The 899,379-nt window shown below is 44.3% G+C and overlaps 2 protein-coding genes and 1 pseudogene across 2 annotated transcripts; 2 read left to right on the forward strand and 1 right to left on the reverse strand.

The window, feature by feature from the left end:
• The first annotated feature begins 10,756 nt into the window (after window positions 1–10,756).
• On the forward strand, window positions 10,757–245,551 carry SLC39A8 (solute carrier family 39 member 8). The gene is made up of 9 exons (XM_086961583.1): window positions 10,757–10,927; window positions 12,185–12,622; window positions 73,194–73,359; window positions 131,024–131,193; window positions 132,851–132,973; window positions 136,594–136,758; window positions 211,944–212,151; window positions 214,078–214,262; window positions 244,750–245,551. The coding sequence occupies exons 2-9, from the start codon at window positions 12,389–12,391 to the stop codon at window positions 244,897–244,899; spliced, it is 1,401 nt and encodes a 466-aa protein (XP_086817709.1). The 5' UTR covers window positions 10,757–10,927; window positions 12,185–12,388; the 3' UTR covers window positions 244,900–245,551.
• Window positions 245,552–384,832: 139,281 nt separating this feature from the next.
• On the forward strand, window positions 384,833–895,270 carry LOC147727508 (NACHT, LRR and PYD domains-containing protein 12-like). Its single transcript, XM_086963128.1, has 7 exons — window positions 384,833–385,095; window positions 639,288–639,574; window positions 725,910–727,599; window positions 781,541–781,627; window positions 845,154–845,237; window positions 851,802–851,885; window positions 894,455–895,270. The coding sequence occupies exons 1-7, from the start codon at window positions 385,022–385,024 to the stop codon at window positions 894,831–894,833; spliced, it is 2,685 nt and encodes an 894-aa protein (XP_086819254.1). The 5' UTR covers window positions 384,833–385,021; the 3' UTR covers window positions 894,834–895,270.
• LOC147727509 (uncharacterized) lies at window positions 643,039–648,153 on the reverse strand (annotated as a pseudogene).
• Window positions 895,271–899,379: the final 4,109 nt, after the last annotated feature.

Below are 899,379 nucleotides of genomic sequence, written 5' to 3' on the forward strand. Positions count from 1 at the left end.
CCCGGTTTGAGAAAAGGCACAGGCTCCAATGCACTGTCTGAGCTGCAAACAAGGCTATTCAGACCAATCCTGGTGCTGCTCTCTGATGAGAGCAGCATCTGGATTGGGTGTGGAGTCTGTGCCCTGAGGGCCCATCCCCTTCCGGCCCAACGGCAAAGAGAGGAGCAGTGAGGCGGCCTCAGCAGGAGCGGATCGGCAGGTCATTTTTCTTTTATATTATTTCAACCCCCCCTCTCACCAAATCCCTGTCCTCCCTGTGCAGCCGCCCTACCACCTGATATAGGCGGCGGCTGCCACTGCATTAAACTGTACTCTTCTTGGTGGACACATCTGATCTGTTTACGTTATGCATGATCAGTTACTGATACCTCTTACATAGTTGTTTTTTATTCATATATATATGATATGATTTTTAATGTGTGTCAGTGTCGGCCTTTGCATACCATTGTTTACATCTTGTGTAGACCCTGCATGTGGTCCTGTAATATTGTCTTGTTTTGGACAAAAATATTACAGGGACAGAAATGCACAGGAAGGGAGAATCAGGGAAATATGAGGAAGCGTTCATATGCTAGTTAAGTTTCAGACATTCATTTATGTTTGGATACCAGTGCTCCATGTAGAGGTGTTGGGTCCAAAATATGAATTCAGCGCTGGCTACTCAGTGTCAGACTTCAGTTACCATTGACCTGTCGATCTCAATGTTGCTACAGGAATGATGTGAAAGCACAGTCTCCTTCTCCATCAACAATCTCACACACACCCATGACTGTTCTCTACACTGAGTTTAATGGAGGAACAAGGATAGCAATTTGAGAGAAGGTTCACAGGAGAAATCTTCGATTTGTAGTTACATAGATTGTTTCATCATGTGGAGGTTGTCTCAGATGTACTGCAGTCTCTCATGAGTGACAGTTTTTGTACACTAAACAGAGCACTGTTTCATCAACTTAATATACATAAAGATTTTTCAGTTACATGGATTTCACATGAATGGTAAGATTCAACTGGAAAAGAAACATTCATTCTCTTTAGTGAGTGATGAACAATGGTAAACAATCAACATATCAATGAAACATTACCTTAACCTTCCTAGAAGAATCCTCATGAGAATGGTCTTGTTCCGATATCTTAAATCCGTTATTAATTCTACACAACTTGAGTCGTCGATCACAAACAAAGGTTCACAAATTATCTGCATATGCATACTACACTGTGGAGGCCCAAAACAGTTGTTGTAGTACCAAATTGAAGGCCTGACAGAATACTGGTTCGTTGGTGTACAGAACAGTACAGGGCCCAACCAGATCCCACAATTCAGACATGTAATATCTAACTCTCACTAGCTATTACTAAACTGAAGACTGCGCTGGTCGAAGCCAAATAATTCCAAATATCAAGGGAGGTCTTTGAGGTGACGCTACAGGAGGAATTTCAGGAAGCGTCACAAACAGACAACTTATGGGAAGATGATCTTATAATAACAGAATACACAGCATTGTATCTTACTTCTATAATAATACCATCAACAGGAATAGAATGTGCATGGCGTGCAGATAGTGGAAAGTAGAGAGCTATAGGATAAATTAGTTATTAAGCTGAAGAAATTAAAAAACAGTCAAGTGGATGTGGTAAAGGGTGTGGTTTCGGGGAAATCTGAGAAAACCATTTGCCCTTAAAGGACTGGGAAGAATTTTTGGACCTTAGTTAAGAAGTAGACGGGATTATATGCGTCCATGCTAGTGGTTTGCTATTGATAATACCTTGCCCTAGAGCAAATTTCCGTCCAACATTCCTCCTCATTTGATTTCATGGACATTCAGGGCTTAATTACGATGTCGGTTGGTAAGCCTCTGACCGCCCTTTAGAGGCTTAACGACCGACATGGTAGGTTTACATTCCGACCGTGAATTACAATGTTGCCGGTAGTGTGTAAACCGCCAGGTCAATCTGACTCGCTTCTGACAGGCTCAAGGAGTCACTCAGTCAGAAACAGCTCATAATCACTTGGGACGGCGTTTCCGCCATCAGGATTATGATGTCGGTTTCCGACAGCCTTTCCATGTCGGCCTTTGCGACATGGAAAGGCTGTTGAAAAACGAATTTGGGGTACCTTTGAATGAACTAAACAGCATTTCTAAAGCGCGTAGCTACCGGAAGGCATCCCAGAGCTGAGACAGTTCATAGAGGCAGAAGGAAACACCTAGGGGAAAAACCACGTCTTTAGCTGTTTGTAGAAGGCCGAATGGTTGTGTTCCTTCCGCAAGGGCAGAGGGAGCGGATTCCACAGTCTGGCTGCATTATAAGAAAAAAGCCGCCTGCCACTTCCGTCCTTTTTGATCCTGGGAACAACTGCTAGAGAAAGCTCGTCTGAATGCAATTGCCTATTGGCCTGATAGGGCTGCAGCAAGGCGAGATTAATTGGGAGGACCATTCCCGCCAAGCAACCTGTGAGCAAAGCGGATTCTCTCCTGAATAGGAAGTCAATGGAGGGACTGCAAAGCGGGCCTTGCAGAGTGACGAGACAGGATCCCCATGAGCGTTCTTGCTGCACAGTTCTGAACTATTTGAAGTTTTACAATAGCTGAACTTGGCGTGGCTAAATATATGGCATTTCCATAGTCAATCCGAGACAAAACAAGTGCCTGAATCATCAGCTTTCTAGCCCAAAAGGGAAGTAGAGGGAGCACTTTACGGAGCATCCTAAGGATGCCGTAACAAAAGGCTGCAACCTTTCTGGGCTGAACTTTGAAACTGAGGTCCTGGTCCAGCCAGACTCCTAGACTCTTTATCTCTGTCTTCGGGCCCATACAAACTGACCACATAGTGCTTGCTTTAAAATTGATATGATCTCCAAGAACCATAAGCTCAGTCTTGTCGCCATTCAATTTCAAATGTGACAGGTTCATCCAATTGGCGACTTCCTTGAGGCAAGGGTGAAGGCCCATGGACACCTGGTCGGGATGAATAAGTGCCACAACCAATTGAGTGTCATCAGCATAGGTAAGTATGTGAACCCGTAAAGGAAGCACAATGTCCGCCAGCTGAGCCATGTAAGCATTAAAAAGAGTGGGACTCAAGGACGCTCCCTGAGGAACTCCACAATGAAGAGGCAGAACTTTTGAGATAGCCTCACCCTCAAACACCTGGAAAGATCTTTCCTCCAAGATGAACTGCAGTCACAACAGGGCTGTACAGGTTACCTCCAGACCTCTAAGTCAGTGAACCAAGATTTGGTGGCTAACCGTATCGAAAGCTGTGCCTAAGTGTAAGTGAATCACAGCAGAAGATCCTCCTGCATCAAGGATCTTTCTGGATTCCTCGACTACTGATAGTAATGCAGTTTCATACCTTGGCGAGGTCGAAAGCCATTTTGAGAGGAGTGGAGGAGTTTATGAGATTCCAGGTAAGTAGAGAGTGAGAGGTTTAACATATTTCTTTGCAATCTTGCTGATCCCTGGAAGAAGCGAGATAGGACAGTAGTTGCTCGAGGAGTCCGGGTCCAAATTAGGTTTCTTCAGGAGAGATTTTACTATAGCCCTTTTCCACTGGGAAGGGACTATACCCCTGGAGAGCGAAGCATTAATCATGTCAATAATGATTGGAACAACTATATGAGCTACCTGCTTCAGAATATTTGGAGGAGCCAGATCACATGGCGATCCGCTCTTAACCAATGTTGAAATAGCCTGGAATGATTTCTGGTTAATAGGGGGGGAAGACCTCTAAGGAGTGTCCCCGATCAGTCAGACCGATATCTTCCCGATGGAGATTAAGGTAATTATCAACAGAGGGGAAGGAGGAGTATGTGGATTGGATTTTATGATAAAAATAGTCTGCAGGTTCATTGCATCAACGGCCTTATACATCCGGAATGTGAGGGGGGATTTAAGTAGTTTTTTCGCAATGCGAAAGGTTTCCCGTGGAGGGTTGAAGACCATGGAAATCCGCTCCTCATAATAAGAGGCCTGAGCCCTTTTAATTTATGCCTTATAGGTTATGACTGCCTTCCTATAGTTCAATTTCTTACTGGGGGAGGGAGAAGTCTTTCCTCCATGCTCTTTTGAATTTTTTACAATTCTGTTTTTTTAACTCCTGCAGTTTGGAAGAATACCAGGCCGTCTTATTAGGCCCTCCTTTCATCTGAATCAGCTTTTTCGGAAGGACCTGGTCGAGGGTTCCCTCTATCCAGCTGTTAAAACTGTCATTGGCGACAGCCGGATTGATATTCGGGGATGGCTTTGACCTTTTCAGTTCCCAGACCCACTTGTCTAAAGGGAGTTTAGTCCAAAGACGGGACAAAACTCACGTAGGTCGCGTAAGGGGAGTCGTATTCATAGGGATCCATGAGAATGGGATCAAAGGGTGGTCAGACCAGGGTAGGGGAATATGCTCTTTCCCAGATATATCCTGCCGATTAGAAAATATAGGGTCATGGAGGTGTCCTTTAAAATGCGTTGCGAACAGGACCTTCTGAGAGAGCTGATATGCAGCAAGATCCTTTGACAGTTCGGTTGTGGCTAGGAAGGTAGGGTCGTCGAAAATGCAGATTAAAATCTCATAGCAGAGTAAGATTTGCCGCAGTGCTGGGAAGGTTTGCAGCTGCTTCCAATAGTGATTTGCAAAATTGGCCATTGGGTCCGGGCGGGCGGTAGATAAGAATACCTGAAAGGGAAAGAGTGGAAGTGAACCCGATTAAAAAATGTAGATTCTCGCAGTCTTCTACTAAACTGCCGAACATGTGGCAGGTGAGGTTATGCTTATAAATGATGGCGATAATGCCGCCCTTGCCTGGCGGTCTTTCCAGTCTCTGAATTAGATTTCCCGGGAGAATCTTTTATGAGAAGGGAGATCTCCACAGTGTGCCGGCAGAGACCTGCAATTTAGTAGCAGCGTATTATATACTTTCTGAGCGGGAGGGGGGTGAGAAGAGGGGCAAAAACTTGAAAGAACAATAACAACAGCCTTGGGTAGACTCACCGAGGGAGATGGAATGGGGACAATTTCCTCCTAGAGTTCCATTTAGCTGTCTCAACTGCTCAGCAGTATAACAAAGATTATTTTGGGAAAATGATGCAGGGGGTCTGGCCCCTGGTCCCAGCCAGGCGCAGTTAGGCTTGCCTTTGGCACGTCCGCTCTGCTCGTCCACAGCGCGTTTTCACTGCGCGGTCGCGTCATCTGACGTTTAAGAAGCTGGAAACAAAGCAGGGGTTCAGCCACTAGAGCGCTGACCAGGAACAATGCCTGCTCAAGCGTGTGCATATGATGCAGTAGAAATCACAAATTCTCCCCCAGAGCTTTAAACACAGCTCTCCCGACACAATAAATCACTTTTAGCAGGACCCCATCACTCCGTGTCCTACGGTTGTGGGCATGCCCCTGAAAATCCTTGCACTGTGTTGCAGGCACCATGAGGTGTCTGCCACACGGTGCAGGGATTTACGCAAACTCCCATTTCTCAATGGGGGCTTGTGCTGCAGGTGGTTTCCGCCCATCGCACAAGCTCCCATAGAGAAATAGAAATTTGCAACCGCACCGTGTGGAAACTCCGACCAACATCATAATGAGGCCACAAGTGCCTTATACAGCAGAAAGGATACATGCCTGGCTATGTGGACATTCCTTTATAAAGTGAACAGCAAAACAAGAAAAAAAGTGAACATCTGGAAACAACTGTATTTACCTGTAAAAGAATACATGTGAAGAGCAGGGGAAAGAGGGAGGTGTTCTTTGGAGTAGCTTTTTTATCTATATTATATAAAGGGAGAAGCGACCCAGACCTGTTGGTGATTTTGTCCAAACGATGTAGGTTGTGGTTCGTAACCAAATGAATAGGGCCTTGAAAGAGATAAGAAAGTACTGAGCAGTCACCTTTGTGGTAGGACAGGGTTTATTCATTTTTAGGTCTCGCTTTGGCGAAAGCGCGCTCTCGCAGCGAGGACTATAGCTGCCGGCTCAGCCGACAACGAGGGGAGACAAGAGCTGGCCACGCGCCCAGCATCGTCAATGGGAGAGGGAGAGACGCGCATGGGATTGGGTCGCGCGCCTGAGTCAGTGTCGGAGCTGCTGATGTGCACGCTCACGGCGACGTCTCTGCCGCGCGCCAAAGCCCCATGCGCGCGTGGCCAGCTCTTGTTTAAACTTGTTTCAGAAAGGGATTCCACTCTGGGCAGGCGGGGTAGGCGAGCCGTTCAGCAGCTTGCTTATTCAGTGTAAGAGGCACGCATGCATTCACCGGCATTCCAAGGTCCATGTGTGCTGTCCCGCAGTCCAGCATCTGCGAGAGGGTGGGGTTACACCCGAGTGTGTCTGGGGACTTCAGTGAGCTGTCTGAGATGGGGGCAAGCGCAGCATCCAGTATACAGATTATACACTGGCAAGTACGCTGGTAGTGCGAGGGTTGAGGGGGTGTAAGAGACAGGCGGAGGTCTAACCAGAGAGTGAAGCCGGAGCCCTGCCGAACCTCGCTGCCACCACAGCGCGGCTGTCTTTGTTTCTTCACTCTGCAGCAGGCGCTAGGTTGGAACAGTGCGGCCATTGTTTTGTGTGAACGGTGTGCGCTGGTGTTTGTTATCACAACTGAGTCAACTGTCTGAGGCTGGCATTGTTTTGTTCAGTTTTTGCTGCTTGTTATTTCATGCGACTAATTTTATGTTACCTCTGCAGCGAAGGAGGCATTTCAAGTAACAGATAAATCCAAGACGGATCCGAAATCCTTCCTCTCTCTAGGAATCTTATGTATTTTTTTCAAACCGCTATTTTTTTAAGTGGTTTCCTTCTTCGATGAACTTGAGTTTTTTTGTTTTTTTTGCTTTCCACGTTGATAATTGCACCTGGGAATGCGCGAGACTGTGACGCCTGCGACTCGTGCAGCTGTTTGTCTTCTGTGGATTCCAATGCCCAGACCGTGTCAACAAGTGTAAAACTGACCAAATAATGAAAAAATACTATCAGCTAATGCGTCCCATTATGCTGCACAATATCAGTATCTCTGACTACAATGCTAAAGGTTTACTAGTGCAATGGTTTCAAATAACTTTTTATTTGGGTAACCTTTACTTTTGGTTACCTGGGATAAATCATTTTTCTTTCTTTTGATGGGGTTTCTATATATCATGGACCTCTTGAGGTCACACCATTGAAGGAAATGTAGATGGTACCACTATGCACTTTTAGTTTGCAGGTGCCACATAATACAGGCTGTGAGCACAGAGTTGCATACAAATAATTTGATTGACATAATTTGAAAGATTCAAGCCTCGGCGATGTGTCTTGACTTGGCAAACAACGCACAACTGGAAGGTTTCTCACACGTTTTACTTAATTCTACAACATAGTACAACTGATCAGAGACATGTAGGAATTGCCTTGAATTGTGCAGGCTAACAGACCTCCTGTAGAGCTGTGCTTATAAACTGTGTTTATTGCGCATATTAAATCAAATATACCACATGGAGAATGCAAACAAAAGCCACGTTCACATCTGGTTCCGGCAAAATAAACAGTCCCTGAAGCGCTGGCTTGAAAGCACTATTTTTAGCTGCCACGTCTGTTTGAGTATGTACCTTTTCTTCCTGGAAATGTGCTGGTATTTCCATTAGGTTATTGTTAATTGGGCATCCAGTAGGCATAATATGCCATTAGCATGGCAGCGCATAGGCTTTTAGTAACCTGGGGTGTCACTTTCTGAATGTTTCCATTGCAGAAAGGGTTGACACCGAGGGTGTCAAAACCGGGACCTGTCCTGCGCTGACACGCGCGTCGCGCAATGCTGGGAGGGCACCAGAAACCATGACAGAGGGGCGGGCAATAACATACTGGTAACATAGACATAGGCCCCGCACCAGTGCTATGGAGGAGACTGGTACGATCACAGGCATAGAGGGGGCCAAGCCTGGTACGAAGCTGAGGAGAGGGGTATCTATGTAGCGGTGGAAGAGCGGGCCGGGCGGACCAGGCTTTGAATTGAGTGGGCTGGGGTCATCCCGGACCCTGTGATGACTGTGAACACGCCACGCAGCACCATCAGCCCAGAGCTTGACAACTGGACTGGCCCCCAAGGAGGCTGGTCTGAAACTGCAGGCATTTGGACTCCTTGGGGCACATCAAGAATCCGGAGAAAATTACAAGTGTGCAAATTACCAAAGCAAAAGTATAACAGCTGTGAGCCCGTGCCTGAGGTGCATCATCAGAGCTGAGTGAATAATAACAGATGTGAGCCAGTGCCTGAGGTGCATCATCAGAGCTGTGTGAATAATAACTGCGTCAGCCCCGTGCGTGAGGTGCATCATCAGAGCTGTGTGAATATTAACAGCATTGAGCCCGTGCTTGAGGTGCATCACCAGAGCTGTGTGAATATTAACAGCTGTGAGCCCTGTGCGTGAGGTGCATCATCAGAGCTGTGTGAATAATAACAGCTGTGAGCAACAGCATACTCTTGCACACACTCTCACTGCTCACCAATGCTAAAAATTGTATGCAACGCATTGTCATACACAATGCCAATAACTCAAACTTTAATGCTGCGAGACCTATTGCATTGTAAATGCTTGTTATATTTATTTCTGAGATTTTAACAGAATGGGTCACATTGTTATCAAGAACGGAGAGCTTTGCATTGAATTAAACATATGTAAATAGACATTTCTAACCAATATGCATGCTGGACTATAGTAAGTTAAAGTTCAAATAAATGCTGAACAGATACATAGGTACATTGCATGTGCATCCATCTACATAGCTGTAAGGTAGCAATAATGCATGTGGAGCCGGTTAGGGGCAGAAAATGTTTTTTAGGGTGCTATTTTAAAGTCATGATGATTTGTACAGAGAAAAGAAACATCTCAATATTCTGGGTATGTAAAAGCGAGCTCAAGTTGAGAGGTAGCTTTCCTACTCAAATAAATATGTATCAAAAAATGAACACTACATAACCCAGGCTCTACCTATTCAGCTAATTACATCACTGGTGTCTAGCAAAACCATCTTTAAAACAAGAAACCAGACAAGTGGACTCCATTTTTCTTTGGACATATCTACAGGAAGTACCATCACTGCATTTCCCAGCATCCACCTTTTCAGGAAGTGACATCAGTGGCTTCCTGTCAAACCATCTTTAAAAGAAGAACCCAGACAAGAGAACTCAATTCCCCATCATCCATCTCCATAGTAAATTGTATGGCTGCATTTCCCAGCATCCACAACTTTAGGAAGTGACATCCCTTCCTACCTTTGATCTTCTTCGTGCAACTTCTCAGGGCATCCCACGTCTTGGAATCCCCGCTAAGGATGAACACAGACAAGGGCATAGCCTCTTAGACCCGTGAAGAGCGGACATATAAGGCATTTCCTGTGTGGGTCAGATAGGACCAGGAAAGGCCTCTGGCCAGAACCCGTTTCACTATTGTAAACACCAAGATAAGATATAAGCCTGTGCCTCACTTAGTGTTCTACATGGATGGGCTGGTAACAGCAGTCTCTATTGAAGGAAGTGATCCTGTTCCTACCAGAAAGGAACTTGATAACTGTAGTTCCAGCCCTTTTAATTGCATCTGAATGATGGAACAACCTGAGTCGTGTCCTTCCAGATGCCACAGTGACCATAGTCACTTAAGGGCATCTTACACACCATTGCTCTTCTAACGTAGGGCCTGAAAAATATGATCAGTTCACCACCATCCTGATGTAACTTCAATGCCATCGCTTGCTGGCCTGAAACATCCACAAAACCATCTGAACAGTTTACAAAATCATCACAGTTCACATCCACGCCTATCTGGCTGACAAGCTCGCCATCTCTGGAAGCACTTGTCACTCCTGCAGCCATGACACCAGAATGGAGACAAAAAACACATAAAACATAAATACAAGGCAACAGGCTTTTTGCATCTATGCACCCAGGGTTTGGAATAATATCCCAGTATCCATCAGGGCTGCTTCAGACCTGCTCCAAGACAGGAAAGAGTTGATAACTCAGCTCTTTAAAGAACACTATAGTACAATGCATTATCAGTCCACAGACCACCTATCTCTTCTATCGCTTGTTGACTGCAACCCTGTCTTTCACCATATTGCATACAAAATGTTTTTAAATTGTAACAGGTGTAAACAAAGCTGTGCTCCACAAATAGGCAGCATCCACCGAGAGTTCCCTCTGAAGAGAAATCTCGTGCAGGATTGTAGACTCGGTGTCCTGATGGTTTCAAGATGAAAGAAGGATACTTAATATACTTAGTTATCCAACAGGAGCTAAATAAACCGCCGGGGCATTTCCAAGTTGATTGTTTGGTTTTCCACGTGTGTAGGAGACGCTGTAACTTAGCAGGGCAATGCTATCAGGAACAGACAAGCTGGCGTCTAGGTAACTACGTCCAAGCCACACAAAAACGCCAGTCTCTTCAAAAAGGTTTTAAATGCGCGCATTTAAAACCCCAGCCTCAGTCATGCACCTTTTCAAATGTTAAGAGCCCGCACTGCACTCCATCCCTCAGGTATCCAGGAAGGCATGTTGCAATTGCAAGAGAGTGTTAACTCTTCACATGAATTCCTCTAAATTGTGATCCAGCTGTTCGAAGTTTCTTTACCTTCCCCTCCCATGTAGGACCTGGGAAGATACGTGGTGAACAGTAGCAATGCGCGGGTGCCAGACAGTGCCTGTACACAATTCAGGTCCCAGTTCCCTCCTACTTCTCAGCTAACCGTGTACGTCGTGCAGGAATCCGTGGGATGGGTGTGGGCAGGGCACCGCCGCCCTGGAGAGAGCTGGGCGTTCTTCTGGGCTCTTGGACGCGCCCGGGGTGTCAGGCGCGGGCTACTTACCACCAGAAGACAGTAAAAGCCGTCGGGCGCCGCACGTGACCGCGGCGAGAGTTTATCTGCCGTGGGCTCCGCAGCAGGAGGCAGAGACTGCAGGAGGCGCCAGACAGAGGTGAGCTGAGGTGCCCCGCGCAGGGCACACCTGCTGCTGCTGCTACTGCATCTGGAGGCAGGCACCTGACATCCCAAGTGTGGAGTGGGAGGGAAGGCGAGACTAAAGACTCAGAGGATAGGGAACGAAGAAACCTAAAACTGAAGGATGCAGGGGAAGAGGAAGGGGGAGGAAATAAAGAAGGGAACGAGATAGGATAAATAAGAAAGAGGGAATGATTTAGGAAATAATAAAAAAATGGGGAACCTAAAATTTAAGAAAGCAGGGAAAGGAAGGGGAAATGATGTAACGAATTATAGGAATAGAAGGAAATAATTCAAATCTGTTTTGAGGAAGAGGAGGAAGGATTGAGGGAAGAAAGTAAAAATGAATGAATAGCGTTAAAGAAACAAAAACAAAAATCAAAGAAATACAAGGAAAGAGATAAATAAGAAAGGAAGACACAACACGACAAAGATGACTGAGGGAAATAGGTATCGAATAAAACAAGAGGAAAGTAGAAAAATAATATTGTATGAAAATCGGAAACAAAAAAGAAAAGAGGGAGGAAGTATAAAAATGCTAGGAAGGGAGATTCGCGCGAAAAAGAGTGCGAAAACGGGGGGTTGAAAAGAAAACATCTCCAGGGAGTATACCAAGTGGCAAGAAACCGCAATCTATAATATTAAAGCAAAACAATATACACAGAAAATAGGAGGTGCGGGAAAACAACAGAATCTATCTATATAAGGGAAACAAGCAGTGGCACATAAAGAACAAGAACAATTGAAAACCTTAATTTTATTAAAATAAAAGTAGTCAATGGATGTAGATGAAAGAAAACTAGAAACGTTATAGCTCAAAAAACTAGAAACCACAAAAGGGAGAGAAATAAAGGAGGGTGGACAAAGAAAAGCTCGAACAAGAAAAGATGAACTGAAATCGGGTAACAATGAACAAAAAAAACACAACGTACACTTGCTGAGGTGTACGTCAAAGATGAAACAAGCAAACAGAAACACCAGAAGCAAAAGTAGGAGTTAAAATGGGGACCGAAGCATGCGTTCTTCCAATATAAATAATAAACAATAAAACACAGGGTGGTGCTGTCAAATAGGTATGTGAGCACAGGCAAACAAGTGGCAATTTAGCGATTGCCAGTGAGACGGCACGCCCGAGGCGAGTGGCCTGATTTCCTTTGGAATCCTTTTATCGACTATTGTGCAGACGTCGCAACTTAACTAACGCCCCTTATCTTCTTTTCCTTGTCTTTCGCAGTGTCCCTGAGGCACATCCGGCATCGGGGAAGCACCAAGCTTGTCCCGGACTCCACAGCTGCCCCGACCACAGGCGCCCGAGTGTGGCCTAAGGCCAAAACCTGTTTGTTTTGACTTTTGCAGTGGGGAGTTCGCCAGGACTCCGCGGCTTTTCCGTGTTAGTGTGTTTGTTGTCCTGCGACTGGGAAGGAGCTCGCTGCCCCCCATGGCTGGAAGGCTGCCCTTGCACCGGTGGGTGCTGCTGGCCGCGGGGCTGAGCGTGGCGTGGGGCCAGGGCGCGGGCGGCAGCGCGCAGGCGCCGGAGGAGCTCTTCGTGCAGGACTCGCTGCAGCTCTACGGGCAGCAGGGGGCGCTGTCCGCGGCCAGACTCAGCACACTGTTGGACACCCTGGGCACCCGGCGGGCGGCCAATGCGCAACACCATCTGCACTTCAATGAGGTAAGGTGAACCGGGCAGGGAGGAGGGGCGGGTAAATCAACTGTTTAAATAGCATGCCTTGTTCTTCGGGTAGAGTTCGCGCTATATAAAAACGCATAAATAAATAAATAACAAATAAAGAAACATACAAAGAAACAAGGAGGAATCAACACTGCCACATCTTCAGAATAACCAATAGTGGTGAAATGAGGAGCTTCTTAAAAGTACATGTCGCGTTAAAAAGTAAACGTATGATGAAGTCTATGTAATGTCACACGTAATTGTGGTGAAGCTGTTTAATGCTGTTTCTTTAATAAAAATAAGTTAAAAAAAAGTAAACGTAAATGACAGCGAAATGTGAAAGTAAAGAGAACTTTAAAGAAACGAAGAACTTGTATGGAATTCTGAACACCCAGAGCATTTTAATTTACTTAGTTCCCGTTTGCTCGGCGCTACGGACATATTGCCCCCCTTTGCGCATATTCCAGCAACGCATCGCTTTTAAGGCGGACAAGTGCCACACATATTATTTTAATAGAAAACGCATTTATTTGTCTAGTAGCATAGCAAGTATGCCGTGGGCCCTGGTGGTCCCAGCAAGGACAATGACCCATTTGACAGCTGTTTAAATTGTGAAATACAGAAATTTACATTGTTCAATTGGCCCATCAGGGCTCTAGGGGCCCGGCGCCAATGCACCTGATGCACCAAATAGTAGCTACCCCCCAGTATTTGCCCATTATGTTTTCAGAGCGCGAGGGACGCTGACGTGGCTTTGGCGCACGTGCTTTCTTGTCAGCCACAGGCGTTTAAGGCAGAGCTTTTAAATAGCCACAGGGGGTGTAATCCTGGAAAGTAGCCGTGGAGTTTACCCTCATTCATTTATTAAAACGGCGACAGATCTATCCAGGCATGATTACGGAACAGAGGTAGTGCTATATAGTAGCCAACCACCCCCCACACCTATGTAAATTACACAGTTAACACAAATATGTTTCTGTCGTTTCCATACACACACATTTGACCCAAAATTTTACAGGGCACATTGATAATTCGAGCATATCACACTAAAGGACTTTCAGTTGGAAGTGCCGAGAACTGATGCTTACTTACTTGAGCATAGTTATTGAGGAATTTACATGTTGATGCTGCTATGTTTTCTTTTCCCTGTTGTGAAACTTTGAAGTCAGTGCCCCTCTACCCTAGGGGTTTCTTTAAAGTGCAGTTGAAAGATCAGAAGTCTTCGGTGGTTGACATGGAGACAACGCAGCAGGGGATTTGGAATTTCCCAGGTGTGTGGGGTCTGGCTTGTGCTGCACAGTGTGAACAAATAGCTGGCATCCGGCATTTGAACACAGATTAAGACTCTTGGCCCGCGGCAAGTGATGCCAACAATCCTGTTGCTGCGCTGGTTCTTACTTGACATTTGTACAGTGCACCGTGAACACTTGTATGACCTCGTAGAGCTAAGCCACTTCCAGTTGGTTGCAGAGGGAAGAATGCATTGTGGGTGGATGTTTGTGTGTGCGCGCTTTCAGAGTGATCTCTGAGGAAAATGTTCAGTGTCATGCTTGGGTTTCGGGGGTTCTCCAGGCATGCATATGTTAGAAGCGTGTGATGGAAGAGTAGCACATTTCTATCTCAGCTGAAGTGTTAATACAAGATTTCTGTCACTAAGGCCATGTGTGTGTGTGTGTGTGTGTGTGCGCACACGCGCCTAAAGAGTGATCTCTGAGGAAAGTGTTCAGTGTCATGCTTGGGTTTCGGGTTCTGAAGCGTGTGATGGAGAGTTGCACATTTCTATCTCAGCTGACGTGTTATTACAAGATTTACGTCCCTAAGGCCATGTGTGTGTGTGTGTGTGCGCCTACAGAGTGATCTCTCAGGAAAGTGTTCAGTGTCATGCTTGGGTTTCGGGGTTCTCCATGCATGCATATGTTAGAAGCGTGTGCTGGAAGAGTAGCACATTTCTATCTCAGCTGAAGTATTATTACAAGATTTCAGCCCTTAAGGCCATGTGTTTGTGTGTGTGCGCGCACGCGCGCCTACAGAGTGATCTCTAAGGAAAGTGTTCAGTGTCATGCTTGGGTTTCGGGGTACTGAACCTAGGCATGCATATGTTAGAAGCATGTGATGGAGAGTTACACATTTCTATCTCAGCTGAAGTGTTAATACAAGATTTCTGTCCCTAAGGCCATGTGTGTGTATGTGTGTGTGCACGCGCTCCTACAGAGTGATCTCTGAGGAAAGTGTTCAGTGTCATGCTTGGGTTTCGGGGTTCTGAACCGAGGCATGCAAATTGTTAGAAGCGTGTGATGGAAGAGTAGCACATTTCTATCTCAGCTGACGTGTTATTACAAGATTTACGTCCCTAAGGCCATGTGTGTGTGTGCGTGCGCCTACAGAGTGATCTCTGTGGAAAGTGTTCAGTGTCATGCTTGGGTTTCGGGGTTCTCCAGGCATGCATATGTTAGAGGCGTGTGATGGAAGAGTAGCACATTTCTATCTCAGCTGAAGTATTATTACAAGATTTCGGCCCCTAAGGCCATGTGTTTGTGTGTGTGCGCACGCGCGCCTACAGAGTGATCTCTGAGGAAAGTGTTCAGGGTCATGCTTGGGTTTTGGGGTACTGAACATAGGCATGCAAATGTTAGAAGCATGTGATGGAGAGTTGCCCATTTCTATCTCAGCTGAATTGTTAATACAAGATTTCTGTCCCTAAGGCCATGTGTGTGTGTATGTGTTTGTGCACGCGCTCCTACATAGTGATCTCTGACGAAAGTGTTCAGTGTCATGCTTGGGTTTCGGGGTACTGAACCTAGGCATGCATATGTTAGAAGCATGTGATGGAGAGTTGCACATTTCTGTCTCAGCTGAAGTGTTAATACAAGATTTCTGTCCCTAGGCCATGTGTGTGTGTGTATGTGTGTGTGCACGCGCTCCTACAGAGTGATCTCTGAGGAAAGTGTTCAGTGTCATGCTTGGTTTTTGGGGTTCTGAACGCAGGCATGCATATGTTAGAAGCGTGTGATGGAAGAGTAGCACATTTCTATCTCAACTGAAGTCTTATTACAAGATTTCTGTCACTAAGGCCATGTGTGTGTGTGCGCACCTACAGAGTGATCTCTGAGGAAAGTGTTCAGTGTCATGCTTGGGTTTCGGGGTTCTCCAGGCATGCATATGTTAGAAGCGTGTGATGGAAGAGTAGCACATTTCTATCTCAGCTGATGTGTTTTTACAAGATTTCTATCCCTAAGGCCATGTTGTTTTCTGCTATCCTTGACACGTGGACTCGACTAGGCAGCCCGCTGTGGGTGATGACCTTTATTTCATATATGTCTAATTTCTTGCTTATGTAATAAAGAGGATAAGTCTAGGACACAGGCTAGGTGCAGATGCTCATGGTGAAGATACTCACCACAAAGGTAATTTGTTGAATGCTGCTCAACAGTTTGGCAAATATTGTAGTCTGAGCTGTGATAACCTGAGTTCACGGTGGCAGCGAGACGCCGGTATAGTAGTACTCACATAACTTTAGGCAAAAACATTACATATTTGCTGTGGCGTTTGAGACTTTGTTGAGTTAGATACAAGTGTTAGGTGGTAGGGTTTCAAATATCAAATCATCTGCCAATCTTCAGGGTTGTGTGGTCACATGAGAATTCCACTGATGAACAAGGAAGTGCTACAGGGTGGTTGACAGATGTTGCGGTCAAAGTGGTTTTTGTATTGTGAAGAAAGGATGTCGTGGCGGAGGCATGCACAGTATTAGTAAGGCCATTTGGGAAAAATCTGTTGCTGGTCTATGATGCCATGGGGATTGTTTGAGTCAAAGGCTAATACAAACAATGTTTGGATGTTTTCTGCCGAAACACTGACACAAGTAAAGGCTGGGGTTTGGATCACAATCACAGCCTGATGTAATGGTTTAGCAAAGAATCAGAACTGGGATCTAGTGAGTCAAAGATGGAGATAAGTATCCATACCTAAGAGTGATAATGAGATGTTTAATGAGATATTGCAGGAGTTTGCGAGAAGTACTCCTGACTTAATCATACAATTAAGCAGTAAGCCAGTAGTAAGTCACAGCAGAATCTTAGTGAATTGGTCCCAGTAACGACACCGTTGCACACGTACAATCTTCCAAAGCTGTGCATTATGGCTTCTGATTGATTACATTAGAGTTAAGGAGCAGTGGTTTATTATTGGTTGAGGCCTAAGGCAAACATTTTAATTTCTCATATTTTTAAAGGTTTAGATTATTGTCTCCAAAAACGTATGGAACATTGCCTGTGAGATTCTTTGTGATTGGCCCGTTGAGTTGATTTGTGGGGGTCAGTGTTTAGATAATGGGATTCTGTAGGTAAGATGCACTGTTGCACCTGAGAAAATCGTAGAATGGAGAAAAGGTAAACGAAGTTTTGTGTTAAATGGTGGCTGTTCTTTACTGTGGGCTTGTTGGGTGGCTCTAACATTCAGTGGTGCTGAACTGCACTGATCCAGTGTAGTGTGTGGTGTTAACAAATGTATTATCTGAGCTGTATAAGTGAGGGTTAGGCGGGACATTTTTCCAGAGGAGGACAACCTTTTCCTCACAGGAATATCACATGTAACATAGTTATATTACTTTCCTCCCCTGGGCTGCCAAGCTAGGTACGAGTGCGCTATGTCTGGGGCATAGTGATTAGTCAAAACAAAGGCTTATCAGGGCACCGACAACACACAGAGCAGTGAAATTGGCACAAGGTGGTTGGTTCCATGTTGGGTTAGCTTTCTCTTTGTTCGATGGTCTTCTCAGAGGGTGGAGGGCCTGCTGTAAGGCTGTATGGATCAGCTAGAGGTAACCAATTCTAAAATTAGCAGTTTGGGGCTCCAGTCTGGTGCTTTGCTTCACAGGGCATGGTGGGGACAGTTTAACTCTCCAATCCCCATTGAATCACAACTCCTTTGTTGTCTGTAAAATCCAGCACTCAGCAGCGTGTTGTAGTTAAGTGAATATATTGTTCTAAACTTTCATGACCATTTGTTGTGTATATATCAAGTTAAGTTCAAAAAGACTTTATTAGTCAAAATGCAAGGTATCAATTAACAATATACGTAAAATTGAGGAATAAATGAAAGGAGGGGAGGGGAGAACAAAAGCAATCAGAGAAAAAATAATACAACAAATTCAATAACATGAGTAAATCATGGGCAATAAATATGACATAGAAACTACAGTGGACATATAAGCAGTCAAGGAAAAATGTTAAAATAACAACTGGTAATGAAAGCAAAAGGAAATGCAAAGGGTATTCAGGGTGGCTTAGGAACTTCTTGTTGGGAGGGTCTTGGGCAAAAGGAGCGGAGAGCACAGATATCTAAATACAACGTAATAGGGAGCCATAATTCTGCACGTTTCGTGGCCATGCTAAGGGGGAATTTGTATATATCAAGTTAGAGGATGGGTATTGCATAAAGTCTGCACCATATCGTTTTTCCTAGGATTCATGAACATTTATTGACTTAATTACAAACATAATGAAAGTAAACTTTGCAGTTTAATGGGTGTACATATAATTTAATGTTAAACCAGCTCTATTAAAAATACAAACGTGTATTTTTCCTAAAAGGCAAACAAAAGTAGCTAATTTTCATGACAAAAGGAAGTAGATTTTCTACTTACCAGTTATGTTCTTTATTAGATACGCATCTTAAAATATCTTACGAGCCATCAGTTAAGTAGGTCAGCATAAGAGTATGTGTTCCAAAGTACCAGAATCTAAGCTTCAATATAAATATGCACTTTGATCTTTTGGCAGTCCCTTGAAAATTCCTAGAAAGTATGATATAATAAACAATCTACGTCAAGTTTATAGCTGTTTTTCCGATCTTGAGATTGCCAACTTCAGCTACGCGCCCACCTACATTTGGAGCTAAACCTATTTTTAAAAAGAATGTAGCTTCCTACATGAGAAAGAAGATGTATTTTAATATTTCCTCAATAACCTCTTACAACATATCAGCATCAAATCATTCTTGTGTTTCTCTATGTATACAAGTGAAGGGCTCATTTCTATCCCGAGAACACTTGATGGCTACACTTGCTCTCAACCTAGCTGTCTTAAAGACAGCTGGGTTAAGAGGTTAATAGTGCGCATATCTGGTTGGCCATCGCAAGATGGCGGGCTAAAAAGACCTACGCACTGTGAAAAACGACAGCTTTCTTCCCACTGCTCCTTGCTGCTGTCACTCAGCGGGCCCTGCCCCATTCTGGAGCTCGGTTCCGGACTGGACGATGAAAATTAAAATGGTAATGAATTGCCATTTTATTTGTAATCTCGGGGGCTTTGAGGGGCGCTTAAGTGAGGCAACGCTCCTCTGCTCCAATGGAGGAGCTGCTCCTGCTCCCTAGGTGTGGAGCAAGGACCTCAGAGGAGAGGCATTGTTAAAACTGGTACAGCATTGGCAGGAAGTGTGGACCAGACACGTAGTCGTATCTGTTTTATCAAACACGTGGTTTAGACAATTTTTTTAGCTGCCATACCAAGAAGTACTGATTAAAGTTCCACTGCCTCTTAAACCTTGAACGTAAACATGCATATTTACACAATGAGATGCATTGGGATATCAAAGTAGAGGTTTGTCTATACATTGTGAGGAACAGGTCCCTCAATTCCCCCATTAGTGCGAATCTGGGTGTTTCTCAAAAATGGATTCGGTCCAAACTATGGAAACATGCAGAAACCAAAGAAAAGAAAGTGTCAATAGGTGACTAACATTCTTAACTACATGACACTGAGCTAGTGAAAGCGGCCACACCAACTGGATTACACATCCTCAACTAAACAAATCACCCTGCATAAAAATGCACAGTTACTGACAGTGCATAAATAATAACTGAATAATAGATGGCCAACATTACATATTATCCCCTTTCCTCACATGCCGTGATAACTGTACATTCTTTTAAATACAGGTTGAATATTTTCGTTGTGGATATATATTTCAAATATATGTGAAAGTTTTCACTGTACCAGTGTATTCTAAAACTTGCATTTAATCTGAAACATTTTGATACTTATTCCACGGGATGTTTTCTTTTTATTGTTCTTTGGAATACATTTGACTTTGATATAAATCCACATGAACGTTACATTTTATTCTCTGAGCAACTGTTAATGATTCAGTGAGATATGTGGTACACAGAGGCGTAGAAAGCCCATTCACTGGCCTCTTATATATATAATCTGTGTTGATGAGGCATTTATTGAAGTTGAATTTTATGAAAATAAAAAGTAGGATGTCTTATTGCACACAAAAAATATCTCAGCTCTCCAGCCACATTTTGACATCAGTTCATATCACTGCAGAATGTACACCCTATTACGTGCAATCGTTTTTCTTCTATGTGCCATTGTAAGTAGACGTAAAACAGGTGATGGTGCACAGTTTTTTTTAATAATCTTTATTTTTATATAGCATTAAGAACACAATGGGTGCACATTGTCCGGCATGCGGGCAGCGAGAGACCTATCACAGCAGTTTGCACAATGGAAAAAAAAGACAACAGAGCAGTACATTTCCAATCATACATAGTTTCAAAACTAGAGGCCTTGGGATGGTTCCCTCAGGGGATTCCCTATTGAGCCTGTCCCGACTCACTGCTGGCCAACTCTGAGCCATTCTATTCGCTCTCAGCCCCGTCTGATGGAGATGGCGCACAGTTACCGTTGTCTATTATGATCTCCTTTTCTAAGCCCAAAATCCAGCAATAAGTAATAGTTACAGCACAACAGTTAAAACCATGAGCTATAGCATCAGCCTGAGTCACTATATGTATGCCTGGGATAAAAGACTAATAGGTGAGCTATATTAAGTCTAAATCTAAGCAGATAAAAACGCCGATGGTGACGTGGTAAAGACTAAAGGTAGGGCTCCATACGATGCAGCTGCCAGGGTTTTTTTGGGAATCTCAGATAAGTAGGGCGCTCTACCTAGTATGTACGTTGAGAGTGTCTCAATGGTTAGGTGAAGGTATGGTGCGTAAGAGTGAACGGGAAAAGCCCTTAATCGTTCAATTGGAAAGTCTGCAAGGACACTCACAGTACACAAAGACAGCAATACTCTCGCTGGTAGCCCTGAAGAGTCGTTGTGATTCATTCCCACACGATGAAACACGTGTCGGCTGGTTGTGGACCCAATTAAACAACCCACGTTAAGAATATATCCGAAAAACTGCATCTGTCTACTTTTTGGCCACATATGTTTTATGTTTACCATTACATGACTACCAGTGTTATACCTTGTGTTTGTGTGCGAGAGTATTGCTGTCTTAGGGCTCCATACGATCTCTTGTTACTAGCAATTGATAGTCAGCTATGCTTTTTTTACTAAGACCTTGAAGTTCTCTTCTCTGTCCCTGCACGGAGAGAAATTCGGCTTTTAGACGTTTTTTGAGTAAAAAGGTAATATTGCGTTGTCTATGAAAGTATTCCGGCCTCCCAAGCACGGTAAATTGTTCCTTAATATACCTCAGCCACAGAATGCGATGAACATAATCAAACTGTAAGCAGTTAGTGATTACATCCTGACTCAGGAGAGTTTTTTCCTTGGACAAGATAGAGTGCCACAGCATAAGTGGTGCTAACTTAACACGGTGTTCTATGTACGGTAGGCCGAGTTCTGCATGAGAAGCGTAAGCAGACACATTAGTGGGAACAGATAATAATCTCCCTCAAAAACGGATTCTCACTGGTCTGCAGGTGCGAAGTGTTGGTGTACCCCCATATTCCTGCACTATAAATACAGACAGAACAATGTGCCTTATTGATATTAACCATTACACCCAGGGGCTTGGAGCCTAACTTCCCCGTAAATCTAATGGTTATGTCTGTCGTTTTGTCAAACTGGGCTTTTCTAATCTTCATAAACTGAGTCCAGGTACATTTACAGTCAAAAGGTACCACCAGGTACGCAAAGGATGGAACACATAACAGTTTAGCTCCATTAATAAAATTGGAATTTCAGGTTCTTCTGAGCACTTCCACAGTGTGTGACTTAGTAATGGTATTCAGACGTTGGGTGGACCTACGGTTACTGCGCTTCTTAGTACATTAACAATTTGAGGTGCCCCGAAATCAACGTTATCGCAGAAAAGATTAATTTATAACCCATCCAGACCAGGGGCCATATTTCTTGCACTGCGATTTATTGCAGATCTACCCTCCTCAAAGGTAATCAGTGCGAGCCCCAGGGTGTCTCATTGATGATTGTCCACCATAAGATCAAGATGACTGTCTGGAGCAGTGCTAATTGTCATAGACTTTGGAGAAGTACTCCACCCACTTAAATTGAGGGATATTGACATCCAGAGTTGTAATGTGGCTTTCCCCCCAAAAAAAATTTACATTTATCGTTTTTCAAAAGAGGTCGTTGTCATTCTTTGTGCTAGCCACATGAAGCTGTTCCCATGCATCCTGCCTTATAGCTTACTTCCTTTTACTTAAAGTCTGTTTATAGTTCCATCTACATAAGTTCACTTCCCCTAGCTCCCTGGGCAATCACTTGAGGACAAGAATAAGATTTCTATGCGCTTGTGGAAAGTCCCCATCAAACCACTTCTGAGTGGGAGGGTCCCTACCGGTATTCACAGACATTAGCAGTTCAGATACAGTACTGCAGATCTCATTCCATTCCTTCAGAATACACAACTGAGCTATTTCAGCTTCCTAGCACACCATCAACTGTTTCACTTTTTCGGCTACAACGTCGGCTAGGAGGTGCTTTAGGTCCACCGTTATCCATTTACGACTCATACCCCCATTATGGTTGGCCTCAATTGGTAAAATAGAAAATGCTGGAGAGGATTGTACATTACCCACAGTCAGAGAAAAAGCAATAGGATTATGGTCACTCACAATTATCAATAATCGTGAAGTCAGCAACCTTATATCTATACTACTATGAAAAGACAATAAATCAATTACGCTGCCAAAGCCTTTGCCAGTGACTATAATTTGTTTGCGTATTGGGGCAGCAGTGAAATCAAGTGAAAGTAAAAGAAAATGTTTTCTTATCATTGCATTGAGTGTCACCACAAGTGCTGTGCTGAAAGTGGAAATAATCCCCATTATCACATCCCAGTGCACCCCAGACAGAGGTTCTAGAAATAGGACAAAGTTATGTTATGTTATGTTAATTTCGATTTATATAGCGCCAAATCACCGACAGGTCTCTTAGCGCTTGCTTTGGGAACCCGTCCTAGCTTTCCCTGCGAGATAACCCCTACTGGGCATCCCCAAGGTGAAGACCAGGCATCCCATCGCGGTGGGGCCGTAGTGGAGATTAAGCAAGCTATTGCCCAGAGTTGCAGAGAGTGAACCCATGATTCGAGTAGGCAGAGAGGCGAGAATTATCGAGTCCATGGACCTTTTTGAGCTCAAGACCCTGCCACGTCGAGAATTGAACCCTGGTCCCGGGTCTGACCTCTGCATCAGGGTCTGCCTCCTCTAACCACACCAGCTAAAATCTCCCCCAGATTACCTTTGAATCCCCTTTTACATTATTCAGATCCTTGTTGAGAGCTTGATCTAGGGAGTCTATTATTTCTGTATTGGAATGATTAAAATTATTATGATAAAAATTAGTAATAATAAAGATTTCCTTTGACTCAAGCTACAAACATATGCTCTGAGGATGTGGTGAATCGAGGTTGGTTTTTAAAAATCTGACTGTTCTTATGCACTTGAACTCAAGATGACTCATTCTAGAGTAAGCAGCCGGGGCTGAAACTGAGACAAACCCTCAATGTGTATCTAATTGCATTCCCACTTCTCTTGTAGACAATGTGAACATTACTTATAAGATCGCTCCATTCAGCAGTATTCAACTTGTTGGACAAACCAGCCACATTCCAAAATAGGCCGTCAACATCTGCCACAGATGCGACATTCTGTGAGATGATACGTGTTGCAGATCAGCTTTGTATTGATAAGTCCACAGGCAGGATAGCAGAGTCAATTGCTTATGTAGTGATGAAAGTGTTTGCATCATACTGAGAAAGTGCTGGTAGGACTGCCAACCCGTCTATCTTTTTCAATTTATCATGGATGCTAGAGACTGGGCAAACCCTACTTAAGTACAGTCGTCCCTTCGTTTCTAACGTGGGCTCTTTCCCTTTAGCTTGGTTTGTATTAGATCTTATCCCCATCGGGAGTGTCATGCAATGGACTCAGTCTTCCTGCTCAAGCGATGTTAAACTATTGTAAGACGGGATAGTAAATGAAGTACCCAAGGGGACTGGGTACACAATGGATCTGGGGAACACCATATTGGGTGGTTTATTGACATTAGCTGGGGGGCAGTGTGAGGAGATCCTTCATAAGATAACCTATTTAGTAAGGAGCCTACCATCTGGCTCCAAGTCCTGATTGAAATGGTGGCATATCATTCAAGTGTTTTTACTCAGCATGAATCCTGCTGCAACTTATAATAATTAAAGGAGCTTTGTCTGATAGGCTCTAACTCCACATTGAAATAGAACCTGCCCCAGCTCCCTCTCGAAATATATTATTTACTTATTTATGAATAAATTGACAATTTCCTGTAGCCGCATCTGCACCAAAAGGCATTGGCGCACCTTACGTATAAATAGGAACAGATACAGAAAGAATTTAGCATGATCAAAAGCCATAACTTCTTTCTGAGGTTGAGAAAGCATCAGACTAGAATGCAATAAGCACAAAGAGGATGTAGCCTTACAGCTAGAGCGGTCGACCTCGAAGCTGTGGAACCAGGGCTCGAGTTCGGCAACGATGCTCAACATCCTGTCATTCTGGGCAAATCACTTAATCCCCCCGGGCATCACAAAAATGAATGTGTCCTCATGTAACGAAACTAGTGCTCATTTAAAGCGCTCTGATACCTGATGTCACAGGTCTAGTTCCCGCTATGTAAAACTCGTAAAAAAAAAACCGTAGACACTGGGTGTGTGGGTGTGTGGGTGTGTAATCTTCATCACGGGCATTACAGCACCCGTGACCATACAACAACTCCACTTAAAATTCATTAAGGCTCCAGGGGCCTCCTGTGACCTCCCAATGTAATGCGCTATAATTATATGGAATTGTTTTACCTTGCTAAAAACATTTAATGATCTAACTGGGCTCTTTATCCAGATTTCCCTTGAATGGCATTATGCACACATATGATGAGTTTCAGCTCCCCCATAAGGTTCTTGAGGACCATCACAGAGTATATTCCAACTCCCCATTGACATGCATCAGTGGTAAAGTGATTTTTCCTCTGTTTACTTAAATATTTTAAAGAACATTGGGAAATGCAACAAGTGTGAGGGCGTGAGTAATGCATGCAGAATTAAGTCCAGCTAACGCCCATGGACATTATGTACCTGTTTTGAGTTTCTTCCTACTGAAGGATGCAAATGACCCTGACCCAGTATGTGTCTCTTCCAAACCGGAGCATTTTTTACTCCACAGAGGCAACATTATTCTTTCTGGTGGGTGGTAGTGTCCTCAACCTGGCTGGCATGCTGAGCAGCACTGAAGCCATCTAAGTTCATGATTTAGCCAGTCCCAAATAATTACTCACTGCTACACCAAATGCAGAAATAATGATTGACCCATTAGAGGTTTCTTAGGAACCCCTGGTGGCGCCACCGAATGTAACAAACAGTAGTCCCTCCCTCCCTCCCTCCTGAGGGCTCTTTTTCACCCCTGCTTTCTCTCATTGTAACAGTTTTCCCATCTGCGTCCTCCTTTTTTCAGCCTTGCCCCGTCTCGCTGCTGGCCAAAGATTGAAGAAGAAAAAAGCCTCCCAAAATGAGTGCAGTGTCTCCCACGTGCAAATAAAGCACCTGCAAAATCCATATCTTGACCAGCCGTTTTAGACCGCTGTCGGGATTCGCCAATACGGATGCCGTGCTGCGGTAGGCGTGTGTTAAGTTCACGTCATTTTCCTGGTGCTGTGCCACATTGGCATTGCATCTATGAAAACGTGCTCTAAAAGCCTATCGATAAAATACAAAGATACAAAGTGACTCACTGTTTCTACAAAGGTGGCTTACCGTTAAGTAAGCAAATAACAGGCACGACTGTAAAACTGGTTTTGCTTTTTTCTTTCGAAAGGATTTTTCCGCTAAGTATTCATGTTGCAGAAGAAAGCTACATTACCTGAAAGTTCAAACGTCGTTCAGACATTGTACTCAGGGGTTCAGTCATCCTCCCGGAAGGCGATTTCCTACCAAGGACTTTACTGGGTATGAAATAATGCCCATTATGTATACAATGTGCACACATATCACCAGCTCATTGTTTGTAGTCCTGTTCTACTGAAAGCAGAAACTCCCTGTGTAAACTCACCTCACATTTACATGACCTGTGGGCGGCCCTTATTTTATTTATTGTGTGATTTTTAGATGAAGCATTTTGGGAAATAATCAGTGAGTAAGTTTAGATACCACAAATTACTCTGCATCAATGTATGCAATTTAAGCCGAGTAGCATCTGTGTCTCATAATATGAAACACTCGTACTCTCACTTTGGACTCCAAGTTGTCCACAGAGTGGGTGCTAAACCACTGTTCCATTGTCCTGTAATTCCGGTACCCATGTGTCCGATGTCAGGGCTGTACAAACCAATTGTTTAGGAAAGGCTTGTACTACAAATACACTCCCCAGTGTATGCACATGTAGGCAGGGGGAGCAGTTAAACGTTGAAAGTGCTGGGGCGAACAAAGTGCCCCACTGCTTACCAAAAACCAAAATAAATCAACCCCTCCCTCCAAAAGCCCAAAATAAAACAACATGCATCACGCAACATAAACACAAACGAAATCACTACACTGACCTACTTTACATTAACATTTGAAATAAATAACATTAAATTAATGGTACCTTCCCACGGGGTGCACTACTTTCTCGGTGCTCTTCCGCCATCTGTGGCAGGAGTCGAAGAGCTCCCCTATCCAATCCAGATGTTGCTCTCATGCTGTTAACCTGCATGAAAGAAGCACCATGATTGGATGGAGCGGGTTGGATGGCAGCTCCTTCAGGCCCTGGAGGCCTGTGCTTGCTCTCCACCCAGCTGTTTAAGATATTTTGGGTTGGAGAGCTTCAAAGTGCGCATGTCAGGCTGGGCTTCGCAAGACAGATAGCCAATCTGACATGCGCACTTTTTACTGTCATGCTTACCTCTGCCCCAGTCGGCAATGCTGGCAATCAGTATCAGAGGACACGCCCCTCATTTCTCTCATCTCGGGGGCAAGTTCATTTCATTGGCATTTTATTTTTCAAGTTTGCTATGCATGGCTCGCAGCAGGTGGGGCAGCGAAGTTCTTCTACCCTCAGGAAGAAACCCCTGCTGCATGTAAGGCTGATGTTGGGCTGGGCCGACTAAGTTGATGAATGCAGTGAGAAAAATGCACTGGTGGTAAGGAGTTCTATGCCATCTCTTTCCAGTCACTAGTGGGAAGGTAATGGGCATGCATTTGCTAACATTATCACCCAAGACTAGAGCAAAATTTAGGGGCCTGCTCCCATCAAAAAATAACCTAGGCTCCCTAACCTGTCTTTAGGACATAAGTAACTTTGAGAAGCAGTCTGCACTAACAACTAGACCCACAGAAAGCCATGGAGGTTCCTACCAGTAAGTAGGTAAATACATTTGTTATTGTCAATTAATAGAAATCATTGCAATAAACACAAGCATTAATACAATTTACCATCTAGCGTATGATAAATAATGACAGTAACTTCATTAAAACGTATAAAAGAACACAGCAAAATGAGCGGCTGTGAATTAAGTTTAAATCAATTATTTACATTTAGGGGATACAATAAAATACTACATCAGCACTTTGAGAGCTCCAGCAACAGCCTTGAAAGCACAAATCAAAACAATCTTTGAAGAAAATGGTTCACCATGGCAAGTACAATTGACAGGAGCTATTTAATCGCTAGAAATAGAGGAGCAAAACCTGGTCAATATTAATATTTCAATTGCAGCATGGAAAAAAGCAGTGAGCAGACAGGTGAAAAACATTTCATTCACGAGAGATCTGGAAAGTCTGCATCACCATCCAAATCTTTCCACACTGGATGCCTCTTACAAAGTGGGAAAAGCACAGCCTTATTTTGAGCAAGCACTATCAGTTCAAGCTCGAAAAAAGATCACTTATATGAGGCTCCTGGCATTACCCATTGTGGAGTTTAATCAAAGTTGGGCCGGTGCGGACAAATTAGTAGCATGCAGACTTTGTGACTACCATCAGGAATCTTGGTATCATTTGCTGTGTTGCTGACCAAAGCTAGCCAGTGAGAGGCATCGCTTGGTCATCCCAATCTGCAGAGCTCAGGGCCTCAAGCGATGCAGCGAAATCTCGGACTTGTGTTTTTCGTCTACAGAAAGTCAAATAGCAGCACGGCTGGGGAAATTTACAGACCTAATCCGTGCAGGACTGTCCGCAAATGCTGAGCCACAGAAATAAATCTGTAGGACTGGAAGTAGGGGAGAGATGGACAAACCCTGTCTCAAAAACGAACGCTCTTTGTTCTAAAACTGTATTACTAGAATATGATACTGTAACAAATGTTTTAGGTCAAATAAGACTGTGGCAAGAATCAGGAGTTTTAACCTGTTTGGTTTTTAGATCATTATTTTAGAATGTTAGCATATTGTAATGATTTTAATTAATCGAACAATAAAAGCTTTTTCACTACATTTAAAAGTAGCTTCATTGTATTTGTAATATTTGTAAAGCGACCAAGGTTACTACTAGCTGGGGACAATCATACATTTTAATTGAAAGAGCCAGTGTTTGCTGTGTGAGCAGCCATTTTACTTGGAGCATAAGCCTGGTGGCCTTGCAAGGAAGCTGAATACTGTGACCGTTCAAGAGAGCCATCACTGCAGGGCGGCAGGACTAATCTGAAGGGCCCTCAAAGCTGGGTATTACAAATTCCATCCTTGGCGATGGCCACTTAGAAGATCTGGCCAAGACTTCTTCCAAGTGGGTACCAGGTTTTTGATGGACAAGCTCCCAATATGGGATGCTGAATGTGGTTGTGGGCTCCAAGAAGTATAGGAGTGCAGAACTGTCCATGCATGCCTTTTCTGGGCAAACTCTGTCATCAATGTTCCAACATTGTAGCTTAGCAGTCTTGTTGGTATTCTTTTTGAAGGCAATGAAGTTCAGTTTTGAATTCCTGCATTATCTAGATTTCAGTTGCTTAAAGCCTGCTGAAGAACCACTGACCACAATTTTGTGATTAGGCTGCCTCCTCATTTCTGACCAACACGATGTGGCCAGTGAAGCTTGTGGAGCTACTCTAAACTTCCAACAAAGTTTGATAACAGTACCTGTTTGACTGGGTTTTGATGGAATAGGGCAAATTCCAGTCTCACCTGTGATTGGAATATATATTGTGGAAGCCTGAAGATGCATTTATACAGAGTCAATTGAAGCTGATTTATTGTTGTTGCATCACTCCCCTTTAACAATTCGGAACCCTATGTGAGTGATGGTAGGAACTTTGCCCTAATTACCGCTAGCAGATAGTGCTGTAATGTGCTACCGATCTTTTTTGCAGTAGTTTAAATGCACACCATAGTTTGTTAACAAGGGCTCTTCTTTGGTATAGGTGCTCTCTGAATACTAATTGGGCGTCTATTACGGCACATAAATAGTTGTATATTTTAACCAGGTCTAAGGGTTTTCCGGCAACTCTCCACTTGAAACTAGGATGGTTGCACATAGAGTTGGTTGAAAAGCATATCACTTTTAATTTTGTTATTATTTAATTCCATCCTTAACATTTGGGTGCTTTGTACCAAGTGGGTAATTAAACGCTGAAGGCCAATCAGGGTTTGGCTAAATAGAACAATGTAATCAGCATATTGGAGACATCTGAGTGGTTCATCTGCTAGTTAGGAGAATCGCTTGCCACTTCCGATAGTTGACCCTGCTTTAGGCCAGTGTGAATGGTAATCTTGCGAGTCGTTTAATGGCCATTATTAGCTTTGGTGGTACGTCCCAGCTGTCCATTTTAGCCCACAAACAGTCCCTCTGTACCCTGTCAAATGCTGCTTTCGATCCACAAAGCAGATGTAGGTTTTTGAGTTTTTGGCTTTGGACTTTTCAACCAGGAGACTAAGGGGTTAGTCATTTATTCATGCCTGCCTTGAAGCCTGTCTGCATTTTCAGGATGATATTCGCAGAAGAAACCCAGACTTCCAACTCTACTAATGTAAATGTAAATGTAAATGTATGTATACTTGTAAAGTGCACTATCACCTGACAGGCATCTTGGCGCTGTATACCACTGTGGAACCCGTTCTGGCTTTCCCTGTGAGATGCTCCCTACTGGGCACCCCCAAGGTGAAACCAGGCATCCCAGCGCTTTAGGGCCGTTGTGGAGATTAAGCAAGCTATTGGCCAGAGTTGCAGAGTGGGGATCCATGATTAGAGTAGGAACCGAGGCGATAATTATCGAGTCCGTGGACATTGAGCCCAAGACCCTGCCACATCGGGAATTGAACCCTGGTCCCGGCCAGACCTCTGCATCAGGGTCTGCCTCTCTAACCATTGAGCCACACTTCTCCACAAAAGATTAGAGGCGTAGATCTTTGCTTCAACATCAGTAAGAGCAATCCATCTACAGTTTTCTGGATTGGCCTGCAAGCGTGCCTTGGTGCACAGAAGCTAGACCCTAGGCGCTACGTTATATACATTGCGCTGGTGCGAGAGCAATCGGGCACCGTCAAATGTCAGTGCAAATGTCTTTTTATTTAACACGTTGATGTGCTGCAAATGTCAGCACAAGACTACGTCAGTACGAGTGTAACATAGCATCGCAGAAGTGCTGGTTCCAAACTGCACTAGCATTGGTGCAGTGTATGTAATCCTGCCAGGGCACAAGTCCTAAACAAGCATTTGCATAGGCCGCTGCGACTACTTTGTGGGAGCAGAGTAACTATCCAGGTTCCAAGACAATGTACATGGGTGGAAATGCCAAAAACTTTGTTTGGAAACAGAGTAATGTCATGTTCCATAGTATTTTCAGTTGGGTGGGCCATGCATATATTTTTTCTAATGACTGGAAAAACGTCCGGGTACATCTCACATAGATTGAGCTTAGTAATACCTCATGGGGCGGGGAGTAGCAATGTGTTCCGATAAATTGCAGTATGAGTGAACCGTATCATTTTAAAACCCTCCAAATACACACATCAATTCTAGGAACCGAAGACATCTGTGGCCCCTATAAATCATACTTAGGTGAACCGCATATTTCTTTCCAAGGAAAATAAACAACTCCCCACCAAATCATGCCTGGAACTGAGTAGTTCACTACCTAGATGTACATTAAAATCACTATGTTCCTCAAATCAGATGTTGGTTGGAATCGACAAACACTTTCCAAGAAGTGAGAGGCCTCTCCAGGAAGTTCGTGATGGACTGTTTACATGAGGATTAGGGCCAGTAATGATCTATATATTTTGTGGGCCTCTGTATAGAGAGACAGAGAAGGCAACAATGATGGGTTGGACGACTACCCAGAGAAGTTGGCTGTGGTTTAGACTATTTGTAAGCACCCCAACCATTGCTTTTGGTGTGTTTGGTGCCTCTTGCCTTCCGTAAGGCCACAGGGCTGGATGAATGTCAATAGCCTTGTGTGAGTGGGCAAAGTTTACAGTTTCCAAACTTGACAGAATTTCTTTCGGCGGCGTGCCTTTGGTTTGCACCCTCATGCCAGGTAGGGTCTTTAGTTTGTCTCTGCCTTCCAAATTCAATAGGTGGGCCCTCCACTTTTCCAAGTGCCAGGTTCAGTTCTATTTCAGGGTACCATGCAGAGTAGACATTGGCTTTGTCACTCACTTCCCAGTTCAACAAAGAATCTTTACAAAACCAATGGAAACACAGTTACTACTTATCAACTGGTCTGCTTCTAGGCAAAATTACTTTCTGGTACCCTGTAGTATCCCCGGCAGCCATCAGGAGATCAGCTCAATTTGATCTTATTTTAGAAACACACATTTATTGGCCTAGTCAGCCTCAGCTTTAAGCAACATTTCCACCAACCTTGCATCAGCTTCCAAGTAAAGCATCACATGCATTCCTGGTTTTTCTGTCTTCCCAACATGTTCAGATTTCCAGCCATATTTTATTTATTTGAGAATGCACATACACATCTTGGCTCCTGTGGCAACAGGCCATACACTGACTCCAAATGCTCCCTTCTGGCCAGGACTATATCCTGTTCATGTGCTACTCCCAGGTGTGAAACATTCGCCATAAAGTGTGAAAGTTACTGATGTTCTCTGAAGCTTCCACCTTGGAACCCATCAGATATAGTAATCTAGAAGATCCATATTCTCTTCACCTCCAGATACTTCCAGGTTTACTACAGATCACACATGGCTACAACTCTGCAAAAATGGGTGGTCAGTGCAAAGTATTTCACATTTTCACATCCCTTAATGTGTAAACTGTGATTCCCCCTTAAAAAGCCCATTTGCACGTTTGGTCCCTCCTCCACACATCTTACCCCGAACTGGCCAGCTAGACACTTTCAAATCAGTATGTCAGGCAAAATTCTCTGCAGGAAGACCTGGCTACCTGTAGAAACTAGATTTCATCTTCAGGAGAAGAACGGTACATGGAGACTGTACCAGGGACTTTTAACTTTACAGCTGCTATTTATTCTACGTGGAGTAATTATCTACTTCCCTTGCACTTTGCATAAGCAAGGTATTTTGTAATAGCCATAAGCATTTATCTCAGGATCTAGATTCACCCACAGAAACGTAAACAACACACTTTGCTCTCCTTGTCTATACATACTCTACAGGGAAACGTAATCTACATCACAACTACTGGCCGGGCGCCCAATCCTCTGCTGGTGCCAAACCACGCGCTGTGCACGACCTCTGGCCATGCGCAGCATAGGGTTGATCGCAGTGCCTTGTTTGAGCCTAGACCTTGCACCAAACCTCCCATTTGTGTCTTACTCCCTGCTGCACACTGATTTTGGCTGTACCTGCCATAGGGTTGGGCCAGGCCCTGCACCAATCCCTCCTTTGGCATCCACCCTCCTACCTCACATGACCTTCTCTGCATGGCATGGGGTTGAGTACAGGGCCACCCCCTCGCCACAGGCACGCTTTACCCTGCAGCACACATGTGTGAGGTAGGGTGCCCGCTTGGGGGTTGGGTACTGCCAGTAGCTAGGTCCTGCACCCAGGGGTTCACTGACAGATTATCAAAGTAAAAAATATAGATGTAAAAAATATCGATGAAAAAATATAGAATGCAAAAATATCGACTTTCTATACTTAAACAGGTACATACAAATATGGATGTTAAAAATATAGTTGTACAAAATATCGATTTATATATATGTATATATATATATATATATATACTAGCAGCCCGTCCCGACGCTGTCCGGGTATTAATTGCTGCCCGCCAGTAGTATATTGTGTTGTAGGATTTCGTTTTGATAGCATTTCTTATCTGTGACAGGCCTGTGAAACGCTCCGATTCACAGTGCACTGCTGATGCACTTAAGAGTGCGCGTTCATGAAGGGCCGAATGTACCACACGGCCCCAGCAATTGTCACGCCCCCAGCACACGCCCACAGCACAACGCAGACACGCCCACAAGGGACTACTTTGCTGGCACGGTTCTTTTACCTTTTAAATGTATATGGTGGGCATCTGCATAGCCTATGTCCTTCTGCTGCAACTGCCCTTTCCAACGCTGTATTGGGTGTTGTGATTGGTGCTGTGGTTCCTGAGATTACCCGCCTCAAAGGTTTGGGCTCTCTCTTTATTATATTAGTATAGATGGTCAATCTATATTGCACTTCTCACTACAGATTTTGTCGTTTTGCACTTGTGTAAATGCTAGTCGTTATTACTCAGCTAAGCAGCTCTCGTGTCCATTATTGAGGAAGAAAAGTAACACAACTCCAAATAGCCCCATATCATGTGTGCCGCCTCCAGCTTTTTAGCCAACAGCACTTTGCACGTTTGCATTATTATGCCTTACACAGAATGCTAAAAGCAAACCTAAAACTCCCAGAATGCGACGTGCTGATGGCAAAGACCCAGGAGGCTCTGAAGCTGACACACATGACGTAAGGCTTCTTGCCAGCAATGCTGTCGGTCACAGGGACTCAAACCTGTGGCCTTAGATTATATATGCTTCTTTTTCAGAGGGCTCACATACCCCATGAGATCCTTAAGATCCCAACCCTCTCCGTCCATTAAAAGTGGCAATGCCTCCGTATACGCTATGTACAGTCTGCACACTTCAAAACAAAAACCTCTCAACAATATCCCTGTGCGAATTCTGACACTTCTTGTCCAAAATTTATAATAAAGAGGTTTGCAAGTCAGAAAATGCAAAGACAAATATGGCTGGATGCAGGAGTGGAGAATTTGAGACTTGGGCTGTGTTCTTTTTATTCAATATATTTTCTGCATTTCTCTTTTTTGTAATGTCCTTGCCCCTATAAATCCTTGCTGTGCCGAGTCATAAGTAGCAGTGCTTAATTTGTAAACTAATAAGTGACTGTGCCCAAAGTTTTTTCTCAAGCCCGTCCTGAAGTTGTCCGGGGGTCCCCCTTTGCGCACCCGCCACCTTCAGGGCCCCTAATTAGCTGCATACAGTTCACCGCTCCTCCCCACGCTGGATGGGGTATTTGTTTAGAATCAAGTGTCCACTTTTTAACATACACGCTAGATGCTAACCTTTCACCTCAGCCTAAGTATTCCCATGTTGGCACACATAACATACTGCAACTGAGTTATGAATTAATTTGCCCAGGATTACTTATGTTTGAAGCTAGAACGCTGTGATTTGGACTCTTGTCTTCTCTGCCTCTGAAATCGAAACTGCCTGCGGTACTTGTGTGTAAGCTTGTGTTTTTTTGTTTTTTGTTTTCTCCGGGAGAGCAAGATACTTTAAAAAAAAAAACTCGACGTTTTTGGTATTTCTTATTTTGCTAAAAGCCCTCGCTTGTCTGCAGGATTTTAGGACGGGATCCTCCCCTCGCTTCACCTACCTCAGCCTGAGTTCCTCGCTCCTGTCCACTGCTCCTCGACCTCCTCGTGCTCCTGTCCCCCCCCCCCATGATGTCAGCACGCACGTTCACGTCATTAGCACACACGGCCGGCGCTACTTCCAAGGGACTACTTTTTTATGAATGTATATTTTTTATAGAACGTATATTTTTTGGGTATATATAGCCTATGTCACTCTGCAGACCCTGACAATTCTAATGATGTATCGTGTGTTTGGATTGGCGCTGTGGTTCCCGGGTTTACCCGCCTCAAAGGTTCAAAGTTCTTACTTTATATTAGTAGTATATATATATATATATATATATATATATATATATATATATATATATATATATATATATATTCCAACCACACCCGATTTCTTTATATGTATATATATATAAAATAAAATAATAAAGATAAAGGTTAAAAATATTAAATAATAAAATTAATTTAAAAAAATAAAATAGATTTAATATACATTTTAACAAATATAACATAAACATAATTTAACATTTTTTAAACACATACATGATAATAATGTATGATAAATAAAAATCAAACAGGTACTATGGTACTACACAGGTGAATCCAGGTAGTCCGTTCAGACCTACATCAAGGTTTATCCCCCTAATGCCAATGGATTCTATTGACGTTTTTACAGAAGTAGTAACCAAAGAGTTGGTAAAGCTTCGCAGGAATTAACAACAAAAGGAGGGTTGGTGGTAACATCACAGAGGAACAAAGGAACGCAATTGTGGATATGCAAGAGGATAAGACCGTCGTCTACAAGCCATCGGACAAAGGCGGTAATATTGTGCTAATGACCATGGACTATTACAAAAGGAAAGCCTTATCGCAGCTCAATGATGAGTTGAGCTACTCGAAGGTAACGAGGAAGGTGTTTGAAAACAGCATCACAGCTTACCGAGCACTCCTGAACAAATGATACCACCAAGGCATGCTGACCAAAGAGGAATAAGCCTTTCTGGAATGCAAATATCCACGGCTCCCAACGTTTTACCACCTCCAAAAACTACATAAGAACGCAACGTGTCCCCCTGGTCGTCCTATTGTTTTGTCACTTGGAAGTTTAACGAAACATATGACCTGATTTGTGGATTACTTTCTATTTGTGACACAATTGATTTCGTATATCAAAGACACTAAGGACTTTTTAACACAGGTGGAGATTCTGATTTGGGAGGATGACCTAGTGATGATGACACTTGACATTTCAAGCCTTTATACAAGCATTGATCATTTGCAAGGGATTGAAGCGGTCAAGTATGTCCTGGGAGAGCAACCAATCACCCTAGCAGAGCACAACAACAAGCTGGTTGACTTTGTGAACTTTTGTCTATGTAACAATATTTTTCTATTCCAAGAACAATTGTTCAAACAGATACATTGTACTGCGATGGGCACCTGCTTCACCACCAGCTATGCAAATCTCTTTGTGGACTGGTGGGAGAAGCGGGTGGCCTGGGCAGTAACCAATGAGGAATGGACCCGCAAGGTCGTGAGTTGGAATGATTTGATTTGATTTGATTTGATTTTGGATTTATAGAGCCCGTTGCGTCCCAGCTCTAAAGTATCAACCTGAAGTGCTCCTGGAGGGAAATTTATGGGCAGAAGAGCCAGGTCTTCAGTAGCCTGCGGAATGAGAGCAAGTTGGTTTCTTTGCCGATGCTAAGGGGGAGGCTATTCCAGAGCTTAGGGGCGCTGTATGCAAAGCGGCGCCCACCCGTGCGCGCTCTTCTTATTCTGGGGATGCTGGCAAGGAAAAGAGAGTCTGATCTGAGCTGTCTGGTAGATTTGTGGTGTTTGATGAGTGGTTTTAGTATTGGCAGGCCTTTGCCCTGTAAGATTTTGTGAGAAATGCATAGGGTTTTAAAGGCGATGCGTTCCTGAATGGGGAGCCAGTGAAGGGCTTTGAGGGAGGGTTTAGCTGAGCATCTGGATTTCGTCCCTGTGAGGACTTCTGAGCGTGCTGAAGTTTTTTGATGACAGCTACTGGGGCGCCCAGGTACAGGGCGTTTCCATAAGCCAGTCTGGAGATAATAAGGCCCTGGATGAGAATTTTCCTAGACTGGGGGGGATAAGAGGGAGGATCTTCCGGGCAGTTTGTATGAGCCCAAAGCAAGTGCCGGCTGTCTTTCTCGCTTGGGATCTGAAGCTGAGGTCCTGGTCGAGCCAGAAGCCTAAGCTCTTGATTTCCATTTTTGGTGCAGGGGGGGAGCCCATGCTGGGTGGCCGGGCAAGGGACTTTGGGAGTTTGTGTGGGTCACCTAGGAGCATAATCTCGGATTTCCCACCGTTGAGCTTTAGTCGAGAGTCGCCCATCCATTTGGATATATTATGCAGGCAGGAGGCTAGATTCTCCATGGACTGTCGGCTTAATTGATGGAGACGACTATTTGGGTGTCGTCGGCGTACATGACCACCTTTATGCCGAATGGTGATGCTATGTCGTCTAAAGGGGCCATGTGAACATTAAAAAGTGTGGGGCTCAGGGATGACCCCTGGGGAACCCCACATTGAAGGGGAAGAGCTTTGGAATGGCCGTGACTATCGGCCACTTGGAAAGTCCTATTCTCCAGAAACAATTTTAACCAGGCCAGGGCGGTGCCAGTGATTCCCGTTTTGTGGAGACGGTGGAGAAGGATGGTATGGTCCACCGTGTCAAAGGCAGCGCTTAGGTCCAGGAGGATCACTGCCACTGATCCCCCTGCGTCCAAGATGGATCTAGTCTCCTCTGTCACGGCCAGGAGGGCGGTGTCGATCCCCTGTCCTGGTCTGAACCCAGTCTGGGAGTGGCGAAGGAGGTTGTTAGTCTCTAAAAAGGTTGATAGCTGTTCGTTCACGATTTTTCTGCCACTTTGCTAATGCCTGGGAGGAGGGAGATTGGTCTGAAGTTAGAGGGGTCCGTGGGGTCTAGGTGGGGTTTCTTGAGGAGAGCGCGAACTATTGCACTTTTCCAATTGGCGGGAACTGTCCCTCGGGAGAGGGAGGCATTTATCAGCCTGGCTAGGAGGGGAGATATTGAAGGAGCAACTAATAGATACATAGATGAACTATTCATCATTTTTAGAGGCACAGATCAGTCAGCAAAGGAATATATAAATGTGCTCAATAAGAATGACCTCAACCTCAAGTTTGCAGGGGAAATAAGCAAGACGTACGCAAACTTTTTAGATCTCACAGTCTTTCCTGCGGAGGGTACACTGTGCACTTCATTGCACAGAAAACCCACCGCAGGAAACTCCATGCTGCATGTAAGCAGCTGCCATCCTGGAAAAAAAATAATGAGCATTCCGTATGGCGAACTGCTTAGAATAAAAAGGAATTGCACACATGATTGTGACTATCAGGCAGCAGCGAAGGAGAGTATTCAGAGATTTGAGGTCAGTGGGTACCGTAAAGAGACCTTAAAGAGACCTTAGAGGAAGCAAAGTCCAAAGTCCAAAGTGGATAAGAAGTCTAGACTACAACTGATCAAGGACAGTGCTTTAAGTACCAATAAGGAGAAGAAAGAAAAATTGAATAATTTTAGGATGATCCCGGAGTATTCTAGTGATGCTCAGGACATCAGAAAGGCATTTGTAAAGAATGGCACATCTTGCAATCAGACCCAATAATAGGGAAAGATTTGCCAAAAGCACCCCTTATGACATATAGAAGGGCGAGAACACTGCGGAACAGTCTAGTGCTGAGTCATTGCATTCAGGAAAACAAACCATCAGCTTTTGGAAGGTTATCTGGGTTCTTTCCATGTTTAAAATGCAGGGCATGCAAAAACAGTAAAACGGGTTCAGACTACTCTATGCCAGGTTTAGAGGAACCCAGGAAAATCAAGAAACTCATGAACTGTAACAAAGGCTACACAGTGTTCTGATTAGTGTGTCCGTGTGGCTTGCGTTACATTGGAAGCACTATACATCCAACAAAAGTGCGTATCATTGAACATCTTGAGCCATCAATAACAAAGATGTGACTTATCCGGTGGCCAGGCACTTTGAGGCATTCCATCAGAGTAACAGAGACATGTTGAGATTTTTCTGTATGGATCATGTACCTACCAATGTAAGAGGTGGGGAAAGGCAGTTACAACTGTGTAGATTAGAGTCGACATACATCATCGACAATCAAACAAAGATCCCAGGAGGCCTCAATAGTGGGAAAGAGATGGCTGTTCATCTATAGATGTTCAAAGAGTAGCAATGGTACATCTATTGGAGGTAATCTGCATTTGAATGTAACAGTATTATGCCATGTAAATAGAATGCTTTTTGGTTTAACGAGTTTCGGTGTGTAGCTATAGGATCCAATTAATCCATGGAGGGTGAAATTGGACAACTTGGCAAATCGGGCCCATCCAGGGCTGGATTTACATAACCATATGGGTATCAAACAAGGTTGTATATAACATGAAAAATGCCCATCCAGGGCAAGATTATTTTATTATGAAGCTGGGTTTGTGTTTATTGAACTAAGCTATTGCATATTTACAAATGGCCGACACTGTGGGACTGAAGGAAGTCCGGTGTCCTTTGTTTATGTTCACAATTTATATGTATTTAATGCTTGCTTCATGTCGGCGCCGGCCACTATTGAAAAAGCTATTGCATATTTACAAATGGCCGACACTGTGCGACTGAAGGAAGTCCGGTGTCCCTTGTTTATGTTCACAATTTAAATGTATTTAATGCTTGCTTCATGTCGGCGACGGAAACTATGGAAAAAGGCGGCAGCCAAAACGCGTCTGGTCGTGTTCGAGAAATCCCAATAAAATCTGGGAGGAAATGTTCCCGTGAGTGCTGGTATCATTGTTTACCCCGAGCCTGATTTGTTGCGTGGTGTCACAGTAGAGGATTGTGGATGCTGTAGTTCAAAATTATTCCATAGTGGATGCGCACATGCTCTGCCTCCTGCAATATTCATACCGTCGGATTGCTGGTTCCTCCTGTACTCGATTGCTGCTTTACTTGCGCCCATTTATTTATTTATTTTTTAAACTTATAAAGCGCAAACAAATACCACGAATGGTGTCTCGGCGCTGAGCAGATAGAGAGGCACCTCCTGTGCATTATTGAATGAATAGCCAGGTCTTCACTTGCTTTCTAAAAATCATCAGTGAAGAGCTGTTTTTATATGGAGAGGCAAAGTATTCCAGAGCCTCGAGGCAGCTACCAAGAAGCGTCTGTCTCCCCATGTAACTGTTCTCACCCGCTGGATGCATAGGGATGCGGATGAGGCGGATCTTAAAGCTCGCTTAGGGACATGCACCTGCAGTGATTCCCTAAAAAAGTCAGGTCCTTGGCTATTCAGTGCTTTATAAATGATACATAAAGCCTTGAATTTGGTTCTCTTTTTTACTGGGAGCCAGTGTAGTTGGTAGACGATAGAGGAGATGGATGCGAACTTGGGAGTTTTGGTCAAAATTCGTGCAGCAGCGTTCTGCACCATTTGTAACTTTTTAAAGACCTGCTCCTGGGCATTCAGCAGAAGCCCCTTGCAATAGTCCACCTTGGATAACACCAAGGAGGACATAAGGGTTTTCCCTGCAGACAGGGGAAGGAAAGGTAGCAGCTTTTTCACTTTTCGAAGCGTGAAAAAGGAAGAGGAGACTACTGCATTAGCATGATTGGTGAAACTTAGTTTGTTGTCAAACAACACTCCTAGGTTTCTAACCTTTGAAACTGGGGTGGGTGGATTGCCCATTTCTGGTGGCCACCAGACCGGGGACCAAGATGGTTATAGGTCTCCAAACACCATTACCTCGGTCTTATCTGTATTTAGTTTAAGACAATTACTGTCCATCCAGTGACTAATGGCTCTCATACCCGTCTGAAAGTTGGCTGCCACTTCACTCCCATTTTTATGCACTGCTAACACCAACTGAGTGTCGTTGGCGTACAAAGTCACTCCCATTCCATGGGTTTTAATGACCCTCGCCAAGTCCGACACATAGATGTTAAAAAGTGTCGGACTTAGCGAGGATCCCTGGGGGACTCCGCAGGGCAGCACAAACGTAGGTGAATAAAAATTCCCCATCTTTACCGACTGTTCTCTGTTAGACAGGAAAGAAGCCAGAAGCTCCACAGCTTTGCCCTGTATGCCCATAGCTGTGACACGGTCGATCAGGATGTTATGATCGACCCATCAGGAAAGGTATGTTGCTCCTTGCGTGTGTTCTAAGCATTCCAGACACACGGACAAGCTCTACGAGCGGTGGGGCGTTTTCGTGGCCAACGCAGGCCACACAATATTCCATATGAAGATGCCCACGCCCACATGTGATTTCACCTTTATTTTCCTGCTGGCAGCAACAACATTTCATACAGGATTCATAGCAATATTTTCCGCCATATCGCCTACGAGTTTCTGGGATCAGTTTCTCCTTGTTCATAGGTAGGCATTCTGGAGCAGCAGCATCCGCGCTTAGTCTCTCAGGTGTTGTGTGGCCTGCCTTGGCCACGGAAACGCCCCACAGCTCATAGAGCGGGTCCGTGTGTCTGGAATGCTTCGAACACACGCAAGGAGCAACATACCTTTCCATATTACATAATTCATGACATGGTCAGTGACATCACTGATGACATCTCAAATGACATCACTGATGACATCATCCAGTGAATGTGGTTTGCTTCGTTATTTAAATATGCATTATATATATAGCAATTTGCATTGAAGAATGAGTGGATATATATAAATAAATATTTGGATGGAGGATTTAGTAGCAGTGTAATTGACTGTTTACTTGACCAATTTATAGTGTCTCACTAAATATAGTGGATAGGGACTAAACTGTGTGAATATATGTATCACTTTGTCAGTTGTTGTGTAAACTGGTTCTACAGTTGGTTACTAGCTATGTGAAAGTCTATATTAGTTATTGATTAGATAACTGAGTATTTGTATGGGAGAGTGAAGGTGTGTGTGGTTTGGTGGGGGGGGTGTGACTGTCCAAAGATGTGTGAATAGTTGATTCAGTAGATATATGAAGTTAAAATTGCATGTTCTAACAGTTTGGGTGAGTGAATCTCTTTATGGGTGTGGTGATGAGCAAATATATTTCTCAATGGTACATGTCCAACAAACTAGTAAAATAAAAGGCATTGTATGTGTCATTTGTTGTATATAAATATGTATACATAAGACTCAATGATTGTGTGAGTGACTGTATGGATAACTATGAATGAATGAATGAAAATAGATTTGTAGAGCGCAACTAAACCCGAAGGCATCAAGGCGCTTAAGATGGTAAACTGTTTGTTCAGAAGAGGAGTGGGAGCAGGTTACTGGTAAGCTTCTTGAAAGAGCCAGGTCTTAAGTGCTTTGTGAAAAAGGGCATAGGAAGCAAGCCCCTTGAGGTCATCAGGGAGGGTGTTCCAGAGTCTGGGGCGAGAGCTCGGAAGGCCCTTCCGCCCCATCTGGCCTTGGAGACTCGAGGAACAGCGAACAGATTTTTGTTAGAGGAGCGAAGTGCTCTGCCCGGGACATAAAGGGACACAAGTGACCGAATGTCTTCGGGCCCAGTGCCATTCAAGGCACAGTGCGTAAGGCAGTGGGCCTTAAAGTTTATCCTAGCCTGCATGGGGAGCCAATGCAGGTTCTTCCTGATGGCCGCACCCGAAGAGTGTTTCGGGGCATCCATGACAAACCGGGCCGCTGCATTTTGCACAATCTGAAGGCGTTGGACCAGGCCGATGTTAATGCCTAGATAAAGTGCATTGCAGTAGTCCAGCCTGGAGGCTATAAGAGCCACTGCGACCTGTTTGCGGGCTTCAAAGGAGAGGTAGTGTGTGAGCACCACAGCAGGTGGAGACTGTCCTGCTAACCTGTTTCTCGAGGGAAAGAGTGGTGTCCAGGATAACACCCAAATTACGGGCGGAGGAAGAGGGCGTGGGGCAGATGCCAAGGGCAGGGGGCCACCAGTCCATTGACCAGGTCTCATGTTTGGCTCCAAAGATGAGGACCTCGGTTTTTTCCCCATTCAATTTAAGGAAGTTTTTGACCATCCAGTCAGCGACCGCCTCCACACAATTTTTAAAGTTAAGGGCTGTAATATCCACGAATTGTGTTATGGAGACCATGATCTGTGTGTCGTCGGCATAGGAAAGAACTTCTAGGCCAAAGGACCTTACAAGCCTGGCGAGTGGGGCCACATAAATGTTAAAAAGCATAGAACTCAAAGAGGAGCTCTGCGAGAGCCCACACTTCACAGGCTTGATTGGTGAGATGAAGTCGCCAAGCTTTACCCTTTGCTGCCGTTGGTCAAGGAAGGATGTGAGGAGGCTGAGTGCAGGGCCATCTACACCCATCCTGCTAAGGCGGCTGGCAAGGATAGATGGAGAAAGGGTATCAAAAGCCGCCGTTAAGTAAAGCAGCACCAGTAGAGTCGTTTGGCCAGTATCAACCTTGGCCCGAATGCTGTCGACAACAACAGTGAGTGCTGACTCGGTGCTGTGTGCCCTTCGGAAGCCATACTGAGAGGGGTCTAAAGAACTGGAACTGTTGAGGAAGGCACTCAAGTGGTGGTTAAGATGTGCCTCCAGGAGCTTAGCGGGGGCAGGGAGAAGGGAGATGGGACGAAAGTTTTTTAAAGTCCCCGGGTCCAGTGTGGGCTTTTTCAGAAGGGGTTTGACAATGGCCGTTTTCCACGTCGAGGGATAAACCCCTTCAGAAATAGCTAGATTCATGACCTCCACCAGAGGGGGCATACGTACCTGCCTGCATTCTTTCAAGATTTTTACAGGACAGGGATCAAGCGGGGATCCGGACTTAAGCCTGTCCAAGAGCACACTAAGGTGGTCGGTGGTAAGAGGGGGAAAATGGGTGAGCCGAGTGGAGAGCTCGGTAGCTTGATTTTCCAGAATTACGGCAGATGAGGGAGGGATCACGGGGTTGAGGTTGAGGGTATCCAAGTCAGTGTAAATATCCAAGATTTTTGTCTGGAAAAAGGTGAAAATCCGATCGCATAGATCTTGGGAGGCTATTATGGGGTCGGGAGCCTGAAGGAGGGATAAAGTGTTGACTATATTGAACAGGTCTCTGGGGGAAGTAAGTGAGCCAGTTAGTTTAGTAAAGTGCGCCTTCTTTTCAGGCAGCACTGCCGCTTTATAGCCCTTAAGGAGGGTTTTATGTTTATCCTTCTCTATGGGGTCCAAGTGTGATCTCCATAGCCTTTCTTGCCTCCTACAGCCCTGTGTAAGGGTCCTAAGGGAGTCCGAGAACCAGGGGGCCGAAGGTCGCTTCCTGGCTGAATAGTGTTGGCGAGCCGGGGCGAGAGATTTGATGGCCTCCGCTAAGGTATTAGAGAGCTCGAGAGCCGCAACTTCGGCAGCTTTTATAGGCAGGGTCGTGCGTTTGGATAGGAAGGGAGTAAGGGTCTCATTACTTATCTTCCTAAAATTCCTCCTCAAATCCCTCTTGTTGCGGTCCAGCTTGGGTCCAATGGGAAGGGGAATTACAAATTCAAGGGGAACGGCCAGATGGTTAGACGACGACAGGGGGAGGAGGATCCAGTCTGGAGCCGGGGGTCGTTAGAAAATACCCCATCCAGGGTATGCCCAGCTAAGTGGGTCGGACTGCCCACTAGCTGCAGCAGACCGCAGGAGGCAAGGGAATCTAACAAATGGACGGTGTCAAGGGACTTGCGGTTTTCAAGATGAAAATTAAAATCCCAGAGGATGGTAAAATTAGGGGTATCGATGTAGGGTTCTAGAATTTTTAGAAGTTCGAGACAAAAAGCGTACCTGGGGCCAGGGGGTCTATAGATCAGAATCCCTGAAAAGGAGACTGTGGGGGAAGGATTTAGAATAAAATGCATAGCCTGAAAGGGGTCGTGCGGGGAGGACTATATACTAGTAATAATGATTTTATAATTCACTAAGTATGACTTCCTATCTAAGTGAATAGATGAAGTGGTGTTTGTATAAGTGTGTAGTTAAGTAAATATGTAAGTATGATCCATTGTTTGCATAAGTGAGTAGGATGACTTCTTATGTGAATAGGATGTGTGCTGTTGTTTAATGTCGATATAGGTGTATAAGTATTTTTGATAGTGTTCTATTGTTCATTGACAGCATGTATGAGTGAATCTACAGGTAAGTGATTAGATGTGTGTATACATCTATGAATCACTGAGTAGGTTTTTAGATACTTGTATTACTGTGACAATGGATTCAAAGATGATACTCTGTATTTTACAAAGAGTGATGAAAGATTTTACTAGTGTATGAAAAGTTGTATGTGATTGTCACGTGGATGATGTCATCAGTGATGTCATCAGTGATGTCATTTGAGATGTCATCAGTGATGTCACTGACCATGTCATGAATGATCTAATATGTGACATCATCAGCAGTGCATTGCGGGTGCGCGAAATATAGTTAGTACAACTAACTATATAGGAGCAATTTCAATGGTTTTGTATGAGGGAAATGTCCAGCTAACTATAACACCCCTAAAACTTATAGTTTTTTGAGGGAATTTCAAAGGTTTTTTAAAAGCTAATTCCTAACTATATAAGGCCTGAAACCTTTGTTTTTTTTCAGTGAATTTCAAAGGTTTTTTAAATGCTAATTCCTAACTATATAAGGCCTGAAACCTAAGGTTTTTTCAGCGAATTTTCAAGGTTTTTTTAATGCTAATTCTTAACTATATAAGGCCTGAAACCTATGGTTTTTTAAATGCTAATTCCTAACTATATATGGCCAGAAACCTATTGTTTTTTCAGTGAATTTCAAAGGTTTTTTATATGCTAATTCCTAATTATATAAGGCCTGAAACCTATGGTTTTTTAAGTGAATTTCCAAGAATTTTTAAATGCTAATTCCTAACTATATAAAGCCTGAAACCTATGGTTTTTTCAGTGAATTCGCAAGGTTTTTTAAATGCTAATTCCTAACTATATAAAGCCTGAAACCTATGGTTTTTTCAGTGAATTTGCAAGGTTTTTTAAATGCTAATTCTATTAGCGGATAACGTCTAAATATGTTAATATCCTTGTGGGACCACCTGCACAGCCCTAGTGGGTCAGATTGTTTCTACCTTGCCCCCTTTTTGCATTCTACACGTTTGTTTTTCTGCTTCTTTTGTGCCTCGGTCTACCTAGCACAAGATGAATGCCAACACTTCCTGGTTAGAAGTGTTGACAGCCAATGAGCATGCTGCTTTCCTGCTCGGAAAGTTTTAGAACTCAAAAAGGGGGCAGGTTAGAAGCACCCTGACCCCCTAGGCCTGCTCAGGGGGTCCCACAAGGACCCCCAAGGACCCCAATTTTTTTTTTTGTAAAATAGCGGAGTGCGCGTACCCTGCGATTTTTGAAAAAATAAAAATAAAATTTGCCTTGGGGGTCCCTGTTGGACCCCCCGAGCAGGCCTAGGGGGTCAGGGTGCTTCTACCCTGCCCCCTTTTTGAGTTCTAAACGTTTGTTTTTCTGCTTTCTTGTGCCTCAGTCTACCAAGGCACAAGATGGCTGCCATCAATTTCTGTTTTGGAGTGTTGACAGACAGTGGCCGCCAATCAGCATGCTGCTCCCCTTGCATACTGGGGGTCCCTGGGATTTTTGAAAAAATAAAAATTAAATTTGCCTTGGGGGTCCCTGTGGGATCCCCTGAGCAGGCCTAGGGGGTCAGGGTGCTTCTACCTTGCCCCCTTTTTGAGTTCTACACGTTTGTTTTTCTGCTTTCTTGTGCCTCAGTCTACCGAGGCACAAGATGGCTGCCATCAATTTCTGTTTTGGAGTGTTGACAGACAGTGACAGCCAATCAGCATGCAGCTCCCCTTGCATACTGGGGGTCCCTTGGGGCCAACTAGCCCACCTGAAGCCTCCAGTATGTGCCAGGGGGCTGCGTTGCTTTGCCCCGGGGGCGGCGGTCCCCGGGGCAGTGTGGGGGGGGGGATTGGGGACCCCCCCCACTTCTTTATCACTATGCCCCCGCGATTTAGTCCCCCGGGGGGTAATTTGAAAAAAAACAGACCAGGTTTAAAAAAAAAAATTGGGCCTTGGGGGGTCCTTGTGGGATCACCTGGGCAGGCCTAGGGGGTCAGGGTGTGTCTACCCTGCCCCCTTTTTGTGTTCTACACGTTTGTTTTTCTGCTTTCTTGTGCCTCGGTCTACCGAGCACAAGATGGATGCCAACACTTTCTGGTTTGAAGTGTTGACAGCCAATGAGCATGCAGCTTTCTCGTGAAGGCATGCTGATTGGCTGCCACTGTCTGTCAACACTCCAAAACAGAAATTGTTGGCAGCCATCTTGTGCCTCAGTAGAATGAGGCACAGGAAAGCAGAAAAACTAAACGAAGGGGGGCTACACAGCCCCCTTCTTAAATGAAAAATATTTTTAAAAAAGGGACCGCACCGGAGGCCACGCCTCCTTATTGCACCACTCTGCAAACACGCTCCCTGGCGCCTTTGCAGAGGGGGAACACATTCCCCTTGAATACTGGGGGTCCCTGGGGGCCAACTAGCCCACCGGGTACCTCCAGTATGTGCCAGGGGGCTGCATTGCAGAGAGGTGTTCTAAGGCCACACCCCTTTTTACACCTCTCTGCAACACAGCTCTGTGGCGCTTACTGGAGGTAGCTGGTGGGCTAGTTGCACCCCAGGGACCCTCAAGATTCAAGGGGAGTTAATCCCCCAACTTAAAACGCACCAGGGGGCGCGTTTGCACAGTGGTGAAGGGAGGGGGTGGGGCCTGAGGGGACATGTGTGCAAATACGCCCTGTGGCGCTTTTTAAGCTGCGGGGTTAAGTGCCCATGAATCCTGAGGTCCCTTGGGGGCCAACTAGCCCACCAAGTACCTCTAGTAAGCGTTGCAGAGTGTTGTAAAAGGGGAGTGGCCTCAGAACACCTCTCTGCAACGCAGCCCCTTGGCCCATACTAGAGGTACCTGGTGGGCTAGTTGGCCCCCAGGGGACCTCAGGATTCAAGAGCATGTAATCCTGCAACTTAAAACAATCCACAGGGCGTGTTTGCACACATGTCACCTCATGCCCCGCCCCCTTCCTTCACCATTATAAAAATATTCCTGTAAAATCAGTAGAACTCCGAATTCTGATTTACTCACCTGTTATCAGGAGAAAACCCAGTTCGGCATCTTTTAGCACAGCACTGACCCTGAAAAGTAATTCTAAGCGTACTTACAGTAACTTGTATTTCCTGTCATAGGAATCCATTGTGTGGTTTTCAGCAGAAAAGTTTCTAAGTGTTGATTTTAGAAACGTACAAATATTCCTGTAAAATCAGCCGAACTACGAATTCCGATTTACTCACCTGTTATAATGAGAGAACCCAATGCGGCATCTTTTAGCCCAGCACTGACCCTGAAAAGTAATTCTAACCGTACTTACCAGTAACTTGTATTTCCTTCCTTAGGAATCCATTGTGTGGTTTTCAGCAGAAAAGTTTCTAAGTGTTGATTTTTGAAACGTACAAATATTCCTCTAAAATCAGCTGAACTACAAATTCCGATTTACTCGCCTGTTATCAGGAGAGACGTCAGTGCTGCATCTTTGAGCCCAGTACTGATCATGAAAAGTAATTCTAACTATACTTACCAGTTACTTGAATTTCCTTCCATAGGCAAACATTGACTGGTTTCACTTGGAAATTCTTCGAAGCACAGAGTTTTTGAACTTTAAAAAAATCCTATAAAATCAGCAGAACTATGAATTCTGATTTACTCATGTGTTATCAGGAGTTACCTCAGTGCTGCTTCTTTGAGCCCAGCACTGATCCGGAAAAGTAATTCTAACCGTACTTACCACTAACTTGTATTTCCTTCCATAGGAATCCATTGTGTGGTTTTCACCAGAAAAGTTTCTGTCTATTTTCACAAACTAAAAATATTCCTTAAAAATTGCCTGTATGACTTAAACGCATTCTTTTGGCTGTTTACAGGAGATGCACCTGTGCTGGAACCAGGAGTGAGAGAAAGTAGTGTTAACACTACTTACCTGATAATTGAATTTCCTCCCATAGGGTAACATTGGTGATTCTATGTGAAAAAGTGTCATATTTTAAAATACAATAAAATTCCTTAAAAATCACTACTGTAACCAAAACGCTTTTACTCAACTGTTTAAGGGTGACGTCTCAGGACTGAATTTAGGATCCAGTCCTGTGGTTATAAAAGTAATCCAAAAAGTAATTAATTACATTTAACTAACTAGAAATTCACATTGACCTCAATGTTGTGTTGTGTTTGAAATTGAGTTGCCTATTGCAACAACTGTAACTACTGTACTTAAAACCTATTGCATATTTGCAAAGTATTTAAACTAAAGTAATTCATTCTGAGAAAGTATGTTTTGTAATGTAATGTATAATGTAATTATAATGTAATTTAAAAAATAAAATATCTAAAAATAAACTGTTTAAAAAAATGTAGAAAATCAGTATAAAAAAATAAAAACAACAATAAATACATTTAAAAATTGTCATTTACAAAACCTTTGAAATTCACTGAAAAAAACCATAGGTTTCAGACATGTTATAGTTAGGAATCAGCATTTAAAAAACCATTGAAATTCACTGAAAAAAACATAGGTTTGAGGCCTGTTGTAGTTAGGAATTAACAATAGGGAAAGTATTGGATAGCGGAGGGGTAACATTTACTATTCCCTCTCCAATAAGTACAAAAGTAGGGAAAGTGTTGGATAGTGGAGATGTAAAAACGTCTATTCCCACTCCAATAAGTGTAACAGTAGGGAATGGATTGGATAGCGGAGGAGTAGAAATTACTATTCCCACATCAATAATTGTAACAGTAGGGAAAGTGTTGGACAGTGCTGGGATAAAATTTACTATTCCCACTCCAATCAGTGCAACAGTAGGGAAAGTGTTGGATTGCGGAGAGGTAACAATTAATATTCTAACTCTAGTCAGTTGAAAATTAAAAACAAACAAAATATTAACACAAAAATATTAAAAATAAATAAATTAAAAAAAATAATATATATAAGTTAAACATTTAAATACAAATATATTTAATAATATAAATTTAAAAAATCATATTATAATGTTAAATACTTATGACAAATACTTACAAATATTATAATCTATAAAATAAAAAATATTTTTCAAACTAAGAAATATTTTGAATTAGAAATTATTTAGGAACAAAAACATTAATTATCCCATACATTTTCTTTTTTTATTTTCTACTCTATGACACCACACAATTCACAACCCACATCTACATTTTAAAAAGAAAGTCTATAATTAACATAATGAATTACCAATTAAAGAAATACTATTTATAAAATAACACAGAATAAAACTCATAAAAAATGAGAAACTTCCCACACTTTACCACTATAACCCCTACAACTCACAGCTAAAATAAAATGTACACAATTACCATAATTAATGATCAATTAATATTAATTAACAATAAATTAATAATTAATTACAAATAAATTACTTCCCATAATTAACACTATAAAATCTCAATTAAATAAATAATAAGAAACAAGAAATAATCAATCATGTATTATAATTAAATTACTTCCCACCCTATTCCCCTATAAATAACAAAAACCCTCTACAGAACTAAATTTAATTGCAATAAAATTGATAACTACTAAAAATGTAACACATATATTAAAAAACATCAACAATACTTATACAAAAAAACATACATCAGATACATTTAAAATATAAACTAAAATACATAACACTAATTAAAAAAATCGATATTTTAAACAACTATATCTTTGCAAACAATATTAATGGCTTCTATATTTAAAAAAACAATATTTCTTACCTTAGATTCGATATTCTTGACCACGATATTCTTGCTGTCGATATTTCTGTGTCACAATATTTCCAACTTGATATTTGTGTAAGTTGACATTTCCAACTCGATATTCTGTCTCAATACCCACGCAAATTATTTCCACAGTCACCCTACCTCCTGCAGTGCACATGCCTGGTCTTGGTAGCTAACAATGTGATGTGATAATATTAAGGATTTCATTTTCAGTAAACAACACGTACTGACTTTTTCAGTGGGTCAGAATAGCACAATATAAAAAGTGGGCCTATTGGCTATATCAAGGGATTGGTACATCAACATTTATAAAGCAGACCTATTGTTTATTGTCAAAAAGTCACCACTTATAATCTAAAGTGTGCATTATAAATGTACGCATTCCAATGTTTAGTAAAAGATATTGCCTTAAATATTTTTAATAACGTTGTTTTTCCAAACATGTCTTAGAGTCTTTTATATAAACACTTTTAGGCAAAAGTACAGCAATAGAATGCACAACAAGGTGTTCATTCCCTCCAGTTGAAGAGCATAGAGCTACTGCCCAGAGTGCTTAAAAAATATAATAAGCTCTCCTGGGTTATGACTTCAATGACCCAGGAGACTTACTGTTTTCTGTAATGTTGCTGGTGGGCTGCTGCTCTCCCTGCAGCTCTCACACCATTACAAAAATGGCCAGTAGGCTCCAACAGTATGAGTAAAAAGCCCTTGCAGGGAATTATGGGGTGTGCTTCTGGAGCAGTGAATAATAGATGAATGGCTTCTATGATACATATATTATGTGCTAATCCTACTCTTAAAAACTCTGGTAGAAAAACAGACCTTTGAGGTGAGCAGATTCAGAGTGCCACTTGTGTTGCAGGGTGCTCTATATAGAAACTGCTCTCCACCTAAATTTGGGAACTACCCAGAGACCTCTGTTTCCTTTTTGCATAATGTATTAGGCACTCTACGCCTGAAAGGGTATTGCTTTCACCTGCACTGGGTGCTGACTTGTGTCTGAACAAAGCTATACCTCTCTGAAGAGCTCCAATGAATGCTAAACACGTGTCAAGGTTTGCTTTTATGTATTGCAGGCTAGATTGGATGGTATTTTGCCAATCCAAAGCTCTTAATACTGTGCTTTTTTTTTTATAACCAACTTTATTGAGTTTTATTTGCAGGAAAAATACTGCACTGATCAATTCTTCCCAAATATGATACAATAACTTTGCATCACATTTAAATGTATACAGAATACACTGTGCCCTGCTCCAGTCCAGGTTGTCTCAAACAGTGGTAAAAGGCCCCTCTACCAGACCTGACCCAGCTATTTGCCCCACACTCGACCATATTTTTCAGGACATCCCTTTGCTTCGTACAGTGCCATTTCCTGTGCTGCCCACCAGTCTATGCATTTGCGCCATTTGACTACGTTAGGTGGAGTGGGGTTCTTCCATGCTGCCACAATGTCTTGTTTGGCCACCATAATGTCAGTGAATAAGAAGAGCTTATCTGCCCGTGACCCATCTAGGCTGCCCATACCCCCAGGAGCAAGTACAAGGGACTGCGTTGAACTTCCCAGCACAGAACGTCGGACAGTTCAGATACCAGTGTCTCCCAGTATGGGATTAGATGGGGACAATCCATACCATGTGGTAGAAGTCTGCCGGTTCTAACCCACAACGCGTGAAAGCGGGGGTGGCCAGCAATCCCGCACGGTGAAGGCGACTGGGGATGAGTTATGATAGTACAGTTGGACCATGCAGAGCCTAGCTGCAATGGTAATAGTTTTGCGGGCTATCAAGGCGTCACACCAGTCGTCGTCCTCCAGCGGGTCCACCCATGCTTCCCAACGGTGTCTGGACGAGTCAAGTGTGATTAGGCTATTGTTGATCAATAAGCGGTTGATCCTCGATATCCCACTCTTCTCTAGATTACCCATCATGATTTGGGCCTCCAGAGGACGGAATTCGGGAAATGAAGGGCCTGTGGACATGTGCGAGGTGAACACATGGCGAAGTTGTGCTAATCCGATGCTTACAGATTTTGCTGTATGAATGCCAAAAGGCTTTGGCCCTTTCTAGCTCGGCGTGGACAGTACTGTGTTAATCCTATTCTTAAAAACTTTGCTAGAAAAACAGAAAATTGAGGTGAGCAGAGCCAGCGTGTCACTGCTGTCAAAGTAGGTTCTGTGTGACATGGAAAGTTTGGGGGCGATCCGTGCAGTGTGGACCGAGAAATAAGGGCACCAATAAGTGTGCATATGTAATGTTAATTCCCATAGGAACGTGTTTTCGAACCTACAGTCCAACCCACTGGACGAAATTACGCCAAGTTTGGCAGAAAGGTGTATATTGTTACTCAGACTGTTTTTGATATTTTCATACAAATCTGTTCAGACGTTTTTGAGAAATTAAAGCCGAACAATATAGTGATATCTCTGAATGTGGATATTTCGCTGCGGTTTCGCAATGGTCGTGGATTTTTCCTGATCATTTCGCAGAGCAGGGAATGCGGCTGCCATTTTATCATTTAGGAATGGTTCCTGGGGCGAAAAACCTTTGTGAAAGCTAACATGAAGGGTCATGGGGGAGGTACTTTGACCCCATGTTTGAGAAATGGGGTTGTTAGTGACTCAAGTTATGTCCAAAATAGAATTTTTTAATCACTAATGATATTCACGACGGCACCGCAGTCACCAGCAGTGCCCCCAAAGTACCATCGTGAGGACATCACGACTTCATCATGAATATTTGTGAAGATATAAAGATATGTATATATGTGTACACCCTGCCGGCCACTGTCACAGACTCGTGTACACACTCACAAACTCAGTCAGACACTTATACACCCATTCACATACCATTCACACATTTATACATCCAGTCACATACCCACTCAGATATTCATGCACACACTCACATACCCATACAGGTACACATGCACCCACTTACAGACTTACTTGGAGAGTGACATACCCATTTGCAGACCCACTCAGAGACTCACGCACCTACTTAGAAACCCAGTCATAGACTCATGCACACAGCCTCATACTCACTTAGAGACTCTTACATCCACATACATACCCACCTGGGTACTCATGCACCAACTCACAGACCCACTCAAATACTCATGCACCCACTTACAGAATCACTCAGAGAGTCACGCACCCATGTACAAACCCACTCAGAGACTCATGCACTGACTTACAGACCTACTCACACACTCACTTATGTACTCACAGACCCACTTAGACACTCACACACACACTGACAGACCCACTGAGACACTCATACACCCACTCACACAACCATACAGTCAATCACACACTCAGTCATAGACTCTCTCAGAGACGTATGCACTCAGTCACTCACTCATACACTCATAGACTCACACACTCTCTCAGAAATACCCACACCCACTCACTTACCCACTCAGATTCACGCATCCACTTACATACACATCCAGACACTCGCCTTTCCAGTCACATTCACTCCCCCACTCAGAGACATATGCTTTCACTCATAGACCCATTGAGACACTCATACACCCACTCACAGATCCACTCTAACACTCATACACCCGCTCAGACACCCAGTGCCAGTCCACCTTGATCCATGGGCAGGTACAGCTTTTTCAGTGGGTAAACAACCATTACTTTGCATCTTTTACTTCGCACTTCTTTTACTTAGCATCTTTTACTTAGCATTGTCTTTTACTTTGCATGTTTTTACTTAGCATGCCTTTACTTCGCATATGCCTTTACTTAGCATATGCCGTTACTTCGCAGGAGAAGAGTGGATCACGGGCAGAGAGAGGTAAGTGGGGCACTGTAGTTAGGGTAGTCTAGTAGTGTATGTGTAGTGTAGGGTGTAGTGTTTTAGTGTTTAGGGTAGTGTTGTAGTGTATCTGTAGTGGTGGGGGTAGTGTTTTAGGGTTTAGGGTAGTGTTGTAGTGTAGTGTAGGGTAGTGTTTTAAGGTTTAGGGTTGTGTTGTAGTGTATGTGTAGTCTAGGGGGTAGTGTTTTAGTGTTTAGGGTAGTGTTATAATGTATGTGTAGTGTAGTGGGTAGTGTTTAGGGTTTAGGGTAGTGATGCAGTGTTTGTGTAGTGTAGGGTAGTTTTTTAGGGTTTAGGGTAGTGTTGTAGTGTATGTGTAGTGTAGGGTGTAGTGTTTTAGGGTTTAGGGTAGTGTTGTAGTGTATGTGTAGTGTAGGGGGTAGTGTTTTAGGGTATAGGGTAGTGTTTTAGTGTATGTGTAGTGTAGGGTAGTGTTTTAGGGTTTAGAGCAGTGTTGTAGTGTATGTGTAGTGTAGGGTAGTGTTTTAGGGTTTAGGGTAGTGTTGTAGTGTATGTGTAGTGTAGGGGGTAGTGCTTTAGGGTTTAGGGTAGAGTTGTAGTGTATGTGTAGTGTAGAGTAATGTTTTAGGGTTTAGGGTAGTGTTGTAGTGTATGTGTAGTGTAGGGGTAATGTTTTAGGGTTTAGGGTAGTGTTGTAGTGTATGTGTAGTGTAGGGTAGTGTTTTAGGGTTTAGGGTAGTGTTGTGTGTGTGTAGTGTAGGGGGTAGTTTTTTAGGGTTAAGGGTAGTGTTGTAGTGTATGTGTAGTGTAGGGTAGTGTTTTAGGGGTTAGGGTAGTGTTGTAGTGTATGTGTAGTGAAGGGGGTAGTGTTTTAGGGTTTAAGGGTAGAGTTGTAGTTCATGTGTAGTGTAGGGTAGTGTTTTAGGGTTTAGGGTAGTGTTGTAGTGTATGTGTAGTGTAGGGTGTAGTGTTTTAGGGTTTAGGGTAGTGTTGTAGTGTATGTGTAGTGTAGGGGAGTGTTTTAGGGTTTAGCGTTGTGTTGTAGTGTATGTGTAGTGTAGGGTAGTGTTTTAGGGTTTAGGGTAGTGTTGTGTGTGTGTAGTGTAGGGGGTAGTGTTTTAGGGTTAAGGGTAGTGTTGTAGTGTATGTGTAGTGTAGGGTAGTGTTTTAGGGTTTAGGGTAGTGTTGTAGTGTATGTGTAGTGAAGGGGCTAGTGTTTTAGGGTTTAAGGGTAGAGTTGTAGTGTATGTGCAGTGTAGGGTAGTGTTTTAGGGTTTAGGGTAGTGTTGTATTGTATGTGTAGTGTAGGGTGTAGTGTTTTAGGGTAGTGTTGTAGTGTATGTGTAGAGTAGGAGGTAGTGATTTAGGGTTTAGGGTAGAGTTGTAGTGTATATGTAGTGTAGGGTAGTGTGTTAGGGTTTAGGGTAGTGTTGTAGTGTATGTGTAGTGTAGGGGAGTGTTTTAGGGTTTAGCGTTGTGTTGTAGTGTATGTGTAGTGTAGGGTAGTGTTTTAGGGTTTAGGGTAGTGTTGTGTGTGTAGTGTAGGGGGTAGTGTTTTAGGGTTAAGGGTAGTGTTGTAGTGTATGTGTAGTGTAGGGTAGTGTTTTAGGGTTTAGGGTAGTGTTGTAGTGTATGTGTAGTGAAGGGGCTAGTGTTTTAGGGTTTAAGGGTAGAGTTGTAGTGTATGTGTAGTGTAGGGTAGTGTTTTAGGGTTTAGGGTAGTGTTGTAGTGTATGTGTAGTGTAGGGTGTAGTGTTTTAGGGTTTAGGGTAGTGTTGTAGTGTATGTGTAGTGTAGGGGGTAGTGTTTTAGGGTTTAGTGTAGTGTTGTAGTTTATATGTAGTGTAGGGGTAGTGTTTTAGAGTTTAGGGTAGTGTTTTAGTGTATGTGTAGTGTAGGGTAGTGTTTTAGGGTTGAGGGTAGTGTTGTAGTGTATGTGTAGTGTAGGGTAGTGTTTTAGGGTTTAAGGTAGTGTTGTAGTGTATGTGTAGTGTAGGGGGTAGTGTTTTAGGGTTTACGGTAGAGTTGTAGTGTATGTGTAGTGTAGGGTAGTGTTTTAGGGTTTAGGGTAGTATTGTAGTGTATGTGTAGTGTAGGGGTAGTGTTTTAGGGTTTAGGGTAGTGTTGTAGTGTATGTGTAGAGTAGGGGTAGTGTTTTAGGGTTTAGGGTAGAGTTGTAGTGTATATGTAGTGTAGGGTAGTGTGTTGGGGTTTAGGGTAGTGTTGTAGTGTATGTGTAGTGTAGGGGAGTGTTTTAGGGTTTAGGGTTGTGTTGTAGTGTATGTGTAGTTTAGGGGTAGTGTTTTAGGGTTTAGGGTAGAGTTGTAGTGTATGTGTAGTGTAGGGGAAGTGTTTTAGGGTTTACGGTAGTGATATAGTGTATGTGTAGTGTAGGGTAGTGTTTTAGGGTTTTGGGAAGTGTAGGGGGCGTGGAGGGTAGTGTTGGTGTGTAGGGAAAAAAATATATATATTTATGCGTAGTAAAATCCTGCGAAGTAATGTACTGCTAAGTAATGCCAATTTAATGCTTTTAATTGATTTTGCAAAGTAATAAAATACTGCTAAGTAAAGGCATTTGCGAGGTAAAAACTTTGTAGAAAAGGCATGCTAAGTAATAGCATGCTAAGTAATGTCATACATTCTTTTCAGTGTCATCCTGTGTCTAGCACTACCTCAGATAAAATCCCTGAGTTGTCTCGCAAAGGCAGTGAAGAAGGAGGCAGGGACATACATGGGTACATTCGGAAAGTATTATAGGAGCAGCGGGAGGACCACCATTTTTGCCAGTGCTATCCTGCCTGTCACGGCCAATAGCAGCGTGCTCCAGAAGTGCATCAAGAGCCCCTCTTTGAAGGGCTAAAGGCAAGATTTACCCGAGTTTACTTTCAGTCCAGAAAGTGCAGCATAATCTCCAAGCAGTCGTTAGTTGAGCAGGGACAAAGGTAATATCCCTAAGATAAATGAGTAGGTCGTCTGCATAGAGCAACACCTGGTGGTTAGCCTCTCCCAGGGGTACCCCATCTGTCAGCTGGGTGCGTAATGTTTCCGCCAGCGGCTCTATTGCGAGCGTGAACAGGAGCAGGGTCAGGGGACACCCCTGGCGCGTGCCTCTCTGCACGGGGAGGGAGTCCGAGATATATGAGCCTAGCTTGACTCTCACAGTGGGGTCAGTACAGAGAAGGCACACTAGGCGAAGGAACTCTGGGCCTACGTCAAGTTTTGTGAGTACCGCAAATAAATAAGGCCATTCTAGGGTTCCCAACACTGTATGATGTCACCAACCCTGGATGTTCTCGTAGTATATAGTGTAAGTCAGGTCTGTGGATACTAAACCCTTCAGTGGTACCCCTGAATCTTGACTGACACCTATTTGTGTTGATAGGCCAAACCAACCATCCCTTCCAATTGAGGTCTGTTACATTGTATGAAATACCCTTCATAATGTCATCTAGTGTACCCTCACCATTTTCTGTGTAATTTTGCCAATGCTCGAAGTGTGAATGCGAGGTATGTTCAAGTCCTTAATCTTGGCTAACCCAAGACAGGAAGTCTGTTGCATAGTGTTGTTCAAGAAAATAATTTGTTGTGGTATGAGGCATGCTCTAAATAGTGCCTTGGTTCCCTGAACCTGCCATTCTTTAGACCCCCAGACTGTTTTAATGTCTATAGTGTCTTTCCATAAGCCGAAATCCTGCTCAGACAGTTGGGCAATAAAGGACGCAGAATATATCTGTTTTGTGTTAGTGAGCATACTTTTCTTTGCAGATGATGATGCAAGCATGTGCATGTATCTGATGTATTAAAACCAGAAAAAAAGCAAACTTTTGTGCAAACGTTTGTGAACTACCTGTCGGTGGTGCTGGGCAATGTTCCCATTGGTGGTATGTGAAAACATTACGTGGTGCACTTGTTTTATGCAAAAAATGAGGACCACAGTGTTGATAACAGTACATTTCGTTGAAATCATAAGATCCATCAAACATTTCATTTGTTGAAAATGCTGCTATAGTTCTAAATCAGACAACATGTTATTCACAGTGTCAAAATCCCAATTGTCAGAATATGTACTTGAGGCGATAATATTATTTAAACATTTTTGAAATACATGTGGTATTCTGTGGGAACAAATGCATCATATAGAACCCTGTCCCACTCTATTCCGTCAGGAATTGGAATAGCTGTAATGTTCGCATAGGACAGGTCTCTTTGTTCACAATGAGGTGACGTATGAGGTTTCAGCACCAAGTTCACATTTGAGATTGTTGAGCATTCTGGGAGATTGTGTCCATTCACAATCAAGGAAAAGACAGTCACTAAACCTTTCCAAAATAGTAGAAACAGTATTCCTGTTATTATCCAGAGCTGTGGCCATGGTGAAACAAGGTATGTATTTTTCAGAAAAATTTAAAAATCATGAAGTTGTTTTTTGCAGGAAACTGGAGCTGGGGGTGACTCGGGTTTACTTGGATTCAGAGAAGAAGTGTCAAAATCGATGAAGTAGCCAGATGCAGTTCGATATATCTTTAGTAGCTCAGCAGGTTTTGATGAACTGAGTTGTCTCTTGTAGAGGCATATTGATGTAGATGTCGGTGTTAGGCCAAATTGATATTTGCATTTCACTTGAAGTTTGTTGTTCTGTTTCAATAGGCACGAGTTCCATTTCATTGATGGTAACTCCATTACTTCGTATTGTAGACTCTTCGAATGTTATGTCTTTCTGTCTGAACTTCCTGTATGGTATTGAGAGGAGATCTGCGGCTACCTGGGAGCCCATGTGGCCTGCTACTCAGGATCGGACACATAGTGTAGTTTGATCAGATCAATTGAGACAAATCTCTTCTCTTTTTTGCAGGCAAGAGGCGGAAAAGGTACTGTTCTTGTTCTTTCGACAGTCAGGACAGTTGCAGGCTTTCTGTATGATGGCCCAAATTCTTTCTTGGCCACAGTTTTTTCTCTGACCAGCTCCCTGACTTGTGGGATCCAGGCAGCTCTTGCATTTACTGATTTCACTTCCACAGTGGTGGTGCATTTTACTTGCATGTTGCTTTGTAGTGCCCCGAATTCATTAAGATCCTGTAAAACAGCCAAAAGTTTATTGATATTAAAAGGTTGTTCAACAGTCACTGTGCTTTCATAATCGCAATCAGGTACCCACATTCTCGTCCCAAATAGGACCTCGTAAGGGGTGATAACTGCTAAGGAATTTCTTGGCATATTATTTAGTGCCCTCTGGACCCCATATAGGTGACTGACCCAACTACCACCCAAACCTAATACTCTTGCTGTTAAAGATAGCTTTAAGTCCTGATTTGTCCTCTCCACAACCACATTTTTCCTGGGATGGTATGGAGAGGAATACTGCAAAGCAACTCCCAGACTTTCCATGGCTTCCTTGTATGCCCTAGAACTAAACGCGGGGCCACGGTCAGATTGTAATGTGCCAACTGCGTATGTCCATATGAAGACTCGCAAATCTTTTATAACAGTTTGAGCATCAGCCGAGGGCTGAGGCCAAACCCACAGGAATCTAGAACATGAATCCACTGCCACCAAGATGTACTTGCAAGCCCCGTCTGATTGTAAGGGGCCGCAGTGGTCCGAATAGACACAAACAAGAGGTCTGTCTGATATCAGTAATGGTGTTTGTGGTGGGCGTGCTACGGTAGAACCCTTCATCTGCTGACAGATGTTGCACTTAAGTTCAAACACTTTTGTCTGCTTGGTTAGACCTGGCCACCAATAGCGCTGTTTTAGTAGTAAAACAGTTGCACTAACCCCTGTGTGTGCAGATCCCAGACCCTTGTGTGCAGCTAGAATTAAACCTAACCTGCGATCCATGTTTGGTATTACTCTATCCCCCACACCTGTAATTTGAGCATACAGAATATTTTTTGCATCTAACTTGTAGGAGTACTTGAGTGGGAAGCTTTTCGGTAAGGCTGTGCTGTTTTTGCGTGAAACAATGACAGCTACCATTATCTGTCCATCCATTCTCGTACTAGAATGAGTGATTGCAGCATCAGCCGCAGTTCGTTTCTGCCCCCTTTGCAGCTTCATCAGCCAATGAACTCAATGTGTGTATCACATGAACTCTCTGCAAGTCTTTTTTCAACTTTGCCACTTGTTCCCAAAGCATCTTGTTCTTTAATGTGCAATCTTTTGAGTCTTTAAACCCATTTTGAATCCAATAGTGAAGGTATTCATTGTACGACTGGATACAGTCAAACAAATCGCACACTATAAGTGTGGGGAAGTCTCGATCAGTTTGTATCGATGCCCGTAATAGTGTTTTTAATTCTGCCAGCTGTGCAATCTCCTAGAGACTGCGTCTTTGTGCTGCTAGGATGGAACTTGCCATCCTGCATAGGTCCCTTTTCAATTGTATGAGCTGCACTGTATAGCAGTTTACTAACTAAGGTAGGCTGAGCAGAACCCTCAGTGTGAATAATGTAGTCATACTGATCTAGAGGCATTATTTCATGTGAGAGAGGATATTCTTAGTGTAGATTCAAATTTGTAGTCTACATCTGTTGCAGTGAGAGAATTAGCCCATTAAATCCATCACGGATGTGAAGCGTAGGCATTTGGAACGCTTGCCTTTGTAACAGCCTCTAAGGCCGGTACCGGAGTTACTACTAATATTCATTTCCCCTGAGCCAGTGCTCTTTCTCTCACTACAATAGTCTGTACTGCTATGATAATTTTCAATTTTGATGCAAAACACATTTCAGCGTTTGTGTGCACGTGTGATTTGTATGTTACCGAAACTGTTTCGCCTTCATTGAATGTTAGGTATGTGTACCCTGATTGACTTGTGATTACACGGATCGCCAAATTTGTGGTATTTACATGTGTGTGTAGGTGTTTTGAATCTATCATGTCAGCTTGTAAGGAACAAAGTGTATCTGTGTGTTCCTGTGTCCAATGTCTAATTGAAAATCAGGTCTGATTAAATCGTTGAAAGGTTTTACTTTTTCTTCATAATCCAAAATATATGGAATCCCAATATGGATTGTAATTTTTTTGTGTGGGTTTTTGAAGGTTGGAGCAGCGCACACCTTTCTAAAAAGCTAGCTGCTAGGCTTTTCCCTTCACTTGAAAGCTCGTATCCCAAAAATAGGACATTGAGGTAGTCAATTTTCGATTTTGTTTTAAGTTGAAATTGTAGTCCTCAGAGGCGAACCCCAAAATTATTTTGCTCACCCTAGTCAAATGGTACTTCAATCATCCTTACAATCTGGCTCTTCTTTTAACTAATTTTTCAAATCTTCTATTGATGATAAAAGAGATGCTCTCTAGACCCATTACCCAACCACGTCGTCATGCCAAATAATGGTGTGACAAAGCATGTAGAGCAGCTAATGATTCTTTACGTAGGACCTTAAAGTAAACTCCCAGAGATCAGAGTGCCATTATAGCTAGTAGAAAGATATATCAGCAAGCAACCAAGAGAAGGAAATCGGCCATGAAGGAGGAGAAATGGTAGTCCATTGTTGGTGCCTGCCAGTCTAAAGACCCGCAAGCTTTCTGGAAAGCTGTGCAGGCTGTTTTATGTCCCATATCACCCCAAGAAAAAGTAACAGCTCATATCTCGGCCGAGGCTTGGTTGTTGCATTTCTCTGGGTTGTACTCTATCGACAGCAAGGCTGATGATGCTTCTGTGCCGAGGATTCCACTGTGTTCAATCCTTGTTTTTAAAGAGGATGAGGTTTTAAAAGCAGTTGTACACAGTAGATGTAAGAAGGCACCGGGACCGGATGGTATTCCACTTGATTTATTCAGGGAAGTCCAGTGTTTTGGACTCCAGTCCTCACCTCGGTATTTAACTCTGCCAGGGCATGCCAGGTTGTGGCGTTCATCAAATAATTGTCCCCGTTTTTTAAAAAGACGGCATGCATGTGGGTAAGTGTTATCGCCTATATCCCTCTTTTTTTTTTGAAAACCTTTATTATATCGTTCAACACAAGATACAAAAGTAACCCTGCAGCAGCAGGGGCCGGTACCACATGCATGCAACACAAATCAGTAATGCCAATAGCACAGCTCTTCAGCCGACAGCCCATGGGTCCGGCAGCGGTAAAGGATAGACGATGTATCGGAAACATTTCGAATCAAGGATATGAATAAGGTTTCATTTTATATTTAACCCCCCCCCCCCCCCCCCCCCCCAGAATGAGATAAAGAAGAAGATACAGGATAGCCGGAGCTACACATTCGGAGGTATAAAAATGCGGGTAGGTGTTAAAAGCAGTCGTGGATCAAAATAGGCCAACAGTAAAAACGCAAGTGCCCGTAAGTTCACTAAGGGTAAAGAACTAAGCTACCTATCTAACATCACAGCCACCCACTCCATACCCCGCCCACTCATACACATCAGGATGAAACCGAAAGTTATTGCGACCGGATCCTGCGAGAAAAAGAAAAAGAAAAGGGGCCATAGAACACAACAAAGGCAAAATAACAAACCCCCCTCACACCCCCCACCCTGCTGCCCTGCAATGGCTACGGCCTACCCCACTAGCAGCGCGCCTGTTGCCCAGAGGAATACCCGAAAGAGAGAAGAGAAGAAAAAAGGGGCCATAGAACAAAACAAAGGTAAAATAACAAACCCCCCCACCACCCTGCATCCCTGCAATGGCTACGGCCTAACCCACTAGCAGCGTGCCTGTCGCCCAGAAGCATCCCTAAAAGAAGAAAACAGCGGAGGAGGAGAAACAGAAACACACACTCCCGGACTCCCCTCCCCCCCACCAGATGCGACCCCCCGGAAACAAATTCAAAAGAAAGGGCAGCGAAATACACAATCAATCCGGGGAAGTTCCAAACATACCACCCGACTCCCGCAGTTCACAGGTCACAATCCCAGAAACAGATTACATTATTATCCCGTGTCCTGCAAAGCCCCACAAGTTAACCCTGGCCAGTACGAGTGTTCACTGGAGAAATTGTAACCCAGGCCACAGCAACAGTGAGAGCGATAAAGCTTCCATGGAAATTCAAGTCAATACGAACAGGCCAATTAAAGGATAAAAGTTCACAGTCTACACAAAGCAAGCGAGGGAAAGCGTGGCAGGATGATAAAACTCTCCAATAGTCACAGGTGATCTTGTTGAGGCAGTCAAGGTTGTCCATAGTGATGTTCGGCGAGATAGGGCTCAAGCAGGGAACGCTGACAATGTTCACAGGCGCGCAATCTGGAGTATAGGAATCTGTAGCGCCAAAGGAATCCGGCTCCTTCACAGGGACCTCAAAGTCGGATATACGATGTTCCGTTGGTAGCACCGCTGGCTGCGATGATGGCAAAAAATCACTGTCCGGTCTCCGGCAAAGATCGTCCATCGTTACCGACAGTACCTGGTAGTTGACGATGATTTGGGAGTGGAGCGCTCTAATGGCCGCCATTACGGCGTGCAGCGGTGGCGTGTCCTTTGTCCCCTCCATCTCCTCCCGTAAGCAACAGATCAGGACGCAAGCCCCCGGAGGTCGGTTTCTCCGGGGTAGCAAGCAAATCTGGAGCGGACACCATCAACGGGTGCTCTCACCTCACGATGTTACTCCTTCGCCGCTGATCAGGGCTCCCGTCCGCACCCCCACAGCAAGCTTATTGTGTCTCCAGGCGTCGGATACGGGGCCAGCCAACGATGTGACACACCGTAGCATGTGTGTTGCAGGCAGGATACGAACTCGCCGTCAAAAACCAGGAAGATTCTATCTCCGTTCGGGAGACCGGACAAAGCCCAAGGTTCAAGCCGATGTTGTTCAATTCCAGCCCGGATGGGTTGGAAATCGAGGCCCCGGCTTCAGCTCCGGGGTAGGCCAAGAATGAAACACGGCGTATCTCTGTAACCCGGTATGATAAAAAGTTCGGGATTGCGCCTTCAGAGTCAGCTACTCCTCACACATACGGGAGTCCGGTGTGAAATCAGGATAACTTGCAGGATATACGAGCTGCTGGTGGAGGTCGGCAGAGCCCGGAGCTTAAGCGGCCATCTTGCTTGCTAGCGTAGCTCCTCCCTCGCCTATATCCCTCTTAGACTCCATTGCAAAAATCATTGGGAGAGTAGTTCTGGACCATTTACTTGACTGGATAAATATTAATAGTATTCTAGAGCCTAGTCAGTATGGGGTTAGAAAGGGGCTGGTGACTATTGAACAGTCCTCAATCTCAATCTTATTGTGGCAAAATACAAATACGCCAAGAGAGTTTACACTCAATTGGCATTTATGGACCTGTCAAGCGCCTTTGACTACATCTCCAGATCAAAACTGTGGGCTATCCTAGAGAGCATGGGTGTCGATGTAGGGCTGGTTAAATTTTTAAGGCTTCTTCACCACAACCTCACAGCTTCAGTTAGGTTTGGGAGTGCAGGTGAATGCACTGAGCCCTTCAACATCAAGCACAGGGTCCGCCAAGGTTGCGTCCTTGCCCCAATCCTTTTTCTCCTCTATACGAATGACCTGGAGAAAACATTGGTATCTGTTGGGGCGGACATTACGTATGTGGAGAAAAGGGTCATGCCCACACTCTTATAGGCTGATGATGTAGTACTCCTGGCAAGGACGGCCAATGGCCTCAAAAAACCTTATTATTAGTTACATCAGTTTCATGAAAGACCTGGGCCTGGAGCCAAATTTAAAGAAAATATTCACTATGATATGTGGCCCAAGAAATACCAAAACCTTTCCCATTAATTTTGATGGCAGAACCCTAGATAGGGTTAGTTACTTTGCCTACTTAGGCCTGAAGTTTGATGAAGGATGTACTTGGCTAACATGTATCAAAAATAGAATATCCCAATATACTCAAGCAGTCGGTACTACTTCTTGCTTGCTAAGTCTATTGGTAAAAAGCCTATTGCCCCTATACTAGAGATATACAACTGGAAATGCTTGCAGATTTTAACGTATGGAATGGGTATCTGGGGTTGCAGGGATGTACATGTGATGCAGATAGGGGAGAACAGATTATGTCACCAGCTATTAGTCGTTCCTCTTTCTTCCCCGCACACCTCCCTACACCTGGTGCTAGGCAGCTAGGCATTGAGTATGTTCAAGATACCATCAATGCCCCCCCCCTGGCTCTCTGGTGTTCAATTTGGTCCAACAAAGAAGCTAAATTCAATTGGGCAGTCATTAGAGACTGCTTAACCTATGATCATGGTCTGGACATTCCATTTTAAAAGTTGCTTCTCGGCTCTTGGCTGTGCCACTCTGTTCGAGCATCCTGAGTCCATTCAGAAAAAAGACAAAAATTGGATATGGGACAGTTTGCGTAGGCACAAAGAAGCCACTAGGGAACTAATGGAAGTGGCTAAACCTTCAGTCAGAGATTACTGTATTATTCAAGCGGCTCCAACAATTGCCCCATATTTGTTATACATGACCAACGTTTATGAAAGAACACTGTTGGCAAGATTTAGGCTAGGTTCCTTTAGCTGGTTAATATGTTTTCCCTTAGGCCAGTACTCCTCGGATACTATTGCTTTTTGTCCATGTGATGAGCAATCTAGCCAAACTATTTTACATTTTGTTTTCTTTTGTCAATGTTATATGCAGTTCACTAGGAAGTTTTTGTCACCTTTACTGCGCAGACATAAAATCTCCAAGTGCAGAGCCACCCTTTTCTATTTATTGCAACTTAACGATTGTAATGTTTGCTATGCAGTTGCTAGTTTTTTTAAGTGCACTTTAGCTAAAAGAAGAAGTTTGCTGTTTTGATACAAGCCTCTATATTCTCTTTTAAACATAATCATTGACCTTGCATTTTTAATGTGTATATTGCTGCTCTCACATTTTATTCACTAGGCACCTACTCTAGCTATGATGCCTCTGGAATCAAGACTTCTGCGCTGTCACTTTTTTCAGTGCAAACCAACCTATCGATTTCTCTTGCAAGAATGTGGTTGTTTGTAATTTACACGTTTTTACACCAGATTTGACATACCTGGAACTTTATTTTATGGACTGTTACACTAATTTCCGTAAATTTGCAATATGAAATATATCATTAAAAAAAATATGTGGTCGTTGCTTTTTAACATGTGTGTACACTTTGCAGTTTGTTTATTTTTATTGTCTGTATCTTTTATGATCTGCCTTCGGAAGATCGAATAAAGACAATAAAAAAAAATCATCATCCGTTAGATAACTATCATCCAGATAGGACAATGCCTCCTCATCCAAATTTTGAAGTAACTCAGAACAACCCAGGTCTATTCTTATACCCTTGGGGGAGTCAACAAAAGTGACACTGAGAACCGAGCGCTGAGAATGCTGTCAAATATCTGCTCTCAGGCTCTATCGTTTTGTAAAATAATCCATTTGAGATATCTAGTGTTGTTTTATATTTTTTCTGCAAAATGTTATTCAATAATGCAGCACTGTATGCTTTCTGTACTGCTAGTGAATAAAACTCTACAATTTGAAAAAAAGAAGTGTTGAATGAAGTATTATACCTTTGTGAATTTGCAGATCTTTATTAAGAAACTTTCGGGTTCCAATTAAGTGCGCCAGTCAGCTTGGAAGGACATTCCCTCCCAGCAATCTTGTGACACTTTCCCTTGTATCAGGTGTTTCCACCATGATGTGCTCATTCAACTCCGCTGTCACCAGAAATTCCATCAGGTTCTGGTGAGCTAGTGTTACTTCTGCTGCGCTGTCTAGCATTGTCAGAGCCCATTCCCCGTTCATAAGTTGAGTCCTCAGAATTCTGGGCATGTCTAACTTTAAGACATGCTACCTTCTTCTTTTTAAATTGAGGTTTTGATTTTTATTTATCTTCTTTTTTGATAATATAGTCCGAAGTACGCTGCGTGTCTCTGGACTTTGTCTGTTCTTCTTGTCTGTGTTCTGACCGTTCTTCCCTCTCAGAGTTTTTTGATGAACCCTGAAAGGAACAAGAGGAACGTGTATCAGTATCCTGATACCTGTCAGGTTTTCTAATGTTATCACAAGTCCTATGGCTGTACTTACTTTCAGAGGTCTCCTCTTGAGGAGACCCACCACTTGATTGTGATCTATTCTCTCTATTATTTTGTTTTTTATTTTCCTGTTTCTTCTTGGAAGAATCAGGTGCATGCGTGGCGTTATCCTTTTCAGGACCACCCATGAGTTGAGGTTTTGTTGTGCTAGCTCTCAAACTATCTCTACCTAATTCGGCATAAGTATCTTCGATAATTCTAGGTAATTCACGCTCCTGTTGTAAATAATTGAAATCCCTCAGTCGTTGGCATATTGCCACTGCTGCTGCCTCCCCTTTTATGTTTGCTAATATAATAGTTGATACCTGGGCAAAATTTCCTATCAATTTCATCCTCAAGTTCAGAGCAGGTTCTGCTCCATACTCATTCTGGAATTACTGCTATTGAAGAGATACCATGAGTTCTGGTATATATGGTAGCAAAAACTATACCCCAAGAGGGAGCTATCCCCATTGCCAAGCAGATTGTCAGCATTCTGTGTTTTTCTTGAGGACTTGTGTGTGGAAATACTGCCTCTAGCTGTGTTATTTTCGGAGCTATCCAGAATGGCATTTGCTCACATCTAGTGGGCATTTTGCCAATACCTGCATGTAGCGTTTGTGGAGTTATTTTAGTTGTAGATCCCTGAATCTGTCCTGCTGGTGTAGCACTTGTTGGCTGAAGTGTGAATGTTCTCATCACAAACTATGTCAGGTTTCTGTAAAGTTGTATTATTTCCTAGTGTAGCAGACATAATTCTGCTACCGGCATTGTGTCAATGTCTGGATGCAGTGTGTAAGCCGCTAGGACCAGCCAAGTCCCTGCATCTCTGCCGAGCAGACCAATCCCTATTTTATCTCTTGCATGTGTAAGGGCAACTTTAAACCAGTTTATGTGCTCCCAGTAGGTGAACAGAACTTCAAGTATTCCTCTGGTGTGTCATATTCAGTGTGAGATTGACATTTATTTGTGTTTGTATCTGCAAATTTAACCCATGAATAGAAAACCTCAGTTCTATATGACTCGTGTGCTTCAATCACGAATGTTACTGTCCCACCCCTTTCCTGTGACTCCGTAGTCAATACAACACAAAATAGTCCAAGAAGAGCGCAGACTCAGGCTAGTCTCTGTGCAGTGCAGGTTTATTCAGTCCTGTTACGCGTTTCGACTGTGAACAGTCTTGATCACACAAAGATTTAAAGGTGAAACCTCAATACATATCCAGACATAACATAAAAAATGGACTATTCAAAGTAAGTCCGGAGAACCAACGCATACTTTTGTGGCCATCTTGTAGTATTTTATTAATTAGTAAAGGCAAATGAAAAGCAGCCAAAACAATACACGCTGTGGGGCCTATTCCGATATCGGACGGGCCTGAGTCCGTCCAACATCGGTCAGGAGCTGTAACCGACTGACCTGCTGTGGTCGGTTACGGCCCTGCAAGTACGATGCGCCCGAACCCTGTTCGGTCGCATTCATATGCTTCACAATGGGAGCATGCATTCCGAGCGGAATGCATGGCTCCATTCCGAAATGCAGGGGTGCAGTTCATCCCTGCATCCTGTGGCAGGCACCCCAAGGTGCCTGCCACCGGGTGCAGGGATCAACGGAGGAGGCCGCCATTCAGCGGCCTCACACCCATGGGGGCCCTGCATGGGGCCCCCAGAGACAGTTTCCGACTGCCTTTTCGTGCCAGACACACCGGCACGAAAAGGCAGTGAAAAACTACCCTTGTACTCCCTCTGTCATAAAGAGGTGACCTTGTGCTTCAAATTTGCAGAGGATCGGTGAGTTCATGGCAAACGTTCAGGAAAGAAAAGCACGGTCTCCGGCACTTCTATTTTAAGCTTCCCCAACCCGAGGCGGACCAGCCCCCAGGAGGATTCATTTTTGGGGGGTAGGGGTGCGTGTGGCCCCTGTCCCCAGGCCGATTTCTGCCTAAAGAGCCCATCCCCCAGGGCCTGACGGCTTCCCTCCCCAAGCCATATTCGACCCCAGGGAGCCCATTTCCAAGGTCTCCTGTATGATTTCAAGCCATGTGGTTCCCCTCCCTGAGCATCTAAAGGCCTGGGCCGCTAAACTAATAAAAGGAAGGGGGCCATAGCCCCCCTTCTTGAGCCATTAATGTCCCTGGGGACCCCATCTCCCAGATACGCTCACTAGCTATGTCCCGGGGTGCCCACCCAAGAAACAGCGACTTACCTGCCCACACTGTTGCAGGCAAAAAAACGGTGTTTGATCCCCTTGGTGGGAGCATTTGTAAAGCTCCTGACATGTGGGAGCAAACACAAAGTGTGTTCCCTGCACGCTGAAGCTTTGAAAATGCTCCTGCTAGCTGGGAGTAGATTTTTGATCTGTTTCCCTGCCTACTGGGATGCAGGGAAGCAGATCAAGAGATTGCTCCTGCCTGGAGGGAGCAGCGTAAGTAGCTGCTACCTGCAGGTGGAAGCAGTGCCACGTATGTATCGTGGCTGCCCTTGGTGGGCACCTGAGCACCCACCTTTAATGATGCAGGACTACTCTATTTGCCCTTTCCCCTACGGCATTACTCCTCAGATGATATAGTGCCATAAACTTCTATACCTGCAAATTTAAAAAAAGATTTAATCTCCTCTGACCTGAACTGCACACCGTTGTCAGTCAATATGGACGCCGTAAAACCTTCCCTTAGAAAGACTTCCTTCAGGAACTTGATGACATGGCTACACAAAGTTGAGTCTTGACAAGAAGACAGAAGAGTAAAGGCAAACCTCAACTGCGGCTGCCCCTGCCAGATTGAGAGAGGGTAAATGTGATGGAACCCAGCTGGCTTTTGAATTCTTCCAGTGTACAGGTGATGAACAGAATGTCGGGTGTGCCTTCCGGGGCAGAGGGCTAAACAAGTTGTAGTGATGTGTGAAATGGCGGCTGAGCCTTTCTGTCTTTGAGGAGGCGTAAAAGGGTGGTTGAATTTATGTATGTGTATATATTAAGCCTGGGCGGAGTTAGCGGCGTTCCGCTACTCGGAACTCCGTGAATTGCAAAAAAAACTGTAATTTGCTGTAATTTTCAGCACCGGGTGTTTGTTCACCCAGTGAAATTATCGCGAATAGCACCATGAAAACGCAAGCGGGCGCAAGCAGGCACTGCTTCCTTTTTGCTTCTCGAGTAGATATTCAACTCAAGTGGCAGCTTTCTCAACGCGAATGGACGGTTTCTCAAATGCATACGCGGCCACCCGCATTGAGAAATCCAACTACCCGCGTTGAGAAATCTCACCAGGCGGTTGATTCACCTAGCTCGCGCACCTGACGTTGAGGAATGCGAATGAGGAAAAATCTCGCCGGCAGATGAATTTTCCTTGCTTGAAAACTTGATGTTGACGAGCGTGAGGAACACTGTTTGCAATTCCCAATAGGGTCGCACATTGCATCCCTCATGAATATTAATGAGGCTATCGCAATTTGCGACCCCATTGAGCATGGCTAGCACTCCCAGGGATGGTGGCCTGCTGGAGACAGCAGACCACCATGTCTGGGACTTCTTTGTCAATAAAGCAGTTTTTTTAAAATTCAGAAATGCAGCCTGTTTTCCTTAAAGGAAAACAGGGAGCATTTAAAAAAGAAAAATGAAACTTTTCAGTTTCATTTTTTAAGGGCAGGCAGTGGTCCTGCTCTTGAAAAATATTTGCGCACCCATTCACAAAGGGGAAGGGTCCCCTGGGGACCCCTTCCCGTTTGAGAATAGTTTACCACCTACTTGAAGTAGGTGGTAAAAAGTGAGTTTTTTACAACCGCAAATGCGGTCGCAAAACACTCATACATGGCATTTGCTCTCTCTATTAGGAAGGGACGCCCTTGGCACTCCCCTTCCTAATACCGAGTCGCTCACCCTATTTTACGAGTCGCTAATAGATTAGCGACTCGCAAAATAGGGTTAGTACATTATGCATCTGTTTATTGCAGTCACAAACGGGCCTAAAACCCCTTTGCGACCGCAAAAAATGGTTGTACATCTGGCCCTTCATGTCTCTGCTGATCTGTGTGCACAATTTGATAGCAAAAGAGGGTGTGTGTTCTGTGGGAAGAATAAGCTAGAATCTTATTTTCCCCTGTAGATTTTCAGAAATATCTCAACTCAAAATTTCTGTTGTGTCTAGCCAAACGTGTCAATTGTGAGGACTTTAAGCAAATATAGAGATAAAATCATATTTAAAGCAGGGAGCAGAACATGTTGTACTATGCTTAGTTCGCAGTACAAACTATAATGAAGTTTGTTCAGCACATTACCAAAGAATACAGGTTTTGAAATGGCCAACTGAACTATTAAAGTAACTAATTTGGCTGATGGATATATTCTATTTATTTATAGCCACCAAAGTAAATTTTTATTTGGAATCAGATTTTTCCTAAATACTATTCCTAAATGACTTAGGTCTGCTCTTTCACTGGTGAACTCTTCCAGTTAGGAGACACCAAAAAGACTCACACTCTTTTAAGGCCTGCTGTAGAGTTTGGTGGACTGTTACTCCGTCACAAACATGTCGGTTATCCCATACCCCTTACTGCTAGTCTAGTCTAGTCTGGAAATTTATATTGCGCAGAACATATCACATCCCGTGAGGGAGTCTCATGGCGCATGCGGACAATCCCAGAGTAAAAGGAGAGAGATCCTGCGAAAGGCAAGACCTAGCTGAAAAGCCATGTTTTCAAGAGTTTTCGGAAACTCATGTGCTCGATCGTTGCACGGATATTCAGAGGAAGTTTGTTCCATAGGAGAGGTGCCATATGGGAAAAAGCACGTCCCCCATTCCTGACTGTTTGTACTCTAGATGGCGTGAGTTGGAATTTATGGCTAGATCTCAGTTCTCGTCCGGGCTGGTACCAAGTCAATTTTTGGTTCCAGTATTTAGGTCCAGTGCCATGCAGATGTTTGTGAACCAGACACATAGTTTTAAAAATAACTCTTTTTTTTTATGGGGAGCCAGTGTAGATTTTTTAGGCTAGGAAGGGAAGGGGATCGTTTTGGGAGTCCCAAAATCAGACGAGCAGCAGTATTTTGAACAACTTGCAGTCTCTTTATGTGGCACTCATTTATGGCAAGCAGGATGGAGTTGCAGTAATCTAACCTATTTATAATGAGGCCCTGAACTAGAACTTTGCGTGCTTCTTTTGGTATCCATTTGAAAGCTCTGCGGAGGCTTCGCATGATTCCAAAGCAGGTTCCAACAGTGTGGTTCACATGGTCCTTCATGGATAATTTATTATCCATGTGGATTCCAAGATTGCGGACGGATTCTTTTGGGACCGGACATTCCCCCATTTCCGGGGGCCACCAGTCCTGAGACCAGTGTACACTGGCTTGACCGAAAGTCATTATTTCAGATTTTGCACCATTTAGTTGTAGGTGGTTCAGACTCATCCAGTTTTTAACCTCTACCAAGCACTTTTTAAAACGTTTTTTGGTGTCATTAATATCATGGCCAAGGGTAACAAGTATTTGCGTGTCATCCGCATATGATAACACGTCAAATCCATGTGCCCTAATGAGATTGGCCAGGGGGGCCATATAAACATTAAAAAGCGAAGGGCTGAGGATAGAGCCTTGTGGCACACCCCTTGTAACTGGCCGTGTGCTGGCTAAGGTTTCATCTATTTGCAGTGTGGTGGTTCGGTTTCACAGATAGCTAAAGAGCCACTTTAAAACCTGCATTAGGATATAATGCACTTGTAATTAGGCGGGCCAGATGTCCGCCATGCTGGTGGCGTAGTACACGTACACCGAACTCTAAATCAGGCCCTTAGTTGTACAAGGATGCTAGTTAGGTATTGCTTGACTTACATATGTATTCAGCGTTTCACAGAACAGCTTTCGTTGTTAGTTCCACAGACATCTATTATTATTGATATGATTGTGTTTCTGATCACCTGATAACGGTTGTACATAACCTGTGTAAGTTGTTGTCCATTTGTTTACAAGTTTGTTGAAAAGGTGATGGCTTATTTCTCTCCCCAGTGTTTGTCCGGAGAACAAATCTTTTCCATCTATGACATGCAGAATGGGAGCCAGCTGACTGCATCCAATTTCACAGAGATTTGCCCTGCAATTCTGCAGCAAATTTCTTTTCATCCTTGTGGTCAAGCAGAGCTCAAAAACAAAACCAGGCCAAGTTCTGCAGAAGGTAAGTGATTGATATCTGCTGGCATTCATCTTGGGTTTGTTGATCCGTTTCCATTTTACAAGAGAATAATGAGTACTCTGCAGCAAATAGCAGAGTCAAGTTTTATTGAAAAAATGCAACCGTGATGTGCAATGGAAATATAGAAATGTTGGTAATATTATTATTTTAATGACATTACATTGATCCACCAAATAGATTGGCAGTGGTCCCACTTATACAGTAGTAAGATGTGTTGTTTCGAACTAAGGGGCCGATTATGATTGCGGATAATCTGCATCCTCCGGGCCGGAGGAAGCAACCGCCGGCCTGGAGGATGCAGATTATCCGCTGCAAAGACCCCCCCCAGATTAGGATGGCTGGAGGATCTATTTTCCGTCCGCCGCTTTTCCGCTGTGGTCGCCTTCCTATTGCGGCGGAAAAGCTCTAACATGGCTGGCGGTGTCTATCAGACACCGCCAACCATATTAGGATAGCTGCGGTCATATGCCTTTCCACGGCGGCATTTCCGCCGTGGAAAGGCATACGGTGTTGTCTTCGGGGCCCGTTGCGGGCCCCCAGGGGTGAAGGGAGGGTGGGGGGTGCACTACCTATGGTACCCCCCTGCCTTTGCATGCACGAAGCGGCAGGCACCACGTGGTGCCTGCAGCTTTGTGCATGCAAAGATAAACATGCATTTTTTTTAACATTGCAGCGTGTGCTGCTTCAAGCAGCACACGCCACAATGTTAAAAATACAGGATGTGACCGCCAGGGTGGCGGTCACATCCTAATTAGCATGGAGGGACCGCCGCTGCCCCTGTGGACGGTCCCTCCTCCTCTGGGGTGGCGGACGGACGCAGGTCCGTCCGCCATCCTAATCGGCCCCAAGGTTCGCAGCTAGAGCAAACCGTAACCACAACTTGATATTCAATATTCACCACGATGCGGTTCTTGCCTTATCCAAACTGGAACGTTTTCTCTAATCCCAGCGCTTCCCACCACCTGTGTATTTTTTTTTTTTTTTGTCCTCATATTCGCACTTGGTGACCAAATAGTAGTGCGTGGAGATGGACATACTGTCACAGGTAGACTGGTAGGGGCACTAAATGATGATGCGAAGTGAGTCACCCCTCAGTATAAGTTACCAAACTCCAACAACATGCTTTGGAACAACCTTCAGGGAAGTATGCTGCAATAAGATACCCATTCCTATATCGATGTCGCCCTATTGGGTATACAAACGTGCAAACAGGTGCCAAGCAGCGTAATCATTGGACCTTGGGGGGGGAGAAAAAAAACCCCATGGTCGAGTATTCCGCTGTTACCAGTTTAGTAAAAGCCAGAAGTTTCTCTTGCCTAGGTTGCCCGATCTTAATAGGTCCATCTTGGATGTTTGTAACACTGAAGTGCGCCAGTCCAGCAAGGTAGGAGATAGCGGGTCTTTCCATTTCCTACATATTTCTCTTCTGGACAGCAAGATTCCATAGAAAAGTACATTTTTAGCCGAACCCTGAATCTCTGGTGCAACCCCGAAAATAACAAGAGCGGGACATAACAAAATCTGGGATCCCAAGGCAGTAGTGAGTGATGAACAAACCGCATTCCAGAAGGGCGATAAAAGTGGGCAATCAAAAAACATGTGCAGATCAGAAGCAGCTATCAGACCACATTTAGGACATGCCACAGCGGCGTTGTTCGGAAACTTTGACAGTCTTTGTGGCGAATAGTAGGCCCTATGCAGGGTAAAAAGATGATTTTGGCGTAACCAAGAAGGTTTCACTATATTCCACATGATCTTAAAAGACTCAAACCACAGATTCTCCACACTATGATTGATAATATGCACAGCCCACAGCAAGTCAGGAAGATGGAACTCACTCTCGACCTCATCCAATAAAAGATTATACCAGAATGAGACCTCTTTCTTAGTTGGAGGCTTATCTATTAAGAGGGACACCATGTTATTGTCACCCCCCAACAGAAACCTACCCTTGGCAGAAATCAGTGAGTGCGCCCAGCTTTGCATTTGCAGGTATTTAAACCTAGAAAAACCTACCCCTATTAGGCCCAAGTAGCGCAGGACTGGACTCAGCTGAACCCCTGCCACCGGCTCAGAATCATTCCAGACCATAATATCCGTCTTTGCGGCATTGACTTCATAGCCGGACACGGATCCGAAATCTTGGGCCAAAGCAATTACTGCCGGAAATGCCGAGCGGAGTTCTGAGGAAAAAATGAGAACATCATCCGTGTACAAGGCTACCTTCTTCTCCCATCCTTCATAAATAAAGGGCTTGATGTTACAATCGTCGCGTATCCATTGAGCAAAAGGCTCAATATGTAGGTCGAATAAGAGGGGAGAAAGAGGGCAGACTTGACGGGTACCCCGCGTGATGTTAAAAGGGTTTGACAATTCCCCATTGACAAGGAAAGAGGCAGACGGGTTCTGAAACAGAAGCCTAACTGCACGCCTAAATTTCTCACTGATGTTAAATTTCGCCAAGACCTCCGATAGGTAGATCCAATTAACCCTATCGAAGGCCTTGGTGGCGTCCAAAGTGAGAACTGCCAGGGGGAGTGATGCCACAGAAGCCATATCGATGGCACCTATGAGATCATAGGTCAACTCATACAGCTGACGTCCCCTTACAAAACCCTTTTGATCTACGTGCAGGATATTTGTTGCAACTGCCCCCAGCCGGTTTGCCAACACTGACGCAAAGATTTTATAGTCAGTGTTTAAGATGGAAATTGGTCTGTAAGACCCGCAGCAGGTTGCCGATTTTCCTGGTTTCAGTATCAGTGTTATCTAGGCGCTATTCCAAGAAGCAGGAGGGGGCATTCCGTCTTGGAGGATCCTATTAAACAGCTCAGTTAAGAAAGGGAGGATTGTTGAAATCAGGACCTTGTAGATTTCTGATGGCAACCCGTCTGGGCCTGATGCTTTACCCTTTTTACTGCTAATAATTGCCAGTCTAACTTCTTCCTGAGAGATAGGATCTCCGAGAGCCGTGCTTTGTTCTAGTGACAGTGCAAGAAGAGAAACTCCCGCCAGCCAATCTTCAACTTGTTTGGTCTCAATGTTTTTATCCTCACGATATATTTCTCTAAAAAAATTCACAGAACGCACCCCTAATGTCTACGTCAGAAGAGTAGGTTATGCCACCAGAAATGATTGAATCAATGTTGTTTCTGACCTGCTCGGTCTTTGTCTTCGAGGCGAGCAACTTTCCTGCCCCCTCCCCATACTCAAAATGTGCCAGTTTGCTGGCTTCCCATCTCTCTAAGACCCTGGCATTCAAAACTGAGCCCAATTCCCCTTTTAAGGAGACCACTTTATTTTGCCACTCCTTTACCGTGGTAAAGGGGGGTCCGGGTGCATAGCTAATTCTGTTTGCATTCTAGTCATCTCTGATTCCAGAGAAGCCACTGCTTCCCTCTAGCTCTTGTTCTTATATGTAGCTTTATTAGTTATGTAGCCCCTTAAAAATGCTTTTAAAGAATCCCAAACGCCCCCAGGAGAGGCAGTGCCAATATTTTCTTCAAAAAAGTGCTGCACCTCCACATTCAGAGCATTGATATTGTTCGACGAAGAGAGCAATGAGCGATGAAAAGACCAGTTTCTTAAACGACTCTTAGGAAAACCCCTCAACTCTAAATAATTTGCCGTATGTTCTGACAAGTGAAAAGGTAAGTGGGAAGCCAATTTAACCAAGTTAACTAATGATTGGCTAATCAAAATGAAGCCAATTCATGACTGGTGATGGTATCTGTAATTACGAAATGTAACACCTCTTTGCCACCCATGTAATGTTCTCCAAATGTCATTGTATCCTAACTGCTTCATGCTATCCAGCAGGTAAGACCTGGTTTTAGATGGAATTTTGGCTCTATTGGAAGGGGTTTTATCCACAAGAGGATCCAAAACTATATTAAAATCCCCTGCAAGGATAACCGGCTTGGGAAATAAATACAGATGTGAAAAAAGAGTTTTCAACGCTGATGGGTTATCCTGATTAGGACCATAGTATCCCACTGTAGTAATTGGGGACCCCGATATTATCACTGATGCAATTGCCCACCTGCCTCCAGGGTCAACCAACTTAGAGACCAATCTCGCTTTTATGGATTTTTTAAAAATAATTGCCACTCCTCTAATGTGTGCAGATTGCGATTTCATTATACAACTATCAATCCACCTATTCTTTTTAACCAGTGAAAGCATTTCAGATTCGGCAAGGTGAGTCTCCTGGAGCACTATAATCTGCGCATCTGAGTCGCGAAGATATTGCATTATATTATTTTTTCTAGGACTAGTACGCAATCCATTAGTATTCCAGGAGAGAATCACTAATTTTAATTATAATAAGGATCCTTCACCCTGCATTTTCCCAACCATCTCTCCACCATATCTATGTCAGTACAGCAAATTTTGTAAAAGCAGACCCACCAGAAAATAGAGAAGACAGTCAATCTATCTGGAGAACCAGAAGATAGCACCCCGTCGTGGGTTCCCACCCTATCCGTGACCGGAGAGAAAAAAAAAACCAAACCTAAGAAAGATAAACCTATGTTATAAGCCCTGTGCCTACACTACTGATATTTCTACAAAAACATATTGTCTGTTTTAAAAACTTTTCTCACTATACCCGCATACTTCTTTAATTACTTGACACTCACACTGGGCAAACCTAGCCTAGCCTAGTTCCACCTAGCTTGATGCCCCTTTCTCTTTGCCCATGGTCAATAGTAGCTCGTCTGCTGCCTGCACTGATCTGATGTTATGCATACTGTTTTTGTACATTACTCTCAATGTTGCCGGGAAAACTAATTGGGCTACTGCACCAAAACTTCTGAAAGCCTCAAGCCTCCTTCCAAACTCTCATTGCTTCTCAAGAGTAGCCCTGGACAGATCGGATCGAATCTGAAAATTAAACCCCTTGCCACTCACAGATTTCTGCTTTAGGGCCTGGTTTAAAATGGTCTCCTTAAGGGAGTAAGGGCCCGATGTAGGTCGGTCGGTAACGGCCGAAAATCGGTATTTTCGGCCGTTACCGATCGGTATACATGATTTGACATGTAGGTGCACTATTTTACCGAATCGGTAACTTTACCGAATCGGTAAAGTTACCGATTCTGTAAAATACAGAATCGGTAACTTTACCGATTCGGTAAAGTTACCGATTCGGTAAAATACCGATTCGGTAATTTTACCGATTCGGAGCCACCCATATGTAGGTGGGACTCTTCAGAGTCCCAGGAGCCTTAACGAATCGGTATTTTACCATCAAATCCTATTTGATGGTAAAATAACGATTCCGGTGTGCATGCACATGTGTGCATGCACACCTATGCCATGTGACAGGCAGACCTGCCCTTAGGGCAGGTATGCCTGCCACATGGCACCCGTGCCTGTTTTGGGGGTGCCAGAGGGTGTCAAAGTGACACCCCCTGCACCCTTGAGAAATTCGGTATTTACCGATTCGGTAAATACCGAATCGGTAATGTCCATTCATTCCTATGGGCTTCAAAGCCCATAGGAATGAATGGACATTACCGATTCGGTATTTACCGAATCGGTAAATACCGAATTCATCCGATTCGGTATTCCAGCACATCTGGAATACCTACATATCGGACCCATTGATTTACCGATTTTAAATTACCGAATCGGTAAAATTCGGTAATTTAAAATCGGTAAATCAATTTTACCTACATCGGGGCCTAAGTGTGGAAGTTGACCAAGATTTTTCTAGGCTTAGACCTTTGGGGATTCCTTCTGAAAGGTTCTCCATGAATGTGTTGAATGTCTAAAGCTAGCTCTTCCTCTGACTGATCCAAACGCAATGATTCCCTCAGTAGCGAGATAACAAACTGCTTGATGTCAGAGCCTTCTTTGTCTTCCGGAATATTCAGGATACGGAGATTATTCCGTCGGGCATTGTTCTCTAGCATCTCCATCCTCTCTGCTAACACTTGGACCTCTTTAATACCCACTTTTGCTTCATCCAGATGTAAGGACAGGCCCGTTACTGTGTCCTCTAATGTCTCTGTTCTCAGAGAAAGATCACTTAACTTCTTGTCCAGGGATTCACAAAAAACATCTGGTATCTGCCTGGATAGCTCTAATAAAAGAGAGAGGGACCCCAAACCCAAAGGGATAGGGTTCCGCAATTGACGTTAGTCAGAAAGAAATTCCCTTTGGGCAAATTTACAATAGTACGTAAGTACTCACAGACATACACACAACCACTTAAACAACCCACATCTCACAAGGAAGCAATGTAGACAGGTGAAACTTACAATATATGTGAAAACACTCTAAAAATATTTCAAATTATTAAAGCAATTTATTAAAGCTACATTACATCAAATAAAAACATAAATTGGGAAACACACAAGGACGGTGCAATAATCAATAAAAACAACATTCAAGTAAAGAAGGAGTATACAGGGAGAAAGGATAAAACTCAAACAGAAGACAATAATTTTGAATTTCTCCTTAATTTGTATTCCCAGATTTACTCCTTAGGCGTCGACGCGTTTCGGCGGTGCATTCAATTTAATCCGCCTTCATCAGGACAGTATAAAAATAATGTTTCCCAAATAATTTCTGAAATTTAAATAAGACCAGTCTTAGGCTTAAGTTATGAAGACAGAAGATCTACTTAATTTACAGAAATATAAAGACACAATCTTTAAAAACGTAATGTTTCCAACTCATTATGCTAACACACATATATACATTGCTTCCAAAACAGTAAACATAATACAGTAAACATAATACATAAATCATGCTCATATAGGTATACGACATTCATAGTCTGAAGATAATAGTTCAACACTTTTGGTAATACTCTCATAATTAAGGACATTGAACCCATATGTTCGTGCCTAAGTTAGAATCCAGGAACATTTGATTTTCCATGAATACTAATACACCGAATTTACCAAAGCTTAACATGATAGAGGTGGCAAGAAAAGAGAGCAATGATGCATCACCTACCTCAGACGAGAGATAAGTCTAAAATATATTATAAGGGGTATTCAGCCTCCTTATCGTCAAGTCAAGATATTCGTCCAGCGAATACTTTTTTCTATAAGTACAAACACCTAGTCAGGGGAAATAAATGTATTAAATGGCTTGTTTGTAGGTTGATGTTGTCTCTTTATATATCATAGCACTGGATTCATCAGAACATCAAATTGTATATATCCACTTTCAATCGCTCTACATCACTATCCACAAAAATTGGGGCAGTGGACCGCTCATCCCCCCACTTTCAATTGTAGTGTGCCCGTTAATTAACACGTTGAAAAATAGTTATGCCCCAGTTATATCCGATGTGGTTACTATAGTTGAGCGGAGGTGGGGCTAAATATTTATGAATAGCAGAAAGGCGGCCTCAATGAGAGCTTATTGCCTGTTGTTTAACAATCACGACAACCAGGAAATATCCCGGTGCTATTCCAAATGGCGCATTCATATATTGAGAAAAAAGTATTCCCAGTACTTACTATTTAAAAGTTAGTGGTATAAGGCGTAAATACGTCTCTCAGAATCATGAAGATCTCCAGCTAAATGACTGATAGCTGAAAAAATATATACGAAAACAAGCCATTACTAGCTGAATGCTACGAAGTAAAAGACGCTTACTATTCAGTTATCTTGAGGCATACTTACAAATAGTTAAAAAGCTAGTTCGTAAGCACGCAGTAGTGATACGTTCTATTCCGACTTCGGTCTCTTTTGATCAAGCTTTTGCATAAATTAGCCACAGCATGGGTTCAGGAAGTTGTGGTCCAAAGATACCCACTGTACGAGGGAATTCCTCTTTGTAAGCCCTGCATATTGTGACGAAAAAGGAAGGAAGCAAATACCTTCGTCACAAGCGTGTCCCTTTAACAGTAGCGCATTACTATCTGAGGTGCCCATTCAGTGCAGTTACCTTAGGCGTCTTGACACACAGTAGTGATACGTTCTATTCCGACTTCGGTATCTTTTGATCAAGCCTCTACATAAATTAGCCACAGCTTGGGTTCAGGGAGTTGTGGTCCAAAGATACCCACTGTACGAGGGAATTCCTCTTTGTAAGCCCTGCATATTGTGACAAAAAAGGAAGGAAGCAAATACCTTTGTCACAAGCGTGTCCCTTTAACAGTAGCGCATTACTATCTGAAGCCCCCATTCAGTGCAGTTACCTTAGGCGTCTTGTTCGCGGACGTCCTGCGTGCTTCTCTTCGTCTTCCCGGCTAGCAGCCTCTGAGAGAGACGCGTGAATTTAAATACCCAGCGATTCGCGGGTGTTTGTTCATGACGAAAGCGGAAATGATAGAACGGGTAAAAAGACTACCCGTACTGGTAACCGCGTTGGTCAAAAGATAGCGTTTAATTGTTGTATATAGGCCAGTTGGGAATTATATTTGTCGTGCTTTAAACATTATGTGATGCTACAGGAATTAATACAGCGGTTGATATTGTAATTTGTATTCCGTGACCATAAAAAATCTTTTTAAAAAAAAAAAAAATTTAAATAATTTTTTTATTTTTTAGAGGGTCGCTATTGAAAAAGTTATAAAGATCGCAAATGTGGGTCATTAATTTAGACATGTAACCTGGGTACTATAGGCACATATATATTATTCCCAAATAAGTAATGGTGATATACTCTCATAATAGGGGGCACCCTGTTATGCATGCATCCTATGTGTTTGAGTACTGATAGTATGAACATATTACACAGCTAATAGAAAAAACGGAAACTTGGAGTAAATGAATGTCCTATGTAGCTCCAATAATCCTATCCCATTCTTCTCTTGAATTTAGACCCTTCTTGACAGTGTCGAGATAAGAGATGTACCACTGCTCTCTCTCCTTTCTCCTTAGGACCATATTGCCACCTCTTTTGCCAATGTTGATCTTTTCCAATATAAACCAGCCAAATTCTGAATCCTTATGGCCCTTTTCTAAGAAATGGGCTACAATTGGGGCAGTAATTTTTTCCGTTCTCACGGCTGATCTGTGTTCCTGAAGTCTCGTTCGTACTTCTCTTCCTGTTTCTCCAACATAAAAAAGGCCACAAGGGCACTGCAATAAATAGATGACATTTTTACTTTTACAATTATTGTGGGTCTTGCATGTTATTTTTCTAGAATTGCAGACAATATCTGACCCCACAATACATTGATTACACATGTTACAACTCCCACATTTCGTTGTACCGGTAACCTTCGTGCCATCAATAGTTCTTTGTTTTTCAACTAATTCATCTTTATAAGTATGAACCAACAAATCACGAAGATTTCTGTTCTTTTTAAATGCAAATAAAGGCCTCTCTAATACTACATCTTCTTCGTGATTCAAGATGTGCCAGTGCCTATTCACAATGTTTTTTATTTGATTACTCATGTTTGAAAACTTGCTGACAAATACTACTTTGTTGAGGGGCTCTTTCTCTTTGGGGGTGTTATGAATCAAAGCATCCCGGTCAAAAAAACGTGCTCTTTTCATAGAGTTTGAGAGAAGTTTTTTTGGATATCCCCTGTCTTTCAGTTTGAGTTTGAGGACTTCAGCATGTTTGTAATAATCATTCAGATCAGAGCAGTTTCTCCGAAGGCGGAGAAACTGACTAAAGGGGATACTTTCCCTTTGGGATTTTGGATGAAAACTAGAAAATTCTAACAGTGTGTTCTTTGCCATTGGCTTGGTATATAATTCTACTGCCAAGGTTCCATCACAGTTTTTTATACATATATCAAGGAATTCAACCCTGGTGGTACTGTAAGATGAGGTGAATTTTAGGTTGGGATCTCCCAAGTTAATCCACAGGAGAAACTCTTCCAGTAGTTCGATTGGCCCGTCCCATATGAAGAAGATATCGTCTATGTAGCGGTACCAGCCCGCTACATTTTCGAAGAAAGGGGCCAATTCGTTGTTGATGTGTATGTCTTCAAACCTACCCACATATAGGCAGGCCAGACTGGGGGCACAGGTGGCCCCCATACTGGTCCCTTTAAGCTGTTTATAATAGTCATTTTTAAAGAGAAAGACATTATTAGTGAGAATAAGTCTCACACAGTCAACTATAAAGTCCTTGTTGGCCCCACCCAGGTCTTGTCCTGACAGAATTTCATCAATCACTTCTGTGGTAGCCTCCTGAGGGATATTAGTGTATAAAGACTCAATGTCTAGGGTTACCAGACATTGAGTCTCCTCACAAAAAGGCATTCCCTCAACCATTGATATGATATGTGCTGAATCTCGCACATACGATTTTAATTTGCACAGAATGGGTCTCAAAAAATGGTCAACATACTTGCTGACTGGTTCGAGTAGTGAGTCGATACTGCTCACTATTGGACGCATGGGTGGGTTGAGTCTGTCCTTGTGCACTTTGGGCAGGCCATAAATGGCTGGTGTTCTAGGCTCAAGATTGTTAAGGAAGCAAAACTCTTCTTCACAAATAAACCCGGACTCCTTAGCATTTGTGAGCAAAGCGAGGCATTCATTCGCTACTCTCTTTAGGCTGGCTTCAGTAGTACGGACATAGTGTTCGCTAACCCCAAGGAGCCCCAGCATACGCCGCTCATAGTCCCCGGTGTCAAAGACCACCACCCCGCCACCTTTATCTGCTAGCTTGATGGTCAAGGAGCTAGCGTCTCTCAAATGATTAATGGCCTCTCTTGCACTGGCTGAGATGTTGTGGTTATGACATCGCTTTTCTTTATCAAAAAGTTTGTGAATGCCGCTTTCAACCGCTGTTTCGAAAGCTTCGATGTTTTTATTCACCATGCTAAGAGTAGGGGTGAATTTAGACTTGGGTTTTAAGCCAGAGATGTTTATTTTTTCTCTGTGCTCCCTATCCTCAAAAAATCTTTTTAATCTAATCTTCCTGAAAAAGGAACGTAAGTCCTTTTCAAACTGAAATTTGTCCAGGTTGGTAGATGGGACAAAACTGAAACCTTTACTAAGAATCCCTATCTCTACATTGCTAAGGGTTTTACTGGATAGATTGATCACTGGTAGTTTGGTTGTTTCCAGTACTTCTTGTTCCGGGTACTTAGATATTCCTGCTGAGGAGGTGCTTGGTTGTAGCTCTGCTGGGGAGGACCCTGGTTGTAGTTTTGTTGAGGGGGGCCTTGGTTGTAGTTGTGTTGTCCCTGATTCTGATATTGTTGCCTTCCTCGACTGAAATGACCCTGGCCTCGATTCCCATTGAAGACCTGCCCCCTCCTTGGGCGTGGTTCTAAAAAAAACCCTTGGTCATAGCTATTCCTACCAGCCTCACTAGTTTCTTCCTCCTCAGATCCGGAACATGATGAGTTAGAGAAGGTCACTTGTTTGTTACCACCTCTTGAGTATATTTGTCTATTGGGTGGTCGTTCCCAACTCCCATTATATTTATTCTGAAAATAATTTTCTTTTAAAAAAGGGTAGGTTTTGTCTTCTGCATACATCTCAATATCTTTTTTCAGCTTGTTAGTTTTTTTGTTTATCAGGTAGGTACTGTAACCCTCAACATCTCTATTGATGTCAGCCAGCTTTTTCTTGGCCTCTTCTAGGGCCGGGCAATTTTTAAGTTCGTCTTCAAGTTTGTCAATCTCTTCCTTTTCTAGGATAAGTAGGCCCTGCGCTGTTTCGATGATTAAGAGCATCCAGTCTCTACTGCACCTATTTGAAATTAGTGCCCAGGTTTCAAGGAACTTCCTGTTCTCTGTAAATACTCCCGGTTCATTACGAACCTGTAATCCAATGGGGATAATGCCAGATGTTAGATATTCTACTAGGAAGTCAGCATGGGCTTCCGTTCGGATCAGTTTTTTCTTCAGATTCACAAGCTTACCCCAGTTTTCCCCTTTACCCGAGGCTACTGTGATCCTATTCCCACTTTTGGTACTTATAATGCAGTGGAGTTGGTCTTCACTGAAACCAAATGTTTTAATTTTATCCATCAGGGCTAATCGTCCCTGGGGAAAGTGGATACTAGGCTCAAAGGCGAAGTGCAACTCTCCAGTCCAAAGGACCGTTCACAGAATCTCTAATAAAAGAGAGAGGGACCCCAAACCCAAAGGGATAGGGTTCCGCAATTGACGTTAGTCAGAAAGAAATTCCCTTTGGGCAAATTTACAATAGTACGTAAGTACTCACAGACATACACACAACCACTTAAACAACCCACATCTCACAAGGAAGCAATGTAGACAGGTGAAACTTACAATATATGTGAAAACACTCTAAAAATATTTCAAATTATTAAAGCAATTTATTAAAGCTACATTACATCAAATAAAAACATAAATTGGGAAACACACAAGGACGGTGCAATAATCAATAAAAACAACATTCAAGTAAAGAAGGAGTATACAGGGAGAAAGGATAAAACTCAAACAGAAGACAATAATTTTGAATTTCTCCTTAATTTGTATTCCCAGATTTACTCCTTAGGCGTCGACGCGTTTCGGCGGTGCATTCAATTTAATCCGCCTTCATCAGGACAGTATAAAAATAATGTTTCCCAAATAATTTCTGAAATTTAAATAAGACCAGTCTTAGGCTTAAGTTATGAAGACAGAAGATCTACTTAATTTACAGAAATATAAAGACACAATCTTTAAAAACGTAATGTTTCCAACTCATTATGCTAACACACATATATACATTGCTTCCAAAACAGTAAACATAATACAGTAAACATAATACATAAATCATGCTCATATAGGTATACGACATTCATAGTCTGAAGATAATAGTTCAACACTTTTGGTAATACTCTCATAATTAAGGACATTGAACCCATATGTTCGTGCCTAAGTTAGAATCCAGGAACATTTGATTTTCCATGAATACTAATACACCGAATTTACCAAAGCTTAACATGATAGAGGTGGCAAGAAAAGAGAGCAATGATGCATCACCTACCTCAGACGAGAGATAAGTCTAAAATATATTATAAGGGCTATTCAGCCTCCTTATCGTCAAGTCAAGATATTCGTCCAGCGAATACTTTTTTCTATAAGTACAAACACCTAGTCAGGGGAAATAAATGTATTAAATGGCTTGTTTGTAGGTTGATGTTGTCTCTTTATATATCATAGCACTGGATTCATCAGAACATCAAATTGTATATATCCACTTTCAATCGCTCTACATCACTATCCACAAAAATTGGGGCAGTGGACCGCTCATCCCCCCACTTTCAATTGTAGTGTGCCCGTTAATTAACACGTTGAAAAATAGTTATGCCCCAGTTATATCCGATGTGGTTACTATAGTTGAGCGGAGGTGGGGCTAAATATTTATGAATAGCAGAAAGGCGGCCTCAATGAGAGCTTATTGCCTGTTGTTTAACAATCACGACAACCAGGAAATATCCCGGTGCTATTCCAAATGGCGCATTCATATATTGAGAAAAAAGTATTCCCAGTACTTACTATTTAAAAGTTAGTGGTATAAGGCGTAAATACGTCTCTCAGAATCATGAAGATCTCCAGCTAAATGACTGATAGCTGAAAAAATATATACGAAAACAAGCCATTACTAGCTGAATGCTACGAAGTAAAAGACGCTTACTATTCAGTTATCTTGAGGCATACTTACAAATAGTTAAAAAGCTAGTTCGTAAGCACGCAGTAGTGATACGTTCTATTCCGACTTCGGTCTCTTTTGATCAAGCTTTTGCATAAATTAGCCACAGCATGGGTTCAGGAAGTTGTGGTCCAAAGATACCCACTGTACGAGGGAATTCCTCTTTGTAAGCCCTGCATATTGTGACGAAAAAGGAAGGAAGCAAATACCTTCGTCACAAGCGTGTCCCTTTAACAGTAGCGCATTACTATCTGAGGTGCCCATTCAGTGCAGTTACCTTAGGCGTCTTGACACACAGTAGTGATACGTTCTATTCCGACTTCGGTATCTTTTGATCAAGCCTCTACATAAATTAGCCACAGCTTGGGTTCAGGGAGTTGTGGTCCAAAGATACCCACTGTACGAGGGAATTCCTCTTTGTAAGCCCTGCATATTGTGACAAAAAAGGAAGGAAGCAAATACCTTTGTCACAAGCGTGTCCCTTTAACAGTAGCGCATTACTATCTGAAGCCCCCATTCAGTGCAGTTACCTTAGGCGTCTTGTTCGCGGACGTCCTGCGTGCTTCTCTTCGTCTTCCCGGCTAGCAGCCTCTGAGAGAGACGCGTGAATTTAAATACCCAGCGATTCGCGGGTGTTTGTTCATGACGAAAGCGGAAATGATAGAACGGGTAAAAAGACTACCCGTACTGGTAACCGCGTTGGTCAAAAGATAGCGTTTAATTGTTGTATATAGGCCAGTTGGGAATTATATTTGTCGTGCTTTAAACATTATGTGATGCTACAGGAATTAATACAGCGGTTGATATTGTAATTTGTATTCCGTGACCATAAAAAATCTTTTTAAAAAAAAAAAAATTTTAAATAATTTTTTTATTTTTTAGAGGGTCGCTATTGAAAAAGTTATAAAGATCGCAAATGTGGGTCATTAATTTAGACATGTAACCTGGGTACTATAGGCACATATATATTATTCCCAAATAAGTAATGGTGATATACTCTCATAATAGGGGGCACCCTGTTATGCATGCATCCTATGTGTTTGAGTACTGATAGTATGAACATATTACACAGCTAATAGAAAAAACGGAAACTTGGAGTAAATGAATGTCCTATGTAGCTCCAATAATCCTATCCCATTCTTCTCTTGAATTTAGACCCTTCTTGACAGTGTCGAGATAAGAGATGTACCACTGCTCTCTCTCCTTTCTCCTTAGGACCATATTGCCACCTCTTTTGCCAATGTTGATCTTTTCCAATATAAACCAGCCAAATTCTGAATCCTTATGGCCCTTTTCTAAGAAATGGGCTACAATTGGGGCAGTAATTTTTTCCGTTCTCACGGCTGATCTGTGTTCCTGAAGTCTCGTTCGTACTTCTCTTCCTGTTTCTCCAACATAAAAAAGGCCACAAGGGCACTGCAATAAATAGATGACATTTTTACTTTTACAATTATTGTGGGTCTTGCATGTTATTTTTCTAGAATTGCAGACAATATCTGACCCCACAATACATTGATTACACATGTTACAACTCCCACATTTCGTTGTACCGGTAACCTTCGTGCCATCAATAGTTCTTTGTTTTTCAACTAATTCATCTTTATAAGTATGAACCAACAAATCACGAAGATTTCTGTTCTTTTTAAATGCAAATAAAGGCCTCTCTAATACTACATCTTCTTCGTGATTCAAGATGTGCCAGTGCCTATTCACAATGTTTTTTATTTGATTACTCATGTTTGAAAACTTGCTGACAAATACTACTTTGTTGAGGGGCTCTTTCTCTTTGGGGGTGTTATGAATCAAAGCATCCCGGTCAAAAAAACGTGCTCTTTTCATAGAGTTTGAGAGAAGTTTTTTTGGATATCCCCTGTCTTTCAGTTTGAGTTTGAGGACTTCAGCATGTTTGTAATAATCATTCAGATCAGAGCAGTTTCTCCGAAGGCGGAGAAACTGACTAAAGGGGATACTTTCCCTTTGGGATTTTGGATGAAAACTAGAAAATTCTAACAGTGTGTTCTTTGCCATTGGCTTGGTATATAATTCTACTGCCAAGGTTCCATCACAGTTTTTTATACATATATCAAGGAATTCAACCCTGGTGGTACTGTAAGATGAGGTGAATTTTAGGTTGGGATCTCCCAAGTTAATCCACAGGAGAAACTCTTCCAGTAGTTCGATTGGCCCGTCCCATATGAAGAAGATATCGTCTATGTAGCGGTACCAGCCCGCTACATTTTCGAAGAAAGGGGCCAATTCGTTGTTGATGTGTATGTCTTCAAACCTACCCACATATAGGCAGGCCAGACTGGGGGCACAGGTGGCCCCCATACTGGTCCCTTTAAGCTGTTTATAATAGTCATTTTTAAAGAGAAAGACATTATTAGTGAGAATAAGTCTCACACAGTCAACTATAAAGTCCTTGTTGGCCCCACCCAGGTCTTGTCCTGACAGAATTTCATCAATCACTTCTGTGGTAGCCTCCTGAGGGATATTAGTGTATAAAGACTCAATGTCTAGGGTTACCAGACATTGAGTCTCCTCACAAAAAGGCATTCCCTCAACCATTGATATGATATGTGCTGAATCTCGCACATACGATTTTAATTTGCACAGAATGGGTCTCAAAAAATGGTCAACATACTTGCTGACTGGTTCGAGTAGTGAGTCGATACTGCTCACTATTGGACGCATGGGTGGGTTGAGTCTGTCCTTGTGCACTTTGGGCAGGCCATAAATGGCTGGTGTTCTAGGCTCAAGATTGTTAAGGAAGCAAAACTCTTCTTCACAAATAAACCCGGACTCCTTAGCATTTGTGAGCAAAGCGAGGCATTCATTCGCTACTCTCTTTAGGCTGGTTTCAGTAGTACGGACATAGTGTTCGCTAACCCCAAGGAGCCCCAGCATACGCCGCTCATAGTCCCCGGTGTCAAAGACCACCACCCCGCCACCTTTATCTGCTAGCTTGATGGTCAAGGAGCTAGCGTCTCTCAAATGATTAATGGCCTCTCTTGCACTGGCTGAGATGTTGTGGTTATGACATCGCTTTTCTTTATCAAAAAGTTTGTGAATGCCGCTTTCAACCGCTGTTTCGAAAGCTTCGATGTTTTTATTCACCATGCTAAGAGTAGGGGTGAATTTAGACTTGGGTTTTAAGCCAGAGATGTTTATTTTTTCTCTGTGCTCCCTATCCTCAAAAAATCTTTTTAATCTAATCTTCCTGAAAAAGGAACGTAAGTCCTTTTCAAACTGAAATTTGTCCAGGTTGGTAGATGGGACAAAACTGAAACCTTTACTAAGAATCCCTATCTCTACATTGCTAAGGGTTTTACTGGATAGATTGATCACTGGTAGTTTGGTTGTTTCCAGTACTTCTTGTTCCGGGTACTTAGATATTCCTGCTGAGGAGGTGCTTGGTTGTAGCTCTGCTGGGGAGGACCCTGGTTGTAGTTTTGTTGAGGGGGGCCTTGGTTGTAGTTGTGTTGTCCCTGATTCTGATATTGTTGCCTTCCTCGACTGAAATGACCCTGGCCTCGATTCCCATTGAAGACCTGCCCCCTCCTTGGGCGTGGTTCTAAAAAAAACCCTTGGTCATAGCTATTCCTACCAGCCTCACTAGTTTCTTCCTCCTCAGATCCGGAACATGATGAGTTAGAGAAGGTCACTTGTTTGTTACCACCTCTTGAGTATATTTGTCTATTGGGTGGTCGTTCCCAACTCCCATTATATTTATTCTGAAAATAATTTTCTTTTAAAAAAGGGTAGGTTTTGTCTTCTGCATACATCTCAATATCTTTTTTCAGCTTGTTAGTTTTTTTGTTTATCAGGTAGGTACTGTAACCCTCAACATCTCTATTGATGTCAGCCAGCTTTTTCTTGGCCTCTTCTAGGGCCGGGCAATTTTTAAGTTCGTCTTCAAGTTTGTCAATCTCTTCCTTTTCTAGGATAAGTAGGCCCTGCGCTGTTTCGATGATTAAGAGCATCCAGTCTCTACTGCACCTATTTGAAATTAGTGCCCAGGTTTCAAGGAACTTCCTGTTCTCTGTAAATACTCCCGGTTCATTACGAACCTGTAATCCAATGGGGATAATGCCAGATGTTAGATATTCTACTAGGAAGTCAGCATGGGCTTCCGTTCGGATCAGTTTTTTCTTCAGATTCACAAGCTTACCCCAGTTTTCCCCTTTACCCGAGGCTACTGTGATCCTATTCCCACTTTTGGTACTTATAATGCAGTGGAGTTGGTCTTCACTGAAACCAAATGTTTTAATTTTATCCATCAGGGCTAATCGTCCCTGGGGAAAGTGGATACTAGGCTCAAAGGCGAAGTGCAACTCTCCAGTCCAAAGGACCGTTCACAGAATCTCTAATAAAAGAGAGAGGGACCCCAAACCCAAAGGGATAGGGTCCGCAATTGACGTTAGTCAGAAAGAAATTCCCTTTGGGCAAATTTACAATAGTACGTAAGTACTCACAGACATACACACAACCACTTAAACAACCACATCTCACAAGGAAGCAATGTAGACAGGTGAAACTTACAATATATGTGAAAACACTCTAAAAATATTTCAAATTATTAAAGCAATTTATTAAAGATACATTACATCAAATAAAAACATAAATTGGGAAACACACAAGGACGGTGCAATAATCAATAAAAACAACATTCAAGTAAAGAAGGAGTATACAGGGAGAAAGGATAAAACTCAAACAGAAGACAATAATTTTGAATTTCTCCTTAATTTGTATTCCCAGATTTACTCCTTAGGCGTCGACGCGTTTCGGCGGTGCATTCAATTTAATCCGCCTTCATCAGGACAGTATAAAAATAATGTTTCCCAAATAATTTCTGAAATTTAAATAAGACCAGTCTTAGGCTTAAGTTATGAAGACAGAAGATCTACTTAATTTACAGAAATATAAAGACACAATCTTTAAAAACGTAATGTTTCCAACTCATTATGCTAACACACATATATACATTGCTTCCAAAACAGTAAACATAATACAGTAAACATAATACATAAATCATGCTCATATAGGTATACGACATTCATAGTCTGAAGATAATAGTTCAACACTTTTGGTAATACTCTCATAATTAAGGACATTGAACCCATATGTTCGTGCCTAAGTTAGAATCCAGGAACATTTGATTTTCCATGAATACTAATACACCGAATTTACCAAAGCTTAACATGATAGAGGTGGCAAGAAAAGAGAGCAATGATGCATCACCTACCTCAGACGAGAGATAAGTCTAAAATATATTATAAGGGCTATTCAGCCTCCTTATCGTCAAGTCAAGATATTCGTCCAGCGAATACTTTTTTCTATAAGTACAAACACCTAGTCAGGGGAAATAAATGTATTAAATGGCTTGTTTGTAGGTTGATGTTGTCTCTTTATATATCATAGCACTGGATTCATCAGAACATCAAATTGTATATATCCACTTTCAATCGCTCTACATCACTATCCACAAAAATTGGGGCAGTGGACCGCTCATCCCCCCACTTTCAATTGTAGTGTGCCCGTTAATTAACACGTTGAAAAATAGTTATGCCCCAGTTATATCCGATGTGGTTACTATAGTTGAGCGGAGGTGGGGCTAAATATTTATGAATAGCAGAAAGGCGGCCTCAATGAGAGCTTATTGCCTGTTGTTTAACAATCACGACAACCAGGAAATATCCCGGTGCTATTCCAAATGGCGCATTCATATATTGAGAAAAAAGTATTCCCAGTACTTACTATTTAAAAGTTAGTGGTATAAGGCGTAAATACGTCTCTCAGAATCATGAAGATCTCCAGCTAAATGACTGATAGCTGAAAAAATATATACGAAAACAAGCCATTACTAGCTGAATGCTACGAAGTAAAAGACGCTTACTATTCAGTTATCTTGAGGCATACTTACAAATAGTTAAAAAGCTAGTTCGTAAGCACGCAGTAGTGATACGTTCTATTCCGACTTCGGTCTCTTTTGATCAAGCTTTTGCATAAATTAGCCACAGCATGGGTTCAGGAAGTTGTGGTCCAAAGATACCCACTGTACGAGGGAATTCCTCTTTGTAAGCCCTGCATATTGTGACGAAAAAGGAAGGAAGCAAATACCTTCGTCACAAGCGTGTCCCTTTAACAGTAGCGCATTACTATCTGAGGTGCCCATTCAGTGCAGTTACCTTAGGCGTCTTGACACACAGTAGTGATACGTTCTATTCCGACTTCGGTATCTTTTGATCAAGCCTCTACATAAATTAGCCACAGCTTGGGTTCAGGGAGTTGTGGTCCAAAGATACCCACTGTACGAGGGAATTCCTCTTTGTAAGCCCTGCATATTGTGACAAAAAAGGAAGGAAGCAAATACCTTCGTCACAAGCGTGTCCCTTTAACAGTAGCACATTACTATCTGAAGCCCCCATTCAGTGCAGTTACCTTAGGCGTCTTGTTCGCGGACGTCCTGCGTGCTTCTCTTCGTCTTCCCGGCTAGCAGCCTCTGAGAGAGACGCGTGAATTTAAATACCCAGCGATAAGGTAACTGCACTGAATGGGGGCTTCAGATAGTAATGTGCTACTGTTAAAGGGACACGCTTGTGACGAAGGTATTTGCTTCCTTCCTTTTTTGTCACAATATGCAGGGCTTACAAAGAGGAATTCCCTCTCTTTGGACCACAACTCCCTGAACCCAAGCTGTGGCTAATTTATGTAGAGGCTTGATCAAAAGATACCGAAGTCGGAATAGAACGTATCACTACTGTGTGTCAAGACGCCTAAGGTAACTGCACTGAATGGGCACCTCAGATAGTAATGCGCTACTGTTAAAGGGACACGCTTGTGACGAAGGTATTTGCTTCCTTCCTTTTTCGTCACAATATGCAGGGCTTACAAAGAGGAATTCCCTCGTACAGTGGGTATCTTTGGACCACAACTTCCTGAACCCATGCTGTGGCTAATTTATGCAAAAGCTTGATCAAAAGAGACCGAAGTCGGAATAGAACGTATCACTACTGCGTGCTTACGAACTAGCTTTTTAACTATTTGTAAGTATGCCTCAAGATAACTGAATAGTAAGCGTCTTTTACTTCGTAGCATTCAGCTAGTAATGGCTTGTTTTCGTATATATTTTTTCAGCTATCAGTCATTTAGCTGGAGATCTTCATGATTCTGAGAGATGTATTTACGCCTTATACCACTAACTTTTAAATAGTAAGTACTGGGAATACTTTTTTCTCAATATATGAATGCGCCATTTGGAATAGCACCGGGATATTTCCTGGTTGTCGTGATTGTTAAACAACAGGCAATAAGCTCTCATTGAGGCCGCCTTTCTGCTATTCATAAATATTTAGCCCCACCTCCGCTCAACTATAGTAACCACATCGGATATAACTGGGGCATAACTATTTTTCAACGTGTTAATTAACGGGCACACTACAATTGAAAGTGGGGGGATGAGCGGTCCACTGCCCCAATTTTTGTGGATAGTGATGTAGAGCGATTGAAAGTGGATATATACAATTTGATGTTCTGATGAATCCAGTGCTATGATATATAAAGAGACAACATCAACCTACAAACAAGCCATTTAATACATTTATTTCCCCTGACTAGGTGTTTGTACTTATAGAAAAAAGTATTCGCTGGACGAATATCTTGACTTGACGATAAGGAGGCTGAATACCCCTTATAATATATTTTAGACTTATCTCTCGTCTGAGGTAGGTGATGCATCATTGCTCTCTTTTCTTGCCACCTCTATCATGTCAAGCTTTGGTAAATTCGGTGTATTAGTATTCATGGAAAATCAAATGTTCCTGGATTCTAACTTAGGCACGAACATATGGGTTCAATGTCCTTAATTATGAGAGTATTACCAAAAGTGTTGAACTATTATCTTCAGACTATGAATGTCGTATACCTATATGAGCATGATTTATGTATTATGTTTACTGTATTATGTTTACTGTTTTGGAAGCAATGTATATATGTGTGTTAGCATAATGAGTTGGAAACATTACGTTTTTAAAGATTGTGTCTTTATATTTCTGTAAATTAAGTAGATCTTCTGTCTTCATAACTTAAGCCTAAGACTGGTCTTATTTAAATTTCCGAAATTATTTGGGAAACATTATTTTTATACTGTCCTGATGAAGGCGGATTAAATTGAATGCACCGCCGAAACGCGTCGACGCCTAAGGAGTAAATCTGGGAATACAAATTAAGGAGAAATTCAAAATTATTGTCTTCTGTTTGAGTTTTATCCTTTCTCCCTGTATACTCCTTCATTACTTGAATGTTGTTTTTATTGATTATTGCACCGTCCTTGTGTGTTTCCCAATTTATGTTTTTATTTGATGTAATGTATCTTTAATAAATTGCTTTAATAATTTGAAATATTTTTAGAGTGTTTTCACATATATTGTAAGTTTCACCTGTCTACATTGCTTCCTTGTGAGATGTGGGTTGTTTAAGTGGTTGTGTGTATGTCTGTGAGTACTTACGTACTATTGTAAATTTGCCCAAAGGGAATTTCTTTCTGACTAACGTCAATTGCGGAACCCTATCCCTTTGGGTTTGGGGTCCCTCTCTCTTTTATTAGAGATTCTGTGAACGGTCCTTTGGACTGGAGAGTTGCACTTCGCCTTTGAGCCTAGTATCCACTTTCCCCAGGGACGATTAGCCCTGATGGATAAAATTAAAACATTTGGTTTCAGTGAAGACCAACTCCACCGCATTATAAGTACCAAAAGTGGGAATAGGATCACAGTAGCCTCGGGTAAAGGGGAAAACTGGGGTAAGCTTGTGAATCTGAAGAAAAAACTGATCCGAACGGAAGCCCATGCTGACTTCCTAGTAGAATATCTAACATCTGGCATTATCCCCATTGGATTACAGGTTCGTAATGAACCGGGAGTATTTACAGAGAACAGGAAGTTCCTTGAAACCTGGGCACTAATTTCAAATAGGTGCAGTAGAGACTGGATGCTCTTAATCATCGAAACAGCGCAGGGCCTACTTATCCTAGAAAAGGAAGAGATTGACAAACTTGAAGACGAACTTAAAAATTGCCCGGCCCTAGAAGAGGCCAAGAAAAAGCTGGCTGACATCAATAGAGATGTTGAGGGTTACAGTACCTACCTGATAAACAAAAAAACTAACAAGCTGAAAAAAGATATTGAGATGTATGCAGAAGACAAAACCTACCCTTTTTTAAAAGAAAATTATTTTCAGAATAAATATAATGGGAGTTGGGAACGACCCCCCAATAGACAAATATACTCAAGAGGTGGTAACAAACAAGTGACCTTCTCTAACTCATCATGTTCCGGATCTGAGGAGGAAGAAACTAGTGAGGCTGGTAGGAATAGCTATGACCAAGGGGTTTTTTTAGAACCACGCCCAAGGAGGGGGCAGGTCTTCAATGGGAATCGAGGCCAGGGTCATTTCAGTCGAGGAAGGCAACAATATCAGAATCAGGGACAACACAACTACAACCAAGGCCCCCTCAACAAAACTACAACCAGGGTCCTCCCCAGCAGAGCTACAACCAAGCACCTCCTCAGCAGGAATATCTAAGTACCCGGAACAAGAAGTACTGGAAACAACCAAACTACCAGTGATCAATCTATCCAGTAAAACCCTTAGCAATGTAGAGATAGGGATTCTTAGTAAAGGTTTCAGTTTTGTCCCATCTACCAACCTGGACAAATTTCAGTTTGAAAAGGACTTACGTTCCTTTTTCAGGAAGATTAGATTAAAAAGATTTTTTGAGGATAGGGAGCACAGAGAAAAAATAAACATCTCTGGCTTAAAACCCAAGTCTAAATTCACCCCTACTCTTAGCATGGTGAATAAAAACATCGAAGCTTTCGAAACAGCGGTTGAAAGCGGCATTCACAAACTTTTTGATAAAGAAAAGCGATGTCATAACCACAACATCTCAGCCAGTGAAAGAGAGGCCATTAATCATTTGAGAGACGATAGCTCCTTGACCATCAAGCCAGCAGATAAAGGTGGCGGGGTGGTGGTCTTTGACACCGGGGACTATGAGCGGCGTATGCTGGGGCTCCTTGGGGTTAGCGAACACTATGTCCGTACTACTGAAGCCAGCCTAAAGAGAGTAGCGAATGAATGCCTCGCTTTGCTCACAAATGCTAAGGAGTCCGGGTTTATTTGTGAAGAAGAGTTTTGCTTCCTTAACAATCTTGAGCCTAGAACACCAGCCATTTATGGCCTGCCCAAAGTGCACAAGGACAGACTCAACCCACCCATGCGTCCAATAGTGAGCAGTATCGACTCACTACTCGAACCAGTCAGCAAGTATGTTGACCATTTTTTGAGACCCATTGTGTGCAAATTAAAATCGTATGTGCGAGATTCAGCACATATCATATCAATAGTTGAGGGAATGCCTTTTTGTGAGGAGTCTCAATGTCTGGTAACCCTAGACATTGAGTCTTTATACACTAATATCCCTCAGGAGGCTACCACAGAAGTGATTGATGAAATTCTGTCAGGACAAGACCTGGGTGGGGCCAACAAGGACTTTATAGTTGACTGTGTGAGACTTATTCTCACTAATAATGTCTTTCTCTTTAAAAATGACTATTATAAACAGCTTAAAGGGACCAGTATGGGGGCCACCTGTGCCCCCAGTCTGGCCTGCCTATATGTGGGTAGGTTTGAAGACATACACATCAACAACGAATTGGCCCCTTTCTTCGAAAATGTAGCGGGCTGGTACCGCTACATAGACGATATCTTCTTCATATGGGACGGGCCAATCGAACTACTGGAAGAGTTTCTCCTGTGGATTAACTTGGGAGATCCCAACCTAAAATTCACCTCATCTTACAGTACCACCAGGGTTGAATTCCTTGATATATGTATAAAAAACTGTGATGGAACCTTGGCAGTAGAATTATATACCAAGCCAATGGCAAAGAACACACTGTTAGAATTTTCTAGTTTTCATCCAAAATCCCAAAGGGAAAGTATCCCCTTTAGTCAGTTTCTCCGCCTTCGGAGAAACTGCTCTGATCTGAATGATTATTACAAACATGCTGAAGTCCTCAAACTCAAACTGAAAGACAGGGGATATCCAAAAAAACTTCTCTCAAACTCTATGAAAAGAGCACGTTTTTTTGACCGGGATGCTTTGATTCATAACACCCCCAAAGAGAAAGAGCCCCTCAACAAAGTAGTATTTGTCAGCAAGTTTTCAAACATGAGTAATCAAATAAAAAACATTGTGAATAGGCACTGGCACATCTTGAATCACGAAGAAGATGTAGTATTAGAGAGGCCTTTATTTGCATTTAAAAAGAACAGAAATCTTCGTGATTTGTTGGTTCATACTTATAAAGATGAATTAGTTGAAAAACAAAGAACTATTGATGGCACGAAGGTTACCGGTACAACGAAATGTGGGAGTTGTAACATGTGTAATCAATGTATTGTGGGGTCAGATATTGTCTGCAATTCTAGAAAAATAACATGCAAGACCCACAATAATTGTAAAAGTAAAAATGTCATCTATTTATTGCAGTGCCCTTGTGGCCTTTTTTATGTTAGAGAAACAGGAAGAGAAGTACGAACGAGACTTCAGGAACACAGATCAGCCGTGAGAACGGAAAAAATTACTGCCCCAATTGTAGCCCATTTCTTAGAAAAGGGCCATAAGGATTCAGAATTTGGCTGGTTTATATTGGAAAAGATCAAAATTGGCAAAAGAGGTGGCAATATGGTCCTAAGGAGAAAGGAGAGAGAGCAGTGGTACATCTCTTATCTCGACACTTTCAAGAAGGGTCTAAATTCAAGAGAAGAATGGGATAGGATTATTGGAGCTACATAGGACATTCATTTACTCCTAGTTTCCGTTTTTTCTATTAGCTGTGTAATATGTTCATACTATCAGTACTCAAACACATAGGATGCATGCATAACAGGGTGCCCCCTATTATGAGAGTATATCACCATTACTTATTTGGGAATAATATATATGTGCCTATAGTATCCAGGTTACATGTCTAAATTAATGACCCACATTTGCGATCTTTATAACTTTTTCAATAGCGACCCTCTAAAAAATAAAAAAATTATTAAAATATTTTTTTAAAAAAAAAGATTTTTTATGGTCACGGAATACAAATTACAATATCAACCGCTGTATTAATTCCTGTAGCATCACATAATGTTTAAAGCACGACAAATATAATTCCCAACTGGCCTATATACAACAATTAAACGCTATCTTTTGACCAACGCGGTTACCAGTACGGGTAGTCTTTTTACCCGTTCTATCATTTCCGCTTTCGTCATGAACAAACACCCGCGAATCGCTGGGTATTTAAATTCACGTGTCTCTCTCAGAGGCTGCTAGCCGGGAAGACGAAGAGAAGCACGCAGGACGTCCGCGAACAAGACGCCTAAGGTAACTGCACTGAATGGGGGCTTCAGATAGTAATGCGCTACTGTTAAAGGGACACGCTTGTGACGAAGGTATTTGCTTCCTTCCTTTTTTGTCACAATATGCAGGGCTTACAAAGAGGAATTCCCTCGTACAGTGGGTATCTTTGGACCACAACTCCCTGAACCCAAGCTGTGGCTAATTTATGTAGAGGCTTGATCAAAAGATACCGAAGTCGGAATAGAACGTATCACTACTGTGTGTCAAGACGCCTAAGGTAACTGCACTGAATGGGCACCTCAGATAGTAATGCGCTACTGTTAAAGGGACACGCTTGTGACGAAGGTATTTGCTTCCTTCCTTTTTCGTCACAATATGCAGGGCTTACAAAGAGGAATTCCCTCGTACAGTGGGTATCTTTGGACCACAACTTCCTGAACCCATGCTGTGGCTAATTTATGCAAAAGCTTGATCAAAAGAGACCGAAGTCGGAATAGAACGTATCACTACTGCGTGCTTACGAACTAGCTTTTTAACTATTTGTAAGTATGCCTCAAGATAACTGAATAGTAAGCGTCTTTTACTTCGTAGCATTCAGCTAGTAATGGCTTGTTTTCGTATATATGTTTTCAGCTATCAGTCATTTAGCTGGAGATCTTCATGATTCTGAGAGACGTATTTACGCCTTATACCACTAACTTTTAAATAGTAAGTACTGGGAATACTTTTTTCTCAATATATGAATGCGCCATTTGGAATAGCACCGGGATATTTCCTGGTTGTCGTGATTGTTAAACAACAGGCAATAAGCTCTCATTGAGGCCGCCTTTCTGCTATTCATAAATATTTAGCCCCACCTCCGCTCAACTATAGTAACCACATCGGATATAACTGGGGCATAACTATTTTTCAACGTGTTAATTAACGGGCACACTACAATTGAAAGTGGGGGGATGAGCGGTCCACTGCCCCAATTTTTGTGGATAGTGATGTAGAGCGATTGAAAGTGGATATATACAATTTGATGTTCTGATGAATCCAGTGCTATGATATATAAAGAGACAACATCAACCTACAAACAAGCCATTTAATACATTTATTTCCCCTGACTAGGTGTTTGTACTTATAGAAAAAAGTATTCGCTGGACGAATATCTTGACTTGACGATAAGGAGGCTGAATACCCCTTATAATATATTTTAGACTTATCTCTCGTCTGAGGTAGGTGATGCATCATTGCTCTCTTTTCTTGCCACCTCTATCATGTTAAGCTTTGGTAAATTCGGTGTATTAGTATTCATGGAAAATCAAATGTTCCTGGATTCTAACTTAGGCACGAACATATGGGTTCAATGTCCTTAATTATGAGAGTATTACCAAAAGTGTTGAACTATTATCTTCAGACTATGAATGTCGTATACCTATATGAGCATGATTTATGTATTATGTTTACTGTATTATGTTTACTGTTTTGGAAGCAATGTATATATGTGTGTTAGCATAATGAGTTGGAAACATTACGTTTTTAAAGATTGTGTCTTTATATTTCTGTAAATTAAGTAGATCTTCTGTCTTCATAACTTAAGCCTAAAACTGGTCTTATTTAAATTTCAGAAATTATTTGGGAAACATTATTTTTATACTGTCCTGATGAAGGCGGATTAAATTGAATGCACCGCCAAAACGCGTCGACGCCTAAGGAGTAAATCTGGGAATACAAATTAAGGAGAAATTCAAAATTATTGTCTTCTGTTTGAGTTTTATCCTTTCTCCCTGTATACTCCTTCTTTACTTGAATGTTGTTTTTATTGATTATTGCACCGTCCTTGTGTGTTTCCCAATTTATGTTTTTATTTGATGTAATGTATCTTTAATAAATTGCTTTAATAATTTGAAATATTTTTAGAGTGTTTTCACATATATTGTAAGTTTCACCTGTCTACATTGCTTCCTTGTGAGATGTGGGTTGTTTAAGTGGTTGTGTGTATGTCTGTGAGTACTTATCTGCCTGGATAGCAGCAGAAGTCTCAAATCCCTTTTTTATGACAAAGATGTGAACATCACCTGTAAAGATGCCTGCAGGGAAGTGGTTAAGTTTACATTATCGCAGTTAGCCGGCAAAACACTGGACCAGAGAGCCGATGTACCCCCTTGCATACTATCTTGCATACTATCTTGTACCCCCTTGCGGACCCCCATCACGGGGGCCAGGTATCAAGAATGGAGGAGCCAGCAAAAATGGTGGAGCCAGTTGGGGGGCCAGAACCAAGGCAAGAGGTGGGGGGTGACCCGATGAACCAGAGGAACCCAAGGTTTCCAACACAGAGATGGAACTATCAGGAACTTTAGTAAGGGTAGGGATGCCAGCAATCTAGCCCTCTTTGATTCTATCTCTATCACTGTCTCTGTCTAAATCAGATTCCATATTGGCGCCCAAATTTTCTGGACCCTCTGCACTGCCTGTCGCCATATCAGTTAGAGTATTATTAGGCGGGTCCCCAATATTCATTACCTCCTTGGGACTTGTAACCTCTGATAGTGACTTTTCTAGAGAATCACTGGGAGGGATATTATCTGGTAATAGTAACACTTGAGGAACCACCTTAAAATAAGACCTAAGTGATGGTGTTATCTTGGACCCAGCACTAACAGAACTTGAGGTTTTACACTTGGCATTAGAGCCCTTAGACCCCCTAGTTGATTTGCACGTATAGGCTCGCTTCGCCTTAACCTGCCCTGTCAAATAGGTGGAAAGTTTCTTTTTGGCACTGCCGGCGTTGTCAAAGATGGCGTTAACAGGCTCCACACGCTCCACTGGCTTAACCACATCTAAGCATAAGACAGGAGATGGGGTAGGGCTTGAGCAACATACTGCAGGGAGCCTAGTATTTTGGATCTGTACACTCTTGCTTTTTTTCCCTCTTCGGCACTCTCTTTTGTGCCCCTTACGTTTTCTCATATGGTGTGCGCCCCCTGTCCCGGGCTGCACTAAGCCCCCACCATTACCGCCGTTACCACCTTCACCTTCACCAGAATCATGGCCGTGGTCGACAGAGAGCTCCCCCTCCTCCGGTGTTTCTTCCAACGTCTCTACAGGTACCTCCACCTCAGCAGCAGGGTTCACAGTGGCTCCAGGACAACCCGGAAGAAGACAGCGGGTCCAGCGCCCACGTCGGAGCTCCAGGGCGGCAAGGCTCCAAAACGGTGGACCCAATGACAGCGGCAAAATGACAGGTGAGCCCCGGAGCACCTTCGAAACCCCAGACCGGATTGCAGTGTCAGCAGCACCCACGGCAGCAAGAGCATCGGCAGTGGTATCCACAACAGAACACGCCCCCTCAAAACACATGGAGACTAATGGAGACGGGACGTCAAAGTAAACGCCGCAATCTTGCACCAAGGGGAAACTTACTCGAGCTTGCTCGGAAAGACGAAATTACTGAACCCAATGTCTAGCAGTAACTAGCAACAGCCTCACAACGCATGCATCAAAGTTTTCACCCCGGTATCATTGAAGAAGTTTTCACGGACGGGAACCCAGGAGCAGAGCACTGCAGCAGCTCAACCGGCTGCCGCCATGTTTCCCCCGTCCCACCACCTGTGTATTAGAGGCATCACCTCAGTGACCATATGTGGATCAATAAACATGGAACTTCTTGTATATCCGTCGGGAAGCCGTACAGGAATCCATGGGGTAGATAGCAACATTATTGGCTGCACTGACAGATTTACTGATAGCTAATAAAAAAAAACATAAGTGATGTGCCTTTAGCACAGTCTTTGAAATAGCTGCAGTTAACATATCTGCAATACATTTTTTAAAAAGCTGTAACTATATAAGTTTAGAACTGCGACAACAAGTTAAGAAACATGCAAACGTGTCTAGGGTCAATAGATGTCAATGTTCAAAAGAAAAGGGCCACCTTTGGTGGCCACTAAACAACAATCCAAACCACTTGCCTTGCAATTGAAGATTACTTCCAAATGTGGTGACGGTGGGTGACATCTGAACAAAGTTGTCACATTGGAAAAAGCATACTGCCTAAATTAATTGTGGGCCAACAATTAGGTGTTAGGCCTAACCCTCTGCAAGTGGCTAGTAACCTATGCCCTGATGAGCAGAGGGTCAGGCCTAAAATTAGCTAAGCACCCCATGTGTGGCAAATACAGGGTGAAGGACCACCCACCCCGTTAAGGAAACCTGAAAGGATGAATGGCCCACCCCTGGTTGATAAACCTCCAAAGAATTCACTCATCATAAAATCAGGGCTACACAAGAGCTTGTGATGAGCGAATCTAAGGGAAGTAGTGTCACAGCTGCTAATGAGGACCAGTTTTCTCTTTGCCTGACACCTCTCTAAGTCATTCGAATTTAGGACCCTAGGTTACACAAGGGCGGAGTAAAGAGCAATCCACTGGATGAGAGCTCCAGTATTCTGTATTGAGAACTCTTTCCTAATGATTTTTACCTCCATATTCTCTGCTGATGTTAGATTCAGTTTGCCCAAGGGTTGGGTGCATCCTCCCTGGGGTGCTCGCTATATTTAATCAGCAATCTAGACTGTGGTGCAGGCCCATCATGATAGAAACATTTAAAAGATGCTAGAGTAATTTATAACATTAAAGAACTTTTAAGCGACAGTATGAAAAGGGTGTGATGTATAGAGAACTATGCTCAAACAGTTTTTAAATGCAGAACGAAATAACCAGCTGAGTGAGCCAATACCTCTCCACTCACCGCATAGTATAGCAAAATAATTCCTATGGGGAACAAGTGCCATTGTTAAAGGGAGAAATGTGTGTTAGAAACACCTTTAGACAGCCCAGAAGCAGCTGCCTCGTGGCACAAGGCACCTCAGGAGAGAAGGTGCACTCACCACAGTGCTCATGCAGTTATCAAATTCTCCATGGCTTTGAATAATTTTCATTGCTGAACAACGGCACACTTCCAAAGAGGCCAATTATTACATTCCTTGAAAAAAACAAGCACATTTAAAATAAGATTAAAAGTGAGCAAGATAGGAAGGCTGATTCCAAGATAAAAGATGCCTAACCTAAAGTGAAGTCCATAGCCAACCAATGTCCCATTTGAATTCTTAATGAAGAATGGAGAAATATAAACATTATTGTCATGGTAGTGGGGCCCTTGTGCTCCAAACTCCCCACACCCTGTGCTGGAAAATTCTGAAAAAAAGGTATCTAGTTTTTAATTTATAATGTACTAGCAGCCCGTCCCGACGTTGTCCGGGAGCAATCATGGCTCAGGGCCCCCGCCCGCCCTGAAGTTGTGCAGTATTATGCCTCTATGTTTACTTTGTACGCTTTTGTAACCTGCCCACGTCACTGCCCACGTCACTTTTTCCTCCTGTAATGCCCCGTTTGGTACCTTCTCCCGATTGTCATTTTAGCTTTAAGCTAACCGCTCCACTTTGTACGCTTTTGTAACCTGCACACGTTTCTTTTTCATCCTGTAATGCCCCGTTTGATACCTGCCCACGGCACTTTTTCCTCCTGTAATGCCCCGTTTGCTACCTTCTCCCGATTGTCATTTTAGCTTTCAGCTGACCGCTCCACTTTGTACGCTTTTGTAACCTGCACACATTTCTTTTTCCGTTTGGTACCTGTGGCTCGCTCACCGCTCCTCTCCGCCACCGCTCCGCCCTCACGTTTGCTTTGCTCACTGCTTACTTGGCGCCCTACCTCATCCGCCGCTCCTCACTGCCTGCCCGCCGATCCTCACCGCCTGTCCCCCGCTCATGTCCGCTGCTCCTCCGCTCATCACTGCTCCTCCCCGCGCTGATCTCCGCCGCTCCTCGTCACTGCTCCTCCCCGCGCTGATCTCCGCCGCTCCTCTCCGCGCTGATTTCTGCCGCTTCTCGCGCTCGTGTACGCCGCTCCTGATGTAAGCACGCACGTCGCGGCCGGCGCTACTTTGAAGGGACTACTTTTTTTTTAACTTATATTTTTTAAATAACGTATTTATTTTTAATTTATATAGCCTATGTCCATCTGCATACCCTGCGAATTACAACGATGTATCGGGTGTGTGGATTGGCGCTGTGGTTCCCGAGTTTACCTGCCTCAAAGGTGCAAAGTTCTTCCTTTATTATAGTAGTATAGATGTTGTCGAGACAAATGAAGTATGCTTTAGTATTTAAGGGGACAAAAGCACACATGAATGAATATTTTATCATTATATAGCAATCCAGGAAATCACAACTCACTGTGTTAATCCAGGGAATCGCAGCACACTTGTTTTTTTAATACAAAGTTAAGTGTGAGGCAGAGCACTCTATGGTAGTCGAGTTAACAAACATACTTCAGAAAGAACCCCACCTTAATCTACACAATTAAATAAAAATGATAATCCATAGGGGTGGAGGTCCCATGACTCTTGCTCTCAAGGTCGAAGTGTTAAATGGGACAGGCTTCCCAAAGGCAAGTTCAATCTTTAGGCACGTTTTCGCTTACGAACAACAAAAGGAAGAACACTCTTCTTTCTTTTCAATACTGCATTAGGGATGGGAGATCGTGTCTTGGCTAATGGGTTCGGTTCTGAAATGATGCCCTTCCCATCCTGTTTCCTTAGTTGTCCCATTGGTCTGGGTGGTATTGTTTCGTTGTGTATTCCACCTTTCTATGGTTGGGACTCAATCAAGGACACTGGAGCCAACCCGTTGTTGCCCCCTGCCCTGGAGGAAGACATAGGCAACAATCACCAGGAGTACAAAGAGCACATCCCAGCGAACGGAATACATCAGCTAACTGAATACAATCGTGCTGGGTGCATCAAGGACACGAACATGGTGCATAAGGACCTTCCAGCCCTCCTGGCTGATCAAACACATGAACTTCAAGAGAGTGGCAGTGAGAGCAAAAAAGAAAAAAAATCATGCCAGAATGGAATCCCTTTCACGGCGCGAGACTGTAAGAATTTGCTTCCAGCTGTGTTTTTTTTTTTTTTGTAGGAAGAGCGGAGTTGATTTAAAGTCGGGATCTGCAATGTCGACAAAGTTGTAGCGTGTGCTAAAAGCAGATGTCATCTGTGGAAATCGGCTTTCAGAGGTCATGTTCAAACACGCTTGCAACAGGCTCTGCACATGACATTTAACGCCCGCGCCCATTGAGGGGTGTTTACATACCTGCGCTGCTTGGCTTTGGAGTTTTTATTTGCGAGGCATGCACCGCATCAGAGCAGAAAGCTAAGGTTTTCCATCTGACTCTCAGCTAACAGAGGCACTGTACTTGGACATAGCATGGTTTAAAATGTCATTCTACTTCAAAGAAACTCCTCTCTTTTAAAAGTGAAATGCTCGAAAAACAGATCAAGAGGTTCCTATTATGAGCATTCTAAGGATACAACGCTTGCAGTGTGCGCGGGGTTGTATGACAATCCATCGGTAACAACGCGATCGCGGCAGTTCTCATCGCGGCCATTACATCGTAAAGGTAGCCGCACCGTCCGTTTTCTTATCGCACGTAGTTGCGCCGCAAATGCGGCCATTTAATTGGATCGCGTGTCACATCGGCGATTTTACATCGCGCGACATGACAACGCAAAGTTTGAGGGCACACTTGAATAATTACTCCTTTTTCGTGCCCTTCTGCGCGCTGTTTCCCTCATTTCCCATGCTCTTGTGCCCTTTGTTGCCCCCGTATTTCGTGCCCTTGTGCCCTCTGATTCTCTCGTTTTTCGTGCCCTTCTGCGCTCAGTTTTACTCTTATTTTTGCGGCCTTCTGCGCTGTTTCCATTGTTTTCCGTGCTCTTGTGCCCTCAGTTGCCCTCGTATTTCGTGCCCTTCTGCCCTCTGAGTCTCTCGTTTTTCGTGCCCTTCTGCGCTCTATTTTACTCGTTTTTCGTGCCCTTCTGCGCTCTGTTTCCCCCATTCCCCGTGCTCTTGTGCCCTCTGTTGCCCCCGTATTTCGTGCCCTTCTGCCCTCTGAGCCTCTCGTTTTTCGTGCCCTGACACTGCAGTCACAGAAAAATAACTTTATCCGTGAAAAGCAACATCCATGAATTCCTGACTTCCTGATAATTAAAGGCGGCGAGCTGCACAGCTCCATCTGTGCACAGGCTGTGAGAACGCATTGTGCCTGAGTGACAGACAGGCAGGATGGTTTGCTATGGGTGGCCTGCAACCCGGGAAAAACATTAACAATCACAGGATGATACGAAGAAGTAACACATTTGGCGATTTTATATAGCGTGAACTTTACCCGAAGGTGTCAGAGCGCTTTACATAAGAACCAGTTGCAAAACATAATGACTGTGGATTACATACGTTACATAATATTTATTTTTGAAGTATTTGGTATTAATGCAATGTTAACAAAATCATAAGTATTTGGTGTTAACGCAATGTCAAGACAATAATACGTATTTGGAATTAATGCAATGTAAGGAAAATAAAAAGGTTGAAACGTGTTCTTTTGTATGTGGCTTAATTTTAGCATGGGTCAAGGGTAATTTTCACAATGCATGTTTATCCATCCATCCACCCCCCACCCAGCACTCATCCATGCATCCATCCACCCATCCATTCATCCATCCGGCATCCATTCATCCATCCGCCATCCATTCATCCATCCATCCACCCACCCTATCACCACACACATATCACCCATACACCCATCCATCCATCCACCCAGACATCCATCCATTCATCCTTCCGCCATCCATCCATCCATTCATCCATCTGCCATCCATTCTTCCATCCACCCACCACACACATATCACCCATACACCCATCCATCCATCCATACACCCACCCACCCTTCCATCCCTCCCTCCCTCCCTCCCTCCCTATCCATCCACCCATACATCCATCCATGCATCTGCCATCCATTCATCCATCCATCCAACCACCCACTCACCACACACACACACCCACACCCAGTCAGCCACCCAGCACTCATACATGCATCATTCATGCATCTATATAAAAGAATAACTACATATCCGCTGCATTTTTTAATGGCATGTGACATGTGACAGACTGTGAGGTTTTTTTAATGCTTTTTTAATGGCATGTGACAGTCAGCATTTCGATTTTAGAATCTTGTTACGGTCATTTAGCTGCATTTTCGCTAGCCTCTTTTATTACAATCAGCCGTGTTCAGCGAAGCTTTTGTACAATAAAAGCCTCTTTTATTTCAATCAGCCGTGTTACGATAATTTCGACAAGACTCCTTAAAATGGTGTTACGCTCATTTCCAAAAGCCTCTTTCATTACGCTAATTTCCAAAAGCAAATGTTCAGCGAAGCATTTCCGAGGCCCCTTACATCAGCCCTGTCATTTGTAGAATAAACGCTCATTTTCAAAAGCATCTTTCATTACAATCCCGTCGAAGTTAGCCAATAGGTCATTAACATCGCATGCGTTGAAATTGCATGCGATGTTAATGACATTGCGCCGTCGTACCATGCGATGTGAAGGACAATGTGATGTGAAAGTCACGGTGCGATAGCACCGCGATGTTTTGACCCCGATGCGATGGGTGTTTCCCGTGTGCGGTCTAAGAGCTCTCACTCAGCCACACTTTCTCTTGCCCATTCACGCATCACTTATTGATCGCCTCACTTACTTGCTCATTCACCCACTCACCCAAGCCATTCCCTTATTGACTGACGCCCTGCACACTTACTTACTCGATTACTGAGTTACCGCCGTTCGTCACTGCACGCCGCTCCTCCCCACGCTCCTGATGTCACCACGCAGGTCGCGGCCGGCGCTACTTGCAAGGGACTACTTTATTTTTATTTGTAAATATTTTAAACAACGTTTTATTTTTATTTTTATGTAGCCTATGTCCTTCTGCTTGCCCTGAGGTTTTCTAAGATGTCTTGGGTGTTTAGATTGGTGGTGTAGTTTTCGAGTTTACCTGGCTCAAAGGTGCAAGTTCTCTCTTTATAATAGTAGTATAGATTGCAGCATGCACCCTGCCCTTAAAAATAATATGAAAGTATGATAATTATTAGAACATTGGAATGTTGGGAGCTCCATTGAAAATAATGGAGTGCTCCGGGCTTATAAAGGCTGGTATAAGCCTGGAGCTCCAACATTCCAATGTTTCTTTGTTCACAGCTCTGGCTGTGAACAAAGGCTTCAAGGAACCTGAGGGGATTCCAGTCCCCTCGCGCTCCCTGAAGGCTTTTATTTGTTAGAACATTCTGCCCTCCAGTGGCAGAATGTTCTAGCCGTAGCAGGGCTATACCGGCTTTTAAAGTCCCTCTGCTTTGATAAAGTCCCTCGCCTTCGGCTCGGGCCTTTAACGCTGCAGCGGGCCTTTAACAGCCGGAATAGCCCGCTAACTATCAATAATCACACAGGTTGCAGGAAATAAGTGGAAAAGAGTTACTAACCAATTAGAAAAGTACACCTCAAAATTGACTCAAAAACAGAAGAGTGGCACCACTACTCCAAGAAACAGGGCTTCTTATACAACAATGTATCAAAAGAGAAGGATCTCTTGGAGGAGTCAGCAATCTGATAAATCACACTCCACTGTCTTCACAATCGTATACAACTCACTGACAGTCTTAAAAGGGCCCAAAAGGCAATTCTATAAAGTCTGTTTAATAAAATATATACTAAAAACCTTTGTACAATTATATAAAATTCATGTGTTCTCAAATATTTAATAAAAAATATATTGCACATACAATGTTAAAACATTATATTGAGAGAGCCATAACAAAAAGACATACATATTTGTCATTCAGAAAGCTTGTTACTCTAACAGCCAAAGACCTCAACAACTCTAGAAGCAGCAATATTGTCTACCTGATAATATTTCCTTGTGGCTTTGGCTGTGTGGGCGAGACAGATTGCGGATTGAGAGTGCGCCTATCTGAACACAAGTCAGCCCTTAAGAGCAAAAAAGAAAATGCCCCCAAAGTTGATCATTTCAAAGCAACAGGTCACAGCTTTATTGATTTTAGATGGTTCATTATTGAAAAAATAAAAGGAAGAAAAAGAGGAGGTGACCTGGAATTAAAACGCAAACATAGGGAACCATGGTTCATGTCTATCTTAGACACGATGAGTAAAGGCCTTAACACCAAAGAAGACTGGATGAAACTGATTAAATAAGTCTCTAGAATCAGTGGATTTAATGTCATGGCAGTGCTGTAGGTTTCCATATTCACTTTTTGCTATATAGCCTTTTTTTGGAGAATGGTTATATGAGAATGCGGTATTACAAGGTTTTTCTGTTCCACTCTTGTCACCAGCTTTTCATCACTAACTTGGAACATATAGCCCTTAGTACAGTACTTCATTAACACCAGTCAGTTCTGGGATCATTAGAGATTGATCCATAGATCTATAGCACCTTGTTGAGGTCATGGGGCATTATTTATTATTTGTGACCTCTGGTCTCTCCTCAAGACACCATTCAGTATCATGTGATGTTAATTACTGTTAGTGAACACCTTTGAGGATACCTGATTTTACTGGTGGCTAAGAAGTATCCTAGCAGTAAAACTACAATTGTACTTGTGTTTTCCTTGAATGTTTACCACAAAGGAGGCTTGCATGTGTTTTTATCCTTTGTCAGTCTTGAGTTGCAATCAGATCCCATTCAGATGCCACAGTTGCATAGCATTCATGGTAAAAGTGATTGAATATTAATGGAGGGGCTCACATCACTAAAAATCAGTACAACTGCCACTCTAGTTTTCAGTGTCAACAGGGAGGCAGGAAGTTAGTTCTTTAGACCAAGGACGAACTGCAATGAAGCCTGCACGGCGGCTGTGCCATGCAACATACTTTAATGATTGTTAACTGCAGTGACGCATCGCCCAGTTTGAACCTTGGTCCCCGACAGCCCTTAAAGCACTGATAATATTGTGCTTCGTTTAGTCTCTGTATAGATTAATCAGAGAAATCCCGTCGATCAACAAGATATGCACATTAGTTGTGTATCAGTAAACATTTAAAAATGTATTTGAAAATGTTTTGATGACTAGCTTATCTTTCAACCTGCCTAATCTCTTATCTTTCTCCCTGTGAGTGACAGAAGTCGATGGTGATTGAAAACAGCGGATTTGCTTTAAGGAACTCCAAGCAATCACTCACACACCATGTTGGCCTGTCCTTGACTTGTGTGTCCCCAACTCAATATCATCTTTGCCATCGGGAGGCCATTGATTGGTTGCAATTGACACATGGGACATTGGACAGTTCATACGTAAACAGCACAGATAACACTTCTAATCAGACGCCACTCACATAACATCTACCATTACTCTAAGAACAGAAGTTCACACACTCATCTTACACAGCCCAGATATGCAATATCAGCGGGCATCAATGTGCTCACAACAGCACTCTTCACCAGGACACACCATGCACTGTTATGCAATAAAGCCAATTACAATTTAAATCCTTCCATACCACTAACACAACCCAGATATGGCAATAATTGGCTATTACCTCAACCAATAGCACTCAATACCACCAATCATCTTACACACATACACTTCCGTAGTGCAATGGACCTCTTAGCATCCGAAAAGGTAAATGTAAATGTCAAATGTAAATGTCAAGGTATTTGTAGAGCGCACTGTCACCAAGCGGTTTCCTGGCGCTATTACTCATACTGCTGTGGAACCCTTCCTGGCTTTCCCTGTGAAGTGTCCACTCCTGGGCACCCCCAGGGTGAAGCCAGGCATCCTAGCACTGTTGGGGCCGGTGTGGAGGTTAAGCAAGCTATTGCCCAGAGTTGCAGCGTGGGGCCCATGATTAGAATAGGCACAGAGGCGAGAATTGTCAGGTCCGAGGAAATTGAGCCCAAGACCCGCCGAGGCGGGAATTGAATCCTGGTCCCGGGCCAGAACTCTGCATCAGGGTCTGCCGCTTTAACCATTGAGCCACACTCCTCCTCCAAGTGATTCAGTACAGCCTCTGGTTTGACCCAAAAAATGCAAGAACATTCATCCACAAGTGTAGGGGAAATGTTTATTAACCTTTATAAATTTGTAAAAATATGTTAATGTTATATATTAATGTTAAAAATTGTATATATTTATTTTAAATGTTCAGGAATATAACAATGCTATAGCACTATTACCTCGATTTTGAATTAAAACTATATTAAACTAAATAAAACTCACCTTATAGAATTAATTAAGCCTAATTTAACTATATTTTAATCAAAATTATTGTTATAATTTATTAATGCAAAAAAGTTTATTAAAATATTTTATAAGTAAAAAAATATACGGTTTGTTATTAGACTAACTGTATTATGATTTTATTGTGACGTTACAGCAAGTACATTTATCAGCGCAGATAACAGGGGCTGTGTATGGAATAACACCATTTCCCACACACCCTTTCATGCTTGTGGGGTAACCACAAGCAGCACAAACAAGCTTTTCTTGTTGCCCACACCAATCTACCCTCTGCACCAACACGAGATCAAGGGGGGCGTTGGCTGCTTCCATGCGTGGGCCACATCTCTTTTGGCCGCTAGGCAGGCTCCGCCAAGGTAAGTTCCCTTGGCCCAAGGGCCCCCAACTCCCCACCAGCCCCAACAGAGCATTGCGCAGGGCCAATGCAGGTTTGCGCCCAAGAACCATCAAAAGTTCCTGACCCACCCCGTCCCAGAGGAATGCTGCGGCAAACAGTCCCAGACCATGTGGAAAAAATCTGCGGCAGCGAGCGCACATCCCATGCAAGCAGCCTGGTCACTGGGTGATATTCGTTCCAGGCAGCGAGGAGAGAGGTAAGTAGCATGAAGATAACTTATTTGTATCATGCGCATCCGAGAAGAGATTCTCAGTTCGCAAGGTGTGAGGCAAGCCTCCCTCCAGTCATCCTCATCGAGGTCTCCCACCCAATTCACCCATTTCGGTCTGAGCAACCTGAAGCCGTCAGAGGCATGAATGACCAGAGATCAATAGATTAAAGAGATGTCTCCTTACCCCAGATGCACTAGGAAGATCTGGAAGCGGAGTGTTTGGTGGAATGTTTGATCACATGGCGTGCCGCAGTTGAAGAGAGCGGAAGAACTGTGAGTTGGCTAATGTGTACAGATCATTTAGCTCTTGCCGGACATTTAAGTTGTATCCTTTATACACATCCTGTAAATATGAGATGCCAATTTGGTCCCACTGAACAAAACCCTCTAGGGCATAAATATGCTGGAGCCATGTACCCCACCACAGAGGAGTCATACCAGTCAGACGATGGTCCCACCAACAGAAGAGACGTACGGTCGCCCTGCAGCTGAGAAGAGCCACCCGCATGCAGGACGGTAACGACGAGGGTAACCGTGGACCGCCCAAGGCCACCATCGAAGGGTGACTTGTATCCTTAATGAAAGGACACCCTATGACATCCACCAGCCCATACAAAGTTTGGAAGTTTGAAGGTCAAGGAGTGGAACCCCCTACGGGGGATAGGGTAAGGAAAATGTCCTTCGACATATAAATAATGGGGGACATGCTATTTTGAAAAGTACAATGTGCCCTACGGGATTGAGGGGTACTCTGGCCCAGCGTTGCAGATTTATTTTAACATTAAATTATATGTATTTATATTCTTACTTATTTTAACTAGTTTGCTTTAATGTAACAGTATTGCTTATGGGTTTTTTTAAGCTCTTATATTAATTATTTTCAATGGAAAGGTGATGCAGTTTGATGGCTGGCTGTGTAGTGCTAGGCTTACTACTGTTTCTTTTTTGGCAGTCGTAACTTACACTCATAAATTTGGCTTCTCCTCCTTTTTTAGGGGGCAGAGATCTGTAAGTCAGTTAGCAACTTTACTCTCCATTTTTGGGAATAGCAAAAAGTAGTTAAATTACCCAAAAGTGTAAGAGTAAATTACACATATAAATGACTCACAAGTTCAAATTACCTTTGAGACTAGTCACGTTAGTTTATGATAAAGTGTCACTCGAGGTGTCACACATGAGACGGAAATGTCACACATGAGCACACTGCACACAGGCAAAATACTCTTCTAGATACGCTCAAGAGAAGGGATAGCAGGAAACTTCATGAACTACGTTAAGGTCAGTAATTCGGAAATATGCTCACTTAATCATGCCTTATAATACCCTCTGATTTCAATGGCGGCTCCCTCTTGTCACTGAAGTGAAGTGCACCACAGCAGACCATGGGGAGAAAGCTTCACAACTCAGTGAAGAGGCAAAACCCGATGTAAGGCGGAAAATAAACATGTTCCCTGAGCTGTCAGACGTGCACAGTGGCACTGCCTACTCGGGTTAAGTGCCCCAATAAATTATATTATTCTAAGAACAGCGAGGTCAGGTCGAAATGCTGCTGCTTGTCTTGGCACTGCTGAAATCACCCTGGCTTGTAGAAGCCAAGGAAAGTTATAACTGTCCCGTATTGCTCTACAGTTATTGCTCAGGGCCGCAGACGCATTATCTCTACAGCAGGCATTATGTGTTGTTTTCTTTCACCTGTCTTATAATGTCTTGCAGGCTGGCCACGTGCCTGAATATTTCTGTAGCGTCACACCCGTAAATCTGCAGACGCGGAATATATTTAACCAGGCTTCTGTGTAGAACGCGGAAGCGTCTGATTTTCTTTTCATAGCACAAGGAATATATGGTTGTGTTGTAATGTTAAGGCGGAAGTTTGCACAGAAGGGTATTTAGAAGGTGGGGAAGAGTTTGAACAGCTCCAGTTTCTTTAGAGGGATAGTTGCAAAACCAGAAGGAAAGGTGGGGTCCTAGGGTGAGATGGCAGCCCTGCCCACCTTTGTTTTCAAATGGGATCCCAGTGCTGGGATTACTTGCCCCCAGAAGGATGGTGCTATGTTGATCATGCAGGCGTGGACAATTCAATTCATTTTATTATGATTTGGAATTCCAAGGAATTCCACATAACATTACTATAAAACATGATTCATGAAAAACAGTATTAAAAAGCACGAAGAGTTACACCCCTAAAATCTTATCTATGGGAGATAAATATTAAATGAAAGCAGCGGCAGGATTTTTATAAAGTGCCGTATAAAGTGCACATGCCATCTACAATATACAGACGTAAAGAAACCATAATCCTAATCCAGGCCTAATACCTGAATCAACCCTTTAGCTTAGCCCAAGATTACTAAAATCATATACATTTGTGCAATTATTATCCAATATACAGGCAGTAGTTAACAAAAGCAATTAAAATATTTCTTATGTCGAGGACAGAGAACAGTGTTAACAGCAGATGATTTATGCAAGATGATACTAAAAGTGCAAATATGTCAAGATAAAGTGCTAGTGCATCGACACCCTAATCCAGGACAGAACTCAGGATGATTATCAAGCAACAATTTAGCCGAATTAACTCGGAACAAAGAACAGAAAAATTTAAGTAGCAAACAAAATTGTTAAAACACACTACTAAACAATGATACTTATCCGATGTTGCAAGTATTAAAATTCTTAAAGTGCTTGAAAAGTGCTAAGACAAGGGAAGTTATACAAGGTACTACATGAACCACTGTTCCCCCTACTTCTAGACTTTCTAATATACATTTAAAAATTCTTTAAAAAAACAGAAAATCTTAAAACATATCTGTTCTGACGGGGGATGCAGAAGAAAGTTGCGTGCCTGATCTGCTGTTGAAATATTATAATGTAAAAAATCAGGCCTTAGAAATTTGCGTCGCATTGAACTAAGTGCTGGGCACACAATCAAAACATGATTAAAATCTTGGATACCTCCATTGCATAAATCACAAATTCTTTCATTTTTGGGGATACCCTCCCAAGCTCCTGTTACTATCCTCAGCGGCAACAAATTCATTCTTAGGAGTAAAATCACTCTGCGTACACCATGTTTCAAGTTCCAAAGAACATATGGCTGAGGATTTTTTACAATTGAACTCTCCGCTAAGCAATCCAGTTTTCCATTCCCTCTGCATATTTCCAGATCTCGTTCTCGTGAGATCACATATATGTTTTTTTTAATTAAGTGCTTTAATTCTAATTTGTTTAAACCTGCTGCCCCTGTTATGTCCAAACCAAAGGTACTTAAAGCTTTTAAATAGTTTCTAAAAATTACACTTTTACACAATAAGTTATCAAAAATTTCCTTGTGCAGAGCTAGCCTTAATAGATTTTCTTGACCATTTATCAAAGCATTACACCACCTTAAAGACCCTGCCAATGACAAAACATATGTTGAGAGGAGGCCAAATTCGAGCCTAAGAGCCGCAATTAATGCGGCGTGACTCAGGTTACATATTTGCCGCCAGATTTTGCCTTCCACTTTGTCGAACTTAGCCCACTCACATTCGTCAATTGTTTCACTAGCATAATTCAAGGTCGGCGGAATCTTTATTTTGTACACTGCAATAGTATGTGAGAAGTGTCTTTTCCCGCATTGCTTATACAAGCGGTTAATTGCCGAAGCTTGTGAAATAGCTTTACTTTTGCAGTGATCTAAATGTCTGATAGCAGAGCACCTATTAGTAAAAATTTTTCCTAAATAAGGATAAAATGTCACTATTTCCATATTTTCATCTCCCAAATACCATTTCAGATTTGGTCTAACCTTACAGCCTTTCTGACTAAAAATCATCACCTTACTCTTAGAAGTGTTTATTTTAAAAAAATATTCTTTAGTGTACCTAACCAGCTCCGTCAAACGTCTTTGCAACCCAATTGGAGTTAGGTCCATGATGATTGCATCGTCAGCATACAGTAAACAACTTAATTTTAGATCACCTACTTGTGGAGGGTCCCCTTTACTCTCCCCTACCCGGCTAGGGAGGTCATTTATGTAGATTGAGAAGAGTAAAGGGGCCAAGAGGCACCCCTGCTTCAGCCCATTGTGGGTAATGATTTTCTTTGATAGGCCTTGAGTCCCCCCCAACAGAACTTGAGTCCACGTAGAGGAGTGGAGAGCAATTATTACTCTTAACAAATTCCCTGGGATCCCCATTCTTTATACAGTGGTATCCTCCGCCCCGCAGGATATTTATCAATTAAGGTTTGCAAGACAGAGATGTTGTCTAGGGTGCCACTATCCTTCCGAAAACCAGACTGTTCAAGGGGAATCAAGTTACTACCGAATACCCACTCTTGCAAGTGGACAAGGATGCTTTTTGCAAACAGTTTTCCCGTTGCGTCCAAAAGGGAGATTTGCCTATAGCTTGCAGGTGAGTTTTTAGGGCCTTTTTTATATAGAGGTACTATTATACTGCCCTTCCAAGAATAAGGGATATCCCCGAGCTTATAACAATGGACGAACAGGGGATGTAACACCTTTGCCCAATCGCCGCGGTCTTTTTTTATTATCGCTACAGGGACATCATCCGGCCCCATTGCCCCGGAGTATCTCGCCTCCTTAATGTATCCCTCAAGTTCGCTCATTACAGGTGCTTCTACCTCTTCTACGGATGATGCAATCCCATTAAACCCCTCAACCCCAACATCTGTAGGATTGGGGGCGTACAATAGGGATATATAAGTAGACCATTCAGATTCAGAGATCAACATGGGCTGGGATTTTACTCTACTGTCACAGTATTTGGCAATCAGTGCCCAGTACTTTCTAGTGTCCCCCGAGGCTGCCACTTCCCGAAGGTTAACCCATTTTTCGTCTTCAGAGGCCCTGCGAACTGCAGCTATTTTCCTTTTCCGGGCCTGTTTTAATCTGTATATCTCTTTTTGTCTTGATGGCCATGGGTCTATAAATTGCGATCTAATCAACCCATTTATCTTATTATTAAGAGTTTTAATTTCATTAGGAGGAGTTACTCTAGGGGCGGCACTCTCACCTTTCATCTTTCTTCCCAGCTTTCTAACAGCAGTCATGATTCTTCCATACCTCACAATCGGGTTCTCCCAGATGAAACTGAACGCAATGTTCTTAAATACCCAATGTAGATTCGGAAGGTTCTTGTGTGACCAAAAAGTGCGACCATTACTTCGAGAGTATGTTACTATCTCTTTCCTCTGGTTCCATAGTTCGGGTTTCTCGAAGTTTAAAGAAATATTAACAGCCAATATATTGTGGTCACTCAAATTAGTAGGGAGAACCTTAAACTGGGAGCATACCCCAAACAGTTGAAATGACACTGCCATATAATCGAGAAGTGAATTTCCATGTGACCCGTGAAAGGTGAAGGCTGCAGGAGAGTCCTCTGGGAATCTGCCATTTAATACTATAAGGTCAAGATTTCTTAAATTTTGCAACAGTAAAAGGCCACGTTTATCAGATCTTAAATTGGGAGGGAATACTGCCTCTGGGATAAACCAAACCTCCTCCTGGTCCAGATTGGAAAAGGATGCGATTGAGCTATTATTGATTTTGGCATTAAAATCTCCTACCATCAGGATACGAACTCTTTCATCATTGCTACATAACTTTTGCACAAAAGTGCAAATTGAATCGACCAATGGGGTGGACGCCTTCCCTGGAGGAATATATACATTTACCACATACAGAAACGATGCTGATTCCAAGTTGCCTTGTTCTACTTTTAACTTTGCACAGATACAACAATTTGATGGATGAATGAATATCTCAGGGTCCCATACTAACTCGCAGCTTAACAGAATGGCTAATCCTCCACTTGCATGCCCCTTTGTAGATTTTTTAGCTGCACTACAATACACGTAGTAGTTCTTTAACTGGAACTCTTCAGTTGCCCACGTCTCTTGGAGGCAGATTATCTTGGGGTCTAGGTGTGCTAGGGAAGTAAGCTTAATATTTCCTTTTCCTAGCCCCGCCAAATTCCAGGACACGATTGTTCCTAGTAGGCTACCTCCGCTCTATGGGGATGGTAGTAGAAGACTTAGCCCCATTCAAGGTGCCTGCGATCCAGCTCCATTTTGACACCTCATCTCCACTATCAATGCCAAGGACCTCATGACCCTCGGGTGCTACTACCTTTATTTTTCTAGTACCTATTCCCCTCCCAACTGTAATTTCCAAACCCTCAGATTTAGTGGTCATATTCACACCCTCATGATCATTTACTTCTCCCTCTTGCCTAGCATAAGAAGTTTTGAGATGCTTCAACGAAGCACCCTGGGTAGTGGGGCAAACAATAACATCTATTCCTCTTTTCCTAAAGCCATCCACATTTGCTAACACGATGGAAGACACCACCCCTGAAGTAAAAATTGCTTTGGTGACCTGAGGTTTGTGCCTCCAATCTAAGAGGACCAGTTCTATATCTTTAGAAGAAATTAACTTTAGATCATTTATTTCCGATAGAATTCCAAGAAGCGCCCTTCTATTCAAAGTCATAGGCTCAGCATCAAAAAGAGGGATAAAAAATAAGGCATTATTCCCATGCCCAGTGCCTAACTCTGGAAGCCTTAATACATCCCTGTCATAAGATCTCCTCGAAAAATCGGTGGAGTTACCCCCTTTGATGTTATTAACTGATATAGTCATATTTCGACTAACTCCCCCACCATTACTTACTTCAGGCTTCATGCAAATAAGGGGTGGACCTACTGATTCACATGCGGTCCTACTTAGTTCTATCCTCGGGGCTGGTACGAAGGTTTTAATAATATTCTCCGTCACTCCTATGCTACTCTCCAGCTTGAAATCCCTTATTTTCCAGGCCTCACCCAACCCATTTTCATTCTGGGAAGTACTCGACCTATTAATCAGACTAATCGGCTGGGGGACATCATCTTGCTCCTCAATTGCACTCGAATTCATCCTCTGTTTAGCCACTGTTGATGTGTTATTTTCATCGTTAGGAGCGATATTAGAATGATCTGATTGTACTACACTTTGGAACCGCAGTTTTCTCAGTTTACGTTTTGGAAACCGGCGATTTTTCCCCTTCCTTTTCCTCCTACAATGGGTTTTAACACTTCCCTCTCTTACTAATAATGATCATGCAGGCGTGGACACACAATTTCCAAACTAGAATAATCCAGTTATATGCGGAAGCTATTAGGCTTTCTCATAGTGTTACATAATAACGTATATATTATGATTTTTTGTTCCGCATTTTTAGGGGTGCAATGCTACAACTGTACAGCATGTGAGTCAGATCCTGTCATGCTCCTTTGTATGGCTCTCACTGCCTCTCCTTAAACAAGTGTATTCCTTGGGGTCCCAGGCCCTCTTGCAGTTGCTCCTAGATCTTGATGGTCTGGGGCTAAAGAATGTTTTCCCTATCTCTGGCATTCCTCTGTTTGTTGTCTCTAGGCCTCATTTCCCATTGCAGCGGTATTTACTAGAATGTACCAAGAGTTGTCACACTTAACAAATGAAATAGGGGCTCATGGTGGAACCTTGGTGAAATTCCCCTCGCAGTTGACTGTCACACTGCAAGGAGACCTGATGTCTGCTCATCCAGGCAGCATCTCTTCATAACTCCTGGTCAGGCTTTCCCGCTGCTGGAAGTCCAAGTATTCCAGATAGGCGCTCCTTCCGGGGATTTCATCGGTGCCCTTCCCCCTCTGGTGCATTTCTCGGCCCAGCAGGGGCCCACCACTCTTCCCACAAGGGTGTACCTAGGAGCGGCCACCACGTCCAATATGCAAGGTTCTTCACCCGTGGAGCTACCAAGAAAGGCAAGTATCTCAGTGCTTAGCTGGCTTCTCCAATCCTTGTATCCTCCCGACTTATTGGTTTGGTCAGCAGGGTTCTCCAAAGTCTGCCATGGAGGGGCGGATCCAGGCCAGATTTTTAGCATTTACCCAGATAAATGTAGTTATCTTAAAAATCTGGCATGGATCCGACCCTCAGGACCGACTTTGGAGAACCCTGGTTTAGTGGGTGGCTTGCTGACCATCATATTAATATATGTTTTTCCAATTTAATTCATGTATTGTTCAGTAAGGCAATGTTATCACCTCTCATGATACTGCTAACATATACATTTCAGACGGGGCCTGAATCCGTCAGTACTTTGTATGAAAAATATCTGCGTCTTAGAGTATTTCTTCCTAGGTCTTTTTGCCTGCTGATGACACTGTAGCTGGAGATCAGGCTGGTAACCCTGCTGTTTCGTCATGCTTTAATCCTAGTTCACTCCTTGCTGCTGATAACACGTGTGCAGCATTGGCTGATCAAAGTTGTCTAAATCCAGTGCATGTTATGTATGTATATGTATGTATGTATAAATTATTTTATAGCGCGCTCCGTTACTAGAGAGTATCCTGGCGCGGGTAAAGGAGATGTAGACATTCAGACATACAAGAAAAACTTAACTTACACTCTTGAACAGATGAGTTTTCAAATGCTTTTTAAAAGCAGCCACCGAGGACATAGATCGTAGCTGGAGGGGGAGAGCATTCCAGGCCCGGGCCCCGATCACTGATATCGATTGGCCACCAAGTCTTGCTCGTTTGAAGCGTGGAAGATACAATTTGTGCAGGGAGGAGGATCTGAGGGGCCGTGCAGGAACATAGCTGGTAAATCTCTTCCTCAGATACAGGGGGCCTTGATCATGGGAAGCACGAAACGCAAGCACCAGTGATTTAAATAGAATGCGTTGGGCAACCGGAAGCCAGTGGAGCGTGCGCATCTCAGAGCGAACGCTCTTCCATCTCGGGATGTTAAACAAGAGTCGGACTGCCGCATTCTGGATGATTTGAAGGCGTTTTACCAAATAGGCCGGGATGCCACTGAACAATGCATTCGCATAATCCAGCCTAGCCAGTATAAGTGCTCTAGCAACCGTCTCCTTCGCATCCCTAGGGAGCAGAGGGAAGAATTTGCGGAGCATTTTTAGGGTAGCGAAACAGGTGCCTGTAAGTTTTTTAATGTGGACCTCAAATTTGAGATCCTCTGTGAACCAGATGCCGAGGTTTTTTGCTGGTCTCCCCATCTCTTTTGGGCAAGGAATGTTTGGAGGCCACAGTGAGTTCTTAAACGAGGTGGGGAAGGAGCCATAGAAAAGTACTTCAGATTTTTCTTCGTTGCATTTCAACTGGGCCTGTGTTAACCAGCGAAATACAGCGGACAAGCACAGATGAACAACCGATGTATCCAGGTTATCATCCGGCCAGGTAAACAACAGTTGGGTATCATCTGCATACCCTATTATCTTGGCCCCAAACTGTTCTGCCAGAAAAACCAGGGGGGTTATATAGACATTAAACAGCAGGGGGCTAAGAGTAGACCCCTGCGGCACCCCTGTAAGCAGTGGTTTAGGTTCCGAGGCGTGCGGAGGCATCCAGACCTGCTGAGTCCTATCGGACAGAAAGGAGGATAGCCAATCTAGGACAACCCCCCCAGCACCAATAGCCGACAACCGGCGGAGAAGGAGCTCATAGGGGACGGTATCGAACGCGGCAGAGAGGTCCAATACAATTAGGACCGCTCTGCCACCTCCGTCCAGACATTCCCGAATTGACTCGGTCATCTCCACCAGCGCCGTCTCTGTACTATACGCCGCCCTAAAGCCTGATTGAGCGGGATGGAGAGCATTGGAGACGCAACAAAGTTCTCCAGTTGTTGAAGGACTACCTTCTCACCAATTTTTGTAAGTGCCGGAAGAAGGGAGATAGGGCGATAGTTCCCAGGAACCGACACGTCCAATCCAGGTTTCTTCAGAAGCGGCAGCAGCTTGGCCTGTTTCCAAGCTGCTGGCACCTTTCCAGTGGCCAAGGAGAGGTTAACTATCTGCGTGATCTCAGCGCAGACTGTTTCCGCCACCTCCGACAGCACCCGGGCCGGGCACGGATTGGCTGGGGAGCCAGACTTCAGGGACTGAAGGAGAGGGAGAACGGTACACTCCTCAATTTGCACAAAGTTCGTGAAATGCTGCCCTGGATTTGGACATAGTGAAGGGTCCAAATCAGCAGCTAGGTAGTCGGCTGGGAGGGCCGCTAAAAGGTCCTGCTGAATCCTTGTTATTTTCGTAATGAAAAAAGAGGAAAGTTCCTCACACCATTGCGCAGAGGACGGGAGAGGAACAGCATCAGCCACAGGGGACATAAAACTTTTAACAATAGAGAAAATCTCTCTGCTGTTGTTATCAGCCTTAGCAATGCGCCCTGCATAGAAATTCCCCTTAGCTACCTTGATGGCTGTGTAATAATCTTTCTGGGCGAGTCGCAGAGCGGATTTAGCCTCAGAGCTATATCCACATCTCCAAGCTCGTTCCAATTTTTTACACCCCAGTTTCCGTTCTCTCAGTTCCGGGGAGAACCAAGGTTGGGAAGGAGAGCGCCTCGCTCTGCACACCGTACTTTGCTTAGTAGAGGCGATAGTCGCCTCCCGAGCCCACTCATTAAACTCACATACTGCTACGTCTAAACATGAGTTAAGTTTTGGGCGGGTGCTGGACAAAGCCTGTCTGAACTCGAGTACATTAATCTTTTGGGGGTGACTGATAGGAGGTGGAAGACTGGGTTCGGGCAATTCCCACATGAATCTGACCAAATCATGGTCCGACCATGTAGTCTTTTCCACAATAACCGACTGAATAGGAAAATTAGAGCAGACCAGGTCAAGTAGATGACCACCCGCATGCGTTGCACCAGTAACCCATTGATTCAGCTGAGCAAGCTCGAGGATTTCACCAAGTCTTCGGGCTTCCGTGGCGTCCGGAACATCCATATGTATGTTTAAGTCGCCGACCAGCAGAAACTTGGGAAAGCTTAGGGCACGGGGCACTATGTATTCTTCTAGGGAATCCAGAAAATGGTTAGGCTGACCCGGTGGCCTATAGATCAAAGATCCGCCCAAGGTAAAATGAGGGGAAGTTTTTATAGAGAAATGAAGAACCTCTGCCCTGGCATCCGCAATCGGAGGCTCAGAGGTGAAGCTCCACCACTCCCTGAAAACGACAGCTATCCCCCCCCCTCTACCTAAAGGGCGATCAACCCTAGCTATCTTGAAACCCCTGGGGACAGCAAGTTCCACACTGGGAGCGGAAGTATTAGTCATCCATGTCTCCGTGAGGAACAATACGTCCAACTGGCCTTCCCCTAGTAAATCGAAAATATCAGCGGCATGCCTCACCGCAGATCTGGCATTGATCAAGCCCGCCCTGATGTTGGGGGCAGGGGCATTGATGACCGAGTGTGAAGGAAGGGAGGGTTGGTTATAAGTGCAATCAGAAGATAAGAGGTGGAAGAATGAGTATTGTGGCCACAGATAGATGCTTGGTTTGTTTGTTTTGTGTTTCTTTCTGGCGTGACAGAAAACCAGCTCTATCTGGTACTTCTAGTTTAAATTTTCCATGAAAAAGGTAGGACTACAAGCACAAGAATGCACAGAAAAAATACTAGTGTTCAGTGGCAAAGTATTCCAAACTCTGCAGCACCTTATGAAAGTAATCTGACGATACCTGTAAATACCAGAACGGTGGAAAATTTTTGCAAGAAGAAAGAACATTATCCGGCGTTTATTCAATAAAGAGGACAGGTAGTTAATGTTTAGTGTCAGAAGGAGGTGCTTTAACCAAGTTGCTTTGAAAACGTACTTTTGGTCGTTGACTTTTTTATAGTGATAAGTCCTTAACAGTTAAAGGTCTCTGACCAGGATGTATGTCTGGTGGGCATACATGCCTGTAGCAGTCATTGAGCCATATCTAGCCTTGCCTGAGATGCTCAACGAAGACAACACTTCCATACCTTTTACTGTCAGATGGAGAACACTGTTCTATATATTGGACCCTATGTGCAGTGCCTGATAAATGTAAATTGATACTTGTATAGCGCACTACTCACCCGCAAGGGTCTCAAGGCGCTTGTACGAATACCACTGTGGAACCCGTCCTGGCTTTCCCTGTGAGGCATCCACTCCTGGGCACCCCCAGGGTGAAGGCCAGGCATCCTTAGCGTTGTGGGGGCCATTGTGGAGATTAAGCAAGCTATTGCCCAGAGTTGCAGAGTGGGACCCATGATTGGAATAGGCACTGAGGCGAGAATTATCAGGTCCGTGGAATTTTGAGCCCAAGACCTGCCGAGGCGGGGAATTGAACCCTGGTCCCGGGCTAGACCTCTGCATCAGGGTCTGCCACTCTAACCATTGAGCCACACTTCTCCACATAGGAGGTCGTTTTTTTCTAACTGAATCATGGAACCTTGCCTGTGGTGACTGATGGCGTTGGTGGCAGCATTACTAACTTTAATTCCTTATAACACATGGGTTCCCTTTAATCCCTGAATTAAAACTCGTCTCTAATTTCCTTAAACAGGCGTCTTGTGATGCACCTAGTCACCTGTAATAAAAAAAACATGACATAGCTGCGAAACTGTAATGACATATTAATGGTGAAAAAAATTGCCTTAGGTAATTTTAGAAAATATAGAATCTCTCTGCATCTTTCTACAAATTCTGAGCTACAGTGCTTTTCTTTTCTTTTTTAAATCTGACTTGCATTAAACTGATTCTATTATCTTTAGAAACAAATCTCCAACTGCTTTTTTGATCTGTTTCATTTTGCACTAGAGATTCTACTTTTATTCTTCATGTTTGCAAACACGCAGTCCCTTTCATATGAAAGAGCAATACTCCAAGAATTTAAAAATGGTTTGTTAAAAGATGATGGAGTGACCATGTATTATAAGGAAAACATACCACTGGAAATACATTACAAGAATCCTGCAAGTCCCTTTGGAATTCCATGACCTCATAAGGGAACTCTGTCTTTGTCCTTGTTCCTCTATATGGTCATCCCTGAACTCCTCAGTGACTTGCAGCATCCTTTTAAAATCCTGTAGGGGCTACTTTATCATATATATGAGACTGGACCTTCGCTGCCTGTGGGGGTCATTATTACACGAACTGCCTATTGGGATATATCTTTACCACTTATGCAAATTTGGGTCCCACAGTGGTGAATTTGAGCGTGTTGTGTGCATGGGACCCTTCATGTGTGCTCTGTGTGTGCATTGTTGTTTGTATGTATGTTGCCTCTATGTACATTGGTGCCTTTCCTTATGTGTACCCACACAACGCAAAAGCTCAACTTATTCGCTTTGTCATTGCTTCTTCGGGGAAGTGATGTTCAGAATGATAAATTCCCTGTATCTCCTGCTACATTTGTTGTAAAATTAACACACAAACGTGCGACTGTTACTTTATTGTTGTATTTAGCACAGTTTATGTAATGCAGCTTAATATTTGTTGCTCTTTGATGGTGTATCTCCTTGTTCCATCTCTTTCCGTACAGTGTGTGCTCCTTTGTTCTGCGGGTGCTGGGGTTTAATTTCATAAACTATAATCTCGCCCTCCCCCAAGTGCAGCTCTGTTCTACCTCCCCCGTGATCTGGCTGTCTCTCTAGGACGTCTGGTTGGCCTCCCCTGCCATCTTTTTAATGAAGAGGTTCACTTGATTAGATATCTTAGGAGTCTTAGCCAGGTTAAGGCAAACAATGGTATTTTCATAAGAATGCTACTTCACAAACGCTGATAAATGTATCAGTAAGCAGTCAGACAGCAGTATTTTCTATACTAAATATGCATTTGTAGATTTACGCCAATCTTTTGTACATGCCTGGACAAACCTTTCCCTAAAGTGGCATTTGATGACACCTGACCCAAGACTGGGAAAATGTGGTGTAACTGCATTTACTAGAGAACCAGAGTAGGTATACTCTACTCGGCGTAGTTATCACAGTGCTTAATTCTTAAAAAAACATAAGTGCCAGGGCTCTCGTCAGAGGCCACAGCAGTTTGCACCACTCATTGCCCCTGCTCTGCTGCCAATGATAGTAACAACACAACTAGGGACCCTTACACTCCTACAAGTGTGGCAATTTTGACTATTTCAGGCCCCCAAATCTGTAAAAATGGCTTGAGCGGCAGGTAATAGTAATTTTTAATTGATATATTAAATTAATAATTGCCTTTTGTTATGGTCACATCTAAATTGTCCAGACAGCGCCAACTTGGGGAAAACTGTAACAAGCACTGGTGTTGACAATTAATTACCAGAGCCGAGCACCAGATACAAAAGGCTCAAATTAAGCACGGAGTTATCAATGGCTCAGCAGCTGCAGTGACACCAGAGACCTCAGAGGACCACTCAACACTAATTATTGCTGTATTTTTCTACCTAAATAGCATTCGGTGTGGTTGGGATAGCATTTTCTTACACTAGGGCCCCTGGTGCCGTTGATGCGTCACTGGAAGGAGACCGATTGCCAGTGGGTTCATAAAAGGGTCCTTCGAGACAGGAGAGGCCCAGCGACTCTTGTGGCAAAATAATATCTTCCCTAAGGACCTTTTCTTATAACTTGAGGCACGGTAGGCCTACTGCCTCTCCTCGCCTTATGGGAGTTATTACTGCAGCCTATCTGGTCGCACTGGTAACCTTTGAACGGGTGACCCTGTGAACTCTCATCTTTCAGACTAGACATTTGATGTTTCCCTGTGCATATCAGGAGCAGATTTAGGGATGCTTTGTGCACCACCTCCTTTCTTCTGGAATGAGCAACCTACTGATGAGCAGGTTTACCTTCACCAGGGGCGCACTGGCAATACCTGCTTTAATCATTAATACCTCTTCCCTCATTTATACACCCCCCCCCCCCCCCTCTGTTTCAAGGTCAGGAGCGTGGTGTCAAGTCATACCCGTGTGTCTTCTTCGTGTTTTACAATGAGGTGGTTTAGAAAGATCCTGTGGATACTTCCCTTTGCTTCTCAAAGAACCGTCATCGATGCTCTGATTCTGTCCAGGTTAGATTATGGTAGCCTCTTATATCTAGGAGCAGACAAGTCCGTGATCAGGCGCCTCCAAGTGGTTCAGAACTCTGCTGCCAGGCTCCTGTTCCGGCTTCCTAAACACTCTCCTGCATCCGGCCTTCTTCATGACCTCCACTGTCTCACCGTAGAGAAGCGTATCACTTTCAAGGCACTCTGCTATATGCACGAGAAATACTCCCACTCCAGACCTGAGTACTTGCAAAATTTTGCCTCTCCCTACCACGGCCCCTACTCCACATTCCAGCAATTCATCTCTGTTTAATCCCTTAAATGCGCCCGTCGGCCAAAGGCCATCGCGAGCACTACCTCAGGAGTTCTGTGCATGTCTGTTGGCCGAAGCGGCCCCACCCACGCAATAGAACGCCCGCACCATGGCGGAATTGCCGCCGCGGTAAACGGGTTAAAGTTTCTAGAGTCAGGCGCACCGGGCTGGGCAGTCACTCCTTCCCTCTTTTAGGACCAAAGCTATGGAACCCGCTTCTGGAATCCCTGCGATGCTGAACCTCTCTGCTCACCTCTCAGAAGGAGATGAAGACCTGGTTATTTTGAGCTCTCTTCCTGAGGTGTCCTGGCCACCACTTAGCGCTGGTAAACCCTCTGGGTAGCCATGCGCTGTACAAGAATTAAATAATAATAATAATAAATGGGCACCAAAAAGGCTGTAGCTTATCTTTTCTACCCCTGGTGATTTTGTAAATTCACATCAAATTCAATGGAGTGCACAGCACTCTAACTAAGGGGCCGATTATGATAGCGGATAATCGGAATCCTCCGGGCCGGTGGAAGCCACTGCCGGCCCGGAGGATGCGGATTATCCACTGTGGACTGAAAAAAGACCCCCCGCCAGATTAGGATGGCTGGGGCATCTTTTTTCAGTCCGCCGCTATTCCGCCGCGGTCGCCTTCCGACCGCGGTGGAAAAGCTCTAACATGGCTGGCGGTGTCTATCAGACACCGCCAGCCATATTAGGATGGCAACAAAGAATGAGCGACCCAATATACCCTTGAGGGCTTGGGCGATAGATATGGAAAGGTAATTGTACCGTCAAGGGTTTTTGTTAAACTGTAAAATTTCAAACTTTTATCTTATTTTGTGGTCCTATGCATTTGACACCACTGATGCACAATTTGTGTCAGACAAAGTTGTTTAAACAAATAGAACTAATACCAAAAGGTAATAAAGAAGAGAGAGCAATAGCAGGGTGTATGGAAAAGTTCTGTTTGTTTTTAATTATTCACAAAACAAGAATAAAATATACATGGGTATACCATTTGTTGCAAAAGCTACAATAGGAAAAATATTAATAAAACAGCCTATTTGGAGCAATTTTTGTAGCTTATCCACCTATTTACAAATTATATCATTAAAAGCGGTGGAACAAGCGCAGTCGACGTTTCGGTCTCTAGACTTGCGTTATGGAGACCATCCTCAGGACAAACAAATCAAATCATGAATACCCTAAAAAACAGTAAAAACGATAATCAAAAAACTGTTTTAGTTCCATTCAAGGGATTTACATATGTTATCCAAATAAAACCCAAAGCTCTCTACATGATTTTTATAACAAACTAAATTACATTTTGATTTTTCATCATTCATGATATTTCATTCAATGTCGCCTTTACAATCAACAAAAGGGGGGGATTGTCAACATAGTTCAGGACATATTCTTGTTATAATCAGCTTCTCAATCTTTTAAAACATATTAAAAAATACTGCAACATCATTATCTTTTGTACATATTTCATTCTCATTTTTACATTCAAGGGAGTTTCTGGTGGTGTTATCTATTAACCAACAACATTATTTTATTGTACCATGCGACACTCGATTCATAATATAGTTGATATGGCCTATGTAGAAACACAAATTAATCCAACTGAACTTTAGAAGTGAAATTCAGATGTAGGAAATCCACATATCCTGATCACGATTAGCAGATTCAACGAAAACATTTATACCTTTGTTAAAGATTACTGAAGATCGTGGAGTTTAAATGGGCCTCAAATTCAGTTAGAAGGCAACGCTGAGTGCAATCGTCTATTTTCAAGAAAGCAAAGATAAACCAAACATGACTATCAGTTTTGTACACTTTGTTGTTTATAGGGCATGTATTATATTCAACCTTCGTTCATGGCAAAATAAATATCAGGGCAAGACTGTTAATGCATTTATCTCGATTTTTAATTACATGAAATAAATGCATTATTTAGAAGTTAGAGCCAGATTGTCGCTCATAAATAGTAAATGCTTTTTGAGTCACATGAAGGAATCAGCACATTGTTCCCAAATATACCTTATTCACGCCTCAACCGTGCCAAGATTTGAGAAACGTAACTTTCCGCATATTACATCAGGTGCATGATTCCCACTCGATATTATCGTGTGCATTTTGCAGAGCATATATTACATTTGGGCCTAGCATGAACCCAAAGGATCGTGTGCCTAATTATTTGTCACACCGGTGTGTGGTGGTAGACAAACTGGTTATGTGTCTACCTGCACAAGTTAGGAAATGGTGTTACTGCTATACATGCTTAAAAAATGCAGAGATTCTCAAGAGGCTACTTTGTGCATATTAATTAAAAACGTGGCGGCTTCCTTATTAGTAAGGAAATCAACAGGCACCTCCCTGCGGAGCTTTGAGCTCACAATTTACAAATATCCATTTTTACTTGATAAACGAAACACCACTGCTCTGTGTTTTGCGTGGAAAGATGAGACTTGAAAATCATTGTTGCAGATTTAAAATGTATTTTTTGTAAATGTTATACATGTGTGATAATCGCAAAGCACCACCTTAGTTACACAATAATTGCAGATTTTTGTTTGTGCATCAACAATTGCATGCAGTTTACAGCGTGTTATGTACCATACAAATATATAGGATAAAAATCTTTATAATAAGAACATAAATCTGGATACGTATTTTATTTTTTTACATGTCATCATATGTTTTAATGATTCTTCAGCGACCTATTCTGTCTCTTATTGCTTTTTACAGATTCTAGTAAAAAAAAATATATACTTCTGGCTGACCTGTGGTTTTCTCTTTGTGCACAGTTTGGGGGTTCGGGTTCCTCTCCGTGACTCTCATCAGTCTGCCCTCACTCTTCGGGCTGTTCATCACTCCTGTGCTAAAGAAGCCATATTTCCCCAAAGTGTTGACCTATTTCGTTGGACTGGCCATTGGGACTCTATTGTCAAATGCAATTTTCCAGCTTATACCAGAGGTAGGGAACTTATTTTTTTTCAAATAATTATGATTATTTTGATTATAATCCTTATATTATCGGATAATATGCTGTCTGGAGGTTGAGAATGCTCCCCTCGTATGTACAGAAGCATGTTCTGAAGGTCCACAGCTTTTCCATTTAAATCACTGTTCATTACTGAAATTGTGGTTAAATCTACTCATCATTTGCAAACCAAGTTATGCAAAACACAAAGGGCCAAGTTACAAGTCTGGCGGTCCTCTGACCACCACACCTGTGGTGGTGCGATAGTGGTGGTTCAGCCACCGCCGCACCAGCAGTCTGACCGTCCCAATACGACTTGGGAGGTGGGACCACCCTGGGACCACCGCCAGGGAACCGCCATTCCCTGGAGGTGGCTTGGCAGTCAGATGCCCCAATATGCTTGGCGGGTTTATTATCATTTTTTATTATCAAATTGGTTTTTATTATCATTTTATTTTTCCCTTTTTTTCAGCATGGGGGGGCAACGCTCCTCGTCATAGTGGAGGAGCTGTCACTGGCCTATACGTGATCTGTGCTGTAGCCAGCTTTGTAACCACTCTTTCCATCTTGATATTTCACAATAATAGAAAAGTCGGCCATCAGTAGTTTCTAAGCCTGAATGAAATTAGATGTTTCCTGGTGTTCAGCAAGTTCATGTTTGCCTCCATTAGGTAGAAAAGGACAACAGCAATCTTACCCGACTCCTTTAGTATATATAGTGACCCAGCCCAATAAGACGGTCAATAACAATAGCTATTGACTGTAACATGACTCGTGGGGATGAGCCGCGGCCAAGGACTCATATAGAGGTTAGGGACAATGAAGTTATTTCTCGGCTCCTTTGTAAATGATGCTATTAGAACAACATGTGCTAATCGTATCACCCCTCCCAACTATCCTTTCAGTGATCTGATGCGAGAAAGCTTTAGCTGAGAGCCTATGCCACTCACAGATTGGATTCTGAGAACCTGGTTGGCTAACATGCCCTCAGCATTTTGATGTCTGGTCATTTGAAGCCCAGGAGACATTGTAGATTCAAACATATATGTATTAGACATATAAATAACTGCAGTAGGTGATCCCACATATACTCTCTATACTTAACCATCACCCTGTGGTGTCATGTATATTATCCTAATTAAACAATACTTCATAATGCATGTGCTAATTGTACGTATTTTGCTTGAAATAGTCACGGCAACAAAGGGTTAATATCATTCCTGACTAGTCCTTAACGGAGAGTATTAAGCACCTATACTTATAAATGGCCTGACCGAGCTGGGCACACGGGGAAAACAAATTGTGGCTGCTGTGACTCTCAATACTGGAGCACAACACTTCTGACCTGGAATGACTTCCTGTTACAGGAATGTACCGCCTGGCACCAGGGCACCATTCAAAAACAGTTCTTGGATGGCAGAGAGAGAGAGGCTGTAAACGGCCTACTCCCTTGGCCTTCCAAAATAAAATCCATTAATGTGGCTCGGAATGGGTCCACTTTGCCAAATTTCGAGCGGTACCAGAGCAGAATTCACTAAGGAGACAAGCAAGCTTTGTTGTTTATCTCCTGTGGGCATCAACGCAGAAACCTAGCCAATGCGCTTCTTTCCTCGGATATAACTAACCTGACCCACAATTCCTTCTCTTGCAGGCCCTGGGATTCGATCCCAAAGAAGATAATTACATCGATAAAGCAGTATCTGTGTTTGGGGGATTTTACATTCTTTTCTTCATTGAAAGGATACTGAAAATGATATTGAACGCCTACGGACAGGTACAGTTCTCTTGCACTTTCTCGTAATTTTGATTATGTGTACTTGTTTCTTGTTGGCCGGCGAAAGATGTTTTAATTTCTGTAATTTTTTTATTGGAGAAAAAGCATACTTTCTGAGATATATAGTGCATGCATTAGACTGGTCATCTGGCAGAGGCTTTTTTTTCTTTAGTGTATGGAATCTAATATTCGCATATTCATGTAACAATGTGAGATTATGTTTCTGATGTCTAAAATGTAAATATCAGTCACTAATAGAACTTTTTTCAGCAAAATAAGTGGGAATGACCTGACTTCAGCCAACTTTTGTATAATAATGTCTCACCAACCCATTTTCCAAGCAGTTTTCTGATCAGACATACATTGTCTGAAAATCCAACTGCCTTACCTTTGACAGCCCACTGTTCACACTTTCTACAAGGCCATTGGTTGAAAGAGCCTTTGTAGAGGCATTACCAGGAGCGGTCCATGCAGGTAAGAGCGATTAGGCGGTGGGGCGGGGGAGACTTGACAGACAATGAGGGAAAATAAAATATTCATTTTATTTTCCCCACCCAGCCCCACCGCTCTTACCTGCACGGGCCGCTCTTGGGCTTTAAATTTAGGATGCAGGGACCGGAACCACCTGTGCAGCATAAAATGCAAATGTTTGCAAGCTGTTAATAATGGTGATATCCAAACATGTATTAATAGAGTGCGAGTGGAATTAGGACGCACTCCCAGGCTACAGGGAGTTCCCGGCCTTTTGTCTAACTATTTTTCGTCCAAGATTTCGCAGTTACCATGCACATCACTGGCTACTTTTTTATTGCAGCTGAAGATATCATGAGGCAAGTGAACCACAAGGAGGTTGAGTACTTATGAAGGGGCTACCCCAACTTTGGCCATCAGAATTACTATCCAGCGCAGCGACGGCTCGTGGAGGGAGTTACGGTGGGGCAGGAGGGTGGGGAGGGGGAGGGGCAGGGTGGAGGTTGCTAAAAACCGGCATATGGATAACTGCAGGTAAGTAAACAATTTAATTAATAAAACGAATTTCGTAGTGCGCCTTGCATCGCAAAATACAAAGCAGTGCGAGCTACGAAATTCGTTTTATTAATTAAATTGTTTACTTACCTGCAATTATCCATATGCCGGTTTTTAGCAACCTCCGCCCTGCCCCTCCCCCTCCCCGCCCTCCTGCCCCACCGTAACTCCCTCCACGAGCCGTCGCTGATCCAGCGTACACATTGCAGCCGTGTTTACCTGTTGTGCACAGTGTGCTCGTAGTCACCGCAGGAAGGGGGTTAACGAAGGGGCGGCCTTAGGCATGTGCAAGCTGTGCACCAGCACAGGGCCACCAAACCCCTGGAGCCACCACGCCAATATATATCCTTAATATAATAATCCTCTGAGGATGGATACATATTTGCGTGGCGGCCCCTGACAGGGATTTGGCGGCCTCCGGCTCTGTTCCACTTCCAAACACCCTGACCCCGCACTCTTCACTTGCCTCCGCGCTCCACCCCGCCCGGAACCCCGCTTCCGGGGACCCCTACCTATGCTCCCTGCCCAGGGCCACCATGAGCCTAGAGCCGCCCCTGGTTGATGTTACATTTTTTTTGCTCTGCCGACTTGAAAAAACGTTACAATACTTAGCAGGGAAGGCTCTTGTAAAGTCAGAATCCAAAGTAAATAAGTATAGGTAGGTAATATTTGCATTGTTTGGTTAATTAAAACCTTTACAATTCCCATGTTAAAAAAACGTAATAGCAACAAAATTCGTAAATAGGTATAGTTGATTCGAAGTTGAAACACCAAATATACAGCATACAAGAAAACATCCTGTCTTGGTCCTCTCACTCCAGCGACTGCTCTCAGTGATCCACAAGCAAAAGGACCTTGAGCTCCAAGAGCAGCACACTGAAGGAATGAAAGAGACCATCCAAAAGAAAACAATTTACACAAGAAATACAGTGAAACATTATAATACAAAAGAAACAGCAATAAATAACAACATAAATAACACCATGACAGCTCTCCTCATGCACAGCGATCACTCTTTGTACACCTTTTTAATAATAACAATGATCAAGCCTTTGAATGGGTGGGAACTAGTGTTCTGGCCTTGGGCGCGATTTCAAATAGTGGCATGCCTATAACAGACTGCTCATGAATCTGGCTGCGTTTCCATAATTGTGTTTGAATAGGCCCTAGCTGTAAGATGGAACCTAAGGGCAGACTATGAGTACAGTGAGAAAAGTGGCAAGGAGACCATTGACCAGATACACAAAGGCAACTGACACTCTTTGAGTACGTTTTTGGCTATTCACAAAATCTACGTGTCAATTTCTCTAAAAGTTTACCTTACATGTCTCCACCAAATTAAAGGGCTGACAACTATTCACAAACTGTGGGGTTATTCACAAAGATTACTTACACTTTTGAGTAATTTACAAATGTCATTTACTTTTACACTTTTGAGTAAATTACACTCGGATTCTGTAAATAGCCAAAAGTAGTGAAGTTACTTAAAAGTGGAAGAGTACAGTTGTTTCCCAACGACTGGCAACAATAAAGTGACATGGTGCCCAGGGCCTGAGGTCAGACCCCAGTAAAATATATTTATTCATGACTATCCAGGCCTGAATCCAGCTTGTCTTCCATCGGCAACTAATGCCTCATATTGAATGGTAGCAATCTCCTGTGTTTCAACTGCCCCATGTCTTCAATTGTGTGACTTTTCACTTACTGAAAAGCCACTTCTCAAGTCTGATATAAAAAGCCATTTTGCAATTGCAAATTCTGTGATTCACAAAATCACAGGGTATAGGACCACAAAAGGCCTTTGCTGTATACACAAACTCCTCTTTACAACTCGGAAAACTGACTCACAAAAGGACTATTGCAAACCTTTCTGAAACACAAATAGGAAGAGGCGTGAAACAGGCTTCTCCCTCATATTTCCGATTCAGAAAGGATTGTATCAAGCAATTGAATATGACTGGAACCTCGAACCATTGATGCGTTACTGATGCCTGGGTTGGGGTGGAAACTGATTTGCAAAGAGGAAGGGATGCTGTACAGCCCCTTTCCCCTTGGGAATTGTGTTGGGAGCCTCGGGGGGGGGGGGGGGTTGTGGGGGGGTTGTCAACGTAGGCAGTGGTCCTGCCCCTCTGCCCTTGAAGTTTTTAAAAATGGAAAACTTAAAAAAAACAGCACAAGTCGGTGCTCAAAGAGCAACTATTTTTTGTGACTGGAATAATAGTACATCAGGCCCCAAGTTTGTAATAATATAAGTTAACTGCTGAAATATTTTTGCACAATTCATATTTAAGCGACATTAATTATTTGTCTCTCTTGGATGTTTTAAAACTTTTATGAATACCGCCATAAACCTTGTTGTGATTTATATGAAAAAGTCCTCTTACTTTCCATTGAGGGGGGAATGTACATGGATGTAGTGTGTTTGCAGCTACATTCACGTGATCACATGGGGTCTGCTGAAGCTCTTGTTGTGGTGTGAAGCAACTGGTGAACAGAATTCAATGAACACACGTTTGTTTTTTGTACTGTTGCTTTAGAACAAAAGCCCATTTTGAAAAAAAATATTTATTAATATTTAGCATTTTTTTTTTTAGGATCCCCATAGCCACATGGACATCGACCAGCTTGCCAAACCGAAAACCAAGAGTGAACACGAAGCAGCAAAAGTAAAGAATGGAATCACCTATTATGCAAATCCAGCTGTTACGCGGGCGAGCAGCAGCATGGACGTAGACAATATAAGCATCATCACAACTCAGGTACCCTCCCTGTCCGTGTCTGTTGAAGGAATGTATAATTTACATCGTTTTTCAAGTGCCCCAGTTGTCACTGAGGTAGTTTTTTGGAATCTGCACTGAGATCTCCGCTTTTATGTATATTCTTTAATGGCCTGAGCTTTGTAAATATCTGTGCCTTGCTTTTGTGTTGCCCAAAGTTTGTGATCAAGCAAAGTTTACTTATTTTTACTTTATTTAGGAGTTCGCCGTGGCCCCATGTACCACTGCCTACATTTTTACTTTTTTTTTTACATTTACCATAGAGAAGCGGCATTAAATGTATTACCACCTCCTTTGAGGTGTAGGTAAAATATCAGTGTTCCACAATCATATTTTGGTTGCAAAAATACAGATATATTAGAAACAATTTTCATTTGATGCCTACAACAGGTTCCTTTCAGATACTAAATCAGTAGCCACGTGCAATCCCAATTTAAGAGTCGGAAAACCTTTACTGACTTATAAAAAGTGATCAATAAAATGCCAGAATAGAGCATTTGCAGCCGTTAAAAAAGACCTATTTCATCTGGCCCTAACTTCACATTCTGACTCACTGAATCAACATTTCTGGACTTTCGCCCTTTAAATAAAGATGCACAAATTGATTTCAGAATAGTGAGGAACATCCTGTGCCTCTCTGTGCTGTTATGTGGTCCACGAAAGCACATGCAACTCAAACATGAGCAGTTTCACAATTTCAAACAGGGAATGTAGTCCTGCATTTTTGTTTGCCTGCAGGGCTGATTTTTTTGTTTGTTCCAATCAAAATCTGCTTTGTGGGTGGACCAACAATAGGATTAGATAAAGGTCTCCCCACAATTTGCAAATTCTTCTTTATGAATGGGGTAATTCTAAAAAGCCCACTTTTAGAAAGTTGGCATTTTCTTGTCCTAACCATTTGGTGTCTGCGGCCTGTATCCTGGATCACATGACTAGGTGTAGCTTGTAGATGGTCCTTGTGTGTTACTCCCAGTCAGTGAGACAAAGAGGGTTCAAGCATTGGCATGATGGGTCTCCTCTCACTTGATATGGGAGGCAGAGCTGCCACCTACCCAACTTACACATTGCAAAGGGTTTCACAATAGCCTTTTTTGCTCTCATACAAGATGGTCAAGGCAGGGAGGCAGGAAATTCCAGGCAGTTCTGTAGGGGTAGGGCAGAATAAACTTCTCCTACTCCAAAGAAGGCACCAGGTATTTTATTTTGATTTACTTAGAGTTTAAAAAGCGCGAACCAGACCCGTGATGGTATCAGAGCGCTTTACAAGATTGACATGTGGTAAACAAAGGACTTAGGACGGTTGGATACAGTTGGGATAAAAACAGGAGGATACATTATACAAAACAACAAAGAAAATCAGGCAGCTTCAATCCCAGGATACCTGTAGGATAAAACAGGTAGAGACATAAAAAAAAATGCTGTCTCAGTGTCAGGTAGGTATCATCCGGAAGGACCATTGATAATGTCATTATAGTGGATGGAACACGAGGTGAATGTAATGCCAGCGTTAGGGGAGGAATTTGCCCATTTGGAGTTTTTACCTCTTTTTTTAAGCGTGCCAGAGAGGGAAGTCTTCTGATGGCTGGCAGTAGTGAGCTCCAAATTCTTGGAACAGCCCCAGAGAAGGCCCGATTGTATGTATAAAAATAGGACCCTCAGACCCAACTCTTCAGTACACATATGTGAAAGTCTCAGAAGGACTGCTGTGCTACTCTACTGCAAGATGGACTGATGCCCTGCTTCCTGAGTGAGAAGGACTGGATCTGCCTTATTACAATATACGAAAACGCATGTTTCAACAAAAATGTATCTTGTTTTCTTAGATATATAGACAACATCTTTCTTTTGTGGAAAGGTGAGGAATGGGAAGCTTTACATTTTATCAAGGCTATCAATAATAACACCATGAACCTCTACTTCACATCCCACATTAATAAGTTCAGTATTGAATTTTTAGATGTCAAAGTGTATATCAAAAATGAGAAGTTTGAAGTAACTCTGTTTAGGAATCCAACTGCAGGCAATGTCATGCTCCATGCAACAAGCGCACACCCCAAACATCTCATAGCCAGCATCCCCTATGGTGAGATTTTAAGGCTTAAGAGAATTTGCAGCTTGGAATCAGATTTTAACACATGCTTGAGTGATACCATGATCAGATTAAGGTCACGTGGCTATTCTGAAACTATGCTTAATGAAGCTATGGCCAAGTTCGATGTGCGATCTAGGGTGAGTCTATGCAAAAGCAATGCCACTGAAATTTCAGATCCACTAGTGGAGTTTGCCCTTTGTGATGAGGTAGCTAATAAGGAAACTCCAAGATTGATCACTATCTACAGCAGTGAGGAAAGAAAGATTAGATCTACAGTCAAAAGGAATTGGCCTATAGTACTCACTGACGCAGTGTTACGTACAAGACTGTCTGCTACTCCCATGATCACCTTTAGGAGAGCCAAAAGTATGGGTGCAATCTTGGACAAAAGCAGCCCAGATATCAGACAAACCCAAATGTGGCTGAAACCTACTTCTGGCTTTCAGAAGTGTGCTACTTGCAGAGCCTGCAAGTTTGGCACAAACATGACTCACTATCGCACTCCCTTCAGCATTAGAGAAACGGCTATTGTAGGGAGCTTCAATTGTAGGACAGAATTTGCTGTATACGTACTGACGTGCACATGTGGTCTTAACTTCATTGGTAGTACCAAGCTGCAGGTGCACGTGAGGATTTTACAGCATCTACGAGCTAATTTAAATAGTGACCCCACATATCCAGTGGCACGGCACTTCAAAGTAGCACACAACTATGATGTCAGTTGCCTCAAATACTTTGTGGTAGCATCTATTCCCAAATCTCGATGAGGAGGCAATAGAGAACTCCAATTAAGGCAACTAGAGACCAGAATGACACTCAAATTCGACAGTAAATGGACGAACATGTTAAATAATACAGAAGACATGTATAACTTTCTCTAGTTGGCCTTTCTTTTCTATAAATTGGGGTCAACCACACAGACATGATGAAATACGCCATTGATTTTAGGCACTTATAATGTATTACAATTTTATGCATACAGTCCATTAGTTCTTGCCTCTTTTGCATTTCATTGGATATTTTGATAATAGTATACTTAATAGTGTTGACTTGAATACCTCATAAGCCTTAATTCTGAAAACTTGTTTTTATAACACATAATTGCACTATTTATCCAGTATGATTAATTTTATGGATGCTATTGATATGATTTTAGCAATATTTAACCTATTCTGGTCTTATGTTGTTATTACTATTTATACATTTATTTTAATCATACGGATGCATTTTATTCTCATTAGAGAAATATACTTATACGGTTTTGCACAGTTAATTAATTTTGCTGCTAAGCACTCTTTGCACTTTAGTGGGTCCCTCATGGAATAAATTCGAAGATGTCGTATAAAATAAGAAAAGATTTTTTACAAAACAAGGGAAGATTACACAATATCATTGGTTTTATATTACAGATTTATCTGGTAATAATTGTTTGTGGCTATAGTAGATAAGGTTATGATGCTTAGCTGTAGAGGGCAATCTCATTTTTTAATGTGCGAGTCTGATATATTTATTAAACATGAGTTGTTAATATAAAGCAGCACGTTTAGAATTTGCTCTCGATTTATGTATTTATACAGCAAGAAATATATGTAAAACTGATTGAGGATTGAAATGTAAATGTAAAATATTTTTTATGTTTCCTAAACCACCAAAAGATCTATAATGTGTGGTTTTTTTTAAATTTAAAACTCGCTGTGGTAGTGTCTGACAAGAATATAGTCTGTTTTCTTGTTCCATGGTCATATGATTCGAAACACGTGGAAGTGGGAGTGCACTTTGCAGCATTTAAAAATAGTAAATCTATCTATGACCTGCATGTGACCAAGGGCTTCCAAGCCCAAAACGCGTCATTTGCTGAGAGATATGGAAGATATGGTCTAATAAACATCTTGTCTGAATATCGAAGTGGTCCGTTTCTCAATCTTCGCCAGCCTGGAGGTTGCGGGAGTCTGCATTTGCTGAATATATATATATATATATATATATATATATATATATATAGCGCTCAAAAACCTCGAACAATCTTCAAAGAGACGACACAACGTGGTGGAAAAACCTTCTTTTATTCTTTAGTCGCTGTCAACGCGTTTCCCCTGACCCAGCAGGCTTGGTCACGATAAAGTTTATCAAACACATACAAACATTTAAAGTGCTCTGTAATCACGTTATGCATCACGTGACAAACAAAATCATAGAACTGAAAGAAATATTCACATAGGTTTTCTCCGCGCATGTTATTCAAACAAGAAATTTCTTTATGAGATTATTTGGAACAAAAGTATTAACCAAATATAAATAAAACCCTGAAATTTAGTAGTCAAAACGGTGTCATATAAACAAGAAAGCATTAAATTTTTCCGTGCTCATTTGTTCAGACTTCGATCCGAATTAAAGATCTTCTTACAATTATTGGAAAAACGTTCAGCCCAAGTGGGCAGTTAAACTCCCAAGACTACAAAAAGGGCAGATTCCATTCAATGATTACAATCAAGTCCAATATATCCCAAATGTTAACACTGATGCACGTGGAAAAAGCCAAACAGTTTTTTTCAAAAATAGAGCCCCAGTGGGCAAATCTAATCAGTTCTATTTGTTATCTGTGAAAACAAAAAATTCTAAAACCAATAACACATATTCTTCAAACTTTCACCTAGAGAAAGTGAATCTTGCTTTGCAGGAAGCTAAATGTACCACATAACAATATCATTATTTCAATTAAATCACAACAATTCATAGGTGAGTGTACAGATCTTTTTCAATGTTCAATCCATACAGGCTTTTTGTATTCAATTCAACTATGTACCATGACTCCAGTTTGCGTAGCTCTTTCACCCTATCCCCCCCTCTTTCATTCAAGGGCACGGAATCAATTACAAAATAGGATAGACTGCTCGCATTTTTTTCATGGAATTTTTCGAAATGTCGGGCGACTGGATAAGACCTATCCGCATTCTTGATCGCCCTCAAATGTTGTAGCACCCGTTGATGAACGGGTTTGATTGTGCTACCAACATACTGTAGATTACATCCACAGCATAAAATGTAAATCGAAAACTCCGTCTTACAGTCAAATTGTCCTTTGATCTTTTTCATTCTGTTAGAGAGGCCTGGTTGGTATGTACTTGTGTTTCTCCCATGTTTACAAGCCTTACATTTGCTACATTTCAGGAACCCATCCTTTCTGGACAACCAATTGCTCCTTTTGTTTTTTGCTTTTTTCTTTACTTTAGTCAATGTGGTTTTGACCAACATTTGTTTAAAGGATCTAGCCTTTCGGAAGGTAATCAGAGGTCTGTTAGTTAGCACGGGACCTATAATTGGGTCATTTTTAATGACATGCCAATGCCTGCTTAAAATCTTCCTCACAGATCCATGTAATTTGTTGTAGTTTGTGATCAACCTGCATTCATTACCCTCCTGTTTTCTCATCTTCTTGTCTTTGAAAAGAACTTCCTCTCTGGTCTTCTGCTTTACTTTGTTAAAAGATGATTTAAGGCAGCTATCACTGTACCCCCTTTGTTTAAAACGCAGTTGGAGATCAGCTAAAGCACATTCTCTGTCTTTAGGGTCACTACAGTTTCTAAGGACCCTTAGACCCTCCCCATAAGGGATACTGTTTACTAGACATGTAGGATGGAAACTACTGGCATGTAGCACAGTGTTTCCAGAGGTCTCTTTCCTATATATCTTAGTTTGTACTTTATTATCCTTTATGTAAACAGTAAGGTCTAAGAAGTTAACAGACTCATTGCTGACAGTACTAGTGAACTTCAAATTTAAGCTATTTTTGTATTTTTGCTAGAAAAAGATTTAGATCTGATAGAGGGCCTTTCCAGACAACAAACAGGTCGTCGATAAAACGACTCCAATGTAGGATGTTGTTCTCCCATTCAGTTTGGCACTGCTTCCGGATCACCTGCTCCTCCCACCAGCCCATATGCAAATTCGCATAGCTGGGGGCGAAGCAGGTGCCCATCGCAGTGCCACAGGTTTGATGGAACAATTCATCATTGAAGATGAAAAAATTATTCTTTAAGCAGGTGGAGACCATTGACAACAACATTTGCGTGTGAGCCCACAATTTGATTGGTCTTGTCCCTAGGAAGTGTCTTTTAGCGTTCAATCCATCACTGTGCTTAATGCTCGTGTATAATGTGGTGACATCAATCGTTACCAAAATTAAGTCCTCCTCCCAGGGTATGTCATAAATGGATTTCAAAAAATCCCCTGTATCAAGAATATATGACGGCAATTGTGCAGCTAAAGGATTAAGGAATGAATCAATAAACTTAGAGGTGTTTTCTAACCCACTACCTATGGCTGAAATAATCGGCCTACCAGGGGGGTTACGTGCGTCCTTATGCACCTTCGGGAGCAAATAAAACACTGGAGTAACCGGATTGCTTATCTTAAGATATTTGTACTCATCATGAGTAATCAAGGACGGACCACACCAATTTTCTAGTTCTGAATTGTACTGTGCATGACTATTAAACATAACTTCTGGTTTAATTCTTACATAGCAAGCTCTGTTATTTAACTGTTTATAAGCTTCAGATAGATATCTCTGCCTGTCCCAGAGGACCACATTCCCGCCCTTATCAGCATTACGTACTATATAATTTTCATTCTGCTTGATTTTCTCAATAAGGGCTGTCTGAGCTTTTTCTTGCTTGCTAGATTTTTTATTGCATACACTAGTGCACTTTTCCAGGTTTTTTAAATCATTCACTACCAGATCATTGAAAATGTCAATGTTATCACGTGCAGTGTAAGGGATGTACCGAGATCTTGGACGGAAACCAGTCGGGTCACTGGCATTGATGACCAGTCCTTCAGACCTTGCTACTTCATCCGCATGGCTCATAAGTTCCAAAGATTCAGCTGGTCTCTGTTCCCCTAAATATTCTCCATTAGCATCATTCCCATATATTCTGCCGGAAGGTTGAAAATCCAACATGAGGTCCATATCTTGTACATTCAGTTCACCCAATGAGCCCGCACTATTACCAGGGTTTAGAACTCCACTCCTCGAGCTCGGGTTCATAGAAAAATGTTTTTTGAGTTTCAAAAGTCTTGCAAACTTGAAGATGTCAATGCGAGTTTGGACGTAGTTAAACTCAGCTTCTGGGCAAAATGACAGTCCCAAATTGAGTGTTTGCTCTTCTTCAGTAGAGAGTTTCAAATCTGTCAAATTAATTATTGATGGTGGTTGTTGCGTTATAGTTGGGACAATGATCGGTGACAGCTGTGCATTAGTTATTGCTCTTTGTTTTGCACCTTGGCGCCTTTTGCGCCTTTGCCTTTTCCTCTTGGCGGTTTGGCGTAGTTTACCTTGGTTCTTGGGCGGAGATTGAATCGCCGGTCCTCTTGAAAAAAACCAAATTCATCAATAACTGTAGGGATTCGTTCTTCCATTTCCCCACTAGGACCTTCTTCCGCTGAGGTAACCACATCCGAGCTTGGTACACTGGTCACCCCAGATTGAGCTATCTGTTGTTTTTGGGCTGCGCCGCTCATTTTCAATCTCCTCACATTTTCAAACTTTTTGGCAAACGTGTAAATCTGCCCTCGGTCATAGTCTTTTTTGTCCCTTATAAACTTTTGAGCTTTACGTTCTTTAATGGAAGTACCTAATTTTTTTATACGTTCCCCCATCTCCTTTTTGTAAAGGGTTATCGGCTCTTGGTTATCTTCTTTCGCCAACATGTCATTGATTTGACCTATCTCCTCTAACATCTTCGCACGATCTTTTTCCGCATATTTGATTAGAATTCTTAGCATGCGGTATGATGACTCTTGGTTATTATCCGCCCACTCCTGTAACATTAGCGGATCGGGGTCTTCATAAGTCGGAGCTACAAGTATTCTTAGCCCCCTTGGAATTCTCCCTACTTCTAAATATCGCTGTAGGGATCTTGACTCCCACCATTTTGAGAGTTCACCCCTGGATAATTTCTCAAGACGCTTCAATCGCACCAAAACGTCTGGCATCTTCTCGTTGCGAGCCTTTGAAGACTGTTGTTTAGCCGCTACACCAGTGGTTGGTTCGTCAAATATCAGTAGCGCTTCCCGCTCGCGTTCATTCATTTCCTCTTCTAGCGACATTTCAGTACTTTCTAGTCTGTGCGTTCTTCCACCAACCGCTAGCGTGGTGCTGACTTGATCTCAGAACTTCCCACACTTGGCTTTCCCTCTTCCTCAATACGGCAGAAACTTATGCCTCGAACAGTCCACAACGCCCATTAGCCGTCAAACAAATATCCGGTGCTCGCTGTCTGCGCACTCACCCAGGTTTGATACGGCGTTTTCCACGGCGAGTGGATTCGGGGCACAGCGGAGGTTTCTTCTGGCTTCTCCTGCTCGTTCTGCGTGAGGGGGACGGCAGCAAACAAAACTCCTCCAAGTGCTCACGAACTGCTGCTGTCTCCAGATCAGAGGGCGTGTCGTCTTTCCGGTCTCATGAGCAAGGCAGGAATTACATAAAGCGCTCAAAAACCTCGAACAATCTTCGAAGAGACGACACAACGTGGTGGAAAAACCTTCTTTTATTCTTTAGTCGCTGTCAACGCGTTTCGCCTGACCCAGCAGGCTTGGTCACGATAAAGTTTATCAAACACATACAAACATTTAAAGTGCTCTGTAATCACGTGATGCATCACGTGACAAACAAAATCATAGAACTGAAAGAAATATTCACATAGGTTTTCTCCGTGCATGTTATTCAAACAAGAAATTTCTTTATGAGATTATTTGGAACAAAAGTATTAACCAAATATAAATAAAACCCTGAAATTTAGTAGTCAAAACGGTGTCATATAAACAAGAAAGCATTAAATTTTTCCGTGCTCATTTGTTCAGACTTCGATCCTAATTAAAGATCTTACAATTACGACACGAGCACCGGATATTTGTTTGACGGCTAATGGGCATTGTGGACTGTTCGAGGCCTAAGTTTCTGCCGTATTGAGGAAGAGTGAAAGCCAAGTGTGGGAAGTTCTGAGATCAAGTCAGCACCACGCTAGCGGTTGGTGGAAGAACGCACAGACTAGAAAGTACTGAAATGTCGCTAGAAGAGGAAATGAATGAACGCGAGCGGGAAGCGCTACTGATATTTGACGAACCAACCACTGGTGTAGCGGCTAAACAACAGTCTTCAAAGGCTCGCAACGAGAAGATGCCAGACGTTTTGGTGCGATTGAAGCGTCTTGAGAAATTATCCAGGGGTGAACTCTCAACATGGTGGGAGTCAAGATCCCTACAGCGATATTTAGAAGTAGGGAGAATTCCAAGGGGGCTAAGAATACTTGTAGCTCCGACTTATGAAGACCCCGATCCGCTAATGTTACAGGAGTGGGCGGATAATAACCAAGAGTCATCATACCGCATGCTAAGAATTCTAATCAAATATGCGGAAAAAGATCGTGCGAAGATGTTAGAGGAGATAGGTCAAATCAATGACATGTTGGCGAAAGAAGATAACCAAGAGCCGATAACCCTTTACAAAAAGGAGATGGGGGAACGTATAAAAAAATTAGGTACTTCCATTAAAGAACGTAAAGCTCAAAAGTTTATAAGGGACAAAAAAGACTATGACCGAGGGCAGATTTACACGTTTGCCAAAAAGTTTGAAAATGTGAGGAGATTGAAAATGAGCGGCGCAGCCCAAAAACAACAGATAGCTCAATCTGGGGTGACCAGTGTACCAAGCTCGGATGTGGTTACCTCAGCGGAAGAAGGTCCTAGTGGGGAAATGGAAGAACGAATCCCTACAGTTATTGATGAATTTGGTTTTTTTCAAGAGGACCGGCGATTCAATCTCCGCCCAAGAACCAAGGTAAACTACGCCAAACCGCCAAGAGGAAAAGGCAAAGGCGCAAAAGGCGCCAAGGTGCAAAACAAAGAGCAATAACTAATGCACAGCTGTCACCGATCATTGTCCCAACTATAACGCAACAACCACCATCAATAATTAATTTGACAGATTTGAAACTCTCTACTGAAGAAGAGCAAACACTCAATTTGGGACTTTCATTTTGCCCAGAAGCTGAGTTTAACTACGTCCAAACTCGCATTGACATCTTCAAGTTTGCAAGACTTTTGAAACTCAAAAAACATTTTTCTATGAACCCGAGCTCGAGGAGTGGAGTTCTAAACCCTGGTAATAGCGAGGGCTCATTGGGTGAACTGAATGTACAAGATATGGACCTCATGTTGGAGTTTCAACCTTCCGGCAGAATATATGGGAATGATGCTAATGGAGAAGATTTAGGGGAACAGAGACCAGCTGAATCTTTGGAACTTATGAGCCATGCGGATGAAGTAGCAAGGTCTGAAGGACTGGTCATCAATGCCAGTGACCCGACTGGTTTCCGTCCAAGATCTCGGTACATCCCTTACACTGCACGTGATAACATTGACATTTTCAATGATCTGGTAGTGAATGATTTAAAAAACCTGGAAAAGTGCATTAGTGTATGCAATAAAAAATTTTGCAAGCAAGAAAAAGCTCAGACAGCCCTTATTGAGAAAATCAAGCAGAATGAAAATTGTATAGTACGTAATGCTGATAAGGGCGGGAATGTGGTCCTCTGGGACAGGCAGAGATATCTATCTGAAGCTTATAAACAGTTAAATAACAGAGCTTGCTATGTAAGAATTAAACCAGAGGTTATGTTTAATAGTCATGCACAGTACAATTCAGAACTAGAAAATTGGTTTGGTCAGTCCTTGATTACTCATGATGAGTACAAATATCTTAAGATAACCAATCCGGTTACTCCAGTGTTTTATTTGCTCCCAAAGGTGCATAAGGACGCACGTAACCCCCCTGGTAGGCCGATTATTTCAGCCATAGGTAGTGGGTTAGAAAACACCTCTAAGTTTATTGATTCATTCCTTAATCCTTTAGCTGCACAATTGCCGTCATATATTCTTGATTCAGGGGATTTTTTGAAATCCATTTATGACATACCCTGGGAGGAGGACTTAATTTTGGTAACGATTGATGTCACCACATTATACACGAGCATTAAGCACAGTGATGGATTGAACGCTATAAGACACTTCCTAGGGACAAGACCAATCAAATTGTGGGCTCACACGCAAATGTTGTTGTCAATGGTCTCCACCTGCTTAAAGAATAATTTTTTCATCTTCAATGATGAATTGTTCCATCAAACCTGTGGCACTGCGATGGACACCTGCTTCGCCCCCAGCTATGCGAATTTGCATATGGGCTGGTGGGAGGAGCAGGTGATCAGGAAGCAGTGCCAAACTGAATGGGAGAACAACATCCTACATTGGAGTCGTTTTATCGACGACCTGTTTGTTGTCTGGAAAGGCCCTCTATCAGATCTAAATCTTTTTCTAGCAAAAATACAAAAAAATAGCTTAAATTTGAAGTTCACTAGTACTGTCAGCACTGAATCTGTTAACTTCTTAGACCTTACTGTTTACATAAAGGATAATAAAGTACAAACTAAGATATATAGGAAAGAGACCTCTGGAAACACTGTGCTACATGCCAGTAGTTTCCATCCTACATGTCTAGTAAACAGTATCCCTTATGGGGAGGGTCTAAGGGTCCTTAGAAACTGTAGTGACCCTAAAGACAGAGAATGTGCTTTAGCTGATCTCCAACTGCGTTTTAAACAAAGGGGGTACAGTGATAGCTGCCTTAAATTATCTTTTAACAAAGTAAAGCAGAAAACCAGAGAGGAAGTTCTTTTCAAAGACAAGAAGATGAGAAAACAGGAGAGTAATGAATGCAGGTTGATCACAAACTACAACAAATTACATGGATCTGTGAGGAAGATTTTAAGCAGGCATTGGCATGTCATTAAAAATGACCCAATTATAGGTCCCGTGCTAAATAACAGACCTCTGATTACCTTCCGAAAGGCTAGATCCTTTAAACAAATGTTGATCAAAACCACATTGACTAAAGTAAAGAAAAAAGCAAAAAACAAAAGGAGCAATTGGTTGTCCAGAAAGGATGGGTTCCTGAAATGTAGCAAATGTAAGGCTTGTGAACATGGGAGAAGCACAAGTACATACCAACCAGGCCTCTTTAACAGAATGAAAAAGAGCAAAGGACAATTTGACTGTAAGACGGAGTTTTCGATTTACGTTTTATGCTGTGGATGTAATCTACAGTATGTTGGTAGCACAATCAAACCCGTTCATCAACGGGTGCTACAACATTTGAGGGCGATCAAGAATGCGGATAGGTCTTATCCAGTCGCCCGACATTTCGAAAAATTCCATGAAAAAAATGCGAGCAGTCTATCCTATTTTGTAATTGATTCCGTGCCCTTGAATGAAAGAGGGGGGGATAGGGTGAAAGAGCTACGCAAACTGGAGTCATGGTACATAGTTGAATTGAATACAAAAAGCCCGTATGGATTGAACATTGAAGAAGATCTGTACACTCACCTATGAATTGTTCTGATTTAATTGAAATAATGATATTGTTATGTGGTACATTTAGCTTCCTGCAAAGCAAGATTCACTTTCTCTAGGTGAAAGTTTGAAGAATATGTGTTATTGGTTTTAGAATTTTTTGTTTTCACATATAACAAATAGAACTGATTAGATTTGCCCACTGGGGCTCTATTTTTGAAAAAAACTGTTTGGTTTTTTTCCACGTGCATCAGTGTTAACATTTGGGATATATTGGACTTGATTGTAATCATTGAATGGAATCTGCCCTTTTTGTAGTCTTGGTAGTTTAACTGCCCACTTGGGCTGAACGTTTTTCCAATAATTGTAAGAAGATCTTTAATTAGGATCGAAGTCTGAACAAATGAGCACGGAAAAATGTAATGCTTTCTTGTTTATATGACACCGTTTTGACTACTAAATTTCAGGGTTTTATTTATATTTGGTTAATACTTTTGTTCCAAATAATCTCATAAAGAAATTTCTTGTTTGAATAACATGCACGGAGAAAACCTATGTGAATATTTCTTTCAGTTCTATGATTTTGTTTGTCACGTGATGCATCACGTGATTACAGAGCACTTTAAATGTTTGTATGTGTTTGATAAACTTTATCGTGACCAAGCCTGCTGGGTCAGGCGAAACGCGTTGTCGTCTCTTCGAAGATTGTTCGAGGTTTTTGAGCGCTTTATATGATTCCTGCCTTGCTCATGAGGCCGGAAAGACGACACGCCCTCTGATCTGGAGACAGCAGCAGTTCGTGAGCACTTGGAGGAGATATATATAAGCTCCAAGAGTTTGCACCTTCTTCACACACTCACGAACGGGTGCTTTTCGCGGGTGGTGCTCCCGCTAAAATCAGCGCTCCAAACTTGCCTACTGAATGAAGAAACAATAAAGCACTCTCGGGGACGAGTCCAGATCTTTTATTCACAGACTCACAGTGACCAGACGCGTTTCGGCAGTCGCCTTTTTTGAGAGTGCTTTTTTCTTTGTTCAGAAGGCAAGTTTGGAGCGCTGATATATACATATACACATATATATATATATATGTGATCAAGGGCTCAAGGGCCCGAAACGCATCATGGCGGCGATTGTGTTGTACACGCAATAAATTCAAGCAAAATACCTGGCTGGGTCCGTGTCTGTCTCTAACCGAAGGTAACGGGAGGAGTGGAATGGAATTCTTTGCATATATATATATATATATATATATATATATATATATATATATATATATATATATATATATATATATATATATACACACACATATGCGAACAATCCTTCTCCAATAGAAAAAGAAGCGGCACACCAGGAGCTGCAACAAAACATCATTAAATACTATGAAATGCTATATAATTGGTTCACTGCAGGTCTGATTGATGACGACGAACTAAAATTCTTGAAAAACAACAATCCTCGTATTCCCAGTTTATATTTACTACCCAAGGTACGTACATAAGCATGCGACCCGACCCACAGGGAGGCCTATAGTCTCCTCCAATGGAAGTCTACTGGAGAATACATCAATCTATTTGGATTATTACTTGGCCCCATATGTGAAAGACTTAAGATCATATTGTCGTGACAGTTCAGATTTTCTGAAAAGAATACATGATGTCAAGTGGGAGAAGGGCTCTTTTCTCATCTCCTTGGATGTGTGTTGATTGTACACCTCGATTGACCAGAACAAGGGTGTTGAGGCATGCATGTATTATCTACAACGTAGACCAATTGAAATATATGAGCATACTGTGATGTTGAAATTGATGATACTGTATTGCCTTAATGAGAATATGTTTCTCTTTGATAAGGTTTTGTACAGACAAAAAACAGGGACAGCCATGGGAACCTGCTTCGCCCCCAGCCTGGCAAATCTTTTTCTGGGCTGGTAGGAGGAGCAGGTGGTGTGGACAGATGCCAATGAAAGCTTGACCAACCATATACCATTATGGTTGCGTTATATAGACAACCTTTTCAATATCTGTGACGGAAGTAAAGAGCAAGCTGTAGGAAAATGTAATGCTTGTAAAGCATGTGTAAACAGTCGCAGTTGTAAAACCTTTACCATCTCGAATGGTAAGGAGAGACCCATATCCAAATTCATCACCTGTACTACGGAGTATGTTGTTTACTGCTTACAATGCCCTTGCGGTTTCCGCTATATTAGAAGCACAAAACTTCCAGTTAAGAGGCCTATTTTGGAACATCAAAGAGCGATTAAAAATCACGACTACAGTTATCCGGTTGCACGACACTTTGATAGTGTCCATTCAAGCAACAGTGAGCTTTTAAGTTATATAGGTTTGGATCGGGTGATGACAAATATTAGAGGTGGTGATCGAGAAAAGCAATTACGCATCTTAGAGTCATGATATAAACACCAGGACCCCATTTGGCTTGAATAGTGAGGAAGAACTGGCCACACATATAGGGGTGTAATCTACTACTCTGGCATGTTATGCTCTGCTTTGATCAAACTGTCTCCCTGTCAAGTATTGTAAATAGGTATATAAATATTAGTATTGTATAGTGGTGATTGGTAATAGGGTATTGGGTGCTCTGTACAGTTAGAATCTTAACATTAGCTGCTGCTATGCACTGTACATTTCTACCAATTATGTCAGATCATGGGATCCCAATATTCTGAGGATTAGGTAGCTGATGGCTGTTTCTGATTGGCTGAAGAGGCCGGCTGGTCCACTTCCAAGGAAGACAATTTCCTGGTTCAAGCTCCTAGTACAGTACACTGCATGTGCCCAGGGCCTGTAAATCAAATGCTACTTGTGGGGCTACAGCATGGATTGTGCCACCCACATGAGTAGCCCTTCAAACATGTCTCAGGCCTGCCACTGCAGCACCTGATTGTGCAGTTTTAAACTGCCACGTCGACATGGGAAGTCCACCTACTTGTCAGGCCCAAACCTTCCCTTTTATTACATGTAAGGCACCCCTAAGGTGGGCCCTAGGTAGCCCCGTGGGTAGGGCGCACTGTATTTAAAAGTTGGGACATGGACTTGTGAGTTGTACATGCCCTGGTAGTGAAAAACTGCTACATTTGTTGTCACTACAGCAAGGCCTGTCTCCCATATGTTAGCTTTGGAGATGCCTTGTAACATCTTACAAGTGTATCTTCCAATCTAGAGCAGATAGAAAATTTGAGTTTGGTGTCTCTGGACTCAAATAAAAAAACATTTTTTAGTGAAGTTGGTTTTTAAATTGCAGGTCTGAAAATGCCACTTTTAGAAAGCTGACATTTTCTTACTTAACCATTCGGTGTCTCTGCCTGTCCCTAGAATACACGTCTAGGTTGGATGACAGTTGGGCTTTGAGAATTCACTCTAGACAGTCACACACAAAGGGAGCTGAGGTGTGACCAGGCTGATGAGCCTTCCTGAGCTAGAGTGGTTGGGGGAGCTGACATTTGCACATGAATAGGCCGGTACCTGCCCCCCCCCCCCCCAAAGAAGTCACCACCCCATGTAATGTGTCCGGAGCCAGGGCAAGGCTGGGCAAAGTCTTGTCCACCAAAAAGACATTTCTTTGAAGTCTCTTTACTTCAAAGACCAAAGTGGGCATAAGTACAGGACATCTGACACCATATTCTTGGAAGAATTCTGTACTGAGGACATTCTGTCAGGAGGGACTGCCACTTTGCTGCTTGCTTTACTATGTTGGCTTGCTGCCTGCTGCTTTCGTCCCGGTAGTGAAAGGGCTGGACGTTGCTCTCTACACCCTGATTTATTAAGGTTCTCCAAGGGCTTGAGTTGAGCTTGCTTCCTGCTGGAAGTCTCAGGTCCATCAAATACTTCACCCATGGCACTTGGGCTCCTTTGCTGAGTGTCTTACTTGGCAAGTGGTGCCAAGTCCAATTCATGGGTCCTTGGAAGGGAGTGTCTGCGCTACAAGAAGAAATCGACCTTGAGCGACTTTGGAACCGGTGCCTGCCGGCAACTCCAATGCTGCACCGAAGCTTTGATCCCCACATGCAACAACGACTTACAATGCAGGCTCTGATGATGATGCAGCGTCTCCAAAGAACCACCAGTGCAGGAGTGTCGAGCACTGTTCCAATGACGTCCATGATGCACCGCTCTTACTCCAGTGCCACAGCTGTGGCCCATTGGTTCGACCTTAATGCTGCAAAAAAGAAGCCTTGCAGCTTGGCCATGACTCCGCACAGCAGTAAGGAACCGAGGGTCATCTCGGCAACCGCCGCATAAACTCACCTGCGCCCCGCAACCTCCCCGGGTGTCAATTACTCCATGACTCTGCACTGCCACCAGGAACCAATGCCTCACTTGCTTCAGTGATGCCTCACCTCCTTCATGCAATGAACTGTCCTCGGGTGCCGACGTGCCAACGACCTGCATAGAAGTCAGGAACCGATGCTGCACGTGCCTCCCAGATGCCTCACCTCCCCTGCATCTTGCAACATCTTTGATATCCACTGCCTACAAGGTACGGTACCGGAGTAGGCATGACCCCTGGCGCCGGTTCTCACGACTTGAAGTTCGACTAACTATGTGGAGGTGTCAGAGTCAGGCATGATCAGATAGCTTTGTTGGAGCTATTGCTTTTTTAAAAGTTATACTTGATTTAATCTTCAAAAGTTCGTATTTCGCTTTGTGTATGTTGGATTATTTTTGACGTCTTGGTCTTGCTCTACTCAGATTTTTCTAAACTGGTGTGTAGTACTTTTGTGGTGTTGTCACCGTGTTAGAGTCTGTGCAAATACTTTACACATTGCCTCACATGGATAAGCCTGTCTGCTCTTGCCAAGCTACCAAGCGGGTGAGCACAGGTTATTCTTAACATGTACCTTACTTACCCTGACTAGAGTGAGGGTCCCTACTTGGACAGGGTGGGAACTAATGCTAACTAGAGACCCCATTTCTAATTCAGATACATTTCATTACATGGCAATCGGCATACTGCAACCATGCTTTTGATTTCTGTAGTTCCCCACTGAGTCACAATGAAAGCTAAGGCCCCCACATTAAGCAATTTTTACGATTCAGACATCAAACCAATACATAAAAGTAGAGAAACATATTAACATCAAACAAATATATATATTTTGAAATACCGGAGTAATATTCACAAATCAAAAAATATACAAAAAGCACATTTCTTATTTTAATGGGATTGTTGCCATTTTTCAAAATTCGTTTTAATTTCTAAAAGAATGAGTAATATGGTGAAGTTTAACATTTCACTTGCTTTTTTCCTGCTAATACATGCAGTCTTTTTGTCAGCGCGTACCAGTGCTTCAATTGAGGCTGACATTCATCTATAATAGATTCTGTTTGCTGCATTTGCGCTGCTCCCACTAATAATACCAACATAATTTTTAGCTTTCACTTTCCTATTCCTTTTACAGTGAATTTTAGAATTTTCCATTTTGCTTTTTCAAGTATTCATACTGTGTTATTCGTCTAATATTACTTAAAATTCAAAACAGTTGCTGACCCCCTTTGTAGGCACTGCGAACCCTAGAGGTCCTCTGACCCCAGGTTAAGAAAGACTCTCTTATTATATTCTTATTCTCTGTGATTCTATGGTGGTGGCAAACATCCCTTGATAGTCTCTGGGAATCTATTTCTCACAGACAAACCTCCAGCAAATTAGGGACTACAGCTCTCCAGTGCCAGGGCTGACCAAAGTGTGACAAGGATTTATGACCCTACATGCTGTTAACTGTTTGGCTGAGAATCATGCGAAATGCTAGGGCACCCACAATAGGGGGAATCAGTCCATGTAGAGATTAGTGTTGGTTTACAAGTACAAAATTCTCTGTTCTGTAACTTTAAGTGCATGCCCTATAAGCATTATTTCAAAGTCTTGTGCCAGTACATGGTTTTATGATGGAACAACACAGGGAAATACTCTGCATGCCTACACCACGCATTTTTTGCTCCACATTTTTTATTTAGATTGCAGTGAAGTCAAAGTACACGGAAAGTGGGGAAAAAACAAACACAAACAAGGCAAATTAGAGGCCAATAGTGCAGCAAAATACATTGATGAAACTGTGCAGTCACTTCTGAAAATCACTCAGGGCCCGATTCACAGAATGAACTTACTACTTTTGGCATTCACAGAATGCACTTACTACTTTTGGTATTCACAGAATGAACTTACTCATTTCGGTATTCACAGAAGTTAGGACTACTAACTTTAGGACTCCTAAATGCCTTCTGTGAATACCGAAAGTCTTAAAATTACGATTTTTCTCAATTTAGTAGTAGTAAAGTTAGGACTACTAACTTTAGGACGCCTAAATGCCTTCTGTGAATACCGAAAGTCTTAAAATTACGATTTTTCTCAATTTAGTAGTAGTAAAGTTAGGACTACTAACTTTAGGACGCCTAAATGCCTTCTGTGAATACCGAAAGTCTTAAAATTACGATTTTTCTCAATTTAGTAGTAGTAAAGTTAGGAGTCCTAACTTTACTACTACTAAATTGAGAAAAATCCTAATTTTAAGACTTTCGGTATTCACAGAAGGCATTTAGGCATCCTAAAGTTAGTAGTCCTAACTTTACTACTACTAAATTGAGAAAAATCATAATTTTAAGACTTTCGGTATTCACAGAAGGCATTTAGGCGTCCTAAAGTTAGTAGTCCTAACTTTACTACTACTAAATTGAGAAAAATCCTAATTTTAAGACTTTCGGTATTCACAGAAGGCATTTAGGCATCCTAAAGTTAGTAGTCCTAACTTTACTACTACTAAATTGAGAAAAATCATAATTTTAAGGCTTTCGGTATTCACAGAAGGCATTTAGGCATCCTAAAGTTAGTAGTCCTAACTTTATTACTACTAAATTGAGAAAAATCGTAATTTTAAGACTTTCGGTATTCACAGAAGGCATTTAGGCGTCCTAAAGTTAGTAGTCCTAACTTCTGTGAATACCGAAATGAGTAAGTTCATTCTATGAATACCAAAAGTAGTAAATGCATTCTGTGAATGCCAAAAGTAGTAAGTACATTCTTTGAATCGGGCCCTCAGTTTCCTTAGCAACGCGGTATCACCCATTTCCATAGTTTTCCACTCCTGAAGGCGTGTAGTTTGATGGTATATCTTTACCTCACAGACCTTCACATGAACGTTATCGCCTTGAGTTTTATTGCATATGATATGGCGTACAGCGCGTCCTTCCAGGAGGTGCTGCGTATAGACTATGTTCTCTTATCATTAACGAGACAGTGAACGCTCTAATTGTTTTCTAAATGCCCGCAACTGGGGAATAAATGCACTTGCTGCACATTTTTGCTTACAGTGAGCTCCTTGTGACGGAAGCTAATCTATGCCACAAAGACCGACAGTTGGCTCATATTCTAGGTCTATCATTTACAAAGGGTAACAGCTGTTCTTAGTATTCGTGATTGACTTTTAATTACGGCAATAATTATACTCAAAGTATGAGTTAAATAAGCGATAATCAGCCGTGCTGTCGTCAACGAATACTGAGAAAGGACAAAGAAGGCCTGATTTAAGATTGCCTCGAAAAAGAGGAAAACTGTAGTAGCCTTTCTAGTCTTTCCCTGAAATTAGTTTCATGTTTCTATGATGTCACTGTTATGGTTACGGAATGTGTATCTTTCAATACTGGGGGGGCAGTTACTGTTATCCCTGGAAGATGTGGAGATGAACGGACATTAAACATAGTGTTTCCACACTTACCTGCCTCAGTATGATCACTACAAAATTACTAGTAATTCTGTGCTGTTTTTTGGCGCAAGACACAGTTATGGCTTTGTTAAATCAGGGGAAAGGGTAATAGAAGAGACCCACAGTCCCTAGTCATTCTCTGAGGCCGGACTGCTGGAAGCTATGCGGTACCACCTCATATTTAAATGACTGGGACGAGGAAGACCTATAAGGTTTTAATGAAACAGATTCTATTTCAAAGAGAGGGGCAGCACCCTGAAGTAATGGACAGCACACACATTGTGCTGCGGAAAAACAGGCAGGACCCAAGTTTTATGTACTTGATATTAATCTGCATTTAACACTTCAGAAGCAAATGAATCTAAACCACTATATGGGTATGACCATACAGGCTGCAAACTGCATCCACCTTCTGAAGGTTCGTGACTTCTATTCCACCATAAATTATGCAAAAATCCCGAATATGTGAGACAACCAGGTGCAACAGGCAGCTTAGACACTGGATGCCATTCCTAAGACTGAATCCCATCCACACAAGCAAATAAGATCTGGACGTTTCCAGGTCCCCTCAGATGCATGTTAAAACAGCATTTTGGAGTTATAGCACTCAGACCCTCCAGTTATTGCAGAAAACCTGAGAATAGCACGTGGAGGCTTCGTATTATAGATAAGAGATGCACCTACAAGCCAGGAAGCTAGCCAGGGTCTTCCTCAGGAAAGGACAAACTTGGGATGGTGAGCAGTTCGTAAACATGGGCTGGACTGTGACAGTGGAATAGGCCAGCGCAAGCAAGTGAAAAAAACAGTGAGAAAAGCTATTGGTCACTCAGCTCGAGCAAAAAAAAAAAGTTGCTCCATAATTTTCATACATAGAAAAAACATTTTAACACCTTGCGTGCTGCCCCGATTTCCCCCCGGTGCTGGACATTCCATAACTGGGTGTGGTCGTGACGGAACCATTCCGTCATCAGCACAGCTCAACCGTGACTGATGACGGAATGGTTCCGTCACAAGCATCGAAGGGGTTAAAATACGAGCAAGTAGCTAATCATGACATGCACCCCCAAATATATAAATGAAGCTCTTAGGTGTAAAGAATGAAGTGAATCATGCCACTGCAAAGCCCACTAAAGCAAAAAATACTCCTTTATGTAAACACACTGCAGGCTACCAGGTGATGGCACTTCCTCAAGACATCCTGACCCATTAATCAAAATGACATCAAATTGAAGAAAGGACTCTTTCATTTCCTGTGGGACTGCCAGTGAGGGATTCCACCGACACCACAAGCAAATGAAAGCAAAGAAAGATTTTTAAAAATCCACAAACTTTGTGTTTTTACTGCTCCAGCATGAGCACCATTAACTGACTGTTCATCCCATTGGACTGGCTGTGTGGGGGAGGCTGGGAGTCACAGGAGAGACACACACACACACAAATCACTTCATCACCACCCCTCTTCACAACCTCAAGCACAACAAACAGATCTGAGGTCCTGTCTGCCTCCACCATCTTCAGCTGGATTTCCTTTCCTGTATAGCTATTATAAAAGCCAGGCGTTTTATGTGGTTCTTCAGCTGGCCTTCTCCAAGCACTGTAAAGAACACCTGCTGCAATTAACACATTTGATTATACTTACTTTATCAACCCATGGAAGATGGAATGATGAGATGGTCTTAACAATATTCAAAATGCTGACCTCTGAAATCACACAAATGTGCTAGCAGAGAGGATTGATTCGATAAAGTTGTCTCACCAGCAGCCTTAAAATGTGTGGAAAAATTGAATACTTGGCATTGTGCCTGCTCCCCCACCAATGTCTGCATTTATAAAAGTTTTAAGATACTCTGACTGACATTATATATATATATATATATATATATATATATATATATATATATATATATATATATACACACACACACACACACACACACACACACACACACACACACACACACACACACACACACACACATATATATATATATATATATATATATATATATATATATATATATATATATATATATATATATATATATATATATATATATATATATATATATATATATATATTCACTGAAAAAACCATAGGTTATAGACCATATATAGTTAGGAATTTGCATTTACAAAACCTTGAAAATTCACTGAAAAAACCATTGGTTATAGACCATATATAGTTAAGGATTAGCATTTACAAAACCTTATTTTACTCGCATAAAACCATTGAAATTCGCATATATAGTCAGTTGCGCTAACTATATATCGCGCACCCGCAATCCACTGCTGATGATGTCACATATTACATCATTCATGACATGGTCAGTGACATCACTGATGACATCACTGATGACATCTCAAATGACATCACTGATGACATCACTGATGACATCTCAAATGATATCACTGATGACATCACTGATGACATCTCATTTGACATTACTGATCACATCACTGATGATATCATTTATGTGATAATACAATGAACATCTTCAGACTTTAATATAACCTTAGATACAATCAGTGTAAACAGACACTCACAGACTGTCACTTATCCATGGAGTTACTCACACACCTAGCCAGTCATGCAAAGAATCAATCACACCTCCATTTTCTCAACTATACAGTTATACACACCTTACTTATTCAAACATATACTAACACATATTTACTCTCTTATACAATCCCTGATACATGTTCACAATGATCCATACAGCCACTCACACATTCACTGGCTCTTATGCACAGTTATTTATATATGTCAACTCTCACATGTACTGTGTTTTACATATGTACTTACTTTGACATGTAGCACTGAGATATCCATTCACTCACCAATACACTCATGCACAGTCAACCGCCCATACAGCTGTTTCCACATGCACTTTTGAACCCATACATATAGTGAATCAACTACTCACACATCTATGCACAGAGTCACACACCTCCCAGCCACCCACACACACACTCAGTCTCCCATACAAATACTTGGGCAACCAATCAATAACCCATATAGTTACTCATATAGCTACTGATCAACACATGCAGCAGTTTACAGAACAACAGACATAATGATACACAAATTAAGACAGTTTAGTCACTAACCCATGCACTCAGTGAGACACATTAAATCACTCACTCATACAGTCAGTCATGCACCTACTAAATCCTTCATCCAGACACTTATACATCCACTCATTCTTCAATATGTAAGACATATTTTAACTTTACAGAAACATAAAGTCACTGGGTGATGTCATCAGTGATGTCATCAGTGATGTCATTTGAGATGTCATCAGTGATGTCATCAGTGATGTCACTGACCATGTCATGAATGATGTAATATGTGACATCATCAGCAGTGGATTGCGGGTGCGCGATATATAGTTAGCGCAACTAACTATATATGCGAATTTCAATGGTTTTATGCGAGTAAAATAAGGTTTTGTAAATGCTAATCCCTAACTATATATGGTCTATAACCAATGGTTTTTTCAGTGAATTTTCAAGGTTTTGTAAATGCAAATTCCTAACTATATATGGTCTATAACCTATGGTTTTTTCAGTGAATTTCATTGGTTTTTTAAAAGCTAATATCTATAGCTGTAAAATATATCCTTTATTACGTGACGTATCACGTAGCCACGTGAGACGCCTCATGACGCGTCACATAAACGTGACGTATCGTCTCTGCAGCGCAAACAAAACCCGTAACGTAAGCGCGTCAGAGCACGCTTACAGATATATATATATATTGTTTTTAACCTTAATTAGACAAAATCCACACGTGCACATATCTTGAGGCCTTGCAAAGGCACATCAAACAAACAGTCCCTACAATTTTGCCAAGTTTGGTGGAAATCTATTCCTTTAAATTTTATTTTACTTTTTTACTGTTTCTTTTGGTTTTCCCCTTGTTCTGCTTACCGGAACGCTACCTGGTACGCAAACCGGACGCTCCAAAACACAAGATGTCGGACTCCCGTTACGCTACCGTTTAGCTGCCCGGTTGGCGTACCGGGAAGCGCCTCTACCTCGAAAAATCTCAATTTTTTTTTCTTTTTTCCTTTTGCCCTGCGGGGCACTTTAATATCCCCCTCATCAATCCTAGGGGGTCAGGAGGGGTCTACCTTGCCCCCTTTCCTTCATTTCCCCCTTCATTTTTCACCACCTCTTGTCTCTCGATCCTACCGAGAGACAAGATGGCGGCCGCTCCGGACTGTTTACAAAGTTGACAGCCAATCAGCTCAGACTCCTGTTACGCTGCCGGTTAGCTGCCCACTTAGCTGCCCAGTTCGCGTACCGGGACGCGCCTCTACGGGGAAAAATCACAATTTTTTTTTTTTTTGCCCCGCGGGGCACTTTAATATCCCCCTCATCAATCCTAGGGGGTCAGGAGGGGTCTACCTTGCCCCCTTTCCTTCATTTCCCCCTTAGTTTTTCTCCACCTCTTGTCTCTCGATCCTACCGAGAGACAAGATGGCGGCTGCTCCGGACTGTTTACAATGCCTCTACGACGAAAAATCGCAAATTTTTTTTTTTTTTGACCCCGCGGGACACTTTAATATCCCCCTCATCAATCCTAGGGGGTCAGAAGGGGTCTACCTTGCCCCCTTTCCTTTATTTCCCCCTTCGTTTTGGCCTCCTCTTGTCTCTCGATCCTACCGAGAGACAAAATGGCGGCCGCTACGGACTGTTTAGAATGTTGACAGACACCGGAGAGCCAATCAGCTTCGCTTCGCAAAGCTCCGTTACGCGAAAAGTACGCGAACTGGTGCGCTATCCAGGACGCTGTCACAGATATATAACTTTTTTAAAACGTTAATTTCTCAAAATCCACTGGAGCACATATATTGAGACCCAGCAAAGGCACATCGGGCTAACAGTCCCTACAATTTTGCCAAGTTTCGTGCAAATCCATTCAGCCGTTCGAGCTAAAAGTGAGGCCAAACGCCCTATGGAAATTAACATGGGAAAAACGCGTTGTGGGACCCCCCTTTTTTCTCGGCCCCCCCTTTACGAAACCCCCCCAAATTTTCAAGGGCTGCTCAGAAACAAAATGTGCCATTTTCCTGAAAATTTCAGCCGATTCCGTCCACAAACGCCAAAGTTATTAGACATAGAATTTTCAAAAGTCCCATAGGAAAATAATCCTAACTATATATACCTACTGGCTATCGCAAGTAGGTAATGTATATATATATATATATATATATATATATCGCAGCGTACTTCCAAACAATTGCGTCCAGAAAAATGGCAAGCACTCCGATGTAGTGATCACAAAAATAGATTTATTTCCAAACCCCCTACACCCCCGACAGAGGCGTTTCGCTCACAGGCTTCGTCAGTGTCAGTATTGTGCAAACTTTCTCGCCATTTTAAACTATCCGCCCTCCTTCTTATCATCGAAATAGATGATGGTCCATTACTCTTTTCGTGGCGGCCATCTTGTAGTATGTTAATACAAGGCATTTCAAACTGTTCCAAAATGGCGACAGATAAAGTGCTAAGTGCAAAAATTAAAGTGTTTGACAACAACAAGTATTACCATGACGTGCACACTTTTTACATATTTCATGTTGGATACCCTGTATTTACATTTCAACCAATTTCGGTTACTCTCTCTTTGTGTGGGGGTGTATCCCCAATTTCGTATTTTACATATCTGTGCAGACTTCTGCTGTACATATATTATATTACATTATAGAGCCCTATAAGTTCTATACACATATGTACAATTTTTATCTACACAGTGCCTGATCAATTAGTTCACGGCCCTTCTTTTTGTGAAGCCCTGTATGGGCTGGTAACCAGAAACAGTGTGGTATCACTATTTACAAACATATAAGTGTCTTTTTTTATATATTTACACGGTATTTATAGGGAGTGACAGACATATTTACAAGGCTTCAGTTTGTTATTGTTCTCATCTACCCAGGAATTTTGTTATAGCTTACTGACAGAGTCTTATTATCAGTGCTCAAGAACAGGATACTTTAAAGGTGTACCCACATTTCTGCATCATTATTGAGACCCCACGGTGTCATGGTCTTGAGGTCCATGATGTATCTGGATTCCATAATGCGGAGGGCTTTCTCCCTATTCCCCCCCCCGCTCTGATTTAGGAATCTGATCTATGCAGTAGTACATGAGTAAATCCCTGTTTGCCTTGGTGGTGTTCAGCAAAGTGACGGGCTATCGGATAGGTCTTATCAGTGTTCACGATAGCCCTCATGTGTTCCAGGATTCTCATTTTGGTAGGTTTGATGGTACTCCCTATATATCGTTTTCTGCACGGGCAGACCAAGCAGTATACTGTATATTCTGAATTACAATTAAGATGTTTCGTGATCATTCTGTTTGGTCTATCCTCACCCGTTCTTCCTGGGTATTCCTTGATTTTTTTACTGTACTTACATGCTTTACAGCGTAGGCATGGAAAAAAGCCAACAATCTTGTTGGTAGTCGGGTTCACTATTTCAGGGGAGTAATGGCTGTGGATCAGATGGTCCGAGAGTGAGTGGCATCTCCTGTAGGTTACCATAGGTCCATCAGGTAAGTGTTTTTTCAAAACGTTATCAGTTTTTAATAAATGCCAGTTTCTCTTAAAGGACTGGACCAGTTCCCCGGATTTACTGTTAAATGTAGTTATCATTCTGACCTGATCGTTATCTTTTTTCGACTTCTTAACCACCAGGAGATCCCTCCTATCAATGGTGTCTGCTTTTGCGGTTGCCTGTTGTAAGATGTTACTAGAATAACCCCTCGCCTGAAATCTATTACTGGCTTCTTTCTGGGCATTCTTAAAATCAGTCTCCTCTGAGCAGTTTCTTTTGAGTCGTAGGTATTCACCATAGGGTACGTTCCTAACCAGACTCCTAGGATGATGACTAGCCGCATGTAAAACGGCATTCCCTGCCGTCGGCTTCCTATAGAGTCTGGTTTGGAGATGATCATTTTCCACAAACACCTCTAGGTCTAGGTAACATACACTTTTTTCACTGATTGTACAGGTGAATTGTAGATTCAGGTCATTATTGTTCAGTGATGAGACATACTCCTCAGCCGAGGCCCTGTCTCCCCGCCAGACAATAAACAGATCATCAATGTATCTGGTCCACATCAATATCCTCTCATTCCACTTTTCGTTGTCACCTCCCCATGCCTCGTGCTTCTCCCACCAGCCCACAAATAAATTCGCGTAGCTGGGAGAGAAGCACGAGCCCATTGAAGTGCCCCTGATCTGTTTATACAGTTGGCCTGCAAAAAGGAAATAATTATTGAACAGACAAAATTTTATCATACACAAAAGCATGTCACTGTGTGCCCGGTATTTGGCTTGTTTTTTCTCCAAAAACCACTTAGTGGCCTCTAGTCCTTTCTCGTGATCTATGCATGTGTACAAATTAACAACATCAAGTGTTATTAACAACATATCCTTTTCCCAAGAGACATTGTCCATAATGCGCAGGAAGTCTTGCGTGTCTCTTACATAAGAGGGCAAGTCCTTCACGATTGGTGCTAGATAAGTGTCAATGAAACGTGAAGTGTTTTCTAAGAGGCTGCCAATTGCCGAAACAATCGGCCTCCCTGGTGGTCTCCTGGCATTTTTATGGATTTTTTGCAGATGGTAAAACGTGGGCAGCATGGGGGAATCACAATGTAAGAAAGAGAATTCTTCAGGGCTTAACATACCATAATTTTTCCATTGGTTCAAGAGTTTCTCGTAGGCAATGGTGCTTTTCACATATTCCTCTCTTTTCACTGTGACATAGCATTCCTTGTCTCTTAATTGTCTATGTGCCTCCTGTTCGTAATTTTCCTTACTAAAAATAACAATGTTTCCACCCTTGTCTGAGGGCTTGATCTCAATTGTTTTGTCATCTCGTAAGGATTTAATTGCTGCCCATTCCTTCCTTGTGATATTAGATGATTTAATATCCATTTTTTTATTTGCCATTTTCTCCAGATCTGCCGTTATCGCATCATTGAACACATCGATTGCATCATGTGGTGTGTTTGGCAGTTTTCTTGATTTATTCTTTAAGTTGCTCGGATCTCTGGCTTGTTCAGAGCAAAGTCCGTTCTGTAACATTGCTTCCTGCTCTTGGTTTTGTAGTTCTTGTGTTGAAGTCAACAAAACCTCCAGGAGATTGTCTTCATTTGCATGCTCTTTACTTCCTTCGCTCTTTCAGGGTTCTGTAGGAAGATTTTTTTGAACTTTAATTTCCTTATGTATCTGAACAAGTCTATTTTGGCGTCCACTAGATTGAATTCCCTTGTTGGACAGAAACTTAAACCATTTTTGAGTACATTGGTCTCATCAGCCGTCAAGATCCTTTTCAATAGGTTAATGACGTTGTTATCTTCCTTGGTATTCACTTTCTCCATCGATTGGAGGCACTCCGTGTGACCATCGGGGTGGTGGTACCCTGAGAGCCTCCCCTTGTGCCTCCTCCCCCGCCTCGTCCTCCTCTTTGATTTTGTTGGGGCGGATGGTTCCTTAATTGTGGTCTTTGGCGGGTTTCTTTCATTACCTGGTACTCGTCGAAAAAAGGTTTCACTGCCTCCTTTTCCTTCGCTGCCGGGGCTGCATTTTGTTCCCCGTCTGATGTTTACACTTCCGATTCCTCAGTATCTATGGCTGTTGCTTGTGAGGTGCCTTGGGCTAATCTTTTGCGTGTGGCGTCAAATTTCCGTGCAAACGTCAGAATTCTGCCTGACAAATAGTCTTGCTCATCTCTCTGGAATTTAGTCTGTTTCCTTTTGCGTATTCCCATCTCATACTTCTTGAGTCTCTTTGCCATCGCTGTGCGCAATTCCTCACAGGCTTTCGTGTCCTTGTCCTTCGCAATTTCCACTTCCAGGTCTGCTATATCTTTCAAGCATTTATCACGGTCGCTCCAAGCATATTTGATGAGCAATCTGACCATCCCCTTAGATGACTCTGCCGTGTATTCTGCCCAGTCTTTTAAAAGGGCCGGGTCCGGGTTCTCATAAGAGGGGATTGTATAAATGCGTAGACCTCGGGGGACTCTATTGCAGTCTATGTATCTCTCAAGGGAGGTGGCCTCCCACCACTTCCTTACTTCACGTTCTTGTAGCCTTTCTAGTTTTTGAAAAAGGCTCTTCAGGTTGGTGGTTTCATTTGTCGGCAGGGTAGTATTGTTTATGTTCGCTGGTTTATCTCTTGCCGACATAAACATAACATTGTCAGCGGCCTCCCTCTCACTTGTAAGTTCTCCCATTGTTGCCATAGTGATAGAGTGTGCAGTCTTTTAAATAAACAGTTCGCGGGGCGGTGACATACCACACGCTTTTTAGGGGGTTTGGAAAAAGATGGTATAACACCTTGCGGGAAAAGGATATGAGAAGTGTCTCTTACAAGGGCTTACACGAGTTCGCATCCGCCACTCACCGCAAACCTTGGTGACGTCCGTCGAGCACCCACGCAATGTCGGCGTCCTTCGGTCGTCCTCTCTCGGTTTGCGGGTGACGGAGGTTCTCCAGTTGCCTTCTCTCTTTCAATCACCCGGAGGTCGGCATCCGTTCCTCCGTTGCTGATATCCACTATTATCCTCGGGGCAAGCGGCCAAAATCAGTTACTTCACAGCTCCTTCACCGCCACCGCTCCCCAGTGTCCCGGGTGCTCCAAGCCAGCGCTGGTGAGGCGCTTAAGTATCGCAGCGTACTTCCAAACAATTGCGTCCAGAAAAATGGCAAGCACTCCGATGTAGTGATCACAAAAATAGATTTATTTCCAAACCCCCTACACCCCCAACAGACGCGTTTCGCTCACAGGCTTCGTCAGTGTCAGTATTGTGCAAACTTTCTCGCCATTTTAAACTATCCGCCCTCCTTCATATCATCGAAATAGATGATGGTCCATTACTCTTTTCGTGGCGGCCATCTTGTTGTATGTTAATACAAGGCATTTCAAACTGTTCCAAAATGGCGACAGATAAAGTGCTAAGTGCAAAAATTAAAGTGTTTGACAACAACAAGTATTACCATGACGTGCACACTTTTTACATATTTCATGTTGGATACCATGTATTTACATTTCAACCAATTTCGGTTACTCTCTCTTTGTGTGGGGGTGTATCCCCAATTTCGTATTTTACATATCTGTGCAGACTTCTTCTGTACATATAGTATATTACATTATAGAGCCCTATAAGTTCTATACACATATTTACAATTTTTATCTACACAGTGCCTGATCAATTAGTTCACGGCCCTTATATATATATGCCTGTGACCAAGGTGCGAGTGCACTGAAACGTGTAAGGCAAAAGGAAAATATTCAAAACGGAAAGCTGGAGTGCTTTTAAATTCTGCTGTTGTGTGCGCTTCCGAACAAGAGACCTTTGGATGCAAAACAATACAACGGCTGTCTAGCCGTGGAAGCTGCACCGTCCCCAAGAGAAAGGGAACCTCTGAGCCTGGAATCTACCGAGCGCAGCCTTGGACAGCAGCCTCAAGCCAACAATGGCCAGCAAACCGTGAGTTGAAAACCCACTGGAGGGTAATGAACAATGTCAATAATTGGTTGAAGTGCGGAACCTACGAAGGCGATAAGAATATGAATAGACACTACTAAGTCCAGCATGCAACACAAAAACGAAGAAGTGTTGACGCCCACTAGAGGGAAGTACTATAAAGAAGCATGCTGGTTAACACAGTGATTTCATCATTACTGCACCGAGACTTGACTGCCTGTGACCAAGGTGCGAGTGCACTGAAACGCGTAAGGCAAAAGGAAAATATTCAAAACGGAAAGCTGGAGTGCTTTTAAATTCTGCTGTTGTGTGCGCTTCCGAACAAGAAGCCTTTGGATGCAAAACAATACAACGGCTGTCTAGCCGTGGAAGCTACACCATCCCCAAGAAAAAGGGAACCTCTAAGCCTGGAATCTACCGAGCGCAGCCTTGGAACAGCAGTCTCAAGCCGACAATGGCCAGCGAACCGTGAGTTGAAAACCCCCTGGAGGGTAATGAACAATGTCAATAATTGGTTGAAGTGCGGAGCCTACGAAGGCGATAAGAATATGAATAGACACTACTAAGTCCAGCATGCAACACAAAAACGAACAAGTGTTGACGCCCACTAGAGGGAAGTACTATAAAGAAGCATGCTGGTTAACACAGTGATTTCATCATTACTGCACCGAGACTTGACTGCCTGTGACCAAGGTGCGAGTGCACTGAAACGCGTAAGGCAAAAGGAAAATATTCAAAACGGAAAGCTGGAGTGCTTTTAAATTCTGCTGATGTGTGCGCTTCCGAAAAAGAGACCTTTGGATGCAAAATATCTATATATATATATATATATATATATATATATATATATATATATATATATATATATATATATATATATATATATATATATATATATATATATATATATATATATATATATATATGTATATATATTCAAACAGTTCACACTCACGTCTATTGGTCAAACGACAGTGCAAAGTACGGACACCAATTTGCGTGTTCTTTGGTTGTTTATTCAGCCATGACAAACAGAAACAATGTCTCTCGACGCGTTTCGGGGCTCCTCCCCTTAGTCACGAGTGGTTGGAAAGGTGATTCGTGCAAACAGTTATAGTGTCAATCACGTGGTGTGCAATAAACAAAAATAAACATAAAGAAAATACTGTCGCCTTCACAGACGCGAAAATAAAAATAACAACTTGGAAGCGGCATATTTGGATCATGTAAAATGTACTTGTGGGAGTTATATGTCTAATACACAATTTTTGTAGAAAACGTAAAACACATTAGTTGCATGGTATTTTACAAACTATCACAGGTCTTAAATGGCAGACTGTATGTGATAGCGAATTCAGAATATCAGCTACGAATATATAGTAAAACTCATTTACGGTTACAGTTCCTGCCCCAGTGGGCAAAACACTTCTTGATGCACACAGTCAGTCACTTCGCGAGTAAATGAGTTTACGTTTTCTACAAAAATTGTGTATTAGACATATAACTCCCACAAGTACATTTTACATGATCCAAATATGCCGCTTCCAAGTTGTTATTTTTATTTTCGCGTCTGTGAACGCGACAGTATTTTGTTAATGTTTATTTTTGTTTATTGCACACCACGTGATTGACACTATAACTGTTTGCACGAATCACCTTTCCAACCACTCGTGACTAAGGGGAGGAGCCCCGAAACGCGTCGAGAGACATTGTTTCTGTTTGTCATGGATGAATAAACAACTAAAGAACACGCAAATTGGTGTCCGTACTTTGCACTGTCGTTTGACCAATAGACGTGAGTGTGAACTGTTTGAATTGATTGGGCTCGCTGCCCGGTACGGACCGCTGTTGCAAGAGGAGGGGTCATAGCGGAGTGCAGCGGCTGCTGTACTTACTTGGATATATATATATATATATATATATATATATATATTACCTACTGGCGGTCACCAGTAGGTAGTTATAGTTAGGATCTATTATGCATAGGAAATCTGCAACACTCTATTCCCAATAACTTTGGGGCTGATTGATGAATCTTTGCCTGAGTTTCCAAACTTTTGGTCAGCTCTGGTCCGCTCCTATCTTGAAAGTTTCGGGGTGATTTGTCAAGTGGGGGCCGAGAAAAAAGGGGTCTCAAAACGTGTTTCCCCCATGCAATTTCCCATTGGACATTTAGCCACAGCTACAGCCCGAACGGCTTAACGGAATTACACCAAATTTGGCAAAGAGGTAGTAATCAGTTCAGACTTGTGCCTTTTGCTTGAATGGTGTCATTCTGTTCAGTAGTTCCTGAGAAAATTACGTTAAAGTAATTTATATATCTATGGGCGCAGTGGGTCCGCGGAGTGTGCGAGGATCGTCATCGTACCATAAGCGCACCCTTCACGCGCTGAATGCTAATTGGCTGTCAAGTGGTTGTCAACATTCAAAACCAGGAACTGTTGTCAGCCATTTTGTGGCTTGTCTGAACTGGGGTGGCAGAGTGGGGTATGCTCAGACGTGAGTCCCTTGCTCACTTTGCCACTGGATTTAAGCAAGCCTGGCTGAAGACAGCAGTAATGTCAGAAACCGGTCCTAGGAAGCTTGAATCCGGTCCAGGGAAGGCATGGCTTGGCAGTTTGGGCTGGACTATTCCCATGAGGCACAGGGTCAGACTGATTTTCATATGGCCATGTCTGAACTGGGGTGGCAGAGTTGGCTAAAGAACTGTGATGGATTAAACCCAGATCTGTTGACTGGGTGTGAGTGTTTGATTGGTTCAGATGCTCCGTCCATCACCACCCCCTTTAGTACCGCTTTGTCTGCCATAAGTTGGCAGGGTATGCTCAGACGTGAGTCCCTTGCTCACTTTGCCACTGGATTCAAGCAAGCCTGGCTGAAGACGGCTGTAATGTCAGAAACCAGTCCTAGGAAGCTTGAATCCGGTTATTACATTTTATGGAGGGCCCATAGGAGCCCCCAGCCCCAGAAATCGTCACCCCCTTGGCTAAAATAAAAAATGGTGGGGGGAGGGGTCCAAGGTCCCCAAAGCCGCGGGGACCACGACCCCGGGGCTCTATGTATTGTGGGAGGGGGACTGCGTTGCCCCCTTCCTGGAGCACTCGTTACCCCCCCCCCCCCTCCTCCCCGGACTACAAAAAAAATGGTTGGGGGGCTGCAAGGTCTCCTAAGCCCTGGGGAGAACCACTCCCCGGGGCTTTATTTATTGTGGGAGGGTCGGCTCCTGTAGTGGGGGTGTCAAGCCCGCCCTCCGATAGAAAGGAAATCTGTTCTCTCTTTCAAAATCTAAATCAGATTGCTTTTCCACATGGGGAGCTGTATGTTAGTAGTTCCCCATGTGGAAAAGCAGTGCCGGCTCCCAATAGGGTAGAAGTTGTGCACCAAAGGCACTGGTGTCGTGCACCCTACAAATTAGGAGTCATGGATCCAGCGCGTGCAAATCAGGGGGTTGCACTGAGCGCCACGATGGGTGCGCAAATTCTAATTTTACTGTAAAAAAATAGCTCCTATCAGTAATTTCTAATATCCTGGGGACCCATCCCCTGGGGCTTATATAAAATGTTGGGGACCGTGGGGGGAGCCACAATGCCCCCACGGTCCTGCTGGCTCCCTGCGCCCTTCGGGAGCCAGAAATGCTTTTCCACATGGGGAGCTGCAAACATGCATGTGGAAAAGCAATCTGGTTTGGATTTTTTTTTTCACAACCAATTTTATTGAGCAAAAGAGTATCCAGAATGTGGTATCTTCACACACCAAGATCCCCACAACAGTATCGATGTAATGGTGACATACATAGTATTCCATGAAGCAAGTGTCAGTGAAGCTCAGTTTTTAAAAATGCCCTAACAACCCATCCCAACCCCAACTACACCCCCACCCGTACCCAACACCCCCCCCCGCCACACATGTACAGAAGCAACACAAAGACGATACACATAGAAGAAGCAGGTATAATGCAACCAGGGTTTTGCCATTCGGGCCAGAAAGTCACTGCGATCAAATGTCCTCCTCCTGCTCCGCCGGGGGTTCCAAGGACAGGCCACGGTAGTCGGCCCACCGCTTCCAGATCTTGAAGTGTTTGCGTGGGCAGCCCCGCGCCTCAAAGACCGGTTTTTCAAGACCCATAAAGTAGTCCAGCCCAGCCTTCCACGCCGACAGGGGGGGGGCCCTCACAGATTTCCAGGCCCGAGCCAGGTCACGCTTAGCAACCACCAGGCCCAGGAGCAACAGATGACGCTTATACATGTTGCCCCCAACCCCTTCCATAATGTGCAGTAGGCCTAGCCGGTGGGTTCGAGGAAGATCCCAGCCCAGGACCTCAGCCAGGCAACTCCATACGCCCCTCCAGAATCCAGCCAGGCGACCACACGACCACACCGTATGCAGCAGGGAGCCAGGCACTTCCCCACAGCGCAGGCACTCCGATGACGCAATCAAACCAGCCTTCCACAGACGTTCACGTGTATAATAGGCACGATGCAGGTATTTGAATTGTATCAGGCGGAGCCGAACCGCAATAGCGGTGCCGCGCGGGGACTCCAGCGCCTCCCTCCAATCGTCCTCATCCAGGGCGCCCACGTCTACCTCCCACGCCTCCCGAAGGGAGCTGAGAGTGGATGAGCAGTGAGTAACAAGTGACTGATAGATCTTAGAGACCTTCTTGTCGCCCAAGTCTCCCATAAACACTTTTGCCTCAAGCGGACTGAACTCCGGCAGGGAGTCGAGGCCGGCAACGCTCGGGGCGAGGGCATGCCTCAGCTGTAGGTATCGGAAGAACTGGGACTGAGGCATCTGGAACTCCACACGGAGTTCCTCAAAGGACTTGAGGGTGGCGCCTGATACGACCTGGCCCAGTTGTGTAATTCCAATGGCCTCCCAACCCTCGAACCCGGCCAGGGCCGCCAGTTCCGGGAGCAAACCATTGTGCCACAGCGGCGTTTCAGCCGTTAATTTGCCCCACCAACCCATGCGGCGCAGAGACTGCCGCCACACTGCAAAGACCACTTTAGTTACCGACGGCAACCCACGGCGTATACGGGCCGAATAAAGAATGGTGTGGAGCGTACGATCTCCCATGAGATGTCTTTCCAGGGCATAGGCCGGGTCACTCCTATCCCCGTACCACCAGTCATTGAGGACAAGTAGATGGGACGCCTGGTAGTAGGAGAGGAGGTCGGATGTGGCCAAACCACCACAGTATGTGGACAGAAAGCACGTCCTCAGGGCCACCCTGGCTGCACCGCCATCCCACAGGAAGCGGCTCAGCACAGAGTTCACCTGGCGGAACCACTCCATGCCAATAGGGTGCGGGAAGTGTTGGAGTTGATACAACAGCCTCGGCAGCGCCACCATCTTAAAGATGGCCGACCTCCCAAAGATTGTAAGGGGCATCCTGGACCATGTTTTGACATCAGCCTGGACCCGTTCCCACACCGGCAAGACACTGCGTGTCCAGGCCACGGCTCGCGAAGTCGAGAGGAAGACACCCAAATATTTCAGGCCGTCCGTCGCCACGCGCAGGTCGGCGGCCCAAGGGTCGACAACCACTCCGCCATGTAAAATCCACAGGGTCGATTTAGACAGATTAAGGTGGAGCCCTGAGACTTCGCCAAACCCCCGCATGATCTCCAAAACTCGAGGGCCCGAGCGCCGCAGGTCGGTAAGGAACAGGAGGACGTCGTCTGCGTAAAGTGCAATCCTATCTGTTAGGGTATCGTTCCAAACAAAGCCACGTAGACGGGCATCCATTCGTATCCGCGACGCCAGGGGCTCCATGGCCAGGGCGAACAGATAGGGGGACAGCGGGCAACCCTGCCGAGTACCACGTCCGATTTGGAAGCGCCCCGAGACCGCACCGGCTACACGGACCGACGCCGTAACATTGGTGTATAGGAGGCGGATATAGGACAGGAAGACAGGCCCTAGATTGAGGCGGGCCAACAAGGTGAACAAATACGCCCAACTCACTGAATCAAAGGCCCATGTCCGCAAGGAGGAGTGCGGCCTGTTCATCCCTAGCACCCATGGCGTCGATCGCTGCCTGCGCCCGCCGGATATTATGCCGGGTGGCCCTGCGCGGCATGAACCCGGCCTGGTCAGGGTGGACCAGGTCGGCGATGTGGGGCAGAAGGCGGTTCGCCAGGGCTTTCGCCAAAATCTTGGCCTCAATATTGAGGAGGGAGATCGGCCTGTAAGAGTCGTGCCGGTCCGGCGCCCTGCCTGGCTTCAAAAAGACTACAATCTCGGCATGACGCCAGTCAGGTGGAAGCTCGCCTCTAGTCCGCGCAGCCTCCAGGGCGTTGCGAAAGTGGGGTCCCAGCTGGACATGGAACTTTTTATAAAATTCGGCAGGATAACCGCTCGGGCCGGGCGCCTTCCCAGTATTCAATTGGCCAAGGGCCTCCCCAAGTTCCTCGGACGTAAGCGGGGCCTCCAAGGCCATTCTAGTCTCCTCCGGGACTGCCTGCGGAAGTAGGTCGTCCAAGTATGAGGCAATCTCGTCCTCCACCAAGGGGTCACGAGGAGCGTATTGTGCCTCGTAGTAGCGGGCAAAGCTAGCCGCCAACCGACCCGGGTCGGTCATAACCGAGCCGTCCTCCGCCGTAAGGCCGGGTAGCTCAAGGGGCTGGAAAGTCGCCTGGCAAAGCCTATGTAACATAGTGCAGGACTTATCGCCCCACTGATACACCCTGCTGCGCGTGGCGAGCCACGCCTGTCGGGCCTCCTCGTACAGGACCGAGGAATACATCTGCTGGGCCTGCAGGAGCTGGCGCAAGACGCCCTCGTCACCCCGAGTCGACCACGCTGCTCCAGCTCCTCCACGCGGGCCGCGGCAGTCACAATGGCCTCCCGACGCTCCCGCCGAGCGGCCACACACCAAGCTATATCAATGCCCCGGATCGTAGGCTTCAGCGCCTCCCACACACCAATGGCATCGACACCCCCCACCAAGTTCTCGCGCCAGAAGTGATCGATCTCTTCGCGTAAATGCGCTACGTACTCCGGCCGCTGCAGCTGCCAGGCGGACATACGCCAGCGAAAGGGTTGCCGTTTAGAGGGGAGGGTCACGGTGGCTAGGACAGGGGAATGATCCGAGAGGCCCCTGGGGAGTATCGCGGCGTCCCTGACACGGCTCAGACAGGCACCCGGTACAAACAGATAGTCGAGTCTCGAGAAGGACCCATGCACCGCCGATACATACGTGAAGGCCTGCACTGCGGGATGAAAATGCCGCCACACATCAATCCAGCCCAGACTACGCACAGTCGCACACAATCGGGTGGGGGCAGCCGCGGGAGGGGGGTCAGACACTACATGCGCTCGCCTCAGGCGGTCCAGGCCCACATCCATGACCTCATTCCAATCACCCCCCACCACGGTCAGGACCTCGGGGATGTCGTCCCACAACGCAAACAGCCGCTCAGACAATGCCCATTGCAGGGGGGGAGGGGCGTAAACACTTCCAAAGACCACCGGCTCGGAACCCAGTAGGCCTTTAACAAAGACAAACCTGCCCTGAGGATCAATCCATTGCTTCTCATGGACATAGGCCACCCTACGATGGATCAATATGGCCACCCCCCGTGATCTTCTCGTAAAGCCAGCATGATAGACCTGTTGATAACCGAACCTCTGAAGGCTAAGGGCCTTGGAGCCCAGCATGTGAGTTTCCTGGAGCAGGAGTACATCCACCATCTCCCTCTTCCCCCACCGCAGCACAGCCCCACGCTTGATCTTATCCAGGATACCCCGCACATTCCATGTCACCACCCGCAGGGTCTTTGAAGGAGACAGAAGCGCAGTATCAGCCATTGTCAATATACAGTCCAGAGTCCGGCCCTCCCTCCCACCCTGGTGCAACCCGCAAATCGACAAGAATCAAAGCCTCAGACATGTGTGGACCCACCCCCCCAGCCGGCAAACCCAGCGCCCCTTTCCCAACCCAGAACCCCCCCAACAAGTGCAACACCAGAACCCCCCACGCCCCACACCCACCACCCCAATACCTCAGAAAACATTGAAGTATCTGTCGCGGCATGGAGAGACCCGGGTCCAAAACAGAGGACCCAGGGCCCGCCATACCAATGGATCCCCACAACCCCACAATGACACACACACACCACCCCCCCAACAACACTCACATCCGTGAGGGTCTGAGGCCCACAAATGGTACCCCCCGAGCCCTACTGCGTCCCCATGGCAATAACTGAAGTCTACACATGGGAACCGACTGGCACATCAAGGACAGAATGAAACAGTCTCACCAGCCAAAGCAGAGCAGTTCAGTATGCAGCATACAAAGGGCGTGTAGGCCCAGCAATGTTCAGCTGCCCGCACCGGAGTGTTCCGAGTCCCTGGCACCACCCGATTGCGATGCACAGGCGGAAGCCGATCTTTTCTTGGAGCGAGACCTCCGATGGCGGCCCTTCCTGTTCGGGCGATCCGTCCGCTCCGGCGACGATCCCTGAGACCTGCCCGGGTCCAGCCCCGGCTGGGCATGGGGCCGGAGTCGCACCGCCTCATCGGTCCAGCGGAACACCTCCTCCGGCGAATCGAAGAAATGGGTCCGAGACTGATAAATTACTCGCAGGCGAGCCGGATACAGGAGCGAATATTGGAGCTTGAGGCCCCTAAGCTTAGCCTTAGCGTCCATGAAGGATTGCCTCTGTTGCTGCACCATCTTCGTGTAGTCCGGGAAAATCATGATAGTATGATTCTCGAAGGCGAGTGAGCCCTTGTTCCTCGCCTCCCTCAGGATAACATCCCGGTCATGATAGTTCAGCAGGCGAGCGATAACTGGCCATGGGCGCTCACCCTCCGGCGGCCGCTGGGTCAGAGCCCTGTGGGCCCTCTCAATCACGAAGCACGTAGACAGTGCCCCTTCGGGGAGCCAGCTCTCCAGCCACCCGGTCAGGAACCGCTCCATGTTGTCCTTCTCGCACCGCTCTGGAAAGCCAATGAAGCGGAGGTTGTTGCGCCGCGCGCGCCCTTCTGCATCTTCCACGCGGGCCGCCAGTGTCTTTTGGACGCTCTCCACCTCCGCCAGTCGCTTCTTTAGGCCACTAATGTCCGCCTCAGTCTCCGTGATACGGGTCTCGGCCCCAGCGATCCGCTCCACCGCGTTACGGAGGTCCTGGCGCAGGAGCGTGACATCCGCCCCAACCGCTCCAATCTTGGCATCGAGCATGTCTCGGGATTGGGTGATGGCCGCCAGTATAGCTGCATTGTCCGGCCCGGGGCCGCCGCTGCCACCGGCCGTCCCGGCGCCACCACTCGGCCCGATGAATTTATCGATGGGGCCATGTTTAGGCGGGCCACCTCCTCTGTCCCTGGCCATGGCAAGCGCTGGGCAGGGCGGACACCACCCTCGAACCTTCGGGCACTGTCACTAGTCCTGAGCGGGACGGCCCAGATGAGGCCCCAGAGAGGAATGCGGGTCGGCCGCCGTGATCGGGTGTCGCGAAAATCGAGGTCCCGGCGTCACCCCGGCAGGACAGGCCGCACCCGCACTCGTCCCCACAAGCAGCCGTCCAAGGTACAACAAGAAGAATCTGTGGGTCCGTGGTCTGTGGGCAGCCGTATCCAGCGAGCCGGGCCAGGAAAGGCAGATCGGATGCCACTACCGTCCACTAGTCCGTCACCGGCCGCCTCGGGGCACAAGGAACCCCGTCTCCAGACTGTCGCGGGGCCACGCCTCACCGCCACCGCTCGTTGGCCATTCAGGGGGTGAGCCGATGGGTAGGAGCTGTTGGCACCGTCCCGATCTCCAGGCGATCGCGGCCGAAGAAATGAGCCAAGGGCGGCGTAGCGGATGCCACCCGCACCCGCCAGGTCGCAACTGCCACCAGGCGTCGCGAAACTCGAGGACCCCGGTCTCCGGCCAGCCACCAGGCCGCACTCCGCCGCCGCCTCCCTCCGATCGCAGGAAGGGAAGAATTGCAGGATCAACACACCAAAGTAGACAGGAGACTTCACTGGATCGAAAGCGATCACTGGGCACCAACAGTGGGCTCGGGGGTCAGGATAAATGAACGAATTAAGTCCGGGCCGGCGGGAGCTCTACAAGGCTGCGACCGCCATCTTCGCCCGCCAAGCCACCAATCTGGTTTGGATTTTGAAAGTGAGAACAGATTGCACTGCTCTGTCTTTCAAAATGCAAACCAAGTTTGCTAAGGGAGGGCGGGAGTCGCGAAACTCCCACCCTCTGATAGCACACAGCAGTGTCCCGGGGGTAGGCACCCCGGGACACTGCAGGAGCCGGCCATTGGCATGGCGCTCCGGGAAAATCATGATAGTATGATTCTCGAAGGCGAGTGAGCCCTTGTTCCTCGCCTCCCTCAGGATAACATCCCGGTCATGATAGTTCAGCAGGCGAGCGATAACTGGCCGTGGGCGCTCACCCTCCGGCGGCCGCTGGGTCAGAGCCCTGTGGGCCCTCTCAATCACGAAGCACGTAGACAGTGCCCCTTCGGGGAGCCAGCTCTCCAGCCACCCGGTCAGGAACCGCTCCATGTTGTCCTTCTCGCACCGCTCTGGAAAGCCAATGAAGCGGAGGTTGTTGCGCCGCGCGCGCCCTTCTGCATCTTCCACGCGGGCCGCCAGTGTCTTTTGGACGCTCTCCACCTCCGCCAGTCGCTTCTTTAGGCCACTAATGTCCGCCTCAGTCTCCGTGATACGGGTCTCGGCCCCAGCGATCCGCTCCACCGCGTTACGGAGGTCCTGGCGCAGGAGCGTGACATCCGCCCCAACCGCTCCAATCTTGGCATCGAGCATGTCTCGGGATTGGGTGATGGCCGCCAGTATAGCTGCATTGTCCGGCCCGGGGCCGCCGCTGCCACCGGCCGTCCCGGCGCCACCACTCGGCCCGATGAATTTATCGATGGGGCCATGTTTAGGCGGGCCACCTCCTCTGTCCCTGGCCATGGCAAGCGCTGGGCAGGGCGGACACCACCCTCGAACCTTCGGGCACTGTCACTAGTCCTGAGCGGGACGGCCCAGATGAGGCCCCAGAGAGGAATGCGGGTCGGCCGCCGTGATCGGGTGTCGCGAAAATCGAGGTCCCGGCGTCACCCCGGCAGGACAGGCCGCACCCGCACTCGTCCCCACAAGCAGCCGTCCAAGGTACAACAAGAAGAATCTGTGGGTCCGTGGTCTGTGGGCAGCCGTATCCAGCGAGCCGGGCCAGGAAAGGCAGATCGGATGCCACTACCGTCCACTAGTCCGTCACCGGCCGCCTCGGGCACAAGGAACCCCGTCTCCAGACTGTCGCGGGGCCACGCCTCACCGCCACCGCTCGTTGGCCATTCAGGGGGTGAGCCGATGGGTAGGAGCTGTTGGCACCGTCCCGATCTCCAGGCGATCGCGGCCGAAGAAATGAGCCAAGGGCGGCGTAGCGGATGCCACCCGCACCCGCCAGGTCGCAACTGCCACCAGGCGTCGCGAAACTCGAGGACCCCGGTCTCCGGCCAGCCACCAGGCCGCACTCCGCCGCCGCCTCCCTCCGATCGCAGGAAGGGAAGAATTGCAGGATCAACACACCAAAGTAGACAGGAGACTTCACTGGATCGAAAGCGATCACTGGGCACCAACAGTGGGCTCGGGGGTCAGGATAAATGAACGAATTAAGTCCGGGCCGGCGGGAGCTCTACAAGGCTGCGACCGCCATCTTCGCCCGCCAAGCCACCAATCTGGTTTGGATTTTGAAAGTGAGAACAGATTGCACTGCTCTGTCTTTCAAAATGCAAACCAAGTTTGCTAAGGGAGGGCGGGAGTCGCGAAACTCCCACCCTCTGATAGCAAACAGCAGTGTCCCGGGGGTAGGCACCCCGGGACACTGCAGGAGCCGGCCATTGGCATGGCGCTCCCCAAGGCCCTTGAGGGCTCCAGGCGGAGGGCCACGCAGCCTCCCTCCCACAATACACAAATCCCGGGGGTGGTGGTTCCCGGGGCTTGAGGGGGGTCGTTGAGGCCCTTCCACTTCTAATTTTGCAGGGTGGGCCTTGGAGCCCACTCCAACCATTTATTTTATAGCTCTGGGGGCTGGCTGTCACTGTTGCATAGCAAACAGCAATGTTGAGAAAATCTTTCGGTAAGATAACAAAGGATTTTGAAGTCCATTTTCCGTGTTTTTCTTGTAGGTTGCAGCCGTTAAAGCGGCAACAATTTTAACTCCGTCTTTGTAAATATGCCACTAAGTTTTGTAATGTCGAAAATCTTGTCTCCCATTTAAATAGGCACAAAGTATTTATTGAAGTGCATCGTGAATCGTGAAGCAACACTGTCTAATTGTGATTGATAAAGAATTGAAGAGTTGTGTACTTGTTTGCTCGTAATGTGCATAGGGGCAGATTTACAAGTTGATTGCGTTACTATTGCATCACTTTTAAGATGGGAAAAGTGATGCGAAAGTGGCGCAAGGGGGTTGTAAATCTGGTACACAGTGTTCTGTCTTACTTTGTTTTCCTTTCTGTCATGTAGAGCAGTGGTTCCCAAACTTTTGACCCCTGAGGACCCCCATTGAGTCACCACTGGAAGCTGGGGACCCCCAAGCAATCTTTATGAGTTAAATTTCAAATATTAAAACAGTAATTAAAAAAAACACACATGTGCACACAATACAAATACTCAAAGTACTAAGGATTTTGGGGCCAGATGTATGGCCATTTTATTTAGCGCTTCGCAATTGGCGACCCATTGCGAATGGCAAATTGCGAGTCGCTAAATGAAATGTATAACAGTGTGTTTAACACTGTTTGGGATTCCAAATGGGGTTGCAAATTGCGAGGCTCATTAATATTAATAAGCCTCTCGCAATTTGCGAGCCCATTGGGAATGCCAGCCCTCACAGGGATGGTGGCCTGCTGGGCTCAGCAGACAACCATGTCTGGGACTGCTTTTAACTAAAGCAGCTTTAAAAAAATAAAATGCAGTCTGTTTTCCATGCATTAAAAAAAAGAAAATGAAACGTTTTTGATTAATTTTTTAAGGGCAGGCAGTGGTCCCTGGGACCACTGCCTGCCGTTAAAAAATAATTTTGGATGCATTTGCAAAGGGGAAGGGGTCCCCGGGGACCCCTTCCTATTTGCGAATGCATTACTATCTACTTGAAGTAAGTGATAATTGCGAGTGTTTTGCGACCGCAATTGCAGTCGCAAAACATTTGTACATGGTTTTGAGGCTCGCTATTTGGAAGGGAATGCCCCTTCCAAATAGCAAGTTGCAAAACATCAGTGTATAGAAAATGGTACATAAGGTAAGGGGACTAAAAGGTGTAGTATTAACATGTCATTCATACTGATAGGCATTTTTAAAGAGTGCTTGGTCTGGAAAAGCACAGACTCAGGATTCAGAACATAACACAGTGGCTAGCACCGACTTTTACATTAAAAATGTATTTCTTCCCAAATAAATCTTTTTATAGGTCTCTCTGCTAGATTACAATTGTCACTTATGAAGTGCACCGTAACAAAAGAATCTCTCAAAAGCAGTAACCACGGACCTATGCACATCAAATCTGCTTGTTACACCTTCTTTGCAGTAGGCACATTAACCCTCTGTGCTACATTATGTAATTCAAAGCTGCCACTCAACAAAACTCTCCTCTCTCTCCAGCAGGTACATTAATCACAGACGTTATCTTGACACTTTTATTGTTCTTTGAAAACAGCTAATTATACAAGAAAGGTTGCTGTGCTTTTAAAACTGCTGCCCACGGACCCCCTGGGAATGTGTCACGGACCCCTGGGGGTCCGGGGACCCCAGTTTGGGAAACACTGATGTAGAGGATTCTGGGTAAATATAACGGTTTCTGTACAGCCAGTACCTTTCAACCCTACCCCCAAATGGCTTTTTGCCTGTTACCATAGTAACAGTTCATGGAACACTTAAGGGAGCACAGAGGTTAGAAGTTCACCACACTATGTTGCTAATCTAAACAGTTACTGTGGTGGAGTTTTAAACGTTTTCCATAGGAACCGTTAGTCGTAGAAGAAGTCAGTGGAAAATATAATAAAAATAATAGCGTAGGTTCGCTGGGGCCCCCACAGTCCCAAGGCTTCACTCATGTTGGGAGGGGGTGCAGTAGGCTGTGTAAAAAATATCGGGAAAATAACAATGCGGCTTATTGCGGTTTTTCTTTAATATAATGTGGAATAATATTTATTTATTAGGCAGTGTTCACTTTTGTTACGGATAGAGTCACTTTGTTACAGGAAATGTGATAATATGTAGGACGGCGTGTTCTGTATGTATGCGTGGAATAAATTTAACGTTTAATTGGCTAACGGGTTCGAACAACAAGCTTAATGTTCATTGGGTGCGAACTATTGAAAGTAGAAGTGTTTTCTGCAATTGACTTCTGCTTTGGAGAGTAGCAAGGACATCTAATTAGCTTACATGTTGTAAGGAGGACTTTCCTGAGCTTTATGTTGGTTGGTTGCGAACTATTGAAAGTAGAAGTGTTGCCAGCCATTCACTTCCGCTCTGCGGAGTAGGAGGGACATCTGATTTGCTGATGTGCTCCAAGGAGGATTTTCCCAAGCTTAATGTTGATTGGCAGTAAACTGTTGAAAGTAGAAGTGTTGTCAGCGATTCTTCCTTCGCACTTCAGAATATCTGCTAAGAGAATATTAATTTACTTAAGTGTTGTCCCTTCAAGTACACTTTTAAAACAATGATGGTACTACCTTTCAATAACATAAGTCAATATATACAATGATCTACTGTTAACACAGTACGTGTCAATAAAAGTTTAAATGTTCAACATGTTTAGTGAAACTTTTTTTTTACATTTAACCCAGTTGAAAAACAACCACAGAAGCTTGTAAACAATGGTCTATGCACCAGACAGTCTCTGGATAAAGACTCCAGAGATGACTCACGTTGGACCCCAGTAGACCTAGATGAGGCTTCCCCAATATGACTGAACTCCTTTGCCAAATTGAGGTGTTACCCCTGCACCTGGACAGCCGCCCATCACAAAAGTAATGCTTCTGTGGTGCCCCTGCCCTCATGCGGCACACAAAGTGCAGATTTTCTATGGCCAGTGCATGCAGTTTGGCTTTTCACTGATGACTGCAAGCTCTTTTTCATATCAAGAACACCAGTAGCCACAATTTATCAAGCAGATATCTTGTACATGTGGTACACCAACTCTGTTTAATGCTGGGGTCTGCGAGGGAGCCCTGTAGCCCCTGTTGTCCCAGTCTGCTCACTGCAAATTTGGTGCTTCTTCTGCCGTCCTGGGCATCCGGCAACTGATCTCTTTCTTCTAAATGCTTGGTAACAGTGCCTTTTGGAAACTGACTGTGTGCTTCCTACATCTCCCACATTTGGGCATGGGGAGCAGGGGTAGACAGAGAGTGACACTTACATAGCAGTGACCCTTTTCTCTGGACCTTATGGGTGGAGCACAATGGTGATCAGATTCTCGATTACCCCCTGAGCACTGCCTCCTAGGGGGGTTCGAAGTACATGAAATGATGGATCACTGCCCTCGCTGGATTATTTTCCCCCTGAGAACATGCCTTTCAAGGGCAAAAGGCCAATCAGGAGTCAGAGCGCTGTGCAATTGATTTGCCTTTTCCTCCCAGGTAATTAGCCCCCACTGGGGAATAATGAATTTGCCAATGTAGGCTGTACAGGTTTCCGCAGCCCAGGGTGTTTAAAGGAGGCTGCACATGAGCAATTGAATCGACAGCAGATCTCTCTGCTGAACTAATTTTTACACCGTTTTTTGGCGTTTTCATGCTGGTGGTTTGATCATTAACAGTTAGTTCCACCCCAGATACCTCTGTTGAGCACAGCGACAACTTAGCTTGTTTCTTTCAGAAGAAAATTTTGGACATCTACTCCTCTTTCTCTGATACTTCTAATCCGGCTGATTCCTTCTGTACCTTCTGTCCTTTTGGACTGTCAAGACGGTTCTCTCAAGGTCTTTCCGAATCTCACTATGAACCTTGTAAAAGATCTTTTAAACACAGTAAAATCTGGTTCTCCTTTGGATCACGCCACTTACCACATTCTCCATAAAGTGTCTCATGCATTACTCCTGTGTTGACAGATATGTTAAATCTTTCCCTCACCTGTGAGCAGGCCCCCTCAGTGGAAACATGCAAAGGCCAAGCCACTTTTAAAGAACCCAACCTTGACCCCCTCTCCATGAGTAACTACATGCCAATCTCCTTTCTACCGGGAGCCTCCAAACTCTTAGAAAAACATATCAATACAAATCTTTCCACCTTTCTCAAATCTAAGGAAGTTCTCCACTCAAATGCGGTTCCTACCACATCACAGCACTGAGATAGCTCTGGTAATGGTATGTGAGGATCTTAGACATCTTCTGGATCAAGAAGGTTCTGCAGCTGTCATCCTTTCAGACCTCAGTGCTGTCTTCGATACCCTAGACCACCCTACCTTCATTCAGAGAATCTCAAATGTCGGTATCAAGGGCAGAGCACTAGAATGACTCTCCTCCTTCTTGGAAAATATAACCATCCAGGTCTGGGATCGGCTTTGTTACTCAGGTAAACTTCCCCTCAGTTGTGGGGTTCCTCAGGGCTCCTCCCTGAGCCCCACCCTTTTTAATCTTTATATGCCCCGTATTGCTGATATTGTATGTTTATTTGGATTGTCTTTGGTTTCCTATGCCAACAACACCCAGTTGGTCATGTCCATTTCCCCTGACTTCAGCCCCAGTCATTTATCTTCGATTCCATGCCTTCGGGAAGTAGCCAGTTGGATGGATGGTTGTAGACTAAAACTCAATGAGGATAATACGGAGGTTATGCTGCTGGGCAATAACTTTTACAGCAGTGTTCTGAGCCCTATACCAGACTGCCTGAGTAAATTGCCCTCCCAAAAAGCTCAGTAAATAGCCTTGGGATGTGGTTAGATTCCAATCTCATGATGAGCCTTCAAGCCAAAATGCTTGCGGCTAGCTGCTATGGCATCCTGAGACTGCTGAGGAAAGCTCTCAACCTTCTTAATTTTACAGCTAGAAGAGTGATTGTTCAGGCCCTTGTGTTATCACGTCCTGATTATGGGAATGCCTTGTATCTCAGCTCACCTCGATATGTTGTCAGAAGATGCTGCTTCACGACTTCTTATGAACATCCCCAAACATCAGTTAGCCACCAGGGCTTTTAGAGATCTCCATTGGCTTCCAGTGGAACAACGAGTTCAGTTCAAAACTCTATGCATTATGCGCAGGGCAATCAATTAAAAGGCATCTCACTGTTAAGAAACTTAGCCTCCCCATATTCACAGATCCTGATGGGGTGATCATTCTTCTTTTTTGGACCTAAACTCTGGAACACCCTGACTTTGGAATTACTCCTACTGGAGCATGAACTGCCATTCTGCACAGCCTTGAAGATCTGGCTATTCCGTGACTAATATCCCTTTACAACTACTGATGATTAACGTTGTCTGTTGCAGTGCTGGGAAGCCTCCGGGTATCCATGCGCTATATACAAACTCCAGACTAGAATAGACCAGGAGGGTTAATTTCAGGCCTCTTGGCTTCTAAAATGTAGCAATTTTTTAAAGCTAATTTTCAGCTACTCTAGTCCCTAATATTCTGCTTTAGCTGTGCAAGACTCTTTTTGCAGCTCCGGGAGCAATCAGTCTCCTTCCACCAGTACGGAGCTGGTCAGAACCCTAGAACTGCTCCTCGGTATGGAACCCTGGTAATCTCGTTTGCCAATGGTCTCCCTTAACCAATATCCCATGGCTCTCAATACAGGTTACAATTCCTGCATGTATCCCTCTGGCCCAAAACCTCCTGGCCTATTGGAGGTTGCCTCTCTGTCAGGAGGTTCCCCCTTCAGGGTTAGCCGCCACAGAACAAATCCACAGAAGTTTCAAGGGATCCTCTCCTCCAGGGTCCTCAGCCGGTCCATCCTCTACTATTCTCCAAAGGTAATGTGACGGCCAGTGCTGGTGACCCTAGAGGCAAGAGTCCAACAGAGGCCTTGGAAGGACAGAGCTGGTGGGTTCAACATCAGGCTGGTTCATTCTCTTTTCTCCATAGTTTCCAGAGATTCTTAGAGTTCTCCCCTTGTGCAGTGATTTAAGTGTATAGCTGGAGAGCCCAAGAAGGTCCAAGGATGCTATGTCATTCGTCCACCCTAGATTCACCTCCCGACTGCACGCTGGGATTTTCCAAGATGGCGAACTCAAGCTTTGGTCAGTCACAGCTCTCCCAGAGCCTGTAATTCCTCCTTCTAACTGGCAATGCAGATTGGTTCTTTCTCTTCAAAACTTTTAAAAGGAGCCCCTGGTGTGAATGAGTCTGGCTGCACCCTTTTGTCTCTATGAGCAAGGGATTGCCTCTGCTTGTCAGCAAGATTCCTACCCCAAACCTCTTTCTCTGGGGGAGGCTTTGATCTACTTTCTAGCCAGCAGATTACCTTGGTCCAGTATGGTATTTCACAGCCCGAATCTCATGAAGGGGTGACTTAGAAAAATACGAAGGTACATGAAGGAGTGCAAATATTGACACGTTAACATGTTTGCACTCAAGATCTTTTTGAATACTTGGAAAGTGGCTTTCATATTTTCTTTGTGTTTCACCTACAGTGCGAATTCAGTAAAGCCCCACAGACTTACAATAATGTACTACGGAGTCAATCAATCAATACTTTATTGTTTAAGTTAATAAAAACCATAACAACATTCTAATAAAATTTCTAAAATGTTACTTAAAAAAACATGGCTATCAATATTCGAAGTCATTAATAGTGCATTTGACTTGTCAATTTTTGATTGCTGTAGGCACACATGCCATCAATTACTCTGAGGTGCTACAATGCCATTATTATTAGGGCGCCTGGTTTTATGGTATTTAATTTTTTGACATTTCCGTCTGTATTTATCCATATTTTTTTTTTGTCAACTTTATCTGTATTTACCGTATTTTCCGGCGTATAAGACGACCCCCTACTTTCATTGACAAAATGTAGGTTTCATGCTATATTCGCCGTATAAGACGACCCCCACTTCCTAACGTCCTACAGTCCCCTTTCTATCTCCATGGACTGAGGAGATCATGTGGTACTGACGCTCCTCTCCTTCCGATGAGCGTAAGAATTACGGAAGGAGAGAGAGATCAGCACACGTGGAGGAGCGCCTCGTCTGCCTGGGGGATGTGCAGCTGCAGTCTAGGTAGGGCTCACGGCGCCATTTGCTTTAGTTTAAACCTTGCGCAGTGTTTGAGTTGCCTCTGGCTGGCGAGGGGCTGATATCGTGTTGCACAGTGCCACCATCGCCTATGTAACGTTCGTACTTCTGCTCTGCTCATTAGCAGCCTGTGGTACCGTAACAGTACCGTAATTTATTTTCAAGACCGCCTACGTTCTTCATTCTGTGCTGGAGTTCCCTAAGCGGCACCCATTTCAATTGAGACGCGGTCTGACACCTTCGGGTGAAGTCCGCGCTATGTAAAAAATACCGCCATTTTTAGTAACCGGCGTATAAGACGACCCCCGAGTTTCCAGAACATTTTAAGGGGTTAAAAAGTCGTCTTATACGCCGGAAAATACGGTATCCATATTTATTATGGGTATTGTGAAAAAAATAAGGTTGAAACTGTTATATTTCCACATTTATTTAACCAATAAATATGCAGTCATGCTTGAATGTCTGCCTGGTTTCAGTGATATGAATACCCACAGAAGACAAATCAATGCACTTACAGGAAAATATGCACATTTCAGTATCAGCCTTGGGCATATCTATTGCTGTTCAATCCTATTTACTAAAATTCCTTTTTTTTAACCCCCTTAACTATCAATCCACACAGTTATTGGCCTGGCAGTCATGGCAGAGTGTATCCAGAATCACTCAAAAAGCACCCAATTTCCGTTTTTATCCACATTTAAAAATAAATACAGACAAGAAAATAAATGGTTTTCTGTCAGTATTTATCTGTAAAAATCAGTAAAAACGGAAAACAGGGAGCCTTAATTATAATCTAACCAGACCTTAATCACATCGACCGAATAATATAGTAGATTACACAGATGATGACTCCTGATCTTTAAGTTAAAAACAGTTGCTTCACTGAGTGCTGTTTTTTCCTCAGACCTCATTACTTATTCATAAAACATGAAAGATGTCATCAATTTGCCGTTGAGCTGAGGATCAGTTGGGTCAAGACCGTTAATTATGGATGTTCAACAAGAACAAATACTTCTAAGATTAAAAACTTTTTTCAAAAATAAACGACTAGATTTTAACCCCTTCTATGCTCATGACGGAGCCGCTTCGTCATGAGCCTCGGTTGAGCTGTGCTCATGACGGAGCGGTTCCGTCATGGCCCGCTCGGCGCGCCTGCGCGGCGCGAATTCCGCGCCTGCGGGGGACGTTCCATTGAGCGGGCGGGGCCATGACGGAACCGCTCCGTCATGAGCACAGCTCAACCGCGGCTCGTCACGAGCATGCGAGCGCCGCTCGGCCCCCCCCGCCCCCTTAGCGCTGCGGCGGAATTCCCGCCGCAGCAAAGTGATTAAAAGGGGATATATATAATAAACCAGATGAATAGGGTCCTGCACTGCTGCACCACATAGACTGCACGTCCTGGGATCGTTGTGTTTCCTACAGAGTCACACTCTAGTCAAAATGAAATAGGGTTTTTGTATGTCCAATTAAAATGTAAGATCTGCAAATGCTATACCCAAATTATTGAAGGTCCCTCCTGCAGCAGTCTACCTGTGCACTGATACCGTACTGAGTTAAACACTAGTCCTGCACACCTGGAAGGATAACGCTAAAGACAAGGACCTGGTTCTGACTGCTCCTTTCCACCAAATGAGCACACTACAATATTGTGACTCCATGAACACTGCAGAGTACCTCTCCGTGATGTAAAATCCTGAGGCACCAGACCACAAGCATATTGACAAGTGTTGACGATGTTAGAGAAGCGCTATGCCTCTCATTCATAAACAGAACTGAATATTGAAGATTCCACTGCCAGCAGAGAAACAGGAGCCAATCTTTTATGTCTGCCATGGTGAATTGTCACCTAGTGGACGACAGCAATGTTGGTGAGTCAAAAGATAGAGGGATAAACTTATGAGGGTTTTTTAAGAGGCACAAAAACGAGACAGGTTGTCAGTGATGAACACAAATTTAGACCATGAGAACTTCTCAGCTGAAAATATCACAAACACACATTCAACTGAAAATACTATGAATATTACTGAATACGCAATTAATTACATTTACAAAGAGAAGTAAGAAAAGAGGCGAAGCAGAAGTAAGAATGAAGAAGCAGCAATAGAGACATAATAAGTATTTCCAGTATTTTGGTCAAGAAGATGCCGGGTACCCTTGTAGATAATAGTGAAGAGAGAGGTTATTCATCTGTGAAAGATAACAAAATGACTTAGGAGTTTTAAGAAATGCTGATGTAAGATTGAATGATCAAGCAAGGAACATGAACGCACCTTCACATTAAGTATGATGTCTTAAAGAAGTCCAACAGAGGGAACTACACTTAAACAGAAAAAATAAAACATAACCCTTGTGAGTCAAACGACAGAGGGATGTGAATCAGGAGGGACACAGCAAGCAATGGCAGGCATTGGTATGGAGGCATTTTACTGTGCATGTCACCGGGTGACCATTTACCCACCTACTCACCACTGCAGGTGCAGGCGCTTAAAAAAGAAGCTTGAGAAGTGTGAAAAAAGAAAAGAAAAGTGGCCATTAGGGACTTCCTTACCTGTTGAAAAAAACACCACAAAATTAAGGGTGGTCTTTAGAGACCAGGACAAGAAATCCTTTTGTTTTGCGACCTATCGTTTTTAACCAAATCCAAGGTACCTGAGCAAGAAAACAGGCACAAAAAAGGTGAGTAGCTGCGGAAGCATGTAAGTGGGTAAACCACAGTGGGCCAGACACAGGTGTAAAGCAAGCATTCATGAATGACCCATAGTGAAATGTCCTAGAACCCTAGACATCACGTGCAGTTTCCCCACATAATGTTAGGCAAATGTTAGTGGAACTTTTCCAACTGCTGAAGCAAATGAGAATAGATGTCTCCTGTATGAATTTGTTGACAAGTAAGTATGAGGGATCCAGTGTAGACAAGTATTCCTTATCAAGTCAGATTTTGGCAAACAACTTTTGAATGCTCAGACCATAGAGTTTCAACAGGCAAGGATATGGGATAGATACGCTAATTTCTTCAATTGATCAAGCAGCAGAGAGTGTTTAGATGAATATTAGACATGCGATGTTAAAGCTTCTAGAGTACTGGATTAAGGAGAACAGATGAAGGTAGTCAAACAGAAAAAAGAGGCACTGGAAAATAGACTCAGGCTTTCAAAGTACATATTAATGAAGTACCTGAAGGGAAGGGCTCTACTCTGAAAATGGAGGACTGTCTGCACTTGTTATTAAACGAAACTTTAAAGAAGGACAGGGCCGGACTTGCTACCTGGTGTTTTGGAATGCTGCTGAGCTGGGGGCTGATTTTGTTGATGGGGACCTGCGTGGACTGAACTAAATTCGTATTGCTTTAATTATTTCGAAGTACACGCAGGTTTTCATGAAAGAAATCATCCCCCACTGCAGTGAAATCAGCCCCCAGCTCGTCAGAATTCCAAAACGCACTGTAGTCAATCCGGCCCTGAAGACGGATATTCAAATAACTAAATTATCCATCTACTGGGTTCACAGAGTCTCTTTCCAGGGTCTGAAACCCAGGCGTAAAGTGTATTGACTTATTTTTCCACTCACACTGTTTAGGAACATGTGATGACAATATTTGGGAAAAGGAATAGGTCTGTTGATGCGGAGTTTGCGTGATAAGAGTTCAGATATATGTTTTACACTAGGTCTTGTGTGAAACATGTATTGAACAAATTAAAAGGTGTCTTGATTTCATGTAGTCCACAGTAATGTATGTGTGTACTGTGTAGTCACTTAAGACATTCTCCTTTAAGTGGGAGTGAAGATGACGAAGACCGCCTTCACTACTTTGAGAAATTGACAGCCCTCTGTGTCAGTGTTAACATGGTTTACCTACGCTCACTCTGAAAGAGAGGGGTAGGTATGCCACTTCAATCACAAGGTGCGGGTCAACAACTAGAACAGGTAGAGACCATAGTGGCCACGGAAACTGCCAGAGAAGGTGAATGTCAGGGGAGGGCCATACATTTTGTTTTTAAATTAAAAAGTACAAAAACAAAATATGATGAGTGTAAATTGATGGTAATTGAACAAAAATGCATGAATTTTTTTTTTCCCTAAAGTCAAAAGTGCCTTTAAGTTTGTCTGGGCAATTTTACTACGAGCCACAGTATATGTACCTCAATCCTGGTTGAACACAGGAGGCTGTGAACACATCTACACACAGGTTATATTTATTTAGTTGAAAAGTTTTATATAGCGCTGGCTAGACCCGGAGGTATCAGAGCGCTTTACATGAAGAAGAACATTGTTTCAGAACATATTTACACAGTTACATCAGTTGCTGGAGTGTAGTTACATGAGTTACAAAAGCATAGCATACTCATAAGGATAAACAAAGTAGGCAGGGGGAGAGAAAACGATTTTCCAAGTTCAAAAATAGGTTAAATTCCAAAAGTTTATAAATCTTTTTTCGATAAATCTACATGCTACATTTCATAAGCAGAGAAGAGTCGATACAGTCTCAATGCAATATCATAAAGCATGTCTGAACATCTAAGAATCATGTGCGCATGTGATAGGTTCAACTGGACCATATGCAACAGAGATTCCTCTGCCCGTTACAATGCGATATGTGGAAAACGCTAATAAAGGACTACATTCAAAATTGCACGTTTAGACTTGGCTTGTCAGTCTTAACTGCGAGTCTCTGGACCAGTTTTAGGCCTCGAAGAACTCTACGGCCAATCTGGTACATACGTGACAGTCTGTAGAAACCAAGCGATTCGACCATTTTGTAAACAAAAAGCATGGTGTGCGCTAGACAGGGTTTTTCCTCAAAAGATCCTGAGGCAGTGAGTTTCAGTCATCAGGCCCCGGTGACGACTGCGCTCAAACGACGGCTCTCGGAGTTAAGTCGGGGCAGGTGAAGAATTAAGGCCATGTCCCTCTTGATTAAAGGCTCTCCCGTGACGTGTGCACCACGTCACTCGTGGCCCGGCGATAGCTTTCTCAGCCCTTGTGGTCAATCCATTCCTTGCTGACCGTGCAGCCAGGTGTTCTAAGTACTGATGCGCACTTCGCACCCAGCGCCGCCCTGCAGGCAAACAACCAGGCGAGCTAATCCTGCCTTTGCCAAGGTGCCGACGTGTGAGCCGCGGGTGTCATGGGCTCGTGTCAAAGTGAAAACAAGCAACCCTTTTGTGCCTGCGCCAACGCCTCTGAGCAAAGCTGTAAAGGATTTACATATTTACCTACTGCGAAAATGCCATTTACAGCGGCACTTCTCGCCTTGAAGGGCCTCCAGAATTCCTCAACAAGTGCACATTTAGCAGGCAATAAAATTATATGGTCAGGGCAAGAAAAGCTGACGAGCCTGAACTGCTGCTGTAGGTGGCAAAAAGTGAAGGTAGTTGGGCCATGAATCACTCCAAATTTTTAACGACTCGAATGAACTTGCAAGGCGTGCAGTAAAACAGCGCGCATGATGTCACCGAAGGGCTCTAACGCTGGGAGGAGGCGCTTTACGAATATGTCGGTGTGACATTTTATGCACGTAAACAATGCCTGGCGCGGCAAGGAAAGCGACAGTGAAGAGGATTCACCCGCGGTGTGCACACGTTCCCCGGTGTCTGGCGGCAGCTTTCTGGAGACGTAGGGAAGGAGAACGAGGTAGCACTGCCCCACATTCCTCACTAAGATAATGTGGTGTCTTAACGCCTAAATGTTATCACCACACGGTGATTTTTATAGTGCTTCAATGCACATCAGCTGCATCCACAACACAACAAAACCTTTTCCCATATCCTTTTCATCCAACATCCTAACTCCCTCACCCGCAGTACAGGTCACTACCCAAATGAAATTAGCAAACGCCATCACGTCCACGGCAAGGGACGAGACCACAGCAAAGGATGTGATAGGGAAGGGATCAACTGATCTCCAAAACAAACTCTCAATTTATCGACCCACCAGAAATTTGAGATCTAAGGACCAATTCTTGCTCTCCGACACCATATTCACACAGCAAGGCATGGCGGTGGGTCCTTCTCTTACCTGGGTCCCTTTCATTGGAACAGGCGCCTTACATTCGCATCTGCTCTGATATTGTCTGCTCCAAAAAGCTACTTAAAACCTGGCTCTTTTGATCGTATTTCTTCTTTTCTTTTTCCTCTGAGACTGTGCTTCAACGCCGAGCTACCCCTGTGGGGGTGATTCGCTGGACTATATTAAGTTTCAATACACCTCCACTCCTACTCCACCTCCACCTCCACCCTGATCTGCTCTCTCCTTCCCAATGAGCTAGAATACTACAGTCGCGTCATCATGAACCTCTTACTGTATTCACCCCTCTCTGGACAAAGCTATCAACTTCATGAGGCACGCTTCTGTAGTCTTCTGCAACCACCCCAAACTCATATTGCCACCAGAGGTTGAGGGCACTTTCTGCAGGGCACTCTTCTAGTTCCCGCCTTTAGTCTCCAAGGCTTCTCACACAGCCAATTTCCTACCCTGCCAAGAGCATCCCTTTTCTACAATACTTCTTATGCCGAGTACTTGACATTCGAGCACCCCCTGGCTGCTGTCCAGCCCCTTTGAACAGTGTCCTCCTTCCAAGCTTCCACAGTGCTCGCCCCCTACACCAGAACACCGTCCACCTGTGCCTGAGAGCTGTCATCTCTCCATAATAATTCAGTGAATGTCTCAGGGATTACCTTGTAGCTCAGAAAGTTTTATTCAAGAGAAATCTCAATAGCACAACAAGTCTTTCACACCCGTAGCCCTGTTGTTTAGGTATAATCATGTCTGTTCCACTCGTCATTACAATTCTACATCAACCATATATGCATCCACTAACCGATCAGTAATTATGGGCCACCTCGATTTACATTGTACAGTAGTGTTTCTTGTTAATGTGCTTCTCACTGCCAATATCTTCAAATACATGTACACTTTCCATTAGTTACTTCCTATTTGTGATTAACTGTAGTACCTGAACCTTCCAGGAAGCCCTTTACATTCAATGCTTTTGGATGTATGGCGCAAGAGTCACAATTTATTGCAACTTCTCGCTTTTAAAAGCAATGCGTAACATTATTAAATGAGCATGCCCCTTCAGCATGTACTCCTTTCACAAAGTTAGTGTTGGATCTATTTCCATATGTTTGGCAGATGTTTCCGACTTATATCATATTCATAAAGAATCCCAGCATACTCCTGAAAATCATATAGTAGTAGAGTTCCAGTAGTGTGCAGAATCACAGAATTTGCTCACTCAGATTTTCTACTACTTGCAAAATCACCTGCGCTCGTGCAGTATCATGCACCTGCACAATTAACCTTTTTTTTGTCCACAGGGTAAATCTGTTGCCCATTCCCCTACAATGTCATAACATACAAGGGTGTTCTATTCTTTTTACCAGCCGGGCAAGGCACTTTCTCATGCTATAAACACACGTTCCAGGGTGTAAAAAGACATGCAGGTTACTACCCCAAAACTCACTGATTCTTGGTTGTACACATAGTTATTCTGGTGAGCAAACCTGGAACACCTACTGTACTGTACCTAACCCTGATTTTACAATGGTAGAAACCCTGCCATAATGACATATTTACCTTCATCTAGAATCGTGAAATCCAACAAATCATGATTCTCTCTAACCAGATGTGGAATTTTGCACCCTTCCATAGTGTGGACCCAAGACATCCTTTTAAACAGGTGTTTTACTCATATAAATATAAGCAGAAAGAAGGTCAGTTTGGGTGAAAGACTTCGTCAAGTTCTTTTGTTTACAGGGTTGGCTAAAACTTTGGTTTATTCTTTCCATAAGCTTGAGTGATCAGTGGACAAGACTCAGGAATTAACTGCATCCTATCCAGAGTGTACGCGATTTCTGAGGTTCTTTTGGGTTCCCTTAATCAGGTATTCCAACTTCCACACTTAGGTGCACATTATGATGGCGGTTTTCCCGCATCCTCCGGGCCGGCGGAAGCCACAGTTGGCCCGGAGGATGCGGGAAAACCGTAGCGGACTGAAAAAGACCCCCCGCCAGATTAGAATGGCTGGGGGATCGTTTTTTAATCCGCAGCTTTTCCACCGCGATCGCCTCCCGTCCGCGGCGGAAAAGCACTAACATGGCTGGCGGTGTCTATCAGACACCGCCAGCCATATTAGGATGTCTTGAGGAGCATGCCTTTACACGGCGGTATTTCCGCCGTGCAAAGGCATACACATTTTTGTTTGGGGGCCCGTTGCGGGCCCCCAGGGGTGAAGGGGGGGTGGGGGCTGCACATGGGGGGTACCTACGGTACCCCCCTGCATTTGCCTGCACAAAGCAGCAGGCACCGCGCGGTGCCTGCCGCTTTGTGCATGCAAAGGCACAACTTACATTTTTATCATTGCGGCTTGAAGCAGCACCCGCCGCAATGATAAAAATACAGGATATGACCGCCAGGGTGGCGGTCACATCCTAATTTGCACGAAGGGACCGCCGCTGCCCCTGCGGACGGTCCCTCCTACTCTATGGTGGCGGACAGACTCAGGTCCGTCCGCCATCATAATCGGCCCCTTTGTTTTTAGGTCGAGCCTGGGCAGCGCATGCGTTGCTGCAAGGCATGCAGTAGTGGAGTATGGCTTTGAAGCCCCACCCACTCTCCGCCCATATTTTTAATTGACTTGTGTCATTGTCCTTTGTAAACGCTGGTTTCCAAGTTGTTATTAGGCTTGTTAATCCCTCCCTGCGACCGCCTTGTCTTCATTTGTAACCTCCCATGGAGACTGGCCCTTTTACTTCTGTTGCAACATGGTGTGTCTTATTTTAGTCTGTTTGCACTATTCTCTTTAATGAGTTTCTCCTACCGCAGACATGATGTGCTTTCCTCACCATGCACACTTTCACTTCCAAGCAGCCCCGGACAATGGCGGTCCCTTCTTTGTAGGGAAATATGACAATAGCTTAAACTCTCATTAAAGCAAGACCTGTTGCATTGCAAATGCCTATTATAATAGCACTTTCTAACCACGTTTTGAAATTTCCTAGCACTGTAATGGCGGATTGTACTGCATAGAATGTATAAGGCATGATGTGTCCAGGGAGCGTGTTATAACTATGTGAAACAATATGACTTTTATTTACTTAAAGGCTCAGCATCTCAAGCAGTAAATTTGGCTCCTCTTAGATAGGCAGAGGACACTACATGCACTACCTAATGGAAACGTGCGTAATCGCTCCAACAATGCAGCGTAGTCACTGTTGCAGTGTTCCTGTGGGAAGCTGGGCATGGACGCATGCTGGAAAAGATCTTCCAAATACTGACCCTCTTTGGAACAATCTTCAGCTTCTCTTGACTACCTCTCCCATGATGCCAGGGCCCAGGAACCCACTTTAGAAATGAGAATATCAATTTTGAGGGAAGACACTTAACTGTTGTTCTTTTAGAACATAAGGTGAGTGTTGGACTTGGCCCTTAAGGCAGGTTCACCCCTAATCTTTTTGCTTTAGATCTGTGATCTGTATGGATGATTTTCTGGTCTGTGCGCACTTTTTCCCTGTGTCCCAGAGTAAAGTGCGTGCATTTAGTTAGGCTGGCCTGCTCTCCCATAGGGATGCATGGGGAATGTCTGTGTCCCTAGTAGTTCCTGATGCGTGGGGAGTGCATGCTCGAATTTGCTATGTGCGAGCTCGTGAGAATGAATGCTTCGCAATGGTGTATGTGGCATGTGTGTGTCATGTGTAGAAATGCCACTTCTAGGACTTGGCATATTAATGTAAAATATGCCTGCCGTGTGATTGGCTGGAGCTGGCTGGTGAGCCTGGCTCCAGGAAGGCTGGATGGGTCTGCCCGGTGGTGAGTGTGAGATTAGCATGTTGATGGCTTGGGAGGAGTGCACCTGGTCCCTGATGGGCCTGGACTTTCCCCACACAATGCTGGCTCCACCCCCCTGTAGTGCGACTGATGTCCCTAGCCCTGCCAGTGAATGAAATGGGTGGTTGAGCTATCAAGGGTACTTCAAAACCAGCTGCGACTGTTTTTCCCCCACCCTGCACCTACAGACAAAGGGATTTTACAGTATAAGAAGGGGCTGTGTCCCCATACAATTTGTCCTTGGTTCTGCTTGTGGATCCTTGCCAGAGGGGGCTGCTGCTGCTGCTGGGGCCAAGAGAACCGCCACTTGGATTGTCTCCCTGCCTGGAGACCCAGTGTGCTGGCTCTGGCCCTGCCTGACTCCAGACCTTGCTGGAGCTTTGCTGTGCTTGGAAGCGCTTTTATTTGATTTACAGCGCTAGGAGTGCTTTATTTTCCTTTTAGCGCTGAGCGCGCTTCTCTTGGCGCTTGAGAGCGCTTTCCTTTGTCCCTGAGCGCTGGGGAGCGCTCTTTGTGCAGCCGGTGCCCACCCGGCATCTGCCCGTTTTGTTTTGCCGATTTGCGGCAGAGCGAGTGCCCACCTCGCCTTGTCTTTAATTAGAGGCCGGTGCCCACCCGGCATTGCCCCCGAGGAATTGTGCGTATCGAAATCACCGCCGCAGCCCAGGAGTGTGTGCAGTCACCGCCGGGCCGCCGCGCTGCCTGCGACGACCCGGAAGTGCTGGATCTGCTGGCCAATTACTGTGCGGCCCAGGAGAGGCGAACCGGAAGTCCCGCCCCCGGAGCCGAGCAGCATGGAAGAGAGGCAGCCGGCCGTGCCTGAGGCTCCCCGTGAGAAGAGAGGAGCCCCGCGCTGCCGGAAAAGAGGAGCCGCCGCGGAGCCCAGCTGCCAGCAAGCCAGTGAGTGCCTGGAAAGGGAGAGGGGCGTCGGGACACATTGTCCGTGTCCGCCCCTCCCCCGTAGCGCGACCTCGCGCTCGTGAATATTTGGAGCCCGAGAAGCTCCTGGGGCCATTTCTTACTTCAAGCCTTGCGAGGCTCACGGCGCCCTTGTTCTTGAGTCCGTGAAGGACTCCCACGCACCACCATTATTGTTAGAGCCACGAGGCTCTGGGGGCATTATCTGTCTTTGAGTCCCCCGTGAGGGACTCTAACGTTCCGCCCATATTGATTTAGAGCCCTGAGAGAGGCTCTGGGGGCATTTCATTTGTTTAGAGCGCTGAAGCTCTTAGGTGCCAGTCACTTGTGTTCTTGAGCCCACGAGGCTCCAATGTTGCCCTAACTTTCCCTGCACCAGTTGCCAAGCACTTTGTGGGCAACTGCTACGTTTAGGCTTGTGGTTTGTGCTGCCTGCGCAGACCCCCTGACATTGAGACTCAGGGCATTCAGCCCCTTGCGAGGCCAGTTGGCCTGAGGGACAATCCTAGTGTTGTGCTATATGCACCCTGCGCATTGTAATTTACTGATGTATGTGATTCTTGCGCAAATGTTCTAACCTGCACCTCTTAATGTGTTTAATGCCTCATGTGCAATTGTTGATGTCCCATTACCTTTGCTAAAAGTGACCTGCTTAGGTATTTTATGTTTATCCCCTTTGCTAAATGTGACCTGCTTAGAGGATTGTTGATGTCGCATTACCTTTGCTAAAAGTGACCTGCTTAGGTATTTTATGTTTATCCCCTTTGCTAAATGTTACCTGCTTAGAGGGTTGTTGATGTCCCATTACCTTTGCTAAAAGTGACCTGCTTAGGTATTTTATGTTTATCTCCTTTGCTAAATGTGACCTGCTTAGGTGATTGTTTAGGTTTCCTTCCCTTCGCTAATAGTGACCTGCTTAGGTGATGGTATTCCTTCCTTAGGTCCTGATGATAAGGTCCTAGTTCCCTGCGTGATTTTCCTACAATGTTTAGGGTTGCGTAGGAGGTATTTACTCTTTACCAGTGATTACTGGTTGTGTGCTACATGTACTATTTTGGTGCTAATCATTATATGTTTATGTGCTAAGTGTATACCTACAAGTATTATTTCTAACAAGTGCCTACCCCTGACAGTGGTCCATGTGGCCCTGTCCTGTACATAATCCCTTGTAAATTCTGCCCGTGCCTGTTGGCACATTGTAAAGTTTGTGTGTTATCTAATGTGTTTTTATTATAATACAAAGGCTATTTTTATATAACCTTGTGTGGAGTTTCCTTTGTGGTGGGCCTTGGGTGGTGTTGCTGGGGTGCGTGCGCAAACACTTAACTCATACCGCCTCCAAGTTTAGCCTTGCTGCTCGCGCCACGTTAGCTAGAGGGTGAGCAGGGGTTATCTTGGTGTGTAACTCCCTTGCCCTTACTTAGGAGTGGTGGTCTATGACTGACTTTGGCGTGAGCCCTGGCCAGCCAGGGACCCCGTTTCTAACAGTGAGGCAGGTTATGACTACCGTGTCTTGGACAGAACTCAGGGAGATGACTTACTCCAGCAGTCACTGTGACACTATTTAACCATCTTAATGTATAGAAAATGCAACTTTGTAGAACGCTCTCCTTGATGTCACACACTTGGTCACAGCAGCTCTTGCATCAGTAGAAATTGTTGAGACTTCTAGAGGCTGGTCACTGACTAAGCATGAATCTGGGCTACTGGTCAGATTTGTATTATTATTAAACACAACTACACATGCAGTGAAAAGGCTCCAACCCTCCTCCAAACTGTGCATGCCCTATGTGGAAGTGTTTTAAAATCATATTTTAAAAAAAAATTGTTGGCAAATCCGTGAAGGAGATTGGTCTTTATTTACTCAGTTGGCAATGGTCTTCCTGGTCATGGCTGGTGCAGATAAATGCGGTGGAGTGGGGCGGGGGAAGTGGACAGACGACGGCATAGGTTTTATCTATTTATTCAATTTTACCTATTCCGTCGTCTGTTGGGCCTGGGTAACAAGAAACGCAATTGATTACATGGAGGGCACAGAGAATGAGGGGTGCCCTCTCTGTATCATTTTCTACTTTTATCCTAAGCATTAGTTTTTTTGTTTTTTATGGCTTGACCTCCTTCTTATTCGTTATGGTAATATATAGTTGTATTGGTAATTCCTTTTCAAGGGGCAAATAGTTATCAGGAACAATATGTTGTTTGAAATATTTATTTTTTACTGAAAAGGTAGCACAGGTTTGATCTTCTAGGGATCACCATTCTACTAATCTAAGTCAGACCAACTAACAGCTTTTAAGGTTAGTGCAAATTGTAGAAAAGATTTAACTCTGGTAGAGCAGCCGAGAGGTGCAGTGCTTCTGAAGCATCAGAGTGCCTAAGACGGGACCAGTGCCTAATCTTTGCAATGTATTTAAGGCTCTCACAATGGAAAGGCTCCAATATTAACCATACTAGTTCTATATGCACTGTCAGCACGATAAGTAAAGTTATCTGGGTTATAGAGACAAATCTACCTTTGAGTGATTAGCAGATTGAACATTTTTCTGCGTTGTTGTAGCATACGAGGAATTCCAAATGCCAGATAATTCAAATAAACATTTACAACAGAGACGAAAGGTTATTTTTCATAGTATGTGAGGCATTTATGTACCAAGCAATTAATACTGTTAACTTGCAGGGCTTATCAACGTCCTAATAATACGTTGAGTCAGCACTTTCATGGAGCCATTATGTGTCACAACCGTATTATATGTTTAGTAAATCAATGTCAAGATCTTCACTCCCTCTTAAGTCGCAAGTACAAGATGCTTCTGTTGCTGCACACTCACCACAGGATGACCCTACGTCCTAAAATTAAAAATGTGTGTATGTAAGAAGATTCAGTCACATACTTCAATATCCTAACTCCCCTCTAGGCAGCAAATGTGCAATAGCAAATCTTGCTAAATCCAGGTTATTCCACAACTCAGCAACTTTCCATGGCAAGAGTCATTCTTATGACTCTTGAACACTTCAGCAACCAGGACTACAGGTGCACCTATCAAACCACCCGTTTCTTGTTTCACTAAGTCATAGGGAAGAAGCAACTTCTTCAATATGCGAAATTATCCCACTTCAATAGTAGAGAATGCAGGAAAATCAGCTTTAAAAATGGAAACGATTGGTAGCAAGTTAGTATGAGAATTGTGAATTGAGGGTATTCTTTCTAAAGGCAAAACTTTGCACTATTGATCAGAAAATCGGGTTGGGGTGATACCTATAATACCCAATTTAGTGTACAGTGGAGTAAACCTGAAGTTTATACTCACATTTTGTTTGGAAATTGTATGGCACTCGAGGGCAGGGTGATCATTCACCAGGTAACCCCTAATTAAATTGACCGTAATGATATGTGAGGTGAGCAACTCATCGCTCCATCAATACACTTCCTTATTTTGCTCTAGCCCAGTTGTGTGTTTTGGAACCAATGGGCCACTTTTATAACCAGGATATCATCGGTGTCATGGGATTTAGAATTTAGCATGAGAATATTTACTTACCGACTACAAGGCCCAGGCTACACCATGGAATATCCATAATTTTAGATCCGTGTTGCAACCTATGCTTTATGATAGTAATTCACTTGGGTGGTACCTGGTGCGGAATGTTCATTTACTCTGAATCGCTCTTGGGTAAATCTTATTTCGATTTTTAATCACATTCAAGATATCGTGCAGTGAGGAGAAAGCTGGCAAAGATGCTCCCGGAGGGCTTCCTTCACCTCCTGGGACATTACAGTCAGGTCTTTAAGTGTAGTAACCTCCATAGCACTGAGCCACCATCTTTCACTACAGGATGCAGCAAAACAATTTTAAGAAAAATCACATTTCTCACCATCCTTGTTTGCACCGCAGCTGGCCGAGAGAGAGTAGAATATTCTTTAAACTGTAAAGAAGGCTTGGCCGTGATATAAATTAGGGCTGGGGTAGAAAATTAAGTAATTGTAATTGTAATTGTAAAATAGTTTTTATAGAGCGCATCCTATCGCTCCACGGAGCATCTTGGCGCTGTAAAAACCGTAGCCTAGAATGGTGGGCCGGAAATACTACTCACATCAATTTCAAAGTACCTGAAGGTTTATTTGAGCCTAGACTAACTGTTTACTAGCCGTGTCTGGTAGATTAAAAATCCAGGTTTTCAGGGCTTTCCTGAATTCGATTTCAGTGGGGATTTGTCGTAGGCTTTGTGGGAGTTTATTCCAGGCTTTAGTACCAAGGACGGCAAGAGATCTTCGAAGGACAAGAGTAACGTCCTACAATGGAGAGTTTCTGTAGGCACTGGCATTTGTAGCTTAATATATTACAAGGTGAATCCAGGGTCACTGCTGGAGAGATTAGGGGGAGAGGGAAAATGGAGTCAACCAGCCAGCCAGCAATGTGAAGGAGGGACAATCAAGGGGACGTCAGCTGCATCTCCCGGAAATCCAGTTTGATAATTTTGATTGGTTAGTATTTGAAGCTCCTGGAGCAGATTTAGATGATTTCAGTCATTTAGAGTTACGGGCCCTGGTTGTACAACTGTGGACTGAGCCTAGATGTGAAAGAAACACACTTGCTGGTCCAGTACTGGATGGATTGGAGTTGCAGGAGGGTGAGCTTGCTATTAAAGTATGTGTCCTGAGTGAAGGTGTCAATGTCATCTTGCGAAGCTGGATGGTATGTTTTTCTTGTTCTGTATAACCGGAAACGTCCACCACTTGTTATTTGAAAATAATAAGTCCGATGGAAATATTTTAACAAAACAAGAAAGAAAGAAAAAAGGGAAGGGACAGTTTCCATGCAGATTTAGAGTAGTTCTGCAAAGGGCTAGTGTGAGATATGCAGCAGAGCTTCCTGTGAATGTTTGGTACGTGACGTGGGCGCACCTTTTCACTGGGCCTTGCCCTGGTCTCTTGTGCCTGCTCTCCTTGCTCGCAGGTGGAATTTATATCAGTCTTTGGAGATGTGGCTTCAGCTCCTAAGCAGCCTGGGAAAAGTCTCTTTTCCACACTGTCCGGCTCCCTGCACTGCAGTTTCCTAAGGGCCTTTTCTGAGGAGGGGGACCAGACAGTTGACAGAAAATGGTCAACTAGGTCACCAACAGGTAAGATGTGCAGGGCTTCAGAAGTCCACTCCTCCGCTGCATCCACTGCAGGTAGAGTTGATATCTGTCTCTGAGGGCAGGGCCTCCACCCCAACACTTTGTGGGAACTAAAAACCCTTATACACATGGTTCCCCTGTTCCCTCTATAACACTAACTTGGGGTACTTAAGATAAGAAGGGGGCACAGACAAGAAGCAGAAGTGGGTCTTCAAGTACAGAAATATGCAGGATGCTCAGGGCTTAGGGAGTGTTCTACTATCATGTAGATAAGTCACTCTGGTTATAACACGCTTGTGCTCCATAAAGCAGCGCATACACCACAGTGCTTAGTTTGTATAAATATAAATGGAATGACCCAACGTTTTTCTTAGAAGACTGCCTCTGCCCAGTGCTGGGGTTGCAGAATACTAGAATGTGTCTTCTTGATTCTACCTCATGCCTCTTTCTTTCACTACCCTAAACTACATTTTATTTTCGTACGGGTCCTTTTTCATTCAGGCCTTCTCACTTTGCCATTTTTTTGCCTGTCTTTCTTTTCCTTTTCATTTTCCTTTCTTCCTTTCTCTCTCTTGCTCTTGGTGAGAGCATTTTGGTGGAAAATAAATCTGTTCCAAAAATCAAGTTCCGGTGGCCCCTTTCTTCACAGATTAGGGACTGACCCACCACCTCTATCACCACTGAACCTTTAGATGGCATGTACAACTTGTACACTAATAATGTTTAGCCTGTTGATCCTCTAAAATGCCATCATAATAAAATCGTACTTAGTCAAAGAGGTTGTTCCTGCAAAAGGCTCTCTGGTGAAAAAGTTGCACAAAAGAGGAGCCCAATAATTGCCTTTGCATTAGAATATGTTGTACAGTTTTTTACTGAAATATATCGCGAAGGATTATGGGGTTTCTACCGCTGATGAATTTGAAAATCCTGAGCCCAGCACCTTTGCCTAATCTCCTCACCTCCCTGTCACTTCTCCAGAGTGATTATGGGCTCATTAGGAAACATGATTACTGTTATCAGTCTTACCGCACCTCGTGTTAGTCACTGCCACACTTTCCATGAAAAAATCTCCTTTTTTTTTACCTTGTGGGAGTATCGACCCACCTGGTGCTTTCATGTTATCATCTCACTGTGACCTATATTTTCTCTTGTTTTCCACAAAAACGCTTACTCTTCAAGAATGGAGTTTGCAGCAAGAGTATATTCAATATTGCAGATTTGGCATGTTCTGGCACTCAGCCCAGACATTTGTTTCAGGTTAGTGACTATTCAGCATGTGTGTGCCCTATATAAAGTACTGTAATACTTTGATGTGGTTGCGCACGTGAACATGATTGTGTAAGTATGCGTCAATGTGTGTGTTCCCATGTTCTCCTACACTACCATATATATTATCGAATACATTTGTTTCTGTCAGCTGGAGCATTACCCAGTGTCTATTTTGTTTGAAAAAAAATCACATGTTTGGCGAATATATACTAGTCTGTATAAATAGTTCACACTTCAAAAGCACCAGGGCAAAATATTGCAACATACACACACACCGAGGTAGAGATGCATACACAGGGACACAGACACGCGCAGGCACATACGCCCTGCTGTTGTGCAGCGACAACATTTATGTGAAAACACACATCACCTTACAGTCTTTTGTTCGAAGCATTGCAGTCTTCATCTCTCGTGTGTGAGGCAATTGTTCTGTTGGATGTAAAGTGTCTTTCTTTCTATCTATATATACTATATATATATACACACACATACACACACACACACACATTCACTGACATTGTTTGACGTCAAGGACTACTTGCAACCCCAAAATTTACTGCTTTGTTAATGGTGCACCAAATTTTAAAATGATCAATCACACTTCCATTTAAGGCTTTTGCTATTTCCATCCTATGGTCACATACGTGTACACACAGCATTTCTATGCTTCTATGATTTTGGGCCATTTATCAACAATTTTCTTTTTCAAAATGAGGGCTTATGGAGTAATGTGAATAGTATCATCAAAGATGATGTCATATGAGATATCATCAGTGATGTCATCATTGATCTAATTTGAGATGTCATCTGCTGGGACACAAAAGTCGGACTTGCAGCCCTGCCCTGAGTGCCTCAGCTGGAACAATGTCTGGATCTTTGTTGCTGATTTTTTGTTGGCATGGGCGAACATGGATCATGCGTGTGCGCCATGACGTGCCTGTCTCATGGATTGCAGTCTTGTTGGACTAGGAGGACTGCCAAAAGAGCTGCCCTCTTGAAAGGCTTCTGCCTTTGCCAGGAGTTAAGCAGCAAAAGCGTGGTGGTGGCAGCATACCGTGTCGTGATCAGTAGAAGTAAACAGGCCTTTTCACCTGTGTTATTAGAGTGAGGCCTACAGACCCACTCATGTAAAGTTCTGCTGCTGTGCTTAACTAACCTGGAACAAACATCAAGTTATTATGTAAGGCTGTGCGACAGTGGCAGCGGCATGGATTCGGGGGTGAGGGGCAGATGTGAGCCGTTGGCAGGGGGTCACGCGGGGGACAGGTTGGAGGGTTGTGATTGTGGGAGAGAGAGAGCAAAATAAAAATAAAACAACTTACCTTGCCGCCGGGTCCCGCGTCTCTGCTCAACTACCTCCGACTTCAGGAAAAGGAAGTAGGCAGCCAGGTACCCTCCTCTAAGCCAACCACAACGCTGCAATGCAGTGTTGGGTTAGGTCTGACACGACGCTCTGCCCGGGGCTGGAGGGGTGGGCATGTTTCCCAGGCAGGCTGTAATGGAGCCTGCATGGAGAACAGCGAGAGTGTGCATGACTGGTTTGGGCGGCCAGAGAGGGCTGACCAAACAGTCATTGCACACTTAGGAGTGGGAAAACCACCCTTTCCTGCCCTGCTCCAAGAGCTGAGCACACCCACTCACCTGCAAAGCAGCACAAACATAAAATGATAATAACTGAAAGTTATCATTTCATGTTTTTGCTTCTCGCACTGCTTGAAAGAAGTGGGGTGATGCTGGAGGAGCTGTCACTGCTGTGCAGTGCATGTGTATCGTATGCATGTGCTGGGTGTATGTGTGCCTGTGAATAGTATAATACATGGAAGATTTTGGGTTCCATTTTGGGAAACCCAACGCAGACTGGAGCACCATGAGGAAGTCAGAAGTCAATTTTTTTTTATTTGTGTAGGTAATTAAAACCTTTACAACACAGGTATCAAAAATTCTTAAAACATCCTTATAAAACACTTAAAATAGGTAATAAAATAGAAAATTCATTATGAAAAACCTCAGCAAAGCTGGATAGAGTGCTTTCCTTTTTTCACTATCTGTAGTCCTGGACTCTATGTTAGGAAGCTCTAGTCCTGTTCAGCCGGTTACTGTGATTGCCCCATGGGCTCTGCTTGCACAGCGATGTAGCACTAGTGCTAGACATTCATGTTCAGTAAGATGACATTCAGTGTCCATCTGTTGATTGGCCTACTTCTGTAGTTTTCTCCGCCAGTTTTGGCATTCTCTGTTCGGCCACTCTCAAGAATTTCACAAATCTGCAGTTTAGTTGCGTATTTGATGGATTCAAACAGGCAAGCACCTCTTGCCTTCTAGTACTAATCCCTGGTTGCCTAAATTGGTCTTTGAGAAGCGATTGACGGGCGTGTTGTAAGTCTTCACATAAGCAGATTACGTGAAGGATGTCACCATTGCTGGAGTTACATAGCCTGCAGGTCTCATTGCCATCCTTCCTCAGCCATGGTGGCAAGTGCCGCGGGCATGGCAGAATCTCTAGTCTGTACTTTAAAAAGCTAATTTTTATGGCTCTGGGGTACCCCTGGTTAAAGTTTGTTTGTGGCATTAGTGATTTGTGGGAGTTTAAAGTCATCCATGCATGTGATCTTTTTGAAAATAAGACCTTGTCCTCTAGTAAGGAAAGTGATTTGACATTTTTCCAGACTACTTTTTTGAAGTTTCTATGCCCAAGTTATTTGTCCCAGATCTCGGAGAGTTTGGTGACCTCGAAAGCTGACTGGAGGTACTTTCTTGCCTCTGAAGGGTCTCTGCTTTGTATATCACTCTATAACAGAGAGTTTAGTGTGTTTGTGGTAGAGCTTCTTAATTTGTGGCAGCAAATAATGTAAGCTCCTTGCCTGGCTAGATCTTGTTTCTGCAGGCCGAACTCCAGTCTTATTTGAGCTGGAGCACCATGAGGAGGTAGAGGAATCCCTGTAGACAGATTTGTGGATTGCTGCATTCCTGTGAGCTCGGTGGGACACACTGGAGGAGAGAGCCATGCTCTTCAGTATACTTCAAAGCGAGCACTCTGGTTTAGCAAGAGAACCCTGGGAAGGGGCCTAGGCACATCTCAGGAAGTAGGTGGGACTGATGAGAGAATTATAGGCTTGGGGCCCTTGGTAACCAATTGATACACATATCATTGTGGCTGACATCCATTTGTGAACCTCTAGTCCCTTCCATTGCCTGTGTTGTGGGGCTATCAGATTTGAAGTTGCTCCTGCTGTGGCAGAGTGATTTCTAGAGGATGTGCAGAGCAGAAGAGTGGGCACTTCAAAAAGAAGCAGAAAACCAACAACAATGTCAACGATTCAGACCCTAGATCACATTTAGTCTGAAAATGGACATTAAGACGGGGAGCTCCAGGCCCCCTAAAATTGCTACCTTTCAAACAGCCAGACTGGTTAATTTAGTGACTTTTGTGGTTCACCCTGGCAAGGATTGTGGTTGTTGCTAAAGAAGATTTCACTCTCTTCAACCAATAATCTAATTTCTTACAATGGATTAGTGTGAAATTTACCACAGAGGACCCAAAGGTTCTTGCAGATTGATCCAACAACACCAAAGTTATTAAAGAAACCAAAATGCCTTTCTTGTGGAAACTCTGAACAGAACTAACTATAACTACACAGTGGCAATATATATTAAAAGCCACTCAACTCCAAAAAGGAAGATGCATTGCACTCCCGAGTTGGTGATATTATGTGAATTTTATTGTTAATTCAGCATTGGCAAAACCCTGCACGTTTCGTCATCTGCTTCTATCATGGGTTCAAAATGTATCAGGTTTTGCTGATGCTGAATTACCAATAAAATTCACAGCATATCACTAACACATGAGCGCACTGTATCTTCCTTTGTAGAGTTTAGTCGTGTTTTACAGATACAGGCTCTCATACCTATGCAGTTCCCCCCTCTCTGAGCCTATTTTGGCCATTGACCCCATCCCCAGAGGCATTTCCAAATTAAAGGTGCCCCAGTGCCAACGGGGGCACCCATCATTCAGCCAGCATTGCTCCCATCCGGAGGGAGTACCTGTTTTTTGCTGCCTCCCTCGGGGTAGGAGCAATATGTTTTCTTTTTCTCTGCCCACAAGAGTCTGCTTCCAGCCGGCGGGTGCATGTTTAAAACTCCCACCGGCTGGGAGCAAACACATGTCTTCCTGCCTGCACTAGTGTGGGCAGCGAAACTACTGTGTCCCAGGGTTGGGCTCCCCAGAACATAACCACTGAGACGGCCCGGGGCCTTTTTTAGGCCTGGGTAGGGGGACCATGTGGCCACTCTCTCTTTTAACTACTATCACGGCCCCATGGGATGGGGTCCCTGGGCCTTTTTGAGGCTTGAGAAGGGGGCCATGCGGCCCCTTCCCAGTTTATTTACATTTTGGCCCTTGGGGATAGGGTCGCTGGGGCCTAATTAGGCTCCGGAGTAGAGCTTTGTGCCCCTTCTCCTAATTTAATTTCTTGGCCCAAGGGATGGAGTCCCTTGGGACTAGTTAGGCTCTGGGAAGCCAACCATGTCCCCCCTCCCCTTAATTGACATACCCGGCCCCAGGGAATGGGGTCCCTGGTACCAAAATGGGCTTTGGGTGGGGGGCCCTACTCATGTCCCCTCCCCAAAAATGTTTTTAAAAAATGGAGTTCACTATTTTATTTTATATTTTTGTGACAAAGTCCTGCAGGATCGCTGCAAAAATTGGCAATTTTTAAAACAAATTTAGGCTTGTGGGGTGGGGGGGTCCTTCTGGGTTCCTCCCACAAATCCTAGGGGGTAGGGTATACCTACCCTGCCCCCTTATATAAGTTTGTTTTTAAATTTCAGGACAGAGGGCTAAGTCCCCGAGTCCTGTAATGGCTGCCAGCAACATTTTTCTCATGTTGTTGGCAGCCTGTCAGATCGTTCGCTCCTGCATGGGTCTGACTCCCTCTGGAGTGAACTGGCCCATGGGGAAAGAAGCTCAATGGGCCAATCAGAACGCTCAATATTTTAAAATTGAGTTTGAGGGGCTCTCGCCAGAGTCCCCCAAACTCAACGGTCCAGATATAAAAATTATTTTACACCTTCATTTCTCAAAAACCACTGAGCAGCTTGACACCAAATCACAGAAAGCAAATTCCAGAGTGTCACAAACTTTATATTAGAGGATTTAAACTGAATTAAACAATCTGTCTAAAAGGAAACTATTAAACCACTTCAACTTCAAGCCTTTAAATCCAGTATAAAGCCCATTCATACAAAAGGAAAGTCATTGAATGTATTTATTCATGATGACCACCAGTCCATTTTCAAATCTCAATAGAAGTGGAATGGTTGAATCTCCATATTAGATCCATGAATGTTCAGATATGACACATTCCCATTCAACACAATTGTCCTTCTACATTTTCCTGAAAAAGAACATTCAAACAAGTCATTGACTTAACCTTGACCCTCACAATATCTACAGTTTCTAAATCCACTGTTAAATAAGAAATATCTAATTCCGCCAATTAAAAAACATAAGCATTCCTGAAAACTCAGATGTTGTTTTTCTATAAAGAAAAGATCTCTGACAACTAGAAAGATTATTTATATCAAAGAATACATCCAGATCTCTAGCCATTCTCAAAAATTTGAAAAGGAAATAATATAGACATGAAATTGCAGAAGCCTTAGCTCTATGCATGCATGATAAATTACTCTATAAATTGTGAGAGAATGTTGTCCGAATTAATTACACTTAATGGGGAACAACAAATATGAACCACAAAATGTGCCCAATTTAAGCACAAATGCAATCAATTCCTCTAATTATTCTATACCAAGATCTTAATAAATAGCAGCTCTACTTTAGACATAAGCTCATCACCACCTGCTACATTTCTTCCTTTGCAACAATGTAATGCTTTCGTTGCCATGTTTTTGACTTGAACACTTGTGTGAAACACCTTTAGTATTTTAAAAAGAATAACACTGAGATACTTTCATTTTGATTTGAGTCACTCAATGTCTTCTTAAAGAGTGTGTTTCCAGATACACAAAAAATTTATCAAATGACTCCATTGCACATAAAAAACAAAGGCTAATCCTAACATTATGGCCAACTATTTGCCTGTCACAAATTAACTATGGCTTGGAAAGGTTATTTGGAAATGTGTTGAAATCCAACTAGATAATCTAGTTGAACAAAGCAGGGTTTTTGCCCCCTATCAATCTGGTTTCCAAAGTGGATGCAGCACAGAAACAACCACTTCAACAATCCACTGAGATAGCCAGTGCATTTTGGATGATGGGCCTGCTTGTGTCCTCCTCCTTCTTTATTTATTGCTTATATTAGGTGTGATTGTCCATCATGGTGGTCTTACCCAGGCCCCAAAGACTCACCTATTTTAGTGGAGAGATGCTGAGATGGTTTAAATCTTTCCTGCCTAATTGTAAGCACATGATCACGATCCATGTCAACTTTAGAGCTAGTTCCTTTTGGTGCTCCAGAGGGATCGATCATAGCAGCTATGCTCTTCAGTCAATATATGGCTGGAAGTTGAAAAACAGGCAGGACTCCCAATTCTACATACAAGTCCCTCAGGCAAGCGCTTCAATCATTAGTACTGGAAGAAACCTGGCTTGCACCTATGACTTATACTGCTTTCAAATTGCGAACCTACAAAGCAATCGAACAAGCATCACTACTAATGGACAAAGCTGCAGTGGCTGGCAAAAGCCACGCCTGGATCGTTCTGCCATCATACACCCACTTGAAACCCCATCCATATTTGCAAGACTTCTTCAGGGACTATTACAAAAGGAAATTAAGCCTGTTAAGGTTGGGCTGCTTTGCCAGCAAAGATCTCACCCCTAAATGGCTACGGTCGTGGCCAACTTCCGACTGTCGCCTTTGTGACAATGGTGCAGAGTCATTACTGCATTTTATATGCATATGCCCTGCACTTCAGAATCTAAGGAAAGTGCTTTTGTTACCACTCTTAAGAGATGCCCAGGTGAGAACCTGTAGGGCGGCTGTCATTACATGCCTCAGTGGATCTTGGATAAAATTATCTTGTAACACTATAACATTTCTGGAGTATGCCGCTGAAGAGCTGGGACACAAGGCAGCAATCAAAGAGATCTCAGGATAACAGGTCTGGACACAGCCATGGACTCACTTTTATTCCCTCGATGGACTTTTCAGTCTCCACTCCCTAGCTACTCAATTCATGTCACAAAAGTGTACCCCTCATTTTCCCAATGGACTTTTTCTCAATTCCCTAGTATTCCAATTCATGTCACAAAAGTGTACCCTGATCCAACTTATACCATTTCCCTAAATTCTACTTTCTCCTTCAGATCTCTTTCTCAAAAGCCTGTGTAATTTTACATTCTCTTTTCATGTATTTCTCCTCTTTGTTTTATTTTGACTTGACGTTGATTTTGTGCTGTTTTAAAATGTAAATATTGACCAAATGGTGGTAAGCTCCACCCTTTTATGATTTTTGTATAAATAAAATAAAAGTATTATTATTAAAATCAGTCAATATATGGAATCATCAAACATTTTGCTGGAGGAGGCTGAAGTGGCCAAACATCAATATGCTAATGTCAGTCAAGGCTAAATGATGATTACCTCGATCAAAGACATAATTTGCTAAAGAAAATGTCTACTGCACTTAAAAGATAGATATCATCAAATCTCTTAGAACTGAATACAGCCATGTACGGGGCAATAAACTTAACAAAAATTGTCTTGATAAATTTCAGGTGGAAATCATTTATCACTTGCTGTTCAGTCACATTAAATCACTAGGAAACTAAATAGAATTCCTATGGTTTATCACACTGATCAAATTTTCTGTAAAATTATGATTATCTACAAACAATTGTGCCTTTATTCAAAGGGTAGAATGGTGCCCGCATAATCTTAATTGTCTTTAAAATCACAATTTATTGTGACAAATGTATTCTTTTCCATATATTATTACTGTTTTCCACTCCTCTCAGGGCCCCCTAGAATGCCCTGGGCTTGGATACCTAAACAGATTTACACCAAACCAACGAAACACCATGTGTGCATAAAGTAAAAAAATTAAACTGAAGAAAATCAATTCACTCCGATGTGTACTAAAATTGATAATATGTGTATGCTTTTTTGCAGGATGAAAATGCACCACCAACCTACTGCGGCTGTCTAAGATGGAGGCCATTGTCAGACATTGGGACCATTGCTTGGATGATCACCTTGAGTGATGCCGTGCATAACTTTATTGATGGACTGGCGATTGGCGCCTCATTCACTGTGTCTCTTATGCAGGGTCTGAGTACCTCTATTGCAATCTTATGCGAAGAGCTGCCTCATGAATTCGGTAAGATCAGTTCAAACATTTATTAGCAAACAGTATTAAGTTAATTTTGGATGGATGGAGCATATTACTATGCAAGTCATTGCCTATTGGGCATTTGTGCTGCATTATAAAAGATCGGGCTGGACTGTTCCCATGAGGCACAGGGTCAGACTGATTTGCATATGGCCTTGTCTGAACTGGGGTGGTGTGGAGTGCAAATAAACGATGGATTTGGGCCCAGATCTCTGTACTGGGGTGAATGTATGACATTGTTCTGCATTCTGTCCATCAACTGTGGTTTTTGCATTTGTCACCCCGAGTGGGATGGGTATGCTCAGACGTGAGTCCCATGCTCTCCACACCACTGGATTCAAGCAAGCCGGGCTGAAGACGGCTGAAATGCCAAAAACCGGTCCTCGGAAGCTTGTTTCCGGTCCAGGGAAGGCATGGCTTGGCAGTTCGGGCCGGACTGCTCCCATGAGGCTCAGGGTCAGACTGATTTGCATATGGCCTTGTCTGAACTGGGGTGGTGTGGAGTGCAAAAAAACGATAGATTTGGGCCCACATCTCTGTACTGGGGTGAATGTATGACATTGTTCTGCATTCTGTCCATCAACTGTGGCTTTTGCATTATAAAAGAGATCTGGGGAATCCACACAAGTAGGAGACCAATTATTTTTCATTTCTAATTCTCAATACAATACTGCAGAACATATGCTTAGCCCAACATAGTTTGTGCTAATCTTGCAGTGTAAATACACATACAAGAATAGTTCAATGATTAAATGATTACTATTTTGAGATCAGTCTTGCATTGCTGGACATCTTCATATTTTTTTATATGATTTAGAAGTGCTCAGCCTGACCATACAATCCTTTCAATTCAATGTTTGTGCGGAATAACTTGTGTTTCACTGTGCTAATTCTTGTGGTGAAATACTCCTGGTTAGAGGCTGTCAGTTGTTTGGTGGCCTGATACATTGGGGATCTTAGACCTTCATCAGCTGTGCTTGCCAGAAGAATAATTAAAAAATAATAATAAAGTGAGCAAAAAAAAACAGGGCTCACCATACAACATGTAGGCAGATTTCAGAAGGTGAAGATCCAAACAAAAAATGTGGGGTTCATTTTAAGTTGTGTATGGCGCAGAGTCGTCCTACTGATGAGCCAGATGTAACATCCCTGCCACACCGGCTAAACAATGTCTGTCATATATAGAGGCAGTATTCTAAGGTGCTGGGGCTTCCTCCCCATAGTCGTTTTCTCCACCATGACTATTTCCGTCTCCGCAGGAAGAAAGTGTGTGGTGGCAATTCCACCTTGCCTGTGCTGCATGTTGAGACTTCTACTACCACATGTGGGTACATGAAATGTTCTCCCAACATGTGGATATATTCCCAGTACCTGCAGCACAAGTGTCATTCTGGGTACTTCTCCCAACATGTCAGGCACATTTATTTATATGCGACTTCATGCAGGATAGCTATTGCTTATATTGCGACCTTGCACAGATGAGGGAGGCACCACCATAAATGTTGGTGGACTGGCCAGCCTATATTGGACAACCATTCGGACGCCATTTTTATTTACACCGCCTACTTGACATTCCTGAGGACGGCACTCTTCCACTCCTTCATAAGAGGGCTGGCGAGCAAAGAGGAGGGCGCGTGAAGCTCCTGCACATATCTTTCTGTGTATGTCCCAATACCACCCTGCTCTAAATCAATCCTTTAGATTAGAAAAATAAAAATAAAAAAACAGATTATAATTGCAATAGACTCTACACTGGGCCTAGCATCGGAGTAAACACACAGACACTGCGAAATATTGGTAGTAATACTACTAAAATTAGCAAAATATCTAACATTCACACTGTGAGCCTAACTGTTTTCCTTCTACGAAGACAAAAAATATTGTAAAATAAAATGTGTTTGTCTTTTTTTGCAGGGGATTTTGCAATCTTGATCAACGCAGGGATGAGCATCCCGCAGGCTCTATTCTTCAACTTTCTGTCGTCGTGCTCCTGCTACATCGGACTGATCTTGGGAATAGTAGTGGGCAATAACTTTGAGCCTAACATTATCTTTGGCCTGGCTGGGGGCATGTTCCTTTATATATCCCTGGCTGACATGGTAAGAGAAACTTTTCGAATTCATACATATTTGGGCGGTATCCTATTGCACAGCACTTTCTGGCATAAGGATGTTTTAACCATATTTGACAGAAACGCTTGCGAACATTACATTTTTTATATATTACAAATAATTCAATGTAGGGCAAGTTGTTTCGTGGTCGATTAGATTATTTATATGTATCAATGAACCGTGATAGCTGAGAAATCCATTTTGTTCTTTTCATCATGATTTGGGCAGCGTTGAGTGCCCACTGCAGCATGTGAGTGGAGCCCATCCTCAGTACATTTGTGCACAGAAAGGTAAGCTCAGGAACGTGCAATAAGTCCATTATCTTCATGGAAGCCCACGGCCTCAATGTCAAGGACCTTTTCAGATAAAAGTCACACATACGAACAGTGTTTGATCCACACAGCATTTCCCCCACGACTAATTGTGATTTGTCACTTGCAAAATGCAAAAATTACAAATACTTCATACATCCAGAAGCGTTTAAAAGGTTCAAGAGAAACCCGAAATATGGCTAATTTCTCCTGAGTCATTTAAGTAAGAATTAGTGTCATTTTAAGGATTTTGGGGACACCGGACAAAACAAATTTGGGGGGCCCTGTTTAGAATAAATTTGATTTTTTTTACCCATTTCCTGCTACATTCAAGCCTCCATGATGAAAACAATACTAAATTGTATGTTAAAATTTAGCACAGTCACACAAAAAAGTTGAAATATGTCATTTTTAGTTCCCATAAATCTTTAAAATGATAAAGAGTAAGAAACCGAATTAGAGGCAGGGGTATGCAGAAAGGGACAAACGTTTAGATACATAGAACATGAGCGAAAACTCACTTCCCAGTAGCCCTGTGCAACTGCCCACTTTGCCCATGCCTTAAAATGGCTCTGGTAAGAATTTTGCTATTGATTCGTAAGTAGGCTGTGAGTAATGTCCAAGCAAGTGGAAGAGCTTGGTGTTCCGAGAGAAATATTGTTGTAAAACGAGAAGAAAAGTAGTAGTGTTCAGTAACATTAGAAAACATGTTGAAATGCTCCTCCAACAGTTGTGCTTCTGCTGCATGGTGCTGTCATACTTACTCTAAAAATAGGGGTGAAGCAAAACACTCACTTTGAAATTCAGAAGACCTATGTAGAAAGGAATGGCGAAAACAAGGAATATTTTTATTGGAGCAAGAATATAATAATCACTAAAGTAATTATTTTTAAAGTCTCTAACCTTCCGTCTGAGAGTGCTATGCTAGAAGAGGGTTACAGAATATATGTCAGTATTCTTTAAGAATATGCTCTACTAGGTCATGGATCAATTGAAATGTTTCAGAGTTAGTCAGGTAGTTTGCTTATTTGTTAACTAACAACTTTCTTTAAGTATGAAGTGATCCCACAGTAGATAGGAGAAAAAAATAGAAAACTGTTGCGTGGAATGCTCGACTCAATCTCAGGCGCTGGTGATACATTATTCGGGGCACATTCCAATCCGTTGTTTTTCCAGAGACCAACCATATGCAAATCAGCCGTGACCCTACTTCGATACGATGAATCAGTTTGAACCCCTATGCAGGGTCCCTTCCGAAAAAGAACACAAGTGACTCTGGACAACTTGTGGCCATGTTAGGCCTCATTAGCATATAAGTTTAAAATGATGCAGAGACATGGGAACCCGAGTCATTACCAGAGGTTCAGATTAACGCAAACATTCCATCCTATCCATTTTTGTGCTGCCCAAAGTGCATCACACTCATGGTTGACAATTACATATCCTACCCATATAGTGATGACTCGGGACTGATTCAGATTGTCAGTGCCGGTAAAGTGTACCCAAGCCACAACGTCAGGATAACACTCCAGCAATGAACAAGAAACCTCGAAGTGATCAAAGCCCCATTACGTCTGTTGGCGGCCAACCTATACATTTGCTCTCACCGATGTATGTTAAAGCAGCTCATGGCCTTCGCCTTTGTTGAATGTCTTATTCCCAATTATTTTTTAGCCTCTAATTCGCATTTAGGTGGGAAAATGTAATCTGCAATTGCAGATGCTGTGATTCACAATATCAGGATCAATACACAGCTCCACCAATAGCACAGCAGTCAAACTACGTGTATGGCATATTGACTGCAGCACTCACTTTAGATGTAGTGGGCAGGAAGCAGGCCCATGCCAAATGCATGCAACATCAACAAACACTAATTTCCCAGCCTTGCGTATTGCATTTACCACCTTGAAGAAAAAAGTTTTTACCTTCGTTAACGCTCTTTCTAGTGGATACTCTGTCGGAAGATTCCTCACCTTATGAATATTTTCGAAGGTGTCAGACTAGATCTGGGAACTCAAAAGCAGTACTCTTGAGTGTTGGCAGGTAGTGTTGTGCGGCTCCACACACGTTCCGCTGCTAAAGTAACTAGCAGGGCCGCAATTAAGCTCCACCCAGGCGTATTGACATCAGTTATTTTTGCATAATTGTGGTTCCCTCAGATGCAGAGTCCATCCATAATTTGCCTTGACCATTGTGCAGTCCTGTATTTTGGGACCTTTTTAGCTGAAAAATAGACCATTCCCCAGAACAGGGGAGGCTGATGGGAGGGTTGGGTGGGGCGAGGAATCTGCAGTTAAGTAGAATATCCATCAGAAAGAGCGTTACTAAAGTCCTACCTCCCCTGGTGGTGGGTATGTGGATGGCTCATACCAAAAAATTCTTGCAGGACCAAATGGGCAAAATGCCCATCCCTGAGGACTTAACTGTCAAAACAGTAGTGCTTCATGAATGTGTGGGTTGATGCCCACATAGCAGCCAGACAGATATCCAGGACAGGCTCTCCGCGTGCCAATGCGGTAGTAGGAGACTTAGCTTGAGTGAAATGAGCCTGTAATCCATTGAAGGGCTGCTTTTTAGCTAAAGTATAGCAGATGTGAATGCAGAGTACTATCTATTTAGAGATAATTATTTTCTACACAGCTTCCACTTCTTTGCCCATTAAAACCCACAAAAAGCTGCTCGTCCACTCAGTGATTCCTAATATGATCAATATAAAATATGAGGGCTTACTTGTATCACTCAATCACTTTATTCAATCTAAATAAAACATAGATCATAAAAGTACAGTACAATATTACTCATCATCTATTTCCAAAAAGTGTCAGTGCATAATACAAAGTTAGTAGCATGGTTACGAGACCCTGGACATAGATCATGAAAGTACAATACAATATTAGTCATCTGTTTCAAAAAGTGTCAGTGTATAGTGCAAAATTAATAACACGATTACAAAAACCTCACTCATGGGTCTGCCAAGCGCTCCTATTACCCACATGTAGTTTTACAATGAAACTATTATTCGTTTGGTTAATTCATTCTTTCGATCAGGGAATTTCCTAAATAATTTACCTGAGCTCCATTGATGAGACGAAAAAAAGAATGATCACCATGTAATCTATTTTATAATATGTATGATATATTAAGATGTTAAAAACATACAAACATACAAAAAAGACATACAAAGGAGTTGGTACAAACGTCAAATTGCCATTGTCATAGTAAACATGGATTCCATTAGTCCTTTCTATGGATGTGATCACCTGCTCAGTCAATCAGTAACATCTTTGTTCAGTTTATACAATCACCATAGAGGTATACAAAACAAGAAATTCACTTTACAAATTCATAGCATTAAAAACACGCAGTAAATTACGCAATGAATAAATAGGGGTGATTAATCAGGTCTAGTTCTTCTGGACGTCAAGGCTGCTCGTAAAGAGGAAAAAACTGAAAGAGTAACATGATCAGTTGGGAGCATCTGCAGATACAACAAGGCTTGCCTGACTTGTTTAAAATTCAAAGATCTCAACAACAGAGTTAAAAATTGCTTCCTCTGCCAGCTATAATAGGAACAAAACAGTAAAGTGCAGCAAAATCTGCTGAGACATATTGTCGCAGCCGCATGATATCCTTGCCTCAGGCCCTGCCCACCCAGACAGGGATGTCAAAATGTGAGGTAATTGGTTGAACCTAAATCTGGTCAGAAAAAACCTATTGTGCTGTGAGAAACCTCTGCACAGTTTTAGCAACCTATGACCCTGAACTGATATTTTCCGAAACTCTAGGTGCTCTCTCTCCAGATATAAGTGTTCCAAGAACAACCTTTTAACACCCCCCACATACCGCTCCGAAAGAGTGGTGGGGTCATCAAAAATATCTGGCCTACCTCTATGGGTAAAAGCAGCTTTAACATGAGCTAACTAGAGTATACTATGGGCCCGATAAAGGACCAGGCAGTCCGCTAGGATCAGTCGGTTTAAAGACAATTCCACCCTTCGCCAAATCTTCATCCAACACAGGAGCGGACTCCGAGATAACAAATCCAACACTTGGTCAAGCCTGAGCTCTGCCTGAACAGAATAAGCTGTGGTAGAGTGTAGGACCTGAACCAATCTACGAAGAAAATTATTTTTGGCTGCTTGGATACGATCCAGCTTAGCATATCCCCAGACCTCACTACCATATCATAACTGCGAAAATACACTTAGCCTGGTAAATTTTTAGCAGATCCTTTGGCACCCTAGAGCCAACCCCATGTGCAAAGCTAAACAATGCCACCATCGTTTTTAAAAAGTTAGCTCTCTTCTCCTCCGCCAACAGTTTCCAACAATATTTGACATCAAATAAAACCACCAGATAGGGGAATGCCTTCACTTTGCCCAGGGTAGAATTAGCCACATTGAATGTCTTCCCCTATTTGATTTAGGGCCTACTACCATCACGTACGACTTCGAGAATTTACCACCAGATCAAGATTACCCAGGAATGACACGTAACTGGCCAGAAGTAAATCCAGCCCCTGAGCGATCCGTGCCATAAGAACTGCGTCATCCGTGTATAATAACACTGGAATAAATCTGTCACCAGCCTTGGGGCAATCTGCTGCAGCTGATAACAGTGCTGACTCAAACCCATTTACATACAGAGCCAGAATATATCCATGACGCACACCTGAGCAGGTTTGGATGAGCGACTACAAGTGGCGTCCTGAGAAAAGCGAACCGAGGCATGGGTCTCTGAGTGCAGGTTAGCTAATACGGCCACGATCCTAGGATCAATTACCATCTAGCAAAGCAGGGTCCACAGTTTCACTCGATTCGCCCTGTCAAAGGCGGATGTCAAATCCATGAAGGCTAAGTGTATACATTTAGACCGATCCACCATATCTATATTAATAATTAGATAGAGATTTAGGCATTGGTCTGAGATGGACCTCCCAGCTCTAAAGCCATACTGGACATCACTCAGGATGTTGTTCTCTTCTGCCCAATCACTTAGCCTATTTAAAATAACCCTCCCAGGACCTTAACCATTGAATCCAGCAATGATATGGGTCTATAACATTGTGGATTGTCTTTGTTCCTCTTTCTTAAAGATGAGAACAATGACAACAGTGGACCAAGAGGGCTAACTTGAAATTCAGGCAATGTAATTTCTCCTCCTCTTTTAAGGGATGTGTCAGGGCAAAAATGCCAGACGGGTAATAGCCTACCCAACTTGAAATGGTGCTACTACTTTAGGCAACAGTGCAGCATGTGTCCTCAAAATCTGCTTGCCCTAAAAAAAATGATGAGTAAGGCAGGTGGATTTAGAGTGTCTGAAGCTCCCTCACATGTCAAGCTTATATTATGGCAATTGAAAAGACAGTTTTTAATGTCAAAAGGCACAGCTGTCAACTGTGCATCGGCTCAAAAGGGGTGCACACGATGAAGGTAAGGATCAGATGTAAGTCTCACTGTGGCATCACAAAGGTCTTTGATGGAAAAAAATTCTGCAAACCTTTGATGAACCTCATCACAAGTGAATTAAACAACAAAGTCTGATCCCTCAACCGTAAAACAGCCAATGATGCCAGCAAATAGCCTTTAACAGTGCCTAACGCAAGTCCTTGCTGGACCAACAACAAAACAAACAACACTCAGACAGTTTTACTTGAAGTGAGTCTATCTGGCAGGTGGCATACAAACCCACAAACCTGTCCCAGCACCTGGCAAAATAACATCAATGACCACACAAGTAAGATCAAAGGAAACTGCCTGCCACCACTCAATCTTCACACATGGAGGTGCAGATTGCAAAGGGTGCAGATTGCAAAGGCCCTTGTGCAGCGCCCTGCCATGTTGCTAAGACAGTAGATCCTCCCGAATTGTCAGCTTGATTGGAGGACGGATGTTCATGCCCAGAGTTTCTGGGTACCACACCCTCCTGCTCCAGTCAAGCGCCACAAGGATGATTTAGACCCACTCTGTCTTGATCTTCTTCAGAAGTCAAGCCAGGAGAGTTAGAGGCAGGAAGGCATACAGGAGTTCAGGCCTACACCTCTGGGTGGAATACATCTCCAAGAGAGAGCCGTCTTGGGAACTCAGGTTCGCAAACACGTGAACTTTGCATGTTCTTTCTTTTTTTTTTTATAAATCTTTTTAGTAACAAAAATTGACATAAACGTACAGTACCGCAAAACATGACAAGTGAAATTACAGTGGAGACAATTACCTATACAGATACAGTAGGATAATTCATTGGAATTCACGGAGAAGGGGCATCCTCACAATCAAAATTTCGGGGTTGAACACAAATATTACCAGGAAAAACATTCCAGGGGTCCCAGATCTTGGACCATTTCTGGGGGCAGCCTCGGGCCATGTGCACCGTCTTTTCCCTCAACATACACCAGTCAAGGTCTTTCTTCCAGTCTATAATTTTGGGTGTATGTGAGGCTCCCCAGAGCAGAGCAATGTTCCTTTTGGCAAACATGAGACCAAGTGTGCCCCATTCTGTAGTGTGAGTGGTGAGGTCAGTAGGCTCCCAGATATTTAGGAGGCATCTACGCGCCTCCGGGTGAAGCAGAACTCCCAGAGTTTCACCCATCACCTTGTGTATCTTCCAACAGTATTCTTGGATGGGTTCACAGTGCCATATTATGTGCATGAACTTGCCCAGTTGGTTGCATCTCCGCCTGCAAGACCCATCAGTTAGCCCTCCCATGTGTAACAATTGGGGACCCATAATGTAAATTCTGTGCAGGATCATCAGTTGTACTAAACGGAGACGTGCTGGGATTGCAACAGTTTGGGGGGGAGGAGACTGCCAACTGCCAATCTTCGTCATCCATTTCAATACCATCCTAACCCATTTTTCTCGCAGTGGGCGCGGAGGATCTTCCAAATTGTTTATAAGCTTTCTGTAAGTGAGAGAAATGGCTTTTTCAGGCAAATGACCATCGAGTATTCTGTCCTCTAGTGGAGATGAGTCTGGAAGGAAGGAGTTTCGGGGCAAGACTGATCGCAACACGTGTCGGACTTGCAGGTATCGGAATTGTTCCGAATCTGCCAACTCATATTTGCGCTGGAGAATGTCAAAGGATTTCACGTCACCTGCATCCCAGAGGTCTTTAATATGCGATATACCTATTAGTTCCCATTAGTCAAAGCCTTTTGAGTTCCACAGATCGCCCAAATCCTGAGAATCCCACAAGGCCGTAGCAAGAGTACGTTTCTGGCTCCAACCGAGTGATTTATTAGCTGAATTTCAGATTCCAACTGCATGCCCGGTGGGACCTGTAAGTGAATATCTGCCTGGTTTGGAGTAAAGAGCTCGGCTGTAAGCACCATTTGGGAGAAGCCATCTATCCATATTGAACCCCGGGTCGTCAAAGCGGCCGTAGGTACCGTGAGTTATGGCTGCAAGGTGCGCAGCCCAGTAGTATTTTTTAATATCCGGCAACCCGATCCTTCCATCATACCAATTGAGTGTGAGTTTATGTAGAGCAATACGTGGTTTCCCATTCCATAGGAGTTCCCGCTGGAGACCTTCTATTTTTTTAAAGTACAAGTTTGGGACAGGGTCAGCCGAGTTTTGTAATGCATACAAGAAACGGGGTACCAACATCTTTTTAAAAAGTCCGTCCTTGCCCAGCAGGGAAAAAGGGCCCAGCAGGGAAAAAGGGAGTGACTTCCAGTTCGCGATATCTCGTCTGAGCCTTTGCAGTGCGGGGACGAGGTTACGGGCATATCGGACCAAATGATCAAGGGAGAAAAATATTCCTAGGTATTTGAATACTTCCGTGACTATCTGTATCGAGCAATTTGAAGGTAGCGGAGGAGGGCCCCCCCCGCCCAGAGGACATAAAGGCGAGATTTCTGCCAGTTGATACCAAACCCGGAATATCTGCCAAAAATGGCTAAGATATCGAAAACAGCGATAAGCGATTTCTTGGGAGATGTGAGATATAGCAGGACATCATCAGCAAGTAGAGAAACACGGTCCTCCCAGTCCGGGGACCATCGCATTCCATGAATGACTGGGTCTCTCCGGACCCATGTTGCAAGGGCTCCAAGGCCAGTGCAAATAATAAGGGAGAAAAGGGACATCACTGTCGGGTCCCTCGGCTGAGTGTAAAGGCCTCCGATTTTTTATTATTTACAACTACTTGAGCCATAGGTTCACAGTATAGCAGACACACCCATCAAATAAATCCTGGCCCAAATCCCAACTTTGTGAGTACATCAAATAGGTAAGGCCACTTAATCATATCAAAAGCCATGGTGGCTTCCAGGGAAACTATTATCGCCTGTTCTCGTATGGTAGGTGTCCTACCTAGCACCCGATGGACCTTGCGCAGGTTTAACGCAGTATTCCTACGTGGCATGAATCCTGCTTTATCAGGGTGTACTAGGTCCCCTATGACTTTGATCAACCTATTAGCGAGTAATTTAGCAAGTATTTTGGGTTCTGCATTCAACAGTGAAATAGGGCGATAGGAGGCGCAGTCTGTCTTGGTTTTCCCTTCCTTATGAATTGTGATAATAGTTGCGATTCTCTGGTCTATAGGCAGAAACCCTATTTCGAGGCTGTCTTCGTACATAGCCTTTAGATACGGGGCCAATTTATCTGGTCGGAACTTGTAAAGTTCTGTTGGGATCCCCTTTCGTCCCAGGGCCTTACCCGTATGCAGCGCTCGTATTGCGAGCACTATTACGTCCATCGAGAGGTCACTGTCCATGAATGTTCGGTCCTTGTCAGAGAGTGCGGGGAGGGAAATGTCTCTTAGGAGAGCCGTGGAGTCATCTTCGGTGTACAGTGCCACCAATTTGTATACAGTGCAGAAGTGATCTGAAAACTGGTTAACTATGTCTTGGGGGTCTGTTATGGGGGAAATGTCAGCGTCTTTAAGCTCTGGGACAAGCCTGCTAGCATACTCCTTTTTATGAAGCCAGGCGATCAGTTTTCCAGCCTTGTCCCCCCAGTCATAGATCCGACCCATCCTGTCCTGTCCAGTGTGTTGGCAAGGTCGGTCACTTATGCCATGTACTCGTCCTGACGGAGACGAAGTGTGTGCAGGGCTTCAGGTGTGATATCTGAACCCATGTCTTGTTCAAGACGATACACCTCTTGTTCTGCATCAGAGATGTCTTTGAGTTTGTCTTTTTTTGAATCCCGTTATCAAGGAGAGGGCCTGACCTCAGAGAACCGTTTTAAAGGCCTCCCACAGGGTTTGTGGAGAGTCAGCGGAATCTTCATTCTCCGAAAAGTAGTTGCTGATGGACTTAACTAGGTCTTTGTGTATTTTCGGATTTCTTAGGTACCACGGGTTGATTGGGGCAACTCTTCCCACTTGTGTTTGGTCAAGAACTATGTGAGCCATTGCGGAGAATGGTCAGAAATGCCCCTGACTAGATGTCGGACCTCATGAATATTCGTGACCTGTGGGGCAGGAACAATTATGTAATCCAGGCAGGAGAGGCTGTTATGCACTCCGGAGTGAAAGGTGTGTTGGATTTTGTCCAGGTTGTATGTTCTCAACCCATCCACAAGCCCCATGGCCTCCAGGAAGCCGGAGAAAGAGTGTGAAGTGTGAGGCAGCACGCAAGGGGGGTGCCTGTCCAATGAGCCAGAGAGCACTGAGTTAAAGTCTCCACCAAGCACTAGTTGCCCCTCCGGCAACGCTAGCAGCATAGCGCTTAGATTGGTAAATGTTGTGGATTGTAAGCCTGGTGGTGCGTATACAGACAAGAACGTGATGGTCTGACCCTCCCACGTACCTGTGATCCCAACATATCTGCCCCGGTCATTAGTCCAAGTGGACGTGAGTGACAGGGGAAATTATCTTTTTTGCATGATGCCCACACCCCTAGAGTTAGAAGTGAAACCTGTGTGTGCTACCATCGAGTAACCCCACCTATGCATAGCCCTGCATGTGTTACCAACTAGATGAGTTTCTTGAAGTAGCACAATGTCTTGCGCCAGTCTCTTGATATATTGCAAAACGACACATCGCTTAATTTTGTCCCCAAGCCCGTTAACATTCAAACTTAAGATTTTAATATCCTTGTTCCACTGTGCACACATTGATGGCAATATAGGGTGTAATATCTTCTACAATAATTACGGACTGTACTGTCGAAACCAACCAGATAGCTGTAAACAGATAAAAACATCCCCTCCCAACAACCCCCTCCCTGCTCCCCTGCACTCTGGCTCAGAATTGCCCATAATTATCAAATGCAGAGGTTGAGTCGCCCAACAACGTACTAAAAGAAGAAGATTAGGAAGGCTTAGGCGTCCAATTGGCTTACCGCCCTACAATTTCAAACTACGGGTGCTCCGGGCCCATATGGGCCAAAATCGCAGTATGCAAGTTACTTCAAAGTACGCTAGTGCGCAGCACTATAGACTAATGTCACATGTGCAAACAGCCTGTCAGTAACAATTAAATTATAGGATGCTCAGGCATTTAGGGGCCACTTTGAGTCTTACTGGTGGAGTCTGGCTGTCAGCCTCAACGGCCACTGGAGCCCGCCTCCGCCGATGTCCTCCACCCGTCCAGCCAATCGGATGCAGCCTCTGGTAGATCGAAGAATCGAGTCTTTCCTTCCGCCTCAACTCGAAGACGAGCCGGTAAAAGCATGGCGTACTTGAGGCCATTGTCCCATATTCTTCTTTTGACATCTAGAAATGAGCGTCATTTTCTCTGCACGGTTTGAGTAAAATCAGGAAAGAAAGTGATTTCCGAATTGTCTAGTTTGATTGGAGGGGCGACCCTGGCGGCTGTTAGGATTGTTTTCCTGTCCCTGTTGTTTAGCAATCGGGCCAGAATGGGGTGGGGGGTGCCCAGGTTTCGGGCGACCCCCGGGCACCCTGTCAGCTCTTTCAATCACAAACAGGTTGGACAGGCCCTTCGGTTGCAGATGCATAGTGTTTAAGTTTTCCACAAAAAGGTCTGTGGTGGGTCCTTCCAATTTTTCCGGCATGCCAAGGATGCGTACATTATTGCGCCTCGTGCGCCTCTCATAGTGATCCAGCTTGTCTTCCCTGAACCTACGAAACGCCAGGAGTTCACAAGTTTTGGTCTGCAAGTGCAATGTATCTTCCACAAGGCTGGTCGTGATGAGTTCCAGTTGTTTAACTTTTTTCCTGTACTTGGCAATATCAGCCCTGATCAGCGTCATTTCCTAAGAAAGAGTATCCATTCGCTGCTCCATGGAGGTGCGCACCCCATTAATAGCCTCCATTAAGTCTTTTAATGTGAGGTCTGAAGAGTCATGTTCCGCCCCTCCCTGCTGTCTGTCCCCTGCCACCTTACGCTCAGGCAAGTCCTCTTTTGGGCAGGTGTAACCGTCCAGCCTACTCTGCTGGGTTGATGTTACACCCTTCATGCCAGACATAGTGAGATCCGTACAGACGCCCGGTCCGACTATGCCAATGATAGTGTCACCACTGAGTTCAGGCCTGACCTGCTCGGAGTGCAAGTGTAGTCTTTTCGGTCTGGAGCAGCTTGGGGGGGTCAAGCGGTACCCATATGTGAACCAACAAGTTATTAAATTGTACCAGGTCCTGTGTTTCTTCGCGCACTCTTCGTGTGCACCGGGGGCCACTTCACCATAGGGCGCCCATCAGTCCCTTCAGTGTGGTCAGTGCCAGGTAGAGCTTTCTCAGGGTGTGGGGGCCACAAGATCTGGCGCAGCGGCTATCAATAGGGAGCCAGCAGCAGTGGTGTAAGTGAATCAGCGGGAGGGAGGGGAAAGAAGGAGCCTCCGCATCCCAAAATAATGGAAGCGCATGAATCTGAGATTGATTACTCTTCAACTCACAGTCCTCAGCTCCTCCGTGGTTTCCTGCAGCCTGCAGTGGTATCTCCGCGAAGATCCTTTTTTGTTACACTACGTTAGGGCCGTGCCCCCTCTGAACATATCTGGTGTCCAAGGTCCGCTGTGCAGGGAAAGGTTCAGGGATGCCGGGGCTGTGGAGTCCAAGATGGTCGTCTGACCCTGTGACTCCGGACTCAGAGTATTTCGGCCCCCCGGGGTAGGGGGGAGAGGTCACGTTGGCAAGCACGACCTCCACTGTGGTGTAGGCACCACACGAGTCCCCGGCTTCGATGCCAGGGAAGGCCTCAAACGCCGGTGCCTGCAACTTCGGCTCAGGACGACCGTTCGACACCGGACCAAGAGCACTGAGCACCGCTACACCTTCAGATTGCAATCCTGGCCGTGGAGGATCGGAGTTGTGTGTCGGATTGGTGGTGTAGGGAAGGAGTCATGGAGACACTCTAACAAGCGGCCATGCTGGATCGCTGCAAAGCCACGCCCCCTTTCAACTTTGCATGTTCTTGGTGGTAGCGAAAAGATTGAGACAGAGTTCTCTCCATTGCATGGGTAAACCTCCTGTGCCACCTCTGGATGTAACTGCTATTCAGGGTCCGCTAGGCTTCAGCAGCTGAGTTCATCCACCATGGTGTTTAGATCCAGAAAAGTGGGTCCCAACTAGAGAACTGCCCTGGTGAGCCAGCCACTTCTGGAGGCGCAGAGTCTCCTGACACAAGACTAAAGATCCCAGTCTACCCTTGTTTTTGCAGTGGTTTTGTTTGTGGTGGTGTTGTTTATGAGACCCTATGGCAGCCTTCCTTTGATAGTTGGTAGAAGGGCCTTCAATGGCTAGTGGCTTGCCCATAACTTCATCCAACTGATGTGGAGAAGGATTTCTGCTGGAGACCAGAGTCCTCTGATATCCTCCTCTCATAGATGGCCTTGCTAACCCAGTAGTGATGCATCTATCACCACTGTCAGCTTTGGGTGGGGAAAAGGGGGGAGTTTGCCCAGTCATGGTCTCGCAGCTCCCACTGTTGATCTTTTGCAGGTTTTTCAGAAACTGGGATGAAATCTGATAGATTCCCCTAGTGCCCACTGGGACTTCGGATCCCACTGCTCGGAACAGCATGTGCTTTGTGGCCTGTTTGGCTAGCAGAATTCAGGAAGCCAAGTCCTAGTAGCCTCAGTAGGGAAAGACTGGCATACCCGACCTCAGAAGGTGCGCTGCAACAGGTGCCATGACTTCAGTGAAACCTTTGGGGCACTGGTGAGGCCAAAAGGGAGCACCGCAAAATGAAAATGATCATGGCCCACTATGAACAATCTACAATGCATGCGGGCCTGCAGGATGGGAACATAGAAATAAGGCCCCTGCAGTTCCAACACTACCATCCAGTCTCCAGAATTCAGGGCAGATAAAACCTTGGCCAAAGTGAGCATATTCAATCTGTCCTTCCGCAGGAAGATGTTGAGAGAACAGAAATCTAAAATAGGACAAAGGCCTCAGTCCTTCTTCAGCACAATGAGGTAGCTGGAGTAACATCCACTTCCTATTTTCAAGGCTGAAACCCTCTCTAAAGCTCCTTAGGCCGAAAGAGCCTGCACTTCCTGCCGCAAAATGGACACGTGGTTCTCAATCAAACACAGTGATGGGGTGGAAGGTGTGGTTGGTTAGATAGAAATGGGAGGGTGCAGTCCCATTGGACAGTTTGGAAGGCCCATGTGTCACTTACAAGGTGGGTGTTTGTCATAAAGAACACAGTAAAACTGTGAGAAGGTGGTTCTGACCATCTGAGCCGCCTGGATTTTTTGCTTTTCGAGCACCTGATTTTTTAGCTTTTACTGTGGGAGAGCCTCATAAGCTGGGACACATCCACAGTGAACTCATAATGAAATGAACTGCATGTGGATTTCACTAGTGTCTGCCTTGTGAGAGAAGGCTGCTGCGCTGCAGCCAGGGTAAGGGGCACCGGACTGGTTACATCTGGACATATGTGCACACATGTGTGCACCTATGTAAGGGCTGTGTGGAGGAGATTCCTGTTGTGCGCAGCCCAGGAGCACGTACAGAGAGAATGGTGTGGCAGGAATTATGCAGAGTTGGTTGGTGACATGGAATAGGTTTTATAATGTGGGGATACACAGGTAAGGGAACGTCAGTGTGCTTTACTGTTTCACTGTAGGAACACTCCATTACTCTCCTATGAAGACAGAGACCACAGGGGGTAGTATCACTTCCCAAGGGCCTACAAATTCCAGACACGCACCAAAGTACAGTGTAAGTTGTGTAAACATAAGTATTCTGCTGAGTCCAAAGCCATATCTGTACTGCTTATGGGTCATCCAGAAATGTCATATTCCTCTGACTGAACTTATAACCAGAGCCTGGCTGGGTGTGACCCTGCCACGCTGGAATACTTACCTTCCTCCCCAAGCTGTAGCATCAGAGGCCTAGCCCTTCAATGCAAGCATTCCCAAGGGCGAAGTTCTTCTCTCCAGGAGAAAGAGATGAGGGTGAAGCTGCAGGTTATCCATCAGCAGCTGTCACCTGGTGCCAGGCACCAGGCCTGCTTCAGGCCCAGGCCATGAAGTCAGCAAGGGGGAAGGGGATTTTCATAGACCATGTGGCATGAGACCCCTGGACAACACCATTTCGAAGTATCCTAGGGGCCTGTGCAGGAAGGAGGCAGAGAGGGGATGTGTCGCTGAAGGATAGGGAAGAAGTGCCTTACTGCCAGCCCCTTCCAATTTCTTTTAAAATGTTGTGCATCGGAAGAGGAGCTTTCTCTGGTGTGTAGTCTTGCTGAGGAAGACTGGTGTCGGAACCTGACGTCATTGGCAGCTGGAAGGAGGAACCCCTGAGTGTCCCAGGACTCTGGACTGCGCCTTTGACGGAGTCAAGGGCCGGTGAGGAAAATCCTGGACCTCCGCGCAAGGAGAAAAGAGGCCCAGAGGGAGAGCCAGGTGAAAGGCTGGCGCAGGGAACCAGTGCAGACAGCTCCTTGAAGAGTCACCCTCTTGGAGGCAAGGAGGGTGGTGATAAGTGCTCCAGGTGGCTAGGGCTGGCCACCAGGCGCAAGAAGAGGTTAAGATTGTGAAAATCGGTCCCCTGGGGGCTGAGATACGCCCCCCAGAAGGTAGGCAAACTTTGACCTCTGATCAGAATGATGATAAAGCACATGGGGCTCTGCCGCCGGTCTTGGATGTACCCCCGGGGAGGATCAAGCCCCGGGGGCTGCCCCCAGAAGAAAGTGAAGCCGCGGAGCGCCATTGCACTCCCCGTGAAGCTGCCACAGGGCCCAGGCTCTCCACCCTGGGCACCCCTCAAAGTAAAGTCAGGGAGCACCGTCGTACTCCCAGTGAAATAGCACCCCAGGGGTGCCAGGAATCCACCCTGACCCTCGGCGAAAATGGAAGTAGGGAAGCCGGGGAGCGCCATCGCGCCCCCCATGAAGAAATTCCTGGGATCCTGGAACCCCAACTCAGGGCCCCGCCACAAAAGAAGTCGGGAAGCGCGGTCACGCCCCCCGTGAAGTGGTGCTAGGAAGCCGGGGAGCGCAGTTGGGCTCCCCGTAAAGATAGTCCTCGGTCCCGGGACCTCCAACTCCGGGCCCTGATGAAAGCAGAAGTCGGGGAGTGCCGTCACGCTCCCTGTGAAGTACTCCCTGGGGCTCCGGGAACCCCAACTCCGGGCCCCGGTGTCAGCAGAAAAGAGCAGGGAGTGCCGCCGCACTCCCCCACAGCCTGCAGAAGGATGGGGCATGCCTTCACACTCCCCGAGGCCCCGCCTGACCGGCAGCATCATCCATTTCTGCCCACAGGAGAAGGCAGACCAAAACAAGGAGCCGGCTTCCGCGGCAGCACGCAAGGGTGCTAGCCAGTCGGGGAGCTGGCAAGAGCAGCCCTTGGGTGGGCTTCCCGAGCTGCTCTCCACACTCACTTGGATAAGAGGTGCCTGGGTGGGACAGGGCCGCCCTAGGAAGGGCTGATGTGGCATGAGGCTGCCCACAAGGCAGCGTGGCTCTCCCCGGAGCAGCGGGGGAGCCGCTGCTCAGATATTCACGCACTGGGCGCAAAAGGCCCCTCAATGCCTTGCAGAGCATGACAAGCCTACATAAAAACCTGCTCTGCTTATTTTGATGCATGGTGGCCCCCGGAGGATGGGGACACTGTTATTCGTTTGAAAAGGGGGGAGCTGCAGGAGCAACGCAGACTCCACCAGCCTGAAGGTGGAAAGTCCCCCACCCTAAGTCTCTGGGGACTTATAGGAAACAACCCCTCAAGGGTTCAGCCATGCTGCAAAACTAACCTTTGGCTGTAACTTTTGTTCTGCAGCTGGGTGTGGGAGGTTGTGGCTGCACCAAGGTGTGAAGGGCTGAACTTGGGATGTCTTTGGAAAGACATTCCCTTGAGGTGAAGGGGTGCAATTTCACAAGAGGTGGCATTTACATGATGATGTTAATAATGGGGACTGGAAGGCACATTTAATATGTGAAATTCTAAGTAAATTGGAAAAGTGTTGCTAGGCATTACTGCCAGGGTGCCTGGTTGTAATTGCATAATTCTGTGATTATAAATATGATGCCTTTCAGGGGCTGTGGTTGACTTGCATTATACCTGTTACCAGATATGATAAGTACTGTCATTTAAGTGATGCCTCAGCATATATTCTTGCTACTGCGTTAGTTGAACACCCCAACTGCCCGTAACTGATTTAAGTGGATATACTGTAGGGTTAGTATGAGATGCACAGTCAGGGTTATATATATATATATATTTTTTTTTTTATTTAATGCGATTTTATAGCGCAAACATTACCCAAAGGTGTCAGAGCGCTTTACAAAAGAACCAGTTGCGATACATAAGGACTTTGGATTACATGAGTTGCATAAGAGATACAAACAGAGAAAAAATTGCAAATGTACAAGGTGTAAAGTCACTCAAAGGCGAGATATAAACAGGAAAAAAAATTCACATGTACAAGTTGTAAAGTCACTCAAGGAAAGATATAAACAGATACACTCTAAAATCACATAGGAATGGTAGTAAGTACAAAGGTCTACTACGTATACTAGTGGTTAGAGTTCTATATATACAAATACTAAATTCACACAGGATTACATTTTACCAGGGATTAGGCTTGGACAATTATATAATACATATATACATATATATATATTTAAGGCTGTCCAGCAAAAAGAGAAAAACGATCGAGGCTCATCAGGAGGAGTGGGGAGGGATGAAAGAACGGAACAAAGGTCAAACAAAATGGCGGGTCCGGGTCGTGGGTATAGATGAAGCCCATCTCCAAAAATGGCGGGATGCACAAAAGTCACCAAAGTCAAGAATCCAGAAGAGGAAGCCAGGGCATGCCTCTCAGGCTCAGAATGGTACGGAAAAGCCTGGGAGGTGTTCCCATTATAAATGCTTGTTGAGATAAGGGGGCGACCCGCCACTGGGATGGTGCCAGGGGGTAGGGCCCTCGCTTGAGGTAATGGTCAACCTACTGCATTTGGGGTCAAGATGATGTGCATACATGTGAGTGGTGGTACTAGACACCGCCCCCCCCCACCCCCCTTCGGGAGGGGTAGGGATGTTATGCAATGTCAAGAAGTATTTCCAACTGCTATTTGTAAATTGATACATAGTATTGAGTAGTGTGTGTGCTTTATAAAAAGGAAGAGTACATTTATTACAAAGTACAGACTGGACAATCAATTATTGAGTGTTATTTCTGCGTATCTGTAAGTGGCGGTTACTAGCCTACACCACCTCCGTTGAGTAAGCCTTGGACTGCTCTGCAACGCTACCCTCTGAGAGTCAAGTGCTACAAAGGGGTGTTTGGTTCCTAGTGAAATACACATGTAGACATATTGTTTGTGCAGGCCTCACAAATAATTCCTCCTTTTCCAACACGGTTTGAGGTTGTAGTTGCCAGAGGGGTGGGGGCTGAGCTGAGCTGCACATTGTCTGGGATGCCTGCTGCTTTGTCTGTGAGCAGTGGTCTGAGGCCATCAAAGGGCTGAGAAGTTTGTTGTGCCAGAAGCAGGGTCTGAGGCTGTCTATATAGCAAACCCCTGGTGCATCCCTGAAAGAGGCAAAAGTGAAAGTTCCTGGTAGAGGCAGACAAACCCAAAGAACGCACTATGATGTTCCACTATGGCGTTCCAGGGCTGGGTCTGCTTTGTCAACAAAGAGGTGAAAGCCACTGAATGGCATGTCCATCAAGGATGTCTGAACATCCCATCAGAAGCCCGTAGACCTCATTCAGGCATGACACAGAAGAACCATACTGTTGCCAAATGCCTTACCCAGTCATGTCCTGGCAAGACTTAATAACAATCCTAGATGGTTTGGGCTAAAGACTCTTAAAAGTCATCAGGAACTCTGGTAAGATGAGGCCTACCATGTCCCAAAATGCATGGGTGTAGTGAACCAGGGGGCACCTTGAGTTGACAGAATGTAAGTCAAGGTTGGCAGACAAGAACATGTGCTTGCTAAAGGTCTTCATGCATTTAGATTTGCAATTAGGAGGTGTTTTGATAAAGCCATTTGGGTTTACTTTGGTGGTGGAGGTCTTTGCCACCAAAGTTTCTGGAATTAGATTTCAGGTCGGGATTTCACTGTCACCCAATGCTGGTCTTTGGCAACGAGTGACCTGCCTATTGACTAGGGGCCAGAACATAGTTTTTCCCAAGAAGGTATCTATTAGGACTTTTTTAAATGGCAGGAGAGGGTCAGTAGGTGCCTGGCCAGGCTGGAGAACCTCCGTAGGGACATTGGTCTGTACTTCCATAGTAAAAAGATACAAGTCATTGACCTCCTCAGTCCTTTGCATGGCAACAGTGAAAGAAGCACTCTTCTCTGCAGCAGGACCGGGGTGGTAGACAGGTCCAGTGCCTAGAAATGGCCTCTAGGCCACTGGCATGCTGTATTTCTTCAAACCTCTTGTCCTCATCATACTCTGGGACACATTTGTTCCATTCATCAGTTATTGTCTGAGCAGAAACAAAGAGCTGGTGTCATGTATGAGATGTCTGACCCCTGGCATCCTCCGTTGAGGTCTGTCACAAATATTTGCTTGTGACAGTCCCTTAGGAGAAGACACATTTCCCTTACATTCTGGTAAAATAACACATTGGTTTGTAAAAGATCTTGTCAAAGATTAATAGAGTTCCAGATCTGAGTCTGAAGTTGCGTAAAGAAAGGAACTGATGTCAGTGCGCTTGGGTGGCACTTATATGCTGCCTTGCTCATTATTACCAGAGCAGAACGATTTTGGGGCGAAGCCACATGACTTCACCTACCGGCGTGCAGGAGTACTGCTTCTGAGTTTCCTAATCCAGTCTTAGGAAATATTCACAAGGTGAGAAATCTAAAGATAGAAGCATCCATCAGTAAATACATTTAACTACCAGTTCCCATGGTGCAAGTGAGTGTATTTTCCGGAACGTAAAGGGAAGTATTCTATCCCTTATTGAATGTAAGTGAGGTGGGCAAGCTCTTCCGACATAGAGATATTTTATTCCTGCTGGGGGAATAAAATATAAAATTATGAATGAGCAAATGTAGCTTTCCAGCAGGCACAATCATATGGATCATCCGTCAGGCACATAATATGCAGGACTACACACAGAGAGAATTTTTGTAAATCCACAATCAGTTTGCAATCTATGGACATAGTAGATGTAAATCTACAGAGCATACATTTCTGACTTATAATTAACTGTGTGTGAATCACACTTTATCAGAGCGACCTGAGCAAGTGTTGTGTGAAATGCATCACTTATTTGTTTTGTAAATTTACTGGGCTGAACATTTTGTTTGATTGGTTTTGAGTAAACCTTTAACCCGTTCATGCTTCAACGTGAAAATGTTTATTTATTTAGTCAGTCAACACTCTTTATCTCGCTATGTTTCCATAACTTATAAAGTACAAAGATTCCATATTACATAACACTTTATTTAATCAAAGTTTAAAACTTAGGCAAAAAAGATATCATACAAGAAAACATCATATAATAAGTTATTATTTGTATCATAAACTAAAAAGCCTTTCACATAATAACAACAAAAATTCAAAATACTTAATCCTTCATAATAGAATACATATTAAGACGTTTCATCATATAAGGTCAAAAGAAAAAAAACTTGACTCTAGTTCCTTGCAACACAGTATATTTGGGGTCTCCTACTCTTTGGAGAGGACCAGAGAAATGACGCCAAAGAGTAACATACCAAGGAAACATCAAGCATTTGGGAAAAATATTATGCTGGCCGACATTGTCTAAAATTATATTTACCCAAAAGCTGGAGAATTCATCTTTTTCTCTGAACAATATAAAATCTACAAAAAAATAATATATTTATTTATTTATTTGTGGAGCTGTGAATTTCATTGTGTGATGACAGAGCTCTAACTTACACAGATAAAGGAAACAACATTGCAAATGTGTAATAAGGTATGTGGGTGATTTTAAAGTCCAGCATAATGAAATGTTCACTGTAATCTTGTATTTTTTGATTGGGGCCCTGGAAAGAGAACATCAGACACATCATTTCCTAGCACCATGATAAAGCGAAGTATTCGAGTACTCTACAAATTGACATTTAGCTTAACAAGCATTTCTTGAAAAGTTTAATTTTAAAAAAGTTTCCTGAATTGAAGGTAGATTGGCTCTGCTCTCAGTAGGTTGCCTATGGCATTACATTTGGGGCTCAAGACTCCCTGAGGGTAGCCACCATATATCCACCAATTTAAATTGCATTATGAAATCAGATACCTGGGAGAAAACCCTCTGTTTCCATATGAATGTAATGTGGGACTAACTTTTGCAGAGAGATTTAAAATTGATCCAATAGGAAATAGCAGATTAATTTGCTAACCATTTTAAGCAAATTTATAAATCCCACACAGCATCCACAGAAGAGAATTCAGAGTCCCTATTGTTAGACATGCCCCTCCCCACCCTTTCAGCAAAAGACCTCTCTACACTACACAGTGAACTCAGAAACACTGAAGTTGAGTGAGCCATGAGGGATCTGCAGTCCGGGAAAGCGATGAGTGCAAATGGTTTGTCCATTGATTTGTACAAATTAGCCCCCAGCAAGATAGCCCCACACCTCACCAAGATGTATTTAGAAAGTTGAAAACAAGGGAAACCCTCCAGAAGATCAAAGGCTAGCCACCATAGTGTTCATCCACAAAAGCGGTACACCTAAAAATAAATGCTCCTCATATAGGCTGATATCATTACTCAACGCCAAAGTAAAGATCTTGGCAAAGTTATGGGCCACCCTTCGGCTCCAGGCTATCCCAAACTTGTGCATCCTGGTCAATCAGGTTTCATGCCAGCAAGAAATACCTCACTTAACCTCCGATGTTTGCACTGGGTAATGGGAAGAATAGACACACTACATGGGAGGATGCAGTGGTGGTGTCCCTGGACGCCACCATGGCATTTGATATGATTGAGTGACGATACATGTATGCAGTCCTCAAAAAAATAAGATTTGGCTCCAACTACATGAGCTGGATGAAACTTCTGTATAGGGGTCCACTGGCGCAGGTAGTGGTCAACAATAGGAAATCCCCAATATTTGCCCTTGAAAGGGGAGCCAGGCAGGGCTGTCCGCTATCCCCGTTGCTCTTCGCACTAATGTTGAAACCGTTGGCACTGTAGATATGGAAGGATCCAATCATAAGGGGACTCAAGTGGTCGGAGGGTTGGGAGCACCTAATCTCCCTATACGCCGATGATATACTGTTATATCTGGCGTCACCGGGAGCCTCAATAAACAGAATGCTCCACATCTTTGCCAATTTTGGGAAGTATTCTGGATACACTATAAATTTGTCTAAGTCAATAATCTACGTTTTGAGGGGTATGTTCCCCCCTACCCAAAGGATTTGTGATGACAGAGGCATGTGAGGGATTCAAATACCTGGGCATATATGTCACCAAGGACCCGGTATTGTATTATGAGCGAAGCCTTCTGCCCCCGTTACAGCGGTTTAGGAGCAATGTTAGACATTGGAAGTCTCTCCCACTGACATTATTGGGCCATGCCGCACTATTCAAAATGATGTCCCTGACACATTTTTAATACAATTAACAAAATTCACCAGGCCCAGTCCGTACTGATTATTTTAAAGCCATTGACAGTGAATAGAGGGAGCTCCTATGGGAGGGGAAACCACCCTGTATAGCATCCCAAAAACCAACAAGGCCGTGGTATGATGGTGGCATAGGACTCCCAGATGTTAGAAGGTATTACTGGGCAGCACAACTAGCAGCTAATAATCAATGTACATATAGGCCCCAAGATGACATGGGATACAAAATGGATAGGTGGCTTCTTCCAGATGGGAATTATTCCAGAACACTCTATTCTAAACCTGCAAAACTGCAATTAACAGGCCCAACTGAACACGCAGTCCAGATATGGCACACAGTTAACAAAAGCATGGGATGGGCAGGGAAAATCACGCAAGCTACCCCCCTGTAGGACACAGGGAGATTTGGCACCCTGAGAAACACCATGGGCTTCGATTGATGGGACATGATAGGAATCTCCCGGGTTAGGGACCTATGGAAACAAGCATTGGCATAGCCAATAGGTCTCGCCTTTGGTTATTTATAAGTGCTTAGTTATCCAGCACAATATCCTTGGTGCAACAACATCAACTGTTGCATGGCTAAACACTTATAAGGTCCCAAAGGCGAGACATATTGGCTATGCCAATGCTTGATAAGAGATGACAACAGGAAGGAGTGCTCAGTGGGTTTAATGTTTGTACAGTAATGAGTCGATCTGCAGGTCACAAGTTTGAAAGCCTGCTGGACAGACTGCTGTCTATTCTTCTAATTATGTACCTGTCACAGCGCTATGAAACAGAAGTGATGCACAAAGCGCTATGAACTAAACACATTATTATTATTATTACTATGCTACTCTGGCTGCTCTCAAAGGTGTTTGTTGGTCACATGGTCGGAAGCCCTCCTGGTGGTGGCAGCATGCCTCTGAAACTTTCTTGTGTGGATTCTGTGCCACCAAAAGCAACTTAACCTTTGTTAAAAAATGTAAAACCTTATTTTTCTCAGAGAATGTCGGGCAGACAGTAGACGAACGCTGCATAAGACAGATTGTAGCTGAACTGCCTTGTATTGCAAAGGGTTTGTTAAGTATGGAGAAGATAAAAACCTGAAGGTCCCATAACAGCATTTATCAGTTGTACTAGAGATAAAAACACCGCATTGATACTGGGTGCTTTAAGTGAAAGTCTGTTAAGGAAAATCTTCAGATAGCTGTGACTGTGCAAAGTGGACAAATATGAATGCACCCAGAACACATGCTATAAATACATTTTTATACAAAGTCTGAATACCTTGCTCAACTCACGCATTACCCAAAAAGCTGCTTCCCTGCAAACAGTTCAGTTTGTGTGTATGCAGCTCTCGACGAGATGAACAGTATGTAAAAAAAAAGAAAAAAAGATAATGTAAAAAGAAATAATACATATGAACACAAATCGGCTGTTTCGTGTGTGACATAACGTTTGGTAAGTTGCCAATAGAATCTCTTTTGGCTTGCTTGTTTCTGTGAAGAATTAAATGTTTCTGCAAAAAGCACCAGGTTCCGAAAGCCACGGCTGGGATAATTACAGAAGTTCTTAATGACGTGTCAGCCTCCATCTTCAGGTTTGCCCTTTCACACTCACTTCTTAATCACAAAGGACCCTTGAGGGTTCTCAGAATGGAGGCACTGCCCTTGCGTTTCAAGGCAAGGCCTGTGGAAAGCATAGCAATGAGTTCAGATTCCAAGCTGCATTCCTATCTCCGGTAAGAATATTTATGTAAGACTGTTGTAGCTACGAAATCTGAGAATATCAAACTGCTGAGATAAAATATCCCCCAAGAAAAGAGCTAACAGGTATAGCGTAAAAGTATGCTTTCGTTTTATGCCAGTTATGCGAGAACGTTATAACAAACAGCTTTTAAGAACAAGCGCTGAAACACAAGCGCAGCCCCACGGCCGCGAAAGTGAAACAGTACTTGTGCATGCAGTGGGGGAATGTGGCAGAGAGCACCACAGCGTTTCCTTTGAGGGAGCGAGCAGGGGCACCATCTGTTTGCAAGTTAATTACAAACAGATGTCGCCAAAGCTCACTCCCGCAAGGGAATCGCCAAACGTGAAAGCGTTGCCATTGAAAGCAATGCAATGCGCGCACGTTTTTGGCCTAAAAAGTGAATCAATTTCAAGAGGTCTCCTCCTTTGCAGCGCATGCGCACTGCATAGGCGAGACCTAATAAGGAGATGTGATTACCTTCACACAGTTGCAAAAAGAATATGAACTGGCAGATACAGAGAATTTTAGATATTTGCAGATAAGATGACACGCCCTGCGGGCTGCTATTGCAAGGGGTGAATCGCTCCCTGAGTCCTCCCCACTACAAGACAGAATCCTTGAAGAATACATTCCCAACAAAGCTATTTCCACGACATACCAGAAATTAATCAATAACATGCCCGACTCCCTCCTCCAACTCCGCAAACATTGGGAAAAAGATATTGCATACTTGGAGGACGATGAATGGCAGGAAGCCTTAGCATCACCCAGAGAAAATTTTATATCCTCGAGACTGAGGCTGGTACAACTTAAAGTGCTACATAGAATATATTTACCAGGTCCAGCTCTTGTAAAAATGGGTTACAGAGACAACTCCGAGTGTAAGAGGTGCTGTGGCCAGGAGGGTACATTCATCCATACTATCTGGGAATGTGTTCACATTAGACGATATTGGACAGCCGTGATCCAATGTTTGGGGGAGGTGCTGGGATTGAAAATAGAACCCAAGATAGGATTATGCCTTCTAAATATCTGGGAGCCCACAGACCTAAATAGTAAAGAGAGAACCTGGGTGACGCTGGAAATGATAGATGCTAAGTGTAACATTGCCAGAATGTGGAAAGCACAAGAAACACCAACAATTACTGCATGGAAGAGAGATATGGATTGGTGCATGTTATTGGTGAGGACAATAAATGAATCAAGGGGTTGTCCCAAAAAGTGGTCACAAATATGGGGATAATGGAATGAGTATAAAGGGAACATTTGTGATCCTCTGCATTTGAGACATCACTTCAATTCCATCACAGAATGAGCAAACCAAGATAGGAACAGTATTACCTGATAGAAGATGCTAGAATTAGAAGGAGATAAAGCATGACTCATTGTAAATGTATTGCTCTGTATAATGATTTGCAATAACAATTGTAATGTATCAACGTTGTCATCAATAAAAAGAAAAGTAAAACAAATGTATGCTATTAACAACTGGGAGTCACTGGAGTGGTCTCAGAGCTGATTTAGGATGATCATACCGGGAACTCCGCCGGAGACGCAACGCAGAACCCACTATCGGATCGCTAAACGGACTTATCTATTAAGCATTCACCCGTCCGGACCCGAAACGGAGGCATTTGACCCCGGGTTAGTCCTTGGACTACTCCACATGGAATCCAGCATTGGATCGCTTGGTGCCTCTTTTAACAGAACTAATATAGCGGACCCTCAATAGAAGGCTACAGACACTTTCTCAAACCCGAATGATCAAAATAGAAACATCTACAGTGTCACCCCAGACATACCCTAAACCCCTTTGTGTGTCTGCATCTCCCAACTTAACTCACGTTTCCTCACGTCTCCCTTGGACACCCATATTGGAGCATATCATCCACCTTCTGGACAGAATCAAACACAACATCCAGTCTCAGGAAACACTCCAGGCAGAATTCTGTCTACTTGTAAGGCTAACTGGAAAAAGTCATGGCTTCCTGATGAAGGCTCACAGCCGAAACGCGCGTAGTACTCTGTAACCTATAGCCATGTTTTAATATGTACTATAATGCATCTCATAAATCTACAAATTGTAATTCATAGTATTTATCACATGTAGAAAGTTCTTCACATGTAAATTTTCTCCTTTAAAAACTTTTATGATTTAATAAAGAACAAATATTTTTGTACCCAAACTTTGGTTCAGACATAATACTTACTGTCTAATGTCAGTCGCAGTCCATTATCTTAACCTGTTCCTAATTTTCTCGTATTTTCAAATTGATCATACTTTCATAAACACCACCTGGTGTCATGCTTCATCATTGACCAGTCCTCGGCCTCTAAAAACTGAGGGGCATATTAGCAAGAACCTCGTTAAAATTATCGTCATTTTAGCGGCAGGAAACTGCAGCTAAAACTGTGATAATGGGCTTTCTAATATGCGTTATAGAATTCCAATAGAAGCGCACGTTAGATGTCCTGCACATCTAACCTGGGCATTCATCAGGACCTAAATAATCAGAAAACGAGCTCTTTGATTATTTAGATCCTGATGAATGCCATGGACCCTACTGGGCCAACTGGTAGAGATATGTCAACATGTATTCACTTGCCTAAACAGTAACTGACAGAAGCACATACTCACCCATATAGCCACTCTCACATTTACTCACGCATATAGTCACTCATATACCACATCACTCCCCTATACTGCTTTTCACATACCCAATTACTGGCCCATATATCAGTGACACATACACTCACTCACCAACACAGCCATACACATACTCACTTACCCATAGAGCCCCTCACACCTTCGTTTATATTTTTAACACTCATAAACTTTGTAAAAACACCCACAGTCACTGCATGATGTCATCAGTGATGTCATTTAAGATGTCATCAGTGATGTCATTAGTGATGTCATTTAAGATGTCATCAGTGATGTCATTAGTGATGTCATGAGTGATGTAATATGTGATGTCATAAGCATTGCATTGCGGGTGTGCAAGATATAGTTAGCTCAGCTAACTGTAACTGCTGAATTTCTTGGGTTTTGTGGGACTGAAACCTGAGGCCAACTATAATGTCTTTGTAACCGTTTGTTTTTTTCTGTGAATTTCTAAGGTGTTTTAAATGCTAATTTCTAACTAGAACGTCCCTATAACCTTTGTTTTTTTCAGTAAATTTCTCTGTTTTTTTAACTAGTAGTCGTGTTTACAGAGGGGTGGAGAAAGGGGGCTGGGCTTCCGACCAGCTCTCAGGAATCCCGCTGAGTAGGACTTACAGAAGGTACCAAGAGGGCTTTTTGGCCCTCAAGAGTAATGTGGACTTCATCCCCCTGCCAGTAGTGCACCACAAGCCTTGTTTGCAGAGTGGTGGAGAAAGGGGACGTGGCCTTCAAAGACCACTAGGCAATCCCTGTGTGTGCGACTTATTCGAGAGAACAGGAAGTGTAGATGTCTCCCAAGGACATCCTTGGGGGCCAACTACCTCTCCTATTACCTCCAGTAAGTCCCACATAGCAGTCTTGCTGAGACCTGATAGGAGGCCTGGCCCCCTTTCTCCACCTCTCTGCAAATGCACCTCCAGGCGCACTACTAGTCAGGGAATGAAGTCCCCATGGCTATTGAGGGTCCTTGGGGGCCAACTACCCCTCCTGTACCCTCCAGCAACTCCCAAACAGTAGGTCTGCTAAGAGGATTTTGGTGGCCACGCCCCCTTTCTCCACCACCTTGCTCAGGACTAAAGTAAACTACTTCCCCCATTGAGTAGTGCACCAGGAGGCGCGTTTGCAGAGTGGTGGAGAAAATGGGCGTATACTCTGACTACCTCTCAGCAATCCCGCTGTGTGGGGCGTACTGGAAGTAACAGGGGATCTTTTTGGCCCCTAAGGACACTCAGCAGCGAAGGGAACTTCATCCCCCAACCAGGAGCGCACCCCAAGGCGCATTTCTAGAGTAGTTGAAAAAAGGGGCAGGGCCTCCGGCGAGTTGCTGGCTTTTTGTTTTCTTTTTTAGGAAGAGAGGCTGTATGGTCCCCCTTACCTGATCATTCTGCACCCCGGGTAGCCCATCCCCCAGGGCCTGACCCTTTTTTCACTTTTACAAAAATGAGAGCGGGCCCGCGTGCCCCCCTCCCGGGCTGATTTCGACCCCTAGGAAACTATCCCCCGGGGCCCGGCCTTTATTTATTTTTTCTAATAATTCAAAGGGAAGGGGGCCGAGTGGCCCCCCTCCTGGGCCATTTTTGGCCCTAGGGTCCCCATCCTTTGGGACCAGGCCTCTCCGTTGGGGTCTGCGGGGGAGCCTGAAGGCCCCTGCGGTCCTAGCCGGCTCCCCTCCTCCTGTGGGAGCATGCATTGCTTTTTACATACGGGGAGCTACTGACCTGCAGCTCCCTGTGTGTAACATGCAAAGTGGCTTGCTTTGAGCAAGTGAGAGTAAAATGCTCTCGTTTGCTCAAAGTGGAGCCATAGCAAACTGCATATGCCATATAATGCATGCCATACCAAACTGGGGGGGGGGGGAAACCCCGGGGCATTGCTGGAGCCAGCCCTAGGGGGTGGCGGTTCCCAGGGACATCTAGGGCTCCTGGAGGGGGCAGCGTGGCCCCTCTCCTTTGATCACATTTGCTCTGGGATGGTGGTGGTCTCTGGGGCTGGGTGTCCGCAACGGACCCCCTTAGTGATTGCATTTGTAAGCCTCTTTTTTAAATTAAGTTTGTGCCCCATGGGGGTGCCGGTCTACGGGGCAACAGTGGAGGTCCTACGTCCTACCCTGCCTCCTTTTATTTTTTTAAAACTTCTTTTCAGGGACTCTGCTTTAAGCTGTGCCCCAATATGGCTGCCAACACTTCCTGGTTGATGTGTTGGCAGCCAATCAAATTTTAGTAGGATGCGGGAGTCCAACGGAAAGGACTCGCGTCTCCAGATATATATATTTTTAAATGATAAATATCCCAAAAACTACTGAACGGAATTACACCAAATCACAAAAAGCACGCTTTCTTGACCAACATCTTGCGTTCTGCCAAATTTGGTGTAATTCTGTTCCGCAGTTCGGGTTATAGTCGTGTTCAAATAATGAAAAATCCCCATAGACTTAATATAGGGAAACACATTTTGCCCCCCCTTTTTTTCTCAGCCGCTGCTAGACCGATCAACCCAAAACTTTTAACACAGCAGCTGAACCAAAAAAAGGAAGTTTTGTGAAAATTCCATGGAGATTCGTCAAGCGGCACCAAAGTTATTGAAAAAACAAAAAGAGGTACATGTTTACATCTACCTAAAAATAATTGTGCTCCGGTGTCAGAATGGTTGGCCAGTCCTTTTGTTTTCAAATTTTTCCCTTTACAATATAGCCATATACCCTGCTGCTGAGGTCTATACCGGTTAAGCTTATAATGAGGTAGTGGGGCTTTAACAACCGGTATAGCACAAGGCAGAAGAGCTATTAGGATATTAGAATTGTCTTCAATGGAGCTCTCAACATTCAAATATTATAATTCGTCTTTATCCCTTTGCTTCTTCCCTTTTTATTTTAATGTTTCTTAAGAGGATACTTTAGCTCTCCAGTTAATACTAACGAATCAGTATCTTGCTGCTCATTTAATCTGCATTAGAACATTGGAATGTTGGAAGCTCAGTTGTTGATAATGGAGTGCTCCATGCTAATTCAAGCCGGTAAAGGCCCATGAGCAACATTCTAATGTTTTACAAAGGCCTCTCGGAGCTCGTGGGGATTTAAATCCCACTCGATCTTCGAGAGGCCTTTGTTATTATTTGTTATAACATTCTGCCACCTAGTGGCAGAATGTTCTAATAGCCTTATGTCCCTCCGTAGCAGGGCTATACCGGCTATTAAAGTCCCGGTCCCTTGTTAAAGACCCTCGCCGAACGCAGGAGCGGGCTTTTAATAGCTGTGGGCTATAAGGCTATATTACATCACATCCCACGTGGCCACATTCTTTAAACCAGGAGACCAGAAATCAATGCTGTTGACCATAGTGTATCATTGTTTTGCTTTCGAAAATGGCCAACACTTTGGTTCTAAATGTGGCCTGAACATTTATAACAATAGACTACCCTTGCATGACGGACACCCACTGCTATGTTTACTTTCGTTATTACACACATATGCTTTTTTCTACTTGTATTGATTTCCATTTATCTTACATATGTTTCTGATTGTCTGTGTTTTATTGGATTTGTGTCAGGGGGACTGCAAGAACGAGTCAGTGGATGGATGAGTTGACGCATCAGTGCAAAGATGAGTGACAAAGTGCAATTATGATTACTTATGGAGACCCTAAACAAATCAATGACACAAAAAGCACTTCTGTTCATAAGCCAGACCTATTGGCATTACCATTGCTTGCTTTCATTTTTTTGTTGTGTATGTCACCCAAGCATCTTCTCAGCAGACTTAGAAAGATGTGTACGTTTTGCACTTTTCATCCACATGATGGCAGCAGAAGGCTAATAATGATTCTGTTCTTGTTTAATCTTCCAGTTCCCGGAAATGAACGACATGCTAAAAGAAAAAATAACTGGAAGGAAAACAGATTTCTTGTACTTCGTCATCCAGAATGCTGGACTGTTAACAGGGTTTGCGATCATATTGCTGATCACCCTCTATGCAGGAGATATTGATTTAGAGTGACGGGCTACGCCTCTCTAGGAGTCCTTTCCATCAAGACTGAAGAACTCTCGAACACCACAAATTAACTTCCAGCATAAATCACTTTTGACTTTGAAATATATATTTTTTCAATTTGCTGAATTTAATGAAAATGAACGTTGGTTCTTAGGACTCAAATCAAGTCTATGAAGTAGTCCAAACGCTGCAGTGTTACGAAAAGAAAAAGTGAAATGTATTTTCTTGATGTTATATTTATTGACGGCACCGCGCATTACCTGTACAGTGTTATAGTGAGCAGTTGGTGCTACAATATATTATATTTTAATACAAAGGCAGCTCTGGCACCTTCATTCCATATGATTTTTAGGTTATCATAAGAATGAGCTCACGACAAAATAGACACATGATTTAGGAAAGGTTCAAGCCACAGAATGGCATGTTATTACAATCAAAGACGCACATAGATGTTCAAGACTTTTGTTACATGGTTTTAGGGGGGTTTATATTTGCACATGTCAATATTTCAGAACTGATGTTGAAACTCAGATGATAACCACTAACTGCTAATAAGACCGTATTTTTAAACATTGCTAGATATGGTATTATGCTTTTATTATGAACAAAATTAATTTATATGCAATAAAAACTCGTGTTGAACTTTTGTTTTATTAGACGTGTAAATTGTGGTGTCCTGTATATCCTTCAATACAAACACATCGTCTATGTTTCTGGGCCTTTAAATAAAATGCTTTTTTGTTTGCAAAGTGTAAGAACGACAGCCTTTGCACCCAGGGGCGTATCTTATGTAGGGGGGATGTTTGGGATGTTACACCCCCTCTAATAAATGTGGTTCCTGATAAATAGTCGTGTATGGTGAGTTGTCTGTCGGATTTCACCAGGAAATTTTACATGCACCCATACTCTCTCTCTCTGTTCTGAAATTCCTTAAAAATATTGGTTATTTTGCAAAATGTTGTGTTTTCTCTCACTTAGTGCCCCTACCAAGCCACATTACTCTCCCTTTCCACTACTCCTTAGGCCCCTCTCATGCACCCTGCTGGTCTTATAATCTATTTTAATATTATATGCTAGCATGCTTGTTAGGAAATCTGATGCTCACACCCCTCCTCAATCTTAATGGCCAAGCTACACCCCTGTTTGCGTCATATCCATGTTCTGTGCTGCTCGTTATCATTCTCAGGGACTTTGTATGTGCACAGGTGATCTGTGTCTGAAGTCCCATGGCAAGTGCTGGACGTTGTTTTGTGTGGATCCCCAGCAAAGTGCTAGACTTTGCTGGACTGGAGGGGCGTCACCCAAAGTGACACTCGGGTCAACATGAGTGACTACTGATCCAGCTGAAGCGTACTTAGGAAATTCTTCTAGTTTTTTAATCTACACTCATTTACTTCTCCAACCCTCACTGGGTCCTTTTATGATTAGATGATCAATTCGAATTAATTTACCACAGAGGTAATGATACTCTGATGAATCTTTTCCCACTGATCATAGGGGTGGAAACTAAGATGACTAAACTCACTGTTAGCTGTCCAGTGAGGACCAGCCAACAAACGGTTAGAAATCAAATTTAGACACACCACTCTCAAGGCCATACTGTATATATAAAGAATAGCAACTGGAAGTCCCAATGGTCTGTAGACATTAAGACAAGTAAGAATTATACTATAGCCTTATAGCCCACCATAGAGGGCTATACCGGCTATTAAAGGCCCTCTCCAGCGTTAAAGGCCCGAGCCGAAGGCGAGGGCCTTTAACAAGGGAGAGGGACTTTAATAGCCGGTATAGCCCAGCTACGGAGGGCTACAAGGCTATTAGAACATTCTGCCACTCGAGGGAAGAATGTTCTAACAAAAAAAAACAAAGCCTTATGGGAGCATGAGGGGATTGGAATTCCCACAGGCTCCCTGAAGCCTTTGTTCACAGCCAGAGCTGTGAACAAAGAAACATTGGAATGTTGGAGCTCCAGGCTTATGCAAAAACCACAGTTGATGGACAGAATGCAGAACAATGTCATACATTCAACCCAGTACAGAGATCTGGGTCTAAATCCATCGTTTTTTTGCACTCCACACCACCCCAGTTCAGACATGGCCATATGCAAATCAGTCTGACCCTGTGCCTCATGGGAACAGTCCAGCCCGAACTGCCAAGCCATGCCTTCCCTGGACCGGAAACAAGCTTCCGAGGACCGGTTTCTGGCATTCCAGCCGTCTTCAGCCCGTCTTGCTTGAATCCAGTGGTGTGGAGAGCATGGGACTCACGTCTGAGCATACCCATCCCACTCGGGGTGACAAATGCAAAAACCACAGTTGATGGACGGAATGCAGAACAATGTCATACATTCAACCCAGTACAGAGATCTGGGCCTAAATCCATTGTTTATTTGCACTCCACACCACCCCAGTTCAGACATGGCCATATGCAAATCAGTCTGACCTTGTGCCTCATGGGAACAGTCCAACCTGAAGTGCCAAGCCATGCCTTCCCTGGACTGGAAACAAGCTTCCAAGGACCGGTTTCTGGCATTCCAGCCGTCTTCAGCCCGGCTTGCTTGAATCCAGTGGTGTGGAGAGCATGGGACTCACGTCTGAGCATACCCATCCCACTCGGGGTGACAAATGCAAAAACCACAGTTGATGGACAGAATGAAGAACAATGTCATACATTCAACCCAGTACAGAGAACTGGGCCTACATCCATCGTTTTTTTGCACTCCACACCACCCCAGTTCAGACATGGCCATATGCAAATCAGTCTGACCCTGTGCCTCATGGGAACAGTCCAGCCCGAACTGCCAAGCCATGCCTTCCCTGGACCGGAAACAAGCTTCCGAGGACCGAGCTCCAGGCTTATACCAGCCATTATAAGCCCGGAGCACTCCATTGTTTTTAAAGGAGCTCCCAACATTCCAATGTTCTAATAACCAATTACTCTGCAGTCGCTACACAGAATAGGAGAAGCAACACCTGATGTTCTGTCAGGGCTTGCAGATTCTTTCTACAATGCATTTAAACCATTAATAACAATCAAATGACGAATCAACATGACTCAATAATAGACTCGGGCATATTCAGAATAAATTAACTATTGTATTAGAGATGCAAAAGTCATCATAATCAGGACTTGCTTTTGAAACTCAGTTAGAAATATAACAGCTTTAATAACAGTGGCAAACATTTATGCAGATGTTCAAATCAACAATAGCCAATAGGCAGAAGGATCAGTGCTTAATTTGTGCCGGTGCTTTCCGGTGCTTAGCACCTGCACTTTCTTATCAGGGCCGGGTCTACACTCTACACCCATCTGCTATACGTGGTGCTCACATATTGGATATTGGTTGCAATGATGTATTTAATTCAGTTTACCTAAGTGCAGGTGCAGAATGTTGTTCTCGTGACCATCTCCAGTCTCGAGTGAGTGTACTGGTCAGTAGTGGTGTTGCGGCTGTAAGACTGAGCCGAGGCTGAGGCCAGAGCAGCCACTTAGATTCATGAATCATTAAATGTTTATTGATGGTGGCCCTTAGTTCAGTGTTGCCGGAGCCCGGTGGGTGGTCCGCGGGACACTGATTCACTTGACTGGATTTTGGTTCTGCGGGTGCAGGGGCTGTGCGGCAGCAGGTAGCGTGTGCAGATTTTAAAAAAAATTGCCACTCCCCAGCATGCGCACACCCCACAGCAAGTTATCCGTTCAACAGTTACTAGCAGCAGCAGCAGCAGGCCCGCTTAACGGAACCAGTCAGTGCAGTTTGTGTCCAGGCCGGCCACCACGAGTACAGGGTAAAATAATTAAGTACTGAGTTAAGTAGTAGCCAGTGGTCATGATTGATGCATTGGCAAAATTATGCCATAATCACCATGCCAACTAACACTTTTTTTTGGGAGCGGCATGGACGCGTGACGGTCATCGGAATTCAGAAGTCATGCATTTCAGCTAATAATACTGTTCAGTACCACGTGTGCACTTGAAAGTCTGAACAGGCGTAAAGTTTTGTTTGCAAACCACATTTATTGTATATTTTTTTCCAGTTCACACTTTGGTTTTTAGTTATTGTGCTGTGTCAGTTTTGAGGATAGAAAAGGATATAACCTGGCCAAATGACCACAGTGCGACTGTAGCTCCGGCTCCACAAAAGTTGATGATCATGAAAAATGATCGTGCAGATGCACTCATTGCAGTGCCTGGCCTGGCCTAGTAGCTGGCGCCGGCTGTACACTTAGTTATAACACGATAGGGGCGGGCTCGGCCGGCGTTAAGTCAAAGGTCCTGCCCGCCCGGCCCTTGTGAAGTATGTATCCTCCCCTGCTTCAGAGTACTGATCTAAATAAATCCAGGCTGGCTGGCTGGCAAAAATCTGGCTCGTCTGACTGTGTCTCACTCTCGCAGTCCTGGAATGCCCGTTCTGTGCTCTCGGGGATGGCAACACAACTAAGCCGTAAGTAAAATTAAAAGTAGGTAGCTAAACTGAACTCTGCTCTCGTGGGTTTAGGATTACTTCAGCTTCTAACCCTGCCCCTGGCCTCAGAACGCACAGTCTTGTAGACCATAAGTAGTAAACTACTAGTCCCATAATTCTTGGTGCTGTTGTCAATAAGACCCCGGCTGGAATAGCAAGTTGACGGTTACTCGATATGTTATATGTACCATTATTCCATAGAATACCTTGGCTTGGTCACATGAGATGCATGTCAGGCATAAACGTTGAATGACTTGATTCTGTTGCGCACTGGCGAAGAGAAGGAAGCACCATCTTAAACCTGGCAAAGGATTGTAACTTTTATTGGGATGCTGTATTGACCAGGTTTTTGGTTCTATTTCTGAGTGATGGTGACTTTAGCTTGCTACCATCCTAGATCCCTATTCTTAGCTTGTTTAGGTCCTTTTCAGGCCTCATTTCAGACCTAGAAGCATAAACTAGAGGATAGCCGCTTTATAGAATGATAGATCCCTTATTTCTGACTCTAATCCATCTATTGCCTATTGGCTTTGACATAATTATGTGTCCTTTCATCATTCTCAGGCCTGAAGACCTATAGTAGAGGGTGGATCCTGTAGTTCTGACTTTATATTACCTATTGGTAGGGTTTGTGTATGTACTCTGATAGAGCTATGTGTCTATTTCTTCTTTTTCTGGCCTACAAGGCCCAGAACCAGAGAGACTCCATTTTGCTTTCTGCCTCTGCAGACTGAGATGTTTGCAGGTCAAGTGTGATGTTTTAGTTATGAGGTGTTGTTCGCTCTTTGCAAACTAGAGAGAACCAGCCGGAGCTGAATCTTATCAAGAAATGTCCCTGGGCTCAAGTCTCTAGACGAAACAAGCAGTTGATCACTGTGAGGGCGTCTGGATCAGGGAGCCTGGTACATGGATTTGGTGGGAGGAGGCTACTGGCTGGAACTAGGGGAGAGCATTCCATATTAGCGAAGTGCAGAGAGGCAGAGTTTTCAGATGGTTTTTGGAGCTGAAGAGAGCGGTCAGATGAATTTTGGAATGGTAGAGTTCAGATGGTTTTTGGAGCTGAAGAAAGCAGTCAGAAGCAGTTGCAGTCAGAAGCAGTTACTTGTCAGAAGGAGTTGTGATCAGAGGGAGCTGGTCAGAATGAGATGCAGTCTGGAGAAGATGCAGTCAGAATAAGTTGCTTTGCAGTTGGAGTAAGATGCTTTGAAGACAGAATAAAGTTACATCATGAGAGATCAGTTGGAGCAGTCAGTTAACAGCTGGAGTTTGGAGTGATACCTTTTGGTAGAGACTGAAGTTATATCGTGGATTAGTCTGTGGGAGCAGCTGGAGTGAGTTGGACATTGGAGCTGGAACAATCGGACAGAGTGAAGAAGCTAGTGGAAGAAATGGTTATCAGAGCGGCAGAAACTATCATTAGACTGAAGTTGGAAGTTGAAGACAGTTCGTGGGAGAGAGGAATCCAGTGCAGAGTGATCGGCGCAGATGTGTGTCCAAGAGTGCAGGGGAGAATCTGAGATGAGCCAAGGCACAGACGAGAGAGGGACCCAGATGACAGCTAGAACAAGACTTCATAATAATCAGGTGATATCTGTCCTGTTATATTAGTGCCCATATATATATACATTAATCCTTTCCTTTATTTCCTAGGCTATATTCCCTACTGTATTGTTGCATTGATTAATCCCTTAACTTTCAGCGGTGTGCAGTCCTGTTATAATCCATTATTTCCCTTTTTAGCTATCTACAGTTCCTGTCAGCTATATGTGGATGTGTTAGTAATAAAGCTTTCTTGTTTTCATTCTAATAAAGAGACCCCTCAGATCTATGTATTCCTTAGATGTGTCTATTTCCCTTTACTTTTCAGGCTATGTCTAGATTGCTAGTTATTGTGATGTTATAATTTGCTATTGTGTAATAAAGGGACCCCAGTTCGTAGTGAACAGCTGTGCAGGTGTTATTTCTTCATGACTAACCTTTCTTCTAGCCAGATGCTGTTATGTGGACGGATGTGTTTCCCGTCCAGGTAAGTGGTAACTGATCAAGGGAGCAAGGAGCGCCTAAATCAGGGAATAACCTTTGCATATAGTAATTACATTTGGTTGTTATCTTCTAGGACAGAGCTAACCCTTCTTTTTACCCAAATGCTGACAGGAGAAGGATGTGACATTCCCTTCCCTGCAGATAATTGAGCATGGAAGATTATGTGTAGATCAGGTCAGGAGATAACCTTTAAATGCTACAATTTGGCCATTCTTGTGTGAGAGGATTGAACTGTCTATCTACCACATAAAATATAACAATTGTGTAGGAGACATCCCCAGTAGATATTAGACATATAGAGAAACTTCCCAACAGAGAGAGAGAGAGTTGAAGGTATCAATAGGACAGTAATCGCCGTTGTGTAGCGGCATTATTGAGAGCACCGGGGGGATACGGTGTGCATCGTCATCTGATTGTGACGGCAGCGTGAGCACCGGAAGGATACGGTGTGTATACCTACAGGATTGTGGCTTGTGAGAGAGAGAGAGAGCACCGGGAGGATACGGTGTGTATACCCACAGGATTGTGGCTTGTGTGTGTGAACACTGATTGTGGTCAGTGTGTAATGGAAAGTAATTAGAACTGCCCCCTTCACTATGAGGAGGAGGGTAGCATAGTCTGGGCCAGATTGCCGTGAGACTATAAGGTGATATCATAGGATGTGACATGGAATTCCTTAGTAATCAGTGAGTATTCCTAGTAATCCTATAGATTTTGTGGTGTTTTTGATGATATAAGCTTGTATATTGCTAATTCCCCATCCCCAGGTAGTTACCCAGTTACTGTGGTAAGTAGGCTCTGAGGAGGGAGATGGTTACGTTTCGGCTGGATTCGTGGTGTCTTGGTGAGCTGGTGATATCTGGTCTGAAAATCCGGTTGTTACAGATGCCCAGTTCCCTCCTAGTACCACGCCATGGCACACTGTTGTTATGCACCTAGTTACTTGTTATTTTATCTCAGGATTAGCCTGTCAAACTGAGAAGAACGGAAATTATACTGCATATCATAACATAAAGTATACATAAGAGCTTGTAAAGCGCACGTTCACCCAAGGGTATCTTGGAGCTGAACAACAGATCGTTATAGTTATCCAACTCAATGGTACTCATTTTATCGACATCAGTAAGATGAAAGGCGAGGGGACCTGCCAGGATTTAAACCTTTGACCACACAGACAGGAAATTAGAACCTCTAGCTGTGGGTGATGACAGCCATGGCTAATAATGTAAATGTAAATGTAGACGTATTTGTAAAGCGCACTGATACCCCGGCAAGCAGTGTGTCCTGGCGCTGTACTCATACCGCTAGGGAACCCGTCCTGGCTTTTCCCCATGAAATGTCCACTCCTGGGCATCCCCGGGGTGCAACCAGGCATCCCCAGCGCTGTAGGGGGCCGTTGTGGAGGCTAAGCAAGCTATTGCCCAGAGTTGCAGCGTGGGACCCATGATTAGAATAGGCACTGAGGCGAGAATATCCAGTCAGAGGAATTTATGAGCCAGAGACCCGCCGAGGCGGGAATCGAACCCTGGTCCCTGGCCAGAACTCTGCATCAAGGTCTGCCGCTCTAACCATTGAGCCACACTCCTCCACTAGAGTAAGTGGGTGGAGCCAGTAGAGGGAGTGGGTGGGGCCAGAGAAAAGTAGGCGTGGCCTCCGACAAACATTTGAGCACCTGCACTTCAAATTTTACAAATTAAGCACTGGGATTGTTCGTAACCTAACAGCTCAATTTCTAAGGGGATGGAAAGGATTCAATTAAAGTCCATCAAGGGTGAGTAATTCAATTAGAGTCCTTTAAGGGTGAGTCCATTAGCAGAATTATATGATTTAGGAAAGGTTCAGCATAAAAGCTCAGTCCATATGCCACCGACTGTAGCATAGACCAGGGAGTCCAAAGTTAGCAAGAGTTCAAAAATCGAATCACATCCAAGTCCGTAATGCAATGTAATACGCTTCAAAAAGCATCTGAAAGAGTAAGTGAGCTGAGTGTGTTGCCAGTGATATAAGAGATATGTGGGTTGCCCATCCTTTGGGGTTTCTTCTTTATAAGTTCCTTGTTAAAGTCCTAATAGCATAGCATCAGACCACCATCGGAAGACCATCACATGGCTTATGGCCTCATCATATCACCTAAGATGATTGAAACATAGAGCTAGTTTCCCATGCTTGTCATGAGAAATGAAACTTTGCAAGTCCACACAGGCCTAACGTTGCTAAAAAGAAATACAAAGTTGCAACTTACTGTCATAGCTACAATTCTTTTCCCACAGGGGCATTTCACTGTGATCATTTGGAAAATAAATTAAATATGTTAAATGACTGTAGTGTACAGAACAAACAAGTTACAATACATTTTGCAAAGAACGATCCTTTGTATTAACTAAGGGGAAAGGTGAATACCAAAGAAAAAGCATCTCGATTAGAAGGGCTGTAAGTTAGCAATGCCAAGTTAAATAAAATACGTTTTTCAACTCTACCTTTGTTGTAATGAATTTAAATCAATTCACATAAAAATGTATTCATTTTCACCCATAAACATTTTTGTAATATCGTATTCTATAATATCTCTAATGTCATTCTGTAAAATCTCAAGTTTATACTTCATTGTTTACACATTTTTGCACTGACTTTTCTAACTGGTGCCTATTAGTAAAAAGCACCAATACACTAGGCCACTTCAATTTAGCATAAACTCCATTGATAAGCATAAGTGTTGTTAGTGCAACTTCGTTTATGTGCATTAATATATATATATATTTTTTAAGTACACTTTTACTTTGTTTCTCCTACACTTGTGTCTGTTTCATGTATCGCTATCTATCATGTGCACTATACAATTTTAACTTTTTTGTGTTCTCTACTTATAAATGGGTCATGTATTATGACTTCCAAAATCTCACTGTATCACTACTATCCCCAAGACCAGGCCATGACATGACTAACAGTTGGATGCAGCTGATTGATAGTCATGAATTATAGCCGCTTCTAGGTTGAAGCCTGCAAGACAGCGTTGTGAAGGACTTATTGGGGAAATGTCAATAGCTGATCTAGAAACCAACTCTGCCCATTGCTTTCTATTGCCTTTTTGTTTTGTCACTCTTATTTGCTTGCCTTCCATTAGGTGGCTTTATTTGTTTTAGCCATCCATCTCAGACCTCCTTTGGGACATGGCTTGTTTACCACCTCTCGTTTGGCTGCCTTCTATGCTTACACCGGTGTTCACTTACCTGGAATTAATTTTTTCTTTTTCCAAAAACACTCCATTAGAGTGCATGTGCTTTACAACTGTCTCCCTCCTCCGCCACACCCAGCACTACTTGATGTTTTATCTTGCTGTGTCCTCTACCCCATGCAGCGCTCCACATCAATATCTCTTGTACCTTTCTCTCCCTCCACCCAGCGCCCCACATTGTCATCTTGCTGTGTCCTTTTCTCCCACGCCCAGATTCCATGTTGTCTTCTGCCGCCCAGGCCCTTCTCCCCACTCTCCTTGTTGGATCATCTGCAGCCAATCTCTGCCCGAGCCCAGTCTCACCTTTAAAAAAATAAACTTTATTCCAACATTTTTTAATAATCGCCTTGGGAGCTACTATCTAAGATGGATTTTTAAATTTAAACCAATGCTTGCATCATTTTGTAGGTGTGTACATACGTGCTGGCACGTGCCTATGAAATGATCCGGTAGTTGCATCATTGCGCTTTTTAAAAACCTTTTATTTACCAATTCATCTCGGTATGGTAAATACAATTTTAAAAATGCTGGTCTCATTTTGTAGCTGCGTACAAATGTTGGCGCTCATTTACAAAATGTTGCAACGGCCGCACATTGTGTTTTTTTAAATAAATTAGCCAGGCTGCACTCAGCTGTACAGCATGGCTAAATATCAGTGGCAAAGCCAATAAGCCTTATAAGTGCGACCTATTGGATGTGGCAAGGCTTGCTTTAACTGCACCCGAAGTGGGTGGTTTGATACTGGCATTCCCTTGTAAAATCTTTGCAGAATAACAGGGGCCCCTGCTCCCCCTGATTGTGAATTATGCACAGTGCTTGCATGCAGTGGGCAAGTGAATTATGCCCCCCAACACCCTGATGTATGTATGTCTAGGTTTGTAAGGTTCTCCAAAGGGACAGTGATAGCCAGAAAGTGGATGTCACCTTTTCCGAGAATGTCCACCTGCACTTCTCTCTCTTCTCTTCTCCCACCATCTATCAGCAATAGTAACGTGATGAATCTGGCTTTTAATTCATACCGCCTTCAATCAAGATGAAATATTTTTTCTGGGTACTCCTTCCCTGGATCAGGCAACAACCAGCAGGATAGCCCATGGGCTAGGAGGAGTAACACTCGAAGAAATCACTTCCCAGGAGGATGACCACTACAAAAACTCCCACGAATCGCCGCCTAAATGGAGGGCGGAAATCTAGTATGAAGAGTTAAGTCCAAGTGGACATTAAAGGATGCCTTCCATTTTCAAGGTAAGCAAGATGACTGTGCACCTTTTGGGATACTGTTTTCCTTGAAGCTGAATTACACATAGAGTTGTAAGCAATCAGTACTGATTGAACAACTCCAAATGTTTAACTTAAATTGAAAATTAAATGGCTATCTGGCTTTCCCCTACCTGTCACAGGTTTTGCATATAAGCTGGTCTCTGCGCTAGATGTACAAGTTGTCAGACCTAGTTTGGCTAGTCTCAAGGCAATCAGATATAACTAAGTTCTAACTGTGACAAATGGGAGTCATTTACTGTTCTGGGACCACCATGTTATTGGACCTCAAAATAAATACTGCCAGAGCACTAAGTCAAATATCCTCATTTCGATGCGATAGATCTTTTTAGATGCCTGAGAAATAAAGAGGAGTTAACATCATCCAACATTTCAATTTACAGTGTTGCCCATTTGGCTATACAGTGAGGACCTGGAAGTCAATAAATTAGATTAAATGTAGGTGTATTACAAATTCAAAGCCAAACTGATGTACACAGGTCTCAAGAATATGTTTTAAAAATACAGAATCACTAATGGCAGTCCAAATCATCTGACAGAGTTTAGTCTCAACAGCATAAAGCATACAAGGAATTTAGTAATAGCAATGCAGAAAATAAAGGAACAAATCTGGTGTTCATAATATGATTTCCATTCTCTTGCCTACACATGAGTAAATGTAAATTACCTAAACTAAGTAGTATTAATAGGAGAAAACTTAAATAAATGCAGTAAAGTGGGGTGTATTGGCATAGTAGAGACTTCTGTAGAAGTCCTCCAAATTCAGGAGTATTGCATAGCATAAAAAGAAATATAACAGTGGTTTGTACCCCTCTGAGTCTTCTAAAAAGAATCTGCCTAAAGCTAAAGCATGACCACCAATTAAAACTCCACAGAGCATTAGAGTATCCCACATCATGCGTCTCAGTAGTTTTCCACCTTCTCACAGAATATCTTGGCAACCTTATTCGATACTCCCATCTCATGGTCTGAACATCAGGACATCCTTGGAGTCCTCCCGTCTCTAGATATAACATAAATAGGTGTCCTCCCTTTGTTCGTTAGTGTCTCTTGTCCTGGCCAAAAGTTCTTCTCCCGAGCCTCACTACCTCTCATACATAATGTGTCTTTCACTAACTATGAGATCATATGAACACACCTGCAAATACTAAGAAAACATTGTATTCTGAGCAAACTTTCACGTTGAAGATTAAACATTAGAGTCCACGTGGATACATATAATGTTATAAAATGAATGCAGGATACTATTCAAATGAACATATGAGTATATATAAAGTTCACAAAATGACTCAAACTACCCACATATACAGATATATTTGAATACTGCAGTTTGGTGTCACTATAAGGAAGACATTAGTATGCACACTCATGTACATTTTTTAATTATACAGCAAATGCACCTTGAGTATTCAGGTCAGGTGCACCACTTTACGTCGGTGGTATTAAATCATCAAATAAATAGTACCACATGCATGCATTTATGGCATAGTCAAGATGTGAAAGTGTGGAGCCAACATTACACTGCTCCAGTCCCCCCTCTAATGGCAAATCAAGCAATCACAATTTAAGATCTAGATCTTATCAGATGGACCATCTAAAACCTCATGATCTTTACCATTGTCCTCCTAGATTCTTCCAGACATTTCATGTCACCATAGTATTTACTCTGTCCATCGTCTAGATCTACATCTGCTTTTTTCCTCTTCATTCCCAGTTCGACTTTCATGCATTTAAATCCCTTAAATATCAACAACTAAGAATATTATACAAAGGGCAATTATCATAGGAAGTTTCAAACTAGCATCCAAAATTCCTCTTCTCAGGTTTCCAAACCATCTTCCCACTGAAGCAAATCCATTCCCAATAACTTCCCAAGCACCTGTTGCTTTCAACTTTCTCAACTCTCCCTTCAGGCTTGAAATATTCTGAATATAATTTTGTACGTTTTTACTCTTGTAATGAATGTAGGTGCAGCTTTCTTAGACCTTTAACATCCAACAAACTCCAACCTCCTTTGCGAGAAGGATGTTGAAAGCAAGTCTAATCTCAAAACCATAGATCTAATCACTACCATTTTGGTATCCACAACATATAAAGCTCCTCTGATCCTAGTCACCAACTTAGCCACTAAGTTCATTCAAAATCACACCCACAGATGGGATCATGGAACCAAAAATATCTACCAGTACTTCTACAGCACGTACTCTTTGCTTACACCTGAAATTTGTTTCCCAAACAGGGTGATTGAGATTTTCCACTGATAAATCTTTTGAAAAGCTACACCTAGATAACAAGTATCATACCAGCCTCTGGGTAACATGAAATAAGCATGTCCTTCACAAACATAGTATACTACAGGAATAGCAAGATCATCAACCATCAAAAATAAATTCCAATTTCTCCTAACTACAAAAATATACTTGCACTCACTTTTGTCCACAAAATGGTTGCCAAATGAAGATCTCCCCATAAATATACATAATTTCCCTTATATAGAGTCAATGTTGCTTGATTTCCTGCACTAAACACTCTATTTCTTGCATAGTCTACTTATGTTCATTCTTAATGTTCTTGACTGCGTTTGATCTAGATTCCACACTTCCCCTCCTGTCTTCAACTAAATGTAGACATTTTGTATCAACCTCTGTTAGAGTGCAAGTCAAATTGTGTCTGTGAGCATAGGCAGTGTCTATTGTCATAATGGGTTTAAAGAACATTTGTTAATTCCAGGAAACTTGGCATTGGGTTGAATGAGACGATTTAGGTGCTCAAGTATGGGAACGTCTGAAAAAACTAAATCCTGATTGGAAAAAAAATATTCAAAATGTTCCCTTCCATAGATTAGGCTCATCAAAATACTACAGGTAACACGATAAGTCAAAGGCATACGGTGATAAGTGATACTCTCTGCAGCTGATGCAGGCATTTGCGTCCAAACATAGCAATCACTGGTACCCATAGTGTCAATATACTCATAAATCAGTTTAAAATAAGCATTTGCCGCATAATCGCCTCTAGATGTATTTATGTGTAACTCTGTCTCATCCAATTAATACAAGCAATTAACGCCAGGGTGTGACGGTTTGGAAATAATTGCAGACTCCGGGGCTTATTTACAAGCTCCTTGCACCGCCAGCACATCACTTTATGTGGTAGAAAGTGATGAACCGGCGGCTCAATGGGCTTGCAAATAAGCCTTTTTAGGGGCAGATTTATGAAGGGCTTGCGCCACGTTTACGCCGCCGTTGCGTCACGCAACGGCACGGAAACGTGGCGCATCCCTGCGCCCTATTTACAACGTGACGCATCTAGGAGATGCGTCACGTTGTACAGCACTGCGCCATGAGGAGGCGTTCCTGCGCAGGGGGGGCGTTCCTGCGCAGGAACGCCTCCTGAAAGTGGCTGAGTGAAATCTATGAGATTTCACTCAGTCACTTTCAGGGCAATGCTGCGTCAAAACCCTGCGCCTGCTTGAAGCAGGCGTAAGGCTTGAGGCAGCATTGAAAGAATAGGCCCCCCCAGAGCATTGCTGGAGCTGCGTCGCGCTTGCGACGCAACTCTAGCAATGCGCCACATTTCCGGCACAGATGCGTCACGCATTTGTGCCGTTTTTGCCCCATGGTGCGCCGCATCATAAATGCGGCGCACCATGGGTGGCGTAGCTGTGGCGCACTGTGGCGCATGTTAACTGGCGCATCCCTCGGGATGCGCCAGTTAACATAAATCTGCCCCTGTGTCTCTACTGAATTAGATGTAGACGGATATAATCATACAAGCAAAATGATTAGTACTACAAAAACAACTATTTGTGTCCCTTATATTATGTACCTGCATTACTAACATTAAAATTGACTTCCATTACTTCCCTAAAACCCAGACCATTGGGTAAAACTTAGCAGCACCTGAGTCTGCTCTGTTGATTTCCACCTGCACAAATGGCAAAACCAAAGTCCAAATAATTTGCAATAAGATTATGTAAAAGGTCTTTGTGAGTCTTCCTTAGCCATACTCTGTGTTCTTTTTAAAGGACAACCTTATGCTCATTCAGCTGCCTCTGGCCTCTGTGCTCTTCTTTCTTCTCCTACCAACCTATATAAATGTTTTTAATAAATGCACAGTCTAATGTCACTGATAATAACATCCAGAATAAAATATCTCAGTTGTTTTGCTGATAATGTAAATTCAAGTTGTAGTTCAAGCAAACGTTCATTTCAAGTAGGTTTAACTATTCTGCACAACTTTCCCAGTATTCCCAAAACTCTCTCTGTCATGCATGGCAAAGTAAGTCCATTAAGGGGATGAGTTCCTCCGACAGTGTACTCTAGCTCGTTTTGATCTTCTGAGAGCAATCCCTTCTCTTCCTCCATCACTCAAATCAGAATCCTGATTGTCCTCCAGAATAGCCTTGAGCCCACCTTCTCTTCGCGGATTCATTCTCCCTATCTCAAGCCTTTTCTGACAAGGTTTTCTTGCTGCCACTCATGGTGCTACAGCACTAGGCCCTTCATCAGGGTCTGAGTCGTTACCGCAGGACAAGACTCTCCTGCTTCAGCTCCAGTTATCGACTTCCCAAGACCCCTTCAGACCAAACAAGTGCTCTCTCAATAGACCACCATCACTTCTGGGAGAGGTGCTGTTACCACATCAAGGGGACACAGAACTCAGCAAGTGAGGCCAGCATGCAAACAGTTGGGGAGACCTCCGCTCTTCACAGCGGTTGTGACCAGAATCACCTGGAAAGGGTGACAACAGCGGTTTTCCAGACAACTCTTTCTTACATGTTTCTTCACCAAGACCCAGTTAACTGGACTGAGGTCATGACACTGCTCCTGATGAGATAGGGCTGTGGCAGATTTAACCTGATGAAACACAGAACACACCACGATCGCCAGACCCTTTCAGTAATCAATTTCATGTCTTCGGTAATGTTCAAAAGCGCATTTGCAGGTACAGCTGGCAGTCTCATAGCTCTTCCCATGATGATCTCAACAGGGGACAATCTTGTCCTCATGTCAGGTATGTTTCAAAGACTTATCAACACAAGAGCCAAAGCATCAGGCCACCTCAGAGATGTAGTAGCACACACATTTGAAAGCCTGGATTTCAATGTTCCATTGATCTGCTCCAACAGACCGGAAGCCTAAGATCCATAGCTGTAATGCAGTCTCTGTTCAACTTGTAAAGCTGCACACAACATTCTCAAGATTCCATTCCCTGGTCTGATTCCAGAGAAGTCAGAAAGCCAAACCAGGATATTAACTTCCTCAAAAGCAACTTTGCTACTGTGAGACTGTCATTCCTCCTGGCCTGGTATACCTCAACCAGTGTAAAAAGTTGCACACAACAACATAGACATATCTCTAACCATTGCACACAGGCATTTCAATTAAATCCAACTTCATCCTGTCGAAGGGAGCAACTTATTGTCCTATGTGGCTCAATGTTACTGCAGTTTTTTTCCCTTCACTGTTCTGTTGACACACAGCATATCTGTGATACAATGCTTCAGCTATCAATCTAAACCTAGGATTAAACCAGTTCTGTCTAAACAATCTGACAATGGCATTTCTCCCTACATGAGTAGTGCCATGGTTTTGAGACACCTGGGCAACACTGGAGCTACTAGATCAAGGAGAGCAGAAAAATAGGCAACAGGGCTACGGGCACTTCCATGCATCTGTGTAAGCACTAAGAGCGCAGTCCTCCGTCTCACTGCAGAAAAGTGAAAATGCTTTAGTGTAATCAGGCATTCCAAATGTTGTGGCATGCAGAGACTTTCTCTCCACTCTAGAATTAGAATGGCAACCAAACAATTGTTATCCCAGGGTACCGGATTCAACACATCCTTTTGTTTCAGCCTCTGTAAAGGTTTGGCAACTGTAGAAAAATTGGGTATCCACTAGGGACAGTATCCCGCCATTCCCAAAAGCATCTTGACTTCTTTCTGTTTTGTTGGTGGCTTCATTTTCTTGATCACTTATTTACCTGCAACACCTTCCTGACTCCTTTCTCAATGTGATGTCCAAGATACGGTACTGCTCTCAAACAGTATTGCAACTTATTGGGGGGGACCTTATGCCTATTCTCAGCCAACTGGTTCAACAGAGCAATAGTATCAGTCTTGCAAGCTTCTTGAGTATTTGACAAAATCAAAAGGTTGTCAATATACAGCACCAGGACAGAGTTACATTGCAGAACATAAGACTCCAGGTTCTTTTTAAGGATCTGGTTGAAAATGGGCGGCCTCTCAATTACCCTTGTGGGACAAGGCACCATGCCAAAACATGATTACCGAACCAAAATGCAAAAAGGAACTGACTGTGCTCATGTATCGGAATAGAGAAAAAGGCCTGACAAAGATCAATGACAGAAAACCACTCAGCCACACATAGAATCTGAAAGAAAACTACAGCAGGATTCAGTACCAGGGGACAACAATGAACTAAAATATTGTTTATCTTTCAGAGATTTTGAACTATGCAGTACTCACCTCTAGGCTTCTGTAAGCCCAGAATGAGTGAATTACATGGGGTTCCCATAATCTCCATACACTGAAAAGAATCCCTCGAGGCCTATCTTTCTATTATCCTGAGGACTAAATCACTACTGGGCTCAATGATCAGTTAAATCACTTCAGTGACAATTAACAATTATATATAATTTCTTTATCATTTTTATTTAATTTCTTTATTTAATTTATAACTTTTCATTTTGTTCTTCTTTTTTCATCTTGAAAACTTTTTTTTGAAGTGTATACATCACAATAAAAGACCAATCCCAATATTAGATCAAATACAAGAGAACATATATACTATGCTACTCAACAAAGAAAACCCCTGGAAAAAGCCACATAAGTACATCAATTTCACAAGACTCATTCAAACACATACAGACTCATACAACCAGCATACTCTTTTCATGTATGGCTTTCTTCTTTTCTGTCTTTTTCTGATTGGGAGGTCATGAGTTATACACCTTTACAGGAGTCTTAGAGCTTACCCATATAATAGCTTCTGTTTCACGTACCATAGAGGGACTCAAAACGTTCGGGTTCTCGGATGAGGATTTTCCTTCATTAATAGGACAGGTGATGACCAGTAACAGCTCTGCTACGATACCCCAAGTAGATAACGGTGAGTGGCAAAATTTACTGAATCTTAAGAAGAAGCTTAAGTGCATGGAGTCACATGCTCATTACATGCTTGAGTATTTGAGAGCAGGAGTTATTCCATCCGGCTTGAGGGTACGCAATGTACCAGCATTATTTGTTGAAATCCGTAAATTCCTGGAGCGGTGGCCACTTATAGCGAACCGCTGCTCCAGGGATTGGATGATTTTAATAATTGAAACCGCGAAAGAAGTCATGGCAGTTCTGAGCCAAGAAATACTCGCGTCGGAAGATAAGCTGAATATGTCCACTGCTTTGGAAGATGCCAAGGTTAGATTAGATAAGATTCATACTGATATGAAAGACTTTGAGATTTACTTGACTAACAAAAAATCTGAAAAATTGAGGAAGGACATCAGGTGGTACACCCAAGAGAAGGCATACCTCTACCTGAATTCGTCCTACTATCAAGACCGGAATCAAGGTAACTACTATTCTGGTCATATTAATAACTACAGGAGAAGGATCATCAATTTTTCAGACACTTATTTGTCTGATTCAGTCAATGACAATCCCCAAGAAATGGGTGGAGCCCAATACAACCCCAGACCCTATAGGGGGAGACAGACTCAACATTCTTTTCCTGGCCAGTTGCCTTTTTACCGAGAGGCCAATATAGAGGGAGAAACAAGCGATGGCCACAAGACAGGGGAGAACAACAACAGAGGGGCCCTCAACAACCATATTTGAAGACCAGAAATCAGCAGTATTGGTGGTAGGTAGTAGTAATACCTTCTGCAACTCCAACAAAAAATACGCCTTACCAATTTTTAATCTTTCCTCTGTAGACCTCAGTATTAAAGAAACTTCGGTTCTTAGTCATGGTCTCTCATATTTTCCTAGCAACCGCCTTGACATTTTTAAATTGCATGAGGACCTATATGCTTTGTTCAGAAAAGTCAGGCTGAAAGAATTCTTCCTGGATAGACAAATGGACTCCCAAGAAGTGAATCAATCCCAGTGAAAACCTCCCTCTGTATTCACTCCAACTTTGGATATGGTAGGTGCAGAGGTAAATATTTTTTAGCAAAATGTTTTAAAAGAGATCACGCGCATTGTGAAACATCTCTGTAATTTACGACATAATTAGTCACAAAAAGGCAATTTAGCTCTTGATAAAATAAAATCCAACAATGACCTCATTGTGAAACCTTGTGACAAAGGTCGGGAATTGTCATTATGAATAAACCTGATTATAACAACAAGATTTCGGAAATGTTGGCAGTCCCGGAGCACTATAAAAGGTATCATTTGAGAGAACTTTCAAGATTGAGTGCACACATTCAGGAGGTTACTCATAGAGCATTAGAATGTGGACTCCTCTGTGAGGAAGAATGTAGTTTCCTCAATAAGTCATGCCCCATAACTAGAGCAATATATGGTTTGCCGAAAAACACATAAAAATGTGGATGATCCTCCATTAAGCCCTATTATCTCCACCATTGGCTAAAGTACGGAGCCTCTGTTAAAATATGTGGACTCTTACCTTTGTCCTTTGACACAGAGTTATGCCTCTTTTATCCAGAAAACGGGGGACATCATCAATAAAATAGGGGGCATACCCTATAATCCAAACACTGACATCTTGGTGATGCTTGACATTGAGGCGTTGTATGCAAATATCCCTCAGTGTCAAGCGTTACAGGCGGTGGCATCCTCGCTTCAGCGATCCCCAGGAGATAGACCGGATGGTTTTATCTTGCAGTGTTTAGAAATAGTTCTGTTGAACAATTTCTTTGATTTTAATGAAACACTGTATCAGCAAATTAAGGGAACCAGTATGGGTGCTTCCTGCACGCCGAGTGTAGCGAACACCTATATGGGAGAATAGGAGATAAGAAATGTCTTCAAGAAACAGCACCATTTTTTGAAAATGTCTTTGTTTGGAAGCGTTTTATTGACAACATTTTTTTTTTAATTTGGAAAGGAGATGCCAGACTCTTCATGAATATATCCTCTGGCTCAATGCTAGTGATAAGAATTTTAAATTCACTGCTAAGCCAGTGGAATTTCAGGATATTTAAATTTTTGGGTCGGAGGACACATTGCAAGTCAGCTTGTTCAGGAAGCCTACAGCCAAGAATACCATATTACAGTATAAAAGCTTTCATCCGACCTGCCAAAAGGATTCAATCCCCTTTGGGGAATTCCTTTGCATACGTCGAAATTGTACAAACATTGAGGACTTCCATAGAATTGGAGATGCTCTGAAAAAACACCTTTTAGATCGTGGCTTTCTGCATCGTCTTGTACGACATGCCTATAAAAGAGCTAAATCTTATAACCCAGATGCTCTTTTACAAGGCACTAACCGTACACACGTCATCAGATCATGTGTGTTATCACCCATTCTTCGTTAAATTACAAAATAAAAAATGTGATTAACAAGAATTGGACGATCTTGAATACAGATGAAAATGAGATCCAACTTAAGCAACCATTAGTCACATACAGGAGAAATCATAACTTAAAAGACCTTCTGTTCACACAAGACAAAAAATGCCTAACGCTCAGCGTCACATTACCATCACTTGACTACCTCCTATATTAGGAAATCACAAATGTGGGGCATGCCATGCTTGCGATGCGGGATAAGTCACTAAGGGCAATATTATCAAGAAAGGGCGATACATTATCGCCGCTTTTATCGGCAGGAAACTGCAACTAAAGCGGCGATAATGGGCTTGATAATATGCCCTTGTGAATTCCAATAGAAGCCCAGGTTAACACCAGAACCTGGGTTTCTGTGGGAATTCACAAGGGCATATTATCAAACCCATTATCGCTGCTTTAGCGGCAGTTTCCTGTCGATAAAAGCGGCGATAATTTATCGCCCTTTCTTGATAATATGGCTCTGAGTCCTTTAGACATAAGGATAAGAATATATAACTCAGGCATCTTACCAATTGCAGGAGCTGCAATATTGTATACATATTATTCTGCCCATGTGGCTTGGCCTATATTGGAGAAGCTGGACGTAAATTCCGCCTGAGATTTAGGCAGCATAAATCTGAAATAAGGACAGGAAGGACTACGGCACCATTAGTACAGCATTTTATGGATAAACAGCATTCAGAGATGGATGTGAAATGGTGCATTATAGAAAGTGTCCTGAGTAAGGCAGGTCAATCAGCAGGAATCACACGTAAGATAAGAGAAACATTCTGGATTTTTCATTTGAATAGTGTGGAGGAAGGATTAAATGAAGATATAGTCTGGCATATCACTAAAAGTTGATCATTTTTATTATTCACAGATCTGCTATTTTTTACAGTATTTTCATTGTTATGGTACTCTATTCTTGAATTTTAAGAGTACAGATTATAGAGTAGTCTTTGTGGAATTGATTGATTGTACCACTCACAATGTGTTTCATTAAAAAAAAATCTTTACTTGTTTTTAATACCCGGATCCAGGATTTGATGCCTGTCTATGACATATATAGACTGTCAGGCTAAGCAAGACAATGGGCCTCATTTATGAGGCTGTGCGTCACTTTTACGCCGCTGGTGCGTCACATGACGCACCAGTGGCGTAAAAAATGCACCTTGTTGCGCCATATTTACAAAGTGACGCATCTAGGTAGATGGGTCACTTTGTAAACCCCTGCGCCACATTACACCTGCGCCAGGTATAATGTATGCAAGGGGGCGTATTGACGCAAGGAAGGGTCGTAGAAGTGACGCAGTGAAATCTATGAGATTTCACTCCGTCACTTTTAGGACGCCGTTGCGTCAAAATCCTGCGCCTGCCTCACAGCAGGCGTAAGACTGACGCAGGCCCTTTCACATGGGGCTTGCCCCATGTGAAAGGACGCATTGCTGGAGTTGCGTCACTTTTGTGACACACTCTAGCAATGCGTCGCTTTTGCACTTACAGATTCGTCAGAAATACTGATGTATCTGTAACTCCTTGCGACATGATGCGTCATACATTAAATATGACGCATCAGGAATGTCGCAAGGAGTGCGCACTGAGAAGTGACGCATCGCTGCTTTCACGCAGCGATGCGTCATTTCTCATAAATGAGGCCCAATGTATTTATTGCTTCAAGTAGAAAGCATGAGTTCTGTCCATCATTGATTTAAAGGTTATTTTCCTTCAATTTCATAGATCCATACTGAGTGCCAATTATTACGAGGATGCCGCTCTACACATCAAAATAGTCGTTAATAATGAAAAGCCAGAATTTGGACCACTGTGTATTGAGGAAAGAAGAACAAAGGATTTATCACAGATTGTATTTGTACCTTACTTGGTTCGTATTTTATAACAAGTCGCTTGGGAGTTCTAGCTTATTGATATTGAGCTATATTTTGAGTCTCACCAACATATGCTCTCTCTTGTTTAGAATATTGTGTCCCTGATGGGGTATTACTCTTGCAAAAAACATAACTCCCTATTGATTTGGGCACAACAAGAAGAGTTATTTTATCTAAGGCAGCATTAGTCCTATACCTTATGATATTATACTAGGCAGGGAATATTGTAGCAAAAGATTATGTTTGTGTAATATCTTGGTTATATAGACTGAACACCGATTTTCTAAAATACGCCACTGTCTGATGCTACAAGTGGAATTTTTTTGTGGTTTTTGTTGGCCATTCATCTTTGTCGTGTAGGTACTATTACGCATATAGTCACCATTGCACTAGTACACCTTGTAGGGTATGTTTGGCTAAATTAATAGTAGGGTCTCCCTCACCTTTTTGGGTTTCAGTGAATCCGTGTGCTGTATTCAAAGGAAACTAAGGGACTACTATTCTATGCACTCGTGGATATTTTTCTGTTTTTTCTTTCATAATCATTATTTATGGTTGGAACTTGCTATTTCAATACTCCCATCGGTGAGTAGTAGGAGAAAGAGAACTTGGTGGTGTGGGTTCTATATAATGTCACTTTTCTGTGTTTGTTAAGAAAATAATTTTTCTTGGGTTACTTGAATTTTGGTCCAATCAATGAATTAAAGGATAGGTTATGGGTTCATAACATTTACTTTTTGATGTTTTTTCAGGTCCCCTGGGTATTGTGATATTTATGCTTTTCTGGAAAGGTCCTGATGAAGGTGGTTTGACTACTTTCACATACCGCGGAAATGCGCGTCAACCCTGTGTTCAGACTCTTTTTGAACACATTCACTCAACCTGGTTGTGGAGAGATTTTTGTTACCTACAATCTCCGCCTTGTTCAGATGCAATTTGTATGCTGGTTGTATGACTCTGTATGTGTTTGAATGAGTCTGGTGAAATTGATGTACTTATGTGGCTTTTTTCCAGGGGTTTTCTTTGTTGAATAATACAGTATATATGATCTTTTTTATTTGATGTAATAACGGGATTGGTCTTTTATTGTGATGTATACACTTAAAAAAAAAAGTTTGAAAGAAGAAAAAAATGTAATTTTATAAATATATAAAAAAACGAAATAAAAAATGATAACCAAATTATAATTGCTAAGTGTCACTGAAGTGATTTAACTGATCATTGAGTCCAGTAGTGATTGAGTCTTCAGGATAATAGAAAGATAGGCCTCGAGGGAGTTTTTTCAGTGTATGTTGCCTTCTTCCCCTCTTCTCCCTGGCCTTAAATAAAATTTCTTTAGAGGGGGGTCCCCATTTTTGCAGTAACTTCCGATAATCTTCTTCAAAATACCTTGTTAGATCATTGTCTCGATTACTGTAGTAATTCCAACAATCGTTTCAGGGGTCAGATTATATCGCGGGGTTCTTTGGTACTCAACATTAGGCTTTATCTGTATACGGACAGGCTTAGCTCCTTTGATGAGTTCAATGTCCTTCCCTTACGATCTCACTGTATCTCTAAGATCCAGGGATAGCTCTTCACTTGTCATCATAGGGAAAAGCTTAACTGTTTGATTAGCAAATTTAAAAGCAACATCTTCTTCATGAGTTTGGAACTCCACACCCTCTGGGGTGCCATAAATGGTGCAATTCAACTTGCACAACAGATCCCATCCTAACTAACGCACAGGACTCGAATCACATACCACAAATTAGTAATTCTCCTCAAAATTCCCTATTTTTACATGTACATTCTTGGTTATGGGTTTTGTCATTTGTTTATTTGCAACTCCTACAACTGGAATTCTCTTTCCCCAGAAAGGTAGGCTTGGAACGTTCAGTACAGCTGGTCGCTCCAGTATCAACGAGAAATGATATGTGGTGAACATTTACTTCACCATATATAAATTGACCATTCTGGTCAACCACCAAGACTGCGCCAAGCACACAATCTTCCTCCCAGTCACCACCAGGCAGATTGATATGAGCTAAAATTGTCAATCATATCAAATATGGGATACTGCTGGAAAGGTTAATATTTGGAACTTGGTTTGAAGTGAATCTAGGGCCATTGGCAGCTTGTTGTGGCATTGAGCGTTGTGGAAAGTGCATCACTGGGGTTTGGGGCACATTGAAATGTTGAGACCTTAGTTTCTGCACATTTTGTGACTGCATGGGGTAATTATTCTAAGGCTGTGCAAACCCTGTATTTTGACCCTGATTGGCAGGATTAAGACGTCATTATCATTTCCTATACCAAGCTTTTTGAAGTTGTGACATGGGTTGGATTTCTTCAAAGTAACTGCATCAATCCCAGTACTCTGGTCAATTGGGACACCACAACCTCTACCTTGTGGCTGGAATCCAGCTCTACCTTGAATCACAGGAGCTCCTTGCTGATACACGCTTTGCATAGGAGGAACATTTCCTATGAAAGGCTGACTTTGACCTCCTCTCTGTGCAGCCTTCATTTGCGCCACCATCAATTTCTTCTTTAATTTCTTTTACTTCATTTCAATATCATCATTACAGTACTCAGCATATCTCAAAATCTGATCAAACGATTTTTTCTGCCAACAAATCAAATGCTTCTGAATCACCATGCTAACTTCTGGTCTCAGTCCTGCCACAAACCTGGACACAAAATGTCCCATATCCTCAGGCTCCAGCATCTCCGGCTGACTGTACTGCTTAAATGCCTGCAGAAATCTTTCACAATATGCATGAATAGACGCTTTGGGCTCTTGGGTCATCCTGTCAATCTTGACCTAGCCAAAATCTTGAGGCGATACCTTTGATTTCAATTACGTCATCATCGGGTTATACTTTCTCATTACTGTGGGTAACAGACTGTTTGTCAAAGAATCTCTTACTGGCTCCTACTTGTGCCATTATGTTGCTATCTAACATTCCGTCCACAAATCACTTCGAACTACAAAATCAAATAAGGTATTCGATCAGTCCACAAAACCTTCCAGATTTTCACAAACTGCTTAACTTGTTTGTACTATCCTACAGGCATCTCTCTTACTCTTGGGAAGTCATTTGTGAATGACTCATGCTAACTCCAAGGCACAAGGACATGACCTCTGCTGGGTACTTCCCAAAAGGGGAAACTTGTAGTATCCACTCCCCCTTCAACCAGAGGAGGCGGTTCTCCCATAGATCTTTTTCAACGTTTCTTTTGGTGTAGAGTAGAAATATCGCTGCAAAAATATTGTGGGACAGAAATATTGTTGCAAAAATATTGTGGGGAAGAAATATCGACAACAAAAATATAGTTGACAGGAATATCGACTGACAGGTAAGTAATATCGATTACATAAATATCTTTGTAATAAATAACATTTACAAAAATATAGTTTACAAAAATATCAATTTATTAAAAATTGTATGTATTTTAGTGTTTTTAATGAAAATTGTTTGTCATTTTATTATATGTTTTAGAGTTTTACAAGTTATTAATTTATTTTAAGTTTAATTCTGCATTTTTAGTTCCGTAGCAGGTTTTGGGTTTATTGGGGAATAGGGTGGGTAGTAATTTAATTTTATAAAATGTATAGATTATTTCATGTGTTAATTGATTAATTAATAATAGTTTAATAATGAGTTGTTAATTTCAATTAATAAATAATTAGGTTAATTGTTCAATTAATTGTAGGTGTGTGTTTATATGTGTAACTTGTGTGAAGGGTGGTAAGTAATTATTTTATCGATTAATTATTAAATAATTTTTTTTAATTACCATTAATTAATTAGTAATTATTAATTATAATTGTGTAATTAATTATAGGTGTGTATTTTGGTTTTTATATGCGCAAATGCTGTGAAAGGTGGTAAGTAATTAATTTTTTATTGATTAATCAATAAATAATAATACATTAATTTTCATTAATTAATTAGTAATTAATAAATGTAATTGTGTAATTAATTGTAGGTGTGTGTTGTGGATTTTATAGTGTTACATAATGCGTATTTTTTATGATCTTTGTTAATAATAATATATTTAAATGTATATACTAATTATGTTAATATTGGAAATTACATTTAATATAAATGTGATGGTTTTGTTTTTTATTGTTTTGGGATCCAGCGCTTTCCCTACTGTTGTACTCACTGGAGTGGGAAAAGTAATTTTTACCTCTCCACTATCCAGCTCTTTCCCTTTTATTGCACACACTGGAATGCGAATAGTAAATTTTACGCCTACGCTATCCAAAGCTTTCCCTACTGTTGCACTCACTGGAGTGGGAATAGTAATTTTTACCCCTCCACTATCCAACACTTTCCCTACTGTTGCACTCACTGGAGTGGGAATAGTAATGTTTACCCCTCCGCTATCCAGCTCTTCCCCTACTGTTGCTCTCACTGGAGTAGGAATAGTACTTTTTACCCCTACGCTATCCAACGTTTTCCCTACTGTTGCACTCACTGGAGTGGGACTAGCAATTTTTACCCTTCCGCTATCCAACGCTTTCCCTACTGTTGCACTCACTGGAGTGGGAATAGTAATTTTTACCCCTCTGCTATCCAACGCTTTCCCTACTGTTGCACTCACTGGAGTGGGAATAGTAATTTTTACCCCTACGCTATCCAGCGCTTTCCCTACTGTTGCACTCACAGGAGTTGGAATAGCAGCTTTTTAACCCTCCACTATCCAGCCCTTTCCCTACTGTTGCACTCACTGGAGTGGGAATAGTAATTTTTACCCCTTCGCTATCCAACGTTTTAACTACTAATGTTTTTATTTTGTTAATAATTGTATGTATAATTTTTGTTAATAGTTTGAAGTGTTAATTAATTAAATATAGAATATTTTGTTTGAAATTATTTATATATTGTGTTTATTTTATTTGTATATAATTAAAAAAGTTTATACATTAAATAAAGATAATACTTAATACAATGTATTTAAGTACATATATGTATATTTACACTTTTTTATATTTATTAAATTAAGTTTATTTGTTATAATTAGTTAAAATATATATTACATTTAATTTATTTTGCTAATATTAATATTTAATTAATTTATTTTAAGTTATATTATTTTTTTGTAGTCGATATTTTTTACATCGATATTACTGTACTTACCTGTTTAAGTATAGGGATTCGATGTTTTTGTAATCGATATTTTTACATCGATATTTTTTCATCTATATTTTTATAATGGATATTTAAACATGGAACCGTTTATTTTTGCCAATTTAGCTTTGTACTTATCTAGCACACTGCAATTCTGAATATTTTGATCAATTCCTGAATCTGAAATTTTGTTCCTGATATTCTCATACACTCTGGGACCGATTCCGATTCGGTAAACTAATCCGTACGACCAAATCAAATCTGTAGCCCTTTCCGTATGACTCGTCCAATTACCGCCCGAATCCCGTCGTACGATTCATAGGAAAAATATACGACCGAATCGTTGCGAAACGTACGAATAGCAAGGGAAAATCCGTACGACACGGACCCTCAAAGTGAACCGCACGAATTATAAACTTGCTGTACGACCCGACACGTACAATCCAGACCGGGGAATCAGAATGAGATTCGTATGGAAAACGTCCCGTATGAGCGAGTCGTATCACTATTGTAATGGAGCCATACGCGTGCATGTGTAACGCACCGTAACCCGGCATTCATGGCGTGTGTACGCACAGTACCCCGGCATTCATGGCGTGTGTACGCACCATACCTCGTGTATGCACCGCACCCCAGCATTCATGGCGTGTGTACGCACCGTACCCCGTGTACGCACCGTACCCCGGCATTCATGGCGTGTGTACGCACCGTACCCCGGCATTCATGGTGTGTACGTCGCGTACCGGGGATGCGGTTCGGGTCGGACTCTGCTTTTCCAGACGTTTTGAGCTCCCGTAGAAAAAGAGTCGTACGGAGTGTCGCAGAGATGAATCGTACTTGCTGGACCGGAAACTGCTGCTTAATTACATACGGACATCGCGTACTGCGTGTTCCGGATACAAATAGCACATTTTTTTAGTCGTACGTTTTTCAGTTCGATTCGTACGGAGATCTGCTTTGGATCCGAAACGATTCATATGGGAAATATGCTCCATACGGCTATTTGTAAAGGGATTTTATCAAATCTGAATCGGCCCCATTATGTCCTTCTCAATAAAAACGGAGTTGGTGGCTTTTCTGTAAGGCTTTAGTCGGTTCCAGATCTACCTCATATAACTGAGCTGATTCAAATAGTTTATCAGAGACTTGACTCATCCATCTGGTAAAATCCTTATTCAGAAACAAAAGTTAATTTTCTCAGTGAGTATCTAATTGAGCCAATTCAAGACCTCCATTTATCATTTAGTCTAAATCTAGTTTTAATTTACCTGCATCCACCAAGTTTACCTCAATGAGGACTGAATCTTACCTTGACTCAATTCTGAGCTCCCACTTTCATTCAAAGTGGCATTGAGAACCTTCAACCATTCGTTATTTATTGAGCGGTATGGCTAGGCTGCCCTCCAGAGGCTTTAGCTACTGCCCTTTCTATGGGTATGCTACTATGTGCATTTAGGGGTGACTCCCAGGTTAGCATACCCATCTCTAGCAATCCTGGGAATTACCTTATAGGTCAAAATCCTGTTTGGGTCATCGTTGAGTCTGCACTCACACAACAAGGCAAACACACTTTAACTGGAATTAAAGGAGCAAATCCTCCTGCATTCGAACTTGTAGGAGCATTCTCTGGGGTATTTTAGCTTGGCAGGGATAGCCAAATTGTGTGTGACATTTCCTGCAGAACTAGGGGGCTTAATTATGGGAGGCTTGCGTTGCTGCAGCATCACTTATTTTGAAGCACCGGTGGTGCAAGCTCCCAAATCATATCTGTGAGGCGAAGCAAAATCACCCTGCGTGGCTTTGCATAGCCTCATAGATATGAAGTAAGACAAAGGAGCGCAAGTCACTGCGTTTCCTTACTCTGCATCAAGGAGGCGTTCAATGGGCTTGGCAGTGGGTGTTCACATGCAATACCCATGGATTTTGATGCTGCCCCAGATTTACTTAATCAAGTAAACCTGGGGAAGCGCCAAAGCCTTACAGCTCCCCACAGCAGGTGTAACAAAGGGAAATATGTTTCCCCTTTCCATGTGTGCTGCATTCTGCACACATACAAAGAGTAAAACACGTCTTAGGATTGTTTTGTGCAGGTAGGTGTCCCTTCCTGCACAAAAACAATACTGTTTGCCATAGAGGCACCCCAACACCATGGTGCAAGGGTCCCTACATTGACGCTAGGCTTTGAATTGTGCACCAGCACAGGGGGAAAGGACAGGACAACAATGTATTTGACAGGGGCGTGGCCAGCTGTTGACAGGAATGGCCACACGGTAGCTGAGCTCCATCGTGCCACTCCCCATAAATCTGCTTTTCACCATCTGCCCTGGCCCGATCCGCAACCTGAGGGATTCCCTGACTGCCGGTAGTACGTGTGGTATCTTGTCGTGTTCACCTGGAATCTGGAACACTGTGGTGTTCGAGATTCCAGTGAAGACTGTTATGACCCAGGCTCTTACACAGATGCAATCTTATGTTATTGCCCCGTAAAATAAACATTTATAGGCATAACTTCTGCGTGTGAAGCCTCATCCATGTTATTATACTGGCGACGGAAACAATTTTCACAAAGTTCCAGCTTGTATATCATTCACTCTATAGGACATTGTATGTTCATTATTTTGGTGTGTTTAACAAAGGTGCTATTGAAAGACATTTTATATTTATTTGTTAATTATTATGTATTTTTATTTTTAATTTTATTTTTGTTAAAAATATTCAAATTAAATATGGAGAATTTTAGTACTCCTCCACCTTTCTCATCATCCCTAGGAGAACCTATTTTACAGTGGAAACGTTGGAAAGAAGGAATTCTAGCTTATATTGAGGCCATTGGTGATGATGATTATACCGATGAACGGAAATTGGCTATTTTAAAGCACTGTCTTGGTGCAGAAGGAAGTCATGTCTTGTGTCACCTACCACCTAGCAATAATCAAATATCGTCATCCGAAAATGATACTGATGTATTTGATGAGGCTATCAAGCAAATGGATAAACGTTACATAAAGAAAGTTAATGAAGTTGTATCTCGTCATAAATTTCTCAGCAGAGGTCAACTAGCGAATGAATCTATTGATTCATTTATTAATGATTTAAGAATTTTGGCGTCTAAGTGCAATTACTCTACTTTTCACGACCAAATGCTAAGGGATCAACTGGTACACAAGGTTGCTGATGTCAAGCTTCAAGAAAAATTGTTAGCTGCGGAGGATCTAACTTTGGACAAGGCTTTAGATATCGCTCATCGTTTTGAGGGTATGAAAGTTAGGCTGAACAGAACATTTCTGAGGTTAATGCTGTTAAAATGAGCAATTCTGAAGAATCAAATTATAACAAAGCGAAATATAAAAGCCAAGGAGTTCAAGATAAAAAAGACTATATATGTTTTAAATGTGGAATCCCTGGTCATTTGCCTAATGACAGAAAATGTCCGGCTTTGGGGCAAGTGTGTAGATATTGTAAATTAAAAGATCATTATACAAGAATGTGCAGAAACAAAAACAAATTAAAAAACTGAAATTTTGATCACAAAGGTCAAAGTGATGAGAGTGTAAAGGAGGTTAGAGGAGATATTGATATTGCGGAATATCTTTTGACTGTTTATGAGATTATTGGCAATGCTAAAGATGCACCATACTGTACAGTGGTTATTGGGGGTAAAGATGTAAGAATTATGGCCGACCCATGCTGCAATGTGACATCGGGGCCAATCGGTGAAGGTTTCTGGCAGAAGCTCTGAACACCAGCATCGCTGGAGGTGGTTGGGCCGACAGAAGGTGGGCCGTGCGGTTTTGAGGTGCGGCGCGACGTGACGCCGGGAATGCGGCCTAGTCCGCGACCACTGCAGGGGATCTGCATGAGTCGCCCGGTGCCCGAGACCGTACAGCAGGTATCTGGCCTCTCCTCTGGTGCTCCATAGTTGACTTGCGGACGCTCTGGGGGGGTAGAGAATCTGCCGGCACTGCCTCTCTGCTGCCCTGCCGAAATTGCCGCATTTTAGGCTGGCCGAGAGGCCGTGAATCTCGACGTGTGTTACACCGAACTCCCTTACCAGCAAGCAGAGGCGCCTATGGGGAGAACGGCATCATCAAGCATTGTCTGCCTCCAGTGAAACCGGGCTTCCACGGCAGGGGCCTTGAGGTTTCCGGGTCCGTCTTGAGTCTGGCATGCTTTGGGGCTGATGGGCACTTGAACACGCTGGTTTAATTTCACCCACCAGTACTCTATGGCTGTCTTTGTGGCACAGTTCCCCGCCTGAATATTTCAAGTGTGCCCTGGAGTTAATTCCTAGTGTGTGCAAGGCTAAAACTGCGTGGCGCTCTCAGGGCTGGTGAGCTGCCTTACACCTGGGACACCTGTAGATTCTCTTGGGCCTACCAGACTGAGCATCACCGGCTTGGTGGGGCGAGCGAATTGTCAGCGCCCCTCCCCAGTTTATGTGGTGGCCTGTGGCTGCTTGCCCTGTATCCCTGTGGTGCCTGAGGGGCGTTTTGCTAGTGCCGAATCCTTCAGGGGCGACGGAGGCTTGGGTCAAAGCCAACAGGCCGCGTGGGGGTCCTCACGGCAGGCAGTGGTGAGTAACTCCTGCTTCCGTGCCCTATACAGCTCCCTGCCTGTGGACTTAGCATGACGTCAGGCCACAGTGGGCAGAATGCGACACAAACCAAACTGGATAAATTTGCATGGCAGAAGAGCTATGAGGACAAAGCGGGCACTGCAGTGCCACATGGAGACGATCCAGAGCCCACTAATAAAGATCTCCCAGCAGCTATCACCGGTGTGTGGACATCTCTTGAGAGCCGGATTAACACGGTCACACTGGAAGTGACCCTCATAAGGGAAGACATGCGAAAAATGGCTGATCGAGTGAATACCATCGAGACCACCACAACGGAGCTGGTAACCAATACTGCCCTCCTAAAGGAGCAGGTGACTGAGCTGTGTTCCTCTCACAAGGCGATGACAGTCCAGCTGGATGAGTATGAAGTTAGAATGTGGCGCAACAATATCCGCATTCTTGGCGTTCTGGAACGGGCAGAGGGGCCGACTCCCGATCTCTATGTTGAGGAACTGATCCTGCAGCATCTACAGCCAAAAAGGCCTCTCCAAATGCTTCTCTATCGAGCGAGCTCATTGTGTGCCGGGCGGTACGCCAATGCAAAAACAACAATTGATAGACGGAATGTTGCACAATGGCAAAACATTCGCCCCCAGTCACAGATCTGGGTTTAATCCATCGTTATTTTTCTCACCAAACCCCCCCAGTTCAGACATGGCCATATGCAAATCAGTCTTGACCCTGTGCCTCATGGGAACAGTCCAGCCCGAACTGCCAAGCCATATCTTACCTAGACCGGAATCAAGCATCCTACGACCGGTTTCTGGCTAACAACCTTCATCAGCCAGGATAGCTTGATTCCAGTGGCATGGAGAGCACGGGACCTGAAGTTTCAGGTGAAATACCAATTGGCTCCATCCGAGGCTTTCAGATACTTGCAGATCAGGCATGCTGTATCTTCTGCTCTGCCGAAGGAGGGCCCCCTCCCCAACTCTTCCTCCTTAGAGTGCCGGTTGATGTTGGATCCTTTGGAACGCAAAGCCATCTCACTCACATATAAGAAATTAGTTAACAACCATGTAGACCTGATGCAAACATTATGAGTTGGCTGGGAGGGGGACCTGGGGACGATGGAGGGCTACGTGTGGCGGGACGCACTGGCCTCACCTCGCGAGATCACTATTCCCAGGCGCATGCTGCATTGTTGTCCAAAATAGGTAGACACCCTGACGCACTCTGCCTCCGTCATTGCAATCAAGTGGGTACCTTCTATCACATACTATGGAAATGCCCCCGAATCCAGGGATACTGAGGAAAGATTGCCCACCAGCTTGCGAGGGTGGGTGGCAAGACCATTGAACTATCTCCCCAACTATGCCTGCTTAATTTTTGGTGGGCAACTGACCTATCCCAAGCCGAACAGACCAGTGCAGCAAGAGGACAGGCGGCACTGCCCTACGCCAACTCCACATAAATGAGAATATAGGTTTATATACAGGAACCCAGGACCAATGGTAACTGGGACAGTGAGAGCATATGGAGCATTAAGAGCTGCCCAGGTACCAGGGGTACAAATCCCTCAACTACCTAATTCAGGGTTTGATTCATATTCACATGAGGGGCTACAGTCGCATTAGGGCTCACATTTATTGGTGTGGTAGCCACTCCAGAATTTTCATTGTCATTAGCGGCTCCGCCTCCCATTAATTGGGTTTAATTATACGGAAGTGGGCGTTCTGCCAACAACACATTTAGAAGACTATCGCTAGAGTCCGTGTTTTCGCTTCTCTAATCTGGTTCCTTAGACTTGTCTCTTTTTTCTTTCCTTTTTCTCTCCCTCCTTTTTCTAAATTCTTCACTTGTTAATACAGGGTATAATTTGGCACCCTCTATCATGTCAGTTCTCCACTTCCTCTGTTCTGCATCCCACCTTCCCTCAGCATACTTACGGACTAGCTTTCTAGCTCTTCCCTGATACCTTTACTTCTCTCTGGCATGAGCTGCCATCATGAACTTTAGCAGACAATTTCAATATAGTGTCTTCTACACATTTTAATATAATCCTGGGCTCTTAAGCCACATCAGACCCGATAACAACTTCAACTTCTACACATTAAATGCCACATTCAAATGACTTTCAAAACATCTCCGCCAATCACGTAATCCCCATGAACACCTCAAACTAAGCATAAGCCACTAGAACGTGCAACCATATCAATATTCACACCTCCTCTGTTACAACTCTATCTTGAACTGCTGGAACTATGCTGATCCTCCATACCAAAACGTGGGCGCTAGGGCAGGGATTGGATCGGAATTCCTCTGACATAAAGTATTGTAACTACCCTATTCCAGGATCTTACTATCTTTGTTTTGCTATAATCTGCCAGAGCACTGAGCTGAATATCCACATTTCTCTGCAATTTACCTTTTTAGATGCCTGAGAATTAAAGAGGAGTTCGCATAATCTAAGTGTTCAATTTACAGTGTAGCCCATTTGGTTACACAGTGAGGATCCGGAAGTCAATACATGGGATTAAATGTAGGTTAATTCAAAGCCACACTGATGTACATAAGTCTATGTTGTAAAAATACAGAACCACTACTGCAGTTCAAATCATCTGGCAAAGTTTAGTCTCAACAGCATAAAGCATACAAGGAATTAAGTAATAGCAATGCAGGAAATAAGAAACAAAATCTGGTGATCGGTGTATGATTTCCAGTCCTCTTGCCTATACATGAGTAAATCTAAATGAACTAAAGTAAGCCTGAACTTAGTAGCACTAACTGGGAAAACCCTAATTAGATCCAATAAAGCGGGATGTATCAGCATGGTAGAGACTTCTGTAGATGTCTTCCAAATTCAGGAGTACTGCATAGCAGAAAAAGAAATATAACAGAGGTCTCTACCTCTCTGAGTCTAAAAGGAATCTACCTAAAGCTAAAGCATGACCACCAATTAAAACTCCACAGAACATTTGATAATCCCACATCATCTGTCCCAGTACTTTTCCACCTCCTCACAGAAGAACTTGGCAATCTTATTCGACACTACCATCCCATGGTCTGAACAGCAGGACATCCTTGGATTCCTCCCATCTCTAGATATAACATGTATAGGTGTCCTCCCTTTGTTCGTTAGCACCTCCCATCCTTATCAAAAGTTATTCTCCCAAGCCTCACTATCTCTCATAAACAATGTCCCTTTCACTAACTATGAGATCATATGAACACACCTGCAAAGAGTAAGACATCATTGCAACCCGAGCAAACTTTCACCTTGAAGGTTAAACATTAGAGTCCAAATGCTTAAGGCCTTTGGTCAGGCAAGTACAGCATACACTTCAATACACATTTAAATGCATGATTATGGATACATATACAGCTATAAATATATTCAGGATACTATTCAAATGAATGCGTGAGTATATGTAGAGTTAACAAAATTACTCAAACTACACAAATGCAGATATACATGAAAACTGCAATTTGGTATCATTATAAGGAAAACATTAGTATACACACTCATGTAAATGTCTGATTATTACAGCAAATGCACCTTCAGTATTCCGGTCAAGTGCACTACTTTATGTTAATGATATCAAAGCACACAAATATATGGTATTACATGCACTTATATATGGCATAGTCAAAATGTGAAAGGGTGGAGACAAAATTATACTACTCCAAAACCAAGTGCTCCCATTTAGCACCTGACTGCCAATCAATCAATCAATCATATCATTTATATAGCGCACTACTCACCCGGAGGGTCTCAAGGCGCTTGGGGAGGCGGGGGTCCGCTACTGCTCGAACAGCCAGGTCTTGAGTTGCTTCCTGAAGGCGAGGTGGTCTTGGGTCAGGCGGAGGTGGGTCGGCAGGGAGTTCCAAGTCTTGGCGGCCAGGTGGGAGAAGGATCTTCCTCCTGTTGTGGCTCTTCGGATGCGGGGGACGGCGGCGAGGGCGTGGCTGGTTGATCGAAGGTGGCGTGTGGGAGCGTAGAAGTTGAGGCGGCTGTTGAGGTAACTCGGGCCTTGGTTGTGCAGGGCTTTGTGTGCGTGGGTGAGGAGGCGGAAGGTGATTCTCTTGTTGACCGGGAGCCAGTGCAGGTCTCTCAGGTGTCTGGAGATGTGGCTTCGTCTGGGGATGTCGAGGATGAGTCTTGCCGAGGCGTTCTGGATTCGCTGGAGTCTCTTCTGGAGCTTGGAGGTGGTTCCGGCGTAGAGGGCGTTGCCGTAGTCCAGACGGCTGGTGACGAGGGCCTGGGTGACCGTCTTCCTGGTCTCGGTGGGGATCCACCGGAAGATCTTACGTAGCATGCGCAGGATGTTGAAACAAGACGAGGAGACGGCGTTGACTTGTCTGGTCATGGAGAGGGAGGAGTCCAGGATGAAGCTCAGGTTGCGTGCGTGGTCTGTAGGTTTGGGTGCGGAGCCCAGGGCGGGTGGCCACCAGGAGTCGTCCCAGGCGGAGGGCGAGGAGCCCAGGATGAGCACTTCCGTCTTGTCTGAGTTCAGTTTCAGGCGGCTGGTCATCATCCATTCGGCTACGTGTTTCATCCCTTTGTGTAGGTCGGCTCTGGCGGTGGCGGGGTCGTTGGTCAGGGAGAGGATCAGCTGTGTGTCGTCGGCGTAGGAGATGATGTTGAGGTTGTGTTGGCGTGCGATGGCCGCAAGGGGGCTCATGTAGACATTGAAGAGGGTGGGGCTGAGCAAGGAGCCTTGAGGAACGCCGCAGATGACTTTGGTGGCCTCTGACCTGAACGGGGGTAGGCGGACTCTCTGTGTTCTTCCAGCGAGGAAGGAGATAAACCATTCCAGTGCCTTCTCCTGGATTCCGACGTTCCTGGGGCGTTGCACTAGGGTGCGGTGGCAGACAGTGTCGAATGCCGCGTAGAGGTCTAGGAGGATGAGGGCCGCAGTTTCTCCATTGTCAAGCAGGGCACGGATGTCATCGTTGGCAGCGATGAGGGCGGTCTCAGTGCTGTGGTTGGTCCTGAAGCCCGACTGTGAGGGGTCGAGGGATCCATTTGTCTCGAGGAAGGCGGCCAGCTGCTTTTTGACTGTCTTCTCGATGACTTTGGCTGGAAACGGGAGGAGCGAGATGGGGCGGTAGTTCTTGAGTTCGGTGGGGTCTGCTGTTGGTTTCTTTAGTAGAGCGCTGAGTTTGGCGTGCTTCCAGCTCTCAGGGAAGGTTGCGGTGTCGAAGGAGGCGTTGATGAGGTCCCGTAGTAGAGGTGCGATGGCGGCGTCGGCTTTGTTGAAGACGTGGTGAGGGCAGGGGTCGGTTGGAGATCCGGAGTGGATGGAGTTCATTGTGCGGATCGTGTCTTCGGTGTTGATAGGGGTCCAGGCGCTGAGGGTGGTGGTGGGGGGCGTTGGTGCGGTCGTGGGGAGCGTTGGTTGTGTGCTGAAGCTGTTGTGTATGTCGGCGATCTTGTTGTGGAAGTAGGAGGCGAGGGAGTTGCAGAGGTCTTGTGATGGGGTGATGTCGTTGATTCCGGCGTTGGGGTTGCAGAGCTCTTTCACGATGTTGAAGAGTTCCTTGCTGTTGTGTGCGTTGTTGTCCAGTCTTTCCTTGAATTCTGTTTTCTTGGTGGCGCGAATCAGTTGATAGTGTTTTCGAGTGGCGAGCTTGAGGGTGGTCATGTTGTCCGGTGTTGGGTCTCTTCTCCATGCTTTCTCGAGAGCTCGGCAGTTCTTCTTGGAGCTCCTGAGTTCGTCGGTGAACCAGGATGCTTTCTTGCTGCCGGGTCTGCTGGGCGGGGTCCTCAGTGGGGCGAGGTCATCTGCGCAGTTGCTGATCCACTTCGTGAGGTTGTCGGTGGCCTGGCTGGGGTTCGCGGAGCTGGCGGGAGGGTGCTTGTTCAAGGCTGCCGTGAGCTGGTCGGCCGTGATCTTGTTCCAGCTTCTTCGTGCAACCTGTTGATGGTGGTGGTGGATCGTGGTCCTTCTGAAGCTGAAGTGGACGCAGCTGTGGTCCGTCCAGTGGAGTCCGGTGGCGTGGCTGAAGGCGATGTCTTTGCTGGATGAGAAGACGGCATCGAGAGTGTGTCCGGCGAGGTGGGTGGGGGTGGTCACCAGCTGCTTGAGTCCGAGGTTGGCGAGGTTGTCAAGCAGGGTGGTGGTATTGCAGTCATTGTTGTTCTCCAGGTGGAAGTTGAGGTCCCCGAGGAGGATGTAGTCAGCGGAGGGGAGGGCGTGCGGGCTGATGAAGTCGGCGATGTCTTCGCTGAATTGTGTGCGGGGTCCTGGGGGGCGGTAGATCAGGGTGCCTCTGAGGGTGGTCTTGGGGTCGGTGTGGATCTGGAAGTGCAGGTGTTCGACGGTTGTCAGGGTGTCGTCGGTGTTGGTTGTGATGCGGATGGTGTTCCTGTGGATGATGGCGATGCCTCCTCCCGTCTGGTTGACGCGGTCCCTCCGGGTGATCTTGTATCCGTCCGGGATGGCGATGGCGATGTCGGGCGCTGAGGAGGCGTTCATCCAGGTTTCCGTGAGGAAGGCGACGTCTGGGGATGTGGTGTCGAGGAAGTTCCAGAGTTGAACGGCGTGTCTGTGGACGGAGCGTGTGTTGAGCAGGATGCACTTCAGGTGGTTGCTGCTGGTGTTCGGGTTGGTGGGTGCTGGTGTAGTGCAGGTCCGGTTGCATGTGAACTTGCAGGCGTGGCAGCTGAAGGGTCCGCGGGTGCTTCTCGGAGTGGCTTGGTAGCATCCCGGGGCTCGGTCGGTGTTGAGTGCGTTGAGGGTGGCGGCGGCGTACGTCCGGCGGGAGGGCTGGCCTCTGCGGGGGCCAGGGGTCCTGGCACTGGGCGCGGTCCAGGCGCGAACGGGCGCAGAGGGGCGCACCTTTGGCGCGCTTAGGGCGCGCCCGCTGCTCGTCAACGCTGCGCGTCCGCATGTTCGCCATTTAAGGCGAAGTGCGAGGGAGGGAGGAGCAGCTGGGAGGCGGGAGCGGGGAGGGTACACAAAGGAAAAGGGGGCGTGGCCGCACGCAGGCGGTGGGAATCGGGGAGCGGGGCACAGAGCCAGAAAGGGAAGCGGCACTTGAGCAAAACAAGGGAAACAGGAAAAATAACACTACAATATGGGGAACAGAGCAATGGGGAGTAGAATACGCCATAAAACACACAAGTCAAACACGATCACGAAAGCAGCGGCGGGGGGTGAGGTCGTCGGGGCGGGCTCAGCGAGGCTGAGACAGCAGCGGGGGAGGACTGCACACGCAGCAGCTGGTGGCCGTGCGGCGCGGGGGTGTCCTAAGGATAGGTCACACTCACCTGCGCTGCACGGTCCCCATTTAAGGCCAAGTGCGAGGGAGGGAGGAGCAGCTGGGAGGCGGGAGCGGGGAGGGTACACAAAGGAAAAGGGGGCGTGGCCGCATGCAGGCGGCGGGAATCGGGGAGCGGGGCACAGAGCCAGAAAGGGAAGCGGCATTTGAGCAAAACAAGGGAAACAGGAAAAATAACACTACAATATGGGGAACAGTGCAATGGGGAGTAGAATACGCAATAAAACACACAAGTCAAACACGATCACGAAAGCAGCGGCGGGGGCGGGGTCGGTGGGGCGGGCTCAGCGAGGCTGAGACAGCAGCGGGGGAGGACCGCACACGCAGCAGCTGGTGGCCGTGCGGCGCGGGGGTGTCCTAAGGATAGGTCACACTCACCTGCGCCGCACGGTCCCCATTTCAGCCAGCGATAATGAGGATGGCTGTCCAGGGCATACTCAAGCAGGTGGTGTGTGCTAGACACTCAGAACAAAGCAATATCGATTAATACGTTAACAGCCAGTCAGTGCATTACTTTTACTTATAAAAAGTGAAATACATTATAACACATAAATTTACTAACACACATAACATATGGATTCACAAATAAGACCAGGACATTCTAGTTCCTCTTTAGCCAGACATCAGAGTTCTAACATTATTATAGCACCAACCCAATCAACCCAAAACTTTCCTGTAACATGTATTGCCACTGTGATTCAATGGAGGTTTCTCGATTGTTTCAGATTTGTGACCTTCCCACACAGTCTCTGGCCCTCAACAGACAAAAGTGCAAAACACAATCTCTGGGCCTGATTCCCAAAGGTCAACTTACACTTATGAGTATGTTTACTACTTTTAGGTATTCAAAAACTGCAGGTAGAGTTTTTCAACTCTGCACTCCCTATACGAAGTCTCATCTATTCTTCACACTAGTACCCATTCATATCTTCACCTCATCTTTTCTGATTAATTTCGCACAATTTCCACAATGATATTCTTGTCTGGGCACTTTGCTATTTTGCTGCATGGTGTGTACACAGAACTTAGCAGAGTTTGGAGTAAAAGAAAGATCCATATGCCTTTACATGCTGTACCGCTCTTTTTAGAGTCCCCCTAAATTTGTCTGCCATTCCACTGGTGTAGGAGTGGAGAATTTGTATCCTAAATAGGGACCTGTTAGGAATGCAATGTATTCGTCTGTAGAACACACTCACATAAGATTCAATGTTGCAAGAGAATTAGATGTAGAAGAAAATGTGAATCGACTAACATATTATTGGGAAAGTAAATGTATTCCCCTGTAGGGCTTAGTACTTATCGCGTACAATGTGTACTTACCATTGTAATCAATGTAACTTGTTTTAGGTCCCATTAGTAAATGCGTTTCAATTATGTGTTAAGAACAACAACTGTTTTCTTAGGTTAATGGTTTATATATACATAAATGTGTATTAAGTAGTTGGCTGATGTAGTTGCTAGCCTACATTGTATGGTGAATTTATTAACCGCTTAACCGCGGCAGCAATTTCGCCGCGGTGCAGCGGTTTAGCAGAGTGGGCGGGGCGGCATCGGCCAACGGACGTTCACAGCACTACGGAGGTAGAGCTCGCGACGGCCTTTGGCCAACAAACGCATGCAAAGGGTTAACTCCACTTGATTCATAGGCCTCGATTTGTACCTCACTTGAAGTGTCTTCATTTCTGACAGTAATGTTAAAAATCATATGTGAAATTTTCAGAATATTTCTGTTTCACATTTGCCTTGCAGGTGGACAAAGTACAAGAGGAAAGTAGGGGTATTGTTTCATTAGGTAAGGTTGCAGAATGAAGGAGTTACAGTTAGCTTGGTCGCAGGAGATAAGGTGGAGGGAGGTGTTTTCACATGTGAGACGGAGACACGACCAAGGACGAGCTGTTACAGTAGGGCGTGTGCGTGGAGCAGGCCGTGAAAGGAGTAGACATCATGGATAAGTACATGGGGCATTTGATGAATACAATTTTACGTATATGATGCCTTGTAGAGAGGGACAGTTACCCCATTCCCGCCCGATCTCCTGACCGAGAGCATCTGCACGCAGATGTATTTTCTTTCCTTTGCTTGTGGCTTCATGCCCCAGATCTATCTAATGGCAAAGTGACTTCTTTGCCCACTGACACTGTTCGTCTCTAATGTTCTTCGCTTGTGCCTTAATGTAGGGATGCCACTTTAGAGCTAGAGTTGCACATAGAAGAAGTGCTGATGCAAGGAGACTTGAACTTTTGTGTCCTCATCTCATGCATAATTGTAATTGAGCTTCTTGTTCTTTTCATGCTCCATCGAGTGAACCTTTACAGAAGGTTTGGCGTACTTTTATTTCCCTTGTATTTCTACACTCTCATGTGCCCAACTATTCTTGAATTTGTAATAAAACTGACTAACCTTCGATTGGTTGTCGAATTGAGTTCATATGTAACCCTTTGTATTACATTGTACATCCGGTGATTTATGAGCGTATCTTCCCTCTATGTTTTCATGCTGCTAAAATGAACCATCGAGGATCCGACATTGAATTGAATTGAAAAGGTGGGCCCAGACTCCTTCAAGGTCGAAAGGGTGGTGATCCTCCTGTATTTGAAAGCTGTGTATTTTCCAAACTTGAAGAATTTTGTTTTTGACGGTGGCTGGGATGTCTAGGGTGGAAAAGATGTTTTAAAGTCTTCCAAGGCTGGAATCAATTTCTCTGCACTTGCCGATGTGATTTCTCACTGAGTTGGAAATCTTGAGTAATCATCCATCACCAGAAGAAACTTTCCAGATAGTAGCAGGCCAAAGACTTCCAGGGCAGCTACTTACCATATTCCTCTTGGCAGTTCTGACATTTATAGTGGGGCTTGCTATGACATCATGGAAGCGTTTGTTTCACTGTGTCCAGCTGAGGAAAACACACTCTCTCTTGTAGAGCTTTTTCATGGCCACTGCTCCTCCGCTGCTTTCGTGGTTGACGTCAAACAGTTGCTGCCATAATTGACAACTCAGAACTTCAAGATTCACACTTTTAACTTTGTATTTTCAGAGACAAGGTGAGTGTCCCTCATTATGTCTCCATTCACAGCTATAGTCAAAGCCACTGAATTAGTTAGCAGGAAAGGACCACATTATACAGCAGACGGACCAAATTTTGCAGAAAGAAAAAGCAAATTATGCAGTAACATGCGGAACATTTTGTGAAACTCTTAGGGCCATATGTAAGAAACAAAATGTTACTCTCAAACGCTGCGAATCGCAAAAACAGCATTTGGAAGTAAAATTTCGCAAAACGCGATGTATGAGACATTCTCGCAACACTAAAATAAGGAATCGCAAAAATAGCGATTCCTAATGCTGCGAATTAATAATTCTGCGAATATACATGCGAATTCCAAAACTGCGATTTTCAGTTTGCGAAAGTCGAAAATTGAAAAATCACATTTTAAGAAATCACAATGAAATGTATGAAAAAAATCGCAATTAGCAATTTCACGAAATTCACAATTTTTAGAATCGCAATTACCACCAAGTGTGAGCAGGTGGTAACCAGGTGCAAACTATTTAAGGAGTCCCAAAATGCAACATATTTTTCCACAATGGCTAGGCTGTATGTGATAGCCAGGAGGCTGAGACTCAGAGCTGCTGCACAGAGGAGGAGACGCCAGGAAAGGAACTTCCGTGAGCGCATAATCCTGTTCCAGCGGACTGAGGAGGACATCCATACAAACTACAGGCTGGATGAAGAGAGCATCCTTAATTTAATTGAGGAACTTAAACCTATACTTGAACACCCCACACGCAGGACACACACCATCCCCACCTACATCCAGGTCCTGTGCTCACTGCACCTCTTGGCATCAGGTAGTTTCCAGGGGGTGATAGCCTCAGCAGGAGGGGTATCACAGAGTGCATTGTCGCGCTTTTTCCACACATTCCTTGATGCCATTGTACAGAGGCTGCATCACCACATCCACTTCCCCAGCACCCCACAGGCACTAGACCAGACCAATCAGGAGTTCTATCAAATAGCACAATTTCCCCACGTCATTGGATGCATAGATGGGACACATGTCGCCATATCCCCCCCACCCTGAATGAGTATGTGTTCAGGAATCACAAATCCTACAATTCCCTGAACATACAGGTGGTGTGTAATGCCAAACACATCATCACCGACATTGTTCTAAATACCCAAGCAGCACGCACAACGCTTTCATCTTCCGCCACAGTGGGATACACCGTCGACTCACAAGTGGGGAGTTTGGTGAGGGATACCTACTAGGTAAATGTATTTGTACAGAGGACACACTAGTTAAGGATAGCATGTGCAGGACAGTGTTTAACCATATTGCTTCCACCCCACAGGTGACAGTGCGTATGCAGTCCGTGAGCTCATACTGACTCCCTACCTGAATCCTGCCAACGCTGGGGAGCGGAGGTACAACAGTGCCCACATAGCAACCAGATGCATCATTGAGCGGACCTTCAGGATACTCAAGAGCAGATTCAGATGCCCCCAGACCTGTTGCAAGATAGTGGTAGCATGTGCAATGCTGCACAACAGCGCCACCAGGAAAGGCACACCGGTGGAGCTCAGTGAATAGAATTAATCAGATGAGGAGGGGCCAGCTCCTGGATGCATGCCAGCCGGTGTAATTGGTGCAGCTGCTGGGCACCAGAGGTGAGATGAGGTTACACGCAACTATTTCTAGGTAAGAAAATATGACACAATGCTAAATTTCAGTTGTGAGACTGTGTTTTATTTCCTTAACTTGAGGATGAATGACGGCACACAGCCTGAGTACCACACAATGTTTCTCCCAATGTCCAGCACATGTTAGTCTCACAGTGCGATTGTATAATCAGGAGCAAGTGGGTTGCTGCACCCATCTACTGGTCCAAGTTAATGCTCCTCAAATGTGGCCTGTCGGGTCGGAGCCCCTTTTTGGGGTTGCACAGTGCCCTCCTCACTTGTCCCAGTAGGCCTACTGTTATGCCCACTACGGCGCCTATCCATGGGGGGCGGGGGGTGATGCTGATCCCACCTGATTGTGCGCCCTCATCTGTTGGAGTTAGGACTCCTGGCCCAGTAGTGTGAGCTGCCCGCAACTCATCCACAGCAGATGTGACCTGTACCAGGGCCCTTGCCATGTCCTGTCTATTGTGTGCCACCTCACGCTGCATACAGATGCTGCGCCTTGACAGCACATTTGTTGCTGAGGACAGGCGGTTCACCGCCCGGGTGTAGAGATCTAGGCGCTTCATCTCCCTGTGCCTAGCATCACGATCTGCTTTTAGTTCCGCACAGAGTGCCTCCAGGGCACCCGTCATGCCCATGAAGCCAACCCTGATTTGCCACTGTAGTGATTGTATGTTTTTCGCCTGCAGGCGCTTTACTTGCAACATGTGCCCCTCCAGTCCGCCGAATACTGTGTCGTCTCCTGGGTCTCATGCACTGGTGGATGCACGTGCCCTGCACCTGGATGGAACCGGCAGGATCGGATCAGCACGTGCTTGAGCACGGTGTTGTGGCTCTGGCTGTGCTGGGACTGGTTGGACATCGCCATCAGTGTCCTGGCCTTCGTCCTCCAATGGGGGCAGTGGTAGCACTACATTCCGCCTGCGGCGTTTTGGAGGGATTACTAGGCTGTCCTCCTCCTCTGTGTCCTCCTCTTGCCCTGTTGCCTGTGTGTTAGGGGAATCGTCCTGTCTTCCACTGAATGTTTCCTGTGTTACAGATTGTGCTGTGGACGTAAAAGCATACATTTGAGGTGGCGTGGCTAGCGACCAAAGAAAATGGCCGCAGCCTAGAGGAGCCCCAGAGCCTGACCACACTGCTCCACAAATCCTGCTAGTTATCCTGCAGCCTGCGCTAACTAGCGCGCGGATGTAGCCACGGCGTTGCCTCCGGTGCCTGAGGATCTGCCCGGTGAGAAGCGGCATGCCGCCGAAGACGGGCTGCGCTGGGGGGCGGAGTCGCGGCCTAACACCCAAAAGCAAAGCCGGGAGCCACCGTAGACATCGGGGCTGCATGCAAGATCACGCAGTGTGGCCTTCCATGGCAGATACGGCTGGTCTTCCGATCCCCGGCCGGCTTAATACTGAGGACGCCGCTGCATGGGACGCTTCCCTGCAGTAAGCGACGCACATTTCAGGGGGCAGATCTGATCCTTGATACAGGGGGACGCTGAGAGACAGTGCCAGGCCCCATGGTCCCCGGTGCTCTTAGCAGCATGAGCACCAGTGAGACCACATGATTACCGCAGTAAAGCAGAGGAGGACGCGGGTATACAGACGGAGGGGGCATGAAGAGCAACGCCGGGGCGGATGACCACAGGAGCTGATGTGAGGAGTAGACACCGTGCGCAGAAAGTGTACATGGGCCGGGGGTGCGACTCGGAAGGAGGGCCTTGAACAGGAGCTATAGGCTAGATGAACTGAGTAGCTGTTGCTGGAGATTGAAAGTAAGGTGCATCTGGGTGGCGAGGAGGCACAGCGCAGAGCAGCACAACCGCAGAGCGCAGACCAAGGCTTCAGACACCTGGCGGACATGAGACGAGAAACAACTGCAAAAGTCTTGCCCCGAACTTCCTGGCCAGGACTTGCTCATAACGGCCAATCGTGACGGCTTTGGCACCGGGCGCACCTCTCGGCGACGACATGAGCACCAGGGGCTCCAAACCGGTTCAAAGCAACCACATTGACAAGTATACCTTAACAAAAGACCAACAAGCTGGACTACATGCTGCAGATGTTGCTGCGAATGGACAGAGGCCAGAACTCCCAAAAGAAGTCACGCTCCAGGATGTAATGGCCACCCTGCTGCAGATGCAGACCTCCATAGGTTCCATTTCTAGTGAAGTGACGCTGCTGAGGGCGGACTTCTCAAAGATGGGCTCCAGGGTGATGGAGGTGGAGACCACTACAATAGCACTCTCAGCCGATACCGCAACCCTGCAGCGAAAGGTGAGTCAGCTGGAACTGGCGAACAAACAATTGGCTGCAAAGCTGGATGACCAAGAAGGGCGCTCTCTGCGCAAGAATGTGCGCTTAGTTGGTGTTCCGAAAAGCATCAAAGGGCCAGCATTGGACTTATTTGTGGAAGAGTTGGTACAAACACAGTTGTGCCCTTGTGGACTCTCCAAATTCTTCTCGGTTGAAAGAGCGCACAGGGTCCCGGGCGGGCGACCCAGACCGGGAGCTCTCCCGCGGCCTATCCTGGCAAGAATCTTCAACTTCCGCGATAGGGATGCGATCCTGTAGGCGGCTCGGAGGGGCCCTCCCCTCCGAATAGAGAATAGCACAGTGACCCTTTACCCGGATTACACAGCGGCAGTTACGGCCCAACAACGCAATTTTACAGAGGTCAAGCGTGAGCTCTGCAGTAGAGAACTGAAATACGCAATGCTATATCCAGCCAAGCTGAGAGTGGAGGCAGAAGGGAAAACCTGGTTCTTCGAATCACCTAGCAAGGCGCAAGATTGGCTGGAGGGCTGGAGGCCGGCAAACAAGAACCACAGGCAGGGAAGGCGACGAAGGAGACAATCCTTGCAAACGGACGCAGATGGAAAAGAAGGAACGATTCAAGATCTGAACTGAGAGTCAAGAAATGAAAGTGAAGTGGAAGGACGCCGCCATATTGGACTATGGGAAGATTTTGGATTAAAACTGTAGGAATGCCGACCCATATAGACCTGCCCCTCTGTTGCAGTGGGCCTTGGAGGACCCCCTTGGCTGTGAAACTAGAGAACTGACAGAGCGGTGCGTGAGCCGACTACTCAGGTGATGATAGTGATGGATGGGACATAAGGTAGAGGGCTGCTGCGGCGAGGAGAGACTGGATATGGACCACGCACGACACCTTCGCAGGCTGAGAATGGACACTGTACATGGGGCCAGTGGTGGGGCATGGACAAGCTCTACCCCCCCCCCCCCCCTTTCCCCCACCCTGTTACGCAAGTACACAGTTATGGGGCTAAAGCACTCTGCTGAGTTGGGGTGGCGAGTAGTTTTAAATCCGCTGGGCAGGGGAGCAGGGAGGGGGGTGGGGGGATGGGGTCAGTTTGTGGGGGGTTGGTTTGTTGGGGACGTACCCCCCTTTATTGTATTTTGTTGTAAGTAAATATGAAGCATGACGTGATAGATCATATTGAGATAGTCCTTGAAAGCTCGGCCGCATTTGATTGCCATGCTAGCCACAAGCCAGGAAGATAGAGACGTGATCTCAAGTACACAGGACACTCAGAGACAGTCATCACAGCTGACGGTGTTCTCCTGGAATGTAAACGGACTGGGGGACAAAATTAAGCGTGGGCTGGTGTTGCAGTACCTGAAGAGTAAGAATCCGGCGGTGGCCCTAATTCAGGAGTCACATTTGCAGGGAACGACTGTTAAGGCCCTAAATAGGTGGGGGTTCCACATGGCAGTACACTCTGAATTCACCTCTGGGTCTAGAGGGATTGGGGTCCTTATAAATAAACGCTTCCCTATGATAGTGTCGAAGACATACCACGACGACCAGGGACGCTTTGCGGCAGTCTCTGGCCAATGGGACGGTAGATCGTACAATGTTGTGTCGGTATATATCCCACCGGCGCTGCACCAGACTGCTTTCACAGACCTGGGGAACTTCCTACTTACACTCCCTTGTGGGGAATTGATTATATGGGGGGACTTTAATGCAGTAATGGAACCGGTGCTAGATCGACAGCCCCCGAGAGATGCCGGGGGGACGACCCACAGACTACAGGACTTCGTGGAGGCGATTGGGCTGCTAGATGTATGGCGCACTAGACACTCGACTGATAGACAATATACATTTCACTCCAGGGCTCGTAATAGCCTCTCTAGACTAGACTACATCTTCACGTTGGCCACTGCGATGCTGGGTATGACTGACATCAGACATGTACCTAGAGGCATATCAGATCACTCCCCAGTCATTATTACATATACATCATTTACCCCAAAGAATCGGAGGCTCTTCCCCATCAGACCGGGATAACTCCAGGATCATAGGCTATGGAAGTCCCTGCTTCAGGTCACTAAGTGTTACTTTGAGGAAAATCAACACTCAGTCCCCTCATCAACGGTTTTATGGGAGGCTTATAAGACTGTACTCCGTGGCCACGCGACATCACTGATCACCCGTAAAAAGCGGGAACACCAGAAACACATTGACGATCTGGAGGCAGAGGTGGCGAAGGCAGAGAGGGCGTTTGCGATTAGTAACTCGGAGGAGACGACACACTGATTACACCTGGCACAGCAGGCATACCGGGCGTACACGCGAGAGGAGGTCACCAGCAGGCTAACCAATACTCAACACACAATATATGGCCAGGGGGATAAGGCGGGCAGACTTCTGGCCTGGTTGGGGAAAAAAGAAAGGGCAAGCAATTGGATAACGCAGATACGTACCAAAGATGGTGACAAGGTAACTGCCCCGCAACAGATTTCCGAAGCGCTAGCGCAGCATTACGAATTGGTATTTACACCAGTAGCCACTGCAACAGTAGAGGATAACCATGCCTTTCTGCATGACATACAGACCCCACCCTCAGGGAGGATGCTGTCATTGCTTTAGAAGAAAACATCACAAAGGAAGAGATCTCGCAGGCGATCAAGGCACTGCACACTGGGAAGGCACTAGGGACCAATGGGATTCCAGTGGAGTTCTATAAACTTGGCGCTGCACAATTAGTACCACATCTGTTAGAAATGTACACGGAGAGCTTGGAGATTGGTACTCTGCCTAGAGACCAATGCCTTGCTACCATAGTTGCTATACATAAGCCCGGAAAGCCGGCGCAGGAATGCACTTCATACAGACCGATATATCTTCTCAACACGGAGGCAAAGATACTCGCCAAAACTTTGGCCACTAGGCTACAACCGCATTTGTCAGAAATTATTCACCCGGATCAGTCAGGCTTCATGCCACACCGCAACACTGCGCTTAATCTCAGATGGCTGTTTGGTGTAATAGAGCGCAAATCGACCTTGGCAGAGGACCTTCGCAGAGGACGCGGCCATACTTTCATACATAATGGCTATCTCTCAAAAGAATTGTGCGGCCTGGGTTAGACAGGGCCTTACAATCCGTGGAATACGGTGGGCAGTTGGCTTGGAAGATCGTAGTTCGCTGTATGCGGACGACATTTTGCTATATTTAGCGTCCCCAGCGCAGTCCATTAATTGCCTACTAGACATATGTGCGGCATACGGACGGGCATCCGGGTACACAATAAATTGGGACAAATCGCTGCTGTAAGTCCTACAGGGCCCGCCGCCGCGACTGCCGAGAGGGTGTACCCTGCAAATAGTTACAAACGGGTTTAAATATTTAGGAATATTTGTCACACATGATCGGGCACAATTTATTGAAGTTAATTTGGTCCAACCCCTGGCGTGCTTTAAAAAAGATGTTAAGCATTGGCGCACATTACCATTGACGCTCCTGGGCCATGCTGCGCTGTAAAATACTACGTTTCCGGTCCCATCAACGTACTTCGGTGCAATCGAAGCGGAGGTGACTACACTACTCTGGGACGGGAAAGCGCACCGCATAGCACAAAAAAAACTCTCTAGGAGCTGGTCGAAGGCAGCCCGCAAATCGACAAAAGCCGCATACAGGCTGCCTCCCCCCAGCACCACGGTCTTCCACTGCAGCAATTGGAAGCGAAACACTTGGTCCACCGTACTTGTTGCCCTTCGAAAACCTGCTTGGAAAGGTGATAGGATGTTGCTATCTTCTGCCCATTCGAGGAGCCTATTTACAACCACACGACCGGCTATTTTTTGCACAGTATCAATGAGGCTGATTGGCCTGTAATTACATGGCTGAGCACGGTCTCCCTTTTTGAACACAGTGATGATCACTGCACCTCTCCATGAAGCAGGGACCTCAGCTCCCTTAGCAATAAAATTAATAAGCAAATAGATATATTTGCACCAACGATCTTTATCGTTTAAAAAAATATCAGCCGGTACACCATCTAAGCCAGGAGCACGCCCTCTTTTTACTGCAGTGATAGCAGACATAATCTCTTTATAGGTAAAGAGGTTACCTTGAGGAAAGGTCATAATAAAACTATCCTCAACTGTAGCCTGGGTATTAAGAGTATATTGTGAGCTAAAAAATTCTACCCAGGCCTCTTGTGGTTCATTGTTATTTGGAGATGCTTCAACTCTCTCGCTGCCCCATTTGACTATATTCCAGAACACTCGGGAGTCCCTCCTATCGCTAGCCTTTTTCAATTTGCACCAATGTTGCTCGTCCCATTCTCTCTTGGCTTTTACTATGCATGCTTTGTAAGCCTTCCTGGCAAGGCAGATAGACACGGGCTCCCTCCTCTTAATGGCAAGGCCAAGGGCAAGTCGTGCCTCCCTGCAATTGGTGTTATACCATCTCGCACTTTTACGAACCATTGCCCCATTTCGCTTAACAAGTTTTAAGAAATGCCCCTTGATCTTGGCAAAGAGGGTGTCATGAATATTGACCACGTCCCCTGAGCCAGAAGAAGAGTCGCTAATCAATTCCAAAGCTGAAATAGCTTGGTCAGTTTCGTAATTAATAGTATCAATGGCCTGTTGATTGTTGACTACAGTATCCCATCTGAGCCTACGCATATTGTTCTCTGGGACAATCAGTGGTGGAACAAGAGTATTCGTACAATTAGAATTTGTCTCAGCAGGCCACCATTTGTGTGTCACGCATAAGGGGTTGTGGTCACTCTCTGGTCTCGCGACAACCTCCATATCACAGAGAGTTGACCATAACGACAAACTACAGATTACATAGTCAATTCTACTTTTGTGTCTCCCGTTATCAAAAGTCATAGAGCCATTTTTATCCCGCAATGTTCTTCCATTCATAGCTCTCAGACCTTTTTCGAGACACATTGCATTGAGGGCTATTATGTCCTCTGTCCAGCGAATAACTGGCTTCAGTTGTAACTCAGGAATACCCCAGAGAGAGTCCTCTTCAGCTCCGGTGGAGGCCTCTCCCGAAACCAAAGGCTCAAACATCCGATTAAGATCACCTGCTATAACAATGTTGTTCACGTGGGAATGTACATCCAGAAAGTTATCCAAGGCTGTTAATACATCGGATCGGCCACCCTTAGCACTCCTAGCATATATGTTATAGATATCAAGTGACCCAAGAGTATCAGTAGATATCCTGATCAACTGAATGTCATTATGACTAGTATCTATGCTTTTGGTTGAAAATTTTAGGGACTGTCGAATCCAAATGGTGAGCCCCCCCATTGGTCTACCTTTCGGGCCCTTTACAGCTGGCACAGAGAAGTTCAGGTATCCTAACACAAAGACAGGTTCACAAGCCCAGGTCTCCTGGAAAATGCATACGTCGAATTGGGAAACAAAACCAAGCCAGTCCCCACAGTCTAGTTTAGAGGGCAGCTCAGCCAAATTCCAGGAGATTAGGTTAGCTACCCCAGTCATGCAACCAACTGGTGCTTCAGGTGTAAGGTTCTGCATACTAGACTCGCCTGCTACTATCGCTACTGGGTTACCCATCATCCCATTACTATGGCAGTTGGCATTCTGGGCAGGCAAGCTAAATAAGCTCTGATCAACAATAGCTAGAGGTGCAACACTTTTGCCTTCAAGAAGTCAGTCACAGTCGTTTAGGTTAGAGAGAGCTGAGAACCTATTTTCCAAATTTAGTCCCCAATCTGTGGGCTGCGCTACCCTCTTCCCTTTCGTTGAAACAACATTCCACTTCGTCCTCAACATGCTCTTATTAGAAAACCTCCCACTGCGATGGTAAAAGAAATCTAAGGTGAGTGGGACGATCTCAGTGGATCTTCGCTGTGGGGGTAGGAGATTGGGCAGTATGTTGGATAATACCTCTGGTTCTGAGAAATGTAAAACAACACAATCACCCCGGAATCTTTTTACACTATTTCCTATCCACTCGACCCTCCTGGCCTTGACTAGTTCTTCTGCCAACTGTTGCTTACCCCAGGGAGTTATTACCATATTGTTTGTCAGCCAATGTAGGGCTTTAGACAACAAAGATGAAGTAGTTTCATCCTGGCCTGGGGCCAATTTAGGGACGTTAGCTAGTACCAAGACCAAAGGAGAGGCCTCGACTATCAGCTCAACCGAGCCGTTCACAGGTGGGATCACTCTTCCGGACATTAGAGCATATTATTGGGCCTCTCAGCTCGTCCCGATCAACCAATGGCTGCATGTTCCCCAAGAGGAACCAGCGTTCCGGCTGGACAGACATCTTCTGGCGCCAGCCGGGATCATGAACGCCCTATATAATAAAAAAAGAAAGTGCACTATCACCGGACCAACACTGCACACAATACACATTTGGTTTGTGGCTCAGCGCGCGTTGGGATGGGAAGGAGGGATCACGCAGGCAATGCCACTATGGGACACAAAGATGCTAGGAATGCTGGGTAACACCAAGGGGTTCCGCAACTGGGACACCATAGGAATATCAACAGTGGGGGACTTGTGGCAGAAGGGTGAGGTGGTTACATTCGCGCATTTGCAAGCCACTTATGGTCTTGCTGAGTCTGAAAGGTTCCCCTATATGCAGATTAGACACGCACTGCAGTCAGTTTTACCACCAGACACGACCCCGGAGGAATCCTCGCCATTAGAGGACAGACTCCTAACGGACCATCTTTAAAAAAAGGCGATCACGATGACGTATAAAAAAATAAGTAATAATAGACCTGACCCCACAGCGACTGTTAAGGCCACATGGTAGAGGGAGACATTGACGAGGCAGACTGGAGGGAGGCGCTAACTTCTCCTAGAGAGGCGGCTATTCCGTCAAGGCTATGGCTTGTTCAACTTAAAATTCTCCACCATACATACTATACGGTGAACAACCTTTACAACAAAACTTTTACAACGCACTACCATTACAACGCAACCATTACAACGCAACCCATTACAACGCATTGCGCTGGGGGGCGCTCTAGGATAGGGAATACGTTTAATTTACTATCCAACACCTTCCCTAGTGTCCACGGGGACTGGAGTTGGAATAGTAAATTAAACTTTTCACTATCCAGCACCCCAAAGCGATATGCGTTGTAAAGGTTTGCGATGTAAAAACCGCATTGTAAAGGCATGTGTGGTAAAAGTATGCATTGTAACGTCATACATCCATACTATACGAGTGTGCTCCTCCATAGAATTGAATGGACGGACACGCAGAACTGTCTCAGGGAGTGCGGAGAGCTAGGGACATTCTTCCATACCATCTGGAGCTGCCCCAGGATAGTGGGATACTGGATGGCAGTGATGAGGACGCTCACTCAGGTCACAGGAGTCACTTTATTGCCGGAGCCGCAGTGCTGCCTGCTCAATATATGGGAGCCAACGGACCTAAACACGACGGCTCAGGGATGGGTGACCCTTGGCATAACAGTTGCGAAGAGGAATATTGCCCAACGTTGGGGGTCTAGGATTGACCCTACTCTTGCCCAGTGGTGCAAAGATATGGACCTGGCAATGGTAGCAGAAAGGTCAGTTTTTATTCACTGTGGCTGTCCGAAAAAGTGGGATAAGGTCTGGGGGGGCTGGAACTCCTATCGGGGAGATGTATGTGAACCACCGCCTCCTGAGGACTCTGATTCGGATGTGAGTACTTAAATACACTAAGCGAAGCAGACTGTTAGAGAATGATTGTATATACAAGGAAAGGGTGCGAAAGGGTGACGTCCGAATGTGGGACTATGAGAACTGTTTGGAAAATTGTATATCTAATACTGTGATCTATTTACACGTCATGCCAATTATGTTGTCCTGGAAATGCATTGATTATCTTAATAAAAATTGTTTTTAAAAAAAAAAGCACACATTAATTATCTGTTCTGACTTGCACTTGTCATGTATTAAATTTCACTGTTTGGGAATACATGGGTCCTGTATTTGCCTTTCCTGATGTGCACATGCTTTTAGGGACTGGCTGGGTGTAAATGCACCACTGTAATGTGCATGTGACTACATCTCCCATAATGCATTGATGTGTGTGCTTGTGTACCTGCACTGGACTTTTAGTTTTGTTCTGCCCCTGGGTCGCTCCTGGGTGTGTGGGGGTAGTGGGGGGTATCAGGGGTGTGATGGCATGCTTCTTACTGGTACAGGGGTGGTGGGAGCTGTCCAGGTCGGCCACACCCATTACACTCTCTGGCAGCAGGGTCCCCTCAACCAGTTCCTCTAGTGGTGTGGAGTCAGTGGCAGTGGAGGTCCCTCCACCAGTCGTCTTGGCCTTCTCCAACCTAGCAGCCACCTTCTCCTTGGAGCGCTGGAGCATATCGTACCAGCGCTTCCTTAAATCTTCCACGTTTCTGTGGGTGACGCCGACTGCATTCACTTTGTGCTGGATATCTACCCAAATCCGCCGCTTGTGTGTTTCAGGCACCCGGAGGGACTTTTTACCGAAGAGGTGCTCATGGCTTATCTCCATTTCCTGGATCAGGACCTCCAGCTCAGCTTCTGAAAACTTTTGTTTTCTTTTCCTATGTGTTTCCCCCTGCTGCTGTTTGTCCTGGCAGGCCATGTCTCCAGTGTCTTCCATTGTTTGTAGCACTGCAGAGTTCCCTCACCTCCACTCCTTCTCTCTCACTGTGCTTCAGAAACTCACGTGCAGCATGGGAAGTCACACTTCCTGGTTGTGATGTCATCAAGCTGCATCTGAGTTTCGGATTCTCAGATTTGCGAATTTTGCAAAATTGCAATTTTTGAAATAAGGAATCGCTATTTGGGGTGTCGCAATGAAAATAGCAATTTTTACGGAATCGCTATTTTATTGCGATTTTTTACTTACATACCGTTTTGCGATTCTCAACTTGCGATTCGCAAAAACTTGCAAATTGAGAATCGCAAAAGGGGAGCTTGATACATCTGGCCCCTAGTTCATTATTTTGAAATTCTTAAACATGATAACACTGTCTGGGCAAAAATGTCACCTCATTAGCACCAGTTTAAAACCAAATACAGAAATAAGCAACTGAAAAATGACCAGTCCATTTTTGTGACAGATGATGAATTTTGTGGCGAATGGGGCAAGTTCATAACTTTGCCCAAAACACAGCAGCCACAGAATTGCATAATTCCAGTGGCCAAAGCTATAGCCAGTCAGTCAAAAATTCTTTATTTCGGCATAAGCCATAATAGAAGCAGCAAGAATAAAACATTTAGCAATATTTAAAAACGTTAAAATCCATGGAAATGTCATTTTTACAAAAGTGACAATAATAAATAATTTAAAAATCATACCGATTTTAAAATTTCTGTCCTTGCCCACCACATATGACACAAAAACCTGGAAACTGCAAATACAATGTGCAAGTCCGTATTTGTATTTAAAAGTCTATAGACTTCCTTGCAATGCCCAGAGCCCAAGTTCTTGCACAAGTTTATAAGCTCCTTCCAACTTATTTTGCCGTATCCTCTGCAAAAAAAGAGCACGTGCAGGTCAGTCTCCTCCTTGGCTGGACAATCAGGGCATCCCAGGTCCCGCCCGGGTACCCATTGCTTTGTGTATGCATTGAGCGGAAGACAACCATATCGAAACTGTAAATAGAGTTTCCTACCCAGGGTTGGATAAATAACATCAAGTACAGTCTCCAACATGTATGTACATTTCACATCTAGGAATATAGAAAGCCCTAGGGCTGAGATACAATTTACCCATTTGAACATCCCAATATCTTCTTATCAGGACCTTCCTGGTAATGCTTACACGGGCCAGTCTGGGGTTCTCCCACAAATCACAGAATCCTAGAGCGATCAAACAGTTTTTAACATACATAAGCCATGGAAACTTCCAGTTCCCGAAGTACTAAGAATCTCCTTTAGCTCAGTTCTATACACAGCAAGTTCCGGGGCAGCCCATATCTTTCACCAAAAAAGAAGTGGCCTACATCCTACAACCTGGGTGACTGGTCTTACTCCTAGGTCCATGCGAAGAGGGAATAGAGGGGTGCTCAACGGAAGACCAACTGTTTGTCTTAGAAATGTATTTTCGGTGATCTGCATTGGGTTAATATTTGAGTTTCCCCATATCTTAGCACCATACAGTGACACACTTCTCACCTGAGTTTTGTAAATCTCTAAGACGGGGCTCATAGGTTTGTGATGGGTGTCCCTAAAAACTTTGGCCAAACCCCCTGAGATTTGGGTTAGTCTAAGATTAGCCTTTGTGACCTGGTGCCCCCAAGTCATTTTTTCATTTAGGGTGACCCCCTGGTACTCAAATTCGCTAACCCTCTCTAGGGGTGAGCCATTCAGACATGGGTCAGAATGAAGCGATTTCCCGGGGTTGAAAACCATATATTTGTTTTTTTGTATGTTTATCTCCAACTCCCTATCTTTACAAAAAAGTGAAAATCCATCCATTATTCTTTGTAGCACCATAGCGGACTTAAACAGGAGTAGCATGTCATCATCAAACATCAACGCCGGCACACAACCCCGAGCCAACTTCGGGGCATCGATGTTCTTGCATTGGCTCAGGGCGCGCACCAGCCCGTTGATGTAAATACAAAATAAGGTGGGGGCCAGGATGCACCCCTGTCTAACTCCCCTATTAACCGAAATAGTAGTGGTGAGATCCCCCCCTTTCCCATACCTGATTTTGGCATAGTTCCCTGCGTGGAGCCGAATAATAATCTCTAAAAGATATGGTGGTATCCCCAGTTCCCACAACACTCTCCACAAGGTCTCCCTGGGAACCAAGTCAAAGGCATTCCACAGGTCCACAAAGACCAGATAAAGGCCCCCCCCCTCCGAAACTATTGTTTTCCAATCGAGGAGTTGGAGCCTAAATATCTGGTCCATAGTCGAAGTTTTGGATCTTAACCCAGCCTGTAGATGGGACATTTTTTTGTTTTCCTGCAGCCAGGTCTGGACTCAATCAAGAATGATCCTTGCGAAGGCCTTTTGAGATATATCTATTAGACTGATAGGTCTATAGTTAGAGGGTTGAAAAGGACAGCCCTTCTTAAAAAACGGGATTACCTCAGCCCTCAGCCACGATTCAGGTAGGTTCATCCCTTTAAAGATGGCATTAAAAATCAACCACAGGTAGGGGGCCCAAACTTTAGGCTCTTTTCTATATAGCTCTCCGGTAACATTGTCAAGCCCTGCGGCTTTTCCGATAGGAATTTTTTTAATTAAGGTTTCTACTTCAGCCAGGGAGATTTGAGGGGAATCTATATCTAAGGTAGGCAGTTTGAAGGGAGATGTTACTGCCATGGAACCATTGTCTGGTGATAAAGAGTACAGAGCTTGGTAGTGGGTAACCCAGCTCTCTGACGCTATGTTTGCATTGAAGGGAGTCCGACCCTCACTACTACTGGTCGCAACAATGTTCCAGAATGATCTTGGATCCTTGGATTCCAGGGCTGTTTTTAACCTGTCCCATTTATCTATTCCCCAGGCAACCTTGGCAGAAGCAATACTGTTCTTATACTGGGCCCTAGCTGTTTTGATGGCACTCTGAGATTTATGTTTAATAGCCTCTATAAGAGTATCCTTTGCCTGTTTACAGGTGCTGTTGAACCACGTAACCTGTTATTGACTCCTTCTGCCCCGTGGGCAAGGTCTATAAAATGCTTCTTTTAGTTTACAGTAGATGGAGTGATTGATGACCCCTATTCTACTGTAGTTTTCAGGTGAAGCCCCATTGTCCGCCAGGTCTGATAGGGTCATTAGGTCAGGAATGATACTTTCATAGAGTAGTGCCAGTTTTGCTTGACAGTTTTCCATCTGTGCCCACTTGACCTTTTTGTTGTTGTTAGAGAGGATTAGCCCATCCCTGGGACACTGATCTATGTCTCTTGATTTCGTTTTTAAAGGGAACTCAAAGGTTGCTAATGAGGCATTATGATCACTATCATGCCTGGATAAAATAGTAAATCCAGTCACGAAAGACCACCCTCTGGATTCTATTAGAACAAAATCTAGTATTGATTCGTGGCCCACCCTGTTAAAGGTGTGTTTACCAGACGAGTCGGATCTGAATCGACAATTTCAGGCACATAGTGAATATTTCAATGTAAAAGCCTTGCTTTGTAGCGCCAGAGAAGACCAGGCCCTAATCGGGGTTGAATTTATCTCAGGGATAGCCCACACCTCATCTTCTTCTCTGCCACAAGAGTCATCAAAGTCTTTTAGGGGTTCATATTGGCAATTTAGGTCACCACCCAAAAGAATCAGACCATCTTTTATTCCACCCCACATTACTATATCTAGATGGTCTATTGTTGGTGACTCCTTTCCATTTTTCACGGGCCTGGAATACACGTTAATCAATTTGATTTTGTAATCCTTGTTAAAAGACAGGATAAGGCTCAAGATGTCTGTCGCAGTTTCTTCTATTTGTGATACAGTAAAACCTAGATGGACCCCAATCCATATAATTAACCCTCCCGACGGTCTTCCCTGCCCTTTAGAAACAGCTAATTTGTAATAGGATGCAAATCCTGAACGAGGGTGTTCCTCGACAGCCCAGGTTTCTTGGAACATACAAATGTCACAGGAATCTACCAGTGTTTCCCAGTCCGGGCAATTCAGTTTGTTTTTGATGCCCCCAATGTTCCATGAAAGAAGCTTCAAATTTAGACTGGGCTTTAGTGAGGATAGGGGGGGTATTGTGGATCCCTTCCGTGGCATCCTCATTTAAGACCGGCGGGTAAGCCAAGAGGAGAGAACAAGCAGAATTGACGGAGAGTAGGTCAGCCTTGTTAGAGGACCCATTTTCTCTAATGGGCAAATGCCCACGTTCAGGCTTCAACTTGACCAAAGCCAATTTTTGGATTGGAAGAACAGGAGGTGGAGCTGGTACAGGACAGAGATAAACATCAGTATGACTGGAGTCAGATTTCTCTTTCTCTGGGTGTGAACTATCAGGTTTTTGCTGTTCACTAACTATCCCAGCTATTTCCCTACCCTTTTCGGTCTCCAACAGTCAGTCTACTGCATCTAAATGCCTAAATCTATTTTGTAAAGGGAGAGTAAACTGGATGGGATTTTGGTAAAAGCAATTCTGTCTCCCCTGTGGGCGCATTCGGCGCCAGACATGTGAACCAGTGCCCTGATCCTCACACCTTGCGCTAACATTATTGGGCACATACAAATGGGTAAGAGGAAGAGATCTAATACGTCCCCCTCTTGCTTGATGGTCAGAGGTAGGGTGTAGGAGATGTTGTTTAATGTGAGGATTCCTTAGATTAACTATTATATATTTTGGTCTGTTCCCCACCCAACCTACTCTACTTGTCAGCAGAATATCATTTACACTGACAAATTGGCCCCTACTAGAGAAAAAATATAGGCATTTGTTCTTTAACTCGGAGTGTGATTCCTTTGCCCCTGGACTGAGAGATGGAACTCCAGAAAGAACTACTACATAAGGAATTGAAGCTGGGGGAAGAATTGGGATGGGCTACTCTGGACTAGATGGCTTGTCAGCCAAGACCAAACTGGTGGCAGTATTTATAGCAACTCTTCGTCCATCAACCTCCATATTCCCTCAGTTTGCTCTTTTTTCCATTGGGCGATTAGGTTCCTTCTCTCTACAGGTAATGATTGTTTCCCCATCCTGGCTAGGGATACTCGCCCCTGTCTCTAATGGCCCTGAGCCCACCACCTCTTCTTGGACTGGTGGGCTGTTTCTGACTGCGATAACTGGTGGACTCTCAATTCTCTGCCCTTGGAGGCTAATTATTTTCTCAATGTGCCCATGAATTTGTGCTAATTCTTCCCTTACTATATCTCTAATTTGTACTTTTAGGAAACTCAGCAGGGAAGGAAACCAAGTAGGTTCTAAATCAACCTTTTTATGCTTTGCCTCACTTTGCTTGTTGGGGTCTAGGCCACTCTCTACGAGTTCTATGGAATCACCAGGGGTGGCTTTCCTCTTAGTCCCAGCACTAGTGTTTCTACTATTAGACTTACAAACAATGGGTTTCTTAGCTCCTGTAGCCGGGCCCATTTTCTTTGCTAAAATATTTGGGGTAGTGCCCACTCCCTTCTGGGGTAGGGTTAGGGGAATCAGAGGCAAATGGAGGGTTAGGAGGTGTACACAGTGGTTGAAGGTCAGGGGTCAGAGATAGCCTACGCTCCGTGCTTTCTATTTCTGTTGCGACCACCCCTATTGCTCTTTGGAGCATTTTATCAATAGTTGTTTGGGGACGAGGGGGAGGTACTGGTTGTGGAGGTGCATGGCACTGAGCTTTTATACTATGTTTCCCCATATTAAAATACACAATTGCTTGCTGCGAAACAAAAAAATAAAATAGATCGATTTGGCTGACTAATTATTCAATATGCAATATGCACCAAGTAGGAACACACACGGTTTACCCAGCAAAGGGTTTATGGCTCAGGATCTTAAATAACCTGCAAATGACAAAGTTCTTGGTAACCAGTACTTGGTAATTAGACGGCCCTACCCTTATGTCCAGGTACCTTCGTGAGTTCCAGAAAGGTCTTTCGCTAGGGGGGGGTGACCCAGCCCGGCCTCTTCCGGCCACTGAGGGGCTAGGACAGGCTCGCCCTTGGCCCGGACTTTGCCCCGCGCGCGCCTGCACGCGTCCCGCAGAGCGGGTGGTGCGAGGAGTGATGTAGCTGCTGGTGGTGGGAGGGGCTGATGGAGGACAGCTGGTGTGGCCCCGTGGATTCCTGGGACCTAGAGTCCTTTCATGTAAGGAAATGCCCCCAAGCCAAACTCCTGATGCGAAGCGTCACCCGCGGAGCGGGTGGCGTGAGGAGTGATGTAGCTGCTGGTGGTGGGAGGGGCTGATGGAGGACAACTGGTGTGGCCCCGTGGATTCCTGGGGCCTAGAGTCCACTCACGTAAGGAAATGCCCCCAAGCAAAACTCCTGATGGGAAACGTCACCCGCGGAGCGGGTGGCGCGATGAGTGATGTAGCGGCTGGTGGCGGGAGGGGCTGATGGAGGACAGCTGGCGTGGCCCCGTGGATTCCTGGGACCTAGAGTCCTCTCACTTAAGGAAATGCCCCCAAGCAAAGCTATAGTTAATTGTTCATGAGTCCAGGTTTTTGACATCTGTCATATACCTCCATCCCTGTGTCTTAAACAGATGCTTGACAAACTATATTGTGTCATCAGTTTCAATTTCTACTAGGATGCAGCCCAACAACATAGCTCGGTGTGCACTCATCATATAGGGACTAACATTGGTCCACTATCTCATGTGTGTGGCAAGAGATGTAATCTGCGAGGCTAATGTTTTTTGCTGGTTTATGAATGAGTAAACAATACTTGAAGGCGAATTACCCATCTCTAGATTATCACAGTCATTTTTGCTTTGGAGTTTAAAAAGATCATAAGAGTGCTTGATGATTTCTGACAATTGTAAAGTATTTGTGGTTTAATTAGAAATGATTGCTCACAACCAGGCTTTTGTACTCTGTCTGAAATGTGGCCTCTGAACATCTGATGGACTCCTGTTGGAATATGAAATGATATGTCTGCTAGTATTGCTCCTAGGCCCACTAGGCTGTCATCGAAGGTGAGCTCAGTGTCACAAGTGGGGTCAAAATACAGCATATTCTCTGCACTGGAGACCTCTTGTTTTATTGCTTTGAAAGATATCATGCAGTCTGACAACAACACATGATCATGTCCTTGTTTGGCTAGTACACTTTGGGGTATATTTACAAGGGGATAGCACTACCAGAACGTCACTTTTAGGACGTTCTGGTGGTGCTATTGCCTTCTCCATATTTAAGGGTTAAGTCACTTTTTGTGGCTTAACACCACCTTCTAAATATGGTCCCTTTACACGTATCACTTAGCGTGAAAAGGGTGAGCAATGGGTGTTGCTGTTGGTGCTTTTTGGCGCTGCCTCAAATTTACAATAATGTGTAAACCTGAGGCAGGGCCAAAAATTAACGCCATGCAAGAGCAGGCATTAGAATGGTGAAACGAGGAAAAATACTTTTATTTCTCCTCGTTTTTGCTTTTTCTATGTGTGCTGTATTCTGCACCACACATAAAAAGAGCAAAACACCATTAACGATTGTTTATGTGCAGGGAGGATTCCCTTCCTGCACATAAATACTCATTAAATAATAACAAATTGCTAATTATATACAAATCACCATTATGGATTTTTCATTCCCTGGCACAATGGTGAAAGGGTGCCTTTATTGGTGCTAGGGAGCTAATTCTAGTTTCAGCACTAGGGAAAAAACAGGGGTGCGCCGTATTGTAAATACGGTGCATACTTGCGTTTTAGAAATGTCAGAGCGCAGTGCTGCCAAATTTGGAACAGCTCCGCGCTCCGACATTTTGTTATAAATATGCCACCTGGTGTGCTCACTTTGGCATGCTCTTGGAGCTACCTAGCAAGTAGCTGGCCATGGCAAGTGAAATTGGAGTGAGCTCATGCTCTTTGTGGGCAGCATCTTTACCAGTGCTGCAACTTTAGTTAAGCCAGTCTGCATGCTTTTAGTCTAAGATATGGTGGCTGTAAAACACTGACATTGTCTAGTCAATCTTCAGCAATTAGAATGAGACTTGTTTATTGCAGTGCAGCACATACTCTGTGAAGTGAGAGAGGAGGCTCTCCTTTGGTGGTGTAAAGCATACTCCACCAGTTTGAGTATAAAGGTAAACCTTTATTGGCAACTCTGCATCTAACTTCTCCAGCTCATCTTCATAAAAATACCTCTACAACTGTCCCACTTCGAATTCCCTCCCCACATTCATTCTATTTTCTACCTGGTGATGCAAGATACATTCCAAACATGGAATGTATCAACACCACAGGTGGCCACAAGCACCAGAATGCTATGACTATAGTTAAACGAGTTTACTATTGACCAAATGAACTCGCGGTCAGTCGCTAGGAAATTTCCAGTTTCAGAAGAGATATCAGTGCTGAGTTGTTTAAGATAGAAGGCACCTACATGGGGGGTGAAGGTGGTGATATACCTTGATGCTTCACCCAGCTCTAGCAGATGATAGCCTGGGTACAGATTCTGATTCAATAAGACATTTTCTCTATTTATATAAATTATCATATCATCAGTGTTTGGCCTGGGGTGCCATTTGACCAATATGCACTAACCTCGCAATCCAGATCTAGACCTAGGGATATGAACTTCCACACGTCTCTAGAACCACTGAAAACCTCACTATAACAACATGTAGGCTGGAAGGAGAACCGGGGAGTGAGGATGGAAAAAGCGAGATAAACTGCATATAGTCACAGTGGGGCATATTACCAAGCAATAGCGATAATTATCGCTATTGCTTGGTTAGCGGGAAAAAAATATCGCCGAGCATCGAGGATTGCTACCGCTGAGATACCTTGATATTATCAAGGTTTATCTCAAAAGCGGTGAAAATCCTGCGAAATGCATGAATATCGCTGGAAAATCAGCGATATTCATGCATTATCGTGACGATGCTCTTAGCCATGTTATCCACCTTCCATTGGATAACATGGCTAAGAACTGCTTTTAGCAGGTGTTAGCTTTTGGAGATATTCGCGCTTAGCGCGAATATTTCCAAAAGTTGTTAATAGGAGTTAGAGATGTTAGCGACTGTTTTCAGTCGCTAACATCTTGGCACGCCCACTTTGTATGTCATTAGCGATAATTATCGCTGACATGCAAAGTGGGCCCCTAAATGCCCGCTATCGCCTACAAGCTGTCGCTAACTGGTGTTAGCGACAGCTTGGTAATAGGGCGATAAAATTATCGCCACATTAGCAGGAAAAAGTCCCGCTAATGCGGCGATAATGCCCTTGGTAATATGCCCCCGTGTTTGTTTGAATAGTTGGGCTTGGTCTGCACCGTATCCGCGTTGACTGCTAAAGAAAAGAGAAGACTTAGGGGCATATTATCAAGGGGGTTTATCTCCGCTTTTTTGGCTTTAAAAGCCAAGAAAGCAGAGATAAAATTATCTCTCTATTACCTAGCTGTCGCTAACACCAGTTAGCGACAGCTAGTAGGAGATAGCGACCATCTTGGGCCCCGCTTTTCATGTCAGTGATATTTATCACTAATGACATGCAAAGTGGGCGTGCCAAGATGTTAGCGACTGGAAACAGTCGCTAACATCGCTATCTCCTATTACCAACTTTTGGAGATATTCGCGCTAAGCGCGAATATCTCCAAAAGCTAACACCTGCCCCTGAGCAGTTCTTAGCCATGTTATCCAATGGTAGGTGGATAACATGGCTAAGAGCATTAGCTCGGTAATGCATGAATATCGCGGACTTTTCAGCGATATTCATGCATTTTGGCCGATTTTTATCGCTTAGGAGATAAACCTTGATAATAGCAAGGATCCTAAGCGATAAAAATCGCCGCAGCTCGGCGATAAAAATATCGCCGCTAAACCAACATAGCGATAATTTTCGCTAGTTGTTGGTAATATGCCCCAATGGGTCTCATTTACATGACATGACACATCGCTGCGTTGCATCAGTGATGTGTCAAAATGGGTTACTAATCGCTACGTCATTTTAAAACGCCATGGATGCGCCATGTTTACTGTATGGCACACCATGGCAAAAGATTTAGGCTGCATGTAAAACATTTACGCTGCAGCAGACATTATGGCACATTGAAACCTGGAGTATTGGCTGGAAAAGTGTTGTGAGGTAGATTTGCGTCACATCACATGACCCAAACCACCTTAGTGTCACTAGTCAGTGCTTGAAATGTGAAAAAAGTAAAAATATTGACACAAAATTTTAAACAAATGGCACACTTCACAAAAGGCAGCCGTGGAGCGGGGAGAAGACAGCAGCAGTCAGAACAATAACCCCAGCACCAGCCAGGATGTCCAGACAGACTCCCAGGGGAAGAGAAAGTGCAAGTTCAGTGAGAAGAATGAGATCTTGATCACTGAGGCGACGTACCACAAAATAAAAAAAATTATGGCACAACATAAAGCGCTGGATGAAGGAGAAACTGGCCAACAGCCTGAAGGCACCAAAGCAGACCGGAGGAGGAAGCCTGGGGCAACAGGAGGAGCTGGATGCCTTTTAGGAGATGGTGGCAGCTGTAAACCCAGAGGAATAGGTGGCAGGAGTTCTGGGACAAGACAGTTCAGCCCATGAGGAACAACATGGCCTGCAGGGTAAGCCTCAACAAGGGGCAATGTGGGTAAAAAGGTAATGTTGTGCTGTACAGATAGCTAAGTACCAATGCTCAACTGCGCTTTGTTCAGGTCAAAGGGCAGGTATGTGCATCAAGTGCCGTTAAGCATCACATAAATGTAAGTCCCACTGCACAGTTACATGTTACACACTCACTGTAGCTCCGTCATGTTTCTCTCTTCCACTTGTGAAGTGCAGCACCAGTCCACGGTCACCTCTGTAAAGTGGCACTTGTAGTCGAATGTACAACATGAGTCCCCAGAACTACAAGTCCCACAATGCCAATCACAAAACATGGGGCCTCAGTTACAAGAGGCCTGTGCTGCCGGACCCTCACTGATAATGACACTCCGGTGGTGCAGGCATACCAATCATATCTATGAGGCCGACACAAAGCCACTCTGCATTACTTTGAATGGCCTCATAGGTATGGATTAAGGCAAAGCAATGCAAAACATTGCCTTGTCTTACTCTAAGTCAATGTGGTGGGCATTGCTTTTCAGACATAGGTCTGCACTGCAAGCCTCCCTAACGTCAAGAAAAGTGACGTTCAGGGGCGCGCTGGGCTTTTAAATAAGCACCTGGGTGTGGGGATGAATGCAAGTGATGCACACCAGAGGACCATGTGTGTTGAAACAAAAGATGGAATGTGGCCCTGGTGGGCCTCTGGCAGTGCAACGCATTGGAGGAACTGACTGAGCACATTCAACCGCCACTGTGTGTGGATGAGTATACATTGCATAGGGAAACGATGAGAAGGCATAGGTGTACAGAAAGTTAGCCTGACAAATACACATGGACTGCTGATTCTGACAGTGTCACACTTGAGTTGTAGCTGAGAAGGGATGACATAGAGGAGTCCATTGGGGCACTACATCCTTCATGTGATGTGGCCCTGGATGAAATTGTCTCACCAACCCACTTACGTCAAAGTCAGCGAATGTGAAACAGGGAACAGTAAAGGAATAGGAAGAAATAATTTGCCAGCACAAAGCCCATGAGTCAGGGATGGTAGCAAGCTGAGGTGGATGGGCCCAGTTGTCTAGCTAACCTGGGTAGGTACATGTCACCAATTCCAGCTTTACTATCATGTGGGGTTCAGGTTGACCCAGATCCCTCAAACACAGGCTGACATTTCAGTCTATTGGACATGGTCACAAATATTGTTAGTGTTTTAGGCACATGAGAGTTAGTGTAGGTTCTGCGTTCCATCAGTATGTGGTAGTGAGTAGTTTCCCTGGTAAAACATAAGATTTGCTAGAGGAGACATGTACATATACATGTGAGGGGGCCTGAGTTAAACAATGTGTGATACTCTGAAGATAAACTCTTGCAATGATGAAATGGGGTGAGCATCAGTGCTAGTAATCTACATTGTTTGACTGGGCCCATCCCCTCAGAGTTCCTACACTGTGCCCACTGCCTACTAATATGGAATCAACTGTGTGTGTAATGAACTCATATGGGTATACACCACTTGGAAAACCATAATAGGAACATGCACTCATAAATTCCTGCAGTGTATCAAGGTTGGAAGCTTTGTAGAGGTGTGGAGGATATGTGTGAAATACAGATTCCCTGGCCACATGAATCCACAATATGCATGCAAGACAGCACCACAATGCAGAGTTGTGTGGTGTACTGTGCAAAAGGCAGACTGAAGGTCCATAGCAAATTAGACCCAAGCCACATCACTTTCACAGGAGCGAAGGTCTGAGTACTAATCATAGGGAATGCAGCCTCCCCGGGGATTAGGTGCAATGTGCATAACAGTCCTGTCAATACATCCAAATGCATGGGTGCATATTTACAAGCCCAGTGCACCGCTGGAACTTCACTTTTTATGATGTTGAGGCCACACACTGGTCTTACCCATATCCACAAGGACATGTAAAGCCACCCTGCGTGGCTTTTTATGGCCTTGTAGGTATGTAGTGAGGCAACGCAGTGCAAGTTGCTGCATTGCCTCACACTACGAAGGAGAGGCATGCCATGGCTGTTACTGCTGGTGTTCCCATGTAACACCCATGACATTTGACACATTTCCAGATTTACAACAATCTGGAAACCTGGGAATGCGTCAAAAGCTGACGCCTCCCCCGGGGAGGTGTAAGGGAGGTGCAACAAAGTGAAACAACATTATTTCTCCTTGTTTTTCCTCTTTCTATATGTGTTGCATTCAGCAGCACACACAGAAAGTGTATATTGCCTCCATACATTTTTTTTGTGCAGGAAGCCCCTCCTGCAAAAAGCAATCATGCCTACAATGCCAACACACTTGTACTATGGTGCAAGGGTACCTGCGCTAGTGCATGGCAGACATCTGTGCCCCAGCACTGTGGAAAAGGACAGGTATTCATGCTCTTTTCTTTTGACATAGGCAAGCGCAGAGGAAGGCTTGCAGCACTGCCCTACGCCACCAAATTGCAGATTTGGCCCTGAGTTTTAACATTTCACTTATGTGAACAACTGACATAAATCACCATCAACATAAATATTTTCAGTTCCAGAGAATGTAGCACCAACTCATGACGAGCTGCATGTCCTGGATGTGGATCCTACTGAGGATGACAGACTGCCAACCCTCGACCAAGACACCCTCCATCAAATCCTGGACTCTATTCAAACACCATCACTGGTCGAGGGATGGGCTGGCAGCATTGCGGCGTCTTCAGATGATCTGCATATCACCCAACAAACACCGCCTGCCAGCCTTCCCTCAGCCCTGGACTCCGAGGACCCTCAAATAGTCCAGAGGGAGTTGGTAAATGATGGGTGCGGGTGGGGATGGAGACTGTGTTGGGCACACTAGAGGGAGTCCGCAGGTGCATCAGTCTCAATAAGGACACCTCAGAGGCTGTAAGAGGCACCTACCCTCCGCTTCATGGCTTGGAACAGTCCCTGGCTAACATTTCTGGGGTCATGAGGCAGAGGCATGAGCAAATGCCCTGCCAAAGTGGCACCATCAAATTTGCCAACCAGCCAGAGGCAATACACAACCTCTGGGAGTCTTTGGAGCATAAACAGGAATCCTACATAACAACAATGGGTGCCTACCACCACAATGCTGCTGTTGAGCTGGAAAACCAGCAGGTCCTTCTTAGTGCTTAGTTGTCTTACATGTTGGCGCAGGGAAATGCTGCTGGGAACAAGGGAGCAACATCTTTAGCCTCTAATGTATATGTGCCTCCGTTGGGTCTAGGATCCTCAACCCAACCCCTCATGGGTGGTATCACACACATCAGAGGACAAAGATGTGGACTGCAGCTGTTTGCAACAAAAATCTGCTTTGTACGATATCTCTGTACCACATAGCCAGTTTCTCCAATGACCTGCGCATATGTCTATGCCAGTGTACCTCTCAACAGGTACTGTCCTCCATTTGCTTTCCCATCTATTCATCTTATCCATGTGTGCACTGTCTATGTGGGCTTTCTTTCCAAATTGCAAACTGATCTTCCTCCTCACTGTAACACACTTCTGCTCAACATGTCCCATGACATGTTTCCCTAATGGACTCTGTCTGAACATCCAATGGCTCACAAACTATGTTGTGGTTGTTGCCCCAAGGTCTGCCACTTGCTCCTTGTCTCTTGGTTCTCATGTGAATAAAACTACTTTTCAGATTCAGCATGTTGTCTTTCTGGTCATGACTGGAGTAAGTAGACGATGGTAGATGTGCTAACTCTTAAGACTCCACCTAATATCTAAAGGAAAATGTGTTTCTGCGACTACGGGGTAAATATGCACAGTACATGCTAAATCGTTTCTGTGATCCTTATCTGCTACTAAACTAGCAAGTCGTTACTCAAGGTAACATGCACAAGGTACAACAAGTGTCAGTTAGTCAATGGTAAGACTGAATGTTGTTTCTGCCCAGGTGGGTGATACTTCATGCCTACTAGCCAGCAAACAGCAGTGATGTAACTACAAGATGGTACTAGGGTGAGTGTGTAAGTGACATCCATCAGTGTGGCACAAAACACATCCTAGATCACTCACAATGGTTTGACTCTATCATCAATACAAAATATGTTTCATCACGTACACAGACAGTGCTACGTTAGGGTAATACCAGTTTTGGGCTGTGTGTCCAGTCACAGCAAGAGTGCCACTGGGAGTGACCAAATAAATTAGAAGATTCCTTCAGTGACTTCATTGCTAACTTGAAATGATTGACTCCTTAGGTGCTCCACCTAAGCACACGTATACAAACATTGGAAGGAACTCCTATAGCATATGCTTAACCCAACCTAAGCTGATGTCACAACTGGCAAGCAGTAACTAAGTAAGCAGTAGTGAAAGTGTAAAACAGAATTTATTGAACACACTACAAATCTTAACATCTAAAAATTACAACCTATACTAATTATACCTATACAAACTATGCCTAAATTTACCTAATCTATCTTACCTACATTATCCTAACTTAAAACCAACTTAACCTACCTTACCTTAACTTATACTACTCTACACATATACCACAGCAGACAGGTTAAACATCAACCCCCCAACCGATTTACAACACATTTGCACGAGACGTAAACTACTGCTATACACAAACTACCTAAATATTAAAACCTAAACAAATATATATTTTTTTTGTATTTTTCCAATATTTGTTTTTTCTACTACACACACTGAACATTAACCTCCCACCCACTTAACAACATACCTACCCATATCCTCACCTAAAAATAGATACATAGTAACATATATAGAAACACTAAAACAACCCTAGCCTACCACTATGCTAACAACTATCCTAACCTATGGTAAAAGTTTACACCATAAAAACAATTAATAAGAACTGCAGAGGGCCTAAAAGTTAGAGAACAGGCCAACATTTTATGTTCAATACGGTCCATAGTCTGCTGCAAAGTCTTGACCATTTGCATGAGGGTTGGCACTTGCAATTGAAGTCCTGCCAACTTCAAATTATTGTCCTGCTGGCCCTTCAGCAACTGCTGCTCAATCTCTGTTGGTTGTTGGGAGGTACAGGCGATCAGTTGTATTGTCACTGCTGGTGGGGCTTTTGAGGGTACTGGAACTGGGCCTGTATCCCCTCCATGGGAATACTCCATTGACAGCTGCTGCTTGCCCTGTTGGTAGCTTCCTGTCCCTGAGGTGGCACCTGCTGCCCTTGGTCTGTCAAACCTGTGCCCTATGTTCCATAAAGCCTTGGCAATGTGGCGTATTGTGGCTGTATCTCTCAAGGCAGATCCAAGCTGCCTTTTCCTGCTCTGGGCTCATGCTGTCTAGTTGGAGAGGAAGGACACATGAATCTGACCAAACTTATTTGTCACAAATGTCAATATTTACATGCATTAATTACTATTATCAGCACAAGTGGCATTGCCTGCCAACAACAATTATATCTAGGTAACATATCTTGGCCAACCATCACAAGAAGCATGTACTTCCCCAAAGAAAACAATGGTAACTATCCCAGGTTTTAACTTAGTAGGTACAGAGAATGGAGGCATCTGGGCTCTTTACCACATACCCATGTGCATATGAAGACAGATTTGGATCTATGATGTTGTGTACACATTGAATGGTACACATGGTCCATGTAGGTGCTCCCGGGGAAAAGTCACGCAACATGCAAGAGGGTAAAATCTATGATCACTCACATATGTGAAATGAGTGATGTGTAGCAAGTACATGTATTGTGCCTCAGCAATGCTTCACTGTTATAGCAAATACACAAGGCCACACACATAGCAGCATAGATTGACTCAGTGCCAGGTAGTTGAAACATAGACAGAGTGTTTCGCTACCTCCCATTCAACAGACGTGTTCGATACTTTTCCAAGACTTACAAATGATATATCTGGGACACTATAATATAGAGCACCTAATGAAAATCAGACAAGAGCATGGGCTACTTGACATATCCAAAAGTCTGTCCCAATCTTCCTGTATGGATTGTTACCTAGAAGCTCATCAACAAAAATGTATCCTATGTGACAAATGTGTACTTGCATCTTGTAGAGTGCAGATTTGTTTAGTATATGGAGTCGTATCTTTCAGGTAATTGGTCAGAAATTGTTCAATGGAAGGAAAATCCTAGGGATAAAGTATGGGTAACAACAGCATTTGGTGGAATGTGGAATGGCCTGTAGGCTGACAACACAGTGCCAACACAGTGCATGCATGCCTGTGGTACTTTATACATTGCCTTTATGTCTCACAAAACACTACAAACTTATGAAAATGTGTCTATTACAGTCCATTGGATATATGGGACAGGAGTCAGGCATGTAGCAGCATTGCCTTGTGTGGAATGGTGACATGTCCCATAATTCTCCCATACCTAGTTGCAGTGGTGTAGGATTCATCACAGCATGTGTGGACCTGTCACACAAAAGAGTTCCATAAATTACCATGTGTACGCATACAGTATCAATGTGCAGCAGACAAGCTGATAGTTCATCCCTCGATTCCATGTTCACATCGAGTTTAATCACAACTGCCTTTGTACCACCCAGTCGCGGCTGGTGCTGATAAAAGCAGTGGGATGGGGGCAGGGCGGGGTATGGAGCTGTAGTCAACAGATGAGGACAAGTAGAAATGAAAAAAAAGAAAAACACTTACCTTGAGGTCACCTCATTGCTGAGTTGACGATTCGTCGAGCGCAACGTAAGTGTTTTTCTTTTTTAAAATCTTTTATTTCCCCTCGTCATTGTCTGTCGACTTCACCCCTCTATCCCCAGCACCGCCTCCGCCCGCCCCACCGCTCTTACCTGCACCGGGCGCAACTTGTGCCACCGTGACATTTTGCCAATCTCTCCTCTGGCACCCAATCTCACATGTAACCAATATGCAGTACTCTGAGGGATGCACTGGTAACCATGATGCGGGATGACAGTTGCCACATATGATGGTCGATGTGGGCTAAGGGATGAACCCAAGGAAGTCAATGGCATGGACAATGGACTGATGCACTCACTGCGATAAATGGGGATATGTGACTTTCCAACTGGTTATGTTATCTTGAATAATACTATGCCACCTCACAAATACATATGGTCCATCTATACTAGGATGTAATCATGTTTTAAAATGAGGATCCTGCTCACATGGTCACCCAAGTCCATTGGAGTCCAAACTTTGGCTAGACGCTGTACTATGGGTACATCTATGGAACACCAAACAATATGCTGTTTGAGTGGCATGAATGTCTGACATGCCTTCAGTCATTTAGACTGTACCAAAGTTGGTAGGGTAAAGGATAGTAATCTGTAAGCTGTGTCTTTGTTATGATGTGAACACACAATATGAGGAATCATATATTAGTAAAATGTCCATTGTGCACATGGCAACATTCAATGTGTTGTTGTCTATTGTAAGCTTGGTCTGAAATAGAAGTTACACCCCAACCATACCTGTGTACTGCTGGAATTTGGACTTGGGCAAACATACTGTGGCGGGGAATTCACAGCCTATACCATACAACATTTGTGTCACATATTTTAGGTGAGATGTTGACAATTTTGATCCATAGTATGGGTGAAAGACAGTAGAACTAATTACCAACAGTAAGTTTCGGGGAAGGTGATGGTACATGTGCCACAAGTATCCACACCATAGCTGTTACAACCTTAGCGCAGCATATTAAGAGGCATCAATCACTTGGGCTTGCATACATTGCTAATGATTCCACATGGCAATTTGGCCCTGTCATTTGCACATGCAACTTTGTCCTACTTCTGTAGTAAATCCACATGTTAGGTGCTGCTTGTTTCCACAGAATGATGATACCCCTGGCACATCTCACTGCAACCCATTTCAGCAAACATACACAATTCTTACAGATCACAGAAACAATGAGGTGGCACTCACCGGTAGCAGTGGGATCTCGGAATGTCGCCACCTCACGAATGGTGCATGGGCTTGGTCCACCTACAAGACAAAACACATGGTACAGAGCTCTGCAAATGCTGAACATATACACTGTGTACATATGAAGCACAGTACATTGACTTCACAAATGCCTGGTATTGTCTGTACATTGGACTTGTAGCATAAGGTACAGTTGGAATGCCCTCATGATGGACATATGTATGCCATGTTGCAGTGTGTTCAGATGATAGCAGGCACATTACATATGAAGTACACAGAGTGCAGGCAAGTTATAAGACCAGACTAACTTGCAACATGGTGCAAGGCTTTGATACCTATGTGAACAGTCTGGTTTGAATGACCACACTCTGCTTCATATGACAATGCAGGGGCCTTCTCAAATAAATTCATACATGTACTTTACCATGCTGCACACATCAGACAGTACCCATGTTTGTTTGTCTCCTTCACTTAGCTCCTTACTTTTGACCAGTGCACAGTAAATGAACAATGACCAAACAAAGCCCATACAGGCTCATAAAGGCACCATGATTTAAGTATGCAACAAAGATGAATGTGTGACCATTTGAAGGGTAAACAAACACCCTGTTCAACCTTTTGGCCTGATGACATATGAGTGTGCTCCCCTGCAACATACATGGGGGGTGACCCACACAGTTCTGAGTCAGTATTGACCTAGCAGACCGGGTGACAATACTCCTTGCACAGTGTTGGATGGACCCCACCTATGGGCCTCCCCTGCATTGCATGTTCTATTTTGGCTATTGTAATACCCCTGTGGACAGGTCCCTGTGGCATGATCAATGTATGTCAGGGAGTTAGCCCATATCAAGCCATAGTAACCTATATTCATAACTGGCCCTTCCAGAAACAACTCTGTTAAGAGTATTTTGCTACAGCCACGCAACTAAAAGCTCATTGTATATAAGAACTAACTGATAACTCTACCAACTTCTATCCCAAGGTGATCCAAGAGATCCTGCTCCCGGCTGACGCTATCTGACCACCGGTGCTTGTATTAGTGGACGTGTTGTAAGTTGGCAGCAATGGGTTAGCATTAGCAGAAGCCATCCTGTATTTAGAAGTTATCTTATCCGCTTTGTGAAAGCCATTTTGTATTTCTGGAAGCCATTTTGTTTGCCATGTGCTCGCCATGTTCTCTGTCCTCCCTTTCTGTTAACTGCGTTTGAAATCTGCCTAGAGACAAACTATATTCAGCATCTTCCACCTTCGCACATGCTCAGAAGGGCCTAGCTAGTAGAATGCACCTGCTTCTCTAGTATAACTGTCAGGCTATTCCTGCTGCTGTATGGAGAAGTAACTCTCCTCCCACTTTGTTGAGCAAGTAGATCTTGTATACCCATATTAGTCATTTTGCATGCTTACACAAGCCAGGACTGCCCCTTGGTCATATGATTACTATGTAACCCTAAGCATATATAAGGCCTCTGTTTTCTGCACTGCTCAGACTGCCTCATTCATTTGCTAAGGCTTCTGTGTGACGTAGTCTCACTCATTTGAGGTTAATAAAGATGTAACTTTTATATTTCAGCTTCTGTGCCAATTTCTTCTTTGTTGGTTTAAAAGGACCAAGTATCAGTGGGACCCTTAGGAACCTTTTTTGATTTCTACAAATGGCGCTCCAACGTGGACCTCATCAGAGAAGTGCCTATCTGAGGGAGTGATCTTGTCAGGAGACAGAAATCTACCGAGGAGGACAGGACAGGATTCTACTAAGGAGGCACTGTGTGCACGGAGATTCTGGGGATTCTCTGTCTCTGCAGCCCAGTATATTTCTGATCTTCCTGATTTTGATCCTCCACATGATGTCACCCCTGACTGAGCACCTTTTTGGCGTGAGTATTCTAAAAAAGACCGTTAGGTTATTCAGAACTTGGCAGTTAGAATTTGGACAACCATTTCTTTGGTAAGAGTCGTTCTGCGGCACTTGCTGTTGGTTTTGATGCCTTTGTTTTGTAAGGTAGTTTAGTAACACTTACTGTGGCTTAGATTTGCCTTGGCCAACTTTTGATTGATATGTATGTAATATGTAAATTGCAATTTATGTAGGCAGGTAATGAGGAGATTTTTCTCTGTTTGATTTTGTTTGAACGGCGCAACGTACGAAGAGTACCTTAAGCGCTACTTTGATTATATAATATTTGCATATTTAGCAATATTTTTGGCATGCCTGTTTCAAGCACACATCGAAGACTGTGTTGCTTTTTGGAGGTACCATAGTGTGATGTGAATTAAATAAGTCGGCTCTCTTGAGGGAATAGCTAGATAGGTTTAGGTATAAAAACATATTTCTTCCTTGGTGATTCTGTTTCCCCATGGAATTCAAATATGGACAGAATACAAAAAAGGGTCCTTTTTCTGCGCAATTTTATGAATGGAGATATGCAGAGCGATTTTTTGGTGTTCTGCCAGCCAAAGCTAGTGAATTGAATGTATTTTGGCTTCTTGGAAATAAAATAGTTTGTTGGGCTGTTTTTGCAGTCTTTTGGAACACTATTGAGAAGCACTTCTTGCAAATATGACTTACAACTAGTATTTACAAATGGTTTGGTTTCGGTACAGTCTGTGGGCTGTCCTTTGTTTCTGTCTTAAGTGTTGATCTGTGAATTAAATATGTGTTTAAATGTCTATGTGGTTCGTGGTTTTACATTGCAACTTCTGTAAGTAAATAGCGATTGCGCTCTTTGTGTAAGGATTGCTAGCCTTAAGCACACTGTATGATGTGTCCTGAGTGTATGACCCTTTCTGTATATGTCTGAAATTAGCTCAATGTGTGTTTGTGTTTTTTGTTGTTGTCATCAGTCTGTTATGCAAAATGTCATTTAATTAATATTAAATATAAATTAAATAAACATCCAGAAATGTACCATATGATATGCTAAATATGTTACTATTTAATTTATAGAGTAAGCAAGTATGCACATGTGCAAGCTGCCAATGCTTAAAAGATAAAATTAGAATTCACATTCAATAGGAATAAAATGGGCCTCAAAAACGAAATTGTGTGTTTTGCAATAAATGAACTTACAGCATTTTTCTTAGATACATTGTATTAGATATTAACAGGCAAACACATCATCTGACTAAATTGGATGTTGCTGAACTGCACACACATTTTAGAACTAGAAATGTCTCAGTTTTAAATAGACTCTCACTGTGCTTACATTTCAACACTAAAAAAAAAAAGCTTTACTCAGCTGTGTTTTAACTGCCGGTTAGCAGGAGCTGTTGTTTTGATTGTAGGCCACAGAGAAACAGGAATGTTGCCTCAGCCAGGACTTTGTCAGTTAAACACGGGGTAAAAACCTGCATTTCAGAATGCTGTTTTAAAAAGTTACAAAAAAAGGTTCATTATTTTAGATACCAGGAAGACATTTCAATTAAGGATTTCCTTTTCTTAAAGCTTTTTTATAAGCATATTCGTGGTTCTGATGTTAAAATAATTGTCCTTTTAAAAAGTGGCGCAAAAATTTGTCAAGTTTCAAGTTAGGCTATGAAAGCGTCTAAATATGATAGGCAAGAGATGCAGCTTGCTTTTCCTATGAGGAATTATCAAAATGATTGGTTTTATTTAACATTTATTTTAATTAATTATGAAAAAATTATTTAAAAAAAATAAGTGCTTTCAAGTTTGTTTTTTAATATTTATAAAGCTTACTGTGACCTCCTAGCATTAAAATTAAATTTAAGTTGTATTGTACCGCATAATGAGGATATTTGCATATGGGATTTCACTCTGCACAGGCGTAAAAAACTAATTTTTATAAAGGTATATATGATTATTTTCAATTTCTAACTCCTGGGCTATGTAATGAACATTTTGATAATGAATATTATGCAAAGAAATTATAGGATATTCATTTTTAAGTGCCCCAAATATCAAAGTCGAAATTGGATAAAATGCACTATTTAAACAGCATTTTTTCCATTTACAGTAGCTTTTAAAGTGCCTTAGGCTTTAGTAATTGCATACATTTAGGTATAAAACAAATAGCTGACCTTTATATTGATGCAAAAGTATACTGCACACTGCTTATAATTGAAAATATATTTAAAAGCAGCAGAAGTTATTTTCTTAACCCTAAGCTGACAAACAGGGGGATAAATGCTTTCCAGCTTTCTGTCTCTAGAGTGACTTTGAATAGGGAAAACTGCATGGAAAATTTGCACACAGAATAGGACAGCTGGGAAGAGCTGAATATCAGCTCTATATTTAGAAGCATAGCATGGCTCCCAGAGCAAGGTCTGCGTTGCCATTTTGACCTCTGACATTTTTTGAAAGAGGACAAGAAAAAAAAGAGAAGTTTTACTTTTTTTTTGGCGAAAACCCCCCCAAGTTTTATGCACTCCTATGAATATACCACAATACAATTGAATATGTGAGCTTGGCCATATATACAGCACTAATGCTTTAAGTTTGGTGCTTACTAGGGTTGAGCTAATGGTATTTAGTTTGAATTCATTTCGCCCTCATATTACATTTGTTAAAAGGATTGGGATTTGGTAATTCATGTTTTTTTTAGCCCTCTCAAAAGTGCTATGTACCTCCTATAACTTTGTTTATGCCCAGTTGCTACAAATAGGGGTTGATGGTGTTGACAGAATTGAAACCTGTTTCAGGTTTCCTACTGTCAAAATGAGGGAAAGAGGCTACCTCCTCTACGAATTAAGGCTAGGTAATATGTATGTTGCTCTCTCCTTTTCTCAATTTTTTTTAACCTGTCTAAGTTGTCTGTGAAATAGCAATGAGACATTTAATTGGCTATTTAGTAATACTGTTTTAAACATTGTTAGCATTAATAAAATGAATAAATATATATTTTATTACTGCCAATCCTGTTTGATGAAATTATGACAGGATCAGTAGTCTAGATAGCTGTTCCCTTATTTTGACCTTTAAGGGGAATTAGATGTGGGTAGTTTTGTTCTACAAGTCTTAGGTGATAACACCATTATTGTAGTTTTGCAAGGGCATTGCTAGTTTTTTATTAGCTAGTCTGTGTAAATAACCTGACAGTGCTTATTAGAGCTGATGTTGCATAGTCTGGATCATGAACAGTAGAACGCAGGGAAGATGCCCATGTGATCCTTAGCAAAAAATGTGTTGAAGGAAATATTGTTTTATAGATAAGAACTCCTGTTAAAGTAGCAGTTTTAGATGTTCTTGCTGCTCCTATAACATGACAGCATGGTCCTAAGCGTACAATGTAGGTATGTAAGTGCTTTTATTAAGAAGAATCATTTTAGAAGTGTCTGCAGTCCTGTACAAGTAATGTAAAGTTTATGAGCAAAAGTGTAGAACATTTCCTTTTTTAGGGTTTTCAGATTAGTACACAGGAATACACCAATGTGAGGATTTAGAGTATGTCTGTGTTGTTTTTCTCTTTTCCTCTGAGTTTAGTAAATTAATACACACTTCCTTGGCTGCTTGGGATTGGGTGATGCATTAATCTTGTTAGTTCACCAAAGAGTTCCTTTTATACTTGCCAATAAGTCTAGGCTGTTTTTTTGTACTCTCTCATAGATAGTGGAGAAGTGTGGCTCACGGTGTAGAGCAGGCAGACCCGGAAGCTGAGGTCAGACCCGGGACCAGGGTTCAATTCCTGACGCGGCAGGGTCTTGAGCTCAAATGTCCACGGACTTGATAATTCTCGCTTCGGTGCCTGCTCTAATCATGGGTTCTCACTCTGCAACTCTGGGCATTAAGCTTGCTTAATCTCCACAACGGCCCCCCTGCGGCGGGATGCCTGGCTTTCACCTTGGGGATGCCCTGTAGGGGCTATCTCACAGGGAAAAGCCAGGACGGGTTCCCAAAGCAAGCGCCGGGAAACCTCCGGGTAGCTGTGCGCTCAATAAATGCAATAATAATAATAATAATATTAGATGAAAGTGGTTCTTTGGTGCCTTGCTAATATATGGGGCGTCCCAAGACTAGGAAGTATTTTCTAACTATCCTCTCTGTTGAAAGACTGTTTCTCTGCCTTGTCTAAAGACCTTTTGTTCTGTCCACCAATAGATATTTGCTGCTTTACAACCATTGCCAGAGGGGCCCGGACATCAGATTCAGCCTGGGAGTCAGCGTCAGCACCAGTCCAGCTTGAAGCCAAAGTGAAGGTAACCAGCACAGGCATTCCTGGCAACTAGGACCTCAGTGAAGGCGGAAGCCCTGGAATTAATTGTGTACCCCTGCCACTGTCTTAGGCGAAAGACAGAGTCACAAATCAGAAAGGAGAAATTGTATTGGATGCCCAGCTGAGAGTCACGGACCGACCAGAATGGCGAGGAAGCTTTGCTTGAGGTGACCCCTTTTGAAACAAGGGTTGCTTCTGAGATCCTAGCATCAGGCCTTTGAATTCTGGTCCCAAAGTGAATACAAGTTTACACCTTTGTTTGTTGGTCAAGAGGTGCCTGAGCACACTGGATGCAATGTTTTGCCCCAAAAAATGAGCAGTTTGCCAGCAGAGCAATACAGGAGTTAGGGAAGGACTTGAGATTAGAGTACAGGTGCTGTGTCTCTGGTGCCTGTTAGATTGAAGTGAAGAAAACTGGTGCACTGCCTGAGACACTGGACAGGATCTCTAAGAGCATTTGAATGGTGGGTGACTGCCCTATCCTAAAAGAAGAGACTTTTTCCTTGAAACTGGACTGTGAAACAACAAGAGCCTGCCTGTGAGGCTCAAACTGACACAGGGAGAAGACTCCCCTCTGGCTTGGTTGTACAGCAGCTTCAATTTCCCCAAGAATTTCTCTTTTTCTTATCAATAATGTATCCCTTTAGCCGTCCCATTTTTGAGGAGGAGCAGCCCTTTGCAGCTCTTCGTTCTAATTCCTATGGCCCTGTGTGGTCCTCCTAGTCCCTGGGAGCCAGGATTGTTTTTGTAATAATTTGTTTAGTCGCTTTAATATTTGCATTAGTTATACTTATTATGCACGAAAAACTAGTAGAATGCACCTGCTTCTCTAGTATAACTGTCAGGCTATTCTTGCTGCTGTATGGAGAAGTAACTCTCCTCTCACTTTGTTGAGCAAGTAGATCTTGTATACCCATATTACTCATTTTGCATGCTTACATGAGCCAGGACTGCCCCTTGTCATATGCTTACTATGTTACCCTAAGCATATATAAGGCCTCTGTTTTCTGCACTCCCCAGACTGCCTCATTCAGTTGTTAAGGCTTCTGTGTGACGTAGTCTCACTCATTTGAGGTTATTAAAGATGTAACTTTTAAATTTCAGCTTCTGTGCCAATTTCATCTTTGTTGGTTTAAAAGGACCAAGTATCAGAGGGACCCTTAGGAACCTTTTTTGATTTCTACAGATGGTCCGCTCAACACGAAAGACTCGGCTCATCTGATGCCATACCTTCTCCCACCGGTGTCGCCTTTCACAGACTGGGTAGCCTTGGATAACCCTGCCTCCACTTCCGATCATGTATGGCAAGTACTTGACCAACAGCCACAGCAGGCCCCCAAACTCCTCCTCCGTCAGGTTCTTGGCCCTGCCCCTGCCTAACATCTTCCTACCCCCACTATCCACCCTAAACCCAGCAAGAACAACACTGTTCTTCCCCACTACCCCTATAACTATTAACCATTTGTGAGACAAACACTCCACAATACACTACACAGAACAACACAGAATACAATTACAGGACAAATGTGACAGTTTGGGACATGACAGGGACAGAACATACACCAACAAGACCAAGAAACAGCACCAAACTCTCCTGCAAAGAAGAAACACTTCCCCCAGCCAGCACAGACAAAAAGACAGTAAGTGAAAGTCAAAGAAACTTCACACTTCCTGGTTTGCAGCATGGTTCAGCCATTGCATAATTTCCTGTTTGAATGTGTCACGTTTCCGCTGAATGGCTCATGTTTCCTACTAAAGTGTTGTTTTTTCTGATGCTCTGCTAGAGAAATAGCCAAGTCGCAAGTTACACTATGCCCAATGTATTGTTTTTGACGGTTTGGCATTGATACGTTGCTTCCACCGTATCTTCTTTCCACTGAAGCATCACATTTAGTGGTAAAGGGTCTCTTTTCCTTCAAAAGCATCATGTTTACTACTAAAAAATAACCTTTCCAAGAAAAGTGTCACCTACCCTACTTAAGTCTCACCTTTCCTACTCAAGAGTCATGTTTAGTGGTAAAGCGTCAATTTTCCTACAAAAAATTCACATTTACCAATAAAAAGTCACCTTTCCTACTAGATTCTCACCTTTCCTACTCAAGCATCATGTTTAGTGGTTAAGAATCATTTTTTCTACAAAAGCATCATGCTTACTACTAAAAAGTCACCTTTCCTAGAAAAGTGTCTACTTTTCTACTAGAGTGTCACCTTTCCTGGTCAGGCATGTGTTTTTTACTGACACATTCCTATGGAAATGGACAAGGAGTAAGTGACTCACAACACATTACAATGCACAGTGCATGGTTTCTGACGCTGTGATGAGGATGCCTGGCTTCCGAATTGATTGTAAACTTCTGAGGGCTACTTCTATTTGATGAGATGTTTGTAAGTAGATGTTTTCTGGGACTGTGACAAACGCAAAGACAAGAAATGGTTTCAAACATTTATTGTCATGATGAACCTTTATGACCCATTGGTTACTGTTCCATTCCCGAACATGTGATCAACTAAAGAAATGGTGCACATTGTGTGTGCATCTGTGATTACCAGCAGCAGTGTTCTGTATGTCTCCACCATCGACATCCTCCTGCTCCTCCATCGGGTCCTGCTATTGTCGGTTCATGTCCCAGGGGACATTAGTCCACACAGTAATATTGTGCAATATTGTACACACCTATATTATTTTGCACACAATTGGGGGCGTACAGCAATCTACCCCCTGAAATGTCTAGACAGCGGAACTTGGCCTTGAGCAGGCAGAAGGTTTGCTCAACAATATTTTGTGCCCTGCTGAGTGCTTGGTTGAAAGCTTTCTCCGGCTCAGTAAGAAGGTGTGCATATGGGGTCATGACCCATGACTGAATCCCATATCTCTGGTCTGCTGAAAGTGAAAAGAAATGGCAAATGTCAATACTTTGGCTAACTATTACAGATTCATGGCAGGCCATGTGTGTTATGTGAAGTTACATTGTCATACAGATTTCTAACATTGCTTTAACAATATGTGTTAGTCATACAGTTGTTCATAGGTTGACAAATTTCTCTCCAATTACTCTTATGTTATAGCAAATGTTGCGCATGGGCTGATGCACTGTACACTTCTACATCCTGACTAGCATGTTTATCCTGTAGTTTTATGTGATGTATATTTGAAGATGCTCCTGATCAGCCTATGATATGTGCTCCCACTACATGTGTGAATTGGCCAATTGTGGATCAAATATTTGGGTAGCTGGTCCTCCTTAGGAAGGTAATGACATAGAAGAGATGCCTTACACTTACATATGCATAGGTCCATGATAAACCACAGATGGCGGTGTTGGAATACATGACATGCCATAGAAGTGGCATGTAGGCACCCCCATAACCCTCATGGAACCAATTTCCTTGCACACAGTGATGTTACACAGCATTTGGCCCAGCAATGCATTGCTCTGTACCCTTCAACCTTAAACGGCATTCATATTCATAGCGGCTTTGTGTGTCCTGATATAGGTGACTTGTCGGTTTGCATGACACATGTACCATGATGCATGGTGCATCTATGAACCACACCCATTATACTTATGTTCCTATCTGCTTCAACAGACACAGTGATGGGTACTTTGTCATCCGTTTCTAATTGTTAATGGGTGTGTTAGGAATTTGAGTTGTGCTTCCCTACAGGTAGGCCATTCCCATATTGTTCATTCTGGAAGTTCTCATTTATGATGCAGTGCCTGAATATGTATGCATTATGCACACTCCCAGGGTATTTTGCCAGCACATTAGTGAACAGGCCTAATGGGCCACAATGGCCTGCACATTGATGGAGTGGGCATGTTTCCTGTTCTGGCAGAAATGGGATGTTGCAGCCTGGGGAACTAGTTGCACATGTCGGCAGTCCATGGCACCCAGCATATGTGGGAACCCAGCGATTACATAAAATAATTGTTTTGTCTCCAGCTGCAGTTCGTGGGTGTTGGGGAAGAGGAGGTGGCAGGGTGTCAGACAGATGATGGCATCCAGGACAAATGGAAGGAATGAGAAGTGGATGGCTGGGAGATTCTGGCTACTCTTGTGGCTGTTATCTGGAAGAACCCCAATGCCATAATGTGTAGTACCACCTTAAGCTTCACCAGTGGAGAGATTTTAGTAGACCTACACTTCACCAACATGACAGCAGTGGAGAAGGGCCCCGCTAGGTGCAGTGGCAATATCTGCCTTCTGATGAATGTGAGACTATGAAGGAGATAGCCCCCACACTGCCTTTAGCTTAACATGACTCGGGTTCAAGCCAATCCAAGTGAGGGACTGGTAGGGTTTAATAAATTCCCTTTCTTTTGCATGGTTTGAGTGGATACTGTAAATAGGGAGTCCTTATACTCTGAAGTAGACCTTAGACCTTTTAAGCTTTTTATTATAGGGCAAAAACATGCCAGTAACTTTTAGATTCAAGATGGCCAGCTCAATCATTGTATTTCATCAAATGACCATTTTTTGTGTTATTAAATAATACCAGGGGTACTCACTGAAAAAGGAAATTATGGGGTATACCCCTAGGTATTTTTAACTATATTTGCTTCGACTAAGACCTGAGCATTTGTCCTGAAACAAAATCTATAAAACTTCCCAGGGTTTTTTTCCTCAACTGAGACCGCTGGAGAGGCATTGTTCCTACCCCACTGTTAGAGGTCGCTAATGATGAAGCATGCCTTGATACGTTAAGGGGGAGCCAACTTCTCAAATATCTGTTGATGACCCTATCTTCTTAAGTCCGAACTTCAATTCAACAATAGTGACAAAATTCCCAAGTTTTTCTTGTGTGGATCATGTTGGTAGACCTTCAGAATGTTGGCAGGAGCCTAGGCACAATCAGGTGTAGCAGCTCTACGATGGACTCCATCCTCAGCCAGTAATAGGTGATTACCTCATTCTCCCTGAGTCCCACTAGAGTAGTGCGCTGGTGATAAACCCGCTTCCTTCTTTTGTATTGCCTTTGTGGTGTGAGGAGGGGTATGGGGGGTGGTCATCTCTTTGCGACTCCCAGCTGCAAAATGAGCAATTCCATGGTGTAGTTGTGGTTGCAACACTGTCCTGTCCAGCTTCTCTTTATGTGGCAATTCATCATTACCTACATGTGGTTTTCTCAGGTGCAGGATTTTGGACGTTATCAGACCTCTGCACCACTCAAGCAGGTGCTGTGTCACTTTGGTAAAATGTTGCAAATATCCATGCATCAGTTTTACGATGGAACGTCGCTTACCTTGCATATTTTAAAATGATACGTGACAAATGCGGTTACGACACAAGTTTTTTTTTAGCATGACCCCAAAAAGTGACACATCCTCTAAGATATGTCATATTTGTAAATATGAAGTACTGATAACGACGCCAATGCATCAAACATGTTGACGCATTGGCATCGCAAGCTCCTTGTATATGAGCCCCTTAGTATGGCTATAGTTTCGGATCATTTACAGCAGGCCAGGTTCTAGCGAGTGGGCCGGGTGGGCCAGGCCCACCGAAACATGAGACTGGCCCACTCAAACAGGAGCTCTGGGCCTCACAGTGAGGGCTTGAAGGCAGGCGTGCAACGCACAGGTCGTGTGTGTCAGCCAGGCCGAGACAGCTTCCAGGCTCACACACACACAGACAGTTTTAGAGATTATCGCAGCTGCACCCGAGTACTTCACAGATCTTTAAAGACCATTTAAATGTTAACAAGGCTTTGTTTATTTTTTCAACTCTTCATCTCTGCATGGCGAAAGGCTACAAATCCCTTCTTTGACAATGGTAACCTTTGGTAACCTTTGCCTACTGTCCTGCTGCGTTGATATTTCTTTTTCTATGCAGCACAGGACCTGACCCCTGCAACGGCTTATCACATCAGCCTGTGACACAAAGCTTGACTAATGGAGTAGGTAAGAGAATGTGTTACAAAATTTATTAGTTTTTTTAAATCTGCACAGGTCCAGCAGGACAAATACTTTGTTTATGCTTCACTTAAACAGTTTTTATCATTATCATGGCCGATGCAGGACAACAATAGGACAATACAAAATGCCCAGATAACACTGGTGATTATTGATCCTGCTGGAGAGCAATCATTTGTCTGTTAGTAGTTTTTAAATGCAGATGAACTGTATTTTATGTGGATAGCTCAGTGGGTGACTGCGTTTGTCACAGAGATCCTTGTGTTACTTGCAGTTCACGAGTTACAATCCTAACATAGGACAGGGACCAATGAACAGTCACCAAAGAGCTGCATACAAACATGAATGGTATAGTTAGAACTTCGCTTTTTTTTGTTTTGTGATATAGTTAGAACTTCTCCAGTCTTTCATTATTCTAAAGTTGCTAAAATGAGTATGTTTGGGCAGATATACATTGTTATCAGTAAAGCTGACCCCCATGGAATACTCTTTAAATCCTAAGGTTGTGTTTCACAAGACCAAACCCTCTTCAAATATACTGCCCACCAGTATCAATGACATGTGATTCCTACACGTTGTAATCCTCGTTGGCTTATGTGACATTCCCTGTAGACTGATTTACATACTTGTATGATTCATTGTCTCTGTCTACTGTGTGCGGGGTGTAAAGTACTGACACACACTACACTGATATGAGTAGCGCTATACAACAAATAAAATGCATATGAGAGAGGTGCTACGTAAAGATGAGGGGCGCTGGTGTAGGGTGGCAGTGAGGGAATCCGAGGAGGAGGTAGTGGAAGCGGCTATGGAGTGATGAGGGGCACTGTTGGAGGGTGGCAGTGAGGGAATCCGAGGAAGTGGTCATGGGGTGGAGGGAGGAGCTAGGGAGAGATGAGAGGCACTGATGGAGGGTGGTAGTGAGGGAAATCCAAGGAAGAGGTCATGGGGTGGAGGGAGGTGCAAGGGAGAGATGAGGGGCACTGATGGAGGGTGTTAGTGAGGGAAATTCAAGGAAGAGGTCATGGGGTGGAGGGAGGTGCTAGGGAGAGATGAGGAGCACTGATGGAGGGTGGTAGTGAGGGAAATCCAAGGAAGAGGTCATGGGGTGGAGGGAGGTGCTAGGGAGAGATGATGGACACTGATGTAGGGTGGTAGTGAGAAAAATCCAAGGAAGAGGTCATGGGGTGGAGGGAGGAGCTAGGGAGAGATGAGGGGCACTGATGGAGGGTGGTAGTGAGGGAAATCTAAGGAAGAGGTCATGGGGTGGAGGGAGGTGTTAGGGAGAGATGAGGGACACTAATGGAGGGTGGTAGTGAGGGAAATCCAAGGAAGAGGTCATGGGGTGGAGGGAGGAGCTAGGGAGAGATGAGGGGCATTGTTGGACGGTGGTATTGAGGGAGTCTGAGGAGGAGGTCATGAGGGGTGGGGCTACAGAGAGACGAGGGGCACTGGTGGAGGGTGGCAGTGAGGGAATCCGATGGGAAGGTCAATAGGGGGAGGCTATGGAGAGATGAAGGGCACTGTTGGAAGGTGGTTGTAAAAGTATTTACGGAGAAAGAGGTTATTGGTGCGGCGCCAAAAAAGACTTTTGCATCAGTGCTGAAGCCGGCCCTGTCATGCCCTTTCTGTTTTTGTTTATTTAATTAGCAGTCGGACCATAAGGGCTACTGTGGAACATACTTTAAAGTGCGTGCTAATTATTATTTCTGCTATATGCAATTTTTAAGTATGAAGGTGATTTTACTAATGTTTTTACCGGGAAAAATGAAAGTGGAGCCTGATGGTTCCTGATATGGGGCTGAGGCCCAGGGTCATCTGTGAGATAAGGTGCGCTGGAGAGGAATAGTGGCTAATCCAGCCTGTAAGGGAGTGTGGTCCAGAGTCCGTGGTCAGGTGGAGGTAGTAATGAAGAGGAATTCTCCATGAAGGCTCGCACAGAGGGAGCCCGAGCAGTGTCACTTGCCTGATACTCCCACCTCAGAAACCTCCTCTTCCCATCAAAGTAACATTACATGGAAAAAACACTTTTTGAGAGTGATAACATTAAACAGAGATTTGGAAAAGAATGAGTTTTACTGGGCCTTGTAAGACTAAAAAGTGATAAAGGTGGGCACTGAAGCAGGCCTGCTTAGTCATATATGCGACAAATCAAGCCGCAGTGGCCAACCAAATGCACCCTTGACCCACCCAAATAAAAATTCCTGGAGCCGGGCCTGGTTTACAGCCTCATTTCCCGTGAGCCGCACGCGGTCTGTACTCTCCAATTTGTGATGCGTCACACCTCATTTTCCAATCAGCACCCTCGGCTGATTGTTCCACGAGTGCTGCCTGACCTTCAACCAACGAACCTGCCCCACTCTACCGGAGCATGTTAGGAACACTCTTGAACTCTGTCCTGTAGGATCAAAACACATCAACGATTACATAAAGGAGAACCTAATACCCATATTTACATTAAATGCACCCAATTCAGAATCGCTTGGTTGTTTGAACTTTGAATTTTTTCTGGCCTTGGTTTGACCCTCAACTTAGACTGAGCAAGAATATTTACATGAAGTGCAAGGGCGACCTGAATTCAGAAAATTACTCTTTGTCTGGTCTCGAAACCAATAGTGAAAGAATTAGCTCCATATACATAGATACTTCTCAATCATTTTGTTTTCTGTTTGTCTCTGTTAATCAGCACTGATCTACATGTGTGAAAACATTTATTCTGTGAAGGGCAACCTTAAATGCCTTACAATTTTTTAACCAAGGCATAATGTACTGTACATACTGATTATACTCTAGGCCATGACTAAACTGTGTTTCCTGTGTTCACAAGTAATCTATATATGTATGTATATTTAGTGAAGTGTCTCTCAATAACCTCATAACTAATTAAGGTCCGAATGCCCGATTGCCAGCCACCCAGACAATGCAGTCCGTCCCTTTTTAAATATAATGTACATTCTGACAATCTACGTATTTCCAATTCTGTATTCTGAAATTTCACTCAATATTTTTCCTGAGTTGAAATATAATTAGGACTGATATACACTCTGAGTTATTACATATAGTTTGTTTAAGAGCGCTGCCTTCAATATTATATGATAACATTATGTGGCTTTGATTATATTCAATTTAACTGGTTGATAACTGTAATATGATAAGCATTTTTTAATATCATAGGATTCTCCTACATTACCATCAATCGTATATTCCTTCAAATTAATACCCTGATACCAAATATTTTCAAATAAACACTTAAAGTGTTCAACCGACTCTTTGTGCAGAAAGAGTACAAGTGCAACATTCAAATCCTAATCCTAAAAGATGACTCAATGGGTATACAAAAAAAAGTGCCACAATAAGAGCTTCCAGTTCTAATAGGTGATTACTTGTATAAACTAACAAAGTGCAGAATAATGGACGACTTCTTGAGAAAAAGTGCAAGTCTATATCCTTATACACTAGGGGGCAGATTTACAAGGCCCTTGCGCCACTTTTGCGTCACTTTTCCCCTGTTAACAATGACGCAAAAGTGGCACAAGGGGCTTGTAAATCTGCCCCTAGGTTTTTTGTCTGAGTCCAAAGATATCTTTTATCAACTTCCAATAGAACTAGATTGTGAAGATTACAAGCTTCTAAGTAGCATGTCTTGCTGCAGCAATTACGTGTCATGTCTGCCTAGCTAGGATGCTATGGTTGACATGGAACTTATACTCTTAAGTATTCAAGATGTCACTGCCATTTGCAAAACTAATGAGAGCCCTTTACTCCACGGTACCCATAATCCTTCTTGTCTTCACCAAGGTGTTTAGAGTAGCACGTCCACCTGAAGCACGTGGCGTCTGTGCAGTCAGAGCCTGCACTCTGAGTACCTCACCATTATGTTTTTCTCCTGAAGATGGGCATGTGCAGGAGATTTGGATAGCACATCTCAGTGCAGTACTGGTGGACAGAAGTAAGGGTTGCCATGAGTCTATGCAAATTCTGACTTTTCCTTTCTCTTTTTTGGGTTTTACCACTATGTGTGACATCAATGGCGTGGAGCCATTTAAGACTTTAATAATTTGAGCTATCAGCACTTTGGTTCTTCAAAAGCTTCCTGCAGGTGAAAGGTGATGCCCGAGTGTGCCTGTAGCACAGACTGAATAGCCTTACTTATATGTAGCCCCTTAGTTTGGCTAGACCACTAAACAGTCTTGCAAACTTCTCTGTGATGACCAAGGCTGCACCCCGTGTGCTTTCTAGAATGTAGTTGATAAATATGAGACCCATCTGTATAGCAGTCTCAACGGTTAGTGGACCGGAGGCAGGCATTTTCCCTTGCAATACATATATCACTGCTGATGTTTCATAAGTCATTACGTCCATCATTTGTGTATCTTTTGGTTTTCTGCGGTAAGTGTGCCGGGTATGCCCAGATGTGGGTCCCGGGCTCACTGTGCCTCTGGATTCAAGCTAGCCTGGCTGATGAGGCGTAATACTCTGAAACCGTCCCAGGATGCATGTTTCTGGTCCAGGAAGGATTGGGTTGGCAATTCGGGCTGAACTGTTCCAGTGAGGAGCAGGGTCAAGACTGATTTGCATATGGCTGGGTCTAAACTGGGATGGTGAGAAAAAGAACGATGGATATTTACCCAGATCTCTCTACTGGGGTGAATCTTTGATTTGTTCAGCATTCGGTCCATCTTTTGCTTTCTCGCCTTAAGTGTGCCAGGTATGCCCAGTCGTGGGTCCCGGGCTCACTGTGCCACTGGATTCAAACTAGGCTGGCTGATGAGGGATGATATCCTGAAATAATGCAATGTTTTTACTGTTAGGGTGCATGCTATAAATAATACACTAAGGTGCAAACTCAGCTCGCATTGCTGACAGTATTTCCAAAATAAAAACATTTACATTTGTCAAGTGTACCACCTTTGTGGGTATTGCTAATTTTCCGAGCATGCTATTTAATTACATGCAAATAAAAAAAGTAGTTGTGGAGATAAAAGTAATCTCCTATGTGTTTTCTCCACAAGGAAATTATTTGCTTGTGGAAAGAAAACCTTTCCATAAACCTCTGCAAAGTTTGGAAGTGTTCCATTCCCTTTGCCACCCTGAAAAGGGTTCCACTTGCCTGTAGCAAATCTCTAACAATTTCAAGGAAAGGTCAGGAGAAGTTTCAAAATGGCCACAGATTGGTGTTTTGTAGCGTTCACAAGCTTTCAAGGCTGAACACTTTACTCCTCTGTTATGTGTTTGTATGATGTGTGCTCTGTGAGATACTCAAACATCCCATTGCGCCAAAGTTACTGAGCTCTGACAACGGACCGCAGACTAAACCTTCAGTAGCTCTCTCCATGGGAATATCAAATCTAGCTTTCAGAGCTTAGCTTCCACAATACAATTGTCTTCTACCATTCAGTGCTCACCACCATTCCTTAGGTTTCTCAAGCTGCTCTTTCCCTATGCCATATGCCAAGCCCAATCTACACAGAATGCATGCAGAATGTCTCTACCTGTACATGAGACGTCAGTAGTCAGCAAGGCACAAGTCCCAAGACAAATAGTAGGGGGACTTTTCAGCATAAGCAATGAGCGCCACATGAAGTGACGGCAGCGTAAGTGATGTCATGTAATGTAATGTAAGTAGCATTTCTATAGCGCGGCTGCCACCCAAAGGGTATCCTGGCGCTGAGATTACCTGATAAAGGACACTATGCGTAACTGAAATTCATGAGAGAAAGGCTGAGGAGACTGAGATATTATTCTCTGGGAAAAAGTCTGGTTTTCAATGCCTTCCTAAAACGCAGCAGAGTGTTAATTTGTCTGAGCTCGATTGGCAGTGCATTCGAAAGTTTGGAAGCTACAAGACTGAATGATTTGCTGCCCAATCGAGCTTTGTTAAAATGTGGTTTACATATCAAGTTGGCTGAAGAAGAACGAAGATTTTTAGTAGCTGGGGAATACCAGATGAATTTCCTCTGTAAAAGAATAGGCACCATTTTATGTACTGCTCTATAAACAAAACAGAGTGCCTTGAACTGAACTCTCTGCGCGATAGGCAATCAGTGAAGATCTTTTAGAGCAATCGAGGCAGAGGGTCTGCATTGTCTGTTTAATGCAAGCTTAGCTGGAATTACTTGTATGCTGTGCAACTTTTTTAGCAAAGAGACTGGGGCTCCCAGGAGTGGGGCATTACAGTAATATAATCTGCTCATAATAATACTCCTTACCACTTGGGGTCTATATAGATAGGTAGGTAAAAATTGGAGTATTTGTCAAAGAGCTCGGAGCAGAGATAAGCAAGTGCTCACTGTTTTATTCACTTGGGAGTCCAGTTGTAGGTTACGATCTAGTAGTACTCCTAGATTACTGGCTGTCTTAACAGGCAGCGGTGAATTATTTTCAGGGACAGGTCAGAAATCCGCTGGCAGTGGAAGGGAAGCTTTACTTGATGCACAACATAATACTTCTGTCTTATCGCCATTGAATTGCGAATAATTATCTCTGAGCCAGCCTGCTGTTTCCCGTATACAACTATGACATTTTTCCAAGAAGACTACATTGTTGCCCTCAAATGAGAAGACAAGTTGGGTGTCATCTGCATAATTTATAACTTCAATGCCAAAGAATTTTATAAGGGAGATAAGTAGGCGCAGATCAAAATTAAAAAGGACTGGACTTAGAGCCGAACCCTGCCGAACCCAATGCTTTACAGGGCTATTCTTAGAGAGAAATGGCATCATGGCCACTGCCTGCTGCCGGTTTAGTAGATAGGACTGCAGCCAGTCCAATGCCTTGCCCACAATACCATTCTCCTTGAGTCTCTTGATCAAGATCCTATGGTTGACCATGTTGAATGCGGCTGACAAATCTAGTAACACTAGAATGACTGTTTGGCCACTGTCAGCCCGCATTCTAAGGTCATCAAGGACTGTCACCAAGGCAGTTTTGGTGCCATGTCCCGGGGGGAACCCTAATTGAACTTCATCTAGAAGATAGTTTTCTTCCGCATATTTTGAGGTGGAATTTCTCGCTACTCTTTCTAGGATCTTTATCGGGTAAGGTAGCAGGGAAATAGGTCTATAATTAGAGGGACATTGAGGATCTAGCGTAGCTTTCTTTAATAAAGGAGACACAACTGCCTTTTTCCAGCAGTTTGGGATTGTGCCATTAGTTAGAGACTGGCAGCAGATTTGGTAGAGATACAGGAAGACCTCCATTCCAAACACTTCCCACATCTTATGTGGAAGCGGGTCCAAGGGAGAACCTGAGGAGATGCCAGCTGCAATTATACTGAACTTTTCTTGTGAAGGGACCTGGAAGGACTCCAGAGGCGTCATAATTTCTCTGGCAGATTCTTCATGTAGAGTTCTGCTACTTAGTGATACATACATATCATCTTCACTGTCCATCTCTACTCCTCTGGGAGTATTTAAACCATTTATAATTGTATTGATTTTTTCCTCAAAATACACTGCCAAACCATCGCAAAGCTCTTGTGAGACTGGGATCTTTTCTTTGCACAGTCAGGATTAGACATGTCTCTTACTATGCTGAATAAGGTTTTGGATTTATTGGGCGCTTGCAGGATAGTTTCCTCATAAAATTTAGCTTTTGCCTTACCCATCATCTCGTTATAAGTATGTGGTACATTTTTCAGAGCTGCTTTATCTGTCTCCTCATATTTCCTCCTCCATTTTCTCTCTGCCTGTTTACATTTTGTCTTCAGCAACCTCAGCTCCCCATAATACCATGGAGCTGACAGTTTTTTTCTGCTTTTAACTTGTTTCAGCAGGGCCACCCGATCTAATGTGTTAATAATCTGGTCACACAGATTCATATAGTTCTCATTCACCCATTTGTTATTATCAAAGCTACTACCATTAGTAAGTCGTGGGAGCTCTTTAGGTTTTGATAGTTTAGACCATTCCCTTCCGAGACAAGTGTTGACCAGGATGGGGATTTGTTTATTTGTAATGGCTGACCTTAGTAAAAAAAGGACCAGAAAGTGGTCTGTCCAACACAGTGTAAGTATCTCCCCCAAAGCTACGTCCATTTCGTTGGCAAAGATTAGGTACAGCACATGACTTCCCTGGTGAGTGGGACGCAGCACCAGCTGCTTCAGGTTGGTATTTTCACAAGCTTGGCGTGGTTCTTTAAAAGAAGCCCCATGGTTTCCATTATCCCAGAGATTAAATCTCCGAGGATCATTCATTTGGAGTGAGTGTGTGAAAGATGATATATCATATCAATCAATTCTTGATAATGAGGAGCAACTCCTCCACGTGGTCTATAGCAGAGTATTCAGGAACACAAATGGCCACTGTTACCCTTGAGTGAAAACCCAAGTAACTCAAAACCCTGTACTTCCTCTACATTCATTGGGGCAAGATTCCAAGTTCTTTATGTATAATTCATACCCCTCCACCTCTCCCACCCGCCTTTGATTTGTGGAATATTTTAAAGCCCGGAGAGCAAGCCATGCCTAGCTCAACTTCCCTATCTGGTTGTGTCCAAGTTTCTGTAAGAAACAGAACATCCATATTCTGGTCTTCTAGCAGTAAATAGATTTCCCAATGGTGCTTTACAAGGGATCTCACATTAACCATACCACAGTTAAAAACTTTTGACATAGCGTCCTTAAGTATGTCCTCACCGCAAGTCTGTCCCCTGCTGTCAAGGGCTGTGTGCTTCTGTTCACCTATAGCAGTAAGTTCATCCCTAGAACAGGTGAGGCCAGCTACCCCGGAGAGACAGGAGGTAGAAGATGCAGCATGGCTGGCGCTGAGCGCGATCTGTGCGCGGACGGGCGCAGACGGGCTTGCCTTTGGCGGGCTCGCTGTACACTTGCATAAACTCTGTTCTCACTCTATAGTGAGAACAGAGTTTGAGGACGCACAGCGGGTAATCTTTCATTCACCGCGCGCTTGCAAACCATCTCCTGAAGTAGGGAGGACTGCGGCTGACAACTAGAGCGCTAACCAAGATAACGTAACTTCCGGTGACACGCTCTTACAGGCGGACTACACCAGCACACCTTGGTAGCGCTACGAAAACTAAAGTGCAGGCGTGGGCTAGTAACGCTTAAGTAGCTAAAGTGCAGAAGCGACTTTCACAGGTAATTTTAAAAACACAATTCCTAAATTTGAGAAAATTATGAGCAAATCTAAAACAAGCACATGATAAAATCAGAGATATTTCTATAGTGAGAACAAAGTTTCAGTATGCCCAGCTGGTAATCAGTCATTCACCACGCGCTTGCAAACCATCTCCTTAAGTAGGGAGGAGTACAGCTGACAACTAGAGCACTAACCAAGATGGCGTAACTTCTTGTGACCCGCTCTTACGGGCGGAGTACACCAGCACACCTTGGTAGCGCTAGGAGAACTAAAGTGCAGGTGTGGGCTAGTAATGCTAAAGTAGCTAAAGTGCAGAAGTGACTTTCTCAGGTAATTTTAAAAACACAATTCCTGTATGTTAAAAATTATGAGCACATCTAAAACAAGCACATAACAAAATCAGCGATATTTCTATAGTGGAAACAGAGTGTCAGGACGTACAGCGGGTAATCAGTCATCAGTAATATCATGGTTCTGGAATATCCCTCACTTTATAATAGGTTATTTTACCCTTCCTGATTGCCCAGACATTTGATGTGATGTCTTTACTAGCTTGCAGCCCCTGAGGGGACTCTCAACAGTGTGAAGTAGTGCAAGATCAAGGAAGGGATTCTGTGGTGCATATAAATTCAAAGCCTTTTTGAAGAATATGGCAGATGTGTGCCTGACTTTTGCATAGCTATTTAAAAGGTGACTTGGCTACTCCAATTAACAATAGCTGCTAAGTGACTCTATATTGTGGCCAGTTCTGGCTTTTTAGTCAGCATCTCTTTGTATATTGAACTATTGAGGCTCTATTTGCAAGGTCCCTTCCTGCACAAAAACAAACCTACTCACAATGCAGGCACCCTTGCAACAAAGGGCAAGGGTGTCTGTGTTAGAGCTAGGCAGCACATTGTGCACCAGTCCAAGGAAAGTACAAGAATGCGTTGTATAGTGTTAAATACGGCACATTCCTACCATTTTCCTCTCACGTAGCGCAGCAATGTGGCTTGCTGCATGGCGCTGCTTGAAAGTTTGATAAATGTGCCCTCTGGTTTCTTCTATACAAGGCTGAGCTTGACCGCCCTGTAATTAGCAGTGCACCCTCTGCTCCCCCACCGCAACCAGGACAATGCTTTTATTTGGATACCACAGCGCAAAGCTGAAGGTGACAAATCCAATCCACATGAGCGCGGAATTGAATTAATACACAAAGGACAGTGGTGGTTGTGCGTAGTGACAGTAAGGTGCAGGTATGAAGGGGCATTTGTGACTCGTATCCGGTATCTTAGGCTCTCTGTGCCCCCCGCGCCGGCTTTCCTGGCGATGCATGATGTTTATAAGATAAATAAAGAGGGGGTTTACCCAAATAAGTCACTGAGGACCTGGGTGCTATATGATATATACGAAAGGGGTCCCAGTGAACCGTTTAAACATTCATCACATTTATTTGCAGTGAAAGTAAAAAGACATTAAGCAAGACACATTGTAAATTAATCACAATGGGCAAGGTTTACAATACATAAAATACGGATACATTAGCAGTGCCCCAAGAAAAGAAGGGAAAGAGGGAATTAACGTGATGCTGTGAGAAAAGAAGAGATGAGTGAAATTTTTTTAGTAGTTGTGACAAAAAGATTATTTCAAAATCATTAATTTGAAACTAAGTTGGCTTCAGATCCCTGAGCCATAACATGGAATCACAGATTTCCAAACATTCATCAAGGATCATGTATTTGACACTGGTATTCTATATCCAAAAATAGGGGGGCGTCAACTGAGGTGAAAGGGAGTAGCCGTTGGCGTTTCGACCCCACGCTACAAATGTAGGCGTAGTTAAGACCTTACATCGGGGTCTTCATCAGGACAAGAAACGTGAAACCAAGGGTACACTATGAATTCATGGTGGTTGAATAATTAATTTCACACGGTGAAAAATTTGCGCTTTTGCAGAATTTTTAAAAATGAATATTACCCCCCTGATGTTAGCATTATGGTCTGTGGAACAGACTTTATCGATCCACCTCTGTTTTTTAAGTAGGGTAGTGGCCTCTGTTTTAAGGAGATGTGTTTCCTGGAGAGCCATGATCTGCGCCTGTGAGTCTCTTAAGTATTGTAAAATACGATCTCGTCTACCTCTCACACGCAGACCATTAACGTTCCAGGACATATAATGGATAAATGTCATGCTATAGATACAGTCCCTAACTCCTTCACTATTTTATACCCCGGTTGATGACATCTTAATTTTAGCATGTTGAAAGTTTGATTTTGGAAAAAAAGACAAGCTGAAAAACTAAAAAGGGCAGACAGATGAGGATATTTTGCTATATTAACCTTTCTCCCCCCCCCCGTTCCCCACCCCCTGGGAAACCCACCCTTACTTACTCTGGCTTGGTGTCTAGCCAGATTTACGCCCACCTACAGCCTTACCCTTCGACCCCCCGCTGCTACAATGTCTTGAGGTAATTAGTTACTATTGCCGACCAGTATGGACGCAAAATAAACATTTACTATTATCTGAAAAAGGATGTTTGGGCACTTCTTTCTTTTAAGTTAGTATATATATTTTTTTATTATTGTTTTTATATATATTTTTTTTTAGATAGCATTTTATACATTTTTTTTTTGTTGGTTTAAATTTAGTTGTGTTATTATTTGCTGTCTTACTGAAACGTCTCCACACAGACCACAACTTTGCATTTTGCTGGTTATAACTCATTGATTGAAATAGCATCATCCTTCCCATTAACGTTAAGAGTGTGGTACATATTTGAAGTTTAATTTTTCAAACTAACCTATGGTGATTTGATATTTATATATATTCACTGGAAAAATAAAGGTTACAGGGATGCTATAGTTAGGAAATAGAATTAAATCAACCTTAGAAATTTACTAAAAAAAACAAAGGTTACAGGGACATTATAGTGAAGTTAAGATTTTAGACACACAAGACCATAGAAATTCAGCTGTTATAGTTATGCGTATCTGAAAAAAACCAAAACTCGTGCCCTAAAGTAACTATAACACGCTCCCCGCAATGCACAGTTTTCTCATCGATAATTTTATTGGACATGTTACAGTGATATTATCAATGATGTCACAGAAGATGTCATGACTTATGTGGGATAATTAACAGTGCATGGCAACTAAGTATAACGTCCAAGTAACCAGTGAATTTCTAGGTTTATGCTTTCGTATAGTAATATTTATTCAACATACGTTAATCCAACCGCCGCTGGTCACAGCCTTTGTCCGTGCACATTGGAGGGTTGGGCTTCAGCCAAGCCCTGCAGTCAACCACTGCATGCAGCCTACTCCAAGTGACTCATGACCTTTGGCCTTGCGCGTGGGGGGTTGGTCGCAGGGCCTAACCTGTAGCCAGGCCCTGTGGCTAACTCCCCAAAGGCAGCCAACTCGGGAGAGTGGGACGTAGCCCCCCTCTCTGGACCCAACACATTTTTTGTGGGGATGGGGTATGGGCCCTCCTCCCTGGGCCACTTTTGGCCCCGGGGAGCCCATGGCCCATGGCTGGATTTATGGAGGGGGTCATGCAGCTCTCTTCACCAGAGTCAATCTCAGCCCCGGGGACACCATTTTCGGTGGCCTGGACATAATATAAAGAGGGAGAGGGGCACGCAGCCACCCCACCCGAGCCTATTTCAGCCCCTGGGAGCCCATGCCCTGAGGCTCGGCTAAGGAAGGGTGTGTGCCCTGGAGCCCACCCAAGGCACCCTGTGCATCCTTGTAGGGTGCTGCAGGGGTAACACAAGGCCTCCATGGCCCTAGCTGGCTCTCTGCACACAACGGGAGCTGGCATTGCTCCTGCCTGCAGGGAGCAGTTAGAAATGCTTCTCCCTGCAGGAAGGAGCAATATTTTCATCTTTTTCCTTGCCCTCTTCAGTGCCGGCAGGGAAACAGATGAAAAGTCCGCTGCCAGCGGCCTGGAGCATTTTTCATGCTCCTGCCCTCTAGGAGTTAACTTAATGTTTGATCTCACTTGTCGGGAGTATTGAAATTTCTCTTGTCAAGCGAGAGCAAACACAGGTCTCCATGCCAGTGCCAGCACGGGCAGGGAAACCGCTATGTCCCACAGTGGCCCCCGAGACACAACAGGAGACGTCCTTCGTGGGAAGGGGTCCCCGAGGCCATTAATGGATCCAGAAGGAGGGCCGCATGGCCCCCTCACTATTTAAAGCAAGGCTGTACCCAGGGGTGTGGGATTCCCGGGCCGAACACTGCCCAGGGAGGGGGGCACACAGCCCCGTTCCCTTTTTTTCTAAGGCCAGCTCCTCCAGAGGATGGGTTACCCAAGGCCAAAATCTTCCCGGGAGGGTGCTGCTTGGCCCCCTCATTATTAAGTTACCATGCCCCGGGGATGGGGTCCCTGGGGCCGTAATTGGCCCGTGGAGGACCCCCTCCCCATTTTATACATCAGCCAGGCCCTAAGCGATTTGGTCTCGGGGGCCAAAATCAGCTTGAGAGGGGGGTCGCGTGTGCCTTCCCATTATTTCATAATAAATTCCCCCGTGACCTGTCCCTTCTGAGGGACAAGTAAAAACAAGCACAGGAAACAGCAATTGTTTGTTTTTTAAATGTTCCCACAGATCTGCGGATCCTCTGCGGATTTGTGGGAATTTTTTTTTTTTTTTAAATACTCGTTTGGCCCCCAGCGGGATCCCTGTAGGATCCCACCATCAGGCCTGAGGGGTTAGAGTATTCCTACCCTTCCCCTTGTATTTTCTTTAATGTTTTTCTTGAGACTCTGTGAGTCTGAGCCCCAAATGGCTACCACCACTTCCTGGTTGAAGTGGTGGCAGCCAATCAGATCTTATTTTGAGGCGTGTTGGATCCGCGGAGGCTCTATTAAAATATGCTTAAATATTTTTTCTTTAATAACTCCAAAACTACTGAACAGATTCACATCAAATTACAAAAAAGCACTCTTTCTGGACAAAGATCTAGATTTCTGCCAAATTTGGTGTAATTCTGTTCAGCGGTTCGGGTTGTAGACGGGTTCAAAATCCATATGGTAAAGTGCATGGGGAAAATAAGTTTTGGGACAACACGTTTTCACAGCCCCCACTTGACAAATCACCCCGAAACTTTCCAGACAGCAGCTCAAGTGAGCAGCAAACTGGTTTTGAAACTTTTGTGAAGATTTGTCAAATGGCTCAAAAGTTATTTCCAAAACAGCAAATGCTCTTCCTAAGGAATCGGACACAAGCATCCTGGGACCAGTTTCGGGGTAGAGAGTAAGCCTTCCTTCCCTCTCCAAAAAAGACCAGTTTCTGGGTAACAGCCCTCATCAGCCAGACTAGTTTGAATCCAGTGGTAAAGTGAACAAAGGACACACATCTGGGCATACCCTGCCACCTTAGGGCGAACAAAGCAAAAACAAGGAGATGATGAACGGAGAATTGAAACTTTTCATACACTCACCCCCAGTCACAAATCTGGGTTGAATCCATAAGCGTTCTTTAGCTCACTTCGCCACCCCAGTACAGACCCAGCCATATACCAGCCAGTCTTGACCCTGTTCCTCATGGGAGCAGTACAGCGCGAACTTCCTTGCCTGGTCTTCTTGGACCGGAAATAAGCATCCTGATACCGGTATCAGGGGAGAGAGTAAGCCTTCCCTCGCTCTCCGAAAAAGACCATAAAACTTACCAAACGAGAAGGACAAAAAAAGATTAAAAAATGAGAAAGTCTAATAGAGAACTGGAAATTTAGAAAAAAAAGACAGTAAAGGAGGAACAACTTACTGGAAAACCCATAGGGTTGTTAAAATTGCCCTCACCCACTTGTTAGTGGTATGCTTCATCATAGGGCCGCTAACACACCCTGGTGCAGACCACGCTTAGGGTGGAATGCATATTTTTTATAGAAAATATTTTTTTCATGAGGGGGATTCCTATTGCAGAGAGAAAAATATTTTAAACTGCCTAATAGGGTGCCGTATCCTTATTTATAATGGGCACCCCTTGGCAGAGTTAAGAGTGTAATGAGCAGGTATATGGGAGAAGCTACATCTCCATTACCTGCATGTACCGATATGTTATAGCCTATAGCAAACACCCTTATGGGTCACTGGCCTTCTTCAGGATCAGGATCCCTTATTGAAGTCCTAATCTCTCTTAGTTTACTTAACCAAATGGTAGGGATAAGTGTATGGCAATACTTGCCTTGAGTAGACACACTCAGGAAACAATGCGCACGGAGGACTGGGCGTGGCCCCGGGTAGAGCCGCCGCAGGTGCAGATCTTGGTGATAGTAGTAAATAAAATCAAAAAAGGGGGTAGTTGTAAATAATCAAACGAGAACTTGTGGAGAAGGGTGCCAGGTGAACAGCAGTTGAACATGGTTTAGTCGGTCCTAAGAGATGGGCGATGTCCTCCATTGCCATGGCCGATCAAAAGGGAGTCGGGTTGTATCCTTGAACATGGAGTGGGAGAGATGGTGCCCTTGCAGCGTCCAGTGCGGTAACGCTGGAGCTTCCATGTAACATCTTCCAAGCGTAACTTGCCATTGGGACAAGATAGAGAAATGGAGTTTAGGCTCTCTGAACTCAGAATGTAATAACACACCTTTTAGTAAAGGTGGTTTTAAAAAACTTGGTGCCGCCTCTGGCGCGTCTACGTGCTGACGTTAAGTACTGGGCTACCCTACCGCTCACCCTCCTGGGACGAGCAGCGTTATATGAAATGATGGCGCTCCCTAGATTTCTTTACGTGCTGGAAAATACCCCTTTTGTGGTGGCTCCACGCTACTTCCAACAGGTCGCTGCATTGGTGTCTGCTCTGCTATGGAATAATGGCCCAGCCCGTATAGCACATGACAAATTAGTAAAAAGCTGGTATGAAGGGGGAATTGCGCTACCCAATCTTCAATTGTACTACTGGGCGTCCCAACTTAAAATAATCAATCACTGGATCCACGTCCCGCGGGAGGACCCCGCTTACAAGGCGGACTGGTCACAGTTGGGGACGGACGGCATGCTCTCAGTGTTGTACAATCATTCCCAGGTTCGGAAATTGATTGGACCGACATTACATACAGCGACCCTCTGGCACACGGCACAGTCTCGACTGGGTTGGAAGGGAAAGATCACAATGATGACGCCGTTATGGGACGCGAAATCACTAGGGAACTTGAGGTCCAGTAGAGGTTTCGCACGATGGGACCAAATTGGGATTTCTGTGGTAGGAGACCTTTGGGACAAGGGATCGGTGGTGGCATTCCCACAACTACAACAGCAGTATGGTCTGGGGCCCACTGAGACGTTCAGGTATGTGTAAATCCGGCACGCACTACTACGCGCAATTCCACCTGACACCACACTCCCGGAATCGTCCCCACTAGAAGACAGGTTACTGACGGACTTTATGGAACAAAAGGCAACCTCTCTCACATACAAAAAGCTGGTCAACAACCTGACAGACCCCACACAGAAACTTAGGGAGAGGTGGGTTGGGGAACTGGGTGACATGGACGACACAGAATGGAACGAGGCGCTTGCGTCACCAAGAGAAGTGGGTATCTTGGCTAGGTTCAGGTTGGTGCAGCTCAAGATTCTACACCGCACGTATTACACCAGGACACTCCTACACAAGATACAGCGGGCTCCACACCCCTTCTGTCTGAGAGGATGCGGGGAGGAGGGAACTCTACTCCACACACTATGGGATTGCCCACTAATCCAAAACGTTTGGAGACAAATTATGCGCACAGTCTCCCAGGCCCTTGAGGTATCACTCCTGCCTGAGCCCCGTAAATGTCTGTTGAACATTTGGGACCCTACTGACCTGAACAGATATGAACAAATATGGGTCACATTGGCTGTAACAGTGGCCAAGAGAGACATCGCACAGAAATGAGGTGCTCCAGAATTACCTACGGTGACTGGATGGATTAGGAATATGGATCTTCTAATGGTGAAGGAGAGGGCGGTGTACGTACTGCGGGCCTGCCCCCGAAAATGGAATAAAGTATGGATGCCGTAGAATAAATACAGGGGGGAACCATGTGCACCCTTGCCGGAGGACGACGACTTAGAGTCGGAGGAGGATGATGACTAGAAGGGGCGAACTTGTATATTGAACCCGGGTTAGATGTTGGGGTGGAGCGAGAAATTAATAATGCCTTTGAAAATGTACTGACATTGTGCAATGAAAAATAACTAACTGTGAAAGGGTGCAACACTCTACTGAAGCGATGACATTAGTTGAGTTTTATAAATGTAGAATTTTTCTTCTTTCTATTAATTGAACTTGATAAGAACAGATTGCTGTATCGTAAATGGGCAGATTGCGAATAGAAATAGGATATGATGTATTGATGAGTGAGACTTTGTGCAAATTAGCTGCTCTTATTTCTTACATATCCATAATATGGAGATAAACACAAACGTTAGAATGTGGTATATTTTATCCGTAGCTTTGATACGACCATGTACTGATATGAAACTGCTGATCGCAAATGTTAATGTGAATAACTTTTCTGCCCTCCTGACAATAAAGTATTTAAAAAAAAAAAAAAGGTGGTTTTAAAATTGTGTGTTTTAAAATGCCACTTTTAGAAAGTGAGCATTTTCTTGTCTAACCATCCTGTGTGCCTCTGCCTGTTTATGTATTCACCGTCTGGTTTTGGAGTGACAGAAGCTGGGGATGTGCATTCATTCTAGACAGTCACAAGGGGGTTGAGGTGTGTCCTGCCTTGCCTAGGTGACTCATCGCTAGGATGAATAGAACTGGTATGCATTTAGAATGGTGGGAGGAGTTTCACTCGCATCTGGATAGGCTGTGTCTACTTTTCACAATGCTGTCCCCACCTCCTGCGGTCAAGCTGGACCAAGGAGGCCGGACTGGTTTGTACTGGGCTCAGAGACCCTTACCACAAAGAAAACAATGAGGTCCAGCGCTGGGATACTCACGGGTGACTACGCGCTCTACAAAAACCAAAAATAAAATAAATAAAAAATAAAATGGGGCAGAAGTATTGAAACTAAAACCCCAAGACTTTAGATCACTTGTAGAAAAAAGAGGACCTGCCAGGAAGAAGAGATAAAGAGCTGTGTGAGGAGTGTTACCTTTTCTGTGTGAAGGTGGGTGGGCCTGCAGTTGCTGCTTCTGGCAGAGGAAAAGACATACTTTTTTTGCCCTGCTGTGGTATCCTGCTTGTAAAGAATCTCCAAGGGCTTGTGTCTGCTTGTCTCCTGTTTTTCAAAGACTCAGGGACATCAAAGTCTTCCTGGTGCTCTTCCTATTGGAAATTTCCTGGTGCTTTACTTACTAGAAATTTCCTGATGCTTTACTGATTGGAAATTTCCTGGTACTTTACTTATTTGAAATTGCCTGGTGCTTTACTTACTTGAAATTTGCTGGTGCTTCACTTCATTGAAACTTCCTTGTGCTTTACTTCTTGGAAGCTTCCGTGAGCTTTACTTGCTAAAAACCTTTGCAACAAAATTGCTGGGTAGATCTTCCCCATCCGTTGAGTGCAGAGCTTGAGGCACCACCATCCTGTGCTGTGTCGTAAGGCTGAGGTCTATAAAGGTCTCTCATTTTAGGTGCAGCCGCTCGTCAGCAGAGCCAGCAAGAAGGAGACTCTGGCATTACCAGGCAACCAACGCAGCAGCTCAGAGTTCCCGGCATCGGCTTGAAACTCCCCCGGAAGCCGCAGAAGTCCTTCTGCACCCGGGAAGGAGACAGGGCATCTGCAGCGCCCCCACCCAGCATGTAAACCAGCACTGCCAAGAAGAGACCCGGGTGCGGGGCTCAGCGGGGACTTCCCGTGTGCCAGGAGCCAGAACCTCGCCTTTGCTGTGCCAGCCGCACCAGTTCAACGTGCCTCCACGCATCAACAAAAGAGCAGCGCCTCGCGCCTCTGGAAACAAGAAAAAGCGTGCTGTGAGGCAGTTGTTGGTCCACCCTGACCAGACAAGGTGATACCAAAGGGGATGATGGACGGACCGCGTGAGCAAATCAAACAATCACTCCCAGTCAACTGATCTGGGTTTAATACATCATCATTCTTTAGCTCACTCCACCACCCCAGTTCTGACATGGCCATATGCAAATCAGTCTGACCCTGTGCCTCATGGGAAAAGTCCAGCCCGATGTGCCAAGCCATGTCTTTCCTGGACCGGAAAGAAGCATCCTGGGACCGGTTTCGGGTTCATAACCCTCATAAGCCAGGCTATCTTGAATCCAGTGGCAGAGTGAGCAAGAGAACCACGTCTGGGCATACCCTGCCAACTTAGGACGAACAAAGCGATACCAAAGGGGATGATGGACGGAGCGCTTGAGAAAATAAAACACTCACCCCCAGTCAACTGATCTGGGTTTAATCCATCATCATTCTTTAGCTCACTCCACCACCCCAGTTCTGACATAGCCATATGCATATCAGACTGACCCTGTGCCTCATGGGAACAGTCCAGCCCGAACTGCCAAGCCATGTCTTCCCTGGACCGGAAACAAGCATCCTGGGACCGGTTTCGGGTTCATAACCCTCATAAGCCAGGCTATCTTGAATCCAGTGGCAGAGTGAGCAAGGGACCCACATCTGGGCATACCCTGCCAACTTAGGGCGAACAAAGCAATGCCAAAGGGGATGATTGACGGAGCACTTGAGCAAATCAAACACTCACCCCCAGTCAACTGATCTGGGTTTAATCCATCATCATTCTTTAGCTCACTCCACCACCCAGTTCTGTGCCTCATGGGAAAAGTCCAGCCCGATGTGCCAAGCCATGTCTTTCCTGGACCGGAAAGAAGCATCCTGGGACCGGTTTCGGGTTCATAACCCTCATAAGCCAGGCTATCTTGAATCCAGTGGCAGAGTGAGCAAGAGAACCACGTCTGGGCATACCCTGCCAACTTAGGACGAACAAAGCGATACCAAAGGGGATGATGGACGGAGCGCTTGAGAAAATAAAACACTCACCCCCAGTCAACTGATCTGGGTTTAATCCATCATCATTCTTTAGCTCACTCCACCACCCCAGTTTTGACATGGCCATATGAAACTCAGTCTGACCCTGTGCCTCATGGGAACAATCCAGCCCGAACTGCCAAGCCATGTCTTCCCTGAAACGGAAACAAGCATCCTGGGACCGGTTTCGGGTTCATAACCCTCATCAGCCAGGCTATCATGAATCCAGTGGCAGAGTGAGCAAGGGACCCACGTCTGGGCATACCCTGCCAACTTAGGGCGAACAAAGCGATACCAAAGGGGATGATGGACGGAGCGCTTGAGCAAATCAACCACTCACCCCCAGTCAACTGATCTGGGTTTAATCCATCATCATTCTTTAGTTCACTCCACCACCCCAGTTCTGACATGGCCATATGCAAATCAGTCTGACCCTGTGCCTCATGGGAACAGTTCAGACCAAACTGCCAAGCCATGTCTTCCCTGGACCGGAAACAAGCATCCTGGGACAGGTTTCGGGTTCATAACCCTCATCAGCCAGGCTATCTTGAATCCAGTGGCAGAGTGAGCAAGGGACCCACGTCTTGGCATACCCTGCCAACTTAGGGCGAACAAAGCGATACCAAAGGGGATGATGGACAGAGCGCTTGAGCAAATCAAACACTCACCCCCAGTCAACTGATCTGGGTTTAATCCATCATCATTCTTTAGCTCACTCCACCACCCCAGTTCTGACATGGCCATATGCAAATCAGGCTGACCCTGTGCCTCATGGGAACAGTCCAGCCCGAACTGCCAAGCCATGTCTTCCCTGGACTGGAAACAAGCATCCTGGAACTGGTTTCGGGTTCATAACCCTAATCAGCCAGGCTATCTTGAATCCAGTGGCAGAGTGAGCAAAGGACCCACGTCTGGGCATACCCTGCCAATTTAGGGTGAACAAAGCGATACCAAAGGGGATGATGGACGGAGTGCTTGAGCAAATCAAACAAGGGGCTCATGAGTTCTGTTTTTCCCCCTGCATTACGGTCTCATTGGGGGGTACTTGTTCTGTTAGCTGCATTTAGCCAGTTGGGAGGGAATCCTCGAAGGAGGTCATGCTCGGTCCTTTTCCTCCCTTAACGGCTGCACTCAGTGTCATAGAGGGGCTGGCAGCCCGATAAACTACAGGGCAATCGAAGCACAGAAACGCTGTGCCCAAGGTCCACTGGGGAAGGAGCATATGAATTTGACATCTCTGTATTTTCCTCAAACGCATCATATTTCTTGATGATTGTGATAACGATTGCTTTACTCCCTTTCTGAAAACAGAGAAACAAGAGTAATTTTTCTGAATCTACCTACTAAGTGAAGTGGAGGGGTTTTGTGACATATGCAACCTAAAAATATTTCCTATCATGCTCTAATGGTCATGACCCTTGCCTAGTCGGCAAAGTGATTGTGATTTATGTGATTGTGCTCTATGTGTTTATGTTCAATATAAGCAATATTTTATATAACCTAGTGTGGAGTCTCTTTTATGGTATGTGTAGTGTGTCACTGTTGTGTGTGTGTTGAATAAACGCTTTACACATTGCCTCTGGGATAAGCCTGACTGCTCTGCCAAGCTACCAAGGGTGTAAGCAGTGGTTATCTTGGGTGTGTTTAACTCCCTTACCCTGACTTGAGTGGTAGGTTCTGCTTGGCTTAGGTGCATACCCTAGCCAACCAGAAATTCCATTTCTAACAACAAGTTGTTATCTTCTTTTCTCTTCCTCATCTTAGCTACTTTGAAAAATTACTTGTGGGCATTTAAACCCTGTAATATTTAAAAATGAATCTGAGATTAAGGCTATAACCAAAGAATTTGACCTATTCCTTAAGGAAAATACAGGTTAACTCTCTTCGCCAGTTACCCTATGCGACACCTTAAATGCTATAAAAAGTGTTATATTTTAACTATGTCTCTTTTCCCCGGCTGGGGTTTTCCCTGTAGCTCACATGGTGTCACTGCTAGAATGCTTGGTGACATTGTGGAATGTTAGAGGCTTGGCCTGTGTGTTAACTGCCAGTTGGTGGCAGGCAGGCTGAGCGACAGGGAGGTCACTCCTAGTGGGGTTTTATATTTACACCTTAAGAACTTGACCTGCAACTCAACTTGAATAAAGCTAACCTATTTATACTCCTGGCTCAAGGATCTTTTGTGTATAACATTTTGGTGACGCAGTAATGAACGAAGTGTATTCCTTCGAGTTTGGATGACGCTTGATTTGATGGTACGCGCTTCATTATCGAGCTTTGAAAACACTCTTCCACCCCCCAAGCTCAAAACAATCTCATTAATATTTGGAAGCGGGAAATTATCCATAATTACTGCTTTGTTTAAGCTCCTCATGTCCACACAGAAACGCAAAGATTTATCCTGTTTCTGTGTGATCACAACTGGACTCAACCATTGTGTGGCTTCTACAGGTTCAATTATATCATCATCAAGCAATTGTTTAATGATCTTCTTCACTTCATCCCTAGCAGACAAAGGTATCTTGCATGCAACATGTTTAACTGGTACAATACACTTTCTGGTTTTAATGACATGTTGATATCCAATAGCCTCTCCCAATTTTGTACTGAACACTTTTGCATGCTTGCTCAAAATATTTTCTAAATCGTTTAGTACATCACGCACATTATCACCATTAACAGACATAAGTGGTGGCTCAGCCCTTGGATGTTACATGTGTGCTTATGGAGCAGAATGTACTCCGGTTTTAGTTCACAGGGTGGTGTGTACCCTGTTACATGTGTGGTGACGGAGAAAAAAGTACTCAAACTTAGTTCACGGGGTGGTGTGACCTGTTACATATAACTTGTGGGGTATTCTTTGTCCCAATATTAGTCCTCAAGGTGGTTATGTTGTGTTGTGTTTCCCAAGGGAGGGGGATGGGACTAATTATCTGAAAATGTAATGTCAATATTTTCTTTTGCAATGTAAATGCTTTATTTTCAGAAAGTATGGTGTACATTGATGTTGATGTGTACACTGATGTTGATGTTGCTTACTCTAATTTCACTTTTGTTATTTCCCTAAAGAAAGGAGATGTGTTATATTTGATCTATGTCTCTTTTCCCTGGCTGGGGTTTTCCCTGTAGCTCACATTGTGTCACTGCTAGAATGCTTGGTGTCATCGTGGAATGTTGGGGGCCTGGCCTGTGTGTTAACTGGCAGTTGGTGGCAGGCAGGCTGAGCGACAGGGAGGTCACTCCTGGTGGGGTTTCATATTTACATCTTAAGAACTTGACCTGCAACTCAACTTGAATAAAGCTAACCTATTTATACTCCTGGCTCAAGGATCTTTTGTGTATAACAAAAAGCCTGATCATCAGTATTATGGCCAGGAGAAAAAAAAGATCAAAAGGTCCTAACATACCTTAAATTATTACATTTAATTATTAGGGGAAAAAATAAAAAAAATAAAAAAATCTCTGTACCTAAATAGGCTCAAACAATTGAAATATATTTTAAAAAATTCAGCAAGAGCAGTTAATACAATGAAGCAAAAATCGTGGACAAAATGAAAGCACTTTTAGAATCTTGGTCCCCTAAACACATTTCATGGTAGAGCAGACTTGAAACCTTGTAAATGGTGATCTTACCACTGATCAAGTTTATCTCATCCACGCTTCCCTAGGTCTCTCTAGCCACTTCTTCACCTCATTTAATAAAACATCAACATTTCTATAAAGTGTTAAAACAGCAAGAATTTCTTATAAGGCTTTGAGACTAAATTACTGTGATTGTGATTGTAAGCTCCCTAATTGGCCACATTATCAAACAGCATATGTTTCTACCCAAGGTACACAATGGTTTGCTGAATATTCATCTTCCCATCTGCATTGGTACCAAACAGAATAATATTTGGTCTTTTCATATATTATTTCGATTCTCACGCACAGTGAGAGCTATCTTCCTAGTAGATAAAACATTGTCTGCACATATTTCACATTCTAACCCTCTGTCTTTTTGGTACTGTAAGAAAACAATAATAAAGTTATAAAATCCATGGGACATACTTGGGCTGAAAAAGGAATTTCAATGCTTAAAGATTTACATTCCTTGTTCGGTCTCTTTTCATTGCGCAACTCCAACATACCAAAAACGCACCTAATCTGGACTTGTATTCCTTTTTAAAACTAAAAGCATGTATATCTAAAGAAGTATGCACTTTTCTTTCACAATGGTTAGCTGTTGGTCTTGCTTCCTCCAAGTTCCTAAACTGGTCCCCTAGCAGACTGGCTAAGGTCAATTAAGTTGACTGGTATATGCTGGAAATGTAAGGAAGAACTTGAAGAATTTGAACATATATTTTTTCGCTCCAAAATACTACAATCCTTTTGGATGATAATTCAAAATTTGCAAACATTCGTGACAAGAATTTTCAATTCTATTAAGGACAAGGAGGCGAGGATTATGCTATCTCATTTCTTTAATGAAATGCCCAGCAGCCATAGAAACAAGTAAACTACAATACCCAGAAAAACATGGGTAACAACCATTGAGTCAGGGGTATATAATGGCATATAGAAAGTCACTCTTCCTCTTTCTTCTGTGAAAACAAATCCAGTAAAACAGAACATACCCAATCCGGAAAGTCAAACAAGGAAAGTAGCATCACCAAACTAGGAAGTCCAAGAAACATCCAAAATGGCACAGAATGACGAAGACTGAAGCCAGAATCCTCCGCAGAAGCAGGAAAGCAGAAACTAGGCAGGCTGGAAACATCTTCATTTGGGATCAGATCCTGAAAAGGAACACAAAGCCGTAATATCCAAGCTATGCAAAAAATGAGCATAAAGCAAGGGGGGGGGAAATCACAAAATGCATGTAAACAATCCATCATAAGCAGAACTGCAACATATGTATATGAACAAAATGCAGACAACAATGGGTGGGATAATCCTCGCCTCCTTGTCCTTAATAAAATTGAAAATTCTTGTCACGAATGTTTGCAAATTTTGAATTCTATTTCAGGACAGGAGGCTCCGATTATGCTTGTTTAAAGCTGATCCACCACAACCGAAGCAATATGATCAATAGGCTTAAAGTAAAAGGTCTTGAATACAGAATCAGAGGACCAGTCAGCAGTCTTCATAATATCAAACAAAGTCACTCCCAAGGAGAAGGCTTTAGAAGCCATAGCACCAGGTGCAGAATGAGCCCCAAACACAGATACATCAATGCCAGCCTCTGCCATGAGCCATCGTACCCACCTAGCTAACGTAGCCGGGGTAACGGGGTGAAAGGGCTTCTTCAACGCAATTAACAACTGATCTTGCATATCAGAATGAAAAGAAGAAGTACTTACTTCATAATCCTTGAGACATTGAACGGCACACAGTTTAGGACGAGCAGGGAAAGAAGGATAGGAAATAACCGCAGTATTGGTCTTGGTACGTCTGGAGAGACGAAACGAGACCCCCTCAGGAGTAAAACTGCGTCCGGCTAGATCCAAAGCCCGAACATCAGAAACCGGTTTGCAGGAGACTAGACACAGCAACATAGTAAGTTTAGCTGAGAACTGCTTACGAGACAGTAAAGAATTAATCGGCCAGGCCTCCAGAAAACGTAAAACAATAGAAACGTCCCATAAAGAAACATACATTGGACGAGGGGGATTTGCAAGGCGGATACCCTTGAGTAATTTGACAACCAGAGGATGTTCACCTGCCGGTTTACCGTCCAAATGGGGATGACCCGCAGAAATAGCTGAACGGAAGTTGTTCACCGTACGATACGCCAAGCCCGAGGAAGCCAGCGAGGCCAAAAAATTGACCATCACAGAGACATCAGCCAATGTTGGATCAACTTGCCGTTGAACACACCAGTCATTCCAACGCTTCCAGGAGCCCCTGTATCGTTTGTGGGTACCAGGAGACCAGGCATCACTGATGAATTTGGAAGCGTCCGCAGAAAGGCCTGGGACCGACCAGCGTTCCCCGAAATTCGCCACGCTAGAAGAAGGAGAGAGCCTGACTGAATCAGGGGATGCGGATTCTGAAGCGGATTGAGCAGGAGATTCCACTTCTGGGGAAGAAGGAACGGCACTGCACAAGCCATTTCCAGGAGAACTGGGAACCATGCCTGAGCCCTCCACAGAGGAGCGATCAAAATCAATTCCGACTAATACCGTGTCGTGTAAGCCAGCACCCTGGGAATCATCATGAATGGGGGAAAGGCATAACACAGAGCAGTCGGCCACGGTTAGAGAAAGGCATCCGTGGCTAAGGCCGCCGGATCCGGCCTCCAACTGAAGAAACGCGTGAGTTGGGCGTTGAGACGGGATGCAAAAAGATCGATCTGACAAAGGCCCCATGACCGTAGAAGAAGACGGAACACACGAGGATGCAGCCTCCAATCACTGAAATCCCTCAGATACCTCGAGTTCCAATCCGCCACAAGATTGTTGCACCCCGGAAGGTACTCTGCAATAACCGTGATCCTGTGTTGCAGACAATAATGCCAAAATTCCTTGGCAATTTCCGCCAACAACCGGGACCTGGTTCCCCCCAGTTTGTTGTTGTACCAGACTGCTGACACGTTGTCCATGCGGAGAAGTATGCAGCAGTTGGACTGAAGGGGAGAGAGGCAACGAATCGCGAAGGATCCCGCCAATACCGCCAGACAATTGATGTGGAGCGAAAGCTCTTGGGGAGACCACCGACCCTCAAACATTAACTCGGAGCTCAGAGGGAATAAGGAAAGGGTCGCCCTCCACTCAAAATCTATAATTCAACTAAAGACCCAATCCACTGGCGTGAAGATATATCAGTGACTCAGAAAGGGGGGCGGTCAAAACATCCTGCTCCCAGATACTCTCTTATACACGTTATAAGGAGGTAATGCACTGTATTCCGCCCACGTTAAAAAAACACCTGTTCTCCCGGACAGCACCACAGAACAATACAAGTAGTGACCCAAAACAAAAGTTGGTCGCAAAAGTCCACACCTAATGTTGGACTACGCTCTTAATAGAGGAAAAAATGTGCGAGAAGCAAGTGACGCCTCACGGAAACACCACCAACGGGGTAACTGGTATGCAATTTCCAGACAGGCCCCTGTCTCATCATCGGTAGTCACTTGCTTCTCAAAAGAAATAAGAAGAAAGAAAAGAGGTGTCCAAAACAAACAACATAAAATGTGAAAAACAGTGGAGAGCAGAAAAATCTGCTGGTGACAAACACACACATATAACTGAGTGCCTAAAAACACACAGCACAACAGTCCCTTAACCAACTTTATTCATAGGGAGGTGATAGTGTGCTGTTTAAATTAAAAAGGCTGGTAGCTATTCATGCATACCATTACCTAATGCCAGTGCCGACATGTTTCACTGCTATAATGCGTTAAGCAGTTTCATCAGGGCTGCACTCAAATGCTGCCACTCCACTTTTGGACACTAGTTCTGTAATGCACTGCCAAGAGAGAACAGGTGGGAGAACATAGTTAAAAACATGAGGACCCTTGGTTAGCAAAAAGCATGGGAACGAAATGTGGTGATGTGTGGGGAATATTACCAGGAGTCAGCCAAGTTAGCCATACCCGCCGCTCCAATTTCAACAAGGTAACAGGGTACTCCAATCGTAAGTATTTCCCTTTTCCTTAGTCTTAAGTTTTCTGTTTGAAAAAAGAGAGTATACAACAGCTTGTATCATGTAGCTTCATAGAAACCACACAGACTACGATATTGCCATGTAACACATCGCCTTTACTTCCATAGTCACCTTTCCGGAGTAGGATCAACAAACCCACTACTCAATTCGTTTTTGCATAGAGATTCTACATGCCTAAGAACACTGCATCAACTGTAGGTAAATGCCACCTATATATTTATAGTAAAAGAGCGCTGCATCTAGCTATTGCTCCCGATGTAAAGATCGGCGGACCACACCTCCTTTGTATGCTTTCTCGGAGCCCGCTAGTTGTCCCATGAGACAATTAACCCAGTAAGCCCAGTCGTACTCGAGCCCCACACCCTCACAAGCTAGTTTGGAGGCACGAGTGTTGTACAGTTAGTAACATCAGAAACCACACACACTCTCTCGTCACGCGGTACCGGAGTTACACCCAGGACTCCCCTTGGTACTTCCCTGGAAGCTGCCTCTCGGACCACCAACTCTCCTCACCGTGACAACAAAAGGAAGACGCCTTTCCTCCGCCGTGCCGATGTCGGTGCGGCTTGCCTTGAAATGCGGAAATGCGGCGGGACCCCGCCCATAGGATTACATCACGTGACCCCTGTGCCGGACGTGGCGGCCATCTTAGACTAGTCAAAGGACGTGACTCGGTGCCTATATGGGGAACTGCAGGGAATGTATAGTGAGACATCGGCTATGTCCCCCCTAAGCTTGTCACTTTAATCACAAACCCACTAGTTTTTCTATGCGAACCAGGAGTGTTTCAAGAGTGTGTGGTGAAAAACTCACTGCAGTCTATATAAGCTATACAATGGACAACACAGAGCTGCCAGGTTTACAAAGAGCCCCTTATGGTGTATTATTATAATGTTGAAAATACACACGTATACCCACAGAGATAGTATCACCCACTCCATATGGATAGGATAGGGATGTGCACTCCATAAAGCTTATATGTATGCAACAGCTGCCCAAACTGTCATCTGGATATTGCAGCAAATCAAACAACAGACACAGGACGCTGATTGGGACCCATACCAATGTCGACACCCTGCAGTGAGCTTCACCTCGTTCAGAAACTCGTAAGCACCCACTAGGGACATCAAAGTGTATAGCCCTCCCCACCTCAGACTGGGAGGGGCAGGATGTGCCTGCTACGTTAATCTCGGGCCCAGGAACAATGAGTGGATAAGTGTACCAGTCATAGCTTGACCTTGTTCCATTCTATAATCTCATTAAGCCCAATCCGATCAGTTTTCTCATTGTAAATCCAACGGGCTTCTTTAGCCAGCAGGATCCCATCGATGTTCTGAGGGGAACCCTTAACCTTTTCCAGTACTGTCCACTGGAAGGTGTGTTTCTCAGTGAAACAGTGTTGGACTAGCTTAGTTGTCAGTTTGCCAGCTCTTATGGTGCTCAGATGTTCTTGCACTCGCACTTTGATTTTCCGAGATGTAAGTCCTATGTAGTGTAAACCACACTGGCAAGTTAACCTGTACACAACTTGTGTCGAATTACAGTTACTAAACTGGTTGAGGAACCATTCCTTTCCCGATGCGAGTGTCACACTTGTGCTCTTCTTAGTCAGTGGACACACTGAGCATGTCCCGCATGGGTAATGGCCGTTGGGTACCATGGAAGTGGTATTAGTTTGTGCAGTGGGGGCCCTTGAGTGTACCAGTTTGTCCTTCAAGTTGGTAGCCCTCTTGAAAGAAAATCTCGGGGGTGGCATGTGGAAGTCACTGTTGGACAAAATTGACCAATGCTTTCGAATGGACTGTTGAATTTTGGTGGCTATAGGGTCATACGTCAGGACGACAGGTACACATTCGTCTCTCTGTTTGACTACCTTCTCCAAGAGGGCGCTCCTAGGTGTGTTGAGCGCTCTCTTTTTGGCTTGTTTTACAATTTTGGTGGGGTAGTTCCTGTTGGTCAGCTTAGATGCCAACTCTTCGGATTGTGCTAGGAAGGTGTTGGTCGAGGAGCAGTTGCGTCTATATCTCAAAAATTGCCCCACGGACAGATTATCCCTCAACGCCCTGGGATGGAAGGAATTATAAGAGAGTAAGGAATTCCTATCCGTAGGCTTCTGATGTACACAGGTATTGATTGTGCCGCTGCTGTGTTCAATATCCAAATCAAGATACACTGCTTTGTGCCTGTCATAAGTCCAGGTAAACTTAAGGTTCACATCTTGTACGTTCAACCAGTTAAGAAATTCAAGGAGATGTTCCTCTGTACCTGACCAGATGCACAGCACGTCATCTATATATCTCTTCCAGAGCTGAAGATGACTCTGGAAGGGGTTGTTATTATGATAGATGACGTGCTCCTCGAACTGCCCAACATAGATACAGGCTATACTGGGGGCCATAGTGGCCCCCATAGAAGTCCCACATATCTGAAGATAGAGCTGGTCTTTATAGCCAAAGTAATTCCTTTGAGGGCTAACTCAATGCATTGGAGTACAAATGTCTGAGTGGTGTCATAAAACCATTCCTGGCTACCCAGGGCGCGGGCTGCTGCCACCAGCGCCGCGTCCTAGGGTATGCAGGTGTACAAAGATTCGATGTCGATTGTGACAAAGAATTCGCTCGCTGGGCCATATTGGATGTCCTCAAGGGTATTGAAGATGTCGGTCGTATCCTTGACAAACGATCTTTGGTTGACCACAGATTCTCTTAGAAAGAAGTCTGCATATTGGGATAGCGGTTCTAATACTGATTGGATACCCGCAACAATCGGGCGTCCAGGGGGTGGACGCCTCGGTTTATGGATTTTTGAAAGTATGTAGAAAGACGGAGTTCTGGGGTTGGTATTCACCAGAAACTCCGCCTCTTTAACTGAAATCCATTTCTTCTCCTTTGCTACTCCAACCATGTCGCGGATGATTTTAGATAGTTCTTCCACAGGGTCTTTGTTGAGAGGTAGATAGTTAGTTCTGACACTAAGAAGGCGTAGTACTTCAGCCTCATAGTCGGTCGTGTTGAGTAGGATGATTGCCCCGCCCTTGTCGGCCGACTTTATAGTCAGCATATGGTTGTTTTGAAGGCTTTTGACTGCTTCCCAGTCTTCCTTTGTCATGTTCTTGTGGTTAAACTGTTTCTGGGTCTGTTCTATTGTCTCTATATCCTGCAGGACAAGAGATTCAAAAACCACTACTTCCGGACCAACCGCTGAGGATGGTGGACAAAAGGAGGAAGGTTTTCTCAAGTTGGAATTGTAGGTGGTATTTTCTGACGGTTTGTTGTCCTTAAAAAAAATGTTCAACTTGATTTTCCGCATTGTTTCATGGAACTCAATCCTACATTTAAAGGCATCGTGGGTTGGAGAGGGAATGAACCCCAAACCTTTTATTGAGTACTCTTTTTTCGTTCTCTGTAAGGGCATGATCAGAAAGATTAACTACAATATTTCCCCTCACTTCTGAGTCCTGCCTCTGCTGCAAGTCAGCCTGGGTGAGAACGTTTGCCATTGTTGGCGCTGCTGGTTTGACTGGTTGGATTGATTTCCTCTGCCTCTTCCACCGCCTTGACCTCCCCCGCGGTTGGTGGTTCGTTGGCCTTGGGATAAAAAAGACCTAAGAAGGGCGCCTAGATCCTCGCTGTTCTGATTCTGTTGCTGGAATCTCACCCGGTTGCCTTGTGGTATGTCTTCTTCTTCCTCACTGGAAGTGTTGTCAAAGGTCCATTGGTTTGGGGTCCGTCTTGTTTGTTGTCTGCCCCGCGTCCTCTTTGTCTTCCTCCGAAGGACTGTGGTTCCTGTGGCGTCGAATAATACTCGTCCTTCACATAGGGAAATGCCCATTCATGCGAGAATCTCTCTAAATTGCGAGTGAGGCCCTTCAGTTTCTGGATGACCATATAGTTTCTGTATTCGGACAGATCGTCCTGGATCCTTTGTAATTGCTCCTTAGTGTCAAGCAGGGTGGTGTCCCTCTGTATGGTTTCTTCCAACTCGAGGATCTCCTTCAAATGCTCCTCACTTAGCCGCTTGGCCGTGCTGATAATTAAAATCAACCAATCCCTGGTACACTTATTAGCAATGAAACTCCAGTCACGCCTGAACCTACTGTCATCAAGGAAAATGCGGGGTTCTATTCTCACCAGAAGACTGGCTGGGGCTGCTCCTGCAGTATAATATTCAGTCATAAGCGCCCCATGAAGCGCAATCCTAACCTGTCTCTTTTTAAGAGTACTCAGTTTCTCCCATTCTTCCCTAACTGTGGTGGTACCCAACAGGGGATTATCAGGTAACAGTGAGGGTCCTGCTAAGATAGCAGCTATCTGTTCCTCCGTGAAGGCTAGACAGTTTTTATCCATTGATATGAGGAACACAAAACAGAAAGCCCTTCTGCTTGAGTGGCTAATGATCTAAAACCACCACACAAACACCAAAAACTACCATGAAAATGTAGCAGGTTGCCAACATCCGGGGTTCACATGTAAGATCAAATTAAAACCGATCCACCAGGTCGGGGGATACTAAGCTCTCACGGCTGAGCCACCGTACATAACATTCAAACATTAACTCGGAGCTCAGAGGGAATAAGGAAAGGGTCCCCTCTCCACTCAAAATCTATAATTCAACTAAAGACCCAATCCACTGGCATGAAGATATATCAGTGACTCAGAAAGGGGGGCGGTCAAAACATCCTGCTCCCAGATACTCTCTTATACACGTTATAAGGAGGTAATGCACTGTATTCCGCCCACGTTAAAAAACACCTGTTCTGACAACTAAGCTAGTCCAACACTGTTTCACTGAGAAACACACCTTCCAGTGGACAGTACTGGAAAAGGTTAAGGGTTCCCCTCAGAACATCGATGGGATCCTGCTGGCTAAAGAAGCCCGTTGGATTTACAATGAGAAAACTGATCGGATTGGGCTTAATGAGATTATAGAATGGAACAAGGTCAAACTATGATTGGTACACTTATCCACTCATTGTTCCTGGGCCCGAGATTAACGTAGCAGGCACATCCTGCCCCTCCCAGTCTTGGGTGGGGAGGGCTATACACTTTGATGTCCCTAGTGGGTGCTTGCGAGTTTCTGAACGAGGTGAAGCTCACTGCAGGGTGTCGACATTGGTATGGGTCCCAATCAGCGTCCTGTGTCTGTTGTTTGATATGCTGCAATATCCAGATGACAGGTTGGGTAGCTGTTGCATACATATAAGCTTTATGGAGTGCACATCCCTATCCTATCCATATGGAGTGGGTGATGTCCATTGTATAGCTTATATAGACTGCAGTGAGTTTTTCACCACACACTCTTCAAACACTCCTGGTTCGTATAGAAAAACTAGTGGGCTTGTGATTAAAGTGACAAGCTTAGGGGGGACATAGCCGATGTCTCACTATACATTCCCTGCAGTTCCCCATATAGGCACCGAGTCACGTCCTTTGACTAGGCTAAGATGGCCGCCGCGTCCGGCACAGGGGTCACGTGATGTAATCCTATGGGCGGGGTCCCGCCGCATTTCCGCATTTCAAGGCAAGCCGCACCGACATCAGCATGGCGGAGGAAAGGCGTCTTCCTTTTGTTGTCACGGTGAGGAGAGTTGGTGGTCCGGGAGGCAGCTTCCAGGGAAGTACCAAGGGGAGTCCTGGGTGTAACTCCGATACCGCGTGACGAGAGAGTGTGTGTGGTTTCTGATGTTACTAACTGTACAACACTCGTGCCTCCAAACTAGCTTGTGAGGGTGTGGGGCTCGAGTACGACTGGGCTTACTGGGTTAATTGTCTCATGGGGCAACTAGCGGGCTCCGAGAAAGCATACAAAGGAGGTGTGGTCCGCCGATCTTTACATCGGGAGCAATAGCTATATGCAGCGCTCTTTTACTATAAATATATAGGTGGCATTTACCTACAGTTGATGCAGTGTTCTTAGGCATGTAGAATCTCTATGCAAAAACGAATTGAGTAGTGGGTTTGTTGATCCTACTCCGGAAAGGTGACTATGGGAGTAAAGGCGATGTGTTGCATGGCAATATCGTAGTCTGTGTGGTTTCTATGAAGCTACATGATACAAGCTGTTGTATACTCTCTTTTTTCAAACAGAAAACTTAAGACTAAGGAAAAGGGAAATACTTACGATTGGAGTACCCTGTTACCTTGTTGAAATTGGAGCGGCGGGTATGACTAACTTGGCTGACTCCTGGTAATATTCCCCATACATCACCACATTTCGTTCCCATGCTTTTTGCTAACCAAGGGTCCTCATGTTTTTAACTATGTTCTCCCACCTGTTCTCTCTTGGCAGTGCATTACAGAACTAGTGTCCAAAAGTGGAGTGGCAGCATTTGAGTGCAGCCCTGATGAAACTGCTTAACGCATTATAGCAGTGAAACATGTCGGCACTGGCATTAGGTAATGGTATGCACGAATAGCTACCAGCCTTTTAAATTTAAACAGCACACTATCACCTCCCTATGAATAAAGTTGGTTAAGGGACTGTTGTGCTGTGTGTTTTTAGGCACTCAGTTATATGTGTGTGTTTGTCACCAGCAGATTTTTCTGCTCTCCACTGTTTGTCACATTTTATGTTGTTTGTTTTGGACACCTCTTTTCTTTCTTCTTATTTCCTTTGAGAAGCAAGTGACTACCGATGATGAGACAGGGGCCTGTCTGGAAATTGCATACCAGTTACCCCGTTGGTGGCGTTTCCGTGAGGCGTCACTTGCTTCTCGCACATTTTTTTCCTCTATTAAGAGCGTAGTCCAACATTAGATGTGGACTTTTGCGACCAACTTTTGTTTTGGGTCAGAAAAAAAGGTCAAGGTGCACCACTTAAACGTTTTTGAAAAACTGTTATCTCTAATAAGACAAACAGTAATGATCACATCAAATTTTTCTTTAGTTCTTGAAAGTTCTTTATTCAATTCAGTAGGTAAAAACTATACACAGGATCTACAGCCGACGCGTTTCGTCCTCAAGGGACTTCTTCAGGGCAAGTTGGTCACTAGCGATGATGTCCCTGGATCTTCTCCCGTTGTAAAGGGAATGCGTAAATATAACCATCTAGTTATATTATGGGACACGTGGCATCACGTCTTTCAAACACCTGTAAGTTTAGGGTTCTGTCTCAACAGATCAAATATTGTTGATAGATGTCTATTCAAGATTCAACTACAATCGATTTACACCCATAATATAAGGTGTTTCCACATTGTATGTTCAAGCCACATCCAAGCTGGATAGTATTCCAATAGCAATGGAACCAGAGTAGAAGGGTAAGGGGGACCTCCGTTTATCGTCTACTAATATCTTCTTATTGTTGACGGAATATGTGGTAGTTCTATTAACAAGAAACTCTTAAAGAAATTTTGTCACAGCATCCCCTGGTTCCAGCGTGGCTTCGTGAGACACCTGTGGGTCACTACTTGTATTGTTCTGTGGTGCTGTCCGGGAGAACAGGTGTTTTTCAACGTGGGCGGAATACAGTGCATTGCCTCCTTATAACGTGTATAAGAGAGTATCTGGGAGCAGGATGTTTTGACCGCCCCCCTTTCTGAGTCACTGATATATCTTCACGCCAGTGGATTGGGTCTTTAGTTGAATTATAGATTTTGAGTGGAGGGCGACCCTTTCCTTATTCCCTCTGAGCTCCGAGTTAATGTTTGAATGTTATGTACGGCGGCTCAGCCGGGAGAGCTTAGTATCCCCCGACCTGGTGGATCGGTTTTAATTTGATTTTACATGTGAACCCCGTATGTTGGCAACCTGCTACATTTTCATGGTAGTTTTTGGTGTTTGTGTGGTGGTTTTAGATCATTAGCCACTCAAGCAGAAGGGCTTTCTGTTTTGTGTTCCTCATATCAATGGATAAAAACTGTCTAGCCTTCACGGAGGAACAGATAGCTGCTATCTTAGCAGGACCCTCACTGTTACCTGATAATCCCCTGTTGGGTACCACCACAGTTAGGGAAGAATGGGAGAAACTGAGTACTCTTAAAAAGAGACAGGTTAGGATGCGCTTCATGGGGCGATTATGACTGAATATTATACTGCAGGAGCAGCCCCAGCCAGTCTTCTGGTGAGAATAGAACCCAGCATTTTCCTTGATGACAGTAGGTTCAGGCGTGACTGGAGTTTCATTGCTAATAAGTGTACCAGGGATTGGTTGATTTTAATTATCAGCACGGCCAAGCGGCTAAGTGAGGAGCTTTTGAAGGAGATTCTCGAGTTGGAAGAAACCATACAGAGGGACACCACCCTGCTTGACACTAAGGAGCAATTACAAAGGATCCAGGACGATCTGTCCGAATACAGAAACTATATGGTCACCCAGAAACTGAAGGGCCTCACTCGCAATTTAGAGAGATTCTCGCATGAATGGGCATTTCCCTATGTGAAGGACGAGTATTATTCGACGCCACAGGAACCACAGTCCTTCGGAGGAAGACAAAGAGGACGCGGGGGCAGACAACAAACAAGACGGACCCCAAACCAATGGACCTTTGACAACACTTCCAGTGAGGAAGAAGAAGACATACCACAAGGCAACCAGGTGAGATTCCAGCAACGGAATCAGAACAGCGAGGATCTAGGCGCCCTTCTTAGGTCTTTTTTATCCCAAGGCCAACGAACCACCAACCGCGGGGGAGGTCAAGGCGGTGGAAGAGGCAGAGGAAATCAATCCAACCAGTCAAACCAGCAGCGCCAACAATGGCAAACGTTCTCACCCAGGCTGACTCGCAGCAGAGGCAGGACTCAGAAGTAAGGGGAAATATTGTAGTTAATCTTTCTGATCATGCCCTTACAGAGAACGAAAAAAGAGTACTCAATAAAGGTTTGGGGTTCATTCCCACTCCAACTCACGATGCCTTTAAATGTAGGATTGAGTTCCATGAAACAATGCGGAAAATCAAGTTGAACATTTTTTTTAAGGACAACAAACCGTCAGAAAATACCACCTACAATTCCAACTTGAGAAAACCTTCCTCCTTTTGTCCACCATCCTCAGCGGTTGGTCCGGAAGTAGTGTTTTTTGAATCTCTTGTCCTGCAGGATATAGAGAGAATAGAACAGACCCAGAAACATTTTAACCACAAGAACATGACAAAGGAAGACTGGGAAGCAGTCAAAAGATTTCAAAACAACCATATGCTGACTATAAAGTCGGCAGACAAGGGCGGGGCAATCGTCCTACTCAACACGACCGACTATGAGGCTGAAGTACTACGCCTTCTTAGTGTCAGAACTAACTATCTACCTCTCAACAAAGACCCTGTGGAAGAACTATCTAAAATCATCCGCGACATGGTTGGAGTAGCAAAGGAGAAGAAATGGATTTCAGTTAAAGAGGTGGAGTTTCTGGTGAATACCAACCCCAGAACTCCGTCTTTTTACATACTCCCAAAAATCCATAAACCGACGCGTCCACCCCCTGGACGCCCGATTGTTGCGGGTATCCAATCAGTATTAGAACCGCTATCCCAATATGCGGACTTCTTTCTAAGAGAATCTGTGGTCAACCAAAGATCGTTTGTCAAGGATACGACCGACATCTTGAATACCCTTGAGGACATCCAATATGACCCAGCGAGCGAATTCTTTGTCACAATCGACATCGAATCTTTGTACACCTGCATACCCCAGGACGCGGCGCTGGTGGCAGCAGCCCGCGCCCTGGGTAGCCAGGAATGGTTTTATGACACCACTCAGACATTTGTACTCCAATGCATTGAGTTAGCCCTCACAAGGAATTACTTTGGCTATAAAGACCAGCTCTATCATCAGATATCTGGGACTTCTATGGGGGCCACTATGGCCCCCAGTATAGCCTGTATCTATGTTGGGCAGTTCGAGGAGCACGTCATCTATCATAATAACAACCCCTTCCAGAGTCATCTTCGGCTCTGGAAGAGATATATAGATGACGTGCTGTGCATCTGGTCAGGTACAGAGGAACATCTCCTTGAATTTCTTAACTGGTTGAACGTACAAGATGTGAACCTTAAGTTTACCTGGACTTATGACAGGCACCAAGCAGTGTATCTTGATTTGGATATTGAACACAGCAGCGGCACAATCAATACCTGTGTACATCAGAAGCCTACGGATAGGAATTCCTTACTCTCTTATAATTCCTTCCATCCCAGGGCGTTGAGGGATAATCTGCCCATGGGTCAATTTTTGAGATATAGACGCAACTGCTCCTCGACCAACACCTTCCTAGCACAATCCGAAGAGTTGGCATCTAAGCTGACCAACAGGAACTACCCCACCAAAATTGTAAAACAAGCCAAAAAGAGAGCGCTCAACACACCTAGGAGCGCCCTCTTGGAGAAGGTAGTCAAACAGAGAGACGAATGTGTACCTGTCATCATGACGTATGACCCTATGGCCACAAAAATTCGACAGTCCATTCGAAAGCATTGGTCAATTTTGTCCAACAGTGACTTCCACATGCCACCCCCGAGATTTGCTTTCAAGAGGGCTACCAACTTGAAGGACAAACTGGTACACTCAAGGGCCCCCACTGCACAAACTAATACCACTTCCACGGTACCCAACGGCCATTACCCATGCGGGACATGCTCAGTGTGTCCACTGACTAAGAAGAGCACAAGTGTGGCACTCGCATTGGGAAAGGAATGGTTCCTCAACCAGTTTAGTAACTGTAATTCGACACAAGTTGTGTACAGGTTAACTTGCCAGTGTGGTTTACACTACATAGGTCTTACATCTCGGAAAATCAAAGTGCGAGTGCAAGAACATCTGAGCACCATAAGAGCTGGCAAACTGACAACTAAGCTAGTCCAACACTGTTTCACTGAGAAACACACCTTCCAGTGGACAGTACTGGAAAAGGTTAAGGTTCCCCTCAGAACATCGATGGGATCCTGCTGGCTAAAGAAGCCCGTTGGATTTACAATGAGAAAACTGATCGGATTGGGCTTAATGAGATTATAGAATGGAACAAGGTCAAACTATGACTGGTACACTTATCCACTCATTGTTCCTGGGCCCGAGATTAACGTAGCAGGCACATCCTGCCCCTCCCAGTCTTGGGTGGGGAGGGCTTTACACTTTGATGTCCCTAGTGGGTGCTTACGAGTTTCTGAACGAGGTGAAGCTCACTGCAGGGTGTCGACATTGGTATGGGTCCCAATCAGTGTCCTGTGTCTGTTGTTTGATTTGCTGCAATATCCAGATGACAGGTTGGGTAGCTGTTGCATACATATAAGCTTTATGGAGTGCACATCCCTATCCTATCCGTATGGAGTGGGTGATACTATCTCTGTGGGTATACGTGTGTTTTTTCAACATTATAATAATACACCATAAGGGGCTCTTTGTAAACCTGGCAGCTCTGTGTTGTCCATTGTATAGCTTATATAGACTGCAGTGAGTTTTTCACCACACACTCTTGAAACACTCCGGGTTCGTATAGAAAAACTAGTGGGCTTGTGATTAAAGTGACAAGCTTAGGGGGGACATAGCCGATGTCTCACTATACATTCCCTGCAGTTCCCCATATAGGCACCGAGTCACGTCCTTTGACTAGGCTAAGATAGCCGCCGCGTCCGGCACAGGGGTCACGTGATGTAATCCTATGGGCGGGGTCCCGCCGCATTTCCGCATTTCAAGGCAAGCCACACCGACATCGGCATGGCGGAGGAAAGGCGTCTTCCTTTTGTTGTCACGGTGAGGAGAGTTGGTGGTCCGGGAGGCAGCTTCCAGGGAAGTACCAAGGGGAGTCCTGGGTGTAACTCCGGTACCGCGTGGCGAGAGAGTGTGTGTGGTTTCTGATGTTACTAACTGTACAACACTCGTGCCTCCAAACTAGCTTGTGAGGGTGTGGGGCTCGAGTACGACTGGGCTTACTGGGTTAATTGTCTCATGGGGCAACTAGCGGGCTCCGAGAAAGCATACAAAGGAGGTGTGGTCCGCCGATCTTTACATCGGGAGCAATAGCTATATGCAGCGCTTTTTTACTATAAATATATAGGTGGCATTTACCTACAGTTGATGCAGTGTTCTTAGGCATGTAGAATCTCTATGCAAAAACGAATTGAGTAGTGGGTTTGTTGATCCTACTCCGGAAAGGTGACTATGGGAGTAAAGGCGATGTGTTGCATGGCAATATCGTAGTCTGTGTGGTTTCTATGAAGCTACATGATACAAGCTGTTGTATACTCTCTTTTTTCAAACAGAAAACTTAAGACTAAGGAAAAGGGAAATACTTACGATTGGAGTACCCTGTTACCTTGTTGAAATTGGAGCGGCGGGTATGACTAACTTGGCTGACTCCTGGTAATATTCCCCATACATCACCACATTTCGTTCCCATGCTTTTTGCTAACCAAGGGTCCTCATGTTTTTAACTATGTTCTCCCACCTGTTCTCTCTTGGCAGTGCATTACAGAACTAGTGTCCAAAAGTGGAGTGGCAGCATTTGAGTGCAGCCCTGATGAAACTGCTTAACGCATTATAGCAGTGAAACATGTCGGCACTGGCATTAGGTAATGGTATGCATGAATAGCTACCAGCCTTTTTAATTTAAACAGCACACTATCACCTCCCTATGAATAAAGTTGGTTAAGGGACTGTTGTGCTGTGTGTTTTTAGGCACTCAGTTATATGTGTGTGTTTGTCACCAGCAGATTTTTCTGCTCTCCACTGTTTGTCACATTTTATGTTGTTTGTTTTGGACACCTCTTTTCTTTCTTCTTATTTCCTTTGAGAAGCAAGTGACTACCGATGATGAGACAGGGGCCTGTCTGGAAATTGCATACCAGTTACCCCGTTGGTGGCGTTTCCGTGAGGCGTCACTTGCTTCTCGCACATTTTTTTCCTCTATTAAGAGCGTAGTCCAACATTAGGTGTGGACTTTTGCGACCAACTTTTGTTTTGGGTCAGAAAAAAAGGTCAAGGTGCACCACTTAAACGTTTTTGAAAAACTGTTATCTCTAATAAGACAAACAGTAATGATCACATCAAATTTTTCTTTAGTTCTTGAAAGTTCTTTATTCAATTCAGTAGGTAAAAACTATACACAGGATCTACAGCTGACGCGTTTCGTCCTCAAGGGACTTCTTCAGGGCAAGTTGGTCACTAGCGATGATGTCCCTGGATCTTCTCCCGTTGTAAAGGGAATGCGTAAATATAACCATCTAGTTATATTATGGGACACGTGGCATCACGTCTTTCAAACACCTGTACGTTTAGGGTTCTGTCTCAACAGATCACATATTGTTGATAGATGTCTATTCAAGATTCAACTACAATCGATTTACACCCATAATATAAGGTGTTTCCACATTGTATGTTCAAGCCACATCCAAGATGGATAGTATTCCAATAGCAATGGAACCAGAGTAGAAGGGTAAGGGGGACCTCCGTTTATCGTCTACTAATATCTTCTTATTGTTGACGGAATATGTGGTAGTTCTATTAACAAGAAACTCTTAAAGAAATTTTGTCACAGCATCCCCTGGTTCCAGCGTGGCTTCGTGAGACACCTGTGGGTCACTACTTGTATTGTTCTGTGGTGCTGTCCGGGAGAACAGGTGTTTTTCAACGTGGGCGGAATACAGTGCATTACCTCCTTATAACGTGTATAAGAGAGTATCTGGGAGCAGGATGTTTTGACCGCCCCCCTTTCTGAGCCACTGATATATCTTCACGCCAGTGGATTGGGTCTTTAGTTGAATTATAGATTTTGAGTGGAGGGCGACCCTTTCCTTATTCCCTCTGAGCTCCGAGTTAATGTTTGAATGTTATGTACGGCGGCTCAGCCGTGAGAGCTTAGTATCCCCCGACCTGGTGGATCGGTTTTAATTTGATCTTACATGTGAACCCCGTATGTTGGCAACCTGCTACATTTTCATGGTAGTTTTTGGTGTTTGAGTGGTGGTTTTAGATCATTAGCCACTCAAGCAGAAGGGCTTTCTGTTTTGTGTTCCTCATATCAATGGATAAAAACTGTCTAGCCTTCACGGAGGAACAGATAGCTGCTATCTTAGCAGGACCCTCACTGTTACCTGATAATCCCCTGTTGGGTACCACCACAGTTAGGGAAGAATGGGAGAAACTGAGTACTCTTAAAAAGAGACAGGTTACGATTGCGCTTCATGGGGCGCTTATAACTGAATATTATACTGCAGGAGCATCCCCAGCCAGTCTTCTGGTGAGAATACAACCCAGCATTTTCCTTGATGACAGTAGGTTCAGGCGTGACTGGAGTTTCATTGCTAATAAGTGTACCAGGGATTGGTTGATTTTAATTATCAGCACGGCCAAGCGGCTAAGTGAGGAGCTTTTGAAGGAGATCCTCGAGTTGGAAGAAACCATACAGAGGGACACCACCCTGCTTGACACTAAGGAGCAATTACAAAGGATCCAGGACGATCTGTCCGAATACAGAAACTATATGGTCACCCAGAAACCGAAGGGCCTCACTTGCAATTTAGAGAAATTCTCGCATGAATGGGCATTTCCCTATGTGAAGGACGAGTATTATTCGACGCCACAGGAACCACAGTCCTTCGGAGGAAGACAAAGAGGACGCGGGGGCAGACAACAAACAAGACGGACCCCAAACCAATGGACCTTTGACAACACTTCCAGTGAGGAAGAAGAAGACATACCACAAGGCAACCGGGTGAGATTCCAGCAACAGAATCAGAACAGCGAGGATCTAGGCGCCCTTCTTAGGTCTTTTTTATCCCAAGGCCAACGAACCACCAACCTCGGGGGAGGTCAAGGCGGTGGAAGAGGCAGAGGAAATCAATCCAACCAGTCAAACCAGCAGCGCCAACAATGGCAAACGTTCTCACCCAGGCTGACTCGCAGCAGAGGCAGGACTCAGAAGTGAGGGGAAATATTGTAGTTAATCTTTCTGATCATGCCCTTACAGAGAACGAAAAAAGAGTACTCAATAAAGGTTTGGGGTTCATTCCCACTCCAACCCACGATGCCTTTAAATGTAGGATTGAGTTCCATGAAACAATGCGGAAAATTATGTTGAAATTTTTTTTTAAGGACAACAAACCGTCAGAAAATACCACCTACAATTCCAACTTGAGAAAACCTTCCTCCTTTTGTCCACCATCCTCAGCGGTTGGTCCAGAAGTAGTGGTTTTTTAATCTCTTGTCCTGCAGGATATATAGAGAATAGAACAGACCCAGAAACAGTTTAACCACAAGAACATGACAAAGGAAGACTGGGAAGCAGTCAAAAGATTTCAAAACAACCATATGCTGACTATAAAGTCGGCAGACAAGGGCGGGGCAATCGTCCTACTCAACACGACCGACTATGAGGCTGAAGTACTACGCCTTCTTAGTGTCAGAGCTAACTATCTACCTCTCAACAAAGACCCTGTGGAAGAACTATCTAAAATCATCCGCGACATGGTTGGAGTAGCAAAGGAGAATAAATGGATTTCAGTTAAAGAGGCGGAGTTTCTGGTGAATACCAACCCCAGAACTCCGTCTTTTTACATACTCCCAAAAATCCATAAACCGACGCGTCCACCCCCTGGACGCCCGATTGTTGCGGGTATCCAATCAGTATTAGAACCGCTATCCCAATATGCGGACTTCTTTCTAAGAGAATCTGTGGTCAACCAAAGATCGTTTGTCAAGGATACGACCGACATCTTGAATACCCTTGAGGACATCCAATATGACCCAGCGAGCGAATTCTTTGTCACAATCGACATCGAATCTTTGTACACCTGCATACCCCAGGACGCGGCGCTGGTGGCAGCAGCCCGCGCCCTGGGTAGCCAGGAATGGTTTTATGACACCACTCAGACATTTGTACTGCATTGAGTTAGCCCTCACAAGGAATTACTTTGGCTATAAAGTCCAGCTCTATCTACAGATATCTGGGACTTCTATGGGGGCCACTATGGCCCCCAGTATAGCCTGTATCTATGTTGGGCAGTTCGAGGAGCACGTCATCTATCATAATAACAACCCCTTCCAGAGTCATCTTCGGCTCTGGAAGAGATATATAGATGACGTGCTGTGCATCTGGTCAGGTACAGAGGAACATCTCCTTGAATTTCTTAACTGGTTGAACGTACAAGATGTGAACCTTAAGTTTACCTGGACTTATGACAGGCACAAAGCAGTGTATATTGATTTGGATATTGAACACAGCAGCGGCACAATCAATACCTGTGTACATCAGAAGCCTACGGATAGGAATTCCTTACTCTCTTATAATTCCTTCCATCCCAGGGCGTTGAGGGATAATCTGCCTGTGGGGCAATTTTTGAGATATAGACGCAACTGCTCCTCGACCAACACCTTCCTAGCACAATCCGAAGAGTTGGCATCTAAGCTGACCAACAAGAACTACCCCACCAAAATTGTAAAACAAGCCAAAAAGAGAGCGCTCAACACACCTAGGAGCGCCCTCTTGGAGAAGGTAGTCAAACAGAGAGACAAATGTGTACCTGTCATCATGACGTATGACCCTATGGCCACCAAAATTCGACAGTCCATTCGAAAGCATTGGTCAATTTTGTCCAACAGTGACTTCCACATGCCACCCCGAGATTTGCTTTCAAGAGGGCTACCAACTTGAAGGACAAACTGGTACACTCAAGGGCCTCCACTGCACAAACTAATACCACTTCCACGGTACCCAACGGCCATTACCCATGCGGGACATGCTCAGTGTGTCCACTGACTAAGAAGAGCACAATTGTGACACTCGCATCGGGAAAGGAATGGTTCCTCATTCAGTTTAGTAACTGTAATTCGACACAAGTTGTGTACAGGTTAACTTTCCAGTGTGGTTTACACTACATAGGACTTACATCTCGGAAAATCAAAGTGCGAGTGCAAGAACATCTGAGTACCATAAGAGCTGGCAAACTGACAACTAAGCTACTCCAACACTGTTTCACTGAGAAACACACCTTCCAGTGGACAGTACTGGAAAAGGTTAAGGGTTCCCCTCAGAACATCGATGGGATCCTGCTGGCTAAAGAAGCCCGTTGGATTTACAATGAGAAAACTGATCTGATTGGGCTTAATGAGATTATAGAATGGAACAAGGTCAAACTATGACTGGTACACTTATCCACTCACTGTTCCTGGGCCCGAGATTAACGTAGCAGGCACATCCTGCCCCTCCCAGTCTGGGGTGGGGAGGGCTATACACTTTGATGTCCCTAGTGGGTGCTTAAGAGTTTCTGAACGAGGTGAAGCTCACTGCAGCGTGTCGACATTGGTATGGGTCCCAATCAGCGTCCTGTGTCTGTTGTTTGATTTGCTGCAATATCCAGATGACAGGTTGGGCAGCTGTTGCATACATATAAGCTTTATGGAGTGCACATCCCTATCCTATCCATATGGAGTGGGTGATACTATCTCTGTGGGTATACGTGTGTTTTTTCAACATTATAATAATACACCATAAGGGGCTCTTTGTAAACCTGGCAGCTCTGTGTTGTCCATTGCATAGCTTATATAGACTGCAGTGAGTTTTTCACCACACACTCTTGAAACACTCCTGGTTCGTATAGAAAAACTATTGGGCTTGTGATTAAAGTGACAAGCTTAGGGGGGACATAGCCGATGTCTCACTATACATTCCCTGCAGTTCCCCATATAGGCACCGAGTCACGTCCTTTGACTAGGCTAAGATGGCCGCCGCGTCCGGCACAGGGGTCACGTGATGTAATCCTATGGGCGGGGTCCCGCCGCATTTCCGCATTTCAAGGCAAGCCGCACCGACATCGGCACGGCGGAGGAAAGGCGTCTTCCTTTTGTTGTCACGGTGAGGAGAGTTGGTGGTCCGGGAGGCAGCTTCCAGGGAAGTACCAAGGGGAGTCCTGGGTGTAACTCCGGTACCGCGTGACAAGAGAGTGTGTGTGGTTTCTGATGTTACTAACTGTACAACACTCGTGCCTCCAAACTAGCTTGTGAGGGTGTGGGGCTCGAGTACGACTGGGCTTACTGGGTTAATTGTCTCATGGGGCAACTAGCGGGCTCCGAGAAAGCATACAAAGGAGGTGTGGTCCGCCGATCTTTACATCGGGAGCAATAGCTATATGCAGCGCTCTTTTACTATAAATATATAGGTGGCATTTACCTACAGTTGATGCAGTGTTCTTAGGCATGTAGAATCTCTATGCAAAAACGAATTGAGTAGTGGGTTTGTTGATCCTACTCCGGAAAGGTGACTATGGGAGTAAAGGCGATGTGTTACATGGCAATATCGTAGTCTGTGTGGTTTCTATGAAGCTACATGATACAAGCTGTTGTATACTCTCTTTTTTCAAACAGAAAACTTAAGACTAAGGAAAAGGGAAATACTTACGATTGGAGTACCCTGTTACCTTGTTGAAATTGGAGCGGCGGGTATGACTAACTTGGCTGACTCCTGGTAATATTCCCCACACATCACCACATTTCGTTCCCATGCTTTTTGCTAACCAAGGGTCCTCATGTTTTTAACTATGTTCTCCCACCTGTTCTCTCTTGGCAGTGCATTACAGAACTAGTGTCCAAAAGTGGAGTGGCAGCATTTGAGTGCAGCCCTGATGAAACTGCTTAACGCATTATAGCAGTGAAACATGTCGGCACTGGCATTAGGTAATGGTATGCATGAATAGCTACCTGCCTTTTTAAATTAAACAGCACACTATCACCTCCCTATGAATAAAGTTGGTTAAGGGACGGTTGTGCTGTGTGTTTTTAGGCACTCAGTTATATGTGTGTGTTTGTCACCAGCAGATTTTTCTGCTCTCCACTGTTTTTCACAATATATTTTGTTTGTTTTGGACACCTCTTTTCTTTCTTCTTATTTCTTTTGAGAAGCAAGTGACTACCGATGATGAGACAGGGGCCTGTCTGGAAATTGCATACCAGTTACCCCGTTGGTGGTGTTTCCGTGAGGCGTCACTTGCTTCTCGCACATTTTTTCCTCTATTAAGAGCGTAGTCCAACATTAGGTGTGGACTTTTGCGACCAACTTTTGTTTTGGGTTACTACTTGTATTGTTCTGTGGTGCTGTCCGGGAGAACAGGTGTTTTTTAACGTGGGCGGAGTACAGTGCATTACCTCCTTATAACGTGTATAAGAGAGTATCTGGGAGCAGGATGTTTTGACCGCCCCCCTTTCTGAGTCACTGATATATCTTCACGTCAGTGGATTGGGTCTTTAGTTGAATTAGAGACCACCGACCCCCCGTCGAGACTGGGCCGCACCGGGCTCCCCAGCCCCAGCGGCTGGCATCCGATTCTATCACCACCTCTGGCGTGGAACCGAACAGGGCTCGACCATTCCATGCCTCCATATGATCCAGCCACCATTGCATCTCTGTTTTCGCCTCCTCCGAGAGGGGAATTTGGTCGGAATACCGGAGGCCGTTTTGAAGATGACAAATCTTCAGGCGCTGCAACGCCCTGTAATGCAGTGGGGCCGGGAAGATCGCCTGTAGAGAAGAGGCTAAGAGACCGACAACTCGTGCTAACGATCTCAATGACACAGTCTGTTTCGAGATAACGGAAGTCAATTCCCTCTTGATATAACGAATCTTTTGATTGGGCAAAAGAAGTTGACAGGTGAGAGAATTGACTTTGAAACCCAAGAAGTCGATCACCTGAGTCGGACGCAACACAGACTTCTGAGCATTCACCAGAAAGCCGAGGGACTGCAGAAGCTCGATGGTCCATTCCAGATGAGACATCAATTTGACCGGACAATCCGCCAGAAGGAGGATGTCGTCCAAATAAATGATCAACCGAACACCCCGACTGCGGAGAGACTCCACGAATGGCCGCAACAGCTTCGTGAAGCACCAAGGTGCTGACGATAGACCGAAGGGAAGAACCTGGTATTGATACCAAGTCCCCAACCAGTGGAACTGGAGAAAACGATGATGTGGGCGGAAGATCGGGACCGACAAATAAGCGTCCTTGAGGTCCAGACGAACCATCCAATCCTTGTCCCTCAAGAGAGCCCTCAACAGATGGATTCCCTCCATTTTGAAGTGGCGGTAGACCACTCCCCCGTTGAAGTCTTTCAGGTTGAGGACTAACCTCGATCCCCCTCCTTTCTTCTCCACTAGGAAGATCGTGCTGACGTACCCCCGCGGATGACGCACGGTCCGAATAATTGCCCCTTTCAGGAGAAGCGACCTGAGTTCCTCTGTGATGAACTCTTGATCTCTTTGGGAAAAGGAAAGTGGAGAAGGAAGATGAGTTTGACTTTGGGGTTGATAAAACTCTATCTTGTATCCCTGAACCGTCTCCAGCACCCAAGCATCGCTGGAGATCAATTGCCAATTGTGTAGAAAAAACTGTATCCTGCCCCCCAGAACAACACTGCATGCAGGAATTAAGCTCACCTGAAGTTCCGGAATCTTGGTATCCACCGGCTTGACTGCCGGAGCGTCCTTTCTTATATTGGCCTCGACCCTTTCTGGAGGGGTAGAAGTTTGACCTCTGGTTGTAATTGGAATCTTGATGACCCCCTCTTTTGGATTGGTAGCCTCTCTGAGAGCACTGTTGCTGCTGACCGTGGCCGAACGAGCGCCCCCTACCACGTCCGGCCTTGGCAAAAACCCGACGGAACGCTCGCCGGAGTGTCGCTTGCGCCTTGTCCAAACCGCTGAAGGTATTTACAAATTGAGTCAGTTCCTTCAGAAACGGTTGTCCAAAAAGCAAACCTTGTGCAGCAGGACCTGATTCGGAGGATGAGAGCTCCGCCAACTTCGGGTCGAGTTTCAATAAAATGGAACGACGTCTCTCACTCGAGAGTGCGCAGTTTGCATTGCCTAGTTGGCAAATTGCACGCTGAGCCCACTCAATGAGTTCTTCCGGGTCAACCATCGTCGAAGACTCCTTCGCCATAAACCCAAGATCTAAAATCTTAGTTAGTGGGCCTAGCATATCTAAGACTTTATCTTGACAGGATCTCCAGGAACAATCCAGGCCTTTTTTGGGATTCTTTGCGAATTTACGCAAATAGGTGACCATAGTGGGATCCACCTCTGGCGTGTCTGCCAAATTGTCAGCCAGATCCGGCCTTGGGCACTCCGAACGGAGTCATGCACGGACCTCCTTGTCAAAGGATTGCCTAATATGCTGTTGCACATATTCTGCCACCGCTGGGGACGGAAGCCAAGCCGTAGAATTAGGGTGGATGATGTCAGTGGGGTCAAAGGAGAGAACTTGGGGATGAGTAGGGGCATCCACAAAGTGTTCCTTGCATTTTCTCTACTTAGGAGGAGGGGAAAGATGTTCTGAGGAGAAAGAAGAGAGATGATCATAACTGTCGGCCTCCACGGCCCGCTTTTGCGGTGCAGAAGTGGAAAAAGATTTCGCTAAGCGTTGAAAATCTGAGGCATCTGTGTTCCCAGGGGAAGTTGTATATTTTTGTGACGCAGGGACCCAACCCTGTTGCTGCGCATATTTAGTCAAATGTCTCGTGAGAGGAGTAATGGCCTGAACCAAAGCCTTATTCATAGAGTGTTGGACACCCCTATCCAAAGCTTCAACCAAGCCTTGTTCAAGCGAATCAGAGGCTTCCTCCTCAAAATCATTGTCATCTGCATAATAAGAGTCTGCCATTGTGAAGCAGAAACGATTTATAGCTCACAAGATGACAAAAGAAAGAATTTGCCTAAGGCAAAAATCAGGGGGAGTGCAAAAACCCCACAGCAAGCCAAGAAGCAGCAAAATAATGCTTCACCAGACAATAAAACGTGGAGGGAGGGCTTGCCGTGTAGAAAAACACACACTCTAGGCAGAGCCTATGCTAATTTTCCTTGCCTGAAGCTTAACACAGCAACCGGCGTCACAAGGGTTTAACAGGGAGGCTGTGGGCGAGTCAGTCACGAAGGGCGTCTTTTCATAGACCTCGGTTCTGCCAACAGCACGGAGCGCCGGTAATGCCTCAATGCGCATGCGCGGGGCACCGGCTGCTTCCCTGAAGAAATGCAGAGCTCGCGCAGGCAGCGCGAGTCTCTGCAAACCACAATAACCACTCCATAAAGAGAAACAATGCAGGCGCAGAGCGCCCGACTGTCAGAGGGAGGTGAGCACACGCTCCCGAATGCGCCGCCGGTAAATAAAACGAAGGAAAACCGAAGCGCTAAAGCGCGAGAACCAACGGTCAACAAGCGCAACAAAGCGCGAAAGGCAACGCGGCACAAAGCGCGAGCACAGCGCGAAATACAAACACAATATCAAGCATCAAAAGTGTAAGTAAAAGTATGAAAGCACTTAACTGGCTGCGGAGCAGCAAAGAAAGAGGAAGAGTGACTTTCTATATGCCATTATATACCCCTGACTCTATGGTTGTTACCCATGTGTTTCTGGGTATTGTAGTTTACTTGTTTCCAGGCCCGGTTCTAGCGGGTGGGCCGGGTGGGCCGGGCCCACCCAAACTTTGGCCTGGCCCACCCAAACATAACCCTTGGCCCTGGCAGTGACGTCAGCAAGGCCAGCAGAATATGGCCACTGCAAGTTAAAACGTTCTTCGAACGTTATCTTTCTTTAGGAGTTGCGTGATTGGGCCTGGGCTCGCACCCCCAATCACGCATCTCCTATTAGGCAGGCCCCGCCCACTCGTGCAGGTACATTAGGGGCACTGCGAAGGGGACAAAGCCTTTCGTTGGAACTGGATTTGTGGATAATTAATTCTTTTCTGCTGGTAAAGAGGAGTTTGTTTTGCCGTTTCGTTTTCCTGACCTTCCTGACCCCCTGAGCTGTTTGTTTAACCGATCCGGCTGTGACAGAGTTCGTAAGGTGCGTGGCTATTGTGTTTTTTAAATCTGTGAGAAAGACGCACTTAGAACGCCGTGTTTATTTCATTTACATCGTGTGTTTAAATCGTTGGTATCATTCATGAGTGGTTCTGCAAGGATGCACGACAACTAAATGTCCAGATAACCTTGGGGATTGTTGATCTTGCTGGAGAGCGTTCTTTTTTTGGTTTGTAGTATTTAAATGCAATGGAACTGTAGTTAACGTGGATAGCTCAGTGGGTTACTGCCTTTGTCACAGAGGTCCTTTGATACATAGGACAGTGTGATCAAAGACGTGTATACAAACCAGAATGGTATAATTAGATTTTTTTTTTTTGTATTGCTAGTTAGTTCGAATGTTCCCAGTATTTCATTATTCTAATGTTGCAATACAGAGTTTGGGCAGATATAATTTCTAATCAGAACAGCCAACCACTGGGGTATGCTTTAAATCCTGTGTTTGTGGTTCTCCAGACCCAACCCTCTTAATACATATTGCCCAGCAGCATGGATGAGATGTGATTCCTACACCTGGTAATCTTCATTAGCTTATGTGACATTCCCTATAGGCTGATTTGGATACTTTTATGAATCATTGTGTCTGCATAATGTGTGTGTGATGTACAGTACTGTGATACCCTACACTACGAGTAGCGCTATACAAGAAATAAAATGCATATAAGAGAGGGGCTATGGAGTGATGATGGGCTCTGTTGGAGGGTGGCAATGAGGGAATCCGAGGGGGGCATCATGAGGGGTGGAGATACGGAGAGATGGAAGGCACTGGTGGAGGTTGTTTGTGAGGGAGTCTGAAGAGGAGGTCATGGGGGAGGGGCTTTGGAGTGATGAGAGGCACTGGTGGAGGGTGGTAGGAAGGGATTCTGAGGAGGAGGTCATAAGGGGGAGTTGCTTTGGAGTGATGAGGGGCACTGGTGGAGGGGTAGGAAGGGAGTCTGAGGAGGAGATCATGAGGGGGAGTTGCTTGGAGTGATGATGGGCACTGGTGGAGTGTGGTAGGGAGGGACTCTGAGGAGGCGGTCATGAGGGGGTTGCTTTGGAGTGATGGGCACTGGTGGAGGGTGGTAGGGAGGGAGTCTGAGGAGGAGGGCATGAGGGGCACTGGTGGAGGGTGGTAGGGAGGGAGTCTGAGGAGGAGGGCATGAGGGGCACTGGTGGAGGGTGGTAGGTAGGGAGTCTGAGGAGGCGGCCATGAGGGCGTTGCTTTGGAGTGATGGGCACTGGTGGAGGGTGGTAGGTAGGGAGTCTGAGGAGGAGGTCATGAGGCAGAGGGGCTTTGGAGTGATGAGGGGCACTGGTGAAGGGTGGTAGGGAGGGAGTCTGAGGAGGAGGTAATGGGGAGGGGCTATGGAGCGCTGAGGGGCACTGGTGGAGGGTGGTAGGGAGGGAGTCTGAGGAGGTGGTCATGAGGGGAAGAGGCTACGGAGAGATGAAGGCCAGTGTTGGAGGATGGCAATGAGGAAATCCGAGGAGGGGGAGGTCATGGGGAGGAGCTACGGAGAGATGAGGGGCACTGGCGGAGGGTGGTAGTGGGGGAGTCTGGGAGGATGGTGGCAATGAGGGAATCCGATGAGGTCATGGGGGAGGTGCTTTGGAGCGATGAGGGACACTGGTGGAGGGTGGCAGTGAAGGACTCAGGAGGAGGTCAATGGGGGAGGGGTTATGGAGCGATGAGGGGCACTGGTGGAGGGTATTTGTGTGGGAGTCTGAGGAGGTGGTCATGGGGAGGGGCTTTGGAGTGATGAGGGACACTGGTGGGTGGCAGGTAGGGAGGGAGTCTGATGAGTTCATGACTGAAAGGGGCTAAGGAGAGATGAAGTGCACTGTTGGAGGGTGGTAGTAAAGGTGTCTATCGAGTAAGAGGTCAGTGGTGGGACACCAATAAATACTTTTGCACCTGCGCTATAATAGACCCTGTAATGTTTTTGCTTATTTAATTAGCAGTTGGGTCATTAGGGCCACTGTGTAACATATTTTAAAGTGTGTGCTAATTATATTTACTCTTATATTCAGGGTTTTCAGTTTGAAGGTGATTTTACAAAGCTTTTTAGTGGGATTATGGAGAATGAAACCAGGTGGTGCCTGATATGGGGCTGGGGACCAAGGTTAGCTGTGAGTTAAGGTGCACGGTAGAGAGATTGTAGAAAATTGATGATCAGGCCTGGAAGGGAGTGTACTGCAGAGTCTGGGGTCAGATGGAGGTATTAATGAAGAGAGATTCTCTCTGAAGGCTGGCAACGAGTAGTGTTACTTGCCTGATACTCCCACCTCAGAAACCTCCTCTGCCCATCAAAGGGACCTTGCATGGGGATCAAAACACTTTTTGAGAGTGTTAACGATTAGAAAGAGATTTGGAAAATAATGGAGGGCCCTGAATCTCCTGTTATCCCCTTCTATCACAGGCAGGAGTACAGTTTTTTCTATTTGTAGGCTACCTCCAGAAGCGACACATTGAGCCCGCAGTGGCCCACCCAAATGCAAAAATTCCTGGAGCCGGGCCTGCTTGTTTCTATGACTGCTGGGCATTTCATTAAAGAAATGAGATAGCATAATCGGAGCCTCCTGTCCTGAAATAGAATTGCAGACAGTTCCTCATCTATTTTTAAGCAATCTGTCATTCTGGACTTTCCCTCAGTACTACTTGGACAACTGGCCTCCATTATTCACGGTGAATGTGCACTTCTTGATCTTCTGTTAACCATTACAATTAAGCAGATCCTTATGGATTGGAAATCTGCCAATCATATTACATTACACACATGGTGGTCATGGGTCACTTACATCCGTAGCGCACATTGCTTGCATGGTCCTAAGTTGGTCTCTATTGGTTCAGCTAGAAATATTTGGGGCCCACGAGACAGATTTATTGCACACACTCCTAACCTATAATTTCCCTGCCTCCATAAGGTTCTCTAGCTAGACAGTTTCCTCTTTCATGTCTTCCATTTCTTTCTATTGTTTTCTCTTTCGTTCTTTTGTTTATGTTTTCTTTTTCCCAGCGTGTTCTTTTTTATGAGACTACTTTATATTAGTATACAAAGATGATTCTATTTCAACTGTGCCAACTTGTGGTTGATTGCTGACTGCAATTGCCAAATGTCTATTCTTACATCTGCAAATTGCTACATACCCTACATCGAGTTACTTGGTGTTGCTTTATTGCATGCGGTTACATACGGTTCAATTTCCTCTTACTTTTGTTGGCAGGGAACTAGTGTCCGAACAGGGCTCTTTATTGCTTTTATGATTAGCTGCATATATTTTCTTATATTGTTGTACTATCCTAAGGGTGGCTTCTTAGTTCAAAATCGCAATAAAGGGGAATTGAAATTAAAAAAAAGTGTGCATCCTCTTTCTGTCACTTTAATATCTCTGACAACAGGGCAAGATTCAGAAGGCAAGTGGGAAGGAGAACCAAGGTAACATTTGAAAAGCTGATCTTTATTTTACAGTGTTAAGGAGCTCACACTGACACTCAAATATAAGATTCCGTGATTTATTTATTTATTTGGCTCCATAATTTGCATCCAAACTTTAATTTTTATTTGATGCTACGCTTACGTTGCCCCAATCTGCTTTTATATTTTTGCCTGCAACCCTATACTGCTGTTGTCGACACCAAACCGATGTTGCACGTGCTGCTTAAAACTCCACAATAAAATGAATTAATGGGACGTCATTTTGAGGAAGAGATGAATAGGAACTTCAACAGCATCGGAAAATGGCGTAAAATATGTAAACGTAACGCGACAAACCCAATGAAACGCTAGTAATTGTGCAAGCTGATTGTTGTTTGATGGCACTGAGCAACGCCGACATGCGAGTCTGCTGTCCTGGACACACTCTTCTCACTGAACTGGGCTGCACCGCTAGGTCCCTGGGGCCGAGAGCTAAACTCATCTCCAGCGCCACCCGAGCTACCTTGCAAGCTCCCTCCTGTATCGCCGCTTTCGTTTTCGAAGAGCGACTACGCTATTCCTGCCACAACACCACAACGTCAAAGCACGCCCGCGCCTCAGCCGGCTTCCGTATTTTATCCAGAGCTGGTACTGCAGATAGAGGAGGTAACGACCCGAGGCGCGAGACCCGGGGGAGTGAGGGGCTGTGATTTTGTTTACACAGGGTGCCACTGCGCACCAAGGAGACGCCGGTATGAACGGTGCCCACTTGTGTTCAAGACCACCCTGTCTGCATCGACGTCAGTCGGTATGACATGGAGCCGAGAGGGGGAGCTGTTGACAGCAGCGCGGAGAAGGATGGTGCTTTCCAGTGGGAGCTACCTGACGGGTAAGAGAAAATACTATCACTAAGAGGGTGTGGCTGGCGTGCTTGTTGTGGGCCACATGCGCATTGAATTTCAAGGAAAAACATGCCTACTATATGTGGGATTGAACAATAAATTGGGATGAGACGGCCAGGTGATGTTGGGAGATGGGGTTGCAGCACATAAGTTCCCCAGTGAGATAGGAAGGGTAAGGAATACCTAGCGTGAGGGGAAGAAGAAAGGGGAAAGGGGATTCTCCTTTTCGGAACTAAAACCCTCACACACCCAGCAAGCTAGGTGTCATGCTTCATCATATGGGTTTTGCTCCTCGTCGGACTGGCGCTGCAATGTCTGGCGCTGCAATGTCTGACGGGCACCCACGAAGGGGCTCTTTATCGGAGATCTTTTGTTCCTGCCATTTTTTGCATGTGGGTATGAGGGTAGCAGATATTTTTTAAATGCTAATTCCTAACTATATAAGGCCTGAAACCTATGGTTTTTAAGTGAATTTGCAAGGTTTTTAAAATGCTAATTCCTAACTATATAAGGCCTGAAACCTATGGTTTTTAAGTGAATTTGCAAGGTTTTTTAAATGCTAATTCCTAACTATATAAGTCCTGAAACCTATGTTTTTTTAAGTGAATTTGCAAGGTTTTTTAAATGCTAATTCCTAACTATATAAGGCTTGAAACCTATGGTTTTTTCAGTGAATTTGCAAGGTTTTTTAAATGCTAATTCCTAACTATATCAGGCGTGAAGCCTATTTTTTTTTTCAATAAATTTCAAAGGTGTTGTAAATGCTAATTCTATTAGCGGATAACGTTTATATATGTTATTATCCTTCTGAGACCACCTGAGCAGCCATCTTGTTTCTCAGGAGAAGTGAGGCACAAGAGAGCACAAAACAAGAGTGGAAAACGCGAAAAGGGGGCAGGGTTGAGACCACCAAGTGCAAAAAAAAAAATATTTTCTTTTAAATCGCGGGTTCCGCGCACAGTACGCGTACCCTACGCGTACGGTGCGCGTACCCCGCGATTTAAAAAAAAATTAAACAATTTTTTTGCCCTTGGGGGTCCTTTTGGGACCCCCTTAGAAGGGCTAGAGGGTTGGGGGATCTCTACCCTTTCCCCCTTTTCGTGTTTTCCACTCTTGTTTTGGGCTCTCTTGTGCTTCAGTTCTCCTGAAAAACAAGATGGTGGCCAACACTTCCTGGTTCGGATAGTTTGGAATGTTGACAGTCGACTGCCAGCCAATCAGAAACTCGCTCGCGCACGTAAGGGTACGCGCACGTACGCGTACGGTACCCGTACGGTACGCGTACGGTGCGCGTACAGTGAGCACATATAGATATATAATTTGATCAAATTCAATTTTCTCAACAACTACTGGAGGGATTTTCACCAAATATAGAAAAGGCACTACTACATACCTGTCCCTACCATTTTGCCAAGTTTGGTGTAATTCCGTTCAGCCGTTCGGGCTGTAGCCGTGTCTAAAGGTCCCATAGAAAATGCCATTTGAAAAATTTCAAATTCAATTTTCTCAAGAACTACTGGAGGGATATTCACCAAACATAGCAAAGGCACATCTGCAAACCAGGACCTACCATTTTGACAAGTTTGGTGTAATTCCATTCAGCCGTTCGGGCTGTAGCCGTGTCTAAAGGTCCCTATGGAAATTAACATGGGGAAAACACGTTTTGGGACCCCCCTTTGGGCCCCGGCTTGACGAATCCCCCCCGAAACTATCAGAGAAGGAGCGAAGCTGGCCAAAATTCTGGAAAATTACACACAGATTCCTCAATCGGCGCCAAAATTAATTTCCAATAGAATGTTGAGCGAATATAGATATATAATTTGCTCAAATTCATTTTCTCAACAACTACTGGAGGGATTTTCACCAAATATAGAAAAGGCACTACTGCATACCTGTCCCTACCATTTTGCCAAGTTTGGTGTAATTCCGTTCAGCCGTTTGGGCTGTAGCCGTGTCTAAAGGTCCCATAGAAAATGCCATTTGAAAAATTTCAAATTCAATTTTCTCAAGAACTACTGGAGGGATTTACACCAAACATACAAAAGGCACTGCTGCATACCAGTCCCTACCATTTTGCCAAATCTGGTATAATTCCGTTCAGCCGTTCGAGCTGTAGCCTTGTCAGAATGTCCCTATGGAAATTAACATGGGGGAAACACGTTTTGGGACATCCCCTTATTTCTCGGCCCCCGCTTGACGAATCCCCCCGAAACTTTCAGGGAAGGAGCGGAGCACAGCGAGGCAAATTTAAGCAAAATTTACAGGCAGATCCCTCAATCGGTGCCAAAGTTATTCCCAATAGAATGTTCGGAATTTCCTATGGTAACTAGGTCCTAAATATATATACCTACTGGCGACCGGCAGTAGGTAATATATATATATATATATATATATATATATATATATATATATATACACTGCACAAAATCAAAGGTTAAAGTAATGCATATTTAGGTGACATGTTCAGTAACAGTGTAACGTTTTAAACTCAGAAAACCACAGAAATTCACCAGTTATAGTTATCTAAGTAACTATCTGATAGATTCATCATCGGCATGTTTTGCGAGTCTGTAATAGCGATTATTAAGGAATCGCTATTACAGACTCGCAAAACGGGATTCATGTAGAAATCGCAATATTTATTGCGATTTCTACAGCTTCCTTATTTGCGATTAGCTAATTGCTACCGCAAATAAGGAATAACTCCCCATTCATTCCTATGGACCTAAAGGCCCATAGGAATGAATGGGAAGACATATCAATGTGCGAATCGCTATTAGCGATTCACATGTTGAGTTTGCGATTTCAAGGGTGCAGGGGTGTCCAAAGGACACCCTGTTGCACCCCTGAAATGATATTGGATGCTGGTGTTACGCACACACATGTCCCAAGGACACGTGTGTGTGTAACATACAACTTAGAAAAATGCACTCAAGTGCATTTTTCTAAGTTTCCGCTATTTACCACGAGGTTTGACTTCGCGGTAAATAGCGGCCCAAAATAGTGAATTCGCAATTTTTAAATGTTTCATGAATTGCATTTAAGGAATCTCTAATAGAGATTCCTTAAATGCAATTCCTCGCAAATTTGCGAATTCTATAATAGCGATTTTTGCATTTGGGATGATGAATCCCAAATGCAAAAATTGTGCTCGATTCTCAGAATCTGGCCCTTTGCGAGCCGAATTTCCGTTGATGAATCTGGCTGTATAACTTGTGCCCTAAGGTAAGTATGGGCCACATGTATGAACCTATTTTGCGTTCGCTAAAAGGCCATTTTGCAGAATTGGCCCGTTTGCTAACGCAATATAGGCTTTTCCTATGTATCAAACGTTATTTTGCGAATCAGTAACCTGTTACCGAATCGCAAAATGGTTGTGCGATTCGGTATTTAGAAGGGGTGTGTTTAGGGCGTCCCTTCCAAATACTGAATTGCAGCGATATGTATGAATGTTTTGTAACCTTGAATGGGGTAGCAAAACATTCACATTTTACCACCAACTTCAAGTTGAGGGTAACCCATTCACAAATGGGAAGGGTTCTCTAAGGGAAGGTGGAGAAAACGTTTTTTAAGAGCAGGCAGTGGTCCCATGAAACTTTAACTTTTTTTTCTTTTAATCGCAACCCGTTTTTAATTGCAACCTATTTTCCTTTAAGGAAAACGGGCTGCTTTTAAAAAAAAAGATTGTTTTATAATCACAGACATGGTGGTCTGCTGACCCTAGCAGGCCACCATCCCCGTGATTTTAGCGACTCTTAGGGGGTTGCAAATTTCGGCCTACCTCGTTATTATTAATGAGGTAGGTCAATTTGTGACCCCTTAGGAATCGCTAACTATATTACGAATAGCTATTATTAAATTGCGATTCCCAGAAAATCTCAATTAGGTAATCGCTATTCCTAATGTTGATACATGCTGCCCTATAACACATGCCCCCTCCATGCACAGTGATATTATCAATGATGTCAAAGAAGATGTCATGAGTGAAGCAATATGTTGAGTAATTAGCAGTGCTTGATGAGGGCAAGAGTTATAGTTACCGTAGGGTATGAGTTATAGTTACCTGAGATAACAATAACTTTACGTTATCACTGAACATTTCACCTAACTATAACGTTACTTTAACCTTTTCTTTTTTCATTGAATTTTTAGTTTAAAAAAAATATAAAGTTATATTTAATTACCATACATTAATCCAACACCTGCTGTGCAATTAAATACTTTTTAGCAGAAATCATGAGAAAACTCGGACCTAGAATATAACATTAAGTAAAATGCATTTTAAAGTAATATAGCATAATTAATAAACATGTATAAATTTAACCATAAGTATGTATAATTTTATTTATACATTTGTTAAAGCAGTCAGTGTCATAATTTGTCTCATAAGAATTTTCAGTAGCAAGTATAGTTTATTAGTGCATTGGAAAACATAAATGTGTACCATATGTGCATGCATTGAAATAAATGTGTCATTTTAGGATATTTGATACTCTTCACATATAAAGATCATGTCAGGAAAGTTTCAGCTCTCTTGCTATTAATTTGATAGTTTTGCATCAAGTTTTCATTACTTAGTTATGCATTACACAGAGAGTAAATGAGAATTGGTTTTGAGACCATAACACATTTATATTGCGCAGATGAATAATTGTAGTTTGCAAATAAAGCTTAGTAATGCATCACAGTATTAACTTTCACATATAAAATCTTATTGATTACTTAATTGTACAGGATGCTTTAGAACTAAAAGAAGATGCTATTTTAGACAATTAGAACACAATATAAGATTATTCACTATTTCGACAACCTAAGCTCTCTTTTCGGGTGCATGGAGTATATATTTTCTCATGATCTTAATACGTGTGCAAGGTGAACATTCATTTCATGTGTTATAACTCTAATTATTGGTTAATGTGTCATGTAAAGAGTGAGCACTTTCTAAGTTGTGTCAGTCTGCCCTTTGATTGCAAATCAAACCATCACATCAATTTCTTATCAGATATCACTGATCACAGTTTAGTTGTCTTCATCATTTTACTTCTGGAATTATCCAGAGATTCATTTCATCATAATTTTGACTCTGTCTATCCTCCAATTCTACATTTGCTCTCTTTCTTTGCTCTCCCATTTACCTTTGTGCTCATCTGCACATTGTGATGGTTACAAACACCAGCAATATTCGCAAAGCAATTACCACTAGGACTCTCATGATTTTCTCCATAATTCCACTCCCTAGATTACCATCAGCTTTTAAACCTTTCAGGTCTTTGTCTAGATCAGTAATATTCTTAATGAAATCCTTTAAGTCCTTACTCTTGTGCTGGTATATAGGTGCAACATTGTTGAACCTTTAAGATCCGACAGATTCCGTCCTCTTTCACGAGAAGGACATCTAGAGCAAGTCTATTCTGCAAAACCATGTAACGAATCACAACGATTTCAGTATCCCTGGCTAAAAATCCTCCAGCTGTACTAGTAACTGGTTTGTCAACTACAGTAGGAACTTTCTACGCTTGTGAGAGTTTGGTAGCACTCCTATAGATGGTATTTAAGCACCAAAAATGTCTCCTACATATTCTCGTGCAATGGCACAGCTCTTTTGTTGATTAATCAATTTGTTTTGGGAAAACTATTCTCATGTAACAAGTTCCATACCGTTGTTTCGGTAATCTACAAAAGGCATTTTCCCCACAAATGTAATATACTCCAGGAAAGACAGGATTCACTCCTCCTAAATACCGTTTCCAATGTCTTTGAACTTCGAAAGTATAGCCACATTCACTGGTATCAACAAAATTTGTGTCAATATTAGATCTTCTCACGGATATGCATAGTTTCCTTTTATGTTGCCCGTCTAAAGCTGGGGCAGCCATGTTTCCCACTATTCTATGTTCTTCTGGTTGTTGTGCCTAAGGTGGCACTTTTGAATGATTTGCAGCTTTAGCTATGATATCTCTAGGCCTATCTTATACTGAATCCAAGAATTTATTCTCTGCAAAGTACAGGTTAGACTACGTCAGTGTGCATAAGCCATGTCTAGTGACAGTGTTGGTGTAAAGAAATGTCCCATTACATCAACTGTTTTGACTTCAGGATGACAATTTAAATGCTTCAAAACAGGAATCTCTTAAAAGACCAGATCATATTTTGAATAATAATATTGAAGGTGATCTGTTCCATAAAATGAACTTGTCAATAAACTACAAGAAATTCTGTACGTCAGAGGAATATAATGGTACGTAATTCCTCCTGCAACTGATGCAGGTAATAGCATACACACATAGTAATCCCTAACATCCATAGTGTCAACATACTCATACAACAGCTTAGTATATAGATTCAGCGAATATCTCCCTCTGGAGCATCTAAGTGTATATTTTTAGCATCTAGTGCACTAAGATTTTTACAAGTAGTTGAGAAAGCTTTAGGGTGATGTGTAGGCTTAGGATCTTCTAATGTAGGTACAACTGCCAGGAAGGTGGTTGTGCAGGCTCTGGTAAATTCAATGCTGGATTATTGTAACAGCCTTTATATCAATGTCACTAAGAAGATAATCCAGAAGCTGCACAGAGTACAAATGCAGCTGCTCATCTTCTTATAAAGCCTCCAAGATGAGCAGATGTGCCCCAGCTCGATCATAACTTCACTGTCTCCCTTTGAAAAAGTGTATCTTTTTTAAGGCTATGTGCATGTTTCATAAAATCTTCAACAATAGAGGACTTCGATATCTGCTCCTCCTGGTGAAACCTTAGTCATGGGTTGTCATCTCAGATCATCGGGCACTGCTCTTGCAGTGATCCTGAGGGTTAGGAAAGCCTGGTTAGATGGCTGTTATTTCAGCTCTCGTATCTCAGCTCTGGAACACTCTTCCTTTGCATTTGAGTTCAGAACCAGTGGAGGCCATCTTCAGGAAAAGTTTGAAAACTTGGCCGTTTACATTGCTCTGTGCACCCCCTTATTCCTATCATAACACTCCTACACATACAAGTTCTTAGTGTTAGAAATGGGGGTCTCTAGTTGGCAGAGGTAGGTACCTTTGTCTAAATAGGGACCTTTGCTTCTAGTCAGGGTAAGGGGAATACACACTTTAGATAACCCCTGCTCTTGGCACGAGCAGACAGTCCCAAACCCAAAGGCAATGTGTAAAGTATTTGTACTCAAAGCACACAGTAATTCAGTGATAACACCACAAATGGACACCACACCAGTTTAGAAAAATTAAGTATCTTTATCTAACCTCAACAAGACCAGAATGGCAAAAATCAAACATAAAGGTATTAATAAAATTACTTTGAAAAGGTTTTAGGCAACTGGGTCCATAGAATACTACAGATGCGCGATTTCTCGCAAAGTACATGTAGTTTTGACAAAATTCACAAGGCCTAACAGTCACAGCGATGGGAGGCGTAAAAAAACAAAGGGATGCGTTATTTCCAGAGACCTTGGGAGTGCAAAGCGACAGTTCTACTGCACGCAGGAGAGTGGTGTGTCGGGTCCGTCTGTAAGGGAAAAGCGATCCCTCGATTCTGAGGCGACTCCGATCTGCAGGTGATGCGCCAGGAAAAACTTGCCGGACAGGTACGATGCGTGGAAATCCAGGATGAGTTGGCGATCGATGTGTTGCCGATCAATGTGGCGGCGTCAAGCAGCACTGCATCGGTTTCTTCAGCTGCTACCCCTCGAGACGTCGGTTCTTGCAGCAGCGACAGGCGCTGCTTCGGCTTTGGCAGCGGTGCGGCGATGCCAGGAGATTCTCCTCGCACCGCATTGCTGCATCAGGAAAACTGCCGCAAGAAGAGCGATGCGACGATTTTCTTGTAGTTGCGTTACTTTTGAAGCTCCCGAACGCAGGAACAACCCCACACAGTCACAGGCACCTCTTGACAGGTTAGAACTCCCAGCAAGGAAGTTCAGGGGAGCTGGGGGTGGAGCCTTGTGTCCCTGAGATTTCAAAACAGGAGGCAAGCTCTACTCAAGCCCTTGAAGAGCTTCTTCAAGCAGGGGGACACAGCACACAGAAAAGTCCTCTCCTTTCCTTGGCAGAAACAGCTACTGCAGGCCAAACCCATACAGCATAAAACAAAGGGACAGTACTTCTCATTCAGTTTCTCCAGCTCTTCTCCTTGGCAAAATTTCCTCTTGATTCCAGAAGTAGTACAAAGTTCTGGGGTTTCAGGTATAATACTTATACCCCAAAATGTCTTTGTTTTCTTTGTGCAAGGGTCTCTGAGCCCAGTCCAAACCAGTTCTGTCCTCACTGGTGTAGTATGACCACAGGGGGTGGAGACTGCATTGTGCAAGGGAGACAGGCCCTATTAAGGTGCAAGGAAATCTCCTCCCGCTACTCTAAGTTCAGCCAGGGTCTATTCAACCTGGGTCTGAGTCACCCAGGAAGGGCAAGGCACACCTCAATCCCACCAGTGGCTGTCTACAGTGAATGTAAAAATCTCTTGTGTACACCCCTCATCACTCAAAGACCTTCCACAAATAACAACCACAATTATCAAATTGTTTACCAATATTCAACATAAAATTGAGAGAAAACAGTATTAAAAAAATACACAGTGTATTACAGTTAATACAATTCGATTAAAAATATAATAGCAGCAATGCAGTGCCAAGCATGTAATTAAAAAAATGTGTCAGTCCACATATTACACAATTTAAAACAATTATACAGAGTGCAAAAAGTTGTCGACGCAGCGTTTCGGTTAAAACGATAGCACCTTCATCAGGACAAGGTTCTTAATGTTTATGGGAAACCTCTTGTTATCCCTTGGAGGTTATGTAAAGCGAAACCACCTTCTTTGTAGTGAAACTTTATTGCAGTCGGCTTTATTCATACATGCGCCATGTGTTTATAACTTAAGATGCTCTGTAGTTGGAGCTAGTGCGGAGGGGAGTGGTGGTAATTTGCGATTTTTTTTATAAATTCACTTTTTGCAATTTGTAAAGGTGGCATGTGATGCTCATACATGCCCTTAGGGCATGTATGTACGCCATATGCTCGCACATGTCAATTTCAGGGGTGCAGCAGGGTGTCCTTAAGACACCCTTGCACCTTTGAAATTATTCTCAATTAGCAATTAGCAAATCGCAATTAAGGAATTTTAAGAAATTGCAAAAAAATAGCGAATTTCTAGATACATACCATTTTGCAATTATCAAATAGCGATTCTCAAAAAATCGCCTTTTGAGAATCGCAAATGGGTATCTTGATACATCTGCCCCTAAGATTCTACAGAAGAATAATTTTAGTTTGCAAATAAAACTTAGTAATGCATGACAGCTGTACAATTCACATATACATTCGTATTAATTACTTAGTTGCAAAGGATGGTTTAGAATTATACGAATATGATTCTTCACTAATTCTACAACCTAAGTATTACTTTACGGTGCATTTGGTATATATTTTTTCCTGATCATTGCCATTTTCTTAAGACTTGTGCAGGGTGCACCTTAATTTTATGTCAGTTATTACTCTCATTATTGGTTTATGTGTCGCGTAAAGAGTGAGCAGTTTGTAAGCTACATCACGTGTTTAATTTTTTTTAACGGACTGTAGTGCATGCCCTTTTTCAAACAATCGTGTTACCAGACCAACCCTTAAACAATGCGAGTTGGTGGTGTATTGACTGGAATAATATTATTGCTGGGTGTTAGCGTGTGGATCGCATTATTTATTGTTATTGACTTAGAAACTATCAGAATAGAAAATATTTTCCAGGTGGATTGCAATGGTATTTGTAAAGGTGCAACGAGTCAACAGGTTCACTCTTTCTGCAGTAAAAGTCAGGGTAGAAGGGGGTTCCCACTCCCAGCAATCATGTGAACACCAGGTGCTGAATAGACTTCTCAGTAACTGGGAAGCACGATTTTTTGATTGTCTTCATGTGTTTACTGGGGTGAAGGTGATGATGTCGGTTTTTGTTACTTGAGCTTGTAAGACCCCGCGATAGCAAAACTACTGCATTGTGATTCCTTTATTGAAAGATAGAAAAGACAAACAATCAAATGGAATGGAATGATTTATATGGATTTCCCAGAAAGGCAGGCTAGGGCCAGTGATAGAACGCAATTGTATTCAGGTTGGATTTTCACGGTAGGATCGTGAACTAGTATTTACATTAAGCCGGTTTCACATTACGCGGCGCTCTATGCATTTTCCTCGAGCTTGAGTTACTATGACTTGATGTGCATTCTGTGGGGCGGAGCATATTAATTGCACAATACACAAAGCGCACAACGGTTAATTGATTTCAACCGGGCATTGTAGGAGCAAACAGCATCCTGTTTCTATGTATTGTTTCTGATGGGAAAGGCAGGTCGTCGCCCACGGTGCCCTTTGCTGGGTGCCATCAGTGCCCTGGCACTGGACTTGGGCTCGGCTACAGCAACATCTTTCTCTATTGTTTGCTGCCTTGAAAGTCTATTTGCTCATCAGTATAAATAAGTATACGAAGAACATACCACTGGAGGTATTGTATGTACAGTTTAACTTTCACTCATTTGTCTTCTGACAATAGAACTAATGTGGGAGCTTGGCTCCTTGGGGGTCCTTTATTATGTTCAGCAGATTTGTAGAGCGCATTATCACCCGGAAAGGTATCCTAGCGCTGAGCATGTGTGGTGAGTCTGTGACCACCTAGGGCTTAGTGGGAATACTCAAAAAAGACAGGTCTTCAGATTCTTACGGAGTGAAGTGAGGAGGCTTTTGGCTATGTTGTAGAGCATTGTGGCTGCTGTGCATTACGTTGAAAACTTATAATTAAAAGTGTTAAGCTTTTTTGTTACCTTTATACAAACGAGACCGGCATTATATACAACTGAAAAACCTGATTAAAAAAGATTTTTACATAAAAAATGTCTTCTACTTTTTTTGTGCTTGCACTGCTGGCAACTTCTTCCTGCCTGTTCTCATGCTTGTTTGTTATTATTTTTTTGTTATGGGAGAGCGGGACACAAACAACGGAGTAGTGGATGTTGGAAAACAGTAATTTAAGTAGAATCAACAGATGCCAGATTCCAAGGGCAGACTGACGTGAGGCTTAGGTGGTGCGCTGATGCAAAATGGTGGTGGTGAATGATGTTTGTTGCTCAGGTGGTGACACTATATGGTGTGGATTAGAGGTACATTGTGGATTGTGGAGTTGTGGAGTTGAAATATATTCTTTGGCGTGTAATTATGCGGTGTGTATTGGAAATGGGTGGAGCTGACTTGTGTGGCCTGGAACTGTGGTGTTGAGTGAAATTATGCTTAGTAAAATTGTGTCATGGTGTGGAGTGCATTTTGCATTAAGTGCATTGTAATTATGTAGCATATAAGTAGGTGACACTGAGTGGTATTGTGTGGACTGTATGTTGCATTCAGTAGAGTGTAATTAAGGGGCACTAAGTGGTATTTGGAGTGTATGTTGCCTTGAGTGCAGTGTAATTAGGTAGCATATCATTATGTGGCTCTGAGTGGTATTGTGTGCAGTGTATGTTGCATTCAGTAGAGTGTAATTATGTGGTATGTAATTATGTGGCACTGAGTGGCATTTGGAGTGTATGTTGCATTGAGTGCAGTGTAATTATGTAACATATAATTATGTGGCACTGAGTGGTATTGTGTGGAGTGTATGTTGCATTCAGTAGAGTGTAATTATGTGGCGTGTAATTATATGTGGCACTGAGTGGTACTTGGAGTGTATGTTGCATTGAGTGTAGTGTAATTATGTAGCATTTAAGTATGTGGCACTGTGTGGTATTATGTGGAGTAAATGTAAATGTAAATTGATACTTGTATAGCGCACTACTCACCCGCAAGGGTCTCAAGGCGCTTGTACGAATACCGCTGTGGAACCCACCTGGCGTTCCCTGTGAGGCGTCCACTCCTGGGCACCCCAAGGTGGAGGCCAGGCATCCTTAGCGGTGTGGGGGCCGTTAAGTAGATTAAACAAGCTATTGCCCAGAGGTGCAGAGTGGGACTCCATGATTGGAATAGGCACCGAGGCGAGAATTATCAGTTCCGTGGAATTTTGAGCCCAAGACCCTCCGAGGCAGGGAATTCAACCCTGGTCCCGGGCTAGACCTCTGCATCAGGGTCTGCCAATCTAATCATTGAGCCACACTTGGAGTGTATTTATGTTGCATTGAGTAGAGTGTAAGTATGAGGCATGTAATTATATGGCACTGAGTGGTATTTTGTTGAGTGTGTTTCTGTTGCATTGAGTAGAGTGTAATTATGTGGTGTGTAATTATGTGGCCCTGGGCGGTATTATGGGGAGTGTATGTTGTATTCAGTTGAGTGTAATTGTGTGGCATGTAATTATATGGCACTGAGTGGTATTATTTGGAGTGTATGTTGTATTGAGTGCAGTGTAATTATGTAGCATATACTTATGTGGCACTGAGTGGTATTGTGTGGAGTGTATGTTGATTCAGTAGAGTGTAATTATGTGGTGTGTAATTATGTGGCACTAAGTGGTATTTGGAGTGTATGTTGCATTGAGTGCAGTGTAATTATGTAGCATATACTTATGTGGCACTGTGTGGTATTATGTGGAGTGTATTTATGTTGCATTGGGTAGAGTGTAAGTATGTGGCATGTAATTATGTGGCACTGAGTGGTATTGTGTGAAGTGTATGTTACGTTTAGTAGAGTGTAATTATGTGGTGTGTAATTATGTGACACTGAGTGGTATTTGAAGTGTATGTTGCATTGAGTGCAGTGTAATTTTGTAGCATATCATTATGTGGCACTGAGTGGTATTGTGTGGAGTGTATGATATAGAAAGCCAGAGACAGTGATCATGGGAGGCTGTGAGTGTCAGTCGCTGGTAGGATGAGGGGGGTAGATTGGGACAGGGATAGATACTGATGTGCAGGGAGGAGCAGGGAGAGAGACTATTGGAGGGTGAGGGTACCAGACACTGGTAGGGTGAAAGTGGTAGATTGGGACAGGGATAGATATTGATGGCCAGAGATAGGCGGGAGGTGGGCTTGGGAGGACAGGAGTACCTATGCTGGGTGTGAGAGGTGTGCACACACAGGGCCGCAGTTCACTGAGTCCCTGTACCATTTTCCAAAATAAAAGCAAACAGCAATTAATCCTAAGGTCACCCGTGATCTTGGTGAGATGTTCTTGTGTGGTAGGAAATAGCCCCATCACTTCCTCCCATAAGCACAGACCAGCGTCTGCAAAGCCTGAGATAGCTCAGTGGGTTGAGCACCTGCTATAGATATCCTAGTGTAACTTGCAAGTCACTGGTGTGGGTTTTTTCAGGGCCAATTGAGGCATTCAGCCTTCCAACGTCAATTAAATTCTTTTGGATTGGTAATAATAACAGCAGATGCTCTTTGAAGTGCTAAATTGTGGTTAAGTTTGTGTAAATCGTTTTGTAGGTGGTCAAGGTTTTCATGCACTGTGACTGGAAGCTGAAATTACTGGGAAACAGCCGTTACAACGCAACATTTACAACGCACTGCCATTACAACGCTACTTTTACAACGCAGGATCCATTACAACGCATGCCTTTACAACGCATGACATTACATAGCAGATTCTATTACAACGCATGCCATTACAACGTAAGTATAGGTAAGTATATAATTTTATTTTATTTAACATTATTTAATTAATTTAATTAATATTAAAAATAAATAAATATATTAATTTATGTATTTTTATAAAATAAATTAAATATATTAATTTAAGTAATTTTAAAAAATAAGTGAGTATAGGAGTATATGCTAGGTTTGGGTTATGGGGTTCAGGGGTATTTTTAGGGTTCAGGGATAGGTTTGGGTTATGGGGGACAGGGGTATTTTTAGGGTTCAGGGATAGGTTTGGGTTATGGGGTACAGGGGTATTTTTAGGGTTCAGGGCTAGGTTTGGGTTATGGGGTACAGGGGTATTTTTATGGTTCAGGGCTAGGTTTGGGTTATGGGGTACAGGGGTATTTTTAGGGTTCAGGGCTAGGTTTGGGTTATGGGGTACAGGGGTATTTTTAGAGTTCAGGGCTAGGTTTGGGTTTTGGGGTACAGGGGTATTTTTAGGGTTCAGGGCTAGGTTTGGGTTATGGGGTACAGGGTTTTTTTAGGGTTCAGGGCTAGGTTTGGGTTATGGGGTACAGGGGTATTTTTAGGGTTCAGGGCTAGGTTTGGGTTATGGGGTACAGGGGTATTTTTAGGGTTCAGGGCTAGGTTTGGGTTATGGGGTACAGGGGTATTTTTAGAGTTCAGGGCTAGGTTTGGGTAATGGGGTACAGGGGTATTTTTAGGGTTCAGGGCTAGGTTTGGGTTTTGGGGTACAGGGGTATTTTTAGGGTTCAGGGCTAGGTTTGGGTTATGGGGTACAGGGTTTTTTTGAGGGTTCAGGGCTAGGTTTGGGTTATGGGGTACAGGGGTATTTTTAGGGTTCAGGGCTAGGTTTGGGTTATGGGGTACAGGGGTATTTTAAGGGTTCAGTTTTTAAAAAAACGACTTTAAATAAATTAAATTAATTAATTAAATGAAATTAATTAAATTAAATTAATTACAATTTTTAAAAAAAAGATATACTTACCTATACTTACGTTGTAATGACATGCGTTGTAATAGCATCTGCTATGTAATGACATGCGTTGTAAAGGCATGCGTTGTAAAGGATCCTGCGTTGTAAAAATCGCGTTGTAATGGTATGCGATGTAAAAGTATGCGTTGTAACGTCATACATCCATAATTACTTCCTCTGATTCTACTGGCATTTAATTCATATCTAGCTGTGGTTGGTATTTTGAGTTTTGTGTCCGCCACTGCTTTTGTTTTGACTATTTAATGCATTATTGCTGCACGTTCACTAAAAATCGTCTTTGCGCCCTGTCCGCATATCCGCTCGAGCCCCGCCCCAAACAAACCAATTTAATTTACTTCGTAGAGACTTTAGAAATGTTATGAATTCAAAGAAAACTGGTTCTGTGGGTCAGCCTGGTGTTACTCGTGTCACCCCCCACACACACACACACACCTCCTCCCAAGCCCCCCCCACCCCACCCCTCCCAGCCGCATGAATAAGATACAAATGAGACAGTGTCAGGTTCTGAGGTCTAGAGCTGGGTGGCAGCAGGCTTGGCTGCTAATCCTGACCCCTGATTTCCTCTTGATCAACCGTTTGATCTTCGGCAAATCGTGTAGTCGCCATGGGCTTCTGTTTCTTCAGGTTTCAAAATCGGAAAATGCTGAAAAACAAACAGAAGTTATACTTCAAAACAGGTAGAGGGTAAGGACCCCCCAAATTATCGAAGACACTGTGTTATGTTTTCTGATGGGCGGGGCTTGAATTGACATGGCAGACTGTTACCTGAGAAGACTCGAATGCAAGTGATAACTCCATGTGGCAGGACTTTCTAAAAGAGCGGCAGGCTGCAAGTTTATGTCAATAGAAGGTGGGTTAGTGTTCTCATCACTGCAACCTCGAAAAAGTGAGAACAATTGGGTCAGAAAATAGAAACCTCAGCTTGTGTGCAATAGGAGCCCTCTCAGTGTGAAAGGCCTACAATCACCCCGAAAGGGCTGACACAGCATTTCATGATTTTGAGGTCGACATCTTGTGTTCATCGAGTAGGGTGATACTAGCGCCCACAGATGTAAGTCTGTGGCATGCGCTATGTATAATATGATTGTCATCCTCGTCATCAACTTTAGTGTTTATGAGATGGCCAGCGCAGGTACGCAGGGGGTTACAACCCATGACCCCATGTCATGGTAATGAAAGCTGCTCTGCTCTCCAAGGCTAGCACTCGGGCTCCCATCACCACCCTCAAGCAAAGAATGAAGGACCGGAAGGAGAGCTGCAAAAGCGCTTGACACGGACCGCTCTGACTTTTGGCGCTATACAAGGCGAGCTACTCGCTCATTGGATTGCAATACGACTGAAGATCGCCCAATTTGTTTTATTGCTTTTTTGTCTCACACACTACATTTGTCACCCTGGGGTGTTTGGGTGCTTTCTGTACTACCTGCCTACTGCCCGTCTGTCACGTTGTGCCATGGGCTAGCGTTTGCCCTGCCGGTAAAGGTCGCCCAAGGTGGCAGGGCTGGGCGCTGTCATAAGCCTGGCCATTTGGCATACAGTTTACCTCTCCACAAAAGCAGGGGGAGGAGAGCACGTGGGCCAGTGACTAAAGTCTCGATTCAGAAAAGGGGGTGGTGATGAACAGAGTGTCTGAATTGAGCAGACCACTCTTACCCAGTCCAAAGATCAGGGCTTGATCCATCACCGTTATTTATCTCACTGCCCCATCCCAGCTCAGAACCTGGCTATATGCAAATCAGTCTGTCCCTGGCCCAGTGCATCATGGGAAAAGGGCAGACTAAACTACCAAGCCAATTCTTCACCAGAAAGAAGACAAGCTACCGGGGACCGGTTGCTGGCATTTCAGCCGTCTTCGGCCCGGCTTGCTTGAATCCTGATGGAGCAGTGAGAAAGGGACTCATGTCTGAGTATACCCTGCCACACCTATAGTGGCCAAAAACGATTCAGAAAAGGGGGTGGTGATGAACAGAGTGTCTGAATTGTGCAGACCACTCTTACCCAGTCCAAAGATCAGGGCTTGATCCATCAACGTTATTTATCTCACTGCCCCATCCCAGCTCAGAACCTGGCTATATGCAAATCAGTCTGTCCCTGGCCCAGTGCATCATGGGAACAGGGCAGACTAAACTACCAAGCCAATTCTTCACCAGAAAGGAGACAAGCTACCGGGGACCGGTTTCTGGCATTTCAGCCGTCTTCGGCCCGGCTTGCTTGAATCCTGATGGAGCAGTGAGAAAGGGACTCATGTCTGAGTATACCCTGCCACACCTATAGTGGCCAAAAACGAATCAGAAAAGGGGGTGGTGATGAACAGAGTGTCTGAATTGTGCAGACCACTCTTACCCAGTCCAAAGATCAGGGCTTGATCCATCAACGTTATTTATCTCACTGCCCCATCCCAGCTCAGAACCTGGCTATATGCAAATCAGTCTGTCCCTGGCCCAGTGCATCATGGGAACAGGGCAGACTAAACTACCAAGCCAATTCTTCACCAGAAAGGAGACAAGCTACCGGGGACCGGTTTCTGGCATTTCAGCCGTCTTCGGCCCGGCTTGCTTGAATCCTGATGGAGCAGTGAGAAAGGGACTCATGTCTGAGTATACCCTGCCACACCTATAGTGGCCAAAAACGATTCAGAAAAGGGGGTGGTGATGAACAGAGTGTCTGAATTGAGCAGACCACTCTTACCCAGTCCAAAGATCAGGGCTTGATCCATCACCGTTATTTATCTCACTGCCCCATCCCAGCTCAGAACCTGGCTATATGCAAATCAGTCTGTCCCTGGCCCAGTGCATCATGGGAACAGGGCAGACTAAACTACCAAGCCAATTCTTCACCAGAAAGGAGACAAGCTACCGGGGACCGGTTTCTGGCATTTCAGCCGTCTTCGGCCCGGCTTGCTTGAATCCTGATGGAGCAGTGAGAAAGGGACTCATGTCTGAGTATACCCTGCCCCGGAAGCTTGTTTCCTTCCCAGTGAAAGAATTGGCTTTGTAGTTTGGTTTGCCCTGTTCCCATCATGCACTGGGACAGGAACAGACTAATTTGCATGTAGCCAGGTTCTGAGCTGGGATGGTGCAGTGAGCTAAAAAACGGTGTTGGATCTAGCCCTGATCTCTTGACTGGGTGAGAGTATTCTGCTTAATTCAGAAACTCTGTCCATCACCACCCCTTGTTGTTTAATTATTTTGTCCACCATAAGCGTGGAAGGGTATACTCAGATGTGAGTCCCTTGCTCATTGCACCATCAGGATTCAAGCAAGCCGGGCCGAAGACGGCTGTAATGCCAGAAACCGGTCCCCGGAAGCTTGTTTCCTTCCCAGTGAAAGAATTGGCTTTGTAGTTTGGTTTGCCCTGTTCCCATCATGCACTGGGACAGGAACAGACTAATTTGCATATAGCCAGGTTCTGAGCTGGGATGGTGCAGTGAGCTAAAAAACGGTGTTGGATCTAGCCCTGATCTCTTGACTGGGTGAGAGTATTCTGCTTAATTCAGAAACTCTGTCCATCCCCACCCCTTGTTGTTTAATTATTTTGTCCACCATAAGCGTGGAAGGGTATACCCAGATGTGAGTCCCTTGCTCATTGCACCATCAGGATTCAAGCAAGCAGGGCCGAAGACGGCTGTAATGCCAGAAACCGGTCCCCGGAAGCTTGTTTCCTTCCCAGTGAAAGAATTGGCTTTGTAGTTTGGTTTGCCCTGTTCCCATCATGCACTGGGACAGGAACAGACTAATTTGCATATAGCCAGGTTCTGAGCTGGGATGGTGCAGTGAGCTAAAAAATGGTGTTGGATCTAGCCCTGATCTCTTGACTGGGTGAGAGTATTCTGCTTAATTCAGAAACTCTGTCCATCACCACCCCTTGTTGTTTAATTATTTTGTCCACCATAAGCGTGGAAGGGTATACTCAGATGTGAGTCCCTTGCTCATTGCACCATCAGGATTCAAGCAAGCCGGGCCGAAGACGGCTGGAATGCCAGAAACCAGTCCCCGGAAGCTTGTTTCCTTCCCAGTGAAAGAATTGGCTTTGTAGTTTGGTTTGCCCTGTTCCCATTATGCACTGGGACAGGAACAGACTAATTTGCATATAGCCAGGTTCTGAGCTGGGATGGTGCAGTGAGCTAAAAAACGGTGTTGGATCTAGCCCTGATCTCTTGACTGAGTGAGAGCATTCTGCTTAATTCAGAAACTCTGTCCATCACCACTCCTTGTTGTTTAATTAGTGATTAAAGTCTCGGCCGGAGAACTGGACCCTGAGTCTCACTGCGTGATCTTGGTTAACTCACGTTACCTCCGCATACTTGATTCCTTTATTTCTCAAAGCTGGAGTTTACAAACAGACATTGTTCGAGTAAAGTGGTCTATAAAAACTCCATATACACGTATTTTAGAGAGACACGCCTCTTTACATAGAAAGAACAAGCCGGGGAGTTGTGCGCGAGCACACTAAAAGGAAATTTAAAAAAAGCCAGAAACTTAGTCCGAGGCAGTGTTTATAGCTACCACGACGTTCTTTCTTAAGGAAAACAAAAAAAAAAGCGAGCACCATCTGTTTCCAATTACCACCAATGCGATAATTGGAAACAGATGGGATTAAAGCTTGCTCCCGTGGACCCTAGGCCAGGGAACAAACAAGGCGGGACAATCAGCTACCTTGCACCAATTGCGTGCTCTGTTTTAAAAAAGACACATGGACAGGCCAATTGCGGGCTAATAAAAAAAAAGCACACCCACAAGCGTGTGGTCAGAGCTCAAAAGCCCTTACTTAATGCCTCGCAGATCACCTCATGCGCGCTGGCTCAGGTGAGACCTAAAAATATTCACTTGCCACTTGTGCCATCAGACCACAGTAGTATTAGCCACCCTGCTGGATACCCAAGTATTATTTTTCAGCACCTGACTTTCCCAGATAACAGTAAAGCACAGTTTAGGGCTTACTCAAAGAGAAATACATTTAGATGCTTATATTACAGTAAACACAGACATATCACTTTAGCACACATGGGCAAAAGATACTTTAAAGAAAATTATGGTCGTCAAAGAAAACCAAGGGCCATATATGCAAAAGCATTTTTGCGGTTGCAAACGTCCGGATTCGCAGAATCAAGCTGTTTCCGACCGCAAAAATGCTTTTTCATATGTACAAAACAAAAATTGCAGTTTGGTATTATGTGATTGAATTACAATTTGTATTTAGAAATGGCGTGTTTTTGGGGCGTACCTTCCAATTCCCAAAATGCAGTGTTATGTATGAATGTTAGGCAACAGAATTACGGTCACAAAACATATAATTTTTTACTGACACCTCAAGGGTGGTGGTAACCATTCGCAAATGGGAAGGGGTCCCCACGGGATCCCTTCCATTGTGAATGCTGAAAAAAATCTTTTTCTAAGAGCAGCAGGCAGTGGTCCAAGAAAAAATTCAACTTAACCGTTTCATTGTATGTAGAAATGCATCCCATTTTCCTATAAGGAAAACAGGCTGCATTAAAAAAAATAACATTGCTTTATTAAAAAGCAATCACAGGCATGGTGGTCTGCTGACCCCAGCAGCCCACCATTCCTGTGATGGCTTCAATTGCTAATGGGTCGCAAACTGCAACCTACCTCATTAATATTCATGAGGTAGGTTGATTTGCGACACACGGGGAATCGCTATTGATATCTCGTACGTTTTTGTACATTAGGAATTGCTATTCAGTAACAATTGCAGTTAGGAAATCACAAACCCCCCATATTAATGGCCCCAAGGCTCTTAAGCTCCTTCCAAGGCAGAGATAAGACTACAAATGCTATAATAGCATACAGGTGCCTTCCACTATAAAAAGGTATAGCATGGCCTAACTGCTTCCACTTGCGCCCAGGCCTGTCCCCAGACTGAGAGAAAGATAGCAACAGAATTCTTCTTCTGGAACGCAGTCTTTTCTGCTTTATGCAGGTCTGAGGCTACTTCAAATCCAGCACCACACTCATAGGAACAACTCTACTTGAGGCAGGTGTGGCCAGAAATGTGAACATGGAAACTCCCAGGTCAGAGAAGGACCCTAGGCAATTTAGCAGAAAACCAACCACCAGAGTCCAGAGGAAATCAAATAACAAATTTGAGAGGAATTGTGACAAAACTTCCATGTTTGCAAAGATTTCATTGGGATTTTTATGTTTTTGAAGACCATCGAAAAGGTGTTGAAAAAGTTGCTGCAAGATTTGAGAGAATGCCGCATATGTTGCTGCTGATAGGACATCATTTGAAACTGCATATGCTCTTTTTAGAGAAGTCGCTACTTTCTTATAATTTGCTCCTGATAAGGAACCTTCCTCCGATACCAGGGATGATGCTGACATCATGGTGGCTAAGATTGTGGTAACCTTTAGTATGTGTGGATGTTTTTTCTCAAAGCGCAGAATTTGTTTTATCTATCTCTTTCCACCCTTTAACTTGCATGCCCTCTGTGACGTCATGAACTGGGAGGTCATCTGCTATAGGGGTTTTATATTGGGAGAAAAAATCATTCTAATGCTGCTCCTTAGGGTTGAAAACCTAGCATCTCCCTTATGTGCTTCAACATTTATTGTAGTTGTGCACCCTGCACATCCCTTCCCCTAGAACTGAACTCAGAATCATCTTTCTCATTTGGAAGAGATTTATATCCGCTTGCTAGGGTCCGCGACAGTGCAGCGCTACCCCTGTTGTCATTCCCTGTAAGTCAGCTCTGGAAACTGTGACAAATGCCTCCTCAGCCATATTGTCAACTACAGCATTTATGTTATGAACTGTATGCACCAACCCTCCCAACCACCATCACAGTAAGCCTTACCTCAAGTTGCAATGAAGTCCTCAGTTAGTGCCTGTCTGGAGGACAGAGGTAACAAGCATTGGCATAGCCAATAGGTCTCGCTTTTGGGACCTTAGAAGTATTTAGTTATGCAGCACAATATCCTTGGTGCAACAACATTAACTGTTGCATGGTTAAACACTTATAAGGCCCCAAAGGCGAGACCTATTGGCTCTGGCAATGCTTCCCCCCACCCTTTTTTTTAAAGGACAAGCAGTGCTATCAGGCTTCGGCTGCCACTTAGAGGTAGAGAGGAGAGAGAGAGAGGTGTGTAGAGAGAGAGAGGTGTGTAGAGAGAGAGAGAGAGAGAGAGAGAGAGAGAGAGAGAGAGAGAGAGAGAGGTGTGTAGAAAGAGGTGTGTTGAGAGAGGTGTGTAGAGAGGGGTGGGTAGAGAGAGGTGGGTAGGGAGAGGTGAGGGGGGTAGAGAGATGTGGGTAGAGAGAGGAGTGTAGAGAGAGGTGGATAGAGAGAGGTGGGTAGAGACAGGTGGGTAGAGAGAGAGGGGTAGAGAGAGGTGGGTAGAGAGAGAGGGGTAGAGAGAGATGGGTAGGGAGAGAGGTGTTGAGAGAGAGGTGTAGAGAGGTGGAGAGGTAGAGAGAGAGGTAGAGAGAGGGGTAGAGAGCTAGAGTGGTAGAGAGGTGGAGGGGTAGAGAGAGATGTAGAGAGAGGGGTAGTGGGCTAGAGTGCTAGAGTGGTAGAGAGGTAGAGAGAGAGGTAGAGAGAGGTAGAAAGGGGTAGAGAGAGAGAGGTAGAGAGAGTGAGGGTGGAGGAAGAGAGGTAGAGAGTGAGAGGTAGAGAGAGAGGGTGGAGGAAGAGATAGAGAGAGGTAGAGAGAGAGAGAGTGGAGGAAGAGAGAGAGAGGGTGGAGGAAGCACTTGTGTACGGGTCCAGGAAATGGAGTATCACATAGGGTTGTGCAAAATTTGGCAAACATTACAGGCAATTGTACAATATGCAAAATGGACATTTAGTATTATATTTTTCTGTGAAATGTATCCTTGTGTCCATTTCGGATTGAAGAACACATTTCACACTCAACCAAAATAAAACCACAAAAATAACACATGTTGCAAGCAAGAGCTGCCAGTGTTCTGGTTGTTCACATTGTTTGACTGCTCTTGAGGTAAAATGTGGCGTAATTCCGGGAATTTTACTTGACAAACAGAACGCGAAACCCCAGAAATGACGCAAGATTACGCCAACAACCCACAAGTCTCACCTGGGGCAAGTATTAGCCTCACTGTCAAATCCATCCCTAGCAAGCTGCTGTTTGTATGTTTGTTATAACAATTAAGGGCATGCATTGCAGGCGTTCTATGGTATGGTGCAGTTTCTGCTTCCCAAGGCGCGACGACTCCCAGACTCCAGGCGCTGGACGTACCACTATGGATTGATAGAGCTGCAGAGTCAGAAGCGCGGTTGCGTCCCCTCACCCAATGGTCGGAAAAGGAAAGGTTTGAAGAGTCCACTCAGAGGAGCTGGAGGGACCCTGACACCGGAAGGGCGGACAAGAGTTAAATCATATATTTCTGCTCCGTGTTGCCTTGACACAGGCAGAACTGCATGTTCAGGCTAGGTAGGTTTATTCAGATGTGCGCTAATTTGTTTTAACGAATTCCACAGCACTGAGCAAACATCCTCTCTGCTGAGAAGGGAGGGGGGTAGTGAGAGCAGACAGCAAGGGGTGGGGGAGCATGATTCACGCCCTGCCATGAAGCTGACGAGGAGGGAGGGGGAGAAGGGAGGGGGTAGGGAGAGCAGACAGCAAGGGGGTAGAGGAGCATGATTCACGCGGTGCAAGGCTTAATGAGCTATTACAGAAAGCCAGATGACGGCTGTGCAGGTTCACACGTGCGTAACCGCAAGCTTGAGGCCAGCAAAAGTGTGTGGTAGCACTTTCAAAACCCACTCACTAAATGTCTCACAGAGAAGCGCATGCGCTGGCTCAGGCGAGACCTAAAAAACAAAAGTGTGAAGGGGTGGGGTCTTAGTGCACGTGCGTTACCTTTGTTTTTAAGGACAGAAATAAAATAAAGCTTGGGTACTTTTCTCTACTGGGAGGCTGGACAGCTTCACAAGTAATTGCTATTACACGAGGTCTACATGTAGGGGTAATATATGCTGAAATTCGAACTTTCCTCACATGAGGAAAGTGTCTGATCTTGCATCAGAACTTTAACTCATTGTTCCTTACTTTCCATAACTGACTAAGAATTGGTTGCAATAAAAGTTAAATTGATCGAACGTGAGCTACAAATGCAAGCCTTACTTATCTATGGTTCAGTGGACTATAAAGCTGGCGCCTATCTGACAATAATAATGATTGTGATTACTTTTTTAGTGCACACCAGTGATAGATTTTGTAGTGTACACCACAAACTGAAATGTCTTTTGCCTCACTTAGCTCAACAATAACTGTGGATGTATTCATTAAGATCAGATCTGGTTCCTGACCTGGTGTTTTATACTCGAACTTTCTTCCATGTTGTGCTTTCAACCTGGTTTCGATTGTTCCAAGCATTCTATAATAGTCTCTGGTTATAGTAATGGTTAGCTCTTCCCTATTTGTAGAATGTTCATGATGTCACTGGTTACAATGTTGACTTCGAAATGATACAGTTGGTGGAGAGGCAGAGAAGGAGAGACTTTCCTGCGGTCTCTGTGGCAGCTCTGTACTATATTTCTTCATAAATATGCCTACTTCTAAAAGATTGTATCCTCGTCACATGCCAATGCCTTTGGCAGCCTCCACCCACAGCACCTGCGTGTGCACCATGGCCTCAGCCTACCGTGAGTATGCCCTGCTTTCGTTGCTTTCTATGTCAATGAGTCCATCTACTGGCATAGCTGGTTGATGACTATGTTTTTTTCCCTCTTTTTAAACTAAGACAAGCGTGGGCATTTGGATCGCAAGGCATTCTAGTCATTTTCGGCCTGTCTAGCTCTTGTTGCTCCTGCATCAGGGCAGACACAGATAGCAATTGGAAGTCTCTGCACACCTTTATCCAGTCTCCAACACATAAGGTGGCATCATTGGCCAATATATTTTGTGAGCTTCCACATCTGCCAACACCATTTCCTTCTCCTACCTCAAATCTTCAAGGGAGCAATGTAGAACGGACATGCCCACTTTCGATGCACTCGAGTTCATAATTTTTCCTTGGAATGCTTCACTGTTTGAAGCATATTGACAAGTTGTTTGGGGTGTGATATAACACCAGCTGCTTAAGTATTTTGCACCACGCCCTATGTTGATCACACATTACATACACGGCAAAATATTTCACTTGGAATTCATTTCAAGGGGACTTTGAGCAGATTATGCTTTGTAGAGGAAAGCAGGATAGTAAATATTCTGACTGAGAAACCTAAGTATTACTGTGGCGACAAGCAAATATTATGACAGGGCCCACCCCAAGCACTGGAATCCAAAGCATCTCCTTCTATCTGTTACCTGAAGGACTTCGGGACTTAGAAAGGGTATATGAACACTTTGCCTTGGCTCTCGCACACATGAAATTTAAAGTGGCAAACAAACAGTGTACAGTCGAGCATACCAATGATTTTTATGTCATGCCCCTTAACCGAAGGGTCACATGAAAAAACTGAAGGCCTCTCAAGGGGGCTAGATCTTAAATTGAGAGAGGAGTTGGGCTGTGCTCAGACTCTCAGGGCTGATGTGAGTACTTTCAGAAGTACTCAAAACCTGAGTATAGTCCCAAAGCACACAGCCTCCTTGAGTATATACACAGCTTATTTTTCCAAAGTAAATGCACTGATCAATGTTTTATCCAAAGTTAGTCAGTTTCATTGAAATTAATCAAATGTAGAAAACCTCAACTTTTACAACAGGAAAAAACATCTCTAAGTTTCTTAATATTTCTGAATGTCTTTCACTCAAAACTTTGTCCAACCGTGTCTCTCATCCAAGTACAAAACATGTCACCCATGCAATTCATGCCTTGCTGATCTTTCAGCAGGGCAATATACTGTAAATGAATAAGCAGATAATTAACACAAATCAATCAGAAACATAAACAGGGCCAACAAGGCACAGTTAGTGAAGTACTAAGGAATGTACATCCACCTATAATTCTAAAGTGTGATATCTTAGATGTAACAAACATACTGAGTGAAAACTAATGCTGATATTATCTTTGCTGACCTCTTGTGAAGACTCATGCAGACAAGTAAACTTCCAAACCAATCTGGTGTTAAAGATTGAAAATTAGTGAATTTCCCACCCATGTGACCCAATACGGTTTATTATATGTGCCGAATATAAACAGCATCATTGAGTTGCTATAAAATCGAGTGGGATGATGTATCCAAGAACCACTGGCTATGTGATAGTGTGCAAAAGACCGCTTTAATGAAACAGGTGCACAAGCTTTATACCAAACTTGGCTCTACGCCTTACATACTAAACTCAATCTGGCCTCACTATACATTTTAATACCTATCCAAATCCTCCTCTCCTCTCTCCTAAGCAACCCTTCCAACCAAACCAAATAATATCCAATCAGAGCTCTACTTCCACAAACTCCCAGCATCCAAACCTTGTGCATACAGCACTGTTGCCATATCATTCCAGAGATAAACTCCCCCTTCCCTCCCCCCTAAATTACAACGGGGTCTCAACATGATCAACGTTTATTGCAATAACTTTTAAACGTATGTACCAAACCGCCAAAAGTAGCTGCTCATCTAAGCGACAACCATGAAAAACAAACCCCGACTCCTGCCCACCCGCTTCATTAAAACTATAATCAGGGAGGGTGGGTATGGCAAAGCGTTAAACTGTCCCTACCAGCCGAGGTATACCACATAAGTTAAAATGACACCTAACTCTAAGTCACCTATACTTAAATGACCCTTCTAACCCATCTTGCACCCCTAGACTGACCTGGCTCCCATCACTCCTGGACCCTATCATCCCCCCAAAGATTCTGGGAGGGTAGGGCATTCTGCCAACCCTCCCAAAGCGCCTATCGGCTGGGATGGCGTATGTAAGAATGACTGATTACGCAATAGTGCTCAAAAGGCCTCTTTAATGAAACAGGTGCTCAAGCTTTAAACCAATGTTGGCTCTACGATTTACATACTAAGCTTAGTCTGGCCTCCCTGTGTCTCAACATGACTAACGTTTCTTGCAATAACTTTTAAACTTGTGTACCAAACAATCAACAGAAACCCCCCAAACTATTCTGCGAAACCCCCGCCCCCCACTCCACCCAAAAGAAACATTTTTTACTTCCCCACCAGCCAATGCAACATCACTGCCAAAACTCTCCGTACCTGCATCAAATACAGTTCCATCCCATAGATGGACAGATGGACCTTGTCATCATGAAAAAAGTTCAACAACTCATATTTGATATCAGAATGTTACAGAAGTATAAAACTCTCCACTTTGCAAAACTTCTGCAGCTCTCTGTTCTCTTTTCTACGCGTCCTATTGATTGCCCCAGGTTTTTTTTGCCTCCGCCAAACTCTTCTGTGCATTAAATCCGTCACAACAGTGGTGCTAGACAAGACACATTAATTTGCATCAAATATTCCTTTATGCTCTTCAACAGCACCAGCTCTTTTAACGGCACTAAATCATTTTGTCCCATGTGCAAAAGCAGGACATCTGGGCAGGGGCTGCCTTTAACCAAATAATTTAGCTTGGGTAACAGATCATGCCACATCATGCTCCCTTTTCCAAACCACTTGATATGCACCACCATATCAGGCAGTTGCAATTGACGTCCTCCTCTCCTGGTTTTGGCATGCCTCGCTAGCCTCTTCATGAACCAGTGCCCACATATGCAAACCTCAATGGGCCCTTTCTCTAGGCCCCCAATTCAACCTAGGAGAAAAAGAAACATGTTGATGCAAACCATGAAAAACTCAACCCAGTCGCAAATAGCACTGATAACTATTGGATCTCTAATGTCCCACATGCCTGATCTCCACCGCTGTCCAACCCCTACTCTCTGCCTCCATCACCATTCTGATCCTAACGGATTGAGTCTTAAAATTCTGAGCTCCATACCCCAAGCTAACCAGTGCTGTCCGTAAAACCCCCAAAACTTGCAATGGCAAAAAACGCATCCCATGTGCATGCCGAAACACTGCGCCGATTCCCCCCTTGCCTGCACAATGCCATCCACCATTCCTGAGGACAAACTCTTGTATCCGATACGCTCTCATGGTCACACAGCTGCCCCCGCCCTACTGATCCGTTTTCGATTTCGGGATCCATACATCAACTGCACCAGGAAGCGCCCTGACATCCTACCAACGGATCCCCATCTGTACCTTAGAGCAGACCACCTCTGTAACCCAAAATGCATCGAAAAACAGCCAAACCATGATCACTGGAAACAAAACTACCCCCCCCTCATCCCTACAAATGCGCTGCAACCTAGCAATCACTTGCTTCAATTTGATCTGTGTAATAAGATGCCACACTCTCACCTCAATGCCCCTTTCCCTGGCCAGCCCTCTAGAATACACTTCCCCATTTCCGCCACTGACGGCTTATATCCCTACAGCATCTTTCTATAGCACACCAACTTGCCAGCTAATGTGGAGGCTGATAAACCTTTGTCAATCAGAGACATAATGAAATGTACCACATCAGTCTGCCGTTCTTGACCTCCGTCTGCGCCGCTACATCTTACCCCCCCTGACTGCACAAACTCTTCCCATGCCAGCCCATTGGCCTAGCGCAGAGGTCTTCAAACTTTTGGAGGTTGACCCCCCCAGCTGAATTTTTTCTAGATGTTTGGCCCCCCACCACCTGACAGAAATTTCTGGACTCGACCGCCACACGCACATTCCAGGCATATTCAGCGAATAACATTCAATACAATAAGAGTGTTTAGTAAACTGCAGGTTTGTGGGTGGGTGTGCTGAACTGACAGAGGCTTATTACACAGCTCAAAACACCACTTTCCAAGATGAAATGTGTGCAAATTGTTTTTACTAGGATGCTTTGTTTTACACATGACATGGATTGATTATAACACCACCAACATAAATGTGACAGGTGTGCCTGTTTTTCAGAGACGGTCAATCTGTGGATGGATTTTTGCTACTGCCATCCTCAGGTTGTGCTACACATCCAATCTTGAACGGTACTTACAGCCCGATTCATCATTGTGAAGTTTTGCGAGTCTGAAATAGCGATTAATAAGGAATCGCTATTCCAGACTCGCAAAACGGGATTCATGTAGGAATCGCAATATTTTTTGCGATTCCTACAGGTTCCTTACTTGCGATTAGCTAATTGCTAATCGCAAATAAGGAATAACTTCCCATTCATTCCTATGGGCCTAAAGGCCCATAGGAATGAATGGGGAGTCATTCCTTATTTGCGATTAGCAATTAGCTAATCGCAAATGAGATTGCGATTTCAAGGGTGCAAGGGTGTCCAAAGGACACCCTGTAACACCCCTGAAATGTAAATTTACACAGATGTTACACACACACATGTCCAAAGGACATGTGTGTGTGTAACATGCAACTTAGAAAAATGCATTTAAATGCATTTTTCTAAGTTTTCGCTATTTACCACGAGGTTTGACTTCGTGGTAAATAGCGGTTCTAAATTGCGAGTTCGCAATTTTTAAATGTTTCAAGAATAGCATTTAAGGAGTAGAGATTCCTTAAATGCTATTCCTTGCAAATTTGCGAGTTCTTAAATAGCGAATTTTGTATTTGGGATGATGAATCCCAAATGCAATAATTGCACTCGCAAAGGGCCAGATTCTCAGAATCTGGCCCTTTGCGAGCGCAGTTTCGCTTGATGAATCTGGCCGTTAGTCTTTTTTTTTTTATTTCAAAATATTTTATTTATAAAGAAGTGACAAAGAATAGAAGGAACAAAATACAATAAAAGTGATACAATTGAATCAAGATAAATACACAATCAGGGGCTAAAATTGAGGTGTAAGCAAAGTAAATGCGTATAAAAGTAAAAGTAGCCTGTTATAAAATACAGAAACCGATTAGGTAAAGGCTACCATCAAAGCAATAAACAAAAGTATCACTATCAAATTTTGAGGTGGGGACAGGGGAGGAAATAGAATAAAAGAAAGAGGAAAGAAAGAGAGAGCGATAGGAAAGATGAAAAGGGATAGAGGACAGGAAAGAGAAAAAAGAAGAAGAAAAAAGAAGGAAGAAGAAGGATTCCCACAGGACTAACCCAGCATAAAAAAATCATAAGACACCAGCTAGACAGACAAATCAAAAGGAAACTGAGCAACTAACCCTTTTGATGACAAATCCATATAATCATCCAAAGCTTTCCAAACCCCACTAGAGATAGATGGAGACAGGTGAGCTTGATCAACCGAAGTGTGAGCACTGCGCAAAAAGGAGACCCAAGCCCACCATGTATGATAGGAAACCGAAGAAAAGGATTTCCACTAAGTATGGGCGAATTTTGCGAATCTCGCGTTCGCGAATTTTGCGGATTTGCGAACTCGCAATCCGCAAAATCCGCGAATTCTCGCGAATTTGCGGATTTTTTTTTTTGTGTTCGCAAGGATTTCTGCCAGTTCGCGAGGGTTTCGTACCAGTTCGCAATTGCGAACTTACATTTCGGCTCGCAACGGTCGCGATTATGTTGTTTCTACGTCTCGTTCATCATCACAGGTTGCCAGCACCCTCTATTTCACCACTGCCACCCTCTGTTACATCAATGCCACCCTCTGGTTCATCATCACTGTAGATTATGGGGGGGAAAAGCAAGCACACCAGCCCTGCTTCAACTGACATGAATTAATTTGGGGTTAGTTTATTAATGTGTCACTGTTTTAAAATTCCAGTCTGGCACCTGCTTCCTTATCTGTAATTTGCTTTCTGTTGCAGTGCATTTTTTTTTCCAGGACCTTTGTGGCCTACTTGTAGCTATTCTATGAGCCTGCTGTGAGGGTCAGAGCAGGGTTATACAATTGTTGCAACTAGCAACTGAATTCTGGAGGGGCCCCAGTCAGGAAGCACTACAGGGAATGGTTACTAATGATGAGTTTGAACTCTTGCACCTGCTGAGTGCTTTCAGTTTTGCAAAACTCGTTTTACTGCAATTTCGCGGGATTTGCGGGGCGCGAACACTCGCGAGATCGGATTCGGAAGCCGCAAATTCGTGCGAATATGCAATTTGTTTTTTTGCGGCGTGTTAGTTCGCAAGGTTTTGTGCGTTTTTGCGAGCCGCTCGTAGCGCAAGGCGCAAAGTTACCCTCGCGGTCGTTCAAGGGCGCGGCCATCTTGTTTGCCTGACGTATTTCCGTTTCCGGGCATGAAGTGTAATCTCGCAAAGTGTGCGGCTCGCCAGTACAGTTTCGCGAGTGTTCGCAAGGAAAATCTCGCGCGAACTTACCCGCGCGGTCGTGAACGGGCGCGGCCATCTTGTTTCTCATTCATTGCTATGGTTCTGGGCATGGTCTTTGTATCCTCTCTAAATCTCTGCCATCCTTTGCTTGTTTGAAGTTTTTTTTGATCTTTTTTACTTATTATCTATCCCTCTATTTTTCTAGCCCTATATTTTTGTGTTTACTGCTACTTTTGGTTAATTTTAAACTACTTTTTTAAACTCTTTTCTTTTCTTCTCTTCCCTATTCTATTTTCTTTATTCCTTTCCGCCCAGACCATGGTGAAGGGAGCCGGGAAGCATCCCGAGAAGGGGAAGGGTCCCGCACCCCGTGTCCGGCTCCCGTGCGGGCGTTTGAGGGGGGAGGAGGTCGTACCCAGGGAGATCTTTACCCCGGAGGAGGTGGGCCAACTCATTTTTTATGTTCAGCGCCGCCTCCCCAGGACCATCATGGGAGGCGGCAAGATCAGTGCCGGGTACGGGGTCCGGGAGCGCCGGAAGCGGTGGGAGAAGGTGTGCCAGGCCATTTACCACCACTCTCGGGTCTGGCGCACCTACAACCAGGCCACCCACCGCTGGACGGATGTCCTGACCCGTGAGCGAGATCTGCTCGACCTCCTTGGCCTTGAGATCCCCGGGCTTGGTGAGTAGTAGTAGCTATTTCTTTACTACTATGTTTTCTCCTGCTGTGTTATTATATTGCAAATTTTTGTTTTTTACCAAGAGCAATAATGCTGCTCATTACATTGTAGGTAAATTATATTTCAAAATCTTCTGTGCATTTCAGGTACACTGCTCCCCTTCTTCTCAGTAGTGTTGCTACTATGCTTATTTGTTTTAGATTTTGTGTTCATTTCATTGGCCTGTGAAATTATGTATGAGTGTAGTTTAAAGAACTGCGTAATGCTACACACTAAGGTTCAGATTTTTAATTACCGGCGCATCCCTGCAAAGTAGCAGGGATGCGCCAGTAATTGTGCGTCACGCCACCATCACCCATGGTGCGCCGTATTTACAATGCGGCGCACCATGGGCCCAAAACGTCACCAAAGCGTTACGCATCTGTGCCGTAAAGGTGGCGCATTGCTGGAGTTGCGTCACAACGATGGTGCAGCTCCATCAATGCTTTGGGGTGCCCTATCTCCCCAATGCTGCGTCAAGCCGTACGTCTGCTTCAAGCAGGCGCAGGGTTTGAGTCACGCATCATTGTCCTCAAAGTGACTGATTGAAATCTTGTAGATTTCCCTCAGCCACTTTTAGGATGCGTTCCTGCCCAGGAACGCCCTCCCTTGCACCGGAACGCCCCCTATTGGCGCAGGGCTTTACAACGCGATGCATCTCCCATATGCGTCACGTTGTTAATATACACCGCACCATTGCGCCTCTTTTGTGCTGCCGCTGCGTCACAAAAGTCACGCAACAATGGAGCAAAAGAGCCGCAAGGGGCTTCTAAATCAGCCCCTACAGACTCAAGTCCAGTCCTTCCTTTGTACACATGGCGATAAGAAGAAATAGTGGTGGTGGATTGATAGTTTGAGTATTTTAATGACTGGTTAATGTAGTAGGAAACTTTAGTGTTGTCGCTGATCTTCAATCACGATGGACTTTGGCTGAGACTTCGCGTGCTGCGGACTGCTGCCTGCCAATCCTAGGCAAACCTTTTTAGTACTTTGTTTAGTGAGTTACATAAGGTAATTTCCAATTCGACGGTCCGCAAATCAAGCAATACTAAAGTAATAACGTAGTCGACCACATGAGATTGGTCAATAATATATCCCGTGGAGTAGTTGTCTATTTGCTTTTTCGCAAAAATATTTTGTTACTTCTTTTGAAATGTTTGATTTGGTTGACGAATATCATCCATGTTTTCTGTTTTTCTTTCTTTCATGTTGTACATCAGCTTCCCCCAGGGGCAAGAGGAGGACACAGGAGGAGGAGGAGGGTGCTGTTGACGATGCAGGCCAGGACAGGGCAGGCGAGGGCTCCTTTGCTGGCCCCAGTAAGTTTTAATTTTAATATAGAGTACTTATTTTTTCCTAGCGTTCCTCATTCGATTTTTTCTAAATCGTCTTTGATCTTCTTGTAGACAGGATCTAAATTCTTATCCCGCCTCGACTATGACTCCGTGTGGTATTACTAGATTATTCTTATTAGTCTGTCTGTGTAGCTAACTAAGATTGCACATTTGGCATTTCCATTGGACTCCCATTCTAGTCAGCAATAGCTCTATGCACTGAGTGCAGTCCTCTGGGATTGTCCATAATGTCTTTTCAAGTATTCTAAATGTTTATGCTTTGACAATTGCCAACAATAAAAAGGTGAATGACCACCAAGAAAGAATAAGATACTACTTTACTTTTGGTTTGGATAGGAGGACAATCCATTCTACTACTGTTGCAGGGACAAATCTGCACAAACAGAACTATGGACACTAAATAATGCATTGCTTAGCTTATCAATTATAATAGGTGCTGTTAGACTTTCCACATACCTCAGTGATAACAGACTTTGTAGTTGAACCCCCAATCTCCTTACTGACTAGATAGTGTGGCAGAGTCATTTAGCTCCCAAAGTCACCGATGGCAGAGGCACGGACTTATGCTTGCAAAAATTCCAAAACCTTTAGCTCATCCACTCTAGTCTGGAGGACCAAAAACCACAGAGTCTATTTGAGTTTAAAAGCTTTATTAAAAGTAAACACATTTATTGAAATCAAGTTTGTCATAAAAGTAAACGTTTAACTGGAAATGGAAAAGTGCTTAGTGCTGACGATTAATTGGACACATTTCTTGTGGTCGAGCCGAGCTCTCACCTGGTTTGAACTTGATCCTGCTCGTGTTCTTAGAAGTCAAGCTTCTGTCTGTTAGGAGAAAAAGTGGTGCGTGTTAAAAATAAAAAGCAAGCATTCATCAGTTGTGCCAAAAAGTGCAGCAAGACAACAGCCTTCCCTGGAAAAAGGGACATTTTTACTTTACAGTAGACAGTCACAAATTATTAAATTGTATACTTTTTTTTCACATTTCTTTCTTCCTCCTAGACCAAATATTATATAGTAGTGAGTGGTGTATTCTAACATTATTAAATGTACTTTGTAGGTGGAACATCTGGAGGCGGGGCTAGCGTCGAGGTGGTGGTGGCATTGGACGAGGACAACTCTGGGGAGGAGGCGGTGGAAGTGCCGGACAAATCTGTGGGGGATGACACGGTGGTGGCGGGCAGAGGTAAGCTATACATTCCTTACTCATTTGAGATTGAAGACTGCAGAGTGTGCTTTCTGCACGGGTGTATTATAAATAAACCAGGTAGTAGCCTCCTCTAAATGTACTTCGACTTAGCTGTGAAGTTTTTGGCGAGAAGAATCCCAATCAGATCTGAGGTGAACTTGATGGAAGGGATGAACGAAAAGCGAAAGAAGGGTGTAAGTAAGTGTGGAAGGACGAGAAATGTAATGATGACTGGCAAAGAAGAATGATATGTGTTTGCTTGGTCCCCGAGGTGGCTGGGAAGGAAAGAATATGGTATGGTGCATGGCTGGGTGAATGATGAAGCAAGGATGGGTGTAAGGAGAACAGCCTGGGTGGGTGAAACAGAAACTGTATGTGTGCATATACTTTGAATGGATGGATGCCTGGATCATTCATGGTACTATCTGACTCTTAGATAGCATATGTGTATCTAGAGAGAGTAGACGGTCACTGGATGAACTAAGTGTTACTTTGAAGAGCATGTAACACCGCACCTGCACGTCCGTTCCAGTGTAGGAAAGGCAAGGAAAAGAAGTTGTAATTTTGTCCAAATACTACCATGAATAGTAGCAGTAGTTTGTATTGCAACTGCAAGCACAGCATATATCCGGTTATTACGGTGGACACTCCCTACCTCTCTTAATAACTTTAGTTTAGTAGTAGTACGTCATTCATGTGTGGGGGTATCACTGTTCACTCAATAATAAGCAAAGCACCTAAAGTCATCCCATATGTCATCAAATACATCCCATGTGAAGTGATAGATAATCAGATTATTTAGCTTCTTTATTTTCCTTTTCTAATACTCATTTGCACTGTAGGGTGAAAGCTAAATTAATTAAGCAGTAGCCCTTTTAACAGAGTATTCTCAGTGCCACCCTTAATAGAAAAGTAAGAGCTTCACCACCTGCATGTACTGGACCGGTACAGTAACGCAAGTCTGTCTCACTCACCATGGTGTGTGTCTGTTTTTCTCGGGTGCAAGTTCTCTTCGCTGGCATTATGCCGGCTTGCATAAGATAACGTACCAATTTTCCTAAACAAAGAGAGAAGAAGAAGAATAAGACTGGTGTACTGTCATAGTCGACTGCAATGGAAGTCCATAGTGCTTGTAGAATTTGTTCCTTAAACTCCCACTAATGTTAGAGCAAGGATGAAGAAGTCGGAGGTTACATAGATACTGTCCTCAATAGTTATGTACTGTGCTTTCAATTTGCTACTTGTACTGTGACAACTTTCTGCTCAATCGTTTTGTGTTAATCTTAAGGAGCATTGGTTACAGACTATGTCTTTCTTTCTTCATGTAGTTGCTCCTTCCAAATCCAAGACACCATCAAGGAGGAAGGAGCTGGCTCGAATGGCCCGGCAACGGAGGCTGGATGCCACTGTCGCTGAATATCGGCGGCTGGTGGCCCTGGAGGAGGAGGAGACGCAGTCTGGTACAACAACAACGTGCACGGGGACAGCTGCATCCTCCTCCGTGCGGGCTGCCAGCCAGCGCAGTGCTCCAGCGGTACGGAGCCGGGCTACCAAAGCCAAACGCCAACGCCGAGCAGCAAAGACAGCAGCTGCCCCCCACAGGATTTGCAAGGCACACCGGCGCCGCTTATCCCTCAGACTGTCCTACCTGGAGCAGGAGGTCCTGAACTATAAGAACTTGGTGGAGGGCCTCCGCTTCGAACTTGCCACCCTCCGCAAGGATCATGATGCCCTGGCTGCTAAAGCCAACAGCACCCTGCCATAGTGTCCCTTGCCCCTTTTTTAGAGACTTTTGGGGGGTGGAAATTGGGAGTTGGGTTTTTTGGGTACTTTTGAAGGACAATCGTTGGGGTTAGGGAGGGTCTTGCGGGAGATTATTTTGTTAGGGCTATAAAAATATACTTTTTGAAACTTTATCTGACCAATACCTGTTTTTTACTGCTTTTGAGTCTGGTGGGTGGGGGTTTAACAGTAAGTTTGTTTTCCTGAATAGTCCTAGGACTTTAGTAGTACTACCGTCAATCTCTCGTCTCTCCTAATACTCCATTATACTACCTCCAACCAAACGCCTATCTTACCTGTAATTTCTGTTTGCAAGTAGGGCTAGGCCCAGGGCTGGCTCCACGGGAAACAGCGAATAAGGTTGGCAATCCTGGGCGGATAAAATTTCCTCATAGCGGTGGTACTAGTGGTGTGACACAGTGGCAGTTGCATGCCTATGAAAAAAAAGAAAATGAAATCTGGTTTGTCCTCCTGAGCAATACAACGGTACAATAGAGAATATAGCAGGTGACAGTACACTAGAACAGTGCCACATTGTAGCCTAACAAATGGTAAAGTATAACTACTAATTCGGTTGAAGTTCTTTGACATTAGCCATGGGTCTTTGTCAAGCAGAGTAAGAATATATCCTCGGATTTCTTCACCAGCCTGTTGGTATCACCTTATCCTCCCCAGCAAGTGTGTGGATTTATTGCTGTAATTTAGTCACACATCAATCAAAACCACACAGCCCGGGGGAAGAGGGTTAGGGTTTGAAAAATGGATGGGTACGGGGGTTTTTGGGAAAGGTTTTGTGAGACAAGAAAAAAAGCACAGCATAGACAAACAATTGAACATAAACAATTCTTTGGGTACAAACCTATCCATCAATCTTTGAAAGTGCATGCACTACTGCATGCATGTCAGTGAAAAGTAAGTAGTACTTTCGACAACTGTGGAAGAAAGAATGCGACAGTACAGGGCGTGTGTGTAAATATTGATAACTATATTCAAGATAAGGTCTCTGTTGCCAGATACCTGAGAGCCTTGCTGGTCACTGTAAATCCATTCACAACACTCAATGGGGTTGGTCTGGAAGGTATAGTAGATAGAAAAGGAGAAATTGCTCTTTTTCTAGGTGTCCCCCCACTCACCAGGGTTGCCCCTTGGCGACATGCTTCATCATTGGGGCCATCCCAGTCCTCTACGGGCTGGGGCGTGCTGCGACTTGCGAATTATGTAGGAGCACTTACAAATGACTATGTGTGGTGCAGATGTGATAGTGGAGTGGACTAAGTGATGTGTTAAGGGTTCAATTTAGAAGCAGAGAGAGATCCAAGAAATGCAGTCACAGTCATAGAAAAACACAATGGATACTGTATCTGTATGTTGTTGTAGTTGTCCTGTTGAATTTGGTAAGCAAGTTGCATGCTGAAAAAAATTCCTCTTATTAGCGGCACTCCTCCATTCCATCTGACGCTTCGTCCATCAATGTTGGTGACCAGAAGACACCCTGTCCACTGCCTGCCTGGCGGATGCTGAATTGCGGCTCGCTAATGTGAAGCCTGACTCCATCCTTTTTTCGCCATTGCACAGACTGAAACCCGGCCTGTAATTATTCAACGAAAAACAGGAAGTGATATAATATTACAACACCACTGATAAATAAATATAAGGTATGTAGGCTGTTGAGTGCAAAAAGTCACACTTTGATTTTCCTAGTAGACAGTACAATATTTTTGACAGTGCGTACTCTGTCTGAGTCACCTTTTGAAGGATAATAAAGTATGGGCAAATTAATGTAGCAGATCTTTCCCCTCAAGCTAGGTGTACTGTAAACTGTGTTTTAGAACAAAATTAGATCTTCCCAGCAGTGCTCCCACCCAGACCCTTACTAAAGCCAGTCGCAAAAATGTAGAAGACCCCCAATCAAATCGCAAAAAACGAGGCCTAGCAGAAAACTGGTGACAAAACGTACTTTGAAAGTAAAAGTAGGCCCAAATACTCCCTTACCCACCGTGGATTGCATTCAAACCACTTGCAAGCAACCAAGCAAAAGTATCCATAGCCAGCATCGCTCCAAGACTCGAAAACCCCCCCACCCAAACACATGCAATAGAAATACTGCTAACCCTAACGAACCCTAAGTTAAGAATAGTGGCAAAGGCTTTCTTTAACTATGCCAAATCCCCCCTTTCCCACCATGGATTTTCTTCAAATGACTTGCAACAAAAATTACACATTCTCACGAGTGCTCTAAGACCCCCGAACTCAGTTGCAAAAATCTAGAACACCCCGAAACACATGGAATCCTGCTGCTAGGGCTAACCCTAACGAACCCTAAGTTACAAAAAGTGCCAAAAGGCTTTTCGGCGTGGATTTTGTCCCAACCACTTCTACCCGGTATTAGACCTTCCCAGGAATGGCCCAAGACCCGCCAACCCACCCGCCAAAAAGCATAACACCCCCAAACAGGCCAAAAGCAACATCTCCTACTTACAATATTTCTCGGCCTTCGGTCCAAACGCGCCGCGTAGCTAGGCCATAAGTCCGGTTTGCCACCACGGATATCCTGAAAAGCAAATGCAATCAAGATTAGAGTGTCCCAGCAGTGCTCACAGACCCCGAAACTCACCCACAAACAGACGGAACCCCCCCTAAGAGCACCTCAAAGGCAAGCAAGTCATCAAAAACACACAAAAAATTCCGCCTGGGATTTGGTCCAAACCACTTTTATTCGGTATTAGAGCTTCCCAGCAATGGCCCCAGAGCCATCAACCCAGGAGAAAACGAGTAGAAGACCCCCAAACAGCCAAAGAGCAAAAGTACAAAAATGGGGACTTAGTCATTTTTTTCCAAATTTCCCAAATCACTCCGCGCGCGCTCTGCAGCTAGGCCCTAACTCCCCTCTGCCACCATGGATTTGCTTCAAACCTCTTGCAAAGTAAAGTATCCATAGCCAGCAGTGCTCCCAGACCCCGAAACCCACCCACAAACACCAGGAAGCCCCCCAAACAGGCCCCCGAAAATGCTACATTGAGCAAAATGTCAGAAATAGCACAAAAAAAAATCGGCGTGGATTTTGTCCCAACCACTTCTACCCGGTATTAGACCTTCCCAGGAATGGCCCAAGACCCGCCAACCCACCCGCCAAAAAGCATAACACCCCCAAACAGGCCAAAAGCAACATCTCCTACTTACAATATTTCTTGGCCTTCGGTCCAAACGCGCTGCGTAGCTAGGCCATAAGTCTGGTTTGCCACCACGGATTTCCTGAAAAGCAAATGCAATCAAGATTAGAGTGTCCCAGCAGTGCTCACAGACCCCGAAACTCACCCACAAACAGACGGAACCCCCCCTAAGAGCACCTCAAAGGCTAGCAAGTCATCAAAAACACAAAAAAAATTCCGCCTGGGATTTGGTACAAACCACTTTTATCCGGTATTAGAGCTTCCCAGCAATGGCCCCAGAGCCGTCAACCCAGGAGAAAACGAGTAGAAGACCCCCAAACAGCCAAAGAGCAAAAGTACAAAAATGGGGACTTAGTCATTTTTTTCCAAATTTCCCAAATCACTCCGCGCGCGCTCTGGAGCTAGGCCCTAACTCCCCTCTGCCACCATGGATTTGCTTCAAACCTCTTGCAAAGTAAAGTATCCATAGCCAGCAGTGCTCCCAGACCCGAAACCCACCCACAAACACCAGGAAGCCCCCCAAACAGGCCCCCGAAAACGCTACATTGAGCAAAATGTCAGAAATAGCAACAACAACAAAATCGGCGCGGATTTTGTCCCAACCACTTCTACCCGGTATTAGACCTTCCCAGGAATGGCCCAAGACCCGCCAACCCACCCGCCAAAAGAATAACACCCCCAAACAGGCCAAAAGCAACATCTCCTACTTACAATATTTCTCGGCCTTCGGTCCAAACGCGCTGCGTAGCTAGGCCATAAGTCCGGTTTGCCACCACGGATTTCCTGAAAAGCAAATGCAATCAAGATTAGAGTGTCCCAGCAGTGCTCACAGACCCCGAAACTCACCCACAAACAGACGGAACCCTCCCTAAGAGCACCTCAAAGGCAAGCAAGTCATCAAAAACACAAAAAAAATTCCGCCTGGGATTTGGTCCAAACCACTTTTATCCGGTATTAGAGCTTCCCAGCAATGGCCCCAGAGCCGTCAACTCACCTGCAAAGAGGTAGAACAACACCCCCACAATTGCTGAGTCTTTCTTCATTGGGCGTAAACCAGCCCTCTGCTTTGATGGAAATAGGAGTCTGGAGGAGGAGGATAGAGGAGCATGTTCTTCTGAACTTGTGAACCTGAGGAATGCAGACTGCGGCACCTTCAAATCAATTAGCAAACAAGTGAAGACAGTTCTGCTGATGGGCTTGTTTTTGTGATTATCTGATTAAAGTTTGAATTATATTAACTGTGCACAACTAAGAAAGACAGACACACAGGAATAAAAGTGAATAAGGACGAAAAAGAAAGTTATTGATTTGTTGTCTCATTTTCAGGGCTCGGTATCACGGTCCGTGAATAAGAATAAGGCTTCGTCATCATACTCTGCGAATTCAGGCAGGATGAGGTCAGTGTCACCTGACAGAGTAGAAATTCCCTCATCTATGTTGCTGTCCACCTCGTCTTCATCCGGCGCGCTTTCTCGTACTCTGAAATCTGGTGGTATGAGGTGCTGATTCATCTTGATCATTGTTAACCTCTCCACATTTTTGGGCGAGAGGCGGCTCCGTTTGGAAGTTACAATGCCACCAGCAGCACTGAAAACACGTTCAGAAGACACGCTTGCGAGTGGGCAAGACAAGTAGTTTAAAGCCAGGTTGGTGAGCTGTGGCCACAATTCTTTTTTCCCATGCCAATACGCCAACGGGTCAGCATTAACATAGACCTCTGTTGAGTCATTCAGAAAGTCCTTGACCATCGAATCAAGGTTCTCCTCCAAGGTTCCTCCACTTTGCTTAGCTGTTGCTGTGACCTTTTGAGAACCAAACCCAAGCCGAGCTAGCCAATCCTCTTCAGCCTCCAATGTTACTGTTGTGTCTGGTGGTGCAGATGATCCGGTTGCCGGTCTCTTTAACGGCTGAGAGGTCACTTGTGCCGCAGCCACAGGTGCAGAAGAGGATTGTTGTGACTGGGGATGGCCTGCTGATGCTGATGTACTGCCTTTTCCTTCAATTTGCTGCCGTTCTCTTTCAAACCTCTTAGCTGAGGAGGCTATCCACTGTTTGTACTTTGTAACATCTTCATCAGCAAAAGGAAAGAATGCTTGGCCTGCCAGCGCCTTTTTGTAGCGTGGATCCAGAATAGTAGCACAAATGTAATGCTGGTTTGAGTGGATCATTTTAAGACGTTCATCACCTTGTAGGTGCTCTAATAATTTCTCAGCCAGAACAAAAGGGTCTTGGTTTTTTTCATCTTTTTCAAACACAGAACACACCTCCTTCAGTTGGTGCTCCAGCATGTACAACAATGGGACAGCTTTTCCCAAATTACAGTCCTCCTTGCTGACTGCACGCGTGAAGAACTCAAAAGGACGAAGCATGCGTGTCAGGCTTTTAACTATGTTCCATTGCGCCGCACCCATCCTCAGGTCCTCCTTCTGAGCTGTACCCTGTGTTAAGAAATAGTGATCGAGTACCGTATACTGCTCATACAGACGCTCAAGCATGTAGAAGGTTGAGTTCCAACGTGTTACCACCTCCTGGATGAGTGCTTTCACTGGCATTTGACGTTTATATAGCAGGCTCCTCAGATGCTTCCGGGCCTTAAAAGAATGGCTGAAATGGTTGCACATTTTTCGGCAGGTCTCCACTACTCTGTACGCTGCACTGTCTTTATCACCCAAGAATATTTTGACAACCAGGTTTATACAGTGCGCCAAACACGGCACTCTGAAATAGTCACCCAGCTGCATGGCCTTAACTATATTGGAGCCATTGTCCATGGAAACATAACCAAGCTGGCGTTTTTTGGGGGACAGCTAGTCAAGGACCTTTGTGTTGAAGACATCCAAAATGTTTTCTGCTGTGTGACGTTTCTCCAAACCAAACATGGCTAGTGTTGCATGTTTCCAAGCAGCTTTAAAAACAATGTCCGAGTCAACACCTGCGTTTAGCTTTGCTTTAGCCCCTGAAAAAGAGACCCAGTGTGCAGTGATGCACATGTAATCAGCGCCTGCGCCACTGGTCCACATGTCTGTTGTCGGATGTATAGTGTGAACATCACTCTTCTGCAAAGCTGCCCCAATCACCTTCAGAACATCTTCATGTAGTGCTGGAACCGCAACTCGGGCAAAATAGAACCGGCTAGGAACCTTCCATTTAGGGTAGAGCGCTGCCACTAATTCTAGAAAACCAACCCCTTCTACAAAAGAAATAGGGAGAAGGTCCAGAGCTAGCATTTTAGCCAGCTTAGTGTTATACAGACGCGTCAGTGGGTGGTTGCGTTCATATTGCGCTTCTGTAAACAACATCTTTTTAATGTTGCCCTGGACCAAGGATTTACGGGATGATGATGATGATATCTTCGACCCGGTTACGCTCACTGATGAACTTTTTCGCATTGGTGTCTCACTCTCTCCCACACTCTTAGTGTGGCTCACATGTGGTGTGCTGCTGACAGGGGTACTGGGTGTAAGTGAAGTGTTTGACACGTCTTCTTCCTCCTTGTCATCATCACATGAAACATCAACGTTTTCATTTCGTGCAATTCGGGCTTCCTTGATCGCCTGTAGGTGCGCAAACCATTGGACAGCGTGCTGTCTCTCAAGATGACCTCTCTGGCCTCCGGTACCATAGTTGGTACCAAACTTACCACGACTAACTCGAAGCTTACAAATGCTAAAAATGGCTACGTTTTCCTTTTTTGGGCAAACACTAAAGAAGTCCCAAACTGCAGACTTGAAATGTCTTTGGGGGCCGGAGGAGGCGGCGATACTGGTGGTGGTGGTCCTGCTGCTAATGCCAGATGAAGTGGAGGATTTGGATTGCCGAACTTCAGTACGTTTTGCACTTTCACCACCACTAATTGAGGTCGAGGTGGATGGAGGTCCCTTCTTGCGAGAAAGAAATATGGAAGCGGTAGGTGTTGGTGTACTAGTTAACTCCAAATCTAATGATTGTTGTGTTTCCATTTCCATTGCCTCCTCGTCGACATCATCATCACGCTCAGCAGCTTCTCGGGATAGGGTCAAAATGTCTCTTTGCTGCATGCCCGCTGGGGCTGCAGTGACCTTTATGATGACTGGCTCGTCGTCATCGTGAGAGGCTTCATCAGCAGCAGTATCCCTCACTTCTTGTTGAGCCTCATCACACTCCATAGCTATGAGTTTTTCGACGACCTTCCTTTTACGCTTAGGTACCTTTGTCAGATCATGGTGTGCCTCACTCTCAGACGGCAGTGGTGCTGGTTCCCAATTGGGATCCGTTTCATCAGAAGGAGGTGGGCTTGAAGAAGATGTAGACACCAACCTTGATCTTTTCCTTGCTAGGGATGTGGAAGACAATGAATGATCATCAGGAGGAGTGGCTTCCAATGATACCTCGGCTTGATTGTCGATTTCCTGATGTGCCCCTACTTCGGGAGGAACAACTATTGTGGGCACTTGTGACCCTCCATGCACTTCTGCTTGCGCATCTCCTTGCGCTGCCTCTCCTTCCACATGTACTTGGGCTTGTACTTGCACATGGTGTTGTTGTTGCGGCTGTGGTTGTTCAACACTTGTCAGATGAGTTACAACAACCTGTGTTGATTCAGGGACATTGCTGCTACTTTCTTGCGATGAGCCAACATCACTGGTCGATGGTGATTGGAGAAGTACACTGACTGCCTCTGAAGCACTCAAGGGCTTTGACTTAAGTTGGCGTGGTGGTGGAGGCACTGAACCCAATGGAGCGGGGGTGCTGCTCCCAGCTTGGTCCCCAGCAGATCCTGCTGCTGCTGCAGGCGTACTTTTTTTTTTGCTCCCAAAAAACGCGGCGGCCGGCAGACCAGCCTCCTTGGCAACTTGCTTCTTCTGCTCCTTACTAGCAACTTTCTTGCTAGAGGAGCTACGGAGACCTTTTTTGGGGCCATCTTCTTCAGAGCAGGTCAGACAGCAGGCCGCAGTTGCACGAATTGTAGAGTTGTCTGAGGCCAGACGTGACGTCGCGTGACGTTATGCTGCATACACACACCGCTGCAGGACTTCTTCCTGGCACTGGTGGTTCTCTTGAGTCTTGTGCACCTAAAAGCAATGGAAGACAGAGGAACATCAGTTCAGTTATACACCCCAAAAAATCGGAAAAAAACCAGAAAAATCAGCACAATCCCATTCCATCCATGCCCTCCATGATGTTTAAATTCAAGACACCCCACAGAAAGACTAGGCCCATGCAAGACTCACTACCCCTGGGCATAAAGGTTGAAAAGTAGGCAAAATGGTTGCAGGCCTAACAACAATGCCTGCATTCAAAATGGCCACTTGCCTCCCAGCACATGGCCAGGGCCTGTAGCAGCACTCAAAATGGCCCCCAGCCACATGGCCTGTCCCTCCCCATGAACACCCCCAAAAATCGAAAAACACCGAAAAATCAGCACAATCCCATTCCATCCATGCCCTCCATGATGTTTAAGTTCAAGACACCCCACAGAAAGACTAGGCCCATGCAAGACTCAATACCCCTGGTGAAAAGGCCACAAGTACAGCCCCAAAAAACGAAAATCACTGAAAAATCAGCACAATCCCATTCCATCCATGCCCTCCATGATGTTTAAATTCAAGACACCCCACAGAAAGACTAGGCCCATGCAAGACTCACTACCCCTGGGCATAAAGGTTGAAAAGTAGGCAAAATGGTTGCAGGCCTAACAACAATGCCTGCATTCAAAATGGCCACTTGCCTCCAGGCACATGGCCAGGGCCTGTAGCAGCACTCAAAATGGCCCCCAGCCACATGGCCTGTCCCTCCCCATGAACACCCCCAAAAATCGAAAAACACCGAAAAATCAGCACAATCCCATTCCATCCATGCCCTCCATGATGTTTAAGTTCAAGACACCCCACAGAAAGACTAGGCCCATGCAAGACTCAATACCCCTGGTGAAAAGGCCTCAAGTACAGCCCCAAAAAACGAAAATCACTGAAAAATCAGCACAATCCCATTCCATCCATGCCCTCCATGATGTTTAAATTCAAGACACCCCACAGAAAGACTAGGCCCATGCAAGACTCACTACCCCTGGGCATAAAGGTTGAAAAGTAGGCAAAATGGTTGCAGGCCTAACAACAATGCCTGCATTCAAAATGGCCACTTGCCTCCCAGCACATGGCCAGGGCCTGTAGCAGCACTCAAAATGGCCCCTAGCCACATGGCCTGTCCCTCCCCATGAACACCCCCAAAAATCGAAAAACACCGAAAAATCAGCACAATCCCATTCCATCCATGCCCTCCATGATGTTTAAGTTCAAGACACCCCACAGAAAGACTAGGCCCATGCAAGACTCAATACCCCTGGTGAAAAGGCCACAAGTACAGCCCCAAAAAACGAAAATCACTGAAAAATCAGCACAATCCCATTCCATCCATGCCCTCCATGATGTTTAAATTCAAGACACCCCACAGAAAGACTAGGCCCATGCAAGACTCACTACCCCTGGGCATAAAGGTTGAAAAGTAGGCAAAATGGTTGCAGGCCTAACAACAATGCCTGCATTCAAAATGGCCACTTGCCTCCCAGCACATGGCCAGGGCCTGTAGCAGCACTCAAAATGGCCCTCAGCCACATGGCCTGTCCCTCCCCATGAACACCCCCAAAAATCGAAAAACACCGAAAAATCAGCACAATCCCATTCCATCCATGCCCTCCATGATGTTTAAGTTCAAGACACCCCACAGAAAGACCAGGCCCATGCAAGACTCAATACCCCTGGTGAAAAGGCCACAAGTACAGCCCCAAAAAACGAAAATCACTGAAAAATCAGCACAATCCCATTCCATCCATGCCCTCCATGATGTTTAAATTCAAGACACCCCACAGAAAGACTAGGCCCATGCAAGACTCACTACCCCTGGGCATAAAGGTTGAAAAGTAGGCACAATGGTTGCAGGCCTAACAACAATGCCTGCATTCAAAATGGCCACTTGCCTCCCAGTACATGGCCAGGGCCTGTAGCAGCACTCAAAATGGCCCCCAGCCACATGGCCTGTCCCTCCCCATGAACACCCCCAAAAATCGAAAAACACCGAAAATTCAGCACAATTCCATTCCATCCATGCCCTCCATGATGTTTAAGTTCAAGACACCCCACAGAAAGACTAGGCCCATGCAAGACTCAATACCCCTGGTGAAAAGGCCACAAGTACAGCCCCAAAAAACGAAAATCACTGAAAAATCAGCACAATCCCATTCCATCCATGCCCTCCATGATGTTTAAATTCAAGACACCCCACAGAAAGACTAGGCCCATGCAAGACTCACTACCCCTGGGCATAAAGGTTGAAAAGTAGGCAAAATGGTTGCAGGCCTAACAACACTGCCTGCATTCAAAATGGCCACTTGCCTCCCAGCACATGGCCAGGGCCTGTAGCAGCACTCAAAATGGCCCCCACCCACATGGCCTGTCCCCATGAACACCCACAAAAATCGAAAAACACCGAAAAATCAGCACAATCCCATTCCATCCATGCCCTCCATGATGTTTAAGTTCAAGACACCCCACAGAAAGACTAGGCCCATGCAAGACTCAATACCCCTGGTGAAAAGGCCACAAGTACAGCCCCCAAAAACGAAAATCACTGAAAAATCAGCACAATCCCATTCCATCCATGCCCTCCATGATGTTTAAGTTCAAGACACCCCACAGAAAGACTAGGCCCATGCAAGACTCAATACCCCTGGTGAAAAGGCCACAAGTACAGCCCCAAAAAACGAAAATCACTGAAAAATCAGCACAATCCCATTCCATCCATGCCCTCCATGATGTTTAAGTTCAAGACACCCCACAGAAAGACTAGGCCCATGCAAGACTCAATACCCCTGGTGAAAAGGCCACAAGTACATCCCCAAAAAACGAAAATCACTGAAAAATCAGCACAATCCCATTCCATCCATGCCCTCCATGATGTTTAAATTCAAGACACCCCACAGAAAGACTAGGCCCATGCAAGACTCACTACCCCTGGACATAAAGGTTGAAAAGTAGGCAAAATGGTTGCAGGCCTAACAACACTGCCTGCATTCAAAATGGCCACTTGCCTCCCAGCACATGGCCAGGGCCTGTAGCAGCACTCAAAATGGCCCCCACCCACATGGCCTGTCCCCATGAACACCCCCAAAAATCGAAAAACACAGAAAAATCAGCACAATCCCATTCCATCCATGCCCTCCATGATGTTTAAGTTCAAGACACCCCACAGAAAGACTAGGCCCATGCAAGACTCAATACCCCTGGTGAAAAGGCCACAAGTACAGCCCCAAAAAACGAAAATCACTGAAAAATCAGCACAACCCCATTCCATCCATGCCCTCCTTGATGTTTAAATTCAAGACACCCCACAGAAAGACTCAGTCCACCCACCACTGAGTACCCCTGGGCAAAAGGCCCCAAAACAGCCCAAAAATCGAAAATTCCAAAATTGTAGTTGCAGCAACTGTAATGCCCCAAACAAACTTACTTGTGAAATTTCGAATCCAAAAGTGATCCAAAGAAAGTCAAAAAGGCCTCAAATCCAAATATCCAGCAGCATCCACAAAAAGTAATCCTTCCAGCTCCAGATCCAAATGAAAAGTGACCAGGAGATGGACAAAGCACTGGGAGGAGCCTGCTGGACAGGAACAGGAAGTTGAAGACTGTGGGGCACTTCCTTCCTCCCACCCCCCCCCCCCCCCTCCCCAAAATGGACTCCTCGCAAAAATAGTGCAGGGAAATGTCAACCTGAGGAGTTATTCAGATAAAAATCATCATTTCCAGAAGGTTTATGCTGCTTGCTGGTGGATTTCTTGTGCAGAATTGCAAATTTTATATTTTCGTGGGTGCGAGATTGTTGCTGCTCGCCGCATCTCCAAGCTCGCAATTGCGAAATCCCGCGATACGTGATCACGCCGTACTCGCGTTGACAAACTCTCGCTGTGCAAGTTGGCAAGCCGCGATTACGTAATCGCGCTCGCCAAATTCTCGCGGGATCCCGCAGCAAGATCCAAAATGGCGCAGCACTCGCAAAATATCGAGAAAAACAACTCGGCAAATGCTGAATGACGGTAAGTGAACGCCGCGCGCCGCAAAAATTGTATCACCCAGAAAAAAAATCCGCTGCGTGCGAATTTAGCGGATTTTGCGGGAAATCCGCGAATCTCGCGGATTGCGAATTTCCCGAAAATCCGCAAAATCCGCGAGCGGAGCGGATTTTACGCCCATACTTAATTTCCACTCCATAAGTATGATTTTCACCGCAACAGTCAGAAGAAGATCCATCAACTGTATTTCCATTGGATCTAAGGGGAGAGGAGTAGGGGCAGCCAGTGGACCCAATAAAATTAAAGGGAAAGAGAGTTGGAACTCAATACCAAAGATAAGAGAGAGATGTTTATGGATGAGGTTCCAAAAAGTCTGAAGCAGGGAACAACCAAAAAACATATGATGAAAATCGCCTGCCAACAATCCACAGCTCCAACATAGATTGTCATCTTTAAGATTGAGCGAATGTAGACGCACAGGCGTCCAATGAAGGAGATTGATAGAGAAAAATTTAGACTGCATTAAAGATGGGGCGATTTTATTGCGAAGAGAGAGTTTACCAATTAATTGCCAAGTATCTGAGGAAATATGATCCGTAATGTCATGATCAAAATGGTGTAACCATTTTTGTTGAGCAACCGTCTGTGCGGGTAGTGAGGCAGATGATAAAAAATTTTAAATCTTGGAGGCTACGTGACCAGATTTAATCCAGATATGAAAAAGTGAAATGGTAGAAGAGGTAGGATGAAGACGTACCTTAGCAAGGGCCACTTTAATTTTAAGAAAAGTATAAAAATCAAAGTTTGTTAAAGAGTGTGTTTGCGCCAAGGTGGAAAAAGGTAATGGCTCATCAGAAGCACCATAAAGATGTTTAACAAGAGAGATCCCTTTAGCTGCCCAATAGGACATGAGGCTGGGAGTAATGTTAAGTTTAATTTTAGAATTCCGCCAAATAGACGACCACCTAGTTTTATGTAAAGGGATTGCCACTTTCTTATCTATTTTCCTGACCGCAGCAATTGTATCAAGAATTATAGAACGAGAAAACAAGATATGCAAAGTAGATGTGGTGCAAAAAGAGGCAGTAGGCAAAGGAGATGCTAAGTCCTGTTCTATGAGCAGCCAAGAAGGAACATGAAGAGATGGAGGAGAGAACCACAAAGCACCTTGAGAGGCCAAAAAGGCAGTTTGGTATTTTTCCCAATCAGGAAAATTGCAACCTCCCATATCACAAGGACGGCGCAAAAATTTGTATGCAAGTCTAGCACGTTTGTCATTCCACAAAAATTTAGATGTCAGAACATCAATTTCGCGAAAAAAGGAATCTGATAACTTAACCGGAAGCATGGATGAAACAAAATTAATAATCGGTGTGATCATCATTTTGAGAGTCTGGAGGCGACCCCACCAGGAAATAGGTTTCGGAGACCATGTATCCAAAAGACGACGCACTTTAAGGAGAGTCTGGGATTCATTATAGGCAGTAGTGGCATAAAGGGTAGAACAGAAATAAATCCCTAAGTATTTCAGGTGTGTAGACTGCCACTTGAAGCCCGCAGAGCCCATATGAGAAGGGAAACAATAGGCATTCAAAGGGAACATTTCCGTCTTATCTTTATTTAGGGTATAACCTGAAACCGATGAGAAGAGGGAAATGGTATTTGAAATAGCAGGTATTGCCAAGGCGATATCATCTGAAAAAATAGGAACATCATCTGCGTATGCAGCAGTTTTAATACAGTGAGGCCCGAAAGAAAAACCTTTAATATCTGGATGTAACTCAATTAATCGAAGAAGAGGATCAATAGATAATAAAAATAAAAGTGGGGATAAAGGACACCCTTGTCTAGTGCCCTGACGAAGATTAAAAAATGACGACGTAGCACCATTAACTCTAATGTTAGCTCTAGGTTGAGAATATAAGGACATTACCATGTTAATGAAAGAGTCGCCAAGGTTGTGCGTGCTTAAAACAGCACGAAGAAACGGCCAAGAGGCCTTGTCGAAGGCCTTTTCCGCGTCAAGGGCCAAGGCCGCGGCAGGAAGTTGAGACCGTTTAGCAGCACCGAGAATATGACAAAAAGTGCGTATATTGTCTCGCGCAAGACGTCCTTTCACAAAACCGGTTTGAGAGGGATGAACAAGATGAGGGATAAAGGATTCCAATCTTTTGGCCAAGATTTTTGCAAAAATCTTAGCTTCCATGTTAAGAAGAGAAATAGGACGGAAGTTTTTGGGATCCGAATGGTCTTTCCCTTCTTTTGGGATCACTACTATAGTAGCTTCAGCAGCAGTACCAGAAACAGACCCATCCTTAACAAAAGAATCAAAGACAGATTGCAATTTGGGAACAAGCGCAGGGAGAAAAGTTTTATAAAATAAAATAGGGTAACCATCAGGGCCTGGGGCCTTGCCAGAAGAAGTAGCTTTAATTGCAGTAACAATTTCCTCAGGGGAGATTGGCCTATTTAAAAAAATACGATCATCCTCAGAGACCGACTGAACCGGAACCGATTTTAAAAAATCCTGACATTGGTCAAAAGAGGATTGATTAGAAGGAGTATATAATTTATTATAAAAGTCACGAAAAACTTCAAGTATTTCCCCAGTTTGGAATTTTTTAGAACCCGAGTGGTCAGTAATAGAAGAAATTTGCGAGGACTTAAAGGAGAAATCCTGGCATTTCAATGTAGCAGCCAAAATCTTCCCAGCTCGATTTTTTAACAGTAATTTTTTGGATTTTTGCGCTTGTACTCCAATATGGGCTCTTTTAGTAACAATAGTATTATATTTGTATTTTAGTTGTTTTATTAGCTGTAAACAAGATGAATCCTTAGATTGCCTAAAGGTGGCTTCCAGAGTTTTAATTGCAGATGATAAATCTGTAAGCTCCTTTTTAATATCAGAATTCCGTTTGGACATACATTTAATGACTTGACCACGGAAAGTGCATTTAAACGAATCCCATAGGGCTATTGGGGAAGAGACAGAGCCTTCGTTCTCATGGAAAAAAGTTTCTATAGCATTAGAGAATTCATTAACCTGAGAAGCATCATGCAAAACTTCGGTATTCAATCTCCAGGAACGAGCACGTGATTTAGGGGCAAAGGATGATAGCGTAAAAGTAACCGCAGCGTGATCAGAAATCAAAATAGGATGTATAAGCGGAGAAGAGGAAGATGAAACAAGAGAAGAATGAACAAGGAGATAATCAATACGAGAAAAGGAAGAATGAGGCGAAGAAAAGAAAGAAAAGTCACTACCAGTGGGATTATGAAGACGCCATATATCTTGAAGCTGAGTAAAGGAACACATGTTAAGCATTTGTTTGTGGGATTTAGGAGGGCGAAACTGAAATGCAGAATTCCTATCTAAGAGAGGGTCCATCGGTAAATTAAAATCTCCGCCAACAATAAGATTTCCAGAATGCGGGGTGTCATTTAATTTTTTGGTAACCGATTTCCAAAAGGTCGGATCGTCAACGTTAGGAGCATAGATATTCATCACATACAGATCATGATGTCCATCCGACAATTTAGATAACAACCAACGACCCTCAGAATCATGATCAGAAGAAAGTATAGATAAACCAGAATTCTTTGAAATTAATGTAACAACCCCATTTCGTTTGCCAGAGGCCTCAGAACAGCAAACATCCGAAACCCATTCCTTCTTCAAAAACAATGCCTCTCTGGTAGTGACCTTGGTCTCTTGAAAAAGGACCAGGTCAGAAGACAGAGATTTACAATAATCTAAGATTTTTGACCTCTTCACCGGATGATTCAAACCCTTAACATTAAGGGATAATACATTTAAACCCGGCATGGAAGTACATAAAAAAAGAAAAAAGACGCCATGGATGACAGAGAAACAGCCAACCTCACAGAGACAAGGAACCAACCAGTAAACATAAGAAACGAAGAGGGAGAATCCATGTGGGGAATCCGAAATAGAGAGAAAGAAAGAAAAGAAGAAAAGAGAAAAGAGAGAAGGGAAAGAAGAAGCAGGAGGGGAGGCCTAAAAAAGACCAAATTCATACTAGGGAGAACGTGGAAAGGCGAGCAAGGGACCCGTACAAGGAGGAAAAGTAATTGATATCAATAGCCCCAAAAATATACCCAGCTGATGGCATTAAAATAAGAACTGGGAACAATCAAAAGTAGCAACGAAAATCAGCTTAATATTGTAAATAATCATAATGTAACTAAGAAATTTGTACAATCACATTGAGTTATTACTCCAATATCAAGAGTTATATCTATACTAAGTAATAATACCAGACAATCTGATAAGGAAACAAAACAATGTGGTAAAGCATGAACAATAGAGGAATGCATGAAGATAAATATGTATAACCTAGAAATAAATATGTAGTTAATGAACAATCTATAACTGTATAGAGTTAACAGTATGTAACTGAAATTGAAAAGGCAGGAACATATAGACATATAAGAAAAGAAAGGAAGAAAATAGGAGAATAGAAAGAAAGAAGAAAGATAGAAAATGACACATATCAGAAAAAGCAAGGTAACTATTAGTAATAGATAAGAATCAAGAAAAGAAAAACTGACCTGAAATGAACAATGACATGAAATATAGACTACAAGGGCTGAAGACAAGATAAAGAGAAGAGAAAATGACATGTAGAAATAGAGTAAACGACATGACTCTGAAAGAAAAAAAAAAAAAAGGAATATAGAAAGGAGAAATGGTAAGGAGAGGAGTAAGATAGAAGATCGAGAAAACTATAGAAAAATAAATAGGAACAATAATGGAAAGAGAAACAGAGAGAAATCTAAAAAGTATAAAACCAAGGAAGAGGGATACTCACAGAAGACAGTGCGGACACAAGGAGAACCGAGAAACTCTAGTAACGGAATTGGAGGTTAAGACCGAAATATAAGCTCAACAGGAGAGAGGAGAAAACCAGGCATACAGAAAACCACATCAAGAAGAAAGAAGGAGACATTTCAAGTGCCCGAGGCACCAGGATCTTGCGATGTCGCTCTTTGAATCTCCATCTCTATCTCCAACTGGTTGTCCAGGAATGTAGCTAAGTCGGCCTGCTCATCGAAAATTCTGGAACGTCCTTTGTAAGTAATGTGGAACTTCGACGGACCAGAAAACGAAAAGGGAATGTTCATCTCAGAAAGACGTTTCCGAAGATTAAGGAAGCCCTTTCTCCTTATGACCGTATCTCTGGCAAAGTCCTGAGAAATTGAGATTCGATGACCTTCCCAGACGACCTGTTTAGCTTTCCGCATATGAGAAAGAATCTGTTCAGTATGTTGATGTCGCAGTGGCTTGAAAATTATTGCCCTTGGCTGGGTTGCCGATTTAGACCGAAACGTTGGAACACGATGTGCTCTTTCTATCTCAAATTCTCTGTGGAATGAGATTTGTAAGGTGTCCGGAAGCCAATGAGATAAGAACTCAAGCATAGACGAAGATGATTTCTCTGCATCTTCCGGCAGACCAAAAATGCGTAGGTTAGATCTACGATTACGGTCCTCCTGCTCAGTGAGATCTCTTCGCAATGCCGCCATTGAGCGCTCCAAGTGGCTGAGGGATCTGGAGTGTTTCTGCATACCATCCTCTGCACAACTGATTCGTGACTCCGTAGCAGATACACGAAGAGAGAGGGCTTTAAAGTCATTTCTAATAGCAGACACCTCCACTTGCAGTAAATCTGTATTAGTTTTTGTTGACTGCGCAATATCATGCACTTCATTAAGGCGCGTTAATATTGTGTCCAGAGTGGAGTTAGTGTCTGACTGAGCAGACACAGGCGTAGGGGACAATGACTTAAGTCTCTTAAGCGAAGTGCCAACATCCTTAGAGTCTTTGTTGCTCGAGGAACTACCCATATTTGCAGCCATGAAGGAGCAGCCTTCAAGAAAAAAATACACAACCACTTGAGGAGAAGAGGAGAGCAAAAACTGCGTAGTCTGTACCAAAAAAGAGAGATACAGCACACTGAGCTCAATAGGCGCCAAATAAATAATAACGGCAGACTTATATGCAGGGCAGGCAGGTATCAAAGTAATGATAGAGCCACAAATAGAGCAGGAGGGCACAGCAATGACTTCGTAAGAAAAATATCTACACCAGTAAGAAATAGCTGCACTGAGAAAAACAGCGCATGGGCAACTTAATATCCAGCCAAGCAGCAAAAAAATAGCAGAAAAAAGAAAGAAATGTTACCAACTTTAGGCATCGTAGAAGAAATGTCCTGGACAGCCACCACAACCGGCAATAATGTATCCAAGGCGGCACTTCTGAAGAGAAAATGCCAGCTGCGTCAGAAGCGGGAAAATGGCGGCCGCCCGTGAGGGAATCGAGCGTCACTGGAGCCTGACAGAGAAGGCATTCAGCTGGTGACAGAAATCTCCAAAAACGTTGTCAAACAACTCCCTGCATATTCCGCTGGAGAAGGAAGCCGTTTCCGCACACAGGGGCAGTCAGGAAGCGGAGGAATTAATCCGACGGGACACTCTCGCCTCGGAGCTCAAGCGCAACACGCCATGCTGCAGTGGCGCGCAAGCCACGCCCCCCTCTGGCCGTTAGTCTTTAATACAGCAAGTGCTGAGAACCCAAGCTCACATAAATAGGACGAGCTGAAAGGCAAGAGAGTTTTGATAGCAGTTTCTCCCAAAGCTGAATATTCTGCAGACATTTTCAGCCAAGACAGGGACTGTAAGGGAGACAGTGTTGTCAGATGTTTCGAGCACTCCCTAGCACAGAGCTGGTACACGAGAAACAAATCTTCTCTAGAAATCATGAACAAACATTTTAGGCAGCATTATAATGGGATAATTGCCCACCAACCAGTTATGGATCCGAAGACAGTTGAAAGTCCACAGAGAAGATGCTGAACAAACACCTCATTGAGAATTCCTTAGTGGTACGATAAGTTGCTTTCCTGAAGTAGTGGGGGTTTGGGACATGTCAGGCTTATGTTTAAAAAAAAATAGAACTAATAATAAATTATTGATGTGGTCTAGTTTACTTCAGAGTAATGTTGTCTGACAGACTTTGTGATGGCAGGGACATGTTAGGGATTTTGGGTGCCCTGGCCCAAAACTATTTTGCGGGTCCCTGTTCAGAACAGGTTTGAGTTTAAATGATTTATTTTCAGCTCTGCCATACCCTATTTAGCCTGGCTACTAACCGTGCACAGGCACTGTAGTCGAAATTCTAAAAGCGTTTACAGCTAATATCCAGAGATAGTGATGTGTTTTCACTGTTGCAACAAAGCAGCCACCAACTAATTTTAGAGTGAATAATATCTGTGATATCCTCCAATTTCCTATATGTGAGGACCCTCTTGGATCTAACTTTTTTATGGTTAACTTTTTTATGGTTGTTGCATGAAACAAACACAATTTTCTACAAATGGTAATAGACTCCCTCACATCAATTACATTAAAAAGAAATTAAACAAAACGGTATTTGTAAGAATCTGTTTAGAAATTATTCCAGTCCATCAGGGCAAAAACAGAACTTTCTCTATCAAGGGGCCCCTGGAAAACTGGATTGTAGTGCATTTAGATGTCTCCTTTTGTAATTTAGGACGAAAACCTTAATGGGGCACGACATGCCCATACTTGTGTGCAGGGGTGAGTGAAGCGACCATATGAATTTGGGTGCGCATGTTAGTGCAGAGTGGGACGAATGAATGTATGGTTAGTGGTGGGCTTATTCGAGTGAGATTGCAGATTGAACATTGAGGGGGACAGGTGAGTCAAGTGTCACAAGTGTAGGTTGAGTAGTGTGCTCGGGTGACTGCAGGGTGAGGTACAGGGTGAACAGCGCAAGTGCATTGTGAGTGCAGAGTGATCACTGTGAGTGGAGGGTAAGTGGGTGAATGGTGTGGGAACATGGTGATCAGTGTGAGCGCATTGTGATCTCTGTGAGTGCAGAGTGATCACTGTGAGTGAAGGGTAAGTGGGTGAATGGTGTGAGTGCATCGGGATCAGTGTGAGTGCTGGGTGAGAGTGAAAGTGAAGGGCGAGAATGAGGAGTGAGTGGTCTGAATGCAGGGTGCATTCCCAGACACTTAAAGTAACTCAGCATGGTATTGACGGCAGCGTAGAGTTTCAAATGTGTCAAACTATTGCTATTATGGCAGTAACCAGGGATCAGGGTGGAGCAAATAAATAATGTGCTGATCCCTCAACAGACTTCCAGTCTTATGATTAGGGTTGCCATCTCAATATTTTGATGTCACAGATGGTATAAAAATAAGCAGTCACCTAAAGCTTTATTTTCAGCACTTGTATGTGCATACTTTGAATAGCAAATATAAATAGAAAGAACTTTTGTTTTCTAGAGCTGCATGAATGATCCGTGACTGATAATAAAAGCGAACAAAGATAGAAAAGTCACATTACAAATGAATCAACAATAAGAAGGTGGGACCGGGAGCTCGTTAACATTACAAATGAATAAATACCTCTTATTTATAACCATATTTAGCAAATTGCGAGCTGTTTAAACAACACATGGCTGGATGGCATTTTGCGTGCCTGCCTTTGTAATTTTAAAAGAAACTTTCAGGGACGATTTAAGGATTTTGGGGCCTGTGGGCCAAATGTATTTTTGGGGCCCCTGTTTGGATCAGCTTTGATTTTATGATCCAGTCTCAGCTCTTTCATGCCTTCTTTGGTCAAATACTAAATGTGTGTACATCGGATATTCGGGGATAGTGATGTGTGTTTTCAGTATGTAACACAACAGCATTTCACTAATATTATTACAAATAATCTGTCACACCCTTCTATTTCTCATATGTGAGGTCATGTATTGATCTAAAATAAACTTTTTATATGGATGTCGCATGACGCATAAACACATTTTGTCTGCAAAATATCTGTAATAGACTTTTACAAATTAAAAATGAGTGATTGAAAAACGCTATTTACAACATTGTGTTTCAAAATGATTACAGGTGATGAGGGCAAGACTCTGTAGAATAAAGCTAGCTCTTTCAATCCCCCCCTCCCACCCCCTTTGAAAAGCTGGGGCCCTGGGCCAGAGCCCACTTTGCTCATGCCTTAAACTTCTCTGGAAACTTTTTCTCCATTCTGGGAAGAGCTAACTCTCCCAGGAGGGGGTTAATTCATAGAGCTGAAATGCTTCAGCTGCAGTGGGAGGCAATGAGTCTCCTCTGCTAAAACCGAAAGCGTGTCTGTTTGATTGCTTTCGGTTTTAGCAGAGGAGACTCATTGCCTTCCACTGCAGCTGGAGCTGTCAACTCTGTAAATTAACCCCCTCCTGGGAGAGTTAACAAGACAAAAGAACCGCACGTCGTGCCCCATCGATCTCCCCTCCCTCCCCCTTCCACATACCGGATTCCTCCAAGAAGACTTGCACAGATGCAGAGAACAAAGGTCAGCTCGAAGTGGAGTGCGCGCCCCCCCTGGGAGGGTGTCGCGCCCCCCCCAGGGGGGGTGCCCCACAGATTGAAGAACACTGGCCTAGCGGGTAGACTCCAACGACGACTGAAGATAAGTTGCATCACGCGCTCTCTGCTGCAGACCAAGAATGAGCAGGTATCATGGTCTATATCTTATCAGCCCATGGTGCAATCCCACGGAACCTCGTCCACTGAAGACGAGAATAAACATTTTCAATTTTGTTGTTGACTCCAGCAGTATGTTGCGGCTTGTAAGTAACATTTGCGAACAAGCACTCCAGAACAAAAAAACCCTTTGCAGCTGCTAAACCCTTGAGTCCTATGAAGACTGATGTTTAACAATGCTCACAACTGACATATTGTCCACGTTGAACATGACGGTTCTGTTAGCAAATTGGTGCCCTCACAGACATACTGCAACCACCAGTGGAGACAACACCAGAAAGGCAGTGCTCCACCCCGCTACCATCCTTCTGGCCACTACTCCACACACCAGTGAACCTGCCAAATAATCCCAAAACTGTGGCTGTCTCCAGCATTTGAAAACAGCTCAACTGACCATTCCATCTGCTGTCCCACACCTGCCATGGAAATACCACTGCATTCACCCAGGAAAATTTGCCATAACCACAAATCCTCCTTCACTCATGTCTTGAGCTCACCCTGTGCTATGGGAGTGGCGTGCCTGCCAGAGTCCCACTCAACCTCCTGCAAAACATCCTGCCTGCTCTTACAGCCCTGCACGCAAAATTTAAATGACCGAGCAGAATCTGTATGTCCTTGAGCTGAACTTTGGCCTTGCCCAACATCCGGTTCAACAGTTGCAGACAACGCTGCTTCTTATCATTCGGGCAATCTAATTTCCATCTTAAGAGAATCCAACTCAAGGGCCAAAAAGTTAAGTGCCTTTACTGGCCCCACTGTCTTTTCTGGCGCCAAAGGAACACCAACATCCTGCATCAAATCCTGAAACTATTACAAACTCTCTTGACTAGCTTGAGATTGCAGAGCACCGACCATGAAAAGTCATCCAAGAAGTGTATCATAATCTCCTTTCCAGCCACTCATGTAAAAAGCTTTTCGAAAGGTACTAAATGTCTCAAACCACCAACAGAAAATAGATTACCCCATAGGCAATGTCTTTTCCAGAAAAAACGTACCTCCAAATTGCATGCCCAACAACTCATAGTTCTCGGGGTGAACAAGCAGCAATCGACATGCCGACTTAATATCGCATTTCTCAATAAATGCACCCAGACAGTTGGAATTCACCAGCTGAATAGCCATATCCATAGATGCATAGTGCACCCTGCTACACAACTCAGGAATGAAATTGTTGACCGATAGGCCCTCTGGCCACAAAAGATGATGATACAGACAAAGCTCCCTAGGCTCCTGCTTGGGGACCACCCGAGTCGGGGAAACCCACAAGTTCTCCAGAGGCCAGTCGTGAAACAACCCTTCCATCCTCCTTTCCTTTACCTCCTTCAACACAGTTTCTCCCAAACCAATTCCTCCTGTCCTTTCACCGACTGTAAAGTGTTGGCCCATTGCCACAACCTGGGACCATCATAACACAAATGAAAACCAAACTGAAAACCTGGCAACAACATCTCTTTTTCCCTGTCGTCTGTCCCCAAAATACTGATCCAATGCTGCACTTAACTGGTGTATGTGCTTTTTCCCACGGGTTTCTGAGCTACTCTGCCTCTACCGCCTGGTTCACCGAAGAACTCAAGATTTCCAAATGAACTTGCCGGAAACTGGAGAAGAAATGGCTGCACGACCGCGCACCAGACAGCCACGCAGCCCACAAGGACGACATCCACAATCATCACCACCTTATCAGAACAGCCAAGAGATCGTCCTTTAAAACCCGACTGGATAACAACGCACACGACAGCAAATAACTTTTCAACATAGTGAAGGAACTCTCCAACCCCAGCGCCAACACCAACAACATCACGCCCTCGCAAGATCTGTACGATGCGCTGGTCACCTTCTTCTACCGCAAGATCGCCGACATCCACAACAGCTTCAGCTCCGCATCCTCCACAATAGACACCACCACGAACGCTACCAGCAGCAACCAGCTGACCTCCTGGTCCCACGTAAACGACGAAGAGACACGCAAGATCATGAACTCTATCCACTCCGGATCTCCGTCAGACCCCTGCCCACACCACGTCTTCAACAAAGCTGACGCAGCCATCGCACCCCAACTGCAAAAGATCATCAACATCTCCTTCGACACAGCAACATTCCCGGAAAGCTGGAAGCACGCCAAAATCAAAGCCCTCCTCAAGAAGCCCAAGGGGACCCCAAAGAACTCAAGAACTTCCGCTAATCTCCCTGCTCCCCTTCCCGGTGAAGGTCATCGAGAAAATCGCCAACCTACAGCTGCCCCGTCACCTCGAGGACAACAACATCCTAGACCCATCCCAGTCCGGATTCAGACGAAACCACAGCACCGAGACTGCCCTTCTCGCCCCCACAGACGGCATCAGGCGCCAGCTAGACAATGGAGAAACCTCAGCTCTCATTCTCCTGGACCTGTCAGCGGCCTTCGACATGGTCTGCCACCACCCACTAAGAACACGCCTCCAAGAAGCCGAAATCCAGAAGAAAGCCCTAGACTGGACCACTTCCTTCCTCTCCGGCAGAACCCAGAGAGTCCTCCTCCTGCCCTTCCGATCCAAAGCCACCGACATCATCTGCGGCGTACCCCAGTCTCATCCCTCAGCCCGACCCTGTTCAACGTCTACATGGCCCCCCTCGCACAAGTGGTCCGCCAGCCCGACCTGAACATCATCTCCTACGCCGACGACACCCAGCTCATCCTCTCCCTCACCAAGGACCCGCACACCGCCAAAACCAACCTCCACGAGGGAATGATGGCCGTCGCCGAGTGGATGAGGAGCAGCCGCCTGAAACTTAACTCGGACAAGACGGAGGTTCTCATCCTAGGTCCCACCCCCTCTGCGTGGGACGACTCCTGGTGGCCGTCCACACTTGAGCGGCTCCAACACCCACAGTCCACGCACGCAACCTAGGATTCATCCTCGACTCCTCCCTCTCCATGTCAAAGCAGGTCAACGCCATCTCCTTCTCCTGCTACAACACCCTCTGCATGCTCCGCAGGATCTACAAGTGGTTCCCGACTGAAACAAGAAGAGCAGTGACCCAAGCCCTCGTCAACAGCAGGCTGGAATACAGTTATGCACTCTACGCCGGAATTCCGGCCAAACACCTGTGACGACTACAACGCATCCAAAACACCTCCGCCCGACTGATCGTCAATGTCCCCCGACGCAGCCACATCACCCCCCACCTGCGAGACCTACACTGGCTCCCCTTCGACAAGAGGATCACCTTCAAACTCCTCACCCACGCACACAAAGCACTCCACAACACCGGTCTGGCCTCCCTGAATGACAAACTCAACCTCTACACCCCCGCCCGCCAGCTCTGATCTGCCAGCCTCGCCCTTGCCGCCGTCCCGCACATCCAACAAATAACCTGTGGTGGCAGATCCTTCTCCTACCTCGCCGCCAAGACCTGGAACACCCTTCCCACCCATCTGCGACAGACTCAAAACCTACTCACCTTCAGAAGGCTCCTCAAGACCCAGCTCTTCGACAAGTAGCAGCACATCCCCCCCCCCCGAAACCCCCCCACCCCTCAGCGCCTTGAGAGTCTGAGACCCTCGCGGGTAAGTAGCACGCTTTACAGGTACTCTGAGTGATTGATTGATTGAGTAGAATTTGCTCACTGACCTTCCGTGCCACCTTGCTGACTGAATGCTTCCCCCTCTGGACCACACAGAGTAAGCATGTGTTTTCTGCCGCACTTGGAGCATTCATGACAATATATGCAATACTCCTGCAAACATTGTCACCAGTTGTACGACCAACACGTGCACCCCACCTGTCCCCTCCTTTCGCACCCACCCCTGCCTGAGTGGAATGCCCTCAAAAGGGCTTGTAGATGACTGTCCATCAACTCGCTGTATAAGTCGATGGGGCTGGCAGCTCAGGCATCATAGTTTGAAGAAACAACTCATTGTCTAACTGTCCCCAAACACCATCCTCCTCTTCCGTGAGGGGAGCCCAGAACTCTTCATCTTAACACACCCAGGCCCACCCCCCAAAAGTGACCTGCGCTTTTCACACCATATCGAGGTACTTAAACAATGCAATACGCCTCTCTGGATATTTCTCACAGTACACACGCGCATATGTGAGAAAAGCCTCTGTCCAGTTCTCAATATTAATCAGCACCCTGGGTCTGTGGGACAGCTCATACTCCTCCTCTTTGGAGCCTTCCTTCACCTGCACTTCCATATGTAAAAGCTTAAAAATGTTGACATACTCTTCCTTGCAAATGCGTTCTTTTGTAGCCAACATTAAGCGAGCCCCTAAAGGTTTTGGGATTCCCATGTATGGCAGTTTTTAGCACTTCACTTCTTTGCTCTCCTACTTTTCCCCATGCTGTTGTCCTCACTTATTGGCAATGAAACCTTCAATGACTCATGGACCTTTTTCCTCACTCCTCCCTTTGTTTTACCTCTTCATCCTTCTCTATCTGTACCCGCCCTTTGATCCTGCACATACCTGCCCCTTAGCAGACTAAGGCCTCACTCCCCTGCTCTTGTATACCTGCCAACACAGCCTGCACCCCTACTTCCACTCCCTAAGCAGCAGATCCCACCAGGCAAGAGTCTTTACCTGGCCTCAAGGTGAGGGCCTGCACTAAAGCTGTCTGTCCTGATACTGGTCTTGCCTCCTTCTGCCTGGACCCTGCCCTTGCATATGATCCGGTAGCTGGCTGTAAGACACCAACAATCCCCCTCCCATTAGTTTCACCATGTCCCAGATGCACATCTTGAGGTGCTTCCCACAATGCATGCTCCCCCCGTCATCCTCCTCAGTCTCTCCTTCTTCCAACTCTTCGTCCTTGTAGTCCAGCTCCAACTCAGGTTCCACATACACACCACCACAATCCACACTCGTGCCTGATACTTCCCCATCACCAATACCACCATCATCAAACTGCTCACCTTACAGGTCCTGTGAAGGCTCAAAGTCCTGCAAGGTTGACTCATGTCCCAATCCTTGCCTCTTCACCAATTCGCCCAACATTGTCCCAGAGCCAGCCGCCCAGACACGCGATTGACTTTGGACAGGGGTTGCCAGGCTTCCCCACCTCCCAGAATTGCCAGTGACTCCTATCAGCAACCCATGCAGAGAAACCTCACCTTGCACCTCACCAACATTAAACAGAGCCTCTGCTCCACTCCCCCACCTTCACTGACACCAGACTGCCTCAAGAGCACCTGGCATTCTTCCATACCATGATCCCCTCTCTCTCCCTATTGCTAGAGAGGGCCTGCTTGCGCGGACCCAATAAGTCCAAGGCAGGACCTGGGCTGTACAAACCCCTCCCCCGTCATCCCGTGAGCAGGAGCCATAATGCGGCCGAGAAGCGTTGCCGCACTTCTGGCCACCCTCTACCGAGGTCTCCACAACACATATCAGCGCCAGCAGAGCCACAGCTGTCTGGAACTCCTCAACCGGTTGGGGTGCAAGTTTTGCAGGTATTTTTACGGAGTCAGGGTGTGCACCTCCACATGACGCACACCTGCTGGCTGCTCCTGCCCCTCCACCTCTGGAACTCCCAGCCTAGGCACGAGCGGCACCTCTGAGGCGCCAAAAGAACCAGACATGCTGCTAAAAGGATTCTGACCCCTCTCACCTGTCACAGCACGGCGGGGCATCACAGCCTTTAAAGGCTCGCCCACAGCAATGTTCCTAGTTCTGAGAGCACTTACCCCTCCTCACTTACACTATTGGGACAGCAACAAGCAGGCCATTACAGCTGCCACCACACCTCCTGTGGATCTCTGCTTTGGTCTCACAACACGGCGGGCACCCGCTTGCTGCAGGGCCTCCTCCGATAACAGGTCCAACTTGCCTTTCTCTTTTAACACCTGCAGAGCCTTGCACATGCTTTCAGGTAAATCCATAACAAAACCCCACATTTGTTAAATCAGTGAATCAAATCCACTAACTAGCAAATAGGAAAAGAGATATTCTGTCCCTACCAGCCGGGGTTTTACCACACAAGCTAAAATGGCACCCAAACCTAAGTGACCTATCCCTAAATGACCCTTCTAAGCCTGCCCGTACCCTCAGACCAATCAGGCCCCCCTTGCTCCCGGACCCTACCACTCACCAGAAAATTCGGGGAGAGTAGGGCTTTATGCCCACCTTCCCAAAATCCCCATAAGCAGGTACTGCCCATGTGAGTCCGATAAACGAGATGATTTTCCTGTTGTGGAAAGTGTTGAGGTTTTCAACATTTTATTCTATCAATTAGTTATTTCATTAAAATTGACTAACTTTTGATAAAGCATTGACCAGTGTATTTAAATATACATAAATACGATGCAAGGTTAATGAAGGAGGCTGTGATCGTTGGGACTTCTCTCAGGTTTTGAGTACTGCTTTACCACATTCACTTGAGTGCTCTGACACAGAGAACACACTGAGGTGGCACACCCTTTCTGTAATTATTTTGGAGAAGCCTCGATTTACTTTGAAGTGCACAAGAACACTCATCATTCTACTTTTAAAAGTAGTACATACTGCAGTGACAGGAAATAGCAACAGCTACTGACTGCCAGTGTTTTGATTTTCCCTGCTCTCTAGCTATTGTTATAGTGGAATTCATGTGCCCAAGGATGATTCTGACATTTGTCTTGGTCTCGTGTGTTAGAATGTCAGCATCACGCTTATGAAATAGAAACAGGCACTGTTATATCCTATTTTCCTAGTCCTGGCTACTCAGCCTGCATGAGTGTGATGTCATAGAATGTTGGGTGTGTGTGTATGATTTGAATGAGTGATTGGTTAGATTGAGTGGGGCTGAGCAGCAGGATGCTGCTCCCGTTGGGGCACTGTGAGAAGTTGGCCTGATATATGATGTCTTCAATTCTGGGGGCACCTTGTATCAGTCCAAACAATCCCTTATGGTGTCTGGTTGTAAGTCAACCTTATAGACAAGCTATCCTAAGGGTAGCATGGACAAAGAGCCTTAAAGGCTTAACTCAAGAGGTCATGTTAAGCAAGCTGTTTTACCAATCACAATCCTGTAATATCAAATGAAAGGACACCACACAAGTTATATATTATAAAAATATATGTATTTATTACTAGAATAATCCTCTATACTCTTTATGAGTCTACAGGCACAAGCGTTTAAACAAAAGCACATTTAAACATATAAAAGTTGCACAATTATGGATGAGGCCCAGGGGCCACTCAAACCATATATCAAAAAAGTGGTATAAGTATCACTAATCGAACAGTGGTCAGGCCTAAGACCTGGGGAATCGCTGGGAGCAATCAGGACTAGCAATGCTTAAGTCGGGAAAAGCCCGCGGGATTCGGGTGCAGCGCTTAAAGCACACACATGCACCAATGCAAAGTCAATGGTGCGTAAAAGTTATCGCGTTACTGTTTTAAGAGTCTTCCGACTAACCTAGAAGGACAAAACTTTATACATAGACACTAGAGGTGTATACCAGTGCAGGAGCACCGGCGTTCATGAGTTACCTCACCCACAGGAAGCGGGTGCACAGGGCAAAGTAGTATCAGCTTTCGTCGTGTAGATCTATGAAGCCTGGAGATGAAGATGCTGCAGGCGGCCAGAAGAGAAGTGTCCGGTGCGATCCAAGGGTGGATCGAAGATGAATAGTACCTGAAAGCAGAGGGGACAGAGTCTGGGTCACTCAGCAGTGACCAGGGTGGAACCAGGAAGGAACCAGGCAATGTCGGGCGCAATCAGGTGGTTGTCGAGAAGCTTGTCTCCGCTGCCACGTGGACTCTGGGGCACCGAGGATGTCCAGGAGTGGATCACGAGCTGTCCCACGCAAGCTCTCGCTGTCGGCGGTGTCGGCTTCCGGATTGGAAAAAACAACCCATGCAGGATTCGAAGATCGCTTCTTACTCGGACCAGGAGGGTCAGAGCGGGTGCTCCTTTTCAGGGGAGCGAGGGCGAGTCTGGAGCAACCAGACGCACAAGTTAGATTCAAAGGTTCGTCGGTACTGGGGCCGCTAGCCAACGGGCAAGCGACCGGACCAACGCGTTGAGCCAAAAGATGCAGAAGGGCCCCACGCAGCACTCGGTGAGTGTAGAGGGGTGAGCTTCGATGCAAGAGTGGCTCAGGGCTGGGGCTTCTCAAACCCCAATGCACAGCTTTGAGGAAGCCTCGGAATCTGCACGGTCAGCGCCTCGTGGTCTTTCCAAGATGGCCGGCCCCACACTTCAGGTCACCTCCACGGGTCTCAGCTCTGCAGGGACTGTGGATCGGGCTGTTAGAAGGCAGGCACGCTGGGTCTTGTTGATCTCTGTTGCTCGAGTTCCGGCGGGAACTGCAACAAAGCAAACGTCGAGGTGCTGGATGGTGCCTGTTTGCACAGGGTGGTCACTCCTAGACCACAAGGGAGATTCTTCAGTCTTCTACGTCGAGTAGGATGTCGAAGGGTCCAGAGTTTTGTTTCATAAGTTTCAGTCAGGATAATCTGAGTGCGTTGGCACTGCTCCCATTCTTATACCAATCTAGGGGGCTGGATTACCTGCTAGGTCCCTCCTATGGGTGGGACCCAGAAAGGGGGTGGTTACACCCCTTTCCCTTTGTCCAGGGTCGCGCTGGGACTGGGGCTGGTGTGCCCCAGAGCCGGTTTGACCGGATTATGCAAGGGGAAGCCTTGTGCGCCCCAGTCACTGTCTAGTTTCTTTCAGCCCTCCCTGCCCCAATACACTATCTGCTGTCTGGGGGGTGTAGCACCTCCCAGCGACAGGAAACCCTTTGTCCAGGCCTCCTCTGCCAAGTTTCGGTCAGCAGCAGGAGGTCAGACTTGTGTCGGTGGCAGCAGCATCCATTTTGTGATGCTGAGGCTCTGGTTAAGATTAACCGCGGTTTAGTAAAGTAACATGTCTTCTCCCTCTAGAAGGGTTAGATGCTATCCCCGTCGACAGGACTGTCGATGTGATAGTATTCCAAATCGTATGACACCTTACACAACATGTTTTGATAAAGCCAAACCAAAGTTAGCACATAACCGCGATGGATTATAATGCACTTAAGAGTATATGGTATGGCATTATCCCGGAACAGCTAAGGGAGTTGTTCCCGACAGCTGCAGACAGGCTCAGCTCATGCTAGAGCACCATCTCACGTAAAAACCAAGCACTCTGCCTCCAGGATTGATAAGGCCTGCCATAGGAGTGACTTATAGGTTTATATGTGTCCAGATATAGGTTTAGATATAGGTATTCTATATCTAAGCAAGGGGTGATTACACCACCTTGCCCCAGCTGAGTGATCAGCCAGTTGTGTCAATTTAAGAACCAGCCAGGGGTGGCAAAAGCCATGCTGCAGCCCCTGGTAGGCCTTGGATGCACCTATGCCCTTGGCACCTATGGTGCACTGTATAGGGGCTGACAAGGTGTCCAGTACCAAATTGGTGATGTACCTATAGTACATATCTGTGAATCTATAGAGAGAACAGCAGGCTGTGGGTCTGATTAGCAGGCCCACAGCCACATTAAGTCAAAAACCAGTGAAGCAAAAAGCAAAAATTGGGGTGACCATAGGATATCAGACCCTACTCTCCTACAGGCACCCTGTACCATCTTACATGAACTAATAAATCTACGTATCTACATCTCTGACTCCTGGTCTACCTACCATGACAGCACATCTTCCTTTACTAAAGTGGCGACGACTGGAAATAAGAACCATGTGTAAAAGGCTAGCAACTGAAGAAGCCTAAGTGAAGCCAACTGAGATTAAGAGAAAAAGCTAACAAACGCCTGGGATGCCCCACCGGTGTATTTTCCAACAAATAGTCCACAGGGGTATGTGTTGGGTGTTGGACATTATGTGGCTCGAGTGGCTTGGAACCTGCCTGCTTAATTTGAACGTTTTTGACATTTGATCCTGTCTGGCCATTGCTAATTGAAGATCTACTTGTTCACGCTATGCTGGCCGAGTCCTTGTGAATGGTGAGTTGCTGTGAAGCATGGAAAAATCGAAGTGCAAAGGAGCGGCCCTTGAAGGGAGTTTGCCTACACAGGATCAAAAGCGCAACTAAGAGACTGTCAAGAGCGTTTTTTCATCCCAAAGATGTGTGGTAAGGAAAGGCATATGGGGAGTTGTGAGACTGTGACTTGTAGCGATCGGGGGCAGGCTTCGAGCCTTGGTGTGACGTGATTGAGCACAGAGCGCTGCCAGGATTCACAGCTTGGATGACTTTGTGGAAGCAATGATAGTTATTTGATGCCGTTTGCCTGGGATGTTGAGCACCATGAAATAAGTTAACCTGAAGAAAGAATCGTAACCCAATTTAAAAGTGGTGGTTTCAGTTACACTGTTCTGGCACGACGTATGGAGCGAAAATTGAGTAGAGATCTACAGATGGTGCTGTGTTTAAACGACAAGCCTGTAATGCCCAGAGTCAGTTAGCATTCTAGTGCTAACCTTGTAATTACACCGAACACCTACCCACCACTGATGTCACTGGTCAGGTGACACAGCTTCAATAAAAGAGGCCGAGCCCACGTGCTCTGGGCCAGTTGCACCATGCATCCAGTGTGTCCGTGTCTCCAGTTACTATTAGCCTGAGGGCCTAGGGCCCGACTCCACAATGGCGACGAGGGCAGAGCTGTGCCCAGCGTACCACAGCTAGAAGAAAACTTCAGGAAAAAGGGGAAGAGAGAGCTGCCTGCAGCAAAGGCACACCCCCTAAGAAAGGAGCCGTCCGCCACGAGGCCCACGGGGCGTGTGACGAGCCCCGGGCCTGAAGGGGAATGAGAGAGTGATCGGGAGCCCACCCCGCACCTCTCCGACCTGCGATAAACCGCCCTGCCGTGGCGGTGCTCCGAAGCAAAAGCGGACCGGCCAGAGCCCACCTGTACCGTCCGCAACTGAGCCCATGTGTAAGCGGACTGACCGGAGCCCACCTGCGTCGGCCGTGACTGTGCCCACCTGCACTGGAGCCGTCGCGGAGCCCACCCACGTACGAAGAATGGCCTGTCAGCCGAAGGTGAGCCTGCAGTGACCAGCACCGAAAGCGGAGCCCACCCGCAACGGTCACAAAAGCATAATGGCGGCCGCCTGCTAGCGCCGCCCTAGACTTGTATAAAGCGGAGCCCACCCGCTACAAACATTAATTGCACCCCAACAGTGCGAGCGCGTCATCTACTTCCCCCATTAATACGACAAGACCAGCGGAGCCCACCCGCGGCCTGTCTGCGGCGACCCATATTCCCGCCGCGCAGCGTGTGACTGAAGCTGCTGCGGCGGGGAGCGTGTGAAAACTGCCGGGCTCTGCCCCGAAGTCAGCGGGAGGCCATCCTGTGCCTCGAGGTGCCCGCAGCGTGGGGAAAGCTGCCGGGTGCCGAATGAATAAAGCTGAGGCCGCCCGCGATTGCACTGAGCAGCGCTATTGCCCCCACCCCGCGCGTAGAGCTGCGGCGGCGGGGTGGAAAGGAGTGAGCAAACAGCGCCCGGCCCGCAGCCGGTAAAACCAATTATAAGCCCTGCAGCGTGTGCCAAGCTGTTGGGCATCTATACAACAAGCGGAGCCCAACCGCAGCACCGTTTGCAGGCTCTGATCACATTTAGCGGTATTCACCGCAACCTGAGGTATAACCTGCATAAACCAACTCCGGGGGTCCACACAATACTAAAGAAGAGACGCTCACCACAACGCAGCCCGGGCGCATAGATCGACACAACACGACAGGAGCCACCCTACCTCAGTGGCGTAGTGTGTCCGCCTCGGTCTGCATCCATGGCGCTTTCCCCACATCGTGCCTGTTTTGACTCCCGGGACCCCAGAGAAATAAGTATATCTGCGACGCCACCTACTCACTGGGTTGGACCTCCGCGCCACAGAATCACACGTCCCGGCACCAGCATCTCAAGCAGCAGAGGCCTGCAGCTCCCGGAGTACTGCCGAGGACTTTGGCCTGGGGGTTGCCCTGCCACCTAGGGGCCATCTCTAGTTGATGCATTTGGGAGACAAGACAGTTTCCAATGCGAAAGTCAACAATCTAAGGAAGCTCTCCTGACCAGTGTAACACGACGACTACAGCGCCACCCCATCCCGCAAAGCATAATTTGGCAGGACAGGCAAGACAAGCACAACAAGGGGCAAAGGAAACTGCGATTAAGACGTCAGCCCCAAAGAAAATATCACAGTTAATAAGAGCCCCAGCTGCACGGGAAAAGGAAAGCACGAGATGCAGTGACCCTGTTGGAATAGCCCTCCTGGACGAAAGGAGAGAGATTAATGGTCCCCACAGAAAGAACCACAAGCTGTTTAACCCCTACAGTTACAGCCAGTGTAACGGAACTTCAACCAGCCCAAAGCCGCAAAGCCAAAAGGTAAACTGACCGCTGCAGCATATCCCCAAGCGTGCCAAAGGAAAGCGGACTCCCAGCAGAGGAACACAAGCTGGAAAGCGTTCAAAGGACAAAACAAAGTGCAAGCCAGTGCTACCAGACAGGCCAGTGGCACCGCGCCACCACAGGACTTCAGAGCACAGAGAGTGGCACTGCGCCACGCCAGCACCACAAGATACACACAGTAACGCCAGACTGGCGCAGGAACGCCACACAGCGACAAGGAAGCCCGACCAAAGACGCTGCACAGCGACACGCCAGAACCACCATGACAGCATAGCACTGCGCAAGGCGGTGCAAGGAGTGAAGGAACTCTGCACCAGGTGACGGCGCAACAACGCCAGGAGAAACTGACCAAGCGCAAGAACACTGTTACACCGGAACGCCACCAAGCCACCACTCAGCCCGAGAAGATAAAAGGCGATGGCGCAGGCGCGTGCCAGAAGCGCAAGAACGCAACAGAACCCCAGAAACGCTCCAGAAGTGCGTCAGGAGTGCAGCAACTCCTCAGAAGACACTCAAAAGCACACAGCAAGTGCGCCCAGAGAAGTTCACATGGATCGCAACCAGCAACAAACAGAAGAAGCAAGACCAGAAGGACGTCAACGGAGTGGTGATGCAACCCTCCAAAAGTAACACTCCAGAAGCACCTACGCCACGCCGGAAGAGAACACAGCGAGGCCTAGTGGCCACAGGTCATCGTTGCAGCAGTATGGCAAAAGTAGGAGCACCTCTCACGAACCAACAATGGTTCTAGAACCCCGCAACAGGAAGCGCAAAGCCACATGGCACGAATGTGCAGCAGTGCAGACAGCACTAGCCCAAAGCAGCAAACCACAAGGGAACACCCGAAGAGCGCACCCAGATGCGCACCAAAGCAATCAAACTGCGAAGAAAGAAAATGGTTGCGCAGACAACCCGCAGCATGCAAGACTCAACACAAGAGCAACCTGACCACTCAGCCTGGTCACAAAGCACGAATCTGACCAGCCAGATGGTCGCACCACAAAGCCTACCTGCCGGACATCGGCAGAAGGGACCAGCACGAGGTCCAAGAAGCTCAGCACCACGAATCCTACCTGCCGGGCATCGGCAGAAGGGACCAGCACGAGGTCCAAGAAGCTCAGCACCACGAAGCCTACCTGCCGGGCATCGGCAGAAGGGACCAGCACGAGGTCCAAAAAGCTCAGCACCACGAAGCCTACCTGCCAGTGATCGGCAGAAGGGACCCGCACAAAGGTCCAAGAAGTCCAGCCAAGGCGCGGTCTATGGACATGGATCAACAAACTTCACCTAAAGTTCAGCCAAGGCGCGGTCGACGAACATGGACCAACGTACTTCAACTTCACAAATAATGGGAGCGACTGAAAGAACAGGTGAAGGTCGTGACACTAACCCTGGGAGTTAAGTGACAAGAAGACAGTGTCCTAGGTCTAGGACGAGACAAGGTAGACCTGTGTGGAGTGCGCGCGCTGCATGGGGAAGCCTGGTCAGAGAAGATGAAGAAGAGGGGACCAGGGTACGTTGCGAAAAGAAGGAAGAAGAAATCGGAGTGGCACACTGCCACTTCAAGAAGGAAGAAAGAACAGAGTGGCCACCGCCACTAAGAAAAGAAGAAAGGAGAAGTCAGAGTGGCACGCGGCCACTGCAAGAAGAAGCCGCCCCTGCGGAAAGAAGGAAGGTGACAGGCACTGGAACACCTGAGTGCAATGGAAGACAAGACCTGGCACGAGCACCGGCAGCGCAGACTAAGGACATCTATCTACGAGCCATCCATCCACATGGCGCACGCAGAAGAAAGCAAGCTAGACTGTTGGCGACATCCACCTCTGAGGTTGAGCGGAAGATTGGATGGCGAGAGTGCTCACACATCCCGCTGCGGAACTTACCACTCCACACCGACCCGTGGCAACAAAAGAAGCAGATGCCTTAAGGGACTCTGGTGGCAACAAGTCCTGCACGGGAGACAGGTCTACAGAAGCGCGTCTGCAGGACCCAAGGGGATGAAAGCCTCGTGAGCAATGAAGAGAGTCGACAACTCAACCTTCAGGTGGAACTAGGACACGACGGGGAGGCTCGTGGAGCGCCCTGCTCACGGCCCGAAGGCCATGGTGGAGCAACACGACCAAAAACAACAGTCCAGAGAAAACCTGGCAAAGACGTCCTCCCGGACATCTGGTGAGAGAGGAATACTGGCGAGAGGGGCATCCTAGTGAGAGGGATGTTTGCACCTACCCTATTCACCTGCCAAGAGTCAACACTAAAGCCTGCCCGGAAACATCATGAAGCCAGAAGAGAGAACAAAACCAGAAGACTGTTGATACCCGTGTCATCCATCTATCTCTCGTCACCAACGGAGCGAAGCAAAGGCAGGGCTGAGAACAGCGTACAGACAGCACAGACAAAGAATGAACCCGCCGAACAACTGCGAACCGTGCCACCGAGAACTGTTAGTCCTGAATGCAAGAACTATACTGCCTGCGGTTTGCAAGCAGCCAAAGAGACCCGTTTGAAAACACAAGTCCAATGGTACATTTCTGTGTTTTCTTTCCCCCACAGGTTTTTGGACTTTTTCCGTTTAGTTTAATTTTTAACCAATTTTGGGAGGGATGTAATGCCCAGAATCAGTTAGCATTCTAGTGCTAACCTTGTAATTACACCGAACACCCACCCACCACTGATGTCACTGGTCAGGTGACACAGCTGCAATAAAAGAGGCCGAGCCCACATGCTCTGGGCCAGTTGCACCATGCATCCAGTGTGTCCGTGTCTCCAGTTACTATTCGCATGAGGCCCTAGGGCCCGACTCCACAAAGCCCACAGGAGGTCTCTCAACTTTGTACTTCCGGCGCTGTTTTGCCTATTAATTGTGTGCACTTACAAATGGGGGCTTCTGCTGGCCATTACTGCCTTCTGGCAGTTAAACCGTAGTTTTCCTTTTTTTTAATGGGACAGCGCACTATGTTAATGCACCTGGTCTTACCCTGCCTCGAAGATCCCTGTTGAGTTGTTTTCCAATTCTTCCCTCCGGAGAACCTCCAGCTTCATTTGTCTCCTTGTGACGTCCACCTTCTCGCGTCAGCATCGTAGTGCAGAGACAGTGAATGAATGTTTGTGCCGTGAGCCACCCGCCTCTGCATTTGTAACGTGGCGCCATCTTGTGGCGGCCTACAATCATTGGTTTCCTGTGTGTCCTACGTGTTTTTTTTTGCCAACCACGTTACATTAGTTTCAATGGACTTTATCTGTGTGACATGTACTTCAGCCTGACTGCGTACAAGTCCTGACACCTCGTACTTGTTTCTTCAATGAGCTATGGATTCATAAATTAGCTTGATGTGCGTGAGTCGGATGCGGAATCGTTCCTTATTTGGATGAAGCATTACAGCATAGTGGTCAAGAAAAAGCTACTTCTGAAATCGGAACGATGATTACTTTTGTTGTTGTTTTAGTTTATTGTTTTTGTAAAACTGCTAAACAAGCAAGAAAATAATATTTACATGTTTACCTGCTTACCTGCACTGTTAATCTTTATTGTACTGTGGTAATGTTATGTAAGAGCCATCAGCCAAATTTAATGTGAATATGCTAATATCTTATTTTGGCAGCTTTTGTGATATGCACCCTGTGTATTTTTCTTTGCTATTCTTAGGGCCATGTACCCTGTTTTGCCTAGCCATGCTTTGGGGGTCATGTATCCTGTGCATTATGTTTTTGGTTTTTTTTTGCCTCGCACGTCAAGGTTGCTTTGGCAGTGTCCCTTGCATGTCAAGGTTGCATTGGGAGTGTCCCTCACATGTCAGGGTTGTGTTGGGAATGTGCTTTGCCTCGCACGTCAAGTTTTATTTGGGAGGACTGTCTTTAGCCTCGCACATCATGGTTGCATTGGCAGACTTCTCAAGATTCGTGCACTACATTTTTGCTTTTCGCTCGCATGCCAGGGAGGGCTGTCTTTTGCCTCGCACATCAGGGTTGCGTTGGCAGAGTACTCCGGATTTAGTGCTGTAATGTCAGTGTACATTACATTGTGTTTCTCCCTAGCATGTCAGGCTTGCGTTGGTAGAGCTGGTTTTTTTGCCTCGCATGTCAGGGTTGCGTTGGCAGAGTACTCAGGAGTAGTGCTGTAGTGTGTGCATTATTTTTATCTTTTGCCTCGCACGTCAAGGTTGTGTTGGCAGCGCACTAGCGATTTAATACTGTAATGCCGGTGTGCATTACATTTTTTGTTTCTCCCTGGTACTTCATTTATTGTGCGTTGATTACATCCATACTGGAACTTGTGCACATTTTATTTTTCATGTTCCTTTGCAGAGGCAGATGGGTGTGTTGTGGTGTTCTTCAGAGTGTTCTGGGTAGGTGTGGTGATTGCATTTTCCATGAAACATGTACAATCTGTTAGGATTGTATCCTGCCTGAAACATGTGCAATCTTTTATATGTGACTTTACATGTTTCATTACCATTCTATATGAATAATACAATTATTTATGCTATATGTTCTTAAGTGAACTAGAGAGGAATCATTTATCTCTTATCATCCTATTGGACCTTATTGACTTTAATATCCTAGAATGCTATTGATTATTGTTGTGAACTAAGAATGCATTTACCTATCTAATATGATTTTTGTGATCTGATTTGATTTCATTTCCAAGGAACGGAATGTGATTATTTTCCTCACTTTGCTTCTTGTTGTTTTTTTGTTTCTAAAGAAAGGAGATGTGTTATATCCTATCTTCCTAGTCCTGGCTACTCAGCCTGCATGAGTGTGATGTCATCAGTCAAAGCCACGAGCCAGGCCCGGAAAGAGGAGGGGGTGGGGGCCCTAGGATGGTGCATTCTCCTCAGGGCACTATTCCTTTGAGAAGGGAGGAGACCAGGGCTGTCTGTGAGGGGTGAGGGGTTGTCAGGGTTTGGGGGCCTACATGGGCTGGGGACCTCTTAATGTGATTGTGGCACCCTTAAAAAAACTGCTTCCCTGCCTCCCCTACAAGTTATCTAAAGACACAATTACAGTGTTGAAGCTGGCTCTGTTACCACATCAGCATTTTAAAAGCATGCTTACATTTTCTGGATGATTTTAGCCGGCTCGACTACGCATGTCTAACATTGCGAAAGTGAAAGCGATTTGCAAATCCCTCTTGAGTGGGCCTCGGTAAATGTGGAGAGCTGGCATGCTGGCATGTGGTGAAGACGCAGTGTTCTGCTATGTGATTGTGCACAGGTTGGCCCATGGTGAATTATAATTATTAGAAAGAACGCTCAAGATGCAGAAGCACTTCCTCAGCCACCAAGTTTGGGACAAGGAACGAGACAGTGAGTAAGTGTATTTTTATTGTTGAAAGGTGAAACAGAGGTCTCGGTGGAATGGGATAACGGGCCTGCAAGTAAGGGAAGATTATCTGATCTCTGTTCAGACAGCCTGTAGGTCCTTTCTCCAACATACGTGCCTGTGTAATATAGTTTGTAATCACTGTGACATTTTTAGGAACTTTTATACATAATAGAAACTGTGTTTTCCGACAAGTCATGGTTCTTTTAAACAAAATACAATTTTAATTGCTTGCTTTATCGTAGTCCGTTTCACGCTCACCCTGACATCTGTTTAAGTCCTCCGAGTCATTTGTTATTCTCTCGGTGTACCAAGTCAACCTTCCCTCTGAGTTCGGTAAGCTGAGTTACAGTGACAATCGTTATGTACAGCACATGGAGGTGTCAAAATGGCATTTGTACAAACATTAATTTTATTGTGAGAGAAAAGCATCCTCATTAAAACATGAATGCATGTGAGGGTGATGTGCTCTCTGCCCACCCTTGTTTGGCCGATATATTGTTGGTAGTTCTTAGTATTTAGTGTGTATCCTTGGCTTGGGATGGTGGCACTTTCCTTGTATAGCCAGAGTACATATGGATACTGGATGAAAACTGCAAACTGATAGTAGAGCACCTGCCATGCATTTACTAAAAATAAAAAGCTTGTCTATTGGGTCAAAATTATTTTGTTTGAAGAAAGTGATCAGCTTACGTTTTGGAGTCCAGGCGGAGGGGGAGAAGGGTGCAAGGCAGAGGGGAGAAGGGTGCAAGGCAGAGGGGAGAAGGGCGGAAGGCAGAGAGGAGAAGGGCGCAAGGCAGAGAGGAGAAGGGCGCAAGGCAGAGAGGAGAAGGGTGCACGGCAGAGAGGAGAAGGGTGCAAGGCAGAGGGGAGAAAGGTGGAAGGCAGAGATGAGAAGGGTGCAAGGTAGAGAAGGGTGCAAAGTAGAGAAGGGAGCAAGGCGGAGGGGAGAAGGGTGCAAGGCAGAGGGGAGAAGGGTGCAAAGCAGAGAGTAGAAAGGGTGCACGGTAGAGAAGGGTGCAAGGCAGAGGGGAGAAGGTTGCAAGGCAGAGGGTAGAAGGTTGCAAGGCAGAGAGGAGAAGGGTGCAAGGCAGAGGGGAGTAGGATGCAAGGCAGAGAGGAGAAGGGTGCAAGGCGGAGGGGAGAAGGGTGCAAGGCAGAGGGGAGAAGGGTGCAAGGCAGAGAGTAGAAGGGTGCAAGGCAGAGGGGAGAAGGTGCAAGGCAGAGGGGAGAAGGGTGCAAGGCAGAGAGGAGAAGGGTGCAAGGCAGAGGGGAGAAGGGTGCAAGGAAGAGGGGAGAATGGTGCAACGGGGAGGGGGAGATGGGTGCAAGGCGGAGGGGAGAAGGGTGCAAGGTGGAGGGGAGAAGGGTGCAAGGTGGAGGGGAGAAGGGTGCAAGGCAGAGAGGAGAAGGGTGCAAGGCATAGGGGAGAAGGGTGCAAGGCAGAGAGGAGAAGGGTGCAAGGCAGAGGGGAGAAGGGCGCAAGGCAGAGAGGAGAAGGGCGCAAGGCAGAGAGGAGAAGGGTGCAAGGCGGAGGGGAGAAGGGTGCAAGGCAGAGGGGAGAAGGGTGCAAGGCAGAGAGGAGAAGGGTGCAAGGTGGAGAGGAGAAGGGTGCAAGGAAGAGGGGAGAATGGTGCAACGGGGAGGGGGAGAAGGGTGCAAGGCGGAGGGGAGAAGGGTGCAAGGTGGAGAGGAGAAGGGTGCCACGGGGAGGGGAGAAGGGTGCAAGGCAGAGAGGAGAAGGGTGCAAGGCAGAGAGGAGAAGGGTGCAAGGCAGAGAGGAGAAGGGTGCACGGTAGAGAAGGCTGCAAGGCAGAGAGGAGAAGGGTGCAAGGCAGAGGGGAGAAGGGTGCAAGACAGAGGGGAGAAGGGTGCAAGGCAGAGAGGAGAAGGGTGCAAGGCAGAGGGTAGAAGGTTGCAAGGCAGAGAGGAGAAGGGTGCAAGGCAGAGGGGAGTAGGATGCAAGGCAGAGAGGAGAAGGGTTCAAGTCGGAGGGGAGAAGGGTGCAAGGCAGAGGGGAGAAGGGTGCAAGGCAGAGAGTAGAAGGGTGCAAGGCAGAGGGGAGAAGGTGCAAGGCAGAGGGGAGAAGGGTGCAAGGCAGAGAGGAGAAGGGTGCAAGGCAGAGGGGAGAAGGGTGCAAGGAAGAGGGGAGAATGGTGCAACGGGGAGGGGGAGATGGGTGCAAGGCGGAGGGGAGAAGGGTGCAAGGTGGAGGGGAGAAGGGTGCAAGGTGGAGGGGAGAAGGGTGCAAGGCAGAGAGGAGAAGGGTGCAAGGCATAGGGGAGAAGGGTGCAAGGCAGAGAGGAGAAGGGTGCAAGGCAGAGGGGAGAAGGGCGCAAGGCAGAGAGGAGAAGGGCGCAAGGCAGAGAGGAGAAGGGTGCAAGGCGGAGGGGAGAAGGGTGCAAGGCAGAGGGGAGAAGGGTGCAAGGCAGAGAGGAGAAGGGTGCAAGGTGGAGAGGAGAAGGGTGCAAGGAAGAGGGGAGAATGGTGCAACGGGGAGGGGGAGAAGGGTGCAAGGCGGAGGGGAGAAGGGTGCAAGGTGGAGAGGAGAAGGGTGCCACGGGGAGGGGAGAAGGGTGCAAGGCAGAGAGGAGAAGGGTGCAAGGCAGAGAGGAGAAGGGTGCAAGGCAGAGAGGAGAAGGGTGCACGGTAGAGAAGGCTGCAAGGCAGAGAGGAGAAGGGTGCAAGGCAGTGGGGAGAAGGGTGCAAGGCAGAGGGGAGAAGGGTGCAAGGCAGAGAGGAGAAGGGTGCAAGGCAGAGGGGAGAAGGGTGCAAAACAGAGGGGAGAAGGGTGCAAGGCAGATGGGAGAAGGGTGCAAGGCAGAGGGGAGAAGGGTGCAAGGCAGAGGGGAGAAGGGTGCAAGGAAGAGGGGAGAATGGTGCAACGGAGAGGGGGAGATGGGTGCAAGGCGGAGGGGAGAAGGGTGCAAGGTGGAGGGAAGAAGGGTGCAAGGCGGAGGGGAGAAGGGTGCAAGGCAGAGAGGAGAAGGGTGCAAGGCAGAGGGGAGAAGGGTGCAAGGCAGAGAGGAGAAGGGTGCAAGGCAGAGGGGAGAAGGGCGCAAGGCAGAGAGGAGAAGGGCGTAAGGCAGAGAGGAGAAGGGTGCAAGGCGGAGGGGAGAAGGGTGCAAGGCAGAGGGGAGAAGGGTGCAAGGCAGAGAGGAGAAGGGTGCAAGGTGGAGAGGAGAAGGGTGCAAGGAAGAGGGGAGAATGGTGCAACGGGGAGGGGGAGAAGGGTGCAAGGCGGAGGGGAGAAGGGTGCAAGGTGGAGAGGAGAAGGGTGCCACGGGGAGGGGAGAAGGGTGCAAGGCAGAGAGGAGAAGGGTGCAAGGCAGAGAGGAGAAGGGCGCATGGTAGAGAAGGCTGCAAGGCAGAGAGGAGAAGGGTGCAAGGCAGAGGGGAGAAGGGTGCAAGGCAGAGGGGAGAAGGGTGCAAGGCAGAGAGGAGAAGGGTGCAAGGCAGAGGGGAGAAGGGTGCAAAACAGAGGGGAGAAGGGTGCAAGGCAGATGGGAGAAGGGTGCAAGGCAGAGGGGAGAAGGGAGAAGGGTGCAAGGCAGAGGGGAGAAGGGTGCAAGGCAGAGGGGAGAAGGGTGCAAGGCAGAGGGGAGAATGGTGCAAGGTAGAAAAGGGTGCAAGGTGGAGGTGGAGAAGGGTGCAAGGGGGAGGGGGAGAAGGGCGCAAGGGGGAGGGGGAGAAGGGTGCAAGGGGAAGGGCGAGAAGGGTGCTGCAAGGCAGAGGGGAGAAGGGTGCAAGGGGGATGGAGATGAAGTTAAAAATGTGCCCCCCCCCGGAAACATTTCTGCGGATGCCCATGGAACGCACACTACTTTGTGAGAGAGAGTGGAGAGAGAGAGAGTGGAGAGAGAGTGTGGAGAGAGAGAGTAGAGAGCGAGAGTAGAGAGCGAGAGTAGAGAGAGAGAGTGGAGAGAGAGTGAGGGTGGAGAGAGAGGGTGGAGAGAGAGAGTGGAGAGAGAGTGGAGAAAGAGTGGAGTGAGGCAGTGGAGAGAGAGTATAGAGAGAGTGGGGAGAGAGAGTAGCGAGAGAGTAGAGAGAGAGAGTCAGTGGAGAGAGAGTGGAGAGAAAGACAGTGGAGAGAGAGTAGAGAGAGAGTGGAGAGAGAGAGTGGAGAGAGAGAGTGGAGAGAGAGTAGAGAGAGAGAGTGGAGGGAGAGAGGGTGGAGAGAGAGAGTGGAGAGAGAGCATGGAGAGAGAGTAGAGAGAGAGAGTGGAGAGAGAGTAGAGAGAGAGTGGAGAGAGAGCTAGACAGTGAAGAGAGAGAGAGTGGAGAGAGCATGGAGACAGTGGAGAGAGTGAGCAAGAGAGTGGAGAGAGAGAGTGGAGGGAGACAGTGGAGAGAGAGTGGAGAGAGAGTGGAGGAGACAGTGGAGAGAGAGATAGAAGAGAGAGAGAGTGGAGAGAGAGAGTGGAGAGTGGAGAGAGAGAGAGAGAGAAGAGAGAGAGGAGAGAGAGTGCATAGAGAGTGGAGAGAGAGTGGAGGGAGAGTGGAGGGAGAGTGGAGGGAGAGAGTGGAGGGAGACAGTGGAGGAGACAGTGCAGAGAGAGAGAGTGGAGAGAGAGTGGAGAGGGAGTGGAGAGAGAGTAGAAAGAGGGTGGAGAGAGTATATAGAGGGTGGAAAGAGAGTGAGACAGAGAGTGAGAGAGAGAGTGAGAGAGTGGAGTGAGAGAGTGGAGGGAGAGAGGGAGAGAGAGAGCGGAGAGAAAGAGAGAGCGGAGAGAAAGAGAGAGTGGAGAGAAAGTAGAGAGAGAGTGTGAAGGGAGAGAGGGTGGAGAGAGTGGAGAGAGAGTGGGGGGAGAGTGGAGAGAGAGTAGAGAGAGTGGAGGGAGACAGTGGAGGGAGATAGTGGAGAGAGAGTGGAGAGAGAGTAGAGAGAGAGAAAGTGGAGAGAGAGACAGTGGAGAGAGAGTGGAGAGACAGTGGAGATGGAGTGGACAGAGTTGAGAGAGAGAATGGAGAGAGAGAGAGAGTTGAGAGAGAGACTGACTGACTGACTCAGAGACTGAATACTGACTGACTGAGAGACTGACTGGCTAGGAAACTGACAGAGAGAGAGAGCAAGATTGGCTGACTAAGAGAGTGACTGACTGACTAACAGAGAGAGAGAGACTGATTGAGAGTGAGACTGACTGGCAGAGAGAGAGAGACTGACTGAGGTAGAGAGATACTGACTGACTGAGGTAGAGAGATACTGACTGACAGAGAGAGAGGCAGAGACTGACTGACTGAGAGAGATAGACTGATTGACTGCGAGAGAGACTGACTGACTGAGAGAAACTGACTGACTGAGAGAGACTGACAGAGAGAGAGAGAGACTGACTGAGAGGGGGACTGACAGGGAGAGAGAGAGACTGACTGAGGTAGAGTGAGAATGACTGACTGAGAGAGACTGACTGACTGGGAGAGAGAGAGACTGACTGGGAGAGAGCGAGACTGGCTGACAGAGAGAGAGACTAAGAGAGAGAGAGAGAGACTGGGAGACTTACTGGCTGAGAGAGAGACTGTCAGAGAGAGAAAGGCTGACAGAGAGAGAGACTGACAGAGAGAGAGACTGACTGAGAGAGAGATTGACTGACAGAGACTGACAGAGAGAGAGACTGACTGACAGAGAGAACAGAAACTAAAGAGGGCCCATGGAGCTTTGTTTACTTTTCTGTTGTCTCCATTTCTTGCTCTTTCCATAACACCTCAAGCAGTAAAAAGGAGGCAGTCGAAAGTCCAAGGTTAGACACGCCTGTGATGTCACTGGGTGTGAAAGGGAGTGACATGTCGCTTTTGTCACCCATAACATTTTGGCGAATCGATGTCCATGAGGGTCCGGACCCCCTCTTCCGGGGCCCCCACCTACGCTCCCTGCACAGGGCCACCATGAGCCTAGAGCCGGCCCTGATGCTGCTCCCGGTGGGGCACCCTGTACCATCTTACATGAACTAATAAATCTACTTAACTACATCTCTGGCTCCTGGTCTACCTAACATGACAGCACATCTTCCGTTACAAAAGGCACAACGGCAAGATGATCAATTAACATTGTGACAAAGATGACAACATCATCCCTCAAATCTGTGATGTGAGTCAGCTGCCTTCTGCTTGCTGCTCTGACTCATGTTATAGCGAAGGGGTATATTTTGCCACACACTTCCTTGTTGCAGCTCCACAGTGCTCAGTGAGGCGGTGTTATCCAGTGAAAAGATGAGGGACAGAAAGTCTGCATTTCCTTATTGAAATTTAGTAGTGTCTGTTCTGGTTATATCAACCTAATAATTTTATGATAGTATAGTTTCCAAGCATTTATGAGCAAAGCAACATACCTGAAAAACAGACTTATTTGTACGCCTTGACTGTTGTATACAGAATTCATTTCTTGCCTTTAATGAGTTGACGATGGCCTTCGACATAATATGAGTGCTTTTGACCTATCTTTGCCAAAAATAGCATCAACAATAGTCTTTTACAGGAGTGGTTGTTAACCTTTTCACTTCTGTAGACCCCACTTAATCATTACTGGATCTTGGGGACCCCCACTGAATCATTGCTGGAATCCGAGGACCCCCAAGGAGTCATTACTGGAAGCCAGAGCCCCCGGCTTAACATGATTTGAACTGCAAAACAATACACAAAAAATACATAAACAAGGATTCCTCAAACAAATACACACATGAAGATATATTTTATTTAATTCACAAACAAATATTTTAAAAAACACAATTTTGATAGGAAGGTTGGATTTTTGCTAAATTCTATTGGGGACATTCGTTGTCCATACAATATTCTGTTTGATGCTCTTGCAATGCTCCCATAAATCAATCTAAGGATACTAACTTAATTTGTAGCCTTCAATTTCAAATTCCTTCATGTTTTCAGAATGTTAAAAAATGGCCAATTGTACATTGTGTTTCTTTTTATTTATACACTTTATTAATCTGTTAATATCATTTAATTTTCTAAGCTGTCGCAGACCCCTTGAGGACTTTTCCCATACCCTGTGGGGTCCTCGGACCACCGGTTAACAACCTCTGTTCTACAGTTTGTAATGGCCTTAATAATTGTAACTTTGCTAGTGTTAAATGTGGCAAAACGAGATTTGTGACATGTATATTTTGAAGCCTTCTACTGTTGCTATTATATAAACATGACATCAATAGGATGCTGTCAGTAGGCAAATTGGACATACAGAAGAAAGCAGGGACTTTCTTGATTGCATATGCAGCGCTTTAAAGACAATGCTATTTGTTGGTGAAGACTCATCATTTCCCACTCCGCTCTATGTGCCCCTACTCTCTACACCATTCCTCTCTATGTTCCTCCACTCTAAGACACGCCACTCTGACAGACCACTCCATTCTACTGCACGACATGCCACTCTACTGTATTCCACTCCACTATATTCTAGGACATGCCACTTCACTGTATGACACGCCAATCCACTCTGCGCCACTCTGCGCCACTCCAGTCTACAACACGCCACTCCACAATCCCCCACTCCACTCCACTCTACTACATGCTACTCCAGTCTGCCTGACTCCACTCTACACCCTCTGCTCTAGCACAGTCTTTGCCATGCCACTCTATGACACCCCACTCCACTCGGTGACTCCACGCCATTCTATGCCTCTCCACTCTACAACACTCTACTTCACTCTAGCCCTCTCCACTATACAAAATTTTACAACACTCTTTGACATGCCACTCCACTTTATGACACGCCACTCCACTGTACAGAACGTCACGCCACTCTGCAAAACACCACTCCACTCTCTCTATGAAGCATTACTCCACTCTACAATACGCCACTCTACTCTATGACACACCACTCCATTGTAGGACATGCCACTCTACTATGCGACATGCCACTACACTCTGTGCCACTCCACTCTATGCCCCTCTGCTTTAAGACACTCTACGACACACCACTCTATGACATACCACTCCACTGTACTCTACAACACACCATTCCATACATTAGGACACACCATTCCACTTTATGACACACCACTCCACTCTACAACACTCCACTCTATGACACTAAACACCACTCCACTTTTTGAAACACCACTACACTCTATGAAATGCCACTCCACTCTACACAACTTCACTGTACGCCTCTCCACTGTAAGACACTCTATGACATGCCATTTCACTTTACTCTACGACATGCCACTCTGCTTTATTCTATGACACTCCACTCCTCCTTACGCCATGCCACTCCTCTTTAGAGCACTCCACTATATGACCCACACTCCGCTCCACGACATGCCACTTCACTTAATGCCATGCCACTCTGAGACATGCCACTCCATGACATGCCACATTATGACATGTCACTCCACTCTATTCTACTACACGTCACTCCACTCTACTCTACAGCTCCACCACACTCTATGATACACCACTCCACTGTATGACACGCCACTTCACTCTACGACTTGCCACTCCACTCTACACCACTCTACTTTACAACCCTTCACTCTACAACACTCTACGTCATGCCAATCATTGACACATCAATCCACTGCACGCTACACAACTCCAATCCACTATATGACAAGCCGCTCAACTCTACGCCAAGACACTCCACTCTATACCACACTTCTCCACTCTACGACACTCCACACCACTCCAGTCTACGACATGCCACTCTACTCTACATCACGCCCTTCTACTCTACGGCCACTTTAAGAGACTCTACGAAATCCACTTTATGACACGTCACACCATATACGGCACACCACTCCACTGTGCGCCACAAGATTCTACACCACACCACTCCACTTTAGGCCCCTGCACACTAAGATACTCTACAAAACGTCACTCTATGTCACGCCGCTCCACTTTTTTTTAATGCATGCCATTCCACTCTACTCCACTCCACTCTTCTCTACGGCTCGCCATCCACTCTGTGCCACATCACGCCACTCCACTCCACGGCATACCACTTCATTTTACAACATGCCACTCCACTCAACACCACTCTACTCTGTGCCACACCACACCACTCCACGGCATACCACTCCATTCTACAACATGCCACTCCACTCTACGCCTCACCACTCTGATACACTCTACGAAACACTACTTAATGACTTGTCACTCCGCTCTACTGTACAACACTCCACTCCACTCAGTTCTAGGCCACTCCACTCCCCTCTACACCACACTAAACACTCTATGCCACAACACTCCAAGCTATTCCTCTCCACTTTATGCCACTCGACTCTACCATACTCTCTGACCCTCCACTGAACTTCAATCTTCTCCGCTTTATGCCACTCCATTCTACAACACTCTACTCCAATCTGTGCCACTTTGTGCAACTCCCTCTATGCCACTCCATACCACTTTACTCTGTGACACAGTTCTCCTCCGTACTCCATTGTACTCCACTGTACACCACTCCACTCTATGCGATTCCACTCTACGACACTGAATGTCACTCCACTCTGCCACACTCCACTCTACAATATTGTACTCCAATCTATACCACTCCAGTATACAACACTCCACTCAACAATACTCCAGTATTGTGATGTAATATTTTAGGCCTTAAGCAGGTCATGGCAGGAATGCAAGTGGTAGTTAACTTGTTAAACTATAACTGGCGAATTTCCGTTTTTTTACTGGTTCAAAACATCGTTAAAAAAATTGCATTTTAACCTAACTATTACAACCCATTAACCTTTAGGTTCTTTCAGTAAATTTCTTTGTTTTTGAAACTGCTTTCTTCTTTACCTAACTATTACATTACTTTAACCTGCGGTTTTTCCATTGAAGTTCCATGGTTCTATTTAACATAAAGTATTGTTTTGCTCATTTAAATACATCTACTTCTCTAAATATTAACTTTTTCTATTCCTTTATAATTGTAGTCTAAAGTAATCAGTTATAATGTTAAATTTTTAGGATACTTTTTCTTATATTTCAATGGTTCCGCTGTACTATTGCAGATTTACCGGTGCCAATTGCAAGCTACCATGGTAAATCTAAGTGAGCTTTACTTCCTGTTCCAGGGTCCGCTGTGGTTCTGTGGAAGCACCACAAACAAAAAGCTGTATTTTCTATGAAAGAGATATTTTTGTTTAGATTTGTCCTTAGAGGTTCTCTAAGTAGGTAATTTCATGAGGCTTACTTTTCTCTTTATGTGCCCACCCTTTAAATCTCACCTGGGAAATTCACTTGCAGTGCGTAGCTCTTTTGTTTTTTCACAATTTTAGGGGGTTTCAATTGTACATCATTATGGCACCTGGAGAAGACCGACAAGCACAGATTGAGAAAGAGGAGGAGACTCCACACCCACCAAAGGAGTCAAGGATCTGGGAGTTTTTTTATTTACCCACTAGGCTGGAAAAAATAAATGGCAAGTTTGTTAAATGAAAGTTGTACTGAAAAAAACATACATGGGAAATCCAAAACATTTTCCTTATGCACTTCCAGGATGTGAAAACATCTTAGCGCTATAAATTCCAGGTACATTGCTTGGGTTGAGCTATGAAGGCAACAACCTGTTGCTAGGACCATCAGTTGGACCATGAGACCCAGTTCAACCAGAACAACTCAGTCAACCAACTGACATTGTGCCTGAATACTGGCACATGACAACATTTTGCAGCCGTTGTTCTACCGTTGTGTTTAGCATGAAAGAAGCTCACCATGCAGCATACGTGCAAGCCACACCAGTAGTTTTTTAAAATTATATCCTCAAGTCCAAATGCCTTTTTTGTGATGAGTAGGATCCCCCAAATGTTTTCAAATTCCCCCCAAAAAAACTTCAGACCCCCCCCCCCCCAAAAGGGCTCCACTCTGCCGAATCTGGTTATAATACTACCAATGTTGTGTTGTATATCATATGGGTTGCTCTTATGGTTAGTGATAAAAGATAATGTCATTGTGCTGTACTGCGTATGTATATGAGTATATCAGAGTTTTGTATGTGTGTCTATGTGTGTGTGTATGTGTTACAAAGTGTGTGTGTGTTGGGGATGACCGTGTGTGTGTGTGTGTGTGTGCATATGAGTGTTTGCTTGTGTGTGACAATGTGTGTGTGTCCCTATGTGTGTGTGCGTGTGTAGGTATCCATGTGGAAGGATGTGTGTGACAATGTGCTCATGTGATTATAAGTTTCTGTGTTGGTGTGTCAGGGTGGTTGGGTATCTGTAGTGAAGGGTAAGGGTGAGTGTGGATGTGTGTTTTATGTGTGGGGATCTCTGTATGTATGTGTGTGTCTGTGTGATCATATTAGTTTGTGTATGTGTGCTAAAGTTGGCTGTGTGTCTGTGTGTTTTGGGGTATATTGTGTGATTGTCTGGGAAAGTTTGTAGGTGTGTGTGAGGGTATAAGTGGATGTGTATGAATGTGTGTGAATGGCTGTGTGATGGTTGTATATGTGGGTATGTATGTTGCATCTGTGGGTGTATGGGTGTGTCTGTGTGTGTGTGTGTGAACGAGTGCGGGTGAGGTGTGTGTGAGTGTCTATGTGTGGGTGTGTTTGTGGGTGTAGATATGTATGTGTGTGTGATTGTGCAAAGGGTAGAGTGTGCTAGTAGAAGTCTGTATGTGTGTGTATCTGCATGTCTGTATGTTTATATGTATGTGTGGGTGTTCATGTATATGTGTAACTATTGGATGTGTGCATATCTATGTCTACATGTGTGTGCTTGTATATGTGTGTGTAGTTGTTTGTGAGTGTGTGCATGTGTATTTGTGTGGGTGTATGAAAGGGTGTGTTAGTACAACTGCATGTGTCTGTGCGCATGTGTGCACATATGTATATCTGTGCGTATGTGGTTGGGAGTATTTCCTATTGCGAGCATCCAGGCTTCTTGATTTTGCACTTTGATGCCAATGATTTAGGTTCACTCACAGAGATAAGACTAAATTTAAATGAACGAATACTTGGCATAATTGATATACTTCTAGTCAAACATATGTCAAAAGCAGAAGTGGAAGTGGTCAAGCCATTTTTGCCAAATGACTGAGAAATGCCAGAAACATGGCAACAGAGCAATTTCAGTTTTTCTCCATGACCATGAGGGGAGCTCTGTTTACCACAATAACATTCTCTGGGACATGTTAGAAGTGTACCATACGGACGGAGTTCATTTCACAGCAGAAGGGAACCAAATCTTTCTTAAAAATATTGAGGAATGTATTCAGTTCTATCTATAAAAGTATGGGTGTTGTGTGTGTGTGCATGGGTGTGTGTAACTGTATGTGGGAGTGTGATTGTGAGACAGGGTGTGCAGGTGTGCAAATGTGTGTGGTGTATGTGTGATTGTCAGGATATGTTTGTGTGTGAGGGAGTGTGGGTGTGTATTTGTGGTTTGTAATTGTGTGTATGTCATGGTGTAAGTGTGTGCATGTATATAGGTGCTGGGTAAGTGTGTGTAATTGTGTATGTCAGAGTGTGACTGTGTTTGAGTGTGTAGGGTTTGTGAGTGTGTGTATGAGGGTGTGTGTGTGTATGTGGGAGTACGAGTGTGTGTGTTGCGTGGTGTGTGAGTGTGTGTGTGTGTGCGGAGATTTGGGTGTGTTTATGTTGTGTGGGTGTGTATGTCATGTTGTAGTGTGTATGTAGGTGTTGGGTGTGTGCGTAACTGCATATGGTTGTGTGAGTGTGACTGTGCGAGTGTATGGAGAGTGACTGAAGGGGTGTGAGTGTGTGGGTGCTTCTTTAGGTGTGTGTGTCAGAGTTTGTGTATCTGGGTGTTGTGTATATATGCATGTGGGAGTGGGAGTGTGTGGGATGTGTGTGTATGTGTGGGTGTGTGCATGTGTTGTGTGTGTCAGCTTTTCTGAGTGTGTTTATGTGGGTTGAGTATTTGTGTCTGAGTTTTGTGTGTGTGTGCAGGGGGCTCATGTATAGATGAATGCGTGGTTTTGTGTGTCAGTGTCCGGGACAGGCAGAGCCACATGGGGGCTGCACTGGTCACCATGGTGGTACTGCAGATCCAAGGCACCTCAAAAAAATACATATTTTCAATTAGATTGGGTCAGGGTTCCCTTACTCTGCCCCCTTTTTTTACACTTGTTTTTTTAGGACAAAGGGGCCGTCCAGAGTTCTAAAATGATGGCTGCAACAATCCCATCCATGTTTGTGGCCAGCCAACCACCAACCAAACCTCGTGGTTTGAGGTTACAGCACTGCAGTCATCTGAAAGTAAATTACAAAATGCGTCCTTTGAGTCCAAAGATCTAGCTTCCTGCCATATTTCATGCAATTTCAATTTTTGCTGTAGCGCTGTTCAATTTTCCTACAGATGGGGCAAAACGCATCTTGGAACCCCCTTTATCTTGAGACCTGCTAGACGGGTCACCTCAGAACTTTCCAGGATGGAGATAAGTTGCATTAACTTTTTCTGTGTTGAAAGATTTGTGAAGATTCGTCAGAAAACCCCAACATCTATTTCTATGAAAACACATCGTAACTATAACTATACAGTGGCAACCACCACTGTGCAACATATTTGTGTCTATGTGTGTGTGTGTGTATATGTATATATATACGCCCTCAGCTGGAACCGAAGTGTGGAGGTTCTGTGCTCCGACATCTCTACGAGGGAAACTGCCACCTCGTAAGTGATCGGTGACGACGCAGACCCCTGCCGACCTAAGGTCACCCTTCTCGGGCTGCGAGAGTCCAGACTGCCCCAAAACCAGCCCGCTGCATCCGCAGAGGCGACACGAGCAGAATCGGATCAAAAACGGAGCACGAACGGCTGATGAGCTCCGCTCCGCCTGACCCCAAAATGGCCGCACAAGGTACGGAATCTCTTTAAAGTTAACCAGGCTAATCAAACCTGCTGCAAATAAACCTCCGTTTCCCAGGTGGACCCCAGTGAATCCCGACCTGCAGTCGACCACCGAACGGTCTCTGGGGGGGGGGCCCTCAACCACCCGACTTCGTCTGTGATACCCCCGCAGCGCCTGTCCCCAAAATGGCTGCCAAATTGTAACCCTATTTGACACCCCACAGTGGTTACAAGCGTCACTAAACACCCCACAGTGGCCACAAGTGAGCACCAGCAACCGAGGCCCCTCAGAGAGAAGAAAAGAAGGAAGTAGGAGAAAAAAAAAAAAAAAGATGTTTTATTTTTTTTAAAGGAGAGGGAAGAAGAAAGAAAGGGAAAAAAACCCGAAAAACCTAAGAACGGGGAAAACGGAGCGTGAACAACTGTTGAGCCCCGCAACGCCTGATTGCAAGTGAACTCTTATTGGAGCAATTGCGAGCTCCTACCTGCAAGGGCCACGAAAAGGATATCAAGAGGTCTTCAGCTTGCGCACTTCAAGCTACTGCTGAGCCTCGCAGCGCCAGGACCCAAAAATCCAAGATGTGGATCTGTCATTGATAATCCCCCCAGGATCACTAGGCTGCACACATTCTCAAGGCACAGCACAAAGCTCCACAAGATAGCTGCCTAAGGCAACACAAGTACCCATTGCTTTTGAGTCCTCCACAGAAACCTCCGCCCTGAAGAGCTTCCCTATATTGAAGCTCATGACAAACACCACCAGGAGGAGGACCACGTGACCCCACTCCCCCTTCAAAGTGCTTCCTAACCCTGAGGGGTGGGGTCCCTGGGGCAAATTTGGCCCAGAGAGGGAGGCCCTGTGGTCCCCACCCTCAAAATGTTGCCAGAACCTGGGGAATGAGGACCCTTGAGCCCATTTTGGCCTGCGAAGGGAAGCCACACGTGCCTCCCTCCTCCTCAAAATGTTTCTGGGCCCTGGAGAATGGGGTCCTTGGGGCCGAAATCATTCCAGGGTGGGCGACCGCAATGCCTATGCCCCCTTCTCCTAAAAATATTACTAGGCTCTGTGGGATGGGTTCTCTGGGGATGAAAATTGGCCCGGGAAGGGGGCCATATGTGCTTCCCCTTCTATCAAACTAATGCCAGTCCCTGGAAGATGGGGTCCTCAGGTCCTAAATGGTCCCATGGAGGTGGGCAACGTGTGACCCCTCCCCCACAAAATGTCTTCGGGCACTGGGAGATGAGTTCCTGGGGCCAAAATCGGCCCGGGGAAGGGAGCCATGTGCACCTCCCCCTCCCCTTCATTTAAAAGAGTAACCCTGGCAGATTGGGTCCCCAGGGCCACACAAGGGATGGGGTCCTTCAAGCCGATAACGGCTCAGGGAGCGGTGCCGCGTGGCCCCTCCCCTTAAAATAATACACAGCCCTAAGGGAAGGGGGTCCACAGGACTTAAAGAGTCTTGTGGAGAGGGGCCACACAAACCCCTCCCCTTGAAGCTGCACTAACTATAACTTGTGTACCCGTCGTGCACTGCATATGACCTCACAAATCACATCACTGATGACATGTTCTATGAAAGCCATTTTGACATCATTGAGGACATCTCAAATTATATTATTGATAACATCAATCATGACATTATCCAAGCTTCATTTTCTCGCTTATTGCTCTTTAAAGTACTATAGCATTAGTGGTGTGACAGTAAGTGCAAAACAGCTCTGGAGAATATCATCTATCATTACTGCCATTACAAATGCAACTCCCCTAGGTGTAGAAAGCATAGATTATGTGCAACTTATATTTTATACCATACACTTTACAGCTAGCATAGTTCACATTAACAATCAACCACAGATTATATAGGAAACCCCATTGAGTACAGTGTTCAATCTGTATACAACTGTTCACAAAAAGCAAAGTTCCCAAAAATAGCTATTGTCATTTGCAAAACAAATGACCTACTGTAGACATCTTTTATCTGTATCAAACCCCTGAAACTCACTAAACCTACATTATAGCCTTAGAGCTGGGCTCTACCGGCCTTCTCCATCGTTAAAAAGGGACCAGGCCTTTAATGGCCGGTAGAGCCCTCTACGGAGGGCACTAAGGCTGTAAGATGACAGAATGTTTTATTTTATGAAACAAAAACCTCACGGAGCCCAAGGGGGTTCAAATTCCCTCATCCTCTGTGAAGCCTTTGTTTAAACATTGTAATGTTGATGCTCTGGACTTCTACTGGCCATGAGTAGCCCGGAGCACTTCATTGTTTTCAATGAAGCGCTCAACATTCCAGTGTTCTAATAGAAATGAAGTAGATATCAGTAGAGAACTGGGTACTGTAACCAGTGCTTACTATATGAAGAGAGTTTATTGTATACTACAGTCTTTGCAAACAGTTAAACTTTCATGAGAAATACATCACTGACTTTTAAAAAGTATCTACTAAGAACAGTGTACTCTGTATGCAACAATAGTAAAAAAAAGACACTCTTTGCTAATAAATAACACATATCTGAAGGTGCTAAACATCATACTACCTGCACCCTTCAAACTGTGGTAGAAACGTTACAGATAGCCAATCTTCTCAAGCAAAACAAGCACTTGTACATAGGCTAGTATGTGGTGCGCAGTCTTCTATATCATGTAGATATTGTCATACTGACTCTATTCTGTCTAATACTCAAGCCTGCCTGCAAAAGTTAGTGTCTGCTACATAGAATCTTACTCCTGTTGAAATCTTTTGCTGCAGATCCAAAAACTAGTGTGGAACATAATGAACACAAGTCAACTGTAACCTGCTCACAGATTTACTTTTGATTCCAAAGATTTATAACATGTTCAATGCCTCTACACAGCAATGGTGCATAAGGAGCACATGTGGTTTGTAGTTACTTACATCTTTTAGCTTTATCTTGACCCAGGCTGTACACAATTAGGTGGACAAGTCCTATGGTTATTACCCGCCACTATGTAAACTAGCAATTCCATTGGATGTTGTCATCAGTGACGTCATTTGAGATGTCTTCAGCAGTGTCACAGCAGTGTCATAATTGATATTGTAGAACATGTCATGAGTGATGTAATATGTGAGGTTATAAACAGTACATGGCGGGGGCGCACATGGGGGCACAATTTATTATTATTGCTGCTAACTATAACTGGTGATTTTCTGCATTTGTTTTTAGCTCAAAACATTAATGTTGTCATTGACAAATTCACCTAACTATAACGTTAGTTTTACCTTTGGTTATTCAGTAAATATATTTATGCATTACCCAGTTACAGTTAAGATAGTGTTTCCAGAGGAAATGCCTTTTTTGTGTTGCCAATAACTTTGGATCCGTTTGGTGAATCTATACAAACCTTTACAAAAAAGTGCTACTTCTTGATAAGTTTACGCATGGAAAGTTTGGCGGTGAACCATCAAGCAGGGGCCGAGAAAAAAGTGAGTCCCAAAATGCATTTTCCTCATTCATTTTTCAATAGGAACTCTGATGTAATCAGAAAGAAGATGGATACTTCAAGATAGATTACTTAAGATACTTTATTTAAGATAAGTTGTTATGATAAAAGATAGGAAAACCCCATCAGGAGCAGCTGTCCTGCTGCTCAGCCCACACCCAACTGACATTCACAAACCACTAGCATTCCACCCATCCAACATTCCACAACACATGCATTCTAGCTGAGCAGCAGGAAGACATAAGATACAACATATCTCCCTTCGTTGGGGAATTTAAAAGAATCAAATAAACATTGACAATATGTCTAGTACAATTGGTCAGTAAATTAAAGACAATACGGCCAGTACATATGGTCAATGCATTCAATAAATTTTAAACACGGCACAAATAAGAAATGTGCAATATAATCAATATACGAACTACTTCCTCATACCTCGCATCACAACCAGTGACACGATCATCAAACTGACACAAGAAGATACATCCTGACACTTCCCATACTGATACATACTGAAACGTAATATAGCATCTCGTCTCGCACACTACATCTGAGCAGAGCGTCATGTTGCTTCCTGAAAAAAACAACTATCCTACATCTTACGTCCATATGCCACAAATCATACCAGCTGGCCAGACCAGTACAACAAGCAAGACACACAGGAACAGATCTTAACACCCTATATATCAGGAAACAACGTGCACACCTCAGACACAGAACAAGCACTCACATAACTCATTCAAGCGCCGGGAAACAACGTGCACACCTCAGACACAGAACAAGCACTCACATAACTCACTCATGCGCCAGGAACAACGTGCACACTTCAGACACATAACAAGCACTCACATAACTCATTCATGCGCCAGGAAACAACGTGCACACCTCAGACCAAGAACAAGCACTCACATAACTCATTCAAGCGCATTCCCAACACAACCCTGATGTGTGAGGGACACTGCCAAAGCAACCTAGACGTGCAAGACAACAGACAACCCCATTGCAACCCAGACGTGCGAGGCAACAGACATCCCCATCGCAACCCTGACGTGTGAGGCAACAGACATCCCCATCACAACCCTGACGTGCGAGGCAACAGACATTCCCATCGCAACCCTAACGTGCGAGGCAACAGACAACCCCATCGCAACCCTGACGTGCGAGGCAACGGACATCCCCATCGCAACCCTGACGTGCGAGGCAACAGACATCCCCATCGCAACCCTGACATGCGAGGCAACAGACATTCCCGTCGCAACCCTGACGTGCGAGGGACACTCCCAACGCAAACACACCACTCATACACAACACACAATGTGGGACAGCTCTTGGTGAATTCATCATCTACAACCAAACAACATCAATGATGAGGATTGTTCCCAACGTTGGCTCTTTGACCCTCTTCCATCACTGGTACGTTTGTCCTGTTACAGCTTCTTCTGGGAGCACAGAACCACTTCCATTGCTGGTTCCACCGCCTTTGTAATAGCTTCCTCTGGATTCACAACCAACTTCCATGAGTGGAACTTTTCCCAATTGCAGCATCAACAGTGCTCTCATATGTTGAACTTTTGTCTTATTGCAGCATCTACGGTGCTCTCGTACAGACTTGACAATACCAATACTTATCCTATTTGATCTTCTTCGGAGCTCTTTGACATTCTAATTACACGAACTCAGAACCCACTGCCGATATTCCCTGGCAGTAATCCAAACTAATTGTGGATGACAAACTTAGGTCAGAAAAATATTAAAACAAATTCAGTACCTGGTACGCTTGATAATGCAGTAACATTCACGGCAAACCTGACCGCGTCCACATCCATATAAATAACGCTGCTTGACGATGTATTCCAATTTTACCATTTCGCAAAATGGAGGCACGCACATCGACGTAGGGTTGGCTGGTTCACGGCACAAACATGCACTTAATAAAGCCGCGCCAGCATCAGATGTGGAGTGCTGTTTCGTCACAGAGGCCACTGGTGAGGTAAACCTTTAGAAAAGTAATCAGTCTCGTCTCGTGCTGATTTGAAATGAAAACAGCAACCGTTATCAAAACCAGCGAAAGACAAAAGTACATATTTTCCTTTTATTTTCCATTCCTGTTATCTTGCCAAAAATCACAGCGCCGTCTCGACACTTAATCCCTTCACGTAGGCTCACATATCCTCGCTGTTCTATTCTAACTTTAATTAATCCCAGAAGACAAACAACACATCAGCACCACCCAGCGGCTGGTATTCATGTACTTCCCTCCCCGAGGCTCGATTTCTGCCTCCGGACACAAACAAACCAGGCAGCTGCTGGTTTTCATGTACTTCACACTCCGAGGCTCGATTTTACATCGGCACCACACAGAGGCTGGTAATCATCCTTCAATCTATACGGAGGCTCGATTTTACCTTGCCCCCGGACAACAACACATTTCCATTTGGCTGATCTTAAGCCTTTGATTAATTATGATGATTTGGCACATTTGGGTTTTAAGGTGACCGATGGTAGGGTCACTGATGGGGTTTAAGTGCCAATAAGAGTTCATTCACAAATTCTCTTGTAATTTGTTACAAATCATTTACCTCCATATTTCTTTTCTTCTTTTTTTTGTACTCCTCTCTGGTTCCAGTCTCACCGCTTGGACTTCTCTACTCAGTTTCAGTCCATTTCACTTTGGCTGATCAGCTTCTTTATAGTTGCACGCATGGATTCTTCATCAAAACATCGCCAAATGATGCAATCAGAAAGAAGATGGATACTTCAAGATAGATTACTTAAGATACTTTATTTAAGATGGGTTGTTATGATAAAAGATAGGAAAAACCCATCAGGAGCAGCTGTCCTGCTGCTCAGCCCTCACCCAACTGACATTCACAAACCACTAGCATTCCACCCATCCAACATTCCACAACACATGCATTTTAGCTGAGCAGCAGGAAGACATAAGCTACAACAAACTCCATGCACAGCTACAGCCCAAACCGCTGAATGGATTTACACCAAATTTAGCAAAAAGCTAGATCTTGGTCCATAAAGAGTGTTTTTATAATATGGTGTAAATCCATTCAGTAGTAAAACTTTTTATATTTCACAATGAGGAAGATCTGCGGAGCCGACAGATATCCTTCTGAGATATGATTGCCACTACTTCCTGGTTGATTTGTGGTAGCCAGCCATCTTAGGGCTCAGGTCTATAAAAATGCAAACAAAAAAAGACATGGAGGCAGGTAGAGATATTCCACACACTCAGAAGGGGGAGAGGCAAAATTCCACTACTCCGACCTCCCCTATCAAATGACTATTACACACACAGGGGAGAAGGGAAAAGTAATCTAAGAGTGGCACATGCTTTGTGAAAAAGTAGTGCCCTCACTCACAAAATTGTGACATGCTTCATCATTGGGCTGTTGTATTTCTATCTAGGACGCTAATTCGATATTCCCGATTCATGCCCTAATGTGGTTATAATAAATAGTATCCTTATAAAGGCATAAGAATCATATCCATATTTAGTAATAACCCATGCAGTCCAAAGCCCGGCAAGGCTACTCCCATAGACTCCTAGAAAGCACAACGCGTTCTTTAAACAAACCAAACCTCCAGCAGCCCGGGAATGCCCACTGCTTTTGTTTTGATTTGCACAAGAACTCCTGGAGTCCAGAAAGAACTGTTAGTTCTTAGTGACGTCTTATGTCCAACCTTACGTCAAACCCGGCACCTTTCAGGTATAAATATACCAACGTTGCCTTAAACAAACACACGGTGGTGGGGAGCAGAGCGACGTTCTACTTGTCCGAGAGCCCAGCTGTTGCCAGAGCCGAAGGAAGCCGCCCCTCCCATTTTGACGCGCTGGAGAAGCTGCCTTTTCTCACGCCAAGAAATCCAGCTCTGGTGTTCCCAAGTCACCCTCGCAGTTTGCTGGGAGATCGAGTCCTGAGAAGCGAGGTACAAGACCTCCTTCATTCTATAACCAAGGTACGGAGCTGATTAAAACCTTAGAAAGAATTCTTGATTCCGATACTTGGCAAAATCCTAACTTAACTTAATACTGCAACTTACTTACTACTTCCCACGTATTAGACTTAGGTCAGGTACACCGGGGTAGGCGTATCTTAGAACCACCAGTTGAGTTCGTTAGTCAATGTTTTTATGTATGAATATATTTTATCCATTTTAAAGTATCATATGGCTAAGAAACCATATCAATGCTTTTACAGTATTATTTCATAATACTACTTTTACTGTACGCACTTTACTTTATGATAAGTATTGCAATTGTGTCAATTCATTTCTCTTGCATGAGAAAGACTGCTCAATAAAATAACACCTTTTATTGAAAACGCCGGTCTCTCTATTTCTCTGCACTCTGGTGAAATTAATCATGCACAATTGACTGAGTGAAATAGCTGTTTATTGTTTTCACACGATTCTAGAGATACACTCTATTCTGAGGGAGCAAAGTTGTCATGTTTATGCGGTTGTCAGAAACTAATCCCTTCTTGTCTAAATCAGGACGGTTAACCCTTTCCTGAACACTCGAGAAAGTTTCTAGTGACCTCTGAGCTAGCTGGCAAAAACTAATTAAGTCTAACATAGTCAGTAGAGACCTAGATGACCTCAGTCCTACGTCTACACTGCTGTTTATGTTATTCCAATGCGCAGAGCCTATTGGGAATATAGGAACTACACTACCTGGCGCCCAACGTTTGGTAAGGCGATAATCTAACGCAAGACACTAAAGTAACTCAGTCTCCCTTTTCACACACACCCCTTTTTCCCGTAAAAACTCCAATAGACGTCTGGAGTGGGTGAAAGGTTAATATCCGCCGGAACTTAGTAGGATGAGAATCCTATGTATTAGTTTTTGGTATAGTCAACGTTGAAGGATACAGTGTTCCAAAATATTGTGCACCTAATCTTTGTTTCCTTGAAACTTGCTCTGCAACAAAAACATTCTTTAGTCAATAAAATGACGGAAAGTGAAGAAGAAAGAGAAAAAGAAGCATTAGCAGCTCAACTCTTAGCGGATGACTCAACCATCCAAAAAAATGACCCGGGTGCTATAATCATTCCGGTCAATATAAGAAGAACTATAACTCTTAAACTTATAGAGAATGGACTATCACCAAGAGGTGGTACGGTCATATTCGTGATAGAGGCACATGAGTATCGGCAGACAGAGTTTTTTTTATTTTTTATTGAACAAGGCAGTAGGAAGACATTGGTACAGAATAAAAGAAAAACATTAAATTCTTCGTTATTAGAAAAGAAATTTCAGACAATATACAAGAGACAAACCTAGTATATACAATACCACAGTGAAAGTGCAAAAACTGCAATAGCATAAAACTGAGTGTAACGATAATAAAGTGCTAGTGCAAGATGGTGCAAGGAAAACAGCTGATATGAAACATCGAAATTCCTATTGCTATTCATACAAAAACAGCCGATATAACGCGGCGAGGATATCATTGCCATTCTTAAAGTGCTAGTGTAGTGATGTGCAAAGTTAGCTAATATAAAAACTGCTAATATAAAACATCAAAATTACTATACGATTCATAAAGTGCTAATACAATAAAGTGCAAAAACCGCTGATTAAAAGCAGCGAAAATATTATTGCAATTCTTAAAGTGCTAATGCAGTATCATGCAAAATTGGCTAATTTAAAAAGAAAACTGATATAAAGCATCAAGATTACTATTATGAATCCTATAGCACCAATACAATAAAAGAACTGATATAAAACAGTAAGAATATTGTTACCATTCTTAAAGTGCTAGTGCAATAACGTGCATAGTTGGTTAATATAAAAAACTGCTGGTATAAAACAGCAAGAAACCTATTACAGTTCATAAAGTGCAAATACAATAAAGTGCAAAACAGCCGATATAAAGCAGCAAATATATACTTGCAATTCTTAAAGTGCCAATGCAGTATCGAGCAAAATTGACTAAAATCAAGCAATAGTAAAACATCAGCTTCATTTTATCAATTCCAGCTGCTCAAAATATTTCAAATTCCTTTCAAATCTTGCAATCGCTCCCACCCTACCTGCATAAGCTCTCTCAAAATTACATGTTCTTCTCATTTTATTAACCCATTTTAGTTGACATGGAATCACCACGGATTTCCAATTTTGTAAAATCAAGGACTGTGCTACAACTGTAGAAATAAAAAGAAATACTTCTTCTGATTTATTAAACCTATTCCTTTCTTTACAAATACCAAAAAGGGCCACCTCTGCTTCTGGTAATAGTATTTTCCCAGTTGCCAGCTGCAAATCTGCGAAAGTCCCCTTCCAAAAAGATTCTAACTTTGGACAGGAGAAAAAAATGTGATACCAACCACCCTGACCCCTAGTTTTACATCTAAAACATTTATTCTCATATTCAGGGAACATTCTCTGCAAAGCCTCCGGGGTATAATACGCCAGCCAGTGAGAAAGAAAGGACATTCGCTTATAATTAGCTGCCCGGAGTGCTTTGTTTCCTAAATAACATACTACCTCCCAGTCTTTATCTGAAAAAACGCACTGTGACTTGAGGCTTATTTTTTCTAGATGACTAGCAATTACAGGAGATGATCCAGAAAGGAATAACTTTTTGTACCAAAATCCTATACCCTTATGTTTCTCCCCATATAAAGCTGTTAACAAAACATTGGGTGAAGTATCTAAACCCCCTATCTCTTTTCCTATAAAATAAACCAGTTGTAGATATTCGAAAAACATAAGCCGTCTAGGATACGCTCTATCTATAACAGTTTGCCAGCTAATTACCTTGTTTTGAACAAGTAGGTGTCTTATTTCGCAAAATCTGGCAGATTTCCTTTCTATCAGATGATTCTGGGATATCTTAAGACCCATTTTAACACATTCTAGCAATTTCAAATGAATAGAGCCATCTGAGCCATGTTTTTTATATAAAAGCCGTAATCTTGATGAGTACCCTATCAATGTCCTATATCTTGTTTTCTTAGGAAGCTTTGCAGTTTTTAAAAAGAAAAAAAATTGAGAGCCTGATTCCTCTAGCATTCTATCTAAAAAAATTGTCTCTTGTCTGTCTAATCCTTAGTAATCCTGCCACTATATCGAAAAAAGCTGCTTCATAGTATGTCTTAAAATGGGGAAGAGCCAGCCCACCTTGATTTAAGGAAAGTTGTACCACCGAGAGCTTGACTCTTGAGGCCTTTTTATTCCAAATAAATCTTCTCATCATTGATTCGAGTTCATTAAAAAAAGCCATATTAACTTTAATTGGGATATTACTAAACAAGAATAAAAGCAAAGGCAGTACATTCATCTTTATCAATGCCACTCTACCAATCAATGACAAGGGCAATAAGTCCCATTGTTCAAGCAGGCTCTTTATTTTGTTCTTTATTTTTATATAATTCAACCGAAAAAGTTCTTGATACTCTCTGGTCACGTAAATCCCTAAGTATCTTATTGGATCCCGTTTTTCTGCTTGAGACTGAAGATCTAACGGAAGAAAATCAAAATTAGAATTTAAAATAAGAACTTCCGTTTTTTTTTCATTGATCTTATACCCCCCGATCTTCTCATATTCCTTCAGCTCCCTCATGAGATGTAAAATATTCTCTTTTTCTGGAGCCAGATACAGAACAATGTCGTCGGCAAACAATTTTAACTTTGACATTCCAGCAATGGGGGGTAGTATTGCATCATTGTTCCTTATTTTTATAACCAAAGGCTTGATAAAAAAGGTAAAAAGCAAGGGAGATAAAGGGCAGCCTTGCCTAGTACCGCGATTTATTTTAATCTTCCCTGCTGGCCTAGCATTGACTATTACCTTGGCCGATGCCCCTTCATAAATATTTTGTAGCATACGAATAATTGGGGCAGGGAATCCAAAATAACCCAAGGAAGAAAATAACGCTGACCAGTTAACTAAATCAAATGCTTTTTCTGCATCAATCATTAAGATGCATGCAGAAATTGAATTAATATTAAAATAGTCTAACGCTTGTATCAAATACTCAGTATTAGCTGCCATATATCGGCCGGCTATAAAACCCGTCTGGTCTTGATGGATTACTTCCTGAGCTGCAAACAAAAATCTTTGAGCCCAAATTTTCATAAGAACTTTGTAATCCGAGTTTAGTAGACTAATTGGTCTGTAGGAATTCACATCCTCTGGATTCTTATCTTTCTTGACAAAGCTAATAATTGTGGATTCTTTAAACTCAGGAGAAACCTTTCCGCCTACTCTAATATAATTAAATCCATTTTTCAAGAGATCTTCTAGTTCCTTCAAAAACACCTTATAAAATTCGATCGGGAACCCGTCCATACCTGAAGCTTTTGCACCCGCTGTTGTTTTTATGCTATTTTGAATTTCCAGGGAACTTATTTCGCAACCTATTTGATTGCTCCTAGAAACAGAGATTTTGGGAAAATCCAGATTATCAAAATATTCCTTAATCACTATTCCCTCCACTTGAATATCTGTGGAGTAGATTCTCTGATAATGATCCAGGAATATTTTCGCAATTCCCTCGCTCCGAGTATCTATTCCACCTAGAGGATCTTGAATTTTCAAAATGATGGAAGACTCTTGTTTTTTTCTAATTGAATTAGCCAAAAGTTTCCCCATCAGTTGACTATCTTCGTAAAGCCTTTGCTGAAAGGCCTTCAAATCGTTTATCTCTTCCAGAATGAAGAAATCCCTGAGCAACCCTTTAGCTTGTTCCCATTTATTAGGCAGTTGATTGAGTTTTAAAGCATACTCCTTCTCAGCAGCACACTGGAGGGCAGATATTTTTACCTTACGAACATTAGCCTTATTACTGGAAAATGCGATAATCTGCCCCCAGGCTGCTGCTTTAAATGCACCCCATACAGCAAAAGGCTCTGCTGAATCCTTATTTACTAAAAAAAATTCTTTCATCCATTCTTTGAAGCCCTCGACCCAAACCATATTCTGTAAAAGGGTGCGATCCATCTGCCACCTGGAGCGCTCCCCTTCTATACCTTCTAGCATCAGTTCCACTACAACCCTCCCATGATCTGAAAAGGGGTTACAGCCTATCAGTGCGCTGGAAATTTGAAGTGATCTAGAAGATTAAAAAAAAACTATTCTAGGGGCTGTATGAAACCTGTTAGAATAACATGTGTAGGACTCTGTATTGGGATTCAGGGAGAGCCAGGAGTCCCGCAGTTGGTATTCTGTCATAAAAGCTTCCAGCACACCTTTCATCTTTGGTTTTAGTTGCTTCTTATTCTTGTTAGAAGTATCCCTCCTTAAATCCTGGATATAATTAAAATCACCTCCTACAATGATTTGCCCTGGAGTACCCCTCAAGATTTCATTAATTTCTGTCAGGGCGAGGTGTCATCATAAATTGGGCCATAGTAGTTCACAAAATGAAATACCTTTCCCAACAATTTTACTACAACCCAAAGCCATCTACCTCTAGAATCTCTTCGCACCTGCACCATTTCCCAGGGAAGATTCCTTGAGAAATAAATAGCGACTCCCCTCTGGGCAACCCCAGCAGAGGAAAAAAACCCATGAGAGAAATATCTTGGCAAAAACAACTTTGGAGAATTTGTCTTCAGGTGTGTCTCCTGAAGGAAGACCACCTGGGGATTAAGGGCAATTACCCATTTCAAAAGTGCTCCGTACTTCTGTTTGTTAAGCAATCCATTTGCATTAATGGACAGGATGTTACATGAATCAAATCTCATCTACAAATTTGTAAAATCTTATACATATTCCGTACCAATCAATATTGAAATTCAAAATAACAAACCTACTGTACTTGTATTTTTTTTACTGCATTTACCCCCCTCCACCCTGAACCCCCCCAGAAATGCGGGACCTCCATCCCCGTCCACACAGACCACATCCCTCCCTCTGCTTTCTTCTTCGGGTGTCTTCTTGTTACACCTTAATGTGACCCATTAACCCAGGAGCACCCGCCTCTTAAGTTATTCCTTTTAGCTAGTGAAAGGAGAAGAAAAACCATACCTAACACATCACTTTCAAACTGTAAATCCAGATTCCTTTTCTCTTTTTCTCCTTTAGACCTAAGCCCTTGCGGATATCTCATTGAGAAGAGTTTGAGCCTCTTCAATATCAGTGAACAAAAAAAACTTTCCTTTGACAAGAACCTTTAGTTTTGATTGCTGCGCAATCGAAGCCTGGGCGCCATTAGCTTTAAATAACTGCAGCAGTTTTACAAATTCTTTTCTTCTCTTGGCCGCTGCCGCTGTCATATCTGTAAAGATCCTACATTTTGCAGTTTCAGAAACAGCGAACTGACGTTGTTGATATGCTCTAGAGAGAATCCGTTCCTTAATCCTGAAGTCAGCAAAGTTCAATAGGATAGTTCTTGGGAATGGAGAATTCGCAAAACGCTGCACTGGTACTCTATGGGCCCTTGTTATCGTCAAATCCCCCTCAAAGTCTAGTAGGACGACTTTCTAGATGAAGGAGTTGACCCATTGTACTGTGTCGGAGCCTTCTGTTCCTTCCGGGACCCCCACAATCCTCAGGTTCGATCTATGAGAGTGGTTTTCCAACTCCTCGAGTTTATTTTCCATGGAGAGTCTCTTCTTTGTAGCCTCCTTAGTTGCCCCTGATACCAGATTCATTTGATCTTCCAAGACTGAGATCCTTGACTCAGCCTCCGATACCCTATTAGGGAGTGCAAGTGTTAACTCCTCCAGTTTATCCATTCTGGCGTGGAGGGCCGCTAGCTCCGCTAGCTCCGCTCGCTGATTATTTTTAATTTCGTGGATCTCATCGAGAATTAGATTAAGCATTTCACGAATGTCTAATTGATATCTCGCTTCAGATCTTGCTTCAGATCCCAATAGACCAGAGTCGGCTCCTGCTACTCCTTCACTCCAGAGAATTTCATCTTGCAAGATTTCCCCATCACTTGCTGCCTCATTTGCCTCATTTGCTGCAAGAAGCTGAGTTTGGGGTATAGTTGCTATCATGCCAAGGTCTTTAGATGAAGCACTATCGGCCGATGCGACTAAAGTGATAGGGACTGAAGGAGGCTGTGAAGGATGAGGGGGGAGAGATTTTGGGGTTGTTCTTTTTGCGAAAAGTGGAAAGTCTTTCACTTCCTTCCCTCCGGCGCCACTCTTTCTCTTCTCCTCCTCTACCTGAGGTGCTGTCAAGACCAATCCCAAAGAGGGATTAGGAGTTTGAAGTTGAACTTCCACCTCAGATTGGGGTAAAGAATCTACGATATTGATATCGTCCATGTTGCCCCCCTCTATTACTACCTTTTGCTGTTCCTCGTGCTGCATGGAAGTAGAGGGGGGGAGTGGTTCATCTCCATCTGAAGATTCCGGTGTAGTATCTTCAACTACAGAGTTCTCCTCCCTGTTACCATCTTTGTTTTTATCTTTAGCAGCCTTACGCACAGCTTTTCTAGCTAAGGCAAGACGGGTCTTAGCTTTCTGTCGGGCAGCCGCTTCCACTTTGCTAAGTTTAACTGCATCATCGCCATCCTTCAGTTGTTTGCCCATTTTATTTTTTAGAAGAGCTCTCCTTTATTTTTTGTTTATATATTTTTTTTTTACCAATAGAAATACAAAGCTTCTATCATTTTTAAACTGAAAAAATCCGTTCCGGGTTTTGATATGTCCAAGAAGTCCACACGTAGTGTTAGGAAAGGCAGTCTCTCGGGCTTTACAATGTCCAAGTGCTAGAACCCTGCTCAAGAATAGTTACTTCCTGCTGCGCCTGATTCCCTGATTCCCTGCCGTAAAAGCTCCTTATTACTGGCAGCGAAGACTGTGTAAATGACCTGTCTCCTGGTTGAATTTGCCGCTGTCAGTATTAGTGCTGCTGTCAGCATCCCGGTAACATTTAAAATATTTACTGTCTCACACTTTTAGGCCAGCCAACACCACACAGTCTCTCAGCCGCCCCAGCTGCTATACTCCAGCAAAGACACCGCTGCCAAAAACGAGCTCACCTCGGAGAAAAAGCAGCCTGATTGCATGAGCCGGTTTTCAGGAGGCAGAAATTTCCAGCAGCAAACCCGACGGGGCAGTGCTGCAGCCCCTCATTGCTGCCTTCTCAACTTCACCGCACCGCACCGATACCTTTGTGCCGTTCACCTGCGCTCCTTTCACAAACCTCCCGGCTCACAAGCATCAATCTGCTAGCGTCTTGCAAACGCCATTACGGAGGCGGGGTCATTGGTCCCGAGTCACAGGAGACTGCGCAGAGGCGTGGAACTCTGCAGCCTCCATTCCTACACCGGACCGGTTCTCTATCAGCAGACAGAGGTATTCTATTCATGGATACATTTTCCAGCAGCACACGCTGTGGCAAAAGATTTCCACTATTACAAAATAGAGGAACCTCCGGATGTATACACTCCTTTCGAGGACGTTGAAATCCCATTAACTTACCAAGAGCACCTGCTCTGGTTTAAAGGTGCCCTAAAACATCAAAATCACATCACCAGGCATGGTCCACTAGGTAGACCAGGAGCCACGTGGCTGGTTCTAGCCAGCTACACACCACACCCAGACATTGAACAAATGTTGAACGTGGAACTTTTAGCTCAGCTAAAACTTTTAATTAAAATACATAGACAATTGGTGCAATATGTCATGCGGACTGCAACAGTCCAACCAGCAATTAACATCCCACAACTGACCCCTCATCAGGGGAATACAAACAAAATTACACCACAGAACATACAATCATGTCATGGTAAAACACCAATAAAACGGGAACAAATCCCATTCTGGTTAGCTCAAAAAATAACTCAAATAGAGGCAGTATTTCCTAATACTACACCTCATGAAAAACACAGAATTCTGACTATCTGCCTCCCAATGGGGGTCACACCACATATGGAAGACTGTGACACTTGGGGCACGGTCTTTGCTTCCATCTACACAAAAACACATGGTGTTCCGTCTATGGCGGTCATACCAGATGTACTAAGACAAATTCAGAACGAATACGGTCCAGAACCCGCTTTAACTCTGGGTATGAAATTACTAAAAGACTTTAAGCAGGTCTCGGCTGTATTATTAGCCAACATAAAAGGAGAAGCAGCATGTGTGGCAATCCGCCAGACATTGAAGGAGACAGATATAACAAACCAATCATTTGAACTTGCCAGAATCATAGAAAAATCCTATGAAGAGCTAGGAAGAGATAGTTTGGGTGGGAAACCAATAAAACCCCAACTAACTGAAAATCCTGAAAAAACATTTATTAAAAATAATCTAAAAAAACCAAAAAATAATTGGGATGGTAATAAACAATCCACTCCCAAGGAAAAATGATTCCAGTCCAGAGGAAGGTTTCCTCAACGGAGAGAAAGATCTCCTGGCCGAGGAGGCAAGTCTCCCCAAAGGGAACCCTCTGAAAAAAGATATAATCTCAGAGATAGGGATAAATTGAGAAAACCTGATAGGTATCAAGATAATGATACACGTCCCTCTCGATCTTTCCAGACTTCCTCACAGAAATCGGAATGAAGAGGACGGTCAGAACACAAGGAAGAGCACGTCAAGTCCAAAGACAAAGAACCTGCTCATCAAAGTAAAAAATCACAATTTCCCAGAAAGAAGGTAGCAAGTATTAAAATTAAACATGCCGAGGATTCTGAGGACACAACTGAAAAACGGAGAGTGGGCCCAGACAATGCTAGACAGCGCAGCAGAAGTGACCATAGCTCGCAAGATCCTGATGAATCTGCTAGAGACAGTGGACACGAATGAATACATTCAGGTGGAAACTGCAGACACACGAGTTAGCGTGCCCCATAAACTATATGAAATAACATTACGTATAGAGGGGGATAAAACTAGGAAAATAAAAGGTCTCTTTTGGGAGAATCTTTCTAAAGGCTATGACATCCTGTTAGGTGAAAAGGACTGGCAACCAGAGTTTGTCAGGGAGTGCCCTTATGGCGAAGAAATGATTATGCCTGCCTTCACAAATCATATTTCGATTCATAAAAAATACACATTTGCAAGAAAATGGGCAGTGGCCCAAGCCCCTGCATTATACAAAAATCATGTAGGATGGGATGAGGACTCTCCTTCCCACAAAATCCAGTTAAAAAATCAACCCACTGCACAAAGGCAGTACCCAGTTAAACAAGAAGCTAAAAAGCAAGTCAGGGAGATCTTAGATCAACTTGAATATCAAGGGGTGATTGAAACATGCACCTCACAAATGAACAATCCTTTGTTTCCTGTCTCAAAGCCTGACGATTCATATCGTCTAGTTTTGGACTACAGACATTTAAACTCCTGTTGCAAAACATTTGCAGTACAAAACTCTCACAGTGCAGCACTAATGAACAACATTGTGCGCAAAAAATATAAAACTACATTAGATATCTCTAATGGATTCTTCTGTCAAAACATTGCACCTGAAAGCAGGTATTTGACCGCTTTCTCAATAATGGGGTCGCAAAAAATTTTTTCCGACTCCCACAGGGATTCAAGAATAGCCCAGGATTATTCTCAGCAAGGGTAACAGAGTTACTACAAATATATGATGATGAGGCATTATCCTATGTCGATGACATATATCTTACAGACGATGACCTGGAGACTCACTTAAAAAGAGTTAACCCCATAATTCTTGGGTTCGCATCAGAGGATTACAAATTCAACTTTAAATAGTCAAGAATTGCCCATCTAACAGTCCTATTTTTAGGATATGAATTATCAAGTGAAGGCAAAAGCCTGGCAGACAACTTCTTAGAGAAGTGTGCAGTACTCCAAGCACCAAAAACGCTGAAAAATTTACAATCGATACTAGGCTTCCTGAAATTCTGTAGAACATACATTCCAAGTTATGCAGAGACGGTTAAACCTCTCTATGAATTAATAAAACCTGATTTCAAACCAATACATTGGACTCAAAAACACACAGAAATTTTGAGATCATTACAGACAGACATATTAACTAAAACAAAACTGCAAACTCGCGAAAACATACGCAACCTTGTAATCCGAGTCATCCCAGGAAGATGCGGATTCACGTACCTGACCTCTAATGAGGGAGAAACAGTACCTATAGCTTACAAATCACATTTGTACACTCAGGCTGAAATGAAATTCAGTTCTACAGAAAAAATTCTGACAGCGGTTCAAACTGCTGTAGCAAGAGAAAGAGCCCTAGCCCAAGGCAAGAGAATAACTGGCTACACAGCAGAATCAGCCCTTGAGGCATTAACAAGTCCACACAATCTGAATACAGTGGCATTAGATCCAGAATGGAATGAAAAATTCTCTTGCTGCAGAAGACGTGAAATACTATTTTGACCCGAAACTGAAAAAACTAGATGATCTAGAATACGAACAGGAATATCCTCTGCCAATCGAAATTCTGCCTCTCGAACAATATACCTGTGTGATCTATATGGACAGATTTGCACACCATTACGATGTAGAGAAAAAATCCTACAATGCAGCGTGCGCGATTGTTAAAGGTTGCTGGCGCTCTGGTAAATTCAAACCGATGATTACCAAAACTGAATCACTCAGAAACTGTTCAGCTCAGCGAGCTGAAATAAGATCTTTAAAGATGGCGTTTGAAAATGCCGATCGCGAATTCCCCACACTAATAGTGTGCGATTCACATTACTGCGTCAAGTCATACAACAGTGACATGCAGACATGGAGCAAAAACGGTTACAAAGATGACACAGGTGCCACAATAAAGCATAAAAAACTTTGGGAACAAGTAGTTCTTTTGCAGAAAGAACTACAAAAGACTCAAGTGATACACGCACTGAGTCATCGACGTGATGGTGTTCACGTTGCAGGGAATTCATTGGCTGATAGAGCCATAGCGGCGGCTGGTCAACCGGCTTCCGTAGCCACTAAAAAGCGTTCAGAAAAACAAATAGATGGAGAAACCATGCTGGCGGTAAAAGCATAGTTAAAAGGCGATTATGCAGCATTACCTCTCAACTATCCACTCAGTAGTACATACATAATTGATGCAAACTCTGTTCCTTTTGCTCAAATCCCTGGAGTGGGAGATAGAGTAATTCCTAACACGAACCGGAGGGTTTTCTTGATTGAAGACGCACACATGGGACTGGGTCCGAGGTACCAAGAGATCTTGAAATCTCTAATAGAATTACAATCAGAATACTGGTGGCCGGGGATGAGCTTGCAAATTTACAAATTTGCAATGGATTGTCCAGACTGCAACAGAGATCACAGTTGTGAACCGGACCAGACTATTGCCAGGACACCATTATTAGAAAGCATCAGGCTATCTATACCCAGAAATCCAGCCGGAGAAATGCGTCCCCATAATTATTAAGACTGAATTCACTTAAAAATGTAGACCCCAGTGCTCGGCTGATGCCAGAACTGTTATAAAAGATTTGCGAGTCTTTATCGGCACATATGCAATTAGCATGCTACATTCTGACCAGGGTCCTGCGTTTAGCTCTCGAGCTTACAAAGAGGCCATGACCAGCATGGACATTGCATTGCGGTACTCTTCTCCCTTCCATCCTGAGGGAAATGCGGTAGTGGAAAGAAAAAACCGTGACATAAAGCAATCTATAACGGCGAGGGTATTAGGTTCGGGTGATGGGTGGGTCAAACATCTAATAAGTGTCCAACGTAGTCTTAATAACATGCCAAGAAATTCTCTAGGAGGTATCAGTCGTACAAGCTTTTGTTTGGTACTAGAATGATTATCCAGGATCTGGATCGTCAGACTTCAGTGGTAGAAGAAAAAACTTTTGATATCAAAGACCGTTTGGCTGTTTTACAGGACTTGAACGAAACAAGAAAGAGTCCAAGTAACACAAAGAGTAAGCCAACAACCACTGAAGAACCACCTGTCCCAGCAAGACCTGTCTGGATTCCAAAGATTGGGGATCTGGTCAGAGAAAAGATCGCGGTGAAGAAGGAATTTGGGCCTTCTTACAGAAAAGCAGTACCTGTCTTAGCTGTCAGCGGAACAAGATCTGTAGTACTACCGCCACTTGCTGGTAAAAAGGATAACAGAATTGTTTCCATCGACCTGGTGAAACCACAAACATGTGGCCGATAATAAATAGCAGGCCCAGTGGACTACCAAGAAATAGCAGAAGACCAAACTTTGCTACAATTCAAGAGGTTCAAACTGAAAGACTAATCACATTCGATAAACCTGCAGTAAATAAAAAGGGACTATGCAATAAAGCCATGGAACTTGTGCCTCTTGAAACCCAAATTGCAACAATTCGTGATGATACACCAATCTTCAACGATGTAGCATCAGAATGTACAAATGTAACAAAAGAAAATGCAAAGATCAATGGAAATCCCGAAGCAATCCCACCAATTGACAGAACTGCATCTGGCTATTTTATCAACTTTGATGACTTTTCCGAAGATCCAAGTGAACAGGGAGACAAGCCAGCAGCAAAAACTTTCAAAGAAAAAATGACCGAGCTTTTTCACCAACTAAAAGAGACATATCTTATTCACCATGGTTTGAATTTTGGACTGTGTTAGGTGTACTTTTCCTCCTGCTTTGGCTCATCATGGTTTTATGTTTGGGTAGATTCATTGATGGAAAATATAGTACAATGGACACAGCAAGTCAGAACATCAACTTGGTCCTAAAGTCTCACAGATCCTCTCACATCGAGAAAAGAGAACTATCATCAGTGAACATCACAGCCAACCCAATACCTGCGGGTATTGCATGGGACAGAACTGACTATGATATTTATGGCCCGATTGAGCTCTTAAAGTATCCACACCAGTTTAAGGTGTCCTTAAGTGACTTTGTGATACCAAGTTCTTTTTCTGATGATTGGGACTTTGAAAATATTAATAATATGATGTCAGATTTAGTAATGTCAGCTAAATTTACAGAACATGATTACTTACAGGGTTCATCAAATTATGAAGAATTATACTGTTACAATCACTATGGTCATCACTATTTGGGACCTCGCAAACAGCGTCAAAAATGTTTCATAGCGGCCGGTATATACGCTGCATACAACGAAGCTTGGAAAGTAATGCAAATTGAAACAGCAGAAAAAATACGAGAAATTGATCTTATAAATTTGGAAAAATCACTTTCAGTTGTGGACAATGGGTTAACGACTCTGTCTTCCAGAATATATTCACTGGTCAGTATTGAATCATCTGCCTTTGATATAATAGAGCAAGACTTGCTAATGTTACAACATGGTCAGTCCCAATTGCGTTCTATTGTACAGCTCGGCTGGACGTTGCAAAACCTACGTTCAGGCTACGTGCTAATCAACATAACGTCATTATTTTCTATCTTTAACCTTACTGATAAACAAATCAGTTTGGCACAAAAAGGAGCAGATTATAAGATTCTGAGCATTGAAAAACTTGAGAGATTACCATTGACAATGTCAGAGAGACCTGTCATTGAATGGATAATACACGGAACAATTACAATTACAATAACAACTTTCGAGTTTAAATATTGCCAAGAATATATACCAGCAGACCAGTATGAAAGGTTGGGTAAGGGATACATCAAATCAACCTGGGATTTACCTTACACACACAAATGTTATAGTGAAGGGAAAAAGGAGGTATTCCTTAGTGGTAATAATTGTAAAAAATCACTAAGCGGTACTCTTCTGTGTCAAGGTATTAACTTGCATAGAGCCTGCGAAGGGTCTTCAAATAACCTTTCATGTCACCTGCAAGGCACTCCTGCAACACAGATAGAACCATTCTTCCGACAACTCTCCAACGGTAGCTACGTTGTAATAACTGACCACAGCTGTTATAGAATGGTGCCAGGAGAATGCTATCTCGTAACTGTTACTTCCAGGGTCGTTTGCTGTATGCAAAGTATTGTATCCAAACAGCAATCCAGACATGGAGGCGGCAATATGGCCTTATGTGAATATCTCTTCTATTCGAATTGATACTTTAAGCAGAATGAAGTCTATTCTTTTACAGACAACTGTGCCTTTGACCTCATCCAAAGAAATGTATGATCTGCAAGTTGCAAGGACAGCGGCAGAGATACATACCCTTTTATCGACAAATTGCCCAATGCATTTCGCAGAAATGTTGAGTCAAATTTTAAACATGTCTGATACCAGTGGCATCGCACATGTATTTAAGACACTTTTTTCGGGACTGTTAACACCATTTGAAACAGTTCTGGGCATCTTCTCAAATTTTGTCCATTCTGTCTTCAGCGGCCTACCTTTAATTTTGGGACTCGTAGCAGGAATTTTATTCTTGTTCCTTCTGCTCCGATATGGCAAGCCAATCCACAGACAAGACTCCAGCAACGATGGAAGAAACGATCCTAGCAATACGATACCGAGACCGTATCACTAAGGTCCTCGGATTGGCCCGGCTAAGAGATCTGAGTACAACTTGGTTTCTTTTATTCAGACCAATCTGGCAGGATTGCATCTTGCCTGTCCTTTGATGTCTGCTATGCGTAGAAGAATGCGTGTTGGACGTTTGTCTTACACTACCATCAGCAGTACCAATGGATATCGATACTTTGCTTTGTCCTGTAACGACTCATGCAACGTGTTGTCCCCAGCGACTACCTATCCTGATGACGGCATTTGTTGAGACTTCACCACTACGAGTAGGTGGCGGTGAAGTACGAGAGGAAAGCAGCACCAAAAAGGTACAACCTTCTGTGAGCATTGCTGATCCAAACATCGATGATAGCAATCACGCACAGAACTGCACAGTTTCAGTATTTTCAAACTTGGTCGAACTTTCACCTGATGTTGTAGACCAATTTTTTGCAAGCCTGTCTGATATGATGTTCTCCCCTGAACAACAAAAATAACTTTTTAAAAACAACAAGCACACAGTGTTCCCTGAACTCTGAATTTGGCCTTCAGTTCTGTTAAACAAAGCAACTGAAAACATTTGGAACTATATATTTTTTTCTTCCCCTGAAAGCAAATTTTTTTTTCTTTCAAATCAAAAATATTTACAATTTTTGCCAGCACATGGTACTTTGCTTAAAGTAGAACTATTCTTAGAGTACAGAGCTTCTATTTTTTGAGACGTTAGAGACAATATTTTACCTCAACCTCTAGCACATGTACAGTATCGTATAAATAATATGTGATGAAGTGGTCTCGACTTTCTCTTCTGTATACAGAGCCATTTCATGTGTAATTTTTCGCAATTCGTTCAGCTGATTTATATGCATATAACTGAATGATAACCCTGCTTGAAAAACGTACAGTACCAATACTCATTTTCGTGTATGAACCATACACCATTTCAAATGCAATTATGTATTTTGGGGTGGGTTGGAAAACACACATGCATCGTATGTTTAATATTGCTTATTTTTAGTAATGATGGACATTAGTACGTGGAGTGGGTGTTATATTTCTATCTAGAACCCTAATTCGATATTTCCGATTCATGCCCTTATGTGGTTATAATAAACAGTATCCTTATAAAGGCATAATAATCATATCCATATTTAGTAATAGCCCATGCAGTCCAAAGCACGGCAAGGCTACTCCCATAGACTCCTAGAAAGCACAACACGTTCTTTAAACAAACCAAGCCTCCAGCAGTCCGGGAATGCCCCCTGCTTTTGTTTTGATTTGCACAAGAACTCCTGGAGTCCAGAAAGAACTGTTAGTTCTTAGTGACATCTTATGTCCAACCTTACGTCAAACCCGACACCTTTCAGGTATAAATATACCAACGTTGCCTTAAGCAAACACACGGTGGTGGGGAGCAAAGCGACGTTCTACTTGTCCGAGAGCCCAGCTGTTGCCAGAGCCGAAGGAAGCCGCCCCTCCCATTTTGACGCACTGGAGAAGCTGCCTTTTCTCACGCCGAGAAATCCAGCTCCGGTGTTCGCAAGTCACCCTCGCGGGTTGCTGGGAGATCGAGTCCTGAGAAGCGAGATACAAGACCTCCTTCATTCTATAACCAAGGTACGGAGCTGATTAAAACCTTGGAGAGAATTCTTGATTCCGATACTTGGCAAAATCCTAACTTAACTTAAGACTGCAACTTACTTACTCCTTCCCATGTATTAGACTTAGGTCAGGTACACCGGGGTAGGCGTATCTTAGAAGCACCAGTTGAGTTCGTTAGTCAATGTTTTTATGTATGTATATATTTTATCCATTTTAAAGTATCATATGGCTAAGAAACCATATCAATGCTTTTACAGTATTATTTCATAATACTACTTTTACTGTACGCACTTTACTTTATGATAAGTATTGCAATTGTGGCAATTCATTTCTCTTGCATGAGAAAGAAGACTGCTCAATAAAATAACACCTTTTATTGAAAATGCCCGTCTCTCTATTTCTCTGCACTCTGGTGAAATTAATCATGCACGATTGACTGAGTGAAATAGCTGTCTATTCTTTTCACACAACTCTAGAGATACACTCTTTATTCTGAGGGAGCAAAGTAGTCATGTTTATGCTATTGTCAGAAACTAATCCCTTCTTGTCTAAATCAGGACGGTTAACCCTTTCCTGAACACTCGAGAAAGTTTCTAGTGACCTCTGAGCTAGCTGGCAAAAACTAATTAAGTCTAACATAGTCAGTAGAGACCTAGATGACCTCAGTCCTACGTCTACACTGCTGTTTATGTTATTCCAATGCGCAGAGCCTATTGGGAATATCGGAACTACACTACAGGGCTTGCTTCAATACACCCCTGTGCAGACCAATGCCCTGGGTGGAGCAAAAGAGAGGGGAAAACAGTACAAACATAAAAATTGGGATCGGCGAAAGAAAAGTGCAGTGAAGGTTAAAACTAGCTCTGAAGTGTCCCCTTGACAATTTTTTCCCGGGCTCACTGGCTAGGTCTAAAAACGTGAAGGGTGGTGGTGATAGGAAAAGGTAAAGTGTTCCTTCGACCCTCCTTACTGCCAAAATGTCGACATGTTTCTGCCATCTGATATGTGCCCACAGTGTTGGGTCACACCGGCATTCATCAGGACCCTTCAGATCCCAAAATGTGTAACCCTCTGTGCCTGGATTAGGTATCCTTGGAATGCGTTACTTCCAAGCACAGGGTTCCTCTAAGTAACACACATTTGGACATCTGTAGGGGAAGGCACAAAAGGGGGGAACAAAATTACTCCTAAATAGGCTTATTGGACCCCTACAGAGCTTCCATACTCCGACACTCAAAATGCCCTCTTGCATACTCCCATCTCACAAAGCAAAGACGCACCACCAAGGTGCTCACTGTAACCAAATCGGTGTGGAATATAAACACTCAGTCCATATTCGGACCAGACATCCAAAGTGGAACAATATTTTCTTGGACAAAATTCTTCCTCACATCCATGGCGCTCACTAAGCTGCACAATAAAAACAAACTCACCAAGTTTAATATACTACAATGCTAAAAGTAGTGAGATCTTGGGAGTGACCCCCTGGAGTCAAACTCTAAGAGAGAATAAAACATAAGCATAATGGAGTTAAACAATAACATGATATTTCATATTGAGAGGCAGGGATTGGTAATTCATCTTCTCTATGAGATAATGTATATAATTTACCGGGTTGTCAAAGCCACCAAATGATGCCCGGATTCTACTGAAACCATAATGTGTATAACACTCTGTGGAAACAGCAAGTGAATGCCCAGAATTAGATCAAGAAATACACTGTGAAGCATCTATCGCACTAAATAAAGTGAAAATGACCCAGGGTATTCGTGTGGTCTCTCGTAGCAGGTTAATTCTCGTTACTGACAAAAGCCTCTGGTCGTGGTTCCGTCCCGCGGAATTCCCCCCCTAATAACTCCTTACTTCATCAAGGTGGGTGCACTGCCCGGAAAGTATCCAGCTCTCGCCAGGCAGGTAGTGAGATGCTGCTCCGTTTCACCTCTGGAGGATTTCTGGATATGTGAAAGACTTCTGTGTCTCGTGACCGTGACGTCACCCTACGTCACCAGGCTCGTTAGTAAGTATGGGCGAATTTTGCAGATCTGCGATCCGCAAATTTGCGCGAAAACGGCAAAAAAATCTGCGAGTTCGCACGAAAATCCGCAAACTCGTGGATTTGTGACCAAGTGCGTCTGTAACTTTGCCACCGCGCCCATCGGCGCCAAGGTCCCTCGAGTGAGCTGTCCATCATAGTGAGGAAAGTGCGCGAAGACGTTGCATACCCTAGTGTGTGTGGGGCGGGCCAAAGGGATAGGGCTTCTATGCGAGCTTACATGCCTCTTGTTTATAAAGAGTCAGACCGATCAGAGCAGCAGATGAGAAGAAAGCAGCCTCCTGGTCACAGGAAGTACCCACGGGGATTGCGCTGAGAAACTCGTGGATGCAAAGACCTCCATCAAGGATTACATCTAACTGTAGGCGGTAGATATGGGGAAGAAGCACACCTGCCTAGTCTCGACCATGCTCACTAGTTGTTTGGGCTGATTATAATGCGTTACTGAATTTGAGCTTCAACTCGGGCACAGAAGAATCGTGCCAGAATGAGTCCTGCCTGCATATTTATCCACGAAGATGCCACCCAAAAAAAAAAATCCGCTCGCGGGCGGATTTTTCTGCAATTTCACACGATTCGCAGACCGCAGAACGGATTTTGCGCCCACATTTACTTGTTAGAATGCTCATTGCTAACAAGTTTTTCCTAGCGTGATGTTTTTTTCTTTCAACAGTAGGGGGCAACTTTATTTAAAATTGTAATTGCAGTGTCAAGTTCGATTTTCAGCCTAAGAAAACTTCACTGCTCGTCGCAATTACGATTGTAGCTGTTATTTATGGGCGCCACGTGCTGCATTACAGGGCTTATTGGAATGCTTGTTGGAAAAATGCCATTGCTAGCGTGATGTTTATTCCTTATTAAACAATAGGGGGCAGCTTTATTCACTTCTACATATGCAGTGTACATGCACAGGGTTAGTTAGAATGCTTGTCGGTTACATGCTGTTCCCAGCCTGAATATTTATTCTCTTTATCAACAATAGGGAGCAACTTTATTTACATGCAGTGTCAGGTTGGATTTGAAGTCGATAAAACCTTTGCTGGTCACCGTAACAAAAGTAGGTGTTATTTATGGGCGCCAGGCGTAAGGTCAAATTACCACTATCATGTACATCAGTGAGGGGATGCACTGTGTTGCTAATTGCCTTCAGATAATTGGTGTATATGGGCATTAGATTGTATCTCGGGAGTACCCGGTGATATATTCCTTTGTTTTTGCCGGGGCATAAGGAAAATAAGGGCGATAGGGAGATGCAGACTACATAGGGCATCACTGAACCCTATCTGTTCAAGGTGTTCCAAGGGATGTCATTATTTAATCCCACCTAAGGACTCTAAAGTCTATACACCCACTTTTGTTCCCTCATTAGAAGCAGTCTTCTTTTATTTCCTGTATATAGATGTAGTTTGGTTTGTCCAACACCGTCCACAGTAGGTCATTTATTGTGTGGTGCTCCTCCAGGTAGTGTGTCATGAGTTTTTTGTTTGACTTTTGGCATCTGATGGTGCTCCTATGCTCCATAATACGTATTTTAACCTTTCTCATGATCATACCTACATATTCTTTCCGACATGGTTATGTAGTGAGATAGATGACATTTTCTGAGTTGCAGTTAGTGTGTGTTCTTGTTCCCATGGGTGAGGTAGGCCCACATCTACACTCTATGAATACTTTGTCGGGTGTCAAACATCGCATAAACCGCATCTTGTGTGTCCAGTGATTGTAGGCAGAGTCCTTTGACCTGTGTACCACTGGGTTTACAGACCTTGGGTCGTGAGTGGACAGTGGGACTTTCAGTTGGCGCTTCTCTTAAACGAGAACAAAGGCTTTTCCAAATTAAGCCCATTGGAATTTCATATGCACCGGTTCTCAGTATTAATCGTTTTATATTGTGTGAGGCTGTATTAAAAGTGGTAAAACCATTGGTTTTTCCACCTTCTCCAATAGATTGTCTCTGTTAGAGTTCATTGCTCTCTTCCTGGCTTTGTTGACCGCTCTTTCAGGGAAGCCTCTTCTACAGAGTTTTTTTTGTCAGGAACTCAGCTTCCTCGTTGAAAGTCGTCCTGTCCGTGCTGTTCATCTGGAGGCGGAAGAATTGCCCCACTGGTAGATTCTCCCTTAAAGATTTAGGATGGAAACTCAAAGGAGAGTAGGGAGGTTTTGTCTGTGGGTTTGTGGTAGACGCGGGTGGAGAGCCTCCCTTCTTTTGGTTCAATTACCAAATCCAGGAATGGTAGTTCTCTGTTTGTCATCGTATATGTAAAATGCAGCAAAGGGTTGCTACCATACAACCACTCCAGGAATCTCTGTACAGACAGCTCGTCACTCCTCCATATCACCAGAACACCATCAATGAATCTACTCCATAATCTGATATTATTTTTTCACCAAGCACGTGCCACTCATGGATTACTTTTCCCTACTCCTCTGTGTGTGTTATAGGCAGGTAGAGATACTTTGACCCACCCAAGCCTGGTGGTGGGGTACGAGACGGACCCCGCCTGAGGCCAAATAATTTTCTTTTGACATTTTTTTGACACAAATTCACAGAGAATCTGCAAATCTGTGGCAAAATTAAAAGAAAATCTCAGGCTCCCTCACCTTTACAAAAAGTAACCTCTATGGTGTGCCAGAGTTGGTGGGGGAGGGGTAAGGGGGAGTTGCAGCATGGTGGCATGACCAGAACATAAGGGGAGGGGGTGCATGACCCCATTCCCTGAGCATAATAAGCCCCCTGGCACCCCATCCCTGGGGTCAAAATGATTACAAAAGAGGAGTGGGGCCACGTCATCCCCTCCCCATACTGAAAGATGCCCAGGGACCCCATCCTTCAGTGCTGAGTAATTAATGAAGGGCATGAGGTAGCCCCAGGCCATGTGGTCAACCCCCAGCTGTGCCAAAGGCCGTGCACAGCGTGGGGTTGACTGCCTGCCCTACGGGTTGGCCATAGGGCCTCGTTGCTGGCTTGGTCCTGTGGGCAACCATGCAGCATGGGTGTGGCTTCCTGCTGGGCGTTGAAAGCAGCGTCTGGCCTTCAGCCGTGCGTGGCAGGGGCTTGGCTTTACATATAGTAACAAAATATCACTTTACAGTAAAAAAAAAAAATCACTGAAAAAACAAAGAATAAAGTACATTCATCGCTAATCATCCTTCAAATTACACCACTCACTGTATCTTCTATGACATAGGTACGCACAAACATTTTCCCAGGGGCCAAAATTATCTCTTTTTGGTGTGACTGAGGGCTGCATTGATGCCAGCAGGGTGGCAGTTGGGGTGTTGGGGGTGTAAGGTGGGCATAGGGAAAGTGGCGCATGTACATCTAGTAGTTGATTTGAACCTGGGTTCAATCAAGGCTTTCCCACTTGACCAAAGTGTGTGATGCCCGGGAATTACTTTCATCTGCCTCCTTTTTCTTCATTATCACATATAAGAGGACCTCGAAATGCATGACTTCAGGATGCGTGTTGTACAAAACCTTTCAGTGTTTGATTTAATACATTATAACGTTGTTCTTGTATGATGGCAACCCAGCATAGCCAGAGTGTGTACATAACAATTGACTTGCCTCTTAGTGCACTATTTGCGTTGTTGCGAGGGTGGCAGGAAACATGAAGGTATGAAATTTATATTTGAAAACTGCCACATCAAAAAAATTGGAGTCACTTTATAATCTGATGTACTTAGGCTAATTGCTTCTGTATGTTAATGAAATATACTTTTTTGAGTTTTAATTTGACTTTATTGTATTTTTAGAGTTTGTTGCAAGATTCCTTTAAAAACGAAGGTGTTCCTAAAGTTAAGTAGTGCAGGACACCTCTGTGCTTCTTTTTACTTCAGTTTGACTGTAAATAAAAGCTTGCTGTTTATTTTATATATTTATGAATATTAGTGCTTGGTAAAGTAAACAGCAGCTTAGTGCTGCTGCTCAACCAGGGGCTGCATGTAAAGGGCAGGAGGGCCGCATGCATCAACGGGCCGTACTTGGAGTATCACTATTCTATCACATCATTGATAATATCACTGCAACATTTGAGGTTTTTTTTTTAGTTTATAAAGAGCTTTATTGAAGCAAATATAAACATGGGTACAACTTTACACAAAAATGACACAAACAGAATATAAATGATAAAGGAATGAACATTACAAGAGATCTACCAATAATACACAATAACATTACAAGAGATCTACCAATAATACACAATAACCCAAAATATGAAAGCAATAATGAAAGGTTGTACCTTGAAACACAATAGCATTTTACATTTTTCAGAAGAGGGGGAAAGCTGGAGAAAGAAAGAAAGAAAAAAAGGAGGAAAAGAAGGAAACGTAGAAGGGAGAAAAAGAAACTATGATTATATCCTTATCTAATGCTATATTTAGGATTACCAACATATAATATTATATCATTTTACTAAAACAAACAGGATAGAAACCAAACCTTGACTAATAAAGGCTACAGAAGAAAAAGAAAGAAAGAAAGAAGATACTCATGGTGGTTAATAGACAAAAGAAAGTCCTTATTCCAAGTGCATATGTGGATAAATAGTTAGTGAGTGGAGACCAAAAGGCTATCTTTCGAATCAGTTGCTGATACGTGCTGACAGAAGCTCTATCCAGTCTGTGATAATAACAAAGAAGGTTCCACCAGGCAGAAAAGCAGACCTTAGAGGCATCTTTTCAATTAGAGGTTATTACCTGGAAGGCAATAGCAATTAACAAATCCACAAAGATACTCACTTTGCGAGAACCAAACTATGTTAGAGAGTTACTTCCCATGAATATGGAATATATATATATATATATATATATCAAAAGAAAAATTAGGGGAACCAATGGAGGAGATTGATTCACATACCTTAATCCAAAAACCGGGAGATGTTGGGACAGAGAAAAAATGACTGCATTAACGAGCCAGGATTGTGTTCACATGACCAACAATTCGGGAATAATTCCACACTATACTTGGAAAGGGATAATGGAGGAAAAAACAATCTTTGATAAAAATAAGAAAGGGTCTGAGTGTTGCTAGCTTTGCAGGAGGTATGGTGTATGCGTGCCCAAATAGAGTTCCATGTGTGAACAGAGAGAGTACGCTGCAAATCAGATTCCCATTGAAGTTCAACTTTACTCGGGACGATCAAGAGAGGAAAATTGAAGATATTTATAAATGTGAGAGGTCAGAGTAGAGGGAGAGGTAGAAAAAAGTTCTAACAAGGAGTCCGGAGAAGAGGGAGAAGATCTAGAAAGGAGAATGAACCAATTGGTTAAGAGCAATCTCAAAGACTAATATCTAAGTGATGAGGAAACAGGTAAATCAAACTTAGACTGTACCTCCTGAGGGGAGAGAAAAAGAGAATCTGTTATTAAATGCTTAACAAGGAAAATCCCTTTAGCGGCCCATTGTTTCCAAAAAATAGTACTATGTGACAATTTAATGAATTTGTTATGCCACAGAAGTGAGGATAAAAGTATTTGTAGAGGAGAATGGGATATGCGCTGAACTGTGTGGAAGGCAGAAATAAAGTTTGAAATTGTCGGGTAATTAAAAGAACGAGGAGGATTAATAAAACTGGCCAACAAGGAAAAAGGAAAAGAACAAATCAGAGATTCCTCCAATCTGTGCCAGGCCGAACTAGAAATCCCTTCAGAGGAGGATAGATAGGCTAATACTTGACAAATTAAAAAGAAAGAATGATATTGTCAAAAATTGGGGAAGTGAACACCTCCCTGATCTTTAGGGGCAGACAAGAGGGCTAAGAAATTCAGGCCTTCCAACCATTCCAGAGAAATTTACTCAAAACCCCATTAAGGGTTATAACATTTTTTAAAGAAAGTTTCACTGGTAACATAGACAAATAAAAATTAATGACGGGAAGCAGCATCATTTTGATTGCGTCCAATGTACCCCACCAAGACAGGAAAAGGGGAGATCATTTGTTTGTCATGTTGTTTACTTTTAAATGAACCTCATCTAAATTAAGCTGGATCATTTTTGCAATATAAGGGGAATATTTAATCCCTAAGCAAGTGATACTATTAATGTTCCAGTTCAGGTCAGACCCTTCAAACATGCTCCTTAAACAGTATTTGTTTAATGGAAGCACTTCAGATTTGGAAAAATGTAATTTGTAACCAGATAAGGAGGCACAAGAAGAAAGAAGGTCTGAGAATGCGGGCAAAGAAGTAGATGGATCTGAAATATATAACATAATATTATCTGCATGGGCTGTAAATTTAATTTCAATTGCCTTGCGCTTGAAGCCTCAGAAGGTAGGTGAATTCTGCAAAGAATGAAGCAAAGGCTCAAGGGAAAGAATGAAAAGCAAAGGAGAAAGAGGACACCCTTGACGGGTACCTTGTTGTAAAGGAAAATAAGACGTTTGATTGAGAGCCATTAGCAAAAACCAATGTAGTGGGAGAAGAATATAACAAACAAATCAGAGATAAAATAGAAGGTCCAAAACCATGCCACTTGAGAGCGCGCATCACAAAAAGCCAATGAACGCGATCAAAAGCTTTCTCTGCGTCAAGGGTTATAACTGCGACAGGGGAAGAGCTCTTAGATGCTAGATGAATAATCTTAAGAAAAGTTCTGGAATTATCAGCTATAGTCCTCCCCTTACCAAACCCTGTCTGCTCAGGACCGATCAATTCTGGAAGTACCTGATTAATACGAAGGGATAGTGCCTTGGCAAACATTTTACAATCTAGATTAATCAATGATATGGGGCGATAATTGGCACAAGATGAAGGATCTTTATCTTTTTTAGGAATTAAACAAATCATAGCCTCCAAAAAAATAACTCGAGCCTCATTGCATGAAACAAATTGTTGAAATAAAGATAAAAGATGAGGCAAAAGGATATGAGAAAAACAGGAAATAAATTCAACAGTGGCCTTGGCATTGGGTAACTTAGATAAGGCAGATCTGATCTCAGAAAGGGATATATCAGCATCCAAAATAGAACAATCTGGAAGTGGGGAAGAGCGAGGAGGCAATGAATCAAAATGTGAATCTAAGGCGGTGTCAGAAGGAGAGGATTCAGGGGTATATAAGGTCTTACAAAAATCTGTAAAACACTTTAATATCTCTTCATCCTTGAAGGAATGAATACCGCAGTCATCAGTAATGTTGACAATTATGGATCTTTGAGACTTAATCTTCAAGTAGTTCGCCAGTAATTTACTCGCTTGCATGCTCCAATTTCTTAATAGAAGATAACATAGAAGCAGACTCCTTACAATATTGTTTCTTTTTACTAGCTACGTAATCAATAATAAATGCTCTGTCAGTCGCCTTAAAGGCATCCGAAATGGTATGAAAAGGCATATCTAGACTAGCGTTAAGGAGAAAAAATTCTGAAATAAAGTCTTTAAAACGTCCGATAAACGAGGGTTCTTTAAGAAGATAATTATTAAATTGCCATTGGCGGGATTTAGAGGGCAGGGAAGGAAGATCTAAATTGATAAGGACAGGAGCGAGATCGGAAATCAAAATGGAACCAATCTCAGCATGCGATTGGTTGGGAAGAAGATGTGGGCTCAAACAAATATAGTCATTCTGGATGTAGTTATGAGTCGGGAAATAGAAGGTAAATTCTAAACAATAAGGATTAAATATTCTCCAGGCATCAACCAGCCCTCTAGAGTGCATAGTGTTAGCAAAGTTTTTTCCATTTTATTAGGAACATACCAGGAAGAGGATTTCCTTTCAATAAATGGTTCCATGACCTGATTACAATCACCACCCACTATGAGATTAGAGTCAGAGCACGAATGAAAAGTGTGTGACATGGATTGCCAGAATTGGGAGTCGATACCTGTGGGACCATAAATATTGAGGAAAGAAATACGTGAACCGTTAATGAGAGTGTGAAGAAGAAGCCAACATCTGTCCGCATCCTTCTCCTCTATTTCTACAGTAAAGGAAAGGGACTTATGAAATAGTATCTCCACTCCATTTCTCCTATCTTTAGATGGGGAACTATAAACATCACCAACCCATTGTTTTTTTAAGGGAATTAACATCATTGTCATTAAGGTGCGTTTCCTGTAACATCGCAATTTTACATTGTACTTTGGAAAGATGCGCAAGTACTTGTTGCTTCTTAACAGGATTACGTAAACCTTTTACATTCCATGAGATTATTCGAACATTATCAGTCATTGCAAAAGGGAAAGGACATTAATCAATAACATAAGTACTGCAAAAATTATCAGTAACATGAGCATTACCAAATTCAAAAGGGTTTTACAAACAATATGACAGTGATCAAAGTCGACAAGGTTGTAAGGTTGAACTGAAAACAAATAGTAATAAACAAAGATATGAAAAAGATGATAAGTAAGGGTTACATAGAGAAGGCAAAGAAAAGGAAATAGAGAAAATGCAAATGCAGAAGGAAATACATGAACTAAAGTCAAATGAGAGAAAATAGAAAAAAGAACTGAAAGAAGAAGGAAAAGAAAGAAAGGATAGAAGAGGAAGTAAATAAAGTTGACAAGAAGTCGAGGGACTTCAGTCAAGAAAGATGGGATAAGTATCCAGATTAAAGAAAATAACATGGGGAGCTGGAAACCGCAAAAGGAAGACAGATGGCAGAGCCAGGAAGAACAACCGAGAACAACCAAAACCAATATTAAAAATACATATGAAAACAAGGAGCCTACTATGAAATAACACAACACCACGGGGGAGACCAACTATATATTAAACATAAATCGATAAAGGTAAAACAGCCAATAAACAGCAACAAAGGGTGCATTATGAAACTCTCAAACACTTACCAAACATGAGGGTTAACTGGGAACATTAGGATTGAGGTGAAAAGGAGGGGAGGAGGGACGCGGTAGGAGGAATGGTTTGTACGGGAGGAGAGAACATCTGTGGAAAAAGACAAAAGAAACAGTAATATGAAATGACCTCCAAAGAGGGCAAAAGATCCATAACATTTAGAGAAAACAGCAAAAACAGATCATAACCTACAACCCTAAAAAAAAAAAAAGAGACAGAACTCTTCAGAAAAATGGAGTAAAACAGATGAACTCATAGAGCATAATGCAAAGCAGAAACAACAATGTTACTCATGGCCCTCCAAAGTCCATTACATTTCCTTTATGACGAGAAATACATTGTCTTAGATCTTCAGGACGATCAAAAGAGTATGACCTCTCTTTGTATGTAACTTTAAAAAAGCATGGGATGGACTAGACCTTATCTGGCGTTGATGGAATGAAGAGCCGGGCGAAGAGAAAGAAACTCCTAGCGAAGGGCAGCAGTAGCGCTGGCCACATCTTGAGAGAAGAAAATGTTCTGACAGGACCATAACATATGCTTTTTTAACTTTGCCGCTGAAAGGACCATTAATAACTCGGTATACTCCAAAAATAAAACGATTATTCCTCAAGGGCGAGTGACTGTCGGAGCCCTTGTTTTAGGACCAATGCGGTGAGCACGCTGCAAATTAGAAGTGATGCCGTCCTTGAGGCCAACAATTTTAGGGATGTGCATTTTTAAGAAGGTGAGCATGTCAGATCCTTCCTCTCCCTCAGGAATGCCATAAATTCAAAGGTTGTTGTGTCTATTGCCATTTTCTAGGTCCATCGCTAATCTTCTGTTCCACCACTGACACTCTTGAGTCCAAGTTAGACATTTCTCATCCAACTTCTGAGGGATAGCATTAGTTTTTACCACAAAAGATTTAAGCATCTTAATCTCTTCCATGAGGTCCTCCATTGTTATGGGTAGTGGAGACTTGGTAAGCGAGTTAGGTTCTTGTGACGTTTTGAAGGATCTGCAGGATTTGAGTCCTTACGAAGAGAAGACATACTTGCTGAAGTCGTATTCTGACCAAGTGGGCAGGAAACCTCCATGTAGGTGGATACGTTGGTGTATTGACATTTTTAGAAGATAGAGAGTGTATAGATGATATAGTGAAGGTGGGCTCGCACACCGCTTAGATGAGTAATATGACACCTATAAAAAGCTACTAAAAACAGTAATGAAGAAGCACCTCCAATCTTCAGCGCACCACATCAGGATTAGGAAGCCTGATTCTGTAGGCAACCTCACGAAGAACATATTAAATATCAACCACCAGACTTAGTAGCAGTCGCCTTACACTGACAGAGTCTGCTCACTGTAGAAAAAGCATCAGAAGACAGCAACTGACTCAGTCCGTTTATGAGGAAGGCCATTCAGTTAAAGGAACATAGAAAACGATAACTATAACATTAGCTATAAAGCATTGTGAAACAAATTCAATCATATATCTCCAAGATGAACGAAGGAAAATGGTCATATAAGACGTTATAGAGGGCGAGATAGGCGAGTGTCTCCCAAAATAGATGCAGTTACTCACAGAGAATAAACAGAGTCATAGTATTGCCACCTAACATAAGCTTGAATATTAATGTAGTGGCTTCTCTGCAGAAAAAACAGTGAAAATGCTTCCCAATGCAGCCCAAAATACAAAAAATCATTAATTGAGTGGAATTTACTGGTATCCTGTTGCCATTTCTATTAGGACAAATAGTTCGGGTGTAATTATCCAGCAAGGCTCAAAGCACCAAAATTGAAGCAGCAGCAGTGTCTCAAAAACCGCGCCACAAGCAGCCCCGGAAAGCCTGTGAGGAGGAGCAGTGTCCTGCAGAGTACAAAATGGCATGTGCCACCTCAGACACTTGAAAGTAGATAGCGGGGTGGGGCAAAACAGGTCGAGAGACATTAAAAAAAGAACCGCTACCTGTGCTCCCGCTCCATAAATGCCTTCAATCCGTGATTTCGGCAATGAAACTAGGTCCCGTTCACTAATGGAGCTTCAGCCGGACACATTCATCTTGTGGCGGTTCAAGCCACTCCCCCAACTGCAACATTTGGAATGAAATTATTGATGAGAAAACTGTGCACGAGTTATAGTTACCTCAGGGCACGAGTTATAGTTACTTGAGGTAAATATAACTGGTGAATTCAGTTTTTTTTGTGTTTAAAACATTGCGTTGTTACTGAACATTTCACCTAACTATAACGTTACCATATATTATTCTTGGGTATTTAAAGGAGCCATAATTTACGGGATGAAAAGCAGCACAGACTCTGTAATTTAGCTGTGTTTTAATGTCGGGGGATAATTATCACAGATGATAGATTTTGTGAATGCAGTCCAAGATAAACCAGCCCCAGTTCTCACATAATTGAAGTTAAAACAAGTGGAAATTAGCAATATTATCAAGCATGCCACTGAAAAGAGCCAGATTGTCTCCTCAGACAACCTACCAGGCATAGCCTGGTAGTTCAGGCGGCCACATCCTCTCAAGCTATGGTTTCTTCACTTAAGCCTCCATTAGATAGGGACTCCCGAAGTCAAGAGGCATGTGACAAACACATCTTTGCTTCTGCAAGTTCTACGTTAAGTTCTACCAACACATCTTGTGTTCTGGGACTTTTTTTCCCACAGTCTGTGGGATACTTTGCAGACTATGTTGCCATCGCTTCCTGATAGCCTCTGTTCTGATGTTGATACAGGATTAGAGATGGCCAAAAGGCAGCTAAGCTGATAATAAGATGTGGCATGGAAACTACTGATTCAATAGGCTGAGCCATGGCATCTTTGGTGGCGCACCAGCGTCATGCATGGTTAAGAACTTCAGGTTTTTCAGAGGCTGTGCAGGCAACTTTAGTCGACATGCCCTTTGGCAGTGCCCATCTTTTTGGGGCTCAGGCCGATTCAGCATTGATATGCTTTTGTGATAGGAGAAGTGATACAGAGTCTTTATTAGTCTTTCTATGTTATATGTTGTTTAATTTTGACCCAATACTTGGGTTGAATAAATGATACTGGATGTTTATTTTCTCAAAAGGTCAAACTTGTTAGGGAATTGACATGTCCCTGTTTTGATTACACCTCGTTGATGTTTCTGCGGGGTGCAGATTTTTTTGTTTCGATAATGTCTGTAACAGTTTAAGTGGTATAACGATACCTGAGATATAGGGCCTCATTACAATGTCGGTTGGAAAGCAATCCGACCAACTCTGATTGACTTCAATCGGAGCCTGTGTTCCAACCGATAACACAGGCTCCCATTGAAACAAGCATTTGCAATGCAATAGGTCTCACATTAGGAAAGTTTGAGCTATTGGTATTGTAAATGACACATTTGTTATTTATGTGTTGGTTTTGAAAATAGCGAAACTAATGGCTTTTTTAAATTTACAATGCCAATAGTTATAACTTTCGCATTGCCGCGTCGGGAATTGAACCCTGGTCCCGGGCCCCTGGTCCCGGGCCGTTCTCTGCTTACAGGTCTGCCGCCTCTACCCAGTGAGCCACACCTCCCATATTGCAATGATCAGGGAAAAACAAAAAATTAAAAACTCTGTGATTGACAATTTGGGCATAGAAAACAATTAAACGACTAAATGCAGATAAAAAAAGGTTGATATGGAAAAATTAAACTACATAAGGGGATATTAATAAATAATACATCAACAACAAAAATAATCACTCGAAGTGGCAGCTCAGGTGCGCAGCAATGGGGGTTTCCAGACATTCCTGAGGCTTGCCAGGAACACAACAAACACCACAGCCGCTTCATGACCTCAGGGGTGCGTGCTTCTCCAGCTGACAGCGCGGAATTGAACTGGAGTTTCACTACACATTATCCACTTTTCGCCTGTTTGTCAAAGCTGAAGTGCCTATCATGTGGGCCAGACGCCACCTTTATTAACAGCCTGATTTTAGCTGGCAGTACATAAAGAAAGTGTCTTGTGTGGCAGTAGTTTTGATTTCCAAAACTGCGTGTCTGTTAAATATTTATGTCGACTTTTGTTAAGTCCTGTTTAACTCCACCTACCAAACATTGCATTCGACCTGCCACTTCCTTCGTGCCTGGTCGGACCCTGGAGGCGTTTTGGGAGGCAGCCACAATACCTCCGCCCGAATACAGTCATGTTGCATAAATACGTTTTTCCCGCAGTGCCCAGCAGATATCGAAAATAATCACAAAAAAGGCGAAACTTTTTCCTCCCAAACGCAGATGTTAATGTTTTCTTTGCAAATCGGTGTCTCGTCGATGGAAACTCTGGCGTTATGTTGTTGCACTAAAAGTGACGAACCCCAACTTGCTTTCTTCAGAATATTGAATTAAATCACGCACGCACACCCCTACACAGCACATTCTTATGGTTCCAAGACCAAACACTTCAACGCACTGGGCGAAAGTTAACAGAAGTTAGGCGCTGCTCTGTGGGCGGTAAGAAATAAGAAAAGGGAGGGATTGAAAGCCAATTGAAAGGAAGACTTTTTACACGAGAAATTGTGGTTATATAAGAAAACTACCCTAAATATAGTCACTTTAGAAACAATGCCTGTGCCTAGGAAGCGCATGAGAGTATTGAAAAAATGACATCAATAGAACCCTTCCAAGCTCAGAGTGTAGTGCAATTATAAGAGCGGGACATTTTTAGTGCTAAATCTAAACCCTAGACCTAGACCTAAAAACATCTCCAGTCGTTCAATTAATACAGTAGACCGATGAGCATGAGACTAACTTCGCTCGATTTTTAATCACTGCCACCAGCACGAACACAACCTAAATATGAGCAACAAAGTCTAAGGGAGTGATGAATGGTACAGTGAGGCTCTTTATCCTCAGAAAGCATCACCAAAAAGCTGCGCTCCGTTTGCATCTTCAGTGCCAAACAGCTTAATGCGGTCATCATGTGGCTTAACGGCTAGAACGGCAGACCCTAAAGCTGGGGAACCAGGTTCGAATATGGCGGGAGGCTCAAGCATCCTGTGATTCTGGACACATCACTTAATCTCTCTGTGCCTAAAATCTGTCTGTAATGCAACGGATGCTTTTGTAAAGCGTTCCAATACCGTAGGCTCGAGTTCGCGCTACCTGAAAGACTACAGGTCATTATCGGCAGACTCCGCAGGCTCCCCTCATTAGCAGCAGAGAGCTGACCCAAAACATTGTTTACAGATGGCCTCGCTCGCTAGATGGCGCTGTGTGTCAGGAAGGAGAATAAACACAGCCAGGGCCGTCAAGCACGCGCCCAGGTATACGCTCAAAGGCACCACCAGAGTTTCACACTCTGGATATGAAATGGCCACCGCGCTGGGAAGAGACCAGTCACAGGCTAAGCGATCAGCACATATGGGAGCCCGCCTTCAGCCGGGGGTATCAGAAGGGCTCAGCCCAGCCCTCGACAAACGAGGACAACGCACAAGACGTTAACAATGGCACAGAGTCTATTTCGTTAAAGCGAACCAACGTGATGCACGCACCCAAATCATATTCAGACGTCACTAGTTTCTCACGAAGCTCTGGAAAGAATGCATGGAGATAACACGTAAACGGCAATCTCGGAGTGGGGGTGGGGGGAAACAAATAAAAAAAATAATACACACTGAGGGGGAGACAGATACAATTAAAAAAAAACACGGCTGAGAAGAACAATAAAAAAAAACACGGCTGAGATGAACAAATGTAACATCTGAAACCAAGTACAACAAACTGTGCGAGGAGGTGGCTCAACAAATAACGCTGTTGACTTTGGAGTAGGAAAACAGGGTTCGAACCTCGGCGTGGGCTGCATCATTTAAGCGTGATTTAATTATTAATAAATGAAACGTAAATAAATAAACTAGCTCGGGTAAGTTAAGGAAGCTGCCAGATGTGGAAATGCAAGCAGCAAAGAAAACAAGCATTAGCAAAGCAACCAATCAAGCGGAAAACGAAAGCCGTGGAAAACTAGATGTGATGGCCGGCCAGCAGTGAATAATTAGGGGGGAGAGAGAGGGGAGGTGCTGGGGAACAGATGGCCGTGAAGCAGGGGGCGGGGCAGGGGAACCCTTTGAAGTCACGGCCTGCGGCCGTGAATAAGCCTGCAGCGCTGGTTGGGAAGCAAATGGCTGAGGCTTTGAAGGCTCGTGCATGAGAGCAGGTCACATGATTGGGCTGCACAGGAACTGTTGGAAATCCTCCTTGAGAGCCAATCAGCTGCCTGAAGAGAGCCTTTGGGGAAAGAACTGGATCAGCGACATAAGGACTCACCCCTGGTTTCTATTTCTGCGAAATAGAAAAGGTGCGAGACCTAAAAAAGGGTATTTGCAAAAAACCTTGCACCCATGGTGCCTGCCACACTGTGCATGGTTGTAAAGAGGGGACCCATGAGTACCCACACGCGCCCCAACCCGAGACCTATGGGTGAAGGGGGGCCTGCTACGGGCCCCCAAAGTGAGTTTCTGACAGCCATTCTGTATCGGACAGACCGATCTGTATAGGCTGTCCGAATCCGACATCGTATTATGTGGGTTGGAAGCGCGTTCCGTAGAGCTGTACGATTCGGCTCCGATCAACTCTGATTCTCTCAATGCCGGTGGGAGCCGATTCGGAATGACCAAACTGTTCCCTTTCATCGTAATCGGTCGGTTGGAAATGTTTATGAGTCAGTCGGAAGCATGGGTTCCGACACAGTGTAGGCAAATCTGAATGCCTTTCCGAGCCTTTCCGAACAGCATCGTAATGAGGCTCATATGCCCACATGCATCAAGGGTTTTTGCATTCGCAAACAGTGCGAATCGCAAAAATCGGCCGTTTGCGAATGCAAACCCTTTTTTGGGATGCATTAAGGTTTTGGCCTTTTTCGCAATTTAAGAAATCGCAATTTATTTGCGATTTCTTAAATTGCAATAGCATTTAAGAAATCGCAATTTTGCGATTTCTTAAATGCAATGCATGATTATTTTGAAATTGCGAATTCGCAATTTGGAAGGGGTAAATTAGCATGAAGTTGAACTTCATGCTAATTTACCGAAAACCTTCAAACATGCACTAGTTGCATATTTGAAAGTTTTAATTTACACACACACATGTCCTTGGGTCATGTGTGTGTGTAAATCGCACTTACAATTAAATTTCAGGGGTGCAGGGAGGGGTTCTTTGGACCCCCCCCCTGCACCCGTGAAATAGCATTCACATTTTGCGAATCGCAAATTGAAATTCGCAAAATGTGAATGCCTTTCAATTGATTCCTATGGGCCTCTAGGCCAATAGGAATCAATGTAAAGGGATTCCTTATTTGCGATTCGCAAAATTGGGAATCGCAGAAAAGGAAAAATAAGGAATCGCAAATAAAAATGCGAATTTCTGATGCATAGGTATTTGCGATTTCTAAATTGCGATTCCTTAATTTTCGCAATTTAGGAATCGTAAATACCAACAATGATGCATGTGGGTGATAGTCTTTTCTTTTTTTAACCTCTGATGAGGGGCTTTTTGCTCAAGAGGTAATTTGCAGGTTATGTGTCTTCCGGTTAGGAAGTTTAGCTTTTCACATGCTTCAATTCAAAGCAGTTTGGTATGCAGGTATGCACTACTGTTGACTCGCAGTATTTCTTATAGAGACATATTGCTCACTGAGTAAATCTCTTCTGCCACGAGGATTGTCCCTGATCGGCTGATTCCTGCCTGCATCTTGAGGCTGTTCCAGCTTCCTCTACCTTTCGCGACACCCGCTCCGTGGGTGCCGCTCATTGACCAACTCTGCTGTCACGAGGATTGTGTTTGCTCGGTTGGTTCCTGCCTGCTTCCAGAGGCTGTCCCAGCTGGTGTGAGCGGCTCCGCAGTCGGCGGATACCACACTCGCTCCCAGTGAGTCACAGCCCAGGTTGAGGACTTTGGCGTGAATACAGCGCGTGGAGCCTACCGGGGGACTGCGAGGACCAGCATTCTCCATTCTGCACAGCTGGTGCCTCTTCCCCCGGCGGCCACGCCCTCAGCCTCCAGCCTTCTTTACCTTTCGCGACACCCGCTCCACGGGTGCCGCTCACTGAGTAAATCTCTTCTGCCACGAGGATTGTCCCTGATCGGCTGATTCCTGCCTGCATCTTGAGGCTGTTCCAGCTTCCTCTACCTTTCGCGATACCCGCTCCGCCGGTGCCGCTCATTGACCAACTCTGCTGTCACGAGGATTGTGTTTGCTCGGCTGTTTCCTGCCTGCTCCCTGAGGCTGTCCCAGCTGGTGTGAGCGGCTCCGCAGTCGGCGGATACCACACTCGCTCCCAGTGAGTCACAGCCCAGGTTGAGGACTTTGGCGTGAATACAGCGCGTGGAGCCTACCGGGGGACTGCGAGGACCAGCATTCTCCATTCTGCACAGTTGGTGCCTCTTCCCCCGGCGGCCACGCCCTCAGCCTTCACGTACTTTACAGGCGCATTCTCCACCGGGACGCGCGCGGGACGGAGCTCGGGGCGAAGACCGGGCAAAGAGCGGGCCGTTTGAGGCCGTTCGAGTACGGGAGAGTCCGGTCCGGGCCCTCCCCCCTTTGCCATATTTGTTCCCTCAACCAACGGAGCAATGTGCACTAGAGAAACCAGAAGCAAAACTTCACTAGCTGCGACCGGAGCCGCTAAGGGCACCATCGACAATTATTTTGTCAAAGCCGGATCACTTCTGATTGAGGAAATAGAAGTTCTGGAGAGACGAATTTCCCAGGAAATTGACTGGGTTAGGAGATCCTCAATGGGGCCAATGGCTCAAGCTAGAACCCCGGAGGGGAGGCTCGAACCTACAAACAGTGTAATGAGTGACCCGGGAGTAATCCAACCTCCCAGTGTTTTAATAACTGACCCCGATTTTACAATCGAGGCCCCCAGTGACCTTGAGGATATGAGTTTAATGGCCCTCCCTAATACCCAAACGCCTCAAATTTCACCAGGTATTCTTCCCCCAACACTCAAACCCAATATAGTTGTAGCTAATGACAAAGAGTCTAGCTCTGACAGAGATAGGGGGGTCAGGGAAGGTGCAATACAAAAAAAGAAGAGGGGGGGACAAAACAAAGAAGATAATAGGACAAAGTCTCCAAAATCCAAACCATCGAGGGGAAAAGGTGCGAAAGGAGGCACCACAGTTACTAACCTAGAGAAGCCGGGCACTACAATTTCTCCAATAGTTCTCAGCCAAACGGTCCCACCACCGGTTACAAACATCACTTTAGTGGATAATTCCAGCGATGATATCACACTGGGATATTGGCACTCTTCTTAGGTCCCTACTGAGCCCTCTTGAAGCTCGCTTGATCAAGATCGAAGCTAGGTTAGTCAACATTGAAAAATCTACAGTGCAACTAGCTGACTCGATGAAACTTGAACTTAATGGAGCTAAAGGAGCAAAAGGGGGCCCCGATCCAAAGTTTAAAAAGGGCAGCGAACCCACTCCAGTCTTAAAGAACAAGCTACTCACTACTGACTCCCAAAACCCACAAGCCAATTCAAACAAGGCACTGCAACTCCCGGTCAACCCCAACACCAACAACGCCCCTCCAAAAACCCAGCAGACATCAAGTCAGACCCCAATCACTATTCCCCCATCTAAGGACTCTGCTCCTATCCTGACTGATACTAAGGGTGATTCAACACTTACGGGAGAGAAACCCAACCCTATCCGTAAACCAAAACCTGTCAACCTTCCTCCAGAGGCTGCCCCCTATACCCTGATCCTGACAGGGGTTCCTGAATTAAAATCTATGGCAACTGAATCAACATCTTCACTTAGGAACAAGGTTATCAGCTGTTTATCCACATACAGACCACTCCCGAGAGGTATAACCAGTGACATTTCCATGGTCAGACGGGTCCCTTGGGTGGGATATTCTAGAAAATCAATTAGGGGAGACTGTGTTCTGGTCACTTTCAGAGAGCCGGGCACAGCTGCTTACATTTGCGCCTGGGCTTCTGACGACCAAGGCAGCAACATCCAAGCCCTTCCCCTCTCATTCTTTTATCCCTCAAGTTTATATAATTTGGAGGATCAGAGATGGGGGCATCACCAAGAGTTGCTGGATGACTGGGAAAGCTGTCGTAGGGAGAGAAGTGTTCCATTTCACCGTAGGGGAAGACCTATTGACCACTTTTTACCGTACGGGGAGGAGGCAGGTTGGGAGACTATTACCAGGAGGAGGGGCGGAGGGGGAGGAATTATGAGAGGAATTCCGGGGCCCCATAGAATGCATTACCCAGCCCACTTTCCTACCTACAACAGATATAGTAGTCTGGAAATGGTAGATTGACGCTCTGAAACCGAGGGGAGTGAATTGCTCGCATCCCATTGGATAGGGAATAGCACGCTCCCAGAACCAACACCACACTCAAGGGCACAAAATGAATTAAAACCGAATTTAGCTCAGGAGCCTATTCTAGTGGATCCAACCGTGACTCATACTAACACAAGACTAGCTCTGAGCCACCCACCCCCAAACCAGATGGTTACTTCGGAGATTAGCGGTGTTAACACCACCATTAAAGGCCCATCGACTACCAAACTACATCCCATGACTCTAATTTCATGGAACGTCGCGGGTTTAGCCAGTAAAATTGATTGTCAAGAGTGGGCTTCTTTTATCAGTTCAAAAAATATATTACTCTTCCAGGAGACCTGGGCGCATGAGGAACTCTCATTTCAGGGATACGCAGTTTTTTCCAAACCCGCCAAGTGGGGGGGAAGGGGTAGGCCATCGGGAGGACTCGCGACATGGGTAGCATCGGATCTAGGCTGCCAGGCTACTTGCTTGGAGACAGACTCCGACGATATTTTGGCCGTCCTATTAGAGTGGCCAAATTCTATGAAATTGGTGGCCGTCAACATATATTCAAGACCGGTACCCATGTCAAAAGAATCCAACACCATAGAGGAACTCTCTGCGTTCCTAGATGGCATTCCATGGGAACTCCATTGCCCGGTGGGAGGCGATCTAAATTCACAGTATGAACCACTACCAGGCTTACGTGATGGCCCCTCCCTGGAGGAAGATTCACGTTGGCTTGTTCCTGTGACGGTGGCCCCCCTCCCAGGGCCTGGACTCCCCTGGCCTTGCAGATAACTGCTCTTACTCTAAATCAAGGTTTAAGGGCTTGCAATGGGCGTTGCAAATCAGATACACCAAGTACCTGCACCTATAATAAATCTGGTAGTGAATCGAGATTGGATTACATCCTAGTCAAATTATCAATGTGGTCACAAATAGTTGATTTTAAAGTTAATGAGAGAAGGGATAGTGATCACAATGCCCTGGAACTTTCTTATTCCTTACCGGGGAACGAAGATACAATACTTGGTCCATATAAAGATAAGTCAGGACTCCTACTAGAAAACAACCGGAGAAAAGTCAGGTGGGAGAAACTGGCTACTAGCGGTGATAAATTACCAAAATTATACGCAAGGATTATCCCGCTTTTAGAGAAGGCTTTTCAGATAGGGAGGGATGCGGAAGGAGTGGCAAATAGAGAAAAGCTGGCCCAGACGCACGCAGATTTAGTTAGTACTCTAGAGCTAGATCTGTTCTCAAAAGCAGGGGAAAAAAAAGGACCTATAGCGAAGACGACCTGGTATAATGCCACCTGCAGGGAGTCTAAGGCCAAATTGCTATTTGCAATAAAGGGGCGCAAAAGCAGGGAAGAAATCCAAGCCAGGCGAAGGTCCTATAGAAAGCTCCTGGTGAATGCGAGGGCTGAGTGGAATCAAGAATATTGGGAAAACCTTTCAAGATCACTAGCCATTAATGACTCGCGCAAATTCTGGCGAATAGTCTCCAATGGCACAGAGGACTTATCCTCAGCAATCGAGCCTAACATAGCTCCTTGCCTATGGCAGAGTCATTTTCAGGCACTGTATTCAATGGAGGAAGGGTCTCCGAATATAACAAGCAGTATGACAGTGCCAGGTCCAATTGGAGACCCTTTCACTGAAAAAGAGGTGAGGGTGGCAATAGCTGGGTTGCCCACAAGGAAAGCCCCTGGTCTTGATGGGGTACCCGGGGACCTATTCAAGCAGGAACCAGGGATATGGGCCCCATACCTCACATTGATATTTAACGCTATCCTGGGGGGAATGGAGGTGCCGGATACTTGGCTGGGAGCATAGGTGGTCCCAATTTACAAAAGGGGGTCCCCTCTGCTCCCAGCCAACTATCGTCCAATCAGTCTTATTGATATATGCCAAATGCTCTTTGGAAGACTGATCTTGGACCGGCTACAGGATTGGATAGAGGAGACGGGTATCCTGACTCCCTATCAGGCGGGATTTAGACAGGGGGTCTCCACAATAGATCAAATCTTTAGGCTGAACCTCGTATATTGGAGGACAGCATTAATGGAGGGCGGTACCTTGTATACCGTCTTCGTAGACTTGCGTGCCGCCTTTGATTTGGTACCTAGAGCAAAACTATGGAAAGTTATGGAGGAGTTGAATGTCCCGGGAGACATCTTGGCAATCCTGATGAGATTACATCATAACAACTATGCCCGCGTTAGGTGTGGCAGAGGTGGCAATCTAACCGAAAGGTTCCCCGTTCGCAGAGGGGTAAGACAGGGTTGTGTGCTCGCACCGACCCGTTTTGCCTCTTCGTGAACGGGGTAATTGCCCACCTGACCAGGATTCCCAACACTGATGCCCCAAAACTGACTGGCAGCAGGGTGCCTGCAATTATGTTTGCCGACGACACCCTGCTGCTGTCTAAATCCCCAATGGGCATTCAACGTGTCCTGGACGGGTTTATGCAGTTCTGTTCAGAGCGGGGACTCGAAATTAACCCACAGAGAACTAAATACATGATTCTCAACCCCAAGCCCCTTAACCGTGCGCCACCCAAGCTGGGATCAGTCCAATTGGAACGGGTGCATAAAATTGAATATATAGGGATCACTCTCAACGAAAATTTAACATGGTCGGCCCACCAGTCAAAAGTAAACATCAAACTGGCACAGTTGGTGGGTGGCACTATGAGATTAGTGAACAAATCTGCCTACCGGCCACTTACCCCCATTATTCATATCTACAAAGCACAGGCCCGGGGGGTGTTACATTCGGGGGCGAGCTGTGGGGCCACATCCCATCATCTAAACTATTAACAATTGAGAACAAATTCCTGAGACAGATTGTTGCTCTTCCACAGAGTACCCCATTACTCCCTCTCAGACTGGATATGGGCCTCCGGCCCATGATGGAGGAGCTGGGCCTCAAGCCTTTGGCATTCTGGCGGCATCTATGGAGCAGCCCAGACCTTTCAAATTACAGAGCTGAGTTGCAGGAATTTCTACAGTTACCCAACGCCGCAAGAATACCGTGGCTGACTTACATCAAGGGAACTCTGGAGGCAAGGGAACTCTGGAAGCAATTGGACTCCCTGAACTATGGTTGGATCCATTAAACATCAGTACTAAGATCCCAAAAAAGGTACTCGTGAGAGCTTATTACGAACACATGCTCTCCAGAGCTACCGAAGGCACCCGGGATGGATCACTATCGAACCAGTTCATAAAAACTAAAGATTCCTATCAACTAGAAAGTGTCTTAGATGCCATGACCCCGTCATTAACCAGGAAACTATTCCTCCAATGGAGATATGGAACTCTTCCCTTGGCATCATTTACAGCATCATGGTCTTGTTGCTCCTCCTCAGAAAGTTGCCCGGCATGTGCCCACCCTAAGGAGAATGACGTTCACGTGGTTTTCTTTTGCCGGGGTTATGAGAGGAGCAGGAAATACTGGCTAGTCCCGCTGCTCAGGAACTTGGGATTCAGAACTTTTTTACCCGCTTACAGAGTCCTAAAGTCAGATCTATCTCCTACTTTAGTTTTTGCTTTATCCAAATTTTTAACTTCAATGTGGTATGCTCGAAGCCGTTGTGTAAAGAGACTTGAAGACTCGAGACAGACTTGAATTGTGGCACATCTCTCTTGCTATCTTTTTAAATACTTTGATCACTAATGTTGTTTAATGCGCTTTTAAATTTTTTATATATGATGTAATGTATATCTTTTATGATCATGTGATCGAAATAAAGATTTTTCGAATCGAATCGCTTATGTTAAATGTTAGACCTTGTATACAGAGTGTGTCCTTGTGTTTTGCAAATACTCTGAATTTCCACTTCAGGGGAATTTTGGTCTCGGGTTTGGCCAATGCAGACCTTTTTGCTACTTTAGCAGAGTGCACTTTTTATATATTTCAGGTGATGCACAGTTTGTTTTTGTGTTGGGTAATTTGTAGGTTATGATTCCTGGTGAGGGGATTATGCCAGGTTTGATATGTGTTGAGTTCTTTACCTGCACATGGGACTTTGTTCCTTGGAAGTGTGTTCCCCTTTACTGGAGGACTTACGTCTGGCAAGCTCAAGGTGTCTGATGTGTATTCTGAATGCTTAAAGTCTTTGTTTCCTCCATTTTGGAGGTGATGTTTACTCTTATGTTCACTTTTGGAACAGGGTTGACACATGAGCTTTGCTTCTGAGATTATCCGAGATGCAGTGTCTGTATAGTTACCTTTAGGGTTGTTCATGGCCATGCCTTACATGGTTTGAAAGATTTCTGATTTTTCAGAGGGGAAGGTTTGTTTTTGATCCTTCTTCGCTTTAATGACCCTCTGGATTTTTCTATACCTTTGATAGTCATACATTTCCTGTCTGGAGGTTGGGCGTGCTCTCTCTCCTTGGGGACAATTCCCTTTCTCTACTAGGTAGTTGTTAATTTCTGTACCTTATTGCCTTTTAATGGATCATAGTGTGAGATTATGATCTGGTGCTTCATTGTTCATAGAGAACTAAATATGTATATGTGGGCCCTTGTCTGCCTTGCGGTCAGATTAGATTTTGTCTTATATGTCTTGTGGACAAGTATTCCAATTGGTTCCCTTTTTGGGTAATTTTCAAGGACTTTGCCTATTTTATTAATCTTGACCTTCTAGGCCAAGTTCTGCGAGTGTTTGCTAATGGCAAGGTGTCATTTTCATGTAGATTTTCATTACGTAATACAAGCCTGTTACGATACGTTTGGCAGACAACATCTTCTTGATGCAAAGTCAAACAAGGCGTTTCGTAGAGGGTGCAATATCTCTCATGCTACTACATGTTATGGTATTCTGGAGGACTGATTTTTCAGTTCTGTTTATTTATGTGTGTATACAGAGTATATATAAGGATGTTGCACATGGGTTCACACATGCTGAGTTGTGATTCTGCTACGTGTAATAAAAAGTATATTCATTCTTTAAAAAAAAAACATTGTGAAATGTGATTTGCATCTCTCGTCTCTGTACATTTGGATTAGGGTCGCTATGAATGCTTGGAGCACTATAATGTAGATCTAGAAATAATTGTTAAATTTTTATGACTGATTCATATCTGTAAATTGCCATCTTACCATTTCAACGGGCACTAAACATTATGTGAACCTTCAGGTGGTCATTTTGGCTAAAATTATGTTCCTGTTTCAAAGATGGACTATGAGGTTCAGCTACTTTAATACTGGGATTGGTTGTCCTGAACTTGCAATGAATGAGTTATTGATATTGGTTTTAATGGAAATGGTTCTTGAAGCTCTTCCTTACTGGAGTTTTCAGGTTAGGTTTCCTTCAGATATTTCTTTACTGATGTAGAGAGCGGGATACATGGCATTCGCTTAGCACTGGCCATTCTAGTTCAGGGCTCACTTACCTTTTTGGGGTTCAATGCTATTGTCCTGGAAGCTCCCTTTTCTGGACTTCAAAGGACAGCTTTTTTTGAAGACGTCCTTATTGGTGTAAGGATGTGTAATTTACAGGGTACTCGTTATTGCTTTTGGCCTTCTAGTCCATATGCTCATTTCACCCTTTAGGGGTAATGTACGTATGTCCTACTGTTGACTGTTGTCTTCGGACTCTATATTATTCAGCTGCCCTTGGGGCCTGGTTTTCCGTGCCTCTAGAGTGTTTTTTAATTTACTTTGGCTTTTCTCCTTGTCCCAGTCTTTATAGGGAGCTCATGCTCTTTTTCATCTAAATCCTACGTTTGCCTGGTCTATGGTTAATTACGACCGTCTGGCTATTTCTGAGAAGGATTGTGGAATTAGTTTGCAGACCCTCCTCCGGGTGGGTATAGCTACGGTATTTAAGCTGGGCTTCTTGCACTTTCCATGGGGGGTTGGGAGCACTTACCCTGTCGTTTGGATATTGAATCTGATATCGATGTTATGTATGATCTATATTATTCTCAGCGATCCTCGGGGCTGGCTTTATGGGACCCCCCTCCCCATTGGCTTTATATAGGTCATAGGGTTTATGGGCCCAAGGGGTATTACTATGAGGCTCATTGTTTAGGGTCTGGCCATACACAGCACATATCCCTTTGTTGTGTACCATTTTAGGACCCTATTGTAATTTTCCAGATTCATGCCCTTATATAGGTATATAACAACATATCCTTATATAGGCATAGAAATCATAACCATATTTGGCCTTAGCTCATGCAGTCCAAATACGGCAGGGATACTTCCACTGGTTCCGAAAATCTACAACGATTTCTTGGAAAACTCAGCTTCAGCCGCCAGGGACTTCCCCTTGCTCGAGAACTGACTTGTTCAAGAACTCATGGAGATTTCAGAGAACTGAGACTCTTTTATGATGTTATGTCCACCTTTACGTCAAACTCGTCAACTTCAAGGTATAAATATACCCACACTTGCCTTCGCAAACACACAGTGGTTTGGAGCAGTTCGACTATCTACTTGACCGATGCATCCTACTTCAGCAAGTCCTGAAGGAAGCTGATCCTGCAGCAGATGCACTGAGAGAGACGCTGTCTTTTCTCCTGCCAAGAAATCCTGCTCTAGTGTTTCCAAGCTCCCCTTATGGGGTGTTAGGAAATCGAGTCCTGAGCCTGACCTTCTTAATTCCAAATCAAGGTACGGAGCTGATTAGACCCTAAGAGAAATCCCGGACAGATTCTTGGTAAAAGAATACTATATATATTCTACACCTCACTTACTTCTTCCGTCGTACTAAGCTTAGGTTAGGTACATCGGGGTAGGCGTATATTAGAAGCACCAGTTGAGTACTTTTAGCTCTGTTATTTATTTATGTATGTATATGGTTTAGGAACCATACAATACTCTTACAGTATTATTTTATTCTACTCTTTCTACTGTATGCATTGCATTTTGCAACCAGTATTACGATTGTAGCAGTTCATTTCTTATGCTTGAGAAAGAAGACTGTTCAATAAATCCTTTTATTGAAAACGCCTGTCTATCTATTTTCTTGTCACCTCTGGTGAAACGAAGCATGAACGATTGACTGAGTGAAATATCTATCTATTGCTTCCACGACTCTGAAGATCAGTTTTATCTTGGGTAAACAAAGTTGTCATGTTTATGCGGTTGTCAGAAACTAATTCCTTCTTGTTTATTCGAGAAAGTTTCTAGTGACCTCTGAGCTAGCTGGCACTCACAAATAAATCTAGTATATTCGAAAGAGACCTAGTAGACATAAGTCCTACGTCTAATCTATAGGATATATTATGCCAATGCGCAGAGCCTATTGGGAATATAGGAACTACACTACATGGCGCCCAATGTTTGGTAAGGCACTAATTTAACGCTAGATACTAGAGTAACTCAGTCGTGCTTTACACAGAGACCCCTTTTCCCCGTAAAATACTCCAATAGACGTCTGGAGTTGGTTAAAGGATAAAATATCCGCCACAACTAAGCAGGACAAAAAATCCTATGTATTCGTTTTTGGTTTTGTTCAACGTTGAAGGATACAGTGTTCCAAAATATTGTGCACCTTGTCTTTATTTCCCTAAAACGTGCTCTGAAAGACTTTCAACAAAATGTTGAATAGCGACTCCGAGAATGGTGGAGCAGCAGGAACTGCAACCGACCAAGTTTTGACACCACAGGGTTTAATGAAGATGACCCGGATGCTATAATCATCCCGGAAAATGTAAGGAAAACCTTAGCTATAAAGCGTATAGAAAATGGCCTATCAGCAAGAGGTGATAGAGTCATATTTGTCATAGAGGCACATGAATATCGGCAGACAGAGGTATTCTATTCATGGATTAACTTTCCACAAGCAAATCCAACAACACTTGTGTTTCGCTTCTACAAGATGAAGGAACCTCCAGCAGAATACGCTCCTTTCGAGGACGTTGAAACTCCATTAACATACCAAGAGCATCAGCTCTGGTTTCAAAGGCACCCTACAACATCAAAATCACATTACCAGGCTCGGTCCACTAGGTAGATCAGGAGCAACATGGCCGGTACTAGCCAGCTATACACCACATCCTGCCATTGAACAAATTACAGGGCCAGAACTGTTAGCTCAGCTAAAACAATTAATAAAAATACATAGACAATTGGTACAATATATCATGTGGACTCTAACAGTCCAACCTGCTATATGAATTCCACAGCACACCCCTCATTAGGGGAACACAAACAAAATCACACCACAGACTATACAGTCAGTCATACGCTATTCCATTCTGGTTAGGCCAGAAAATTACTCAAATAGAGGCAGTATTTCCCAATAGTAAACTTCATGAGAAACACAGGATTCTAACAATCCGTTTACCAATGGGGATAGCACCACACGTGGAGGACTGTGACACTTGGGGTACAATCTTTGCTTCAATCTACACAAAAACACATGGTGTCCCATCTATGGCAGTAATACCAGACGTCCTGAGACAGAGTCAAAATGAATACGGACCAGAACCGGCCTTGAATCTTGGTGTGAAATTACTGAAAGTTTTCAAACAGGTCTCAGCTATTTTATTAGCTAACATTAAAGGTGAAGCAGCATCTGTGGCAGTCCGCCAAAAATAAAAAGAACTCAATATTACTGAACAACCATATGAACTTGCCAGAATTATTGAAAAATCCTATGAAGAACTAGGAAGAGATAGTTTGGGAGGGAAACCTGTAAAACCCGAACTAACAGAAAATCGTGAAAAAGTTGTTATCAAAAATAATCTAACTACTCCTAAAAAGAAATGGGAAAATAGTAGACAGTCACTTCCTGAAGAGAAGCACTCTCAGTCCAGAGGTAGATCTCCACAAAAGGAGCACTCTGAAAAGAGGTATAACCTCAGAAATAGGGATAATTTGAGAAAACCTGATAGATATCAAGATACTGATACACGTTCCTCCCATACCTTTCAGACTTCCTTGCAGAAATCAGAAAGAAGAGGATGATCAGAACACAAGGAAGAACACGTGAAGTCCAAAGACGATCAACACGTTCCAAAAAATAAGAAAACTTAATTCTCCAAAAAGAAGGTAGCCAGTATTAAAATCAGACATGCCGAGGATCTTGAGGACACAAGTCAAGAATGGGGACTTAGGCCCATACAATGCTGGACAGTGCAGCAGAGGTCACCATAGCTCGCAGGATCCTGAAGGATCATCTGGAGACAGTGGATCTGAATGAATATATTCAGGTTGAAACTGCCGACACCAGGGTTAGTGTACCCCATAAGTTATACAAAGTAACACTCCTGATAAAGGGGGACATAACTAGGAAAATAAAAGCACTCTTTTGGGAAAAACTATCAAAGGGTTATGACATCCTTCTGGCTGAACAAGACTGGCCACCAGAATTTGTCAGGGAGTCCCCAAATGGCAAAGAAATCATTATGCCAGCCTTCTCCAATCATATTCCTATTAATAAAAAATACACCTATACCAGAATATGGGCTGTAGCCCAGGCTCCAGCATTATATAAAAATCATGTGGTATGGGATGAGGACTCTCCTCACCATAAGATCCAGTTAAAAAATCAACTGACTACTCAGAGGCAGTATCCAGTAAAGCCGGAAGCTAAAAAACAAGTCAGGGAGATCTTAGATCAACTTGAATACCAAGGGGTGATTGAAACATCTACTTCGTCAATTAACAATCCTTTGTTTCCTGTCTCTAAACCAGACGATACATATCTTTTTGTTTTGGATTACAGACATTTTAACTCTTGTTGCAAAACCTTTGCAGTACAAAATACACACAGTGCATCACTGATGAATAACATTGTGCGCAAAAAATATAAAACAACATTAGATATTTCAAACTGTTTCTTCTGTCAGAATATCGCACCTGAAAGCAGGTATTTGACCGCTTTCTCAACAATGGCTAGACAACAACACTTCTGTCGTCTCCCCCAGGGATTCAAGAATAGTTCAGGGTTATTTTCAGCCAGAGTAACAGAGTTACTACAAACGTATGATGATGAGGCATTATCTTATGTCGATGACGTCTATCTTACAGATGATGACTTGGATGTGCACTTGAAAAGAGTGAACACCATAATACTTGGGTTTGCTTCTGAAGGGTACAAGTTCAATTTAAAAAATCAAGAATTGCCCACCTCAATGTCCTTTTCTTGGGATACGAACTTTCAAGTGAAGGCAAAAGCCTGGCAGCCAACTTTTTAGAAAAATGTGCGCTGCTCCAACCTCCAAAAACGCTGAAAAACTTACAGTCAATTCTAGGTTTCCTGAATTTCAGAAGAACTTACATTCTAAATTACACAGAAAGGGTTAAACCTCTGTACGAATTAATAAAACCTGATTTCAAAAAAACTAATTGGACTCAAAAACACACAGAAATTTTGCGTTCAGTGCAAACAGACATGTTGGCAATAAAACATTTACAAACACGCGACAATGTACGCAACCTTGTAATCCGAATCATCCCAGGGAGATGCGGATTCACATACCTAACCTTTAATAAAAGTGAAAAGGTACCAATAGCTTAGAAATCACACTTGTACACAAAAGCTGAAATGAAATTCACTTCAACAGAAAAAATTCTGACAGCGGTTCAAACTGCAGTAGCAAAAGAGAGAGCACTCGCCCAGGGTAAACGCATAATGGTTGTTACGCCTGTACCTGCCTTAGAGACAGTGACAAAAGCGAGCATTCCAAATGCAAAAGCTTTACACCTGAGATGGATACAATGGGTTAACTCTCTTGCTGCAACAGACGTTGAATACATTTTTGACCCCTACTTGAAAAAACAAGAATTTCTACAATATGAACAAGAATGCCCTCTGCCCATTGAGATTCTGCCTCTAGAACATTACGGCTGTATAATATATACAGACGGATCAGCACAGCGTGCAATTGGGGGTAAACAAGCTTACAGTGCTGTGTGCGCGATTGTTAAAGGTAGCTGGCACGATGGTAAATTCCGACCTATGGTTAGAAAAACTCAATCCCTAGGAGACTGTACAGCTCAGCGAGCTGAACTACAGGCTTTCAAGATGGCGCTTGAAAATACTGATCGCGTATTCCCCACACTCATAGTGTGCGATTCGTATTACTGCGTTCAGTCTTACAATGAATATCTGCAGAACTGGGTTCAAAATGAATTTAAAGACGCATAAGGTGGCACAATCAAGCATAAAATGCTTTGGGAACAAGTAGTTCTATTGCAGAAAGAACTACAAAAGACTCATGTGATCCATGCACCGAGTCATCAGCGTGATGGCGTTCGCGTTGCAGGGAATTCATTGGCCTATGAAGCCGCAAAGGCAGCTGTGCAAACGGCTTCCGTAGCTATAATCTCTCGTTCAAAAACAAAAAATGTCAGCAAAATAATGCAAGCTGTCACTGCCTCAGTGAAAGACAGTGGTAAAACAGTTCCAAAAGTCTTTCCTCTCAAGTACTCATATATAACTGATGCAAATAATGTTCCTTTTGCTCGAATCCCTGGAGTGGGGGATGGAGTAATCCCAAACATGGAACATAGATTAAGACTAATCGCAGCAGCACATGAAGGGCTTGCCTCTGCACACGCAGGTGTTTCTGCCACAGTTTCATTATTAAAACAGCTATACTGGTGACTGCGCATTAGGAAACAAACCATAAACTAGGTTTTGGAGTGTGAGATCTGCCAGAAAATGAAAGTTTCAACAGTGAAACACCCGGCGCAGATGCCCCATCTAATTTCAGATAAACCATTACCGTGTGTTTACCTGGACTACTGCGGTCCCTTACAGAGGGTTGGCAACTATAAATATATCATGGTCGCAGTGGATTCCTGCTCAAGATTCATTTGGATGTGGCCTAAGCGTTCGGCTGACGCCCAAACTGTTATAAAAGATTTGCGAGTCTTTATCGGCACATACGGTATCTGCACGCTACATTCTGACCAGGGTCCTGCTTTTAGCTCTAGGGCTTACAAGGAGGCCATGGCCAGCTTGGGCGTTGCATTGTGGTTTTCGAGTCCATTCCATCCTGAGGAAAATTTGGTTGTGGAGAGAAAAAACTGTGACATAAAGCAATCTATAACAGCTAGGGTATTAGGTTCGGGTGATGGGTGGGTCAAACATCTAATAAGTGTCCAACGTAGTCTTAATAACCTGCCAAGAAATTCTCTGGGTGGAATCACTCCATATGAAATCCTTTTTGGTACTAGAATGTTGGTTGAAGACCTCAATCGTCATACTTCAATGGTGGAACAAAAACCCTTTGATATCAAAGATCGTTTGGCTGTTTTACAGGACTTGAATGAAACAAGAAGAAGTCTGGTATGATTGTACCACTTCATTTCTTATGCTTGAGAAAGAAGACTGTTCAATAAATCCTTTTATTGAAAACACCCATCTATCTATTTTCTCGGCACCTCTGGTGAAACGAAGAATGCACGATTGACTGAGTGAAATATCTATCTATTGTTTCCACGACTCTGAAGATCAATTTTATCTTGGGGGAAACAAAGTTGTCATGTTTATGCGGTTGTCAGAAACTAATCCCTTCTTGTTTATTCGAGAAAGTTTCTAGTGACCTCTGAACTAGCTGGCACTCACAATTAAGTCTAGTATATTCGATAGAGACCTAGTAGACATAAGTCCTACGTCTAATCTATAGGATATATTATTCCAATGCGCAGAGCCTATTGGGAATATAGGAACTACACTACACCTTCTTTGGGAGTTTATAATCAGGAATTGCTTGTTGACTGGGCTTTAGGCCTCTTTTTTTAGGCCCTATTTCTTCTTTTTCCTGCCTTATTTGTCTTCTAGCGAAGAGCTGTTGGATGATGGGATGATCCCTTCACTTGAATTTATTATAGGCAAGGTGACACAACACATCTAGAAAGTTGGGACCTTATGGTTATCCTAGGCATTTTGTGTGTGTCTCTTCATCCAGCCTATCACATGCTACTATTGAGAATGCTTTGTTAAAGTGTCTTTATTGACTGTAGGTAATTATTCTCCTTTTAAGTCCAGCAGTCTCCTCCTTTTTACAACTAATCTTTTATCTTTTTTGGCTTCCCTACCGATACGTAGATCTCCATTTGACTTTCTGAAGGTACGTGTCATTCCAATAGGCCTCCTTTTCCCATTTGGGTAGTTTGCCCACGATGCTGATTGGTCACCATTCTTAAGCGTTTCTGGATAGTTCTTATCCTTGATATATCTTGTTGAGGCCTGAATAAGGAATAAAGGGTTTATAATGTTTTCTGCATATTTGAACCTGTACTCCTCCTGAAAATAGATGGTGGCAGTACTGGACTCCGTATTTCTGTGTCCGGTCTTTCAATCTCTTGCCCAGCAGTGGCCTGTATATATACGCCCTTAAAGACTCTTGCATAAATGTAAGTTTAGAGAAACATGGGTTCTCTTGCAGTGTATCTAGCCTTGTGTGCCTTTTACTTTCCTGAGGCTAATTCAACTTGCATGCTGTTATTTATATCATAGAGTTTGCCAGAAGTGAACACAGCTTTGAGCAGTATTTTTCTCTATGTCTTCCCCAGCCCATATAGAGATATCTGATACTTTTCATCTAGTGGTAGGTACATATTTAACTGGCTGTACTCTATTTTCTTACAAGCCGTTTGACATAACCTGGGGGACTTATTGGCTAGATGAAGCTGTGATTTCCCCACTTGCTTAGCGCGAATTTCTACACAAAGTTAGAATTCACGGAACAGAATGTGATAAATGGCTCGAATAGGGTCTCCATTTAGTACGATGTTTCTGCAGGTTTCCCTATTTTTAGGTCTCGGCTAGCGTCGGCTGCACTTGCGCAGTCTCGCTGGCGAGATTTTATGTTTTCTAGTAGTGAGGCTTAAACCCGCCCCCTCTTTTCCTTTGGCTGGCCTCCTAAATGCTGGCCAGCCATTAGAGAAGAGGTTTGTCTGTCAATTTATGCCCCGTCTTTATCGGATTGAGGGCGTGTTTATTCGGTTCTTTCTCTCCGTGATGTCCTCAGTCCAAAACATGCGCCCATCACGCTGCCTGCACGCCCAAGTCGGCTCTCTGATTCGTTGACAACTACCAAAAAACACTACCATTAGTGTTCCTTATTAACCAATCAGAGGGCCGACTGGCGGGTGCAGGCAGCGTGAGCAGACACACTGTAGACTCTCTGTGTTCCACCCACCCCGCTTATTTTTGAATTTTGTTGCGCAGGTGCCCACCCTGCGACTTGACCTTTTGCAGCCTACGATTTCGGCGCGGGAGCCTACCCCGCACTGCCTGCTGCAATTGGCGACTTTTAAATTATTAATACGAAACGGGTGCCGACCCCAGATTGTGCCCCGAGGAGATCACCACCTCGCTGCCCAGCTTAACCCGGAAGTACTTAGAAGAAAACAGGAAGCTCTGTTAACTGGTTGTGCCTGTTTTCTTGCCTCTGTTCCCTGAGTGTGATCGTTTTGCTTGCCTCTGTTCCCTGGTTGTGATAGTTTTTTCTTGCCTTTGTTCCCTGGTTGTGCTAGTTTTTCTTGCCTCTGTTCCCTGGTTGTGCTTGCTTTTTTTAACCTCTGTTCCCTCGTTGTGCTCGCTTTTCTTACCTCTGCCCCCTGGTTGTGCTTGTTTTTTTCTTGCCTCTGCCCCCTGGTTGTGCTCATTTTTCTTGCCTCTGTTCCCTAATTGTGATAGTTTTTCTTGCCTCCGTTCCATGGTTGTGCTCGCTTTTCTTGCCTCTTTTCCCTGGTTGTGCCCGTTTTCTCGCCTCTGTTCCCTGGTTGTGATAGTTTTTCTTGCCTCTGTTCCCTGGTTGTGCTCGGTTTTCTTGCCTCTGTTCCCTGGTTGTGATCGTTTTTTCTTGCCTCAGTTCCCTGGTTGCGCTCATTTTTCTTGCCTCTGTTCCCTGGTTGTGCTCTCTTTTCTTGCCTCTGTTCCCTCGTTGTGCTCGCTTTTCTTGCCTCTGCCCCCTGGTTGTGCTCGTTTTTTTCTTGCCTATGCCCCCTGGTTGTGCTCTTTTTTCTTGCCTCTGTTCCCTGGTTGTGCTCATTTTCTTGCCTCTGTTCCCTGATTGTGATTGTTTTTCTTGCCTCTGTTCCCTGATTGTGCTAGTTTTTTCTTGACTCTGTTCCCTGGTTGTGATCGTTTTTTTTGCCTCTGTTCCCTGGTTGGGCTCGTTTTTTTCTTGCCTCTGTTCCCTGGTTGTGCTCGTTTTTCTTGCCTCTGTTCCGTGGTTGTGATCGTTTTTCTTGCCAATGTTCCCTTGTAGTGCTCGCTTTTCTTGCCTCTGTTCCCTGGTTGTGCTCGCTTTTCTTGCCTCTGCCCCCTGGTTGTGCTCCTTTTTCTTGGCTCTGTTCCCTGGTTGTGATAGTTTTTTCTTGCCTCTGTTCCCTGGTTGTGCTTGTTTTTCTTGCCTCTGTTCCCTGGTTGTTCTCTCTTTTCTTGCCTCTGTTCCCTTGTTGTGCTCGCTTTACTTGCCTCTGCCCCCTGGTTGTGCTCGTTTTTCATGCCTCTGTTCCCTGGTTGTGCTAGTTTTTCTTTCCTCTGTTCCCTGGTTGTACTAGATTTTCTTGCCTCTGTTCCCTGATTGTGATCGTTTTTCTTGTTTAAAACTTCCTGCTTAACCATGGCTCACTCATTGCAAGGTGGCAGCCGCCCTCCTTTTCTGCAAAAAATTCTTGCCATTGGGTGTTCCCAAATGTTGACAAGCATGCTTCAGGTCTGTGCATGCTAGTAACGGTCAAACGCAACAGCTGTGTGTGTGTGGCGCTCTGTGTGTGTGTGTGGTGCTCTGTCTGTGTGTGGCGCTCTGTGTGTGTGTGTGGCACTCTGTGTGTGTGTGTGGCGCTCTGTGTGTGTGTGGCGCTCTGTGTGTGTGGTGCACTGTGTGTGTGTGTGTGGGGCACTCTGTGTGTGTGTGTGGGGCACTCTGTGTGTGTGTGTGGCACTCTGTGTGTGTGTGTGTGGTGCTCTGTGTGTGTGTGGCGCTCTGTGTGTGTGGCACTCTGTGTGTGTGGCACTCTGTGTGTGTGGCACTCTGTGTGTGTGGCACTCTGTGTGTGTGGCACTCTGTGTGTGTGCGTGGCGCTCTGTCTGTGTGTGTGTGTGTGTGGCGCTCTGTGTGTGTGGCGCTCTGTGTGTGTGGCGCTCTGTGTGTGTCTGTGTGGTGATCTGTGTGTGTTTGTGGCATGCTGTGTGTGTGTGGCGCGCTGTGTGTGTGTGTGGTGCGCTGTGTGTGTGTGTGGCGCGCTGTGTGTGTGGCGCGTTGTGTGTGTGTGTGGCTGTGTGTGTGTGTGTGGCGCTCTGTGTGTGTGTGTGGCTCTGTCTGTGTGTGTGTGGGTGTGGGTGTGGGTGTGTGTGTGTGTGAGTGGCTGTGTGTGTGGCTCTGTGTGTGGGTGCAAATGCAATAGGTCTCGCATTTGCAAGAGATTAAGCTATTGGCATTGTAAATAACAATGCCATTTATTTATATATTTTAAAAACTAAAATAATGTCATGAGCAATGCCAATAGCTCTAACTTTAACAAAGACGAGACCATTGCATTGTAAATGCTTGTTGATTAATAGATTTATATGTATAAATTGTCTCTTCTTCTTTCTTCTCTAGTTGTCGTTGTTCCCTATCCGTCCTTCTAATTTCAGTAAATGATTCATATCCTTTTTCCATCTTATTTCCACCTTCTCTATCTAAGGTAGTGAAAAGCAAATAAAATGTTGTTATTAATGATGGGTAATGATAAAAACTAATGATAAATATTATGTTATGTTCCTATTTTCCGGTTGGGACTGATGGCCCTTGTGAGAGTCAAAATATGAAGAAAAATAAAAATAATATTAAATATCAATGTTCTAATCTTTGCTACAACAATGTGAAATAGAAACAAGAAAAATTACAACTGTCCATCTGCCGGTTGGTCTGTCCTTGTTGTGTATAATGCAAAATACGTTTGACTACCAGGATATGTCATTGGGTCAAAACAAATTGTAACCTTGTTGAATGTATGTATATGTTGTTTTATATTTGTTGTACAGTGTTCCTATATATGTTTGGTTTAAATTGTCAAGTTCCTGAGGGAATAAGCATTGTAATGGTGGGTGCTATTCGATGTGCACACGGACCCTTCTAAGCATAACAGGGATAATAATTTTAAGAGCAATAATAGGTTAGGTGCTCGCTGTGAGAAGGTTCCACTGTTACCTTAAATGTTTTTGTATATATAAGGATGTTGCACATGGGTTCAAACAGGCTGAGTTGTGATTCTGCTACGTGTAATAAAAAGTATATTCATTCTTTAAAAAAATATATATATATTGTGAAATGTGATTTGCATCTCTCTTCTCTGTACATTTGGATTAGGGTCTATATGCATGCGTGGAGCACTGTAATGTAGATCTGGACATAATTGTTCAATTTTTATGACTGATTCATATTTGGTAATTGCCATCTTTCCGTTTCTACGATCACTATACATTATGTGAACCTTCAGGTGGTCATTTGGGCTAAAACATGTTCCTGTTTCAAAGATGGACTACGATGTTCATCTACTTTAATACTGGGATTGGTTGTCCTGAACTTGCAATGAATGAGTTATTGATATTGGTTTTAATGGAAATGGTTCTGGATGCCCTTCCTTACAGTAGTTTTCAGGTTAGGTTTCCTTCAGATATTTCTTTACTGGTGTAGAGAGCTGGATACCTGGCATTCGCCTAGCACTAGCCATTCTAGTTCAAGGGCTCACTTACCTTTTCGGGGTTCAATGCTATTGACCTGGAAGCTCCCTTTTCTGGACTTCTTAGGACAGGTTCTTTTGAAGACTTCCTTACTAGTGTAAGTATGTGTAATTTACAGGGTACTCGTTATTGCCTTTGGCCTTCTAGTCCATATGCTCATTTCACCCTTTAGGGGTAATGTACTACTGTCCTACTGTTGACTGTTGTCTTCGGACTCTGTATTATTCAGCTGCCCTTAAGGCATGGTTTTCCGTGCCTTTTTTAATTTACATTGCCTTTTCTCCTTGTCACAGTCTTTATAGGGAGCTCATGCTCTTTTTCATCTAATTCCTACGTATGCCTGGTCTATGGTTAATTACGACCGTCTGGCTATCTCTGAGAACGATTTTGGAATTAGTTTGCAAACCCTCCTCTGGGTGGGTATAGCTGCAATATTTAATTTGCAAGTTAAAGAATCTGTGGCTACATGTCTATATCAGATGAACATGTTACTTACCTTCAGTAAAGTATTATCTGGTAGCGACATAGTCTAGCCACAGATTCCTTAATGCGCTGCCCATCCTCCCCACTCTGCGAACGATCTGTAGTGTAAGGATTATAACGCTTTTCAGTACTGGGTTTATACATCAGTGATAACTGTTTCACTTAATTCTGTGTATCAATGAACCATTGGATCTTTCTCCATTATCTTGACTTAATATTGCCATACCTTTTGTTTATGGTTGCTTCATCATTCCTTTTGGTGTTTCGATATGGGCCTGGTCTGGGTATTGTCATATAATTTATTTCCATTTTCTCTTTCTAAAGATATTTTGATCTTTTTTTGGCACACTGTTTCTGCAGCCAGTTTCTATAGTCGCTCCGGGTTCTGGGGCAGAAGGTTTCACAGAAGAAACTGATGTCCGCGTGCCAGAGGTGACTTATATGACTCGACTGAGTCGTACAGTTGTACAGCACCATTCTCCAGTGCGCAGAGGTACTGGTGAAAAGTTTCCTGATCCAGTTTGACTCCTGGGGAGAAATCAAAAGTTAAGGAATCTACAGCTAGACTGTGTCTCTACCAGATAATACGTTACCAAAGATAAGTAACTTGTTCATTAGGGGATTTAGGGCCAGATGTAGGTACATCTTATTTACCGACTCTAAAATACCGAATTTTACCGATTCGGTATTTTAGATTTGGTAAATAAGATGTAGGTAATTATTCAGTAATTGTTACCGAATCGGAATGATTCGGTAATCGATTCGGTAATTGCCATTGATTCCTATGGGCCTTGAGGCCCATAGGAACCTATGGCAATTACCGAATCGGTAAAAACCGATTCGGTAAAATTAACGAATTGACAAGGGGGACAGGGTGTCACTTTGACACCCTGTTGCACCCCTGATTCAGGTCTGTGTGCCATGTGACACACATACTTGTCTGTGTGCCACATGGCACAGGTGTACATGCACAGATGTGCATATACACAGGAATTCGTTATTTACCATGCAATAGTATTACATGGTAAATAACGAATTCTTAGGGGCCTGTGGCACTGTTTGCAGTGCCACCTACACATAGATTTAACGATTCGGTAAAGTTACCGAATCGGTATTTTACAGAATAGGTAAATTTACCGATTCGGTAAATTTACGGATTCTGTAAAATTTAGGCCCCCTACATCTCAATCACCAAATACCGGTCGGTAACGGCCGAAATCGGCCTTTACCGACCGGTATTTGGTGACCTACATCTGGCCCTAAGTCTTTCTTCATTTTGTTGATAGTAAGGGCTTTCTATTAGTATGTTGTAGAGGTTGACTACCTCTGTGACATAGCTGTAGGTTAGTGCTATCATTATTTTTACTTCAACAGCAAATTGGCTGTTAGTGGAGTAGTCTACACTTAGGGTCTTATTGTGAGTCTGGTGATCTTCCACTGGGATTGCCACCTCGTCAGTCCCAGGAAGACTGCCAAGCTTGAGGTGAACCCGCCCACCAGATTACGACTTAATGGAGGGCAGGCAGACAGTGCATGCTTTGGCTGAGGAATACAGCCAGCAGTCATGCCGCTGCCATGGGTCTGCCTATCACACCGAGTGCACTCTGTAGCATGCGCCATGTTGTGCATGCCACTCAGTGCAAGCAGGAGCATGCATTTGTGGGGGGGAGGGCACATCAAGTGCCCCCTGCAGCCACCCCCCTCCATTTGCCAGATTTGCCCAGAGGCCTTTTAGGGCGCCCCTTTCCCTAACTTTATGCCTATCATTTCCTGTTGGGTTCACAGCCATGAAATGTTTGGTGGAAAAGTGGGTCGTAATTTCCTCGGCGGTGTCGGCATCAACACCTCTGCGAATCTGGCTAGCTTACCGCACTGTGACCGCCACGGGATCGGGGATCCTAGTGGTGTCTGTGGTCTCACCATGGTAATACTGCGGTCCGACCATCGAAGTGGTTTTGGTCGGACCGCCATCGCGAGTATGGTAATAAGCCCCTTAGTGTAGATTTTTGGAGGTGTCACCATATACTTCGATTAAAGTGATAGTAACAGCATTATATGGCTGTGTGGGGGTGTATGTTTAGGATTGTTAAAATCAGGGCTTGTACAAAGTCTATGATTATTTTTTGGGGGTAGTACTTATTTGTTTGTTGTTTTGTATGATTTCAGGAGTTCCAGTTAGGTACTGCCTTGTTTATAAGGGAGTAAAGCGTATATGAAAAGGATTATGGTCTTTTGAAATGAACCATGCATAGTGTATATTTGAGTGAATGGCTAGGGACACATTTTGAAGGTCCTGTCTATCATCCAGGTTTGGCATTGGGTAAGTTTCATTAAGTTGTTTGAAGTGGGGAAGATTAGGATTTGTTTTTTCTTATTTTTATTGTCATGTAAGAAGAAGGGTTACTATTTGTGTGTTATTGTTAAATGCTCTGGTATGTGTATGTCCTGGTATCTTTTGGGAACAGGTGGGGTTTCGCTGGTGGGGTTTTTAGTCAGTGTAATTAGACATTTTAAAGTGGGAATAGATCGTAGTTGGCCTGTTATATGTTCAGGGACGTTAGGTAGTATGTCTTTAAGGATTGTTGTGGTTGTGGGTAATGAGAACTAGTGCTTGCCTCTCTTATGTCTTGTAAATATTCTCTAACTTCTATCTCTGTAACATTTGGGGGGTGGTTATGCTCTTTTTATTAGTTAAATTTTCTTTTGTCATTGCCCTTCCAAGGCATGCATTAGAATAATTTTTATTACGTTTATAGTTTCGATCGATGCACTTGGCTGTAGGTGTCACCCATATGTCTTTATAACTGTTTTCCTTTTTGTGAAGTAATACATTTCGTGCAGACTGTTATATCAGTAAGTAGTTTCATATAAATATGTATTCTAGTTTCATTTTGCATGTTAGTTATATGTATATTTAAAAATGAAATTATACTTTTATTTTATTTACTTACTTGTATGTTTTGTGTAGATGGTTTGCACGGTTTTGCAGCGGTTCCTTTTAGCTTTTTAAACATGGAGCAGATGTTTCTTTTCTGTTGAAAGAGGAAAAAATAGATTAATTTAATTTGGTATTTTTTGTTTGTTGAGGTTAAGTGTGTTAGATTTTTTTTGGTCCCTGTCTGGGTGAGTTTCTAAGTTATTAATTATGTATATGTTCTTTATTTTATATTTTTGGTGCTTGTAGATGAGATTTTCTGACCGTTTGTTGGTCTGGAAGTTGTATTTTTTTATTTCAGATAAGCTGTGTAAAACGATAAAAGTTTTAAAGTGTGTGTTACTATTTACTTGTTAAGTAATAATTTTTTACTTTATGACTGTTCAAATTTTTTAGGCGTCAGGAAGGCATCTGCTTGATTACGGCTGCTGAAACCCTCCCGCTCCGTTTGCCTCGTAGCTGCTCTCTGATTCCCCCGCCCCCACGCTGGCAATGTAGGATGAAGGAGCTGGTGAATACTTACCGGAGAAGGAACGGGTCGTTAAAAAACTCTTTTTACCCTGCTTGCATCCCGCTCTGTACAGGCTTTCTGTACCTGGGGCCGTCTTGCCTAACGGCTGGTCTCTCTCCCAAGTGGTGTGGCTGCTGGGTGTAGGGCGCTCTTGTCGGCAGTTTGCAGATGTCTCCAGAGCTGGCAGCCAAAGCAAAGATGGCGCTGAACTGAGACCGAATTAATTGGAAAAATCCCATAGTACAAGCAGATTTGAGCTCTACATCTAAAGGAGCTGGCACAGCAGAATCAGAGGACATCTGGCCAAATTCCCCCCGCACAACTATCAGGGAATATGGGAAAACTCCCAATGGGAAAACAACTACGATGCCTGTCAACCCTTCCCGGGCAATTCGGCCACACAAAGGGAAGGCTCTGGCTCCCATGTCTCACATCAGGCAGAAGCTACATCTTCTGAGGCACATCTAAAGCTGGCATCTATAGACCCTGAGGTGTTCCAAAATCTGACTACTGAAAAGCTAGTATGCCAAGGGGCGGTGCAGGCTCCCGAGGGACCTGGAGAAGGTGGAGGGGCATGCCCAGCAGAATTAAGTAGATCTATCTACAGTTGAGATGCATGAGTCACATAAGTTGCTCGGCCTCAATCCCAAGGAGGGTACCCTAAGTGGAAAGCTCAATATTAGTTGTGGTCCTGAAACAGAAGGTGGGTATAAGTTTTTTTCCCTGTTGGATATTTCAGATTGGTCTGACTCAGAAAGCCAAGCCTATGTATCAGATTCTAGTAGCTCGAATGGAAAACAAGACAATATCTCGACTGATGCCCCCACAGTGAAGAAGGGTAGAAACCTCTTTTCTCGACATAAAGTCAGTATAAATGAAGTAAAAGATTGAGGGCTTCTCTGGGACTATTCCATTTTCCTAATGCTAGAAGGAACCAAAGCAGTGGCTGGCAACACTTTACCTGGAGGTGCGGGCCGTCTCATTGGAGTCCATATATCAAAGCATCATGGCCCATAGAGAAGAGGCGCATGTGGAGAGTTGGAGAGTCCAGACAGCCTGCAGGAAGAAGCAGGGAAGTATCCGTAAAATCTCTAAAACCTGCTCTGAGTTCATGAAAAGCATGACTGAGGTGGAGAACGGGATGGACACCTTGGAAAATAAAGCTTTGGCACATAGAGAGATGACAGCGACACTAGAAAATCAAATGTCAGACACCCAATGGAAGCTGCAAGATTTCGAAAATAGAATGAGATGGAATAACTTGAGCGTCTGAGGTATTCCAGAGGGGTCCGAGGGGGGCAATGTGTCACAATATGTTGTTGATCTTCTCAAAGATGCTCTCCCGAGCTGGAGAACTGGGATTGGGCTCAAGAAATCCAGCGCTTCCCATTTAAGCAGATGAAACCTTCTCTGACAGAAGGGAGTAAACCATGTGCAATTTTGATCTACATTGGGAATTTTCACCTCTGTCAGGCAATTCACGATCTAGCTCGACCAGATCGGCAGCGCTCCTTTAATGGGCATACTTTATTTGTCAGACGTGACTATTACCATTCTATAGTAGAATGCCGCTGGAGACTTCGCCAGCTGATTCAAAGTTTCCAGATCAAGGGAGCACACGTTTTTTTTATGAATCCTGCTAAATTAAAAGTAATCTGGAGTTAGACTTCACATTCTTTCTCATCAGAGATCAAAACTAAAGAGTTTTTATAATCTCTTGAATAATCTTCTTTATGTGGGTGGATCAAGCAATGTTTTTTTCTTTCCTCTTTTTGCAGTAGGGTGCTACTAATAGAATTGCGGTCAGGGAGGACATGCGAGAGGGGTTCCACTCCATCACCGGATCAAGTTGGTCCAGTTGCCTGTGAGGGTTGGTGGGGGCGTGGGGGTGGGTGGAGGGGGGAGAGAAAGGATCTGGGGGAAAGGTGGAAGGGGCAAGTAAGTGATGATTGTTTCTTTTTTTATATGTGTCATGGCGTTCTTAACTTTGTAAGGAGAAATGGAATGATTGTTGCAGAAAGCTGTAAATTAATGTATGTTATGGAAAGACCTGGTTTTAAGAATCTTAAACATAGGGATGGGGTAAAATACAGATCTGCTCAGTGAATATTTGCGGCCTCAATGACAAAAAAAGGGGCATGATGGCCAAGAGCCTTCGATTTAGTGTGCCTTTAAGAAACCCATATACCCTGGAGTAAACTGTGGTGGCTGAGGGAGCTGGGCTACAACATGTTAGCATGTACTCGTCAGGGAACAACAACTAGAGGGGTGGCAATCCTAGCAAGAAATTACATGGGTATTTATAAACGAGCCAAGGAAGATAAGCTTGGGCGATGGGCTATTGTAGAATATAAATTAGTAGCGGATAATGCCTCTTTTATGATTTGCTCAATCTATGGTTCCAATGTAGATGATCCTGAGATATTGGATTATTTAAGTATTGAGCTTGCTTTATGGCCACACCTCCTGAATCTTTGTGGTGATTTTAATATTCACCTGGATAGCCACTTTAATTTAAATACTGATCTATCATACCAGAGTAGGAAAGTGAAAGTGCAAGATTTGGTGACAGAACATGGTTTGGTGGATAGTTGATACAAACATAGGTCATCTTAATCAGGATTTACCTTTTATTCAGCCCCTCATAATAAACTCGTCCGGCTGGATTCTTTTTTTGTCTCCAACGAACTAGCTGAAATACCCAACACTGAGAGCTTTCAAAGGGTTGTCTCAGATCACAACCCTCTAATAGCTAAATTTCCATAGACGGGTGTTAATAGAGCTCGGAGGCCTTGGACCTTTAAAAAGAAAGCTCTCTTATGATCAAACATATTGCGAACATATGGCCAAATAGATATCAGAAATGTTTTTACATCAATGGAGGCACAGCCCCAGGTACTATAGTCTGGGATACTTTCAAAACAGGGGTCCGAGGTGAAACTCTGAGCTTTTTTCTCTTTCATCAAAAGATGTTACAAGCAGAAATTCGGGATTGGTTTGAGCAATTAAGAGCGGCTGAATATGAACTTATGGGTAAAGTAACTAAGGGCCAAGATATCCAGGGCTGTCAACAGACAATAGCCATTATTAAATCTAAAATTCATCAACACTTTGGGACGGAGATGGCTGCTAAATATATGCAATATAGGGCCCAAGCATATGAGCTGGGGGAAAGTACTGGGAGAGTATTAGCAAAATGCTTGTGGCAGCGTGAAGTAACCAATCGAATCTCTAAGATCAGAGACCATCTATGCCTAGTTCATGAATCACCGGTGGAAGTACTGAACGTGTTTAAGAACTATTATGAACAGCTGTATGCTGAGGAAGTAATGTTGTTAGGGACTGAGTCTTCTGAACACTTCCTGAAAGATCTAGGGACGATGAAGGCCACACATGAACAAAACGATGCACTTGCAGCTCCAATTGCCTCTGAAGAGTTGGAGGAGGCTTTAATCTCTCTATCCCTAGGTAAAGCCATGGGGCCTGATGGCATCCCTTTAGAGTTTTATAGAACATTTTCTCAATCTTAAACGACAGGAAATGCTGCAAATATTTCAGTAGGCTCAAAGGGGATATGTCCCCACTTTGTGGCAGAGGACTACTATAGTTGTTTTTAATAAAAGGGGAAGCCAGATTTGACCCCATCGTCGTACAGACCCGTATCTCTTAAATTGTGGCAGTAAAATATATTCTAAAATACTCGCAACTGGGTTGGGTAAGATTATCACCCCTTTGGTCTCAATTTGACAGCATGGATTTATCCCTGGCAGGGACTCGACGGACCATGTTCGCCGAGTCATAGCTCTTTTCGACTGAGCACCGGCCACAGATTCACTGCTGGGAGTAGTCCTGCTGAACGCTGAGAAAGCTTTTGATTGGGTCTCCTGGTGGTTTCTGTGATCTGTTCTTCAGTGGAAAGGGATATGTGGAGAGTTTGTCCAGGCAGTCAAGACATTATATCTGCTACCGAAAGCTACAATCCGCATCACAGGGCGGGATTCGTCTGTTTGATATTAGCAGGGGCACTAGGCAAGGATGTCTGTGCTCTCCTCTGCTCTTTGCTCTTTATATCGACCCTTTCTGAAAGAAGTTAGAGCTAGATACTAATATCAAAGCGGTGAAGGTTAACGGCGCCAAGTATAGAGCATTGGCTTACGCAGATAACATTGCAGTGCTTACTACGGATGTTGTCTCTGCACTTCCAGAGGTAAAGACTGTTGCTCAGCAGTTTGGTAGCTCTTCTGGATATAAATTAAACATAGATAAAACACAGCTCCTTTGTTCAGGAAATATGCAATGTGCAGATCTATCAATGGTTCAAGAGGCAATTTATCTGGGGATTAAAATGACAGCTGCCAAAGATAAAATCGTCAATTTGAATATTGCCCTGATTTTAGATAAGGTCAGCAGAGAACTGGACAGACTAGACCACCTACATCTTTCACTATTTGGTAGAAGCAATGTTCTTAAGATGTTGGTTCTGCCAAAGCTTCTATATGTCTTTAGGGCTATCCCGTTAGAGTTCTCCTCATCATGTTTGGCGAGTCTAGAAAGAGTATGCTATAGGTTTCTGTGGGGGTATCGCAAACCAAGGAGGACATCCAAATAGATGACTTTTCCAAGACAGCAGGGAGACTGGGCTATCCCCAGCTTCCTCTATTATCATTGGGCTTGCCTTCTGCAACATTTGGGTATTTTATTACTGGGGGATTAAGCAGACGTCCCCTTGGAGGAGAGGCCGACCATTTACGAATTGGGGTTGGGGAGTGGCATCAAGGGCTGTCTGGTCAAGATACTTGAACCCACCTATATAAAAAGATTACATTTAAAATACCAAACGCTGCTTACAAAGTATGGAGGCAGGTATGGCGGAAACTGAATATCCCAAAATTAAATTTATATACACCATTTTTGGCTCCGGGCATTCTCCCGTCAATATTTCAGGATCAAGGCACCTTTAGATGGGGAGGGATGGGATCAAATCTCTGAGTGATTTGTATAGGGAGGTCTGTTTTTTCATTTATGGGGTAGATAAGCGAGATTTATTTCAATATCTGCAAATGCTGAGTTTTCTTGGGGAAAGCAGGAATAGGGCTGCTTTGATACCAAAAAAATACCAGTGGTGGAGGCAGTGAGGATTAAGTCTTGGATTGGGCAAATCTACAAGATACTGATTCAAGCATCCCTAGATGATATAGAGGCTCAGAATGCAAAATGGGAAATTAATCAGGGAAGGAATTTGCATTGAAGACATATTGGAACTGGTGAATCAGGTGTTGATAACGGAGTCTCAGAAGTCAACAATGTATGTCTATCTTTGACCTTTATTATCCACCACAAAAGATAACTAAATGGGGTGGTATGAGGGGAGGGAAGTGTAACAGATGTAGACTACAATCAGCTGACACCCGACATATGTTCTACTCTTGCCCCAAACTGGCTACCTTTCTGCAGGATCTTGAGGCTTTTTTAGCTATGGTTTTAGGTGCACCTGTGTCCAATACTCCTGCTTTATTCATTTGGGGGTCATTAGATAGCACGGAGGCAAATAGGAGGGTAAGGGCAGAGACAGGGTTCTTGTTTATAGCAATGGATATTGCCCGTCTGTGTGTCACTTCTCAATGGCTGAGTGTTGATCCTCCTGCTTGTACCAATTGACGGACTAAGATGTTGGCTATATATAACATAGAATCCTCTGAATATAAGCTAAGAGGACAAAGTAAAAGGGAGTTAGGACAGAGAATGTGGGCACCAATCTCTGGACTGGTAAATTTAATAAGGGATAGTGAGGATAAACCTCAAAAACCTACTCTCTGCTTCTTGTGCTTCTCTCCTTGGAGCAATAGGTTAAGGAAGGAGGCACAGATTATTCTGTTTTATCCTCCATTCTGTCCCACTCGACCATTGACTATGTATATCTATGAATTGTGTATTTGATCTTTCTTTTTATTGCACTTGCACTGTTTCTCTGTGGGTAAAAGCTCTTGAGGTGACCTAACCTCCTTGAGATTCGTATGGATTTATCTTTTATATATTTATTCAAATCTGTGTTTAAAGATTCAAACTTGTTTTCTTATTTTCTCCTTGCTGTAAATATATTCTGTAAAGAAGTGCCATGACATGTATTAATTGTTTCAATATTGTTGCAATTAAAAATCAATACAAATTTTAAAGAATAAAAACGGACTATTTCATTTTTTGTTTAAATATAAGTATTACGTATTTGAATATGTAGTTGTAGAGATGCATATTTTGATGTATAAACTTTTCTAGCGAGAATCTGGAAAGTTTCCTCCTCTTGCAGTTTTTGACGTGTTTGGAGTCATTATTTGCTTTAATTAGTGTAGTGTGCCTTTTATATGGTTTGTTTAATTGTTTGAGCAATTTTATTTGTTAAAGTTGTTTGTAGTGTGATTTTATTGGTGGGTTTAGTATATTTAGATTTTTTTATCATTTAAGTCTTTGGTTGGTGAACCCTAATTTATGGTTTCTTTTAGTAGTATTTATTTAACTATGTATTTATTTGTTTTGATATAATATTTTATATGCTTATTTTGTATTTAAATGTTTATAATATATAATAATGTTTTAGAAGCATTTATTTTATATTTTATAGGTGTCCTATTTTTATGGGGTGTTTTTATGGGGTGAACGTTTAATTTTGGGGTATTGTAATGTATTTTAAATTAATTATTGATGTTTATTATAAGTTTCTGGTTTATTTGACGTGATTCGTTTATGTGAAAATTGGCTTTTTGGCTTTTTTTAATTGAATTTTTTCATTATGTTGATGATCATTTTGTTGTATGATATTGTAGCAATCAATTCTTTTGACATGGTATATGTTTATTTATAGGTACCTATATTTGTGTTTCCTATATTTTTGTTAGCGATATATGTAAAGACTGATATTTTTGTTAACAATATTTGTGTGCTTTATATTAGTGGATTTTATAGTTATGTATATGGAGTCAATATTTTTATTCCCAATATTACATTTCTGATATTTGTCCTTCTCGATATTTGTTGGATCGATAGTTTGTCACTGATCCCTCTGATCGCCTGCAGTATGGTATCTCGGTCTCTATATTTGAGGAGCTTTGCAATGATTGTTCATGGTGGTGCGCCCGGTGGGGGCCTCGGGCCAGCAACCTATGAGCTCTTGTGGTCTAAATTATTGTATTTTTGATCTAACTCTCAAGAAACAGCTTCGGAGTCATCCCTTCCGCCCCTTAGGAGAACCCCACAAAGTAGAGGTTGCAGAGTCACGAGCGCCCCTCAGCATCTTGAACCCTCTCCTCCAGCCATCCAGTGAGTTCCTTGAGCTTTCCCACTGTCACTGTGAGGGATTGGATTTCCCCCTGCATGTCGACCACATCACACTCAGTGGCCAGGGAATGTTTATCCACTGCTGATCCACACTGAGGCATTTGCCAATTCGGCAGATAGTGCCTATTTTAGTATCTAGCCTGTAGCTCAGCATTTCAGTTGCTGCTAGAATTTGAGTGCCTGTGGTTTCACTCACTGTCTCCGCTAAGTCCTTTCCTCTCAGTTTGCCTTAGTGGCAGCAAATTGATCCATTTTTGTCTGCTGTGTTGCTCGACTTGCTCTGTCCTTACCTATTATGGGGTTCTCGTGCGTGAATGGGGAGGAACACCACGGAAAGAGCGGGGGCAGAATCAGGGTTCCATCTCGTAAGGCCCTTAGAGAATCTCCAGTGGTCAGCAGGCTAATCTACCCCTCAGCAAACATGGGGTCCCCGCCACAGGGTCTGCTGCCAGTCCGATCTCTTAGCTCAACGCAGGCCATCCACTGCCACAGGGCCCACCAATCTTACAGCTCCAGGAGGAGGCCACAGCCTCCTGCGTACTCCCAGGTGAGCTTGTCCTACCTAGCTCTTCCCTCAAAGTCTCAATCTGTGTCCCCAGAAGGCCTCCTCATGCTGGGGCTCTCCCAGTTGTCGCCCACTCCTGTGCACTCAGATGATACATGAGTTAGGACTGAAGTGTAAGGCAGAGAAGAAGCACCAGAAATGTGGCCTGTGCTGCAGACTATAAGGGAGGCCCAGTGGCGTGAATGCTGGTCGCTGGTATAACCGCTGCCTCTGTAAGCAATTTTATAGTGGGCCTTTCTAAGTATTAATGTCAAAAGGCAGAAGGATGGTGACGTCTTGAATTGTCTATATTGGACGTAGGGCCATCGCACCCACCAGTGGGTTCTTCCATTATTCAAAGATATCCCTGTAGTCTAGGCTGTCTGCATCACTCTGCCAGGTCAGCTCAGTCAGTCACCCTCCTCAAGCAAGTTGTGATGTACAGGGGGACCTCCCACCCGGTTGCGGTTCTCAAATTGGCTCCTCCGTAGAACCAAGTCTTGAGCTGCCATCACCCATCTCTGTACCTCAGATGCTGACTCCAGGCCAGCCCCAATTGTCCAGGTCTGTCTGAGGCACCTCACAAAGTTGGGTTCACCAGATGCGGCCTGCCGTGGCTTTTACCCCCCAGGCAGTTCAAGCGGAAACCTCCAGCCGAAGCAGGTCTACTTGCCTCTTGAGCAAGAGGCCCATCTCTAGTGCGGCCCACCAGGTCAGGCAACACTCCACCTAAGCTTCCAGCACTCCAGTACGGCCTCTACCTTAGGGTCATCCCACGGCCGTCCAGGTCTCTGACTCTCTCACTGCAAGATCATGCAGGGGCAGCTATTTGGAGCAGATGAGTAGTCCCCCCAGGGTTGGCGATACTGAAGGGGGTATTCAATTGCTGACCAGACCCATTAATGCTCAGGATGTTGCAGGATACTGATCGGGGTCCAGGAGCTTAAAGGTTTAGCAGCCATTGCCCAACTTGTCTCCGCTATGCCACTATGTTGAGGGTACTCTAGTTCTTATCCAGGTAGGAAACTACAGAACTTCATACAAGACAGTTGTGGGGATGAAGTCACTGATTGAAAAGCATCTACCTGATAAATAGAAAAGGGAGAATAGGCTTCTCTTGGAAGTGTATCAAGGTGGATACTTCATTGATTGTTGATGAGGCACATCTTGAAGAGATGGGTTATTAGTTGTATTATAAATTGTGGGATATCTTAGGAGTAAAGTTACTTACGTGCAATATATGATTACTTGATCAGCAGACACCTTCTGGTTTTTAGTAAGCATCCATCATTCCAAGTTCAGCTCTGGGTGTGATTATTTTTTACATCTATTCAGCTTATTGTATATGGACACATGATGATGAATGGCAGCTTTGGAGCATGGGCTTATAGGGGCATGCAAAATGTTGGCACACACAACTATCCCACATTACACATATGTGGAATAGCTCAGTGTGGTATACAATATTTTCTTTTATCTCTAAAGTGCTCAGTGGTGAGGATATATTGGTGCACATAGAAAATGCTTGCATTCCTGATGCTTCAGCGTAGGTTCCTTTCACAGGCTCTGTAGTCACTTGAACCATGATTGAGACAATGATTGCCAAGGATTTGAACAGATAACTTGCAATGATGACCACCATCTGAAGTGTTTCACCCGTCATGTGAAATGTCAAGACTTTTCACCCACTCCTATTTAAAGATTCCAGCCAAGATTTGGGGAGAATCTTCATGACAATACCAAGAGAGTAAACCTTTGCAACTGTCACACTGCCCTATCTACATAGTAAATGGGAGAACAGAGTGGTAGTGTAGTGTAATTCCTATTTTCTCAATAGGCTCTGCGCATTGGAATAATATATTCAGCAGTGTAGATGTAGGACTGAGGTCGACTAGGTCTCTACTGACTATATTAGACTTAAGGTTTGCCAGCTAGCTCAGAGGTCACTAGAAACTTTCTCGAATAAACGAGGAGGAGTTTAACCTCCCTGGATAGACAAGAATGGATTAGCTTCTGACAACCATATAAACATGACAACTTTGCTCCCTCAGAATAAGAGTGTATCTCTAGAGTCGTGTGAAAACAATAGACAGCTATTTCACTCAGTCAATTGTGCGTACTTAGTTTCACCAGAGTGCAGAGAAAAGAGAGATGGGCGTTTTCAATAAAAGGTGTAATTGATTGAGCAGTCTTCTTTCTCATGCAAGAGAAATGAATTGCCATAATTGCAGTACTTAATGTAAAGTAAAGTGTGTACAGTAAAAAGAGTATTATGAAAAAATATTGTAAAAGCATTGATATGGTTTCTTAGCCATAAGATACTTTAAAATGGATAAAATATATACATACATATATACATTGACTAATCGTACTCAACTGGTGCTTCTAACTACGCCTACCCCGGTGTACCTGACCTAAGCCTAATACGTGGTAAGGAGTAAGTAAGTAGCAGTTTAAGTTAAGTTGGTTTTGCCAAGAATCTGACTCACGAATTCTCTTTAAGGATTTAGTCAGCTCCGTACCTGGGTAATAGAATGCAGGAGGTCTGGTATCTCTCTTTCAGGACTCGATATCCCAGCAGCCCGCGAAGGCGGCTGAGAACACCGGAGCTGGATTTCTCGGCAGGAGAAAAGACAGCGTCTCTCTCAGTGCGTCAAAAGGGAGGGGCAGCGTCCGTGGGCTCTTGCATCAGTTGGGCTCTCGGGCAAGTAGATAGCTGCTCGGCTCCAAAACCACCACCGTGTGTTTGCTTAAGGCAACGTTGGTATATTTATACCTGAAAGGTGCCGAGTTTGACGTAAGGTTTGGACATAAGACGTCAATAAAGATGTCACTAAGAACTGACTGTTCCTTTAGCGTTCGCAGGAGTTCAATGACAAATCAAAACAAAAGCAAATGGGGATTTCCCAGGTTGCTGGAGGTTTGGTGTGTCGAAAGAACTTGTTGTGCTCTCTAGGAATCTATGGAAGTAGCGTTGTCGTGCTTTGGACTGCAAGGGCTATTTACTAAATATGGATCTGATTCTTATGCCATTATAGGGATATTATTGATTATAGCCGTACAAGGGCATAAAATAGCAATATTGATTTAGGTTCCTAGATAAAAACACAATACCCACTCCACGATCTAATGTCCATCATTACTAAAACTAAGCAATAGTAAACATTTAAAGGTGCATGTGTATTCCAACCCACCCCAAAATACATTTTTGCATTTGAAATGGTGTATGCGAAATACACGAAAATGATTATTGGTACTGTACGCTTTTCAAGCAGTGTAATCATTCAGTTAAATATGCTTATATATATTAGCTGAACGATTTGCGAAAATTACACACAAAATGGCTCTTAATACAGAAAAGAAGGTCGAGACCATTCCATCACATATAAATACAGTTGCTGTAAATGTGCTAGAGGCTGAGGTAATATATTGTCTCTAGAGTTTCTAAAAATAGAAGCTCTGTTCTTTAAGAATAGTTCTACTTTAAGCAGAGTACATGTGCCAGAAAAAGGTAAATATTTTGGAAGTTTGAAAAAAATAATTTCGCTTTCAGGGGAAAAAATAGTTCCAAATGTTTTCAGTAGCTTTTGTTTATCAAAGCTGAAGGCCGAATTCAGAGTTCAGGGGAACGCTGTGTGCTCGTTGCTTAAAAAGTTATTCTTTCTGTTCAGGGGAGAACATCATTTCAGACAGACTCGCAAAAAATTGGTCTACGACATCAGGTGAAAGTTCGACCAAGTTTGAAAGTGCCGCAACAGTGCAGTCGTGAGAATGATTGCTATCATCGATGTCAGGATCAGCAATGCTCACAGAAGGTCGTACCTGGGTGATGCTGCTCTCATCTCGTACTTCACTGCCACTTAATCGTAGTGGTGAAGTCTCAACGAATGCCGTCATCAGAATGGGTAGCCGCTGGGGACAACACGATGCATGAGCCGTTACAGGACTTAGCAAAGTATCTGTATCCAATGGTACAGCTGATGGTAGTGTAAGACAGACGTCCAACACGCATTTTTCTCCGCATAGCATACATCGAAGCACAGGTAGGATGCAATTTTGCCAGATTGGTCTGAATGAAAGAAACCAGGTCATATTCAGATCTCTTAGCCGGGCTAATCCAAGGACTTTAGTTATGCGGCCCCGATAGGGTATAGCTAGGATCGTTTCCTCCATTGTTGCTTGAGTCTTGTCTGCGACTTGGCTTGCCATATCGGAGCAGAAGGGTCAAAAATAAAATTCCTGCTACGAGTCCCAAAAGTAGTGGCAGGCCGCCAAAGACAGAATGGACAAAATTGGGAAAAATGCCCAGAACGGTTTCGAAGGGTGTTAACAGTCCCGAAAAAATTGTCTTAAATATATGTGGGATAACACTGGCATCAGACATATTTAGGATTTGGCTTAGCATTTCTACGAAATGCACAGGGCAATTTGTTGATAAAAGGGTATGTATCTCTGCCGTTGTCCTTGCAACCAGAAGATCATACGTTTCTTTTGATGACGTTAAAGGCACGGTTGTCTGTAAAAGAATAGACTTCATTCTGCTTAAAGTATCAATTCGAATAGAAGAGATATTCAAAGAAGGCCAAATCGTCGCCTCCGTATCTGGAATGCTGTTTGGATACAATACTTGCATACAGCAAGTGACCATGGAACTAACGCTTACGAGATAGGTTTTACCTGGCACCATGCCACAACAGCTGTGGTCCATTATTAGAATATAGCTCCCGTTAGAAAGCCGTCTAAAGAATGGCTCTATTTGTGTTGCAGGTGTGCTGTTCTGGTGACATGAAAGGTTATTTGAAGTCCCCTCACAGGCCCCATGCAAATTAATACCTTGGCACAGAAGTATACCGCTTAGTGATTGTTTACAATTGTTACCACTAAGAAATACATTCTGTTTCTTTTCACTATAACATGTGTGTGTGTAAGGCAATTTCCATGATGACTTAATGTACCCTTTACCCAACCTTTCATACTGGCCCGTTGGTATATACTCTTGGCAGTATTTAAATTGGAAAGTTGTTATCGGAATTGTAATTATTCCGTGTATTATCCATTCAATGACAGGTCTTTCTGACATTGTCAATGGTAATCTCTCAAGTTTTTCAATGCTCAGAATCGTATAGTCTGCTCCTTTTTGTGCCAAACTGATTTGTTTATCAGTAAGGTTAAAGATAGAAAATAATGACGTTGTGTTTATCAAACGCCATGGCATGTAGCCTGAACGCAGATTTTGCAACGTCCAGCCTAGCTGTACAACAGAACTTAATTGGGACTGACCGTATTGTAACATTAGTAAGTCCTGATCTATTATATCGATAGCAGATGATACAATACTGTCCAGTGAATATATTCTGGAGGACAGAGTCATTAACCCATTGTCCACAACAGAAAGTGATTTTTCCAAATTAATATGATCAATTTCTCGTATTTTCTCTGCTGTCTCAATTTGAGTTACTTTCCAAGCTTCGTTGTATGCAGCGTATATACCGACCGCTATGAAAAACGTTTTTGACGCTGTTTGCGTGGTCCCATTATGAAATCACGCAAGTCAGCACCGTCTTTAAGTAAAGTCAAGTGTTGCTTAATTTCAGCCAGTGTGGATGTCTGTAGCCATTCAAGGCATAGTTTCCCTACACTGTATGTTGTTACTATCCCTGGATGTGGTCTCTGGGAGTATCTAGGGTCTGGTCTGGTCATTTTGAACCTCTGTTTTTTGTTCAGGAATCTATCTTGACAGTTATTTGTGTCTGTTGGCCAGATCAACCACTTTTTCCAATCAGGATGTGTTCTGTTTTGGTGTAAAATATTGGATACGTCTATCTCAACATCTGTAGTGGTATTACTATCAGGTATTGGCTTTGGAATAGACGGTTTGTTTAAGTCTTTAATCTTAGCTAGGCCAAGACAAGTAGTCTGTTGAATGGTGTCATTCAAGAATATTATTTGTTCTGGGGTCATGCAGGCTCTAAATAATGCTTCTAAACCTTGGACCTGCCAATTTTTTTTACCCCAGATGGTTTTCGTTTCAATGTTGTTTTTCCAGAATTCAAAACCAAATGTAATCATTTTTTCATAAAATGTTTCAGAATAAATCAATTTAGTATTTGTCAACATTGTTTTTATCCCTGTCTTATTTAACAGTTTAAAATAAAATGTTTCTGTATCACTTGTGTTAAACCCTGAGAAGTATGGGAATTTCTCATAAAATGTTTTCGAACTGCTTTTAGGTGCAGTTGCACAATGTTCCCTTTAATTATACCTAAAAACATTTCTAGGTTGAGCAGATTTATGTAAATAGTGATGTGCAAAGTGATTGTAACAATACATTTGTTCATAATTCGACGAACCCTGTAAGTAATCATGTTCTGTAAATTTTGCTGGGGGTTAATAGACGTTAAATCCAAACTCGGTGGTTGGGATACGCACTCCGTTATTCTTCAACAAAAGTTCTTAAAGTGGGTGGTGCCCGTGGGGTGAAACCCTCTGTACAAGGGTTGGAGAAAACAAAAAATAATGCACTCTTTCCTCAAAAAAAGTGTCTCCCCAGAGCACTCTATAGCAACTTTTTCAAAATAATGTTCAACAACTTGATATTGGGTTCTTCATGTCTTTTAATTTTCTTTTAAACACATAGTTCATTTTTTCTTAGCATGATTCATCTCATGTTTTAGCATTTCAACTCGTTGGCCCAATGCATTTCGGGCAAACAAAGTAATACACATTGATTCACTATCACCCTGAGATTACTCTCAAGATAACTGAATTTATACATGTCTGCACTTATTCACTTTATCTTTATCGTGAACAACTCCAGCAATAGACGTTCACCGACCACTGGTCTGTTTACACACGTGTTCTAGTACTAACCCATCATACCCGTTCTACGATCGAACGCGTCTAGCGTGAGCTGAACCAATCAGCATTGAACATATATTGCAGAGTCCCCTGACTCTTGTTTACCATTCGACCACCGGTTTGTTTACACACGTGTTCCAGTTCTAACCTATCACACCCGTTCTACGATCGAACACGTTTAGCGTGTGCTGAACCAATCAGCAATGAACATATATTTCAGAGTCTTCGGACTCTTGTTTACCATTCGAAAGCACCTCGCCGGCCGAATCTCCACGACGTGCACAAACCACTCGGTAAGCCGCCGAACCTTAGCTTAAGTTATACATATCTTTTCCGTCTTCCGCGGAGAAACGTATTTTGACCGCATTTTCACTTTTTTTCAGACTCACGTTACCCGCTAAAGAATTTCGGGGCATAACTGTCCCATTACAGGTCAGATTTAAACGTAGACACAGAGCACTTTTTTTGAGCACCGTGTTTGCTTTAATACCCCGTTCACCTCACACCCCTTCTCTTTTTCACTCCTGTGGCATGTAATCTGAATCACCCCTTCAACTTTTTTAACACTCCTTCTGCGTAATCATAGATAAACAGTGACATCAAAAACACTGACTATTCTCTTCCTCTGTATATGAACTAAAGTGAAATTCAAAGGACATGTTGATGAATTTGCTTTGTGATACCGTATTTATATCATTTTGTACACAGGGCCCCCGAAGAAGGGCTATGCCCGAAATGCATTGGGCCAACGAGTTGAAATGCTAAAACATGAGATGAATCATGCTAAGAAAAAATGAACTATGTGTTTAAAAGAAAATTAAAAGACATGAAGAACCCAATATCAAGTTGTTGAACATTATTTTGAAAAAGTTGCTATAGAGTGCTCTGGGGAGACACTTTTTTTGAGGAAAGAGTGCATTATTTTCTGTAAATTTTGCTGACATTACTAAATCTGACATCATATTATTTATGCTTTCAAAGTCCCAATCATCAGAGAATGTACTTGGTTTTACAAAGTCACTTAATGAAACCTTGAACTGATGTGGATATTTCAAGAGTTCAACCGGGCCATAGATTTCGTAATCCGTTTTGTCCCAAGCTACCCCACCGGGTATTGGAAAAGCTGTGACATTCACTGATGATAGTTCTCTTTTCTCGATGTGAGATGACTTGTGTGGCTTTAGGACCAAGTTGGATCTTCAGAAAAGTTATCGAAATTGATGAAGTAGCCAGATGCAGTTCTGTCAATTGTTGGAATTGCTTCCGAATTTTCCTTTGCTTTTTAATTTTTTCTTTCATTAGCATAGTCTGAGGCTACATCGTTGTAGACAGGTGTTTCTTGATGAACTGTTTCAATTTGGGTTTCAAGAGGCACAAGTTCCATGGCATTGTTGCATAGTCCTTTTTTATTCACTGCAGGTTTATTAAATGTGATTAGTCTCTCAGTTTGAACCTCTTGGATTGTAGCAAATTTTGGTATTCTGCTATTTCTTGGGAGTCCATTGGGCCTACTATTTATTATTGGTCACATGATTGTGGTTTTACCAGATCAATGGATACAACTCGGTTCTCCTTTCTACCAGCAAGGGGCGGTAGTACAACTGATCTTGTTCCGCTGACAGCTAAGACAGGTATTGCTTTTCTGTAAGAAGGCCCAAATTCCTTCTTCACCACGAACTTCTCTCTGACCAGATCCCCAATCTTTGGAATCCAGACAGGCCTTGCTGGGACAGGTGGTTTATCTTCAGTGGCTGTTGGCTGCTGTTTTAACTTTATGTTGCTCAGGTCTTTTCTTGTTTCATTTAAGTCCTGTAAAACAGCCAAACGATCTTTGATATCAAAGCATTTTCTTTCTACCACTGAAGTCTGACTATCTAAGTCCTGAATATGCATTCTAGTACCGAACAATAGTTAGTCCGGACTGAAATCTTTTAGAGAATTTCTTGGCAGATTATTAAGACTACGTTGGACACTTGTTAAATGTTGGACCCACCCATCACCCGAACCTAATACCCTAGCAGTTATAGATTGCTTTATGTCCCAGTTTTTTCTTTCCATAATCCCATTTCCCTCAGGATGGAAGGGACAAGAGTACCGCAATGCAATGCCCATGCTGGTCATGGCCTCCTTATAAGCTCGAGAGCAAAAAGCAGGACCCTGGTCAGAATGTAGCATGCCAATTGCGTATGTGCCGATAAAGATATCTTTTATAACATTTCTGGCGTCAGCCGAGCGCTGGTGTCTGTATTTTTAAGTGGATGTAGTCCTAAAAAGAAATTAATGGGACGCTGGATTTTACGTATAGATAGCCTTATGCTAACTACAAGAATGGCCATGGCAATACTCCGGTCGGTTCGCTACTGCGATCTCGGTTGCAGTTTGGACAGCTCTTTGCAAATTTGTAATGTTGCAGGCTCTTCCCCGGCCAGCAGTATTCTGATTGTAATTCTTTCAGAGATTCTTTGATCTCTTGGTGCCTCAGACCCAATCCCATGTGTGCATCCGCTATTAAGAAGATTCTCCTGTTCGTGTTTGGAATTACTCTATCCCCCACTCTAGGGATCCGAGCAAAAGGAACGGAGTTTGCATCACTTATGTATATATAATTGAGTGGATAGTTCACGGGTAGTGCTGCACAGTCGCCTTTTGAAGACGTTTTTACCACCAGCATGGTTTCCCCGTCTATGTATTTTTCTGAACGCTTTTTTGTGGCTACGGAAGCCGGTTGAGTTGCTTCCGCTGTGGCTGTATTAGCCAATTAATTCCCTGCAACGTGAACGCCATCACGTTGATGACTCAGTGTATGTATCACATTAGTCTTTCGTAGTTCTTTCTGCAAAACAACTACCTGTTCCTAAAGCTTCTTATGCTTTATTGTGGCACCTGTGTCATCTTTGTAATCGTTTTGAACCTAGTTCTGCAAGTCATTATTGTAAGATTTGACGCAGAAATGTGAATCGCACACTATCAGTGTCGGGAATTCACGATCGGCATTTTCAAGCGCCATCTTTAAAGATCTGATTTCAGCTCGCTGAGCCGAACAGTTTCTCAGTGATTCAGTTTTTGTTATTTTTGGTCTGAATTTACCACAGCACCAGCGACCTTTAACAATCGCGCATGCTGCATTGTAGGATTTATTATCCACATCGTAATGTTGTGCAAATCTGTCCATATAGATTACACAAGAGTACTGTTGGAGAGGCAGAATTTCAATTGGCAGAGGATATTCTTCTTCATATTTTAGATCTTTCAGTTTTTTCATGTTCGGGTCAAAATAGTATTTCACGTCTTCTGCAGCAAGAGAATTTTCCCACTGTATCCATTTTGGATCTAATGCCACTGTTTTTAGATTAACTGGGCTTAATAACGCCTCCAGGGCTGATTCTGCTGTATAAACAGTTATTCTTTTGCCTTGGGCTTGGACTCTTTCTTTTGCTACAGCAGATTGAACCGCATTTACAATATTTTCTGTAAGACTAAATGTTTTTTCAGCTTGTGTGTACAAATGTGATTTGTAAGCTATTGGTAGCGTTTCTCCCTCATTAGAGGTCAGGTACGTGAATCTGCATCTTACTGGGATGACTCGGATTACAAGGTTGCGTGTGTTGTTGCGAGTTTGTAATTTTGTTTTAGCTAACATGTCTGTTTGCAATGATCTCAAAATTTCTGTGTGTTTCTGAGTCCAATTGATTGGTTTAAAATCAGGTTTTATTAATTCATAGAGGGGTTTAACCCTCTCTGCATAATTTAGAATGTAAGTACTTCCGAAATTCAGGAAACCTAGTATTGATTGTAAGTTCTTCACCGTTTTTGGTGCTTGGAGTACAGCGCACTTCTCTAAGAAGTTGTCTGCTAGGCTTTTGCCTTCACTTGATATTTCATATCCTAATAACAGGACAGTTAGGTGGGCAATTCGTGACTTTTTAAAGTTGAATTTGTAACCCTCTGCTGCGAACCCAAGTATTATGGTGTTCACTCTTTTCAAGTGAGTATCCAGGTCATCATCTGTGAGATAGATGTCAGCGACATAAGATAATGCCTCATCATCATATATTTGTAGTAACTCTGTTACCCTTGCTGAGAATAATCCTGGGCTATTCTTGAATCCCTGTGGGAGTCGACAGAAATTTTTCTGTGAACCCATTATTGAGAAAGCGGTTAAATACCTGCTTTCAGGTGCAATGTTTTGACAAAAGAATCCATTAGAGATGTCTAATGTTGTTTTGTATTTTTTGCGAACGATGTTATTCATTAGTGCTGCACTGTGTGAGTTTTGTACTGAAAATGTCTTGCAACATGATTTAAGGTGTCTGTAGTCCAAGACTAGACGATATGAATCGTCTGGTTTGGAGACAGGAAACAAAGGATTGTTCATTTGAGAGGTGCATGTTTCGATCACCCCTTGGTATTCAAGTTGATCTAAGATCTCCCTGACTTGTTTTTTAGCTTCTTGCTTAATTGGGTACTGCCTTTGTGCAGTAGGTTGATATTTTAACTGGATTTTGTGAGGAGGGGAGTCCTCATCCCATCCTACATGATTTTTATATAATGCAGGAGCTTGAGCTACTGCCCATTTTCTTGCATATATGTATTTTCTATGAATTGGAATATGATTTGAGAAGGCAGGCATAATCATTTCTTCGCCATGATGGCACTCCCTGACAAACTCTGGTGGCCAGTCTTTCTCAGCTAATAGGATGTCATAGCCTTTTGAAAGGTTATCCCAAAACAGACCCCTTACTTTCCTAGTCTTATCTCCCTCTATACGTAATGTTATTTCGTATATTTTATGAGGTTTGCTAACTCTGGTATCTGCAGTTTCCACCTGAATGTATTCATTCGTGTCAACTGTCTCCAGATGATTCATCAGGATCTTGCGAGCTAGTGTCACTTCTGCTGCGCTGTCTAGCATTGTCTGAGCCCACTCTCCGTTTTTCAGCTGTGTCCTCAGTATCCTCGGCATGTTTGATTATTTTAATACTGGCTACCTTCTTTTTTGGAAATTGTAATTTTTTACTTTGAGCAGGTTCCTTGTCTTTGGACTTGACGTGCTCTTCCCTGTGTTCTGACCGTCCTCTTCTTTCCGATTTCTGTGAGGAAGTCTGAAAAGATCGAGATGGACGTGTATCAATATCTTGATATCTATCAGGCTTTTTCAAATTATCCCTATTTCTAAGGTTGTATCTTTTCTCAGAGGGCTCCCTCTGGGGAGACTTATGTCCTTGGTCCGGAGATCTTTCTCTCCGCCGAGGAAACCTTCCTCTGGACTGGAATCTTTTTTCTTTGTGAGTGGATTGTTTAATTCCATCCCAGCTCTTTTTTGGAGTGTTTAGATTATTTTTGATAAATATCTTTTCAGGATTTTCAGTTAGTTGGGGTTTTACCGGTTTCCCACCCAAACTATCTCTACCTAGTTCTTCATAGGATTTTTCTATGATTCTGGCAAGTTCAATTGGTTGGGCTGTTATATCTGTTTCTTTCAATTTCTAGAGGTAAGTTATATCCTCCATTGCCAATTGAACTAACTCTCTATATGCCTTTGTTAATTCTTTTATTTTAACTAAGAGTTCTTCGCTTGACATTTTATCAATGTCTGGATGTGGTGTGTAGCTGGCTAGAACCGGCCACGTTGCTCCTGGTCTACCTAGTGGGCCGAGCCTGGTGAAGTGATCATTATGTTTTAGGGCGCCTTTAAACCAGAGCAGGTGCTCTTGGTAATTTAGTGGGATTTCAACGTCCTCGAAAGGAGTGTATTCATCCGGAGGTTCCTCTATTTTGTAATAGTGGAATTCGTGTGTTACAGCATTTGCTGCTGGAAAGTTTATCCATAAATAGAATACCGCTGTCTGCCGATATTCATGGGCCTCTACCACGAATATGACTGTACCACCTCGTGATGTCAGTCCGTTTTCTATAAGTTTAAGAGTTATAGTTTTTCTTATGTTGACCGGAATGAGTATAGCATTCGGGTCAGTCTGTAGGAGACTTGTGTCATCCTCTAGGAGTCGAGCTGCTATTCTAGCTGCCTCCCTCTCTTCTTCACTTTCCCCCATTTTACTGGCAGAAAGGTTTTTGTTGCAGATCAGGTTTCAAAGAAACAAAGATTAGGTGCACAATATGTTAGAACACTGTATCCTTCAACGTTGACTAAACCAAAAACTATACATAGGAATCTCTTCCTACTAAGTTCCGGCGGATTTTAACCTCTTACCCACTCCAGACGTCTTTTGGAATATTTTACGGGAAAAAGGGTCTGTGTGAAAAAGCACGACTGAGTTACTCTAACGACTTGCGTTAGTTTTATCGCCTTACCAAACGTTGGACGCCATGTAGTGTAGTTCCTATATTACCAATAGGCTCTGCGCATTGGAATAATATATTCAGCAGTGTGGATGTAGGACTGAGGTCGACTAGGTCTCTACTGACTATATTAGACTTAAGGTTTGCCAGCTAGCTCAGTGGTCACTAGAAATTTTCTCGAATAAACGAGGAGGAGTTTAACCTCCCTGGATAGACAAGAAGGGATTAGCTTCTGACAACCATATAACATGACAACTTTGCTCCCTCAGAATAAGAGTCTATCTCTAGAGTCGTGTGAAAACAATAGACAGCTATTTCACACAGTCAATTGTGCGTACTTAGTTTCACCAGAGTGCAGAGAAAAGAGAGACGGGCGTTTTCAATAAAAGGTGTAATTTATTGAGCAGTCTTCTTTCTCATTCAAGAGAAATTAATTGCCATAATTGCAGTACTTAATGTAAAGTAAAGTGCGTACAGTAAAAAGAGTATTATGAAATAATACTGTAAAAGCATTGATATGGTTTCTTAGCCATGAGATACTTTAAAATGGATAAAATATATACATACATATATACATTGACTAATCGTACTCAACTGGTGCTTCTAACTACGCCTACCCCGGTGTACCTGACCTAAGCCTAATACGTGGGAAGGAGTAAGTAAGTAGCAGTTTAAGTTAAGTTGGTTTTGCCAAGAATCTGACTCAAGAATTCTCTTTAAGGATTTAGTCAGCTCCGTACCTGGGTAATAGAATGCAGGAGGTCTGGTATCTCTCTTTCAGGACTCGATATCCCAGCAGCCCGCAAAGGCGGCTGAGAACACCGGAGCTGGATTTCTCGGCAGGAGAAAAGACAGCATCTCTCTCAGTGCGTCAAAAGGGAGGGGCAGCGTCCGTGGGCTCTCGCATTAGCTGGGCTCTCTGGCAAGTAGATAGCTGCTCAGCTCCAAAACCACCACCGTGTGTTTGCTTAAGGCAACGTTGGTATATTTATACCTGAAAGGTGCCGAGTTTGACGTAATGTTTGGACATAAGACGTCAATAAAGATGTCACTAAGAACTGACTGTTCCTTTAGTGTTCGCAGGAGTTCAATGACAAATCAAAACAAAAGCAAATGGGGATTTCCCAGGTTGCTGGAGGTTTGGTGTGTCGAAAGAATTCGTTGTGCTCTCTAGGAATCTATGGAAGTAGCTTTGCCGTGCTTTGGACTGCAAGGGCTATTTACTAAATATGAATCTGATTCTTATGCCATTATAGGGATATTATTGATTATAGCCGTACAAGGGCATACAATAGCAATATTGATTTAGGTTCCTAGATAAAAACACAATAGTAGTGAGAAGAACTTAAGATGTGAGCCATAAGAAAGGAAACAGAATCGGACTGTTAGCAGTGCCTACCCCACAGCCAGATGAAGGTCTGAGTCACCTGGGGCAGAGGTGAAATGATGCCTAGCAGACCACAGGGTGACAGTGGGAGATATAGCACTGGTCACTTGATGGCCATTGATACTTGAATTTGACTGTGATTTTATAGTAGTGGTAGTCCAATACCAGCCACTAATAGGGAGCACCAAAGACACCAGCTGACCATTAGCGAGCCACTTGCAGAGTGAGGCAGCAATGATGGGCATATTAAAGAAAACTGAGAGTAAACTATTTCAATGGAGGGTTCTCAAGAGGCGATGAGTATGTTAGTTAAAAAGCTGAAAAGGATGTTCATTTTGTTGTATACATTTTTATTGGCATTTGTGCAATAAACATAACAATAGTGGCATATTGCATGAACACATTAAAATGTCCATGTAAAAGTACAACAACCACCCTCTCCCTTCCCACCACCCCCACAGGCTCTGTCAATTTCCCCTAATGTAGGATTAAACACTATAAAACAAACTGGGTACAGAGTAGGAGGCCTGGAGATGGTAGATGTTCCTCATTATAGATAGTACTAAGGAACCCTCCTCGTCCCCCTCTCCAGGCAAACATCATGCGCTCTCAACTGTAATCTACGTTCGTGCTCAAGGGGGTAGGGCATCCGAGGGATCCAGTAGCTCGGTGAGCATTGCCTCCCAGTATGCATGTTTATTATCCCTGCATGTTTTACCCATGTAGCACTCCTCAGCATTTGCTCATTAAGCCATATCTCTCTTCCATTCTTCTATCGTCGGAGCTCTTGCATTTGGGCAGTACAAGGCCCAGCAGGAGGAACTTCCTAATCCGTTTTTTTTCTTCTTTATTGAATCCGTTCCAACAGACATTGTGCTACATCTCTGGGAATAGACCAACCATATGATATGTTTACTGATATACATTACCTTTTGACAGTAGTTTTTTTTGTTTAATATCGGTATAAATATTATGTATTTTGTGTAATATGTGTGCCAAAAATTTTTTGTTTTATCTTACAATAAAAATATTTTAAAAAAAGGGAATAGACCAACCAGTGGTTACTTTCTGGGACTTCAATATCGCCTCCCAATATTCATCTAATTTAGGGCACCCCCAGAACGTGTGTATGAAATTCACATCTAACCCAGTACCGCGTGGGCAGGATGAGGGACAAGCAAGGTAAAATGCATGCAAATAATTTGGGGTGAGGTAAACCTGATGTACCACATTATATTGAATTAACTTTAACCTTTTATTAGAAGAGGTGGTCTTCACCCCCCACAGGAATCCCTTCACTCACCTTGGTCGAAAGTGGCGCCTCCAACACATCATGCCATTTGGCAATCATTGATAGTTCTACCAGAGGTGAGCCCTCCCTCAGCACCCTATAGATGTTGAGATCAATCTCCAACTCCCCTGCCATATTCAACAGAGTTACCAATGAATGGGACACCCGGAGGGGGCCTCTGGAAAGGAGGGCCATATTCCATTGGCCGTTGCTGCAATTTTCGCTAACTGTAGAAATTGCCCAGTTCCTAATGGGAACAATTCTATGGCATCTGTCAGAGTGATAGAGTGATAATTCCGGTCCAAGTCCCTCAAAGTTTTGGAGCCACCCTCTCATTACCTGTCTATCGACATCAACCGGCCAATAAGCGAGAATGGGCATAGTGGCAAAAAAGTAATGCCTGGTGCAGCAAATGGGGCCCTACACACTGCTTTTGCCATGTCCTGCAGACCTGTCTGACCACATATGGCATGGAAGCCGGAGCCCTTGCACCCATCATTAGTAGTTCCGTCAATGGAATGTCTTTACAAGTACCCCTCAGCAATCTATGCTCCCAATTCTCAAGGTTGTCCATCCAATGTTGCAGTTGTGCTGCATGATAGTAGAGCTACAGATTTGGTAATTTGAGTTCTCCCTGACTCCAAATGAGCTAAAGTTTGGGCAGATTAACCCTTTTTCTCCGTGAGACCCACAGAAGTTCAACTATCAGCTTATCCAGCTCCACTAAGTATTTTCTAGGAATCTCAAATAGGGTCCCTGAAAAATATAAAGGCATCAAGTCAATATTATACTTTTAACTAATGCCAGATTGCCAGTTTCCCCCGGATATGAATTATATGATAAATGCATTGCAAGTGATATGTTTGCAATATGGGCAAGCAAGAATAGAAGTACTTTAAAGACTGTTTGTGCTGTTTCCTTTATTTCATGACTGGTATCACAATGTTACAAACAGAGGCACATTATGAATGTGTCCTCGGGCAGCACATACCCCAGTCCATGAGTCTCTCAATGTCCTCAGCGTGCACAAGCAAATTGTCAGCTCCCAATTTTTTATAGCTTACAATTTGGAAATAGTTAGAGCAGCAGAATCTAAGCATCCACACATTGTGACAGCAAAACAGTCACAAAGCATTTGTGCATGACATTGCAAAGTACAAGGGAGGAATATCCATTTGCCACACCTCTTGCCTTGTCATTTCAAAAAACGTTTGCAATCTGTGCATTATTGATTTCAAAGCACTTTTGTATATTTCAGAATTGATAGGTTACACTGGCTTAGAGAATACAAAGTCTCTTGTGCATCAGCCTGATTGCCCTGGTTTAGAGGCATTTCCCATCTTGAGTAAGAATGTCAACCATGGACAAGGAACTAATTTCCTCACATCAGAGTCCTCTCAGTTCTGAAAAACAAGGCTGAGGGGACCACCCAACCCCCAACTAGGATTCACACCTCCAGACTATTTAAAAGCCTCCTGACCATTTGGTCCATGCAATGGCCTAGTCCCTTGAAAGGTAAACGGTGTTGGGTTGGAATGTTTATATGCCTAGTGAGATCTTGTAATTGTAGTCTTTTTTGACTACTCTAATCCTGCTCCTTTACCCTATGAATAACCCCAGCATAGAAGATTGAGGTTTCAACTGACACACCCTGGAAAACCTCTTATATATGGTACTGAAGCATGCACACATAACTACTACATGAATGAGTATGAAGGTTGCATTTTCGCATGTATAGGTTTGTACCTGGGTTGGTGCTCTTTACTCTTATTGCTCTATAAGACATGCTGAATGTGTCTGTAAGTAAACAATATCCAGTAATGTGTTCATTTGACAGTCTTTGGATTAACAGAGCCAGCACTTGGTAATATCAAGTCAAGAGAAAGTAATTTTCTCTATGAATCCTCATTCTTGCAGGTTTGATTTGCATGCAAAAAAATATCACCACTGGTAACCTTTCTCAAGTCCCAAGTCATCTAAAATCCCTTCTCCCATATACCCCTCCATTGTTAAGATCATAAAGCTACATACATTTGTAAAGCTCAACACACCAAAATGCATCAAAGCACTGAACACCAAACCTTACAGTACCCTTGCCCATTGCCCTGGCTAGGTTACAAAGAGAAATATCATTTTTTTAAGGACTTCCTAAGAGGAGCATGCGGTTTTACACCAGTTAAATGAAAGGGGGAGGGAATTCCAGATCTTGGCAGCTGCTACTATGAAGGCTCTGCCTCCCCATCTATTTCCCTGAACTTTGGGGATGACAACTAGATTGTGAGCTGCTGAACGGAGAAGTCTGCAAGGGGAGCACCATTGGAATATGGTTTTAATTACCCCTAAACTGGCACTACACAGTGCTTTATGAACATTACACATGGCTTTAAAGGTGACCCGCTGCTGTATAGGAAGCCAGTGAAGTTCACAAAGTCCTTTTGAGACTGGCATATATTTTGGAATATCTACTGTCAGCTTGCCGCTTCATTTTGCACCAGTTGCAGTTTGGCTAGAGATGCCTTGTAAGCGTCCAAATAGAGTGTGTTACAATAGTCAGTCCTGTGTGAGATTAGGGCTAAGGCCACCTGTTTCCGTGCAGGAAACCCCAACTTTTGTATTTACTCTGTTCCTTTGTAGTTTGCTCTTGTTGGATTTGGTCCTCTTTGCAGGGTCACCCCCAAACATTTTGCCTTCTTCCCTCCTCTTTTGGTTAGCTTTAGGACTCTGTGAACTTGACCACTTCTAATCAGTGCTAAAGTGCTTTTGCTCACTCCCTAAAACATGGTAAAATTAGCTTACACCTGACTGCCATATTTAAATTACTCAAAGGTCCCTAGTAAAGTGTTATAGCATATACCCAGGGCCAGTAAGTTAAATGCTACTAGTCGGCCTGCAGCATTTATTGTGCCACTCACGTAAGTAGGCCCATAAAACATGGCTCAGGCCAGCCATTACAGCCTGTTTGCAATTTTAAACTCCCAATTTGACTTGGCAGAATAGCCATTTTGCCAAACCTAAGACTCTTTTTTAATAGATTAAAGTCACCTTTAGGGTAGGTCCTACTCAGCCAATAGGGTAGGGTGCAATGTATTCAAAAAGATTGACATGCACTGTTAAGTTTTTACATGTCTTGGTAGTTAAAAACCTCTCCAATAGGATAACATTGCGTTAATGTATTACATGTAATAAGTGCTAACTTTTCTTTGTGAGGAGATAGAAATGTCATGTTTGGTGTCTAAGGAATTGTAATTTATAGCCCTCTTTATTAGTAAAGTTGCATTTTTAGACACAATTCTGAAAATGCCACTTTTAGAAAGTTGTCATTTTCTTGTCCTAACCATTTGGTTCCTGCAGCCTATTTCCTGGGTCACATGACTAGGTGAAAAGACAAGAACTGTGCACACGTCAAATAAACAGTTGTGTCAACTTTTTACAGGAAAAAAGAAGATGCAGTAGTTGGTTTTGAATGAAGCTTTATAAGGTTCTCTTTATAGAGTATAGACGCCAGCCGACACGTGTTTCATCAAACAGGACAGTGCCTGTGATTCATCAGGGCTGTAAAACATGTATGTAGCAATTGTCAAAAGATAAGTACAAAACTGAAAACATTGAGATAACAAATACAAAAAACTCCAGAGACAACATAAATATAACATGACACTGTTGTTCTGTGCTCATTAAAGTCATGTGCACGGAAAGTGGAACGTGGGTGTTCCTGAAAAGAAGACAGCTATTTTAAGTGATGAGTGAAAGTCATGCGTAACGAAGAAAAGGGGTGATAGTCTCCACGGTCATAATGAACTGGAAGAAAAAATATATATATATAATATAATAAAGGTGTCCAGGATGTGTCAACCAGGGTTGGTTGTTTGTGATGTTCGGGACCGTCCTGAACATAAGAGTAGTGGGTTGTAATGCAGTGGAGTCACTGTTTTTTATAAGCAGACTGGTATAACCGAGTGATGCCCCCAAAACGGTGGAGGGCTTTACAAAAGAATAACGTGTGTCCCGTGTAGCCAAATCATGCATGGCTTTTAGGTATATACAAACTGTATGGTCAGGAGTGACCGTGTGACTCATGCAGGTGTAGATGGTAAGATACACTTTTTTAAAGAAATGATTCCGGCGTTTCAAACACAACATCTTTGTACTGGTAGCACGGGTGGCCTACAGCATAGAAAATGGAATGGGTCCCTATATTCTATTTAAAACTATCGTTAAAAATGTACAATCTCTTGTGGTTTTGAACAAGAAACAGAGTCACTGGTGTAAATATTCGAACACAATGGTCAAACATATCCTGATGCGATAGTAACGTGGTACATCCAAAATAAAGGTTAACACAATTTTTTAGAGGAAAAATCAAAATTACCGGAGCATTTTCTGTTAGTGTCTCATGGTACATCATCTTGGTATTAGAATAAAACATGATCCCCGTGCAAGCTTAACACGTGTTAGTGAAAGCTGAAAAGTCGGCGCTAAGGGGGTTGCTAACGTGCTTGGTGAGAATCTACCATGCATCTTAAGGTGAGGTGCCAATATTTAACCATATTACCCATTACCTGTAATGGCGTTGCGGGGTAATCGACTAGGGGAAAAACAAAGGAGAGGGTAACCATTAGACAAATGATGCAGCGGCGTATCTCGCCGAGAGTGAGGGTAGCCGTCGGGAAGGTAAACTAACCTGTTTTGGTGGCGTAGTGCAGCGGGAATAGTCTTGGTCCCGGTGTCCTTGGTCTCGGCCGGGTAATGCTTTGGCGGGGGCAGTCGGGTACAACTGACCTCCGGAATCTGTGAGTGGAATGAGAAACACCCGTAAGGGGAAAATGCTCCTCAGCCTGGGGGTAGTAAGCTAATACGTCGAGGGGGGATCCTATCCTTACCGCGTGAGCGTGGAAGCGGGTCGCTTCTACGGTCCGTTGCTGCTCGCACTGTTGCATTCACAGGTCTGGGGAAGTGCTCGAGCGTAGTGGTGCGCATGCGCCGTGTAACCGGAAGTGGGTAGAGCCGGTGAAAAGGACTAGAGTGTAAACCGGTTGGGAATAGTGTTTATAGGGATCATGTTTGTACAGGAAGTTGGTCCCACAGGGACCCTATCTGGTAAAGAGCTTCAAAAAGATAATGAGTGGATTGTACAATAAAAGAACATGACTTTAAATTAACATGTATGTTAACTTTAAATTCACATGTATATTAACTGAATGCTGGTAGGGCATATATAACAGGAACATACTGAAAATCTTTCTAGAGAGTAAATTCAGAGGATAAGAAATGAGACCCTCAAGAGTCTAAAGGGGTAGAAAGGAAGCGCTAAAAAGAAAAGAATGCGCATATTGTTCTGCAGAGGTGTAAGGAGCAGGATAGACAGTAGACACTCAGTCGAAGACATAGGGTGTATTAAGGTTAATGCAATCACTGGTCTAAGAAGTATTGAAGTTCTGGGTCGAAATTTTGACCGTATTTCACAGTATGTAAACGCATTATCCAGGTGGCCTCTAATCTGCGTAGGCGGAGTTCTCTGTTACCTCCTCGTATGTTGGGTTTGGCAGTCTCAATCCCATAGAACTCGAATTTTTTGTATTGGGATTTGCTGGCACACGTGGCTATGTGTAAAGCCATGGGGTAGCGAGGATCCTGTTGGTACATGGCTCTTGCATGTTCTCCAATGCGTTCTTTGAGAGGTCGTATAGTGCTACCCACATATTGGGTATGACAGGTGCATTCCAAAATGTACACCACGAACTTGGTGTTGCAATTGATGTTTTCTTTTATTTCATATTTTTGTTTGTGGTAGCCTTGGAATTGTTTAGTATTGTTTCTGGACAGTCTGCAGACACCGCAGCCACCACAGTTATAAAAACCTTTGGTGTGTGGGGTGAGCCACGAGTTGGGGTTGACAGGAGGCAGGACCGTAGGGCTTAATCTGTTTCGTAGTGTTTTCCCTCTGCGATACGTGATCTGTGGTCTTGAGTTGATACATGGTGCTAGAGTTTTGTCAGCCATTAGGATGTTCCAGTGTTTATTAAGACTTTTCTTAATGACAGGACTCATCTCATTGTAGTCAATGATCATTCTTGTTTCAGAGTTATCATCCATTTGTTTGGGTTTGACAATCAGGGTATTGTTGCGGTTCAATTTCTTTGCTTTTCTGACTGCTTTGTTGACTGTTTGCTGGTCATAGCCTCGTTTCTGGAAGCGTGTTCGCATATCCTCAATGCACGTGTGGAATTCTTTATCTTCACTACAGTTTCTCCGTGCCCTGACGCATTCACCATAGGGTATGGTGTCTATCTGGTGTTTAGGGTGTGCACTGTCTGCTCTCAGAATGGCGTTGCATGAGGTCTCTTTCCGGTAGAGTTTGGTGTGTAGCGTATCTTTGGTTATGTATATTTCCAAGTCCAAGAAGGTGATACTGTTGGTACTGTGGTTACATGTAAATTTCATGTCCATGTTATTCGTGTTTAGGTATTTGAAAAAGGCTTGTAGACTTTCATGAGTTCCAGACCAGACAAGCAGACAGTCATCAATGTATCTTCCCCAATACACTATCGAATCTATCCACATTGCACCATTTATACTCCAAATCCAAGTGGTCTCTAGTGTGCCCATGTAAAGATTTGCAAAAGAGGGGGAAAACCTCGAGCCCATGGCTACCCCCTTCGTTTGTCTGTACCACTTTTGGTCGAACATGAAGTAGTTGTTTTTAAGGATGAGATCCATCATGGTTATGATCATTTTCGTGTGTTGCCATAGGTTGGCTGGTCTCTTGTCCAAGTATTTAGAAACGGCTGTTAGACCTTTGTCTGGGTCTATTGAGGTGTATAGTGACACCACATCCAAAGTGGCAAGGGTCATGCCCGTTTGCCATTGTAGATCACTGAGAATACTCAGGACATGTTTAGTATCCTGGATATATGATGGTAGGTTTTTAACAAGGGGGTTGAGGAAAATGTCCACGTATTCCGCCAGTCGCTCAGTTGGCCCCCCAATTCCCGATATTATCGGTCTGCCTGGTGGAAATGCTGCTGGTTTGTGGATTTTGGGTAGTGTGTAGAACCATGGTGCCATGGGCTTGATGATTTTCAAATAAGTCGCTTCATCATCGTTAAGAAGTCCTGCCTCTCGCCATTCTTTAAGATGATTGTTGATTTTGTTTGTTACAAATTCTATCGGGTTATTCCTGATGGGAGTGTAGCAAGTGGTGTCATTTAGTTGAGATGTGATTTCTTGTTCATAGTCTTTTCTGTTCATGATTACGACGTTTCCGCCCTTGTCTGCTTCCTTTATAACTAGGTCCCTGTCCAGGGTAAGTGTCTTTAAAGCTATCCGTTCACTCCTCGTGAGATTGTCTTCAAATTTAGGTCTGTTTCGTTTGTATATCTTTTTCTCGTATTTCTCAAGGTCTTCAAGGACTAGAGTGTGGAAGGTGTCAATCGGATTACCTGCTGGTAAATTGGGTGTCCATTTTGATTTGTTTTTGAGGTTGCTGGATTGAGTGTTATCATCCTCAATGCCCAGATCCTGTAGGAGTTGTTCACAAGTTAGGGGTTGTTCAGGGGTTTCATCAAGGGTCATAAGTAGATGTGTCTCTTTAATTTCTTGTATAGTTTGTGATCCTTCAGCCACGATTGTGTTTGTTATTTCATCAATTCCTGATTTTTTTGGGTTATGTGCAAAATGTTTTTTAAGTTTTAATCGCCTCACAAACTTGAACAGGTCAATCTTGATCCTACATGGATCGCCCATATCCTGGGGGTTAAAATTGAGGCCTTTGCTGAGAACAGTCGTCATGTCTTGTGATAGAGTTTTGCTAGAAAGGTTTACTACTTGTACTTCCTGGGTATTGACACTCATCTGCGGTTGTCTCCTGACCTCAGTTTCCTTCGATATTCTTCTTTGTCCTGATCGTTTCCCCCTTCTGGTTTTTTTGTTGTGAAGTTCTGACGTTGTTGGGTTCTCTTCTCTCGTCTGAATATTAAAATTTCCCCGAAAAATTGGAATGGGTCCCTATATTCTCGAACCGGATAGGAACACCAGTGCCTCAAAATTTTTCGGGGAAATTTTAATAGTCAGACGAGAGAAGAGAACCCAACAACGTCAGAACTTCACAACAAAAAAACCAGAAGGGGGAAACGATCAGGACAAAGAAGAATATCGAAGGAAACTGAGGTCAGGAGACAACCGCAGATGAGTGTCAATACCCAGGAAGTACAAGTAGTAAACCTTTCTAGCAAAACTCTATCACAAGACATGACGACTGTTCTCAGCAAAGGCCTCAATTTTAACCCCCAGGATATGGGCGATCCATGTAGGATCAAGATTGACCTGTTCAAGTTTGTGAGGCGATTAAAACTTAAAAAACATTTTGCACATAACCCAAAAAAATCAGGAATTGATGAAATAACAAACACAATCGTGGCTGAAGGATCACAAACTATACAAGAAATTAAAGAGACACATCTACTTATGACCCTTGATGAAACCCCTGAACAACCCCTAACTTGTGAACAACTCCTACAGGATCTGGGCATTGAGGATGATAACACTCAATCCAGCAACCTCAAAAACAAATCAAAATGGACACCCAATTTACCAGCAGGTAATCCGATTGACACCTTCCACACTCTAGTCCTTGAAGACCTTGAGAAATACGAGAAAAAGATATACAAACGAAACAGACCTAAATTTGAAGACAATCTCACGAGGAGTGAACGGATAGCTTTAAAGACACTTACCCTGGACAGGGACCTAGTTATAAAGGAAGCAGACAAGGGCGGAAACGTCGTAATCATGAACAGAAAAGACTATGAACAAGAAATCACATCTCAACTAAATGACACCACTTGCTACACTCCCATCAGGAATAACCCGATAGAATTTGTAACAAACAAAATCAACAATCATCTTAAAGAATGGCGAGAGGCAGGACTTCTTAACGATGATGAAGCGACTTATTTGAAAATCATCAAGCCCATGGCACCATGGTTCTACACACTACCCAAAATCCACAAACCAGCAGCATTTCCACCAGGCAGACCGATAATATCGGGAATTGGGGGGCCAACTGAGCGACTGGCGGAATACGTGGACATTTTCCTCAACCCCCTTGTTAAAAACCTACCATCATATATCCAGGATACTAAACATGTCCTGAGTATTCTCAGTGATCTACAATGGCAAACGGGCATGACCCTTGCCACTTTGGATGTGGTGTCACTATACACCTCAATAGACCCAGACAAAGGTCTAACAGCCGTTTCTAAATACTTGGACAAGAGACCAGCCAACCTATGGCAACACACGAAAATGATCATAACCATGATGGATCTCATCCTTAAAAACAACTACTTCATGTTCGACCAAAAGTGGTACAGACAAACGAAGGGGGTAGCCATGGGCTCGAGGTTTTCCCCCTCTTTTGCAAATCTTTACATGGGCACACTAGAGACCACTTGGATTTGGAGTATAAATGGTGCAATGTGGATAGATTCGATAGTGTATTGGGGAAGATACATTGATGACTGTCTGCTTGTCTGGTCTGGAACTCATGAAAGTCTACAAGCCTTTTTCAAATACCTAAACACGAATAACATGGACATGAAATTTACATGTAACCACAGTACCAACAGTATCACCTTCTTGGACTTGGAAATATACATAACCAAAGATACGCTACACACCAAACTCTACCGGAAAGAGACCTCATGCAACGCCATTCTGAGAGCAGACAGTGCACACCCTAAACACCAGATAGACACCATACCCTATGGTGAATGCGTCAGGGCACGGAGAAACTGTAGTGAAGATAAAGAATTCCACACGTGCATTGAGGATATGCGAACACGCTTCCAGAAACGAGGCTATGACCAGCAAACAGTCAACAAAGCAGTCAGAAAAGCAAAGAAATTGAACCGCAACAATACCCTGATTGTCAAACCCAAACAAATGGATGATAACTCTGAAACAAGAATGATCATTGACTACAATGAGATGAGTCCTGTCATTAAGAAAAGTCTTAATAAACACTGGAACATCCTAATGGCTGACAAAACTCTGGCACCATGTATCAACTCAAGACCACAGATCACGTATCGCAGAGGGAAAACACTACGAAACAGATTAAGCCCTACGGTCCTGCCTCCTGTCAACCCCAACTCGTGGCTCACCCCACACACCAAAGGTTTTTATAACTGTGGTGGCTGCGGTGTCTGCAGACTGTCCAGAAACAATACTAAACAATTCCAAGGCTACCACAAACAAAAATATGAAATAAAAGAAAACATCAATTGCAACACCAAGTTCGTGGTGTACATTTTGGAATGCACCTGTCATACCCAATATGTGGGTAGCACTATACGACCTCTCAAAGAACGCATTGGAGAACATGCAAGAGCCATGTACCAACAGGATCCTCGCTACCCCATGGCTTTACACATAGCCACGTGTGCCAGCCAATCCCAATACAAAAAATTCGAGTTCTATGGGATTGAGACTGCCAAACCCAACATACGAGGAGGTAACAGAGAACTCCGCCTACGCAGATTAGAGGCCACCTGGATAATGCGTTTACATACTGTGAAATACGGTCAAAATTTCGACCCAGAACTTCAATACTTCTTAGACCAGTGATTGCATTAACCTTAATACACCCTATGTCTTCGACTGAGTGTCTACTGTCTATCCTGCTCCTTACACCTCTGCAGAACAATATGCGCATTCTTTTCTTTTTAGCGCTTCCTTTCTACCCCTTTAGACTCTTGAGGGTCTCATTTCTTATCCTCTGAATTTACTCTCTAGAAAGATTTTCAGTATGTTCCTGTTATATATGCCCTACCAGCATTCAGTTAATATACATGTGAATTTAAAGTTAACATACATGTTAATTTAAAGTCATGTTCTTTTATTGTACAATCCACTCATTATCTTTTTGAAGCTCTTTACCAGATAGGGTCCCTGTGGGACCAACTTCCTGTACAAACATGATCCCTATAAACACTATTCCCAACCGGTTTACACTCTAGTCCTTTTCACCGGCTCTACCCACTTCCGGTTACACGGCGCATGCGCACCACTACGCTCGAGCACTTCCCCAGACCTGTGAATGCAACAGTGCGAGCAGCAACGGACCGTAGAAGCGACCCGCTTCCACGCTCACGCGGTAAGGATAGGATCCCCCCTCGACGTATTAGCTTACTACCCCCAGGCTGAGGAGCATTTTCCCCTTACGGGTGTTTCTCATTCCACTCACAGATTCCGGAGGTCAGTTGTACCCGACTGCCCCCGCCAAAGCATTACCCGGCCGAGACCAAGGACACCGGGACCAAGACTATTCCCGCTGCACTACGCCACCAAAACAGGTTCGTTTACCTTCCCGACGGCTACCCTCACTCTCGGCGAGATACGCCGCTGCATCATTTGTCTAATGGTTACCCTCTCCTTTGTTTTTCCCCTAGTCGATTACCCCGCAACGCCATTACAGGTAATGGGTAATATGGTTAAATATTGGCACCTCACCTTAAGATGCATGGTAGATTCTCACCAAGCACGTTAGCAACCCCCTTAGCGCCGACTTTTCAGCTTTCACTAACACGTGTTAAGCTTGCACGGGGATCATGTTTTATTCTAATACCAAGATGATGTACCATGAGACACTAACAGAAAATGCTCCGGTAATTTTGATTTTTCCTCTAAAAAATTGTGTTAACCTTTATTTTGGATGTACCACGTTACTATCGCATCAGGATATGTTTGACCATTGTGTTCGAATATTTACACCAGTGACTCTGTTTCTTGTTCAAAACCACAAGAGATTGTACATTTTTAACGATAGTTTTAAATAGAATATAGGGACCCATTCCATTTTCTATGCTGTAGGCCACCTGTGCTACCAGTACAAAGATGTTGTGTTTGAAACGCCGGAATCATTTCTTTAAAAAAGTGTATCTTACCATCTACACCTGCATGAGTCACACGGTCACTCCTGACCATACAGTTTGTATATACCTAAAAGCCATGCATGATTTGGCTACACGGGACACACGTTATTCTTTTGTAAAGCCCTCCACCGTTTTGGGGGCATCACTCGGTTATACCAGTCTGCTTATAAAAAACAGTGACTCCACTGCATTACAACCCACTACTCTTATGTTCAGGACGGTCCCGAACATCACAAACAACCAACCCTGGTTGACACATCCTGGACACCTTTATTATATTATATATATATATTTTTTCTTCCAGTTCATTATGACCGTGGAGACTATCACCCCTTTTCTTCGTTACGCATGACTTTCACTCATCACTTAAAATAGCTGTCTTCTTTTCAGGAACACCCACGTTCCACTTTCCGTGCACATGACTTTAATGAGCACAGAACAACAGTGTCATGTTATATTTATGTTGTCTCTGGAGTTTTTTGTATTTGTTATCTCAATGTTTTCAGTTTTGTACTTATCTTTTGACAATTGCTACATACATGTTTTACAGCCCTGATGAATCACAGGCACTGTCCTGTTTGATGAAACACGTGTCGGCTGGCGTCTATACTCTATAAAGAGAACCTTATAAAGCTTCATTCAAAACCAACAACTGCATCTTCTTTTTTCCTGTAAAAAGTTGACACAACTGTTTATTTGACGTGTGCACAGTTCTTGTCTTTACGGTCTATAGTGTCTTAGCATTTTTGCTGTAACACTAGTTAGAGGTTATAGGGTTTTCCTCTATACTGTCTGCACCGTCCTACACTATCTTCATCCATCACCACACTTTGCCCGCACTGTTTTGAGCGCCCTGTTACCTGTACACACCAAACCCACAGTAGCTGAATCCTTGGACATGACTAGGTGAAGTTGGCAGTTGCCCTTTGTGTATTCCTCCAAGAAAGTCTCTGGGACAGACTGGGTGTTGGCAGGAGCGAAGCTGTGCAAAGCCCCACTTATACTTCAAAGAAGCTGCCTTGGCCCATACACAAAGAACTTCACACTAACTTTCCATGTCCCCAGACATCCTGAGACCAGAGCTGGAAATTCCAACACCATCTGTGGGAGGACAACTCTAGAAGTTTCCTCCACTTGAAAGCTGGCACCCTTATAAAAAAAATAGGACCCTCAGATCGACTCTTGAGTTCACTTCTGAATCTGCGGCGGACTCTCAGAGGACTGCCCTGCTGCCTGTGGCCTATTGTATACATTAAAGGACTGCCCTGCTGCACCAAGAGGACTACCCTGCTGCCTGAAACCTGCCCTATGCCCCCTGAGGACTGTCCTGTTGATTGAGGCCTGAATTTCCGCTTGAATCCAGGACTACCAAAGTAGCTCTAAGGAATAGTTGGCTGGTCTCATGATCATAAAGGCTCCAACCATCTTGTAACTGCCCTGGACTTAGCCTGAGTGAGTTCTGTACCTCCAAGCAATACCCTTGAAGTCCTGGAACCTTGGAAGTGGTGCGAAGCATGCCCAGATAGACCATATCCAAAACTTAAGACTTAGAAACTTTTCAGCCATTTGGCCAAAAAGTGTTCTGAGAACTAAGAGGATACCAGGACTCACCTGCTCACACAAGATGCATCGCCGGTCGGCCTACGGTTTCATTAGCACCTGCTACGTTCTTCTCTGCAGTAGCAAATCCTGTTAATCGGCTCCTCGCAGAAGAGGTATCCAGCTTTGTCGAGCCCTTGTCAGCTACAGCCCTTTGGTTTTGTCCCTTTGGAGATTTTTGACTTCGAAAAAGTAGTTTAGGGGTTATTACGAGTCTGGCAGTCCAAGGACCGAGAGACTCGTAGGGGCGTAGCGGTGGCAGCCTTCCAACCGCCCTATTATGACCAGGGCTGCCCTGGGACAACAGCCAGGGATCAGCGATCCCTAGCGGTGTTGCTGTGATCATGAGGCTGCAATATGCTTGGCGGGACATGCTGCTGTCCGCAAAGCATATTATGAGTTATCTCACCCCCCTATTTATCATGGTGCTGTGACCACCATGAAAAGTGTGTCAGCGAGGTAACAACGTTGTTGCGTCTCTGCAACATGTGGATCCATACGGAGGTACAATATGGACCCCCCTATGTGCATGCACACCAGTACCTTCCGCACTGCCAAACTCATAATAAGGCCCTAAGTCCAAACATTTAAATCTTCACTGCAACTTCATCCAGCGGCTCCTCGACAACACCTTCTCCTCTTCAGATACTGCAGGCTGCTTTGCTCTGCTGAACTTTACCTTCTCAGGCATTTTGGTACAAAATGTCTTCAAAGTCTGAAAGTAAGCGGAGGGCGGGCCCAACATACTTTATGTATCCAAAGTGAGCTTCATTGCAGCCGGTCATAATTTTTACTTTTTTGGCCAGGTTTCTCAAAACTAGATGTCTACTGTTGGCGCTTTGATCATTTAGCCACTATGTCTCACTTTAAAAATGCATTACTCAGGTTCTACGGATTGGATTTTTTTCATTTTGCTGTCAAAATAATTTACTCTATTTTCAAATATGGTGTGGGAGTTTTCATGTGTTCTATTTTTACTTTATTACTGTTTGAGTGCTGCATAAATACTTTACACATTGCCTCTAAGTTAAGCCTGATTGCTTTTGTGCAAAGCTACCAGAGCGATAAGCATAGGCTAATTTAGTGCCTTTTGTGGTTCATCCTGTCAATGATAGTGGCTGTTGTTTGAGAAGGCAAAAACCAAAATGTTCACAAGGAACTCATTTATCAAAACAATACCGTATGTGCAAGCTAAATAACTTGTTTAGATTTAATCTAAAGCATAACTGTTTGATTCTGACCATCTGAGTTAGGTCATGATAGAAATACCTGAGAATATCTATACATTTCACACTTTATAATGAGAATTCTTTAAAAAGCCCAACACAAAAATTAATCAAGACAGTGCTTACTTCAGCCAAAGTAAGTAGGATTTATTCTGCAGTCACTGCCTTTACCACAGATGTGTTTCCTTATACACAAAATCATTATCCGGTTTACATTAGTTGTACAAAAAGGTGAATTGTGAGCCCCAGTGAAGTGACCTTAACCTATCTTGGTGAGTACTAAGTGAAGATTGTGAAAAAAAGGACGAGCTATACACAGTGGATGATGTATTTTTCATGTATTTTTCATGCTCTTTTTTTTGTTAATGTCGACGAGGTATCAACCGTCTCTAGATACGGGGTCTCTTCAGGACAACGTTTCTGGGGACTAACGTGTGAAAATTGTAATTAGGGTGGTGGAAATACAGCGTGGTGATAAGAAGGGCTAAACTAATGTATGCACTGTGGCTTACCAGTACAGCACAGGGCGTCTATTACTCGGGAGTATCCTACAGTGGGAAGGAATGCCTGGTGAAGAAATGGGAAAAATCACAAAGGAACATCAATGCGGAACCTGTAAACAACGGGATGCCATGTTTGAGTATTTATTGATTATACTCATGTTGTGCATCAGGTAGGTAGGGATAAAAGCAAACTCACTATGGTTGGTTCCAATATGAAGTTGACTGAGTTGCATCAAGGGTTAACGGTAGAAACCCGAAGCTGTTCTGTTATTTCAGTTCCGGGACGAACTGAAAGAAATTAATCACAGCTTGTGTGAGTTCTAGGACGAACTCAGGAAATCAATTGTCATGGCATACGGGGATTAAGGAAAATATACAATTTGGTCATGTCAAGTTACTTACTTAAGCGTCACCATCTCAGTTCTCTCAGTGGAGCGGTTGTACCGGGTGTGGGTCGCTGGAGGATCGGTAATTTAATACGAAAGTAAGTGTGCTGGAATGAGTCACATATGCGTGTGCGCAGCTCGGTCGGTAATGATAGTAGCTAGGGCGGCCATGTTACAGCGATTAAAGGTACGATTAACCTATTCATTAAGTGTGTTGAAGCCTCAATATATCATTTGAGTAGAGAGGTACATACCTTTCATTTGTGGCCTGTTATTGATCACATTATTGTAGTACATGCATTATAGATCACGTTACAATGAATAGTTATAAATTTGGTGCAAGGATAGAAGCAGTGCAGTTACAGCAGCCATCTTATAGTAGTTTTTCGAGCCTACTATAGCAGAGAGGCACAATTCTCCTCTGTATGGTGTACATTAATACAGTACTTAATTTATAAAACACGTAGCATTAAGTAGTACAGACAGGTGCCAATTATGTACAGTGTTGTATTTCAATATACAATAGTTCCATTGACATAGCTTTTCAGTTATGAGACACGTGTCACTAACTCGTACAGACAGGTGCCCATTATGTACAGTGGTGTATGACTCTATACAGTGACTATGGTAGTTATCTATTTGCGATTCGATTGTGAAACAATCTATACATCTTGGTCCATAGTAGCAGAGAGGTGCATATCATTATCTCCTCCACACTCTAACTATTAATTGCTGCATTTCTATAGTTGATGAACCAATAGCCTAGAATAGAGCTACATGGTGCTAATATATATATACAGTAACAATAATATACAGTCTTAGTGTTGATCTATATACAGTGCATGTGTGTGATTCATGGGAGTTCTAGACAGGGCCCTGTCTAGCTAGTGATGAGGGATCTGCTGTGTATTGTTATCCCTTAGTGCAAGCTGATAAATCTGCTCCATTCCTTAAGGCTGTTCAATCCTAGATTCGCATTTGTCGATCCATTTATACTCAAGGGTTTGTAAAATGAGTGTAATATCTCCTCTGGGAGGTATCTTAGCTTTCTCTATCACTTGCCATTTGAAATCATCAGCTGAATGTGATTTTTCTTTGTAATGTTCCACAAGGGGAGCATTCTCTCTTTGACAGCGGATTCGACTACTGTGCTGACCAATGCGTGCTTTCACAGGTTGAGTAGTCTGGCCAATGTATATCAGATCACATGGGCACCAAATGCAATAGATCACATTAGACGTAGAGCAATTCGTTAGGTCACGGAGTGTTATTTTCGTGTTACCATGCATGAACTGTTTGGTCTCCAGAGTAAAACCAGAAGCGACACAATTACCACATTTATATTGTCCTGTCAGTGGGGAAAGTGACCAACGGTCGTGTATACTGCTTTTGACTTTGATAATACTAGTGTCTGAGTGTACTAGGTGGTCTTTAATATTTTTGCCTTTTTTGAAGGAGAACATCTGTAATTCTTGACAAGAGTTCAGGGTATTCAAAGTGGGCCAATGTCTCTTGATGGTTTTCTGTACCTGAGTACTCAGAGGGCAAAAGTTAGTAACTCACACACTCTGTTCAATACAGCTCTTAATAGTCTTTGTGAGTAATACTTCACAGGGGCTACTATGTCCTTTTCATTGAGGTCTTAACCAGTCTTTTGTCTTTTTGGATATGCTCTTTCACGCAGTCTTTTACTCAGTGTGTTTGCTTCTCTGAAGAAGTCTTCTTTCTCCGTGCAGTTGCGCTGAAGTCTCAAGAATTGGCCACATGGTAAACCATCCTTCAGAGCCCTGGGATGGAAACTGTTGTATTGTAAGAGTGGGTTTCTGTCTGTCGGTTTGTGATACAGTGTTACATACAGTTGAGTGTCACTGCATCTAATTTTTAGGTCTCGGAATGGGACCATCTCTTTATCTTTGTTGTATGTAAAAGTCAGTGCTGACTGGCATCTGTGATGAACATTTCCAACTTTTCTTCAGTGCCAGTCCAGATGAAGAAAATATCGTTTATGTAGCGTTTTCAACACCTAATACTATTAAAGAAGGGGTTGGTTATGTTGTTGATGTATTTCTCTTTAAGGTCGCCTACATAGAGATTGGCCAAGTTCGGTGTAAAAATAGCTCCCATTGAAGTCCTGGGACATTGTTGGAAGTAGCTGGTATTAAATCTGAAATTGTTCTTAGTGAGCAACTATTTCTAGCAGTTCAGTAATGAATTCCGTGGGAACTTCGAATGGGGCTGGCCGGGAGTTTAAGACAGTTTTGATAACATTAATGCTGTTCATTTGTGGTAAATTTGTATACAACGAATCAATGTCCATTGTGATGAACATCTCTCGTGTGGGGTCATATTCCATACCTTCTACCAGATTTATCATATACGTGCTGTCTCTGACGTATGTGGGTAAAGCAGGTACGTACTCCTTAATAAAACTGTTGATGTAGTGTCCCAGGGATTCCAGGACTGAACCACACCCAGACAGAATGGGTCTCCCTGGGGGATTGTTGGTATCTTTGTGCACCTTGGGTAAGGTATATAGGACCAGAGTCCTTGGATTTTCTTTGTTGAGGTAATCAAATTCCTTTTTAGTCAGGAATCGTTTATCTAGACCATTTTTTGTGACTACCTGTATCGATTTCTGGATATCTGTCAAGGGATCTCGTGGCAATTTCTTATAGTGTTGGATGTTGTTCACTTGTCTCATTATCTCTGCCTCGTAACTTGTTCTTTCCTGGATGGCGATCCCGCCTCCTTTGTCGGCAGGTTTTAGGATAATAGTTTCTTTATTTTTCAGCGCGATCAATGCCTCGCGTTGCGGTCTTGTGATGTTGTATGGTGTAAATACTTTCTGTTCCTTTAATTTCAGGATGTCTTCTAGTACGCCCTTTTTGAAGGCTAGAATCTCAGGAGGCATCATACTGTTAGATGGTATAAAGGTCGATTTAGGTCGCATAAAGGATCGTGAGGTGGATGGGAGTTCTTCTTTTTTGCTGAAGAACACTCTTAGTCTGAGTGTCCTGAAGAATTTGTGGAGTCCCGTGTGAAGTTTAAAGAAATCTGTTGTTTCTGTAAGTACGTATGATAAACCTTTGCTCAAAAGAGACATTTCATTACTGTTCATTATGTGTGTCGATAAATTGAAAACAGCGAAGATACCATCTGTATTCAAGTCGTTAGTGTTTCTTGATGGGTCCATATTGTTGTTAGTGTTTCTTGGAGAGTCCACAGTGTTGCTTTCGGTACTGGTTATTTGGGGTCTTACTGTTCCCATTGCTTGATCCTCCATGTCGCACTGCATAATGTTTGTCTTCCTTCTTCTATCCTTGTCACTGGCCATCCGGTCCCCAGGTGTAGTATTGGCGACCCGTTTGCCTTTCTCCTGCAAACTGGTGCCATACTCTCTTTTGGTTCCGGTTGGTCCCTCTGCCCCTCTGTGACTAACCTAAAAAAGGCTGTAGTTGATTTCTTTGTAGTCCACTGGTACCTTCATCTCCGTCGTCCGATGATTCGGAACCTGCCGAGGAATCCAAGAACCCAATGAGGTTATTATTCTTGCATCATCCCCAGGTTACACTCTTCTTGTACTGCTGAGGTTGAGTGTAAAAGTCCTCTTGTAAATATGGGAAGGCCTTCTCTTTGCTGTAAGCAGTAATATCCTTCTGTACTTTATCTGCCTTCTTTTTTAATTCAAAGGAGTTGAATTCCTGTGGTTAGACCACTGTCACCTGGAGCAATGGCATGCCGGAGCCGCAGTGTCTCTGGTCAGTGTGTTGGCCTTGAAGTCTCAGTTCCCTCCGAGATGGTGACTCTTAAGTAAGTAACTTGGCATGACTGAGTTGTATATTTTCCTTAATCCCCGTATGCCATGACAATTGATTTCCTGAGTTCGTCCCAGAACTCACACGAGCTGTGATTAATTTCTTTCAGTTCGTCCGGGAACTGAAATAACAGATTAGCATCGCGTTTCTACCGTTAACCCATGATGCAACCCAGTCAACTTCATATTGGAACCAATGCACATCGTTTGTATAATTAATAAATACTCAAACATGGCATTCCCTTGTTTACAGGTTCCGCATTGCTGTTCCTGTGTGATTGATTCCAATTCTTCACCAGGCATTCCTTCCCACTGTAGGATACTCCTGAGTAATAGACGTCCTGTGCTGTACTGGCAAGCCACAGTGCACACATTAGTTTAGCCCTTCTTATCACCACGCTGTATTTCCACCACCCTAATTCCAATTTTCATACATTAGTCTCCAGAAATGCTGTCCTGAAGAGACCCCGTATCTAGAGAGGGTCAAAACGTTGTCAACATTAACAAAAAAGAGAGCATGAAAAATACATCAAAAATACATCACCCACTTCACTTAGTACAAGATAGGTTATGGTCACTTCACTGGAGCTCATAATTCACCCTTTTGTACAACTAATTTAAACCATAAAGTTATTTTGTGTATAAGGAAATACATCTGTGGTAAACACTGTGACTTCAGAATAAATCATACTTACTTCGGCTGAAGTAAGCACTATCTTGATTAATTTTTGCGTTGGGCTTTTTTAAGAATTCTCATTATAAAGTGTGTAATGTATAGATACTCTCAGGTATTTCTACTGTGACCTAACTCAGATGGTCAGTATCAAAGAGTTATGCATCAGATTAAATCTAAACAAGATACTTAGCTTGCACATATGGTATTGTTTTGATAAATTAGTTCCTAGTGAACATTTTGTTTTTTGCCTGATTGCAAACCCAGTTCGCAAGGACGTATGGGTCGCTCTTGTTTTCTTGAATGTTGTTTCGGAAGGGCTCACCCCGCCTCTCCCCCCCACCAACCACCCACTTTCTAAAAGCTTTTAACAAATCCCATACATATTGTGGAGCAGTAGATGCATTAGCTTCCCATCAAATTTTCTGCTGCATCAATTGCTGGATTTTCTGACGATGAAAAAAATGCTCTGGATTACACCCTTTATGACTTCCTTTCTGTATTTAAGAATATATCTGAGCAATGAGAGACTACAGCCACCAGGATGTCCGAGGTACTTCACTCCTTCATGTCCCTCAGAAATTTTGCTCTAGTGGTAGGCCTTGGCTAGAGATAGCTTAAGCTGTCTGTGGTAGATCTGTTGTTTCCGTTACATGAAATATACTTAGAGTGGGCTTTGAGTCTTCCCCCTTTTGGTTTGTCTATTCTCAGGTCTCTGCTGTTTATTCAACAAGCTTCTATAGTCTTGTATTTGTCCCAATGAAGAGCATTTCAGTATCATAGTGTTCCGACTGGATGAGTTGCATCCATCCACAGCTGACTTTAGCTGATTCTGTTTTTTGTTGTCCCATTACGACATGAGTGTGCATGTCTTTCCTTTGTCCCTCCCCTGCTTTTTTCTCTTCAGATCAAAGCACCATCCACCAACATGCTCCCTATTTACACTCTTGCCACTGCCACTCCCTAGTACTTCCTGTCCTGTTCCCCAGTGTCCATTTTTCTTTTCCATCTCATCTTCCCACAAGCTTTATGTTTAGTCCACTCCTCCGCTTCCTACTCTGCTTTACCCATTTCCATTCCATGTTTTAATTATTTGTTTAATTGTTTATTGCAGCGGGCCCAGCAGTTTAAAGTGCTACTGGGCTGCCTGGTTTCTATTTTTTTGTGCTAGCATGCACTTTTTAGAAAAAACTTTTTACAGTTTGCTGTACTAAAATTGCAATATTAAAAAGATGAATTTAAAATGCAAAAATAGCCACTGGTGCATCATAACAGATGTGCATGCATGTGCAAGTAAGATCTGCCATCTTTGAATGCATTTATTTAAAAGTTTTCTAATGTGCCTGTACTTGAGAACATCATTGTACAATGGAATAAACTGTTGCAAGTAGCATTAGAGAAATCATCAACCTTTGGTGCAATATTACAAAATGGTAGTGAAAACAAGACGTGCAAGGTTTAATGGGCTACATGTTTGGGGAGGGATGTACGTTGTTACAACGCATGCTTTTACCACGCATGCTGTAACAACGCAAGTTTTAAAACGCATTCCATTACAACGCATTACACTGGAGGGTGCTGGATAGTGAATATTTTAATTTACTATTCCAACACCAGTCCCCGTGGACACTAGGGAAGGTGTTGGATAGTAAATTAAAACTATTCCCTATCCTAGAGCGCCCCCCAGTGTAATGCGTTGTAATGGTTTTCGTTTTAAAGTCTGCGTTGTAATAGCACTGCGTGCTAAAAGTTGCGTTATAAAGGTTGTTCCCCTTGGGGAGGTGTAACCTGTGGCTGGAAAAACATCAGGTTCGAGCTGAGTCTCAAGTCCATTGGGAGAGGCTTTCATAATGGAGTGGCAGCCCATGAGAATGGTTGCTACTTCATGTTTTTGTAAACACACACGTATCACGGCACACGCACACTCACTTGCACGTCACAACACCACCGCGGGCATCAGTGTTCATTTTGGAATGGCATTTCCTTAATAAAAACCAATTCCAAGATGGCCCATCGGGCATGCATCATGACACATGCGCACACTGGCAACCATTTTGTTAATGCCAGTGCAAAAAAGATTGAAAAATCCAGTAGCTTACGTTTTAGACCTCAGAGCTATTGGTTTTGCCCATCCCTTTCTCAGTTTATGTGCATAGACTCGTGTAGCCCTTTATCAAAAGTAAAAATTCACTTAGCTTCAAGCATCTTGCATTAATTACGGAAATCAGATTTCTCGTATAGCCTTCTTTTTGATGCCAGTGAGTGGCATTCCATGTTGTACATTCAATCTCCCTTAATGCTGCTTAAGTGCTAGAGGTTCGCTATAGTCGAGGTGCTCTTTAAGGTTGCCACGATGCAGGCTTTCTTGCTACCTTCATTTAATGTGTCATGAAATCACACGGCAAATTATAACAGGGGCGGCATTCCATTAAATGTTGATTATCATTCATTAAAATCTAATTAAAAAGCTTCCCACACGTCAGCTCGCTTATGCACAAGCAATTACGTTGCAAATAAAGTCACAAAAGTGTCAGAATAACTATCAATGCTTCTAAAAATATAAAGGACGCAGGATAGAAGACGGTATTGTGTCAGGATGTTGTTGACATCAAATAGAAAACAATAAAAAAATCCTGAAATATGAATGTTTCAAATGAGCACATGTTTTAAACATATTTAATTGTTATCTTACTCAAAAGGTTTCGAAAGAGCTGATAACATGCCTACTTGCATATAGATGATAACCTGAACATATTCACTGAAAAAACACAAAGGTAAAAGTAAAGGTATGGCTGGCTTTGTTATAACACCTTAACATATATTCAAAAGAAAGAATCCAAAAAAACACAGGTAAAGAACAGTTGTGGTCGTGAATTTAAACAGAGCAATTACTGAAATCTGCACGTTATGGTTAGGACCACAGTAAATAGCTCACGCAACAGCCATGCAACTTTATCTCACTCACCAAATGCAATGCTTATGACCTCACAATATTTATACCAATAAATAATAACACCATATAACAAAATATAAGTAAACAATAAGACATAAATAAGTTATAGTCGTCCCTGTCAAAGTGGTATGGATATGGTGATATGTAATCTCATCTGTAAAAAGACTAACAAGATTTTAAATTGCATCAGTTTCATTAAGTCGGATCAATCAGACCCTGCATCCAACCCTCGTAGAACTCCAGCCTCTGCTGCACACTGCCACAGGTGATACAGAGTTTGGCCTCCTACTGGGCCCTTCACCCCAACCAGTCACACGTGTGTGTGTGTGTGTGTGTGTATGTATGTATGTATGTATATATATATATATATATATATATATATATATATATATATATATATATATATATATATATTACTGACTGGCGATAGCCAGTAGATATATATAGTTAGGACCTAGTTACCATAGGAAATGCTGAACATTCTATTGGGAATAACTTTGGCGCCGATTGAGGGATCTGCCTGTAATTTTCCTTACATTTGCCTCGCTGCGCTCCGCTCCTTCCCTGAAAGTTTCGGGAGGATTTGTCAAACGGGGGCCCAGAAAAAAGGGGAGTAGCAAAACGTGTTTTCCCCATGTTAATTTCCAAAGGGACATTCTGACAAGGCTACAGCTCGAACGGCTGAACGGAATTACACCAGATTTGGCAAAATGGTAGGGACTGGTATGGAGCAGTGCCTTTTGTATGTTTGGTGTAAATCCCTCCAGTAGTTTATGAGAAAATTGAATGTGAAATTGAGTCCAATGCAATTTTCCATAGGACCTTTAGACACAGCTACAGCCCGAACGGCTGAATGGAATTACTGCAAACTTGGCAAAATGGTAGAGCCTGGTATGCAGAAGTGCCTTTTGTATAGTTGGTGAAAATCCCTTCAGTAATTGTTGAGAAAATCGACTTTTTTCAAATTATATATCTATGGGCGGGACACGCTGCGCACCCGTGCGCGCACCGTCCTTGCACTGTCCTTGCACGTGCACGGACCTTAGCGTGCGCGAGCTACATGCTGATTGGCTGCCAATGTCTGTCAACACTCCAAAACAGAAATTGTTGGCAGCCATCTTGTGCCTCGGTAGACTGAGGCACAGGAAAGCAGAAAAACAAACGTGTAGAACTCAAAAAGGGGGCAGGGTAGAAGTACCCTGACCCCCTAGGCCTGCTCAGGCTGAGAAGGCCCATATATGTAAAAAAAAATTTTGCACGGTTAGCGCCCGGTCCGCGCACCGGGTAGCGTTCCGGAAAGCGTAACAAGGGGAAAACCAAGGGAAACAGTAAAATAATATTTTAGAGTGCTTTGTGGTAGGGTAGCTCTGAATAGAGCTGTTGTGTTGTGTGGGTGATGTAAGTACCAACATGTAGGTACCAATTAAGAGTCTAAAATTCAATGTACACCGTCTCCTCTGTAGATATTTTGTATGTTCTAATATGGGTTATTTAAATGTAAATGTGTGGAAAAGCACTTCATGCTTTAAAGCAATTGTATTTTTGAACTGATTGTTCTTTCCTCCTAGTCCTCCTCTTTGTTTTTTTTTCCCCACACTCTTCTTCAGCATGATAGTTGATAAATTTGTTCCCTCAAAAAATTTATATACATAAAAAAATTATATTAAATACATATAAAATATATTTTTCCTTTAAAAGAAGAATACATTTTACAGCTTTTGATATTTGCTATTAAAAAACCATTGAAATTCACTGAAAAAACCATAGGTTATAGACCATATATAGTTAGGAATTAGCATTTACAAAACCTTGAAAATTCACTGAAAAAACCATAGGTTATAGACCATATATAGTTAGGAATTAGCATTTACAAAACCTTATTTTACTCACACAAAACCATTGAAATTTGCATATATAGTTAGTTGCACTAACTATATATCGCGCACCCGCAATCCACTGCTGATCATGTCACATATTACATCATTCATGACATGGTCAGTGACATCACTGATGACATCACTGATGACATCTCAAATGACATCACTGATGACATCACTGATGACAACATCCAGTGACTGTATGTTTCTGTAAAGTTAAAATATGTCTTACATATTGAAGAATGAGTGGATGTATAAGTGTCTGGATGAAGGATTTAGTAGGTGCATGACTGACTGTATGAGTGAGTGATTAAATGTGTCTCACTGAGTGCATGGGTTAGTGACTAAACTGTCTTAATTTGTGCATCATTATGTCTGTTGTTCTGTAAACTGCTGCATGTGTTGATCAGTAGCTATAAGAGTAACTATATGGGTTATTGATTGGTTGCCCAAGTATTTGTATGGGAGACTGAGTGTGTGTGTGTGTGGGGGTGGCTGGGAGGTGTATGACTCTGTGCATAGATGTGTGAGCAGTTGATTCACTAGATGTATGGGTTCAAAAGTGCATGTGGAAACAGATGTATGGGCGGTTGACTGTGTGCATGAGTGTATTGGTGAGTGAATGGATATCTCAGTGCTACATGTCAAAGTAAGTACATATGTAAAACACAGTACATGTGAGAGTTGACATATATAAATAACTGTGCATAAGAGCCAGTGAATGTGTGAGTGGCTGTATGGATCATTGTGAACTTGTATCAGGGATTGTATAAGAGAGTAAATATGTGTTAGTATATGTTTGAATAAGTAAGGTGTGTATAACTGTATAGTTGAGGAAATGGAGGTGTGATTGATTCTTTGCATGACTGACTAGGTGTGTGAGTAACTCCATGGATGAGTGACAGTCTGTGAGTGTCTGTTTACACTGAGTGTATCTAAGGTTATATTAGAGTCTGAAGAGGTTCATCGTATAATCACATGAATGATGTCATCAGTGATGTGATCAGTAATGTCAAATGAGATGTCATCAGTGATGTAATCAGTGATGTAATTTGAGATGTCATCAGTGATGTCATCAGTGATGTCATCAGTGATGTCACTGACCATGTCATGAATGATGTAATATGTGACATGATCAGCAGTGGATTGCGGGTGCGCGATATATAGTTAGTGCAACTAACTATATATGCGAATTTCAATGGTTTTGTGTGAGTAAAATAAGGTTTTGTAAATGCTAATTCCTAACTATATATATATATATATATATATATCCAACAAAGAAGGTAAGCCCCAAAGACGAAGTAAAGCCACAAGAAGTTTAATCGGCCCTAAAAATTTGCATTCATTTCACAGCTTGCCAGCAGAAAAACTCACAACTGCAGTCTTCGAAGGTTAATGTCAGACTGACGCATTTCAGGATTTCCTCAATCCTTTCATCAGAGGCAAAGTTCAAAGGAGATTAGAGGACTGTTTTTCAAAGCGCACATTAGTAGATATTTGAAGCACCTGCCTCAGTGGGCGTGCCATTTCGCAAGGCCTTCTGGTCATTGCAGTGCGCCGAAAATCTTCCCCTCGTGGGGCTGCCTCTAATGCCTTCAAATTAGAACTGAATTAAAGTTCCAAGTGTAGAGAAGTACCACACAAGGTGCCGCCTGCCTTGCTTTGCAGCAGTGAAATTCATGCCTCAAACAGCACCATACTGCATTGGCACTGCCCTCTTCATTCCGTGGCTGCAAGCAGAAATAATAAGCCTGCACGGAGCAGCTTCCAGCCGGTGGACTTTTACTTCACGGCTGGGCAACAGCCGTTAGTACATCCAACAAAGCAGGTAAAGCCACAAGAAGTTTAATCGGCACTGAAAATTTGCATCCATTTCACAGCTTGCCAACAGAAAAACACACAACTGCAGTCGTCAAAGGTTAATGTCAGCCTGACGCGTTTCAGGATTTCCTCAATCCTTTCATCAGAGGCAAAGTTCAAAGGAGATTAGAGGACATATATATTCACTGAAAAAAACACAGGTTTCAGGGACGTTATAGTTATGCTGACATTTCACTCGTACAAAACTAGAGAAATTCAGGCGTTATACTTAACTGAGCTAACTACAACTGGGGCCCCTGCAATGCACTGCTGATGATGTCACATATTACATCACTCATGACATGGTCAGTGATATCACTGATGGCATGTCATAGCCCGTCTACTGCTTGTTGCGCCCTCCGGAGTGGCCTGTCCCGAAGAACCTGAGGACCAACACCAGGACCTGGGGAGTGGTGACTACACTCCCCAGCATCACCCGCGCACCCACTGCTGCCGCCAATTTCATCGCTGTGCCAGGAGGCGCATACTTAATCGCCCCGGTGCTCCCGCAGTGCAGGAAGCCCGTATGCTACTTGTTGCGCCCTCCGGTAGGGGCCTGTCCCGAAGAACCCGAGGACCAACACTGAGACCTGGGGAGTGCTGAACTACACTCCCCAGCATCGTCCGCTGCACCCAGTGCAGCCACCAACGTCATCGCCGCACCAGCAGGCGTAAACTGAATCCCCCCGGGGCTCCCGCAGCACACAGGCAAAGCCCGGGCCAAGGACGTGCCCGTCCTTGCCCGTCAGTGTCCGAAAGGGGCCGTGCCTCTCCCCTTGATTCATCTTTACCTCGAGCGGGTCTCTGCGGTAAGACCTTCTCCTAACTTTTAGTGACTCGGTATGGACCTTCATGTTTACTAATTAATTGACAATTGGCAATAGCCCTTTGATTTTATGCACATCAGCAATCATTTACTGCAGAGCGTTTATCAGAGCTCCTGGCCCCATTGCACAAACCCTGGTAAGTTGGACAAAGGATCATCCCATGCCTTAACGTTAAAGGCCAAAGCTTATGTAGAAATTGTTCTATCAACCCTGTGTTTACTGTACTAATCGTACCCTGGAAGAACTTTACGATCCTAAGAGCCCCGGTCTCTGATGTACATTGTATCTACAGTATTTGTTACAGGCTTCCTACAAGTTGAATATAGTTTCCACTACTCACCATCTGTTTATTCAAGTTTTTAAACTTTTATTTCATTCATGCCTTCCAAACCCCAACAAGAATAGATTTAATAATTAAGTAAATAGGCCTACTAGAAATTGTTTTGGCAATAATGGGGAAAATGAAAGCAGCAGAGGTGATGATGGGAAGGAAAAAGATAGCTAGGACCCATAGATCTACCAAATCAGCAGCCGAAAACTGTACCTTAGCAGATATTGATGATCTGATAGAAGAATTGGAAACTAAGCTGGCTAATGGATAGGAGCTTAGTCCTGAGTGTAAAAGTAAAAATTAATCTTACTATAGTAAAAAGGAAAAAGCGACTACCACAGGATCAAGTAGTCCAACTATCATTGTCCATAGAGCTCACAATATGACATCTCCACAACCATTAATTACACCCTTATCAGAGATAACATCCAGTTGCACTAAGTCAACATCCCCTAAATTAGGTAACATGGATAGGACACAGGGAAGCCCCAATTGCAGGGAGACCCCAAACATAGAGTGCTCTATTAGATATTTACCCTTAGCAGATAATCCGAAGGAAATACAAGAACAGCAAATAAAAGAACCAGAGGGTAATAGACAGTCCGCAGTTGATGGGTGAGTAGCAAAAACACAAACGAAACCGAAAAACGTTTGCACTTGTGCTGGATCTCTGTGCAAAATTAAACGCCGTCCAAGAAGAGGTTTCAGTACTTAAAAGGATAATTGAGGTCTTAACAACACAATTACACAAAAACCCAGTAGCTGAGGTTAGTGCACCGGAGGAGAAAGAAAATACAAAGAGAAAATCTCATAACACCCACATAGAAAATACCCTAGATAGAACGCTACCCGGAGCAGCACCAAAATACTCAACAAACCAGGGTAAGCACAAGACTCCTACACCCTACTCTCCAAGTAGGCCAAGGCATCATGTGACTAATACACATAATCATCCTGGATTGTCCCTTTTGCATCAAAATACACAACATAAAAACTCATACTGAGAAGCTCAATCTGTAAAGAGGCCAGCACAAGCCACCCAAGGAAAATCTAGGTTGAACCCAGGTTTTAGGTGGAGAATAGGGGTCCCCAATGGAAACAGGAACCTTATCCAGTAATTCATTATGTGCACAGGGGTAAGCCGAGCGTCTATAACGTTTTCTTAACCAATGTCCCAAGATTAAAACAGGGTGCCAGGGAAGACAAGGACTCTCTTATAAACAAAGTAACACATTGGATTAGAAACAATCGGCAGTGCCTTTCAGTAATAAGATCCAATACAAATAATGCGGAGCAGATCCAGCAGGAAGAGGGGGACTTGGGTCATATAAAACTAACGCTGAACTCAAAAACTATCGCCGACAACCTAATAGCCATGAACCTACGAACACACTCCTTCTTCAATTCTAAAATTGGCCTTAGACAGAATAACACATGGTTAGATAGATGTAATATTGCCCCACAAGCTATGGAAGGCCCAAATAATCTTGAAGCTGTAGATTGACTGAAACAGCAGGTAAGACCGAATCCTACAGTGGGGGGTATACCAAGCCAGATAGTCGGGAACCAATGCGTAATAGAATTGAATGATCAACTCATCCCGGACACACATCATGAAAGAAAAGATCTTGATGGAAGTAAGGTAATTAATATCTCTGAGTCAGAAGGGTTTGTTTGCATAATTATCCCTGATTGCTTGTCCAATACGCCAATATATCCAACATCAGAATGTGTGAAGATTGTCTCTTGGAATATAACGGGGCTCCTTAAAAAAGCTTTATTAACCTAACAGGCAGGATTATATTGGTAACTTTGATCTCTGTCTTTTTCAGGAGACTTGGACAGAGAGCCATTATATAAAGTAGGCTACAGAACATTCAGTATAGAGGCTCAACAATCAAACAGAGGAAGACCATCAGGTGGCCTTTTAATCTGGGTAAAAAATCATATAAATTCAACTTTGGAAATTGTACCCACTGACTCAAATGATATCTTGGGCTTAAAATTCAAGTTCCCAAGTAGGTCCCAGATGCACATTTTTAATATATATATATATATAAGACCAAAGGAGCGTTCGAAAGAATCGCTGATAATTCAACAACTGGAAGAAATCCTCGATTCTGTCCAACCAAACAGGTCCATTGTAGTTGAGGGAGATTTTAATTGTTGCTACGAACCCTTGTCAGGACTAGATACCATCTTTGAGGAAGAAGACTTAGCAATGGGGATCCCGCTATTCAGTGTAGAAAATACGGTGGGGTGTTCTGTTTCAGCAATGCAAATATTTCACTTCACAATAGAGAAAGGCCTAAGGTTTTGTAATGGTAGATTCCCCTCAGATTTGGATGCTCAAATACTTTCTCAAGTGGTCATTCTCCCTCTTGAATAGATTATATTATGATAAGTGTAGCTTACTGGGCCTATGTACAGGATTTTAAGGTGGATGATAGAAGAGAAGCAACCATTTTCCATTATGTTTAGATCTGGTAGGAAAATGGTTTCAGACACATCCATCTACCTAATCTGAACCGAGTGCAGAGATTATACTGCCCTTTAATAAGCAATAACAGGAGGACAGTAAAATGGGCAACTATAGGGGATCAAGTAAAACCCCTCACTTAAATATATAACATTTTCAGTGAACTATTAACCTCCTTTTGAGATTCTTGCCCTGAAAACAAAACCATAACTCAGACTCACCAGAATCTGGTAGAAAATATAAAACCTTATTTAACCAAATCACAGCCAGGGAAAACTAACCATAAGGGTAATACAAGGCTATCTAATCCTTGGTTTAATAAAGAATGTGCAGTGGCCAAACAATGTCTCATCCGGGCCATACAATATAAAGAGATAGTTATGATCAGACACGAAAGAAAGATATATATAATAAAACCCTGAAAGTAGCCCAAAGAATCCGGGAAGATGCTAGTTGGGAGGATCTGATAATTGCATCAAAGGCTGGTGACCAGCCCATGTTTTGGCGGATTATCACCCATGGTAGTAAATCAAGTAATCAGGTCCAAGACTACAATTTAGATCCTTTTACATGGCAAAGGCATTTTGCTAACTTGTATGCCTCCCAAATACGCTGGATAGAGATCCCGCAGGTAGCATCGAGGGGCTGCTGACTTTAAATGAGATTAAGCCCCTACACTTTAGGACAGAAGATGCTACACTTTCTCCACATCACTGGAGTCAAGCTATCCAGGCTGAAGAAGGCTGATAGCCAGAAACCGGTCCTTGGATGCTTGATTCCGGTCTAGGAAAGACATGGCTTGGTAGTTCGGGCTGGACTGTTCCCATGATGCACAGGGTCAAGGCTGATTTGCACATAGCCAGTGTCTGACCTAGGGTGGTGTGGAGTGCAAAAAAACGATGGATTTAGGCCCAGATCTTTGTACTGGGGTGAATGTAAGACATTGTTCTGCATTCTGTCCATCAACTGTGATTTTTGCAATTTTCACCCCGAGTGGGCTGGGTATGCTCAGACGTGAGTCCTGGGCTCTCCACATCACTGGAGTCAAGCTATCCAGGCTGAAGAAGGCTGATAGCCAGAAACCGATCCTTGGATGCTTGATTCCGGTCTAGGAAAGACACATGGCTTGGTAGTTCGGGCTGGAGTGTTCCCATGAGGCACAGGGTCAAGGCTGATTTGCATATAGCCAGTGTCTGACCTAGGGTGGTGTGGAGTGCAAAAAACGATGGATTTAGGCCCAGATCTTTGCACTGGGGTGAATGTAAGACATTGTTCTGCATTCTGTCCATCAACTGTGTGTTTTTTACAATTTTCACCCCGAGTGGGCTGGGTATGCTCAGACGTGAGTCCCAGGCTCTCCACATCACTGGAGTCAAGCTATCCAGGCTGAAGAAGGCTGATAGCCAGAAACCGGTCCTTGGATGCTTGATTCCGGTCTAGGAAAGACATGGCTTGGTAGTTTGGGCTGGACTGTTCCCATGAGGCACAGGGTCAAGGCTGATTTGCATATAGCCAGTGTCTGACCTAGGGTGGTGTGGAGTGCAAAAAAACAATGGATTTAGGCCCAGATCTTTGTACTGGGTGAATGTAAGACATTGTTCTGCATTCTGTCCATCAACTGTGTTTTTTGCATTTTTCACCCCGAGTGGGCTGGGTATGCTCAGACGTGAGTCCCGGGCTCTCTACATCACTGGAGTCAAGCTATCCAGGCTGAAGAAGGCTGATAGCCAGAAACCGATCCTTGGATGCTTGATTCCGGTCTAGGAAAGACATGGCTTGGAAATCCGGGCTGGACTGTTCCCATGAGGCACAGGGTCAAGGCTGATTTGCATATAGCCAGTGTCTGACCTAGGGTGGTGTGGAGTGCAAAAAAACAATGGATTTAGGCCTAGATCTTTGTACTGGGGTGAATGTAAGACATTGTTCTGCATTCTGTCCATCAACTGTGTTTTTTGCATTTTTCACCCCGAGTGGGCTGGGTATGCTCAGACGTGAGTCCCGGGCTCTCTACATCACTGGAGTCAAGCTATCCAGGCTGAAGAAGGCTGATAGCCAGAAACCGATCCTTGGATGCTTGATTCCGGTCTAGGAAAGACACATGGCTTGGTAGTTCGGGCTGGACTGTTCCCATGAGGCACAGGGTCAAGGCTGATTTGCATATAGCCAGTGTCTGACCTAGGGTGGTGTGGAGTGCAAAAAAACAATGGATTTAGGCCTAGATCTTTGTACTGGGGTGAATGTAAGACATTGTTCTGCATTCTGTCCATCAACTGTGTTTTTTGCATTTTTCACCCCGAGTGGGCTGGGTATGCTCAGACGTGAGTCCCGGGCTCTCTACATCACTGGAGTCAAGCTATCCAGGCTGAAGAAGGCTGATAGCCAGAAACCGGTCCTTTGATGCTTGATTCAGGTCTAGGAAAGACATGGCTTGGTAGTTCGGGCTGGACTGTTCCCATGAGGCACAGGGTAAAGGCTGATTTGCATATAGCCAGTGTCTGACCTAGGGTGGTGTGGAGTGCAAAAAAACGATGGATTTAGGCCCAGATCTTTGTACTGGGGTGAATGTAAGACATTGTTCTGCATTCTGTCCATTAACTGTGTTTTTTACACTTTCTATAGCGGCCATTAAATCATCTAAAGCTCCATGTCCCGATAAGATACCAGGGGACCTTTTTAAACATGCACCTGAGGTGTGGGTGCCATACATAAATCTCCTATGCAACGCAATTTCCAGGGGACAACCTATTCCAGAGTCCTGGAAGGGAGCGGAGATCGTCCCGGTTCATAAGAAGGGTAGCAGAGACGATCCTGCTAATTACAGACCCATAAGTCTGATAGATACAACACAAAAAGTCTATGCCAAGCCAATCTTGGAAAAGTTAAATAACTGGATGAAAGAAAATGATGTGCTTTCACCTTGCCAGGTGGGCTTCAGGAGGAAAACTAGCACGATAGACTAAGTGTTTAGACTCGTAACCATAGCCTGGAAATATACAAAGTTGGGACCTGGCCATTTATATGTGGCCTTTATCGACCTAAAGGTCGCATTTGATTCTTTTCCTAGAGATCTGTTATGGATAAATTTGCTGCAGTAGGGGTACCTAAGGAGATCTTAGCTCAACTGATAAGGCTTCACAAGGGGAATTTCGTAAAAGTCTGTAAGGGCAAAGGGGGGAACGTACGGACACAATACCAGTCAAGAGAGGTGTGCGCCAGGGCTGTGTCCTGGAGTCAAGCTTGTTCCTTTTATATGTTAACGATATGGTCCAGTTCTTCCAAAAATCATAACATGATTCCCCAAAACTTGCAGGGATCCACATTTGTGCACTAACATTTGCAGATGACACAATTCTGCTGTCCCAAACCCAAAAGGGCTTGCACATTTTTCTAAACTCGCTTAATGAGTATTGTAAATTGAAAGGTCTGTAAATAAACCCTGTTAAAATAAAATATATGGCTATAAAACCCCACAAATGCTTCAAAAATAATATAGTGTTGAATGGAGTGACCTTAGAGCGTGTCTCTAATTTCGTTTATCTAGGGGTTACCATTGATTCAAAGTCCAGAGCTCAAACTGCTGCTCTGTATGGCTTAGAGCTGGGGGAGGGGCGGGGGGAGGACCTTTCCCCTTTAATTGTGGGGGAAAACAAGGTCTTAAGAAGGTTTGAGGCACTTCCCCAAAATAATACTGTGATCCCGTTAATGTATGACCTGGGCATAAAATGACTCGAACATAAGCGGTCTGGTGACCTTGTTATACTGGGTTAGAATCTGGACCACTGAGGAATTAGAAACATATAGACAAACACTGAGCAAACTATTGACACTTGATATCCATACTACTTTTCCCTGGCTGGCTCACATTTGTACGTGGTTTTTTGATTTAGGCTTGAACAGATTCTGAGAAAATCTGAGTCTGTTGCTAAGTTCTCATAGCTGGCCATGCACCCTTTGCCCACCACTCTGCAAATGCGCTTCCTGGCGTGCTCATGGATAGGGATTGAAGGCCCCTTCGCTGCTGGGAGTGCTTAGGGGCCAACTAGCCTACCTCTTACCTCCAGTAAGCCACACACAGTGGGATTGCTGACAGGTGGACAGGCCACGCCCCTTTTCTCCACCACTCTGCAAACGTGCCTCCTGGTGCGCTCTTGGTTGGGGGCTGAAGCCCCTTTGCCTCTTGATAGTCCCTTGTGGCCAACTAGCCCTCCTGTTATCTCTAGTAAGCTCCACAGAGTGGTATTGCTGAGAGTGGTCAGAGGCCACCGTCTTTTTTACACCACTCTGTAATCGCGCCTCCTGGTGCACTGCTGCTTGGGGGATGAAGTCCACTTTAGTGCTGAAGTCCTCAGGATGCAAAGGGACCTCATCGCTCAACCAACAGTGAGCCAAGAGGCATGTTTGCGGAGTGTTGTAAAAAGGGGCATGGCCTCGGGCCACCTCTCAGCAATCCCACTGTGTGGGGCTTACTGGAGGTACCTTGTGGGCTAGTTGGCCCCTAATAACCCTCACCAGTGAAGGGGACTTCACCCCCCAACCCAGAGCGTGCCAGGAGGCGCGTTTGCAGAGTCGCCTTTTGGGCCTCTGGTGCCCCGTCCTCATGGCCTGAGCCATTTCATTTTTTTAAATGAAAAGGGACGGGGACGCGTGGCCCCCCTCCTGAGGACGATTACGGCCCGAGGACCCAATTCCCTGGGGCTAGGCCTTTGTTTATTAATTTTTTTAAAGAGGAGTGCCAGGCTGATTTTGGCCCCAGGGACCCCATCCCCCGGGACATGGTCAGTACTACAAAAGAGAAAAAAATGGTTGAGGGGACCTGCACGGTCCCCCTACAAGGGCCATCTTGGGCCCCAGGGGACCCCATTCCCTGTGGCTTCACACAGTTTAGTCACTATCCACTATATTTAGTGAGACACTATAAATTGGTCAAGTAAACAGTCAATTACACTGCTACTAAATCCTCCATCCAAAAATGTATTTATATATATCCACTCATTCTTCAATGCAAATTGCTATATATATAATGCATATTTAAATAATGAAGCAAACCACATTCACTGGATGATGTCATCAGTAATGTCATTTGAGATGTCATCAGTGATGTCACTGACCATGTCATGAATGATCTAATATGTGACATCATCAGCAGCGGATTGCGGGTGCGCGAAATATAGTTAGTACAACTAACAATATAGGAACAATTTCAATGGTTTTGTATGAGTGAAATGTCCAGCTAACTATAACATCCCTAAAACTTATAGTTTTTTGAGTGAATTTCAAAGTTTTTTTTAATGCTAATTCCTAACTATATAAGGCCTGAAACCTATGGTTTTTGCAGTGAATTTGCAAGGTTTTTTAAATGCTAATTCCTAACTATATAAGGCCTGAAACCTATGGTTTTTTAAGTGAATTTGCAAGGTTTTTTAAATGCTAATTCCTAACTATATAAGGCCTGAAACCTATGGTTTTTTCAGTGAATTTGCAAGGTTTTTTAAATGCTAATTCCTAACTATATAAGGCCTGAAACCTATGGTTTTTTCAGTGAATTTGCAAGGTTTTTAAAATGCTAATTCCTAACTGTATAAGGCCTGAAACCTATGGTTTTTTCAGTGAATTTCAAAGGTTTTTTTAATGCTAATTCCTAACTATATAAGGGTTGAAACCTATGATTTTTTAATGAATTTCAATGGTTTTTAAAATGTTAATTCCTAACTATATCAGGCCTGAAACCTATGGTTTTTTCATTTAATTTTGAAGGTTTTTTTAAATGACAATTTTTTATTGTATAAATTGTTATTTTTTTATAGTGATTTACTAAATTTTTGCAGGCAGGTGTTCAGAGGGCACGCCCCCTTTTTACAACACTCTGCAGCGCAGCTCCATGGCGCTTACTGAAGATACCTGTTGGACTAGTTGCCCTCTAGGGGAGCTCTGGATTGAAGAAGAATTAATTCCCCAACTTAAAACACGCCACAGGGAAGTGTAATGAAGCCACGCCCCTTTTTACACCTCTCTGCAACGCAGCCCCCGGGCGTGTTTGCAGAGGGGGAACTAATTCCCCTTGCATAATGGGGGTCCCTGTGGGCCAACTAGCCCACGCGGAACTTCAGTATGCGCCAGGGGACTTCGTTGCAGAGAGGTGTAATGAGGCTACACCCTTTTTTACACCTCTCTGCAACGCAGCCCCCGGGTGTGTTTGCAGAGGGGGAACTAATTCCCCTTGCATACTGGGGGTCCCTGGGGGCCAACTAGCCCACCTGGAACCTGCAGTATGCGCCGAGGGGCCCCATTGCAGAGAGGTGTAATGAGGGCACACCCTTTTTTTCACCTCTCTGCAGCGCAACCTCAGGCGTGTTTGCAGAGGAGGAACTAACTCCCCTCGCATACTGGGGGTCCCTGAGGGCCAACTAGCCCACCAGGAGCCTCCAGAATGCGCCAAGGGGCTGCGTTGCTTTGCCCCGGGCCGGCGGTCCCCGGGGCAGTGTGGGGGGGGGGGATTGTGGACCCCCCACACTTCTTTATCACTATGCCCCCGCGATTTGGTCCCCCCGGGGGGTAATTTTAAAAAAACAGACCAGGTTTAAAAAAAAAATAATTGGGCCTTTTTTGTCCTTGTGGGACCACCTGGGCAGACCTAGGGGGTCAGGATGTGTCTACCCTGCCCCCTTTTTGTGTTCTTCACGTTTGTTTTTCTGCTTTCTTGTGCCTCGGTCTATCGAGCACAAGATGGATGCCAACACTTCCTGGTTAGAAGTGTTGACAGCCAATGAGCATGCAGCTTTCTCGGGAAGGCATGCTGATTTGCTGCCACTGTCTGTCAACACTCCAAACCAGGAAGTTTTGGCAGCCATCTTGTGCCTCGGTAGAACCAAGGCACAAGAAAGCAGTGAAACAAAGGTGGAAAACATGCAAAGGGAGCAGGGTAGAAGCACTCTGACCCCCTAGGCCTGCTCAGGGGGTCCCACAAGGAGCCCCCAGACCCCACCAAAAACATTTTTTTTTTAAATCGCGGGGTACGCGCACTGTACGCGTACGTACGGGGACCCGTGTGCGCACGGTACGCGTACCCCGCGATTTAAAAAAAATAAATAGGTAAATTTTTTGGCCTGGGGGGTCCTTGTGAGACCTTCTACGCAGGCCTAGGGGGTCAGGGTGCTTCTACCCTGCCCCCTTTTTGAGTTCTACACGTTTGTTTTTCTGCTTTCCTGTGCCTCAGTCTACGGAGGCACAAGATGGCTGCCAACAATTTCTGTTTTGGAGTATTGACAGACTTTGGCAGACAATCAGAATGCAGCTCGCGCACGCAAAGGTCCGTGCAAGTACGCGTACCTTGCGCGCACGGGACGCATACGGTATGCGGACGGTGCATGCCTATAGATATATACATTTTTTCAAATTCGATTTTCTCAACAACTACTGGAGGGATTTACACCATTTAAGCAAAAGGGCGATCTGCGAACCAAACTCTACATCTCTGCCAAATTTGATGTAATTCCGTTCAGCCGTTCGGGATGTAGCCGTGTCTAAAGGTCCTATAGAAAATTGCATAGGGAAAACACGTTTTGGGACCCTCCTTTTTTCTCAGCCCCCACTTGGCGAACCCCCCCAAAACTTTCAGGGAAGGAGCGGAGCGGAGCGGGCCATCTTCTTTGAGAAATTCCGAACATTCATCAACCGGCGCCAAAGTTATTCCCAATAGAATGTTGCGGATTTCCTATGGAAACAAGGTCCTAACTATATATACCTACTGGCGACTGCCAGTAGGTAATATATATACATATATATATATATATATATTCACTAAAAAAACAAAGTGACGTTTTAGTTAGGGATTTCTAATGATATCTTACTTTGTGTTAAAAAAAATCCTGGAAACTCACTGATAAAAACAAAGGTTAAAGGGACATTTTAGTTAGTTACAAATTTCAGTTTAAACATAACTTTTCATGTTATAGTTATTTCAAGCAACTGTAACTCAAGCAGTAAAGTAACTATAACTTGCACCCCCGCCATGCGCAATGTTATCAGTGATGTCATATCAGATGTTGCAGTCATGTTATCAATGATGTCCTAGAACATATCATGAGTAATATCATATTTGAGGTCTTAAGCAGTGCATGGTGAGGACGTGAGTTATAGTTACTTGTGCGCATGGCCTGGCACCAAAACTCTTGCCAGCACACATGTCTGAATATAAGGGGTATCATTTTAAGTAAGCAAAGCTACTGATTTTGTCAAAGGTTCAGAACATCAAAATATTAAAAGTGGGCCTATTGAATTTATGGAGGGGTAATAATATCAACATATACACAGCACATTGTCTTTGTTTAAAAAATTAGCAATGATTATAATAAATATAATTTAATTCATTCTCACAGTCTAATGTCTAGTAAGAGTGATTGTCACAATTTAATAAAGCTTTATTTAAAAAAAGTCTTTGAAACTTTTTTTAAACTATTTGCCAGGCTTCAAAGGACAGCCAAATAACTGCCCATATGGGGACTCTACACTTCAGCTGAAGAGCATAGAGCTCCAAACAGAGTGCTTTAAAAATGTAGTAAGCTTTCCTGGGGTCATGGATTTAATAAGCCAGGAGACTTATTGTTTTTTATATTAATGCTATTAAGTGACTACTGCACTCCCAGGAGCCCCCACAAAATTACAAAATGCTTGGCTGTGCTCCTACCCCTTCTAAGAGCACCACCAGACTGAAAAAAATATGTTTTTATTTTTATTTTGGGTGTCTTGGTGGCTACCTGTGACACCTAAATTCTTATTTTGTGTTGGGGCTGCGGGGGAGGGGGGAGCACCAAGGGGCAGGCAGGAACAAAAACAGGTGATCACACCCGGCTGCAGCATTTTCTCATGTCCAGCTGAGTGGGAGCATGCAAGTTTTCCCTGCCCATGTTCTTGCTGACAGGGAAACTGTGTCTTGGGAATGAGCTCAAGAGAGGAACCAGCCACTGGGATGGGATATGCTGGGTCTCTGGGAGGGGGGGGGGGCTGTGCACAACCACCCCTTTTAAACATTATCACCCCAGGGGATAGGATCCCTGGGAAATGTTGAGGTTCAGGGAGGGGCCGGGTTTTGGGTACAGTCATGCTCTTTGTAAAACTGCTTGCTCAGCCCTGGGTAGCTGTGGTTTCAAACAGCAAGACAGCAAAGGAACTAGTGTAAAGCATTAAGATGCACCAACTACCAGAATAAGAAAGTCCCACAACACTAACCAAATCCAACACCAATTTATAAAATAAGATAATATTTTTATGAATTTTTAGACACCAAGATGAGCAAAAGCCACCAGAGGGTTACAGAGATATAGATTTGTAAGTAAATGTGAATCACTGCAGGTGCAAACAAGCATAGGTAACAGTAAAATGTTAAAACTTTAGAAAAGTTTGAAAGAGTTGTGTTTTACTACTGCGACCCGGACTTGGCGACCAAATCCGACAGGGAGAAGGGCAAGGGGGTGCGGTAGGAAATATTTGGACACCACAACAGTCTGGAGTCTAGTTCCATACTTTATGCAAGGAACGCTATAGACTTCAATGAAGTGGGCCTGATGCTGAGGCTACAGCATGCTGAAAGATACTCTGGGTGCTTTGCCGTTGACCTGGGTCTTTCTGGTATTGTTTCTTGGCCCATGTTTGAGGTGGGAGACTTTGGTCACAGGAGTTTGAGTCCCTGAAATTCCCTCAAAGTCCGTAGAAGTCCAGTGGTGACAGAGCCAGCCCAGTGTTTTTAAACAAATGCTAGTGTTCTTCTTGGGTGACCGATCAGCAATCTGATGACTCCCTCGGGTCGGACAGACATGGGTGCAACTTTTGAGCAGCTTCTTGGCTGCACTTCAGCGGTCAGTGGCAATTCTTTGGAAGTGGCTCCTGTCTGGCCAGAACAGGCTGTTTCAGCTTATATGACCCCTATGCTGTAAGAGTGAGTCAGCCGACTGACTCTTGGAGTTCACCTTTTCTGTATGGGGCTCTGGAGCATCTTTTCCAGGAGCGAGGCACCACAGTCTCAGTCCTCTCTTCATTAGCCCAAGTAGCAGCAGGTGAAGTCCAGCGGTTGGTGCAGCCTATCTCTCCAGGTCCAGGGATAAGCAGGGCAGTCCTTCTTCTCCAGTATTAGGGTGTCTTTCATAGATTCACATGCTTGAATATTCCCCGTCGTCAAAGTGGGAGTCCCACGGTAAATAAAATAGCAATAGAATACTAATAACAAATGTATGTAAAAACATAACTCATAAAATATACACTAGAAAAGTTAGTAAATACCAAGACATAATTCCCACATAGGAATACATGGTAGAGAGAAAAAACACTTGTAACATATTCCTGTCATTATGTTAGTCCAAACTACAGCCAATCAGGCGCAAGCACCCCTCCAGAACCTTCTCCTCAGAGCTCATTCCCTCAGATTTTCTACCGCACGTCGTTTGAAGGCAGTCTCCCTGAGCTCTGCTCAGTTTTTTTAGCTTCTTCTGGTTTTCCTGTGTTTTCCAACATGTCTTCAAGTAAGAAGTCTTTATTTAGACCTTGTTCTTCTTGTGGGAAGCTGCAGCTTTACTCTGAAGATCCCCACAAGAAGTGCATTCACTGTCTTTACCCCGACCATGAGGTTGGCAAATGTAAAATTTGCAGAACCTTTTCAACTAAGACTCTTAAAGACAGGAAAGGTTGTCTCCTCCTTTGGCTCCAAAGACTTAAAGACAAGGATTCGGCACTTTCTGACGCAGAAATCCTGGTGTCAGGACCATCTAAAGCAGCCTCTAAACGTAGCAGTGTGCAGGATTCGCCTTCTCCATTCTTGAAAAAGAAAAAACTTTCTCTCTCTGTGGCTCCTGCGTGTCCTCACCTCCTCCTGCTATGTCTACACCCAGGAGATCGGACTCTCTGGCGTCTGCTGCATCTTCCCATCATGTTTCTGCCAAAAAACATGTCACATCGTGGACGGGAGGGTAGACGATCGACCCGACGACGAGATCTGCCGTCTCCGGCTCGTCGACGGCGACTGTGACGACGACATCTGCTTCTGGCTCGTCAACGGCAACATCGTCGTCATCCATGTCAATGAAGGTATCCCTCAGTTTTAAGACTGTTTCGTCGACGATACCTATCACCTCATCGTCGAAGAAGAGGAATCTCTTGCCGTTAGCAAAATCTTCATCGGCGAAAGTTGTTAAACATGCCTCTTCGTCGTCATCCCCATCGACGAGTGCTCCGTCGACGGCAGCTTCATCGACAACGACTTCGTCGACGGCTGCACCGTCGACGATGCTCCCGTTGACGGCAGCTCCGTCGACGGCAGCTCCTTCAGTTACGGCTCCGTCGACGCCTATGCCATCATCATCGTCTGCTCCGACGACGACTTCGTCGATGACGATTGCATCTTCTTTTGCTTCGCTGCCGATGGTGCCGCTTTCTTACTCCGGGTCTGGCTCTTCCACCGTCAACCCTTTGCACCAACATCGCCAGATGCCTGTAGACCAGCTGTCCATTCCAATGTGACCCACAGCCTCCTTCGCCCTTGTTTGCCACAGGTTCAGAACAGGACGCTGGTTCTGAGGACGTTGTGGTTGATACCTTCAGGGCGGCACGCAGCCCTTCTGATTTAGTTGTTAAATGCCAGGACTATGGTGAGGACGATGAGGAACATTATTTTCAGGAGGAGGAACATTCCGTGCAGGTTCCTACTGCAACACTGCCTCTGTCGCTCATCTCCCCAATCCAGCACATGTTGGAGGATTAAAACAGACGTTTGCCGCCACCTCATCAGGGTTCGCCAGTGCCTTCAACACCTGCACCTGCTGCGGCTCCTGCAGCTCCTGCAGCTGCTCAGCTACCACAACCACCAATGCCTTCTCCTCAAGTTCAGACGTCCGTAAGATACACACTACAGTGTATGCCGATGAAGAGGATGATGTTCAACCAGAACGTGAGGATGGTGAAGTTCACGATGATGATGATGACGAGAGTCCTATGGCTGAGTCGGACGACTACCAAATTCAGACGCCGTCCCCTCCTCCTGTGACGCCAGGGGATTCACCTCCGGTGGACATTGCGAGTTTCCATCAACTGATGGATAGAGCGGCTCAACGCTTTAAGCTGCCAAGAGTCCAAAGAGAGGAGGACTGTTTACTCTACGACTTCAAAAATCAACCGTTTAAACAAGTACATACAGTCCCCATCATCGACTTCATCTGGAATGAGGGGGTGAAATTGATGCAAACGCCAAATTCCATTCCGGCGCAACTGCCTCGCCTTGAGAAAAAGTATAAAGCGCCCTTTGGTTCCCCAGCGTGCCTGATTGTGCAGTCTAAACCAGATTCGGTGGTCACCCAGGCTGCTCAGCATCGCTCCAGAAACCCGACTTCTCCCATTACGGCTCCTCCTGATCGGTAAGGTCGTCACCTTGATGCTATTGGGCGCAAATTTTCAACAATGGCCTCTACTACGGTGAGGGTGGCGAATGCTTTAGCCATTTTGAGGCATTACGACCGACAGATGTGGTCAGACATGTCTGCCCTTGTGGCCCTCATTCCGGAGCCCTCCAAAGCGGAAGCCTTGAAAATTCTTCAAGAAGGAGTGAAAACGTCGGAAGAGATTATAGACTGCGCTGTTGACATCGCTTGTACTGGTTTCCGTCAGCTTGCAGGGGCAGCTGTTTTGCGACGGCAAGGTTGGTTATGTTCCACCTCTTTTCGCCAGGAGGTACAGGCAAAGATCTTGGATGTGCCGTATGACGGCGAGTCACTCTTTGGTGCGCATGTCGACGAGACACTGCAGACAATCAAAAAGGACACTGACACTGCTCGTTCTTAAGGAACTTTACAATTCCGTAAGCAGCCTTTTCGTGGTGCACGCGGACGCAGCACCTCTTCTACTTTTCGAAGTGGATCCACTAAATACCGCTCCTACAACCAAGGTAATCAGCGATATTCTTCCCAACAACAGCTGTCCTCCCGTCAGCAGTCTTCAAAATCCTACCGAGGGAAGTCTTCCTATAGAGGATCCACTTCCAAAAGACAATGACTTGCCTTTTCCCCCCAAAAGTTGGAGGTCGAATCTCCCTGTTCCCTTCTCAATGGTCCTCAATCACCTCGGACCGTTGGGTTCTGGACATTGTGGCAAAGGGCCATGCTCTGGAGTTCATCAAAATTCCTCCTCCCACTCCTCCGTCTGGCCCGCCTGTGGCCCACCTCAAAGAGCTTTTCCAGCAAATTCGTATTATGATCCAAAAAGGTGCCATCGAAGTGGTTCCCAAGTCTCAAAGGGGGAGGGGATTCTATTCTCATTTTTTCCTTATACTCAAGAAGACAGGAGACTGGCTTCCGATCCTGGATTTGCGAGCACTCAACAAGTATCTCAAAAGCAAATCCTTCCGCATGCTTACGCTCGTAGAGATCTTGCGTCTTCTCTCCAAGGACGACTTCATGACCACCATCGACCTCCAGGAGACTTACTTTTATGTCCCAAATCTTCCACAGCATCGGAAGTACTTGCGCTTCCGGGTGGGACGGAGAGACTTCCAGTTCAGGGTGCTGCCTTTGGGCCTACGCTCCGCCCCTCGTGTCTTCACGAAAGTGTTAGCTCCAGTGGTGGCTTACCTGCGTCTCCAGGGCGTCCAAATTTTTCCATACCTGGACGACTGCCTCTTCAAATCACAGTCTCGCAACCAGCTCCTTCGGGACAGTCAACTTTGTCAGGACGTGTTTTGCTCCCTCGGCCTTTCCATCAATGTCGAGAAGTCCCAGGTCGACCCAGCTCTTCAGAAACTTTCTAGGAGCCACTTTAGACACGTCACTAGCCAAAGCATTTGACTCTCACGAGCGTCAACGGAAGATTCTCCACTTAGCTTCTCTAATTCGTGCTAAACAGTCCTTTTCAGTCCGGATCTTGAAGTCATTTCTGGGGATGGCATCATCATGCATTTCGCTAATCCCAATTTGCAGGCTAAGGACTCGCCCCATTCAAGAAGAATTGGACGGACAGTGGCGTCAGGTCACTGGTTCCTTCAACGACCTCGTCAGTGTCACGGCTCGCATGAAGGCGGTTCTCAAGTGGTGGGCGCAGCCATCCAACCTTTGAAGCAGGGTCTTCTTTCCTTTCCACCACTCCAGAACTCACTCTGACAACGGACGCCTCCTTAGAAGGATGAGGTGCACACCTTCAAGGGCTCTCTATAAAAGGCAAGTGGACTCTGCTTCAACGCTCTTGGCACATCAACAGGCTGGAGTTGATGGCCATCTTTCTTGCACTCAAGTCGTTCCATCCTCTGATCCAGGGAGAATCGGTGCTTATCCAAACCGACAATACAACCAGTATGTACTATGTCAACAAGCAGGGCGGAACCAAATCTCCTCTCTTGTCTCGGCTGGCTCAGTCGATCTGGGATTGGGCACTCCGTCACCAGGTTACCCTGACCGCTGTTCATCTACCAGGCATCTCCAACATCCTAGCGGATTCCCTCAGCAGATCCATGTTGTCGACCCACAAGTGGGAGTTACATCAACCAACTCTCGACCTAGTCTTTCGACGGTGGGGTCATCCGTCCTTGGATCTCATTGCAACCCCAGAGAACCGGAAATGCCCATCTTAAGCAAGTTGGCATCCCCACGGCGGGTCGTGCTGAGGAAAATAAAATGTTACATGGCCAATGTGTCCCCTGCGTGTACCCCACGTTTAGTGTACTTGCAAGTCATCCATGCATTTTCCCTCTCATGCCTGCAATAATAAGGCCTCTGCATTTCCGTCCCACTTTAGGATGTCAGTTACCAAGCCTTCCATGAAAGAAACGTTAATTCTGCACTGAGGCCTATGTTACCCATGTATTTGCATTGTGCACTTTTAATATATCGAGATTAACCCATTTTGTGGCTCAGCCTGAGCCTGGACCCGAATTAAGGTTTCATGCCTCCAGGCACTCTGAGAGCTGCAGCTCAGCTACGTATCCCTGACCTCGCATACTTTTGGCTCAGCTGAGAGAGGCCCAGCCCGGGGTGCCAAGACAGTATTTTGCAAAACAGTTATCTGCTTGCTCTACAGAATCACATTCCTGCCTGGTGAAGAAGGTAAACAGAACCCGTCTGCAGAGATAGGGCCTAGCTTTTCTGTCTCCGTTTAAGTGATTTGCAGAGCTCACATCCTTAGAAAGCCCACGGCCCCCACACAATGAACGAAGAAATATATGAAATATATGCCCACACCGGCTCTTGGTGATGAGCAACCTTTGCTTGAGCGACCTTTGCTTGAGATAATACATCCTCCAAACTTAAGATATCAGATAATACCAGACGTGCAGGTCGTCCTGACACTGAAGGCCTCTCTACTAGACCGTAAGTCAGCTCCCCCCAGCTTCCCCCAGTTACACGTCAATTGCACGTCATGACCAAGTTGCGCACACAAGTAGGGCAAAGATTTCAGCTGGCCATGCGACCCCCTCCATGCATCCACCCACCCATGACTCACCTATGACTCCTCAAGTGAATGCCCACATGTACGCCCTCATACACGCCCACATGCTCTTATCTCTCTTTTTCTTGCTCTGCCTTGAGCGCTCCTCCCTATGTACAAGATTGAATGTATAAATATTGTACTCTGTGAATAAAGTTCAGAAGACCCTTCCTGAACCTTAGTGGTGATGGAACCCGATTCTCCCTTAACTCGAGTTATTGAAATAAAGACCTTTTGAATCGGACACCACGGACTCTGCCTCTCATTATATGCATGACCCTTTGTTTACGTATCGAAATTATGACAGGGTAATACTTTATTTACCACATAAATCTGGCGCCCGAATAGGGACAAATCCCCTTCCCCACGCGCCGGAGATGTAGGTCCAGCCCTTGCCCCCTTCTACAGCCGTGACGGACTTCAAAGTGTACACGCCAGCGGGATTTCCTGCTTACTCCCTCAGGCCCACGGAGGAGACGGACTGCGACCAGGCATCCACACGAGGCGGTGAGGATCGCGGATCATCCCAACCAGAGCCCAACCCGTGAGAGAGCAAGGTCCGAGGTTTCCGAAGGTCCACCTGTTCCGCGGTGCATGCGCAGTATCAAGTTCACGCAGTATCAAGTTTCCGAGGCCTTCAAGTTCTGCTTCCCGGTGAGTACCACTATGGGGAACGCATAAAGTTCAAGACGGGTTCATTTATTTGAACTGGGTAAAGACGTGTCTCTTTATACGAGCACGGTAAAGACGGGTCCATTTCGGTGGGCACGGTAAAGACGTGTTCGTTCATACAAACACGGTAAAGACGGGTCCACGGTAAACGTGGACACGGTAAAGACGTGTCTCTTTACGAGACCGGTATGGTTGTACTGTATTCCAGTGCATAATGTTAACTGTTTTCAAGTACATGTATCTAGTCAAACTGTATCTGTTTTAATGTTTTAGTGTTGTAGTGTGAATGATTGTTTCAGTCAGAGTATTTTTGTGTGTATTGTGTTTTCATTGAATCTGTAACCTGAGTTGGTTTCAACATGCCACTGTTTTCGAAATTACGTCAGATAGGGACTAGGAAAGGCATACTCGAAGAGTCAGTTAACATCCCGCCTAGAGACACACCTGGTCATTACATGTACAATAAGCACGGGCTAGATGCCGTATTGTTTTTAGACTTATGGGTAGATTACACGAAGGATTTAGAGGAAAAGTACAGATGGCCTGCCTCAGGAACGTGGGATTCTGAATGCATTATGAAAGTAGAGGAAGCGCTATGGAAAAGGAAAGTAAGACCCTCTCAGAAAGATGCCATTGAGTTATGGCGCAAAGAGTCACATAGGAGAACAGAAAAAGAATTCCACCAAGCAGAGAGAAGTAAACAAGCAGCGGAAAAAGCCAAAGAAAAGAACTGCGGGAGGAGGGGGAACGGGTCAAGGCAGAACAAGCTGATAGAGAAAGAAATGCTGTAGTTACTGGTATTTATCCCGTCCTCTCAGAAGAACTAGCTAGAGTGACTCCCTCAGAAACACCCTGTAGGTCGCGAACGCCACCACCCGTACCCTTTAGGGTACGTAGGAAAAAGACGACAGCCTCAGAGGCTTTTATTTCCTCCTATTAGAGGAGCCCGCACCGGACTATGTAAACGCAGATTTCCCTCCGCCCCCATCAGCGGCTCAGCTCCAACAGCTCCATCAGTTCGTGAAAGACGACGTAGGGCCAGGGGCAGTAGGGGGAGGGGGGCCAATGCCAACGCCAACGTTAACGCCAACGCGAACGTCAACGCTATATAAGTTTACTGTAGATGTAGCAATCGCCCGCTGTATATACGATCCAGTACCAGGAAAGGGTTCAATGCTCGTGTTTTCACTAAGACTAAGAAAAGCCGTCGACTATTTGGTCACACTACCAGACATGAAAGAACACCTAGATAAAATATACCGTTTCATTAGAACGGGGGAGGGACCCGAGTGTATAGAAGAGGCCATGGAACACAGAAAGGTAGGGGTTAAGAACTACATCCTACGTTTTATGATTAACTGCCTGATCAGGGAACAAGACGAAGGAGACGGAGATGTAAAGCATGGTTTGTTAGAATGGAGTGATAACATAGATGCCGGTCGGCATGATAAACAGGGACAGATAGCATGACAAAGAAAATACGAAAGGAAATAGTAGCGATACACAGAGTAGAGTCTGACGAGAAGAGTGGGTCATCAACGGAAGAGTTAGAAGAGGAACAGGACAAGATGAATTATGTAGGCAAGGCCCAACAGTTTGACAGGCCCAAGTGCCTCGATTACAGTAAACAGGGACAGGCTATAAAAGAAAGATATTCCCTTGAAAATCTATTCCAAGCTACTAAAAAGGCACTGAAATGACGGATAGAGAGCGAACGTTCCCACACCCCACACGAAAAGGAATTGGCCCGGTCAGCCACCCAGTGGGTGTCCAATTCCAATATATATAGTAATGATATAGTGGCTCAAACTTTCTTGAGCCTTCCGCCGAACGAACAGCGTTTGGCCGGTATTTACATGGTTCAACATTTGATAACGTTGTATGAGAGCCAATATTCTGATCCCGGTCCATTGTATAAATTACTGGACGACATACTTCTAGAAAGATGGACAGGCCTGGGTACTGACTTAATTAATGTGATCCTGGATCAACGACATAAGTACTTAAATTCTCTGACCACATGCATGTTTCCCGCCCCACACCACGACAGAAAGCACCTATACATAGACAGACAGAACCCCCTACGAGAGGTACATCCCGTCAAAAATGCAACTGGTGAGCTTCAACGAGTGTATGTTTACACCCCCTTGACGAAATTAGAAATACTGGAAATGAAAAAGATGCTGCCCTGCCATGATAAGGACCCGGGGGGGTTTCACCGAGAATTAAAAGACATTCTCCGCATCGGAGACTATACGTATGCTGACATTCTGAAACTATTGAAAGTACTGTTGCCTGCAGGTATTTACGAAAAGCTTAAGGAAAAAGACTGGGAGGTGGGAGAGAAAAAGTTAAGTTGGGCAGAATTGGAAACAGAGGATAAAGCCAGGCTTCCGGGGGTTGGTCTTGGGGACAAAGCTAGAGAACTACCTGAACTCCTAATACAGGTTTTGCCGAGACTATTGACTACTAAAAAGGAAGATTGGGATGCTATTTCAGCCTGTAAACAGAAACCAGACGAGGACACAAGTGATTTCTATTCTAGATTTGAGAAATGCTTTGCCATTAATAGTGGCCTTAAGCCCAGTAGTGAGTCATATCCACATCTTTTCGTAAGCAAATTAGTAGAGAATTCCTTACCCCAGATCAAGAATAGAGTACTGAAGGTTGAGAGTACTTGGCAAGCAAACAGCCCTTCCCAAATGTTGCAAATGCTACAATATCACCAGAACAGGATTAGAGAAGAACAGGATCAGGAAAAGAGACGCATGAAAGAGACAAAAATGAAGGTGCTGGTTGCCCAATCGGTACCAGCAAACGCGAACAAAAATGGCATGACACCTGTCAAGGGGAACTGTAATTATTGCAAGCAACCAGGTCACTATGTAAATGAATGTGCTGTTCTGAAACACAATATAGCTACAGGCAAGACAAAAGAACGACCACACATTCCTAGGCAAAATAGCACCCCACAGAGCACACAACAGACAGTAGCGAATTTTCCACCCCCACCACCGCCTGTTCATGCCACACAGCAAATGTATCAGTACACACAGTCAGACTATCCAGAATATCAAGCATTCTCATGAAACAGCCTTGAGAGGGAAGTTGGCTTGCCCCTTATTGAGGTTCCTGTAGATCAAGAGGGTCCCTATGTACATAGTCGTGTATTGGGAAAAGACAGAAAATTTCTGATTGACACAGGGGCGAGCAGAACTACCATCAGTCATGACGAGGTTCCAGGGGCACCCCTCTCGGGCTCACAGAATGTTTCCCTGGGATTTTCAGGAAAGCCTATTGTTAATGAAGTATCGAAACCAGTCTCCCTAGGGGTTGGTCCATTGTCACGTACCACAGACTTGCTACTTACTAAATCATGTCCAGAAAACTTACTTGGTATAAAGACATTAAAAGAACTAGGAGCAGTTATATGTTGTTCTCCGGAAGGAGTGCGATTGTTCTTACGTGATTTTAAAGGACATTATGTGTTGACAGATTTTGATCACAGACTCCAGAATGTACCACAGCACCTATGGGCACAAGGTCCGACTGATGTAGGTTACATGAACATAACACCACACCGTGTCACACTCAAAGCAGGAGTAGTACTACCACGTATACGACAATACAAGTTACCACCTGATGCCGTAGTGGCCTTATTGAAAATTGTTGACGAACTCATTGCACATGGGGTGGTAGTGGAGACTGACTCGAATGTATGTAACTCGCCAGTTATTCCTATCCTTAAACGAACAGACCCTAATGCACCACCAGTTTACAGACTAGTTGTTGACCTTCGAGAATTGAACAAATGTGTAGTCCCTCAATACCCAGTGGTCCCAGACATTTCTTCATTACTGACTGCTATTGATTCTGAAGCAACGTTCTTTACAGTCATTGACTTGAAGAATGCTTTCTTTAGTGTTCCCATTCATCCAGATAGCCAGTATCTCTTCGGATTCAGTTTAAATGGACGCAGCTTTAAATTTACGAGAGCTCCCCAAGGTTTTACAGAGAGTCCTAGCATTTACAGCCAAGGATTAAAGAGACAGCTGGACAGTATTAACATGCCTACCAACACTGCACTGCTCCAGTACGTAGACGACATCCTAATTACAGCACGATCAGAACCAGACTGCGAAAATGCATCACTGACAGTTTTACACTTTCTGGCAGAAAAGGGGCAGAAAAGGGGCACAAAGTGTCCCCTTCAAAGTTACAATTCTGTGCACAGCAAGTGGTGTACCTTGGACACTTGCTGTCCAAGAGGGGTAGACAGCTGACACAAGAACGAATTCAGTTAATTGCTAACCTTTCACAGCCCAAGACACAAAAGGAAGTACGGGCCTTCATTGGCCTCACTTCATACTGCAGACAATGGATTCCCCAGTATGCCTATCTAGCCAAACCACTCATACAGTTGACAACACAGGAGGCAGACAGGAGGCAGCGTCTTCGACTGTCCTCCCTTGGACACAAGAACATACCTTGGCATTTGAAGAATTAAAAAGAGCCTTATGTCAAGCGCCGGTTTTAGCGACTCCTTGTTACAGCAAACCCTTTACACTTTTTGTGACTGAACAGGATGGAACAGCACTATCTGTCCTCACACAAGATCAAGTAGGAAAGCACAAGCCTTGTGCTTATTTTTCTAGTAGACTCGACCCAGTGGCCCAGGCTCTGCCTGCGTGCCTGAAATCAGTTGCAGCAACCGCCCTAGCCATAAGACAAAGTGACTCCATAGTGCTGGGACACCCCCTGATAGTACAGGTACCACATGCAGTGGAAGTTCTCTTGAACAGGACACAGACACAACACTTGACCGTAGCGAGACTGACAGGATATGAACTGACGTTATTTCAGCCACACATAGAAATCAGACGATGTAACATTCTTAACCCAGCTACACTTTTGCCCTCGAGTACAGTAGACACCGCACCACATGACTGTGTGGAAATAATGAATACAGTGACGAAACCAAGACAAGACCTGACAGACATTGCACTGACAGACCCTGACCTGACACTTTATGTAGATGGTTCATGCATGAGAACGAGTGCAGGAGAGTTAGTGGCAGCATATGCCGTGACCACTGCTACTGAAGTCATAGAGACACAAAGAATAGACATACTGTCAGCACAAGCAGCAGAGCTCATCGCTCTGACACAAGCCTGCATAAGAGCTAAGCACTTGAAAGTGAACATTTATACAGATTCACAATATGCATTTGGCGTAGTTCATGATTTCGGAGTCCTGTGGAGGGAGAGAGGTTTCTTGACCTCCCATGGGACTAAAATTCAGCATGGCCCGCTTATACAGGCCCTGTTAGAAGCAATACATTTGCCTGCAGCCATAGCTATCCTAAAATGCAAAGCACACACCAAAGCTACAGACACCATTTCCCAGGGTAATGACCTGGCAGACCGAACTGCTAAACTTACAGCCCAGACACCAACAAACACGACAAAGACAGAGGTACCATTATTGGCAAAAAGTATGACAGTCAGGGATCCTTCTCAAGATGTACTCGACATACAGACACATGCCACTTCAGATGAAATAAAGAAATGGACTGAACAAGGAGGGGTCCAGACTGACCAAGGTTGGATGACTAAAGGCAAAGCTACATGGTTTCTTCCAGATGCCATGGTACAAGTGATCATAAACACAGCACATAGTCCAGCACACTTGGGAGAGAAGGCAATGTTAGACAGCTTATAGAATATCTGGTTTAACAAGCACCTGCGTGCAGCAGCGAAGCAAAAAGTTAAAACTTGTATGATCTGTTGCCAGTTCAATCCAGGTAAAGGCATTCCGGTGGAACAAGGCGGATTTCATCCTCCTGACCACCCTTTTGAGGTCCTCCAGATGGATTATATCCAAATGGACAGATGTAGAGGTTACAAGTATGTCCTGGTAGTTGTGTGTGCACTAACTAGATGGACAGAAGCGTACCCAGTCCCAGATTATACTGCTGTGACAACAGCCAGGCAATTGGTGCGAGAGTTCTTCCCGAGATATGGATTGCCCCGTGTCGTGTACTCAGACAATGGTCAGCCTTTTTCTTCTGAATTAATGAAGCAAGTGTCCCTTCTGTTAGGATATCAGTGGAAGTTTCATTGTGTACGACACCCTGAAGCAGCAGGCCTTGTCGAGCGCCATAATCAGACAATAAAGACGAAACTAGCAAAGATCTGTGCAGAAGAAGGCGTGGATTGGATGGTAGCCTTGCCGGTTGCCCTCTTTTACATGCGTATGGTAGCCCATTCCAGAACAGGCCTATCTCCGTATGAAGTGGTTTTCGGTAGACCGCCAAATATGTGGGGTACACCTATGCCTAAGAAAATAACTGATGTTGACAGTAACATGCTGACAGATTACCTGGCTTCCTTGATGTCTGCACTCCTCTCTTGTCGTTCACAGGTTGCCGCCGCCTTCCTTGACAACACCCAGGTTAAGGAGCATGCCATAGTCCCTGGAGATTTTGTCTTCGTGAGGAACTTTAATCGATCAAGTCCCCTTGAGCCGCGCTGGAAGACACCGAAATTAGTGTTACTGACCACGAGGACAGCCATCAAAGTGGAAGGAAGAAAAGGATGGCTCCATGCCCATCATTGTAAAAAGTACTTTGGAGATTCTGGAACTTTGGTAAAGAACAAAGACAGTACAGACTTTAAGCCCCCTTTGCTAGAAAAGACTCCGCAGCAAGAGTACAGGTCCAAATTACGATCTAGAAAGTCAGACAGCGTTTAATTGTTTAAGTCCACTAGGTGGTGAATCGGTTAGACAGGTTCCTGACATGTATAAGATCGTAGACCATAACAGCCATAACAGTAAAAAGAGCAAAATGAAAGAAAAATACTGCAAGATATTACGCAGTAGATGTATAGTAACTCTGATTTTTCTGTCTCTTCTGTGCATCACTATAATATGTATCAGCTTAATACTACATGTTTTCTTTCCTCCTATTGCCTCACATATACACTTTTCCATTAATGACACTGTAGAGCATACATTTAGTGATCTGCCTCCCCATGAACTGTCATATCGACTAGCCCTGCGCAACAATACTTTCATTCGAATGTTGCACCGTTCTCATCAGACCAGCAATGCAACAGATTGCTGGGTATGTGGCCAACTGCCACCTTATCAAAAGACAAAGGGAGTTCTGCCCTTCTTCCCTTTTCCGTTCTCCCACAATGGTTTGTGCGGAGCATGGTTTGCCTTAATGTCATCACTAGACAGAAAGTCCACAGTTTACAAGGATGACTGGATATGGGGTAATTTGAATAAAGTAATGAATGAGGCATGTTTTCCAGACGAAGACGGTCTTCCCCAAAGGAAGGGGACCGATCTAGAAAATGAAGAGTACAAGCAAGGAAATGCTTCCCTCAGCTTTATGATTCTGAATGTTCAGCCCAAGCAAAATACAGGTCCACCGACTATTACAGTCCTACCAGTTAAAGGTGATCTGTGTGTTAGCAAGAAAGGATCAGTACATATGGGACACAGCGAGTGTAATGCTGTAGTCGAGTTTAATGATAAAGGAAAGTCTTTCAAAGCATCTCGCCATACCTATTTCATTTGCGGTCAGACAGCATATGTACATCTGCCCTTAGACTGGGGTGGAACATGCTATATAGCGTTCCTGCTGCCACCCGTCTTTCTGGCCCCATCCCATTATCATAGAGATTCACGACTAGAGCATGTTAGACACAAAAGGGAGACCGATTCCCCAGTGATTGATCAGACTGAGACAGCTTGGGAGCAATATACAGATTTTAACAGAGGATTCTTTTTCTTCATAGGTCCCGTCCAAAACAGTAAACTCATACGCAGGTTAACAAGAACTCTAGAAGCAGTAGTAAATGAGACTGCATCTGCCCTGGCGAACTTGACCCAGGAACAGTCTGCCATACGACTTGTTGTTCTTCAGAACCGCCTTGTTCTTGACGTCATCCTGGCAGATAGGGGCGGGGCTTGTAGAGTGATTGGCTCCAGTTGCTGCGTTTTCATTCCGAATAACGCGCCATCTGTGTACGCAGCAATAACAAGGCTCCACAAGATTGCTCATGATATACATCAAGACCCAGGCACATGGACTTGGTCCGGTTGGCTCTGGGGTGTAATATCAGCATGGGGATGGAAAGTGTTGTCGTTCCTAGGAATGATACTGCTTATGATATTCGGCTGCTGTCTCTGTCTGCAGTGTGGCCCGACGATTTACGGCCTGTGTGCCACTGCCTGTGTTCCCCATCCACGTATACAAAAGATCAAAGATGAACAAATGATGCTGTATGATCAGATATACGGTCTCATGAATATAGATGTGTCCTGAAGGGTACAGTAGGGGACAAGGAGGGAATGAGGAAAATGAAATTTTACATGGCCAATGTGTCCCCTGCGTGTACCCCACGTTTAGTGTACTTGCAAGTCATCCATGCATTTTCCCTCTCATGCCTGCAATAATAAGGCCTCTGCATTTCCGTCCCACTTTAGGATGTCAGTTACCAAGCCTTCCATGAAAGAAACGTTAATTCTGCACTGAGGCCTATGTTACCCATGTATTTGCATTGTGCACTTTTAATATATCGAGATGAACCCATTTTGTGGCTCAGCCTGAGCCAGGACCCGAATTAAGGTTTCATGCCTCCAGACACTCTGAGAGCTGCAGCTCAGCTACGTATCCCTGACCTCGCATACTTTTGGCTCAGCTGAGAGAGGCCCAGCCCGGGGTGCCAAGACAGTATTTTGCAAAACAGTTATCTGCTTGCTCTATAGAATCACATTCCTGCCTGGTGAAGAAGGTAAACAGAACCCGTCTGCAGAGATAGGGCCTAGCTTTTCTGTCTCCGTTTAAGTGATTTGCAGAGCTCACATCCTTAGAAAGCCCACGGCCCCCACACAATGAACGAAGAAATATATGAAATATATGCCCACACCGGCTCTTGGTGATGAGCAACCTTTGCTTGAGCGACCTTTGCTTGAGATAATACATCCTCCAAACTTAAGATATCAGATAATACCAGACGTGCAGGTCGTCCTGACACTGAAGGCCTCTCTACTAGACCGTAAGTCAGCTCCCCCCAGCTTCCCCCAGTTACTCGTCAATTGCACGTCATGACCAAGTTGCGCACACAAGTAGGGCAAAGATTTCAGCTGGCCATGCGACCCCCTCCATGCATCCACCCACCCATGACTCACCTATGACTCCTCAAGTGAATGCCCACATGTACGCCCTCATACACGCCCACATGCTCTTATCTCTCTTTTTCTTGCTCTGCCTTGAGCGCTCCTCCCTATGTACAAGATTGAATGTATAAATATTGTACTCTGTGAATAAAGTTCAGAAGACCCTTCCTGAACCTTAGTGGTGATGGAACCCGATTCTCCCTTAACTCGAGTTATTGAAATAAAGCCCTTTTGAATCGGACACCACGGACTCTGCCTCTCATTATATGCATGACCCTTTGTTTTCGTATAGAAATTATGACAGGGTAATACTTTATTTACCACAGTGCGGGAATGCCCTTTTGATGAACTGCTGCGATATATTTGTCTACGCTTTTCCTCCGATTCCGCTGGTACCTCGCATGTTGTGGAAGATGCGGAGACAGCCTTGCCACATTCTCCTGATCGCTCCCAGATGGCCCCGACAAGCGTGGTTCTCGGAGCTGCTTCTTCTCTCCCAGTGCAAGCCCATCCTCCTTCATCCTCGAGCGGATCTCCTCACGATGGACAAGGGTCAGATTTGCCATCCGAACTGCCTGGAACCTGAGTACATTGAATTTGCCCATTTGAATATTTGGCCAGACTGCAGAGACATTCTCGCTCATGCCAGAGCTCCGTCTACAGTTAAGACTTACAAGCTCAAGTGGAAGGGATTCTGTCATTGGTGCGCAGCTGCCAATGTCCATCCTATTCATTCCACTCCGGCTCAGCTGCTACCGTTCTTTTTGCAACTGGCTCAATCAGGGTTTTCCCATTCCACTGTGAGAGTTTTCTTGGTGGCATTTTGTCGTTTCCGTCAAGATGGCTCCTCCTCGCTCTGCTTTTCCAGAGTCATTCGCCAATTTTTCAAAGGACTATTCCGGAAGTTCCCACCCATTCGGCGTCCTCCTCCTACCTGGCATCTCAATGTAGTATTGACACAACTAATGAAGGCGCCATTCGAGCCTATCCACAAAGCGGATTTAAAGTCTCTGACCTGGAAGGTAGCTCTTCTCCTTGCTCTGACCTCCTCACGTCGCTTGAGTGATGTTCACGCCTTCACCATTAAGCCTCCTTTCCTCCAATTCAAATCGGACTGTGTAGTGCTTCGCACCAATCCAACATTTTTACCTAAGGTGCCCACTGATTTTCACATTAATGAACCTGTTTTCTTGAAAAACTTCTTTGCCAATCCTCAATCTTCGGCAGAGCAACGCTTACATTCCTTTGACATTAAAAGATGCCTGAAATTTTACATCAACAGGACGGCACCCTTTTGCAGGTCCGATCAACTGTTCATTGCCTATGGACGCATGCGCAAAGGACGTCCTGTTACCAAGCCAACTATTGCACGTTGGATTTCTTGAGCAATTGCCTTCTGCCATCAGAAAGCCATCAAGCCTCTTCAGTCTTCTGTGAGGGCTCATTCCACCAGGGCGATGTCATCCTCTATTGCCCTGTTTGCCGGTGTGCCGCTTCATCAGATTTGCAGAGCAGCCACGTGGTCTAGCAGGCACACGTTCACAAGACACTACTGCCTGGATGCCATCAACGAAGCAGATGCAGCAGTGGGACAGGCAATGCTTCGCAATCTTTTTAACTGAGGTGAGCCTCTGTCTTCCCTTCACCTTTATGGTTTTATATGATTGTTATTATTACTTGCATTACTATATTATGTCTCATTGAGTTTTCTTCCATGCTTCGCATGGCTGATTTGGGCCTTGCTCGGCTACTACTGCTCAATATTCTATTCAAGCATGTGAATCTATGAAAGACACCCTAATACTGGAGAAGAACAATTGTTACTTACCTGTAAACAGGTGGTTCGCCAGTATTGGTGTCTTTCATAGATTCACATGCAACCCACCCTCCTCCCCTCAGAGGCTCGCTTCTCCTCATAGACACTTTTGTCACTCCTGTGCTACGGAAATTTGTGGGAATGAGCTCTGAGGAGAAGGTTCTGGAGGGGTGCTTGCGCCTGATTGGCTGTGTTTTGGACTAACATAATGACAGGAATGTGTTACAAGTGTATTTTCTCTCTACCATGTATTCCTATGTGGGAATTATGTCTTGGTATTTACTACCTTTTCTAGTGTATATTTTATGAGTTATGTTTTTACATACATTTGTTATTAGTATTCTATTGCTATTTTATTTACTGTGTGACTCCCACTTCGACGACGGGGAATATTCAAGCATGTGAATCTATGAAAGACACCTATACTGGAGAACCACCTGTTTACAGGTAAGTAACAATTGTTCTTCTGACCTCTCTCCTGTCCAGATGTGATCTGGGGTTCAGGGTGTCTGAGATGTTGTGTTTAAGCCTAGAAAGTGCCCCCGTGTGATGGGATCAGTAGCCAATGGACTACCAGGGTCCCTCCCGCCTTATGATTTCCTTCCAGGTATGTGTGGTATCTAGCTATCCCAGAGTGCAATATTCTGCATACTCCCAAGATGTCTGAACCCTTCCTTTGCTGTAGAGAGCTTGAACTCCTACCCAAGAAATGTGGTTACCTGTGGGCTACACATCTATGGAAAAAACAGTTTGACTACTGGTTTTCCCTTTCTGTTCTTGCCACCAGCCCATCTACCTGAATAAAGGGGAAGCCCCTCTTGAGTTTATTACTATGTTATGTTGATTTGTATAGCCACAAGGGTCTCCTGGGGCTTGAGCAGGGGTGTAGGGTTTGGCCCATAGCCCATTAGTCAAAGATCCTGGACTTCATCTTATTGTGAAACCTAAGTATCAAGGTTGAGGCTCTGATATGCTATTGGGGGCTGTTCCTTGTTTTTGTTCCTATGTAGGAGAATAGGCAAACTCCTTTTTTGACTTTGTGAGTGAGGGGTGTGTATGTGAGTGAGTGAGTGTGGCTGGGAAACGATGTCTCTGTTGCGGATGCTGTGATAAGGGTGACAGCGTTGTGAATGGTCTAAAGTCTGTTCAGGAGATGTTTGGAGATTCCAGCTTACAGTGCGTTTATGTAGTGGAGTCGGCTTGTGATGAGTGCTTGCATGATGTTAGGCCTGGTGTTCTGTGGGAGCCACTTGAAGATTTTTTTGAGTATTCGGAGGATGTGGAAGCAGGCGGTGCTTACTTTTTTGACCAGTGCCTTCATGTGGAGCTTGTCGTCTGGGTTAATCCCCCAAATTTCTGGAGTGGTTAATGGGTGTAGGTGTGGGTTCGAATTCTGTTGCCCACAAGATGATGTCCTATGGGGAACTCTTGTTTACAAAACCACTGCTTCAGTCTTGTCGGAGTTTAATTTCAAGCAGTCCTCATCCATTCCACCACGAGGAACATGCAGTTGTTGAAGTTGGTTCTTGTGGCGGGCTTCTTGTCCATCAAGGAGAGGATGAGTTGGTTGCCCTATGCCTAGGGGATGATGGTGATGCCTTGAGATCTGATGATGTAGGCATGTGAAGCCATGTAGACATTGAACAGAGTAGAGCTGAGGGAAAAACCGGGGGGTTGCTATTTGCCCATTAAAGGGGGTTTCTCTTTTGAAGCTCACCTCTTGGGCTAAAACTCTGTGTGGATTTCTGCAAGGGGGAGGTAACACCTCTCTGTGTGGCAGGCCTCATTTGTTCCTGGGTTGAGGAGTCATTTGCACTCCTCCCCAGAGAAGCAGAAGGCTTCCTGGTGGCCCGCATCTGTGAATGATGGCCACCGGATGAACTGAGCCACAGAGTTGCAACTTTCTAAAAGTAGCTTTTCCTTAAAAGTGACATTATATTTGACTTGGGCAATCAGTCGGTTTAACGTCACAATTCATTTGAAATCTTGGAGTCCCAACTTCAATATTCCCATTCATAAGTTATAAGGGCTGAGGGGTCAGCCTGTAACTGTACTTGCCATGAGTCTACTACACTTTCCACATTAAAAACAACAATTAGGGGATTTTACTGTTTGGACATATTAAAGTACATGTGCTACTTAATAATATACAGCTCCCTGCCTAGGGCTTGATGGGCCTTCCTCAGGGGAGACATACATTTTGTTAAATAAAGTGAGGGCTTTGCCATTAGTTTAAATGGCAAAGCGAACTAGCAGTTTGAAATCTCCTTCCGGGCTGCAGTGGTAGGCTGGGAGCCATGTTGTATTTTGTCACACTCAGGGTTTCTCAATCAATGTTGCAGCCTTGGGTAGACACTTTTACTTACATGCCCGGGGCACCGCTGGTACCCTATGCAGTGCATTGTTTTAAACTAAAAGACAACCTGAAATTCACCAGTTACAGTCATCTCTAGTAACTATAACCCGGTTTTAAAGATATCGATAACTCTCACCCCTTACACGGTCTTGTCATCAAAGATGTCATTTCAAATGTTGCAGTGATGTTATCAATGGTGTCCTATAACATGTAAATGTAAATGTAAATGTGTTTCGATTTATATAGCGCAACACTTTAACCCAGGGGTCTCAAGGCGCTTGCTTAGGGAACCCGTCCTGGTATTCCCCTGTGAGATACCCCGGCTGGGTATCCACAAGGTGAAAGCCAGACATCCCGCCGCGAGGGGCCATAGTGGAGATTAGGCAAGCTATTGCCCAGAGTCTCAGAGTGTGACCCCGTGAGTCGAGTAGGCACCGGAGCGAGAATTGTCGACTCCGTGGAATTTTGAGCCCGAGACCCGCCGAGGCGGGGAATCGAACCCTGGTCCACGGCCGATCTCAGCTTCCGGGTCTGCCGCCTCTAACCACTGAGCCACGCTTCTCCACAAGACACCTATACATGTCTTGAATGATGTAATATGGGAGATAATTAGCTGTGCTTGGCGAGGCTCGGGGTGGGGGGCAGAGTGCCAATCCCCCTTGCTTGGAAAAGGGCCCTTACTCGCGCCCCCTCCCTAAATATTATAAAAAAGTGACAGCCGCCTACTTTTGTGTTTTTGCCAAGATCCCTAGGGAGTCCCATGGGATCATGGCCAAAACGCCTGATTTTTTTGTACTTATATTAATTTGTATTTTGGGCCCAGAGGGGGCAACATTTTTCTTCATGTTACTGGCAGCCAGTCATAGCGCTCGCTCTTGCAGGAGTCTGACTCTCGCTGGTGCCAGATGGCCATAGGGAATAAAAGCCCTCTGGGCCAGTCAGACTGCTCTATTTTTCAAATTTGTGTTTAAGGGACTTTTGTGAGAGTCCCTTGAATCCAACCCTCCAGACACACAAATATTTTTGATATTTCATATCTCAAAAACTACTACTGTTCAGGAGTTTTTTGCGGTAGTGCTTCTTTTAAAAAGTCTGTGTAAAATGCATGTAGATTTTGTTTTTTGGACCCCCCCTTCTCAGCCCCCGCTTGACAGATCACTCAGAAAGTTTCTATGCACAAGGGAAACCTGTGTTTGCTCCTGCGTGGTGATTTTGAGACTTGTGTTAAACTGGAGCAAACACAAAGTCTGCTCCCTGGGAGTACGAGCTTTAAAAATGCTCCCACCAGCTGGGAGCAGACTTGTGACCTGTTTCCCTGCCCACACTTTTATGGGCAGGGAAAGAGATCAACAGATTGCTCCCTCCTGGATGGAGCAGGCTAAATTGCTGCTTCCTCTGGGATGGAGCAAGGCCGGCTCTCATGGTATCCGGGGAGTCAGCTATGGCCATAGGGCTCTGTGGCTCCACACGCATCCCCACAACGTTGTACATGGTGGGCGCCCTGGGTGGGCACTAAGTCACCCACGTTGAATTAATGCAGACCGAAAGATGGGATCCCTTAGGCCCAATAAGACTCCATGAGGGGGCCACATAGCCCCCTTCTTCCTTAAAAAATATATAGTCCACAGTTCTCATTTTTTGGCGCCAAATCCCCCATAAGCTCAGCCCATTTGGCCTGCACCTTCCCGGTTAGTGGTGGGCAACAGTGTTTCTGCTATTTTCCAGGCTGATGGACATTGTGTTTTCTTTACGATTGCCCTTTGAACAACTATCTGAAATCCTTGCTGGAAGAAAATAAAGCACTGATTTATTGGAGCTCAATCTCTTCTGTAGGGACTGTCCAAGACAAGTGGGTTCTTTCTTATCTTCTCCTGGTCTGAGAGCAGAGTCCACGGTTCTCACTTTTAATTGCTGCATAATGCGACATCGTGCTGTGGTTTTCCTCTTGCGTGGCTCCCCAACCATAAGTTGGCAGGCACGAGCGAAAGAAATTGCGTGCTAGACCACCTCCCGGCGAGATTCCTGAACGCGGGCGATCACGGCTGGTCGCAACCGTTCGCGTTGAGAAAGCTGCTGCTCGCGATTGAGAATAGAGTTGCCGCGCTCGAGGAGGAGCAAGATGGCGGGTTGACACCTCCGGGAAGACAGGCACCCTGAGCAGCCCTCGCTAAGAACCCGGTTGTAAAAACCCCAGCGATCTGCTATTTGAAACTTGTGGAAAATTAATGCGACTTGAAAGCTGAGGCCGTGGAGAACCCCCTTTATTCATATTGGCTTGACTGTACCCCGCCAGCGTGTGTTATTGGCGCTGGCGAGCGGCAACAGAGAAACAAGAGGGAGGTTGCAACAAACTTACTGAGCAGTGATTCACGCTCGCGCTCATCATCAGGGCTGGCGTTCTCGGGCGGCTCAACAGACTGCGGCTGCTCCGTTTGTTAGGTTCGGCGATCGACATAGAGTTCTCGATCACAGACAGAGGGAGCAAACCTACGATTGATCCGCTGAAAGCGCCGGCACGCTGGACACGCGCTGGAAGGCAGCAACCCCCTGCCGCTACGGGGGAAACGAAGCGGAACAATCGGAACGAGGACATTGAGGCCATGGCAGGGATTTCGGAAGGAAGACTCTGGGCCGACAACTTCAAAGTTGGTAAGCCCATACTACAGTTGATACGATCAGGAAAAGCTGCAGAGTTGATCTCCTCAAGTCTGCCTACTGAAAATGGTGATAATGAGGATCTTGCAGTGATGTTAATGGGGGCCATATCTGACCAGCAATTATGCATGGGAGAAGTTGCTGGAGAACAGGGGGCTGAGTCCTCAGTGCAGGGGGGGAATGAAGTAGATAAGGAGACTTCAGAGCTTAATGACAGCAAAATGTTTGGAACTACTTCCCAGATTAGCCCAGCGGTGGAAATAGAAATAGAAAAAAGCATTGGGGGTATGATTACTATAAAAGATACTGACGATCTGGCTGATGAGAGTAACACTGTCAACATTACTGATTGCACTCAATCTCTGTTAAACATGAGCTCATCAGAGGAGGGGGAGATACTTCAAAATCGAATTGAGGCTAGAAAAGAAGCAGAATCCAATACAAAGAATACACCCACACCGAGGTCAGGGACTAAGAAAAAGAATATAACCATAAAATCTAAGCACCCAAGGGGCAACAGCAAGAAAACACCGACAAAATCTGATCAGCAGGGTGGTGTCTCATGTAATAGGGAGATCTTCAATGACACTTCCCTCCGCCACTGGGTCTAAACAAAAGGTGGGGTTAAGTCTCTGGTTTCGCGACTCTCTGGGAGTAGCCCAACGGAAATATTTTACAATAAGGATATTATAACCTGTAAAGCTACAGATATAGCTCCTACTACATCTATCGCCACCGCTCCTCCTGCCCCCACGGCTCACACCACCCCCATGCAATCAATGTCATCTAACACTATGCCAACTTCTGGCGCGGAAGGTGGTGAAGTTGATCTAAGTTCGAACTTAAGGCTAGAACCATCACTTGCTTTATTATTTCAAGCACTAAAATACCAGGGACAAGAAGCTCAAGAACACTATTCGCAATTGAGGACAGATAATTTAGGCATCCAACAGGCTCTTCAGGCAGCAGTAGCTAAAGTTGACTCCCTTGTAAGAGAATAACTGATCTTCAGCAACTCATCGCAGATACTGAGGAGGTTGTGTCACAGACGGTTGAACAAACACAGACTCATGATACTTCAATTAAGGTACTGCAAATCAAGATGGAAGATTTAGAAAATCGGCAGTGACAGCAAAATTTGAGACTATTTGGCATTCCAGAGGGGAAAGAGGGCGCAGACCCTCAAGCATATTTGGTACTGCTTTTTCAGAAGGCTTTCCCAGATCTGATAGATTGGGACCATAACAATCGATACTGTTACTTTTTTTGTGCGCTCAGACATTTGTAAAGTTTCTATGGATAGGAGATGGCTAATGTGGCAGTTAATAGAACCTATGAAATCTTTAAATGCACAGGTTTTTTTTACAAGAGCCAGCACGGCTGAAGGTCTTGAAAGGTGGTCAAACCTATTTTTTTTCTACAATCGAAGAGGCTAAGGAGGCTCTTAGTAAATGGCAACATGAGAAGGGGGGAAACATTAAGCCGCAATGAATATTAAAACTAATTATTATGAAGGGATTACTAAAATTGCACGGCTTTAGGTGTGGGGTTTCCGGGTGAGGAGGTTGTGTTTGGGCTGCTCTGTCTCCCTTTGGCTGCTGGCTTAGCAGCTTTTCTAATGGGTGTAATTCCTCTCCCAAGGTACGGGAGTGGGTTGGGAAGCAGGTTCTGGGAAGGGTAAGGTGGGTGAAAATATGGAGAAAGAAAAATCAACAAGTAAGCTAGAAAAGAAGTGAATATGGTTATAGCAGGGCAGGAGGAAAACAATATGAAAAGAATAATGGGCTACATTAAAGGGGGAAATAAATATTTTTATGATGAGTAAAATTAGATGTGTTATTTGGAACGTTGCCGGTCTAAATAGTAAACTAAAGAGGCAGTTGGTTAGGGAAGAATTAAAAACACATAACCTGCAGCTTGCACTATTAACAGAAACACATCTTTCTTATATAGATCATAAGTTATTAGCACAACTCGGTTATGAAACTATTGTCTGTACCTCACAGTCTTGTTCTATTAGGGGAGTGGCTATTTTGAAGTAAAAAGGATTTCGATGTGTGATACTAAAAACTATGACTGATCGGGCTGGGAGGTGGGCAATTGCCCAGGTTGAAATACGAGGCAAAAAGTATATTATATGTGGTACATATGGTCCTAATTTAGATGAACCGTCATTTTTGGACTCTCTAAATATGGAACTACTAAACTGGGAGGGAGAGAAACTGATTATGGGGGACTTCAATTGTATAATGGATTATAATATAGACACCAGTAGACAGACATTTACTCGCAGAAAGATTAGAAGAAGAGCAGCAATAGTAGAGGTGGGACAGTTACAGCTGGTGGTGGATCTGTGGAGATATTTATATCCTAACACTGCAGGATATGCTTATTACTCATCTCCACATCAATCATATTCAAGAATAGACATGGCCTGGGTGTCAAATGGGATTGCTTCAACGGCTGATATAAAGATATACCCACGTATTACATCAGAAAATAATCCCCTCATGGTAACATTTCAAGCCATACCAGGAGAACCGATTCACAAATCCTTTACATTTCTAAAATATCTACTCACAGATGAGACTTATATATAGGCTACCAATAGGCAGCTCAAACTTTTCTTTCGGGAAAATAAGGGTTCATCTACTCCTAATATAATATGGGGCACCTGGAAAGCAGTTGTTCGAGGGACGACATTACAATATATATTGCAAAAAAATTAAAAAAAACAAGATCAAAAAGAGGAGGTTATCTCGACTATAAGGCAGGCTGAGGAAGATCATTTAAATGCGTTCCGGTGTTTTTTACCTAACCAGGATGAGCTATTGCGAAATTTAATTGACATGAGGGTGGCGGCTAAAAAGATACTTAGGGAGAGAATGGTTATTAGATATAATAAATATTGTGTTTTACAGTATGAGTTTGGGGAGCATATGGGAAAAGTTCTTGCTCATAAGGTAGCCGATGATAGGGCTAAAACCTATATCAAAGAAATAAAAGCAGCAAATGGGATTACATATACTGATCTAAAAGGGATCTTAGAACAATTTTCTTTTTTTATCAGAAATTATACCACCCTGAAACTACAATTAAAGAGGAAAATATACAACAGTATCTACAAAATATATATTTGCCAAAACTGAAAGAAGAAGATACGGCCATTATGGGCAAAGATATCAGTAATGAGGATATATTACTAGAAATATCAGCGCTACCGTCGGGAAAAGCAACAGGGGAAGACTCTATACCTTTGGAGTTTTATAAAGTTTTTAAAGAGCAGTTAATCAAACCATTTAGAGAGACAATTCAATATATTGGCAATCATGGTATTATACCAGAATCTTGGAATTTGACATGGATAGTCTTTTTTTTAAAGAAAAATAAACCTTCTAATGAGTGTGGCTCTTACAGGCCTATCTTACTTATTAATTCTGATGCAAAGATTTTTGCAAAAATTCTGGCCTCTAGATTAGCACCAATTATGTCAGACCTTGTATCAGTCCATCATCATGGTTTTATCCAAGGAAGAGAGACTACGGCACATATTAATACTGCTATTACTGCTTTTGATTTGGCGGAAAAAAATGGAATTCAACTAGGTATGATGCTTTTAGACGCGGAAAAAGCGTTCGATAGAGTTGATTGGAAGTTTTTATGGTCTGTATTGGAAAAGGTGGGAATGGGGAAAATCTTTAAACAGTGGGTCCAGGAGCTATATGGAAAACCACAAAGAAAACTAATGTACTTAGGAACACAATCTGAAACTTTTTCGATTTTACGTTGTGCGCGACAGGGATGTCCACTGTGCCCTCTTTTATTTGCCCTTTATATTGAACCGCTTATTTTTTCATTACAATCTAACACCCAAATAATACCACTAAGGCAAGGCATAAACTTACTAAAGTTAACTGCTTATGCAGATGACGTAGCTATATTTTCAACTGAACCAATTGGGGCAATGAAAGAAGTAGAAAAAGCAGCAGCTAGATTTGGAGCTGTAGCCGGCTACAAACTTAACACACATAAAACACAGATTTTGGTAAATTTTACTACTAGGGAACGTATCAGGGGGGTATGTACTGGGGCCACGTACCTAGAGGTCAGAATTTCTCCACAGATTAATCAAATAATTTCGTCAAACTATGAACTATTGATAAAGGAAACAGCTATTCAGTTAAATAAATGGCACAAGCTCCCTATTGGTATCATAGGTCGGGCCAATATTATCAAAATGAAAATACTTCCAAAATTTCTGTATCTCTTTAGATCTTTTCCTCTGCTGGTTTCAAATGGTTTCTTTAAAAGATCAGATGGTCTTTTTAGTAGTTTTTATGGGGATACAAGAAGGCACGTAGAGCCACGAATTTATTGAAATGCCCTTTCGATCAGAGGTGTATAGACTTTCCAGATTTTAAAATGTATTTTTGGTCCGCATTTATAGGTCGCTTTCAGAGTTTATTAACCCCCACATGTACTACCTTCTTCCATCAATTATTATTGGCAGAAAATAGTTTGATATATATATATAAAACTACTGATCCGAACTATTTCAAACGTGTTAAATTCAAGACTATGCGGGACACTATCTTTATTTGGAAAGCTATCTTTATTATGTGTGATCTATCATATTACCATGATAAACTTCCGTTGTAGGGGAACCCGATTTTCCCTGAGATTTTTCAAGATATTACATCAAGACAATGGGCGGACTTTGGTATCTCTACACTCGGGGATCTATATGACTATGGGGGGTTTTCTTCATTTGAAAATTTTTAATTTTTGTTTAAATTACCCAGGCATATGTTTTTTAAATATCTTCAAATTAAGAGTTTCTTTTTGACGCAACTAAAACTGATTAATGTAACTAAGTCATAGATATGGGACTTACTACATCAGCACAAAGCTAAATGTATGATTAGCTGTATGTATAAGATGCTTGTCAGTTTTAGAAAGGGGGATAGTAATAAACTAGCTCATAAGTGGCATATAATATTGGGGGAGAAGGTTACGGAAAACAATATATAGCAAAGCCTAAGAGTAGTTAAGAACTCTGTGTATGCAACCAACCTACAAATTCAGCAGTTCCGAACTGTATGTATCCTGTATTACACACCAGAGAAAATAGCTAAATGGGTCAACATGGGGTCAGCTAGTACATAAACGAAATGCCCTAAACGCGATCTTTTTGCTGCAAATATGAGTCATATGTTTGTAGAATGTCCTAAGTGTAAGGATTTTTTGCACCAGTTAGGCCAAATTTGCTCACAGAAGTTAGGGATTGATTTCTCCCCTAGGCTGAGGGATATTATGCTGGGGCCTGACATGTTTAGTCATAGACAGAATCGGCTTTTATTGATTTTGTTGGTAATAGCCAGATTGGTGATTGCTCGAGTCTGGATCAGTTCACACCCCCCCGAATATTAATGATTGGTGGATACTGATGAAGGAGATATATGCAATGGAAAATACTTTTGCAAATGCAAGGGGGACACAAGCTCTGAATAACTTAGAATCTGTATGAGGTCTTATACTGTAAAAAAGCATTCCATTTTGGATTAGAATTAGGAACAATGATATTTCCATACACATCTACTGTCTTTTGTTGTGATTCTTTTCCCAGTTCTTTATGGTTGTCTCATTTCCTTTTCATGGCATGTGTAACCCTACCTGTGATTTATTTATTGTAATTGCTGACTTGTTGAAGAATAAAGACATTTAAAAAAAATAAAAATAAAGAGAGAAAGCTGCCGCTCGCATTGAGGAAGCTTCCTCTGGAGTAGAAAATCTATTTGACCAGCAGAAAGAAGCAGCACCCTCTTGCACCCCCGTGTGATGCTGCTGGCACTGATTTTACAGCGAGGGAGAAAATCCTGGCACTGAAAATCCACGTGAAGTACCAGATTCTGCCGCTCGCGAAACTCCATGTAGCACGTCTGAGTTTTGGGCACTCTGCAGAGCTCCGCTTACCGCGACTCTGCAAACTCTGCCCAGGACCAGTTCTAGACATCATTCAGCATGGGTATTGCCTAGAGCTTCTCTCAAACCCACCAAGCATTCTACCCCATGCACACACCTTAAATGTGGAAAACCTCAGCCAAAAACACATATATAAACTCCTACTCAAAGGGACTATAAAGCCAGCGCACTTACTACACCAGAGCAAAGAGGCTTACTCACTGTACTTTCTAATTCTCAAAAAGGAAAGCTCTCTGACCAATCCTCAGTGTCATGCCCGTAAACAAGTGCATTTTCTCAGAACATTTCCATATGACAATTCTGCAGGATGTAATCACCATGTTGCAGCAAGATTATTTAATGACCATCCTGGATGCGAACGATGCCTAATTGCACATACACATACCCATCCCATCTTGCTATTCGTCTCCACCTTTGCTTCATGATATGTGGATAACACTATCAATTCAAGGTACTGTCCTTCTGGGTCACCACAGCCCTAATGGTATTTTCCAAATCCTAGCAGTCATGACCGCCAACCTCAGCTAAAGGAGCTCACGTTTTGTTAATTCTAGATGATTGGATGATCAAGAGCGCAGGCAGGCAGTAGAGTCTAGCAAACACTCAACCTGCCATTCCTTGCTCCACAGCTCGGGATTCACAATAAACACCACTAAATCTCACCATCACCCCCTACAGCTACAACCCTTTCTGGGGTCAATTATCAATGCCCTCACTGTCAAGGCCTATCCCAATCATCAAAGGATACTAGTTTCCTAGCAGCCTCTGCTTCATTTTCAGCCAAATCATTTTCTTCTATTTAGAACAGTGATAGGCTTACAAGGGATGATGACCTCCTGCATTGCCATGGTTCCCCAGATACATATGGGCCTGTTGATGTAATGCCTCTCAATACAAAGGTCACAAGCAAAGGATCATCTACAAGGTCTAGTGTTGATAAGAGTCAATACTCAACGCTGTCTGCAGTGGTGGAACAGCAACAATCTGTTGCAGGGCTGGCCCTTCAGTGACCCCATCCATCAAGTTCCCATCACCATAGATGCATCTCTAGTTTGCTGGGAAGTGTATCTCCACAGCTTAAAGGTTTAGGGTCTCTGGTCACCCATGTAGCAGGGGTTTCATCAACAATCTGGTACCTACTTGCTGTCCACCCAGCCCTAAAAGCCTTTTCCCAGAAACTTCCTGGCAAGGTAGTGCTGGTAAAGATAGACGACATCACCACCATGTATTTCCTGCAGAAAGAGGGTGGCTCTTACTCACTGCAGCTTTGAGCAGCAGTGGTGCAAAGGATTTGGCATTAGACACTTCCTCCCCCATTCACTTCGTTGCAGAGTACCTACAGGGAGTGGATAACAACCCTGCTGACCTAACCATGTCCAGAGTGGGAACTGTACCCACAAGCCCTACTGCCTTACTTTCAATACTGGAGGTTCCCAGAGATAGACATATTTGCCACTCTTGAAAATGCACAAAGCCAAAACTTTGACACCTGGTTTCCAAACCCACATTCTATGGACAATGCTTTAGGAATTAACTGCTCAGACATATTTGCCTAATGCTTTTCTTCCTCTCTCACTCCTTCCGTACGTGGTAAGTAAACTTCAGCAAAAGTCTCTCACTCTCGTGGCTCCCACATGTACCAGGCAGCCATGGATCTCCCCTAGTTTCGAGATATCTCTTTTTCCTCACGAGAAGCCCCCCAACAGGCTGGACGTTTTCATGCAGAAACAGGGCAAGATCATACACCCTGGCATCTCAGTCTAGCAATTTATTAACACCTGAGGCCTTGGATTTTGGATATCTAAAGCTCCCACAGGAGTGCAAGGACATTCTTAAAGAAGCCCACAGAGGTACCACTAGCACTTGCTATGCAGCAAAGTGGAAAAGGTTTGTCAACTACTGGTATTCTAAAAGTCTTGACCCGCTCAAGCCATCGGTTGAAGACATCTTTCAAAATCAGGGTTAGCATATACCTCCGTACATCTACACCTTGCAGCTGTTTCCACTACATGAAAAACATAGAACATTCTTCTCTTTTTAGAATCTCAGCTATTAAATCCTTCATGGAAGGACTTAAAAGGATTATGCCACTCAGAGTTCCACTTGCCCCATTCTGGAAGCTCATTGTTGTACGCACAATGATGGGGCCTCTAATTGTGCCACTGTACTCTTGTTCTGTGGAGTTCGTCTCTTGGAAAGTAGCTTTCCTTATAGCCATTACCTCATTAATGCATATAAGTGAGATGTAGTCCCTCACTTTATTGGAACCTTTCATTCAAGTCCATATAGATAGGGTTGTCGTTAGAACTGGCCTTAAGTTCCTTCCTTCATTTCCACCTTAGCCAGACAAATGAGGTACCAGTCTTTTTTCCTCACCCAGACTTTGCTGAGGAAAGGGCCCTTCACACCTTATATGTTAAAAGAGCCCTAGATTGATAGAACCAAATCTTTTCATAGCACTCAACAGCTGTTTGTCACTTTTGCTAAACATCATAAAGGACATGCAATATCAAAAGCTGGCATAGCGCGATGGATTGCTAAATGTATCCAAAAATGCCTATTTAAAGCCAAATGTGTCATTCCCACTCCATTTGGCCACACTCTACTAGGAAAAAGAGGGCGACCATGGCTTTTTAGGAAATATTCACTTAGTTAACATATGTAAAGCAAATACCTGGTCAGCCTCACACACTTTTACAGAACATTACCGTACGCAGTCAGTCAGTAACTTTATTTTGGTTAATAGAAACCATACATAAAAAGAAAAAAAGACTCTTTGAAACATTGCAGTTCAAATGGCCACTGTTATTAAATAAAAGAACTTATGTGCAAAGTTGAGTAATATGGCATCCAATATAAACTATTGCTAGGATTGCCAGGGAAACGCAGTTGACGCGGTGAGCTCACTGCATGACATTGCAGTTTGATTTGTCCTGAAAGTGTGTACCGCGAGAGTAAGGGTCTCAAAGCCAGACATTTACCCACTATGTCCATAATTGTTATGAACCTCGCCTTGGCAACTCACAATTCACAATTCAATTAGTTTATTTGTTACGGAACTCCAACGGAGGTCCACAAAAATACACCAATACAATAAAAGAGACATACTTTATAACAAATACAAAATTCTACCTTAAACAGTCAGCATAACATTACACATACCAACTAAACTAAAAAAAGAAAAGAAATTCTAATAAATAACCAGGAATGTTTTTAAAAAAATGAAATATTCTATGGCAAATCATTTCATTTGGAGGGGACAACACAAAAGATCGTGCCTCCTGAGCAGAACGAATATTAAATTTGATAAATGAGGGTCTCAGAAACATTCGCCTTGCCCTTAGAAGTTCTTGCGATCAGAGGGTTACCTTGCAGACAGGAAGGTATCGCATGTTGACATGCTCTGACTCCAAATTGATTGAAAATGTTGCGGAGCCAGAAGCACCGATCATTTAGCAGGAAGGTGCATAAGATGTACGCTAGCGATTCTTTTTGGGTGTTGTATACAGCACAGCTGTGTCAAAGGTGTTGGTAACCACTTTGGCCGATGATCTAGTGTCAATGTATTGCCAAAGTGGATTTGCAGCAGCCGGTCCTATAGTAGCATCAGGAATTCTCGCTCAGAAATGGCTGCAGTGCCAGGTGCTTGTAGGTGTTGATGCCTTGCCAAGCATGGCTTCTACACAAAAATTACTCCTTATCAACAATGAACAAGGGGCGTCTTACTTGTTTATTGGAAAGGGTGTTTAAAATGCTTATTCTTTTGTTAAAGGTTGGACGCACATGGATTCTACTTTGAGCGTTAAAATTATGTCAATAATGCAGTTGCCCCGGCATTCTTGGATGGATGTGTATACATTTCTTCCCAGATTAGGGCCTTGAGGGTCTTGGTGTCTGCTCTGTGCAATGCAAAGAAGTATTTGAAAAGCCCTGCCTTGTAGATCAGGTCTTGTTCAATTAACCCAAACTCAAGCCTATTTTGGGACTGCAAGGTGTCTCCTGATAGGCCAAAAAGGAGGTGGACGACTTACATTGTGTAACATTTAGAAATATTGTTAGTTTATTCCGGAAAGCTTCATAGACCATAGTTGGAATTAATTTGGCCTTTACCATGTGGATGAACATAGTCAGCGAGGGGTTTGCTGTGTTGGCCAGGAGTTCCTGGAAGGCAAAGATGAGAGAGGCAAGCATTGGCTTCAGGGCGTTCAAATGCTGAAGGTGAGAGGCACGATCCTGGAGCAAAGCTCTAAAATATTGATACAATTGTGTTCTCTTTACTGTATCAGCACCCAACTGCCGTGAGCTCTTTATGATGATTCGTTTCCCAAAGATGAGGATATTTTTTGTTTCCAGATTGACCATCATTTCATTTTTCTTATAGTATTTATCCAGGCTGTAAAGTAGTTTCTGAAGACCGATTCCAGCTGTCCTAAGTAGAACTACATGTCTGCATATTGCAAGGTTGAGATTGCTTGTTGAGCTAGTTTTGGGGAGATGTGAGTCTACTTGTTTTAGTCGATTTGTATGATCCACCAAGAATAAATTAAAAAGGACGATACATACATGCTTCAATCCTCTGTTTGTTTGGATTTTGGAGGACAGCAGATGATTTCCCCCCAGCTTGACTTGGAAGCATGTGTTTGCGTGCAAGAGCTGAAATGCACAGAGGAGATTTGATGGAATATTTATCCCTTGGAGTTTTTTTCCAAAGTAGGATTCTATTGACATGGTTGAATGCCTTAAAAAAGTTGATAATGAAGGCATATAGAAGCTGGCTTTTGCTGATTCATCTTCCCACAAGCATTTGAAGTGTTGCCAGATTGTCCAGAGTGCTTAGGTCAGGCCTGAAGTTAGTTTAGTTAAAGGAATTAACTTTTTAGGCACTGCCCACACTTCAAAATCTTTCAGGAGGAGCCTTGCGAAGTGTTTAGTCTCCATATCCAGAAAGGCAAACAATCTGTAGCTCTCTGGTTTGTGAAATCCATTGTATTAAAGCCCACCAATTACTTACCTACACTTACCATTGGCTGGTTTCCCCATGGCTCCCACGTCACTTTACTTACCATTGGCTGGCTCCCACGTGGGTCTCCTTTCCTTGTTTCCTATTGGTTATCACCTCTTTACTTACTATTGGCTGGCTCCAAATTGGGCCTCGGTTTCATGCGTCCTATTGGTCAGTGCTCATCCTGCCCCCTGCTTCCTTCTCTTGGGCTTGATGTCTTCGTCCGTACCATCCATGCAGTGGAGTTTGGACAAAGTACTGTTTCCTGTGGCCAGTGTACTTCCAATGACCACATGCTTCCCAAGTAACTTCTTTTTTTACTTTTATAAATGCACTCTCTAGGTACGCATGTGTCTGCAGTCCGTCTGTCTAAGCCTGCTGTCTTTGCTTATAGCGACTTCCTTCTTTCATTGCTGTGTTTAATGAATTCACCAACATTACAACCTACAAGCATTGTTTACCAGTTTAAAAAGCAACAACAGATTAGAACACCCTCTCAATTAAAAAAATATCCCTAATTTGTTACTGATTATGTCTTTCTTTAGTTGACAAGTTCATCTCTTAGCATTGTACGCAAAGAAATGTGAAAATCTCCACTGACACACACCCCAAGTATATATATATATTTTTTTTTACAAAAGGGGGCTATGTTGAAGATGCCAGAATATTAGGAGCCTGATTTGTTTAGAAAAGTATTGATTCAACCCAACTTTGGCTGAAATACTGTTTTGTGTGATTATTATGATGTAATATATTATTGCTTATGTTTTTCGACAATAAATCAAAACCACTTATATTTTACTTTCTATGTTCTCTTTTTAGAATGTCATCAAGGGTATTCCTTATGAGACACAGAGAAAGGCTCATAGATGAACTAGAAGCCTCTGTGGATTGTATTCTTGATAAGCTGCTGCAGGGAGAGTTGATCACTAGAGATGACCATGAAGATGTTGCATACGAACGAGGACCTAGGAAGCAAGTTAGACGGTTGCTTGATATCATTGACCTTCGAGGGGAGGCGCTTGCTTCTGTCTTCTGTTCTGTTTGTTTGCAAATCAAATCCAAAAGACCTACAAAAAAGCAAACAATTGTACAAAGGAGCTCAACAGGTTAGTAGCAACATGAAAAAAGTAAACATATATATTTTTAATGGTAACGTTGTTATTTTTCTATCCCATTCCAGTTATCACAATCCACTATTCAGTGTATGTTCTGTGATTACTTTTGTCCTTCTGTGTTCATCTCCCATAACACCGCTCAGGAGCCTCCCAACCCTGGACTTTTTGTGTCAAATAAGTCTGAGTCCCATCCGCCTGTTGGCTTGAATTAAAATGACCACAGTATGTATACAGCAGCCTGCAAAAGACAAAACGTCAAGCAACATCACTGCCTACATTGAGTACATACTAAGTTCCGTCTTAAAGAATTTCCTCAAAACCCTACTATGCACTGGTTCATTGAAAACATATGTATTTCGCTCAATCCACAGAACCTCTCACTGACTCTGCTCCTTATGGGAACAATCCATTTCAAACTGGCAGGTGATGTCCGCTCCAGAAGGGAGTTCAAGAATGCTAGCCAGACAAATACCATTGGCCAAGACAGTTTGTATGCATTTCTCCACTCACTATTTGTGTGTTTGATCTAATGCCTTAAGTGTCCATGGGCATGCCCAGATGTGGATCCCTGAAGACGCCTGTCTGGGTTGTTTGTGTTCCCTTCGGGAGGGGACCTTGCCTAGCAGTTCAGGAAGGACAGTTCCCATGAGGAGCAGGGTCAGCACTCATTTCTGAAAGGTGGGTTTCTGTTTAGAGTGACAGTGTAGTTAAAGAATTGTGGATTGGGAGGCTACCCAGAAGAACACCAGTAGAGTAGACTATTTCTAAGAATTAATCTCATCATTTTGAGCATGCAAAATGCTAAAGGGGCTTCATCTACTTTCATTGAGCTCAGTATAAAAAAAGACAGTGGCACACCCATCTGCTGATATAGATGCTAGATTCTAGTAGTTCAAGTTAACACAATACATACATAAAGAAATATTAATCAGAAAGGAAAAAAGGGAGAATAAAATCACAAACGTAAATGAAAACAAAACATTCAAATTTGAAGAATATAAAAATATAGAAAAAGAAATAAATAACCCATGTATAATTAAATACAATTTATAGAAAATGTATTAACAATGATAAATATTTCAATCCTAAAACATATAAAGCAATGGCGCTCAGTACGATACACAAACAACAAAATAGACAATACAGTGTGTAATATAAGAACAAAACTGAAACAATACAAAGCAAACAATGCGTCCTCTTCCATTTCGGCTACATCATCATCACATGCGTCAATGGCATTTCGACCATAATAAAACTGAAGAGTCATCATCAGGACAGGACAATGATTTTATGAGCGTGCAAAATATATCAGTGAAACATATCCAGAAGAGAGTGTGGTATATTCCGACAGCAACTTGTTCAGAAGTTAGAAAACTCCAAGAGACGAGTAAACAACCAGCCTGTTCCATCAAACAATTAAAACAGAGCCAAATTAATTGTCAGTAGGCTTATATGTATATAAATCCTAAAAGGTCAAATCGTTCCAGATTGAGTCATGATGGTGGGAGGCAACAGAGCCTGTTGGGTTGGACTGTGCAATTAAGCACTGCCCCCATAAGTTTGTGCTGAGTTTCTTAAAGGCGACCTACAGTTTATTAACTATGAATAATTGATGGTAGTTATGTGACCCCCAAATTCAGACACTGAGAACAATTCGATCTTTTAGGATTTCTATACATACAAGCCTACTGCCAATTAATTTGGCTCTGTTTGAAGGAGTACTGATGAGTGGGTGAAATTTAAAATGTGAGTGTGTCGCAGTCTAAAGTCTCTGACTGCGGCACACAGGAGACCTTAAAATAATCCTGATAGAAGATAGCAAGGCCTCCACCTCTTTTTCTGGATCTGTCAAGTCTGAAAGTGGCATAACCCGATGGGATAGCCAATATGATGTCCGGTTCGGTATCTGCATTTGCCCAAGTTTTAGTCACAAATGGCAGGTCTACCATTTGGGTTTCTAAAAAGATTCTAAAATCCATGGTGTTCTTAGAAAGGGACTTTGAATTTACCAGCACACAATTAAATCCTCTGTAGCGAATGGGAGGTATGAGGGGGAGGGAACTGGAGAACTGAGCGAATAAACCTTAGTAAATGATAAATGAAGTTTACAGATATGACAAACACTTGTCCTCATTAGATCAGGCAGAGAGAAATGGGCCCGGGCAGCTCTTACCTGTAGGTCTGATGATTAACATCTCAGTCTGTGAGTAGCAGATAGGAGTCTCAGGATGCTAGACAAAACAGACAAGGGGGCTGGTCCTGAGCATGGTCTGAGCGCAAACAGGCTTGCCTTAGGCACCCTTCGATGCACCAGCGGCTCACTCGCTGCGCGTACATGCTGTAAAGCCTCCAATGAAGTCCAGTATGGGGGGGTGTCGAGGCGTGTCAGTGAGCGCACTAGAGCATGAAGGGCTAAGGTTGTATTGCCTTGCCCACTTGCGTAATCTGAACTTACGCACACCACTTACTCACACAGAAACTCCAACACTCCTCTGGAGGTAAAATGAGCTTTATTAATACTGTAGACAAGGGCAATAAGTCACTGAAGCTAGTAAATTCTTAGGCACCGAGTGTAAGGCAATAAACAATGACTATATATATAAATATGAAACTTTGAGTGCAGGTATATAAACAGTTAATGTACAAAGCACCTCACCAGATGCGTCTGCACCTTAGTCTTCAACATCCCTGGCCAAGCACCGAAAACACCAAGTCGGGAATCCTTTAGAGACTGGGGTACGGGAAGTAATCTCTCCGGGCACCAAAGTTGTCCCTCGAGTGCGTCCACTCCAAGACTGAGTTCCTGAGCTCCATTCCACAGACACCGCTTTTTATAGTTAAATCAACACGTTCGAGAAGCCTCTAGTAGGCGTTCTCGCCCATCTATCCATCGTAGGTGCTGGCCGCATCTCTGCGTCAGATCCTCCCATACAGACCTGGCCAGATTCTGTTTGGGTGCGCCGAGGCAAAAGACATTCCTTTCCCTATCTCCGGCCCTGGAGAGCCTTGCACAGCGCATCCTCCCTCTGTCCTAGAGATAAGCATAGAATGCACAAAAACAAGCTGAAGGTAAAAAATAACCTCATGAGATGTCTCGCACCAGCTCGTACTGGTTTACGTGAAAAACATGTTTATGTTACTGCTGAAGTGTAACTACAGGGCAAAGCAGCATAAAATGGAAGTGCAATGCAACAAAATGGAAGATCAGAGCATCGCATGGAATCGAGGTCAACATACAATTTAGCACATGTAAAATGGCGAATGCAGTACATTCCACCCCTTGACCTTCGATTCACCCATCATGCCCCATTGGCCTAAATACCATGGATTTGGGACAAAGAAGGGAGAGAAGATTAGGAATGCATTGAATACAACAACATAATGAGATAAAAACGCAAATTATCACTATAATAACACCCAAGATATAACAAAGCTGTCCCCTTTCACTAAATCATTTAAGGCATTAATATGCACATGGATAGACGTAGAATGATCAGATAAATTGAAAAAACAGAGCCCATCAAAGTCCTCGCAAACGTGGTTGTGTTTTAGCAACAAACAGTCAACAGCTGCCCTATTCTGCAAAACGGCTTTTCTTGTTCCTTGAACATTTAATAATAATTCGGCTAAAGCAGCAGGAGTATGATTGAGATTCTTCACAATTAAACAGGCAAGATTAGCAATAGTCCTTGCATTATAAATGGACAGCCCTGGCAGTCCTACAAAGGAAATAGCCAAACTAGTATACTCTGTTCTAGAAAGCAAGTCTTTATTGGAGTCACAATCCTCAGGTAATTGAACAGAGGCTCTAGAAGAGTGAATACGTGTGATAGAATGCATGGGAAAAAGCATAAGACTTAATTGTGATAAGGCACAAGGTCCTCCAGTTATGTTAGAAGGTATGTAAGTGTATGAAATATTGCCACACAAGAACAACCATCCCTTAGGTGATTTCACATGGTTAACATGGCTAGCGGCTAAAACTGTGTGATTACAGACCATATAATTGGTAACATTACTACAAAAACTGTCATGTCGTGCCTGACTTGTTTGTTGATCAGTGGTCAATCATCTGCTTTTCTCTAGTTTCATTTGGCCACACTTGCCAATTTTGGCATTGTCACAAGTTAGTTGATAGCAAACGTCTCCAGTAGAGATATTGTAGCTAACAATACTCGTCATGTTCCTCCAGAGGCTATCTGTAACCTCCGGGCAAAAGCGACAGTACTCATAAAGACTCAGATGTGTTTGAACATCAATTTCCTCCACTACCCGATCAAAGTTAGTTTGGTTTAAGATGTGCAGAAGCACATGTGCAGAGGTAGGTACGGCGACAACACAAGTGGATATCATATCAGCTATACTCTGAAGATTTCTCATACAGAAGTGGGAAGTGTTCAGCACATTCCCAGCCAAGTCGGTCCAGATGTTATCCGGTTGCTGCAACAATGCTGTCATCCGACTCGGGCGGTTGATCCCCTTCGGCATCCCCGGGTTCTCCCGGACCCGTCCGGACACGCCCAAACACCGACCACACAGCGCAAGCTTCGCAGCGGCAAGCCATACTGTGATCTAGAAACAGAAAACAAACTGGTATAATCACTCGCACAAATAACATTTTTCAGCAGGTACATTTTCCCACTTTTCCTGTCAGGGTCTCATGATGACTAGGATATTATCCTTGCCCTTAGTGATTGATTCTGCAAGTTCAGGAGGTTTGTTTGGGGACTTCACCCACAATTTCACCCCTGGGTTCTTGTCAGTAAATCCTAACTCGCCCTTTCCTCGCACAGTTAGAAGGGCTGGGGCCGTCCCCTCATGACATTTCCTCCATAAACCGGCATGATGACCATTTGGTCAACACTGTCACCGGGTTGCACAATCAGATCATTGTCTCCACTGTTCAATAGGATAACTTTGATCTCCCCCGGTAATAGGCATCGACCACCCCTCCCATAACCTGGATGCCTTTAAGTGCAAGCCCAGATCGAGGAGCGATTAATCCGAAATGCTCTGGGGGAATTTGAACTCCAATTCCTTTCTCAATCAAGGTAATGTCTCGTGGTTGCAATCAATAGAGTTCCAAGGCATGTGAATCAAGACCGGCAGCCTCTGGTGTGGCACGATATGGAGCTAAACCTCCAGAAGCTGTCTCCCAATACAGAATCGTGTTTATGGCCACATGGAACTTAATCTGCAAAGCCGGGGTCAACATGTGCATCAAAGGAGTCTCTGCATTGGCAAGGGGTCGGTTGTTCAAAATTTGCAATGCATCAGGCAAGTGATCCCTCCACCCCTTCAATGACCCATCAGACAACTTTTTCAACTGCTCTTTCAGCAAACCATTCATTCTCTCAATCAAACCCGCTGCCTGTGGGTAATAGGGTATGTGATAGACCCACTCAATGTTATGCTGCACACAGAAATCTTGCACCATCTTTCCTTTAAAGTGCGACCCATTGTCACTTTGGACCTGCAAAGGAATTCCGTAATACAAAATAACAAATTCAAAGTTTTCAGAGTGTTAGACTGGGTTGCTCTCTTGCATGGAAAGGTGATGAGATAGCCAGAATAGGTATCCACCACCGTGCTTGCATACTGACATCCTCGACTCATTGGCATCGGCCCGATGAAATCAATTTGCCATATTTGCCCTGGCAACTTCCCTCTGCCTAGCTGGCCTCTCACTACCTGTGGAACTGGCCTGTGCTGAGTATGCTGACAAACAGCACAGTGAATGATCGCAGTCGTAATCAAATCTAGGGGAATATACATCCCTCTACTTTCAGCCCACCTGCTAGTGGCTCGCTCGCCCAAATGTCCGCTTTTCCAATTCGCCCATTTAGCCATGCCCACCAAGTCAGAATCCTGCGTCGCCACCTCAGCTTCATGAATCTTTGCTTCTTGGTCTTCAAAAGAATCGCACCAACGCTCTAGTGAGTCAGTCGGGCAAGGAGCATCGACATGATAAACTGTGACTGTACTCTGGGACAACAATTCCCAAATCTCCTGCCACAACTCCTTTCCCCAAACCTCCCTGTGGTGAATCATCCAATTATGAGCTTGCCATGTGGGAAGCCAAGTGGCTAACCCATTGGCCGTGGACCATGAATCAGTATAAATGTGACATGTACCAGAAAGCTCTTGCTTTAATGCCTGGTAAACCGCGTCCAACTCTGCAAACTGACTACTTCTTCCCTCTGCGGTAGTCAACAACAACTTTTTGGTCACAGGATTGTAACGACACTGCCTTCCAATGTCTCTTGGTACCCACATATCTGGCTGAGCCATCGGTAAACCACACATGCTTTTTATCCTCCGCGGACAACTCTGAAAAAGGCCCGCCCCATTTCACCGGGGACTCTCGCACTTTGGGTACATCTTGCAACATTTCTGCATCTGCTATGGGAGTTTGCGCCACTTGCTCATGCAGCACTGCGGTACCTTTAGGACCAACTCGTGCTCTGTCTTGTATGTACCACTTCCACTTTATTACGCTAGCCTCCTGTGCATGCCCAATCCTGTGTGTCTTGGGTGAGCTCATCACCCATTTCATGATAGGTATCTCATGTCTCAAAAACCCATTGTGCCCCAGGGTCAACTGCTCGGTATCCACCAGAGCCCAATAACATGCCAACAACTGCTTCTCGAAAGGATTGTACCGCTCTCCAGCATCAGGTAATTTCTTTGTCCAAAACCCTAGGGGCACCTTCTGTCTCCCCTGTTTTTGCCACAGGCTGTAAGTCGCATACTGATCCTGGACCGTTACATTCAAATCAATGCTTCCCTCTCGTATGGGCCATAAATCCAAGGCACGCTGTATAGCCTCCTTCGCTAACTGAAACGCCTGTTGCTGGGCCTCCCCCACTCAAACTCATGCTTCTTCCGCTTAACCTTGTACAAAGGGGCCAAAATATGACTCAAATGGGGAATGTGCTGTCTCCAAAAACCAAACAATCCAATGAAATGCTGCACCTCCTTCCTGTTTCGCGGCACTGCAAACTCTTTGATCTTTTGCTTTACTTGTGGCAGCACCTCTCTATGCCCCTGATGCCACTGAATTCCTAAAGGCTTAACACTCTGGGAGGGTCCCTGCACCTTCTCGGGGTTAATCACCCACCCTTTGCTTTGCAAGTGCTCTACAATTCTGTCTAGTTGAGCCTGTACCTGTTCTTGGGTCTCTCCTTGAATCAACACATCATCGATGTAATGGCAAAGTTGTACTCAAGGAATTACTGACACCTCATCCAAATGCTTTGCCAACAGCCGGTGACAAATCGTAGGACTATGTAAATACCCCTGGGGTAAAGATATGAACGTGAACTCCCTACCAAACCATGAGAAGGAGAATTTTTCCTGGGACTCGGGGGCAATTGGAATCGTGAAAAAAGCATTTGCAATATCAAGTGCTGCATACCATGTCCCATTCTGTTTCTGAATTTTCTCAATCAAAGTGATGGTGTCGAGGACTGCGGCTGTCAACGAGGGTGTATGCCTATTCAGCTCACGATAATCCACAGTCATACGCCAGCTCCCGTCCAGTTTGCACACGGGCCACATTGGGTTATTCTACTCTGTGGTAACCAGTCTCACCATCCCCGCCTCCACCAAGTCCCGTATTGTTGCGGTATTCTCATCATGTCCGCCTGGAATCCTGTACTGCTTCATGTGAACTACTTTTGTTGCTTGAGGCACCTTCACTGGGGGAATCTTCAAGCGCCTAACCCTCACAGCAGACACCGAAAAGTACTGCTTTGACCCAAACTGATAGCATCCATCATCTAAATATAGGGCCATACCTTTCAGAATGTCAATGCCAATGATGTACTCAGGAATAGGCACAATCAAAACAGTATATGCTCTCTTTGGAAGTCTGCCTATTTTCATCTGAATTACCGTTTGCACTGCTGGTGTTTCCTGTCCACCCAAACCTGTGATAGTAAAATACTGTCCTTTAAATTTTCGTGGATTGCCATGTATCAACATGAACTCCGCTCCGGTGTCTATTAAGGCCCGCACCTACTGAACATTTCTATTTTTCCAATAGATCTCAACCCTCACATGCGGTCTATTACCTCTGCTTGCCCATCCCTGCACCGGAGCTTGGCCCATTTCCTAATCTAATTTTCACCTGCGCAGCTCTGCATCTGCCAGGTGCAGGTCCCGGCGCAGATCTGAATACAATGTCGGGTAACCCTCAGGGAACAACTCCTCCTCTTCCCTGTCCCCATCTGAATCTGTGCAATCTCGGTCTCAACCTTTCTCTTTTGTCACTCTCACATGAATTCCCTGTCTGTCTCTCTCTCCTCACCTGCTTTTTCTTGCTTCTCCTCAGGCTCCTCTTCCCTGTGACTTACTTTCTTATTATCTTTTCTATTCACATGCCTACTGCCCTCCTTCCTATCCAGTCCTCGCTTACAGTACATTTCCCACATGTTTTTGGTCTCAATACCATCAATCTCACTCCTTGACACCCCATCCTTTAACAGCGCCAAAAACATATCACGTCGGGTCACTCGGTTGTTATCAGTGCGGGACTCTGAGCACGAAGCCCTGTCTGCTTGGCCCATTCCCCAAGCTCTCCCAGCTCACAGACCGCCTTGACTACTTCTCCTATGATATTACCAGTTTGGGTGGGTGAGTACGCCCGCTATTATGCCACCCTCCAATGGAAGGGGGACAGCTACTGCTTTGGCGCCAGCCCTTCTGGCCTGTCCTGATTCTGACCTGCGTACAGCAAAGAAACTGACGTGTCTAGCAGCCCCCCAGAGCCCAGAGGATCTGCCCTGCTCTCCCCTTACAGACTGTCTCCCGTGAGCACCGAGTTTGCTCAACCAAAGACTCCAAGACCAGAACCCGGATCCAGAAGTCTCCGCGATTCTGCAGCACTCTGCACCCGATGCACCTGGCCCACGTTTGAGAAGCCCAACACCACAGGGAGGTCTCCCCGGCCATTCTAACCTGGGACACTGTGATCTCCAACTTCCCTCAAGCATCAAGACGACACATGCAACCTGGTGGAGAAGTGTGGCTCACTGGTTAGAGGAGGCAGACCTGGAAGCAGAGGTCGGCCCGGGACCAGGGTTCAATTCCCGGCTCGGCGGAGTCTTGAGTCCTAAAAATGTCCATGGACTCGACAATTCTCGCTCCGGTGCCTACTCGATTCACGGGTTCACACTCTGCGACTCTGGACAATAGCTTGCTTAATCTCCACAACGGCCCCTTGCGGCGGGATGCCTGGCTTTCACCTTGCGGATAACCTGCTGGGGTTATCTCACAGGGGAATACCAGGACGGGTTCCCTAAGCAAGCGCTTAGAAACCGCTCGGTGATTTGCGCTATATAAATTCCTGTACATTTACATTTCACATGCAACCTCAACATAAAGGGCCCCTCGACAGGAGCCGGTAAGAAGAACCTGACTCCAAAAGACACCCCTGCACCCCACACCCCTCAGCCTTGTGCAGCCCAACCGATGGTGTCCAGACATTCCCCAAAGTCCCAACTTACGTCTCCAGCCAGTGGTTGCCTTCAGGAAGGCTGCCAGCCTCAGCCTGCAACCTCTTTGCCTAACCGAAGATCCACGGGGTCCCCGATGTCGCCTTGGCACTCAGCACCCAGCCGCCACTGTGCCGCTAGTGGTGCAGCTCCTGTGCTGAATGTTGACCCCTGCAGTGCTGATCTTAACCCCTGGAGCTTTGCTACCACAACCGAGTGTCCTGCTCGTGAGCAGTCCCTGACTGAAGTCCTCCTTAGCCCCACTGGCTAATGTTGGGCTCTTGCACTCTGCACCCGGCCACCTCAGTTCCACTGGAGATGGAACTTGAGGTCCAACCTAGACCTTGGGGAACCTTGGTCTTGACCTCAAAAACTCCCATTCATGAGTCGAGTACTTACCTTTGAAACTGACAATCATGTTTCTCCTATAGGGATCGATGTTATGCGTTTTTGCCTCTAAAATGTTCTGCGTTGAACTGATATTTTGTATGGAGAAGATGTAAGTACACAGCAAACCTTTAAAAGTCTTACTTACCATGTACTGTGAGATCCCTAGCGTGGTATCTAGGCATACCACCTCACGTAGTCAATGTAATCCAAAAGTATTCCAAAAGTAATGACTGTGTAATTCAAACTGCTTTTAGAGCACACAAGAGCTCCCTCCGACTCTCCACCTCCAGCACAAGCAGCCCCTTCTTCAACACCGAACACTTCCACTTCCAGACCCAGACCAGCCCCAGAACTACCCTCCCGGCACCCTTTCCTACAGACCCTCCGGTTCCAGTGCTCCTTTCCCCACCGCCATTGCCAACCTTGTCGCACACCACTCAATCGCCTCCACAGACTACATACTCATCGGAGACCTGAACTTCCACCTTGACAACCACTGTGACCCGGACTCCACAGCCCTCCTCGACAACCTTGTCAACCTTGGATTGAAGCAGCTCGTCACCACCCTCACCCACAAGGCCGGACACATCCTCAACCCCATCTTCATAGGCTTATTTAACATCCACTTCAGTCACACCTCGCAGCCCCTCTGGACAGACCAACACTGCGTACACTTCTCCTTCAGCACCACCACCACACACAAGCCTGCCCGTGCCCACCACGAAGGAACTGGAGCAAGGCCACAGAAGAGGACCTCAACTCTACCCTCATCCACGACCCCCCTCTCCCACGACCGATGCCAACTCTGCAGCCACTGAACTACACCACTGGATCTCCAGCTGCGCAGACAAACTCGCTCCCCACCGCCACCCCAACAGACAATGCCCTCTGAAGGCCGCCTGGTTCACCACTGACTTCCAGGAAGCTAGACGCTCATGCAGACGGCTTGAGAAACAACGGAGAAACAGCAAAACAACTGAAGATCAGTCCACCTAAAAGTAAACCATGACAGAATGCCACCAACTCATAAGAACCACCAAGAGGACCTTCATCAGGAATAAAATCCTCACCAGCAACTCAAAAGAACTCTTCAACATCATCCAGCAGTTCACCAAACCTCCCAGTGAAGCCACGGACATCACACTTTCCCAAGACCTCTAGAACAAACTCGGCTCCTACTTCCTCCTAAAGATCAAGGCCCTCTACGACAACTTCAGCGAGCAGAATGCAGAAACCACCCTCCCTTCCAGCAATGACAGCCAGCCCACCCCCTGGACACCGGTCACCACCAAAGACACCACTGCAACCATGAAAAGAACCCACTCAGGAACTCCCACAGATCCCTGCCCGCTTCACATCTTCCACAGAGCCGCCATCGCGCTTGAACTACGCTGCACCATCAACGCCACCTTCGAAGCCGGCATCTTCCCCGACAACTGGAAGTGGGCGAGGTCAAGCCTGCCCTTTAAGAAAGCCTCGGCCGACCGAACAGACCTAAAAAACTAACGGCCCATCTCTCTCCTTCCCTTCACAGCCAAAGTCACAGAGAAATTCGTCAACATACAACTGACCACCTTCAACAAAGAGAATGTCATATTCGACTCCTCCCTGTCTGGATCCGCAGCAACCACAGCACCAACACCGCCCTGTTCGCTGCCTTCGATGACATCAGCATGCTATTCGACCAGGTACACATCACAGCCCTCATCCTGCTAGACCTCTCCACTGCCTTCGACACCGTCTCCCACCACACTCTTGCAACCAGACTCCATGATGCTGGCATACAAGGACTCGCCCTTGACTGGATCTGCTCCATTCTCACCAGCAGAACCCAACGGATCAGACTCCCACTCTTCCTCTCAGAACCCACAGAGATCAACTGCGTAGTACCCCAACGATCATCGCTCAGCCCCACTCTATTTAACATCTACATGGCCCCCCTCAATGCTATCGTCAGACAGTATGGGCTCAGCATTCTATCCTTCGCTGATGACACCCAGCTCATCCTCTCCCTCACGAAGAACCCCGAAGACACCAGACTCAGCTTTCAAGAAGGAATGAAAGACGTTGCAGCCTGGTGAGCGACAGATGCCTAAAACTGAACAGAGGTCCTCGTTCTTGGACCCTCCCTTACTGCGTGGGACAGCTCCTGGTGGCCCCCCACCCTCGGACACCCACTCACCCCAACGAACCACACTCAGAACCTCTGTATCATTCTAGACTCCTCCCTCACCATGACTCGCAATGCCAAGCTGTCGCCTCCACATATTTCAACTCCCTCCGCATCCTCTGCAAGACCTTAAAGTGGGTCCCTCTCTGAGCCAGAAAAACCTTCACCCACGCTTTCATTACCAGCAGATTGGACTACGGAAACGCCCTCTATGTGAGAATCAACACATCCCTGCTACAGAAACTCCAGACCAACCGAAACACCGCAGCCAGACTCGTCCTTGGCACCCCACCACATGAGCACATGACTCAACACTTGAAAGACCTCCACTTGCTCCCCTTTGAGAAGAGAGTAACTTTCAAGTTACTCACCCACAAATCCCTCCACAATATCGGACCAAAATACCTCAGTGAAAGAATCTCTTTCCATGCACCCAAAAGAAACCTCTGCTCCGCCGACCTCGCCCTAGCTACGGCCGCACGCATCCACAGAACCAGAGCCGGGGGAAGAGCCTTCTCCTACATCGCAGCCGAAGCCTGGAGCGAATTCCCAGTCAACATCAGATGCTCCCCCACCCTGCACACCTTCAGGAAGAGCCTCAAGACCTGGCTTTTCGGCGAACCTAGAGCTGCACCCCCCTCCAGCGCCTTGAGACCCTCATTGAGTAGTGCGTTTTATAAACCTCCTGATTGATTGATTGATTGTTTGATATAATTGCTGTGTGTCACTCATTCAAAACAAATTTCAAATGTGAGTGATTGGTGATCATGTGACAAAAGAAATGCACTACATCTTTAGCAAGATCACTTAGACTCGTCCCACCTAAAACACATACAAATATACGCTCTCAAAGTGAAAGGGAGTTCCTCAGAGGTAATAGCAGGCGTTTGCTACAAGCGAACTGTTGAATGAGGCAACTTGAAGGGGTTCAGGATTACAAGTGGAGAAGGAGACAGCGAAATAAAGGGGTCGTGTGGTGAAGGAGAAATCCTAGCCGCTCGTTAAAGCATACTCACAGTGTCGACTGGTAGCTCTTGGCATAGTCACCTACCCACGTCTGCTAACCCGGAAGGAGCCGGTACCTGAGAGCAGTCGCGTTCCAGTAGTGCTAAATTAGAGGAGTATGACGGAATGTTGTAGGGGAAGGGTAAAATTCCCAATGTGTTCATAATGTAAGTACCTGCTCATATGTTTTGTGTGTGCAAGAACTAAGCTGAAGATGAAAGATCGACAAAGATGTTGGGTATTGACAAAGTGGTCTCTCCTAATAGGTACAGCAATATGATAAGTATGTGTTAGATCTCAGCTGAGAAAACTGTTACTTGAAAATCATTTTTTACTTAAAAAATTATTTCTTTTACGAATACAGTGGTGCAGATTACATAGTGTACCTAGAACACGGGATGTCATAGTTCAGTCCGTGAATGTGTGCCTTAAGGCGGAACACCCATTGCTGTTCTCCAGAGAAAAGTGACCTCATGTTCCATTTGTTGGTAGGCTCAATTCTGATCCATTTCAGATTATCCACCGTATGGTTACGCTCTAGAAAATGGGAGGCCATTTTAGTGCTAGTCCTCCTGCAGCGTATGGTGCTACGTTGTTCAGTTGTACGTGTTTTCACCATTCTTGTAGTCATGCCTACATATCTAAGACCGCAAGGCACGTGATAAGGTATATGCAATTCTTTGTATTGCAATTGGTGTGGTGCCTTTTGCTACCCAGGGGTGTGGCAGGTCAATGTCAATTGTCTTGGTAGCTTGTGAAAGGGGGCACACTGTACAAGACCCGCTGGGACAGTCTCTCTGAACAAGACGAAGTACCCAAAGTGTGGTCTGGGGGTCCCTCAGCAAAGTAGGGCAAGTATGAACAAGCATGGCTCTGAGGTTATCTGTGCTTTTGTATGCAAATAGAGGTGGGACTCACACCATCAAAGTCCCTGTATTCAAAATTGACCAATGTTTTTTGATGATTTTCTGAATCGTATTTGATGAAGGGGTGAAGGTAGTGACCCATGTAAGCTTCTCCATCAAGGGTTTACCCTTGCTTTCCAGGAGGCTGTCCCGATGGTTATTCTTCGCTCATTTGCATGCCTGCTTAATGATCTTCTTAGGGTAATGGCGAGTTATCAATTTGGATCTCAGAGTTGAAGCTTGTAATTCATACTCTTTCATGGTGTTGCAGTTACGATGGAGGCATACGAACAGACCCACGGGAGATTGTCCCGCAAAGCCTTCGGGTGATGGCTTTCATAGAGTAGTAGGCTGTTCCTATCTGTCGGTTTTCTGTAGTTGGTAGTCAGAATCCTGCCTCCTTCTCTGGAGATTAGTAGGTACCCCTGATGTGTGCCATGTCGACTCTTCACTTTTCTCTGCACCAAAGCACGCAGCCTGCAATGGCAGTGTGTGGGTGTTAAGGTACAGGGCTTCTAAGGGTGGCACAACAGGTGCTGCAGCCCTTGCAGGCCTTCTCTTGTCACAGTACCCCTGGTACCCATGCTACCTTTTACAAGGGGCCTACCTGTGGCCAGAGATGCCAATTGAGGTTACAAAGGTACAGCTTTGGGCAAGAACACATGCCCTAGGAACCTGATTGGCTCGGACCCAGGGCACACCAAGTCAAAAGTGCATCATTTGTCAGTCAAAAAGTGGGGGTAGCTGTGCAAGTAGGGCCACTTTCCTACAACCTATACATTTCTCCTATTCATTAATAAGATAGTTCATTAAGTTTCTCTATTAATCTCAACTGAAACACACACTTATGAGCCACATCTGTTATACATAGAGCACTTTATATATGCAATACCCCGTCTTTACCTTTTGTATATTAATCACAAAATACGTTTTAGTGCTAACTACTCATAGATATGATGCACTCCTACATTTATCTCAGATAGGATCAAAATTACATTCCCTCAAGTGCGAATTACAAATTGCAGTCTGGTTCTCAGAAACTTGCCTAAAGGGTCTCCCCATATGGAATACATCTTTGTTCAGGATTCCAAGCTTTTAAATCCTATCAGAATCTTGGAAACCACAGCTCCATGGCCAAATAATTTGAAATTCCCAGACAGAATTAGAATTCTGTGTTGAAGAGAGACAAATGTAGGCAGGTACGGCATGCCATTTAAAAAATAATTTCTCGTCCCTTCCAAAAGATGCTGCAGGAGACTTTGAATTCCACATTTAGAGCTTTGTGCACCAATGGTGCACAGTATGCTTTCCATAGTCTGGCTTATTTTATATGAATTGTGAGAGCTGGGATTAGTGCTCCAAATTATCTTGGCAAATGATAAATGAAAATGTTAAATATTCCAAATGTTTTGACCATGTCATGTGCTTTCAGACCTCTCCCCCAACACCGCACACACACGCAGAACACACACGTACACTCCCCCCACACACGATACAAAATAACACTTTGAGGAAAAATTGCAAAAACTACACGTTCCTTGTTATTCTGCTACTACCTCAGATGCATGTGTAAAACGTTTCTGCAACAGATGAGTGTCAGATGCGCGTATGCATTAATGGTGGATAAAGCTTAGAAATTCGGCATTAAAACATTAATACATGTTGGAAATTGCAATGGCAGTGGGCAGATGAATTTCCAACAATGACATTGTTGCATTACAAAAGAGTCATACGTGTATCCTAAGTGCGCGGGTGGGAGATGACTTGTTTTTACTTTATCAAATCTGACACTTCATTAGATTACATTTGTTTCATTGATGCCTGTGCAACACATGTACCACACCCAGGCATGATGTTTATTTGGTTCTGTTGGCGAATTTATTTGTAAAAGATTTTTTTAGATCCATTTATGAAGGTGAACATAACGTTTCTCAAGAAAAACCTTTCAGTGCACTACTTGCAAAAGAACATTAATATGGGATGTTAGTGGTGGACGGACAAGAGGAAGTTATAACAGAGATTTTGGGACTGTGCCAGTATTATGAAAGAGGTAGTCAGATAAGTCAAACAAAAAAATGACGGAAGTCAAGAATTGCTGGACACCGTACAGTTATTTCTAGAGGGTGCTATTTATGGCCCACAAGATCGTCTGTTGTTTCCAATCAAAGTGTTTAAATCAGCATGCTGACCAGAAAATATTTCCAGTAAGTTATTGAATACGCACACAACTACACTGATGTGCACTGCTTTCTTTCACAATCACATGAAAGGACGAGACAGACATTTTTAAGTTTTCAAATATATGCTTAAACCGTCCTCCATCATTAATGATATAGTTAAAAGGCAGATCTAGAGCACTTTTTTTCTGTGAGACCCTGGCTGGCGCCCAAAATAAGGGTACATAATATGGTTATTAAATGAAAGAGGAAAGCATACAGTGATAACAAGTGTGCTGCTGTACTAAAACCTGTTCCCTATTAATTTCAAATATTGCGCCAAAGATGGCCAAATGATATACCATTAACATACAAGAGGATCAACATGGCCTTTAAGCCTTAAGAAAATTGAATTGAACAGGGAAGTGGATGAATGCCATTAATTTAAAGACACACATACTTTTATATTATAAGACTGCAAACGTAATTGCTTCTTTGTCCTTTTTGTTGACTGTATAGTGGTAGCCATTGCCCAGAGTCTAGAAATGTGTGTCTAGTGTTGGTCTTCCCTAGTTATTCACCTATTATATGTCGACTCTACAATAAATGTAATAGAATTGTTTTTGCTATAAGTCAGTTAATGTAATATTCACAGAGATATGCTGTCATATTAGGTGAGACAGTATGTCTAACGGCAAGACAAATAAACATATTTAAAAAGAAGGAAAGGAAAAAAGAACACTTGTAACTGGGTAATTCACATCATTTAACCATATTTTACATTGCTCTGGTGGGCTCAGTAAGGGCCCATCTCAGTCAGTGAAGATGAATGCGCGCAAGGGTATGCTATACTGGGGCAGCACACGTCACAAGTGAGACACAGAAGGGTTACAAAGGGGACGTGGGCTGCTGCCTCTTTCAGCCAGATTTGATCTTAACTTTCACAAAGGCGAAGGAGAATGCCTTACCTTTTTGGGAGGGAGTTGCAGAAGATTCTGACATTTGCGCCCTAATTTTGTTTAAACGCACAATTATCTTGCGATGAGACGCGCCAGCAAATTGCCTAGGTTTCAAATGTTTGCACGTTTTATACATTTTGCTCGAAACTCTTAACCAAGCTAATTTTTTGGGTGGAACCCACATCTCTTTTTCGTCTGAAGCTGAAGCATATACTATATATGATCCAAGGCAAGGGCAATTGACAAAAGCACTCTTGTATGTCACAATATATCAGGGATAAGGGGGGAATGTGAGGGCCACAACACCAAGGACAAAATCAATCCTATCTATGTAGTTTGATGTAAATATATAATTTACCGTCTTAATTTCTATGCAGGTAAGTACTTAATCAATAATAACTCAAATCGGAAAGAAAAAAACAGAGTCCGTGGTGTTAGAGTTCTTAGGGGTTTTATTCCTCAAAAGGAATGGTCAGGACCAGTATATCATGTTCTTCCCACCACAGGGGTGGAAGAAGGGATAGAGAGCGCTGCTTTTTATTGACAGTACATAGCTTATATACTTAATTTACAGCATAGAAAGCAATGCAGTAGGCGTAACAGCTGAGAGAAGACAAGATAACAGTGTCCACGTGTTACTAGTACGTAATCAGAAGGCGTGGACTAGGCGTGAATTAGAGGTGTGTGCTAGAAACGTCACAGGTAGGTGTCACAAGGGGGTGGCCCTAAACAGAAAAGTTGCAATGTCAGCAGAAATCGGAAGCTTGGATGCGCGCGCAGCTACATGACGTGTGATTGACGTGAAACTGGAGGGTGCAGGGGGCTTGACATTTACACTGACGGAAAGAGACAGAAGTCTGGCATGTCAGATCAACTTGTACTTCTATCATATCTGATATCTGATGTTTGGGAACCATATTATCTGGACGGGAAAGGTCTCTGGGGCAGAAGCTATTCTATACTGACTGTGAGTGCGTGTATAAGCGCCTGGGTGTCTGCAGGAGAAGTGTGGGGCATGGGGCCTTCCATGGGAGCATGGTAACAGAGGCTATGAATTACTTGCACGGAGACAGGTTGGCCCTTTGCTCTGCAGATGAGGGGGATGTTTACTGAAACTAGTAGGCAGGAATGTATTTTCGAGGAGCGGAACAGATAACTCGAAGGTTATATTCAGTCTTGGCAGGCAGCAGGCTGAGCTGAGCGCGGTGGGCCGCGCTGGAAGTAAGTCAGAGTTCACGGGTACAGAGGCAGCCTGGGCTGAGGCTTTCCGAGTCAGAAGCCAGAAAAAAGGCTCGATGGCAGAAATTCAGGGCCTACTTTGCCAGAGCTGAAAAACGTGTAAGGTACACTACAAAAAGACGTTGGCATAGCATACTTAGGAACGGACTATTTAACCCATTCAGGGTGGGTCTGAAAGAGGGCATGTTAACGTTGGACGCAAATGTATTTGCGTCTTCATAGCTGGCACAGGAGGGAAGTTACATGCACTTTAAGCTGGTACATGGAGACGGTGGGGTACGCGCTAGGGAACACAACTTGACCATATAATTTATATTTCCTCATTCCCTCCTTGTTCCCTACGGACCCTTCATGATATATCGATCCTCATGAATCGATCAGTTTGTTCTTGTAACATCATTTGCTCTTCTTTCTTTCTTTTACGTCTTGAAAGGAAACTGGAATGTTCAATACATGAAGTGGCACACAGTCCACAAATCGCTGGCCCACACTGTAGGCACAGGCAGCAACTGAATACTAGGACTAGGCCAATGCCTAGGAAGGATAGGATCTTCCATCCCCAAGCTGTTAACGTTGTCCAGAACCAACCGGACCAAGTCCAGGTGCCTGGATTCTGATGTATCTGATTTGCAATTTTGTGGAGACGTGTAATAGCTTGATATACAGATGGTGCGTTTTGTGGAATGAAAACACAGCAACTTGACCCGATGACCTTACAGGCTCCACCTCTATCTGCCAAGATGACGTCAATAACAAGACGATTCTGAAGGACAACAACCCGCATGGCGGACTGCTCTTCGGTTAAGTTACCTAGGGCGGAGGCAGTTTCATTCACTACTGCTTCAAGTGTTCTAGTTAATCTGCGTATTAGTTTACTATTTTGGACAGGGCCTAAAAAGAAAAAGAATCCTTTATTAAAATCGGTATATTGTTCCCATGCTGTTTCAGTGTAGTCGACAAGTGAGATATCTCTTCTGAGTCTATTCTTTACTATGTTTGTATTTCTGTGATAATCAGGAGGAGCTAGAAAAACAGGTGGCAGAAGGAATGCTATATAACAGGTACCATCCCAATCGGGAGGTAGGCGTATGTATGCGGTATGACCACAAACAAAATAGGAATGACTGATGGCTTTAAAGGACGATTTACCATGATCACTGAATTCGACCACAGTAGTACATTTACTATGACCTAAGTGTACTGAACCTTTCTTCCTGACACATAATTCACCGGTGACTGGTAATACTGACATAGCGGGCAGAACTGGTGCAGCTTCGGACTCAACAGTAAGAATCATAAGGTTAATTGTGTAATTACCTAATCCATATACTTCATTTTCTAGATCAGTTCCTATTCTAATGGGGAGTCCCTCCTTATCCGGGGAACAGACATCGAGCAGGACCAAGTTCAAGTTTCCCCAAACCCAGCCCCCATCGAAAACAGCGATATCAGGATCTAAGGAATTAATTATTTTAAACCATGCACCACAGGAGCCATTGTGAGTGAACGGGTACGGAAAGAGGGGCAGAGCTCCCTTGTAATTCTGGTAGGGAGGGAGTCGGCCACATATCCAGCAGTTTGTAGCATTATTAGTCTGATGGGAATGATGTAGCATACTAATGAATGTGTTGTTGCGCAGCGCAAGTCTGTAAGAAAGTTCATGTGGAGGTAACTCACTAAAAGAATGTTCAGCAGATACATTGTAAGCAGATTGTTCACGCTTGAAAATAGGGTAATAGACAGGGAGAAGTATACTGGCAACTATTATCAGAAGACTTAGAAAAAACATGATTAATAATGTCACTATACAGTGACTACGCAGTGATTTGCAGTATGTACGTTTCTTGAATTCTCTCTCTCTCTATCTCGATCTAGGGGATACATGTCAGAAACTATTTAACCGATTCACCTAGGGGAGGACTTAAACAATTAAACTGTCTGACTTGCTAGATCGGAGCTTAAGTCTGTACTCCTCTTGGGGAGTTTTCTCTCGTTCGGAAGTTTTAAAGTCATTAGTTTTGATACAGTCTTTGGTGGGGGTGGACGAGCCTGGATCTGGTTTCAGTTCATTGTATTTTTTGATATGGCTCGTGTGGACCCACCCCTTTCTGCCTTCCAGTTTCACTGCGGTCCTCGTTGTAAGAAGGACGGTCTTTGGCTCCTTCCAGCGGGGCTCCAGCGGACTCTTCCTGTCGAAGTTCCGTACTAAAACTGTGTCCCCAGGACGGACATCATGTGGCTTTACATCAGTGTTGTCGGGGAAAGCTGCGGCAACCTGTGAACGACATGATTGGAGTGCAGACATCAAGGAGGCAAGGTAATCTGTCAACATATTACAATCAACATCAGTAATTTTCTTAGGAATGGGCGTCCCCCACATATTCGGTGGTCTACCAAAGACCACTTCGTACGGGGATAGTCCTGATCTCGAGTGGGCAACCATCCTCATATAGAACAGTGCCACTGGCAGGGCGACTATCCAGTCGACCCCTTTCTCTTTACATATTTTAGCAAGGCGTGTCTTTAATGTCTGGTTATGCCTTTCTACAAGGCCTGCGGCTTCGGGATGTCGGACACAATGGAATCTCCACTGGTATCCTAGCAATAGGGAAACCTGCTTCATTAATTCGGATGAGAATGGCTGACCGTTATCTGAGTACACGACACGAGGCAAGCCGTACCGTGGGAAGAATTCACGAACCAACTGCCTGGCAGTGGTCGGAGCAGTGTAATCTGGGACTGGGTATGCTTCGGTCCAACGGGACAGTGCACAAACAATTACGAGGACATATTTGAATCCTCGACAACGGTCCATCTGGATATAATCCATCTGGAGGACTTCAAAAGGGTGATCGGGAAGATGAAATCCACCTTGCTCTACAGGGACGCTTTTACCTGGATTGAACTGACAACAGATCATGCAAGTACGCACTTTCTGTTTTGCTGCTGCTCGTAAGTGTTTATTGCTCCAAAGATTTTGTAAACTGTCTAACATCGCTTTTTCTCCTAGGTGTGCTGGACTATGTGCTGTTTTAATCATGACTTAAACCATAGAATCAGGGAGAAACCATGTAGATTTTCCCTTCGTCATCCAACCTTGATCTGTCTGGATCCCTCCTAGTTCAGTCCATTTCTTTATTTCATCTGGAGTAGCATGTGCCTGAATATCGATTACATCTAGTGTGGGATCCCTGACTGTCATGCAATTTGTCGGTCCTATTGTCTTTGTCACATCCGTTGTCTGAGTGTGAGTCAGTGCTGTATGTTTTGCTGTCTGGTCTGCCAGGTCGTTACCCTGGGAAGCAGAATCTGTAACTTTAGTATGTGCTTTACACTTCATGACGGATATACCTGAAGGCAGATGTATTGCTTCTAACAGTGCTTGAATGAGGGGACCATGTTGGATCTTGGCACCATGAGAGGTCAGAAAACCTCGTTCCTGCCATAACATGCCGAAGTCGTGTACAACTCCGAACGCATAACGGGAATCAGTATATATATTAACATTTCTGTTCTTGGCTAGAATACAGGCTTGGGTCAGAGCAATAAGCTCTGCCGCTTGAGCAGACAGTGTGTCAATACGATGTGTTTCTTTTACTTCGGTTTCAGTGGTCACGGCATATGCGGCCACTAATTCTCCTGTACTTGTTCGCATACATGAACCATCCACATAAAGTGTCAGGTCTGGATTTGTCAATGGAACATCTGTTAAGTCTCGTCGGGGCTTTGTTACTGCATTAATGATTTCTATACAATTGTGCAGGGCTGGATCTGTCATAATTGTAGGTAACAGTGTTGCGGGGTTCAGAATGCTGCAGCGTCTGATTTCTATGTGTGGCTGGAATAGTGTCAATTCGTAACCTGTCAGTCGTGCTATAGTCAAGTGTTGAGTCTGGGTTCGGTTTAACAGAACCTCTACAGAATGTGGAACTTGTACTGTTAACTGATGTCCTAGAACAATTGAATCACTCTGTCTGATTGCTAATGCTGTTGCTGCTACAGACTTTAAGCACGCAGGGAGTGCCTGGGCTACTGAATCCAATGTACTTGAAAAATAAGCGCAAGGCTTATGTGAACCTGCTTGATCTTGAGTGAGGACAGACAATGCCGTACCCTCACGTTCTGTAACAAAAAGTGTAAACGGTTTGCTGTAACATGGTGTCGCTAAAACTGGTGCTTGACATAATGCTTTCTTTAGTTCCTCAAAGGCTTGTGTATGTTCCTGAGTCCAAGGGAGGACAGTCGAAGTCGCTGCCTCCTGTGTCGTTAACTGGATGAGTGGTTTAACTAGAAATGCATATTGAGGAATCCATTGTCTGCAGTACGAGGTGAGGCCTATGAAGGCCCGCACTTCCTTTTGTGTCTGGGGTCGTGGCATGTTTACAATTAACTGAATGCGATCGGGAGTGAGCTGTCTCCCCACTTTGGACAGCAAGTGACCCAAGTACACAACTTGCTGAACACAGAATTGTAGCTTCGAAGGAGACACCTTGTGTCCCTTGTCGGCCAGAAAATGTAAGACTGTCAGTGATGCTTGTTCACATTCGGGCTCACTTTGTGCGGTGATCAGCAGATCATCGACGTATTGCAGTAAAGCAGTGTTAACTGGCATTTGAATACAATCTAGTTGTCTTTTCAGTGCTTGACTATAGATGCTGGGGCTTTCTGTGAATCCTTGAGGTGCGCGGGAAAATTTGAAACTTCGTCCATTTAAACTGAATCCGAAGAGATATTGGCTCTCTGGATCAATAGGTACACTAAAGAAGGCGTTCTTGAGATCAATTACAGTAAAGAACGTTGCTTCTGAATCAATAGCAGTCAATAAGGAAGAGATATCGGGGACCACAGGGTACTGTGGTACAATACATTTATTCAGCTCTCTTAGATCAATCACCAGCCGATATACTGGCGGTGCATTGGGATCAGTACGTTTAAGAATTGGAATGATGGGTGAATTACAGATATTGGAGTCGGTCTCTACGACCACTCCTTGGGCAATGAGCTCTTCAATGATTTTCAGTAAAGCCACTACAGCATCGGGTGGTAACTTGTATTGTCTGATTCGTGGTAGAACAACTCCTGTCTTGAGTGTAACACGGTATGGTGTGATATGCATACAACCTACATCAGTTGGGCCTGTTGCCCACAAGTGATCTGGTACATTTTTCAATCTGCCATCGAATTCTCGTAAGACATAATGACCCTTGAAATCCTGCAGAAAGAGTCTAACCCCCTCCGGGGAACAGCAGATTATGGCTCCTAAAGCCTTCAATGTTTTAATTCCTAACAGATTTTCTGGGCATGATTTCGTAAGTAGCAAGTCTGTAACTCGCGATAATGGACCCACAGCCAGGGGGACTGGTTCAGATACTTCATTTACAATGGGCTGTCCTGAAAAACCAAGGGAAACATTCTGTGAGCCTGAGAGGGGTGCCCCTGGGACTTCATTATGACTGATCGTGGTGCGGCTTGCCCCTGTGTCAATTAAAAACTTTCTATCTTTTCCCAATACTTGACTGTGTACATAAGGACCTTCTTGATCTACAGGAATTTCAATAAGAGGCAAGCCAAATTCCCTCTCTAGGCTGTTTCATGTGTATCGTTGATACTCTGGATAAGCAGATTGGGCATACTGGTACATCTGTTGGGAAACTTGTTGAGTCGAAGCGGTGGGCTGTGGTACCGCTACTGTCTGTGCTGTATGAGATGAAGCATGCGTAGGCTGTGTGTTCTGCATGGGCTGTACATTCTGTGAAGTCTGTTGCTGGACCTGATCTTGTCTTGGTGGATGCGGTCTCTCTTTAGTTTTACCTGTTGCTATGTTATGTTTCAGAACTGGACATTCATGTACGTAGTGACCTGGCTGCTTACAATAGTTGCATGTCCCTTTAACGGGAGCTGCAGAATGATTTGTCTGATTCGTACCCTTTCTGTTTCCGTCGGTATGTACCGACTGGGCTACTAACATTTTCATTTTCGTGTCTTTCATACGTTTCTGTTCCTGATCTTGTTCTTCTCTAATTCTGTTCTGATGGTATTGTAACATTTCTAACATCTGGGATGGCGTATTTGCTTGCCAGGTACTCTCAACCTTGTATACACGATTCTTGACTGCTAACAGAGAATTCTCAACTAACTTGGATACAAAAAGATGCGGGTACGACTCGCTACTTGGTTTAAGACCACTATTAATAATAAAACATTTCTCGAATCTTGAATAAAAGTCACTAGTATCTTCGTCGGGTTTCTGTTTACATGCTGAGATTGCATCCCAGTCTTCTTTTCTAGTTGTCAATAATCTTGGCAGAACTTGTACTATCAAACCTGGTAATGCTTTAGTTTTGTCCCCAAGGCCTACCCCTGGGACACGTTTGTTCTCTTCATCTTCTATTTCTGCCCATGCAATCTTTTTCTCTCCCACCTCCCATTCCTTTTCCTTTAATTTCTCGTAGATGCCCGTGGGCAGCAGTACCTTTAACATTTTCATGATATCTTCGTATGTGTAATCCCCCATCAGTAACATGTCTTTAAGTTCTCTGTGAAAACCTGCAGGGTCTTTATCATGGCAGGGTACTAGTTTCTTCATTTCTAACAGTTCTAACTTGGTCAGTGGTGTGTGTACATATACACGTTTCAAGATATTATCCTCACCCATAACTGGGTGTACTTCTCGTAAGGGGTTCTGACTTTCAATGCCACTCAGGCGTTGCATGTGATACATTTTCCTTTCTGGGGGCGGAGCGGGAACATATTCAGTGCTTACAAAGGTGTTATATCTGTGTCGTTGTTCTAGAATTATTTGTATTAACTTGGTACTTAGACCTCTCCATCTATCCATGAGTAGTGCTTCTAGTATTTCGGGTAAGGGGCCTGGATCAGAATGTTGGTTTCTGTATTTCGTGAGGAGGTGCTGAATTATGTATACACCTGCTAATTTCTGCTCGTCTGGAGAAAGGTTCAGAAATGTCTGTGCTACCGTGTCATCATTATATATGTCGGGATTTTCAGACCATAATATGGCTGACCGGGCTAGTTCTTGTTCATCCATAGAATAGAGTACGTGGTACCCCACTCTCTCTCGGAGTCTTTTATCAGTTTCCTGGAACTGATGTTCAGAAGAATTCGGGTTGGTTAAGGCAGAGAGAAAAACTCTCTTGCTTTCTGGACGGATACCTTTCCTAAGGTAAGTTCCCTTACCTACATACGCTATAGTATCTGTAGTCTTTTCTGGTTCTTCAATTTCTTCTTCCTCCTCGGAGGAAGCCTTTTCTTTCTCTTTTTGGTGTATTTCTATCACTGTTTTTCTAATTTTCTTGTACATACTGGCTATGCAAGTCCCCTTATCATGTTTTCCTTCAGATATATTTTGACCCCATTTGTTTAGTGCATCTAACTCGCTCTGATCTGTCCCAGGCCTGTCTCGTTCTCTTATTAGGCAATTTATGAAAAAACGTAGTATCTGTGCTTGAACGTCAACTTTCTGACGGTCCATGGCATCCTGAATACTGTCAGGGTCTTTCCCCGTCTGAATAAACTCATATATTCTATCTAGGCGTTCCTTCATTCCTGCATAGCACAGCAGGAAATCAGTAGCAGATCTTAACCGTAGTGATGCCATCATCATTATATCGTCTTTACCGGGTACGGGATCATATCTGCAAACTGAAAGGTTTTCTTTGAATATGTCAAGGCGGGGTGACTTGAACACAAGAGGATTCCGCAAATCCCCGAGCTGTAACCTGCGTGTTAATGGCGGGGTGTGAAGACCCCCGGTCGCACCTCCTGAGGCGGAAGCTTGGGCATTATCTCTCTGTGGAGTCTGTACCTGAACTTGAATTTTTCTTTTAGCAGGATCAGGTAGAAGTGGTTTCGGTAGATCAACTTTAGGTACGGGAAGTGGTGGAGGTGGTGGAACAGCAGTATTCTGTTGTGGTACTGGCGGAATATGATCTTGGGGCGGGTTACCACCCCCGTCCCTGTCGTTAGGCAGGGCGCGGACAGGCAGATTGGTGTAAGCGGGTGCTACATCCTCTAGGTAGGAATTCAGGAATATGTCTTTAGTGGTCTTATGCATTACTTTAGTTGGAACTAATGGTGGCGGCAGATTTTTCGGTATTTCTGAAATGGCCTCAGGCGAACCTTCGGCCGCGAGATACATACCGTTTACGAGGTCATTTCGTGCGCGGTCTACTTGTTCTGTTTTTACTCGGATCCCCTCGGTAACTAACTCGTTTTCTTGGGCCTTGTCTGATTCTTTAAGTCTGTCTTCTCTACGTAGTGCTTTTTCAGCACGCTTATGTGATTCCTTACGCCAAAACTCTATGGCGTCTTTCTGAGATTGTCTGGCTTTCTTTTTCCATAATGCTTCTTCTACCTTCATGATGCACTCGGCATCCCATGTTCCGGTAACAGGCCATCTGTGTCTTTCGTCTAGATGCTTAGTATAGTCGGTCCATAAATCTAGATACAATATGGCATCTAAGCCATGCTTGTGGTACATGAAGTTTCCTGGAGTGTCCCTAGGGGGGATAGGAATTGCTTCCTCTAGTATCCCTTTCCTAGTTCCTATCTGCTTTAACTTGTTGAAAAACGGCATCTTGTTTACTTAATACTGAATGCTCAACCCTAACTACTTAATACTGAATACAGCTAGTTATACAAGAACACAATAATGCACATTAAAAACAGTCACATTCATACCACGACATTAATCACATGAAAGGACATTTAAGACATATATCACTACCCTATATAACGGATGTACTGCTAAACAGTACAGATACACTGCTGAAACAGTGCAGAAACTTGAATAACGGATGTACTGCTAAACAGTACAGATACACTGTCTAAAAACAGTGCAGACCGGACTTGTGTACCCAAACCCGTCTAGATACGTCCCAGCAATGGTACTCACCGGGAAGCACGGAAACAGAAGGCCTCGGAAAACTCGACTGGACTGGACTCGGCTCGACTTCGGAAAACTTCGGAAAACTGGTGGGCCTCTTGACACCTCGGACCTTGCTTCTTTCGGCTAGGCTCTGGTCGGGATCCTCCGCACTCCTCACCGCCTCGTCTGGGTACTGATCGCAGTCTTCGTCACCTCCGTGGGCCAGAGGGAGATGCAGGAAATCCTGCCGGTACGCGTAGTTTCCTTCTAACTGATGGCAGGGGACAGAGTTTGCAACGCACCAACCGGCGCGTGAGGTGGGGGAGGGGTCCCTATTCGGGCGCCAAAATGATGTAAATATATAATTTACCGTCTTAATTTCTATGCAGGTAAGTACTTAATCAATAATAACTCAAATCGGAAAGAAAAAAACAGAGTCCGTGGTGTTAGAGTTCTTAGGGGTTTTATTCCTCAAAAGGAATGGTCAGGACCAGTATATCATGTTCTTCCCACCACAGGGGTGGAAGAAGGGATAGAGAGCGCTGCTTTTTATTGACAGTACATAGCTTATATACTTAATTTACAGCATAGAAAGCAATGCAGTAGGCGTAACAGCTGAGAGAAGACAAGATAACAGTGTCCACGTGTTACTAGTACGTAATCAGAAGGCGTGGACTAGGCGTGAATTAGAGGTGTGTGCTAGAAACGTCACAGGTAGGTGTCACAAGGGGGTGGCCCTAAACAGAAAAGTTGCAATGTCAGCAGAAATCGGAAGCTTGGATGTGCGCGCAGCTACATGACGTGTGATTGACGTGAAACTGGAGGGTGCAGGGGGCTTGACATTTACACTGACGGAAAGAGACAGAAGTCTGGCATGTCAGATCAACTTGTACTTCTATCATATCTGATATCTGATGTTTGGGAACCATATTATCTGGACGGGAAAGGTCTCTGGGGCAGAAGCTATTCTATACTGACTGTGAGTGCGTGTATAAGCGCCTGGGTGTCTGCAGGAGAAGTGTGGGGCATGGGGCCTTCCATGGGAGCATGGTAACAGAGGCTATGAATTACTTGCACGGAGACAGGTTGGCCCTTTGCTCTGCAGATGAGGGGGATGTTTACTGAAACTAGTAGGCAGGAATGTATTTTCGAGGAGCGGAACAGATAACTCGAAGGTTATATTCAGTCTTGGCAGGCAGCAGGCTGAGCTGAGCGCGGTGGGCCGCGCTGGAAGTAAGTCAGAGTTCACGGGTACAGAGGCAGCCTGGGCTGAGGCTTTCCGAGTCAGAAGCCAGAAAAAAGGCTCGATGGCAGAAATTCAGGGCCTACTTTGCCAGAGCTGAAAAACGTGTAAGGTACACTACAAAAAGACGTTGGCATAGCATACTTAGGAACGGACTATTTAACCCATTCAGGGTGGGTCTGAAAGAGGGCATGTTAACGTTGGACGCAAATGTATTTGCGTCTTCATAGCTGGCACAGGAGGGAAGTTACATGCACTTTAAGCTGGTACATGGAGACGGTGGGGTACGCGCTAGGGAACACAACTTGACCATATAATTTATATTTCCTCAAGTTAGAAAAAGATCCCAAGCCAGACAGATTTCCCTTGTCCTTTAACACATAGATGACATTGGAGCATCCTTTGGAATACACTTTTCAGGAGACATCGCCAAGACAAAAATCTCAATTGAATTCAAGCTGGGCAAAGATTCAGAACATTGCTCCTCATAGAGACCAATAACCCCAACTAAACCTAACGCAAAAATATTCTCAAAACTCCTCCCCTCTCAATTGGAAACAGTTCTCCAATACCTCTTAAACCAGGCAGATGTGTGATACGAATAGGAAAACTGCAGATTGGATCTACAAGGCTAGTCGTATTGGGAAGCCAGCAAATCTGGCTTCCATAAACAAAGCAAAAAGCATTTGATCGCTGTGAGTGGTATTTCTTGGTTCTTAGCATCTCTTTACACCAGTTTGTTAGTAAATGGAAAAAGAGACAAACGAAAGCGTCGCCACCGCCAAGAGTCACGCAGGGGACAAGACACCTTACCAGAACTTGCTGCCACCGCCAAGAGTCGCAAAGGTACCGGACTCCACGCCGCCGCTCCGGGAGGACTACAACTCCCGGCAGGCCTCGCGGCGGCGCGTCCAGAGTGACGGCAGACGCGCCAGAGAGCGCCAACGAGGAGGATAAAGGCAGCTGAACCCCGGCAGAGCGGGGGAGAGACAAACGGAAGCGCCGCCACCGCCAAGAGTCACGCAGGGGACAAGACACCTTACCAGAACTTGCCGCCACCGCCAAGAGTCGCAAAGGTACCGGACTCCGCGCCGCCGCTCCGGGAGGACTACAACTCCCGGCAGGCCTCGCGGCGGCGCGTCCAGAGTGACGGCAGACGCGCCAGAGAGCGCCAACGAGGAGAATAAAGGCAGCTGAACCCCCGCGCGTGGGACGCCCGGGGCGAAGCCCGGGCAAAGGGCGGGCCCTCTACGGCCCTCATCGGCACGAGCAGGCCAGGCTAGGCCACCCCCCTAAAATTACTTCATTGTGCACCAGGAATTTTCTTTCATGACAGCCTATTGTGAGTGGTGGTGTCTTTGACGCTGGTTGACCGCCTCCTGAGCCCTAGCTATCCAGACGGGGGTCGGTAAGCAGGCTGCATAGCTTTTATCGAATCGCCCAGGAGCCCGGGAAAAGGAGGGGGCCTACGTGGAAAAGTCAATAGCAGTCAAACACACCGACGAACCTGGAAAGGAGTCAGCTGGACACCTGCACAAGTTATTGAAGTAAGACTTTCTGTTTCAACTTGAGAATTATACTTTGTTATTTTACCGAGTTGTTGGTGTAAGACTATCACACACCCTTGCATAATTATGCGTAAAAGAAATCATCATATGGCATCCGAAACACCAAAGATCACCATGGAAAACTACCTTGTCCAAGTGGTCAGTAAAATAAACAGCGAACGCAGACAATCATTAGGTCTGTCTCAATCACCTATTCTTCCTCCCATGAGCCCACCCACCTCCTCGCAAATTAATGAGTCTCTGCTATTAGACTCTAACAACGATCCCCATGCAACAGTTTCCCCAGTAACTGTCAACATTGATGTCAGCACAGTGAATGTGGGGGACATTGAACAACATGTGGATAATGACTCAGATGCACAGGTTGTCATTGAGGTTGAAGGAAATGATGAAAAAGAAGACGTGGAGGACGAACCACCGGCTAAACAGACCTCAAGGGCAGTCAGAGCCTGTCGCAGATTGCAAAGTAAACGTGGGGGGCAACGTTTAGGAATAAATAAGGTCACACCACCGCCAAAGTCAAAAAGTACCTGCCAGAATAATGAGGAAAACAATCCGAGGGACATATTGGACGAGGACTTAATGTCTAGAATAGCGGAGCTGTTAGAAATAAAAATTCAGACAATCATTAAGCCACTTATCAGTAAGATTGATAAACTTTCTGCAGAGATAAAGAAACTTGGAAGTACACAAAATGTATTAGCAGATGCAATAGGCAATGCCTTAAGTAATGTCAATAAAGGCCGTGATTCCCCAAAGGAAGATAATGAACCCAGGGTAACATCAGATGCTACCCCACTAGGAGCAATTCCTTCAGAATGTCCACAAACTGGCCATATTACCAACAACTTGCCAACACAAGCCCCAACTGTCCAATTAATTGATCCACCACATGCTACAGTGCCCTCTCGTTTTGAAGAAAATCAAATACAATTTGTAGTTGAAGCAGCACCGCTGGTGCTAGTGCTAGCCAATACACCAACCCTATCACCAGACCAAACTGAGTCAGCCTCATCACTAAAAAGCAAGGCATTATACTGGCTGTCAAATAACATGCGGATAGCACAGGGGGGCGAACAGCGGCTGGCTGACGAAATTAAAACGGCAAGGAGGGTTGGATGGATAGGAAATAAGCAAAAAAATGGAAGGGCGACTGTGTGTTATTAAACTTTTCAACCCCAGCTGCTCTTCCCGATATTCTATCACATATCATTCCACCACAAAAAAGAAGTAGTTCTATAATCCCTCTTACATTAGAATTTTTCTATAATGAGTCACAAAAGGCCAACAATCAAAAACCCCGGAAGCCAGCTTGGTCAGCGAGAGATAATGGTTGGGGAGGGGGACTATCAGCATTTGACACAAACTACGCTCCCCAAAACAGGGCAGGTCCATGGCTAGTAAACCAACACAATACTCCTCGCCACACTATCTCAGGGCAAAACTGGAACCAAATGGGCAGACGAGGGCTTGGTATATTAGCTAATAATAACTGTGGGCCCTTAGGAAATGTTAATTACAATGGAGGATGGCCAGGCATGCAGCAGAACGTATTGTATCCTAATACCCCAGCACCCACAGGCAATGTTGACTATAATGGAGGATGGCTGGGTTCTCACCAGAATCCACCCTTTCCCATTACCCCTGCACCTAGATGGAATGCCCCTATAAATGGTTGGGGCTTTGGGGCCCCATCCTACAACTGGGGAGTCAGCACCTCAAATAGGTTTGAAGCCTAAGCTGGCCTAGCTGATTGCGACTGACTTGAGGGAGGGGCCTCAACAACGTTATGCAGTACAAATCACACATATCCTAGGTTGCATCTTGAAGTCGAACCAAAGCAGATTGCACCTGTTAAAATCTCGCAACAACCATTGCATTCTGCTAACATAATGGCACAACAACTGCATTTAGATACAACTGGGGTAAGTGCACCATGCCAGGTAGCAGAGAAACTAGGTGTTTTAGGAAGTACAAAAATTATCTGCTGGAACATTGCGGGTCTGAAAAAAAACCTCTCAGATCCGTCCTGGCATGATTATCTGGCTAGTGGGGATTTAATTATGTTCCAGGAGACCTGGGGGCTCGAAAACTACTTTAAGGTTGACTATAGATCTTTCTTCATACCCGCAGTAAATACAAATGGGGGGAGACCCTCTGGCGGATAACAATTTGGGTGAAAATCACAGGTGGCTTGTCCTTTAAGCAAATTGATACAAATAATCCCGACATCTTATTACTTGAGCTAAAAAATACTAAGGGTTGTAGCATTTATGTGATCAATATCTATAGCAGACCACATCGATCATGTAAAGAATCAACAGTTGTAACCCATCTGAGTAATCTTGTGGCGGGGTTTGATCAAAATGCACAAATGATTATAGGTGGTGATTTTAATAGAGGTTTTGAACCCATAATAGGTCTAGAAGACATCTATAAGGACGAGGACAGTGCCAACAATATTCCCTTAGTAGATACGAACTACAAAGCACCTTGCACAGTGAGCGCCCTACAATTACTGAACTTGACATTAGAATCCGGCCTACGTGCATGTAATGGGCAGTTGCCATCAGACTGCCCCAGTAGACCAACATTTACCAGAGGGGCACACTCCAGCCACTTAGATTATCAATTAGTTTCCCTGAACTTGTGGCCTATGACCATCGACCTAATGGTGGATGATCGCACGGAAAGCGACCATTATCCTCTGATCTTATTTGTCCAAACTCAGATTTTTAAAACCCCTGACAAAAGTGCTTGTAGCACAATGTCCTTGCCACAGGATCCCCTAGTGGCAAATAACCGTAGATCCCTGAAGTGGCCAGTGGTATTAGACAACTCTAAAATCATTAGTCAAATCTATAATGTATTTGTGAGGCATATGTCTTTTCTCTTAGGCAACAGTACTGTCATCCAAAATCCTAGTCTGATAGAATCCCATGAACATTTAATCAACCAACTCGGCGGGATCCTGACTAGGGCGGTAAAAAGATCACATAACGCCCAAAAGAGTAAACAAACTGGCATCACCTGGTATAACCAGGATTGCCGGAAAGCCAAGACAGACCTAATTACAGCGGTCAGGGGGGGTTCAGCGGATATTGTGAGAACTAAGAGAGCCCAGTACAAAAGAATCTTATTAAAGGCCAAAAAAGAGTGGGACGAAAGGGTTTGGTCCGATTTGTTGGACGCATGTAAGTGCAAAGATCAGACCTCCTTCTGGAGCCTCATTGCTAGAGGCACCAGGGGGGTGACAGAATGCAAAGACAAATTTTTAGAGGAAAAAACATGGGTCGAGCATTTTACTTTGTTATATTCCTGTGAAAGTTCAGGTGAGAATGGAGGTTGGGATAGTTTGCAGGCCCCCTTGGTTGCGTATGATGCACCCCTCGTTTTTTCTCTAACAGAAACAATTTCAGCAATCAAGGCAGTCAAGCCAGGGAAAGCACCAGGCCCTGACAGAATACCAGGTGATCTTTGGAAACATGAAAATTACATCTGGGCTCCTTATATCAATTTATTATCCAATGATATTGCCCGAGGAGCTCCTATTCCGGAAACCTGGAAGGGGGCAGAGATTGTAACTCTGTTCAAGAAGGGTGATAGGTCAAATCCTTCGCACTACCGGCCTATCAGCCTAATTGACGTGTTGCAAAGAATTTTTGCACGACAGGTTCTTGGTCGGCTCACCTCTTGGATTGAAGAGCACTCTATCTACACAAAATACCAGGCAGGTTTTAGATGCAAGATAAGCACTGTAGACCAGGTTTTTAGATTTTTATGTTTAGTCTGGAATTATACCATCATAAGGAGTTCCCATATATACGTGGCCTTTGTTGATTTGAAGGCAGCTTTTGATATGGTTCCCAGGGCAGCCCTATGGAAGACATTAAACAGAATGGGTGTCCCTGGAAATATCCTTCAAATTTTAATCAGACTCCACGAGAATAATTACGCACGAGTCAGATGGGGACCGAATGGAGAAGTCACCGAGAAAATAAAAATAGCAAAAACATCCCCAACACTCTTTTGGGCTGCGAGCATGACTCTCCCAAATTGAGCGGGCAAGCCGTTCCGGCATTACTGTTTGCAGACGTCACAATCTTAATCTCTCAGACACCTAGGGGGCTCCAAAACCTTTTAAATACATTTAGTCTGTATTGCCATGACAAGGAATTAGAAATTAACTCCTCAAAAACAAAAGTTATGACAATCAACCCCCATAAAGGTTTTAACAAGGTTTTTAAGATAAACAATGAACCTATTGAAGAAGTCCCCAATTTTAAATACCTGGGCATTATTTTAGACAGTGATGTTACATGGAAAATACAACTGGAGAATTCAAAACTAAGGCTAACTCAAAACCAGGTCCCGATCTTAAAGAAGCACAAGAATAGCCACTTCAAAGCAGTCTCACCAGCTATTGAATTATTTAAATATAAAGTGCAATCATCTTCACTTTATGGTGCAGACCTTTGGGCCTATGCTTTAAAGGATACTTTCCGAGTGAGGGAAAACTCCTTCATCAGGCAACTTCTAGGGATACCTGGGTCAACACCACTGACACCCGTACTATGGGACCTTAACTTCAGACGTACCGACGATTATGCTTCTCTTCGTCCGCTGCTCTATTGGGTCCGCTTATGGTCCACTGAAGAGCTGGCTGATTATAGAGAAGCATTGCAAGAGATATTGGCTATAAAGAATACCACGCACTTGCCATGGCTAGAGTACGGCAAAAAATGGTTTGAAAAACCAGGGTTAAGTGATTTTTGGTTTGACCCTGATTCTCTTACAAACAGCTCAAAAAAGATCTTGAAGCAAAGGTACTGGGACTATATTAGAGATTCAGCGCTTTCAAATCCCAGAACAGGGACTCTAACTTCGAAATTTTTTGAAATTAAAATGAATATGCAACTAGAGCCCCTCATGGATGAAATTCACCCTCCATTGGCTAAAAGCCTATACTTAAAGTTCCGGTATAGTATCCTGCAATTAAAAGAAAGAACAACTAGCTGGAACTGTAACAAGAGGTTGACCGGGGCTGCTGGCTCTGACATATGTGAGTTCTGTGAGATGGGGATGAAAGAGGATGAGTCTCATGTTTTATTCATATGCCCAGCATACCTTAAAGCAAAGAAAAAATGGCTTAAGCCAATCTGTAATAGGTTAGGCCTTAGACAAATTAAGGTTGGATTAAGAATATTCAAAGGAGATACTGCACAACCGATTGTGTTTAGCCTAAGTCGATTTCTCCTATGTGTAGCCTTGATCAGGAGGAAGAAAAATCAAAACACCTAATGTAATGGGCTATTTTACCATGTTATTGATTCATTTATTAGTTACTATAGTGCTGCCTGCTCTACCGCTATGGTGTATACCATTTTTTTAACAAAAACAGACGTCTAATTTATTATTTTATTGCTATGTATATTTACTAAGTGTTCTCTATAGAAGATGGACCGACCAAGATCTAGCCAACCCCAATGTTGGTGGTTTGGAAAATGTATAGAACTTTACGTATTTTGTGCAAATGAGATGTGATGATATTTTTAGCCACTGCTGTTTTTTACTACGTACTGTAATATGACGTATTATGAATTTAATGTATTGTATCTTACAAGGTTTTTTAAACCGAATAAAGATTGAAATGAAATGAAAAAAGAAAACTTACAACACCATCTACATTAGTGAGAGAACGAACCAAGGGTGTCCATTGTCACAATTGCACTGGTCATGGTGCCTTTCGCAGCTAATATCTATCAGGTCAAGCACCCAAACAAGATGTATATGAATTGGGAAGATGGAATACAAAATCAATTTGTTTCTGGATGTCATACACTTGACCCCAATACATCCTTACTTGCTGTCGTCCAAAAAATTGAATACTTTTCTATGATTTCAAATGAATATGGACACAGGGAAGATGCTGGGCCTCACATTCAGTTTAGCAAAGACGAAATATATAGTAGATATGATCCCATTTGCCTAGCCACAGGTGTCATGAAATAGCTGAAATCAAGGCTACAAAGGCATATTTTCCACTTATAATATTAACTACCCCAAAAAATGTGAAGTATTACTTATAGGACTGAATATTTGGGGGTGACACTACGTCTTGTGGTTAGGCACATTTGCCTACGAGTAGATGATAATTTTACCCTTACTGTTGTATGTATTCCAAGCAATCCCTATAGAGGTGCTCAGGAATGAGCCACAAAAAGTACAGGGGAAGGTAATGCAATTTATTTGGAATAGGGGACAAGCCAAGCACTAGTCAGCAGACTAGTCTTGATGGCACCCAGAATACTTGGAGGAATGGGTTGCCTGATTGTGGAACATTATTATCAAATAGGCCAGTTTAAGAGATTCCTTAAAGTCTGGATCTTCCTAGAGAAACTTTCCCTGTTAATGGACCATTTGTTACTTGATGATTCGCGGGCACAAACTATTTTGTTCATCAGTTTTTGGTGCAGTATTGTTCTGAGTATAGAATTTCATAATGTAAACAATAAGCTATCATTTCACTCTGTTGTACTCAGATTTTAATTTTTAGAGCCTTTGTCTCAAATGTTTTTAAAAATTTCTTCTTGATGTTGTAAATATTTATGTTCAGTAATCATAATCTGCAAAACTCTCAGCAATTGACTGTATCTCACTTCGTGGGTTTGAGATACCTGATGGAAACTAGTGTAAATGAACAGACCTGCAAACTCAAACGGTGCCACCGCATGTCACACGATTTCGACTCCCTTTCCACGATCACTCAGCAAGGAGCTGAAATTACATGGTGGCAGTGAAGGCAAGCTGAAAACCACTTTAAATAGTGGATTTCCAGCTCGTTTCTGGAGGCAGTAAGCAGCAACCGCGGCCCGTGGAGGGAGTTGCGATGGGGCGGAAGGCGGGGCTGGGGAGGGGCAGGGTGGGGGATGCTAAAAACTGGAGTATGGATAATTGGAGGTAAGTAAATAAATTTCGTAGCACGCCCTGCATCGCATTTTGCGATGCAGGGCGCACTACGAAATTTGTTTTATCAATTAAATTGTTTACTTACCGCCAATTATCCATACTCCAGTTTTTAGCATCCCCCCCTGCCCCTCCCCTGCCCCGCCTTTCACCCCACTGCAACTCCCTCCACGGGCCGCGGCTGGAGGTAAGTAAACAATTTACTTAATAAAACGAATTTCGTAGCGCGCCCTGCATCGCAAAGTGCGATGCAAGGCGCGCTACGAAATTCGTTTACCTGTCTCCAATTATCCATACTCCAGTTTTTAGCATTCCCCACCCTGCCCCTCCCCCGCCACGCCTTTTGCCCCACCGCAACTCCCTCCACGGGCCGCTGCTGGTAAGCAGCCAATTTCCATAAAAGATGTGAAAAAAACCCAGGCCATTGGCAACAGCCTCAATGACCCTTTGTTTTTGGGGCTTGGTGAGGGGCAGAGTGCTTCTTAGTTTGCTCTTGACACAAAGCCATGCCCCCGCCAACGCCCGCCTCCTCCATAACATGCTGAAAATATTTTTCAAGTTGTTAGGTATAAAGTTAAAACGTGCTTCTGTCAGTATTTTTAAATAGATCAATAAATCAATCTTGAATTTGCACCCACAAATATGTAATTCAATATTAAAAACCATTTAGATTTAATGCTGGTAATGTTTTAAGTGTTCTTCAAAAAGTTTGAGTTCATATAATGGTCCTCTGTAAATACACAAAGACCACAACATTACATCACCACCAGGTAGGGATACATGGGTGCTATTGTTCAAGTTTCGAAATGAACTTTCTCACAAAAAAATGCATGTACAGTTTGGAATATGACAGAGCCAAGTTGCTCCTCAAAGCTCCTTTGGTACTTATAAAAATACACTAATCTTCAAAGGTTAAGTAGTTTAAAAACATACGCAAAATATTCAATAGGAGCAGAATATAAATTCATGATTGATTTTTTTCAAATTTTATTTCATATTCAGTTACTTCAATGCTTTAAATGTTTGGTATGCTCATCTAAATATTCGTTACATCTGGTGTGAAAAGTGTACCTCCTTCCTCAATGATGGTAAACTGTAATTTTATTAGTAAATCACTTGTGCCTCTTAGTACTTCTGCAACTTTCCCTATGGTAAGTATCCATAAACTAGGCTATCAGAACAAGTACTGAATCTCCTCCTGATGCAGTTAACATCAGTGGAAAGTTTTCTGTGACTTCTATGTGATTCATGGGAATGCCTGTGACCAGCAGGTTTTCAACTTTTGACTTCTGTAGTCCCCTACTGAACCCTTACTGTAATCCGAGGACCCCCACTGGTCATTATTTTAAGCTGGGAACCCTAGGGCTAAGCAATTTATATGATTTGATCTTCAAAAACAATACACAAAAAATACAAAAATAGGCACACACCAATTGTGTATTTAATTCACAATCAAATGAAAACGTTTTGCCATGTTCAATTATGTTTCTCTATTTGTATATACCGTATTGATTTTAATGTATTTATTTTAATATGATTAATTTTGTGACACTGTTGCAGACCCCTTGAGTACTCTTTGCGGACCCTCAGCGGTCCTCGGATTGCAGGTTAAAACCATTGCCCTAGATCACTTATGTTTTTGGAAATTCCACTTTAAGATAATTTGCTATTGCTTTGTCAATTATTCTATTTTTTGTTGCCTTTGTGTTACATTGTAGTATCTCGATTTTGATTTACTATTTTGGATTTTGTGGAAGTTGTATAAACTTATGTCCTCTTAAAGAATTCTTAATGGAAGTACTATGCTTGATTCATTATAACAATCCCCTCTTGTCACCTGTTAAATCCCCAGAAAATGTGTCTTCATTTAAAGACTTTAATAATTTCCATTGACTATTCGCTAGACTTCTTTTAGTGTTTTTACTCTTGAAAGAAATCTTTTGAACTTCTTGCCAAACAGCCATTTTGGTAATTTCAATTGCTCTATAAATTACAGGACTATCCTTGGTACCATTTTCTTTAGATATCTGTGGCTCTCTATAAAATATATTTTATCTTGGAAAATGCTTTCCATCCCATCTTCGGAAAAAATTGTAAAGGCAATTATGAGTTTCAAATAAATCGCAAATAGATATCTTTAACCATATTGAAGAAGATTAAATTGAACACCTGGGGACCTATTACAATGGCAGGTGGACTTTGTCCGCCCGCCTCCGCAACGGAGCATGGGACCGACTGACGGAGTTGCGGCGGTCCCGCTATGCAAATTAGGATGCGCCCGGGCGCATCCTCGACATTAACATTGTAAGCAGCACCCGCCGCAGTGTTGATGCCCATGTGGTGCATAGCCATGCACAACGTGAAAGGCACAGCGCGGTGCCTGTCACCTTGTGCATGGCAATGATGGGGGTACCATGGGTACCCCCAGTGCAGCCACCCCCCCACCCCCCAGTGGCCTGCAATGGGCCCTGCGGAGATTTCCTGCATGCCTTTCTATGGCGGAGTGTCCGCCATGGGAAGGCATGCATCCTAATATGGATGGCGGTGTCTGCAAGGCACCACCACCATATTGAGTCCCATTTCCGCCCAGCCAGCAATCTGCCACTGACATACTAATATGGCGGGGGTGAACCAGGGACATTTGGTGGGCGGTTGGCCCCCGCCGGTCTGGCGCTGTCCGCTGCCGGCCCGGCGGTAGCGATCCGCTGGATATCATAATGGGCCCCTTCATTTTCGTTTTTTGTGTGGTTACCTTCTGTCAGAGATTTTTGTTGGTTGAGTGACTTGCCTCCCTCTTCATTCATGCCAGCTGCAGAACTGTCAGAAATAAGAAGAAAGCCTGCAAAAAGTCATCAAGGACATAGACTAATACCCTAGTTTTTCGGTCTCAGATAAGATCAGAAGGGGTCAGGATTAGATGCTGTGGAAGATGGAGGTCTGATAGACAGTGTGGTGCAATGTAAGCCACACTTTCCTAATTGTTGGCAGAATTTCTTGGCAAGCATGAGCAGTGTCAGTGGCAGTACAAAAGACACTCATAGGCACTAAGTAGGTGTCTTTCAACATCCCTGGTTATTTCAACTGTTCACTTACAAACAATTTGTTTTTATATTGTTTTTCTGTATTGCGTCTTAATTCTCTGTTTCTCCTTATTTGGTTCCCTCCCTCTGTTGCATATTATTCTGCTATATTCTCCGAATTTCCCGCCTCTCCACCTTCACTTCTGTTCCTTCTTGAAGTCGTCCGTTAATGCTATCCTTTTCTCCTCCTCGAGCCTTTCTTCTTCTGGCTTACGCACTTGTGTGTTGCTGCAACTCATCTCTGCAGCCAGCCTGTCTCTCCTCAGACTTTTTGGCACTAGACTGGGGCTAGTTAACAGTACTGCCATGCCTACTGAAAGGTAAGTCATATTATCCCACTATGTACATATATTTACAGTCCTCAAGTTAATTATGCAAATAAGTCTAATTGTCTTGTATTGTTGTTGTGTACAAGATTACAGATTGGTGGTTCAGTGTAGCTCTGAGGCTACTGTTGACACCATTCATTGCCAGTATCTCCAGTGCCTATTACTGTCTCTCATTTCCCTAAAGTTCCTAATTGGGATATTAACATAATTTTCTCAATTGAAACAGCTGACAACAGGTACTATTTTCTGTATACTTTGGGGTATTTTGTTTACAAATTCTAATAAAAACTTTCCCCTGAAAAAGAAGTTGACAGGGAACTTCTCGAATATTTATTCGTATCTTGTATTTAGTATCTGGTCATCAAGTACTATGTTCCCTATTTTTAAGAAGGGAGACCGCTCTCAACCTAGCTGTCACAGACCTATCTCTCTTATCGATAATACTTTTAAAATTCTTGGCAGGATTTTATATAATAAGATTTTGAGCTGGACTGAGGACAATGGTATTTTGGAGCACTGCCAATTAGGTTTCCGTAACAAGGTTGGAACCATTGAGCAGTGCCTTATTTTAGACCTAATTTTAGGCAAATATAATATTGCACGCAGATCGGCAGTTTATCTTGCATTTATAGACCTGTCCTCTGCTTTCGATCTCGTTAATAGATAGAAACTCTGGACAGCTCTTCTGAATTATGGTCTAGATGAGCCCCTTGTGCATTTTTTGGCTTACTTGCACAAGGACCTTAATGCTTGTGTCAGGATTGGTCAGGGGGGCGAAGTGACAAACGCCATAAAAGTCCAAAGAGGGGTCAGACAAGGGTGCGTGTTAGCCCCTCTTATTTTTATTATTTATATCAACGGGCTGCACAAAGTCCTTACCCCTCTTTCTCATGACGTCCCGAAAATTATGGGCAAATCTCTTCCTGTTCTGCTTTACGCAGATGATGCGGTCCTTATGGGCCGCACCACGAATGCTTTACGTATTCTGGTGAAGGGGTTTGCTGATTACATGGAGTCTCTTGACCTAAAAACGAATTTTAAGAAATCTTTTAATATGTCCTGTGGCCCTAAGAAACGACAGTTAGGTTGTATCTCGGTGGGCGCTGATAAGCTGTGGTCTACCTTAGTTTTGCCTATTTAAGGGTGGTCTTTGCTGTGAACAACTCCTGGACTGAGCATATTGCTCACTCCAGGGGTAGGTTCTCAAAGGCCATTAACTCAATCCTCAGCTTACCCCGTTCCAAAAATACTGGTACTATATTTGCAATTTAAAAAATGTATAAAGCCCAGTGTATTCCCGTTGCCACTTATGGTGCGGAGTTTTGGGGTGTGGCTAAGAGCGGACTCAATCCAATTTGAAGAGAAAAGATTTCTCAGGAAGATGCTCTGCGTCCCTTTCTCCACCACACAATATGTCTGTCATAAGGAATTATATTGGAATTTTATTGAAGACTTTGTTCGTGCCTGCTCTGCCCTCTTTTTGGCTCTCTATCTGGAAGAACCCTGCGGCATCACTCACTAGAGACATCATCATCGATTGTTTGAACTGTGATAAATGTTTGGATATTCCTTGGCTCTTTGGAGTGTATAATAGCCTTTGCAGCATTAATCAAGGGAGTGTTTTTACCAACTATACTGCAAATGATCTCCCACATAAAAATGAATTACGACATGCTCTATACACACTGTATGACTGAGAAAGATTATGCAGGGAATCTTCAAAGACTACTGTCTCTACATATTTGGCCCATGATTTTTTAACTCTACCAATGCCTCGTTATTTGACACTTCCGATGAGTCACTGTGTGCGGGGCTTATTATTCCGTTTAAGGGCTGGCACAATTAAATTTGTACTTTGTTTTCCCCTCGGCCACCACAACAAACTTGATTTTTCACCCTGCCCGTGTGATGGCCGGAGTGGTCAATCTGTGTTGCACTTTTTATTCTTTTGTAAATTTTATATGAAATATATTAAATGGTTCTTAACTCCGTATTTTAAAAAACTTAAATCTATTAGCTTGGAAAATGCTTATCTAATGATATTAACTATGGAGGATGTTGAACTTATTTTTCGTATCGGTACATTTCTGCGAATAGCCGTCCGAGCAAGACAGACTATGCTTGACCCATGAATTTGTATGCATCATGTGATCTTATGATGTTTTTTTTTGTTTTGTTTTTAATCTTGCAGTGATTTTATGTATTTGTACTTTTGTGGATACTTCGATATCCGAATAAAGTTTCTTTGAATTGAATTGAATAGTATCTTGTGTACGAACTTGTGTTGTTAATATTGTTGCTGTTCTCACAGATTCTACGAAAGAATAAGGTGCTGAACTTTTAATGGGCTGGCAGGTTTCTGAGTCCGTGGAGATTTGAGTACTTTTTGTGCTTTTTTTTCTCGTGTCTTTGCTCCATATATTTCTGCCCAATTGTATTCTGTGCCATTTTTATAATAATATGCCCCTCTCTGGAGTTTTCTGAGTTTATTCTGTTCAGTGTCCTTTTTGTAGCCTCTATTTGTTCTTCAAGGATTTTTAGTGTGCTAGCAAAAGTATTGTTCCCATTTTTCTATTTAAATCATCTTTACTTTGTCTTATCTCTGCGCTTAATTTATCTATATCCTTAGACAATTCTTTGACAGTTTATATGAATAAATCCGATCAGCATTTATTGAGAATCATGCACCATTTTTCTTTTTTTATTTTACCTGATTTTGCTTCAAAACAAATTATAGTATTCTACTAGAGTGTTTTTGTCTTACACATGATCTTATATATTTTTTTAAATGATTTTAGGTGTCAACTTCATTGATGTAGTTTCCTAGTTTCTAAAACATGTTTATTAGCCCCATCTGAAAAGCTATTTGTATCAGCACATTAAGGTGATCCTATTAACCTCTCGTTAGACATGTTTAAGAATTGTTTATCGGGTACTACAAATAATATTCTACTGCCTGGCAGTATTCAATGCTTGGTGCACACACAAAATATTTCTTAATGTAGTCAAAAGTTTTGGAGTGTTTTAATCTTGAGTTCAGAATTTCGGAATATAAACAATCACCTTAGTGAGACTTTCCTCCAAATCACACAACCTTTAGTAATCTTCATTCCATTTACTGCATGGATATGTAATTTAAATTCCATTTACTGCATGGCTATATTTATGTTTCAAAACAATAATTAATTATTACACCTTTTAGATTCATTGATAATCCATGATTTTAATGTGTTTTTACTCTGGATGTGCTTCAAGATTATTATTATCTCTTGTTCAGGATTGTTCATGATTAAGTATTCAGGATTATTCATGTTCTTGATTATTTATCTGTCAATTAATTCAACCAGAATTTATAACAAGCCTGTCAATATAGAACGTGGAACAAGGCTGGGGATGCCCATTGTCTCCCATTTTTTTTGATATCTACCTGGAGCCTTTCGCTCAGAGTTTAAGGTTAAATAAAAAGATCGTTCCATTTAAAGTGGGTGGGTTTGTTAGAAAATTGGCTATTTATGCAGATGATTTAGTTGTGTTTTCCTCTAGTGTAGACACTACCCTGCACAAGCTTATGCATGAAACTGAAACCTTCAGGAAGTTCTCAGGTTATGAGATGAACAAAGATAAAATGAAGGTTATGGCCTGGAACATTGCTAATTAGGGGAAGTATACACGACAGAACTTAGATTCCTTGGAATTACAATAACTCAAGATCCTAGGAAAATTCCAAAGGTGAATCTAGATAGAGTTTCAAAGGAAGTTGAGATTCTCTTAAAAAGATGGCAGAACATACCACTATCACAATACAGTCGAGGCAATCTGATTAAAATGTGTGTTCTCCCAAAGTATACTTATCTTTTTAATAACATACCTCTGGAATTCCCAAAAGCTGAGATTCTTAAAATTCAAGGTAGAGTGTCATCTTTCATTTGGGCTGGAAAAGGGATTAGACTGTCCTGGAAAAAACGTAGGAGTAAACTAACACAGGGTGGCATGGGTCTACCTGACATTCAGCTCTACTGCTGGGCCTATCAACTAAAAAATTATCCGATGTTACTACGCACCCCGGATAATTCTTTAAAAGGTAATATGTTCAAAGCTATGCTGGAGGGGGTAGGAGACTACGGTTTTATGTACAAATTTGGCTCTCCCAAATTCTGCAAAAAGGTTTGTCTGAAAACGCTGGGAATGGCGGCCAAGCTTTGGTCGGACTGTCAAGTCTCTCTGGGGCTTTCTTACTACAGCAAATGGGCTCTGGTGTAGGACTCTCCTGGAACGCCGGAGGGCATTTTAGATGCCCTAGCTTATCTACTAAAAGCGGCAGGAGCCCTAGTTTGGGGGGATCTGGTAGCGGACAGTAAATGTCTCCCTTGGGAGTTCTGGCATCAAACCACAGCTGGAACTCAGTCCAGATTTAAGTACTACCAGCTTACGTCATGGTGTAAATCTCAAAGTTGGTCGGGTTGTCTGGATAACGACATAGAGATGGATCTGCAAAATCAATCCCAGATGAAGAAAGAAGTCGCCCTATGGTATAATTATCTTCTGGCTGCAGCAGAAAGAAGAATGATAAGCCGTATTGGGTCTGGGAGAATTACTTGCCTGGCAAAGAATGGAAGGAGTTATGGCAAGTATCTATTGACATGCTTTATTTAGTGATTAAATCTGCTGCACTCAGAAGAAATAATTTCTTCACACTCCATAGGATATTCTGGACCCTTCCTAAGGTCTCTAAACTGAAGGGTGGAGGAGCAGCAAACTGTTGGAGGTGCGGCGTTCAGAATGCGGATGATGTCCATATATTCATGATCTTCCCCAGAATACACAAATTTTGGTTGGATGTTGGTAAGACCATCTCCAGGGTTCTGGGTGCAGATATGGAGGTAAGCCCAACTCCTATCTTTTTTGGGGTGGTGGCTATGCCGGGTGGGATACGACCTCAGTGTGGGCCTCAATGCAAATTAGTGTGTTTTACCTGATGTTGTTGGCAAGGAGGGCGATTTGCCTGTTGTGGCGACAGGAAATGCCTCCTAGTTGGAATGCCTGGTGGAATTCTGTTAAATATTACCGAGCCATAGACCAGAGGCTTAATGTTTCTAGAGATAGGACTGATGTTGGGCTGTTCTGGAATTGGCTGGATGACCCCCCCCTCCCTCAGAGTATAGTGTAGATTTAGGATTACCATATGTTAGATCTGGATTTAGGACATCTTCCAATGATTAATACCTCAGGGTCAGCTCAAGTTGAGTATAAACGGGCATTCCCCTTCTAGAACATATCAGCTGAGACTAAGGCCCCCATTAGGATTGTGGGGGGATTGCCCCGTAAGGCCAGCGGTAGCCACCGCCGGCCTGGCTGGGGCGATCCGCCCGCCATCCATGCCGGAATGACCCCCCGCCATATTATTATGGCTGGGGGTCCGCGGCGGACGGAAAGACCGTCCGCCGCTTTTTCGCCCCTGTCGCCTTGCGACCGGGCAGAAAAGGGCTCTCTATGATGGTGGTGTCTATCAGACACCGCCAGCCATATTAGTCTGGGCATTTTCCAATGCCTTTCCGTGGCGGCAATGCGGAGTCTGTTTGGGGGCCCGTTGTGGGCCCCCAGGGACTCCTGGGTGGTGGGGGGTGCACATGGGGGGGGCCTGTCACGTTGTGCTTTGAAATGCACTACATGTATTTTTACCATTACGGCGGGCGGTGCTTTCAGCAACACCTGCCACAATGTTAAAAATACAGGATGCGCCAGCCACTGTGGCTTGAACATCCTAATTTCCCACACCGGACCCCCGCCCTTATGGGGGGTGGTTCCTTTCCACGATGGGATGGCGGGACGGCAAAGTCCGCCCGCCATCCTAATGGGGACCTATGTATCCACCAAAAGCTATTTGCGCCAGTGGCGGGACAGGTCGAGAAGCGGCAGTAGCTACGTAGGTCATATGAGGAAATAAAAAAAAAAAAGCATGTCAGTGCCTGTAAAATGTATAGGATTTAACAGATTTGACTATTTTTATGATATGGTAGAGAGTTTCTTATTGTTTACATGCTTTATGTAACACATATTTTGGCATTTGTTTATTGACGTTTATTCTTGAAGAGTCTTGAGGTTTTAGGGTATTGAGATCTCTGAGATAAGAAAGGATGGCATCAATAGCTGTGGCTGAAGTGTCAGTTTTTTCAATGAAAGAGAATTCAGTTTCAAAAAGGTGTAAAACTGGAGCACAATGAAAAATACAAAAAAGTGATGGATGGAATGCTTGAATTAATCTCCGCTACCGGCAACTAATCAGAGCCGTATCCCAGTCCATTGTCTGGACTGGGATATGGTAATTAATCGTGCTATATCCCAGTACATTGTTTGAACTAGGATGCGGTCCTTAAAATCAACAGTGGTTCAGATTAATTCAAGCATTTCATCCGTCACTTTTTTGTAGTCTTTATTGTGACGCCATGAATGAGATTGTATGGCCCAGGTGTGGGTTCCTTTCCCACATTGCCACTGGACTGCACCTGACTGAAAAGGCCCAGCTACACCGAAACTGGCCTGGGGTTGCTTGTGTTGAATTTCAGAGATTACCTGGTTTTGAAGTTTGGGGCAGACTGTTCGCATAAGAGCTGGATACTACACAATCTGATTAACCTGGTCCTAGTGTGATGGAGCAAATAACTTTTGACCACTTCTGTGTGTAGTCACAACTTTTTGAGTGTAATACACTGGCACTTGTCACATTAGAGCTGGACCAAGGTTGTTTAGACTGAGTATAATTTGAGGTGATATGGTGAGCAAACAAATGATGGACCACCCGAATAATTACCAGCGGCTGAAGTTAATTCATGCAATCATAAGAGTTACGGCTGGCCCATCTACTTGACTTTGGCTAGGCAACCCAGCCACAAAAGGGGGTGAATATGCTTAATTTCTCAGATTTATGGGGCAAAGTATGAGATATGAACTCAGAGTGGATGTAGTGATGTGTGCCCCTAGGCATTTGAAGGTTGAGGAGCTCCATTGAATGGAGAGGGTTGCAAGAGCCGCAAAGAGTAATCTCCTGTGATATTCAGGCTTCATGCTCGCAGTTTGTGCATGCTGAATTTGAAACTTGATACTGTGCAATGGGTAATTGCAGTAGAGAGCACATTGGCTTTGAAATTGATATAGAGTGCATTTTGGAAATCTGCTGCATGTAGATTAACCCCTGTTATACATTTTTCTCGTAAGTCTTCTAGGCTAGTGACTGGGTGTGGCACGAATAGTCAGGGGGACATAAGACATCTAAAGAGGGTACCCCTTTCTATACGGACCTTAGGTGAACCACTGTTATTTGTATATATGAGAGCATTTGGAGATGCAAAACCTGCTTAACCCGTCTTCAAAAACCATGGGTAACACCCATCAGATGTACAGCTGCTTTATGGCAGCCACAGTCTACCCTGTCACTGGCCTTTTCAGCAACCAATGACAAAAGCCTCACACTCTTGTGTTTTTTGTTCACTATATCAATAGGTGAAGTAGTTTTGTCTCATGCTTGTCTCTTTGATGTAAAACAAGCCTGATCACAGTGTTTTAATTGGGACATCAAGTACAGCAGCCGGAATTTCTGCAAAAATCCTGATTTCTACTTTTAAAAGATGTAGGGGCAGGTCAAGCTGCATTCTACTGGATCCATCTTCAGCAGTACTGGAATTCTATATTCAGCAATAGAGGGAGTTGATACAAAATTGTTAAATGATTTAGTTAGTAGAATATCAATTAGACCTGACAAGAAGTATTTATAAAGAGAGGGGCACCAATTGGGTACTGGAGCTTTGTGATTTTGTAGTTCTTAATTGCTTTATTTTTTTTAGACTAATAGGGCTTTCAAGGCACTCCTTCACTTTTGATTTCCTTTGTAAGTTTGCTTTTCTTATCTGCTATACCCAAATTCTTTAGAATATAGTTGTTGCTAGTATTGTTGGAAAGTTGCTAACTTATGTGACTACTGTGTTAGTCTAGCACACAGATCCACATTGATTGCATCAATATATTCTTGGGCTTTTCTTTTCCATTTGATTGCTGCCGCTAGTCATCCAGTCATATTCCCCTTTAGAGTCACTAATTATGAGTGAAGTGGTGTTTTCTGGTCCCTGTGTAAATTTGTGTTTGAACAGAGAACAGAATTACAACTGGGTCGTACTAGCCTCACCCTTCATTAAATTTCAGCAGGACAAATCTGCTGAGATTTAAGAAGGAAAATGTATAGTATGTACCATACCATGGGAATTTGGGTGCATTATTTATCAGATGTGATAAATAGCACTTGGATTCCAAGAAAATTAGAATCATGTCCTTAGTGTTTTTTGCTTGATGTTGGCTAGAGGGTATTCCTCCTTGTCAAACTCAATCAGATGAGTCTGACTTGGACTGCTAGTATTTTCCTCTATATTGTTTGAGACACAATTTTGCTAATGTCTGAGCTGCAGCGTGTGTAGTTTGTTCTGCAGATCCTGCTTTAACCTCTCCCTAATCTTAATCTAGCTTTCTCAAGTGAAAGTTCCCTCAAGGGAATCCCAAACCACTTCCAGACTTCCTTTGCCTGTGTCGTTAAGACAAAGGTATTCTTCAAATTGAATGGCAAAGGATCTCTAATAAGTCACTCTTTGAAGTGACATTGGAGTCTCTTTTCTGTTTTGCCCATTTCTAGCTTAATGTGCTAATCACTGGGGCACAAGTAAACAGCATAAATACACCATATTTGATGGTTTCTAGATGGGAGAATAAGGTATGGTCTAGGTCTTGTCTGGTGGCTCAGTGGACTAACATATCCTCTATTGCAGGGACCTTTGATTGATTTCATGGTCACAGTTTCAAAACCGGTAATTCAGAGCCAAGATCAACTTCTTGTGAAATGTTTGCTTTAGAAAATCAATAGTGATGTTCATCAAAATCCTATCTGTTCATTTGTGAGTTGCCAAATTGTGTGAATAATCCATTTTCATTTGTTATTTCCACCTGCACTTATCTAATAATCCTAGCTTAGTTAATCACCTGCTGCCCTCCTCTGAGAGTACCACCATGTCCCCATTGTTTTTGCTCTGTCATATCCCTTCTGGATGTCTACCGCTAAATTCCAGTCTCACCTCATAATGAGAGGCCCCATGTCTCTGTCAAGTAATGTTTGAATTACGCTGGTAAAGAAAGGCTCCTGGCCCTTCCTTGTTTAGTACACCTCATACCTTGTCATTTAACAACAACTATGCATATAGGGAAAAGCAAATATGTGGGGCAATAAGAATCTGCATTCCCTTTGTCTTTGGCTTGTTTGAATTATTGTGAAGAGAAAGCATGAGTGCTTGGTCTCCAGTTCTCTCAAGCAAACAAGTGTGTTTCTTGGATAAAGCAAGAAGTTTTTTAGGGCTCAGAAGGTCATCAATCTTTTTCTGGGGGAGTTCATCCCTCTCACATTAGGGAAACTCATTTGATTATTCTTACCTAGATAAGAAAAAGATACAATTCTTAAATCACACGCAACATACTAAGAGAGTCTTCCCTGAAGTGGTTATTCTGGTGAGTGGGACCACCTGCCCCTAGTTTTCAAACAGAGGCTCCTTTCAGACTCTCTAGGTTGGGGAGCCTGCAAGAATATATTTTGCTGGACTGTGTGTGACCCTCCCCCAGTTCTCAGGTATTGTGCTATTTTCAGATTTCCCCTAGTGTGTCTAACACAACATGGTGACTCAACACCTCTTTCCCAGATTAGGCCCATATAGACCCTTTTGTGGACCACTCACTATATGCAAAGTCATGTGCATGAAATTGTTTGCAGTCTAGAGCCTCTTAGTTGGTGCACCACATTATGTTTCTTCAAAGGGATGTGCCCTGTAGTGGCTTGATTTGGTGAATAGGACCACTCACTCACCAGTATGGGATACCGATTAGAATATCTTTTGCTGGGTTGTATAGCCCCATCCAGTTCTCAGTCACTGTGTGATTTTGGTTGCCCCTCAGGTTCCCTCCACCTCTAGCTGCATCATCAGGGCCCAAAGGCCTTGCTAACCATGTAGCCCGTGGTCACCCTAGAATTAACCCTAGCCAGCCAGAAAGTCCATTCACTCAGGGGTCCTATCGGTACAATGCCTCCACCATGCCTACTCCAGAGTACTGCAATCCATCAGCATCATATCACATCCTTTCTCAATGCCTCTAACTCTTCCACGACCTTCCCTGATGCGTGGCATTCCTAAAGAAACCCTCTGCAGACCCTTCAATACTTGAGAACTACAGATCATTCTCTTTGCTACCATTCTAGATGCCCCACTGAATATCTCAATGACCACCAACTCCTGGACACAACCCAGTCTGGTTTCAGACCTAACCACAGCATGGAAACTGACCTCACCGCCGCCGAGGATGACAACTGCATGACTTTAGACAGAGGAGACATGGTGGCCTTAATCATCCAGGAACTCTCTACAGCATTTGATATGGTCTCACACCCCATCCTCATCCAATGCCCACACAACATCAGAATCCAAGGTCAGGTACTTCAATTGACCTGCTTCTTCCTGACTAGAAGAACCCAGTCAATCAGCCAGGCACAGTACATGTCTCACCTCAACGACCTCATCTACAGAGTTCCACAAAGATCCTCCCTGAGCCTAACCCTCTGTAACACAAACATAATCCCTCTAGCAAGCATCATCTGCTCTCACAACATCAATGTCCTTTCCTACGCTGACGACCCATAACTCATTCTATTCCTCATGCGCAAGATGCCTAGTACCTGGATACAGTTCAGTGCCTGCATGACTGATGAAGACCAAATGTCTAAACTGAAGCCCAACAAGACCAAAATAGTGATCTTCGTGAGGAGCAGTTCACTGTAGGACTCAACTTGGTGGCCAACAGAATTAGGATCAGCACCAACTGTCACTACCCACTCCAAGACCTTTGTGATAGTCAGGACCAGCAAACTTGACGTGAGTGCCCAAGTGAATGCCACCTCATCCTACTATACCCTGAAGATGCTGAAGAAGATTTTCAAATGTCTCATAATCAGCACCAGGATAACCATCACACACACCATGGTCACAAGCAAAAAGGACTAGGGAAGCACCCTCTATGCTGGGATGAACAAAAAAACTCATCAGAAGGCTGAAGGCTATTCAGAACTCAGTGGACAGAGTCGCTCAACCTCCCACGCCTCACTCACATCATACCACACCTCAGGGGCGTAACACAGGTCCCCGCATCCCCCGCAGTGCAGGGGGGCCAGGGGCTGCAGGGGGCCCCCTCAGCACTGTACTCACGCCAGAGAGCTCTGGATTAAATCCGGAGCGGGGCCCCTCTGTGCACCTTGCAGGGGGGCCCCTACGACTTTCGTTACGCCACTGCCACACCTGACAGAGCTCCACTGGCTCTCCATACACAAATGAGTACAATTCAAATTCCTCATCCGTACATTGAGGCACTACATAACCCTGGCCAAGCATACCTCAACAATTGCATCTGAGTTCACAAACCTTCCAGACACCTCTACCCATCTGAACTGCTACTTGCACACATCCCACACATACAGAAAACCAGATCTGGCAGTCGAGCCTTCTCTTACATCTCTTCTAAAGCATGAAATGACCTGCAACTAAACATAAGGGCCTCCCTTCTTGATTTTCTGCAAGAACCTGAAGACCTGCTTTTCGAGTAGTCCTCTAGGCTGTAGGTTTGGCTAGTTTCACATCTGCTCAGCGCCAGGATACCCTCCCAGGTGATAGTGTGCTCTGCAGATCTCAGGAATGTGGACTGTTTGAGCAACTGCACTTGTCCAAGGGACAAAGTGACACAATAATCTTCTAGCCCTGTAAAGAAACCCACTTGTCCCATTCTATAAAAGTTAGAAGCACTATCAATGACAGATTACTAATCAGTTGCAAAAGCCAAAGTAGATCTGCCCCCCTCTGCCTCTTCACCCTTGTAAACTCTCTCTTTATAAAGTATTAGCTTCCACACTTTAAGCAGCAAACTATTTGACTTTTCACTACCTTGCGATATGGCCCATACCAATTCCATATATTCATCATGGGGTCCATCACCCTTCTGTTCGCTTTTCCCACAGCAAGGGCTTCACACACTTACTGGTAATGTACACCACTCCCTTGCTACACATATACTTTCACACGAAATACATTGAAATCAATATTCCTGTAATAGACACACTTCCTCCCCTCTCACTAAACATTCCATAAACTCCTCTCCGCTCCCTCACCAAAGGCTCTCTACCCCTTACCCATTTTACTAAATGTTCTCTTCTTCTCCCGCCCCCATAAGAAGTGATTTTTGCCCTCTCTATTCTCACCATAGGTTTCATCTCTTCCAAAACTGAGCAGCTTGGACAGTACCGGTCTGAGAGGGGATATTTAAATTGCATAATGCCTGCATAAATTAAGGGAATGTCATGTGACTCACAGATGGCACTGAGGCAGACTGTGAATGGGTTAGGCAGGATTGAGCTGGACAGAACAGACAGTCGAGCTTTGTATTATTGAAAGTATCACAAGGGATAATTCCAGAGAGGAGGACTAGTCTGGTATTAGGATAGGGAAAGCTGGAGAGGTCTGTAGTAAGATCCAAGGACTAAATTGAGAAAGGATTGAGGTAGCAATTGTCTAGTATTGGGAAAAGGCACAAAGGTTCTGCAGAAAACCTAGGTGAAACGGCAGTGTCAAGGGAAGAAATACCCGAAGATGTTGGAAGGGAACGAGGATAGCAATATATAGAAATATAGAAATATAAAGGCACCCAAATCATGAAGTCCAGGAAATAGAAGCTCAGATAATCTTGGGACAGAGGAAGTACAGGTGACTGGACGACAGCACAAAGAAAGAAACCAGAGTTGTCGAGGCAAAACTAGCAAATTGTGCTAGATGGCTCAGTGCGTTAAGATGTACTACATCACTGTGAAGGGATTGTTCCTTCAATGGCCATACATTTCAAATATTGGTATACATCCTACTTATTCAAGCTTGGCGACAAAATTATTCTAGACAATCTTTATTCCAACATTTCTTTTATTTTCATTTTATATGATATCTTATTTCTTATTCTTATTTCATCATGAGTACATTTTTTTGGGGAAAATATTTTTTCTTAATACATATACCGTAAACAAATATCACAAAAATAGCTATAAATATGTACAAAATCAATTAACACAGAATATTTAGGAAGACACCACCTGATACCATACACACAAATTCAAAATACTAGCATTCTCACACCCATACTACATTCAAACCACACCAACAGGGAAAAAGGGAAGGCTGAGTTATGGTTGGCAAGATCTCAGTGCCAATTCTAGGGCCTCAAGATGCAATTATAGGCCCCTGCACCAGGTCGACGCGCGTTTCGGCGGCTCTAGGCCACCTTCCTCAAGACCTTTTTCTCACACTTTATTTACCAGATATCAGGGGATCTATAAGATATATATAAAAAAAGGAAAAAAGAAAATATCTGTCACCAAAACAGTCGCAAAAAGTCGAAAAACACAACAACCTATTGCTTAAGTTCTGTTTCTATCTGTTTTTATCGTAAGTAGGTTAACGCCCTTGTATTTGTGTTCTGATGTGTTTTATTGTAAATGAAAAGTATCCTTTGCAGGAATAGGATCCCTGTTTGTTTCTGTCTGCTTGTAGTGTTGTTAGGCCTGACACGAATATATCATCTTGGATATGACGCTATGATGTTTACAAGTAAGGTGTCATTATACACGTGCACCTTTTTTGCAACTTATGGTCACGTGAAGAGCTCCTGTGTTAAATCTAAACAAGTGTTTTAGTATAAAACGTCACATGGTTGTTGTGATTTTCGACTTTTTGCGACTGTTTTGGTGACAGATATTTTCTTTTTTTTTTTGTGATATTTGTTTATATGTATTAAGAAAAAATATTTTCCCCCAAAAAATGTACTCATGATGAAATAATTTTTTACAAATAAGAAATCATATAAAATGAAAATAAAAGAAATGTTGGAATAAAGATTGTCTAGAATAATTTCTAAAGTCAGTAAATGGAGTATCCTTAATCTGAGCATCAGTAATATGTTATTTGTAGAGCTTTGAAATAATAAAAAAAGAGCTGCATTAAACAATTCATTATTGAGGGTTGCCTTGAAAGAGCAGTGCTGTTGTATAGGGAAAGGGCTCAGAGGTACAGATGAGAATTGGAGAATCTTGGTGAAAGGGGAAGAGCAGGGTAAGCGTTTGGTGGGGAAGATACACTAGATGTGGGCAAACTAAAGATGGCACACAGATGCTGGACAGCAGGGAATAGTTGAAGTATGGTTGATCAGATACTCTCCGGACAGTGGGAGAGTTTGTGTTTGAATTTGGAGACAAATGGACATTCAAGGGCTATCGTCTGTGGCCTACAGAGGTATTTGAACAAAATATTGAGCTGAAAATATCGGGTTGCAGAAATATCGGAAAAATAATATAGTGAAACAAAAATATTGTGTTGCAGAAATATCGTTGTCTCAGGAATATCGATTTTTCAGGAAAGTAGTATATCGTTGTTAAGAATATCATTGTTAATATCATTTTAAATTATATAGATGTAAAAAATATTGGGGCATATTACCAAGGGGGGCGATAGGTAATTATCGCCAGTTTAGCGGCCGTTTTCAGCCGCTAAGCGGCGATAATTCTATCGCTATATTAGCAAGCTGTCGCTAACTGATGTTAGCAACAGCTTTTAGGCGATAGCGAGCGGTTTGGGGCCCGCTTTGCATGTCAGCGATATTTATCGCTAATGACATGCAAGAGGGCGTACCAATGCGTGCTCAGCCCAGTTCTTAGCCATGTTATCCAATGGGAGGTGGATAACATGGCTAAGAGCATTTAGTCGCTAATGCGCGAATATCGCTGTATTCTCAGCGATATTCACGCTATCGCCAGAAAAATTATTGCTTTGGAGGTAAACTTTGCTAATAGCACGTTATCTCAGCGATAATTTCCGGCGATGCTTAGCGATAAAAAAATCGTTGCAAAGCCTAGTTAGCGATAAATATCGCTACTCGTTGGAAATATGCCCCATTGTTTTTTAATTATCTTAATGTGTTTTAGTTCGCAGTAGAATTGTATTTGTTATTATTGTTTGTATAATTGTTAATAATATTTTTAACTATAGTTTGTAACTTTAAATGATTTATCATCATTTTTATTTAATTGCTTATTGTACTTTATAGTGTTGTATTGGCTTGCTAGGATTGTATGGGTATAGGGTGGGAAGTTAAGTAATAATTAGTTAACAATTAATTATGTATTTCTTAATAATTATGTATTTTATTAATAATTATATAAATTGTGTAATATTTATATTTGTTATATTTTAGGTATGGGCTGCTGGGTTTGTAGGGGTATAGGGTGGAAAGTTAATTAAACAGTAAGTAATAAACAATTAATTATTAATGTATTATTCATTATATAATTGAAGATTAATTATGTAAATTGTGTAATAAATATATATATTAGTTATATTTTATGTGTGGGCTGTTAGGTTTGTAGGGATATAGGGTGGGAAGTTAATTAAGTAATAACCAAAAATCAATAGTTTATTTTATATCAATTACTTAATCATCAATTAATTATGTACATTATGTAATATTGATTTATTTTAGTTATAGTTTAGTCCCTGTTGCTAGGTTTGTAGCCATATAGAATGGGATGTTAATTAAGTAATAATTAACAAATCATTATTTTTTTATATATTAGTTAATTATGTAAATTACATTACACTTATTTGTTTTAGTTATATTTTAAGTGTGGGCTGCTAGGTTTGTGGGGGTATAGTGTGGGAAGTTAATTAAGTAAAAAATAAATAACTATCTTTTAAATGGCTCATAAATTATTACATTTTTTTATAATCATGTACATTGTTTAATCGTTTTTTATATATATGTAATTTGCTTTGGATAATTAATGCATGTTTTTATATACATATATTATTGGGTTTATTGCTATTTTATTTACTGTGGGGCTCCCACTTAGACGACGGGGAATTTTCAAGCATGTGAATCCATGAAAGACACCAATACTGGAGAACCACCATTTACAGGTAAGTAACAATTGTTGATATTACCCCTCCGAAGTCCATTGCTTTCCCTACTGTTGCACAGACTGGAGGGGGAATAGTAAATCTTACCCCTCCAGTGTCCAACGCTTTCCCTACAGCTGCACAGACTGGGGTAGTAATAGTAAATGTATCCCTCTGACGTCCAATGTTTTCCCTACTGCTGCACTGACTGGGGTGGCAATAGTAAATCTAACCCTTCAAAGTCTGACGCTTCCCTTACTGTTTCACAGACTGGAGTGGGAATAATAAATCTTACCCCCCCGAAGTTAAACCCTTTCCCTACTGTTGCACAGACTGGAGTGGGAATAGTAAATTTAACTCCTCCAAAGTCCAACGTTTTCCCTACTGTTGCACAGACTTGAGTGGGAATAGTATATTTTCCCCCTCCAAAGTACAACGCTTTCCCTATTGTTGCACAGACCAGAGGTGGAACAGTAAATCTTACACCTCCTAAGTCCAATACTTTCCCTACCTTTGACCTATTTGGAGTGGGAATAGTAAATGTAACCCCTCTGAAGGCCTGCGCTTTCACTACTGATGCATAAACTGGAGTGGAAGAAGTACATCTATTATTCCCAGACTTCAATACTTTTCTTAATATTGTTTAAATATATCTAATATTATCATTATTGTTATCATTTGTTTATTTTTTATGTTATGCTCTTTGTGTATATATATATATATATTCACAGAAAAAACCATAGGTTATAGTGGATATATAGTTAGGAATTTGCATTTACAAAACCTTGAAAATTCAATGAAAAAACCATAGGTTATAGGCCATATATAGTTAGGAATTAGCATTTACAAAACCTTATTTTACTCGCATAAAACCATTGAAATTCCATATATAGTTAGCTAACTATAAGCGCTAACTATATATCGCGCACCCGCAATCCACTGCTGATGATGTCACATATTACATCATTCATGACATGGTCAGTGACATCACTGATGACATCACTGATGACATCTCAAATGACATCACTGATGACATCACTGATCACAACATCCAGTGATTGTATGTGTCTGTAAAGTTTAAATATGTTTTACATATTGAAGAATGAGTGGATGTATAAGTGTCTAGATGAAGAATTTAGTAGGTGCATGACTGACTGTATGAAAGAGTGATTAAATGTGTCTCACTGAGTGCATGGGTTAGTGACTAAACTGTCTTAATTTGTGCATCAGTATGTTTGTTGTTGTGTAAGCTGCTGCATGTGTTGATCAGTAGCTATAAGAGTGGCCATATGGGTTATTGATTGGTTGCCCAAGTATTTGAATGGGAGGCTGAGTGTGTGTGTGGGTGGCTGGGAGGTGCGTGACTCTGTGCATAGATGTGTAAGCAGTTGATTCACTAGGAGTATGAGTTCAAGAGTGCATGTGGAAACAGCTATATGGGCGGTTGACTGTGCATGGGTGTGTTGGTGAGTGAATGGATTTCTCATTGCTACATGTGCAAGTAAGTACGTATGTAAAACACAATACATGTGAGAGTTGACATATATAAATAACTGAACATAAGAGCCAGTGAATGTGTGAGTGGCTGTATCGATCACTGTGAGCTTGTATCAGGGATTATATAAGAGAGTAAATATGTGTTATTATATGTTTGAATAAGTAAGATGTGTATAACTGTATAGTTGAGGAAATGGAGGTGTGATTGATTCTTTGCATGACTGACTAGGTGTGTGAGTAACTCCATGGATGAGTGACAGTCTGTGAGTGTCTGTTTATACTGAGTGTATGTAAGGTTATATTAGAGTCTGAAGAGGTTCATTGTATTATCACATGAGTGATGTGATCAGTGATGACAAATGAGATGTCATCAGTGATGTCATTTGAGTTGTCATCAGTGATGTCATTTGAGATGTCATCATTGATATCATTTGAGTTGTCATCAGTGATGTCATTTGAGATGTCATCAGTGATGTCATCAGTGATGTCACTGACCATGTCATGAATGATGTAATATGTGACATCATCAGCAGTGGATTGCGGGTGCGCGATATATAGTTAGCGCTTATAGTTAGCTAACTATATATGGAATTTCAATGGTTTTATGCGAGTAAAATAAGGTTTTGTAAATGCTAATTCCTAACTATATATGGCCTATAACCTATGGTTTTTTCATTGAATTTTCAAGGTTTTGTAAATGCAAATTCCTAACTATATATCCACTATAACCTATGGTTTTTTCTGTGAATTTCATTGGTTTTTTAATAGCAAATATGAAAAGCTTTAAAATGTCAAGTACGTGATAGATAAAAACATTTTCGTATTTATGCACGCTGATGTGCTTTGAACGCTGCCCCCCCCCCCCCCTCCCCTCTTTTGCCTTTGTTAGTACTCTCTCTTTGCAGATACAGAAGAGTAGTTAACGCAGGCCTTTACCCCCGTTGTAATCCGTCGTACCTCCTTGTCTCTCCATTTGATTGATTGTTGTCCAAGCATTTACTGTTTTAGAATTGGTTCTCTTTGGATCATTCTCTATTTACAAACAAGCACAAAGTCGCAATCCTCTGTTTAGTCTTTGCAGATAGTGAAAAATCGTGTAAAAAAATAAAAGTAATCGAGCAAAATCAGTAGGCCACTAATTGGATCTCTTTTTGACCTCGCTAAAATAGAAATATTAGGAACAACCCTTCTTGAGAAATACGAAAATAGTGAGATGAACTGAGCTCCACACCATGAGGGCTGCAAGACAGCTCGGCTCTATCACCCATCCCGCACAAAATAATGACAAACCCTATGCAAATATTAAAAATATAGACAACACACCAGCAAAGAAACAGGGTAAAACATTTTATTAAAAAACTATTTACATAACGTTGGTTTATAAGATGATGTCAGTAGTGGACCGATGTGTGAATAGATCGAAAACAGCACAAGGCTCCAAGATCCGGAGAGCAAGCTCCTGGATGTTGGGTGCCATAGTTTAGAGTTCTGAATTTCAGCCTTTTTCAATGCCTGTGCTTTGTTGAATCAAAATGGCGGCTTGACACAAAGCTGACTCAAGCGTTGCTACTGATGCAGACCAAAACTGGTTTTCAGTTTGTACATTTTTCTAGATTTTTCAATCCAAGTTTGGTTGACTTTGTAGAACGATGGCTTCAGATTTTCAACATACGATGTGGTGGCGCTGACTGGGAGGGGGCGCTTCGCTCCTGCCCCCTCCCCAAGTAAGATTTTCATACGTGAAAGTACGTTAATGGTTTTGGTCCCCGAGATGCTTCGATGTCACTACCATTCTCAAATAGCATAAGTTCTAGATGTTGGGTGCCATAGTTAAGAGTTCTGAGCAGCGCTTGTAACACTGTCTGAAGCTTATTTCCACCTACTGCAGCTTCACTATTCTCAAAGTAAGTGAGTGTCGTTTGTGGACCTGACTGCATTAGAAAACAATGTCATATGTTACCTTCCTAAACAGCTTGACGGAGGCCCCTGAGGGGCGCTGTGATGGCCATGGACTCGGAGAAGACGCTTGGCTCCGACACCCTCCCCAAGTCTTATAGCACTGGTGTAGCCTGAGATCGCCCCGGACATAGGCGGCCGGCTCCTGGGGTCCGGCGGTACTTTTTGCCTTTTGATGACTCTTCAATTCTGGACCTTGTCCCACAATCCGTTTGACCTGAAGACAAGCTGTAGTGGGGCGCCCCTTTATCGTTTTAGTTGCCATTCCGCCCGCTTTTGCTACACTGTGCCTCTTCCGCCATTCAGCTGTTTTCCGCCCGCTCTTGCGACTACAGCGTCTCGCTCACCATGTAGTTGAGATGCGCCCGCTCTTGCGGTGCAGCGATAGGCGGCTGCCACAGGACTCTCAAAATGGCGGCCGTCTCTTCGGTTTTGGGCCTGGTCCACTAAAATGGCCCTGGGACACCTTGGAACTCGGACGCTTGTCTGCTAGGGCTTGGGTCCCATTCTCGAAAAGCGTCCCCTCAGCCGTGAAGATTCTACAAAAGTCTTGGGGGCCTCCGACTCCCGCAGGCTTCTGGTGGGGAGCGGCTGCCATGATTGCTCGTGGAATGGCCACGACGGAGCTACGAAATGGTAGTGGTCTCATGCTGACGCCAGCTTTAGTCTGAAACATCCAGAAACACTGTAGACTACCAATTCGATCAGTTCCGGTAGCGCCCCAACATGACCCGGAAGAGAAGAACTTGCCCTCCCCTCTTTGACTGATGGTTCTTGTTGCCTGTCCCCTCTGTTGTCATTTAACAGAACTTTTTGGACTGCTGAAAGGGGTTGTGTTCTGAACGCTGGTTGGTGGAGACATTTAGACTATATTCTTGACCTACGTTGTCGCGTAATGCGTTTTATGACACGCCGCGTTAGCGCACCCGGAAGTGATCCGAGGCGCGGCGCGCAGCGCGTAACGTAAGCATAACAGGTCATGTGACTTGTTAATAAAACTTTTCATTGGTTCATTTTACTTTTGTTAATTTAATGATGAAAAGCTTGGTCATATGACCTAAAAATTACGCTTTTTATTATTTTCGAACAATATTTTTTTTTCAAACATATGTTATAATATTCCAAGCTAATGTACTTTCCCGGAAAATTTACAACTGTCTGGCAAGTAAAATATATTCCTTTTTCGAGAAAAAGGGCGTTTCTTCCTTCCATGACGGAGCCGTTGAGTAAAAGAGATTCGGCCTGCTGTCTTAGTCGCCGATACGCCTGATTATCAGATTCTTATCGATCACTTTATGTTGCAGACATGAAAAACACAACTGCCCTTGACCATTTATCTTTACTGCGTTCCTACATATTATACCTTTTATCCGTCATGTAATTGGACTGCTTTATTTCACTTGCCTTTTACTGATTCGAAAACAGTCACTAAAAGTAAAAACTTTACAAATGAAAATACTACTACCGTGTTTTGTTTTAAAAACCTTTATTGTGAAAATGTCAGTATACAAATACGGGCCTATAACCACGTGGGCCGGCCACGGAGCAAACTCAAATCGTATATGATGAGGAGACATTTACACTGTAGAAGAACGTAACGAGCGGGCCATTAGGTGACAAGAACAAAGGTGTCTAACAGTTGCGGAATCGGTGGACGTACATTTTGTAATTAAAATACGACAGGGCCACTTACAATAACATTTTCTAGATATACATTTGCGGGCAAAGAGTTACGAGTCCCATTTATACCGGCGCCATTTTGGGCGAGGCCGGGCAGGTCCAAGATATAGTCAAAATGTCTCCACCAACCATCGGCCAGACCAGAACCCCTTTCGGCCCTTTATGCTACAAGATGGTGTCTTCCATTCAGAAAATATTGGTGGCAGCATTTTGAAAGGAAACAGAAACAGCCGTTCTCCTAGTGAATTTCACATTGTTACATTTAGGAAGAATGTTGAAGAGTAGTATGTGGAAAATCTGAAGCCATTTTTCTACAAACTCTCAATCAGACTTGGATGGAAAAAAAAACCTGAAGAATGTACAAACTGAAAACCAATTTTTGTCTGTATAGCACCAACAGTAACGCTTGAGTCAGCTTTGTGTCAAGCCGCCATTTTCATTCAATCAATAGCGTCCCCCTGCACACATTCAGGGACCTGGTCGTGTCTTTAGATGAAACGCATTGTAGGAAAAGAAGCAGAAAGGAAAAGGAAAAAAGTTCCGCCGGACCTAGTGAAGCTGCAGCAGGTGCAAATAAGCTTCAGACAGTCTTACAAGCACTGCTCAGAACTCTCAACTGAGGCACTCAACATCCAGGACTTGCCATTCGGATCTTAGCGCCTTGTATTTTTGTTTTGTTTTTGATGGAGGGGAAAGAACAAAAAACAGACATTGAAAACGGCTCAACTGGAGAAAAAAAAAAATTACTTCTTGGGTGCATTAGGGCATTTATGATTTTCGAATGCCGTATTCATCAGGTTGATGCTCATGTTGCCATAGGACAGCATAGCACCACAGTGTATACAAGTTAACTTCATATGTTCAGATGAGGCAGGTGGCATATTTAGCATTCACCTTCTTTGATCCAGGAGGGATGGAGAAAAACTGCCAGATGAAACTTGACCATCCAGATCTCGGCGCGTTCATTCATTCAATAGCGTCCCCCTGCACACATTCAGGGACCTGGTCGTGTCTTCAGAAGAAACGCATTGTAGGAAAAGAAGCACAAAGGAAAAGGCAACAAGTTCCGCCGGACCTAGTGAAGCTGCAGCAGGTGCAAATAAGCTTCAGACAGTTCTACAAGCACTGCTCAGAAATCTCAACTGAGGCACTCAACATCCAGGACTTGCCATTCGGATCTTGGCGCCTTGTGCTGGTTCCGACCTATTCACACATCAGTCCACTACTGACATCACCTCATAAGCCAACGGGGCACCCCACGCCATCTTTCGGCGCAGCATTGTAGGATGGCCACACCAGTGCAGCCACTTGCTGGACACCACCTCGGTGCCATCCGGATCTCAGCGCGTTCGAGTCACTGTGCCGGAAGACTAACCGGAACTCAGCTGAACACGCCGTCTTTCGGCGCAGCATTGTAGGATGGCCACACCAGTACGGCAATTTGCTGGACACCACCTCGGCGCCATCCGGATCTCGGCGCGTTCGAGTCACTGTACCGCAACAGTGACCGCAATTCTGCTGGACACGCCGTCTTTCGGCGCAGCATTGTAGGATGGCCACACCAGTGCAGCAATTTGCTGGACACCACCTCGGTGCCATCCGGATCTCGACGCGTTGTGCTGCCTTCGGCCTATTCGCACATCGGTCCGCTACTGACGCCGCCTCACGTGCCAACGGATTTTCTACGCTTTTTGTAGCCCTATGCCGCAGAACAGGTCATGTGACTTGTTTATAAAACTTTTCATTGGTTCATTTTACTTTTGGTTTCCTAAAGATGGAAGGCTTGGTCATATGACCTAAAAATAACACTTTTCATTGGTTTAGAACATTTTTTTTCCCAACCGATGAAAGCCCCACCTTGTTTCTGGATCATTCAGACTGAAGCTGGCGTCAGCATGAGAGCACCACCATCTCGTGGCTCCGTCGTGGTCATTCCGCGAGCAATCATGGCAGCCGCTCCCCACCGGAAGCCTGCGGGAGTCGGGGGCCCCCAAGACTTTTATACAATCTTCACGGCTGAGGGGACGCTTTTCGAGAATGGAGCCCAAGCCCTAGCAGGCAAGCGTCCGACTTCCAAGGTGTCCCAGGGCCATTTCAGTGGACCAGGCCCAAAACCGAAGAGCCGTCCGCCATTTTGACAGCCATGTGGCAGCCGCCTATCGCTGCACTGCAAGAGTGGGAGCAACTCCACAACATGGTGAGCGAGACGCAACTCAGCTAGATGGCCGCCACCTGGGGAGGCCCGTTCACGCCGCCTCCCCCCCCCCCCCCCGGGCCGCCGCACGCCAATTTTCGGAGCAGCATTGTAGGATACCAAAACCAGTGCGGCAGTTTACTGGACATCACCTGGGTGCCTGTCGTACATGTTGTGTCAGCCATGTGACACTGGACACAGACCGCTACTGACGAGGCCTCCCCCCGCACCACCCGGGACGCCCCACGCTGTTTTTCTGTGCTGCATTGTAGGATCCCTAAACCAGTGCGGCACCCAGGCGACATCACCTGGGTGCCGTCCAGAACTCTGCACGTTGTGCTGCCTTGGGACTATTCGCACAGCAGACCGCTACTGACGAGGCCTCCCCCCGCCCCACCCGGGACGCCCCACGCCAATTTTCGGAGCAGCATTGTAGGATCCCTAAACCAGTGCGGCACCCAGGCGACATCACCTGGGTGCCGTCCAGAACTCTGCACGTTGTGCTGCCTTGGGACTATTCGCACAAAAGACAGCTTCTAACCATTGTTGCTTTTTGTGTTAATAAATGTTTAAATGTTTTTAGTTTTTGTTCTGTTCATTATCGTTAAAAGTTAATAAAGTTTTATAACCTTACTTTGTTGGACTGTTATCTATTTTTTGAAAAACGGGTGAATGGGGCCTTGAATCGGGTTATTGTCATGTGTGGGCTTTGGAAGTGTGCTGCTGCAGGATCGGACATTTCAAACTCAAATGCACGTTCTTTTTCTTACCTTTCCGAAGCATGGAGCGCAATAGCAAGCAGAGAAAGGGTGATGCACGTGTTGAACACTACCTGACCTGGCAAGTTGCTGGCAGTGCCCCCCCGCCCGCTCCTGAAAGAGGGCACACACACACCGCCGCCCCGAGTACTTCAGAAATCTTTAAAAGACCATGCGCTTGTTCATGAGGCTTAAATGGTTTATCACCTCTTCTAGAACCCCTACATCGACCCTCTGACGTTTCATGGAAAAATTACCATGTAACACAATACCAAGCCCTATCAGCTGAAACCCCCAAGGAATCGTGGGGCATATTAGCAAGGGGGTTTATCTCCGCTTTTTTGGCTTTAAAAACCATGAAAGCGGAGATAAAATTATTTCCCTATTATCAAGCTGTCGCTAACACCAGTTAGTGACACCTAAAAGGAGATAGCGACCATCTTGGGCCCGGCTTTGCATGTCAGTGATACTTATCACTAATGACATGCAAAGTGGCGTGCCAAGATGTTAGCGACTGGAAACAGTCCCTAACATCGCTACCTTCTATTACCAACTTTTGGAGATATTCGCACTAAGCGCGAATATCTCCAAAAGCTAACACCTGCCCTGAGCAGGTCTTAGCCATGTTATCCAATGGGAGGTGGATAACATGGCTAAGAGCATTAGGTCGATAATACATGAATATCGCTGACTTTTCTGCGATAATAGCAAGGTTTATCTGCGATAAAAATCGCCGATGTGCGGCGATAATTTTTGTCTCTAAACAAGTTATAGACAAAAATTATCGCTAGTTGTTAGTAATATGCCCCCGGGTTTTTGCTGGCAGAAATCGGGAGGCGGGAGACTAGCACTGAAATCAGTACTTACACGCCTGAATCAGGAGAATTGGCATGTCTGAATTCTCTACAGCTGGGGCCATAAACTACATCCGCAGGGGTAGGTGATAGCCTGGGACCAGCCTGGCATCTAAAATGGCTGCCGTGCACGACAAAATTGTGGCATTCGAAAAAAGGCAAGATGGCGCAGCCGCTGGAAGAGATATATCAACATATATCAGCCTCCTCAGCCACCCTCAGGAAACATAGGGGATTAGGATATGTCTCCCGCACCCCCTTATACCTAGTACTTTAATTAACGAAGCACAAAATGGCGAATTCCCGTTTCGCTACCAGTTTGCGGCCCAGTTCGCGGCCCGTGAAGCGCTTCTACCGTGAAAAATCATTTTTTTTTTATTTTCCCCACGGGACCCTTTAATAACCCCAACAACATTCCTAGGGGGTCAAGAGGGGGATACCTTGCCCCCTTTCATTAAATTCCCCCTTAGTTTTTCACCTTTTCTTCTCTCTCGATCCTACCGAGAGACAAGATGGCGGCCGCTCCGGACTGTCACGCAGCAAAAAAAAAAAAAAAGCTCACGCACAGCCGCTGGAAGAGATGTATCAACATATATCAGCCTCCTCACCCACCCTCAGGAAACATAGGGGATTAGGATACGTCTCCAGTACCCACTTATAACTAGTAATTTAATTTACGAAGCACAAAATGGCGAATTCCCGTTTCGCTACCAGTTCGCGGCCGCGCTTCTACCGTGAAAAATCATTTTTTTTTTATTTTCCCCACGGGACCCTTTAATAACCCCAACAACATTCCTAGGAGGTCAAGAGGGGGATACCTTGCCCCCTTTCATTAAATTCCCCCTTCGTTTTCCACCTCTTCTTCTCTCTCGATCCTACCGAGAGACAAGATGGCGTCCGCTCCGGACTGTTTAGAATGTTGACAGACACCGGAGAGCCAATCAGCTTTCTGCGCGCAAAGTTCCGATAAGCGAAAAGTAAGCGGACCGGATCGCTGCCCAGAGCGCTGTTACAGATATATATCTTGGTTTGAACGTTAATTTCTCAAAAACTACTGGAGCACATATATTGAGACCTAGCAAAGGCACATCGGGCTAACAGTCCCTACAATTTTGCCAAGTTTCGTGCAAATCCATTCAGCCGTTCGAGCTAAAAGTGAGTCCAACCGCCCTATGGAAAACTCAATGCAAAAAACGCGTTTTGGGACCCCCCTTTTTTCTCAGCCCCCCCTTGACGAAACCCCCCCAAATTTTCAGGAGCTGCTCAGAAACAAAATGTGCCATTTTCCTGAAAATTTCAGCCGATTCCATCCACAAACGCCAAAGTTATTAGACATAGAATTTTCAAAAGTCCCATAGGGAATTTATCCTAACTATATATACCTACTGGCGAACGCCAGTAGGTAATATATATATATATATATATATATATATATATATATATATATATATATATATATATATATATATATATATATATATATATATATATATATATATACACTCTCATGCATCCAAACAAAAGTCCATAAACCACGCTCTCAGGATACAACGAGGAGACACCAATATCAACCAGTGCTGTTTAATTCACAACGCGTTTCGCCGAGAAACGGCTTGATCACATGAATTACTGCTCGCAAGTCATAGGTAGAAGACACAACGTATGTATGGACATAGAAAGAGAACTTGTGTCGAAATCACCCTCAATGTATTACACATTCATAAAAAACATCTTGGTGTTTGTTCATGTGTACCTGATTTGTCCTCTCTGTATTGATAATGATACCGTTATAATAACAATTAACAAATAAAGTTGCACATGAATTATTGCAAAAGTCACTCGAGGTTAGGTGTAAATCACATACCTCGTATACTAAAGTGTCCCTGAATGTACATAGAATTGAAAGGGAATTTTGCATCGGGTTCTGTGAACTCCAGTAAGAAAATGAAAACCAGAGAAAGACGTGACTCCACCCCTACTCACGCAAAATGCGTGAGGAAAAGTAACGAAGAGAAACAACAAAGTCCGTGAAAAAATGTCACGGATCCCTGGTCTAAACTTTGAAAGCAGGGGAAGAGAAGGTCGGGGTGGGGGGTGCCAACAGTAAATTTGTCAGAGAGATCAGTTACAATGGTGTCAGTAAAAAGATTGTGCCCTTCCTCACTTGCAGTTCGACGTTTGTTGTGAATTAAACAGCACTGGTTTTTTTTTTTTTTTTTTTTTTTATTCCTCATATACCAGAAGTGGGTATTCTAGAAAGGGTATCTCCTCCTCTCCTCAATGCGATGTTCCGTCCAACTGGACCAAAACTACCGTCTTGGCTCCAGATTGGGAGAGAAGGTCGGATACCCCTCCAGTCTCCACTGTGAGCTAGGTCCACTCCATACCCTATAGTCGATACGGCCCTCAGTTGGGTAGGATACCAAGCGTCCACAGGACCCAGGTGAAATCATAGGAATATATATCATCGGTTCCGCCAGGCCACCAGGGCCGCCCAAGTTTTGTCAAGGCAAGAATTATCACATGCAAGGTCAGCTTCACTGATATATATAATATAGCTTAAAAAATCTGCAAAGGTAGGAATGATCTCTGACTTCCAAAGTTTACAAATTTCTTGTCTAGCTATAATCATTGCATAAAATATAAATTTAGTCCTCATCTCATTAAGCGGAGATCCAAACTCTAACCCAAAAAAAATGGTCATCGGAGTAATTTTAAACCGTATATTACACACTTCTATTATAAACTCCTCTATTTTGGACCAAAAGAGAGATAATTTAGGACACTCAGCAAACATATGTATGTCGTCTGCCTTGGAAAGTTTACAGCGCAAACAAGAGTAATCCATATTCGTAAACTTGGACAGCTTCTTGGGTGAAAAATACGCTCTATATAATGTAAACAGATGGTTTCGCTTTAAGGGGGCAGATTTAACGACCGTATGCAACAATTTAAAAGAATCTCCCCAAAGACCTTGTAGTTCGCCCTGTTGTAGAGCTATTTCTTCTCCCCATAATTTGTTAAGTTCAGATTCCGTGGCTTGATCTTTCTCATTTAGTGCGTCGTACCAAAAGGCAACTTCTTTTTTCCAGCTCCCTTTTCTCTTTACTAGATCAAATTTAGGATTAGTTGTGAGATTCCAAGTTATAGTACTACACCAGTTGGATAATTGATAAAATTTGAATCTAGTAAGGGTTCCATTTGTTAATCTGGATAAAGAATCCCACTCCATTAGTCTAGAGTCTACGATGAGGTCTTGCCACTGTCCAATGCCCGCTGTTCTAAGAGGAATCGATAATTGATCTCTCAGGCATTCCGGTGTTCCCGGCGAGTCCCATATGGGAGCAAGGGGAGTGTAGTAAGAGATGTCCAGTTTTTTCCTGATAAACACCCAATTTCGCAAAGCTGTTCCCAGGATTTTTAATCTGACCTTCTTGTAGAACTTCGGGTCTCCGAACTTAAATAAAAAAAAATCTTTACCTTGAGGAATATTATGTAACAAAGCTTGAAATAGTTGACCCAAACAGGATGAGTCAGCTTTATCGGCCATTGACCTAAAGTTTTTGAAGTGAAAAGCTTTACAGTAGTGGAGAATGTCTGGCAAAGCTAGCCCGCCTGTTTTAATCTTTCTTCTAAGTTTTTTCATAGAAATTCTGGGCGATTTGGAATTCCAAATAAAGGACCCTATCCGTCCCTGAATTTTGGCAATATCTTTAGGGCTAAATGAAAGAGGTATTGAGTTAAAAAGGAAGGTGATCTTTGGTAAGATGATCATCTTCAACAGATTAACTCTACCAAAGATGTTTAATGCCAATCCCGACCATCGGTGTAAAAGTGTGTTGATATCTTTAAGTACCCTCACCAAATTAACTTTAGGTATGTCTGTAATGTTTTGTACAAGCTGGATACCAAGATATCTCATACGGGTCTTTACACCAGGAAACCTAACCTCCTGGTTCCATTGCATGACCTCAGTTTTTTCTTTATTTACTTTGTACCCAGAAACTTCTCCAAATGCTTCTGCTTGTTGGAATAATTGAGGGATTGACGTTTCGGGGTTAGATGTGAACATTAGATCATCAGTGTATAGGGCAAATTTCAAATTTAGCTCATTCAGGCGAAAGGGTTCGATTAGATCATCTGATCGTAATTTGATAACAAAGGGCTCTAAGTATAGATTAAATAATAAGGGGGATAGGGGACAACCCTGCCTAGTACCACGTGTAATTTTAACCCAATCTGTAAGCAAGTTATTTACTAAGAATTTAGCTCTGGGTTGGCAATATAACGCTTTTATCGATGTTATAAAGTTAGTCGGTATGCCAAACTTTGACAGAGCTTCCCATAGGTACATCCAACTTACTTGGTCAAAGGCCTTAGCGGCATCGATGGCTACTATACTTAATGGTACCTCCTCCACCGAAGCAAAATCAATTACCGCAATGGCCTGAAAGGTCAATTCGTTTAATTGTCTGCCCGGCATAAAGCCCCTCTGGTCCTCATGAACAATAGTCTTAATACCTTTGGCCAATCTCGCTGCCAAAACCCCTGCAAAGATTTTATAGTCCACGTTCAGCAGCGAGATTGGCCTAAACGACTCAACCAGTGAGGGGTCTTTATTAGGTTTCAGAACCAGGGTTACTGTGGCCTCTGACCATGTCGGGGGTATAGGATCTCCTTCTAAATGTATTCGATTGAAAAGGGCTGTTAAAATGGGACATAAAATTTCCGCCCCTATTTGGTATATTTCGGCTGGGAGCCCATCTGGGCCTGCAGCCTTACCGCTGGCCATCCTCTTAATTTGATCATGTACCTCTCCCTCTTTAATTGGTGAGCTTAAAATAGAGCTATCCGTCACTGTTAGGCGTGGTACACTTACTCCCTCCAACCATTGAGCTAACTCTTCCAAACATATTTTGTCATTGCTCCCCATATATAGATTTTGCATGTAGGTTTGAACTTCACTCAAGATCTCACTGCTATCTGATGATATATCGCCAGAGCTCTGTATCCTCAAACCGGATATCTGATTCCTAACACGATCTGCTCTGGCCTTCCAAGCTAGTATTCGCCCACATTTCTCCCCATAAGAAAAATTCTGGAGTCTACTCGTATCCCACCTTAATTTAATAATTTTATCTAGGTTGGCCCGGTATTTAATTTTTAAGTTCTCTAACTCTTTTTGAATAGATGTCACATCGATCCGTTGTTCTAAGCAAGCTTTCTGTAAATCTTGCTCTTTTTGCTTTATAAGAGATAAAGAGTCTTCATTTTCCTTTTTTCTAATTTTATTTCTTCTTATCATTTCGGATGTAAATATACCTCTTAAGAAAGGCTTGAAAGCATCCCATAATATTTGCTCCGATACAGTGCTCTTATTTAGTTGAAAATATTCTGTCATATGTTTCAATAGTTCAGGCTTTAGATTCTCTTGTGATAATAAGGATCTATCTAAGGTCCATCTCCTAATTTGTAAATTCTGTGGGAGCTTAAGCACTAGCTCCACTAAGGAATGATCTGATAATATTGCCGGAATATAAGCAGTGGAAAGGGTCTCAGAAAGAAGACTTTGATCGATAAGAAAAAAATCAATTCGTGAGTGGTGCTTATGTCTGTGGCTATAAAATGAATAATCTCTGTTATTCCGATTCTTAGTCCTCCAGACATCTATCAAATTGAAGTCCTTTATTATGTTTCCAAGCTCCCTTTTAGATCTAAGTAGTGGAGGTACAGGAGCCTTAGAAGTGCGATCCAATCTAGGATCGAATACCAAATTAAAATCGCCACCTAATATGATGGGGGCGTTCAACTCGATAAGGCTAGTTTTCAGACTCACCAGGGCCTCTGGCGCATCTTGGTTTGGGCCATAATATACAGTACATGTTATCTTTATGTTTTTCACTACCAATGATGCGGTCAGCCATCTGCCTGTATTATCTGTTTCATATTTCTCAACCCTTATTCCACTATTAATTCTGATAATTATCATCACTCCTCTAGTATTATTGCACTGCTGAGAGCATAGAATATCCTGTATCCATTTTTGATTTTTAAAAGCCAATCTACACTCCTGTGGATTAAGGTGGGTTTCTTCTAATAGAAGAATATGGGCGCCAGACTTATTTAGGAATTCACAAATTCTACCGATTTTTCTGCTTTCCCTCAGTCCATTGACATTCCAGCTAATTATTTTTAATTTATTCTCCATATTCCTTGATTATCCCCTAAGGGGAAGTGGATCTTAGTCGCATATTGACTCTTAGTGCTCTCGGAGTTTCTAGCTATATGAGGATTTTTTTTTTTTTAAGCGCTCCCTCCCTACCCTCCCCACCCTCCTCCCCCCATGAGGAACCTTCCCATATTACCTTTGGCGAAGATATCACCATTCGAGGCCCCTCCCCCCAACTGGAATCTGGTCCTATCTATGCATACTATACAATTGTATGTACCTTCACCCACCTAATCAAAAAAGAACATTTTTTTTTCCCTTCCCCTCTTTCCTTTTTTCGACACAAGTTCTCTTTCTATGTCCATACATACGTTGTGTCTTCTACCTATGACTTGCGAGCAGTAATTCATGTGATCAAGCCGTTTGTCGGCGAAACGCGTTGTGAATTAAACAGCACTGGTTGATATTGGTGTCTCGTTGTATCCTGAGAGCGTGGTTTATGGACTTTTGTTTGGATGCATGAGAGCATACTACTGTCGGAAGCACTCCGCCGACGTCAACGCCACCTTTTATGGGTCAGGGGATCCAGAAGGAGTTTTGTTTGGGCGGTTATATATATATGTATATATCGCTACACAAAGTGATCCTTAAGCTAGTCGAGAGCGCTCCGCAGTGTGTGCTCTGCCCAGGGGTCGGATCCTGACCCAGAGGAAATTTTAGTATACAAAGGAGGCGTATCCTCTTGCTCTGAATCTGCACTTGCTCTCTTGTATCACTCTTTCCGCATCCTCTGGTACAGAACAATTTCTCTTCAAGCGTGTAAATTCTCCATATGGTATACTGTGTAGGAGGGATTTGGGATGAAAACTAGTCCCATGTAGCACACTGTTTGTTGCCGTTTTTTTTGCGAAATAGTGCTTGTTTTGCATGTGAATTGTAGACCCAGATCGTTTTCATTCATATTATGGGTACGTTATATCGACGACCTGTTCATTATTTGGCATGGCACAGACACTCAGTTTCAGAGCTACTTTAACAAACTGAATGAAAACGATCTGGGTCTACAATTCACATTCAACACAAGCACACAAGAAATAGACTTCCTGGACACCAAAATATATGTGTCTGATGACAAACATGAATCCACTCTATTTCGCAAAAAAACGGCAACAAACAGTGTGCTACATGGGACTAGTTTTCATCCCAAATCCCTCCTACACAGTATACCATATGGAGAATTTACATGCTTGAAGGGAAATTGTTCTGTACCAGAGGATGCGGAAAGAGTGATACAAGAGAGCAAGTGCAGATTCAGAGCAAGAGGATATGAAGAACGTGTTCTGACAAAATGTAAAAGAAAAATTGATTTGAAAACGAGGACTCAAACACTAATCGAACAAACTAAAAATCCTGAAACCAATGCGCCACCCAGATATAACGACCTTCAGCAAAGAAAGTGGAAACATTGTCCGTATAATGAGAAAATACTGGCATCTCCTGTTAGGGGATCCTGACATTGGAGCAACACTCGGTGAAGCACCATCAATAACGTACAAGAAAAACACATCTCTCAAAGATCTACTGGTCAAAAGTTACTTTCAAGTAGAACCTAAATCGAACTGGCTGCAAAATCAACGAAAAGGGTTCCAACCATGTAATTCATGTAAAGCTTGCAAGATCGGTAAAAGCATGAAAGTAATTCAAGAACCAGATGGTAAAATAATGAGAATCAACCAACAGATCACTTGTACCTCAAAAAATGTAGTATACATCGTGGAATGCAAGTGTGGAATGAAGTACGTGGGATGTACCACATGTATGCTAAGAGAGCGGATTTTAGAGCATATCCGGGCGGTAAAAAATTCTAACATGCAATACGCCACCGCCAAGCACATGAGTTCTTGCCAAAATGGAGATTGGAGACAAATGCAATTCTACGGGGCAAAAATGCTGGACAAAATAGAAAGAGGTGGAGACCTAGTTCGCAAACTACGTCAAATGGAGTCGCGGATGATAATCAGACTCAGAACAAAACACCCGAAAGGGATGAACTTTGGAGAGGATCTGCACATTCATCTGGAATAACATGTTCCTGAAATGACTAGGGTACTATACCCAGTAATTTAAGACAATAATTGAGATGTCGGAGAACCACAAACGAGACCAGGGTACTATACCCAATAACTGACACTATGAAAACCCAGTACGCCACAGTGAACTATTAGTCACAAAAGTGCAGTAATTGAAAAACGCACACAATGTCTTTCTTTGTTATTTTATTTTATTTTTTAACAATTGTAACTACAATTCCCATAATGCTTCATAATTGGCTAACATGGTATAGTACAAAAAGCAACACTGTGGAGGGACTAACCGACCGTGAGCAAGGCCAGTTGTGGCTGAAACGCGTTGGTGGGGTGAAGTGAAATGAATAAGGCTTGAAAAGTATCCTGGTTGTGCCGCCTCCTTTGTATACTAATATATATATATATATATATATATATATATATATATATATATATATATATATATATATATATATCTCCTGTACAAGATTCTCCATTAAGTGCTCCCGATCTTCGGGGTGGCGCGAGTCCGGCGGAGCAAACCGGTGAGCAATATCATTCCAAAACGAAGTACCTCTTGCACTCTCAGAATCGTCCTGACATCAGTAATCACGAGCTGGGTGCAATCAAAGTGGGGGTTTATTTTCAATCATAAACCCGCCGTGACGCGTTTCGCCACCGTAGTGGCTTGTTCACACAGCGTTATCACAAGCAGAATGTCCATTACATACACAAAAGTATAAACATAGAGGAGGGACTGTGTCTATCAGGTACAAACGCTCTGATATCTTCTGTGGCTGCCATCTTGGTGTGTAGCAGTGTTTGCTGGTACTGTCCGCTACCCGGGTTGTGTTTGTCCTATTGCTGTGGCAAAGTGCTGTCCTTGTTTGTTGTAATAGACTCGCAAGAACAAATGCTCACATGCGAATCGTGCGCGTTACACCTTGAAGTCTCCTTGTTAGAAGGTGAAGAAGGGAACAGTACCATCGCCTCGCTGTAATCGTGCGTGCAGTCGTTGCCATGGTAATGTCAGAGCGTATGTCATAAATTAAATAAATAAATGTGGCATTGAATTACCCTTAATAGTGGGTACCTCCTGTTGAAACATACTCCGCCCTCTCAGTTCGTCCACCTATGTGGATTATGTTGCCTGCCTGTTTGAATGAAGTAAATACCCTAGTGAGTTAAACTGTCTTATGCCATTATGTAACGTCCTGCTGACTAGCAGGGCCAAACTACATCATATTTTGGTAATTCTTTGCCTGTGTATAACCCTTGTTAGTGGGTATCATGGATCATGAGCAACTAAAGAGAAGTCTAAAGTCTTGCATAGTGATATGTTCTTGTGTGAATGAAGGTGTCCTGTATTGTGTACCCCTTGTGTATAAACCCCAATGTTCCTATCGACGATCAAAATGTGCATTTAAAATTTTAAATCTTATCTGCTCCTCGGAACGAGGTCAGAAGATGAGCTGAAGAAAAGGGGTAGGGATCCTGCTGCCACGGGTAGAGATGAGTCCCTTTCCTTTCTTCCTGTAAAGGAAAATGCATATGTGTATAAGAACCTTTGTAACATCAGCACTTTTAGCAATAAAAACATAGGTTTCAATACAAAATTCAATTTACAATAGAGCCTGGTTTAACTGTTGACTCATGGCACTCCGGCATTCTGTTTGTAAATGTTTGGCCATCTCATCATCCAGATTATGTCCCGTGGGATAGTGTGTACACATTCCCACGATGTATCTAGACTCCCTCTGTCTTAGCCTCAACACTCTATTGCCTCCCCTGGCCTTCGGCAAGACCTGTTCAATAGCATAATATGTACGTTTAGTGTAGTCTGAGAAATGATGACTAGCAAAATGGCGAGCAATGGGGTACTGTCTGTCCTTATTGGTAATGGCCCTCATATGTTCGAGGACCTGTTTTTTTGCCATATGTGTTGTGCTCCCCACATAGCATAATTTGCACGGACACTCCAGTACATAACTAACAAAAGTACTGGTGCAAGTGAGAAACTGGGATATCGATGTCAATCTGTTTGTGCTAGTATTCCAGTATTCTCTCACCATTTTACTACTGCCACAGGCCTTACAGTGGCCACATGGAAAGAAACCTGGTAGATCGATACCTTTCCTGTCTGTGTTGCTGGTTATGTCACTGTGTGCCAGAATGTCACGTAAGTTTCTCCCTCTCTTATAGGTGATGCTTGCTCTATCTGGTAAGTTTTCACCAATTATTGGGTAATTTTTGAGAATACCCCAATGTCGTTTGACAATTTTCCTAACCTCTTTTGAGTTCCCATTGGATGTCATTATCAAGCGAGAGATGTTTTCTTTTTCGTCTGCATCCTCGCATTTCTCTCCCTGTTCTGGTTTCTTCAAGATGCTAATTCTATCAATCTATGTTATCCGTTCTGTAGCTTTTTTGAAGCTTTTTTAGCTTTTTTGAAAGCTGGGTTAAAGTATATATTTTATATATATATATATATATATATATTAAAAAATTATATTTTGTACGTTTTTGATGATATTATAGGTGTGAAATGATATTTTATTTAAATATTTTTGTACTTACCATTATAAGTATGGGGACACAATATTTTTGACACAATATTTTTGTATAACAATATTGTTGTTTTCAATAGAGTATCAGTGATTCTGAAGGAGTAGAAGGACCTTATTGCAAGTTCAGCAGCCTGACCACTGAAGGACCGCTACCGCTAGGAGACGATGTGTCTGTGTCCTTCTGACCACCATATCACGAGTTTCCAGAGGGGTTGATGGTGTGGTTGCAGCGGTCTTGCGAAGGTGGGCAATGCCTTTCCATATATATTGATGCCTGTGAGTATATTTCGACTGCATATGTGTCGAATGCACACACATGCATGATATCTGTGGAAAAATACCACTTACCCATTGCCGAAGCCCAACCCATATGTCAGCAGTAATAGTAATGGGTACATGGTATCAAAGCACTTAACTGTATTTGGTCAGAAAAGGGGTCGTATTCTTCTGGGTGAAGAAGCTACTGTGTAGGGGGAACCTGGAGAAAGGATCCACATCAAAATCTGCTTGGAAGAACTAGAATGTGGTGAGTATGCCCCCCAAATCCCTTGTTTTTGCTGACATTTAGGCAGCAGTCCAACCGCCACAGTTGGCTCGTCAGGAACTCAACTCATAATACGGAAGCAGTGTTGTGCCTCTGTACCACCCAATGGAGGCTGCCTCCCCCCGACCTCAACCCAGCAATGTGCTGGCGGTGCAGACAGTCCAGCAGTGGTCTTCGCAAAGCCAACCTGCCCATCTTGTAATACGGTGCATGGCTCACTGCCGTTGGACCACCACCACCGGGATAATGGTCCATGGACTGCTATACTCGTAATAAGGCCCTAAGTATGAAAATGAAGAGGCAAAATCTGAAAAGAGGAAAGATGTCTAATGGCATAAATGTGTTCATGAGTTGAAATCCTGGCAGGGCACACGCTGCTATCCATCCTTCTAAGGTTGCTGAATAGCATCAGACTGAGTAGTGGTAAAGTCTGTTTTTATAGTGCTTGAGAAGAGCACAAGTGAAGTGTGAAACACTATAATATCAGAAACAAGTATTGGCTAATAGGGAAGAACTTGGGAACAGCGAGGATACAGCACTGTAGAATGTCATTTAGGTGCTAAAAGTTTAGTGAGTGGTGAAAGGAAGAGATGGGACTGGATACAAGCAACTGAAGGATACTTGTCAGATATGGGGGGCATCAGAGAAGAGCCCGAGACACATCTTTATGAGTGTGGTGTGGCATTAAGTGGAGGAGATACTTGGAGAAAAGGTTCCAAATAGCTGAGCAAAGGAGGAGAGAGAGTGCAGGTCAGACTAATAGTGTTTGGCCGTGGGAGCCTGATAGTCCCCGTGAGAGTCTAGGCTTGGGCTCAAGGTAAGTGAGACATGCTTGGTGAGACACAATGTGTAATAACTGATCAGTTACTTGAGCGGGAATAGAATACATTGAGGCCAGGAAACTTGGGAATATAGGGAAAAGAAGGAATTGGCAGCTTGGGAGAAACATTGGATACATTTAACACCACCAGCCTGGTCCCAGTGAAGAAAGGAAGGAATTATACTCTTTTAGTGTGACCTCCACTTGAAAACAAATGCCTTTGAAACAATGCAGCAAAAGAAGCCTTGAGAATTTGGAAACTCTACTCCAATGCTTACTGGATGTGTCCCGGTTGACTGAGTGGGGTGGTCCTGGCTCCCACTCATCTGATCTAGTTGAGTTTTTCCTCCCACAGCAAGTGCCTCCTTCTGGGAGCTCCCGCTGTGCAGTGGGAACATCACAATTATCAACCAAGACTATAAGGCTACAGCTGCCTGAAATAGAGGCCCTCACCCACTCTCATCCTCCCACACTTCACTGTGTCTCTGCTGCTTTATCTGAGCCAATCTGGATGCCCCTGAAAATTGGCAAAGCCATAGATATCAACAGGCCCAATTAAGGTGGGAAACATCTGTTTTTTTTAAGCTAAAAACAGCTTTATTTCAGCGGTCTCCCACCTGAAAATGCCTCTGCGTCAATGAAAGGCTATGGGGGGAAATACAACCCCCTCATTTTTTGTAATCCCCCTCTTTATAATTTAAAAATGTTGACATGTGTGGTCGAGCCATTTTTACTGAATTGTACATTGCTTACTATCGGCTCATCATTGTGCCGGAAGGGGCAGACAAAGTGAACAGGGACCTCTTGCGCTCATTATTATGTACTCCTGATTTTATGGCCTTAACGGTGTGCACCATGGGGTTCTCCTAGTTTTCTCCAACTTTTCCATGCAGACAAGAATCATTTCCACCTGTAGGGCAGTGACCTGAGCAATGCACCATATCTCTTATCTCTGCCATATATTTGCAACAAGCCCAATATTTTCGGTCTTCAGAGCCCACTACACAAATTAACTGATATTCCTCTCGACAATGCCTTGGCAAGTGAAAAGTTACCCTAGCCAAACCCAGGCCACGACAATGTGGATCCTGATCCGCCTCCCTGAATGACGATGAGCACCAACATGCTCACAGCTGCAGTGAGGCTTAGCTTGATTACTGTAATTACCTGTGAAAAGGTGCACTTTCTAAGATTTCATATTCCAATCTGAAATAACTGACTTGTGACTATATTTGATGCTCAACGGCAAAAGAGAATGTCAACTTGTCCAGTGGACTAAGTAGACAATTAAACTTTTTGTCCGCAACAAGAAGCCTTATTTCCAGGACGTCGGGCAATACAAATTCTATACCCCTTTAAGTCTGCGTTAACATAACATAACATTCTCTTTCTTGGCCCAGCTCATGCAGGGCCTTCTGTTGTTCTCCTTTAGCTACATAAAGGGTTTCTTCTCTTCCCTTTATAGAACCGGTGAAATCCGTCCCACTGTGGGTTCTTTCCAGTTAGCCTCTGTGCCCCGCTCCTAGTTAAGGCTATCGGCCAATTGTCTGCCATGCATGCAGTGTGTCTGTCCACAAGGGTGCTGCTCAGGCCATCTCAGGTCTGTGTTCAAGGTTAATGTTTTCTGGTGCTGTAGTGGCTTCTTTGTTGTGTCCTAGTTAATGATCCTGTCATTGTACCGCATCCACCAGAATCCTGCAAGCAGAACTACATCCACCTAAATCCTGGCTCCAGGCTTCCCCCAGCCACCCAATGGAGTAGGAGACATAGGAGGAAGAGCCTATTTAGTGTGGGTGGTGTAATGTCCTTTTTACCATCTGTCAGGGACAGAAAAAACACAAATATTGAGCATCCACACCCTGGGAGAAACACAACAAAGTAAAACAGTTTAGAGGATGGTTGTCAAAACGAACAGCGACCATCCACCAAACGTTTTGTACCTTGAAATGAACCACCTCTGGGCTGGCATTTATCTATAAATTTGACTGTTGGAGTACCATTGGGATGGCGGACGTAAAGCACTCCACCATCCCAGTGGACACTTTTCCATCCACCAACATCTAAATCAAGCCCTTAGTGTAATGCTTCCTGTGCCTAAATGTCTCAGTGGCGTATGGCACAACACAGTTGTCCTGTCAGTGCCCTATACTGAGCCTCCACCTAGGAAACCACCACACCAGCTGCCTCCCAACCATAAACACCTATCCTTGATGATCCAGATTCCCAGTCCATCCCGCTCTGCGGGATCAATCTATTTATTGAAAGTCCGGGATGGAGGGATGGAGATTGCACGCTACTATTCCGCCGACTTGGCCATGCCATAGCCAAATAGTTTAATTGTACTGATGGGTCTAATTCATCAATTTGAAAAGGGCCGTTATTGTTCTATCCCTTAAGGTGTCAGATTCTGAACCTAATACTTATAAACATCTTTCAGTTCTTAGGCTCCCAGCAAACTTATTTACTAGTATCCTACTATAAGATTTGTTTGATTGGGATGGAGGTCAGCCAAATCATTCCAGGTACCCAGGTGGGTTTTCATAAGGGTTACTCTGTGACACAGAATTTAGTGGCCAGGGAAGTCATGGGTGGTAAGACAATTTGCCCAAATGGGCTTGCTTCATATGAATCCAGAAGCTCAGGGAGCTGTTGATGACAAGGTTTTTTTTATTTTTATTTGAGGCACACAAGAGGTAGCCTGGAAAATGAAAGGGGTAATGTAGGTTGTAGCAGATGAATGGAAGAGTAGAGTGAGCGAAAGGGGATTGGGAGGGAAAGGAGTGACCTTGAAGGTCTGATGTTTTTGGGTGAAATGAGATAGTAGAGTACAATTATTATGAATATAGGAACCTGGGGAAACATATTGATGTGGGATAAAAGGGTTTTACCAAGGTTATGGAAGAACCAGGATTTAAAGAGCAGGGGAAAAGAGAATTAAAAGAAGACAGTAGGAATAGGCAGGGGAAAGTTGACCAAGTAGTTCAGGATTATTCCCCCCTTAACTTTTTGTTGTTCTCAATGAACCACCTTTAATCGCACAGGTAAACATAATAGGGATCTCATATTTCTTTGTGACACAGTAACACAAGCTGTACCTCAATGATGAGGCCTTACAGGCCTACTAAAGGCAAATTGTTTCTGAGGTTGCTTGTGTTCCTATTCAAAGGGGTCTGGTATGTGTCTTTGGTTGGGCTATCATTTTTGGAGAAAGATCAATAATGATTCTCATATGGTTGATCCAAGTCTTGAGAGGCATAGTGACAAGAATTCAGCCATTCAGCCCATCACGTTTGTTTGCTGTCAGTGAGTTCCCCTAAGTGGCAGGGATACTATGGCATGTTAAAGTACTTGGAGCCAGTTGTGTTTTTGGTTCAGAAACTTCACCAAATCAAGTGACGGACATCCAAACAGTATTCCTTGATTGGTGGAAAGCGTGAGTAGCCCCATACATGTGCAATCAGGGCCTCTCCTTAGGTGCCCTCTTGGCCTAATACAAGGTGTATGACAAAGGGTGGGACTCAAAGGTTCTATTTTGGTATATAGAACAGATTACACATAAACTGCAATACTCTGAATGGCTAGCCATGATTGGTGATTATCAAATTATCTGTGTGCAAGAGACTTGGGCTCGCAAGCATATCTTTCTGAATGGGTTTCATGCAATCTCAACTTATGCGGTTCCAGCCCCACATGGCCACAACAGTGGAGGTTTACTAACTCTAATAAGTACAACTCTTCCCTGCAAAATAATTGATACGGTTACTGACTCACCTTTTTTACAGATTATATATATATATATTAAGCTGGGGTCAATGTCTACGAAAACATTTATCAGTTTTTATCACAAAAACTTTGATGCAAATGACTGCTCTATGTTAGACTCCATGGGTACTGCATTTAATAAAGTCACTGAAAGTATTTTGGGGGATTTTTATATATTGTGAGGGATGATTTTAATTTGAGTCTATGCCAATATACTAGCAATCTTGTTTGTGGTCTTTGGGAACCTGATTCTCCTGATTTCACACATTTTATTCACAGTCCATGCGGCTCTGCCTTAAACACTCTCTTGTTAGCATACAATCTATTGCTAACTGTTTATTTGCTGAGTGGCCCAAGTGACAGACAGGTCTCTTTTACCGGGAGAGGCTCCGGGAGCCTAATCGACTTTATTGCTTTCTCACTAGAGATTAGAGACAGCATTACAGATTATGTCACCCTACCCACCAAAATGAGCACCCACAACCCACAAGTAAAACTGGACCTAACATCTTGTGCTACCACGCAGCTTGTACCTAGTGCTGATTATTCTAAAAATCTAGGGATATGGAGACAATTCAATCATGTAGACTTACCTACAAGGCCACGCTTGCGATAGGACAGTGAACTTAAGGTTGGAGGCATGGCAGCAGCAGGAGTGGGCCCGCCTAGAGAAAGATTTAAACACCTTCTGGAAAGTTGTTAATTCCCTGTATTTTGCTCACAATCATTATTGTAATACAGATGTACCCACTCTAGCTCAAACTTGGGTGACCTACTTTAGCCAGGTCTTTAATGGCCCCCATCACCAAAATCAAGGGCAATTGCCGACCGATCTCAGTGAGGATAGGGGGTTAGGGAACTACCAGTTGCTTATTGGATTGGATTAAGTTACCCTAGCTCTCGCAAGATGCCCAACTAACAAAGCGCCTGGGCCGGATGGGGTGCCAGTTGATCTGTTTAAGAACAATACTGACATATGGGCACCCATTCTATTTAACATTTTAAACAGCGCTATCCTGTGTGTGACCCCCAAGTCCTGGTCCAGTGCCATTATAGTCCCAATTTTCAAAAAAGGTGACAGAGGGGACTCCAAATGTTACCCCCCAATCTCGCCCATAGATAGCACAGCAAAAGTGTTGGCCGGGATAATTTTGGAGCATCTGGAGAACTGGGCAACCGATAATGGGTTCCTGACACCAGTCCAGTTTGGGTTTAGTAGGGGACTAGGAACAATTGACCAATGCCTCAACCTCGACCTCATTCATGGTAAATATATATGGTTAAGAAAGAACCATTATACCTCGCCTGGATGGACCTAAGCTTAGCATTTGACATCGTTGACAGAGGCAAACTCTGGGTCAAACTGCCGGACTTGGGCATGGAGACGGGTTTGGTGCACATCCTTAGTAAACTACATGAGGATTTTGAGGGATGTGTCAGGTAGGGTACTAACAACGAGTGTACCCCCTTTTTTAAAATCAGTAAGGGAGTACATCAAGGGTGCGTCCTTGTGCCTTTCCTCTTCAGCATATATATATCAATGACCTGGAGAAAAGGCTAGGAGAAATTGTGGCAGATTCTCCAAGAGCACGGACCAGAGCCGTCCCCATATTAATTAAGCGGATGACTGTGTCCTTATGTCGCGAACAGCTATGGGTCTCCAGAGGTTGCTGGACATATTTTTGGCATCTATGGGATCCCTAGAGATACAATCCAACAAAGCAAAGTCCTTTACTATGATTTGTAGCCCCTGTAATAGGAAGACAAGACCATTTTTTATCCAGGTCACTAGATTGTAAACAGTGAGTACATTTAAGTATTTAGGATTACCATTTGACAAGACATGCAATTGGAAACACTTGGCCTGGGTAAGATGCTCTCAGTTCGAACAAAATGTGGGCGCAATTCATAAGTTTGTTAAGAAACAAGGAACCTATCCAATGCTTAATATATACAAATCTAGATGTGTCTCAGGTGCCTCCTATGGAGCAGGGATATGGAGAACACATGAGCCCTCCCTACTGCAGGTTGCAGAAAATAAATTTGTATGCAATCTCTTCCATTTACCCAGGTCTGTACTGGCATCCATTTGTCACGAAGAACTAGGCCTTGACCACGTAAGTGATCTCTTTTTGTTAGCTCCTTTAATGCTATGGAACTCAGTTTGGTTTTACCCTGAAGCGGCATTAACCAAGGCCGTAATCAAAGACTGCTTGAAGTTAGACAAGGCAGGCAGTAATGACTGGTTGAAATATGGTAAAACACAACTGACAATGATAGGGAGTCATGATCTTTTCAATCACCCCACAAGTATCACTAGGGCCATGAAAACCTGGTCAAGAAAGAGTGGATGGGATATATGATTAGAAAAAAAGAGGAGGTGGAGCTTAGCAAACACTCAGTCAAAATATACAGCATGTTAGTAACAACTAGATTTATGGAGCCATATCTGCTTTCCATCCTTAGTTCTCACCATTACTACCTAGTCAGATTCTGCCTTGGACTGTCACATCTACTGGTTGCTTATCCCTCAACAGCTAGATGTGATCAGGACCTTATAATGTGTACCTGTGAGTCAGTCTCTATTCAATTGCAGCTCCACCTTTTCTTTTTATGTGAGCTATATATAAGGATTGGAAATAATTTGCTAGTCCCACTGTTGAGGTCAAAGAAGATCAAGCAATGCAGACCTGCACTATTATATCTACAGCAATTATAAACAGACATGGCTTCCATACTATTTACAAGTACATTTAATCATCTGCTAGTTTATGGAAGCTGGTGGGAAAGTAACTATTTGCCATTCTCAAACCCATATTAGTTATTGTTTAACTGTTAGCTAGTTTCGCACATAACTCTTGGACCTTATCGATTTAGGCTCCCATTATTGTATCATACTCAGGGAAAGAATGGACTTTTAGTAAATATGACTATGGTAGCGCGCTCTGAGCATAACAAACTTTACTTCACATAGTATGCATACTTTTTGTGAATCTAGGCCCACGTTATGGAATCTCAAGTATATTTTTACTTTTTGCACCTCAATTACATTTTAGTATGTATGTTATTTTTATTATATCTTTCATGTTTATCTTTTGAAATGTCAGTATGGTCATATTTGGGGGTGTTTTGTAATTTTTAGCAATTTTATGCAAAGATTTTATGGTAAATATCACTGATTGGAACATAGTTCAAATTTCTGACATTTGCGGGTCTGGAAAATGTATGTATAATTGATTCACAGGGAATATGTATACACTGTATGAATTTGGATCTTTGATGGTATATTTTATGCCGAATAAAGATTATTACTACTTATTACTTACTTACAAGGATACCTAGGATGATAACATTTACTTGAATTGGATTTCCAGACTAGATGCCGATTTGTAGATTAAGATCATAATATCCCACGCTAAAATGTTGACTTGGCCTCTTAAAAGTAGTGCCTGCAAAAGGCGCAGTAGAGGCCCAAACCTGTCGCTTTCAAGCTCTTGGAGGTCCATTCAGCAAGTTCGATGCTGCAATACTTACCGAAAGCTGCTAAAACATGTCCTCCACTCTTATTTTTGCTGGTATTACAAGAGAGGTGACATCTGGAAGGGTTCCGACGGAACATCAAATCCTTGCAGACGATTCAAGCATTGTCATGGGGTGACCTATAAAGTTTGGGTCTGTAGTAAGACATCTAAAGAATTGTGGAACTTTAACCACTGAGGTATTTCCCATCCAAGGGCACTGGGCCCTGAGATGTCCCATTCCAATTTGGTGCTAACAGGTTCAGAGAAACTGGTCTTAGAGACAGAACCTGTGTCCTCTGGGAGTGCTTTGAGGCAGGTTATCATGGATAGGTAAGTGCCCTTTAATCAGCACTGTCACTGCTTCTCCAGGTGTGTCCTTGGATGAGATTGAGTTTTTTACTGTGGCAGTATGTTTGGTGAATATTCCTTTGAGCATATTTGCAACCAGAAACATTAGGTCTTCTGTAAGGGGTTAAATTGTATGCTTTTTAATTTCTGGTGCAGTCTGGCTTACCTGTAGGCTCCTTCAGTAAAAGACCCATGCTGCTGGCTCCCGTCTGAACAGCCAGATTTGCTTGCCCTGCTCTTGGGGTGAGGGGTTACATCCCCACAGTCAAGCCAGGCAGGCCAGGTTCACAGTTTGTGACACTGACTTGGAAGCTATTTATCAAAATAAAGTCTCAAAGCGATTGGCATTAAAATGATATGATCCACAGCGTAATGATCTGGTTGAATCAACCGTCTACAGAACCCTACCCCAACTTAGCAGGATAGGATTGCAGTTCTCAGTCTAGTACTAAGGGTACAAGCAGGAGATTATCTATTTTCCTTCAGGAGGTCTTGATGCGTGATCTGTTCAAAGCTATTTCTGTGCTTATTGTGAGCAAGATCCTGAAATCAGGGGTAATGGCTACCACAAAGCAATCCATTTTACATTCTGCATGCATGCCACAGTCTTATGACTAACTTGTTATCATCAGCTTCCCTATACAGGAGGAATGTGAATTTAGATCTTCCTGTCAAAGGGTCAATATGGTGAACGATTTGTAATGGGAACTGGACCATAATTCAGCTGCTTCTTTAATAGCATAGATTTTAATCATCCTGTTTTCACTGAACTGTTTATATTTTTGTAAGTTAAGAAAAAACACAAATCTAATGAGTGGGATCCAACTTTAATTTATTTCATCCCTTACATAATACTCCTGATTCTTTTATGGTTCCTCACTTAGTAGCTCGTTGTTTACAGAGATACTAATGCTCATCACATAGCTTAATGCACACGAACTATAAAGGAAAATATAGATGTTTTGGTTGTGCAATCTTTAAGAGTTGAATACTAAATGAAACCATTAAGAGGAACAGACAATTGAAATTCAACGAATTCATTAGAAAACAGTATTTACAAAACGGAAGCATATTAAAAGGGTCATATCTAAAGCTAGCATTATGGTTCCACTTACTCTTTCATGTGTTTTTTCCTTGACAGAATACTCAAAGGCAGCTGCAAGACACAAGCAGGTACTTCGTAGGAGAAATGACACCTTGAACCACTATAATACCCGCCATGGGGAGAAGGCCTACCTGGATGACTATTTTGTGAATCTGTTGCTGGTGAAGGGGCATTACAGCCTGGAGGTAAAAAAACATGAACTTTTAACTTTTGGGCAGCAGCGAATCCACCTGCAGAACAAAACAGCCGATCGCCTGGAGATCCACATCCAACAGCTGTTTGAGGCTCTCAGTGATCAGAGAGTACCAAAAAAGATCCTGGTGAGCGGGGTGGCTGGGATTGGGAAAACTGTCTTCGTGCAAAAAATTCTTCATGACTTTTCGAAGGCTGAGGCTTTCAACAACTTTGAATTTGTAATACATTTCACTTTCCGGGACCTCAATATGATAACTGTATCCACCACATTGAGGAAAGTTATACTTATGAAAAATGGTCACCTTTCGAGAGCACTGGATGACATATTTGAAAATGAAGAGAAGCTTCTCATAATTTTGGACGGCTTTGATGAGTTTAAGCACTACTCCCATCTTGACATGAATTGCTATGTCTGTGACCCAGATGAGGAAGCTGAGCTCCCTCAAATAGTGGGCAGCTTACTGAATGGTGAACTGCTCCCAGGAACAACAGTCCTCGTGACTAGCCGTCCCACGGTGATCAGTCACATTCCTGTTAATTGCATTGAACGGTTTATTATCATAACTGGATTCTCTGTCAATGAGATAGAGTCTTACTTCCAGAAATTCTACCAGGACAAACAACAGGGCAGCAGATTGTTTGCCTTTGTGAGAGAAAACCACTTCCTTTTCACTTTGTGCTACATACCTGCTTTTTGTTGGATTGTCTGCAGTGTTTTGAAGGAGAGTAGCGCACTTGACATGGGGCCACCAAAATCTATGACTGACATTTATACCCATTACCTTGTTGTGCTGCTGAATCATCACACTCACATGATTCTTCTTGACAGCTCCACTACACTGGAATCAATTTTGTCTTTGGGGAAGCTTGCCTACGAAGGCCTTTTGCGACATGAGACATTGTTTTATCTGCATGACATAAAAAACCATCATCTTTCCACTTGTAATCTACTACATTGTTTTCTTGACAAAACAACAATTCAGGAAGCAGAAGGCGTTGAAGATGTTTTCTCTTTTACGCATTTCACCATCCAGGAGTTCTTTGCTGCACTCTACTACTCACTTGAGGATAACATCTCTGACGACGTGATGGATATAGAAGTACAGAACAGATTATGTCTTCATTCTGGCTACATGGACCTATTTCACCGGTTCCTTTCCGGACTTTTGTCTACCAGAAACCAGAAACTGTTATCTAAACATCTAAAACTAAGTCAAAGTACCAAATTAGAACCATATGTGTCTTGGTTGGTTTTGGAGATCACCAAATGTTCAGAAAATGGAGCATGCATATTGAATTTGTTACACTGTTTGTTTGAGCAGCAGAGAAACTCTGACTTACACATATCGCCATCCCAGATACGTCTTAATGTAGGTGACAACACATTTTCAGTAATGGACTTCACAGTGGTGAAGTATTTCCTAGATTTAGTTGATGGTGATGTTCTGGAACTAGATTTAACAGCAACCAACATCAGCACAGTATTACTTCAGCAACTACAGCCCTATTTTTATCGATGCCTGAAAATCTGGTAAGCTTTCAAACAGTGACTCTAAATCGTGAATTTGTAATCCCTTTAAGGTATGCACCTATTGCTATAATGTTTTGTGTTTTCCTTGAACACTAAAGTGCCACATAAGCGCAGTTCTCAAAAAGGTATATACATATGTTGCAAAGTTAATTGATCCATACTTTTTTGATCTGCCCTTCATGCATCTGTTTTTCAGAACAGACTAGGTTTATTGTCACGTTTTTATCATATTGCATTACAATCAAGAGGATGTATGTCGTTACATCACATACTTTTACAACGCATACCTTTACAACGCATTTTTTCCACCGCAAAATCCATTACAGCGGATTCCATTACAACGCATACCATTACAACGAATTCTTTGAAACTACCTTTACAACGCATTCCACTACAACGCATACTACATTTACAACGCATACCTTTACAACGCATACCATTACATTGCATGTATGGTAAGTATTAGATAGTGTAGGGGTAAAAATGACTATTCTAACTCCAGGGGGTGCAACAGTAGGGTGAGTGTTGGATAGTGTAGGGGTAAAAATTACTATTCTAACTCCAGGGGGTGCAACAGTAGGGTAAGTATTGGGTAGTGTAGGGGTAAAAATTACTATTCTAACTCCAGGGGGTGCAACAGTAGGGTAAGTGTTGGATAGTGTAGGTATGCGTTGTAATGGTATACGTTGTAATGACTGCGTCTAATGACATGCGTTGTAGTGGTATGCGTTGTAGTGACATTCGTTGTAATGGTTGCGTTGTAATGGCATGCGTTGTAATGGATGTTGCATTGTAAAAGTTTCGTTGTAAAGGTAGTGCGTTGTAAAAGTTGCGTTGTAAGTGTTGTTTCACCAATCAAGATGGTCTGTGTCCATCATTATGCTTGCTTTTAGATTTGGCTTTATGAACGCCGATTGAGGTATCTGTGTAGCTTTTCAGAGATATAAGGACACAGACTTGTGTGCCCAATATGGGATTGCTGACTGTGATTGGTTTAGAGAGAGGAGAAAAAACACCATGCTTCAGAAATGAAGGCTATATCGCATCACAATAATGTGTCATGATTGTGTTCATTACTGGTGGTGTCAACGCAGCACACACAAGCAGGATACAGCTGCTAAGTACCTGTGCCCTTGAACCTTAATTGAGCAGACAGTTTGGCCTCCAGACACCTGTAGTTGATCCAGGCTCCCCAGTGGCTTTGCCCTGTGACATAACGAGGGGGGCAGCTACCTAAATTCTAGGCTTTAAGGTTTGTCCCCCCCCAGAGCACCTCTGTATCCCTTTGGAGATAAATGCAATAACCCTCCGATTTTGGCGTCCTCAACATGTTCACGATATAGTGGGTGATCCGACCTATACACCATATTGTAGAACAGCAGGCATTCCGAGGTCCGGCCGTGGCCTGAGGTTATGAATAAAGAAGGAGCGATCTCTTGTGGTCACTCCTGGGTTTCAGTTATCTTGTGTGAGCTTCATGTTAATATAGCACCCCTGATGAGGTGGACCTATACATACTGCATGCTGTCATGCACTTACCTGGTCCCAACCGCTGAGACAATACTGGAGCTGATGCTGGACCTCCTATCCCACCCGAAGACAAGGCAGATCCAGGAACTGAAACCTGAGAGTCCACAATGTCCCTTGGGAGGAAGGAGGTTTGGGATAAAAAAATAAGAAAAAAAAGACTTGTGGTACTGGATCTGCTGAGCGGCTGTGTGACACTGCGTAACAGAATTTGTCACTTCTGAGACCTATGTATGTGAGGTAGCTGTGCACTGGATCAGAACCTCTGACTTTGAGATGACGTAATGCACTGGAAATAACAAGAGGAGGCAGTTACAATTAGTACACTAAGAACTCTTTGCATTCAATGAACATGCATTAACTTTTCATCAGTTGCTCAACATGAGAGCAGAAATAACAAAATCACAAATTGAAGTGTGGCACGTGTCTAGGAATAAGCTTGAAATACAGATTGGAGTTATTGTCACTCCACAGGAAACACTTAGAGCAGAGGCGGGGGTTATTGCAATCCTAAGGATACACTTGAAGCAAAGGTTGGAGTGACCTGCACTCCAAGGGATACACGCGAAAGATATGGTGGGGTACAAGGTTGATGCATATGTCAAAAGACTGTAAAGTGCTTTCTCTTGGCACTACTCTTCATCAAACAAACACAGGACTAAAGTCATTAATTCTTGAGCAGTGACAGTTCTAGCATTAAGTTAGTAGGGAGGATTCAGAGTATAAATACACCAAAAGTACTGGAGTAATTCACAGAAAGGAAAAGGAGGAAACGTCTATAGTCTTTGAAAATGTAGATACTCAACACTTTTTACTACTGTAGGACGTTTTGTGTGCATTAACCTGATATCAAGTACTTAGCCTAGTTCTTCAACTTTTCTGAAGTTCGAAGAAGATCTCGAAGCCTTGACTCAGCGAGATGAGGGGAGTCCAGAGTGGCTGTGCAGGAGGAAGAGAGGGGGAAGACATTGATTTACCTGGTGCCACAGAAACCACTGGTTTTGAAGGACTTGAATGAGACTGGAGCGCTTCTTGGTACCAGCAGCATTCTTCAGGTGAATGGGAAAGGTGAAGCTTGTTCTGCAGGTAATGAGGCCGAGCCACGATTCAGGTTTCAGTGGGGTTTATATACTCTCACGAAGGCTCAAAGGAAGTGGCTAGATCACATCTGACACATGGTTCACATGGCCGTCTGGAAGGTTCACGAACCTTGGGGAAAACACATGTTAGTAAACTCTCTATGACCTTACAGAATGGGCAGGTGCAGTTTGTTGATTGGAACCAAATAACAGGAAACAAATGTATTGTTATCGCTCGAACGTACATAGTGGAAAACTAACATCAAGGCCCCAGTAACAGCAAGAGAAAGGTTTGCAGTTGGCTCATGGCATTCTGGGGGAATCTTGCAGGGATAGTGGAAAACAACATCAAGGCCCTAGTAACAGCGAGTGCAAGGCTTGCCATAGGCCCACAGCATTCTGGGGGGAAGCTTGCTAGGATTTAATGAAAAACCACACCAAGGCCCTAGGGACAGGAAAAGCAAATAATCCATTGGTTCATGGGATGTGGGGGAACACTTGTAGGGGTTAAAGCGTAATGGAATTTACGGGTGCTGGGGAAGCATCTGTCATGAGGGTGCTGGGAAAGTATCAGCCATGTGGGATGCTGGGGGCGCATTAGTCATAAGGGTGCTGGGGGAACATCAGGCATCAGGGATGCTGGGGTAGCATTAGGCATGAGGTAGCTGGGGATGCATCAGTCATGAGGGTGCTGGGGAGCATAAGAAGTTAGAGATGCTGGGGGAACATCAACCATGAGGAAACTGGGTAACACTAGTTATTAGGGAGGCTGGGGAAGCATCAGTTATGGGGGAGCTGGGGAGCATGTGTTATGAGGATGCTGACAAATAGATTGTTGGATAATAGGCATTTGATGTGTGTTAAATTATAAGGTCTTAGAGCAAGACTGGTGTGTGTATCACAAGTTGCCTTCTAACCTCCCACAATTTTACTGTGGCAGGCGAGAGGGTATTTTTTGTAATAACTGGCTATAGGCCTATTTTTAGGGACAAAGAATTTTATTTGCAGATGCTGAGGAAGCATCAGCCATGAGCATGTTAGGGAAACATCAGTTATGATATCATAGCATGCATGGGGGGCCATAGGAATAAAGCAACATGAGCCCTGTGCGCTAGACCACTACGCAAAGGATACAAAAGGAGGTTGCGACATAGAGGCAGTAGAAGGGGGTTATGACACACACTCCAAGCCCACCTGTGCACTGGCAATGAGGATAATCACATGCCACGCAGCTTCCTGACTGCTGTGCCTGCATAAGGCACTCACCATCAGCTGGAGACCACCCTGGATGCATGGTGCGGCATCATGCAGCTGATCGCTTGGTCCCTGCCGGGTGCTTTTGGTCCTCACCCCATGAATTCAAAGCGCGGCTCAGTGTGCCTTGAGCAAGGCACACGCCTAAGAGTCATCTGTCCAGGCCACAGCGCATGGCAGAATAAGTCGTGGCTACAGTTCCACCTGCTGGGCAATACGGTGGGCCACCTGAGCCAGGAGAGTGACAGAGACCAGGTCGCACACACCCACGTAAATGCTGCTCATCTAGTGCGCTGTGAGGATTCCAGCAAGGAGTTAAACTGGCTTCATAGGCCTGAAGGTCATCTCGGCCCTCCCTGGGGGAAGTTCTGAGCATTAGGGACTGCAGCCATGAAGGGTGAAGTGCTGGAAGAGAAAGCAAAAAGTTCTGCTGTTGTTTCCTCTGAGGCGGAAGCCGGAGGTTTGCCATACGATTGCTTTGCACACTTGATTTATTTAAAAGTGATTGAATTCCGAATCGCTATTGCTGCTAATCCCTCTGAGGCGGAAGCCGGAGGAATTTTAGAACTATTGAGTGTTATGCAAATCTGAGACATATCGTTTTTAAAAACTGTATATATTTTAAAACGTGATTTTTATAATACTTGCCCCCACCTCTAGGCGAGATTAATTCGCCGAGGACCTTGTATTGTGCCTCCCATAGCGCCGCTGTTACCAGCGCTGGGAAGGCTTGAGCACCACTTTGGGCGCCATCTTGGAGAGAGAAGGCTGGCCGGCGAGCTCGGCGCCCCTCCCGCCCTCCCATGATACTTAAGGGCGGCACCTTGACTCCCTCGAGGTTCTGCTGTTGTTTCCTCTGAGGCGGAAGCCGGAGGTTTGCCATACGATTGCTTTGCACACTTGATTTATTTAAAAGTGATTGAATTCCGAATCGCTATTGCTGCTAATCCCTCTGAGGCGGAAGCCGGAGGAATTTTAGAACTATTGAGTGTTATGCAAATCTGAGACATATAGTTTTTAAAAACTGTATATATTTTAAAACGTGATTTTTATAATACTTGCCCCCACCTCTAGGCGAGATTAATTCGCCGAGGACCTTGTATTGTGCCTCCCATAGCGCCGCTGTTACCAGCGCTGGGAAGGCTTGAGCACCACTTTGGGCGCCATCTTGGAGAGGGAAGGCTGGCCGGCGAGCTCGGCGCCCCTCCCACCCTCCTCCCGCCCCCGCCATGATGCATATAAATAATGGATCCGCCCGGCCGCACAGCGGGCGGGCGCAGCGGGCGCGCCGGCGGCGCACCGAAGGCGCGCCAAAGGCGGGCCCGTCTGCGCCCGTCCGCACCTGGCCCGGGCCCAGGGCCACCCCCCCTGGTGCACCACCGTTAGCTCAACGCCTTTGTTATTCCTCCACCCAACTCCAGCACTTACGTCCCCCGACTCAACAAGCCTGCCTTATATGCAACCCCCACTCCCTGTTCATAAACCCTATCACGCACTGCCCAGAATGCAATGCCTCGATACCCCTTATTCATCAACCGCGGACTGGTAAGAAACACCCTAATAACAAAAGCTACTCCATCGGACTCACGAATGTCCGCTCACTGGGCAAGCACAACCAAGATATTCACGAGTTGATTCAGGACCACAAAATAGATCTTCTATTCATGACCGAAACATGGTTGGATCAGGCATCTGATCCAGACCTAGCTATCGCCGCTCCCACTGGGTTCACTATACATAGACTTGACAGGCAATTAAAGAAAAAAGGCGGCGGTATTGGCATCATTGCCCGCGACACCTTTGCGGTAAGAACAAAAAACATCTCTCTAACTTCTTGTGAAGCTCTAGAATTCGCTATTAAATTATCCCCATCCTACACCTTTAAAGGGATTCTTCTTAACCGACCTCCTGGCTCTAGGAACGAATTTATTGTGGATCTTAGGTCCACGCTGGAAGCATCTGCCCTTGACAACTCCCTCACCATCTTAGGTGATTTTAATTTCCACTTTGACATCCCAGACAATCCTGATTCCGCTACTCTCCTAGCTGATATGTCCACATTTGGCCTCATCCCCCTGGTGCATGCTCCTACGCACGACGGGGGCCATACACTAGATGGCATCTTCACTCATGCCCCGGGTTTCCAAGTCACCCAAATCCTCCCTCTTACTTGGTCCGATCACCATCTTATTCTAGCCACCCTGTCAGCACAGGATTCACTGCTCAATAAAACCAGCACCATATCTCCTCAACCCTACCTGGCATGGGACGATATAGATGCAACAAGGTTACAAACCCTGCTGGACGATACTTCTCCCACTCTGTCTGCCGACCCAAATACTGCCACCCTTCAATTCCACAAATGGGTTAGCTCGGCAGCTACAGCTCTGGTTCAAACTAAACAACGTTCCCGTAACCGGCAAACCCCGTCGGCCCCATGGTACTCAGAGGCACTACGCACCCAAAAGCAACTATGTAGGCATAAAGAGAGACTATGGCGGAAAAACTATATTGATGAAGCCAAACTTAGCTACAAGGAATCAGTCGCCACATATAAAACCATGATCTCCGAGGCAAAGAAAAAATACTACTGTGACAGGATAGAAACAGCTAAAAACTCTAACAAAACCCTCTATGAGACCACTAAACAATTAGCTGGTCTGTCCGTCGATCTCACCCCTCCTCCCTCCCAGGCTCTCTGCGACGCATGGTCCAACTTTTTCTTTAGCAAAGTTGACGACATTTATAGGGTCTTCACCAATATTTCCACTACCCCCCCGGCACCTTCAACCCACCACCAGGGTCACACTTTCTCCCAGTTCAACGAGGTCACCTGTTTACAGGTACAGAACACAGTGTCATCTATTAAATCTGGATCAGCTCTAGATCCTTGTCCCCTGAAGGTGCTACGACCAATTATGGAAACAGTCATCCCTGCCATAACCGAAATCTGCAACTCTATGTTCAGCACAGGCATCTTCCCAGAGACACTGAAAAAGACCTTAATAAAACCTCTCCTTAAGAAGGCCACCCTTGATAAGGAAGAACTGAAAAATTATCGTCCTATCGCTAGTCTCCCATTGATGGCTAAAATAGTGGAGAAAATAATGAACCTCCAACTTTCGTCCTTTATTGAGGAACATAAACTCTTAGACGATTCACAGTTCGGGTTCCGTCAATTTCACGGCACTGAGACTGCTCTGATCAAAGCGGCGGACGACATAAGATCCATCCGGGACGCCGGAGGTACAGCTGTTCTCATCTTGCTGGACCTATCGGCCGCCTTCGACACGGTCGACCATACCACCCTGGTCGACCGTGTCGAGAGCATAGGAATCCGAGGCAAGGCTAGGAGTCTCCTAGCCTCCTTCCTGGCAAATAGATCCCAGGTCGTTACTGTCGGACCTTTTGAATCCTCCCCTTTGTCACTGCCATGTGGAGTTCCTCAAGGCTCATCCCTAAGTCCGACACTATTTAACATTTATGTGTCGGACCTTGCCAAAGTCATCAGGGCACACGGGATGAGCCTTACGTCCTATGCAGATGACACTCAATTGGTCCTCGCAGTCAAAAATGACGGTCCCAAAATAGCTAACACCTTCAACCAAGGCATGCTAGCCATTGGAAGTTGGATGGCTCAAAACTGCCTGAAACTAAACTCTGATAAGTCGGAGGTGGTAATTTTTGGCAATTTATCCCCGCAATGGTCCCCCCTCTGGTGGCCATCATCTATGGGCCAACCTCCGGACCCGACCAACAAGGTGAGGAATCTGGGAGTCATCTTCGACGACCACCTAAACTTTCTGCCACATGCTAACCAAATCTCCTCCTCAGCCTTCCATAAACTGCGGCTTATTAAGAAAATCCTGCCTTTCCTGCCAGAAAGTGCTGGAAAAACGCTGGTGAGCTCCCTCGTCTTGTCGACCCTAGACTACTGCAACGCTTTGTATCTAGGTGCCCAGGAGAGAGTGCTTTGGAAAATGCAGGCCATTCAGAATGCCGCCGCCAGGCTCTTAGGGCGCATTCCCAAACATCATTCGGCCGCACTCACCATAAGACAGCTGCACTGGCTACCAGTGAGAAAGAGAATTATGTTTAAGTCCCTTTGCCTGGTTTACAAGGCTCTGAAAAATGTTGGACCCGCTTTCTTTGTCCAAAACCTTATCCCTTACTGTCCTCCAAGAACGCTACGCTCATCCTATCAGCATGAGTTAGTGGTACCTCGAACCAAATCTGTTTCATGGGGGGACAGAAGATTCATGGTAGCCGCACCTAAACTGTGGAACACATTACCACAATCGATCAGAATCAGCTCCTCCCTCTGGATGTTTCGCAAGCAACTAAAAACCTGGCTCTTCAACCAATGAACTCCTGCCCATGAGGCTTAAAACACTGCAGCAACTCTAGCGCCGAGATGCCCAAGGGCCATCGTTCGCGCTTTATAAATGTTTTTATAAATAAATAAATAAAATAAATAAAGAGAAAACAGAGAAAGGAGGATAAGTGTATACGATTATATGATTCCCAAAAGGGAATAAAATAAAACTAAGTACGGACATAGCACAAGTGACTGCTCATACACAGTGAGTAGCCAAAGAGGCATATGAGAAATAGCTGCAACAGGGCAGATCTCACCTGAGAACTGCATGCATGTATGAGAACTGCAGCCTGATAGTAAGGGACAGTACGTAACCACATAGGAGTGCCTTGTATTGACACCCTAAGCCCAACCTGGGTTAACTGACACTACCTTGCCATGTCAGTGCAACAGCAAAGACAAGCAACAACCCCACCAACTACTCACTCCTCTGTCACAGCACTGCCACTCTTCAGCGAGCTGGCAGGCTCCGTAACGGCTGCGCCACCCTTGCGGCAGTGGGGCAGACTCCTACAACACTACTGCCGTGCCACATGTGAAACGAATGTCTCAGTCAAGAAGTTGCTTATGCTCTGATTTGGTGGAGCAGTACAGCATGATCTATTTGAGACCCTACCCAATACAGGAGACAATGCTGACTTTGACGCTGCAGTGGCAGCATTAAACAGACACTTTGATGCGCAGGTCAACCCCGACTACGAGCGTTTCAAACTGCACCAGGCCAGACAGCAGGAAGAGGAGTCCCTAGATATCTTCTCCACATGGCTCAGGAAGCTGGCAAGCTCAAGCACTGATTTCAACCAGCCAGATGAAATTGGGGCCCAACACATACAAGGCTGCAGGTCAGCAGCCCTCCGATGACTAATCCTGTGCCAACCTGGAATCACTTTGGACGCCATACAATTGTTAGCAAGGTCGCACAAATTGGTTGATACCCTGGCTAGTGAGAAAGAGGTGGCCCTAGCAAGAGTTGCAGCCCAGGCCGGTGCAACTCACACCATCAAGATAAAAGAGTATGTTCTCCATACAAAGACCCTACACCTGGCAGGACGAAGCCAGGCAACTGAAAGTGCCGCAACTGCAGCCTAACACATCAAATGCCAAACTTCTGCACCACCTGGGGCCAGTCCTGCCCCAACTGCAGTTGTTTGAACCACTTCCCAAAGTGTGCCATAGAAAGTGACAAGGGCCCAATCAGGGAACAAGGGCAAAGCGAGATCAACCCTGCAACAGCTGTCTCTCGAGGAAGATGAGGAAGAAGAGCCAACTGCAGCCAGAAATCATCGGCCATACACAGATGATGACGAAGATGATAGGGAAGTATTCACCATCTCATTTGCCGGAAGAGAATGCATTGAAGGAGGACCCCGCAGATGTGCACCATAACCATTGGCAGCACAATGGAGAGTGCACTGATTGATACTGGATCCTCTGTTAATGTAATGTAATGTACTGGCCTTGCTCCAAGTTGGAAACAACAAAAGCAAGAATCTACACATATGGTGGCAGGGATCCGCTGCAACTGAAAAGGGCGATGGAAGTTGAGGTGGTAAGCGAGTGAAGGGTGACTTGAACCCGATGCCACATCTTGGAAGGAACCACTGATACGCTGCTAAGCTGTCACACAGCGGAAGACCTGGGGTTTGTCTCCTTTGCCTGGCAGGTCCTCAAATTACACGCTGAGAACATCATGCTGGAGTACCCCCAACTGTTGTAAGGGCTGGGATGGCTGAAAGGCACCACATTTCAGTTTGAGACAGGTAGGCCCCCTTCAAGTTGCCACTGCTAGTGGAAGACAAGCTAAAAGACCTGGAAAGGCGAGGAGTGATTGAGAAAGTCATGGGCCCAACTCTGTGGGTCTCACCCCTGGAAATTGCCCCAAAACCAAAACAGCCGGGCACCATCATGCTATGCATGGGCTTCCCAACAAGGTCATCTGGAGAGATCAGCACATCACCCCCATGGCGGACGACATTATGGCGTACCTGAACGAAGCCCAATGGTATTCTAAGCTAGACTTAAACACTGGCTATCATCAGCTGAAGCTTTAGTCTTCCAGTCATTATATCATGATCTTCTCAACTCATGCAGGCCTCCGGCAACATCAGAGGTTGAACTTTGGGGTCCCATCAGCCGCTGAGGTGTTTTAAAACACCATCTGCGAAACCCTCTCTGGCCTGGTGGGTGTCCTGAATATCAGCAAAGACGTGCTGATATTCTCCAATACCCTGGAAGAACACCACATGAGGCTCCGAGCCAAATGCCAAGGACTGGCTGACTGTGGGTTGACTCTACATTGCAACAAATGCTTGCTTTACAAGGAGCCAAGTGAATTTTTCTGATATATCTTCTAAAGGGATGGGTGCTTGTTGACCCGAAGAAAGTGGAGATAATAAGATCAACATCTGTTCCTTCAAACACCACTGAGGTGTGTTGCTTCCTGGACATGGACACCTATTGCAGGAGGTTCATCCCGAACTTAGCAAACCTATCTGAATCAGTGGTGAATACTGACAAGAGCCGACGCCCAATGGGAGTGGAATGCCCAAGCTGGTCTGGCTTTCCACCAAGTGAAAGGGGCAGTGCTGGTGGATGCTACCATGGCCTATTTCTGTCCACAGCACTGAATGGAGTTGGTAGCTGATGGAAGCCTAGTGGAGCTCGGGCCATGCTGCTGCAAGAGAAGAGTGAAGGGTAATAGATCCTGATTGTGTGTACTAGTAGGGCCCTTGACGACACAGAGACCAGGTATGCTCGGATTGAGCTTGAGACACTGGCTCTCAAGTGGGCATGCCGTCACTTCCACCTGTGCCTCGTGGGCAGCGGTTCCAGGTCATCACTGACCAAAATCCCCTGGTTGCCCTATTTGCAGAAACATCCAGAAATACCCTGCATCGAGTGGTAGGCACTGCAGCTGCAGCCATATCAATTTAAAGTACTCTACCGCCTGTGAGTCAACAACCCAGCCTACTACTTGTCAAGACATCTGCAAAGGGAGCCAGGACTAGAGGTCGCGAAGGAAGACAATGGGGCATAGGATTTTGTAAGGATGGTAATACAAGGTGCGTTCCCATGAGCACTATCAATCACAGAGATCGCTGTAGTGACCCAAGATGACCCCAGCCTCTTGAAATCAAAGGAACCACTCTGAAGGACCAATGGCGCATCCTCCTTGACGGATCCAAGTTGTAGAATGAAGCTGCCTGGAAAATGATGAGCCAGTTCTGGCATGTGAGAAATGAACTGAGCACCAGCGGGGAAGGCCTGCTTCTCAGAGGAAGGCAAATTGTAATACCACAGAACCTCCAAGCCAGAGTTGTCATCTTGACACATCAGTGCCACCAAGGTGAGGTCAAAACTAAAGCTAGGCTGGGAGATAAGTTGTGGTTCCCTGGCTTGGACACTTTGGTGGACACCAACACACATGGCTGCCATTCCTGTGAGATCACAAGCGGAGACTCATCCCCAGTGCCCATTGTAACTGAAGAGCCAGGTCGGCAACTGTGGCCCTTAGTCATTATGGATTGTGGGAGCTTCCTGGATGGGCAGCTCATAGTGTAATCATGGACAGCCACACCAAGTACCCAGTGGTAGAGATCATACAATCTACCGTATTCTCCAATGTAAAGCCTGTCTTGGAAAAGGTGTTCTCCATGCAAGGGCTCCCGAATGAAATCGCGACAGACAATAGCCCCCATTCCAAAAATAAGAGTTCAAGGATCACCTACGGCCACCGGACATTAAACCCCGAAAAGAGATCCCTCAGTGGCCCCAAGCCAATCGAGTGATGTAGCATTTCATGTGCATGCTGAACAGAGCACTCTGTTTATGAGTGGATAATGGCGAAGACATGGAATGCTGCCTACATCTATTTTTACAAGCATACTGCAATACTACCAACAGCACTAGAAACTGTGCACCAATGGATCTGCTGAATCAGAGAGCCGCCAGAGACTGCATCACCACTGGCCCCCACGTGGACACCCACTGTACTAGATGTACCGGCCTCTCTGGCAAGGAGGAGAATCACCAATGACAAGGCCAGCTCCTGACCTATCATTGGGGCCTCTGGTCATAATGCGAGACCGCCACCCCAGCTGCAAATTCCTCACACCATTTGAGAGAGAGGTGTGGTGGTTCGTCGGCATCCAAGGTACGATGGTTACCATCCAGCGGGGCCATGCCACTGCAGCCTGCAGTGTATTTTGAGTTAAACTGGGAGGAGGAAGCTAGCATCACCACCAATGCAGGTGAACCCAATCACCACATGAGTGGGCGCAGCAGATTGTACCCCGATGGCTGTGGAGATACCACACACCTCTGGAGGGGCCGCAGGATGGCAGTCATGGTGCAGGTGGTCAGAGCCATTAGTATGGTCTTCCTCCCAACCCGGCACTAAGCCACCACCTCAGAGATTTTGTGTCCACTGAATAAAAGGTCAAATGTTTTCCTTTAATAAAAGTTGGAAGGGATGTAGAGTGCCACCCGGCCTCTACACTACATTGTAGCACAGGCATTCCAAGGGCCCGGCGCCCAAGGTTACAAATAAAGAAGGAGCGACCATTCGTGGTCACTCCACTGTTCCACTTATCTTGTGTGAGCGTCATGTTTTATAGCGCCGCTGTCAAGGTGGGTCTATACATACTGCACGTCCCCAACTCTCCTCTACACCCAACCTCTACACATGCCACGGACCCTTGTTTTAGAGCTCGAGTCGGGGTACCACGCTGGTGGATGGCGTCCTCCCATTTATTTTACCGGGTGCTGGATAACTGGAGCAAATGGAGTCACACATTCACTCTTTGGCCTCTCTAGGGTGAAATCGGAGTCCATTCTAAATGCTGCTCACATGCTGGCTTCTTTGATGCTATCGCATCTAAGGGGTGAGCGAGGGGAGGCAATGAGTCTGATGGTGCAAGCCACCTTTCGTGACGTCACTTCCTGTTGTGACGTCAGCGTCCCCCCAATTCTTTTTTTAGGACTTGTGCCCTGCTTATCTTTGGCTTTGCTCGAGAGAATGTCTCAAGGAATGTGCTGATGTCTGACTCGTCACCTGGGATGCCCCGTGCTCTGTTCCTTCTGTGAGCTTTACTCTGCTGCAGTGACAAGCAACAATTTTGGCAATTAAGGGTATTTTTGACTAGTGCACGTTGGGAGGAGTCCGGGCAGATGTGCTAGGGTGGTCTAGAGCAGGTGAAATGGGGTGGAAACTGCAACTGTCGTGTGCGATACTAAGTACATCGAATGCGCATCATTATAATGTACACTGGCGAGCACAAGTCTGTGAAAAGAAGGAGTTAACAATGCCAGTCAGCCTGTCATATACGAAAAGTAGCTGTGCCAGTCTTTCTGGAATGCGTAAACTGGCACAGAGCCGAAGAGGTTACTGGAAGTGGCACAATAAATAAAGTACTTCCTCTTGCGCAGCTGTGTTTACGCAGCAGGAGATGATAAAACATAAAGTTTAAGCGAAACTTGGATGTGATTCCTTTATGGACGTTTGTATCAGTTTTGAAAAAAACATCATGCCTGTACAAGATTGTTTCCAAAAGAAAAGCGAACGAAGACTACTCGAGTGATCGTTAACGACTTTAGCTTTTGAAAACATAAAAGCAAGCTGGTGCTGTTTGTCACAGTTTGCCAAACTTCTGCAATAGCGCGTAGTTAATGTCAGAATATACATGAGCGTGTAAGGAATCTAGTAACGTCTTTACACTTGAAAATAATTTACATGTAAAAACACGAGCATTGGAGTCAGCATGTTCTGCCTTTATGGGGTTGTGTTGCTTCCAGTATGAAACGCTCAGTTAGAATTGTTGGGATATTAAAATGTAAATGTCTAGTGATACATATATAACGCTACATCATGCACATAACCTCGTGCCTCTAGAGTACTGTGTTAACTGAGAGGTTGTGGAACAGGTTTGGTTCCTTTTCAAGTGTCCTTCTCAAGTTCCCTGCTGTTGCATCAGACTAGGAAATGCAGCCCGTTGTGTGCACACTGAACTCTTTATTTTCGCATACTGGATAAAACAATTTATCAGGAGCTGCGTCCCCAATGGGAAACAAAACTTTTCACCCAGGCACAGTCACCTCAACATTCTAAGGACTATACCAAGTGCAGCAAGGAAAATGGGGGTGAAGAGCAACACGGGAAGGGAAAGAAGAGGACAAGAAATAACAATATACCATTTCCATCCCCTTAAGGAAAAGTAGGGATAATCACCACAAGGCGAAGTAAAATCACTCCTGGATAATTCTACATAAAGGAGCTATCTCTCAAGCAGAAAATGTAACACGTTAAGCAATAGAATCATCAGAAGAACTGTCATTATTATATTTATTTATTTGTAAAGTTTTATATAGTGCTAACCAGATCCCGAATTATAAGCGTCACAGGCATGTACAAACTCCTCAGGAGCAGTGAAGACATCATCAGTGGTTTGGTCAGAATATTAGACAGAACTTCCATTAATTCGTGAATTGCACAGGTCTTCCCACAAAAGTTGAATTTCTGAATCATCCTTCTCATTCCCATCATCATCAATCCAATCATCGTAAAGATTGCATTTAGTCAAACGTCTGACACTCCAGCATTTTCCATGTTGGGTAAACACACTACCCTTGATGATCTTGATAAGCTTGGAATATTTTGTACACCCCTGCCCACTAACCCTGGAATTTTGAGCCTCACCAGATCCTCTCCCGCACTTCATTAGGTTTGGCAAGATGTAACATATCATTGAGCAAACAGGATTTGAGGTGGCATGATTCAATACTGCTTCTAATATGACTGGGGTAAATTTGCTGTTACAGACCGGTATTTAGGCATTTGAGATGTAGGAGGCCAAATTTAAGGATTCGGTAAATATGAATCATTAAATACCGATTCATCATTACAGAATTCAAAATTATTGAATCTGTGAATCGGTAAATAAGAAATGGTAAAATGAGAAAAGATATGTGGGTAAAATCAAAAATACAGAATTTCTTGAAATTCGGTATTTAAGAGTCAGTAATTAACACCAACTGGAAGCAGGTGGTAATCAGCCACATGGTATATAAGCAATCCCAAAATGCAACAGTTAGATCAATATGGCGGCTTTCGGCTACAGGCAGCAGGAGAGAGGATCTGGAGACGGTAGGAGCAAGTCTACAGACAGCGGATCACACTCTTCCAACTTACTGAGGCAGAGATCCATGAAAGGTACAGGCTACACCCCCACACCATCCTGGACTTGATAAGGGACCTGCACCCACTCCTGGAGCACCCAACACCAAGGGCGCACACCATACCACCACATGTGCAGGTGCTCTGTTGTCTACATTTCCTTGCATCTGGCAGTTACCAGGGGGTGATAGCTGCGGTAGGCGAGGTGTCTCAGAGTTGCCTGTCCCGTTTCTTTAGAAAGTTCCTGGATGCCATGATGCAGAGAATGCACCACTACATCAGCTTCCCAAACACACAGGCGGAACTGCAGAAAACCAAATTAGACTTTTATCAGATGGCACAGTTACCGCACGTCATTGGCTGTACTAATGGGACACACATTCCAATCTGCCCTCCTGCAGCCACTGAGTACATCTACAGGAACAGAAAGTCCACACACTCAATAAATGTGCAGGTAATCTGCGACGCTGGCAACATAATCACAGACATTGTGGCCAAATTTCCTGGGAGCACCCACAACTCATACATATTCCAGAACAGTGGGATCTACACACGCCTGGCTGCTGGAGATTTTGGGGAAGGATACCTGCTAGGTAAATCACTGTGACACAACCTGATAGATACTGCAGCTGAATGTGTTCTTTTGTATGTAACTAATGGCACTCTCTTTCCCACCTAGGCGATAGCGCTTATGCTGTGCGGTCCTTTATCCTCACTCCCTACCTGAACCCAGAGTGAGAGACGTTACAATGTGGCACACAAATCAACACTCAATGTTGTGGAGCGCACCTTTGGACTTTTGAAAAGCAGGTTCCGCTGCCTCCAAAAGCGGAGGTGCACGTCAGTACACACCCATCATCTATTGTAAAATCATTGCAACCTGTGCTATGCTGCACAACCTTGCCACAAAGAAAGGTACAGAAGTTGAAATAACTTATCATGAGGACATTGATGATGGACCTGAACAGCCAGAGCCCTACGAAGCAGGAATAGCGCCAGCAACAGATGGGAGACTAAGACGGGCAGAGATCACACACAACTATTTTTAAGTGAGTAAGGACACACAGCCAGGCGTTGCATGACGTAGTTTATTAACTGGGCACTATGACAATTAACAAATGGCACACCATGCCAGTCCAATTGGTGACAACCTTAAGAGGTAGTCAGGGGTTACTTCACCCAAAATTTGTCCATTAAGGTGTGGGCAGCGTTAATGTCTGCGCCCACCCACTACAGTGCTTGATGCCTGCAGCTGGCTATCCTGACTGGATGTTGAGCCAGGGCCGCTAGCATGCCGCCTGCTGCTCCTCCGGATGTCAGGAAAAGGTGGGGTATTGCTGCTCCTGCTGGTGGTCCCTTCACTCTCCCCCACACCTAGAGCACCAGCGTTGGCTGACTAGGTGGTCAGCAGCAGTTCCATTGCGGATGTCACCTTCCCTATTCCCCTGGAGACATCAGTGCACCAGTGCACAAGCCTCTCTTGCATTGCCACAGAGCAGGGAAGTGGCAGTTGCCAGACGGGTCACCGCCTTGGTGTGCTGCTGCATGTACTGCCTCTCCCTGTGCCGTATTGCCCTGTCCTCATACAGTTTGTCGCAGAGTGCCATCAAGGACTGGGACATGTCCTGCATTCCCTCTGCCATTTGCCTGATGCCCTCCGCCATGGAGCTGATGCCCCGGTCAATATTGGCCATGTTTTGATTTAAGTGCCGCATCTGTCTTTGCACTGATTGTATGGCCTTCCCCTGCAGGCGCTGCACTTTAACCATAGTGGCGTCCAGCCCTCCGAAGACCCCGTCACCCTGCCGAGTTGTGCTGCGCTCCTGGACCCTACAGTGTCTCACACCTGTGTGCACACCCTCGGAGGTGGACTGCAGCCCAGCATTGGTTTCCTCCAGGAGAGCAGTTGGCATTTCACCCTCCCTTGTGTCGTCAGAGGACGACTCCATGACATGGAGAGTGGGTACAGCATGCCTGCTGGGCCTTACCACTTCCAATGCAGTTGAAGCCGGTGAGGCTGACTGTCCTTGTGAGTCCTGCTTTGGTGATTCAATCAGCAGTGACGATGCTGGCTCTGCTGTTGTGGCTGGCTCTGGTGGTGAAGCTGCCTGTGGTGTTGGTGCGGGTGGTGGTTTATTGCTGTGACCTGCACTCGTGCTGGCATCCTCAGTCCTTCCCTTACGGGGTGCCCTCCTGTCCTTCTCTTGCGCTGTCCTGCGCAATGACTCTCCTGTGGACAGATATGGACATTAGCTCAGTGGTCCAGCAACCATGTAGTTCAGTATTAAATTACAATCCTGTCACACTATCTCAATGTCCTCTACTGCTTCTGACTGATGTGTGTGACATGCCTTGTTGTTTGGTGTGATGACTGTCATGATGGGTGTTTCAATGACTACATCTCCCATGATGCATTGCTGGTGTAAACCAAAACCTGTATTGGAGTGTGAGTCACACAGCCACATTGGGGAAGGGGGACAGGGAAGGGGGTGAGGATTGCTGGGCATGCTCCTTACCTTGTTTTGTGGCATCTCTGGCTGAGCTGTCAGCATCCCCGATCCCAAACCCACTCTAGGACTCCAGGGTCGACTCCACCAGCTGCTTCATGTCAGTGAGGGCAGGTGCCCTGCTCCTTCCTCCCCCTGTGACACTGGCCTCTTTTCTCTGTGCAGCCAGCTTCTTCTTCATAATGATCTTGAGATCATACCATCTCTTTAATAAATCATCAATTTCTCTAGGCTCACCCCTATGGCGTTCACCTTTGCCTGGATTGCCAGCCAGGTCTTCCTCTTCACAGCCTCTTCTACCTGCAGTGACTGTTTTCCAAAAAGCTGGGTGTGGTGTTTCACCACCTCCTCCACAAGCACCTGAAGCTCACTTGTGCTGAACTTCAACTTTCTTTTTCTGTCAGCTCCTTCCCTCTGTGAATCTTGGGATGCCATCCTGCAGTCCTGCTCAGCACAGTTCAGCCAGTGGCGCAGTTGCTCACAGCTCTCCAGAAGGTTCTGATTGTCTGCACCTGCATGGGTGTGGCCACTTCCTGTTTGTGGGGTGGGGCGGATGCACATGATTGGTTGAATCCTCAATTGCTTATATTTTGAATCTCCGATTCGGTATTTACCGAATCGATATTTACCGATTCGGTAAATACCGATTCGGAAAATACCGATTCGGAAATTCTTTCAGAATCGGTAAATGTTACTGAATTTTTTGCTACATCTCATTTACCGATTCCGGAATACCGAATCGGTAAAATTCGGTATTTAGGAATCGGTAAAATATATTTACCTACATATGGCCCTATGTATCTTATGAGGAAAAACTGTCACAAGAACAGCGGCCCAACTCATCCACTTTATACCGCCCCTGCGGGGCTGCCAGTAACCAATATAAAATGTTTACCCTAAACCTTGTCAACAGGAAGTGGTGATGGGGTGTTGTGACCATAACTAATTAGGGCTCTACTATTGGGTATATTTTTAATAAAATATAGAGTGTTTGACCAGCTCTCTTGCCTCCTCTCTCTGACTCCATAATTGAGGGAAAGTGCCTTTTAACCAAATTCAGGTCTCTTTCTGATGCCCATGCCCTTTGGGTTCTCAAATAACTCTGGGTGGGCCAGTTTGTCCGCTTAGGTCTTAATATATCTAATATTACTGATTTGCATATGGCTGGGTGCAAACTGGAATGGCATGGTGAGCAAAAAACGACGGATTTAGGCCCAGATCTCTGTACTGGGGTGAATGTATGACATTGTTCTGCATTCTGTCCATCAATTGTTGTTTTTGCATTTGTCACCCCGAGTGGGACGGGTATGCTCAGATGTGAGTCCTGTGCTCTCCATGCCACTGGAATCAAGCTATTCTGGCTGATGAGGGCTGAAGGCCCGAAACCGGTCCTAGGATGCTTGTTTCTAGTCCAGGGAGGACCTGGCTTGGCAGTGCGGGCTGGACAGTTTCCATGGGGCACAGGGTCAAGACTGATTTGGATATGGCTAGGTCCAAACTAGAATGGCATGGTGAGCAAAAAAACGATGGATTTTGGCCCAGATCACTGTACTGGGGTGAATGAATGACATTGTTCTGCATTCTGTCCATCAATTGTTGTTTTTGCATTTGTCACCCCAAGTGGGACGGGTATGCTCAGATGTGAGTCCTGTGCTCCCAATGCCACTCGAATCAAGCTATTCTGGCTGATGCGGGCTGAAAGCCTGAAACCGGTCCTAGGATGCTTGTTTTCAGTCCAGGGAGGACCTGGCTTGGTAGTTCAGGCTGGACTGTTCCCATGGGGCACATGGTCAAGACTGATTTGCCAGGTAGGTCGCTCCCCACGCTGCTGCTCCACCAGCACTTGTGACTTTGCACCCTTGGTTTCTGCTGCCCTTTCCTGGGCGCTGTTTTTCCTCGCCCCCCGTGCCCACTACTCTCTGTTCCCGCCGCTGCTGCCCCTGCAGCCCGCCCCCGCGCCCATTCGCTAACCCCTGCTTCCCGCCATCCGCCTCCCAGCTGCTCCTCCCTCCCAGCTCCCCTTAAACTGGCGGCAGCACGCGGTGAGGAGAGCGGCCCCTGACCTTGCCAGACAGGTCGCTCCCCCCGCTGTATCTCCACCAGCGCTTGTGCCCTTGCACCCTTGGTTTCTGTTGCCCATTCCTGGGCACTGTCTTTCCTTGCCCCCCGTGTCCACTGATAGCCGTTTCTGCTGCTGCCCCTGCAGCCGCGCCCCCGCGCCCATTCGCTAACCTCTGCCTCCCGCCTCCCAGCTGCTCCTCTTTCCCAGCTCCCCTTAAACTGGCGGCAGCAAACGGTGAGGAGAGCGACCCCTGACCTTTCCAGGTAGGTCGCTCCCCCCGCTGCAGATCCACCAGCCCTTGTGCCCTTGCACCCTTAGTTTCTGCTGCCAATTCCTGGGCGCTGTCTTTCCTCGTCCCCCCATGCCCACTGCTCGCCGTTCCCGCCGCTGCTGTCCCTGCGGCCCCACCCCGCACCAATTTGCTAACCCTTGCCTCCCACCTCCCAGCTTCTCCTCCCTCCCAGCTCCCCTTAAAATGGTGGCAGCTGAGCGGCCACACAGCTGGTGCGCGGAAGGCACGCCTAAGGCAAGCCCGTCTGCGCCTGTCCGCGCCTGGACCGCGCCAAGCGCCAAAACCCCTGGACCCCGCAAACGCCACAACACCAAACTCCACTACGACGCCAGCAGCCTCCACGCACTCAACGCCGGCCGAAACCACACCTGCTTCCAGGCCACCCCGAAACGGACCCACGGATCCTTCTCCTGCCGCACCTGCAGCTTCACCTGCGATAGAACCACCAAACCTCCAAGGACTGGACCCAACCACCTCCACTGCATACTCCTCAACATCCGCTCCGCACGCAAACACGCCATCGAGCTCTGGGATCTGCTCAACACCTCCGCCCCAGACGTGGCCTTCCTGACCGAGACCTGGTGGCACGACTCCTCGGCGCCCGACATAGCCATAGCCATCCTGGACGGCTACAAGATCACCCGCAGGGATCGCGCCAGCGGAACCGGAGGAGGAATAGCCATCATCCACAAGTCCACCCTCAATGTCGCCACCCTCGCAGATGACACCCTCAACACCGCTGAACACCTGCACTTCCGGATCCACATCGACCCCAACACCACCCTCAGAGGAACTCTCATCTACAGACCCCCCGGACCCCGGGCTCAGTTAAGCGACTCCATCGCCGACCTCGCCAGCACCCACGCACTCACCTCCACGGACTACATCCTCCTCGGGGACCTGAACTTCCACCTCGAGAACAACAACGATGCCAACTCCCCCACCCTGATCGACAACCTCGCCAACCTGGAACTCAGACAACTCATCACCCCACCCGCCGGCCACACGCTGGACCCCGTCTTCTTCACAGGCACCCAAGTCGCCTTCAACCACACCACCGAACTCCACTGGACCGATCACCGCTGCATCCATTTCACCTTCAAGAAACCAACCACGCCCCACCACACCCAACAGCTGCCTCGCCGCTGCTGGAGCAAAGTCACCAAAGACCAGCTGATTACCACCCTTGCCCAGAACCCACCCACCGACCCCACCAACCCAAACACCGCAGCCCGCAACCTCAGACAGTGGATCGATGAATGCGCCAACACCCTCGCCCCGCTCAAAAAACCCTCCAACAGCCACACCAGCAAGAGAGCCACCTGGTTCACCGACGAACTCCAGACCTCCAAAGGCGCATGCCGGAAACTGGAGAAAATATGGCTCCATGAACACACACCGGACAACCATGCAGCCCACAAGGACACCACCCGCAGACATCATCACCTCATCAGATTAGCCAAGATCAGCATCGTAAAGGAACTCTCCAACCCCAGCGCCTACGCCAATGACATCCCGCCCTCTCAAAAACTGTGCGACTCACTAGCCATCTTCTTCCACCGCAAGATCGCTGACATCCCTGGCAGCTTCAACACCACGACCGCCCGACTACGCCAGACTCCACCTTCCCTGTGAACACCACCAGTTCTATCCGCCTAACCTCCTGGTCCAACGTCAACGACGACGAGGCACACAAGGTCATGAACTCCATCCACTCGGGGTTTCCATCAGACCCGTGCCCACACCACTTATTCAACAAAGCAGACGCAGCCATCGCACCTCAACTATGGAAGGTCATCAACATCTCCTTCGAAACAGCGACATTCCCGGAAAGCTGGAAGCACGCCGAAATCAACGCCCTCCTCAAGAGGCCCAAGGCGGACCTCAAGAACTTCTAGCCCATCTCCCTGCTCCCGTTCCCGGCAGAGGTCATCAAAAAAATCGTCAACAGGCAATTGGCCCGCCACCTGGAAGACAACAACATCTTGGACCCGTCCCTGTCCGGATTCAGATGAAACCGGAGCACCGAGACAGCCCTCATCGCCGCCACAGACAACATCAGGCGCCAACTAGACAATGGCGAAACATCAGGCCTCATCCTCCTGGTCCTGTTGGGCGCCTTTGACATGGTCTGCCATCGCTCTCTAAAGACACGCCTCCTAGAAGCCGGAATCCAAGAGAAAGCCCTTGACTGGACCACGTCCTTCCTCTCCGGCAGAACCCAGAGCGTCCGCCTCCCACCCTTTCAATCCAAAGCCACCGACATCATCTGCGGCGTCCCCCACGGTTCATTCCTCAGCCCGACACTGTTCAACATCTACGTGGCCCCCCTCTCACAAGTGGCCAGCCATCACGACCTTAACATCATCTCCTACTCCAACGACACCCAGCTCATCCTCTCCCTCATCAAGGAACCACACACCACCAAAACTAACCTCCACGAGGGAATGAAGTCCGTCACCGACTGGATGGGGAGCAGCGATCTGAAGCTGAACTTGGACAAGACGGCGGTACTCATCCTCGGACCCACCCTCTCAGCCTGGGACGACTCCTGGTGGCCGACCATACTGGGAACAGCACAAACACCCACCGGCCATGCACGCAACCTAGAATTCATCCTCGACGCCTCCCTCTCCATGTCTAAGCAGGTCAACGCCGTCTCCTCCTGCTACAACACCCTCCGCATGCTCCACAGGATCTACAAGTGAATCCCAAACGAAACAAGAAAAACTGTGACACAGGCCCTCGTCAGCAGCAGACTGGACAACGGCAACGCACTCTAAGCAGGAATACCAGCCAAACACCTACAACGACTACAACGCATCCAAAATGCCTCCGCCCGACTGATCGTCACGTCCCCCGCCGCAGCCACATCACCCCCCACCTGAGACACCTAGACTAGCTCCCCGTCGACAAGAGGATCACCTTCACGCTCCTCACTCACGCACACAAAGCACTCCAGAATGCCGGACCAGCCTACCTGAACAGCAGACTCAGCTTCTATACCCCCACCCGCCAGCTCCGCTCCACCTGCCTCGCCCTCGCCGCTGTCCCCAGCATCCAACGAACGACCTCGGGCGGCAGATCCTTCTCCTACCTCGCCGCCAAGACCTGGAACATCCTTCCTACCCACATACGGCAGACCCAAGACCTACTCGCCTTCAGAAGACTCCTCAAGACCTGGCTCTTCGAGCAGTAGCAGCACCCCCTCTCCCCCCCTCAGCGCCTTGAGACCCTCACGGGTAAGTAGCGGGCTCTACAAGTACTCTGATTGATTGATTGATTGATTGATTGATATGGCTGGGTGTGGTATCTTCCACATCTAAACTCCCCCGGCGCCCTCGCGTGTGATGGAGCTGCTCGCGGTGACATCACTCAGAATGTCACCGCGACCAGCGTTCCAAGGCGAGCGCCGGGGACTGTGTGGAGCGGCTCCAAGAACGCTAGGCTGTGGCTGAGGTCGCAGTAGTTGAGTCTTAGTAATAAAGACTTTCTCTTCAATCACCTTCCTGAGTTTGGGTCTTCTTTTGGTTATTGTCACACTGGCGACGAGGGAAAAACCTTCCTGCGACCTCAACACGAACAGGGAACGAGGAGGAGTACAGCTGACTGAATGACACGGAAGCGGGCGTTGCTGAAAGCTTCTGATTGCACCGAGGAAAGAAGTGGTGACAGTCCGGAGGTGTATCGAATAACACGCAGCTTTACGAGGTGACTGCGAGACGGAAATTGCCCTGCTCCTAATTTCAAGTAAGGTGACCCCTGCCGGCGGACTGCGCGCATCTTAGCAGTACCTTTACGGATTGTCCCTCGCGAGCGTTGTCATTTAATGTTCGCTGGAGCTTAAGACATTGGGCTGTGCCTCAGCTTGGCAAGCGGGGAAAAGTCTACACGGAACATTTTGTAACGTAGGTGCGAGCGTCAACTGGTGACAGGCTGTCAGTAATTAGAGACTTAACGCGCAACAGGGCAGCGTTGTGGGACAACATAGTAGGAGCGTGTGAATCCACCCAACCACCCTCCTCAGAGACTGTTACCTCATTCGCAGTGTGCCTAATTTCAAGGAAGTGCGCACAGGGCAGCGCGAGGAAAAGATTAGCGGAATGAATAGTGACTGATGTTAACTGCGTTGGATCGGAGTGAGGTACATCAGGCTGCTGCGAAGTGTGACAGAAATAGAGTGCTGCGAGGGAAGCAAGGAGTATTTACAGCGGCTGGAGTGATTGTGGGCGGCACATCGGGAAACATCTAAGGAGCGCGACGTGGGAGGCATAGTGGATCAAAGAAGCGCGGCGGAACAGAGACTTTGTGTGGAAATCTTTCGCAATGTGCCTCAAACTTTGTGTGATCGGGTGAGGGTGAACACCCCATCCCAACAGCGCCGCGTGGGAAGAGGATAAGAACGTGAGGAAGAGTAGCCGTGTTGTGTGGCACATATTGAGAACACTAGCGGAGTGACCCCTCTCTGTATGAAAGCGTTGCATGTATATGGTTTTCGTACTGATCAGTGTTCCACCGGATGCACTGAAGGGTTTCTGGACTCTTTTGCCTCTCCGCCACAGGCGTGGTTAAAGTCGGTCTACGCTGGGAAAAAAGTGGTGTGTGGTGTGGTGTTTCAGGAGAACGTAGCAGTAATAGTCAGCACTATTCTACGCTCTAAGTTTTTGTACTGCATCCCCTTACTCAAAAGACCGTGCAAGCTTTCCATTCTCTGTCTGTTCCTGTTTAAAATCGTTTGGGGGACCTGTAGTAAAGGAATGTATGCTCTTTATGGTTTATGATAACATATCGTTTCCTTTTCAGTGTCACTGTGTCTAGTGGGTGTGATGCCGTTTGGGCTAGTCTCGGCGGCCGCCGTGTTTCAGAGAATCATGGGCAACATGTTGAAGGGCATCCCAGGCGTCATGTGCTACCAGGATGACGTGCTCATATTCGCCAAGAACCATGAGGAGCACGATGATAGACTGAGGTGCGTGCTTGAGAGGTTTCAGTCGCAAGGCCTCACAGTGAGAAAAGACAAGTGTGTGTTTGGCTGTGCTGAATTAGACTTCCTGGGGCACAAGGTGACGATAGAAGGTATATGTCCCAAAGCCGAACTGCAAGACACCATTGTCAGCCTGACACCCCCCAAGGGCAAGGACGAGATCAAGTCATTCATGGGGATGTTAGAGTTCTACGGAAAGTTCATAAGAAACCTGGCGGGAAGGACATACGCCATCAGGCTACTGCTGAAGAAGGAGAATGAATTCCAGTGGAGTCGGGAGTGCCAGAGGGAGTTCGAGGACGTAAAGAAGGCACTCACGGAGGCCCCCAGTTTGAAGTCTTATATACCGAACCGGGCAACGGTTGTCACCACCGATGCAAGCGCAAAAGGTTTGGGAGCTGTCCTCACCCAAGTTGGAGAAGAAGGAGAAGAAACCATAGCCTTTGCCTCAAGGTCACTCCAGAAGTCCGAGAACAACTACTCGGTGATCGAGAAAGAGGCTTTGGCGGTATCTTGGGCAGTAGGAAAGTTCAGAGACTTCCTCTGGGGAACTCAGTTCACCCTCCGAACTGACCACAAGCCGTTAGTGGAAGTATTCAGTAAGAAGGGTTTGGATGCCATCTCCAGCAGGATAAGGCGGTGGGTAGTCGGCCTTCAAGAATACACTTTTGACGTCGAGTACGTCCCCGGGACACAAAACCTCGCAGCTGACTGTCTGTCCAGACTCGTCGGTGATGAAGAAGCGAGAGGGAAGCAAGGGAAGACGGATGAAGAAGAGGAGGACCTTCAGATGGAGGATGTCTGCACCATCCAGAGAGCGTTGGGGGAAGAAACGTGGAGAAAGGCGTTGGAAGAGGACAAAATCCTGGAGGAGATCTACATAAGAGTAAAAGGCGGATGGAAGCACGGTGATAAACAGGACGAAAACCTGCGGCCATACCTGGCCATTAAGGACGAGTTGTCCATAGTAGACGGATGCCTATTCAGGGGTACGAGACTTGTACCTCCTGCAACTGTGAGAGACAACCTGGTCGAGTTAGCCCACGAAGGGCATTTGGGCATCACGAAAACCAAACAGAGACTCAGGGAGAGCTATTGGTGGCCGAACATGGATCTAGTCACCGAAAGGAGAATCAGAGAGTGCATTCCGTGCAGTAACAGCGACAAGGTCCTGAGACAACAGACGCCCCCTATGGTGTGCAGGCCGCCCCCTTCAGGACCGTGGGATGAGTTGGCATTGGACATCGTGGGCCCCATGTCTGGGGAACTGCGGACACCCTACATCTTGGTACTTGTGGATTTATATTCCGGGTGGCCAGAGATAAAGTTTGTCAGCGAAGTCACAACCAAAACTGTCATCAGTTTCCTAGAGGAGGTGTTCATCCGGGAAGGGCTGCCCAGCAACATCCTCACGGATAACGGTGTACAACTATGTTCGAAGGAAATGGAAGACTTCCTGGAAGAGAGAGGCATCAGACACAAGCGTTGCGCTCTATACCACCCCGAGACTAATGGCATGGTCGAACGCTTTAACAAAACCCTCAAAGAGAGCATCCAGTTGGCCAGAGCCAGTGGCATAAGCTGGAAGGAAGAGGCCTGGAGGCGGTTGGAAGCTTACAGGTTCATGCCACATCAGACGACGGGTGTCGCCCCGTTCGAATTGCTTCGCGCCAGGATACCTAACACCAAGCTAACCCCAGGATGGATGGAATGGCACAAGGGGTGGTCAGACCGAACTAAAGAAGCTAAGAGCGTGAAGAAGCAAGAGGAAGCCATGGAAAAGAGAAAAGAAGGATATGACCGGCACAAGGCCACGCAGAAGGTTGAATTCAAAGTGGGAGACAGCATCAAAATCAGAGCTCCCACAGGAAAGGCTAGTTGGTCAGAATACACCAGCCCTACCAAGATCACCAAACTATTCAAAAATGCAGTCAAGACACAAGAAGGGAAAATATGGAACCTTGGGAGAGTTGTAAAGTACCATCCGCCAGAGAAAGATCCTGTGAGTTCAAGGGGGTGGGAGGGAGACCCTAGGCGGGACCTTAGTTCCACCACTAAGAGGCAATCGGTGGTCCCCCACCCAAGCATTAGGCCTAGCAGGAGAGTGACCAGACCTCCTAGGCATTTTGATCAGTATGTTATGATGTAATCTGTGCCAACCTGCCTACCTTAGTCATGTACTCACACCAGGCCTAGGACTTGTGTTGTCTCACACCCCCGTTGGGTGTCTCTATGCCACCTGGTGCGTTCTACAGTTCATGTTCTATTTTATGTTTTCTTTCCGCAGGGAAGGGGGATGTGTGGTATCTTCCACATCTAAACTCCCCCGGCGCCCTCGCGTGTGATGGAGCTGCTCGCGGTGACATCACTCAGAATGTCACCGCGACCAGCGTTCCAAGGAGAGCTCCGGGGACTGTGTGGAGCGGCTCCAAGAACGCTAGGCTGTGGCTGAGGTCGCAGTAGTTGAGTCTTAGTAATAAAGACTTTCTCTTCAATCACCTTCCTGAGTTCGGGTCTCCTTTTGGTGATTGTCACACTGGGTCCAAACTGGATGGCATGGTGAGCAAAAAAACGATGGATTTGGGCCCAGATCTCTGTACTGGAGTGAATGTATGACATTGTTCTGCATTCTGTCCATCAATTGTTGTTTTTGCACTTAATATATCTAAGCCACGGGATGAGGAGCCCTGTCCAGAGTCAGACAATTTTTTATCACTGCCTGATTACGATCCGGGTTAATCCATATCTTAAACCATCTCAGCAAAGGAGCTGCACTAGGTATGAAGAACTAGGTATGAAGATACTGACTGTGGGACAGATAGCAACCTTCTCAGAAATGTATTTTCTACTATTTGCAAATTCCTGATGTCCTTAGTACCCCAAATATCGCTCCCATTTCTGGCAATAGAAATGGATTTCGCTTGATAAACCTTGATGAGAGCCTGGACTGGTTTAGCCCCCAATCTTTTTGCAAAGTCATTGATTGCCACTACAGTACTTGACAATGTGTTCCTTTTAGCCAACTTTTGGTGATTCCATGAACCCGCGTCTTCAAAAAGGAACCCTGGAAGGGAAAGGTAGACGCCCTAGATATTTCTGTGCTTCCTTCAAAATATTTTTTCTGCCATTTTATTCTTTGGGGCCCCCTACCTTGGTATGGCATTTAGAAAAAATTATGCTCAAATCTAGAGAATTCATAAAATGTACAAAACAATTAAGCAGATGCTGTAGTACCACTGCAGTTCTAGCTATCAGAACTACGTCGTCCTCATACATAAGTGTGGGAATTATGTGAGAACCTACCCGGGGAATATCCGTGCATGCTGCACATAAAAGTGGGCCCGAATTATGAATTCATAAGGTTAATAGAAGTGGAGCTAAAAAGCAACCTTGTCTTACTCCTCTGTACACATTTACGGGAGCAAGCTCCCATCCTGATTATATCTCAAAAATTGACTATATTACGGTACACACCTAAATTGATAAGCACAAGTCTGAGATTAGCTGATGTTAGATCTGGAAAGGCCAGCTGTAGCGTTTCTCTCTTAGCTACAATATATTTTCCAATGATCAGCTCTAAATTTAGACATTGGCCTCAGGTCCCTTTCCGTGGCCTGAACCCATATTGTAGGTTTGAGATAACATTATTTTGCTCCAGCCACTTTAACATAAAAAGGATCCCTCTTCCCATAACCTTTACAGCAATGTCTATAAGGGAAACAGGTCTATAACATTGTGGAACTAATCTTGACCCCTTGTTAAAGACAGGAATATTGGTAGACCTGGACGATGAAGATGGTAGACCTTTTCTGCAAGCAGCATTAAAGACACAATTACAAATGTTTGCCCAAGTTAAAGGGTCCACTTTGTATAAGTCAGCGGGAAAACCCTCAGGGCCAGGTGCTTTTTCGTTTGACATGATTACAATGACCTTTAATACCTCCTCCTCCTCAGAAAAAGTCAGAGCAGACTCACCTCTAGGGAGTGCCATGTCGGGATTCTGCGAGTCTGCTGTTACACTACCATAAATGCTCTGAAAATGCAAAGCCAATGTATCTGGTGTAATAGTACAATCTAACACACTGCTGCCAAACGCAGCAAAAAAGGCCATTTATTATCTCCCAAAATTTTTCACTATTTTTTAAGACATTTATTTGAAGGATATCGTCCGATGCCTTCTCTTTGATTGCCTCTTTGAGGGCTGCCAAACCTTGCATGTATGTTTCCTCCTCATGTTTATCTCACTCCTATCCTTGGGGTTTTGCTTTAATGATTTTATTAAATTTTTATGAGCATTTACAGTCGAGCCATCTCTCCCCTCTAAGTTTACTTTTGCCCATGGGGCTCCTAAGTTAATTAGCAACCTGCCCACATATCCTATTAAAAGCAGCCAATATATAATTATCATTAGTAACAATATCTAGACATGCACTAATGTCTTGCCTGCAATAAATGTAGAAATTGCTTACGAAGGAATCAGGTAAAACCTTACTCCATTTTAATCTACAAGCCTGATCCTTGGCCGTAATTTCGGTATTCCTGGGACCAGCTATCAGGCTGTCAGCGTCCCCTATACCAGTTCCACAAGTAAAGGGGCGTAATCGCTGAGCTGGCTCCATTTAACCTCAAAGTGTTTAACATACTGGACGAAAAAAACAATATAATAACGTGTTCAATTATGAAGTTACAACCTCTCCCTCTAAATGTTGGAATGGCTTCTGCCTCTATATCATGATCAGTGTGCAGCAAGTTACTGTTTGCAATGATATCTGTTGTAAATAATACAAGATCCAATGTAGATTGAAGGGAAGTCACCTTCTTCTATTCATTGCAGTACAGGTAAAAGAACATGTATGCCACCAGCTGACCAGGCTCCAACTGACCAGGCTAGAACATTAACTAGATGAGAACATTACATACAGAACACATTGAGATTCTATGAATGAGTCACACAAGAGAGACTGTAGACAGACTACTAAAGGATAGAAAGTAATAAAATGCTATTTTCAACACATCTCCTTCCCTACGAAGTACTGAAAATAAAAGATAAGAACATTACAAAATCAGCAAACATAGTCATTCAGATACACTGGTGGACGACGTAATCTTGGATTCTTTGTAATGGTGTTGTTCACAACTTCATCAACATTCATGTTGTTAGAAGACAAGAAGTACTCTCTAAATGCCGAGAAGCATCATCACCACCATCCTCCCCCTAAGAAGAGGAAAAGAAGATGCAACTTCTTCACTTTGAGTTGAAAACATGTACCCACTATTATCAGACGAGTGTCCTGTCAAACTACCATCGCTTTCACCATACAAAATCTTGTTATTTTTCTTAAAAATTGCAATTCTCTGATAATTCCATTTTTCAACGTTTTCCAAAACCACATATTGAGGATAAACTTTCTTCACTAAAAATGGGCCTCTAAACTTGGTAAAACCTCTAGAAATCCTGTCAGGTTTAACTTTTACTAGATCTCCTGCACAAACAGCACTAGAGAACATTCTCAAAGAGCTAGTAGAAGATCCGTCATCATCAAAATTCTTTAACCAAGATGGAATTAACTTTGTACCAGGAGACCTTCCCCGCATCATCTCAAATGGAGACTTAATATCCTGCTTATGCGGAGTAGACCGATACGCCCAAACCATTTCCATTACTTTCTCCTCTGAAAAACAACCTAAAACACTAGTCATTTGTATGATACCTTTGACCAGCCGATTGACTCTCTCGCATAAGCCATTATCCTGTGGATTGTATAAACTTGTGCGATGATGTCTAATTCCACAACTATCTAAGAATGACTTCATCTTATTAGACGTCAATTGTGTTCCATTGTCCGTTATAAGAACAGAAGGAAATCCCTGATCATGAAACAAACTTTTAAGGAACTTTATAGTATTGTCAGTAGTTATCTCCCTAACAAAACTCACAGTTAGCCATTTAGAAAATACTTCAATAACAATAATAGCAAACCTCTGATTGTATGGCAGCTCATCCATTGGACCAATAAAATCCAAGCATATACTATGCCATGGTTTCTCTGGTGCAAACATTTTACTTACTTGTTGACTAGGGACCAACTTGAGTCTCTTCTCACCTTCTCTGCAACTCTTGCAACATTCTACACAAGATGCAGCATCAGAGTCAATAGAGGGCCACCAAAAATTAATTTTAATCCTGCGTTGAGTGAGTGTTTGCCCAAGCTGTCCTTCATGAGCTACTTTAAGTAGCTTAGGTCTCAATAGACACGGAGGAACAAATCTATCTCCTCTCATCAAAACCATGTCACCAGAAACAGACAACTCGTCTAAGATTCTTATGAAAGGTCTCACACTCGGTTCAACAGAACTCTCACGCCTAGTCCCCTTTTTAACCAAGTCAATCACCTTCAACAATACTAAGTCTTTCTCCATGCTGGAAATCCACTCACTTTTGGTAAATGAACCTTCCCCCAGAGAAATTACATTGTGAACAAATGCAATGGCACTTTCCTCTTGAACATCACCCATGGAGTCACACACCAGATCCTCTGCCACAGGAAGTCTGGATAAGCAGTCTGCCTGAATATTACGCCAACCCTGAACAAAGGACAACTCAAACTGAAAATCTGGTTATCTTGAAGCTAGTCTAGCGAGCCTGGGAGACCCTTTACCTGCCCCTCCAGGAGCCATGACATTCACCATGTCACCATTCTGATCAGACCTCAAGATAAATCTAGTACCCCATAAATACATTTGAAAATAGTAAGTGCCCCACACAGCCGCCTCTGCCTTTCGCTCAATAACAGAATATTTCCTCTCTGACATAGTCAATGGACGAGACGAAAAAGCCACAGTCTTTTCTTCATTCCCATGTTTCTGCAACAAGACTGCACCTAATCCAATACTGCTGGCATCTACCATCAAAACAGACGTACGCTTGATGTCAAATGGTGCTAGAACTCCTGCATTGCATAAATCTAACTTTATAAGGTCAAAGCATTTGCTATGGTCCTCATTCCACGCAAACTTCACTCCTTTTTTCAAAAGACTTCTCATGACTGCAGTCTTGTCTGAGAAGTCCTTCACGAACTTCGCATAAAATTCAATCAGGCCCATAAAAGACCTCAACTGATCCTTATCCTTAGGATATGGGGCTGATTCAATGGCAGACAATAAGTTTCTTTTTGGTCTAATACCTTTGACTGTGATGACATAACGTAACTATTCTATCTCCTGAACTAAGAAAGAGCACTTCTCTTTACGCAAGGTCAACCCTGCGTCTTGAATCCTGGACAACACAACCTTTAGCAAATGATTGTGTTGCTGTATACTGTCCCCAAATAATAGTATGTCATCTTGAAAGAACATTACATTACCAATTCCTTTGAATATTTCTCACTAGCTGCCGATATTAGACCAAACGGCAATCTAGTGAATTGATACGTTCCTTCACTCGTGGTAAATGCTGTTAGGTAATTTTGAATCCTCATGCAAGCATATTTGATGATATGCGTTCTTTAAATCAAGTTTACTAAAGTATTTTGCACCATGTAATGTGGATACCAGTTCACCTATTTTAGGTAAAGGAAACACATCAGCCACTACACTCTTATTCAATGACCTCAGGTCCACACAGAATCTTATTTTTGTATCCGCCTTCTGTGTGATGACGACCAGAGAAACCCACGTAGCTGCTTCAACTGGTTCTATTATACCACCCTGTAACATCTCCTCAATCACACTTTTCACCTCCTCCCTCACAGCAATGGGTACTCTCCTTGCTTTGTGCTGGACTGGGATGGCACCTTTCTTCAGGAGAATCTTGTGTTCGTATCCTACTAATTCACCTAATTCATCCCTGAAGACAATCGCAAAGTCTTTCAAAATGTAATCAACACTGCACTCATCAATCACCATCACTTGTTCTTTAGCTCTAGGATTCACAATGATATGCAAATCATACTGATGCATCCAACTTTGTATAGGTGGACCATCTTCAGACACGTACACTTTGCCAATGGTGGATCTATTTTTAAAACATATCTCACTCTCAAAATACCCCAGGAGATTCATTTTCTCCCCTTGATACCTAGTGGGAGTGATATCGCTTTCTTTCCACCTTGCCTTCAGGAAGCAGCTCAAGACCTGGCTGTTCGAGCAGTAGCGGACCCCCCTCCCCTAGCGCCTTGAGACCCTCCGGGTGAGTAGTGCGCTATATAAATGCTTTGATTGATTGATTGATTGACAGATCTTTTTGTCCCCACACTTCTTTAAGTAACGAGCATGGAATGATTGCCCACTTTGAGCCACAATCTACCATCAGACTTAACACTTTTTTTATCAATTATGAAATCAGCCCTAGGCCTTCTTCCTCTCACCTCTTGACAGGAATTAACTCTCATGTCTTCTATAACTAACATCTTGTTAAATTCTCTTTTTATCTCACATTCACTTCCATTAATAGTTGCGACCCTTGATTTTGGCACACTCTTACACATCTTCGCAAAATGTCCTATTTTGCCACACTTTAAACACTCTTTGTTATTGGCAAAGCAAAACTTCGCATCTGAGCTGTGAGAATAACTACCACATTTCGTGCAACTTCAGCTTGTGGATCTAATCCCAAGGTTCTTTCTTTGCAACATGTAACCCTCCTTCTTCACTGATGCCACTGCATTATCATCACTATTGTCACTGTCGATTACATTCTTTGCAGATTTTCCCCCCACATTTTGATCTGACGCACATTTCTGAAGTTCCCTCATACATTTTTCTGACTCCTCAACAACTTTAGCCAGATCAATGGCAGTTTTAAGATTAGGGTTTTTGGCTGCCCATAACCTCTCTTGGATTTTGCGATTATTGCATTGAACAATCAACTGATCTCTTACCAATTCGTCAGTCGTTTGTCCAAAATTGCACTTTACAGACAATTTTCTTAACCTAGCGACAAAATCATCTATAGTTTCTCCTTCACGCTGTTTGTTAATGTAAAATTTGTATCTATTCATTACAAGGTTTTCTTCCTTCGCAAATCTTATTTCTAATCTTGATATCGCTGCTTTGAACTCATCTAAAGGAGATTGACTGCTTGCTGCTAATATTTGAGGAAAGTATTTAAAAATCCTTTGACCCTCCTTACCTAAAGTGGTCATCAATATGGCCTTTTTCCTTTTAGGTGAGAAATCTTCCCCATCTAATGCATCAAGAAAATTGTAGAACATCAGCACCCAATCCTCCCATGCCAATTGAGGATTACCAGGTTCATTTAAAAACTGGGGTGGTAATGTAACATTGACTTGCTGCGACATAGCTAAGATCAGACGTCCCAAATACATTTAAAAGAAACTACAGCCAGTACTGTGAATAATAAAATAGGATTGAGCACCCTTGTCACTGTAAGAAAAACATAAATACAAAAAAAGGCTCCAATTCACATATAAATTGATAATTGCACCTGAAGAATGCTTCAAAATTAAAAAAATTAACCTTTAAACGTTTTAGTGTTCTTAAGTCATGACAGTTAAAAGATACACAGTCACCTCAATGTGGTTTCTAAACGCTATGGAGGCAGAGATATTTCCATTAACGGAATAGGAGCGAGATGGATGAATAAGAAAGCCCTCACACACCGACCTAGTCAGTGTCATGCTTCATCACTGGGCCCCACCACAGAGGCCGAGTGCCTCTATGGTGTGCTGCAACGCCAGGAAGACTGCGGAGCTGGTTGTGTGAAGAGGGATGTGTTGTGAGGGTAGATAAAGTTAAAAGTGTCTAAAAGGGTATAAAAAAAAAAGAAATTTAATATGTGATCCCTACGACACGAATATGAAGTATTATGTGTCTGAATTTAGATGCCAAGGTTTAGGAATGGTTAAATTAAGAGAATACAGTCAGTCAACATGTTTCTGCCTTAAGGGTGGTTTAAATTTACCTAGGCATTCGTCAGGACTATACCCCGGCGGTATGGACACTCTAATAGTCCACCCTAACCTGGGGGCGTGAAAGTGAAAAGAGGGTGAAAAAAGTGCTTTTTAGAAAAAAAGGAAGAGCGAGTCGCTCATTCCAAAAAATGCTCCAAAATAAGGAGTATTCCAGCACTTTAAAAATGGGCGCTACTTGCACCATGGGTCTCGGGAGGGGGGTTGGAGCGTACCTGGCACATCGCCCTCAACGCTCTCAGCCCGCTGAAAACCTGTGTTCAGCCTCTCGACCGGACCATCGTCGGGGGTTACCCTCACAACACATCCCTCTTCACACAACCAGCTCCGCAGTCTTCCTGGCGTTGCAGCACACCATAGAGGCACTCGGCCTCTGTGGTGGGGCCCAGTGATTAAGCATGACACTGACTAGGTCGGTTTGTGAGGGCTTTCTTATTCACCCAAAGTGAGTGTGTGATCATCCATCTCGCTCCTATTCCGTGGCAGTACTGAGACTGACCGTACCTCTCTTTTTTTGTTTAACTATATCTAACCGGGGACTGAGAGAGTGTCCTTGATTTTCCCTACCTCTCCCATTGTTGTCTTATATTTCCATTAACTCCAATAACGAAAGAAGCAACTGGATGCCGTGAAATCGCTGCACCTTAATTCCTTCACAGATGGGTGTGCAACAGCGTAACGTTCATCTCATTCCTTTCCGATTATTCTTCCTTTCTTAAGATGGCCGCCGACGCTGTACGTCACTACGCTCTGTGTCAATACCCAACCGGCACTGGATTGGACTGTGCTTACGTTGCTCGAGATATGCTGCGCGTCGACTCTCCTTCGTCTGCATTCGAGTACCACACGGACGTCACTGCAGATGTGTCTACTCTCCTTCGTCTGCGTTCGAGTTCCACACGGACGTCACTGCCGATGCGTCATCTCAGTAGCACGGGAAATCTCCAGGCAGACTCGCGCTGCTTTCAAAGCAACACAGTTTCTAACTGTCAGACCGTAAGTCCTTACAATTTAATAAGTTAGATTTACTGCTCACCGTAGCTTTAGAGTCTGTTCAAATAACTCTTCTCACGCATGTATTCTTTCCTTGGTGGATACTGCTCATTCCCTGTGAGTGATTTTCTCAAAAGTCACTGCAAGCTCAATTCTTATAAATTTCTGGTCAGCTTCGTAATCTGTCGCCAAATGTTGTAAATAATACAAGATCCAATGTAGATTGAAGGGAAGTCACCTTCTTCTATTTATTGCAGTACAGGTAAAAGAACATGTATGCCTCAGCTGACCAGGCTCCAACTGACCAGGCTAGAATATTAACTAGATGAGAACATTACATACAGAACACATTGAGATTCTATGAATGAATCACACAAGAGAGACTGTAGACAGACTACTAAAGGATAGAAAGTAATAAAATGCTATTTACAAAAATATCCTCGAGCAATCCCCCTTGAGTGGTTACTTAAAATAGACAATGGTAGAGCTTTAAGAACAAAAATCATAAAAAATAAGACAACCCAATTGACATAAATGAGCATTTAAATAACCCGTAATGATAACCGAATAAGGTAATTCCTGTTTTTCAGCATATAGGTCAAGGAAAGATTTTAAACTCAACAGATGTTCAGTGGTATTAAACCTGCACAAACGAGTTGTAAAACTTTATAACCGGCAAGCACGGGACATTCTTAAAATCTAATTGAAACACCAATTGGTTGCTAGAACCTGCCTCTATTGGATAGGGGGGTACGTAGAATTTCAAGGGAACCTATGGTAAATAGACCACCTTTGGCTCTTCCTGAGAGTGAGGGTAGAGCAACCTTAAAGAAAGAGGAAAACTCATCCATATAAATCGAATTGTTAGTATTCCAAGTTTCTTGCATACCCACTTTATGTTGGCCTGATATAATACTGAGCCACCTCTCGTCTTCTCTTTTGTTATTTAAACCTGCAATATTCCAAATAAAGACCTGACCTGGTTGTTATTTTTGCCAAGGAATAAACCCTGTCACCCTCCCTACTGACCCAGGCCGGGTTAGAAGGTTGTGGACATGGGATTCTGTCAGTTGTTGCGTTCTAAATGGCTCAGGGGCTGAAACCTATTAGTCAGGCAAATAGGCATTACCTGTTTCCCTCTCACTACTTCTGGAAATATTCTTAAAAGGATACCAGCATTCATTGAGTGATGGAGGCTTCCAGGGGATTAGAAAAAAAACAATAGCAAGCTTACTGACATTCGTCCTATGTTGTAATAGCCCTCTTGCACACTCAAGTTGCCTGAAGTTTACCCCTATTCAGTCCCCCTCTCTTTTTCTCACCTGCCCACTCGTCTGGCCATTATTATGTGGGAGGATGCGTACTGCCCATCCCCCAAAAAGTTATCACACCAATGTTTATCTTTGCTTATTAGCTTGTGGGTTGGTTCCACCCCTCTTGCTTTCAGAGGTGGCACGCCCACCAAAGCAGCTAGTAGAGGAGTGGATTCAGGGGGAGCTGCAGTCTAATAGTGTTGCTCAGAGGCTCTTTCTGCTTGTCAGTGGGGCATCTCCGAAGCCTGAGGTTATCACCGTTGTCCTGACAGGAATCATCTCTAGAGGGGAGAAAATCTTGGAAAGAGGGCCCTTTTGCCCCAACCCGACTTAAGCTGATGTACTGGGTGTTCCATAGGCACATCCCTAGGACCTAGGACCATCCAGAGTTTCTTTGGGAATTGAGCCATTAGGCCTGGTATGTGAGTTGCGTAACATGGGCCTTGAACAAGCTTCGTGGGCACCTTGAGTCCTTTGACAACGGGTGGCAGGTTGACCAGACAAAATCTTTGCTATCATTGCTTTCAAATTGTCAAGAGAGGCTTCTGTGGCACTCAACTTTGTTTATAGCCTCTCCAGTGATCTTAACAATACCTTTACAGCATCATCATATAAAAAATTAAACAAAGGTTTGTAAAGAGTTTTTAGCTCAGACTCCCAAAAATGTATGCCTATGGTGTCAAATAAATGAGTGTTAAGTAAAGGGGCCCCTGTAGGAACATGGTTCTTTATATAGTATGCTCACTAAGTTGTTATACCATGCACAGAGTTCAGGGGTTCCCCAAAAGTGTACAGGGCTCAAAGTAAAACCCAAAGTGCTCTATTACTGGTAGTGTGGGCAAGCAGCCATAGGCCTGACATTTATTGCACAACATTGACCGATAATGGACACACGACTCAAAAGGGAGATCCACACCAATGTTGGAAAAATATACTTTGTAATTAATTTTAAGACCGAAATCTTCTCAATAAGGTAAGTACGTTGTTAAATATAAATACTTTTCCCTTTCAAAAGTCGACACTTGGACCATTTTCTGAATAGTTTAATCTTATCCTATGGGGAAAACAATATCGTGGTTAGACAGGAAAGTATCACATTTATAATTCCAGTCTTTAGGACCAAAGGTCAGCAAGGGTCAGGTGAGTACCAAAACTGCACCACCAGCGGCACAGGGGTGGCCGGGTGCAGGGGTCGAAATCAGAGTTCGGACAAATTAATTTAAATGGAGACTGGGGGTGCTCGAAGCCACACCGCTCTTAGGTAAGTAAATCATTTGTAGGGAGCTTTGGTGGTTAGGTCAAGCACATCGGGTGCCACAAAGCAGAGCCAAACATACACCACCAGTGGCAAGGAGGCGGCCGGATGCAGGGTGCAAATTCAGCATCAAACGCCCAATGCTCTTTAATGAGCATTCTGTTGTTGGCAAACAGGCTGCAAGCGTGGCACCGGAGTTTGCAGGAGGGACATTCGACAGCAGAGGTAAGTAGATGTGAAGGGGTCATAGGGGCACCGCCAGTTCAGCTCACCAAGGTCCAGGGACTTCGGGTACAAGGTTGCCTGTCGACATCAGATTCTTTTTACCAGAGCAGGTCACGGTCGGGGGGAGCTTCAGGATTCACACTGCAGGTGCTGCCGTGGAGATCAGGAGAGGTCAACCAACATTGGACTTGAGGTCAGGTTCACTGAGGAAACTTCACTAGACAGGTGGGCCGCTCAGACTCAGGCCGTGGGTATTGGGTGCAGAGTGGGCAGGAGTCGGGGTTCGAGCTGGAGATGGAGCCCTTGGAGTAGATTTCTTCTGGACAGGTCTGCTGTCCACAGGAGATTGGAGTCTTTTTCCGAGGCAGCAGTCCTCCCAGGGGTTTCAGATGTCACTGTCTGCAAGACAGGTCACAGGTTTGTCGAAGCTGGAGACAGGCGGGTAGGGTTGGGGCCAAGGCAGTCATCCTCTTCAGTCTTCTGCAGGTATATCTTCTTTCTTTGGTCGTCACAGATATAGTTTCCAGGTCTGGGGTAGCCACCTAAATAAAAATTTAGGGGCTTTTTAGGGGAGTAGCAGGTAGGGCCAATGGGCACCTTACCTGGGGTGACTACACCCTCTATTATGTCATCGTCTTGGGGAGTGTGCAGAGACCTAGCCCTGATTGGAGAGGGCCTCCCATGGTCAAGATGGCGGGGACTGAAAGATGTGCTTCACTTCGCCTCCCCCACCTTAGGGGTGGAGTTGGCAGAGGTGGGCACACCTCCTGTTCTTCTAGTTTTTCCCGCTGGTTTTCCCACCCAAAATGGGGTTGTAAACGGGGGCGCCAGATGCTGCTAGCAGAGGCTGGGGGTTGCATTACAAAGGCGGCATGTCTTTGAAGCTTCCCCTTCATGCACTGGCCCATCTTCGGGGAGGAGGTGTGACACCTCTGCCCAAGATGCGCCTTGTCTCTGGTCCCAGAGAGCAGAGGCTTTCCATCCAGATGTCCAGAAACATGTCTGTGTGTGGCAGGCTGCCTAAAGCCTGCCAGTGCCCACACCTGGGCTAGTATGTTTTCAGTGGGCACCTCTGAGGTGCCCTCTGCGTACATGTTTAAAAAATCTCACACATCAGCGTGGGTTTATTACAAGGAGTTGTTTGGTACCAAGTGAAGTCATCATTGTGCAGTGGAACTTGAGTTGTCGAGTTTCCAGCCCATGTATTCCTCATAGCTTCCCTGGCACGTACAACATTTAAGAATTGACTTAAGTAGTGTAGGAGCTATCGACTCATGCAGATATGCCCTCACCAGGGGTATAGTGCACCCTGCCTTAAAACTGTAAGGCCTGCTACAGGGGTGACTTACCTATACCTACAGGCAGTGCTGGCTGGCATGGCACCTAGGCAGGTTGCCGTGTTGACTTTGTTGTTTTCCCCTTATAAGTGCATGCAAGCTGCAAGGGCAGTGGTGTGGTCCTAGTGAGAGGGGTCCCAGTGGACCCTCTTCAGCTCCCAGGCCCTATGTACTGAGGGTACCATTTACTAGGGACTTACAGGGGGCAAAAGACCCAATTGGGGGTATGTTTTAGGGAAGAAAAACTAGCACAGTGGACCTGGTTGGCAGGGACCCTGTGCACTACAATTAAAACCACATCAAAACCAGGCAAAAAGTGGGTGCTAACCCTGTCAAAAAAGGCACTTTCTCACAACCACAGAGTAATTAATCAAGTAATTTTCCCTGTTAAAGGCCAAAGGCACCACACTGGTTATAAGTCTTGACTTGAAGCCCTTCCTCTCCCTTGTATTCCCCGGGGGAGACCGCTTGAGCTTGTGGGATCCAACAAAGGGGCTGGCCTGAGTTATAGTGGGCCTCCCTGCAGTGGCCTCCAGACCAACGGGCCACCTTGCTCAGGACTCTGGGTTATTACAACTGCCACAGCCTCAGACCCAGAATACATACTCTTTTCCTGCAATCTGGTGCTTTGTGAGGTTTAGTCTGCTCCAAGCCCCAGTTTTTTCTCAACGCTTTGTATTTCTTGAGTTAAATGCTCTCACTGCTAATATAAGGCATGAAATAAAAGAAGAACGCTTGCGTGGAATTTGGAGGCATCCAAGTTAGTATTACAGGTAGATTTTCACTTATCTAAAGTTGTTACCAGAAGTCAAACAAAAAAGGGATTGCCCAGAACAGCCTTGTCCAGTCGCTTCCCATGCTGCAGGAGTTGAACGTGCTTTGAGCACAATAGAATCAGCGGCCCCTCCTCTGGAGAGAGCTGTGGATGAATTCCATCCCACGAAAGATCAGCAGGTAAAAGCAAGCAGCCGTGGAGAGTGACCCATGCTGCGGGGGCTGAAAGCGCTTTGAGCCCGATAGCACCGGTGGCTCCTCCTCTGGAGACAGCTGTATCCTGGGTTGTGAAGTCCAACCCCAGGAAAGATCAGAGGGCAACAGCAAGCAGCCACAAAGAGTGTCCGACCAACTATGTCAAAACCAAGTTTCTGCTGGTATTCTTTCGGCCATGTGATTGGTTGCTTAGGGGGTGTGGAACATTTGAATCATTTGTCAGAACTGGCACATTCTTCTCACAGTGTCGGACAAAACGTTCTGCCTGTGTATCCATTATCAATGCCAAGCCACCAAAAGGTTTTACTCACCAGATTCTTTAATGCAGAGATTCCCATATATCCTTGGTGACTAGAACCAAGGACACAAGCTTGTATTCCTTCTGGGAGAACACACTTATCAATACAGAAGACCAACTCATTAACAATAATCTATTAATCAGAAAATTGGCTAAAGGAATGTGCCAGGTCCTTGAGAAATTTAGCAGCAGGCCATCCTACTTCGATGTATTGTTTTAACTTTTTCCAGCTCTGATTCTATGGAATACTCAGAATCCCACTCTCTTTCATTAATGGAAAATACGGCACGGCACATACCTCACTCATACATCCCACAGCATCCATTTCTTCCTCATCAAGCATATATTTTCCCTCACTTCCATATGGTAAGCATGATAGTCAATCAGCTGTTTGATTCTTTTTCCCCTGCAACATAAACAGGTTAAACACAATATACTTGCATTTTCAAACATGACCTTGCAGTTCTAGCAGGAGAAGATAACACCTCTTCTGGGGAGACAAGAGGTTTATGATCAGTCTGTAGTATGAATTTGTTTCTCCAAATAAAGTGCCTGAAATGGTTTATGGCCCACAGAAAGGCAAGCTGTTCTTTTTCAGCCACAGCATAGCATCTTTTTATTTGATTTCAGGGTCTTCAAGCATAAGCCGCAACAGCCCAATTATTATGGTTGCCAATTCATTGTGACAACATGGCTCCAAGCCCATAGGCACTGCCATCCTCCCTGATGACAGTAAAAACAATTCTTACCTTGAGAAAAACAATCAAACATATATGCGTCTTTAGACTAACAGACAACACTTTTCTCTCATATGCTCAAAATTTGCAATCATGAATCGCTACCACATAGGCATGGGCGGAAAATCCGTTCCGCTCGCGGATTTTGCGGATTTTCGGGAAATCCGCAATCCGCGAGATTTGCGAATTTCCTGCAAAATCCGCAAATCCGCGAGCAGCGGATTTTGCTCGCACTGCTCGCACTGTTCGCGTGAGTTCGCGCCCCGCGAATAAGTGCGAAATTGCAGAAATATGATCTAAGCAAAACTGAAAGTAACTACTTACCAGGTTCAAAAGTTCAGGCACATCATTAGTAGCCATTTCCTGTAGTGCTTCCTGAGGGGCCCCTCCAGAGTTCAGTTGCCAGTTGAAACTATTATGTGACCCTGCTCTGAACCTCAGAATAGTTACACATATGCCACAAAGGTCATGAATTACAGCTAAGGGAGACAAGCAGGAGCCAGGCTGGAAGTTAAAATCCATTAATCAGCCCCTAATTCATTATTGTCAGTTGGGGCAGGGCAGGTGTTGTAACTAATTTTGCAACAATGAAAGCACTTAGCAAGTGCAAAAGATCACTAATCAGGGCGCACTAAGGAAGCAGGTGCCAGCTAAAAAAATATTCTGTGACACATTAATCAGCCCCAAATTAATTCAGGTCACTTGAGGCAGGGAAGGTGTGCTTTGCTTTGCCGAAAATAATGTACACTGGACAACCAGAGGGTGTGGTGATGAAACAGAGGGTGGCATGGGTGGGCCAGAGGGTGGCATGAGTAGTCAGAGAGTGGCAGTGGTGACAGAGAGTGGCAGTGATGAAGAAGAGTGTCCCAAACAGGTTGGACACGTAGAAACAACAAGTTCGCAAAACTTGCGACCCGACAGGTAAGTTCGCAAATTGCGAAATTGTAAAAACCCTCGCGAACTGGCAGAAACACGGGCGAACACAAAAAAAAAAATCCGCAAATTCGCGGGAATTCGCGGATTTTGCGGATTGCGAGTTCGCAAATCCGCAAATTCGCGGATTGCCAATCCGCAAAATCCGCTCATGCCTACTACCACATCCATGAAACATCTTTCCATGAAAGAGCAGTTTATGTCTACTTCAGGTTCCTGTTTCCATATTATACGCCTGTTGAGAAGAGCCGTCCCTTTCCTCCCTTTTTCTGCAAGGCAAACTGTGGTCCAGGCCCTGGTGATCAGTCGCTTGGACTAATGCAACGTGTTGCTGGCTTCTGCTAACGAGACACTGCTATCAAAACTACAGGTGGTGCAGAACACGGCGGCTCGCCTTATTTATAATCTGCCAGCTGAACCGCCTCTGCCCCCCTTCTTCAAACCTTGCATTGGCTTTCAGTTCGGAAGAGAACTATCTTTAAACTGTGTTGTCTTACACATAAAGCCTTAACGAGTCATGGCTCTGCTTATTTAGGTACCAAACTTAGACAGTACTATCTGCCTAGACTGTTGAGATCAAGTGATAAATCACTGTTAAGCATTCAGCTTATCAAGAGGGCCTGTTTGGGCGGCATGCCTTTTTCCTATTTGGCTCCTTTATATTGTAATGATCTGCCACACTATATGAGGATCTGTACAGATCATTTTCGCTTTTGAGAATTACTGAAGACAATTTTGTTCTGAGCAATCTGCGTATGCTGCCTGGTTGCCTGGTTGCGTGAGATACCCTTCGGGGTTATTGGAGCGCTTTACAAATGGCATTAACATCCACATTGAATCTGCAGAGAGCTGTAATTATATAAAAGATAGCATACAGCAATCCATTAATGTAAAATAATCATAACCATTATTGTACAGTGATATTTCCACATGTTAAATGACATACAATAGTAAAAAGAAGGTTTCATAATCCAGAATATCAATTATACATGAATCAACCGCCTCTCCCCAATGGGTCGCAAAATTTAGTCTGAAACTCTTTTTCAAAAACATAACTAACTTTAAACAGGGAGAGAACACCTGAATCTATTGCAGCATTACAGGCATGCTATAAACATAAAAAGTGATATGTTGTGTTTCCCTGGAATAATCATCTACCATATTACAATGTGTAGTGGATCCCGCATAAAAAAAATACGTTGATGCTTTTCAGTGGATTTTGTGATAGAGTACCACCTTCTTCAGGACAAAGACAAAAATACACAATCTTCCACAAAGATTCATAGAAAGAAGATTAAAAACTTGCATAAAAGAGTAATAACTAGTACTTCACTGTGCTTTTCCAAAAGTGTAAAAGTCCCAGTGCAAAACAGTATCTCAGTGGTACACAAATCACAATCCGAAAGCATCACTCATTCATATCGCATTACCCAGGACATGCCTCCCTGCAGTGATATCACATCATTCTGATTATTTCGGGGGCAAGGTTTTGCACCATTCGATTACAACCCTACGGCTGGACCAAAGGGTTCATACTCAGTTAACCCTCAAGTTATTTTCGCTCACTGGAGTGGGAATAGTAATTTTTAGAGATCCCGTGAGAATGGTATGGACAGACAGGATGGGATTGTGATGGATGAACCCCAGGGGTCATCTACGCTTGTGGCGAATACAGAAACGGATCCACTTGATGGGACTATTCTTGGGGTGGAAACAGGGGCACCTTTACCACCTATGCTGCTGTTTGCTACCCCAAAAACTACTTCCATTAACACACCCTTGGATGCCGTAGATCCCTCTAACACCCAACTGTCATCAGTACTTGATATCAGTCACCCCGATGTACCATCAACGTACTGCGGAGAACTCAAGATTCTATCATGGGACTTGGCAAGCATTAAGGCTAAACTATCTTCCCCCGAATGGGGTGTGTTTGTTGACCAGCTTGATGTCTGCCTGTTCCAGGAGACTTTTGGAGAGAGAAGACTTTGCAAGGGTGGGCTTTGCTACATATAATATACCTGCTACTATTGGAGGGATAGGAAGGCAGTCAGGTGGATTGTCCGTTTGGGTGGCTTCCCACGTGGGTTGCTACCCTACCTCCCTGAATACCTACTCGCCGGATATACAAACAGTACTCCTCACCTTTCTATCTAAACTGAAATTAGCAATTATTAACATCTACTCCCGCCCTGTAACATTTGCGCAGGAATCTAAAACCTTAGAGGAATTAAACCTCCTTATCCAGAGGGTGCCAACTAGCTCCGTTCTGATAGTTGGTGGAGACCGAAATTGCCACTTCGAACCCCTTACAGGTGCAGTTGAGCCTATCACTAATGAGGAGGACTTGAAGTGGGCTATACCTGATCCCCAAACGTATCCAGCAAAAGCGTGGTCACCTTTGGTTCTCCAAATTAACGCCATTGTATTAATCCATTTCCTGAGGGCCTGCAACGGCCGTACTCCTTCAGATAGACCGAGTAGGCCGACATTTATTAGAATTGGCCATGCCTCCCAAATAGACTACATTCTGGTTGAATGCAGTTCTTGGCACCGGGTGAAGGATTTTGAGGTCATCACACAGACGGATAGTGATCACAACGCCCTGTCCCTATCCTTCAGTGTTCCAGATTCTGGTATAGCCCCCCCCCACACCCCCACCCCCATTGGGACAACAATTGATGATAGATTAACCCTGACCAATGATAGGAGAAGGATAAAATGGGGGGCAATAAAACAGTCCCCGGAGAAACTGTTAGAAATTTACCAAACGGTTATCCCAATACTGCAGAAACTAACTACGCTTGGAGCTGATGGAATAAACCTACCCCATCTACACGCGATTGCACCACTCCACAATCAGCTTATTGATAATTTAGCTGATATTTTAAATCCGATCAGCCGACCAAGGAGAACTAACGTTCGATCCAACTCTTGGTACAATGATAATTGTCGTAAAAGTGAAAACAGCCCTGCTGGAGGCTATCAAATGGGACAATAGGCCACTGGTAAAAAGTAGACAGGCTGACTATAAAGATGCTTATTTTAAGTGCAAAATTAGACTGGGAAAAAAATAAATGGCTAAACATTAAATCAGCCCTATTTACTCTGGATATGAAAAGTTTCTGGTAAATAATTAGGACAGGCTGTAAGTAGGGTACCCCTGTTTGTGAACCTAATATTCCTGCTGAAGTGTGGACAGATCACTTTTCAGCTTTGTACACAAATGACTGAAAATGATTTCCAAACAGACTCTATGGGTACGTTTCCCTTGGGCAATGAACGTGCAGAAGCACATCTGATACCACTGAGTAGACAGACACATGTTAGCTACGAGGGAATTACGCTCCGAGAGGTCACCTCAGCAATAGAAAGACTTCCAGCCGGAAAGGCACCAGGGTTGGACAAACTCCCTCGAGACATGTTCCGGGATGAACCCCTAATTTGGGGCCCCTACCTTCTAGTTCTGTTCAATGCCATCATGAACGGTATGCCTATCCCTAATACCTGGGCCGAAATTGTCCTGATCTTTAAAAAGGGTTCTCCATTATACCCAGCAAACTATAGACCGATCAGTTTAATCGACGTCACACAAAAACTGTTTGCTCGGGTGCTATTGGATCGAATCCAGAGTTGGTTGGAGGAAAATGACATCATCATCCCCTACCAAGCAGGGTTCAGGAAAAATACCTCCACACTCGACCAAGTGTTGAGATTTCAACTAATCACATGGAAGACAGTATCAATAGAGGGTGGCAGCCTCTACTTGATATTCGTGGACCTGAAAACTGCTGTTGATCTTGTTCCTAGACCCAAACTGTGGGGGGTTCTAAGAGATATGGGGATCCCTCCCTATTTACTCGACATCCTGATCAAGTTGCACGAAAACAACTATGCTAAAGTCAGATGTGGAAGGGGAGGACGTCAAACTAGCTGTTTCCAAGTTGGCAGAGGTGTAAGACAGGGCTGTGTGCTCGCACCGACCCTGTTTTGCCCCCTCGTCAACTCATTAATTCCATTCCTGGCTGAGTTACCAAATAATGATGCCCCTAAGTTAGCAAACACCAAGGTGGCAGCATTGATGTTTGCCGACGATACCCTCCTTTTGTCAAAAACACCAATGGGCATCCAGAGGCTATTGGACAGTTTTGCCTCATTTTGTAGTACTAGGGGCTTGACGATTAACACTACAAAAACTAAATTCATGATTGTCAATCCTCCTAAGCCAACACGTCCTAACCCACAACTGAATGGTTCATGTCTGGAAAGGGTGTGTGTTTTTGAATATCTTGGAGTAACCCTCTCAGAAGATATGCAGTGGGTGCCCCAAATAGCTAAAGCCAAGCTAAAGCTATCACAGATTGCCAGGAGTATAGCCAAACTAGCCAGGGAATCACCCTTTAAACCCATTGGTCCCGCGCTAGAAATGTATAGGGCTCAAGCGCAAGGAGCTACCCTTTATGGGCAGAATTATGGGGGAACTGCTCATCCTCCACCTTAGCTGTAGTTGAGAACAGTTTTTTAAGACAAATAACGGGCCTACCAATGGGTACTCCATTAGTCCCCCTACGACTAGATTTGGGTATTTTGCCAATTGAAGATGAGATTGCCCTTAAACCCCTAACATTCTGGCGTAGACTCTGGGCCACTCCCGAATTAGCAGCATATCAGGATGATACCAAAGAGCTTTTATCTTACCCGGGTCTGTTGAAAGGGTCCCCTGGTTTGCTCACGTGAAACATGAGTGCGAAAAAATTGGCCGACCTTCCCTGTGGAGTACTTCAGCCACTACTAGCAATTTAGTCGCCTGAGCATTATTACCGAAGACCTATCATATAATAAAGCTCAAAGCCATGCAGACAAATCCTGAACAGGGTTCCCTTACGACACAGTTTCTTACAGTAAAGGACAGCTATGAGTTAGAAACCTTTCTGGATGATATCTTGCCTTTGGTTGCAAAAAAATTGTATCTACAGTTTAGATATAGCACCTTGCCAGTACGTGTGGTTACCAAAAAATGGGCTGGGCAGAAAGAGGAGGGTTGTCCTGTATGCATTACACAAGAGGAAACAGAAATGCATATTTTATTCTTTTGCCCCGGTTATCAACAAGCGAGGCAGTACTGGCTTGTACAGCTTTGCCGAAATTTGGGCTTTAAGCATTGCAGGGAGGCTTTTCGAGTTTTAAAATATGACACATCTAAACCAATTGTGTTTGCCGTTTCACGATATCTAAACACAATTTGGCGAAGGAGATGGGCTTTTATTCAAAAGGGAAAAAAACTATAAAGTGTATATTGGTAAAACATCTTTTATTTGATTGCCAGAGTAATGTTCAAGATATTGTTTTGTAGCCTATATTTTAATGTATATGGACCCATTTTCGATTAACTGATTTTTTATTGTAAACAGTGTAATTCCTATTTTAATATTATTTATATAAACATAGCTACTATTTTTCTCTGCTACCTGCCGATTGTATCATATTAAATGACATATTCTGGCATTGTTGCTCAATTCTCTGCCCCCCTCCCTTCTCCCAAACCGTCAGGCAAATTTTCTGAATCTGATTTAAAATTGGTATTGGTTCATCTGTGGAGTGTTACCTAATCATGTATTTATTGATTTACAATGCATGTTGTTTTTTTATTATGTCTACTTTTTAAGGTCCTAGTGACCGAAATAAAAGATTTTTTTTTTTTTTTAAATTTTTGAAAACCTTTATTGTGCCTGAATAACAGAACAAATACGGGCCCACAACCATCAGGCCGGCCACGGTATGACATCAGCACAAGTGCAAGCAATACAGTCCCCCCACAGCTGTGAATAAAAGTAGCAAGCAATGAACGTTACATTGGAAAGAGTCACGCCGCCGGGGGAGAGGAGAAGTGGAGGTTAATTTTTTTAATTTTTTTTTGTCGTTTTCATCAAAAGAAGGCAGTGAAGATAAAATAATAAGAGGATTCGAGTCCGCACAGTAACTTCACACTATGGGTAGGCCACGTTATATCTGAAAACATCAACGGAGGTTTAACATCCAGTACAGTGTGGCGGTGCAAATCAGAAGCAAACAATCTACTACCATTCATGCACCCCAAACATCGTCGCCCCATCCCTACCATACCCAACCCAGACCCGGAGTCGAACCAAAGTAAAAGCGCAGAGAATAGAAAGGAAGGCCCATAGAACTAAGAGTAAATCAAGTTACCCCACCCACCCTGCAACATTGTGGAGGCTACGGCCTGCCCCCCCCCCCCACAGAGTGCCTGTCGCCCCGTAAAACCCGAAATATAGACAAGGAAGAAGAAGGAAAGAAGGAGAAGGAAAAAGAACAGTAATACCTATGATATAGGGAGTGAGAGAGAGCGAATCTATCTGCCGTCCCAAAAAGAAAAAAGGGCGGGGAGGAGCCCACTCGATACCATATCGCCCGGAGGTCCCGACCCTTCACTGAGACCCACAACACAAATATCGGCATTCCTGAAAGTCAATACAGAATCAAATAGTCTTACAATACAATTGTGGAGAAGCATCGTGCGATGTGCGCCCAGTAAACACGTTAGCCAGTTCCAACCCCATCCCCTCAGCCAGCTAAATCAATCAGCAGCGAGAGAGCAGCCTAGCCCTGACCCGATCGTGGATGTGACCTCCCGCAGACTTCCCCGGGAGAGCCTTTCCCCCCGTGCACATCAGGGCAACATGGCCGCCTGAAAGAAGAAGACGAAGCAGGATCCCAAAATGGCCACCGACCATCGATATAAGTTCCTTTGTCCTCCATGCATAAGTCCATAAAGGCCACTGAGGAATAGAGAGTCCACGGGGAGAAGGGTGAAGACCACCAGTCAGAAGTCGACACGTAGGACAAATGTTGCTCCGCTGAGTCCCCAAATAAACTCGGTGATGCAGGCGGCAAGAAGTCACGCCCGGAGGAAAGGGGAAACAATGTAGCTGTCACGGGACTGGAGGGCTGCAAGCCGTCGGCTTCGGTAGAGGCAACCGCAAGTGTAGCATCAGCACAGGCACGGTGAAACATTGTAGCATCATGGAGTGGCAAAGGCAGATTCACACTCTGCTGGGGGCAGACGCTGCGTTCGCGATTCACGGCGGTCATCATGGCGTCCAGTTGAGTACCCAGTGCTTGGAAGCCATCAAACATCTCCGAGCGGAGTTCACGGAGGGCGGCAAGGATAGTCCCTTGAGGCGAGTTCCTGCACCGGTGCTCGCAAGTCGGTGTCCCGCGCCGGCAGGGCAAGGCTGTCTACGGGCAGGAGTGTACAAGCTTTCTCGGGTCGCGGGAGAACAAAGGGAGTCATGGCGCCGGGCACACGATAGTGGAGCTGGGGGGGGGCGCCGCATAGGCGAGTATCTCCAGGAGACCTCGACACCGCCAGCACCCAAGGCAAAACAAGCACACCTCCCACCAGTCGTTTCCCACCAGGCTGGGCAGTGGAGAAAGGTCAGTAGACGTCGCTGTGCTGGTTCGCCGGACACCATGCGCCGCTCACCTTCCACTCGGAGTACCAACAAAGGGAAACACCGTCCACGGGCTTCTCAACTCGGCCGTCCCAGTACAGGCGTAGTCTGCAGGGGACGTCAGCTGCAGTGTGGTGGCGACTGTCTCACTTGCAAAGGCGCCGCCACTGAGTCGTCTGCGCTACCCAGCTGAGCGGACCATATCCGAGTCCCAGGAGCCGACGACGAGCGGCAGCGCAGGCGAGGGTCCGGGGCGGGGAACCGTACTTCGAGTTTCCCCAGCACCCGAGCACGCTAGGAGGTCAAAAACGGATCCATGCGTTCAGCTCGTCCTCACACGCATTCCGCCACCGGATTCAGTCAGGAAGGACAACAGGATTTCGTTGCGGAGCTCAAGGGTCGGCGGAGCCGGGCGACTACACGTCCGCTCCGGTCGCCATCTTGGCTCCTCCCCCCCGAAATAAAAGTTTTTGAAACAAAAAGTAGTTTTTACCCCTCCGCTATCCAACACTTTCCCTACTGTTGCACTCTCTGGAGTGGGAATAGTAATTTTTACCCCTCCGCTATCCAACACTTTCCCTGCTTTTGTACTCACTGGAGTGGGAATATTAATGTTTCCCCCTCCGCTATCCAGCACTTTCCCTGCTGTTGCTCTCACTGGAGTGGAAATAATAAATTTTACCCTTCCGCTATCCAACAATTCTTCCTGCTATTGTAATTATTGTGTTGTGAAATGCATGTTTAATTTTTTTTTAATAGTTTAATGTGTTAATTAATTATTTATTTTATTTTACATTATTGATATATGGATATATTTTATTTTTATTTAATTTAAAAAGTTTATCATTTAAATAAAGACAATAGTTAATAAAATGTATTTAAGTACATATATGTATATGTACACATTTTTGTGTGTTTATATTTTTTTAATTACGTTTATTTGTTATATTTAGTTAAAATACATATTAAATGTAATTTATTTAGTTAAAAATATTAATATTATTTGATATATTTTGTGTAAGTTATATATATTTTTTAAGTCAATATTTTTTACATCTATATTTTTTACTTCGATATTTTTTGATTCAATCTTATTGTACTTACCTGCTTAAGTATTGGGAGTTGATATTTTTGTATTCCATATTTTTACATAGATATTTTTGTAAACTATTTTTTATATCAATATTTAAACATGGAACCTTTTCAATAGGTGTTCGGCTGTGTGGGTAGGTTTGGTTACATGCTGGGTGAAGGGAGGTTTCCGAGGTTTTTTAGAAGGGCCGTAGAGTTTGAGTTGGTGCAGTCTTCCAGGTTAAAGTTAAGGTCTCAAAGGAGGATGAAGGTGCTGGCGATTAAAAGGGTCGGAACCAAGTCTGTGATGTTGCTGGCGAAATTGTTGAGGGGACTTGATGGTCAGTATACAAGGGTTCCCCCAGTGTAGAAGTTAGCTGTGATGCGCATCATGCAAGTGATGTGTTCCATGTAGCTGGAGGGATGCCTGGTAAGGTGGTCTATTTGATGTTGTCTTTGCATATGAAGGCAACTTTACCTCCAAGATTATGTGTATGGTCTTGTCTGGTGATCTTGAAGCTGGCGCAAATGTCTGTAGCGATGTCCAGTGTATGTAGAGGTTTGGTTTAGCCATGTATTTTTAAGAGCCTGGTCGTGCAGTAAGTCCCATATCTGTGGTGTGTTTGGTGAGCAAGCACTTGTTGAGTAGCATGGTTGGTCTGTGCGAGCCTGTGGCTAGTTTGTAGGAGTGTGAGCGAGGGAGCTGCTTTTGGTGCACCCACTTCATGTGCCTGCTGGGCACAGCTGCCATTAAGAAGTTCCTGGGATATGGGAGGGAGAAATGAGGGTAGTGGGTGATATGTAGATAGATGATGGGAAATTAAGTTCTCTTGCTTTTCTTTGTCTTTTAAATATGGCTTTGGCGAGAAACCAGTGATGTCACTTACTGTGCAGATACATGATAGGAAACAATGGTCTCAAAAGTGCTCTGATTAATCACACATTAAATTCTGTATCTCATAAATTCATTGTGCACTGCGACCAATCCTTTTTTACATTTTTTTTGCACTAAAGCAGGCTTTTTTAATGTTTCAATCAGCAACTGTGTGCGAGTCACACATATATGAGCACATATGATAACATGCACAATCACACACAGATAAACAATGCATAAGGGCCCACAGTCCAGCTGTTTTCAGCACATCTTGCGTTGTTCAAGCCAGCGGGTATGACTTTAATATGGTAACTCGTGGAAATACAGGCGTGCGCAAATGCAGTTGGCATGCATTCACGCATTCAAGCCAGGCGTATTGGCAACAGTCCTTCTGTACTGGCAGCTAATTAGTATCACCGATGTAAGCATTCTCCAAGTGTTTTCATTGATACCGATTTTTGTTATTGTACGTAACGTTTATCATCATCGTCGTCTTATATTTTTAATGTCCGCATTATATCCTTAGAATGTTGAGATGTGGATTCCAAGGCCTTGGTCCACTCTGGAAGGAAATGGAGCCTTCTGAAAGGAAACGGGTGTTCCGTGACCATAGTAGCTCCGAAAGTGTACTTTCGCATCTTGTTCCAAAAATATTCAAGATACAGTTTCTTTTCCTATGTTTTTTTGCAATACACTATCTGCCATTAGTTCTTCCTGTGTGGTTTTTGAACTCTAATTGTTATGGCAGAATTTATAAACGGGCAGCTTAAAAAACAATGGTTTAATTTCAGAAAACGCTTATTTTCCACACTGTACTAGTAGATAGTAAAACACTGATTCCCAATATATTCTGTTGCTGAACAGAGATAGGTTGTCGGTTCACGTTTCTAATAGGGAGGCCCCTCTCAAATAGTGCCCCTCATGCTCCCTGTTGGCGATAGAGGGAAAGCCGCGTGACCTGTCCCGCTGCGCCGCGCGCCAGGCGGGCAGACGAGGGATGGATCCCCTCTGATGCCTCGATAAATAGCAGCCGCGGCGCCAGTAATCCCCGGGCCTGTGTAGGAGCGGCGCGAGCGCCGCGTGGGCGTCAGCGCGCGCGTCGATGGGAGATGAACCAAAGGATCGCAGTGGGAGTGGGCGGGAGAGCTGTGTTCCTGCAAAGCTCCAAAGACAGCCAGCAACGCCGTATTGGTTTATTGATTATGTAATGTTCACTTCGGATTTATAAACTAACTCGTTAATTTCATGCCATTATCACAGGCTGGGTGAAAATGACTTCGACATGGAAGCAGTAAACGTCCTCTGCAGCGTCCTGAGCTCTCCGCGGTGTAAACTACAAGTGCTGGGGTAGGAGTGTGGATTATTTTAATTTTTGCTTCTTATAGACTGTTTGGAGGCTATTAGCCCAGGTTTATGCCGAGAACCCTGTATTTTTACAACTGGCGCTTCTCTACTTCAGCCCCCTCCCCCCACAAAGTCTTATATTTGTTACTTTGGCAAAAAAAATGCAGGAAAGATCACCATTCTCTACTGTTCAGCTTGGTTTCTGTAAATCATCAAAATGTATGAGTTCTGTCTTCTTAAAGTACAATAACGTTTTTGTTGAATCACTTGTGGTTTTTCAAGCTGAATAAAGTTACGCTCAAAGTACTTGGATATATCTTGCAGAGAGCCATGTTTGAAAAAAAGCACATGAAACATCGAGCGATAGAGGGGGATGAGTTGTTATACTCCTTTTTTTATGCTCTTTTCTTGGGTTGGAAAAAGTGCAGTGTCCAGGTTACTACATATTTCTACCCTTTCCGATGATTTAAAAGAAAAAAACAGTTTTATTGGTTATGTAAAGCGGTAACAATGAATGTCAAACCTGCCCATTTACCCTCTCAAACCAGGTGCTCATGTGCTGTCCATAAATGCAAGGCAAGCTGAGAAACGTTTTTTTTTTTAGGCAAGGTACCCATTTATATAGAGAGAGAACTCTAAAGGCATAGATTGTACTGCATCTCCGGATTGTATTTATATTCTCACTGCACTAGAGGATTAGCTTTAGAGGTAGTGCGGAAATCTAGCTGACCTTCTGGTATGATGCCGTGACAGGGCCCTTTAACTCTTTATTGCTCTGCTTCATATAATCTTAGTCACTTGTACACTTTTATAGCGCACTTATCCCTAAAAAAGGGCTATCTTGATGCAAGCAAGTCCACCCCCAAACAGATACTTTTCCACTGTGCTTTGGAAATCTTTCGAAGAGGAGTGGGCCCATGCGGATGCTGAAAGGTAATTCTATGTGGCAACCACTTGATTGATTAGCCCATCCTCCTTTGGGTAGAGTCAGAGTGCTGCCCTTGTAGAAGATTTTTTATGAGATCACTGTGCCTTTCACTGCTGTTGTTATCAGAGGACCATGCAAGCTAAGTGGTCGATTAGGATGGCGGACGGACTTGCGTCCGTCCGCCACCCCCGAGGTGGAGATATCGTCCGCAGGGGCAGCGGCATTCCCTCCATTGGGATTAGGATGTGACCGCCACCCTGGCGGTCACATCCTGTATATTTAACATTGCGGCGGGTGCTGGTTTAAGCAGCACCCGCCGCAAGGTTAAATATGCATGCTTTGCATTTGCATGCACAAAGTGGCTGGCACCGCGCGGTGCCTGCCACTTTGTACATGCAAATGCAGGTACCCCCCCACCCCCCGACACCCTTATGTCCACATGCTTTTCCACGGCGGAAAATCCGCCGCGAAAAAGCATGTTTACAAACCCATCGTAATTTGGCTGGCGGTGTCTTGCAGATACCGCCACCAAATAGCGGCCAACACCCGCGGATCAGCGGCGGATGGACCTGCCGTCCGCCGCTGATCCCACCGCTATCATAATCTGGCGGTGGGTGTTTTGGAGGTCCGCAGCGGTGAATCCGCATCCTCCGGGCCAGCGGTGGCTTCCACTGGCCCGGAGGATGCGGATTCAACGCAATCATAATCGACCCCTTAGTGTGAGCAACCTAGATTATACGGACATTTAAATGCCTTACACGCGTCTAACATTTGGAATTAATGCCCCAGCTGAGAAGAGATCAGATAATACACCACTGCTTTTCGAATCGCTAATATAATACAGTTTCATAGCAATGTAAGTTGTAGGCTTCCTTGAACTGAGCGATGATGGTGTTATGCACAGCGACATCAGGTAGAGAAGCAACATCGCCCAATGCTGTTCCTAGTGGGCACAGAAGCTGAATGGCCTTCTTTGGGACCATATGTTATGTACACTGCAAGGTCCTAATATAGGATCACTAGTAAGTGAAGGTGAAAAATCTTCTATTTCAAATGACACTCCATCAAAGTTTAGTCCTACCTCAGCCACATAACAGAGATCTGATTTTAATTGGATTTATCAAGGGCTTTCCCCCTAATAAGACATAAACCACCCAGTGCGATTGTACACTCATCGTGGCTGCTTTTAGAATGCTCTTTCATTTCCTGTGGGATACCTTTCGGAGGACTAAAGAAGCAGAAAGATAGTGACACCCCTTCACTGGGGACATCCTGACCACTGACCCTCAGTCAGGTTATACATTGCTTATGAATAGAATCAGTACCAAGGCTCATCCTCGATGTGCAATCAGTAATGAGTACCAAATATTACTCTTGACAATTGTCAACTCCAAAGGCAGCAGATGTCGCTTATTATTGTAGCGTCTGGATCAGGGTGGTCCCACCTACGACGAAGTCACTGCTTATCTTCACAATCCGGCATAAATGTGGCTGTCCTGGACCGATTCAGCGATTTATTCATTCATTCATTCATTTCTAAAGCACACGGACATAGCAGACATCACTGCACAGTAACACCTACTGTTAAAAAGGGTTCCAAAGACAACCGGTAACCAAAGACCCTTTTATGTTGCCCGGCGGTATCGCCTCTATGACCCACCAATATTAATCAATGAAGAAGCAGGCGCTGGAGACTGGAAGGCGGGAAACGAGGATTTTATTCTCTCCGGAGGAGAACACATCAATTCAGACAGCAAGTATCGTCACGAGGTGCTCTAACCACATCTCTGAGGCCGGGCCTCTTATACTAGAGTTTACGACCTTTATTGCACATAACACATTCTCGTAATATTTTAATACTTGAAAGAACATCCTCGGAATCTCCCCTCCAGACCCGTTCCCACATACATTTACAGTTGGATTCCCCACCCCGGTCACAACAGGTGATGGTGGTCGCACAGCAGGGCATTCCGCCGATTCACGGAATGCGTGGGGTTGATCGGATCTCATGGGGTGGGGGCTTTGATCGGTTCGGGGGTCTTTTGATGGGGAGGGGAAGCTTCCTACTGTACGGGGTAATAAACAGTATCCGCAGGGTCAGGTGGCAGCCTGGGAACGAGGAAGACAAACGGGGACACAGGAAAAGGGGGTTTGCATCAAAAGGATCTGAGGCCATGAAAGGAATGAGGGGAGGTGTCGCGCTGGGAACAGGATGGGATTCTGTGGTGAAGCTGCGCTGAAGAGGGGTTTATGACCCAAGGCATGAGAGAGCGGGGGTTGTCAGCGTGCGGGGGGATGCTTGCGAGGTTAAGAGAGAGAGAGACGCGCTGGCTATCAGCGAGGGGCAGGGAGGCCATGGTGCTCAAAATGGCTGCCGCTTACGCGCACGAATGGGCCTGGAAAGGGGCAAGATGGCGCCGATAATGTTCACCAAGTTTGTATTTATTTTTCACAGTCCTCCCTTTAACATTTCCAAGACATCTTGCTGGCCTATTTCCTATCTACCCCTATATGCAGTGATCATAAGTAAGGGAGAGGGGACTTGGGTGAAAGAACTGTACGTAAACATCACATTATAAACATCATATTGAAAAATCTCATCAGTCAGTAGGCGGGTTCATTGTTAAGTTGGTTGCAGGAAAAAGTCATCGTAATGCAATATCAGACTAGAATCACGTAGCGAGGGCGTTGGGTACAGATCATAGAATAAGAACTGGTAAATTATCATATAAATAAGTCCTTTTTGTATACGGTGGGTGCATAGTCAGTCCAATGGTGATTGGGAGAGAAAGGAGATACAGTAAAAATATCAGAGTTCTTCGTTGTCCTTTTGTCGTCTTCTGTCGGCACTGTTGAACACCTGGATTACCTATCAACAGAAATGTTCATGTGGATCGAGTCGTTGGGGGTAATTGTGAGATCAGTTCGTTTCTTGAGTCTCTGTGGTGGGCATTTCCTGTTGCTTCCATCATCTCCAAGGTGCTTGGTAGCGGGCAGAACCACAGACTTTGTTTATCTTTTCTTCGGGGGCGACCCTTGGTGGAGTTCTAGGTCACCGTTCTGGGATTTAACACAGTTCGTGGTCTACTTAGTCGGAGCTCCCTCCCTTCTGACGTAGGGAGTACTCTTCTCTGGGTAGCTCAGTAGGATTTGGAGGAACTTGGGAGTTCGGGTGGAAAGGTGCGGGTGTGAACAGTCCTTATGGTAGGTCGGAGGAAGAGGGGATGGAGCAAGGCCAAGTCGGGAACAGATCAGGGGGGGGGGGGCGGAGAGTTTTGCGTCAGGCGAGTCCGAGACCATGTTCAGAGAGCGGGGGCTTTTTGGCACACGTTGATCATAGAGCAGGGGCTTCAGGTCAGCCCTTTCCTTAGCTTTGTTTGAAACAGTGCCCCGTCCTGCGACTCCTTACTGCCGTGGTCTCGCCTTGGCCTCCGTTGCTGACGTTCCACAATCCGCAGTCAGGCCGCGTGCTCCCACATCCGGTCTCTTTCTCCTCCGACAGTGATATCCTTAAATGAGTGTTGAAAAGACAGTCTTTAGAGATTTTGCAGAAAAAGGTAATTACATGAATCTATTTTCTTTCCCAACACCAAGCGACTAGCGTAAGCACTCGCTACATTTGAGATTTTTGCGGCTTACGTATAAACAATTGATGATGGGTTTGCTGGATTCCTTGCAACTTCCTTTTGTTGGCTAATTCTTTGACGCTTTGATGATTATTACGTTCATTTGTCATATGTCTATTATAGTAGATGTCAGTTCTTCTGGCAGAGACCCATTTCCCTAGTACGAGTCTTGCAAGGCTAGGCTAGTCTTCAGGGCCTTGTATTTTACAAAAAGTGCAACGTGCTATTCACCATAGTCTGATAAGCATCCTTCTGAGGGATGAACATAGGCTAAACGAGTCTGCATTACATAAAAACATCTTATTTTCAACCATGCCTACTGCAACAAGTTCTTTCGTTTTTCAATCTAATTTTCAACTTTGCACACATCCTTCTAACTTTCTATATAAATCCTCGCAACCTGGTTACTACAAAAACTCGGGAGGGGTGGTTTGCAATAATTATTAAACTTATCCTCGGGGAAGGAGGGATCTGATGGATACCAAACTGGGGGCATTTTGGGTAGATGGGGGTGTCTCGATCATTTCTTACAGCTTGGGGTACGGAGACAATTTTCAATGGGGATGGTCGCATCACCACAGACACATTTTTATCATAGGAGCCACTGACAAATAGTTCCCTGAGAGTGGGTCAAATTTAGGGAACCTTAGTCGTCTTACCTGTCCCTTTCCTATCGGCCAATTTAAATTTCATCCATATTTTAGTAGAAAAGGAGAGGTAGTAACGTGGTACCAATACAATTTTATTTAGGACAGATTTGCACAAATACTTGTGGTATTTGGGGCCAATCAGGAGGTGCACCAGGTTCGCCAATTAGGTGCCAGTTGCTAGGAAGAGGGAAAGTGTGGAGGGGTGGAAGAGTGAGTGAGAGAAAGAGAGAGAGAGAGAGAGAGAGAGAGAGAGAGAGAGAGAGACAATAGGCCGAACAGTACACGTGTGACATAGAGAATGACCGTGTATTGTTTGGGCTATTCAGTGCGTTACCCAACGTTAGACGTTTCGGGTCTGTGTTAGGAGGTGGGAAGCATGCAGTTTTGGGACAGAAAAGCGTTAGATTTGGTAAAAAGGTCGTGAGAGCGTCCTTGTTGTGCCATTTTGTAGCGCTAGTCCGTCTTCATGCATCGGGCGTGACGTGGTTCCAGATCCCTTATGATACTCTAATCGGGATTCTAATGTAACCTGCAGAGGGAAAAAGGGGGAGAAAAAGGGGAGGTAGGGGGACAACATTCGAACACATCAAATGTAAGGGCACGAAAATCCTTTACTTACCACATAATCGTACTTGTCTCTTCGGGATATAATCCCTTAGGGTTCTGGTTTCTTAAAGTCATGGGGGCAGGCAATGTGATAGGTGGTTCATGGGGAGGTTCGAGGATGGCGTTAAGGATCGTGTGTAGTGAAAAACGCTAAAAGAGGAATCAGAGGTGCCTAGCGCGAGGTACCCGGTTTCGTAGATGTATCCGGTCATCGGGGTCCCAAAATCATTCCCAAAGCTGTGATGTTCTTAAGGCATACCAGTTCTTTGTTCAACCCTGTACCTTAGTACCTTCGACCACCATATCCTTATAGCAATTTATCAATCACACCATTTTACTTTACCCATTCTCTGAAGTCGAGGTCCTTCTTCGTAAGCAGCGTATCATACCTTCGTTTTGACCATCAACCCAGGGCCGAACAACCATTTCTCGGATAACCTTAAAAAGAGAGCAGAACAGTTGCGCACAGAAAAACCCTCCCACCGATACCCGTATTTACAAAAGTACGCGGAGCCTATCCATAGCTTCTAAGACTTTTATTTGTAGAGTTATTCAGTACGTAAAAGGTGAGAGCGCAATTCATATTTTGGCCTGACATGTCGTCGATGGAAGCACATACAGTAGGGGGTTATTTTGTAGTACAAGAACATGTAAAAAGGTCTAATTAATTATTTGTAAGTAACCAAAAACATTTCATTGCGTGACGAAGGAATCAGGGGCATTTCAGTTCATAGATGGAAACACAGTCAAGCTCATCGTAATCACATTTCCTAAATGCAAACCGCGGGCGTGCATCATGAGCGACGTTATGTATCAGTTACAACAAATATCAAAAATAAATTGTTCATTGAAATCAACATTTTTACAGAACCTCTTCTTAAATGTTTGCCAAGTGCACCCTCCTCCCTTTAACATTGAGTGCGCAATGGTTCATATATATACATATATATCTTAGTACATCAAGTTTCATTAGCTAAGGAACACCATGAGGCACCCGTAAGTTCCATTGATACCAGCGCCATTTTGGGCGAGGCCGGTTTAGTCCGGAAGTAGCATCAGGGGCAAAATATCCCCGACAATTGGCGGTTGGACCAGAGTCCCTTTCGGTAGTCCAAAAGAAAACTGTGCTAACAAAGGGGCTGGTGGTGTGGACCGTCAATCAAGAGAGGGAGGGGGTAAAGTCTCTCTTACCGGGTCATGTTGATGTTCAGCCGGAACTTGCTCGAGTTCGTTAGCCCATAATGTTCCTGGGTGGTTCAGACGGAAGCTGATGCAGACACGAGGGCACCGCCATCTTGTTGCTGTGCCGTGGTTATTTCATTTGAGATCAATGCAACTGTTCCTCACCGGAAGCCTGAAGGGGCCGAGGGCTCTTGGGACTTTGGTAGAATCTTCAAAGTCGAGGGGATGTTTGTCGATGGTGGGGGCTTGCGCCCAGGTGGACAAGTGCCTGAGTTGCAATTTCGGACAAAGTTACTCCAGCGGCCTAGACCCGCCTTTCGAGGGCCCAGACGCCATTTTGAGGCCCTGCAGCAACCTTTGCCGTATCCATCAGGAGCGGAGGAAAACTTCTTGTGATGGCGAAAAACAGAGCATCATGCGGTTGGAGCAGGACATTTTGGTTCGGGGCGCCAGGGTGCAGCAGTGGAGCCTTCATCTGGGGAGGTGAGGGAGGCTCACCGTGCCGTCTTCCTCTCCCGGTGCATCCTACGCCGTCTCTTGGAATCAGGGGCGCACATGATGACCACCCTACACCCCTGATTCCGACTCTTGGGGGACCACTGTACATCCGGTACTCCGTAAATATGCCCGTCGGACATTGTATGTCCTGTACTACGCAAGTATACCAGCCGGGTCTTGTATGTCCTGTGCTGAGAAAGTATACCAGTCGGGCATTATATGTCCTGTGTTACGGAAATATACCAGCCGGACATTATATTTCCTGTGCAGCGTAGGTATATGGCCGTCGCCCGGCTGGAGGACATCGGCGTCGGGCCAGGGCAGGGAAGCCTCCTACCTGTGGAGGTGGAAGAGGCTCGTCCGCGTCGCCTCTTCCTCCCTGCCCACCCTGCATCCGTTCGATGGAGGAATTCGTGATGGCCGGACCAGGAGATATGAGGGAGGGGGTCATTTTCATCCGCCCCCTCCCTACTCGCGGCCCGGGGGACGCCATCCCTGGAAGGGCAGTATGGGAAGACCATTTCATTGCTTGCTTGGTGGAGTCTCCAGTACCTTCTCGCCAGCGATCTCTTTTTGGCCCATGGTTGCTGGCAGGCCCCGCCCCACACGTGCTATGTGTTTCGGATGGGCGGGACCATCGAAAGGGCCATTACGTTTCGAGGACTTCCGGAGTGAGCATAACATGTTTTGTATTTTTCCTATTAGTCAAGTTTGCTTTTTAGAGAGTTCTACTAGTTATTCTATTTACTGTTGGTTGTGTGTTTTACCGTAATTAAATCCTAAGTTATATAATAGACGCTTGGCTTTCTTGAATCTTTTCTCTAACGGGGGGGTTGTTTACACTGACCTGCAGTTGTGTTTGTTTTTCAGAGTGGGGGAGCAACAGAGAGCAATCAGTCCCAGAACTCCAACATGTCGTTAAAATTTGTCTGACGAAATCTGTGCCACCGAGCATAATCGAACGGGGTGGTCCTGTCTGTTCTGTCTGCACTAGTCTGATTGGTTTTTATCTCACGTCTTTTTCCTTTCTGTCGGTCCGTCCTTTCTGTCACCCCTTCATTCTTACCTATGCTTTGCAGAGTCGGGCATTGGGCTTTCCAGTGTCCAAGACATTTACAGAAAGCACATTGGTTTTGTTTTAAATCTGTCCGTCCTGTGCGTAATGTCGGGGGATTACCTTCAGGTCGTTGTGTTCCGGGGTTGGCTTGTCGGCACATCCCCTTACACCATTCGCTTTTCACGTCTACTCCTCGGGGCTGTGCCATCGCTGGCCCTTCCCTTTGCCTACTAGACGTTTGGAGGTTTGTCCGTCGTGTCCCTTCACCTTTTCTAAATTCGTCGCTTTCCCTTCGTTGCGTGGCTTCTTTGCGCCACATACCGAGACTATCGAGCATAATAGGTGTTGTTTCATTTCTACGAAGGGCTATTTCCACCGTTTCTATTTTGTCAAGATCAAAGGATCCTCTCAGTGGCCACTGTCTTTCTCGATCCTCTTTCGTATATTTATGCCACAGCTCACTGTAGGCTATAGCGATTAATCCATGCTTCATGAACATGTCCTTATTAGGGGTGCCTTCCAGCGGAGCCGGATGGTTCATCTCTAATAAGCGGTCCGGGTAAAACAGGCTACTGACCAGTGGGGAGAAGACAGGCATGACGGATCACAATGGGATAATAGTCAGCACTACCTATCTTATCACTGCGCGCAAAGACTAGACAGAATATTTCTATTCTACGTTGTTTGCACGTAGTGAATACCTCATGAACCAATTCTGAGCGATCGATCAACGTTAGGTCAAAAATAAAAAATCAATATGGTCAATGGGGAGAATAAGTAGGCTCGCAAAGGTTCGCGTCACCTACCCTTTCACTATCTGCAAAGAGGGGACCTAATCTTCCCTGTTTTCAGACAGAGAATCTCCAGAAAACAATCTATAACAGTTAATCAATGTTAGGTCAAAAATAAAAAATCAATATGGTCAATGGGGAGAATAAGTAGGCTCGCAAAGGTTCGCGTCACCTACCCTTTCACTATCTGCAAAGAGGGGACCTAATCTTCCCTGTTTGTAGACAGAGAATCTCCAGAAAACGATCTATAACAATTAATCAATGGGGGGGGGGGGCAATTGTTCAATGGGGAGGGGGAAAATAGGTCCGACGGGTGCGTACCTATCCTTCGCTGTTTATAAAGGGAGAGCCTGTTGTTTCTCCGTTTGCAGACAGCGAATCTCCAATAAATTAACAAAGAGTAATACTAGTATTTTCACAACAATTATCAATTACTTCCAATTATCTATCACTATCGCAATTTCGTCGTGTTTACACGACCTTACCCGGACCGCATGGACAGTTTCTCGTCTTCCGAATCCAGCGCCCGATCGTCCTCTTCTCTTCGTACTTCTCGTGGCACTCCTGATGGTTCCCAGTCAGGACCGCAGATCACTCGAGAGAGGTCTGTTCGGAACCAGTGAAGTTCGGATGATCGGCTGTCAGACAAGGGTCTATCGGACAGGGTACCTTCCGATCGTTGCAGTCGTTCACTCTGTCGTCAGGACCTCTCCCACTGGATCCACGAGTCGCTGATGGGCCCCACGTTTGGGACGCCAATTGTTAAAAAGGGTTCCAAAGACAACCGGTAACCAAAGACCCTTTTATGTTGCCCGGCGGTATCGCCTCTATGACCCACCAATATTAATCAATGAAGAAGCAGGCGCTGGAGACTGGAAGGCGGGAAACGAGGATTTTATTCTCTCCGGAGGAGAACACATCAATTCAGACAGCAAGTATCGTCACGAGGTGCTCTAACCACATCTCTGAGGCCGGGCCTCTTATACTAGAGTTTACGACCTTTATTGCACATAACACATTCTCGTAATATTTTAATACTTGAAAGAACATCCTCGGAATCTCCCCTCCAGACCCGTTCCCACATACATTTACAGTTGGATTCCCCACCCCGGTCACAACAGGTGATGGTGGTCGCACAGCAGGGCATTCCGCCGATTCACGGAATGCGTGGGGTTGATCGGATCTCATGGGGTGGGGGCTTTGATCGGTTCGGGGGTCTTTTGATGGGGAGGGGAAGCTTCCTACTGTACGGGGTAATAAACAGTATCCGCAGGGTCAGGTGGCAGCCTGGGAACGAGGAAGACAAACGGGGACACAGGAAAAGGGGGTTTGCATCAAAAGGATCTGAGGCCATGAAAGGAATGAGGGGAGGTGTCGCGCTGGGAACAGGATGGGATTCTGTGGTGAAGCTGCGCTGAAGAGGGGTTTATGACCCAAGGCATGAGAGAGCGGGGGTTGTCAGCGTGCGGGGGGATGCTTGCGAGGTTAAGAGAGAGAGAGACGCGCTGGCTATCAGCGAGGGGCAGGGAGGCCATGGTGCTCAAAATGGCTGCCGCTTACGCGCACGAATGGGCCTGGAAAGGGGCAAGATGGCGCCGATAATGTTCACCAAGTTTGTATTTATTTTTCACACTACATCGAACAATACTGTATGACACCCTTATATGCAGTGACTGACCAACATGTCCTCTTCCAAAGGTTCTGAGTGCCATTTGTAGTTCATGAAGGCCATGTTCACTGCCCCATGCTTAGTTGTAGGATACATAATGATGAGCAACACTAAGTAGGACGTTGGTCTACTATCTCTATGTTGTCATAATTCCACGTTGGAAATAACTTTTCGTTTCCCCCCTATCATTTGTTTACTCTGTGAATACTGTTTTTTTACCTAAATGTTCTGTATACATTCTGAGTGAAATTGCACTGTTGTAATGCGGGTTGTCATTCGTGAGTCATTTTCCTGGGGTTCAATGGTAGTCAGCAGTTACTTGGCCACAATTTTAACAATTTTTTAGATAATTTATTATTGGTGTTCTGAGGCCACAATACTAATGCACTCTAAATGGATGTCCAACAACTCTCCTTTAAGCTTACATTTCTGAAAGCCGTGAGGTTTGAGGAAACCAAGGTTTACTCTGTAAGTTAACATCATTAAGAGACGGAAATGCAGGAGCAGTTTCTCTGGTACACATACAAGGCTAAAGGGACTGTCTTAGGACTGCTATTTGGTTTCTGTTGTAGTTATTTAGTTTCAATGGGGTTTTAATGATGAGTTTTGGGTATGCAATGATTTATTTCGATGCATCTACTGGAAGCCATTACATGGTTTCAACATACTATTTTCAGAGCTACCTCTCCAAAAACTTAGGGGCCGATTAGGATTGCGGTGATTCCGCATCCTCCGGGCCGGCGGAAACCACCGCCGGCCCGGAGGATGCGGAATCACCGCTGCGGCCCTTCAAAACACCCACTGCCAGATTAGGATGGCGATGGGATCAGCGGCGGACGGCAGGTCCGTCCGCCGCTGATCCGCTGGGTGTTGGCCGCAATTTGGTGGCGGTGTCTGTAAGACACCACCAGCCAAATTACAATGTGTTTCAAAACATGCTTTTCCCGCGTCGGATTCACCGCTGTGAAAAAGCATGTGGAAAATAGCTTCTGGGGGGCCCTTGCGGGCCCCCAGTGTGTCGGGGGGTGGGGTGTGCACATGGGGTACCTATGGCATCCCCCGCATTTGCATGTAAAAGGCGGCAGGCACCGCGCGGTGCCTGCCGTTTTGTGCATGCAAATGGAAGAAATGCATATTTAACCTTGCGGCGGGTGCTGCTTCAAGCAGCACCCGCCGCAATGTTAAATATACAGGATGTGACCGCCAGGGTGGTGGTCACATCCTAATTCGCACGGAGGGACCGCCACTGCCCCTGCGGACGGTCCCTCCACCTCGGGGGTGGCGGACGGACGCAGGTCCGTCCGCCATCCTAATGAGGCTCTAAGGGCCAGATGTACGGCTGTTTTTTGCAGTTGCAAAGGGGTTTTAGGCCCGTTTGCAAACGCATAAAACGTGTGGCCAACCCTATTTTATGAGTCGCTAATCAATTAGCAACTCGCAAAATAGGGTTAGCGATTCGCTATTAGGAAGGGGCGTTCGAAGGGCATTCCTTCCTAATAGCGACTCAAAAACCTATGTATGACTGTTTTGCTACCACAATTGCAGTCTCAAAACGCTTGCAGTTTACCACCCTTCTATGATGGTTGGTAATTCGTAAATATTTTTTAAGGGCAGGCAGTGGTCCCAGGGACCACTGCCTGTCCTTAAAAAATGAAACTGAAAAGTTTCATTTTTATTTTTTAAATGCATCCCGTTTTCCATTAAGCAAAACGGGCTGCATTAAAAAAAAATTGCTTTATTGGCAAAGCAGTCCCAGACATGGTGGTCTTCTGACCACAGTAGGCCACCATTCCTGGGAGTGCTAGCCATTCCAAATGGGATCGCAAATTGCGACAGACTCATTAATATTCATGAGGCATGCAATTTGCGACCCCATTGGGAATTGCAAACAGTGTCTCAGACACTAATGTACAGAGCATTTTGCGACTCACAATTTGACGCAATTTGCGAGTCGCAAAATGCTATGGTCGTACATCTGGCCCTAAGTGCCCCGCCCAAGACCGCTATTAAAGTGGCCTGGCTGTTTTCATTGTGACAGCAGAAGTACCGCACACCTGTCTTCCCACAGAGCCCACATTTGTATTCTCCTTGTCAGGTGGAACAGTGTATGAAGGGGCTGTAGCATGTATGGGTGTAGAGACTATAACTGAGTCTGGATTAGGGTCTGCATGTAGAAAAGAGGGGTCCTGTTCCGAAGGGATGCATTTCTGCTGAAGGTGGGATGAGGCAGCCTTAACAGAATCTGGTGTGAGAAATAAGTCCATATCAGGCTTCAACAAACCCAATACCCATTGGTAGCAGTGGTCTAGAAGCAGACTTTTTTTTTTTTAGAGTTTTATGTAGCGCAAACTCGACCCGATGATATCAGGTATCAGAGCGCTTTACATGAACACCAGTTGCATTACAGACAGGCACATTAATTGTTGTTAGGCACAGGGAGATTTAGGGCCAGATGTAGGTAATTCAGATTTACTGACTCTTAAATACCGAATCACACCGATTCGGTATTTAAGAGTCAGTAAATCGGAAGGGGGCAGATGTAGGTAATTCTAATTTCAAAATTACCGAATCTGTATGATTCGGTATTTACCTATTCGGTAAATACCGAATCGGTATTGCCCATTGATTCCTATGGGCCATGAAGCCCATAGGAATCAATGGGAAATACCGATTCGGTATTTACTGAATCGGTAAATACCGAATCCTGCAAGGGTGCAGGGGGTGTCACTTTGACACCCTCTAGCACCCCAAGTACAGGCTTGTGTGACATGGAGCACACATACATGCCCTAAGGGCATGTCTGTGTGTCACATGGCACAGGTGTACATGCACAGATGTGCTGTACACCTGAATTCGGTATTTTACCACCCAATTGGACTGGGTGGTAAAATACCGAATTCTGAAGGCCTGTAGCACTGTCAACAGTGCTACCTACATCTGGAATTTACAGAATCGGTCAAATTACCGATTCGGTATTTTACAGAATCGGTAAATTTACCGATTCAGTAAATTTACAGAATCTGTAAAATTAAGGGCCATACATCTCAAAATCCAATTTCTGGTCGGTAACGGCCGAATTCGGCCGTTACCGACCGGTAATTGGCAACATACATCTGGCCCTAAGTCATTTTGCCCAGAATCACAGAATGATGAGCATCCCTGCCAAGACTCAAAGTCGATTCCCCAGCTTCGAGGTCGACCGCTCTAGCCGTAAGGCTACATCGTCTCCCCAACATTGTAAAGTGTATCACAGATGGCCCTGATTTTAATACTACATAATGCTTTTACATATACATTGAATGTATCATGGAGCCCACATACGATTACCATTCTCATATAGGGATTAGTGTCTATTTATATGATACGGTGTGCCATTTGGTATTGTGTTTAATATAGTCACAATGGTGATGGACCGTCACCCGAAATATAAATCCCATAGGATATTATGGAATTTACATTTCGGCAGATGAGACATCCATCACCATTGTGGCGGAGCACCCGTCCGCCTAAATCTGATTCTGGCTCTCTGTTTTTTATGTAGACATATCATATATTTGTGCTACATCATATATATTTATGCCAGGACAATGAAAATAATTGAGGCCAAATAACACCATTAATTAGTGCAACTGTACTCAAAAACCGACATTTACACATATATTACTACAGTGCAAAGGTCAAATTCCAGTTTACTACCACCATAAAGAAAACAATTACTCAAGAAAAATAAGGCCAGATGCATCAAGCGAAATGCGCACGCAAAAGGGCCAGATTCTCAGAATCTGGCCCTTTGCGAGTGCAATTTTTGCATTTGGGATGCATCATCCCAAATGCAAAAATCGCAAATAGAGAATTCGCTAAAATGCGGTTGTTTGTATTTAAGGAATCTCTAATTGAGATTCCTTAAATGCAATGCATGAAAGTATCAAAAATAGCGAATTCGCTAATAGGGCACGCAAATTACCATGAAATACAACTTCATGGTAAATTGCAAAAACTTTGAAAAATGCACTTTTGTGCATTTTTCAAAGTTTCATGTTGCGCACACACATGCCCTTAGGGCATGTGTGTGCGCAACATATGTGCACAGATCACATTCAGGGGTGTAACAGGGTGTCCTTTGGACACCCCTGCACCCTTGAACTCGCAATCTCAATTTGCGAATCGCTAATTGCGATTCGCAAATTGAGATTGCCTTCCCATTCATTCCTATGGGCCTCTAGGCCCATAGGAATGAATGGGGAGGTATTCATTAATTGCGACTCGCAATTTGCGAGTCGCAATTAAGGAATCGCTATTTTTTTTGTGATTGCTTGATGCATTCCATTTTGCTATTCCTTATTAGCGATTCCTTATTTTTCGCTAATAAGGAATCGCCAAATGGATGCTTGATGCATCTGGCCCATAGTTTGCAGCCTCAAAAATTGCATAATACAATTACTTTACATATAAGTTATGGTTTTATGGATTGTAGAACTGTCTGTAAGTGGGGACCTAGCTAGATGGCCCCTGTAGCTACATCCTTCGGAGAACCCATCTTTCTTGCTCCGTTCTTCATTCATACTGGCAGCAAGTAAACACAAGTGTTATCAGCTTTTGAATTTTTTAATATATATTTTTGTGATGAATGTTATTTTTACCCGTAAAGTTGTGTTGATAATACTTAGTCTTTATAAAAATGAAGACAAATACCATTAATTGTAATAGTTTGTGATTTATTGTGTACAGAGCCTAAAAGCAGTCAATAGAATAATTTCCATTTATGCGAAGAAAAGAGAATGTACGCTTTCTATGGAACTATGGAACTGTATACCAGAGAGCTGTGAAGGTTAAAACAGAAAAAAAACATTAATTTTCCATCATGTTTGCAGAGGATTTAATCCTGGCCTAGTAAAAGCAATACAGGAACCACGATTAATAGGGAAGAGCAGCGGAGAATCTTATGTGTCACATTGTGATCCACCTGTACCCATGATGTTGAACACTTTTCCAAGCAAGTCTTCATTATAAATTGTTCATGACCTAAAAAAAAGCAATACATTACAATCTACCTTTACTTTTAGTGAGATGAATTCTTATCTTAAACAAATTGAACCTTAGATGATGTTACAAGTTTTTCTGGCCTGAATGAAAAACAACATACTGGGTCTTATCAGTCCCATTACTGGTGTTTTTTTCTAATTCAGGCCATGTTTTCAAATTTCTTCTGTATAAGGAGGAACAATCTGCGTGGAAAAACCGAGTGGGACACCTGGTGCCAATTCGCACCCGGTGCAACTTGTAATCAGAGAGATATTTTTCCTTTAGTCGGATAGATAACATTCTGTCTGAGTCGTAATTAGGTACACAGCATCATCACTCTAGATTTTTTTGGTTGCACTCTGCAATTGACAATTATCCTGCACAGTGTCTTAATTGTGCTGCCAAGAAACAGGTTCCATAATTCATAAAGGGTATGCCCCCACATGCATCAAACTCCCGTTTTGCGTTTCCAAATTTGCGATTTTTACCGAATCGCAAATAAGGATTCGCAAAACTGGATGCATCATAGAAAGTGCTTAATATTTCCGAATCGGTAAAAATCGCAATTTTTACCGAATCGCAAATATTATGCGAATTCAAAATTGCGAATTCGCTATTCCCATTGATTCCTATGGGCCAAAAGGCCCATAGGAATCAATGGAAATTGCGAATTCGCAATTTTGAATTTGCAAATGTTGATGCATTGCATGGGTGAAGGGGGGGGGTCCAAAGGACCCCCCCTGCACCCCTGAAATGTATTTTAAAATGGATGTTTCAAACACACATGTCCTAAGGACATGTGTGTCTGTAACATGACATGGTTTAAAATGCAAATTAGAACATTTTAAACAGTTTTCGCAAATTACCACGAGGTTCAACCTCATGGTAATTTGCACTTGCAATCTTTGATTTCGCAATTTGTTTTCAGAATGATGCATTGCATTTAAGGAATCGCAAAATTGCGATTCCTTAAATGCAATCGCATTCTGGAAAGTCGCAATATTAGCGATTTTCATAAAAAAATAATGATGCATTCCAAAAAGCATTTTTGGAATCGCAAACGGCCGATTTTAAGGAATCGCACCGTTTGCGACTCCAAAAATGCTTGATGCATGTGGGGGTTGGAGTGCTGGGCAGTGAGCTTGAATATTGCGATCCTTGGCCTTCCTTAAAAAACATAGGACCAGATGTGCAAAGGACTTTTGCAGGAGTAAACCCTCTAGTTTCATAAAATACAGGGTTTTCAGCCACACTTTTTTTTACATATATACTAACCTTACTATATGATTTAGAAGCTCTTTTTCCAAATCACAAAACAGATTTAGAAATCATTACCAGATTGCAATTTGGAAGGGGCTTACCTCCCAAAATAAAATTCAGAAACCCGTGTATTGCTGGCTTGCAACCATATTTATGGTTGCAAACCATTGATCTGTTACCAAATCCCAAGCTGGGGTGGTAACTGATTCATAAAGGAGAAGGAGTCTCATTTGAACCTACTCCTCTTTGGGGTGCATGTTCAGGGACTAGGTAGTGGTCCAGGGGATGTCAGTGAGATGAACCAGGGTCGCTTCAAAATAAAGTTTTTCCGTTTTGGAGTGCATTCATGGGGATAGTGTTCTGCTATGCCTTGCAGGCCACAATACCTGTGTTTGTAGCAATACCTGTGTTTGTAGCCAATCACAAAGGGTTGCAAATTCCAACCTGCTTAATCAATGTTAATTAGCAGGCCACTCTGAAACCCCTGTGAGTTATTTTTTGAACTGACCGCTTAGTACATACGTCAGCAAAAGGTCAGTATTCAATTTGTGGCTGCTATTTGCAACCACTTTCACAGTAGATCTGGCCCTAAGTATTGTGTGCATACTCTGTATTTAACAATTCATTGTTTCCATCACTACTCAGGTGTAAGGTCAATTCACTTTTGCCATCTGCGTGTCTCTCATCCTCTGCCTGCATGCTTGATATGTGGTGTTGTTAACTGGCACTCGAACAGTGTACAATTTGCAATCAATATGCGTTAGCAATGGGGGTATTAGTTGCGAAAGATGCAATTCCTCCACAAGGTATAGGTACCCATCATGCTCCAATATGGATTCTCAGAGACTGGTGTGCGCACACCTCTGTAGATTGTCTTAAAGCACACATTAACTGAAAAGCATGTGTTCATATCCCACCTAAAAGAAGAACGGTTGGGCAGAGAGTAGCACTGCTCATGCAGTGCAAAGGCCCAGCAATGCAGTACACCTTGGCAACATTTTAATTATGCAGGCGACATTTGCAGAAATTCTCATTTAGTTTAATGCAAAATTCATGACTTTTCTCAACATTTCACATTTTGAGATTACTGATGTGGAGGTGGTGGTAGTTGGTAAGCCAATATTTAACGTGTTGGCTCCTCTGATGAGGATCTCCTGGAATATATTAATTTCATCAATAGCAGATTTTCTCGGTCAAGGAGTAGGAGAAGTAGGAGAGTACAGACCCAAAGATGAAGGAGTGTGACCTCGACCTGGAGGTAGTATTTTATTTGCAGTGAGTGTGATCGTCTGGAACGATGATGGGGATGGGGATGAGGAGATTGTGCCCTTGAGCGTAACATAGACCTATAGCTGCAAGGTCTGGTGTGACATGAGCACAATCTATGGCGCTTCGGTTGAGATGTCACTGACATAGGAGATTGCGGTGGCTGAGTGATTGGCTGACTTGAAGCCCTGCTGGAACAGCTGGTTGTGGAGGAGGTGTCGGAGGCGGAAGAGTTGCAGGAGGAGATCCTATCCGAGCCTGAGGCAGTGTTGGCGAAACTGGTATGATGAGTGGAGACGCTGGTCTAGATAACAAATAGCCTCTGGATTACTCTGAGTCAGATTCTGAAGGAAGCCTGCAAGCTTTCATGCATAAAAGCCACTTTGCCGTCTTAGTAAAGTAGGTTGGCTGATGTCCCGACGTCAAACGGGAGAGCCGTTTTCCTCCAAATTGTCCCCTGTTTGGATCTCCCGCTGGGGAAGTCCTTAGAGCATGAAGTAGGGGCACTGGTAGAGGAAGCAGTCTCTTCTCACCCCTCTGAAGTCTCTCCAGACAGGGAATCTTGGCTGCAATGCTCCACTTGACTGTAGAGGCAAATCTTCTCTCTCTCCCTCAAGGTGCCCCTGGAGAGGTCTTGCAGCGGTGACACATCTTAGGGCCATGAGAGTCTAGCAGACATAATATACAGATCCTTTGTAGGTCTGCTTTTGCCATGTTTCTACCGCACTCTGAGCAGGTCGCAAAAAGAGACAGCATTTTGTAAAACATGTATTTATTTCCTGTCAGAAAAATATCTAAAAAATACTCTATGATCTAAAGGACATCAAGTGAATTCATTTTAAAAGAACTTAGATGAAAAATCTGGAGGAAAAAAACTTTTAAAAGGTGGAGCTCTGCTCCAGGATCCTGTCAGATGGAGCTGGCAAAAAGAACTGAGTAATCTGTCACTTGCAGCGCATGTTTGGACACTGGAGGTCTAGAGACCCTTGAAGGCTCAGTGTCCTATTCCCATTGTATCCAATGCTGCAGCCTATACAACTACAGTGCTATATATTGTCCTATATCTTATATTAAAAAGAAGTAAAACAACTTTTGAGATGGACATTTTTAAAAGGTCACTTTTCATTTTAATTAAGTGGCTGTTAAGGGATTAGCCCCCTTTTTCTTTCTAGTTTTAAGGCTGAAAAATGTAACATTTGTGTCACATATGACTCCTGGCCTTTCCCAAGTAAGGCGATGTGGATGTGACTTTAAAAGAACTGTTCTGAGGTCCCTACATGTGAGCGGGCCTATTCAATGTTTATGATTTCATTGGAGATTCTCCTGAGAGAGAACTAGGATTACAGGTAAGAAACCATTACTTTTTCAGAGAAAGGCCGTCAGACAAGTCCTAAGTGTCTGTATTTATACTATTTCCATCCTGGCTACTAGATATTTCCATATTCCCATTCTAAGATAGGGAATATAAGCAGTGAACTCTGGACATAAGCAAATAGCAATACTTAGAGCTGGGCGTGTCAATCTGTCAAGTTGTAAAATCCAGTCAAGATTTTAAAATGAGCACCCTATATACAAATAATTTCCCTCAAACTAGTAATATGGACATTTGGCTAATAAAGAGTATTGGTATTCTGGTGATCGATGAGCGCAGCCCTACGTGTCAGGTATGATTGGAAAGGAGAGTTTTTCCTTTTTCTAATGGCATTAAGTATGCTATTAATCAAGCTCTAAAACTAGGATTAAACTGTGGTTCTCAGGTTTGTCTGATAGACTCAGTATTAACAAGAAATAGTCACACGCCCAGTCTAATACCTTTTTCACTAAAAATGGCAAGCACATTTGTAACGCCATTCATGCCACTGCCTGACTAATTAAGGGCCTTAGGAAGTTTGAAAGAATCTCACTCATCATCAAATACATACACATACTCCCTCTATCAGTCCATATCACATGTAATGTCTTCTGCATCGCCTATTCAATGGTAAACAGGCACACTAAACTATATGTGTCAAGCAGGATCAAGATCACTGGTGCATCATGTAAAAATGGTGAGAGCAACCTCATCAGGCTTAACAAAACAACAAAATACAGGGTAAAAAGAGACAAAACATCAACCCTTTACTTATTGTGTTCTTAAGCTTCACTCCCTGTGCACATAGACTAGCATACGCTCTAACTCCTGCTGTTCCGAATGCATCCAGAAACCCTGCATCTTCTAAAGAAGTACACAAGAGAAACAGCTGGAAAACACATGCACTCACATGGGGCACTTAAAAAAAAAGGTCGTTTTCTAAAAGTAAGCAGTGACAGGTACAAAAGCCATCCTTTCAGGGAGATGATAAAGAGGCCATGCTCCATGGAAGGGGCAAACACAAGATTGACACGTTTGATAAGAAGCAAGCAAATGAGAGTGACAATAAAGCCAATCAATGGTAAGGAGAGGGCGGGCTATTAGTCCAGATAAGCTCTCGATGAGCCCCCAGCAGGTCTTTTGCAAACAGACAGCTGTGCTGTTTGATAGGCTTGACCCACAAACGGGTGGAAATAATATTTGTTACCATCTTAACATTAGTGGCTATTGTCTGATGAACGCTAATCGTAACTACTTCTGTATTTGTCGGGAAACCAGCAGGTTGTACTTAGAGTTGCTTATTAACAGACTATAATTGATTGACCTGAGATTATTAATTTGTTTGTTTCTATCTGGTAGCGTGAGAACTGGATTTATGCTCGTGATTATGGTGTCTCGTGGTCCCTTTACGTGTATTGAAGAAAGCAGAAGTGAGAGATGACACTCTGGATGCCAGGTTGAAAAAGTGTGAGTGCAATGTGTCCTATTTGGCAAGTGTGCTGAGGTCATGTGGGTATGGCAGAAATTGCTCGTACAGTGACAGGGTGATTGTGTATCTGTGCATAAGCATGGGTGTAAGAGCAAATTGCGAGAGAGGTGCAATTATGCAAGCATATGCCAGCCCTCTGATGGATGCTGCTTTTGGGAAATTCAGTCTTCTATCAATAATGTCAGTGCATGCATCTCGTTTAATTTTTCCCTGGGAGGCATAGAGTTCATTCATCATTTGGAAAGGCAAACGAGGAATTCCCCTTACAAAATTGGAATCACTCTAAGGTGGAGAGGGAGTAGGTGTGGCTTAATTGTGAAGTAACTGCCCTTGAAACCGTAGGACCAGGTTGATAGGTCTTAGTTTGCCATTCCATTCAAACATTTACTTCCTTCAATCCCATCACCTTCCTGTATCATCTAATTGAGATTTTTCAACATTCTCCCTTGCCTTCATCTCCTGGATTCCTATTTGACATTGGCTACATTTGTTCCACCTTTTTATTATTGTGTACTTGACCTGGTTCGGGGTGCTCATTAGTACATGCGCAGGGCTTATCAGGGACTCATGGGTGGTGCTCACTGTATTTGTTTTATCATCTCTAAATGTTGTTTTTTCCTATTTCAGCTATGTACATATTTCATGTTCCTTGGCAATAAACAAAAAGTATTTCACTTTAAAAACGCTGTTGAGATTATTGGCAAATCCCTAAGCAAATCCCTAAGCAGAAATAGTACCGTCCCAATTATATTTTCGTTTCGACCAGATCATAGTTTATGCATGTAGTCTCAAGCAGGGCATACTATTCAAGATGCAGCACCATATGTTTGAGAGTCTAATGTAAGAGTAAAATGTTATCTTTAACCCCTTGTGTTGTGAGGGTCGCCTCCCCATCCACATTGCTGACCACTATTATTGACATTTGCGACTGTTTGTGTATATGCCTTCATGAATTGTTTTGTCAATAGAAGACAGCTTTGCCACCTTTATGTCTATGTCTTTTTCCCCACATATATGGGTGTGTTATTTACCTTGATTTGGACTTAGGTTTAGAAAATAGACAAAATATGAAAACATTGCTTTTAATTTTTTTTTTTAAATCTTGCTGTGCAAAAAAGTTTTTTTTCTAAAAAAAAAAGTAAAAATGGCATCAAGAAACAATTTTATCCGAATATTGCCTTGTTACCAGGTTACGGAAATATTCAGAGAGGGAAATAAATATTGTTTCACTATTGTTTTAGCATTTTAGTAAATGGTGGCAAATATTTCCTGTTTTTTTTGGTTTCTAGTTTCCTCCCACTTGAAATTTGAGGGGCAAAGAGGTGTGAAACCAATTGTTGAACCATGAAATCTAGTCATTTCTGAAACCTAGACAAAATACTGAATTCGGCAAGGGGCCATTTGTGTAAATTGCTCACGATTTTACAAAGAAATAAAAATTTGAATAAAAAAATGAGTGGACATACATTTGAAACGGAAAATTAAAAATGGTCAACTGTGTTCACTTTTTGTATTGAAGGCCGATCAGATAAAGCAAGGTACTCGTCTGATGGTGTTTGTATTTTATCAAAAAAAGGTATCCTGTTTCAGTGCCAACAACCAAACCATGGTTTTCAGTATTAGTGTTAAGAGTCATTTCCGTCGCTCCAAATGTTGGATTATCCATAATGCCAAGTCATTGTGAGAGCGTTTTTTTCTCAAATAGTGTTTTGTCTACTTCTACTTACAACAGAGAGTAACAAACGTTGAGAACAATCATTAGATTGGAAGTAAATATATCATTTTGCATACTTGCTCTTCTCACATTAAAGCTGGTACAAAAGGGCGAACACAGCCTGCCCTTTGGGGTGGCAATTGTGGATTTGACCCGATGCCTAGTAGAATGTTTACTTCTGAGGGGCTGAACAATGCCTCCCCCAGTCAAGCAATCAACCAATCAAGTTGTACTTGTATAGCGCTGCTTACACACAACAGGGTATGTAGGTGCGATAGGGAGACAATGGGCGCAATTACATTATGAACCTGTTTTTTTAGGTCTCGCCTACGCAGCCATATGGCAGCAATTATCGCTCCCGCAAGTGAATCGCGCAGGCCACCCCCCACCCCCCTGCTGCATGGACATGGGCGCAGTGTTTAGATGTTTCCTTTTCATAATATGATTCACTGGTCAGCTAGCAGGGTGGGTGTTTGCACCTCCTGGCCGAGCACACGGGCACCTCCTTCTGACGAGTGACCCAGGGGCAGGTGTAAAAGAGCTGGAAACAAAGCCTGCAACAAAGAGCTCCAGCGCTACTGTTTCAGAGCTCTCAGGAAAAGGTGGCCTGGCTCCTCCTTAGCAGGGAACCACCGAGTAGCTAAAAAAGTGATGGCAGATGGCTTTACTGCCCACAAACAGGGGTTCTGCCTACCAAGCAGCAAACCACCCCTGCATTTAAGACTCAGCAAGCGGCGATGCAGGTCATCGTGAGCCATAACACAAATAAAGCAGACGCCCCCACTCCTTCAGTTGGGGACTGAAATCCAGCTATACTTGGGGGGCGCCTCACACCCCTGGGCCCTCGTGACACATGCAGCACTTAAGGAAGTCGCAGTTAAACCAGACACTGTTACCTACAGGGTAAGCAGGTCACTACTCTCATCAATGACCTCATAAGTGTTGACCGCCCCCCTCCTGAGCAGCCCCACCCACAGAGGCCACTGCAGATTCCCTTAAAAACCAGAGAATAGGTAGAGTGACATCTGAGAAACACACTAATCTACTCCTCCACCCACAATAATGGCAAAAAGCACTACAAATGTCTTTGCAGACATCGGAACAAGTGCACGCTCGCCTAAATAGTTCACCTTCTTCACCAACTTAACTTTTAGCCTCTACTTTCATATTCTTTCACATTTACAAAACGTTTTAGCATTTTCAATGTTTCTTCTTCACTTATATATATGTTTTAAATGTGTTACTCGTATTTAATTTTTTAAACAGTCGAGGACCCCCTGAGTAGGCAGGTCCACAGAGCGCAAGTAAAGAACTGCTGATTTGGGGCGTAAATCTTACTGAAAAATTAATGAACTTTTGCCTTATTCCTTGTAAAATGGGCCGTTTTCATATGGGTATTGCATCTGTTTCTTTTAGGCTTATAATCATGCCATCAGACAGGCAGAGCATATGTGTGTCATACAATCACACGCAGTTTAAGAAGAACACTCGATAGTGAGGCACACGAGAAACACAACACAAGTCTAGAGCGCTGCACCTTCTTAGCCCTTCTAATTGTAATTGTATTTGCATTTATATAGCGCTTACTACCCCTGACGAGGCGTCGAAGCGCTTTTTCGGCGAGTAGCACGCTACGCTGTTAAATTAGTATAGTGAAACATGCAAGTACATTTTAAGTGGTGGATAGGTTAGTCAGTTATTTGGATTTGGAATGATAGCAGAAGGATAGAGGAGGAAAAAAGGTATGTATTTATATAGCGCTTGTTACCCCTGATGGGGTGTTGAAGCACGCTACTCTGAAAGCCCATAAAGGATTAGTGGGGAATTAGTATGGTGAAATATGAAAGTAATCTCAGTGGTGGATATTAGTCAGTTATTTGGAGTGAGAAGGATAGCGGAGGCATAAAAGGGGAAGAAAGGTTTGCATTCATATAGCACTTGTTACCCCTGATGGGGTGTTGAAGCACGCCACTCCGGAACCCATAAAGGATTAGTGGTGAATTAGTATAGTTGAATATGGAATTTGAGAAGTTAACATGTTAGTCTGTTAGTTTTGATCGAAAAGGATAGTGGAGGGATAAAAGAGTGAAGGATTTTTTTTGTTTGTTTTGTCTTTAGATCTTAGCAATAGGAGGAGGCTTTTGGATGAGTAAAAATTAGTTTTGGAAGGGAGGAGTCAGAGGGAAGAGTTTAGAAAGGTCTGTTTTGGGGGATAGGTATAGTAGAAAGAGGTGTCAGATGATACAAGGAGGGATAGAGTAGGAGAGAGTCAAGAAAGGTTTATTTTGGGGATCATAGTAGTGGTATGGGGTTTGGGATAAATGAGATTTGACGTAGAGGATATATTGATAGACGTTTAGGCTAAGAAGTAGGGTAGTGCGTTTCCTGTGCATTGAGCTCCCACTCGTGGGATGCTGATGTCTGTCTGCTGAGCCTGTCTGTCTCCATGTTGTCATTTCCTGGTAGGTGTATAGCCAGGAGGTCTATTTCTAGTGGGATGGCCCATCTCCATATTTCCTGCGCTAGTTTGGATGGTGGGACTGATTGTGTTTCTCCCTGTTTGTTGATGTAGAACATCGTTGTTGTGTTGTCGGTTTGTATCAACACTCTGCTTGTACAGTTGCTTCTGGAAGGCTTTTAGGGCAAGGAACACTGTCTTTAGTTCTAGGTAGTGGATGTGTTTGATCGCATCTGTTGTAGTCCACAGACCCCGCACCTTGAGCTGGTTCATGTGTGCTCCCCATCCCCTCTGGGATGCGTCTGTGGTGATGGTCACTGTTGGGTTTGGTGGTGTTAAAGGCTTCCCCCTTATTATGTTCACCTTGTTCCACCACGCTATTTCCTCCTGCACTGCATGTGTTACAACCACTAGATCTTCCCAACTCCCTGTAGCTTGTGACCATTGTTATTAGAGCCATTCCTGGAATGGTCTCATGTGGAGTCGTATATTGGGGACTAGTTGTATGTAGGACACCCTCATCCCCATGATCTTGCTTGCTATCCTCACTGTCAGAGCTCGCCCCTTCCGGTATTGACGTGTCTCCTTCAGCAGGGCAAGTGTTCTCTTGTCTCTAGGGAACACCTTGCTCTGTATGGTGTTGATCTGTGCGCCTAGGAAGATCTTCACTTGTTCTGGTTCCATCGAGGATTTCTCCCAGTGTATTGAGAATCCCAGTTCTGTCAGAGTCTCTGTGACCCGCTGTGCATGTATTTGGCATTGTTTGTAGGAACTTGCTTTTATTAGCCAGTCGTCTAGGTAGGGGTATACATGAATCCCTTCCCTATATATGTGAATCCCTTCCCTAGCGATCTATCGCTGAAGCTTTAACATTTTAATACAGAGTAGATGAGCCCATGATATATTTTTCTATTGCTTGTTATATCTGGTCCGCATGGCTCACATCGAAATTGGCTTAGTAGGGCTGCGATCGGAAGCGATACTCCTTCACAGTGCACCATTTGGAAGATGACTGAGTCAGTCATCTGACTGATATAAACTGTTTGCTATATGTATTTCTAAATATCTATATTGAATTATAAAATATTCAAAAGTTTTTACCAGGAAGCGTGAGGTGTATACAGATTGAATGAAAATCCTGTTCAAAAGGCACGCTGTGCTGAGGCCTGGCTTCTGATGGAAGTCGTTAGGAAGGGGCGTGCTGGTGGTGCACAACCTAGATGCACGCGTGCCTCTTTTCTGGGGAACCCACTGCTGCTTGCACGGCAAATAAAGCCTCAATGCTAGTGATGTGTACGGGAGCTTCGCCTTAGCTAGGCCCCAGCCTAGATCAACGACTTGTACTCTCTGCTTCGCATCCAACACCTGCTCCTCATGGGCACCAGGCTGGCATCTTTTGCTCAAGCTAGGCCCACTCTAGGCTACAACCCTGAGCCCACCGCAGGCTCTGACTGACCCAAAACGGAAACACACTTAGAACTATATATAGGGTTTCGGGGGTTCCCCTGAACTGCATCTGCGCTAGGTGGACGAGCCCGGTGAGCGCGTTGTCCTGGAAGCGATCCCGAGGTCCCCGAATATATCACGTTTATTATATGTTTACATCTTGTATCTGATTCTAGTGCGAGTCACCTTTTGGAAGAAGCAAGTTAATATCAAGCACATTTGCAGTGACGCTGACATGATGCAAAAAACATCTGCAAGATGGGGTTTACAGAAATAGCGCTAAAGCTCTCATTTTTTTCTGCATAGCACCCAATAGTCTGCTTCTCAGCGCTGTCCACTTCTGTCAGATAAGAGTAAGTGACTTTCCTAAAGGACTTTTGGGGCCATGTCTACAGATTCACTCTGAAGTTTGGGCGCTAGGAAAAGTTGATGTTACTTCAGTAATTATATATTTGGTGACCATTTTAGTGAAATATCTTCATTTATGTTTTAAACAAAAATACATCATTGTAATGCCAGACCACGAAAGAAACGACTCGTGGCCATTACTAGTAAACACTACATCACTTGTCGCCAGCCCAGCCCGGAAGACCCCCTTCCTGACACTAACCATCAGGTGGTCTGCAAAGACGTGTCACCAGCCTGCAGCGCTCAGGCGCTGACAAGACCCTGCCATTCATCTGCCTCGAGACAGAAACCCGAGGCAAGGAGACATGCGTCGCCAGAGGGAAGAGAGGACCTTTTGAGGGGGAAGGTGAGATAGAGGGGCTCAAACGCAACAGCCTCAGCGTTGTAAACATCCGACCATGCAGGACTGTTTTGAACCCTCGTCACGGCCGCCCTCTCGTTCCTTTAGCATAGTGCACCACTGAAGAGCCAGCATGAAGTCTGCCCAACTCTGGGCTACGACTGGCTGGACTTCACTGGTCGACTCACTCTAACTCGTAGCTTGGGCCTGTCTGGAGAAGCCACCCACCTCATGGACCAGCTGTGACCAGTGAATGAGCATCTGGCCCGTGGGACTATCAATCTCGGCTCTAACACCAGCTCTCTGTCTTGGTGAAAACGGTGAAATACTAAATTCACTTCCTCGCTCCATTCTTCCAGCCACAACCCTAACGAGGAATAATGCACCTGAGGAATGTAATTGTTGCCCATTCTGAATCCACCCCAGAAGGAGGAATGGTGGAGACGCTTTATTCTCCACGCTCTCTCGCAGAAGTGCACGGTGCAGAACACATCAACCAGGAAAACATGCAGGCTTGCCTCACACAGCACCCCCCTCACCCCAGCCCTCCAAACACCACCATAGCCAATAGGTCTCCCTTTTGGGACCGTCTAAGTATTTAGTTAGTACGTTTGGAGAAAGGTCATGGGAGTCCCTGCAACATTATATTCACATCAATGATTCACCAAAGAAAGATTGTTTTAGAATTCATCAATTCAACATATTAAATTTACAAAATATAGAAAAAGGTTACACAATGCTCTTGGGATTCAGAGCATCCATGTTGATCCATATATCACATTTAGAACCTCATTTCATTATCCCAAATGGAGCATCCGTTGAATACCTTTGTTGCTCAAAGCATTAATATAGATCTATGAGAATACTTTAGATACATTTTAGATATTTACAGTGCTCTCAGTGAAAAGAGAAAGGAGGTATTGGGGGAAATGGGAGTGATTGGGTTGGTGGGGGACTGGGTAAAGGTGGTGTGACATGAACACGGTCTCATGTTATATACAGTTGAACCTTTACAGCCTAAATTTGGTCCATAGTTCCCTATAATCATAACACATAGGTCACGATAAATCAATTTCTTCTGTTCCTATGGTTTGAGGGTATATGGTCTACGTTTGACCCCGAAAGATGAAGGGTTTTTAGTTCCTCATTGTGGGGTCTTCATGAGGACAAATGTTAGTGTGGAGCACCTAAAAAATATAATGAATTGCATTCCGTGTGCGTAGTATCATTAGGTGAATCAGGAAGTAGGTATCCGGAATTGGTACCTATTATAGGAACGGCTTTGGATGGCCGTCCGGGGCGGGCAGCAAAGGTGCTCCTCAAAATATCTGCAATGAAATGTAATCATGTGTTACATGACGGGACACTTACTGTCCTGTAAGTAGATTTATAGTGAAGTGAGGGGACTTACTAGGACGGGCAACAATGGTAAAGACTAATAGCTTTCCAATTTGTCGAGGTGTCCTCAATCTTTGTATTAAGGTTGCCTTACGGTGTCAAAAGATCTTCCGTAATGGGTTGCTCATTAGTCAACCGGATTGCATTCTAGACAAAAACAGTGGAAAAATTGGTTACAAACGTGTCCTCTTCCAATACTAATGAAACACTTCACACTACATGTAGTCTCATTGCCAAATGTGTGTATAAATTCAGGCTCCTTCTCACTACCTATAGGAGCGGAAACGAGTCGAGATGTTCATCCCATGTTGGTGCGGCATATTAAAAATCTACATGAAGCTAACCTTGCTTCAGCTTGTTTCTGGAAAATACTAGTAATGAACGGAAACTATACAGAAGGCCAGCATGACATCAGCGTATGTTAAAACGCGTGTCATAAAGTGGTGCATGAATCGGAACTGAATATCCGTCCCATTTTGGCGCACCATATTGAAAACCGAAAATCTACACAAAGCTAACTGCCTCAGCGTGTTTCTGGAAAATACTAGTAATGAATAATTGCTTGTTTATCAATGCTTGTTTATCAGTGCTAGGGTTCAAATGAGCGCGCATGACGTGAAGTGAGAGAAGGGATAAGAAGTAAGCAGACAGGGCCTCTTTTGAGTGCTGTATTAAAATGTTATCGAACAAATGCATGTCTAATCGAAACCTTATGGGGTGGTATTTCCGGGCTTCTGAATTAGTGCATCACTACTAGTTTAATGGAGGATAACATTGTAAAACTGCAGTCTTTCCATTTCCAGGTCTGTGGATCTTGGAGAGTTGCAGTGTTTTCTCATACAAATTGAGCTACATTGTATGTAAAAAGTGTGAAATATGCACACTAGTTGTGATCCCAATTTGGGATGAACACCTCTTTTTGCACCCTAATCAGGATTACTATAGCACCCAGATTGAGACCCTTAATCTTGGAATGTGACTTTTAAAATGCCTTCGGCATGTCTTCAAGCACTTGTCTATTAAAACTTCTAGTCCCTGCTGAAAATAATCTTGCAACAAGCAAATGGTGCAGGAAGGTTGCCCACATCCTGAGACAAAGTACAGGAAATGATTACCTCTCTGGTCGCTGTTAGAAACAAGAGGCAATGGGTTATGTAATTTTTGTTGAAAAAATACCACAATGTTGTTGTAAAATCCTTTTATGGAATTGTGCTTGCATAAATTGAATTTCATCAAATCCTGGATTCTTGTACTCCTAATGCTTATTCAGTAAATGTGGAGTTATGTTTCCTCTATATAGGGCACTTACAGTTTTGTGAGAAATGTTGGCTATTAATATCCTCATATATCAAGCAATAACTTGATTTCGACCACATCGGACCATAAAAGCACATTACTACATACATACAAACAACAATCAAGTTAATAAATAACATAAAACAGTACAAAACAGTCAAGTATTCAACATTTTACCAAGTTAAAACTGCGCTTTAGCCATCCCATAATAAAAACAGAATCAAAATTCAGTGAAAGTTATTGATATTAGTCGCTAGATTAATAAAAAGTTCCAAATACCCAAATATATCTATGCCTTCATAAATTTCTTTTAACAGGAGACAAGTATACAGCCCCACAGATAATTATTTAAAAAAACTCCTACGCTTGTGTCACATCCCGTCCAAAAAGCGCGTGAAGGCAAAAACAATAGGGGGATGGGTGTCATACTTTAAAACCCTAAAAGCTTGAAAACAGTGTCTAAAACCCAAGTTTCTACAAATTGGAATTACCCATCGTTTGCGGGATGCATAATATACAGGGCAGATAAAAAAGACATGGATTTCCGACTCTAACTTATATTTACATGCTGGACATTCGTTATTCTATTCATTGTCCCATTTGCTAGAAAACGGCATAAGAGGGAGAGTCCCCAATCTAAATTACATGTATAATTTCCTGGCCGCAGGCGGGTAAATCAAGTCTAGAAACTCTTCTTTTTTATATTCCGCTTTCACTTGGAGAAACTCTATTGTCAAACGACCAGCAGTGGAACTTGCTTGGAGGGTTGACAAATTATGGTGCCTATAATGTCGCACCAGATCGGCCCTAGTTATTGATGGACACGCTATATCTGGTGCTTCCCAGAGCTCCGGCCTTCCTATTCTATTGCGAAGTGCCCTAATGTAACTGAGCCATGGAATTTTCTTGCTGCTCAAAATTGGCAGAACCTCCCTAAATTCATCTCTGTAGGGAGATAGTTCTGAGACTACCCATAGCTTTCTCCAGTACATGAGTGGCCTTAGAGCAACTTCTTCCTCAATGGGTAATAACCCTAGATCCATGCGGAGGGGTACTAGGGGTGTACTCGGCGGAAGTCCCACCAAATTCCTCATGAAATTATGTTCTACCTTCATGAGGTTGGCGGGCTTACAGTGCCCCACAGTTATGCCCCATATAGGGTAGCCGCCCTAGCCTGTACTTTATAGATTTCAATGATAGACGCAGCTGGCTTGAACTTGGACAGTCTGTACATTTTCATTATCCCCCCGCTGTTTGGCTTAACTTTAGGGATGCCCTTGCTAATTGGGTATACCACTCCAACTGTTCCGATAAGGTGATGCCCAAATACTCGAAAATCTTCACTCTCTCCAAGAGAGTCCCATCTAATGGGGATTTGGGCGAGTAGACCTGGGAGGGTTGAAGATCATAAATTTGGTTTTAGATAAATTGATCTCCAGACCTCTCGATATACAAAAATCAGCGAAGCCATCCAGAGTCCGTTGGATGCCCGTTGATGAACAACAAAGTGTCGTCCGCGAACATCAACGCGGGCAACCTCCCCGAGACTAACTTTGGAGCATCACTATCTTTAACTCCAAGTAGGTGGTCTATGATCCCATTGATGTAAAGACAAAATAGAGTAGGGTCCAAGACACACCCCTGGCGAACCCCCTGTTTCACTGGGAAACGTGCTGACAATTCTCCCTGCTTCCCGCATCTAACTTGTGCGTAGGTCTTCCTGTGCAACCTCACCAACACATCCAGAAGGTATGGTGGGATTCCAAGATCATACAGTACCTTCCACAACTTTTCTCTAGGGACTAGATCGAAAGCAGAATTCAGGTCAACAAAGATGAGGTAGAGGCTGCCACCCTCTACACTCACCGTCTTCCAATATAAGACCTGAAGTCTGAATATCTGATCAATAGTTGATATACTCGTCCTGAAGCCAGCCTGGAAGGGACTCAGAATCTCTTTCTCCTCAATCCAAACCTGAACTCTATCTAGAATAACCCGTCCCATAAGTTTTTGAGTAGTATCTGTTAGGCTAATAGGCCTATAGTTGGACGGTAAGAGAGGGCAACCTTTTTTGTGTATCAGGACTATCTCGGCCTGCGCCAAGTATCCGGGGAGTCCATACCCGTTAAAATAGCATTAAACAGGGCACACAAATACGGACCCCAAATTTTCGGTTCCATCTGAAAAAGATCCCCGGGTAACTTATTTAAACCTGGCGCTTTATTAGGTTGTAATTTATCAATGGCGGATTCTACTTCGCTTAAGGTAATCTCCCAGACCCCTTCCAATCGATACTCATGGAAGGGGTTCGGCAGCGGAGAAAAAATACCGTCATTGCCCGAATCGGCATACAATGTCCCAAAGTGTGCTTCCCAGGCTGCTGGGGCTCTGTTAGGTTCTACAGCGGGTCTCCCTTCCCTGCCCCCAGGGCTGACTTTTCCCCAAAAAGTTTTCAAATCTTTTTCATAAAGGGCATTCCTAAGATCTTCCCACTTGCCTGCTTCCCAATTTTTCTTTTCTAGATGGATAATCTGCTTATACTTAGTCCTGCACAGCTTAATTCTTAGCCTATCCTTAGCCTTTACTGCAATTAACAGTTCTGTTTTGGCTTTACGACAATTAACATTGTACCAATGGTGGACTGAGACAATTTTCGCCCTTTGACTTCCTACCGGATAAAACACATCAAACAATTTGGATGTCAACTGTTTGCGGATTTTTAGGGGCCTGTCCAAAATTCCCGTTTGTGTGTCCATTACACCAGCCTAACCCATTTCTATTAGATGTGGTAGGACCTGTTGGTAGATTTTTGTCAATGTAATTGGAGATCCCTGAATATAACAACACTTCACTCTCCGCCTGTTATTCGCTAGAGAATATACATTTTGTGCTGGGTTGAGGGCTGGTGGGGGGTTAGACAGACCCAAACTCCCCGGTTTAAGAGTCCTTACTAGGGCCTTATGATCACTATCTTGTCTCCGATGGATCTGGAAGTCCAAAACCATATCCCATGTTTTGGTTTCAACCATAATATAATCCAGCAGCGAGTTTTGCCCTTCTCTATTAACGGTGGGCAGGCCTGGTCTATCCAAATTAGTCCTCCCATTGCATGCCCTAAGTGAAGATGCCAGGGTAAACGAGTTTATTTGTAAAACCAGCGGCGTCCAAGCCCTGACAGGTAGAATCTGGGGAACAGGTATATGCCAGTACTGATCCTCATCAGTAGGGCCATCTAGGATTGGAGTAGTTAGGGGCTCAAACTGACAATTAAAGTCACCCCTACTATCAGAACAACTGCTGGGCCAAGAGTCAATATAAACTGTCTCAAATATTCAATGGCTCCGGATTCCTTCCCATTCTGTACTGGCCTTGAGTATACATTAAGTAAGGCAATTTGTATTTTTGCGGGCATTGTTAGGAGAACACATTGTACACCCTCAGATTTTGTTGGAATCTGCTCAGCTTTAGCTCCAAGGTGGGTGCCCACCCAAATACTTAGGCCACCTGAGGGTCTTTCCCTACCCTTCATGGTGGCCAATATATTATAGGGGGCAAGCCTGTTCTCTGATATTCCTCCTGAGCCCACGTCTCCGGAAACAGGCAAACATCACAGTTTTCTACGAAAGAACCCCAGTCTGGACAAGATAGTTTATTTTTAATGCCTGCCAGATTCCACGAAAGAGTTTTAATGTTAGCATTAGCCTCCAGCACTCAAGTGTTCTGATGTATCATAGTGTGTCTATCATCCTTACATGGCAGGCCATCAGAATTTAATCCAACCCAATTGTGCTCTGCCACCTCCTTCTCCAATTCTATGTCAGAAACCCCTCTTACTGCTAGAAGAGGTGCAACTCTAACTACACCATCCTGTGTTAGTGGTGATGAGGTGCCAAACGGCACACCAACATCCCTGCTGCCCCCCCCCCCCCCTATATCTCCCCTGTTCTCATCAATAGCTCCCTTTGTGGAACTCTCACACCCCTGGGAACTATTGGGGGCGAAGGCCTGGTCGTAGGCCACAATACCCTCGCCAACGTCTAACAGACCCAGCTTATTATCAAGAAGGGGCTAAATGATGGCTACTCCTCAACTGTCAATCTACCTGGTCCAGAACACGGAATCTGTTACTTACAGGAAATGGAATTGATAGGGGGGTAATATTGATGTCTTTGCCCCAGTTTCCATTGCCTGTCTGGACTCTAAGTCCCCAGCTATCCCAGCTACCTCAAAACTGGCCTCTTCTCTTTCGATTGGAAATGAGATTATTGGGAGTGGCAGGGTAAAAGTGGGTTAGGGGAAGGGGCTGTATTTGTGTTGTTGGCCGTACTGAATACCAATTACATATATGCTCAACAGCCCGCCTATTTCTGAAATTAATCGCGATACAGTCACCCTCAATATTTTTCTTTAGTTTCCCCACCCAATTTACGTGCAAAAAGAATTTCGCTGGATGTCTGTATGGGGAGTGGCCTGTTATAGTTCAACCAGTAAGATCAGTATATGACTCATCTTTGCATTGATTCAATACAGGAACCCCTACTAGTACCACAACATACGGTATTGACTCTGGGGGAAGATCTATACACGGTAATATGATCTTTGGTGCGTCAGTAATCACAGCACTCCTTACAGGAGCACGCAGTCTGGTCGTTCTCTCTGAATCATACATCAAGCTACCCTCCTCAGACAACATCGCTGGGTTCATATTCTCATTTCCTCCACCCCATCATTTGCCACCCTTCTGCACGTTGTTGTAGTGTTTGTCACAGCATTATCACTAGTTAGAGGTGGATTGGGAGGGGGCAGTTGAGGTACATTGCTAGGAACATAAGAATTGCAAACTACATTTGTTGGCCTATCTGGCCTCTCTGGATTCCCAATGCCCCCTTCTTCCCGCACAGTATCCTTAGCATGGTTAGATACTAAAAGAGATTCAAAATGTGAGAGTCTTTCCTCTATGGAGTTAAGTCTATCATAAAGGGGAAGACATGAATTGGTGAATAGAGTTCCCATTTTGGACCAAAAGTCTGTTCCTGTCTGGATTAAATTACCCTCACCACAGTTTGATGTAGTCATGCTCACTTGTATGAGTGGCTGGCGTAGTTCAGGGCTAGTTAATGTTCCAGTAGTTGTTGAATCTCCAGACTTGGTACATTTTGGAATTTTAGCTTTTTCATTCCTCTGGGGAGCTCCTCCACGCTTTCTCTTGGTTGCTGGCTCTGGTTCGCACTGTTTAGCCGCCACTTTCGAGATAGAACTGCATACAGACCTCGTTCGTGCTCTCGAAATTGTGACACTAGCATGCTCTTGATTTTGTAGAGGAACATGCGGGGTAGCTGGTGTAACATCCAAACGGGAAGAAAAATAGACGGCCCCCCAACGTCTTGAAGTTGCTGGCTACCATTGCCTGTATTAGCAGGAGAGTCAATGTCTGAAATTGGAGGCTGCTTCAGTGAGGTTACATGTGCCAGCCTGCACATAGACGACCGTTTATCAAAAATGGTATCCTGTGATAACCGGCGGTTGGTCAATTCGATTTCATGGGCCAATACAGAAGATGCCCTAATTTAGAATTGATCCAGCGAACCCACTATCCACCCACCAGGTATGGATTTCCTGCCTTTTCCCCCTCTACAGGTTGTCATGATTTTGAGGGGGTGCTCAACGCCTGCTCCAATAGTAGGGTACAGGTCTACACTGGCTAGCTGTAAATGAGTAAACAGACAATCCTGCAGCCCAACATACAAGCACTAACCTTCGTATGTGCTCTGTGTCAGAGGTGTCAGAGGAGAGCCCCGTCCCGTCCTCTTCCGTGCTCGAACAGGCTCAAACGGGCCCACCCTTTGCCCGGCGCGCGTCCCGCGTAGCGGGGGCCGCGAGCTGTTATGTAGGAGAAGGCTGGCAAGTGGGCACAAGCGAGCAGTGTCATGGGGCTGTTGGTCCTCATAGTCCCCACGCATAAGTTTGCGCAGCAAAAGGCAAGTCCTGGCTACGAGCGGCTCCCGCGTAGCGGGGGCCGCGAGCCGTTATGTAGAAGAAGGCAGGCAAGTGGGCACAGGTGAGCAGCGTCACGGGGCTGCTGGTCCTCATAGTCCCCACGCACAAGTGTGCGCAGCAAAAGGCAAGTCCTGGCTATGAGCGGCTCCCGGGTTCAGGGCTAGGTTTGGGTTTTGGGTATGGAAATTTAGAAAATGAGAGAAGATGTGGTGTACAGACAGTTATATGTTGACCGAGCTTCCTTACTTGACCACATTGCATGATATTTCTTAAATGAAATGATTTTTCCGTTATTCATTACTATATACAATACTTGCACTTCCATTATCAGAAGTTTGTCCATATAGAAGATGCAACATCTCATCGGAAACCAGCTTATTAGAGGCCGATTTTTGTGTTCTTTAATTTTATCAGTCGTCCCACCTTTTGGCAATAGTGTGGGTCGGCTTTTTACTGGCAGAGCAGTGCATTGTTTGTCACTTGTGACCTCTTTCTGATCCTAGCAAACCCAAGTGCCCAAACCCTTGAGAAGAAAGCACTACAGGAACCTCATACATTGGTGATTTGTCGAGGGACGTTTATTTATACAGCCCAACTCAAGCTAGGAGTCAGTGTTCGATTGGAAAATCTCCTTACAGAGAACAGGAAGATGTTATAAACTAAGAACTATAATATGCAAAAATATCAGGGAATTGGGAAATGTGAGCATAGAAGATGGCGTAAATGGTTACTGGAAAGAGAAAGGAGGAAACTCAAAAAAAGAGAAAAAAGAGAGCACGTGTCAGGAAGTAGGCCGTGAAGAGAAGTAGAGGATAGTTTACAGTTAATATAGAAGAGGCAAGATAAAAAGAGGGGAGAAAGAAGTAAGACTGAGTAAGTAGACAGGAGAAAAATATAGAACCGTAGTTACAGGTGAGGATAGAGTTTAAACTCGTAGGGGCAGGTTTACAATAAGTGGCGCATCCCTGCATATTAGCAGGGATGCTCCACTTATTGTGCGCCATGCCTCCGCCACCATTGATGCGCCGCACCTACAATGTGGCGCACTAATGGACAAAAATGGCACAGATGCGTGACGCATCTGTGCAGTAAAGGCGGCGCATTGCAATTGCGACACAGCTCCAGCAAGGCTCTGGGGGGGCCTATCTTGTTAATGCTGCGTCAATCCTTACGCCTGCTTCAAGCTGACGCAGGGTTTTGACGCAGCATGGGCCCCCCTCCCCCAGTGCAGGAACGCCTCCTTCTGGCGCAGGGATTTACAACGTGACGTGTCAAGTTATAAGTACCCCGCACCGTGGCGCATCTTTTATGCCGCCGATACGTTACAAAAGTGACGCAACTGTGGCGTAAAAGGGGCGCAAGGGGCTTGTAAATCTGCCCTCCAGGGTTTTAGATTTTGTGGAATTGTAGGTCTGCTTATTGTCGGAGGTTTTTGGGTAGAGATTAGGAACCAGGCGGGCAAAAATCAGGAAGTGCGCGAACAGTGCCAGAACAGGACGTCATAGCACGTGCTCCAGGTCTACATTGTATGATAAGTATTGCGCAGCTGATTATGACTCCTACCTGCAACAACTGTCAGCTACCAATAAATCAAGTTGTTAAGCAACGCCATCTCCAGTCTGACTAAGTACGTTTACCGAATGTTGGTTGTGCCTACCTGATGCTACGAGATCTAAAATCAACATGTTTTTCGGCAAAAAAGAGGAAGGAAGTGCAGCTGTGCCCAGGCGAGGCTCAGTAACCGCTTGTGTATAATAAATTCACGCCTTCCGCTACAGCTGATACATTTATACAGTAGTGTTTGGCAGGTCACCCAAAGACTGTCATAGCCTTCTATGTAACTGCCACTGGATGGCACCATGCAATCACAAATCAACTGTGCGATCTCCGCCGCAGATGCGTCTTTTTCGTTTCTGCTTGCACCGTTGAAATGAACACAGCGTGATTTATATAAATTGATTGGAGCATATTGTGGGGGAAGATAAGCTATCTGTTACTAGAATTGCCGTGATTAGGCATCTGCGTGACACCGGTGACATGATTACTAGCTGCAAAGTAAATTAATACATCCCGTTTTAGAAATTCAGCAGGAAATTGCATTGGCATGTCGGCCATTTCCCCATAAAACTACCAAATGAAAGGCATGTCAGTGTCATATTTAAATGCGCCCTGGAGTGGAAGGGCCTTCAACTCTGTGCCATGCAAGCTGCCATTCGTAATTCCGGGGGTGAATCGGTTGACCCTACTGGTAAAAATCCAAATGACTGACGTTATATTTAAAACTCTCAAAACAAAAGATCTGAAAGATGAGGACAGAAACCAAAGTCAGCAGATGGTTTTGTTTTGATGACACAACACAGGACCAGAGGGACATATTTATGAGCCACTTGACTAGCACCGCTGGGGCATCAGTTTTTGCGACGCCCTGGCCGTGCAGACTACAAACCATGGGGCATATTTGCCTTCTAGCGGCGCTGCCCCTCATCAAAAGAAAAGGGCAGGAATACACCATATCTACAAGATACAGCACATTCCTGTCCTTTCTGCCAGTGCACAAACTGCAGCTGTGCGCCAACGCAGGCACCATGGTGTGTGTCTGCATTAGCATGATTGTTGTTGTGCAGGAAGGGATACCTTCCTGCACAAAAACTGTCAAAAGAGGCGTTTTTCTCGCTCTATGTGTGCTGCTGAAAGAGGAAAAAATGAGGAGAAATGTAAATATCTTTCCTTAATACGCCCGCTTTGGAAAGGCATTAGTTTAGGCTCTGCCACACATTTACGCTATGTTGTAAAGCTGGGGCAGTGCCAAAAACCATGGGCGTTGAATGAGAACACCCATTGAACGCCCCTTCCATGCAAAGTAAGTTATTGCCTTACTCCATATATACAAGCTTTGCGTAATGCTCGCACCACGCAACATGGCACATGTGTGATGCAAACCTCTAAGTCAGATTTATGAAGCCACGCAAAACCACTTTATGTGGCTTTGAATGGTTCAAAAAATCTGGAGTAAGACAATGTAGCGCAAATAGGTACTTTACCTTACTCTGGGCAAGGGGGGTGTTTCATGGGAGTCACAGTGGGTGTTTCCACGCAACTCCCATTGTTTTTGATGCATTCCCAGATTTACAAAGACTTGTAACCTGGGAATGCACCAAAATATCTTTATTTCTCTTAGTTTTTTCCTCTTTCTATTTGTGCTGTATTCTGCAGAACACATAGAAAGTGGTAAAATCATCTCAGGATTTTTTTTGTGCAGGAAGGTGCCCCTAATTGGACACAGTGTATTGCTGTTCTTTTCCTGTGACGCAGGGGCTGCGCATCCCTGAGCCACAATTTTCATCAATATGGTCCAGATTGTCTAGTCACAAGTTCTGCGCTGATGCTGCTACTGAAATGTGAATACTTCACCCTTATTTGCATGTTGTTAGTTCACAGATGCTCATATGAGCAGTGCAGCTGAATTTCCAATTACCACCACATCCACTTCCTCGCTCCTTTCATTATTACTATGAGCAGGTATCATCTCCCTACAGATGCACCCTCCATAGACCTGTTTCTTCCCTTGTCTACTAACAGTGATTCCTCCACACTCTCGTAGGTAGCTCCCACTAAGACATTCTGTTGGTTGCCTGTCTTCTGAGAGGTGTGACCTTAGCCCTGGGAGTCGGTGTTATCCTAATAATGTTCAGTTTGTTCTATTATTATTATTTTTCTCTTTGGCAAGCAAACCTAATTATTTTTCCCTCAATCCTGCAATCAAATCGTTGTTAGTGCACTCTCACTGGCCGTGTGCAGAATCAGGAAAAGCAGTGGTGTGCATAATTGTATAGAACAAGTTACCACTTTGAATGGGGTGCAAAGAGTGGGAAAGATGAGAGAGATCAATGAGTATTGACAAAGCACTTTGTATATGTTGCAAGATCAATGTCCCTGGAAAACAAATTAACAAAGGTGTTGGCAAATGAAAGTTAACATAGCATTACAGTTAAACAATAATCTCAGCAGATTGACATTTATTCATTAAGATGTATATATTGCACGAGTGTGTGTGTGAGAATATATATATATATATATATATATATATATATATATATATATATATATATATATATATATATATATATATATATATATATATATATATATATATATTGCTCCACGGCTGCTTCCTTCCTTCAGCTGTTACAGCAGAAGAATTCGTGCTTGCCGAATCCGATTCGGAACCCTTGTTTCTGACCGAATTGTACCCAGTGCTGAACGACCCATTACAATGCCCGGAAACCCTAAGGGTTAAAATAAGGCATTCTGACAAGTCGAGCCTTTCGAAGCCGAATCGTGCAGCTTTATGGACTCGGTTTCCGAGCGAGCGATTACGATGACCGTTTCTCTGGAAGGAATCGTTGCCGAAATCTGTCCCGTAGCAGGCCTCCCAGCAACCAGAGCCTTCTGAATTTCTAAATGGGGCCCGAAGAGTTACCCAAGGGACCCCCCCTTTCCACCCATGCATAGTGTGTCAGGCACCAGGGGGTGCCTGCCATAGGGTGCACGATTTTCCCCAGCCACCCCTTTCTTCAATGGGAGCCTGTGTTCTCGTAAGGAACACAGGCTCCTATTGAAGTCCATGGGAGTCAGACTGAATCGCATCCGGAATAATACAGATACATCCAAATCGATTGTTCGGACTCCCCCAATCCGAGTTGTCCGGAAAGCATTCCGGAACTGATTCGGTAGGAATGCTTACCGAACGAGATCGTAATCGAGCCCTAAGTCGAAAAACCAGTAGATGGTGCAAAGAATGGGGGGTTTATTGAACACCTCATGAAAATATAAGCATACAATGGTGCATAGGATTACAAATTATGGCTGAAAAGTTTCGGTAGAACGTCTTCGACTCGGTCTGTTCGATATTCATGGTGGCTTTTTTTTACATCTAAGTATGGTGTTTGGCTGCATCTTCGCTTTGGACAACCCTTTTGAGCACTAGAGCCTCGACATTCTTGTTGAAGTGGTATTTTTTGGTGTCCATTTTCTGACCCAGCCGTCACAGTGATTACCAGATCTATAATGTCTTGGATACTGAAGCGCTACGATGCAGCTGTAAGAATTTTACAGTTTTCATTTTTCAATTCCATTTTTAAAGCGTAGTTGACATTTGAACCTTTTAACAGTCATATTATTAAAATAATACAATAATGTTATATTCATTCTTATGTAGTTTATTATTTTTCTGCATGATTACACAATATTCTGGGACATATAAAATTTCATTTCTTGAATTTGATTGCATTCATAAAATTTCATTCATAACATTGTTTTATTTAAAGTTTAAAGTGCACTTGTGCTGGGTCATTTGATGATGGTGTTGGCATAGCTGTGGTTGGTAGTCTCTTTTTACCATATCAAAGGAGGGGAGGCGGGGAGGGGGCATTTAAGTTGTAAAAGAGTGATAGTCATCTGTAATCTATAAGAACCTTTTGATAATGTCACCTTTGCATTTTTTCCAGAGAATAACAGAAGATTACTCCTGTTATACTAGGCTTGGGAATGGAGCGGGTTAAAAACACTATTGAGCTCTGTTTTACATATGAGTTTCATGAATTGATAACAATTCACTTGATCGTCGTGAGGGAGGGAGATACTATTCATTTCTATCATGTTTGGTGATCCTATTAATTTGTACTTTGTTCATATATATTTTTGCAATAAAAAAACAAAGGTTAAAGTGATGTATGTTATAGTTAGGTGAAATGTTCATTAACAAAGTAATATTTTAAACTCTATTTGCTAAAGTGCAGTGTTAATGTCAATGCTGTCTTTGAAGATGTCATGATTAATGTAAGATGTGGAGCAATTTCGCACGCTCTCGGTGGCAGTCGCTCCCCATGCTCCCTGCTGACCTGTGACATAGCTGAGCAGTGATCCTCTCTCACGCCGTGCACAACTGCTGCCTGCGGTATCGTTGTTTAACTGCTGCCTGCCTTACGATCGTTCTCTGTGCACAACTGCTGCCAGCTGCCTGTGATATCACTGTTTAACTGCTGCCTGCCTTACGATCGAGCGCTGTGCCTCGCTAATATTGGTCCATTTAGTGTGTTATGCTTTTTGTGCTCTCCTAGTCTGCATCGCTCGATAGTGTAATTTAGACCTTCATTTGTTAATTAATTTCGCTCGTCTCCCACAGCTTATCCCCACTTTGTGCCACATCCTGGTCCGGTTTCACTTTTGCGGCCATTTGGTGATTGTTGTGCCTCGGGGCCCGCCCTCTCCACCCCGCTCCCACATCCCAGCTGCTCCTCCCTCACTCCGCCCCCTCCACTATCCACATATGACAGATGCTTTTGCGCGCAGCGTTCACGCGCAGCGGACGCGCCCCTTGCGCCCGAAGGTGCGCCAAAGGTAAGCCCGTCTACGCCTGGACCGCGCCCAGCGCCAGACCCCCTGGCCCCCGCAAATCGCACTCCTCCCGCATTACGTATGACGCCGCCACCCTCTTAGCCCTTAACCCCAGACGCACACCACAATGCTACGAAGCTGCCCCAGGACGTACCCATGGACCCTTCGCCTGCCACTCCTGCAAGTTCACCTGCATCAAGACCCACACCAAATCCACTAACTCCAAACACAGTTCCGACTCTAACCACCAGAAGCGCATCCTGCTGAACACCCGCTCGATCCACAGACACGCCACTGAACTCTGGGACCTACTCGCCACTGCTTCACCGGACATCGCCTTCCTTACAGAAACCTGGATGAACGCATCATCAGCACCCGACATCGCCATAGCTCTCCCGGACGACTACAAAATCATCCGAAAAGGCCGCACCAACCAAACTGGAGGAGGCATCGCCATCGTCCATAAGAACACCATCAGAATCACGACCAGCTTCGACGATAACCTTGCAACCGCCGAACACCTCCACTTCCAGATCCACACCGACCCCAGGACCACACTTAGAGGCACCCTCATCTACAGGCCACCAGGAACCCGTAAACAATTCAGCGAAGACATCACTGACTTCATCAGCCCACACGCCATCACCTCCGAGAACTACATTCTACTGGGAGACCTCAACTTCCACCTGGAAAAGAAAAACGACAGCAACACCACCACCCTTCTGGACAACCTGGCCAATCTCGGACTCAAACAACTTGTTGACACCCCCACCCATGTAGCCGGACACACGCTCGACCCAATCTTCACCTCCAGCAAGCACATCTCCTTCGATCACACCACAGCTCTCCATTGGACGGACCACAGCTGTGTTCACTTCAGCTACAAAACTACCTCGACCCACAACCCCCCACAACCTATTCCGCGAAGAAACTGGAACAAAATCACCTGCCTGCCATGCCTGCCTGCCTGCCCGCCTACATATGTGTATATATATATAATATACACACACCCAAACACTCACACAAAATAAACACAGTGTCTAGCCTTGTGTGTAGCAATGAACTATTACAAAAAACACAGTTGATGGACAGATTGCAGAACAATGTCTTACATTCACCCCAGTACAAAGATCTGGGCCTAAATCCATCGTTTTTTTGCACTCCACACCACCCTAGGTCAGACAATGGCTATATGCAAATCAGCCTTGATCCTGTGCCTCATGGGAACAGTCCAGCCCGAGCTACCATGCCATGCCTTTCCTAGACCGAAATCAAGCATCCAAGGACCGGTTTCTGGCTATCAGACTTCTTCAGCCTGGCTAGCTTGACTCCAGTGATGTGGAGAGCCTGGGACTCACGTCTGAGCATACCCAGCCCACTCGGGGTGAAAATTGCAAAAAACACAGTTGATGGACAAAATGCAGAACAATGTCTTACATTCACCCCTGTACAAAGACCTGGGCCCAAATCCATTGTTTTTTTGCATTACACCCCACCCTAGGTCAGACATTGGCTATATGCAAATCAGCCTTGATCCTGTGCCTCATGGGAACAGTCCAGCCCGAACTACTGAGCCATGTCTTTCCTAGACCGCCATAAGTGTGGCAGGGTATGCTTAGACTTGAGTCCCTTGCTCACTTTGCCACTGGATTCAAGCAAGCCGGGCTGAAGACGGCTGGAATGCCAGAAACCGGTCCTCGGAAGCTTGTTTCCGGTCCAGGGAAGACATGGCTTGGCAGTTCGGGCTGGACTGTTCCCATGAGGCACAGGGTCAGACTGTTTTGCATATAGCCATGTCTGAACTGGGGTGGCAGAGTGGGCTAAAGAACAGTGATGGATTAAACCCAGATCTTTTGACTGGGTGTGAGTGTTTGATTGATTCAGATGCTCCATCCATCACCACCCCCTTTTGTACCGCTTTTGGCCGCCATAAGAGTGGCAGGGTATGCTCAGACGTGAGTCCCTTGCTCACTTTGCCACTGGATTCAAGCAAACCGGGCTGAAGACGGCTGGAATGCCAGAAACCGGTCCTCGGAAGCTTGTTTCCGGTCCAGGGAAGACATGGCTTGGCAGTTCGGGCTGGACTGTTCCCATGAGGCACAGGGTCAGACTGATTTGCATATAGCCATGTCTGAACTGGGGTGGCAGAGTGGGCTAAAGAACGGTGATGGATTAAACCCAGATCTTTTGACTGGGTGTGAGTGTTCGATTGATTCAGATGCTCCCTCCATCACCACCCCCTTTTGTACCGCTTTTGGCTGCCATAAGTGTGGCAGGGTATGCTCAGACGTGAGTCCCTTGCTCACTTTGCCACTGGATTCAAGCAAGCCGGGCTGAAGACGGCTGGAATGCCAGAAACCGGTCCTCGGAAGCTTGTTTCCGGTCCAGGGAAGACATGGCTTGGCAGTTCGGGCTGGACTGTTCCCATGAGGCACAGGGTCAGACTGATTTGCATATAGCCATGTCTGAACTGGGGTGGCAGAGTGGGCTAAAGAACGGTGATGAATTAAACCCAGATCTTTTGACTGGGTGTGAGTGTGTGATTGATTCAGATGCTCCGTCCATCACCACCCCCTTTTGTACCGCTTTTGTCCGCCATATGTTTGGCAGGGTATGCTCAGACGTGAGTCCCTTGCTCACTTTGCCACTGGATTCAAGCAAGCCGGGTTAAAGACGGCTGGAATGCCAGAAACCGGTCCTCGGAAGCTTGTTTCCGGTCCAGGGGAGACATGGCTTGGCAGTTCGGGCTGGACTGTTCCCATGAGGCACAGGGTCAGACTGATTTGCATATAGCCATGTCTGAAATGGGGTGGCAGAGTGGGCTAAAGAACGGTGATGGATTAAACCCAGATCTTTTGACTGGGTGTGAGTGTTTGATTCAGATGCTCCGTCCATCACCACCCCCTTTTGTACCGCTTTTGGCCGCCATAAGTGTGGCAGGGTATGCTCAGACGCGAGTCCCTTGCTCCCTTTGCCACTGGATTCAAGCAAGCCGGGCTGAAGACGGAATGCCAGAAACCGGTCCTCGGAAGCTTGTTTCCGGTCCAGGGAAGACATGGCTTGGCAGTTCGGGCTGGACTGTTCCCATGAGGCACAGGGTCAGACTGATTTGCATATAACCATGTCTGAACTGGGGTGGCGGAGTGGGCTAAAGAACGGTGATGGACTAAACCCAGATCCTTTGACTGGGTGTGAGTATGTGATTGATTCAGATGCTCCGTCCATCACCACCCCCTTTTGTACCGCTTTTGGCCGCCATAAGTTTGGAAGGGTATGCTCAGACGTGAGTCCCTTGCTCACTTTGCCACTGGATTCTAGCAAGCCGGGCTGAAGACGGCTGGAATGCCAGAAACCGGTCCTCCGAAGCTTGTTTCCGGTCCAGGGAAAACATGGCTTGGCAGTTCGGGTTGGACTGTTCCCATGAGGCACAGGGTCAGACGGATTTGCATATAGCCATGTCTGAACTGGGGTGGCAGAGTGGGCTAAAGAACGGTGATGAATTAAACCCAGATCTTTTGACTGGGTGTGAGTGTTTGATTCAGATGCTCCGTCCATCACCACCCCCTTTTGTACCGCTTTGGCCGCCAAAAGTGTGGCAGGGTATGCTCAGACGTGAGTCCCTTGCTCCCTTTGCCACTGGATTCAAGCAAGCCGGACTGAAGACGGCTGGAATGCCAGAAACCGGTCATCGGAAGCTTGTTTCCGGTCCAGGGAAGACATGGCTTGGCAGTTCGGGCTGGACTGTTCCCATGAGGCACAGGGTCAGACTGATTTGCATATAGCCATGTCTGAACTGGGGTGGCAGAGTGGGCTAAAGAACGGTGATGGATTAAACCCAGATCTTTTGACTGGGTGTGAGTGTTTGATTGATTCAGATGCTCCGTCCATCACCACCCCCTTTTGTGCCGCTTTTGGCCGCCATAAGTGTGGCAGGGTATGCTCAGACGTGAGTCCCTTTCTCACTTTGCCACTGGATTCAAGCAAGCCGGGCTGAAGACGGCTGGAATGCCAGAAACCGGTCCTTGGAAGCTTTTTTCCGGTCCAGGGAAGACATGGCTTGGCAGTTCGGGCTGGACTGTTCCCATGAGGCACAGGGTCAGACTGATTTGCATATAGCCATGTCCAACTGGGGTGGCAGAGTGGGCTAAAGAACGGTGATCGATTAAACCCATATCTTTTGACTGGGTGTGAGTGTTTGATTGATTCAGACGCTCCGTCCATCACCACCCCCTTTTGTACCGCTTTTGGCCGCCATAAGTGTGGCATGGTATGCTCAGACGTGAGTCCCTTGCTCACTTTGCCACTGGATTCTAGCAAGCCGGGCTGAAGACGGCTGGAATGCCAGAAACCGGTCCTCTGAAGCTTGTTTCCGGTCCAGGGAAGACATGGCTTGGCAGTTCGGGCTGGACTGTTCCCATGAGGCACAGGGTCAGACTGATTTGCATATAGCCATGTCTGAACTGGGGTGGCAGAGTGGGCTAAAGAACGGTGATGGATTAAACCCAGATCTTTTGACTGGGTGTGAGTGTTTGATTGATTCAGATGCTCCGTCCGTCACCACCCCCTTTTGTACCGCAATGAACTTTTAAGCAGTAAATCCTGCAAAGTACTTTTTGTAGATTTACATTAAGCTCAATATACGTGGGATGGTTGTATGAACCCAAAAGGAGACAGCTAGGCATTCTTCTGTGAACTCTAACGAAAATGAATCAGAATTGCTCTACAGACAAGCTAGTCATAACTTGATATTGCATATGAGATGAATCATAATGGAAAGAACTGGTGGATATTAGCCTTTTCATTCCAGTTTTAAAGACTTCTTGAGAGGCTTTGGATCTAATGGCAGCCGGGGCAGAGTTCCACAACTTCGTTTCACTTCATGTGATGAACTGTTAGAGGGCCTTTTCTTTCTACAGGTCGTCTGTTCAGGAGAGTGTTTGAACCGCACAGTTTCTGTTGCCCTCCTTGTTAGTGAATTAGGGGTGTCCGAGTGATGAGTTTTATGGATGATGAGGGCAGGGTTTATTATGCTTCTATCTTCAATCAGTAGCAAATTCAGGAAGATTAGGATGGGACAATATTATTGAACTTCCTAGTCCCTGAGTGCATTCTGGCTGTTGCATGGAGTGCTGCTTTCAACGAGGCAAGATGTAACTTAGAAATGCTCTTTTTTTTTTTTTTTAATTTTTTAAAACCTTTATTGTAAAAGAGCACACAGCTATTCAGCCTAACATCCCGGGGGCAAGGCAGCAAAGACTCAGGAGGAGAAAAGTGCAAGGTGATTCACATCAGAACATTGCAGGTTGTTTTTTATTTTATAAGAAAGATAACTAAACCAAGAAAAGAAACGCCAGAAGGCGCGTGAAAGTGGCAATGGAGCAACAGAGACGGAAAGGAGTCGGCTACAGGCAGAGGGGGACAGGTAGAGAATCGATAAAAAGAACAAATGAAAGGATAGAGAGGGGGGGTAGGAAAAGGCAGGGGAAATACAAACAGCATAAAACAGTCGGTGTCACAGGTTACGGTGATAAGTGCTCGTCCTGAGGGACAGGTTCCGGTGGCAGGCACACATCTCCCCTGTACGCATTCCATGCCCCCCACACTTTATTCCATGTCTGAGGCCTTCCCCTGGCAACGTAGACTGTCTTTTCTCTAAACATGCACCAATCCATGTTGGCTTTCCATTGTACTACCAGGGGGGCCGTAGCAGCACCCCACTTTTGAGCAATATCACGCTTGGCAACCATATTGCCCAATGTCACCCAACGAGTCTGTGCCGTGTTGTGATCAGACGGTTCCCAAACGTTAAGGAGGCACCTCCACCCCTCTGCTGCCAACACCACACCAGTCACCTCTCCCATAATGCGGTGCACTCTCGCCCAGTAAGGGGCAATGACGGGGCACTCCCACAGAATATGCAAGAAGGTTGCGAGAGCCCCACAACCTCGGCGACAAAGGCCATCGGGCGAGAACCCCATATGCAAGAGCCGAGGGCCGGTGACATACACCCGGTGAAGAATTTTGAATTGCACCAATCGGAGACGTGAGGAGATAGCGACCTCCTTAGGGGAGGACACTGCACTCTGCCAGTCCTCATCGTCAAGTTCCAGGCCGTCCGCAGTCCATTGGTCTCGCAAGCACAGGAGGAGATCAGTGCGAACATTAATCAATTTCTTATAGGACAGGGAAATAGCACTGTCAGGCATATGGCCATCCAGTATCCTGTCCTCCAAGGGGGAGCTTTCGGGGATCTCTCCCTCCGTCGGCCTGGCGGAGAGCAACGCGTGTCTCAGCTGGGCGTAGCGGAAAAACTCCGAATCGCCCAAATGGTATTCGGCCTTCAGTTGGGGAAAGGTCTTGACTGCGCCCTTAATAACCATGTCGTCCACCCTGGAGATGCCTATGAGATCCCATTTGTCGAAGCCCTTGGTGTGCCACAGTCTGCCCAGGATATCGGAGTCATACAGTGGGGTAAAACGAGTCAGTCTGCCCTGCCAACCCTGCGCTTTAGTGATCGTCCGCCAGATGTGAACCGCTGCCTTGGTCGGGCCTGACAGGCGCCGATCAAAGGATCTGGAATACAGGGCACGATAGTAGTTGCCACCGCGTAAGAGCCACCTGTCCATTGCGTAGCCTGGGCTATCCACAGGGCCATAAAAGCCGTGGTTGATAGCAGTGAGCTGAGAGGACCAATAGTACCGACGTACATCTGGTAGGGCGATGCCTCCGTCGTACCACGGCAACGTGAGCTTCTGGATGGCGACACGGGGTCGGCCATCCCAGAGCAAGGCCCTTTGCAAGCTCTCAATCTCCCGAAAATAGCGGGCCGGAACCAGGTCCTGAGTGTTCTGTAAGGCATACAGAAACCTGGGTAAGGACATCATTTTAAACAATGCTGCCCGGCCCAGGAGAGAGAGCGGGAGCCTGCGCCAACTATCCACATCTCTCCGCAGCCGCTGGAGTGGGGGGAGCAGATTGTGGTCGTACCGCGCCTTAGAGCTACCGGAAATGTATATTCCCAGATACTTAAAACCCTGTCCGGCCATCTGGATATTGCAGCCTCTGGGGAGGCGCGGTGTGTCCCTCTTTAGAATGTAAAGAGAAGACTTGGCCCAGTTAATGACCAGGCCAGAGTGGCGTCCAAACAGTCTGAGCACATCGCACGCCACAATGAGCGATTTGCAGGGGGAGGTAAGGTAGAGCAGAATATCATCTGCGTACAGGGAGACTCTATCCTCAAAGCCCGGGGCCCAGGTTATACCATGTAAGTCCGGGTGTGTACGTAACATGGCCGCAAGCGGTTCCAGAGCCAGGGCAAACAGGAGAGGTGACAGGGGGCAACCCTGCCTGGTACCTCGGTGAAGGGCAAAGGACGCCGACACGCGGCCATTGACCGTGACATTAGCCAGCGGGCAAGCGTAAAGGAGTTGCACCCAGCTCAGAAAGACCCGTCCAAACCCAAGCTTCGCCAGCACGCCCAAAGATAACTCCACTCAAGTGAGTCAAAGGCCATCGTGGCGTCAAGTGAAGCAAGTACCGCCGGTTCCTCGAGGGTATGAGCTCTGGCCATAACACCATGGAGCCGACGCAGATTAAGGGCAGTGTTACGGCGGGGAATAAAACCCGACTGGTCCGGGTGCACCAAATCACCGATGACTCCAACCAAACGATTGGCAAGCAGTTTGGCCAGGATCTTAGGCTCCACATTGAGGAGAGAGATGGGGCGATAGGATCGGCACACGTCTCTCGGTTTTCCCTCTTTGTGAATAACCACAATGGTGGCCAGCCTCTGATCTAAGGGGAGGAGGCCCTCGTCCCGTGCCTTCAAAAACATAGTCCGCAGGTGCGGGGATACCACATCCGGTCGAATTTTGTATAACTCGACCGGAAGACCATTGGGGCCAGTCGCTTTACCCGACCTCAGTGCACGGATCGCCAAGGCGACCTCGTCCACGGATATGTCGCGATCTAAGTCGGCACGGTCCTCTTCAGAGAGACAGGGAAGGTCAATCGTTGAGAGGAACGCAGCCGAGTCAGCCTCGGAGCGGTCTGAGTTGGAAGTGTAGACACCCCGGAAATAATCAGCAAAAGACTCGGCACTAGCACTTGGGTCCGTGACGGCAACCCCGTTGTCGCCCAAGATCTCAGGCACCACGCGGCTAGCCATCTCGCGCCTGTCCAGCCAGGCCAGCAGTTTCCCAGCTTTATCCCCAACGTCGTAGATACGACCTTGCTGTTCCTTGGCCAGGGTAAGGGCGGCATTCGTGGCGAGATCATGGTATTCCGCCTGTTTAAGGGAAAGGTCATGCAAAAGAGAGGGATCGGGCTCGGGCCCCAGTCGGGACTCAAGGCGCAAAACCTCGTCTTCAATACACGTGAGGTCGGCATCTCTGACTCGCCTGGCCTCCGCAATGAGAGCAAGAGCCTCACCCCTCAACACAGTCTTGAATGCCTCCCACAAAGTGATAGCCGAGCCAACCGAGCCCACATTCTCCGAGAAGTAGAGGTCGATGGCCTTAGCAAGGAGTGCACGAGTCTTGAGATTACGGAAATACCATGGGTTAACCGGCACCGGGCGGTCAGACAGGACGATGTTAAAATCAAACGAGACCCACAGCGGGGAGTGATCGGAAATACCCTGTGCCAAAAAACGGGCCTCAGACACGGCAGACGCATGTGCAGCTAGGGTAAAAACGTAGTCTATATGGGAGAGACTACCATGGGCACCCGAAAGGAAGGAGAAATGGCGGAGCGCGGGATGTAGTAGACGCCAACTGTCCACCAGGCCCATGGAGTCAAGAAATGAAGGCAACCACAGTTGGGAACTGCGGAGATCTCTCGGCGGTTGGCGGTCCAGGGACCCAGAGCAGACTGAATTGAAGTCACCCCCCACTATCAATAGACCATCAGGCAAGGACAAAATGGCGCCACCAAGGTCCTGGAAGGTACTAGATTGTAGGCCTGGGGGAACATAAACCGAAAGCAGCGCAAGGGAACGCCCCTCCCATCTCCCCGCCACTGCGGCGTAGCGCCCCCTCTCATCAATCACAGTGACGTCTATCTCAAGGGGAAGGGACGCACGCACCAGGATACCCGCCCCCCGGGAGCCCGAAGAGAACCCAGAGTGGGCCACCATCTTGTAGCCTTTACGGTTAAGAGCCTTGCAAGAGTTTCCTATCAAGTGCGTCTCTTGTAAAAGCACAACATCGGGCATATGTCTCTTAAGCAATTGAATCACCACCCCTCTCTTAACACGGTCACCCAACCCATTAACATTCCAACTGATTACTTTTAATTTTCTACCCCCCATCGTCCCGCAACCCGTCCCACCCAATCCCAGCCAACCCGACCATCAAAAGGAGAATAGCAGTAAACACGTTGCATTGCCTATAGGAAAGAAAAGAGAAAGAACAAACAAAGAAATAAACTTGCATAGTTGCACCCCCCACCCTGCACCCCTGCATCAGACTAAAAAGCCCCCCCAACCAGCAGTGTGCCTGTCGCCCCATAAACTACTCTACAAAAAGTCCCAGAGGAGTAAGGAATCTCCGCGAACACCTCCCGCCACCCTCCATGTAACGACAGGAAAGTCAACAGGGTCACTGAAGAAACAATACCAACAGTCTCATGAAGCTGGGTCACCAAACGCCGGTGGTACATAGTAGAGCCAAGTCTCATAGATCCGGGCCACCAGCCGCACCTCCATCGTGGTCATCTTGAGCGTCACGAAGCGGCGATAAAGTGTCTAACCAGTCACTCACATTCTCGGCGAAGTCAAAGAACAGGGCACGGCCCTCATGTTCAATCCGGAGTTTAGCAGGAAACATCATAGAGTACTTATATCCCATATCTCGCAGTCTCCGCTTTACTCCCGCGTAGCTCTGGCGCTGCCGCTGAACAGTCCTGGTAAAATCCGGGTAGAAGTGTATTTCAGCATTCTGGTATTTAAGCGGTCCATGCCGTCTGGATGCCTGCAGGACCGCATCCCGGTCCCGAAAGTTGAGAAGCCGTGCCACGATGGGCCTAGGCGCCACACCCGACTTCGGCGGGCCACCCGGCACTCGATGGGCACGCTCCACAGAGAAAAAGTTACTAAGACCAGACGGTGCCAAATGGGTCTTTATCAGCTCCTCCACAAAGAGGTTCGTCGCCGCTTCCTCCGATCCTTCCGGAACACCGACAATGCGGACGTTCTGCCACCTGGCACGGCCCTCAAAGTCCTCCAGCCTCCTCGAGAATTGGTCTGCAGTCATCCGCAGGTACCGGACCTCGGTTTGCAGGTCCGAGACGTCGGCCGTTAGGCTGGAGGTCTTAATGTCTAGCGTCTTGACACGATCATTAGTCTTGCCCAGGTCGGCTCTAATGAGAGTCAGATCAAAAGCCATAGTGTCCACCTTGTGGGTTAAGATCTCATGTTGCTGCTGCATGTCAGCCCGAAAACTGGTGATGGCCCCCATGATGTCGCTCAGGGTAGGCTCGGAGCCGTCAGGCGAGCCCGTAGGTGGAAGGCTCTTGGCAGAGGGTCCCGTGGCGGGCGGCGTCTTCGGCTGGACATATCGCTCAATTCTATTCTGTTGCGACTGTGTTTTTCCGCGGACGCCCTTGTTCGACGTCTTGTCGGGGTCCCCTCTGCCCGCCATGTTGGTTCCGATGAGGACAAAGGGCTGCACCAGCCAAGCCCGACCCCAGCGAGCCAAATAGAAAATCCGGGCTAGACATTTAGGCAGGCCGATGAAAGAACGTGAAGTAGGCACTCGCACTCCGCCAGCAGGAACAACAGGCAAGAACTCCGCAGTCCAATCGTGCGGAGTGGCGGAGACCGGGGAGACAATGGCACAGCCCTGGCACGGAGTTCGACTCGACGTAGCTCAGCGTAGGAACCACCGATTCGACGGCGGAAGGTAGCACCCGCCTCAGTAGACCATCAGCAATAAGAATCCACCCGCGTGGAACAGGATTTCAGGCAGGATGTATGAGGAGGATCGGAAGGTCCGCGGCGCTCCGAGCTTACGCGGCCATCTTGGTTGCCCGCGAAGCTCCTCCCCAGAAATGCTCTTGAGCAGGGGGTTTCCACTGTCTGATCTTGAAAGTGTAAGTGACTAGACTACTCCTTTAAATTCTTCGGGAAGGAAAGATTTGGTACCACTTTGATGCCACTTGATTTGGGTTTGAGCTCCATTAGCTAAAGAATTGATGTGGATTTGGAGAAAAAGAATGTTCAGCTACAATTAAACTGTGCTGAATAATTATGACTCTCTTAAGATGATGGCTTTCTAAGGTTAACAAACCACCATGTCAGTTACAGCCTTTTAATAAAGTAACCTTTTTTAAATGCAGCATGTTTTCCTTAAAGGAAACATTACTACTTTTCAAAATAAAAGAAGTTTTAGAGGTGACTGTGCTCCTCTGGACCACTGGGAAATTGTCTACTCCCCAACAAACTTTTTTTCATATTCACAAAAGTTACGAATGGATTACCACCCCAACTCGGGAGTCAGCAATTTTTCAACGTTTTTGCAAACTGATTTGATTGCTTAACATTGATACATATTATACTGAGTGGCGATCTGGATGGGACACCTACAACAACTCCCTTCTGAATAGCGATTTGGTATAGCGTCGCTAACCACTTTTAGGAGTTGGTAGAAAATGTACTGACTCTTAACATGCCTTTAGTAAATAGCAGAAATGTTTTTGCAGTTACAAACAGTGATTCAGGCTGTTTGCGACTGTAAAAACATTTTGTGCACTTAGGGCCTGATTATGATGTCAGTCGGAGATACCTCCAACCGACATCTTTGCGGTTTCAGAACCTAACGACCTCGGGTCGGTGGTCCGCAACTGCAATTACGATGCGACTGCACATGGTGCAGTCGCAAACTCCCATTTCCCTATAGGAGCTTGTGCCGCGGTCGGAAACCGGCCTCAGAACAAGCTTCCACAGAGAAATGGGAGTTACTGTAAATCCCTGCACTGTGTGGCATCTACCTCAAGGTGCCTGCCACACGGTGGAGGGATTTATAGGGGGGCACTGTGTGGTCCACAACCATAGGCCGAGGAGAGAAGGGGGCCCTTATAGGGCCCCCCAAAATCTCTTTCCGGCAGGCTTTCCATGTCGGAAACCGACATCTTAATCCCGACGGCAGAAACGCCATCCGTAAGGGATTATGTGGTGGTTCCAACGAATAGGACACGTTACAATGCAAACATTTACAACACATGCTTTTACAACACAGTTTTTCCAATGCAACATCCATTACTACGCATGATTTTCCAACGCATGCCAAGATAACACATTTTTAGAAACTACATTTACAACGCATTCTATTACAACACATTCCTTTTAGGGTAACAATGGGGTAAGTTTAGGATAGTGTAGGGATAAAATTTCTATTCCCACTCCAGTGAGGGCAACAGAAGGGTAAGTGTTGGATAGTGTAGGGGTAAAAAATACTATCCCCACTCCAGTGAGTGCTAAAGTAGGGTAAGTGTTGGATAGTGTAGGGGTAAAAATTACTATTCCTGTGTACTCCCAAACCCATACCCACCCTAAAGCCTATAAAAACTCCATTACTTACCTTATAATGCATTGTAATGGCATGCGTTGTAATGGTATGCGTTGTAATGGCATGCATTGTAGTGACATGCGATGTAATACCTGGGTTTTAATGGCATGCAATGTAAATGCTGTTGCGTTGTAATGACTGCATTGTAAAGGTAGTGCATTGTAATGACAGTCTTGTAATGTTTGTTTCCCGGTTCTGACTAGTCGATGGGCTCCTTGAGCCTGTCGGAAGCCAGTCGGATTGGCCAGCCGGTTTGGACTCCAACCGCCTTCATTTTAATATGGCGGTCAGACTTCAAACCAAAAATGTCGGTGGGTAAGCCTTCAACGAGCAGTCTGAGGCTTAGCAACCAACATCCCAATCAGGCCCATAATGTTTGCTGGGTTCAGTTTTAGGTGGTGCTATGTCATTCACAACGGAATCTTTTTCAAGCTCTGTGCTAGGCAGGTAAAGTCTTCTTCTAAGTATAACTAAGTGTCCCCCATATAGAAATATACATTTGCATATTTGGTAGAAAGGAACCAAGTAGCTCCATATATAAGTTGAAGAGGCTGGATCAGAGTATGGAGCCTTAAAGAACCCTCTTGTTAATGGTTGACGCGGGTGTTTGAAACTTAAATGGATTGGTAGCAGTTATGAAAGAAAGAGGTGAACCAGCTCAGGAATATTCATCTGATTCCTATTTTCCCTTCAGATAGCTTTAGAGGTTTATGGTAGTTCTCCATATCGAGTGTTGCAGATAGGCCAAGAAGGGTAAAAAGGCAGGAATATCTTTTAACAAGAATGTTGAGTGCATCATAAGTGATCTGAGGCTTGGCAGTGTCACTTCTACAGCTGGTCTTAAAGCCTCATTGAAAGTTATCAAGAAGGCTGTTTTCAGTGATGAATTGTTTGAGCTAATTATCTGTGCAGCTTTCCATGACTTTGGCCTGGAACTGGAGAGTAGATACTGGATTTTTGCCGTTCATATCTTTGGAGTTAGCATTAGGTTTTTTTCAACAGTGTAGTGACTTGGTCCATTGTAGGTAACAAAAAAGTGGTGGATGGAATGCTTGAATTAATCTCAGGCACTGCTAATTACTTGGGCCACACTCCGGTGCATCGTTTATTTTGGTATATTTTAAGGCTGTCTTCGACTGAGCCATGAGAAAAGGATTTATTAATAAGGTTGATCGGAACGGCAATAGGGATGCATTCATTCTTTGATGTTAGATGCTGGAATTGTATCAGAGTGGTCGAAGATTTTAGTTTTGCCATCATATTGCAAAGCTTGAATTGTGAGATTTCTTTGAATTCAAACCAAATAGGCCTGGATTTCAGTATAGGATCAATGATAATATAGGAAGAATGGCTCAGGGCACATGAGCCTTCAATTTAAATTTTGTATGGTTTGTTTTTAAGAAGAAGAGAATGAAGGTCCCACAATTCATCTCAAGCTTTCTTGTTGATTGACCACATGAAATAGATTTTGTGAAAATGTTTAGCAAAATTGCTCTCCATTTGTTTTGCATTCTAAGGGCCAGATGTAGGTAGCCTAATACCGTTCGGTAACGGCCGAAATTACCGAATTGCGGCCGTTACCGACCGGTATTAGGCTTTTGAGATGTAGGTGGCCAATTTACAGATTTGGTAATTTATCGAATCAGTATTTTAAGGAATCGGTAAAATACCGATTCCTTAAAATACCGAATCGGTAAATTACCAAATCTGCAATGTATGGAGCACTCAAATGAGTTAATTGCATAGTTATGGATTCAGTATTGGTGGTAAATATCGAAAACCTTTGGAAATGCATTTTTGTGCATTTCCAAAAGTGCCATGTGGCAGACATACATGCCCTAGGGCATGTATGTGTGCCACATGTGCACACATGCACGATTCAGGGGTGCAACAGGGTGTCAATGTGACATCCTGCCACCCTTGAATGTGTTCCCCCATTACCGAATCGGTATTTACCGATTCAGTAAATCCCATTCATTCCTGTGGGCCTCCAGGCCCATAGGAATGAATGGGAATTACCAAATCGGTAAATACCGATTCGGTAAATACCAAATTTTTTCCTACATAGCATTTACCGATTCTAAAATACTGAATCGGTAAAATTCGGTATTTTAGATTCGGTAAATTAGGATTACCTACATCTGGCCCTTAGTCTCCAAACTTTGGCTTCAAAGATTCGTTTTTTTTGTAGTTTTTTTGCCTCGAGTAGAAGTTTGCATAGCTTGTCACTATTAATTTGATTTCCAGATCTGTTCCTCAGCTGTCAGGGCTTACTCTCTAGGTTCACTTCTTTCAAGAACCATCTTGCGAAGGGCTTGGTTATGAACAATTTCAGTTTTAGTGGGATGAACTCATCCATGATCATTGTGAGGTTCTCTTTGAATTGTCTGCCATTTTCGAGACTACTTGAGTTTTTGAAATGGCTAAAAGAGTTGAGAAAATTTGTCTGAGGGGGGATGTATGCTTATATTCGCACATTTAGTGTGTTGGTGGTCGCTGTTGTCCTTTAATGATCAGATTAGACAAGGTGGGAAGGAAGAGCACCAGGAAGTGGTCTGACCGATCAACAAGGGTAGGAGGATCTACCTCAATAGATTCATCATGGGCAGTTAGGAGGACAAGAATTTCACCTTTCTCAAGCGTGGGATCGAAAGAGTGTTGAAGACAGAATGAAGATAGTTGTGTGATGCAGGCATTATTATAATCTAAGTGTAGGTTGGAGATGCTAAGGAAGGTTTTGAGCAAGGATGCCTGTTTACCCAAGGAAAATTCTAAGTTTTTTGTCTCCTGAAGTATGGTATATGAGATGACATTTAGTGGAGATGCTGTTAGACATTTGAGTTTCACAGAAAGGCACTGTCATCAATCTTTATTTGGTCATCCAGTGACCATGAAAGAATACAAAATACAATAAAATCACACAAAATACATTAAACAATGCTAAAAAATGATTGCTTCTTAAAATCATAAACACATAACGCTGAGACATGTCTGCCTAGAATATAATTTAATGATACAATATCGGATCATGGTAATATAGCTCACTGTATAGAAATTGCAATTAAAGAACATATCAGCGCAGTTGACAATGTGTATGAAAACTCCATGGCAGCCTTATACTGTTTAAACTGTGCCTGCTTCAGAACAGGTAAAATAAGCATTTTCCTTAGTGAGGAGTAATATTTACAGAATATAATAGAGTGCAGTGTGCTTTGTTCAGAAAGTCCACCACATGAGCAGGCAGGCAAATTGGCTTCAACATGCCCAGTCCTTGGTGCACAACAAGGAATTGAGCAATCTTCAACCTTAATGCAGTTAGCAAGAATTTAAGATGTAAGCCAAATCCAAAGAGGCTGCAACTTCACAGTCTTGCTTAAATACCCTAGACAATTTCAGTATAATATATATAATTGCTGGTAGGCTTAGACTGAAGTTGGAACATGTTTTTATAATAAGGTTGCTAGCCGTCCAGCTATCAACCTTATTATAAAACCATGTTCCAGGTGTCCAAGATGGCGGAGAGCTTGGACGTGTCCTTCCAAGCTCCGGCTCGCCGTCCGCCACAACAGCTTCTTTCAGCGCCTGTCGGAGCCCGGTGTATCCCTGCTGCTCCGTTGGCCTGCCTGGATCCTTCCGATACCTGCTACTGGTAGCGGGCAGCTTCGGGTTGTGGGCGCTGGAGCTGGACGCGGGGAGAGGCCTCCCGCCAGCGAGACACGCCACGACCGCGACCTCGATTCAGGGGCGGTCCTGACCGGGGCTGCCAAGGCCGGCATCACCAGTAGAGGCCGACGGGACACGGCCTGGTTGGTCGGGAAGCCAAGAACCACCTGACCCGGGAGAGAGTGCCGACTGCCCGGGATACAGCTGGAGCTCGCCCCGGAGAGCACGATCGGGCCAGCGCTGCAGACAGATGGCGGTGAGTGCCGCGGAAGAGCAAGGCGTGGCGGCGCGGGCCGCAGCAGACTTGAAAGACGCCTTGCCCTAGGCCACAGACCCGGACTCCAGAACAGGGTGAACAGCGGCCCGCTCCCGAGGCGTTGGTTGTCGGGCCGGGGACGGACGGGTCAGTGACTCAACTTTGCACCTGCAGTTGGGGAACGTCGGAGGTAGATAGGCCCGGATAGTGGAGGGCACACCTGGCGCTACAGGAGGTGTTGGGACAGCAGGTTTAAGCAGATGGCTGTGGCCCTTTGAGTTTCCCGTTTTGCCACCTCTGCTGGTGCAGCGGACTTAGCACCACCATTTTGGAGCAGGCGCTTCTACACCACAGACACACAGATAAGAGGCGCAAACATTGGGATTGACTGGGACTGCACCCAGGAACAACAGCAGATTGGTGCACTTGAGAGACTGGGGTATAGCGGGGACTGAGCCTGCTGGTGGTGTCCGCCGCCGCACTAGATCGACGGGAGTGGATCCCAGGCTCCTAGCAGTGCCGCTGGATGCATACGCTGAGCCCATTTTGTAGTTCGCCACGGCACGCTCCCACTTGCGAGGGGCCTGGAAATTACGTCTGCTCTATTGCGCGGCAGTGGGATTCATTGACGCCTGGGTATAGGAGAGGCCGCAGTGGACTTTGCTGATTGTCGTCATACAGGCAGTTGCTGGGCGGCCGAGGCTGTGCATTCCAGCCGGACGGACCCCTGCAGATACACTTGGACAGTGACAGGCCCCTGCTAGGGGGGGGGGACAAGAAACTTGCGAGCCCCTATCACTAAGAGTACCCAGCCCTCCGAGCGCGTAAGGAGAATTGCACCACGTCGGCAGTAAAGGGAGTGCTGGTCGGTGATCTCCGCGCCTGGCTGCGCGTTTGAGTGTGTCATCGTCCAGAACCTGAAAAAAAAAGGCCCAAACAGACTTTTTTGGCCGAGCACTCCCTGGCCCTGGCACAACAGCGACTACAAGCAAGATGGCGTCCCCGCAAACAGCTCCTGACTCGAGTGGCGTACCCATTACTAAAGCCTTCATGGAGTCCCTCTTCAATACCCTCCGGGCGGACATACTGACTGTTGAAACGGAATTAACAGCCGAGCTCAAGGAGATTCGCAGAGATGTGCACGGGGTGGGGGAACGAGTAGCTACACAGGAAGAGAGTAATGATGCGACCGAAGTCGCCATGTTGCAGCAAGAAATCCTCCGTCTTCAGAATCAGCACTTGGACACCCAACTCCACCTTGAGGACCTGGAAACAGGTCACGCAGACATAATATCAGAATCCGAGGAGTTAAGGCCACTGAAGACAATGCTGACCTTTTTGCATTTACGGAGGGCCTCTTTCGCCACATCCTGGCAGCCCCGGAGGACATGGCTATTGTGCTGGACAGCGGTACAAAAGGGGGTGGTGATGGACGGAGCATCTGAACCAATCAAACACTCACACCCAGTCAACAGATCTGGGTTTAATCCATCACCGTTCTTTAGCCCACTCTGCCACCCCAGTTCAAACATGGCCATATGCAAATCAGTCTGACCATGTGCCTCATGGGAACAGTCCAGCCTGAACTGCCAAGCCATGCCTTCCCTCGACCGGAAACATGCTTCCTAGGACCAGTTATTGGCATTACAGCCGTCTTCAGCCAGGCTTGCTTGAATCCAGTGGCAAAGTGAGCAAGGGACTCACGTCTGAGCATACCCGGCCAACTTATGGCGAACAAAGCGGTACAAAGGGGGTGGTGATGGACGGAGCATCTGAAACAATCGAACACTCACACCCAGTCAACAGATCTGGGTTTAATCCATCACCGTTCTTTAGCCCACTCTGTCACCCTAGTTCAGACATGGCCATATGCAAATCAGTCTGACCCTGTGCCTCATGGGAACAGTCCGGCCCAAACTGCCAAGCCATGCCTTCCCTGGACCAGAAACAAGCTTCCTAGGAATAGTTTCTGACATTACAACCGTCTTCAGCCAGGCTTGCTTGAAACCAGTGGCAAAGTGAGCAAGGGACTCACGTCTCAGCATACCCTGCCAACTTATGGTGAACAAAGCGGTACAAAAGGGGGTGGTGATGGACGGAGCATCTGAACCAATCAAACACTCACACCCAGTCAACAGATCTGGGTTTAATCCATCACCGGTCTTTAGCCCACTCTGCCAGCCCAATTCAGACATGGCTGAGCATACCCTGCCAACATGGCCATATGCAAATCAGTCTGACCCTATGTCTCATGGGAACAGTCCGCCCAGAACGGCCAAACCATGTCTTCCCTGTACCGGAAACAAGCATCCTGGGACAAGTTTTTTGTTTTTGGGCTAACAACCCTCATCAGTCAGGCTAGCTTGATCCAGTGGCAAAGTGAGCAAGGGACCCACATCTGGACATACCCTGCCAACTTAGGGCGAACAAAGCAAACACAAGGAGATGATGGACGGAGCGCTGATACTTTTCAGACACCCATCCCCAGTCACAGATCTGGGTAGAATCCATCATGGTTCTGTAGCTCACTTCGCCACCCCAATGCAGACACAGCTATATGTATGTCAGTCTTGACCCTGTGCCTCATGGGAACAGTCCAGCCCGAACAGCCAAGCCATGTCTTACCTGGACCGGAAACAAGCATCCTGGGACCGGTTTTGGGCTAACAGCCCTCATCAGCCAGGCTAGCTTGAATCCAGTGGCAAAGTGAGCAAGGGACCCAGGTCTGGGCATACCCTGCCAACTTAGGGCGAACAAAGCAAACACAAAGAGATGATGGACGGAGCACTGAAACTTTTCAGACACTCACCATCAGTCTCAGATCTGGTTAGAATCCATCACTGTTCTTTAGCTCACTTTGCCGAACTCTCACCGAGCAGTTCTTTTAAGAAAAAGCCAGATGTATTTGCATTTTTTGAAATCTTTAACAATGTAAGGTAAACATGACAGTATTGTGTTGAAATGGTTTGCAAACTGGAATCTGATCTCAGCATCTACTGTCTGGTAATAGAGGGGTTGCAAAACTATTTCGAAAACACATTTTGTGGTTCTGCAGTTGGAGGATGTACATACAATAACCACATAATGGAGCAATACTCATAGGGTGGAAAATGCATTTTGTCCCTTGAAAAAGGAACATTTGTCTAGGCATTCCACTAATTGAACGTTTGTGAATCAATATGGAACTTTTATTAGTGGCTGCCACACTTTGGGTGACATTATTGCTTTACCCTGTACACATAAATGTACCCTCCATGCAGTATTGAAATGTGTGGCCACAGGTAATTTCCATGCTCTCCCTAATACCAGTATGAACTGCTATGAGAATATGCTGTATTGTGCACCAACAACAGGAAATCACAGTTTGGATTGCTTAAAGCTTCGTCCTTATCTTCAGAGCCTTCATGAAAATACCCAAATGGATGCAGAACAAAGGGCAAATCTGAAAGCCACATTCTTCATTCCTTGTGGGTATGGCGATAGGTATCACTCAGCCTGAAGGGGGACTGGGTTAGGGCCATGGCTGAAAGTCTTGCCCTGTGCCCCACTAGTACTTCTGGCATTGATACAGGGCACAGTTCATGGACAAATGCCAGGGCCTATTTCTAGTGTAAAGGGCAATTTTGGCAGGAGGACTAGAGACTACACACAGCTGAGGATGAAACATGTACTGTGTACCTGACAGTCATGTCTTGCAGTTGTGTCCAGGACGAACTGAAGGCATGAGCATCTGGCATGGCCAAAAGCTGTACCCAGTACCAAGCCTGTACTGCAGACATTAGTAATGGGCTCAAAGCATGGCTGAAGATAATGCATTACGCTTAGTAGTAACAACCACTGGTTGTAACTAGAGGGTAGTACAAGCATGGACACAAGGTGTAACCTAAAGTCATGTCCTGTGTACATTGTTTGCTTGATGCTGCCATATAAGCATGGATTCTGTGTATGACTGCAGGCTGTATTCAACCAATCCTTTATCCATCCGTAGAAGACACAGAGAACATGGCAAGTTCTCCTTCCAAGGCTTGTGCCCAGTACTTATGCTAGCAAGCTTGGATGCTTGACACAGACCTCTAGCCATTTGCAGTCCTCTAGTGCCAAATTGAGGAACGAGCTAGCTGACATAAATACAAAATGATGGCTACATTTTCAAACCTAAGCATTTTAACTGTATTCCTTTTTTGTTTCTACTATAGACTGGGATGGGCAAATATTCAGAATGAAGAGTTCCTGAGACTTTGTGCCTCTCTGAAAAACAACCACACTTTGAATGGATTATGGTATGTTATCAAAAATGACCTGCATGTTTTTCCTAATCATTTCAAACCAAATTTCTCAAGCTTTCGTGTATTGCATTGGAAGCAGGATTATAGCTACTGTGATAAATTTACAATAGGATCTTATTTGTATTGAACCTAGGGTTACTGGCGTGCTGCTGTGTCATTGGGGGTTGCGGGAGGGGGTTGAGGGACTTGCATCATCGAGCCTTGAGGCGCTTAAAAATTTGGAAGTCTACCTTGAACCGTTTGGTAACTGCATCTGGTCACTATTTAGAGGTTGAGGTGACCCTAAATTTTGTACTTGATTAGCTGGATTAAGATGACATTCTCTTTTCCAAAGCCCCAATCTATTACAGTAATGACAAAGATTCAACTTTTACAAAGTGGCCACACCAATCCCAGTACTCTGATCAATAGGAGCACTTTGATCTTGCGACTGGAAACCTCCTCCACCTTGCATCACAGGGGCACCTTGCTGAAACGCACCCTGCATAGGGCCCACATTACTTGTGAAGGGATGGTTCTGATTATCTCTTTGAGCCACATTCATCTGCACAATCATTAGCTTCTCCTTAAGCCTCTTCTCCTTCATCTCAGTCTTGTCACTGCGATACGAGACATAGCGTAAAATCTCATTGATTGACTTATTTTGCCACCAAATTAAGTGTTGCTGTATCATCAGACTAATTTCAGATCTCAATCCCACCAGACGTCTAGACACAAACTGTCTCATATCCTCATATTCCAACAAGTCCATTTCGCTGTACTGTATAAAAGCCTGTAGCAATCTCTCATAAAATGCATGAACCGTCTCTTTAGGTTCTTAGGTCGTCCCATCAATCTTAATCTAATGAATATCCTGTGGCATCATTTTAGCCTTCAGCCAAGTCATCACCTGATCATACTTTTCCATTACAATTGCGAATGGGCCATGTGTCACTGTATCCCTTTAAGGCAATACAACTCCTACAACTAGTACGGAAACCTACCCACGCGAAGGGTCATCTTCTCGACCCTGTCTTCAGTAATTGTACTGACCTCCTAGTTGGAATACCCTCCCCCCTGCCGTGGACAGATCACTTTTTGATCCCCATCTCCTGGGTGACCTCTACCCTCCACCCTTCTCATCCTACAGTTCCCCGGAGGGACCGCAACTGGTCAAAACTCATCTGGACCGAATGGGCAGCAACCCTTGAATCCTCCAGACCACCCCGCAACCCCGATCCCATTTCAAGTAACGGGAACTACAATAAATGGATAACACAATCCTTAGACTAAATACTCCCAAAAAATCACTTTGAATCCAAACGCAGCACCAGGACAGCCCCCTGGTACTCCCAGGATTTACAAGGAAACAAACGTCAATGTAAAAAACTGGAAGGGAAATGACGTCTAGACTATTCATCCTCCGATAAAATCGCATACCGAGCTGCCATAAAAGCCTGCAAAAATGAAATCAGAAGTGCACAAGCTGCTTTCTTTGAAAATAAAATTAGGGCAGCAGCCTCCAGACCCAAGGAAATATATCAAATCGCTAAAACCCATTTCAAACTCCCAGAAAACCCCCCAAACCCCCACAATGCCCAATCACCCTGCAATGATCTAGCCGAATTGTTATATAACAAAATTCACACCATCTATTCCTCCGTCCCCCTCGCTCAACTTCCCTCCCCACTTATTGACCCCACCGAGCCAGGGATCCAACCCTCAGCCTCCCTTGATACCCTTTCCCTGCTGGACCCCACCACCCTACAATCCATCATGGTTCAGGTAAAATCTGGCTTCCCTAACGACCCAGCACCCCGCACTCTCTGTGGACTGTTTCCACGCACATTCTTCCCACCATCCTTGACCTGATCAATGCCTCTCTAGCTACAGGCATTGTCCCACCCCTAAAGAAACGGGCAATGGTCAAAGCCCTCCTCAAAAAAAAGTAACCTAGACCCTAAAAACCCAGGGAATTACAGACCCATCTCCTTACTGCCCTGGCTAAGCAAAATCACTGAGAAACATGTCAAAAGCACCCTGACAGAGTTTCTCGAAGACAACCACTTGCTAGATCCCTCCCAGACAGGGTTCTGACCCATGCACGGGACGGAGACTGCGCTCCTCGCCATGACAGAGGAAGCCAGGATGATTATGAATCAAGGAGGTACTGCTGCCATAATACTCTTGGATCTCAGTGCCGCCTTCGACACCGTAAACCATAACATCCTACTGCGCAGGCTTTTCAACCTAGGAATATCTACAGAGGCTATCACTTGGTTCGAGTCCTTTCTGTCGGATCGCTCCTTCCATGTCTTCAAGGGCGGAATCACCTCCCACAGCAAACCGCTCGGCTGCGGTGTCCCGCAGGGCTCCCCCCTGAGCCCTACACTTTTTAACATGTATACGAGCCCCCTAGCTGGGATCGTCCGCCCATTTGGGCTAAAAATCATCTCCTACGCGGACGATACTCAGCTAGTGGTGGCGCTGAACCACCCCCAATCCAGGCCCAGTGACAGAGGAGTTGCTTAGAAGCAGTCTCCTCCTGGATGACATTGTCTTGTCTCAAACTGAATGGAGACAAGACTGTTGATGGTTCTGGGCAACTCCTTACATCACTTTATTGACTCCATGTGGCCGCCGTGTCTTGGACCTGCCCCTATAGCCAAGGATACAATCAAGAGCCTGGGAGTTTGGCTGGACCGCTCGGTTGTTCGGCGGAGCGGCACGAGGGTAGGATTAAAACATTGGACATCGGCGGTTACTTGACCGCGCAAAGAACCCTCGGTTTTGTCAGCTCATGAAGTATAAGAACGTAACTTGGGAAGGACCAATGTGTCTTTTTTTGATTAATTTTTAGCTTCACCTTGGGCCAACTCACGCCCTGAAGCACAAACTTACAGCCTATTTTTGCTGCTAGTTTGTAGGTCTCTAGGCAAACTTTAGTACTGAGTACCTTATAGTAGGGACCGTTAAAAGGTCCTGATGAGCAGACAGTAGGAGACTGTCTGCGAAACATGTCGACCCGGTAGGCGCCAACAGCCCTACCTCACAACCCCCTTTTTAACAATCCCAGCCAGGGAAGTGAATAAAATTATTTTTTCCACTAGCCAGGGATTTTTTAATGTTTTTTATTCACATCACAAGGTCCCTACACCTCACAAGATTCCTCTCACATTGCACCAACACATAGCCCTTCACCACTTAAACAGTGCTCCCGCGTAGCTCGTAGGTGGTAGCACGCCCGCCCCGTAGAGGGACGGGAAGACCCCCATGATGAAGCATGACACTAAGGGGTTCTTAGTGTGTAAGGGGTATGTTAAAAGCACATAGTGCCTTCATCTCACCAATCTGAGGAAGAGCCTTATTTCACACTCCCTAGAAAATTACAAAAATTATAAAATTAACACTTGCACTTTTTTGATAGAATCCTTTTGTTTATGCATCTTTAATCACTCCCTGATCTCCCCCTACCACCCGAACAGGCAGCTTAGATCTGCCTATACCTTCCGTGTCACAGTACCCAAGATTCGGAGAGTCAGGTGCGGGGGCCGAATATTCTCCTTCAACTCAGCAGGACTTTGGAACTCCCTCCCTCTCTACCTCCGATCAGATCCCAACCTGCTATCCTTTCGTAAAAACCCCAAAACCCTATTTTTTCAATAAATAACATTCAGTCTCACCTTTCAATCACACACGCCAGTCCACAGCGCTAGGATGCCTCAGACTAGCCATTGGGCTTTACAAAAACTACTTCCATTCCAAAGTATTCAAATCAGTCCACAACACCATTGAAACTTTCACAAATCGATCAAACTGTTTGCACCATTCCACAGGCTTCTCTCTCAATCGCGGAAATTGGTTTATGAATGACACATGATCACTTCTACTCCAACGCACATGAACATAACCTCTGCAATGTACATCAAGCAAAAGGAAGCTTGGGGAACTAATTTCCCATTCTCCTGAGGGAGGCAGTTCCCCATAGACCTTTTGGGACCCTGCTTCCTTTACCACTTATCCTCCCACTTGTCCAATGTACTCCAGATTCGAATTCTCTGAATCAACTCCTGAATTTGCATTTTCTACCCAGGTGCTATCATGTTCTCTATGTCCCGATCTGAGAAAGAGTGTCAGTGCCTCTTTTGCAAAGTCTTTGTCCTCTCTAACGCTACCTTAAACTTATTTGCTATGTCTACAAGTTTATCATGAGCATGTCTTGCTTATCCGGTAACGTCCTTGCTCATAAATGAAAGTTCATATGGCTGTAAGGCAGCTAATAGAGCTAATTCAAAAGTTCCACTTATCACCTCATACAACTTCAGTTTCAACTTAAGCACATCCACCATATGTACCTTAAGGGTTGACCTGATTGTTCCCTGACTTAATTCGGCACTCCCACTTGTATTTGATTTTCATTAAATGTTTTCAACCATTCATCCAATCATTGGACACTCAAATGTGACCCCACCCCCGCAGGAGCTTTAGACATTCCCACCTCTCTAGGCATACGCCTATTTTCATTTGGGGGGACATCCACGTAATAGTATCACTCTCTGGTAATTCCTAGGGTGTCCTCAAAGGTCCAAATCCAGTCAGACTTATCGAGAAGTCTGCACCTGCCCCACAAGGGAATCTTAAACTCATGGGAACTAACGGAACAAATCCTCCCACCCCTATCCTGGTAGGAGTATTCCCTGAAACCTGTGGTTTAGCCAGAAGAGCCAAATCATGTCTTGTGCTCTCTGCAGAATTTGGATTGCGGATAGGAACCACCGGGCAAATAGTAACCGGAACAGTATGAGCAGCTGGGGCAGTGAGATTTGTGGAGGCGCTAGACGCACAGATCCCTGAGCTCTCCCCCCACCATACTTTGGTCCGTATTCACAGGAATGGTCCTCATTTAGTTGGAATTTATATTTATTAGGCGTTAGCCACTTCCGCTGGACCACTGACATTAGTGCCCTCCCTACTGATAATGTGAGGCTCATTGTAGGGAGGTGGGTGTTCTGACAAAAACACATCCAAAAGATTAGCACTCGTATCAATATCATTATCCTCTCTCCTTTCTCTTGGTCCTTTAGACTTATCTCTTCCTTCTTTCTCCCGGTTTCACTTTGTTCACTGATCAATACCGGGCAAATCTTTGCACCCTCTATCATGTCCATCCTCATCCTTTTCTGTTCTTCATCCCATCTCGCATCCAAATATGTCCGCACATGCCGGAATAATAGGCCTCATATGCTGGAATAATAGGTCAGGGTGTGGGCTGAGTCACATGGCTCTGCTTCTCAGCACATCACAGTCGATTAACAGAAAAAGAAAAAATATAGGAAGGGCTTGATTCAGAAACCTGTCTTAAATTTCCAGATACAAGGATATATTGCTATTGAAGAGGATATTTACAAATATTTGCCAGTTTCATAGAACTTCCAGAAATACGTGTAACTTTTGTATACATTTGAGACCTTAGGTGCACAAATGTATACTATTTAGACACATTAAAGGCCTGTTTTTTTTTTTAACTAACTCCATCTCTTCAGCCGCCTCTGATTGCAGAGACTCACAAGTACCATTTCTTTTCTCGGAAAATTAATTTCCTCTGAAAATGGGCACATTTTGCCCGTTCCTCTACATGGAACATTGAGATATACTTTTGGAGCACAAGCAAATGTTATAAAAACATAACAAATGTTTGGGGGTACCCACAAAGTTGTGACTGCTTGCTAAGGTTTTACCTCATTTTTAATTCGTTTTCCTGCTTCCCTCAGCACCTTAACGGACCCCTGTGAACTATCACGACTACTTTTCTAGCAGCCTTTTATTATTGCAGAGAATCTGCAGGCCTTGGAAAACCTGTCCATGCCAACTCAGTGTCAGTGTATGGAGTTTTAGACTTCCTTTGTTTAATCCTGACTTGCACAGAAAAGACTATGGGAACAATTAACAAAAATATTTAAGAATAACGTAAAGTAGCGCTACAGGTGTACTTTTTTCACATACTCTTACATCTCTTAGTGAATTGACACCAAAACGTTACGTTTCTAAAGGTATTATGAGGGAACAGTGCTTTCTAGTTGCACAAACTGTTATGAATATTCCAATTTTTTCCATATTTTTAATGTTTTGGGGACGGTCCACAAAAGCATGTAAGAGTACGTAAAATAGTATTAGGGCAGTAGTACTTTACATATTCCAAAATGCCTTTATGAATAGGTCCCATTGGGCCTAGGTCTCTCGGGTTCGGTCCAGTGCCTCTTACTTTCTAGCAGCTCTCTTGTTTTGCCTTTCTTCACACCCATTTACCCTGATATAAGTTTCGGCTGCGACTTGCCTGTGCACCTTTGTACACACACTTAAAATAAAATAAATTAATCGAATCGAATGCTTCTAAGATGCTTAATGTGAACTTAATGTGCATGCTGTAAACTAATAGTGCTCATTATACAATGCCCTAGTTGCACAGCTGTAAATTGCTCTAAATATCTTCTCACTTGCAATGAAATTCGAGATGAAAAACTGTGCATTTTCCAAAATATTCATATTCTATCTACTCTAATGTCTGGTTCTTTAATTTAGGATTGAAGGAAATAACATTACATATGACGCAGTTGAAACATTTTTAGAGAACACATCCTTCAATAACACCTTAAAAGAAGTTGTGTAAGTATACAAACATAACTCCAATGATTTATTCGTCCAATAATTGTTGTTTTAATATATGGGTCCTGTTAGCTGATGCTTGATTGCTAAGTGTTTGTAAGGCAATGGTATGTATTGACTCTTCTATAGTAGTTATGTGTTAGATGGGTCAGCCTTAGGGTGGTTCCCCCTCCCAACTTTTTTCTTTCCTCCTCCATTTTTTTCTTACCTAATTTTTGCTGGCCATAGGACTCTGCAGTTTACCACTGCTAACCAGTGCTAAAGTGCTTGTGCTCTTGCCTCTAAATATGGTAATTGTTAGAAATGGGGTCTCTAGTTGGCAGAAGTTTGCATCATGTCCAAGTAGGGACCACCACTCTTGTCAGATACACACCCTAAATTAACCTTTGGTCACCCTCTAGTTGCTTGGCACAGAGCAGTCAGGTTTAATTTAAGAGGCAATGTGTAAAGTATTTGCACAACACTTAAATTACAGTTACTCAATGAAAACACCACAAAAAGACTCCACACAGGTTTAGAAAAATAGAGTATATTTATTTGAGTAAAACAAAATCATAACATCAAAAATCCACTTAGTAGAAATTCAGATCATAATTTTTAAAGATTAAGTGTGGAAACAGTGCTTAGAAGTCATTCACTAGCGGTCAAAAGGTTACTTGAGGTCAAGATGGGCAGGTGCAAATTCAAAGTTCAGGCTGACTGCGATAGAGGTGAGACCGGCTACAGAACTCAGACAGGTCCCGCTGAAGAAATACCTTGGCTGGAGCTTCTGTCAATGTCGAGAGTCTACTGCGTCTTCGTTGAACCGTGCAAGAGGGGTCCCGCGTCATCATCAAGTTCCAGTGAAGTGAATGCAATGCATCACTGTTGAGCTGCACAGAGCATAGTCATCGAGCCTTGTAGGCTGTGGATTCTTCGTCGTTGATGCTGCAGACATTTTAACGCAGTCGAGGTATGCATCGGTTATGTAGAAATCAGCTTCAGAAACCACTTTGTAGGCTCAGGACTGGATGGGACACCTCGGGCAAGGGTAGGACTCACAGATGGCAGAGTTCAGGAGCACCAGCAGGATTGCAGGAAGTCTTTTATGTCTCTGAGACTTCAATAAACAGGAGGCAAGCCCTTGGAGAAACTCTTGGTTCAAGTGAGATGGGTCCAGTTCTTGTCCTCATCAGAGCAGAGGTCAGCAGGCAGCAGGGCAGCTCTGTTAAACAGAGAAGCAGTCACAGCAAAGTGGCAATCCTTACAGCACAGCAGCTTTTACTCCAGCAGAGTTCTTCCCAGGTCCAGTACTGTACTCATTTGGTAGGGTCAGAACTCGGGTACTTATACCCAAACGTGCCTTTGATGTAGAGGGTGATTTCAAAGGAACTCTGTGAAGTGCACAAGAATCCCTTTTAACCCAGGCTATCTGTGGGCAGTAATCAGTCCTTTGTGTGAGGACAGGCACAATTAGTAAGTGTGAGACACCCCTCCCCCGTTGTCCCCATAAAGGCTATCAGAATGCAGATGAGTCCTCTGTCACACCCAGCCCTTCCTGTTTGTGACTGTGTAGAGGGAAGGCACAAGGTGTAGCTGTCACCCAGCCCAGATGTGTTTTGGAGACAGACTGTAGGCACATAGAGCGAAGCTAAGAGCAGAGAAGTGTCCACTTTCTAAAAGTGTAATATCTAAAGCTGCTGCTGTGCCAATCAAACGTGTATTGGCACAGCAGCTGCAGCTGTGCCAATACACGTTTGATATGAAATAAAAAAAATGACTTTCTACATGACTACAAGCTACATGGGCGCAGCACACATCAAGATTTACATGGACAGTTGCCCAGCTCCAAATCCGTTTACTACCAGGTGTTGGCGCTATTTTGGAAGTGCTTGAAGAGTGACTTTGTATGATACAGGTTTCTACAGGCTGCGCAAGTTATTATTTCCAGATGTGGGCACAATGTGAAAGTGCCTACATATTGTCTCTGTCTGCTTCCTCTCATCTACGGTGTGGTGCATGTCCACTTCAGGCGCAGAGATTCCTACACACGGCCCTGCACTTCAAGTGAAGCAAGTCTGGTGTGTTGACTGTTTGGCGTATTTGTTTTTGTCTTTCAGCCATTCTTGTTGCGGTTGCATTTGTGGACTTCTGGGGTGAGTTTACTTTTACTCATATTTTGGGCCCCAGCCATTTCCTCCAAATTTGGCAGTTCAACCGCCCTGTTGTAGTTTAAAATAACAAAGTGCACCATGCTCAGTGTGCTCTCTTACCTTCTTGCTGATTCTCTGACTTTCTGTGATGCATTGGAATCCTTCTTCGTCTCAGCCTCACTAAGCAGCAAGTCCTCGCCTACAACCACCCAGCACGGCGTCACCTAACGTGCCGCCATCTTGCGGTTGGCACCATCGATACAGCATTGCCTTGCTTTACATGTTTTTGCCAACCACGTCACGCAACGACTGTTGGATACCAGTCTCTACGCCAAATTCATTTTAGGCACTGCCGGGTGGTGAGTCAACTATGAGGGATTTCCTACATTGTTTTTACATGGGCATGGGGTTGGTTCTAGTTCCTTCCCATAAAGCGTTAACGCAACCCCTATACGGGTGATTTTGTGGTTATGGTTCCCATAAAGCGTTACACATGGCCTCCTCATTGAGGCGGGGTTGTGAGTGTGTTTCCCACTTACAGTGTTCAATATAGTAACCCTTTCACTGGGTTGGTTTTGTTCAAGGGTAAGATTCCCATTATTAGTTTTTTGTTTGGTAACCCTTACACGGGGTATGTTTATGGGGTTTCCTCCATTTAACATTGCATGCAACTCTTTCACTGGGTTGGTTTTAGTTTATGGGTACGGTTCCCCTACACAGTGTGTATTTTCATTGTTTATGGTCCCATATACTTAGTTAAAGTCTTAGACTCTTACAGGAGGGTGGACTTTATGGGCCGCATTCCCAAGTGCTCGTACCTCATTTGAGGGGTGAAAGATTGTTTTTTAGCTCCATCTTCACAACGTTTGTAAGATTCCTAATGTGATATCATTTGTTCCCTTGCAGTAGGGATTGAATTTTCGGCGTTTGTTTATTGGTATTCTGCCAATTTACATTACTTTACGTCATGGGTCCTTTCCCATTTTGTTGCGCATAACTCTTACATAGGGTTGGTGTGCATTGGTTTGGTCCCATCTATGCTATAGAAGGTCATTCCTACACAGGATGTGCATACTTGGGGGTTAGATTCAAATACAGTGGCGGGGTGTTTACCTTTATCCTTACGCAACAACATTTTCTCATTTTGTTTTTTGGGAGAGGATGGGTTACTTTACTCAATTTTTCAGTTGTTGTATATTATCCGTTCTCTCTAAGTTGAATGGTTCTTTATCTCTCGTGATGTTGTCTTAATTGCACATCCCTGGTTTTGAACCATTCCTTACATTAGTAATTTTGCTATTTTTGCAAAATTAGTAATCTGTAAATTATGCAAAAGAATGTTTTATAGTTTGGGTCTAGTGTTGCGGCGTTTGTTTCCCCTTTGCTATACTCTACTTATTGTCTCAATCTTTTCTTTTCTTTTCTTTTCATTGGTTCTGATTCTTTCATGATGTTTAACACTTTTATGCATCCCAGAGTTTTGAATCATTTTTTGCAAATTTACTTTTTCTTGTGTATAGTGTCCTCTGTTTGCATTGTTGCTTTTCCCTGGTACCAATGTCACTTTCATCTTTCATTTTAAAAGAAGGGGGATGTGTTGTGCCCTGCATAATATTTTCATATCTTGCAGTTTACCAGTCCACCTGCTGCTCAGCCACTGTGTGTGTTTGGAGTAGAATGTTGAGAAGGCTGTGATGCGTGGAATGTTGGGGTCGGACTGAGTGAGGTATAACAGTTACAGATGGGCTGAGCAGCAGGCAGGCTGCTCCTGCAGGGGTTTGCTGTAGCATAGGACCAAGGGCTGACTACTGAGCTAACCTACATCATTACTACTTGTTTATCTGGTCTACCAAGCTGATGTACCTGCTTATCATCCCTATGTACAACCAGAATAAAGGCACTTAAGAACTTATATGGCTACCAGCGTCTACTTTCTACCAAGGAGCACAACACATTCCAAATATATTAAACATGATGTAGCTACTTCTCTCCAATCAGGAATTACAGCATAAAAGTGTTTTTAAGGAATCCCCTATGCTAGCCTATGAGAGGAGTAGACCTCACTGCAGTGGAAACTGAATTCCGCTGTTTGTCACTTCCAGGACATGTAAAACGTAGGGCCTACCTTATGGGTTACTTAGGTTTAACAGAAAGGGAGTTTAAGGCATGGCAAGTAGTTTTAAATGCCAAGTTGAAGTAACAGTAAACTGCACACACAGGCCTTGCAATGATAGGCCTGAGACAGGTTTGAAAGACTGCTCGTGTGAGTGGCCCAATAAGCCTTTAGATTACAGGCGTTGTGTATTTAGTATACCACTTTACAAGGGACATACAGGTAAACTAAATATGCCAATCAGGTTTACACCAATGTTACCAGGTTTAGGGGAGAAGCATATGCACTTTAGCACTGGTCAGCAGTGGTAAAGTGCTCAGAGTACTAAAGCCAACAAAAAGAATATAGCAAGAAGAGGAAGGTATAATGTTTGGGGTAACCCTGCAGAAAGGGCCATTTACAACAGTAATATTGACTCATCCCCTAATGGAATATTTAAATTACTAAAAGTCCGTCCTTAAAATTGCACTAGGCTTGTAAATTAAATGCCACTTGTGGGTCTGCAGCACTGATTGTGACACCCATTTCTGTAGCCCTTTAAACATGTCTCAGACCTGCCATTACAGAGCCTGTGTGTGCACGTTTGTGCTGGCATTTTGACCCGGCAAAATACGCCTTTTATCAGGCCCACACCTTCCTTGTTAATACTGTTGGAAAGTGGATTATTAGTAGTGATCAGTAGTGACTTACCACTAGTAATAATGCCACAAACACAATAAAGGTTCAGACAAGGTCTCAATAAATTATTCTCTTGCTCAACTCTTGGTAGCTGGTAATGAGGAAGCAGGCGTAACTTAGGATACAGGTGTGTAAAGCATTTAAAACACCAATACATTAAATAAGCAAGCCACAACACACAATAAAAATCTCACTCCAATTTATAAAAATATGTAACATTTTTATGAATAAATAGACACCACAAAGACAAAAATCCAATGTAGGAAATCGAAGATATGAATTTTGAGAGAATAAACACTTTCCAGTGTTTAAAAACATATAGCGACATCTGGTTATGCTTTACCGGGACAGTGTCAAATTTTGAGATCGACCGCAATGGAGCCCTGGTCAGAGACACTAAGCAGGAGGCCCGGTCAAAATGTTACTTTTGCACTTAGAAACTTTTCTTGAGGCTTTACTCTCATTGTCGAGTGGTCCCCTCCAGAAGGCTGGTGTTGGAGTCGACGACAGCGGCTTGACAGGAAGAACTCCTGAGTTTTTACAGGTTCAAAGTGTTCAAAAAACCAGTCCAAATTTCTGGATTCTCCTAGATGGTCTCTGGGATGTCTGGACTACAATTCACACAATGCACCTGGTCAAATCCTTAAAAGTCCACTGGATGCACAGGAAAGACCTCGAAACCTGGCCCTTCAGATGACCCCAACGGAGCCAATCCCTCCTCCCCCCAGCGCCATGAGACCTTAACAAGTGACTAGCACACTCCACAAACCCCTGATTGATTGATGCCCTCCAAGATGGGGACTCTTGATGGAGATGATGCAGGTGGGCTCTGTTAAACTGTAGCTTGCTGGGAGTCCAGGCAAAGTCCTTTTGTTGCTGAGTCCCACAGTGTGCAGCAAGTGCAGTCTTGGTGAGTGCAGTCCTCTCGATGCAAGCCATGGAGTCAGCAGGGAATCCTTCTTGTTTCTTCAGGCTGCAGATCGGAGGAGCTATGCAGCGCTCCCATATTTATCCACGGTTTCTGGGATTCAAGCAAGGGGGCACCCCTGACCAATGGGATGTAGGGTGCCACCGCAGTGAATGAACAGTTCCTCCCAAGCATGACATTTTCCTATCCCAGAAAGCATCATTCATTCAAAATCCAAGTTGGGGAAAGTCGCTCTAGAATAGTTGCCTCAGTCTAACGCAACCTACTTCTGTGGCTAATTTCCCTAACCCTTCCTTTCAAACCCTCTCCCTCATCTAATTACAGAGGCTCCTGTGTGGCTGAAACATCAGGATGTGGTGGTAGGCCTGTATGTCCTAAAGTGACATTCTCCCTTTGAAGACCAGTTTGGCTACCCCTCACCACCTTCCTGCCATCTGCTCAGCAGCTTGTACTTCTCTGCCCACAGAAAACTTATTGTGTCATCTGACAGGACACTTCACACCTCATCAGGCAGCACTGGCACACCCTGGGAGCAGGCTGGCAAAACAGGAGAGAGGAGCTCGAATCTGGACTTTGGCTAACAGAAAATAAAGTTAAATAACGTATTTTCTGTAATAGTTATTACAAATCCAAAAGTGGCAAGGTGTTGGATTTATCGCAGCTCTTAATTTGATATTTTGATATATAATTTTTTACACGACTGCTACCAATATTTATATTTAAATAAAACATCACAATGTTAGCCTATGGAACCATTCACTACAATCGGGGAAATGAAATTGGCAGTTTTTCCCTCACCGGGGATTATAAAACTTATTTAATAATGTCCCTGCTTATAGTTACAAGGCACCCTACCACTGGGGCACGTAGGGGAGGCCTTAGGAGTCACTTTTATGTAAAATAAGGTAGTCTTTGTTAGTACCTTTAAATCCAAAGTGGAATTTGCATATAATTTCATTTTACAGACACTCTGCAAAGCAGGGCTGCCTTTAAAATGACTACAGGCAACTCATCAGTCCACACACAAGTGCAGGAAATCTCCTGGGCGTCTAAACCTCCCTGCCCTATTATATACTGGGGACTTATAGGTAGGTTGAATTCCCCCTAGCCCTGTTATCTACTGGGGATTTACATGGTCTGTCAGTGCCAATTGTAATTAGACCATATACATTTACAGCAGAGCATTGTCCCTGGGTCTGGTTAGCAGAGCCCATGACACAATGAGTGAACGTTACCACCAGTACCAAGTGAAAAATGGGGGTGATCAGGGCTTAAAGGATTACTTTCTCACAAATACATATACGTCTCCCCCATAGTATGTTCTGGACACCACAGGGGGCAGGGTGCAATGTATTTATAAATTAGTACATGTACTTTCAGGTGTTACATGTCTTGGTACTGAAAAACTCTTAAATTTGTTTTTCACTACTGCAAGGCCTATCTCTCCTATAAGATAACACTGAAGTTGCCTCATTGCATTGTATAAGTGTAATTTCGAAATGAGAAGGTATAACCAGTTCATGTTTGGTGTCTCTAGAATCACAATTTAAAATCCTAACTTATAGTGAAGTTGGATTTTTTTGTATACCTTGTTTTTATTGACATTTATAGGAATAACACATGAGCAGATCTCAATAGTATTATCAGCTGTTTTCCCCACATTATTACACCAGATAATTTCATCCAGAAGGCAGATGCCATTACATAGTGTCAATTAGTGTCATCTATCTAATGCAACTAGTTTGATTTCAGACACAGTACATCCAGTGCAGGATGGCGATTATAAAAGGGCCACAATAGCAAGGCTGGGTCTCTTGTAGGTGCAATCTTGGTGTTTTGACAATCGTGAGGCTTTTGCCTAAATACCATAGCTCTAAACGAAACTTAAACCCAGCAGACTTTGGCCTAAGGGGCATACCTTTCAAATCTGCTTGTAGGGATCACAATTTCTACTAAGAACAATACATTCATCATAGAGAGCAAAGAGATAAAGAAATAGACAGCATAGAGAGAGCAGGTAGGAAAGGGGAGTGGGCGAGATGTGTGGGAGAGGTGTGGCGGAGGGGATGGGTTCTACTGCTGCCTGACGCCAGAGGCGTTGTACGCACTGTTGCTGCCAGAATCATTGGTGGTCATTGATGTCATGCAGGTAAAGGCCAGGATCACTTACTTCAGAGGAGGTGTGAGGGCGTCTAGGGTCTGTCGAGCAAGACCCGCCCAGGGTGGGGTTCGAGTGAGTCCATCGGTGGATTTCCAGAGGCTATCTGCGTCCGGTGGGTATACAGCGTCTTCGAAGAGGCGCAGAGCCCGCAACCTCGGGTTGAAGTCGAACATTATCCAGTCTGCAAAGATAGTTCACCAGTGGTTGCCACAGTTTGTTGAATTTAGTGTCCTGTAGTTGCAAGTGCGCCATGAGTAACTCCATTGCTATCATGTGCGACCGGCGAGTGAACCAGACATTGATCGGGGGTGTGAAGTTGGATTTTAAATTGCAATTCTGAAAATGTGCTTTTAGAATATCAGCATTTTTTTGCCATAGCCATTTACTGCCTGTAGCCTGTCTCTGGTTATATGTCTAGATGTAGCTAACAGTTGGGCTTTGTGTATTTATCCTTGACAGCCACTCGCAATAGGAAACTTAGGGAGGGGCCATCACTGACAGGATGGGAGAGAGGAGCTGGGCTCAGCCACACTTACACCTGCATAGGCTGTGTCCTGCCTCCACACAAAGGGCTGCATACCCCTTGAAGTTAGTCTGGAACCAGGACAGGAAAGGCCAGATGCCTGGAGGCTTCAAAGGGAAACCTCTAGAAGCTTCTCCCCAATTCAAAGGCACAACTGGTTATAAATACTTGACATCAAACACCACCACTCCAGTACACTTCCGGACCTGTGGATACTCTGCAAGGAAGGACTGCTGTGCTACTGAAGTACTGCCACTCTGCTGGACTGCACTCAGCTGGACTTCTGCCTTGCTGTGCTTATTTGCTGCCCTTCTGCCAGGGGGAGAAGGAATGGATCTGTATCTCTTAAACCCAGAGTTATTCCAAGGGCTAATTGGCTGGCCTTCTCATCTGAAACCTCAGGGAAATAACAAACTTTCAACAACCTTGCATTTGCACCTGGACTCTGCCATCTGTGAGTCTACCCTACCAAATGGTGCAACCCCAGGCATGGACCCTTGGAAGTGGGCTTAAGGTGCTTCTCCAGCCTCTGTGGATCCAGCGCAATTGATGCATCTTATCTGCTGCGCAGCACAACCCCAAGCAGAACCAACGCATTGCCACTGTTTCGTGGATTGGGCACGTTGCAAAGACTTGCATTGCCACCACAGTTCGCAGCTCCTTTAGAGCTGCCACTGGCAGTGCTTTGAATGGGGAAAATAAGTGCAGGCACACATTAAAAAGAGCTAGAGGTGTGGAAAATGGGCGGGGCTCGGAGTAGGGCTAAGGGCAAGACATGATGATGCCTAATGGCTGCTATACCAGTTGCAACACCTACCAAAACACATGAGAAATGTGTTTATATAAACAAAGCAGCTTAACTTGTTACACAAATTGAAAGCCAAATGCCATGACATGCTTTCCTTGTTTTGTAATATTTGCAGCTTCTTATTGCCCTACTGTTATTTGCTGCTGTTTGGCGCAAAACTATATATTCTTGAGCGTGCACGCACACAGAAAGAAACAAGCAGACAGGCACACAAAGCATTCCACACATTTACTTTTAAAGTACCTCCTGGCAGTGTCCCGATTCTCTCCCTCTTTCTCTTGCTTTTCTCACTCCCAAAAACACGCACACGCAAGCAGGCAAACATGCAGACATAAACAGACACTCACACAAAAGACACAGGTGGGATTAAAGCCATTTTATACTCCTTACCTCCCATAGCTTTCTTAATTGCTGCTATCAGTGGCCTGTCTTAATTCCTGTGTTTGCATAAATGCCCATAATAGCGTGAATGTGATTGACAGCACAGGGCCTGAATGGACCCTGCTCTGTCAAACATGGAGTGCTGGTGAATATGGGACATTATGCAAATGAACACATGCTGCATAGTTCAGTGATGGCTCAGCTCAAGGCTAAAGAAATGGTTTGGCTGTCAGAGATAGGTTCCACTCTGACAGTCTATTGCTCACCAGCAATAGCTTCCAATGAGCCCACATTTCCTGACTATTGGTACTCTTCTCGGCAGTAGAGAAATGCCTGTTCTCAGAGTGATAAAAATAAGAAGTGCCAATACTCGGTGCCTGTGAGTACCAGCCCATTTAAAGCACTGGCCACTGTGCGATGCAGCTTTGGCACAGGCCCTCACATCTCTCGTTGATGACAGCCTGGACAACTACACAAGAATATGCGTCACAGCCTTGCAGCTCTTCAGAACTGATGCATCGCCCTGACAGCGCTCCGTATCCTCGACTCTGGGCTTTGCATTGCATGCCCCATCGACGGGAACCTCGGTGTCAATGCAACAGGTACTCGCACCACAACCTCACCGCATCTCTTAACCAACACATCGCTTCAGCTGTGCGACGCTTCTTCAAAGTGGATCCACGCAACTCTCTGCAAAACAGGATTTAAGATACTCTCTTTAGTGGACCTAACCTGTGTCCTGTATCTGGCCTATGCTTCATCAAGGTCGGCGTGAACTTGTGACTTTGTCCTGGTCCGGTGCAACTAGATATCCATACTTGTCACTTTATGCCTTTTGGCGCTATTTTCTCTAAAAACTTTAACACTCAAAATCTCTGGGTTTACTAGTTGTGCATTTATCATTTTGGTCTTTATTTATTAAAAACGACTCTATTTTTCTAACTCTGTTGACGGCTCCTTTTGTGATGTGTTTTCACCATGTTACTGTTGGACACCACGTTACTGTTGGAAGTGTTGCACAAATACTTAACACATTGCCTCTAAATTAAGTCTGACTGCTCTGTGCCAATCTTCCAAGGGGTTGGGCACAGTTTAATTTAGGGTTTTCTTGTTCCTTACCCTGACAAGGATTGTCGGTGCTGCTTGACCAGGGCTCACATTCTCGCTAACCAGTAACCCAATTGCTCACATTATGATAATGACAACTGAAGTTAACTTGTTTTGACTTGAGCAGCACTTTATATAGCGCGAACATGACCTGTGAGGGTATTATGGTACTTTCCAGGAGGGAGGAGTAAAAAACGGTAAAGACACATTAATAAAACACAGATATGATATAAATACAAGCATAGAAGAATAACAAATTCGCGGAAGATGATCTCCCTAGGAGATCAGTGGAATAGTAGTCATGATCAACAGATGAGAATTTACAAGGTAAGATCAATTCATACAGGGCATAATTTTGATTTTAGGCCACCATTTGTTCATCAGAAATGTTGTCACTTCTATTTTGAAGGAGGTGTTAGATCGAATCAAACGTAGTGCTTCGGCAAATAATTCCACATTTTCAGTGCGATGCCCGAAAAGGCTCTGTGTCATGTTTTCTTTTTGTGAAAAATCTGTGGGTTCAGCAGCATGGAGCTGGTAATTCACAATGATCTACATCCACCAGATAATTCCAGCTTTTGTGCCAACTACCTGGGAATATTGAAATGTAGTGCTTTATGAGTCACCCATGTGAACGCATGTTATATGGCTAGCTTCAGTGTATCATGTATTTATTTATTTTATAGGTTTCTTTAGAGTATTATATGCAGCCTTGCACTCACTTCAGAGTGTTTTGGTTGTTATTGGTAAAGGTAGGTGTAAACTTTGAATCAATGGAAGATAGAGTTTGGTCAGATTCACAACATGTGTCCTGCATTGGGATCAAATGGAATTAGGGCACAAGTCCTAATAAATAGTGTGATGACTAATTTCCACAAGCAGTGTGCATCGGCAACCATCACACGCAGTAATGTCACACATAGTGATGTCACAGTTCGATCAGATCCTTTCCTTAACGGGTAAGGTCTCTTTTTTCAATTCTTGCTTTCCACTGCCCCTCCTATGACAGCTGCTCAAGCTTCAGTCAAGCAAAGCCTGTAACATCAGTTGTGGCTCTCAACAATTTAAACAGTTGAGGCACCAAGGCAGGGATCGCGCATTGCCTGTGTAGTCTCTTCAAAGAGGGTGGCAGGTGTGTGCTTCACTTGAGTGTTGGTACTTAGGAGGTGGCAGTGCTGTTGCATATAATTTTGCAACAGGTCACAACTGTATCAGTACATTCTTCACTATGGAAAAAGTGAAAGAATCCACACAAAGTTCTAACTCATTTTAAATGACCCCAAACCTTTATTGTGCTTCTTTTGCTTCTTTTGTTTTTTACAACTAAACAGCCAGGTTTGATAGTTTGAAGTAAGCTTAGGAGTGTGTGTGAGAGAAACACGGGGTTAGAGTAGATTGTAGGAGGCAGGCAAATCTTTGAGAAACGTGTGAGAAGTCAAATATACGGAATGTGTAAAACTAGATTTTGAGACAGGTTTGAGAATGGCGATGAGGGTGACTAAGTGGGAGGTGTGAGCTTAGTAACCTAGAGAAACATGTGAGAGATATGCAGGGAGCACGGTGTCAGTGGATGGAGAGAGGTGGGACTTGAAAAAAGTGTTAGGAGGGTGATCAGAGGGTACAAGAGAACGGGGATGAGGATGGTGAGTGAGAAAAGTGAGGATATGGGTATGGATTTTGGATTTACGAAGATGGAAGTGTGAGTTCAAGAGGGAGACAATGTGGAAACAAGAGGATGATGTGTGAAACGAGAGAAAGAATGGGCATTTATTTTAGGAAGAGACTAATAGGTGAATGCACAGGGGTCATACATCAACGGATGGCATATTACCAGACCCAATATGGTGACTACGTTTTGCACCAATGAAACGTGTAAAGGGAAGATTTGAGCAAGACTAAATAAACTGCATTGCAGTAATTAACCCGAGAATCAAAAAAAGAGTTCATGATTATAATATTTTGAGGGGAGACAGACAAACAATATCCTCCACAACAAAGCTAAACAACAATAAATAAAAAGTAGGTGGCTATGTGGAGCCACAGTCCACTGTGAATCCTAGACCTTTTTCAAAAACTATGGGCGTCAGTGGATCATCCAAAGACTATGGCCAACAATTTACCTGCCAATGTGAGGTATTACTCACTGGGTGACGTATTTCCTTTTTGTTACCAATCCATTTTAGTTATTTCTGGCACACCCAATAAGCTATTACTGACATAGAGATGGTTATTGAAAAGATGAGATGACAGAAAAGAGGTTAAGATATATTGCGTAAGGGATTGAGTGACTCGTTGGTCACCTGAAGATACAAAGTCTCTAAATCAAAAAAGTGCATAACCATGGACCCCAATGTCCTCAAGTGTTGCGATTAAGACTTGGGGATCAATTTACAGTGTACAGAGCTCTCTTGTCACACCTGTAAATTGATTTACAACATGCACAACTACTGGGATGGTTATAGGATTTTTGAGGCCGCAGCATAAAGGGAATGTGCAAGGCCATCTAATTTGCATACAACGTGAGACATTCAGGGCTACTTGCATCTCTACAGATGACGCTGCTCCTGAAGCTGCTTTATGCAAACTCTCCTGAGCTGGAGCCCCTCCCTCTCAGCCACCTACAGGGACTTCTTTTACAGCTCATGAAGGTCTGAAGGTGTGAGGGTTGCTTGTAGCCTGAGAGGCTTAAAACTGCTGGGGTGCAAAACTGTGGGATAATGGGTATCCAACAATGCTTCTGTGTGGTCAGCAGGGTAGGTGGTCTTTTTGCAAGAGAATCCTGAAGTATTCCCTTCAACTGGGACCATAGGAGGGCCCACTTCCCTTAGGCCTCACCTCGCTACACCATAGCATCCCCCATAATTGCCCCAAGTCACTGTGCTCTCAATTAGATGAGCAAGAGGACTGGTGTGCCGTGGCCTGGTTGTGGCGTACTGGTGCAGGCCCCCATGTTAGTGGGTTGAGTGTGGGGCCCTGACCCCTGCCCACACTGCCCATGCCTAGGGCCATCCTACTTTCCAAAGAGAGCTACCATGGTTCTTCTTGTCACTGTTTCTTTCTCTTTGGAACTACTTCTTTAGCACTATCGTCCTTATTTCTGGTCTGGTCACCCATCACTCTGTTAATATGCCCCTTGTCTTTACTCTCTGTTAACCTCCCCTGACAGCATTACCATCATTCCTCTCACAATTTCCTCATTACTTAGAGCAGCCCACACAAGAATGACAGCTTGACAGCAGTGTTATGTGCCCACCTTTTAAACGTGTTTGAAGACTCGCACATCCCTAAACATTCATTCTGCCCGTGCAAGTAATTGCTTGAAGCAGACAAGATGCCTATTAGTTTTACATAGTGATGTTTTAACATCACTTCATAAAAATGGTTGGTGTGTTATAGTATTAAACTATAGACAGGAAGTAGCAACTTGATCCATGATTCATCCTTTCTTTGCCCTGGTCATAAGCAAGCACGGGAGCATAATATATATGCAGGGGCAGCTGTCACCAGATTTTAAATGGATTGTTTTGGTTAAATACCTGTTTTTAAACAAAAAACACAAACAAAGCAAGTATTGACAATGCCAATAGGTATGACGTGAATGTGGTGCAACCTTAACTCACACAGGCTTACCCTGCATAATACTTACCCTGTAACTTAACAAGGGACACAACTTACCCTGCGCTCATAAAGCCACCCCCCTAACTCATCACTCAGAGGTACACTTCTCATTATTGTCCTTTATAATCCACCAAATAGTTCTAACAGTACTCTTCTGCCCGAGTCCAGATAAAGAGTTCCTTTACAATAACATTAGTACAAGATGTGAGTATGAGAAATGTTGAGTAGCGAGGTTTTATTCACCATGGACTGGTTTGGGTTGAGCTACGATGGACCTGGATCAGCAGTGCTTTAGAGAGCCTTTATCACGCCATCTCAGTTTATGATGCGCTCTGAAGGCTGGTACTATGGTAATTTAAATGTAAACAGATTCCCCTGAATGGCCACCTTTGAGGTAGTAGTCAGAAAACCAATAAAAACCTGTAAAGTGGGTTGAGACTCTGAGATATGTTTCCCTTCTCAAATGGATCCCTTCCTCCCCAAATAATCAGTGGGTTTTTCAGATGCCCGGCTGTTACACTACACAGACCGCTTAGAGTCCAATCTATACTACTGCTGATGATGTGAACATCGAGGTTGCTTACTCTACAAAGCATTTGCATGCTTTAGCAAGGGATAAAAGATGCACTTAACGGAAACTGGTCTGCCCTACTTCTAAAGCATTGTTATTTCCTTCTACTCTTAAGTAAAATGAGGTGGAGTACTGCCAGTGCAGATCCCCCAAATCAGTCATCTGTTTCTTGACGAAGCAGAAAACAGTACATTAGAGGCTTAAAGTGAGAGCAGCTATTGGGCTGTGTATCGCACCAAGTCACCATTCCCACTTAGATACCACATGTGAAAAACATTTGTGTTTTTTTGTTGTTGTTAGAGATGCACACCTCACGTGATTATATAAAAATTCCACAAATGGCAATTTTTTGTAGGCAGATCTGCAATCAATGGGTTTTGAATAATTCGGGGGTTTATTCACTAAGTTAAACTTAAACATGAGTATATTTACAGGTGTACGTTTACTCCTACACTTGTGAGTAACTTTACTACTTTTGCCTATCCACCTCTTGTGGGTGTAAAGTTACTCAACTGTCTAGACCTATCTGTCCCCACCTCCCTGAAATAGTGGGTGGAGTCATTAAAACATCAAATATGACAGTAAAGTTGCTACTAGTAGTAACTTTATGACCGTATTTGACATTCCATACACTTAGAGGAGACCACTGTTTTAGGGACAGAGGTCTTCCTATGGTAAGGTGTAGGGAAATTAATAAAAGTTAAATGACGTTTTCAAAAAAGTAAATAACATTTCTATATTACATTTTAATGTTAAATTATTTTATATATGAATTTTAAATGTAGATTATTTTGATTAATATGTTTCTACACTGGTTAATTTTACTAAATTAGAATAAAATTAGTTTTGTATTAAAAGTTACTAAACGTTGTGTAATTTTTTTATGTACTTAATTGATAAAATATATAGTTACATTTATTATTAAATTGAAAAAGACCAATAAATAATTATACATTAAAATATTAATGTAATAATTTATATCTATTTTTTTAACATCAAAATAATTAGTTGTATATGTTTTTTAAAAAATCAGATTAATTTATTTCAATGTTAATTCCTGTGGGGTTCGATTTTAGGTCACTCCGTACATTATTTTCTATGAGGGCTTTTGCAGTGCTTGTGTGTGGACATGGGTGGTGCTGGATGTAATTCAATTCTGAGCTGGAGTACACTTGCCACTTTTGTGCATAGTGCTTCAGCATCCATCCTGCAAGTGGTTCATTCTAAGGGTCAAATTTGATTACTTCCAAAATATTGTGCATTTCCTTCGCGTCTTTTTGATATGATGACATCTGTTTGACCAAAGGTCATAGGAACTAGTCACAGAATCAGGATAACCGTTCTAATGCCGAATGGCTGAGGAATAGAAAGAATGTCTGTAGGTGTTGTCTTTCAAAGCTAGTCATGGTGTGGATTATTGTAGTTTATAATATATAAGTGTGTCACTGCAGAGGGTGCCTCCCTTGTTACGACCATGATGATGTGGTAACACCCGACACAGGGTAAGTTGAGTAACAGTGAATGCAAGTACCCACCCCTCCAAGTGTGCTGGGTGGATTTGCAGTGTCCTTACCTTTTATCACTACGGAAATACCACCTTCTTGAATACGTTTTAGGCCTGGCCCTTTGTGAAAGCTTATCCTCAAATTTTTTGCCTTTTGACTCCGATCTTTCTGACCCTGTTTTTGTTGGCTATAGCATTTTGGGCACTTTACCTCTGCTGATCAGTGTTAAAGTGCATATGCTCTCTCTGTAAATTGTGATTATGATTGGTTATCCATGATTGGCCTATTTGATTTACTGGTAAGTCCCTAGTAAAGTGCACTGAGTGAGCCAGGGCCTGTAAATCAAACGCTACTAGTGAGCTTGCAGCACTGGTTGTGCCACCCACATGAGTAGCCTGTAAATGTGTCTCAGACCTACCACTGTAGTGTCTGCGCATGCAGTTTTAAACTGCCATGTTGACCTGTGCCCTGACCTAAAACCTCAAACCTTAGATTAGTTCTGGACTCAAGAGGAACAACTGCTAAGGAGAAGAGCTAAAGAATTGTGAGGAGGAGACTGCCCCGTTGCTGTGTGTGGTTTTGCAGGGAGGCCTGCAGTTGCTGCTTCTTCCAACGAGGTGACAAACAATGGAACTTTACTGTGAACCTGCTTGTGAAGAATCTCCAAGGGCTTGTGTGTGCTTGCCTCCTATTCTGAAGTCTCAGGCAAACAAAGACTTCACCCACAGCTTCCTTGAACTCCACTGCTGGGAGTTCTGACCTGCCAGGAGGTGCCCATTCCAGTTCTGGGCCTCTGGAGAATGTTGCTGTTACCAGGAAGCAGCCAAAAGCTAAAGTTCTGAAGAAAATCGATGCTTCACTTTCCTTGCGGCTGAATTTTCCGACCCAGCACCTCTGTGCTGGAGATATTCCAGACGCACAGCCCTGTGTGGGTGAAAAATCTATGCAGTGCCTGCCGGCTGCCTGAGAATCCACCACACGCCAAGTCCCATGCACCGATCTCCAACACCAAAGATCACTGCACCAATGCCAATGCAGGCCCTGCTGGGCGCCAAGAAGAATCAATGCATCCCAGGTCGGTGGCTGTAGAAACGATGCGTCATCTGGTTTGACGTCGATGCATCACCTCCAGCGTGTCTGGATTGTCCACGCATCGCACCTGGGCACCAAACCTATCAGCAACGCTGGTACTGTAGTAATAAAATGACACATCACCTCCCCACGCAGTAAGAAACCAACGCATCACCTCCTCCCCAGTAAGGAACCAACACATCACCCCCACTGACTGCAGTAAGAAGCCTACGCATCACCTCAGTTGGAGCAAGGAACCGACACATCACCTTCCCTGCATTTAAGTAACAGACGCATCACCTTCCCTGCGGCTGTTATTGCTTGTGATTTTGACGCATACCAGGTACTTTGTACTGAAAGTGCTGCATCCTTAGTTGCCTATGGACAGAACTGTTTCTACCTTTTAAAAGTCATACTTTCATCTCTGTATGTTGATTTTTGTCATTTTGGTGTTGTTTGGTTTAGATAAAGATACTTTATTTTTCTAAAATGGTATGGTGTCCATTTGTGGTTTTCACTGTATTACTGTTGGTTTTACAAATGCTTTACACATTCCCTCTGTAGTTGATCTGAGCCAAGCTACCAGAGGGTGACCACAGGTAAACCTAGGCGTGTACTTTACTCTTCCTGACTAGAAGGAAGGGTCCCTACTTGAAAATGTTATATTTCACTGCCAACCTGAGACCCCTATTTCTAACATTGGTGGCCATGGGGAAGAATAGGACTTGCATTTGTACTTGACCTACAGGGATTGGTGTACATCACTACTAAGTGTAGACCAGTACGCAACCACAAATGTTTTCCCCTTTTTATGTTCTCTGGTTTCCTTCTGGATTTTTGTTGATACTTGGAACTCTAGTTAGTTGTTGTTCCTGTGAGGCCTTGACAGACTGGAAGTTAACCACTGGTACCTGCATATTTCTCCTCTGAGGGAGCTGAGGGTTTTGTGCAAGGAGAGGGGGTTGCCTGTGAAGAGGAGAACAAGGAAGGATCTGGAGGGAGTCTTGTTTATCTATGAGGATAACCTCTGTGGAGTAACACTGTCAGATGATCCTGAGGGGTAGGTCTTCTCCGAAAGTGAGGGCAGTGGCACTGAGAGGGAAACAGAGAAAGAAGGATGGCTACTAGCATGTGCACGGGGGCTTAGAGAGCTTGATGAAAAGCTTGAAAGGGCTGAAGCCACAAGTGCCTTAGCCAAGTAAAAAGAAATGTGTGTAGCTCATAAACTGAGCTTGGTTGGAAGTGGAAGTCATGAGGGTGGAGTCCAGCTCAGATGGTGGCAGCAAAAGTGTTATGTACCGTACTGAGGGAGAAGTACACGCAACCACAGACTTGGCGTCCAGCTTCAAGGAGAGTGTCGACATACACCAGGGGGATCAGGTTAATGAGGTAGCTCCAGTGGTGCCCAAATATGTGAGTATGGGGACTGCCCAGAAGAGTGTGGGTTGAATGACAGGAACAATCAGACATTGTCCCACCAGTCTCAGGAGGGTGATGTGGGGTACGTTTGCAAGGCACTGGATGGTGAGGTGAAGGGTAGCTTGGTTAACACTTGTGTTGGGCTGTGTGATCTAATACTTTGAGAGCATCTGTTAGGTCTCTGTTTTCCAGAGCTATGCCAACATCCAGTGATATCTCTGGCCCCAGGGAGCTTGCACTGGAGGCAGACCTTTTGGTTGATTCCAAAGAGTCTGATGAGGCTTTTGGGAGTGATCCTGAAGGGGGTGGCTTAGGTTTTTCCCAGCCTTATGAGGTGGGAGAGGTTTGTAGTAGCCCCCCAGTGTAGTGGAATGTATGTAAATGTAAATGTAAATGTATAGGCATTTATATAGCGCACTACTTACCCGTAGGGTCCCAAGGCGCTTCGACCGCTGCGAAACCCTTCCTAGACTCCCTGAGAGATGGTCCCTTAATGGGTATCTCCAGGGTGAGACCAGGCATCCCCGGCGGTCTGGTGGGGCCGTTAGTGAAGATGAGGCAAGCTAATGCCCAGAGTTGCTGAGTGTGATCGCTGATCAGAGTGGGCACCGAGGCGAGAGAATTATCGAGTCCGCTGACCCTGGTCCAGAAACCTGCCGCGCCGGGAATCGAACCCTGGTCCCGGGCCGTCCTCTGCTCTCGGGTCTGCCGCCTCTAACCAGTGAGCCACACTACTTCACTGAATGAGTGAGGCATCCCGTGTCCTGTCTCTGAGCAGAGGGAAGGGGGGTGGGCTGATTCCCAGGGTGCCTGAAATGCAGCCCCAGAGCTTAGTTGGTTCTATGAGTGAGTACCAGGAGGGGCCCTAGCCTGTACCGGAAGGCCATCTGCTAAGGGAGAACCATTAATTTCAGGTGAGTTGGGGGGATGGCTGTCATGAGCATCCCACCAGGTCTGGTGTCTGGCAGTACCACTCCAAGTGGGAGGGTGCATGAGTCCAGACAAAGGGATGTGGGGGGAGACATTTCCCAGTGGAAGGAACAGTGAGTCAGGGGTTGCCAGCTCTGAGTTCAGGGCAACACAGGACTGACCATGGAGAGGCCACTTCTGGCCCGGGGAATCTTCATGCACTGTCAGATGGGCATGAGGCTGGAGACCCACACCAGGCAGACTCTCACAGAACACCTGAGGAAGGTGTTTCCCTTGAGGTATGAGTGTACTTTATCAGAAGTCCTGGCTTGCCAAGCACAGGTCCGGCCTAAGGTTGAGACCCTGTGTTGGAGGGCCAGGTTCAGGGTGTCCCCCCTGACCTGGAGGGAGAGGCGACTGCTAGCAGTGTCCCTAACATCTTGTCTTCTGGGGGTACTGCTCCAGGTGTGAGGGTGAGGGCAGGGTGTGGGAGTAAAATACACTTCTCCCCGGCTCAGTCTAAGGTTACAGACCCTGGGTTGAATGACCAGTTGCAAGATAGCACCGCATAACTGGGAGATTTGTGCAGGACGCCTGCCACGGGACCCTAACATTTATGGATTTGTGGGGGGGCACTCCTGGAGTGATGAGGCAGAACCCCAGATGGAGGTGCAGAGAGAGGGAAGCCTCACCCTTGGCTCCTGTCTAGCCTAACGGTACAAACCCTGGGCTGGAGCCCCAGGGTCAGGAGGCTATCCCTGAACTGGTGGAGGCCAGAGTGGATAAAGGGTGCTAGGCACCTTTGGCTACCGCCCCCGCTCTGTGAAACCACAGAGGTTAGAGAGCCCTAAAAGGCATGAGGCCTGGCACTTGTCACTGACAGCTGTCAGTGGCCTCTGTGGATTGCTGTCCTGGTGGATAGAGGTGCCGCAGGAGTGGGGGGCAGGAGTCCCTCCCCTGAGGTGGACTGGGCCACACCACTGTGTTGGCCTTGGTAAAACTGTTTAAACAAAAACAAGGGGACCCAATGTGGAAAACAAGGACCATGGCTATCAGTTTTTTTATAGGAACAGTTGTCCTTGATGAAAAACTAATATAAATAAGCAATAAATATAGACTAGAATCAGTGCTATATTACTACTGTCCAGCTGGACAGTGAAATTTGATGAATAACAAGGTTAGAGATCTGACAAGAACAAAATAAAGTTGGACAAAATACTGCGTTCCAAACATTTACAAGACACATACAGTAAACAAAACATTCAGGCAGGACAAGAAAGGCTTGTTTGCAGTGTTAATAATTAAACAAGCAACATGAAAACGACAGCCGTTACACTAGAATATCAATTAAGATTGTGTACATGGTGTTCAAGCAAGTCAACGACGTTTCGATTCTTTAACCTCAATATTAGGATCATCATCAGGACAATTTTATTACAAGCCTGAACAATTGAGAGAGCGGAAGAAAAGACAGACAAACAAAAGGGTAGAATTTTAGGATGGAGTAATATGATGACAATCCTTAAGCAGCTTTGTGTATACAAGGACGTGAATTTTAAAATGATCAGGTTTGTGCACAGTAAAAGTGCTGAATCAGACTCAGAAGATGATGAAAAATTGGTGAAAGCGTGAGAATTTAAAAGTTTTATCACAGGCAAGTGAAGTCCTTGGCAGTTATTATTAAGCCAGTGTAGGAATTGATTAATTGTACCTTCATTCTCATGCTAAAATAAAAAAATATTGTTAATGTAACATCGCCCGAGAGATATTCCTGAATGAAAAAGGTTCCTAGGAGAAAAGATTTTGGTCATTTCAAGATGGTTCATGAAACGTATGGCTAGGTTGGGGGCGAAAACAGCACCCATCGATATGCCCTTCTGTTAAAATCCAAAAAAGAAGAGGCAAAGTCCAGGTTGAATAGATGAATGTTTAATCTTCATGAGCACAGTACTTCTTACAGCCAGGTTCACCATCAGAATGATCTTAATAGTGTTCTAGGTGATGTCATACATAACAGTAAGGCATGTGCCATAATCAAAGGAAAACAATACAGATAAAAGGGAAACTCATTTAAAGGGGAAATACCAGAACAGAGAATATAACACATCTCCTCTCTTACAAAAGCTATTAAATCATATTGCACTTAGAGGCACGTCTCACATTCCACACTTGACCATTTTGTGTGACATCACTATTCTTGTTGACTTTGACAATTCTCAATGGTCTACTAAATTTTGTATCTCCTTTGAGCAAAATTCCAGGTTTACGTATCCTGACATAATCCCCAACATGGAAGTCTGCTGTCTTTACTTTCATGCGAGAGTCATAATAGATTTTGCTTCTATTTTGTTTATACTCAACAGTACGAGCAATATCATCCTTACTCAGCTGTGAACATTTATCTTGAATATTATCTCTTAAAACTTTCTTAAACCACCAAGGACATAGTTTAGAAACTGGATCTCTACCTCTAAGCAAACGGAAAGGAGAAACTTCTGTGGTAGAATGGGGAGTTATCCTATACAACCACAACTTCTACCTTAGTTTGTCCTTCCATTCAGCACCGAAATTTCGCGCCCAAAGTATATCCTGCTTAAGAACTCTATTATACCTCTACACTTGTCCATTCCCTTGAGGTTCATATAATGATGTAGTAATGTGACGAATATTTTGTGATTTAAGAAATTCTTTCATCTCACAGGACTTCAACTGCACCCCATTGTCAGAAATAATAACCTCTGGATTACCTTCCCTTGTAAAAACTTCTTTCAAAAACAAAATAACACTACTAGTAGTGACTCTTGGAACCAGTTTGACTTTCGGCAACTTAGAATGGTAATCTACCATAACAATGGCAAACCTACAATCCTGTGGCAAAAAAATTAAAAGGCCCTGCAAAATCTATACCAATTTTTTGCCAAGGAAACTCAGGCCACTTAACAGGAACGAGAAGAGCAGGGCTGCACCTGAGAGATTTCTCGCTGCTAACACACTCACTCCGGGCACTCTCTCACCAATTTATCAACATACCTGTCTACACCAGCCCATCAAAATAAAGATCTAACAAGCCTTTTCATTGAAGAAATACCAATATGACTTTCATGACTCAAATTCAAAATAGTTTCCCGTAAAGAAACTGGCGGAATATATTTCCCTTGTCTGTAAATGAAATCACCCTCTATGAAAATCTCATCAGAAACATTCCAAAAAGGAAACAACTCCTCCGGAACATCATTCTTAGAAGGCCATCCTTCATGACAAAACTCCATAACTCTCTGTAAAGCACTATCTTCTACCATACTTTTTTTCCACAAATCCTCCGTAATATTTCCAAAATTGCCAGGCAATACATCAGAAATTCCAGCAACAATTTCAACATTGCCCATATCTTCACTATTGTCACAAGGAAGACGTGACAAACAATCTGCAGTAACATTGACCTTTCCTGGAACATATTCCACAGTAAAAGTATATTCTTGCAATCGTGACATCAATCTAGCAATTCTTGCTGTGGCATTCAAACCTCCTCCGGGAGATAAAATATAAACTAAAGGTTTATGATCCGTCTTAATAATAAACCTTGCTCCCCAAATGTAATTTCGAAAGTGTTCTACACCCCATACACACGCCAACAACTCTTTTTCTATCACAGCATATCGTCTCTCAGTCGAATTAAGTGTGCGTGAGGCAAAAGCCACATTCCACTCCTCTTTACCAGAAAACTGCGAAAGAACACAACCTAAACCATATAGGCTAGCATCAACAGTAAGTACACACATTTTCCCAATACAAAATGCCTTAAGAGACGGTGCAGCAATCATATCTGCCTTAATCTTTTCAAATGCTTCCTGTTGACTATCTCCCCATTCAAAAATAACATTTTTCCTGATCAATGCCCTTAAAGGTTCCATTTTTGATGCAAAGTCTTTAATGAATTTGCTGTAATTTTCGCAAAGACCAGAAAACGAAAGGAGCTTCTTTCTTGAATCTGGTGCAGGTGCCTTAAGAATGGCATCTACCAAAGATTTTTTTGGTACAACACCATTTTTTGAGAGAGTATGTCCTAAGTATTCAACTGACTCCTGGAAAAACTTACATTTGTTTTTTTTCAAGGTAAGACTGTAGTCCTTGAGAACTCTACATACAGTTTTTAAATGATCAGAATGACACTCAACATCAGGTGAAAAAATCAAAATATCATCCTGAAAACATTTCACACAGGACTGCATTTCCTTGAATAAATGGCACATTGATCTCTGAAATACTGACGCCGCAGAGGCAAGACCAAATGGCATTCTTTTAAATTGGAACAACCCCTGCGGTGTTATGAAAGCAGTCAAATGACGAGATTTTTTAGCCAACTCTATCTGATGATAGGCCGATCTTAGGTCCAACGTAGAAAAAATTGTTGCACCACCCAACGTACTAACCACCTCATTAATATTTGGCAAAGGATGGCAATCTATTAGGATATTATTGTTCAAAGCACGAAGATCAACACACAGCCTTAAAGAATTATCTGATTTGCGTGCCAAAACGATGGGCGAAACCCATTCAGATGACTCTACTTCTTCAATCACACCTTCACTCAGCATTCCATACAACAATTTTCCTAACTCATCTCTCACATTTATTGGTACATTCCTTAATTTTTGTTTGACAGGTACAAATCCAGTTTTAAGTTTGATTTCATGACAAAATCCCTTAAGTTTCCCTAAAGTGTCTGTAAAAACTTCGGGAAACAACTCCTCAACTACAAAAGAATTGTCATTCACTACTGAACAAAAATCCACATCCTCCACCAACATAACTGGTTCTGTACTTCGTGGGTTGAGTTTGATCCCTAGTTTCCATTGATCTCTCCAACCCAGAACATTGATACCTTCCTTTGCAACATACATTTTAATATGAGCTGTTCTGCCTTTAAATTCCACATTGATGCAAAATACCCAACAAAATCAATTGTAGATTCATTAAAACATTGAACAACAATGTCTGGGCTAGATAACTCCTCAATGGACAAAATATTCTTAAGTTTTTCTTGAAAATATTCTAAAGTGATGATAGTCCATGGAGAACCTGAATCGGCCATAAGAATTAAAATTTGACCCAGAAACTTGACACTACCGCATTCACACTTTGAATAGAAACAACCATACCTCTCATAAGTCCAGATTCCTCATCAGAAATACCTACATCTCTCACAACTGAAACTTCTCTAGTCCTAGACCCCATATTTCCTTGAGATGGAATAACCCTCCTGGAATCATCCTTACAAGCTTTAGCAAAATGCCCAATTCTGCCACACTTCACACATTCTTTCCCAATAGCAGGACAAAACTTAAACGATGCCACATGACTGGTACTTCCACACCTAAAACAAACAATGTTTCTAGTATCTTTCAAATATTGTGGCATAGGTTTCTTTTTGAAACTGCACACTTTATCAAAACTTTTACTATTATCTCCTTTAGCATTGACATCATCAATGGTTTTCCTCCATTTTTCGGACTGTTCAAAAGCTTTTGCAGTGGAAATAGTGTCCTTGACATTCGGATTCCCTAAAATCCATAACTGTTCTTGTGTCTTCTTGTTCTTGACATTTACTATAATCTGGTCCCTTATCATTTAATCTGCTAAATTACCAACGTTGCATGAGACTACAAGACTCCTGAGAGCGGTAAGAAAATCATCAAAAGTTTCTGACTCTCTCTGAGCTCTTGTATAAAATTTATATCTGTTAAGAGCAATACTAGTAGAAGGCTTGAAACGAGTCTCAATACGCATAAGGGCTTCATCAAAAGTTCCCAAATCACCAGAAGCAATAGGAAGGGTTCTAAAAATAGCTTGACCCTCTGAACCAAGACAATGTAGAAAAATATTCTTCTTTCTTTCATTGCCCATTCTCTCCCCATCAATTGCTTTCAGATAAGTAAAAAATTCTTCCTTCCACCTAGACCATGGAATAGGTGGATCCCCTTTAGATTGCAAAAATGTGGTAGGTGGGTCAAACTGCATACTCGTCGCCAATTTTAAAATCTAAAAAAGAAGAGGCAAAGTCCAGGTTGAATAGATGAAGGTTTAATCTTCATGAGCACAGTACTTCTTACAGCCAGGTTCACCATCAGAATGATCTTAATAGTGTTCTAGGTGATGTCATACATAACAGTAAGGCAAGTGCCATAATCAAAGGAAAACAATACAGATAAAAGGGAAACTCAATTAAAGAGGAAATACCCAGAACAGAGAATATAACACATTCACCTGTTGGTAGTACTCATTATCACAGGGAAAAAAATCCTGGTGAGACAAAGTTCGAGAAGTTTGAGAATAAAAATGGTGGGGACTTCGTGGTGACGTGGTCTTGAATTTCGTATAGGTTCAATAACGTGTATCGCCTTGACCTGTGGGATGTTCGTGTACAAGGATTCAACATCCATTGTACAAAAGATGTCTGGATCTGTGTTAAAAGGGTGATGTTCAACTAAATTGATCATCGCCATACTGTCTCTTACATAGCATTCTCTTTTGGGTACAAAATCTTTTATAAAGTAGTCCACATACTGGCCACACCCGGACACTATTGGACGTCCTGGAGGGTCTGTAAGGTTTGTATGTATCTTTGGGAGTGTATATATCACCGGAGTGCGTGGAGACTTTACATTAAGGAACAGAAATTCTGACTCAAGAAGCCTTCTGATTTTGCATTAGTGTTATTTTGAAGAATCAATTGTTGAAGTTCCTTGGTGGGATTGGTGTGCAGTCTGCCGTATTGGTCTGTATTAGACAATTTCAAATTTGTATAATTCTCTCTCTTGCAAGACCATCCTCCCGCCCTTATCGGCAGATTTAATGATAAGGGTATCTTTGTTTTTCAAAGTGTTCATGGCTTTTTTCTCATCCAATGACAAATTATAAGGACTATAATGCCTGGTGTTTTCGAGTAGCGACAGGTTTTTAAGTACCTTTTTTTCTAAAGTTACAGTTTCGCCTGGGATCATATTGGCAGAAGAGAAAAAGGTGCATGGAGGGCGTAGTGGTGTGTTGGAGGTAATGGCTGGTGAGGGATTGAGAAGAAAATAAGCGTGTAAGCAAATGTGTCGGAAGAACCTGAGTAGCTTTGTCTGTATGTAACCTTTGGGTACAAGGATGGACAGAGCCAAGACTATGATATGGGCAAGGTTTGTTTATTAGCAGCACAACAGTCCATTCAATAAAGAAAAGGGGCACACAGTGGCTATCCTGGGGGCTGTCCTGGGGGCTTCGGTCTCCGCCGTGGCTCTCTCCCTGTATTCCGTCTTCCAGCTCTCCCACCATAAAGCACAAAAGAAAACAAACGTGGCTGTTAATACACAGCACTTAGAAGCAATCGATATGGGAGGGGGAGTGAGGGAGTACGTTTTGTGACTTGCACAGACACCACCACCAATGCTCAAGACACCCGAGAGTGCAGTGCAAACAGAGGCTTCACACGGTCTGTCGCCTCCCTCCTACCCGGTCCCTCCCCGCTTGAACCTGAGCAAGGTACGCAAACGGTCACGCACCTGAGTTAGCCACGCGTCCTCCTGCGCGTGGCTGGGCGATGGGCGGTATCGTTGGCCTCCTGGCTTTCCCGGGTCGTCCTCTGCTCGCTGCTGTCCTCGCTCGGGGGTGACCTCCTGCTCCGCCGTGTCGTCGTGGTTCCTCCGGACCTTCATTCGGCGGACCCGCTGCAATTCCCGGATCCTCTCGGTGGATACCGTTCGCGGAAGCCTCGTTCTCCGGGTTCTCCTCTGCTCCTCTCCTTCCTCCGTTCGTGGCAGCAATCTCCCCGAACAACAGCGAGACGGCGTCTTCCATGTCCGCCTTTCTGTCTCCTGAAGCCGCTCCTGATTGGAGCACATGATTCCACGTCATAGGGGCGGGGCAGGCCGCCTCGTAGACGAAGCAGGAATTAAAGGGGCAAGTCCAGTCCTGTAGGGAAGAGGAAAAGTCTGTTACAGGACTGCAGTCCTCGACCCGCTGACACTGTAGTTCTAGAAAGTTGGGGTGAATGGAAGGAATGAAGGATAACCCTTTACTGAGAAGGGATAGTTCTGAGTCAGCTAGAGTATGCTTTGAGAGGTTGAAAATGGGTATAGTTTGTAGATTCATAGAACCAATTTTGGTATTGGTTACCATTGGTAACATTTCTGGCAAGTTTGGGGCTCGCCCAGGGGGTTGTGCCATTGTTGTTGTTGTTTCACCCGCCCTCCTTTCGAAGGTTCGTTTTGACCCCTGTCTAAAAAAGTTGGGTTAGGCGTGTGATTTGAGGTGCTTGAACCTTCACCATGATCTGAGTTGTTACGTAGAAGGGATTGAGCATAATCTGCTTGTCGTTTTGATTTCCCTGCATTATTTCACGCTTTTAAATCCCCACGCTTTCACTAAGTTTTCATCATCTTCTTAATGATTCAGCACTTTCACTGTGCACAAACATGATAATGTTTTAATTCACGTTGTTGTATACACAACGCTGCTTAAGGATTGTCATCATGGTACTCCATCCTAAAATTCTACCCTTTTGTTTGCCTGTCTTTTCTCCTACTCTCTCAATTGTTTTGCAGGCTTCATGTGCTTCATGCTTGTACTAAAATTGTCCTGATGATGATCCTAATATTGTCATAAAAGGATCGAAACATCTTCGACTTGTTTGAAGACCGTGCACACAATCTTTAATTGATATTCTAGTGTAATGGCTGTCATTTTCATTTTGCCTGTTTAATTGTTCACATTGCAAACAAGCCTTTCTTGTCCTGCCTGAATGTTTTGTTTACTGTATGTGTTTTGTATTGTGTAGGACGCAGGATTGTGTCCCACTTTATTTTGATCTTGTCAGATCTCTAACCTTGTTATTCATTAGATTTCACTTTCCGGCTGGACAGTAGGAATATAGCACTGATTCTAGTCTATTTTGATTGCTTATTTATATTCGTTTTTCACCAAGGACCACTGTTCCTATAACAATTTTTTTTAAAAAGGCCCTGGTAGTACTGTCTGACTACCGGAACACATCTGTGAGCAGAGTAAGATTAGGTGCTGCACATATGGGGTCCGCAGGAGAAGGGTTCCCGAGGGGCCAGCTTAGTGGGCCCTGACAGTATGGACAGAGGGATCCAACTGGGTCCAGGAAGGTGTGGAACTGGAATGTGGCCCTACCTTTGTGGGCCAATGCCATGTTCAATCGCCCCAATCAGGGAAGTTCATCAAGGTATTGATTGATCTCCCTGGCCTTAAGGTTGGTGAGGGTTGTGTTAGTCCTGGCCCATTTTGGAGGCGTATCCCCAAACGACTTGCCTTTTGCCTCCTATCTTTCTGACCCTGCTTTTGTTGGCTATAGGATTCTGGTTACTTTACCACTGCTGATCAGTAGGAAGTGCATAAGCTCTCTGTGTATTGGGATTAGGATTTGTAATTTGGGATTGACATATTGGATTTACTGGTAAGTCCCTAATAAAGTGTACTGAGTGTGCCAGGACCTGTAAATCATATGCTATTAGTGGGCTTGTATCACTGGTTGTGCCACCCACATGAATAGCCCTGTAAATGTGTCTCAGACCTACTACTGAAGTGTCTGCGCATACAGTTTTAAACTGCCATGTTGACCTGGCAGGTGCACCCACTTGTCAAGCCCTGACCTTCCCTTTTTATACACGTAAGGCATCCCTCAGGCAGGCCCAAGGTACCTCCATGGGCAGGGTGCAGTGTATGTGAAAGGTAGGACATGTGTGGGCGTGTTTTACATGTCCAGATAGTGAAATACTGTGCATTTAATTTTTCACTATTGAAAGGCTGTTTGTCCCATAGGTTAACATGGGAGCTGTCTTGTAACATTTTACATGTGCAACTTTCAATTGGGACAAGATGTAGAAATGGAGTTTAGACTCTCTAAACTCAGAATTTAATAACACACCTTTTAGTCAAGGTTTTTTTTTAATTGTGTGTTTGAAAATGCAACTTTTAGAAATAGGGCATTTTCTTGCTTTACCATTCTTTGTCCCTTTGCCTGTTTTTGCATTCACCGTCTGGTTGTGGAGTAACAGGGGCTGGGGATGTGTATTCACTCTAGATAGTCTCAAAAACAGTTCAGGTGTGTCCTGCCTTTCCTAGGTGACTCATAGCCAGGCTGAAGGGAGCTGGCCTGCATTTAGAGTGGTGGGAGGAGTTAAGCTAGCACCTGAATAGGCTGTGTCTCCTTTCCACAATGATGTCTCCACCCCCTGTGGTCAAGCTGGACCAGGGAGGACAGAACTGGTTTGGACTGAGCTCAGAGTCTCTGAAGCAGAGAGAACAATGAGAAAATGGGGTATAAGTACTGGACCTAAAACCCCAAGACCTTAGATTACATCTGGACTCGAGAGGAACTCCTGTCAAGGAAAAGAGCTGAAGATCTGTGAGGAGGTGACTGCCCATTTGCAGTGTGTGACTTTGCTGGGTTGGCCTGCAGTTGCTGCTTATGCCAAGGAGAGGACAAAGACTGGAACTTTGCTGTGAACCTGCTTGTGAAGAATCTCCAAGGGCGTGTGTGTACTTGCTTCCAAGGGCGTGTGTGTGCTTGCTTCCTGTTCTGAAGTCTTAGGGATACAAAGACTTCACCAACAGCTTTTTCGAACTCCACTGATGGGAGTTCTGACCTGCCATGAGGTGCCTATTACAGTTCTGGGTCTCTGGAGGTTGTTTCTGCTACAGGAAGTTACCAAGAACTAAAGTTCTGAAGGAAATTGATGCTTCGCTATCCTATATTTTCTAATGCAGCACCGGGAATTCCCAACGCGAAACCCTGTGTGGCCAAAAATTCGACGTAGCGCCTGCCCGCGGCCCAAGAAACCGCTGCACGTCGAGTCCCATACACCGACGACAAGAAGAATCGGCGCATTGCCGGTTGGCGGCTGGAGAGATCAACGCAGCACCTGGTTCACCATCACTGCATCGCCTCCAGTGTGGCCGGATTGTCTGTGCATCGCACCAGTGTGCCGAACCTGCAGCAACGCTGAGTCTGCAATAAGAACCCGACAATCACCTCCCCACATGGTAAGAAACTGATGCATTACCTCCTAACCAGTAAGGAACCGATACATCACCTCCCCTTAAGCAAGGAACCAAGGCATCACCTTGCCAGTGCGTAAGGAACCAATGCATCACCTTCCCTGCAGCAGTTTTTGCTTGTGATTTTGACGCATTCAAGTACTTTGTGCTGAAAGTGTTTCATCCAGTTGCCTATGGACAGAACTATTTTTACCTTCTAAAAGTCATATTTTGTTCTCTGTATTTTCATTTTTTGGCGTTTTGATCTTGTTTGGTTTAGATACAGATAGTTTGTTTTCCTAAACTAGTGTGGTGTCCATTTGCGGTGTTTTCACTGTATTACTGTTGGTTATATACAAATGCTTTACACATTGCCTCTGTAGTTTAGCCTGACTGCTCTGTGCCAAGCTACCAGAGGGTGAGCACTGGTAAACTTAGGTGTGCACTTAACTCATACTGACTCGAAGGAAGGGTCCCTACTTGGACAGTGTGTATACCACTACCAACTATAGAGACTCCCATTTCTAACAATACGTTTCACATTGAAAGTGCATGCATAGTTATACAGTATTTGATGTTTTGACTTATTTCTTTTTTATCTCCATAGGTTGCTTGAATGTACGTATTTCAGCTGAGTAAGGTATTACATTCATTCCCTCTTAGGGCCCTGAGCAACAAACTCAGGCGTAATGAGTTGATGGGTTGCCACCAGAGACTGGTTTTCGGAACGTTGTTAAAACGCGAAGCATTTGCCAAGACCTATCAACTCACTACGCCCGAGTTTGTTGCTCCTGGACAAAGGGCTATGGAGCCCGAAATGCATTGGAGCGTTTAAGAATGCATTATGAATATAATTATAAAGGAATATGTACATAAATAAGGATACAATGGATATGAATTGAATATCTATCAAGTGTGATGAAATAAAATAAATAAAAAAAACATCAAACATCAACCGTTAAAGGAGTCTATATGTTAGAACCTATGGTGTGCCCAAACACAGGGATGCGCTCACAGTGACAGTGCGCACAACTTTTTAATTCAAGTACTAACACAGCAGGACGTCTCTGTTACCTGTCGGAGCACCCAAGCTTATATAAAATATTGTATACTCAAACAAACACAAGGAAGAACATTTACTTTTGAGGCTGTGCACCTCTCCCACAATTATAAAAGCCTAAAACACAACATAGCAGATCAACATTTTCACTGAAAAGCCGTCCAATGGGTTAATAGGAGTCCTGAGCCCTAAACTCAACATCCACCGACCCCCACTAGCCCTGAACCCTCAGTAAGGGACTCCCATTGATCCTGGATTTATCCTATCCTGTCGTCGGAACTAAGCCCAGCCACACAAGTGGAGTCACTTTTTTATCGGGACCCGTGAAGGAATGCTGGGTTGTTGGAATATTGTGGATCCCTGCAGATTCTGGAAGTTTACGTCCAAAAAATGCAAGAAAAATGTACGATTTCAGGCAAAGTTTGAGGTTTGCATGGACAAGAAACTGCTGTGGGATCCACATGAGGCACACCACTCTGGACTCCTTGGGTGTCTGGTTTTCAGCAATGTCTGAGTTTAGTAGGTTTCCCTGGGTGGCTGCCCAGCCAGGGCTCAAATTCTCCGTGTTTCATTTTGGGGCCTTTGGTGTTGCAGATGTTAGGGTCAGCCACATAAGTGGGGTACCATTCTAATCGGAATAAGTGGGGGAACCCTGGATGGTAGGAAATGTGTAATTCCCCACAGATTCTGGAACTTTCATTCACAGAAATATGAGTAAAGTGATGATTTTATGCAAAGTTTGTGGTTTGCAGGGCATTGGCAGTAAGAAAGCATTATGGGATCCATGCGGTGCACACAAAATTGGAGTCCCCTGGGTGCCTAGATTTTAAAATGGCGGGGTTTAATTGTTTTCCCCGGGTGGCAGAACACAATCCCATATAGTACAAACATTCACTATGGCTAATAGGAGGAAATGTGGATGTACTTCTACTCTTCCACTCCATATGTCAAAACGTAAGTCAAAAGATAAATATTTCCTTTTGTTTGCTTCAAGAATGGGTCTTTGCACCCCACCTGGAGGACAGTAAGACTGTTGAAGTTTTAGGGCAGGGGAATAGTCCCAACACCAGGGAGGTCCACCCACACACAATATATTTTTTCTGCAACAAAAAATCTATCCCTGGTGCTGAGTGAGCTCTCTGCTTCTTCTCCTGCAGGGTAGGGGGGAGGCCGATTGGTAGTGAACACCTGTACCGACCCCTGACAGGAAGACTAATGATGGCCAGGACGAGTCCAGAACAGGCAGGCCTATGCCCAGAGGTGCTACTCCGCCCCCACCCGCCTCCCCCCCAAAAAAATCCCTGGTGTCTGGTGAGCTGTCTGCCTCTCTGGTAAAGGAGCAGATTGGAGTGAATACACCTTTCCAACCCTCAGGATGGGCAGAAAGGATTAGGGCGCTCAGGTGGGGGAAGGACGGACCCATGCCCAAGGTAGCATCCCCTCCCCTCCCCCGAAAACAAATACTATTCTATATTAAAAAACTGTTTACCATTCTGTGAGTGGTCTGTGTGGCCATATTGCATGTAGTAGGCACCACAGAAAATTATGCAGGACCATTCATTTTACATTTGTGGCCAGTCAAATGCCATTTTCAGCAATCAATCAATCAATCAATCAATCATATCACTTGAAAAGCACATTATTTACTCATGAGGGTCTCAAGGCGCTGTGGGTGGAGGTGCTGCTACTGCTCGAAGAGCCAGGACTTGAGGAGTCTTCTGAAGGTCAGTAGGTCTTGGGTCTGCGGTAGGTGGGTGGGGAGGGTGTTTAAGAATCTTGGCGGCGAGGTGGGAGAAAGGTCTGCCGCCGGTGGTCGTTCTTTGGATCCGGGGGACTGCGGCGAGGGCGAGGCCGGTGGAGCAGAGCTGGCGGGTGGGAGTGTAGAAGCTGAGTCGTCTGTTGTGGTATGCTGGTCCGATGTTGTGGAGTGCTTTGTGTGTGTGGGTGAGGAGCTTGAAGGTTATCCTCTGGTTGACGGGGAGCCAGTGCAGGTCTCTCAGGTGGGGTGTGATGTGGCTATGGCTGGGGATGTCGAGGATCAGGGGTGCAGAGGCGTTCTGGATGCGTTGCAGCCGTCGCAGGAGTTTGGTAGAGGCTCCTGCGTAGAGGGTGTTTCCGTAGTCCAGCCTGCTACTGACGAGGGCCTTGGTGACCATTCTTCTCGTTTCGGTGGAGATCCACTTGTAGATCCTACGGAGCATTCAGAGGGTGTTAAAGCAGGAGGAGGAGACGACGTTGACCTGCTTAGTCATGGAGAGGGTGGAGTCGAGGATGACCCCTAGTTAGCATGAGTGGTCCGTGGGTGTTGGAGCTGTTTCCAGTGTGGTTGGCCACCAGGAGTCATCCCAGGCCGAAGGGATGGAACCGAGGATGAGGACCTCTGTCTTATCCGAGTTCAGATTCAGTCGGCTGTTCCTCATCCATTGGGCGACGGCCTTCATTCCTTCGTGGAGGTTGGTTTTGGAGGTGTGAGGGTCTTTGGTAAATGTAAATGTAAATGTAATTTGTACTTGTAAAGCGCACTAATACCCCAACTGGGGTGTCCTGGTGCTGTAACGCATACCGCTGTGGAACCCTTCCTGGCTTTTCCCTGTGAAATGTCCACTCCTGGGCACCCCCAAGGTGAAGCCAGGCATCCCAGCGCTGTTGGGGCCATTGTGGAGATTAAGCAAGCTATTGCCCAGAGTTGCAGAGGGGAATCCATGATTAGAATAGGCACCGAGGCCAGAATTATCAGGTCTGAGGAAATTGAGCCCAAGACCTGCTGAGGCGGGAATTGAACCCTGGTCCCGGGCCAGACCTCTGCGATGGTCGTGGGGGCGGAGGTCTCAATTGTTGTTGTGGTGGTCGTGGCATTGAAGCTGTCATGGATGTCGGCGATCTTGCGGTGGAAGAAGGTGGCCAGCGAGTTGCACAGGTCTTGCGAAGGTGGGACGTCGTTGGAGCTGGGGTTGGAAAGTTCCTTCACGATGTTGAAGAGCTCTTTGCTGTTGTGTGCGTTGTTATCTAGGCGGTCTTTGAGTGAGGCCTTTTGGCGGATCTGATGAGGTGATGGTGTCTGCGGGTGGCATTCTTGTGGGCTGCGTAGCTGTCCTGTGTTTGTTTGTGGATCCAGTTCTTCTCCAGTTTTCGACATGTTCGTTTGGAGGCCTGGAGGTCTTTGGTGAACCAGGTGGCTTTCTTCCTGTTGGCTGTTGGAGGGTTTCTTGAGCGGGGCGAGGGTGTTGGCGCCGTCGCCAATCCACTGTCTGAAGTTGCTGGCGGCGGTGTTGGGGTTGGTGGGGTCGGTGGGTGGGCTCTGGGCGAGGCTGGGGGTTAGCTGGTCTTCGGTGACTTTGCTCCAGCAGCGGCAAGGCATCTGTTGGGTGGGGTAGTGCATGGTGGGCTTGCGGCAGGCGAAGTGGATGCAGTGATGGTCGGTCTAGTGGAGTTCGGTGGTGTGGTTGAAAGAGACTTTGCAGCTTGCGGAGAAGATGGGGTCAAGCGTGTGGCCGGCGGCGTGGGTGGGTGTTGTCACAAGCTGTCTGAGTCCGAGGTTGGCGAGGTTGTCAATTAGGGTGGTGGAGTTGGCGTTGTTGTTGTCTTGAGGTGGAAGTTCAGGTCCCCGAGGAGGATGTAGTCCGTGGAGGCGAGGGCGTGCGTGCTGATGAAGTCGGCGATGGAGTTGCTGAACTGTGGTCGGGGTCTCCGGGTCTGTAGACTAAGGTTCCTCTGAGGGTGGTGTTAGGGTCGGTGTGGATCTGGAAGTGCAGGTGCTAGGCGGTGCTGAGGGTGTCATTGGTGTTGGTCGAGACTCTGAGGGTGTTCTTGTGGAAGTTGGCGATTCCTCGTCCTACTCCTATGGTGCGATCCCTGTTGGTGATCTTGTAGCCTTCCGGGATGGCTATGGTGATGTCGGTTGCTGAGGCGAGGTTCAGCCAGGTCTCCGTCAGGAAGGCGACGTCTGGGGAGGTTGAGTCAAGAAGGTCCCAGGGTTCAAAGGCGTGTGTGCGGGCAGAGCTTGTGTTGAGGAGGATGCATCTGAGGTAGTTGGGTTCTTTCCTGGGCAGAGGTTTGGCGGGTAGATGCTGGTGAAGCTGCAGGTGAAGGGTCCTTGGGTGCGCTTCGGGGTGGTCCGATAGCAGATGTGTTCTCGTCCGGAGTTGAGTGCGTGGAGGGTGCTGGCATCGTAATGGGGTCAGGCGTTGTGGCATTCACGGGGGCCAGGGGTTTTGGCACTGTGCGCGATCCAGGCGCGGACGGTCTTGCCTTAGGCATGCCTTCCGCGCATCAGCGGCACGCCCGCTGCGTGTGGCCGTACAGCATCCGCCATAAGAAGGGGAGGTGTGAGGGAGGAGCAGCTGGAAGGAAACGATGAATGGGCAAGCGGGGGGGCGGGCCGCAGGGGATGCAGCGACGGGAAGAACGGGAGGAAGGGAAGGCAAAGGGAAAACAGAAGGCAAAGGACAAGGAATAACAGGAGGGAAAAACGGTCACAGAAACAAGTAAACAAACTACAAATACAATACTGTTACAGATAGGCAAACCTACGGCGAGCGGGGGCGGGCCGCAGGGGGTGCAGCTGCGGGGAGAACGGGTGAAAGGGAAGCAGAGGACACAAAGGCAAGAAATAGCAGGGATAAGAATGGTCACAGAGCAAGTAAGCAAAATGCAATACAATTACAGAAAGGCAGAAGGGCACAGAAATAACAGGAGGGGGAAAAACTGTCACATTAAAGTAAACAAAATACAGAATACAATGAAATTACTGAAAGGCAAACCTACGGCCTACCACTTACCACCAGGGATGAGGCGCAGGTGGTAGCTACACCACTCACAAGACGTTCCTGATGGGTGAGCAAGTGGAGGAACTACTTTGAAGAAGGCTACTTACCTTTACCTTCTTTATGGGGGGAGATTGCAGAGGAAGGCGGTTGGGATTTCTGCTGCTCTTTTAAAAGAAATATTGTTGCTACCCCTTTCTAAACCATCCCTTTATGTAGTTTGATTAATTTTTGATTGTCCCAAAGTCTATTACTTGTGGGGTGGACGATTAAATGGCCACTGTGATGGATCACAGTTTGGATACAGAAACCAGATTCATCCTTGTCGGACGTTTTACCTTCTAACTTAGTCTCTGAAATGGAAGTTAAAAATCCTCAGCGGGGCAAGGCAGCAGGCTGTGGCTTAGATGAGCTCTCTGAGGCCAGATATCTGTTGGTCAACGTCCAGATGAAGTTGTTGACTTTTGATGGGAAAGTTCAGAGTGGGACACATTCAAAATTTGTACCCAAGAAAACTCCACTGCCAACAGGATACTTTTGGCGACATTGCCTAGTGAAGATTTCGGCCTTCAGACTTAGTCACTTTTTCGAGCTCAGATATCTCCAGTAGGGCAAAGCCGAAAGCTGAACAAGGTCGAACAAGGCTCCATGAGGCCAGGTAGCTTCTCCTCGACATCCCACTGAAACAGGCTTGTTGCTGCTGAAAAGTTCAGCGCAGGACCAACCTGAATCTTTGGCCCAGTGTCAACACACTCCTCTCTCATTGGGTTTGGCTCCTGGCTGACTACTGGGACAAAGGATGTGGCAAGCACAGGTGTTAGTTGTATCTTCCTGTGGCAGGGTAGGCCTTTTGAAGTTAAATACGTTCCTTGGCACTGCCTGTCTGAGGAACTGAACACCTCCCTACACCCAACGCCTTTGTCTCAACTCTGGTAGCAAATTCATAACTCGTCAGTGATGCATCAGTACGGCTCAAGGATACCCTCCTCAGCAGAGAAGATGTGTCAGTTCCGCTGGTAAGCACCTCAGACCCACTTCCCAGCAATGACTGAGGTTGCATCAATTAGAAGGGTAGACTCACAGATGAATCCAAGTGCAAACACAAGGTTGTTGGAAGCCTGTTATTTTCCTGAGGCTTCAGATCAGGAGGCCAGCCAACTGGCCCTTGAAGTCACTCTGAGATGCAGTTCCAGTCTTCTCACCCAGGCAAGGAGGGCAGCATGTAGCAACTCAGCACAGCAGGGCAGCAGTTCTTCCAGAATAGCAGTCCAGCAGAGTGACACTTCTTCAGCAGTGCAGCGATCCTACCTGGCAGACTATTCAAAGGTCCAGAAGTATACTGAAGTGGTGGTGTTTGAGGTCTAGTACTGATACCCAGTAGTGCCTTTGAAGGGAAGGAGACTTTAAAGACAAGTCTTGGAAGTGCACAGATGTCCTGCCCTGTCAGCCCTGCCTCCACACTAATTACAGGGGGCAGGCAGCCCTTTTTGTGGGTTTAGGACACAGCCTATTTAGGTATAAGTAAGGCTGGGTGATGCTCCTCCCTTTCATAATGTCAGGATAGCCCACTCAGTCACACCTAAGCTACTGTTGTGTGTGGCTGTCTAGATGGAATACACAAAGCCCAACTGTCAACTACTCCCAGTCATGTGACCAGAGACAGGCTTTAGGTACCAAATAGCCATGGCAAGAAAATGACAACTTTCTAAAAATGGCATGTTCAGAATTATAATTTAAAATCTGACTTCACCATGGAATTATGATTTTAAATTAGAAATCTAGAGACATCAAACATAGACCAATGATATCTTCCGATCTGGAAATTGCGCTTATGAAATGTAATAAGGTAATCCCAATGTTATCTTATGGGAGATATAGGCCTTGCGGTAGCGAAAAACTAATTTTAGAGTTTTTAAATACCAGGACATGTAAAACTTAACAGTGCATGGCCTGCTTTTTAAATACACTGCACACTGTCTCTGGGCTGTCCAGGTCCTGCCCTATGAGTGACTTATATGTAATAAAAAGGAAGGTTTTGACCTGACAAGAGGTTTAACTTGCCATGGTGGTTTAAAACTGCATACACAGGCTGTGCAATGGCAGGCTTGAGACATGTTTAAAGTGCTACTTAATTGGGGGCACAATCAGTGCTGCAGGCCCACTATCAGCATTTAATTGACAAGCCCTGGGCACATGAAGTGCACTCTACAAGGGACTTCTAGAAAAATATTAAATATGCCAATTATGGTTATGCCATTCAAAACATGTTTAGGGGAGTGTGCACACGCACTTTAGCACTTGTTAGCAGTGGTAAACTGCATAGAGTCATAAGGCCAACAGAAGCAAAAATCCAGGAAAATGTGAGGCAACCAGGCAAAACGCTTGGGAGAAGACCACCCTAAGGCTGTCAGGTCTAACATTGAGGTTGGTTTTACTAATAAGAATGCATTTCTACCAAAACAAACCCCTTTTAACAACTTTAGGATAATGAAAGACTCGGGCAAAACATAACATCCTAACATATACCATGCAGTTTGCATGCAGCTCTTTGGTGACAGTTAATAGGTCACTGCTCTGTATTAGGTTTGTTACTTATGCACTGCAAGTAATAAAAGGATCTCTGTGACAAAAGCAGCGACCTACTGAGATATCCACATAAAATACAATTCGGAGATCTGCATATTATATGTTATTTGCAGGCCTAGTAAACCTTTATGCTGATTTATTACCAGTCAAAACTGCCACTAGACAAAATTCCAATCTCTCGCCAGCAGGAACATTCATCATCAGAGTTATCTTGACATTTTTACTTTTGCCTGACAACTGCTGGACACACAAGTCCCTCTACCGCAGGTGCTTTCAAACATAAGTTATTTCTAAAAACAGAGCCCCCGAACTCAGCACCAGGTGTGGCTGCACCGGTCGCACTTCCCTAAAGCTGGCTCTGATCTCAGTACACAGAATCAAAAAACATCCACTGGGGGAATGGACACAGACTGATTTGCATATAGCCATGTCTGAACTGGGGTGGCAGAGTGGGCTAAAGAACGGTGATGGATTAAACCCAGATCTTTTAACTGGGTGTGAGTGTTTGATTGATTCAGATGCTCCGTCCATCACCACCCCCTTTTGTACCGCTTTTGGCCGCCATAAGTGTGGCAGGGTATGCTCAGACGTGAGTCCCTTGCTCACTTTTCCACTGGATTCAAGCAAGCCGGGCTGAAGACTGCTGGAATGCCAGAAACCGGTCCTCGGTAGCTTGTTCACGGTCAAGGGAAGACATGGCTTGGCAGTTCGGGCTGGACTGTTCCCATGAGGCACAGGGTCAGACTGATTTGCATGTAGCCATGTCTGAACTGGGGTGGCAGAGTGGGCTAAAGAACGGTGATGGATTAAACCCAGATCTTTTGACTGGGTGTGAGTGTTTGATTGATTCAGATGCTCCGTCCATCACCACCCCCTTTTGTACCGCTTTTGGCCGCCATAAGTGTGGCAGGGTATGCTCAGACGTGAGTCCCTTGCTCACTTTTCCACTGGATTCAAGCAAACCGGGCTGAAGACTGCTGGAATGCCAGAAACCGGTCCTCGGTAGCTTGTTCGCGGTCAAGGGAAGACATGGCTTGGCAGTTCGGGCTGGACTGTTCCCATGAGGCACAGGGTCAGACTGATTTGCATGTAGCCATGTCTGAACTGGGGTGGCAGAGTGGGCTAAAGAACGGTGATGGATTAAACCCAGATCTTTTGACTGGGTGTGAGTGTTTGATTGATTCAGATGCTCCGTCCATCACCACCCCCTTTTGTACCGTTTACTGGATTTGCGGCTTCAGAGATGTCTACTCTGGATAGATATCTCCCGGCACCGTAAATGGACTTACTTACACCTGTTAGGAATCCGTTTGTGAATTCCTGGCAGATGTAGAAAATATTAATTTGGTAATAAACATACGTTTAACATAAATACGAAGGCCTTGAAATGACAAACAAGATGTAGAAGGAAGTCAACATATTAAACTTTAGTGTGCTAAGAGGGGCCAATTGGCGACGGATGCTTTTTTGTTTTTTCTAAATGGCTTCTATATAGAAACCCAGCCTTTTTGACATATATTAATCCTTCCCTACCAGGTTGCTGTCCCTGGTGTATAGGGCATTCCCCGGCAAACTGAACGCATGTTATCAGCCTATGCTGATCCATACAGGGAATCTGGATTGAAATATTTCAGTATCTTGTAGGTGTTTGGCAGGTCAATCTGGTTCCAACAATTTGGCTGAGAGTCTTGGGGTATGACCCGGTATTGGGCTTGTCCAACAAGTGTGTAAAATTAGTATATATTGCAACAGCCGTAGCTCAATCCCTCCTACTCCAAAATTGACGAACACAGATAATCCCTCCAATGAAGGAGTGGCTACAAAAAATGAGACTAGTAGGAACCAGTAAACAGTTATATGCAATACGAACAGGGGGAGTTAGGAAACTTGAGAAACTCTGGAGACAATCAGCCTGATTCATCAAAGACCCGTTTTGCGAGTCTGTAATAGCGATTCATAAGGAATCGCTATTACAGACTCGCAAAACGGGATTCATGTAGGAATCGCAAAAAAAATGCGATTCCTACACATTCCTTATTTGCGATTAGAAAATTGCTAATCGCAAATAAGGAATAACTTCCCATTCATTCCTATGGGCCAAAAATGCCCATAGGAATGAATGTTTGGCCCATAGGAATGAATGGGGAGTATTCCTTATTGCGATTAGCAATTATCTAATCGCAAATAAGATAGCGATTTAAAGGGTGCCTGTAGCACCCCTTAAATGCAAATTTAAACAGGAGTTGCGCACACACACCAAAGGACATGTGTGTGCGCAACATTCAACTTAGAAAAATGCTTTTAAAAGCATTTTTATAAGCTTTCGCTATTTACCACGAGGTTTGACCTCGCGGTAAGTAGCGGGCCGAAATTGCGAATTCGCAATTCTAAAATGGATGATGAATTGCATTTAAGGAATCTCAAATAGAGATTCCTTAAATGTAATTCCTTGCAAAATAGCGAAATCGCTATTACCGATTTTTGCATTTGGGATGATGAATCCCAAATGCAATATTTGCGCTCGCAAAGGGCCAGATTCTGAGAATCTGGCCCTTTGCGAGCGCAATTCAGCTTCATGAATCTGGCTGAATATTTCCAATCTGAATATGTAGGAGTAGGTTGAAAGGTGTCTGATTAAATAAGTTAAGCTCTACTCCTTACCCTTTTTTCGGTACTATATGAGCTATTTTCCCTCTTTTTATCTGGTGTTAAGTCAACTGCATGTATAGTATTCATATTATTCTATGTTTTGATGATATTCTCTCTCTGTAAGATGTCACACCCCATGTATTTATTGTATTTATATAATATGAAATTATGTTTGTACTGAAGACTTCCATGTGTAATTTATGATGAACATTTACTGTAAATTATATCTATGATATTGCAACACCTGGATCCTAATAAAAAGTAATTTTTTAAAAAACATACTTTTAAAATGAAATGTACCTTCGTCAATAGTGCCATGTGTATCTAAGCACAGCGTTTCCTTCTTTCAAAAGCTACACCACTTGCAACAGGAGCATATCTTATATGCACGGTCCCTCCAGTGACTCTCTATGAACTACCACCAGGTGTCTCGTAGGTCTTTGGGAAAATCTGCGTACTTGCGAATGTCGCATATGTACCTTTTTGGCATTCAGGATAGCAAACAACGTTCTCTTCACATTTCTTTTTATTCTCCACTTTCTAGGATTGTTGGAAATAAACTTTGCAAAGATGATGCTGCTAAGCTCAGAGCAAACCCTAGAGGAAGTGTTATTATCTCTGGCTTCAACGACGACAGGGATTTTTGGCAGGAATGGTGCGACTGGATATTTCAGAGATGCGAAGCCTGCAGCGACGAGAAGCTTGTCTCCTTCCTCTCAAAAGTATGTCGAGGCGTGAGCTTGAGCCGGAGCGAGGACCAAGACCCCAAATGGATGCTTGAGTGGTATATCCAAGTAGCCAAGCTGCTAAATGAGAGAATAAAAAAGTGCAACGTGGACAACATAAAAAGAAGAATGCGCACTCTCCAGGAGACCTTCAGCTCGCAGCTGGCGCGTGGCGAAAAACACCCAGGTGTTGGTTGATGTAATAATGGAAGAGCCCATTACTGGCTTGGGGGTTGCCTCAGACCTCTAGAAAATACCTACACCATCAAAGGCTGACGACCCTTATTGTGCTATCTTTGGATGCCATGACAAAGACAGCCTGAGGTGAAGGAATGCCAAACTCAAACAAGTTAATCAGATTATGCTGTGGGTGCCGGCACCGAAATAAAATAATAAAATATGATGGAAAAAAGATTACAAATATCATAATCAATTTGTCGAACAGTCATGCAGATCGAGCTGTTTGCAGCAGGAATGTTTGTATCTTTGCAAATCTGGTTTTATCGTTCTCTTTCCTCTCCACTCGCATTCCTGAGAGGAATCATACACTGACTGACGTGCAAGCAGCTTTTTTTGAATGTTAAATATTTATGTGGTGTTTCTTTAAAAAAAAATTAAAATGTCTTCTTTTCACTCTTTGCTGATTTACAACTTTTTTTTCATTTCATTTCGCATCGTCATCGTCCCTCGAAATCCCCTCCCAGCAGGCTTCACCGCTCTTACCTGCACGGGCCGCGGCTGTTTTACCCCAAACTGTTCTTTCATTATAGCAAATCCATAGGGTTAGGTAAAATGTACATTTGAATGTTTCCCCCTTTTTATCTTCAAAGGGCTATTGTTTGTGATATGAAGAAATCCTTCTCCCTACACTATTGAAAATGTGGGTCTCTGGGGGACTCACATCAACATTATTAAAATAAGAGTTTAAAAGTGCAGAAGATGTGGGCAGATGATTGGAAATGTTTCTGAATAGCTTTAAAGTCATGGCTTTCTAGATGCTCCATTCGTTTCCGCTGCCTACTCAAATTATAGGACCTGATTATGAGCTAAGCCGCTATTTATTTATGGGCCCTGATAGAAAACGATACCATGGGATACGTTAATGGGATGCAATAAATAACACCTATTACGAGTTCATGGGCCCAACGAAGAACTGCCCTATGATGAAGCATGACACCCCCCGGGGTGTGTGAGGGCCCTTGCTCCTTATAGGAGCTACCCCCTTTCCCATTTGGTTCTCTAACCCAGCTTCTTTTTTTCTGTTAGGAACATCCCACCTCGTGATTTACAGTTCAGACCTTGGGGCTTGTGTGCTGGTACCAACTAACTAGTAGCAGGGGGTCGGAAACGGAAAAAGGATATGTGTCTGTTGGCAATTAATTTAACTGTGACAGTTTAGATAACGAAATCAATCACTGGGTACTCTCTTGGTGCATAGAGATATCCCCATCAGAATCCCGACCTGTACCGCCCTACATCATTTGGGAACCATTCACATAGCAAATGGGAAAACGTTCCCAATGGAAGATTTGGCCAGATTTAGCCGAATCTACCATCTAAGTCCCAATGTATGTATGATATTAAATCGGTATCAGGTGGTAACTGAGTAGCAGTGCTAAATAGTGAAAATCAAAAGTGTTGAAAGTGAAAAGGTATAAAATTGGGTAAGAAGGAGGAAAATTATTTTAATAGGCACCTCCCTTTTCCCAACGATAAAAAACAGTGCAAAAGGTAGTATTAACAAATAACTACCCAGATGTAAGTAATGGTCGACATGTTTCTGCAGTTTACCTTGGGCCCATAGGTCACCTACTGCTTCATCAGGACCTAGTATGCTACTGCTAAGTGTTGTGAACAAACATAAATGTGAAGTAACATAGTAATTGTCACCTGGAATTCTCCTGTTTTCAAAATCCCGGAGTGTAGCAAGTTGACAGACCCACACATACATAGAAAAAAGAAAATATATGTACATATCATTAGTGATATCTTTATATCATCATATGCCTGCTAGTTTGGTTTGAAAAGTCAGGAATGTATACTGCAAAGTATCATGTTACGTATAATTGGTATATCATGAGAGCGATATCTCTGAGGTATAAAGAAATTAGAAATTTTCACTCACCCAAATTGTAGGAGAATGTAGCCCCACCTCACCTGGCTACAGCGCAGGTAAAACGGAGCACCGCTCTATACAGGCAAAACAGAAGAAAAGAAGTCAGAGGAAGCACTAAGAGGTTGAGCTTGTGTGCTGGACCTTTATTTGCCCCCGGTCCCCCCTTGTTGATGTGTTACAGTTTGACTATGGTCACATGCCTGTAACATCTCAAGGTGTTTAATGGATCTCCTTTTACATGTGCAAAATTCTGAATGAGTTTTGTTCAAGGGAGACTGGTTTGTGTAGAAAATATCTCACAGACACTCTCCTTGAGCTAGTCTCCTCCTGGTATCTCGTATAACTTTTTTGTGTGAAGTATACCCTCAAGGAGAACACCTACTCAGGATACAGACAAAGAGTATTCCACGTAATAAGGATAATTTTCCAAAAAGTAGTTGTATTTCACAAAAAATGCAAATTTTGCTCCGCACTAATTTCCATTCACATACATGAAAAGATATGTTAATTTGCATACATGTAAAGCTTTGCCAGCGCCTCCATGTAGCTGTTGGAAGCCCTAGGTGACAATGCAGATAAATGGGGAACACAAAGCCGTATACTAAGCTACTTGGGAGGAACATAGATTTCTTGTGTCTGCGATAAAAACTGTTTCCGGGCACCATTAGAGATCCTGCCCAACTTGTGGATCATTCCCAGCACTGTTGACTTTTTTGAAGTGGTCTGTTAGCCTTTGTGTGATATTGAAATCATGATAAACTTGTTGCATTGATACATTTTTGGCCAAATCCCACAACACACGTTCCAAACTAAGACTGTCGGGTCATACTGGCACTAGACATTGTGGAGGACCTTTTCATTTAAGGACGTTTGAGTGATTTTGTTTGAATGGACCAGAGATATGTTGGAATATCACAATTGCTAACCTAGATGTCCCTAAGTGTTGCCAAAGAGTGCCTTACCTTGTACGTGCTATTTCAAAGGATAAACTGATTATAAAAATGTTGACTTAAATGTTTGTATCTTGATATGAAACCTTTTCCAGGCGTTGAACTTCGAAGAAAGTTTCATAGGAGCCATATGTGACCTTAGATCAGGATTGTGAGACGAGAGTGATGTTTGTTATTTTAAGATGTAAGGGTTAAAATAATCAGTTGTTGTACATGTCACTTCCTGGAGTATGATTTGTGGTGTCCTAACTATATATCCTGCAACCTTGGATTAACAGTTAAGGGTAAGAAGCGCAACAGCTATGACCATTTGCAACACTCTTCCTGCTCCTCACTGTCTCCTCCACTGCGTATGGCACTCTCCGAGCTGGGCTTTAAATGGTAACTTTTTCAGCTAACTTGGTCCCTGTGTCTGGCCCGCGCTCCATTGTGGTTGGCCTGAACTTGTGACTTTCATCCGATTCTTGCACGACCAGATTACTATGAGTGATGCGTTGTGCTTTTAGGTGCTATACTTACCTTAAACCTTTTCTACTGAATGAATTCTTGTTGTTGAAATGCATTACAATTTACTTTATTTTTCTAAATTGGTGTGGGATTTTTCTGATGATGTGGTTTCACTTTATTACTGTTCATGTGCTGTATAAATCGTTTACACATTGGCTCTAAGTTAAGCCTCCAAGCCCGTTGGAGGTTTGGCCATTCGATCATCTGCCCGATTAAGATTGAGTCATCAAATAGCCAGTTTTCACAGTCTCGCTGGGTTGAACCTGGTGGTAGGGGGCAATGAAAACAGCAAATTGACCTCCACACCATGGGAGACAACTTCCATGGTGAGGGGCCATTTAGTTGTAAGATTCTCTTTTTGAAAATACGAGAACATATGAAAAGTTTGAGGACAGTGCTGCTATGTTTACAGAGCTGTCGGTCGAACATTTAGTACATTGACAGGCTAATGTTGAGATGTACGCTGGACTTGCAGATATCTTTAAATTTGGTGGCTAGAGGACCCTCGGTATAGCAGGAGTAAAGTACTCTGCCATACTGATGTTTTATCCTCCGTCTGCCAAACTCTAAAACAGGCCCTAAATGCCGGGACGTCTAAAGGCTTATTCCAATTTTGCCCCATGTCATAATCAACTGTTTATAAGTGTTAATAAAAAATACTCCAAGCAAAAAGAAATAATGACAACTGGCACCCTTTAGTGATATTGCTAAATCTATACATACATTTTGCACAAGGAGTGCATGTACCCTGAAACGTGCAAGGCCTCAGGCATTTTGTCTCCTCTTGACGACCCATGGGGGTTCAATGAGTAATCTGACGCATGCTTCTCCCCACCTTACCGACCACCTGAATATCTAACAAAAAACATAGGGGCATATTACCAACAACTAGCGAAAATTATCGCTAAATGGGCTTAGCGACAATTTTCCTATCGCCAAGCATCGCCGGATTTTATCGCTGAGATAACGTGCTATTAGCAACGTTTATCTCTAAAGTGATAAAATACCTGGCGATAGCAGCGAAATGTGTGAATATCACTGAGAATCCAGCGATATTCACGCATTAGCGACAAAATGCTCTTAGCCATGTTATCCACCTCCCATTGGATAACATGGCTAAGAACTGGTCTGGGCAGGTGTTAGTATTTGGAGATATTCGCGCTTAGTGCCA

This window comes from Lissotriton vulgaris, chromosome 3_1 (genome assembly GCF_964263255.1).
Source record: "Lissotriton vulgaris chromosome 3_1, aLisVul1.2, whole genome shotgun sequence".
Taxonomy (NCBI): domain Eukaryota; kingdom Metazoa; phylum Chordata; class Amphibia; order Caudata; family Salamandridae; genus Lissotriton; species Lissotriton vulgaris.

Coding starts and splice junctions, on each gene's coding strand:
- SLC39A8 (XM_086961583.1), top strand. CDS start 12,389: ATGGCTGGAAGGCTGCCCTTGCACCGGTGGGTGCTGCTGGCCGCGGGG. Junction 73,360..131,023: donor CAGGCCAAGTTCTGCAGAAG/GTAAGTGATTGA, acceptor CTTTGTGCACAG/TTTGGGGGTTCGGGTTCCTC. Junction 212,152..214,077: donor AGAGCTGCCTCATGAATTCG/GTAAGATCAGTT, acceptor CTTTTTTTGCAG/GGGATTTTGCAATCTTGATC.
- LOC147727508 (XM_086963128.1), top strand. CDS start 385,022: ATGGAGCCGAGAGGGGGAGCTGTTGACAGCAGCGCGGAGAAGGATGGT. Junction 639,575..725,909: donor TGTACAAAGGAGCTCAACAG/GTTAGTAGCAAC, acceptor TTTCCTTGACAG/AATACTCAAAGGCAGCTGCA. Junction 851,886..894,454: donor AACACCTTAAAAGAAGTTGT/GTAAGTATACAA, acceptor TCCACTTTCTAG/GATTGTTGGAAATAAACTTT.